At 41.8% G+C, this 1153433-nt stretch overlaps 5 protein-coding genes, 3 non-coding genes and 6 pseudogenes across 14 annotated transcripts; 7 read left to right on the plus strand and 7 right to left on the minus strand.

Moving 5' to 3' along the window:
* Window positions 1–28963: 28963 nt before the first annotated feature.
* LOC128596357 (sperm-associated antigen 7-like) lies at window positions 28964–37632 on the plus strand (annotated as a pseudogene).
* Window positions 37633–49498: 11866 nt separating this feature from the next.
* Window positions 49499–49641, minus strand: LOC128597776 (U4 spliceosomal RNA). The gene has a single exon (XR_008383337.1). It is a non-coding gene; the product is annotated as a U4 spliceosomal RNA (small nuclear RNA).
* Window positions 49642–81383: 31742 nt separating this feature from the next.
* LOC128596358 (40S ribosomal protein S26-like) lies at window positions 81384–103307 on the minus strand (annotated as a pseudogene).
* Window positions 103308–160751: 57444 nt separating this feature from the next.
* On the plus strand, window positions 160752–209757 carry KCNK1 (potassium two pore domain channel subfamily K member 1). The gene is made up of 3 exons (XM_053606836.1): window positions 160752–162328; window positions 204805–205200; window positions 208639–209757. Exons 1-3 carry the CDS (start codon window positions 161974–161976, stop codon window positions 208896–208898), a joined length of 1011 nt encoding a protein of 336 aa, XP_053462811.1. The 5' UTR covers window positions 160752–161973; the 3' UTR covers window positions 208899–209757.
* Window positions 209758–349844: 140087 nt separating this feature from the next.
* LOC128596359 (single-stranded DNA-binding protein, mitochondrial-like) lies at window positions 349845–372822 on the plus strand (annotated as a pseudogene).
* Window positions 372823–396693: 23871 nt separating this feature from the next.
* Window positions 396694–397564, minus strand: LOC128597291 (histamine N-methyltransferase-like; annotated as a pseudogene).
* A 50315-nt stretch (window positions 397565–447879) lies between these two features.
* SLC35F3 (solute carrier family 35 member F3) lies at window positions 447880–934797 on the plus strand. Of its 3 annotated transcripts, XM_053607475.1 has the most exons (8): window positions 447880–448204; window positions 448618–448847; window positions 824160–824484; window positions 920653–920872; window positions 927192–927317; window positions 929384–929576; window positions 930372–930461; window positions 933334–934797. In XM_053607475.1, exons 1-8 carry the CDS (start codon window positions 448152–448154, stop codon window positions 933567–933569), a joined length of 1473 nt encoding a protein of 490 aa, XP_053463450.1. In that variant the 5' UTR covers window positions 447880–448151; the 3' UTR covers window positions 933570–934797. The 3 variants fall into 3 exon arrangements, with proteins under 3 accessions (XP_053463450.1, XP_053463452.1, XP_053463449.1); XM_053607477.1 differs by lacking the exons at window positions 447880–448204; window positions 448618–448847 and adding an exon at window positions 807296–807644; XM_053607474.1 differs by lacking the exons at window positions 447880–448204; window positions 448618–448847 and having other exon boundaries at window positions 822668–824484.
* LOC128595573 (SWI/SNF-related matrix-associated actin-dependent regulator of chromatin subfamily E member 1-like) lies at window positions 502050–503308 on the minus strand (annotated as a pseudogene).
* On the minus strand, window positions 650842–651518 carry LOC128597254 (39S ribosomal protein L42, mitochondrial-like). Its single transcript, XM_053607478.1, has one exon. The coding sequence runs from the start codon at window positions 651394–651396 to the stop codon at window positions 650968–650970; it is 429 nt and encodes a 142-aa protein (XP_053463453.1). The 5' UTR covers window positions 651397–651518; the 3' UTR covers window positions 650842–650967.
* LOC128597804 (U6 spliceosomal RNA) lies at window positions 659332–659438 on the minus strand. Its single transcript, XR_008383363.1, has one exon. It is a non-coding gene; the product is annotated as a U6 spliceosomal RNA (small nuclear RNA).
* On the plus strand, window positions 918580–918753 carry LOC128597774 (uncharacterized; annotated as a pseudogene).
* A 54221-nt stretch (window positions 934798–989018) lies between the features above and the next one.
* LOC128596201 (cytochrome c oxidase assembly factor 6 homolog) lies at window positions 989019–995282 on the plus strand. Of its 2 annotated transcripts, none has more exons than XM_053605773.1 (3): window positions 989019–989158; window positions 989795–989954; window positions 995003–995282. In XM_053605773.1, the coding sequence occupies exons 2-3, from the start codon at window positions 989811–989813 to the stop codon at window positions 995096–995098; spliced, it is 240 nt and encodes a 79-aa protein (XP_053461748.1). In that variant the 5' UTR covers window positions 989019–989158; window positions 989795–989810; the 3' UTR covers window positions 995099–995282. The 2 variants fall into 2 exon arrangements, with proteins under 2 accessions (XP_053461748.1, XP_053461747.1); XM_053605772.1 differs by lacking the exon at window positions 989019–989158 and adding an exon at window positions 989184–989532.
* Window positions 995283–999651: 4369 nt separating this feature from the next.
* On the minus strand, window positions 999652–1090940 carry TARBP1 (TAR (HIV-1) RNA binding protein 1). 4 transcript variants are annotated; one of them, XM_053605775.1, is made up of 30 exons: window positions 1089848–1090924; window positions 1084129–1084226; window positions 1083020–1083089; window positions 1079232–1079380; window positions 1078162–1078214; window positions 1076403–1076500; window positions 1073234–1073369; window positions 1072568–1072664; window positions 1071171–1071260; window positions 1058461–1058599; window positions 1056569–1056665; window positions 1055210–1055382; window positions 1041444–1041541; window positions 1037727–1037888; window positions 1036845–1037032; window positions 1036155–1036416; window positions 1035862–1036050; window positions 1034471–1034661; window positions 1034215–1034286; window positions 1032645–1032765; window positions 1029482–1029592; window positions 1027486–1027635; window positions 1017188–1017274; window positions 1014695–1014891; window positions 1008211–1008292; window positions 1006171–1006342; window positions 1001914–1002105; window positions 1000874–1000998; window positions 1000331–1000467; window positions 999652–1000013 (listed from the first exon to the last, which is right to left on the minus strand). In XM_053605775.1, exons 1-30 carry the CDS (start codon window positions 1090863–1090865, stop codon window positions 999845–999847), a joined length of 4923 nt encoding a protein of 1640 aa, XP_053461750.1. In that variant the 5' UTR covers window positions 1090866–1090924; the 3' UTR covers window positions 999652–999844. The 4 variants fall into 4 exon arrangements, 2 of the variants coding, with proteins under 2 accessions (XP_053461750.1, XP_053461749.1); XM_053605774.1 differs by having other exon boundaries at window positions 1056569–1056668; XR_008383089.1 differs by lacking the exons at window positions 999652–1000013; window positions 1000331–1000467; window positions 1000874–1000998; window positions 1001914–1002105 and adding exons at window positions 1007289–1007380; window positions 1007882–1007977 and having other exon boundaries at window positions 1006209–1006342; window positions 1056569–1056668; window positions 1089848–1090940.
* A 51668-nt stretch (window positions 1090941–1142608) lies between these two features.
* On the plus strand, window positions 1142609–1142716 carry LOC128597918 (U6 spliceosomal RNA). Its single transcript, XR_008383465.1, has one exon. It is a non-coding gene; the product is annotated as a U6 spliceosomal RNA (small nuclear RNA).
* Window positions 1142717–1153433: the final 10717 nt, after the last annotated feature.

Consider the following 1153433-nt stretch of genomic DNA (forward strand, 5'->3'; position numbering starts at 1 on the left):
CCTTAATAATGGGGATATGTTCTAAGAAATGCATAGTTAGGTGATTTCACCATTGTACAAACACTGCAAGGCATGTACTTATGCAAATTAAGATGACTAGCCTACAACACTCCTATGCTATATGGATAGCCTACTGTTCCTAGGCTACACACCTGTATAGCATCTTACAATACTAAATACTGTAGGTAACTATAACACAATATTAAGTATTTGTGTGTCTAAACATTTAAACTTAGCAAAGGTACAGTAAAAATACAGTATTATAATGTCATGGCACCACCTTCTCATCTGAGTTGTTCTTCATCCCAGTTTCCTGATACACAGCTCTTAGAACTCTCAAATCTTAGCAGCGATGAATGTCTTTCTGTATGACAATGAATTGACTAGTGGATGACATCCTTTTGGTAACTTTGAAATTGGAGCTGGTCACCAGAAAGACCAAGGCATGATTTCCAAGTTGGGACTTTCAGCCCCACCCCAGATCTCTAGAACCAGGGGAGGGAGAGGGGGTAAAGGTTGAGTTGACCACCAATGGCCAGTGGTTTAATCGATCATGCTTACATAATGAAGTCTCTATAAGAAGGTCCAAAAGGACAGGTTTGAGGAGCTTTCAATCAGCTGAACACTTGGAGATTTCTGGAAGGTGGTGTGCTCAGGGAGGACATGAAAGGCCTGTGCCCCTTCCTTCATACTAATGTAGGAATAAGGCAGAAAAGGAAGGTCAGGAGAGCCCGAGTGCAGCCTTTTTGACCAATACCTGATCCCAACCACCCGGAACAAAGAGTAAACACTGGCCATGAAAACCTCCCTATACACTAGGGAGTAGAGTTTTTCCTTCTGTTTTACTTTTCTGTCAGGACTCTGTGTTTATTTGGAACCAAATGGACTTTGATTCAGGCAGGATCTATGAATTAGAAATACACTTGGCTGTGATTAATGGAAAGTCTAACAAAGTAAGATTACTTCTTGTTGGAAGTCTCAATGTAGAAATTTCAGGCTCCTGCAGCTCCTCAAGCTTGTTATCTGGGACCCAGTGTCCTTCTAGTTTCTACTCTGCTTTTCTCAACATGTGACATTTGTCTTCCTAATTGTGAAAGAGGCATTCCACCTTTGTGCATCATGTCCAGATTCCGGGCAGAAAGATGGGTGAAAGTTAAAGACCAACGTGCTTTCTCCAAACCAGACATTATTTAGAGAAGAAAGCTCTCTCCAGATAATTCTGCTCAAATCTGACCCAAGCTGTGCCATGTGGCAACCTGTAGCTAGAAGGAGATAAAGGCAAATAAGTGTACTTTATTTCAGCATAGTGACATGCCAATAAAACTGGGTTCTCTCTTTTCTCTTAGAAAATAAAAAAGTGGAGTGGAAATTGTGTAGTCAGCTAGAATACGTGCCACATGCAATAAGTACATTCTCTTTGTCCAAGTTGAAGAAAATAAAAAGGCTTCAAAGGAAAGAAAAAATGTAAAGAGAAGGACAACACAACATTTTGAAGTCAAATAAAATTGCTGTAAGTCGGATTATTGTGACAACTAGAAATTGTTATTTCTTTTACAGGTTATGTTTTTCTGTGACATCACCGATCTGAATTGCAAGAGACATAAATACATATGCAAGTCACAGGTAATTTGCAAAACAAAAGATGAAGACTTTTAACAATCATTCCTACCTGAACCTAAGAAGAGTAGGAATAACAAGTGTCAGCACACTTTTAGTGCCCCACCTTAATGAAGAGTGAGGTTTTGGAATCTCATCGTAGTTCATCACTTAAAGGAGGTTGTTAATACTACGGGTGAATGACTTGAATGAAAAATTCTCTCCTGGAAAACATTTGCCATATCTCTAGGCCTGGGCCAAGGGACATAAAGACTATACATCCTTAAGAGATTTATTCAGCTTATAGGCAGTGTGTATTTCTGAATAACAATTAGAAACAACTTCTCTTCTAGATATCTGGGAAATTATCTTCCTAAATACCAGTAGATAGCTCTTCAGACAGGGAGAATTCTTTAGAATTCTAATCTCAACAATAATTGGTCGGATATTCCTAGGCAAAGAAAAGAAGATTATTTTTGTAATTCTGACTCAACCCTAATCTATGTATCAATGATAGTGCTTTAGACCAAATTGTCCAAATGAGGCTTTTAAGCAGTTAGACCTACGAATATAAAGGTCTACAGTATGGGAAAATTCCTTTATGTCATGAGTGTGTTGCTTGCTGCTGATTCATCTTAATTGTATTTTAAATTCAATGAAACACTTTCTGTTTTAGGAGAATATTGAGGAATTTCCTTTAGAATTAAACCTTTTTTCAGTGACCAGTACATCCCTTAGACCTGGCTTAAAAGGGTTCCTCTCTGGATCTCCCCAAGAGACTCCTCAGCATGAGTCAAGGAGTCAGCAGAGCCAAGGACACATGTCCTAAAGCCTGCTGTGTGCTCTCAAGGCCCTGCTCCAGGAACCCAGGACATTGGAATTCCTTGCCAACAACACAGGCCCCCTCCTTGCACCCACACAGGACTCTTCTGGGTCCATCTGTCCAAGTGTTTGAAGAATGGCTGAGAGGCAGCTTTGGTGGGTTCAAAGCATGGAAAATGAGGTAGGCAACCACACAAGGTGCAAGATCCCTCTGATTCTAAACAGAACAGGAGTGATGAAAGAGAATGGAGATGGGCAAAGCCAGGAGCTGTGTGCCACCACATTCTGGTGCAAGACTCCATGAGTCTAAGTAGTCTAGATTTGAACCTGGCCCTTCAGGTCATTATGTCAAGGTAGAATGTATTTCACATAATGGTTTAATAATTTCATTGATAATTTTCAAATGTGCATCATGCCTTCATTTTTGTATCTGCTTCAGGCCCCCATTCTATCTTGCAGTAATCATCCTTAATATACATATTTTAAAAATTTAGATTTTTATGTTCTATCTTTCTGAAATCAGTTTTCACTTCAATGTAGGTAGCATATACAGATTTTTATTTCTTTGAGTAACACTCCTTTTCTTTGTGAGTGTAGCAGGACACACAGGTAAATTGTCTTCCATACCTCTGACAAGGGGTAGTTTGAAAGTAGAAAAGGACAGCACATTAAACACCTTTCTTCCAAGGAACCTACAAAGAGTAAATCCTGTGGTTCTCCCTTCTAACATAATCTCATATTGTTGTAATTTTGTTCGTACATTATTTCTTTTTAGTTTCTTGAGAAAATGTCAGTGAATAAATTATTTAACCTAATTCATAGATAAGCTAAACCTCAAAGAAAGCACAGAGTAGTTACTAGGTCCCTGACAGTTTTAAGTCCAGAGCCACAGAGTCAGAACTAAAAGTCTGAATTGAAGACAAACAAAACTTCTCTGTGATAGCCTGGCACTCAGCATGCAGCTGGGCCCTCCCAAGGGGTGTGTCTCTGACTGTACATGGCTTTGGCGTTCTGGAGCAGCCTGTACTGTGTCACTTCAGGTCAAGAGCTGTGTCAGCAGCAACGTGATGCCAAGACTCCAAAGCAGGGGAATATTGGGTTTGGAACGAGTCTTTGCTGAAATGGATCAATTCTCTCTAATTACATTTTGACCAATCATGTATAAGTGAATTTCATCATTTTGGCATCCACACCACTAACCTTGGTCAATACCATATTCTCAACACTGGCAGAGCTGCCTGTGACTAAGTATGACTCACAGGCTCTCCAGATTTTATTTTGCCATGGCAGCCATTTATATGAATTTTATTTTTGAATATTCATTACATTTCCCACCACCACCATTGTTCAACTGGGGCTCTGGCAGCTTTCCACAGAGACAGAGCCAAAGGGAAAATGACTTCTGTGGTGGTGGAAGGTGCTTTGGGTATGTGTGTGTGTTCTGCATTTCAACTGCTTTCCAAAGTCTATAGGATCATCTATTATTTTGAATTTTGAAAGTTATTCCATCTTTCACTCATTAACTGAACATGTAATAGGGCTGAGGAACTAATAATTAAAGTCCTAGATCTTTACTTTTCTTATCATCGTTGACTTTCACTTAGATAGTGTTATCAATATGGAAGTCACATTTTTTTTAAGAACTGCAATGAAATAGTCTTGGTAAAGCTGCACTCATGTCTCTGAGATATTTGTAGGGCTTGTCTCATCTATCACTCTGGCCTCACTCTCCTTTCAAGAGGCCTCTCCCCGGGCAGTCCTATTGCATTACCCTGTTCTGTTGGCTCAATGTTGTTTATCACTATTAGAAATTACATGGTGTATGTATTTGTTTGCTTTTTATTTTCTCCATTCTAATTCCACTAAATTACAACATTTTACTTATGAAGTTCCTATTATGAAGACAGAGACCCCCATTTATCTTTTCAAAATTATAACCACTTGCTGAGATATAAGTCACATATCACATAATTTATCCATTTAAAGTATACACTTCAATGGTCTTTAGTATAATCACAGAGTCATGCAACCAGCTCCACAATCCATCATCCTAAATGAAAACTCACATGCCTGCATCCTGCCTACATTCCTAGTTAACTATTCATCTCCTTACTATCTCTGTAGATTGCTCTATTCTGGATATCAAATACATGAAATACATAATCTGTGTCGTTTGTGTCTGGCTTCTTTCATCTTAGCATGCTATCAGTGCAATTACCCCTTGTCCTGAGGTATCCATGGGGAACTGGCACCAGGACCCACTGCAGGTACCAAAATTCACAGATGCTCAAGTCCCTTAAATAAGGTGGTATAATATTTACATATATTCTATGCAACACCCTCCAGTGTACTTTAAATTGTCTCTAGATTGCTTATAATGCCTACTACGATGTAAATGTTATGTAAGTAGTTGTACTATATTTTGAAAATACATATTTTTATTGTAGTATTATTTTTTTTCTTGCTTTTTAAAAAATAGTTTCAATCTGCAGTTGGTTGAATCCACTGATGTGGAACTGCAGATGATGGGTCAACTGCATTTCATTCTATTGTATGGAATTCATTGTATTTATTCATTAGTCAATGGGCATTTGGATTATTTTAACTTTGGGCTATTATGGATAACACTGCTATGGACTTTCATGTACAAGTTTTTGCATTGACATATGTTTGCATTTTTCTTAGGTGTATGCCTAAGAGTAGAATTGCTGTGTTATATAGCATCTCTATGTTTATTTAAGAAACTACCAGACTGTTTTAAAAGGTGGGTGCACCATGTTGCAATTTCTCTACGTCTTTTCCAGAACTTGTTATTATCTGTCCTTATTATGGACTTCCTTGAGGGTATAAAGTAGTATCATTTTATGGTTTTAACTTACCTTTCTCTGATGATTAAGAAGATAGAGCATTTCTTCATGTGCTTTGTGTACCTTGGGAGAAATGTCTTTCAGCCCCTTTGTACATTTTTCAGTTGAATTATTTGTCTTATAACAAACCAAATTATTAAAACATTTTAAGAGTTCTTTATTTACCTAGATACAAGTCCCTTACCAGAGAGATAATTTGCAAACATCTATTTTGTGGATTGTCTTTTCATTTTCTTTCTTTCTTTTTTTTTTTTTTTGGTAGAGACAGAGTCTCACTTTACTGCCCTCGGTAGAGTGCTGTGGCGTCACACGGCTCACAGCAACCTCCAGCTCTTGGGCTTACGCGATTCTCTTGCCTCAGCCTCCCGAGTAGCTGGGACTACAGGCACCCTCCACAAGGCCCGGCTATTTTTTTGTGGCAGTTTGGCCAGGGCTGGGTTTGAACCCACCACCCTCAGTATATGGGGCTGGCGCTCAACTCACTGAGCTACAGGTGCCACCCAGTCTTTTCATTTTCTTGATGATGTTCTTTGAAGCATAAAAAAAAATTTTGGGGGGGGGACAGAGTCTCACTAAATCACCAGTGGTAGAGTGCCATGTTGTCATAGCTCACAGCAACCACAAACTCTTGGGCTCAAGCAATTCTCTTGCCTGAGCCTCCCAAGTAGCTGAGACATGGTGCACCCACCTTTTAAACAGTTTGGCAGTTCCTTAAATAGTTAAACATAGAGATGCTATATGACACAGCAATTCTACTCTTAGGCATATAACTGAGACTACAGGTGCCCACCACAAGGCTCGGCTATTTTTTGTTGTGGTTGTCATTATTGTTTAGCAGGCACAGCTGGGTTTCAACCTGCCAGTCCCAGGGTATGTGGCCAGCGTCCTAACCACTGAGCTATAGGCACCAATCCAGAAGCACTAAAGTGTTTAATTTTGATGAAATAAAATTTATATACATTTTATTTTATCACTTGCACTTTTGGTGTCATACACTCACATATGAGAAACATTGCTTAAGGAAGGAAGATTTACTCCTGTATTTTCTTCTGAGAATTGTATAGTTGTAATTTTTCAATTTAGGTCTTTTTTATGCTAATTTTTCTGTATAGTACAAGAAGAGTCATGAACCTTTCCTAACATGTTCTATGAAGTAAACATTGTCCTGATACCAAAACAAGGAAAGGACCCAACTAAAAAGGCATACTATAGACCAATTTCACTAATGAGTAGCAAGGCAAAAATACTCAGTAAAATCTTAGCTAATAGGATACAGCTACACATTAAAAAAATTATACCTCACTATTAAGTAGGCTTCATCCCAGGAATGCAAGGTTGGTTTAATGTACACAAATCCATAAATGTAATTTACCACATCAATAAAAGCAAAGGGAAGGACCATATGATCCTCTCAATAGATGCAAAAAAAGCATTTGATAAAATTCAGCATCCTTTTCCAACAAGAACACTTAAGAATATATAGGCATAGGTGGCACATTTCTTAAACTGATTGAAACCAGCTGATTCAAGCTACAAACTCACAGCTCATATCATAATGAATGGAGTAAAACTGAAAGTTTTTCCACTTAGCACTGGAGCCAGATGAGGTTTTCCTCCATCGCCACTACTATACATCAATATACTGCTGGAAATTCTAGACAATACTATCAGTTAAGAGAAGGAAATAAAGGGCATCCAAATGGGGGCAAAGAAGGTCAAACGGTCACTCTTTGTTGATAATATGCTCTGATACTTAGAGAACCCCAAAGACTCAACCACAAGACTCCTGGAAGTCATCAGGAAATACAGTAATGTCTCAGGATATAAAATCAATGTCCACAAATTAGTAGCCTTTGTATACATAAATAATAGAAAAGTTGAGAAAACAATCAAAGACACAATTCTTTTTACAGTAGCTTCAAAGAAAATAAAATACCTAGGAATATACCTAAAAAAAGAGGTGAAGGAGTTTTACAAAGGGAATTATGAAACCTCAAGAAAAGAAATAGCTGAAGGCATTAACAAATGGAAGAAAATACCGTGCTATTACCTGGAAAAAAATCAACATGATTAAGATGTCTTTATTTCCCCAAAGCAATCCGTGGATTCAATGCAATTTCCATTAAAATACCAACATCATACTTTGAAAAACTGGAAAAAATAGTTCTTCATTTCATATGGAACACATGAAAAAAAAATATACCCACAAAAAAAAATATACCTAAGGTAATTTTTAGTGATAAAAACAAAGCTGGCAGCATCATCTTACCAGATTTTAGACCATATTACAAGTCCACAATGATCAAAACAGCATGGTATTAGAACAAAAATAGAGATATAGACATATGGAACTGAATAGAAAACCAAGAAATGATACCAGTGTCTTACAGCCATCTGATCTTTGGTAAACCAAATAAAAGCATACAGTGAGGCAAAGAATCCCTATTTAATAAATGGTGCTGGGAGAACTGGATAACCACATGTAAAAGACTGAAACTGGACCCACATCTTTCACCACTTACAAAAATTGATTCAAGATGAATAAAAGATTTAAATCTAAGACATGAAATGATAAAAATCCTAGAAGAAAGTGTGAGAAAATCTCTTGAGTATATTGGCTGGGGAAAGATTTTATGAAGAAGACTTCTGTGGAAATTGCAATAACAAGAAAGATAAACCAATGATATTTAATTAAATTAAAAGTTTCTGCACAGCTAAGAACACAACATTCAAAGCAAATAGACAACCTTGGACAAGGAGACAAGATGGCTGACTAGATCCAACTTTCAACAGAGGTTCCCATCTGGAAGGAGAGATAAAGAACACAAGGTTCTCAAGAAAGCTGAAGGTCAGAAGCTGTGCTAAGAAAGAGGTTTACACATCATCCTTGCTGGGCAAGCTGCAGAGGAGTGCACATCATCCCTGCTGACGCAAGCTGTGACTCCAGGGAAATAAACTACAGGTACAAAATCCATCACCAGAGGATGAGAGATGCCTCCCACAAGAGAGTGGTTCACTGTGTGCTCTCTCTAGCAGAGTTTAGATCTCCTCATGGGAGACAGCTGCTAAAAATGGGAACTTCTTCTCTAGAGAGATCCCACCTGTGAGTCTAGGCATTCTCCTGCCTGGCATAAAATTGAAAAAATATTGTACCTGCAATTCGGAGCTCCAAGTCCCCTCCCCCCCACCATGGTATTGAAGCCTGTCTCCTGCAGAGTCCAGAGTGTTTGGCAATTCCTTGAGAGGTCTGGGTATGGTGTGGGCTGCTGCATGACAGTGCTGAAAACAACAATGCAGACATGAGGAGAGGGAGTCAAGCAGGAGATGGAGTAATGTGGCCTGTGACAGAGTGCAGCAGCTGTGGCACCAGCAGGGCTCACAACCTGGGTTAGATTTTGGAGAAACACTTCCCATTTCTCCTGACCACCAGAGGGAGCTGGGCCTCAATCTTGGGGGCTGCTGGCAGAGCACAGCTGGGACAGACACAGGCTCGGTGGGAGCGAAATACTTCCTGTGGCAGTACCCACCCCAGGACTGACTCTGGTGGTGCATTCCGTAGATGCTGTTGAGCACTGGAGGGAGCTGGCTTCAGATCAACAAGGTTGCTCTGGTGGCAGAGTGCAGCATGAGGAGGCACTGACTCCCCTTTGTCTCTGGCAGGCCTGAATCCCTGGTGCTTTGCCTACTGAAGGGAGCTGGGACACAGCCCTGCTGGACAGAGTGAGGCTGGGGCATAAGGAAGGGAAGGAGGCACCAAACCCCTGGCCTGACTCTTTGGCTGGGCAGGCCTTCCTGACCCCATTGACCACCAGAGGGAGCCAAACTCCAGCCTCCTGGGTTTCTGGGTCCAAGCTACCTGTGGATCCCTACCATCAGGTTGCTGGACACTGAACTTTTGCAGTTGAGCAGTGATTGTGCTGCCTGGGATAATTGGTTTTGAACTCTCTCTCTCTCTCTCTCTCTCTCTCTCTTTTTAATTTAATCATAGTTGTGGATGCAATCATGGGGTACAATGAGCTGGTTTTATATACAATTTGAAATATTTTCATCAAAGTGGTTAATATAGCCTTCATGGCATTTTCTTAGTTATTGTGTTCAGACATTTATATTCTGCATTTAGTAACTTTCATCATTACCCTTCTAAGATGCACCATAGGTGTGTTCCCACCAATTACCCTCCCTCCACCCACTTCCCCCTCCCCTCCTTTGCCCCTTTCCCCATATTCTTGTGCTGTAATTGGGTTATAGCTTTCATATGAAAGCTATAAATTAGTTTCACAGTAGGGCTGAGTACATTGGATACTTTTTCTTCCATTCTTGAGATACTTTGCTAAGTAGAATATTTTCCAGCTCCATCCATGTAAACATGAAAGAGGTAAAATCTCCATCTTTCTTTAAGGCTGCATAATATTCCATGGTGTATATATACCACAATTTATTAACCCATTCGTGGGTCATAGTTTTGAACTCTTGAGCTCACCCGGACCCTCCAATGTTGAGCCATGGTTGTGTTGAAGTGGGAGGCACTTATTCTCCTCCTGCAATTGTTGCTGTGGGTGGGAGAAGGAGGCAGGGTGTCTCCGTTGCTTGTATCTCCCACCAGCTGAGATTTCAGCCTAATTCTGCAACTCAGTAGGATTGGATAGAGGCTGGCTGACTACAAGACAGAGCTAGCTAGCCCTCACACTAATTAGATCCTCAGAGTCTCTGGCTATGGGTCTGAAGGACCTTTATAAATCTGTAGGGGGAAAGCCACAATCACTAGTCCCAGCTCTTTGGTAAAGGGCTGGTTAACTACAATTCCTGGAACCCCCAATCCAATCTCACCCTACCAGTTTTAATACCCAAACTGTGGAAAATAATCATGGAGCAGAACCAGAGAAAGAACTCTGGCAACATGAATAATTAGAGTAGAATTATTCCCCCAAGGAATGACAAAGGTAATATGTCAGAAGATGCCATTCATAAACAAATGGCTGAAATGTCAGAAATAGAATTCAGAATATGGATGGCAAATAAGATGAATAAATTGGAGGAAAAGATGGAAATAGAAATCCAAAGAGTTGTGCAAAAGTCATTTCAAGAAATTAATGAATTCAAAGACAGAATTACCCAGGATATGGACATAATGAGAAAGGCAATCGCAGATCTCAAGGAAATGATAAAATTATTTGAAAAGCTCCAAAATACAGTAGAATCCCTCAGTAATACAGTCGATCAGGCAGAAGAAAGGATCTCTGAAATTGAAGACAGAACTTTTGAATGTTCCCAAATGCTCAAAGAGGCAGACAAATGGAGAACAAAAACTGATCATTCTCTGAGAGTTGTGGGATCACTCCAAAAGATCAAACATTCATGTTATAGGAATTCCTGAAGGAGAAGAGGGTGGTGCTAAATGTATAGATGTTCTATTCCATGATGTTATGGAGGAGAATTTCCCAAGCATTGCAAGGGATACTGAAATTCAGTAGTAGACAGCTTCAGAACCCCAGCATGACTCAATCCAGATAAAGCATCTCCTGGACACATTGCTATTAACTTCACCAAAGTTAATATGAAGAAGAAAATTCTGCAAACAGCCAGATGTAAGAAAAGCATTACCTACAAATGGATAAATATCAGAATGACTGCAGATATCTCAGCTGAAATCTTTCAAGCCAGAACAAGATGGTCATCAACCTTCAGTCTGCTAAAACAAAACAACTTTCAGCCTGGAATCCTGTATCCATCTAAACTGAGTTTCATTTGGGATGAAGAAATCAAATACTTTATTCACATACACATGTTGAATAAATGTACCATAACTAAACCAGCTCTGCAGGATATTCTCAGACCCATCCTGCATAATGATCAGCAAAATGGTCCAACACCAAAGTAAACTCACCCAGAATTTTTTGAACAAAACCTAACTTCCACAGTAGGGAAAGGATTAAAAATATCCACTAGACATTTGAAAAACATGACACCCAAATCAATACCATGCTTATCAATTCTCTCAATTAATGTGAATGATTTAAATTGTCCTCTAAAGAGGCACAGGCTGGCTGACTGGATACATAAACTCAGAACAGACATCTGTTGCATACAAGAGTCTCAACTTACCTTAAAGGATCAAAATAGACTCAGGGTGAAGGGATGGACATCTATAATTCAGGCAAATGGAAATCAGAAAAAAGCAGGGGTGGCAATTGCATATGCAGATACAATAGGCTTTAAACCAACAAAGGTAAGGAATGATAAGAAAGGTCACTTCATATTTGTCAAGGGAAACACTCAACACAAAGAGATTTCAATTATGAACATTTTTGTGCCCTCCAGAATGCTCCTCAGTTTATAAAAGAAACTGTAACAGACATGAACAATTCGATATCTTCCTGCACTATAATAGTTGGAGATTTTAACACCCGTTTGGCAGTTTTTGATAGATCCTCTAAGAAAAAAACTAAACACATAAATATTGGACTTAAACTTGACCCTAGAACAAATGGACTTAACAGACATCTACAGAACATTTCTTCCTAATAAAACTGAATACACATTCTTCTCATTAGTCCATGGATCATCCTCCAAAATTGATCATAGAACACAAGTCTAACCTCAGCAAATTTAAAAGAATAGAAATTCCTTGTATCTTCTCAGACCATCATGGAATAAAAGTTGAACTCAACAGCAACAAGAATCTGCATACTCAAAGTCATGAAAAACTAAATAACCTTAGGCTGAATGATAGTTGGATCAAAGATGAAATTAAGAAGGCAATCACCAAATTTTTGGAACAAAATGATAATGAAAACACAACTTATCAAAACCTTGGGATACTGCAAAGGCAATCCTATGAGGGAAATTTATAGTGTTGGAAGCCTTCATCAAGAAAACAAAAAGAGAGAAAGTCAACAACTTAATGGGACATCTCAAGCAACTGGAAAAGGAAGAACATTCTAACCCCAAACCCAGCAGAAGAAAAGAAATAACCAAAAATTAGAGCAGAATTAAATGAAATTGAAAACAAAAGAATCATTCAGATAATCAATGAAACAGAAAGTTGGTTTTTTTAAAAGATCAACAAAATTGGTAAACCTTTGGCTAACCAAACCAGAAACAGAAAAGTAAAATCTCTAATATCATCAATCAGAAATGATAAAGGAGAAATAACAACAGACAAAAAAAAGAATTCAAATAAAATCCTCAATGATAACTACAAAAAGAACTCTATTCTCAGAAATATAAAAATATGGAGGAAATGGACCAATTCCTGGAAGCATGACACCTTCTAGACTCAGCCAGAAAGAATAAGAAACTCTGAATAGACCTATATCAAGCATTGAAATAGCATCAACAATATGAAATCTCCTCAAAAAGAAAATTCTGGGACCAGATGGCTTTACATCAGAATTCTACCAAAACTTCAAAGAGGAACTAGTACCTATATTACATAATCTTTTTCAAAACATAGAAAAAGAAGGAATCCTCGCCAACACTTTCTATGAAGAAAATACCACCCTGATCCCTAAACTGGGAAAAGACCCAACAAAGAAAGAAAACTGTAGACCAATATCATTAATGAATATTTATGCAAAAACATTCAATAAGGTCCTAGCAAACAGAATTCAACTACACATCAAAAAAATTATACACCATGATCAAGTTGGTTTTAACCCCTGGTTACAATGTTGGTTCCACAGAAGTAAATCCATAAATATAATACAGCACATAAAAAATAAAAATAAAGAGTCTTGCTCAACAGACCTTCACCCAGCAAGCAGTTCTCCAGAGTGGCCTAGTTTGTGGCTTCTTTTCTGAGGTACCTGACCTGTCAGGGCTGTGATTGCTTGCTCCCTGGTGATGGAAGGCTGTTATCAGAAGGTGCAGATGTCAATGCAAGGCACAGACTTGGCTGGACAGCACTCATGGTGGCAGCCATCAGCCGAAATGACAGGCCTGAAATGCCAGCACCTTTGAATTGGATTTGGATGACAGGAAGATAAAGGGGCAGCACCCCTTGATTCAAAGCTGAAAGCAGAGAACCTTCTCCTTCTTTAGTGTGTTAGCAGCCCAACAGCTCAAGAGAGACATTCCAGAGTAGCCCAGTCATTTCGCCTGTAGGTGCCTGCTTAATGTATTAAGACCTTAAGGATATAGATTATAAAATAGTCTCTATCCTGGGGCGGAGCAAGATGGCAGCCGAGTAACAGCTTCCTTGCATCTGGGCACCGTGAGTCTGGGGAGATAGGACTCCAGGCATCTCTGGCTGGTGGGAACTGCCTATCATCACTCCTATGAGGATACAGGGTGTCAGCGAGAGACTTCTGGACCCCAAGAGGAGGACTAAAACAGTGGAAAACCGGCAAGTGGTCGCGTGTGTTCAATCCGTCTAAACCCGCCCACAACTGTAAGTTCAGTAGCAGCGAGACTGCAAACCAGAAAGGCCTTACCTGTGAACTGTTTTGATGTCCTTGGACTTGGCACTGAGTTGAACTGCCTTGGGGAAGGCCTGAGCGGGAGTGCGGCGAACTTTGGCCGTTGTCTAGGGCCCCAGTCTGAGCCGCTGAGCCAGACGGAGCTAATAGTGTTTGGCGGTGGGTCACACGGATCCATTGTCAGTGATCTGCCCTGGCAAGCTCCGCCCTCAGGGTCGCAGAGCGAGAAATGGGTGGGAGCTGGTAACCCGGCAACCAAGTAGCCTAAGGGTGGGGGTTGAGCCGCCTTGCAGCCCTAACCCTCAGGGGCAGAGTGAGACCGGTTTTGGCACACTGAGTAAGTGGATAGCCACTTCAGCAGCGATTCCAGCGAGAAAGCTGGGAAAGCTTCTGCTCAGCAAGTTTACAAGTTCAAAGTGCCTTTTAAGTAGGCTGAAGAGAGATTTAGGGTGTCTACCTGCTGGGGTTTGAGAAATCAGCAGCCTCCAGTCGTATCAGAACTGTGACTAACATCTCATACCCCAGAAGACCACGTGTTGCCCAGACAATATTCAATAACATATACAAACTGCTTTGTTTTTGGTTGTGTATTTTTTTTTTTTTTGGTTTGGTTGGTTTTTTTGTTTGTTTATTGTGACGTTGCTGATGTTCTTTTGTTTTTTTAATTTCAATCTTTTCCACACAGATCCCTTTTTCTTTCTCAATTTTCCTAGTTTAATTATAATTTCCCATTGCTGCCTTTTTTAATAACTTCAACTTCATTTTTGCTAGTGTTTCTACCAATATAATTTGGTTTTTCACCCAATTTTATCCCCATAAAGTTTTCTGTTTGCTTGTTTTGGTTTGATTTATAGCATTTTTGTCTTTCCTCTCTACTTGGTGGAGGTGGGGTACTGTGTCTGATCAGGTTAGCAAAGAGCTGCTGACCTCAAGGGAACCACGCAACTGGGCACCCCCAGAAGGTGGGGTTTTTTTAAGGTTGTGTCAAAGTACCCTACTGTACACCTATATTGCCCTGTCTCCCTCTTTCTGTGCCTCTCTTCTTTTTGTCAATATTCCTTATACCCACCCCCTCTCGTTCTCTATCTTTCTTTTTTCTTATCACTCCGGTCCTCCTTTCTTTCATCCCCTTTTTTTGCTCTTCAACCTTCTCACCCTTCTGGTCCTGTACCCCTTAGTCCACAGGCACAAGAACTTAAAGAGCAAGAGGAAGTGAAAGGAAAATTAGAGCAAGGAAACAGATAAAAGAAATCACTCATGAGGAAGAATCAGCAGAAAACTCCAGGCAACATGAAGAACCAGTCTAGAACAACCCCACCAAGGGACCATGAGGTAGCTACTGCAGATGATTTCACCAGTATAGAAATGTTAGGAATGACAGAAAGGGAATTTAGAATACACATGTTGAAAACAATGAAAGAAATGATGGAAACAATGAAGGAAATTGCTAATAAAGTGGAAAATAACCAAAAGGAAATCCAAAAACAGAATCAAATAAGAGATGAACGATATGAAGAATATAAAAAGGATATAGCAGACCTGAAGGGACTGAAACAGTCAATTAGGGAACTTAAAGATACAATGGAAAGTATCAGCAACAGGTTAGACCATGCAGAAGAAAGAATTTCAGAGGTAGAAGACAAAGTTCTTGAGATAACTCAGACAGTAAAAGAGGCAGAAAAGAAGAGAGAGAAAGCAGAACGTTCACTGTCAGAATTATGGGACTTTATGAAGCGTTCCAACATACGAGTTATAGGAGTTCCAGAAGGGGAAGAAGAATGCCCCAGAGGAATGGAAGCCATACTAGAGAATATTATAAAAGAAAATTTCCCAAACATCACCAAAGAGTCTGACACACTGCTTTCAGAGGGATATCGGACCCCAGGTCGCCTCAACTCTAACCGACCTTCTCCAAGACACATTGTGATGAACCTGTCCAAAGTCAAGACAAAAGAAAAGATTCTGCAAGCTGCCAGGAGTAAGCGCCAGTTGACCTACAGGGGCAAATCCATCAGATTGACCGCAGACTTCTCTAATGAAACTTTCCAAGCAAGAAGACAATGGTCATCTACCTTTAACCTACTTAAACAGAACAATTTTCAGCCCAGAATTCTGTACCCTGCTAAGCTAAGCTTCAGAATTGACGGAGAAATCAAATCATTTACGGATATACAAACATTGAGGAAATTCGCCACAACAAGACCAGCTCTACAGGAAATACTTCAACCTGTTCTGCACACTGACCACCACAATGGATCAGCAGCAAAGTAAGAACTCAGAAATTAAAGGACAGAACCTAACCTCCACGCTGATGCAAAAGATAAAACTAAGCAATGGACTCTCACCAAATAAGACGAATAGAATACTACCACACTTATCAATTATCGCAATAAATGTTAATGGCTTGAATTGCCCACTGAAGAGACATAGATTGGTTGACTGGATTAAAAAACACAAGCCATCCATTTGCTGTCTGCAAGAAACACACCTGGTTTCAAAAGACAAATTAAAGCTCCGAGTCAAGGGTTGGAAGACAATTTTTCAGGCAAATAGAATTCACAAGAAAAGAGGAGTTGCAATCTTATTTTCAGATACATGTGGATTTAAAGCAACTAAAGTCAAAAAAGACAAAGATGGTCACTTTATATTGGTCAAGGGAAAACTACAACAAGAAGACATTTCCATTCTAAATATTTATGCACCCAATTTAAATGCTCCCAGATTCTTGAAGCAGACCTTACTCAGTCTGAGCAATATGATATCTGATAATACCATCATAACAGGGGACTTTAACACACCTCTTACAGAGCTGGACAGGTCCTCTAAACAGAAATTAAACAAAGATGTAAGAGATTTAAATGAGACCCTAGAACAACTATGCTTGATAGATGCATATAGAACACTCCACCCCAAAGATAAAGAATATACATTCTTCTCATCACCCCATGGAACATTCTCCAAAATTGATCATATCCTGGGACACAAAACAAATATCAACAGAATCAAAAGAATTGAAATTTTACCTTGTATCTTTTCAGACCATAAGGCACTAAAGGTGGAACTCAACTCTAACAAAAATGCTCAAGCCCACCCAAAGGCAAGGAAATTAAACAATCTTCTGTTGAATAACAGATGGGTGAAGGAAGAAATAAAACAGGAAATCATTAACTTCCTTGAGCATAACAACAATGAAGACACAAGCTACCAAAACCTGTGGGATACTGCAAAAGCAGTTTTGAGAGGAAAATTCATCGCTTTAGATACCTACATTCGAAAAACAGAAAGAGAGCACATCAACAACCTCACAAGCGATCTTATGGAATTGGAAAAAGAAGAACAATCTAAGCCTAAACTCAGTAGAAGAAAAGAAATATCCAAAATCAAATCAGAGATCAATGAAATCGAAAACAAAAGAATCATTCAGAAAATTAATGAAACAAGGAGTTGGTTTTTTGAAAAAATTAATAAAATAGATAAACCATTAGCCAGACTAACTAGAAATAGAAAAGTAAAATCTCTAGTAACCTCAATCAGAAACGATAAAGGGGAAATAACAACTGATCCCACAGAGATACAAGAGATCATCTCTGAATACTACCAGAAACTCTATGCCCAGAAATTTGACAATGTGAAGGAAATGGATCAATATTTGGAATCACACCCTCTCCCTAGACTTAGCCAGGAAGAAATAGACCTCCTGAACAGACCAATTTCAAGCACTGAGATCAAAGAAACAATAAAAAAGCTTCCAACTAAAAAATGCCCTGGTCCAGATGGCTTCACTCCAGAATTCTATCAAACCTTCAAGGAAGAGCTTATTCCTGTACTGCAGAAATTATTCCAAAAAACTGAGGAAGAAGGAATCTTCCCCAACACATTCTATGAAGCAAACATCACCCTGATACCAAAACCAGGAAAAGACCCAAACAAAAAGGAGAATTTCAGACCAATCTCACTCATGAATATAGACGCAAAAATTCTCAACAAAATCCTAGCCAATAGATTACAGCTTGTCATCAAAAAAGTCATTCATCATGATCAAGTAGGCTTCATCCCAGGGATGCAAGGCTGGTTTAACATACGCAAGTCTATAAACGTTATCCACCATATTAACAGAGGCAAAAATAAAGATCACATGATCCTCTCAATAGATGCAGAAAAAGCATTTGATAAAATCCAGCATCCTTTTCTAATTAGAACTCTGAAGAGTATAGGCATAGGTGGCACATTTCTAAAACTGATTGAAGCTATCTATGACAAACCCACAGCCAATATTTTACTGAATGGAGTAAAACTGAAAGCTTTTCCTCTTAGAACTGGAACCAGACAAGGTTGTCCTCTGTCACCTTTACTATTCAACGTAGTGCTGGAAGTTCTAGCCAATACAGTTAGGCAAGACAAGGAAATAAAGGGAATCCAAATGGGAGCAGAGGAGGTCAAACTCTCCCTCTTTGCTGACGACATGATCTTATACTTAGAGAACCCCAAAGACTCAACCACAAGACTCCTAGAAGTCATCAAAAAATACAGTAATGTTTCAGGATATAAAATCAATGTCCACAAGTCAGTAGCCTTTGTATACACCAATAACAGTCAAGATGAGAAGCTAATTAAGGACACAACTCCCTTCACCATAGTTTCAAAGAAAATGAAATACCTAGGAATATACCTAACGAAGGAGGTGAAGGACCTCTATAAAGAAAACTATGAAATCCTCAGAAAGGAAATAGCAGAGGATATTAACAAATGGAAGAACATACCATGCTCATGGATGGGAAGAATCAACATTGTTAAAATGTCTATACTTCCCAAAGCTATCTACCTATTCAATGCCATTCCTATCAAAGTACCTACATCGTACTTTCAAGATTTGGGAAAAATGATTCTGCATTTTGTATGGAACCGGAAAAAACCCCGTATAGATAAGGCAGTTCTTAGTAACAAAAATAAAGCTGGGGGCGTCAGCATACCAGGTTTTAGTCTGTACTACAAAGCCATAGTGGTCAAGACAGCATGGTACTGGCACAAAAACAGAGACATAGACACTTGGAATCGAATTGAACACCAAGAAATGAAACTAACATCTTACAACCACCTAATCTTTGATAAACCAAACAAGAACTTACCTTGGGGGAAAGACTCCCTATTCAATAAATGGTGTTGGGAGAACTGGATGTCTACATGTAAAAGACTTAAACTGGACCCACACCTTTCCCCACTCACAAAAATTGATTCAAGATGGATAAAGGACTTAAATTTAAGGCATGAAACAATAAAAATCCTCAAAGAAAGCATAGGAAAAACACTGGAAGATATTGGCCTGGGGGAAGACTTCATGAAGAAGACCGCCATGGCAATTGCAACAACATCAAAAATAAACAAATGGGACTTCATTAAACTGAAAAGCTTCTGTACAGCTAAGGACACAATAACCAAAGCAAAGAGACAACCTACACAATGGGAAAGGATATTTGCATATTTTCAATCAGACAAAAGCTTGATAACCAGGATCTATAGAGAACTCAAATTAATCCACATGAAAAAAGCCAACAATCCCTTATATCAATGGGCAAGAGACATGAATAGAACTTTCTCTAAAGATGACAGACGAATGGCTAACAAACATATGAAAAAATGTTCATCATCTCTATATATTAGAGAAATGCAAATCAAAACAACCCTGAGATATCATCTAACCCCAGTGAGAATGGCCCACATCACAAAATCTCAAAACTGCAGATGCTGGCGTGGATGTGGAGAGAAGGGAACACTTTTACACTGCTGGTGGGACTGCAAACTAGTACAACCTTTCTGGAAGGAAGTATGGAGAAACCTCAAAGCACTCAAGCTAGACCTCCCATTTGATCCTACAATCCCATTACTGGGCATCTACCCAGAAGGAAAAAAATCCTTTTATCATAAGGACACTTGTACTAGACTGTTTATGGCAGCTCAATTTACCATTGCCAAAATGTGGAAACAGCCTAAATGCCCACCAACCCAGGAATGGATTAACAAGCTGTGGTATATGTATACCATGGAATACTATTCAGGTATTAAAAAAAATGGAGACTTTACATCCTTCGTATTAACCTGGATGGAAGTGGAAGACATTATTCTTAGTAAAGCATCACAAAAATGGAGAAGCATGAATCCTATGTACTCAATCTTGATATGAGGACAATTAATGACAATTAAGTTTATGGGAGGGGAAGCAGAAAGAGGGATGGAGGGAGGAGGGTGGGGCCTTAGTGTGTGTCACACTTTATGGGGGCAAGACATGATTGCAAGAGGGACTTTACCTAACAATTGCAATCAGTGTAACTGGCTTATTGTACCCTCAATGAATCCCCAACAATAAAAAAATAAAATAAAATAAAAAATAAAAATAAAAAAACAAAGACCATATGATTCTCCCAATTGATGCAGAAAAAGTTTTTGATAATATCCAGCACTCTTTCATGATCAGAACATTTAAGAAAATAGGCTTAGAAAGATCATTTCTGAGATTGATAGAGGCCATATACAGCAAACCCACAGCCAATACTGAATGGAGTAAAATTGAAAACATTTCCACTCAGCTCTGGAACTAGGCAAGGATGCCCATTGTCTCCACTGCTATTCAACATAGTAATGGAAGTCCTAGCCATCACAATTAAGCAAGAGAAGGGGATCAAAGGTATTCAAATGGGATCAGAGGAGAGCAAACTCTTACTCATCACTGATGATATAATCCTATACCTGGAAAATCCCAGGGACTCAACTACAAAACTCTTAGAAGTGACCGAGGAATACAGTAACATCTCAGGATACAAAATCAATACTTACAAATCAGTAGCTTTTATATATGCCAATAATAGTCAAGCTGAAAATAAAGTCAAAGACTCTATTCCTTTTGCAGTAGTACCAAAGAAGATGAAATATCTGGGAATTTATCTAACAAAGGACGTGAAAGATTTCTATAAAGAGAATTATGGAACTCTGAGAAAAGAAATAGCTCAAGGTGCTAACAAATGAAAAAACGTACCATCCTCATGGCTGGGAAGAATCAACATTATTAAAATGTTCATACTACCCAAAGCAATTTACAGATTTAATGCAATCCCTATTAAAGTACCACTGTCATAGTTTAAAGAGCTTGAAAAAATAGTACTTCAGTTTATATGGAATCAGAAATAGCCTTGAATAGACAAGACATTACTCAGAAATAAAAACAAATCAGGAGGGATCACATTACCAAACTTCAGGCTATACTATGAATCTATAGTGATCAAAACAGCTTGGTACTGGCACGAAAATAGAGAGGTAGATTTATGGAACAGACTAGAAAACCAAGAGATGAACCCAGCCACATATAATCACTGGATCATTGATAAGTCTCTCAAAATCATTCACTGGGGGAAATATTCCCTATTTAATAAATGGTACTGGGTGAACTGGCTGGTGACCTATAGAAGAATGAAACTGGACCCTCATTGCTCAACATTAACAAAGATTGATTTTCACTGGATAAAAGATTTAAATTGAAGACATGAAACTATACAAATACTAGAAGAGAGCTCAGAGAAAACACTTGAAGAAATTGGCCTGGGAGCATTTTTATGAGGAGGACCCCCAGACAATTGAAGCAACACCAAAAATATATTACGGGGATTTTATCAAACTAAAAAGCTTCTGCACAGCCAAGAGCAGAAGTAAAGCAAACAGACAGCCCTCAGAATGGGAGAATATAGTTGCAGGTTCTGCTTCTTACAAGTTCTGATAACTAGAATCCACAGAGAACTCAAACTAATCAATAAGAAAAGAACAAATAGCCCAATTTCTAAGTAGGCAAGAGACTTGAACAGAAATTTCTCTGACGAACACAGGCACATGGCCTACAAACACATGAAAAAATGTTCATCATCCTTAGTTATCAGAGAAATGCAAATCAAAACCACTTTGAGATATCATCTAACTTCAGTAAAATTAGCCCACATCACAAACTCTCAAAACTATAGATGTTGGTGTGGATGTGAAGAGAAGGGAACTTCTATACTGCTGGTGGGAAGGCATGCTAATACGACCTTTGGGGAGAGAAGTTTGGAGAATACTTAAGGAACTAAAAGTGGACCTACCATTTGATCCTGCAATTCCTTTATTAGGTATATACTCCGATGATCAAAAATCATTTTACAATAAAGACATTTGCACCAGAATGTTTATTGCAGCTGAATTCATAATTGTCAAGTCATGGAAGCAGCCTAAAGGCCTGTCGGCCCAAGAATGGATTAAAAAATTGTGGTAAACGTATACCGTGGAATACTATGCAGCCATAAAAAGGACAGAGATTTCATATCTTTTATGCTTATCTAGATGGATCTGGAACATATTCTTCTTAGTAAAGAATCTCAAGAATGGGAAAAAGTATACAATGTATTCAATACTACTATGAAATCTGTATGTAATCACCTACACATTCATACAAATGGTAAAACATAAGCCTAGTCATGTATGAAGGAGGGAAGAGGAAAGAAGGGGAAGAAGAGGGAGGGGGAGCTGGGAGGGTATGGGGGGACCTTGCCTAATGTACATAATGCAATGATACATTTCAAAACTATTAAGAATAGAGTATGGGGGGGGCAGAGGCAAGATGGCCGACTGGAGCCAGCTTTCCACAGAGGCTCCCATCCAGAAGGAGAATTAAATGACAGAAGTTTAGCAAGTAAGCTGATGGTTTGGAGCTGAGCCAAGAGAGAAGGTTGAAGAATGCACATTAACTCTGCTGAGCAAGCTGCAACCCCAAGGATACAAACAAAGGGTACAAAATACATCACCAAGTGGACAGGAGTCCCCTCCCCCATGAGAATGGCTCACAGTATACTTTCTACAGTGAAGTGAGCAGAGTTCAAATGTCCTCCCATTTTATCCCACAGGAGAGACCCTCTAAAAACTGGAACTCCTTCCCCTACTAGGGTGCCATGGCAATCTCCTGTCAGGCATAAAACTGTATACATTCTCTACCTGCAATTCTGAAATCCCAGCACTCCCCTCCACTCTCACCCTAAGGTCTGGAAGCCTTTCCCCCATGGAGTCCAGATTCTTGAGCATTTTCTTGAGAGGTGTGGACAGGGAGTGGGCTGTTGCAGATCTATGCTGATTCTGCAGCACAGGGGTAAGGAGAAAATGGTGGACTGAAGGAACCAGGAAAGGGAGAGGTGGTGCCCCCTAGCACAAAGCAGCAGAGGCATCAGTGGGAACAATAGGACTCACACCCCTGGGGATATTTTGTAAGGACACTCACTGTCTCTCTGGGCAACCAGAGAAAGCCAGGCATCTACTCCAGTGGAATAGATCTGGGACTGTAATGCAGACCCTTTGAACAAAGAATATGCCTGAGGTGGTACTGGCCTGGGAAGAGAGCAGCGAGCCGGAGAAATGAAGATGTGTGTGCAGAGAGGGCATACTCCCAGGGCGGGGCTGTGCCAGGACTGCTTTATTGAGCCTAATAAACACCTGGCCTACAGGGGATCATAGCTGAGACAAAGGCAGGCAGGAAACTGAAAGCTGAGTGTAAGCTCTAACTACATCCGCCCCAACACAGACTGCAGGGGAAACAGAAACACCAGTTCTGGGCAGCAGGACAGACTGGGGCTGAGTCACAGTTTCTGTGAACTCAAACGGAACCTGGTCTGCAGGTGAATATAGCTAGGACAGAATCACAAATTCTGTGCAAATATAAGTATCACCAACACCAATCAGGGGCGGGGCTGGAACTGAGTGAACCACCCCAGCTTCCATTAACCACCCGAGGTTGTCAGGCTTCAGCTTCCCCTGCTAGATGGTGGTAGAGTGTGGAGGCCTGGCAGAGGAGACATAAGATCTCTCTGTAACTCAGGCAGGCTCAACCCCCTGGAGCATCTGCTCATTGGAGGGAACTGGGTCATAGCCCTGCAGGGTTACCAGTGACTGGGTGTGACAGAGGTGCAAGGTGGGAAAGGAGGCATCAACCTTCCCAGACTAATTCATTTTCTGGGGGAGTCCTTCTCACTCCACAGAGCCCCAGAATGAGTCATACTTGAGCTTCCATCAGGCCACTGCTATCTAGTTCCTAGAGATCTTTTGAACTCCCTCACTTCAGACCAGGTACTGACTGGGAAAATTGATTTGGATCTCTTGGACTGGACAAATCACCTGAGAACTATCCAGAGTGGTACCTTGGGTATGTGGTTGTGGGAAGGTTTGATTTTCCTTTTCCAGTTGTTGCCCGTGGTGGGTGGGGTGGCTTAATTGCTGGTATTTCTCCACAGCTGAGACTTCAACCCAAAGTAACTAATTCAGTAGGGTAGGACAGAGACCAGCTGAAAACAAGACAGAGCCATTTAGTTCCACCACAGCAAGTAAGTCCCCAGTGTCTCAGGCCATAGCACTGTATGGGTCCTTTGCAAAGCTCTAGTGGAAAAGGTAAAGACACCAGTCCCAACTCTTGGGTAAAGGGCTGGTTAATCACAACTCCAGGAGCCCCCTAACCTAACTTCACCTTATCTGCTCATTGAGCAGTGTAAAATAATCATGGGGTGGAATCAGTGGGAAAACTCTGGTAACATGAATAACCAGAGTAGAACAGCTCCCCCAAGGAAGGATATGGTGGACACAACTGAAGATCCTATTCATAGACAAATGGCTGAGATGTCAGAAATTGAATTCAGAGTTTGGATTGCAAATAAGATTAATAGAATGGAGGTAAAGTTGGAATTAGAAATTCCAGGAGCAATTCAAAAGTTGTCTCAAGAATTCAATGAATTCAAAGACAAAATCACCAAAGATTTTGACACAGTGAGACAAGAATTTGCACAAATACAATAAAAATACAGTAGAATCCCTTAGTAAAGAATGGAGCAAGCAGAAGAAAGGATTTCTGACATTGAAGACAAAGCTTTTGAATGCTCCTAAGCTCTCAAAGAGGAAGAGAAATGGAGAGCAAGAACAGATTCTCTCAGAGAGCTTTGGGATAATTCGAAGAAAACTAATATTCACCTTATAGGAATTCCTGAAAGTGACAAAGTTGCTTCACAAAGCACAGAGGCCCTTTTTCGTGAGGTTATGAAGGAGAACTTTCCAGACATGCCAAGAGATTCTGGAATGCAGATTGCAGACAGTTTCAGAACCCCATCACGACTCAATCTGAATAAGATATCCCCTAGGCACATCATCATTAACTTCACTAAAGTTAATATGAAGGAGAAAATTCTGAAAGCAGCCAGACATAAAAAAAAAAAAACCATAACCTACAAGGGGAAGAATATTAGAATGACTGCAGATCTCTCTGCTGAAACCTTTCAAGCTAGAAGAGGGTGGTCATCGAATTTTAATCTTCTAAAACAAAATAACTTTCAACCCAGGATCCTATATCCAGTGAAACTGAGTTTCATTTATGATGGAGAAATTAAATACTTTAATGACATTCACATGTTGAAGAAATTTGCCATAACTAAACCAGCTCTTCAGGATATTCTCAGACCTATTCTCTGTAATGACCAGCACAATCCTCCACCACAAAAGTAAACTCACTCAGAAACTTTTGATCAAATTCCAACTTCCACAGTGGTGAAAGGATTAAAAACGTCCACTGGACTTTCGAAAAACTTGATACCCAATATTCTATCAGGCATATCAATATTCTCAATTAATGTGAATGGCTTAAATTGTCCTCTAAAGAGGCACAGTTTGACTGACTAGATACAAAAACTCAGGCCAGATATCAGCTGCATACAAGAATCTCATCTTACCTTAAAAGATAAATATAGACTCAGAGTGAAGGAATTATCACCTATATTCCATGCAAATGGAAATCAGAAAAAAGCAGGTGTTGCAATTTTATTCACAGATATGATAGGCTTTAAACCAACAAAAGTAAGGAAAGATAAGGATGGTCACTTCATATTTGTTAAGAGTAATACTCAATATGATGAGATTTCAATTATTAATATTTATGCACCCAACTGGAATGCACCTCAATTTATAAGAAAGACTAACAGACATGAGCAACTTGATTTCCTCCAGCTCCATAATAGTCAGAGATTTTAATACTCTTTTGACAGGGGTGGAGAGATCCTCCAATAAGAAGCTGAGCAAACCAATAGGCTTTTACTTCAAACTAATTCTTCTGAAAAAGATGAACCAGTTTTGTCAGTATGAATGCAAATAATAAAGAAAAATATTGAAGGAAAGATTTTTAGTATTTAATTCAGTGTTAAAACACTTCTAATGTATATTTGAAACAATTTAAATATGTGAATCCACTCTTTTATCTATAAATTTTGTGAAAATATAACACCCAAATTAAAATGCACTACAAATTTATATACTAGATTTCCAAGACTTAATATGAAAAACATTATAAAATATCTCCTTAGTAATTTCTTTTTTTCTTTTTTTGTAGAGACAGAGTTTCACTTTATGGCCCTCAGTAGAGTGCCGTGGCCTCACACAGCTCACAGCAACATCCAACTCCTGGGCTTAGGCGATTCTCCTGCCTCAGCCTCCCAAGTAGCTGGGACTACAAGCACCTGCCACAACGCCCGGCTATTTTTGTTGCAGTTTGGCCGGGGCTGGGTTTGAACCCACCACCCTCGGTATATGGGGCCGGCGCCCTACTCACTGAGCCACAGGTGCTGCCCAGCAATTTCTTATATATTTATTGTGTGTTGAAATCATGGTAATTTGGCTATATTAAATTAAATTAAATAGATTATTAAATTTAAAAAAAAGCTGAGCAAAGAAACTTTAGATTTAAATTTAACCATTCAACATCTGGATTTAACAGACATCTACAGAACATTTCATCCTAACAAAATTGAATACACATTCTTCTCATCAGCCCATGGAACATACTCCAAAATTGATCACATCTTAGGTCACAAGTCTAACCTCAGAAAATTAAAAAGAATAGAAATTATTCCTTGCATCTTCTCAGACCATCATGGAATAAAAGTTGAACTCAGTAACACCAAGAATGTACATACTCATACAAAAACATGGAAGCTAAATAACTTCATGCTGAATGATAGCTGGGTCAGAGACAAGATTAAGATGGAAATTACCAAATTTTTGGAGCAAAACGATAATGAAGATCCAAATTCTCAGAACCTCTGCCAGCAGTCCTAAGAAGGAAATTTATAGCACTGCAAGACTTCTTCAAGAGAATGGAAAGAGAGGAAGTTAACAACTTACTGGGACATCTCAAACAACTGGAGAAGGACATTCCAATCCCAAACCCAGCAGAAGAAAAGAAATAACCAAAATTAGAGCAGAATTAAATGAAATTGAAAACAAAAGAATTATACAACAGATCAATAAATCAAAAAGTTGTTTTTTTGAAAGGTCAATAAAATAGATAAACCTTTGGTTAACCTAACCAGGAAAAAAAGGATAAAATCTCTAATTTCATCAATCACAAATGGTAATGATGAACAACAGACTCCTCAGAAATTAAAAAACTCCTTAATGACTATTACAAGAAACTTTATTCTCAGAAATATGAAAATATGAAGGAAATTGACCAATACTTGGAAGCACACCACCTTCCAAGACTTAGCCAGAATCAAGTGGAAATGTTGAACAGGCCTATATCAAGTTCTAAATAGCATCAATCATGCAAAATCTCCCTAAGAAGAAAAGCCTGGGATCAGATGGCTTCACATCAGAATTCTACCAAACTCTTAAAGAGGAACTAGTACCTCTATTACTCAACCTTTTCCAAAATATAGAAAAAGAAGGAATACTACCCAACACATTCTATGAAGCAAACATCATCCTGATCTCCAAACTGGGAAAAGACCCAATAAGAAAAGAAAATTATAGACCAATATCACTAATGAATATTGATGTGAAAATATTCAACAAGATGCTAAGAAACAGAATCCAGCAACACATCAAAAAAATTATACACCACGACCAAGTGGGTTTTATCCCAGGGTCTCAAGGCTAGTTCAATATACGTAAATCTGGGCAGTGCCTGTGGCTCAAAGGAGTAAGGTGCCGGCCCCATATGTCAAAGGTGGTGGGTGCAAACTCAGCTCCGGCCAAAACTGCAACAACAAAATAAACAAACAAACAACAACACCAACAACAAAACAAAGACCATATCCAGTATCCCTTCATGATAAGCACACTTAAGAAAATTGGTATAGAAGGGACATTTCTTAAACTGATAGAGGGCATCTGCAGCAAACCCACAGCCAATATCATATTGAATGGAGTTAAATTGAAATCATTTCCACTCAGATCAGGAACAAGGCAAGGTTGTCCATTGTCTCCACTGCTCTTTAACATTGTAATGGAAGTTTGAGCCATTGCAATTAGGGAAGACAAGGTGATTAAGGATATCCATATAGGGTTGGAAAAGATCAAATTTTCACTTTTCACAGATGATATGATTGTATATCTGAAAACACCAGGGATTCTACTACAAAACTCTTAGGAGAGATCAAGGAATACAGTAGTGTCTCAGGTTACAAAACCAACACTCACAAATCTGTAGCCTTTATATATACCAACAATAGTCAAGCTGAAAAAACAGTTAAGGACTCTATCCCATTCACACAGTAGTGCCAAAGAAGTTGAAATATTTGGGAGTTTATCTAACAAAGGATGTGAAAGATCTCTATAAAGAGAACTATGAAACTCTAAGAAAAGAAATAGGTGAAAATGTTAACAAATGGAAAAATATACCATGCTCATGGCTGGGAAGAATCAACATTGTTAAAATGTCCATACTACCCAAAGCAATATACAATTTTAATGCAATCCCTATTAAAGCTCCACTGTCATACTTTAAAGATCTTGAAAAAATAATACCTCATCTTACATGGAATCAGACAAAACCTCGAATAGCCAAGACATTACTCAGAAATAAAAACAAAGCAGGAGGAATTACACTACCAGACCTCAGACTATACTATAAATCGATAGTGATCAAAACAGCATGGTACTAGCACAAAAACAGGGAGGTAGATGTATGGAACAGAATAGAGAACCAAGAGATGAACCCAGCTACTTACTGTTATTTGATCTTTGACAAGTCAATTAAAAACATTCAGTGAGAAAAAGATTTCATATTTAACAAATGGTGCTGGGTGAACGAACTGGCTGGCGGCGTGTAGAAGACTGAAACTGGACCCACATCTCTCACCATTAACAAGATAGACTGTCACTGGATTAAAGATTTAAACTTAAGACATCAAACTATAAAAATACTAGAAGAACATGCAGACTCCCAAGATGGCGGACCTACTGGGCTCTATCCTGAGCTCCATGGAGAAGCCACCTAGCCTCGGTGACCAGGAGACTCGGCACAAGGCCCAAGAGCAGGCTGCTCACCTGAAGAAACTACAGGATCAAGAGAAACAACAGAAAGTAGAGTTTCCTAAAAGGATGGAGAAGGAGCTGTTAGATTTCATCCAAGACAGTGGGCAGATCAAGAATAAATTTCAGCCAATGAACAAGATAGAGAGGAGCATACTACACGATGTGGTGAAAGTGGCTGGCCTGACATCCTTCCCCTTTGGGGAAGATGATGAATGTCGCTATGTCATGATCTTCAAAAAGGAGTTTGCACCCTCAGATGAAGAGCTGGACTCTTACCATTGAGGAGAGGAATGGGACCCCCAGAAAGCTGAGGAGAAACAGAAACTGAAGGAATTGGCTCAGCGGCAGGAGGAGGAGGTGGCCCAAAAGGTACCTGTGGTGGTGAGCCCTTCCAGTGACTATAAGGACAAGTATAGCCACCTCATTGGCAAGGGGGCAGCAAAGGATGCAGCCCACATGCTTCAGGCCAACAAAACTTATGGCTGTGTGCCTGTGGTGAACAAGAGGGACACATGCTCCATTGAAGAGGCCATGAATGAGATCCGAGCCAAGAAGCGTCTGCGGCAGAGTGGGGAAGAGTTGCCACCTACCTCCTAGGCACCTTACTCAGCTCCCTTTGACCCCTGGGGCAGGGCAGGGGGCAGGCAGGGACAAGGCTACTGCTATTAGAAACCATCGTGGAGCCCCATCTCTGAACCACTTCTGACCAGCTGTTGCTCAGGCTCAGGGGAAGCAGGTGTTTATCACTGTTGGAGCTTAGATATGTATGTGCTGTGTGTGTTGTATTATTCTCCATTCTCCTTAGAAATTTCCTTCCCCATGGGGCTGGGGTTACTTTACTTTACATTCAATAAATACCCCCCCCCCCAAAAAAAGTGCAGGGAAAACTCTTGAAGAAATAGGCCTGGGCAAATATTTAATGAGGAGGACCCCCCGGGCAATTGAAGCAGCTTCAAAAATACACTACTGGGACCTGATCAAACTAAAAAGCTTCTGCACAACCAAGAACACAGTAAGTAAAGCAAGCAGACAGCCCTCAGAATGGGAGAAGATATTTGCAGGTTATGTCTCCAACAAAGGTTTAATAACCAGAATCCACGGAGAACTCAAATGTATTAGCAAGAAAAGAACAAGTGATCACATCTCAGGCTGGACAAAGGAATTGAAGAGAAACTTCTCTGAAGAAGACAGGCGCATGGCCTACAGACATACGAAAAAATGCTCATCATCTTTAATCATCAGAAAAATGCAAATCAAAACTACTTTGAGATATCATCTAACTCCAGTAAGATTAGCCCATATCACAAAATTCTCAAACCAGAGATGTTGGCGGGGATGTGGAGAAAAGGGAACACTTCTACATTGCTGGTGGGAATGCAAACTAATACGTTCCTTTAGGAAAGATGTTTGGAGAACACTTAGAGATCTAAAAATAGATCTGCCATTCGATCCTATAATTTCTCTACTAGGTATATATCCAGAAGACCAAAAATCACATTATAACAAAGATATATGTATCAGAATGTTTATTGCAGCCCAATTCATAATTGCTAAGTCATGGAAGTAGCCGAAGTGCCCATTAACCCACGAATGGATCAATAAATTGTGGTATATGTACACCATGGAATATTATGCAGCCTTAAAGAAAGATGGAGACTTTACCTCTTGGATGTTTTGGATGGAGCTGGAAAAATATTCTTCTTAGCAAAGTATCTCAAGAATGGAAGAAAAAGTATCCAATGTACTCAGTCTTACTATGAAACCAATTTACAGCTTTCATATGAAAGCTATACCCCAATTATAGCCCAAGAAGAAGGGGAAAGAGGAAAGGGAGGGGAGGGGAGAGGATGGGCGGAGGGAGGGTAATTGGTGGGACCACACCTATGGTGCATCTTACAAGAGTACATGTGAAATTTACTAGGTGTAGAATATAAATGTCTTAACACAGAAACTATGAAAATGCCATGTTTGATGAAAACATTTCGAATTGTATATAAAACCAGTACATTGTACCCCATGATTGCATTAATGTACAGCGCTGTGTTTAAAAAAAAAAAAAAGAATAGAGTATAAATGTCTTACCACAACAAATAAGTAACCAAAGAGATGTTATGTTAAATAACTAGATGTAAGCATTCCACATTGTATATCAAACCAGCACATTGTACCCCATAAATGCATTAATGTACACAGTTATGATTTAATCACAAATGTCACATCAAGCCAGTAACTCCATGGAGAAGGTAAACCTTCTCTGAAAAACCAAGTAGAACCCAGTTCAGGCCAAAGCTGGGTCTTGTCCACACCTACAGCAGTTAGGTAAAAGAATGAGGCCCTCGGATGGTTCTAGCCACTCATCATGCCCTCTGGGGACTGAGGCCTGACCTCCCTGAGCACATTGGGTGACTGATGTACACTGTGGGGACCTGCCCATTGGCAGAGGTGAGGTGATATCTATCACAAGCGCCAGAAGTGAATAAACAAACAAACAAAAATAACTCTGGCTAAGATCTGGGAGAAATAAAAAAAAATGCCACACAGCTCTTGAAAGCTTCCCATGCACCTGGGACTCATTGAGACTCCCTCAGTATGGATTTTGGAATGTGTGATGTCCAACTGTGGCTGATGGCTCCTCATAGGATGCTCTCAGAGCCACTCTCTGGTGTGAGTCCTGTTACACTCAACAAGGAGAGCTCTTTTCCTGTGCTCCTAAGCTTTGCCCCAGCGTGGTCTCCTCATGTGGAGCAGGAGTGTCTTTACAGCAGAGCCTCACCCACACTCACTGCTCTCATGTCTTACTCCAGTGTGAACTCTCTGGTACTTGACAAGTGTGTGGCCTTGCTGGCTACACTTACTGTGCCTTTGCCTGATGTGAAAGGCCTCAAGTGCCCCCACCTTCACTCAGTGCTCTGTTCCTTCTGGCTTCCCCAAGCCCCTCCCGTGGGTGGCCTGGAGCTGTAGAAGTCCAGAGCTGGCTGGGAAGTCCTTCCATATTCTGTAAATCTCTGACATGTGGACCCTGCAGCCTTGCAGAACCATGCCACTCTTGATGCAGGTGAAGGTTCACACTGACCCAGAATCGTCTGCTACATGCTCCACGGGTGTACAGTTTCTGCCTGGCATGTCTTCCTTGGTGCACAGCCAAGTGCCACATACATTTTAAGACCAGGGCCTCCATTTCTCATGGCGGATCTTCTGAGCAGAAGGGCAGGCTTTGGGAATGACTTGTGACTCTTCCTGCACAGAACCCCTCTGCTGAGAATGCCTTCCCAGTCTCTGCTCCACACCAAGAACCAGACAGAGGATATAGAGGATATGCTGAGCCTCAGCATAGGGCCAGAGGTGGGTCTCCAATGCATTTCTCTGCACATGTGCATCACCAGGGGTGACAGTGCTAGACACAGTGCAGAGGGTGTGTCTAGACTCAGGGAAATCCAACTGCCACTGAGAAGCTCTTCCAGGACTGTTTAAAGGATGCATGCATAACCCTGGACACAGTCGGTGTGGCCAACATTTGAGAGCACAGCGTGCCCTCCCAGTCCCTTTCACTGTGGCTGGAGCATGGGTTTTCCCCCATACTCAAGCCAGGCAACAACGAGGGACTCTGAAGATGCAAGTCCCCATCAGAACATAGTGCAAAGTTCTCCAACATCACATCATGGGATAGGAGTCTCTGAGCATCCTCGAGGAGCCCCCAACACCTTTGAGGAACTCTGTGCTGAGTTGATCAGTACAGTTGGTGCCACAGAAATCCATGGGCAGAGTGGGGAAGTGAGAGGCAGGAGACTCCAGTAGAGTCCCTACACTGTCGTTCTCCCTAGACCCCCAGAGCAGAGCCTCAGACCTGCCAAGCTGCAGCTGGGACGCTTCTTCCTCTTGCACCTTCGCCCATTCCTGTTGCCTCACTGAAAGCTCCAGGGTCTCTGATGTCAGTGTTACAGTTTATATTTATTGCTGATTACAATTAGTTAACATTTTGCTAGGGAATTTTGTATCTATGTTAAAGAGGGAGAATGGGCTATAGTTTTCTTTCATTCTCTCTTTTCTTTCTTTGTTTTGAAACACCATCTTGCTCTGTCACCCAGCCTGGAGAACAGTGGCGTAATCATAGCTCATTGTAACCTTGAATTCTATGCTGAAGAAATCTTCCTGCCTTGGCCTCTGGAGCATCTGGAACTACAGGCACTCGCCACCATGACTGGTTGATAGTTTGTTTTTTTTTTTTTTGTAGAGACAGAGTCTCACTTTATGGCCCTTGGTAGAGTGCCGTGGCCTCACACAGCTCACAGCAACCTCCAACTCCGGGCTTAAGCGATTCTCTTGCCTCAGCCTCCCGAGTAGCTGGGACTACAGGTGCCCGCCACAGCACCCGGCTATTTTTTTGTTGCAGTTTGGCCGGGGCTGGGTTTGAACCCGCCACCCTCGGCATATGGGGCCGGCGCCCTACTCACTGAGCCACAGGCGCCGCCTGATAGTTTGTTTTTTTTCTTAAATAATGTCTTTCTCTGATTTTATAGTTATAGTAATCTTGGTAATATTAAATGAATTGAGAAAGCATTGCCTATTCTTTTGCCTATTCTTTTTTTCTGAAAGAGTTTGTGTAGGGGATTGACTATTTTTCCCTAAATATTCAACTGAATTCATCAGTGAAACCGTAGAGGTCTGGAATTTTCTTTTTGGAAAGGTTTATGAGTTGCAAATTTTACCTTTTAAAAATAGATATAGGGCTATTCAAATATTTTTTGCTTGTTAAGTCATGTTTGGGAATTTTTATTTATTAATGTATTTGACTGTTTCATCTAAGCTATTAATTTGTTGGTATAAAGTTATTTACAACATTCTGTTATTATTTTTAGTATCTATACTATCTGTGATAATGTTCCCACCAAAACATTTCTTTTTTAATATTGGGAAATGCATGTTCTTCTTTTTTTATCAGTCTAGCTAGAATTTTATAAATTTTGCTTAACTTTTCAAAGAATCAGCTTTTGGTTGCATTAGTTGTATCTATTATTTGCTTCTTACTTCACATATTACCTCTCTTATATTTGTTATTTTATTTCTTTCTACTTTAGTAGAACTTGGATTTGAGCTTCTTTTCCTGGATTGTACAGGGGGAAGCTTAGATAACTAAGTTTTCACTTTTATTCTTCTTTAATGTAAGTATTTTACATTACATCTCACAAAATTTTGATATTTGTATTTTCATTTAGTTTAAATATAAGTGTGTGGTGGGTTATTTTCCAAATTTTTAGTGATTTTTTTGTATCCATATATATAGATTTCTAACTTAATTCCATTGCGGTTGAAGATCATTCCATTCTTTTTTGCAAGGTGACATGGTTAGTTCCTCTGTCTCATTTCTCCTTAGCTATTTTGGTGGTAGTGTTTGTTTCAGAATGGATGGAGACGCTAACAGAGGGAATGAGAGGAGAGGGCTACAGTTGGTAAGAGGGGTGGGTGTGCGTGTGCGTGTGTGTGTGTGTGTGTGTGCAGGGGGAGGGTAGAGAGAGGCTGTGCATCTGCTGGATACACTACTGCTACCTTAACAAGTACCAGCCGCCCAGCAAACAGGCTGCACATTTCCAGTCTGCCTCTCTGCCCTTCATTTCCAGTTTGCCCTCACTCTCTGCCCTTCCCTACTTTGCTGTGTTCCTGGGAAGTGAATCATTTATGTTGCATCGGTAGGTCTCTTGTCCTTGGGCCTCTTTTTGAGTTGGGCCAATTGGAAGCACTGGAAAGAGGTCAGAGAGTCGGAGAAAACAAGGTCAGATGTGTATTCTAGAACTGCCTCTGCTAGGACACCTTGAGGAAGCGCATCCTTCTATCAAGAGCCTGACTCCTGGCAGGTGGCTCTCTCTCCAAGCTCAGTGACTCTCTCTGAGCATCCCCACTGGCTCTCTCCCTTTCCCCTCCCTGTTGTTGCAGACCCTCGGGTACCCTAAAGCCCTTGTGGGTCCTTTAAACTTCCCACTTTTGAAGTGGCCCCTTTGCTATGACTCTCCTCAGTTGCGGTCCTCCCTTACCCTTGGACACTAGAGAGAAGGCTGCCACTTCCCTGGTTGTCAGAGGTCATTTGCTCCCAGCTTGGAAGCAGACGTTGGGAGGAGTAGGGTCTTTTTCCTTTTGTTCAGTCTTCTTTCAGGCAGACAGATTGTATTATATTTTGTGTTGTATTTTTCCTTCTGTTGTTACCAACTTTTCAAATCTAACATGCCTTTAAGTTAATTTAGTTTCCCTTCAAAATAAAATCAAGTTAGCTACATTTTTGTTACAAAGTTAATATTTTAGTTGTGAGTAGTTTTCACTAGCAAAAGCCGAATTCACTTACAGGGGGATTTCTGGAATGATGGAGACCTCTCCTCTTCACTGACTTGTCAATTGCTCATTTGCATTTCAGAATAACAAGGTTTCAGAAGGAAAACTGGTTGTCATCTAAAGAGTAAGTGCCACAACAAGATGACTACTTGGCACCAGTATTTTTTTCATGACAACATGCAGACCTTTGGCCTTATGAGCAGGATCTATTTTATTGTATTGAATGTGGCAGTAATTGTAAACAGAAACCTGTTTCATGGTTCTGCTCTAATTAAAAGTATCATAAAATACTGCTGAATTCCCTCATCCAAAATATTTGGTTCATGAAGAGTTTTCTTGCATCAATTAATGATTTAATTAGTGAAACTCTTTAAATTCTTTATCGGCATTATGTGTTGGCAGAGATACAAAATTCTTATTCTTACATCTCAAAGAAGTTTATATAGTAATATGAGAGAGGCAATTTCCTATCAATGTTAAATAATAGATTTCTAAGAGAGTGTCAGCATCCACTTAAAGGGTAGCTGGGCAGGGAGGAGCCACGCCCACCGGTCACTAGATTCTCTTAATGTGTTCCTGTCAAAAGCTTAAATGTCTACAATCAGGAAGGTGTAAAAAACCACCATTTCTGTTCACAGCCCCATTATTCATTTAGATACTTGCTTACTTTAGAATGTTCTAGTATAAATGGAACAGTAACATGCTCCTTGGCTCCAAACAAAAAAGCCTTAAGGTGAGGGTGGGGACCCTATTTGGAACAGTACTAAATTCAATCATCCAGTTTTCCAAGTAAAATTTAAATATATATACACATATAAATAATAGGGAGAAAAGAAATTACAATGCTTACAAATGGGGCTAACACTAAAAAATTTTTAGTCACTGGCAATACAAGGGCACTGTCAATCAGAACAGACCTCGGCTACAAACAGTTACTCCTGGACCAGCGCAGACTGGAGGGAGTGTGAGCTATGATGTGGGTGTGTGCGCACACTTGTGCACCTGTGTGCCAACTACACAGGTCTTGCTCGTGCAATTAGAGAAAAGAATGAAAGTGCACAGACTAACAGGAGAGAGGAAGGAGGCGGAAGGTGAGGCTGATGGTGTGCGGCACATTTGGAGCGGCCACTGCCACCGGCACTCACCATGATGTGCTTTCATCCCATCTTACTTTCATCTCAGAGTCAAATGGAGCAAATGCTCTATAGCTCCAGCAGAAGGCAGGAAAGATGAGGTTATAAAGTTGTCTTTTAACTCACAAGTCAGATACATTCCTTGTAAAAGGTCTTAGAAATAAACAGTGCTCTCAGATTCTGGGTTGAGATCTCTGGTCCTTACATCAGATGAATTCAGTCTCCCATTTATGAAATCGGAAGAGGTCTAGCCGCAGAAACTCTGTCTGGACAAGGGGAGACTTTGCTTCTTCTGTCACGCCTGTGAGCTCTGTCCTTGGGTCTTTCTTCCCAGTCTGACCATCCTGCTGCCTCCAGGCGTTGGCTCTGCTCCTGACAGTGCCACAGCTCACCTCTGACCGTCTTCCCAAGGACACAGTCTTAGTCAGCAGCTGTTTCTGGCCTTATCACTCTGGGGTCAATCCTGGCTGCTCAGAGTCTTGGCTGTCCATGTGACTCAAGAAGAGGTGGTTCTCACTTTTAGCATGAGCACAGTTACTTTTATGGAATTTTTTTGCCAGTTGGGAAAGTAAAGCTTCATGTAATCGACTTTTTCCAGATCTTATCAACTGAGAGTAAAAACAACGTTACAGTTACAAACACACAGGCACTATCTGCTCTTCTAAGGCTTGCTACTTGTTCCTCCTGTTGCTGGGAGGCCTGGAGGGCTTCTGGCTTACGCTTTCACATGGTGTCTGCTATTTTTTTCTTCCTATTTTATATACCCTGCCCCTGTTTTAATATAGCTTCAGCTGGGTACATCAATGATAATAAACTTCGTAAGAATGGCCGTGTCTGCTCAGTACCAGGGGGCTGAATATGTACCACAGACACCCTTACTCCCCTTCCTGGCCCCCGACTGGCCACACTCCTTCCAGAGCTGCTTTTAGCTGCTCAGGCTGCTACAGCAAGGTACCTTAGACTGGGTGACTCATAAACAACAGAAACGTGTTCTTCTCAGTTCTGGAGACTGAGAAGTCCACGATCACGGTGACAGCAGATTTGGTGTTGGGTGAGGACCTGCTTCCTGCTTTCTACTCACCCCCTTGTGTGGTGGAAGGACACACAAGCTCCCCCCGGCCTCTTTTGTAAGAGCTTTCACCCTGGTTTTGAGGGCTTGGGAGGGACAGAAACATTTAGACGACAGCACTTTTTAATTCCGCCCGCTGTGTCTTCCTGTTGTTAAAGCTGTTTGTTGTCACAGTCGCCAATTTCCCAGCACTGATCTCTGCCACTAGACTAGGGCTTCTGGACTCACACTTTGACGCTCAGTGCAGGAGTGGCCATGATCTGCACAAATCAGTCCACTTTTATGTTAATCTCTGTTAAACAATTCTCTGGGTTTTAGAAAATGGGAATATATTGGATCATATATAATCAGAAAATTTACAACATGGTTTTAGACTCTTGAGAGGTTCAGCAATGTTAGAATCGCTCTTGCTTTCTTATTTTTCTAACCCCCCTCCCCTTGTCCTTGGTCACTATTTCTCTTCACCCACTTCAAAGCCCTGCATTTCTCTCAGTTGCCTTCATTCTCACTGACTATGAAGCGATTTCCTTCATGGGAGATGTGATAGTTTGGATGAGAAACGGCCTTCCAGGGAGCCAGGCTTACAGCATGTTAGCTGAGCGACCTCAGTGAAGAGATACAAGAGGTACTGTTTCTCTTTTTTAACAACTGTAGGAAAAATCTCACCACAGACAGAGTTGATCCCATCTGGGTCAGGAATTTTTCCCTGGGCCGATCCCTGTGGCCAGGACATAGGATGCTGAAATGGAGAGCACCATTAATTCTCACAAAAGACAGGGTGGAAACAATTATACAAAGAGGAGAACTTGCTGCTGTCAAAAGATACAAATAGGGGATGCTGGGCAGGAAAAGCACAATAGATGCTCAGCTGAAAAATAAATTTCTTACAGAGATTTTTGGTGAGAAAATCATAGGTTTTTATTCACTTCCCATCTTTCCTTAGAACTCAGAGATAAATCCCTGGAGGTGGGTCAAAGAATAGCTTAGTGGAAGACTATACTCAGAATCCCCCTCCCTGGGGAAGCACCTGTGGCTGAAGGAGTTGGGCGCTGGCCCCATATACTGGAGGTGGTGGATTCAAACCCAGCTCCAGCCAAAAAAAAAAAAAAAAAAGAATCCCCCTCCCTTTCTATAACCAAGGCTCAAATACTGGACCTACCCGTGTGCCAACTCTCTTTTCCTGGACAAGTTCTTATCAGGAGGCTTTTATTTCCCATGCCATAAATTCATGGTAACCATACCATCACCAACCCTATAAACAAACATGCTTGGTGTGTCTAAATCTTAGAATAAGTACTCTCTGGGATTTCTTGTGGAAGATGTGTAATGTTTTACATTTTTCATCACTATATGAAAAGAATGAGAATACACACTTCTAATGATGTGTAGGGTCCCTGCAATGATGAATTCCTTGGAGCTTTTGTAAAGTGTTTTCAGGTTGTTTCAGAATGAATGTGATGTAAGTAGAAAACATCTAATTACTGTATCTGATGTTATTTTTGTTCTGCTAAAAAAATTAATGAATGTCCCAACTTTTTGTATAATGCTCTATTTTACTAAAATGCCATGGAAAGAAACTTTCACTCTTTTAAATCAAGAGGAATAGAGAGAACAATTGTATTTCTGGGGTATTTTATATACATCCCTCACCAAAATAAAGAACATGAACTAGGGGACATGTAAAGATTTTCTCCACCATTATACCAAGCCTTAAACTTATCTTGCCAGATTGACACATTTTATCCAGATTATCCCATTTCCTCCTTAAATATCACATTATTAGTTTTTTAAGCAAAAAGAAAAGTTCTCTCTATATGACCTTTAGAAATACAATCATGTCATGCTTTTGTATAACTCAATAAGGAAAGCATTCAGTGTTGAAGATCCAGTTTTCAATGCCTTATTTTGGTTTCCTTTGGTTATGGAAACAAATCAAGCATGGTAGTTCTTGACTCTTAAATTTCTATCCCAGCTTCAACCTTGATTGTATAACTTGTCTCCTCAACATCAGAATTTGGCATTATCTAATTATCTAATTCCATCAAACAGAAGTCTTAATTCTTCCTCCCTAAAAGTGTTCCCCAAACCAAAAGTCCTCTGTCAGTTGTGAAGACGCCATCTCTCAACTCGAAACCCATCCTTCTCTTAAATTGCCATGCTTGGGGCTGAGATTCTTTTTTTTTTTTTTTATTAAATCATAACTGTATACAATGATATGATTATGGGGCATCATACACTCACTTCATAAACCATTTGACACATTTTTATCACAGTGGTTAACATAGCCTTTCCGGCGTTATCTCAGTTACTGTGCCAAAACATTTACATTCTACATTTACCAAGTTTCGCAAATACCCCTGTAATATGCACCACAGGTGTGATCCCACCGATTCCCCTCCCTCTACCCACCCCCCCCTTTCCCACTTCCCCCTATTGTTAAGTTGTAGCTGTCTTATAGCTTTCATGTGAGAGTCCCAAATTAGTTTCATAGTAGGGCTGTGTACATTGGGTATTTTTTCTTCCATTCTTGGGATACTTTACTAAGAAGAATATGTTCCAGCTCCATCCAGGTAAACATGAAAGAGGTAAAGTCTCCATCTTTCTTTAAGGCTGCATAGTATTCCATGATGTACATATACCACAATTTATTAATCCATTCGTGGATCGATGGGCACTTGGGCTTTTTCCATGACTTAGCTATTATGAATTGGGCTGCAATAAACATTCTGGTACAAATATCTTTGTTATGTTGTGATTTTTGGTCTTCTGGGTATATGCCTGGGGCTGAGATTCTTAAACCTACATTTCTGCTCTGTCAGCTGCTCCCCATTAGGCCCTGCCAGTAGGGGATGCTAGAGGAAGACTTCAAGACTGGAGGAGGAAGCCAGAAAAGGACTTGCTCCACTTTCCTATTTACTTCCTGTTCCTGGTTTGCTTCCTATCCTTTTTTTTTTCTTTTTTATTGTTAAATCATAGCTGTGTACATTAGTGCAATCGCCTGTACCCATTCTAAGATGCACCATAGATGTGGCCCCACCCATTACCCTCCCTCCACAAAAACCTCCCCCCTCCCTTCCCCATCCTTGGCCCTTTCCCTATAGTCTTGTGCTATAGTTGGGTTATAGTCTTCATGTGAAAGCTATAATTTAGCTTCATAGTAGGGCTGAGTACATAGGATACTTTTTCTGCTTCCTATCCTTGTTTGAACTTCCTCTTCCTGTCAATGTGACCCCTAGCAATGCTTTTTCCACCTGGCAGCAACAATTCATTCCAATTCCAGCAGTGATCCCAGTTTTTCTTTGCTCTTGTGATGACTTCTTAGAGAAACCAATAGCAGCAACCACCTGGCACAGAGCATCTCACAGTGACTTCATAGTGTACTTATTATGCTGCCTCCATGGCAAAGCTGGCACCCCCTTGTTCTTAGCCCTGCCGCCCCTCCTCTAAGGAGGTCTTGGTCTTGGTCTTAGTCCTGCCTGGCCCCTCTTTTAGGGAGGTCTTGGTCTTGGTCTTTTTCTAATTTCCTTGGTCATAGTCAGGACTTTTAATGATGATAACAGCAGTCCCAGCTTTCAGTTCAGTGAAACCTTTACTGCGACCACGGCCGAAGTAGATTTTCTCTAGTATTAAAATCTTTGTATCAGGAGTATGCAATCACATGGGAATATAAAACAAAAATTTTGAGAGAGTAAGCGTAATAGATTCCACTTCCATCCTTTTGTTCTGGAACCTGTCTTTCCTGGCAGCTGGAGAGATGGTAGCATATATTGATGGGAGTCCCACAGAACAGGGCATGTCTTGCAAGAAGCCCCCAGATGTAGTGTGTCATTTTCTCTCAATTTGCATCAGAGCTGCAGTATTTGTAGGTCTTCTCAATGTGGTGCAAGGCCGAGTGCTCCTAGATGGTAGGAGTCATGACAGGACTGAACTACTGTGGGCCAGCCTGTCACTTCCCCGTGCTACTGAGAGATAATGGAGAGCCAGACACCATGTCGTGTGGGGCAACCACAGTGGTGTTTCTGACCTTACATAAATGCATGTTTGACTATGCTTATTGAGACATTAAAGAGTAAGAAAAATAGCAAGACATAATTGTAAGGTGGACTTTACCTAACAAATGCAATCAGTGTAACCTGGTTTCTTGTACCCTCAATGAATCCCCAACAACAACAAAAAAGAGTAAATAAAATAAAATACTAAATAAGTATCTATTCAGATGAAGATAAATTCTAGGCTTCACAATAATAAAAGGATTCCAGTGTAATTATCTTGTCACCAGAAAATCAGTTGGTCCCTGAAGCCATTTCAGGAACTCAGGGTAAATTCCTGTTGGGAAATGGCACACTTGGGAATCATACTAGCTATTGACCCTTGTGCGGCTCTATCCCTATCAGATTTTACTACCATAGCCTTTTTATACATAAGACCATTGCAGAAGCTTGGGGTTGGCTGGAGAAGAAGCAATATAGACAGCCATAAAATGGGACTCTCTGTATACTGAACAGAACACATCAGTGACTAGTGGAATAATGAGAAGAGATGATATTGAGTGGATAATGTATTTGGGAAACCCTTGATACTGGAATATAATTAAACTTACTATACAGAGCAGAGCCAATGTTCCCCATCGAACAAGTGACCTAGACACCAGTCTACTCCTGAACTAAGCAAAATGAGAATCGAAATTGGAGGGCTTTAAAACTACTAAGTCCTCTGAGAGAGACTTCATATGGTGTCCTAATTAACTCTTCCATGTCTTTTTCTTGCACGCATGCAGTTAGGAACCTTAGCCAGGTCATATATTTCAGCAGGAGTGTATCTCAAATTCAAGTTAGGCTTTCTCTATTAAATAAGGGTCCCATTTTTCTAATTCTTCCCATATAGAGTACTTTTTAATAGTATCCTGGATGTTGTAAATGTTATGTTGTGAAGGCTCTGTAGTCTGTGTTCCTTTAAAGAGTGCTGTTGTTGTATGAGTGGGCAGCTAATTTGGTTGTACTCAAGTTGAAAATTAGATAGTAGTCCAACTCCCAGTTCAGTTCTTTTGTCCTTAGTTGAGGGTCTGGAAGTCTTCCCAGATTCAGGGGCCAGCAAGAGACTTAAGAAAATTGTATATATTAATATTTTGTGTTCTCCATCTCTGCTCTTTGCTTTCTAGGATTTTCTTCCCACTTTCCAGTAGATATGATTGTCCTGGGCTCTGTCCCATGTTTTCTCAAGCCAGAATGACTGTGGAGTTTTACTTGGGTTTTGGCTGTCCCAACTGTAGCCTGCCATTAGGCTAAAAGCCATAACAAATGGGAAACTAACTCCATGGCATGCTCTGCTCCCAAGAGTTGGCCTTCCTCCAAAATCTGCCTGCCTTTGTTCATTCACCAAAGCATTCGGGTGGTTGTTTTCATGCTGCTTCCAGTGTTGTTGTCATCTCTGGAGTAAGAGGTGATTCTGCCAGATCATCAGTAGAGCCGACTGTCTTGGTTTTAATCCCACTTTATCACTTACTACGTGTATGAACTAAAGCAAGTTATTTAATTTATACATATTTTAGTTTTCTTGTTTATAAAACGGAAAAAATAATTCTGTCCATATTTAACATTGTGGGAAAAGATTATGTGACATTATTCATCTAAAATACTTAGGAAAATTATTATCATTGACTATGACAGAATGAATATCTGAGTGCATTTTTGAGATTTCTCCCAATACATTTAGCCATTTCCTCTATGAATAATAATTGTGATTCATTTCAAATTTTTAAACAATGTATCATCTTGGACAGAGTAAGATTAAATTCACTGATAAATTTTCACAAATGTGTTCAGTCCCAAGTTACAAACCATCATTCTCATTTCAGGTGATGTTTCCCTAGATACTTAAATGTTAAATTATATCATATCATATTTCCAATGCCCAGATATTGTGATTTATAATATTGTGATTTATAACTACTTTATGAAGAGTTAGAATTGACTTTATGGTTTTTCTCAAGACACTCTCAAACATAAATTATAATTCCTTATTATTAAGTAAAAATGTAATGTTCAAGTTGGCCTTTTTCACTCTTTAGCATCTACGTGAAGGCCAAATATAAGTCATTGTTGTTTTAATCACCTCTATTTTTAAAACAGCTGTCCTCCTATTTTGCAAAAAAACTTATCACCTTGAATTTTACTATGGTGATTTACCCCAGGGGCTATAAAAAACTTCCAATATACAGAGAGACAGATCAAAATAAGAGCATCCCAGAATCTCGGTAGCCTTCTTTAATTAAAACAGGATCATCCTTATTGGGCTTCTAGCCTGTCCATATATTTATTTCTGCTAAGGGCAATAGAAATGAGGGAATTGGACTTATTTTGTCAACCTATTTGAGTACAGTCATATTGTCCAGCGGAACAACAGACTTTGACTATTTGATTTACATGTGTTCTTACCTGTCCCATCCTCTGGTCTTTGTCAAAGAATTTACTACATTAAGGACAAATCTTTGAGGGCAAATCACAGAGAATATCTATAAGGAATATTAAAAGCAAGAGAATTTTACTCTCTTATAGCAACAAAGGCGTGTGTCTATCTAACTTTCTATCAATCATCTATCTTAGAATTTGGAAATAAGATTGTTATCGTGGGAATGCATATAAATAAAGTTAATTTAAATTGAAAAATAAAGGAATATTTTTCTGACAAAAATTATTCCAGTTTTGCTATAATTTGATAATACGGATTAGATTTGGAAGTCAGGTTATATCATGAATATTTTCTACAGTTTCAATTAGGTAAATCTGAAGTTCCAGTGTTTTAAGACAATATTTTAAAAATACATATAACAAGTATTTTATAACTATGGTGATATTTTGAAGGGAACAAAATTTCAACTTTCCCAAACTTCTGTTCATAGTGAGTTCAATAAGTATCTCTAAGTAAAAGAGTAACAAGTCTAACTAGTAGTCATTTGATGAAGAAAAGTAAATCTTAACTGGTATAGTACCAGGGAGCAAAAAAGTAAATGACTCCAGAGACTAGAGATAAATCCTTTCACAAGTCTAAAGATTACTAATACTTAGTTTTCAAGAAAATTATAGGTGCAAAGAATCAACATGACAGCTAAACATTAAATGAATAAAAATTATTAATCACTTTGTCAGTTCTGGTATTCAAATCAGAAGAAAAACTTTTTTTAAAAAAGACAGTGATATTGTTATATGAAAAAAACTTTCTATTCCCATCTACTTATTATCTGCTTCGTAAATGTTTACATAAGAAACATGAAAAATAGCAACAAAACTCATGATGAACACTGTCTCAAACTAACAATATATAATATTCACCTGTGAAAATGTAAACTAATCTTTAAAATCCTCATCCATTTCATTTTAAAAAGCATTTCTAATGTTAAACAAAATTACAGGAGATTGTTGTTTTGGGCTGAACTCTTACACTAGGCCCCAACAGACCAGACCAAACCAAAAGAGAGTCACTTATGCTAAATGTCACATAATCTCACTGAAACTTCAAGGAAGTAGGCAGGTCTCCAAACTGGTTTTTCCTGAAAACAGGAGATTCCAATGTACCTGAGACAGCCTAAGAGGATGTCCTCTCTTTACTAACCCTTATAAGAAAAGTAACCGGAAATATTATCAACCAATCAGCTTTCCCCCCTATTCTGTTTCCTTCTGTTACAGAGCCCAATCCTCTCCCAGTAGGAGTGCTCATTCTCTTTTATAGACTGGGGCTGTCCCCTCTAAATTGTGACTAGGCACCAATTAGACATATAATTAAATTTGTCATAAATTTCTGACATTAATACATATTTATATTTTTGATTTAGTAACTATCAAAACATATGATCAACTATTTACATTGTTAAACGAAATATTCCATTTCCTTAAGCACTAAGTTTGACAATTAATATCTCTGATATTTCACTTTGACACTTCTTATTTTATTTTTATTGTGAAGGTACATTCTTATTCTTTCAAATGCACAGCTTGGCTGTGTTTATCTTTAAAAAATTTTTAAAGCAGGGCAGAGCCTGTGGCTCAAGGAGTAGGGTGCCGGTCCCATATGCTAGAGGTGGCGGGTTCAAACCCAGCCCTGGCCAAAAATCACAAAAAAAAAAAAAAAAAAAATTTTTAAAGCAATTTTTGTGAAACCATGGGCTAAGCAAAAAATTCACATTATTGTCTAATATGAGTTCTGTCATGGAACCAATGCAGCTCAAAATATCAACAAAGCATTTGGGATGAATGTGGCTAATGAACTCACAGTATGTGGATGGCTTAAGAAATTCTATTCTGGGGCGGTGCCTGTGGCTCAAAGGGGAAGGGCACCGGTCCCATATGCCAGAGGTGGCGGGTTCAAACCCAGCCCCGGCCAAAAACCACACACACACACACAAAAATAAATAAATAAAATAAAAATCTAAAAAAAAAACAAAAAGAAAGAAATTCTATTCTGGTGATTTCAATCCTGAATGTGAGCCATGTAGGCAACCTGAGACTAAGGTGGATAATCATGAACAGAAAGCTATAGTGGAAGCGAATCCATCTCTACCATCATTGCTGCTGGAATTAGCAGCAATGTTTGACATTACTATTCCAACAATATTGGATGATTTGAAACAAATTGCATGGTAAAGAAGCCAGATAGCTGGGTTCCACGTGAATTAAATGAGCGTAAGAAGAGAAATTGGCTGGAAGCTTGCCTTTCTGTGCTGTCACCACATTAAGGTGAACTGTATTGTTTCATGTGATGGTAAATGGATTATTTTTGATAATCGCAAGCATTTAGCATAATGGTTGGATAAAGGCAAAGCTCTGAAACACAGTCCAAAATGGAATATTCATTTTAAAAAGCCAGTGGTGTTTGTGGTGGTCCAATGCTGGTGTTGCCCACTACAGCTTCGTGAAACCTGGTCAGTTGATCACAGCCAATCTCTGCTTCAGCTAATTGGATGACATGATGAGGATGCTTGAGATTAAGCAGCAAAGACTGGTCAGTAGACATAAGCCAATCTTCTTGCAAGACAACACTATTGTACAAATAACACTGCTCAAACTACAGAAACTGTATTGGGAAACTCTGTCATCCACTGTATTCACCAGACCTTGCATCAACTAGCTATCACTTTTTCCAGGTTTGGGACTGGTTCTTTCAAGGAAAAATATTCAATTCTCATCAAGCTGTGGAAAATGCCTTTAGTGATTTCATCCACCAGTTGCTCTCCAGGCTTCTGTGCTGCTGGCATAATAAAAAGCCACTGTTAAAATAGCAAAATTGTGTCAATAGTTTAGGTACATATTTCATTGTATTACTTCTTGTTGGAGATATAATAAACTATACTTTTGATTCTAAACTGGATATTTCAGATTTTGACTGATATTGTACTATTAATACTTTTGCAATGATGTGCAAAGATGAGGTATATTCAATAACCTTTAGACAATTCCTGCCTTAATGCTCTCTGTGATTTCATATTTGATAGGGAATCTTTCATAGACACGGTAATAAAGAAGGTAGCAGCTTGACCATGGCCAAAAAAATCAAGCTATATCCTGTGACTGGGATGATAGCATCTGCGGTGAGCTGCATGTGAGGCCAAGGTGGTGGCGTATCTGGACATTGACAATGTCTACCTGGCACTTATAGTGCACCTGGGGAGATGAAGCATATGCATCCCAAGCTATATAAAGAGATAAAGCATTGGCCACATTGTGTTCTATTGTACATTAAACTTATATTTTAAGAAAGACCAAAAAAGCAGTCCTGATAGCTATTTGTGGGTAGCTGGCCCAGTACTCACAGATAGATTTTGGTAATCTCCTGCTAATCTGCTAATCCTAGAAACAATTTCATAAAATACTAACATCAGATGAAGTCACTCTGTGACCATGACCCTGTGAGACAAGAGTCTTGCAAATTATGCCAGAGGAAAGACAAAAAGAACACAATGCAAACCATAAAAATGACCAACTGTTCCTTTCTCCCAGCCAACACAAGTGACAGCCAGCCTCTTGACCTGATCCATCTTCTACTGCTTGAGCCCTATTCCCCCTACCTGCTAGATAAAAATCTCAAGCTACCCACTCAAAATTGTTTCAGCTATCTGATAGTATTCAGTCTGAAACAACTGCCCACTCCCTTAGCCCGTCCCCTAAATCATCCAGCACAACAAATGCAAATTCCTTAGCAAATCTCTCCTCACACTCTTACTGAGTTGCCTCCTGGTGCCTCCACAGGCCTCCATCGTGTGCATCTCCCTTTTTACAGCAAGTCATAAAACTACTCTGATGTAGTCCTTATGGTCCTTTGGTCAGTGAGTGTGGACTCTATATGAAATCCTTTAATCATCACAGTGAGTTAAAGACAGTGTTATGAGCCCCATTTGTACAGATGATCAAACTGAGGAATATAGAGGTTGAGTACATGGGCTGAAGTGACAGCCAGGGAGTATCCCAGTTGGAATCTCAACCATGATAGTCTGAAACAGAGCCATGCTCTGTGCTCTTACTATGCTGCCACTCAAGGAAAAGGAGAGTTGTGCAATAATAACACATTACAGTGCAGGATGGGCAACACATCACAAAAGGAATCAGAGAAGGAAAAGTCAGGATGGACTTTAGAGAGAGAAAGCCAAAAAAAACTTTGTGGAAGAGCCAATTCATGAACAGACGTGGAGGGCTGGGATGGAGCTGATCGTTTCAGGACAGAAAAGGAGGCAGACAAGCAATGACTCTCAGATCCCTAGAGTGAGGGGATCTCACAGAAGTGACATACCTGAGGCAGGACAGACACCAGAGGAAACTTTCTACATGGTGATTTGTGACAACTGGTTGGTCGAGACCTCTTCCAGTTCCATTCAGGTTTCTCAGAACCACTACAGGATCAGCTGGGAAATCAGTATGAATCTGTTGGGGAGAGAAAGTCATTTCTTTCTTTCTTTCCTTTTTTTTTTTTTTTTTTGTAGTTTTTGGCCAGGGCCAGGTTTGAACCTGCAGCCACCTCTGGTATATGGGGTCAGCACCCTATTTCTTTGAGCCAGAGGGGCCATCCAGGAGAGAGAATGTCATTTCTTTTCTTTTCCTTTTGCCTTCAAAATCCAAATCTATTTTTAATTATTATTTTTTTTTTGAGACAGAGTCTTATTATGTTGCCCTCGGTAGAGTGCTGTGACATCACAGCTCACAGCAACCTCAAATTGTTGGGCTTAACCAATTCTCTTGCCTCAGCCTCCCAAGTAGCTGGGACTACAGGCACCTGCCACAACACCCAGCTATCTTTTGTTGTTGTTGCAGTTGTCATTGTTGTCTAGCTGGCCCCGGCTGGGTTCGAACCCACCAGCCTTGGTGTATGTGGCTGGCCATTGTGCTACGGGTGCCAAGTCAAAATCTAAATCTATTTTAAGAACTCTAGAAATCCCAATGCAACTTTATGACTACCCTACTTCCCCAGGTGAGATAAAGACAGATTCAAGTTTTGTTTATACTTCTTGAGTGGATTGAACATTTCAGCATGACAGTGCATAAATAAAATTTAAGTGGGACACCATTGTGGTAAAGTACTAGAAAGACAAAGATAATTAAAAACAAAAAAGTAGCTTCTGCTCCCAAGAAGATGGAATAGACACATTCTTCCATGTTTCTTCCAAAAATTCTTCCAATTCCAATAATAATCTCTCATCATATCAACAATCAGGAAGATGCCATGCTAAATGAAAATGATAATCGATAAATACTGTGCCAATACTAAGATGACATAGTTGTTAGAATTATCTTTTTTTTTAAGAGATGTGGTCTCTCCAGCCCAGGCTGGTCTTGAACTCCTGGCCTCAAGTGATCCTCTCCTATCACAAATGAGATTACAGGTGTGAGCCACTGCACCCAGCTAGAATTATCTGATAAAGATTTTAAAGCATCCACCATAAAAATTAATTAAAAAGCAATTACAAACATGCTTACAAACAACTGAACAAAGAGAAAATCTCAACAAAGAAGCAGAAGATAGGTTTCAATTAGCAATAATTGCACCTCCAATAAACTTCTTTGGCTACCATACTGCCACTGCACAAAGCAGAAGAAGATATGAAGAACCAAGTGGAAATTTTAGAACTGAAGAATGCAATAACTAAAACAAAAACCCTGTGATGAAATCGACTCAAAAGGAAAAGGAAGCCAATGAAGGAAAGTTTGCCTTTGCAACAGATTATGACGGAGTACTTAGACATTCGTAGGCAACAAGCACAAAATAAATCTCAACTTAAGCCTCACACCTTTTACAAAAACTATCTCAAAGTAAATCACAAATTTAAATGTAAAATATTTCCCCCATCCATCTCTGATATTTTCAAAGATGTTCTTTTTAGTTATGGGCACAATGATTTTTCACTAAAAATTCACTTTTGAGCTCCCATTTAGGAAAATTCATTCCGTTTTCAACTTCTGTACAGACATGGGGTTGAGGGGAAAGGGTGTTTTCAAACAAACTTATTTATAAAATAATCATCACTGTAAATGTAAAGCCATCTTTTTTCAGCTTAGGTATTGCCATTCTGCATTTCCATCACCTTTCCAAAGTAAGTGAAGTCTTCATCATTTGTGTTGAATCCATGAACTCCCTGACCAAACTTCCAAAGAGGGATGTTATCCCATGAAGAGCTTCCATTCTCACCAGGGCATAAGCTTTTCTTTTTTTTTTTTTTTCTTTGTAGAGACAGAGTCTCACTTTATGGCCCTCGGTAGAGTGCCGTGGCCTCACACAGCTCACAGCAACCTCCAACTCCTGGGCTTAAGCGATTCTCCTGCCTCAGCCTCCCGAGTAGCTGGGACTACAGGTGCCCGCCACAATGCCCGGGTAGCCATAAGCTTTTCTTATTACTTCCCTTAGCCTATAAAATTTCTCTTATTTACTAAGATATCAGGAGGCTCTTCTCTGATCTCTATTTTTACAAGTAACATATGTATACATGGTCAGGGGCTTATTAGAAAGAATGCCTTGCTAAATTACTTAACAAAGAGTTCTCACCCTGTGCTAGTGCTCTACTAAATGTTAATTCTTGCCACAGGCAAGGTATCACAGTTAACCCTACTTTACAGATGTGAATCCTGAGGTATGGGCAGGTCAAGTAAACTGAGGTAGGTTTCATAGGTATGAAATGGTGATGCTGGAATGCAAATGTAGGCAATCTGGCTCCACATGATGGCTTACAGCCATCTACTACCCTCTCCACTCTACTATCCATTTCTCCCACTCATGGTTTCTAAATTATCTTTCATTACTCCTTTAATTAAATAGGTTTAAAATGTAAATATTAAGAGCTTACTCTTCTGGTTATATGTAAACAGTTATAAAAGCTAGTTGTTTGCACCTTAAAAAGGAAAATAAAACCTGAATAAGCTATGTTGTCATTTCTAAAACACACCAGAAAGTTAGGGACACAAAGAAATGTCATTTCAAAAGTGCTAAATTCTTATTAGGGGAAAAGAAATTCATCATTGCTTTTGCCGTTGGAAGATTGGTAGGAAAAGGAGAAAATCACCAACATTTTAAATAAATTTCAATGACTATGCCTCTATGTTTGTGACAAATTGTTAAAAACACATATGTTAAAGAAGAAATCACAAGGGAAATTACAAAATCTTTTAAACTAAATGATAATTTTAGCTGCATTTCATATATAGAAGCTTATAGAGTTCAGTTTAAGAAATGTTCTAAGGGAAATTTTAGCTTTGAATGAATGTATTATAAAAGACAAAAAATATAAAATCAATGATTTAAACTTTCACTATGAGAAAAACAAGGCGATTTAGACTTTCTATTTCTAATTATGTCAATTTGGCATGTTAAGTGCTTTCAGGAATTGTTAATTTCTTTTATAATTCAAAATTTATTAGCATTACATTCTTCCTTAAAAACCCTTATTATCCTGTAATACAGTTGCAAATGTAAAACTTGAATTAAAAAAACTCTATAAGGAAATGGAGGAATATCTTTACATGCTTAGTTTAGACAGACTTCTTAGAAAACAAGAAGCCCTAATCATAAGAGAAAAAAATTACAAATTGGATTAGATCAAAGTTAAAAATTTTCTCTTAAAAAGATGTCATTAAAATAGTAAGAAAGCAAAAACTCTGAAAAAACACATAATACTTAAACCTAACAAAATACTTTTATTCAGAATACATGTATAAAAATTCCTCTAAACAAATAATTAAAAGAACAAATGGCCCAATTAACAAATGACAAAGTGGTCCTACATGGCAGTGCACCCCAAAAGTACTCTGCTTATCACACCTGGGTCCTGCATGGAGGATGTGGCTCATTTCCCTCCCTTCATGGACACCAGCTGTCCCAACATAGAAATGTCAACCCTTGGTTCCCTGCATTGCTGGATCCACAGCCAATGCTCCCCAATACACACTTGGACTACAGTAGCCTCAGAGAACTAGTAGGTCCCAGTGGAGTTGTAGTCTGCCAGAACTGGGACATTCAGGCTGTGGTGCTTCCAACTGAGAGAGGAGTTTAGCATGTCAGAGGGACTCTTAGGGCAAAGGGGATGCAGGCACCAGTTGTTTCCATTCTTCTGGGTCTTCTCTTCCTTCTCCTTTCATCAGCTCACTGCTGTGGCTGTTTTCGATCCATATCAAAGATAGTTTCCCTGGGGTCAATGAAGACAGGACACTTGAGAGTGGCGGCCCAACCTCTGACAGAGCATCTATCATACCCAGGCTTCCACAGAGCTCAGAGCACACTGCTTTCCCTCTAAAAAGCCATGGCAAGTACTCCTGTGTGTCCCAAGGACAAAAATTACTACCTTTCCTGTAGGAATGTAGCGCTACCTGTGTCTTCTCTCTCCACGCTGAGCTTCCAGGAGCAAGTCCCTGGCACAACTCCAATTTCCCCACCAACACAGTTCCTTTTGGCATAGCCCACAGTCAGTCTGCTTCCCCTGCACACAGCAGGCTGAGCTGCCTCCACCAATTCTGCTACAGCTGGGCCAGGGTGGGAGTTGGGAAGCTGGGCATTTTGGTGCCCCAGAAAAACAGAGACCACTGTCACTGCAAAGAAAGGAAAGTATGAGCAGTTTGTGCATCCTATACCTGCCTGCCTTTGCTAATCTTGTCAAGAGGGGGCCACCCCTCCTGTCACAGGCTTACAGTGCATCTGATCTTTTCCTGCCCTAGCATTCTTCTAGAGAAGGATATCACCCAAGCTTCACTATTACAACCAGTGCCTGAACTCAGGAATGCTTGAGGGCAACTTTGCTAGGCTGGTCTTAGTCTAGTTCATCTAGGACTCATGCACACCCCTAACTTACCCCACTATTGCTGGCATCCATCAGAGCACTCTCCAAAGGGTCTGAGGTCCAACTGACCCAAAATGTCAGCAAGACCACAGTGGACACCTACCTGCACAAGCCAAAAGGCAGTGTACCTTCTCCCTCTCTACTCTGAGCAGCAGAGTTCCCAGCAGAGGAGAACAGGTGAACTTCAAAGCTATCAGCCAAAAGTAAAGAAAAAAGAATCAAGAGAAATGAACAAAGTCTCTGAGAAATATGGAATTATATAAAATGCCCAAATAAAAGCAACATAGGTATCCCAGAGAGAGAAAAAGAAAAAAATAAAAAGCATAGAAAACCTATTTGAAGAAATAATGGAGAAAAATGTCCCTGGTCTGACTAGAGATTTAGACATCCAGATACAAGAAGTTCATCAAACTCCTTCAAGATGACCTTCTTATATCTGTTTGTCTAAATCTGTCCAAATACCTTCTTTCTCTGGATGTTTTCAGGAAGACTCCAGATATAAGTTTCTAGGAGAGAAGACTCCCAGAAACACTCATTATAAATTGCACATCACCAAGACAAATAGTCAGCAGTTTGACCAAAGTAAAAGTGAGGCAGAAAATCCTACAAACTGCAAGACAGAAACATCAAGTAACTTACAAAAGAAAACCTATCAGACTAACAACAGACTTCTCAGCAGAAACCTTACAAGCCAGAAGGGATTGGGACCCCATCTTTAATCTCCTTAAATAGAATAACTTTCAGCCAAGAATTTTGTATCCTGCAAAATAAAATTTCATAAATGAAGAGAAAATAAAATCTTTCCCAGGAAAGCAAATAATAAGAAAATTTGTCATTGCTAGACCTGTTCTACCAGAGAGACTCAAAAGTACTCTAAGCACCAAAAGAATGGTCAGTACTCACCAGTGTAAAATACTCAAAGGAAAAAATTCATAGCTGTTATAAATAGTAACACAAGGGAGACTACAAAGGTAACAATCAACATGATTAGAAAAGTATCTCACTTATCAATATTAATGTCGAATGTAAGTTTGAAAAAAATCATTGAAAGTAAATGGTCTAAATGCTCCACCTAAATCACATAGATTGATGAAATAGATAACAAAACACAAGCCAAATATCTGTTATCTTTAAGAAACCCATCTAACTCACAAAGAATCTCATAGACTCCAGGTGAAAGAGTGGAAAAAAGTATTCCATGCAAAAGAAACCCAAAGTGTGCTATTCTTATGTCAGATAAAACAAACTTTAAATCAACAACAATAAGAAAAGACAAAAATGGGATCAGTGGAGCAAGATGGTGGCTGAGTAACAGCTTCCTTGCATCTGGGCACTGTGAGTTTGGGGAGATGGGACTCCAGGCATCTCTGGCTGGTGGGATCTGCCTATCATCACCCCTGTGAGGATACAGGGAGTCAGCGAGAGACTTCTGGACCCCAAGAGGAGGACTAAAACAGTGGAAAACCGGCAAGAGGTGTCGTGTGTCTTCAATCTGTCTAAACCCACCCACAAATGTAAGTTCAGTATCAGCGAGACTGCAAACCAGAAAGGCCTTACCTGTGAACTGTTTTGGAGTCTTTGGACATGGCACTCAGTTGAACTGCCTTGGGGAGAGCCTGAGCGGGACTGCGGAGAACTTTGGCCGTTGTCTAGGGCCCCAGTCTGAGCCTCTGAGACAGACGGAGCTAATAGCGTTTGGCTGTGGGTCACAGGGAGCCATTGTGAGCGATCTGCCCCTGCAAGCTCTGCCCTCAGGGTCACAGAGCTAGAATCGGGTGAGAGCTGGTAACCCAGCGACCAAGTAGCCTAAGGATGGGGTCTGGGCCGCCTTGCAGCCCTAACCCTCAGGGGCAGAGTGAGACCGGTTTTGGCACACTGGGTAAGTGGATAGCCACTTCAGCAGTGATTCCAGCAACAAGCACATTCCTGAGAAAGCTTCTGCTCAATAAGTTTACAAGTTCAGTGTGCCTTTTAAAGGGCTGAAGAGAGATTTAGGGTGTCTACCTCCTGTGGTTTGAGAAACGAGCAGCCTCCAGTCATATCAGAACTGTGATTAACATCTCATAAACCAGAAGACAACGTGTTGCCCAGACAATATTCAATAATATACACATACTGCTTTGTTTTGGTTGTGGGTTTTTTTTTTTTTTGGTTTGGTTGGGGTTTTTTTTTGTTTATTTTGATGTTGTTGATGTTGTTTTGTTTTTAATTTCAACCTTATCCGTACAGATCCTTTTTCTTTCTCAATTTTTCTAGTTTAATTATAATTTCCCATTGCAGCCGTTTTTGGAATAAAAACTAGAACTTCATTTTTGCTAGTGTTTCTACCGCTATTATTTCGTTTTTCACCCAATTTTATCCCGTAAAGTTTTCTGTTTGCTTGTTTTGGTTTGATTTATAGCATTTTTCTCTTTCCTCTCTACTTGGTGGAAGTGGAGTACTGTGTCTGATCAGGTTTGCAAAGAACTGATGACCTGAAGGGAACCACCCAACTGGGCACCCCCAGAAGGTGGGGTTTTTTTTTTAAGGTTGTGTCAAAGTGCCCTACTGTACACCTATATTGCTCTGTCTCCCTCTTTCTGTGCCTCTCTTCTTTTTGTCAATATTACTTTTACCCACCCCCTCTCCTTTCTCTATTTTTCTTTTTTTTTTCTTATCACTCGGTCCTCCTTTCTTTCATCCCTTTTTTGCTCTTCAACCTTCTCACCCTTCTGGTCCTGTAACCCTTAGTCCACAGGCACGAGAACTGAAAGAGCAAGAGGAAGTGAAAGGAAATTTAGGGCAAGGAAACAGATAAAAGAAATCACTCATGAGGAAGAATCAGCAGAAAACTCCAGGCAACATGATGAACCAGTCCAGAACAACCCCGCCAAGGGACAATGAGGTAGCTACTGCAGAGGATTCCACCTATAAAGAAATGTTAGGAATGACAGAAAGGGAATATAGAATACCCATGTTGAAAACAATGAAAGAAATGATGGAAACAATGAAGGAAACTTCTAATAAAGTGGAAAATAACCAAAAGGAAATCCAAAAACAGAATCAAATAAGAGATGAACGATATGAAGAATATAAAAAGGATATAGCAGAGCTGAAGGAACTGAAACAGTCAATTAGGGAACTTAAAGATGCAATGGAAAGTATCAGCAACAGCTTAGACCATGCAGAAGAAAGAATTTCAGAGGTAGAAGACAAAGTTCTTGAGATAACTCAGATAGTAAAAGAGGCAGAAAAGAAGAGAGAGAAAGCAGAACGTTCACTGTCAGAATTATGGGACTTTATGAAGTGTTCCAACATACAAGTTATAGGAATTCCAGAAGGGGAAGAAGAATGCCCCAGAGGAATGGAAGCCATACTAGAGAATATTATAAAATAAAATTTCCCAAATATCACCAAAGATTCTGACACACTGCTGTCAAAGGGCTATCGGACCCCAGGTCGCCTCAACTCTAACCGAGCTTCTCCAAGACACATTGTGATGAACCTGTCCAAAGTCAAGACAAAAGAAAAGATTCTGCAAGCTGCCAGGAGTAAGTGCCAGTTGACTTACAGGGGCAAATCCATCAGAGTGACCTCAGACTTCTCTAATGAAACTTTCCAAGCAAGAAGACAATGGTCATCTACCTTTAATCTACTTAAACAGAACAATTTCCAGCCCAGAATTCTGTATCCTTCTAAGCTAAGCTTAAAAATTGAGGGAGAAATCAAATCATTTACGGATATACAAACATTGAGGAAATTCACCACAACAAGAACAGCTCTACAGGAAATACTTCAACCTGTTCTGCACACTGACCACCAAAATGGATCAGCAGCAAAGTAAGATCTCAGAAATTAAAGGACAGAACCTAACCTCCACACTGATGCAAAAGATAAAACTAAGCAATGGACTCTCACCAAATAAGACGAATAGAATACTACCACACTTATCACTTATCTCAATAAATGTTAATGGCTTGAATTCCCCACTGAAGAGACATAGATTGGTTGACTGGATTAAAAAACACAAGCCATCCATTTGCTGTCTGCGAGAAACACACCTGGCTTCAAAAGACAAATTAAAGCTCCGAATCAAGGGTTGGAAGACAATTTTTCAGGCAAATGGAATTCAGAAGAAAAGAGGAATTGCAATCTTATTTTCAGATACATGTGGATTTCAAGCAACTAAAGTCAAAAAAGACAAAGATGGTCACTTTATATTGGTCAAGGGAAAAATACAACAAGAAGACACTTCAATTCTAAATATTTAAGCTCCCAATTTAAATGTTCCCAGATTCTTGAAACAGACCTTACTCAGTCTGAGCAATATGATACCTCATAATACCATAATAACAGGGGACGTTAACACTCCTCCTACAGAGCTGGACAGATCCTCTAAACAGAAATTAAACAAAGATATAAGACATTTAAATGAGACCCTAGACCAACTATGCTTGATAGACGCATATAGAACACTCCACCCCAAAGATAAAGAATATACATTCTTCTCATCACCCCATGGAACATTCTCCAAAATTGATCATATCCTGGGACACAAAACAAATATCAACAGAATCAAAAGAATTGAAATTTTACCTTGTATCTTCTCAGACCATAAGGCACTAAAGGTGGAACTCAACTCTAACAAAAACACTCGACCCCACACAAAGGCATGGAAATTAAACAATCTTCTGTTGAATAACAGATGGGTGCAGGAAGAAATAAAACAGGAAATCATTAACTTCCTTGAGCATAACAACAATGAAGACACAAGCTACCAAAACCTGTGGGATACTGCAAAAGCAGTTTTGAGAGGAAAATTCATCGCTTTAGATACCTACATTCGAAAAACAGAAAGAGAGCACATCAACAATCTCACAAGAGATCTTATGGAATTGGAAAAAGAAGAACAATCTAAGCCTAAACTCAGTAGAAGAAAAGAAATATCCAAAATCAAATCAGAGATCAATGAAATTAAAAACAAAAGAATCATTCAGAAAATTTATGAAAAAAGGAGTTTGTTTTTTGAAAAAATAAATAAAATAGATAAACCATTGGCCAGACTAACGAGGAATAGAAAAGTAAAATCTCTAGTAACCTCAATCAGAAATGATAAAGGGGAAATAACAACTGATCCCACAGAGATACAAGAGATCATCTCTGAATACTACCAGAAACTCTATGCCCAGAAATTTGACAATGTGAAGGAAATAGATCAATATTTGGAATCTCACCCTCTCCCTAGACTCAGCCAGGAAGAAATAGAGCTCCTGAAGAGACCAATTTCAAGCACTGAGATCAAAGAAACAATAAAAAAGCTTCCAACCAAAAAATGCCCTGGTCCAGATGGCTTCACACCAGAATTCTATCAAACCTTCAAGGAAGAGCTTATTCCTGTACTACAGAAATTATTCCAAAAAACTGAGGAAGAAGGAATCTTCCCCAATACATTCTATGAAGCAAACATCACCCTGATACCAAAACCAGGAAAAGACCCAAACAAAAAGGAGAATTTCAGACCAATCTCACTCATGAACATAGATGCAAAAATTCTCAACAAAATCCTAGCCAATAGATTACAGCTTATCATCAAAAAAGTCATTCATCATGATCAAGTAGGCTTCATCCCAGGGATGCAAGGCTGGTTTAACATACGCAAGTCCATAAACGTTGTCCACCATATTAACAGAGGCAAAAATAAAGATCACACGATCCTCTCAATAGATACAGAAAAAGCATTCAATAAAATCCAGCATCCTTTTCTAATTAGAACACTGAGGAGTATAGGCATAGGTGGCACATTTCTAAAACTGATTGAAGCTATCTATGACAATCCCACAGCCAATATTTTACTGAATGGAGTAAAACTGAAAGCTTTTCCTCTTAGAACTGGAAGCAGACAAGGTTGTCCTCTGTCACCTTTACTATTCAACATAGTGCTGGAAGTTCTAGCCAATACAATTAGGCAAGACAAGGAAATAAAGGGAATCCAAATGGGAGCAGAGGAGGTCAAACTCTCCCTCTTTGCTGACGACATGATCTTATACTTAGAGAACCCCAAAGACTCAACCACAAGACTCCTAGAAGTCATCAAAAAATACAGTAATGCTTCAGGATATAAAATCAATGTCCACAAGTCAGTAGCCTTTGTGTACACCAATAACAGTCAAGATGAGAAGCTAATTAAGGACACAATCCCTTCACCATAGTTTCAAAGAAAATGAAATACCTAGGAATATACCTAACGAAGGAGGTGAAGGACCTCTATAAAGAAAACTATAAAATCCTCAGAAAGGAAATAGCAGAGGATGTTAACAAATGGAAGAACATGCCATGTTCACGGATGGGAAGAATCAACATTGTTAAAATGTCTATACTTCCCAAAGCAATCTACCTATTCAATGCCATTCCTATCAAAATATCAACATCGTACTTTCAAGATTTGGAAAAAATGATTCTGCATTTTGTATGGAACCGGAAAAAACCCCGTATAGCTAAGGCAGTTCTTAGTAACAAAAATAAAGCTGGGGGCATCAGCATACCAGATTTTAGTCTGTACTACAAAGCCATAGTGCTCAAGACAGCATGGTACTGGCACAAAAACGGAGACATAGACACTTGGAATCGAATTGAAAATCAAGAAATGAAACTCACATCTTACACCCACCTAATCTTCGATAAACCAAACAAGAACATACCTTGGGTGAAAGACTCCCTATTCAATAAATGGTGTTGGGAGAACTGGATGTCTACATGTAAAAGACTGAAACTGGACCCACACCTTTCCCCACTCACAAAAATTGATTCAAGATGGATAAAGGACTTAAACTTAAGGCATGAAACAATAAAAATCCTCAAAGAAAGCATAGGAAAAACACTGGAAGATATTGGCCTGGGGAAAGACTTCATGAAGAAGACTGCCATGGCAATTGCAACAACAACAACAATAAACAAATGGGACTTCATTAAACTGAAAAGCTTCTGTACAGCTAAGGAGACAATAACCAAAGCAAAGAGACAACCTACACAATGGGAAAGGATATTTGCATATTTTCAATCAGACAAAAGCTTGATAACTAGGATCTATAGACAACTCAAATTAATCCACATGAAAAAAGCCAACAATCCCATATAGCAATGGGCAAGAGACATGAATAGAAACTTCTCTAAAGATGACAGACGAATGGCTAACAAACACATGAAAAAATGTTCATCATCTCTATATATTAGAGAAATGCAAATCAAAACAACTCTGAGATATCATCTAACCCCAGTGAGAATGGCCCACATCACAAAATCTCAAAACTGCAGATGCTGGCGTGGATAGGAGAGAAGGGAACACTTTTACACTGCTGGTGGGACTGCAAACTAGTACAACCTTTCTGGAAGGAAGTATGGAGAAACCTCAAAGCACTCAAGCTAGACCTCCCATTTGATCCTGCAATCCCATTACTGGGCATCTACCCAGAAAGAAAAAAATCCTTTTATCATAAAGACACTTGTACTAGACTGTTTATTGCAGCTCAATTTACAATCGCCAAAATGTGGAAACAGCCTAAATGCCCACCAACCCAGGAATGGATTAACAAGCTGTGGTATATGTATACCATGGAATACCATTCAGCCATTAAAAAAAATGGAGACTTTACATCCTTCGTATTAACCTGGATGGAAGTGGAAGACATTATTGTTAGTAAAGCATCACAAGAATGGAGAAGCATGAATTCTATGTACTCAATTTTGATATGAGGACAATTAATGACAGTTATGGTTATGGGGGGGGAAGCAGAAAGAGGGATGGAGGGAGGGGTGTGGGGCCTTGGTGTGTGTCACACTTTATGGAGGCAAGACATGATTGCAAGTGGGACTTTACCTAACAATTGCGATCAGTGTAACCTGGCTTATTGTATCCTCAATGAATCCCCAACAATAATAAATGAATAAATAAATAAATAATGAACCATAAAAAAAAAAGTTAGGACAAAAATGGTCATTATGTAAAGATAAAAAGATCAATTAGGGCGGCGCCTGTTGCTCAAGGAGTAGGGTGCTGGTGCATATGCCAGAGGTGGCATGTTCAAACCCAGCCCCGGCCAAAAAAAAAAAAAAAAAGAAAAAAAAAGATCAATTAAACAAGAATATAAAATAATCTTAAATATGTTTGCATCTAACATCAGAGTTTGCAGATTCATAAAACAAATACTGCCTGATTTAAGAAATGAAATAAACAGCAATATAATAATAGTGGGCAGCTTTAACACTCTACTGACAGAAATAAACACATCATTGAGGCAGAAAGTCAATAAAGAAACACTGGACATAAATGGAGCTCTAGAAAAAAGTGGACTTAACAGACATTTATGGAACATCTTATCCCAACCTTGAGAAAATATATTCTTTTCATCAGTACATGGATCATTTTCCAAGACAGATAACATGTTATGCTACAAAATAATCCTCAGCAAATTTTTTAAAATCTAGGTACTACCGTGTATCTTCTCAGACTACAGTGGAATAAAACTAGAAATCAATTTCAAGAGGAACTCTGAAGACTATATAAATACATAGAAATTAAACAACCAAAGAATAATCTTTGGATCAATGATGAAATTAAAATGAAAATCAAGAAAACTTTGAATTGAATGGCAACAGTGACAGAAGCTATCAAAGTCTGTAGGATAGAGTCTTCAAGTGCTAAGAAGAAGGGTCATAGTACTACATGCCTACATCAAAATGACAGAAAGATCACAAATTAACATCCTAATATCACACTTCAAAGACCTAGAGAAACAAGAACAAAGCAAACCCAAAGCTAGCAGAAGATAAGGAAAACACATATCAGAGCAGAACTAAATGAAATTGAAACCAAAGTAACCATATGAAAGATCAGTGAAACAAAAAGTTAGTTCTTTAAAACGATAAGCAAAACTACAGACCAATATCCCTGGTGAACATAGATGCAAAAATCATCAAGAAAATATTAACAAACAAAATTCAACAGTTCATCAAAAAAAAAAAATTGCCACAATCAAGTGTATTTCATCCCAGGGGTACATAGAATCTTCAATATATGCAAATCAATAAATATAATTCACCAGAGAAACAGAATTAAGATAAAAAGCATACGATCATCTAAATAGATGCAGAAAAGCATTTGATAAAATCCAGTACAATTTCATGATTAAAAAAACACCCTTAACAAACTAGGCATGGAGGGAACATAGAGCACATATGACAATCTCACAGCGACATTGTACTGAACAGGTTAAAGTTGAAAGCCTTCCACTTAAGAACCAGAACAAGACCAGGATGTCTACTGTTGCTACTTCTATTCAATATGCCAATGGAATCTCTAGCCAAAGCAATTTGGCACGGAAAAGAAATAAAGAGTATACAAATTGGAAAAGAGTAGGCCAAACTATCCAGGTTTGTAATAACCTGATCTGTATCTAGAAAACCCTATGAGTCCTTCAAAGACTCTTAGCATTGAGAAATAAATTCTGTAAAATCTCAGGCTACAAAATTAATGTGCACAAATCAGTAGCATTTCTATACAGTAATAACAGCCAAGCTGAGGATCAAATCAATAACTCAATACCATTTACAATAGCTGAGAAAAGAGACCTAGAAATGTACTTAACCAAGGAGGTGAAAGATCTTTACAAGGAGAACTACAAAACACTGAGGAAAGAAGTCATTGATGACATAAACAAATAGAAAAATATCCCATGTTTGTGAGTTACGAGAATCAGCATTGTGAAAATGTTCATGCTCCTCAAAGTGATTTACAGATTCAATGCAGTTCCCATGAACATACCAACATTGTTGCTTATCAATACAGAAAAAAAAAAATCCTAAATTTTATATGGAATCAAAAAAGAGCTAGGTTAGCCCAAGCAATTATAAGCACAGAGAATAAATCTGGAGGTATCACATCTCACAACTTCAAATTATACTACAAACCTATGGTAACCAAAACAGCACAGTACTGGTATAAAAGTAGACACATAGATCAGTGGAACAGAATAGAAAACCCTAAATAAAACCACACACCTGCAACAAACTAAGTTTCAATGAAGCAGAAAAAAACATACATGGGGAAAGGACACCTTCTTCAATAAATGGTACTGAGAACATGGAACAGCCATATGAAGAATGAAACTTGATTCCTATCTCTCCCTATACACAAAATTTGCCTCAAGATGGATTAAAGTCTTAATAAAGTCTCTTAACATATGAGTTGACACTAGAAAATTTCTAGAAGAAAATGTAGGAAAAATTCTTCTGGACATTGGCCTAAGCAAAGAATTTAAGACAACAAGCAAAAACAACAAAAACGAAAATAAATAGATGGGACTCAATTAGACTATGAAGTTTCTGCACAGCAAAAGAAAATTAAAGGAGTAAATAGACAACCTGTGGAATGGGAGAAAGTATTTATAAACTACACACCTGATAAAGGAGTAATATTCAGAATCTACAAGGGACTCAGAAAAATCATCAAGAAAAAGAACAAATAACCCCACTAGAAAGTAGGCAAAAAAACCCAGAAGCTTTTCAAAAGAAGATAGACAAATGGTCAAAGAACATATACAAAAAATGCTCAGCATCACTAATTATCAGGGAAATGTAAATTAAAGCCACAATGAGATATCACCTTACTCCTGCCAGAATGGCCATAATTAAAAATACAAAAACAACGAATGTGGGCATGGATGCCAGTGAAAAAGGAACACTTAACTATTGTTGGTAGAAATGTAAATCAGTGTAATTTGTATGGAAATTCCTCTTAAAAATAAAAGTAGACCTACCATTCAGTCCAGCACAATCCCACTTCTTGGTATCTACTCAAAGGAAGTCATCATAGCAATGAGACTTATGCGCTCCTATGTTTATTGCAGCACATTTCACAGTTGCAAAGCTGTTCAACCAACCTAAATGCTCATCAAGGGATGAGTGAATAAAGAAAATATGTTATATATACACACCAGGGAATACTGCTCAGACATAAAAAGAGAATAAAACAATGTTTTTTGCAGCAACTTGAATGGAACTTGGAAATATATTCTAAGTGAAGTATCTCAGGAATGGAAAAAAAACTCACATGTACTCACTTGTGAGCAGGAGCTAAATGATCAGTAGACATGGTCATGCATGATGTCTGAGATTCAGAAGTGGGGAGAATGAGCAGGGGAAGGGATCAGAAATTACCAGTTGGGTATAATGTACACTATTCTGGTGACAAGGACACTAAAAGTCCTGACTTCACCACTACAAAACTCAATCATGTGACAGAAAACTACTTGTACTCCCTAAATCTATTGAAATAAAAAAGACAAAGTCTCAAAAAGTCCCTACACAGAAGCTATTATCAATGACCCAAAAGCCCGGCTGGGTGTGGTGGCTCATGTCTGTAATCCTAGCACTCTGAGAGGCTGAGGCAGGTGGATTGCCTGAGCTCATGAGTTTGAGACCAGCCTGAGCCAGAGCCAGAGCAAGACCTTATCTCTAAAAATAGCTAGACATTGTGGCAAGCATCTGTAATCCCAGCTTCTTGGGAGGCTGAGGCAAGATAATTGCTTAAGCTCAAAAATTTTTTCTTTCTTTCTTTTTTTTTTTATTGTTAAATCATAGCTGTGTACATCAGTGCAATCAAAGGGTACAATGTGCTGGTTTCATATACAATCTGAAATATTCTCATCAAACTGTTCAACATAGCCTTCATGGCATTAGGTTGCTGTGAGCTGTGACACTACGGCACTCTACCGAGGGCTACAAAGTGAGACTCTGTCTAAAAAAAAAAAAGGAAGAAGAAGAAGAAGACCCAAAAGCCCAAGAAAAGATGCTCAAAATCATTAGTTGTCAGGGAAATTAGAAGTAAAGTATAATGAAATACTACTTTGCATACAGTAGATCAACTAAAATAAGAAAAGAATGATAATAACAATTTTTGGTGAAGACACAGAGAAGTGACTATCCCTGATTTGGGGAATCACCTCAGAGAACTGTTTAGCATATATAAGTTTAATGATATATCTACTCTATGACCCAGAAATTCCAGGCATTTACTTCAAATAATGAAAACATATATTCACAAAACAACTTGTATGAGAACTTTAGCAGCGTTATTCATAATAGCCCCAAATTGAAAGTAACCCCAGTGTCTATCAACAGGAAAATAGCTGAGAGTATTATAGTATATTCAGGCTCAGCGATCAAAACTCTGCTAATGCTATGTGTGCAAAAATACAGAGGCTGCATCTCAGAAACAGCATGCAGAGTGAAAAAAGACAGATGCCACATAATTTCATCGATATAACATCCAAGCCAGGCAAAAGTAATCCATGCTGGATTATGCAAGTAATCTACTAGAGTTTAGAAATGGCTGGGGGTGGGGAGTGTTACTGGAAAGGGACACAGGAAACTTTAGGGGATGATGGAAACATTTTACTGTACCAAGTGGTTTTACAGGTGTATGCAATTGCCCAAGCTCATCAACCTGAACATCTGTGCATTTCTTTAATATAAACTATACCATGATCCATAAAGTAAGGAAATTAAAAAGTACATTGTGAAGAGCAAAGGGCACATTAAAAGTTGCAGCTTCTATTTATATAGCAGGCACCATATAAATGATTTGAAAGCTGAATGTTATTCCATATAATCCTCATAACAGTCATGTGATTTAAATATCACTACCAGGCGACAAGTGAGGGAGGACTAGAAAGGCAAAGTCACAAAGCTAGTGAAGGGCAATTTCCTAATATTCTCAGAGGGGGAAAGAGTCAAAGGAGGGGAGGAACTCAAGCTGGGAGACAAATCTGCCTGGCTCCATTCCGAAGTATCTCCCTGGAGCTTAAGTACGTTAACCAGCAAGTGGTTCAGGAAACCTTATTATATCTTCTTGTGGCAGAGAAATGAAGATGAGAGATTCAAAACTTTTAAATACACTGCTCTAGGGAACAGATATGGAAAGAGTAAGCCTGGACGCTGCCACTGAGGCTGCAATAGTCTAGTAGCAATGTGCAGCGCCAATCACCTCCTCGCCTAGATCCTCAGCATGCGGTGACTAGCCTTAGATCAGCAGTAGCAGTACAGGATGCAGTCTGTGCCTTCGGGGGATAGCAGGAATTATTTATATTTATATAAACTCATCCTACTGCCAAGGCAGCAAACTGTAAAGCAGAGAGAGTTGAGAGTAGAAAACTCAAAGACAAAATAATTAGCCAATTCTGCCACCAAAAGCTTTTCTTTCACTTTTGGGATTCTTTTTTTATTTTTTATTTTTGAGACAGAACAACTATGTTGCTCTCGGTAGAGTGCTGTGGCATCACAGCTCACAGCAACCTCAAACTCTCGGGCTAAAGTGGTTCTCTTGCCTCAGCTTCCCGAGTAGCTGGGACTACAGGTGCCCGCCACAATGCCTGACTATTTTTTGGTTGCAGTTGTCATTATTGTTTAGCAGGCCCCAGACGGGCTCAAACCTGCCAGCCTCGGTGTATGTGGCTGGTGCCCTAATCACTGAGCTAAAGATGCCGAGCCAACTTTTGGGATTCTTTGATTCTATGTAATATATGAACTTGACTTACTCTGTCCATGTCGAGGATAATAATGTTGCCGAATAGGAGTAAATGGACAAATGTGCAAGGTAGACAAGACGTCTCTTCCTTCCAGATTGGCTTTTACAAGCTAGTGGTTACCAACCATTAAGCCAGTACCACCATTTCCATCTAGCTCGTGCTTTGAATAATGAATTGACCATAAACAAAATGGATAGTGCAAGAGCATCCACGTGACATGATGTATGTGCAAGTTCTTTGCAAATTGCCCTAAACTTCTATGCAATTATTAGTTATTTGCAGGCCATTAGGCTGCCTCCATATTTTTAAAGATAAGAATCCTGAGACTCAAAAAAGAGAAAAGAAAAAAGAAATTCTCAAACTCATCCAATGTAGCACAAATGGCAAATGGTAAAGTTGGTATTAGAATTCAGAGACTTATATCTCTAAAATAGTAGTTCTTTCTTTTCCACTCCCATAATTACCCCTCTAAGCCATGACCCCATTCTTAATTATTGCAGTTTCACCAGCTCACCCCGCTAAAATGTTTCCCACATTGCAAATACTTTTTCCAGCTTTCTAGGATCCTACTGTGTCTTACATGCATTTAGCAAGCTCTCAGGGCCCTGTTCAGAGTGTAATGGCCAGTTGTCTTACAAGCTCTGCCCTCACCCCGTGTAAGAGGCATCATTCCACACAGTGGTCACTCGAATAGGTGAACAGGGCAGGTTCTTTGCTGAAATTCACATCCTTTAAACATCAGTATGGCCTCCACGACCTCACTGGGCTCTTTTTCTTTTGTGTGTAGAGAGGCCAGGTTGGAGGATAAGCTGCTTGAGAGTAAGGAAGCACTGTGAACAGGATTTCTTTCTTTTTTTCTTTTTTTTTTGCAGTTTCTGGCCAGGGCTGGGTTTGAACCCGCCACCTCTGGCATATGGGGCCAGCGCCCTACCCCTTTGAGCCACAGGTGCCACCTGAACAGGATTTCTTAACAGGAATGAGCAGCTGGACTCCAACTATCTCCCAGAGACTCAGTCTCTAGCAATCATATTGCTAACACTTTCAGGAAGTCTCAGGGCAGAAAGAGCACCTTTACATCTATCCAGTCACTGGACTGAGATGATGGGTGTAGCAGAGGCATTTTGTTCCTGTATAATTGTCCTCCACTGATCTGAATGTCTGTTTTTCTTCCAGAGCCACATGTCTCCATTATTGTCACTTTCTAAAGCTTTTGTAGCTGATGGGAAAACAGCTGACACTTGAATGGAGTATATTCCTTATGACTGCTTGGTGTTTTCTACTAGTTTTTAAGGAACAAAACATGATGCCTTTCAATTCTGTCATTTAATTAATGCTCTCCATGTTCATGTCACAAAATCAGGCCAGTAATTAATTGATAGCCTACTGTCCCCCAACGTTTAGGACACAAGAAAATAGAAAATATGGTTCAAAGAGATGAACACTCAATTGCTTTATATCACATAAATGAGTGTTGCCTGAGCCAGAGCACATGAGTAGGGATGTGAGACGCACCCTTGTCTGCTGAGCCACAAGTGTGCGCGGGAGTGGCGAGGCAGAACCTCTGAGAGGGAGCCCCTGTCCTGGTCCTCACACATGAGGACACCCTGCTCTGAATTGCTGACCCTACCCCATGGGAGAAGACTTTGCGAGACCAAGGACTTGTGCCACCTGGAGCCCATTGCTCTACCTTCCAGAGCATGGTCTGGGGCTCCCTGTCCCCAGAATTTCTTCCCCAGGGGCCCAGTCTGCTTCCGGGTCTCAGGTGACCTCTTGCCTGGATCTGTCCTGCGAAGACAGAAAATTCCTCCAACATGTACCCATGGCCATGGCGGGTGACCAAGAGGTGGCTGTTGGCTAAAGGTTTGAACAGTTTGGACTGGAGTTGGCATGGTCCCTAGTAGTGTGGAACAGAACCAAGGCAAAAAGAAAAGGGCAGTCAGATGCAGACCGAGGACTTGGGCCTGGGTACCAGCTTTGCCCACGCAGGCAAGTTCTGGCCTCCAATTCTGTGAGGTCTGAGAATTCTAAATTTGCATCTGGTTTCTAAAGCAGGGGAACATGACTTATTTTATTTCCCAGTTTGTTAAATTGGTTTATAACATATTGTATGGGGAGGGGGGAGGGCGTCTTATTTAATCTTGGCTCTACTATTGTTTGAAGTGAGCCCTCAGAGTAGGGTCTTACAGGGAGCGTGGCCCTTACCTGTGAATGGTGCACAGCTCTGAAGACTTACCTGTACCTGGGGCAGGGACTCAGTTATAGAAAGATCCCTTCTGAAGTGTGGGACTTGGTAGTGAGTGGGCAGAGCTTGAAGCAGGGAAGCTAATCAGGGAGCTGATGAAATATTAGTTCATGCCACATATGATGAAGGCTTAGACTAAGATGGGGATGGTGGGGATGGAGAGGCCGAATCTGAGGGCTGTCTGTGAGTAGCAGAAGACAGGCTTCCTCCACTCCGCAGGCAGGCACTCAGGGATTTGCTGGGCAGGGCTGAGCCTGCAGGGGGCAGCCATAGTACTCTGGTGGGCATCCTGCATGGGCCTACGCTTCAGACACAGTGTTCCCCTGTAGAACTGTTTGCTCCAGGGTTGCTGTTAACAATTTTTCAGGAATATTGTGACTTAAAACAACATTAACTTATTATCTTACAGTTCTGGAGGCCAAAAGTCTGACATAAGTCTTTCTGGATTAAAATCAAGGTGTTGACAAAGCTTCACTCCTTTCTGGAGGCTCTTTGTAGAAATCCATTCTTTTTTGCATTTTGGGTTTTTTCCCTTTTCCAGCCTCTAGACCAGTGGTTCTCAACCTTCCTAATGCCACAGCCGTTTAAAACAGTTCCTGCTGGGCAGCTCCTGTGACTCAGTGAGTAGGGCGCAGGCCCCATATTCCAAGGGTGGCGGGTTCAAACCTGGCCCAGCCAAACTGCAACAACAACAAAACAAAACCAGTTCCTGCTGTTTAAAACAGTTCCTGTGAGGGTGGTGCCTGTGGCTCGAAGGAGTAGGGCGCTGGCCCCATATACCGGAGGTGGCAGGTTCAAACCCAACCCCGGTCAAAAATTGCAAAAAAAAAAAAAAAAAAAAAACCCCTGGGGCACAACCCACAGATTGAGAACTGCTGCTCTAGAAGCTTTTCTTATTTCTTGAGTCATGATCCCCTTCTTCCTTCTTCAAAGCCAGCAATGGCAAATTGAGTGTGTTTCCAACTTCTGCCTCTTCCAGTAATAAGGATCCTTGTGGTGACTGTGGCCCCATCTGAGTAATTTAGGATAAACCTGTTTTATGGTCAGCTGCTTAGCAACCTTAATTGCCTCTGCAACCTTAATTTTTCTTTGTTATGTAATTTAACATAGTCCCAGGTTCTAGGGATTAGGATGTGTACATCTTTCCAGGCCATCACTCCATCCACCACCCACCTTAGATCTTGTTTCCTGCCATTTCAGGCCCTATACCTGGGAATACTTGTTTTAAGTGAATTGGTTAAACTAGGTCAACAAGATACTTTATCACGTTACAGAATTGAGACAAAATCCATTTAGTCATGTTTTCTAACTCAGTGTAGTCTTAAAAAAAATCTCAATTTGTTTCAAGTAATGAAGATGTGGGGCTCACAGGACAGGCTGCCTGCTGGATTTACCCTCAGGGCTCATCTTCTTGTGGGCAGGGAGATGACATTCTCTGTGGGTGATCTGAAGGCATCTACTTTCTCCACATATTTGCTCCTAACCCAGGCCAGGATTGCAAAGTCATTTCTGTGAGTGAGATTTCTGTCAGACCAGAGGAGATAATCTGTTACAATTTGGCCTCTAAAATTGGTTACTGGATCATTTTATATACAGCACCACGGACATGGCCCTTGTAGACTCTGTCTCGAGACAGAAGGAGAAAAGAATTAGGGAGATTGTCTGCACTGTGAGGTGGGGTGCTCTGAGGGTTGTGTAGCAATTTTAGGGAGGTAGGAAAGCCCAGGAGGAGGAGCCGAGTGCACAAGTCCCAGAGGTAAAAATAGCCAAATGACTTCAAAGCTCGAGAACCTACCCAACTGTGTCATTCTCTCCTCAGAGACACTATTTACACAATTTTTCTGTTTTTCCTGCTGGGGGAAAGGGAATAGGACTCAGAATGCAGTCTTGTAAACTCAGATGAAACCCTGCACACCAGGGTGAGTAGCCACAGACAAGAGGACCCCAGACAAATTTTCTGACCCCACAGCAGAGCCTCAGAGAATGACTCACAGTATCATATGTAATAATTTATGGAAAAGTTTTGCAGACAAAGCAATACATGGGTACAATGGAAAGAAATAGAGCTGTGGACTTTTAGAATGTCCATGCATACTTTTAGAAATTGATCTGGGCCTGGGCCTGGGCCTGTAATTACTAAGCTGCAGAACAATTGGAAATTTATTGTAGCGTTATTAGCATTTCTGATACAGTCTTTTCTATTGATTTCCTTCTCCACATCTTTCTCCCAAATGTAAGAAATACAATTTTTTAAAAATCTATTGCATGTGTTAATGGCACAGAAAATTTAAGTTCTCTAGAAACACAAAATGATAAAGGAAACCTCTTAAGTTTCTTCTTACTGTAACCAAATTGTATATCCAAAGTACAGTACTTCAGAGGGTGGTGCTTATGGCTCAAAGGAGTAGGGCACTGGCCCCATATACCTGAGGTGGCGGGTTCAAACCCGGCCCTGACCAAAAACTGCAAAGTACAGTACTTCAGATTACTAGTTACTCAACCAAAGGTCAAATTCATTATTATTATTATTTTTTTCTTTTTTGTAGAGACAGAGTTTCACTTTATGGCCCTTGGTAGAGTGCCATGGCATCATACAGCTCACAGCAACCTCCAACTCCTGGGCTTAAGCGATTCTCTTGCCTCAGCCTCCCGAGTAGCTGGGACTACAGGTGCCTGCCACAACGCCCGGCTATTTTTTGGTTGCAGTTCAGCCGGGGCCGGGTTTGAACCCACCACCCTCGGTATATGGGGCCGGCACCTTACCGACTGAGCCACAGGCACCGCCCCAAATTCATTATTTGATATAATGAAGGTAAGAACAATAATAAAAGAAACTTTATTCTATTATTATTTATTAAATCTCTGCTTGGTATGTTAAAATTTCAAATACAGTAAGTGAAATTTTTTGGCAAATAGACAACTGGTTTAGGTTGGATTTCAATAATTTTGATAATCATTCTATCACATAATACCTAAACTAATTTGTTTTACAGATTGTGTACTCTTAAAAGTAGAGCTCTCAGTTGTTGACAGGATGTCATAAGGTGTCATTACAGACACTGATCTAAGTTACCTGATTGGAGTTTGGGCAGTGAATAGGGTTGCTAGGGTAAATACTACTATGTCAGTAAGAAACAAATACACAGCCTAATTGTAGAAAAAATACAAAAGGGCTCAGTATATCTTTTATGTACTAAACACACTCCAGATTTTATCTTACTTTTTCCAACCTTATTTTCCTTTTGCTTTTCTCATTGAAATCTTTGCAAATGTTTTGGAACAGAATAATTTAAAAATCTTCTCTTGATTTACCTGGATGGTATTGAAGCACATTCTTCTTTGTAAAGTACTGTAAGAATGTATCCAATGTACTCAGTACAAATATGAAACCAACAGACAAACAATTGTACAGCCTCATGAGAGAAAAACGCACTTTAGTTCAAATGGGGGGCAGAAGGGAGGATGGTTGTAAGCTCTCCCCTGAGGCACATAATGTAAGGGTATACAGCACATCCCCTGGGTAAAGGGCTCAACTACAACTGAACTTTACCTGACAAACACAAACAATGTAACCTAATCTTTGTACTCTCATATTAAAAGGAAAATTTTTTAAAAAGAAAATCTTCCCTTGAAAAATTATATGAAAGAAAAAACAAATTCAAAAATGACAATCTTGTTTTCATTCATTTAACTCCAAATTTCTCAGTGTCAGCACTGTTAACTAAAAAAAATGTAATGAGGTTTATACTTTGGAAAAAGAAGAGCTTGATTTGTCATAAAGGGTAACAGCCTGTCAGGCAGCCATCCCAACAGGTTGACAAGCAGAGCCAGAAGTCAGGCACACATGCTTCAAAGGACAGACATAGGAACAAAGGTTTATACTGAGGTATGGAGTGAGATGGTTAAATATATATATGTACATACATATTTTTATTTTATTTTTTTGATTTTTGATTTTTTTGCAGTTTTTGGCCAGGACTGAGTTTGAACCCGCCACCTCTGGTGTATGGGGCCAGCGCCCTACTCCTTTCAGCCACAGGCGCCGCCACATATTTTTTAAATATATGTATTTTTTCAGCAATGTGTAGGAGGAGCCATGAGTATTTACAAAGGGTAGATCATGCTTTTGTAATTGTGTTCTATATCTCTCCCATCCCATTATGGCTGGAAACTCAGCTTTAAGATGTTTCTGGGGTTTCCTTGGCTGAGAGGGGTCTATTCACTTAGCAGAGGATTTAGGATTTTATTTTTAGTTTGCAGACCCCTTTTGACCAAGACATGCCAGAGGCAACAGTGATGGCCTGACTTTAGCTATTTGTCCCAGGTCCATCTAGGCCTTCCTTCAGTGGGATCCCTGTGGCCAAGGAGAGTTTAGAGACATAAAAGCTTATAGCCAATTAAACTTTTTGGCCCAAACACAAACAGGGCACTCATTAATCCTTTAAAACCTTTCAGCCAGTGTAGTTGAAAATCAAAAGCTAAAAACAACATTATAAAATTAACTTATCTGGTAGTCTTAGTCTTAGTTATAAACTTGTAGCAATTAGTTACATAAGCATAAGACTATTTTATCCCTCAAACTGGTCCTTACAATCTGTAATAGTCCCTGGGCCTAGAGGGAGGCAGGGCTGTCTGCATAGTGACAGGGCATTAGCAATGGAAAAAGGCCCAGTGGGAGTTTAGATGAGGAACAGTTGCAGGCTTCGTTGAATCATTGCTAGTCCTCAGGATATTATGCCTCTGGTTTTCTTGGAAGTAAAATTGGAGATAAAAAATATTAATAATTTGACAATAAAAGAAGAAGAATTTGTGTATCACTCGGAAAAGAAACCTATTTCATTAGCGAATCAAATAAAAATGTCAGGAAGAAAAATTATAACCTGTCTTTTTTCTTTTATAGTCAAGAAAGAATCAGGATTTAGTCCAAATCATAAAAAAACTTAAAAAGGATAAGATTTAATAATGCACCTTCTTTTTTCCTTAAGACATAATTTTCTCTCTCTAGTTTTCCACTTTTGTTAAAGACAAATTATATTAGAATCAACTTAGTTGTAAAATAATTTTTAGTCTTATTATACTTGGTTTGATTATTTTCATAAGGTACAGTAAGAACAAGCATTGGCGATATGCTTTTCCTTTCTTTCTTTTTTTAATTGGCTTTGCTGGAACCCCCTTTTATTAAAAGGTATTTCAGGTTACTTACAGATCTCTTAAGCCCAGCCAAGGAGTTAGCTGTGTGGTACTTGTATTAATTGGGAAATGTCTCTTTTTTGAGGTCCCAGAGTAACTTGAGATTCCTGGACTTGTCAGGAAGTGACAGTTTTACTTACCACAGATCAAGAAATGGCATAGATAAGGTATTAATTAGGTCAGCATTTTTTTTTTCACAGAGAGCTTTTATTGGTCTTATAAAGTCAACCTGGTTCCTTAAGGCACTCTGAACATATTTGAAAATATGCTGTTCTACTCAAAACCTTGGTAAAATAACCAGTATCTCTAATTATGTCCTGTTATAAAAGAAAAACAAATTTCTTATTGAACTTATGCAAATAATTATATTGCCATAAAATAAGAATATTTATGAATAGTTTTCAAATTTAGGAGAAATCAAAGAGACAAAAAAATATTTTGAAACCGTTTTCTTGCTTTTTGGAAAACAATGCATAGAAAAATTAACAAAGTTTTAAAAGAATGGTCAAAAAAAATTGTTCAGTTCAATGTAATTAATTCTTATTTTGCTTGAAGTTGGGTTAGAATCCTCAGGAATGCATCAGTTTTTTGTTTTATTGTTTGTTTATTTTTTGTAAAAAGTAAGACAATGCCTTTAGAGCCCAGAGGGCACATAGCTGAGTGTCTAGATGTTAAACTCAAAGCATCTTTAGTTAGAGTGGAAGTAGCTTTCAGAAAAACAAATGTTAATATTTGGAACAGTTTATCCTGCAGTTTGAATGTCACAAGTTTTGCTTGTATTTAGGGCCTAAGGAAAAAGGTGGTGGCAATTTCATTAAGTCCAAGCCAGGAAAATGGAAAAAGAGTTTGCAAATATTATTTAGAGACATGTAGCTGGGAAAGAATTTAGGACTCAGTCTATATCAGATAATCTCTAAAGTCAGTAGAAAACTGTTACTTGTGAAGAATTAAAATAAAATAATAATTGTGGATGACAAAAAGTCTTAGAATAGCCTTGGTTAAAGAGATAATTGGCAGAGAAAACTTGGTTATTTTGTGGCATATGGCAATTTAACATAATAACCATAACTACTGATAACATATATCAAGGCATATCAGAATTTGGGAATGTCATACAATTTGGAACACATATTAATAACATATTATTATATATAATAATGCCATTTCATATTTGAAAATGTTTCCTGTAGAGTTTTAACATACTGAATAAGCCAAACGTGGCTTATATTTAAAACCCAATGTGAGGTCTCTTTCTTCCTCTATTACTCCATAATCTAAGATAGTTATTGCTTTGCCCTCTTAATCACAAAGGTAAAGAACTGTCATTGGAGTTGGAGGAGGGTGGGGTTTGGCCAGGCCTCCTGAGGCTCTCCCTACTTCAGAAGCACCATGGGGTGTGTGCCTCTCTTAAGTCTTTTGAAGGTCAAGTTAATTCCATGCATAGTAAAATGTTGCTTGCTGAATGCCCTAGATGCTGGAAAACAGAGTAGAAATTCCTGCTCTTGTGGTAAAAGTGTTTGAGATGAGGTGGGACAGGGACCAGCAACAAAGGGTGTGGGGAAAGATGAAAGTACAAAAAAGTACCAGAGCCTTGCACCCCTGACAGAGGGAGGGAGCAGAAATAATGGTCTCCTCACTGATGACAGTGGTACAGAGCAAGGCCAAATATTCTTTCAAGAAATTACAAGACGGGTAAGAATCCAAGTTTCCCCATAATGCAAAAGACCCTGGTGCATATCAGCACCATTCTGGTAGCTCAATCTCATGCAGTCCAATAAAGGAAAAACTGCATCACCTGGCGGTCATGGTGTGCTCTCCAGGCTGTGTTCATGGAACTAAGGCCTGGATACAAAGGTCAGAGTAGTCCCATAGGTGTGAACATCACGATTCCTTCTGGCATTTGGTCAACCCTATTGTAGGGAGTCACAGAGTTCCCTCCCCCCACCAAAAGATAAATTAGAATCTGGGTCCATGTACATCTCAGTCTGAGTTTGAGATGCTTTTCCAAGACAGTGCTGCTGGCCCCGGTCAGTCCAGGCACTGGTGGGAGATTTAGAATGAAGGAAAGTACTACCAAATCCAAAAAGGGTGGGGGGGACCAGATATGTAGCAGCACCCCTCGCCCCCTACCATAAGAATGTGACCTTTTGTAACCGTCCTAGGAAATAGCCCCGAGCTGAAGCAGATAACCGGTAACTGGTTCTGAAAGAAAAAAGCTAAGCAAATGTTTAACTGCTGATCTTGTCTTAAGACAGATGAGTAATGAACCAGAGTTCTTCTTATCTGGAAAAGCCCCTATGTCTGCTACCCCTCCCTAAAGCCCCTGCTACTCCTCCCTACTTTGTGGTTTTTGCCTTTATAAGCTTGTAAAAACTGCTGTTCAGGGCTTGACTCCTCGGCTCCTAAAAGAGTTGCGAGTCAAGCCCCAGCATGCTGGAATAAAATCCTCTTGCTGTTTGCATCAAGCGCCGTCTCTTGCGGTTGATTGGGGTCGTCATCGCTCAGGGCAGAGTGGGGGGTCCTGCCCCAAGTCTTTCAAGAACATCTTAAGGAAAGAAATCCAAAGCACATGGTCATTTGAAGCACAGGGCCCAAGAGGAGGCTCTCACTTGGCTGGGACTGGGTGCAATACTTCAAGAAGTCAAGGGAAAAATCAAGAGCCAGAAGGCTCAACAAATATAGCAGATATTTCAGCTGATACCTATCACAGGAGACATATAGTTTTGGATACAGTGTCAAGATGGAGGGACTAGATATCATTTTGAGTTTTTCATTGAACCTGAAAGACCTAAAAGACCATGCCTTCATAGAGAAGACTACATCCCAGGACCAGGAGATATATGTCCTAGGACTTGGAGAAGAACTGAAATTTGCCTCACTAAAGCCTCTAAGAGTTTAACATGAGTTTTCAGTGATTTAATTATATATTAAAACAAAATCCAACACTTTTCATAAGAAAATAACAGAGTCTCTGCAACACAGAGTTTCCTACTGTATAATTTCTTTTTAAAAATGCTACAAACTGGGGCAGCGCCTGTGGCTCAAAGGAATAGGGCGCTAGCCCCATATGCCAGAGGTGGCGGGTTCAAACCCGGCCCCAACCAAAAACTGCAAAAAAAAAAAAAAAAAAAAGCCACAAACATAAAGAAACAGGAAAATGTGTTTAAAGGGCAAAATAAAATATAGTCGAAGTAAACAAACCCACAAATGCCTTAGATTTTGGAATCGGTAAATATACTTAAAAGTTTACAGGAAAAATCTGATTCAGAGAATGGAGAGATGAAATATTAGGAGATGTATGGGAACTGACAACAAATAATGGAATATCTAATTAAAAACACAACATCAGAAATATTAGACAAAACAGAAGAAAGAATTAGTGAACTTGGAAGGAGGGACAGGGGTGGGGCCTTGGTGTGTGCCATACCTTTTGGGGGCAAGACACGATTGCAAGAGGGACTTTACCTAACAAATGCAATCAGTGTAAACTGGCTTATTGTACCCTCAGTGAATCCCCAACAATAAAAAAAAAAAAATTATTATAACTAAAGCTCAGAGAGAAAAACACTGAGAGCATTAATGACCAGTGAACAACATGAACCAGTCCAGTGCACGAGTATTTGGAGTCCTCAAAAGAGGTAAGCGCTGTAGGCCGAACATTTGCATTGCCCCAAAATTCATATGCTCAGTCCTAACACACAAGGTGGGTAATAAGAGATGGGTCTTTGGGAGATGATTATTGATAAGAAATAAGATTAATGCCTTCACAAAAAAGACCCAGAGAGTTCCCTTGCCTTTTCAGCCATGTGAGGTCACAGTGAAAAGATGGCTATCTCTAAATCATGACTCACATCCTCAACAGATACCAAATCTCCTGGCACTTTGACCTTCGACTCCTAGACCCCAGAACAGTGAGAAATAATATATGGTTGTTTATAAGTTGCTCAATCTATGATATTTTGTTACAGCAAATGAACTAAAACAAAAGAGAGCACAGGATAGAAAAAATATTTCAAGAGATATTGTCTAATTTTTTTCTCCAAATTTGATCAAAACAGTGACCCACAGATTCAAAAAATCCTATTCAACCCCAAGGAGAATAAAGACAAGATTTTAAAAAAAACAAAAACAAACAAACAAAAAACCCTTAAAGCAACAGAGAAAAAAACACACATTACCTCCAAGGGAACCCAACAATGTAGCCAGCTTCTCATCAGAAATAGTGGAAAGTGGATGTTAATGGAATAGTACTTTGAAGTGAGAGAAAAAAACTTCAGGCTAATTCTACATGTCTGGTAAAATGACATTTTTAATTAAACAAAAGCTAAGATAATGTCTCATAGCAGGCATGTACTACAAAAAGTGCTAAGGACAGCTCTTAAAGCCAAAGGTAAATGTTACCAGGTGAAAATGGAATGTATTGAAAATTATGAACATGTGGATAAATTTAAAATACTATTTATAATAGTTCTTAAATTCTTTAAAAGTTAGTTGACAAACCAAAAACAATAAAAATATAGTGTGGGGTTTATAACATATGTCGAAGAAAATATTTTACAAGTTAAATGACTCAATGTTAAGTTAATACATTAGTTAATTTATAGATTTGACACTATTCAATCCAAACTAAGCTTTTTGTTGTTGAAATTGACAAGCTGATTCTAAACTATACACAGAAATACATAAAACCTAAACAAGCTGAAAACAAAAGAATAACACTGAAAAACATTATTTTATTCCTAAAAAGCTTCAGAGAAAGAGGATTCATAACATTGGTAAAGATAGAAAAATTGATCTTTGGAAATGATTATAGAGCCCAGAAAAATATATATATATTAAATTATTTATTTACATAATTATTTCCATATTTATATGTAAATAATCATTGTTTTCAACCAATGTCCAAATCAATTCAATGATGCTATATCAATTAGTCTTCATCCTTACTTTATCCCCCATACAAAAATTTGTTCAAGGTAATTCATAGCTCTGAACATGAAAATTAGACTCATAAATCTTCTCAAAAGAAACAGGAAAATTTATGAGTTTAAGGAAAACAAAATTTTCTCAGAACACAAATAAAACTAACCACAGAAGGAAATATTTCTACATGGCATTGTATGAAAAAACAAACATCATGTCTTTAAAAAATTCTATTAAGCAGATGAAAAGGCACAAGAAGAAAATATGCTTTATAGATATAATATCTAACAATGAATTTATGCAGAATGTATAAACAACTTACACACTTCAATACTAAAAGGGCAAACAACCACATTTTTAAAAATAAGCATGACTTTTTTCAGCTTGGCTATTATAGGTATATATGAATGCTACTGATTTGTGAGTATTGATTTTGTAGCCTGAGGCACTGCTGTATTCCTTGATCACTTCTAAGAGTTTTGTGGTTGAGTCCCTGGGGTTTTCCAGGTTTATGATCATATTATCTGTGAAGAGTGAAAGTTTGATCTCCTCTGACTCTATATGGATACCCTTGATTGCCTTCTCTTGCCTGATTGCAATGGCTAAGACTTCCATTATGATGTTAAAAAGCAGGGAGACAGTGGGCAACCTTGCCTGGCTCCTGATCTGAGTGGAACTGTTTTCAATTTTACTCCATTCAATATAATATTGGCTGTAGGTTTGCTGTAGATGGCCTCTATCAGTTTAAGAAATGTCCCTTCTATACCTATTTTCTTAAGTATTCTGATCATAAAAGGATGCTGGATATTATCAAAAGCTTTTTCTGCATCAATTGAAAGAATCATATGTTCTTTGTTTTTTAATTTGTTTATGTAATGTATTATATTCATAGATTTATGTATATTGAACCAGCCTTGAGAGTCTAGGATAAAACCCACTTGGTTGTGGTGTATAGATTGTTTGATGTGTTGATGGATTCTGTTTGCTAGGAGCTTATTGAATATTTTTGCATCCATATTCATTAGAGATGTTGGTCTATAATTTTCTTTTCTTGTTGGGTCTTTTCCTGGTTTGGGGATCAGGGTGATGTTTGCTTCATAGAATGTGTTGGGTAGTATTCCTTCTTTTTCTGTGTTTTGGAAAAGGTTAAGTAATATGGGTACTAGTTTCTCTTTAAAGGTTTGGTAGAATTCAGATGTGAAGCCATCTGGTCCCTGGCTTTTCTTTTTGAGAAGATTGTGTATAGTTGATGCTATTGTAGAACTTGACATAGGCCTGTTCAACATTTCCACTTCTTCTTGGCTAAGTCTAGGAAGGTGGCATGATTCCAAGTATTGGTCATTTCCTTCAGATTTTCATATTTCTGAGACTAGAGATTTTTTTTGTAATATTCATTAAGTATTTTTTGAATTTCTGTGAAGTCTGTGATTATCTTGTCTCTGTCATTTCTGAATGATGAAATTGGAGATTTTACTCTTTTGTTTTTGGTTAGGTTAGCTAAAGCTTTGTCTATTTTATTGACCTTTTCAAAAAACCAACTTTTTGATGCATTGATTTGTTGTATAATTCTTTTATTTTCAATTTCATTTAATTCTGCTCTACTTTTGGTTATTTCTTTTCTTCTGCTGGGTTTGGGGTTGAAATGTTCTTCTTTTTCCAGTTGCTTGAGCTGTCCCATTAGTGCCAAAGAAAATGAAACATCTGGGAGTGTACCTAACAAAGGACGTGAAAGATCTCTTTAAAGAGAACTATGAAACTCTGAGAAAAAAATAGCAAAGATGTCAACAAATGGAAAAACATACCATGCTCATGGCTGGGAAGAATCAACATTGTTAAAATGGCCATACTACCCAAAGCAATCTATAGATTTAATGCAATCCCCATTAAAGCACCTCTGTCATACTTTAAAGATCAGAAAAAACTAGTACTTCATTTTATATGTAAACAGAAAAAAACCTCAAATAGCCAAGTCATTACTCAAAAATAAAAACAAATCAGGTGGAATCCCACTAACAGACTTCAGACTATACTATAAATCTATAGTGATCAAAACAGCATGGTATTGGCACAAAAATAGAGAGGTAGATGTATGGAACAGAATTGAGAACCAAGAGATGAATCCAGACACTTATCATCATTTGATCTTTGATAAGCCTACCAAAAACTTAAATTGGGGGAAAGACTCCATATTTAACAAATGGTGCTAAGTGAATTGGCTGGTGACTTGCAGAAGACTGAAACTGGACCCACACTTTTCACCTCTAACAAAAATTGACTCTCACTGGATAAAAGATTTAAATCTAAGACATGAAACCATAAAGATTCTTGGAGAAAGTGCAGGGGAAACAGTTGAAGAAATTGGCTTGGGAGAACACTTTATGAAGAGGACCCCCAAAGCAATTGAAGCAATACCAAAAATACATTAATGGGATCTGAGCAAACTAAAAAGTTTCTGCACTGCCAAGAACACAGTAAGTAAAGCAAATAGACTGCCCTCAGAATGGGAGAGGATATTTGCAGATTATGTTTCTGGCAAAGGTCTGATAACCGGAATCCACAGAGAACTCACACTTATTATTATTTTTTTAAGTATAATTTCCATTTTATTTTTTTCCCAAAGGATAGTTATTCCTCAGTCCTCAAGAACTCAACTCCTTACATGGGCTTTGGTGGAGGTCTTGGGGCAGCACCTGCAGGTCTAAATCTGGGTGGAGGTGTTCGGTCCTTGCACATAGAGCTTGGGAAGCACATAAGTGTCGAAGACACTCGCTTCAGAAATATCCCTCACAGCCTCGGCCTCCACTATGTTCCGAATGACGAACTTCTTTATAGCTTTGTCTTTGGGAAGGCATCGGGCGCAGTTTGTGCAGCGAATAGGTTGCACATGGCCACGACCCTTTTTGGCACGACCGTTGGAGAACTCAAACTTATTAATAAGAAAAGAACAAGTGATCCCATTTCACTATGGGCAAGAGACCTGAACAGCAGCTTCTCCAAAGAAGACAGGCGCATGGTCTACAGACACATGAAAAAATGCTCCATCTTCTTTAATCATCAGAGAAATGCAAATCAAAACCACTCTGAGATACCATCTAACTCCAGTAAGAGTAGCCCTCATAACAAAATCCCAAAACTACAGATGTTGGTGTGGATGTGGAGAAAAGGGAACACTTCTCCACTGCTGGTGAGAATGCAAGCTAATATGTTCCTTTTGGAAAGAAGTTTGGAGAACACTCAGGTATCTAAAAATTGACCTGCTGTTGGATCCTGCGATTCCTCTACTAGGAGTATGTCCAAAAGACAAAAAAATCCCTTTGCAAAAAAGATATTTGCACCAGATTATTCATTGCAGCTCAATTCATAATAGCCAAGTCATGGAAGAAGCCCAAGTGCCCATCAACCCATGAATGGATCAATAAATTGTGGTATATGTATACCATGGAATACTATGCAGCTTTAAAAAAAAGATGGAGACTTTACCTCTTTTATGTTTACATGGAGGGACCTGGAACATATTCTCTTGAGTAAAGTATCTTAAGAATGGAGGAAAAAGTATCCAACATACTCAGTACTTCTATGAAACCAACTTACATTTACTCACACTTTCTTATGAAAGATAGATCATAGTGATAGACCAGGATGAAGGAGAGAAATGGAGTGGGTATGGAGGGGATGGAGGAGGTTTTGCTAGAGGGAGGGTAAAAGGTGGGACCACACCTATGGAGCACATTGCAAGTCAAATCTATCAAGTGTAGAACATAAATGTCTTAACACAATAATCAAGTAAATGAGGTGAAAGATATATTAATTAGTTTGATGTAAGCATATCAAATGGTATAAAAAAATCAACACATTGTACCCCACATATGCATAAATGTATTCAGGATCTATATGTATATGACTTAATAAAAATAAAATACAATAAAATAAAGATAATTCCAAAGTAAAAAGTAAATAAATAAAAATAAGCAGAAAATTTGAATAGGCAATTTACAAGAATGATGTAAAATGTCTAATAAACATAGGAAAAGATCTTCATCATTATTTTTTTTTCCAACATCATTAGTTTTCAGGAATGAAAATTAATACTATCAATGAGATATCACTTTGTACACGCTAAAATTAAAAAGACTGACAAAGCCCAGTGTTGACGAAAATGTGTAGTAGCTGGCAGGCTCACAGGTTGCTGGCAAGAGAGCATAAAATATTATGATGTTCAACATCTTTTTCTATGTTTATTAGACATTTTATATCATTCTTGTAAATTGCCTGTTTAAATTTTCTGCTTATTTTAAAAATTTTGATTGTTTGCCCTTTTAGTATTGAAGTGTGTAAGTTCTTTATACATTCTGCATAAATTCATTGTTAGATATTATATCTATAAAGCATGTTTTCTTCTAGTGCCTTTTCATTTGCTTAACAGAATTTTTAAACCACTTCAAAAATTCTTTGGCGGATTTTTAAAAAGTTAACAAGCACATACCCAATAATAAATCGATTTGATTCCTTTCCTAAGAGGAAGAAATATTTATCCACAAAAAGTCTTGTACATGAATATTCATAGCATCTTTATTAATAATAGCCACAACGGGGGATGCTCACATAGTGATCAGCAATTATGGTATAGCCGTACAATGAGATGCTACTTGGCTATAAAAAAAAGAATGCATTACTAATACACACAATAAGGTGAATAAATCTAAAAAACTTAATGATTAGTGAAAGAAGTTTTACACAAAGGAGTATGTAGGATTTGTTTTTATTTATGCAAAGTTCTAGAACAAGCAAAACTAAACTATGGTGAGAAAAATCAAAATAGAAGCTGCCTCTGTGTCAGGTGAGTGAAGTGATGATTGACTATAAAGGCAATGGAAATACTTTCTCTCTTGTTTTGCATTATGGTTACATTTGTCAATATGCATCAAAATGTACACTTAAATCTATATTTTATGGTATGTAAATCATGATTCGAAAACTAGGCTAATTTATCACTTTGTGATAAACAGAATGTAGTGAATGCACTGATAAAGCACAATATTCCCTCTCCTCTGTCTCTTATCCCTGTCATATGAATTGAGAAGTCTACCATCTATGGCAATTCTGGCAGGTTGGGGAATGCCAGCTTGCGTTCAACTTCAGAAGACACAATAGTGTGCCCAAGAGGAATGTTGAAGAAGACGTCAAGATATATTATTGGTCATTGGATTAAGATTCTTACAATAAAATGTTAGAGGAAGGGCCCAGGTAATTGTTGTCTTGAGTAAGTAAGAAACTCACCCTAATGTGTGCTCAGCCTAATGGACAAGAGAGTTGAATTCTGTCAAGATTAACAGACAGGTGACAAAAAAGGACCATTTTGGAATGTGATCCTCTGTATCCCGGGTAAGCATGTCATCATTCAGACAAAGCTGAATTACAGCTAGGATTCTTTGAGCCATTCCATTTCCCTTGCCAGGTAAATGGCGTCTCAGCCATTTTACTGGGTGGTATTCATGGTCAAACATCATTTCCCTATTGTTGCTGTTAGCTTTCTTAAGTTCATGGGGAGAGAACACTATTACTGTACTTCTATTCCTCACCAGAGTTCTGAACCAATAGAGAAATGTAGCAAAATATCAGGTGGATTTTTACTGAGTAAATGGTGTTGGTGAAAGCAGCTTAGATTTGCGGGCGTGTGGACTTCCCAACATGTAGCTGCAGGATCAGGATTATTTCCTGTCCAGCTAGAGGTAGTGCTGAGCCACTCTGCCCCACCACCAGGCAGAGCTCATGAGGCTGAGCTTCCTGCAGGACTGACAGTAATCAAGAATATGAGTGAGCTCTTTGCAGCCCCGTTCCCTTTCAAGAGAGAAGGAGGAACAGGATGAAAATCACACCTTGTTTTTCTTCCAGACTTGCAAGATACTCCCTTTCTCTGAGCATGGTTTGGAATGTTCTGTTGATGGAGCTCTACTGGAGAAGCAGGGACGATGCATTTCTCATGGTGACATTCTCCACGCCCAGACCAGTGTGACTGTCATTCACTATCCACACTCAGGCTTGCTGAGCCTCTGGAAGCAAGGATTGCCTATACACTGTCACCCCAATTCCTATCTTCCTGTTACAAATCCTGTTCAATTAAATAAACTGGGTTTGATTGCATGCCTTTCTAGTGCTATATACATGGATGGAGGTATCACAGAGACTTTTTTCTCATGCACCACCTGCCCCCAAGTAGACCTTGGTGGAACCAGAGAGTCAGTACCATGGTGTGTCTGAGGCTCTGGAGTCAGACTAGGCTTGGATCTCATTCCAGCGCTGCTCGTCGACATGAGCTGAGACAAGTACTTTAACCCACTGTGTTTTAGAGTTCTCATTTAGACCAAATAATTTCATTGTGCTACTTACTTCATATGGTTGTTCTGGAGTATGGCAAAGCAAGAGCTCCATAAGTTGTGGTCTCTAGCCACGAGCAAGGAACACCCTACTAGGCAGCATTGGGTAGACCCATCTTTCATCTTTTTCTATGTTCCAATTTCTATCATCCCAGTCTCTGAGTACTTAATAATGTTGACTTCCCTGCATTTTTGTCTTTCGGTAGACTGTGGCTTTGAACACCTCACCCTTTGAACTATCCATGGCACCCAGCAGCTCTAGACCTCTTCTTAATCCCCGGTGACTCTGATTTTGGACCACAGCCGGGGACCTGGATGCTGTTTATTTTCAGCACTGCCCCCGTGTGCCCTTGGGTTTATTTCTGTTCTAGGCTGCTCAGCAAGGTGCTTGCCTCTTTGTTTTGAGGCAGAGGCACAGTGTCTGACCTTCGGAGCAAACGCCTTCCCTCTGCTGCTTATCCATGACCTCCACGTCTCCCTGTGCTGCTGCCTGAGTCAGCTCCTTCCCTCAGCCACTGAGTGGACTGAAACACTAAAAATAACAACTCTCTGCCCTCTTAGCAGAGAGCTCTCTCTTCCTAATCCCCCCTCTGACATCACCCTGAAAACACTTATTCAAACCAGTGTCACATCACACTCAGCTCACGTCAGTGTGACAGCACACCTACCTCTAGTTTGACAACTACTAAAAAATGCCCACTGTGACCTTGGGTCAGGCTCTTATCTCTGGGCATCAGATACTCAGAAATGTGAGGAGGGTGTTGAACACCAACCGTCTTCAAGGAACTTTTCAGTTCTGTCTGAAACAGATGAATGTGGTAAGGGTTTGTTGTTGTTGTTGTTAACCTTATTGCTTCATTTATAGTAATTTCCACTTCTATTAAAAAGTAGAGAATAATACTAAAGGTTAGGCACAATGGCTCACCCCTGTAATCTTAACAGGAGCCCGGGGATGGTGAGTTTCTTGAGCTCAGGAGTTCGAGACAAGCCTGAGTAAAAGCAAGATCCCATCTCTACTAAAAACAGAAAAACTAGCCAGGCATTGTGGTGGGTGCCTGTAGGCCCAAATACTTGGGAGGCTGAGGCAAAAGGATCACTTGAACTCAAGAGTTTGAGGTTGCTGGGAGCTATGACACCACACCATTCTACCGAGGATGACAAAGTGGGACTGTCTCAAAAAAAAGAAAAAAAAAAAAAAAAACAGGAATCATACTAAAGTAAATTACTAATAAAAAAGAGGTAAAAATGGGTGTTAATCATTTCTTATAATGGAACATAATATTGTATCTGGCTGTGATATCATGAGGTGGCCAACGTGATGACATTCAGTACATTTTGGGGCCTGGAAGCCTGATGCTTGTACTCACTTTGTGATTTTAGCCATGAGAAAATGACATTTATTGGCCTGAAGTTGAGGCAATAAAAAGAAAATAGAAATGGAATGTATTGTCTATAGAACAAGTAAGAGAAAAATCAGCTCTCTTATTCTGGAGTCTAAAATGATTCCATATTTTTCTGTTCCTGCTTATGTGTATATAAATATTGCTGACATGAAACACCAGGAAATAGCCTGGTTCCTAGTGATAAAAACATGAAACATTAGGGTTTGAGAATTACAGGCTAAAAAAATACATATTTCCTATGTGATATAAAACAATTAGAATTTTGGTTCCACAAGAACAAATCTGATAGTATTTTTTTAATTCTTCCCTATCTCATTCCACTGATGAAACTAGCCCTGCTTTCCATCCAGCCAGGCCACCAGAATGCCCTGTTCCTATTCTCTCTTGTGTCCTGGGGTAGAAAAGCATTTATCATTGGGGCGTGATTGGAGAACATCTTGCTAACACTTACGTACACTACCCTAGCTTATCACAGTAGAGAAGAATCCTGGAGATCTAGGACCTGGAGTACATTTCCTGTATATAATCTGTGTCAGAACCTGTCCAGGGCAGAGATTCTCTCTATAGAAGACTTCAGGAGTAGCCAAAGTGAGAACAGACTAATATTAATGAAGATGTTGTACATTTGCACAGTTCCTAGTAATCATACACATCATGTTGACATTTTGTTGTTTGATCAGTATGAGCAGACACCCACATTAGTTGAAGTTTTTGTTACATTGTGTGGTTGGTTGATTTAAGCTTTTTTTCAGAACAAAATTAAAACTGAGTATGATGGCATTTAAAGGGTAGCATGCTGAAGCTCAGAAAATAATACCCAAAATGAAGGTCTAAGAAGCAACAGACATAAGAGTATCTCTCTGACTTTCTCCTGCCCTCCTGTCTTTCAGTCCCCTTCTCCCCCAAGGCTAGCCAGAGAAGTTAGAATCTCTCTTTCATCAGGCAGCTCATGGAAACTAGCACTCCTTTTCCCTAAAGCCAGCCATAAAACCTCAAAGTATTACTCTCACTTTTCCTCTGCCTTTTTGCATATGAACTGGACATAAAGAAATTTTCTGACCTAACTTGTTTGACTGTAGATCATAAACTCCTATTCCAGAGAGGCCCTGCCCCATACCCAGAGGCAGGAATGCAGCTCAGACAGGCCAAGAAGAACCAGACTGAGAGGCTTTGCAGCATTTACCCACTCAGTCTATTAGCTTTAGATTATACCCTTTATGTCCAATCATTTTTCCACGCAGTTTCCCGTACTTTGTGAAGCCTAAGCAAAAAATATGGACAATTTTCCCTGTATCTATCTGATAGGGCTAAGTGCAGGGACCTGCCCCAAATAGAAGCAAGCATAGGGACACGGAAACGAGCGCACAAATCCTCTTCAGAACGGAATGAGTGCACCAATCCCCACCCCCCAAACTTTTACATTCCCACCCTGCCTTAACCCACGTGCTAACTTCCTTTTCAAACTCAGCCCACACACACCTGATTGAATAAAGGCCATGTTGCCCACACTACTCCTCTCTCCCTCTTCCTCCATTTCTGGGCCAAAAACTCTGGTAGTTAATGCGTCCCAAAGCTGGCACCAGTCACGTACTAACCCGGGTAGTCAGACTTGACCATCCAGTGCCTAGTGCATGGGGACCCCTGCCCTGGGCCTGGTTTTGGGCTGGTTAAAGGTCCATGGGGGGTGCCTGGTAACCTCCCCAGTCCCAGCCTCAGCCACTTCCTCCTCCTTGTAACTTCTCTTTTTATCTTTGCTTTAACCTCATCACTTGTCTACCTCCAGTTTCCGATATGGGGACTGCGCAGTCACAGATTCTCCCTTCTTCACCTTTAAGCTGCCTCTTAACTCACCTCAAGTCTCTACACCAGTGGTTCTCAACCTTCCTAATTGCCGTGTTGTTACAAATTCAACAAAGGGGTCACAACCCACAGGTTGAGAACCACTGCCTTTATCCTGACCTTAAACCTAAACACCTCATCTTTTTCTTTTTTTTTTTAATTAAATCATAGCTGTGTACATTAGTATGATCATGGGGCACCATACACTTGGTTCACAGATCGTTTGACATAACCTCATGTTTTTCTATAATACTGCTTGGCCTATGTACAAACTAGACAATGGCTCACAATGGCCTGAAAATGGCCTTTGACCTTTCCTTCCTCTCTGACCTCAACAATTACTGTAGGGAATTGGGCAGTGGTCAGAGATCCTCACATCCAGGTCTTCCTCCTCTTCCAAAACATTCCTTCTGCGTGTTCATCTTGTGAAACTTCACAAGATTCCTTCCAGAGGCCAAGCCAGCCCTCCCTGAACCCCCCAAATCTCCCAATTATCTACAATCTTCCTTTGACCCAGCAGACAATCCTCCCCCTTTTGCTCCCCACAGTCTCCCCCACCTTAGTCTCCTCCCTACCCTCAGAATTCCACCCCATCCCCCCTCTCTCTACTGCCCCCCACCCGCCTTCCACCACCCCTGGGTGGGAAGGGAAAAATGGCAGACCTAACTTCCCCATCTCATGCTGGATCTGGCCATGCCTTTGGATCTTGCACTTCTGGATCACCACAACCTCTGTGCCCCCTCCAGGAAGTTGCGGGAACAGAAGGTATCATCAGAGTTCATGTCCCCTTTTCTCTCAGACCTGTCCCACATAATGCAGAAACTAGGTTCATTCTCCACAGATCCTACAAAACACTCAGAAATTCAGATATGTAACCCAATCATGTGGTCTGACCTGGCATTCACACCTCTACCCTAACTTCAGAGGAGAGGGAGCAGGTGTGGGCCTAGGCCCAGGTCCACACTGAAGATCTACACAGAACAGACAAAGCCCTGCTAGTGCTAGGGCTATCTCCTGGGAATACCCCAATTGGAATTACCAAACTGACACTCTTGGAGTTTCAGTTTCTCTGACTAAAACCACATGGTTCAGTTTCTCTGAGAGGTACTTAAAAAAGCAGCCCCTGAGGTCATCGATTATAACAATGTGAAAGAAATAACCCAGAAACAGGTTGAAAATCCTGCCCAGTTTTTAGCCCGTCTTAAAGATGCCCTCCACCGCTATACTGCCCTGTCACCGGAGAGCAGTGAGGGCAGGCTCATTATCAACCTGCATTTTATCTCCCAGTCTGCACCTGACATCTGGAAAAAGCTCCAAAAATCCCCCCCATGGCCCTCAGACCCCCACAATGAGATCTCATCAACCTGGCCTTCAAAGTTTTCAATAACTGGGCCCCAGGGCCAATTCCCAGACAAGACTGGCAGATTAACTTCACCCATGTGCCTCTTGTATGAAAATATAAACTTGTTGTTTGGGTTGATACCTTCTCAGGGTGGTTTGAAGCCTTCCCCATGGCAGGTGAGAAAACCCATGAAGTTATCTCCACCCTCCTCTACAACATTATTCCTAGATTCAGCCTCTCCAATTCCATTCAGAGTTACAACAGCCCAGCTTTCATTAGCTAGATCACCTCCCAAACATCATAAACCCTAGGAGTCCAGTGGCACTTAAGTGTGCCTTACAGGCCCCAAATCATCAGGGAAAGTAGAACAAATGGGCAACATCCTTAAACAATATCTCACCAAATTAGTGCTCCAACGCAAAAAAGATTGGATTAAGCTCCTCCCCATTGCTTTACTCCTCATTTGCTCTACCCCTCGCAAACCCTTCTTTTACAGCCCTTTTGAAATAATGTATGGCAGAACTATTATTCTAGGCTCTGGACCCTCTCCAGACTCCATCATAGGAAACTATTTTCCCATCCTCCAGGAAACCAGGGGTGAATTTAGAGAAACAATAAACTAGCTCTTACCCTAACCCTTAGCAGAGAAAGTCAGAGACCAATTGGCAGGACAAGTTTTCCTCAAATCTCCCTTGGCCCATAGGACCCTATCCCCTCACTGGACAGGCCCTCACACCATTCTCTACAGCACCTCCATGGCTTTTCATATATCAACTCACTTTTACCACCAACTTTCCCTAGAACTCAACAAAGATATGGAAAGAGTAGCCAACTCTTTAGTCACCCTATAACCCCAATTAATTCTTCAGCAGCAGTAGTCTTCAAAAATTGCCGAGCCTTAGATTTACTTACAGCAGAAAAAAAAAAGTAGTTCTCAAGGAAGTGGCATAAAACTCTGGTTTATATAACATCTTCACAAAGAATGATCAAAAAAAGGAGGCACATGCATTTTTCTGGGAGATGGATGTTGTTTCTTTGTCAACCAGTCAGGAATAATCACAGGCAGAGTAAAAGAACTCTGAGAATGGGCTCGGTGCCTGTGGCTCAAGCAGCTAAGGTGCCAGCCACATACACCTGAGCTGGTGGGTTTGAATCCAGCCAGCCCAGGCCTGGGCCTGCCAAACAACAATGACAGCTGCAACCCCAAAAAATAGACAGGCATTGTGGCAGGCACCTATAGTCCCAGCTACTGGGGAGGCAGAGGCAGGAGAATCACTTGAGCCCAGGAGTTGGAGGTTGCTGTGAGCTGTGATGCCACAGCACTCTACCCGGGTTGACAGCTTGAGGCTCTGTCTCAAAAAAAAAAAAAAAAGAAAAGAAAAGAAAAAGAACTCCTAGGAGGAATCAAACAGAGATAAACAAACCTAATGCCTTATCCTTATTTGATTTCTGGCCTCCTTGGTTACTTCATATTTTAGGGCCACTAATTATAATCTTTCTCATTCTCAGTTTCAGACCAGTAGTCCTCTGCCTAATCTTCTGATTTATTGATCAAGCAGTCACCCAAAAAACAACTGCTCATATACTTGCCCTATGCAGATATCAATCAATTCAGACTGAAGACCCAAGAGTGCTCCTCTAAACACCACCTCCTTTCCCCTCCTTCCTTTTTTCCCCTTATAGGCAGCCTAAGCCAACTCTCAAATTGCAGGAAGCAGTCAAAGAGATCCCATGCCCAACACTCCACTTCCTTATAATAAACTAAAAAGACAGGGATGATAGGGCCAAGCACAGGGACCCACCCCAAATAGAACTGGGTGCAGGAGCACAGAAACAAGTGCACAAGTCCTACTCAGGAATGAGTGCACCAGTCTCCACCCCACGAACCCTTATATTCCCACCTCACCTTAACCCATGTGTTAACTTCCTTTTTGAACTCAGTCCACTTGTGACTAAGTGAATAAAGGCCACATCGCCCACATAGAACCTGGACTCTATTTCCTCTTATTCATGTCTTGGAATAACCTCTCAGTATCTTTGGGTCTTCATACTGATGGTTCCCACGTATATAAATTTGTATGCCTTTATTTCCAGTTAATTTTCCCTTTGCAAGTTGGTTTTTCAGTGAACCTTCAGAAGACCATAAGAATTTGGGAAGAAGGGGGTGGGGGTCTTGGTGTGTGACACACCTTTTGGGGGTGGGACACAATTATAAGAGGGACTTTACTTAACAAAAGCAATCAATGTAGCCTGGTTTCTTGTACCCTCAATGAATCCCCAACAGTAAAAAAAATGGGGGGTCGGGGGAGACAAAAAGAATCTTTCCCTTTGTCTTCTACAAATGGAATATGCCAGTTTGGCATAAGGACTATTTTGAACCGAAGGCAATTGAGAAAAAGTAGATACAAGAAAAGCTCTCTGCTTTCTTCCTAATTGCCTAAAAGTAGGACATAAATTATGAAGGTATACCTCCTCTCTGTCCTATCTATCAGGAAGGACAAAGATGGATCACTGAAGATAGGTCCTTATCAGCCCAATAGACAGCACCGGAGGAATTTACATAACAAATATTCCTAACCTACCTCTATCTACCATATATCTGCCTTCTAATAATTTGCCACTCCTAAAGAACTCAAGGTCCCTTTCTTTTGTCTTATTTCTTCTTCAGAAATTTATGGTTCTTTGTGAAGATGTTATATAAACCAGTTTTATGCCACTTCCTTGAGAACTACTTATTTCCTGGTTATCTCCCTTGTGTATATAAGCGATACATGCTAATAAAGTCCTTGGGGGGCTTTTGTTGTTATTGATCTGCCTCTTGTTTCAGGGATCCCAGCCACAAGCACACAAGGTGATGATGATTCATGAACAGTATGGTTTAAATCATTTCATTCATGAGCCCTTTTCACTCCTTGGTTTTTGTTCAATCTGTAGCTTCAGTTTAGAATGACTATTTTGATACAGGGTTTTCCACTCAGGGCTGGGATTCTCCATTCTCTAGGACCAGGTGAGCTCAGAAATCAGACCCTCAACACTAGGCACAAACAGGCTGCCCTTTCCAGATACACCCTCTGAACTCTAGCAGGGTCATGAAAGAAGCAGCGTGAAAGGTTTTGGGTGGTTTAACCTTGAGTAGGGAGCACATAACCCTAATTCCTTCCCTGAGACAAAAACTGCAAAGACCTAATACTACATATACCTTTAGACAAAGGACTCATGCAAGAGACTTCCAACTTGGGTCTTGCCCTTTGCCAGAAGCTCGGAGTTTTTTACTCCTTTTTTACTCCTTTCTGTTTATCTTATCTTTTACCTATTTGTGGTCTGTGGGTTCATTCTTCGAATCCCCAAGACCAAGGACCTACTAAAGAAAGATATTCCAGTAACAACTTCATCCTTCAAATTTTAACTCAAGTACTACTATTTTCAAGAACGATTCCAGAGACGCCCCACCCCCTGCACTGTTGGGATTAATTCCATCTTCCCTCTGGAAAGATGTTTGATATCCCAGAGGACACGAGCTGGGTCTCAGTCATCCTTACCTTTTCCATTATGGCACAGTCCTTTGACTGTAGAAGCTCAACACATGGTTTTGAATTGTATATATTTAAAACAAAGATCAACAGGTTCCATAGGGTGCTGGCTTACAGGATGAAGAACTACTGCCAATGCAGTGATTAGCAAACTCTACTACAAATTACCTACAGAGAAAAAATTTGAGAAATAAAGGTTATATTATACAGAATTAACTTGGAAGCAAATAATGAAAGATGAAATACAATGTGTTGGAGAAAGTGCATTGTTTTCTATTGAAAGTGTTTAATGTTAGATTATTTTAGAGACTGCATTTTCTGTATTAGCAGCCACCCAAATGGCTCCTGCTGCCTCACTTTAGCTGAGCCCCTAAGGAGATAATGAGAGAATTTTAATTTCCAGCTACTCCCTGCTATGTCTACACAGAAGCATGTGCAGGGTGGAATAGTTACCTCATGTACTCACAATCCTCTTTCCCAGGAGGCTGTGGAACCAGCAAAACCAGGATCATCTTTAAAGAAACCACAGTGTAGTTGGTGATCAGAATTATATTATAGCTTGTTTCATCTATGGACAACATTCAAATAGCTAATTAACTTTGATCTATACTTTGGAATTTTTCTAGCAATCTACTTCCTGACGATTCTAAATAGGGAAAAATTTGTTTGCAAATTGGCATTGCAAGATAAGATTTCTGTGAATAGAACCACTTTTTAATGCTGATGTTCCTCTCTGGTTAACAATATTTGCTCCACTTCCGTCAACCCTGGAAGAAACTAAACCTTTTGTTTATCCAACCAAAAGGAATGCACTGTGGTTGTCCTGTCCTAGTTGAGGAAATTGTCTTAATAGATTCATCTGTTTCCTACTAAGCATCCACCAAACACAGAGGCAGGAAGGAGGTAGAGTGGCAAAGTCCTGCTATGGGGCAGGCTGAGACTTTTAAGTGCAAATGCTTGAGCAGCTCATAGGGCCTTGAGCCAATCTTATGTTGGAGTTGTTCGCCATTATCATTGTCATTATGATTAGCATTGCCTTTGTTATTAGCCTCACTTACCTCCTGATGATGACCCATGAATTCAGACTGGGCATTATTGGTTGCTCCCACAAGGTTGGAACATTTCTGTTGGCATATTACTTCTGCAGGGTTGACATTATTCACCCCTGGGCTCTGAGAAATTAAGTGATTATTCAAAGTCTATTAATGCCAGGAGTAGAATTCCAACCTAGGCCTGTCTGCTTTCAGATAAAATTACTCTATTATCTTAAGCTCAGATCCTTTAAAGTGAAGAAAGATGAGCCCACACCTCTTGTGCACTCAGACCGTCAAGTGCATTCCATTGTGTCCCTTAGCTGTTTTCACTTTTTTCTCCTATTTTATGAACTTATGTTTGCATCCTTTTATGATGTGAATAGATGTCCCAAATCAACCCTGGGAGGGGGAGGACTGTGAGCAGCCCCTGGTACAAATAAACAAAATGTTCTGCAGATTGCTCCTGCCTACCTACAGCTTTTTCTTTTTCTGTCCATGACTATGACTAATTCCCACAGCAGCTCCCTAATAATTCATGTGTTAAGCCATGGAGCAGACATCAAAGTGCTGTAGAACTGATAGAATTTTTGTTGAGTCACATTGCCAGAGGCTACAATTATTATGAAGACCTTTATGTGATTTACAGCTGCCTTTAGAAGAAAAAAAATTTATCTGTAGTACTATTTTCACATTCATCCTTGCTCTGGTGTTTGTAAAGCAAATTCAAGCACAGTCTGTTACCATAATGAGTAGTATCTACTCAGACGTATAAACTTAACATCAATCATGTTAAGAATGAGATAGTTTTCCTGAATACACAACAGTTTTACTAAGGGTTTTAGCTTGAAAGGTTTCTAATTTCGTCTAAATTTTATGTAGGGTTCATGTGTCTGAGAACTTTTTCCTCAATAACAGATTAAAAAAAGTGAAGAAAAAAAATTTTTTTACATATACATGTGTTTATTAGGTTTCCACTTTTTGCCTTCACAGAATGAAAAAGGCTTAAAATTTAATAACAATAACAATGTTTAAGATAAGGACTAGAAACAAAAACCTCGTAAGGAACTAACAAAGATAAATACATTCAGAAAAGAAATCAGATGATTGCTGCATCAAAATATTAAGCAATAATAATAATAATAATAATGTAAAGAAAGTAACATTCACATTGTCAGATAAGAGTATGTCTATTATAGAATGCTTTGACTCTGAGGTTCAGTATGGAGTCATCGATTAACCTCTTCTTCTTATTTTTCTCCCAAAGTATCAAAGAAGAGACAACTAATATTTATAAATAAAAGTAAAAGATAATTTAAAAAAACAGATCATGCCAAATCTTACAGACAATAGAAAAAGAAGAAATAATTCAAAATCATTCCACTTAATCTGGATATACCTGATATTAAAATTGGAGAAAATATATTATTATAAAGGGGAAATTACAAACTTTTATTTTAATTGTTGGATTCATTGAGGGTACAAGAAACCAGATTACACTGATTGCATTTGTTAGGTAAAGTCCCTCTTACAATTGTGTCTTGCCCCCAAAAGGTGTGGCACACACCAAGACCCCACCCCCGCCCCTCCTTCCCTCTCTCTGCTCTTCCTTTCCTGAACTCCCTCCTTCTTTCTCTCTCTGCTCTCCCCTTCCCCCACCCCCACCATGTCATTAATTGTCCTCATATCAAAATTGAGTACATAGGATTCATGCTTCTCCATTCTTGTGATGCTTTACTAAGAATAATGTGCTCCACTTCCATCCAGGTTAATACAAAGGCTGTAAAGTCTCCATTTTTTTTAATGGCTGAATAGTATTCCATGGTATACATATACTACAGCTTGTTAATCCATTCCTGGGTTGGTGGGCATTTAGGCTGTTTCCACATTTTGGTGATTGTAAATTGAGCTGCGATAAACAGTCTAGTGCAAGTGTCCTTATGATAAAAGGATCTTTTTCCTTCTGGGTAGATGCCCAGTAATGGGATTGCAGGATCAAATGGGAGGCCTAGCTTGAATTCTTTGAGGGTTCCCCATACTTCCTTCCAAAAAGGCTGTATTAGTTTGCAGTCTCACCAGGAGTGTAAAGTGTTCCCTTCTCTCCACATCCACGCCAGCATCTGCAGTTTTGAGATTTTGTGATATGGGCCATGTGAAGGAAAAAAATTTTAATTTAAATGATTATTTTTCTAGTAAAGGCCATTTTTTTCAAGTCAAAAATGAAGCCTTTAAAAAAATTCAATTAGTAATACTTACAAGTCTTCTGCTTTTAAGTGTGTTTCCTTTTGAGTATCAGAGTGTGTGACCCCACATGGGCACTGCTGGCCATGGTTATGCCTGCTGGTCATCACACATGGGCAGAGTGTGTTATGGGTTAGATTGGGTATCCTAAAATTCACATGTTGAAGTCCTAATCCCCAGAATGTGAATTTTATTTAGAAATAGAGCTTTTAAAGAGCTAATGAAGTTCAAGTAAATTTATTAAGGTGGACTCTGGTGCATTATACTGGTGTCCTTATAAAAAAGGGAAATTAGGGTACAAGAAGCCATGTAGGAGAACTGCACGGGTACTTGAAGACGGCCATCTGAGAGCCAGTGAGTGAGACCTGAAGTGGATCCCCCCTCACAGCCCTTGGGAAAATCATCAAAGTCATCACAAATCTGTGAGGAATTAGCAGATGAGGAAACTGAGGCTCAGACACAGGGATTAACAGATTGACACAAGGCACACCACTCCTCTCTTTTAACATGCTAATGCTTAGAATGCTGTCATTGGTTTAACAACAGCTTTTCCAGAAGACATGCCTCCATCTTAAATATATTTATCAATCATGAGATGATTATAATATTATTAACAAATATTTTTATTAGTGCTTATTGGTATCAGGCATTGGTCTAAGCTCTTTACAGGTATTAACTAATTCAATCCTTCAGGGATTCCCTATGAAAGGAATTTCTGTAGGGAAGAAAATTTTATTTTATAGACAAGAAAACTGAGGTGCAAGGTGACAAACTTACCATTTTATATGACTGCCTAGTGGCTGGGTTTGTTCCTGAGCGAGAATAGTACACATTTGGAAGTTGTTGTCTTAGCTGATATCTTGGTCCATTTGTGATGTTATAGCAAAATTCCCTAGACTGGGTCTTTATAAACAATAGAAATGTACTGCTGACAGTTGTGGTGGGTAGGAAGTCCAAGATCAAGGGACCCACAGATTTAATGACTTGCTTTGCTTCATAGATGGTGCCTTCTCACTGCACCTATAGGTGCATTTAGGTTTGGTGCCCCTAGCTCACACTTGAGGCCAATCACATACACCCAGACCGGCAGGTTCAAACCTGTCCCAGGCCTGCTAAACAACAATGAAAACTGCAACGACAACAACAAAATAGCCAGGCATTGTGGCAGGCAACTGTAGTCCCAGCTACTTGGGAGGCTGAGGTAAGAGAATCACTTAAGCCCAAGAGTTTGAGGTTGCTGTGAGCTGTGATGCTAAGGCACTTTACCACTCTACTGAGGGTGACATAATAAGACTGTGTCTCAAAAAAAAAAAAAAAAAATAGAAGGGCACTGATCTCATTCATGAGGGCTGTACTCTCATGACCTACTCACCTCCAAAATGCCCTGCCTCTTAATACGGTCACTTTGGGGATTAGGTTTCAGCATATGAATTTGGAGAGAACACAAATATTCAGACCATGGTAGCTGGGTTAAAGGGCTATGCTGCCTGATTGAATGCCATTGCCCTTTTTACATCCCTCACCAGACCCTTAAAAATAGGTATAATCTTCCTAATGAAGAGGTTAAATATGTGTCTGATAATTGGTATGTTATTTGGGGGTTAGGGGGAAGCACAATATTATATATACCTCACCCCAAACAGCAAAAGGAATTCCTATTGGCTTAATAGTATCTAATGGTAAAACATTAAAAGACAAAGAAAAAATTAGTGAAAAATATAAATACCTCCTCTTAGGCTAGGAAGAACTGAGAGTAAAAGCACAGAAATAAAACATAAAGAAAAAATTGATAGATGTGGATATAAAATATCCAGATATAAATATCTGTCCATTAATTAACACAAAAAACACAGAACAGAAACAAAACTCAAAAACAATTTGGACCATGTGCTTTGATTTGGGGGAAAAATGAAAAATAAAAGTCTCATGCTCATCCTGGGAAATTTTCTCCACAAATTTAGAAAATAAAGGTAACAAATTTATTACTAAATAAGAATTAAAACAGACCATGATACACATCACAGATAGTATGCTAATGAGCTTACAAAAAGAAATCTGACCTTTTTCTACAGTCCAGTAGATACGATTCATCACATATATGTCCTCAGGATTCATAGTAATTTGTTCTCACATGGAGGACTTGACAACCATTTGCTAAACATTTACCTAATAATTGGGGTAGATATCTAGGCTAATTAATAGCCTTTATCTGAAAGAAAATAAAACTTCTCTTATCTCTCTGATAAGCAATAGCTAGATCTAAGAGCAAGTTCCTACCACACTAGAAAATAGAGGAACTATTTTCTAAAATGATTTGAAGAGGCAATTCACAAAAAGAGAAATTTGTAGGCCCATTAAATACATGAAAATAGGATCAATGCATTAATTATCAAAGAAATGAAAATGAAAACAAGATTTAATATTCACATATCAATTGGACAAAAGTTTTAGAGCAAACAGACAAGGTGTAAGTTTTCTGGGAGATAGTTTAAGAGGGAGTGTGAAAAGTCTTGTATAAATGTTCAAAATTCTTTTGCTATTGAATGAATGTATTTATTCCCCCCCCCCCAATTTTTATGTTGAAGCTTTTTTTTTAATATGTTGATGTCTTAAGCCCCACTGTAATGGTATTAGAAGGTGGGAACTTCCAGAGATGATAAGGTCATGAGGGTAGAGCCCCCATGAATGGTATTAGTGCCCTTGTAAAAGAGGTCCTGAGGCCAGGTGTGGAGGCTCATGCCTGTAATCCTAGTGTTCTGGGAGGCTAAGGCAGGCAAGTGGGTTGTTTGAGCTCAGGAGTTTGAGACCAGCCTGAGTAGGAGCTAGATTCTGTCTCTAAAAATACACACCCAGTCATTACGGCAGGCGCCTGTAGTCCCAGCTACTTGGGAGGCCGAGGCAAGAGGATCTCTTGAGTCCAAGAGTTTGAGGTTGCTATGAGCTATGACACCATGGCACTCTACCCAGGGCTAATGAATGAGACTCTTGTCCCCCCCCCAGCCCTCCCAAAAAATAGGCCCTGGAGGGTGGATTCCTTTGCCCCTTCCACCAAGGGGACTTAGTGATAGATAAGATGGCTATCTGTAGGCTGGCGCAGGCCCTCACGAGATAATAGAGTATGCCACCACTTTGACCTTGGGCTTCCCAGCTTCTAGAAGTGTAAGAATTAAATTATTATTGTTTCTAAGTCACCTGGGCTGTGGTATTATGTTATAACACCCTGAACAGACTAAAACATCTGTTTTAGTAGCTCAACCAAAAAAAGCATCAGAGATGTACACAGGAGTTTATATATAAGTATATTCTTCAAGGCATTCTTTAAAACATTGTGAAATTAGAGAAACTTTGAAAACAGTCCATTAACACATTTTGCATATCCATATGATATATGTTATTAAAATTGAATTGTCATAAAATTTTTATTTACAGAAAAATGTTCATGATGCAATGTTAGATGAAAATAATATACAGAGGAGAGAAATAGTTGAATTTGTTAACAGTTACTATCTGTAGGTACTGAGAGTAATTATGACTTGACTTTAATCATCTTATTTTTCTCTCCAATAAATATGTACTTATAACTGAGAAAAGCCCCACATATTTAGAAAACATTATTACACAGAGACAGGCAAACAAAAGGATTGAACTAGCAGACATCTGCGGTACACTTCAACTGAGCTCTGTCAAATTGAGAAGTGGCTAGAGGTCTTGGTGGCATCCTTATTCCAGTGACCCCTCCACAAAGCTTTCCTGACATCTCTGGACTGTGATGACCCCTCTTTCTTTCATGTTCTTAACGCACTGCTGTGAGAATGATCCACTTTGCTTCAATACAATCTTGTGTCAAAAGGAAAATGACAGCTGAAAAGAGCTTTGAAGGTCATCTGGCTCAGCCCCAAAATGTTGGGACTAATGTGAGTGAGCCCAGAGAGACTAAGTCAGCATTTATTTCTGTATTCAGCTTTTTTTAGCATGCCGGGGAAGGGTGAGGTACTTAGGTTACTCAAGGTAGGAGTCCGTGGATCACCTCAAGGAAAGGACATCAGGGAAGTTAGAAGTACAGTGGCACAACCAGGCTTCCAAGGACACCAGGTATTATTAGGTCATTTAGGAGCAAATTTGGCCACCAGGTTATCTTTTTTTTTTTTTTATTAAATCATAGCTGTGTACATTAATGCGATCATGAGGCACCATACACTGGTTTTATAGACCATTTGACATATTTTCATCACACTGGTTAACATAGCCTTCCTGGCATTTTCTCAGTTATTGTGTTAAGACATTTATATTCTACATTCAGTAAGTTTCACATGTACCCTTGTAAGATGCATCGTAGGTGTAATCCCACCAATTACCCTCCCTCTGCCCATCCTCCCCCCTCCCTCCCTTCCCTCTCCCCCTTCCTCATATTCTTAGGTTATAACTGGGTTATAGCTTTCATATGAAAGCCCCCAGGTTATCTTGAAGGCTCTTTCATCCCAGATGAGCTCTGCTCCTACCCTAAGACTTGATTGATGGTTACAGACACTCAGCTGCTCCCAGTTTCCACTCATTTGTCTCTACTATTCTCCCCTTTCCTTGCTGATTTCTGTAGTCATCGTTTCTGCTGCTCTCAGGCTCCACGGTCTTTCTAAATATCTTTCAGCATCTGTCCGTACCACACATATCAGTGTTTATGCTGTTTCTATGGATCAAATAAAAACTCAAACTCCTCCTCCATCACCCGATTAACACACTAGGTGGAAGTCCCTTCTTTGCATATCAAAAGACGCCAGCCCAGGCAAATCCACATTTTCAGGGTATTGAGACTGTTTGGTACACAGAACTTTGGCCAGTGCTTAAGAAATTCTTCATCTTTTTTAAGGCTGCATGGTATTCCATGGTATACATATACCACAATTTATTAATCCATTCATGGGTCGATGGGCTCTTGGGCTTCTTCCATGATTTGGCTATTATGAATTGAGCTGCAATGAATAATCTGGTGCAAATATCTTTTTTGCAAAGGGTTTTTTTGTCTTTTGGACATACTCCTAGTAGAGGAATCGCAGGATCCAACAGCAGGTCAATTTTTAGATCCCTGAGTGTTCTCCAAACTTCTTTCCAAAACGAATGTATTAGCTTGCATTCCCACCAGCAGTGCTGAAGTGTTCCCTTTTCTCCACATCCACGCCAACATCTGTAGTTTTGGGATTTTGTTATATGGGCTACTCTTACTGGAGTTAGATGGTATCTGAAGGTGGTTTTGATTTGCATTTCTCTGATGATTAAAGAAGACTAGCATTTTTTCATGTGTCTGTAGACCATGCGCCTTTCTTCTTCGGAGAAGCTTCTGTTCAGGTCTCTTGCCCATAGTGAAATAGGATCATATTCTCCGGAGTAAAATGTCTCAAGAATTGAGGAAAATGTATCCAATGTACTCAGTACTTTTATGAAACCTACTTCTATTTACTCACACTTTCTTATGTAAGATAGAACACAACTATAGCCCAAGATGAAGGAGACAAATGGAGTGGGAAGGGAGGGGAGGGGGAAGGTTTGACAGAGGGAGGGTAAAAGGCGGGACCACACCTATGGAGCATATGGCAAGGGTACAAGTCAAATCTGTCAGTGTAGAACATAGATGTTTTGGCACAATAATCAAGTAAATGAGGTGAAAGCTGTGTTGATTGGTTTGCTCTAACCACGTCAGATTGAATACCAAAAAAAAATCAGCACATTGTACCCCACATATGCATGAATGTATTCAATGGATCTATGTGTATTTGACTTAATAAAAAAAAAAAAGAAAGAAAGAAATTCTTCAGCTAGTGCTGAGGCACCCAGGTGGTAAGGCTCCCTGAAGGGGGCAATACAACGTGCAGATACCTTGTTAAACCTTTGTAAGCCTAGTTCAACCTTTTCCCAAGTATTTCTCTCCAATTCAATTGAAGCATAAAGTTAAGACACACAACTCTTTGTATTTACTGATAAGGTAATATAATTGCAAACTTTGACACTATTATTTATAACAAATAATTTGGAACCCAGTTGATAAGCCTTTCTTGAATTCATGATTGTAATTCAGTGAATTAATATTTTTTTCTAAAGTCACTTAGCTCGTTAGTGGCAGGACCAGACCAGAAGTCCTGATTCCCAGCTCAGAGCATTTCCCTGGGAGTCCCGACCAGGGAGGAATCTCCTTTACAGCTCAGCTCAGTGCCAGGTGTGATTGAGATGACAATTAAAGGTCGCTGACTTTAGGGTCTTAGACTCTGTTTGGGATGATAACACAGACACAAATGAAATATTTAGGAAATGATAAAGTCAAATCCTAAAAGCAAGAGCTGTTCTGTCTAATTCTAAAGATGCTACTTTCATGTGGCTATTTAAATTTAAGTTATTAAATTATGTAAAATCAAAAGTTTATTTTCTCAGCTTTACCTGCCACATTTAAGTACTTAGTGGCCACATGTAGCCACATGTAGTGTGGCTACCATGCCAGTGCAGACAGAGAACACGGCCATGATTTTGGAGAGTTCTGTCGGATTGTGCAGGGCCGGAGACCAAAAATCCAGTGTCAGTTCAAAGATGAGAGAAACCAGATCTTCTGGTGTTGTGGGCATAAGCACCTCTGATTAAATTTCTCCAGTAGCTCGGCATTGCTTTCTGAATTTAGTACAAAATCCTTGACAGGACAAAGGAATCCCAGTAAAATCTCACTACCTGCCACTCCTCATTTCTGAACTCTGCAGCCATGCCACTTTTCTCTGAATAGGCCATTCTCAGGGTTAAACTTGGCTTTCACAATAAAGGTACAGTGAGGTAGTCAGTTAAACATGAATAGAAAATACAAATTTATCTCCTCTCCCTCCACATCATACCAACGTGACAGCAAAGGAGTATTTTTTTAATGAACTAATTAATAAACAAACCAACAGCATAAATGCACAAAGATAAAAAGGTCAACACACTTACCCACTTTGGGAAGATGGAAAGGTGATGGATAAGTGGAAAATGAGTTATCATCATGCAAAGGTGACACCTCAGCCTATGGAGAATCAGTGTGTGGAAAGCGACGGGAAGCAAGCTGGTTGGAAGCACTGAACACTGGGACGGTCAGGAACAGAAGCACCAAGGGAGTTGAACGCATGGATTGGTGGTGATGTGACAACTAGGACTGCGACTAACATCTTTGGAAGGAACACTCCGCAGATCCCATCCCCCACTGTATAAAGCCAGGCTAATATCCCTCTCATATACAAAGCTTATAAATAAACTGCAATACTTTGGGAAGTAAAAGTGGGTGCTACTCATAGTTGACACAGACATAACAGTATGATCAAATGACAGTGCTCTGAACACTGGTGGCACCAGAGTCATAGTAAAGATATAAAATATGGCCACTGTTCTCAAAGATCTTTCAATCAGGGCAACGGCCCCATATGCTGGAGGCAGTGGGTTCAAACCCAGCCCTTGCCAAAAACTGCAAAAAAAAAAAAAAAATCTTTCAATCAACTGGCATGTGATGATACAGGATTCAACAAATTCTATTGGGTATATAAACACCTTAGACATTTTGGAGGAGAAACAAAAGAGAATACTGGGAACGGAAGCTGATGGAGAAAAGTCAGAGACAAAGGTGATTTGATTTTGAGAATGGTAAGATTTAGATAAAACATTTCTACTAATTATTTCTAATAAGTCAGAATTCTTTAGTGAACCCTCAAAAGGTATTTATTTGCAGGTAAGTGGTCAAAATGAGAAGCCTATATTCTATGAGGACTGAATGGAAGAATGAAAGCCTGCCTCAAGTCTCACCCTCACTTCATGGAATTTTACAAATAAATAAAATCTTTAAATTTGGGGGATTTTTCTTTGTTACTGAGAATTATCAATATTTTGCTTTGGATGTAGTCTGTAACTCTTTTTTTAATTAAGCCACAGAGCTAAATGTAACAGTTAAACCAGTGCAGGGGGGATGGGGAATAGAAATGGGACTATTAACAATCTCCAGGGCACCAGGAGGCATGTCAGTACAGAAAACTAGAACAAACTCCTAACAGCTTAAGACCCATTACCTTACCTGTGAATTCTATTACAAGATAAATGCCACAATTCCACATGGTCTTATATTACGGTAAAAGTATGTACGAAAAATATTCCTTATGTTCTTTTTGTTGGTGGGGTTTGGGCCATTTTTAAGTTGTACTTACTTTTAATTGTGGTAGAAAACAAAAAAAAACACATAACATACAATTGGACATCCAAACCCTTTCTAACAGTGCAGTTCAGTAGAGCTATGTGCATTCATATTACTGTGCAACAGATTTCCGATCTTTTTCATCCTGCAAAACAAGAACACCATACCCATCAAACAGTAGTAACACTCCATTTCCCGCTCTCCCCATCCCCTTGCAAACACCATTCTACTTTCTGTTTCTGTGAATCTGACCACTTTAGATACATGTGAGTGGATCATACAAATTTGCTTTTTTGTGATTGACTTAGCTCACTTAGCATAATATGGGCAAGGTTCATCCATGTTGTAGCATGGGCAGAATTTCCTTTTTCGTTAAAGCTGAATAATATTCTGCCGTGTGCGTGTGCGTGTGTATATACCTGCCACATTTTCTTTATCCATTTATTCATAGGTAGACACCACATTTTAGGTTGTGAACAATGCTGCTATGAACATAGATATGCAAATATCTCTTCCAGAAAATGCTTTCAACTTGGGGGGTATAATTATTAGATCATATGGAAATTCAATTTAAATTTTTTGAAGAATCACCATACCGCTTCCCATCTTAGTTGCACTGTTTTATATTCTAAAAGTGGGACAAGGGTTCCAGTAAGAGTCCCAATTCCTCCACATACTTGCCAACACTTTTTAAAAATTTCTTTTCATTTTTGGTAGCAACTTTTTGATTTACAGTTCCTTAATGATTAGTGATGCTGAAGATATTTTCATATGCTTATTGGCCACTTGCAGATCACCAATGGAGACATGTCTATTAAGTTTTATGCCTATTGGCTTTTTTTTTTTTTTTTTTGAGGCACAGTCTCACTCTGCCACCCAGGATAGAGTGCCATGGAGTCATAGTTCACATCAGCCTCAAACTCTTGGGCTTAAGAGGTCCTCCTGCCTCAGCCTCCCAAATAGCTTGGCCTACAGGTACCCACCATCACACCCAGCTAATTTTTGTATTTGCCAGAGTACAAAGGGTTACAGGCATGAGCCACCATGCCCAGTCTTTTGTGCCCATTTTTTTTTTTTTTTTTGAGACAGAGTCTCACTATGTCATCCTCAGTAGAGTGCTGTGGGATCACAGCTCACAACAACCTCAAACTCTTGGGCTTAAGCAATTCTCTCTCTTCAGTCTCTCAAATAGCTGGGACTACAGGCATCTGCCACAACGCCCGGCTATTTTTTGTTGTTGTTGTTGTAGTTGTCATTGTTATTTAGTTAGCCCGGGCAGGGTTTGAACCCACCAGCCTCAGTGAATGTGGCTGGCGCCATAACCACTGTGCTACGGGCACCAAGCCTTTTGTGCCCATTTTTAATGGAGTAATTTTTTTGTTGTCATTAAGTTGTGAGAGTTCTTTACGTATTTTGGTATTTACCCCTTATCAAATATATTATTTGCAAATAATTTCTCACATTTCATAGGCTGCCTTTCACTCAGTTGGTGTGTCCTTTGCTGCACAGATGACTTTTTTTTTTTTTTGTAGAGACAGAGTCTCACTTTATGGCCCTCGGTAGAGTGCTGTGGCCTCACACAGCTCACAGCAACCTCCAACTCCTGGGCTTAAGCGATTCTCTTGCCTCAGCCTCCCGAGTAGCTGGGACTACAGGCGCCCGCCACAACGCCCGGCTATTTTTTGGTTGCAGTTTGGCCGGGGCTGGGTTTGAACCCGCCACCCTCGGTATATGGGGCCGGCGCCCTACCGACTGAGCCACAGGCGCCGCCCTGCACAGATGACTTTTAAGTTTCAGATAGTCCTGTTTGCTCCTTTTTGCTTTTGCTGCCTATGCTTTTTGATGTCATTTCCAAGAAATCCTTGCCAAATCCAGTGTTATGAAGGTTTCTTCTATGTGCTTTTCTAAAAGTTTTATAGTTTTAGTTCTTAAATTTAGTTTTAAAATCCATTTTGAAATAATTTTCGTTTGAACATGTGGCTATTCAGTTTTCCCAGCACCAGTTGTTGAAATACTGTCTTTTCTTTTTTTTCTTTTTTTTGAGACAGAGCTTCACTATGTCACCCTGAGTAGAGTGCTGTGGCATCACAGCTCACAGCAACCTCAAACTCTTGGGCTTAAGTGATTCTCTTGCCTCAGCCTCCCAGTAGCTGGAACTACAGGCGCCCTCCACAACATCCAGCTATTTTTTTTGTTATTGTTGTCATTGTTTAGCAGACCCTGGCTGGGTTTGAACCCATCAGCTCTGGTGCATGTGGCTACAGACGCCGAGCTACAGGCGCCGAGCCAATGTTCCTTTTTTAAAATCTCACACAAACATGGAAGACACAGCAAGATGAATAACACCATTTAAAAGTTCATTCATTTACAAATATAATCCTCTTTAATCATACTTAATGAAAATTTGGATCTTCACAAATAGAAAATCAGCAATAATCCTTTGTCTTGCTGAATGAATCACATAAATTCCTTTACATATCAAAGGCACACAAGTGAAAAAAAAATCACTGAATTTATACCATGTTCTAGGGACTATTATTTCATTTACTCTAACTGCAACACGACTAAGTGACAACATGATTTCTCTTCAAGCAGTGAGTGTGTGTTTGGCTTAAGTTTGCGCAAATAAAAAGTTTATCTTGGACGGCACCTGTGGCTCAGTGAGTAGGGCGCCGGCCCCATATGCCGAGGGTGGCGGGTTCAAACCCAGCCCCCGCCAAACCTCAACAAAAAAATAGCCGGGCGTTGTGGCAGGGCCTATAGTCCCAGCTGCTCAGGAGACTGAGGCAAGAGAATCGCATAAGCCCAAGAGTTAGAGGTTGCTGTGAGCAGTGTGACACCACGGCACTCTACCCAAGGGCGGTACAGTGAGACTCTGTCTCTACAAAAAAAAAAAAAAAAGTTTATCTTGATCTTATAGAAGATGGTGGACTAGAGGTCAAAAAAATGACCAAAACAACAGATAAATAAATGCAATTCAAGTATAATGTCCAAGGGAGAACACTGAAATTCAGCAAGATGGAATGAAAAGCCTCTGAAGTACGGGCACTTACAACAATGTCAGCAGAGAAAGAAAGATAAGCTCAAAATGAAGAGGGACTCCCAATCACAAAGAAAAGATCCCCAGAGGCCCCCATTACCAATATGGATGCCTGTAATTTTAGCTATAGAAGAGACCCACAGTCTTAAAAGCCCAGAGTCCACTGTGACAAGCTGCCTTGGAGCCCTCATGACTGAATTGCTCCAGAGAAGGAATGCACACTGGGTCCCCATTGCCACCAGGACCTCAGCTATTATGGCATGGTGCCATTTTGAGAAAAGGGTCACCACTGAAGTTATTGCATCCTGCCCTGGGACCCAGCAGCCTGTGCATCTTCAGCCTGGAACCCTGCCATCATTCCATGATACCCACACAAAAGGCTACAATGCCAAACCCCCAGATGTACATCCATGACCCTGGCAGCCAAGACCATATAGCACCCTGTACCCCTAGGAATAGGCAGTCAAACACAGTAGAGTTGTTGCCTGTAAGACTATTCATGTGATCCCCAGAGCTTGAAAACACTAGCATGGCCCTCACTGCAGGTGGTGATCCTGTCTCTTTTTTTATTTGTACAAGTTTAAAGGGTCCTTTGGACCAGTGGACTTGCTGTATACCATGTGTGTCCCCAAGGAACTGGGGTTCAGCATGCCTGTTCTAGCCACAAGTGGCAATCTTGCCCCTAAAACTGGCAGAGACATCATAGCTGGTATAAACCACGTAGAACCAGTTCACTTGCTAGCGCCCACACCCTATAACACTATGCCACCACTCTTACAACCACAGCATAGGCCAGTGAGGCACTCACAGATATGGCTGACTTAGATTATAACATAAAAAATCACAACGAGACTACAATTCTGTGCCTACCCAGAGCCAAAGCCAAAGCATTTTACCCAACCAAAATTACTGGACACACCTAGAGGGAAAAGTCTTTCCCTACAAAAGTCACTTTAAAAATTGAAAAAGCCACCTATTCCACCAGATGGTGGAATATCTTCTCTGTAGATATAAACAGTGGGAGAAATATGAAAATGTTAGGAAACACGACACCTCCAAAGGAATATAATAATTCTTAGTAACAGACTCCAAGGAAAAAGAAATGCTTGAAATGCTTGAAAGAGAATTTAAAATAATGATCTTAAGGAAACTGAACAAGATACAAGAGAATAAAGGTAAACAATTACACAAAATTAGGAAAACAATTCATGACATGAATGAGAAACTCAACAAACAGTTAGATATAATAACAATAATAAAGAAAAAACCAGGCTGGGCACAGTGGCTCATGCCTGTAATCCTAGCACTCTGGGAGGCCAAGGCAGGTAGATTGCTTGAGCTCACAAGTTCGAGACCAGCCTGAGCAAAAAGCAAGACCCCATCTCTACTAAAAATAGAAAAACTGAGGCAAGAGGATCACTTGAGTCCAAGAGTTGGAGGAGGTTGCTGTGAGCCACAACGCCACAGCACTCTACCTAGGGCGACAGCTTGAGACTCTGTCACCAAAAAAAAGAAAAAAAAAGAAACCCTAGGGTTTATGGATTTAGACAATGAAATAAAAAATATACGCTACATCAAAAAAAAAAAAGATTTCACATAAACTTCCTAATGATGCACTTTAAGAAACTAGAAAAATAAGAACAAACCAAACCCAAAAGTAGCAGAAGAAAAGAAATAATAAATATCAGAGGAAATGTGAATGAAATCACAAGGAGACTACATTTACTGAATCAGAATTAAAAGTCTCCTCTCAAGGAAAAGCCCAGAACTGGATGGCATCAACTGAATTCTACCAAACAGTAAAGAAGAACTACCACCAATTCTTCTCAAGTTTTTCAAAGAATTGAAGGGAGAGAATTCTTTCAAACTCATCCTATAAGGTATTACCCTAATACAAAACCCAGACAAAGACATTAAAAAAGAAAAAAAAAACCTACAAAACAACATCTCTGATGGATACAGATGCAAAAACCCTCAACAAAATACTATCATACTGAATCTAGCAGCATGTCAAAAGGATTATACACCATAATCAAGACGGACTTATTCCAGGAATGCAAGCATGCAAATCAACAAACATGACACATCAAATCAACAGAATGAATGGGGAAAAAATATGGCCATAATAATATATGCAGAGAAAGCATTTGACAAAATTCAACAATTCTTGCTGATAAAAACTCATAAAAGATTAGGTATAGAAAAAATGTGCCTCAACACAGTTTGACAAACTCACAACCAACATTTCACCAAGTAGAAAAAAGTTGAAAGCATTTGGTCTAGGAAATAGAAGACAATGATGTCCTCTTTTATCATTCTTATTCAATATAATATTGGAAGTCCTAGCCACAGAAACTAGGCAAGAGAAAGAAATGAAGGACATCCAAATTGGAAGGGGGAAGTCAAATTTTTCTTGTTTTTAGATCGAATGATTTTATATATAGAAAAACTTAAAGATTCCTCAAAAAATTCTAAGAATTAATAAAGTAATTCAGTATAGTTGTAGGATACAAAATTAACACACAAAAAGCAGTAGCATTTCTATATACTGATATTGAACTTGCTGGAAAAAAGAATCAAAGAAGCAATCCCATTTATAATAACTATCAAAAAACACTAAGAATAAATATAACCAAGGAGGTGAAGGACTTCTATGATGAAACCATAAAACATTGATGAAAGAATTTTAGGATACACCAAAAAATGGAAAGACATCCCATATTCATGGATTGGAATAAACGACATCAGAATGACCATACTACCCAAAGCTAACCACAGAGTCAGTGCAATTCCTATCAAAATATCAATGGTATTCTTCATAGAAGTAGGTAAAGTAATCCTCAATTTTGCATGAAACCATAAAAGACCCTCAAAAGTCAAAGCAATTCTGAGCAAAAGGAACAAAGCTGCAGGCATCACCTGATATCCGTATGCAAAGAATAAAACTGGACCCCTATCTTTTACCATATACAGAAATCAACTCAAAACAGCTTAAAGACCTACATTGAAGACTTGAAACTGTAAAAGTAATAGATGAAAACATAGGGAAATGCTTCAGGTCATTGGTGTAGGCAAAGATTCTATGGATAAGGCCTCAAAAACACAGGCAACAAAAGTAAAAATGGACAAACAGGATTATATCAAACTAAAAAGACTCTGCATAGCAAAGAAAACAATCAAGAGTGAAGAGAAAACCTGAAGAAAGGGGGAAAGTATTTCCAGGTAATCATCTGACAAGGGATTAGTATCTAGGAATATAGAAGGAGTGCAAACAACTCAACTGCAGGGAAAAAAAAAAAAATCCCTAAATAATCTAATTAATAGGGGATGAATAATCTGAGTAGACATTTCTCAAAAGAAGACACACAAATGACCAACAAGTATATGAAAAAAATGCTCAGTATCATCAGGGAAATGCAAATTAATACCGCAATGAGATAGCATCGCACTTCAGATAAAATGGTTATTGTCAAAAATATATATTAAAAAAAAAAGAAAGAGGCTGGGAGCAGTGGCTCATATCTTCAATCCTAGCGCTCTGGGAGGCTGCTGCGGATGGATTGCCTGAGCTCAGCAGCTGGAGACCAGATTGAGCAAGAGTGAGACCAGTCTCTACTAAAAATAAAAAACTAACCAGGCATTGTGGTGGGCACCTGTATTCCCAGCTACTCAGGAGGCTGGGCAGGAGGGTCTCTTGAGTACATGAGTTTGAGGTTGCTGTGAGCTATGATGCCACAGCACTCTATGCAGAGTGACAGAGTGAGGCTTTGTCTCAAAAAACAAACAAAAAATAACCAATGCTGGTAAGAATATAGTGAAATGGGAACACTTCAACACTGTTAGTGGGAATGCAAATTTTTATAGCTATTGTGAAAAATGGCATAGAGGTTCCTCAAAAAACTTGGAGCTCTCATATGATCCGTTAATCCCACTACTGGTTCTATATTCAAAGGCGAGGGACTCAACATGTCAAAGAGACACCTGCTCTTCCATATTTATTACAGCACCATTTGCAATAGGCAAGATATAGGATCCAGGGGCGGTGCCTGTGGCTCAAGGAGTAGGGCGCTGGCCCATATACCAGAAGTGGCGGGTTCAAACCTGGCCCCGGACAAAAACTGCAAAAACTGCAAAAAAAAAAAAAGATATAGGATCCAGTGTCCATCAACAAATTAGTGGATAAAGAGAGTGTGATATATAGACACAATTGAATACTATTGAGCCACACACAAAAAATAAAATCTTGTCATTTGTGGCAACATGCATGAGCTTGAAGGACATTATGTTAAATGACATAAGTCAGACAAAGAAAAATAAACGCATGTTCTCACGCATATGGAAAAGCTAAAAATGTGATCTCAGGAGTAGAGAATAGAATAGCGGTTAGTAGAAGCTGGGAAGAGTAGGAGAGAGGTAGGGACAAGAAGAGGTTGGTAATGAATCTAAAATTACAGCTAGGTAGGAGGAATAATTCTAGTCTCCTATAGTAGTATAGGGTGACTATAGTTGACAATAATTTATTGCATATTTTAGAAGACAGGATATGTTCTCAACACAAAGAAATAACTGTTTTAGGGGTAGATGTGCTAAATACCTTCAGGTAATCACACACTGTATGCATATGTCAAAACAACATGCTGTATTCCATAAATAGGTACAATTATTATGTGCTAATTAAAAATAATTTTTAAAAGCCTCTTCTTGAAATTTTCCAAGCTTTGTTTGCAGCAAAGGAGGTGGCATCTTGACCACTACAACCCCAAATTATCAGCAACCCCATATTGATTAGAATTAGATTCGAGTGTACAAGACAGTACAAAACAATGGGCTTAACCAAGATAAAATTTACTATTCTCTTACATAACCCAAGTCCAGAAATAGATGCTCCAGGAATGGTGCTGCGTCTCCACGGGGCTGGGAGCCCAGGCTTCCTCTCTCTGGTTGTTCACCATCTGTCTCTTGGCAGGGAGGAGGGAAAGAGAAGGAAGGACGAGCTCCTTCCCTGCAAACGTCATCACTCCTTATAACACATCACTCGGCCCCATGACCCTCCCTAATAAAACAGTGGTACGTGTCAGCAATTAGAAAAAGTTTCGACACTATGGTAAATCCTTTTAGTGAGCAAACTCTGCCTGGGACATGTGAGTTATCAACACCTCTTCCGAATAGTGTTTTGGAGCTTGCTAATGTATAACCTCCACCTTTCCTCCCCTGCTGGGCAGAGAAGGAGGTCTTTTTCTCTCCTCAGAAACCATCTTCCTCAGCTAATCACAAGGCAGTTCTTATAATGGATCTTAAATTAAACTTTTGTATTAAAAAAAGCCTGTCATTTTGATATATGAAGGGCTAATAACAATATTATTTCAAAAATTGACTTTGGCATATTTTTTCACTACAACACTTGGACACTAGACTAGGAAATGTAGTCATTATTGTCTTTGTCTACAGCTAAAGAAAAAAGGGAAGAAAAATATAGGGAAGCAATCAATAGCCTTTTTTTATATCCCTCCCAGGACCTGTTCCTTCCATCATTCAAATAAAGGCAATAATAATAGATGTCAGGGTCCCTTTGTGGACGCCACTTACCAGAGCCGAGACTGGTTCGTCTCCAGCCCCAGCCTGTCCAGCTGTGTTCCAGACGTGGATTGCTAAGCTACCTTGCTCAGGAACAATTGCTCTTAGGTGCCTGAGGGCTATTTACTTTAGCTGAAGGGAGAGAGAGAGACATGGTCTTTGAGGGAGTAAAGCAGTCTTCTTAGAAAGGTAAATCTTAGTCTTTAGCAGAGTTTAGTAATCTTCTGCAGGCAGGAGAAGGGACAGAGTCAGAGTGAGCCGTCCGTGATAGAATGAACTCACTCCCAACTGCCTTCTTCTCCAGCCTAATATAAGGCTGGTCTCATGCCTTTCAACACCACAGGTGTAGGGACTGCTAGGTCACCAATGCTCTCATCTCGCCAGTTCTCTCATGCTGGTTACAAGAGTTAAATCCCTCTCCATGCCCTTTTCACCAAGGTGTTCCATTGTTGAGCTACAGGTGTTACTTATAACTCTCATTCCTCCTAGCCATAGGCAATATGGGCTGGTACAAATAGAGCCCTCTTTCTCTTTTTTTTTTTTAATTAAATCATAGCTGTGTACATTAATGCAATCATGGGGTACAATGTGCTGGTTTTATATATAATTTGAAATATTTTTGTCAAACTGGTTAACATAGCCTTGCATCTTATGGCATCTCTCTATATGGTAGGGAGTACGCCAAAGGATTTTCAAAACAACAAATGACTTATTCATCATTTTACTGAATTCCTCAGACAAAGCAAACAAAAGACCAAGGGCTATATTCTAGAATATAATGCATTGTACACCCCACAGGTGGTGGGGTGGGGTGAGGTGAGGTGGGAGGTAAGGCTAGGGAATATGAGAGGGTGGGGAGTGGCTGAGTGCTTTATAATCTCTCATTCGCAAATACAAAAGCTAAACTGACTTGAAAAGTTAAAAATTTAAAGAATCATTGGGCAGCAAAATCTGACTTGAAGTAATGTGAGACTATGTGTTATCTTTAGCCCACTTGATGTGAATATGATTATGAATGTGTTTGATTTCAGGGTTGATACATCAGGTCCTGCTGGGAATATTATATAATATAAAATAATAGACCATATAAAATAAAGAATATAAAAAGCTCAAGGGTGAGCTAAGGGATTTTAGAGCTGTTTCTTTTCTCAGTAGTTAATACCTTACTAGTCACCAATTTCATATATGTGCTTGGGAGCAGAATATGGTCATCTTTTAAAGGTGCACCCTTTGGGAATGTACATGAAAACAGTTATATTTTTTGACATTCCCTCCTGACTATTGGCCTGATATCAAGATCCCCTGGCTGTCTTTGTCTTTCTCCTGTCAGAGTGAGTTTGCTTGCCAATGAGAACAGGAAAAATGTGTTTGAGAAGTGAAACTTATTTCCTGAAATCCTGAGTGTCTTAGTTCTCAGGGGCCGATGGTCAGCCCCCCTCCAACTCATTCCACCTTTGCAAATCCCCATGCCCTATCCTGGCTTCTGACAGAAGGTGCTCTGGCATATGAGGCCGACACTGGGGTTTGCAGCTCCTGTAAAACTTTGTTTATTTTCTGGGTTATGCTCCATACTAATAGAGAGGAGGGAAAAGCACCTTTCTGAATGTTCACTCGGCTGGGGACTTACTTTAGCTCCTGCATATTTCATTAACAGTGCTCCATTCAATTCATGGAATAATGTGATAACTGTATTAAAGGCAACATTATACATTTTTAAGATCAACATAATTTCTGTACAGGTTCTGAAATAAATATCTTTTTGTAGATTTACTCATGTTCAGAGTCTTGATGTGTATATTTCCTTGAACCTGGCAGTATGTGACCAAAGCAAAAACTATTAATGGGTTATTAGGCTATCACAGAAAGGCAGCTATGAGATTAAGTTAGAGCTATAATCATATTCCTTCTGATTTCTATGATTTCCAGGCTTAAATAACTCTTCCTTTAAAAATGAGGTATTTCAGAAAATAAATGATGATGATTATAAAGACTTGCCAATATTTGGTAATAGTTATTTTATATATTATTAAGATGAGCTACTTAAAAAGCCAGAGGAAAATTTCAATTCTGCATCGGGCTGGCACAGTGCCTGGGAAGTGAGTTGCTTCCTCAGAGGTAGCCTTAGCTGTCTGGAGAAATGTGTTCATTCTTTCAATATACATTTCCTGAATCTTCACCATGTGTCGAGCACACTATTAGCTCTTGGAAATACAGAGATAAATTGAGGCACCATCTCTTCCTTTGAGACAGATGGATTTGAGAACATTGAAGATAAGAATAGAAGGAACAAAACACCTTTTGGACGTAATGCTACAGCAGGGGTCCTCCAACTATGACCCGCAGGCCACATGCGGCCTGCCAAGGACATTTATCCAGCCCACCGAGTGTTTTTGCCACAGTTGCCTGTCCTGCTTAGCAGCTGACTCGTCCTAGGCCACAGTGCGCATGTGTGGAATGTGCCCCACACTCTCAACTCCCCTCCTACTCTCCAACTCTGCTCCTTCTCTCTGTCTCTCCCCGCTGGGTGTTTTTGCCGTCCTGCTTAGCAGCCCACTCGTCCCAGCCCGCAGTGCGTATGTGTGGAATGTGCCCCACACTCTCCGACTCCCCTCTTTCTCTCTGTCTCGTGACTCCTCATCTCAGTCTCAGGTGTAATTGGAGGGGTCACCAGGTTGCCTGTGCAGAGCCTGCTGCTGCCTAAGGACCAAGGTAAGAACAAGTTAGGATTTTTTTCAAGTTAGGAGGTCTAGTTCTTTTTTTTATTTTGCAGTTAGTAGGGCTTTTTTTTGCAGTTAAGGGGGGCCCTTTTTTCCTGAAGTTAGGAGGTCTTTTTTTTTTTTTTTGCAGATAGGGGGTACCTTTTTTCTTTTGAAGTTAGAAGAGGGGTTTTTTTGAAGTTAGTAAAGCCTTTTTTTTTGAAGTTGGTTAGTTGGTTGGGGGTACTTTCTAGGGGGGTTGCATCCAGTGATAATGCAAATAGTCAGCGCTCAGTACTAATGCAAATTGTCAGTGCTCAGAGGTAATGCAAATAGTCAGAGCTCAGGGGTAATGCAAATAGTCAGTGCTCAGTGGTAATGATAATTGTAAGTGCTCAGTGTTAATGCAAATTGTTAGTGCTCAGTATTAATGCAAATTGTCAGCAGGCAGTGTTATCGCAAATGGTCAGCGATCAGTGTTAATGCAAATGGTCAGTGCTCAGTGTTATCGCATGGGGACCCCAAACTGGTAATCTGCCCAGGGCCCCATGGAAACTTAATCCAGCTCTGCAGACAGCCAAGGAGTAGGAAACCCAATTTAATTGACAGTAAGTGCATTTATATTCTGATTGCTATTCAGTTGCGTATGATGTTGTATGTTGTGTGCTGTGTAAGCCCTGGTTCACACTGTTGCGATCTCTGAGCAGTGCGAGTTCAGCCATACAAGCATATGGCTGAACTCGCATTAGATTCAGAAGAAAAAAGGCATATATGCCTTCTTTTTTCCTGCAATGAAATCTGATCACTGGTAAGAAGACCCATGTGATCAGATTCCTGTGCGACTTCACAGATCACAGTGCAGTTCGCACAGGGTAGTGTGAACTGGAAAGGTGATGGAGGAACCGGCTCTGTAATTGTGCCTGTTCCTGCACCACACCGCACCACTGTGAGCCTGAGGTAAAAGCGGAGTTCCACCATATGGGCACTGGCAGGGCTGAAATGATGTGGACTGGCAAGGCTGCATTGATGGACACTGATCAGACTGCATAGATGGGCAGTGCAGTCTATATGTCTCTATGTGGGCAAAGTTATTGCTAGTATATTGGTTTTGGAGCACTGTATATATATATATATTGGTATTTTACTAATAGCAATTTGGAATCCCTAGGAAACAATGATATCAAGAAAGAGAAAAATTGACTCGGAGTGTAGAATATTCAAAGAACAGTGAACTTACGATTACTTTTACATGCAGTACAAGGAAAGAGCTGTGTGTTTGATATGCCAGAACATAGTGTCTGTGTTCAAAGAATACAATTTGCATCGACACTATCAAACTCAACGTAAAGATAATATGATTGTTTGGTTGGAGAAGTGAGAAAAGATAAAATATTAAAACTGAAAAATACATTGACAACTCAGCAAAATACTTTTGTGAAGCAGGAATAGCTAAATACTTCATCACTGTGAGCAAGTTTTCAAGTTGCCGAGCTAATAACATGCACTGGCAGACCATTTGTGAAGGGAGAATTTGTTAAAGAATGCCTTCTTTCTGTTGCCAAAGAGATGTGTCCAGACAAGGCCGATTTATTTAGTACAGTGAGTCTTTCAGGATCCTCAATTACACGAAGGATTGAAGAAATGGGAGACAATTTGCATCAGCATTTGCAAAACTCCACAAAAAAACTTTCCTATTTTTTCTTGGCACTCGACAAAAGTAATGATGTTTGTGATTCTGCACAACTTCTAATTTTTATTCATGGGACGAATGACTATTTCGAAGTCACAGAAGAGCTTGATGCACTGCAAAGCATCAAAGGAACAACTATAGGAGAGGATATCTATGAAAAGGTTTGCCAAACTGTGAATAGTTTGGAGCTGGACTGGGCAAAACTAGCCAGTGTGACAACTGATGGTGCTCCTAGCATGGTGGGGTCTAAGAAAGGAGTAATTGCTCGCATTAACCAAGAGATGGACAAACATAACCATTCTCATCCAATAGCCATACACTGCCTCATCCACCAACAAGCGCTGTGTAGTAAATCACTGAAGTGGGACTCTGTTATGAAAACTGTGGTATCTTGTGTTAACTTCATTAGAGGTAATGCACTAAACCACAGACAATTTCAGGAATTTCTGTCTGAGCTAAACGTTGCCTGTGAAGATGTTCCATACCACACAGAAGTCCGTTGGCTAAGTTGAGGGAGAGTTTTGAAACATTTCTATGACTTACTTCCACAGATTACAGCTTTTCTGCTTTCAAAAAACAGAGAAGTACCAGAGCTCAGTGATGCAGAATGGAAATGGCACCTTGCCTTTCTGACAGATGTAACAGAGCTACTCAACAGTTTCAATGTGCAACTTCAAGGAAAGGGGAAGCTCATCTGTGATATGCTATCACATGTGAAAGCATTTGAAGTAAAATTAGGCCTCCTCATCAAACAAGTGAAGGAGGAAAATTTCTGCCATCTCCCCACAACTCAAAATCTGTTAGTGGAAAATCCATTGGTTGCATTCCCAAATAAAACATGTGTGGATTCCCTGGAAAAGTTGCATAAGGAGTTCCAATTTAGATTTAAAGAGCTTCATCTTCATGAACAGGACATACAGCTTTTCCGTAACCCATTTTCTATTGACATTAAAAATGTGGATACAATTTACCAAATGGAACTGGCTGAACTGCAGAATTGTGACTCTCTGAAAGACGCATTCAAGTCAAGCAGCCTTCCTAATTTCTATGCATCTCTCCCCTCTGAGACATATTCTAATCTCAGAAACCATGCACTCAAAATGGCAACCATCTTTGGCAGCACTTATGTCTGTGAACAGACTTTTTCCAGAATGAAACCTCTGAAATCTCCAACCAGATCTAGACTAACTGATGCACACTTGCATCACTTGTTATGACTAGCAGTGACAAATATGGAACCGGACATTGACCATCTCATTAGCCAAAAGGAGGCTCATAGTTCCCATTGAAATACTGGTAAATTTGTTGATTTAACTTTACTTGTTCTTCATTTTAAATATTGTATTTCTTCCCGTTTTGTTTTTTTATTTCAAAATAAGATGTGTGCAGTGTGCATAGGAATTTGTTCATAGTTTTTTTTTTAACTATAGTCCGGCCTTTCAATGGTCTGAGGGACAGTGAACTGGCCCCCTGTTTAAAAAGTTTGAGGACCCCTGTGCTACAGTGTCTTGTACTGTATTTTAATTTTCTACTAAAGGGAAGTGTCTATTACTTCTTTTTGCTTAGTTCCCAGCACTGTTCTAGAACAGAATAGGTGGGGTAATTAATTGAAAAGGAAAGTTAATTGAAAGTCAAATAGTGTAATCAATTTGCCATTAAGTGACAGTTAGGGGAAACCCCTAAGGGCATGACGGTTTTTTCTTTTTTTAATTTTTTTTTGTTTTTATTTTTTCTCTTCTTCTTCATCTCACACAAAGCGTGCCTTTGACTCCAGACAGCTCTCAAAAGAAATAAAAACCAAAAACTCCAATACAGTGATGGAGTGAGTGAGCCTGCATTGTCCTGTTATTCTTCTGAGAGCTGGATTGCTAAACCCTATCTTTTTGCATGCTGGGCGCTGCTCGTGTGATTTTTCACATATGCACTGTGCCAGGTTACCATGGTGATCAAAACTTATCACTGCCTTCCAGTTAGTTTTTTTTTTTTTTTTTTTTTTTTGCCCAGTTGCAACATAACAACTTCCGTATTCCATATGTGGAAAAGACCTGGGAATATAATAACAGGTCACTATTCAAATCCCAGCACCATCTAAAAACCAAGAAAGAATATTTGAAATTGTGATATCATGTTCTTATAATGTCTTTTTCACCCCCCCCCCAAACTAGTTTCCATCTGTAATTCCATAAACAAGGATACTTGGTTTGATTGCACTTCACTTTACTGTGCTTCACAGATTCTGCAGTTTTTACACACAGAAGGTTTAGGGCCCCCTGCATCAACCAGGAAGCCTGTCCAACAGCGCATGCTCCCTTTTTAAATTGGGCCTCTTGTCATTAGGTTGCTTTTGAAACTCCAAAATAAGAGCATGTTGGGATGACAGTACATGGTGAAGGGAATTTTCTTAGTCTTTATTTTTTTTCTTTATTATGTACAGCAGAGTCCATAGAGTGTGTGTTCTCCTTAGATGGCAGCTTGCAGGAAACTAAGATGTGATGGCATGTTTTAATATAAATGCATTCAGATTTGCAACCCTCAGAAGCAAAGCAATTTCCTCTGCATTCCCATGTTTCTGTTTAAAGTAGACCTTTCATTTTTCTAAAGTTAAGAGTAAGGAAAATAATTTCAAGACAGAACAACTTCAAAGTTTAATTTCCTGGTTATAGTATCAGACTAAATATGCTTTTAATGTTACCTTTTCAGAGTTTCCTCATTTCCTGGCTTCAACATAAAACAACTTAGCAGAAATTGAAGAGACTATAATCAAAGAAATGCAAGAGAAAGGGAAGAGGGGAAATGGGGTGAGGAGATGAGGGGTCAGGGATTTTCAAATTGTCCCCTGAGATGCTTCAGTTCTGGTTATTGTAAGACAAAGAGCCAATGTTTATGTAACTCTCACTGTGTGCAGCTTCTTCCCTGAGTGTTTTACATAGACGGTGTCAGTTGCAAGCTGACACTGACTGGTGTATCATTAGAATCTACTTTACAGATAAGGAAATCAAGACCCTGAGACATTAAGATCAGGCAGTTAGCATGCAACAGAGCCAGGGTCTTGCTTCAATATCCTTGCTCTGAGCCACTATCCTACACTGACCCTCAGGAAGGCATGCTTAATAGGCATCCCTTCAGGTTCAGGTCCCCATATTGGAGAATTAGATTCCAGAATACAACTATTATAAAGAAACTTAAGAGAATGCAATTCTATAATGCTTTGGCTTTGCATGGCATGAAACTCTGGCAACAATCTCTCCTCAACCATCAGGCGGTGTGGAGGTCCGGCCAGTGTGTAAGTGTCTTAGAAGGAAGGCTGCAGATAACACACACAGAAAACCAGAAGATGTTCTTTGAAGGAAAACCTGTTTCTCTAGTATCTCCAGAATCTTTATATCTTGAATATTCTATGTTCTTATAAAATTGCAGTTAAATAACCTGTATAAATCCCTGCAGTATTCACAGGATGTTTTCATGCCAGAGAAACACCGCTATGAGCAGTAATTGGAGTGCTAAATGCTAGGAAGGGTTGATAACAGGTAAACTCCAGGAAAGCTCGGGTTGTAATAATCAGTAACTGACCTATCAGCCAATTACTGGGTTCAAAAGAAGCAGAAATTAGGGGCGAGGGAGTACAAAAATAATTTTAATTTAGAGGCTTCATAGAGTTTATATTCAAATATTGGAAAGAATGATGCATTTCCTGAAGTTTTTGTACACTTTATAAACATATACTGCTTTTTAAAAGATTAAACCTAAGCTTTGGTTTTACTTTAATATTTGACAAGTTAAAAAGAAGTTAGAGGAGTTGAGAGAACAGCCATTATGCACAATTAAGACTTCTGCTTGTCCCTTGCATTTCTATAAAAGACAAAACTAATTAGAATAACAAGGAGTAAAGATGAATCCATTCAAATTGCCCTCTTTAATATTTCTTTCTAAGGTCGTACAGATTTATAGTTCATATCCTGCAACTGGCACTCAGTTATGAATCATAATGTTTCTGCTAATCTTCTCCCCAAAAATAAATTTTAAGTGCCCTGATTACAGAGCCCATATCTTACACTCTTGCAATATTTGTAAAACCAGGGCCCCTGTGCTTCAGTCTCTGAAGATATTAATCCTGAAGATGTTAGGTAACATCTACACTGCAATGAATTGTCACCCCAAACCTCTAAGAAGAGTACATTCTCATGATGGAAACATAGTCTTCTGCAATTTTTCCTAACATTTCCTTTTTCCCCTCCCAACCACTCCCACCCTGCATTGCTGCTGTTTCTGTGTCCTTTATGTAAACAAACAAAATTTCTTAGCCCTAACTCAGTTCTAGCTTCTGTATCTGTCAAGAGACTTGTCTTCCCTTTTCTTTTTAGTTGAAATATAATTCAAATAACATAAACCTCACCCCTCTAAAAAAGCAGACAGTTTAGTAGGTTTTAGCATATTCACAAAGTTGTGTAACCATCAACCACTACCTAATTTCAGAACATTTTCATCCCCTCGAAAGAAGCTGTGTACCTATGAGCAGTGACTCCCTATTTCCCACCCTTAGTCCCTGGCAAGCACTATTCTATTTTCTGTCACTATGAATGTCTATTTGGGACATTTTATATAAATGGAATTATACAATATGTGGGCTTTCGTGTCTGCCTTAGTTTATCAGAATAATGTTTTTAATGTTAATTTATGATGCAGCATGTATCATGAGCTCACCTCTTTTCATGACTAATATTCCATCATAGGGATATAATGCATTTTATTAATTCATTGATGGATAGAGACATGTGAATTTTACTTCTTACTTTTTAAATAAAGTGATAAATTATGTTGCTATCTGTTGCTACATAGCAAATTGCCCTGAAACTGAGCAAAACAGCAAGCAGTAATTATCTCAGGTAGTTTCTGAATGCCATGAATCTTAACTGACCAGTTCCAGCTCAGGGTGGTTCATGAGGTGGAGCTGCAGTCATCTGAAGTCCTCCTCAGGATCCATTTTCAAGCCCATTCACAGGGTTGTTATCAGATCTCAGTTCCTTGCCAGTGGTTGAAGAGAGGTTCCTGGTCCTCAAAGATACACACCTGTTCTACATGCAAAATATCTTCACTTCAATCCAAGATCCTTAAAAGTTGCCACCCATTACAGCACCATCTTAAAGTTCAAGATTTCATTTAAATCATCTAAGTCAGATCTGGCTGAGACTTTGGGTGTGAGCCATCCTGGGGACACTTTTTTCTCTATCTGAGTACCTGTGAAACTAGAAAATATGTTCTGTTTTCTCAAAATCCAAAGTGATACAGTCACGGATACTGAGTACAGACATTCCTATTTAAAAAGGGGAAAAATGAAAGGCAAAGGAAATCATCAGTCCCAAGCAACTTCAAAGTCAAGCTGGGAACACAACATGAGGTTTAAGTCCCTGGGAATAATCCTTTTCGGTTCACAGCTATGCCCCAGGGGCGAGGCGTTTCAGCTCTGCCCTCTGAGTCATCCTTTTTCATACAGGTTCAAACATGTTTGGGTCTGAGTAGTTTTAGCAGCCTTTTTCTGCCTGTGGAAGTCTGGGAGTCCAGGAGCCTTCTTTCATTTTATTCTGTCTCTTTCAGTCCAAGCCTGCAGCATTTTGGCTGGTATACAATTCTCAAGAACTTTGTGAGTCACCTTTGTATGTCACAGAGATTTATTCCATTAGACAGGTCTTTTCTATTTTTGGTTTCTGTTGAGATGGCTGAGGAAATCCACGAGTCGCAAGCCTAATTCCTTTGCAGAGTCCTCTCTGTGACTGAATGCCATGATGCTTTGTCCTTCCAAGGCACCAACAAGACTGTCCAGCTACCCCCTTGGTTTGTTCCCCACAAGGGCATGCTTTCTAGTACTTCTCCTAATTTCAGCTATTTTATTTTCGATCTGGAATGACTGAGAATTTTCTTTCTTTCTTTCTTTTTTTTTTGAGACAGAGCCTCCAGCTGTCGCCCTGGGTAGAGTGCCAGGGCATCACAGCTCACAGCAACCTCCAATTCCTGGGCTCAAGTGATTCTCTTGCCTCAGCCTCCCAAGCAGCTGGGACTATAGGCGCCTGCCACAACGCCCGGCTTTTTTTTGGTTGCAGCCGTCATTGTTGTTTGGTGGCCCCAGGCTGGATTCGAACCCACCAGCTCAGGTGCATGTGGCTGGCGCTTTAGCCGCTTGAACCACAGGCACCAAGCTGACTGAGAATTTTCTAAATCATGAAATGCTGATTTCCTTTTAGTTAACAGCTCTTCCCTCAATTTATCTCTTCCCCTGACAAGAAAAGCAAGAGGAAACCAGGCTGCACCTTCAACACTTTGCTCAGAAATATCCGCAGCTAAATATCCACATTTGTAGCAAGTTTTCCTCTCTACATAACCATAGGAGAAAATTCAGCTCAACGTTCTGTAACTATATGACAAGATTTCCCTTTTCTCCAGTCTCAAGTAATGCGCTCTTTGTTTCCTTCTGAACCTTTATTAGCTGTGCCTTTAAATATTTCTGCCAACAGTCTGTTCGTGACAATTTTTGTGTTATTAGACATCATAGGGCTTCTGTATCATCCTGCTCTCTTCTGAGTCCTCAGTCTCAGAGTCATTAACGTTCATATTTCTACATATTCCTCTTCGAGGAAATCTAAGCTTTTCCTGTCATATTCCTAAAAATGCAGTACCCACAGCCCAAGTCCAAAGATTCTTCCACATCTTTAGATATTTGTTACAGTAGCACCCCAATATTGGTACCATAATCTTAATCAGTTTCCTATTGTTGCTATAAATTATCATTAATGTAGTGACTTAGAACAACACAAATTTATTATTTTACAGTTTCAGAGGTAAGAAGTCTAAAATGATTTCTGCAGAGCTAAACTCAAAGCATCAGCTGAGTTGTGCTCTTCTTGGAGGTTTGGGGTGATGATTCATTGCAGTGCCTTTTCTGGTTTCTGGAGGTTGTCTGGATTCCTTAGCTCGTGGCTCCTTTCTCCATCTCCAAAGCCACAATGTTGCACTGCCCTGACCCTGCTTTGATTGTCAGATCTCTCTCTGTAACCAGAGCCAGGGAAGGTACTCTAATTATAAGGACCTAGGCGACTGGCCTGGGCCCAGCTGGATAATTCAAAATAATCTCTTCAATTTCAAAGTCCTTAACTTTATTACATCTGCAGAGTCCTTTTTGCCGTTTAAGTCATTTTATATTCACAGGTTCCAGGGTTTAGAACATGAACATCTTTAGGGAGGCATTAGGCTGTCTACCATAACACTTTCCATTAAATTTATCTCTAGGCATTCAATGTGATGCTAGTGGAAATGTTTTCATAATTTTAATTTTCAATTGTTTCTGGTAAACAGAAATTCAGTTGATGTTTGCACTTTAACCTTGCATTTAATGATCTTCCTAAATTTACTCAATACTTCAACTAAATTTTGGACTTTGGTATATTCTATGTACATCATTATACTGATATTACCTATGAGTATATGGGTTTATGTCATTTACAATTTGCACAAGTTTGTTCCCCACCCATTGTGCTAACTAGGAACCCTAATATAATCGATAGTAAACAGACACGGTAAATAGTGGATATCTTTGTTACTTGACTCAAGAGGAAAGCATTCAACATCTTACTATTACTTACGCTGCTAGTGATAGATATTTTGTAGATAACCTCCACTAGAACAGTCTTCGGGCTATTTCCTGCTACTAGTTGGCTCTGAGTCTTTATATGAAAGAAAGTTACATTTATGAAATATCTTTCTATATCTATTTAAATGATCATATGAATTTTCCCTTGTCTTATTATTATGGTCAATAGCATCGAATGGTTCTCTTAGGTTATGAATTCACGAAATAAACTCATTTTGATCACAATAAATTATTCTTTTTATGTGTGTGAAGTCTTTCTTATGAAAAGGTGTTGAATGTTACAAAATACCTTTTTGTATGTATCAAAAGTACCATATGAATTTTTCCTTTATCTTATTAATGTAGTCAACAACACTGATTGATCCTCTTATATGAATTCTTGGAATAAAAATTTATTATTTTATTATTTTTATTACCCCTTATATGCATTGCTGGATGTAATTTGCCATCATTTTGCATCTGAGGAATATGGGCATTATGCTTTTTCTTTTCTGTACTGTCCCTGTCTAATTTGTTGTTGTTGTTTCTTTTGTCATTTCACTAGCCTCATCACATGCATTGGGTCAGTGCTCCTCCATTCTGAATTCTCTCTTAGGCAGTCTGAGGACTATCACTTCATTCCAGTCAGAGTTTAATCAGGATCGGGCTGAGCCCTAGTTTGAGTGAGGCTCAGTCCACATCAGGGTCATCTCTATTTCTCAGGCATGGGCCTTCCAGTAATTTTAATTGAAAGCCTGGTAGTTCTGATTCTTGAGAACCCTTCATTTATTTAGAGTTAACCTCCTCAGTCTCTCATCCCATGCAGTGCTCACCAAACTCAGGCAAATGTCTTAAAAGAATGGAGTGGGGGGTTGGGATTCTTTTATGCACTCTCTAATGGGCCCAGCTGGGGCAGAATTCACTCAGCCTTTCAAAATCAGGCACTGAGCTTCCTACACAACTTCAGACTTCAGGAAGAATTGTATGTGGGAAAAATAGCCAAGCATTTTAGTTTCCCCAGTTAGTATTCGATTTGTCACTATCCTCAAGCAACTGCCAAGAGCTTGTCTAGTTTTTCTTTCCCTGTGGGTTGTCTTGCAGCATGGGCTAAACTGATTCTTAAAATTTACCCATTTTTAGTTAGTTGTGGGAGGTAAAGTGTTGGCCTCACATGACTGAATGTATCTTACCTAGAATCAAAAGAAGTCTTATCTTTTAGATCTTTTAGAGTCATGTCACTGTTGAATTTTGAGAGGCATAGCCTAGTTTTAATATTTACATATCTTTCTTTCCAAAGCTTGTACCCTTCATTTTCTTTTCTTGTCTTATGGCATTCATGGGACCTCCAGTACAATGCCTCATCTCATTCAGAGTATCTCAGGGAAAGCTTTCAATATTTTGCCTCTACATCTATTTTACATAGGTCTTTTATGGGTACTCTTTATTATATTAAGGAAGCTCCATTATATTCCTGATGTCTTAAAAGATGTTACCAGAGATGTTTTTCTTAATCTTTGCACAGGCTAAGAGGTCTATAATCATTGAGGCCACTCTTCAATCTTTGCATAGCAGCCCGATCTCAACACATGAACTTTAAAGAGTGATACATTTGTAATAACACCTACACAAACAGAAGTGATTCTGATCATAAAAGTCTGCATTTTATAGTTAGATAGGCACATAGTTTATGTAATATTTTCCAGAAGCCATGCCCATGAATAGATTATCTATGTTTTATTTACAAGAAATAATTAGTACAGATTAAATTAGGCACTACTGAAAACATTTTGCAATTAAGGTTTCACCTACTAGTATATACCATTAATATGTACATAGTCTCCTAGGAGACCTGCTATTATCAATTTTACACTGGGATGTGACTAGGTGAAGTCTTTTTTGCCTCAATGTCCCTCTATAGATAGCACACCTGCTTCCCATTACGTCACTCAGTTTTCACACATCAAGTCAAACTTATGTTCCTAGAATAGACCAAATTTAGTCATAATGTGTTATCATTCTATACTTTTTCTGAGTTCTGTTTGCTGATCTTTTTTTGTTAGCTTTTATCTTGAAATTACATTCGACCTTTGGAGAGTTGTGAACAACACAGAGAAGTCACTTCATCCAGGTTCCCCTTATGTAAATGCCTTAGCCATGATACACCAATCAAAACCAAGAAATTGCCAATTGGCAAGATACTAGTAAGCAAAGGGAAGACTCCTTTTGAAGGACACCCATTTTCCCCTATGTCCTTTTCTTTTTCAGCATCTAATCAGGGATCTTGCATTATAAATAGAGGTTGTGTCTTCTTTGTTCCCTCCAGTCTGTACCACTTCCTCAGTCTGTTTCCATGACCATGACACTTTTAGCGAGCTGGTTGTCCATTTTGGAGATATCTCTGACTTTGCATTTTTCTGAAGTTTCCTCGTGTTTATAATGAAATTCTGCATTTGGGGCAAGAATAATGCAGAAGTGATGTTGTGTCCTTGGTGGTATGTGATGTCAGTCAGTCTCACTACTGGTGATGTTGACCTTGGAAACTTGGTTAAGACAGTGTCTGTCAGGTTTCTCTGCTGTAAAGTTACTATTTTTCCTTTTGTAATTGATGGACATCTGGGGGAAGAGATTTTAAAGCATCTTACTATCCTGTTTCTCAAATTTGCACTCCCTGGTTTCTGCATACTTAGGAGGATGCTGCTTAAAACAGCTATCCCTCTGCTATATTCCCAATGGTCATTTTCTTCTCCTCTTTCCCACCTACTATGGAAAGGGAATCCTTGTTAGGTAGAGGCAGAGATAGTAGCAGAGTTTATGTGTCAGTGATGGCTCTGAAAATTTCGAGGCAAAGAAATATTCGAAGGTGCTGCCTGGCTGCTTCTTGCCATATGCAAGAGGAAAGAGATAAATTGAGGAAAGAAATGTTCAACAAAAAGAAAGTATGACAGGGAGATTTTGAAAATTCTCAGCCTTTCCAGATATCAACAGATTCTTAAGTCGGAAATAGTTACGAAAGGTATCGCATAGAGAAAAGGCTGAGTGTGTGATTGACAGTTCCATTCTCCCAAAGGGAAAGAAATATCAAAAGATCACACCATGGACTCTCTCAAGAGATCAAGGACACGCCTTTTGCATCCTCTCAATCAAAGTAGAGGGCCTCTAGCTAATTTAAGGGGCTGTTCCCCTGGCCATTTCAGCAGAAACCTAAGAAAGAAAAGGTATTATCTCAAAAAACTTTGAGAATATGGATTTTCGTTTAAGGGAGTGAATCCCTGTGTGAAATCAATGCAAGATCCACAAAGTTCTTGAGAAAACTTTTTCAGCAGAAACCTTCTCATCTCAGACAAAAAGGAATGGGGAGAGAAGATAAAATGAAACGAGGATGTTGGAACCCCAAAATTTTACTGGCGGGAAGCAGAAATCTAAGAAAGAAAAGGTATTATCTCAAAAAACTTTGAGAATATGGATTTTCGTTTAAGGGAGTGAATCCCTGTGTGAAATCAATGCAAGATCCACAAAGTTCTTGAGAAAACTTTTTCAGCAGAAACCTTCTCATCTCAGACAAAAAGGAATGGGGAGAGAAGATAAAATGAAACGAGGATGTTGGAACCCCAAAATTTTACTGGCGGGAAGCCAGCTGACAAATTACTCATCTGCTAACACTTGTTACATTTCATGAACATGGAAAGATGACCAGAGGGTGGAGCCAAGACCCTAAAGGGTGGCTAAACACTGCAGAAGATTGATTATTCCCAGGCCTTGAAGACAAATCCAACATTTGCTTTGCTCTGTTTCAGAGCTCTTACGGGCTAATGACTACTTTTTGCCTCTTCTTACACTATTGGTACTAGAATGTCTATAATTATTATCCTACACAACTCCCACCATTGTATTTTCAGGGTGTTGGGATCAGATCACTTGTCTCCTTAGTTCACAGATTTGTGGTTACACCCAGGGGCCTCATCTCCATCTGTGCTAGAAGATTTAAATGAGTTTTTAGACTTTGAACTAATGACAGAATGGCTGAACCCTAGTGGACTTTGGGAGGGTGTGAATGTATTTTGCATGGGGGAGGGACAGAAATCAGAGTGCAGAGAAGTGGAGATGGGTTCAGAAGGGACTTCACAGAAAGCAGGAATGATCCTCTTTGTTAAACTTGGGTGATGTGTATGTCAGTTTTCATTCTACTGTTCTTCTTTATACCTTAATACATATTATAAATGCTTTCTTACCTAATAATTTAAACAATTTATTTTAAAAATTAAAAAACTTGAAAGCTTCCACTTCTGTCTCTCCCTACTTGATAGCAGTTTCCAGTTGTCTACACCAAGTTCAGCCCTTCTTTTCTCTATAGTAGTAGACCGAAGGCTGGGTCTAGTTCCTGACACTGAGTCCCCAGTGGCAAGGGGGTAGATGAGAAGGCACTGCTTTCAGGCTTGGGCCTTAGAACGCTGCCTGTGCACACTTCCTCACTCCTTCCCCTGCCCCTGTGCTGAAATAGAGAACTTAATACAAATTCTGTGGCATGGATAAGAACTCTTGGACCTTGTTTCTAAAGTACTTTCTACAGCTGACAGCATTTATGTCACCTTTAGCCCCAGCTTGTCAAAGATGCAGAACGCCTGGCACCTGCACGAAGTGACTGAATTAATACCTGCATTTTAAGATGACCCCCTGGTGATTCCTGATTAAGGTTTGAGAAGTGCTGCTGTGGGGGGGGGGGTGGAGAAGCAAGATAGGAGGGCCTTTCGTCCTCGGGATGTATCCGTGGAAGTCTTTGTAACAGCAGGTAAGCTTGTATTCCCACTACAGCAAGGGTAGACAGAGCACAGGTGATTTGCCAGCAGCCATCATAGCCTGAGTTAGCAAGTCTTATGAGAGACTGAACAAAATGAGAAGTGACAGCTGAGGCTCCCAACATAGACGATCTTGGTCCTGAAGGTAAGTTCCTCCTGGTTTGGGCATTTTTAGGGACTATAACTCCATATCTTATTCCATGTTTTCTGGTCCTCAAAGGAAGCCAACCAAACAGTCCTCACGCCCACACGGAGTTCCCAACCAGTTCTCATCAAGGGAGAGAGTTAGGCTGGGGGACCCTCTTTCACAACTCATACCAGCTGTAGCTATCTCAGGCTTTCTTTCTTCAACTTGAGTAAATAAGCAGGAGAAGTCAGGCATTTATAAAAAGAACATAGTGTGAAAGAGAAAGATCACAATAAAGATTAACAATAGGGCCAGGCGTAGTGTCCGTGCCTGTAATCCTAGCACTCTGGGAATCCAAGGTGGGTGGATTGCTTGAGCTCAGGAGTTGGGGACCAGCCTGAGCAAGAGTGGGACCCTGTCTCTACTAAAAATAGAAAAACTAACCAGATATTGTGGCAGGTGCCTGTAGTCCTAGATACTTGGCAGGCTGAAGTAAGAGGATCACGTGAGCCCAAGGTGTCTACCAGCTCTCTACTCAGGGTGACAGAGTGAGACTCTGTCTCGAAAAGAAAAAAAAAACACAAAACACATTAACAATGGACCCAGGAGAAACACGTAATACAGGATGCATAATGTGACAGAATAAAAGCTCTTCTTCTGAGACTCGGCAAGAATCAAAAGTGTATTTCAGCCATTAAATAATAGCAACTCTATGAAAACAGAACTATCAGGGAACATAAAGTGCTTTTAGACATTAAACTTATGTTGAACAGTAATAAATTAGTAGAATAAAAAAACAAAATCAAAAATCAAGGAAATCTCCCAAAACACAGAGCCAAAAGGAAAGTGATGGGAAAAAAAATTGAGCAAATAAAAGTCCTAAATGCCCAGTGCATAAAGTCCTGCATTTGATGAATAATAGGATTTCCAAAAAGAGTGGAGAGAATGGACAGGAAAGTTATCAAAGAAATAGGAGAGCTTTGGGTGGCGCCTGTGGCTCAGTCAGTAGGGCGCCAGTCCCATATACCGAGGGTGGTGGGTTCAAACCTGGCCCCGGCTGAACTGCAACCAGAAAAAATAAATAAATAAAAAAAATATGAAAAAAAAAAAAGAAATAGGACAGCTTTTATCAGAACAAAAAACAAACACGAGGAGAGTTTTGTGCTTGTTTGTAAGTTTGTTTGAGAGAAAGAAGGATAAAGGTCTGTGAGTGGCCCTCAGAAGTGAAGATGATGCTGCTGTTTGGTTTTATTTTAATTTTACAATCATTTTGGTATCTCTATGGTATGCAGTAAGCATACGTAGAAACATCTAGGAAAATGAGTCCAATTTGTAATTTAATTCCTATAGGAACAAGGATTTGACTTAAAATGGGTCAACTCAGAGGAGCTATTCAGGAACCACTTAACTTGTAACTCAGAGTTGCTGCCACTCAATTTTTATTTGACCCATATAGAATTGAGGCCTCAAAAGCCAGGTGAAAGGTCATCACTTGGCCTCTGAGGGACATTTCTGAAGACATGTTTTCATGAAGTCATTCACAACGTAATAGGCTTGAATAACCCTACCCTTAAAGTTAGTATACTACGCAATCAATCACCTTTCCAGAATATCAGGGTCATAGAGCTAAAAAGAATTTTGGTATCACTGAACCTTGCTGGGCTTAAGTTTGCTCAACTATAAAATGAGAGGAATGAATTAGATTTATTAGGTCTCTAAGAGTTGGGATTTTCCCTCAAGGCAACTGTGTTGTCATGTGGCATGGTAGTGCAGGGTTGGGTAGAATACAGTATGATACAGTGTGACACGATCATTCCTTTGTATTGACCTTCATATTATAGATTATTCTCTATATTTTCAAGTCCAGTGCTAATAATGACTTAATATTGCTTTATGCAATAATGACCTCCTGAGAGAGCAAGATTTTACACCAAATAAATTGAAGTTTATTTCAGATATTCCAAATATCTGAATAGTATTTCCCAAATCAACATCCTGTTATCCCACAGAGTAATGGCTCTAAACGGACCCTATTAGTGTAGCACCTGCATGTCAGATGTCCTTTGAAAAACAATGTGAAATACTGATGTATTTAATTCCATTTATGACCACTAAGTGAAGAGTTTAAGTTGTTTTCCATCTGTGCTTATTGAAAAATGTTAATATTCTTAAAAGTACACTCAGTAGAACAGTATGAGATACATACACACAAGTTTTCAGAACAGTAAGAAATAAAACCTTTCTTTTATTATATTTCTTTTATTATACCCCGTTTCCCTGAAAATAAGACATCCTCCGAAAATAAGACCTACTTACAGGAAAGATAAGATGTCCCCTGAAAATAAGACCTAGCGCATCTTTGGGAGTACACGTAAAATAAGACAGTGTCTTATTTTCGGGAAAACAGGGTAGTACACAAAGTGTACTTTCCGAGTGATTCTGTTAGTACTTACCTGCTTGTCATTCACTCAGTTCTTCGCTTTGTAATGTTCACTGGGAGGTGGTGACAACAGGAAGAAAAAGATTTTTAAATAATTTATAGGAGAAAAAAGTTATAATGAGAACATTATGTTTATTTCTTCTTATTCTTTTCAATTAAGTTGGACAATTACTTCTTTATTGTGTTCTGGCTCTGGGACATAGTGGACCAGCTCGGGAGCATTGAAAGACAACAACGACTGGCAAATAAAACTGATGGCACAGAATGAGACTGAAATTCACGCCCAATATTGTTTTGTTGGGGACTCTGGATGAGATCCAAAACAAGTAATTTACTTCACATTTTGAATACACGATTTATTGCTTTCCTATAGTTACAGCTATATTTCTTTGGATTTCTACTACCTTTATGAATTTCATAAGAACAAGGAGACTGTCATTTAAAATCCTTTAATGTGGCAAAGTGCTCCTTGTGGTGTCAAGGATCTAAAAGGTGCCTACTATACAAAATCCATCTTAGTGAACATTCATTCATTCATTGAAGGCAACAAACTCATATTATACCTTCTCACCTCCTTTTATGTGCCCTGGTAGGACACATTAAAAAAGAGAAAACTGGGGCAGTGCCTGTGGCTCAAGGAGTAGGGCGCTGGCCCCATATACCAGAGGAAATTGTGTGCTCACTAGTTTTACAGCAAACCTCAATATTTTTTTCCAACTTAAGTTAAATTTAGAAAATTCTCAACATTTCCAAATTCACATTTAAAACTAAAAACAATATGTAATTAATGGGATAGCAAGGATTAAGAGAAGATTAAGAAAAATTGATGATACTTTCCACTAAACTGTAGTGGAGAGGTTTTTTTTCCCCCCCCCCATTTTATTGAAAACAATTTCAAACACACAGACACACAAATTTATAATGAACACACAAAAATTTATAATGAACACCCATCGATTCTAGATTCCTTCAGATTCTACTGGCGTTTTCTCACATTACTGACTTTACTTGTGTTTGTTCATCTATCCACTCTCTACTTAGCAATATGTTTTGTGTTTTTCTACATGGCAAAGAAAATTGCAGCCATCAGTACACTGCCCTCTAAAACTTATATATACATATCATTAACTATACTTCAATGATTACTTATTATTTTTTCCTTCTATATAAAACTTATCTGCCCAAATATTACAATTGTCTGAGTTTGACAAGTATGTACACGTGTGCAATTTAAACCCCTATGGAGGTAGAGAAGATTACCATCACTCCAGAAAATTCCCTCACGCCCTTCTCAGTCGATTCTCCTTCCTTCTGCCTGTGCTGGGTGCATCAGCGTTCCATCCCCTCATGTCATGGAGCAGTATTCAAGTGCATGGACACTTCACACTTGGTTTATCCCTTCTCTTGTTGATGCGTGCCTGAGTTTTTCCAATTTTTAGCAATTATAAATAAAACTGTTATGAATATTCTTGTAAAAGTCTTTGAGGATGGACATGTGTTCTCATTTCTTCTAGAAAAGAATGACTGGATTATAGGTGAGTTGTAGGTTTTGGTTGTGCCATTTTATGCTCCCACCAGTGTTTGCTCCTGCCAACATTTGGATTATGGGTTCTTCTTCTTTCTCCTTCTTCTTCCTCTTCTTTTTCTCTTTGTCTTCTTTTTTCCCCTCCATTCCCCCATCTCCCTCCCTCCCCTCTTTTTATAAGAATCTCTCTCTGTCACCCAAGCTAAAGTGGCGTTGTCATAACTCACAGCAACTCAAATTCCTGGGCTCGAGCAACCCAAGTAGCTGGGACTACAGGCTCACAATGCCCAGTTAGTTCTTCTGTTCTTTTTTCTCACTCTTGCTCAGACTGACCTGGAACTCCTTGGCCTCTTAACTTTAGCTATCCTGGTAAGTGTGCGGTGATACTCATCATGGTTTTAATTTGCATTTCCCTGGTAACTAATGCTATTGAGCATTTTTCATGTACTTATTGGCCATTTGTGCATCTTTTGTGAAATGTCTGCTAAGATCATTTGACTGTTTTTACTGGATTGTTTTTCTTTTTATTAGTGATTTGTATGATTTAGGTATTTTAAATGTCAGCCCTTTGCCAGATATTATATTTTGTGGATATTCTACCTTACTTGTTGTTTGCCTACTTTTTTTAACAGTGGATTTTGATTAATAGAAGTTTCAAATTTTTATAAGGCATAATTTTTATACTTTTACTTCCATTTATGGCATTGCCTTCTGTTAAATTCATTAAGAGAATATCACCAATTCATTGTCAAAAATGGCAACGTTGGATGTTGTTATTCTGATTGGGTGAGGTCTACTGTAACCAAAGGCAATCTGCTTCACTCAAAATCCACTGATTTAAATGTTAATCTCATCTAAAACACACCTTCACAGCAACATCTAAACTAGTGTTCGACCAAATATCTGGGTAGGGGACTGCAGCCTAGCCAAGGGGATACATAAAATTAAAAATCACATGAAATGATGAATAGATTCTCCTATTTTCCTTTAAAAGTACTATGATTTTGGGTGGCGCCTGTGGCTCAGTGAGTAGGGCGCCGGCCCCATATACCGAGGGTGGCGGGTTCAAACCCAGCCCTGGCCGAACTGCAACAAAAAAATAGCCAGGTGTTGTGGCTGGCGGCTGTAGTCCCAGCTGCTTGGGAGGCTGAGGCAGGAGAATCGCGGAAGCCCAAGAGCTGGAGGTTGCTGTGAGTCCTGTGACGTCATGGCACTCTACCAAGTCTCTACCAAGAGACTCTGTCTCTACAAAAAAAAAAAAAAAAAAGAAGTACTATGATTTTAGATTTTGCATTTGGGTATGTGATCTTTCTCAATTCAAATTTTATGTATGGAAGAGATGGAGATTGAGGTTCATTTTTTTTTAAAGATGAATACCTAGATATTCCTGGATTTTTTTTTTTTCTTGAGACAGAGTCTCACTTTGTTGCCCTCAGTAGAGTGCTGCAGTATCATAGCTCACAGCAGTCTCATATTCTTGGACTCAAGTGATCCACCTGCCTCAGCCTCCCAGAGTGCTAGGATACTCTGAGCCATCGCGCCCAGCCTGGATCATTTGTTAAAAAGACATTCCTTTCCCATTTTTGGCTCTAGAATTTACTTTGATATAGTTGAGATATCATTTGTATTCTTTTAAATCTATTCTGTATTCATATGTCTTGGGTCTTAGATGCTTTCTCTAAGGGACTTCTGAGGGGAGGGTGGAATGTACGATAAAAGTAGAAATTGAACAGGTAGTAAGCTTCTTAGCTATAATTGTATGTTTAATGGAAATTCATATAAGACTCAAAAAATTTAATCTAGTTAAAATGGACAGCAAGAGGACAGTGGGAAAAATTGGCCTGAATTTAATAAAATGCCAGATTGAATTTCAACTCAGTTTGGTCATGATCCAATTATCTTTACATGGTTCTTCATTGTTTTATTCCTATGGGACTTCCATAACAGAATGTTTAAATGAGTTGTCTAAATGCAGTTCCTAGGTAACATTCATTTAAAAATTTTTATGGACTTAACAAATTCAGACAGGAATTTATACATAATAGCAGAATGAATTAAAATGATATTTAGGGCAGATGCACTTTAATGCAACAGATTGTAGTTGTTGGAACTAAATATTTGGAAAAAGTCATCTGAGAACTCAAATTAATCAACATAAATAGAGCCAACAATTCCTTATATCACTTGGCAAGAGAAGTGAATAGAACCTTCTCTAAAGAAGACAGATGAATGGCTAACAAACATATGAAAAATGCTCATCATCCCTAATTATCAGAGAAATGTAAATCAAAACCACCCTGAGTAACAACCACCCAATGTAACAAATTGCATTTGTTAGGTAGAGTCCCTCTTGTAATTGTGACCCATCCCCAAGAGGTGTGTCATACCCTGTGACGCTCCACCCTTCTCCCTCCTCTCACCAGTGAGAATGTCCCACATCACAAAATCTCAAAACTGAAGATGCTGGCATGGATGTGGAGAGAAGGGAACATTTCTACATTGCTAGTGGGACTGCAAACCAGTACAAGCTTTTTGGAAGGAAGTATGGAAAATCCTCAAAGAACTCCAATTTGACCTGCCATTTGATCCTGTAATCCTTTTACTGGGCATGTACCCAGAAGAAAAAAAAAATCATTTTATCAAAAGGACATTTGGACTAGACTGTTTATCACAACTCAATTTAAAATCACCAAAATGTGGAAACAGCCTAAATGCCCACTAACCCAGGAATGGATTAATAAGTTGTGGTATATGTACACCATGGAATACTATTCAGCCATTTAAAAAGATGGAGGCTTTACATCTTTTGTATTAAACTAGATGAAAGTGGAACACATTCTTCTTAGTAAAGCATCACAAGAATGGAGAAGCAAGAATCCTGTGTACTCAATTCTTATATGATAACAATTGATGACCTAGTACACAGTGTGGGTTGGGAGAAGTGGGGTGCAGGGAGAGGGAAGGAAGTAGGGGGGGAGGTCATGGGGTGTGACACATCTCTTGGGGATGGGCCACAATTATAAGAGCAACTTTACTGAACAAAGACATACAGTGTAACATGGTTCTTTGTACCCTCAATGAATCCCCAACAATAAAAAAAAGAAAGAAAGAAAGAAAGAAAAAGTAGTCTGCCTAATATTATAGAATAAAATTACACATATATGTAGGTATGTGTATATATATGTGTATGTGTGTATCACATAAGTTATGTGCACAGACTTATTACCCTTAATGCCAGATATTTATACACAAATCCACGCATATCTTATACAAAAGGCCTACAAATCCTGTTGGTTATATTTCTGTTCATTGTTAATAATTCTATAACGTATGAGAAAAAAATGATGTCACTCATATAATGAATTTTATTTAGCATATCATGACAGTGATCTCTATCAAATGGTTGGTTTTAAAGCATGGCCGAAGCAGATGTCTCTATTGGTCAAGTTTGTTGATCGTAACATGGGGCTGATGAGATTTTGATTCCAAGCCCCCTCTCTTAATTTCTCCACATCATCAGTTAATTTATCAAGAGAATATCACCAATTCATTGTTAAAAATGGAAATCTTGGCTGCCATTACTCTGAGGTGAATCATGGATAAATACAACCACTGTTAGGAACACTACAAGCACACGCTGAGCCGGTGGTGACTGACCAAATGGTTATGTTTATATGAATTGTCTCTGTTAACCTTACAGAGAAACACAGATGGAGGATGACTGTTACTGTCTCCTTAGCAATTAAAATAGCATTCCAGCTATACTAAAGCAATGTGTTATCATAGTCCACTAGTTTTAACTTATTCTCCTGGAAAATCTCTTGTAAATAGAGCAAATACTCTTAACAACATGAGGTTTAAATATTTTCAATGATATCTTGATTGGAAAGGGCCTACTTTATTGAACTTGCATGAAAAAAATGACAAGTCTTACTGATAGTTTACACTAACATTTAACATGGAAAGGCAATTCCTCACTATTGGTGAAGGGGCCTCCTTTTCTGGACAAAAATATTGGTGACTATAATTTCACAAATGAAAAATTTATACTTACAAACCCAGCATCAAATTTTTTATGGTAATACTTCCTTAGTCTCCCAGTATACAACACATTTACTTGTTTTTAATTACATGGACCATCTTACCACAGGATATAGTCAGATTGTGTATAAAAATTCCTCAGATGTTGTATAGTATAATGCTGGGGTGAAGGGCAGGGAGGTGCTGTATTCTTGTTCTCCTTTAACTCTAAAAAAGGCAACTAAAGGAGAGGACGAATTTTTAATGTTTATTTGCCACTTAAATTATGATGGTTGATTAATAAATACAGAATGATAATGTATTAGTTGATTAAAATTGGATTTAAGAATTTCTTGGGCAGGTTTTCAGGTCTTTTAGTTGTTTTGTTTCAGTTTTCTCTGTATTGTCAGGATCCAGACTGTTTCATGACCGGGATGTGGGCAGGAGTTTCGGCCAAAAGATTTAAAGCTGAACCATAGATACTTGAGGAGTAGTTGGGCCTTTTTGGTTAAAGAAGAAAAAACTGAAAGGGAATGCTGAAGGTTTTTGTTTGTTCTGTTTTGTTTTGTTTTCTTAGTTCCACAATAGAATGTGAATCAAACAAAGTGTGGACTCTTACCTTTTAGATAGATCTTACTTTGAACCAAATAAAATCGCTAGTATTGGGCCACCATTTTACCTCCCCAAACAGCAATTTCATGTGATTCAACTGAACATCATAAAATGCAAAATACTTACGAAAAATCCCAATAAAGACTTGGGATCATTACAGATTGATGATGATGTATATGCCAGATCCTTAATCTATATCTGTTTCACTTTAAAGTGATAGACAGTTGGGCACTTTCACCTATGATAATTCTGGCTGAGTATGCATGTATAATATTGAAAATAACTACAAAAATCTCCAAACAGGTAAATGCCAACTTTATTCTAAGAATTGCTCATTCAGGCAATTTCTGCCATTTTAAATTTTGGATTGAAAAGGCAGTTATTCTCCCAGAATGATTAAAAACCTTACAGCCAGGGGGAGGAGCAAGATGGCAGTCGAGTAACAGCTTCCTTGCAACTGGGCACAGTGAGACTGGGAAAAGAAGACTCCAGGCATCTCTGGCTGGTGAGAACTGGCCAGAAACATCCCTTTGGGGACATGTGAAGTCAGTGAAAGACTTCTGGACCCCATGAAGAGGACAAAAGCAGTGGAGAAGTGGCAAGTGGTTGTGTGTGTTCCTTTGGTCTAATCCTGCTGGCAGCTGTAAGTACAGCAGCAGTGGTATTGCAAACTGGAAAGGCCTTACCTGTGAGCTGTTTTGGTTTTTTTGGACTTGGCACTCAGTTGAACTACATTGGGAGAACTTGGGTGAGAGTACAGAGGACTGGGTTGTCTAGGGCACCAGACTGGGCTGCTGAGCCTGACTAAGCTAATAGTGTTAGCATGGAGCCACTGTGGGAGAACTGCCCTGGCAAGCTCCACCCTCAGGGTCACAGAGCGGGGATCAGGTGGGAGACCTTGGGAGAGTAATCTAGTGACTGAGCAGCCTAAAGGCGGGGACTGAGATGCCTTACAGCTTTGGCCCTCAGGGGTGTAAAGTGAAACTGATTTGGCACACTAGGTAAGTGGACAGTCACTTTAGGAGTGATCCCAGCAACAATTGCTTTCCTGGGAAAGCTTCTGCTTAGCCAAGGTTAACAGTTTAAAGCGACTTTTAAGCAGGCTGAGGAGAGATTTAGGCTCTCCACTCTGCAGGGTTCAAGAAATCAGCAGAGGCCTTCAGTCTCCATCTCATATAGCTGTATAGCATTGTGATTAACATCTCATACCCCAGAAGATCACCTGTTGCCCAGACAGTATTCAGCAAGATATATATATTGCTTTGTTTTGTTTTTGATGTTCTTTTTTTTTAATTTCAACATTTTCCCCCTAGATTTTTCTTTTTTTCCCTCTTTTCTTTCTTCATTTTTCTAGTTTAAATGTAATTTTCTATTATTGGGTTCTTTAACAATTAGAACCCCATGTTTGCTAGTGTTTCTACCCCTATTATTTGGTTTTTCCCCAAATTTTATCCCGTAAAGTTTTCTATTTGCTTGCTTTGGTTTGATTTATAGCATTTTTGTCTTTCCTCTCTACTTGGTGGAAGTGGGGTGCTGTGTCTGAACAGGCTGGCAAAAAGCTGCTAACCTAAAGGGAACCACCCAACCTAGCACCCCCAGTGGTTGGGTGGTTTTAAGGTTGGGTCAACGTACCCTACTGTACACCTAAGTTGCTCTTGTGTCCCTCTTTCTGCGCCTCTCTTCCTTTTGTCAATATTCCCTTTTATTCACCCCCTCTTTTCTCTTTTTTCTTTTCTTTTTGTTCTTTTTTCCCTTCTTGCTCTTCAATTTTCTCATCCTTCTGGTCCTGTACCAATAGGACTTATCAAAACCCTAAGCCAGAGGCATCGTAACTTAAAGAGCAAGAGGAAGTGAAAGGAAAATTAGGGCAAGGAAACAGGTAAAAGAAAATACTCATGAGGAAGACTCAGCAGAAAAATCCTGGCAACCTGAAAAACCAGTCCAGAGCAACATCTCCCAAGAGACCGTGAGGTAGCTGCTACAGAGAATTCCACCTATAAAGAAATGTTAGAAATGACAGAAAAGGAATTTAGAATACAGATGATGAAAACAATAAAGGAAATGATGGAAACAATGAGGGAAACTGCTGATAAAGTAGAAAATAACCAAAAGGAAATCCAAAAAAAGAATCAAATAAGAGATGAATGATATGAAGAATATAGAAAGGATACAGCAGAGCTGAAGGAACTGAAACAGTCAATTAGGGAACTTAAAGATGCAATAGAAAGTATCAACAACAGATTAGACCATGCAGAAGAAAGAATCCCAGAGGTAGAGGACAAAGCTCTTGAGATAACTCAGATAGTTAAAGAGGCAGAAACGAAGAGAGAGAAAGCAAAATGTTCACTGACAGAATTATGGGACTTTATGAAGCATTCAAACATATGAGTTGTAAGTATCTCAGAAGGGAAAGAAGAATGCACGAGGGGAAAGGAACACATACTACAAAATATTATAAGTGAAAATTTCCCAAATATCACTAAAGATTCTGACACATTCCTTTCAGAGGGATATCAGACCACAGGTCACCTGAACTCTAACAGAGCTTCTCCAAGACACATTGTGATGAACCTGTCCAAAGTCAAGACAAAAGAAAAGATTATTCAAGCTGCCAGGAGTAAGCGCCAGTTGACCTATAGAGGCAAATCCATCAGGGTGACCGCAGACTTCTCTAATGAAACTTTTCAAGCAATAAGACAATGGTCATCTACCTTTAATCTACTTAAAAAGAACAATTTCTGGCCCAGAATTCTATATCCTGCTAAGCTAAGCTTTAAAATTGATGGAGAAATCAAATAATTTACTGATATGCAAACACTGAGAAAATTCACCACCACAAGACCAGTTCTACAGGAAATACTTCAACCTACCCACTAACCATCGCAATGGATTAATTGCAAAGTAAGAACTCAAAAATTAAAGGACAGAACCTAACCTCCACACTGATGCAAAACATAAAACTAAGCAATGGACTCTCACAAAATAAGATGAATAGAACACTACTAAACTTATCAATTATCTCAATAAATATTAATGGATTGAATTCCCCACTGAAGAGGCACAGATTGGCTGACTGGATTATAAAACATAAGCCATCCATTTGCTGTCTGCAGGAAACACACCTAGCTTCAAAAGACAAATTAAAACTCTGAGTTAAGGGTTGGAAGACAATTTTTCAGGCAAACAGAATTCAGAAGAAAAGAGGGGTTGCAATCTTATTTTAAGATACATGTGGATTTAAAGCAACTAAAGTCAAAAAGACAAGGATGGTCACTTTATATTGGTCAAGGGAAAAATACAATGAGAAGACATTTCAATTCTAAATATTTATGCACCCAACTTAAATGCTCCCAGATTCGTGAAACAGACTTTACTCAGTCTGAGCAATATGATATCCTATAACACCATAATAACAGGGGACTTTAACACTCCTCTTACAGAGCTGGACAGATCCTATAAACAAAAAGTAAACAAAGATATAAGGGACTTAAATGAGACCCTAGAACAACTGTGCTTGATATACGTATATAGAACAGTCCATCCGAAAGATAAATATACATTCTTCTCATCACCCCATGGAACATTCTCCAAAATTGATCATATCCTAGGACACAAAACAAACCTCAACAGAGTCAAAAGAATTGAAATTTTACCTTGTATCTTCCCAGACCATAAGGCACTAAAGGTGAAACTCAACTCCAACAAAAACGTTCAACCCCACACAAAGGCATGGAAATTAAACAACCTTCTGTTGAATAACAGATGGGTGCAGGAAGAAATAAAACAGGAAATCATTAACTTCCTTACATGATAACAATGATGACACAAGCTACCAGAACCTGTGGGATACTGCAAAAGCAGTTCTGAGAGGAAAATGTATCGCTTTACATGCCTATATTTGAAAAAGAGAAAGAGAGTGCATCAAAAAATTTACAAGCCATCTTGTGGAATTAGAAAAAGAAGAATTATCTAAGCCTAAACCCAGCAGAAGAAAAGAAATATCCAAAATTAAATCAGAGATCAATGAAATTGAAAACAAAAGAATCATTCAGAAAATTAATGAAACGAAAAGTTGGTTTTTTGAAAAAATAAATTAAATAGATAAGCCTTTGGCCATACTAACTAGAAATAGAAAAGTAAAATCTCTAGTAACCTCAATCGGAAATGATAAAGGGGAAATAACAACTGATGCCACATAGATGCAAGAGATTATCTCTGAATACTACCAGAAACTCTATGCCCAGAAATTTGACAATGTGAAGACAATGGATCAATATTTGGAATCACACCCTCTCCGTAGACTTAGCCAGGAAGAACTAGATCTCCTGAACAAACTGATTTCAAGCACTGACATCAAAGAAACAATACAAAACCTGCCAACAAAAAAATGCCCTGGTCTGGATAGCTTCATACCAGAATTCTATGAAACCGTCAAAGAAGAGCTTATTCCCGTACTGCAGAAACTGTTCCAAACAACTGAAGAGAAAGAAATCTTCCTCAACACGTTCTATGAAGCAAACATCACCCTGATACCCAAACCAGGAAAAGATGCAACTAAAAAGGAGAATTTCAGACTAATTTCACTAATGAATATAGATGCAAAAATTCTCAACAAAATCCTAGCCAATAGATTACAGTTTATCATCAAAAAAAGTCATACATCATGATCAAGTAAGTTTCATCCCAGGGATGCAAGGCTGGTTTAATATACACAAGTCCATAAACATTATTCATTATATTAACAGAAGCAAAAACAAAGACCATATGATCCTCTCAATAGATGCAGAAAAAGCATTTGATAAAGTCCAGAATCCTTTTCTAATTAGAACACTGCAGAGTATAGGCATACAAGGCACGTTAACTTAAATTGATCGAAGCTATCTATGACAAACCCACAGCTAATATTTTACTGAATGGAGTAAAACTGAAAGCTTTTCCTCTTAGAACTGGAACCAGACAATGTTGCCCTCTGTCACCATTACTATTCAACATAGTGCTGGAAGTTCTAGCCAATACAATTAGGCAAGACAAGGCATCCAAATGGGAGCAGAGGAGGTCAAACTCTCCCTCTTTGCTAATGATACGATCTTATACTTAGAGAACCCCAAAGACTCAACCACAAGACTCCTGGAAGTCATCAAAAAATACAGTAATATCTCAGGATATAAAATCAGTGTCCACAAGTCAGTAGCCTTTGTATACGCCAATAACAGCCAAGATGAGAAGCTAATTAAGGACACAACTCCCTTTACCATAGCCCCAAAGAAAATGAAATATCTAGGAGTATACCTAACAAAAAAGGTGAAGGATCTCTATGAAGAAAATTATGAAACCCTACGAAAGAAAATAGCAGAGGATATTAACAAATGGAAGAACATACCATGTTCATGACTGGGACGAAATCAACATTGTTAAAATGTCTGTACTTCCCAAAGCAATGTACAAATTCAGTGCCATCCCTATTAAAATACCAACATTGTACTTTCAAGAGTAGGAAAAAATGATTCTGCATTTTGTATGGAACCAGAAAAAAAACCCTGTATAGCTAAGGCAGTTCTTAATAATAAAAACAAAGCCGGGGGCATCAGCATACCAGATTTTAGGCTGTACTACAAAGACATAGTGGTCAAGACAGCATGGTACTGGCACAAAAATAGAGACGTAGACATTTGGAATTGAATGGAAAACTAGGAAATGAAACTAACATCTTACAACCACCTAATCTTCGATAAACCAACCAAGAAACACTGGGAGAAAGACTCCCTATTCAAAAAATGGTGTTGAGAGAACTGAATATCCACATGTAAAAGACTGAAAATGGACCCACACCTTTCCCCACTCGCAAAAATTGATTCGAGATGGATAAAGGTTTAAATTTAAGGCACGAAACAATAAAAATCCTCAAAGAAAGCATAGGAAAAACACTGAAAGGGGAAAGATTTCATGAAGAAGACTGCCATGGCAATTGCAACAACAACAAAAATAAACAAATGGGACTTAATTAAACTGAAAAGCTTCTGTACAGCTAAGGAGACCAATGCAAATAGACAACCTACACAATGGGAAAGGATATTTGCATACTTTGAATCACACAAGCCTGATAACTAGGATCTGTAGAGAACTCAAATTAATCCACATGAAAAAAGCCAACAATCCCATATATCAATGGGCAAGAGACATGAATAGAACGTCCTTTAAAGAAGACAGACAGATGGCTAAAAAATGCTCATCATCCCTAATTATTAGAGAAATGCAAATCAAAACCACCCTGAGATACCATCTAACCCCAGCGAGAATGGCCCACATCACAGAATCTCAAAACTGCAGATGTTGGCATGGATGTGGAGAGAAGGGAACACTTTTACACTGCTGGTGGGACTACAAACTAATACAACCTTTTTGGAAGGAAGTATGGAGAGCCCTCAAAGGGTTCAAGAGAACCCTCAAAGAACTCAAGCTAGACTTCCCATTTTATCCTGCAATGCCTTCCCATTTTATCCTGCAATGGCTTCTACCCATAAGAAAAAAAAATTATTTTATCATAAGGACAGCTGCACTAGACTGTTGATTGCAGCTCAATTTACAATCGCCAAAATGTGGAAACAGCCTAAATGTCCATCAACCCAGGAATGGATTAACAGGCTGTGGTATATGTATACCATGGAATACTATTGAGCCATTAAAGAAAATGGAGACTTTACATCCTTTGTATTAACCTGGATGGAAGTGGAACACATTCTTCTTAGTAAAGCATCACAAGAATGGAGAAGCATGAATCCTATGTACTCAATTTTGATGTGAGGACAATTAATGACAATTAATGACACAGTGAGGGTAGGGGAAGGGGAGAGCAGAGAGAGGAGGAGGGAGGGGTGGGGAAAGGAAAAGCAGAGAGAAGGAAGGAGGAAGTGGGTGGTGTCTTGGTGTGTGACACACCTCTTGGGGGCAAAACACAATTGTAAGAGGGACTTTGCCTAACAAATGCAATCAGTGTAACCTGGTTTCTTATACCCTCAAATAATAAAATAAAATAAATAAAAAACCTTACAGCCACTGACTGATTGGCTCCTTTTTTCAGAGACTGCTGTACTGTCCGTCTTAAAGAGACACCAAACCTGCTCTTTGTTTCAAAGGCGAGCATTCAAAGGTTAATCATTCTCATGATTGATTATCTGTCATTTTCATCTGCGTTCATGTGGTTTTCAGCAAAGAACAAATATATTCCTCCGCGATTTAAAAGTCCTTGAAAGATGACAAAGTAATAGGCAGGAAGTCATTATTACTAAGCTCTTAGGATTCATTTTTAAATATATCGCTCAACTGCATCATAATCATTTTGTAGGCACACCTCAGGACAGACCTGTCAGTACCCTCTGCAACTTTGAAATTTAAAGGACAGGCCTCCTCAGTGGCAATGACAGAACATAGAACTACAATGCCCTTGAAAAAGTATTTCCCAAAGTCTAAGTTTACTTATCAGTAACAATTCGATAATAATGCCAAACCTAATTAGACAATTATTGTAATGAAATTACACTAAGGAATTTATCTAATGAATTATTATTTACATGGAAAGATCTACAAACTTTAAGGTACAAAATAAAAGTGAAATTATTGAGGGAAAAAAGCAAAGGGAAATATAAAATCATTTAGAAGAAAAAGAAGTGCCCTGAAATTAAGTTAATGGCTCATATTGAATGAAAACTTCTGACATGCACCCCTCAGTCAGGGAATAGTAACAAAGAAATGGACAAGGGTGGTGTTTGGTTTACCACGAGAATATTCCTGAAGTTGAAAGTGATCCTGTTCTTGTGTCCAGGGAGGAGTGGCGGGATGAACTCAGGGGAGAAAGGAGAGGATATTGGGGAGGTGAGCAGAAGGCACTGCCTGCCGACCAGGTGCATTGTGGCCAGGACCATTCAGCACTGAGGATCAGATGCACCTCACTTGAGCTATCACAGTTGGCTTTGAAACCTGCAGCATTCCTCCTCCTTGGTCACCTTGCAAAAATGTCAGCTGTTTTATACATTCATCCTTGCCCTGTAACTGCAGGATCAGCTAACCATGGCTAAGTTGTAACAGGCAATGCAGAGCCAACAATGCAAGTCATGGAGCCCGGGCTTGCACAATGCAGAAAAGCTTCAACCTCCTAATTGTGGGACTAGTTAGAAAGGCCATGAAAGCTTGACCTGGGCTCAGAACAGGAAGACAGATTTCAGCATTGCCTCCTGTACCTGTTCAACTTTCCACAGAGTTTTTTTTTTTCTCTCTCTCTCTCAGAAATTGATGCCATGAGAACAGCTTCCTTTTTTTTCTTTTTTTTTGGAGACAGAGTTTTGCTCTGTCTCCCTAGGTAGAGTGCCATGGCATCATGCTAGCTCACAGTAACCTCAACCTCTTAGGCTCAATCAATACTCTTGCCTCAGCCTCCCAAGTAGCTGGGACTGCAGGTGACCGCAGAGATTTCCTATATATTCTTCACCCAGCTTCCCCAATGTTAATAGCTTGTGTAACATAGTATGATCAAAATTAAGAATTATGGGTGGTGCTCATAGCTCAGTGGTTAGGGTGCTGGCCACATACACCCAGGCTGGTGGGTTGGAACCCAGCCTGGGCCAGCTAAACAACAATGACAACTGCAACAACAACAAAAGAAAAATAGCTAGGTGTTGTGGCAGGCACCTGTAGTCCCAGCTACTTGGGAGGCTGAGGCAAGAGAATTGCTTAAGCCCAAGAGTTTGAGGCTGCTGTGAGCTGTGATGCCACGGCACTCTACCCAGGGTGACAGCTTGAGACTGTCTCAAAAAAAAAAAAAATAAGAAAGAAAGAAAGAATTATGTTGATACAATACCATTATTTTATTTTATTATTTATTTAACATAGTATTAAATTATTTAATATTTATAAATAAATATTTATTTATATTTCAAATGAATATGAGGTTACAAACAATTAGGTTACGTTGTTTGCATTTCTCAGGTAAAGTCCCTGTTGGGATTGTGCCCCTCACCTAGGAGCTGTGCCATTGTGCCTGTCAGGTGAGAGCTCACCAATCCCCCTCTCTCGTTCCCTCTCCTCCCTCCCTCCTCCTTCCTTCCCTCAATTTGAATTTAATTGAGTTTTTCTCTTGTGTGGATGTGTATTTGTTCATTTGTCCACTGGCTTCATGTTAGTATTGAGTACAAGAGAAAAAAATTTTATCTTAAGGACATTCGCACTAGATTGTTTATCACAGCTGAATTTACCATCACCAAGATGTGGAATCAACCTATGTCCATCTACACAAAAACGGATTAATAAACCATTCAGCCATAAAAAGATGCAGACTTTACAACTTTTGTATTAACCTGGATGGAGTCAGAGAACATTCTCCTTGGTAAAGTATCACAAGAATGGAAAAGCAAGTATCCAATGTATTTATTTTATTTTTTAAAGTAAATATTGTAGAAGAGGATATGATACTATTAACCAAACTACAGACTCTATTCAAATTTCGCCAGTTTTTCACTAGTGGAGAAACTCCTGCTCCAGGATCCAATTCAGAATTACATGAGTTTAGTTGTTACATTTCTTGCGTCTCTGCAATCTATGACTGTTACTCAGTGTTCCCTAAGTTTTCATGACCCTGACACTTCAAGACTAATTGTCAGTAGTTTATAGAGTGTCCCTCAGTGTGGATTTTTCTGAGGTGTACTCATAACCAGTTTGAGATTATACATTTTTGTTAAGAATGCCAAAAACCAAACAACAACTACAAAAAAAAAATAGCAGGGCATTGTGGCAGGTGCCTGTAGTCCCAGCTACTCAGGAGGCTGAGGCAAGAGAATCGCTTAAGCCAAGAGTTTGAGATTGCTGTAAACTGTGACACCACAGCACTCTACCGAGGGTGACATAGTGAGAGTCTGTCTCAAAAAAAAAAAAAAAAATTCATGTGCTCTTTTCAACGTATTATACTATGGGTTATATAATATTTATATTATTGGTGATATTGACCTTGACCACTTAGTTGGTGTTGTGTCTCTGGGTTTCTTGACTAGAAAGTTACTATTTTCCCTATCGTGATTGAAAAACATATTGTAAAAGATATTTTGAGACCAGGCAAATATCTTGATTCTACTCAAATTTTTTTTTTTTTTTTTGGATTTTGGCCGGGGCTAGGTTTGAACCCGCCACCTCTGGGGGGACCGGAGCCCTACTCCTTGAGCCACAGGCGCCACCCTCTACTCAAACTTTTGTGTGATAATTTTAGCATTCATTGGTGGATCTTGTCTGCAACGATAATTACTAGGGTGTTCTACAAAAGATTTTCTGTTTTCTTCACTCCTTCTATGCTTATTAGTTGGAATTATTGTGTAAGAAAGAGCTCTTCCTTCTCCCCCATTTATTTGAAACAATTATTTGTTTAATAGGCACAGGTCTATAGATTATATTACCATAATGAATTCTACAATCCAGTATTATTGTTATTTATTTTGTTGCTCAAAATGTCCTAGCTTTAGCCACTGGGAGACTTTTCAGATTTTTTCCTGTGCCTTTTCAACATATCTCCATGTTTTTGAAATGGGTCTTGACTTTCTTGCCAGTCTTTTAAATTTAGTCATTCTAGTGGGAGTAAATGGCACTTTGTGGTGGGTTAATTACCCTCTCGTGTGTTTGGTGGTCTTTGATGAAGTGTTTATTCAAACCGTTTGTCTGTTTCTTTCTGTTTTTTTTTTTTTTTTTTAAACTGGCTTTTTTGTCTTCTGATACTGAATTGTAATAGTTTTTTACATGTTCAGAAGTAAGAATTTAATTTTGTTCCTCTTCACATTTCTTAATTAACACTTAACAAGTTTATACTTCCTACTTCAACCTTCTTCCTTCCCTCCTACCTGACATCAGCTTCCCACTTCCTAACTGCCACTTCCTGCCTCACAAATATGATATTTTTATAAGAGCAGGATTCCATTTCCTTGCCCCTCATTCTTTGTTTGATTTGTATCGTATTGAACTTTTAGGCATGCTATAAGCCCCATCTTACAGTTTGATAAATTATCTTTCAAACAAGTAAGATAATATGAGGTTTGCACAGGCAGACAGGGCAAGAAATAAAGGGATGTCTCTCCTCCTTGGTCATTGTTAAATAATTATAGAGGAGCAACGGCAACAATTTTTTCTTTAGTAATAAACAGCATGTCTATGGCCCTTCTTAGTACAGAAAGTACTTTTCACATTATCTTACTTAAGCCTTGCAAATATAACCTTATCTCCAATCAAACACCTACCACCCCCAAATCCTTAAGTTCTCATTAACATTAGCCTCATTTTCATCTGGATAAACAGACTTAAAGGGGTCAGCTAACTTATTAAACATTATGCACAGCTGCTCTATAAGAGAGCCCCATAGCATTCTAGCTTTTGAACTTAAGACATTCAAATCCTAGATCAAAAATGACTTTTTTTGGGGGGGGGGGGACAGAATCTCACTCTCTTCCACCATGGCATCAGCCCAGCTCTCAGCAACCTCAAATTCCTGGGTATAAGTGATCATCCTCTCTTGGCCTCCCAAGTATGTGGGACTACAGGCTCCTGCCACATGCCTGACTAATTTTTTCTATTTTTAGTAGAAACAAAGGTCTCACTATTGCTCAGGCTGGTCTGGAACTCCTGAGCTCAAATGATCCTCCTGCTTCAGGCTCGCAGAGTGCTAGGATTACAGGCATCTGTGAAAATCAAGTTCAGCCATCTCTCTCTCTCCCGGTAAACATACATGGATATAAACAGGAAATAAGTTGTTATTACTCCTCTTCATTTATTATTTATTAAACACACAAAGAAAAAGATCTTTAAGGAGTAAAATGACTTAATGACTTGCTTTCGGAGCATAGTCAGCAGGAGGGGAATGAGCCTCACTCCCTTCCCTTTTATCTGTGCATCCTCCTAGCACCTGGGGACCATTTCTCAGCCTGTTTCCTTTGTTTCATCTGCCACGTCTCGGAGGACTTTGGCGTTTGGCTTCTACACTTCAACTCCTACCATCTTCCTGGAAGATTTTTAATATCCACATTGGTGTCAAATCCAACAACTGACATCCATGTGTTCTTGACCTTCCTTATTCCAGCAATTTTATATTTTACTAAATGTCACCCACCTCCATGACTATGTGCTAAATTGAGTCTTTACTTAGAAATATTCCACATATGAATATTACATTAGATAATCTCCTGTTTTGGTTTATATCTCCACCAAGAATTCTTTGAGCTACTGGCAAGTATATATAACTAACTGCCAATGGGACATAGTCTCTTGAATGTCTGTCTATTCAACTTCAAACTCAGCTTGTCTTAAACAAGGATCATGATCTTCCCTGCAAATCTTATTCTCTTCCCCTCTTTCTGACTTCAGTTAATGACACCAGCACCATTAAAACTGATACACAAGGGCGATGCCTGTGGCTCAAAGGAGTAGGGCGCTGGCCCCATATGCCGGAGGTGGCAGGTTCAAACCCAGCACCAGTGAAAAACTGCAAGCAAAAAAAAAAACCTGATACACAAGCCAGAAACCTCTCTCAGCAGCTCCACCTGCTCACTCATGCAGCCCTAAATCCTAGAGACCGCTCAAGTCTGAGCCCTTCTGCCCACATTCATTCATTCATGTAATTGTCAGGCCCATTAATTGAGCTCCTGCAGTATACTAGGCTCCATTCTGGTTTGGAGGCAACAGCTAAGAACAGAATCTATGGTGATCCCTGCTCTTTTTGCACTGCCACACGTTGGTGCAAACTGCCACCATAACTTTCCTGGACGCCTCCCTCCTAAGTGTTCTGTGAACACCCACTCCTTCTCCACCCCTCCTTCATTCTGCAAAGTGGTCATTTTTGTGCTGAAAACCCTTATAGAATTCCTAGAAAAAGATCAGAATTCTTAATTTGTCCTACAAGTTCTTGCATAATCTTGTCTCTTTTCCTGCAAAGTTCCAGCCCTCTCCCTGAATCCCACCTCTTTCTTTAGCAGTTAATTTGTATCATCTTTCAGCACAGATCAAACAGCACTTACTGATCTCCATGTTAATAAATATGGATGTGTGTACTTCACTCTTCCTAGTTCAGGGAATATTTGGTGTTTGACTCCCTCATTTGAATCCCTTCCTTTAAGACGAAAACATATTCATTTGCTCACTCTTATTATATCCCATGAATCTAGCGTACTTCTTGTCTCATAGCAGGTATTAAATCTCTATTTGTTAAAGCCATAAATGAATGGACAGTCTAACCGTCTACTTCCCCTTTTCCCTTTGTCCACCACATCTATGCCACCAGCTGTAGTCCTGCCCACCGTCTCTGGAACCATCCCTTGTCACTTGTCTCTTCTTGCTACAGTCCCAACTTTTCCACTGGCTCCTTCCCAGAAATCATGTTCAAATCTCATTTTAAACTCACAACATGGTCACATTCCCCCAATCACACACACATCCTCCCTCAACCTTGTACGCTCATCAATAGACTCCCTTTTTTTTATCAATTCATTTGAACTCCTGTTTTGGGCAACCTTTTCCACTTCTCTGCTTCTTCAACATCAATAAATCTCGGGCCCCGAAAAGTGCACTAGATAAGGTGTCCAACAGCCCCCTCATGGTCACGTCTCCTCCTCGTGTGACCTTCTATGGCGCTCAACACTCGAGGATTTTCTTGGATGATCTTTCTCCTCTTTCTCCTGTAGATCCCCACCTCCCCCTGCTTCTCTCCTACTCCACTTCCCAGTCCCTTACCAGACTTTTTCCCCAGTGTCTTTATGATGGAGCAGACAATACCCTCTAAGTTCTTCCAGCCTCTCCCCCGTTCTCTTCCCCTGCATAGTCAAACTTTTTGGAAGTATTAGCTTCATTTGCTATTTTTGCTTTCTCACCTCCCCTTTACTTCACAACCTACACAGTCTCTATTTCTACCGCTATCAGTTCACAGAAGCCCACTCTGCGTCTGTGACTTTCTATTCCTGTTTTTCACTCAAGCCGTTTCCTTATCTTGCAACCTGATTGTCTTCAGTCTCAGGGCACATCATTGCCTTCAGGAAAATCTTCACTAAGTTTTCAAATAATGCTGGTGAATCCACTGGAGAGGCAGACGACCCCTGGTTTAACTGGCATTGGACCAGGTTCTGTCTCCAGTCCAGTCATTCGTGCTCGTGCAGGGTCATGGGCACAGCCCTGCTCCCGGGATCTGTAACACAGGGTGTGCCTTAAAAAAGCTGATGGGCAGGGCACACATTCAAAGTTAAAAGTCTAATAGAGGAATTCTTTCTTCCACAGGGTTAAATAGAGCACCAAAGATTGCTTTTACTGTGTTTGCTGTAGTTGCTAATATTCAGTTTTATTCCCCCAAGTTTTGATAGGTTTGAGAGTATTATTAACCTTTATTAATTTTATCCTAGAAGGAACCTGCTTAATGGTGGTGCCATAATTCAGGGGTTAGGGAGCTGGCCACATTCAAACCAAGGCTGGTGGGTTCAAACCCAGCCTGGACCAGCTAAAACAACAATGACAACTACAACAACAACAATAGCCGGGCATTGTGGTGGGTGCCTGTAGTCCCAGCTACTTGGGAGGCTGAGGCAAGAGAATTGCTTAAGCCCAAGAGTTTGAGGTTGCTGTGAGCTGTGACACCACGGCACTCTACCCACAGTGACAGCTTAAGACTCTGTCTCAAAAAAAAAGAAACGAAGGAACCTGCTTAAAATCCCATAAACATTTATCTTACTCTGGGCCCATTAAGAGATCACAGAAAGCATGTTGCGGGAGGGAAAGGGGAAAATGTATGAACAGAGAGGTAAGTTTCTAGGGCCTCTTTGATAAGACTTTTCAGTCCACAACCCTTTGAGGCCTACTGATACTTGTTGGAGACATTCTTATTGAAATAATTGGACTGTGTGAAAAATTAATAATAAATATTTGGCAATTTAGGAAAAATTGTTTTTATGCATTTGAGCCTTGAAAACTACCAACCCCGCAAAAATCCACCTGTCACTTTCAACTCACAAAAACTTAACTATTAATAGGCTACTGGTGACCCGGAGCCTCACGGATAACATAAACAGTCAATTAACACATATTTTGTATGTTGTGTGTACTATACGCTGTATGCTCACAATAAAGTAAGCTTCTTGTTGCTTGTTACAGTAATGCTGCACCCACATAAAAGTGGCCTTTTCCATATAATATAAAAAGATATTTCACAAAAAGTATAGGTTTTTTCAAACCTGCTGGAGTAGCTACAGCAATGGCTTCATGCATTTCATTTTCTTTGTTTTAATGGTTTCATTTATCATGAAATGGGCAGTAGCAACTGCAAACCTCAATCTATGGTACTCAATAAGCAATTCCACTTTTTCTTGTATTGTCATGACTTTGCTTTTTGGGAGCACTTCCAGCATTACTAGTGGCACTTTGTATGGGTCCCCTGGTGCTAATCAAGGTTTATGGTATTGCACTAAACACAATGAAAACTATGTGAGACGTGCAGTGGATCACTTTTTACTGCAATACGCAATTTACCGCAAGCGACAAGCTCCTCCGGTGGAAATGATTAGCATCACACGCCTTTAGAAGCGGATGCTTAGAACACTTGAGCTCACAGTAATAGCAACAGGAAATAGCTACAAAATTATTACAGTAGTTCAGTATGATCTGTGAGTATTTGTGTGTAATGATAATTTTAACGTCTTCTTTTTTTCTGAGATAGGGTCTCACTCTGTTGCAGAGGCTAGAGTGCAGTGGTATCATCATAACTCACTGAAACCTCAAACTCTTGGGCTCAAGGAATCCTTCTGCCTCAACCTTTAGAGTAGCTAAAACTACAGGTGTGTACCAACATACCCAGATAATTTTCCTTCCTTCCTCCCTCTCATTCTCCTTCCCCCCTTTCTTTCCTCCCTTCCTTTTGTAGCAATGGGGGAGGAGGGTCTCACTATATTGCTCAGGCTGTTCTTGAACTCCTGGCCTCAAGGGATCCTCCCCCTTCAGCCTCCCAAGCACTAGGATAATAGGTGAGAACCACCATGCTGAGCTGTCATTGTAAATGATAAAATAGACTTCTATCTACATATATTTTATACAGCCGTGACATACTTTTTATTATTTTTTTCAATATTTCTAGACTACATAGCTCATCTGTGAGTTTTTTCAAATTGTTGCAAATCTCCACACATTTTTCTAATGTACTTATTGACAATCCTCATATATGTGGACACACACAGTTCAGACCCTTGTTCCTCAAAGGTCTTGAAATACAGGAACGTTCAAATGACAGGGAGGAAGCTGCTATCCTAAGATTGAAAGGAGGTACTAATATAGCAAACCTAGAACTGTGTGGAGCCAACATGTGTGGACGTCACTCAGAGCCCTGGCCCTAGAGTTTAGCAGAATGAGGTGGGGAATATCAGCGTCCCTGGATCTGAAAATCTTCTCTCTAACTAGGTTCTTGAAAGGGTCAAATTCTGACCTTCAGCATCAAGCCCCTCTTTCCCAGAAAGCGTCATGGATGCCATACAGTGCTCTGTGTTCAACACCATGGTTCATGAAATGTATGGCTGAAGAGCTTGCAGCTCAGGTGCTGTCATCCCGGTGGGGCAGGGCTCAGAAACAGTGGTGACAACCAGCAGCCAGGGCTGGATTGCTTCAGGAGGCAAAAAAGATACCGTCTACCTCTTGTTTTCTCTTTTGCTGTCAGGATCAGGACCACAACCCCATACAACGTCATGGTCCGAAATCAGGGGAGTAACTAAGCCCACTCTGACACATGTATGAGGTCAGACAATTAAGTTCACAAACTCATCCTAAAAGAAGTGCTCCATACCTCATTGCTGAATATCACTATGGTCACCTTCAAAGTGCTCCCCTGGGGAAGCTGTGTACTGATGTCAGCGCCTGGTCCACCCTTCAAAACACTCGTATATGGCCTGTTTCTGAGAAAGAAATCAGGCTGCTAAGTGAACATCGAGGTGACCACCTCACTTCAGTGCTGGAGCACTCTGAGGCCAGAGAGGCTGGGGGAGAGAAGTGCATGGCAGAGAGGGGACAACTTCTAACATCCGTGACAGGACACAGCCGTGGAAAGCACTAGGGTAACTCTCAGGCCCTCCCCACCCACGGGATCCTTTTCTCACTATTCTTTCTTCACGTGCTTCTGGAAGAGCCCTTTCCCCTTTTATCTTCCCTCTTTATCTCTTGTACCCATGGAGGCTGTGTTGAATGAGAGGTGGGCAGGGATCAGTTATGTTTTCATACTCACAGGTAAGGTGGTTGGAGGGCATGATCAGAGACAGGGATGATGGCAGGGAAATTATGGGCCCTGCTCAGGCCAGTGTGGGCAGAAGGACCTGAAGAAGAGCCATGTGTCACTTGCTGCCTCTTGGCAGAGCCTGTGCAGAGGCTGGCCCCTGATCTGCACCCCTCAGAGGATGGCCACCTCCCACCACACTGAGGGGGATGGCAACACCCTGAGCCAAAGGTCACAGAGAAGCTAAGGGTCGGTACTATTAGGGTCCCTGACCCCTGGGCATGGCATCACCAGGGATTTAGAGATCCAAGGGCTGAGGGATCCTGAGCACCTCTGGTTATAAATCCAGCCATTTTCAGGGGTCTTCAGGAAACTTAGAGCTTCACCTGCTTTATTCCTTTTCTCCCCAGATCCTTGATCTTTCAGATATGTTGAAACTGTAAAATCTCTGATTAGGAAAGAAACTTAAATGACATAAAGCTAACACTCTCCATTGAGCCTTTCCCGTTTTAGTTGTTTGCCCTCTGTTCACTGTTTCTGGAGGCAGCTCCTTCCACTAACAGCCAGTTCGCAGGAAGAGAATGTTCTCTCTTACAGTAATTTTTAAATCTTACTCTCCTCTACCCATTAATCCTAGCTCTTCCCTTTGAAGACACACAAACAAACTCACTATTTTTTTCTAGGAGAGGTATCAGATTCTCCTGAGATTTTCTTTACTCAGGGTAAATGCTTGGAATCCTCCAGACATTTCTTCACACTGAGTTTCCAGATCCATCACCAGCCAGGTGCTTCTTACCTGGGTATATTCCAGATTTGTGAGGTCCCTTGCACTGTGCCCCATCTAAGCCATCCAGCACTCTCTGCATCTCAAGGGCGCTCTATCACAGGTACAGCCTGGGAGCTCACTGGCTAGAGGGGGACTTTTAGCTGCTCTTAATGCTTGTGTCCTCACGGTCAACTCAAATGCTAACATAAAAAATTATGGTAATGGGGCGGTGCCTGTGGCTCAGCCCATAGGGCGCCGGCCCCATATACCTAGAGTGGAGAGTTCAAATCCAGTCACAGCCAGCTAAAACAGCAGTGACAACTGCAACAAAAAAATAATATCCGGGCGTTGTGGTGGGTGCCTGTAGTCCCTACTTGGGAGGCTGAGGCAAGAGAATCGCTTAAGCCCTAGAGTTGGAGGTTGCTATGAGCTATGATTCCACAGCACTCTACCAAGGGCAACAAAAGGGAGACTGTCTCCAAAAAAAAAAAAGGTAAAATACGCATAACACAAAATTTACCATTCTATGCATTTTTCAGTATAAAGTTCAGTGGTTTTAAGGACACTGATGGTGTTACATAACGGTTCCCATCCCCTACCCATCTCCAGAACTCTTCATCTTACAAAACCAAAACTCTGTAGCCATTCAACAATCTTTCCCCATTCTCTCCTGTCCCCACCCCCTGGGCAAATACCATTCCACTTTCTATTTCCATGACTTTGACTACTCCAGGTACCTCATCTAGGTGGAATCAAACAGTATTTGTCCTTTGGTGACTGGCTTATTTCAGTCAGCATAATGTCCTCAAGGTTCATCTAACTTAGATCATGTGTCAGAATTTTGAGACTGAATACCATTCAACTGTGTATATCCCTCATATTTTGTTTATCCATTCATCTGTGGATAGACACCCAGGCCGCTTCCTTTTAGCTACTTTAGTGCTGCTGTGAGCCTGGATATACAAACATCTGTTCAAGTCCCTGCTTCCAATTTTTTTGGGTATATCCTCAGAAGTGGGGTTACAAATGTTAACTTTCTGTACTGGTTGTGATTGACTGGATTTCTCCATCCCTGTATTTGTGAATTTCGCTTTTTGAACCCAAGTGACTTTTTTTATAGAACTACCATCTTTACAAATTGTTCTCATCATCCTAACCTGTTGAGATAATTAAGCCCATTTATGTCTAATTGTCATACAACACACTAGTGATCATTAACATCATTAGCTGTATGTCAGATTAATTTGCATGGCTCTGTGCCAAGTGGAAGGTTGGTTTTCATAAAGCAAGTTCACCAGTCTACAAATTATGTCAATCGGAGGCTACGCTGATGCAGGAAACAGCCAGGGCCACTTCTCCTGCCCTCTCCCTGTCCCTCTCCACCTCTGCAACCCTCCTGTGTGTCTCTGCACTCTTTCCTGAGTTCTCTTCTACTGTCCCTTTCTCTTCTGAAAAAGCTTAGGGATAGCCTCTGGCACTTGGAATGCAGGTGAGACAGCTTCAGCTCAGATGGTCCTCTGGATCCTCGTTGGGAGGAGGCCTAGGGGAAGAAGCTGGTCAGTAGTAAGGTACCTACAAACTACACGGGGGAAGGGATTCAACAGAAGGGGAAATCCTCACATTTCCGAGATTACTAACTTCCTTGAAGACAGGCAAATCTGTCCAGAGCAGTGGGCCAGAAAGAGGAAGGGAGACAGCCAAGCTGGTTTAGCAGGCTCATGTCATCTCTGAGACACATGCATCCCACAGCCCCACAGCAAGGCTCTACTCCACAGAAATCAACCTGCAGGGCAGGACCTAAGCCCCCAACAGCCCACTCTCCTGAAATTTCTGGTTTCTACTTAGAGCCTGGGAGTAAATATGATTTGGAAGTATTTGATATCCTTGGCCTAGTTGTAATACAGAACTTGGCAGTCTTAACCAGAGAATGAAACATAGAAAGAATGGCAAATTCATTTGAAGAAAGTGTGTAATGATGATTTTTAAGGTTCAGCATAGTCTGGATGCATATTATTTGTTACTTGTCTATGACTGTATAAGAAGCTACCCCAAAACTTAGTGGTGTAAAACAACTATCTGATTATATTTTACAATTCAGATGGAACTCAGCCAGAGAATTCTTTTGTCCTAGGTGGCATGGACAGAATTATGTCACCCTATGACATTTAGCAGGTAGATGTCCTGGCCTGAGAGCTGAAGATGGCTGTTCTCAGATGTCTGGTAAGAAGGCTGGACTTAATTGAGACTATCACCTGAACACCTACACATGACCTCTCCAGCCTGGCAGCCTCAAGGTAATCAGACATTTTATGTGATGGCTCAGAGCTCCATGAGAGGAGTGGTCCAGTGAAAAAAGCTGGAAGCGGCTATGTTTTTAGGATCAAGCCTTGGAGATCACCTAGTATCATCTCTGATGTACTCTCTTGGTTGAAGCAGTCACCAGTGCACCCAGATTCAGAAACAGGGGACACAAACCCTACCTTTCAATGAGGGTGTCTCAAAAGCTGCCACATATATGTGTTTGTATATTTGAGTGTGGAATGATGTAACCACACCTATGCACGCAGTTAATCCCTAGTTCCCTACAAACTCTGGCACTCAGAGAGTTGTGTGGTTTAAGAGGAGGAAGAATTACATCACTTTGGGGCATTAGAGGTTTCATGGATAAAGTATGGCATCTAAGGAGATGAAGGACTGTGTGTAAGGAATACATGAGCAGAGACCTGGGGAGCCAAGTCACTGTGAGAGGCAGGAGGAGAACTCAAATGTGTGCTGCAGGGTGAGATGGCCTCCGGAGCAAAGGGGTCCCTCAACAGATCAAATAGACAACAATCAAGATTCCAGAAAGGGTTATAGAGCACCTGCAAAGGACACTGCAGGGTAGGGGACTTGGGATGATATGTAGGCAAAAGGAAAGGGGCCAGTAAAGATTCATGTTTTGTTTTGTTTTGTTTGCAGTTTTTGGCCAGAGCAGGGTTTGAACCTGCCACCTCTGGTACATAGGGCTGGCACCCTACTTCTTTGAGCCACAGGTGCCACCCAAGAGATTTGTGTTCTAAAAGAGTAGGGCACTCCCTGATAGGGTGAGGGCTCCAGAGGCGAAGGCATGGAGAATGGCAGGTTAATAACTTTGCCTTGAAAATAAGGACATGTATGTTTTTCCTTAGGGTAAGAGCAAAGAAAAGAAATAGATAATAATGATATTTTGAAGTACAGAGAAGTAAAGTGGAGGGAAGACTTCAATCTTCTGAGTGACACAGGAGGTGAGATTATTTACTGAAAGTGAAAAAATGCATATGTTAGACATTTCATGAAAATATAAAATGTGAACTTTAAAAAGTTTCCGGCTAGATATGGTAATAAATAATCGTACTGGCTGGGCACCCATAGCTAAGTGGTTAGGGTGCCAGCCACATGCACCAGGGCTGGTGGGTTTGAATCCAGCCCCAGCCTGCTAAACAACAATGACAACAACAACAAAAATAGCTGGGCGTTGTGGCAGGCGCCTGTAGTCCCAACTACTTGGGAGGTGAGGCAAGAGAATCACTTAAGCCCAAGAGTTTGAGGTTGCTGTGAGCTGTGATGCCACAGCACTCTACCAAGGGCGATAATGAGACTCTGTCTCTAAACAAAATAAATAAATAAATAATCATACAATTCAGTTTTGTTTATTCGTAGTGTTTTTTTTTTCCTGATTAGAAAAATGTCTACTGTAGAAAATTTGAAAAACATAAAAAAGTACAAGAAATCAAAATCACCTGTGTACTCCACTACCACCAAAGACGAAGGCTGGAAGCTAGTTTTTAATTTCCATGCAGTAGATCAATTATGTAGATGAAGTTCTATTTTACAATAGAAATACAAATGTTTTATATATTTGATGCTCTACACAGTTTTGCTTCCATAGTCTTCAGCCCATCTTCAATGATATCCTTGCTGTAGAGATACCATAAATTACTTAAACACTTTCTATTCTATTCTAGTTGTTCCTGATTCTACATTATTTCATCTATACTGTAATTATCTCTAAATATAAACATCTCGTACATCCATACGTCACACAACTGCATATGTGTGCATATAGATATCACGTGTGAATAGCCTTGCATATAAACATTTGCCTATTTACTTTTTCTTAGGACATGTGATTGAATTAGAATAAAACTCTGTTAACCTCTTGAAACATGTACTGCAAAAAGAAGGGTGCGCTCATTTTTACTCTCATCCACGATAAGGTAGTTCACCAATCTTTGTCAAGATTTTGGTCACCCTAAAAAGAAAGAACTGAGAAACCCGGTTTTTTTGGTAGTTGACACCTTGGGACATTTCTTCGCCATAAAACCTAAGGTCATGTTTTAGAGTATTTGAGCTCAGAAATAAGACCCTTCTGAAACTCTCCCTCGTGAGAGGTGGGCGGGAGGGAACAGACTTTCCTGATCCCAGGTGCCTTCCACGCCGAGGTTCTCGTATTTCACCACCGTCACTGGCACCAGATTGCTCAACCCTCCAGCCAATGAGACACAGAAGTAAAGTATTTCAGCGCTCACTGTTTTGTAACATTTAGGCTTTGATTAGGAGGAAATACCTGCGAGGCAGGAGTACCCCCGACCGCGGGCCAGACGCGCCAGCTCCCTGCGCGAATCGGCCCCGACCGCACACGGGCGCGCGACCCGGGAGCGCGCGCGCACACACTGCACTGGCCGCTCGGGTTTGGGGACCGGACCCGGGAGGGAGCGGAGGAGCCGGGCCGGCGGAGCTGAAGGGTCTGCGCTCGCCGGGCCCCGCCGCACTCCGCGGGGCGGTGCCAAGGGCGGGGGCGCCCGGTGCCTCGGCCGCGCGGCCCGGGGATTCCGGCCAAGTTAGTGCGCGGTCCCCGCTGACTCTCTGGTTACCTGAGCCCGCAACCACGTCAGCGCCACATCATCTGGGCTTTTTCTATTGCAGGGAACCAGGAAAAGAAGGACGAGAACTCCCGCTGGAGTGAGCCAATCGGGCGGGCCGGGGCGGGATCGGCGCGGGGGGCGGCGGGGGCGGCGGGCCGCGCTCCGGCCGGTCTACGGCTCGGCCTCGGCGGCCTCGGCGGCGTGGACGGCGAAGATGCTGCAGTCCCTGGCCGGCAGCTCGTGCGTGCGCCTGGTGGAGCGGCACCGCTCGGCCTGGTGCTTCGGCTTCCTGGTGCTCGGCTACCTGCTCTACCTGGTCTTCGGCGCCGTGGTCTTCTCCTCCGTGGAGCTGCCCTACGAGGACCTGCTGCGCCAGGAGCTGCGCAAGCTGAAGCGACGCTTCCTGGAAGAGCACGAGTGTCTGTCGGAGCAGCAGCTGGAGCAGTTCCTGGGCCGCGTGCTGGAGGCCAGCAACTACGGCGTGTCGGTGCTCAGCAACGCCTCGGGCAACTGGAACTGGGACTTCACCTCCGCGCTCTTCTTCGCCAGCACCGTGCTGTCCACCACAGGTAAGAGGCCGCCGCGCTCCTGCCCCGGCCCCGCCGGCTCTCGGCGCCCGGACCCTCCGACCCCCGCCGGCCCCGCCACCCCGGCCCCCACGGCGCCTCCGCCTGTCTCGTTCCGCTGCGCGCCGACCCTCCCACCCCTGCTGCGTCCCGGACCCTCCCGGCGCGGCGTCTGCGGTGACCCCGCCGGGGCAGGCGCCGCGGAGCCGGAAGCCAGCGGGGGGGCCCTCGGAGGATGACTTGGGCGCGTAACTCCGGGGAAGTGGTCCCTAAACCTTTCGGCTTGGGATCCTGCAGGGGCTTCATTTTCACGGCCTGAGACGGTCGCTTTTGAATCTGTAGCCTCCTGGCCGCCGAGCGGCGAGGCAGTGGGACGATGGAAACCACCCGAGGGCGGGTGGTTCTCCGAGGGCGCCCACCTTCCTCCGGAGCCCGTCCCAACGCCGCACAACTGAATGGTACCCTGTAAAGGGTCACTTTCCGGGGTGCGCCTTCTGTTTTGATCATGCACAAATTATTTCTGTTCTCTTGTACCTTGGAGGCGGTTTGGGGGTAGCCGAGTGACATCACTGCACTTCGCAAGTGACCTCTGCGCGTACAGGCTGATCCGGTTTCTTTTAAGAGTAGGAGCAGGTGGGGGGTGGGGGCGAAGGGAGCATCCGATTGCCTGTGATCTGACAACACAGGGCATCCTGACCCTGCGGTTCTTTCAACTTAAGGTGTGCGAAGGTCCCCCTTAAACTTACCGCCCTGCTCCCCCTCTGGGCGCTCGGCGCTGGGGGGCGTCGGTGGCGGGAGGAGGAGGCCGCGCGCGGGTTCTGTGTAAGACCCGACGGACGAAGGGTGGGTGAGCTTTCCCCGCTGCAGCTCGCGGGGCACGTACCCTGAGTGGGACTACAAGTCGGTACTCTGATACTGGCCATACTCACACCGAGTGTTCAGTCAGCCTCTTCTTTATGAGATCCAGTCTTTGAAACAGTTTATCGTGGCGGGCACAAGGTCACCCTCTTCGTACACTTGCTGATGTAGTCGGGGAATCTGGGCCCTGGGATTTCCCTATCCCGACCCCACCCCCAGCCTTTACCGCCGAGTTGACGTTCCCAAGAGTGACTCCTGCCCGCCCTGCCGTCCCACCCCCTCTTCACCTCCCAGGGTTTATTTATCCCTTCTGAGCTACACCTAGTTGATTGTTTGGGTAATTGTTTTGTTCAAGGTAGATCGAGCGAAACCCTGATTCGGAAGTCTGGGATGAATTACTACACTGATGTACATTTGCCCTGAATTACGTAGAAGTTGAACTAGCTTGTATTGTGGTATTTTAAAAACTGTGTTAAAGGTATCCGGAAATAAGACAAACCTGTTATCTCACTTTGCAAAGAATGTCTGATTCTTTGCCAACACTACTTTTTAATTTCTATGTGGACAACTATTGAGTCCGTGGCCTTTGCCTGGCTTTTTGTTCCTCAAGTCTTTCAGAAGTCACTGGGCCTTCCCTCTGGAGCGTGTGTGCTGGATTGCCGGTCATTCACTCTCTAAAGAAGTGTTTCCACTGGGCTACAGAAAGTTTACAACGGGGTCACAGCATTGGGTAAACATTTTGAAGAATGGTTTTAGTATTTTCTTACTAATGATGTTTTGAAGCTAGAACAAAAATAACAACAGTGTTATGAGGAAAAGAACAGGTTTGCTTTTCCTGGGTGGGGTTTTCATCACGGATGACGCTCATGTATGGGTAAAATATTAACATTGTATACACCTATTTAAATGCCAAAAATAATTTATATCTTGAATAAACAGATCTGGGAAATACTTGTCTATTCAACATATACATTCCCTCTTTTTTAATTAGGAAAAGTTTCTGTTCTTGTTAAAGAAAAAGGAGGGGTAGAGTTGGGATAGATGCCTTATTATTGGTATTCAGCTGGCATTGTAGTTCCTAAGAAAGTCTGTATTCATGCGAAACAAGAGTTCATTTAGGAAATCAGTGCAAGGGGCACTTAAGGATAAACTAAATGGAAAAGGTGCCTCTTGATTTGTAAAATTGGCAGATCAGTGAATTCTTGTTATATAAATAAAACTATTCTAAATCAAAGATACTTTCCTTTTGGTTTTGTACTGGTGCACTTTTGACACATTCGATGTCCCTTATGGTCTCAAAACAATGGTTTTGTGGCAGAAGATCAGATGATTTTTAGAGTAAAACTGGTATACTTCATTACTTTTCATTTTTGGAAAAGTACCAGACAACTCAAATGAATTAGAATTGCTTCTCTTATAGTTGGATATTAGACATGTGCTTTTTTGAAAAAACTCTTATCCCTGTTGGTGGTAAATCGCTGAAATAATTGTCACACAGTTCATCTTTGATTTGTCCAGATGGTAATGATAGTCATTACAAAATGGACATATTGGTAGTTGTGATTATATTATAGGTCCATGAGTGCATTTATGTCAAATCTCTTCATCCCAGAAAGTACAAGCTTCCATTTCTGGAAGGAACTGGGTAACATCTTCATGATCTGTTTGGAAGAACTTAGGTTGGTAATTCAAAATGTCCTCATTCTCTCTTCTGCCAAGGACTTGGTGAATTATTTACAGCAAACAATTTTAGTTTCTCTTTACTTTTTCTTGTAGGGAAGAAAAGATTTCTCATCCCTTGTAAAGTTCATGACTGACACACCTACAAATAAAAGATAGATTAATAAGAGAAAAACCTAAGTTTTATATGACACGAGAGCCTTCAGAAAAAAAGACCCAAAGAAACTGGGAAGTTTGTGTCTTTTATGGTCATGAAGAAATACAATTGGAGGACAGTAGGTACCATCTCAAGGTCCTAAGCTGGCGGGACGGAGCAAGGCCTGTCTGTTTAGATTCTTCTTTGCTTCTCTGTCGTCAAGGATGAAGATATATCTTTTCCCCCAGATATATAGAGTGGGCTCCCCTGGAATGAGGATCTTCCTCAGCAGAGAATTCTTTGACAGCCTGCTATGTGAGAGAAGTGTAGCAGAAGGTGAGAATGACCTTCCAGCTTCTGCTATTTTTTTCAAATGCCAAAGTGTCCTATGTTGGGGTAGTGTGTCCTAAACTTTATCACTTTATTAAAAAAGATATAGCAACATCTACATAGGAATTGTATGTGAATGGAAGAAAGAATCCACTTTTGAGCTTTGCACAAGGAGGAATTGTGCAAAAGTAAGAAAGGATTATAGACTATAGTATTTCTCACATATAACCTTTATGCTGTGATTTCGCCCCCACCCCCAAAGATTGAGGAAATGATGTCTAGGTGATACTTGGGGAATAAGAAATAATTTTCATTAAACTTACCTGTAGTACTGCCTAAAACTTTGGGCAGTGTCATCCATACTTAAAAACAGTTAATGATGTTGGTTTACTATAACTTTGCTTCTTTATTCATCCCCCTAAGCAAGGCCACATCCTGATGATAAATGGTTTTTTTTTTTTTGGTAAAAATATAATTTTTGTATTCATACAGTATATGAGCTGTCAGTATCTTATTGCTGCTTTGCAGACGTGAGAGCCACATGACAGCTCAGTTGGTGTCTTGTCATTTGTACTCTTAGTCAAAGGCTGCCTACCTTGTGTTTATGAAAATATATTTTGAAACTCTTACTAAAAGTGTCCAGGCAAGGAACTTATTTGTCTTGTTTTAATCAAGTCAAGGAGGGAGCTGCCACTGCATCACCATAAGTAGTTTTCAAGGAGAAAGTGGGAAGAGGTAATGGGGTGCTGGATTGATCCTTAATATTCAAAGTGTTTTCAGTAGGAGAAATGTGTTGTTACCCTCAACAAATGAGGCTCTTGCCTGCCTGTAATCCTGGCACTCTAGGAGGCTGAAGCAGGTGGATTACTTGAGTTCAGGAGTTTGAGACCAGCCCGAGCAAGAGTGAGATCCCTCTTTAATAACCATAGAAAAAAAAAATAGCTGGGTGTAGTGCCCCATGCCTGTAGTCCCAGTTATTTGGGAGGCTGAAGCAAGAGAATTATTCAAACCCAAGAGTTTGAGGTTGCTGTGAGCTATAATGCCCCTGCATTTACCCAGGATGACAGAGAGAGACTCCGTCTCAAAAACAAAAACAAAATGCCCCTAAAGAGTTATTGAGCTTTTAGAGTAGAACAAGATGGGAAAACTCTGGCTTTGGGGCCTAATCTGGCCCACCACCTGTTTTTGTGCTGCCTGTGCTAATAACAGCTTTTTTTATTGTTATTGTTGTTGCAGTTTGGGCCCGGGTTCGAATCCACCACCCTTAGTATATGGGGCCAGTGCCCTACCCACTGAGCCACAGGCACCGCCCAAGAACAGCGTTTATATTTTCAAAAGAAAAATAGTATTTCCTGATACATTAAAGTTTTATGAAAATCAAATTTCATTCATTGTCCATTAAGAAAGTTCTGTTGGTGCAGCCACACCTATTTGTTCATGTATCATTTATGACCACTTTCCGGCTCCCGCAGCAGAGTTGAGTAGTTGAGGAGAAATCATATGGCCACAAAAACTGAAATATTTACTTACTATCTGACCCTTTACGGGAAAAGTTTGCTGACCTTTGCTTCACGATGATACTTGGAAGACTAAGTGTAGCTCTGAATACTTTACTTCCTTTCGGCAAACTCCTTTTAAGACACTTCAAGTTCTCTGACTGTGCAGTTGTCTGAAGTGATATTGCAATGTCAAGTAAATTATGCATCATCACTGACCATGTTCAAAACAGATGGTTATTTCTCATGTTACTAGTTAGTGGTCAAATTTTTGATGCTGCGTTTTTTTTCCTTTACCACACTTCACGTTGTGATTATCTTATCTAAAATGTCCAATAAACACTAAGTTACATCTGGAATAGGAATGACAACAAAAATAAACAAGCTAGCTATCAGCCGAAATCCCATGCTCTGAAGCATGTGCTCTTTATTCAAACGAGAACCTTTGGTCGTGATTTTGAGCCTTTATATTTAGTTCTATAATAATCTGGATTTTGAGTCCATAACAGATTAAAGAAAGAAAGGCACAGCCACGGGCAAACATAAGTGACAGGTTGTGAAAAGAGAAATAGTTTAAATAATACCAAACTGAAATGATATTTTAAAATAACATACTTACTGAACACTTTACATGTGCCAGGCAGTGTTTATGTGTATTTTCTTCCATGCATTACAAGAAAATAATGAGATGTCGGCATCATTATCCTCATTTACAGAGGCTGAAACTGAAATTAAGGTTGAATGACTTCTTTACCTGGGACAAAGCTGAAAGTAACACAGCCTCATTTGAACTCATGAATTGTAATGTATCTAAGAGTCTGAGCTTCGCATTGCTTCTGGGCATAGGAGCTTCTTAGGGGATGAAGTTTCTTCCCCCAAATTTCTGTGTTGAGTTCTTAACCCCAGTATCCTGGAAGGTGACTATATTTGAAGGTAACCTCTTTACAGAGGTGATTAAGTTAAAATGAGACCACAGTGAGAAGGTCATCAGCAAGTCAAGAGCGAGGCCTCAGAAGAAACAAAACCCGTAGACACCTTGAACTTGGCCTTCTGGCCCCCAGGCTGAACTTTGAGAAAATAAATTTCTGTTGCCTAAGCCAGCCAGCCTGTGGTATTTTATTACTGCAGCCCTAATATACTAGCACATGTAATAGTTGCACAAAGAACACTCAGTAGAGCATGAGAAAAAGAAGCTTTAAGTCTTACCTATATGAATACCTGAATAGGGCATTATTGTTTTAGAGCACAGTGTAGTAATTGACGTCCTTGAACTATCAAGAAAGAGAATTGATCATGCTTCAATTTAAGAAGGCAGAGAAGTATATTATAAGTTGTAGAAACAGTTCCACTCAGTAATGGTCAAAGAGAACAGATATTTAGTGTTTAAATGTGTAAGCCTCACCTGCCTATAAAACATGTCAGTTCTTTAGCATTTTGCAGGTTTTTTCCCCTCTCTCTCCTTTTTAACTATAAACTTGCTGTTATCTGTGCCTATTGTAATTATAAATGGCTGTAACTTGACTTTTATGATATAACTGTAAATCTTATCATGAATAGAGTCTTTGATTGGATCAAGGACCTCATGGGACCTCCAATGCCTTCCAGATCAGGTGTTTCACACCCCTGCTTGTTGGACTGTTGCTGTGTGGAAGAGTGTCTATTGTCTTAGTTGAGCAGAAGAGTAATGCAATTTTGGAACATGTGAATTGCTGACACACAATTTTGACCCATTGAAATGACACTTCTGTATGGTTCGACTTACTGCAAGGTTGGTTTCAGGGACGGAAATACCATCTGTTCCATAAGCCATCTTTGACATAGAGCTGCACTGCGGTAGATTTTATTCTTGAGAGACATCATTTGATTCCAGTTATAGCCAAATCCATGAAATATGGAAGCGCCTAACATCTCCATTGTTTGTATTGCTTATTCCTGGTAGGTGATAAAAATTGTCTCTCTGTTGGAAAGCAAACAACTTTGGGGGGATTTTCTTGACTCTTGTGATCCTCTTCTCACCTGGCCCACTTTGTGCTCTGACTTTCTTTGTTCCTTTTTCTTTGCACAGTCCTCAGGCTGGCCACCAAAAGGTTCTGAGCTGAGGTCAGAAGGAAGAGAAGAGGGAGTTGGAGGTGTAGTGTTTGTACACCTGAGGACTGGGAGATGGTCTCCCCAGGTTGATCACACCTGCAGGGCTGATCTGTTACTCTCGGGTGGCGTTCACGTTCCCCTCCTTTCATCTGTGAAACAAAGCCAGTTATACTGATGACATTAATTGACTTATGTCAGACATTGGCAGTGTTTGTAATTTGCTGCTGTCTGCTTGATCCCAGATCAGAATCTAACTTTTTGCTTTAGTTCCTCTGACTGGGACGGACTTGCTTTGTGAAATAAAAGCCTGCCCTCCAGGGGATTGGTGGGATTACACCAGCGGTGCATCTTACAAGGGTATATGTGAAATTTGGTAAATGTGGAATACAAGTGTCTTGGCACAGTAACTGAGAGAATGCCAGGAAGGCTACGTTAACCAGTGTGATGAAAATGTGTCAAACAGTCTGTGAAGCTAGTGAATGATGCCCCATGTTCATATCAATGTACACAGCTGTGATTTAATAAAAAAAAAAAAAAGCCTGCCCTTCGCTGCCTCCAGAGATTGGGTTATAAGGACTCGGCCAAAGGGCTTCAGTTGGAAATCTCTCAGGGGAAGCAGGGACCTGGGTAATGTGGAGTCCGTAGAATCATGGCTGGGGATTCAGAGGACAGAAAGCCAGAAATAGAGAGTTAAGTACCGCAGGTTCTCATATATATGTGGAAGCTCAAGAAGTAAAAAGTAGAAGGGAGGTACCTGCAGGCTGGGAAGGGCAGGCAGAAGGGAGGGCCAGGGAGAGGTGTGTTGAAGATTCCAGAATTACAGCTAGATTGGAGGACTTCATCCTGGGGTTCTCTGCTACTGTGAGATGAGTAGTTAACGGTTACAATACATGAGGTCAGACCACTAAGTTCGTGAACCTGTCCTAGAAAAAGTGCTACATACCTCCGAATGGCACCCCGGAGTACCTCAAAGGTGACCATAGCGATATTCACCAATGAGGTACGTAGCTCTTTTTCTAGGATGATTTCACGAACTTAGTGATCCCCCCTGGCAGTATAGTGTCAGATAGCTAGGAGGAGAGCATTGGGTGTTCCCAACAAAAAGAAATGAGAAATGTTGCAGATGATGGATGTTCTGATTACCCAGATCTGATCACTGTACTTTGCATGTTTTGAAACGTCACTGTGTACCCCGCAAATAGGCACAATTATTATTATGTCAATTAAAAAAAATTAAAAAAGGAAATTAAAACTAAAACTATACAAATAAAAAGCCCCACATAGAATGCCTCTAAGGGATTTTAAAAGAATAAAGCCTGTGTTTTCTTTTCCCGGAGAGTGGTCAGTGAGGCTGTGATTGTAACACTTGCCCCTTGTTAATGCTGAGGGTCTTTTGAGACCCGAGTTAAGCTATTTATTCAAGTTGATGCTTCAGTCTCCTTCCTTCTGCTCTATTGATGCCCTTAAGGTTTATTAGACACCGGATTTGTCATTTGGCCTGCAGTACAGTCTCAGGGCACCCACAGTCCAAACATGCGCTGGTGAAGGGCACGCAGAGCCAGGTGCCCACCGGACCTGGGGAGACTTAGCAGATATAGGCTCCACTGAGGTTCCATCTCCCCAGGGCCTCCCCATTTCTTACTGCTCCTCCCCCACCCCTCACCTCCAGGAGCCTCCTCTCCACTCCCCTAACACCTTGGCCTCACCAGGCACCTGGCTCCCTTCACCTGTCATGGTCTCAGCTGGCTTTCCTAGCACTCAGTGAGTTTCCAAAAAGAGCAATTTAAAATGCATTTCTTCTCATGCATAAATCTGTCTCCTTTTCTGAAAAAAGCAGGTTCTAAAGATGTTATGCTTTTTCAAGAGACCTTAGATATAATTTCACTGTCCAAGAAGCAAACAAGCCCAAATTGTCAAAATGACTTTTGAAGTTATTCATATGAAAACATTGACATTGCAATTTATTTATTTTAGTTTTTGTTAGTAAAGTTTTCTATTTAAAATGAAAATAATGAGAGCCTCATATACACTCAGGAAAAGGCTCTACGTGATCTAAGACAGCAGAGGCACTCATTTCTCACAAAGTACCTACTGAGTGCTGGGGTTGAACAGGCACTTAGGAATATGTTAGGAAACAGAAGCAATAATTATTGACCTTCTGGATTTGTTGGTCCATTTGGTGGAGAGAGACACAGCTATAGGGGCACCCTCTGAAGGTTCACTAAAATTTAGCTACAGAAGGCAGATCAATAGGAGAAAAGTCATACAAATTAATTTGACCATAGTTTCATGTGACACAGGAGCCTTCAGAAAGAAGACTCAGATACCAGGGAGGTGGTTCATTTGCATGCTTAGATTCGACATGGTCTGGACAGCTGTGTAGAAATACGATGGGACAGAAGCAGCATGCTCTCCCGCTGCCGATGGACCGAGGGGGAATCAGCACGGCCTGTGTTTGGATCCTGTTGGCTTTTCTGTGCCACGTCCCTTCCTTCTGGGAGTGGGGCAGGAGCTCCCTCTCTGGAATGGCGACCCTCTGACCTACAGTCAGACAAGTTAGGTCAGATAATTTCTTTGACCAGTTTTATACCAGAAAGGCATGGGAAAAGTTAGAGTAAGCTTTTTGGGTTTTACAGCAGGGAGTTCTGGTTTCTGTGACCTGCCTCAGGGAAGAGGGAGCCTCGTTTCGGTGGCTAGCCTGGGGGCAGAATGAAAGGTCAGAGAGAGCTGCTTCTGAGGCCTTCATTTTGGGGTGTGGTTTACTGAGCCCCCATGTAATCCACAGGATAACTAAGTGACATTCACAGAATATGCAGGCCTTCCAGTGAAGACGGCATTTTCTAGAGTGAGAGGAGCGTGACTGCCTTATGTGGTTATCTGCAGGCTGTGTTCTAGATCCAGGATTCCAGGTTGTGGGTGCAGCTAGAAAGCCGTGTGGCTGGAGCTGAGTGAGAGGGATGCGTTAGGGTAGAGAAGAAGGCAGATGGGAGGAGGCAGATGCTGTAGGGTGTTCTGAAAGGCTGCAAAACATCTGGTTTTGTCTGAGCAAGGTGGAAAAGCACTGGGCAATTTTGAGCAGAGAGGTGATGTGATCTGACTGATTGCCTAACACTTTCATTCTAGCTGGTGTAGAAGGGCCAGAACACGGCTGGGATTTAAAATGGGGCTGTTGCAGAACCCAGGGGGCTGCTCTGAGCAGGGTTTGGAAGCGGGTGGCGAAAAGTGGTCAGATTCTGGATCTGTACAGGTGACAGAACAAACAGGGTTTGCTGATGGATGTGAGGTTGTGCAGAATGATCTCTGGGCTTTTAACCTAAGCCCCTAGCAGCATGGGTTTTTCTTTACAGAGAGAGGGAAGGCCAGGGCAGGCTCAGATTTTGGGTGGGGTGGAGGGTCTAGAGCTCAGTCATGGGCCTGTTGAACTTGAGATCACCACTGGGGTTTCCACATTAGGCAAGCATTCACCTCTAATGTGGTTCCTTGCAGGCTGCACTTGGTCTGAGGTGATAGTGCTTTCCGTTTGTTCAGCGAGCGTTCTGTCATATTACATGCATCAATTATCTGACTTCAGAGGCTGAAGAAGGCGATACCTGATTTTGACCTTGAAGGAAAAATAGAATGTGAATAAGCAAAAAAGGAAGAAGATTGAGAAAGTAAATTCTGTGGGCTGTGGTCATTTAATGAATGCATTTAACAATAGTTGTAGGGTGGCACCTGTGGCTCAGTGGGTAGGGCGCCGGCTCCATATACTGAGGGTGGTGGATTCAAACCTGGCTCCAGCCAAACTGCAATCAGAAAATAGCCAGGCATTGTAGCAGGTGCCTGTAGTCCCAGCTACTCAGGAGGCTGAGGCAAGAGAATCACCGCAGCCCAGGTTGCTGTGAGCTGTGTGAGGCCACAGCACTCTACCAAGGGCAATAAAGTAAGATTCTGTCTCTACAAAAAAAAAAAAAAAAAAGTTGTAAACATTTCCAGGCTAAAAAAAAAAAGTATCTAAACTGTAAAATTGTTTTCTAATTTAATATTACATAAGGCATTGTGGAAAACTTATTTTTAAAAAAGCCCCAAGAAAAGAAGTATTTGCTTTGCAATTTTAAAAATTTAACAGTAGGATATTTAGCATGTGAGGTAACAGTTTAATAAAAAGTTTATATTTTACATAGCTCAAAGAATAACAATAAATATCTTCAGTACAGTTTTTAGGAGTAGCTAATGTATTAAGTTACCAAGGAATGAATGAAGGTGGTTTCTTTTTTTAGGAAATAGATAAGACAAAAACCTTTTTTTCCCCCCACAAGAGACCTAAACAACTTGAGAGTATATCGGCTTCAACTAAACACACGGAGAGTTTTTACAGACGAGAAAATGATCACATGACTCTCCCAAAACCACCGGAGTGATTTGCATTTCATCATAGGGGTTGCTTTACCACTTGAAATGACCTCATTAGTATAAATAACAGCTTTCTTTGTGGTTGATGATCTAAACATCCTCTTCCCCCCCTCAAATACTGTATTTTTGATGTGATCTCAGCTTGTGAATAACAAGAGATAAAGTGAAATGTTTTAAACTAGAATTAAAAGGTTAAAACATTCTTATAATTAAAATTCAAGTGTTTGAACACCAGTTACCAAGGCACTCAATTATTTAAAGACCACGGTTAGGTGGAGTAAGTTAATTAAAGAATCCAGGAGCCTGTTCTGAAGCTTCCTACGTGTGAGGCTGACTCAGAAATTCTGAGCAGGGCAGAGAAGCCCTCACATCACTGCCGGAGCCATCTCAGAGAAGCAGCTTGTCGCCCCCGCGGCTCTGGCAGATGCCCCTCCCTGCGGGAGGGTGGGCTCCGAAGAGCCCTGCAGCTTCACACCCCCCTGCATCCCCCTGGCAGTGGGAAGAGAGCTGCTGGGATGTATCTGTCATCTCTGCCCCCCCACACCCCCTTCCCTGCCACCCCAAAGCAGCTGAGGTTTAAAATCTAAACCCACAGAGATGGCGAGAAAGAAAAAAACTAAATTTTTTTTTAAAGTGGGGAAAAGAGACAAAACAAATTTCTGTTAGTAGTTCATGGGATCTGACCTAAAGCTACATCTTTCAGCAACTCTGGCAGGAATGAGGTGCAAAGGACACATCTAGCACCTGAACTTGTGCCTGGAGATTTTCGCTTCACTCAGAACTCCGGTGTGCAGGGGTTTATTAGCACCAGTTGTGTCGTGACCTGGTGGTGGTGGTGGTAGAGGCGTGTGGGTGGAATTTCTTCTCTCCCTGGTCAGTGGCTCAGCCTGTACACGTGGCCCGCCAAGGGCAGGAGCATCTCACAGGAGCTGGTTCCCTCACAACACGACTGGCTCTGGGAATGAAGTAAGACTCATCCGTGCTACTAATTAATTAACTGAATTATTGCATGAAAAAGTCCAGGCTGATGTGGTGAGAATTGTGACTTATTTTTAAGAAAGAGGTTTGTGCTCAGATATTCCAGATGACCCTACAAAGGCTAAGTAAATGTGAAGATAGGAGGTTTGAGAGCATTGAACTGGGATCTCGTTAGACGGGTTGTGGTCCATGGAAATACCGGCTCTCAGCTGCTTCATTTCATCTGGACAACAGGGCTAACCAATATCCTCTTGTAGTTCTAACATCCTGTGACTCCAGGTCTTTGGAGTGTTTACTGAATAGGACCCTGCGCTATGCCCAACAGGTAGGGATATGTAAAAAAAACACCGTAAAGGGAAAATCACTGATCTCAAAAAGCCCATAGCCATCTGGGGAGACCTCAACTGAAATGTAAAACTGGGCTAGAGCTGTAGAGGGTGCAGAGACCCTACTGCTGGTAGTATCCACAGGATTCTGAGAGGAAGATGGGTGTGGGCTGAAGTGGTCAGAGAAGCTTCATGAAGGGAGCAAATTGAGATAAACAAGCAATATGGGTAAAGTTAGGTGGGGTGGTGCAGAGGGAGAGGGCCATTAAAGAAAGGGACATAGGCTCCAGGCACACACATCCCAACTTAGAAGTGAGTCTAGCCGGGCGGCGCCTGTGGCTCAGTGAGTAGGGCGCCGGCCCCATATACCCAGGGTGGCGGGTTCAAACCCAGCCCCGGCCAAACTACAACAAAAAAATAGCCGGGCGTTGTGGCGGGCGCCTGTAGTCCCAGCTACTTGGGAGGCTGAGGCAGGAGAATCGCTTAAGCCCAGGAGTTGGAGGTTGCTGTGAGCTGTGTGAGGCCACGGCACTCTACCGAGGGCGATAAAGTGAAACTCTGTCTACAAAAAAAAAAAAGAAGTGAGTCTAGCCTTGGGGAGAGTGTAGGGGGCAGCGGAAGCTCCCTGCTGTCACATAGCGTGTGAGAGTCACCTCAGCTGGCGGTGAGCAAGCTCCAGGCCCTGCACTGTGACAGGTAGACCGTCTGCAGACTAGCTTTCAGTGTGGTAAGCTGGAGTCAGGCAGCAGAGCCTGAGGCTTTGCAGGCTTGCAGACACCAGGTGGCCTGCACCGGAGAGCTGGCCTTGACCCAAGGACCACACAGATACCAAGAGAGACAGTCGTAGGATGGGGAAAAGCCATGGGCAGAGCATCTCGTGGACAGTCCCTACATGGACATAAATAGGAACGTGTAGGCCCTGGGATGCAGGGGAGGAGGGAGAGTCTCCCATCCCTATCTGAACTTGACGCCTGCGTGAGTAGCAAAGTTGTTGCTGTGTGTAGGAGCGTAACTGCTTTCTGGCTGCGTACATGTCAGGGAACATAGGAGAGAATGACCCCAGCTGTGTGCCTTCCCCTCCTCCCACCCAGGTGGGCTGGCTGAACTCCAGACTCGGGCTGTGCTTCTGAGGGATGCAAAGGGGGCTGTGGGGAGCTGCTTCTGTTACTGCCCCAGATTCTTCTGGACTCAGCCACAAGATGATGAGTAAACTCCAGGGTGTAGCTGTGGGACACTGTGTGTAATGAGTGTGTCAGTTAGTTAGTAGGTGCTTCTAAATAGTTTTATAAAGGTCTAAGTGAAATAGACACTCCGATCATGTTTGTACTGTTTATTGGCTTTGAGTACATTATTTTTTGTCAGAAGAAAACCTTAACTTCAGTTACTGAGTTACAAACTCAGTAACTTAATTTTTACTTTGCTTTAAAAGAAACATTTGTGTTATAAATCCAGTTCTTTGCATTTTGTAATTGTTCGAGATAATTTTTTAGTGCATTAGACTCAGATCAAAGGATGTCTGGCTTCTCTTTAATCTCTTAGTACTTTAATTTTTGCTCAAGGGCAACCAGTGTTACATGTCCATTCTGTGCAAGAAAGCTGGGGGGGCAGGACTTAGGAAAACTCCTACTCCTCTGAGTAAAAGGCACCACTTTGTACAGATCTTTAGCTCTGTTTTCTCTCTCACAGGATGTAAGTTTTTAAATCACACACAGAATCACACTTGCAAAGTCTTGTACTGAAAGAAAATATTACCATGAGAATGTGACCACTTCTCGCCCCCTACCTTAGGAATGTGACCTTTTGTAACTGTTCCAGGAGCTTCAGCAAATATTTACTATTAAGTAAATGGGTGGTCAGAGCTCCGGGCTGAGGGGGGGGGTTCTGCCCCCAAGTCTTTCAGTACTTGTTGGTACTTTATTCTAAAGATACGAACTCAAGAAGTGGGCCCTGTAGGTCTGTGGAAATGTTTGAAGAGCAAAGCAAGGTTGACCAGACTTTTGGATTTCTGTAGTGACCTGTCACCTGACTTCTGAGGCTCCAGTCTGATAAATATCAACGTCAGACCTGCTCCTGTCCAGGTCCTCTCCACTGTGCAGGCTCTCAGGGCTGTAAGAGGGAGCACCACAGGAACCAGATATGTAGCTCGCTTATAGCAAATGAGAGCTTGAGTATAAGTGTTTTCAAAAGACTTATTTAAAACAGTGAAAGTAGATGTCACCCTTCCTTCCATTCTAATACGCTCTTCTGAGAATTATGCCTCACATACAATCTCTTTTACTCAGCCCTGTGCGGCTGTGTGGTAATCCCTGACTCAGGAGCCCTGGTGGTTACTGATTACCATTGTGTTTCCCTTTGCCACCAAGTGTGGGATTCTGCGAGCGACAGGCCTTGCCCACGAGAGGGTCCCCGTCACTGCACAGCTATTGTTTATCTGTTGGGGAGAAGGATGAGAATCACTGCTTCAAGCCACAGAGTTTAATTAGGCCTGCTTCATGATGTCTCTTTAATGAAAGGATTTTAAGCCCAGTAGTTATCAGCTCAAATGCAGAAAATGTTCATTCGCGCTCGTGCCCTGATTCCATAAAGAGCATGTGCAGTGAGCTCCCCACTCATCTAGCTGGGTGTCTCCTTGCTTGTAGACAGGTGGTTTGGAAAGGCTCCCTGACTTCTAAGAGTGCAATAAAGTCACTGCCACGCTGCATGTCGAAAAAGGTGGTGTGTTTGGGGGGACACAGTGGGACAGTTGGTTTCTGAGTTTTTCCATCTTCTCATTTCCTCACCTGTGAAATGAGGCTGAGTTAGAATTCAGCTGTGTGTTCCTAAAGAGACAAGCTCAATGTTCTCACACTGAAGGTTTGTTCCTGTGTTTGGTCTCATTAAATGCTGATGGGTTCTGCTTTTTCCCAAACAGGTAATTCTCTATTTTCCATTAAATGCAGAGTTGGGGGGAGTATGTTATTCAAAAACTTCAGCAGTTGAGATCTTCTTCTAGGTTAGTTTCCTTTGACTCAGGCAGAGGCACAGATATGCTGGTCACAACACATGTTTCTAATTCCAGCCTGGCCATAGCCCTGAAAGCCAACTGGACAGAATCTGCTCAAGACGCCATGGCAAAGCGTGCTCCCCAGGCCCTGTTCCACACGAAGGCTGCTGTGCTCCTTAACAGGAAAACATTGCTTTGCCTTCTGCTAAGTGGGACTGGACGTTTGGCCAAAGAGCTTCTTAGCATGGGTTAAAATGTGCTTTGTCCACTCAGCTCAGGGAATTCTCTCCCTTTATTCCTGAGGGCTGCTGTCAAAGTTAATGATTTCTTTGAGGATAGGCTGTGCATGAATTCACTTTAACGTGGACAGAGTTGCCATGTTTTCTAATGTGTTTTATTGTTGTTGTTCCCTTAAAATTGTGAGCTGTAATTTGAAGCTAATAAGTTTTGACATGCAAGCAACCAAATTACTCAATACAGCAAGGGAGAATATTTTATTAGTGATTTTGATCAGGTAGAATAGCAAGGTCAATATGAAGCTCAAGTGTTGGTCTTTTCCAGAACTCTACCAGAACCGGATTCCATTTGCTCTTTTTTAACTTCCGGCCGTCCCCGTCAAGGTCTAACGTGGAAGCTGCTGCTGGCTCTCCCAGCTGTGGGTTTGTCTTCTGGTTGCTGTTTGAACTTCACGACGAGAGATCTGCTCGGAGAGTGTAGTAGTGACCACTGCTGGCTGACCACAGGCTGGGTACCATGCGCTGGCCAGGACTGCTTTGTCCTTCACTCATTGTGCTCATGTTGGTCTCCTGCTCTTTCTGCCATTGGGGCTTTTGTGCCTCTTCTCAGAAGGACCACAGGGAAAGAAAGCAACTTTGCTTTCTCTGTTCTTCCTCATCAGGTTCATTAGCAGTTCAGTTCTCCAAACTTCGTTCTGGAGGGTTTGCCTCTTGTAGGCAGTCTTTTCGCCTAAAGATGTCAGCAAGGAGGGCATCTTCTGTAACCGCAGAAATGTTCTGAAACATGTTTTCCTAGTGTCTCAGGTCTGCCTGTAGCTAAGTCTTCCTTCCTGGCCCTTCCAGAGGTTAGGTTACTGTTTGTTAACTTGAGTTCAAGTCCATGTGCCATTGCAGAAGAAATTGTTTTGATTGATCGGGAGCAAATTTTAGGAAAATAGTGGCAAGATCCTAGAGAAAAAGGAGGAGGTTATAAAGTGTGCTGATTCCTTTTGTGACCTTCAGAAATCTGTCCTGTACCAAATGAATTTTCCTCCATCTGACAGGTCTGACGCACTCAAAATATATATTTAAAAAATTAACATTTTTAGAAGAATGCTCTATTAGAGTGTATATTATTGAGTTCTTCTGCAGGGCATTTTCATGTAGGTCAGCATATTTAAATAAGCTCGATTAGCATAATATGCAGGGAAATGTTGATAGTCCAATGAACTTAATGTTTGGTTTTCTGAGGGATTCAAGAAATTTCTTGAATCTAAAAATACTTGACTTTATTACACTACTGAACCTCTAATTTTGTAAGATAGAATTTGCAGTTCTATTATCAAATAGTATTATCTCTATAGGAAAATAAGATTGTGGTGCTAATTTGTCTGAAATTTCAACGAATACCCTGTAAAACACTAAATCTATTGGTGTTAGAGGAGGCTGCAGAGGAGACAAATTTTTGTAGTTTCCAGTGTTTAAAATTTAATGTTTGGGTTTGGGAGGTAATTTTTTTTATTGTTTAGAGCTGGAGGAGATTTTAAAGGAGTATAAAAACAGCTATTTAAGAAGATAAGGTTACTAGTAGGTGCTAAAGGAAAGCCATCTTGACCTCTGCTGTAAGGAAACAGCAGTCAACACAGTCGTAGGTTCACAACAAAGCTTATAGCTTTGTTCATTCACTTACAGTTCACTGGGTACAAGAAATTGTGAAGACAGGTGCTTGGAAATCCGCATGAATAAGAAGGGACAATAAGAAACAGATGGTGCAGTAAGAATGTTCTACTATTTGGTACTGCTCTTAAGAACATCACTGCCATTGATGGTTAAAACATTAGCTTAGGGTGTGGATAGCAGGGCGGACCTAATTATTCCTGTTCTATGGAGGTGAAATCTGAAGCCAGAAAGCATAAATGTCTTGTTTAAGGTGATGCAGTTGGAAATGGCAAATTGGGCTTCAGATCTGAGTACTCAATTAGTTAGCTGTGAGAGATCCAGCAAGGTTTGGGGGCAGATTATTGTAAAGCGGCTGTTGTGGGATTGTTGAGCCTACCAGAGCCCTGCACACTAAGTACGACTTTAGTAAGTACCTCTGATTATTGTTTGGTAATAAGGGTCACTAGGGAAATTTCTGTGAGTAGTGATCTTGCACTTACACTTCCTTAGAATCACTTAATGAAATGTTGAAGGAAAACCAAGATCATCTCTGGGGAGCAGACGGATGCCTGATTACGTTTTTTCAGTTTGCCAGTATGTCCTGCCGAGGCATATGAATATGAAGTGGTTATTTTGCCCAGACAGAACACTTTGTCAAAGAAATAGTTGAGTTTTTTCTGAAGTTAAATGGGCGTATTGTAACCCTCATTGGTACTCAAGCTTTCTGCCTTGGCCCAAGTCCAAAAGAAGGAAGAATGTTTATGCCTACCCATTGTTTAGACCAATTTTGAAATGGAATTCTCACAATACCTGAAGTGGGTAAGTGCCCATACTTTTTTTCCTTTTTAGGAACTACTTTAATAATCAGTTAATAGCAGCTATAAAGTTGTGGATGGAAAAATTATAATCTTTTCCATATAAATGTTTTATGTACGTATCTGCTTGGATGGGTGTATCCCTGAAGGCATATTCCAGTTTAAGAAATAATGATGCTTAACTGTAAAATAAAAGCCATATTTAGTGTTCCTTGGGCAACACATGTTTATTAAGTTCCCACTGTGAGCTGGTCTCTATTAGACTTGAAATGTATTGATAAACAGCAGAGACAGTCCTTGTCCAAGGGAAACTTGGAGTCTGGCTCTGAGACCATCCTATTTTTGTTGCTTTCCCTGTTTTCAAGGATTGAATAAAAATGGAAGGGTTAAACAAGTAGGACTTCACAGCTGTGTGGTTTTTATCTGAAATCCATACTTTCCATATGATCTACTCTTTACACATGATCTGGTTAAGAATATGTTAACGAGCCATCAAAACCAGTAGCTTGGGTTTTTTGTTCAAGACTAAACTACAGATTTGCTTCTGCTGAGTGAAATTCATTCATTCATTTGCTCATTCATTCATTCATACTTGCGTGAAATGCCTTTGGGGCACCTGCCACGTGCCAGGAATGTTTTTAAGTACTGAGGAACATTGAGGAACAACACAGAGTAAAATCCCGGCCACAAAACAAATAGTCTAAAGGGAAGAATGACAACAATCAACGTAAATAAAGTGTAAATAATATTATGTAAAATAAGTGCTAAGAGAAAAAAGGCAACAAAGGGTGCTAGGAGGTTTGTGAAGAGGAGAACATTGGTATTTTACGTAAAGCAGCTTGGGTGGGCTTCTCTGAGGAGGTGATCAGAGGCTGGTGTGTAAGCCAGCCATGTGAGGAAAGACCATTCCAGGCCGTGAAGGCATTGAGAGGGGCGTGTACCCAGCACACTGCTCGGAGGCCAGCGTAGCTGGGTTGGTAACCACTGGGGAGTACTAGACGAGGTCAGCAAGGTAGGAGGGTCAGATCATTCAGGACATTACAGGCCTTAGTAAGGACATTGGGTTTTATTGTGAGTGAGCGAGGCAGAGAGCTGCTAGAGGATTTGAAGCAGGGGAGTAAGACACTTGTTTTCTTAGGGCCACTGTGACTGCTATTTGAAGAATAGAGTGTGGGAAGCTGGGGCAGACCAGGGTGAGCAACCGGAAAGCCATACTATGATCATTAGAGATTCTCAGTGCTTGGGCTACTGCCACAGACTAGGGGATCATGAGAATTGGTGGATTCTGAATATTGTATAACAGTAGAGGCAAGAGGATTTGCTGATGGATTGGACATGGGTGAAAGAGAGAACAAGAAGGGACAGGCGTGGCTAAAGGGTTTTGGCTTGAGTGACAGTGAAATGAAAGTGCCATGGGCTGCAAAGAGATGTACCCCAGGAGAAGCAGGTTGGCAGGTGGTGAGGACGGTCCAGGAGCTCAGCTGTTGGTGTGCTGCCTTGAGCTGCCCGTGTGACTCCCGAGCCGGGATACTGAGGGGGTGGTTGGGTGTGTGGGTCTGGGCTCCCAAACATCTGAGATCAGAAAGGGGAGGAATTAGAGGAGTAATGTCATAGGATAAATGAGTGATTGCTGTGGCCTGGAGGTCAAATGATCATGAGAGAGAAGTTTCAAGGAGGTAAACAGCTGTTTGGTGTCCTTAAGGTTTAGTGAGGCAAAGGCTGAGGACTGGCCATTGGATTAGTGATGCCATGGTCAGTGGGTTGAGGGTTACAAAAGCTCCATCTGAGTTGGACTCCAGAGAAAAAGAGAGCAGAGGACGTTGAAGGCAGGAGGCAGGCATGGTGCAGCTGGCAGGGCAGGGTGGAGGATTCCCAGAAGGTAGGTTTTGTTACAAAGAAAGCAGGCCTGCTGAGTAGGCCCCTGGGCAGATGAACGGGCTGGACCCCAGCCCAGGAGGAGAGCTGGCATCAGCAGCAGAGGAGGCATCTGAAGTCATTGTACGGTGGGTGGGAAGATGTGTGGGTGGTTCGCATGGGAGGTCTTTGCCGCTGGCTTCCAGGTCCTCAGTGAAGCCATAACGTAAGGAAGGTTTGAAATGAAAGAATTTCTAAAAAAATCGCCAGGATATATAACCAATTTTTCTGCCCGTCTCCCAGTTTTCATCGTTGTTTCTTTTAGGCTAGACTCAGCTCCTTCGAATTTAAAATTTCCGTTTGGCAGTGCAAGTTTATCTTTTCTTAAAGACAGAATGATCAACTTTTCAAGAGGCTCTTTCCTGACTCTGGTGTGTTGCCAAGGATTGGACCCATGATGAGATTTTCATCTGTCTACAACCCACTCGATAGAAACTCTGGTTTTTGGTACCAGGGTGTGCTTAAAATGTAGCTTTGGGAACCTCTGGATTAAGCGTAAATCCAATTCAGTCATTTGAAGAGCAAGAAACTCAATATTTATTTTAGAAGGTTCTATTTATTGGACTAATTAGACTCAACATTTAAAGCTTTTAAGACCAGCAATTCTTAATGGGTATAGGGGATGACAGATAATTTGAATACTAAATATTATATTTTATATTTATTATTTATCATGCACATTACAGAAATTAATGCTCGCCTGAATACCCTGGGCTGTGAAGAAAATGAAAAAAGGATAGATGTTTTGATGACCAATTCTCAAAAAAGAGAAAAAGTTAGGGCTTGGCAGCAGTAAGAATATTTCCTTTTCCTCAGGCTAATTGGACTGGAGCATCACAGAACACCAACTCTGCTCTGCGGCGGCTTTGTGAAGTGCTGGGAGATGGTGAGGGCGGCAGAACAGTGATGGCCTTGGTGCCCTCCAGCCTCCTCTGGCCTGTCCCCTGGTCGTCAGCCTTTCTGGGTGGGGCCAGCATATTGCACAGGTGCCAGGCTGCTGGCGCCAGCAGGGGACACTCAGCATGTTATGACTATACCAGCTCTGCACCCTGGGCTCAGTGATGAAGTGGAGCCATGCTCAGGAAAGTATTTTATGCCAGAAAGTAATATTTTCAGTGAGGAGAGGAATTCATGTGATTCTACTAAGCAGCTTGTTCTGCCTGTGTCTGGCTCTACAGGGTAGCGTGCACGTCTCCGGAAGTGCCAGGTACTTTTCCCGCTGCCTCGGGGTAATTGTCCAAAAAACAAATGATAACACTCACTGTTTGGCAAAGTAAAAAATAAGGCTAGTGGTGATCAGTTTCCTCTGTCCACACAGTTCACCATGTGTATATTTATATTTTCCCATGGTGGGGGGTGGGGGAAGGGTTCTCCTTCTGACCCACCGAATGAAGAGGTGGTTCTACAGGACGTGAGCTTTTCACTGCTGATCCTACAGCAGAATCTACATTGAGTTCACACAGTGTTGCTTCCTTTCTTTTCGCATTTTTTTTTTATTGTTGGGGGGGATTCATGGAGGGTACAAGAAACCAGGTTACGCTGATTGCATTTGTTAGTCAAAGTCCCTCTTTCTTTCCGCATATTTTTAACTATACGTTTAGCCCCTGGTAATATGCTATTTTGTATTTTTAAATGCTCTTGGCCTTTTAATTCCATGTCCGTATTTTTTATAAGACATGAACATGCATCTGGCCCTGGGTATCTCTGAAGAACTTGGAGCATTCAAAGTGTTTGATAAATGGATAACCCCATAGGGATCTGAATGTCAGAACCCAACTGTATTTCTGTGCTTTTTAGTGAAATATGAAAAGGGTTGATTTTCTGAGTTTTTTTTTTGTTTGTTTGTTTTTGGAATTTTTTTGTAGAGACAGAGTATCACTTTATGGCCCTCGGTAGAGTGCCATGGCATCACACAGCTCACAGCAACCTCCAACTCCTGGGCTTAAGCGATTCTCTTGCCTCAGCCTCCCGAGCAGCTGGGACTACAGGCGCCCGCCACAACGCCCAGCTATGTTTTGGTTGCAGTTCAGCCGGGGCCGGGTTTGAACCCGCCACCCTCGGTATATGGGGCCAGCGCCTTACCGACTGAGCCACAGGCGCCGCCCGACGTTCTGAGTTTTATGTTGCCTTGTTGAATTCATTTCTTCCATTTCCTTTCCACTTCCAAGGTTCCTTCTAACCCTTACCTTTTAAGAATAAAGTGGAAGAATCTTAATGTCTGACACAGCATTGGACATGCTCTGTGTGTTTGTATCAAATGCTTGGTTTCTTTCCCATTAATATCAGAGGGAAGAGGATCAGTGCTTTTAAAGCTGTTTGGTTATTTAAAAAAAAATTGGGGCAATCAGTCATCTTGTGGCATCATGGTTGTTTGCATGTTTGCTTGGTTTTGACTTCCATCCTGAAACTCCTTGAAAAGCAGTACCGAGCGCTGGTCCCTTCTCTACGTGCCAGGTCAGAGCACGTCTGGGGCAGCTCCTACGGCCCTTCCTCCTGCCTTCTTGCTCTGGGCAGTTGATAGTCTGGGGCATTGGGATGAATGGAAAAGATACTGATTAAAAATTGGGTGGGGTAGAAGTGGGGTTGCTGCTCTTACTTCAATATTCTCATATTTCAAATGAGACTATAATTTATAAGACTATAAATTACAAAAGGGACTATAAGTTTTCTGTGTAAAGAGACATCCAAGGCAAGAATTCTCTTCTCCGAAGGAACGAGGCAAGAATCCCCCAGGTGTGTGGGAAAATGAGGTGAGAAAAACCACATAATCCTAATTTGAAGAGTTAAACATGTTTGGTAGCATTTGAATTAAAATGGAAATATACTTGTGATAAAAAGTAACTGTTTTTGCACCCTGGAGAGTTTGTAAAAGGTGTGGAAACACAAGAAATATCAATTATGCAATGTTGCAGTCAGGCCTAGATGCAGAGATTGATGTATTGCCCGGTAGTGCAGTGATCAAAGAGGAATCGGTCGTTACTACTGCACTCTGAAAGACTCTGGGAAACCCAACCTTGCTTTTGATTCATCAGACTCATTATATTCTAATTTCATCTACATTGAAAGATAAAATAGACTTGGAAATAATTAATGATAGTTAGATGTTAATGATCAAGTGAATTGACCTCAAAAGTTATTTTCTTATCATGTGAACTAATTTCTCCATGATGGAATTTGGTAACATTTTACATATGTATTTTTAATTTCTTTTTTTTTTTTTTTTTTTGTAGAGACAGAGTCTCACTTTATGGCCCTCGGTAGAGTGCTGTGGCCTCACACAGCTCACAGCAACCTCCAACTCCTGGGCTTAAGCGATTCTCTTGCCTCAGCCTCCCGAGTAGTGGGACTACAGGCGCCCGCCACAACGCCCAGCTATGTTTTGGTTGCCGTTTGGCCAGGGCCGGGTTTGAACCCGTCACCCTCGGTATATGGGGCCGGCGCCTTACCGAGTGAGCCACAGGCGCCGCCCCTATTTTTAATTTCTTAAGTAACTATTTTAAATTGCCCCAAAAGAGGTAGTTGTCAGGGAAAATGTGGAGGGGTGCTTGGCTGGGAGCAGCTGAGTATTCCAAAACAGGCCTTGTCTAAACTGGCATCTCTCTTAGAACACAGTGAATTCAATTCAGGAGAAGTATGATCCAGAAGTAAACTGAGCACAGAAGAGCCAGAAGACTTGTCCAAGGGCATTCTGAAAGTCGGGGTAGAGCCCAGTTCCAGCCAGGTGTTCTTGCTGCTGCTTTCTGGCTGCAGGAGGACTGAGTCTGGTGCAGAACCTTCAGTGGGAACATGTCACCTCCTGACCAAAGTGCTGCCTCTGTGTTCTCTCAGTTTCGCAGGCCTCTCTGAGCTGGTGCCGTGTCAGAGACTGTGCTAGGGTTTCAGAGAGAGGGAGCTGAATAGGACCCAGGCCCTGCAGGCAGCGAGCTCGTGTCTTGGAGAAACATGTGATCTGATTATTAGAATATGTGCAACATACCAGTCAAGGTTGTCTTCAGCTGCAGTACACAAAAATCCCAACTTGTTTGGCTTAAATTCATAGGAAGGACATGTAAGTGTTCTCACACTGCAAATTCTGACAGTAAGCAGCTGCTGCTGTTGGTGTCACTACTTAACGTGGAGGGTCCCTTTGGCACTTCCCGCCTTGTCACTCCTTCCTGCTGTGCGGGTGTTGGAGAAGAAACATAACCTCTCCTCAGCCCTTGTACGTTGCTGTTGGGACAGTCCCCTGTAACCAAAGACAAATTATCAAGAGAAAAACAGGCAAGCATATGAACATGTGCAGGGCCCATCCATGAAAGGTCAACTCCAAGTAGTGGCTTAGATTCCATCTTCAATAAAGAACCCAAAATTTTGAACCCTTGAGTCTCCATGGGCAGTAACTTAGGGAGAAGGCAAACAAATGGCACATACAGATAGTTAATAAAGCTTATTGATGTAAGCTCCTCTGGTATCGTCCCAGGGCTGATGAAACTGCAAAGCTGTCTTCTGCGGTTAGACTTGGCTCTCCTGGTGGAGAAGGGTGGGCAGGCTCCCTCATCCTTATAAAATCTCCTGCTTTTAGGCAGACACGGGGAGGGCAGAGCTCTCCTGCCGCTGCTTCATTGTCCTCAGCTCAGCCGTCCTTCATGCTTGTGGCAGATGTCCACTGTATCTCATAACCCAGAGCTCTTTCACGTGGTCACTGCCCCCTTCCACAGAGGCAAGGAAAGGGACCGTGTAACTTTCCCAGGGCAGACAAGAGAAAAGGGTGCCGTGTACCGTGGGAGTGTGAGCCGAGACTGACCCTGAGGGGCATGGAGACAAGCCAGAAGGATGAAAGGGAGCAGCATGTGCAAAACCAGACAGGTGAGGGCAGGAATGTTCTGGGGTGGCGTCCTGGTGCTCTAACGCAAGCACAGTCACGCGGTGAGGCTGGACGGACAGGTAGGGCTCGTTTGTGAGGGGCCAAGTCTGCGCGCCTGCACTCTGACCTGTTGTACTGGGAAATGGTAGTTTAAGGAAGGGACACGTGGGAAGAAAAGCCTGAACTAAGAGTGGTGACAAAGAAAAAGCAGTGAATTGGGGAAATTCTCCCCAAACCAGCAGCTCTTGCAGTGAGGCGGAGTGAGGCAGGGTGGTGTAGGCAGCTGGTGGTGGACAGTGGCAATGTCCTCTGAGCCACAGCAGGTGTGAGGGGACACTGGGTGAGAGGTAGCTATGGCCCATCAGTAGATGGTTGGGAGCAGAGGCCTGGGTGTGATGAGAGAAGTCTGGGCTGGGAACATAGATAAGGAACTTTGGGGAAAGTGTTGGGAAGCTGTAGATATTCGTTGAAATAAAACAGATGGCAGTGTTCCAAGTGAGAGACTGGTCACTGTCAAGAATTCCTGTTGACACGGGAGCTCATAATTTTGCATTTCCTTCCAAAGCCTCACATTTCTTTGCTGAGCTCCTGCTGTCCATCCCTGCCACGCTGGGCTTCGCTCTGTCTCTCTTCTCTTCAGACTGTGGTACCTGTTACTACCTGTTCACAGAAGCTAGAAGACAGGGACGGAGACCTGGACCTCACAAATGGGAGTAAGCTGCCCGCTGGTGTGAGATGATGTTGGCAGGGGAAGCCCAAACTGTCCCGCTTCTCCTTCCCTGGTGTGAGAGTGCACTGGTTGGGGTCTGCCCACACCACAGCTAGCATCATTTTTGGACAGCACATCATTTAAAGTCACTTAACCTCAACCCCTATGGTCGGTGAAAAATATCTGGAACACAGAGAAGAAGTCCCACAAGACAGGAGCACCTAGGGGAGGGGGCCGTAGTGCCGACAAAGCTGTCGCATTTCACTTTTCTTTTCAATAAAACCGTCACCCCTTTCAGGGAGTTTTATGGTGCTCCTTCAAGAGATACCCTAGTGTCTTAGGCCATAGTGGGCTGCTATAACAGAATACCACCAGGGAATTTGCAAAGGGCAGACACTTATTTCTCATAGTTCTGGAGGCTGGCCAAGTCCAGGTTGTGAGGATCTTCCTGCTATGTCCTCACATGGTGGAAAAGCAGAACAATCTAGAATAACCCCATTCTCGCAAGCCCTTTTTAATAGTGGCGTTAATCTATTCATGAACCTGAATACCCCCGCCCCTAGAAAACCCTACCACCCGCACTGTTGCTCTGGGAATTGTGTCCCCAGCACATGAATTTGGGGACACACATTCATACCATAGCATCTGCTACTTCATATATTCAATAAATATTTATAAGGCACTCCCTGTTGGCTAAGCAGCTGGTCTCAGTACTTACAACAACAAAAAAGACCTATGAGTTCTGTGTTTCCATTTTAAATGAGATGGTATTGAGGGCTACGAGAGACACTGAGATGGGGTAAGGGGCTGGAGAGAGCCTCAGGAGGGGGAGAGGTTATGTTAGGGAGGGCGACCAGGAAGCCTTTCCTGAAGCAGTGATTCTGGTCCAGGAGCTGAGTGGAGAAGGCATCAGACCAGGGGACAAAGAATGCAAATGTGGGACTTTCAGAAGAGGAGGTGAAAGGCCAGTATATCCAGAGGGTTCTGTGTAAGGGGAACAGTAGTGCAAAATTTGCCCAGAGCAGTTGGGCCAGATCTTGTGGAGTCTTGTAAACCACAGCAAGGAATGTAAGATTTCATTCTATTTCCAATACTTGCAGCAGGGAATCATTAGAGGATTTTAATCTCAGGAGTGACATGATGTGATTTTTCTTATTAAAAGATAATCCTGTAGTGTTGTAAGAGGTTTCCTGGTGGCCCCCGAAGGTTCACAGACTACCTGCTGGAACTTGGGAATGTGGCCTTGTTGGGAAGAAAAGTATTCTTGCAGATGGAGTTAAGTTCAGATCTCCAGATAAGATCTTCCTGGAGTCTCCAGATGGGCCTTACATCCAATGAGAAGTGACCTCGTGTGATACAGAAAATAAGGCACAGAACGAAGGCCACGTGGAGGTGAGAGGATAAGACTGTGGCTGTGCAGCCACCTTCCTGGAAGCCCGGGGCCCAAGAGACTGGGAGAGGCAGGGAAGGCTGCTCCCCTGCAGCCCTCAAGGGCTGTGGCACTGCCAGCCTGGGAGCTGCTCTGCAGTATGTTTTTTATCTTAAGTCACCAAGATTATGCTGATCTTTTATAGCAGGTGTGTCATATGTAGGCTTGATGTATTTAGGGTGTAGGAGGGGAGTCTTGGAGGGAAAGTCAGGTCTGTAAAGTGTTCCAGCATCAACAGTAGTGGGAATGGTGAGAAACGTTCTTATATAGAACACATTCTGGAAGTAAAACTATTAGTAGGATTTGCTGATAGATAAAATGTTGGGGACAAGAGAGAGAAGTTTAAAAAAAGTATTGGTATTTGGCCAGAACTAAACAGATGACCAAACACTGTCACTGAAATGGGGAGGACCAGAGACTGGGGGGTGGCAGTGTGGGCTGAGGTTTTCAGTGTGAGAGGTGATGGTGGGGGTGGAGGCGGAGGCCATAACGTGGTCGAGAATTCTCTATGGACATATCAGACATATTGGTGTTGAGATGCCTCTGTCACATCCCAAATGAAATTTTGAATGGGAGGTCAGGCCTGAATTTGGAGCTCAGCTAAGAGGGGAAGGCTAGTAAGTTTGGACTCATTGGTGTATAGGTCAGTGGTCCTCTACCTAGCTAAACAATGGAATCTGTCAAAGAGCCTAGAAGAGAAAAAAGGCACCCGTACCTGTGTTCCATAAAATCGTTAGTATATTTAAGAGCTCCTCAGGTGAAGTTAATGTTCAGCCAGGACTGGAAGAACCACCAGGGTAAAGATGGTTTTTAAAGCATGGATCTGAATTGCACCACCTGTGAAAGTTGCCTAGAAGATATAGTGGCATGAATTGGTCACAGGTAGACTAAACTCTGATCTCCCTTAATTCTCAGAGTGACCACACTTTTGGGGCCCTGGCACTATTTTTTTCTGTATGTGGGCCGTGAGGTGAAAGAGATAAGAAGTCCTGGTCCGGGGGGAGAGTGTATTTGTAGCAGAGGTCAGTAGAGGGCTGCGTGCTGAGGTCTGGAGGCTTCTAAGATGATGGGCTTGCTGAAAGGAAGAACCAGCAAAGGAAACGGAGAAGGATTCTTGAGCTGGGAGACGACGGTGAGGAAGAGTGTGTGAAGCCAGCAGAAGAAGGTGTTTCAGGAAGAGTTAGGGCATCGTTTGCTAAATGGTGCTTAGAAGTTGAGGAGGAGAAAGGTAGAATTCGTTTGGGACTTTGGCAAGATAGACACCATTGGGTGGGCTATAGACGAGGGACCTGTTTCAGCAGAGTGGTTTGAATAGAAGCTCAGATTGAAGCCAGTTGAGGGAAGCGAGTGTATTTTGAGCCTGTAAATCCTCCCGCCAAACCTGGAGCAGTGAATTAGGCCACTTACTGGCACATGGCTTCTGCTGTTTCTTAAAATCCAGTATTTCTCAGAGTCAGAATATTTTATTCAAAATGACTTTGTTGAAGCAAATATTTAATCTTCTGGAATGTGGTACATGAATCCCCTTATTAGCGTGTCAGTTTTATAAATGAAGTGTCATCTGTGCCTCTTGTTCCTTTCAATGCGACTTTGCTCTAGAAGATGAAGGTTCTTGGCATTTCCCTGGGTGTTTGCGATTGTTTGGCTCCCACCAGCCGTTTGTCTTGAGAGAGGCAGTGCTCACACAGTGACTTGCAGCTGCTTCACACCTGAATGCCATCAAACCTCATTCCCTGGGCCACAGTCAGGGCTTGGCAGACAGGATGGAAACTTAGGGCTGAAAGAACCCTACTGCAGACGCTGGGACCGCCCCGGGGGAGAGAGGAGGGTGTCTTGAAGTCCCCTGGGAAGAGGGTACAGGAGCCACGTTGTGCAGGGGAGCTAATCCCTGCGGCCCCCTGCCCTTATCCTCTGTATGGTCTCTGTCCCATCCTCAGCACTGTCATTGGTGTCCCATGATACTCAGCAGAGGAGGATGCCTTGTTTGCATGTTCAGCTACAAATTCTCTACTTTACTCTGGCATGCTGCTCTGGAAGGATCTTCGGGCAGTTCATAGGGTGTTGAAAGTCACATTCAACGTGTGTTCAGGGGCTGAGTGCAGCTCCCACAGCCATAGTGGAAGTGCACTTTCTGAACACGGCACCTTAGGGACACACTGGTGACACCAGGAGGAACCTCCAGCCAGGTGAACAGACCGGGGCTTCTCCAAGAATTCTGTTCCATACGGCGAGAGTAGACAGCTGTCTACTTTAAATCTATGGAAGCTCTACTGAGACAACCTCAGTATATGTGTGGTGTGTGTGTGTGTGTGTATAGGTGTGTGTATATACACACATATATAAATATCTTGGGTTGCCTATGACCTGGGAGTCTGTGCCCTCAAAGAACATTTTGAGAGTTTGACTTCTATCCGAGGAAATTATTAAATCATTACAGAATTACAGGTTTGGAGGGCTTCCAATTAAGAAGTCACATTTGGCTGCATCTTGATGTTTGTAAGTGCCGTGTTATGTTTTATTTTCTGTATATATGTATGGTAAGGTATACTGTTAGTACTGTCTTTACAAAATCAGGATTTTTAGGAGTAAAGAAAATCTAGGACTTCCTACTAGAGGTTGTTCAGCTAAAAAACTTTCTACATCCACATTTGAAGCCTCTTTTTTTTACTTTCAAACATATACAAAATAAAAGCGAATTCCATAACCAATACACAGTGCGTACACAGGCAGCTGTCAAAACGTTTGAGTCTTGCCATCCTTCTTTCATTTCATCCCACGGGCACCATCACACACATCCACTTATTAAAATTTTTTCCTGGCATATCATTATCAAGTTTTTAATCAGGAGATGCTATAGTAACATGGTCCTCAAATCTCAGTGGCTTACCATAATAAAGATCTATTTGCTGTTCAAGCTAAATATTTGTCTTGGATATAGGAGGCTCTTGTTCCTGTGTTCTGCCACTCACTGAAGAACGCTGAGGATTCTGTCACCTGATCTGACTGGAAGGTTTGAGAGCACATGTAGTGGGGATAAGACGGAGCCATTGAGGCCAAGGCTGACGTGACACAGCTGGTCTGGTCAGTTTAAGTCCCACTGATCTTTACCTCATGTCTCCCATTCTTGTTTTGTAAACTCAGCTTTAACCTAAAGGTATATATCTTGGGTAGTTGTGGGCAATTGATTTAGGAGATTAACTTTCAAATTAGACATATTGTTTTAGGTCATGGGTTATGTCAATTACTGTTGTTTAAGATAAGGGTTAATATGGTTCTTGCTTTTAACTTTTATGTATAAAATTGTGATTTTTGGAAATGGAAGAGCAGAATAGTCTTGGAGAGGCTGTTCTCACTGTTGTCCGGAATTGCTGCCCTTCTACAAAGTTTGGGGAACCTGTTCGTCTCTGTGTGTTGACTGACTGTGACAGGTGGCCACAGGTTGTTGACTTCAGCTACTAGAAAAGTGTTGCATCTGGCCCCTGGCAAACCTTTCAAGTACCTACAGGAAGGAGCGTCAAGATCCCTGAGCTAACAACAGGTGGTGCAACTCCTTTGTGCTTTTCCTTATAATACGTAGCCTAGCCTAGCGGAGAAATTTCAGGAGAGAGGCCTGAACTTCTCCTACCTCTAATCATTAGAATCTTCTGGTGTTTATCCTTAAGAATGTGCTGTCCTGGGTCACATTGCAGTGAAGGGAGTAAGAACTTGAGAGGGACCATTTTTTATTTTTCTCCTGGGGGGTCTTAAGAGTCCTCCTAGACCAGAGAGCAACCATAAAGTTCTGACAATCCCAAATAAGTGAGTGAAGCAAAGATCTCAATCAGGGGAGCTTTATTAGGCCAAAGTCTGAGAACACACCTGGGAAAAATAAACCACACGCGCATCTGGGACTGTTTTTTTCAAAGGGGGATTTGGGAACTTCAGTATTTAAGGGAAGAAGATGTAGGAAAAAGAAGGGCTAGTGAGGCAAATGGTTACATTCTGGTGAGTCCCAGGAAATCTATTAAAACATTTTACATAAGATAAGGTGAATTTTAGGATAGAAAAGGGAAGTGGAGGGAGCATCAATTAGGCAGATGTCCCTGGGGAGGTGGAGGAACGATGGATCCCGCCTTGTCGCTTTTCTGCACCTGGGATGATAAAGTTGTAATCAACATACCTAGCATGGAATCTTATAGACTTTTAGGAACTGGACATAGCCTGCAGACCCAAAGTTATAATTTGCGTGTCGTTGTTTATGGGAGGCTGGCAGGCCTTGTAGGTGGTTGTCTGATTCATAATGTTAGTAACAGTTATCCCTTTGGAAAGGGGTGTTGCATGAGTAAGCCTCCAGGCTAACATTCTCTTTTGCATATTGAGTTGGGGGGGTACTGAGATTTTTATATTCCTTCACATATTCTATATATCATACTCATTCCTAAGTACTGTTGTTAGGTCCTTAATTTTTTTTTGAGACAGTCTCACTTTTATCACCCTCCATAGATAGTACTGTGGCATCACAGCTCACAGCAACTTTAAACTCTTGGAATCACATGATTCTCTTGCCTCTGCCTCCCAAGTAGCTGGGACTAGAGGTGGCGGGCACCTCCCAGCTAACTTTAGAGACGAGGTCCTGCTCTGGCTCAGACTGATCTGGAGCCTGTGAGCTCAGGCAGTCCACCCACCTCAGCTTCCCAGAGTTCTAGGATTACAGGCATGAGCCACTGCAACCGGCCAGGTCCTTGATTGTTATTAAGGACTGCTTTTTTAAATTTTATTTTATATTTATTTTTTAATTTTTTTTTTGAGACAGAGCCTCAAGCTGTCACCCTGGGTAGAGTGCTGTGACATCACAGCTCACAGCAACCTCAAACTCCTGGTTTCAAGTGATTCTCCTGCCTCCGCCTCCCAAGTAGCTGGGACTACAGGCACCCGCCACAATGTTGGGCTATTTTTTGGTTGCAGCTGTCATCTTTGTTATTTCGCGGGCCCAGGCTGGATTCAAACCCTCCAGCTCAGGTGTATGTGCTTGAGCCACAGGCACTGAGCCAGGACTGCTTTAATAACATCTAACCATCAATGGGGAAAAATTGTCTTTGAAGGACTTGGGGAATAGTCAGTTGTATGCAGAGAACAGAGGGGAGCATGCAGAGAATTTCTACCTGGTACCACCTATACCTGAGAACAGTGGCCACTCCGAAAGAGAGCACATATTGTGGAGATAATGTTGGGATCAAAAGTTCAGTGTTAGGTACTGTGCTGGATGAGAAAAGAATTTCTCTAGACCAAAATTAGAATGTTAAAGTACAGACTATATCTTAGAAGGGAGGGAGTAAAAGAGGGAAAGAGAATGGGGAAACAGATAAGAGAGCAGGGAGATGGCATGGCTTCCCAAAGAAAGGAAAGAGGGCGGCCCACAATTGAGCTCCTGCAGTTGTTGAATTGGGGGTGGGGGAGGTAATTAATTGCAGCTGAATGCTCAAGGCATTGTGAATGTGAATACTGCCTCTGGCTTCCCTCTGGCCGGGCTAAAGACACTTCATCCTCTTGTTTCCCCTAGACACTCAGAAATTGAGGCTAAAGGAACAAATTCTAAAAGACAAAGGAGCTGAGGAAGGTAAATAGAAGAACTTACATTTCCTTTCGGTGTAGGGGCTACTAGCACGAGAAAGAGGAGGAAAGCAGACAGAGAGATGGATTCAGTCTTTGCTGGAAAACTGTGAATTAATAATTTTTCTGTTATTTCACTTTAAAGACTAACCATCCTTCCAGACAATTCATTTAGTTCTTGAGCATCTGTAGAAGAGTTTACCTTCACTTTGCTTCCTAATGAGAGAGGAAACCCGAGAAGGGTGAGGTCTAGGAGAACAGGTCTTCTCAAGGAGACCACAAGGATACACCTGCAGGATCCTCTCCATGGTGACTCAGCTCTTGGGAATTTGTAAACTTAACTTCCTGGAACTTGGAAATTTCCAAGTTCTGTGAAATCCTGTAGTTCTGTAGGGGCGGGAATAGCATCTCCCGCTTGATTCAAACTGGCCAGTGAGAAGGGTACCTGTGGGGTGGAACTTTTTGACTGTCGATAAAAAGGGAAAGACCAAGCCAGTCGGGGAGCTTGGCCATTTGGAATTCCTCTATGCCGTAAGCTCCCGGCTGGTGAATAAAGCCCTTCCTCGTATAAACGTGGTGTTTGGGTGCTCTTTCTCTCCGTGGGGCCTCGTCTCCTTGCAACACTAAGTGTAGTATCTGTGCTAATTTTTTTCAGTGGAGTATTTAGTTTAATCCTTTAATCCCCAGAATAGAAAAGTGGGTCTGTGTGTGACATGTTGTGCTGACACCTACTTGAGAGGAGGGCACAGGTGCTGTCCAGGACATGGTGTGAGATGCCAGGACTCTGGGATAAGTGACTGTGGCCTACACGAGGTTTAGGTGGCTGCGTTCACCAGGAGGATGTAGAAACCCTCTTACTCTTACTCACATGGACTTGGGCCCAGGGAGACCAGAGTTAACCTGGACACTTCATCCAGATTGGAGCAAGGGTGAACAAAGGTGGTCAGAAATCCTCGGAGTAACCCCAAGGCAAAGGCCACAGTGTAAAAGCAAACAGGACCATGGAGCTATGAGGCTCAGAGTGGAAGAGCTAGCCCTGGCTATCAGGAGGGCTAGGCTGGTTTCTGGGAGCTCCCAGCTTGTGTGGCTTAGCTCTATGTTCACTGTTTTAGGTCTATTCCATCTCAGAGTAACCCCTTATTCTGGAGACCTTAAGGGATCTCTCCAGTTTTTATTTTCTGCACAGTTGGCCACCGCCCCTTTTCTGTATTCCCTTGTTCCTGCTCACCAAGACCCCTGAGGCCAGACTTAAATGGTTGGTAAACAGGGACCATGCACTTGCTTATTTAATCACATAGTCTCTTTAATCTCAGAAGGGTCATGCAGAGATCAAAGGAGTAATGTGTTAAATGCCTTCTGTTCATTTTCTCATTGAAATGCTCTTTCCAGGTCTGGGGTGAGTGGGGGACGAGAGTTTAGAGACATGGAGGTGATTTAAAGGTTTCAGGAGCTCACACTATTTGTACCATAATTACCTGTAGGCTATATGCCCTGGCTTTATTCCTTATTCCTGCTCCCATCTAGTACCTGGATTCTTCCTGGTGCTGCTGTACCCAACGCAAGTGGCATTACAAAGAAAACGCCAGCACACTGTCCAAATTGAGTATGGGGTACTGGCCAGCAGAGAGGTTCACATCTGAAGAATTTTCGGCCCCACATCACAAAGGAAGGTTTTTTTTTTTTTTTTTTAATACCTTTTTTCAGTTGAGGGGGGAGGGAAGTAGGTGGGATCTTTGCCAGGTTAGATTTACATGGTTGGGGGTTGGTTAGTTACCAGGGGACCAAGGATAGGAATGCGGTTTTACAAGAGTCTGCTGTGAATCTGGACTAATCCCGGGTCTCCGCAGGATATCTTTGTTAACAGCCCAGTGGGCAAGGCCTACGTGCTGAAGGAGGTGAAGGAGAGGAAAGAAAGTGCAAATTCAGGTGTTTGGCTACCGAATCAGGCTCCTCAGGGCGGCCACACTTGCAGGGCAGGCTGGTGGGCACTCCTGGAGCGATTGTACACCCTGCTTGTGTGCATCAGCCTCGTCTTGTCATTCTGATGCTTTGACACCTTATGCTTCACTGATAATGGGAGACCTGCCCTTCCCAGGATCAGCCAATTCCAGGAGCGCGTAGGAGCCTTTCCTGTGCAAACCAAGCATCCAGAGCCCAAATCCCGGGCCACCTTCTTTATCTCACTGTAGGCCACTGTTGCTCTGTCACCCCAGAGCCTGGTACCAGACAGTCAGGGACAACCCTTGTATTCTGAAGCCTGCTGAAATTATTCCAGCTAGCTAACCTAGACCTGCTCATACTGCTTCACCCACTGCTCCCTGCGGAAACCGTGTTAAAGCTTCCCCTTTGCTCCCCCTACCTCCTGACCAACCCCAGTGGGTTCCCAGGGGGTCCCTATCCCCCAGCCTGGCATGCCTCATTCTTGAGGCCTGTGAGTAACAAGCTTTCTTTCTTTTTTTTTTTTTTTTTGAGACAGAGCCTCAAACTGTCACCCTCAATAGAGTGCTGTGGCATCACAGCTCACAGCAACCTCAAACTCCTGGGCTTAAGCGATTCTCCTGCCTCTGCCTCCCAAGTAGCTGGGACTACAGGCGCCCGCCACAACGCCTGGCTATTTTTTGGTTGCAGTCATCATTGTTGTTTGTGGGCCCAGGCTGGATTCGAACCCACCAGCTCGGGTGTATGTGGCTGGCACCTTAGTCATATGAGCCACAGGCGTGGAGCCACAAGCTTTCTTTTTAATGACTATCATCTCCTGACCATACCTGAATAATAAAAAACCTACATTGTAAAATGCAGTCTCTGACTGATGGCTAATTTCTTGTGTTGACATAACTGAACCAAATTAGAATGCATACAGAGTTGGTAAAACATTGGCTCTGGACATGTCTGTAAGGGTGTTTCTGAAGGAGATTTGCAATTGAATCAGTAGACAGGGTAAAGAAAATTCGCATCTCAGCGGTGTGGGTGGGCATCATCTAAGTCATTGAGGGCCCAAATAGAACAGAAAGGCAAAGAAAGGGCAAATTCTCTCTCTCTTGAGCTAGCACATCCATCTTCTACCCTTGGGCTGGAAATTATGCCATTGCCCTACCTGGTTCTCAGGCCTTTACACTTGGACTGAATCGCACCATTGGCTTTCCTGTTCTGCTTGCAGATGACGTGTTATGGGACCAGTCAGCCTCCAAAATCTCATCAGCCAATTCCCATGATAAGCCTTCCCTCACCTCTCCCTCCCCTCCCATATATCCTATTGGTTCTGTTCCTCGGGAGAACCCTGATTAAAACAGAAGTGGATTCCAAGAAGTGGTGGTTCTCCTTACAAATACTAAAAGATGTGAATGGCTTTGGAATTGGGTAATGGACCCAGGTTAGAAGAGTTTGAAGGTACATACTAGAAAAGGCCTGCGTCACTGCAGATGGAACTTTTAAAGAGGACTCTGGAGAAGGCTCAGAAACAAAAGAGGGAAACTGTGAAGAAAGCCTCAATCTTAGGGAATACCTAAGTGGTCTTGAACAGAATGTTGGTAGAAATATGAGCAGTAACAGCCATTCTTACAAGGTCTCAGACAAGAATGAGGAACATATTACTGGACGGTGGAGGGATGGCCATACTAATTATAGAGTGGCAAAGAACTTGGCTGACTTGGGCTTACGTTCTGGTGTTTTGTGGAAGATAGTATTTGAGAGCATTGAAATGGGATGCCTGGCTAAGGAAATGTCTAAGCAAAATGTGGAGGTTGTGGCTTGGCGTCTCTTGACTGCTTATACTAAAATGTGGAAAGAGAGAAAAGATTTAAAGACAGAATTAATTATTGACCAAAAAAATAAGTAGAATTTAAAGATTTGGAAAATTTTCAGTCTAGCTATATTATAAACAATAAGATGCTGGGTGCCCAGCAGCTACTCAGAAAGCTGAAGTGGGAGGCTCACTTGAACCCCAAGAATTCAAGACCAGCCTTGGCAACACAGATCCCATCTGTAAAGAAGAAAATCAGAAAGGTTGTTGGGAGAAAGAGAACACCAAGGGTATATGACCAAACAATCATCTGGTGAAGCAATTAGTCAATCATCAAAACTTAGGCAATGCAGAAGTGATCAGGGCTGCCACCCCTGATTCAGGGTGCAAAAGCCCAAGTGACCAAGCCTGGGGCTACCCCAGAGATTCCCTGTTAGGGTGACCCCCAGGGTAGCAGTGCGGCAGGGCTGCCTTAGCAGCCCCAATAAACACAGGATTCCAGGTCTGGGAGCCTCAAGGGTAAGACCCAGGCACAGAGGCACCAAGGGACAGCATCGAAAGGGCCTTTCCTGCTCATCTTCATAAAAATGAGACCCATCAAAAAGAATAACTGTCTTTTCTTCCCCTCCCTGTGATCTCACTATATTGGAAGAAAGAAGGTCAGGAAGACAAGCAGACCTGGCCCAAATCATTTTGAATATAATACCTGTCTCTCCTTAATTTACAAGGAGAATCACTTGCAGGTCAATCTCTTTCCCCCCATCCATTCATTCTCCCAAGTATCTCTTCCTCCTCCCTAGTAACCATTTATTGCCACTCAACAGAACTACCCATATTCTTCCCTCATCTTCCTCTCCTCTCTGAAATGAAAACTTTTGGATATTCGGTAATCACTGTGATTCTCCCTATACAAATGGTAAGTCAATTTATAATCTCTTTCTTTTATTAATCTTATTGATTCTCTAATCAATCTAATTATTGTGAGTTGATCTCTTGGTGAACCTTCTGGGGCAAAGAGAGAGTTTCACTTCATCTCCATGCCCCCAAATTGCTGTGTTGAAATCCTAACCTCCAAAGCGATGGATAGTATTAGGAGGAAGAGCATTTGGAGTGATTCGGTCATGAAGATGGAGCCCTCATGAACGGGCTCAGTGCCCTTATAAAAGGGACATGAGAAAGACTGTGCCCTTCTGCCGGGAAGTGGCCGTCATCAGATACCAGATCCGCTGACGCCTTGACTTTGGACTTCCCAGCTTCTGGGACTGTGAGAAATAAATTTATTTTATTTATAAGCCACTTAGTCTGTGGCATTCTGTTACAGCAACCAGATAGACTGAGATACCCACCGATGAGGAGCAACTGGGCTAGCATATGTGAAAAGACCTGATCCATGAATTTGTGCTTGGTAATAGTGTCGCTCGTCATTTTTAGTTTCCTATAAACCATCCTACTTTTCTGGATTTGTAGCCCTTAGGAAAAGATATTAAAAAAAAACAAAACAACAAGCACAACTTTGTGGCCTTATCAGCAAGTACGATATGGACATCTCTGCCCTCAGATGGGTCTCTGGATTAAACGAGGCAGTGACAAAGTTCCATTTTAAGTCCTTTGTATTTACTTTATTTGGTCCTAGTCATAAAACATTGTACATAAACTTTTAAAAAATGTTAACACATTGGATAGCATGCTATTTTTTAAATGGCTTTTCTAATCAGCTTGTCATGTAATTTACTAGAGAAAATATTGAAGGGGAAATCTCACCAGAGTGATAGCACTAACCAGGGGCCTCTTACGGGTGTCTGGGGAAGCTGAGAAGCTGCCGACAGTGAGGATGAGTTCGTTTTAGCTTTGGTTAGAGCGATACAAATCTACCTGTAATCTCACCTGAGCTGTTTCCTTATCACTTTTCCTTCCATTGTTTTTCTTGCCTCTCCACCAAGGCAGTGTCTGGGAGTTAAAGGATGAAAAAGTTCCAGGTAGGATTCTTATGTTTTAAAAACATGACTGCTTGGGATTCTGAGAAAACAGTACTGCAACTGTGCAGTAATGTCCTTCTTACCCCACGTGGGTAGCGAGTCGTGTTTCTGTGCTGCTTTGAACTGGCCCCATGATTAGCAAGCCATAAAATGATGGTGCTCGGTAGATGGTTCAGCAGAACAAGCCGTACCGAGTGTGGAGTCTGGGGGGGTAAAGAGTTATTACCTGATTCTTCCTCCCTCCCAGGGGAGCTCCGTAACTGTGTTGATTAGTTCTCCCCCCCCCAAAAAAAAAGCCCTTTGCTGATTGTTTCCTATGCTATGCTACTATAGCATACAATATTTTTCTGAAAATTTTAATAAATTACGACTGAATAATGCGATTTTTTTTTTTTTTTTTAGCATTTTCACAAGCTTAGGCTCTTATAAGAGGACATGAAGGATCAAAAGCTGGGCTGCCACCCAGGTCCTCACCAACACAGGCATAAGGAAGGAGGAAAAACACTGAAAAAGTTTATTCAATGTACGTGCTTCTTTCAAAATTTCAGTTTTATGGGGCGACGCCTGTGGCTCAAAGGAGTAGAGTGCCAACCCCATATGCTGGAGGTGGCGGGTTCAAACCCAGCCCTGGCCAAAAACTGCAAAACAAACAAAATTTCAGTTTTATGAAGCAAGGCTTGATAAGATGGTCTTATTTGTGAGACTACACAGAGAGTAGATTGAAAAGGCAATGTAGGGGATATGTATTTTAAAAATAGATTGAACAACTGTTCTAAAAATTTGAAAAAATAAAAGTAATCACTTTAATTCTCAACCTAAGAAGGATCATTCAAGATATTTAAAAGTTAAAGAGTAAACAGTTCTAGGAAAAAGGAAATATGTAGAAAAAAGAAACCACGGGGATGGATTAGAGTTGGGTAGTATTACCAGTTTGAGGGGAGAAATGAATACATGCGTGCTGCATACAGTCATGAAGAATTAACCCTGAAAATTTTTTTTTTTTTTTTTTTGTGATTTTTTTTGGCCGGGGCTGGGTTTGAACCCGCCACCTCCGGCATATGGGACCGGTGCCCTACTCCTTGAGCCACAGGCGCCGCCCAACCCTGAAAATTGTTAACACATAGAAAAGAAAGCATTCACGATAGGAATTCCTAATTTGGTCATTTGCTTACTTAAAAATTAAAATTAAAAACAACTTTTGCATGATTTGAGACAAGTGACCAGTAAGCAGGCATAATAAAATGAGAAAGTACATATTGAATGAGAATCATCAGGATGAAAGGAGTTGTTTATATGTTAGATATTGTTTGCTAACTCCAGGAAAGAAAATGATCACACAGTCATGCCTTGCTCAACTGCAGGGACGCTTTCTGGGAAGTGCATCATTGATGTTGCCATTATGCAAAATCAGAGAGCTTACGCACACCTGCCCACTTTAGCCTACCACACACCCAGCCTGTGTGATGTGGCCTGTTACTCCTCGGCTACACACACCTGCATAGCACGTTACTGTACTGAACACTTATTTCAAGCCAAGGACAAGATTGATTAAAGTGGGGTGGGGGGGAAGCTTGATACCTGTTCATCACCAGCCAGTGAGTTTCTAGCCCACCCGAGTTTGAAGTCACTTGTAGCACCAGTGTTACTGCTCACTGTGGTTTGGATAGCAGATACCACTGTCGTCAAGGAACCTGGAGAGGCGCAAGGTAGAGGAGGTCATGGTCTCCCCCCTGGGGGACACACAGTACAGTGGGAAAGGGGTAATGAAAGAGCAAAAGTCCAGGATTGCAAAGTCCAGTCTGTTTTACCATGTTCCAGAGCATTGCATCTGATTTCAATATCCCCATTGGAATTGATTTTGGAGGCCTAGACTACTTTTGTAGATTTTTGTTCAGCAGGGATCAAGCTGACTTAATAGAGAATGTATATGTTGATCCATATCATACTAAATAATGTAAATAAATGAAGCTATTTGTTATACACTGGCACTGTTCTACATCACCGGCATCTCTGCCTGAGCTCCGCCTCCTGTCTGATCAGTGGCAGCATTAGATTCTCTTAGGAGCACAGACCCTGCTGTGCCTGTGATTGATCCAAGGTTGTGGCTCCTTATGAGAATCTAAGGCCGATGATCTGAGGAAGAGTATAATGTGCTTGAATCATCCTGAAACCATCCTCCCACCCCCTGTCAGTGGAAAAATTATCTTCATGAAACTGGCCCCTGGTGCTAAAAAGGCGGGGACCTCTGCTCTACAAAATCCTTGCCAAAGGTGAGTCCATCTCTTGCTGTTTCTGTTGACCCTCTAGTCTCGCGAGTACTTTTATCGCCTAGTACTTTTAGTCACTGGTTTGTAACTATGTCTGTGAATCACATTACAATTGGTTTTGTTATAGTTAAATGAAATTCCGTTTTCAGATTCTGTTGTAGATATCTCTGATCATCAGAACATCCCTCCCCAAGGCCTGGCTGAAATAGTAGCTGCCTTTCGCCCTGGTGTCTCTGTGACGTGGGCTGCTGTACTCAGAACCATCTCAAGCTTCTTTCACACTTTTTCTCAAAAGTAAACACTCGGAGTTTCCTACTTCCTTATGTTGCGTGACGTTGTCACCCTCCTTTCCGCTATTCTCTAGATGCTCCCCAGCTTGCCCATTTCTGTCTTGAAATACCATGCCCCAAATTAGCCAGCCCATTCCAGGAGCAGTAGGGGGGCCAGGGACCAGATGGATTCAGGAACTGACACTCCAAACAGTGAATCTTAACCATTTGGAGTCACATACCCCTTGAGAATCTAAGCTCTGGAATCTGTTTACAAGAAAATGCATATGTGGGCAAATGTATACATTTCCATACAATTCCAGAGGATTCCTCGAGCTCCCTATTATTCATTCATAAACTGTGTACCTGCTGGGACAGTGGATTAAGAACCCTAACTCTGCTGTGTTGAGGCTGTGTATGAGGGAGCCTTTCGATAACCATGTGTACGGGCTGTAGGTAATGTGATTTTCTTAATGTTTGTTTGTTGATTTGGAGGATGTCCCCATGCAAATAAAAACAGCTGGGACACAGATGGAAGGTACAAGCCTGCAAGAGGTGGGCTTCCCAACATTCCAGGGAAAGCCCCGAGTCACCTCTGCTGTGGCCTTTCATTAAAGCATTACACAACAGGTGTGAGGGGCCCACGTGCTGGAACTACGTGCTTAATGATCGCTACTGCTCCTTCCCCGTGGGCCCGACTGCCACCCTGTGGCACCTCAGATGTCCAAGGTTCAACATGCAGTTGCTCGAGGGCTTGTCTCCGGGCTGCAAAACATCTCCATGCTGGCTCAGAGATTGTCCCCCTCCCAGCGCCTCCCTCCAGAACCGGTGACTGCTCTTACAAGCCTGGTGCTCAGTCTCCTACAATGTGCAACTCAAGGTTTTGTTTATTTTTAAGCAGGATGTACTTTATAGATCAGATTTAAAATTACTTTCCAGTTATAATCGCATATGTGTTTTTCTCAGAATCCACTTTCATAAGAAATGTCTTTAGTTGGCTTTTTCCTGAACTGACTTGTTCAGACACGTTCGTCCTTTCAAGATAACACGCTCATGAGATTTTGAACACTGCCCACCAAGCCTCGGACCCAGCTGGGCCCCCTCTGCTGACATTGTTGGATCAAGACTTTCTTGATGGGCTTGACTAGGGAATGGCTCAAACCTTACAGAAAGTAAAACAAATACATGTTTTGATGCTGGTCCTGATGTAATTTTCTTAATGTTTGTGCAACGTTTGGCATCTTTGAACATATGGAAATGACAAAAAGGGGGAAATGTGTTGGTTTCTGAATGTGCTATTTAACCAGATAATTGGGCAAAATATTTGAAAAGAAGTGCTCAATCCTTTGACGGGGTGTGCTTTAATCTTAACTTTTCTTCCTTTCTTGACGTCTATATCTTTGTCATCTGTTCCACCCTCCCTCGCTCCTGTTGGAATATTCTGACTAGCGTGTTTGGGGGGGGGGTGTAGACTGGGGTTTAGGTGCTAATGAGGTTCCTTGGGGGATGGGGGTGGAGAGTGCTGAAGCAGGTGCTGAGTGTTTCCCAATGGCCCAAGGGGTGGGCGCCTTTGTTCCCTACCACACGGAACTTCTGTTTCAGCCTAATGGTGAATTCAAGACCAGAGACACAGATGTGTTAGAATTTCTGGTCAGATTTTACAAAGAGTGATGGACCTTCAAATTTTGGGCATCCACAGTTGAATTTTACCCTTAGCCCCTCATACAGCCGATACACATACGGTGTGTAGAATGTGTTCGCCACCCCAGTGACCTGTTCTTCTTGCAGGCTATGGCCACACGGTGCCCTTGTCGGACGGGGGGAAGGCCTTCTGCATCATCTACTCGGTCATCGGCATTCCCTTCACCCTCCTGTTCCTGACGGCCGTGGTCCAGCGTGTCACTGTGCACGTCACCCGCAGGCCTGTCCTGTACTTCCACGTCCGCTGGGGCTTCTCCAAGCAGGTGGTGGCCATCGTCCACGCTGTGACGCTCGGGTTCCTCACGGTGTCCTGTTTCTTCTTCATCCCGGCTGCTGTCTTTTCCGTCCTGGAGGAGGACTGGAACTTCCTCGAATCCTTTTATTTTTGTTTTATCTCCTTGAGCACCATTGGTCTTGGAGATTATGTTCCTGGGGAAGGCTACAATCAGAAATTCAGAGAGCTCTACAAGATTGGGATCACATGTGAGTATCAAGCGTCACAGGCTGCCCTTTCTGTCCCCGTTTGCCACTCCAAGCTCCACCGCACTTGCAATAGTCGTTCATAAAAACCCTGACTGCTTTATTCCCACTGGTAAGGTTTCCAAATTTCCCACCTTCCCACAACTGTTTCATTTGATGATTCCCTTCGAAAGTCTTCCTGCAAAAATCTTATTACTGAGCTATTTTTCCCAGGTGCCTTAAAATTACTAGTCAGTTTCTTACATTACAGCAATAATGTAATAGGCATTATTATATATTACAATGTAAAAATACATCTTGGCCATTGTACTTGGTAGCCAACTTCTAATTAAAAAAAAAAAAAGTTGCTCTATGTCATTAAATTTTTAAGCCCAAGAATACATGGCCTGAGATAGAGCCTGTTACTGTCAATCATGTTTTTTAATTTACCAGGAATATAGTAAAAGAGCTGCTTATCTCATTTGTCCGTCTGGTTCCTTGAAGAAGAAGTTAGCCCAGGTAACTGTTTTCAGAATGTTATATTTGGAAAATAAAGTCGCTATTAAAATTCAGATGGCCAGGTGACTTATAACTTTTAAATGATTTTTGTTTTAAATTCAATATAATATCATAGCAAACTGAGCCATCCATTTTCAAGAAGCTGTGCAATTTGGTGTGATTTCCTGTTTTTTTAAGCTGCACAGAATTGCAGTTATAAGGTACATTCAGTTTTCATTTCTGCCTTCCCGAGAATTTTTCAATTCATGAGGCACGTCTTCTAGGAAATCACAGCACTCAGGCAGTCAGATGCTCTGTCCTGACCCTGTCTTGTACACTTAACCTCACAAAATGCTTATTTGAAGCGTGTGTATTAACATTTCCATTAACCTAGGACTTGCCCAGAACAAAGACTTCACTCATAAATCCCTAATACCTTGAGCAGTGCCTGGCTACCATACAAATGTAGGAGATACTTGCCAAATTATTACGAAGATGGTTTTATATTTTCTCTAGTTACCATAAGGAACAATTTTTAGAATCTGAATGATATTTCATCAGGGGGCCTGTACCATAATCCAACATATCTCTATCCATCATGTAGGTTTCTCCTAATTTGAGATTAATATAAATAACACTGTAGAAAATCTTTGTATATTTATACTTTTTGTACTTTGATATCCTTCCAAGAAGTAGGATTACTGACCCAAACAAAGTGAGACCTGGTACTTTCCAAATGGTGTCACCAGAGTTATTTGAGCACTGCAGCGGGCTAGTATTAGCCAGTAGCCCTGCAGATGTATTTTGCATGTGCGAATTGGATAGTACCATAAATATTACCTCAACTTTCTTCTCATGTGATAGGATATGTTGTCATTTTTTATTCATGACTTAGGAAAGTAGAATGTGAAAGTAGAATGTTGCTAGCTACAGCACTTTTTTCTTAGGTAAATTGTCTTCTTATAAATTTTGGCCAGTCCTTTAACTGGCCTAGTTTTTCTCATGATACCAAATCTTTGCATAACATTTTATCACTTGTTCCAGTGTGGATCATAGTTCTCTAGACAGTCTCCTAGTTTATGTCTTGACCATTAAGAACTTGAGTATTGGGCAGCGCCTGCGGCTCAGTCAGTAAGGCGCCGGCCCCATATACCGAGGGTGGCGGGTTCAAACCCAGCCCCGGCTGAACTGCAACCAAAAAATAGCTGGGCGTTGTGGCAGGCGCCTATAGTCCCAGCTATTCGGGAGGCTGAGGCAAGACAATTGCTGAAGCCCAGGAGTTGGAGGTTGCTGTGAGCTGTGTGAGGCCACGGCACTCTACCGAGGGCCATAAAGTGAGACTCTGTCTCTACAAAAAAAAAGAACTTGAGTATTGAACAAATGATGTTCCAAAGGTATGTGGTTGTGGGTGGGGTGAAAGCCCACCGTTTTGCCTGAAACCCCTGGGTATTTTTGGTAGCACTCAGGGTTTGGCTGAATAGCGATAAAAAACAAGGAGTGGATTTGCCGGTTAGTCTAACAGTATCATCACAGTTTCTGAAAGGCCAAGAGCACATTCACCCCCCCTTATTATTATCAAAATCTATAGTTAAACTCTGAAGATAATAAAACTTTTCATACTTTAAGATAATCAGTCTCTTTATTCATTTTATGCTGCCAATTATTTCCTACTTAATGTGTTTTCTGAAAATCTTCCTCGAACATTTTATCCCTGGGATGTGAAATCGTAATTTTTGTTACTCTTGGAGTTACCATGTTCGCTTTTTTTCCCTTTCCATGATGCTTTTTTTTTTTCCTGCAAAGTGATTTTTAAAATGTTGAACTCTTTTTTTTGCTATTTTTGAGGCAGAGTCTCAGTTGCTTACCCTCGGTAGAGTGCTGTGGCATCATAGCTCACAGCAACCTCAAACTCTTGGGGTTAGGCTCTTGCCTGAGCCTCCCAAGTAGCTGGGACTACAGGCACCCGCCAAAACGCTGGGCTATTTTTTTTAGAGATGGGATCTGAAAAATGACCATTTCCCATCACAGATTCCAGGGACTAACAGTACCGGACCCAACAGGTATTCTTTATTTTAATAATAAGAAACTGATAGAGTTGCCCAGTGGATGGTCCATATGCCCAAAAAAACAACTGTTGGATATTGGAGAACTCTGGGTTGCTGCTGGATTTAGACACAAGTATGAATAGCCACACACAGAGACCTACTTAATATCAACACCAATTCCTAAAGGAATTTTAATTTAGTTTAAACTGCAGCTTCTATTTTTAGAGTTCTTATTCTGTAGTAGCAGTCCCACTAAGAATATGATTCAGGGCTTCATAAGGTGCCAAGTAGTGTTCTGAGCACCTCATGCTTCATCAAAAACGTTTCTGAAACGTCACTATCTTTTTGTGAGCCACTGATTCTAAAGCAGAGGTGGCAAGTACTCCTTGCACGGAGGTCTCACTTGGATGAGTACAGTGTATCATCTGTCTTTAACAGTACCACATCAGCCCCACGTTTTATTTTTTTTCTCAAAAATTGCAGGGCAGGACGTACCAGCTCACACCTATGATGCTAGTACTTTGGGAGGCTAATTGAGGAGGATTGTTGGAGCCCAGGAGTTGGAGGTTGCAGTGAGCTGTGACAAGGCCATGGTACTCTAGCTTGGAGGAATATCTAGCAAGAGAGCAAGACCCTGTGTCAAAAAGGAAAAAAAGAGAAAAAATGCAGACTAAATTCTAAATAAGCCAAGGTCACTGAAGGCTAAATCTTTTTTCATTGTTGTTTCCTCTTTGACAATGGGTTGGTCCCTCTTTATTTAAGCCATGTCTTCAAACATTCTTAGACCCTAGAAAACTGGCAGTGAACTTATTCCTTAGTAAATATTTGTCTCAGTGTGAACAGTGAGGAGCTGAGTCACTTGTTATTTGGTTTATCCGTGACTAGACCACGCTGAGATGCTGTCCTGTTTCTCACTCAGGTTACCTGCTTCTTGGCCTGATTGCCATGCTGGTAGTTCTGGAAACCTTCTGTGAACTACATGAACTGAAAAAGTTCCGAAAGATGTTTTATGTGAAGAAGGACAAGGATGAAGACCAAGTGCACATCATCGAGCACGACCAGCTGTCCTTCTCCTCCATCACAGACCAGGCCGCCGGCATGAAAGACGACCAGAAGCAAAACGAGCCCTTCGTGGCCACTCAGCTGTCGCCCTACCCAGACGGCTCTGCACACCATTAACCCAGCTCTACTTCGGCAGGAGCAGCCCGCCGTGGCCACTCAGCTGTCGCCCTACCCGGACGGCTCTGCACACCATTAACCCAGCTCTGCTGCGGCAGGAGCAGCCCTTCGTGGCCACTCAGCTGTCGCCCTACCCCAATGGCTCTGCACATCATTAACACAGCTCTGCTGCAGCAGGTGTGACAGAGGTTTCATTGGGCTCATTTTTATCAGAATCTAAAAGCTAAGATGATGCCATTTTAAGAAATACCTACTCTTTTGCAATATTTTAATAAACAAAACAAAAAACAAGCAAAAAAATAGAACAAAGAAAGCCTTGACCTTAGAGGGATGTCCAATAAGTAAAGAAATGGGATGTGTACAACTTTCATGTGTACAAAATTGTCTAGACTTTGCACAGGAAGCAGAGTGCGCTGTGGGGAAGCAGGTTTTATACTTTTAATTGGGAACTTTGGGGTTTGTGTTTAAATCATTTAGCTGAGGATTAAATAGCAACATTTATATTTAAAAGCAAAAAAAAAAAGCATAGATACGTGTTTTATAAATAGGTTTATGTGTACTGGTTTGCATGTTCCCATCCAAAATGATTATTTTTGTAGAATCTATGTTAAACTTACTATTTATAATGCATAGGTAACCATAACTATGTACAAATAAATATGTTTATATCCTGTACATATGGTTTAGGTCACCAGATCCCAGTGTACTTGTTAAATCAAGATTGTAGATATGTTTTTCCCTTGATTTCTCTTTATACTAAAGAATTCCGAGTTGCTATAATAAAATAAGGTGAATAATAAACATAAGGTGAATAAGTATAATATTCTGCTACAATAAATGTTTCTATCCTCTTGCAATAGAACAAACAGTATCCAATGTCTAAAACATTTATAAACTTTTTTTGTAAGTGAACAAATAATGAATAGGATTTGTAAAGAAGGTTAAGACATTTTGTTTTGAAAGTGGGTTGTGGATCTGCCACCACCTAGTACTAAAGCACAGAACTTGAATATAAAATCCCCAAAGGAACAGTTGATATTGCCGTAACCTGACAATTTTAAATTTACAAGCGGAAATAAAAATCAGCTGGTAGTAATCCTGTGTTTTTATATATCAAAAGTTTTCCTTTGTGTAGGTACTACTTTATAGAAACCATAAAGGTAACACTTAAATATTGTATACAGGATACTATTCAGGATTTTAGAAGGGAAGTTAAGAAAGACACTGTGTGATATCAGATGCTCAGTAACCCCTAACCATGTCTCACCTCCCATGCCCAGCTGCCCAGGAGGTGGTGCCTGAGGGATTGATAAAAATCAGTGCAGGGCAGGGCCTCCTCAAGTTAGGCAGCTGGCTCAATAACCTTCCCACCCTGTCCTGTACACAGCTGTGTCATCCTTCAAACATTCTAAGTCCCTTGCGTTAAAACAAGGCTCTCCTTTATTGTATAAAATTGCACCTTATCTCAGAGCAATAAAACCATATATTTGCTTTCAAGCCCAGCCTGAGCAAAGCAAGACCCTGTCTCTACTAAAAGTAGAAAAATTATCTGGGCATGGTGGCGTGTGTCTGTAATCCCAGCTACTTGGGAGGCTGAGGCAGGAAGATCACTTGAGCCTAGGAGTTTGAGGTTGCTATGAGTTGGGCTGAGGCCATGGCACTCTTATCTTGGGAAAGAATGTCTATTAAAAAACAACCAGAAAACATGTCTGGGGTGATATAACCAGGAGTTGCTTTGACCCCGTATGCCTCCCCGCTACCACCTCCTGCCACTGCATAGGTCCCGTCACAGCGAGCTCTGTCATCTGCAGATCCTTTCCAGGGTGGCAGGCCTGGGTCGTGCTGCCCCAGAAGTGCATGCCTTCCCTGCTGCCTGTGTGTCCGAGGTGAGGACACCTGTCAGGAGGAGCGGAATAGAAACTCCTTACAGAAAAGAGACGCACGTTGTGGCCGTGATGGGGTCTGCAAAGTTTATGCTGATTGCAACGCTTGGGTTACCCTTGGAGTGTCCCTGTACTTCACGCCATGCAGGGAAAGCTGGTTTGCCAGGGCTGCTTGGCTCAAACATAAGATGGGAGTTGTAAATTCAGGAAATGAGGAACAAGTTCTGAATCAGATGTCATTAATAAAAAAATAGAGTGTGGCACTTAATTTTAGAAGCGTGTATGAATCTGCAGGGAGTACATTAGACCTTAATGCCCTTCAAATTGTTGTCCTTAGTGTGAAGATGAGGTCCAGAACTGGAGCAAGTTTCCCCACTGCCACTTCATCATGTGTAGTGATGGGGGGTGTAAGAGAGAGTCTTTCCCCAGGCTTTCCTCCTGTCTGGCCGATGGACAGATGCTGCCCTGTGGTCCCCAGCAAACTGTGACCACCAGGAGGGACTCAGGGTCTGCCTCTTGAAGAACGGAAACAGGGTTGGCTGGGGGCGGGACAAAGAGGTGGGAGGTAGGGCAGTGTAGCTAAGCCAGAACTGCTACTGGGAACCTGTTACATTTGGAGGTGAATGTGGATACCAGATGATTATGGGTGAGGAGCACAAGCTGGATTCACCTGCTGAATGTCAGTGTGCTGGATTCACGTTGCTAAGAATCCAGCAGAGTGCCCTGAGGATTAGAAACCAGCAGAGATCCTTTTTCTTCAAGAGAGGTACTGCTGGGTGCTACATGTGTCTGGTAGAGAAATTGATTTCAAAAGTCACACACAGGGCGGTGCCTGTGGCTCAGCAGGTAGGGCGCCAGCCCCATATACTGAGGGTGGCAGGTTCGAACCTGGCCCCAGCCAAACTGCAGCAAAAAAAATAGCTGGCTATATAGGCACCTATAGTCTCATCTACTCGGGAGGCTGAGGCAAGAGAATCGCGTAAGCCGAGGAATTGGAGGTTGCTGTGAACTGTGATGTTTCAGCTCTCTAATGAGGGCGATAAAGTGAGACTCTGTCTCTAAAAAAAAAAACAAACTCAGATACACTCCAGAGTATCTCAGAGCGGGAGGAATAAACGATCACTCCCTAAAAAATCTTACAGAAGACAATCTTTGAACAAAGTTCGGCCCAGACCACTTCACTGATTTCTTCCAGTAGTAATAAAGCCCCAGAGGTTTAAGACAAATTTGTTCAAAATTTGAAGAGGACATGGGAGAAAAAAGGAACATTTTTGAAGGTGGAAATTTGATGTGATGTCCGGAAATAATGAGATTTTGGATACACTGGGTCATTTCTTTTTTTGCCTCGATGAAAGTTACCCTCATACTTTCTACAAGCCATTCTTATGTGCCTTTTGGAAAATGAGTAAGGTGATGTTTACAAACCTGGAGACCTCAAGATAACTGAAGTGGTCCATGCAAAACCTTTTTAACTTTTTAAAGTTACCACTAGTACACTGTCCTTTTACTAAAAGCAGCTATTTGCCTCAAATAAGGATTCATTTTAAATTGACAGAAGCATGTATTGAAGGGTGAAAATGAAATTATCTGTCTCATTCAGAATTCAGTGAGCGCAGAGCATCCTGTGAGGCATGATGCATTCACTTTGGGATTGGGTAGTTGTCAAAGCCTCTATGCTGAGAAGAGCTGTGATAAATACTAATATTCTCAATCCAGAAGGTGGGAAGGCAGCCCCTTTAGGATATAGTTCCAGAAATGTGTACCTGGCAAATTTAGAAACAAAAGTTTCTTGGTAACTGAAGTTGAAATGATACAGCATTTGTCATTTATGTTTTTGACTATGCTGAGTAAAGTTTCAAATCTGTCACTGTAGTACATTTAAAGTTTTTTCTATGGTGATTTATTATTTTCATTTAAAGTTTTTTTCTATGGCGATTTATTATTTTCCAAGAGTTGTACCTTATGGAAACGTGGAGTTTTGAAGGCATTTATGTGAGGATTGTTTGCTAAAGACATTTTGTCTAACACCTCACTTATCTAATATGTGCAGTTAGCTCAGTTTTCTGAAATACAATAAAGAACCCAAAAGTAAATAAAAATGCTTTAAAAATATTTTCTACAACCTAGAAAGCTTATTTCATAAGAAGAAAATCGTTTCTTTGTGGGCGGTGCCTGTGGCTCAGTCGGTAAGGCGCCGGCCCCATATGCCGAGGGTGGCGGGTTCAAACCCGGCCCGGCCAAACTGCAACCAAAAAATAGCCGGGCGTTGTGGCGGGCGCCTGTAGTCCCAGCTACTCGGGAGGCTGAGGCAAGAGAATCGCTTAAGCCCAGGAGTTAGAGGTTGCTGTGAACTGTGTGAGGCCACGGCACTCTACCGAGGGCCATAAAGTGAGACTCTGTCTCTACAAAAAAAAAAAAGAAAATCGTTTCTTTGCTTTACTCAGCATATTTACACTTTGCACAAATCCTAAGAAAATTGCTACCCTGTTTTCCCAACCACAAAAAATAAAGATGAGAGTTGTGTTAAAAGAAAAACTTAAGACAAAGTTAACTTAGAGCATGAAAGGATTTATGAATCAGCACTCAAAACCTGAGAGGTTGGCAGAGCTCCATTTTCACAGAGTGGTGGGCTTTGACAGGCTGAATGTGGAAACAAAGTAATTACATGATTGGCTAAGCATTTGCCGTGTTTGGCAAAGTAATTACATGATTGGCTAAGCATTTGCCGTGTTCGGCAAAGTAATTACATGATTGGCTTTGCATTTGCCGTTTTCGGCAAAGTAATTACGTGATTGGCTAAGCATTTGCTGTGTTCGGCAAAGTAATTGCGTGATTGGCTAAGAATTTGTCTTCCGGCTCTGCTCTGGTGGACAGTCCCTAGGGAGAGGTTTGTTGGTAGTTTTTGATTCGTAAAGTTTAAGTTCCATTTTACTGTTTACCTTGAATTGGGTTTTGGTTTGCTTACATAGTGGCCTCTCAATCATTTTTACAATCACTACCCCAAATAGTTCTCAAATTTTGTGTTAGCACAATTCTTATTGCAATTTTTGGTGGCAAAATTTTTTCAAAAATACGACTCGAGATGCGAAGTGGTGATCATTATTGTCCAATTGTTTAGGCAGTTTTAAAATAGCATTATCTCTCAATTCCTATAAAAATACCAAGCACTTGGACCCTGCCCTTGGTAACCTGTGGCACTGAGAGTCTGCATAGCACAGGCTGGCCACGCGTACATGGAGAAGGAAAAGTGATCGCATCCTCCAGGGTCATGACAACTTACCTTGTTCATTGCTATGAGTAATGCTCTGTAAACCAAGAGCAGGACATATTCAGGCCCATCTGATTGCGAAAGTAATACTTGATGGTGGGAAAAATGGATTTTCAACATCAGTAAAAATCCGTTGGGACATGTACGTGTGGTTTGTTGTTCTGAGTGCTCTGTGACACCCTTGCTAAGACCTGCATGTTAGCAACTAGCAAGTACACCCGAAGTAGACAGTGTTGTCAGATGACAACCCCCAGGGCAGGCCGGGCCCCGAGGAAGGAGTCAGGGAAGGGCAAGCCGTCCCCAAGGACGGCACAACATTTCTTCTGATTTCTGATGTGGTTTTCATAACAATTTGCATAACATTAAACTATGTTTGGACAGACAGAATAAACTAATATGTATTTCCATATAAAATGATTAAAATTTGTTTTAAGAGGTTTACTTTGCCTGAAAAATTCCCTTAGGCCAAGCATTTCATTTTCCACCTTGAGGTAAATTTCTGTCATTTAAGTATGAAGAAGACACTACTGCAAAAGTCTTACATAAAGGACAAAAATATCTATATTATTTATTTTTAGGTGAAGAAATTTTGCTGAGTTTTCTGAGTGTTTTCATCCTCTTCCATAATTTATATAAATGACGCATACAGGGTGGCCATCAAGTTTGTGCCCTGTTTTCACACATACTCTATAAATCAGCATTTAATTTCCATTTCTAAGCAACAACTGGAAACCCAGAGTTTATTACCCACCAGATAGTTAGACCTTTGGATGAGTTCATGGGTGCTCAAAGACATCAATATATTCTACCCAAAAGGCCTGCCTTACTTTGGTGCTGCTCTCTGTAAACATCTTTGTTTAAATTGCTTCATGTTTTTTACGTGCTCACTTGCATAACAATCCAGAGCAGCTGTTACCAACTCTGTACACGGTGTGATACACAGCAGTTTAGGACAATGTGACCCTAAAGACTAAGCCTGTTCCTGATACAGGATTCCACCACTCAGGGCTGGGCAGGGATTCCCCTCATTCTCTAGGCCCAGGAGAGCTCTGAAATCAAACCCCAATTTCCAAGCACAAACAGGCTGCCTTTCCCAGGCCACACCCTCTGGGCTCTACCAAGGTCATGAACAAAGCAGCCTGAGTCTTTTAGGGATAGTTCCACCTTGAGTAGGAAGCACAAACCCATCCCTTCTCAGAGACAAAAACTGTGAAGACCTGATAACCTCACCCTAGTGGAGGAGGCACTACATTCATTCATTTGTAAATGCACTCATTAACTTTGAAAAGATGTTTTTCCACCTACCGAGTCCTGGCCAAAAAAATGTAATATAGACCCCTAGACAAAGAGCCCAAGAGAGATTTTCTGACTTGTGTCTTCCTCTTTGCTCGAAGCTCTAGTGCTTTTTACTCCTTCTGCATTCCTTTCTGTCTAATAAAATTCCTGTCTTACCACTGATCTCTGGTCCATGGGTTCATTCTTCCAATCCCCAAGACCATGAACCTACTGAGGAAGAAATTCTGGTATCATTCCCACCCATTCTGCAGTGACCAAGTTACATATTACAGATCGCTTTAATTTATGGCACATGAGGTAGCCATACTGTTGTCTAAGTTTCATCACAGTCTATCATGTCTCCCCACACTGTCCCCTCAGAATGTGCGGAACTGAGAGGGAGTGAACTGCCATGGCCATACCCGTCTTGGGGCCAGAGAGGATGAGCCCCAGGCAGAGAGGGATGGGGTAGCACACATTGTCCCTATTGGTGACTCCCTCCGAGAAGGGGCCCCACTAGGGAAGGAGAAGCCCAGAGGGTCAGTGTGGAAACCTACCTGTACCCCCACTTTGCAGTTTACTGTGGAAGGATTTACAGAAAAGAGCCGAAGACTCTAGACTCTGTAAAGGAAAATGAACATCTCCTTATGCAAAAGGCCGGTCAGGCTGGCAGTTCTGAGCAACGCAACAGCCCTCCTGAAGGCCTAGTTCTTACTGGTACTGGCCAGACCCCCACGGAGAGGCATCTACACAGCTCTGCCTCCATCTGCACTCAGAAGGAAATTCTTTGTGGTTGTAGGGTTAGTCTACAGGCTAAGTAAGTCTAGGTCCTATAATAAAGTCTGTTCAGCCCCACCCTGATAATGTTGATTCCAAGCTTATCTTCCCTGGGGCAGAACAGACAGACTCAATCATTCCTCCACCTTCCCAGGGACATCTGCAAAACTGAGTCTTCCTTTTCTCCCCTTTTCTCTTCAAACATTCACCTCCTCTTAGTAAGATTCCTGAGCCTCCCCAGAACATGACTGTTTGCCTCACCACCAGCTCCTCACCCTTTTCTTTCTATAATGCCATTGCCTCCTTTTAATTTTGAGTTCTGAAATAGCCCTTCAGAAAAAAGTCAGGGACATGTCTATGGCTTGTGTTGAAAGACTTGGGAGCAGAACCCCCCCCTCAGCCCGGAGCTCTGACCACCCCAATCAACCGCAAGAGTCGTCTCTTGATGCAAAAACGCAAGAGGATTTTTATTCCTGTATACGGGGGACTTGATTCACAACTCTTTTAGGAGCCGAGAAATCAAGTCCCCCACAGCAGTTTTTTACAAGCTTTTAAAGGCAAAAACTACAAAATGGGCGGGATAGCAGACACGCAGGGATTCTATCAAAGTAAGAGAGAATACACACACCTGGGATTCTAAGTAGATAAGGAGAACTCTAATTCACTATTCAACTGTCTTAAGACAAGACTAACAGTCAAATATTTACTATTAAGTAAATATTTGCTGAAGCTCCTGGGGCTATTTACTTAATAGTAAATATTTGCTGAAGCTCCTGGAACAGTTACAAAAGGTCACATTCCTAAGGTAGGGGGCGAGAAGTGGTCACATTCTCATGGTAATATTTTCTTTCAGTGTTTCCTGTCATGTCCTCAAACTTCACCGTCATAATCTCCATTGATTGAGATTTTTGCCTCAATCACTTATTTGGGTTGTCAGTTCTGACTTTTTTTTTTCTCTCCACTGATCTGTATAACTTAAGTCTACAAATCTCCGGTTTTCATGGCTACTATCTAAGGCAAAAAGAAGAGAGGTGTTTTACGAGGGTCATGCAGACTATCTAGTCAAGTGACTGTAAAACAGCATCTCCCCCAAGTCATGTAATGGAAAGATCCTTTGCCTTTATTTCCCTTCACACATCTTATGTGAACAGTCACAGTCACGAAGTTCCACACAGCTCCAGACAAAGTCACTGAGAAGAGATGGGTGTGAGTGTGACTTTCGTGACAATTGTGAGCCAAGGAGATAGAAAAAGAATGAAGGGGGCACTCAGTGGTATTTTTATGGAAAAGTAAAAAAAAAAAAAAAAAAATCCAATTTAAGCTACTAAATTCATCTGTAAGCCTGTACTTATTTATTTTTTATTCTAAACAATGACTAAATAGTGATACAATAGTAAGTAATTAAACATAACAGTGAATTATTATCTTTAGGGGAAACGTAAGTCGAATCTCTGTGTGTGTGTAAAAAGAAAGTAATTTCTTGCATCATTTGCACACAGGTTTTGGGCTGTCCCTCCCAATTCCTTCCTGCTTATCTCCACGTCCTTATGTTATGCCCAGGGGCTCCCCCAAAGACCACTCCACCAGACAAGTTGAATCTAAGAGGAGTCCTCTTATTGAAGAGCCGGCGGCGACTGCCCCAGTGTCCCAACATGGGGTTTCTGGGCGCAGCCCCGAGTTGACTGAAGCTCTGACTTTTTTATAAGGCAAAACCTTTCCAGGAGCAAGCAAACATAATTACAAAAGTGAAAACAACAAAAGCGAAAACAACAGTTAGGGGAAGTCATGAGGGGCAAAAACAACAAGTAGGGGAAATCAGGAGGGTATGGCAACTTAATTTACACAATGTTAGGATCACAGAGCACTTAGTAATTTTTACAAAACAAATACAATCTACAATGTCCTCAGGTCATGTAGGGAAGGGACTCACAGGTAAGGGTCATAAACAGCGTGCTGGTAGAGTGCAGTCAGGAGCCCACACCACTAACAATCCTGCGTACAATGGGAGGGCAAACCAGAGGAACCAGTTTCCAAGGCAATGGGATAGAACAGAAAAGGAGTAAAGTGGAGTCAAACTTGCTCTTTTAGCATTTTCAATCCTATACAGATGGCATGAAGACTACCTTAACCACAAGGGTTGTTGTCACAAAAATAGTTCGTGACTTTCTACATAATACTAGTAATTCTAGTAGTTCTAACCGGGTACACTTAAAATGCCATGCAATGGACGGGGAGGCAAGTGGAACTGTTTTTCTTTTTAAGCAATAAAATGTAGCAAACGACAGAATGGAATCAGGTCTATTTTGCCTTCCCACCGATTCTCTGGAAAGAGAATTATACCAAAATGGAGTTAGGCTGGCCTCTCTTTCACCTTAACACTTAAACCTCCCAGACACAGCCCTCTGTCAGCAACTGGATAGGGGTTGAGGTCAGGAGCTATTCCCCTCGTATCTACAAAGATAGACCCTACTGGCTTCTAAAAGAAGCCTAGTTCTTGTGGAAATAAGTAAACCCAAAGGCTCCCTCCAGCTATTAGATAGAGTTCAAGTATTACAGGAGGGATTTCTACAGAGTGAGATGATGAACGCAAAGCAATGAGTTTGCTAAACGGAACTTAGTAAACCCTTCTCACGATTGTCAGCTGCTGCTATTAAAACCAGTTTTAGACATTTTTCCGAAAAGACAAAATGATACCTGCTGTTGTGGGAGTGAAATATGGTACAGGTCTTCAAGGAAATCGCCCCTGTTTTATTTGGAGTGTAAACATGTACCAATTAGCAACACGGGGTCATGAAATTCCACTGCTAGCTGGTGTCCCACAAGCAGGCAGGGAAGTAAGAATGAACTTGAAGGAGAGGCTCCTGAGGGTTGGGGGGAGGGGCCAAAGGAAAACTTCCCCCTTCACCCTTCCAAAGATCTGTGAAAATCACTGACAAGGGGCCAACTAAGTAGAGAAAGGGCATACAAATTTATTTGATGATGGTTTTACACGGCACAGGAGCCTTCAGAATAAAAATCCAAAGATCCAGGGGAAGCTTTCTATGTTTCCATTTAGGTTCAACAAAGTATGCACAACCCTGTGGAAAAATAATTAGATAAAACGGTCATGATCTAATGCGGATGGACAGAGTGGGGAAAGCAGCCAGGCCTGTCCAGCTGCTCCTTGGTCTCTTTATGCTGGTTCCTTCCTTCCCAGGATGTGGCCAAACTTTCTGTGGAATGGGGGTCTTACGACTTTCTTCAAACAAGGTAGGTCCTTGGCCAGTTTTACACAGAAAGGTAGAGGGAAAGTTAAATTATTATAAGGTTTTATGTCTGGCTTTGGGAACAAGGGGTCCTGGTTTCTATGATCCATCTTGGAGGAGAGGGCGGCTAGTTTCTGTCAATAGCCTCAGGGAGAATGGGACTGAGAGCTGGGCGGGCAGGAGGACAGAGAAAAACTTGCTTCTGAGGCTGCATCCGAGGCCTTCATTCTGGGAACTTGTGCTCTGAATCCCAGCATTAGGACAGGTTTTGTGGGAAAGCTGGTCTTCAGAGATTGAGGGTGGGGAACTTTAGGGGACAAGCGCAAGTCCAAGTGAAGACCACGGCTGGGCAGCAGTAGAAAGGGGTCTTGTGATCTAGAGCAGTGGCCTGAGATGGAGACGCTGCCACCAGACATACCTGTGCCAGTGTGCTCAACCTCAGCTCCCTCATCTACTAGCTGCCCCCTTAGGGGACGTAAGGAGGACACTGATTTTCATGTACTAGCTACCCCTCATGTACTACCCTGTTTTCTCGAAAATAAGACATCCTCCGAAAATAAGACCTACTTACAGGAAAGATAAGACATCCCCTGAAAATAAGACCTAGCGCATCTTTGGGAGCACACCTGAAAATAAGACACTGTTGGGGACGTAAGAGGCATGCTGATTTTCATCTACTATGATGATTTGGGGGTCTGATACATTGTGTGTCATAATAAAATTTAGTTGCCAGTACTAGTTATTTAAAAATCATTCTGAATTTCTACATTTGACTTGTTTATTAAAAAATAAGTGCCTGTGGCTCAGTGAGTAGGGCGCCGGCCCCATATGCCGAGGGTGGCAGGTTCAAACCCAGCCCCGGCCAAACTGCAACAACAAAAAAAAATAGCCGGGTGTTGTGGCGGGTGCCTGTAGTCCCAGCTGCTCGGGAGGCTGAGGCAAGAGAATCACGTAAGCCCAAGAGTTAGAGGTTGCTGTGAGCCCTGTGAAGTCATGGCACTCTACCCGAGGGCGGGACAGTGAGACTCTGTCTCTACAAAATAAATAAATAAATAAATAAAAAATAATAGCATTGGCTACTAAATTATGTTGAGGAGTATGGGAGATAGTATTAGCTAGGGAGAGCAAGTTACACAGGCTTTTGAAAACAGGACAAAAATTCTTGAGTCTTGGACCTGAGAATTGACCTGAATCTAGAGGGTAGTTGTGGTAGCATGTAGGGAACAAATGCTGAAGGCTCAGGGGCAGGGAGGTTGGCCCACCCAGAGGTGCACAGGCTGGACCTCAGGGAATGGCACTGTAGCTGGGACCCTATCATCGTAATTAAGGACAGCAAGGGAAACAAAGGGAAAGGGCTATAGAAGGTAGAAATAATGTTGAGCAAAGTTCTAGGGAGTAATAATTCGTATGTCTTCCTAACCCATATAAATTATAATGAAGAAACAGACAAAAACTTTCAACTTAAAACTAAAATAGTGGTTCTTTCAAAATAAGTTCAGAAGGGAAGGTGAATTTATTTTGTGGTGATGTTGGATTTAGTATAATGGAGAAAGGTATTAAGATTCAGAAAATGGCTCGGCGCCTGTAGCTCAAGCAGCTAAGGTGCCAGCCACATACACCAGAGCTGGCGGGTTTGAATCCAGCCCGGACCTGCCAAACAGCAATGACAACTACAACCAAAAAATAGCCGGGCATTGTGGTGGGTGCCGGTGGTCCCAGCTACTTGGGAGGCTAAAGCAAGAGAATCGCCTAAGCCCAGGAGTTGGAGGTTGCTGTGAGCTGTGATGCTACAGCACTCTACCCAGGGCAACATAGTGAGACTGTCTCAAAAAAAAAAAAAAAAAAAAAAAAATCATAAAATGGTGAAAGTCTCTACTGCTGAAAAATGTCTCAATGGGCTGAAAGAAAAACACTGGATTTAACTAACAAGGTGAACTTGGTGACTTGGGGAAGCAGAATTTGAATGAAAAGACCAGTAGAGGCTCTCAGTGTAGACACCTACTTTGGAAGGATAGTGACCAAAATAACTACCAGGTAATGGTTGTGATGAACACTTTAAATAGTATAATTTAATAATTGCAAGCATAAGACATAAGCCTACCTGTACTTTCTGAAATATTTAGCAATAATCTAAACATGAAATTTGAGGCCTGTATGAAATTCCAGTTTTACACACATCATGAGACTCACATATACAGAGGGTGTGAGAAAACGCATGCACATTGTAAGAGTTGTAATCTGTGTATTACTTTTCAAAATTGAATTGCAGGTCCTGTTACTACACACATCTATTTTAGCTGCAATTCATACACTTTGGGGGGATAATTGATAATCAATATTACTTCTAGCAAGATCTCTTAAAATGTGTATGCATATTTTTTGGCACCCTGCATAAATGTGACATCTGATATCTTTCTATGCATTTATCTTGTATCCTGAAACTTTGGTAAATTAATTTATCAATTCTAGGAGTCTTTTGGTGGAGTGCTTAGGGTTTTCTGGATATAAGATCATGTCTTCAGTGGACAGGGATAGTTTGACCCCTCTTTCCTGCTTTGGATACCTTTATTTCTTTCTTTTGCTTGAGTGCTCTGGCTAGGACATCCGGCATTATGTTGAATAGAAGTGGTGACAGTGGGAACCCTTATCTTGCTCCAGTTCTTAGGCTGAATGTTTTCAACATTTCTTTATTCAGTATGATGTTACTGTGGGTTTGTCACATATGGTTTACAATTTTGAATTATGTTCCTTCCATGCCTCATTTATTGAGGATTTTTGTCAAGAAAGGATGCTGGATTTTATAGAATGCTATATCCATATCTGTTGAGATGATTACTGGTTAAATCAGTAGCCTTTCTGTATTCTAACAGCAGTCAGGCTGAGAGTCAAATTAAGGACTCAATACCATTTACAATAGCTAAAAAGAAAATTAAATACCTAGGGATATACTTAACCAAGGAGCTGAAAGATCTCTCTAAGGAGGACTATAAAACACTAATGGCGGAAATTCTGATGGAAACAAACGGAAAAATATACCACGCTCTGAATCAGAAGAATCAGCATTGTTAAAATGTCCATACTGCCCAAAGTGATTTATAAATGCAATGGAATCCTTATCAAAATACCAATGTAATATATCACAGATGTAGAAAAAATAATTTATGCTTCATTTGGAACCAAGAAAGAGCCTGAAAAGCTAAAGCAATCTTAAGCAACAAGAACAAACCTGGGGGCATCATATTACCTGACTTCAAATTATACTTCAAGGTTATAGTAATCAAAACATGGTATACTGGCATAAAGGTAGAAATATAGACCAGCAGAATAGAATAGAGAACTGAGATATGAAACCTTCAACATACAATCAACTCATCTCCAACAAAGCAGACAAAAACACACACCGGAGAAGGAAAGCCACGTTCCATAAATGGCGCTGGGAGAAGTAGATTTGCATGTGCAGAGGAAAGAACAGGGCCCCCATCTCTTGCCATATAGAAAAATGGATTCAAAATGCATAAAAGACTTAAATACAAGACATGAAACTATAAAAATTCTAGAAGAAAGCATAAGAAAAACTCTTCTAAACATTAGCCTAGGCAAAGACCACATAAAAATAAATGAATGGGACTTAATTAAGTTACAGATTTTCTACATACCAAAAGAAATAAATATTCAGCAAAGTAAATAGCCTACAGAATGGGAGAAAATATTCTCAAACTGTATATCTGACAAAGGACTAATAGCCATAATCTCAAATACAAGAAACTCAAATCACTGAGAAAAAACAAATGACTCTATTAAAAAGTGGGCAAAATGGCCCGTGAGGTGGCTCACGCTGGTAATCCCAGCACTCTGGAAGGCCAGGGCGGGTGGATATCTTGAGCTCAGGAGTTCAAGACTAGCCTGAGCAAGAGTGAGACTTCCATCTCTACTAAAAAACTGAAAACCTGAGGCAAGAGGATCGCTTGAGCCCAAGAGTTTGAGGTTGCTGTGAGCTATGATGCCAGAGCACTCTACCAAGGGTAACAAAGTAAGACTCTGTCTAAAAAAGAAGTGGGCAAAACACATGACTAGAAGTTTTTCAAAAGAAGATAGACAAATGGACAAGAAATACATGAGAAGATATTCAACATAACTAATTATCAGGGAAATGCAAATTTAAACGACCTTGAGATACCACCTTGTATGTTAAGTAAGAATTGCCATTATTAAAAAGTCAAAAGATGGCTGGGGGCGGTGGCTCAGCCGGTAATCCCAGAACTCTGGGAGGCAGAGGCGGGTGGATCATTTGAGCTCAGGAGTTCCAGATGAGCCTGAGCAAGAGCAAAACCCCGTTTGTAAAAATAGCCAGGCATCTTAGCGGGTGTCTGCAGTCCCAACTATTCAGCAAGCTGAGGCAGCAGGATCACTTGAGCCCAAGAGTTTGAGGTTGCTGTGAGCTGTGTGTGACACCAGGGCACTCTACTGAGGGTGACAGAGTGAGACTCTTTCTCAAAAAAAAAAAAAAAAAAGGAAAAGAAAAAGTCAAAAGATGCTGGCACCAGATGAAATGAAAAAGGAATGCTTATACACTGCTGATGGGGCTGCAAATTAGTACGATCTCTCTGAAAAACAGTATGGAGATTCCTCGAAGAATAAAAAGGTGAGTTACTATTTGATCCAGCAATCTCACTACTAGGTATCTTCCCAATGGAAAAGAGTCATTTTATCAAAAATACACCTGCGCCCAAATGTTAATTGAGGCACAACTCGTAATGCAAAGAGGTGGAATCAACCTAAGTGCCCATTAATTCATGAACAGGATACACATACCCATGGAGTACTACTCAGCCATACAAAGGAATGCAATGTTGTCTTTTGCAGCAACTTACATGGAATGGGAGACCACTTTCCTAAGTGAAGTATCTCAGGAACAGAAAAACAAACACCATATGTATTCTCTAACAATTAGGAGCTAAAAAATGGGCACACACAGGCGTAGAGAGATGTAAAGGGCATTGGAAATCAAGAAGAGGGGAGGTGGTGGGAGGAGGTGAATAATAAAAAGTTACCTGTTGGGCACAATGAACACCATTCTCGTTCATCGTGCCCATTGAGTAAAAGCCCTGACTTACGCATTACAAGGTATCGATGTAACAAAAACTTTTGTACCTCCTAATATTTGGAAGTAAATAAACATATAAAAGTCATATCAAGTCAAAAATGGAGGAAAGGATAAATATAATATCAAAAGATGCATATCTGGGTTATAAAACTATTGAAAAGAAATCATCATTATGAAATTCAGGACAATGCATGTCGCTACCGATGGAGAGACAGAGGATTTGTTTTTGTACTGGACACATAGGTGGGGCTTCTGGGTGGCTGGCAAAGCATTGTTTAGTTTAGTTTTGTTTTTTTAATCTGGATAGTAGTTGCAAGGCCATTAGCCTTATAAATACTTTATGGTATACATTTGTTTACATTTTCAACATTTTTTATTACAGTGTGCAATAAAATCTTATGTGTTTCTGCAAACACACACACACACACAGGAAAACAACAAAAAAAACTTTGTATTTCATTCTTATGTGGTTAGCATCTTAATTTTAGAAGCTAACTGGTAAAATGTTATTGGCTAATTACAGAGCCAATTGCATCTGCAGATGTTTTATAATATTACATTATACTACATATTTTATTTTTATTTTACCCCATTTAACAGTCAGAGGTTGTGAATTGTATCCATTTTCAAAATTACTTATCTGCCCAAGACACCCTGCAGGCTGAGCATTAGACTGTGATGGCCTCAAAGTGAGCTCAGACTACAGAAGTCAACCCTCAGGGCCTGCAGCTAGAGCTCCACCTCTTCACACCAGGAGATGAAACCTGATCAGAGCAAAGCTCATTTAGAAACTAGTAACTACAAGGGAGAGATGAGATTTGTCCACATAATTCTAAAATACTTTCCTGTGCCCCATTGCTATTTAAATGCTATAGTTTATGACCGCATATATCTGGATAATAACAAACAAGGCACCAATTAGAAATTTGTTTTATTTGCTTCACACTGATAATACTCCCAACAGTTACCCTGAGACTATGCAGAAGATGTTAGCACCTCTGCGCCATGAAAAAAAGATGAAATCACATCCAGGAGAGTTGTAGTTTTGCAAGAACTTTGTACACAAATCTTTTGGCAATGAATAGTTTTGGTTCATCTTACATAAATGCACCATTCCTCACCTACATCTACACAAAATAATAGCACAAATATGTACCTTAGTGAACATTCCATAAAGCTACTTAATAGTGTTTAAGTCTTGTATGATATCTCTGATTTTCTTTCTTTTCTTTTCTTTTATTATTTCTTTTCTTTTCTTTTTTTTTCTTTTTGAGACAGAGTCTCTGTCACCCTGGATAAAGTCCTGTGGCATCATAGCTCACAGCAACCTCAAACTCTTGAGCTCATACCATCCTCTTGCCTTAGCCTACTGTATAGCTGAGACTACAAGCACCTGCCACAACACCTGGCTAATTTTTCTATTTTTAGTAGAGAAGAGGTCTCAGTCTTGCTCCGGCTGGTCTCAAACTCCTGAGCTCAAGCAGTCGACCCTCCTCAGCCTCCCAGAGTGCTAGGATTACAGACATGAGCCACCAAGACCGGCCTCCTGATTTTCCTTCTTTCAGTGGATATCAGTGGGAGAACATCCTTAAAAAGAAATCAGTGTGCTTTCATCTGTAGATGTGCCAAGAATTCAGGAGATTGCCACGTATTCGCTTAATAACTACAGGTCTGTGTGCTAGGTGATATCAAATGAGCAATCTGTCTCTTCAGCACTTTAATTTATTCCTTCTTAGAATGGAACAAATACCAGTCATCTCTGCATTCATCAAGGACATCATTGATCACAATTAATTGAGTACCCATTGGATGTATTTATAAGCATTAGGAAGAAATAGAAAAATAAAACTGCTTGTTTGGTGAAGGATAAAGGAGATTATTGAACGGTTATAGACTTTAGGACAGGGGTAGGGTGTGAAGGGAGAGAAAGGTGCCTCTATTTTCATTGTTTGGATTTTTAGTGTGAGAATGAAAAGTGGCCAATTAAGCCAAAAGTCCTAGTTGCCAGAAACATCGATTTCTTTGCATTTCATATTTTGTCCTAGAACATTGTATATGAATTGGTGACAGAGATCAGATTGCCTAGTTAGAGATTAACCCTTAGAGTCTAATACTGTTCCTTGCCTATAGTGGTTGGACTTGATAAATATTTGTTGAATAAATATTGGGAAATTTGTTGAGCAAATTAGGAAAGACTGATTTGGCATCACTATCAAAATTCCCAAGGTCTTTGTACCCTCCCATCCCTGAAAGCATCAAACACTACAGGGAGACAGACCACACTGTCCTTTCCTCCCTGTGGCCTTAGCCTTGCTTCCTGTTCAGGGGGCCTGGGATTCCCACTGAGACTACAGTTTTGAAAAAACACACAATCATTCCTTCGTGAAACTGCACTTCCCGTGATACAACACATCACATTACCTGCACATTTTCACCTGAATGGGGAAAGAGTGAAAAGGAAATAAGGGGTGTGCAGGAGGAGCCAGACCAGACAGTTCTGAGATCAGACCTGCAGATCAACAGAAAGGCCAGTGCAGTGCAAAAGTCAGAAACCAGAGGCTTGATGTAGAAAGAGAGGGAGGATAGGACCAAGTATCAAACACAGAAAACCTGAAAAACAGTCAAGATCTGGCTGCCTCCCCGTTTGAGGGAGAGCAGAGTAGTAACATAATTCCAACCGATCCCTGAAAAAACAGACTATGATTAGGGCATGCCAACAGTTTTAGTGAATTCTGTTCTGGGTCACTAAACAATAGTTAGGAGTATTAAGGATAAAGTGACCAACTGCCCCAGTTTTCCAAGAACTCAATGGTTTCTTGGAAAGTAGGATGTTCAGTGCTAAAACCAGGATAGTTCTGGGCAAAGGTGGTTGATTGGTTATACTGATTAGTGATTTTGGCAAGACTGGATTCATTCATTTTTAAGAAACATTTACTGAGATCCAACTGAGATCCTAAGCACTTGCAAAACAGAAAAAAAAATGTCCTCAAGAAGGTTGCAATATGGCGGTGGAGAAAGGCATGGACTGAACAGCACCAGTGCAGCAATGGGCCCTGCGGCGGACCGCCACGCCCCCTGAGGACCCCAGCTCTCCTTCCTCTGGCTGCCCAGTGTGTTGCCTCCTAATGGCTCCCTACTGGGTCTACCACAGCAATTTCCCTCTGCTGAAGGGAGCTGCCCTGCCCAGGATTACACCTCCTCCCTGGAGAGAGTCTTTATCTGGTGTCAGCCTTCCTGCTCCCTTCTGGACAACTCCAAAGGGCCATTCTGGCTCCAGCGCACTCCCTGGGGTCATCTCTGACCGATGTCTGCTTCAAGTGCATCATGGTTCAACTTCTCCTCCTGCCCCCTTCTGTCCCGACTGGCGGGACAGCAACGGGGACGCAGGAACCACCTAAAGGAGAAAAACAAACAAGGGGCGCGAGAAAGGGAGACAAGACAGTTTTCTGATCAAGTCTCCAACTTTATTGAAAAAACTTGTGCCTTATAAGCATTAAGGGGAAGGTGGGTATGTCTTGTTGGGAGGTTCAGAGGAGTTGTTAACTGGGGATTGGCTAGAGTAAGTAAGATGGGGCATAAGGTGATTGGTTGGCTAGTTGCCAGGTAAAGTTACCGGGAAAAGGTAAAACTGTTTTTTACTTGAAGAGGAAGTAAGGCCGAGCTGTACCTTATATGGCTTCCGACACCCTTCCTCACAGCAGTTGTCCCCAGGAGCACTCACCAACACACCTCACTTGATAAACAAACTTCAGAGTCCAAGAGTCAGTCCCCAACAAAGCCAACCTACAACCAATGCCTAACACTGCCACTATGGCAGGTGCTCTGAAGGAAAGGGGCACAGTGCAGTCGGAGCCTACGAGAAAGAATTGTAGTTGGGGTTCAAGAGTGAGCAGAAATTAACTAGGAAAGACAGAAGGGACTGTGTTCCAGCCATAGCCAATAGCATGAGCAATGGCCAAGTACTGGGAGACACCTTGAGGATGGGGCAGTGCTGAGTGTGACCTAAGCAGAGAACATATGAGGAGCAAGCGGGGAGCTAAGCCCAGAGGGGCAGCCCAGTGGGCCAGTAAAAAGACTGTTGTCTGTACCCCAAGAGTAATGAGAAGCCATTGGAAGGTTTTAGGCAGATGAGCAAAGGGATCCTATCCAAGCGTAGGAGACGAGATGTCATAGGCACCTGAGACCCAGTACCAAGCAAGACTGACAGAAGGCGGGGCACTAGCCTAGACCTCACTCACCCCTGTTAGGGCCAGTATTGGTCCAGTTTGGGTGGCTGAGCCTTCAAGCAGGAGGTTACTGAGCTTCCGCTGAACCAATTAGGGCCTGGGGGCAAAGAGATGAACAGGCGGGACAATTACAGGAAGGCCGAAGGTATTATGTTTTGGGGGGGTTTTTTGAGACAGAGCCTCAAGCTGTTGCCCTGGGTAGAGTGCTGTGGCATCACAGCTCACAGCAACCTCCAACTCCTGGGCTCAAGCAATTCTCCTGCCTCTGCCTCCCAAGTAGCTGGGACTACAGGCACCCACCACAATGCCCGGCTATTTTTTTGCAGCTGTCATTGTTATTTGGCGGCCCCGGGCTGGATTCGAACCCACCAGCTCAGGTGTATGTGGCTGGCACCTTAGCCGCTTGAGCCATGGGTACAGAGCCGGTATTAGGTTTTTAGACTCTTGTGTCTGAAGAATTTGTTTTGCTTTTGAGATAAAGGGGATGAAGGCATCCTCTATTCTTCCTTAACATCAATTTAAACCTCCAGTAGCCCTTCTCTGTCTCCCCTCTCTCTCTAGTTTTGCTCTTCTTCCTCACGCCTTTGTTTATTAAACTGACCTTTATTTGAACTTAATGTGCCAATAGTGACTTGGTGATGAGGCACTGAGGTGGGCAGACACAGTGGCCGCCCCTGAGGCCTGACCCTGCCGACCCCCAGCTGTGTTGTCTGTGCACCCCACATCCTGTGCAGGGTCACGGCGGAGCATGTGAGCAGTCCTCCCACCGCCTCTCTGCTGCCTGGAGGCTTAGAGCTTCACGCAGCGTATTCCTCTCCAGGATGGTGCTCAGGTGTGGGCAGCCTGCTGGACATCACCACTGGTCTGGTAAAGATTGAGTGAGAAAAGAAGTTACCAAGGGTGGGCACAAAGCCTCGTAAGTCACTGTAAGCTGGAACGTTAATAATGGGATCCCCAAGATGCTGCGGGGAGCCTGTCACTTAGCCAGCAAGTAGAGGTGTTGGGACAGTCTCTAAACTCTGGTGCTTCCACAGTGAGATCCCTCACCTCAGAAGCAGAAACCCTTGCAGAAAGGGCAGAGCTCCCACATGAGAAGAAAGGCAGATCACACGTGGCGCTGACCATGCTGCTGAGAGCAGTTTTCTACTGAGATCTTCCTATTGGTGAAGGGGAAGAGCTGGGATCTTTTACCCTGTGGGGTGACAGAGTCAAATGGAGAGACCTGCCCAAAGAGAACTGACCCACCCAAGAAAAAATAAATGCATAGAATGTCCCGCCCAGGAAAATGGGACTGTGCCAATCCCTACCATTCTGACCTTTTAAAATCCCCCTCCCCTTTAACCCACAGGCCAGCTTCCTTCCCACAGTGGGCTCGCCCACACCCGGGTGAGAATAAAGGCTGACGGTGCCCACACAGAACCCGGACTCCGTTTCCTTTCATTTCAGGTTTCAGAATAATCTTTTATTTTTGTTTTTTGACCTCTCATGGGGAAGGGAGGTGTGCCAGTTTGGGGTCTGTAGGTGTCAGGGAGACCCAACTGCAGGAAGAAATGCGGGAGCAAAAGGTGATGGAGTTAAAACCAAGTCGGGGTGTTTTTCTGGACCCATTCCAGGCATTTAATTTTGCTCATTCTGACGTTGCATTTTTTCCTATGATTATTTTTTAGCTATCACCAGATCTCAAAGTATTCCTTTTTCAGGAACACAGCAATTCAATTTAGGAAGCAAAACCACACACACAAAAGCAAGGAAATGTGTTATCCTAAATATAGTTAGTGCCCTCAATAAGCAGAGTCAGATTTCTGATTGACATCAGGGGCCTTCCCTATATAGAAAGTGAGTGGTCACTGGGGTGATGAAAACCAAGTATAGGTGAAGAATTGTTTGTTCCCCAAATCACGACTGAAAGTAAACTTGTCACATCACATCATAGAATGCGACCTTCATCATATGAGAATATGAAAAATAGGGGCTAGGCGAGGTGGCTCACGTCTGTAATTCCAGCACTCTGGGAGGTCAAGCTGGGTGGATCATTTGAGCTCAGGGATTCAAGACCAGCCTGAGCAAGAGCAAGACCCTATCTTTACTAAAAATAGAAAACTGAGGCAAGAGTATCTCTTGAGCTCAAGAGTTTGAGGTTGCTGTGAGCTGTGATGCCATGATACTCTACCCAGGGCAACAAAGTGAGATTGTCTCAAAAAAAAAAAAAAAAAAAAAAGGAAAGAAAGAAAAAGAACGTAGGATCTAGATCTTCTTATGGACAGTAAATACTTCACATACACCTTATTAAAATTAATGTCCATGAATGTTCTACGATGTAAGTCAGTGTCATTATCATAGGGTATAGGTAAAATGTTCCAGAAACACAATATGAATTTAATTATATCAGTAGAGACACATTCTTGCATGGCCCTGGCGTGGTGTTTAGACTAAGCAACATCTTTCTTTGACATCACTGATGATTGGCAATCTCACGGCTGAAGGAGGAGAATTTGACTTTTCAGGTCCTTCAGTTCAACAACTTCCTACCAATTGAATGAAAGAACTGTCACCGTTTTTTCTCTTCAAGTTCAAGGCATGAATTGATTTCTCTGAGCAGCTCTCCAACCTCTTTACCCTTCACACCTCTCTTTATAATAAGATTCTTTCCAGAAGAAGACAAATATCACTTGAATGCTCCTAGCCGAGGTGTCTAAGCCTATTTGAGTGTAAGCTTCCTTAGGTAAAAGTCAAAAGCACATGCCCTTTTTAGTGTAACTTGAAGTTCAAAATCTATTATCAGGTTCAAAATAGAATAAAAGCAATAGAACAAAGACTGTGTTTGCCTCCCAACTACAGAAGCTCCCGTGAGATTCCACTATCCTTCCAAGAAGAAAGAGTGTTCTCCTCTTACCCCGTCTCTTGCCCTGGGGCATTCAGAGGGCATTTATTGTCACTGTTTCCTAGTTTTTTTTTTTTTTTTTTTTTTTGTAGAGACAGAGTCTCACTTTATGGCCGTCGGTAGAGTGCCATGGCCTCACACAGCTCACAGCAACCTCCAACTCCTGGGCTTAAGCGATTCTCTTGCCTCAGCCTCCCGAGTAGCTGGGACTAGTGTTTCCTAGTTTTTTAAAAAAGAACTTCAGATATAGCAAGAAGGAAGTTTCCATCTGTCAGCTCCTGAAATCACATCATATTTATTCTAGGAGAAGACCTGGAGTGATTATGGCATCTGCTGAAGGCATTTCTGACATTGTCAACTTCTGAAGCCATGCCATGTCCATTCCAGGACAAGGTTTGACATGATTATGGCATCTACCAAAATGTTTGGTAAGGTGAACGTATAACCTCAGCTCCTTATTATCCTGGAAAGCCTGGGGTCCTCGAAGCTGTGAACTCAATTTTATTGGCTTAGCAAGAAGACTCCAAAACACTGTTTGGGCACCTCTGATACCTCTGTAACCCAGAGATGGGGCTATTGGGCCCTCCCCCCTTAACTCTGTTCCTGGCTTAAGCCAAAGATAGTCTAAAGAGGGAGAGAATCTTCTTAATGCTATCAAGACCCAGTGACATTTGGGGGGAATAAGGTTTAGACCATGCCTGGAAAAAGGATATATATGCTTTTGATGCGGCTCTAAGTAAAAACCTAAAAGGTTAAATGCGGAGGAGATGGAGCAGGGCAGTCAGAGCCTTTTGAAATGCTGGAGCCCCTAACCCCAGAACTTCTCCCCACTTCTCCTTAGTGCTGCCATTTGATTAAATAGAAAATTAACCACAAATTTGATTTCTTAAACTTGCATGAAATCCATTTAGCAGCTTGATTCTTTGAAAACCTTTGATGTAACTTTGTTTACTCAGATTTAGACTATCTCACCACCTTCTAAAAAGGCTGACATGGAGGCGGAGCAAGATGGCAGCCGAGTAACAGCTTCCTTGCTTCTGGGCACCGTGAGTCTGGGGAGCTAGGACTCCAGGCATCTCTGGCTGGTGGGATCTGCCTATCATCACCCCTGAGAGGATACAGGGAGTCAGCGAGAGACTTCTGGACCCCAAGAGGAGGACTAAAACAGTGGAAAACCGGCAAGTGGTCGCGTGTGTTCAATCCGTCTAAACCTGCCCGCAACTTCCACAGGCACGAGAACTTAAAGAGCAAGAGGAAGTGAAAGGAAAATTAGGGCAAGGAAACAGATAAAAGAAATCACTCATGAGGAAGAATCAGCAGAAAACTCCAGGCAACATGAAGAACCAGTCCAGAACAACCCCACCAAGGGACCATGAGGTAGCTACTGAAGAGGATTCCACCTATAAAGAAATGTTAGGAATGACAGAAAGGGAATTTAGAATACACATGTTGCAAACAATGAAAGAAATGATGGAAACAATGAAGGAAACTGCTAATAAAGTGGAAAATAACCAAAAGGAAATTCAAAAACAGAATCAAATAAGAGATGAACGATATGAAGAATATAAAAAGGATATAGCAGAGCTGAAGGAACTGAAACAGTCAATTAGGGAACTTAAAGATGCAATGGAAAGTATCAGCAACAGGTTAGACCATGCAGAAGAAAGAATTCAGAGGTAGAAGACAAAGTTCTTGAGATAACTCAGATAGTAAAAGAGGCAGAAAAGAAGAGAGAGAAAGCAGAACGTTCACTGTCAGAATTATGGGACTTTATGAAGCATTCCGACATACGAGTTATAGGAATTCCAGAAGGGGAAGAAGAATGCCCCAGAGGAATGGAAGCCATACTAGAGAATATTATAAAAGAAAATTTCCCAAATATCACCAAAGATTCTGACACGCTGCTTTCAGAGGGCTATCGGACCCCAGGTCACCTCAACTCTAACCAGGCTTCTCCAAGACACATTGTGATGAACCTGTCCAAAGTCAAGACAAAAGAAAAGATTCTGCAAGCTGCCAGGAGTAAGTGCCATTTGACCTACAGGGGCAAATCCATCAGAGTTACCGCAGACTTCTCTAATGAAACTTTCCAAGCAAGGAGACAATGGTCATCTACCTTTAATCTACTTAAACAGAACAATTTCGAGCCCAGAATTCTGTACCCTGCTAAGCTAAGCTTCAAAATTGACGGAGAAATCAAATCATTTACGGATATACAAACATTGAGGAAATTTGCCACAACAAGACCAGCTCTACAGGAAATACTTCAACCTGTTCTGCACACTGACCACCACAATGGATCAGCAGCAAAGTAAGAACTCAGAAATTAAAGGACAGAACCTAACCTCCACACTGATGCAAAAGATAAAAAGGCTGACATTTTCATAATGACAAGGGTGACTTAATTTTGTTTGTTTGTTTTTTCTGAAATAGAGTTTCACTTTGTCTAGCTGGGTAGAGTGTTGTGGTGTCATAGCTCACAGCAACCTCAAACTCTTGGGCTCAAGTGATTCTCTTGCCTCAGCCTCCCCAAGTGCTGGGATTACAGGTGTGAGCCACTGTGTTTGGCTTGGTGACTTAATTTTGAAGGAGGTACAATCCTAAGAGACCACAAGTTCTGTGCAGGCCTTGCCACAGACTACACAGTGGCTCTGGGAAGTCAATGTCACTATTTAAGTTTTCATACTTTTTTCCCTACTTTTGTCTTTGCTATGATCTTTAACAGTGAAGTTAGAAGTCTGCACCCAGGAAGATGGAATAGAAGTACAGTCATTTCTGGTTATATTTGGGGAATTGGTTCCAGGTCTGTCCACCTCTACCTGAATCCAAGCATACTCAAGTCCTACAGTCGGCTCAATGGAACCTGCATATACAAAAAGCCATCCCTCCTTTTACGCATATTCCACACCCACAAATACTGTCCACTGTTGTCCGAGGGTCAGCTGTTCCCTATTCTTTCCTCTTATTACAATGTTATATATAAAATAAACACAACATGACTTTGAGGAGTGAAGAGAAAAGACAGACCAGCTATGGAACTTGGAACCAAAGGAAGACACACCAACAAAGCACAACAGAAAAAGACTGTGGTCCCGTCCTACCCATGACAGCAAGACTGAGTGGGGAGCCTTGACTCTGACCCTCACCCAGCCATACTGAGGCACCCCAATGTCCCTGCCCGGGTGGTGTCGGAGAAGGCCAAGTAGGGGGCCGAGGACTGCCCAACAGGTAGTAATAGTCTCCACACCCACCCCAACCCACCCACTCTCCTGGTTGAATGGAGCCTGACTCCACCTCACAGATATTAATGAAGAGCCACTTCCCTCCTACTGAGGTGTCAGAGAAGGTCTACCAACTCCAGAACTTTCAACACTGCCCAGTGGCAACTAATAGGGCCACTCCCACAGTCATGCTGGTGAAGACCATCTGGGGGAACCGGAATGCCCACCCTCCTCCCAGCAGTAACAACACCTTTCCCTGAGGAAGTGGTGTCAGACATAGCCAGCTTAAATAGAAAGTTCAACCTCGCGAAAATGTTCAGGTTTCAACTGAAAAATATTCATACCAAGAACCAAGAAGTTCTCAAACTAAATGAAAAAAGGCAATAAATAGATGCCAACACCAGCAAGACACAGTTGTTAGAATTAGCTGACAAATACATAAAGGCAGCCACAAAAAACCCCAGATGAACAAGAAACTTTAACAAGCAATTATGAACGTGCTTGATTTGTTTGTTTGTTTGCTTGTTTTTTGAGACTATGTCACCCTCTGTGGAGTGCTGTGATGTCACAGCTCACAGCAACTTCCAACTCTTGGGCTTAAGCAATTCTCTTGCCTCAGCCTCCCAAGTAGCTGGGACTACAGGCGCCCACCACAATGCCGGCTATTTTGTTGCCGCTGTTGCAGTTGTCATTGTTGGTTAGCTGGCCTGGGCCGGGTTCGAAACCACCAACTGGCACCGTAACCACTATGCTATGGGCACCGAGCCTATGAATGTGCTTGAAACAGGCAAAAACTAGAAAGTTTAGCCAGGAAGTCAATTGCCTCCATTTGATAAATAACATCTATCTACAAAAAGTCTACAAGTACCTAACAAAAGAAAACATTGTGACCAAATGATTATAACCAAATCATTTGTACCCTCATAATAATCTGAAAGAAAAATAAGTAAATAAATAGCCTACAGCTAACACCACACCTAATAATGAAAGACTGAAGGTTGAGTGCTTTCCTCCCAAGACTGAGAAGAAGTCACTGTTTTTATTCATCGTAGTGCTGAAAACTCTAGCCAGTACAATATATAGTTTGGCAATAAAATAAAATGTGTACGTATCCAAAAGGAAGAAATTAACTATTCATGTTTAAAGATGACCTTGTTATCTACATATAAAATGCTAGTGAATCTACAAATTAAATCTAGAATCTTTAAACAAAAAGACAAAGTTGAGCCCTTACCTTATACCATATACTAAAATTAACTCAAAGTGAATCAAAGCCCTGAATGCAAGAGTTAAAAATATAAAACTCATAGAAGAAAACATAGGGGAAATCTTCATGGCATTGGATTTGTCAGTGATTTCTTAGATATGACACCAAAAGCATAGGCAACAAAAGAAAGACATAGGTAATTTGTACTTCATCAAAATTTTAAAATATCTGTGCATCCAATGATACTACCAAGAAATTATAAATGTAACACAGAGCATGGAAGAAATATATATATATATTTTTTGTAGAGACAGAGTCTCACTGTACCGCCCTCGGGTAGAGTGCCGTGGCGTCACACGGCTCACAGCAACCTCTAACTCTTGGGCTTATGCAATTCTCTTGCCTCAGCCTCCCAAGCAGCTGGGACTACAGGCACCCGCCACAACGCTCGGCTATTTTTTTTGTTGTTGCAGTTTGGCCGGGGCTGGGTTTGAACCCGCCACCCTCAGCATAAGGGGCCGGCGCCCTACTCACTGAGCCACAGGTGCTGCCCAAGAAATATTTTTAAATGATATATCTGATAAGAGATTAATTATTCAGAATATATATATATATTTTTTTTTTTTTTTGAGATAGAGTCTCAAGCTGTCACCCTGGGTAGAGTGCCCTGGCGTCACAGCTCACAGCAACCTCCAAGCCCTGGGCTTAGGCGAGTCTCTTGCCTCAGCCTCCCAAGTAACTGGGACTACAGGTGCCCGCCACAATGCCTGGCTATTTTTTGTTGCAATTTGGCCGGGGCTGGGTTTGAACCTGCCACCCTGGCCACCCTCAGTATATGGGGCCGGCTCCCTACTCACTGAGCCACAGGAGCCGCCCTACTCCCTCACTTCCTATAGAGCTCAGCTTCCCTAAGCAGAAACACTAAAGCCTCCATGGTGTGAAGAGAGAGCAAAGTAAATAAAATGGTGAAAAGCCAGGATTATATAGACACATTAGAAAAAGAGTAATTTCAAAAGCAGGCATGATCATAAGAAATCAGTACAATTAATTCAACTATAAAAACACAGCCATTCCTTAGTGAAGGGCAATAACTCTCCATGAATAGTTTCACATTCCTGCCCAGATAGAAGCTAGTGAAGAAAAAATTCCTGGAAATCTAGGTTAAAGTATGATTAAATGGCACGTGTGCCTTGGAAGTTAGAGATGTGTATTTCTCTGGAGGAATTTAAAGTCATGCCTCTTCTGGAGCTGTCTGCTAAGGACACTGCTCTCCTCCAGAGAGTGTTTGATTACCTCCTGGAGCAGAAATCTCTCTCTCTCTCTCTCCCTCGGCCCCCCCCCCACCTACCCCAGAGGAAAGGAAGGGCAGATCTCTCGGCCACCTATATAAGCTCAGGGTTTAGTAATTTGGGGGTTCCTCTCCTAGGCGTATCCTCTGTACATCTGCCCCCTGATCCTGTCACCTCCTTGGGGAACTGGGACATGAAAACCCAATACTGTTAAGGGGCTCTATTAAGTAGTCTGTTTTTAAATCCAGATGCCTCATGTTTCCTGTCTAAGTAAATAAATAAAGATAGATCTAAAAACTTAACAGGTGGGCTCTCTTGTAAGGCAAGTTTTACTTTTTTTTTTTTTTTTTTGTAGAGACAGAGTCTCACTTTATGGCCCTCGGTAGAGTGCCGTGGCATCACACAGCTCACAGCAACCTCCAACTCCTGGGCTTAAGCGATTCTCTTGCCTCAGCCTCCGAGTAGCTGGGACTACAGGCGCCCGCCACAACGCCCGGCTATTTTTTTTTTTTTGGTTGCAGTTCAGCTGGGGCCGGGCTTGAACCCACCACCCTTGGTATATGAGGCCCGCACCTTACCGACTGAGCCACAGGCGCTGCCCGGCAAGTCTTACCTTCTGATAGCTATACTCTTTTTTAAAATATTTTCTTTCAATGTTGAGAGTGGGTGATACAATTCTCTCCCCGGTTGCTTGTTCTCACTGGCCATGCACTGACTGGAGCCTAAGTACTCATTGCAGGCTTTTCTTTTTTTGCAGTTTTGGCCAGGGCTGGGCTTGAACCCACCACCCCCAGTATATGTGGCTGGCGCCCTACTCCTTGAGCCACAGGCACTGCCCTGCAGACTTTCTTCTACCTTCCTCTCATTTCTCTGCAGCACTGGCCACTTCATCTCAGATTCACCCCACGTAAAAGACCCGCTCCTGTAGAAAGTTCTGTTAGTGATACAGAGATGCTACGTGCATATTAGAAGGTTCTAGCATCATTTCAGAAACTATGTAGTTTTTGACATTTCAGAAGAACTGAAATTTATCATTTCTTCTTTTGCTTATTCCTTCACGATATTTCCACGAAATCAAGTGAGAAAGGATGTGCCATGCGAGGACACCACCGTCCCAACTGAACCGTGACTGCAGGAATTAATGAATGGGTCTTGGACTCCATGTTCATCTGCTGACTTTAAATTCACTGCCACTTCCGGCTCTGTTTGCTTTCTCCTTTATTTGCTGCCACTGTTGGCAGCAGCTCAGTGCCCATTTGTCCTGACTACAGTCAGCTGGTGTTCTAATATTCTAATTCCGTTTCTGTGCCAACTTTCGCGTCAGTGTCTATGCCAGTACCAGTCACAGCTCTGTCCCTGCTGTTTCTGACATTCTCTTCCTCTCTCCTCCTTTCTACCCACCACCTGCCATGCACCAACATGATACTCATGTCTAGATTCTTCTGTTGTTGTTTCAAAGCTGCTCTCCTGAGCAATGCCCTTCAACCCCAATGTTTCCTCTTACACACTTCCCCTACGGGGCTTGGCTGCATCCCACACCATGTCTTTCATTTTCACCCAGATGGATTTTTAAATTTTGCTCTTGAATGATTTGTCAGGCTACCAAACAAGAGCCATCTCTAATCCTGCCTTATTTTTTGTGTCTGGCAAAAGTGAACTGAATATACAGCAACACAGGCAAGGTGTAACTTCTTCACGTTAGGCTCACAAAGAATCAGATGCTGGGAATGGGGATAGGAAACTAATATTTATTTTATCATCAAATATGCACTGAGCAGCAAACACAGTGCTAGGTGCTTGGGACACAGTCATGAACAGAAGAGACAAAATTCTCCCCTTTGTGGAATTTACATGTGAAGGATTCTTACTAGGTGCCAGGGCCAGTGTAGATAAGTTTTGTAAGTTATCTGATTTAATCATAACATGAACCCTAGGAGGTAGGTGTTATCCCTAAATGGCATTGGGGACATACTTTTGCCTGTTTGAATCTTTGCTCCCTGTCCCTGATAGGCAGCAAATGTCCGCTTCCTAGAGCAAACACGAGGGGTGGACACTGACATTGTCAAGCACTCACTATGAGCCTGGAACTCTTTTCTAGGTGCTTTATAAGCTTACTTGTCATTAACAACCATACAATCAAGTAGGGGAATAAGTTTCATCCCAAAGTTATCATTAAAATGATTTGTAGTATTGAACTGCAGAAATATGGGACATAGTCCAGATGAATTTGTTTAGGACACATGGATATTCGTCATCCAGGGATTGATGCATATTGGTTTTGAGGGGCCTTTGGGATACATTTAAAAGTTGGTAGCCAGTGGCTTGGCACCCGTAGCCCAGTGGGTAGGGCGCCAGCTATATACACCGAGGCTAGTGGGTTCAAGCCCAGCCCGGGCCTGCTACAACAACAACAAGAAAACAACTGCAACCAAAACATAGCCGGGCCTTGTGGCAGGCACCTGTAGTACCAGCTATTCGGCAGGCTGAGGCAAGAGAATCCCTTAAACCCAAGAGTTGGAGGTTGCTGTGAGCTGTGATGCCACAGCACTCTACCAAGGGTGACATGGTAAGACTGTCTCAAAAAAAAAAAAAAAAGTTGGTGGCCAGAAGACACTTAGTTGTATGGTTGTAGATCTCAGGCACCAGGATCTATTAATAGCACATCTGTGGCTATGGGAATGAATGGAAGTGTTCTGGACAAGGTTGTGGAGTAGTGAATAAAGAAACTGGCCCAGACAGAAGAACCAAGGAGCACTAACATTTAAGGCAGTGGTCTTTGAACTTTCCTGTACATAAGAGTCACCTGTCTTTTTTCCCAATCTTTTTCACCTTGCAGTATCCACAGAAGGGTTCCTATTGGAAAGGTACCTGAGACAAATGAATGAGACTGTTCATATAGGAAAATAGTCAGCCCCAGGGCCTGTGGCTTTCCTTGTCACCAGCCACTAGAAAACCAAGGGCATCCATGCATTTATGCATCCACCATCATCCCATTATCTATTCATCCATCCATCATCCATCCACCACCATCTATCATCTATTCATTCATCTACCCATTGTCCATCATCATCTATTCATCCACCATCCATATTCATCCACCATCCATCCATCCAACATCCATCCATCCATCCACAATCCATCCACCATCCATCCATCCATCCATCCACCATCCATCCACCATCCATCCATCCACCATCCATCCACCATCCATCCATCCATCCATCCATCTACCATCCATCCATCCATTCATCCATCCATCTACCCATCCACCATCCATCCATCCATCTACCCATCCACCATCCATCCGTCCATCTATCCATTCACCATCCATCCATCCATCCACCCATCCACCATCCATCCATCATCTACTCGTCTATCTACCCATTATCCACATATCATTAAATGCATCTTAATGGCACACTTCTTAGGAAGTTCTGACTTAAAATGTCTGCTGAATATTCAGATTCTGAGGCCATCTCCTCAGTGATTATGGTTTAGTAAGTGCAGAAAGTTAGATTTTTAATAAGGCCATCTAGGCATTCTAATCCAAGCAGCTGAGGATCTTCCTTTAAGAAATCCAATTTCAGTAAATGTTGAATAAAATTAAATTTAAGAAAAATAACCCCTAAAACCAAACATTATGACTGTGTATCTATTTGGTGACATAACCTCATAAAGAAGAACCACTCCAAGTGAATTTTAAACATAGCAATTTGGCTTGGCGCCTGTAGCTCAGTGGCTAGAGTACCAGCCACATACACTGGAGCTGGTGGGTTCAAACCTGGCCTGGGCCTGCTAAACAGTAATGACAACTACAACCAAAAAATAGCTGGGCATTATGGTGGGCGCCTGTAGTCCCAGCTACTTGGGAGGCTGAGGCAAGAGAATTGCTTAAGCTCAAGACTTGGAGGTTGCAGTGAGCTATGACACCACAGCACTCTACTGAGGGCAACATAGTGAGATTCTGTCTCAAAAAAAAGAAAAAAACAAAAACATAACAATTTTGCTGTTCGTACCTAGTAGAATACTCTGTATGAAAAAAGTGTACCCCCAGCTAAGAAAGTATTAAAGTGTTTTCAGATATCATAATGCTGATCAGACTGTTTTTTGGAGATTGTTATATGTGTATTGTTGAGTAATCAGATAAATAATTATAATGGTGTCACTGAAAAGAAGGGATAAATCTATGAGGTTAATGAGCATTTTTAGTTCCCAGAATGTTGCATCTAAATACATTTCCCACTAAATGGTTCCAGAACTCTTTGGAGAACTAGCCAATTCCCAGTATGGGACAGGAAATTATGATCTTGGAACATTTTGTCATATCAGAAATAAAGGAAACTATCAAAGACTACCAGAGTTATGTCAAAATGACCCAGAAGTCAATATGAATTTGCAGCCACAAGCCAAAGTCAGGATAATTTGATCATTAATTGGGATAACTTCAAGGAATTGAAACATACCAACTATGTTTAACCCTTGAACTCGTAAAATATTAATTTTTTAAAGTTTAATTTTTAGAGAATACTAGGGATCTACTTCACTATTTTGAAATCCAGTATAGAGGGAAAGAATTAATGTCATCCTATTTTTTTTCTATACAATTGTAGTTCAGGATAACCACACACGATGAAAGAAATTTCTCTTTTTAGAATTCCAGAAAAGAAAAAAATGATTAGGAGTATATTATCATCAGTAGTGGCTGTTAGTATCATGAAAGAGGAGAAAACCAGATGTGTACTTTCTGAGGGAGTGTCACTCAGTAGTCTATGAAGAAATCTTTTGAAAAATCCACTTGAAGCTGATCAAGGCTTTAGAAATAAAACATTTCTAGGAAATATAAGGAACTGAGAAGCATGTTAAACGTCAAGGATGCAATCAGTAAGTTGTAGACCTTGTGGAACTTTTTACAAGACAAATGACCCAGATTTTTCAACTGATTTAAGATAAAATACTAGGGGAGGGAATATAGCATGAGAGCGTATGAATTAAGAGACCTCAGGGGCATATCAGTGAAATCTCTATCTCCATATCTTATTTAGATTTCAATTCAAAGAAATTAATTTTTTAAAAACTACAAGGAAGAGAATTGCAAAACCAGGAGATTTCTATTAAGGAATTATAACAATTATCATTTGGTAAGATATGAAATTGTACTTATGGTTCCTTTAAAAGAAATTCTCACTATTTATACATAGTGATATATATATATATTCTCATACATGTGTGATGCAATATTTGCATATTAATTGATATAATATTTGGGACTTGCTTCAAAACTTTAGGGAGTGGTAAGGAAATGAATGAATGAGGTAAAGAAAAAGTAATATGGTTGTGTACTGTCTTGATAATTGCTATGGTGCAGTCATGTACACAACTAGTTCATTATACCTTCTCTTAAATTTTATACATGTTTGAAAATCTTCCCCCAAGGGGGAGGAGACAAGATGGCTGACTGAAGCCAGCTTTCCACAGAGGCTCCCATCCAATAGGAGAGTTAAAGGACAAAAATTCAGCAAGTAACCTGGTGGATTTGAGCTGCACTAAGAAAGAAGGTTGAAGAACGCACGTAAACCTGGCCGAGGCAAGCTGTGACCACAAGGATACAAACAAAAGGTACAAAATCCATCACCAAGTGGACGGGAGTCCCCTCCCCCATGAGAACAGCTCAGAGTGCCCCACAAACACCGGGCAGAGTTCAAAGGTCCTCCCAATACACTCCACAAGAGAGACCCTCTAAAAACTGGACCTCCCTCCCCTTCTAGGGTGCCACAGCGTCCTCCTGCCAGGCATAAAACTGTATAAACTGTATATGGTCTCTACCTGGAATTCTGAGCTCCCAGTGCTCCCCTTCACTCACACTGAGGTCTGCAGGCCAGTCCCGGTCGACAGAGAGGGGACTGCACCAGAGTGACAGTTCCCTGAGGCACAGTGCGACAGCCGTCTTTTGGTGACAACATGGCCAGGCATAAAACTGTGTAAAGCTGTGTGTGTTCTCTGCCTGCAACCCCAGGCTCCCAGTGCTCCCTGTACTCCCCTCTGCTCTCGCTTCAAGGTCTCGAGGCCTGTCCCCCAGGGGTCCAGACTCTTGGGCGATTGCTCGAGGGGTGTAGACAGTGCTGGGCTGCAGCCGGTTGGTGCAGACTCCGGGGTACGGGAGCGGAGAGAGGATGTTTGGCGAGAAGGGAGCTATACCAGAGCAGCAGTTGCCTGAGACATAAAACAGCAGCCCTCTTTTGCTAGCAATACGGCTCACTACCGAATATTCTGAAGCCACACCCCCTGTCTCCCTGGGCAACCAGAGACTCTGAGTATAGGCTTTGCCTCAAGCAACTCCAACTTGCAAACTGGGGAAACTCCCAGGGCAGGGCTGACCCAGAGGTCCGCTTTACTGAACCTAAGATGCACCTGGCCCTCAGGGGACCGTCAGCCTATAGACAATACAAGAGCAAAGACAAGCTGATTTGGAACTTAATTCAGCTTCTCTTCTGCAGGGGAACCGCGGAGTTGTTCTATTCTGTTCTGTCAGTAACATTAATCAGGGGCGAGACTGGACCTGAGTGAAAATCCCCCAACCTTCATCAAGCACCCGAGGTTGTCAGGCCTCACCTCCTCCTGCTAGAGAGAGGCAGAGCGCAGCAGCCTGGTACACTTCCTTGTGATTCAGGCAGGTGCAAACTCCTGGAGTACCAATTCACTACAGGCAACTGGGTCAGCCAACTGCAGGGCTATCAGTGACTGGGTGTGACAGTGGTGCAAGGTGGGGAAGGAGGCAGCAACCTTCTCAAACTGATCTATTGGCTGGGTGGCTCCTCCTGACTCCACGCAGCACTGGAGCAAGCCACACCAGAGTAGTGACCAGAGCCCTGTGATCCAGTTCCAAGAGACCTCTTAAACTCTCTCACCCAAGACAGGTGCAGACTGAGACAATTGATTTGGACTTTTTGAACTGAACCAATCACCTGAGGACAAATCAGGTGGTGCCCTGGGTGCACGGTGGTAGGAAGGTTTGATTTTTCTTTTCCAATTGTTTGCCCGTGGGGGCTGGGGTGACTTAATTGCTGATATTTCTCCACAGCTGAGACTTCAATCCAGAGTATCTGTTTCACTAGGGTGGAACAGAAACCAGCTGAAAACAAGACAGAACCACTTAGCCCCACCACACCAGACAGGGCCCCAGTTTCTCAGACTACAACACTGTACAGGCCCTTGACAAAGCCCCAGGGGAAAAAGTCAGAGAGAGTAAAACAACCATGGAGCGGAATCAGCGGAAAAACTCTGGTAACATGAATAACCAGAATAGATCAACCCCCCCCCCAAGGAAAGATATGGCAGATGTAATTGAAGATCCTATTCATAAACAACTGGCTGAGATGTCAGAAATCGAATTCAGAATTTGGATTGCAGACAAGATTAACAAAGTGGAATTAGGAATTCGAGGAGAAATTCAAAAGTTGTCTCAAGAATTTAACGAATTTAAAGACAAAACCACCAAAGACTTAGACACACTGAAGCAAGAATTTACAGCCCTCAAAGATATGACAAATACAGTAGAATCCCTCAGCAACAGAATGGAGCAAGCAGAAGACAGGATTTCTGACATTGAAGATAAAGCCTTTGAACGCTCCCAAACTCTCAAAGTGGAAGAGAAATGGACAGCAAAAATGGATCATTCTCTCCGAGAGCTCTGGGATAATTCAAAGAAGGCGAATATCCGAATCATTGGAGTTCCAGAAACAGATGCAGTGGCCTCGCTGGGCACAGAGGCCCTTCTGCATGAAATTATGAAAGAGAATTTTCCAGACATGCCTAGAGATTCTGAAATTCAGATAGCGGACAGCTTCAGAACCCCAGCATGACTCAACCCCAATAAGACATCCCCCAGGCATATCGTAATTAACTTCACTAAAGTTAATATGAAGGAGAAAATCCTCAAAGCTGCCAGGAGAAAGAAAACCATTACCTTCAAAGGGAAGAATATTAGAATGACTGTAGATCTCTCTGCTGAAACTTTTCAAGCCAGAAGAGTGTGGTCACCGACTTTTAATCTCCTAAAGCAAAATAACTTTCAACCCCGGATCTTGTATCCAGCTAAACTGAGTTTCATTTATGATGGAGAAATTAAATACTTTAATGACATTCATATGTTGAAGAAATTTGCCTTAACCAAACCAGCTCTTCAGGATATTCTCAGACCTATCCTCCATAATGACCAACCCAATCCTATACCACAAAAGTAAACTCCCTCAGAAACTTCGGATCAAACTCCAATTTCCACACTGGTGAAAGGATTAAAAATGCCCACTGGACTTTTGAAAAACTCAATACCCAAAATTTCACCAGACTTATCAATATTCTCCATTAATGTGAATGGCTTAAACTGTCCTCTAAAGAGGCATAGGTTAGCTGACTGAATACAAAAACTCAGACCAGATATTTGTTGCATACAAGAGTCACATCTTAACTTAAAAGACAAATACAGACTCAGGGTGAAAGGATGGTCATCCATATTTCAGGTAAATGGTAATCAGAAAAAAGCAGGTGTTGCAATTTTATGTGCAGATACAATAGGCTTTAAACCAACAAAAGTAAAGAAGGACAAGAATGGTCACTTCATATTTGTTAAGGGTAATACTCAATATGATGAGATCTCAATTATTAATATCTATGCACCCAACCAGAATGCACCTCAATTTATAAGAGAAACTCTAACAGACATGAGCAACTTGATTTCCTCCAGCTGCATTATAGTCGGAGATTTCAACACTCCTTTGGCAGTGTTGGATCAATCCTCCAATAAGAAGCTGAGCAAAGAAACCTTAGATTTAAACCTAACCATCCAACATTTGGATTTAGCAGACATCTACAGAACATTTCATCCCAACAAAACTGAATATACATACTTCTCATCAGCCCATGGAATTTACTCCAAAATCGATCACATTTTAGGTCACAAGACTAACCTCAGTAAATTTAAAGGAATAGAAATTATTCCATGCATCTTCTCGGATCACCATGGAATAAAACTTGAGCTGAGTAACAACAGGAATCTGCATACTCATACAAAAACATGGAAGTTAAATAACCTTATGCTGAATGATAGCTGGGTCAGAGATGAGATTAAGAAAGAAATCGCTAATTTTGGGGAACAAAACAAAAATGAAGACACGAACTACCAGAACCTCTAGGACACCGCAATGGCAGTTCTAAGAGGGAAATTTATAGCACTGCAAGCCTTCCTCAAGAGAATGGAAAGAGAGGAAGTTAACAACTTAATGGGACATCTCAAGCAACTGGAAAAGGAAGAACATTCCAACCCAGTAGAAGAAAAGAAATAACCAAAATTAGAGCAGAATTAAATGAAATTGAAAATAAAAGAATAATACAACAGATCAATAAATCAAAAAGCTGGTTTTTCGAAAAGGTCAATAAAATAGATAAACCTTTGGCCAACCTAATCAGGAAAAAAAGAGTAAAATCTCTAATCTCATCAATCAGAAACAACAAAGATGAAATAACAACAGACTCCTCAGAAATACAGAAAATCCTTAATGAATATTATAAGAAACTGTATTCTCAGAAATATGAAAATCTGAAGGAAATGGACCAATACTTGAAAGCATGCCACCTTCCAAGACTTAGCCAGAATCAAGTGGAAATGTTGAACAGGCCCATATTAAGTTCGGAAATAGCATCAACCATACAAAACCTCCCTAAAAAGAAAAGCCCGGGACCAGATGTTTCACGTCAGAATTCTACCAAACTTTTAAAGAGGAATTAGTACCTATATTACTCAACCTGTTCCAAAAGGTAGAAAAAGAAGGAAGACTACCTAACACGTTCTATAAAGCAAACAACACCCTGATCCCCAAACCAGGAAAAGACCCCCAACAAGAAAAGAAAATTACAGACCGATATCACTAATGAATATAGATGCAAAAATATTCAACAGGATCCTAACAAACAGAATCCAGCAACACATCAAACAAATTATACATCATGACCAAGTTGGTTTTATCCCAGGGTCCCAAGGCTGGTTCAATATACGTAAATCTATAAATGTAATCCAGCACATAAACAAATTAAAAAACAAAGACCATATGATTCTCTCAATCGATGCAGAAAAACCTTTTGATAACATCCAACATCCCTTCATGATCAGAACACTTAAGAAAATCGGTATAGAAGGGACATTTCTTAAACTGATAGAGACCATCTACAGCAAACCCACAGCCAATATCATATTGAATGGAGTTAAATTGGAATCATTTCCACTCAGATCAGGAACCAGACAAGGCTGCCCATTGTCTCCATTGCTTTTCAACATTGTAATGGAAGTTTTAGCCACCGCAATTAGAGAAGAAAAGGCGATCAAGGGTATCCATATAGGGTTAGAAGAGATCAAACTTTCGCTCTTCGCAGATGATATGATAGTATATCTGGAAAAAACTAGGGACTCTACTACAAAATTCTTAGAAGTGATCAAGGAATACAGCAGCGTCTCAGGTTACAAAATCAACATTCATAAATCGGTAGCCTTTATATATACCAACAACACTCAAGTTGAAAAAACAGTTAAGGACTCTATCCCATTCACAGTAGTGCCAAAGAAGATGAAATATTTGGGAATTTATCTAACAAAGGACGTGAAAGATCTCTATAAAGAGAACTATGAAACTCTAAGAAAAGAAATAGCTGAAAATATTAACAAATGGAAAAACATACCATGCTCATGGCTGGGAAGAATCAACATTGTTAAAATGTCCATACTACCCAAAGCAATATATAATTTCAATGCAATCCCTATTAAAGCTCCACTGTCATACTTTAAAGATCTTGAAAAAACATTACTTTGTTTTATATGGAATCAGAAAAAACCTCGAATAGCCAAGACATTACTCAGAAATAAAAACAAAGCAGGAGGAATTACACTACCATACCTCAGACTATACTACAAATCGATAGTGATCAAAACAGCATGGTATTGGCACAAAAACAGAGAAGTAGATGTCTGGAACAGAATAGAGAACCAAGAGATGAACCCAGCTACTTACCGTTATTTAATCTTTGACAAGCCAATTAAAAACATTCAGTGGGGAAAAGATTCCCTATTTAACAAATGGTGCTGGGTGAACTGGCTGGTAACCTGTAGAAGACTGAAACTGGACCTACACCTTTCACCATTAACTAAGATAGACTCTCACTGGATCAAAGATTTAAACTTAAGACATGAAACTATAAAGATACTAGAGGAGAGTGCAGGGAAAACCCTTGAGGAAATCGGTCTGGGCGAGTATTTTATGAGGAGGACCCCCCGGGCAATTGAAGCAGCTTCAAAAATACACTATTGGGACTTGATCAAACTAAAAAGCTTCTGCACAGCCAAGAACACAGTAAGTAAAGCAAGCAAACAGCCCTCAGAATGGGAGAAGATATTTGCGGGTTATGTCTCCGACAAAGGTTTAATAACCAGAATCCACAGAGAACTCAAACGCATTAGCAAGAATAGAACAAGGTATCCCATCGCAGGCTGGGCAAGGGATTTGAGGAGAAACTTCTCTGAAGAAGACAGGCACGCGGCCTTCAGACATATGAAAAAATGCTCATCATCTTTAATCATCAGAGAAATGCAAATCAAAACTACTTTGAGATACCATCTAACTCCAGTGAGACTAGCCTATATCACAAAATCCCAAGACCAGAGATGTTGGCGCGGTTGTGGAGAAAAGGGAACACTTTTGCACTGCTGGTGGGAATGCAAATTAATACATTCCTTTTGGAAAGAGACATGGAGAACACTTAGAGATCTAAAAATAGATCTGCCATTCAATCCCATAATCCCTCTACTGGGCATATACCCAGAAGACCAAAAATCACATCATAACAAAGATATTTGTACCAGAATGTTTATTGCAGCCCAATTCATAATTGCTAAGTCATGGAAAAAGCCCAAGTGGCCATCGATCCACGAATGGATTAATAAATTGTGGTATATGTACACCAGAGAATATTATGCAGCCTTAAAGAAAGATGGAGACTTTACCTCTTTCATGTTTACATGGATGGAGCTGGACCGTATTCTTCTTAGTAAAGTATCTCAAGAATGGAAGAAAAAGTACCCAATGTACTCAGCCCTACTATGAAACTAATTTAGCGTTTTCACATGAAAGCTATAACCCAGTTACAACCTAAGAATAGGGGGAAGGGGGAAAGGGAGGGGAGGGAGGGGGAAGGTGGGTAGAGGGAAGTGGATTGGTGGTATTACACCAGCAGTGCATTTTACAAAGGTATATGTGAAACTTGGTAAACTGTCTGTGAAGCTAGTGAATGATGCCCCATGATTATATCAATGTACACAGCTATGATTTAATTAAAAAAAAAGAAAGAAAATCTTCCCCCAAGAGGTGAAAATCAAACAAAAAAAGAAATATGATTCTGAAGATCATCAGGAAAGGGGGAAATGCTAATTCTCTAAGAAGCAGTGCTCGGAAAAGAGAAAAGACTTAATTAGGGGTTATGTCATGAAAACCAGGCAAATAGGGCGGCGCCTGTGGCTCAGTGAGTAGGGCGCCGGCCCCATATGCCGCGGGTGGCGGGTTCAAACCCAGCCCCGGCCAAACTGCAACAAAAAAATAGCCGGGCGTTGTGGCGGGTGCCTGTAGTCCCAGCTGCTCGGGAGGCTGAGGCAAGAGAATCGCGTAAGCCCAAGAGTTAGAGGTTGCTGTGAGCCGTGTGACGCCACGGCACTCTACCCAAGGGCGGTACAGTGAGACTCTGTCTCTACAAAAAAAAAAAAAGAAAGAAAACCAGGCAAATAGTGTTCCCCCCAAAAGGGGAAGGTAACAGTCATGAGCATTGCTGTGAAATCAGGGAATATGCTGTGACTAAAATAAAATCCTAAGGTCCCACCTCTACCCCCATAGACTGAACAGACCCCTCTTGGCCAAGGGAACCCCAGAAAAAAACTTATAACTGAGTTCCTGGCCATGGAGGGAAGGAAGGGTGGACGTGTCTCCTTATACCCACTCCCTTTGGGAGGTGAAATGTAACGATTGACCAGTATTAATGTTAAATCAAGACAGATAAAACAGATTCTTTGTGACAGTAAGATACTAAATCATTAGAAGAATCTAACGCCACACAGAACAAAGGTCAGATCCCCTTCAGGCTGTCAATTTCCTTAACAGATCCCTGCAGTTGCTATACTATGGCCTCTGATTAACAGACCTCCTGACAACATTCTAAGTTTTCAGACAAGCTTTTATTTGTTTAACCAATTACAAATCAAAGAATCTTGGAACCACACACACTGCCACTTTGAGATGTCCCACTTTGGGGCCAAACCAATGTGTACCTTCCACGGACTGAGTGATGGTCTTACCAGCAATTCCTGTCTTCCTAAAATGTATAAATGTACAGTCTAACCTCAAGACTTCTCAGGTGTGGCTCCTCTGGCCAGTCACAGACACTGGCTCCAGTTAAACCTCCTTAAATTATTCTACAGCGTTTTGGGTTTTTTCACCCTGGTCCTGTAAGATCTCAGATGTGCACTTTAAGGGGTGGTGACCGGAACTTTAAGGCACTCAGCGGGGCAATACTCACTACTCAGGAAGCAGGGAGCTAGTGGCAGCGGGGCAGGGTGGGAATCAGGCTTGCTACGGGTAAAACAAGGGCTGTCTTGATTGCTTTTCAAACTGGAAATGCTTGAGAAGGACCCAGTAAAGGGGAAGCAATTATAATATTGGAGGAAGATGGAATATTTTGATCAAGAGAAGTCTCTGAGGGATGATAAATGATAAATGGGAAGCTGGAGTCAGGGTGTTTATTCCAGACCAACAGCTGTCATCATTTCCGGGGACTATTCAAAGCTGCACTCCCCCAAATAGGTAACCATCAGAATTGCTTAGATGCTTAGAAAAGAATTAAATTTCTCTTTTCACATCCTACCCTTGAAGATCCTAATTTCATTAATATGGAGATTTCAATATAATGAAAATATAGTAACATACCTTTTATTTTTTATTTATTTATTTATTTATTTTTGTAGAGACAGAGTCTCACTTTATGACCCTTGGTAGAGTGCCGTGGCATCACACAGCTCACAGCAACCTCCAGCTCCTGGGCTTAAGCGATTCTCTTGCCTCAGCCTCCTGAGTAGCTGGGACTACAGGTGCCCGCCACAGCACCTGGCTATTTTTTTTTGTTGCAGTTTGGCCGGGGCTGGGTTTGAACCCACCACCCTCGGCATATGGGGCCGGCACCCTACTCACTGAGCCACAGGTGCCGCCCTAACATACCTTTTTTAATAGTCCCCCTAAGAAGTCTGCTAATTGGCCAGGCTTTCAAACTATTGATTTTAGTGAACCTTAAACTCATGAAAAAGTACTTTTTTTTTAGTCTGTCCCAGATAATAAACATTCAAACACTTTCCTAAGGCAAAAACAATTACTATCTGGATCTGAGTATCTAGGGGAAGAGAGCAGGCTCAGGTAACCTTCATTCAAAGACTGATCTATTTTGAAAACATAGGAGCAACAAAGCCTTCCTCACCATGGGGCACCAATGACCTTGACCAAGCCTGTATTTTGACATTTTTTTGGTTGTAGAACAGGAGATTAGAAAAATCTATTTAAGAAAATATAGCATTGGTGATGGGCTTATCCTTGATTTCACTAAAGAAACACAAATGGAGCCTGGGGGTGTGATAAAGACAACAGGGAAATCAAAGAATCTAGGGCTTTGGCATCTGGGGCAAAGAATTAGGGCTGCAGTTGTAGAGATATGGTTTTATTTCCAGTTCTACTGTGACCACACAGGAGGCGGACATCAGTGTTGTGATCTATACTGTTGTGGGTAATAGCTCCCTGAAATGCCTTTTGGGAAAGTCACAGCATGAAAAGGGACATCCTAGATGCAGCGACATTTGGTATAAACATGCCATGTAGACACGATTATTGTTCGGCCAGTGGCCTCAATGACAAATTTATCACTCTATATAATTTGTGAAACTAGTCTGTAAATCTTAAAAAAAAAAAAGAAAAAAAAAAAAACCCTTGGCTTTCAGCTTTTAGATGGCATGCTAATTCCAGCTACTTCCTATCAGAATGAAAAATGGTGTAGAAGCATTTTCTGGGCACTTTGACAGTTTACCGATTATGGTGACATGGTACGCATATGACATAAAATATTGTATTAAACAACAGTGCTGACCTTATTCTATTTCTTCAATGACCATTTTCAGGAATTTTTGGTTTCCTGATGGAGATGGAACAACAGTCTTTTCATAAGCCTTGAGTATTCAATAAATCTTAAAAGTTTTTAAAAATCCCTCTTCTCTTAATTGCCATTTAAAATATATAAAACATGTCCAAATTTGACATCTGGACAACCCCAAAGCCTCTCCTATCTCAGTGGATGACATCACCACCCCCTTTTTACTTAAGCCCCAAACCCAAGATTTATTCTTTTATTTCCTGAAACATTTTTCATACATTTTCCTCATGTACTTTTCTCCTTCCTTCACTAGCTATAAACAGAGTAGATTCTTTCCAGTTGCTCAGATTACCCAAGCTTTTTCTTTCTCTTTCTTGTTTTCTTTTTTTTTAAATCCCTGGGCTGTTGAACTAATATATCACATTAATGTGGAGGCATGTATTCTAACATCTTTTAATATTGTGTAATCAAAATTGATTTTATGATCCGTGGCAATTTATAGTTATCATCAGAGTTTTTTATTTTCTTTTTTTAGAGGTACAATAGTGGTGTCTTTAATCCAATGGGGGAAAGATGGTGGTGCCCTCTTCCCCTCTCCCGGGTCTCTGTGAGGCCCACTCAGGTCGTCACCTTCCTGGTGAGCTCAATTCATTTACCCCCATAACAGCCACATGCCCTGGTCCTGCCTTCCCTAACGTCCTCCTCACGCCAGCCCGTCCCACTGCTTGTTTCCTTATAGCACTTTCACTCTTACAAACCATCTAGTTGTTTGCTTATTTGTGGTTTGTTTCCAGGATGGAAGCTCCACCAAACAGAGGCTTTGTGTTATCCTCTGCTGCATCCCCAGACCTGGTGTGTGATCAATGAGTATCATTAACAGGCAGCAGCACATAGGGGGACCCATCCCCCCATCTCAGTGTCTGAAATGAGCAGCTCTGTCCATAACCCTCATCCCACCCCCACCTTCACCATGAGCAACTGGCGTTTAGCCTCCACCATTTAAGAATGGATGGCCGCCGATGTGGTGGACGAGATCATGAATAGAATTCCTATGGCAGGGTGGTGCCTGTGGCTAAAAGGAGTAGGGCACCGGCCCATATGCCAGAGATGGCAGGTTCAAACCCAGCTCTGGCCAAAAACTGCAAAAAAAAAAAAAAAAAAAAAAGAATTCCTATAGCAAAGGCATTTAGCAAAAAAGCCTTATTCGAAATGTCTTCATCCTCAAATTCATTGTTGGGACACAAGGTAAGGGAGTCTCAATTCTAAGGTTTGGGTGGTAATTGGTGAGAGCCATCTTCTCTAACCTTGTGCTGTGTCAGCTGGAACTTGATTGGTTTTAAGAATCAGATGAAAGAAAGGTGTCGGAATTGTACAAATGACTCCAGCAAAGTTTTGTTTCTTAGAGGCTGACTGACAGAAACAAGGGGACACCAAAGGATCGAGGGTCAACTGTCGGTAGTTGCCTCCCACTCCTCTCCTTGCCCTTACCCAACTCCAGCCTAATACACCCAGAATTTCCAAGGCTGCAAGGATTTAGTTATGAGATGAAACTGTGTCTATGAACTGGCAAGCAGGGTGAGCCCTGGTGTAGGCCTGCTGTGAATGACTGGCTCTGGGCTGAAGCTGCAAGAGCCAGGGAGAAAGGGTGTATTCCTTTCTGTCTCTACAGAAGGGGAGAAAGCTGGATGGGTGGAAGTCAGACCCCCTTTTGTAAACTAGCCCAGCTACCATTCTTCCTCTGCTTCTCTGAGCACCAAAAATGTGAAGATGAGCGTCCTACTCCGAGGCACAGTAAAAGGTTTCTCTTCCTCAAAAGAGAAGTCTGCTTCCAAATTCCTTAGAGTGAGTGCAGCTCAGAGATAAAACTACACTCACGTCAGTTCCTGATGCCTTTAAGGTTAGCGTGGAGTCAGTGGTCAGCCTTCTGCATTCAGGAAGGGGCTGTTTCCAAAAGCAACGCGACATCTCGGAACATCCCTAGACTCCAGGCCCCAGCAGGCAGCTCCTTGCACAGAGCTACACCCTCAACAGCTGTGGGGGTCCTGGTTTTGTTCCTTCTCTGGATGACAATTATTCCCGGAGATACTCCAAGGCACAGGAAAAGGTTGTGGGAATCTTGCGATGTGTCCAGACAAATAAATGGCAGTTAGCTTGTGTGAGCAACCGGCAGTTCCCGGAGGGGTTTACCTGTCCATTCACACCCCGACCCACGGGGGCCTGCAGCTAAGAAGTGTGATTCTCACTCCCTGAGACCCTCTTCAGGCTTCCAACTCGGGGATGTTTTCCCAACAAAACCATGTGCAGGCAACGCTCTATGTGGGTAGAGGGAAGTGTCTCAGGCCGGTGATTCTTTTCTTTGTTAGGTGATGACATATTTTTTCTCACCCCCATGAATTATTCTGATTTCTTCTGACATACAAGCCTGTTATCCAAGAGAACTGAGGCCAAGAATGAAAAATTAAAGAAATAATCTTGACAAAAAACCTCACTCTAGGCTGTGTGTTTTTATAAACGGGACTGGAAAGTCCATTCCTTGCAGCTGCCCTCAGGGTGGCTATGGAAGCAGCTCAGAGCTGCTGTGCCGGGAGGTGGCCCCAGTTCCAGGGCATCCTTCATGCTGTCCCTGTCTCTGCCTCCCATGCAGACCAAACTGGCCCTCTGCCCGATCATCCAGCTATGGTCACATACCCACATTCTATGCAACGGGCCCCCCTGCTGAGGCGTCCAGCAAGCTACTTCAGTTATGTGGGACAAAAACAAGGGACAGACCTAGTTCCCAACTCCATTGCATGGTGCTCACAGCACCACAGGTGCCGCTGGGCAGAACGCCATAACGCTGGCCCACGTGCTGCTCTCGGGAAGTGGGTCCTTCACAGAAACAGTCTCACTTGGTAAGGCCTAGAGGCACATTAATAAATCACACACTTAGAGCTTAGAGTAAGCCACGTCTGAATGAGTCATTTCTGTACGTGACTCACTACACCCCCGTGTCAGCAAGGCAGCTGGGCTGAGGAGGGCGCATGTTGTTGACACATGGCACTCCGTGGTGGTCTAAGGGAGACGTGCCCATCAGGTGCACAGTGCTTTGTGCTTCTGGCCTTAGCTAATTTAATTCTAGAAGCCTCTGCAGTTGGAGGAAAAGGAGAAGCCCTGTAGCAAATTGTCAGCCAGTGTCACCTGTGTCATTCCCTTGTTTGTTTTCTGTTTTATTGCAAGGTAGGTTCTAAGGCCAGAAGAATGGAGAGGAGAGGCATCTGTAAAGGGGAGTGATCTTGCCCTTGAAAGAGCCGTGGAGGTGTTTCCTGGGCCAGTCAGCTAGCCGAGGTCAGGCGGAGAGCACTCAGCCACCCCTGCCACCAGAGACTTGGGCTGGCACTTCTGTGACATGCACACACTTGCAGATCCACTCATGGACCACCTCTGGTGGTCAGCCTTTAGCAAAGATGAGAGCCCCCAAATGAGGGCCCCCAGGTGAGGACGTCCAGATGAGGGCCTCCAGATAAGAACTCCCAGATGAGGACCCCCAGATGAGGACCCCCAGGTGAGGACCCCCCAGGTGAGGACCTCCTAATGAGGGCCCCAGATGAGGACCCCCAGGTGAGGACCCCCAGATGAGGGCCTTCAGGTGAGGACCCCCCCAGCGTCCTTGGAGCCTCCTATCAGTCACCAGTTACCCCACCTGCTGTCGTAGGTGGCAGTGCCTCCTAGCAGGCCTCCTCTCTGAGCACAGTGCTCCTCACTCCCTGCTCTTCTTTAAGCACATTAATTTGTTCTAAATATCTATCAAAGTAATCATATTACTTTAAAGCCAACCCCAAATCACTAGCTTTTAATCAAGAAGGAATTGTCTACCCAGAAGACAACATAAACCACCATTTGTTCTGTACATCTCTCTGTTGTGTTGTCATTAAATCCATGTTTCTAGGCCAATAAATTTAAAGATTTTAGAAGAGGCAGAGAAGAAAAAGGGAAATGTATTAGAAAAGGTAAATGTATTAGAAAATTATTAGTGACTTCATTGGTTCCCCTGACTATATGATTTATGGTGATAATCTCCTAACTACAAGAATAGTTGTTGCAAACAGTGATCTCACTGATACCTGTGTAATGGCAGGGAGTGAGCATGGAGTTACATCTCTCTAGAGGGGCCGGAGCTGGTTGTCAGCGCCAAGTTGGACACGATTTGCTTTCCTCACCCAGTCATGCCTGCTGCACCCCGCCCTCCTCTCCCTCAGTGACCCCCCACTTTGTGTTCTTCTACTTTCTATATTACTTTTTATTATAAAATACGACTTTATAAGCCCCTTTAAGATCCTCATACAAAGCAAGGTAAATTTTGTTCACTTCATAATTTTGCTTACCCCCATCACTATCAACAGAAAACTTGATGAGGCATATTTGTATATACCTGTATATTAAAAACTAAACTTATAGAAGGGTATCCAATGGGGGGAAAAGTCTTTCTCCATGCCTCTGACTCTCCCAACATCACTTACCAGAAATGACTATTATGACCTTTAAAATATATATACCGGGCAGGGTGTGGTGGCTCACACCTGTAATCCCAGCACTCTGGGAGGCCAAGGCAGGTGGATTGCCTGAGCTCACAGGTTTGAGACCAGCCTGAGCCAGAGCAAGATCCCATCTCTAAAAATATCCTGGCCTTGTGGCGGGTGCACATAGTCCCAGCTACTTGGGTGGGTGAGGCAAGAGAACCACTTGAACCCAAGATTTTGAGGTTATTGTAAACCATGATGCCACAGCACTCTACCAAGGGTGACAAAATGAGACTGTCTCAAAATAAATAAATTAATTAATTAATTAAAATATATATACCCATCCTTACATATTATGCATATATCTATATGTGTGTATAAAGTATATATGTATAAACATACATACTTACATGCATTACAGGTATATGTCTATTACACATATGTCTGTTATATACATTATGCACACGTCTAATGTATATCTATTACATATGTATTTAACATATATGTATAACATGTAAGGACATAGAGATATACATTTGTATGTATATATGTATATATAAGTATATTTCATTTATATGTGTGTATGCATGTTCACATATATCCTTACATATATTGTATATGTGTATATGTGTACAGACAGATGTGTGTGTGTGTGTGTGTGTGTGTGTGTATATTTTTTAGAGACAGAGTCTCACTTCGTCACCCTCGGATCACAGCAACCTCCAGCTCTTGTGCTTAGGCAATTTTTTTGCCTCAGCCTCCCAAGTAGCTGGGAGTACAGGTGCCCACCACAATGCCCAGCTATTTTTTGTGTAGTTTGGCTGGGGCTGGGTTTGAACCTGCCACCCTCAGTATATGGGGCCAGCGCCTACCCACTGAGCCACAGGTGCTGCTCAATACAGATGTATATTTTAAAGCTAATAAGCTAGTAATGGTTATTCTATAGCCTTGATGTTTTAATCTAAAGCTATATTTCAGACTTCTTTCCATTCTTTGTAATTTCCACGTACTGTCACTGCATGGATATACCATAATATGAGTTTGTACTCTTTAAAAACATTTTTTTCCCTGTTTACAAAAAGCACTTATGTTCATTGTTGAAAATTTGGTAAATACAGGCAAGAATGATGAAGAGAATAAAATTCATCCTTGATGGTGTGTTATAGTGCAGGGTTGCCTGATAGGCCTGCCCAGTGGAGAGAGAATTCTTCATGAAAGTTCATCCCAATGGCTCGCTCCACCTCTAAAATCTGCACAAACTATATGAGCGATAAACGCCAAAACATTTTGTTATATTAAAAAGTGTGTTAAAGTTTAATTTTGTTTAATCAGTAATGAATTCCCTCCACATAACTTGAGATGCTGGCTTGGAGTTTTCAAAGAAATTCCCATAATACCATGGTTAATAACATGAGCTTCAAAAACGCTTGGGCTTTCCTGCCTCGCAGAGGGGCTCTTATCCTGTTGAAGGAACTCATGGTTGGCCCTTAGATTGCTTTACGATGGGGGCTGGACATCAGAAAAATCAATCACATTGTTAGAAGATTGAGACTTTGGGCCATTAACAAAACTCCAGTGAAAAACTCTGGGTGTTGGGCTCCTTTCCCCACATTGCGCCTCTGGAGCAGATTCCAAAATCCTGTATCTATAGGTTTTGCCTTATTTGGGGGGTGTTTAATACAGGTGCTTTATTAAATTTCTGTAATAAGACAACCTCTGTGTAACTAGCTACATAATATTATGCATCCTGTTAGTTTTAATATACTATGGGAATTAGTTGACCTGGATTCTAGTCTTCTGCTATTCACAAGCCTTGTGATGTACTTAACTTGCCTGTGCCCTAGTTTTTTCATTCATAGTAAAGGGAGTTAATACTGTGAAAACTGAAGAACCAAATGAAGTATGTGAAAAGTGTTTTGAAATGTTAAAAAGTCCCATGATTACAACCATCATCATCAGTATCCTGATCAATCCAGTCTTGACTCATTGTGATGGATCCTAGGACATCACAGCACTCTGGTATTTGTATTCCCTTTTTTTTTTTTTTTGTAGAGACAGAGTCTCACTTTATTGCCCTGGGTAGAGTGCTGTGGCGTCACAGCTCACAGCAACCTCCAACTCCTGGGCTTAAGAGATTGTCTCACCTCAGCCTCCCAAGTAGCTGGAACTACAGGCGCCCAACACAACGCCCAGCTATTTTTTTGTTGCAATTCGGCCGGGGCCGGGTTTGAACCCGCCACCCTCGGGATATCCCCATCACCTTACCGACTGAGCCACAGGTGCTGCCCTGGTATTTGCATTCTTGTTAATTTCTTTCTGAATTTGCACATATTTAAGGTAGTGACTGCATACTCTGAACTAGGTAATTTGCTATGGAACTCCCTTCATAATTTTATCTTCCTCATATTTCACAGCAGACCTGGAGAACAGACACTCTCCAGTCTCATGTAGCAAATAAGGGAAATGGCGTTTAACACAGGAAGGAGTCAGCTTCACAAGGACATCTAACTAAAACCACGCTGCCTCCTTCCCCTTCCAGGGCCTCAGTTGGCCGCGTTCCTCCCACCTTCCAGCTCACTTTCCCTCACAACAGATCCTGCTCTGATGATCCACTCAAGGAAGACTAAGGAAGCAAGCTGGTTGCCAATCACTCTGTTGTGATATTCGTTAGTTTTCAGATTTGCCCCAGCAATAACATATTATTTTCAATAACATTGTTATTTTGTTTTGTTCCAGCACTTGGAAACTTACATTAAGAAGCTTTTCTTTAAGGGGCATTGTTAATCATTTTGGTCATCAAATACCTTTTCCTCAAAATATCAAAATTATGCTTGATTGCCTTCATTTTAAATTCACTGCATAGATTATATAATAGTTAATTATCTCCTACTATTTCTGGATTTCCCTGCAGGGGCTACTTTCTGTTATCTGCATGGTGCAAACTTCATTGAATAGGAATTCTATCACCTTCTTAGCAAGTAATGCCTATGTTCCCAGCAAAATAAAAATCTATAAATCCTATACCTATGTGACCTTAGAAATTACCCTTGATTTGTGAAGGAAATTATATTGGCTGAAACTGTTTATTATAAATATTTTGGGGTGGGGTGGGCTTGTACATCAATGCTCTTTCAAGTATAATGACCAGCTTTGAGAAAGCACTGTACTTTCCACGTGCTGGATGAACATATGGCGTGCTGGGGAGAAGGGCGAGCCATGTACACAATGTCTACACTATTCTGTAGCAGGGTCGTTTAAAATAATAAACTCTTTAATTTTCTTCTGGACCACCAACCTTCCCACCCCAATCATCAGAAGGGGGAAAGAGAATTTAAAATCATTAAGAAAAAATAAGTAAATAAACTGTTATTCTGGCCATTGTTAGCCTTGATTCAGTGGGCACAAAGGCTTAAAGAAGTGGGAATTGTCATGATTTTATAAGGACCCTGCCTATCCTGGATGGGGCTGTTTCCTTACCTGGAATGTGGTATGGTGGAAGACATGGGCTTTGGGATCAGGCAGTGGCAAGTTTGAATCCTGGCTCCCTCATTTACCAGTGTGGCCTAACCCAGGTCAAGCCACCTTGAATCTCAGTTTCTCCATCTGCAAAATGGGGATAACATTACCAACATTATGAATTATTATGGAGTAACTGGCTAGCAGTGCTGCCTAATAGATAAGTGGTCCCTCCTTTGGTAAAAGGAAGGGAGACGAGGGGTTTGCTAGGATCCTGTATTAGTTAAGATAATGCAAGCTTCTGCACAAACAAACCCAAAAGGCCAGAGGTTTACCATGATGAAAGCTTAATTTTACTGATATAGCAGTCCCATGTGTGTTTACAGAGTGATTAAAGATTTAAGCTCATCCCATTTTGTGGCTCAAGCCAGAACACAACAGTATTTTACAGAATATTAAATTTTGTTTTAATGTCAATAGAAGGTGGCCTGGAGAGAAAAGAATGAAAGCAGATGTTACTTACATTTTATAAATATTCAGAGCTTGAAAAGCCTGATGTGCCCACCTCCACAGCAGGTGCATGGAGGCAGCATGCTTACCTTTCAGACTGTGATGACTAATTTTATGAGTCAATTTGACTAGGTTAAGGATGCCCAGGTAGCTGATAAGATATTATTTCTGGGCGTGTCTGTGAAGGTGTTTCTGGAAGAGATTAGCATTTGAATCAGTAGACAGAGCAAAGAATATCCTTTCCCAGTCATCTCTGCCACTACCTCTTTGCCCCTGCCAAGGGTAGGTGGGCATTATCCAATTCATTAGTGCCCAGTTAGAACAAAAAAGGCAGAGGAAGGATACATTGCTCTTTTTCTTAAGCTGAGATCTGTTCTCTCCTGCACTCAGCCTTCAGACACAGGCTGGATTGCATCACCAGCCTTCCTGGTTCTCGCAGACTCCATATCTTGGGACTTCCCTGGCCTCCACAATCACGTGCACCAATTCTCATAACAATCTCCTCATACATGTAGATTTATCCTATTGGTTCTTTTTCTCTGGAGCACCAGAGGCTGGTTTTTCCTGACTAATACACAAACACTAGTTGGGTGGATACCTCCAATTCTAAGACTACTTTTTCCTTCCTTTTTTTCTATCCAACTGCTTCTGATCCACCCATGTTTTTGTTGTTGTTGTTACTGTTACCATAGACCTGCTATAATTTAACAGGTGGCATGAAGCACTGATTCAGGATAGGGTTCATCAGCCTTGCTCTAAAACAAAAAACTAGTTCCACCGCCCATCCCTCACTCACCACACACTAAGTGCGCTTTGAGTAGCTAGGAGTTATGAATCATGCTTTAGAACTAAGTAGATTCATCACAGCTAGAGACTGAATGTTTGTGTCTCTCCTCCGCCTAAATTTATATGCTGAAATTCTAACATTCAAAGAGCTAATATTAGGAGGTGGAACTTCTGGGGGTTGATTAGGTCCCTAGGATTAATGTTCTAATAAAAGAGAGCTCACTCACACCTCCCCCCATGTGAGGACACAATGAGAAGGTGACCATTGTGAACCAGGAAAAGGGCCCTCACCAGACACTGAGTCTTCTGGCATCTTGATCTTGGACTTTTCAGCCTCTAGTATTATGAAAATAAGTTTCTGTTATTTATAACCCACCTGGTCTTTTGTGATAGCAGACTGAAGAGGTTAAAACAATCACTAAAACAATTCTAAAAGATGCAGACATCAGCAGGTAAACCTTTCATGGTATTTGTGTAGCATAGACTGCGCTATGAAAGGCTGTACGTGAACATTATAAATGTGCATCTCGAGCGTGTTTCATCCTTGGTCAACACGCTTCCCATTTCCAGGACCACATTATTCCCCCAATGACAACGTCAGGATGTGGCTTTCATTTTCAACAGCCCGTAGACCCAGGGCTCTTGTCTCCTTCACAGGAACTTGTGTACCCAACCATGGAACAGAAGATTTATTTCCAAAGTACTCAGGGACCTCACTGTTGCCTACTCTCAGCCTGACTCTCAACTAACTGCAGGAGACACTCAGTAATTATTTGTTGTCATCATTAATGATGATTTATTGCAACATTTTTAGGAAGGTATTCTATGTCCAAGAAAAAAGCATGCTACTAATGGGAAATTAAGTAGTTTTGTGAAAAATGTTTAAATTAAGAAAGCAATTTCTATGATGTGAATGTAATGGCATTGGACAATAATTTGGGATGACCCTAGGAGGGTGGATGTTTTCCAGAGTTGAGAGAAATAAAAGACCCAGCTCCTATCACTTCAAACTCTGATTAAGCGGCTCTCAGTGCCTGAAATTCACTCTACTGACCTAAACATTTAAAGTGTTAGTATTCTTCTCTCTGGATAAAGATCGGCAGATCTAATTAACCCCTTGGGGTTCAGCAGAGAGGAAGAGTTGCGGTCATAGGTAGAACCATTGTGAAGACTAGAAGACTGGAGAGGAAGACGGTGCTGAATGTCAGGAAATGATCCAGTTCATTTGGCAAATCCAGTTGGCAGGTCCATTTCGTAAATACAGGTACTTTCTAGCAAAGAGAGGAGGGTGGGATTTAAATATTCCTTCCCTGACAACATTGTTTTCAGACAGTAGATTATAACAACAAAAGCAAATATTTCTTTCTTTCTTTCTTTCTTTTTTTTTATTAAATCATAGCTGTGTACATTAATGTGATCATGGGGCACCATACACTAGTTTCATAGACCATTTGACAGATTTTAATCACACTGGTTAACATAGCCTTCCTGGCATTTTCTTAGTTATTGTGCTAAGACATTTACATTCCACATTTACTAAGTTTCACATGTACCCTTGTAAGATACATGGCAGGTATAAACCCACCAATCACCCTCCCTCTGCCCACTTCCCCCCTCCCTCCCCTCCCTTTCCCCCTTCCCCCTATTCTTAGGTTGTAACTGGGTTATAGCTTTCATGTGAAAGCCATAAATTAGTTTCATAGTAGGGCTGAGTACATTGGATACTTTTTCTTCCATTCTTGGGATACTTTACTAAGAAGAATACGCTCCAGCTCCATCCATATAAACATGAAAGAGGTAAAGTCTCCATCTTTCTTTAAGGCTGCATAATATTCCATGGTGTACATATACCACAATTTATTAATCCATTCGTGGATCAATGGGCACTTGGGCTTTTTCCATGACTTAGCAATTATGAATAGGGCTGCAATAAACCTTCTGGTACAAATATCTTTGTTGTGATGTGATTTTTGGTCTTCTGGGTATATGCCTAGTAGAGGAATTAAAGGATTGAATGGCAGATCTATTTTTAGATCTCTAAGTGTTCTCCATACATCTGAGGAGGACCCCCCAGGCAATTGAAGCAGTTTCAAAAATACACTACTGGGACCTGACCAAACTAAAAAGCTTCTGCACAGCCAAGAACACAATTAGTAAAGCAAGCAAACAGCCCTCAGAATGGGAGAAGATATTTGCAGGTTATGTCTCCGACTAAGGTTTAATAACCAGAATCCACAGAGAACTCAAACGTATAAGCAAGAAAAGAACAAGTGATCCCATCGCAGGCTGGGCAAGGGATTTGAAGAGACAGGCACGTGGCCTTCAGACATGAAAAAATGCTCATCATCTTTAATCATCAGATAAATGCAAATACTACTTTGAGATATCATCTAACTGCAGTGAGACTAGCCTATATCACAAAATCCCAAGACCAGAGATGTTGGCGTGGATGTGGAGAAAAGGGAACACTTCTACACTGCTGGTGGGAATGCAAATTAATACAAAAGCAAATATTTAACCAAGTGGTGCCGAGTGTACAGACATTTTTAGCAAATTGTTGCAGAAACCTCAGACAATCTTTCTGGTGAGCTCAGCAAAGCTACTATCTGTTTTCAGGCACCCCAGTCGGCATCTGGCATAAATCAGTTGCTGTGCAATCGAGGCAAAGATCTTCTGAGGGCAGGATCAGCCATGTACTAAGGTGACAGAGTCCTCTTAGAAGTTGGGCTTCTGAGCAATAGAAGTAAACAAGATTTTTTTTGTTTTGTTTTGTTCGTTTTTTGAAATAGAGTGCCACTCTGTTGCCCCAAGGCTAGAGTGCAGTGGTGTCATCACAGCTCACAGCAACCTCAAACTCCTGGGCTCAAGCAATCCTCTTGCCTCAGCCTCCTGAGTAACTGGGACTATAGGTGTGATGTTTGACTTGGCTTCCTTTAATGTGTTTTGTAGAGACAGAATCTCCCTCTTGCTCAGGTTGGTCTTGAATGCTTAGTCTCAAGAAATCCCCCTGCCTTGGCGTCTCTAAGTGCTGGGATTACAGGTGTGAGGCACCACGCCCAGCCAGAAAGTGGAATGTACACTCAACTCCTGCTTTGAACACATGAGGCTGCTGGGTCTTTCTCTTGTTTCGACCTTGTCTTCACAGATAATCAGGAGCTGGAGAGTCTTTTTAGTCTAGCACATACTTTCAGCTTCACCTATTTATCAATAAGAAATTATTTCTAAAATCCCATCTTCTAATTACCAAATCCCCTGGACATGATTTCTAAAGCCCTATTGGAAGTACCTAAATAAGCATCCAGAGTCATTACCAGTTGTGATTAGATTGTGAGCTTTATTGGGGCAGGTGTTTGAACCTGTTTCATCCCCCAAAATAGAGTCTTGACAATTTTATGTACTCAATACATATACTATTCAACCTTTGAATGCATGAATGGGTGAATGTCGATTGAGGGTTGGGGGTGTTGCATGCTGACTAAGCATCCTTCATGTTCAGATTAAAGCTAATCAGTGTACACATCATGTGCTTATTATAAGGATGTTTTAAAGTAAATTAACACAATGACGATATGACAGGAGCACTGCTCAGGGATGGTTTCAGCATAATTGGGAAATGTTACTGGAGGTGAGATTAAAAGTTCTGTGAATTTTGACATGTATTGGGATTTTTTTTAATGTACTGAATGTCTAATGCCATTCATTAGCACTGGATATGGACACATTTGAGGGCTAATTTATTTAATAAGTGTATACAGTTTCTGTAAATACCCTTCAGATTCTGAGGGTACCTTTGCCCACCCCATTAATCTCTTAAACTCTCCATTATCTGTGTGTGGTCATGATGTGAAGGTGTCATTGTTGGTAGTTCAAAGGTTTGATTTTATATGTGTTTTTAACACTAATGCAATTTATTCCTCATGTCCTGCGCTTGGGCAAAAACTTTTCAGAATCATTTGAACAAAGACATGTTTGTCACAAGCATTTTCTTGCTTGACGGTCCCCACCTACTGCAGCTGGGGATAACTCTGGGTGTCTGTCAAAGAGCACATTTTTCTACCACAGGCCCCATCTCTCTGCTTTCATCGAAAAGCTGGTACCACTGACTGCAGTGTTCCAGAGCCACTTATTCTATTCTATTTGAACAGGACAGATGCTAACTGAGCAGAAAAAGGCCACTCTGAAAATGAACAGCGAATGACCAGAGTGTTACCGGGGAGAGACACCTCCCCGCCACCGCCCACCGGGGAATAGCAAAATCTGCTACTAATAAAAAGATGGGTTCTTCCACGGGAGGACTGTTAAGTTCTGGGTCACAATGAGTGCCTGTCTGGAGCTCCTGTCTCAGACCTCACCACCCCTCCCACCCCCGTTCTTCTTATTAGTACACATGTTAGATACGTGCTGACAATGATACTCTGGGTAGTAAAAGGTGAGTTGCTTTTGTGCATTCACAGGAAAATAGTTTTGACCAACAGTCACACACTGCTTTGCCTTTCTGTCAACAGCAGACCTCATGTACAACAGTGGTTTCGTCAGATTATAATGTGGTATTTTTGCTGTGCCTTTCTATGTTTAGATGTAGTCAGATGCGTAGATACTTACCGCCGGGTTACAAAGGCCTACAGTGTGCAGTGCACTAACTCACTGGGCAGGTGTGCAGCCTCAGAGCACCAGGCCATTCCATGTGGCCCAGGTGTGCAGTGGGCAATGCCATCCAGATTTGTGTAAGTAACTCTGTGATGCTCCTATGACAAAATCAACTAATGACAATTCTTCTCAGAACATTTTGTTACATGACACATGACTGTATTATGGCTCTTCTGAGGATCAGGGCCCTGAATTGAAGATACACAAAACCCAGGCACTGCTCTGCAGGACCATGGGACTAGCAGGGGAGGGTGGCATGTCTGGTGTGTGGTGAAGAGCCATCCACAGGGAATTATGAGATTAGAGAGGTAGGCACCAAACCCACTTGAGGAGTCTGGGAAAGCTGCCCAGAAGAAGGAAGACTGGTTCTTTATGAAGTGACAATGCTGTTTATTTCAAGGGAATGGCAATAACTGGGGAATCACTAGTTAAGGACAGGTAAGGTAAGGACAGGATGGGTAAGTTTAGTAGATATTTATTTATTTATATATTTTCTTCTTCTTTTTTTTTTATTGTTGGGGATTCATTGAGGATACAAGAAACCAGGTTACACTGATTGCATTTGTTAGGTAAAGTCCCTCTTACAATCGTGTCTTGCCCCCAAAAGGTGTGGCACACACCGAGGCCCTGCCCCTCCTTCCTTCCCTCTCCCTGCTCTTCCTTTCCCTCCTTTCTCTCTCTGCTCTCCCCTTCCCCCATTCCCACTGTGCCCTTAACTGTCATTAATTGCCTTCATATCAAAATTGAGTACATAGGATTCATGCTTCTCCATTCTTGTGATGCTTTACTAAGAATAATGTCTTCCACTTCCATCCAGGTTAATACAAAGACTGTAAAGTCTCCATTTTTTTTAATGGCTGAATAGTATTCCATGGAATACATATACCACAGCTTGTTAATCCATTCCTGGGTTGGTGGGCATTTAGGCTGTTTCCACATTTTGGCGATTGTAAATTGAGCTGCAATAAACAGTCTAGTACAAGTGTCCTTATGATAAAAAGATTTTTTTCCTTCTGGGTAGATGCCCAGTAATGGGATTGCAGGATCAAATGGGAGGTCTAGCTTGAGTTCTTTGAGGGTTCTCCATACTTCCTTCCAAAAAGGTTGTATTAGTTTGCAGTCCCACCAGCAGTGTAAAAGTGTTGCCTTCTTTCCACATCCACAGCAGCATCTGCAGTTTTGAGATTTTGTGATGTGGGCCATTCTCACTGGGGTTAGATGGTATCTCAGGGTGGTTTTTATTTACTTTTCTCTAATAAATACAGATGATGAGCATTTTTTCATGTGTTTGCTGGCCATTCGTCTGTCTTCTTTAGAGAAGGTTCTATTCATGTCTCTTGCCCATTGTTATATGGGATTGTTGGCTTTTTTCATGTGGATTAATTTGAGTTCTCTATAGACCCTAGTTATCAAGCTTTTGTCTGATTCAAAATATGCAAATATCCTTTCCCATTGTATAGGTTGTCAGTTTGCTTTGGTTGTTGTCTCCTTAGCTGTACAGAAGCCTTTCAGTTTCATTAAGTCCCATTTGTTTATTTTTGTTGTTGCAATTGCCATGGCAGTCTTCTTCATGAAGTCTTTCCCCAGGCCAATATCTTCCGGTGTTTATCGTATGCTTTCTTTGAGGATTTTTATTGTTTCGTGCCTTAAATTTAAGTCTTTTATCCATCTTTAATCAATTTTTGTGAGTGGAGAAAGGTGTGGGTCCAGTTTTGGTCTTTTACATGTGGATATCCAGTTCTCCCAGCACCATTTATTGAATAGAGAGTCTTTCCCCCAAGGTATGTTCTTGTTTGGTTTATCAAAGATTAGGTGGTTGTAAGATGTTAGTTTCATTTCCTGGTTTTCTATTCAATTCCAAATGTCTATGTCTCTATTTTTGTGCCAGTAACCATGCTGTCTTGACCACTATGGCTTAGTAGTACTGCCTAAAATCTGGTATGGTGATGCCCCCAGCTTTATTTTTATTACTAAGAACTGCCTTAGCCATACGTTTTTTTTTGGTCTGGTTCCATACAAAACACAGAATCATTTTTTCCAAATCTTGAAAATACAGTGTTGTATTTTAATAGGAATGGCACTGAACAGCTAGATTGCTTCAGGAAGTATAGACATTTTAACAATGTTGTTTCTTCCTAGCCATGAGCATGGTATGTTTTTCCATTTGTTAATATCCTCTGCTATTTCCTTTCTTAGGATTTCATAATTTTCTTTATAGAGATCCTTCAACTCCTTTATTAGGTATATTCCTAGGCATTACATTTTTTTTGAAACTATGGTGAAGGGAGTTGCGTCCTTAATTAGCCTCTCATCTTGACTGTTATTGGCGTATACAAAGGCTACTGACTTGTGGACATTGATTTTATATCCTGAGACATTACTTTATTTTTTGATGACTTCCAGGAGTCTTGTGGTTGAGTCTTTAGGGTTCTCTAAGTATAAGATCATATCGTCAGCAAAGAGGGAGAGTTTGACCTCCTCTGCTGCCTTTTGGATGCCCTTTATTTTCTTGTCATGTCTAATTCTATTGGCTAGAATTTCCAGGACTGTGTTGAATAGTAATGGTGACAGAATGCAACCTTGTCTGGTTCCATTTCTAAGAGGAAAAGCTTTCAATTTTAGTGGGTTTGTCATAGATAGCTTCAATCAGTTTAAGAAATGTGCCACTTATGCCTATACTCTTCAGTGTTCTAATTAGAGAAGGATGCTGGATTTTATCAAATGCTTTTCTGCATGTATTGAGAGGATCATATGTCTTTATTTTTGCTTCTGTTAATGTGGTGGATAATGTTTATGGACTTGCGTATGTTAAACCAGCCTTGCATCTCTGGGATGAAATCTACTTGATCATGATGTATGACTTTGTTGATGATAATAGTCTATTGATTGGGATTTTCTTGAGAATTTTTGCATCTATATTCATTAGTAAAATTGGTCTGAAATTCTCCTTTTTGGTTGAGTCTTTTCCTGGTTTTGGTATCAGGGTGATGTTTGCTTTGTAGAACGTGTTGGGGAAGATTTCTTTCTCCTCAATTGTTTGGAACAATTTCTGCAGTACGGGAATAAGCTCTTTTTAAAGGTTTCATAGAATTCTGTTGTGAAGCCTCCCAGACCAGGGCATTTTTTTGTTAGCATGTTTTGTATTGTTTCTTTGATCTCAGTGCTTGAAATCAGTTTGTTCAGGAGCTCTGTTTCTTCCTGGCTAAGTCTAGGGAGAGGGTATGATTCCAAATATTGATCCATTTCCTTCACATTGTCAAATTTCTGGGCACAGAGTTTCTGATAGTATTCAGAGATGATCTCTTGTATCTCTGTGGCATCAGTTGTTATTTCCCCTTTATCATTTCTGATTGAGGTTACTAGAGATTTTATTTTTCTATTTCTAGTTAGTGTGGCCAAAGGTTTATCTATTTTATTTATTTTTTCAAAAAACCAACTCCTTCTTTTATTGATTTTCTGAATGATTCTTTTGTTTTCAATTTCATTGATCTCTGATTTAATTTTGGATATTTCTTTTCTTCTACTGTGTTTAGGCTTAGATTGTTCTTCTTTTTTCAATTCCATAACATGGCTTGTGAGTTTGTTGATGCACTCTCTTTCTGTTTTTCAAATGTAGGCATCTAAAGCGTTAAATTTTCCTCTCAGAACTGCTTTTGCAGTGTCCCACAGGTTTTGGTAGCTTGTGTCTTCATTATTGTTGTGCTCAAGGAAGTTAATGATTTCCTCTTTTATTTCTTCCTGCACACAACTATCATTCAACAGAAGGTTGTTTAATTTCCATGCCTTTGTGTGGGGTTGAACGTTTTTGTTGGAGTTGAGTTTCACCTTTAGTGCCTTGTGGTCTGAGAAGATACAAGGTAAAATTTCAATTCTTTTGATTCTTTTGAGGTTTGTTTTGTGTCCTAGGATTTGATCAATTTTGGAAAATGTTCTGTGGGGCAATGAGAAGAATGTATATTCTTTAGCTTTGGGATGGAGTGTTCTATATGCATCTATCAAGCACAGTTGTTCTAGGGACTCATTTAAGTCCCTTATATCTTTGTTTAATTTCTGTTTAGAGGATCTGTCCAGCTCTGTAAGAGGAGTGTTAAAGTCCCCTGTTATTATGGTATTATCAGATATCATATTGCTCAGACTGAGTAAGGTCTGTTTCAAGAATCTGGGAGCATTTAAATTGGGTGCATGAATATTTAGATTTGAAATGTCCTCATTATATTTTTCCCTTGACCAATATAAAGTGACCATCTTTGTCTGTTTTGACTTTAGTTGTTTTAAATCCACATGTATCTGAAAATAAGATTACAACTCCTCTTTTCTTCTGAATTTCGTTTGCCTGAAAAATTGTCTTCCAACCCTTAAATTAGAGTTTTAATTTGTCTTTTGAAGCTAGGTGTGTTTTCTGCAAACAGCGAATGGATGGCTTGTGTTTTTTAATCCATTCAGCCAATCTATGCCTCTTCAGTGGGGAATTCAAGCCATTAATATTTATTGAGATAATTGATAAGTGTAGTAGTGTTCTATTCATCTTATTTTGTGAGAGTCCATTGCTTAGTTTTATTTTTTGCATCAGTGTGAAAGTTAGGTTCTGTCCTTTAATTTCTGAGTTCTTACTTTGCTATTGATCCATTGTGATGGTCAGTGTGTAGGTTAAAGTATTTCCTGTAGAGGAGCTTGTCTTGTTGCTGGTGAATTTTCTCAGTGTTTGCATATCAGTAAATGATTTGATTTCTCTGTCAATTTTAAAGCTTAGCTTAGCAGGATATAGAATTTGGGGCCAGAAATTGTTCTTTTTAAGTAGATTAAAGGTAGATGACCATTGTCGTCTTGCTTGGAAAGTTTCATTAGAGAAGTCTGCAGTCACCCTGATGGATTTGCCCCTGTATTTCAACTGGTGCTTACTCCTGGCAGCTTGAGGAATCTTTTCTTTTGTCTTGACTTTGGACAGTTTCATCACAATGTGTTTTGGAGAAGCTCGATTAAGACTTAAGGTGACCTGGGGTCCAAGGTCCCTTTGAAAGGAGAGTGTCAGAATCTTTGGTGATATTTGGGAAATTTTCACTTATAATATTCTCTAGTATGGGTTCCATTCCCCTGGGGCATTCTTCTTCCCCTTATGGTATACCTATAACTCATATGTTTGAATGCTTCATAAAGTCCCATCATTCTGTCAATGAATGTTCTGCTTTCTCTCTCTTCTTTTCTGCCTCTTTAACTATCTGAGTTATCTCAAGAGCTTTGTCTTCTGCCTCTGAGATTCTTTGTTCTGCATGGTCTAATCTGTTGTTGATACTTTCTATTGCATCTTTAAATTCCCTAATTGACTGCTTCAGTTCCTTTAGCTCTGCTATATCCTTTCTATATTCTTCATATCCTTCATCTCTTATTTGATTCTGTTTTTGGATTTCCTTTTGGTTATTTTCTACTTTATCAGTTGTTTCCTTCATTGTTTCCATCATTTCCTTCATTGTTTTCATCGTCTGTATTCTAAATTCCCTTTCTGTCATTTCTTTATAGGTGGAATCCTCTGCAGTAGCTACCTAATGGTCCCTTGAGGAGTTTGCTCTGGACTGGTTTTTCATGTTGCCAGGATTTTTCTGCTAATTCTTCCTCATGAGTGACTTCTTTTATCTGTTTCCTTGTCCTAATTTTCCTTTCACTTCTTCTTGCTCTTTAAGTTGCTGTGCTTCTGGGCTAGGGTTTCGATGAGTCCTTTTGGTACAGGACCAGAAGGATGAGAAGGTTGAAGAGCAGGAAGGGAAAAAAGAAAGAAAAAAAAAAATCAAAGCAAAGAAAAGAAAAAAGAGAAAGGAGAGGAGGTGAGTAAAAAAGAATATTGACAAAAAGAAGAGAGGCACAGAAAGAGGGAGACAGAGCAGTATAGGTATACAGTAGGGTACTTTGACCCAGTCTTAAAAACTCCCAACCTCTAGGGGTGCCGGGTTGGGTGGTTCCTTTGAGGTCCAGAGCTGTTTGTCAGCCTGTTCGGACACAGTATATCCCACCTCCACCAAGTAGAGAGGAAAGACAAAAATGCTATATATCAAACCAAAACAAGCAAACAGAATACTTTACAGGATGAAATTGGGGGAAAACCAAATAATAGGAGTAGAAACACTAGCAGAAATGAAGTTCTAATTATTGAAAAAGGCAACAATGTGAAATTATATTTAAAGTAGAAAAATGAAGAAAGAAAAGAAAGAAAAAAAGAAAAGAAAAATCCATAGGGAAAATGTTGAAATTAAAAAACAAAACAACCACGACAACAACAACAAAAAAAGAAAACCAAAAACAAAGCAGTATATATATCTTGCTGGGTATTGTCTGGGCATCAGGTGATCTTCTGGGGTATTAGATATTAAACACAATGCTGATACACCTGTCCAAGATGTAGACTGGAGGCCTCTGGTGATTTCTCAAACCCCGCAGTGTGCAGAACCTAAATCTCTCCTCAGCCCTCTTAGAAGGCACTTTAAACTGCTAAACTTTGCTAAACAGAGCTTTCCCAGGAAAGCACTTGTTGCTGGGATCACTGCTGAAGTGGCTGTCCACTTACCCAGTGTGCCAAAACAGGTCTTACTCTATGCCCCCAAGGGCTAAGGCTGCAAGGCATCTCAGTCCATGCCTTTAGGCTGCTCAGTCACTAGATTACTCACTCCTGTCCGATCCTTGCTCTGCGACCCTGAGGGCAGAGCTTGCCAGGGCAGTTCTCCCACAATGGCTTTGCGCTGCCCACAACCGAACACTATTAACTCCGCCTGGCTCCGCTGCTTAGTCTGGGGCCCTAGACAACGCTTAAAGTCCTCCACACTCTTGCCCAAGTTCTCCTAAGGTAGTTCAACTGAGCAACAAGTCAAAAAAACCCAAAACAGCTCACAGGTAAGGCCTTCCCAGTTTGCAATCTCACTGCTATTGTATTTACATCTGCCGGCGGGATTAGACCGAACGAACACACACAACCACTTGCCAGTTTTCCATTGCTTTTGTCCTCCTCATGGGGTCCAGAAGTCTCTCACTGACTCTCTGTGAACTCAAAGGGATGTTTATGGGTGGATCCCACCAGTCAGAGATGCCTGGAGTCTTGTCTCCCCATACTCACCATGCCAAGGAAGCTGTTGGTTGGCTGCCATCTTGGAGCAGTAACTCAATATTTCAAAGACATGGGGAACTTGAGAGAACTCAAATGAGTGCGAAAAGAGTATTTTTTAACACTGTATGAAATCTGTCCTGGTATTACAAAACACACTAAACCAGGTGGTTATTTTTTATTTTATTTTATTTTTTTGAGACACAGTCTCACTATGTCACCCTGGTTAGAGTGCTGTAGCACCACAGCTCACAGCAACCTCAAACTCTTGGGCTTAAGTGATTCTCTTGCCTCAGCCTCCCAAGTAGCTGAGACTACAGGTGCCCACCACAACACCTGGCTATTTTCTTGTTGTAGTTGTCATTGTTGTTTAGCTGGCCAGGCTGGGTTGGAACCCACCAGCCTCAGTGTATGTGGCTGGTGCCCTACCCACTAAGCTACAAGCGCCACCCCTAAACCAGGTGGCTTTTAAACAACAAATTTATTTCTCACAGTTCCAGAAGCTGAAAGTCCAAGAGCAGAGTGCCTACATTGTCAGATTCTGGTGAAGCCCTCTTCCATATGCAGGCAACTGACTTCTTATTGTGTCCCAACAAGACAGGATGAGCCAACACTCGTGGCACTAATCCCATTAATAAGGATGAGATCCATGCGTTCAGGGTGGTGTGGCTGTAGATAATACCATTAATAAGGGCTCTGCCCTCCTGACCTAATCACCTCCCAAAGTTCCTTCTTCTTAATACCATCACTTTGGAGGTTAAGTTCCAACATAGGAATTTTGGAGGTAGACAGCATTCAGATTCTGATATTATGGAATATATATTTGGTCCTTGTACAGCTCCTAAAACCCTCAGAATCTCTGAAGTGATGAGTTGCTTTGCATGCTAACGAGATGGCTGGTGGCTGGGGTCCCCTATCTAGCTTTAGGGGAGGGGCCAGTCACCAAAATAATGCCAAGGCAAACCTCCAGGAAGGAGAGAAGAGTTGAAGGATAAGTTGATCATCAATGGCCAATGATTTGGTCAATCATGTCTATGTAATGAAGCCTCCATAGAAACTCAGATTTGGCTGAGTTCAGGAAGCTTCCAGATAACTGAACACATGGAGTTTCCTTGAGGTTGGGGATCTGGGGAATGAAGGTCCTCTATACCTCACCCTATGTAATGCCTTTGCCTCTATCTAATATAAAACCCTTTATATGTAATAAGCTGGTAAACATGTTGCCCTGAGTTCTGTGAGCTGCTGTAGCATATTAAACCCAAGGACGGGTTCATAGGAATCCTGATTTATAGCCAGTTGGTCAGAAACACAGGTAAAAAACCTGTGGCATCAGAAGTGGGGGATAGTCTTGTGGGGCTGAGCCCTCAGTCTGTGGGATCTGATGCAATCTCCAGATAGATGGTGAACTGAATTAGAGGAGATCAGCTGGTGTCTGCTGCAGAACTGGTCGCTGGGTGTATGGTAACCCCCCATACATATGGAGTCATAGAGCATTCTGTGTTGTAAGAGTACGGTAGAAGAAACTGAGGTTGTTTTCTCTTATATCCTTACATAGACCATAACAAAATCCAGAAGAATCATAGAGCATCCTGGTAAAGGAATAGAAACTCCTCAAAGGAGCTTTACCATCTTAAGGCTGAAGTAGAAGATGGCTTTACTGGCTCTTGCCTTCCCAGCTTTGTAACCAGCAAGTATGTCCTTTGTTTGTGTGTTTGTTTGTTTGTTTGCCTTTGTCTGGCCTGCAGGAGAAGAAAAAGCTGGGCGCTGGGCAGTGGTTTTTGCTTTCTCCTTCTCTCTTGGAATGCCCCTGACTGAGAACCAAAGATGGCAATGGCAGACACAGCCACACCAGCCTGGAGGGAGACGGAGGGTGTGGCACCCTACCTCATCAGACCCCCTGGGGAATCTGGGCTTCCTGTCTCCACAATGCTAGACTCAGTGGGTCCAGAGGGGGAGCTCATCCCCAAGGGACCTAGTAAGGGTCTCATTAAGCTATGGCTACTACCTGGACATTTCAACCTCCTCAAGCTGAGAGAGCAGCAATAAGGAAAGGGACCCCCCATACTGGCCCAAGTAACTGACACTGGATAAGGAAAGGGACCCCCATGATGCCCAAAGTAACTGACGCTGGATAAGGAAAGGGACCCCCCATAATGCCCAAAGTAACTGACGCTGGATAAGGAAAGGGACCCCCATGATGCCCAAAGTAACTGACGCTGGATAAGGAAAGGGACCCCCATAATGCCCAAAGTAACTGACGCTGGATAAGGAAAGGGACCCCCATAATGCCCAAAGTAACTGACGCTGGATAAGGAAAGGGACCCCCCATAATGCCCAAAGTAACTGACGCTGGATAAGGAAAGGGACCCCCATAATGCCCAAAGTAACTGACGCTGGCCCTCGCGGTGGGGGTTACTGTTACCTGGTGAAACCAGCAGATGCACATTGGATCCAGCTGGTCCCCCAGGACTTCTCCTGGCCCTCCCCTGCCAGGTGTTGATGATACCTGGGTAAGGGCAGCAGGTGTGGCCTGAGAAGGGATGGTGACCAGGCACTCAGCAACCTCAGGAATGCAGGTCTGTGTCACCTCAGCCTGTGTGCCAGCTTGACCAAGCAGAGTTGTTAGCTGGGGGCGAAGTGCAGGAGGGGTGGGGGAGCAGGGATGGTGATTAGCAATTATGGTTTTGAGACCAGCTGCAGCAGTAAGAGATTTGTCCCCAATAAAGAGACAAAGTAGAACTGCACGGGGCCTCTCCCAAAGGGGGTGGGGCCGATGTATTACGCAAACCAAGTAGTTCAAACTGTGGACGATGGAAGATGCTGTTTCCTGCCATCAGATTCATAGACACTCATCCCCTCAGCTATTGGTATGTTGGCGGCTTTCGTTTTACAGGTAAGTCAGGAAACTCTGTGAGTGTCCCTTAGCTAAAGGGAGCTCCTCCGCCAATGTTACATCCCTCCTTAGTGCCATCCCTCCTTAGTGCCAGGCACACTTCAATGGTTTGTCAGTGGGAGATGAAAGAGCTGAGCCCCATTGCTTGAAAAAGGGACCACTCTGATAGACCATCACAATTAGAGCTGAGGCTTCTGCTGCACCCGTGTAACATCTCCACTTCCCTTTCCTGTGCTTTTTAAAGTTTTTATTCCTGAGAACATTTCCCCAAACGGTCCTGCCTGCAATCTCCACCTCAGAGTCTATTTCCTGAGGAAGCTGGCCTAAGATACTCCTTATCACTATTCCTGGACTATTGCACAATTAGATGGTTCCCATTTTCTTATTACTTACTATCCAACAAGCATCTTGAGCCCTTATAGTGCTAGATACCTTTTTAAATACTTAATGCACAGTAGTGAACCCAAAGTCTCTGCCCCTAATGGAGACTGCAGTCTAGTGAGAGGAGGTAGGTAATAAATACATAAGTATTTAAAATTCCAGGACACAGAGACCTTGTGTTAGGAATAAGCCTGTTGGGGCGGCGCCTGTGGCTCAAGGAGTAGGGCGCCGGTCCCATATGCCAGAGGTGGCGGGTTCAAACCCAGCCCCGGCCAAAAAAAAAAAGGAATAAGCCTGTTATAGTTAAAGGGCAGAGACAAGGTCAGTGTGGCCCAAATGTAGTGAAAGTGAAGGATGAGGTGAGCTTGAGAGATCAGATTCACATCACTGAGCTTTATCTGCTGTGGAGGTTCTAAAATACATCTGATACCTTTCCCATAAAGGGGCTGGATCCACAACCCTCCTCTAGAATCTGGGCCAAGTTCAATGACTTGCTTATAAGGTGTAGTGATACCACGGGACTTCTGAGGCTGGGTCAGAGAAAGACGGACAGCTGCTGCCTGCTTCCCTGGGAACATCAAATTTAGCATCACTCAACTGCCCTGAGATTGTCACATGGGCAGGTTGTGTATAAGTGTTTCATGCACCACTCAAGCTCAGGCCCCAAGTGACAGGCAGGCCTATAAAAGGAGATACCACCCGATGATTCAAGTGCTCAGCCACTGAATCTCTCCAAGACAGGGCCTCAGACACCTTAGAGCAAGGGCCACCCACCCCCACGGTGCCCTGCCTGAACTCTAGGCCCACGAAATCCGTGAGCATAATAAAATAGTTGTTTTTTGCCAGCAGGCTTTGGGATAGTGTGTTATATAACAATGTGAGTGGAACATTGACTATGGTAAGGAATTTGGATTTTTGCTCTATTCACATAGTGAGAAGCCACTGGAAGGCTAAAGATGAGGATAATTATTATTTGACTTATCTTTCAAGACCAACCTGCCAGCTCTGATGAATAGCTTTATGCTTAGTTTTTCTGTATTACAACTCATTTTCTTTTCTTTTCTTTCTTTTTTTTTTTTTTCAGTTTTTGGCCCAGGCTGGGTTTGAACCTACCACCTCCGGCATATGGGGCCAGCACCCTATTCTTTTGAGCCACAGGTGCCACCCTCCATCTCATTTTCTTAAATAAGAAATTTACTTAAGAATTACTTTACTTACTTAAAGAATTTACTTTACAGCCATTTAATCAAGCAGTATGAGTTACTGAAGAGTATTATAAAATTGCCAGGTGGCTAGCCAAAATGCACAAATTTATACCTTCACCAAGTGCTTATTTCATAGCACTCACCAGTATTTAGCCTTATTGTTTAATAAGATAAAAAAAAAATGTTACTTCCTTTTAACTGGACTTAACCCAGGGATCTGAGTAGAAGTACGTTGAATTGATATTCTTTTAAGACTCCCACCGTCCTTAAATAGACAGGGCATGCAACTTATCCATGGTTAAGGGGGCAAGAGAAAACTCATCTGCTCCTGAGGCAACTAAAAAACGAGAAGAGACCACCAGAAAATACTTGCATTTCCAGACTGAGCATCAGAGTAAGTCCATCTTAAGGATAGTATCAGCTTTGAGACACAAAGCTTCCAGATTCTTCTTTGGCCTTTTTATCTTCAAAAGATATTCAAAATTACCACCTTTCAAACTAACAGCTGATAAACATTGAAGTTCAACTTATTTTTTTGTTGTTGTTGTTCAGATAGAGTCTCACTATGTTGTCCTGGGTAGAGTGCCGTGGTGTCACAGCTCACAGCAACCTCAAATGCTTGGGCTCAAGCAATTCTCTTGTCTCAGCCTCCTGAGTAGCTGAGACTAAAGACACCTACCACAATGCCCCGCTATTTGTAGAGACAAGGTCTAGCTCTGGCTCAGGCTGGCCTTGAGCCTGTGAGCTCAGGCAATCCACCTGGCTCAGCCTCCCAGAGTGCTGGGATTACAGGTGTGAGCCACCGGCCCGGCCCCAACTTCTTCCTTACTGATACATGAAGGGACTTCCATCCCTTCCTTCACTCTGTGATCCTTCCCGGTCTCCAGAGTCCCCAGGGGGCAGGTGACCATAGAAGAATATACTTGGGGGAGAAGTAGAATGATGCTGTCATGAGTTCATGGGCTTTAGACCCAAACTGACAAGAAACATAATTTGTTAAGATAAATACAATGCCTAACACGTGCCAGCAGCTTTTATAAGTGATGTGTATACACCATGTACTATATAAAGCACATATAATACGTGTGTGTGTACATACTGCATACATGCACACTCATTTAATTTAGATGTGAACCCTATCTCTTTGAAATCTATGTGGACTTGCTCATTTGATTTCTTTGAGCTTTAAGTTCTTCATTTTTTACATTTTATATCAGTTTATTGAGGTATAAACTACACAGACTAAAACTCACCATTTTTAAGTGTACAGTTTGAGGAGTTTGGACAAATACTATGCACAATTTAGTCATGTAACTATCACCTCCGTTCAAACAGACTACTTTTTCATACTCTTGCAGTCAACCCCCTGACCAATCTGTCTTTCTGTTCCTTTTATTTTGACTTCCTAGAGCGTAATTTACAGCTGCCAGGCTCCCCTCACGAGGCCTGAAGCTTCTCAGATGCAGCCATGTGTCCCATGTGCTTATCTGGCATCTGTGTTTCTACTTTGATAAAATGCCTGTTTAAATCTTTTGCCCATTTAAAAATTATTATTATTGAAGTGGAAGAGTTTTTTTATATATTCTGGACACGAGTCTTTTTCCAGATATATGTTTTGCAAATAATCTTCCCAGTAGGTGGCTTTTCTTTCTATTTTCCTAACAGTATCTTTTGAGAAACACGGTTTTTTATTTTGATAAACTATAACATACTAACCTTTTTTGTTTGTGAATTGTACCTTCGGTGTCTTTTTAAAGAAATCTTTGTCTAACACAGGGTCACAGAGTATTTTTCTAGTCGTTTTATTGTTTTAACTCTTAACGGTTTGCTCTATGATCCATTTAGAGTTTATTTTTGTATATTGTTCCTTTATATTGGGGTAAGTGATGAGTTTCCCTTTTAGCATATTGATTTCCACTTAAGTCTCAATTTTCTTCTCTTTCTTTCTTTTTCGAGACAGAGTCTCAAAACGTAGTCCTTGGTAGAGTGCTGTGGCATCACAGCTCACAGCAACCTCAAACTCTTGGGCTCAAGTGATTCTCTTGCCTCAGCCTCCCAAGTAGCTGGGACTACAGGCACCTGCCACAATGCCCGGCTATTTTTTTTTTATATTGTTGGTGTTGTAGTTGTCATTGCTGTTTAGCAGGCCTGGGCTGAGTTTGAACCCACCATCCCCTGTGTATGTGGCCGGTGCCCAAGCTGCTGAGCTACAGGCACAGAGCCAAGTCTCAATTTTCTTTCTTTTTTTTTAGAGACAGAATCTCACTCTATCACCCTTGGGTAGAGTACTGTGGCGTCACAGCTCATAGCAACCTCCAGCTCTTGGGCTTAGGCGATTCTCTTGCCTCAGAGTATCTGAGACTACAGGCACCCACCACACCTGGCTATTTTTTGTTGCAGTTTGACGGGGGCTGGGTTTGAACCCGGCACCCTCGGTATATGGGGCCGGCGCCCTACTGAATGAGCCACAGGCGTCACCCAACCAAGTCTCAACTTTCTAATCAACAAAAGAGTAATAACATTATCTACCTTGTAGAATTATTGTGAAGATTGGATAATAGTTACAGTTACTGAGTTTTTAGAACATGCTGGGCACTATATTCTATATATAAAACTCATTTGATTCTTGCAGCAACTCTCTGAAGTATTATCTCCATTTTACAGATGAGAAAACTGAGGAAGTGAGAAAGTGAAAGTTGATACTTGCTATGTAACACATCATCCTAAAACTTAGCAGCTTAAAACAACAAACAACTATTATCTCTCAGGCTTTGTGAGCCAGCAATCTGAGTCAGCTTAGCGGGGTCCTCTTCACCAGGCTCTCACGAGGCTGCCAGCCAAGCCTGTGGTCTCTCTCAAAGCTTGGCTGGGAAAGAATCTACTCAGGGATGGCTTTGGTAGCCTTCAGTTCCTCACCAGCTCTTGGCTGGAAATATCAATTTCTTGATATGTAGAGCTCTCAGTAGGACTACTCACAACGTAGCATCCAGAGTGTGGATCAAAGAAAGATAAAGAGGGGTGGGGGCAGAGGAGAGAGAGACTCACAAACGCACAATACAGAAGCTGTAGTCATTTTGTAACCTGATTATCAGGCATCCCCTGTGCCTTTTGAATAGTGAAAAGAATTGTCATATTCTGTTCATTAGAAGGAAGTCTCCAGGCCCTTGCTCACACTAAAGGGGAAAGGATTTTACAAATGCCAAGAGCCAGGACGATTAGAGGTATCTACCATGGGAACATTGATTACTTCCCTGCAGTTGTAAATGAGGTCTCCTGAATAGGGGTCAGGTTTTATATCTCTTTGGTTTAAACGCGCTTTTGAAAATCAATGATCCATATGATCATTGATCTTCAGAGAAAATTCTCTCCAAATTCCAAGGAACCACATTTACAAACTTCTAGTGATAGTATTTTTGTGCGTTTTTAAAAAACATATGAAGTATGGAGTACTCAAAGCTTTACACCCGTAAGGATTACAGCAAAGTGCTAGACAGAGTTTAGGTTGATTCCATTTCTCAGTTCCCATCACTGAGACTTTGCTGCCATTTGATGTTGGGGCTTGAAGATGGAAGTTCCAGCTTTTTAGGGGTTAGAAGAAAATAAAACTTTTACAAGTTGAAAGAGTAGGAAAGCCTCTCATCTCTTGGTGAGATGGAGAAGACGTGTTTTGATTTTCCCTAATTACTGCTCTCTCTAAAGAGTCAAGAACTTGAGCCATCGGAGGAGAGCGCTGGTAATAATTCCATGTTGAATAAAACAATGTTGACAGCCTCTCCCCTCTTTTTTACAGTCTTCTCCCCAGGAGCATCTCAGCTAACTTCAGCGCTGTGTCAGGAGAAATTGTCTCGTCGACAGTATTAGTAGATTCAACTTTGAGCTTTATTAGTTGATCTCTCAGTGTATATATTTATTTCCAAGTAAACAGGTCCATAAAATGGAAATACTGTATCCTAACGAATCACTTCAGAGAAGCCTTTCCCCAGAGATTCTCATCACTATAGTATGTGGAAGGCCCCGCCCATTAGGGAAGAGGGATTGCTCCAGGACTGCATGGCTGCTGGCTATGCCTTAGTGGTGACTAATTTTAGATGCTCAATATCTTATTAAAGAAAATTTGAACCACCTGAGCACCTTTGATTAGTCAGCACTGAATGAGTATTTTTTGAGTGGATGAATGGATGTCCTATGCATTCATCCGTTTGTAATTCTGTTCAGGATCCTGTAACTAGGCTCCAGACACTATGCACTTGTATTTTCAGCAAGTTGAAAGAGGCTCCTGCTTTAACTCCTTGTTTGATCCAATCTTTGTTTTTACAGGCTCACTGCGAAGGACAAAACCTATAGCTCCCTTTTGCATGGGACCTGGGCCCCTTCAGTGATGTCTGCCTACACACGTCAGCTGTACTATGTGCGAAGGAGTTATCTGCACAGCCAGACACAGCCTCCTGAGGGTCCTTCTGGTTCCAAGCACCACTGTCACCAGGCAGCCTCATGCATCAAGAGAAGCACCTGGAACATGCTTATGAAAACTGTTCAGAAATTTCAATACTTAGAAGCCTGGGCATTGGTTAGGCCTCCAAACACCTGAGCTTTGGCATTTTGTGGCTTGCCCACCACAAGCTACTTAAAGTTTTCCAGGAGGAAGGAACCAGGTAATAGCAAGACATGGTTCAGCACGTGGAACAGCCTGTTCTTTTCAGGTGAGGAAGAGGAATATTTTGTCAAAAATACCCAGTCCACCTGCATCCCTCTGAATCTGGTCATGCTTACCTGAGGGGTGCCAGCTCTCCTGACCTCTGGTTATGGGTGAATGTAGGAAAGCCTAATTTTCTCTGTACTTGCCCCTGTATAAACAACTCTGCACAACTAAGACCTAAGTTGCCCTTCACTCTCTGCATTCAGAACTGTTTATCCACCATTTACCATGAACCAAATATGTTTCTGAGCACTTTACAGATTATTAACTCAATCTTTAGAATGACCCTATGAACTAGGGCATTATTGCTTCTTTTCTTTCAAAAGAAGCATAGAAGTCAAGTAACATGGGCAGTGCCTGTGGCTCAGTGAGTAGGCGCCAGCCCCATATACCAAGGGTAACGGGTTTGAACCCGGCCCCGGCCAAACTGCAACAAAATAATAGCCAGGCGTTGTGGCAGGCACCTCAGCTACTCAGGAGGCTGAGGCGAGAGAATCACCTAAGTCCAAGAGCTGGAGGTTGCTGTGAGCTGTGACATCATAGCACTCTACTGAGGACAGCAAAGTAAGACTCTGTCCTAAAAAAAAAAAAAGTAACATGCCCAGTGTCACCTTAATAATGAGGGATGGAGGTGCATTTGAACATAAACGGTCAGACACTAGAACTCAGGCCACAGTGAAATCCTGCCTCTGACAGCTCATATCTGACTCAGTTAATAAAGGCAAAATATTTCTGTGCGAATTTCTCGGCATGCGATTTAGCACAGTGACACAAGGATAGAGGCATGTACTGTGTTTTCAGTTTGATGATAAGCACAGGTTGTTTTTGTCTTGGTAAAGACGCTTGGATTCCTACAACGCCAGATCAGACTGTGGTCTTTAACCTTGTGCTCAGCTCACCTGTGGGGACCTCTTAGGAAGCTCACATCCTTGGCTTTCACTCAACAACCAGTTTTCCCCTGCTTTTGGAGTGGGAGTCACTTAGGGTGAGGGATAAGAGCTAGAGGTAGTAGAGAAATACAAACTGTCCATTTCTAGTTCCTGCCCTTACCTGAGGGCCGTGGGCCGGTGATATTTCACGGCCCAGAGCAGCTTTAGCAAGTGAAGAATTCATTGTCCTGGCTTCTAGGCATTTTAGTGCTATTACGAACAACCTGCCCTTTCTCTAATACGCCCTGTTGTTTTATGACAGAGTTCTTATTTCCTGTGACCATTTCTCTTCTCCTAGTGACAAGCTGTTCCCTAAGATGTCTTTATAGAGCAGTGATGCCCAGGGCAATGGCACCAGCTCCCAGCTATTGGTCTCTGGGTGCTGGGATGCAGAGAGTAAGCTCCCCTCTTCACCTTCTGAAGGTTCACTGAAGATGAACTGACAAAAGTTGGGTTTATAAGAAAAAAAGGCAAACAAATTTAATGTCAGGTGCACAGCATCGGCAAGTGGCAGGGGAATGATGACCCAACAACCCAGTTGGGTACAGATACTTATATAGCTTTCTTCATAGGGGGAGGGAAGAGAGAAGTATAGGAGCAAGCGATTTTCAGGCGGAATGAATGGGCCCAATGTTCAGACAATGGTAAGTGAATAATTCTCTGTGGGAATTGGTTAGAGAACAAACAATGGTTTGGGACAAAGTTCAAAGGTCCTCTGGACCTCAGGTGTTTAACTGTCAGTCTCTTCCTCTGTGGTATGAATTTTATTCTTCTCTGGTTAATGAAGTTTTGGGGAAGGGATCAAAGGCAATTGCCCTCCTCTTTGGGAGTGGGGTATCTAGGTAGGTGAGGGAACTGCGGAGAACATTCTCATCTTGTCTTTTGGGAGAGAGAGGTTTGAGAGGGGAGGGGGAGCGAAGGTCAGAGATCTTGAGGCCGCTTCTTGAGTTCCACATTTTGGGGTACTGTTTTCTGAGCCCCAACATTTGTTTATAAAACTGGGATGGCCACTCCAGCCTGCTCTCTGGCTTGCTGTGAAACAGTTACAAAAAACAAACAAACAAACAAAAAAACGATTATACGGCCCCCTGCAGGGAAATTACACTGGGAGGCAACATGAAGGTAATTATTATAGCTGTGGCAATTTTCCATGGCTGTGCTCCTAGTGATCTGTTTCAATTCCATACAGGGCCTTGAATCCTCTTACAGTTCAGGAGAAGCTGATCCTTTGCCCTTGCTGGTGACTGGCAGGTCTTTGCAGACGCTCAGTGCAGTGAAGATTGCGTTTTTAAAAGCGCCATTCTATATTTAGCAGGCCGAACTGGCTGTGGCTTCACGCTCCCTTTCTACTCACATCGCCTACGAAAGCTCCTATCACAGGCAAGGTCAGAGCAATGGGACAGACATTGATTTCTGCTGCCCGGGGAGCCCAGAATAACTCGCTGCTGAGCACGTTGCTCTGGGTAGGGGTGGGGTGGGGGCGATGAAGGAAGTGGATGCTGTTCAGTTCCCCTGCGGCCAAGTGCAGAGGCAGGAGAGAATTCTAGTGAGGTTAGGGCACAGAGGGCTGGCCCTCCCTGGTCAGGAATCCCAAATCCACGTCAGCCCAGGACGAAGCTTCGGGATCAGAGGTGTGGCACGGGGCATGTGGCACCTGCTCCCCCCTCTCTGTCTCCTGTCTCACCTTCCTTTCCCATTATGGCCTCTTCCTCTGCTCCCCCTTCTCCTCCTCCCTCTCTCCTTCCCTCTCTCCTCCCTTCTTCCCTCCCTCCTTTCCTTCTTCCTTCCTGCCTAAGTTTCTTCTATTCACTTCTCACCTGAGCTCTTTCTGTATTTTGTGCTGTGTGTGAGTCATCAGGACTACTTGAAAGGTTACAAAACTAAAAATTACTGTTTTAAAAGAGCTCCCCTGCGACAGGGCTAGTCAGCAAAGGAACAGGCCGTCAGGATACGGTGTCGTGATAGGATAACGCACAGGGCGGAAGGGCATTCAGAGAGCCTGGGAGGTGCCAGGGAAGGCTGCCCATGAGGGTGACATCAAGGGGATTACTCTTCACCCCAACAAACAAAACATGTTCCAGGAGGGAACACGTACTTTATTTCCCCTCTCTAAAGCATACGTGGTACGTCAGGAGGTGATTTCAGTGGCACGTCAGCCTGCTGAGCCCTGTGCCCAGTGCCTGTCTTGGTTACTCGCCCCCCACTCCCACCCCCGTGGCTATGGAGTCCACACCTTCCTCTTGGAGGTTATGAGAAGCTCTACAACTCAAAACACAGAAGGAGAGCATGGGACAAATATTTAAAAACTTAATTATCTAGATTTTCAAGGAGTAAGAGCTTTGGGGGAGCTAATGGTGTGTCTGGCAGTCCCAATAAGTCAAATAAAAACTGTTCTATGAGTCAATAGAGATATCTACTACAAAAGAAGCTTTGTTTATCCCAAGGGAGGCTTTAAATAAGAGTATGTTTGCCCTTGTTTAAAAGCTGTCTTAAAAATGAGAAGATGTTTTGGGGTATTTGTATTTAATTGTAGATTAGATCTGATGTTGATCAGAGTGATCTGGGGCCAAGGTCTTCTGCGTCTTGACTCTGCTAGTGAATTGCTGAGCAGCTGCTCAGAGATGTGGAGATGTGACTGTCTTTTCTGAAAATGATCTTCACTTAGGGGTCAGCTTCCCATTTAATTCTGCCTGTTGAAGATGTAACGAGTCAATCCAGGCTTGAAACTTCATCAGATTGCGGTTTCTTTTTGTCCTGCCTCCCCTGGTCTGCTGAGACGGTGTCTGTGGGAGGCAGGGTCCGAGTCTTGGTACTGTCGCCTGGATCCTACCACCTGGATCTGTGTAAGCTCTTGATCTTTATGTGATGGTCTCTATTCTTTCTGCATCCCTGTAGATCTCTCTCACCTTCTAGGGGATGTCTGCATCTGTCACCAATGTCCCTTGATCCTGCCAAGTGTCAGACACAAAGTTTGTACACTTGGCAACATCCCCTGCTAGGCCCAGGCCTCTTCTAATCTGCCACCCCTCTTCTACTCCTGCTCTCCCCCAAGGCAGGCCACCAACACCCAGGGATGTGCTGTTTCAGACCGTTCCTTTCTCCAGCTACCAATTCTAGTTCACTGTCTCAACCCATCATAAAAATAGACTTGAGGTGGTTTCCTATCAAGAGTTCCAGAGAGGAAGGAAGCAGGAGGCAAGCGCCATCGGTCCTTCCCTAATCTGCCATCTGTCACCCCCCCTCCCCACACCTTCACATGCTGAGGCACTGGGTCCGACTCAGTCCACCAGCTGCTCCTAGTGTCAAATCTCTCCTTCATCCTTGCACAGGCCAGGAAGGACTACTGTGTCTTACTCTGAGCCAGGGAGATTGTGTAATAGGACAAACCATCCTTCCTACCTGTGTTTAGTTTATAAACTGAGGCTCCAGAAAACTTGGGCTTACTGGGACTTGAAAACCCCCCTTTTCTCTCAGAGAAGTCTAACTCTAGCTTTTGCAACTGTTGTTTTGGAAAAAGACTTCAAGAGTGCATTTGGATGTCAAAAGGTGACTATTAATTCTTTTTTAGTCAATTGTAATAAGAGCTTGCACCTCTCCTCCTCCACTTGACAAGACTGAGGCTCAGAAGATTGATCAGTTCACTGAAGACTTTGCACATAGCTTAGTGCAGCGAGGACTGAAAATTGGGGCTACAAATCCCCTGGTTGCTCTTGTGTTTCTCCCAACCTCATAGTTGTTGTAAAAGAAGAGGTGCCAGGAGATTATCAAGAAAACTTAATAGGTAGAAAACAGTGGCAAAGATTTCAAGAGGAGAAAATTTCCATGAGGAAGAAAGTTGCCAGTCACTTTTGTCTTTAACCTTTGGACTCTGAACCTCTATCTTCTGCTTACTGACTTTTGCTTTATCTGGTATATGTTAAGCACGGATCAAGTCATATCCACTGGGGAGTCTCTCGGGAGTTTTTGCCATATTTACCTCTTCCCCTGGCTTCCTTATCTTGTTACCAAACCAAACTGGGGTCCGCTCACCTTGTGCAGTGAAGCTGGACAGAGGCCAAGCCCTGCAGTGTGAGAAAGAAGACTCTCAGCGTAGGTCTCCATGCAAGGAGTGCCAACAACTAACGCTTAGGACCTGGACTCCCGTGTGGCTGACGAGCCAGGGCTTGTAATGGCAGGGTTACACTTCAGGCAGGCACAATTGTACATCAACACACAGATGTTATACACTGACCTGGCCCCCAAAAGTGGGACATTCTGAAGTGGGGATGGGGGAGGCGTAGGTGGATTCAGAGATTCTCAGATTGGCACAAAGGAATGTTAAAGGAAGTGTGACAGGCCTCTCAGGAGGAAATTTAAAACCAAGAACTATGGTCAGAAGTTTAATTCCTCAGTTCCCCCTTCTCTCCATTTCTCTTCTAGTTTCTGAGAAACAACTCAGGAACATGTTAAGATGCCATCTTTTAGCTTCAGTAGGAAACTAAAGCACCTGTGACTCTGGCTCCCTGGAAGACCGTTGTTCTCCCTTAGTCGTTTGTTCACTTTTCAAGGCTAAGCGGATGCGTGGAACCTTCTATGAAGAGGCTCGAAATTTCCCATTATTTCCATGGCTGGGAGGCCTGGCAGCCACTTCAATCTCAGGTACACCCACCAGGGATTTTGCCTAAGGAGTTACAAATGGCTTTCTGTGTCTCCTCATAGAAGTTAGCTATAGTTGAAATTACCCTTGATCTGGATTTTAAAATCATTGAAGGAAGACACAGACATTTTGAATTTTAGCCCATCAATGGAAAAGAGGTCATGTCTGTAAAATAATTTTAAAAGGTTTATTTTTAGCTAAATTTGAGGACCATGACCCAGAACCACATCCAAGAAGCCTTAAGCAAGTGGACTCCTGGTGATGCAGTTACAGTTTGGTTTATAAATAAAGTTTGGTTGGTAAAGTCATAAATCAATACAAGGAAAACATACATTGGTTTGACCCCAAAAGTGGGACATCCTAAAGCTCCATAGTGGGGCAGTGGGGGGGGCCTTATAGATTATAAGTGGGTTTATTGTTTTTGCTTTTCTTTTTTTTGAGACAGAGTCTCACTTTTTCACCCTCAGCAAAGTGTCGCGGCATTGTAGCTCACAGCAACCTCAAACTCTGAGCTTAAGTGACCCTCTTGCCTCAGTTTTCCATTTTCAGTAGAGACAGGGTCTCGCTCTTGCTCAGGCTGGTCTTGAACTCCTGAGCTCAAGTGATCTACCCATCTATCTCAGCCTTCCAGAGTGCTAAGATTGCAGGCATGAGCCACCACCCCTGGCCTTATAAGTGGGTTTAAAGATTCTTTAGCTGAAAATTGGCTAAAAGAGTTAGGCTTTGCCTAACAGACTAGGATCAGCAAAAAGGAATGCTTGAGTTAAGATAAAGGATCTATTAATCAGAGACAAAGTACCAGGCATATGCGCAGACTCAAAGGGTTTGTTATATATGTTGAGGACCTGCAGATAGGTCTTGAATAGCTGTAGGCCTGTTAATGAGTCATAAAGAACATTTCTGGAAGGAGAGAGGGGCATGATGAGGCATATCTGATCTCCTTTCTCATTGCTATCAACTAAGTTTTAGGGAATCCATTAAAGAGTCCAGTCAGCTGCTGGGGAGACAAGAAAGGCTTAAAATTTTATTTTAGTTCACATATTTGATAAATTACAGATCACGCAAATGTGTACTGAGTGTCTACATGGTGCCAGCCACTGGTTTAAGTGCTAGAGACATAGTAGTGAATATGATAAACCCCTCAGCTATGCGGAATGACCTTTTTTTGTTTTGAGACAGGGTCTTGCTCTCTTGGCTAGAGTGCAGTGGCATCATAGTTCACAGCAACCTTAAACTCAGAACTTCTGGGCTCAAGTAATCCTCCTGTGTAAGTCTCCCTAGTAACTAGGATTCCCTAGCCTGCCACGTCACTCAGCTGATTTTTCTATTTTTTGTAGAGAGAGGGCCTCACTATAGCTGGCAGACTACATGTAGATTATTTGAGGACTTTTTTGACTATCAGTGGTGTCAAATGTTGTGAAAAGTATGCATGGACCTTCTCTTTTGTTCATCAACTTCATTAGTGTTTGTTTATTTAATGTGTAGGCCAAGACAACTCAACTCTTTCAAGGTGTAGCAGAAAAGAGAAAAAGTTTTGGACATCCTGGTGCACACTCTGGTCTAGAACTCCTGGCCTCATGTGGTCCTCCCACCTTGCCCTCCCACAGTATGAGGGTTACAGGTAGGAGTCACCATTTCTGACCCTACCAGACACTTTCAAGTGAAGAAAGTCCCAGAAACAAGGCAGCAACTTCTTTCCCCAATAAAGTTCCTGAATTATTTTTCTCTCCATCCCATCTGAATCCTTCTAAGATTTTCTAACCAGAAAAGTTGAAATAAAATGATTCCCTTCCAGGGCTTTTTACACAGTCACCAAAGGTTTCAAACAGGGGTGGAGGAAACCCAGAGAATATTTAGTCTAATTCCATTATATTACATCTGTAGACACTGAGATCCAAATAGGTTGAAAATCACTCCAAACCGCTACTACATAACACAGCTAACAATGGAATCCAAGTTCCTGGTTCTCAGCCCCATATGCATTCTTCTCGGTCTAATTGCTCACGTGAAAATGGCTGCTGGGGCTGTGTTCACCATAAATGCTAAGTGGCTGAACTTTAAAATAGAAATGGACATAATAATTCACAGGAAAAAAAGTTTTGACTAGAAATTAATTAAAAGTCAGAAAATTAGGCAGAAAGTTTGTATCAGAAACACTTTTACCTGGGCTTGGTGCCTGTAGCACAGTGGTTATGGCACCAGCCACATACACCAAAGCTGGTAGGTGGGCCCGGTCCTGCTAAACAATAATGACAACTGCAAAAAAAAAAAATAGTCCCAGCTACTTGGGAGGCTGAGGCAAGAGAATTGCTTAAGACCAAGAGTTTGAGGTTGCTGTGAGCTGTGATGCCATGGCACTCTACCAAAGGTGACAAAGCGAGACTGTCTAAAAAAAAAAAACCCCAAACAAAAAACTGTTACCTGGCTAGGTGGGGTGGCTCACACCTGTAATCCTAGCACTCTAGGAAGCTGAGGCAGGTGGATTGCTTGAGCTCATGAGTTTGAGACCAGCTTGAACCAAAGTAACACCCTGTCTCTACCAAAAATAGAAAAACTTGGCTCGGTGCCCATAGTACAGTGTTTATGGTGCCAACCACATGCACTGAGGCTGGTGAGTTCGAACCCAGCCCAGGTCAGCTAAACAACAATGACAACTGCAACAAAAAAATAGCCGGGCTTTGTGGCAGGTGTCTGTATTTCCAGCTATTTGGGAGGCTGAGGCAAGAAAATCACTTAAGCGCAAGAGTTTGAGGTTGCTGTGAGCTGTCATGCCACAGCACTCTACCAAGGAAGACATAGTGAGACTCTGTCTCAAAAAAAAAAAGAAAGAAAGAAAAGAAAAGAAAAAAGAAAATGAGGCAAGAGGATCGCTGGAACCCAAGAGTTGGAGGTTGTTGTGAACTATAACACCATAGCACTCTACCCAGGTAGACAGCTTGAGACTCAAAAAAAAAAAAAAAAAGAAGAAAGAAACACTGTCTTTTTGTCTCAAAAAAAGAAAGAAAGAAACATTGTTACCTCTAATAAATGTTAATGATTGTGACTTAAAACTTGTAAATTTGTGGTTTACTTTTTCCCTGGTAATTGATATTTGGGTATAGGAATGAAGTTTGGGGATTCTATATTCGTAGTATTGTAGTATTCTGCAATTAAGTCATTGCTGAGAAGAATCATGCCTAATATTAAAGATTTATAATGCAATATTCTTAGGTTTGCGGGAAGCTATTTATTATTTTTATTTATTTAATCATTTATTTATTTTGAGACAGAGTCTCACTCTATTGCCCTGGGTAGACTGCCTTGGCATCAGCCCAGCTCGCAACAACTTCAAACTCTTAGCTTCAAGTGAATCCTCCTGCTTCAACCTCCCAAGTAGCTGGGACTATAGACCCCCACCCCAACAACACTAGGCTCGTTTTTCTATTTTTAGTATAGAAGTGGGTTCTCACTCTTGCTCAGGCTGGTCTCCAACTCCTGAGCTCAGGTAATCCACCTGCCTCAGCCTCCCAGAGTGTTAGGATTGTAGGCGTGGGCCACTGGGCCTGGCCTATTTTTATTTATTTAAAAAAATTACTTTCCAAGATGAACATGTCATAAAATGCAGTTAGTAGACAAATACCTTCAGCCTTCTTAGAGTCATCTAGAATTACAACATTCACCATCAGGAATCCAGAATCTAAGAAATAAGTCACAACTTGCATAGGAAAGGAAATGGGCTGGCAGAAGGTAGGAGGGCTAACGCGCATGTTAAGTTTCAGCTCTGGTTTTTGTGATATTGGGGAAACTTTTAAGCAGAGAGCCACCATTTTTGGAAAATAGATGGATATATATAGTAAATCTGAAAGATTGTTGAGCCGAGCTGCTAACTGCAAGAGGTTAGGTGCTGATGGCCTGTGACGGAAGCAGAGCCGCGATGTCCTGGGGATGCCGTGCTCGTCACTGAACACCTGTGTGTGTGTGCTCCTGGGAGGGGGGCATCCCGTTTCTCTTGAGCCATAGAATGCATTTATGCTTCAGGGCAGAGAATATGGCAGAAACTTCAGCTATTCCTAACTTAATTCTTATGTAACATTTAAGGATCTAATCAAAATGAAAATGTAACCATTTGCACATACAACTCAGTGAATTTTGACACAAGGGTACTCCTGGATAGGAAATGGATAGGACATTTCCACTACCCCAGAAAGTTTCCTTGTCCGTCCTTCAGGTCAGTCCTCTCATCTAATTCACTTGCTGTTCTGTCGTCTAATCATACAGCTTAATTTTGCCTGATCTAGAACTTTCTAAAAATTAAATCCAACATTGTGCACTTTTTGCTTGGCCTGGTTTCCTTCAGGCAACCTCAAGACTTTAAGATTCATTCACCTTGGGTGGCGCCTGTGGCTCAAAGGGATAGGGTGCCAGTCCTATACGCTGGAGGTGGTGGGTTCAAACCCAGCCTCGGCCAAAAACCATAAAAAAGAAAAAAAAAAAAAGATTCATTCACCTTGTTTTGGTAGTTCATTACTATTATTTTCTTTTTTCTTTTTGGACTGGGATTCCAAATGGAAGCTACTCATTTGTTGATGTTCATTTAATGGTTTTTAATTTTTGCTTTTTGCGAATAAAGTTGCTGTGAACCTTCTTTTTCAAGGTCATGTCTTTTCATTTCCTTTGAAGAAATGCATATGAGTGGAATTGCTAGGGCAAAGGGTAGATATATGTTTTAACAATCTTTTTTGTAATTTTCCAAAATTTCCAAAGCAACTGTGTGAATTTATACTCCCACTGGTGACGTATGAGAATTCCATTTTTTTCTCCATCCTACTAATATTTGAAGTTTTCAGCTTTTGTTTCTTTCTTTCTTTTGCCATTGTGGGTGGCAGGTGGTGGTATCTCATGCTGCGTTTAATTAGCTTCTTGAAACTAACAATTCTAAGCAGCATTACATATAGACATTTTCATATTTAGGGGGAGTGTGTGAAGTGTTTATTGTTTTTTATGGGTTGTTTGCCTTTTCAATATTGATTTCCAGAAGTTCTTTATACATTTTGGATATAAATTCTGCATTCGTCAGCTATATGTGTTACAAGCGTTTCAATCTGTGCCTCACCTTTTTTTCCCTAATGGTGTCAGGAAGAGATATTTTAAATTTAATGAACTCCAACTAATTAATTTTTTTTAATTTTTTTATTGTTGGGGATGCATTGAGGGTACAAGAAACCAGGTTACATTCATTGCATTTGTTAGGTAAAGTCCCTCTTATAATTGTGTCCTGCCCCCAAATGGTGTGTCACACGCCGAGACCCCACTCCCTTCCCTCCTTCCTTTTCTCTGCTCTTCCTTCTCCCACCCTCTCCCTCCTTCCCTTGATTAATTTTTTTTAATGGTTAGTGGTTTTTTTTTTTTTTTTTGTAGAGACAGAGTCTCACTGCACCGCCCTCAGTAGAGTGCCGTGGCGTCACACGGCTCACAGCAACCTCCAACTCCTGGGCTTAAGAGATTCTCTTGCCTCAGTCTCCCGAGTAGCTGGGACTACAGGCGCCCGCCACAACGCCCGGCTATTTTTTGGTTGCAGTTCAGCCGGGGCCGGGTTTGAACCCGCCACCCTCGGTATATGGGGCCGGCGCCTTACCGACTTGAGCCACAGGCGCCGCCCTACTTCTGCTTTCTAATCTTGGTATCTTTTACTTATTTCCCTTGCCTTATTGCACTGACCAGGATCCCCTGCACAATCTTGAGGGCCGGTCACAGTAACACTGACGGACAAGGCAGGTGGATTGCTTGAGCTCAGGAGTTTGAGACCACCCTGAGCAAGAGCAAGACACCTTATCTACTAAAAACAGAAGAAACTGGGCAGTGCCTGTGGCTAAAAAGGAGTAGGGCGCTGGCCCCATATGCCGGAGGTGGTGGGTTCAAACCCAGCCCCGGCCAAAAACTGCAAAAAAAAAAAAAAAAAGAAAAAACTAGCTGGGCAATATGGTAGGTGCCTGTAGTCTCTGCTACTCAGGAGGCAAGGGCAAGAGAATCTCTTGAACCTAAGAGTTTGAGGTTGTTGTGAGCTATGATGACATCGTGGCACTCTACCTGGAGTGACAGAGTAAGACTCTGTCTCAAAAACAACAAAAAAATCTTTAATGTAAGTGTTTGAATTGGATATATTTATCCAAAGATTGTTCCTAATCATTGGGAAAAAACTATTCAATAATTTATCATTTTATATGATATAGATTTTCAAAGGAGTTCTTAATATGATTGCAAAAGTCCTATCTATTCCTATTTTCTTCCTTTTCTTTTCTTTTCTTTCTTTTTTTTTTTTTTGTAGTTTTTGGCTGGGGCTGGGTTCGAACCCACTACCTCCAGCATATGGAGCTGGTGCCCTACTCCTTTGGGCCTCAGGCACCGCCCTATTTCTATTTTCTGATGGATTTTATTATCCTCTATAAGAATGCATTTTTTCAAATGCTTTTTCTGTATATGTCAATTCTATGATTTTCCCTTCATTCTTATATTTAGCATATTAATGTGGCAAATTATGTTGATTTTTAAATACAGAACCAATCTTGGATTCTTTAAATACATCCTACATGTTGGTGATATATTATCATTTGAAAATATTTCTGGATTCAGTTTGTCAATATTTTGTTGAGGACTTGTGTATCTTTTCTTAATGTCCTTATTAGATTTTGGTATCAGGTAATGTTGACCTCAAAAGAAAATGAGCTGCGAACTGCTCTTTCCTCTTTAATTTTCTGAAAGACTTTGTATAACACTAGTGTTAATTTACCAGGGAAGCCATTTGGGCCTGGAGTTTTCTTGTGGAAAAGTTTTTGTTGTTGTTTGCTTCTTTCATTTCGATTACACATTAAATTCCTTTATTAGATACAGGATTACACATTAGATTCCTTTATTAGATACAGGATTACACATTAGATTCCTTTATTAGATACAGCATTATTCTGGTGTTCTTCTGAGTCAGTCTTGGTTAAGTTGTGTTTTTTAAGGAATTTGTTCATTTCATCTAAAATGTTTAATTTATTGTCATAGAGCTTTTCATATATTTTGTTGTAGTCAAAGAGCACCTTCCTTACAATTTCAGCTCTTTGAAATTTACTGGGACTTACTTTACAGTCTAGCACAGGGTCAGTCTCAGTGATGGACTAGCAGAGACCCCTGACTTTGTAACCACTTGGTTTTCACTTTGTTGTCACCTATTCCTTCTTTGTCCCTTAGTCCTGACATGTGATCTTTGCTCCTAAGGCACAGCCCTTCTGCCATCTAATGAAAAGCAAGATTTGTTCTCCAAACCCTCTCTAACTGGGCTGAACACAAACCCAAACTGTCTCCAGAAATTGCTATTCAGCTATCTCAGCCTTGATTTTCTCCACATGAGCCAAAAACTTGGGGTCCCCTTTTTCTATAGTGTTTTCTGTTCTAGGTTTTCTTCCTTAATTTCTATCTTCTGATTCCTCAGGCAAATCTAAGTATATCTTCTGAGTTGACTTTTTTTTTGAGACAGAGTCTCACTATGTCGTCCTCGATAGAGTGCTGTGGCGTCACAGCTCACAGCAACCTCCAACTCTTGGGCTTAAGTGATTCTCTTGCCTCAGCCTCACAAGTAGCTGGGACTACAGGCACCCACCCCAATGCCCAGCTATTTTGTTGTTGTAGTTGTCATTGTTGTTTAGCAGGCCCACAACGAGTTGGAACCTGCCAGCCTGGGTACATGTGGCCGCCTATGCTACGGGCGCTGAGCTTGAGTTGACTTTTGTTACAGACCACACAAACCTGGAAATGTACTCTGGGTGGGAAACTAAATAAATGTGTGTCTCAAAAAATGTGGCTGCCTTCTTTGGTTGCATTCTCCCTGTTGTCAGCTTGTTTTTCTTTGCCCATCAGTGTCTTTAAGTGGTTTTCAGTATTTTATCCCAGTGTTTATTATTGCTGTTTTTTGGGGGGGACCACCAAATACAAGTAACATTGCAATTATTGGAAGTCAGAACCTGTGATCAAGTACGGAGCCCACATTTGCAGTCTTGACTTAGACCATCTGGGTTTGCCTGTTAGATCTATGAGATCTTGGCCAATCTTCCTGTGTTCTAATATTCTCATCTATTCCATGGAGGTAAAAACAGTACTTCAAAAGTTACAAAGTTTTGTGAGAATAAAATGAATTAACACATGGAAACTCTTAGAACAGTACCTGGCTCTGATATTTAATAAATATCAGTCAATATCTATTTGGAGACCCCTTCTTTTTCCTTTGTGAACAGGAGACACTGTATCTTTAGCTACTTCTCTGACTGAATTCCAGAATGTGATTCTGGTGAATTGGGTTATATTGGATTACATAAATTTTGCTAGTTCTTATTCTAGTATATTGCACTCGAGATGAATGAAACCGTGTGCATAATTGTCATGCCAAAAGAGCTTTTATTCGTCATAGACACAGTTCAGTGATTGCTTTTACGTATATTTTCTCTTTGAAAATATAAGCTTTACTTTTCAGTTGAAGGTGCTTCTCTTCAAAATGCATATTAAAAAATCTTCAAAGTTGACAGTTTATAAGCAACATTCTAGAGGTAAAGAAATAATGGTATTTCTCCTGCCTCATTTACTTTTTAAAATAGAATCAAGGTAATGTTTTTGAACTTTTATTATATCACCACTGAATTGGGAACTTTTATTTTTTATCTCCAAACAAGCACTTTTTTGGATTAAACTTGAAGTAGCAATGAATCACCACATTAGGAAAAGCAACTTCCAAATCCATCAGATAAGACAGTAAAATGTATTAACATGTTAGATCACATGTAAATTATGTCCAGCTGGAAATCAATGTGCAATGGCTTGGGCCAGGTTTGACTACGTACAAAGCAACGTTGATGGAAGAGATCATTTGCCTTTTTACTTTTTATGTTGGGGGAGGATATCAGGAAGGAAAACAATGTGTCTGGCATGTAGCAGGCAGGAAGTCATGTTTATTACAAGTGGCAAAGACTGCTAAGGGAAGAAAGCTCCATGTTATTTGAAAACTCACCTCTCTCTGAATCACATGGGTACAGACCTGGACTGAACACCACGTTGCTGTCCACTGGCCTAGTCAAAGACACAGAGGCAGACACTGCAGACAAAATGAATGATTTATTAAGGGATAGCTGGTGCTCCCTCGGGCACAGCAGCAATCAGCTGTCTTTATTCACTTTCTTATATGCCCCAAATCATCAGATAAAAATAGTCCAAGAACAAGGAAGACAAATGGTAAAGATTCCTTATCAGCGTTAATACAGCATTAATATGTACACACCTTTCTAAACCAAGAATATCTTGTTTGGAGATAAACAACAATGGGGATAAACCACAAAGGACTGGGTTGTCTGTTCTGTTTGCCCACTTCCCTATATGACTAACTGAAAGTTTTTGTGTAAATAGAGGTAGGGGATTAAGTGCAATGGTCCATTGCTCCAGGCAGATGATCTGTCTCCAGCTACGACTTGGTGAGGGTCTCCGGCATTTTCTTTCCTTTAAGGCGTGACTGCAGCCCAAGTACTGGAAATGTTTCTTCTCAGAGCCTCGTGCCTCAAGGAGCACAAATGAGACTGATTTACCTTATAAGGGTGCAGGGGACTGTGCCCCTTCACACCGAGGACTGTCTTTACAGTTAATATTAAGACAGATCTACAGTGATCTCAGTGGTTGAAAATAGAAATCAGTGAATGCAAAATAACTTTTCATGGGATCTTTGTGAGGAAAAAGTGATGGAACTGGGACTGGAGAGAAAAGTAAACCCCAGTGTGAACATAAGACAATGCAGGCCAGGCGTGGTGGCTCACGTCTGTAATCCCAGCACGCTGAGAGGCCGAGGCGTGTGGATCACCTGAGCTCACAGGATGGAGACCAGCCTGAGCCAGAGGGAGACCTCGTCTCTAAAAATAGCCGGACATTGTGGTGGGTGCCTGTAGTCCCACCTACTCGGGAGCCTGACGCAAGAGAATCACTCAAATCCAAGAGTTTGAGGTTATTGCAGGACTTTACCAAGGGTGACAAAGTGAGACTCACTTAAAAACAAAAAGACAATGTAGGTACTTGCCAGTATAGAGTAGTGGCTCCCAGACTAAGCGCTAGTCGAGTTTGCTTTACCACGGTGCCTTCCTTTACATATTATGCGTATCGAAGTCTTTACATGTGGAAAAATGTTGTTTCCTGAGTCATATAAAAAAAACAGCAGAATCGAATCTACCATCCAAATCTCTGTCTCCAATGTCTATCTCATGAAACAGAATTCTTTTTTTTTTTTTTTTTTAGAATCTTCTCTCCTCCTGGGCGGCGCTTGTGGCTCAGTGAGTAGGGCACCAGTCCCATATGCCGGAGGTGGCGGGTTCAAACCCAGCCCCGGCCAAAAACCACAAAAAAAAAAAAATAATAATAATAATAAAGACTTTAATATTTAAAAAAAAAAAAAAAGAATCTTCTCTCCTCCTGATGACACAATGATTATTGTCATGCAAGTTCGAGTCAGTCCCCTGTCACTGCTATGTTAAATCTGTCCCTCTCTCTCTCTGTCATGTGCTACTTTCCCAGTGCCTATATTTGGCTCATCCCTATCTTTCCTGCTCACGTGAAATAAGGTTGCTGATACAAAACAGGACACCTAGTTAAATTTAAAATTCAGATAAACAAGCAAATAATTGTTTAGTATGAGAAGATTCCAGGCAATATCTGGTCTTGTGTTTTCTATTCTAATTCCAGCAACCCTAAGTCAGGAGCTTTGCTGCTCCCAGACAGATGAAGGGTGAAGACTTAAATAGCCGGGGCACAGCATGTGAACAGGCTGATTTTTGCCTTACATCCAATATTTACTGCAATAATTTAAACTGGTAAAAACCAATCAGGGTATGAAAATAACAAGTTATGAAAACTGGGCATATATAAACAAAGTTTAATGTTTACATAAAATAAAGTGTAGTTGAGAGAATCTGGCATGGGCATTGAATTATAATTCAGTGATTAGAGTTGAGTGAAAAATTACAGAGTGAAGCACTTGTGTACACAGTCAGAAGAGACCGTTTCGGAGAGCAGGGCGGGAGCAGACGGCATCCCCGGGTGCCAGGATCTTGCTAGATCATGAGGTCTCTGCTCACACTCTGCTCTTCTGTTTCCACCAGTTTGGACTCAGTGAAGATGGGCTCTTGCTTTTTCTCAAGCCACACTGACTCTAAGATGTCAGGGATTAAGTTTTTATAATTGCAAACATTTAGAATGGAAGATCTTTCCAAAAATACCCTTGGAACAGGGTGGGTCTCTGGGAAATTGGGAAGTAATGTGCTGCCTCCTCAGCCCTTATAATGGCTGCTATCGGTCCTTCCTCTGTGCTCATATCCCGAGGCTGTGAAATTTTGCAACATCTTCTATCAAGAGCCTGTTTCTCTAGCCTTTGACTCTGAATTCTCTTGCTTTGATCAACAAAAGTATTGGAGAACAGATGTGTTAATGCCAAGTTCAGTCTCAAAAGGCCTTGGGTGTGTCTAGTCTATCTCATAACTCTGTCCAGCTAACGCGTGAACAAGTCTGGGCTGGCCTGCTAAAGGGGAGGGTTACACAGAGACAGAAGAGCCTTTCCAACTGAGGCTGCTTTGAGCAGCTCCCTCTAGCAGAACCAGCAGCTGATCTCAGTACCCGAGCAAGTCCAGCTGAGACCTTCTGGGCTTGGCCCAGTGGTCAGTCACCACTCAGACCTGTGAATTAAAAAAACATTACTCCTTGGCCATACTCATTGTGGAGGTGGTTTGTTGTGCAGAAATAATGAGCTGCTACCAAAACTGCTACCTTGAAGTGGGAAGCTCCTGTGATAAACATCCAAAATATAAGGCAGGACTTGGACAGGTTGAGTGCACAGATAGTGATAATAAGGTGGAGTCTGTCAGGCTGGGGCAGACACCACACAGCTGGTCTGTTCACTCTTGGTCCTAAGTGACCTTCACCTCTGTCTCCCATTCTTACTGTTTTGTAAATTTAGCTCCCACCCTAAAGATGCCTATCTTGAGTAGTTTAGGTAGATTGATTTAGGAGATTAACTTTTGAATTGGGATGTTATTTTAGATCATGAGTCATGCTGATTATTGTTTACTAAGGATCATGGGTTTGTCTAATTATTGTTTAAGGTAAGGGTTAACATGGCCTTTACTTTGAACTCAAATGTATAAAACTGTAAAGTTAGAACTGGAAGAACAGAACAGTCTTGGAGTGTTATTCTCACTGTTATTAGAGGAAGCTCTCATAAAGCTCCAGCACTTGGAAATAGAGTTAAGTTGGGCCCCAGGGAAATTGGGAAAATAAGTAGCTGTGTTTATATCCCTTACTTCCCCTCCACGGAAACTTTGTGAACTTCTTGCATTCACAGACAGCTCGCACTTCCAAGGAATCAGCAGCTGGGAGAGTGAGTGAGAAAGAAAAGGACTTCTGGAGTCACAAAGTTTACAAACAACTCATTTTTTACAGTCATCTGCTTTTATTAGATGTTTGCCTTCCATGTGCACAGTGGCTAGGACAGTCCTAGCGGGAAGGCTGTGATGAGTTAGAGAAACAGCACTGAGCTGACGTGAAGCAAGGCGGAGAACACTGAGTTTGGCAGGAAACAACACACACGTGCACACACACACACGTGTGCACACACAGTGCAAACACATACACACATGTGTATACACACATGCACAGTGCACACACACATACATATGCACACATACACATGCATGCACACACGTGCACACGTATACACACATGCACACACATACAGACGTACTTGTACACTCCTGCACACCCTAGTAGGGACAAGCCAGATGTTTTCCAGCACCCTGGCTTGCTCCTGCTTGAGCAGTGAGGTGCGCATAAGGGCACAGATGAGCCATCCTCAGAGGGTTGGCGGCTCCCAGACTGGGAGACCAACAGAATCCAGCATCCCTGACACCCCAGTGCCGCTCTGCACTTGCGTGGAATGGTAGGACCCATCCTTCTAAGGGCTTTACTTTAAGATGAGGTCATTGAAGATTAATTTCCTCTAATAGCAAGGATTGCCTTGCTCTCTTAAAAATCACATCTTGGGAATCCATCTCTAAGCTCCTTACCTACTCTTCCATGAAGTTTTTATGGAAAAATATAGATTCATCTCTGTAATCTAGAAAAAAAATATGACTTAACAATTTCATAAAATGTGACCCAAATTGTGCATCTGTGAAATCTACAGCTAAGAAAGAAAACATATGAACTCAGTCAGATACTTTGTGTCTCTGGCCTCTGGCACTTTTTCCAGCAATCTTTGTTATGAGCGCCCTTCATCATTTACATATCCAAATGAAATTGGCCATTTCCGAGACAGAGTTAGGTCCAAGCCTGGCGCTGTGCTTTAAGAATGAACTTGCATTAGCACAGCAGCCCAGGCTTGGCAAAAAACGAGGCGTCCTGCGGGGCTGTTTTTCATCGACTGCATTTTAAAGTGTTTCCATCCTGCATCTAATTCAAATGGAGAAGAGATGATAATAAAACGTAAATCGCACTATAATAGTTTCAGGAATTAGGAGAAATGGCAGCAGCCACCTGATTATAGCTCTGAGGAAGGGCCAATTTTCCCAAAGCAGAGATAGCGTGATGCTGTCGGCTGTGTAAGAGAACAAATGACGATAGCCTGGACAGAGGCGTGAGAGTGACGCTCGCCTACCATTTTTGCTTGCTGGAGGATCAGGATGTCAGAGTGAAGGCTGTGAAATGGATTTAAAACCATACAAAGCCATGTGAAAAATGCCTCTCAGTGTTATACCTTCGAATGTACTTGAATTCTGACATACATTAATTATAACCAAATCCACAAGTCCAAGTCCACATTTGTAATATAAACTTGTATTGTGAGGTTTTTGCACACAAACTGTTTGACACAGGTTTACTCATCCCTAATAATTTGTTTCTAATATTGGGAATAAATACAAGTTAAATTTAGTATTATATTCATAGTATCAGATAATACTATCTCAATTTTTAACATGTTTATTGAGATATAATTCCCATACTATATAATTCACCCCTTAAATGTATAATTCAATTATTTTTAGTGTACGGAGTTGTACAACTGTTGCAGGAAGATGAGGCTCAACAGAGAGAAAGAGCACCCAAACACCACGTTTATAAGAGGAAGGGCTTTATTCACCAGCTGGGAGTTTACGGCATAGAAGAATTCCAAATGGCCGTGCTCCCCGACTGCCTTGGTCTTTCCCTTTTTATTGATAGTCAAAAAGTTCTACCCCACAGGTACCTTCTCACTGGCCAGTTTGAATCAAGCGGGAGATGTTATTCCCGCCCCTACAGAACTACAGGATTTTACAGAACTTGGAAATTTCCAAGTTTCAGGAAGTTAAGTTTACAAATTCCCAAGAGCTGAGTCACCATGGAGAGGACCCTGCAGGTGTATCCTTGTGGTCTCCTTGAGAAAACCTGTTCTTCTAGACCTCGCCCTTCTCGGGTATCCTCTCTCACAACCATTAGTACAATCTAATTTTAGAACAATTTTCTCATACCATACCATATTCCCCCCTAATCCACCACTGCCAGCTTTAAGGAGCAACTAATCCACTTTCTGTGTCTTAAGAGTTCTGTCTATCTGGACCGTTCATGTAAACGAAATCATCCCCACATGGTCTTATGTAACTGGTTTCTTTCACTCCTCATGAGGTGTTCAAGTTCATCCATGTCACAGTGCGAATCAGTACGTTGCCCTTTTTTGTGGTTGAACAGTCTTTCATTGTATGGACATGTCACATTTTATTTGTCCATTTATCAATTGATGGACATGGATCATGTTCATGTTTTGGCTACTATGAAAATAAATAAGGGCTTCTATGAACATTTGTGTACACAGTTTCGTGTGAACATACATATTTTTTGCTTTTGGGAGTTGTTGTTGAGACAGAGTCTTGCTCAGTTGCCCTGGGTGGTGTCACAGCTCACAGAAACCTCAAATTCTTGGGCTCAAGCGATTCTCTTGCCTCAGCTGCCTAAATAGCTGGAACTACAGGCGCCTGCCACTGAAAGAGGATACCCAGAAAACATGAATAAGAGAACAGAGGTCTTCTCAAGGAGACCCCAAGGATACACCTGCAGGGGCCTCCCCGTGATGACTCAGCTCTTAGGAATTTGTAGAAACTTAACTTCCTGGGACCTGGAGGCTGATGCTTGCTTCCTTTATGAAAGCCCACAATTCTGTAAAAGCTTGAAGCCCACTTCTCCAGCCTGATTCAAACTGAACAACAAGAAAGGTACCCATGGGCTGGAACTTTAAGACTGGGGATGAAAAGGAGAAGACTGAGCCAGTCAGGGAGTGCTGCCGTTTTGAATTTTCTGCGCCACGCTCCACTGGCTGAAATAAAGCCCTTCCTCTTTTCATTGTGGTGTTTGGGTGTTCGTTCTCTCTATTGGGCCTCATCTTCCTGCAATAGCACAACGCCTGGCTATTTCTAGAGATGGGGTCTTGCTCTTGCTCAGGCTGGTCTTGAACTCCTGAGCTCAAGCATTCCACCTGCCTTGGCCTCCCAGAGTGTCAGGATTACCGGCGGGAGCTGCCACGCCCAGCCTAGTATGTTTTAAATTCTCTGGGGTACATACCTAGAAGTTGCTGGATCATCTGGTTCCTCTTTTTTTTAACATTTTCAGGAACTGCTAACTGGTTTTCTACAACAGCTTCACCATTTTACATTTTTACCAGCAGTGTCTGAGGGTTCCAATCTCTATATCCTTGACAATTTTAATCTGTTTCTTTCTTTTTTTTTTTTTTGAGACAGAGCCTCAAGCTGTCACCCTGGGTAGAGTGCTGTAGCATCACAGCTCACAGCAACCTCCAACTCCTGGGCTTAAGCGATTCTCTTGCCTTAACCTCCCAAGTAGCTGGGACCACAGGCACCGGCCACAACTCCCGGCTATTTTTTGGTTGTAGTTGTCATTGTTGTTTGGCAGGCCCCAGCTGGGTTCGAACCTGCGAGCTCTGGTGTATGTGGCTGGTGCCTTAGCCGCTGAGCTACAGTCGTTGAGCCTTGTCTGTGTTTTTTATTAGACCTATCCCACTGGGAGTGAAAGTGTATCTAATTGTGCTTTCGGTTTTCAGTTCCCTAATACTTAATGATTTTGGACATTTTCTGTGTGCTCATTGACTATTCACTCATCATTTCTAGAGGAATGTCTACTAATGAAAGTACATACAGCAAAAATAAAATGGAGTCAGGTAGGCTAGGACAGACATGACACAGCTGGGCTGTTCACTCTTGGTCCTAAGTGACCTTCACCTTCTGTCTCCCATTCTTTTTTTTCTTTTGAGACAGAGTCTCACTATGTCTCCCTCAGTAGAGTGCTATGGCGTCACAGCTCACAGCAACTTCAAACTCCTGGCAGAGGTCCTCAAACTTTTTAAACAGGGGACCAGTTCACTGTCCCTCAGACTGTTGGAGGACCAGATTATAGTTTAAAAAAAAAAAAAACTATGAACAAATTCCTATGCACACTGCACATATCTTATTTTGAAGTATAAAAACAAAATGGGAACAAATACAATCACACCGCCTCATGTGGCCCGCAAGCCATAGTTTGAGGATCCCTGGAAGCGATTCTCTTGCCTCAACCTCCTGAGTAGCCGTGACTACAGGTGCCCGCCACAACACCCGGCTATTTTTTTGTTGCAGTTGTCGTCGTTGTTTAGCAGGCCCAGGCCGGCTCAAACCTGCCGGCCTCAGCACATATGACCAGCGCCATAATCACTGTGCTACGGGCGCTGAGCCTGTCTCCCATTCTTACAGTTTTGTAAATTTAGCTCCCATCCTAAAGATGCCTATCTTGAGTAGTTTAGGTAGACTTACTTAGGAGATTAACTTTTGAATTGGAATGTTATTTTAGATCATGAGTTATAGTGATTAATTGCTTACTAAGGATCATGGGTTTGTCTAATTATTGTTTAAGGTAAAGGTTAACATGGTCTTTACTTTGAACTCAAATGTATAAAACTGTGAAGTTAGAAATGGAAGAACAGAACAGTTTTGGAGTGGCTACTCTCACTGTTTTCCAGGATCCTGGCCTGGCAAAGTTCGGTGGACCTATCCCCGTCTCTGCATATTGGCTGACAGTGACGGGTGGCAGGACCCTCCTCATCCAGCAACACTAAGATCCTTTACCCATTTTTAAATTACTTTATTTACCTTATATTCTTCAGTTGTACAAGTTCTTTATAATTCTGACTATGAGTCTCTTAATAAATATGTAATTTATAATATTTTCTGTCATTTTGTGGGTGCCTTCTGTTTTTCGATAGTATCATTTGTACCACAAAAGTTTTTAATTTTATAAAGTATAGTTTATCTATTTTTTTCTTTTGTTACTTCTGCTTTTGTTTTTGTGCTTTTGCCTGACTCAAGTTCATAAAGATTTATTCTTAAGTTTTCTTCTAAGAGTTTTGTAGTTTTACTCTTGCATTTATGTTGAGGATTTATTTTGAATTAATTTTGTTTTTTGCATAACGTTAAAAAGGAGTCCAACTTTCCCCTTTGAAAGAGGATGTCCTCTTGTACAGCATTACTTGTTTAAAAGACTATTCGTTTTCCCATGGAATTATCTTGGCACTGTTGTTAAAATCAATCTACCATAAATGTAAGGGTTTATTTCTGAACTGTTAATTCTGTTCCATCAATCTGTAAGTCTATTATTATACCACACTCCACATTATTGGTTACTGTAGTGTTTATTTATTTATTGGAGACAGGGTCTCCCTTTGTTGCCCAGACCGCAGTGTCGTGGCACAATCATAGCTCACTGCAATTTCAAACTCTTAGGCTTGAGCAATCCTCCCACTTCACCCTCTTGAATAGCTCAGACTACTGGTGCATACCACTAAACTAGGATAATTTTCCAGGTTTTGGAGAGACAGGGCCTCATTATGTTTCCTTGGATAGGTCTCCAACTTCAGCCTCCTAAAGGTCTAGAACTACAGACATATGCTACTGTGCCTGGCAGATTACTGTAGCTTTGTGGGAAGTTTTGAAATCAGTACATATGACTTCCTCCAACTTCATTCTTCTTTTTAAAGGTAGTACTGGTTTTCTGAACCTCTTAAATGTCTACATGAATTTTAGGATTAACTTGTCAATATCTTCAGAAAAAGGCAGCTGAGTTTTTTTTTTTTTTTTTTTTTTGTAGAGACAGAGTCTCACTTTATCACCCTTGGTAGAGTGCCGTGGCGTCACACAGCTCACAGCAACCTCCAACTCCTGGGCTTAAGCGATTCTCTTGCCTCAGCCTCCCGAGTAGCTGGGACTACAGGCGCCCGCCACAACGCCCGGCTAAGCAGCTGAGTTTTTTAATAATAATAATTGCATTGAATCTGTAGATAAATGTGAGGAGTATAACATCTAAATAATATTAAGTCTTCTCATCCACGAATATGGGATACGTTCCCCTTTATTTAAATCTTCTTTAAACAGCATATTCCTTATTAACACAGTTGTTAGACCTCAGAAAAGTCAGTTAATCTTTCAGGACCTCAGTTTCCTAATTTTAAGTTAGGAATAATAATATCTAATTCATAAGCCTATGGTGAGATTTAGCAATGATATTTGTAAAGACTGACACTAAATGGCAATTATTATTAGAATATTTTATACATGATACTTGAAACTAAGACTAGTTGATCAAAGTGAAGAAGTTCTCTAATTGCATGAAAAATCAAATGGAGACAATGAAATGGAGACCTAGATCCAACTTTTTGAATTATTATTATTATGTATAATTATTATTATACAGTTGGTGCTTAACTACCCAAGCTGGTATGCCCCCAGAGAGCATACACTTTTATTTATACATATTCTCAAACTAAGTTTAGTTAGTATACTGCAGGATTTACTCCCACTAGAACGTGCACATACGATAGTTGCAGGTACTAAAATTGACGAATTGAATGTCTCCTTCTATTGAGATAAAGGTGAACTCTCCAGAAGATAAGTGGGAAAATTGATGGTGGCCAGCTTGTACTTTCTGTGAATTTGCATCTTTACAATGGAATAGAAGAAAGCAGTAGTGACTTAGGATTACTGCAAATTTTTCTTCATGCTCTGAAGTTTTGTTTTTCAACCTATAATTTGTCCAACTTTTCCCTCAATCCAGCCTTCAGAACCCTCCGTGCTTCTTGCATTAAATCTTTATGTGCCACTGCCCTCTTTCTCAGACACCCTGCCATTACACGTCTTCTGTCTCCAAATTTACACCTCTTCCCTTACCAGGCTATATGAACATGAAATATTTAACCCTTATCCTGCAACACCCAGCAGGGTACCCTGAACAGGATCGATGTATAAGAAACATCCATTAAAGCAAAGGGCAAAGAGTGAATGAGAGAGGCACTTTTATCTACTCATTTATTATCATTTTATTTGTTTATATGTGTATATGAATAATTTTTTGATTAAAAGGAACCAATTCCAATTTGTTTACTTACATAGCAATTTATAACAGAAGTTAGGCATAGATTGAAGAGTTTCTTTAACTAAATCCCTTTTCATAGTTTTGTGTTTGTTAGAGGGTGACTACCATTTAGTTAGAAAAAATAATCTTTTGGTTTGATGATGATGCAGAAGAAAAAATTTCATATGTAAAAATATTCTCAAGATACAAGGATTTCTTCTTTACTTAATATGCAGACGTCCCTCAAATCAAGGACTTAAAGTTCCACCTTAAGAAGCTGCAAAAAGAAGAGCAGTTTAAACCCTAAGTATGTACAAGGTCAATACCACACAGAACTCTTCACAGACTATGTTTTGAGTGTAAACTATGAAAAACTTCTCGGGTTCTTATAAAACTCAGCATAGCTCAAATTCTACTGCTAGGAATTTGTCCAAGAGAAGTGAAAACATATGTCAGTAGAAAAACTTGTATAAGAGTATTCATAGCAGCTTTATTTCTGTTAACCCCTGGAAACAGCGCCAGTGTCCATCAACAGGAGAAATGTCATAAACTCATGCCGTGGAGTACAGCTCAACCATTAACTGGACTGCTGACACAACAAGAATGTGGGCGAAGATCAGAAACCTTAGGCTTAGTGAAAAGGTGCATGCCTTGTGATTTCCTTTATAAGAAGTTCTATAATAAGCAAAACTAATGCATACTGAGAAGAAAAATAAAAACTTTGAGGAAATAAGGATGAAGAGTTACTTTCGGAGGTGAAGATAATGTGTTCTATCTTGTTAGGGGTTTGAAGTTTAAGTGATACACTTGGAAGATTTCTGCACTTTGTTTATAACAATTTTATTCAAAAGAAAAAAAATCTGGGGGCAGCGCCTGTGGCTCAGTCGGTAGGGCGCCGGCCCCATATGGAGGGTGGCGGGTTCAAACCCAGCCCCAGCCAAACTGCAACAAAAAAAATAGCTGGGCGTTGTGGCGGGCGCCTGTAGTCCCAGCTACTCGGGAGGCTGAGGCAGAAGAATCGCCTAGGCCCAGGAGTTGGAGGTTGCTGTGAGCTGTGTGATGCCACGGCACTCTACCGAGGGCCATAAAGTGAGACTCTGTCTCTACAAAAAAAAAGAAAAGAAAAAAGAAAAAAAATCTGTGAGCAAATATCAAATTCTCATTAATCATGCATTATAAAAAGATGATGGTGTCAACCTAACAACATTCTAGGCATTAGATTTTACATTTTTTAGGTCCCAGCTGTGTGCACTGAGTGTGGCACCTGGACCTGCTTTTCTGTGTGGAATTTCATACTAAGGTTGCTTCCCACTGCTACCCCACACTCAGTCTCTACATGAATATGTCTGCCCACTTTCTGTTACCTCAAAGACTGTTCTCTCATACAGCAACTGTTCTATTCAATACATGAACTGATGCTAAGCAGTGACTTTTGTGTTGCAATGATGCTCTGAAAAAAAATACATCAGCCCAAACTAGTGATTTTTTTCTTGGACTCTCACTCTGTTGCCTGGATTAGAGTGCTGTGGTATCATTGTAGCTCACAGCAACTTCAAATGCCTGGGCTCAAGCCATCCTCCTCCTGCCTCAGCCACCTGAGTAGCTGGGACCACCAGTGTGCACCACCACATCTGGGTAATTTTTCTGTGTTTAGTAGAGATGGGGTCTTGCTGTTGCTCAGGCTGGTCTAGAACTCCTGAGCTCAAGCGATCCTCCTGCTTCGGCCTCCCAGTGATAACGAGGATAAAAATGAGGGACTCTTGGAAGCCAGGTGGAGAATCATTCAGGGCAGGCAGATTCCAGATAAAGCTGGCTCAGTCTGGGCAATCCGTTTTGGAAATTCTTTTGAGCGTTTCTTGGTTGTCATAGTGGTTGGGGGATGAGGTAGAGTGACATTTAAATACGGGCCCCACCCGTGGGGCATAGTGTGCAGCAAAGAATTGTCCCACACATCCTGCCTGATTTTCAAGTACCCTACTGGACCTTTATGTGGTGAAAACACAGTATTTATCTAAGTCTATTTTATACATAAAACTCCTTTATACGTATAAAACCAAATCCGTTTTCAAAAGGTTTAAAATTTCCACCAGCACTAACGTAGGGTGATGGTGTTTTGTTTTGTATGTAACATAAACCAGGAATAATTTATGGTTTCAGACGATCATGTTGCCTCTGTCCTTGCCTTCTTGGCACATAACTCACTCCCATGACACTGCCTGTCACTCGTGGAGCTGCTGCCCTCCTGGTGACTCAGCATCCAGCTGGGACATCCCAGCCACACTCACGGCCCGGGTAGTGGGACCTGAGCAGCTGCACATGGAAATACGGGTCATTTAATAACTAACGGCTGTCCTTCAGGTTAATTTATATCACAATTGGAAAGGTTCATTTTATTAAATTTGATGTAATGCATCTGTGGTGATATTATTGACAAATCTCACTTCATAGTGAGACGAGGATGTCACGATTTATTTATTTATTTATTTATTGTTGCAGTTGGGCCGGGGCCGGGTTCGAACCCGCCACCCTCGGTATATGGGGCCGGCGCCCTACTCACTGAGCCACAGGCGCCGCTCCACAATTTATTTTTTATACGGCGGCGCGTTGGTCTCGCAGGACAGGAAACTCTAGGCTGTAGCGCCCCCGGGTTTCCGAGCCCGCTGCGCTTCCTGGCTCTGGAAGCCACTGCTTGGTTCCCAAGTTTACACACTCAAGGTTCTGCTCCTCCTGGGACTCCTCTGGGCCCCCGGCTAGACGGCTGGGTGGGCTACAACCCAGGGACACCTTTCTTGTGGTCCCCCAGGTGCTCTTCCTCCAAAACGAAGCCCAGCCAGGTGCATTTCGGCCCCAGTTAAGGGTCCTTCAGAGAGCTGGGGCTCCCGACGGTGATAGGAGAAGGGGCCCGTCCCATATGTACACGGGATTCCCAGACAGCCCAAAGAGAACAACTGCGAGGAAAATAAACGTAGGCAAATATGGAGCCAGAGCAAATAAAGACACGTGTGGTCACAGAAGAGCGGCCTCATGGTGCCAGCGCGTGCAAGCGGCAGGCTAGGTCTGAGTGTGCGGAGCAGCAGGGAAAGGAGAGGCAGGGAAGCTCGGATTTCCTCGCCCATCAGCTGGGCACCGGCAGGCCTCACATTATTGTAGGAAACCAAGTCGCTCGCAGTGAGACGAAGCTGAGTCGAATCTCAGGACTTCAGGAGCACCGTGAGGCCGGTTCAGGTGTGGAGGCTGAGCTGTCCCTGGTGCCAGGCAGCCTTCGGCACAAATGGTGCAGGACTTCACTTTCAAACCTGTTACCAGTTTTTATTCTCATTGATTACTAGATCTATGCTGCACACACATTTCCTTGTCTTTTTATTAAAATGTTTTGAATAAGTAATGCTTCTACATGGTTTGAGATTCAAAGGGTACAAAAAAGTACACAGAAGCAGAAAAGTGCCCCTCATGGCTCTTGTCCCCTAGCTCCGGGACTCTCGTCTGGACGCCAGCGTGCGCCCACAGAGTTCGTGAATACTCTCAGAGATGGCGTTTGTAGGGATGTGTAATGGTTTTACACTGTTTTGCACCTTCCTTTTTTATCACTTAATATATTTCACAGATTGTGTCTATGGAGTGGCTTTGCTCTTTTTAGCATGGAATTGCCCCAGGCCACTCAATGGTGACTTATTTAACCCTTATCTTTGGGTGACTGTTCCAATTGTTTCAAGTATTTTTCTACCATAAACGCTGTCACAGTCAATGCCCAAGTCTTCTAGGCAGCATGTGTGTACGTGGCTTGTCATTTCACATGTGTACCCTGGTGTGTGGAATTGCTAAGTTAAAGCCTGTGTGCCTTCTGACAGCTTTTGCTAGATTATTCCTTCGGGGAAATCCTAACAGTTTTCGTTCTCACTGGCAGTCTGGGAGAGTTCCAGTTCCCCCCACCCTCCCCAGCACAAAGTATTACCAAACATCTTTATCTTTGCTAACCATACGAGAAAAAGGCTATCTCAGCTTAATTTCCACTTACAAAATACTGTCATAACCACCCATCTCTCTCAGTCCACATCACTATCTGGTTAGATACACATAATATTGCCCATTTGCTGGCGAGAAAACCCTATGTTAGAGAGCTGGAATGATTTACAGAAGGTCGCTCGGTTAGAACTAGAACACAGAATACTGGTGTTCTGTGGCCAAGTGAAATTCTCTCCTCCTAAGACCACAGACGCCTCCCAGGAGTAAAAGAGACTATGGCTCAGGGACCTGGAGATTGTGGTTCTCCCTGAGAGAAAAGCCCAGATGTCTTAGTGGAAAGATAAGGAGATGAAATAGCGAAACTGGCTGTGGGAGCAGTCTTCTGAGAGCTGGAGGCTACCACGGCTTCACTGCTCACAGCCTGGGGAGAACTCAGAGTGGGCATCCCTTTCCATGAGTCAGAGGGCCTGCGGTGCCCGGAGACCAATGCCTGCTTCCTCGGGAGCCACAAAACTTCACCAAGGGACCCTTCAAGGAAGCAGAATGTGCAAGGAACTCTACTTTGCTGAAGGGTGGAGGAGAAGGCAGGACCCTGAGTGCATTCACAGTGGAAGGACCCTCGGGAAAGTGGATCTACGTCTGTGGCTTCTAGTCAGCACGTTAGTTGCCACTCTGCCCCTTTGGGACCTTTGGGAACTCTCACAGTAAGTTCATGTCACAAGATGATTGGCCAGAAAGTAGGATGGTTGTTAAAGAATTGCAGGTCCAGAGGGGCTGAGAGCAGGGGCCGGCTGGTCTCAGTCCTGTTTCCCCCAAAAGTGGACTCTTAACATAAGAGTTCAAGTATAAATAGTTTGCTTAGGAGGTGTAGGAAAGACCAGCAAAGGAGTGGGAAAGTGGTACAGGGACAGTGAAATAGTCTAGAAAGTGTGCATGAAGCCAGCTGCACAGTGGGCTTGGGGGGCTCAACCCATGGGCAGACACCAGGGAGTGGTATAAACCATAAATCCCAAAATTAGCCCATCTGAGGGGTGAAATTGCTGCAGTATTTATCTGCCAGCTCCCAAAAGTCACTGGTTAAGGGTGGCTACGGAGAGAGTTACACTCTCGTGGAACCTGAAGCCTCAAGGCCACATGTGACCTTCCACATCCCCAAGTGTGACCTCTTGATCAAATCCAAACTTTAGATTCAGTCAAAAGGCTGAACTCCGGGATCCAGAGGCCACATGTGGCCCTCCACATCCACAAGCGTGGCCCCTTGATCAAATCCAAACTTTAGATTCAGTCAGAAGGCTGAACTCCAGGATCCAGAAGGCCACATGGGGCCCTGAGGCTGCAGGTTTCCCACATCTGCATGCTCTGCAGAGAGGTAAAGCAGGTTCCCTTGGTTCCAGAAGAGGGCCCAAGGATACCAGCATGGCAGTGGAAAGTTGGCTGGAGCTCATGGAAATAGCACAGTTTGAGGGCCAGGGCCAGGCACAGACAGGGATGTGATGGCCGTGCTTTTCAGGTATTGTCATTGGAAAGTGACAGTAAGGGTGTGAAAATGCATTGCAAGGTGCACTCCTGTCCTGATGGGGGCTGAACTGGGCCTCTGTCTCCACACTTCCCCTGCCCCTTGACCTCCACTCTCGACTTGACCACTTCTAACATTGACCATTGTGGGACATTTGTGCCCAGGAGTCCATGAATCGCATGAGAGTCGGAGGAAAGTTCAGCTTGCTAACACAGAGGCCACTTTTTATTTATTTTTTGAGACAGAGTCTCAAGCTGTCAGTGTCATGGTGTCACAGCTCACAGCAACCTCAAACTCTTGGGCTTAAGTGACTCTCTTGCCTCAGCCTCCCAGGTAGCTGGGACTACAGGTGGCCACCCCAACACTCGGCTATTTTGTAGTAGTTGTTGTTGCAGTTGTCATTGTTGTTTAGCTGGTCCAGGCTGGGTTCGAACCCACCAGCCTCAGTGTATGTGGCCAGCCCCTACCCACTGAGCCACTGGTGCTGCCAGATGTCGCTTTTTACAGACGATTATAGAAAGTCATCTATAGACCCTGGGAGGTCATGTGGAGCCCAGATCCAGACCTACCTTCTGGCTTGATATGGCTGCCTGCCTGTCTAGGAACTACATAAACCTTAAGCTGCTTTCCAATTGCCAAGCAGTTCTGATATCTTGTCCCTAGAAAAACTGATGAGCAAATTGCCAGGTAATCATTCTTAAAGGTTTTATTTTTTGATTTTACAACATGCTTTCCTATTTCTAAGATTTCATTAGCAGAAATTAAGACCAATTATGTAAAAGTTAAAGCCAGGAAATACATGATGGTTGTAATCAAATGTAGTTCTAGCAATCAATGAATCTGAACTTAATTAGTGTTCTGCTACTATTAATTTTTCTAATATAAATATGAAGACCTTTAAAAAAAATCTAAACTATAATTTTGTGCTACTTGCATTGAGTTGAGCTTTTCTGTAGTATATATGTCACCAGTACTGTTACCTCGGGCATGTGAAGTACTGATCCTCTGAGAATTTATTTACTGGAATAAAATACTCACAGAGTAATTTTACTGTGCGTGAATAATTATTAGATTCCCCAAATGCCCTTGGCCTGTGGGCTGCAGTTCATTTTCTCTAGTTGTAACTCAAGACAAGTAATGCTGACTGGACTCTCGGGAGAACTGACTAGATCACTGTTTTTCCAGATCGGAACTACCTGCTTAAAGCAAGTAAAGCCGAATTTAGAGGAAAGAACTAATTATTCTAGAGTGAAACCTTAATGATTTTCTATGTTATACAAATCTCTCATGAAATTTGCCTTTGTTTTTTCACTATAAAGTATGTTGGGAATTGTTTTTTTCTATCTGTAAAAGGACAAGACAGAATCAAATGATGTTCAAATTTAAGCATTGGGTATCCCTTAGAAATACAGGCTGAACAAACATTTTACCACTAGGCCAGCCTTGTAAGGTGATGGCATAAAGCTGGAGAGGTCCGTGGGGAGGGGTTAGAATAGCAAAACTTAAAAGCCCCGGCTATGTCAGCAACGCACACCCCCCCCCCCCACTTTCACCTGCCCAACTCCAGGACTGGGAGAGAGAGAAAAAAATGCTACCAAACATGCACATTATTGGAATACAGATTCCTGATATTTTCCTACATAAAACATTTCAATTTTTCCACTTCTTTATGTAGTTAATACTGAAAAAACAATATAATAAAAAGCGGAATTTATATATTCTAGCTGTTAATGTATCATTAACAACATAATTAGCATAATTTACCAAATTAGTGACCGATTTCCACCTTGTCGAAGTTGTTGTATTAGGAGCACGTGGTTACCCATGATATTGCCTCAGTAGCCTCTTAGTGTCTACAGGGTCTGTAGTGAGACTCTTTGCTTCTTTCCTAATATTGTAATTTGTGTGTTATTTTGTGTTCATCAGTCAATTGTATTGGTCGTCTCAAGAAACAGCTTTCACTAATTTTCTGTATTGTTTCCCTGTTTGCAATTTTGCTCTTTAATTCATTTGAAACCATTTTCCTTTTCCTTTTTTTTTTTTGCAGTTTTTGGCCAGGGCCAGGTTTGAACCCGCCACCTCCAGTATATGGGGCCGGCGCCCTACTCCTTTGAGCCACAGGCACCGCCCGAAACCATTTTCCTTTTCTAATATGAACAATTTATTATAACTGTTTTTCCTAAGCACCACTTAGCTACATTCCACAAATCTTGATACGCTGTGTTTTCATTTTCATTAAGGTCATTTTTTTTCTGATCTTCCTTGACCATTCCTTTGACCCATGAGTTATTTAGAAGTTTGTTATTTAATCTTCAAATATTTGGAGATTATTCAGAAATCTTTCCTACTAATTTCTAGTTTAATTTCATTATGGTAAAAAAATATGCTTTCTTTCTTTCTTTCCTTTTTTTTTTTCTTTTTGAGACAGAGTCTCATTTTGTCACCCTTGGTAGAGTACCCTGCCATCATAGCTCACAGCAACCTCAAACTCTTGGGCTCAAGTGATTCTCTTGCCTGAGCCTCCTGAGTAGCTGGGACTACAGGTGCCCACCACAATGCCCAGCTATTTTTAGAGATGGGGTCTAGCTCTTGCTCAGGCTGGTCTCGAACCTGTGAACTCAGGCAATTCGCTTGCCTTGGACTCCCAGAGTGCTGGGATTACAGGCGTGAGCCACCATGCCTGGCCAAAAAACATACTTTTTATTATTTTAATTCTTTTAAACTTATATTAGGATTTATTTTGTTGTCTAGAATATGATCTATTTTTGTAAATATATTCTGTCACTTAAAAAGAGTGTGTGTTCTGCTATTGTGGGATTGAGTATCCTATAATCATGAACTAGATCAAGAAAGTTAATAGAGATGTTTAGGCCTCCATGTCCTTCTCAAATTTCTGTCAGATTTCTGTTCAATGGATTTTTTTGTGTGTGGTGTAAAGTTGAGAGAATTTGATTTTAAACATAAATATAACCACTTTCAAATTCATGGGACCATTTTTACTTTGTTCCATTATCTATGAATCACTGCAGGAGAAGTGATTCCCTTTTAAAATTATAATTAGGAAAAAATTCCATTTATCAACACTCATATCCAACATTGAATTAGAGGTGGTAGAAAGTGCAATAAGACAATAAAAAATTATAATGGTAAAATAATTGAAATATAAAAACCAAATTTTTTACAGATAAAATGACTTTTTACATATAAAAGTATGAAAGAATATGCAGGTCAATTATTAGACTAAATGAAAGAATTAAGCAATGTTGCATAATGCTGTATCAATATATAAATAATTGCTTTGTACATTGTTACCACTGAAAGTTATTCCAAAAATAAATTTCAAAAGTTATAATCTGGGCGGCACCTGTGGTTCAAGGTGTAGGGTACTGGCCCCATATACCGGGGGTGGCAGGTTCAAGCCCAGCCCTGGCCAAAACTGCAAAAAAAAAAGAAATTAGAAAAAAATATTTGATATGGAGGAATAAATCTAATAGAAGTTAGATCTATACAAGAAGTTATTAATAAAATGATAAAACTTTATTAATACAATCATAAACAATGATCAAAATTCAGTGCTGGAATTTGCAGGTCATGGTTCCAGAGAGAAGAGAGGAGAACAAAGAGAGCTCCAGAAATCTGCACAAAATCTCTTCAATCTTTGGCCAATAGCCACTCAAGTGCAAGGCACGGTTTGAGAAAGAATAGCTGGTCAGGAGATGAGAGTTGGAGAGAGGTTCGTGAGGTCCTACGATTCTAGGAGATAACTGGAGTTCAAACAACATAAGCAGAGGGACCTGACTGAACCTTGGATATTCAGTTGGGATCTAATAAAGAATATGCCTAGCTGTAAAATAAAAGCTATTCTATAACTTCCCTGAGTAAATACAAAACTTCTGAAGGATCAAACCCATCTGCAAATTAACTGTCTCTCAAAAAAAAAAAAGAAAGAAAGAAAAACACCCCCCCCACACACACACACTTTTTAAAAGAAAAAAAACAAAGCAGTATTTACAGTGTCCTGCATACAATAAAAAATTACTGGCACTAAAGGAAGAAAATGTGACCAATAACCAGGGAAAAGAAATGATAGGCACAGAGATAATTCATTTTCGTGCTTGTGCACTGGTATCTTAGCAGACTAGATGCACAGGGGTCTTCAATATGCTTATGTGATTTGGCATAGGCTCCTGAGCCTCAGACATTTACCATGAGAAAAATACATCCTTGTTCTGAGTAAAGAGGACATACATGAGGCTAGACCTGAGTCTGCTCCATAGCGTAGGCCAAGTCCAGCTGACCAACTGACCTAGATTTGTTGTTGTATCCAGATGAGACTTGTTGGTTGTTTTCTATGAAGCATTCTCAAGGAACTAAATCAGTAGTACACCCTCCCTGCTCTTACTCTGATCATTTCCAATCATCGTTACTATATTCCATATTTTCTACAGATTTAACCCTTTTTAACATATAATAGTTTTTTAACATACTTTATTGTTTCTTCCCACCCAACACAAGCTCTACTTTGAGCAGAGATCTTAGTCTTCTTGTTGGCCATATACCTAACTCTTGGAACAGTGCCCAGGATATAGTAGTTGCTCAACAAAGGAACAGGACAGATGAGTGAATGAATGTTTATTGCACATTTGCTTTCTAACAAAAACTTGAGAGTAAGAACAGAAATGACTATGTGTATTGTAGTTTAGTGTAATAGCTAGCAGTTAAAGGAGTGAAATGACAGCAATATTACTTAAGCAAAAATAAGTCAAAAATATAAAGTTAAGAGGGGAAAAGTGAATTTCAGAATAACACTAACATTTGAATACATTCTAAAGGTTTTTTATAGTAATGTAGTTTTTATATATGCACACATAAATATACATACAGATGAAATAAAAATGTATCTAAGTAATGACAAATATTATTTTAAGAACATAGTTACCTGTGGTTAGGAAGGGAGTGAGATCAGGAGGATAGGCAGGCAATTCAACTGTGCTCATAACAAAATATTCAGACTTGTCAGAGACATGTGGGAGAATTGAGTGTCGCTTGTGATACTCGCTTTCATCATGTTTGAATACCCTGAATTTAAAATTCTAAACTTTTAATTTTATTGAAGAATAATGTATTACATGGCTCAAAATTAAAACATTATAATAAGTTATATGATAAAAATTTTATCTTTCAGGCTTGGCGCCCGTAGTTCAGTGAGTAGGGTGCCAGCCACATACACGGAGGCTGATGGGTTCAAGCCCAGCCCAGGCCTGCTAAACAACAATGACAATTTCAACCAAAAAAAAAAAAAAAAAATAGCTGGGCATTGTGGCGGGTGCCTGTAGTCCCAGCTACTTGGGTGGCTGAGGCAAGAGAATCGCTTAAGCCCAAGAGTTGGAGGTTGCTGTGAGCTGTGATGCCACAGCACTCTACAGAGGACAACATAGACTCTGTCTCCAAAAAAAAAAAAAAGGTTTTTTTTTTTTTTTAAAAAGTTTTTTTTTATCTTTCAATCCCCTCCCCCAGTAACTCATTTTCTTCCTCAGGCAACCAATTTTTACTAGTTTATGTATCATTCTGGTGTTATTCTATAAATATTCAAGAAAGTCCTGTGTGTTTCTTACATTATTATTTACAAAATTCATAGCATGTTCTACATATGACTTAAAAATGTATCTTGGAGTTTATTCTATATTTGTATATAGCAGTTTTCTTGGTCTTTTATTAATGACATAGGATTGCATTGGATGTATGCATCATGATTTACTTAACTTAATGATGAACATTTAGACTGGTTCCATTCTTTGCTATTACAAAAAAAGTCACAATGAAAAACTTTATGCAAATTTATTTCATTTTATATATATGTATGTGTGCACAGCATATTTACAGGCTATATTTCTAATAGTGAAATTGCCCCCACTCATGCTATCATAAAACTATGCACATTTGGATTTTATAAACCAAAATTTCTATAGATAAAACATATTTGCCTCTACAGAAGATGTATAAATTTGGACTCCCACTACTAATAAGTAAGTACAAGTTTTCCCATAGCTTTGTTAACAGTGTGTTATCAAAATTTATAATTTAAAGAAAAATTCAAGATAAATTTAATTAATCTGTGGCTGAATTGTGGAAAATGAACTTGAAGGGAGAAAGCCTAAGGGGAAAATTTATTTAAAGAATTATTCCTATAAAAAAGAGAAATATGGAGAAATGTGGGTGGATTTGAGAGGTAAGAGCTATTATTAGCAAGATGTGGTCATTGATTTTTTTTTTTTTTGGTAGCGACAGAGTCTCACTTTGTGACCCTCGGTAGAGTGCCGTGGCCTCACACAGCTCACAGCAACCTCCAACTCCTGGGCTTAAGCGATTCTCTTGCCCGAGCCTCCCGAGTAGCTGGGACTACAGGCGCCCGCCACAATGCCCGGCTAGTGGTCATTGATTTTAATATAAAAACATTAATTTTATCATTATTTATAAAGCAAAAGATGGAAATAATCTACCGTTTCAAAATTAAGAGATATTTCACATAAATTATAGGGTATCTGTAAGAATGTATGTTAGTGAGCGTTTAAAAATCGAGCTATTGGCTTGGCGCTTGTAGCTTAGTGGTTAGGGCACCAGCCACATACATCAGGGCTGGCAGGTTCAAACCTAGCCCGGGTCTGCCAAACAACAATGACAACTACAACAAAAAAATAGCCAGCTGTTATGGCAGGCGCCTGCAGTCCCAGCTACTTGGGAGGCTGAGGCAAGAGAATTGCTTAAGTCCAATAGTTGGAGGTTGTTGTGAGCTATGACATCATGGCACTCTACCGAGGGAGACATAGTGAGACTCTGTCTCAAAAAAATAAAAGTAAATAGCTTTGATCAATTTAAGAAATGTGCCACCTATGCCTATACTCTTCAATGTTCTAATTAGAAAAGGATCTGGATTTTTTTGAATGCTTTTCTGCATCTATTGAGAGGATAATATGGTCTTTGTTTTTGCTTCTGTTGATACAGTGAATAATATTTATAGACTTGCATATGTTAAACCAGCCTTGCTGGTTTTTTATCCCTGGGATGAAACCTACTTGATCATGATATATGACTTTTTTGATGATAAGCTGTAATCTGTTGGCTAGGATTTTGTTGAGAATTTTTATATTCATTAGTGGAATTGGACTGAAGTTCTCCTTTTTAGTTGGGTCTTTTCCTGGTTTTGGTATCAGGGTGATGTTTGCTTCATAGAAGGTGTTGGGGAAGATTACTTCTGCCTCAATTTTTTGAAATAATTTCTGCAGTACGGGAATAAGCTCTTCTTTGAAGGTTTGATAGAATTCTGGTATGAAGCCATCCAGACCAAGGCATTTTTTTTTTTTTTTTGGTTGGGAGATTTTTTATTGTTTCTTTGATCTCAGTGTTTGAAATTGGTCTGTTCAGGAGCTCTGTTTCTTCCTGGCTAAGTCTGGGGAGAAAGTGTGATTCCAAATATTGATCCATTTCCTTCATATTGTCAAATTTCTGGGCATAGAGTTTCTTGTAGTATTCAGAGATAATCTCTTGTATCTCTGTGGCATCTGTTGTTATTTCACTTTTATCATTTCAGATTTTTATTTCCCCTTTATCATTTCAGATTTTCATTTTGCTTTTCTATTTCTAGTTAGTCTGGCCAAAGGTTTATCTATTTTATTTATTTTTTCAAAAAACCAACTCCTTTTTTCATAAATTTTCTGAATGATTCTTTTGTTTCATTAATCTCTGATTTAATTTTGGATATTTCTTTTCTTCTGCTAGGTGAATGGAGTAAAACTGAAAGCTTTTCCACTTAGAACTGGAACCAGACAAGGTTGTCCTCTATCACCACTACTATTCAACATAGTGTTGGAAATTCAAGCCAATATAATCAGGTAAGAAGGAAATAAAGGGCATCCAAATGGGAGCAGAGGAGGTCAAACTCTCTCTCTTTGCTGACGATATGCTCTTATACTTAGAGAACCCCAAAGAATCAACTTCACAAGATTCCTAGAAGTCATAAAAAATATAGTAATGTCTCAGAATATAAAATCAATGTCCATAAATCAGTAGCCTTTGTATACACCAATAACAGCCAAGATGAGAGGCTAATTATGGTCATAACTCCCTTCACCACAGCTTCAAAGAAAATGAAATACCTAGGAATATACCTAAATTAAGAAATGAAGGACCTCTGTAAAGAAAATTATGAAACCCTAAAAAAAAGAAATAGAACAGGATTTTAACAAATGGAAGAACATACCCTGCTCATGGCTGGGAAAAATCAACATTGTTAAAATGGCTATACTTCCCAAAGCAATCTATAGATTCAATGCCATCCCTATTAAATTACCAATATCATACTTTCAAGACTTGGAAAAAATAATTCTTCATTTTGTATGGAACCAGAAAAAACCCTGTATAGCTGAGGGCATCAACATACCAGACTTTAGGCTGTACTACAAGGCTATAGACATTAAAACAGCATGGTACTGGCACAAAAATAGAGACACAGACATTTGGAATTGAATAGAAAACCAGGAAATGAAACTAACACCTTACAGCCACCTAATCTTCGATAAACCAAACAAGAACATGCACTGGTGGAAAATATCCCTATTCAATAAATGGTGCTGGGAGAACTGGAGATCCACATGTACAAGACTGAACCTGGATTCATATCTTTCTCCACTCACAAAAATTGATTCAAGATGCATAAAAGACCTAAATTTAAGACATGAAATGATAAAAATCATCAAAGAAAGCATAGGACAAACATTTGAAAATATCAGCCTGGGGAAAGACTTTATGAAGAAGACTTCCATGGCAATTGCAACAACAACAAAAATAAACAAATGGGATTTAATTAAACTGAAAAACTTCTGTACAGCTAAGGAGACAACAACCAAAGCAAATAGACAACCTACACAATGGAAAGGATTTTGCACGTTTTGAATCAGACAAAAGCTTTATAACTAGGATATATAGAGAACTCAAATTAATCCACATGAAAAAAGCCAGTGATCCCATATATCAATGGGGAGGGACATGAATAGAACCTTCTCTAAAGAAGACAGATGAATGGCTAGCAAAAAATGAAAAAAATGCTCATTGTCCCTTATTTTTTTTTTTTTTATAGAAAGTGAGGTTTATTTAGGAATTTTCAAATTCTTTTTTTTTTTTTTTTTTTTTTTTTTTGGCCGGGGCTGGGTTTGAACCCGCCACCTCCGGCATATGGGACCGGTGCCCTACCCTCTGAGCCACAGGCGCCGCCCTCATTGTCCCTTATTATTAGAGAAATGCAAATCAAAACTACCCTCAGATACCATCTAACCCCAGTGAGAACAGCCCACATCACAAAATCTCAAAACTGCAGATGCTGGTGTAGATATAGAGAGAAGGAAACACTTTTACATTGCTGGTGGGACTATAAACTCACAACCTTTTTGGAAGGAAGTATGGAGAACCCTCAAAGAATTCAGACTAGACTTCCCATTTGATCCTGCAATCCCATTACTGGGCATCTACCTAGAAGGAAAAAAATACTTTTACCATAAGGACACTTGCACTAGACTATTTACAATAGCCAAAATGTAGAAAGAGCCTAAATGCCCCCCAGTCCAGGAATGGATTAACAAGCTGTGGTATATATATGTCATGGAATACTATTTAGCCATTAAAAAGATGGAGACTTTATATCCTTTCCATTAACGTGGATGGAAGTGGAACACATTATTCTTAGTAAAGCATCACAAGAATGGAGAAGCAAGAATCCTGTGTACTCAAATTTGATATGAGGACAATTAATGGCCTAGTGCACTGTGGGGGAAGGGGAGAGCAGAGACAAAGCAGGGGAGGGGGAGGGAGAAGAAAGAGCAGAGAGAGGGAAGGAGGGAGCGGGGTGGGGTCTTGGTGTGTGACACACCTTTTGGGGGGCAAGACACAATTTTAAGAGGGACTTTATCTATCAAATGCAGTCAGTGTAATCTGGTTTCTTGTACCCTCAACGAATCCCCCCCCTCCAAAAAAAAGAAATACACAGTTGCGATATTGAAAGGAAAGAAAATAATAAAAAATCGAGCTATTAAAAACATATCCAAAGATGAGAAAATGTTCACAATATAATGCTAAATACAAAAACAGGACACAAAACTGACTATACAATATGATCTCAGTTTTGCTATGATACATACATACTTTGTTTTCAAGGAAATGCACCAAAATATTAACATTAAATTTTTCCTGAATGGTTGGATTACAGATCATTTTAATTTTTGCTTTACGTTTTCCTGAACATTCTACACATTCTTTACAAGAACACTATTTTTATGAGACAAAAAGTAGAATATTGTATAAAGAGGATTGAATAAAACGTCCCGTCATTTCCAGTTTCACCTCATTGACCTAAGTTATAGCCATCTCTGCTTACTTTTTCCAAAGCTAATTTATCTCTAAGAATTTCAAAGTGCAGTTGAATTATGTTGCCTGTGACAAAGTGATTATGATCTCTGTCAAATGCAAGGCAAAAGCCCAGAATATTATAAGTGGTGGAAATCAGGTCTCCCATTTTACATAAGTATGCTCAAAGAGCTTTCCTAAACTTCAGACCATTTAACTTTTTTTACAATTGAACAAAAATCAATTTCAGGTTTCAGTGTGTGTATAATTATACAGTTTTACCAAGAATCTGATTGTCTAGGACACATGAGGTGACAACATCTGGGTTTTTTAATGGTTTCTGCAATTATTTCACCAAAGCTGTTGCAGTACCATTCTTCATAATGAATTTATAATCAAAAGAAAAAAGAAAAATAGAAAGGAAAGTTAGATTTATTTTTTTGCCTATCATGACATTTGAGGTAGGAAAGTGCTATAGAGGCATTAACTGGTTAATTTTCCTTATTATGGTAGACATAAGAAGTAAAAAATCATAAAGAAGTAATTTGGTCCTGGGCGTGCCTGTGGCTCAGTTGGTAGGGCGCTGGCCCCATATGCCGAGGGTGACAGGTTCAAACCCGGCCCCGGCTGAACTGCAACCAAAAAATAGCTGGGCATTGTGGCGGGCGCCTGTAGTCCCAGCTGCTTGGGAGGCTGAGGCAAGAGAATCGCTTAAGCCCATTGGAGGTTGCTGTGAGTTGTGTGATGCCATGGCACCCTACCGAGGGCCAGAAAGTGAGACTCTGTCTCTACAAAAAAAAAAAAAAAAAAAGAAGTAATTTGGTCCTAAAAACATTTTAAAATATAAAATTTCTCTGCCCCACTCAAATCTGCCCTGGTTGGGTGCTGTGGCTTATGCCTGTAATCTGCGCACTCTGGGAGGCTAAGGTGGCTAGATTGCTTGAGCTCACAAGTTTGAGACCAGCCTGAGCAAGGGAGAGACCCTTTCTCTAAAAAAAATAGCTGGGCATTGTGGTGGGTGCCTGTAGTCTCAGCTACTTGCAAGGCTGAGGCAAGAGGATCACTTGAGCCCAAGAGTCTGAGATTGCCATTAGCTATGATGCCACAGCACTCTACCAGGGGCAAGAAAGTGAGACTCTGTCTTTAAATAAATAAATACATACTAAATAAATGAAACAAATTAAAAAAAATCTGCCCTAAAATTTTATGCTTGTGAATAGTATGTCCCTAAAACTATGGGATACATTCTAGCTTATTTTAATCACCTTCATTATTTAATTACTGCACAGCACATGTTTTGTCTAATACAACAAGCAAGTACTTAGGGAACCCTTCTCTAAGTGCTTGAAATGAAAGGACACTCTTCCTTTACCCTCTTGCTCTAGCCCAGTCACTCTCTTCCATACCCCTGGTGTGACTGGAAGGGTAACAATATCAGCAGCAGCCTCGTGCTATAGAAGAAAACAAAGTAACCATGTGTACACAGAAACTCAAGGCCTTGAATTTACTCACCTCTGTTGTTTACAGACTAATTGATGCCTGTGGAAGCACACTGTTGTTGGTACATGCTTAGATGACAAAGACTATTGTCAAAAAAGCAGAACCAGAAATCATTTCATTTGGTTTGACAAGATCACTGTCATTCTTAACAAAATGTAAACCATTCTAGCCAACTACACTGAAGTCTTTTAAAAGGACTGACTTTTTCAGGCTCTACCATGAATAGTGTTAAGGAATTTTTGACATTTTTCATTTGGCTTGTCTTTGGTAATACAAGAATTTCAAATCATACTCATAATATGCTTTTAAGAATATAGAATAAATGATGGTAAACATTTATTGAACTGAATTTCATTAGGAAAAAAAAATAAGCGAACCCTTTTACAGGATATGTAGGACTTACAATGAGCTGTCAGATACACCTATCTTCTACGTGGTATTATTTGAACGGTTTGTCCCTCCAACATTCATGTGTTGGGAAGTTAATCATCAGTGCGACAGGGTTGGGGGCCTAAAGAGGGGTGTTTAGGTCATGTGGCCTCTGCCCTTATTACTAAAGGGCCCAGGAGTGGGGTCTCCCACTTCTGCCATATGAAGACACAGTAAGGCCCACACGAGGTGCCGGCACCTTGACCTGGACTTCCCACCATCCATAACTGTGAGAAATAAATTTCTGTTCTTTATAAATTGCATATTCTCAGGCATTCTGCTAAAGTAGGAGAAAACAGGCTCAGACAGTGTCCCTAAGAATTCACTGAGGTAGTATCAATGAAACTTCCTTAGAGCAGAATGAATCAAGATGAAATGTGCAATTTTTGGTAATGGCTCCTTGAGATACACCTGTCGGGATGTTTTTGGATTCGGAAAAATCTTTAGTTCTTTTTCACTTTCAAAGGAACAAAACTACCCCTCATTGTCTGAGTCTCAGAAAAATTGTTAGACAAGAAAACTTAAAATTCAATTACTTTCAGCGCGGTGAATGCCATTGAGTTTCCACTTTATGTGCTGGGGTCTAAAGAGAATAATAGCAGATAAGTGTTGTCTTCACACCAGCACTGAGGATTTTGAGACTTAGCAACTATTTTCTTTGAGACTTATCACCAATAACAACTTATAAAGCACTTATGGAATGATAAGCATTGTTCTAAGCACTCTGCCTATCCAGCGCTTTAAAAAATCCCAGTGAGATAAATATTCTCATTAGTTCCATTTTATGTATGGGGAATCCAAACCACGGAAATGTTATGTGATTTTCCTAAGGTAACACTGCGGTTAAGTGGAAGACCAGAATCTTGGTAGGCTGACTCTAGAGTATGTGTTCTTGAGTCACATGGTGAAGGCCCATGGCACAGAGGCAGGGAGCCCCGTACCTGCATGGAGCTACACAGCTCCATCCCCAAGGCTCTGCCCCAGCTGATCCACAGCCAGGATCCATTGCTGCTGTAAACTACTTCCAGTTTAAGAAAACATTTTGAAGGACTCATTTCCAAGATTTTTTTCCCTTTTTTTTTCTTTTTTTGTATTTTTATCATTCTGCTTATTTATTTTACTTAGACTTTTTTATTAAATAAATCTTTTATCGCTTTGGAGTTTTCTTTGGGTTGATACATTGTTTTCCTGATTGAGATTTTACATTATTCTCCCTTTGAGTTCTTATCCAACTTCACCATCTATTTTTCTCATCTTCAGGATTTCTCATTTTTCAAAACATTTGGCCTGTTTGGTAAGAATTCTTCATTTTGGTCCTTCTACACTTTTTAGGTTATTGGTACATCTTCCTTAAAAAATAGATTTCATTTTTTTGCAGCAGTTTTAAATTCACTGCAAAATTGAACAGAAGCTTCAATGGCCATGCATAACTGACCCCCCTTTCCCAGAGTGGTACATTTGTTACAACTGACAAAACTACAGCAATACATCATCACCCAAAGTCCACACTTTACACTAGAAGTCACGGTTAGTGTACTTTCTATGGATTGGGAAACATTTATAATGCTAGGTATTCACAATTGTATTAATAGTATCAAGCAGAGGAGTTTCACAGAAATCCTCTGCGCTCCACCTGTTCATCCCTCTCCCCACTCACCCCTGCCACCCACTCATCTCTTTTTATTGTCTCTATAGTTTTTGCCTTTTCTAGAATGTCATAGAGTTGGAATTATACATACTAATGCTTAGCTTTCTCACTCTGGCTTTTTAAATTTAGTAACATCCTTATTTCTTCCATGTCTTTTCATGGATTTTAGCTCATTCTTCTTAGCACTGAATAATATTCCATTCTCCCAAAGTACTGCTGTTTATCCATTCACCTACCGAAGAACCTTTGGTTCTTGACATTTCCAAGTTTGGGTAACTATGAATAAAACTGCTATAAATGCCTGTATGTAGTTTTTACGTGGGCATAAGTTTTCAACTCCTTTTTTTGGGGGGTAAAAAACAATAAATATGATTGCTATCATATGGTGAGAGCATGTCTTGGTTTGTAAGAAACCTCCAAACTGTCCTCCAAAGCAGCTGCCCTGTCCTGCATTTCTACCGGCAGGGAACCAGAGTTCCTGTTGCTCTGTGTTCTCATCAGCACTTGGTGTTGTCGGAGTTCTGGATTGAGGCCATTCTCATATGCATGTATTGGTATCTCACTGTTGTTTTGCTTTTCATTTCTATGAATTATCTTTTTATATGTCTATGTGTGTCCTATATATCCTTTCCAGGAGAAATGTCTGGTAAGGTTTTACTTTTTTTTAACTGAGTCATTTGATTTTTTATTCTTGAGTTTTAAGAGATTTTTGTTTCTTTTGGTAGCAACCTTTTATCAAACGTGCTCTGCAAATGTTAATATTTTCTTCCAGTCTGTGGCCTGTCTGTCCATTCTCTTGACAGTCTTTCATAGAGCGTAAATTTGTTATTTTAATAAAGTCCAGATGATCAATTCTCTCTTTCATGGATTTTGTCTTTGGTGGTGTAACCATGATATCATTTTTTCCCCCCTATTCTGCTTTGATGGCTTTGGCTTTTTTTCCTTTTATTTTCATATTTTATTTTTTATTTATTTATTTTTTTTGGTTTTTGTTTTTTGTTTTTTCATATTTTGTTTATATAAAATGATATTTATTTTAAATTTGGTTCATTTTAACAATTTAGAAAACTTTTTTTAAAAAATACTTTTATTTTTCTACTTCCTTAGCCTTTTTATTTATTTATTTATTTTTTGAGACAGAGTTTCACTTTGTCACCCTTGGTAGAGTGCCATGGCATTGTAGCTCATACGCAACCTCAAACTCTTGGGCTTAAGAGATTCTCTTGCCTCAGCCTCCCAAGTTGCTGGGACTATAGGCATCAGCCACAACGCCTGGCTATTTTTTAGTTGCAGTTGTCATTGTTGTTTGGCAGGCCCGGGCTGGATTCAAACCCGCCAGCTCAGGTGTATGTGGCTGGTACCCTAGCCTTAGCCTTTTTATTATTCTAGAAATAATGGGAAACTACCTAAAGTTTGTTGGTTTTCCCTGGATTCAAGCCTTGGCACGTGCTCTCTCTCTCTCTCACACACACACACACTCACACTCACACTCTCTCACACACACAAACCAGGCAGGTTAGCACACCTGAGAAACTGCTGCAGACACTGGGAGGAATCCCAGGCCACCGGATGTGGGTGGGGAGAGCTTTGTGCACAGATTCCTGTTTGTCTCTGACATGGAAAGGTGCGTGTCCGCCCTGTCATTACCGCAGCACAGCAGCTCCACTGCCGGGACACCAGCCAGCCGTGGGAGACGCAGGAGCAGAAAGCAACAAGCAGAAAGCCTTGCATGCCAGAGGAGCGGCCACTTCCACAGAAGGTGATGCAGATGTTAGACCTAAATTGTCATTGTTTTAAGTCAAAGGTATAATTCTCCAAAGTCATGGCTAGATAAAATCTCAAAAATGTCAATATTTAGCCCCTTGGTGTGAGAGGTGACAGAGAATTGTTGAAGATGATTTTGAAGTCTGAATTCTAAAGTCTGGTATAAAAGGAAAAGAATCTGTCTAGAAGGCAACCCAGGTCTTCGTCCTGTTTTGTTTAGGCAGAGAGGAGCCTGCACGGGTTTGTGACTGGAGCTGGAGGTGAAGTTGCACCATCACGTGTGATCCCTGGGCAGGCCATGTAATTTTGGAACTCAGAAGAGAAAGTGCTGGACTGAAGGTACAGAGAAGAGATGGAGGGGAGCGTGAGATGGAGGAGAACTTTCAGCACAATTACAGTGACAACGCAAAAGAGCATGAGACCCAGCAGACAGGTGAGAAGGCGCAATTCAGATCAAAGGAGACCAGAGGCGACAGCACCAACCCGTGCTAGTCATTTAGAAAGTGGTACGAGGCCAAGTTGATACTGGCAGCTTAAAGGTGGAGCAGAATCTTTTTTTTTTTTTTTTTTTGACAGAGTCTCAGGCACCCTTGGTAGAGTGCCACGGTGTCTTAGCTCACAGTGAACTCAAACTCTTGGGTTCAAGTGATCCTCTTGCCTCAGCCTCCCAAGTAGCTCAGACTACAGGTGCCGCCACAACTCCTGGCTATTTTCAGAAACGGGGTCTCGCTGTGGCTGAGGCTGGTCTCCAACCTGTGAGCTCAGGCCATCCACTGGCCTCGGCCTCCCAAGTGCTGGGATTATAGGTATGAGCCACTGCGCCTGGCCTAGGAGCAGAATCTTTTGAAGCAACCACTGTGGCCACTGCAATATAAACTAAAACTAAATCTAAGAGAACCAAACAGGATGAGAGGCAAAAGATCAACAGGGGAATGAAATCAGACTGAGAGAAAGGCTCCGTCAGGACTGATGGCAGCAGTTGCCACAGCTCCGCTATTTGGACACGCTTCACTTTCGTTCTCCTTCCAGGCCCGGCATCTGACCTGAGCGATTTGACAGGTGGTCTGCTTGCTCTGGTTCTTTTCTCCTTTATACTGGAGTCAATAGGGAAACTCTGGTTTGATGGTATCTTCAGTGGTAGGCAAAATAATCCCAACCTCTGCTCCTCCCTTCTCACACTGCCTCCCCCCACATTCCTTCCCTCTAATTACTGCCCCTCACTTTTGGCCATCCTAATCTCTCCTAAGATGCTCTGATCTAGGAGAGGATCTAGGCTTGACATATTGTAGAGAGATGCAATGATTTAGGGTGATACAAAGGAAATGAGATGCTTCCCCCTGTGCAGGTGGACGCCACGGTCTGCTTTGACCCATAAACCGTGGAAGGAGGTAAAGCTGGTGCAAACGAAGAAACTCAGACTCAAAGAGCGGTAAGTCACACAACCCCTCAGCTACAGATGAGAATCTGGAAACATCAGCTATTCCGGCTTCCTTGTGTTAGACCTTTTGTCTGTATTCTTTTATTGTTACCAAAAAAGGAACATTTGACTTAGAAGCAGAGCCATAATGCTCTCCAAAATTGTTGCTTCCTGAGCCAATCTTTGCATTTTTGAGAGCATGAGCTTGATAGAAATGGCTTATTCTCACCTGGAAAGATGAGGTTCTCAGGAGCCCAGCTGAGCTTTGAAGTCTGCTTGCTTCTGAGCTGCCGAAAACAGCTCCAACCTGGGACACAACACTCATTTGCATTCACACAGCGCTCCTTTCCTCTGGGACCCCAGAGCTCATAACAAAACACCCACTTATCTATGTCCAGGCTGAGACAATGCCCCACTTTCAAGGCATGCAAAGCACTTTGCATATATTAATCAATCCAGTAAGCCATTGTATCATTAGCGAGTGTTAAAAGAAATTGAAAGAACTGGTTCAACTTTGGAGGTCATTTGATCATTTAATGTGAGCACCCTCTCAAGCCAAACGTAGGTTAGATTTTCATACAAGGTGTTCCTCAAAATGCACAATCATCAGCCAATTCAGTGTACCCAAGGTAACACTGCTTAGCGGACCACTCGGATTAAAATTACCTGGGCGCCAAGGAAAAATGCAGCTTCCTGTCTCTGCCTCAGACATCTGCTGAATCGGAATCTCCGAGTGGTGGGGACCTGCAATCTCTCCACAAGCTCCTTTCATACTTGTGACATTCAGTGTGAAAAGCTCTGCTCCGGTTTATCCTGGTATTCTAGATGATAGGCCTCCTGCGCAGACAGGGGAACCCACTCACCGAGGTTTACCCAGCTAGCTCATGGAAGAATGGAGCCAGTCACTTTCCATGCAAATTCCTCCCTGAGCTGCGGAGGCTGTGGGCCACATGTCCCCAGGCTGTCCCCAGTGCTTGTCTTCAGTGGACATTCTGGACCTAAAAAATAGTGTGCCATATTTTGTAACTGTGCTTACTTTTCTAGGAAACTCTCGTCATAACCCCTAGGAGAAAAATATTCTTACCAGTCTGGGCTTATTTGAAATACCAGTAATTGCTGTCATCTGTCATTGAGAAGCACTTACAATGAGGTCTGCACAGGACTGACTTACTTTCCATGCATGATCTTGTTTCGAGTTCACAACAGTTCTAGAACACAGGCACCTCCCTTTCCTTGAATTAATTCCTTAATGAGGCATGGACAGGTGCGGTGATCTCCTGCAGGGCACACAACTAGTTAGAGGTGCAGCCAAAATTTCAACTCAGAATGGAAACCTTGGTGCTCCTTAGACTCCTACCCATTGTCCCAAAAGAGACTTGTCCACCCTCACAGCCTGACCACCTCTGCACCACCAGTAGCCACAAGAGCAGTGGGGGGCCTGTGATGTGTGGTCACTGAGCGTTTTAATGTCCTCACTGCAGTTGTCCTGACCCCACTATGTCTTCCATCCCTGTCTCATCCCACTGGAAGGTCTTCAGGGTCAATAATACACATGGAGCTGGGCGGCGCCTGTGGCTCAAGGAGTAGGGCACCAGCCCCATATGCCGGAGGTGCTGGGTTCAAACCCAGCCCCAGCAAAAAAAAAAAAATACACATGGAGCTGTCATCTACTATAATAACAGTGCTGTCTTCTGGATCACCTCCTGAAGGACTGGCCTTGAGGCTGTTTTAAGTTACCATTTATTTTTGTAAGTAGAAAAACACTCTAAAATAATGATAAAAACTATAGTATACTGAGTACATAAACCCGTGACAATGGTTGCTTATCATCAGCATTATGTACCGAACATAATTATGTGTGCTATGACTTTACAAGATTGACATGCAGCAGGCCTGTTTACCCCAGCACCACCGGCACCACCAACATCATCTGCATCACTGGCGTCACTGGCATCACCACATCACATGAGCAATGTGCTACAGTTATCACCTGACCACAGCTATGACATCATTAGGTAGTAGGACTTTTTCAGCTCCATTATAATCTTATGGGACCACCTATTTATGTTCAGTCATTGATCAGAACATCTCTGCGTAACATATGACTAATTTACCCTGAATATCATGGTTGCCTTAAAAAAATTATATCCCAGAGACAAGTTGAAATGAAAACATAAATAAACCATTGCTTTCTCAAAATAGGCTAACCGATTCCTTATTGACCATGGAAATAGCTTTTGGTGGTGGTGCTGTGGTGAAGCATTACATTGGCCTTTAGATTTGCAATACAGGGTGTCCCAAAGATTACTCATAAAGTCGTCATACACAGGGAAAATGGGACGTTGTAGTTAAACGTACCTTTATTTGCAAAATATTCACTGCAACATTTTACAAAATATTTACAAAATGCTCTCTACTTGTTGGCCACCTCTTTGTACAATACAAATTCTGCCACATCGCCGTCTACCACATGTGTGTAAATTTTAAGGAATAGGCCAGGAAAGAGGCTTATGAGCAGGATTCACAGGAGACATATGTACCGTGCACTTACTGAATTTATGCTTTTCAGCTCACTACCCACGGCTGTCCCTGGCACTCACACTTGTTGAACAACCCAACTTTTGTTTTTTGAAGCTTTATTGAGGGATCATTCACACACAATAAAATTCACCTATTTTAAAGATATAACTCACTGAGTTTTAGAAAATGTACATTGTCATGTAGTCATCACCATAGTCGAAATACCCTCGACTGAAAATTTGCTTGTGCTGGCTGCTTTCCTTTATGGGGGAGAGGAGAGATTACCAGGTTCAGGGTTAATCAGTGTTCAGGCTGAAAGGAAACTGCAGACCTCTGTGGTCCATCACTAGTTTGTAGACACACTATTACTTCCCTTTTCTCCAATGAGGAAGGAAAGATCAGCTTTTTAAACCCTTGAGATTCCTTTCCTTTTCTCTGAGAAAATACATATTAAATGCATGAAAGCCTGCATTTGGTTGTTATATGTGGATGTCAGGGCTTATCTACAGGGCCAGATATGGAACTCTTCCCAGTGTGATTTGAAGCTTCGCAAAGGTACGTGGAAGGCCCAAGGTACGCTTTCTTGCTCACAGGAGGAGTTATTTACATCAGCTCTGATCCTCCCAAACTCAGCCCTGCCCAGAACACTAGGGAGCAGGTCTTGAGGTGGCAAACTAAGGAACAGCCCTCTAACTGAGGGACAGCCCTCCTCTAACTGAGACACAGCCCTCCTTTAACTGAGGGGCAGCCCTCTAACTGAGGGACAGCCCTCTAACTGAGGGACAGCCTTCTACATGAGGGACAGCCCTCCTCTAACTGAGGGACAGCTCTCTAACCAAGGGACAGCCCTCCTCTAACTGAGGGGCAGCCTTCTAAATGAGGGACAGCCCTCCTCTAACTGAGGGACAACTCTCCTCTAACTGAGGGACAACTGCCCTCTAACTGAGGGACAGCCACCCTCTAACTGAAACACAGCCCTCCTTTAACTGAGGGACAGCCCTCCTCCAACTGAGGGACAGCCCTCCGGAGTTGCACAGGCCTCAGGTTCATTCTAAGTTTTGCAGTTTTCTCTCAATGCAATTGTGGAAAAGTCATTTAACTCCTAAGTTTTTTGGTTTGTAATGTGGTAATAAAGCATCACGTCAAAGGATTAATATCCTTTGATTAAAACACCACAGCTCTTGAAGCCCTATCACTGCTTTACAGAGGTTATTATGAAAGTTTTGAGACTGTGTTACATTCCATTATTTCACTTCTAAGTACAGTCCACGGCACGACCTTTCTGACCCCCCATGCACATTTCAACTTGCTCGGCTTCAGTGCCACTGGGAGGCTCCGTTTTTTCCATCCGCGTGGTACTCACTTGGCGTCAGCTATGGAACTAGAAGAGGACACTTTTGCTCCAGAGCTTTCTGTGATTTTAAATGTGGATTAAATGAGTCTCAGAGCTCTGAGCATTTGCAATGGGCTGTCAGAGACCTTACTCCTTCCCAAGTGACAAATTTTTGGTGGTTTCAAGAATTTAGAAGAGGCTGAACTTTACTGGAAGACAAGGAGAGGACTGGCCATCCAGCAACAGTGAGTGAGTGAGGACAGCACTGGTGCTGTGGGACATGGTCCCCCAAACAACCGACTGACATTTAGGGGCACTGAAGCAGGGCTACAGACTGAATCGCAGGCAGTGTCCAAAATCCTGAAGGATTATCCTGGGGTCCGCTAAGTTTCATCCTGTTGGGTGCCTGACACTTTGACAGATGAGCAAAAGTGCATCGTGTTGAATGGTGTGAAGAAAGGTGGCTCAGAGTCGACGGAGGAAAGTCTGGACGTGTTTCTGACGTTGTTACTGGGGATGAAACCTGTATCTGCCAGTCTGATCCAGAGAACAAGCACCCATACACACTGTGGATGTTTTCCCCGACGAAAATCCCCAACAAAAAATGAATTGGTCCTGGCATTTCTGAAAGACAATGGTGACAACTTTCTTTTCCAAAAGTGCTCATGTCACAGGGGTTCCTCTGGAGGAACAAAGGACTGTTACTGCTCAGCTGTATACAAGAGTGTGCCTATCAAAGGTTTTTAGGAAGTTTCAAGAACAGCAGCCAAGGACAGGACTGAGGGGGAGGGACCATCTTGCACTATGACACTGTGTCCACCCACACAGCCAACAGCACCATTCAGTTCCTGGAGTCCACAGAGGTGACACTTATGACTCCTCCACCTACAGACCTGACTTGGCCCATGTGATTATTTCCTGGTCTCGACAGTAAACAATCACATGTGCAGAAGAAAGTTCTCTGGCTTTAAAGAAGCTGTTTATGCCTATGAAAGTAAGCCTACAGCAATTGAAGAAAATCAGCGGAAAGAGTGTTTTAAAAATGGTTTACAAGAATGCAAAAGGGCATAGAATGTCATGGCTATTGTTTTGAGAAAATACACTAAGCAAAATAACTTTATGTTCCTTTATTTTTGTGTATCTCAAAGCTTTCATAGTCTTCCTTATAGGCGAGCAAACAAGCAGCCCTCCACCTGCCTGGCAAAGCCAAATGCCCTCAAGCAACAGCTTTCACTGAGCCCATCTCCAAACTTGGTCTTCTCGAAGCCTCCACCAAACACTGTCAATTGCTCAGAGTGTAGCCACTGGACCAGCTCAAACTGATAAACCAGTGTGCAACTTGTTACAGATGGAACAGAGCTGAAATCACAAGTCATAAAGCCTGGGCACGCATCATGGGAAAAGGCTGTAACCGCCTACTTAACAGCCCCAGCTGGCAAAGTGGCTACATTAGGATCACCTGGGACTACTTAGCAATCCCACCCCCAGATCGAGAAGACAGATTTGAGCGCTGTTTTCTGTCTCCTGGTCCCTCAACTCACAATAAAGCCTATTCTTTTTTGAGAAGCCAGTGGGTGCCCTCATCCTGGCTTCTATACGTGATAGGAAGTGAGCCCATTGCTCAGTAACAAGAGATGAGCCTGGAGATAAAATATGTGTGTAATCCTGGTTCTGACCGGGAGTTTGTAAAACCTACTATTGTTTATTATTTTTTTTAAACACAACCAAATTTGAATCATTTCTGATTTGACCAAAAAAAAAAAAAAAATGGCTCCACAGTCCAATACCGCATATGTAGAAATTACAGAAAAGAGTATACTAAGCTCTCACCATCTCCAGACTCAGATGAACCACTTTAGAAGGTTCAAGGGACTCTTTCTTCAACATTTTCCTCTGGGATTATTTTTAAAGTGTTAAAAAAAATTTAAAAACATACAAATTCTTCTAGAGAAAGTGTTTTCTTTGATGAAGTTAATGTGTTCCTGTCCTTTTCTCTGTATTACCAACTCCAGGGGATATAGGTACCCACAAGGCTCCATCCTTCCTGCAGAATGGTTGCATATTGGTGTGAGAGAGAAATGGACTGACACAAGCCCAGGATAAGCAGAATGCGATCAGGGCTATAACAGAGATACCAGGGCACAGAAAGCAGAGATATTATTTACAAACTGGTGACAAAGTGGGGGAAATTGAATAAGGATTCCTGCAGGAACTGACTAAATCGAATCTTAAAGGCTGGGTGGAATTTCATCAGGAAGTGATGGGAGAGAGGATGTGTTAGAAAAACAAAAGCTGCAGACAGAACAAAGGTGCAGACACAGTGAGGTGGGGCTGGACTTGGAGGCCGAGGTCAAGTGTGGGTGTTGAGGAAACCCACACCTTCTGTTATGGTGAGAGAAGAGAGTGAGAGTCAAAGCTTCTAAATAGAGGTCAGGAAGACCAGTTCTGTGGACAGTTATAAGTAGCAGTTACATGACTGGAGTCACCTGAAGCTGTGCAGAGGGTCACATCGTCAACTGGCAAGCCAGAAGAGATTCTCCAAGGGATGCTTTGATCAGTGGACACCCTGCAAGAGTGTCCCAGTGTCGGGGCTATTATTATCCTGTGGACAGAGCTTGAGTTAGCATGCTATTCACACTTCCATTTTTCTTTTTTTTAAGACAGAGTTTCAAGCTGTCACCCTGGGTAGAGTGCCATGGTATCATCTTAGCTCACAGCAACCTCCAACTCTTTGGCTCAAGCTATCATCTTGCCTCAGTTTTTCTACTTTTTATTTTGTTTTAGTAGAGATGTGGTTTTGCTCTTGCTCAGGCTGGTCTTGGACTCATGAGCTCAAGCAACCCACCCTCCTCGGCCTCCCAGAGTGCTGGGATTACAGGCATGACCACCACACCTGGCCCACACTTCCATATTATCAATGGGTAAAGCATTAGAGGAAGGAGGGTAAGTGGATTTCATGATCAGGGAATAGCGAAGACCCAAGTTCAACAAAAATAAAACAAAACTCCAGTTTATGGCTGCAGCGTTACACCTCACCTGTGTCACTTTCCCTGCGTTGTCCTCCTCTTGATTGAAGGATATAACTGCACAATTGTTTTGCCATCTGGATCTTCTAAACTTCATTGTTCTATTGCAGTGTTTCTCAACCTTTTTTTCATGTTTGCACCACTAAAGAGAAAAATTAATTATTATTGGGGCGGCGCCTGTGGCTCAGTGAGCAGGGCGCCGGCCCCATATACCGAGGGTGGCGGGTTCATACCCGGCCCCGGCCAAACTGCAACAAAAAAATAGCCGGGCGTTGTGGTGGGCGCCTGTGGTCCCAGCTACTCGGGAGGCTGAGGCAGGAGAATCGCTTAAGCCCAGGAGTTGGAGGTTGCTGTGAGCTGTGTGACGCCATGGCACTCTACCGAGGGCAATAAAGTGAAACTCTGTCTCTACAAAAAAATATATATATATAAAAAAAAAATTAGATTTTATTGAAATACTTGTTAACAAATTTAAATTAAATTTGAATTAATTAAAATTAAATTGAATGTCTCTATAATGAGAGAAATTTAATGCTAAGGAATAAGATTTTGTTGAGTAGGGCTGAACTTTGAAGAGCCGCAGACTATCATCATGCCTAAGACGTTTTTATACACTCTCACTACCGAGAACCGACTTTCCCTCCACTGGTGGTGGTATCACCCCCCTTCCCCCACAACGCATGTTCTATTGGGGGAGTGTATAAATAAATAAATAAAGATATATTTTATTATAAGTCATTCCAAATTTTTCTAGGAATAACTTCAGTACCAGTTATAAACATCTATCACACAGATGACATAGATGTAGTAAGCTTTCATAGAGCAGAGGCTGAATTTTAAATACTACACTTAGCCAGTGGGCTCGTTTACAAGGGAAACTTCAGCCTGTGAATGATTTATTATTCAAGTCTTTATTTTTTAATTGTTTTTCCACAGAATGTTCTGGGGCTTTCCAAACAGCACAACATAAAAATTAAACTTGTAAATGGCAATACTGTTTTATAGGGAGGTATAAAATGGTGCCACATTCACTTGTGGCAGCGGGAGCTGCTGAGTCAGGGATCGGCCTGGGAGTCAGGGAAGTTAAAGGCAGGAATCAAATGAAGAATCATTCCTTAAGGAGGCATTCCTTAAGGAGGCATTCATTCCAAGGCACTAATAGCAGATGAAATCTGACTTAAAATTGTTTATCCCAAGCAAAGTCCAAGGCAGCTTGTCAGTTAGGTCCAAAGTTCTTAACCATGAGGGCTTGGTGACTTTCAACTGGAAACCTCAGTACAGGATTTTTTCTTCTTTGCAGACTAAAGGAAACCTGCTTTATTTATTTGCCTTTTCTTTTTTCATAACTAATCCTTGCAAATTAGAAAAAGACTGTGTATTTTCTGTAGTTTTGTGGAAAAAAGAAAACTAGAAGAAATTTCAAAGTAATTTTGAACTGGCCTCTTATACCCAACTTCTACTAAGATAGTGCTAGATTTTCTTTCCTATTCTTTCTTCACTTATATATTTAAATACATAGCCTTTTAATAATACTGGGATAATATTATGCCGAGCTTTACACTTTACTTTAAACAGTCATGTAGTAATCATCTCCCCAGGAATTTACATAGTTTTGACTCTTCAGTGGCTGTACAGTGATCCATCTTCTGCAGGCCCAATATTTTACGTGACTGTAAGTCATCCTGTTGTGTATTTATTTTGTTTCTAGTTTTTACTAGAATACATAACACTAAAGTAAATTCTCATCCTTGAGAATGAATATGGATTTACATCTCTGATCATTTTTTAGAATAAATTCCTTGAAATGGAATTATAAGATCAAAAAGCATGAGTAGAATTTTAAGTCTGAGGTCAGACAATTAAGTCTGTGACTTCATCCTAGAAAAAGTTCTACATACCTCATTGCTGAATACTGTGGTCACCTTTGAAGTACTCTCCTTGGCCATCTAGTGACCAAACTTAATTGTCAGACCTTGTACAATGACAGATCTAATGGCGATTCCAGAGAAAGAATTCCAAAATTGCTTTGAATGGGCACTAGGTGCTGGCAGTGGTGCATAGCTTCCCAAGGGGACTACCTGGAAGGTGACTGTAGGGCTATTCAGCCAGGAGGTATGTAGTACATGTTCTGGGATGAGTTCATGAACTTAATTGTCAAGCCTTGCAAGAAACAAGAATATCTACTTTTTATGGTTGTGAGTCTGTGTTAATATCCATAAAGTAAGTCTTCGGTATTGGGCCTGGTTGTTTGCTGTTCCTATTATGAGTGCTTATCAAATAGCAAAACTATCTATGAATTCATTTTTAGACTTAAGACCTTTATAATCTCTTGCTCAGCTCTCTGTTCCCAATATCCTAAGCTACCTGCAATTTCTCCAATGTACCTTTGAGTAGGCTTCTCCCTTTGCCCAGAATGCCTCCCTCCCTTCCCACCCCTCTTCTTTCCTGACCCTCTGTCTTGTCTTGTAGTCATCCTGCAGGATGGAACTCCCCACATCTTGCTCCAAATGTCCCCAGTGGCTCCTCCCCCCACCTGTGCCCACCCACCCCAGGTTAGGCAGCATCTCCCTTTCAGGATTCTTCAGCACCCATTTTTCCTTCCATTAGAACACTTATTCATTTGTTCATTCATTCATTCATTCATTTAATGAGCATTTATTGTCTGGCTACCATGTGCCCGGCACTTCCTATACCACTGAATTATCTGTCCAGCTGCCCCTGCAGGGCCTTTTATCTGCCTGATTGACCGAAGATGCTCAGTAAATGATGGTGAATGAAAGACGCCTTCCAATATGCAAACTGCCATTAAAAGAGATTTTCTAGACTCCTTTCTTAAACCGTCAAAATCCTTCTGGGAAATTCTAATGTAGAATTAGAGTCTAATTTGAGCCTAAAGAAAGAAGGACCTTTCTTACTAGAAAACAGATGAGAATGTGGTAATGTAACTTGGACATTCTATTTTTCTTTCTGGGAGAAATAAATTACTTATCAATTTCTCCAAATGGATGCAGACAGTATTTTCTAGGAACCCAGTTTAAAAAAAAAAACAAAAAAGTCTTCCCTGCTGCTGCCCTCCTTGGAAAACTCTTTCCCCATATTAGACTTGAACAGACCATTCCTAGTTCCTGATCTGACAAGGGACAGCAGGCAGAACTTGACCAGGGAGCGAGTCCTGCCCGGGACGCCGCAGCTTCACTCCTCCCTGTCTGAACCACCCTTCTCTCCGCGGGTGCTGCCTGGACCCCACCCCAGAGAAGGAGAGCGGGAAACTGGTTGCTCTTCTTGAAATGGAGGGAATTCTGAGATCAAAGGTATGAATAGGATTTTAAGTATGAGGTCGGACAATTAAGTTTGCGAACTCATCCTAGAAAAAGTGCTACATATCTTATTGCAGCGGGGGAGGCCTTCTAGGCTGAGGGAGAAAGGCGCTAAAGGGGGCTAAATACCGTCCTAAATCTCCTTAACCAGAATCCAGCCCTGTTTCTTGGTCTTGCTCTTCCAGGAACAAAGGACGCTGTGACCGTGAACGTTGTCCTCTCGGTGTTTATGAACTAACTCTTCTCCGGTTCACCAGGTATTTTCGCAGGCCAGAGGCCAAGCATACTTGCATGCTGCCTGTCCTCCATCTAACGGCATCCTGGAAGGTGCCAGGTTCTGGGGACAGGGCGTGTTCGCTAACCTGTGCTCCCTCTAGTGGCTGCACAAGAGCACAACATAGACTCTCAGACTGCTGTGCCCAGGAACCGAGTCGCTGCTTAGTTAGAAAGGGACGCCACGTGAACCCGAGTCCTGGGTGAAGGCCCAGCTGTACCCTTATACTAATCTGAAATAAAAAGAATTAAAAAAAAAAGCTGCAGCAACGGAAAGAGAGAGAGAGCGCATGCTTCAGTCCTCCCGTAACAGTTCAGAGACAATGAGGGAAAAGACATCAGGCCCTGTAATTTCACATTAAAGAATAGTCGAATTCGGAGTTCGACCTTCTTGAATCTTTTTAAACAACTATTTAAATTTTAAAAAAGGTAAAAAAATTAAAAGCTCATTTAATTTGATATTTATTATATTTATATTTACCTTCAAATGTGTATATATGTTTAATTCAAAAAATATCTAGTCCTATTTTGTGTCGTTCTATTGTGAGACCTAAGTAAAATATATTTGAAAAATAGAGGCCTTAATTCGAACATAATATAAATGGGGATGCAAAATTCTGATTTATGCTCTTGGGTCTGAATTTGCAGCTGCGTCTGACCAAGGGCAGGGGGTGGAGTCAGCGGTCAAGTTCAGCGCCGCAGCGCGAGCGCCCCGCGTGGGCGCCGGCAAGTCGGAATCTGCGCTGGGAGCCGGCGCGGAGTTCTGCCCGAGGCTGTGGGTGTGTCTCTCGCTCCTCCCGCCAGATGCTGCACAGGCCACGTTGCCTCGCAGGCAGCCGAGCCCCGCGTCCCCGGTGCCTCCTGGCGGACGGTCACTCGGCAGCGGGGCCTGCAGGGCTCGCGCCGGAACAGACGGTGGCCCACTTTACGGACTCTGCCCTCCGCGCCGCCCTGTGGTTTATTCAGCTCCGCATACTCGGCACGGCTTGCTCCTTTCATTACATAGCAGAGGTTCGTAAATAAATACTCTTCCTCGAGCCTTTTGCGCAGCACAGGCTGCTAACGAGTCCTTGGTCCCTTGGCCGAGTTCAAGCCGCGCTCAGGCGGCCTCGGCAGCCGCCGTATTGCCTTCTGCACCAAGTCCTTGCTTAAGGGTCTTGTGGCAGGCTCCGTTTATAAGTGACTTTCTTAGGATTTGAATCATGGCATTGGACTATGTGACCAGTTAACCCAAACATATTTGTTAAAATCAGACAAAAAATAATAATGACAACAAATGCAGGCTTTAGAAATTGGACGTAAGACAGTTTGAGAAAGAGATATTTCAGGACAGTCTGAAAGCATGCTGGCAATTGCAACGAGAGTACCCGAAGTTCTAAAATGCTCAGAGCAACTCCCCTCTCCTCACTTGGTGGCCGGTCAGAAGTTCCCATACTCTCTCTGAGGCAGGAACTAAAATTTAGTTGGAATAGAAGACAGTGAGAGTTGTATCATTCAATTATTAGTCCTCCTCCTCATCATTATCATCATTTCGTTCTCAGCCAGCTTCTCCCGACCACCCCCTTTAACATTCACCTCCAATGTGGTTTTTGATTTTTCTGAATGGGGACTGAGGGAGCTGGACGCATAGGGCAGTGATTTCAACCAGTGTGCCAGGAGAGGATCTTAGGCACGCCACAAAAATTTTAAAAGATCATTAATTATTTTCGAAAGAAGTTCAAAGTACAGTACTCTTTTTTAAAATCAACACAATTTAAGTGTGTGCAGAAGTTGACAGGTTCAAGTGTGCCACGAGATAAAAAAGGTTGAAAAACACTGGTTTAGTGTGTCCTAAGTATATGGAAATATTATAAGATTGTTAAAGCTTTTCTTTACAAAGCATCACTCACCTTAGTAATTTCACTAAATCTTTTGGCAAAAAAAAAAATCTGTAGTCACCTTTGTAAAAGAGAAAATTTGAGACCCAGTTCTGTTCTAAGCCTTGCTGGGATTGAAGGTGTCTGTGCTGCTCTGTTCACATGACCCTACATGAAAGGAAAGGGTTAGTCTGAATAGGAGCCCATTACTGAGTGTGCTGTAGCATCATAAACTATAGTAGCCAGGGACTAAAAAAGGGTTGATTAGGTCGATATAATCTGGTGACATTGGGTAAGACAAGACCGACACATTTTCAAGCCTTTCACAAAGAAAGACCTTAAACAAATGAAACTAAACTAGATAAAGCCCAATCGGTACATATAAAGTCTGGTTACTGTGCAATAATTTTGTTGGGACTACAGGGCCATTCCAGAGCCTTTAAGTGTAAGTGCAAGTTTCATAAAGGGAATGGTTTTACATGTTCCATAATTCTGAAAAGAAATGAGCATTATACCAGAAAATGAGGCCGATCCTAGAGTTAGGGAAGGAAAAACACACTCCTTTCTATGGTAGAGAGAGTCTGGTTTTTTTTTTTGTTTGTTTGCTTTTTTATGGTTTTTGGCCGGAGCTGAGTTTGAACCCACCACCTCCGGCATATGGGACCGGCGCCCTACTCCTTGAGCCACAGGCGCGGCCCAGAGAGAGTCTGTTTTACAGGCTATGCTGGGATTCTGTCTGGCAAAGAAAGAATAAGCTGCCTCTCAGCTTTATGAAACCAGGAGAAAGGAGAACAAAGAGATGGTCCAGGAGGGAGCTGAGATTATGGGCCTTTGTAGCAATTGTAGGCTTACGTTTGTGTTATGCTTCCCTTCTGTCGGGTTTTGTACAGATTAAAGCCTGGTCTGAGATAGCTGCAGTAGCCGAAAGAAAAGACTTCTGCTTCCCAGTTTGCTGCTAACCTGCTTCCACTGATTGGTAGCACTTACCAATTTCTGTGATGTAAATACTCTCACCACAGCCTATTTCAAACTACCAATGGTTTTACATCTGGCTTCAAAATTCCTCATTACTGAACAATGTGTCCTTGTGGTCAGGTGTGGTGACTCATGTCTGAAATCCTAGTACTCTGTGAGATTAAGGTGGGTGGATTTCTGGAGCTCAGGAGTTTGAAACCAGCCTAAGCAAGACCCTGTCTCTACTACAAGAGAAAAAAAAAAGAGCTAGCAGGGCACAGTGGCATAGTGCCTATATTGGCTAGTGGCACATGCCTATAGTCCCAGATACTCAGGAGGCTGGGACAAGAGGATCACTGAAGCCCAAGAGTTTGAGGTTGTTGTGAGCTATGACACCATAGCACTCTACCCAGGACAACAGAGTGAGGTTCTGTCTCAAAAAACAAACAATAACAAAACAAAGGGAAAAAAACCACCCATGTGTCTTTCTCATCATGAGCTGAGGAGGCCACCTCCTCCTGACCTCCCAATCAAGGCCTGACTGGACACAGCAAGGTGGAGGTAGGGGACAGCTGTGTCCAGAGGAGAAGACCCACATGAGGGTCATCACCAGAGGAGGGGGCAGAATTGAGCGGGGATTAGGAAGCTGGAACAGCTCAGAGTTTGGGCATTGAAGGTGTTGAGGGCTCTGAAAGCGGGGCCCTGTCTGGTGGTGAGCTAGACACAAGCAGGCTCCTGCTAAGCATCCCAGGAGTGTGGCCTGTGCACCCCGCCCCAGTCGCGGGCAGTACAGACCACCATGAGAACACTCACGTGCGCCAGGATGTGGCCGAAAGCTAGAAATCGGTGTCTTTGTCTCTTGGAAACTAAGCTTATCCGAGTGCAGTACTGTCTATCAAGTCCATGTAGGTTCTGGAAAATGTGACCTCACGGGTTCCAAGTGAGATAATACAAGGCAAACACGAGTTCACCCCAGCACACAGACTGCCCCTCACTTCCTCTGTCTCCTTTAGCTTCTGCGGGAGTCTCGTCAGATTCTCAGAGCGAGTATTATTCTCCCCCACTTTACCATACCAACCACTAAGGAGCAGGGAAGGAGAAAAAAGAGAGGAGGGGCTCAGACTCTCTCTGTAGGTCAACTTTACAAAGAAGAGACCAGTGAGGGGTACAAGTGATGGGAGGGAAACATTTCTCATGGAGCCCATGGCTGGTCTGAGGGCTGAGCGGATGGAATGAGGAATGACTTACCAGGAAAGCCCCAGAGGAGAAACACCACAGCTTTATTTTATTTTATTTTATTTTTTACACACACATGAGTTTATTTAGTTGCCACTTTTTGCCTTCACAAAATTAAAAAGGCTTAAAATTTAATAACAATAACAATGTTTAAGATAAGGACTAGAAACAAAAACCTCGTAAAGAACAAATAAAGATAAATACATTCAGAAAAGAAATCGGACGATTGCTGCAACAAAATATTGAGCAATAATAATAATAATGAAAAAAGTAACATTCACATTGTCAGATAATACAAAGCTACAGAATGCTTTGACTCTGAGGTTCAGTAAGGAGTCATCAGTTAACTTCTTATTATTTTTCTCTAAAGTCTCAAAAAATAGATAACTAATATTTATAAATAAACATAAAAGATAATTTCAAAAAACAGATCATGCCAAATCTTATAGACAATCGAAAAAGAAGAAATACTTCAAAATCATTCTACTTCATCTGGATACACCTGATATTAAAATTGGAAAAAATATATTATTATAAAGGGAAATTACAAACATAATTCACTTATAAATGAGGATGCAATATCCTAAACAACATATTAACAAGTTGAATTAAAAATTAATGTTTAAGTAATGTACTTTGGTCAAAATTAAATCTAATTTATGTGAGAGTCACTATTTTCTTTTCTTTTCTTTTTTTTTTTCCTTTCCCTGACTCCTCCCTCCTTCTCTGTCTGGTCTCTCCTTTCCCCATACCCCACTGTGTCATTAATTGTCATTAATTGTCCTCATATCAAAGTCGAATACATAGGATTCATGCTTCTCCATTCCTGTGATGCTTCACTGAGAATAATGTGTTCCACCTCCACCCAGGTTAGTACAAATGCTGCAAAATCTCCATTTTTAAAATGGCTGAATAATATTCCATGGTATACATATACCACAGTTTACCAATCCATTCCTGGGTTGAAGGACATTTAGCTTGTTTCCACATTTTAGCAATTGTAAATTGATGCGATAAACAGTCTAGTACAAGTGTCTTTATAATAAAAGGTTTTTTCTCCTTCTGGATAGATGCCCAACAGTGGGATTTCAGGATCAAATGGGAGGTCTAGGTTGAGTGCTTTGAGGTTTCTCTGTACTTCCTTCCAAAAAGCTTGTATTAGTTTGCAGTCCCACCAGCAGTGTCAAAGTGTTCCCGTCTCTCCACATCCACACCAGCATCTGCAGTTTTGAGATTTTGTGATATAGGCCATTCTCACTGGGGTTAGATGATATCTCAGGGTAGTTTTGATTTGTATTTCTCTAATAATTAGGGATAATGAGCATTTTCATGGGTTTGCTAGCCATTCGTCTGTCTTTTTTAGAGAAGGTTCTGTTCATCTCTCTTCCCCATTGATGAATGGGATTGTTGGTTTTTTTCTTGTGGATTAATTGTGTCACAGCTTTATTTATGAAGCACTGTGGAACACCAGGGTAAGTTCATGCACCAGAGCTGTGCATTTCCAATGCATGGTGCAAACTGTGGAAATAATACATCCTCTGCACCCTGGATGGACAGAACAGGAGCTCAGAGAGTTAAGAGTGAGCCAAGTCTCCCAGCCTCCTTCTACTCCCCCTTCTCTCTCTCTTTTTTTCTTTTGTGTGCATGTGTGTGTGTTTGCTTAAAGAGGTGTTGCTGTCCACTGGCCTAGTCAGAGACACGGAGGCAGACACTGCAGATGAAATGAATGATTTATTAAGGGACGGCTAGTGCTCACTCAGGCACAGCAGCAATTGGCCGTCTTTACTCACTTTCTTATATACCCAAACTCATCAGATAAAAATAATTCAAGAACAAGGGAGACAAAAGATCAAGATGCCTTATCAGTGTTAACACAGCAGAGTACGTACACACCTTTCTAAACCAAGAATATCTTGTTTAGAGACAAACAACAATGGAGATGAACCACAAAGGGCTGGGTTGTCTGTTCTGTTCGCTTACTTCTCTATATAACTAACTGAAAGTTTTTGTGTAAATAGAGGTGGGGATTAAGTGTAACAGTCCATTGCCCCAGGCAGATGCTCTGTCTCCAGCTATGACTTGGCGAGGGTCTCCAGTACATTCTTTCCTTTAAGGTGTGACTGCAGCCCAAGTACTGGAAATGTTCCTTCTCAGAGCCTCGTGACCTCAAGGAGCACAAATGAGACTGATTCACCTTATAAGGGTGCAGGGGACTGTGACCCTTCAAAGAGGGCTCACTTTTCTGGGACTAGACCTTGTATTCTCTGTGGTCTGTGGTGGAGACCAGGAGACAGCTGGAGAGGGCAAGGGGAGCAGGGCTATGATTGCCCCATTACCACAATTAGACAATTTCATTAGTCCACCAAGGTTTGCAAATCATCCTCTCACTTCATACATGCAGAATCCAGTCCTCTGGAATTGTAGGATAGTTCAGCCAGATTAACAGAGCTTTCCCCGTTCGCCCTGTGATTCTAAGGATGCAAGTGAGATTGTGAAGGGAAAGTTTCAGTTGAGAACATGTTTTTTAAAATGTCACTAACTCACATTCCCATAAAAACAAGAATGTGCTAAAGAAATCTTAATGAAAACAGGTTCAGCAACCTAGATGAGGCGGAAGCACCTGATATGATAGATATATGGAAGTAATAAAACCTCAGCTGAATACGGTCTGCATTTCAAATTCTCATCAATTCTAGCTGGCCTTTCCTGTCTTGTTCATACTCTGTTCAGTTTAATAATTAGATACTAGAGATGAAAGAGCCCCTCCCACTCACAAGAGCTAATAAACAAATGATAGGTATTTGAACTTCTTACCTTGATCGTTGATGAAGACATCTTAAAGCCTCTTCTCAGTTTTTGATGTGGAATCCTTGTTTCTTCCCAAGTATGTTTAACTCTTCATTTGTACGGAGGAAAAACAGTTTATGATTGTCCAGAAAATGATTGTAATTAAAAAAGAACTTGTACAGCATACCTGGTGTGTCAGCAGAGTATTTTAATCTACAGAAGTGCTAATTAATTACAGGTAATGGTTGGGAAAACAAAGCTTTCTTTCTTTTAGAGAGAGGAAAGTGTCTCATGACAAACAATTGTGTGCCTGGCTGGGGTCTCATCTCTTGTGAGCTCCTGAAGGAACTGAGAGAACAGAGAATTTAATCTTTATTCATGAGCATCTTTCTTTCTCTGGGGGAAAAAATTTTAAGACGAACTGTGTCTTTTGGAAATGTTCCAGTGAAATGAGTTAGGATAGCAAGTATTATTTTAAACATTGAGGATTTTTTGCTTCAGAGTTCTATAATTTCACCTGGATGGGAACAGGAGCAGATGGGTTAAATATTTATTGAAGCTGCCTTGGTCATTTTTACTCACAGAAGTTCAAAATCAGAGAAATGGTTGGTAAGTGGCCTCTCGGCATTAAAGAAAAAACAGATGACAGTCTGCTTGATCTGACAGACCATCTCTGGGATTCATCCCATGTCCCCTCCCTCAGTCCAGCATTTATGCTGACAGTGCAGAGCTTCCACCACTGAATCTTCCTGGTCTCACACTCACTGGTATTACCACCAACCTATGAGGGACCAGTGTATGACTCAGATACAGTAACACTTATTTCTTTAGTCATTATCGCTAGCCCAAAATATTTCTTAAGGGCATATGGGCGGCTGCCACTTTGCTAAATTATTTTTCAGCAGAGTTCCTTAAGATTTCTATTTCCCAAGGGCAATCACAGCAACAACAATAATAAATAAATAGGACCTGATCAAATTAAAAAGCTTCTGCACAGCCAAGGAAACAATCAATAGAGCGAATAGACAACCTACAGAATGGAGGAAATATTTGCAAGTGATAAAGGGCTGATAACCAGAATCTACAAATAACTTAAGCAAATCAGCAGGGAAAAAAATACAAAGAAACAACCCCCTGGGCAAAAGACATGAACAGAAACTTTTCGAAAGAAGATAGACTAATGGCCAATAAACATGTAAAAAAATGCTCAACGTGTCTAATCAAGGAAATGCAAATAAAAACCTCAATGAGATATCACCTAACTCCAGAGAGATTGGCTTTTATCAACAGGTCCCAAAACAATAGATGCTGGCATGGATGTAGAAAGAAAGGAACTCTCATACATTGCTGGTGAGAATGCAAACTAGTACAGCCTCTCTAGAAAGCAGTGTGGAGAGACCTCACAGAACTGAAAGGAGACCTATCATTTCATCCAGCAATTCCACTACTGGGATTTACCCAAAGGGAAAAAAAGACACCTGTATAGCAGCACAATTCACAATTTCAAAGATGTGGGAACAACCCTAGTGCCCATCAACACATGAGTGGATGAATTGAAGGTGGTACATGTGTCCCATGGAGCACTACTCAGTCATTAAAAAAATGGTGAACCGATAACTCTGTATTAACCTGGGTGGACCTGGATACCATTCTTCCAAGTGAAGGGTCACAAGAATGGAAAAACAAACACCACATGTACTCAGTATTCAATTGGAACTAATCAATTAACACTTACGTGTACATGTGAAAATAACGCTCATCAGAAATCAAGCAGGTGGGAGGATGGAGGAGAGGAGGAGGAAATTCACACTCAAGGGTACAGTGCATGCTGTCTGGCTGAGGGGCACGCCAATACTGTCTTAGACTGTACAGAAGAAATTTATATAACCAAAATGTTTGTATCCCTGCAATATTCTGGCAAAAACGATTCCTATTTCCTGGCTCACCCATGTTCTATGGGAATTTATGTTCTAGCACAGTTTCATCTCTTCTCCTAGAGCTTATTTCTCTTCCAAAGATCCTCTTCTGAGATTTTTGATGTCATATTTTAGGAAGAAACCTGGAACACAGTGGTAGGACTGGTATTGAGAAGCATATGGCCCTGTTGACATTTTCCCCTTCGTCCCGACCCCACAGCGCACTTGCACACTAGATCAGCACCTGCCCCTCACGGTGGCTTTGCTGGCGTCTCAGGAGAACTGCTGCTCCCCTTTCTGGGAGGGATCTTGCACATGATTCTGGAAGAGTTAAAAATGGCGCTTGGGCAGAGCAGCACCACTGCTCAGATGACAGCCCAATCTTGGACTGTGAAGGATGAGGACACCACGTACTGAGTTTCTGTTATGTGTGGAAGGCAATCAGCATAAGACAGTAGCCTCTGAAATGCCCCACATCCTATCACCGTCTCTATGGTATTGACTCAGTGGCAGAGGGGGAGATTGAGAACAAGGTCACCTGGGGCTGAGTTGAGCTCTTCCTGCTCATGGGGAAAATACTCTTTATTCCCGACATTTATGAACACCTCATTTCTCAGATTAGCAATTCATGGATCTTAAAACAACTGCATATTTCTTTTTTAAATATTTTTATTTTTTATTAAATCATAGCTGTGTACAATAGTGCAATCTTGAGGTACAATGTGCTGATTTTATACACACATTGAAATATTTTCATTGAACTGGTTAACATAGCCTTCGTGGCATTTTCTTAGATATTGTGTTCAGACTTTTATATTCTACATTTAGTATATTTCACCTTTACCCTTCTAAGATGCACTATAGGTGTGGACCCACTAATTACCCTCCCTCCACCCATCCTCCCCTCTCCCCTCCCCTCCCTTGCCCCTTTCCCCATATTCTTGTGCTGAGATTGGGTTATAGCTTTTGTACAAAAGCTATAAATTAATTTCATAACAACTGCATATTTCAATATCATGAAGACAAGTAGAGATAGTGGTTTTATCAAAGTAAATAAATTGCCTTTTCTTCTCTTTTGCTGAAGGTAAGAATTAAGGACAGTTTGAGAAAGGATTTACATTGAAAATAGGAAATAAATAGAGAGAAAAATCAACTTACCAAAATCTTGTTCTTTAAAAGATAAATCATTAAAATTATTGATAATGGAAATTAAAGAGAGGCCATGATACCATGGACATTGAAAGTATAATAAAGGAACATTATGAACCACTCTACATCCAGTTTTAACCTAGATGAAATGGACCAAACTCCACAATCTATGAAAACACACAAGCATAAATAGATAATCTGGATATGGCTGTATTTATTACATAAATACAGTCAATAATTAATAACCTTCTAAAGCAGAAAACACCAAACTTGAATAGGTTCACTGACAAAGTCTACCAAACATTTAAGGAAGACGTTAAACCAATTATTTATACTCTTTTCCGGAAAATAGGAGTAGATTTTGTGTTTAATAGGGCTAACGTTACCCTAATACCAAAACCAGACAAAGATATTATAAGAAAGAAAAACTACGGACCAATGTTTCATGAACATTAATTCAAAATCCTCAACAAAATATTGGCAAATAAAATTCAACAATTTATACAAACAATTATACACCATGACCAAGTGAGATTTATTTCAGGGATGTAAGCTCGTTCAACATTTGAAAAGCAATTAATATTATCAATCACATCAGTAGACTGTAGATGAAAAATTATTTGATCATATTAATAGATGCAGAAAAAAACATTAGCTAAAATCAATACCCAATAAATTAGGAGTAGAGGGGAAGTTCCTCAACTTGATAAAAAAAATCTACAAGAAGCCTACATCCAACATCACATTCAATGTTGAGAAACTCAAAGCTTTCTCACTAAGACTGGGGAAAAGAACAGGTATGCTCTTTCATTACTCCTTTTCAACATTATACTGGAAGCACTAACTAATTCAATAAGCTAAGAGGAGGAAACAAAGTGTATAATGATTGGAAAAGAACAAATAAAACTACATTTGTTCGCAGATGACAGGATTATGTAAAAAATCCAAAGAATCTACAAAAAGGCTCTTAGAACTATTAAGTGATTATAGCAAGTTTTCAACATATCACAATAATATACAGAAGTCTTTTCTTTCTTATATATCACAATGAACAATTGGGATTTGAAATTAAGAATATAATACCACTTACATAATATATTTATATTTAAAAATGTAAGCAGTTTTACACTCTTTTTTTAATTAAGTCTTTTGTACATAGATCATAATACATTTATGCCCATTTCAGTGTGTTGTTTATTTGTACAAATTGGAGTGCTTACATCATACTAATCAGTATAGCTTTCATCTCATTTACCCAATTATAGCATTAGGACATTTGTGTTCTACACATGATAGAACCAACTTGTAATGTGCTCCATAGTTGTGGTCCCTCTACTACCCCCTACTATCCCTCCCACTCCTTCCCCTCCCCTCTCCTTCCCCTTCCCTCCTTCCTCCTAGGTTAAAGTTGTGTTTCATTTTTTCATATGCAAGTGTGAGTTACTATAAATTGGTTTCACAGTAGTACTGAGTACATTGGATACTTTTTTCCCCATTCCTGAGATACTTTACTAAGAAGAATATTTTCCAGATCCATCCATGTAAACATAAAAGAGGTAAAGTCTCCATTTTTTTTTACTGCTGCACAGTATTCCATGGTGTACATATACCATAATTTATTAATCCATTCATGGGTCGATGAAAACTTGGGCTTCTTCCATGACTTGGCAATTATGAATTGAGCTGCAATGAACAATCTGGTGCAAATATCTTTATTGCCAAATGATTTTTGGTTTTACATTCTTAATTTCAAAGATTTGTCATTTTCCTCATGTAGATCTTGTATGTATTTTGTTACAATTGAAAGAAGAGCTAATTAAACGGAGAGGGATTCCATGCATACAGATAACAAGACTCATCATTGCTGACATGTTACTTCTTCTGAGCTTGATGTACAGATTCACTGCAACTCCAGTCCAAATCTCAGGAAATTATTTTGTAGATATGAACAAAATGATTTTAAAGTTTCTATGGGCAGGCAAAAGATCCAGAATAGCCAATGTAAAACTGAAGAAGACAAGCAGGGTTGGAATCCTGGCAATATTAAACCTGGGGTCACTGCACAGCTGTGGCTACTAAGACCGTGTGTGTTGGCAAAAACAGAAACACAGAAATAAATCAGTGCATCAGAACAGTGAGTCCACAAAGAGATTCACACAAATATAATCAACTGATCTTTGAGGAAAGAGTATAGGAAATTCAATAAAAAATAATAGTCCTTTCACCAAATGGTGCTGAAACAAATGGACTTCTACATGTAGAAAATAAATCTAGATACAGACTTCAGGCTATCTGTCAGAGAAATTAACTTGAATGCAAACCCATCCATCTCCCAGATGATGAAATGGAAGATAATAGGTGAACTTGAGTGTGGCAATGACTTTCTAGATAACACCAAAGGCATAATCCATATAAGAAACAATGAGCTGGAAGTTATTAAAATTAAAAACTTCTGCACTGCAAAAGACACTGTTGAATGATTAAAACGACACTCCACAGGCCGGGTAAAAATATTTTTTCAAAATACACACCCGATAAAGACCTGGTATCTTTAAACATACAAACTCAACAGTAAGAAAACAATCCAACCCAAAACAGGTAAAGTAGGGCGGCACCTGTGGCTCAAAGGAGCAGGGCGCAGGCCCCATAGGTTAGAGGTGGCAGGTTCAAACCCAGCCCCAGCCAAAAAACTGCAAAAAAAAAAAACCAGGTAGAGTATCTGAATAGACACCAAAAAAAATAGAGCACAAATCAGCATATGAAAAGATACTCAACATCATATATCATTAGATAATTGTAAATTAAAAATAAAACAGGAGATACTACTACACACACCTGTTAGAATGGCCAAAATCCAAAGCACTGGCAACACCAAATGCCGGTGAGGATGTGGGACAATAGGAACTCTCAGTCAGCACTGGGGAGTGCAGAACAGCACAGCCACTTCAGAAGACAGTTCTGCAGCTTCTTACAAAACTAAGTACGCCTTACCACTCAATCTAGCATTCTCACTCCTTGATATTTACCCAGGTGAGTTGAAAGCTTATGTCCATGCAGAACCCTACCCATGTATGATACTACAACGTCGGGGACACCCCATCATGTATTTGTCAAGAGCCACAGAGCACCCAGCACAAAGAGCAAACCCAGCGGACGCTGTGGCTTCAGTCAAGAATAAGGTGTCAATGTCGGTTCATCACAATGGGGAAAAATTTCAAGGAGACAAGAGGCAGCGCATGGGAACTCTCAGTACTTTCCACTCAGTTTTTCTGGAAACCTAAAACTGCTAAAAAAAAAAAAAAAAAAAAAAAAAAAAAAGGCTGAGGCAAGGGAATCACCTAAGTCCAAGAGCTGGAGGTTGCTGCGAGCTGTGGCGCCACGGCGCTGTGCTGAGGGCGACAAAGTGAGACTCTGTCTCCAAGAAAAAAAAAGGGTGGAGGGAAGGTTTGGTACCCAGTCCCTATATACATGGTTACACCTTCCTTGGAATCCTTAAACACTTAATTTCTTTTTGAGTGTTTTCTACAGACATAGGTGCAATCCCCCTCACTGAAATCATGTTTTGCAGCTGCCGTTTCTTACTGATTTTGATGGCATCTCCAATAAAGTGTGAAGAAAACCAGCAGAAGTAATTTCATGTGACTTGTCAGGCCTGGTGTAAGCCCCGTGTACCTGCCTCCATGTGTGTTTTCCTCTAATCACTGCATGAACTCCATCTCAGGTGTCCAAGAAAGGCATTTTGTTTCCGTGATGATATTTCTGAGCTTTCTGGTGTTCTAGCTAAGGTAATAAATATGAATGTTATCATTCCTTCTGCTTACAAAGACTTATGATTTGGTCCAGGGCACAGGGTTGGATGTGCTAATAGATAATCCTGTACTGTTCAAGTTCATTCCCCAAGCAAGTGATTAATGTCGCCCTTATCCTTTAAATGCCTATGTGGTCTTTTATCTGTCTGTAGGCAGTTTTTAGCCTTTATTAATAAATTAATAGCTAACTTCCTTCTCCTCTGCAAAAGAAGATCTTTTATTAAAGATTATTCTGAAATGATTAGAGCTTACAGCTTTGCTACTAAAGACTTGAGATTTAAAAAAAGTATCTTTCCAAAACTGAGAATTAGTTTTTTTTTTTCTGTTTTTTTCCACCCTGCCCTTCCCTTCTTTCCCTTCCCTTCCCTTCCCTCCCCTTCCCTCTGAGCTGAAAATAATAGCTTGAGAATTTCCCTCTTTTCCACAGAGATGTAAATTTAAAGGAATTTGATATCTAAAATACTGAAACAAGAAGTCAGCCATACTTAGAAAGTACACAGTTTATGCAAAAGTACTGTTTACCCATTAATACAAATATAAAATATCAAGAAAAATCTTGAAAATCTGTTCTTCAAACTCTCATAACTAAAGGACAATGGATAATAGAGAAAAGACGGGGAAATTGAACATTCACAAAGAAGAGAACTCAAATTAATCCACATGAAAAAAGCCAACAATCCCATAGATCAATGGGCAAGAGACATGAATAGAACTTTCTCTAAAGATGACAGACGAATGGCTAACAAACACATGAAAAAATGTTCATCATCTCTATATATTAGAGAAATGCAAATCAAAACAACCCTGAGATATCATCTAACCCCAGTGAGAATGGCCCACATCACAAAATCTCAAAACTGCAGATGCTGGCGTGGATGTGGAGAGAAGGGAACACTTTTACACTGCTGGTGGGACTGCAAACTAGTACAACCTTTCTGGAAGGAAGTATGGAGAAACCTCAAAGCACTCAAGCTAGACCTCCCATTTGATCCTGCAATCCCATTACTGGGCATCTACCCAGAAGGAAAAAAATCCTTTGATCATAAGGACATTTGTACTAGACTGTTTATTGCAGCTCAATTTACAATCGCCAAAATGTGGAAACAGCCTAAATGCCCACCAACCCAGGAACGGATTAACAAGCTGTGGTATATGTACACCATGGAATACTATTCAGCCATTAAAAAAAATGGAGACTTTACATCCTTCGTATTAACCTGGATGGAAGTGGAAGACATTATTCTTAGTAAAGCATCACAAGAATGGAGAAGCATGAATCCTATGTACTCAATTTTGATATGAGGACAATTAATGACAATTAAGGTTATGGGGGGGAAGCAGAAAGAGGGATGGGGGGGCCTTGGTGTGTGTCACACTTTATGGGGGCAAGACATGATTGGAAGAGGGACTTTGCCTAACAATTGCAATCAGTGTAACCTGGCTTATTGTACCCTCAATGAATCCCCAACAATAAAGAAAAAAAAGAAAGAAACGGATAAACATAACATGTGGACTGTAGCCATATTATTCTACCTGTCTTTGAAGTTCTGCCATAATTATTTTTGTTCTGATTTTGAAACTTAATGCTATTTTATTCTTTAATTGTTTTTGTGCCAAAAGACATGAGTAGTATAGTTCTCAACTGGGAATCTCATGTCTAGTGTATTTCCTGAAGCACCTGGCAGGAAGCTGAACAGGTGTCTAACACAATCTGTTGAGTTTTAAATCCAAGCCATGATTGTCTTCTTCAAAGAGGAGATTAAAACTATAAAGATGGAGAGTCGAGGGAGCTGGTAGGTAGTACAAGGTGCTCCTCTTTTCCCTTAAGGAAATCTCAAATCTAGTATTCAAAATACATAATGATTCTACTACTCTCTTCTTTGTGAAAGCTTCCCAGATCCTCAGGCAAAGATTTTTTTTCCCTGCATCTCTTTTCTGAAATACAACTCTATTTTAGCACATTTGGGATAGCATTGAAAGTATTTGCAGTTATGTTGCTTCCCTTCCTAGACAATGGTAGAGCATTGTTCATCTTTATGGCTGTACCAGCTTGGCACAGTAGGACCTCACTTAAAGTCTTTTAAAATAATGTGAATTCAGCTCAATTTATGCTCTCCAAGATAGGGAAGCAACCCAAATGTCCATCAACCCAGGGATGGATTAACACACTGTGGGATATATATACCATGGAATTCTATTCAGTCATAAAAAGATGGAGACTACATCTTTTGTATTAACCCGGATGGGGTTGAAACACGTTCTTAGTAAAGTATCACAAGAATGGAAAAGCGAGTATCCAAAGTACTCAATACTAATATGAAGCCAGTAGACGATCTAATAAACACCCACATAGGAGAAAAGCTCATTTCAATTCTTCAACTACAAGAGGGACTCTACCTAACAATGCAACATTGTAATCTAGTTGTTTATACCCTTGCATTAACCTGAAATATAAAATAAAATAAATAAAATAAAATAATGTGAGTTATAATTCAGGCCAAGGTAACATATTTTGTCTCCACACTGACCAATTTGCTTTTCTTTGATCCTCAGTTGCAGACTAGTCTTCTACTCCTTGTCCCATTCCTGATCTCAGGCACGTACCCAATACGCACAATTCATGAGACACTGTGGACCTTTCACTGAGAATTTGTCATCACACCTAAATAGCAGCAACTACCACCACGACAACACCCTAAAACAACAAGGACAGAAGTGCCAGATGAATCTCCTGGTGACGTCAGCCCAATAGCACCTTCCTTATGTAAGTAGAATGATTTGTTTATTTGTATTTGTATTGTTTATTTAAACACCAAATATTATCTTTTGAGTCTGGGTGATCCTAGATTCCTCAGGACCCTCCTGCCTATTGGTAAATTATTTATTAAAATTATACTACTCTCTGTCCCTACCCTCATACCATAGACAGCCCGTCGCTTCTCAGAGTCCCATGAGGAATTGCTCGGGAAACCTCAAGGTGACTCTGCCCCCCAGGCTCCTTGCTCATGTCCACACAGGTGCAGCCCCTGCTGCTGTGCTGTAGCAGCTGCTCGTGGAGACAGTGCTAACACCCCAGCTGAGGGCTGGTCCCCTGAAACCCGCCATCTCAACCCTCCCAGTGTTAAAGCAATGCCACAATGCCCATCACCTGCGGGGAGCTGTAGCCGAGGGGACAGGGGTTCCCTCTATCCTCCATGAACCAGCTTTCTTTCATCTCTGGTTTCACCAAGAACCCTGTGAACATTCCTTTTGTCCTCTTGTCCTCTTCTTAGGCCAAGCCAGAGAGAGATGGGTTTCCTCTCCAGGTGTCACCTCTGCCAGTAGGACTCATGTGCAACCCTCATCTTGGTAAGAGCCCAGTGCGAAAGAAAATAAAAATATGTTTTTGGTCATTACCAGATTCCAGTTTAATCTCCATAAGGACCTCTGTCACAAACACAAAGCTTACTGTGTCTTTACATTTGAGTGTATAGATTTGATATTTGTAGATATCATAACTGCACAAAACTAGGCCTTCTGGCTCCAAGCTTGAGACGAGTCTCAGCATTTAGAGGATCATCAAGACCTAATCTTTTCCTAAGATTTATGAGGAGCTAAGAGAGTGTTTAGGTTGCATCACCCAGCAGGATTTTCAGGAAATCCACCAGTCCCATGCTCTGTCATGGAAGAAGCTACCCTTCCTAATATTTCTGATTTGGGGAGAGACTTCTGGAGAATCTATTTTAGATGTTTATCCCTCTCTGAAATATTGCATAGGAACTGTCCCCAACTCCTCCTGCCCTCTGTCCCCAAACATCCCCAAGCCAAGTCAGTGTTTTTCCACTCCGTCTTACTTTGCCCAACTTTTCTGAGCTTCTTCGTGCCATTCGAGCTGCTGTGGTGGCTGTTACTGCTCCAGTTCTGTGTTGATGAACTTTCTTAGGGAGATCAAGCCAGCCTTCCTTGTCTTCCCCACCTCTGCCTAAGGGAAAGCAAGACCCTGTGAGTGAGCAGTGAAGCAATGAGTTAAAGCCTGGTGGGGAGGGAGACCAAGCTACAAACAGTGGTGTTTTTGTCCCTGTCACACTGAGTGAAACTCTACTCTGAAGTCATGCAAAGATGCTCAGAAGCTTTTCACTCCTGTGGGCTGGTCAAACTTTCCTGCTCTGTTAGCTGACAAGAAATAACTTCTCTCCTCCCCACTGATGGAAGCGAGCTGCCCGAGCATGGGCACACTTACTGCCTCTCATCTGGCTTTCCATGTTGTAGACTTTCTGCGGATGAAGGATGTGATTAAGAGTCTGGGCTGAGAAATAGATTGTTAAATCTTCCTTTCTGCTTTCCATAGAGTAGAGGCATCAGAAATACTGTTACTTGGTGGTGCTGTAGTTCAATGGGTAGGGCGCTGGCCACATACACTGGGGCTGGCAGTTTCAAACCCAGCCCGGGCCAGCGAAACAACAATGACAACTGCAATAACAACAACAACAAAAATAGCTGGGCGTTGTGGTGGGCACCTATAGTCCCAGCTACTTGGGAGGCTGAGGCAAGAGAATCACTTAAGCCCAAGAGTTGGAGGTTGCTGAGAGCTGTGACACCACAGCACTCTACCCAGGGTGACAGCTTGAGACTCTGTCTCAAAAAAAAAAAAAAAAAAAAAGAAAGAAATAGCATTGTGAGAAGTAGAATTGATAATGTCACATGGGAGTTGAAAACAGTGTGCACAGTCACTAAGCTGGAATGGATGTAAGAAGCTCGGGAACGTGCAGAGTCACAGATGTCAGTTGAGTGCAGCTGGGATGCTGGGGAGACCTCTTCAATGAGCCCATTGGGATCGGCTTCATGGAGGTGGGTTTTGATCAGTGTTTCAAAAGAAGGAAGGCTGTGCTTTTAAAGAAAGCGGCAGAACGCAGATTTTGGGGAAGAATGCATTTCCCCATTGGAATATTTTTTGTCAAGTCTTTGCACCTCCTAAAATGACTGACATACAGCAAGTACAGAGGGCATGATCATTAAGTGCTATGACCTGAGATTACATGTGGCACACGGAGTGTTCAGACTGAGAATCACATGAGGAAAACGAGACTGCCAGGTACAGGGACAAATGGAGAGACATTTGAGGAGCGACTTCTGATATCGCTTGCTGGGTCCACTCCCATGACAAAGGGCTCGTATATTACATATATTACCTGTTTATATCACCTCAAAGGGATACTGACATTTATTTGCCCTAGTATTGACCTGCCAAATTCTTAATATTCTAGATATCAAAACAAGAATTATTATTATTATTGAGACAGAGTCTCACTATGTCACCCTGGGTAGAGTGTTGTGGCATCACAGCTCACAGCAACCTCTAACTCTTGGGCTTAAGCGGTTCTCTTGCCTCAGCCTCCCAAGTAGCTGAGACTACAGGCGCCCGCCACAAAGCCCAGCTATTTTTTGTTGCAGTTGTCATTGTTTTTTAGCTGGCCTGGCCCTGGTTTGAACCTGGTAGCCTCAGTGTATGTGGCTGGCGCCATAACCAATGTGCTATAGGTGCTGAGCCACAAGAATTATTTTTTTCTTTCTTTTTTTTTTTTTTTTTTGCAGTTTTTGGCTGGGGCTGGGTTTGAACCTGCCCCTACTCCTTTGAGCCACAGGCGCCACCCCACAATAATTATTTTTTTTAAATACTGTTTGGGATGTAAATAACAGAGGTGGAACTGAGTGGAAGATTGCTGAGGCAGGTGGGGCTGACTGGGGTGGAGAGTAGAGTTTGGTGGGAGTTAGGTAAGAAAGGCCACAGGGCCCATTCAAAAACTCAATATTAAAACAAGCTCATTGCAAGTTTCCTCCTGGCTCTCTCTGGAATTTTCATGTTTAGTGTCATATGAATACAATTACTGCTTTACAAAGAGAAATTAGATCATTTTGATCAGTTTTGCCTCCTTTGTTATATCTAGAATATTCTAAGTATATATAATGTGTTTAATATTAATATTATAGTGCATATAACAATTTTTGAAGTGATTATGAAAGATCATAGGACTGTGGATTAAGAAGAAGTAAAGTAAAAGCATATTTCTGGGTGTTAAAACAGACTCTGTCTGTGCTCGACGTGTGTGCAGTCTGGTAACACAGACACAAGGCAGCTGACATGGGGCCGGTTCTTGAAGGGCCCAGCGCCGAACCCTAACCCAGCGGAGGGGGGCGGAGGGGGGGAAAGCGGCTACAGTTCAAAAAGACCATTTTTTCTTCTTTAGTTCTAAATGAGTAATTGACCTTGGGTCTTTTGGTGAAGGCCAGCACCTTATCTCAAGACTGTAACATAGCAACCACAGGTTTTCCGCAGGCAGAAAAAATAGTTTTTAACAAACTTTGTAGTAACTTTTTAATTGCTGGAAAGAGAGGGTTTTGACTGCAACACTACAATGTTAACTAACTCCCACCCAGAGATGTTAAGGGCAATGGGAGACATAGGGGATATAAGAAAGAGAGAAGATAAAAAGGCTAGTTAGCAGGGTGAGGAAGGTGGAGGGCAGAGTCAGTGTTTCACCAGGGGCTGATTCTCAGCAGCTGCCCCTGGGTGAGAGTTGGCCCTAGTGCCCCAGCCAAAACCAGGGAAAGCTCGCCCTCCCTACTCTCACAGCCTCTGGGCGGGGTCAGTTCCAGATAGAGCCAGTCAATCCTAAACCTCCTAAGTTACCTCCATCCCTGCACGGACCAACTCCTCAACTTGGTCCTGGTTTCCCCTGGGAAATTTCCCCAGCGTTTTGTTGCATCCCAAAATGCATCACGCCAAAGAGTATAAAACCCACCATCATTTCTACCTTGGGGTTGTCCCCTCTGAGCAGAGTTTGGCCCGAGCATGCTTGAATAAAGTCACTCCTTTGGTTTTTTGCATGTGTGTCTGGCGATCTCTCATGGATTAATTTTATTACTGCGGTTAGAGTTGTTGGTTGTTAGATTTTCTTTTTCTTTCTATGTTCTTATTCACTTACTGTCCAAAGGCATAAAACTCTTTCCCCTCAATATAATTCTCTCCTTCACCTCGTCCTTCACATCAAGTGAAGAAAAAAATATCTTTATACCTAAAGCTAGACCTGTATCTACCTTTGCTGCTATGCTTCACAATTATAACTTGTTTTCAGAGATTAAAAAGCTGCTTTTATCTCTATGTTTCTAGAAAATTCTTCAAGACCACTAATCTTGCCCTAGTGTCATCATTCCTTTCTTCACTTCCTTAAATAATTGGCCAAATTTTTCTTCCTCAAATGTTAGTCTACAGTGAGTTCAGGAATCATTCCTGAAAGATCACTGACTGACAAAATATTATCTTATCTCTGGGAGGTAATCACATCTGAGCAGGGAAGTTGACTATGCTGATAGATTATGGAAACTTCTTGCAGACAACTTTAGGCTTTTACTGTGCATTCTCAGGAGTGTGCCCAATGAAAGAACTACGGAGGCAAAGTCTGCTGGCTGGAGCTCGAAGGTTAGGGCCATGGGTCTGCATGGCAGTGTGGAAATAAACAGAGACCTGACCCAGGAGAACAAGCAAAGGCTGTTACTTCTCAGAGCTGGCTGCAGCAAGAGCATCAGATACCATCACTCATGGCTTGGCAGAAACTCAAAAACAGAGAAGTGGAAAGCCTTAGAAGAAAATAGGGAAGGTGTTAGGTGTGCCTTACTGAAGGCTGGGGAAGCTGCAGGTGGCTCACTAAAAGCAGGGCATCCTATCTGATTGGTTAGGGGAGCGTATTTACCTTTCTCTGGTTAGTTGTAAGTTGAATGTGGGGACAAAAATCAGGGACACTGTCAGTTATTAATCTCATACAAATGGCCAACAGGTATATTAAAAAATGCCACCATAACTAATTATCAGGGCAATGCAAATCTAGAACAGTGAGGTCTCGTCTCCCACCAGTTAAAATGGGGCGGCGCCTGTGGCTCAGTGAGTAGGTCGCCGGCCCCATATGCCGAGGGTAGCGGGTTCGGACCCAGCCCCGGCCAAACTGCAACAGAAAAATAGCTGGGCGTTGTGGCGGGCGCCTGTAGTCCCAGCTGCTCGGGAGGGTGAGGCAAGAGAATCGCGTAAGCCCAAGAGTTAGAGGTTGCTGTGAGCCGTGTGACGCCACGGCACTCTACCCGAGGGCCGTACAGTGAGACTCTGTCTCTACAAAAAAAAAAAAAATGGCTATTATCAAAAAGACAAGAAATAACAAATGCTCTCAAGGATGCAGAGAAAAAGGAGCTCTTACACAGTTCATAGGAATGTAAATTAGGATAATCATTATTTCTCAAAAAACTAAAACTAGCATATAACCCAGCAATCCCACTACTGAATATTTATCTAAAGGAAAGGGAAATTGACAGATCTATCTAAATGGATAATTGTACCCCTGTGTTTACCGCAGCCATGATTCACTGTAGCCAAGATGTAAAATCAAGCTAAGTGCTCATCAGGGGAGAACTGGATAAAGAAAACGTGGTATATATACACAATGGATTATTATTCAGCTCTTAACAAAGAATGAAATCCTGCTATTCACAAAAACATTCACTAGTCTGAAGGATATTACATTAAGTGAAATAAGCCAGGCAAAGAAAGACAAATGTCACGTTTTCACTCACTTGTGGGAGCTAAAAATGTTTGATACAAAGAGAGTAGAATGATAGTTACCAGAGTCTGGGAAGGGTGGAGGGGGGTGAAGAGAGGCAAATATACAGTGGGATAGAAGGAATAAGCTCTAGCGTCCATCAGCATGGTTGGGTGACTATACCTAACAGTGAATTGTGTTTTTCAACACAGCTAGAAGAGAAGATCTGAAATGTTCCCAACACAAAGACAATACATACTCGGGCTGGAGGTGGCACCTATCCTTAATACCCTGATTTGATCATAGCACATCGGATGCATCTATCACAATACCACATGCACTCCCTATAGATATACAATTGTGATGTAGCAATAAAATATTTTTTAAACAAGACTTATTATAAAGCCAAAAGAAAAAATCCACAGCAACTAGATTGCACCCTAGGCTGGTTACTGTGGTTAATAGGTGGGTTTCCCAGGCAGGTTGTTGGAGGTTGTGGGTCAGTGTTCGGTTTTTTAGGCATGGTCTGGGTGCCATCCATTTGTGGATTGAGTCTCTGAGCAGCGTTGCCAGAAGCTGGAGGTAGAGCTTGGTCTTACCAGAGGAGCTGAGATTTCTGAAGGCGCAGAGGCTCAGACTGGGTGATACACTGATTCACATCCCATCCCCTCATGTGTTAGTAGTCAAAGCAGGGCTGAGGCTTCAGTCTGGGCATCTATGACTCCCCCACCCCAGGCAAGGGGGAGGGATGAGAGTGCCCACACTGTGGCCCAGCTAGCTTCAGCACACTGAGGCACTCAGCAAAGTAGAGGGAAATCCCCCCTCCCTTTGGCTGTAATTATTCTATTTCATTGAAAAAAGGGCTCTGTGCAAATGGCCAGCAGCAGCACCTGAAACCTATTGGCAGACCATGAGCAGCCAGTCCCTGCTTCCATCAGCACGAGTTGGCCTAATAGTCCAACTCTCTGGAAATAAGACAGTACACAGGGGAAACTGTACAACATTTAAATTGTAATACTCAATATTGATGAAGGTAAAATGAGAGGAATGTCTCTTACACTGCCAATAGAATTATAAATTGGGATAATCGCTCAGGAAAGAATTTGACAATATAAGCTACGAACCGTCACAATGCCCCTAACCTTTGATCAGTAACATCACTTCTAGCTATCTGTCCTAAAGAAATGGTCAGAGGTGCAGTCAAAAAGTTATATACAAGGTTTTAAGCACAATATTTATGGCAGGGAGACACTTATACTCTGTATAAACAGAGTATTCAACAAAGTCAAGTAAATGATTTGCCCCACTCTAAAACAAAATAAGGATATGGATAGACAATAAAAGAATTATAAATAAAATTTTCAGATGCTTTCAACTAAGTACAATTAGTTAATGATAAAATGATTTCCAAATTCATTATCTTTCTTCCTCTCCTCTTGTTAATTATACAAAAGTAATAAGAAGGAAAAAAGTACCACAAATTTTATTTTCCCAAACTGAGACAGATGTAATATACAGGTTCAAAAATATATGTAGGGGCTATAAAATGGCTGGCATTGGGAAAAATCTACAGACAGAAAAAGAAATATAGAAAGTAACAAGAAGAGCCAGAATAAAAGGGTTCATTGAGTACAGGGGAATCAAAGATGAGAATAATAGCCACATTCTCATCAGAAACAAGAGACGAGAGAAAACAAGCAAATAAAAATCAATAACATCTTTAGAGTGCTGAAAGTAAAAATCAGCCAGATTTGAATTTTATATCCAGTGAGAATGGTAAAATAAAAAATTCTCAGTAAACTAAATTTGGAGAGAATTCTTTCTCACCAGATTCACTTTGAATCAAATGCTGTATGAGGTGTTTTAGGCTAAAAGGAAAAGATGTCACCTGGCAACTCAGATCCAAAAATAGATCTAAAAGAAGCATAAAATCAACTAATGTGATTTTTTTAAAAGGTGAATAAATATGAAATAATTTCTTAAGTGACTATATAAAGGAAAATCATTAATAATGTATTATGCAATGTGTAGAAATACAGTATACGACGATAGCCCAAAGAGATTCTGCGTATGCTACATTGCAAGAGGTTCTTACAATACGTGAGAAGTGGTTTAGTTTTATTTCAAGTTGAACTATAATAAGTTAAGGATGAAAACTGTAATTACTAGAATAATCACACAAAAAAACCCTAAGAAGCTATAGGGAAATGCCAATAGATGAGATAAAATGGAAGGTTAAAAAGTACTTGGTTATTCCCCCAAAAGAATGACGAAACAGAGGGAAAATACTAGACAAATAGGAGATGGTAGCTCTAAAGTCCAACATATCAATAATTACATTCAATGTAAATGGAATAAATACACAAACTAAAAGGAGAATTTGTTGGGTACACATGTAAGACACAACTATATGCTGTCTATGAGAGATCATTTAAAATATAAAGACACAGGTAGATTGAAAGCAAAATATAGAAAAAAATGTACTGCGCAAGCACCAATCAAAAAAATGTGGGATGGCTATATTAACAATTACACAAGTAGTCTTTAAGAGAAGGAACATTGCCAGATATTAAACATTTTATAATTATAAAATGATCAATTAATCTAAAGTGCATTGTATTTTAAATGTATAGAAAATCTTAAATGATTTACCAAAAATCCTGTTATAACTAACACACAAACTCAGGAAATTTACATAATCCAAGATGAACACGCAAAAATCAGTGGTATTTCTATGAACAAAGCAAGAAATGACACTAAAAAGAAATTAAGGAAGCAATTCCATTCACAGAAGCATCCAAAGAATGAAACTCTTAGGAAAAAGTTTTACAAAGATATAAGAATTAAAAATTGAAAAATGTAATATATTGTTGTGAAAGAACCAGACCAGAGCCATCTTAGGAGTTAAGTTCCCCCACCCCCACCCCCGCCTGACCCCCCGCCATTTAGTTTCACCTTCCAGGCAAGCCCGGGCAAGCCCAGGCATCATGAGACAACTGCCCACCAATCAGGGACCCTTCCCCCGCCCCCCCCACCTAACCAATCCAGAAGCGCCCCCTTTGTTTTAAACTGTGCACACCCCCCAGCTGCGTGGGGCCATAAAAACCCCTTGCTCCAGAGCTCAGGGCTTCTGGCTTGGATCTGTTGTAACGGAGACCCTGGGAGTCCAAGTTCAAACTTGCAATAAAACGGCTCTTTTGCTTTTGCATCGGTTTCAGCTCCTCGGTGGTCTTTGTGGGGATTTCGACTGGGCACAACAGTTGAAAAGATTAATAAAACCTAGATAAATGGAAAAATATCCCATGCTCATGGATTGGAAGACAATATTGTTAAGATGACAGTACTATCCAGAGTGATCTATAGATTCATTGCAATCCCAATCAAAATCCCAATGGCTTTTTTTTTCTATAAATGGAAACATTAATCCTAAATTTCAAATGGAATTGCAAATGACTCCATGGAGCCAAAAAAAATCATAAAAAAGAAAAAACAAGTTGGAAGACTTATAGGTCCTGATTTCAAAACCTACTGCAAGGCAAAAATAATCAAGACTGGCATTCATATTGATGGTACTGGCATAAAGTAGACCTGAATAGATCAATGCAATAGGATTGAGGTCCCAGAAATAAACCTATGCTTCTATGGTCAACTGATTTTTGACAAAGGTGCTAAGGCCATTTAATGGAGAAAGAGTAGTCTCTTAAATAAATGGTGCTGGGACAACTGCACATCCACACGCAGATTAATAAAGTTGGTCCCCTACCTCAAACCTACAAAAGAAATCAACTATGGAATCGTAAAAAATTCTTACACAAAAACAGAGGAGTAAGTCCTTAGAATCTTAGATTTGGCAATAGATTATTAGAAATGCCACCAAAAGGACAAGACACAAAAGAAAAATAAATGGTATTTCATCCAAATTAAAAACTATTGTGCATCGCTTCTCGGCCTTTTGGCTAAGATCAAGTGTAAAAACTGTTGTGCATCAAAGGACACTATCAGGGAAGGAAAACAAACAAAAATAACCAACAACAGCAAAAATACAGAAGGGGAATAAACACTTAAGTCATTTGTCTGACAGGAACAAGGATCTAGTATCCAGAACGTGTAAAGAACTCTCACAACTCAACAATAAAAAGACAAACAACTACATTTCCCGTAGGGTGGCTAAGATACAATACAAATGGGATGTTAGTGGTGACCAGATGTGAAGAAACTGGAACCCTCATGCATTGCTTGGAACGTAAAATGGTGCAGCCACAGTGTGACAGTTTCTTAAATATTTAACTATAAAGTTTACCATATGATCCAGCAATTCTTAGGTATCTGTCTGTCTAGGAGTAATCAAAACACAACACATGTCTATAAAAAGTCTTACACATGAATTTCTGAGTAGCTTCATCAAAGACAGTGATGCCGAGAGAGCCCTGGCAAGGCGACTAACTACTCATGGATGGAGCTTATGTGAGATGTGTAAGGTGATGTGATCGTGGGGTGACAGCCTGCGTCCTTTGTTGCCTTCCTCAGTGAGAGGCAAGTTGCAGGCCCTACCCACACTCAAAAGGAGGACGTTGCACAGGGTGTGAATGGCAGAGGCAGGGTAACTGGAGTCACCCTGTGCCGGTCTGCCAGTTCCCTTCTCAGAGAAGCCTTCCTCTATCATCGCTTCACCTCCACGTACTCCCCAGTCCATCACTCTCCACCCTTTCTTGTTTTATTTTTTCTCCCTAGTGCTGCTCAGTCTCTGTCTGACATGCTCACTGACCCTCCCTCCTGCTAGAATACAAGCTCTGCGGGTCAGAGACCCTCTCAGCCCACTGCTGTGCACCTAACTCGTACAAAGTGCCTGCTGCATACAGGTACCTATAGGTGTGACTGGATGGATGAATGGTAGTAAAGGCAATTTCTTTTTAAATCATGGCATTGTACAAACTCTTATTCAGGGAATATTAATTTGGGTACCAGGGTGGGAAAGAGGAGAGGCTAAAAGTAGGGAGACCAGTTTGGCCCCCATTGCAACAATCCAAACCTAGGGATTTGAAGTGAGCTGGGGGCAAAGGCAATGGGCCAGTGATGTCCAGGGGAAACTGTTTGAAGGAAAAGTGCACTGGGTAGAGGGGAACAGGTGCGTCAGCAGGTGGTGGGGCCGCCAGTGTTCTGAGAGGCTCCTCCCCTTCGGGGCCCTCCACTCCTCTCCTGGCTCATCTCCACCCCCCAGCGCACCACAGCTTTTGGGCTGCTACACTCCGTTGTAGTGAGAGAGAAACTTGTCATTTCAAATTCTGTCCCTGAAGATAGAGTGGGACTGTGAGGGGTTAAGGAATTTCACTTTTTTTACAGGGAGAAAGTCTGGCACAGACAAAACCTCTCTCCAAGTGAATCTTGACTGATGCCGGCAAATACCCAGGGGGCATCCAGCTGAATGAGGTCATCAGGCCCCAGAGGGTAAGTCAGGGTTCACAGCCTGTCTGCAGTCAGCAGCCGGCATTGGTCAAATTTACTGGGGACGACAGAAGGCACCGTAAATTAATAAGATTTTATTTTATGCCAATGGATATGTAGGGACCCCAAGGTTCCCTCCTGAGGTCTAGCCATGCTCAGGGAAGTGGGCAAATATGCCCCAGCGGATGGGCCTGGCGGAGAGAAAAGAGGCTTGAGGGGAGGATGGTGAGGGCCCCAGCACAGCGTCCACACAGCTGGGGCCCTTCTAAGCAAGTGTGCCTTTCACACAGGGATTGCCTCTGTCTTGCCCTCACATTACTCAGCAATCTCCAAAAGATTCAGGGCCCTTTAAGGGGTCTGAGCCCAAATACCAGGCCTGTAGCTAATGGCAAGCATGCCTCATGGGAACAGAGTATAATGGAGGTGTCCAAAGGACCAAGTGGACTCAGCCCACCTATGTCTGAGTTTCACCTAAGCAATTTATTAGTTGTGTGACTTTGGAGACATTTACTTAATTTCCAGTGATTTTTTTTTTTTTTTAACTTCATGATGGGAATGATAATAATGATAACTTCTTAGTGTTCTTATGAAGATTGCGTGCTTACAAACACAGCACAGGCCTTCTTTAGAACAATCTTTAGGTGCTTAGAACTATGCTTGGCACCATATAAGACAAAAAATATTAGAGATTTATTAAGTGTCTAAGTCACTTAAATATTCCATTAAAGAATTGAAAAGAAAGAGATGAATTAGGCACCGTACCAACTTCACCTCATTCACACAAAAACATAGGGATGAGGCCAGGCACAGGGGCTCACACCTTTAATCCTAGCACTTTGGGAGGCCAACGTGGGAGGATCACTTGAGCCAGTAGTTTGAGGTTGCAGTGAGCTATGATGACTCCACTGCACTCCAGCCTGGGCAACAGAGTGAGACCCTGTCTCAAAAAAAGAAAGAAATGTAAGTATGAGAGTCTACATATTGCTTTCCTAGACCCTTAAAAGTAGATCTAGACCATATACATGTAAGACACCAAGTCCAGTCTTGGTCACAGCCACGTCTTGTGTCTTCACAAAGGCATCCGCACTGTGCCCGTACTGGCTGCTGAGCTGTGTGATCTCCTAGCCTCTTCCCTGACCACCTGAGACCTGGCTCTGAAGTCTGCCTCCTGATGGAGGCTGGTGTCCCTCTGGATGTCGTCCTGTGACTTACATCATAGTGTCCGCTGAGGCTGCTTGAACCATTTGGGATAGGGAACACAGCCAGCTGTCCTCTGACAGAAGAGAGACTGGACGGAGAGAATTTTTTCGTGTTATGAAGAAGCCTCTGAAAGGTAAGCTTGTCTTTCATTTTTAAAATTTTGCCTTTTATTTTTAAAATATTGAAAGGCAACCAATGTGTATTAAAAAAAGGAACATATTAAACAGTTTGATAAAGATTGCCCTAAAAAAGTACATAGAGTGTTTGTAAGCCTAAAACTTCAAAAGAATGAATTATTAATTATTTCAAATCCTCTGTTTGCTTAACCATTTTTTGAACAAGAATTATCAAAAACTAGTAAAGGTAACATGACTTACAGTGTAGCTGAAACCAAACTGTAAGGCAAGCTCATATAATCACTTGAAGGCAAGGCCAGCCCAAGACTTGGACCCTTCTAAGTATCTGAAATATCACAAGTCAAGCTAACTAATTATTAAATAAGTGTTATGCATGTGCTTTGACAAATATATCTTTCTAATGATTTGAAAGGCCAAGTTCAAACAGAGTTCCTGGATATTCCTTGTATTCCACACTGGAATGTGGCCAGGTTGAGAGGTCTGTTCCCCAGCCCTTCCCAGCGGTAGCTCTGACCTGCACCACAAAGAAACTTGCAAGCACACAGGACTGTGTTCACCCATTGCACACATCTAGATGTCATCCACAGCTTCCCAAAGCAGCCGCTCTTGGCACCCCTCAGTCTTGGGTGGACAGAGCTTGGAGAAGAGGCCATACAGGTCCTGAAATGAGCTTGCAGCAGTTGTCCTGAGTACAGTTGTCCTGATCTGGGTTTGGGGTTCAGGTAGTCACTCTCCCTTGGTTCTTTTCACCCCAAGCCCTCCACTGGGCGTAGAGAGGGGGTCAGAGGGAAGATAGGAGCAGAGGTTGCTGAGCCCTGGTTTGGAACCAGGACCAGGTGGTGTGCTAACCACGCTGCGTGTTTTTCTTTCCAACTGCCCTTGCATTTCTAAATAATTTTGCTTTATGTAGTTTGAGTTAATGTTTAAACATTTTTTACAATTACGTCATATTCGTAATCAAAATGACAGGGTTTGTTTTATTTTGTTTTGTTTCTGCTGTTTCATGAAAAAGAAAAAGTCAGTAAACTGGTTTCTAAATCCAAGTGTAAAATTGTATATGTCAGGAGAAGGAAGGACTGGCATTCTATTTTATACAGAAGCAGCATATTCAGTCTACTGATGCATTGTTACTGGCAAAGGCAAAATAATGTTGCATCTTCGTCATCCTGAGTTATGAAATGGACTCTAAGGGAATCTCCTCCGCAGAACCTGAGGCCATCGAACCCAGTGGTTTACACTTTTCTCTCTCATAGAAAGGTTAAGGAACTATAATTCCTGCTTATTTCCTTTTACAAAATAAAAAAGGAAGATGGAGGGACAAGCACCTCATGTCTGAAATGCCAGCAGCAAGTCGTGATTTTGTATCACCCAGGCCCACACATTTCTGCCCTGAGGAAAGCAGTGCAAGGGCTGGAATGTGACTCCTTTTCTCTCGTGCCACTGAAATCGCAACCCCATGGTCCCCACAGAGGCCGACCACCTGCTCTGGTGAAAACCCCTCTATTATCCACACCCCACAACCACAGGAACAGCAGCAGCTCAGGAGCTGGAGGAGGCTGAAGAATCTGGTGCCAGTGTCATCGCCTGCACATCTCTTTATTCTACATTTGATGGGGGGTGAAATGTGGTCATGGTAAAAATTTTGACCAGTCTCCATCTTGTGGTCTTTATTTTTCACTCACTATTTTTTTTTGAGATGGAGAGTCACTCTGTCACCCAGGCTAGAGTACTATGATCACCTTCCTCAGTCTCCTAAATATCTGGAACTACAAGTGTGTGCTCACAAGCCTCACTAATTTTTTTCAGGCGGGGGTCTTGTTGTGTTGCCCAGGCTGGTCTCAAATCTTGGCTTCACGTGATCCTCCTGCCTTAACCTCTCACGTCACTGCGATTACAGGGGTGAGCCACCAGGTCTGGCTACTGATTATCTTTAAATATTATTAAAATATGGTCTAGAGTTTAGACTTCTGCTTCTGGGAAAATGAACTAGATATAACTTTCCCTATTCTCTCCACTGAACATAACTTCAAATCCTGATCATTTAAATATATGAAATAAATATGAGAAGATGCAGAAAGCCAAAGGAAATTATGAAGAAAATGAAAAGGCAACTTGAAGAATAGGAGAAAATAGTTGGAAATCACATAAACAATATGGATCTTACATTCAAACACATAAAGAATGCTTACAACTTAATGAAAAGACAAATAACCCAATTTAAAGAAAGGCAAAGGATTTGAATGGAAATATCTTGAGAGATGATATACAAATGGCCAACAGGTGCACAAAAAGGTGCTCAAGATTACCAGTCATGAGAAGAATGCAATGAAAGCCACAGGGTGACTCCACTTTACACCTACTAGACAGCTAAAATTAAAAAGACAGACAAGAATAACAGATAAAAATAATTCTTTTAAAAGTAAAAAGATAAGTAATAATACTTTGCCAAGATGAAAAGTACCTGGAACACTCATACATTGCCATTAAGAATTTGAAGTGGGGTTAGGGCTAGAGCAGCAGGAAGAGTTTAAAGATTAGATTCTTAAGAAAAGAAAACAGAAGCCCCGTTTTGAAGACTTGTATTACAGATACTTCATCAGTTTGTAAGACAGGAGTCTGAAACAGCTACCAGTTTGGTTCTTGAAAGATCCTTGAATCCTGTGCTGCTCATTACTCAGGCGAGTGAGTCAAGACCCTGTAATAAGACAGGTGGAAGGAAAAAGAATCCAGTCACAATATTTTCTCTAGCAACAAATGAGATGTGGTTATAGGGGATAGCAAAGTATCCCAAATGGATGCTGTCAGTTGAAAGAAAACATGGTACAGAATCTCAGTATTACAGCCCGGCCTCAGAGATGTCACCTATCAGTGTATGATTTTGGGGTCTCTAATTTATGTGGAAGGGAAAGTAGACCATGGTGAATACAAGGATAAAAATAATGTGAGGTGACAAGAAATAACAATCATAGCTGATAACATTATATTTCCGAGTGACCAGGCAAAGCAGAAGTTATAGAATGGATGATTCTTCTTTGGCCTTTGTTTGTTACAGTCTCATTTCCAAATCATGGCTAGTTTTTGTAGTTTCTAAAGAGAAGAATTAGAATATTCTTCTAAATAAAATGAAGAAAAAAAGAATTTCAAATAGTACAGCAACTTGGAAAATAGTTTGGCAGTTCCTTAAAAATTTAAACACGGAGTTACCATGTGCCCCAGCAATTTCATTCCTAGGTATATACCTGAAAGAACTGAAAACATGTCTGACAATTAAGTCTGCAAACTTGCCACTGTGTACTTTTATTAGCGATATGGTACAATAGCTCAGTGAGCCTTCATAACCTTGGTATTTCTGTGTCTCGCAGTTATGTGAGTGCTTTTATTATTGTTATTGGGTGTTTTTGTGAAGAATAAACATTTGTAAATTTCTTGTTAACTTGCCAAGAGTGTAACTCAAATCAGGAACATGTTAGTCCAAGTTTATGGAGATAATGCCATGAAGAAAACAGCAGTGTATAAATGGATTAAATGTTTTTCTGAGGGGAGAGACAGCATCACTGATGGAGTGAAGTCAGGGTGGCCAGTAACAAGCACAATTGTCAAAATTGCAAGAATTTGTTGGATTATGCATCAAAAATCATCACCTCACACAAACATAGCAGACCAAGTAAACATTGATAGCAAAACAATAAGGAAAATCTTAACTGAAAATCTTGGCCAACAACTCATGGCTCTTGCATCAGCTCACAGGGTACTGTCTATGAGGGAATTTTTACCAGTAAACAAATAAATGTATTGGGACACCCTCCCTACTCACCTGATCTGGCCCCCCAATGACTTTTTTCTTTATCTGAAAGGAAATATTGAAAGGAAGACATCTGATGATACTTAGGACATTGAGGGTAGCATGATAACAACCGTGATGGCCATTCCAGAGATTGAGTTCCAAAATTGCTTTGAAGGTTGAGCTAGGCGCTGGCATGGGTGCTTCCAAAGGGGGAGTGCTTTGAAGATGACAAGTAATACATACCTTCAGCAATAAGGTATGTAGAACTTTTTCTAGGATGGTTTCATGAACTTAATTGTCAGACCTCATATACTCATACAGAGACTTATGGCAGCATTATTCATATTTTGTCATTTCATAAGCATTATATAAATAAAGTCATACGGTATATAACTTTTTGAATTGGCTTCCCGCCTACCCTCAAACATAGTTTTCTGGAGATTCATTCAGGTTGTTATGTATAGTAATAGCTCATCACTTTTTATTATGGTGTGGAACTCCATGGTATGGATAAACTGTGATTTGTTGGTATGAAATGACAAAATAATATGAATGGAGAAGAGATTTTTTTTTGTTGGTGAATATTCATATGATCTTGTTTAGCAAGATCCAGCTTAAATAGAACTATCCTATGACCTGGCAATCCCACTGCTGGGTATACATCCAAAGGAGGGAAAATCAGTAAGTCGAAAAGATAACTGCACTCCCATGTTTATGGCAGCAGCATTCTCAATAGCCAAGATTTGTGTCTATCAATGGATAGATAAAGTAATTGTGGTATATGTACATGATGGAATATTACATAGCCACCAAAAAGGATATAATCCTGCCATTTGCAACAACACTGATGGAACTGAGAACATTGTGTTAAGTGAGATAAGCCAAGTATAGAAAGATAAATCTTGCATGTGGCAACTAAATATTAAAAGAAATTGATCTTAGGGAGACAGAGGATAGAAGGATGATTACCAGAGGCTGGAAAGGGTAGTCTGGAGAGGGGAATAAAGTGAGGATTGTTAATGGGTGTAAAAACACAGATGGACAGTTAGATAGAATGAAAGTATTCAATAGAACAATAGTGACTGTAGTCAACTGTAAGTTAGGGTATACATTAAAATAACTGAAAGAGTGGAACTGAAATGTTTCCAACACAAAGAAATGACAACTGCCTGAGGTGATGGATACCCCAATTACCCTGATTTGATTAATTCACATGGAGTGCTTGTATCAAAGCATCACATGTACCCTATAAGGATATGTAACTGTTATGTACATATAATAATTAAAAAGAAGAAATCTTGCCTTCATATACTAAGCAAAGTTTTATATTCTACGTTTTTTCATCATATAGTAATTTAAATGATGTGCAACAAAGTATGTATTTTATAAATAAATCAATAAACTCAAAGATAGACATCTTTCTTCTTCTAACTTTAGTGCTCTGGACATGAGAATAAACCCAACTGTTTCTGGCAGATATTTAAGTGGTTCTTTGGGATATGAATTTAAAAGTCTTTCACATTATGGTCACTTATAAAGGCTGTCAAAGGAAAGATCCTCACTTATCATACTGATTGTTTTAATACCTATACTTGACCCCGTGCTGACTCAAATTTCTTTTCCTCCCACTTCAAAGCCTTGTTGAAATTTCTCCTACTTAATCAGTCCATGATGACAGAGGAACTGTATCCTAGATTAAAAAGATGGAAAAAACCCACCAAGTTTTCTCTCCATGGTTTCTCCAGTCTATCTCATTATTTCCCTGCACAGTTTGTGGTCATTAAAAATGGCACCACGTTGAGATAAATTAGTAAAACTCAGGAAGGAATGACGTGGGATTCATACTTCTTTGTGACTCTGCTGACAGCTGTAGAGGAAAAAAACATTGAAATATTGATAAGCCATATATCTGGCAGAAAAGAATTTTTGTCCCCTAGGGTCATAAGTTTTTCATAAGTAGTTTTTCAAGTTCTGCTTGAAACTCAGAACAGAAAACGTTGTAAAGGCAGATGGGTGTGTTACTAACTTGATACAAATTAAATGCAGAGAACCTGACCACCCTTCTTCCTTCACCCTCACAGTTAGAATGGTTTTTATCTCATGGCTGATTGATAAAGCTTTGGATCATAAAACAGGCAGTTTTAGAGCTAGTACTTAGCTTTGTTCAGAAATGTGACTAATTGTAAATAAGTAAACAGTAAATGTGTGACTGTCTTTCCTGATATTTCAGAATATCTTTTTTTATTTTTCAGCATGGCTTTGGACATATATACGTGTGTGTGCAAGTGCATATGTGTGTGCACACCTGTGTAAGTGTGGAGCACTGAGCAAAGCTTGTCATGTAATTCTGATCCCTAAACTTCCTCATTGACAGGCACTATTCTGAAACGTATCACCAAAAAATTCAAATGAGTATCCTGGGACAATATCTTAAACATTAAGTATCAGTCACATATGTTCTGAAGTCCCTCAAATAAATGGTTATCAATTAAATTCCAGAATAAAATGTAGCAATATAGAAAATAATTTCAGTGTTCATGAAAATGTGCATTATAAAAAAAGTCCTTCTGCAGGAGTTTCCATCACAGTCTTGACACCTGTCAGCTCGGTAACGCAAGGGACCAGATCTCTATTGACAAATACGTAACCAGTGCCCAGTTGTGCACCAGGTACACAGCTGTCACTCAATATTTGTCACAAATAGATAAGGCGGAAGTCTAGTATGAGTCCCAGCTTTCTGCTTGTAGCCTAATTGGGTGGTGATGACATTAACAATAGAATAGAAATGTAGGGTTGTGCCTGTGGCTCAGTGAGTGGGGTGCTGGCCCCATATACTGAGGGTGGTGAGTTCAGACCCAACCCCGGCCAAAACTGCAACAATAAAAAAATAAAAAAAAAGCTTATATAAAAAATAAAATTAAAAAACAAACAAACAAAAAAAAACAAAACAATAGAAATGTGGAGTGGGCACAGAAATACAGTAGTTTGGAGAAAACATAATGAACTGGCAATAGCCATTTTGGAAGATAGTTCTATAGTTTTTTACAAAACTAGATAATTTTGCCATACAGTTTAGCAATCATACTCACTGGTGTTTAGCCAAAGGAATTGAAAACTTATTGCACTTATTTATATTCAAAATGGGTGAAAATTATGTCCACACAAAAACCTCCACAAAGATGTTTATAGAAGATTTATTTATAATCACCAAAATATGGAAATGGCCAAGATGTCCTTCAGTAGGTGAATAGATGAATGAACTGTGGAACATGTAAACAATAAAATATTAATTAGCACTAAAAAGAAATGAGCTATTTAGCCATGAGAAAACATGAGAGAGGGGGCTTGGCACCCATAGCACAGTGGTTATGGCGCCAGTCACATATACAAAGGCTGGCAGGTTCAAAACTGGCCCAGGACAGATAAAAAACAATAACAAGTGCAACAAAAAATAGCCAGGCATTGTGGTGGGCATCTGTAGTCACAGCTGCTTGGGAGGCTGAGGCAAGAGAATCCCTTAAGCCCAAGAGTTTGAGGTTGCTGTGAGCTGTGACTCCATAGCACTCTATCGAGGGCAACGTAGTGAGACTTTGTGAGAAGTGAGACTCTTTTCTCCAGGAAGATTGGGTTAAGGGTAAACAGGGACACAGAGGAATGAAACATCTGAAGAGGACAGATAACGCATGTAAGCAGGAGAGAGGAGGGTGGGGAGGGCAAGTCTGATCTTCTCAGATGGACATTTCAGCTTCTCTAGTCTAAGGTACTAATTGATGGTCTCAGCTCTCCTGCGTGGCTGATTTCCCCTTGCAGGAATAGTCATGTAGACATTTTCCTGACTGTGCACCTTATCTTGAGTTGAAAGGCCTGTGAGGAATTTGGTCTAGCTATCTCCCACACAAGGTTACTCTCATTTCTGCCTTATAAGAAGGAGGCTAACAAGGGCCAGGGTGTATCTGCCAGAACACAATGCCATATCACATTCAGGTATGGTCTGCCCTGTTGGACACTATAAGAATGAGGCATAAGAATGCCTGCAGCCTCACTGCTTATGAGTTCCAGATGGCACCAAATGATTACCCGAGTCTCTACATTACTAAGGTATGCAGCCCTGGGGCAGAGGCCAGTGTCCAAGAGCCCAGCACAAGACTGACTGCACCATTTTGGAAACAGAAGACATCATGGCAGCTTCAAGGGCAGGTCACTGGGAGGAGGACCATTAGTTAGAAGAGAATCTCATTATCCATGCCTGCAGTCACTCATGACTTGGCAGGGTGATACAGTTTCTATAGGCCTCTGGAGTTTCTAGGCCTTTCATGACCAAGTGTCTGATTTTAGAGGGGCTACGTGAGAAGTAAAGTGGCTGCAATGCTAAGGGCCACTGAAGCTGTAGACTAAAGAAGCTGGTGACCAGGTTTGTTGACCACTAAAGCTGCAAAGCAGTTGCATCCCTCAGAAATGTCAGAGCAGTAGATTCTCCATGGAAAAGGAACTCATGATGACAAAATGATTGAACAATTAGTAGGGACAGATGTACCTAGCCTATTCTTGAAGTGAATGCTGGGGAATTTGAGTGCACCCTACACACAAAAAGGGACTTCCATGAGGTCCTAGCTACAAGGTGAGTGCCCCCACCCCCACCTTCACAGTTGAGCCCTGGTGTTCACCCTGAACCTGATATTTTAGAAAACTAGCTCCAGTACAGCAGCCAGGGCTTTGTCTCTGTTTTGTTGCTGTATCTCCAATGCCTAGAACTGCTCCTGAAAAATAATGGTTGCACAGGATTCATTGGATGGATAGATGGATGGACGGAGAGAAACATTTTTGAGTTGAAGAACAAATGAGGACTAGAGAGGTAAAGTTATAGGGATAGTCACCTTCAATAGCAGAAAAGCAACAGACATTTTCAGATGACAACTCTGTTCTCAGTTTGGTAATCTGGTTGTACAGATATGTACTAATTGTGTGTGTATATTGTTCAACAATATTACATTATGGTTCCTTTTGGAGTACCTGCTCGTCCTTTTCATGACCTAACTTTATGGAATTGAGTCCATTATTCCCCATTGCCAGCTGAGCTCTCATTCCCTCCCTGGCCCAGGCTCACTGTGTTGCACTGCACCTGTGTCCTTGCTGTACACAGTCTAGGTGTTTGTTTGCACGAGTGCCCAGGTTGACATGTGCTTGGCACATGGGCACAGCCTCCCTGGAGGAGCCCTTTCTGATCAATTGGTGCCCAGACCACACTTATTTTTAACTACTTTAAATATTACCCCTATTAGGTAAATAACCTAATATTAATTTAAATAGAGTTGACCCTTGAACAACGTGGGTTTGAATTGCACAGGTCTGCTCATATGCAGATACTTTTTAACCTGGTGTGGATTGAAAATATAGTATTGGAGGGACATTAAGCTTATACAGAGGGCAGAATTAGAATTCTATAGGAGGATTCTCTGGGACTGACTGTGGGTCTTGAGTATGATCAGATTATGCAAGGATCCTGGAACCAATCCCCCATGTATACTGAGGGACAATGGTATATTCTTAGTATATCTAATGCTCATTTGATGTATAAGAATTGTTAATTTAAAATAGATCTTTAATAATAATTCTCATTTAATTGGGAAACATGTATCTTTGTTTCTCATTTTCATTCATTCAACTTTGTGTCTGCAAACTATCTACATCCCTTCATTTCTTCTGACTGCTACAAAATGTTCCATTGCATGTAGGTAACATTTTACTTATCCACTCTTCTAAGGGCAGACATAAAGGTTAGCATCTGTTTTTTGCTGCCATCAATAACTCCAATGAAGTTAGGAAGTCTTAATATATCTTCCTTTCCAGAGCTGTGTGCTTAGTTTTGTGAGGTACAAACCCAAGATGGAATTGCTGTATGAAGTGGTACACAAGTCTAATTTTCTCATGGTTATTAAGCATTATAAACTGCTCTTTATAAAGGCCATATCCATTTATAGTTTGTCCAGCAGCATGTGAGGGGCCTTGGATCTTCTGACATCTCTAGAAACTGATATCATCCATAAAAATATTGAGTATAATGGCATTACATTGTTGTTTTACTGTTTGTATCTCTAATTTCTAGTGAATATGAGCTTGTCTTTTTTTTTTTTTTTTTTTGAGACAGGGTCTCATTCTGTTGCCCTTGCTAAAGTGTGGTGGTGTCATTGTAGCTCACTATAACCTCCAACCCCTGGGCTAAAGCGATCCTCCTGACCCAGCTTCCTGAGCAGCTGGGAGGAACACACCACCACTCCTGGCTAATTTTTTCTATCTTGTAGAGATAAGGTCTTGCTTTTGCTCAGGTTGTCTTGAATTCCTGACCTCAAGGAATCCTCCAGCCTTGGCCTCCTAAAGTGGTAGGATTATAGGCACCCACCACCGTGCCTGGGTCATTCTTCTTCTCCTCCTTCTCCCTCCTCCCTCTTCCCTCTCCTTCCACCCTCTCTTCTTCTCCCCTTTCCTCCCTCTCTTCCTTCCCGTCCTCCTCCCTCTCTTCCTCCCCTCCTTTTTTTTTTGTAGAGATAGGCTTTCACTCTTTCTCAGGCTAATATCAAACTCCTGAAGTGAAGTGATCCTCCCACCTCAGATTTCCAGAGAGCTAGGATTATAGGTGTGAGCCACCGCACCCTACCAACAATCCTGTCCTTAAAATACTTGTTAGCTATTCAGTTTTTCAGTTCTATGAATGGCCAATTCAATTCTTTGCCAATATTTTAATGAATTTCCTGATTTTTCCCCTCTTGTCATGAGTTTCCTCAATGTGCCAGACACGAATCCTTTGTAAGTTTTTGGAGACTGAAATTTTCTTTTCTCATCTGTTAAAATTGCTTTCTTAAGATTTCTACAGTGTGACATCAACTTTATGTCCTGATCTGAACTATTTTACAGTAGTTTGCCCTTATCTGCCTAGGATATGTTCTAAGACAGGGTCCTCAAACTATGGCCCACGGGCCACATGCGGCCCACCAAGGACATTTATCCAGCCGGTTGGGTGTTTTTTGACACAGTTGCCTATCCTGCTTAGCAGCTGACTTGTCCTGGCCTGCTGGGTGTTTTTGCTGCCCTGCCTGTCTTGCTTAGCAGCCCACTTGTCCCAGGACGCAGTGTGCACGTGTGGAATGTGCCCCCACTCTCCAACTCCCCTCCTACTCTCTGACTCCCCTCTTTTTCTCTGTCTCTTGACTCCTCTTCTCAGTCTCAGGTGTAATCGGAGTCGTCACCAGGTTGAGCTACAAGGTGAGTGATCCCTGAATCTAGAAAGGCATATTTTATTCAGATCCTCCCAGGGCTCAATATCACAACAGTCATAGTAATAAATGCTCCTGTTCACCCACCCAGGACCTGCAGGATCCCCTCACGCCGTCCCCACCTCCCTTGTAACCGTGGAAGCTCTAGAAGGTGGTCCGCAAGTGTTTGCACAGGCTGTCCTCTGCAGCTTCCCTATCAGAGCCACTTGTTCATGAAGCCACTCCCACTGCTCCTGCATAGGGTGCCCTGCCAGTGAATGTTGTCATCTGTGCAGTGAGGGGACCCACCCTAGTGTCCCCCAAACCTGCTACTTACAGGGACCCAGTGGCCTGCCTTCCTGAAGCCTTGGCCTGGAGCTTTGCTGTGTGTGCCTCAGACATGGAGGCGGTTCCTCTTCTCAACTCCATGTGTCACACTTATCACCTGAACATTAGGCTGTGTTATTCTTGACATAGGAAAGCAGCTATTTCTGCTTCCACCTGGACCCCTCAGCCCAGGCCTGCTCTGGGCAAATCCTATTGGCCCCTGTATTTCTCTTAGCTCTGGCTGAGCCTCATTGGGACCCACTGTCACCATCACACAACTCATCTGATGCCAGCTAGTAACCTGGGATGGGATGGGCAGAGCAGGCTCCATGCCCCCGCATAGGTTCAGCCTGACCCCAGTACCTGATGGGCAGTGGGGACTGGTAAGACACAAGTGCTGAGTGGGTAACATAAGAGTAAGGCTCAGAGGAGACCCTGGAGGCCGGAGGCTGAAGCCTGTGGCACTCACTTCCCCGTCCCTGTAGACAGGTGTCTCTTAGCAACCAGGCAAGGCACCTGGGCCACTCAGGACTCAAGTGGAGACTGGCACTCACTTCAGTTTCTTCTCCTTCTGTTTCTTCTGTTGCCTGAGATGACCTTCACCCTGAACTGTTTTTGCTTCCTCACCAGGAGCCTCTGAGCCCAGCCCTCCCCACAACTGAGGTGGGGGCAGCAGCCAGGGGCTACGCAGGAGCAGCTCTGTGCACCTCCTCCTGCCACAGGACATGTCCTCTCCCCTCAGCCTGCTCCTCAGCTTGAGGCCAGCTTGCTCCCCTGCCCCATCTTCACTCTTCCCCTCCAATGCCACTCACCTTCTGTCTGACTTTCTGCAGGCCCAAGCTTCCTTATGTTGATGCATTTTGTTCTCTTTGCCTACAGGAAGTCTCCCCACTTGGCAGACTCCTGGGCAGCCTGCAGACTAAGATGATGTCCTCCGGGACCCAAACATCCCTAAGACAAGCCTCCCTGGTTCTGGTGCTATGGACTTGGCTTGCTCTGTTCCCTTTCCCCACCTAGTCTCCACACAGGACGACAGCCATCATCTTAAAATGCAGCTCAGGACATGTCACCGCTTCACTCCCCAGTGAGTTTAGAATGGAGCCCACGTTCCTTGCCCGCCTCTGGTGTCACTCCTTTCCTGCCTCCTCTTCCTCTGGCACTGCCAGCCTCCCAACTCTCCCTGGAGCTGAGGTCTTCCCTCTTGCTTCAAGTCCTCTGCACAAACTATTCCCTTCTCTCCCTTTCCCTGGAATTCTCACTACGTATCTTCCAGATGTCAGCTTAAATTTCCCCTCCTCAGAAAAGGCTTTATACCTCTGTCTAGAAGACGTCCCCAGCATTGTCTGTTTTGACAACGTTAGTGCCTTAGTCATGTGAGCTGTAACAGGCAGAGTGGTTTATAAACAACAGCAATGTGTTGCTTGCAGTTCTGGAGGCTGAGAAGTCCAAGATCACGGTGTTGGTCGACTTGGTGGAGGCCCGCTTCTGGTTTCTAGGCAGTACCTTCTCACTGCATCTTCTCATGATGGAAGGGATGAAAGAGCTCTTTCTAGGGCAGGGGTCCTCAAACTACAGCCCACGGGCCACAAGTGGCCTGCCAAGGACATTTATCCAGCCTGCCATAGCTGCCTGTCCTGCTTAGCACTGACTCCTCCTGGCCCGCAGTGCGCATGTGTGGAATGTGTGCCAACTCTCTGACTCTGCTCCTTCTCTCTGTCTCTCGAATCCTCCTCTCAGTCTCTGGTGTAATCAGAGGAGTCACCAGGTTGCCTGTGCAGAGCCTGCTGCTGCCTAAGGACTGAGGTAAGAACAAGTTAGGATTTATTTATTTTTTGAAGCTAGGAGGTCTATTTTTTTCATTGTGCAGTTAGTAGGGCCTTTTTTTGCAGTTAAGGGGGGCCTTTTTGGCCTGAAGTTAGGAGGTCTTTTTTTTTTTTTTTTTGCAGATAGGGGGCGCCTTTTTTTTGAAGTTATAAGAGCCTTTTTTTTGAAGTTAGGAGAGCCTTTTTTTTTCGAAGTTGGTTAGTTGGTTGGGGGTAGTTTCTAGGGGGGTTGCATCCAGTGATAATGCAAACTGTCAGTGCTCAGAGGTAATGCAAATAGTCAGTGCTCAGTGGTAATAATTGTAAGTGCTCAGTGTTAATACAAATTGTTAGCGCTCAGTATTAATGGAAATTGTCAGCAGGCAGTGTTATCGCAAATGGTCAGCGGTCAGTGTTATTGCATGGGGGCCCCAAACTGGTAATCTGCCTAGGGCCCCATGGGAACTTAATCCGGCTCTGCAGACAACCGAGGAGTAGGAAACCCAATTTAATAGACAGTAAATGCATTTATATTCTGATTACTATTCAGTTGCGTAAGAGCTGTGCCGCGACCACCGACCTGCCTCCCCATGCCCTGACCAGGAACTGTGGGAGCCACACAAGCCTGCATCCTCCCTCCTATACCCTCCCTGCCTCCACACCAGCATTCTCGTCTGGCCAGGGACTCTAGTAGCCGTGTGCCCTCTGGAGCCCTCCATGACTCTGTGCAGAGCCCGTCCTCTGGCCAGAGACTGCTGCAGCCTTGGGCTCTCTGTGCCAAAGTCACTGGGCACCAGGCACTCCCAGAACTGAGTGCACCACCTCCCACCCTGTTGCTGGATCTGGGTGTGTCACACTCCAGACCCGCTTCCACAACCAGAACTTCCCAGCTGGGGCAGCCCCAGAGGAACTACAAAGGGTCACTCCTGACAAAGATCCGGCAACAATAGAGTGATCTTGCTGGGGTATAATCTTGGACAGACACCTCCCCAACTCTGAGGACGGCCAGAGGCAACGGTGAAAAACAATCATGAAGCTAAATCAACAGAAAAACTCTGGCAATATGAATAATCAGAGTAGATTAACTCTCCCAAAAATCAATGGGGCAGACACAGCACAAGATCCCATGCACAAACAAATAGCTCAGATGTCAGAAATCGAATTCAGAATTTGGATAGCAAATAAGATCGAATTAGAATTCCAAGCACTAACCCAAAAGATATCTCAAGAATGCAACAAATTCAAAGACCAAATAACCAAAGATTTTTACACATTGAGACAAGAAGTTGCAGCCCTCAAAGATCTCAGAAACACAGTAGAATCCCTCAGTAACAGAATGGAGCAACCAGAAGAAAGGATTTCTGACATTGAAGACAAAGCTTTTGAATGCTCCCAAACTCTCAAAGAGGAAGAGAAATGGAGGGCAAAAACAGATCACTCTCTCATAGAGCTCTGGGATAATTCGAGGAAAATCAATATTTGTCTTATAGGGATCCCCAAAAGAGATGAAGTGGTTTCACAAGGCACAGAGTCTCTTCTCCATGAGATTATGAAGGAGAACTTTCCAGACATGCCACGAGATTCTGAAATTCAGACAGCAGACGGTTTCAGAACTCCAGCATGACTCAACCCGAATAAGACACCCCCCAGACACATCATAATCAATTTCACTAAAGTTAATATGAAGGAGAACATTCTGAAAGCAGCCAGACAAAAGAACACCATCACCTACAAGGGCAAGAATATTAGAATAACTGCAGATCTCTCTGCTGAAATCTTTCAAGCTAGAAGAGGATGGTCATCGACTTTTAATCTCCTAAAACAAAATAACTTTCAACCCAGGATCCTGTACCTAGATAAACTGAGTTTCATATATGACAGAGAAATTTAATACTTAAGTGACATTCACGTGTTGAAGAAATTTGCCATAACTAAACCAGCTCTCCAGGATATTCTCAGACCTATCCTCCATAAAGACCAGCGTAATCCTCCACCACAAAAGTAAACCCACCCAAAAAATTTTTATCAAATTCCAACTTCCACAGTCTCAAAGGATTAAAAATGTCCACCGGACTCTCGAAAGGCTTATCAATATTCTCAATTAACGTGAATGGTTTAAATTGTCCCCTAAAGAGGCACAGGTTGGCTGACTGGATACAAAAACTCAAGCCAGATATCTGCTGCATACAAGAATCGCATTTTACATTAAAAGACAAATATAGACTCAAGTGAAGGGATGGTCATCTATACTCCAGGCAAAAGAAAAGCAGAAAAAAGCAGGCATTGCAATCCTATTCGCAGACGCAATAGGGTTTAAACCAACCAAAATAATTAAGGATAGGGATGGACACTTCCTATTTGTTAAAGGTAACACTGAATATGATGAGATTTCAATTATTAATATTTATGAACCCAACCAGAATGCACCTCAATTTATAAGAGGAACTCTAAAAGACATGAGCAACTTGATTTCCTCCAGTTCCTTAGTAGTTGGAGATTTTAATACCCCTTTAGCAGTGCTGGATAGATCCTCCAAAAAGAAGCTAAGCAAGAAATTTTAAATTTAAACTTAACAATTCAACATCCAGACTTAATAGACATCTACAGAACATTTCATCCCAACAAAACTGAATATACATTCTTCTCATCAGCCCATGGAACATACTCCTAAATTTACCACATCCTACGCCACAAATCTAACCTCAGCAAATTTAAAAAAATAGAAATTATTCCTTACATCTTCTCAAACCATCATGGAATAAAAGTTGAACTCAATAACGACATGAACCTGCATACCCATACAAAAACATGGAAGCTAAACAACCTTATGCTGAAGGATAAATGGATTATAGATGAAATTAAGAAGGAAATCACCAAATTTTTGAAACAAAACAACAATCAAGATAGGAATTACCAGAACCTCTAGGATGCTGCAAAGGCAGTCCTAAGAGGGAAATTTATAGCACTGCAAGCCTTCCTTAAGTGGAAAGAGAGGAAGTTAATAACTTAATGGGACATCTCAAGCAACTGGAGAAGGAAGAACATTCCAACCTCAAACCCAGCAGAAGAAAAGAAATAACCAAAATCAGAGCAGAATTAAATGAAATTGAAAACAAAAGAATTATACAACAGATCAATAAATCCAAAAGTTGGTTTTTTGAAAAGATCAATAAAATAGATAAACCTTTGGCCAACCTAACCAGGAAAAAAAAGTAAAATCTCTAATTTCATCAATCAGAAATGGTAATGATGAAATAACAACAGACCCCTCAGAAATTCAAAAAATCCTTAACAAATACTACACGAAACTCTACTCTCAGAAATATAAAAATCTGAAAGAAATCAACCAATACCTGGAAGTACGCCACCTACCAAGACTTAGCCAGAATGAAGTGGAAATGTTGAACAGGCCTATATCAAGTTCTGAAATAGCATCAAATATACAAAATCTCCCTAAAAAGAAAAGCCCAGGACCAGATGGCTTTATGTCAGAATTCTACCAAACCTTTAAAGAAGAACTAATACCTATACTACTAAACCTTTTCCAAAATATAGAAAAAGAAGGAATATTACCCAACACATTCTATGAAGCAAACATCACCTTGATCCCCAAACCAGGGAAAGACCCAACAAGAAAAGAAAATTATAGACCAATATCACTAATGAATATTGATGCTAAAATACTCAATAAGATCCTAACAAACAGAAACCAACAACACATCAAAAAAAAATTATACACCACAACCAAGTGGGATTTATCCCAGGGTCTCAAGGCTGGTTCAATATATGTAAATCTATAAATGTAATTCAGCACATAAACAGACTAAAAAATAAGGACAATACGATGCTTTCAATTGATGCAGAAAAAGCTTTTGATAATATCCAGCATCCCTTCATGATCAGAACACTTAAGAAAATTGGTATAGAAGGGACATTTTTTAAACTAATAGAGGCCATCTACAGCAAACCCACAGGCAATATTGTATTGAATGTAGTTAATTGAAATCATTTCCACTTAGATCAGGAACCAGGCAAGGTTGCCCATTGTCTCCATTACTCTTTAACATTGTAATGGAAGTTTGAGCCATTGCAATTAGGGAAGAAAAGTTGATCAAGGGTATCCACATAGGGTCAGAAGAGATGAAACTTTCACTCTTCGCAGATGATATGATCGTATATCTGGAAAACACTAGGGATTCTACTACAAAACTTTTAGAAGTGATCAAGGAATACAGCAATGTCTCAGGCTACAAAATCAACACCCATAAATCTGTAGCCTTTATATATACCAACAATAACCAAGCCAAAAAAACAGTCAAGGACTCTATTCCTTTCACGGTAGTGCCAAAGAAGATGAAATATTTGGGAGTATACCTAACAAAGGATGTGAAAGATCTCTACAAAGAGAACTATGAAACTTTAAGAAAAGAAATAGCTGAAGATGTCAACACATGGAAAAACATACCATGCTCATGACTGGGAAGAATCAACATTGTTAAAAGGTCTATACTACCCAAAGCAATATATAATTTTACTGCAATTCCTATTAAAGCTCCAGTGTCATATTTAAAAGATCTTGAAAAAAATCATACTTCATTTTATATGGAATCAGAAAAAACCTTGAATAGCCAAAACATTACTCAGCAATAAAAGACAGCAGGAGGAATCACACTACCAGACCTGAGACTGTACTATAAATTGATAGTGATCAAAACAGCATGGTATTGGCACAAAAACAGAGAAGTAGATGTCTGGAACAGAATAGAGAAACAAGAGATGAATCCAGCTACCTACCGTTATTTGATCTTTGATAAGCCAATTAAAAACATTCAGTGGCGAAAAGATTCCCTATTTAACAAATGGTGCTGGGTGAACTGGCTGGCAACCTGTAGAAGATTGAAACTGGACCCACACCTTTCACCATTAACTAAGATAGACTCTCACTGGATTAAAGATTTAAACTTAAGACATGAAACTATAAAAATACTTGAAGAGAATGCAGGGAAACTCGTGAAGGAATCAGCCTGGGTGAATATTTTATGAGGAGGACTCCCCAGGCAATTGAAGCAGTATCAAAAATACACTACTGGGACCTGATCAAACTAAAAAGCTTCTGCACAGCCAGGAACATAGTAAGTAAAGCAAGCAGACAGCCCTCAGAATGGGAGAAAATATTTGCAGGTTATAAGTCTAAATAAAGGTCTAATAACCAGGTAAAGGTTTAATAACGAGAATCCACAGAGAACTCAAATGTATTAGCAAGAAAAGAACATGTGATCCCATCTCAGGGTGGGCAAGGGACTTGAAGAGTAAATTCTCTATAGAAGACAGATGCACAATGTACAAACACATGAAAAAAAGCTCATCATTCTTAATCATCAGAGAAATGCAAATCAGTACTACTTTGAGATATCTCCTAACCCCAGTAAGAGTAGCTCACATTACAAAATCCCCAAACCAGAGATGTTGGCGTGGATGTGGAGAAAAGGGCACACTTCTACACTGCTGGTGGGAATGCACACTAATACGTTCCTTCTGGAAGGATGTTTGGAGAATACTTAGAGACCTAAAAATAGACTTGCCATTCGATCCTATAATTTCTTTACTAGGTTTATACCCAGAGGACCAAAAATCACAGTATAACAAAGACATCTGTACCAGAATGTTTATTGCAGCCCAATTCATAATTGCTAAGTCATGGAAGAAGCCCAAGTGCCCATCGACCCATGAATGGACTAGCAAATTGTGGTACATGTATACCATGGAATATTATGCAGTCTTAAAGAAAGATGGAGACTTTACCTCTTTTATGTTTACATGGATGGAGCTGGAACATATTCTTCTTAGAAAAGTATCTCAGGAATGGAAGAAAAAGTATCCAATGTACTCAGCCCTACTATGAAGCTAAATTATAGCTTTCACATGAAGGCTATAACCCAACTGTAGCACAAGACTATGAGGAAAGGGCCAAGGAAGGGGAAGGGAGGGGTGAGGTTAGAGTGGAGGGAGGGTAATTGGTGGGGTCCACCTACGGTGCATCTTAGAATGGGTACATGCAAAACTTACTAAAGGCAGAATACAAATGTCTACATACAGTAACTAAGAAAATGCCATGAAGGCTACATTGAACAGTTTGATGAGATTATTTCAGATTGTATATGAAACCAGCACATTGTACCCCTTGATTGCACAAATGTACACAGCTATGATTTAACAATAAAAAAAAATCCAGCAAAGGCTGGGTTGTTTCAAAAAAGAAAAAGTTATTGCTGGTATATTGGTTTTGGAGCACTGTATATATGTGTATATATATAGTAGTAATAGTATATATACTATTCCTAGTATTATATTCTATTACTATTGCTATACTATTATATTCCTAATAGTAATTTGGAATCCCTGGGAAACAATGATATCAAGAAAGAGAAAAATTGACTCAGAGTATAGGATATTCAAAGAAGAGTGAACTTACGATTACTTTTTCATGCAGTACAAGGAAAGAGCTGTGTGTTTGATATGCCAGAATTAGTGTCTGTGTTCAAAGAATACAATTTGCGTTGACACTATCAAACTTAACATAAAGATAAATGTGATTGTTTGGTTGGAGAAGTGAGAAAAGACAAAATATTAAAACTGAAAAATACATGGACAACTCAGAAAAATACTTTTGTGAAGCAGAAACAGCTAAATACTTCATCACTGTGATCAAGTTTTCAAGTTGCCAAGCTAATAGCATGCACTGGCAGACCATTTGTGGAGGGAGAATTTGTTAAAGAATGCCTTCTTTGTGTTGCCAAAGAGATGTGTCCAGACAAGGCCGATTTATTTAGTACAGTGAGTCTTTCAGGATCCTCAGTTACACGAAGAGGATTGAAGAAATGGGAGACAATTTGCATCAGCATTTGCAAAACTCCACAAAAAACTTTTCCTATTTTTCCTTGGCACTTGACAAAAGTAATGATGTTTGTGATTCTGCACAACTTCTAATTTTTATTGGTGGGATGAATGACTTTTTCGAAGTCACAGAAGAACTTGATGCACTGCAAAGCATCAAAGGAACAACTACAGGAGAGGATATCTATGAAAAGGTTTGCCAAACTGTGAATAGTTTGGAGCTGGACTGGGCAAAACTAGCCAATGTGACAACTGATGGTGCTCCTAGCATGGTGGGGTCTAAGAAAGGAGTAATTGCTTATATTAACCAAGAGATGGACAAACATAACTATTCTCATCCAATAGCCATACACTGCCTTATCCACCAACAAGGGCTGTGTAGTAAATCACTGAAGTGGGACTCTGTTATGAAAACTGTGGTATCTTGTGTTAACTTCATTAGAGGTAATGCACTAAACCACAGACAATTTCAGGAATTTCTGTCTGAGCTAAATGTTGCCTTGCAAAGATGTTCTGTGCCACACAGAAGTCCGTTGGCTGAGTAGAGGGAGAGTTTTGAAACATTTCTATGACTTACTACCACAGATTACAGCTTTTCTGCTTTCAAAAAACAAAAAAGTACCAGAGCTCAATGATGCAGAATGGAAATGGCACCTTCCCTTTCTGACAGACGTAACAGAGCTACTCAACAGTTTCAATGTGCAACTTCAAGGAAAGGGGAAGCTCATCTGTGATATACAATCACATGTGAAAGCATTTGAAGTAAAATTAGGATTCCTCATCAAACAAGCGAAGAAGGAAAATTTCTACCATCTCCCCACAACTCAAAATCTGTTAGCAGAAAATCTATTGATTGCATTCCCAAATAAAACATGTGTGGATTCCCTGGGAAAGTTGCAAAAGGATTCCAATTTAGATTTAAAGAGCTTCATCTCCATGAACAGGACATACAGCTTTTCCATAACCCATTTTCTATTGACATTGAAAATGTGGATACGGTTTACCAAATGGAACTGGCTGAACTGTAGAATTGTGACTCTCTGAAAGATGCATTGAAGTCAAGCAGCCTTTCTAATTTCTATGCATCTCTCCCCTCTGAGACATATCCTAATCTCAGGAACTATGCACACAAAATGGCAACCATCTTTGGCAGCACTTATGTCTGTGAACAGACTTTCTCCAGAATGAAACCTCTGAAATCTCCAACCAGATCTAGACTAACTGATGCACATTTGCATCACTTGTTACGACTAGCAGTGACAAATATGGAACCGGACATTGACCATCTCATTAGCCAAAAGCAGGCCCATAGTTCCCATTGAAATACTGGTAAGTTTGTTGATTTAACTTTACTTGTTCTTCATTTTAAATATTGTATTTGTTCCCATTTTGTTTTTTTTATTTCAAAATAAGGTATGTGCAGTGTGCATAAGAATTTGTTCATAGTTTTTTTTAAACTATAGTCCAGCCCTTCAATGGTCTGAGGGACAGTGAACTAGCCCCTTGTTTAAAAAGTTTGAGGACCCCTGTTCTAAGACCTTCAGCAAATGCGTGAACCCTCAGATGCACCCACCCTAGATGTACTGTGTATTTCAACCTGATAAGTGAGATGGCTGCCAAGTGACTAGCAGGTGGGTAATATATACAGTGAGTGCTCTGAACAAAGGAATGATCACATCCTGGGTTGGAGGGAGGGAGCAGGACTGCTCTACTCAGCATTCATTGTGCTACTCAGAATGTTGTGTGATTTAAATGTAGCAATTGTTTGCTTCTGGAGTTTTCCATCTAATACTTTTTTTGTATGTGTGTGTGTGGTTTTTTGGCCGGGGCTGGGTTTGAACCCGCCACCTCCGGCATATGGGACCAGCGCCCTACTCCTTGAGCCACAGGCGCTGCCCTCCATCTAATACTTTTGAGCTGTGATTGGCCATAGGTAACTGATAGCAAGCAAAGTGAAGCTGTGGATAAGGGAAACGACTGTACATTTTAATCATGTGTAGGCTTCCCCAGTACTAGCAAATTCTATAACACCAACTGGGTATCCTACAACTCAATTCAATTCTGCCATGAACTACCTGGAATCAGAGTCCGTAGGTGTAAGGCAGTGTTTTTTAACCATTTTTATCTCATAGCGCACTTGAACCTACAGTTAAACTTCTGAGCCACATTTATATTATGTTGATAAAAAAAAAAAGAATATGCTTACTATGTTTTGAACTTTTCAAAATAATTTAATTAATGATCTTTAAAAATTTTCATAGCTTACCTAAGATCCCCTCACAGCACACCAGTGTGCCATGGCACACCAGTTGAAAATCACCACTGTGAAGGCTGAGTCTTGCAAGACTGTCCTCACTTCAGAGACCAGTCATAAGTAGCAGATCCTAGGTTACCCACATGTCCAATTTGATTACAAAGTCAAGAATTCCCATGACTCCTCCGCAGTTTAATAATTTGCTAGGATGGCTCCCAGGACTCAGGAGAATACTCTACTTATCACTGTTTACTATACAATACAATGGAACAAATGCAGAAGTATGGGTTGGGGGACTCAATACCCTCCCAGCACCTCCGACCCAGAAGCTCCCTAATCCTGCTATTTAGCAGTTTCATGGGGGTTCCCCTGCCTAGGCATGATTTATTGAATCATTGGCTATTGGTGATTGAACTCAATCCCTAGCTCCTCTCTCCTCATTGAAGGTTGGGAGTGGGGATGGAAGCGCCAACCTTCTAATCACATGGTTGGTTCCTCTGGCCACCAGCTTCCACCCTGAAGCCATCTGGGGGGCTTTTAAGAGTCACCTCCTTAGCCTAAACTCAGAAGTGGAAGGGACTTGTTGTGAATAACTAATGACTCTACTCTCACCCCCATCACTCAGGAAATTGTAAGGGTTTTAGAAGCTGTATGCCATGAACCAGAGATAAAGACCAAATATGTATTTCTTTTCTTTTCTTTCTTTCTTTTTGTTTTTTTTTTGAGACAGAATCTCATTTTGTCACCTTGGTGGAGTGTCATATGGCATCATAGCTCACAGCAACCTCAAACTCTTGGGCTCAAGTGATTCTCTTGCCTAAGCCTCCTGAGTAGCTGGGACCATAGGTGCCTACCACAATGCCCAGCTATTTTTAGAGACAAGGTCTTACTCTGGCTTAGGCTGGTCTCAAACTCTTGAGCTCAAGGGATCCACATGCCTTGGCCTCTCAGAGTGTTGGGATTACAGGTGTGTGAGCCACTGCACCTGGCCTTCAAATATATATTTCTTATTATCACACCTGGTATTTGCCAAAATGTATGTTCAGGTACAGAATTCATATTGATCTTTAAAACTTCCACCACTCTGGGGAAGGTGGCATCTTAAAGATGGGGATGCCTGGGAGTACCTATTCAGAGTATTCATTGTGCACCAGACACCAAGGTCCTTGCTTGAGGGTCTCAAGGGAGAGACAGATAACAAAGAAGAAACCATCCAGATAATGAAAAGCCACAGAAGGATAACCAGGGGACAGTAACACAACCACACAAAACTGCTGTCTGTGCAGTGGGCTCAGTAGGCCTCTGAAACACACGTCTTTTACCAGCAACGTCTGGTTAATAAGTGTTCACTGATGCAATCAATGGCTCAGGATGAAATAGCTGGAGATGTGTCATGTAGCACCAGGATCTACCGGCCTTCACCGACAAGGGTGGAAGTTGCCCCTCCAAGCACAGGGTCTTTCCTGGTGCTTACTATGTTTTGGCCCCACTTTGCTTGCTGGGAACTAGGTCTGCTATGGCGTGGTTCTCCACAATCTTACAGAAGGAAGCCTGGTGAGATTCGGCACACCACCAGCTCAGTGATTTCTTAATCCCCAGTAGCCTCCCAGTGGGAATCCAGGTGCCAGGGACTGTTAATTTGTTGTTTATTCTATCAGGTTCCTTTGCAGCAGAGAGCTCAAAGACAATTATCTTGTTTCAGCTCCCAGCCCGACGGGTAGGCCGGGCCCCCCCGGGCTGCAATGAAGGACTGGAGTACATTCCCGCTTGCTTGTTCTGTAACATTTTGCCAATTCCTTTGTACACACCTACAGTGTCTGTTAAATATTTTATGTGAAGGTAACTGTTCAAAGAGATTTTCTATTCCTTCTCCACAATTTCCTTTTTATACTGCCTTCTGCCTTCTTTTCTCTCTTGCTTTCCCCCAAAGCACATAAACAACTCCTATTTTTAAAGCACGAAACAGGAAGCATGTAGATTATCCAGCACTCTGTTGTTCCTTCCCTGTCTCTGTCTTGCTGACCTACCCCTTTTGGCTGTGGACTTCTCCCCCAGAAATTCCTCCCCGGGGAGGATCACTTGAGGCCAGGAGTTTAAGATCAGCTTGGGCAACACAGCAAGACCCCATCTCTAAAATAAAGTTAAAAAATAAAAATAAAAACGATTAATCAGGTGTAGTGGCACATACCCATAGTCCCAGCTATTTGGGAGGCTGATGCGGGAGGATCATTTGAGTGATCAAACAGGAGTTTGAGGCTACAGAGTGAAAGAGTAAAAATGGGTTCATTGCATGATCTTTTTGTATATTTGGTTTAACAACCAACAGGGGAAAGGGCAATGTAAAGCTACTGACATGTAAAGTTTGAGGTTATCTGTGGATTACAGATGAAATGATTTATGTCTCATCTTTCCTTCCCTGAAGCGTGTCTTCCTAGATCCTTGTTTGTGAGACTTTCCTTCCGGATATTCCAGGCTGGAGCTGATTCTAAGCGAGTGACGTGTGCACGCAGCGGGGCAAGTTATGGAGCCAACCTGACTGGAGCCCAGATGGATTTTTCTTTCTAAGTTCTTTTAATTCTACACAAAATGAACTGGATCTGAATTCTTGATAACATGATTAAGATCTGAAAGACATTTTAAACTCCCCAAAGCACCAATGAAGGGGACTCATCTTCTCCAAACGATAGCCTAAAATCTCCCTTTGGCTTTCCTAGGCCTTTGTCATGGGAGGTGTAAGGAGTAGCGAGATAAAGTAAAGATCTTCAACGGTGTGTGGCTAATCTGAAGCCAATAGCAAGTCACCCTCTCAGAAGGAATCAGGCTTTTGTTGTGGTGAGAAGAGTAGAATGAATCCTGTCTTGGAGGGAAAAAAATCACAAATTTAAAATTCACTTTTCTTCCTTTGAGAAGGTACAAAGACCTTAGGATTTTATGGTTGGAAGAATGACTTAATGCTTTGCTCTATCAAAATATGATAGGCTCATTCACTACTGAAATACTCTTTATTGTTTTATTTGTTCAATGCATTTTAAGTGGTTAGAACATGGTTTGTCAACCCTGGTTTAACTTACCATTGCTTAATAGGTCATATATGATTTTTTTTTCCTTTTTCTTTTTTTTTGAGATTTATTTTTAATTTTTTTTTTTTTTTTTTTTTTGTTGGGGATTCATTGAGGGTACAATAAGCCAGGTTACACTGATTGCATTTGTTAGGTAAAGTCCCTCTTGCAATCATGTCTTGCCCCCATAAAGTGTGACACACACCAAGGCCCCAGCCCCCTCCCTCAGTCCCTCTTTCTGCTTCTCCTCCCCCCCATAACCTTAATTGTCATTAATTGTCCTCATATCAAAATTGAGTACATAGGATTCATGCTTCTCCATTCTTGTGATGCTTTACTAAGAATAATGTCTTCCACTTCCATCCAGGTTAATACGAAGGATGTAAAGTCTCCATTTTTTAAAATAGCTGAATAGTATTCCGTGGTGTACATATACCACAGCTTGTTAATCCATTCCTGGGTTGGTGGGCATTTAGGCTGTTTCCACATTTTGGCGATTGTAAATTGAGCTGCAATAAACAGTCTAGTACAAGTGTCCTTATGATAAAAGGATTTCTTTCCTTCTGGGTAGATGCCCAGTAATGGGATTGTAGGATCAAATGGGAGGTCTAGCTTGAGTGCTTTGAGGTTTCTCCATACTTCCTTCCAGAAAGGTTGTACTAGTTTGCAGTCCCACCAGCGGTGTAAAAGTGTCCCCTTCTCTCCACATTCACGCCAGCATCTGCAGTTTTGAGATTTTGTGATGTGGGCCCTTCTCACTGGGGTTAGATGATATCTCAGGGTTGTTTTGATTTGCATTTCTCTAATATATAGAGATGATGAACATTTTTTCATCTGTTTGTTAGCCATTTGTCTGTCATCTTTAGAGAAGGTTCTATTCATGTCTCTTGCCCATTGATATATGGGATTGTTGGCTTTTTTCATGTGGATTAATTTGAGTTCTCTATAGATCCTAGTTATCAAGCTTTTGTCTGATTGAAAATATGCAAATATCCTTTCCCATTGTGTATGTTGTCTCTTTGCTTTGGTTATTGTCTCCTTAGCTGTACAGAAGCTTTTCAGTTTAATAAAGTCCCATTTGTTTATTTTTGTTGTTGTTGCAATTGCCATGGCAGTCTTCTTCATAAAGTCTTTCCCCAGGCCAATATCTTCCAGTGTTTTTCCTATGCTTTCTTGGAGGATTTCAATTTTTGTGAGTGGGGAAAGGTGTGGGTCCAGTTTCAGTCTTTTACATGTAGACATCCAGTTCTCCAAACACCATTTATTGAATAGGGAGTCTTTCCCCCAAGGTATGTTCTTGTTTGGTTTATTGAAGATTAGGTGGTTGTAAGATGTTAGTTTCATTTCTTGGTTTTCAATTCGATTCCAAGTGTCTATGTTTCTGTTTTTGTGCCAGTACCATGCTGTCTTGAGCACTATGGCTCTGTAGTACAGACTAAAATCTGGTATGCTGATGCCCCCAGCTTTATTTTTATTACTAAGAACTGCCTTAGCTGAAGATACTCTTAAATAATTAATAGTTATGCCTCCACCGCTATGAAACTCGAAAGTATTATTAAAAAGAACCTAAGCCTCTTTCTTAATACGAAATTCAGGCTCCTATAGGATCTTTCAGGATTTCTGCTTTGAGATCACATGGTGTGTTTGTGCAGAAGTTGCAAGTTTCCGTGAAAAATTCAAAAGCAGGTCTCCATTTTCACTGCCATCAACAAAACAGATATGTCCATGGTTGACAGAAGGACATAACGATCATACTTCAACCCCAGGTTGTTCTGCATCTGAGTGAGGTGAGGTGATGTGACATACAGGTAGAAGTCATCCCGGGGTAGGCGGGACCTGTACTTTTCCCACAGTTTGTCCAGGCCGCTGGTTCCTGATATAAGAGTAACAGGAATCTTAGCATTGGCACCTAAGAGACCACAGAAGAAGTTCAAGGGGATGTTTTTCACATAATATAGCATCTGAGTCATATGAATAAAGTTCCACTTTTGAAGTTCTTTTTTGTCCATTACTCTATTTTAATATTCTGATGATGTCTGCCTGTGCCGAGCAAACTTTATGTTCTCCCAGTGTGATGTCTTGGCTACAAGCTCTTTGTACTTGGCAATTTGTTTAGCACTTGACTCCGCAACTTCATTTTTGATAAGAACCCCTGGGTATTGAGCCTGGACTTTGGAGAGAATTTGGAGATCAGTTTCACCTGAACCTCCACCTATGCTTAGAATCTAAATTTCTTATTTTATGTCTCCAGTCCTTGCTATTATTCCTGGCAGCTTCTTATCCATGAATTCCTGCACACAACTGGTGTTCCGTGGAATTGTTGCAAAACCTTAGAAAAGATTTAACGTATCTGCCATGGCCAGAAAACAGGTTCCTTGTGGAATATGCCATATTGGTTTCCAGAAGAAGTTAGAGAGGGAAGCAAGCCACATATGCTTTTCTTCACCATGCAATGGAAACTTAGAAAAACGCCAATGTCTTAGTCCTAACGCAAACCCTGGGAACAGAGCTTATTTAATTAATGTCTGCTTATTTAATTCTCTACTAATAACCTCCCTGCTAAAGAAAACAAAACAAGGGTTGAAATGATTTTTACTGTCAACTCAGTTAATAAGAATGTGGTGGAATTAACAGTGTTCTCCAGATCAAGTCCAGGTAAGGTAGCTGGATAAAATACAGGATGTCCAGTTAAATTTGTAGTTCAGGTAGATGATGAATCACTTTTAAGGTATACCTGTGGCCCCAGTACTGGAAGGTACATATTCGTACCACTTTTTTTTCTTGTTTATCTGAAATTTAAATTTAACTGGCGTCCTGTATATTTTATTTGCTAACTCTAGAAAGCTAATTCCAGGACCATATTTAGTAAGCTACACATTAGATCCAGAGGAGTCTTTTTATCACATTTTAAAACTGTTTTATTCCAGCCAGTCAGGTAAGAGCGTCCCATGAAGGATGCAGATGGTCTGGTACGGTAAAAGGCCCAGGTGCTTTCTGGGAGCACCTGCTGGTTGGTTTGTTCACTGGTTGTCTCTAAGCAAGACCCTCCCATCTCTCTTACTTCAACTTCTTCATCTGCAAGTTAGAGATCTGTACTGTTTGGGGACTGTGCTCTAGGGTCCTAGGTTTCCACGCCACCGTGCTCTCCAGGGCCCCCTGCAGAGAGAAAGGTGAGAAGGAAGGGCTGAGCTTCAGGCCCCAACTCTCTTCCCTTTGAGAAGCTGTGTTGTAGGCTCTCCTGTTGACATTTAATATTGCTTAGATATAATGTTTGGGGGCTTAAATGAAAAAAAAAAAAGGATGAAAACCATCTGTGTAGATATTCCCAAGGATTCCCCTAGTTCTAAGTGTTACAGCAGTCTTTAAGAGACACTGCAGGAAAGAGGGGGAACAAGAGAGGCGAGGCTCAGTGGTCTGAGAAACTCTGAAAATGAAGCATGCATTATCTTTGACCATTGTGTCTGCCAAGGAAACCATTTGCTTCTCTTTCCCATGAGCTTTACTCTCCTCCTGTGAGTATGATAGTATATGTGTCCCTTCCACATGGGAAAATATTCTGTCGAAAGAAAGTGTTCCAGGACTGCTAATGAAATGTTATGGCTAACAGACTTGGGCGTAGAAGATGAACAGAGAGAAGAGAATTTACAGACATATCAAGGTGGAGCTTAGCTTGAGACTGAGGCCATTCCCTAGACAGCCATTCAGATCCCAGGTTCCTGCTTACTTTGCTATATCAAAGTATGACAGGCTCATTCACTACCAAAAAGCTCTCTCTTGTTTTATTCACTCAGTTCATTTCCAGGAGCTAGAACTTCATTTCTCAACCTTGTGGGCACATTACAACTTCCTGGGAAGATTTTAAATAATACTGATGCCAAAGCTCTGTTCCCAGGTTTGAGTTAGGACCAAGACATTGGTGTTTTTCTAAGTGTCCATTGCATTTCAGCATGCAGCTGAAGCCCAGCACCCCTTAACATGTGTACAGAGCGATCCTGGGTGCTGAGGAGAAACTGTGCTCACGGTGCTTTTGTCTGTGCCCCTTCCTTTTGGGGTGGGGGTGAAGGGGCTCAGCTCAGCTCTAAGGCCAATGGCAACAATGTGCAGTCAGCTCCATCCTCTCCCCACATAAACGTCCCCTTTTCTCCCCCGACTCCCCCTTCTACATGCAGACACGCCGTCTTTATAGCAATCACTCTTCATGCCACCTCCACCTTTGGTCACTGCCAAGTTCCCTGCTCCCTCTCAGACCAAAGTTCTTTAAGAGTTTTGTATACTTGAGGATTATGTGTCTTTACTTCCTGGTGCCCTTTTTCATTTTCGTTATGATTTATTCTGTACTTAGAAAAGATTAGATGCAACATGTATCTGTTATGAAGACTTGTAATAAAAATGATATCTGTGATCCTGCCCTCAAATTTAGGATTCTCAAGTTATGAGAACCATGTTAGCTTCCCATTCACTTTATTTTATTTGGTAATTATTTTTGAAGCCATCGAGAGATGGTTTAGAAAGTGAGCACCTGCACATGCTCCAACCTGGGTGGAGTGTTCCCAGTCACGGCTGCTGTCCGTGATGCCTCAATCCACCTGCTTCGTCCTACCAGATAAATATTCTGGTAAATCTCATACTCAACATTCGCCTGCCTTATATATCATGATAATTTACCATGGACGCATCCTTCAGCAGTGTTTAGTTTGGCCTGTTTTTGCACTTTATTTAAACTTCTCTTTGTCTCCAAGCAGGCTTTTGTTCCAACCACCAACTGACCAAATCCAAGGCTGACAGTCTCTAGTCTTACTCCATCAGCCTCCCAGCTCCAAGAGACACCACTGATTTCTCTCTCCTCCTTGACAACATAGGATGGTGCGTTCTCTAGTCTTCTACCCACCTCACAGGAAGTCCTTTCTTCTTAGTTCAACTTATAGAATGTTACTCTTCATCCATATTTTACATATTGGAGTACCCAGAACTAAGTCCTTGCACCTCTTACATGTCTAAATGCACTTTCCAGGCGACTTCATTAATCCAGTGATAGTAAGGGCTATCGAGTTGCTGATGTATAGACTCTCCAAATCTATTCTGTTTCCGGGTTCAGGTTGGTATATCCAATAGCTTCTTTGATGTCTTTAGATCCCTACAATCAACTTTCATATTTGTATGTGAAAAATACAGTTCTTTGTTTTCCCTGCTTCTCTCCAAGCCTTTCCTATTTGCAGTAAATGGCAACTGCATCTTGCCAGTTACTTGGGCCAAAATTCAAAATTCTTGGAATCATTCTCAAGTCCTTTTTTCCTCTCAAACAGCACAGCCAACCCATGGCAAATCCCGTGAGCTCTATTTTTGGAAGACATCCTGGATCTGCCCACTTCGTTCTTCCTTTGCCACTGTCACCTTCATGAGATCCTGCTTTGTGTGGCCTGGATCCCTCAAGAGCAGCCCGTCTGGTCTTTCTTCTTCCATCCCACTTTCCCTCTGCCCATTCCCGTTCCAATAATTCTCTACACTCCTGCCAGAACGTTCCTTTAAAACATTAATTGGACATTGACTCTACCCTTCTCCAAGTCCTACTTTCCAGCACACTAAACTCCAGATCCAAGGCCCTACGTGACACAGCTCCTGGCTTCCTGTCCACCCCCACACCCTCCCTCCTTTTTTTTCTCACTCCACCCTCAGCACTCCAGCTTCTGTTCTTCAAATGCTGAGCAATCCCCACCCCAGAGCCTTTGTATGTGTTATTGCTTCTGCCCTCAATGATGCCGATTCCACTGATTCTTTCTGCTTTCTGCCCAAATATCTCCTTCCCAGAGAGCTGTCTCCTGACCCCCCCCCCAATCTGTAGTAGCACACCCAATGGAAGCACACTGGCTCCATTGTTCACTGTTGTATTCTAGGCTCCAACAGCAGAACTGGGTTCATAACAGGTGCTTCATAAATACTAGTGGAATGAAAATGACATGTTTCTGTGTCCCAGTCTTACAGTGGAATTGGAGAATGAGTCATGGACTTGTTCCATGAGGGATTTTATTTCAAAGTATCAAATTAAAGGCAATTTGCATAGAAAGGGGGAATATGTCACAGAATGTAGAAATATATCCTTGAAACTAAAGATAAAAATGCCAATGAGTCTCAAAGAGAGAGAGAAAAATTGAGTCTAGGAACAGGAGAGCTGTCCACATCCTCTCTGACTCTGGTGTCTGCTCTTGTCTCTATATCTGCCCCACTTGTTCTGTCCCTATTAATTAATTCTCCCCGTTCTGTAGCTTGGGAGGAAGATGTTCAGCCTACAGAGAGACTTTGTTGCTAGGAAAACAGTGCATTGTCCTGGAAAGCTGACTTGAGGTCCATCCCACTTACTCCTCCCTGGAGGAGTTTATGAGGACCTAGGCAGACATTTTTAAAAGATGTCCACAGCCTGTTTAAACTACAATCACAAGAATCACAATCTACAATCACAAGACTTGGGTTCCTTCACTTCTGTTACACTGTCAGGCGTCTGTTGTCTCTGCACTCTAAAGTCAAGGACTCCACGTTTAAAGGAAGTTTCCTCACTAACTGCCTCTGTGGCTGTCACTGTGATTTGGCTTCTGTTACTATGAAATAGCGAAAACAGAAAGCCTAAAAAACAAGAAAGCTTGACTGACATCAAGACAGGGAGCCATTTTTCTTTTCTTTTTATAAAAATGCTCCACAGCAGCAAATCTTAAACAACATTATAGTGATATGAAATTGGAATGTCTCTTCTAACTCAAGTTTTTAATAAGCACTCAAAGAGCCTCTGCATCTAAAAGTTGTATTTCATCACTGTGCTTCACAATGCTATCTGTAAAACTGATAGCAATAAGACTGGTGAATCATAATTTAATTTGCAATTCCAAAGAAATGTCTTGAGTAAGAAAAAAAAAAAGTCTCATAAAAGTCTGTTCAAAGTTTAAATATCTGTCCGAAGTGTTTAAATTCGCAAAATACGTGTCATCATTCTTGGGCACTTTCATGTTATTTGTGTGAATACTAACAGATTTATTAACAAATACCACTTTCAGATACAGACACAGATTTTCTAGTTATTGTTAAATAGTAGATAAGGTAGGTTGTTCCCTAAAGTGCAAAGTTATCAGTCAGTGGATTATTTCCCTTTTTTCCCTGCCGGTTCTTGTTGGCCAGTTGTATCCTGTGGTGCTTGTTACGTTGTCTCCAGTTTTTCTAGAGTTGGAGATTTAAAGAATAAAAGGTTGGGTTTATACCAACTGCTCTTTTTTTTAGAAGAATTTCTGCCACACCTGAATTGTTGAATGAAGTAACATTTTCCTGAAAGTTTGGGTCTTTTTCCTGCAGCTTCGAGCATCCAACTCAGTATTACCAAGATGACCAAGAGCTCTTGACTCAATGTGGAACTCACTTTGCAACTCCAGTAAAGAATGGGAGCGGCTTTCCCGCCCTTCTACCACAAGCCCATTGGGAAATTCCAAATCTACCATATTTGCTGTGTAGAATGTGCATTTTTTGCCCAGATTTTTGAAGGAAAAAATAAGGATGTGCATTATACCTGGGTAGTATTACTTGTTACTGGTACATAAAATTTTGTGTACCTTGTATCTATTCTGCTGTTTTGTAATTATTTGTTACATGAAATTTCTTGTACCATAATATGTTCAAATAAATGCTAAAACCCCTTTATAATATTAAAAACCAATATATAAATATAAACAAGTAAAAATTTGGTTTAAAAAATTTAAAGATTTGGGGCGGCGCCTGTGGCTCAGTCGGTAAGGCGCCGGCCGCATATACCAAGGGTGGTGGGTTCAAACCCGGCCCCGGCCAAACTGCAACCAAAAAATAGCCGGGTGTTGTGGCAGGTGCCTGTAGTCCCAGCTACTTGGGAGGCTGAGGCAAGAGAATCGCTTCAGCCCAGGAGTTGGAGGTTGCTGTGAGCTGTGTGAGGCCACGGCACTCTACCGAGGGCCATAAAGTGAGACTCTGTCTCTACAAAAAAAAAAAAATTAAAGATTTGGGTGGCGCCTGTGGCTCAAAGGAGTAGGGCGCCGGCCCCATATGCTGGAGGTGGCGGGTTCAAACCCAGTTCCTGCCAAAAACTGCAAAAAAAAAAAAAAAAAAAAATTAAAAGATTTTTTTTTTCCCTGAAAGTTTGGGCCAAAAATGTGGGTACACACTGTCCACAGGACTGCATTGCACATGGGGTAATTTTCTTAACTTTTAAGCACACATATTTAGATATGTTCTTTCTTTTTTTTTTTATTTTTAATTTCAATGTGCTTGTTCATCTTTGTTTGAAGTACTCCTTTTTTGTTGATTTTCTTCTTTCTCCTGCGGTGCTGGCTGTTTTTTTTTTTTTTTTTTTTTGATGTTGTTGGTAGAGACGGGGTCTTACTCTGGCTGACTGCTGCTCATATGGGTTTTGAACCTCTGAGCTCAGGCAATCCACCCGCCTCGGCCTCCCACAGTTCTGGGACTACAGGCGTGAGCCACCACGCCTGGCCTGGATATGTTCTTTCAATAGCTAAGTGAATAGTTATCCACATCCTGCCTATGAATAAGGATCATGGCAATCTAACTTATCCTTCTTTCTACTGCCACTTCTATGGGCTCGTCTGGGATTTTAATAACAGGTTGCAGTTGGTTTGTTTTAACTAAGCTTTGCCTATTCCTTGTTACTGCTTGTGTTCCACAATCTCCCTTTCTTTAAACATTCTTTTGACTGGAGTACATTTTCCAGTAATATTTCAGTTAGAAGTTTTGGTTAGCAAACTTCATTCTTTCCATGTGTGAAAGCATCTTTACTTCAGCCTCACTCTTGAATAATAATGTAGCTGGGTATAGAATTCTAGGCTTCAAATCTGTCTCGGCAGATCCTTGAATTGATTTTTCCCATCGTGCAGTGAGGCCTGTGAGACTCTCACTGCCATTCTGCTGCAGGTGTGACGTGCACAGCCAGTTGCCTCCCAGCACCTAGTCTATGCTTCCTTTTGCTCATCACTTAGACTTTATTTTGAGGATCCACTTCTCCCCCTGTTACTCTATATACTTAGAAGAAAGCTGAATATTATCCTCAGGCCCATCCATCAGATTCAGGGTCTTAGGATGGATTAAGCCAATGACTGTAGAGCATATCTTCAGACCCACTGGGTCACCTGTGTGTTTTAAGGAACAGTACTGTGGGCCAGGTGTGACGGCTCATACCTGTAATCCCAGCACTCGGAGAGGCCATGAAGGGTAGATTGCTTGAGCTTAGGAGTTCAAGACTAGCCTGAGCAAGAGTGAGACCCCCGTCTCTACTAAAAATAGGGATAAAAAAAAAAAAAAAAAAGACTGGCTGAGCTGGGAAAAAAAAAACAAAAAACAAAAACAACCTATAGTCCCAGCTGTTCGGGAGGCTGAGACCAGAGGATTGTTTGAGCCCAAGAGTTTGAGGTTGCTGTAGGCTATGAGGCCATGGCACTCTACTCAAGACAACAAAGTGAGGCTCTGTCTCAAAAAAGTAAAAATTAAAAAAAGAATGGTACTCTGATCAATTACAGGATTCCTCATTAGAGTACTGAGACAAAAGCTTGCTCTCTCTCTCTCTGTCTTTTTTTTTTTTTTGTAAACGAAGAAGGTTGTAGCTCTACCTGAGACTAGCAGTCAGTGTGTAAGTTGAATCTTGGGGGGCTGTGTGTTTCCAGGAAATCGTCCATTCTTCTACATTCTCTAGTGTGTGTGCACAGAGATCTATTAGTATTCACAAGTGATGTTTTATATTTCTGTGATATCAGTTGTAATGTCTCCTTTTCCATTTCTGATTGAGTTCGTTTGTGTCCTTTCTCTTCTTTTGTTGGTTAATCTAGGAAGAGGTCTATCAATTTTGTTTAACGATTTTTGTTAATGATTTCAAAGATTCGACTCTTTGTTTCATTAATCCTTTGTATTGTTGTTGTTTTCCAATTCATTTAGTTTTACATTGATCTTCATTATTTCTTTTCTTCTGCCGGCCTTGGGTTTACTTTGCTATTCATTTTCTATTAATAGCTCCTTGAGATGTGACATTAATTTGCTAATTTGTGTCCATTTTGTTTTTTAGATATGACATTGAAGGCTGAGGACCGCTTTTGCTGAGTCCAGTGGATTTGGATAGCTTGTGTCCCCTTTGTCATTTAGTTCAAAGAATTTTTTGGTTTCATTTTTGACCCAATAACTGATCATCAGCAGGTTGTTTAATTTTCATGACTTTGTGTGGGGTCTGAGTGTTTCTCTTGTGATTGATTTCTAGATCTGTTTCACTGTGCTCTGAGAAGGCACACAGGTATGTGCCTGTGGCATCTGGGGCTCCTCCTCTGTTCAACTCCCATGACAAGAACAAGGTGTGCTCACCCTCCAGTCACAGGGCATGACCTGGGGGGATTATCTATTCTCTCCCAGGCCCAGCAGGGTCAATGCAAAAGCTACTGTTGAGAGACCAGGTCCCAAGCAGAACAGGTTGCTACTATCCTGCTGTCTTCACTTCTTCTCAGCAGTGTGAATTGTATTGGGACCCCCCAGTTTAATCTCCAAGATGCTGGGTGTTGCTCGTAAGAATCAGCCACACACTCTTTGGCTGAGTTAGTTGATGCTTGTAATGAGCTATAGCTGTATTTTCCGTGTTGGTGGTTGATGCTTGCAGGAAAGAGCCAACGGTAATAAGCTCTAGTCCCTTAGGAGGAGCACTTGAATGCTCTAGGCTTTGGGAGATGTCCTGCAGTTGCCCAAAGGTTGCTCATTCTCTACCACAGCAGAGGTGGGTGAAAGAATGAGTCTGGGCATGGTAGGTTGGGTGAGACTGGAAAGCTTTGCAAAGTCTCAGAAGAGCTCCAAGGTCATTTTCCTGGCCACTATGGGAAACTGTTGGAGGGAAGGTCAAGGCAGGCTCTCCAAACCAGGATGACTGCTTGTGAAGAAGGGGTCATAATCTCCTGACTGACAAATTTGGTAAGTTAGATGAAATGGACCAATTCCTTGAAAGACACAATTTACCAAAACGTATACCAGAAGAGATAGATGATCCTTTCTTAGCTGTGTGTTGGAAGTGGGGGGGATGGGTGGCTTCTGAACAATTGGTGCATCAACGTCCTTTCCTCCTGTACAGAAATTCGTCAGTCCTCTCCAGAAGCACCTCTTGGAGCACTCCCCACCTCTCTGCTCCCAGATAGCCTGAGGCAAAGGCTGCTGAGGCCATGCCTTAGGACAAGCAGAGCAGGACGGATCCAGGAGTCTTGTCCTCTCTGCATGCACAGCCGCTGATCTTGCGAGGACTTCTCCAGCTGCTCCTATACTTGGGCTTACTTGCCTCCAGGTCCTTTGGATATTTCCTCTTCAATCTTATCCCACCTGCTCACTAGCTTTTAAAAACTGCTCATCATTTCTGGTTTATTCACAGCACACTTGCATTTTACCATTCCTCTGAATGCTTTTTGTTTTATTTTTATGTACCTCTTTTGTAAGTTTAAAGAATTTCAGAGAGCAGAGGTGGTGTGGATCTCAGTCTGCCATTTTTATCCAATCTTAGAATCTATTTTTTTTAAACTTTATTTTTTACTCTAGCAGAACATTTAGAATAATTTATCAAAAATAACTATTTCATAATATTTAACATACATTTTAATAGGTAATTAAACTAATTTTTCATAATAAAAGTTACTTTTTGGCATGGAAATTCATAGCAATTCAATTTTCTTTAACTTATTTTCATGAAGTACTTTGAACTTTGTGTTTCAGTGTCTGCTTTGCAAGGTAAACACACACACAGGCAAAGAGAGAGAGAGAGAGAGAAAAGAAAAGAGAGATTTGGTGGTTGCATGATGCAATGGAAAAAATTTCCTAAGAGACACCCATGAGCCATAAGCTAAGTGGCTGCCCCCCTCCTCCTGTGGTAAGAAAACAAAAGAAGGCATTGCTCAATTCTCATCCAAGGAAAGGGATTGAGTTAAAATTACTCCATTTTTTTTCTTTCTCAGGCTGTCAGCAGAATGATGTTTGGCTAATTGCCATCTTTAAGTCAACAGTATGAGCATTAGAATGATATCAGATAGAACACTGAAACAATGAAATTTGTCCAGAAAATGTATTTATGCCTGGTGGGGAGGGGTGATGCCATGTGTATCTGTCCTAATGTTGGCCGAATAAAGAGTAGATTGCCTTCTAATTTTACCATTCAAACCACACTTAGGAGACATGGCCACTCCAGATCATTTGATCTGCTCCCCTATTCTCTGAGCCAAGGACAGAGAATTTTGGCATCTGTGAGTCTCCCCTGCGTCTCTCACATTCTACCCTGTGCCTCTGGCCATAGCAGGGGCTTTCTGTTCTCAAATGACCTTTCTGTTTCAATGACTGATGAAGTAAAAATTAAAAAGAAAAAAACCCAGAACACATCCATGCACTAAATTTCAATGAACTCTTCAGGTGAATAGTATATTTGTTGCCCTGCTGAAACAGCTTTTTATTACATATACTAGACTAAGGCACGTAGTATCTGGCAGGGTTTGATAAATTTCAATTGGAACGTTCAATGACACCACATAGTCTGGAACAGGGAGGTGTGAAAAGGGGGAAAGGTCACTTAAGTGCACCTTGGAAAAGAAGCACCAGTCTTGTTTAATGTCATGGAAGGGCCAGATATAGAAGAAGGAAACACGGCTGATCACTAAGAAACATTTCTGTAGGGGTTAGAGGCCTTCTAGAAATTGTTTCCAAGTAAATCTCTCTTTATTGACTTTTTACTTAAATGCATGGGCTGCCCAGCTGCACTTTATCCATGGCCAAGACTCGACTTTTGCTAAGAAGACAGGCAGCCACCTGTCTGGGTACAGAACTTTGGCAGTCACTGAAGTGCCTTTCAGGCAAGGATTGAGGACTCTGTACCTAGGGGGCACAGTGTGGGATATAATTTGGGGCTGAATTGTCCCCTAAATTCAGTTCTGCATGTGTTTATAAAGTGCCTACCTTGTACCCAGGTTCCATGCACAACATTGGGGGTGGGTCAATGAACACAACAGGCAAAATCTTTGCTGCTGTAGGGTTTACATTTTGGTAGCTAAACCAAATTAATAAGAAAAATATCATGTCGTATGTCAAATGGGGGTGATTGCTGCAGAGAAAAGAGGTCAGAGAAAGGGGACAAGGAGTACTGAGGGATCTCACCACCTAGAAGAGGTGAGAGGGTATATACTGAGGGGGTCAGTGTGGTTGCAGACTGGTAAACTGAGTATAAGGTGCATAGGCAGCAAGGTCAGAAGAGCAGAAGACTTTTTGGGTTGTTGTAAGTTCTTTGGCTTATACTGTGGCAGTGGTGGTAACTACTGGAGAATTCTGAACATAGAAATAACATAATCTGACTTGCTTTCTGATAAGATTACACTGAATGCTGAGTTAGGCAGAGAGTTCAAGGGACGGTTAAAGTAGGGAGACTAATTACTGATAGTAGATTATTGTGGCTTGGACCAGGGTGTGGGGTGGTATGAAGAGAAGCAGTGAGGAGGTAGAGCTTGTGTCACCTGCTGATGGTCTCAGTGTCGGATGTGAGAGAAAGAGGGGATTCAAGAATGACTTTAAAGATTTTTGTCTTGAAAATCTACTGAGAGGAAGAAATGGAGAGAAAGAACATAAGAAGGGTAGATTTCATGGTGGGAGGGAAAGATCAGGATTTTGAGTTTTGTTGTTCATCCTCACATAGAGATGTCCAGTGGAGAAGACTGGGCTAGAGGTACATAGGTTGAAATGTCAGATTGGTAAGGAAAGTTCTCTGCCCTATGCTCACTCCTTCAGAAGGAAAATGATGGTTTTTCCTTTTCTTAAGTTCTTAAATCTACTTGTCATCCACTACCTCAGTGACCTTCAGGCTTAGGGTTCAGCTTTTCCGTGATTAAGAAAAGTCCATCTTACATCAACATTGTCCATCCCTAGTGTTGGAAGTTCTTCCTTTCCTGCACTCAGGATGAGCAGTTCATCAAGATCTCCAGGTGGTTCCCACGTATGGAGCTCTAGTAAGTTATTTGATTTGGACTAACAGTAACTACAAGCAGACAACTTTTCCTTTGTGGCTCTGAAAAGCAGGGAAGAAAGGATAATAGAAGAGACATATGGTGACATTTAATTGCAGATTTTTGCTAATGGAAATGTTCGCTTTACAGCTGAGGAAATAACATCTATTTTATAGTGAGCTTATGAGAGTTAAATGAGACAATGTATGTGAACATGTCTTTTTTTTTTTTTTAAACTATTGCACAAACACATCTCAAGACTTAAGGTCTTTCAGTGACATTCCAAGAAATAAACAGACTGGGTGGTGGTGTCAGAGCAATTTAGTTGCAGTGAAATTCCAGAGTCAATGTCTTCTGACTCTGAGTTTGATGGTTCTTCTCCAACTTACAATGAAAAATTTCCGTTGCACAGCAGTACTTGTCCTTCTAGTTAGGGCAAACATGAGTGCATGTTCCTACATGTCAGGATGCAAATTACTAACTGTTAATCAGAATAAGGAATTCACATAAGATTTGGTTGAAGTTGAGTCAACTTGCCAAGTAGACAGCTGTGATATTAAAAGAAATGTATAAATAAAAATGTCAAATGAATGTTTTTGATTGGCACAAAAAGGTTTGAAGACATTTGGGAAGATGCTATGATGACACAGTGCTGCAAGTAACCACGTGGAATTCTTGTTAAATTGGAACAAGTGTTAAAACTTTGATTGGTTCAAACATCCTACACACCTTAACAATAATGCCCAAAGAATTAGAAGCAATGAAAAATGAAGATACATTACACAGGAAAATGTTAATAGTATTGAAAGTAGATGTAGTACTGGGATAAGGTTATAAAAAGGATACTGTCATAGGAGTTCAAAAACTTGCTTCTTACAGGAGATTCTCCTGTACAGTTGAGTGACTTGGGTCCCCTCTAGTATCCATCTGTGAAATAAAGAGTTGAATTGGATTTATAGATCTTGGACATTCTATGATGTTCTAGGGTCAATACCTATCAAGACTGTGTCCTTCTTTTGCTTGATGGTGGGAAAATGTGAAGACAGAGTGTTGTAATGGTGATTTTACATGTCAATTTGACTGGGCCATGGGGTACCCAGGTATTTGATAAACATTATTCTGAGCATGAGGATGTTTTTGGATGAGATTAACATTTAAATTAATAGACCGAAAAGCAAATTACCCTCCATAACGTAGCCTGGGTTCATCCAATAAGGTGACATTCTGAGTAGAAAAAAGATGGACCTCCCCCAACTAAGAGAGAATTCTCTAGCCTGCTGGTCTTTGGACCCAAACTTGGACATTGACTCTGCTGATTTTTGATTTGTCAACATCCATAATCATGGGAGATACTGTCATATAATAAACCTCTTTAGATGTATCTTCTATTCTGCTTTTCTGAAAAGCTCTAATACAGATTTTACTACTGAGAGTAGTTCCAACAAAACAGTGTTTTAAGAATGATTGGCTATGAGATTTCTAAAATTTGCCCCCAATCTGACTATATTTAAAGACACTATTGACTCTATTTCCAGTAGTTAAAAAAAAGCACTAATTAGACTATTATGGTGTGAACTGGCAATAATATATACAAAATATCACTATTATATCCACTATTGGATAATCCTAATCAATTGCTTATAAGAAGCAAGGATCTGGGTGACCATGTATATGATACTTTTGAAAGTAATTGTCAAACAAATAAATATAATGAGAATGTGCTTTTAACGTCACTGGAAAAAGTAGAGGAAGAAAAAGAGGAGCTCAGGTGTTCTGATTCTCAAGTTAAGTGCTGCACCAATGCTTCTATATCTCCCCTGCAAGAAAACCTGTATTTCTTGTAGATGGATGGCTGAAAATGCTGAAAACCAAATCCAGAATTTAGTACTTGAGTGGCTATGTTACAACAAAAACTGGATTTACAGCCTCTTTCTCAATGGAATAGTGAACAAAGTGACCATGGCATAGGGATGGAGGTTTTGTATTGGCTCATTGGTATATACGCCCAATCACAACAGACATCAACATCGGATCTGGCTTCAATATGGCTTACTGTTGGGGTGATCCTCCAGCTGCCTGGTGGCAGGTCGATTATATTGGACCACTTCCATCATGGAGGGGCAGTGTATTTTACTAGAATAGACACTTATTCTGGGTATGGATTTGCCTTCCCTGCACACAGAGCTTCTGCCAAAACTATTATGCCATGTGTGGACATACGAAATGCATTATCCACTGTTGTGGTATATCCAGCATTGTTCCTGATCAAGGAACTCACATCTCAGCAAATCAGCTGCAGCAATGGGCCCATGTTCATGGAATTCACTGGTCTTATCATGTTTTCCTCCATCTTGAAGTAGCTGATTTGATGAAATGGTGGAGTATCCTTTTGGAGACTCCGTTAGAATGCCAGGTAGGACCTTACCCTGCTGGAACAAGCTCTCCAGGAGGCTATCTTCACTCTGAATCAGCATCCGATGTATGGTGCAGTTTTCTCCCATAGTCTGGATTCATGGGTCCAGAAATCGGGAGGTGAAAATGGGAATGACACCACTGGCTACTGTCTGTAGTGACACATTAGAAAAACTTTTGCTTCCTGTACCTGAACCACACACTCTGCTGGTCTTGAAATATTAGTTTCAAAAGGAGAAATGCTTTTACTCAGAGAAAAAAAACAATGATTCCACTGACCTGGAAGTTAAGACTGCCATCCAGACACTTTGGACTCATCATCCCTCTGAATTAACAGGCAAAGAAGAGAGAGACTGTGCTGGCTGGGTGATTAATCCTGACTACCAAGGGAAAATTGGACTATTTTTCCACTATGGAGGTAAAAAAGACTATTCTGGAATATCGGAGATCCCTTAGGAAGTTTTCTGTCATTATCATGCTCTGTGATTTAAGTCAACAGAAAACTACAACAACCTAATCCAGGCAAAACTACTAGTGGCCCAGACCCTTCAGGAATAAATGTTTGGGTCACACCAATCATGATTAGTGGGAGTGCTCCTTGAAGGCAAAGGTGACATGGAATGGTCAGTGGAAGAATTTAGTTAGGATACCAGGTATCATGGGGCGACCGGTTACAGAAACAAGAACTGTAATTGTCACGAGCATTTCCCACGTAGTTTGTTATGAAAACGTATGCATGCCTATGCCAAATATTTTTGTTTTCTTCCCTCTCTTGTCCTCTTATCATGTAACAGAAGATGTATTGACTTTATATCATAGTATTTGACTATTGCTAATTTTATATTATAGTATTTAAGTTATGGGAAATCAAGGAGAAAAGGAAACATCAGGCAGGGACTTTGCATCCTCTTCAGGGTGAAGGATTGGTGTGCTTTCAGTTGTACAAGATGATTGGACAATGTCATGTGGAAGCATGAACATATTGTCTTTATTCGGAGGTTAAACTTGGGCTATGGAGATTCCTATGGGTGCCAACTTGGTAAGGAGTGCACTTAGGTTGGTTAACTTCATTTGTTGATTGAAGGATGTTTTTGGATGAGAATGACATTTAAATGAATGAACAATGAGTAGGCAGATTGTCCTTCATATTGTGGGGTGGGCCTCATCAAATTGTTGAAGGCTGGAGGAGAACTAAACACTGACTTTACTCAAGCAGTGGGTAACCCTCCAGTCTGCTGGCCTTCAGACTCTAACCAGGACATTGGTTCTGCAGATTTTGAAATTGCCAGTATCCCTAATACTCTGAGGCAATTTTTTATATTAAAACTAAATTAATAATAGAAAAACAACATATCTTGGAGATCCCAGAAAGCATATATGGCAATATCATGAAATGGTTAAATGTCAATTTGTTTCTTTGACATAATACATTGTTCATGTAGATCTCATCTTCCATTAATAAATAGTCTGGCAGAATTGTTATGTAAAAACTGAAGAGTTTGTGCAAAGAGAAAAGACTGTGCCATAATTCATCGATTTCTTCTGTCTCTTGACAATTCTCCAAGAAAGTGGGTATTTGGCTAAAAAGAAAAAAAAAAGGAAGAAGGAAAAAAGAAAACCTCTTTTTTGTAAAGTAAAACCTCAATTGATTTTACTTCAGCTTCATCAATCACAATTTAGCTAGAGTTTGCCCCAAATAAAGATTGTTGCCAGGCCAGGCATGGTAGCTCATGCTTATAATCCCAGCACTCTGGGAGGCTGAGGCAGGTGGCTTGTCTGAGCTTAGAAGTTTGAGACCAGCCTGAGCAAGAGGAGAGCCATGTCTACTAAAAATAGAATACACTATCTGGGCACTGTGGTGGGCACCTGTAGTCCCAGCTATTCAGGAAACTGAGGCAAAAAGATTGCTCAAGCCTAGGAGTTTGAGGTGGTTGTGAGCTATGACGCCACAGCACTCTATCCAGGGTGACAGAGTAAGACTCTGTCTTAAAAAAAAAGAAAAAAGTTGCTACAGAAGATATTGAAAAGTTCATGCCACAGATTCTAAAAGTTATTTTACTAGCAAAGTTCTAGAGTTCTGAAAATCTTTCAAACAATAGCAATATGATTGACTTGAGGAAAAAACTTCAGGCTGACACTACAGAGGGCAGCACCCTCTGGGGTACACCTGATACGTACACACACATATATAATATATGCCATATATGTGCTCTGTGTCATATACACGTATAGTCTTTAACATATACATGAGGGCTGTCCAGAAAGCATCTAGTCATATATGAAAATATGTCTCTATTTTTCTTTCTTTTTTTAAGGATACGAATTTAGCATTTTAATAATCAAGTACTACAATTCATTCTTTTTTTTTTTTTTTTTGTAGAGATAGAGTCTCACTGTACTGCCCTCGGTAGAGTGCCCTGGCGTCACACGGCTCACAGCAACCTCTAACTCTTGGGCTTACGCGATTCTCTTGCCTCAGCCTCCCGAGCAGCTGGGACTACAGGCGCCCGCCACAACGCCCGGCTATTTTTTGGTTGCAGTTTGGCCGGGGCTGGGTTTGAACCCGCCACCCTCGGCATATGGGACTGGCGCCCTACTCACTGAGCCACAGGCGCCGCCCACTACAATTCATTCTTACTAACCGAACTTTGAGGCACAGAATATTTAGTCGTAAAAGGCACGTAATTTGTTTTGCTAAACTGATGAAAAGGAGCTTTCCTAGGACTCAAATATAGAGTTCAAAGAACAAATTAAACCAAGGAAAAAAGTTCTCTAATGTTGAAAAGACATATGCTTCTGTTTTTCTAAAATTCAATATACCTTCTTTCTTGCTCACTTTTCTGTTCTTTTTTTTTTTTGAGACAGAGTTTTGCTTTATCGCCCATGGTAGAGTACTGTGGCATCACAGCTCACAGCAACCTCCAACTCCTGGGCTTAGTCGATTCTTTTGCCTCAGCCTCCCAAGTAGGTGGGACTACAGGCGCCTGCCCCAGTGCCCAGCTATTTTTTTGTTGCAGTTGGCTGGGGCCGGGTTTGAACCTGCCCCCCTTGGTATATGGGGCCAGCACCCTGCCCACTGAGCCACAGGTGCCTCCCACTTTCCTTTTCTTTTATGCACATAAAATGAAATAGTTTTTCTTCCACATCAACGCTTAGTTTTGACAGATTACTTATTAAAACTTATATAAGGTTTCTAAAGATTAGGTACAGAAAGAAAATTTTAAAAACCTATATAAGAGAAATACTTTAACAAGGTCAGTAAGAAGTTATTGCTCTTGAATATAGTTCACTACAATCTTTCTGTTAACAACAAACATTCAAGTAGATCTTTTGGTTTTCAGGGAATGACTGATTCTGGTGTTTCCTTAATTTTCAGCTTCGAGAATCTCTCATTGAGTGAAAGTTTAATCTGATTACCCAGTGCTTGAAAGTTGAATGACAAGGATATTCCTTTGGGCTGATGCTGAGAATTCTTGATTGTGTCATTTTTAGTCGTTAGCAGCAATGCTTTAAATTCATCTCTGTAAAATCGCAGAGTCCGGGAGCTGGCCCTACGACCTCCAACCAAATCGCTCAGACAACTTCTGCCCTCTATTTTTCATACTACATGGCTGGCTACTTTCTGGATAGTCCTTGTATGTGTGTGTGTCTGTGATGTGTGTGTGCACAGTCTTGTGTCACGTAAGACTGCATTGTCATGGCCCTTTTGCAGTGAAATCAAACCTAAGGCTCTAGAGCAATAGGTAGAAAATATAAAGGTCAGATGTTTGAGTGAGTGCACAGCATTCATCCCGGTGAGGAGCATAAAGCAACAGCCCCACAAGGAGGCAGGATGTGTGCAGGAAGGGATGGGATATCCCCACTCTCCCCACCTCGCCGGGAGAGTGAGCAACTGCTACATAATGGAGACATTTTTTTCAGGTGCCACCCAGGTTATAAGCTTTTACCTTTCCATTAGCAGCCACTGCTTCCCATGGAGAGGAACTCGTGGTAGGGAACTTCAGGAGACAGAGGTACAGACATTTATGAAGATCTACAAATGAATTAACCACTGTTGGCTCAATACTTATAAGTCTAAAGTTCCAGCAATTGTACAACCCCCCCACCCAGGAATTTCTGTAATTAATTAGCCTATGGCAATTATACCTGAGTGAGCAGATGGAGGGGGATTATAGGGATTAGCAGGCAACGTGGACAGGAGTAACAGTTAGAAAGGATTTTAGAACCAGGTGACAAAGATGAAGACAGCCAGGGCAGGATCACTTCCCTAGACACTCTTGGCTGAGGGTTTCTCCAGAGTCTGATAACACAACACACAGGGTGCTAGCTCATGATATTTTAATTGGTTGCATGGGTATAGATACACATTGAGATGTCTATGCATTTATTTTTGTCCTCAAATTAACTGCTTTGCTGATTATTCTCAAGTTATCCTTCTTTCCTTTGCCCTTATAAGATTCAGAAGAATAAGAACCCTTTTTGCTATTCCTGGCTGTTACAGAGCCAGGTGTGTGTGGGGGGGGCGGGGATGGAGCTGGACAGGTGACCAGCGCTGCTAGTCTGTGGAGGGAGAGTGTCTCAGTGTATTGGAGGGGGCCTCAGGGTGCTGCTTTTATACCTTAGTTGGGTCCTTGGCACTGGTAAGGTGAAAAGAGCATCCAAGCTGGTAGGACCCAGACATAAGAGCTGAGATGCCTTCTCTGAAACTCTCCTCTCTTTCCTTTTCAGAAATCAAAGCCAAGCATTGAAGCACTATCACCTGCTCAGGTGATGCTTCTACTTGTGAAGCAACTTGAAGAAAAGTCTCTGAGACAGTTTTTTTCTTTTCTTTTTTTCCTTTTCTTTTTTTTTTTGCAGTTTTTGGCCGGGGCTGGGTTTGAACCCACCACCTCCGGCATATGGGGCCGGCACCCTACTCCGTTGAGCCACAGGCACCGTCCTCTGAGACAGTTCTTGTTGGAAATGTCTCCCCCGCAGTCATCGTCCTCTCAAGAACCCACCCTGCCCTCCACCTCTGTCTTTGAACTCTAAGAATACAGTGCAGAGCCCACCTGGCCCTTGGCAGGATGAATCATTACCATTGCCAATTCTGTGCAACTCCAAGCAATGTAACCAAAGTTCCTTGGCCTTTTATTAATTCTAAAAATAAGATCTGCTGGCAGCATCAGCTCTCTGGTCAGTGAGTCACCCAAATACCAGGTTGCTGTTAGAGGAAAGCTCCCCTGAGAATGACCATCTAGTTCCGGTTTTGCAGAGCCTGTGTGAAAACATTCTAGCACTGAGCTTGTCTATGTTATAGCTGGTGCCAGTTCAGATCAGCTGACATCCAACCCTCAGCCTTTCCATCCAGATCATGAACATAAGGACACAATATGTAAAAATTAGCATTTGTGAAGATATTTAATGAGACCCATATATAAATGAGTAAAATGAGATTAAGTTTAATGATTGGATTTAGTGTCTGTAAATCCTGACTCCGTCTTTGCTTAACAGGATCGGATTGAACACAGCCACATTTTCTACTCTCCAGAAATGAGTCTTTCTGCGAGAATAATGGAAAGTTTTTGTTTATCAAAAGAGCTTAATTATTTAGAAGCTAATTATTCTGCCTTTGCATTATCATAAGTTATTCCTTCTCTTGGTGGCCTGTCTCTACCTTTGGACCTTTTACTTGATAATTACCTGATCATGTCACAAATTTTCCCACTCTGCCCTCAGCTATGCAAAGACAACTGGTTTTTATAATTATCTCCCCTCCTCTCCAACTCATTGGATAGCAAGAAAACTTAATCTTGGCCATTAATAATGTATCTGATCTGTCTTTTCTAGTTCAAAGTCTCCTTTTGTGTTACAAGAATTGCTTTCAGAGTTCTGCAACTTCCCCCTTTCCTCTTAGGTGGTACCTTGGTGCATGAGGGAGTTGATGTACTCTTTGGTCAATAGGGCTCGGCTGAAACATTTTTGGTCTTTATTGCAGACTGGCAGGTGGGTTGGGCTGGAGGAGCATCCTTTGAGGAGCCAGTGATCATGCAGCATTTTGGAATGTAAGGGCATCCATTGCTACCGACCACTGATTTTGCCAGGGGTCCTATCTTCAGGGGCTTTCTCTTGCAAACCGTAGAACTCTGGGGCAATTCCATGGTCTTCTCAGCACTGAGGCAAGAACCCAGCATTGGGCAGGCAGGAGCTAGTCTCTCTCACTCCCTCTTCCCACCCTGCCCCTCTCTTTCCTCTCCCTTCTCTGGCTCCATTATTTGTAAGTAGCTTCCAAGTCTAGAAGTAGCACACGTAACTTCTACCTACATTCTCACTGGCTGCCAAAAGTACTAAAAGTAGGTCCTGTCCTGTATTAGAAACTGCAGCCTTCTTCTGCTGGGCCCTGGTGCTCTCAGGGTTCCCCATAGCAAGCAGGAAGTTTCTGCAGCACCTCCACCCCACCCCTGGAGACATAGACCAAAGTTTATGGATAAACTGAATCTTTTTTTCCACTATTACATAATAATTTTACATATTTATGGGGTACTTGTGGAAATAATGAAAAGTTTCTGTTTATCAAGAGATCTTAATTATTAGTCTGACACGTGTATACTGTGTGTAACGATAATTCTGTGTAACTGGGATATCCATCACCTGAAAAATTTATCATTTCTTTGTGTTGATAACATTTCAAATCTTCTCTTCTAGCTATTTTGAAACACAAAATCAATTATTATTACCTATAGTCACCCTACCATGCTGTTTAACACTGGGACTTATTTCTTCCGCCCCTTAACCAAACTCTTCATCCCCCTTCCCTTCCACTTCCCAGCCTCTGGTAACCAGCAGTCTGCTCTCTACCTTCATGTGGTCAAGAACTTGCATATTGCCTGAGGCGGAGCAACATGGCAGCCGAGTAACAGCTTCCTTGCATCTGGGCACCGTGAGTCTGGGGATATAGGACTCCAGGCATCTCTGGCTGGTGGGATCTGCCTATCATCACCCCTGAGAGGATAAAGGGAGTCAGCGAGAGACTTCTGGACCCCAGAGGAGGACTAAAACAGTGGAAAACCGGCAAGTGGTCGCGTGTGTTCAATCCATCTAAACCCGCCCACAACTGTATGTTCAGTAGCAGCGAGACTGCAAACCAGAAAGGCCTTACCTGTGAACTGTTTTGGTGTCTTTGGACTTGGCACTCAGCTGAACTGCCTTGGGGAGAGCCTGAGCTGGAGTGCGGAAAACTTTGGCCTTTTTCTAGGGCCCCAGTCTGAGCCGCTGAGCCAGACGGAGCTAATAGTGTTTGGCTCTGGGTCACAGGCAGACATTGTGAGCGATCTGCCCCGGCAAGCTCCGCCCTCAGGGTCGCAAAGCTGGAATTGGGTGGGAGCTGGTAAACCAGCAACCAAGTAGCCTAAGGGCGGGGTCTGAGCCGCCTTGCAGCCCTAACCTTCGGGGGCAGAGGGAGACCAGTTTTGACACACAGGGTAAGTGGATAGCCACTTCAGCAGTGATTCCAGCGACAAGCACTTCCCTGAGAAAGCTTCTACTCAGTAAGTGAACAAGTTCAAAGTGCCTTTTAAGTGGGCTGAAGAGAGATTTAGGGTGTCTACCTGCTGGGGTTTGAGAAACTAGCAGCCTCCAGTCGTATCAGAACTGTGATTAACATCTCATACCCCAGAAGACCACGTGTTGCCCAGACAATATTCAATAACATATACATACTGCTTTGTTTCTTGGTTGTGTCTTTTTTTTTTTTTTTTGGTTTGGTTGCTTTTTTTTGTTTATTTTGATGTTGTGGATTGTTGTTTTGTTTTTTAAGTTCAACCTTTTCCATACAGATCCTTTTTCTTTCTCAATTTTTCTAGTTTAATTATAATTTCCCATTGCTGCCTATTTCAATAATTAGAACTTCATTTTTGTTAGTGTTTCTACCGCTATTATTTGGTTTTTCCAGCCAATTTTATCCCGTAAAGTTTTCTGTTTGCTTGTTTTGGTTTGATTTATAGCATTTTTGTCTTCCCTCTCTACTTGGTGGAGGTGGGGTACTGTGTCTGATCAGGTTAGCAAAGAGCTGCTGACCTCAAGGGAACCACCCAACTGGGCACCCCCAGAAGGTGGTTTTTTTTTAAGGTTGTATCAAAGTGCCCTACTGTACACCTATATTGCTCTGTCTCCCTCTTTCTGTGCCTCTCTTCTTTTTGTCAATATTCCTTTTACCCACCCCCTCTCCTTTCTCTATTTTTCTTTTCTTTTTTTTCTTATCACTCGGTCCTCCTTTCTTTCATCCCTTTTTTGCTCTTCAACCTTCTCACCCTTCTGGTCCTGTAACCCTTAGTCCACAGGCACGAGAACTTAAAGAGCAAGAAGAAGTGAAAGGAAAATTAGGGCAAGGAAACAGATAAAAGAAATCACCCATGAGGAGAATCAGCAGAAAACTCCAGGCAACATGAAGAACCAGTCCAGAAAAACCCCGCCAAGGGACCATGAAGTAGCTACTGCAGAGGATTCCACCTATACAGAAATGTTAGGAATGACAGAAAGGGAATTTAGAATACACATGTTGAAAACAATGAAAGAAATCATGGAAACAATGAAGGAAACTGCTAATAAAGTGGAAAATAACCAAAAGGAAATCCAAAAACAGAATCAAATAAGAGATGAACGATATGAAGAATATAAAAAGGATATAGCAGAGCTGAAGGAAATGAAACAGTCAATCAGGGAACTTAAAGATGCAATGGAAAGTATCAGCAACAGGTTAGACCATGCAGAAGAAAGAATTTCAGAGGTAGAAGACAAAGTTTTTGAGATAACTCAGATAGTAAAAGAGGCAGAAAAGAAGAGAGAGAAAGCAGAACGTTCACTGTCAGAATTATGGGACTTTATGAAGCGTTCCAACATACGAGTTATAGGAATTCCAGAAGGGGAAGAAGAATGCCTCAGAGGAATGGAAGCCATACTAGAGAATGTTATAAAAGAAAATTTCCCAAATATCACCAAAGATTCTGACACACTGCTTTCAGAGGGCTATCGGACCCCAGGTCACCTCAACTCTAACCGAGCTTCTCCAAGACACATTGTGATGAACCTGTCCAAAGTCAAGACAAAAGAAAAGATTCTGCAAGCTGCCAGGAGTAAGCGCCAGTTGACCTACAGGGGCAAATCCATCAGATTGACCGCAGACTTCTCTAATGAAACTTTCCAAGCAAGAAGACAATGGTCATCTACCTTTAATCTACTTAAACAGAACAATTTCCAGCCCAGAATTCTGTACCCTGCTAAGCTAAGCTTCAAAATTGACGGAGAAATCAAATCATTTACGGATATACAAACATTGAGGAAATTCGCCACAACAAGACCAGCTCTACAGGAAATACTTCAACCTGTTCTGCGCACTGACCACCACAATGGATCAGCAGCAAAGTAAGAACTCAGAAATTAAAGGACAGAACCTAACCTCCACACTGATGCAAAAGATAAAACTAAGCAATGGACTCTCACAAAATAAGACGAATAGAATACTACCACACTTATCAATTATCTCAATAAATGTTAATGGCTTGAATTCCCCACTGAAGAGACATAGATTGGTTGACTGGATTAAAAAACACAAGCCATCCATTTGTTGTCTGCAAGGAACACACCTGGCTTCAAAAGACAAATTAATGCTCCGAGTCAAGGGTTGGAAGACAATTTTTCAGGCGAATGGAATTCAGAAGAAAAGAGGAGTTGCAATCTTATTTTCAGATACATGTGGATTTAAAGCAACTAAAGTCAAAAAAGACAAAGATGGTCACTTTATATTGATCAAGGGAAAAATACAACAAGAAGACATTTCAATTCTAAATATCTATGCACCCAATTTAAATGCTCCCAGATTCTTGAAACAGACCTTACTCAGTCTGAGCAATATGATATCTGATAATATCATAATAACAGGGGACCTTAACACTCCTCTTACAGAGCTGGACAGATCCTCTAAACAGAATTTAAACAAGGATATAAGAGACTTAAATGAGACCCTAGAACAACTGTGCTTGATAGACGCAGATAGAACACTCCATCCCAAAGATAAAGAATATACATTCTTCTCATCACCCCATGGAACATCCTGGGACACAAAACAAATATCAACAGAATCAAAAGAATTGAAATTTTACCTTGCATCTTCTCAGACCACAAGGCACTACAGGTGGAACTCAACTCTAACAAAAATGCTCGACCCCACCCAAAGGCATGGAAACTAAACAATCTTCTGTTGAATAACAGATGGGTGAAGGAAGAAATAAAACAGGAAATCATTAACTTCCTTGAGCTTAACAACAATGAAGACACAATCTACCAAAACCTGTGGGATACTGCAAAAGCAGTTTTGAGAGGAAAATTTATCGCTTTAGATGCCTACATTTGAAAAACAGAAAGAGAGCACATCAACAATCTCACAAGAGATCTTATGGAATTGGAAAAAGAAGAACAATCTAAGTCTAAACTCAGTAGAAGAAAAGAAATATCCAAAATCAAATCAGAGATCAATGAAATTGAAAACAAAAGAATCATTCAGAAAATTAATGAAATAAGGAGTTGGTTTTTTGAAAAAATAAATAAAATAGATAAACCATTGGCCAGACTAACGAGGAATAGAAAAGTAAAATCTCTAGTAACCTCAATCAGAAATGATAAAGGGGAAATAACAACTGATCCCACAGAGATACAAGAGATCATCTCTGAATACTACCAGAAACTCTATGCCTAGAAATTTGACAATGTGAAAAAAATGGATCAATATTTGGAATCACACCCTCTCCCTAGAGTCAGCCAGGAAGAAATAGAGCTCCTGAACAGACCAATTTCAAGCACTGAGATCAAAGAAACAATAAAAAATCTTCCAACCAAAAAATGCCCTGGTCCAGATGGCTTCACTCCAGAATTCTATCAAACCTTCAAGGAAGAGCTTATTCCTGTACTGCAGAAATTATTCCAAAAAATTGAGGAAGAAGGAATCTTCCCCAACACATTCTATGAAGCAAACATCACCCTGATACCAAAACCAGGAAAAGACCCAAACAAAAAGGAGAATTTCCGACCAATCTCACTCATGAACATAGACACAAAAATTTTCAACAAAATCCTAGCCAATAGATTACAGCTTATCATCAAAAAAGTCATTCATCATGATCAAGTAGGCTTCATCCCAGGGATGCAAGGCTGGTTTAACATATGCAAGTCTATAAACGTTATCCACCATATTAACAGAGGCAAAAATAAAGATCACATGATCCTCTCAATAGATGCAGAAAAAGCATTTGATAAAATCCAGCATCCTTTTCTAATTAGAACACTGAAGAGTATAGGCATAGGTGGCACATTTCTAAAAGTGATTGAAGCTACCTATGACAAACACACAGCCAATATTTTACTGAATGGAGTAAAACTGAAAGCTTTTCCTCTTAGAACTGGAACCAGACAAGGTTGTCCTCTGTCACCTTTACTATTCAACATAGTGCTGGAAGTTCTCGCCAATACAATTAGGCAAGACAAGGAAATAAAGGGAATCCAAATGGGAGCAGAGGAGGTCAAACTCTCCCTCTTTGCTGACGACATGATCTTATACTTAGAGAACCCCAAAGACTCAACCACAAGACTCCTAGAAGTCATCAAAAAATACAGTAATGTTTCAGGATATAAAATCAATGTCCACAAGTCAGTAGCCTTTGTGTACACCAATAACAGTCAAGATGAGAAGCTAATTAAGGACACAACTCCCTTCACCATAGTTTCAAAGAAAATGAAATACCTACGAATATACCTAACGAAGGAGGTGAAGGACCTCTATAAAGAAAACTATGAAATCCTCAGAAAGGAAATAGCAGAGGATATTAACAAATGGAAGAACATACCATGCTCATGGATGGGAAGAATCAACATTGTTAAAATGTCTATACTTCCCAAAGCAATCTACCTATTCAATGCCATTCCTATCAAAATACCAACATCGTACTTTCAAGATTTGGAAAAAATGATTGTGCGTTTTGTATGGAACCGGAAAAAACCCCGTATAGCTAAGGCAGTTCTCTGTAACAAAAATAAAGCTGGGGGCTTCAGCATACCAGATTTTAGTTTGTACTACAAAGCCATAGTGCTCAAGACAGCGTGGTACTGGCACAAAAACAGAGACATAGACACTTGGAATCAAATTGAAAACCAAGAAATGAAACTAACATTTTACAACGACCTAATCTTTGATAAACCAAACAAGAACTTACCTTGGGGGAAAGACTCCCTATTCAATAAATGGTGTTGGGAGAACTGGATGTCTACATGTAAAAGACTGAAACTGGACCCACACCTTTCCCCACTCACAAAAATTGATTCAAGATGGATAAAGGACTTAAACTTAAGGCATGAAACAATAAAAATCCTCCAAGAAAGCATAGGAAAAACACTGGAAGATATTGGCCTGGGGAAAGACTTCATGAAGAAGACTGCCATGGCAATTGCAACAACAACAAAAATAAACAAATGGGACTTCATTAAACTGAAAAGCTTCTGTATAGCTAAGGAGACAATAACCAAAGCAAAGAGACAACCTACCCAATGGGAAAGGATATTTGCATATTTTCAATCAGACAAAAGCTTGATAACTAGGATCTATAGAGAACTCAAATTAATCCACAGGAAAAAAGCCAACAATCCCATATATCAATGGGCAAGAGACATGAATAGAACTTTCTCTAAAGATGACAGACGAATGGCTAACAAACACATGAAAAAATGTTCATCATCTCTACATATTAGTGAAATGCAAATCAAAACAACCCTGAGATATCATCTAACCCCAGTGAGAAGGGCCCACATCACAAAATCTCAAAACTGCTGATGCTGGCGTGGATGTGGAGAGAAGGGAACACTTTTACACTGCTGGTGGGACTGCAAACTAGTACAACCTTTCTGGAAGGAAGTATGGAGAAACCTCAAAGCACTCAAGCTAGACCTCCCATTTGATCCTGCAATCCCATTACTGGGCATCTACCCAGAAGGAAAGAAATCCTTTTATCATAAGGACACTTGTACTAGACTGTTTATTGTAGCTCAATTTACAATCGCCAAAATGTGGAAACAGCCTAAATGCCCACCAACCCAGGAATGGATTAACAAGCTATGGTATATGTGTACCATGGAATACTATTCAGCCATTAAAAAAATGGAGACTTTACATCCTTCGTATTAACCTGGATGGAAGTGGAAGACATTATTCTTAGTAAAGCATCACAAGAATGGAGAAGCATGAATCCTATGTACTCAATTTTGATATGAGGACAATTAATGACAATTATGGTTATGGGGGGAAACAGAAAGAGGGAAGGAGGGAGGTGGGTGGGGCCTTGGTGTGTGTCACACTTTATGGGGGCAAGACATGATTGCAAGAGGGACTTTACCTAACAATTGCAATCAGTGTAACCTGGCTTATTGTACCCTCAATGAATCCCCAACAATAAAAAAAAAAAAAAAAAAAAAAGAACTTGCATATTTGTCTTTCTGTGCCTGGTTTATTTCACTTAACATAATCTCCTCCGTTCCCTTCCATGTTGCTGAAAATGACAAGATTGCATTCCTTTTCAGGGCCGAGTGGTATTCCATTGTGTATCTGTACCAGGCTCTCTTCATCCGTTCATCCACTGATAGACACTTGGTTCATTCTACATCTTGGCTATAGTGAATGGTGCTGCAGTAAACATCGGAGTGCAGGTATCTTTTTGATGTACTGATTTCCTTTCTGTTGGATATATACCCAGGGATTGCTGAATCACATGGTAGTTCTACTTTTAGTTTTGTGAGGACCTTCCATACTTATTTCCAAAATTGCTTCATTAATTTACAAGAAATGGAAATCTTGACCTTTGCCTTCTTTGCTCTACTATAGTCTTTGTCTTGTTCCCACAGTCCTGATGGGAGGTTCTGTGTAGGACAAGCCTTCCCTAAAGCACTCCCTGCTTCTGCTTTCCAGAAGGACCTTGCTCTTCCTGCTCCCCTGGAGCTCTGGCAGAACGGCTGCCAGAGAAGGTTACTTACAGAGAGCAGGAATGCAACACACTTCTTTTAAAGTTATCAAAGGGTGATCTTTGTTACATCTAGTTTCTATCAAATGGCCAAGGAGAGGAGGAAAGAAGACAATAGGCAAACCATTCAATTTGGTTATTTGCCAGCAATCTGGTTGAATAATTTGGTGGGATATTAACTAAAAACTGTTGGTTTACATGGAAGTTTTCAGTAACATAAGAATTTAATCACACACACACACACACACACACACACACACACACACACACACACACACACACACACACACACAGTCTTTTTCCTACCCCCGGATGAATGAGAGTTAGTTCTTACGGACATTTTAGATAAATCATTATCAAAATAGTTTCCTTGGCAGCCCAGTAGGGAGAAGATGACTCATCAGTAATTGTAGGGAGGAAGTGGAAGCAAATGTGGAGAAACCACAGCAGAAACTGTGCTTATGCTGATCTACCTCGAGGCCTTGTAAGTGGATTCATCCCACTGAGAACGTCCCGCGGGGCACGCAGCCACAGCCCGAATCCTGTTATCTGTCCATACAGCTTCCTGCTTTTCCATCTGAACCAGTGATACCTGACTTTTTGATTTTATGGTTCTGCATTTTGACTTCTGAAATTTGCTTGAACCCTCTTACGGAAGGCTTCATTTAGACCCTGTGACTCTGACCCTCAGAATTTTCTCTCTGGATATGACATTGCCTTCATCTACAGAAACCTGGATGCATGAATCTCCTCCCAGTGCCTACTAGATGCACACCAGCTGGACCAGCCTGCCTGGCCTTTTGCAGGTGTTGGGCTGGAAAAACTGTGGTACCAAATGAATGCCCATTAATCCCCGCAGTGACAAATTAGCTCCAATGAATAAAAATACTGCTAATACTCTTGCACTTTGAATATGCAAGTAGAAAACAAATGCAAAATTCAAATAATTTTGCATAGAATCATAGAAAGAGATTTGGAATAGAGGTTAGAAATCATCTAGTATAATGTACATTTTTCTTAAGAGGACACTAAGGTATTTGAAAGTTAATGGGATTGCCACCTAAGTTATATAGTTGTTTACCAGCAGCATTTCCAGCCTTACCACGTGTAAGTGTCATTAGTGTCATCATATGGAGGACGGGAAGGACGATCAGTTGGCATTGCAAGACATTGTCAAATATGCCACAGGTCACATCTGGAGCCTTAGCTCATCTCACTAGTAGTGCTTTTTACCAATGATAACACGTAAGAGGCTGCCCTATGAAGGTTAAGTGTATGTCTGTTTCCCCAGTAGATGATATGTGTCCTTAGGTTTAGGAACCATTTCATTCACATTTGCCTAATGACCAATACTGGGTTTGACTAGAATGAGGGCTCAATAATTTCCTGGTGATTTAAATTGAACAAAAGGGAGCAGTTGCTCCGTTTTGCTGTAAGGTGTGGATTCCTAAGTTGAAGTTCACAGGTGATCTTCAAAAGGTCTATGAATTTCCTTAATTAATATTCACAATTGTATATATGCATGTCTATGAACGTACACATAGACAGGCAAAAATGTACTATTTTTGGCAGCAGCATCTTACAGGGCTTAAAGGACCAGTTTAGCAGGGGAAAGACTGGCGTGTTGAATGCATATGTTGTATCTTGGACTTCTCCTGCCGTCTCGGGAGGTCCTGAAGGGTTGGGGCCTGAACGAATAAGGACCTGGAATTCTTCTAAACAGCAGTTTTGGCCTCAGTGAAGAGAGGGGAATGGCTCAGTGATCCTGATGGAGAAGCTGTAATTCTCCAGTACCTAATGAACAAGAAAGCAACGTGGTGATGATTTCTAAGCTCTTATCACGGTCAGGATAGAGCAGGGGCTGCCAGGGTCTCAGGTCTTCATTCTCCAGACAAGGAGCTGCAGACAGACATCTGCTCTCATTCCTCTTTCTCATGTAACTTCCCCTCCTCAATGAATCAGTGAAGAAAAACAGAAACAAAAGTTGAATAAAGTAAAAATGGAAGTAATTGATATGTTTAAATTCACAAACATAGAGCCAAGTTTGAGTTGTCCAACAGCAGGAAAAGCTTCCTGGTCAGCCAGAGCTCTGGGACACCAACAGTATTTATGCAGCAGGCAGAGTTCTCCCTGCCACAGATGGATTACTCCCTGAAAAAGGCGGCAGGATTAGTTGACTACTCAAGTCTTTTTAGAAAACTTTAATTTATTTAATGGTTAAGAAACTCACATTGATCACGCATGCATGGAGGGGGCAATGTCACCACCATTTCCCCAAAGCTGTATAGTACAGAAAAGACTTACGTTTATTTCTAGGCTTTGTGTTTGAAATTCACTTCTATGCCTACTAATATTTGTCCAAGTTAAAAGTGAAATTGGTTTAATTCCCAGAAACCACATACATGGATGGGAACTGGCAATTTTGATCTATGTTAAGTAACAGGTGGGAACCATGATTGAATTTAAAATATGAAGTGGATATTTCACAAAGCAGATATAGTGCATGTGCAGGTAATAAATAATCTACTAGGGATGGAGGGAGGGGCATGCTTTTAAAAAAAAATTAGGTGGGGGTAGAGTATAAGGGCTCGAACACAATAATTAAGAAAATGCCATGAAGGCTATGTTAACCAGTTCGGTGAAAATATTTCAGACTGTATGGAACCAGCACATTGGACCTCATAATTGCATTATTGTACACAGGTCTGATTTAAAAAATTAGGGTCATGTATTTAATTGCATTTAATTTGCAATATAGGAAATAATCACTTCCTCTTCTAAATTCTTACGGAACTTGTGCTTCACTTCGGCACCCTGCACTTTTGTGTTTTTATTCTCATCACGTGTGTGTGTATCTTTTCTTCTACTGCCTTGTAATTCCTTTAAGGAGTAGCTTTCAGCTTTATAGAATTCAGAATGCCTGGAGAGGTTGGAAAGGTACAAGTGGATTATGTTTTTCCTAAAAATGACTTTTTTTTAGTTTTCTATGATTAAACAACAGTGCCAGAAGCATGAAATATACAGCTAAGCAGAAATACAGAGCCAAATACAAGGTAAGAGGGAACCATCGCAAGTTTGGGCTGGTTTCCTAACATTAGTCGAGGTAACCTGGACAAGGCTTTTATGCTACAGCACCAGAGAAACTCTGGAACATCCAGTGGCTCACCACACACACAAGGTTTATTTTTACTTTTAACACAATTAAAGTTTTACGTTCTGCTCATGAAATGTCCAAAGGGGATGTTTCTGACTAGGTGGCTCTCCGGGTGGGGACTCGGGGACACAGTTTCCTTCTTCCTGGTGAAATGACCTTAGGAGATGTTTCTGACTAGGTGGCTCTCTGGGTGGGGACTCGGGGACACAGGTTCCTTCTTCCTAGTGAAATGACCTTAGGAGATGTTTCTGACTAGGTGGCTCTCTGGGTGGGGACTCGGGGACACAGGTTCCTTCTTCCTGGTGAAATGACCTTAGGAGATGTTTCTGACTAGGTGGCTCTCTGGGTGGGGACTCGGGGACACAGGTTCCTTCTTCCTAGTGAAATGTCCACAGGGGATATTTCTGACTAGGTGGCTCTCCGGGTGGGGACTCAGGGACACAGGTTCCTTCTTCCTAGTGAAATGTCCATAGGAGATGTTTCTGACTAGGTGGCTCTCCGAGTGGGGACTTGGGGACACAGGTTCTTTCTTCCTAGTGTCTTCATCATTCCCAACGTCAAAGCAAAGAGAGTGAGTGAGTAAAGTATCTTTCAGGGAGTTGCAGAGATCGGTTGGGAAGTGGCACACACAACTTCTACCCACATTCCATGGGCAAGAATGCATTTTATATGAGATGGCTGAAATAGGCATTATCTCTGCCACAGTGACCAAATACCCACCTTATTACCAGATGTGCTTCCACGCTACTCCCCTTCCCTTACGAAAACTTAACACATCACTGTGTTTTCCTCTTCCTCAGTCTCAAATGTGACGCTGAGAGCAATCTTTAACTACTCAGGCGAGTTGTCTGGTTCCCAACACACACTCAAGTTGTGCTACTGCAATGAGGATTGACCGATAGCAACAGATACTCCTTGGAGAAAGAGGAAGGGACTCACGGGTCCCTAGTGACACTGAAATCACTCAGAGCTGGCGCTAGGCTGTCTCCCTACTCTAGGGGGTGGGGGGTGGTGGAGAATTCTGAAACTAAATCCTGATTCTGCTCTTAAGAGGGAAAGCCCTGCCCACTGTTTCCGTGGTTCTGTTGTTGAGGTTAATTTTTTTGTTTGTATCCTCCTTGGCTACAAGTGCAATCAGGGTGAGGAGGGTGCTCTCCTTGAGGTTGGTGAAGCTTTCTCATCCCGCTTCCTGTTCTTAAGTCAGGGATCTATGGTTGTGTGAAGTGTCCAACAGTCAAAGGCCTTTTGCGTTGGGCATTGGATTGTGTTTGGCCAGACACATCTCTTAAACACTGATCCGTTGTCTTCTAGTTGATTCTAGGTGCTTCCAACTGTGTCCCCAGTTGTTTCCACCCTAGGTTTTATGTCTGCTTTATTGCTTTATTTCCTCATCCACAAATTCTCCCCTTCAATTTAAAGGCAACGACACAGGGGCTGGTAGGATTGAGAAGTGCACATGTGGTAATCTGAGAAGGGTCACTTGTCATTGTTCTGATCCTTCAATGTCCCATCTCTTACTCTTTGGGGTCCAGAAGCAATTGGCTTTTCCAGTCCTGCAAGACTCCAAATGTGTAGACTGTATCTGTTTCTTTTCTTTTCCTTTTGCAAGCTGGCAGTCTCTCTTGAACTCATCTCTTTTGTATAAAGCCTTACCAAATGCAGGTGACAGCAGCCAACACAGAGGAATACTTTGAAATACATAGAATTGCTTTACTACGGTCATATTACAATCATTGCTGAGGATATTGATCATGGCTGGTCTGGTCAAATGTTTGCAAGGTCTGAGCAAAGGTTTCCTTTCCTAATGCACGCTGTGCAGCATTAGAAATTTACGTTTTTCTCCATGACATTGGTTAATCCAGTAATCACATTCACTTAGTCATTGAGCATTGAAGAAATTAGAAAATAAATGAAAGACATGATCCCTAAATTAAAGGAGGTTACCACTTACTGGGACAAGGCAAACAAAATGCAGCCTGAGTGGTTATAATCTCTATCTTTCTATCTAGCTATATATCGATATATCTTATAAGCCATATACCTACCATAAAGATGTCAGAGATACCTATATCACAACTATATTTTCTAAAGCAAAAATAGTGGCATATTGCCTGACAGTGGGAGTATCCTTTTTTAGAACAATGGAACACGGAGTTTAGAATCATGATCAACTCAGAAAATCCAGGACACTTGGTTGCTACATGTACTGTCTGGGTTGAAAAATTAGGATTGTGGAAAGGCTGAAATTTAGAGTCTTAGTAGCAAGAGGCTGGGAGTAAATTGAATGTAACCTCTTTGCCAACCTTTGATGAGAATCTAGCATTAACCTAGAAATGGGAACTGACAAAAACAGACTGAATACATTTTGCAAAATTATAGGCAGCTCATTCCTCACCTACCTTATTGTCCAATCACAGTTTCACTCCCTCGTGTTTTTCGTTTGTTCATTTGTGTATCAAGTATTTTTTGAGCAAAAAGGAAGCTCTGCTCTGGGTAGAGTCAGAAAAGGCTTCCTGGAGGGAGGAAGTCTGAGCAGAGGATTCAAGGCAGGGAGACAACAAGGCAGGGAGGGCTTCTTGTGCACGTCTGGGAGGCAAGAGCGAGTAAAACACATTCCATGGGCCAGGTGTGGATGGAGAACAGCCGCAGAGTGCAAGGTGGTGGGCAGCTCGGGTGAGCAAGCTTAAGGGCGTGGGTCTTTACCTGAAAGAGACGAGGTATCATCTTTTGGCCTTTGAATGGGTCACTCTGGGGAAGGAGGTACTCTGCCCATACTATATTGCTTCAGTGTTCCATGAAGTGACAGTGGTGGTGGCTTTGTTTTCAGAGCTCTGGTGCTCTGACCCTCCCCCCCTCCACGCTCAGGCATCACAACTTCCCTGCCACACTGCGCCCTCCTAACAGGTTGCTGTGTCACACCTCTCGCCCTTTTGCATTTATCGCTTCTCCCTTGTGTAAACATCCTCTTTTCCCAGCTATTCATGTTCCAAAACTAGTTTATGTGCCATTTAACCTAAGAATCTTATGTGACATCTCTCTGATGTTCCATCTCCTCCCTCATCCTTCCCTCCGTACGGACTGGAAAGCCCTCCGGTATGCTACATATGAACATTGCCCTTCGTTGGGCACGGCCCACATTGCACTATAGTGCAATTGTTTGTTTATCTATTATACGATGGCTTCATTTAGGGCCGAAATGTCTTATTTGTATACTAGCTTCCACAAGGAACTTAGCACATGCCGTGTACTCAGTATTTACTTACCTAATTGAAAAAAATAGACATATCTAAATATCCTAAATACGTCAGGGCCCTTGGATTTTTGTGAAAAATAAATCATTCTTCTGTCAAAAGCCATGCTTTTAATAAAGTAATATTTAAAAGTTAATGAGTTAAACTTTCATCTACTGATTTTAAAAAATACAGTCATCTTTTGGTATCTGTGGTATTTGATTCCAGGACATCCCACACACCTCCCACACCTGCAGATATCAGAATCTGAGGATCCTCAAGTCCCTTATATAAAACAGTGTGGTATTTGTATTTGCACATGACCTACACACACACTTTAAATCATCTCTAGATTACTTATAATACCTAATTCACAAATGCTGTGTAAATAAGTTCATCAGAATGGGAACTGTGTTGCAAGCCACACCAATCAACTGCTACTTCTCAATAAGGACTAAACTCTGAGTGTACGCGTCTATCGTTTACAATCGGTCTTCCACATCTGTGGATTCTACATACTTGGATTCAAGAAACCATGCATAGAAAATACTTGGGAAAATAACAATAAAAAGCCATACAAATTTGGGCAGTGTCTGTGGTTCAAGGAGTTGGGCAACAGCCCCATACAGCAGAGGTGGTGGGTTCAAACCGGGCCCTGGCCAAAAACTGCAACAACAATAACAAAAAAAGCAATATGAACTTAACAGTGCAGCATAACAATTTTTTTTTTTTTTTTTTTTTTTATTGTTGGGGATTCATTGAGGGTACAATAAGCCAGGTTACACTGATTGCAATTGTTAGGTAAAGTCCCTCTTGCAATCATGTCTTGCCCCCATAAAGTGTGACACACACCAAGGCCCCACCCACCTCCCTCCTTCCCTCTTTCTGTTTCCCCCCCCATAACCATAATTGTCATTAATTGTCCTCATATCAAAATTGAGTACATAGGATTCATGCTTCTCCATTCTTGTGATGCTTTACTAAGAATAATATCTTCCACGTCCATCCAGGTTAATACGAAGGATGTAAAGTCTCCATTTTTTTTAATGGCTGAATAGTATTCCATGGTATACATATACCACAGCTTGTTAATCCATTCCTGGGTTGGTGGGCATTTAGGCTGTTTCCACATTTTGGCGACTGTAAATTGAGCTGCAATAAACAGTCTAGTACAAGTGTCCTTATGATAAAAGGATTTCTTTCCTTCTGGGTAGATGCCCAGTAATGGGATTGCAGGATCAAATGGGAGGTCTAGCTTGAGTGCTTTGAGGATTCTCCATACTTCCTTCCAGAAAGGTTGTACTAGTTTGCAGTCCCACCAGCAGTGTAAAAGTGTTCCCTTCTCTCCACATCCACGCCAGCATCTGCAGTTTTGAGATTTTGTGATGTGGGCCATTCTCACTGGGGTTAGATGATATCTCAGGGTTGTTTTGATTTGCATTTCTCTAATATATAGAGATGATGAACATTTTTTCATGTGTTTGTTAGCCATTCGTCTGTCGTCTTTAGAGAAAGTTCTATTCATGTCTCTTGCCCATTGATATAAGGGATTGTTGGCTTTTTTCATGTGGATTAATTTGAGTTCTCTATAGATCCTAGTTATCAAGCTTTTGTCTGATTGAAAATATGCAAATATCCTTTCCCATTGTGTAGGTTGTCTCTTTGCTTTGGTTATTGTCTCCTTAGCTGTACAGAAGCTTTTCAGTTTAATGAAGTCCCATTTGTTTATTTTTGTTGTTGTTGCAATTGCCATGGCAGTCTTCTTCATGAAGTCTTTCCCCAGGCCAATATCTTCCAGTGTTTTTCCTATGCTTTCTTGGAGGGTTTTTATTGTTTCATGCCTTAAGTTTAAGTCCTTTATCCATCTTGAATCAATTTTTGTGAGTGGGGAAAGGTGTGGGTCCAGTTTCAGTCTTTTACATGTAGACATCCAGTTCTCCCAACACCATTTATTGAATAGGGAGTCTTTCCCCCAAGGTATGTTCTTGTTTGGTTTATCAAAGATTAGGTGGTTGTAAGATGTTAGTTTCATTTCTTGGTTTTCCATTCGATTCCAAGTGTCTATGTCTCTGTTTTTGTGCCAGTACCATGCTGTCTTGAGCACTATGGCTTTGTAGTACAGACTAAAATCTGGTATGCTGATGCCCCCAGCTTTATTTTTATTACAGAGAACTGCCTTAGCTATACGGGGTTTTTTCCAGTTCCATACAAAACGCAGAATCATTTTTTCCAAATCTTGAAAGTATGATGTTGGTATTTTGATAGGAATGGCATTGAATAGGTAGATTGCTTTGGGAAGTATGGACATTTTAACAATGTTGATTCTTCCCATCCATGAGCATGGTATGTTCTTCCATTTGTTAATATCCTCTGCTATTTCCTTTCTGAGGATTTCATAGTTTTCTTTATACAGGTCCTTCACCTCCTTCGTTAGGTATATTCCTAGGTATTTGATTTTCTTTGAGACTATGGTGAAGGGACTTGTGTCCTTAATTAGCTTCTCATCTTGACTGTTATTGGTGTATACAAAGGCTACTGACTTGTGGACATTGATTTTATATCCTGAAACATTACTGTATTTTTTGATGACTTCTAGGAGTCTTGTGGTTGAGTCTTTGGGGTTCTCTAAGTATAAGATCATGTCGTCAGCAAAGAGGGAGAGTTTGACCTCCTCTGCTCCCATTTGGATTCCCTTTATTTCCTTGTCTTGCCTAATTGTATTGGCTAGAACTTCCAGCACTATGTTGAATAGTAAAGGTGACAGAGGACAACCTTGTCTGGTTCCAGTTCTAAGAGGAAAAGCTTTCAGTTTTACTCCATTCAGTAAAATATTGGCTGTGGGTTTGTCATAGATAGCTTCAATCAGTTTTAGAAATGTGCCACCTATGCCTATACTCTTCAGAGTTCTAATTAGAAAAGGATGCTGGATTTTATCAAATGCTTTTTCTGCATCTATTGAGAGGATCATGTGATCTTTATTTTTGCCTCTGTTAATATGGTGGATAACGTTTATAGACTTGCGTATGTTAAACCAGCCTTGCATCCCTGGGATGAAGCCTACTTGATCATGATGAATGACTTTTTTGATGATAAGCTGTAATCTATTGGCTAGGATTTTGTTGAGAATTTTTGCGTCTATGTTCATGAGTGAGATTGGTCTGAAATTCTCCTTTTTGTTTGGGTCTTTTCCTGGTTTTGGTATCAGGGTGATGTTTGCTTCATAGAATGTGTTGGGGAAGATTCCTTCTTCCTCAATTTTCTGGAATAATTTCTGCAGTACAGGAATAAGCTCTTCCTTAAAGGTTTGATAGAATTCTGGAGTGAAGCCATCTGGACCAGGGCATTTTTTGGTTGGAAGCTTTTTTATTGTTTCTTTAATCTCAGTGCTTGAAATTGGTCTGTTCAGGAGCTCTATTTCTTCCTGGCTGAGTCTAGGGAGAGGGTGTGATTCCAAATATTGATCCATTTCTTTCACATTGTCAAATTTCTGGGCATAGAGTTTCTGGTAGTATTCAGAGATGATCTCCTGTATCTCTGTGGGATCAGTTGTTATTTCCCCTTTATCATTTCTGATTGAGGTTACTAGAGATTTTACTTTTCTATTCCTCGTTAGTCTGGCCAATGGTTTATCTATTTTATTTATTTTTTCAAAAAACCAACTCCTTGTTTCGTTAATTTTCTGAATGATTCTTTTGTTTTCAATTTCATTGATCTCTGATTTGATTTTGGATATTTCTTTTCTTCTACTGAGTTTAGGCTTAGATTGTTCTTCTTTTTCCAATTCCATAAGATCTCTTGTGAGATTGTTGATGTGCTCTCTTTCAGTTTTTCGAATGTAGGCATCTAAAGCGATGAATTTTCCTCTCAAAACTGCTTTTGCAGTATCCCACAGGTTTTGGTAGCTTGTGTCTTCATTGTTGTTATGCTCAAGGAAGTTAATGATTTCCTGTTTTATTTCTTCCTGCACCCATCTGTTATTCAACAGAAGATTGTTTAGTTTCCATGCCTTTGGGTGGGGTCGAGCATTTTTGTTAGAGTTGAGTTCCACCTTTAGTGCCTTATGGTCTGAGAAGATACAAGGTAAAATTTCAATTCTTTTGATTCTGTTGATATTTGTTTTGTGTCCCAGGATATGATCAATTTTGGAGAATGTTCCATGGGGTGATGAGAAGAATGTATATTCTTTATCTTTGGGGTGGAGTGTTCTATATGCGTCTATCAAGCACAGTTGTTCTAGAGTCTCATTTAAGTCTCTTATATCCTTGTTTAATTTCTGTTTAGAGGATCTGTCCAGCTCTGTAAGAGGAGTGTTAAAGTCCCCTGTTATGATGGTATTATCAGATATCATATTGCTCAGACTGAGTAAGGTCTGCTTCAAGAATCTGGGAGCATTTAAATTGGGTGCATAAATATTTAGAATTGAAATGTCTTCTTGTTGTATTTTTCCCTTGACCAATATAAAGTGACCATCTTTGTCTTTTTTGACTTTAGTTGCTTTAAATCCACATGTGTCTGAAAATAAGATTGCAACTCCTCTTTTCTTCTGAATTCCATTTGCCTGAAAAATTGTCTTCCAACCCTTGACTCGGAGCTTTAATTTGTCTTTTGAAGCCAGGTGTGTTTCTTGCAGACAGCAAATGGATGGCTTGTGTTTTTTAATCCAGTCAACCAATCTATGTCTCTTCAGTGGGGAATTCAAGCCATTAACATTTATTGAGATAATTGACAAGTGTGGTAGTATTCTATTCGTCTTATTTTGTGAGAGTCCATTGCTTAGAGTTATCTTTTGCATCAGTGTGGAGGTTAGGTTCTGTCCTTTAATTTCTGAGTTCTTACTTTGCTGCTGATCCATTGTGGTGGTCAGTGTGCAGAACAGGTTGAAGTATTTCCTGTAGAGCTGGTCTTGTTGTGGCGAATTTCCTCAATGTTTGTATATCCGTAAATGATTTGATTTCTCCGTCAATTTTGAAGCTTAGCTTAGCAGGGTACAGAATTCTGGGCTGAAAATTGTTCTGTTTAAGTAGATTAAAGGTAGATGACCATTGTCTTCTTGCTTGGAAAGTTTCATTAGAGAAGTCTGCGGTCAATCTGATGGATTTGCCCCTGTAGGTCAACTGGCGCTTACTCCTGGCAGCTTGCAGAATCTTTTCTTTGGTCTTGACTTTGGACAGGTTCATCACAATGTGTCTTGGAGAAGCTCGGTTAGAGTTGAGGCGACCTGGGGTCCGATATCCCTCTGAAAGCAGTGTGTCAGAATCTTTGGTGATGTTTGGGAAATTTTCTTTTATAATATTCTCTAGTATGGCTTCCATTCCTCTGGGGCATTCTTCTTCCCCTTCTGGAATTCCTATAACTCGTATGTTGGAACGCTTCATAAAGTCCCATAATTCTGACAGTGAACGTTCTGCTTTCTCTCTCTTCTTTTCTGCCTCTTTTACTATCTGAGTTATCTCAAAAACTTTGTCTTCTACCTCTGAAATTCTTTCTTCTGCATGGTCTAACCTGTTGCTGATACTTTCCATTGCATCTTTAAGTTCCCTGATTGACTGTTTCATTTCCTTCAGCTCTGCTATATCCTTTTTATATTCTTCATATCGTTCATCTCTTATTTGATTCTGTTTTTGAATTTCTTTTTGGTTATTTTCCACTTTATTAACAGTTTCCTTCATTGTTTCCATCATTTCCTTCATTGTTTTCAACATGTGTATTCTAAATTCCCTTTCTGTCATTCCTAACATTTCTGTATAGGTGGAATCCTCTGCAGTAGCTACCTCATGGTCCCTTGGCGGGGTAGTTCTGGACTGGTTCTTCATGTTGCCTGGAGTTTTCTGCTGATTCTTCCTCATGGGTGATTTCTTTTATCTGTTTACTTGCCCTAATTTTCCTTTCAATTCCTCTTGCTCTTTAAGTTCTTGTGCCTGTGGACTAAGGGTTATAGGACCAGAAGGGTGAGAAGGTTTAAGAGCAAAAAAGCGATGAAAGAAATGAGGACCGAGTGATAAGAAAAAAAAAAAAAAAAAATGAAAAAAAAGAAAAATAGAGAAAGGAGAGTGGTTGGGTGAAAGGAATATTGACAAAAAGAAGAGAGGCACAGAAAGAGGGAGACAGAGCAATATAGGTGTACAGTAGGGTACTTTGATACAACCTTAAAAAAAAAAAAAACACCTTCTGGGGGTGCCAAGTGGGGTGGTTCCCTTGAGGTCAGCAGCTCTTTGCTAACCTGATCAGACACAGTACCCCACCTCCACCAAGTAGAGAGTAAAGACAAAAATGCTATAAATCAAACCAAAACGAGCAAACAGAAAACCTTACGGGATAAAATTGGCTGGAAAAACCAAATAATAGTGGTAGAAACACTAACAAAAATGAAGTTCTGATTATTGAAATAGGCAGCAATGGGAAATTATAATTAAACTAGAAAAATTGAGAAAGAAAAAGGATCTGTATGGAAAAGGTTGAACTTGAAAAACAAAACAACAATCTAGAACGTCAAAATAAACAAAAAAAACAACCAAACCAAAAAAAAAACCCAAACAAACAAACAAAAAAAAACACACACGCAACCAAAAACAAAGCAGTATGTATATGGAATTGAATATTGTCTGGGCAACACGTGGTCTTCTGGGGTATAAGATGTTAATCACAGTTCTGATACGACTGGAGGCTGCTAGTTTCTCGAACCCCAGCAGGTAGACACCCTAAATCTCTCTTCAGCCCACTTAAAAGGCACTTTGAACTTGTTCACTTACTGAGCAGAAGCTTTCTCAGGGAAGTGCTTGTTGCTGGAATCACTGCTGGAGTGGCTATCCACTTACCCTGTGTGTCAAAACTGGTCTCCCTCTGCCCCCGAGGGTTAGGGCTGCAAGGCGGCTCAGACCCCGCCCTTAGGCTACTTGGTCGCTGGGTTACCAGCTCCCACCCAATTCCAGCTCTGCGACCCTGAGGGCGGAGCTCGCCAGGGCAGATCGCTCACAATGTCTGCCTGTGACCCAGAGCCAAACTCTATTAGCTCCGTCTGGCTCAGCGGCTCAGACTGGGGCCCTAGACAAAGGCCAAAGTTCTCCGCACTCCCGCTCAGGCTCTCCCCAAGGCAGTTCAGCTGAGTGCCAAGTCCAAAGACACCAAAACAGTTCACAGGTAAGGCCTTTCTGGTTTGCAGTCTCGCTGCTACTGAACTTACAGTTGCGGGCGGGTTTAGGCGGATTGAACACACGCGACCACTTGCCGGTTTTCCACTGTTTTAGTCCTCCTCTTGGGGTCCAGAAGTCTCTCGCTGACTCCCTGTATCCTCTCAGGGGTGATGATAGGCAGATCCCACCAGCCAGAGATGCCTGGACTCCTATATCCCCAGACTCACGGTGCCCAGATGCAAGGAAGCTGTTACTCGGCTGCCATCTTGCTCCACACCTCCCTCTCAGCCTTTCTTGAATGGCTTCTCCTGCAGATTGTAGAGATCAGATTAGATACATTTGCTTGGCGAAGCAGCATTCCAGGCCAATTGCAGCTGAAGACTTTGTCCCCTCTTTGGTGTTTTTCAGTAGCCTCCTAGTTATCAGCCCCAACCAAACTGTCACTGTCAGACCAATTCCTGCTCAAGCCCCAGGAACACATCTGGACTCCCAAGAACATCCTCCCCTTTGCAGATGGCTGAATTCACTCCTTTATGCCTGTGACTTTTTTGCTCTGTACAATGCTGCATAATCCGCAGCACGGCCCGGGCTCCGAAACTGGCCGCGGCCATCCGCACTCAGCATAACAATTTTTTACAAGGTCTCCCCTTTTATATAGACAAAGAAACTGAAGCCCAGAAAAGTTAAAAACCTTGCCCAGAGTTACTACACCCAAGGAGACAGGAAGTGGTGATTAAACGGGTAGAGGCTTCTATCTCCTTCCAGGTATCCCTATACGTGGGTCACTACAAATGTTTTGAGACAGACTCTGGTCTATTATTTCACTTCCAAGAAACACAGTTGACAATGTCCTTTCTGATTCACCTGTGCAAGTTTTAACTCGCTTGGCTTATCAGGGTGGCTGGGAGGGCTTCGTTTGTCTCCATCTGCACAGATTTTAGGTTTCTTGATTTTTATGCATCTCAACCTTTTGTAATGGCCTACGTGCTCCCTTGAGTTCAGAAAATGTGTTTTAAAAGGCAAGGGGAAGAGCCTAACTTCACAAACCTTCAGTCATTGTTTACATTAGTGGTTCTCGAACATTGGCATGCAGTAAGTTCACCTGGGGAATCCGGTGAAATTTATAGCTCCCATGCCCACACTGAGAGATGATTCAAAATTGGCATTTAAACAACTGTCCTGAGTGATTCTCATGTTAGGTGGTCCTCCAAGTATGCTCTGAGAAACACCAGTTGAAGTGTTTTTTTATAGTGGTCTAAGACCAGCGTAAGAGGAGATATTTCAGGTATAAGGAAAAAGGAAACCTTGTCTCAGAGTCCCAGAAAAGGGGATTAAGAAGAGAGCTCTCCCCCAAACGCAAGAGTGCATGCAAACACAAGTGCATGTATACACACACACACACACACACACACACACACACACACACACACACGGAGAGAGAGATCGCCTTGTCCCTAAGACTCTCACAAAATAAGGGTCAGAAATTATGTAGAATTATGGAGAAGGATCTTCATTTTTTTATCTATGTACCTAGATGTTACTTTTTTAACAACGGCATTCTAGTTTTTATGATTATAACAACCATAAAAATAACCATGCAGCCAGTAAAAATAATATGTTATCCAAAAAAATCACTGCGTAGATCAATATCAATAAGATTTTCCCTGTGTTTTCTTCTGGGTGTTTGACAGTTTCAGGTCTTATGGGTAAGTCTTTAATCCACTTCAATTTAATTTTTGTGTGGTATAAAATAAGAGCCAAATGTCATGTAGCTATTGCGTTTTCCCAAGACGATTTATTAATGAGACTGTCCTTTCCCATTGTGTGTCCTTGGCACTCTTGTCAAAGATCAGCTGATGGTAAATGAGTGGATTTATTTCTGGGTTTTCAGCTTTGTTCCATTGGTTTTTATGAGTGGATTTATTTCTGGGTTTTCAGCTTTGTTCCATTGGATTTATTTCTGGGTTTTCAGCTTTGTTCCATTTGGTATGTCTTTCACGCCAGTACCATGCCGCTTTGGTTACTGTAGCTAGCTTTGTAGTGTATGTTGAAATCATGTATTCTTTTTATTATTTTGATCAAGATTGCTTTGGCTATGTGGAGTCTGTCATGGTTCCATGGATTAGGATTATTTTTTCTGTTTCTGTGGAAAAGTCATGGGAATTTCAATAGGGATTGCATTTGTATCTGTGGATAGCTTGAGGTGTTATGGACATTTTAGCAATATTAATTTCTCTGATCCAGGAACACATGATAAATTTCCATTTATTTGTGTCTTACTAAATTTCTTTCATCAATATTTAAAAAATTTCAGCGTATAGATCTTTTACCTCTTTGGTTAAATTTATTCCTAAATTTTTGGGAATAGTTATTATAAATGATATAATTTTTTGAGATCTTTTTTCAGATAGTTTGTTGATAGCATATAGAAAAACAACTGTTAGGCTGGGCGCGATGGCTCACAACTGTAATCCTATCACTCTGGAAGGCCAAGGTAGGTGGATTGCTTTAGCTCAGGAGTCCAAGGCCAGCCTGAGCAGCAGTGAGACCCCAACTCTAAAAGTAGCTGGGCGTTGTGGTGGGCACCTGTAGTCTCAGCTACTAGGGAAATGAAGGCGAGAGGATGGCTTGAGCCCAAGAGTTTGATGTTGCTGTGAGTTATGATGCCATGGTACTCTACCCTGGGCGACAGAGTGAGACTCTGTCTCAAAAACAAAAGAAAAAGAAAAAAAAGGACAACTGTCTTTTATGTTGATTTTGTAACCTGAAATTTTACTGAATTGATTAATTACTTCTGATAGTTTTTGGTGGGGCTCTTAGGGTTTTTATATATTTCATTTTCCAAGAAAAGATAATTTCACTTTTTTCTTTCTAGTTTAGATGTCTTTTATTTCTTTTTCTTGTCTAAGTAATCCTGCTAAGACTTCTAGTACTATATTGAATAAAAATGGTGCAAGGGGGCATTTTTGCCTTATTCCTAATCTTGTAGAAAACCTTTTTAGCTTTTCACCATTGAGTATAATGGTAGCTGTGGATTTTTCAATATAGCCATTGTTACATTGACATATATTCCTTTTATTCTTTTTTTTTTTTGGATGAAAAAGTTTGCTTTTATTTTTAAAATTTTTTTTTTTGACTGGACTTCTACTATTCCTTTTATTCTTAATTTGTTGAGACCTGTTATCACGAAAGGATACTGAATTTTCTCAAGTGCTTTTTCTTTGCTTAATGAGGTGATCATATGATTTTTATCATTTATTCTGTAATGTGATATACTACATTTATTGATTTGTGTGTGTTGAACTATCCTTGCATCCCAGGGATAAATCTCACTTGATTATGGTTTATGATCATTTTAATATGCTGTTGAATTTGGTTTGCTGGTGTTTTGTTGAGGATTTTTGCATCTGTGTACATCAGGAAGGGTGGCCTAAAGGGATTTTTGTTTTGTTTTGTTTTTGTAGCTTCCTTATCTTGCTCTGGAATAATAGTAATGCTGTTCTCTTAAAATGAATTTGAAAATATTCCCTCCTCTTTAACTTTTTGGAAGGGTTTGAGAAGAATTGGCATTAAATCTTCTGTAAATGTTTGGTACAATTCACCAGTGAAGCCATCAGGTCCTGGCCTTTACTTTGTTGAGGTTTTTTTTGATTTTTGACTTAATAGCCATACCAATTATATGTCTGTTCATATTTTCTACTGCTTCATGATTTAGTCTTGGTAGGTTATACTAGATATGTTTCCAGGAATTTATCTATTTCTCCTAGGTTATCCAATTTATTGGCATATAATTGTTCATAGTAGCCTCTTAAGATAGTAGCCTCTTAAGATATGTCCTATTTCTGTGATCCCAGTTGTAATTATTTCTGATTTTGTTTGAGTCATCTCTCTCTTTTTTGTAGTCTAGCTAAAGATTTGTAAATTTTATTCATCTCTCCCAGAAACCAACTCTTAGTTTCATAACTTTTGGGATATGACCCCCAAAACACAGAAAACAAAAGCAAAAATAGAAAAATGGGATTACACCAAACTGAGAAGCTTCTGTACAACAAAGGAAATAATCAATAGAGTGAAGAGAAACCTCTGAAATGGGAGATATATTTGCAGGCCATATATCTGATAAGAAGTTAATCATCAAAATATATAAGGAACTTAATTAACTGCAAGAAGACAGCCAATTAAAAGTGAGCAAAGCACCTGAATAGACATTTCTCAAAAGAAGATGTAAATGGCCAAGAAGTATATGAAAAAATGGTCAATATCACCAATCATAAGAGAAATGCACATGAAAATCACAACAAAATACCACCTCACATCTTTTAGAATGGCAATTACCAAAATGACAAAAGTTAAGCATTGGGGAGGATGTGCAAAAGGAGTCTCTTACACACTGTTAGTGGAAATATAGATTACTACATCCATAACAGAAAACTGTGGATGTGCCTGAAGAAATCTTAAAAGAGAACTGTCAAATGATCTAGCAATCCACTTCTGGGTGTATACCCAAAGAAAATGAAATCAGTATGTCAAAGAGATCTCTGCACTTCCATGTTTATTGCAGCACTATTCACAATAGTCAAGTTATAGAATCAATCTAAATGTCCATCAATGGCTGAATGGCTAAATAAAATATAATACACACACATTCACACACACCCATGCACACACCCACACACAGGAATACAATTTAGCCTTAGGAAGAGGGCAATCTCGTCATTTGCAACATCAGTAAACCTACAGGATATTATGCTAAGTGAAATAAGCTAGGCATAGAAAGACACCTATAGTACTGCATGACCTCCCTGTTAAGGGGAATTTCAAAAAAGCTAGACTCAGAAACAGAGAATAGAATGGTGCTTGCCAGGGGCTATGGATTGCAGGGGAAATGGGAAGATGTTGGTCAAGGGGTACAAGTTTTGGTTAGGCTGAACAGGTTCTGAAGATCTATTATACTGCATGAGACTTCAGTTACTAGCTATGTATTATATATTTGAAAATTGCCCAGAGAGTAAATCTTAAATGTTCTCATAACAACAACAAAAAGATAAGTATTTCAGGTGTTGTATATGTTAATTACTTTGATTTAATCACCTCACAATGCATACATATATCAAAACATCACATTGTATACTGTAAATATATACATTTTTTTTACTTGCCAATATACCTTAATAAAGCTGGGAGAAATATTTTAATTTCATTTAATTATTTAATTTAATTTATTTATTTTTGACACAGAGTCTCACTATGTCACCCTCAGTAGAGTGCCATGGCGTGACAGCTCACAGCAACCTCAAACTCTTGGGCTTAAGCGATTCTCTTGCCTCAGTCTCCTAAGTAGCTGGGAATACAGGTGCCCGCCACAATGCCTGGCTATTTTTGTTGTTGTTATTGTTGTTCAGCAGGCCCAGGCTAGGTTCGAACTCACCAGCCCCAGTGCCTGTGACTGGCGCCCTAGCCACTGAACTACAGGCACCGAGACAGGGAGAAATATTTTACAAGGATATAATGACATAGAAGAGCAGTATAATAATTTTTTTTAAATTAACTATTTTTGTAGAGCAACATCAGATTCATAGCAGATCTGAAAGGAAAGTAAACACCTCTCCTGTTACCCACAGCCTCTCTGTGCCCAATCAAGATCCTGCACCACCGTGGTATATGCTACAATTGATAAACCAACATCAACTCATCATTATCACCCAGAGTCCATACTTTACACTAGGGTTCACTCTTGATGTTCTGTATTTGGGTTTGGGCAAATAAATAATGATATGTATCCACCATTATAGTATCTTACAGAGTAGTTTCATTGCCCTAATAATCCTCTATGCTCTATCCCTCCCTCTCCACTAATCCTTGATCTTTTTCCTATCTCCAGAGTAAGAGATAGTATATCAGTATAGTATTCCAGTATATCATATAATTGTAATCCTAAGTTATATAGCCATTTAGACTGGTTTCTTTCACTTAATATATTTTAAATTTCCTCTATATCTTTTTGTGGCTTGCTAGCTCCTTTCATCACTGAATAATATTTCATGGATCTACCACTGTTTGTTATCTATTATTCACTGAAGGACATCTTGTCAGTTATGAATGAAGTTGATATAGACATTTGTGTGGATCTATGTTTTCAACGCATTTGGGTACATATTAACAAGCATGACTGATAGATTGCATGTAAGACTATGATGGATTTTGTACGAAACTTCCACACTATCTTCCAAAGTGGCTATACCATCTTGCTTTCCCACCAGTGATGCATGAGAGCTCTTGTTTTATCCCTTGCCAGTATTTGGCATTGTAAGGACTTTGTCCTTTCTAGTAGGTATGAAGTAATGTATCTTTATATCTAGTAGTAGTGATATAGCTAGTAGGTATGTAGTGATATGCCTTTTAATTTTTAATTCCCTAAAGATATATTATGTAGACCATCTTTTCATATGCTTATTTGCCATCTGTATGTCATTTTTAGTGCCAAGTCTGTTTAGATATTTTTCTAAGTTTTTAACTGGGTTATGCATTTTCTTGTTGTTGAGTTTTAAGAGTTCTTATTTTGGATATCAGGCCTTTATCAGAGTCCTTTCTTTCTGTGTGTGGATATGTATACACACACACGCGCGCACACACACACACACACACACATATATTCCTGTCAGTCTACAGTTTGTCTTCCCATTGTTTTGACAATGTTCTTGCAGAGCAGAAGTTTTCAATTTTAATGGAGTCCACCTTATCAATTTCTTCTTTCACGGATGATGCCTTTGATAACCTATCTAAAATGTCATCAACAAACTCAAAGTCATCTGGATTTTCTCCTCTATCCTCTAATAGTTAAGTTTTGCAATTTCAGTTAATATTTGGAAAAGGTATGGAATCTCTGGGCAGATTTTCTTTCTTTCTTTCTTTTTTTTTTTTTGGATAGCTGTTTCAGCACCATTTGTTGAAATGATTATCTTTTCTCTATAAATTTATTTTGCTTCTTTGTCAAAGATAACTTGACTATATGTGTGGGTCTATTTTTGGCCTCTCTATTCTGCTACACTGATCTATTTGTCAATTCTTTTGGTTATAACCACTGTCTTGATTACTTTTGTTATCGTAAGTCTTGAAGTTGGTAGTTGCAGTCTTCAAACTTCGTTCTTCTCCTCTAATATTGTGTTGGTTATTCTGAGCATTTTGCCTTTCCACATAAACTTTAAAATAAATTTGCCAATATCTACAAAATAATTTATAGGGATTTTGATTGCAATTACATTGAATCTATAGATGAAATTGGGAAAAATGACATCTCAACAATATTGAGACTTCTTATCCATGAACATAGACTATCTCTCCACTTATGTAATTCTCTTTTGATTTCTTTCATCAGAGTTTCGTAGTTTTCCTCACACATATTGTTCATATTTTGTCAGATTTATACTAAAATATTTCATTTTGGAGGTGCTAATATGAATGACATTGTGTTTTAAATTTCAAATTTCAGTAGTTCATTCCTGGCATACTGGAAAAAAGTTTGAAGTTTTTACATTAACTTTATATCTTTCAATGTTATCATAATTGCTAATTAGTTATAGGAGGTTTCTTGCCTATTCTTTGAGATTTTTTACTTAGACAGCCTTATCACCTGCAAAGACAGCTTTCTTTCTGTTACTTCTTTCTTTCCGATGGGCATACTTTCAATTTCCTTTTCTTCTCTAATTTCATTAATGAGGACTTCCAGTATGCTGCCGAAAAAGAGTGGTAAGAAGAGACATCCTTGCCCTGTTCCTGATTATAGCAGGAACATTTCTGGTTTTTTACCCCTAAGTATGGTGTTAGCTGTGGTTTTTTAAATGTTCTTCATCAAGTTGAAGAAGTTTCCTTCTATTTCTGGTTTTCTGTTACACAATATAATTGTAATATAAAAAAGCTGTATGTAAAGCAATGTGCACAATTCCATTCCTATTTTTGCAAAAAATGTATTTTGCTTCGGGATAAACAACTGGAAGAGAATACATGTATAATTGAATGGAATCATTTGGGGCCAGAAAATGGGCATTTTTTTCTTCGCATAACTTCTTTAGTTTTCTATATTTTCCCCAAATGAAAAATAACATTATAAAAGGTGATTAGATAGTCTGGACAAAATGGCTTTCTGGACAGGAGCAGGGCAAGTGGAGGAGGAACAGAAATGATTAGAAGCTGAATAAAATGGAAATCTGTGAAGAGAGAACCGATTTAGTAATGGCATCCTCGATGAGGATGTAAGTTCTCTGCAGACCAGGCCTGACGGAGAGATGTGCACAGGATAAGAAATCAATTTACTTTGTGCCTCAGCGATGCACAGGAAATGCCATTTACTCTGCTGGAATCACGAGCATAAAGCCAGGTTTCTTTCCTCCCAGGTAGTTTTACCGAGAATGGAGGAGGGAGAAGAGGGAGAAGTGGAGAGCGGAGAGGGAGAGAAGGGACAGACCCAAACAGTGGGAAGGAGCAGGACGCCCCCAGCCCCGAGGTTGCCGGGGAGCGCGGGCGCTCGGAGCCGGCTGGGGAGCCTAGCGCACCCTAGGAGGCGGGCGGCGCGCGGCGGGCAGCGGGCAGCAGCGCCCCCGCCCGGCGTCTGCGCGCGGGACCCGACCCCTCCCCTCCCGCCCAGGTGCTTCCAAGAACGCACAGCTGGGAGGGCTCCCCCTGGCTCCGCGGCACCCGCGCCCGCGGTGCGCTAGGGCGGCGGCGACGGTGCCAGGCGAGGGCGCGGTGCTGCCTCGGCTCCCCGTTCGCTGTTGCGAGCGCGGGGACCGGCCTGGAGTCGCGGGGCTGAGCCGCCGCTCGGGCATCGCGCCGCCGGCCGCGGAGGCGCCGGGGAACAGACGCGCGGGCGCGCACGGGAGGCGCGGAGCAACCCGCTTCCCGCGGCCCCTCGGCCGGCAGCGCACACACCTTTCTGCGCCCGCGGCTGCAGGGAGCTCCGGCCCGCGGCCCCTCCGCTTCAAGTCTGGGAGCTCTCGGCCCCACGCTGCCTCTGCCTATGGGGATCCGAGAGTTTCCCGGCGGCGCACCTAGGAGCAAGAGCATCGCCATGTGAGTAGAACCCCGGAGCGCGCGCCTCAGGGCGGACGGCCAGACCGCCTCAGGGCCCCTGGCAGCCCAGACATCGGGGGTCTGGGGCTCGGGGAAGGGCGGCGCTCGCAGCGGAGCTGCTGGAGGAAGTTTAAGTCATTCTGTCCCTTGCCACTAGCCCCAACTCACACTGCCCGAGGCGCCCCGGGCAGTGAACCGGAGGCGGCAGACGCGACCGGTTTCCGAGACCTCCGAGGGCGCGGGGGTGGGTGGCGAGGGGCGGGAGCCGCGTGGCGCCGGCCTTGCCGCGCACTTGCCCCGTGAGGACCCCGGCCGCGCCCTTGCTCGCCCTCGGATCTGCTGCTCACCGAACCCCCCCTTTCTGTCCTTGTCCCCTCTGCCTACCCACCTGCCCGGGGCTGCTGCGGCTTCAGTGGCATGAGGAGGTCACCGGACGTCAGTCCCCGGAGACTGTCCGACATCAGTCCCCAGCTCCGGCAGCTCAAGTACTTGGTGGTGGACGAGGCGATTAAGGAGGACCTGAAATGGTCGCGCTCGGTGGAAGACCTCAGCAGCGGGCCCGCGGGGCTCACGTCCATCGAGGAACGGATCCTGCGCATCACCGGCTACTATGGCTACCAGCCCTGGGCAACGAGCTGCAAAAGTAAGACCCCCTCACGTCATTTCCTCGGTACTGGCCGGTGTCCTGGCCGTGGTCACAGCGGGCTCGGGGAGCGCGCGCAGCAAGGCGTCCGGCCTCCCGGCTCCTGCCCTGCCCTGCCCGCTCGCACAGACCCAGGTTTGAGCAACTTCGAGGAAGAGGGAGGCCTGGAGATGGAGTTCTCCGGGACATTTGAGGCTTTCTGATCCATTCCCTTAAACCCTTCCTGCTTCCACGCACACTTCTCTGTATCCTTATCCCCCTATTCCGAGGTGTCACAATATGGGGCTCCTCCTGTGCGTCGCGGTGAGAAAGATCAGAAAGTATCTCGGCGGCGGTGTAGCTTCCCTGCGCCTCCGGGGAGGGGCTCAGCTGGCTCAGCTGGCTCAGCTGGCTCAGCTGGAGGATGCAGACATGGACAGCCTGGATTTTAACTCTTTCCCGTGTCTACTGGCCCTGGTGATGGAGGGCAAGTCTTGGGACCTTCATTTGAGATCTCCGTCACCCCCTTGGCCTCTGGACTTTATTGATCCTCAGTGAGGAGGTTGTATATGCATCAATTTAGATATTGGCATAGGAGTCTCTGTAAGATGAATGCTGAAACGTGTCTTTGCCAGTGGGCCCCCACTGGTGACTTTGGAGGTGCTGTGATCAACATAGACAGATGTTCCGTATGTGACCAGTACTAATTTGGTGGACTTTTTTTTTCTTACTTTGGAAAAGAGCGATTGGTGACAGATAACAAACTCCAGATATCTGTGACTATTACCATAATCAGATGGTCTGATCAGTATTGTTGACATATGAGATAGTTGTTTACCACCTTAGTATAAGAAATGGGCCTTGAGTTATTTCATTTTGTAATAAAAGACTAGACTAAAAGCTCGATACTTTTGATGTTTTTTAACCTTTTATTGCTTAAAATTGGAACATAATTTATTGGTCCTTAGGGGAGAAAAATCAGGCTTGTGTAATTTAATCATATTAATCACCAAAAATATGTCTATCTTTGGATTATTCCTAAAACCTCTTGAGTTCAAGCCAAAGGTCGTAGTAGACTAGCAGTTAGCTGGATAGTTTTAAGTTGTTTGCAGGAAGAAATGCAAAATTTGAATGTTTTGTTTTCATGCCCTGACTTGTTTTAATGATCTGTGGTGATTGCATTTAACTTGGTATAAACCTTTGAAAGATAATTGGGTCTCCTCCAGTGCTGCCTCTGCTGCTAAGATTGTAGCTGATACATGTTGGATTAGGTTACAGAAGGAAGGCAAGGGACCATGTTCTCTTTTTGAGTGAAAAACACAGGAATAAGATAAAAATTAAAATCCATTGGAGCCAGTTTTCTTATGGGCATAGATAAGATGCTCAATTTTTTTTCTTGTTACTTGTTTTATTTTATTTTTATTTCAGGCTATTTGGAGGGTACAAACAATGCACACTCAATTTTTATGCTGCTTTCTGAATTTCTATTAGAAAAGAGCAATTTTCTATTATTTACATTTTCTGCTTTTTCAATAACTAAAGACTGGTGCAAATTACAGCCCTTATGGGGTCATCTCTTTAGCCTCTGAAGTCATAGAAAGATTTGTAGCTGGTTCTATGCGCCTCGTGAAAATTATCACCAAGGTTTATGATTTCAGGGGTTGGTGTGGAACTTACCATGGTGATGACTATTTGGTTCAAACATACTTTGTGATTAAGACAGAAGGGCCATGTGGAAATGGAGTCCCTTACATCACTAGTGGCACTCTTAAACACCCTCTCTCTTAGGCTTCATTGAAAGAGTAAATATTAGCAGACAAGGCTACAGTGATCGTTGCGATACTAATATAATCAGCTTGTTCCATTCTCTCTGTTCCTGTGAGGATTCTTCTTTAATCCAAGGCATTTCCTTGTTACTAAAATGCTTTAGGTGACAACCGACATTTTGATGAATTAAGTAGATTTTTAAGTGTAAATTTAGAAAGCCTAATGTTTTATTAATGTAGCAAAAAAGACTTTAGGGCAGCTTTTTTAAATTATAATTTTATTTTTTTATTAAGTCTTTTGTACATAGATCATAAATACATTTATGCCCATTTCAGTGTGTTGATTATTTGTATAAATTGGAGTGCTTACATCATACTAATCAGCATAGCTTTCATCTCATTTACCCAATTATAGCATTAGGACATTTGTGTTCTACACATGATAGAACCAACTTGTACTTGCAATGTGCTCCATAGTTGTGGTCCCCCTACTATCCCCTACTATCCCTCCCACCTCCCCATCCCTCCCCGTCCCCTTCCCTCCTTCATCATAGCCTAAAGTTGTGTTTCATTTTTCATATGCAAGTGTGAGTTATTATAAATTGGTTTCACAGCAGTACTGAGTACACTGGATACTTTTTTCCCCATTCCTGAGATACTTTGCTAAGAAGACTATTTTCCAGCTCCATCCATGTAAACATAAAGGAGGTAAAGTCTCCATTTTTTTAACTGCTGCATAATATTCCATGGTATACATATGCCACAATTTATTAATCCATTCATGGGTCAGTGGGCACTTGGTCTTCTTCCATGACTTGGCAATAATGAATTGAGCTGCAATGAACAATCTGGTGCAAATATCTTTGTTGCAAAGTGATTTTTGGTCCTTTGGGTATACACCTAGTAGAGGAATTGCAGGATCAAACGGCAGGTCTACATTTAGATCCCTGAGTGTTCTCCAAACTTCCTTCCAGAAGGAACATACTAGCTTGCATTCCCACCAGCAGTGCAGAAGTGTTCCCTTTTGTCCACATCCACGCCAACATCTGTAGTTTGGGGATTTTGTTATGTGGGCTACTCTTACTGGAGTTAGATGGTATCTCAGAGTGGTTTTGGTTTGCATTTCTCTGATGATTAAAGATGACGAGCATTTTTTCATGTGTCTGTAGGCCATGCGCCTGTCTTCTTCAGAGAAGCTTCTGTTACTGTCTCTTGCCCACATTGGAATGGGATCACTTGTTTTTTGCTTAGTAATAAGTTTGAGTTCTCTGTGGATTCTGGTTATTAGACCTTTGTCAGTAGCCTAACTTGCAAAAATCCTCTCCCATTCTGAGGGCTGTCTATTCGCTTTACTTAGGGTGTTCTTGGCAGTGCAGAAGCTTTTTAATTTGATCAGATCCCAGTAATGTATTTTTGATGTTGCTTCAATTGCCCGGGGTGTCTTCCTCATGAAGTATTCTCCCAGGCCAATTTTCTCAGGTGTTTCCCCTGCACTCTCTCTAAGAATATTTATAGTTTCATGTCTTAAGTTTAAGTCCTTTAACCAGTGAGAGTCAATTTTTGTTAGAGGAGAAAGTTGTGGGTCCAGTTTCAGTCTTCTACAAGTTGCCAGCCAATTCATCCAGCACCATTTATTGAATAGGGAATCTTTCTCCCAATTTATATTTTTAATAGGCTTATCGAAAATCAAATGACGATAAGTGTCTGGGTTCACCTCTTGGTCTTCAATTCTGTTCCCTACATCTACCTGTCTGTTTTTGTGCCAGTACCATGCTGTTTTGATCACTATTGATTTATAATAAAGTCTGAAGTCTGGAAGCGTGATTCCTCCCGATTTGTTTTTATTTCTGAGTAATGTCTTGGCTATTTGAGGTTTTTTCTGTTTCCATATAAAATGAAGTACTAATTTTTCCAGGTCTTTAAAATATGAAAGAGGTGCTTTAATAGGGATTGCATTAAATCTGTAAATTGCTTTAGGTAGTATAGACATTTTAACAATGTTGATTCTTCCCAGCCATGAGCATGGTATATTTTTCCATTTGTTAACATCTTCGGCTATTTCTTTTCTCAGAGTTTCATAGTTCTCTTTATAGAGATCTTTCACGTCCTTAGTTTCACGTCCTTCATCTTCTTTGGCACTATTGTAAAGGGAATAGAATCTTTGATTGTTTTTTCCCCTTGACTATTGTTGGTGTATATAAAGGCTTCAGATTTATGAGTGTTAATTTTGTATCCTGAGACGTTACCATATCCCTTGATCACTTCTAGGAGTTTTGTAGTTGATTCCCTGGGGTTTTCCAGATATATAATCATATCATCTGAGAAGAGTAACAATTTGATCTCCTCTGGTCCTATTTGGATCCCCTTGATTGCCTTCTCTTGCCTGATTGTGGTGGCTAAGACTTCCATTACAATGTTAAAAAGCAGTGGAGACAGTGGGCATCCTTGCCTGGTTCCTGATCTGAGCAGAAATGATTTCAATTTAACTCTATTCACTATGATATTGGCTGTGGGTTTGCTGTAGATGGTCTCTATCAGTTTAAGAAATGTCCCTTCTATACCAGTTTTCTTAAGTGTTCTGACCAAGAAAGGATGCTGGATATTGTCAAAAGCTTTTTCTGCGTCAATTGAGAAATCATATGGTCTTTGTTTTTTAATTTGTTTAGTGATGTATTATATTTATGGATTTACGTATATTGAACCATCCTTGGGACCCTGGGATGAAACCCACCTGGTCGTGGTGTATAATTTGTTTGATGTATTGCTGGATTCTGTTTGCTACGATCTTATTGAATATTTTTGCATCAAAATTCATTAGCGATATTGGTCTATAATTTTCTTTTCTTGTTGGGTCTTTTCCTGGTTTGTGTATCAGGGTGATATTTGCTTCATAGAATGAGTTGGGAAGTATTCTTTTTCTATGTTTTGGAAAATATTAAGTAATATAGGTACTAGTTCTTCTTTAAAGGTTTGGTAGAATTCTGATGTGAAGCCATCTGGTCCCGGGCTTTTCTTTTTGGGGAGATTTTTTATAGTTGATGCTATTTCAGAGCTTGTTATAGCTTGTTCAACATTTCCACTTTTTTCTGGCTAAGTCTGGGAGGGTGACATGTTTCCAAGTATTGATCTATTTCCTTCAGATTTTCATACTTCTGAGAGTAGAGTTTTATGTAGTGTTCATTAAGGATTTGCTGAATTTCTGAGGAGTCCGTTGTTATTTGGCCTTTATCATTTCTGATTGATGAAATTAGGGATTTGACTCTTCTACTTCTTGTTAGGTTAGCTAATGGTTTATCTATTTTATTGACCTTTTCAAAAAACCAACTCTTTGGGCAGCGCCTGTGGCTCAGTGAGCAGGGCGCCGGCCCCATATACCGAGGGTGGTGGGTTCAAACCCGGCCCCGGCCGAATTGCAACCAAAAAATAGCCGGGCATTGTGGTGGGCGCCTGTAGTCCCAGCTGCTCGGGAGGCTGAGGCAGGAGAATCGCTTAAGCCCAGGAACTGGAGGTTGCTGTGAGCTGTGTGAGGCCATGGCACTCTACAGAGGGCCATAAAGTGAGACTCTGTCTCTACAAAAAAACAAAACAAAACAAAACAAAAACCAACTCTTTGGTTGGTCTGTTGTATGATTCTTTTGTTTTCAATTTCATTAAGTTCTGCTCTAATTTTAGTTATTTCTTTTCTTCTGCTGGGTTTAGGGTTGGAAAGTTCTTCCTTTTCCAGTTGCTTGAGATGACCCATTAAGTTATTGACTTCCTCTTTTTCTGTTCTCTTGAGGAAGGCTTGCAACACTATAAATTTTCCTCTTAGGATTGCCTTTGCTGTATCCCAGAGGTTCTGATAGTTCATTTCTTCATTATTGTTTTGTTACAAAAATTTGGTAATTTCCTTCTTAATCTCATCAGGGCAGCTTTTTGTTGTTTGCCATTTCCACTCAATTAAAGAAAAATAATAAAGCTTATCTATCGGTAGATATCAGTTAGTAACCTTATTTGTTGGTTAGTAATTGGACTCAACAAACCAGGGGAGATGATGACTACAAAATCATATTCTTCTCCTGGTCTCCAGAGCACGGTAAGATGCTCCAATATGTCACCTTTAAGTCATCTTTCAAAGTGACTCATCTATATCCCAACTGAAGGAGTTGCCAATGGCAGTTTCTAGACTCTTTGAGAGATGTGAGTTAATTGCCTTTGTAGCAACAGAAATAATTTGAATGACCAAGTATTTATTCGAATCCTCTTTATTTAGCTTTTTGCTTGGGATGTTAAGATAAATAAGGTAATTGTGAAGTGCAGACATTATCATCTACTTAGTATTCTCAACCCAATCAATGAAATTTGTGAGTTTCACTCAAGGCAAAAGACAGTTTGTAAGGAATTGTTTTTTAAAAATATACCAAAGGCCCCCAGATCTGAGAGGAGTTGGTTTCTCTGCAACATTCAACTGAGAATTAAACTACAAACTCGTACGTCTAGTTCCTCTTCTCAGAGCCTCAAGTGTCCTAAGCTCCACATTCCAGGTTTTTGAACCAGATCCCTTGGCAGTATTCCCAAGAATTAAATTACTAGCTGTGAGTGTATACAGAGCCCAGAAAGCACCTGGCTCACAGGAATTGCTCAGTAAATATTTGTTAATGAATGAATAGTCGCTTCCTGAAATACCAACCTCTGGGAGAGAGAACCTTTGAGTTTACCTCTGTGGTGATTTGTGTCTGATTCGTGTCATTTCACTGCGTGTGCTGACTTCCTGTGAGTTTGCAAAGGCTTTTCTCCTTCTTGCTTCTTCCAGCGTAAGTGCTTTCTGAACCATAGATAAGGCCAGAATTCTTGCTGGTAAGCTTTGGTTTCCCCCGGGGTTCTCCATCTCAGCACTGTGGCTAATTTATGGCTGCAGAAGGCTGTCCTGCACTTTGTGGCTGTTTAGCAGCACTGCTGGCCTCTGCCTAGTAGATGCTATTAGCATACCACTCTGTCCCCAAGTTGCAGCAGCCACAGTGCCCCCTTAGGGGGCCGCCTTGAGCTGAGACCCACTGGTGTAGCCTAAACTCTCTCTCTGTGCTCCAGGTGAACCCCACTCTGTGCAGCAGCGCTAAGCAGGCAGGTCTGCCTTCTGAATCCCTGGCCTTCTCCTGTCTTCCTGGACCACTGTGTAGGTTCTCATGCTGGGCAGATGAGAATCAACTCCGCCACTGGCGGTGCAAGGGCATTCTGAAGATCTGAAAGAGCCTGTTTCTTCCACAGAAATATGCATAAGTCTGAACATAAATCCAGAAGATGTGGACAGTTTCTCTTGAGGACTTTCTTTCCCTTCCCACCTTCTGTCTGGGCAGAGGAGAAACGATGGCCTGGACTACCTTCTGTTGCTGCTCTCTCACTTCTCAGGTGTAGACGACCAACTGGGGAGGAGATGGCTACTGAAGGGACGGGGAGGATCACAGAACAGCAGGGATGCACCCGCAGAGTGGGCAGGGGTCTGACACGATGGGGCCCCAGCATTTCCACACGGGGCTGGGGACAGTAATGTACCTCGCAGGTACAAAACAGAAGCCCTGCTGCAGGATGAAGGAGCATCTATAAGTGGTCCTGTATTTTCATTTATTCACTTAGCAAACCTTTTCTTGAACATTCATACGAGATGCCAGAATACACAGATAGGCGGTGAAAGATGGCGCCCACTGCCCAGTTGTGTCTTCACTAAGATACACAGGTCCACAACACCTCCAGTAAAACAGATCATTAAGGGTAAGTGTGGACACATTAAGGGCAAGCAGAGGTTTCACTTTGTGAAATATTTCCCTAAATTGTGTTTTCAAATAGTGAACTCTCAAACTCTTTTCTAGGGAGGAAAAAAACTCCCCAAACTTTTAGGAGTAACTTTTTTAGTGGGAGGAGAGGTCATGATGATTTCTTAAAATGTGGCACAGCTGTCTTTTGAGTAGAATTATGCTGGTATGTTGAGATTACAATGATTTTTTTAATCATTTCTTTTGATGAAGTTTTAAATCATTTGTAGAGTGGAGGGAGGGCGAGTCCCAAAAGACCACCAGTCCCTAGCCCACTGCAGCCTGTCACTGAAGCCTGTCACCAGCCTGTCACTGGTGACATGAACCTGGGACAGAAATGTGCAGGTTCCTGAGCAAAGCCTAGCTTATCTGGATGGAGGTTTTCTAGTTCAAGCCAAGAAAATATAGGGCACCGAACGACATACCTGGTGACAAGGAAATTGAGTGGTTTAGCATCCTCCAAGCTAAAATGTTGTACAGGGTTTGCATAACATGAGGGGGAGGGGTCATGCGGGGAGACTGTCTACCCACTCTCTTGTCACTTCAGACTGAGCCGTGAGTATAGGTTGGTGGCATAGGTGCCAGAACTAACTGGAGCACTGGCTCATGGTACCATTGAATTCATGGTGAGCAACTTCTGTTTGATCTTCCCAAAATAGCAGAGGTCGGGTCAGCAATTCAAAAATGACCCACTTGTAAGAGACGTATCATCCGGTTGTAAAAGCTTATTCTAGAATGGAGCGTGGCATATGAAATACAAAAATGAAAAGGAGTTTAAAAGAAAAGCATTGCAGGGTGGTGGGTGGCAGGGGTGAGTGTTAGAGCTCAACCTCTTCTAACATGTCACAGAGTGTTAGATGGCAAATCTTATTCCTGAATATGAATACATGCTAACAACTTAGTAAATAATTTTTGAATTTTGACAGAATTAAAATACAGAACTGTTGTCTTTCACTCAGATCACTGCCCTGGTGTTATAAGTGCTTCACATGTGAAGGGCTAATGGTTTCACTTCCAAGGAAGCAAAGTTGTCCAGGTTTTAAAAGTGGCCCAGGCAAAGAGATTGTTCACTGTTCTGAAGTCTATCCTGGGTTTCCTTGGAAGATGCTTAGTCTAAAACACTCCTGCCAAGAGCTCTGGTCCTTTCCTTAAGCAGGTGGCAAAAACTGAGGTTTGTCACATTCAAACATTAATCTCTGTGTGTCTGAACCATTGAACTTAGTTAAGCCTTTTACTGATAGTTGTAAGGGATGCTCATTTGAATTGCAGCCCTGCACCCCTGGGGTGGGGATATCAGGGTGTTTCTTTACCTTGGGGAGGAACTGAGGAAACAGAATTATGGGGAGCTGGATTCACATCCCAGCTATATTATGGGTTACCTCTGAGAACCTCTAGTTTCTCATCTGTAAAATGGGGGATACTGTAACTACTCTCCAGGATGGTCACAAGGATGGAGTGAAATACAGTAGTTTCCCCTTATCTGAGGGGTGTGTTCCAAGAGCCCCCGTGGATACCTGAAACTGAGGGCAGCACTGAACTTTACACACGGCATGATTGTTCCAGAGACAGCAGGGACACTGTCCCCAGCAGGATGGAGCAGGATGACGTGAGATTTCATCACACAATTTATGCTTCAGAACGGTTTATTTCTAGAACTGTTTCATTTAATGTTTTTGATCTTGTGGGTAACTGAAACCATGAAGAATGAAACCATGGATCAGGGTGACTGCTGTGACGTCTGTTTGGCATCCAGCCTATGCTTGGCGTTCATCAATGTACTTTTTTTCATTTAGTCATTTAGCAAACTTTCTGAGTATTCACTATGTGCTGGCGCACAGATGTATGTGATGGGTGGCGTCGTTCTTGCCCTAAAACCATACTGACTACACTGGTGGTATCTGAAGGGTTACATGGTGGGGTAGGATCGACTTGGAGAGCTTCCAGAGCTTTCTCACTGAGCTGAGTGGGTGGAGGGGAGGTTTGCTTTTCAGGCAAAGGACAGTATACGCAGAGGAATGTACGTAAGTTATCACTAGAGGGTAATTTAGCTTGACTGGAACTTGGCGAGACAGGTGTGTGAAGATGAAGCTGGATTTCTGAGCAGCAGCAGACTCCTCCTGCACCTTGTGTGTTCCAGGCCTCTGACGGCTGTGGCCTTCCTCATCCAGGTGCCAGTGTAAGTGTCACCTCCTCCAGGGGCTCCGTTAGTATTGTCGCATTTGGTGTGTACCAGCAGCACTGGTTTAAGAGTGTGGCTGAAACTCACAAACAGAAAGCTCTGCAAGGGAGAGGCTCATTACCATGTCTCTGGCCCTCACTGTGTGATCTTGGAACTGTGGAGAGTCTGTCCCCAGTACTCAGGGGGACAGACACCTCATCAATATGCATTCGTAAATGTGTTAATGAAAGTGACACCTCATCAATATGCATTTGTAAATGTGTAAATGAAAGACCTAAGTAATCTGCCCCCCCCCCCACACACACACAGCTCCTAAGCACCGTCATTTCTGGAGGGCCTTCCAGAATGAGTCTGCATAGACTCTGCTTCTGATTTCCTTCCTCAGTCAAGAGATGGGACTTCCATGGCCAGATCTCCTCAGTGTCTCCTAACTCAGCTAAAAACACTGAAAAGCACCCTCACTCCCATAGCTGCCATAGCCAGTCTTGGGGTGGTTATCCATTTTTTTGTAACCTCACTTTAAAAATGATATGGAAAAAAATGAATAGGGCCCAGGGAAGAAGAGAAAATATATAGATGAGCATCATATATACAGCCAGGGCTAAAGTATTGGGGGAGGAGGAAATAAAATAAATACATGACAATCACAGCAGACACCTTTTGGAATGTCTTTCCACCTTGACAATGACCTTTATCTGCCCTGCACTACATCCTCAGTTGGGTCCGTAGCCGTCAGACTGGAATTGTCTTCCTCCTGGGTAAGCTCCAGGCTAACTCACTTTCTCCCTTCTCATATTTGAGATTGACACCAGCAGACTCCTTCAGTGGGGGAGATGCTGTGAGGGCTGTTTCATCTTCTCTGTGGGTGAGAGGTGGGGACAGCTGGACGGCATAGGGAGAAGATGGCCCATGTGCAGAGAGGCCCGCAGAGGGTGAGGCAGTTTCAGGACTCCACGCTGTGTCCTCTCTCCCTCCTAGGTCAAGGTCTTGTGCAGTGACGCACCAGTCCCCTGGATACCACTGTTGCAATCCAACAGCCCTTTTCTGCTAAGTGACTAGAAACTGGGTTTTGTTCTTTGCAAGTGCAGGCTCCTATCTGGAAAAGATTTTGGAGCCATTTCCATTCCCTTGCATGTAGGTCAAAACAAGGATTTATGTACCAAAGTGTTCTCAACTGGAAGTAAGAATTCACCACTGAGATAATGAAGAAGGTCACAGAGCCTCAGTCACTGGTTAGCTTCAGAAAGGTGGGGACACACCGCCTTAGCCAATTGAATACTTAACCTGTTCCTAGCAGAGGGGTGAACTGGATTTTTTTTTACTGATGTCTCTTGGTTTCATGCAGTGGTGAGTGCCCTTTGATCTATAGATAAGTGACCAGTTTTATTTCATTATCTTATTGGCAAGCCTAGCAGGGGACCTGAGCAGTTAGGGAGGCTGGTGAAGTGTTTAGGTGGATGGGCTGGCGAGCCCTAGACAGGGACTGTGGACATGTGTCCACAGTTTCCTCTCATGCAGATTGAGGTAGCTTTCATTTATGACAGCATTTGAGATGGGAGGAGATAAATGTCTTCACTTGGGTGATTAGTAGCGTACATAGCTGGAGGCTGTTTTAGACACCTGAGACAGATGTTCAGTGTAACTTCTCAGAACAGTTCTCTGGTTTCGACAAATGTTTTCTGTGACATTCAGATTTTCTCCTTGTCAGTCTGCTGTGCATCATCTCTGGTACTCGACTAGATAGGAATCTGTCAGGAAATTATTTTTATGTTTTTTCCCTCTATGCTTGTTGCAATGTAATGTTATAAAAACTTGGGTCTGTCCTCATAGTTTTATTCAAAAGGCTCAGAAGAAAGATATTTCTTAGTGTATAAGAAAAGGAAGGACTTTTCTTCCTTATTTTTCTGACTAGAAATTGAGTTGGCTCATTTTTGATAAAAGTATATTAAAAGGTCCTCTTTAAAAAAGGGATATGGGCCCGGAGCAGTGGCTCACACCTGTAATCTGAGCACTCTGGGAGGCCCAGGTAGGTGGATCCCTTGAGCTCAGGACTTTGAGCCTGAGACCCCTGTCTTTACTACAAATAGAAAAACTAGCCAGACATGGTGATACACACCTATAGTCCCAGCTACTCATGAGGCCAAGGCAAGAGAATTGCTGAAGCCCAAGAGTTTGAGGTTGCTGTGAGCTGTGATGTCACAGCACTCTACTCAGGGTGACAGAGTGAGACTCTGTCTCAAAAAAGAAAAAGAAAAAGATTTGTACATTTAATAAACAAAATACTGACAAAGTGAAAAAAAAAAGGTTAGGTAAGCACTTGAAATTTGTTGTTCTGGGTTATGGAATTTAAATAATTTTCAAACACTTTCTGTGACTAATTCTTCAAAGAAATAGAGGGGAGGAATTCCAGCTCTTCCTTGGTGCTGTGCACCAGTGTCGTGTGCTGCCGCCAGGAGAAATGTTCACTAAAGTCAGATGACTGAGAGAAAGGGAAAGAGGAGAAGTGCTTATGGAAGTCCTCATGTGCATGGAATGAGCAGAGCGATGCCCCAAACTCAACCGCTCTATACCTGCCTTCCTAACAGATTCCTTTATTATTTTATTTTAATTAATTAATTATTAATTTAGAGACAGAGTCTCACTCTGTTGCCCTGGGTAAGTGCAAACATGTTTGTTCTGTCTCCAGCTGACTTTGTATCTGCTGATTGTCTCACAACGCGTTGAGGAGTTTTGTTCCCTGTGGTAGCTGGAAAGTGGAGGGAGAAACCCTTTTCAGATGGACCCACCACCAGCCTAAGAAAAATAACAACACTCCAGAAAATAATTTAAGAAGTGGTAGACCTTCAAACTTCTAATCCCTAAAAACCATGGGGTCCCTCTTGAAAAGCTCATGAGCCAGGCAGGGGCTCCAGAAAAATCACTGCATGAAATTTCAGACGCTACTCATGAAGGGATTCCTTTGCCAGTGGTGTGAGGGCAGATGAAACACCAGAACCTGCTATGGAAGGCCTGTTCATTGATTCATTAATCTATCCACTGAAGCCTTCATTGACTCCTTCACTCAAATAGTCCATTGCTTCTGAAGTTCAGCAAATATATTTGCTTCTGAGGTAAACATATATTAATTATATGCAATTATAGTTGCTACTTTCTTGAAAACAGTGGGGTCACAAGACACGCACAAGACATACACGTTGCAGACCATGCACATACCAACCCGTAAGTTGAATTGGCTCCAAGCCACATTGTCCTTGTCTTGAAGCCATCAACAGGTGTACTACTGGACTCTTTTTGGTCCTGACTAAATATCTTGGGGGTATTTTGGACCAACACTGACCAGCCTTAAACTAAATCCTATTCTGCACACATAATATTGTATAATATTTTATTCTAGGGTACCATAAACAGCAGGTTAGCTACAGAAGAGGGTACGGATCCTCAGGGAACTTCTTTTTTTCTTTCTTTGGAAACTTGAGCTCTGCTGCCAATTTAATCAGGTCTAATTTGTTCATTTGATGTATCTCAGCCATTAAACTCCCCCCCCCCCTTCATGAAATCACGCCATAGCAAAGAGTTTTGACAGGGTTGATGAATTAAGTGACTCAGCCAGCACATTTCTTCCCTAATGTTGTATGCTGCAGGCATTCTGCTTCTTCTCAGCTCCAGAGAAAGCTAGCCCAAGACTTCTTCCTCTAAGTAAGAGCCTCGCAGAAATGACATGGACTAGAATTTAAAGATCGGACCTGCTCCCTTCCGCACCACCGTACATTATGTTTGTGCAATTTCTTCAGTTCCTTTAGAGGAAAAATTCCCAAGTTTGTAGAAAGAAGCTTGTAAATCTATTCTCTTGGCTGTCCCTCTTAAGAGCAACAGTGCTATCCGGTTCATACAGATGTGGAGGAAGTGATGTTTCCAAGGGGCTTTGCTGGTTTTTGCATTCATAAAAATCAGAATGTCCTGGTTACATGACTGTTACTTTACATAATGTTGAGAATGTTGGTTCTGGAGTTCCGTTTAGCAACTTAGTTGATCCTGGGGTCACTTCTCCACATATGGTTTTGCATGGGAGACTCAGGATATGGCTATCCTGAGGACCGTATACCAGATACGTGTGGTTGCTGGGGGACACCACTGCACTTGTTCCTGTGTTCCGACTTGCTTACCTCTTTCCATGATCCCCACCTTTTCTTTGTGCTGAGCACATGGGAGTCTGAGCCCCAAGGTGAGGCTGTGCCTCTTTGGAGGTGATGGCTCTTCATGGACAGCAGATGGTCTACGGTCATTTGAGGCAATACCCAGGGTAATGTTCTGGATTTCCCAGTGGTTTTCTGGCTGATGCGGCTTCTTTGTAAGGAAGGAGGTGGCTTAGGCAGCCAGGATCCCATGGCCACCTTGTGTGTGATAAGATGGTGGGTGAGGGGAGGAGATAAGATAATAGTTACTTTCTAATGCTTTGGCTCTTCTGTCTCCAGGCATGAGCAGTGCACTGGGACTCCCTTATTTTCACATGGAGGTGGCTGTGCTTCTTTGGGGGAAACTTATTAATGACATTTGGGGGGCAATTAGAGAAGTTTGAAGGTCTGCCACTTCTTAAATTATTTTCTGGAGTGTTGTTATTTTTCTTAGGCTTACTAGCATTAGTGTGGTTATGTAGTAGAAGGTCCTTATTCTTAAGAGATGCTGAGGTTTTTAGGGATTAAGTGTTACTTACTATATGTTTAATGTACTTTCGAGTACACCAAAAATAAGCATAGGCAAAGCAAACGACTACTGAACAAAATGTGGCAAAATTTAATATCTGGTGACTCTAAGTAATAGACATGTGGGTGTTCATGGCACCATTTTATCAGCCTTTCTGTAAATAGGAACATTTTCAAAATTAAGAAAAAGTCATTGCTACAGCCAATGGCATAGCATACTTTAGGCTTGAAAGGAAAATACAGTGTCTATTCATACTGAGTTCAGTTATTACATAGAATTTAGCCAAAGAGCAGGGGGCAGGGCGCATGAACTCTGATGAGTTGCCCCAAAGGAAGGTGGGAGTTCTTGGCACAAAAGGTGGCACTTGTCCCTGGCTTCAGCGCCATGTGGCACCGTTGTCCAGAGAGGACTGTGTCTAAGACAGCATGTGCCTTGGTTGTCTTCCCCCACCTCTGGCCACATCATTGTCCCTCTAGAATGGTCATTGGAGTGTGGTGTCATATCTCAGGCTCCAGAATTATTTTGATGAAAGTAATCTTTTTTTTTTTCCCAGAGATTTAGACATGGAGTCCATTTCTCTGAGGGATTTAACTTTATACCCTATAAAATAAAAATATGCATGGGTTTGGGGATCACTTGCCTTGCCTGAGAGTGGACAGGAAGCACAGCATCTCAGTCTGCAAAGTAAGCCGTTGCTAACAGATTCATTGGCCTGTGACACAGATTGAGTTTCACACACTTGGTCTTCTGAATGCTGGCATCTTATCTTCTTACTGTATTTTGTAGCTTTCCTGACCAACTCTCATTTATGTTTGGATAGTCTGTCCTTCCTTCCCAAGAACTAGTTAGTGTGAGGCCACAGATGGAAGGACAGTCTCTTCTGTTCCCAAGGAAGTTGTTCTGTCACTGCTCCCCGGAGAAGGAGGGGCTGGTGGCAAGAAAGGAAGAATCAACTGGGCTTCCGGGTCTCCTTTGTCACTCTGCACTCAGGCCTCAGATGATTAAAGCTTTCTGTTCACCTTTAGCTACCTAGAACCTTTAGCAGAATTCACTTTATGGGTGAATTATCTCTAGGACGAAATTGTTACAGGTGTTTGTGGATAGAGACACAAAGGAACAGAGGAATAAAGAGGGTCCAAGCAGAGATAATATTTCTTTTGTTCAAGGTGAGTATGAGAATTGGAGGCAATATTATAAGTTATAGCTTTTCCCTCGTTAAAGGGGAAAATCTACTTCTGAGGACTATCTGCAGTGGAACAAAGAAAGCAGAAATGCTTCAGTGTTAAACAGCCAGTCTTCCTTGAGCTGAGAGTAGGAACAATTGATTGGTGTCATAACAAGGTATGCACAAGGTCAGAGAAAGGAGTATTGAGTGGGAAGGAAGAGTGGAGTTTCAATTTCAAGCTGTGTTTATGAGAGGTAGCATGTGTGAAGGTGCTGGCCTGGAGGAGAGGTGACAACTACCTTAAAGGCTGCCACGAGCATGCGTGTAGTTGCCTGAGATAAACATAAATACTCATTGCTGGGTGTACACCCAGGAGTAGGATTTCAGGGTTGTAATGTCCTAATGGACGACTCCAAGGTGAGCTCGTGTTTCCCCTCTGGTGTTCATGCCCTTGAATAATCCCCTCCTCTTGTGTATGGATAGGACTTGTGAATAAGCTTTTAGCCAACAGAATGTGGTCCATGATGGGATATCACTTCCGGGATTATGTTATGTTACATGAGGGTCTATCTTGCTGACAAGACTCACTTCAGACTCACTTCAAGACTCACTTCTTCCCTCTTGCTCATCAGCCTTGATGTACTAATGGCCATGATGGGAGCCCATGTGGCAAGGAATTGCAGGTGGTCTTTAAGAGTTGAATTTTAGCAGCTGGCTATTGGCCGGATGCTGCTCTCAACTCTTAAACTGTGATGGAACTGAAGCTTGCTGTCAACAACCCTGCAAGCAGAGAAGCATATCCTTCCCAGGTTCAGCTTTCAGATGGAGCTACCCCGGGCCCACTTCTGGATTTGAGCTTCATGATACCTTGTGCAGAGGGCCAGCTGAGCTGTACCCAGGCCTCTGACTCACAGCAGCTGTGAGATGATAACTATGGTGATGTCACTAAGTTATTACTTAGCAATAGATAACTTAATACAAGATGAGTCAGTCAGGATTCAATCAGAGAAACACAACCACCAAGATACATAGAACTCAATCAAAATATGCTTTTATTTCTTTTCAAATTAAGTTGCTTCTAATTTTTGGCTTTTCAGTAACATTTAAGGAAGAAATCATTAAAAATAAGATGATTTTTCATTGTTTTTGTTTGAGAGCAGTTTTATGTTCATAGCAAGATCTTAAAGATCTTGAGAGGAAAGTACAGAGATTTCCCATATTCCTCCAACCCACACGTAAGCACAGCCTCCCCCATTATCAACCTGCCCTTCCCTACTCAGAGAGGTACATGTGATACAGTTGAGGACCCTACATTGCCCATCCTCACCCAGAGAACACAGTGTCCATTAGGGTTCAGTCTTGGTGTTGTTTGTTCTATGGGCTGGGACAAATGTCTAAGGACAGGTGTCCATTATTCCAGTATCTTACAGACTAGTTCCCCTGCCCTAACAATATTCTGGGCTTTTCTGTTCATCCCTCACTCCCCTCAAACCCTTGTAACCACTAATCTTTTTACTGTTCCCATAGTTGTGCCATTTTGACAAGGTGATAGAGTTGGAATCATATAGTATTTAGTCTTTTTGAATTGGCTTTTTTCAGTTAATAATAGGCATTGAAGTTTCCTTTGTGTCTTGATAGCTCATTTCTTTTTGCATTTTTCTGGATGTATCACAGTTTATCCATTCACCACTGAAGGGAATTGTAGTTGTTTCCACATTTTAGCAATTTTGAATAAAGCTTCTGTCTACATTCAGGTGTGGACTTTTTGAGTACATAAGCTTTCAACTCCTTTGGGTAAATACCAAGGAGTGTTATTGCTGGGTTGATATCTCTGTAGTTTTTAACATGAAATTAGGAATGAAGTTAACACATTGAGTAATATTCCTATCAGAGAATTCCTCATATTTGCATCATCTAATTCACTTGAAAATGGTTTTTCAAAATTTATAATTGTGACAGCCAAAAAAAGGAGTCGATGCTAAACTCTTTCTCTCATTCTAGTGGTAATATTCAGGTATGGGAACATGAACTATTTTTAAAAATGTCCCAGCTATTTCATTAAGATATGCATAATTTTATATATGTTAAATAATTATCAAAATCATGAGATATTTGCCTATGTTTGATTTTTAAGTACTAAAAAAATGAAATGGTCACCCAGTTCAGAAGACATTTTTGAATACTTAAGAGACTTATGGCCACAGGACATAAAAATGCTAAATTTTTCTCCTATTCTTTTGTCTCTCAGGAGGATGATCAAGAGGAATTATGCTTCATAAGGAGGTATATAGGAATAGTATAAAATTGCTTACTGTTAAAGGAAATTATTGGTTATGTATTTTAAAATAGGTAATTGTTGATATCAAATCACTATGGTAGCTATAGCATTAAGAAGTAAATGTAGTAAAAAGGGAGTGAAGAATTGGCCCAATAACCCAGTCTATTACAAGGGTGAATAAAGGGAATGAGGCAATAGGGCCTACCTGAGTTCTTGTCCCCGTGTTGCCAACTAGTATTTTACTACCTCTTGTTATGGCCTGCCAAATCCCTCATTGAGCTTGGCCATCATTTCCTTTTATGTGCAGTGAAGGGACTTGGCAAGATTATACCCTGAAACTCTTCCAGCACTAACATTTTAATGAGTCTAAGATTTACTTACAATATCTTAGGAAATCATCTATTATGTAAATGAGAGTTTAGACATTCAAAAAAAAATTTGAGGACGTTAAAAATCCTGTATCATATCTAGAAAATCAGCCAAATATGAATCAGTTCTTTAGCTTCTTATACTAAATCATCAGAAAGGGACACGCATGGAGGAGCGTTCCCTTTTTTTCCACCACTCTTTTCCCTTATATTTCATGTAGGATGTTGACCAAAATATATTGACTAAATCTCCTTTGATTAATTATATTGAACACTACAACACAGTGGTTTAGTATCTGCATTTTAAAGCTTTGAACATGGCAGAAATAACTATTTGATTTCTTTTTTTTTTTTTTTTTTTTGTTGTAGAGACAGAGTCTCACTTTATGGCCCTCAGTAGAGTGCCATGGCCTCACACAGCTCACAGCAACCTCCAACTCCTGGGCTTAAGCGATTCTCTTGCCTCAGCCTCCCGAGTAGCTGGGACTACAGGCGCCCGCCACAACGCCCAGCTATTTTTTGGTTGCAGTTTGGCCGGGGCCGGGTTTGAACCCGCCACCCTCGGTATATGGGGCCGGCGCCTTACCGACTGAGCCACAGGCGCCGCCCTAACTATTTGATTTCTAATGCAACCCTTAAAGAGCATGAGAATTTCTGTTGGGCCCAGGGGTTACTGAACAGCTCATCCGCAGAACCCTTGTGCTGCTGTGCAGGTCTCAGAGCACCACCGAAGTCTGAGTTTTGCACAAAGGGATTATCCCAACATGCTATCGTTGACCCTTGAACAACTCGGGGCTGAGGGGGACTGACCTCCCTCAGTCAGAAATCCATGCGTAAGTTATGTGGGTTGTTTTAAATTGTTTCAGTATTACTGAGAAAATCATAAGGAAGAGAAGGTCTGTTTCCTGACATTAAGTGGAAGTGGATCATCATATCTGTTTTTCATCCTTATCTTCATGTTGAGTAGGCTGACAAGGAGGAGAAAAAGAAGGGGTTGGTTTTGCTGTCTCAGGGGTGGCAGAAGCAGAAGAAAATCTGCATCTAAATGGACCCTCCCACTTCAGACCCATGCCGTTCAGTGGTCACCTGTGCACTGTTCCACCAATACACAGTTGTGAGCTGGCAAAACTGATCTGTTGTGATAATGATCACAAAAGTGGGAACACTTAGGGTGTATGGGTGGGGAACAGACATCAGGGGACGTTCTTTGTGGTGTGTTGTAAAAATTGTATGTTGTCATCTGGGTGTGTGTGTGTGTATGTATTCATCAAGTGATTTGCTGTATATATTATACTACAACTAAATAAATCATCTCTTTTAAAAATGTGGCATTTGAGGGGAGGGAACTACTCCATATAGAGACATTGATCCATGATGGATCAGATTGTTTAGAGAGGATGGTGACAACTAGGACCTGTGGAACTCAGAACTGGAAAATTAGGATTCTTTCTGTTGGTGTTATTTTTCCATTACATTCCTGAATAGTAAGATAACTTAATAGTAAGATAAATGTAGTCCCATTTTTTTGGAGACATACAGATATTTGTAAGTAGAAACATCTCATTTTCCACTTTTATTTATTTATTTCATTTTATTTTATTTATTTTTTTTTGAGACAGAATCTCACTACGTCACCCTGGGTAGTGTGCTGTCATGTCACAGCTCACAGCAACCTCAAACTCTTGGACTTAAGTGATTCTCTTGCCTCAGCCTGTCAAGTATCTGGGACTACAGGCGCCTGCCACAACACCCAGCTAGTTTTTTGTTGTTGCAGTTGTCATTGTTCTTTTAGCTGGCCTGGACTAGATTCAACCCGCCAGCCTTGGTTGAACAGCCAAGCACCCTACCCACTGAGCTATGGGTGCCTCCCTCATTTTCCCCTTTTAAATGAATTTTGTCTTCTCTTTTTGCAAATTAAACTCATTGATTTAAGTACTGCTTTAATGCAGTGGCAGCTCTGAAGAAAACCATAGGTTTTGGCTGTTCAAGTAACAGAAGTACACCAAGGCCATGGTAAAAACAATCAGGACTTTGTACATGACTCCCTACTATTCCTTGCCACATTTTACTACTTATTAGTTTTTCCCCAGAAGATGACTTAGGAAGCAGAAGGACAATGATGCACAAATTGATTCATTTAAATTTTTATCCATGTTAATTGCAAATTTTTATGACAGAAGCAGCTAAAACTAAGGTTTGAAGTTTTCTCCTTATTTAGATTTCCATGCTTCAATTAAGTCGAAATAGTCTAACCAACTTAGTGTTGGACATTTTTCAGATACCCTTCTCTCTGTAAATTTTCATTTTCAGAAATTGCAGGTGCAAAGTGGAAGTTCATTGGAAAAAAAATACAATCTTTTAGCCTGTAACATGTATGTGTATATATATATTTCTTTTTTTTTTTTCCCTTTTTTTCTTTGCAGTTTCTGGCTGGGGCTGGGTTTGAACCCACCACCTTTGGTATATGGGGCCCGGCGCCTACTCCTTTGAGTCACAGGCACCGCCCCACATGTATATTTTTTATCATTATTTCAGGTTAATGTGAGTATACAAAGAATTAGATTACAATGTTTGTATCTGTTAGGGAGAGTCCCTCTTATAATTGTGCCCCACCCCCAGGAGGTTGTAGCGTACACTCTGACATTGTGCCCTGTAAGTAGGAGCATACCCAGCCCCCTCCTTTGTCTCTGCTCCTCATCCCCTTGACCCTCACCTTGAATTGATTTAAGTTTTTCTCTTTTGTGGGCATGTATTAGATTGTCTACTGGCTTCATGTTAGTATTGAGTACATTGGATAGTTTGCAGTCCCACCAACAGTGTTCCCTTCTCTCCACATCCACGCCAGCATCTGCCGCTTTGGGGCTTTGTGATGTGGGCCGTTCTCACTGGGGTTACATGATATCTCAGGGTGGCTTTGATTTGCATTTTCCTGGTGATCAGGAATGTTGAGCATTTTTTCAAATATTTGTTATCAAATGTTTGTCTTCCTCAAAAAAGTTTCTATTCAGATCTCTTGCCCAGTGGTAGAAGGGATTGTTTTCTCTTTTTTTTGTTGTTGTTGATTAATTTGAGCTCTCTATAGATTCTAGTTATCTTTCTTTTGTCAGATTCATACACTGCAAATATCTTTTCTCATTCTGAAGGTTGTCTTTTTGCTTGACTTGTGTCCTTAGCTGTGCAGAAGCTTTTCAGCTTAATTAAGTCTCATTTGTTTATTTTTGTTGTTGTTGCAATTGTTGCAGAAGTCTGTCATAAAATCTTTCCCTGGTCTGACATCATCAAGAGTTTTCCCATACCTTATTCTAAGATTTTTATCATTTCATATCTTAGATTTAAATCTTTTGATCAATTTTACATGTGGTTATCTAGTTCTCCCAGCACCATTTGCTGAATGTGGATTCTTTCCTCCACTGTATGCTTTTGTTTGTTTAATCAAATATCAGATGGCTGTAAGAGGATAGTTTCATCTCTTGGTTTTCTATTTGGTTCCAAATGTCTCTATTTTTATGGAAATACCATCCTGTTTTGATGGTGAACTAGTAATATAGCCTAAAATCTGGTAGGATGATGACTGTAGCTTTGTTTTTATCACTAAAAATTGAATTTGCTATACCGGGTATTTTTCTGGTTCTATATGAAACTAGGAGCTATTTTTTCCAGTTCTTCAAAGTATGATGTTGGTATTTTTATGAGGATTGGATTGAATTTGTAGATTTCTTTAGTTAGTATAGACATTTTAACAAGGTTAATTCTTCCCAGCCAGGAGCACCATATGCTTTTCTATTGGTTAATGTCTTCTGCTGTTTCTTTGCTTAGGGTTTCAGAATTCACTTTCTGGAGGTCCTTCACCTCTTTTCTTAGGTGTATTCCTAGGTATTTTATTTTCTTTGAAGCTACTGTGAAGGGAATCGTGTCTTTGATTAGTTTCTCAACTTGGCTGTTTTGGCATATACAAAGGCTACTGATTTGTGGACCTTGATTTTATACCCTGAGACATTACTGTATTTCTTTATTTCTTCCAGGAGTCTTGTGGTTGAGTCTCTGGGGTTCACTAAGGATATGATGATATCATTGGCAAAGAGCAGGAGTTTGACCTCTGTCCCCATTTGGATACCTTTTACGTCATTCTCTTGCCTGATTGCATTGGCTAGAACTTCCAGCACTATGTTAAATAGTAGTGGCAATAGAGGATATCCTTGTCTGGTTCCATTTCTAGGTGGAAAAGCTTTCAGTTTTCCTCCATTCAGAATGATATTAGCTGTGGGTTTGTAATAGATGGCTTCAGTCAGCTTAGGAAATGTGCCACCTATGTCTCTATTCTTAAGTGTTCTTGTTAGGAAAGGATGCTGAATTTTATCAATTTTTTTCTACTTCTATTGAGAGGATCATATCTTTGTTTTTGCTTCTATTGATATGGTGAATTACATTAATGGATTTGCATATGTTAAACCAACCTTACATCACTGCAATGAAGCCTATTTGATTGTGATATTTTAATGTGTGCTGCAATCTATTAGCTAAATTTTGTTGAGTATTTTTGCATTGCTCTTCATTAGTGAAATTGGTCTGTGAATTATCCTTTTTAGATGGGTCTTTTCCTGGTTTTGGAGTCAGGGTGATGCTTGCTTCATAGAACATGTTCGGGAAGGTTTCTTCCTTCTCAATATTTTGGAATACGTTCTGCAACATAGCTACCCTGTTTCCCCGAAAATAAGACAGTGTCTTATTTTAAGGTGTGCTCCCAAAGATGCACTAGGTCTTATTTTCAGGGGACATCTTATCTTTCCTGTAAGTAGGTCTTATTTTCGGAGGATGCCTTATTTTCGGGGAAACAGGGTACAAGCTCTTCTTTGAAGGTTTGATACAATTCTGGTGTAGGGCTTTTTTTTGTTAGCAACTTTTTTATTGTTTCTTAATCTTGGTGCTTGATATTAGTCTGTTCCAGAGATCTATTGCTTCCTGGTTAAGTCTAGGGGGATGATGATTCCAGATATTGGTCCATTTCTTCTACATGGTTGAATTTCTGGGCATGGAGTTTTTTTGCTATAGTCAGAAAAAAAATCTATTGTATCTTTGTGGTATCAGTTGTTATTTCCCCCTTTTGTTTCTGACTGAGGTAAAAAAAGATTTTACTTTTCTGTTTCTAGTTAATCTGGCCTATGGTTTATAGATTTTATTTATCTTTTTGAAGAACTGACTTTTTGTTTCATTAATTTTGTGAATGATTTTTATTTTCAATTTCCTTTATTTCTGATTTAATTTTGGTTATTTCATTTCTTCTGCTAGGTTTGGGACTGGATTGCTCTTCCTTTTCTATTTCTTTAAAATGTTTCATTAGGTTGTTAATGTGATCTCTTTCTGATTTTTGGATGTAGGTATCTAATGCAATAAATGTCCCTCTTAGGGAAATTCTTTTCAATCCCATAGGTTTTGGTAGCTTGTGTCTTCATTGTTGTTAGTATTTGAGGAATTTAATAATTTCTTCCTTTAGCTCTTCCTTGACCCAACTGTTATTCAGCATAAGGTTATTTAGTTTCCATGTCTCTGTGTGGGAATGAAAATATTTGTTGGAGTTGAGTTCCATCTTTATTGCCTTGTACTTGGAGAAGATACAAGGTTTAATTTCAACTGTTTTGATTTTGTTGAGGTTTGATGTGGGTCCTGGGATATGATCTACTTTGGAGAATGTTCCATGGGTTTACAAGAAGAACGTATATTTCTTAGCTTTGGAATGGTATATTCTGTACATGTCTATTAAGCACATTTGTTCCAGGGTTACATTCAAGTCCATTGTATCTTTTTTAGTTTCTGTTTAGAGGATCTGTCCAGCTCTGTAAGAAGAGTGTTTAAGTCCCCTGCTGTTATGGTGTTATAGGATATCATATTGCTCAGATCAATTAAGGTCTGTTTCATAAATCTGGAAGCATTTAAGTTGAGTGCATAAATATTTAGAATTGAAAGGTCCTCTTATTGTATTGTTCCCTTAACCAGTATCTGGACTAGTATATTCTATCAAGGGACCAGTATATAGTATATTCTATCTCTAAATCAACTTTAGTTGATTTAAATCCACTTTTATATCAAAATAAGATCATGACTCCTCTGATTTCCATTTGTCTAAAATATTGTTTTGCATCCCATCATCCTGAGTCTTTTTTTTTTTTTGTAGAGACAGAGTCTCATTTTATTGCCCTGGGTAGAGTCATGGTGTCACACAGCTCACAGCAACCTCCAACTCCTTAGGTGATTCTCTTGCCTCAGCTTCCCAAGTAGCTGGGACTACAGGCACCAGCCACAACACCTGGCTATTTTTTTGTTGCAGTTTGGCCAGGGCTGGGTTTGAACCTGCCACTCTTGGTATATGGGGCTTGCGCCCTACCCACTGAGCCATAGGTACCACCCCATCCTGAGTCTCGTTTTGTCCTTTGAGGCTAAGTGTGTTTCCTGAAAACAGCATATGGATGGCTAGTGCTTTTTTATCCAATCAGCCAGTCTGTGCCTCTTTAGTGGGGAATTCAAGCCATTAATATTTACTGAGAGAATTGAAAAGTGTGGTGGAGTTCTATTCATTTTATTTTGTGAAAGTTCATTGCTTAGTTTTATCCTTTAGATTATTGTGGAAGCTAGGTTTTGTTCTTTAGTTTCTGGGCATTTACTTTGCTTTTGGTCCATTGTGATGGTCAGTGTGGAGAATAGGTCTGAGTATTTCCTATACAGTTGGTCTTGATGTGGCAACTTTCTTCAATGTTTGCATATCAATATAATATTTTATTTCTCCATCAATTTTAAAGCTTAGCTTAGCAGGATATAGAATTCTGGGTTGAAAATTGTTTTGTTTGAAAATGTTAAAAGTAGATGACCATGACCATTCTCTTCTGGCTTGAAAAGTGTTGAAAAATCTGCAGTCACCCTGGTGGATCTGCCCCTGTAGGTCAATTGGTGCTTACTCTTGGCTGCCTGCAGAATTTTCTCTTTCATTTCAACTTTGGACAGGTTCACGACAATGTGTCTTGGAGAAGCTCTGTTTGAGTTGAGATGACCTGGGTTTTGATATCCCTCTGAAAAGGAGAGTGTTGGAATCTTTGGTAATATTTAGGAAATTTTCATTTATGATCTCTTCCAGTATGGCTTCCATTCCCTTGGGGTGTTCTTCTTCCCTTTTTGGAATACCTATAATTCATATGTTTGAACACTTTGTGAAGTTCCACAATTCTCTCAGTGAATGTTATGCTTTTTCTCTCTTCTCTCTCTCTCTCTCTTTTTTTTTTTTTTTGCAGTTTTGGCTGGGGCTGGGTTTGAACCCACCACTTCTGGCATATGGGGCCAGTGCCCTACTCCTTTGAGCCACAGATGCTGCCCCTTTCTCTCTCTTCTTTTCTGCCCTCAGTGAACATTCTGTTTTCTCTCTCTTCTTCTGTGCCTCTTCAATTGCCTGTGTTAGCTCAAGAACTTTATCCTCTAGCTCTAAGATTCTTTCTTCTCCATAGTCTAATATCTTATTGATACTTTCTACTGCCTCTTTAAGTTCTCTGACTGACTCCTTCAATACCTTAAGGTCCACTATATCCTTTCTATATTCTTCATATCTTTTAACCCTTATTTGGTTCTATTTTTTGATTTCCTTTGGTTATTTTCCACTTTCTCAGAAATTTCCTTCATTACTTTTATCATACATATTTTAAATTCCCTTTCTGTCATTTCTATTATTTCTTTATGTGTGGAATCTTCTGTAGCAGCTACCTCATGATCTCTTTTGGGGGTTGCTTTGTTCTGGTTTTCCATGTTTTCAGGATTTTTCTGTTGGTTCTTCCTCATGAGGTTTTTCTTCTTGCCGTCTTCCTTCCTCTGGTTTCTCCTTTCACTTCTGCCTTCATTTTACATTACATTGTCTCTGTGCTTAGGTGTTAAAGTATTCTTTTGGTACAGGCCCAAAAGGAAGATAAGAGTGAAGAGCAAGAAGGGAGAAAAGATAGAAAAAGACAAAAGAAAAGGAAAAGAGGGGATAAAAGGAAAGACTGACAAAAAGAAGAGAGGAATAGAAAGAGATAGGAGTAATAGTCATATTCAGCAGGGTACTCTGACCCCAACTACAATTCAAAGCCTGTCAGGGGCTAGGCTAGGTGGGTCCCTTGAGGTCCAAGCTCCTTACCAGCTTGAACAAAAAGAAGACCCTACCCCACCAAATAGAGAAGAAAAGAATCCAGCAGTATGTCACAGTTGGGACCTAACAATAGCATCCTTCCAAAGGCCAAAGCTAGAAGGATGCCCTAGATCCGGGGATCAAGGTCTCCTAGAGCCAGGCCAGTGCTGTGCCACCCAGCCTACACCTCAGAGTGAGGCTCTGTCCCATAAATGGAATATAGATAAACAAAGAACAAACACATTAGATAAAAGATAAAATAATAATTAAATTATAAAGAAAATTGAAAATAAAATTATATAAGATGTAAAAAATGGAGTTGTATTTTAGTTGTTATTTGAGAAATTTACGTGGGAACGATAAGAAGAAAAATCTTTACAAAGAGAGAGAGAAAAAGAGATAAATGGAAAGGAAAGGAAGAATACAATGGGTAGAAAAACTGTAGCAGAAATGAAGCCCTAATCATTGAAGAAAGTAAAAATGGAAAAATAAAAATACAATAAAACAAACAAACTTAAGGGAAAAAAATAGAAAAAAAATGAATCAAAGTAGCAGAAAAATTATAGCAAAAATGGAACCCTTACTATGGAAGAAACAACAAAAAATTATAAATACAAAAAAAGAGAGAAAAATATGTAGTGAATATATATATATATTCTCTTTTAAAATTAATTTTATATATTAATTTTGACCAGGTCTCCTCAGCAAGACCCATCTTACAGCGCCCATCTTATACAGCCATATCTATGTCATGATTAGAATTTCATACCCCAGAATATTACTTGTTGTCCAGAGAAAATATATATATTTCTGGGGTATGAAATACTAATCATGACGCTGATACGGCTGTGTAAGATGAGAGCTGTAAGCTACTGTCTTGCTGAGGAGACCTGGTCCCTTCTTTCTGATTTCTTTACTCTCAGTCCCCACAGGGCTGGGAGCCTGAAGCTCTCGTCAGCCTACTTAATAGACATGCCTCTACTTTCCAGTGTCCCTTGACTATGTAGTGGCTTTCCCAGGAATGTATGTTTTGCTCAAGTCTCCCCGTGGGTGGCTGTGCAGCTCAGCAGTCACACCAGAACCGGCCTCACAATAGGATTCTGTGGGCTGATCCTTGACGGTAGCTTTCCCATAATGGCTGTGCCCCACCAGGAGCTGAAAAATGACTCTGCTCTGCCCAGTGGCTCAATCCTGGCCCCTGGGCACTGTTCAAGATCACTCCCTTGCCCATGTTCTCCCAAGGAAGCTCCAGCAAGTATGCCCAGGTCCAGAACCAGTCAGCCTCTGCTGGCAGGCAAGCACTCACCTTCTGTGCAGATTCTCCACTGCTCCTGATCTCTTTATTGGCTCTGCTGCTGCCTGCCTGTGTCCCTGAAGCGAGTTTCTCCTCACGACCCCCCCAGTCAGAGGTGGCTGGAGGCCTTCCTGCCTGATCTCACCACAAGTGGCTGCAAGGAATCTGTCTCTAGTCTGCCATCTTGCTCCGCCTTCCTATTTTTAATTTTTCTTAACAAAATAAACTCAATTCCTAGAGCCATACTTTTAACAGAGCAAGTAAAACAAAAAAATTGCTTTCAGAATCCACGAACTGTGTGGCATTGTCATCTGAGGACACTAGAACTGAAGATAGAGCACATCAGGGTGAGAAGTAAGAAAGGAAATGAGCATGGGGGCTCAGATGGAAAGCCATCCAAGGAATTCATTGTAAAACACATAGAGATCATCTAATGCTCTGATGCTATTCACACTTTAGCACAAATGGTTAAGTTCGGTACAAAGTGCTTTATTCCATTTGAAACACTGTTATATGACTTACTCAGCGTTCTTCACGCTGCTAGGAAGGATGATACAGGATGTGGGTTCTTCCTCAAAGTGAGTTCAGAGTGTGCCTTTCAGTTCTGAAGTATCCAGGTATCAACTGGCATATTTGAACTTAATGTTAACTGTGGTTTTTGTCCATGCAAGCTTCCTTAAGTGGAGTTTTAGGGAATAGTGAGTAACCCAGAGATTGATATTTAGTTCTTTATTTTCCAAACATTTTTGTTGCTCATGTTTCCATTACATTTGCTATGAGATCTTTTCTGTACATATGAATTCCTTATTTCTGAAGTACATCTTCACAAATCCACTCGTGTAATCCAAATAATTTTCCTAATAATGGCTAGTCAGCCTAATGGATTATACTATTTTGTGTTACCCATATTCCATTTAACATGTTTTTTAAAAATTGCCATTAGAAAAGGAAAAAAAAATCAATTTTTACCAGACATATTTTAATGAGCTGTTGTAAAAATATACTTCTCACTGAAGTAAAATATATAAGGTGAAATGAATATAAGCTATAAAGAATAGCTTTATGAATTATTACAAATGAAGATACTCTTGTTTACTGCATTTGGTTCAAGGAACAGAATATTACTGGCATGTAAGCAATTTTTTTTGGACACCTGTATAGGAGATCATACTAACCTTAGAGCAAACAAAAACGCCATAAGCTTTCGTGCTAAAGCAAAGGTAGCTTTGTACAGAGGTGAAAGATCTCACAATGAAAATCTAGCCGCATCCTGAACTTTCTAAGGGGGTGTGTCTAGCCTGTTATTTGTTACACTGATCAAGACATCAGTTCATACATTCTAATCCCATTCTAAAATAGGATCACATCGTGGAAGCTTTAAGTTCACTTCCTAATTTTAATGTCCCTTTGAAAGAACTGTCTCCAGGCAAGAGCTCTCTGCCAAATGAAATTCCCGTCTGTTTCTGTATGTTCATCCACCTTTCCATGTTAACATTTCATCTTCGTTATTTCAAAGTTTCTGTGTGATAGGATAGACTTTCTTGTCTCCTTTGTCTCCGCGTCTTGTTCTGTTTATGGCTTTAGTTCTTCACAAGGGGCTGCAATTTTTTCCTTTCTTTTTTTGTAACCTGATAAAATTTACCGGTGACTGAATACTGGATATTGTGTGTATAAGAACAGAGAGACTGAGTTATATGTTACTGATGCCAGGAAGTGGGCGCACACCTTGTGTCAGGTCATTAATGCAGGTTTGAGTCAAGCAAGTTGGGAGTTAACTTGAGTTTGGGTTTTGTTGAACCTTTTCTTCTAACTTCCTCCAGCAGCGGTTGACCTTTTTCTATATTCCTGGGGGCAGATGATTTCCTACTTCTCCCCCAGAGTGAGCTACATGGTCCCACTTCTACTCCAGAAGCAATAGATCCTTTGCTTTGGTCCCAAGGTGAGGGAGTTTGCTGTCCATGGCTTAAGACTTTTGCTTCTGTAAGAGAAGGGTTTGGGAAGTAGACAGGGCTTCACACCTGTTCCCTAGCAGCAACTAATTGATTGTTTTTCCAAGCCCAAGCCTCCCAGAGAATCTCTTTCTGCCTTTCTTCCTTGTCCCAATCCTTACAATGAGCCGCGTGGTGGAGGCTCAGGAGAAAGCACTTGTGCATTTGCAAACTCCCCTGTGTGCAACTTCTATGTATTCCAAATTGCCATACTACTCTACATTTTTGCCTTTAAGAAACCACTAAAAATATAGCTGACTTCTTACTCACCATATAGAAGCTTCCTCTTTCATTTATCCTCTGCTGAAGATAAAACAGATGGTGTGTTTCATCTCAACTTAGGAGCACTTGTCACCTTCAGTTTACATGTTTGCCTTGGGACCTCAGCTCTCGATGGGCTCAATAAATATAATCTTGTCCATGATCCAGCTTTCCCTTGTTGTGTGAGTGGAGTAATGTTCTCTTGAGTCATTTTATATCCTAAGCAGAAGTAGAACTTGACTGTAGGTTTTAAGTTAATACTAATTATGAATTTGTTTTTGGTGTTGATAAAAAAGACCAGACATAAAGTGCTAAATATCCATAGACAGCTTTCCTTCCCTTCCCAACTCCCTAGGGGCCCAACGTAGCTTACTGAGAACAGAGACACATGAATTAGGAAACATTATTGATCTTTTCATAATTGTTAGTAAAAGAGAAGCAGACAAAGTGGCATCTCCAGCTCAGTTCAAGGAGTAAACTTTTTTTTTTTTTTTTTTTTCAAGGAGTAAACTTTTACTGGGAAAATATACTATTTTTATAGGTTAATGTCCTATCTGTATTATATCTTTGCTCAATTTCTTCCAGCCATGCCTGCCATTATAAAAATCCATATCTCAGAACAAGAGAGGAACGGATGGGAAAGCACTTGATGGTTCCTTTCCTGTGTCCCATCCAGTGCCTTTGTCTTTTTCTAGACTGGCATTTTGTGATAATAAGATGTGCCACTTAGCAACTTACCACTCCTGCCTCTACTCCTGTCTAGAAGTTCACAGCATTTGACACCACATACCTTTCTGACATCAAAATGAGACAATCTCCCAAGTTTCATAGAAAGGGCAAAAATAAAGAACCCTACCTTAATGTAATAAGACAGGAAAAAGCCTTCTGATGAGTTAGGATACCATTATGAGAGAACTGAGCCTTAGAAAAGGAGATGAGAGGCAATTTAAAGACTGATATCTTTGATAAAGGCATCAGCCAGCATACAAAAAGTGGCTGGGTGCATACTAAATGGATGAAGAGTGCTTAGGATATCCGCTGTGTTACAATCAACCTGTGATATACATATACCTTTTTATTTTTTTAAGATAAGAGAAATGTTATTCAAGGCTGGCTATCTGAAGGTCTCTGCTCCTGAAAAGACCAGTGAGGATAAACCAGTCTGTCTGATAATCTTTCTTTTTGTGCTTGCCAAACATAGTGAAAATGAGGACTTTTCCTGTGAATTTGAAGACGTCAATTATTTTATTTTAGCACTAATGTGTCCCGTTGGAGTTGTCTAACATTTCAGAAGAGCAAGGCTGAGAATCTCTCATGTAGGCAAGAAAGAGCTTTTGAAACGTTGAAAAAAGGGAAACATGGTATTTTTTTATTCTAGAAAATCCACCCTGAAACCAAATGAGAAATGAAATGAAAGCATCATATGGTTAGAAAGTTAATGCCACACTTTAGACGAGAGGAAGTCAAGGTCACAACTAAGGTTGGGTCCGTGGGGACACAGGAAGTAGGGTGGAAGTGAGGACAGCTGGGAGCAGGAGCCGGGTAGGCGAGGCCTGAGTAGATGATGCTGCTCAGATTTCTCACTTGAATGATTTGATGACATCCATTAATTAGTTGAAGGTAGTTTTCAGAATTCGGAAGAGGGGTTTGGGTTGACTGCAGTCATCAAATTATAGGTGACAGAAATTAGGTAAAGCCTTGAATTAATGCCATTGCTCCCATTGATTAATTGGGGTTCTTGGTTGCAAGCAACAGATATCCATTGTGTTGATCACAGGCAAAAAAGGACATTTCCAGAAGAACATTGAAAACTCACAGAAATTATAGGAGACCAGATGGCCTGAAAAATGAATGGGATGCTGGGGCTGTAGATTTTACCAAGCAGAGACTACAGCAAAGCTCATGACTCAGAGGAAAGCCTGTGGCTGATGAAGCTCCTCTTCGATTGGTCCCCCTGTATTTGCAGTATTTGCACCAGATTTACAGGCATCTGAATGGCTGACTGTGGGTCATGTGATCTTTCTCTGGCTCTACTGAGATGCAGGGTGTTGAGTCTTGCACCCTTGGCTTAGGAAACTACAGTGCAAGGCAAACTCAGAATGTCTTTCATCGTGGGAATTTTCTTCCAAATGGATTTTGGAATGCTAATAGAGGCATGGATGCTTGAGAACAGCAAAGGGCCATTATCCCTAAGGAAAGTGTGGTCAATGAGAAAAAAAGAGCTAAACATGGGCCGATGGGTAGAAGGAAGGATGGAAGGATCCACCCAGAAGAATTAGTGAAAGAAAATGAAAAAGAATCAGAAAGGAAAACAAAGAAAAGAAATGAGCTCACGGAAGTGAGGAAAAGAAAGAAAGCAGGTTGAGACTATCAGCTGTAGTCCAGCAGTTAAGGAAGGCGAGGACTGCGAAACATGGCTTGGCCTGACTGTCAGCAGATTATTGGATATCTGAGCTCCCGTTCTCCATTGTCCCCTGGAGGAGCTGGGATCACAAGCAGATTGGTTCTTCCCAGCCATTGTTACAGTGCTGCTCGCTCTTTCAGGTCACGAGGATCTGCAAGTCGTAGCTAGCTCTGGAAACATCGTTAAATATACGCCACTTCCTGTTGAAGTGACTTAGACACTGGTACAGTTTTTTTTTTTAATTTAATTGAATTTAATTTTTTGCAGTTTTTGGCCAGGGCTGGGTTTGAACCCGCTACCTCCAGTATATGGGACTGGTGCCCTAATCACTGAGCCACAGGCACCACCCACTGGTACAGTTAAGAGGCTTAATCTCAGCTCCTGTAGGAAATGTGTTCTCCACATGGAATGATGAAGGATGTGTGTCCAGGGTTGAGGACAGCCCTCCCGCGGCTGAGGGTCGTCACAGTGCCTTACCCATGGTCACTGTTCATTCCTGCTCCTGACACTTCCAGGCTCACGTGGGGAGAACCACCTATGGAAGTCGGTGTGAAGCCTGTTTAGGAGAGTGAGTCACTCCAGCTCTCTTGGCATGAACATGTCCTGCAGCAAGGCAGACTATGACAAGTTCAAAGACGAAGAAGGAGCCCGGGAAGCCGTGGGAACCATTAGTTAGTAGCTCAGAGGTCAAAAGTCACAGTAGATATTTTATTCCAACTTTTAAGATTTTTGTTTTTACTTGTCAAAATATTATATTAAATTTAAATAAAACATACAAGAAATAATGTAAAATATCACCCTTGCCAAATTTTCTAAAATTGCTACTCCCTGAGGTAACCACCATTTATGTATTGGTGTGTGCCTGAATAATTCTATTATGGGAATCCAGACTCAAACACATACTTTCACACATATTTTTTTGCCAGATTGGGATCATAACTCACACGTGTTCTCCAGCATGTTTTTTTTCTCTTGTATAAAGAGATATATAAAATGTTGATATCTTTCAGTGCCTATCAATCATGCAATAAAACAGCACAAGAATATTGAACTTATTTCTATTTAACTATAGTTAAGTTTGAATGAAAGAGATGCAGACAAAGGCCCAGGGATACGGAGCCATGTAATCATATAGAGAATTAACAGGAATCAAACACACTTTGAGAGGTTCTGCTGGTCCTGCTTACCTTTCTGCTCTCCCGGCTCTTTCCTTAGCAGGCCTCAATCACTGTGAGCTTTTAAATGTGTGCACCCCTCAATTTATAAGAGAAACTCTAACAGACATGAGCAACTTGATTTCCTCCAACTCTATAATAGTCGGAGATTTTAACACTCCTTTGGCAGTGATGGATCGATCCTCCAACAAAAAGCTGAGTAAAGAAATTCTAGATTTAAATCTAACCATCCAGCATTTAGATTTAGCAGACATCTACAGAACATTTCATCCCAACAAAACTGAATACACATACTTCTCATCAGCCCACGGAACTTACTCCAGAATCGATCACATCTTAGGTCACAAGTCTAACCTCAGCAAATTTAAAGGAATAGAAATTATTCCATGCATCTTCTCAGACCATCATGGAATAAAACTTGAGATGAGTAACAACAGGAATCTGCATACACATACAAAAACATGGAAGTTAAATAACCTTATGCTGAATGATAGCTGGGTCAGAGATGAGATCAAGAAGGAAATTGCCAAATTTCTGGAACAAAACGACAATGAAGACACGAACTATCAGAACCTCTGGGACACAGCAAAGGCAGTTCTAAGAGGGAAATTTATAGCACTGCAAGCCTTCCTCAGGAGAACGGAAAGAGAGGAAGTTAACAACTTAATGGGACATCTCAAGAGACTGGAAATGGAAGAACACTCCAACCCCGAATCCAGTAAAAGAAAAGAAATAACCAAAATCAGAGCAGAACTAAATGAAATTGAAAACAAAAGAATAATACAACAGATCAATAAATCAAAAAGCTGGTTTTTTGAAAAGGTCAACAAAATAGATAAACCTTTGGCCAACCTAATCAGGAAAAAAAGAGTAAAATCTCTAATCTCATCAATCAGAAATAACAAAGACGAAATAACAACAGACTCCTCAGAAATCCAAAAAATCCTTAATGAATATTACAAGAAACTTTACTCTTAGAAATACGAAAATCTGAAGGAGATCGACCGTTACTTGGAAGCATGTCACCTTCCAAGACTTAATCAAAAACAAGTGGAAATGTTGAACAGGCCCATATCAAGTTCAGAAATATCATCAACCATACAAAATCTCCCCAAAAAGAAAAGCCCGGGACCAGATGGTTTCACGTCAGAATTCTACCAAACCTTTAAAGAGGAATTAGTACCTATACTACTCAACCTGTTCCAAAAGGTAGAAAAAGAAGGAAGACTACCCAACACATTCTATGAAGCAAACATCACCTGATCCCCAAACCAGGAAAAGACCCAACAAGAAAAGAAAATTATAGACCAATATCACTAATAAATATAGATGCAAAAATATTCAACAAGATTCTAACAGACAGAATCCAGCAACATATCAAACAAATCATACATCATGACCAAATTGCTTTTATCCCAGGGTCTCAAGGCTGGTTCAATATACGTAAATCTATAAATGTAATACAGCACATAAACAAATTAAAAAACAAAGACCATATGATTCTCTCAATCGATGCAGAAAAAGCTTTTGATAACATCCAACATCCATTCATGATCAGAACACTTAAGAAAATTGGTATAGAAGGGATATTTCTTAAACTGATAGAGACCATCTACAGCAAACCCACAGCCAATATTATATTGAATGGAGTTAAATTGGAATCATTTCCACTTAGATCTGGAACCAGACAAGGCTGCCCATTGTCTCCATTGCTCTTTAACATTGTAATGGAAGTTTTAGCCACCACAATTAGGGAAGAAAAGGCGATCAAGGGTATCCACATAGGGTCAGAAGAGATCAAACTTTCGCTCTTCGCAGATGATATGATTGTATATCTGGAAAATACTAGGGACTCTACTACAAAACTCTTAGAAGTGATTAAGGAATACAGCAGTGTCTCACGTTACAAAATCAACATTCATAAATTGGTAGCCTTTATATATACCAACAATAGTCAAGTTGAAAAAACAATTAAGGACTCTATCCCATTCATAGTAGTGCCAAAGAAGATGAAATACTTGGGAGTTTATCTAACAAAGGACGTGAAAGATCTCTATAAAGAGAACTATGAAACTCTAAGAAAAGAGATAGCTGAGAATGTTAACAAATGGAAAAATATACCATGCTCATGGTTGGGAAGAATCAACATTGTTAAAATGTCCATACTACCCAAAGCAATATATAATTTCAACGCAATCCCCATTAAAGCTCCACTGTCATACTTTAAAGATCTTGAAAAAATAATACTTCGTTTTATATGGAATCAGAAAAAACCTCGAATAGCCAAGACATTACTCAAAAATAAAAACAAAGCAAGAGGAATCACGCTACCAGACCTCAGACTATACTACAAATCGATAGTGATCAAAACAGCATGGTACTGGCACAAAAACAGAGAAGTAGATGTCTGGAACAGAATAGAGAACCAAGAGATGAATCCAGCTACTTACCGTTATTTAATCTTTGACAAGCCAATTAAAAACATTCAGTGGGGAAAAGATTCCCTTTTAACAAATGGTGCTGGGTGAACTGGCTGGCAACCTGTAGAAGACTGAAACTGGACCCACACCTCTCACCATTAACCAAGATAGGCTCTCACTGGATTAAATATTTAAACCTAAGACATGAAACTATAAAAATACTAGAAAAGAGTGTAGGGAAAACCCTTGAAGAAATTGGGTTGGGCGAGTTTTTTATGAGAAGGACCCCCCGGGCAATTGAAGCTGCTTCAAAAATACACTATTGGGACTTGATCAAACTAAAAAGCTTCTGCACAGCCAAGAACACAGTAAGTAAAGCAAGCAAACAGCCCTCAGAATGGGAGAAGATATTTGCAGGTGATGTCTCCGACAAAGGTTTAATAACCAGAATCCACAGAGAACTCAAATGCATTAGCAAGAAAAGAACAAGGGATCCCATTGCAGGCTGGGCAAGGGACTTGAAGAGAAACTTCTCTGAAGAAGACAGGCGCACGGCCTTCAGACATATGAAAAAATGCTCATCATCTTTAATCATGAGAGAAATGCAAATCAAAACTACTTTGAGATACCATCTAACTCCAGTGAGACTAGGCTATATCACAAAATCCCAAGACCAGAGATGTTGGCGTGGATGTGGAGAAAAGGGAACACTTTTGCACTGCTGGTGGGAATGCAAATTAATACATTCCTTTTGGAAAGAGACATGGAGAACACTTAGAGATCTAAAAATAGATCTGCCATTCAATCATTCAATCCTGTAATCCCCCTACTGGGCATATACCCAGAAGACCAAAAATCACACCATAACAAAGATATTTGTATCAGAATATTTATTGCAGCCCTATTCATAATTGCTAAGTCATGGAAAAAGCCCAAGTGCCCATCGATCCACGAATGGATTAATAAATTGTGGTATATGTACACCATGGAATATTATGCAGCCTTAAAGAAAGATGGAGACTTTACCTCTTTCATGTTTACATGGATGGAGCTGGAACATATTCTTCTTAGTAAAGTATCTCAAGAATGGAAGAAAAAGTACCCAATGTACTCACCCTTATTATGAAACTAATGTAGGACCTTCACATGAAAGCTATATCCCAGTTACAACCTAAGAATAGGGAGAAAGGGGAAAGGGAGGGGAGGGGGAAGGAGGGGGATTAATGGGATTACACCTGCGGTGCATCTTACAAGGGTATATGTGAATCCTAGTAAATGTGGAATGTAAAGGTCTTAGCAAAATAACTAAGAAAATGCTACAAAAGCTATGTTAACTAATGTGATGAAAATGTGTCAAATGATCTATGAACCAAGTGTATGGTGCCCCACGATCATACTAATGTATACAGCTATGGTTTAATAAAATAAACAAAAAAAATTTAATGTGTGCACCCTGTGCTGAGCACAACCCTCCAATCCAAAGGTGGAGTCCTGGCCAATTCCTAAACATAAGCCAGCTCCTTCCTTCCATACCTACCTGAGGAAGTGGCCATCAGATGCAATTTGGACCAAAATAAACCTAACTCCCAAGTAAGACATGTTGCCATGTGTTTTCTGTATGCATGGACTGTCATTTACGTAAGCCTCTCCCTGTTGAGGGACAATTAGGTTTACAGCTTTTCACTGATATGAAAAATTTCTGCAGTAACTATTTTATGCATTTTTTTGTGTGGATTTGTCTTTGGTTTTTCTTTGAGAGATATTCATAGAAATGCAATTACTAGGTCAAAGAGAATGCACATGACTGTTATTGACAGCACACTACTACAACAAAATGCCTTCTGAAAAGTGTGTACCCATTTCCAGCATGTTCACCAACTGTACACTAGAATGCCTAGTGACTGAGGTACTGGACAGGCGATAAATTTCTTTTCTGATTTTTCCCCAGTCATCACCACTGAGAAACAAAGTAGCTGCTGCAGTGTGCTTGCCTTTAGCGTAGGCAGCTGGAACAGTTAAGGAAACGAGCTATTCTCTTTCCACACACCATATATGGTTACAACTAAGGTACTGAGCCCCCGGGAGCCTTTCTCTCCTTTTCGTAACTATGGTGTTTCTGCCCTTTGGAGACTGTAATAGCATTCACTTATTCTTCACGGCACAGTAAGACCCTTTCCTAGAAGCCCATTTTATCTGATCTGATGTAATCTTGTGTGATGACTTTGTACCAGAAATAAGTGTACAGATTTATAATCTTGTAACCACATTTGCTGGGAAGAGGTAAAGGCTGTGTCTTTAAAGCTACTGTATAACAACTGTTGTAAACTATTATTTATTAAATGTGACTGCCTCTCATTAGCCTAGCTATAGTTAGGGGAACCTCCAGGAAGGCAGGGGTCATCTCGCTGTACCTGGGTACAGTGCCTGACACAGTCTGTGCTCAAGATGTTATTTGTGTAGTAAAATAGTTAATCAATTAATTAAAGATTTGTAAGACTTAAAGTATCACAACTTGAATTCCCAAATGATTGTCATAGGTCCACAGTGCTCAGGTTCAGCTCCATCCCTCATTACACCAGTACTCAAGCTATTTTTAAAACTCCCTAAAGGGAATTTCCTTTATGAATTATATCAAAAGAATACATTTCTTTTGCCCTTAGGGTGAAAAAATCATTAACCTTTGAGGTTAGATATTTTTAAACAGCTTTATTGAGATCAGTTGATATACAGAAAACTGTACACATTTAATTTTTCCATTTAATGAGTCAGGACACGTGCGTGGGGCTGCGGAACCATCACCATGACCAGGGTGGTAGACGCATCCATCACCTCTAAGTTTCCTTGTAACTCTTGGGTTTTGTTGTTTTTCCATGGTAAGAGTGCTTATCATGACAAATGTTTAGGTACAAATACAGTATTGTTAACTGTAGGCACAAGTGTTATGTTATACAGGAGATTTCTAGAACTTAGTTGTCTTATGACTGAAACTTCATACCCATCAAATAACAACCCTCCATTTCCGCTTCTCCCAATCTTGTTTTGTAGAAGCAGGGTCTCACTCTGTTGACCAGGCTGGTCTCAAACTTGTGGCCTGAAGCAGTCCTCTTGTATTAGCTTCCCTCTTGTAATGTGCTGGGATGATAGGCCGGAGCCATAGGGCCTGGCCCACTATTTTGTTCTTCAAAGCTCAGTCAATTCACAAACCTTGTCTCATTTGAAAGATGTGAATAGATTTGCCCGGTATGTTTATGTGTCATTTTCCAGGTACTGTTTCTTCTAAGTTTACCCTTGCCATTGTTTCTGTTGTGTAATGTTATATTCTTGACTTAAAAAAATGGATGAGTGATGCAGATTTAATCCATTAAGACATACAAGCAGGGATAAAAGAGTAACACAAATATTACCACCCAGGATAACCTCTTGAATTTAAAGAATGCAGAGGACTCCATTCTTTAAATAAATCTCTGGAATAAATCTCTGTGACTTAGGTCATTTGGATCTGTCAGTGTGAGAGCTGTGCTTACGAAGATGACATGCTAAGTGTAAAAAGATGAACCTCGATGAAGGACTAAAGATTGAAATTTATTGGATAATCAGTCCATTTGCATCTAGGTACAAGTGCATTGTGATAAAAATTTTATTATATATTGAGGTTTTAAAAAATAATCAGCTTCATTTTTAAACATTTTCCTTCCTTTTTCTTTGGAACTTCCTTTATAGTCTTTTTTTTTTTAAGCTTTCTAAACTGGACTCTGCTTCAGCCCTTTCTAAAGGGCTGTTGTTTTAACATGTGTATATAAGGCTTTCTGTACCAGTTTAATTACATTCCAAGTTTTTATGTGTAGTGTCTGTATCAGTATTCAACTCTAAGTATTTTCTAATCATCTGACAAAGGCCTGATAATTAGCATCTACAGAGAACTCAAATTAAACAATATGAAAAGTGCAAACAACCCTCTCTATAAATGGGCAAGTGATTTGAACAGAAACTTCTCCAAGGATGACAGACAAATGGCCAAAACAAACACATGAAAAAAAATGCTCCTTGTCTTTAATCATCAGAGAAATGCAAATCAAAACCACTCTGAGATGTCACTTAACCCCAGCAAGATTAGCTCACATCACAAACTTCCAAAACAGCCGATGTTGGCATGGATATGGAGAGAAGGGAGCACTTCTACACTGCTGGTGGGATTGCAAACTTAATACAGTCCTTTTGGAGAGAAGTATGGAGAATCCTCCTAGATCTAAATGTAGACCTTCCATTTGACCCTGCAATCCCATTACTAGGTATCTACCCAGAAGAACAAAAATAATTTTATCACAAAGACATTTGCACTAGAATGTTTATTGCAGCTCAATTCATAATCGCCAAGTCATGGAAGCAACCTAAGTGCCCATCAATCCATGAATGGATCAACAAACTATGGTATATGTACACCATGGAATATTATTCAGCCATTAAAAAAGATGGAGACTTTACATCTTTTACATTTACCTAGGTGGAGTTGAAATACATCCTTCTTAGTAAAGTATTACAAGAATGGAAAAATAAATATCCAATGTACTCCATACTAATAAACCAATATATAAACAATCACATGCTCATATGAACAATACAACACAAAGACAGTCTCTAGTATAGGAAGGGACAGGAGGAGCATGTGTGGAAGAAGAAGGGAGGGCCTGAGGCGGGATCTCACCTAATGTGCACAGTGTGAGGTATGTAACACACCCCCTGGGTCAGGGGCTCTTCTACAAATGGAACTTTACTCTGAAAGCATGAACAATGTAATCTAAATATTGTGTCGTCATATTAATTTGAATAAAGCGTAAAAAGTAAATATTCCTGATCATTTTGTTTCCAGTTTTTGGTTTGGTTTCTGGACCAAAGCTTCCACATCCAGGTTTAGGGGTGTGATGACTAGTCCCTCCTATCGGCCAAAGATGGAGTTTCCTCCACATTAACTGTGTTGGTGCCCATGGCTGGGGGCCAGGCATCCAAAGTCTGTTTTGGTCAGTTTCAAAGAAAATGCACTGACCTCTCATAAATCAACTTCTCTCTAGAGAAGCACAGAGTGCATTTTTCCAGAGTGAAAGGTTGAATTTTGTTGTTCATGGCAGAGAAGAGACCAAGTTATAGAAGTACACGAAGTGCCCCCTTATTACAGAACCAGCTGCAAGTCAGACTATTGCCAAGAAGCTTACAAAACCAGCTGCAAAGTTAACCATATACTATGCTCTTAGACTTGTGGGGTTAACAGAGGGTGCTATGGCGCACTGCCTTAGTTCACCCACACTGTAGGCGTCTGCAGCATATCATTGGAAGCACAGTTGCTATCACTTGTGCATTTTGCTTTGCACTGGCGTGTGAAGTCAGCCTTTGTACGCCTGTACACATATAGGAACAGCAAAGGGTTGGTGGATTTTTGCTCTTGTTTGGTTCATAACTGAAAATCTATACCTAGAGAGGAGAATTTTTATTTGGTTAGTGATTAAGCTGTGAGCCCTGATGTAGACCAGAAAAGGTGATTCAAGATCAATATTGATGGAGCACTATTGAAATATACAAGCACCGCTATTTGAATTCAAGCCTTTGCTCCCCAGGCCAGGCGCAGGCAGCCTCATTCACAAGCATAGTCGGTAGTCTGCAGTGTGCTGCCTGAATGTGATTCAGCATCAAGGAAATAGTGAAAGTTGTAATCCATTCACATTGAGAACAATAAGTGTACTTCTTTTCAGAGGATGTTTAAGAAGAAATGGGCAGGAAGCGCAGAACTGCTCTTCCGTAGAGGGGTCTCTGGTTGTTGAAGGAAAGGTGTTTCGTAACAAGGATGAGACGCAACACTTCTTCCCGTGCCAGTAGCACCTGGCAAACTTCCGATGCTGTGTTTGAAGTAGATTCTTGAAGGACCTATTCAACGGTCTGAATAACCCAAATCTGCCACTTCAGAGCCAAAATATGATAACTTTTAATGTTGAAGATGGGGTTTTCAGAATTTCTTAAGGAGATCAAACTGGTACATACAACCTGATTGCTAAAAGTTTGACTTTTTCTCGATAGTTGGAGTGAGAAATTTATGGCAGTACAGATGTTACAACGGACCAAGAAGAAACCCTTGGCAGAGCCCAGCAGAGCCAAGAGTGGTAAAGCGGGTTCAGTGTACAACTTCCCGGACTTGCTCTGTGGGAGGACATGGGGCAGGCTGTAAATGTGGCATCTTCTGAAGCAAAGATTTATGCAGCAAGATTTCTTTTCTTTCTCCATAAAATTCAGTATCCATATTCAATTTGAATATCTAGAACTCTCCCACAAAGCCAGCCAGCCAGTATTGGCTGACGTTCCAAATGGCTATAATTTTGGTTGGACTTCCTAATAGAAAACAAATAGAAATTAAGAAAAAGTACCAAACAAATATGATTCAAATTGTCTGTCTTGGAGCCAGATATATTTGCAAATATTTGCGAACTGTGTCACTCTTGTGAGTGTGAAACAATTATTGTTAATCCTGAAAATGCTTTATTATTTGAAATTTTTGGACGGGAGTATTTTAAAACAATTTACTTAAGACCAATGGTCTACGTGCCAATACTCATTAGTAGTCAGTGGATACTGAGAATTTGGAAACCACTGCTTTGAGGCACTTTTGTGGAGAAAAATGCTGAAAGTGTGTTGGACCGTGGTTACCACTGAGTTAACTATACACATGGCAATACATTTGGAAGTGCAAGTTCATGGGGAAATGGTGAAGATGACTGAAGGGGAGGTTAGGTTTTAGTCACTTCTGCCACTGCCTAGCTGTGGGCCCTCGGATATGTCCCTTGTCCCTTCTGGGCTCAATTTTAACATCTGTCAACTTGGATGATTAGATTATGTTTTGGGCAGACTGCAAATATCACTGAGAGGCAAAGAAGTAAAATAAATGACTGAAAAAAATCATCAGTAAGAATGATTTTCACTCCCACAAAGTATCACTTTCCCCCACTTTTTGGATCTAGAATCCCTGTTTATCCTTTGTTCTGCTGCTGCTTTTGATGGGCTCATGGAGATAAGAAGTATTAAACCTTGCTTGTAAGCCTATTCTGATAAAAGTAGCGGTGGAAATGCAATGATAAATAGAAACTGAAATTTGACCTCAGCTTTGGTAAGGTGACAGTGAGGAATGGTGGGAACTGGGCCAGGCTGAAGGCGGCATGTTCTCCTTATGGGGCAGCCACTGCCTGCTCCTGTCATCTGTTACCACAGACAGATTTGAGGATTTTTCAAGAGAAGCTTCAAATTAGGATTTCTGGGTAAAAATCTTAAATTTTAACTTTTGCAACCGATTCCATTTTTTTTTTTAAACAGAGTCTTACTCTGGACTCTAGAGTCTACACCAGGCTAGAGTGCCATATCGCATAGCAACCTCGGACTTCTGGGCTCAAGAGATTCTCTTTCTCAGCCTCCCTAGTAGTTGGGCCTACAGGCATCTGCCACAATTCCTGGCTAGATTTTCTACTTTTAGTAGAGACAGACTGGTCTTGAACTTCTGAGATCAAGCAATCCACCCGCCTCAGCCTCCCAAAGTGCTAGGATTACAGGTGTGAGGAACCATGCCCAGCCGGTTGATTCAATTTTTGAAAAGACGCTTGTCAAAACTTGGTGGCCAAACAGAACACTTCTGTGACCTCGAGTCCTCCTTGAGATCTTCAACTTCTGATTTCTAATAAGTAACCCTAAAAGTTTATGCCAACTTGAAATATATATTACTGATGAAAATCTTCCTCACTGTTTAGGTGTACCTCATGTGGGAGGAAGGATGACCTGAATTTTAGCAAGTATCACACAGGACATGTTCATACTCTCTGGAATAAGAGAGACAGGTTTTCTGTGATAGACTTGCTTGCGTGACTACGAGCAAGCCTGGCACAAGTGTTTTCTAAGGTGGGGGGCTGTTTCTCTCCTCATAGCCTCACAGTGGGCTGGGAAGAGCCAGCTTAGTAGGTGTGAGGACACACGCTGGTTGTGGGACCAGCACGAGGGTCCTCATCCTGCTGTTCCAGACCCCTTCCCAGCAGTAGTTAATAGATAGTCTTGTCTGAAAATTCTTCCCATCCTGTCATGGAGACCCACGTGTCATCGGGCTCATTCTCCCGCAGGTTCATTTCAGTCCTTGGAGGACTGTAGCTTTTCGTCACATCCTGTAGCTTGTCGTCAAAGCCCTTTCTCTCTTACTTTGTTCTCTCGTGAGTCTCCACACTGGCCTCCATTGCGTTAGTCAGGTCTCTGAGCATGTGCACCAGTCGGAACAAGGGAGGCACCGACTCCTGCGTCTTCCCTGGTGTGCCCTGAGTCCTGGGACTCACAATAAACATGAAAAGTACTTTAAACATACAGATGGTCATGAACAGTAACCATTCACCAAATGGCTAGAGGTGGAAGAAGACCAGTGAAAAATGGCAGTTTGCTTAAGGAGCAGGTGGGGCGATGTGTTACAGAAGAGGGAAAATCCAAGGCCAGAGGGAATTAACAGGGAGGTGGTTGTGTTTCTGGCCCTGAGTTCACTGTGGCTGGTGGGTGGGTTAAGTGCCCTGTGGGAATTTTTCCAGCACTGTCCTGTCCGCAGAGCATTTGGAAAGATCGCCGTCTGACGTGCCAGGCAGGGAAGGCGTGTTTGTGAGGAGACCTGGTCCTCTCCTAGCAGTCACAGATCCTAAGACAGGGCAGGGACTGTCACCAGCACCGTGGGCGGGGCTCTGACAAGGAGGTGCAGGGGTCAGACCATCTGCTGCACCACTTAGTTCTTCGTGATAGCCGAGCACTCAGGACACAAGACGTCAGGGAACCCTAGCTTCTGCTCTCGGGGAGGGCTGTCCCACAGGAGAGTGTTGGCACCAACCACAGTGAGGGACCCAAGGGCACCCTCCAGACCCTGGGCAGAGATCTCTGGATGCTGCAAAGAGCCAAGGTGTTCATTTCCTGCGAAGACAACTTAGTCCCCACCTGGTCTCCTCAGGGAAGAAAGCCTGTGAGTCCAGCATGTTTGGGCAGAAAGGACAGACATTGATTTCCATTGTATCGATTGGCTCTCTGGGGGAACTCTCTCTAGAGAAAAGAGAGCAAATGAGAAAAAGGTAGGCTAGAGATACTTCCTTCCTCCCTCTCTCCCTCCCTCCTTCCCTGCCTTCATGTGTTGAATCCCGCCTCACCTAAAATCAAAAATGGTACAGAAAACAAATCAGAGAGGCTTTTTTTTTGAGACAGAGTCTCACTATGTTGCCCTTGGTAGAGTGCTGTAGTGTCACAGCTCACAGCAACCTCAAACTCCTGGGTTTAAGCAATTCTCTTGCCTTAGCCTCCCAAGTAGCTGGGACAACAGGCATCTGCCACAACGTCTGGCTATTTTTTTGTTGCAGTTGTCATTGTTGTTTATATTTTTTGTTGCAGTTGTCATTGTTGTTTATATTTTTTGTTGCAGTTATCATTATTGTTTAGCTGGCCCAGGCCGGACTTGAACCTGTCAGCCTTAGTGCATGTGGCTGGCACTGTAACAGAGAGGCTTTTCTTGGAAAAATAAATATATAGAAGAACATATCCTTTCATGCTCTTTCCCTTTACCTGCTTTGTTTTTTCTTATTGGACTTTTTACTCCCTTAACATTATATCCGTATTTTTATTAATTTATCCCTTAGTTGTCTACCTTCCTTCCCTAATGTGAAAGCTTCAGTTTGTTCTCTGCAATATCCTGGTGTGTAAAATTGTGTCTGACTTCTGGATGACTGAATGAACCTTCTGGCTTTTAGGGTAATGAGCTCTAATGATGAAGTATTTCCAGTGGGCATACTTTTCCCTGTACTGATTGAGGTGGAGGGAGAAACGGGAGTAGGGACAGATTTCTTAGGAAGAAATGCTTTTCATGTACATCTTCGTCCTTTGTAACAGAGATGAAAGGTCTCTTAGAGCAGGTGCATCTAGCTGTGGCTGATCAGGGTTTAGAAGAGTATGAGTTACGCAGACTGCAGACAAGACAGTGGCCCCGTAAGATTGTAATAGAGCTGAAAAATTCCTATTGCCAAGTGATGTCAAAGCTGTCATAACATCATAGTGCAATTACTTTGTTTTTAAAATGAGTGTAACCAAAGTGCATAGTGTTTAAAGTGTACAGTAAGTAGTACATGGTAATGTCCTAGCCCTTCACATTCACTCTGACTCGCCAGAGTAACTTCCAGTACTGCAAGCTCCGTTCATGGTAAGTGCCCCAGACAGGTGCACCATTTTAAAATTTTTTTATACTGTATTTTTATTGTACCTTTACTGTGCTTAGTTACAATTGCCCAGTATTCAACAGGTATGTAGCCCAGGAGCAATGGGGTATCCTGCACAGCCTGGGTGTGCAATAGGCTATACCATCTGAGTTTGTGTAAGTAGCTCCATGATGTTCCCTAACAGTGTAATCACCTAACAGTGCACGTCTCTGAATGTAGCCCTGTCATTAAGTGATACACGACTGTAGTTCTAAAGGACAATGCACTAATTAGCTGAAGTCATCACATATATTGTATTACATGCAGCAGTGTGCCCCGTGTATCTGGGTGGAGACAGACGGGAACAGGAAGCTTCCAAAGTAGAGCCTGAGTGCATCAAAAATGTGGGTGGTTAAGGTCATCATTTTAAAGTGGGTAGATAATAAGGAGAAACCTGCTCAGTCAAGAAACTTGACATGTTCCCATGTCCCATGAGTCACAGAGGTCTAGGATTGGGCACAACAGGACTTCATAAGAGTTTGAAGTAATGAGGCAAAGAGGTCACGGAAACACCCCTGACTGGCATCAGGGGACCTGGGCTCTGACCCTGGCCGTGCAGACCAGGCCACTCAGTGTCTGACGTGGAGCAAAGTACCTGGCTCCTTATCCCACTGCCTCGTAACTGTCCCTCAATTATATCACCACGTGTTGTCATTTCCTGTGGCTGCCATACCAAGTTGCCACAAACCTGCTGGCTTAAAATAACAGAAATTTATTTGCTCCCAATTCCAGAGGCCAGAAGATCAACATCTGTTTTCCTGGCCAAATCAAGGGAACGGTCACAGGTTCCAGGCCTTAAGATGGGGACACACATTTGGAAGGCCTTGTTAGCCCACTGCAATAGGGTCAACTTGATCTCAAGTTAGCAAGCGTTTGTCTGTGTTCTACTGTGCCAGGTGTGAAGGAGAAACAAGGTTATGTAAGTCCAATTACATCCCCAGGGAAGAGCCAGTTGAGGTGAGGAGTCAGAGCCTGTGTGAATGAAAGATGCTACTTAGGAGAAAGAAAGGATGAAGAAGGGGTAGTTATTGGTGAAGTGTGAGAGCAGAGCTGATGATAGTGCTTCAGGAGGTCGAGGGAGGGCGCTTTGAAGAAGGCTTCAAAGTTCAAATGGGTTCACCTACAAATGTGGGTCGATTCAGGAGACAAAGAAGAGACAACTGCAGGCTACGGAAAGAGGCACAGAAGCTTAGATTATAGGAAATTAAGAGGACAGCAATTAGACTCTTCTGATGAGACTGAATATACTATATGAGAATGGAAAAAAGTACCTCTGGCAAGGTAATCTGTAGCTGGAATCAAGAGGGCTTTAAATTTCACATTGAGCACTTAAAACAATTTTTTATTGAATAAGTAATAAATTCGTATAGCTCATTCTAATGGAACAAAATAGTATACAATACTGTAAATCTTAGGTGGTTCTTGTTTTTCCCATCAGAGATATACTGTGCTTATATGTATAAGCAAAACACACACACACACAAATGGTGGTGCGTTTATCTACACATAATCGTTATGCAGTTACCTAATATTCCACTGTATGGCAGAGCCATAATGTGTTGAACCAGCTCTTACTGATGAACAATTAGATGGTTTCCAATATTTTTTTACCACAAACAATGCTGCAAAGAATAACCAGTGTGTTCTCTGTTTCCATGTGTGTGAATGTGTCTGTAAGACGTATTCCTAGAAATGACATTTCTGAGCCAAAGAACATCCATTGCTCATATTGATGAATGTTGCCAAATTGTCCTTAAGAAAAATTATATCAATTGTCGTTCAGAGACATTAAAGAGCTCCTTTTCCCTCATATTATTGGCAAAATATATGATGGTCTGATGAAAAGGAGAACTTTGCTGAACTTTTAATCTGCATTTCTCCTTATGTGAGTGAGTTGAAGCATCATTTTATATAGGACCTATTTGAATTTCCTTTTATGCAAATTTTTTCTTCATATCTGTTGCCATTTCAGTTGAGTTTCTAAAATGGATTTATTGATTGATTTTTAAGTTGATTAGTCCATCTTAGTCCATTTGGGCGGTTATAACAAATTACTGATGGAAAAGAAGACTAGAATCTGCGTACTGAAAGGTTACGCTATGTCCCAGGAGAAACAACACGTTGAGTCAGTTCTGGGACATCCTAGTAAAATTACTGTATTTCAAAGAAGAAAAATTAACGTAAAAAAAGCTTTTGGACAATCAGGCAAAAAAATATCAAGCCACTTAGAATAGGAAAACAACCATCAGGTTGGCCTCAGACCTCTCCACAGCAACATTCAAGGCTAAAGACAGTGGGGTACCCACCGCAAAGTCTTCTAGGAAAGGTGGTAACTGAGGTTACAGTTGCATGATCCCTTCTGGAGGAAAAGACACGGCAAAAACAGGATTTGTGTTTAAATCCACTTGGACTTTATTTCTCCCCATCCAGTAGGGATGCAGTGTGTAGTTCTGCACAGTGAAAACTCTCTTTTCTTCATCCCTTCCACAGAGATAGACTGCTTCTGCCTGCAGATCACTTTCTGTGTTTTGTGTTAAATTCTTCTTCTTCTTCTTTTTTTTTTTTTCCTTTGTTTTGGTCAATCAAATCAGACTCAGGGTCTCCCACCTGCACCACATCCCTACTGGGGTAAACAAAGCATTTTGGTTTTGCAGCCCAGGATGTGCCTCTCAACTTCCTGCCACCTGCCTTGTTGACTCTGCTTATAACTCTTGTCTGGTTCTCTCCTGCTCATATATAGCCCTGTTCACCTACCTTTGACTTGGGGAGGCTTTCCACCAGTTCTGGAAATGAGGGGCTTTTAACTTTGTGTTTCACCAAAAATGGAGTTTTTCCCTCATTCTCTTTGGGCTTTTTTGTTGTTGTTGTTTGTTTGTTTGAGACAGAGCCTCAAGCTGTTGCCCTGGGTAGAGTCCCATGGCATCACAGCTCACAGCAACTCAAACTCCTGGCTTAGGCGATTCTCTTGCCTCAGCCTCCCAAGTAGCTGGGACTACGGGCACCTGCCACAATGCCCAGCTATTTTTTGGTTGTAGTTGTCATTGTTTAGTAGGCCGTGGCTGGATTCGAACCCACCAGCTCTGGTGTATGTGGCTGGCACCTTAGCTGCTTGACCTACAGGCGCCGAGCCCTCTTTGTTGTTTTTGGATGGCTTCCAAGAAGATAAGAAGGATAATATTGACTTTATGTCACCGTGTTTAAAATAGTAGTCCTCCCAAATGCAGGGCTTTGATATTTAGCCTAGGAGGGATGGATGGGCACTGAGTGATGAAACAACATGAGTAAAGAGCTTGAGAATTAATACTGTGGTCATATTATGAAAGTTGAGTTCAAAATAGGAAAAGACAAGACAAAACCTGGGAGATAAGCTGGAAACCTAAGGTAGTATCAGATTGTAAGAATCGTGGCCAATAATGACCTCAAATAAGCTAATAATGATAGAATTAAAAGAAATAAAATTATAAGAAATATTAAGAAGAAAAAAATAAATAGTATTTGAAGATGTATTTTATTTGATGGAGGAAGAGGAGTTAAGAATACTTAAATTTTGAACCATGAATGAGACATAGAATAAATGGGGTGGTGGAATGATCGCTGATAATTCACTGAGGTTTAATACTTTTGATAAATAAATAAGATTGCTCCCTGAGGGTGAACTTAAAAGTCAACACAAAAGAAAGCATCATGGATCTGTACAATTACCTTAAAATGACAGACCAGGGAGTCACAATGTTAAGGAGCCCTTCAAATCACATTCTGGGGACTGGAGTCCTGGCCAACCACCTGTCACAGCTCTCAGCACAGCTCTCCCATGGAGGAGATGGATGCACTGTGCTGCCTGGGAGGATGGCATCTGTCTAGCAGGCAGCTGGCTCTGCAGGAATAAGATTTAGGAGAGAGGTGGTCACCTGTACAGACAGGTGATAAGTGAATCCATGAAGTTTCACAGGATAGAATTTACAGAGAGAAGAGCAGGGACTAAGGGTGGATCCTGTAGGAGCAATGATACTTTCAGAGTGGGAGGAGAAAAAAAACAAACCTGGATCAGAACTCAGTGAAAGATGGAGGGAAAGTATTGGGAAGGTACAATATCAAGAAGAAAAAAAATGTGCAGGCCAGGTGAGCCAACCCAAAGATGTGGCCCAGGCTACGTTACTGAACAATCATGATGGTCCCCAGTGACAGGTTCCATCTGAACACAAGTCCAAAACTAGAACTTCTTTTAAAGAAAGACCCAGAGCTTCTGAAAAAATAGAGAAGGCCAGAAAGGGGCAGGGGCAGGGACCGGGTAGCAAACTATGCCCTGCATCACGTGACAGTTAAGCCAGGGAAAGAGATTATCAAGGAAGAAGTGTTAGGAGGGGTCTCAGATGACTCAGTTTTGTGGTGACCTTTCCCGCAAAACTCCCCACCTCTACTGTGGAAGCAGCTCAATATCCAAGCATCATTTGTAGCTAGGGGTGGCCACATGCAGTGGTGTTGGACAACAAAATATACATGGAAGTGCCTGGGAAAGTAATCCCCTTCTGAATTAAAGGGCATAGCCTCTCCAAGGGAAGGGACTGTGTCCTTTGCTCTTCCCCTTTCTCCAGGCTGAGATGTGGGAAGACATGGTCCAGTAGCCCTTTTGTAACCATGAGGATAAAAGCTGCCTGGTAAGGATGGTAGAAGCAATCTGGGTCTGTGCTGACATCCATAGACAACCATGCCAGCCTGGGACCATGGATTCCCTGTCTCCTCTTCCTTCTTCCTTTTCCTCTTCCTCTTCAAGAGAGCCTTGCTTTGTCACCCAGGGTGGATGGAGTGCAGTGGCCTGATCATAGCCCACTGCAACCTTGACTTTCTAAGCTTAAGCTAGACGTCTTCCTCAGCCTCCCAAGTAGCTGGGATTACAGGTGTGCACCACCATGCCTTGCTAATTTTTTTAACTTTCTGTAGAGATGGGATCTTGCTATATAGCCCAGGCTGGTCTCAAACTCCTGGCCTCAAGGGACCTCCTGCCTCAGCCTCCCAGAGGGATAGGATCACTACAGGCATGAGCCACTGCACCAGGCACCCACCCCCTTTTTTGTTTTAAAATCAGCTTTCTCTTTGTCGTTATTGTTGGCTGGCTTTCTGTTATTTGCAACTGAATTTATTTGTAACTGAGGCACTTTTACTATTCTGAGTTGTAGGAAGAAAGCTGTAAATTCAACCGAGAAGGCCTTTCTACTGATTGGAGTGGTTTGGCAATAAAATGGATTTCCTTTATTTATTTATTTATTTTTGTGGCATTGCTCTTTCTTCCTATAACTCCCACCTTATGCCATCATATGATCATATAATGTCCCCACCAGCTGTGTGGTCATTTAGACCAGAAAGTAGGAGTCAACCTTCATTTTTCCTCCATGAGCCTACGTGTCTAGCTGATGGACACTTAGGTTACTTCCATCTCTGAACATCTGTGGGGTCAGGAGCAAGAGCATTGTGTATGATGATGACACGTGTGAAGGGGCTGATGTTATTTCCAAGTCACCCTTGCTCCCTCACCTCCTGCTGCCTTGGTTCAGGCTCCTAAACCGTTTCTTACCTGCATGACCATAGGCCACTTCCAGCTGGTCTCTCCACCTCTGGTCCTCTCACTAGGCTCAGTGGCCTTCTAAATGGCAGATCTCTTCCCATTACTCCTTGACTTAAGAATCCCACAAACTATTAAGTCAGTTTAAAACTTGAGTGTGACTTTACCTATTGCCCTGGAATCGTCAATAGAGTCTATATTCTAAAGAAAATCAGCGAAGTGTGGGGCCACCATCCTCACACACCACCCACATATACATGTGCACACATGTACACAGTGCACACACAAGCACACATGCACACACGTACACACATGCACTCACAGGAGGCAATAGAGCTGGCCCCACTACAACTGCCTTTCCTGACAACTCAGTTTATGTAAGGAGAGGGCTAGGGCTTGCCCCATTGAGCCATTCCTGGTTTTGATTTGCCCTTGCCATTGTCACGGAGAAAGAGCAGTGTTTGTGCTGAGACTCTCTCTCCCCTCCCAGTAGAAGGAGAAAGTGCATGTCTGCATAGGCACATGGCCTACTTGAGCAGGAAAAAGAATTGGAAAAGGAAGGCAGGGCAGGAGAGAGGGCAACAGGGGAGCAGAGTGGCTGATGACGTGTGCCTTTCCTGTGGAAGGAAACTGGATATAAAACCTGACAGTAGAGGCTACCTGCCAGTGAGGTTGACTCCAGCAGCAGACAGGTGGGGGTGAAGGATGGGGGGAAATGGCAGGCAGAAGAGGTGGAGCAGAAGCCTAAACTTCTCCATCAGTGGAGAAGTTTGCAGGCCCACCCCACCCAGGAACCCGCATGGGTGTCCCCTGTGGGGTCTGCACATAGAAGGCATCAGCCTCTTCTCTTAGCCACAGGGCAGGGATGGATTGCAGCTGCTCCACGCCACTGACGAGGCCTTTGCCTGCCCCACTCTCCTGCTGTCTGTTCCCCAACACTGAAGCACTAAGACCCTCAGAAAGACAGAGGGCAGCGAGCAAAAGAGCCCCCACCTTGCCAAGACTTCCAGCCTACAGTAGCTTCCTGTGTGGAAGGAGATTGTTTGTATTAGATATGAAATTGGAGTTCTGGACTGGACTGAGATTTACTACTTACAGGAGGCAGCATAGTGGTAAAGGAGGCTTGACATGGTGTGAGGAGGGAGAGATGCCACCCATCTTTATCTCCTGACTGGTGCTCTGAGTCTGAAGGGTGTGGTCTCTGCCATCTTTCCAGCCTCCCTTCTTTTCCTCCTTTCAGAATCCCCTGGGTTCTAGCCTTAGTAAATGACACACAATTTTCTAAATATTTCAGTAACCAGCTACACCTAAACCTAGTGGCGTTAGAAACAATGAACATTTGATGGTTGCTCACAGTTTTGTGGGTTGACTGAGCTCAGCTGGACGGTTCTTCTGCAGGTAATTGTTTCTTTTTTTTTCCATTAAAACCAAAAACCATTTTTTCATTTACAAAAGTATTTAGAACACGTAAAACAAGGCAACATCTATTCTTTTTTTCTCATCTTCTGGCATGGGTTCTGTTGGTGGCTCCTCCACTGTGGCCCCGTTGCTCTCTGAGCCGGTGTTGCTATCACTGGTTCCTTCCTTGGCTGTGCTGTCAACCCCTCCCACCCACTCTCCTTGTCATCAGGAGTTGATGTGCCTTCTTCACCATTCTGCTGGCTCTCCGTCATTTTTTCAAGGTGTATCTCTTCTGTCTCCATGGGAATGTTCTCATCGTCTTTCTTTTCCTTAGCTTTGTTTGCCGCTTGCTCCTCCTTGGGAACGACACTGCTCTGGCTGCGCTCGGCCTGCTCCGAGGCCTCCTTCTCCCTCTCTTCCTGCTTCTTGCTGGCCTGCTCCTCTGCCTACACAATCTTGGCAGTGATCTTCTCCATATCCACTTCTACCTTCAGACTGCACAACGTTTTAAGTTCATTGTTAAATGAATCTGTGCTTTCCAGAAATTTCCTCTTCTTTTGTTGATGTCGTTCCTCTATTTGAAGAAGTTTAGCTTCTAGTTGTTGCTGATGAACCATTAAAGACTGGACCTGTCGTTTGAGGACCAGCATCCTAGCTGTTGTGACAACTGACCGAATGTCTGGCACCACACTCTCACTAAGGATTTCACTGATGAGGCGGTGGTTTCTCTGGAAACGGGCGGTGGCTGTATGCTTCATTGAAAAGCCATCATCATAATTCTCCAGATCTTCAGCAGGCTGAATGCTCATGCAAGGTTCTCCTTTCTCCATGCGAGACTATGTCTGTCGACTTTCTTCCTGTAAAGCAGCTTTTGCATGACTTTTTGCATTTATGTAAGCAAGATACTCAGGGGAATTATGATAGGCCTTCATAGATTCATTGTACTCTGTCTTTTCTGCTTTGTATTCGTTTAAATATTCTTATTTCTCTTCATCAGTGAGATCTCGCCACATGCCACCAATAATCTTGCCAATCTCCCACAACTTTAGGTCAGGGTTAGAAGCCTTTACTTGGTCCCAGACCTTTCTGCTGTACCTCATGTAGGGCATCAGCATCTTATCTGGTGGCTTTGGGAATTTTGGAATCACAATACCAAAGGATGTCAGGACCCAGCTGTTGGTACATGGGTTTCCTCCCAGCCTGTAGTTGTAGGTGAGATGACTGTATGGATTGTGTCCCACAAACCCTGGTGTGCTGGGCATTGGTGTTGTAGGTGCTGGGGTGGGAGATGGGGCGTAAAATGGTCTTTTTGACATTTTGGAAGATTAAGTTCTCAGTTTCTTAAGAATGACTCTGAGATACTGCGGGCAGAAAAAGCCTCTACTGGTAGTTCTCGAGGCCTCACCGTTCTTCTGCTGGTAGTTCTTGAGGCCTCACATGTGTTTGTGGTCAGGCGGGGACCAGGGGTCAGCTCAGCTGCAGGCTCAACTAGGATGTGAGATCACTGGCTCACTTTTCCAAGTGTTAGGGCTTCTTATTCCACTTGGCTTCTTTGTGTAGCTTTTCCATATGTGTTTTCCAGTATTCCAAAGGGAAGAGAGAGAACTGCCAGTCTACTCAGAGGCCAGACAGAAATGGGCATAACTTCTGCCATTGCTGCCTTCACCACACTGAGATTTATGTTTCTCATTTTTTGTTGTTGTTGTTATTGTTGCTGTTGGTGATGACCCTTCTGATGATATGACCTTCTGATGATATGACATGCCTGCTCCCTAAGTATTTTCTGAACAGCCCTTGTCAACTCAAGGTGGGTCTGATCACTGTCTTCTGTGCCTAAATACAGGTTTTGGTTTGGTTGCCACTTTTTCCTCAGCTAGAGTAGAACCTCTTAAATGGTCATACCTCTCACTCTCGTTTCCTTAGAAGGACTGATGGATACATCATAGGCATGCAGTGTTTACTGAATAAACATACAAAGGAATGAGTCCATTCATACCTGAGGGGTCTGCTCCAGCTGGGACTGGGTGACCATCATGAGGATTTCTGAGGAATACGCTCTCCTGCACGTTAAACAAGGTGATGTCTGATATCCTTTCCAACGGAAAGAGTTTATGAATTTTGTTCAAGAGAGAGGCAAGAGTGTGAGGATGTATTGCAAGAAATGATGCGTGAGGATGTATTTTTTAAACATAGGAGCAAATATTTTTAGACTGTCGATTCTAATTTACCAATTGGTAGCTAGACTGCACGACTTCAATCCAAGATTATCTCACGATATTTGGAGGGGAGAGAGTTAAAGATTATTTCCAAGTTATGGAATATAAATAAGAAAAATACAAGTAAGTTCTCTCGACCAGGCTCAAGTTTTACTTGACCTTTAAATACTAAACAAACTTGTGAGCGACTGCCCCAAACTTTACCCTTTTTCCATGGTAGAAAATAGAAAAACATTTCAAACAACTGTTTATATTATTTTTTTTTCTTTTGCAACTGTGGATATGATCAGGTACCTCAGAAAAGACCAAAAATAATGAAAAAGCCCTTGACTCCTGAAGGAGAAAGGTTACTGTTCCATTTTCCTGTTGTCCCTGGAGGCCATTGTAAAATAATACATGTTTGAATAGCTGATTGAGTAGCATTTATGTTTGGGTAACTCCAAAGTTTAGTCTTATCTTCTCATCACCTAATTTATTCCCAAATGCAAAGTAGTGTACAGTAGTCATGCATTAAACTTCCTTATCACTGATTTAGGAATTTTATTTTATTTTTTTTTAAAAGAAAGCAGCTTATTCTTATCTGTGGTTCCAGCAAGGCATGGTTTGACAGCCAGATATGTCAAAATACTTAATGACTTTTGGCCCTTAACTGCAGCTGCCACAGAAAAGAAAAAAAGCAATAAATATACATAATGGAAATCTCTCCCCAGTGGGCTTTTTATTTCCTTCATTCCCAGAGGAGAGCATTTCACTGGGGAAGCAGAATAGGGAGGGTTAGCAGCAAAGAGTATTAAGGAAGGGAAAAAAGAATTTTTTTCAGTAACAGGTCACACTAGGAAGCTAATGGGATTCTGTGGTTGATCCTGGTGAGTATTGCAAATGTCAGTCAGGTTTTAAGACTGAATGGGAGGAAATAATTATAAGCTTTAACTTTTATTGATGGAGGAGACTTTAGTGGTGGGATCTGTCTTACATTCTAAGTTCCAGCTAATTCCCACTGAGGTTAAGTGACTTGGCCGGGATTACTTAGTTGGGAGCAGAGCTGGGATGAGATCCACGCTTGTCAACCTTGGTTGCACCTTGAAATCACGTAAGAATTAAAAAAATCTCGGGTGGCACCTGTGGCTCAAAGGAGTAGGGCACCGGCCCCATATGCTGGAGGTGGCGGGTTCAAGCCCAGCCCCAGCCAAAAACTGCAAAAAAAAAAAAAAAAAAAATCTCGATGCCTGGGCTTATCCCTAGATATTCTGCTTTTAATCCATAGGTGTGGCTGGGACATCAAAACCTAGACAGGCACCTTCTCTTGCAGCTTGGTAGTCTACGTCATCACGGGCCCTGTGCAGCATTTTGCAGAAATACTAGCCACGCCTGTGTCCTCCGTGACCCATAGGTGCTTTTTTATTTTCTTGCCCCTTGCAGACTTATCTCTGGGACTGGGGACTGAGGAAGATTATTAAAATCTGGATCCCAGCCTGCGTTTCTAGGTCTGGATCTTCTATTCATACAAGTTGCACTTTTTGTCTTTATGTGATGTGCTAATTGGTGTGCAGAGCTCGACCATTCGTGTACCCTGAGTTCTCTCTGTCCTTTGCACGAATGAGTAGCTGTGCCCTTGTCACTTCCTTCCTCAATGAATAAGTCCCTCCCTTCCATGCACCTATAACCTTGCAAGGAAATGACAAAGTGAGAAAGAGCCTCCTTAGTCCCAGGTGAAGCAATTAGAAGCATCTTTTTTTCTTATCCTCCAGTTCAAAGGGCCACTCTTCTCCTCAGGTAGGTAACCCCATGTCACTTTAAAACAGAATTTAGAGTGGGAAGGAACTTCAAGCTCCTTCTCTGCACTGGCAGACGGCTCTCCGGCTTTAACTAGGATGCCTGCTGTGAAAGGAGCCCATTTCATCCCTTCTCAGCCCGTGCCACTGTTGGGCGGTGCTAGTTATTAGTGTAACTTGAAAGTCAGATCGCTTCTCATATTACCCTGACAGGTTTCCCCCATTATAAATTCCACTATTGGATCCTACACAGTGTGCTTGCACTCCCTCTCTCTGTCTCATGCACACGTACACACACAAACACACACACATACATCAGGGGAGATAAGTTTAGAAGAATGACCAGAAGAGAGCGCCACCGCCAGCATCGCCCAGGAAGGACCAGCATATGAGGTGTGTCTGAACTGGGCTGCTTCACAAGCTGTGAGTTCCTTCAGGCTCTGCCTTGGACACGTCGTTGCCCATCTGCTGAGAGCACTGGCTACTTCCTGCACAGAGGCACGACTACCCTGCGTCTCTCGGCGGCTCCGCACACCTGCACCACCACACCAAGGTTCTAGCCCAGACGAAAACAACCACGTGGAGGTGTGTACCCTTCCGCAGGGGGAGCTCGTAAATCCCTCAGTTCCTTGGGAAGCTCTTTGTGAGGGATGTTGGATCGAGTCCTTCTTCAAAAGGCAACAAAATGCCTGCAGTGGTTTCTAATTTTGCTCCAGAGTACAGACATAGCCTGCTGTTTTCACTGCCTGCTTGGACAGTTGTGGCTCTTGAGGAAGACTGCGGGACCCCTATGCACTTGCTACCCAGGGGGTGGACAGACCAGTGACCTGGGCATCATCTGAGGGTTTGTGAGAAAGCCAGGTTCTTGGGCTCCATCCAGACCTACTGAATTTAATCTGCATCTTAACAGTTTCCTAAGGGACTCAGCAGTCACTTAGTACTTGCCTTCCACTTCCCAATTCTGACTGAAATATCTCCACCTCAGATTTCTTAGGGACGTGCTTTCTGTCAGGTGACAGCGCCCTCACTCATTATACTAATGTGTTAGCATGTTTCCCTTCCATGAGAATTAGGTGCGTTTTAACTGGATAGAGATAGTATCTAACCCAGAGCAATGATGCTGGCAGGGTAGCAATGAAATGACATTTGGGACAGAAGAACTTTTTGACATGCTTCAAACTGCCTAGGGCTGAGGCTGTGTGAGATCACAGAAAGATCATTCTTGAAATCCTGATGGGGCCGTTCATGTGCTCCTTCACTCATCATAAGAGATGATCATTGTAGCCACTTGGTTAAATGCCAAGGTGTACATATCAGAAAATTCAAACCGTCTGTGTCTCCACCACACAGAAAACTATTGTTCACATTTTATTTTGGTGTACATGCTTGCAGGTGTTTCCCCATGAAAAGCCTGCTATGATATAACATGGGCTTGTATGTTTGCTTAATTTTGATGCTAGGAGCAGTTTCAATTTACCCTTATCTATTCTTAAAGAATGTGATGTGGTTTTAAATGGTTGCATTGTATATGGTGATCAAAATATGCTTATCTAAGCCCTTGTTAATAGAAATTTTAGAGTGTGTTATTTTCAGCCCTCTCCATTATCGGCAGCATTGCAGCTAACATTGGTGTCGGTGAATCTCTGTGCACACTCTTTACATGTACTGAACTCCAATATGCCTTATGCTAATTGCTAGGCATGCAAAATTAAGTCCAATGGAATCTTGGTTTTCATGAGGGGCTCATATTCACAGGGTTTATAGTAAAATAAATTGGGCTGTGTGGTAGCTTCTGTAGAGTCAGTGTGTTGGTATTTTATCCTATGTGTTTTCTTGAGTAGTCTACCTTGAGAAGTCATTTCACTCAGTGTTTCACAGGTGACACAGTTACTGATGACTAAGTGTTGTAATTCCTCATTGAGCATGTAGTGTTTGCCATCACAGACAGAACCTAAACATAGCATTGTCACAAGGTGCTCAGATTTCTGCTGTGCCTCCCTTTTCCTACTTGAGCCCGAGGGTATAAAAGGACTGTAATAGAAATATTGCATTTTTTGGCATGGCAGTGATGAATTAATCCCCGTTTCTTGCACTGGGCTCCTAACAAAGAAAGCTGTGACTTGCATAGCAAAACAGCTTCGCATTTTGGAGGCGCTGCAGTGAGTTTTGTGCACAGCTGTGATCTCCTTCAGTAGTGATGGGGCCACCGTCCCAAGTCCTCAGTCCCAGAGCCCTGCCGGGGAGCAGAGGCAGATGTTAGCCCTGAGGCTCATTCCAGCACCCTTGTCTGTCTCTTCTTTTTTTCGTGCAACCTTTTACTGCTGCCACTAGATTCTTGGTGGAGGTGGCAGAGGTCACGCTCCCTTTCCCTGAATCCCACCCTCCCGTCTGTCCCTCCCCATTGTGGAGAGCCCTTCAGAGAGGGACAGGTCAGTTCTTAGAAGGAGGGAGCGTTCCAGGAGCAAAGGCAGAGTCGCACAGGGAAACGCAGGAATTCACGTGCTGTTCAGCCTCTCAAGTTTGGGGGAGGTGAAGGTTGTATTTCACCTTGCACTATGACTAATCTAGAACTGTCAGAGCATCTCATTGCACAGCTATCAGGGGCTCACTCACTGTCATCCAGTTACTGCCCCACATTTGAACTTATATTTGCCTTTCCTGGCCAGCTGGAGGCACTCTGGGTTCTGGAGCCTGGTTTCTTCTGGCGTCAGATTGGCTGATGGGTGTGGTGGGCCCACACTCCAGCGCTCAGCTTCCCCACAGGTGAGCAGCTTATCATTGCTAAAGACTTTAACAGAAACACGTGCCATTCTGTATAAACCTGGCAGTTCACATTTCTCCAAGTGCCACCAGACGGATCCACACCATTGAAACCTCTTAACGTTCTGAAGAATTGCCCCTCCGTCATGTCCAGCAGGGCCAGCCTCTATCCCTGTGCACTGTGGGACTGACTCAGGCCATACTTGCAGCACTTGAGCTCCTTCCTCGAGTGAAATACGACCTTCACCTCCCCCCAAATTTGAGAGGCTGAACAGCTTGTGGGTTCCTGCGTAGAAGGGTAAAAATTGTGTCTCTATGGTTTTTAAATAGATGATTAGTCAGTATGAGGAGAGGGAGATGTAGGACTTGGCTCAAAACACACACAGGCTGAGCACGGTGTCTCACACCTATAATCCTGGCAATCTGGGAGGCTGAGGCAGGAGGAATTCTTGAGCTCAGCAGTTTGAGATCCCGTCACTACTAAAAATAGAGAAATTAGTCAGGCTTTGTGATGTGCACCTGTAGTCCCAGCTACTCGGGAGTCTGAGGCAGGAGGATCACTTGAGCCCAGGAGTTTGAGGTTGCTGAGAGCTGTGATGCCATATCACTCTACCCAGGGTGACAAAGTGAGATTCTGTCTTTAAAAAACAAAAATGGAAGGGATCAATTTTTAAATTCTGCTATGAGGCCACTACTACCCAAAATCAGATGATGATACCACAAGAAAAAAACATTTCAGAGTAATTTCTCTGACCATAAATGCAAATATCACACACACACACACACACACACACACACACCCCATGCACAGTTATGTGTAGAAGCTGCCCCCAGGGTCTCTTCCAAAGTGGCCTGGGGCTGGTGGAGGCTCTAGTGTGCACTTTGGGCTCCACTGCGGTTATTTGCTCACTGCAGAATTTCACCAGGAGCCCCAGGTGCCAGGCCCTTTGACAGCACCGAGGACCTCCCATGAGAAAGGCAGATGTGGTGCTTATAGAGGAATAATGAGACCAGTGACAAACAGAAAGTGAAAAATGGGCTTGGCATCTATAACTCAGCAGCTGGGGCACCAGCCACATACACCTGAGCTGGCAGGTTCGATCCCAGCCCAGGCCTGCCAAACAACAATGACAACTACAATAAAAAAATAGCCGAGTGTTGTGGCAGGTGCCAGTAGTCCCAGCTACTAGGGAGGCTGAGGCCAGAGCATCACTTAAGCCCAAGAGTTGGAGGTTGCTGTGAGCTAAGAGGCCACAGCACTCTACCGAGGGTGACGTAGTGACACTGTGTCTCAAAAAAAATGGTGGAGCAAGATGGCCTCAGGAACCCAGACACATGCCACCGGTGCTGCTGCAACGGGAGCCACTCAGTGACTCAGGCTGTCTATGCGTTCAGCTCAGCCTGTCCAGGAGCCGACCTGGGAGCAGAGAGCTGAGCACTGAGAGAAGCCACTTGTGCAGAGGGACGAGGTGGAATGAGAGAAAGCAAAGCTGTGCAGGAGACAGAAATAACACGTGGTGTCAGTACTGATGGCAGCCCCTGTGCTGTGCTGACGGTGCCTTCCCTGCTGCTGTGCCCTGGACGTCACTGCTGCACCCTGGGGCATGACTGCTGCACTCTGGGTGTTACTACTGTCCGTCGGCTGTTTCTCTGACCATGAGGATTCCCCACTCAACATATACTAACTGCTGTGGTTGGGAATTCAGAGGACCACGCTAACACTAGGAGAAATCACAGTACACTAACCTCTTATAGAAAGTGAAAAGAAATTGATTTTTACCAACCCCTCTGCCATGGACACAGTAGTGAAAGTTATCTTTGAAGTTGAACTTTGAGCACTGGAGATCTGGAGACTAAAACTTTCTCTTATAGCCTGGATCCTTTTAAACGTCCTTTTCAGACTGTGGGCCTGTGAGCCTTCCTAAAGTATGTTATACAACCAAAGCAATTCTCTAAGAGTTAAGGTTTTTGAGGACAGTAAGTGGTTGTTCTTCAAACATTTGGCTCAAAGAGGGAAGAGACCAGAGCCATGCACATGTTCTGTAGTATCGTGCCCTGCACTTGGAATCTACGTTAAAATATTTAAATAGCTACCCAGGCTTGTAGATCAAAGGCTGAGCTGGTGTTTACCCCTTCATCTAATCCCTTACTCTTGAGGATAGGTGACTTGCTTCTAACCCATAGAATATGGCAAAATGAGGGCTGTTGTTCTTGTGGTTACATTATGTAAGATTTCTTTTTCCTAGCAGACATTAGAGAGACTGTCCTTGCTACCTGCCACAACAAGGAAGCCCAGTGGCAAGAAACTACAGACTGCCTCTCGTCCTGAGAACAAGCTCTTGTCAGCAGTCAGACAGAGCCAGGCCCTCATTTTTATAACCACCAGAAAATAAATGCTGCTAATAGCCCAGCATGGGCTTGGAACCAAATTCTTCCCTGGTCCAGCTTCCTGATGAGAGCTTACCCTGGCCAACTCTTTAATCGCAGCCCTGTAAGACCTTCAGCAGAGGCCTCAGTAAAGCCATGTGCACATCCTTGACCCCTGAAAACTGTGAGATAATTAATGTATAATGTTTACTGTTGTAAACTTCTGTATATGTGGTAATTTGTTACCTGGCAAGTGATAAATTTATGAATCTACTTAATCCAAGATTGAATAGCTTTGGTTGCGTTTTTTTTTTTTTTAATTAAATCATAGCTGCGTACATTGATATGATCATGGGGCATCATTCACTAGCTTCACAGACTGTTTAATACACTTTCATCACACTGGTTAACATAGCCTTCCTGGCATTCTCTCAGTTGCTGTGCCAAGACACTTATATTCCACATTTACCAAGTTTCACATGTACCCTTGTAAGATGCACCGCAGGTGTAATCCCACCAATCACCCTCCCTCCGCCTGTCCTCCCCCCTCCCTCCCATCCCTTTCCCCTTCCCCCTGTTCTTAGGTTATAACTGGGTTATAGCTTTCATGTGAAAGCCCTAAATTAGTTTCATAGTAGGGCTGAGTACATTGGGTACTTTTTCTTCCATTCTTGAGATACTTTACTAAGAAGAATATGTTCCAGCTCCAATGGGCAGCCATTCTCTAAGCATCTCATGGGTCTATGAGGCCATAGGCTGGTGGGCAGGGGCTTGGCAGTGGGCAGGAGTGATGACCTAGAGACAAAATGAAGAGTATCCAAGACACGGTCCTAGTGTAGCCCAGCCTGTCTGCACTCATAGGAGGGAAATGGTCCTCTTGTAAAACCATTTACAGGGAAAAGGTGTTAGCAACACAAGCCTGTGGTTGGGAATCGAAGGCATCGAGGGAAGAAACTAGTGATGAAGGTGGATACGAGAAACAGTGAGAAAGATTCTCAGTCAGAGGCAGTAGGCGTGGGCCGGCGAGGGGCAGGGACACAGGAGTCAGGTCCGACCTGAACAGCGGATGCTCACCTGCTCTTTTCTGGTCAGGTAAGCAGTCTCGAAACCGCCGACTCCGAGAATTTCTAAAGATTCTATTTAAAAAAAAAAAAAAAAAAAGATGGGAAGCCGTCTATGGCTCTTATAGAAGAAAACCAGAACTCATCCATTTAAAGAACAGCTTTAGAATTTCTTAAATCATAGAAAGCCTTCCTTCTCTCGCAAACCAATTCCACACAAGGTCAAATACAGATTTGTAGGAGTGGTTCTAGAAATTTGATAGAAAAGCAAAGCAAACCTTTGTTCTCTTTGGAGAGAAGGCATCAGCGCCAGCCTTGAAGTAGTGTAAGGAACCTCCCGCGCTGCATGAGATTTTACTGGTTTTCTCTCTTTCTGCATCAAGAGCTCCGTAAGCATCTGTGGAACTTACTCAGGGCAGTGACTCAGCGTTTCACCTATACTTTTAGAGTAGGGTTGCCAGATTTAGCAAATAAAAATATAGGGCGCCCAGTTTTATTTTTATTTCAGATCAACGCAATACAAATTCTCAGTATAATTATGTAGCAGTGTTGCATGGGACATACATATTCTAAAACCAACATTCATTGTTGGTATGCAATTCGCATTTTATTGGTCATTATATATTTTATCTGTGATCCTATCGTAAAGACATTTCAGGGGAAAATCCAGACCCCAGCCTGGACACATATGTTTAAAAGTCTTTTCTTAGGAATATCATTTCATTTTAAGGACTTTAATTAAAAATGCTAGGATCATTGGTAGCAATTCTATGTATCTGTATGAAGTTTTGAATTTTATTTTATTAGATAAGAATTCTTTTTAGATAGATTATCCGACCACTGGAATATCATGAACATAAACAATTGGGGATCTCATAGTCCGTCCTTTATTCTGTGTTCACATAAGTAAGAAATGTAAAATTTCACCTGAAACTTTAATATCCACATTGTCCCTTTTATTTAATAGAATAGCCTTAGTTTAATGAGTATGTTTAAGATCATCAGTTAATATCGTGAGGCCCATATCAAACCCAATAAGAAGTAATTTTATACCAGAAACTACATGTGGGGTGACATTTCATTAGCCCATTCCATACAATGTGCAAGGAACAGCTAAATGAAACTTGGAAAAGGTCTCGTTTTTCCTCCCATCTTTTTAAAGTAGGTTCAATTTAGTGAGAGAAGCAACAGCCCATGTCTCACGCAATAAACCCCTCCACTCTGGTACATGGAAAGGCATGTGTTTTTCCTGAGGCCCAAGATAGGTTTAATTGCTATTGAAAAAAATTAACTTCTTTAGTGTTTTTACTGTAACTCTTGTGTTTTGACTTAAAAAAGAAAAAAAAAGTCTCCAAACTGGAACTACGATTTCACCAGTGAAGGGAAAGTTTTAGGAGTATAGGGTGGATTATTTTCCTAGGGCTTCCATAAACAAAGTCCCCTGCACTGGACTGCTTAAAATAATGACATTTTTTGTTTCATACATTTGGAGTCTAGAAATCCAAGTCCAGGTGTGAGCAGGATTGTTCTGTCTGAGGGCTCTGAGGGCTCTGAAACAGAGTCTGTTCCATCCACTTTCTGATGGTTGCCACAATGCTGGGCATTCCCTGGCCTGTGGCTACATCCCTCCGATCTCTGCCTCCATCCTCACAACCTTGCGCTGCGTTCTTCCGAGTCTCTGCGTCGTCACCTGCCCATCTTCTTATAAGGACTCCATATATGTTGGATTAGGGACCCTCCCAACTCCAGAGTGACCTCATTTTAACTAATTACATCTGTGACAGCCCTATCTCTAAGGCCGCTCATGTTATAAGGAGCTGGGGCTTAGGACTTCAGCATGAGTTTAGGGGAACACAATGCGACCCATCCCATAGGATGTGCAAGGTGCAGCCAAATGAAACTTGCAGAATGTTGTCGGATTTAACCTCCCATTTTGCAGTTCTTGTCTTCGGGTTTCAGAGTCTGTGCATGTGATGCCATCCCTGCTTTGATCTATTTCTCACAGTACGTTCACCACGCCATTCAGAGGAGGTATAGGAACCAGGGCAGAGAGCTCCGAGTGATAGAGCACACGTGGTCGCCATCGGGCCTGGAGAGCTGGCATGGTCTGTCCGTCAGGAGCTCTGGCTGCAGGGACCAGTGCCAGTGGTGCCTCCCAACCTCGCCATTGCTCCTCAGCTTGCCTTTCCTCTCCCTCCTCTTTTCCACAGTGTCCTTCCTGGCTATGTGTGGCCACCTCCTGTCTTCTGTCCTGGTGTCCCCATATCGCTGTTGGACAATATGGGAGAGGGAGATTAGCTGTGTGAAATCTCTCTGTGTAGCTCCCCTGCTTCTTCAAAGAAAAACTGTCACATAAAAGCCATGAGTAATTAAGTCCTGAATGTAGGCCGCAGCGCAGGGCATGGGGCCTGCTGTCCGCCTCTTTGTAATGGCTCTGCTAAGATAGGCCTGGAATGGTAATTGGGTAAAAAGACAGGTCACTTTTCCTGGCACTTCATGTGAAATACACAGTCTGGGCGCAGCAAGGGGATACCGCCCCACCATAGCCCTTGAGCCACAGTCTCCTCTGATCTGTCTGCTCTATCCTCCTCAGGGCTGGTTTCTAGTATCTCATTGTCACATCAGTCCTCCAGGTGGGGGTTGGGGGAATGAATGAGTTAGGCCCCCCTCCCAGAGCTTTCCTGGGAACTCTGCCCACTGGCTCCTGCTTCTATCTCATTGGAGGCCCTCTCTATAAGGGAGGCTTGGGAATATATTCTAGGGGGACCAGTGGCTCCCTCTCAACAACCCAAGGGGTCCTGTCAGTGAGGAAAGGGAAGAAGAGGCCCCCATGTTCTCTGCCACAGTCTGGCCCAGCCTTGCAGTGGCACCTGGGACTGGCTGGTACACCACTGACCCTGAGCCTCCTCTCTGCTGGGTGGACGTCATAGTTAGCACCTGGCCACTCTCCCGTTGTTTCGGGGAAAGGGAGCAGTGGTGGGAAACTCAGTGCTTCAGAAGAAGCTGCCCACATCAGGGATCTGTGACCCAAAGAAAGCTGAGCCTCACGGCCTGAGAGTGGCTCGCGCCTCCCGTCTCACCCACACCTGGTGCAGGTGAGATTTAGATAAGAGTTTGACTTAGAGTTGATGCTGGACTGCGGTAAGATTTGGGGGCTTTTGGGCGTGGTGAATGTATTTTGGTTCCCTTCGTGTGTGGCCATCCTCTCCACACCCGGCTTCAGGACATCTAAAGCCAGGGCACTCCTCAGCCAGCTTCCCCAGTCCTGGCCGTGTGAACTAACAGGAGGAATTTGCTTCTGGATCTGAAGGACATGGTTGTTCACACTCCCTGCCCTCTTCAGAGCCATCATCCATGTGAAGAAAGAATTGGGTGCCCAGAGAGAGGAGAGGTACCGTTCCCATACCCACCACATCACAGTTCTCTGGCTAAAACTGAGCCTCATTACAAAGCAGAACTGTTTCTGAGAACTATTAGTAAATAAAATCCTAATGGAATGTCTGGAGAGCAATAACAAAGAGAAGGAAAAAAATTGTTCAAGTCAAACTCTATGTGAATAAGTACAGTTATTAAAATATACCCCGATGCCTTACTGGAGTGACCTCGTGTTGGCTGCACGAGGAGGCAGGTGGGGGCATCCTGGGAAGGACCAACTCTCCATTACACCAGGGATGGTCCAGGCCTGTCATGGAAAGGAGCAGCTCAGCTGGGGCCCACCGGCCTACTTGCTGCCTCATCCTGTGTCAGCAGTGTGCCTGTGGCAGGGGCCCTGAGTGTGCAGAGTCTCAGGCAACCAGTAGCTGTCACTTCTCTTCCAGCCATGGCTCCTCTGACTATGGTGTTTGAAGCCATATATGAAAACTGGCCTTTAATATCACTGGCTCCACCTGTGTGACTGCCTGATTGAAATGGGTCAGTAGAGTGGAGCAGCTAAGCCCATGAACTTCAGTATTAGGACACTGGGCTTTAAATCCTAGTTCACTTAGACAGGTGAATGTAACCTCTACAATCAAAAGACTTATCTGAATAGTAAACAGTACACTAATGTCAAGAAGCATCAAGGATATTTTACATGATCCCTGAAGCATTACGAGCATTCAGTCAACCTGAGCTCTTGGTTTTTTTCTACTCTATTTCCCCTTTTCCCAAGGTGGATGTAAGAGTCAGGGGGTGGTGTACAAGGGTACAGTCAGGACTGAGCGCCAGCCCCCTCCTATAGTGGTGTGACTCCTCTCTCAGGGGGCGTATCTTAGCAGTGAATGGGCCAATCCACGTGCAGCATTTAGGACAGAGGCTGGCCACAGGCAGCCTGAGTCATGGTGGTTATTATCACTATCATTGTCATTGTGGCTATTAGGACAGATTCAGCAGAGACTCGGGATGGACAATGAAAGCATTTCTCTTATTTCTCTGTTCAAACACATTACTTGGATGGACTGAGTTATTGAATGAGAGCATCATGGTGACTTATATATATTATCCAATTTAATTGTCACTCATGTCTCATGGTTGGCTGTTCTTTATTTTAGAGATAAGAAAAGTAAGATTCAGGCAGTGGAGCCATTTCACCATGTCACTAAGTGACAGAGCTGGAAATTGATCACAGAGAGCCCTGACTCAGAGCCACCAGAGCTCATTGCTCCCTGCTCCCCCATTCCCTGTCACCCTGGTCCCCACGGGGACTAAAGGAGGAGCCCCAGGCTCACGTCTTACTGTGTCTGTAAGTCTTTCATCTGACCATTCTTCTTGCCTCTGACAATTAATATGCCTGAAGACAAATAAACATTGTCATATTGGGTCATAATAAAATTATGTGGCTCTGGGGCCACGTCTGCAGGCTGCATTCATCACCCCACATGCCCCGTTCACTCTAGAATAATGTCTTATTTTTGGTGTTGAAATATACGGTCTATGAGAATCATACTTGTGAAGCAGAGCTTTGGAACTCGAGGTCACAGTCTGGGCACCTCCAGCTGAGGGACAGTGCCGTAGAAAGCTGAGCAGTTACGAAGAGGGTGATAGATGCTGCAGGCCATCCTGAGCAGGGGTGTGAAGTCCACGTCTGCACCCCTGAGGTGGCTGAGCCATCCCACAGTCTTGAACATCCAGTGTAATGTTGCATAATGGAGCCTGACAGCAGAGGCTGTGATCAGACAAACTTTCAGAAATACCGAGACATTCATGATGCTTCCTCTATAACCCAGGCTCTTGGGAGGAGTCGAGGAAACAAATCCCTGTACCATGTTGTTACTATTGTTGGAAAGCTTGTGAGTTAGACAAGAACGGGAGGCTGCAGAGATGATTCATAATGCAGCCAGGAATCGGGGAGAGAAGTGTGTGCAGCTCTCTGCGGCCACGTGAATGGGGAAGTGAGGCAGACACTGCCTTCCATGGGGGGTGAGGGAGGGACAGGCGTGTAGGTGTGTGGCAGAGATTGGCAGTTTTTGTCCCTTCTCTTTTCCTTTCCAGACTCCTTTTATTATATGGCTGGTCCAAAATATTTCAGAAGTCTGTTTACAGACTTGCTAGACAACTGCCTCTGAAGAAACAATTTTAGTCTATCTAATAGCTTCATACTGATTTTTAACTATTTCTCCAAGCCTCTGGCTATACGTAAATCCTTCCTCTGACTTGGTAGTTTGCTCATAGAATAGAGGCAATGTTCTTTTAGTTCCCTGGACAAGTTAGTTTTCCTAGAAAAAAACACTAAACCTACTTTTGGGCAGGAGACAGTCACTTTCCAGGATTTTTCTTTGTTTGTTTGTTTCTAATCACACTGATTTGAGTGGTTATCCTGTAAACCAAGCAGGGCTCATCCTCCTTGAGCAAAGCCAAGGGGCTGCATAGTGGACCATTTTCCATCCCCTTTAATTTTAATCTATTTTCTGCCTTTCCTCAAAGTTGTTTTATAGTATTGAAACCCCTTTTATAGTAGAAAAGACAACTGTTAGGAATCATAGTGTCCACTCACCACCTTCTAGATATTATTTGTTTATTTTTTTAAACTAAATTTCAGAGTGCGAGTCTCTGGACTCTAAGAGTGTGCACATCTCAGCAGCATTTGCCATTGATTTCCTTGTTCTCATTGACGTTGGAATTTGTTTTCATATTGTTTTAAGCAGTGACTTCATGCTGCCCACAAATGTGTCAGTGACTTTCACATATTCTGCCCCCAGCAAAGCCATATCAGGTGCCTGAGAAGCCACAGTTTTCATTTATCCTGTGTCCCAGATAAATGGACGTGGATTTGGGCATTTATGATGCACAGGAGATGTGGGCCTTCGTTCCTCTGAGATTATATTGTTGGAGGGAAATGCACCACATACAATAGCATGAGACAAGTATATGGAATCAGGTCCTAACCTGTGCAATGCACAGTACGAAGTCCAAAAAGGCTCAGAGAGGAGATGATACCAGCTGGCAGAGTGGCAGAGGGACCCTGCGGCCCTGGAAACGGTGCCAGGCTACAAAGCAGAGGCTCTGCATGGGCAAAGAACACATCACCAGAAAAGCCAAAATGAAGATTTCCAGGTCTCATTCCCAGAGTTGCAGAGTCAGGAGGCCTGGGAATCTGCATGCTAACATCTGCTCCATGCTCTTCTTTAGAAGTGCTCTATAAACTGTATTTTGAGAAATCCTGCCTTAAAATGTTAAAGGGTTTCTATAGGCAAAGAAGATAAGGGGGAGCATTTTGGTGTTAAAAGCAAGCACTCTGCAAAAAAAAAAAGAAAATCACAGATGGCGACACTTGCTGTGGCTTGTGCTACTGTCACAGTAAAAGGAGCTCCCTGATGGAACCTTCCAGGTTACTGAGCTGGAGCCCTCAGGAGAGCTTGTAAAAGTAATTTTAGTACGTCATGTCTGTGGGGTACCTCTCTCTGAGAAGCTAAAATAACCTTTGCAGAGAAGCTAAAATACTCTTTGCAAATCACAACCCAGGAGTCTGGAGGATCATGTTTTTAGAGGGAATGAAGACAAGATTCTCTCTCTGCCCCCTTTGACAGATGAAAAGATGGCAGCGGCAGAGGGGCTATTTTTTTGGGTATTGGGGGTAGATACGATAGCCCTGATGAGACTCAAAGAGTGCTCCGCGCGGCAGGGGGTGGAGGGGTGTCTCCATCCCTTCCTTCTGAGCTGCTGTGGCCAGGAGGATGGTTGTACAGTGAGCAATAAGCCACCCAGTGGGGGAGTGGCCAGGAGCTGCTGCCCAGGGTGGGCACCCAAAGCCGCCACGGGAGGGCTGGAGCACTCAGTACCCAGTACACATGGGCCGCACCATTCAGAGGTGCAGGTTGCCAGTGGAGGGGTGGACCTGGGGTGTCCCTTCCATCTAGTTCTGCCAGCCTCTGCCTGTCTTGTTCCAGAAAGAACTTGAGGAGTGCTTCTGTGAATGACAGGGGGGGTTATACATGGATGCTGTGATTCTTAAACAGGCAAACCCAGAGATGGAATCTGACAGCCATGAGAAGGGGAAGAAGCTAACCCTAAGTTGGGACATCATGACCCTTTCTGAGCCAGGGCAACAAAGAAAACATTCTGGGTTATATAATTCTTTTTTTTCAGGAAGAAGGAGAAGGAGGGAATGAGAAAAAGGAGGGGGAGGGGATACATTTTCAGGAAAATCTAAACGTTCATGGCATAATTCTTAAAAGTAGCCTGGCATTTTATTATAAATATAATGTAGTTTCCTTGTAGGATATTTTAAATGGCATAATGAGATAAACAAGAAAAAGCAAAAATCACTGCTAATCGTACTACTCAATATTAAACACAGTTAATATTTTATTGTATTTCTTTTTCTCCTTTTATACTTTTTTTTTTTTTTGAGACAGTCTCACTATGTTGCCCTCTGTAGAGTACTGCGGCATCACAGCTCACAGCAACATCAAACTCTTGGGCTTAAGTGATTCTCTTGTCTCAGTCTCCCAAATAGCTGGGACTACAGGTGCCCACCACAATGCCTGGCTATTTATTTTTTGTGGTAGTTGTCACTGTTGTTTAGCAGGCTCGGGCAGGGTTTCAATGGCCAGCCTCCGTGCACATGGCCAGTGCCCCACCCACTGAGCTGCAGGTGCCACCTCCTTTACACTTTTCATTGTGGAAGATCACAGGCTGACACCTGAGTAGGGTGCAGAGCAGTGATCAGGGTTCTGTTGCACTTGACGGCTACTCACAGCTTCAAACTTCATGTGAAGATACACTTCTTGTTTTCTCAGTACCTGCCCTATTGTGGGTTTATTTTTATTCCTAGGCCACTGAAAAGTCTTTGTAAAGGTAATATGTAATGCTGTGCATTATTTTATGACGTGGTTGGCACTAAATTTAAAAGTTATCATCCAGATGTGATACTGGTAACATTTTGACGGTGGACCTGACAGTGGGTTGATAGCAAATACAGAAGCTGGCTACATGAGACCTTTCTCAAAGCATCCTTTATTAAAAGTAAAGAGGCTCAGAGTGTTGTGGTTCACATCTACAGTGCCGGTACTTTGGGAAGCCGAGGTGGGAAGATCACTTGAAGCCAGGAAGGAACTTGAGGCCAGGAAGGAACTTGAGGCCAGCTTGGACAACATATCAAGACCCTGCCCCTAGAAAAACTTAAAGTCGAAAATTAGCCACATGTGGTAAGTGTATGTAGTTGCAGTCACTTAAGAGTCTGTGGCCAGAAGGATTGCTAGAGTCTAGGGATTTGAGGTTACAGTGAGCTATGACCACACTGCTGCACTTCAGCCTGGGTGACAGAGCAAGACCCTGTCTCAAAACACTACCACCAACAACAAAAATTAAAGAAAAGAAAACCCGCAAAGGTAAAGAGGATAACATTGCCGTGTTATTTGGGGGAGGGGACTCTGCCCGTGCCGTGCCCCTCAGCATGGCTTAGCTGTGTTCATTCCACCTGCCTCTCTGTGGGTATGAAGGTCGGACTTCCTTCTCCATGGGCTTGTGTTTTGGAGCTGGTGTTGGCCTTAGGTAGTTGCGAGGACTCTTCTCTCTGCCTGCGTATGGGAGAGTTGAACAAATCATCCACTTCCCTATGCTTATGGGATCCCAAAGTTGCAGCTTTGTCTCTCAGAGGAGAAAATTCACAGGGAAGGCAGACATTTGTGGTGAGAACTCTTGTATCAAAGCAAGGGCTGAGGGCGGCACCTGAGGCTCAGCTGAGTAGGCGTCAGCCTCATATACCGAGGCTGGTGGGTTCAAACCCAGCCCTGGCCAAACTTCAATAAAAAAAATAACCGGGCGCTGTGGCAGGCGCCTGTAATCCCAGCTACTCAGGAGGCTGAGGCAGGAGTATCGCCTAAGCCCAAGAGCTGGAGATTGCTGTGAGCTGTGAGACCACAGCACTCTACTGAGGACAACAGAATGAGACTCTGTCTATAATAAATAAATAAATAATTTAATAAAGAAGGGCTGAGAGTGCAGCTCTGTCACTTTCCAATGTGCCTGGTTCTGGTGTCAGCGGCAGGCTGGGGGGTGGGGACTGCACTGCACAGTGGGGACCTTGCCACTAAATTTTCTTTTCTGTGACTGCAATGATTAAGTGCCTGCAGTCAGAGTATTTATCAAGGGCTACTCTAGTGTTTATTTCAGTTGCTAGTGCTAAGTGCTGAGACATCACACTAATATCCGTCACCCACGAGACATCTGGACCACGTGCTGGTGTGATTTATGGCATCAAATCCATCCTGGGACTCTCGCCCTCCAGTTCCTCAGCTGTTAGGGTTCCCACTGTGTTGTGGGAGTTGCTCTAAGCTCTGGATGCAGATGTAAGTATTGTTAAGAGTAGGAAGCAGGATTTCTAGCAAAACATACAATTGCAAAGCTGAGGCATTTGGACTGGACCAGGGGATGCTTTCTATATGGTACTGATAAACTCTGATGACATCACACAGGAAGCAAGAAGGAGCTGCACTTGTGCTTTATGTGGGTTCAGAGAGGAGAAGGGATAGCAGCCCTCACTTTTCCTTTTAATCCATACGGTCAGGCATCCCACCGGACATCTGTGTATCCAGCAGTGTTTCCTTCCCATGCACAGAAAGACTCTGGGGAGGTTGGTTAAGGTGCTGGAGGCTGGAAGGCATTTATAACCTAATGAGACAAAGCTCTGAGGAAGAAAACAGAGTTTGCATAGGGAGAACCGTCAGAGCAGAGAAACAGGTTCAGCTGCTTGGCTCCCGCCACACTGAGATTGCATCTGGAACCCCTGCCTGATCGGGCCAATGCAATTCAACTGCATTGATTTCTTATCTTGCAAAGAAGACTTCCTAAAGACATATGCAATGATGGGGGGTTAATGGTCATCTTCTGCACAGATTGTGCATAAGATTTGTTTTCCAAAGAACCAGGTTATTACCCACAGCCATCCCTAATTGTAAGGCAATAAAACAGTAATGACTTTGTCAGCAGCTGGTCTCCCTAGACTAAACCTCAGTGATGACAGGACTGCAGCCCTATGGGGATCAAGTGCTCCTTAGTGTGGGTTTATGAGTAATTTTACATCACAGAGGTCAGCTCCTGAGCTGTTGCCATTGCTTATCCATGATATTTATAGAACGTCACCTCTGTGAAAGTCATCCAGGAAGTAGGGGAAAGAGGACCCATCTGTTTTGTGTGGTAATTAAAAAATAAATGGAGTGAATGGTGTAATTTAGGGAAAGACTACAGAAAGTGGTCTTGGAATACTTGGGTTTCAATCCTGACTCCTTTGCTCCCCTCTGTGTTCAGGAAGATACTTGGTCTCTCAGCCTCAGTTTTCTCTTCTGTAAAATGGAAGAGCTGATTCCATATGGACATTCAAGTCGCTCTTCCCATTGAGAGATGTTTCATCTCCCCCGGAAAGATTAGAAAAGCAATTTGAGTTTAAAAGCTCATGTGAATAATTAAAGAAAGCATTTGGTGAATTATTCAGGGCACACAGAAGCCAAAGCTCTCAAGCATTGTGATATAAAGAGAAAGGACATTTTGTCCTGAAGTTTGGCAGCCTATCTTTGTTCCCTCGCTTATACAAGTGACAGAAGCAGGCTTGTTCATCTTGAAGAGACCTCACCAAGGTGGACAGATGGTAAATAGTTTGTGGCTTGTGGTTAGATATATTGTCTAGGTCAAAGTAAAATAACAGGGAGAGCCGCTTGGGCTCCATGTCCTGTTTGTAAAACGATTCAGTGGTGGGTAAGCGCCCTTTAGCTGAGACTTTCACTCTTTGCTTATGCACTTGAGCCACCTGCTGCTGTAGGTGGGGGACTGTGAGTTCGGAACAGGCTGCATTTGTCTGATGTGGGAGGATGATATGTAGCCACAGGTGGATGAACATGAACAGCCCTCCATGCGTGAGTGGTATCTTGTTCTATTGTTTGACAGGGGAGGGAGCGTGTGGTAGCAGTGGCATCAGTCTTATCATCATTAAGTTCAGGTGACCTGGTGAGGCTGAGGGGAGCTTGGGGGACCTGAGAGTTAACAGAGCTGTTGCTTCCACACTGGATCCCCACAGGTCATGCTGTCTAGGATGCAGCTGAGCCTCCTGGCCTGCAGGGGTGGGGTAGTGTGTGAGAGCTCCTGCCGTGCGCCAGCTTTGCCTTTCACCTGCCTCACTTCCTACGGTCCTCTCAACAGCCTTATGAGGACCATCAAGGACAGGAAGGACTTTGGTATTTGGGAGGAGGCCGAGGGCAGATCCTCAATACAGCAGATACTTATTTTGTACTTAGTCTAGTCCAGACCCTGTGTTAGGTTCTAAGGATTCAAGAGCCAGCAGCCTGGCCCTCAAAAGCATCACACTACAGTGGTGACAGTGACAGTAATGACCCTGATGATAGCTCACAGAAACCCCAGGACTGCCCTAACAGGCAGAATAGATGAATCATTGGCCAACGGGGACTTGGCCTTGGTCTCTGCTCTTCACAGGCTACCCTCCTGCAAGGCCTGTGGCTCCTTAGCCAGCATCCTTTGTAGAAACCTTCCTGCTGCTCCACATTGAGCCTGCAGGAGGTCCTTCCTCTCCAGAAGCTTAAGGGGCCAGAACTGGCTCTTCTCTGGCACTCCTGGGAGAAGTCAAGGCAAAGACAGAGGAAAGCAGCAGATTCTCAGCTCGAAATAAGCTGAGAATTTGCAAATGGAGCGATATTGTATTGTCATCATTGTCCCCACATGAAAGCAAATTTTTTAAAATAATGACCATGATTTTAGGTGACATGCTGAAGTGAGTGGGAAATTTGAGTTCCTTTCACATTGTACTGTCAACTGTAATAGCCAACAGTAATCATCATTATAAACAAATGATAATAACTAACATTCCCTGGGCACTTGGTTGGTGACAAGTGTTATGTTAGCATTGCTATGGCGTTTGCATCAACAAATCTGTCATGACAAATCTACTAGGTAATATTATTTCTTCCATTTTAAAAGTGAAGAAACCAAAGCACAGATAAGTTAATTTTTGCCCTCCTAACTCACAGAGCTGGGAATGTCAGAACCCTGATAATTTGCCTGGAGAATCCATATCTTTAGCCATTTGCTATTCAGTCTCTTTTCAGAGCTGACAAAAGACAAATTTAACGATCTATATTGCCTCTAAATGCTGAAATTGACAAAAGGAGATCAAGAAAGACAGTAATGATCAAAGTAACATTCTAAAATAAAAATGTATTTTCATACATTTAAAATTTTAAGAAGCGTGTCCTTTTTTATTTCAAATTAATACGAGAATATACATTTTTAGGTTACATTGTTCTCATTTCCAGGGTAAGGTTCCATTTGTAGAAGAGCCCCCCACCCCGGGGGCGTGTTAGACACCCTCACCATGTGCACATTAGGTGAGATCCCACCTCATGCCCTCCCTCCTTCTGCCAAACGTCCTCCCCCTCCCCATCCACCCCTTCCCCTATACTAGAGACTATATTTGTGTTTTATTTCTCACATGAACATGTAATTAATTGTTTATATATTGGTTTCCTATTAGTATGGAGTACATTGGATATTTATTTTTCCATTCTTGTCATACTTTACTAAGAGGGATGTATTTCAACTCCATCCAGGTAAATGTAAAAGATTTAAAGTCTCTATCTTTTTTAATGGCTGAATAGTATTCCATGGTGTACATATACCACAGTTTGTTGATACATTCATGGGTTGATGGGCACTTAGGTTGTTTCCACAACATGACAATTATGAATTGAGCCACAATAAACATTCTGGTTCAAATGTCTTTGTGGTAAAATTATTTTTGTTCTTCTGGGTAGATACCTAGTAATGGGATTACAGGATCAAATGGAAGGTCTACTTTTAGATCTTTGAGGATTCTCCATTCTCTCCAAAAAGGCTGTGTTAGTTTGCAATCCCACAAGCAGTGTAGAAGTGTTCCCTTCTCGCAACATCCATGCCAGCATCTGGTGTTTTGGGAGTTTGTGATGTGGGCTAATCATGCTGGAGTTAGGTGATATCTCAGAGTGGTTTTGATTTGCATTTCTGTGTGATGATTAAAGATGATGAGCATTTTTCATGTGTTTGTAGGTCATTTGCCTGTCATCCTTGGAGAAGTTTCTGTCCCTCTGGCAATTGCAGCAACGCCAAAAATAAATAATTGGGATTTGATCAAGCTATAAAGCTTTTGCACAGCTAAGGGTACCACAAACAAAACAGACAGCCTGCCTTCAGAATGGGAGAAGATTTTTGCATGTTATGGATCTGACAAAAGCCTGATAACTAGAATCTACAGAGGACTCAAATTAAACAACAAGAAAAGTGCAAACAACCCCCTCCACAAGTGGGCAAGAAACATGTCTTTTAAAACAATGTATGGGGGCATGGTGCCTCATACCTGTAATCCAAGGCTTTGGGAGGCCAAAGTGGGAGGCTTGCTTGAGACCAGGAATTCAAGGCCAGCCTAGGCAACATTATAAGACCATATCTTTATAACCCCCTACCCCCAAAAAACACTTTAAAAAAATTAACTGAGTATGGTGGTAAAAACCTACAGTCCTAGCTACTTGGGAGGCTGTGACAGGAGGATCACTAGAGCCCAGGAGTTCAATGTTACACTGAGCTATGATTACCCCCACTGTACTCCAGCTTGGGCAACAGAGTCTTTAGACCCCATCTTTTAAAAAAAGTTTAAAATTGTTAACTATTGTTTTTGAAAGAAGACTGTTCCTTATTGTGACTCTATGTCCTTTCTGTATTTTTCCTTTTATGAATGTATTTTCTTTGTAGGTCATGGGTAGTATTTTGAATGCGTCATTTGGCAGAATGAAATATAAGAACATACATAGGTTGATACCAAATACTTTTGGGGAAATTTGGTCCAGGAATAGGTCTCTTGCACCATGGTGAGGGTTGTAGTGCCAAAAAATTCAGTAATCAAAATAAATAACATAATCAAATCTTGTTATTCACAACAGCTATGTTCTATAAAGTTGCTGCAAACACTGAATTAGCAAATACTGAAGCATTGCTCTTAGGGGAAACATTTTTGTCAGTCCATGAATACATGAGCTGTATAATTAGCATTTTTGTTTAAAGATACCTTATTTAATATACACTGTTGATGAATTAACTTTGAACTCACGGCGGACAGTGCTATAACTCATGCCTAAATGAAGTTAATCTGACACATGTATTTCTCTGTAAGACATATCTAGTGCTGCTCTAACAATGGCTTCCTGAGGCCCACACCCAAACACTATTAGCTCCATCCGGCTCAGCGGCTCAGTCTGGGGCCCTAGACAACACCCAAAGTTCTCTGCACTCCTGCTCAAGCTCTCCCCAAGGCAGTTCAACTGAGTGCCAAGTCCAAAAACACCAAAACAGTTCACAGGATGAAGATAAATATTTCTCGAAGAGCTGCGCTACGATCAGCGATTGGCACCTGGACCTCCATAAGAGCTGTGCACTATCAGCGATCAGCGCCCGCCCGGACCTCTGTAAGAGCTGCACACAATCAGCTATCGGCACCCGGACCTCCGTAAGAGCTGCGCCGCGATCAGCAATCTGCCCCCACCCAGACTATGGTAAGAGCTGCGCTCTCTGGGCCTCCACTCGCCCTGACCAGGAACTCCAGGAGCTGCACAACCCCGCGTCCTCCCTCCTGTACCCTCCCTGCCTCCACACCGGCCTGCTCGTCTGTCCAGGGACTCTGGTAGCCGCGTGCCCTCCGAAGCCCTCCTGCCTCTGTGCAGAGCCCTTCTCCTGGCCAGAGAATGCTGGAGCCTTGGGCTCTCTGAGCCAAAGTCACTGGGTGCCAGGCACTCCCAAAACTGTGTGCAGTCCACCCCCCCACCCTGTTGCTGGATCCGAGTGTGTCACACTTCGGAGCCGCTCCCACAACCTGAACTCCCTGGCTAGGGCAGCCCCAGAGGAGTTACACAGGGTCACTCGCTACAAAGATCTAGCAACAATAGAGTGATCCCACTGGGGTCTAATCTTGGAGAGGCACCTCCCCAACTCTGAGGACAGCCAGAGGCAAGGGTGAAAAAACCCAATCATGAGGTGAAATCAACAGATAAACTCTGGCAATATGAATAATCAGAGTAGATCAACTCCCCCAAGGATCACTGGGGCAGACACAGTACAAGATCCCATGCACAAACAAATAGCTCAGATGTCAGAAATCGAATTCAAAATCTGGATAGCAAAGAAGATCGAACTAGAATTCCAAGCAGTAACCCAAAAGATATCTCAAGAGTTCTATGAATTCAAAGACCAAATGACCAAAGATTTTGACACATTGAGACAAGAAGTTGCAACCCTCAAAGATGTGAGAAACACAGTCGAATCCCTCAATAACAGAATGGAGCAAGCAGAAGAAATGATTTCTGACATTGAAAACAAAGCTTTCGAATGCTCCCAAACTCTCAGAGAGGAAGAGAAATGGAGGGCAAAAACAGATCACTCTCTCAGAGAGCTCTGGGATAATTTCAAGAAAACCAATATTCGTCTTATAGGGATCCCCGAAAGTGATGAAGTGGCTTCACAAGGCACAGAGTCTCTTCTCCATGAGATTATGAAGGAGAACTTTCCAGACATGCCAAGAGATTCTGAAATTCAGACAGCAGACAGTTTCAGAACTCCAGCGTGACTCAACCCAAATAAGACATCCCCCAGACACATCATAATCAATTTCACTAAAGTTACTATGAAAGAGAACATTCTGAAAGCTGCCAGACGAAAGAAAACCATCACCTACAAGGGGAAGAATATCAGAATAACTGCAGATCTCGCTGCCGAAACCTTTCAAGCTAGAAGAGGATGGTCATTGACTTTTAATCTCCTAAAACAAAATAACTTTCAACCCAGGAACCTGTATCCAGCTAAACTGAGTTTCATTTATGATGTCAAAATTAAATACTTTAACGACATTCAAATGTTGAAGAAATTTGCTATAGCTAAACCTGCTCTCCAGGATATTCTCAGACCTATCCTCCATAAAAACCAGCGTAACCCTCCACCACAAAAGTAATCTCACCCAGAAAATTTTGATCAAATTCCAACTTCCACAGTTGCAAAAGGATTAAAAATGTCCACCGATCTCTTGAAAGGCTTATCAGTACTCTCAATTAATGTGAATGGTTTGAATTGTCCTCTAAAGAGGCACAGGTTGGCTGACTGGATACAAAAACTCAAGCCCGCTATCTGCTGTATACAAGAATCTCATCTTACATTAAAAGAGAAATATAGACTCAAGGTGAATGAATGGTCATCTATCCTCCAAGCAAATAAAAAGAAGAAAAAAGCAGGTGTTGCAATCTTATTCACAGATGCAATAGGCTTTAAACCAACCAAAATAAGGAAGGATAAGGATGGACACTTCATATTTGTTAAAGGTAATACTCAATATGATGAGATTTCAATTATTAATACTTATGAACCCAACCAGAATGCACCTCAATTTATAAGAGGAACTCTAACAGACATGAGCAACTTGATTTCCTCCAGTTCCATAGTAGTTGGAGATTTTTTTTTTTTTTTTTGGTAGAGACAGAGTCTAACTTTACCGCCCTCGGGTAGAGTGCCGTGGCATCACACGGCTCACAGCAACCTCCAGCTCTTGGGCTTACGCCATTCTCTTGCCTCAGCCTCCTGAGCAGCTGGGACTACAGGCACCTGCCACAACGCCCAGCTATTTTTTTGTTGCAGTTTGGCTGGGGCTGGGTTTGAACCCGCCACCCTCGGCATATGGGGCCGGCGCCCTACTCACTGAGCCACAGGCGCCGCCCAGTAGCTGGAGATTTTAACACCCCTCTAGCAGTGCTGGATAGATCCTTGAAAAAGAAGCTAAGCAAAGAAATTTTAGATTTAAACTTAACCATTCAACATCTGGACTTAACAGACGTCTACAGAACATTTCATCCCAGTAAAACTGAATACACATTCTTCTCATCAGCCCATGGAACATACTCCAAAATCGACCACATCCTAGGCCACAAATCCAACCTCAGCAAATTTAAAAAAATAGAAATTATTCCTTGTATCTTCTCAGACCATCATGGAATAAAAGTTGAACTCAATAACAACAGGAGTCTGTATACCCATACAAAAACATGGATAGATGGGTTATAGACGAGATTAAGAAGGAAATCACCAAATATTTGGAACAAAATAACAATGAAGACACAAATTATCAGAACCTCTGGGATACTGCAAAGGCAGTCCCTAAGAGGGAAGTTTATGGCACTGCAAGCCTTCCTCAAGAAAACGGAAAGAGAGGAAATTAATAACTTAATGGGATATCTCAAGCAACTGGAGAAGGAAGAACATTCCAACCTCAAACCCAGCAGAAGAAAAGTAATAACTAATATCAGAGCAGAATTAAATGAAATTGAAAACAAAAGAATTATACAACAGATCAATAAATCCAAAAGTTCGTTTTTTTAAAAGATCAATAAAATAGATATACCTTTGGCCAACCTAACCAGGAATAAAAGAGTAAAAATCTTTAATCTCATCAATCAGAAATGACAAAGACGAAATAACAACAGACCCCTCAGAAATTCAAAAAATCCTTAACAAATACTACAAGAAACTCTACTCTCAGAAATACGAAAATCCGAAAGAAATTGACCAATACCTGGAAGTACGCCACCTACCAAGACTTAGCCAAAACAAAGTGGAAATGTTGAACAGGCCTATATCAAGTTCTGAAATAGCATCAACTATACAAAATCTCCCTAGAAAGAAAAGCCCAGGACCAGATGGCTTTGCATCAGAATTCTACCAAACCTTTAAAGAAGAACTAGTACCTATATTACTAAACCTCTTCCAAAATATAGAAAAAGAAGAAATACTATCCAACACATTCTACGAAGCTAACATCACCTTGATCCCTAAACCAGGGAAAGACCCAACAGGAAAAGAAAATTATAGACCGATATCACTAATGAATATTAATGCAAAATTATTCAATAAGCTCCTAACAAACAGAATACAACAACACATCAAAAAAAATTATACACCATAACCAAGTGGATCAAGGCTAGTTCAACATACGTAAATCTATAAATGTGATTCAGCACATAAACAAGCTAAAAAATGAAGACCATATGATTCTCTCAATTGATGCAGAAAAAGCTTTTGATAATATTCAGCATCCCTTCATGATCAGAACACTTAAGAAAATTGGTATAGAAGGGACATTCCTTAAACTAACAGAGGCCATCTATAGCATACCCACAGCCAATATCGTATTGAATGGAGTTAAATTGAAATCATTTCCACTTAGATCAGGATCCAGGCAAGGTTGCCCATTGTCTCCATTGCTCTTTAACATTGTAATGGAAGTTTTAGCCATTGCAATCAGGGAAGAAAAGGTGATCAAGGGTATCCACATAGGGTCAGAAGAGATCAAACTTTCACTCTTCGCAGATGATATGATCGTAAAACACTAGGGACTCTACTACAAAACTTTTAGAAGTGATCAAGGAATACAGCAATGTCTCAGGCTACAAAATCAACACTCATAAATCTGTAGCCTTTATATATACCAACAATAACCAAGCTGAAAAACCAGTCAAGGACTCTATTCCTTTCATGGTAGTGCCAAAGAAGATGAAATATTTGGGAGTATACCTAACAAAGGACGTGTAAGATCTCTACAAAGAGAACTATGAAACTTTAAGAAAAGAAATAGCTGAAGATGTTAACAAATGGAAAAACATACCATGCTCATGGCTGGGAAGAATCAACATTGTTAAAATGTCTATACTACCCAAAGCAATATATAATTTTAATACAATTCCTATTGTAAAGCTCCATTGTCATATTTTAAAGACCTTGAAAAAATAATACTTCGTTTTATATGGAATCAGAAAAAACCTCGAATAGCCAAAACATTACTCAGCAATAAAAACAAAGCAGGAGGAATCATGCTACCAGACCTGAGAATGGTATAAATCGATAGTGATCAAAACAGCATGGTACTGGCACCAAAACAGAGAAGTAGATGTCTGGAACAGAATAGAGAACCAAGAGATGAGTCCAGCCACTTACCATTATTTGATTTTTGACAAGCCAATTAAAAACATTCAGTGGGGAAAAGATTCCCTATTTAACAAATGGTGCTGGGTAAACTGGCTGGCAATCTGTAAAAGACTGTAACTGGACCCACACCACCGTTCACCATTAACTAAGATAGACTCTCACTGGATAAAGGATTTAAACTTAAGACATGAAACTATAAAAATGCTTGAAGAAAGGGCACGGAAAACTCTTGAAGGAATCGGCCTGGGTGAATACTTTATGAGGAGGACTCCCCAGGCAACTGAAGCAGTATCAAAAATACATTACTGCGACCTGATCAAACTAAAAAGCTTCTGCACAGCCATGAACATAGTAAATAAAGGAAGCAGATAGCCCTCAGAATGGGAGTAAATATTTGCAGGTTATACCTCCGATAAAGGTTTAATAACCAGAATCCACAGAGAACTCAAACGTATTAGCAAGAAAAGAACAAGGGATCCCATCTCAGGGTGGGCAAGGGACTTGAAGAGAAACTTCTCTAAAGAAGACAGGCGCACGATCTACAAACACGTGAAAAAAAGCTCATCATCTCATCCTTAATCATCAGAAATGCAAATCAAAACTACTTTGAGATATCACCTAACCCCAGTAAGAGTAGCCCACATAACAAAATCCCAAAACCAGAGATGTTGGCATGGATGTGGAGGAAAGGGCACACTTGTACACTGCTGGTGGGAATGCACACTAATGCGTTCCTTCTGGAAGGATGTTTGGAGACTACTTAGAGATGTAAAATAGACCTGCCATTCGATCCTATAATTCCTTTTCTAGGTTTATACCCAGAAGACCAAAAATCACAATATAACAAAGACATCTGTACCAGAATGTTTATTGTAGCCTAATTCGTAATTGCTAAGTCATGGAAGAAGCCCAAGTGCCCATCGACCCACGAATAGACTAGCAAATTGTGGTACATGTATACCATGGAATATTATGCAGCCTTAAAGAAAGATGGAGACTTTACCTCTTTCATGTTTACATGGATGGAGCTGGAACATATTCTTCTTAGCAAAGTATCTCAGGAATGGAAAAAAAAGTATCCAGTGGGGGGAAAAGTATCCAGTGTACTCAGCCCTACTATGAAACTAATTGATAGCTTTCACATGAAGGCTATAACCCAACTATAGCACAAGAATATGGGGAAAGGGCCAAGGGAGGGGCAGGGAGGGGAGAGGTTAGGGTCGAGGGAAGGTAATAGGTGGGGCCACACCTATGGTGCATCTCAGAATGGGTACAGGCGAAACTTACTAAATGCAGAATACAAATGTCTACATACAGTAACTAAGAAAATGCCATGAAGGCTACATTGAACAGTTTGATGAGAATATTTCAGATTGTATATGAAACCAGCACATTGTACCCCTTGATTGCACTAATATACACAGCTATGATGTAACAATAAAAAAAAAGACACATCTAGTGTTTAGAAACATTAGACAGCATTTCAGGATTATTTTTTGAGGGCATTGTAAATGGCAAAACCACTAAAAACAAAAAAAGGCACAAAAATGTGAAAAATGTGACAGTTGGTAGTGGCTCCTGTGGCTCAAAGGAGTAGGGCGCTGGCCTCATATGCCGGAGGTGACGGGTTCAAACCCAGCCCTGACCAAAACAGCAAAAAAAAAAAAAAAAAAAAAATGTGGCAGTTGGTAGATTAGGGAAAGGACACTTCTTTGCAATCTGAGAGCTACCACACCGGAACATCACCCATTCCATCCTAGCTGGTAATAGGAGTGTTGGGTGGTTTGAATTTTTGACATTCTTCCGTATGCCCACAGATAACCAGGAAACTGCCGCAGGAATCCACTTAGGGATCATGAATAAATTTCAGTAAGTAGGTAAATTCTCGAGAATATAATCTGTAAACAATGAGAAATGACTGTGTTTTAATGCAATATTTAAAAAATTAAACTTAAGGCCAAAAAATTCATGATAAACAAAATAGAAGATTTAGAAGATTTAAGTAAAGAGAAGGTTAGTATAACTGATCTTTCCTTTTTCCTTAGGATCCAGTGTGGCTCAGTGTGGCACAGACAGGCTCCTACCTGCTTTGTCCCTAACTAGCTCCTGACGCCCTGCCAGCACTGCTGTCCTTGTCTTGATCATGTCCTGACCCTCATCCTGGAAGACGAGGACAGCATCAACTTAACCATACCACCTAGATCCCTCCCGCATGGAAAGTTCCTACTAATAATTTAGGGTATTATTGATCTTACCAGGCGTCCTCAAACTTTTTAAGCAGGGGGCCAATTCACTGTCCCTCAGACCTTTAGAGGGCCGGACTGTAGTTAAAAAAAAAACAAAAACTATGAACAAATTCCTATGCACACTGCACTTATCTTATTTTGAAGTACAAAACAAAACGGGAACAAATACAATTCACACCGCTTCATGTGGCCCACAGGCTGCAGTTTGAGGACGCCTGATATAAACTGAGAGGCAATAAATATGAGGTCACCTTATCTCCACCTGAGGACGTGGGGCCTGACTTCAGCTCTGGTTATTGGTTTCTGTGCTGGTGAAATATGGGGGGCATCGAGCCCAAGGGTCCTGATGGTTCTGATTATAAAGCCCGTATTCTCGTTCTCATCCTCAGCACTGCCAGCTTCCTGCTGGCTCAGCTGCACAGCCCTGCGCACGTGCACACTCACAGGCGAGCCCCAGCTGGGACAGTGACACTCAGACTAGTCATCAGGGACACTCTCAGAGTCCCCAACTTCCCTCCCTACATGTCATTCTGCTTGTTTGTTTTTATCTTTTCATTTAAAAATAATTAAAGATGGACAAGAAGATGTAGAGGGACAAGCTGTGTATGCTTGGTCCAGTTTCCTCTGCTGGGAACATTCTGCCCACCTGTAATACAGAATCACAGCCGGGAAATCAACATGGGTACAATCCACAGAGCTTATTCAGAGTTCAGTTGTGTGTGTATCTGTGTGTGTGCCTGTAGTTCTATGCATTTTTACCACATGTAGATTCCTGTAACCAACGTTACAGGAAGATAAGGCACCAGTGACTCACCATGGAGGCCTCCCTCATCCACCTCTGTCCAGTCACACCCAGCCCCTACTGCCCATCACTCTAACCCTTGACAATCACTAATCTCTTCCCCTTCTCTATAATTCTGTCATTTCAAGGACACTATGCAAATGGAATCATACAGAAATTAATCTTCTGCGACTGTCTCCTTTCACTCAGCACAATGCCCCATAGATCCCCCAGGTTGCCGCAAGGCCCATGCTCTGCGCTTTTCCTGACTGAATAGGATCCTGCGGTATGTGGGTGTCACACTGTGTTGAAGAGCATTCGGGTCATTCCCAGTTTGGGGCCATTATGAATAAGCTTGCCGTGAATATTCATGTTCAGGTTTTTGTGTGGACACAGTATTTATTTTCTCAGAAACAAAATGCCAGAAATACAGTTGCTGGGTCATATAATAAGTGTCTGATTAGTTTTTCAAAGAAATTACCAAACTGTTTTCCAGAGTGGTGGTGCTGTTTCACATGGCCAGCAGCAATGTGTGTATGATCCCATTTCTCTGGATCTTTGCCAAAATTTGGTGTTGTCACTATTTTTTATTTTAACAGGTATGTAGTGATAGCTCACTGTGGTTTTAATTTGCAATTTCCAAATGGTTAATGATGTTAAACAACTTTTCATAGGTTTATTTGCCATCCATGTATCCTTTTTAAGGAAGTATTGTATCTGTCCACCTGCATGTTATCATAGAATTATTTCATTTTTTGTAACTGTTCTTTTGAGAATTCTTCATATATTCTGTATATGAGCCTTTTGTCTGATACCCTTGGTTTTTCTGAGTAGGGGCTATATGCAAGGCATTGAGGATTTAACAATGAACAAACATCACTGCTTGTCCATACAAAGTTTACTCCCTTTTATTTTTAATTTATTTCTTTTTTCAGAGACAGGGTCTATTCTGAGGCCCATCATAGAGTGCAGTGGCACAATCGTAGCCCACTGCAACCTTGAAGTCTCGGGCCTAGGGAGATTTCCTACCTCAGCTTCCCGAGTAGCTAGGACTACAGGTGCCTGCCACCACAGCTGGCTAAATTAAAAAAAAAAAAAAATTATAGAGACAGAGTCACACTATATTAGCCCAGGCTGGTCTTGAACTTCTGGCCTCAAGTGATGGTCCTGCCTTGGCCTCCCAAAGTGCTAGGATTACAGTATGGACATGAACCACTGCACCTGACCACAAAGCTTACTCTTTAGAGTGGGGAGGGCGACATTAACAACTATTTACACTGTTGGAGATTTTTGGTTGTGGTCACAAAGGGCCAGAAGGGAGACCCAGGCCTGCTACAAGAACAGAAAGTGATAAGGGGACTTTGCCCAACCCGAGAAGTCAGAGTCCTGGAGCTGAAACAAGAGCTGAAAGAACAGATGATGAGAAACAGGTGAGGGGGGCAGTTGGCATAGGTTCCTGCAGCCCCCCGTGGCTGCACAGCACCTCCCACTCTTGCCGGAAGCTCATCCTTAATCCCTAATGAGGAATGCACAAAGTCTAATAGAAACTCCAGAACTGTGTGTCACCTCTGAACTCAGATCCCACACCCAATTTCTCTCAACAATCAGAAAGTATCTTTAGGTTGTTTTACTATCATGAAACTTATTGCATTAAAATAAAAAAATTTATTAAACCAAGGGAAGTAATGTTTGTTTCTTTTATTACAAAAGAAGAAGACGCTTGATTGAGCTTCTTATAGGAGGAAGGTGATAACTTCACTTAGAACAGAATTGGATTCATAAGTAATATACTTTGTACAAATTTAATTTTGAAAAATTGAGTAATTTCATAAAATACCTACAGCCTAACTCTGTTTGTTCAATACCTCCATAGAAGTGCAGCAAGCCTCAAGTGTATAAAATTTAAAATACTGTGTTTTAATGCACTCTCTTAATTTTTACCCCACCTTCTACAGATAAAATTACTTCAAACATTTCCTCTTTTATCTGATTCTTAATGTATATAGAAAGTTCAAGGTTGCCACCTTATTTCCCTTGCTATCAATTTTTCCAGCTAGCTTCTTTAGAAATCATTTCATCAACAGAATTTAACAGTGTCAGTGTCCAGTAAACATAGCTTCAAATTAAAGTAAAAATCCACAGTTTTTCTCATTGTCAAGGCAATAAATAGGGTCTATTTCTCTGAATCAAAATTTAAGAAGCAAAGATAGAGCCCATGAAATAGAGTATCTGTGTGTGTGTGAGTTCCTTTAGATTTCGAAACAATGTTTTGTGGACTGAAATAAGACCCTGTGGTCTGACACCAACACAGAATATTATAATCAAGACTGTGGGTGGGCGTGCTGGCTCATGCCTATAGTCCCAGCAACTTGGGAGGCTGGAGTGAGAGGATCGCTTGAGGTTAGGAGTTGAAGATCAGGCGGGGCAACACAGTGAGACCCTATCTTAAAAATAAGTTAGCCAGGCCTGGAATTTGGAAACAGTTGGTAGAGTCTTCATATATAGATTCAATATATGCAACATATGTGTGGTGACGCACACCTGTAGTCCCAGCTGCTCCGGGAGGCTGAAACAGGATGATTGGTTGAGTCTTGGGCAACATAGTGAGCTTTTGTCTCAAAAAAATTAGCCAGGCATAGTGGTGCACATTTTTAGTCCCAGTTACTTGGGAGGAGGATCATGGGGGCCCCGAAGTTTGATCCTGCAGTGAGCTATGATAACACCACTGCACTCCAGCTAGGGAAAGACTGGGACCCATCTCTAAAAATCATCATCATGATAATAATCAAGACTATGGCAAAAAATTCAGCCAATAGAATGACCACATCCAAGGCATTTGACTAGCTGCCCCCCCTGCACTGCAGCTCCTGCAGCTCACCGCCTCTATGTTGTCATCAGGACAAACTGGATCAAGGTTAGGTCCATAGGTGCTTGGAGCCAGTGAGGTTTTCTCTTCCCTGATGTTGGAAGTTTAAAAAACTACTCAGCTATTCCCTTAGGTTATCCTTGGCTCAGCATGTTGTGGACATTTTCACACTGTCTATGACACTGTCATGACAACTGTCTATGTCATCCTGCCAAAACCCCAAGAAGAGCAACGAGTATTTTGAAAATGTAAAATGTCATATGAAAGACAATTGGTGATGCCAGGGCTCCTGGGCTGAGGTCGGCTCAATAGCACTTGGAGGATAGAAAGAATTCACTGTGATTTCTTCAAAGTTCCTGTCCTAGAACATCAGTCAGACCCCTCACTGGCATATGACGTCACGTCTTCTGACTCCAGCTGAGCCTCCCCACTCTGACAAAGTAACATTTACCGAACAACACGGAATAGTGTTTCAAGAGAGAAACCAACAGACCAGGACTTCTCACGTAGCTTCTCCTGTGCTCCACGTGGCCCCTTTTCTGGTGTGAGGTAAATATCGCACACTACGAGCTGGTTCCTGCTTTTATCTGATCTTATTTTAACCAAGTCTGAACATGGAGAATCTGTCAACTGTTTCCAAATTTAGTGATGTGGAAGATTGATTTAAATCTTCTTAATATGTAGTGTAGGTGTGCAGTGCTTGTGTGAAGATTAAGAAGAAATTCCACTTTGATTCTTAGAGCCACTTGAGACACACACCGTTCTTTCTCCTTATAGTTCTAATTGCAGTCATTGGTGAGTTAATGACAGCACGTTTGCAGCACAGCCTCTCAGCAGTATGCCTTTCTTCAGACATTCTGGGGGTGCTGTATTGAGATTTTTATAATGGCCATGATGCTAAGCTAAAATTGTAAGTAAAGAAGTATAGGGCAGGAATGTTAGAACCATAGCTGCCAGCCCGTCTGCGTGGGGCACAGACCCTCAAGTGTTCTCTGGGTAAGCTCTTGGTCCCACTGCTAAAACTCCTTATAGAATTTGATGGACTTTCAATCAAAAAACGTTCTTGGCATGCCTTTGAAAGACCTTCCTTTTCAGCATAGCAGAGAGGGGTTAAGAAAGAAGACTTTGGAGTCAGGCTGTGTGGATTAATATTCTGCTGTTTCCTAGCCATGCAAACATGGGCAACTTAATTAAGGTTTCTGAATCTTAGTGCGCTCTCCTACAAAATGGGTGTTATAATAATAGCGCTTACCTCATGGGATTGGTAGAAGGAGAAGTTGAGTTAAGGCACGTCAATGCTCAAACACACTGTGTCCGGTCATGCTAGCCGTTATTCTTTCAGCTGCCCTTGATATTCACTTTTTCATTTAATTTCATTTTTATTCTTTAATCAAAATAATATACATGCTTTAAAAACATTCCAATAGTTCTTGGAGGCTTTTAATATTTTACTCAACTTCTCTTCACCCCACGTTCCTTTGGGAGAGGCTGCCATGGTCAACTCTTCTGCATCCAGAAATGTTTATTCTGAAAATGTTTCAGTTTTTAAAATGACTGTATGGACAATAAGAAGTTAGCTGTTGTGCACGCTGCATCACCAAGGTAGTAAATCAATATCTAGACATTTCACAAGCTGGGCTCCAGTCTACATATATGTATGTGAGCACAGATCTAGTATGCATTATTACAGCCACTCCTAAGACTTACAAATGTATATCCGTGGATGTCTTTTTATGTTTATCATTTTTCCTTTGAAGTTTTTAGTGGAATGATTTTGACATTTGCTTATTTTCTTTTTTTTTTTTAACCATTTGACACATTTTTATCACAGTGGTTAGCATAGCCTTTCCGGCGTTATCTCAGTTACTGTGCCAAAACATTTACATTCTACATTTACCAAGTTTCGCAAATACCCCTGTAATATGCACCACAGGTGTGATCCCACCTATTCCCCTCCCTCTACCCACCCCCCCCTTTCCCACTTCCCCCTATTGTTAAGTTGTAGCTGGGTTATAGCTTTCATGTGAGAGTCCCAAATTAGTTTCATAGTAGGGCTGTGTACATTGGGTATTTTTTCTTCCATTCTTGGGATACTTTACTAAGAAGAATATGTTCCAGCTCCATCCATGTAAACATGAAAGAGGTAAAGTCTCCATCTTTCTTTAAGGCTGCATAGTATTCCATGGTATACATATACCACAATTTATTAATCCATTCGTGGATCGATGGGCACTTGGGCTTTTTCCATGACTTAGCTATTATGAATTGGGCTGCAATAAACATTCTGGTACAAATATCTTTGTTATGTTGTGATTTTTGGTCTTCTGGGTATATGCCCAGCAGAGGAATTACAGGATTGAATGGCAGATCTATTTTTAGATCTCTGAGTGTTCTCCATATATCTTTCCAAAAGGAATGTATTAATTTGCATTCCCACCAGCAGTGCAGAAGTGTTCCCTTTTCTCCGCATCCACGCCAACATCTCTGGTCTTGAGATTTTGTGATATAGGTTAGTCTCATTGGAGTTAGATGATATCTCAAAGTAGTTTTGATTTGCATTTCTCTGATGATTAAAGATGATGAGCATTTTTTCATATGTCTGAAGGCCGTGCGCCTGTCTTCTTCAGAGAAGTTTCTCTTCAAATCCCTTGCCCAGCCTGCGATGGGATCCCTTGTTTTTTTCTTGCTGATGCGTTTGAGTTCTCTGTGGATTCTGGTTATTAAACCTTTGTCAGAGATATACCCTGCAAATATCTTCTCCCATTCTGAGGGCTGTCTGCTTGCTCTGCTTACTGTGTTCTTAGCTGTGCAGAAGCTTTTTAGTTTGATCAAGTCCCAGTAGTGTATTTTTGAAGCTGCTTCAATTGCCCGGGGGGTTCTCCTCATGAAATACTCACCCAGACCAATTTCTTCAAGGGTTTTCCCTGCATTCTCCTCTAGTATTTTTATAGTTTCATGTCTTAAGTTTAAATCTTTAATCCAATGAGAGTCTATCTTAGTTAATGGTGAAAGGTGTGGGTCCAATTTCAGTCTTCTGCAGGTTGCCAGCCAGTTCACCCAGCACCATTTGTTAAATAGGGAATCTTTTCCCCACTGAATGTTTTTAATTGGCTTGTCAAAAATCAAATAGCGGTAAGTAGCTGGATTCATCTCTTGGTTCTCTATTCTATTCCAGATATCTACTTCTCTGTTTTTGTGCCAATACCATGCTGTTTTGATCACTATCGATTTGTAGTAAAGTCTGAGGTCTGGTAGTGTGATTCCTCCTGTTTTGTTTTTATTTCTGAGTAATGTCTTGGCTATTCGAGGTTTTTTCTGATTCCATATAAAACGAAGTAATGTTTTTTCAAGATCTTTAAAATATGACAGTGGAGCTTTAATAGGGAGTGCATTGAAATTATATATTGCTTTGGGTAGTATGGACATTTTGATAATGTTGATTCTTCCTAGCCATGAGCATGGTATGTTTTTCCATTTGTTAACATTTTCAGCTATTTCTTTTCTTAGAGTTTCATAGTTCTCTTTATAGAGATCTTTCACGTCTTTTGTTAGGTAAATTCCCAAATATTTCATCTTCTTTGGCACTACTGTGAATGGGATAGAGTCCTTAACTGCTTTTTCAATTTGACTGTTGTTGGTGTATATAAAGGCTGCCGATTTATGAATGTTGATTTTGTAACCTGAGATGCTGCTGTATTCCTTGATCACTTCTAGGAGTTTTGTAGTAGAGTCCCTAGTGTTTTCCAGATACACAATCATATCATCTGCGAAGAGCAAGAGTTTGATCTCTTCTGACCCTATATGGATACCCTTGATCGCCTTTTCTTCCCTAATTGCAGTGGCTAAAACTTCCATTACAATGTTGAAAAGCAATGGAGACAATGGGCAGCCTTGTCTGGTTCCTGATCTGAGTGGAAATGATTCCAATTTAACTCCATTCAATATGATATTGGCTGTGGGTTTGCTGTAGATAGCCTCTATCAGTTTAAGAAAAGTCCCTTCTAGACCAATTTTCTTGAGTGTTCTGATCATGAAGGGATGCTGGATATTATCAAAAGCTTTTTCTGCATCAATTGAGAGAATCATATGGTCTTTGTTTTTTAATTTGTTTATGTGCTGAATTACATTTATAGATTTACGTATATTGAACCAGCCTTGAGACCCTGGGATAAAACCAACTTGGTCATGATGTATAATTTGTTTGATGTGTTGCTGGATTCTGTTTGTTAGGATCTTGTTGAATATTTTTGCATCTATATTCATTAGTGATATCGGTCTATAATTTTCTTTTCTTGTTGGGTCTTTTCCTGGTTTGGGGATCAGGGTGATGTTTGCTTCATAGAACGTGTTGGGTAGTCTTCCTTCTTTTTCTACATTTTGGAACAGGTTGAGTAATATAGGTACTAATTCCTCTTTAAAGGTTTGGTAGAATTCTGACGTGAAACCATCTGGTCCCGGGCTTTTCTTTTTAGGGAGGTTTTGTATAGTTGATGTTATTTCTGAACTTGATATGGGTCTGTTCAACATTTCCACTTGATTCTGGTTAAGTCTTGGAAGATGGCGTGCTTCCAAGTATCGGTCTATTTCCTTCAGATTTTCATATTTCTGAGAATAAAGTTTCTTGTAATATTCATTAAGGATTTTTTGGATTTCTGATGAGTCTGTGGTTATTTCGTCTTTGTTGTTTCTCATTGATGATATTAGAGATTTTACTCTTTTTTTCCTGATTAGGTTGGCCAGAGGTTTATCTATTTTATTGACCTTTTCAAAAAACCAGCTTTTTGATTTATTGATCTGTTGTATTATTCTTTTGTTTTCAATTTCATTTAATTCTCCTCTAATTTTGGTTATTTCTTTTCTTCTACTAGGTTTGGGGTTGGAATGTTCTTCCTTTTCCAGTTGCGTGAGATGTCCCATTAAGTTGTTAACTTCCTCTCTTTCCGTTCTCTTGAGGAAGGCTTGCAGTGCTATAAATTTCCCTCTTAGAACTGCCTTTGCAGTGTCCCAGAGGTTCTGATAGTTTGTGTCTTCATTGTCATTTTGTTCCAAAAAATTGGTGATTTCTTTCTTAATCTCATCTCTGACCCAGCTATCATTCAGCATAAGGTTATTTAACTTCCATGTTTTTGTACGGGTATGCAGATTCCTGTTGTTACTCAATTCAAGTTTTATTCCATGATGGTCCGAGAAGATGCATGGAATAATTTCTATTCCTTTAAATTTACTGAGGTTAGACTTGTGACCTAAAATATGATCAATTTTGGAGTAAGTTCCGTGGGCTGATGAGAAGTATGTGTATTCAGTTTTGTTGGGATGAAATGTTCTGTAGATGTCTGCTAAATCTAAATATTGGATGGTTAGGTTTAAATCTAAGATTTCTTTGCTCAGCTTCTTTCTGGAGGATCGATCCAACACTGCCAAGGGAGTGTTGAAATCTCCAACGATTATGGAGCTGGAGGAAATCAAGTTACTCATGTCTGTTAGAGTTTCTCTTATAAATTGAGGTGCATTCTGGTTGGGTGCATAGATATTAATAATTGAGACCTCGTCATATTGAGTATTACCCTTAACAAATATGAAGTGACCATTCTTGTCCTTCCTTACTTTTGATGGTTTAAAGCCTACTGTATCTGCAAATAAAATTGCAACATCTGCTTTTTTCTGATTACCATTTGCCTGAAATATGGATGACCATCCTTTCACCCTGAGTCTGTATTTGTCTTTTAAGTTGAGATGTGACTCTTGTATGCAACAAATATCTGGCTTGAGTTTTTGTATCCAGTCAGCTAACCTATGCCTCTTTAGAGGACAGTTTAAGCCATTCACATTGATGGAGAGTATTGATAAGTCTGGTGGAATTTTGGGTATCGAGTTTTTCAAAGGTCCAGTGGACATTTTTAATCCTTTCGCCAGTGTGGAAGTTGGAGTTTGATCCGAAGTTTCTGAGTGAGTTTACTTTTGTGGTATAGGATTGGGTTGGTCATTGTGGAGGATAGGTCTGAGAACATCCTGAAGAGCTGGTTTACTTATGGCAAATTTTTTCAACATATGAATGTCATTGAAGTATTTAATTTCTCCATCATAGATGAAACTCAGTTTAGCTGGATACAAGATCCTGGGTTGAAAGTTTTTTTGCTTTAGGAGATTAAAAGTTGATGACCAGCCTCTTCTTGCTTGAAAAGTTTCAGCAGAGAGATCTGCAGTTATTCTAATATTCTTTCCTTTGTACGTTATAGTTTTCTTTCGCCGGCTGCTTTGAGAATCTTCTCTTTCATGTTAACTTTAGTGAAGCTAATTATGATATGTCTGGGAGATGGCTTATTGGGGTTGAATCGTGCTGGGGTTCTGAATCTGTCTGCTATCTGAATTTCAGATTCTCTAGGCATGTCTGGAAAATTTTCTTTCATAATTTCATGTAGAAGGGCCTCTGTGCCCTTGGCAGCTACTTCATCGTTCTCCGAAATTCCTATAATGCTTATGTTGTTTTTTTTCGAATTATCTGAGAGTTCTCTGAGTGAGTGATCCGTTTTTGCTCTCCATTTCTCTTCCTCTTTGAGAGATTGGGAGCGTTCAAAGACTTTATCTTCAATGTCAGAAATCCTTTCTTCTGCTCGCTCCATTCTGTTACTGAGGGATTCTACTGTATTTTTCATATCTTTGACGGCTGTAAGTTCTTGTTTCAGTGTGTCTAAGTCTTTGGTGGTTTTGTCTTTAAATTCGTTAAATTCTTGAGACAATTTTTGAATTTCTCCTCGAATTCCTAATTCCATTTTATTAATCTTGTCTGCAAACCAAATTCTGAATTCGACTTCTGACATCTCAGCCAGTTGTTTATGAATGGGATCTTCAATCACATCTGCCGTATCTTTTCTTGGGGGGGTTGATCTATTCTGGTTATTCATGTTACCAGAGTTTTTCCGCTGATTCCGCCCCATGGTTTACTCCCTTTGGTTTTTCCCCTGGGGTTTTATCGAGGGCCCGTACAGTGTTGTGGCCTGAGAAACTGGGGCCCTGTCTGGTGTGGTGGAGCAAAGTGGTTCTGTCTTGTTTTCAGCTGGTTTCTGTTCGATCCTATTGCAACTTCTACTCTGGCTTGAAGTCTCAGCTGTGTGGAAAAATCAGCAATTAAGTCACCCCGCCTGCCCACCTCTGGCCCCAGTTGGAAAAGGAGAATCAAACCTTCCTACAATTGCACACCCAGGGCACCGCCTGAAAAGTCCTCAGTCTATTAGCCCAGTTCAAAAGGTCCGAATCAACTGTCTCAATCGGCACTTGTCTCAGGTGGAAGGGTTCAAGAGGTCTCTGGGAACTGGATCACAGGGGCCTGGTGACTCCTCTGACACAGCTCACCCCAGTGCAATGTGGAGTCAGGAGGAGCCACCCAGCAAACAGAGCAGTCTGGGAAGGTTGACGTCTCCTTCCCCACTTTGCCCCTCCGTCAGACCCAGTCACTGGTATCTCTGCAGATGGCTAACCCAGTTGCCTGCAGTGAACAGACACTCCAGGGGTTTGCACCTGCCTGAATCACAAGGAAGTCTGCCAGGCCCCCGCAGACTGCCGCTATCTAGCAGGAGGAGATGGGGCCTGACATCTTTGAGTGTTTGATGCAGGTGATGGGAAGGAGGTGTTCACTCAGGCTTAGCCCCGTCCCTGATGGATGCTGCTAACAGAACAGAACAGAACAGAACAGACAACTTTGTGAGGTTCTGTCTCTGTTCCTGTCGTCGCCTACAGGAGACGGGCTGTTTTGAGTTCAAACGTCTTTGCTGCTGGAGAATTGCGTCTGAACACCTCTCTGGATCGGCCCCGCCCTGGAGGCTTCCAGGTTTGTGAGCTGTGTCACCGGTTGCCTCCTCTGGTTGCCCAGGGAGACAGGGGGTGTGGCCTCAGAATATCCAGAAGTGAGCGTTCTGCCGTTAAAGAAAAAAAACGGCTGTTGATCTACCTCCAGGGAACTGCTGCTCTGGTGTGGGCACTCAGGCGACCCTTTTCTCCTCTGTCCCGCGCCCCAGAGTCAGCACTGAGCGGCCGCAGTTTGTGCTGGGTCCACACCCCTTAAGAGATCCCCCAAGAATCAGAACTCTTGGGGGATGGGCCCCCAGACCCCGATTGGGTGTGGGGGGGGGAAGCTAGAGTTTCATTCAGTGTTACGCAATACGGTCAGGGGAGGGCTCCTGCACTGCACTGCAGGGAAGTGCCGCCAAGGCTTGATTTCCCCTCAGCAGAGTGCCCTCTCCTCGCTCACGTATCCCAGAGTCAGCGCTGACCTGACGCAGCTCAGGCACTGTGCACTCCCCTTGAGAAATCACCTAAGGAGCCGAACTCCTGGGGGATAGGCCCTCAGACCCCGAGTGAGAGTAGGGGTTCTCAGCTCTCAGCGGGGAGGCCAGAGTCTGATTCAGTCTTGGGCCCCGTATGCCCAGGGAGGGTTGGTGCACTGCACCGCAGGGAAGTGCCGCGAGGCGTGACTCCCCCTCAGCCCGGTGCCCTCTCCTCACTCGCGCGCCTCAGAGTCAATGCTGACCAGTCGCAACTCGGGGACTGTCCACTCCCCTTGAGAAATCACCCAAGGATCCGAAGTCCTGGGGGACAGGCCTCCTGACCTCAGTGGGTGGGAGGGGAGCACCGGGGATTCAGGGTTGCCGGCAAAGGATTCCCAAAGTTTTATTCAGCCCTATGTCCGGCAGGAGAACGCCACGGCACCCCAGTAGGGGAGGTAGGTCCAGTTTTTAGAAGGTCTCTCCCGTGGAGTGTAGTGGGAGGGCCTTTAATTTCTGCCCGCTTGTTTAATTGTGGGGCTCTAGAGCCGGTCTCATGGGGGAGGGGGACTCCCGTCCGCTTGGTGGTGGATTTTGTACCTTTTGTTTGCGTCCTTGTGATCACAACTTGCCTCAGCGGTGTTGATGTGCGTTCTTCAGCCTTCTCTCTTGGTGAGGCTCAAGTCCACCAGGATACTTACTAAATTCCTGTCCCTTAACTCTCCTTCTGGACGGGAGCCTTTCTTGAAAGCTGGCTTCAGTCCGCCATCTTGTCTCTCCCCCCTACATTTGCTTATTTTCACGTTACTAAGCCCCACTCTCCAACAGATGAAAATCTCTCTTTGATGGCTTCACACACGTGGCTCATCTGTTTTATTTTTCCCCTTGCAGGCAACCTTCCTGGAGCCTTCTGCTGTTCTCTAATCTGGATGGATCCCTGTCCAGGCTTTCTGGGGCGTCCTTCAACATCATCCTCGAAATTCCCTTCACTTGGCTTCTGTGTGAGAGCCTCTGTTTCCTCATCTCTTTTTTCTCTTTCTTTGGCTTTCCCTCCTCACTTTGTTGAATCACAGCCGTCAGTAGCTGCTTGAGAAATGCAAATTTGGTACAGTTTTTGTGAACTTGTTATGTATGAAAGTGCCTTCCTACTACCTTTTTCTTGACTGTGATTCACTAAGTATGAAATTTTATGTGGCAAGCCATTTGCTTTCCAAATTTTCAAAGCATCTCTGTTATATTTTAGTTACATGCAGGTTGCTATGAAGAAGTCTGAAGCTTTTCTTACTCTCCATCTTTTGATTTTGAGGTACCTTTTCTTTCTGGAAGCTTTTATTTTATTTATAACCTTTTTTTTAATTATTCTTTTGAGAAAGAGTCTCATTCTGTCGCCTTGGGTAGACTCCCCTGGTGTAATAGCTCACAGCAACCTCAAATTCTGGGGTTTGAGCAATTGTCTTGCCTCAGCCTCCCCAGAAGCTAGGACTACAGGCATGTACAAGTATGCCCGGCTAGTTTTTTCATTTTTTTAGTAGAGACGGGGGTCTCACTCTTGTTCAGTCTGGTCTTGAACTCCTGAGCCCAAGCAATCAGCCTGCCTGGCCTCCCAGAGTGCTGGGATTATAGGCATGAGCCACTGTGCTGGCTTTTCTGGAAGCTTTTTGCCTCGGATATCATGACACTTTCCGGCAATATGACTTAGTTCTCTGACCTTTAAACTTATTTTTGCTGGCCATCTGGTGGGACCTTTCAGGCTAAAAACTAATGTTTTTCCAGATTAGGGAAATAATTTAATAGTATTGCTTTGATAATTTCTTCTTCCTCCGTTTTTCTTCTTTCTCTGTGGAGCCCCTAATACTCAGATAGATGGTGGACCGCCTGGATTAATCTTGTAATCTTTTTGTATTTGATGACTTATTTTCCAAATATCTATCTTTTAGGGATATTTCTCCAAATTTAACTTTTAAACCTTCCATTAGTTTAGTTCTTCCTGATGTCATATTTTCATTTTAAAAGAGCTCTTTTGTGTTATTGTTTCAGATTCTTCTCATCTCTCAAAGTCCCGATGACCCCTAGTTATAGAGTCTTTACCTTTTCTTCTGTCTCCTTCCTTGCTTGTGTTTCTTTTTCCTTTGATTTGGTCTCAGTCTTATTTGTTAGAGTATTTCCTGTCATGTCTGATACTTTTGCTGTTTGTTCATGTTTAAGACAGAGGCGCAGAGGTTGTATGGGAGCTCTGGGAGCATGGGTGGGATTTATCAAACAGTGATTCTGCCGGCCAAGGTAGCTCACGCCAATAATCCTAGCACTCTGAAAGGCCAAAGTGGGCAGATTGCTTGAACTCAGGAGTTTGAGACCAGCCTGAGCAAGAGTGAGATCCCCATCTCTACTAAAAATAGAAAAGCTAGTTGGGCGTTGTGACAGGAGCTACTCAGGAGGCTGAGACAAGAAGATTGCTTGAGCCCAAGATCACTTGAGTTTGAAGGTTGCTGTGAATGATGATCTCAAAGCGCTCTACAGAGGGTATCAAAGAGAGACTCTGTTTCACAAACAAACAAACCAGTGAGCTTTGCTTCAGGGTCACTTCATTGTCTAGGGTCAGGTGGTTTCATTGAAAGATTCTAAAATGTTACTAACTGGAAATCTTTTCTCATGTTTGGGTCAGTTTCTGCAGAGAGCAATCAGCCAGTCTCTTGCTGGCTACTATTCGTTAAAAGCTGGGCAGGGTCTCACCATTGGATATGTAAACAAGCTTAATTCCCCTCCATGTAGCAAATTGTACTTGGTGTTCCATCGTGCCTGGCTGCTTACAGATCCTGGGTCTAACTGCTTCTGATACAGGCTTTTTACTGATTTCCCCGTTTTCAATGCCTCTGTGCCTTTGCCTTCAGAGACACCCGATGCTAATCTTATCTCAGATTTTCAGGGGTCCTGTGGCTCAAAGGTACTTGCATTCCGTCTTGCTTCCTCCACACACCTCCTCCAACCTCCACTGTGGGCAGACTTTCAGCTTCCTCTGTTCTCCTAAGTCAGCTGCCATTTATCCATCTGTTTTGCTGCTTCTAAAATCACACTGATGTCCCTTGAATTTTATGAATTTCTCTCATTCTGTCCTTGCGTTTTGCCCTTGTTATCCCTTTACTATCACTTAAGGGAAATTTCCAAGCCTCACTACGAGGCTCTCTTTAATTTTCAGAAAAGCATTTCTACTCTGCTCCCTGCCCCTTTGATGGTCAAAGCAGTGAAGTGGAGTTGATGGGAGGCAGTAGAATACGGTGGGCGAGCAATGGGCTCCAAGAATGTGTCCCAGGGAGGTGCAAGATGACCCATTGGCACTAAGAAAATATTGGAATTTCCATTTATATTTTTCACCTAAAAATATAAAGAATTTAAGCTTTACTCGTAGTGTTAAATATCATAAACTGTAATGTTTGATGCTGGTTTGATCCCTTTGTCAAAATGGTTGTGGATTACACATGGTGCCCAGGGCTTCCTGGTAGCAGAGGATACTGGAGAGCTCCCCAACACAGCAAGATAGGCAACAAGGCTGAGTTCTCTTTTGCATTATTGAAATATATTGCCCTTTGATAGTGCTATAGGATATCTTACTATGACTAATTTGATGAAAATTAGGCAGAAATAGTATAACATATTCACTACACTTTATAATGACATAGAAAATTTCTATGAAAGTTTTTTGTTCCATAGTAAGATTCTGTGGTTATAACAAGCTCTCAGAAATGTTGACCTTAAAAATACTATACATTTACATTTTTCTTTTAAAAGCAATGTAAATTGTGACCTTCTCTGCTGCAGCAGAGGCTATCAGAGTAAGTATGATACTAAGCAGACATTATGAACAGTCTCACCTAGGTGATGTCTTAAAAATGGATGAGAAAATATCATAATTGAAAAAGGAACTGGTGAATTATAGAGAATATGTTGAAAGTAGATGTTTTGAAATGTTTCTACTATTATATGAATATTTTCACTGAAAAAAGGTGCCATATGTTAAAATTCATACTTTAATACTTTTTAAAAAATTAGAAACAAATTTTCTAACAAGTTTAAAGATACTCTAAGAGTTATAGAGGGTTTTGAACTCATTTATGAAAAAAATATAAATATCTTATTTTCTGATTAGTTTGCAACTGAGTTCAAGAAAAATGGAAATTTACTAGTTGGATTAAAAGAAAAATCTTTGACTAATTAGTGGATGAGATTGAAAATGCATATTGTTATTTAATAACAGCACACATGCCTGTATTGCATTTTGTCCCCATCTTTGTATAACACAGTTTTTAGTTATGAGTACCTAAGTGTCAAAGATCACTGTGTCATAACTAGCAAATTATGATTTTAAAAATAATGATGCAATATTCATAAAATTAGTGACACCAAAAGATTGTGGTGATAATAAGGAAAATAAAAATATTAAATACTGTTTATGTTGTCTTTAGCTATCCCATCTCTTGAAATATATGATTGCTAGCAGTTTCATAATGGAAATACATATACCCATGTTAATTAATTCATTAACATGGAATTTATTTAAATGTAATACACATATATTGGGAGCATGCATGCTAAAATTTTCCTTTCTTTTTTTTTTTGAGACAGAGTCTCACTGTCTTGCCCAAGCTAAAGTGCTGTGCTGTCAGCCTACTTCACAGCAACCTTAAACTCCTGAGTTCAAGCATTCCTCCTTCCTCAGCTTCCCCAGTGAGTGCTTGGGACTACAGACACTCGCCACAATGCCCAGATGATTTTTCTATTTTTAGTAGAGACAGGTCTCACTTTTATTCAGTCTGGTCACTAACTCCTGAGCTCAAGGAATCCACCCACCTCAGCCTTCCAGAGTGTTAGGATGACAGGTGTGAGTCACTGTGGCTGGCCTCAAATTTTCCTTTTAGTGTGAGGAGTGTATGAACTTAATAAAAAGAAAGACTATGAGTTGAAAGCCAAAGATTTGGAGGAGACTGACCTAAATTCCCATCTCAGCACTATTACTTAATAGCAATGGGAACATGGGAAAATTTATATCCTAATTTCTACTCCCTCAACTGTTTCCTCAATCTAAACAATATCCAGGGGGTATGGAAATGAGATGCTGTTAGTTGAAGGGTACAAACTTTGAGTTATGAGATGAATGAACATATATAAGTTCTACATATCTGATGTCCAGCATCAGATGACTATTGTTAACATGGAATTTGCACTGAACTTCACTAGGGGAATAATCTGAAGTGATCTCAGATGTATGGACCATACATCCATAAAGAGGTTTTGTGGCAATTGTGGCAATTTTGATGCCTGAGAAAAAACTCAGGCATCAAAAACATACGCAGTATGTATAAAATATTCAGTTAAATGATAGAAAGTCATAACTATTCAGTGACTGGCACCTACTCATGATTGTGAGATGATGACGATGACGACGATGATGATCATGGGGACAGCGACATCTGTGTTCCTGGTGCTTTCCCACACCCGTGCTGCGAATGCTCTAATGCTCCATTTTCATCCAGAGCTGAGTTGTGTTAAATCATATTGATGGTGATCTCCAAACGAGAAATTGCAAATATGTGGAGTAAGTCCTGCCTTTCACTCCTGTACTTGGTAACTATGCCCTTCTTTCTGATGATGGAAACTGTCATAGCCTTGGAACACTCCAAGTGGTGCCTTGGAAGCCACAACCACAGTGAGCAGAGGAGCTGGAGCCTGGCTGCCCGCTGTGACTCAGAGTGTGCTTGGTTGCTCCTTTGGCCCTTGATACTGTCCCCCATCAGAAGGCTCCAAACTGGCTACCTCACCAGGCCCCTCATCAGTCTCCTCATTGCCCCCTCATAGGGCCCCCCAGCAGGTCCCTCTCTGGCCCCCCAGCAGGCTCCTCACTGGGCCCCCATCAGGCCCCTCATCATGTGGCTTTAAGGGAAACTTGTGCCGACTGATTTTTCTTTACTTATAGGCTCTACGAATCTTTTAACTCATTGTGCGCTCTTCTTTGCTCTGACTACCAGCAAGCTCAGCAGCTAACACAGTCCTTAGGTTTCATCTCCGTAGAAACTTTTCATGCATTTAGAGGGGTAAACCTTGCCTCCAGCTATTTTTCATTATTATTACCATTATTATTTTCCCTTTGCCTTATTTCCTTACTTATTTTATAATAGTACCTGCATATTACATATTTTTATGAAATACCTCAAAAAAATTTTTTTGGAACCAGGTTAAATAAAATAAAAATGTAATCCTGTTAATTTTCCCAGCAAGAATAAAAATAACTTATCTTTAAATATTTAAGGGATGATTGCTAAAGCCTTCCTTGTACTGATAAGAGGTGGGAATACCTTGTCGAGTAAACTCAGGAATTTGTGAAGCTGGTTGGAGAACAGAAGCAGACACTGGACCCAAGTGACTGTGGGCCCGGTGCTCTGTGGATGAGAGTGGAGGACTGTGTTGGTGGGGCAGGGGGCAGGAGGAATCCCTCTATGTTATTTCCCTTGAGATTATTTGCTCCATCACACTAAATAAACAGAGTAAGTAAGTAATATTTTACTTTCGTTTAATAGCCCATCTGTCTTAGTCCATTTTGTGTTGCAATAAAAAAATACCCAAGACTGGGTAATGTATAAAGAAAAGAAGTTTGGTTAACCTGTGGTTCAGTAGGCTGGGAAGTTTAAAGGCATGTCCCTGGCTTTGGAAGAGCTTTTATGCTACATCACAACCTGGTAGGGAAGGTCAAGGAGGAAGTGGGTATGTGTGAAGAGGGGAAGACCCAGGGACATCCTGGCTTTAAATAACCAACTCTCTTTGGGTCTAATCCTTTCCCATCAGAAACAATCCAGGCTTGAGCGAAGGAGAACTCACCAGCCTGGGAATGGTACCAAGCTATTCATGAGGAACTTATCCCCATAACCCAAACTGTTCCTTCTGGGCCTCACCTCCCAGTATTACCAATTGGGGATCAAATTTCCATGTAATTCTGGGAGAACAAACAAGCCATATCCAAACCATAGCACCATTTTTAATAATGCAAATATGTGATTGTTCTTATAAGAATTCCTCTTGATGGACACTGTGGCAGGGACAGGGATCACAAGTGCATGTTAGGAAAGAGAACATCAAAGCTGGGCATGGTGGCTCACACACCCATGATCTCAGCACTTTGGAGCCAAGGCAGGTGGGTTGCTTGAGGCCAGTAGTTCAAGGCCAGCCTAAGCAACATAACAAGACCTCATCACTACAAAAGATAATGTTAAAAATTAGCTAAGGTGGTGGTGCACACCTGTAGTCCTTGTTATGATCAGGCCACTGCACTCCAGCTGGTGACAGAGTGAGACCCTGTCTCTTAAAAAGAAAAAGAAAAAGAAGGCATTAAGAGTGGGGATTGAGGCAAGGGAGATGAGACAGAAAGAGACAGTGAGAGGGCAGCTTGTCTGGGCCCTTGTGGAAGCTGTTGAGAGTCACCTTCCACAACGTTGGTTCTCTGTGCAATAGGTGCTCTGCTAATACACTTTGTCATTTGAACGACCTTGAAATGCCTGTGTCTTGCCTAATGCCCTATTTGCTATTCACATCAGGGGTCCTTAGCTCACAGACGCCTACAACTAATTTCAAAGGAAAGAAAAAAAAAATCCAGAGGGTACAGTTGATCCTCTAAACTCAACAAATGTGTTTATCTGACTCTCAGTGAACATGACTTGATCAGTTTTAATAGACCAGTGGTCAAGAGAAGCAGAACTCACCCTTGGAAGAGGAATTGGTATATTAAATTTGAACTTCTTTCTTTAACTTGTGAGACACTTGCTTAGAAGCCCCTAGTTAAGAAAAAAAATCGGGTGGCGCCTGTGGCTCAGTGAGTAGGGCGCCGGCCCCATATGCCGAGGGTGGCAGGTTCGGACCCAGCCCCGGCCAAACTGCAACAGAGAAATAGCCGGGCGTTGTGGCGGGCGCCTGTAGTCCCAGCTGCTCGGGAGGCTGAGGCAAGAGAATCGCGTAAGCCCAAGAGTTAGAGGTTGCTGTGAGCCGTGTGGCGCCACGGCACTCTACCTGAGGGTGGTACAGTGAGACTCTGTCTCTACAAAAAAATGTAATAAAAAAAAAAGAAAAAAAAATCACAGCTTCGTTTATAACAGATGAATCAAAATTCTTTCTTAAATCTGAAAAGCATCATATAATGAATTTTTTCCATCCAGTTAGCAATTCTTATTTAATCATTAGATTTCATTTCTGAGGGCCCTGATACAGTTTAGATATATGGTCTCTCCAAATCCCATGTTGCAATTTGGTCCCCAGGTTGGGAGTTGGAGGTGTTTGAGTCATGGGTTGGACCCCTCACGCATGCCTTGGTGACCTCCCCACAGTAAGGAGTGAGTTCTCGCTCTGTTAGTTCATTCAATAACCGGTTGTTTCAAAGAGACCGGCATCCCTTTTACTCTATTTTGTGCCTTCTCTCACCGTGTGACATACCTGCTCCCCCTTCACCTTTAGCCTTGATTAGAAGCTCCCCGAAGCCCTTGCCAGAAGCAGGTGCTGGTGGGGCCATGCTTGTCTGCAGCCTGCAGAACTGTAAGCCAAACGAACCTCTTTCCTTCATTAATTACCCAGCCTCAGGTACTCCTTTATAGCAACACCAAATGGACTGAGACAGGCCCTTTCAGGGGTTATCTACTCTAATACCCTCATCTTACAGCTAAGGAAACAGACACCCAGGCCATTAAAGATCACACAGGTTGGTGGTGATGGAGTCGAGAACAGAGCCAGCCTTTTGAAGTCTAGTTCAGTCTTTATTCTCAAGAGCACTTGGCCTCTTGAAAGCTCTGCTCCTGGGCCCGAGTCAGTGTGGAGTTCATCTGCCCTGGTGATTCTGCCTCTGTTCTCAGCTCAGCTAATACCTGAGGAACGATTAATGGTTCTGCTAAAAACCATGGTCTGTAATAGTACCTTTCAGGAAGTGCAGATGACTCAGCTGCCCAACCTGCTGCATGCTGAAATGAATCAGAGTGAGGCATTTTGAGCAGTTTCATTGTGTGAAAAGACTGTCAGTTGCCTGGTTACCAGAGTGAAAAATATAAGGTAATTGTGCTTCTCTGTGGCCAAAGGGAAAGGTATTTAGTTGTCATCATGAAGTCTGAAAAGTAGAGCTAAAGGCCAAGTCCCTGACAGATGGGAAACATCTGTCTTTGTGACTTTGGCGGGTTTGTCTTGCCATGGGGTTGGCACCTGTCTACAACACCATGCAGAGAGAGGCCAGTGGAGCAGAGAGTGGCAACTGGATCAATAATGATGTATATTTCTGTGGACTGGAGAAGATGAGAGTATTGTACATGGTGTTTGAAATCGCACAAAAATTTTTGGAGCTGTGTCCTCTTATCCCCATTTTACGGGCAAGAAAACTGAGAGAACCCAAGATGGCAGACCTCATGAGAGAGGAAAGAGTGAGAATTTATACTCAGGACGATGGAACTCTAGAGTGCAATCTCTTACCTACAACCCTAGCTGGCTTCTCTATAAATATCACAGAGCATGATGTGTGCCAGTTAACCCTCCTATGGAAGCACTGACCCTTTTCTGAAATGCGGGACATTGGTAAGGCTGTGATCAGAGCAGAAGCCATCTGCCTCATTCCTTCCTGACTTTGATTTAGAGCCCACCAAGCCTTTAATGAGGCTTCTTTACCTTTTCTACTCATTCTACACCGGGGTCAAGTATTAAACCCAGAGATGCTTCCCCATATAAATTAAAAAGTGTTTTATGGAGATCAAATGAATGGGCTGGAGCCCAGGTTTAACCACTCTCAGATGACTAGAATGCAATTCACTTATCTCTAAAATGGAAGATTATTGAATAGGTGATTTCTAAGTTCTTATAGCTCTAAAAAAAAAAAAAGCCTCAAAACAAAAAAAATCTCCAAAATTTAAAATTACATTATAACCTGATGAGAAGACAGGTTCTAGAGACACCTTCGTTTGAGACCTTGCACCTTCACTTATCAAATTTCATTAAGTTAATCTCCATAAACCGCAGATGTCAACGTCTGTAAAAGTAGAATGATCTACCTCACAGAGTTGTTGGAAGGATTAAAGAAACTAATGTGTGTATATTACATAGCACAGAACTAGCCACACAGTAGATAAATGTCCACTAAATGTTAGCCATCATTATTATCACCATTGTTAATGGAAGATAAGGGAAAAAAAAATAATCTGGAAGTCAGTATTAAGTATATATCGAAAACATGTCCTTGAGGAAATACTAAAATATACATTTCTCCATGGGACAGAGCCAGATTCAGGTCTAGAAGTTTGGGGTGAGGATTTGTGACCCTGCCCCTGGCTGGAGTTCTGTCTGCACATTCACGGGAGAGTGTGTATTTAAAATGAAGTGTTGAGGATGCATGGCTTCTCTGCTTGTATTGAGACTGCTGACCTTTGATGAGGAAACGGTGTTGATCTGTAACACAGTTGGCCAGACAGTCACCCTCCAAAGTGCTTTTAAGTATGATTCTTTCTGCTGTCCTCAGAACGGAGGCTTTTCTGGAGCTAGTCTCAGTGTGCCAACAACAGAAGAGAAGAGGAAAGTCAAGGCTGTGTACTTATCCCTGGGAAATAGTACATGTTTCATACATCTCACGGCAAGCAGCTGGGCACCTCCCTGTTACAAATTCAACAACTTCAAAAAGTCTACCAGTCTGTGACCACAGCCCTCCCCCAGCAAGGTGGCAGGACTGTGGTGGTGTGTCAACGGCAGCAGGCAGCTGGGATCTGCACCTCTTGGCAAACCCCCATTCTAGCACATTTCTGTAGCCTTTCTTTTTTAAAAATTTTATTATTAAATCATAGCTGTGTACATTAATGCGATCATGAGGCACCATACACTGGTTTTATAAAATCACACTGGTTAACATAGCCTTCCTGGCATTTTCTTAGTTATTGTGTTAAGATGTTTATATTCTACATTTACTAAGTTTCACATTTACCCTTATAAGATGCAGAACTCAGATGTATAAGCAAGAAAAGAACAAGTGATGCCATCGCAGGCTGGGCAAGGGACTTGAAGAGGAACTTCTCTGAAGAAGACAAGTGCACGGCCTACAGACATATGAAAAAATGCTCATCATCCTTAATCATCAGAGAAATGCAAATCAAAACTACTTTGAGATATCATCTAACTCTAGTAAGATTAGCCCATATCACAAAATCCCAAGACCAGAGATGTTGGCATGGATGTGGAGAAAAGGGAACACTTCTACACTACTGGTGGGAATGCAAATTAATACATTCCATAGCCTTTCATTCTGAGCACTTTAGGAATAGCACAGCCTGAGAGAAGAGGAAAGCAAATGAAGTTTTTCTTACCTTTATTCTGAATACCTGGCAGAGTTATCAATTGAACAAAATTGGATTGTCCTCACCTGTGGGCATTTTATTGCCAAATTTGAGCAGAAGGAGCATTTATCGCTCTTACACGCACGGACACACACTCAGTCTGGGCTCCTTATCCCTACATTCTACATCTATAGATCAACCAGCTGAGGATATAAAAATATTCAAGAAAGAAAAGGGCAGTTTTGTCCATACTGAACATGTATGAGTTTTTTTTTTCTTGTCATTATTCCCCAAACAATACAGTAACACAGCTATTTATATAGTATTTACATTGTATTCGGTATTACAAGTAATCTAGAGATGGTTTGAAGTATGAGGAAGGATGTGCATATGTTATATGCAAATACTAGGCCATTTTATGTAAGACACTTGGGCGTGTGCAGGTTTGGGTATTTGATGGGGGTCCATAGATAGCAAGGGACCACTCTGTGTGTGTTACTCCTAGTGCTCAGTCAATCAAGTGTAAATTTGGCAGGGTTGTGGTCTTCAGAGGAAGATACAGACTTTGGGAAATTTGTGGGCTCCCCGGCACCCTCACACTGGTTGTCGAATCCTTTCCTCTCTAGAATGTGCCATTGCAAGGCATTTATATACTCATGTAGTGAGCATCTTAGTCCCCTGAATTATCTTCACCCACACATAGGGGATGTCTGAGGATATTCCACTGAACAGTGATGAATGATGGGTGACCCTCGCTGGCAGCTTAGGAGAGACCAGGCTCTGTGCTGAGTGGCACATCGCTACACTTTCTTATTTGATGCCCCCAGTAAGCAGGTGACCTCATCCCTTTTTAAAGGGAAGGAGAGAGCAGTTTGATTTGATTAAGAGATTTGTTGAAAGTTGAATAGCTGGTAACTGGCAGAATGGGATTTAACCCCATTTTGAGTGACCCTGTAACCCAGGCTCATTCCTCTAAGCCCCACTGCCATAGTGATACTGTGGGTCTGATCCTTCTGGCCTTCATGATTCCCTGATCTTTTGAAGCCTCAGGGTTGTGTTTGTTTGTTTGTTTTTTGTTTTGTTTTGTTTTGTTTTTTGTTCAGTGCAATTTAAAGTCCATATTTTTTAACATGTAAATTTATCAAACACGATGTAAATGTCAGGCTGTGCACTGAGCAAGACTCAGTGATTCCCTTTCAGGGAAGCCCGAAAGTTTATACAAAGAATCATAGAAGGTTTTTCTTAATTTTATTTCTTTATTTTAATTACTAATGGTGGATGTGCTTCTACCCCATATAAATCTCTCTAATTCTTTGCAATAAAGCTTTATTAAACATGAGCTGTGAACAAAGTGCTTAACCAAATACATAGCATTCAAATAAGATAATGGCACAGCAAGGTGAATCGCTTCCAAGGCGTTTGATGTGTTGGCTGCTGTGCGGGGGTGAATTTTGCCAACACCACTGTCCTTGCAATGCCACCTTTGATTGACACCAGGACCCTGCCTTCTCCACACCCTCCTCCTCTTTGCTGTGTTCCTGGAATGAAAGATGTTTCTGCTCTTATGGAGCTCACGGAGCTCACCATCTAATGGGAAGATGGTATCCAAATAGCAGTTGTTATATAAAGGTGCTGTATCAGTCTGGTCCACACAGAGATTTGAACAGGGAATTTTAATATGAAATTATTAAGCTATGAGGAAACACAGGTGAGAGAACTACACAGGTGTTTTTAGGGCTGAGGGAGAGTACCCAAGGAAGGACAAACTTGGAAGGGGGGACCCCCCCGCCCCAAGACTGGAGGGCACACCCCAGTGGAGAAGGTTTTGTTTCAGCCCACGGGATACAGAGAAATTTGCTGGTTTGCCCTGGTTAGAATGGGCTATAGTCCCTGGGCTAGGAGGAAGCCACCTTTCTTGGCACTGACAAGTTTGTGTGGGTATGCAGAGAAAGTGGGGACACCAGAGTGTGCAGGAGTCACCCCATGTCCATGTGGGGAGGGCTGAGGGACAGAGCTCCAGAATAGGGGTAGGCCAGCCCAGGCAGTCCTGGCTGGTGTCCTGCTGTGGATGGGTCTAGGTGGAGAGGTCTGCAGGAAGGCCATCACCGGGCTGGGCCAGGGCTGCCAGGCTGCAGAGGGCCTCCCATTCTGGGGTTTGTCTGGGGAACAGTACCACTCCATGTGCTCACAGCCACACGCCTTGGAGCAGGCCCTAGAATCAGGGGAGAGGGCTCTTTAGCATCATCTACAGAGCAATGTCTCTCTGAACTCTGTTCCTTGTCACTGAACTTGGAGGGTGTCACTGGAGGGTGAACTTGGAGCTAAGAGCAATTACTGGCATAGCTACCTGGAGGTTAACTCTAGGGGCCGCTTGACAGTGACATTGGAGCAGGAACTTGAATTCCCTAGGCATGTTCTCCATCCTCAGCTTTGCTTGCTCTGCCATGTCTGCTCTAGACTTTGACTTCAGTGTCAGAAAGGCACAGAAGGGCACTGTCCCTGTGGGCTTCCTCGCCCCTCAGCTGAAGGGCTTCAATACAGTGGCCCTGCCAGCCACAGCCCAAAGCACCTCAGGAGCTCCCCATTGCCACTGTGCAGGAACAAACATCAAGGTCAGGGTAAGCTCAGCAGCCACTGAGACAGAACTGTCTCAGTATTGTCACCATCCTCCCCTCGGTGCTTCATTTTTAGCCAAACTGAAACTACGGTGGGGCTCTCCGAGCGCGCTGCTTCCCCCTTCTGGACCTTGGCTCTTGGTGTTTGCTTCCACTTAATTGTCTTTCCTGATTAATCTCTACCATTACCTTCATTTTAACCCTTTTTTTTAATTGCATGAATTTAAGTACACCATGTACAACATGGTGTTTTGAGTATACATGATGAAATGGTTACCATAGTCAAGCAAAGTAACAAACCTATCATCTCAGTTACCCCGTGGGTGTGTGTGCTCGAGCTAAAAGAACCTAAAATCCACTCTCTTAGCAAATTTCCAGGATACAATGCAATATTATACCGCACTAGTAATTTTCCTGCTGGTTTATATATAGAACAGAAGAAATAACATAAAAGCAATTGAGGGTACAGATCCTCAGTTGATTCAGATGATTTCTCCTTCACTTTTTGAACTTTGAAGATGCTTGCATAGTACTTCCATCATGTAATATTCAAGAGAAGAAACTTTAAAGTCTGTGCGTTTTGCTGTATTGTTAAGAATTCTAATAAAAGAAAGAAAGTTGGGCTCCTGCTCAAAAAAAAAAAATTATACTTCACGCTGTACCTTGGATCTCTAGACTTACACAGCCTTCTTCTTTTTTTTTTTTTTTTGGCCGGGGCTGGGTTTGAACCCGCCACCTCTGGCATATGGGACCAGCGCCCTACTCCTTGAGCCACAGGCGCCACCCTTACACAGCCTTCTAATCTTTATAACCTTTGACCTGCACCTCCCATTTCTTCCCCCTGCCCATTGCCCTTGGTAACTAGGATTTTATATTTGACTTTTTGACCTGTTTTAGATTTTTACGGTAAGTGAGATGATGCAGTATTTGTCCTTTTGTGTCTGGCTTATAGCACTTGGCACAATGCCCTTCAAGTTCATCCACATTATCTCAACTGATAGGATTCTCTTCTTTTGTAAGGGGAATACTCTGTTGTGTAATTTCTCTGCCCACTTGTCTGTTTATGGATGGACACTTAGGTCATTTCCATGTCTTGGCTATTGTGAATCACAGGAGCATAGATGCACCTGCATGAGGTGCTGATTTCATTTCCCTTGGATATGTACCCAGCAGAGGGATTGCTGGGTCATATGGTTTTATTTTTAATTTTTTTTAGGAATCTCCATACTGTTTCCCATGTGGCTGCACCAATTCCCTTTCTCCATGCCTTGCCAAAATGCTTGTCTTTTGGTAATAGCCATTCTAACAGGTGTGCGGTGTACCTCACTGAGGTTTTGGTTCACGGATCTCTGAGGATTAGTGATCTGGAGCCCCTTTGCGTGCACCTGTTGGACATTGGCTGTCTCCTCTGGAGAAATGTTTATTCAGGTCCCACTTCAAGACATTTGTGATCCTCCTGCCCTCGCAATCCACTTCCTCCCCCCTTTACTTCTTCTTTCTTGCCCCGTGTCACAGATCCTTTCCTTTTTCTAATACTGATTCTTTTCTCTTTTCTTATGCTTCCTTTTCTTCTCTTATTGAGAAATATGATATTCTGAGTGGGAATGAATAACTGCTAAAATGTTCATATTTTCTTCAAGTCTCTTTATTTAAAAAAAAAAAAAAAAAAAAACTGGGCGGCGCCTGTGGCTCAGCGGGTAGGGCGCCGGTCCCATATGCCGGAGGTGGCGGGTTCAAACCCAGCCCCGGCCAAATTAAAAAAAAAAAAAAAAAAAAAAAAAAAAAAACTAAGGCATTATGGATAGATGTGTGTCTAGGCTTAAATAATACAGGCAGTCCCTGGGTACAGATGAGATACGTTTCTGAGAACATCTTTAGGATTGTTTTTTTACTTAATTTTTTTTTAATTAAATCATAGCTGTGTACCTTAATGCAATCATGGGGCACCATATACTGGTTTTATATACAATTTGAAATATTTTCATCAAACTGGTTAACATAGCCTTCCTGACATATTCTTATTGTGTTAAGACATTTATATTCTACATTTACTAAGTTTCACATGTACCCTTGTAAGATGCACCGTAGGTGTGGTCCCACCAATCACCCTTCCTCTACCCATCCTCCCTCTCTCCTCCCCTCCCTTTCCCCTTTACCCATATTCTTAGGTTATAATTGGTTTCATAGTAGGGCTGAGTACATTGGATACTTTTTCTTCCATTCTTGAGATACTTTGCTGAGAAGAATATGTTCCAGCTCCATTCATGTAAACATGAAAGAGGTAAAGTCTCCATCTTTCCTTAAGGCTGCATAATATTCCGTGGTGTACATATACCATAATTTATTAATCCATTTGTGGGTCAGTGGACGCTTGGGCTTCTTCCATGACTTAGAAATTATGAATTGGGCTGCAATAAACATTCTGGTACATATATCTTTGTTATATTGTTATTTTTGGTCTTCTGGATATATACCTAGTAGAGGAATTATAGTATCGAATGGCAGATCTATTTTTAGTGTTCTCCAAACATCCTTCCAAAAGGAACGTATTAGGATTGATTTTGTCGCTGAGGAAGGGGAACTCACTGCTGAAGCTGGCTTTTTGTATAAGGTACTCAGAGGAGTTTGCACAGCTTTTCTCTTTCTTTCATAAAAATGGCCGGTAGCAGCTGATGTTCTTTCCCACCGACTGCATGAGACACTTTTGTGAACTGCTCAGTGCTGAGATCTTGCTCCTCCAGCTTAGCAAACCCCCCTTCAGGGAGCTTGTTCTTTGTCATAAACTTTCTTGGTTCCGAGCTTCTGATTCTTCTTCCTCCTGAGTTTCTAGCAGATGCTTCTTGTCTGTGAGACCAGCCATGAGTTGAAGCTGCTGTGGGGGGCCGTTCACATGCATGGAATGAACTAGTTCTCGAATTATTAATTTAATTACTTAATTATAAATGGTCTTATGGGAGCCTTGGGAGCCCGTTTGTAAATACAGGATGCCATAACCCAGAGCCTGCCTGTATTTACTATTGTTCTGTATCTTTATATTTTAATGTCTTTCTATAAATACAATTCCACAATTGACTTTTTCCCTCAAAATTTTGATTTTGTTGTCTCTGCATGTAGTTCTTTTATTTCTTTATTTTTTATCGAGAATAGCATGGGAGCATTTGTTACATAAATTTCTTTTATACAGTTGGAGGCAAAGTAGTTCTGTGTTCAGTGTAGAGTGTGTGTCTCTAGTTGGGTCATTTAAACTGCCCCTGTAGTATCTGTCCTATGAATGTGCCACAAGTCAGTCATTCTTCTTAGGTTGTATCCTGGGCCGTGACTGCTGGAGATATCAATGCTTTGTCACATGTATTGCAAATATGACATCTAATTATAGTTAACGCATTTCTTCTAACTCTTGTAGGCGAAACACTCCTTTGGGGCAAAAATCATGTCTGACTTGGCTCTGTGTCCCAGGCTTAATGAATATTATCCCTCATGTAGAACAGACACAAAGCAATCATTTGTTGAAATGGAACGTAACGAGGCTGAACGTGAAAGATTCCAGGGGACGGTAGTGATTTTCTTCTTAGGAAAGGATTTCTCCCAGGAAATCACAGATGATTGTAGAGCAGCTCGGTTACGAAGGATTCTGGCAATGGGGAGATGTTCTCTTTCCCACTGCCCCACTTGGAAGACTCATGTGAGCACATAGGAAGTGGCTAGTTTTATTGAAAGTCTGAATTTTACATTTTGGTTAATTTAAATTCAAATAGCTACAAGTGGCTTGTGACTACTGTGTCACAGTTACAGAGGCAAAAGTTAAAGAATCACCTTAATACCTGATGATAGTGGAAAATAATGGTTTTGGTTTCTGTGTCTTTAAATGATTATCTTGGTATGTATTAATGATGGATGATTTTTGTTTTGTTTTAGAGACAGGGTTTTGCTTTGTCATCCAGGCTGGAGTGAAATAGTGCTGTCATAGCTCACAGTAACCTCAAATTCTTGGGCTCAAGCAATTCTCTTACCTCAGCTTCCCAAGTAGCTGGGACTAAAGGAGTGTACCACTGTGCCTGGCTAATTTTTAAAATTTACTTTTGTAGAGATAAAATCTTGCTATGTTGCTCAGGCTGGCCTCGAACTCCTGACCTCTAGCAATCCTTTTGCCACAGTCTCCCAAAGTGCTGACATAACGGTGTGAGCCACCACATCTAGCCCAATGATGGGTTATTTATTTATTGAGATAGAGTCTCGCTATGTCGCCTTTGGTGGCATCACAGCTCACAGCAACCTCAAACTCGAGCTTAAATGATTCTCTTGCCTCAGCCTCCCAAATAGCTGGAACTACAAGCATTCACCACAACACCTGACTATTTTTTGTTGCAGTTGTCATTGGTATTTAGCTGGCCCAGGCTGGGTTTGAACCCACCAGCCCTGGTGTATATGGCTGTTGCTGTAACCACTGTGCTATGGGCGCCAAGCCATGATGGGTAATTCAAACAGTATTTAACAAGTATCAGCTTCTGGGTGCTGGACAGTTTCTTCCTCTGTAGAGTGAGGCCCTTGACACTGACCTGATAGGATTATCAATGGTGTTAGGATCATTGTGCAAACCTCCTTAGTCTTGCCCCCCTTAAGGATGGCAGCTGTCCATTCTCAATATTCCATATTGCTACTCAGTAGGCACTAGAGATTTAGATATGACATCTGGTTCTTGGCCTCAACCCTGGGAAGAGCAGACAGACAGGAAGATGCAAATCAGGGCGCTTCTTTGGTCTCAGCTGCATTCCTGAGACAAGTTGAGCTAGTCCCACTTTTTCTGCGCTGGGCCCTATTTACCCACTGGCTTAGTGTATAAACTCCAGGCTATCTTAGCACCAATTCTGAGAGAATGTTGGAGGCAAAGATTCTGAGCTCTCTCACTCTTTCTTGGCCTTCTTATTCAAGGACTTCGGGCCTTGACACCCAGCATCAGTCTTTCACCTGTCTCCTCCACTCATACAGCATGTCACAAGAATAGGTTCCCCAAAATGAACAGCTCCTCTGATCTTATTCCCTGGCCACTCTGCATCTCCCAGGGGCTCCTTGTTTCTTGGAAGCCAAAGCCTAGATTTGAGGCCATCCAGGCTCATCTCTGCCATCACTCCTGGGGACTCTGCTTCCCCAGGCTGTTAGGTGTCATCTCAGTACACACTCGGCCTTGCGACACTGTGCCCCTGCTTGTTCTGCTTCCCCTCTGCAGTGTCTGCACTTAGCCCTTCCCGCAGTCCCCCTGCCTACTAAGATTCTATTGGCCAGTGCCCAAAGGCTGCCTCTACGTGCTAGCCGCCAGGCCTGCTGTGCTCTGCACCGCACTCACTAACACTTCTGCTTTTATGTTTATACTGCCTTACCGTATGGTGTGTTTATTTGCATTGATTTCTATTCTAGACTTTAAAATCCATGAAAACAAGGATGGTATCTTTAGCTCTCTATGTCCCTCACAGCATCACTCTGTCAAACATGACAGATGTTCAAGATTTGTTTACATGAGTGAATAAATTAATGAAAACATTTAGAATATGATCTATTTTTAAGCAGAGTCCTTTTATTATGAGAATGACCCCTAAACACATAATCACAGTGTGATAATTTTCCTAGCAAAGCCCTTTGTGTATAAAATCCCAAAATGCTTCCCCGTAATCACAAAACCTCGATCTCTGTGTAACAAGGAGATTTAAAGATTTAAAAAGTGAATATGAACACTCACAATGAATGACAAAGGTTCTAACTAGCAAAGAATTAATGTACACAAATAATAGAAAGCACGGGCTGCTTTTCATTTCATTGGTGCAAAGCAGCGTTGTATTTCTGGTTCAATACGCATATGTGGAAAGAGTTAGGACCACAGTCCAGCTCGGAAGCTAGAGAGAGAATTTAACTCTTTGTCTTTCACTTTGATTTTGCTGTCGGTTTGGGATTAGTGTCAACATTACTATGAAAATCCCTTCCTTTTGTTGTCGAGGCAATGGCAGTGACACATTGCTGGCTAGCAAGCCTGTCTAAAATCAGTGGTGTATATACTGGACGTTCAGATGCACTTGGTCCAAAACTAGGTGCCACAGAAAATTAAGACAGGCACAGATGTGGAGACACTCATCATGTCAGACAAGAGATGGTGTCATAAGCCATGGCTGTGTGCAGGAGTGCTACTGATTTCCGGATCAGATTCCAAGAGCAACTGTTGAGTGCCCCTTTGTGACCAGAAACTACTTTGGAACAGATGCTGAGAAATGTCTGAATTAGCTGCAAATGGAAATGAAGAAATCCAGCTGTTTTTCATTTTTCCAGTGGAAAAGGGAGCTTGCTTATGCCTTAGGCTGCGCAGTTAGACCTTCGTTAGCGCTGGCGAGGTCAGGCCTGAGCAGGGTAGAGTTACTGGGGAGGCCAATTCTTTATTCAAGGTGAGTCCTGCTTCTCCAGCTGTTGTTGCTGTAATAGGCGTCAAGGGAGGACAGCTGCTGCTATTTGACAGTGACAACAACATTACCTTTGAGGATTGGTACTTTAATTTATGAGAAACAAAGAGAAGGACCAAGTCTTAAGCCAGGAGGCAAGAGTGCAAAGAGGGCTTGATCCTGACAGAGGCTGACTTCTCAAAGAGGGAGCCCAGAAGGGAGAGTTTGGCCTGTAATCTGTGCAGCCAGGTGACAATCCCTGGGAAAGGTTTTTTTCTTTTTGAGGGATAATGCCTACGGATGGCCTTGTGGAATACAAAGACCTTAAGTAGTATATGAACGATCTTTCTCCTTAAAGACCTGTTGGTAAATAAGCAATACTTACTGAATAAGCTCTGGAAAATGTGAATGAGGGAGTAGGGACTTACTATTTATTTATTCATGAGCAAATACAGTATTAGAAATTGGATTCTCAATATTGAATGAATGATGGTTGTTATTAATTGTTACCAATAGTACTGATGAATTTTGTTTTTTTGGTAGAGACAGAGTCTCACTTTATCACCCTCAGTAGAGTACCGTGGCATCACAAAGATCACAGCATCCTCCAACTCCTGGGCTTAGGCAATTCTCTTGCCTCAGCTTCCCGAGTAGCTGGGACTACAGGCATCCACCACAACGCTCAGCTATTTTTTTGTTGCACTTTGGCCGGGGCTGAGTTTGAAGCTGCCACCCTCAGTATATGGGGCCAGCACCTTACCCACTGAGCCACAGTTGCCACCTTTTTTTTTTGAGACAGAGTCTCACATTGTTGCCCTAGGTGGAATGCTGTGGTGTCAAAGCTCACAGCAACCTCAGACTCTTGGACTCAAGCAGTCCTCTTGCCTCAGCCTCTTGAGTAGCTGGGACTATAGGCACCTGCCACAATGCCTGGCTATTTTTTTAGAGATGGGGTCTCACTCTTTTTTCAGGCTGGTCTTGAATTCTTTAGTTCAAGTAATCTAGAACTGCTAGATTTACAGGCAGAGTGCTAGAATTACAGGCATGAGCCACTGGCCTCTGATGAAAGTTTTTATTTGTATTGTGCTTTCTAAAACTCCAAGTATTTTTGCCTAGATATTCCCTCTGGACTGCCACAATAGCTCTGGCAGGTAGACAAGGTGGTGTCCTTCTCATTTTACACTTGAGTAACCTGAGGTTAACAGAAGTTTACAGGGGTGTTACTGATGCAGTGAAGACCTGTTTTTGATGACCTGGACAGTTTGGGGGAAGATTGGTTAAGTATTTTGTAGACTGTCCCTTAGAAGGGATAAATGGCTGACCTTTTTCTCATAATTTATTTTGGGTTAGGGTTAAGGAGAAAGACCACAAAGGCCATATTTATGATGTTGTATCAAGGATGCATGGTACTAATGGGACCTAGACAGTTGATGTTGGCCTTGAACACCTGGCTGAGAAACTGTTCGTCAGGTGTCTCTACTGTAAAGTTACTTCCCTGTCGGTGCCCGCTGTGGACCCTGTCACCATGTGAATAAAAAAAGCTGGGACACGGATTAGAAGTACATGCTTGCAGGAGGTGGGCTTCCCATAGGTGCAGGGAGAGCCTTGAGTAACCTCTGTCATGGCCTTTTATTGAAGCATTATGAACAGGTGTGGGGGGCCCACACACAAGGACTAGGTGCTTAATCATCGCTATGTGCTCTTTCCCCACGGGCTTGACTCCCACCCTATTGCACCACAAATGTCCAGGGTTCAACACCTGCTTGCTAACAGTGACTGATCTTATTTCATTAATGCATGCAGTTGCTTGAGGACTTGTCTCCAGGCCGCAAAACATCTCCAAGCTGGCTAGGAGATTGTCCTGCTCCCAGCGCCTCCCTTAAGAACCAGTGACGGCTTCTACAAGCCTGATGCTCAGTCTCCTACATTTCCCCACTTTTGTACTGTACTTGTTAGAAGGCAGTTGCTGTGCTCAGCCCACCAAGAAGAAGTGTGAGGTTGCATATATCTCCTAGAAGATGCAGTATTCACATATTTTTTGGATTTCTTTTGCAAGAGAGAATTGTCATTGTCTCTCATCCCCCATGTGTTTGCTTATTTGTTCATTTGTTTATGTCACTATGAACTTGTAGCCCCTGTTTACCCTCTGAACCACACTCCCACACTGTTTATTTTCTTGCTTACATTGCCCAGCTTTGCCCCACAGGGGGCAGCCTTGCTACTCAGACATACCTCTGTCATTGTGTGTGAAATTTTGTTATTGTTTTGTCTGAGAGCTTCCTTGTTTCCTGGAACTAGGAGATGCTTCCAGCACATTTTATATGTTTCCTGTCCTGGTCCTAAAGTCTGCCATTTTTCCAAGGAGCCCTGACTCTTTGTATTGGAGAATAGTATTGGAAACTGAGATCTGGGTGAATCTCTCCATTTTTATACTTTTTTTTTTGCAGTTTTTGGCCGGGACTGAGTTTGAACCCACCACCTCCAGCATATGGGGCCCGTGCCCTTCTCCTTTGAGCCACTGGCACCACCCTTTTATACCTATTTTTAACATATGTGTAAGGAATGAAAAAGAAATAATGAAATACTATACTTCTAGAGACCATGGGGAATATCTAATCAAATCCAGCTGTTCTACATGTTTTAAGAGAACCTGAAACCTGGAGGGGTTGTTACTTTGACTATAGTTACCAGAGTTAGTGAATAAGCACAGGACATTTTAGTTTTTACTATCAGAGAAAATAATATAGTATGTGATTCATGAGTTTTCTAACAGGAAAAGATAGATGACTCAATAAATGGGATTTCCCACTGGGTGAGCCATATAAAACAAAGTCAAATTAAGCTTATTTCCACAACAAATACAGATATTCCAGTAAATTAAAGACCCAAACATAAAAAAATAAAATTTCAAATTTAGAAAAATATGAACAAGCTTAAAGTAGAGACATCTTCTTAAATAGACAGACACAAAAGCAAAATTTATAAAGGGAAAATATTAAATATAACAACATCAGCATTTAAAACTTCTGTATGACAAAAGACAACATGAAACCAGTTCAAAGCTAAGAGAAGTTACAATTGAAAATATATATAAAGAACTCTTACACATTAACGATAAAAAGACAAACCAAGAAATGGAAAAATGAGAAATGCAAACAGTCAGTTACAAAAAAAGCAAATCAGAATATTCGATCAGTTAAATGATGCTCAACACCACCAACAGCTAGGGAAATGTAAATTAAAGTACTGAGAAGCAGGATTTCATATTCTTCAGCCGTTTGAAGAGTTCAGCAGTAGGAGATTACAAAGAGCTGGCAAAGTTAAGAAAAACCAACTTATACACTACTGATGGGAGAATAGATGACAACACTGACCATGGAGGACAATTTGATAGGACCTCATAACACCATAACTGAGCTTTCCCTACACCCTCAAAACTTAGCTTCTGTAATAAATATCCATCCTAGAGAGATGCAAACATGGGTTCACATGGATATGACAAATAAGAATGTTCCATACATTAGAATTAACCTGTGTCGATCAATAAAAAGATGAATAAATAAAATATAAAAGATGCTTGTAATGGAAAATCAGACAATTCAAAAGGAATGAATGAGGTCTTTTTTCTATATGTGTTTCAAAATGGATATATCTCAAAAATATTTCTAGTTAGAATGTGTTGCAGAATGAAATACTATTAACTATAAATTATTACTGTGTATAATAAAACACATAGACTGATTCAATACATTTTCTATTTGTGTATACATATGGATATAGAACTATTTTTTCAAGGTGGGTAATAACACTCAAAGTATGACAATATTTGTTAAAATTAAAGATGATGGGAGGAAGTAGGATTGTAAGTGTGGAACAAAATATATTCTGATGGCGTAATTTTTAATAATGAAAATGGACTCCTATATTAACAGTAAAGTTAAAAATTAATTTTAAAAAGAATGAAAAAGTTGTATGGAAAGAAATTACTTAAAGGGGGAAGAAACAAATCGTAAACGCATTATTTTTCTTAATATATTTATCAAAGTTCTAAGAACTGCCATTTGTTCTTTTTTGTTTGTTTCTTTGTTTTTATTGTTGGGGATTCATTGAGGGTACAATAAGCCAGGTTACACTGATTGCAATTGTTAGGTAAAGTCCCTCTTGCAATCATGTCTTGCCCCCATAAACTGTGACACACACCAAGGCCCCACCCCCCTCCCTCCGTCCCTCTTTCTGCTTCCCCCCCATAACCTTAATTGTCATTAATTGTCCTGTTATCAAAATTGAGTACATAGGATTCATGCTTCTCCATTCTTGTGATGCTTTACTAAGAATAATGTCTTCCACTTCCATCCAGGTTAATACGAAGGATGTAAAGTCTCCATTTTTTTTAATGGCTGAATAGTATTTCATGGTATACATATACCACAGCTTGTTAATCCATTCCTGGGTTGGTGGGCATTTAGGCTCTTTCCACATTTTGGCGATTGTAAATTGAGCTGCAATAAACAGTCTAGTACAAGTGTCCTTATGATCAAAGGATTTTTTTCCTTCTGGGTAGATGCCCAGTAATGGGACTGCAGGATCAAATGGGAGGTCTTGTCTTGAGTGCTTTGAGGTTTCTCCATACTTCCTTCCAGAAAGGTTGTACTAGTTTGCAGTCCCACCAGCAGTGTAAAAGTGTTCCCTTCTTTCCACATCCACGCCAGCATCTGCAGTTTTGAGATTTTGTGATGTGGGCCATTCTCACTGGGGTTAGATGATATCTCAGGGTTGTTTTGATTTGCATTTCTCTAATATACAGAGATGATGAACATTTTTTCATGTGTTTGTTAGCAATTCGTCTGTCATCTTTAGAGAAGTTTCTATTCATGTCTCTTGCCCATTGATATAAGGGATTGTTGGCTTTTTTCATGTGGATTAATTTGAGTTCTCTATAGATCCTAGTTATCAAGCTTTTGTCTGATTGAAAATATGCAAATATCCTTTCCCATTGTGTAGGTTGTCTCTTTGCTTTGGTTATTGTCTCCTTAGCTGTACAGAAGCTTTTCAGTTTAATGAAGTCCCATTTGTTTATTTTTGTTGTTGTTGCAATTGCCATGGCAGTCTTCTTCATGAAGTCTTTCCCCAGGCCAGTATCTTCCAGTGTTTTTCCTATGCTTTCTTGGAGGATTTTTATTGTTTCATGCCTTAAGTTTAAGTCCTTTATCCATCTTGAATCAATTTTTGTGAGTGGGGAAAGGTGTGGGTCCAGTTTCAGTCTTTTACATGTAGACATCCAGTTCTCCCAATAACATTTATTGAATAGGGAGTCTTTCCCCCAAGGTATGTTCTTGTTTGGTTTATGGAAGATTAGGTGGTTGTAAGATGTTAGTTTCATTTCTTGGTTATCAATTCGATTCCAAGTGTCTATGTCTCTGTTTTTGTGCTAGTACCATGCTGTCTTCACCACTGTGGCTTTGTAGTACAGACTAAAATCTGGTATGCTGATGCCCCCAGCTTTATTTTTATTACTAAGAACTGCCTTAACTATACAGGGTTTTTTCCCGTTCCATGATTTTCTCAACGCAGAATGATTTTCTCCAAATCTTGAAAGTACGATGTTGGTATTTTGATAGGAATGGCATTGAGTAGGTAGATTGCTTTGGGAAGTATAGACATTTTAACAATGTTGATTCTTCCCATCCATGAGCATGGTATGTTCTTCCATTTGTTAATATCCTCTGCCATTTCCTTTCTGAGGATTTCATAGTTTTCTTTATAGAGGTCCTTCACCTCCTTCATTAGGTATATTCCTAGGTATTTCATTTTCTTTGAAACTATGGTGAAGGGAGATGTGTCCTTAATTAGCTTCTCATCTTGACTGTTATTGGTGTAACAAAGGCTACTGACTTGTGGACATTGATTTTATATCCTGAAACCTTACTGTATTTTTTGATGACTTCTAGGAGTCTTGTGGTTGAGTCTTTGGGGTTCTCTAAGTATAAGATCATGTCGTCAGCAAAGAGGGAGAGTTTGACCTCCTCTGCTCCCATTTGGATTCCCTTTATTTCCTTGTCTTGCCTAATTGTATTGGCTAGAACTTCCAGCACTATGTTGAATAGTAAAGGTGACAGAGGACAACCTTGTCTGGTTCCAGTTCTAAGAGGAAAAGCTTTCAGTTTTAGTCCATTCAGTAAAATATTGGCTGTGGGTTTGTCATAGATAGCTTCAATCAGTTTTAGAAATGTGCCACCTATGCCTATACTCTTCAGTGTTCTAATTAGAAAAGGATGCTGGATTTTATCAAATGCTTTTTCTGCATCTATTGAGAGGATCAGGTGATCTTTATTTTTGCCTCTGTTAATATGGTGGATAACGTTTATAGACTTGCGTATGTTAAACCAGCCTTGCATCCCTGGGATGAAGCCTACTTGATCATGATGAATGACTTTTTTGATGATAAGCTGTAATCTATTGGCTAGGATTTTGTTGAGAATTTTTGCATCTATGTTCATGAGTGAGATTGGTCTGAAATTCTCCTTTTTGTTTGGGTCTTTTCCTGGTTTTGGTATCAGGGTGATGTTTGCTTCATAGAATGTGTTAGGGAAGATTCCTTCTTCCTCAATTTTTTGGAATAATTTCTGCAGTACAGGAATAAGCTCTTCCTTGAAGGTTTGATAGAATTCTGGAGTGAAGCCATCTGGACCAGGGCATTTTTTGGTTGGAAGATTTTTTATTGTTTCTTTGATCTCAGTGCTTAAAATTGGTCTGTTCAGGAGCTCTATTTCTTCCTGGCTGAGTCTAGGGAGAGGGTGTGATTCCAAATATTGATCCATTTCCTTCACATTGTCAAATTTCTGGGCACAGAGTTTCTGGTAGTATTCAGAGATGATCTCTTGTATCTCTGTGGGATCAGTTGTTATTTCCCCTTTATCATTTCTGATTGAGGTTACTAGAGATTTTACTTTTCTATTCCTCGTTAGTCAGGCCAATGGTTTATCTATTTTATTTATTTTTTCAAAAAACCAACTCCTTGTTTCATTAATTTTCTGAATGATTTTTTTGTTTTCAATTTCATTGATCTCTGATTTGATTTTGGATATTTCTTTTCTTCTACTGAGTTTAGGCTTAGATTGTTCTTCTTTTTCCAATTCCATAAGATGGCTTGTGAGATTGTTGATGCGCTCTCTTTCTGTTTTTCGAATGTAGGCATCTAAAGTGATGAATTTTCCTCTCAAAACTGCTTTTACAGTATCCCACAGGTTTTGGTAGCTTGTGTCTTCATTGTTGTTATGCTCAAGGAAGTTAATGATTTCCTGTTTTATTTCTTCCTGCACCCATCTGTTATTCAACAGAAGATTGTTTAATTTGCATGCCTTTGGGTTGGGGTCGAGCATTTTTGTTAGAGTTGAGTTACACTTCTAGTGCCTTACGGTCTGAGAAGGTAAAATTTCAATTCTTTTGATTCTGTTGATATTTGTTTTGTGTCCCAGGATATGATCAATTTTGGAGAATGTTCCATGGGGTGATGAGAAGAATGTATATTGTTTATCTTTGGGGTGGAGTGTTCTATATGCGTCTATCAAGCACAGTTGTTCTAGGGTCTCATTTAAATCTCTTATATCTTTGTTTAATTTCTGTTTAGAGGATCTGTCCAGCTCTGTAAGAAGAGTGTTAAAGTCCCCTGTTATTATGGTATTATCAGATATCATATTGCTCAGACTGAGTAAGGTCTGTTTCAAGAATCTGGGAGCATTTAAATTGGGTGCATAGATATTTAGAATTGAAATGTCTTCTTGTTGTATTTTCCCCTTGACCAATATAAAGTGACCATCTTTGTCTTTTTTGACTTTAGTTGCTTTAAATCCACATGTGTCTGAAAATAAGATTGCAACTCCTCTTTTCTTCTGAATGCCATTTGCCCGAAAAATTGTCTTCCAACCCTTGACTCAGAGCTTTAATTTGTCTTTTGAAGCCAGGTGTGTTTCTTGCAGACAGCAAATGGATGGCTTGTGTTTTTTAATCGAGTCAGCCAATCTATGTCTCTTCAGTGGGGAATTCAAGCCATTAACATTTATTGAGATAATTGATAAGTGTGGTATTATTCTATTCATCTTATTTTGTGAGAGTCCATTGCTTAGTTTTATCTTTTGCATCAGTGTGGAGGTTAGGTTCTGTCCTTTAATTTCTGAGTTCTTACTTTGCTGCTGATCCATTGTGGTGGTCAGTGTGCAGAACAGGTTAAAGTATTTCCTGTAGAGCTGGTCTTGTTGTGGCGAATTTCCTCAATGTTTGTATATCCGCAAATGATTTGATTTCTCTGTCAATTTTTAAGCTTGGCTTAGCAGGGTACAGAATTCTGGGCTGGAAATTGTTCTGTTTAAGTAGATTAAAGGTAGATGACCATTGCCTTCTTGCTTGGAAAGTTTCACTAGAGAAGTCTGCGGTCACTCTGATGGATTTTCCCCTGTAGGTCAACTGGCGCTTACTCCTGGCAGCTTGCAGAATCTTTTCTTTTGTCTTGACTTTGGACAGGTTCATCACAATGTGTCTTGGAGAAGCTCGGTTAGAGTCTAGGCGACCTGGGGTCCGATATCCCTCTGAAAGCAGTGTGTCAGAATCTTTGGTGATATTTGGGAAAGTTTCTTTTATAATATTCTCTAGTGTGGCTTCCATTCCTCTGGGGCATTCTTCTTCCCCTTCTGGAATTCCTATAACTCGTATGTTGGAACGCTTCATAAAGTCCCATAATTCTGACAGTGCACGTTCTGCTTTCTCTCTCTTCTTTTCTGCCTCTTTTACTATCTGAGTTATCTCAAGAACTTTGTCTTCTACCTCTGAAATTCTTTCTTCTGCATGGTCTAACCTGTTGCTGATACTTTCCATTGCATCTTTAAGTTCCCTAATTGACTGTTTCAGTTCCTTCAGCTCTGATATATCCTTTTTATATTCTTCATATCGTTCATCTCTTATTTGATTCTGTTTTTGAATTTCCTTTTGGTTATTTTCCACTTTATTAGCAGTTTCCTTCATTGTTTCCATCATTTCTTTCATTGTTTTCAACATGTGTATTTTAAATTCCCTTTCTGTCATTCCTAACATTTCTGTATAGGTGGAATCATCTGCAGTAGGTACCTCATGGTCCCTTGGCGGGGTTGTTCTGGACTGGTTCTTCATGTTGCCTGGAGTTTTCTGCTGATTCTTCCTCATGAGTGATTTCTTTTATCTGTTTCCTTGCCCCAATTTTCCTTTCACTTCCTCTTGCTCTTTAAGTTCTCGTGCCTGTGGACTAAGGGTTACAGGACCAGAAGGGTGAGAAGATTGAATAGCAAAAAAGGGGTGAAAGAAAGGAGGACCAAGTGATAAGGAAAAAAAGAAAAATAGAGAAAGGTGGTGGTGTGGGTAAAAGGAATATTGACAAAAAGAAGAGAGGCACATAAAGAGGGAGACTGAGCAATATAGGTGTACAGTAGGGTACTTTGACACAACCTTAAAAAAACCCACCTTCTTGGGGTGCCCAGTTGGGTGGTTCCCTTGAGGTCAGCAGCTCTTTGCCAACCTGATCAGATAGTACCCCACCTCCACCAAGTGAGAGGAAAGACAAAAATGCTATAAATCAAACCAAAACAAGCAAACAGAAAACTTTACAGGATAAAATTGGGTGAGAAACCAAATAATAGCGGTAGAAACACTAGCAAAAATGAAGTTCTAGTTATTGAAAAAGGCAGCAATGGGAAATTATAATTAAACTAGAAAAATTGAGAAAGAAAAAGGATCCATATGGAAAAGGTTGAAATTAAAAAATAAAACAACATCAACAACATCAAAATAAACAAAAAAACCCCAACCAAACAAACAAACAAAAAAAAACAACCAAAAACAAAGCAGTATGAAAATGTTATTGAATATTGTCTGGGCAACACGTGGTCTTTTGGGGTATGAGATGTTAATCACAGTTCTGATATGACTGGAGGCTGCTGATTTCTCAAACCCCAGCAGGTAGACACCCTAAATCTCTCTTCAGCCCACTTAAAAGGCACTTTGAACCTGTAAACTTGCTGAACAGAAGCTTTCCCAGGAAAGTGCTTGTCGCTGGAATCACTGCTGAAGTGGCTATCCACTTACCCAGTGTGCCAAAACCAGTCTCACTCTGCTCCTGAAGGTTAGGGCTGCTTAGCGGCTCAGACCCCACCCTTAGGCTACTTGGTCGCTGGGTTACCAGCTCCCACCCAATTCTAGCTCTGCGACCCTGAGGGCGGAGCTTGCCGGGGCAGATCGCTCATGATGGCTCCCTGTGACCCACAGCCAAACACTATTAGCTCCGTCTGGCTCAGTGGCTCAGACTGGGGCCCTAGACAACGGCCAAATTTCTCTGCACTCCCTCTCAGGCTCTCCCCAAGGCAGTTCAACTGAGTGCCAAGTCCAAAGACAGCAAAACAGTTCACAGGGAAGGCCTTTCTGGTTTGCAGTCTTGCTGCTACTGAACTTACAGTTGCTGGCGGTTTAGACAGATTGAACACACACGACCACTTGCCGGTTCTCCACTGTTTTAGTCCTCCTCTTGGGGTCCAGAAGTCTCTCACTGATTCCCTGTATCCTCACAGGGGTGATGAAAGGTAGATCCCACCAGGCAGAGATGCCTGGAGTCCTATCTCCCCAGACTCACGGTGCCCAGATGCAAGGAAGCTGTTCCTCGGCCGCCATCTTCCTCCGCCTAGAACTGCCATTTGTTAGTAAAAAAAATATATAGCTTTCTTAGTTAAAAATCAGGTCATTTTCTTCTTCACATTAACCAAAAATTTAAAAAAAGAGAGAAAAAATAATTCACCTGTATCACGCCCATTTACATGAGTCACTATAATTTTCTTTTCTTGTTTATTTTCAAATGGCTTTTCTGTCTCATAGTTCCTGAATCATCCTCACACTTGCAAATTTACAACCTATTCAGTATGCATTAAGCTGGAAATTCACTAATCACAGAAGCAATAATCTTTAGATAAAAGGAATTCATTTAAGAGGATTGCAGGAAATTGAAGAATGTTTTTGTCTTTATGAAAAGAATAGCATAAGAAAAGTGAAAATCCTTGAGCTCCTTGGGGGAAAAAACAACCCAGAGCTTTAAAGGCAGATAACTTGTTGCTTCCCCAGATGGAATCACAAGACATCAATCATTTCAGTCTTGCAAAAACCAAACCAAAGGTATACGTGATATTTTGGCACATCTCTGGGAATGAAAATTTATGTCATCAGCATATTCTCAAAGTAAACAGAGCTAATAATAAAGGAGCAATTTTTTCATTAATTCTGATCTATTCTTAACCATTTTTTTGAGCTTAGTCTCATGTGTGTCTCTCCCATCCTGGCCCAATTATATGCCAAGCCACCTTGCAACCTGACTTTCCTCATTTCCTGGTCATTATGTACTTGGAGGATCATTCCCCTGCCTTCTGTAGATCTACTTCTTCTTAATTTTTCAGATGAAATGAAAATAAGCCCCCCCCAAAGCAGTGGTGGATGCTGCTGCTGACAATGATGACCATGAATTGATAGTGTTGATAAGGGCAGCAGTGGTGATTTGCGGAGCAGGTGAGTTTTTCTGGTGATACAACATTTATTGATATCTATATGCACATCCTAATTTGAATGCATTTCTAAGTTATTGCCAAACGTTGCAAGATCAGTGAGCTGGAAGAGGCCTCCTAGCCTGATTCTTAGAGGGAAAGTTAGAGGAATTGCTCTTTCCATCTCTAAAGCTCCGAGAGAGAAAAACGGGATTGAGACAAAAGGTCACTGAATAAGGTTCTATGGTTTGTGTAGAAAGATTCAGAAGCTTCATGGGCAGGATACGGGCCACAGAGACAGAAGCTCGGTCACCCATCCTGACTCTGCTACCAACTCAATCTCTTTGAGCAAATTTTTGAACCACACTTTCTTTCTGTGGGGGGTGAGCACATTGGTTTGGAGGATGTTCACATTTCCTTCCTGCTGTTACATGCTAGGGTAACTCTGATTCTGTTTAAGACTTGAAGAAATTCCCTCAATACTTCAGAATAAATGGAAGTAAAGCATTTCCCCAGTTTTCCTCTTGGATTTAAGATGTAGGAGAGGTTGGACTCTGCTGGAGACAGTCGCTCCTCTCTTCCAGTCTGGAGATGAGGACCAGCAACATCTCTCATCTAGAGCCTCTTTTTCTCTCTGGAAAACATTTTCTGGGAACCAGGCATTTTCTGGGAACCAAGCCACAGAACCTTACAAGTAAAGCTCTACTTAGAGGAACAAAGGGACAGACTAGAACTGAGATACTCGTAGAACACACCGGAGACCCACTGATTTGTATTGCTTCACTGGTTCCGTAGCCACCAAGAGCAATCTCTGTTGATTTGCTCTACAAACTCATATCCCTGTACTTTTCAAACTTGAAGAATGTATAGAACCCCTTTATCGGGGGAAAAATTTATAAATACCCAGTGTTTTCTCTTCTTTTCTTTTCAGATTCATTGTTTCTCTAATAATAAGTTTATTGAGGAATAATTGACATACCATAGACAGTATATACTTAAAATAGACAATTTGATAATTTTTTAACACACACATACTCCTCCCTGAAACCATCTCAAGATTCAAGAAAATGAATGTAACTACCACTGGCAAATGTTTGTCTTTGAAATTCTTTCCTCCTGCAAGGATCCTTCTTGGTATCCTTATTCTACTGAGACACCCAGGGTTTTCTTAATCAGCATAAACACAAAAGGTCCTCCCAGCTGCTACACAGAGCTTCCTGAGTTCTGTGTGTGATAGTAAAGTGTGTGGGGTGGTGGCTCAGTTTCCCCTACTTTTCTCAAGCTACAAAAACAAAACACCTTTCACTTTGAAGGTGCATTCATTCATTCCTTGTGTACACACACACACACACAGATATATACATATATGTGCTCAAGTGCAGTGCACATATATGTGTGTGTGTGTGTGTATGTTTTTTGAGACAGGGTCTCACTCTGTCATCCAAGCTAGAGTACTGTAGTGTCACAGCTCACAGCAACCTCAAACTCCTGGGCTCAAGCAATCCTCCTGCCTCAGCCTCCCAAATAGCAGGGACTACAGGCACCTACCACAATGTCTGGCTAATTTTTCTATTTTTAGTAGAGATGGGGGTCTTGCTCTTGCTCAGGTTGGTCCTGAACTCCTGGGCTCAAGCAATCCACCTGGCCTTGGCCTCCCAGAGTGCTAGGATTACAGGCGTGAACCACCACGCCTAGCCATTCTTTGTATAAATATGTATTAAGCACTTACTACTTGACAGGTACTTGGGATACATCAGTGAACATATCAGTTTCCTGTCCTTATAGAATTTATATACTAGACCAGGGGGTGGTGGACTTTCTGTAAAGGGGCAGAGAATTATCAAGAGTATTTTCAGCTTTGTGGTTCACACAGTCTCTGTCACAACTACTCACCTCTGCTGCTGTTCTAAAGCAGCTGTAGATGAATGGACCTGACTGTGTTCCAGTAAAATTTAATTAATCATTATATTTATTATATTTAATAATAAATTAAGTATTGTATTTAAATTAATATAAATTGATAATAATAATATTAAATTACTATTAATGCTAATGTTAATATTAATTAATAACAGAAGGTGGGATGGTTTGGGCTCAAAGCTATAGTTTGCTGGCCCATGTTCTAGACAATAAACAACAAACCTAATAAAAAGGCAAACTGTATTATAGTTAGAAGGTAAGTGGGATGAGAAAAGAAAATGTTGAGCAGGGGAAGGTGATTTGAAATGCTGAGTGGATGAAGGATGCAATTGTAAATAAGCAGGGAAGGTGATACTTGAGCAAAGTCTTGAAGAAAGAGAGCAAACACTGGGGTTCTCTGGAGGAAAAGAGTTGCAGGCAGAGGGAATAGCCGAGGGCCCAGTTGGTGCTGTGCAGAAGGCTGGCACGGCTGTGGCAGAATGTGGGAGTGGGAAGCAGTGGGATGAGGGATGAGGGAGGATGCTGAAGACTGGGAAAGGGAGGCCTGGCAAGGACTTTGCTTTGATGCTGAATGAAATGGGGAATTGCCAGAGCTGTCATCTGACCTTCCTTGTGTGACTCTTCACTTGTATATTAAGCTTGCTGTGCTGCTTTTGCTCTTAGCTACCAGTTATGAAAGTTAGCACAGCTTGGAACCCACAAGATTGTGAACTCAGATGTGAGCTGGCCCTTGGATATTTTTTGGTTAATGGACAGTCATCGTGACCATCTGAATGTACTTTCACTAGCGTTTTAAAAATAATAACAAAAATGAAAGTCAAAGTTGTTTAAAATCATCATAAAAACTCATGAATTTCTCCCTGAAGCCCAGTTGGACCAGCATTGCCCATGACTGGCTTTCTTTTATGTTGCTTTATGAAGGATTCAGGTTGGGGCTGGAAGGCATAGAGGAGCATTACTAGAGTAGGACTAGATAGATGAATGTATTAAGGGGAAGATGAGGTTTAGTAGCTAAAAATGGATAAGATTTATTTTCTTGTTATACACATTCCAGAATCCTAGGAACAGATGCCCTGGGTCTCCTGTGGTTTTAGATGCTTTTGAATGCTTTCTCGTGGTGCTGGCTGGGGATGCGCTTTCATCTCTTCTTCCTTGTCTTTTTTTCACTGACCTATTCAGTTTCTTCAAAAAACAGCTTCAGCCTCCAAAAGTCCCATCCTGTTGGTCAGTCAGTCAACACCAATGGAGGACACCATGATTCCCAGAGTCAGGGAAAAGGAAACATGCTGTCGAGAACCAAAGTATTATTTCAGGTACTTGTTTATGATGCATGATCACTGGGGTTTTTTGTTTGTTTTTTGTTTTTGTTTTTTGAAAGTGTGCCCTTGCGTTAAGGCTATATGCTCTGAGTGAAATAAAACATTTTTCCTATCCAAAAGTAGGTCCCTCTCTGGTCAAGGATTTACAAGTTGTTTGCTCTTTTTCATCCTCAGGAGTAAAGCCATTTGCTTATGAAGACTGCTATCAAGTCTCCTTATTTCTGGGCGGAAGGAAGTCCTTTCATGGCTCTGTGTTGAAATACATCCCTCATCTTTACTGCTATCTTCCACTGCTAGTCTTGTTCAGGCCTCCTGTTTGTCATCATTAAACAGAAACACTTGCTCTCAGAAAAATTGCCAAGTACAGCATGCCCTGGAGGAGTATCTGAAAGCACAGGCTTTGCTTATTCCTGTTTGTGCTGCCCTGTTGGCTGTCACCCAGGCCCTCAAGACCCCTTTGTCATGACTGTGATTGATAGTCTCCAAGGCTTGGCTCCAGACTCCTGGACGCTGCCTGGTTGATTTCTCTTCCCACTTTGTGATGGGCAAAGAGGGCTATAATAGGAGCACAACCTTCAGTTGTCACACCAATTCCTAGTATTCTTGTGTTCTTTCTTTCTGGAAATAAAGGGCAAAACCTTATTTTTTGCGTGTCATACCACTTGCCTACAATGATTACATAAAACAAATATTCTAAAAAGTATTTTTTGTTTGTTTTAACTTCACGATAGTTTGCATAGTGCTAAAAATGACAGAAATGAGGATCTATTTCTATATGTTTTTCTAAATTCCAGTCCATTGAAAAACAGGCAGACTAGAACTTTTCAGTTTAATTTTTTACACTTGATCTTAGCCAAAAGGCCGAGAAGCGATTCGGTTTAATTTTTTAAATAAAGGGAGGCCTTTGAGCAGGAAATGGAGGCAGGCTTTTTTTCCTCTGTTTCTAAGGTATGTTTTGCAAAACACTGCAGAATTCCATGCTAGATGCCACTGGCAAATTCATCTTGACAGATGCTTGAGGAATTTAATTTTCTTACATACTTGTTATCAATTTATTTTACATTCAAGTTGTCTCAAGTGCAGTGCTCATAATTCCATTAAGTTTGTGTCTATTCTCACATTGGCTAGAAGGATAATGTATAATCACATAGAGCTCCTTTAAACTAGAATTTTTTTTCAGTTTGCTTATCCAAGTCTAAGATTGTTTTCTGCCTTTTTCATTAGAACAAATAAATTATAACTCCTTCCCTGGTTTTATCTCAGAGACATATAACATATGTAACAACCACCTTCCTCAGCTTTGCTGCATAATATCATCCACTTGAACACCAGATTTATGTAGTTTACTGTACCGTCTTCACTTGTCAGAGTTCAATACATAAATGGTCCATGTTACTCTGTGAGATTTATGTTAATTGTATATTTGTCAACAGTTCACAGAAACTGCTATGCTTTTTAAAGAAAACAGTCTTCATCACATACAAGTGAGTCCCAGTACAGCTCTCAGTGGATTTCTCAGCAGAAACCCTACTGTCCCGAAGAGAGTGGGATGTTATACAGGCAGTCCTCAGGGTACAAATATCTGACTTACAAACAACTCACATTTACAAATGGAAGCTACTACCATAAGTCCTCAAGTTACAAACACCTGACTGACATGCAGCTCACACTTACAAATAGAGGCTGTTTACTTACAAACTACTTACATACAAATTCAACTTAAGAACAAACCTACAGGGTGGTGCCTGTGGCTCAAGGAGTAGGGCACCGGTCCCATATGCCAGAGGTGGCGGGTTCAAACCTAGCCCCGGCCAAAATCCAAAAAAAAAAAAAAAAAAAGAACAAACCTACAGAACCTACCTTATTTGTAACATGGGGACTGCCTGTATCCAAAGTGCTTAGGGAAAAAAAAGAAATTTCCAACCAAGAATACTTTACCTGGCAAGTCTGTCCTTTAGAAATGAAACTTTTCAAAACCAAAAATTTTCCACCACTAGCCCTGCCTTACAAGAAGTTGCTGAAGGAAGTTCTTCAACCTGACATGAAAAGCTGATAATTAATAGTATAAAATATACATAGACATAAAACTCAATGGTCTAATAAATATGAAGTCATATTAAAAATATTTTAGGATCATAATGGTCATATGTAGAGCAATTTTATTTCTAGTACAAGGGTTAAAAAAACTATTAAATAAACTATAGTAAAATAAATTGTTGATATTCAAATTATAAAATGATGTAAATTTTAACAATCAAACATACAATTTAAGGGCAACAGTAAAAGTGTAGTGTTATATGCAAACTTATATTGTTAATCAGCTTGACATGGCTTGTTATATAAGTACAGATGTTTTATGGAAGCCTTATGTTGACCACAAAGCAAAAATATATAATAGATGCACAAAACAGAAATAGAAATATTTGAAGCATACTACTAAAAAACTCCATAAATTCACAAAGAAAAGCAACAAGAGAAGGAGAAGGAAGTGAATTATCTACAAAACAACCAGAAAACAAATTATAAAATGACAGTGATCAGTCCTTACTATCAATAATTGCTTTGAATGTAAATGGATTAAATTCGCCAATAAAAAGACATAGAGTGGCTGGATGAATAGTAATAAAAGAGACCCAAACTATATGCTGTCCACAAGAGACTCACCTCACTTTTAAGGACACATATAGAAAGTAAAGGAATGGAAAAAATATTCTATGCAAATAGAAATCAAAAGAGGCAGGAGTAGCTATATTTATATCAGAAAAATAGACTTTGAGGCAAAAACTGTAAAGAGGAACAAAGAAGAACATTATATAATGATTAAGGAGTAAGTTCATTAAGAGGATATAACAATTATAAATGTAAAGGGAGAAAGTCCTTACTTAATGTCCCTTTGAGATATTTCTGGTTACAAAAATATCACTAAACCTCTAAATAAATATCTGAAACACTTCTAATATTAAACATTGAAATAAATGTGAATTATACATACATATAAGAAAGATTAATATAAGATAATTTAATTATCTCCCAAGTAAGATAATTATATATCCAGTTTCTCATGAATCAGGGAGGGTTAGCAGTCATAGTACTAGTGGGTTAAGTAAATGAATAAATATACTTTTGTACTACCTCATTTATTGTTATTCATTTGTATGATTATCATATGCTTTAAGAATTTGTATTTTATGATAATCTGTATTTATTCATTAGTTCAGTTGCCACCACCCCTCATTCTAGCTCAGAGTAGTTAGGGCCAATCCTGGAAGCTCACAGATCAAGGTGGGAACCAACCCTGGACAGAGTTCCATTCTATCACAGTCCACACTCATGCATACACCCATAGTCACCCATAGTCACTCACATTCATACTGGCACAATGTAGACTCAACAATTCACCTAACATGTACATCTTGGGATTTAGATGGAAATAAGAATATTTCGAGAAAACCCATGTAGACATGGGGAGAATGTGCAAATACCCCACAGACAGTGACTAAGGCCAGGAATCAGTTTTTTTCCTCATTGATGTTATAATGAAATGACTTTGAATGAAACAATGTTATTCAAAGACCTGCTATATACCCCAAATTGAGCACTTATTAAAGAATCTGAAGGGAGAGTCAGATTGCAATATAATAATAGTAGGAAATTTCAACACCCCATTTGCAACAATGGATATATTATCCAGACAAAAAATTACTAAGAAAATGTTGGACTTGAACTATTAGACCAAATAGACCTAATAAGCATATACATACAGAACATTCTATCCAAGAGCAACAGAATACTTATTCTTCTCAAGTACACACAGAGCGTCCTCCAGGAGGGATCAGACATTGGGCCACAAAACAAGTCTGAACAAATTTAAGAAAACTGAAACTATATAGGGTAACTTTTCTGAATGCAGTTGTATAAAACTAGAAATCAATAACAGGACAAATCTTAGAAAATTTACAAATGAATAGAAATTAAACAACATTCTCCTGAACAACAAATACATGAAAGAAGAAATAAAAAGAGAAAAAAATTTGAGACCAATGAAAGTGGAAAAAGAATAACCAAAACTTATGAGATGCATCAAAAGCATGTATTGAAAAAAAGCAAGAAAAATTGCAATTAAACAACTTAGTATATTGTACCTCAAATAACTATAAAAAGAAGAAAAATCCAATCCTGAAGTTATTAGAAGGAAGCAGGAGGGGATGACAGGCTGTGTAGCTCAGAGGGTGCACCTGTGGACTCCAGGGTCAGACTTTCTGGGTGTGAATCCTGGTCTCAACAGTTACTGGCTCTGTGATTACCTTGGACAAGTCACATAATTTGCAAGTCTTGCCAATAACAGTCCATAATTCACAGGGTTACCAAAGGAAATTATGTAAAATAATGTGTAAAGTACAATTGATTCTCATTTGCAATATTTATGCTTCATGGAGTCATTATGAACTATTTTCTTATGAGCCCTCAATACCAGGCCAGCATTGAGATATCAAAGACTCAGTAATCAAAATAAATAATAATTTTCATTATTTATGTAGTCATGTTGTAGAAAGTTGTCTCAAATGCTGAATTTGGGAAAATTGAAGCATTGCTCCTACAGGAGATGTAAGTTAGGTTTCCATGAACCTCGGGTCATAATGTTTTCACCGAATGATAAATATATAATCTTGTTTTATGTATGTTTCTATTTAATGACACCTTATTTAATATATAGTTGATTCATTAACAATGAACTCAAGGTCAACAGGACTATAATTTGTGCATGAAAAAAGCTTTCTGAATGCATGTGTTTTCTTCATAAGGCGTATCACTGCTCCCTGTGTTAGGAACAGCAGACAGCACCAGAGCACTCCATTTGGAGGGTATTTTAAACAGCAAAATACCAACAAAACTCAGAAATATGTAAAACATGTGGCACTCAGTAGATAGAGAAAAGGACCCTTGTTTAGACTGTGAGAGCTGAAACAAGAAGGCAGAGGCCCTATTGGGCCTCAGTGGGGAAAATGCATGTCAGGCAACATTCTGTGCACATCCAAAAATGACTGAAAGCACTGTCAGTATTGACTTGGGGATTACAAGTAGATTTTCGCAGTAGGCAAACCCACAAACATAGGATCTGTGAATAATGAGGATTGGCTGTACCTCATTTCTGGAAGATGTTCACAATTATTAATACTCTCATTACTTTAAGCTCACAGAGAAAGGCGATGGAGGACAAAAACAGCTGTGCCCGCACCCTCCATTCAGCTGGCTCTGCAGGGCTTGTAGCCAAGAGTGTAGGAACAGAAAGGGTGCATCCTCAGATGTCTCTTTGGTGACTGTCTCCCCACATGTCTTCCATACACACTCTCTCTCCTCTTTTCTTTTTTCCTTCCTTCCACACTTCTTACCATGTGCAAAGGTCTAGCTTGGTGTAACAACAGACACAAAGATCACAAGACATTACCTCTTCCCTCAAGGGACTGCAGCAAGCATTGGGAACTGCAAAGAAAAGACAGACATTTACATAGCAAAATGTTAGGTGCTATGTCACCTTGCAAACACATTGCCGAATCTGGTCAGAGATCTCCTTATCCCGTCTTATTGTCTGCCTTCCTGATCTTGGTAATAAGGCTTTTCATAAGAAACAGTGATTCAAGCCTCTCTGCCAAAAAAACCATCTTGGTAATATGGTCCTACAATGCTACTTGGAAAGTTCTCTAAACTTCCTATACATTTAAGCATCTATTTTTTTCTCTCTCTAATATTTTTTGGTTGGTTGTGTGTACTGACTACATGCTGCCTTTCAGGAAAGAAACCAATTGTATGCATCACTTGTGTTGATAGTTAAGAAATGGCATCAAGATGTTTAAAGATGGTAAAAGAGCAAAGTCACCTTCACTCAGGCCCATATCCTGACCAGGTGGAAGCAGGCTTGATTTGGACCAGAGAGTGTGCACAGTCTGGCAGACCAAAATCTAAATGGCAGAGAAATATATTCCAGCCAAGTCTAGAAGGAAACGTTCCAACAGCTCCTATGGCCTTGTCGAAGTGATGAACTCCCTGTCACTGGGGTCTTCTGACTTGATAAGATGGTCACCTGTCAGGAAGGCTGAGTATTCTCCACTGTTGAGTTGTGGGGTTGAGAGAATAGGGTCTGGGGTCACCCCCTGTGTTTGGGTTATCAGAAAATAGAAACAGAACCAATAAGTGTGTGTCTGTATGTGTGTGTGTGTGAAGAAAGAGATTAATTTTAAGGAACTGTCTCACTGACTGTGGAGGCTGGAAGTTCAAAAGTCTGGCAAGCTGGAGACTCAAGAAAGTTGCTGTACATCTTGAGTCTGAGTGCCATCTGGAGACTTCCCTCTTGCTTAGGGGTCCTCAGTTTTATATAAGGACCTTCCACTGATGAGATAAGGCTCACCCACATGATGGAGAGAAATATGTTTTACGGATTTATTTATGTATTTCTTTTTAATTAGTGAAGCACTTTCCATATTTTAGCTCATCTAATTCTTTTTTTTATTGTTAAATCATAGCTGTGTACATTAGTGCAATAAAGGGGTACAATGTGCTGGTTTCATATACAATCTGAAATATTCTCATCAAACTGTTCAACGTAGCCTTCATGGCATTTTCTTAGTTATTGTATGTAGACATTTGTATTCTGCCTTTAATAAGTTTCACCTGTACCCATTCTAAGATGCATCATAGGTGTGGCCCCACCCATTGCCATCCCTCCATCCTAACCTCTCCCCTCCCTTCCCCTTCCTTGGCCCTTTCCTCACAGTCTTGTGCTGTAGTTGGGTTATAGCCTTCATGCGAAAGCTATTATTTAGCTTCATAGTAGGGCTGAGTACATTGGATACTTTTTCTTCCATTCCTGAGATACTTTGCTAAGAAGAATATGTTCCAGCTCCATCCATGTAAACATGAAAGAGGTAAAGTCTCCATCTTTCTTTAAGGCTGCATAATATTCCATAGTATACATGTACCACAATTTGGTAGTCCATTCGTGGGTCGATGGGCACTTGGGCTTCTTCCATAACTTAGCAGTTATGAATTGGGCTGCAATAAACATTCTGGTACAGATGTCTTTGTTATGTTGTGATTTTTGGTCTTCTGGGTATAAACCTAGTAAAGGAATTATAGGATCGAATGGCAGGTCTATTTTTAGGTCTCTAAGTAGTCTCCAAACATCCTTCCAGAAGGAACGTATTAGTGTGCATTCCCACCAGCAGTGTACAAGTGTGCCCTTTTCTCCACATCCACACCAACATCTCTGGTTCTGGGATTTTGTTATGTAGGCTACCCTTACTGGAGTTAGGTGATATCTCAATGTAGTTTTGATTTGCATTTCTCTGATGATTAAGGATGATGAGCTTTTTTTCATGTGTTTGTAGATCGTGCGTCTGTCTTCTTTAGAGAAGTTTCTCTTCAAGTCCCTTGCCCACCCTGAGATGGGATCACTTGTTCTTTTCTTGCTAATACATTTGAGTTCTCTGTGGATTCTGGTTATTAGACCTTTATGAGAGGTATAACCTGCAAATATTTTCTCCCATTCTGAGGGCTGTCTGCTTGCTTTACTCACTATGTTCTTGGCTGTGCAGAAGCTTTTTAGTTTGATCAGGTCCCAGTAGTGTATTTTTGATACTGCTTCAATTGCCTGGGGAGTCCTCCTCATAAAATATTCACCCAGGCCGATTCCTTCAAGAGTTTTCCCTGCACTTTCTTCAAGTATTTTTATAGTTTCCTGTCTTAAGTTTAAATCCTTTATCCAGTGAGAGTCTATCTTAGTTAATGGTGAAAGGCGTGGGTCCAGTTTCAATCTTCTACAGGTTGCCAGCCAGTTTACCCAGCACCATTTGTTAAATAGGGAATCTTTTCCCCATGGAATGTTTTTAATTGGCTTGTCAAAGATCAAATAATGGTAAGTAGCTGGATTCATCTCTTCATTCTCTATTCTGTTCCTGACATCTACTTCTCTGTTTTTGTGCCAATACCATGCTGTTTTGATCACTATTGATTTATAGTACAGTCTCAGGTCTGGTAGCGTGATTCCTCCTGCTGTGTTTTTATTGCTAAGTAATGTTTTGGCTATTCAAGGTTTTTTCTGATTCCATATAAAATGAAGTATTATTTTTTCAAGATCTTTAAAATATGACAATGGAGCTTTAATAGGAATTGCATTAAAATTATATATTGCTTTGGGTAGTATAGACATTTTAACAATGTTGATTCTTCCCAGCCATGAGCATGGTATATTTTTCCATTTGTTAACATCTTCATCTATTTCTTTTCTTAAAGTTTCATAGTTCTCCTTATAGAGATCTTTCACGTCCTTTGTTAGGTATACTCCCAAATATTTCATCTTCTTTGGTACTACTGTGAAAGGAATAGAGTCCTTGACAGTTTTTTCAGCTTGGTTATTGTTGGTATATATAAAGGCTAAAGATTTATGAGTGTTGATTTTGTAGCCTGAGACATTGCTGTATTCCTTGATCACTTCTAAAAGTTTTGTAGTAGAGTCCCTAGTGTTTTACGATCATATCATCTGCGAAGAGTGAAAGTTTGATCTCTTCTGACCCTATGTGGATACACTTGATTGCCTTTTCTTCCCCATTTGCAATGGCTAAAACTTCCATTACAATGTTAAAGAGCAATGGAGGCAATGGGCAACCTTGTCTGATTACTGATCTAAGTGGAAATGATTTCATTTTAACTCCATTCAATATGATATTGCCTGTGGGTTTGCTGTAGATGGACTCTATTCGTTTAAGAAATGTCCCTTCTATACCAATTTTCTTAAGTGTCTGATCATGAAGGGATACTGGATATCATCAACAGCTTTTTCTGCATCATTTGAAAGAATCATATGGTCCTTCTTTTTAAGTTTGTTTATGTGCTGAATTACATTTATATATTTACGTATATTGAACCAGCCTTGAGAGCCTGGGATAAATCCCACTTGGTCGTGGTATATAATTTTTTTGATGTGTTGCTGGATTCTGTTTGTTAGGTTCTTATTGAGTATTTTAGCATCAATATTCATTAGTGATATTGGTCTATAATTTTCTTTCCTTGTTGGGTCTTTCCCTGGTTTGGGGATCAAGGTGATGTTTGCTTCATAGAATGTGTTGGGTAATATTACTTCTTTTTCTGTATTTTGGAAGAGGTATAGTAATATAAGTACTAGTTCTTTAAAGGTTTGGTAGAATTCTGACATAAAGCCATATGGTCCTGGGCTTTTCTTTTTAGGGAGATTTTGTATAGTTGATGCTATTTCAGAACTTGATATAGGCCTGTTCAACATTTTCACTTCATTCTGGCTAAGTCTTGGTAGGTGGCGTACCTCCAGGTGTTGGTCGATTTCTATCAGATTTTCATATTTCTGACAGTAGAGTTTCTTGTAGTATTCATTAAGGATTTTTTGAATTTCTGAGGGGTCTGTTGTTATTTCATCATTACCCTTTCTGATTGATGAAATTAGAGATTTTACTCTTTTTTTCCTGGTTAGGTTGGCCAAAGGTTTATCTATTTTATTGATCTTTTCAAAAAACCAACTTTTGGATTTATTGATCTGTTGTATAATTCTTTTGTTTTCAAGGTCATTTAATTCTGCTCTGATTTGGGTTATTTCTTTTTTTCTGCTAGGTTTGGGGTTGGAATGTTCTTCCTTCTCCAGTTGCTTGAGATGTCCTATTAAGTTATTAACTTCCTCTCTTTCCATTTTCTTGAGGAAGGCTTGCAGTGCTATAAATTTCCCTCTTAGGACTGCCTTTGCAGTATCCCAGAGGTTCTGGTAATTTGTGTCTTGATCATTGTTTTGTTCCAAAAATCTGGTGATTTCCTTCTTAATCTCGTCTATAACCCATCTATCCTTCAGCGTAAGGTTGTTTAGCTTCCATGTTTTTGTATGGGTATGCAGGTTCCTGTTGTTATGGAGTTCAACTTTTATTCCATGATGGCCTGACAAGATGCAAAGAATAATTTCTATTTTTAAAAATTTGCTGAGTTTAAATTTGTGTCCTAGGATGTGGTCAATTTAGGAGTATGTTCTGTGGACTGATGAGAAAAATGTGTATTCAGTTTTGTTGGGATGAAATGTTCTGTAGATGTCTGTTAAGTCCAGGTGTTGAATGGTGAAGTTTAAATCTAAAATTTCTTTGCTTAGCTTCTTTTTGGAGGATCTATCCAGCACTGCTAAAGGGGTGTTAAAATCTCCAACTACTATGGAACTGGAGGAAATCAAGTTGCTCGTGTCTGTTAGATTTTCTTTTATAAAATGAGGTGCATTCTGGTTGGGTGCTTAAATATTAATAATTGAAATATCATCATATTGAGTATTGCCTTTAACAAATATGAAGTGTCCATCCTTATCCTTCCTTATTTCGGTTGGTTTAAAGCCTATTACATCTGTGAATAGGATTGCAACGCCTGTTTTTTTCTGCTTTCCTTTTGCCTAAAGTATAGATGACCATCCCTTCACCTTGAGTCTATATTTGTCTTTTAATGTAAGATGCGATTCTTGTATGCAGCCAATATCTGGCTTGAGTTTTTGTATCCAGTCAGCCAACCTGTGCCTCTTTAGAGGACAATTTAAACCATTCACATTAATTGAGAATATTGATCAGCCTTTTGAGAGTCTGGTGGACATTTTTAATCCTTTTGCGACTGTGGAAGTTGGAATTTGATCAAAATTTTTTGGATGGGTTTACTTTTGTGGTGGAGGATTATGCTGGTCTTTATGGAGGATAGGTCTGAGAATAGCCTGGAGAGCTGATTTAGTTATGGCAAATTTCTTCAACATGTGAATGTCATTGAAGTATTTTTTCTGCATCATAAATGAAACTCAGTTTAGCTGCGTACAGGATCCTGGGTTGAAAGTTATTTTGTTTTAGGAGATTAAAAGTCGATGACCATCCTCTTCTAGCTTGAAAGGTTTCATTAGAGAGATCTGCAGTTATTCTAATATTCTCCCCTTGTATATTATGCTTTTTTTTCATCTGGCTGCTTTGAGAATTTTCTCCTTCATATTAACTTTAGTGAAATTGATTATGATGTGTCTGGGGGATGTGTTATTCGGTTTGAGTCATGCTGGAGTTCTGAAACTGTCTGCTATCTGAATTTCAGAATCTCTTGGCATGTTTGGAAAGTTCTCCTTCATAATCTCATGGAGAAGAGACTCTGTGCCTTGTGAAACCACTTTGTCGCTTTCGTGGATCCCTATAAACGAATATTGTTGTTTTTTCCGAATTATCCCAGAGTTCTCTGAGAGAGTGATCTGTTTTTTCACTCCATTTCTCTTCCTCTTTGCGAGTTTGGGAGCTTTCAAAAGCTTTGTCTTCAGTGTCAGAAATCCTTTCTTCTGCTTGCTCCATTCTGTTACTGAGGGATTCTACTGTGTTTCTCAGATCTTTGAGGGCTGCAACTTCTTGTTCTCACAATCTTTGGTCATTTGGTCATTGAATTCATTTAATTCTTGAGACATCTTTTGGGTTACTGCTTGGAATTCTAATTCGATCTTATTTGCTATCCAGATTCTGAATTCAATTGCTGACATTTGAGCTATTTGTTTGTGCATGTGGTCTTGTGTTGTGTCTGCCCCATTTTTTTTTTTTTGTAGAGACAGAGTCTCACTGTACTGCCCTCGGGTAGTGTGTCTGCCCCATTGATCCTTGGGGGAGTTGATCTATTCCTATTATTCATATTGCCAGAGTTTTTCTGATGATTTCACCTCATGATTGTTTTTCACCATTGCCTCTGGCCATCCTCAGAGTTCGGGAGGTGTCTCTCCAAGTTTAGACCCCAGCGGGATCACTCTATTTTTGCTGGATCTTTGTAGGGAATGACCCTGTGTTGTTCCTCTGGGGTTTCCGCAGCCATGGAGTTCTGGTTGTGGAAGCAACTCCGGAGTGTGACACACCTGGATCCAGCTACAGGGCGGGAGGTGGTGACACGGTTCTGGGAGTGCCTGGCGCCCAGTGACTTTGGCACAGAAAGCCCAAGGCTCCAGCAGTCTCTGGCCAGGAGAAAGGCTCTGCGAAGAAGCAGGGAGGGCTCTGGAGGGCACGCTGCTTCCAGGGTCCCTGGCCAGATGAGCAGGCTGGTGTGAAGGCGGGGAGGGTACAGGAGAGAGGACGCAGGGTTGTGTAGCACCCGCAGTTCCTGGTCAGGGCATGCAGAGGCCCAGTGGGCACAGGTCGTGGGTCTGAGGTTGCAGCGCAGCTCTTATGGATGTCCAGGCGGCGCCAAGCCCAGCAGTTTGAGGTTGCTATGAGCTGTGACACCACGGCACTCTACCCAGGGCAACAGCCCAAGGCTCCAGTGTGCCAAAACCGGTCTCACTCTGCCTCTGACGGTTAGGGCTGTAAGGTAGTTCAGTCCCCGCTTTTGGCTGCTCAGTCACTAGGTTACTAGCTCCCTCCCGATCCTCGCTCTGCAACCCTGAGGGCGGAGCTTGCTGGGGCAGTTCTCTCACAGTGGCTCCCTGTGGCCCACAGCCGAACACTATTAGCTCCGTCTGGCTCAGTAGCTTAGTCTGGGACCCTAGACAATGCCCAAAGTTCTCCGCACTCCTGCTCAAGCTCTCCCCAAGGCAGTTCAACTGAGTGCCAAGTCCAAAAACACTGAAACAGTTCACAGATAAGGCCTTTCCGGTTTGTAGTCTCACTGCTGCTTGTACTTACGGTTGCCGGCGGGATTAGGTCGATTGAACACACGCAACCACTTGCCAGTTTTCCACTGTTTTTGTCCTCCTCTTGGGGTCCAAAAAACTCTTTCTGACTCCCTGTATCCTCAAAGGGATGATTATAGGCAGATCCTACCAGCCAGAAATGCCTGGAGTCTTATCTCCCCAGACTCACCGTGCCCTGTTGCAGGGAAGCTGTTACTCGGCCTCCATCTTGGATTGTTTCAATATCTACAGATTTAAATGCTAATCCCAGCTACAAAATACTTTCACAGTCACATCTAGACCATTGTTTACCAAACAATTGCATGCCAAATCCCAGCTATGTGGGCACATAAGATCAACCATCCCACACCCTTCCTGCCTAGGTATCTTCAGACTCAATACCCCTGGCTCAGTGCATGTGATTAAAATTCAAGTCTTTAAAAAAACACACATTTCCACTGTAGCCAGCATTTAGGGTCTCCTGCAGGCTAACTGGTTCATATCACAAATGTGGAATCTGTAATTCTCAGAGTCAGGGGGTTTATCGGTTGACATATTCTGACAGTTCTTCAAAGGCAAGCTGACTTGTAATTTGGCCTGATGACTATTTCTCCAGGAAACGCTTGCTTAAGAATCCACCTGTTCGGCATGGTGATATTAAGTCAGTCAGCAGTGCTAAGAATAGGAATCTGTGTTACTAGGACCTTTGTGAAGCCACTTGGATTCCTCTTGCACACCATCCCATCCTACACAAAAGAAGTTTGAAATCTTGATTTTTCAGATAGTAGCTACCTGTATTTATGTTGGGATTATTTTGTCATCTTGTAGTTTTAGTCACTCTGACCTAATTTTTAATATTTTTGGCAGTATTTTTTTTTTTTGGTCAAGGCTGGGTTTGAACCCACCACCTCTGGTATATGGGGCCAGCACCCTACTCCTTGGAGCCACAGGCACTGCCCAAATTTTTAATATTTTTGATTCCTATTCTTGAGTTATTGGCTTTCAAAAATTCCAGGTTCTCCTATAGTTCTCGTGTGTTTACCTTTGGTGAATTCCCTCGTAGGGTATATTTCTGTCATAGTAAAATTGTTCTCTTTGTACTTGGAAATTTAGATAAAGACATAGCCAAAGGCAGGCTATTATTATAAATTCTTTATTCTTCCTGATATTAAAAATCTAATGTTTGGCCAGCACACTACCTTTACTTTCCTTTTTATTTTTCTTCCTTCCTTCTTCCCTCTCTCCTTCCCCTTCTTTCTTCTTCTTTCCCTTTTCTCTCTTCTTTCCCTTCTTTCTTCCTTCCCTCCCTCATTTTCTTTCTTTTTGAAGTTGTGCTTTCTTCTAGATTCTAAACCAACAATAGGAGAAATTAGCTCAATTAAAATTTTCTTGAATTCAGACACTTTTAATATTTGTTCTTTCTCTTAGAATGACTCCTAGGAACAGTAGCTTGAGAAGATTGTAATTAGCAGCAATTCTTTCAGTGCTATAAAATTTTGTGTGTGTGTAATTTTTTTTCCTTCTGAATAAAATAAGAGCCTACGATTGTAGGTTGGGAAATGGCTTCAAAAGTTGAGCACAGGTCTCCAGCAGCCATACCTTCTCCAGCCCTGAAAATTTGCTGCACTTGTCCTTACACTGAACAAAGGCTTTTCATAGTTCATTCTTTAAAGGTACCGGTTAGCAAATGGCCCAGAGCATTCATTTGGGATCAGAGAAGTGCAAGATCAATGTGGTAAATAAGCAGCCAGTTCTCAGAAAGCCACATAAAGGCCTAGCTATAGAGATTTTCAATTTTGGAAAGAACCTCTATCCAGCCTTTCCTTTTGCAGGGAGCAAGTCAAGGCTCTGGGAGTATCTGGGACGCATCAGAGCACAACCTGCATAACAGAAGAGGTCTTGCACAAAGTCTCTGATGCAGAGCTAAAGCTTATGACCCTACAAGATATTGTCCCACCCATAGTAGCTGCAGGACTTTGAACGTCAGGGTCACTGCTGAGGCTGGCAAATCACCCCAGGTTGGTGCCATAGGAAGATGCATTCCTGGGGCTGGGCAGTAATAAAAGGAAGCACACAGCAGGGTCAAAGGGAGAAATTCTGCTATTGGTTTCTAAAATGGACCCATCGTCCTCTGTGCATGCTCACTCAACATCACAAACACAAACACCTTGACCAATATCATATCATCCCTTCTTTGAAATTAAAGGGCCCTGACTTTGAAAATGTTTTATCTACCAACTGGATTTATTCAGTGATTAGTCATTGCCTCATTGTTTGCTTATCAAAGCCACACATAACCACATGTGACAAACACACCTGCTATCCGGAATTATAAAATCCAGCCAGATGCACAAGTTCAATGTTGAAATTAGTCTATGATGTCTGTTAGTCTGTTGAAATGATGGGCGAAAACTCGGCAACCATCACACTGCCTTTGGGAATCTGTAGGGTCTGGAATTTCACTTTGGTTTGGTTACCACTGGTCTTGCCCTTCCACACACACTATTCAGGTTGTTATTCTTGGTTAATTTCCTTCCATTTAAGGGACACCTATAACATTGATTTTATTCAAGATTTTATCTACCAAAATATATATATATATATATATTTTTTTTTAAATGGAGGTAGTAACATGTACCATGACTAGCCTCAGATTTTCACAATCTCAAGAATGTGTTGTGTCCAACTTCCCACCACCAAGATCACCTGCAACTTTGGTCATTATATTGAGTGCATCTGTCAGCTCCAAGCTCAGGCATTTCTGAGAAGCACAACCACGGATGATAGTGTTTGTTATTCTCAAAAAGGTCAAAGGAGAGTGGCAAAATATTTTATTGATAAGATATGTACCTAGGGAAGTGCTTATGGCTCAGTGAGTAGGGTGCCAGCCCTATATACCGAGGGTGGTGGGTTCAAACATGGCCCCAGCCAAACTCTAACAAAAAATAGCCAAGTGTTGTGGCAGGCACCTGTAATACCAGCTACTCAGGAGGCAGAGGCAAGAAAATTGCCTAAGCCCAAGAGCTGGAGTTTGCTGTGAGCTGTGACACCATGGCACTCTACTGAGGGTGACAAAGTAAGACTCTCAAAAAAAAAAGATATATACCTAGATATTTATTAATATACTTAATTAAAGAGATATTTCATGAGTTTTTTGCCCTGTGTTAAGCTTGCCTATGCCCATCTTATTTCCTACAAGCTGAAAACCCTGTTCATGTCCAAAGGTAGTTCAGTTTAGTGGAGGAGTCAAAGAAATGAACAAGCTAGGGCAACACCATGCAAGAGGTGGACGTGGGATCATATAGCAGAGAATGAAACCCAGCCTTGGAGGGAAATCAAATAAGTTTTCCTGGAAAAGTCCCGAGCTGAGTTTGGAACACATTGAGGTATTATTTTGGCAAGAAAGAGGGATGGAGGAGGTTTTGAGAGAGGTTGCCCATAGAGGAAGCATAGAGGAAAAAGACTCGGGCATGACCATCACTCAGTCATGATTTCTAATACCATCTCCAATAAGAGGAACCGGGGCTTCTTGGGAATACAGCTGATCTTAGAGTTGGAGAAGAAATACACAGATGAGTCTAGATCATCTTTCCATGCCAAAAAATACTGGCACAAAACAAACTATCAATGGGGGTATGTCCTGGGATACAGAAACCAACTGGAAGGGCTTCCAATGGCCAAAATGGAATAATTAAAACAACAAAATGGTATTCAATTATAATGCAAAGTATCAAATAACTATTCATGAGTTCATACTGATATAAATAAACAAACTAGGAGATGAGACTAGTCTTCCTTGCAGAACTACAAATAATTTATGTAGACACTTCACCTTCAAGGAAGTGGGGAATAACTCCCCACTCCTTAAGGGTGGGTTGCATGTATGAGGGGACTTTTAAAAGTTCATGGAAAATGAATATCATGAAAAAATATGCATGGAGTTCAAATTTTTTGCACTAATATAAACTTGTACTAACTTGTTATAACATGTCTGAACAAGATCTAGTTTATGGCATTAGGAAGAATAAAATATCAGTTCTAAAAGAGATCCTATCAGAATAATATGAATTCTGCTAAAATTGAAGCAAGAACATCAAATATGTAGTGAAGCTTGAGTGAAATAATGGTAAAATCACTAATGCTTTATGAAATGTTTATGGAGATGATACCCCAGAGAAATCAGAAGTTTACAAATAGATAACTCATTTTAAGAAGGTATGAGATGATGTTAAAGATGAAGCCTATAGTGACAGATCATCCACATCAATTTTCAAGAAAAAAATTAATCTTGTTTGTGCCCTAAATTGAAGGTAACCAATGATTAACAGCAGAAACAATAGCCAACACCATTGACATCTCAATTGGTTCAGATTACACGATTCTAACTGAAAAATAAAAGTCAAGTGAACATTCCACTTGATGGATGCCAAAATTGTCATGCTCTGATTAATTGCAGACAAGAGCAGAGCTTTCAATGAAAATTTTTAACAAATAGGATAAAGATCCTGAAGCATTTCTTTGAACAATTATAATAGGAGATGAAACATGGTTTTACCAGTACAATCCTGAAGACAAAGCATAATCAAAGTAATGACCACCAAGAGGTAGAAACGATCCAGTCAGAGCAAAAGCAGACAGGGGTACAGCAAAGATCATGGCAACTATTTTTTGAAATGCTCAAGACATTTTGCTTGTTGACTTTCTGGTAGGCCAAAGAACAATAGCATCTGCTTATGGTAAGTGTGTTTTGAGAATATTAGACACAGTTTTAGCAGGAAAATGCACAGGAAAATGTCATCAGACTGTCCTTCTCCACCATGCTCCTGCTCATACCTCTCACCAAACAAAGGCAATTCCAGAGATGTCTCATTGGGAAGTCATTAGCCATACATGTTACAGTCTTGATTTAATCCCTTCTGACCTATTTTTGTTCCTTAATCTTTTCTTAGGACCCTCAGTTCTTTAGGGATGGACTAACTAGGTGGTATCTTCACTTATAAAACTCTTTCTGACCTTTATGGAGCTTATGTAATAAAATATAGTTGAAAAATAGTTTATTTTTTCATTTTTATCTTTGAGTTTTATTTTGCTATGAACATTTCGAAGTCCCCTTCAAAGAGTAAAATATGGAATGGGGAACTGGATGGAATTATAACTTTACAGTGGAGACACCTGACCATTCCTACCTGAGCCAAGTCATCAGGGTCCACATCACAGTGATAAGTCATGCTGGTAATATGCATCCTTGAGATGATGTGATGAGAATGTCACTTCCCCTCTCTAGTCTTTTTTTTTTTTTACCAAACCCAATAATCCCAGTCTAATCATGACAAAAACATAGGGCATAAACTTTTAATTTTGGAATAGTTTTGATTTACAGAAAAATTGCAAATATAGTATAGAGGGCATTATCCTCTATGCCCCTTACCGTGTTTATCCCAACTGAGGGACATTCTACAAAATACCCAACTTGTACTTTTCTACATCATCAATGTCCTCAAAACACAGAGAAGTCTGAGAAACTGTCACAGCCAGGATCCTAAGGAGGCATGACAGCTAAATGTAATGTGGCATCCTGGATGAGGTCCTCAAACAAAAAGAAGACATCAGGTAAAAACTAAGGAAATCTTAATAATTTACGGATATTGGTTAACAATAGCGTACCAAATAGAGACCAAGTGTGCTGGCTCATGCCTGTGATCCTAGCACTCTTGGGAAGGCAAGGCAGGTGGATCCTTTGGAGCTCAGGAGTTTATGAACAAGAGCAAGACCCCATCTCTACTAAAAATAGAAAAACTAGCCAGGTGTTGTGGAGGGCACCAGTAGTCCCAGCTACTTGGGAGGCTGAGGCAGAAGGATCACTTCAACCCAGGAGTTTGAGGTTGCTGTGAGCTAGGCTGACACCATAGGCACTCTAGCCTGGGGTGAGAGAGTAAGGCCTTGTCTCTAAAATAACAATAATAATAATAATAATAAATTAAATTGATCCTTCAGTTGTGACAAATGCATCAAAGTAATGTAAGATATTCACAATTGAGGCATAGTGGATAGTATACTCTATATTATCTTTGCAATTTTTCTGTAAATCAAAATTATTCCAAAATTAAAAGTTTGTTTTTAATAGCATGGGGCATTAGAGGAACTGTAGATAGTTCAATTTGGCCACAGCAGAAATATTGAGGTGGGAAGTGCTGAAGGGAAATGCTGAGAACAGAGTGGGTCCAGGTCACAGAGGGCCTTCTATGCCAAGCTCAGGGTCTCAGACTTCAGAGTAGACATTGGGAAGCCATAAAAAGACTCTAAGTAGAGCAGTAACATGATTTGTGCCTCAGTCCATTTTTTTGTTGCATATAGAAAAATGTTTAAAACTGGGTAATGTATAAAGGAAAGGAATTTATTTCTTATAGTTATGGAGGCTGAGAAGACCAAGGCTGAGGGGCCGCATGTGATGAGAGCCTTCCTGCTTGTGGAGGAACTCTCTGCAGCATCCCAAAGCTATACAACTTACCACATGTGCTAATGTGCTGTTTTCCTGTATCTCTTCCTCTTTTTATAAAGCAACCAGTCCTAATCCCATGATAATCCATTAATCCACTTGCCTATCTATCCTTGTATGGATTAATTTATTCACGGGAGCAGAATCATCATGATCCAGTCACCTCTCCATGGTGCCATATTGGGGATTAAGTTTCAACAAGAGTTTGGGAGGAAACAGATGTTCAAACTATATAGCAGTTCATTTTTTATCTCAGTCCATTGGACAGTGGTATGAAGAATGGAGTGTTGGGCTAGCCAATAAGTAGACTAGAAGGCTGTTTGTTATGTAATTAAAGCAAGACAAAGGTGAAGGCCTGAACTAAACTGTCACAGAGAGTGGAGAAAAAGGAAAAGATGTGAGATATTAAGAAAGTAAAATTGATAAAACTTGATGACCAATTGTTTGGATGAAGAAAAGGCAATTTTATTTATTTATTCCATTTATTCATTCATCTGGTAAAAATTCATCAGGACCCTATCAACATTTTAGCACTGAGTGCAACAGGTAATGTTCCTACTCTCACATCTTGCATTCTAAGGGTGGGAGGAGATAAGTAATAAAAAAAAATAAGCTCAGGGCCGGGCACGTGGTTCATGCCTGTAATCCTAGCACTCTGAGAGGCTGAGGTTGGAGGATCAGATCACTTGAGCTCAAGAGTTCAAGACCAGCCTGAGCAAGGGTGAGATCCCATCTCTACTAAAAATAGAAAACTATCCAGGATTGTTTGAACCCAGGAGTTAAAAGTTGCTGTGAGCTATGATGATACTATGGCACTCTACCCAGGGTGACAGTGTGAGATTCTGTCTGGGGGTGGGGGGTGGTGGGAGCTCATATAAAAGCAGGGTAATTCCAGATGGTTATAGCAAGTGTGTTGAGTATGCAGTATAGATGAGTTAAGGAGAGGACACCACTGCATAAGAATAAAGTATCAAAATTGGCCAGTAGGAAGAAGAAATTAAGTTAATAAATTCAGCTAAAGTTGTGTAGATCAGCCAGATCTTACAGAAACAGCCAGGACAAGGAGTGAAAGCAGGGAGGCCTATGGATTGGAGTACATTCTTGTGACTGCAAAAGTGAGGGCTTCAAAGAACATAGTAGGGCTCATGTGACCTACAGGGCAAGGGGTCTTGGTCAAGCCTTCAGGGGTCATCTTTCACCTCTGCTTGCAGTGGCCATGGCCCTCCACCTCTTCAGCTTCTGGTCAGCCAATGAAGCAGGCAAAGTAAGCTGTAATAAAGACAGAGCCACTCTGTGGTCGGGGTAGCTCTACCAGTAGGCGATGGTCTGGGAGAGGGTGAGAAAGGTTTCCTGGACTTGAACCTGTGACCTCAAGAGAGTTTCTGGGTGCTGTTATTCTCTCCAAATGTTGGCAAGTTGGTGATGAGTAAAAACCCTCTACCTGAGTGTCCACATGGCCTCACCTATCTACTCACCAGTATCACTGTCAGAACAGACCCCAGGCCTGGGTAAAAGAGGACACTTGCTGTCCTTCTGCCCTGTGGAGATAGGCTGGAGGCAGGAGCAAGCACAGCTCCCCTGTCCACACCATCTCCTGGAGGATTGGGGTATTGTCTGAAGAAATGGAAGTCTTGAGAATGTTTGTACATTGAATGGGAAGAAACACAATCCCAACACAGAGCAAGACAGACCCTTCATAGAGAACAGCTTCCCCTGGCAAAGTGAGAGAGGAGGGATTCAGATCACAGGTGAAGAAAGGGACGTCTGTTCCTGCCATAGTGGCTGAAGAGTGAAGGCAGGAAAGGGAGGGAGTTCATCCCATATCACCGCAGTTCCCTAAGGTCAGAGGAGTGTTTTCTGAGAAAGACACGGGCAGGCTAAAGGCCAGAGCGTAAGTAGCATGACAGTGGTTTGGATAAACGACTACAAAGAGTGAAAAAGGAAATGAGGAGGACCAAACACAATGATTGCAGTGGGGAGCTGAAGACCTGGCTGAAATTGGATGAAATCTGGCAGGAGAGGTTAATGGAAATGTTGGAGGCATCTTACTTTTTATAATAAGTTGCTCACAAAAATCTTCTCATGGAGAACATTTTAACAAATTCTTCTTCTTTCACCTCCACCTTTTTGTGTCCAGTGTGCTTGGGGCATGACAATGACAATGAGTAAGAAACCCGACTCCTCCCTTGGGAAGAAGAGGCTCTTAGCCTGGAGGGGGAAACAGGCAATAAATAGACCCAGGCCTGGGGGAGCTACAATAAAGTGACAATGTAGACACAGGATCCTAAGAGCAAAGAGGATGGATCTGCCCAATTGCTTTGTGTGGAGTGAGGAGGCAGGTCAGGAAAGGTGATAATTAAACTGAAGTTAAAGAAATTCATTAAATGGACCAGCATCCCAGCAGATGGCACATGCTGTGGGACACCCAAGTGTGAAAGCCTCTGAAACATACTGAAAGGTCTTCCTATTGAGAAGTGGCATTTGGATGGCACAGGAGTGGACATGTGGACATCTCACCTGCAGCAATTGCTCTGAATCCAGAAGCCCTAGAATCAGATACTGCCTTTGCAGAAAGCCACATATGTTGTTGGTAGACTATATTTACAGAGGGGACCCGTATTTCTTTATTTTAATGGGAAGAATGCAATGACGGAGTCTAATCTGAAGAGAAAAAGTCCTTAGCTTCTTCCTACATTTCCCCCTTTCTTAGCTGTTTTCCTATGCTGTTTTATTCTTTTAAAGTTCTGATTCTGTGTAAAATGTCTTCTACTATCCCTTTTCCTCCATGCTTTTTTCCTTTTCTTTTCTTTCTTTCTTTCTTTTTTTTTTTTTTTTTTTGTTCTGAGACAGGGTCTCACTGTGTTGCCCAGGTTGAGTGTAATAGCATGAAATAGCACGATCATAACTCACAGCAACCTCAAACTCCTGGGCTCAAGTGATCCTCTTGCCTCAACCTCCTGAGTTATCTGGGTCTGCAAGTACGTGCCACCATGCCCAGCTAATTTTTCTATTTGTTGTAGAGATGGAGTCTCACTTTTTTGCCTATACTGATCTCCAACTCCTGGCTTCAAGCAGACCTCCTGCCTCAGCCTCCCAGACCCTCCTTGGCCAAAGAGATGTTGGGTTCCTAGAGGCTATTGAAAGAATGTTAAATATAATAATTTAAATTAAATATTTATTATAAATGTAGTACTCAGCTCTGATAATCATTTTTCTTTGAAATATGATTCATCCAGACAGAATACACTGTTCTTAATATTATCTTTTATAAAAACTATTATATTTGCTCAGTCTAACCAGTCTCACAGGAAGTGTGACCATCCACTCACACCTATGACCTCCACTTGGCTGTACCCTATGGAGAGCCTTCCTCGACAGCTCCTCTGTGCTGATCACTATTAGACTGTATCTAGGGGAACAGTGGGCTTGTTTCCTGGGGGTTCATGACATCATAAGGAGCATCTGAGAAGGAGAATATGCCCACAGGTGCTTGGCACTACCAGCTCACACAACTGAGTCTAAATAGCGATCCCTGATCCGGAGACCAGCAGGAGCTCCCTCCTTCTGGGTCAACTCTGAGCAGTTAAAACTCTTTACAGCCAATTGATTATTTTCTGTTCCCTTGGGAAAGCTCAGTTACAAAGTATTAGCTCCTCTGAGTCTCATTCTTCATCTCTTAGGATTAACATTCCTAACTTGGGTGGGGGGTTGGCATGAAAAGGAGATCAGATAATTATTGGGTTGTATAGCATGAAATTGCTGGTATTTGCTTATTTTTTGACCTATAAGAATGGCAGTTTCATGTAGTTCACTTATTATCAACATGATGTGAATCCATGTGATGCTGTACAATGTCGCGTATCAGACCACACATTTCTTGCATTTTAAAAGGGCAAGTTGGAAGAGATGATGATGCCAACAGTTACTCAGCAAACCGAGTAGCTTTCGAAGTCTATGCCACTTTTAGTCTGAGCTTAAATGGAGGACAAACGAATTATCATTACTCTGCCAGTTTTCTGCTATGTGGAGAGGAATAGATTCTATCAGAGTTGCTGCTCTACCCACTATTACCATCCTGTGTGTCTGTGGGAGCAGGAAGAGAGAAGCCAAAATGTATAGGAGAGTTTGCTGGGAATCTACACCATCCACACCTGCAAGACACACGACCTGGGGGTGCCAGTCCCCTCTGCTGCTGCAGATGGATCTTTCCTACTCTCCTTCCTGTAAACCCAGCTAATTTCCTGGTGCAGTGGTTGGTCTTTCCCACAGGATCCTGTTTATGTTTTCAGTCCTATGGAGAGTCCTCACTAAAAGAAAACCTGCTGTGTTCAGAGGCCCACATTCCTATGCCATAGTGTGGGTTCCACTTGATAAGCCACTTCTGACCCTCCAACCCAAGTGTGACCCAGGTTGCCTGTGGGCCTGCTGGGCCTCATTTTCAATTCCAGGCTGGAATTGCTGATGCCGTGGAATGGCAACTTGGCAGAATCATAGGCACCAGCTGCCAGAATAAGCTTTGTGTTTCTCTAGCACTGATGTTCCTGCTCTCTCCAAGACAAGTTCAACATCTGAAAGTGATTCCTCCTCTTTGACCTATAGGTCCTATGCCATCCACATCCTGAAATGGGCTTTTATCACAAGTGTGGCAATGTCTCCTGTCTGTTTGGGGGCTGCATTTCTTAATGCCCAGACCCACGTTGAACATCAAACATCATTTTTACTGACACTATCTAGACTTAGCCTGGAATCATTTGCCTGCATTTTGAAACTTACATTTTATGTATGTATGCACAAGTCAAATAGTTTTACAAAATTTTAGACAAAAAAGCAACCTGTCTAAAAAAAGTTTAGGACACATAGACATCTCAACAAATTTGTCTTCTTAGAAAACTCTTGCTGAGAGTTTTCCCACCACACCTAATACACAGCCCTCTTCCTGGCATCCCACTTTGGGTATTCCCTCCCCCTTTTGAATTTTGCATCCTGAATTTTCCTCTTTCTTGGATTATTCCCATATTTTATAGAACACATCATCTAGGAACCCAAAGAGAAAGGGTGGAGAGGTAATTTTTTTTTTGCAGTTTTTAGTTGGCGCCGGGTTTGAACTCACCACCTCCAGTATATGAGGCTGGCACCCTACTCCTTTGAGCCACAGTCACCACCCCATGGAAGTAAATTTTTGAGACCTCACATGTCTGAACATGTACGTAATTAATAATTTGGCTAATTTTCAAGGTCTTGCTCTTCTATCGTTAACATCCAAAAGTGCTCTTGAGAAGTCTGAAGCCAAATTAATTCCTGACCTTTGAATGCACCGTTTTGTTGTTGTTGTTGTTGTTCTCTGGAAGCATGTGGTATCTTCTGTAATTTCAAAATGATAAGGCTAGATGTGGATTTATTCAGTTATATCCATTAGCTTGAGTACTCAAAAACGCATGTGTTTTAGTGTTAGTAAATCTTCTCGAATTATATCATAGATAAATTATCCCTTCCATTTCTCCTTTCTGAATGTGTATGATGTGAGTGCTGGGTCTCCCGGCCTGGCCTTCGTCCTCTCCTTCTCTTTGCTTTTCTATTCTCCACATCTCTGTATATTTACTCTACTTCCTAGGCTCCTTAAGGTTTTTTTTTCCAACCCTTCTACTGAGTTTTAAATTTTTGTTCCATATTTTTAATTATCAGAGCTCTTTTTGGTTCTCCAAATATCTTTTTTAATTTAACATTCTATTCTGTATCATGGTTGCAATATTTTCTCTCACCTCTGGAACTTCATTGTCCTTTAAAAGTATCTTTCTATTGAAGTTTTTTTTTTTTTCTATTTCTTTTAGCTCCTGTATTTCAAGGTAAGGAATTTCTGAAGATTTCTGGTCTCCTTGGCTGCTTGCTCATATTTAAGAGCAGAGCACGGTAAAGCAGATGGGAAGCTTTGAGCTTGTGGATTGGACACTGTGACTTTGAGTCTTACTCTGGGTTATCTAGTTGGGCTGTTTAGTTGAAGAAAATTAGTGTGCATATCTTTAGGTCTTGATCTGTCCAGTTTCCAAGTTTTTCTTTGTGGAAAGCAGTGGCCTGACAGTTTCCTGGAACTGGGAAGGGCTGTAGTATCAGCATCTGGCAGGTGTCCTTGGAATTAATTTCCCTGTTCTCACTTTCACCCTCATATTCAATTTCAACTTAGGTCCCACTACTTCAGAGACCTCACCTCATTTTTACCTTTTCAAGACAATTAAACCTAAGTCTTTTGGCAACGTTGGGAGTATTCTTTTTGTTGGGAATGGCAAAGATCTAAGGGTATAACTGCTCAGGAAGCAGATTTTCTACCAATTCTCCTTTATTTTGGCACTGCCTTGCTCACCCTCACTTCTGAGATATTCACTGCCACAAACTTTCCTGCCCTGTTGGGGTTCAGCAGTGTAACTAGTTTGGTTCTCAGTTCCCCTCTGCTGAGCTAGAGTTCATTTTTTCTCAGATCTGCTAAGTCATTTATTATAAGTTAGCTGCTTTCCAATTTCCAAAAATGTATTTCTGTTTTTGTCCCTGTTCTCTGCATCCTTGTGGGTTTATCTTTTTAATAGTATCTCTCTACTACCATTTTTGTAGAGCTTTGGAAAAGAGAGGACATAGACACAGGTCTTCAGTCTGCCGTCTTTACCTGGAAGTTTTTAAAAACATATTCTCCCTGGATTTCCCTTGCCTCTTGTGTTCCTGAATTCCCATTCTATTCAATTAATAATTTATTCACTTATTCAATCATCCATCAACCATCTCTTGGTCACAACTTGCAATGATTTAGGGCCTGTGGATTCACCTGCTCTATGTTAGATACTATTCTACTCATAAGAGACAGAGCAAACAAAACAGAAAGCATCTATACCTCCTGGAAGTTGCAATTTAGTGAGTTTGCATTTATTCAGATGACATCCAGACAACTAATAGATGGATAATAAAACATCAGATGGATACATAAGAAAAAAATACAGCTAGGTATCCATGCAGGAGCACGCTGTTTTATTAAGAGGATTCTCAAAGAAGCCCTTTTTGTGAGGTGACATTGGATCAAACTTGAATGTGGCACATAAATTGGTCATGCATTTATCTGGTAAGAACTTTGCAGGCACAGGGAACTGTAGGAGTCCTGGAATAAGAGTGTGCTTGACCTGTTTGAGGAGCTGGAAGGAAGCCCCTGTACCTGGTGAGAGTGGTTAGGGTGAGGGCTCAGCGCCACCAGGTGAGCTCACATGGAGGTGTGGGTGCTGCAAAGGGGGCTGCGTATCTTATTCAAAATGTGGGGGAGGCGGCTTGAGTGGGGAAGTGACAAACCAGATTAATTTAGGACCACCCTGGCCATCCTCTGGAGTCTGTTCTGAGGCTGTTACAATGTCTGAATGAGCAGGATGGGGGAGTGTTTATGGGGGGGTACCTCATCTGAGCATCTGGGTTTGCTCCTGGGTTCAAAGTGTGACGTGAAAGACTGAGTGAGAACAAAAGGGCATTGGGACTGGCAAATGGAAAGGAGCATTTCAATCCGAGATGGGGAAGGCACAGGTTGTGAGGAAGGGATGGAGAAAAGGCGCCCAGCTTTGCTCTGAAAGGCCTGGTAGATACTGAAGTGGAGATGAGGGTATGTAACAGGATGGGGCCCTAAAATGCAGGCAGGCGCTTTGCGCTAGAGAGAGACCTTCGGGAGCTACTAGTTTATGTTACAGAAGGTCCTGAAGCTTCAGTCATGATACTGAAATCATCTGCTCAGTGAGTTTAGAGAGAAACTGGAAGAGGCCTAGGGACTGGACCCTGGGACACAACAAGACACCCAGAGACCGAAGGGACCAGCCAGTGACACAGAACCCGGAGAGCAGCCCATCTAGAAGCCCATCTATAATGTCTTTGAAATAGAAAAGTAAAGCATGTTCCCTGCCCTAGGGAGTTCGTTGTCTCTTTGGGAAGATGGGCTCCTAAACAGATGAATAAAAGAATAAGTCGAAAACTTTAAAACAGGTTATGGACCAAATGCTGTGGGAGCCCTGGGAGGAGGAAGCTTTAATGTCCCTCAGGGATGGTGGCGGACCCTTCCCAGAGGAACATGAAGCTGTGCTCAATGCTCAGCAGAAATTGTGGAGTGAATAGTAAAAGACGGCATCGCCCAGAGGGAAGAGTGGTCAGGGAGGGGCAGAGATGCCAAGACATCCACACAGCCATGGAGCTGTGAGTCACCCTTCCTGGTGGCCACAGCGTGACAGCCAGGAAGGCGCAGTTCAGTAGAAGAAAGGGCAGTAGAAATACACAGGCAGACATGCCCACACGGCCCCTGGCTTCAAGGCTTTCCTCTGGGGTTTAGCCATGGCAAATGCTGCCTGTCATAGGTAGGGCAGTGGAGGCTCCTGATCATGTCCCTGGCTCTCACCGGATGACAAGGCCACATGTTGGTCTCTTCCTCAGAAGAGGATGGGGCAGTGGAGATTGCAAAGCAGTCAGTGGCTGGGAAGATCTAAGGAGGCTCTAGCTTTCTAGGGAGATTCTGGGAACCCATTTTGTCTGGGTTTCCATCTGAAAAAAGACTCGGGTGAAATTGTGTCAGGGCCAGTCACATGGATGTCCATTCAGAAGTTATTAATTCAATGAGTCTCTCCAGAACAGATGAGTAATGTTATTGATCGTTTAGAGTGTTCCCCAGGGGAGCTGGCTAAATGTAAGGCCTTTTAAGGTAGAAACACAGGAGCTATTTATATAAATATAGAGGTATATCAATTTTTAAATTTCTTCTTAGCTGCACAGTAATATAAAATATCTTTCTTTGGTAATGGCTTCACAATTCTCAGGAGCCAAATGGTTAATCTGCTTCTATAGCTAACTGCGGAACACAGAATAGTTTTCATCGCTATTGTAATATGTAGCCCCAAGTTCTCAGTGGCTGAACATATTACAAGTTGTTTCTTACTCCCGTTGCTGTCTGATGTGAGCCAGGAGTCTGCTTGGTCTTTCTCTTCCAAATGGCAACTCAGCAATTCATCATCTTAGTCTTGTGCATGGTCACCGTGATCTCCGTGAAAGGGGAAAAGGACTAGAGGGGAATATTTTCCAGACCTGGGAGTAATTTACATCCCTGCCACTCAATTGTAATGGCCAGAATCCAGTCCTATACACTAAGACTAACTGCAAAGAAGGCTGTGTCTAGGAAGAGAAAATGACATTTGAGAGCATGCATTCAGCTGTCGCTTGAGTCTCTGCATCTCTCTGCACACATACTCACACACGCACATATAAACACATGGCAGATTTAAAAGAAAATAGTATAACTATAGCATGTTTTATAATTGTTTCTACAAATATTTTGCCTTATAGCATAAGTTCTCTGGTAACTGCATGACCATTTGTGTGATTCTTACTAAGGCTGAGTTTGTATTGTAAGTACATAGTACCCAGCACAGTGCAAAAGCATGTAGGTATTCAACAACTATAGTGATGAGTGGATTCTTAGATGATGGATGATGAAATCAAAAATCATTTTTGTTATTGTTTTGGAAGAGTTAAATGACTTCCTCTGTGGTCCATATTGTTACTATAGAGTTATCCAAAATAGCCCGTTTTAACCAGTTTTGTTCTTACTTGCATCAAGAATTACATTCAGTGGGCATATGTTTGGAGTACATTATTTTGCTTGGCCTTTGTAGTGCGTTGAATACTGTATCCCCAAATTCATGTCTACCTAGAAATTCAAAATGTGACTTTATTTGGAAATACGGTCTTTGCAGATCTACTTACTTAAGGATCTCAAGATAAACCATCCTAGATTTAGGTTGTGTTAACAGCCTCTAAGTGAAGGTTTATCCAAGTTCTTAGTGATCATCAAGAAATGAATTTTGGGGTGCACCATGTAAGCCAAATGAGCAACAGCTTTTTACTGAAAGCAAAAGTACACTCTCAGGAGAGAGAGTAGGCTGGCTTCAAAAAGAGCAGCTGGACTAGAAGAAAGTGGTTTTAGATCAGTTTAGTTTTACTAATGGAGGACAGGAAAATTCAAGACCAAGAGTTCAGCTTTTACTAAGAATTTGGATAGTATTACTCCATTTAGTAAAGTATTAGCTGTGGGTTTGTCATAGATAGCTCCGATCAATTTACTTTTCCACTTAAAACTGGAACCAGACAAGGTTGTCCTCTATCACCATTACTATTCAACATAGTGCTGGAAGTCCTAGCCAATACCCTGCTTTCCCGAAAATAAGACAGTGTCTTATTTTAAGGTGTGCTCCCAAAGATGCGCTACGTCTTATTTTCAGGGGATGTATTATCTTTCCTGTAAGTAGGTCTTATTTTCGGAGGATGTCTTATTTTCGGGGAAACAAGGTACAATAAAAGGCTCCAAATGGGAGCAGAGGAAGTCAAACTCTCCTTCTTTTCTCACCATATGATCTTATACTTAGAGAATCCCAAAGACTCAACCACAAGACTCCTGGAAGTCATCAAAAAATACAGTAATGTCTCAGGATATAAAAGTAATGTCCATAATTCAGTAGTCTTTGTATACGCCAATAACAGCCAAGATGAGAAGCTAATTAAGGACACAACTCCCTTCACCATAGCCTCAAAGAAAATTAATTACCTAGGAATATATCTAACAAAAGAGATGAAGGACCTCTATAAAGAAAATTATGAAATCCTAAGAAAAGAAATAGCAGAAGTTATTAATAAATGGAAGAACATACCATGTTCATGGCTGGAAAGAATCAATGTTATTAAAATGTCTATACTTCCCAAAGCAATCTACAGATTGAGTGCCATCCTATTAAAATACCAACATTGTACCTTCAAGACTTGGAAAAAATAATTCTTTGTTTTATATGGAACCAGAAAAATCCCTATATAGCTAAGGCCATTCTTTATAATAAAAACAGTCGGGGGCATCAGCATACCATACTTTAGGCTGCACTACAAGGCCATAGTGGTCAAAACAGCATGGTACTGGCACAAAAATAGAGATGTAGACATTTGGAATCAAATAGAAAACCAAGAAATGAAACTAACATCTTACAGCCACTAATCTTCAATAAACCAAACAAGAACATACACTGGGGGAAAGACTCCCTATTCAATAAATGGGAGAACTGAATATCCACATGTAAAACACTGAAACTGGACCCACACCTTTCTCCACTCACAAACGTTGATTCAAAATGGATAAAAGACTTAAATTTAAGGCATGAAATGATAAAAATCCTCAAAGAAAGCATAGGAAAAACACTGGAAGATATCCGCCTGGGGGAAGACTTTATGAAGAAGACTTCTGGCAATTGCAACAACAACAAAAATAAATAAGTGGGACTTCATTAAACTGAAAAGCTTCTGTACAGCTAAGGAGACAACCAAAACAAATAGACAACCTACACAAGGGGAAAGGATATTTGCATATTTTCAATCAGACAAAAGCTTGATAACTAGGATCTATAGAGAACTCAAATTAATTCACATGAAAAAAGCCAATAATCCCATATGTCAACGGGCAAGAGACATGAATAGAACCTTCTCAAAGAAGACAGATGAATGGCTAGCAAACATATGAAAAAATGCTCATCCTAATTATTAGAGAAATGCAAATCAAAACCACCTTGAGATATCATCTAACCCCAGCAAGAATGGCCCACATCACAAAATCTCAAAACTGCAGATGCTGGCATGGATGTGGAGAGAAAGGAACACTTTTACACTGCTGGTGGAACTCCAAACTAATACAACCTTTTTGGAAAGAAGGATGGAGAACCCTCAAAGAACTCAAGACAAGACCTCCCATTTGATCCTGCAATCCCATTACTGGGCATCTACCTAGAAGGAAAAAATTCCTTTTACCATAAGGATACTTGCACTAGGCTGTTTATTGCAGCTCAGTTTACAATTGGCAAAATGTGGAAACAGCCTAAATGCCCACCAACCCAGGAATGGATTAACAAGCTGTGGTATATGTATCCCATGAAATACTATTCAGCCAATAAAAAAGATGGAAACTTTACATCCTTTATATTAACCTGGATGGAAGTGGAACACATTATTCTTAGTAAAGCATCACAAGAATCAAGAAGCATGAATCCAATGTACTCAATTTTGATATGAGGACAATTAATGACCTAGTACATGGTGGGGGGTGAGGGAAGGGGAGAGCAGAGAGAGAGAGAGAGAGAAGGTGGGAGTGGGGTGGGGGAAAGGAAGAGCAGAGAGAGGGAAGGAGGGAGGGGGGGTGGGATCTCAGTGTGTGACACACCTTTTGGGGGCAAGACACAATTATAAGAGGGTCTTTACCTAACAAATGCAATCAGTGTAACCTGGTTTCTTGTGCCTTCAATGAATCCCCAACAATAACAACAAAAAAGAATTTGGATAGTAATTCCTAGAATTGGGGTCTCTCTCATTTTTATACTTACATGGTTGTCTTTGGAATTGTTAGGGCAATTTCAAGGGCAGAGAAATTTTATAACCACAATGTAAATGACATTGTAATTAGCCATTCACGTAAGGTAACGGAGATAGCTGACCTGTCAGGTGAAGCCAGTTCTTGTCTGTGGTTACCAGCCCCTCTAGTCAGATTCTGCCTGTGGGTTGTTTACTTTAATGCCTGAACCCAATCTTCAGGCCAGCTCGTCCGGTCTCAGCCCTGTCTCCTAGACTCCTGCTCGTAACAAGTAGACCCTGAGTCCAATGACTGATGCCTCACAGGAAGAGGAAAGGGTATAGAGACACGCAGAGCAGAGGACCGTGCAAAGATGGAGGCAGACACTGAAGTGAGGCAGCTGCAAGCCAAAGAGCTCCCAGGGCTCCTGGCTATGGCAGAAGCTGGGAGCAGGGCAAGAAATAGATTCTCTCAAAGCGTCCTGAAGCAACACACCTACAGATGCCTAGATGTGGGGTTTTCTACCTACTGAACTGTGAAAGAATAAATTTCTGTCGTTTTAAGCCACCCTGTTTTTGGTAATTTGTTTTGGCAGCCCTAGGAACTAACACACCCCGTGATTGCTCACTGAAATGTTCCTTTTAATTTTTACTCAAAAATGCTTTGCTTCCGATTCCTTACATGGAAATTCTCTGCTTCCTTTTTTTTTTTCTTTTTTCTCTGCTTCCTTTTTCAATCTAACCTGGCTACAGCCTAGGAATGATTCTTTCAAGTTTTGCCCAAATAAAACCTTTACATTCTTTTGTTTGAGGCTTCCACAAAACTGCCTTCCCTTAGTTTGGATAATACTCTGGAAGCTGTTCCTGAGATGTGCCATATGAAAAAACAAAGCAGACTAGAGATGGTTGCTCATGACTGTGATCACAGCACATTGGGAAGCCAAGATGGGAGGCTCACTGGGGCTAGGAGTTTGAGACTAGCCTGGGCAAGTTAGTGAGACACTATCTCTAAAAAGAAAACAATATAGCCAGATGTGGTGTGCCTGTAGTCCTAGATACTCAGGAGGCTAAGGCCAGAGGATAATTTGAGCCCAGGAGTTCAAGGCTTCAGTGAACTATGATTTCATTACTGCACTCCAGCCTGGGTAACAAGGTGAGATCTGTCTTTAAAAAAACTAAACAAACAAAAAGGCAAAGCAGAAAACTCCTAGATCCTTCCTTGGGTGGTTTCTGTGGTTCTCCTGACACGGGGGAGGAGTCCTGGGCAGCGCCCTCTGAGCTCAGACCATCATCTTTATGAACATGCATGTCCACCTCAGCAGCCCCCGTTGGGCCCATGCTCGCAGAGATAGGCCAGTGAATCTGCCTCTTACTGTCAGAACTGTAGGTTCTGCTTCGATTCAGAAAAAGGCTGTCACTGATAGAGTCAGAGCAAATGATACATAATAAAGGGCACCTAGAGAGCTAGAAACTGACTCAGCTGGTCTTGGACCCCAACTCAAGGAACTGCATTCCAGTGGATTGGAGAGCTGTCTACACCAAAAGATTGATGATTCTGCCCCAAACCAGCCCATTAGCAGACTCTGATTATCTAATCTTCTGCCCACCAAACTCTTTATTTTGATTATTTATGTATTTATTTATTTATTTAATTTTTTTTTGAGACAGAGTCTCAAGCTGTTGCCTGGGTAGAGTGCTGTGGCATCACAGCTCATAGCAACTTCCAACTCTTGGGCTTAGTGATTCTCTTGCTTCAGCCTCCCAAGTAGCTGGGACTATAGATGCCCGCCACAATGTCCGGCTATTTTTTGTTGTTTTTGTTGTTGTTGCAGTTGTCATTGTTGTTTTAACTGGCCCAGGCAGGGATCCAACCCACCAGCCTTGGTGTATGTGGCTGGCGCCCTCCCCACTGAGTTACGGGCACCACCCAAACTGTTTTTAAAAAGCCCATATCCCCAATTCTCAGAGAGGTGGATTTGAGAACTTTCTCCCATTTTCCTACTTAGCACTATGCAGAATAAACTCTTTCTCTGCCGTGAACCCTGCCGTCTCTGGATATTGGCTTTCTCTTGGGCAGTGGGCAGTTGAACCTGGCTGGGCAGCAACACTCCCAAAGGCAAAGACATGCAAATTGTAACGTTAGGTCTGCAGACTGTGTTTGGTTACTGAAACTAAAGTCTATTACATTCCACACTAATAATAAATTACAAGTTTGTGTCTGTAGACTCAGAGTTAGAGACAAGACAGGATCAAACATTTTTCCTCCTACCCGAGACAGCTACATAATTGATGCTCCCTTCAGTCCCTGGTTCTCTTTTACCAGAAATGTAGATTTCTTATCTTACCTAAAATGTAGATTTCCTTCCTAGACCTCAAAAGTATGTAACCATTTTGCCTCTCTGGCTGGAGGCAGTGGGGGTGAGGCTGCTGCTTTTGTCCTGGAAAAACAACCGTAGGATGCAGAGCCTCAACTTGGACTTAATTAAATCTCCCTTGATCGAGATTTTTCACTTTGGTCATTTTAGTTGACAAAAATTATCTGAATCTGTCATACCTTTTAAGTGAATTTTTGATAGTGCTATTGTTTGGATGTGGTTTGTCCTTGCCAAAATTTATGTTGAAATTTAGTTGAACCTTACGAGGTGGAATCTTTAAAAAGCAGGGCCTAATGGGAGGCGTTTGGATCATGGGAACACCACCCCCCGGGTGGCTCAGTGCTCTTCTAACAGTGGTGAGTTCGTTCTTGCTCCTGAGAAACTGGATTAGTGTTAATGGAAACAGATTAGTTCTTTCAAGATTATGTTGTTCATGTTCCACCCCTTCATACGTATCTGCTCCCCCTTTAACCTCCCACCATGTTATGATCCAGCAGGAAAGCCCTTGTCTGAAAACAGCCCCATGTCCTCGAATTTCCCAGCCTGCAGAACTGTGAGTCAAATAAACCTCTTTACAAATTATCCAGCCTTGGCTATTCTGTTATAGCAACACAAAATGGCCTAAAACAGATAGATGTTTGGATTTTTGTTAAAGTTTACCTAATTACCAAGAAACTTGCAAAGAATATTCTTGTCTTTGTCTTCCCTTGAGATTTTATAGCAAAGGAAGCTAGATGGGGAATTGTCCTCTTTAAAAGAATGTGTACCTTTGAATGTTCTAGATTTTGCCAATTTACACATCCACCAGATGTGTGAGAGTTCCTACTGACCCATAAAGTTGATACCTGTTATTATTAGTTTTTTTGGTTTTTTTTTTTTTTTTTGTAGTTTTTGGCTAGGGCTGGATTTGAACCTGCCACCTCCACTATATGGGGCTGGTGCCCTACTCCTTTGAGCCACAGGTGCCACCCTATTATTAGATTTTTAATTTTTGGCTGGTGTAAAGGCTATGAAATTATATCTCACTTTTTAAATTTGCTTTTTCTTAATGAACAATACATTTATTAATAATTTTTATTTTTTCATCTCTGCATTTCTGTTGCCCATGTTTTCAGCTGGGTTACTCATTTCACCATAAATTTGTTGTTATAGCTCTTTATAAGTTCTGACTTCTGATCACTTTTTGTCCATATGGATGGTAGATATCATATGTTTTTCTAACTAAAGCATTTACTTATTTAAGAATCATCTAGAGATTAAGAGCCCTGGAGGCACCTGTGGCTCAGTGAGTAGGGCACTGGCCCCATATGCCGAGGGTGGCGGGTTCAAACCCAGCCCCAGCCAAACTGCAACAAAAAAATAGCTGGGCGTTGTGGCGGGCACCTGTAGACCCAGCTGCTCAGGAGGCTGAGGCAAGAGAATCGCGTAAGCCCAAGAGTTAGAGGTTGCTGTGAGCCGTGTGACGCCACGGCACTCTACCCGAGGGCCGTACAGTGAGACTCTGTCTCTACAAAAAAAAAAAAAAAAAGACAGAGATTAAGAACTCTGTTTCTGGATGCACACTGGTCAAGTTCAAGTCCTGATTTGTTACTCTTGGTGTATTTTGAATACTGAATCCACTGCCAGTTATCTGCATTGCAGAATCTTTACTCATAAGTAACTTTGGGCAAGTCTCTCTGTGCTTCAGGGATGCTGTGAGATTTAAATGAGTTAACATGTGTAAAGCATTTAAATAGTGCCTGGCACATAAAAGGGCTTTTATATGTGTTTTCTGTTACTACAGATAGTAGAAGTGCTACTTGTAAATCTTTTAGATTTCATTCTTCTCTCTCTCCCCAGAGGTAACCAAATATATTGAAAAGTATGTAACCTCACAGTTCATGCTTTCCTATGCTTACCTTTGTAAGATATAAAGTTTGCATGAATAGAATCAGACTGTATTTAACATTCTGCAGCTTGTGTTTCTTAGCAATATATTTCAAGTCTCATAATAATAGTTAATGTTTATTCAGAGCTTGCTACAGGCTAGTCACTGGGCTTTGTGATTTTTATACATTAACTCACTTAACGTTCACAACAGTTCTCTGAAGTAGATACTATTATGTTTTATTATCCTGACTTTTGAAGATGTAAGAGAACAGAGACCATGAATAACTGGCCTAAGGTCACACAGTTATTGAGTTCAAGAGCCAGTACTCCTAACCATGCAGTTTAGCTTTAGAACTTGCACTTGTAGCCCCTTGCTGTACACTTAGAATAATACATAGAGAACAGTAGATAGTAACAACAACAACAACAACAACAAAAAAAAAGCAGAAAAATCCACCACCCAACTTAACCAAAATCATTGGGCTATTTTCAAGTTTTTTTTAAAGACTTAGAATAACCCATTGATCCACTAATGGATCAATAAATTGTGGTATATGTACACCATGGAATACTATGCAGCCTTAAAGAAAGATGGAGACATTACCTCTTTCATGTTTACATGGATGGAGCTGGAACATATTCTTCTTAGTAAAGTGTCTCAAGAATGGAAGAAAAAGTACCCAATGTACTCACCCTTATTATGAAACTAATCTAGGACCTTCACATGAAAGCTATAACCCAGTTACAACCTAAGAATAGGGAGAAAGGGGAAAGGGAGGGGAGAGAGCTGGGAGGTAGGTGGAGGGAAGGGGGATTAATGGGATTACACCTGCGGTGTATCTTACAAGGGTATATGTGAATCCCAGTAAATGTGGAATGTAAAGGTCTTAGCAAAATAACTAAGAAAATGCCAGGAAGGCTATGTTAACTAGTGTGATGAAAATGTGTCAAACGGTCTATGAACCAAGTGTATGGTGCCCCATGATCATACTAATATACACAGCTATGATTTAATAAAAAAATAAATAATTAAAGTTTTTACAAAAATTAAAAAAAAAATAATAAAGACTTAGAATATTGCAGATACAATTGAGACCTTCTCTATAGCCAGAGACAATTACTATTGCGAATTGAGTGTTTATCTTTCTATGCATATTTAATGCTGTAACATATATCTGTGGGGCCATTAAAATTAAATGCATTTTTGTGTATGTTTTCAAAATTTATGTAAGTGCCACAAAGCTGTGCTGGCATTGAGCAACATCCTTGTTTAACTAATATTGATTATACGTATTCATGCTGATGCAGAGATAGGCTTTTATCTGCTATATAGTATTCTGCTCTGTTATGGCTGAATAATGTGCTGTGTTTATTCTTTTTCTGTTGATAGGCATTTAGTTTATTTCCAGTGTTTTGCTACTTAAATGGCACTGTGGGGAATGCGTTGTGTAGTTTCTTTGTGCTGTGTCACAGTGTTTCACAGGGTATGTGCAGCACAGTAGAAGCGTGAGGTCAGAGTTACAAGCGTATCAGCTTTGAAGCGGTATTACCAATGACTCACCACGGGACCAGATTAAATGTACACTAGAAATGTATACGGGCTCATTATTCTATATCTTGACTAACATCTGATATTGAACATTTTAGTATTTTTCTTATGTGATGCTTATGAAATGGATGGTATCTTTTTAAGTTCCTGCTTACTGGGGTGGGTAACTATTTTCATATGTTTATTGGTCATTCAAATATCCGTAAACTGTTGCTCATTATGTTTGCCTACTTTCTGAGTTGTCTGTTCTGTAATGGTTTGTGATTCTTTACACAATTTGGATAAATCCTTTGTAAATTGTTTGCATCGCAAAATCTTCTCCCATGCCATGGTTTTTAATTTAATTTAATTTAATTTTTTATGGGGTCTTCTTTGTTGATATTTATGAATGCTTTGATTTGTGGTTTATACTTTCTTCGTATATTCATATTTATTGTCTAAGAATTACTTCTGTAGCAAGAGATTATAAAATATTCTTCTATATATTTTGAAAATTTTAAGTATTTCCTTTGTGCATTCAGTTCTTTACTCCCTGAAATATGTCTTTAGTACGGAATGAAGTACGTATCGAATTCAGCTGGTTTTTTCAGTGTGGATACTTCCAGTACCACTATTTTATTAAACAGTCTCATTAACATCAATACATCCTCTCTTGGTTTGCAGTTCTTTGCATACACATTGGTTGGTTTGTTTTCTTATCCTCTGATCCTCCTTAATTAAATGCTACACAAACCTAGTTACTATAGCTATATTACAAATCTCATTTCCTAGAAGGCCAACTCTCAACCTCTGTTTTATTCTTAGTCGAATGAACTTGTCCATACAAGTAGTTCTTTCATATTGATTTTAAGATCATCTTGTCGAGTTCTGTAGAAAAACCTGTCGAGATTTTCATTAAACATTGCTAATTTTTTAAGATTATTTTTGGGGCAAAGTCAACGAAATTATCACATTGGGTCCCCCAACACTCGAATATGATTTGCCCCTCCATTTATTTCGTTTCTTTTGTGTGGCCTTCATGCTGGTTAATTTTACTTCAGCCAGACTGGGCCACAGAGTGCCCAGATATTTGGTCAAACGTTATTCTGAGTGTGTTGATGAGGGTGGTTTTGAATGAGATTATCATCTGACTGAGTAAAATGATAAGAGCCTCCGATCCTTGGTATTCACCTCGAACAGTTCACTGGAGGCAGTTTGAGACCTATGGGTGTCCTGCTCCTTCTGTGAAGACAGGCCTACAGAAGGGGCTGGGGGCATGGAGAGCCCAGTCGAGAGTGAAATCTCCACCTCACTGAGCTGTTGATCTTCACAGTTTTCACCAGAGTCACCAGGGAGCGTGTCCATAGTGCTCCTTCTCTGTCCTGCTGGAGCAGATCCCCAGGCACACCGTGGGTTTTGGACTTGGAAGGCATTTGTTTCCCGTCATCTGTTTTGCACCTTTCCTTTGCAGCCCCAGGTCCCTCGTTTGCAGATGACTGTGCAGTCCCCACGCATTTCTTCTTCCGTTTCCAGCTGGGTTGCTCCCAAGTGAAACTTTTGTCTGGGAAATTGGCTTTTGGGCTTTTGATCTCCAAATGTCAGGATAAGAAGGACTTTATTCTAGGAGTTAATTAATATTTAATACACCAAAAGTATCTTTTTTCTTTTTTTTTTGTAGAGACAGAGTCTCACTTTATGTCCCTCGGTAGAGTGCCGTGGCCTCACACAGCTCACAGCAACCTCCAACTCCTGGGCTTAAGCAATTCTCCTGCCTCAGCCTCCCGAGTAGCTGGGACTACAGGCGCCCGCCACAACACCTGACTATCCAAAAGTATCTTGTTTTAATTCTTATTTATTTAGCAGGGTTATAGAAAGTGCCTCTGAAATCTTTTACAGTTCTTATATTCCATAATTCAGTGGAGTCACCACAATTCTGCCCCAAGATCATAAGGAAGTCTTAGATCTTTCCCCCCAGCAGGTTTTGGCTGTCACATCACACAGCTGGAGCTGCTCTCCCCAGCAGCCTGGGGCTCACCCTGACACACTCACGTGTATTATCTTTCTGCATAATAATTGTGCTGTTGCTAATTGTGCTCACTTTATGTAAAATTCCACAGAATTTTAATGTGTGCTGTTAAATCAATTTAAAACCCAATAATCACTTGACTTAACTGCCTTAGGATACTGTATCAAATAGACCCAGGGTAAATCCTGTATAGTTCAGGCATTCTACTATTTGTTACTAAAGTTTCTAACAAAATGACAGTAAGAGATCATAGAACATTTAAACCTGTTATTTTAGGAAGCAGACTCTCCAATATAGCCAGAGTAGGGTATTAGAAAGTGTAGTATCAAAATACTATTTTATTTTATAACAGCTTATAAAGAAGACAGTGAAAAGTAGTGCCATTCGCCCCAAGTAACCTGAATATAACAAATTATGGAAAATGTCTATGATGAAAGAAAGAGTACTGTCACCATTGATGTGTACCTTTCAAAGTTTTTTTTTTTTTTTTTTTGTGATTTTTTGGCTGGGGCTGGGTTTGAACCCACCACCTCCGGCATATGGGACCGGCGCCCTACTCCTTGAGCCACAGGCGCCGCCCCCTTTCAAAGTTTTTATTATATAATTACAGTGCTTAGTCATCAGGGTGAAGGGGGGAATGTAAAAAGGGATGTGAGATTTACTTATCAAATGCACTTATTTTTTTGAATGAAATTGGTTTGTGGTTTGATATTTACATTTTCCGGTCTAGGAAGATTTAGAACTTAAGAATGGAAATTGACTTTTATCTGTATGTTATTTTATTGTTGTTTTTTGGATAAAATTTCCAGATCATGACATATGAAATCTGCTGTGAGTGCTGTGAGAAAAATAGATCACTTCCTACTTTGATGGGTATGTGATGTCAACAAAAAGGTTTAATGCAGTATGGGCAACTTTTTGAAAATAAGGCATTTATTTTCACCACACCTAAACAATAGTAATTTATTGAAGCTCTACCTGAATATAACATTTATTTACAAAATTGACCATTTCTCTAGAAGAATGAGAATTTAGGTGAGTTTACTTTGGTTTAATAAAATTCGATGAAATGAAAATTTAAATTAAAACAATAAATTAATATACTAAAAGTTCACCATACATAAGGTCCAGAAATTCAGTTGCATCAAATGTGAGGTGACACTTTTGCGAGGTCAACAAAATGACTGAGCACCCATCCATGGTCCAAGGCAAGTGCCCAATCGATTCCATCTTGGTTGCATTTTGTAGCCACCTGGTGGCGCTATTCTGCTCTAGCTTAAGTATCGGTGGGAATTTGGGGTCCTGTAACTGGCTAGAAAAGTTAGTACAGAAGCTCCCAAGGGGATGGAGCTTCCACTGTTCTTTTGTAAAGGACTGATAAAGGGAAACACTACGAATGACTGGAACCGGGGGTGTATCTCTAGCTGCCTGTTGTCCAAGCTGTTTCTCTGCCCAGCAGTGAGGTCAGGCCAGGTCTGTCCTCTGTTATAGCAGCTCCCGTCTTATTCCAAGGAAGAGTCTCCAAGGCCCTCCAGTCCACTTGCCCCCCTCACCCTACCCACCTCCCTGGCCTCATCTAGTATCTCTCTCCTCAATTACTCTGGCCCCGCTGTGCAGGCCTCCAGGTTTGTTGTCTGGGACTCCAGGCTATAGCACTGAGTTCAGTCTCCAGAGAGTATGTTTGTTTGTTTGTTTCTTTCTTTCTTTCTTTTATTGAGTTGTATACACATAGATCATGAATACATTTATGCATTTGTGGGGTACAGTGTGTTGATTTTTTTAATACAATTTTGAGTGCTTACATCAAACTAATGAATATAGCTTTTGCCTCATTTACTTAATTACTGTGTTAAGACGTTTATGTTCTGTTGATAGATTTGACTTGTACCCTTGCAATATGCTCCATAGATGTCATCCCACTGTTTACCTTCCCGCTATCAAACCTTCCCCCTCCCCTCCCCTCCCCTCCCCTTACATTTCTCTCTCTCATCCTGGGCTATAGTTGTGATCTATCTTTCATAAGAAAGTCTGAGTAATTATAAATTGGTTTCACAAAAGTACTGAGTACACTGAATACTTTTTCTTCCATTCTTGAGATACTTTACTAGGAAGAATAGGTTCCAGCTCCATCCATAAACATAAAAGAGGTAAAGGCTCCATATTTTTTAAGGCTGCATAGTATTCCATGGTATACATATACCACAATTTATTAATCCATTCATGGGTCGATGGGCACTTGGGCTTCTTCCATGACTTGGCAATAATGAATTGAGCTGCAATGAACAATGGTGCAAATATCTTTGTTGCAAAGTGATTTTTGATCTTTTGGATATACACCTAGTAGAGGAATTATAGGATCAAACGGCAAGTCTACTTTTAGATCCCTGAGTGTTCTCCAAACTTCTTTCCAAAAGGAACATATTAACTTGCATTCCCACCAGCAGTGCAGAAGTGTTCCCTTTTCTCCACATCCACACCAACATCTGTAGTTTGGGGATTTTGTCTTGTGGGCTACTCTTACTGGAGTTAGATGGTATCTCAGAGTAGTTTTGGTTTGCATTTCTCTGATGATTAAAGATGATGAGCATTTTTTTATGTGTCTGTAGGCCATGCACCTGTCTTCTTCAGAGAAGCTTCTGTTCATGTTTCTTGCCCACAATGAAATGGGATCACTTGTTCTTTGCTTAGTAATAAGTTTGAGTTCTCTGTGAATTCTAGTTATTCAACCTCTGTCAGAAACATAACCGGCAAATACCCTCTCCCATTCTGAGGGCTGTCTACTTGCTTTACTTACAGTGTTCTTGGCAGTGCAGAAGCTTTTTAGTTTGATCAGATCTCAGTAATGTATTTTTGGTGTTGCTTCAATTCCCCGGGGTGGGGGTTGGGGGTCCTCCTCATAAAGTTTTCTCCCAGGCCAATTTCTTCAAGTGTTTCCCTGCACTCTCTCCAAGAATCTTTATAATTTCATGTCTTAAGTTTAAGTGTTTTATCCAGTGAGACTCAATTTTTGTTAGAGGTGAAAGGTGTGGGTCCAGTTTTAGTCTTCTACAAGTCGCCAGCCAATTCACCCAACACCACTTGTTAAATAGGGAATCTTTCCCCCAATTTGTATTTTTGATAGGCTTATCAAAGATCAGATGGCAATAAGTGTCTGGGTTCATCTCTTGGTTCTCAATTCTGTTCCACACATCTACCTCTCTGTTTATGTGCCAGTACCATGCTGTTTTGATCACTATAGATTTATAGTACAGTCTGAAGTCTGGCAGTGTTATTCCTCCTGATTTGTTTTTATTTCTGAGTAATGTCTTAGCTATTCGAGATTTTTTCTGTTTCCATATAAAATGAAGTACTGATTTTTACAGATCTTTGAAGTATGACAGAGGTGCTTTAATAGGGATTGCATTAAATCTGTAGATTGCTTTAGGTAGTATGGATATTTTAACCATGTTAATTCTTCCCAGCCATGAGCATGGTATATTTTTCCATTTGTTAACATCTTCAGCTATTTCTTTTCTCAGAGTTTCATCGTTCTCTTTATAGAGCTCTTTCGTGTCCTTTGTTAAGTACACTCCCAGATATTGTCTTCTTTGGCACTACTTTGGTTTTATTATTTTTTCAGCTTGACTATGGTTGATATATATAAATGCTACTAATTTGTGAGTATTGATTTTGTATCCTGAGATGCTGCTGTATTCCTTGATCACTTTTAAGAGTTTTGTAGTTGAGTCCCTGGGGTTTTCCAGATATACGATCATATCATCTGCGAAGAGTGAAAGTTTGATCTCTTCTGACCCTATGTGGATACCCTTATTGCCTTTTCTTCCCTAATTGCGGTGGCTAAGACTTCCATTATAATGTTAAAAAGCAGGGGAGACAGTGGGCAACCTTGCCTGGTTCCTGATCTGAGTGGAAATGTTTTCAATTTTACTCCATTCAATATAATATTGGCTATGGGTTTGCTGTAGATGGTCTCTATCAGTTTAAGAAATGTCCCTTCGATACCTGTTTTATTAAGTGTTCTGATCATGAAAGATGCTGGATGTTATCAAAAGCTTTTTCTGCATCAATTGAGAGAATCATATGGTCTTTGTTATTTATTTTGTTTATGTGATGTATTATATTTATAGATTGACATATATTGAACCAGCCTTGAGACCCTAGGAAAAACCCACTTGGTCATGGTGTATAATTTGTTTGATGTGTTGCTGGATTCTGTTTGATTGTTTTTACAATCTATGGAGGTAGAGATGGGAAGACACCTAGAATGCAGCAGGAATGCGACATCCTTCCCACCTTGTAAATAGGGTTGCTCTGTCTCTTTCTTCACCCCACCCCCCGACCACTGCTCCATCTTTCCAAAAATAAAAACTTAGCCTCTGCCCCACTTCTCAAATAGGAACTGGGTGGAGGCAAAGAGCAGACACCAAGCACACATACACCTGCACAGTTATGTTAATTGTACCTTATCTCTACAGATCGTTAGGGAATATACCATTCCATATGAGTTAATTTTTATATGAATAAAGCCAGTTCGTTAAACAAGCAAACATTTTTACAAACAACTCTTTGGTTTTTTGGTTGCAGCTGTCTTTGTTGTTTGGCAGGCTCAGGCTGGATTTGAACCCACCAGCTCAGGTGTATGTGGCTGGCATCTTAGCTGCTTGAGCCACAGGTGCCCAGCCATACAAATAACTCTTATAATGAAAAATTTTCAAAACTGTGTGCTGTTCTACTTTGCTTTCTTAGTTTTGATTTGTCCAAGTCATCACTATCAATCATTTGTTGGTATATTTTAATAAGGATGTAAGGCTATTGCATGGGCACTGTGATTTCTCTACTTAATGACTTCAAGCTTTTTGAGATCTCCATTTAGGTGTTTATGTTTGCCTCATTTATTTTCCTTGCTCTGAAGATTTCAACCGTCTGCCATTGCTACTCTTAGCATACTCCCCTCTAGTGACCATTGCTTATTGAACAATTCTAACTTACAGTGTTAAAATAATGTCCATGGGCTGAGAAGCCAAATAAAGATCTTATCAGAACAAGTCTGAACATTGGTATATTGTTTGCAGCGCAGCCTCCACACATCCCCTCCCTACACCCTCATCACTTATGAGGATCCTTCCCTGCAATGACTCTGGGCTTGATCTGGTGACTCGCTTAGAGCAATAGGACAGGGGGACAGTATGCGACTTCTGAGCCCAGACCTCAGGCAGCCTTAGAGCTTCTGCTCTCAGAACACTGAGACCACCTTGTGATGAAGCTTGAGCTATCCTCCTGGAGTATGAGAAACCACGTGGGAAGACAGTCCCAGCCAATAGCCAGCACCAACTGCAACACATCTGAGTGAATGAGGACATTCCGCCCAGCCCCAGAGAGCGTCCAGATGACAGCAGCAACATGCACACCCCGCAGAAAAACTAGCAGAACCGCCTTGTTGAGTTCGGCCCTGACTGCACCATAACAGAATTATGAACAAATTAAATGGTTATGGTTTTAAGTCACTGCCACTGGGGTTGTTTAGTTACAGAGCAACAGATAATTGACACGGATGCCTTCTGCCACTTAGCTGCAAATAAAGTGGCTAAATGTTAGTGCAAAACTTTGAAATACATGTTTGGCCACCAGAGGTGGGCATTGTTTATTCCTAATTTCTGGGTTTGGTTTCAGGTAACTGAGAGCCCTCTAAGCAAGGGACGTTTACTCACATCATGGCTCTCCTAGCAATTTTTAGGCATTTTAAGGATAATTAACCACTTACAATATTGGAAGGGAGATAGATGAGCTTAAAAGTGTTAGCAGCCTCTGCCAGCTGGAACTCCATCAGAAATGACAATGAAGCATCTCTGAATATGAAAGAGGAGCTGGGCATGGGGTCTCCTGCCTGTAATCCCAGGCTGAGGTAAGGGAATAGCTTGAGGCCAGGAGTTTGAGACCAGTCTGGGCAACATAGCAGATACTCTGTCTCTAAAAAAATGAAAAAAGAAAAAATAGCCAGGTGTGGTGGTGTGTGCCTGTAGTCTTAGCTACTCAGGAGGCTGAGGCAGGAGGATCACTTGAGCCCAAGAGTTGGAGGTTGCAGTGAGCTATCATGATGCCACTGCACTCTAGCCTGGGTGACAGAGTGAGACCTAGTCTCTTAAAAAAGAAAAAGTGTAAGAGAAGCCATTGTGAACATGAGATTCAATGTGAAAAATTTTTTGCACATAAGACTTTCAGAAATAGTGAATACAGTAGCAGCTCCAAAGCTGACCACCTTCCTACACTGACCACCTCCTTAAGTTGACCTAATTTTCATGAACCGGACATGCACCTTTACCACATATGGGGTTCTACTGAATGTTTGTGTCCCTATCTTTGGTTCAGCTCTCTCGTGAAACTTGTGTATTAAGAAACCTTCAGCAGGGTGGCGCCTGTGGCTCAGTGAGTAGGGCGCCGGCCCCATATGCCGAGGGTGGCGGGTTCGGACCCAGCCCCAGCCAAACTGCAACAGAAAAATAGCCGGGCGTTGTGGCGGGCGCCTGTAGTCCCAGCTGCTCAGGAGGCTGAGGCAAGAGAATCGCGTAAGCCCAAGAGTTAGAGGTTGCTGTGAGCTGTGACGCTACGGCACTCTACCCGAGGGCCGTACAGTGAGACTCTGTCTCTACAAAAAAAAAAAAAAAAGAAAGAAACCTTCAGCAACTAGGATAGGCCAGATGCAGGCAGAGGTGCTGGGAAAAATGCCAAGGCAAGTTAGCCTTGCTTCTCATCTAACTAATGGTCTGAAGCAGGAGACTCATGTGTTAACAGCCAAAGCATCCTTAGCCACAGTAGCCACTGTGATAGCACTCCCTGCAACAGAGTCAGGCATAAATAGGAGCTGTAGTAGAAGTAAGAATGAATTGTTGTCCAAATGCAGAAAACCCAGTGATTTGTTCCCCTGGGGAGGGTCAGTGAAGGACTCCAGCAGGCTGCCTTCTTCAGCCTCCCCGTCTTCCCTCTCCCTTGCTAAGGTAGCAAGGCTTCCTGGTAGCCAGCTACCTATTCCTCTTGCGGTCTCAGTATAGGCAGTTTCATAGTTACAAACATCTGACTGATGTACATCTCACACTTACAAACGGAGACTATTACAGGTAATAGGTAAATGTACCCGTTCCAACATACATACAAATTCAACTTAAGAACAAACCTACAAGAACCTATCTCATTCATATCCTGGGGACTGCTCAGGAGATAGCCCAGACTATAACAGTGGATGTGCCATTTCGAAATCCAGGGGTGACAGGAGTCTGGTCTAGTGAACTGCTTAGGGGGCTGGAGAACAAAGTTTAGTTCCAGTCCTGCAGAGAAGGTTCTGCTCCTACAGAGATGTTAACGGGCTACTTCCAGTGCTCCCAGACGGGTTAACTGCTGGAGCACAGAGGAGATTGTTGCTGAGGGTCACACAGACATAGCCTGTCTCTGCCACCAAGGCCAGACTCCTCTTAATACTTCCTTGTCCAGCTTATAAAACCTGCTGGGGTCTGAGAAAGGGACGCACATGATGAGCAATCCCTGGGAACCCTCTGGCCCCTCCTGCTGGTTATTATTCTATTCCTCTTCCCCTCCTGTGTTTCATCTTGTTTCTGGGTGTTTTTAGCCTAAATCTGAGGACTAGAAAACTATTGCCAAATAACCCTGAGCCTGAAGTCTTGCTGTCTGTCAACAAGAAAGGGTCAGAATTCCCTGCTGAGGATTACTGCACCCCCTGGGGTTCTCTCCTGGAGTCTTACTCGGCCTTCACAAAGACCTCAAGTTCATTAAAGTAGACTTGTCTCATGCATGGTCAGAAGCGTCTCCCACATTATCAGATACTCCATTTCTAACCATAGAAAATAGTCCCAGCAAATGATTTATATGCATTCATTCCTTCATTCCTTCATTCATTCATTCACCCAACACTTATGTTTCAGAGATGTTGACATGCCAGGCACTGAAGAAGTTACTGGAAGCACATCCGTGAACAAAGCAGATGAAAGTCCATCTCCTCAAGGAGGTTAACCCTGAGTTGGGAAGACACACCGTACACCACTAATGAAGCTGGTTTCTATCACACGGCCCCGTTCTTCTTTTGCTATGGAGAAGAAAAGGCAAGGAAAGAGAATAAAAGTCCTTTGGGGAGAGAAATGCAATTTTATATACAGAATGTGTAATATTTATCCAAAATGCCTGGAACCAGAAGTGTTTCAGACTTTCTTTTTTTAATTCTGGAATATATACTTACCAGTTGAGCATCCCTAGTCTGAAAATCCAAAATCCAAAATGCTCCAATGAGCATTTCCATTAGGTGTCATTTTGGTGCTCAAGAAGTTTCAGATTTTGGAGCATTTCAGATTTCAAATTTTCGGACTGGAAACACTCAATTAGTAGTACCGTCAGGAAGACCTCACATAGGGTACAGGTCAGCAAGTCCAGGGGGAGAGGAGGAGTGAGCCATGTCGCTGTCTGGGGGAAGAGCAATCCAATGGAGCAGGAATGGTAAGTCAAATGTCCTGAGGTTGGAGCACATGGGTGTGTCTGGGAGACACCCAGGAGGCCAGTGTTGTTATGGCAGGGAGAACGAGGGGGCTCAGCAGGAAAGGCATCAGAGAGGTATGCGTGTGTGTGTGTATGCATGTGTGTGCACATGCATGCTATTGTATGCACGTGCCTCATGCAGGTTATGTATGCATGTGTGTGCACATGCACTCTGTATGTGTGTGTGTGTGCACACTCATGCTGTGTGTATGCGTGTGTGCACGTGTACTCTGTATGTGTGTGTGCACACTCACGCTGTTGTATGTGCATGTCCACATGCACGCTGTGTGTATGGGTGTGTGCACATGCACGCTGTGTGTATGCGTGTGCGCAGGCAGTAAGGTGCAGGAGCGCCAAGCAGGCAGGCCTCGCTGGCCACTGTAAACGCCTTGGCTTTTGTTCCATGTGAGATGGGACTGAAGAAGGGGCTGAGCAGAGGACTGACAGGATGCAATGTGTATCTTTGGAAGCATCTCTCTGCCTGCAGTACTGAGAGCCAGTAGGTGGGAGCAAGCTTCTAGACACAAAGTAAGTCGTCTTAGGCCTCACTGGCACACCTGTGGGATCCTGCTCCCCTGGACTACTCAGGACTGGGTTCTGAGGGCCCCTAGGCCTTCCCCGTTTGGCTACCAACCAGGCACTTGTAATCCTGTCTTGCCATTCCCTGCCTTTTCCGCCGCTCTTCCTGCAGCTCAGACATCTTCCCGTGTCCCTGGCAGGCACTGTGCTCAGTTGTCTTGATTTCACTGCAGATCCGTCTCGTACTGCCCAGACTGTGCTGCGTCCCGGCAGCCACGTTCTGTGCTCCAAGAGGACACCCTTCTTTCTCCTTTGAGCTGGCCTCGATTCCTTATACAGGAATCAAGGCAGCACTGCCTGCGCGCCAATCCCATACAGCTCTTTCATATCCAGATGTCCTTCTAACCTCCTCCACCAGGACGCTGGTTTAAACAGCTGGGGACATGTGGAGCCAGACCATGTGAGCAGCACAGGCCCTGCTGGACTCAACACCATCCCTTTTTACCCATCTGACACTAACCTTCCTCCCTGGACTCGTGCATGGACACAGCATCCTCTGTGTAGGGATGAATCCTCACGCAGCCCTCAGAAGGCTCTGACCTTCCTTCATGCAGATAGGGCCCCAGTCACCTCACGCTATGGGCTGAGAACTGAGGACGCCCCCAGGCTGCCCTGCCACCTGCTCCGTCACGACTGACTCGCAAGCACAGCACACCACAGTAGGAAACATGCTCTGTGCTGTCGTTTTCCAGTAGCCTTTGACACGACTTATTTATTTGGATGCCCTAAGAGATTAATCCATGTGTATGCCAACCACATAGTCCAGTTTTTAAAAAATAAATCCGTATTCCAAATATTTTCTCCTGGTTTAAGATCATGTTGACTGACTTCTGGTTTACCAAATGTGGTCACATACCCATATTGTTCCTCCTCTCACAGACAAACATAATAGGATGCTGACTGTCCTCACTTTCTTTTTGATTAACTTTATAGTTTCCATGTATAGTTTTTGTTTGTTTGTTTGTTTGTTTTTTTACCTAATCGGGATCACTAATGATCCATGTTGATTAGTATCTTTTTCTGGTTTTCCATATATGAAGCACTTGTCTGTATTCTGCTTGTTTTGGGTAATGTATTTGACATCTTTTTTGTGTTACTGCATGACTAATCAATTCATTTTAATAATTTCATGGGATGGCCCCTACAAAGAACCAGTTACTGGTTACTGTTCCTTTGAACCTTCCAGATTTGTGCAGAGTTACTACAGGAGAGCACGGGGCTGGGAAGGGCCTGAGAGCTTCCTTACACTCAACCTCCCACTTCGGGAGGTGAGAAGATGATGCCGGCCGGGTCCCTGCCTCACCTGAAGCTCTGCCTCCAGGTAGCTGACAGCCACTCAGGCTCTGCCCGAGAGGCTCTGCCTTGTTACCCACACAGCACACTGGGCACTTCCTTCCTCCCCTGTGTGTGGACAGGAGCTGAGAGCAGCCGGAGCAGAGTCTCAGCACCTGGAGAGTCAAGAATCCATTAACATCACATCAACGTGTGATTGCCTGCTGGGCGCAGGTGCTGGTCAAATGCTTCTGTATTCACCAATTACTTACTGAGAACTGTGTGCCAGGCACTGTTCAGATATGGGGGACACTCAAGGGAATCAAACAGTGAAAAATCTTCACCTTTGGTGAAATGGGTGCCTGAAATAAAAAGAAAGAAATATTTTCACTTTCATGACACATTTTCGAAGAATTTTCAGACAAGTTTTTTCCATCCTGGCTCCTGGAGGGCAAACACCATGTTTTTTTCTCTCTCCCTGTGGCGTCTTCTGCCCTGGCAGACAGCTTTGCATGTTGGTGGGTGATGAACAGTCCTTAAATGACCACATTCCGGGCTCCCAAGTCTTTGCCCTTTCTCTTATCTCTAGAAAGAGTAGAGCGTTAAGGGCTCAGACAGAAATGATCAGTTTAATAAAGTTCTTCAATGGCTCAGACAGAAAATAACCGACTGTAAGAGGCAGATTTAATAAACATTCCATGTTTATTAAATGCAATTTAATTGACCATGCAATTTTTTACTGAACAGGTGAAGGCTTGACAGGAAAAAAAGCAGAAGCTTTTTATTACAATAATTTTGAATAAAATATATTAATAACAGCTCCTCCCAAATTCTGTACCTCCCCTGGTATTCCTCCTAGAGATGTAAGTAGGACAGATGCCATGGACCACACTTTTCTACTCTCATAATTCTTGGCCACTTATCTAAGCTGTGGAATTAAGAGACTATTATCTTCAGTCAATAACGTTTCATTATATTCTATAGGACACAATTTATAAATCTGGGAAGAAAAAGGAATCAGGAGCCTCTCAAGAAGGCAGATGCTTGAGCTGCAAATGAGAAAACTTATGACAAAGTATCTGAGTGGAAATAACTTGTTAGAGTTAGGTGAATGGAAATGACTGGAAATTAATTCAACAAGAGTAGATAGTGTAGGCAGCTTGGTGGCTTTTATGTCCTGATGGCAACTCCAAGAATTTCCAGACTAATAGGACAATCTTAATAGTGCCAGTTCATTTGGACATTTGTTCTGTCTTGCCTGAGCAGCTGTGCTCGGGGTCAGCACTTATTTACCGCTGAAGAAGGTGGCATATTGCTGTGGCATGTGCTTCCTTCTGTCTTTTATTCCCATACAAATGTGGAAATTTCTGTGAGTGACATTTGCCTTCCTCCTTTGAGCTCTTAATCCAGTCAACAAATATTTCTTTAGTACTTACCAGGCACCCCTAGAGATAGCACAGTGAACAAAGCAAAGTCCCCACCGTTGTTAGTGGAGGGAGAGAGGCAAGAAGCAAATACATGATTGTGTAGTGGGTGAGGTAGCATTTCATATTGGGGAGAAAAAGAAAGCCAGATATGTGGGATGGAGAGGGGTAACTTTCCACTTTCTACATAGGAGAATATCCCTGATTGTCACGACCACGTAAATGATTATGCGAGACACGGATTGACAGTACACGCTGCAGGAGGTGAGGCTAACCATAGGTGCAGGATAGCCCTGAGCACGTCTCACAGAGTCCTTTTATTGAGAAGATACATAATGGGCAGAAAGATTACTAAGCAAAGTCATGCAGGGGCTGTGTGCTCAGGGAAATGATCTCAGAGGTGCCAATAGAGTATGTGCGCAAGGAAATGATCTTCAAGGGTGGTAAGGAAATAATCTTCAAAATACTAAATGCAATTTTTCTCCACTAATCCTTTAAGGAACTGTCATAAAATGCTTAATGTTTAACATTAGCCTTACTACTACAGGACTGAACTTTGCTCCTCCAGGATTACTGAGTTACTTGGTGGCTTGCCTTCTAAGTCACAAGAGATTTCCCGGCTTGCCAGGAGAATATCTTGTTCTCAGTAATTCCTCAGATGAGTTATGATATTGCTGACTGTTGTAGTAAGTATGGTGTTTAATCCTCTATACCCGCTATGGAGATAATTGAGCAGAGGCCTGAAGAAAGGAGTAGGCTGTGGCTATCAGGAAGCATGGTGTCCCAGGGACAGAGGAAACCAGTGCATCTCCTGCAGTGAGGCTTTGCTTGAAGTTTGAGAACAAGAGGAAGCCAGGGTGGCCGAGGCCCATGAGACAGGAAAGGGTGGCAGGGCACTGGTTTGAGGGTCACACCAAGCCGTGGAGGCCTTGTAAGGACCTTGACTTGGTGGGGAGAAATGGGAAGACTCTATAAGGGTTTGATTAGAGAAGTGGCATGAACTAATTTATGTCTTAAAAGAATGACTTTGATTTTCTATGGCAAAACAGGGTGATGTGAGGACAGGTGCAGACCCTGGAGACCTGATAACCCTGGGCCTTCTGCAATAATCCAGGAAACTCATGATGGTGGTGGCTGGGGAGCTGGTACAGAGTGACTCCATTGACTCCAGGTGCCGTGCTTGTCCCTTTCACACCAGAATACAAGTGCCAGATGGGAGGGTGTGCCATCTTCTATTTCTTGAGTCTGTCCATAAATACCAGGCAGAGTTGGAGAATCAAAACAAAACACGAAAGTCACTATGGGAATGCAGCAGGCCAGATCTGCTGGGGACTGTGACCACACCATATGGCCTGTGGATGGTGATACCAGGAACCTGCCTCCTGGCTCGCATGAAGATACTGCGACACTGCTCTGACATTCTCTGAATCAGATCAATTTAAATCACTTCCTCTGATCTGATAAATATATTATGCATATGACCCTAATGTCAGACAAGAGTAGGGACAAAGAAAACCCAAGAAATAGTGGGGAGCTCTGGACTTCCACTCTGCTCTTTCTCTCATTTTTACCTTTTGCTTCAGAAGAAAAAATAGTCCAATCAATGTAGTTGGTACTTGCTTTAGTTTCTTTCTTATTGTTATTAATTATGATAAAATATACCAAACATAAAATTTACCATCTTAACCATTTTGATGTGTGCATTCAGCGTTTGTATGTTTGTATGAACAAGTGCTAGCTTTAGTTTCTTTTTGTATGTTTGTATGAAAAGTGCTAGCTTTAGTTTCTTTTTCTAAGTCTTTTTTTTTTTTTTTTGAGACAGAGTTTCACTATGTCACCCTCGGTGGAGTGCCGTGGCATCACTGTTCACAGCAACCTCAAACTCCTGGGCTTAAGCAATTCTCTTGCTGCAGTCTCCCAAGTAGCTGGACTACAGGTGCCTGCCACAATGCCCAGCCATTTTTCTGTTGCAGTTGTCATTGTTGCCCAGCTGGCCCGGGCTGGGTTTGAACCTGCCAGCCTCAGTGTATGTGGCTGACATGGTAACCACTGTGCCATGGGCGCCGAGCCTCTTTTTCTAAGTCTTGCAGATTGGAAACCACATCAATTTCTTGATTAGCAAATTCTCCATCTAACCCTCTACTGTTTTTTCTTTTTCTTTCCTTTTTTTTTTCCTAAGCCAAGGTCTCACTCTATTACACTGGGCAAAGTACTGTAGCATCACAGCTCACAGCAACCTCAAACTCTTGGGCTCAAGTGATCCTCTTGCCTCAGCCTCCCAAGTAGCTGGGACTATAGGCTCCTGCCACCATGCCAGCTAATTTTCCTACTTTTAGAAGGGATGGAGTCTAACTCTTGGTCAGGCTAGTCTTAAACTCCTGAGCTCAAGCAATCCACCCACCTAAGTCTCCCAAAGTGCTCAGATTACAGGCATGAGCCGCTGCACCTGGCCCTGTTTTTCTATTAATGTGCTTGTTATATTTTAAGAAATTTCTCTCTTGTCCAGGGTCTGAAAAATAACCCTCTTTCCAAAGATGTCAGTTGTCATCCTGCTCTCTTACATAAATACGCTTCAGCTTTCCCTTTATAACATGGGTTGAAGTCATAGGCCCATGTGGCCAACTGAGGCAGAAGTTTGTATCCTCATCACTAGTCCCATATCCCTTCTGACCTACTTTTTTCCACCTGGCACACATTTTCTCTCCTGACTTCTCTTCAGTTAACAAAGGCAATGCTAGCAGACGCAGCTGTCCTAAAGGAGCTTGTCATGCAATGGAGGGGAACAGGAAAATAGACATGTGTGTTTGAAACACCAGCTACAGAATCAGTAACCACAGCCGTGACAGATACGAACATATGTACCTGTGGAAAGGTGAAAGGGTAGTAGGGATGGGACGATTTATATAGACACTGGACTCATGGGACAGGTCCAAGAAGATGGGTCAGGCCAGGGTGAGGTTCAAGCAGAATTTTAAGAAGCGCTGAGGCTCTTGATTTCTCAGAGTCAGGGGGTGATGTTTTCCAGAGGCCTGGAGAAGGGCCAGAAAGTGTGCAGAATGTACACAATTTACAGAACTGGGCGCCAGACCTGTTCAGCTAATCAGAGCAGAGAGAGTTGAGCAGAAGTCTTGGGAACTGAGCGAGGTTAGGACATCTCAAGACCATGATAGAGTTTCACGTGGTATGAAGGACACGTGGTAGCCACAGTGGGTGTCCACAAAGGAAAATACAGGTGAAACTGGCCAGAATCTTCTCTCAACAGGTCTGGGTCATTTGGGGAGAAGCCAAAGCTAAAATAAGAATAGTCATCTAGAGATGATGGCCAAGTGGCTAGGCACGGGTTGTGGCATCTGAGTTTTTTGACAGTGGGACCAGAGGAAAATTGTGGTGATGAGGACATGAGAACAGGGAGAAGGTAAAGAACTCAGTTTGAGAAGTTTAATTTTCCCTGACAGTGAGACACAGATGAGAGATGGCTTAACACAGGAAATGGTATGATGGGAGAAGAGCCGCCCAAATCCGAGAGACGCACGTTCCAAGGTAAAATAAGGGAGACAAACGATTTAGGCAAAAGAACCCCAAAGAGGCCTCTGATGAAGAAACATCTCAACTAAAGAAACAGGCAAACTGGTCAGAGGAAAGTCATCCAACAGTGTGGCAACTCCACGTGTACGCCGAGCCCTTCGCCTGAGTCTGAGGAGAGACTGCGCCAGTGCTCTCCGTGGGCCCTGTACCTTACAGAGAGCATGTCTGAGCACCTCTATGAAAATATGGGGATACCTCAAAGAAATACATTCTTAGTGCAAGCTGAAAGCGTGCAGGCTGAGCACATTGTGCCGACAAAGGAATAGTTCACTCTAGAAGACAGTGAGGAACGACGGGGAACGTCGGAAATGAAGACCAGGCCACCACACCGAGGGGCAGTCGGGGGCAAGCGAGAGAGAATGTGTTACCTGTGAAGTGAAGCCACATGCGGAGAATGCAGAGAGGAGATCGCAAAGGTAATAAGCACTACAATTTACTCCTTGATTTTTTTTTTCTTTGTTTTTTGGAAACAGAGTCTCACTTTATCACCCTAGGTCGAGTCCCGTGGCATCACAGCTCACAGCAACTTCCAACTCCTGGGTTTAGGCGATTCTCTCTCCTCAGCCTCCCGAGTAGCTGGGACTACAGGCGCCCGCCACAAGGCCTGGCTATTTTTTTGTTGCAGTCTGGCCAGGGCTGGGTTTGAACCTACCACCCTCGGTATATGGGGCCGGCACCCTGTTCACTGGGCCACAGGCGCTGCCCTTATGTCTTGATTTTTTCTCTTTGATACACATAAGCAAAATTCAGAAGCTATGAAATTATACGTGTCATGTATTGCCAGGTGGTAACAATGCATTTTAAATGTGTTATCAAGGTGACTGCTTTATTAATTTTGACAGGAAAGTTTGGTGCCCAAAGTATATTTTTCTTAAAAAAAAAAAAAAGTTAATGTCTCAGCAGTTCTCTTCAATTAACAAAGTGTGCTGAGGAGGGTAGAGAGCCAGCAGGCAGGGCCGAGTCTGCAGAGCTGCCAGAGAGTCCCTCAAGAATCTTGCTAATGGTGTGTGAGAAGTACAGTGCTGCCCGGGAGGCTGGATGCCCTGGAACAGAGAAAAGACAGCCCCTGGGCCACTCTGAAGTCATGGTCATCAGCCGTAGCAGTGTGAGCGCTGCCTGGCGGCCTCAGGGGTTTCTCAGCTGAGCCACATACCTGCTGTCCAGAGCCACCTCCTCCAAAGCCCTTCTCAGACTCCCCCTCTCAGCAGGTTGAGCATTGCTTGTCAGAAAATAAGAATGCTGACAGAGGATTAGTTCAGGTTTCCATCCTGGAGTCTGCAAACCTAACCCCATTGTCATCCACCATTTTCTCCTTCCTGCCTCGCCTGTGGGAGAGGAGCGTGTGCCCCAGGTAGGGTGGCCCCTGCGCTTACAGAGTGAATCCTACCCCCCTCCACCTTTCAGCAATTCTCTTCTCTGCCTCTGTTTCCTCATCTCTTACTTATTCCTCAGTCCACTCTGTTGGGGGCCTAACTCGGCCCTGCGTGAACCCTGCCCTGCGTGAACCCTGCCCCCGCCTTCTCTCCTCCTAAAACAAAATACACAAAGGATCTACTTAGTCCCACCCCTGAAATGTGTACCAAGGGACCCTAAGGCACCAAAGCCCTCTGGGCAAGCTGTCGAATTTGCCCACCCCCTATGGCCCCATATAAAAGGGGTCTCTAGCTGCCCTGGGGCACAGACGCCATCTCTGCCCTGCCCAGGGTGTTGCTGTCCCTTTCAATAAACCTGGACTGAGCATCTCTGCGGGGGTGGAGGGAAAGGGGGAGTCTCATCTCTGGGCACATGGCTACGCCTTTCACACTCCATGCTGACTTCTGAGAATGCTATTCCACCAAAACTCTGAGAATGTTTTCTCACCAGGATCACCAGAGACTTCTATGTTGATATGTTTAACCATAGTCATTTTTCAATCTCCATTTCATTTCATCTGAAGCCATGTTCAGCTGTGTGGAGCCCTCTCTTCACTCTGACGCAACCCCGCCTGCTGGCTTGGCTCCCGCACATGACCTTGGCTTTCTTTCTGCCTCTAGGAGCTAAGCCGCAGATTCCTTTACAGGCTATTTCTTCTCTATCTGACCACTAAGTGTGGGGATTCCTTGGGACTCTAGACTAAGCCTGTTTTTACTCTGTGTTCTGTCTGATTAACTGTCAAAATAAGTATTTAAATATTTTTCTATAGCTAATTAGTTTGCACGTTTTATAGAACGTTAAAATCGGGTCTGGAGCTTTAAGATCATCCAGTTCATAATCTTGCTTTATATAAGGAAAGCATTCACTGAACAGGGTTGTGACCAAACCTGCAAAGTCAGAAGAGGTCCGTTCGTTGTTATTTAAGTGTTCTTTTGCCCTCACCATGCTATAATCTGCAAAGAAAGCATAAAAAGAGATCCAAATTTCAACTACCTTTTATTCAAAAAGAGAAAAAATCCAACATTGATTCTAAATGCATATAGAAATGCAAGGGAGGGCGGTGCCTGTGGCTCAGTGGGTAAGGCGCCGGCCCCATATACTGAGGGTGGCAGGTTCAAGCCCGGCCTCAGCTGAACTGCAACCAAAAAATAGCTGGGCGTTGTGGCAGGCGCCTGTAGTCCCAGCTACTTGGGAGGCTGAGGCAAGAGAATCACTTAAGCCCAGGAGTTGGAGGTTGCTGTGAGCTGTGTGATGCCACGGCACTCTACCGAGGGCAACAAAGTGAGACTCTGTCTCTACAAAAAAAAAGAAATGCAAGGGACACTGAAGAGCCCAAATAATCTGAAGAAGGAACAAAGTCAGAAGACTCACACATCCCAATTGCAAAAGTTACTGCAAAGCAACTGTAATCAAGACAGTGTCCAGCTGGTGCAAGAATAGACAGATGGATCAAGGGAATAAAGTTGAGAGTCCAGAAATAGACCTGTGCATCAATAATCAATTGATTTTCAACAAGGGCATCAAGACTTCTGCTGTTCAGGCCTCCTCCAAAGGCCTTCTCAATGGGGAAAGAATAATCTCTTCAACAAATGGTGCTGTGATAAGTGGACATCCCCATTCAGAATGAAGTTGGAGTCCTATCTCATACTATATCCAAAAGTTCACTCAAAATAGATCAAAGGCCCATATACTGAGGCTAAAATAGTAAAACTCTTAGTAGAAAACATAAGAGTAACCATTCATAATTTTAGAGTAGGCAACAGTTTCTTAAATGTCAGTGAAAAAGCACAAGCTACTGTAGATAAATAAGACAATTAGACCTCATCAAAATCAAAAACGTGTGTGTGTCAAAGGACACTATAAAAAGAGTAAAAAGACAACTTATGGAAAGAGAAAAAGAGTTGTGAATTATATCTTTAGTAAGAGTTGAGCATTCAGGATACATAATGAACCCTTAAAAAATAAAAAGATTCACCATGAAAAAGGGACTTAAATAAACATTTTTCATGTGTTTGGTAAACACATGAGAAGATATCTAACATTACTTGTTATTAGGGAAGTGCAAATCAAAGCCACAATGAGATATGATTTCCCATCCATTTATGATAGCTAGAATAAAACTTTTTTAAAACTGAAAATAACAAGTATTGGCGAGGATGTACAGAAATTAGAACTTTCATATATTACTGATGAGAAGGTAGAAGGAGACGCCACCGTGGAAAACAGTTTGAGGTTGTGATCCTGTGATGTAACAAATGATACAGCTGATGTTTGTCTCCTCTTCCTGGCTGGGAGCTCCTAAAATCCTGGGAATTTTTCCTGACTGGTAATGGAGTGAGAGGAACATCTTTTGTTATTCATAATAAGTTCCTTTCAACAATACCTGTGTGTGCTAATGAGGTGACTTTTAGTGGATGTAGGCTGGTTGCCAGGGGAACCAAACACCTGATTAGAAGGAGGGAACTTTCAGCCCCACCCCAACTCCAAGGGAGCCAGGAGAGGCTGGAGATTGACTTAACCACCCATGGCCAATGATCTCATCACCCACATGTCAGGAAGCCTCCCTTAAAATCCGAAAGGTCCATTCTGGGAGCTTCCAGGTTGGTGATGTACCTGGAGAGGGAAGGAAGCTTCACGTCCTTTTATTGTTTATTGTCTTATTATATCACGGTATTACAGGCAGTTCCTCAAAAAGTTAAACATGAAGTTACCATATGACCCAGCCATTCCATTCCTATGTATATAACCAAGAACATTGAAAACATGTTCACATAAATACATATACATGAACATTCACAGCAGCATTGTTCATAAAAGCTAAAAAACGGAAACAGCCCAAATGACGAATGGATATGGTTTATTAGTACAATGGAATGTTGTCCAACCATTGAAAGGAATGAAGTACTGATAGAAACTTTAACGTGGATGAATCCTGAAAACATAATGCCGAGTGAAAGAAGCCAGATGCCCAAGGCCACCTACTGTATGACTCTGTTTCTATGAAAGATCTAAAACGGGCAAATTCATACAGAGGAAGGTAGGTTAGTGGATGCCAGGGGATACGAGAGGGAAAAACTGGGAGCAACTGCTGAAAGGTACAGGATTTCCTTGGGGGGCAACAGAAATATTTCAAATAAGATAGTGGGGTGATTGCACAACATTGAGAATATTCTACAAACCGCTGAATTATGTATTTCAAAATGGCAAATTTTAGTTATGTGAATTTTATCTTAATAAAAAATTGCAAAAAAAGAAAAAGACCATTAAAGTGAAATTTATATCTTCTAACTCTCTGTTTCCCGCCACCCTCAACAATTATTCAACCATATAATCCTAGGCTAACTTGCCAATCTCTAGAAATTTCCTTTTGTTCTCATATCTACTGCCATTTATTTAGCCGTAGCATCCTCACTGGTCCCTCTTCCTCAGTCTCTTACTCCCACCAAGAAGTCCAACACCTCACAGCCAATTCATTTTCCTATGGCTTTTCCCCCCAAAGTTCTTGAACACTACATGAACCCATGCCTCTGCCAATTATTACAGGCTGCAACCAATCTGCAAATAGCATGCAGACCAACCATTTATAACATGGTTGGAATTCTGAATACAGTTTATCATAAATATAATGCCAAATTTTATAGGTAGAGTTAGATCCTCGTGCAACTCTTGGATGCATGTTTAATTGTCACGTAATTAAAAGTTAGTTCTAATAGTACTAGAGAACCTAATTGTCACAAAACAATGTTTTTGTTGGAAAGTAAGCTCAGAGTTCTCATTTGTACCCCCACTGTGCTGAGCTGCTGGTGTTCCCATCAGCACGGGTCCCAGCTAACTAACCATGGTACCCGTGGCCAGCCAGGACCTGGGCCATGGGGAGACAAGGGATTAAATTGGCTGCAGTGAGCCCCTGTGGGTGGGATTAATATACTTCCTTTGTCTCCTCTTTGATTGGAATCACCTCTTCTTCATCTCTATTCTTTGCTTTTGTTTACACTGCCATTTCTTTTTTTATTTACAGTTACTATGAGGGTACATACAATTAATTAGGTCATGTTGCTTGCATTTGTAAGGCAATGTCTACGTTCTAGCTATGTCCCTCACAGAGGAAGTGTGCCATACACCCTCACATTGGTCCCTTTGGGAAGGAACCCAACAACCCTTCTGTCCTTTTTTTAAGTGCTCTCATGTGAGCACATTGTTGTTAATCTACAGGTTTCAAATCAGTAGTGAGTATGTGTGATGCCTATCTTTCCATTCTTGAGATAACTGTACTGAGAGTATTCTCCAAATTCATCCAAGCTGTAAAAAATGATACGAAATCTCCATCTGTTTTATAGCTGATTAGTATTCTATAGTATACATATACCACAGTTTATTAATCTATTCATGTGTCAAAGGACATTTTGGTTGTTTCCACAATCAGCAAAGCAAAAATACAGCCTTCAAAATGGGAGAAGATATTTGCATGCTACAAATCTGACAAAGGTCTAATAACCAGAATCTATAAAAAACTCCAGCAAATCAATGAAAAAAGAGCAAACAACCTCATTAAAATCTGGGCAAGAGACATGAACAAAATCTTTTCTCATGAGGACAGATGAATGGCGAACAATGTCATGAAAAAATGTTCAGATCTCTGGCTGGTGGGATCTGCTTATAATCATCCCTTTGAGGATACAGGGAGTCAGCAAGGGACTTCTGGACACCAAAAGGAGGACAAAAACAGTGGGAAACTGGCAAGTGGTTGCGTGTGTTCGATCAAACTAATCACGCCGGCAACTGTAAGTACAAGCAGCAGTGAGACTGCAAACCAGAAAGGCCTTACCTGTGAACTGTGTCAGTGTTTTTGGACTTGGCAGTCAGTTGAATTGCCGTGGGGAGAGCTTGAGCAGGAGTGTGGAGAACTTTGGGCATTGTCTGGGGCCCCAGACAGAGCCGTTGAGCTGGGCTGCAGGGAGCCATTGTGAGAGAACTGCCCCGGCAACCTTCACCCTCAGGGTCCCAGAGCAAGGATCAGGCGGGACCTAGTAACCTAGTGACTGAGCAGCGTAAAGGCGGGGACTGAGCTCCCTTACAGCCTAACCCTCAGGGGCAGAGTAAGACAGATTTGACATACTGGAGGCTCGGGCTGTTGCCCTGGGTAGAGTGCCGTGGTGTCACAGCTCATAGCAACCTCAAAAGCCTGGGCTTGGCACCACCCGGACCTCCATAAGATCTACACTGCGACCCTGCACCCAACCGGGCCTCCACATGCCCTGATCAAGGAACTGCGGGAGCCGCGCAACCCTGTGTCCTCCCTACTGTGTCCTCCCAGCCCCCACATTGGCCCACTCTCTGGCCAGGGATACTGGTAGCTGCGTGCCCTCCGGAGCCCTCCCTGCCTCTGCGCAGAGCCCTTCTATTGGCCAGAGACTGCTGGAGCCTTGGGTTATCTGTGTCAAAGTTACTGGGCGACAGGCACTCCCAGAACAGTGCGCACCACCTCCCACCCTGTTGCTAGATCCAAGTGTGTCACACGCCGGAGCTGCTTCCACAACCAGAACTCCCAGCTGGAGCAGCCCCAGAGGAACTACACAGGGTCACTCCCTACAAAGATCCAGCAACAATAGAGTGATCCTGCTGGGGTCTAATCTGGGAGAGACACCTCCCCAACACTGAGGATGGCCAGAGGCAACGGTGAAAAACAATCATGAGGCGAAATCAACAGAAAAACTCTGGCAATATGAATAATCAGAGTAGATCAACTCCCCCAAGGATCAATGGGACAGACACAGCACAAGATACCATGCACAAACAAATAGCTGAGATGTCATAAATTGAATTCAGAATCTGGATAGCAAATAAGATTGAATTAGAACTCCAAGCAGTAACCCAAAAGATATCTCAAGAATTCAACAAATTCAAAGACCAAATGACCAAAGATTTTGACACATCGAGACAAGAAGTTGCATCCCTCAAAGATCTGAGAAACACAGTAGAATCCCTCAGTAACAGAATGAGCAAGCAGAAGAAAGGATTTCTGACATTGAAGACAAAGTTTTCTAATGCTCCCAAACTCTCAAAGAGGATGAGAAATGGAGGGCAAAAACAGATCACTCTCTCAGAGAACTCTGGGATAATTTGAAGAAAACCAATATTCGTCTTATAGGGATCCCTGAAAGTGATGAAGTAGCCTCACAAGGCACAGAGTCTCTTCTCCATGAGATTATGAAGGAGAACTTTCCAGACATGCGAAGAGATCCTGAAATTCAGATAGCAGACAGTTTCAGAACTCCAGCACAACTCAACCCAAATAAGACATCCCCCAGACACATCATAATCAATTTCACTAAAGTTAATATGAAGGAGAAAATACTGAAAGCTGCCAGACGAAAGAAAATCATTACCTACAAGGGCAAGAATATTAGAATAACTGCAGATCTCTCTGCTGAAAACTTTCAAGCTAGAAGAGGATGATCATCGACTTTCAATCTCCTAAAACAAAATAACTTTCAACCCAGGATCCTGTACCCAGCTAAACTGAGCTTCATTTATGACGGAGAAATTAAATACTTCAACGACATTCACATGTTGAAGAAATTTGCCATAACTAAACCAGCTCTCCAGGATATTCTCAGACCTATACTCCATAAAGACCAGCGTAATCCTCCACCACAAAAGTAAACTCACCCGGAAATTTTTGATCAAATTCCAACTTCCACATTCACAAAAGGATTAAAAATGTCCACTGGACTCTCGAAAGGCTTATCAATATCTCGAAAGGCTTATCAATTAATGTGAATGGTTTAAACTGTTCTCTAAAGAGGCACAGGTTGGCCGACTGGATACAAAAACTCAAGCCAGATATCTGCTGCATACAAGAATCGCATCTTACATTAAAAGACAACAAAACAGTAGACTCAAGGTGAAGGGATGGTCATCTATACTCCAGGCAAATGGAAAGCAGAAAAAAGCAGGCATTGCAATCCTGTTCGCAGATGCAATAGGCTTTAAACCAACCAAAATAATTAAGAATAAGGATGGACACTTCATATTTGTTAATGGTAATACTCAATAATGAGATCTCAATTATTAATATTTATGCACCCAAACACAATGCACCTCAATTTATAAAAGAAACTCTAACAGACATGAGCAACTTGATTTCCTCCACTTCTATAGTAGTTGGAGATTTTAACACCCCTTTAGCAGTGCTGGCTAGATCCCCCAAAAAGAAGCTAAGCAAAGAATTCTTAGATTTAAACTTAACCATTCAACATCTGGACTTAACAGACATCTACAGAACATTTCATCCCCCAAAAACTGAATACACATTCTTCTCATCAGCCCATGGAACATACTCCAAAATCGACCACATCCTAGGCCACAAATCTAACCTCAGCAAATTTAAAAAAATAGCAATTATTCCTTGTATCTTCTCAGACCATCATGGAATAAAAGTTGAACTCAATAACAACAGGAACCTGCATACCTATACAAGAACATGGAAGCTAAACAACTTTATGCTGAAGGATACATGGGTTATAGATGAGATTAAGAAGGAAATCACCAAATTTTTGGAACAAAACAACGATCAAGACACGAATTACCAGACCCTCTGGGATACTGGAAAGGCAGTCCTAAGAGGGAAATTTATAGCACTGCAAGCCTTCCTCAAGAAAATGGAAAGAGAGGAAGTTAATAACTTAATGGGACATCTCAATCAACTGGAGAAGGAAGAACACTCCAACCCCAAACCCAGCAGAAGAAAAGAAATAACCAAAATCAGAGCAGAAGTAAATGAAATTGAAAACCAAAGAATTATACAACAGATCAATAAATCCAAAAGTTGGTTTTTTGAAAAGATCAATAAAATAGATAAACCTTTGGCCAACCTAACCAGGAAAAAAAGAGTAAAATCTCTAATTTCATCAATCAGAAATGGTAAAGATGAAATAACAACAGACCTCTCAGAAATTAAGAAAATCCTTAACGAATACTACAAGAAACTCTACTCTCAGAAATATGAAAATCTGAAAGAAATCGACCAATACCTGGAAGTATGCCACCTACCAAGACTTAGCCAGAACGAAGTGGAAATGTTGAACAGGCCTATATCAAGTTCTGAAATAGCATCAAATATACAAAATCTCCCTAAAAAGAAAAGCCCAGGACCAGATGGCTTTACATCAGAATTCTACCAAACCTTTAAAGAAGAACTAGTACCTATACTACTAAACCTCTTCCAAAATATAGAAAAAGAAGGAATATTACCCAACACATTCTATGAAGCAAACATCACCTTGATCCCCAAACCAGGGAAAGCCCCAACAAGAGAAGAAAATTATAGACCAATATCACTAATGAATATTGATGCTAAAATACTCAATAAGATCCTGACAAACAGAATCCAACAACACATCAAAAAAAGTATACACCATGACCAAGTGGGATTTATCCCAGGGTCTCAAGGCTGGTTCAATGTACGTAAATCTATAAATGTAATTCAACACATAAACAAACTAAAAAATAAAGACCATATGATTCTTTCAATTGATGCAGAAAAAGCTTTTGATAATATCCAGCATCCCTTCATGATAGAACACTTAAGAAAATTGGTATAGAAGGGACATTTCTTAAACTAATAGAGGCCATCTACAGCAAACCCACAGCCAATATCGTATTGAATGGAGTTAAATTGAAATCATTTCTACTTAGATCAGGAACCAGGAAAGGTTGCCCATTGTCTCCATTGCTCTCTAACATTGTAATGGAAGTTTTAGCCATTGCAATTATGGAAGAAAAGGCAATCAAGGGTATCCACATAGGGTCAGAAGAGATCAAACTTTCACTCTTTGCAGATGATATGATCGTATATCTGGAAAATACTAGGGATTCTACTATAAAACTCTTAGAAATGATCAAGGAATACAGCAATGTCTCAGGCTTCAGAATCAACACCCATAAATCTGTAGCCTTTATATATACCAACAATAACCAAGCTGAAAAAACAGTCAAGGACTCTATTCCTTTCACAGTAGTGCCAAAGAAGATGAAATATTTGGGAGTATACCTAACAAAGGATGTGAAAGATCTCTACAAAGAGAACTATGAAACTTTAAGAAAAGAAATAGCTGAAGATGTTAACAGGTGGAAAAACATACCATGCTCATGGCTGGGAAGAATCAACATTGTTAAAATGTCTATACTACACAAAGCAATGTATAATTTTAATGCAATTCCTATTAAAGCTCCATTGTCATATTTTAAAGATCTTGAAAAAATAATACTTTGTTTTATATGGAATCAGAAAAAACCTCGAATAGCCAAAACATTACTCAGCAATAAAAACACAGCAGGAGGAATCACGCTACCAGACCTGAGACTATACTATAAATCGATAGTGATCAAAACAGCATGGTACTGGCACAAAAGCAGAGAAGTAGATGTCTGGAACAAAATAGAGAACCAAGAGATGAATCCAGCTACTTACCATTATTTGATCTTTGACAAGCCAATTAAAAACATTCAGTGGGGAAAAGATTCCCTATTTAACAAATGGTGCTGGGTGAACTGGCTGGCAACCTGTAGAAGATTGAAACTGGACCCACACCTTTCACCACCAACTAAGATAGACTCTCACTGGATAAAAGATTTAAACTTAAGACATGAAACTATAAAAATACTTGAAGAAAGTGCAGGGAAAACTCTTGAAGGAATCGGCCTGGGTGAATATTTTATGAGGAGGACTCCCCAGGCAATTTAAGTAGTATCAAAAATACACTACTGGGACCTGATCAAACTAAAAAGCTTCTGCACAGCCAAGAACATAGTAAGTAAAGCAAGCAGACAGCCCTCAGAATGGGAGAAAATATTTGCAGGTTATACCTCCGATAAAGGTCTAATAACCAGAATCCACAGAGAACTCAAACATATTAGCAAGAAAAGAACACGTGACCCCATCTCAGGGTGGGCAAGGGACTTGAAGAGAAACTTCTCTAAAGAAGACAGATGCACGATGTACAAACACATGAAAAAAAGCTCATCATCCTTAATCGTCAGAGAAATGCAAATCAAAACTACTTTGAGATATCACCTAACCCCATATAAGAGTAGCCCATATAGCAAAATCCCCAAACCAGAGATGTTGGTGTGGATGTGGAGAAAAGGGCACACTTCTACACTGCTGGTGGGAATGCACACTAATATGTTCCTTCTGTAAGGATGTTTGGAGAATACTTAGAGACCTAAAAATAGACCTGCCATTCGATCCTTTAATTCCTTTACTAGGTTTATACCCAGTAGACCAAAAGTTACAATATAACAAAGACATCTGTACCAGAATGTTTATTGCAGCCCAATTCATAATTGCTAAGTCATGGAAGAAGCCCAAGTGCCTATCGACCCATGAATGGACTACCAAATTGTGGTACATGTATACCATGGAATATTATGCAGCCTTAAAGAAAGATGGAGACTTTACCTCTTTCATGTTTACATGGATGGAGCTGGAACATATTCTTCTTAGCAAAGTATCTCAGGAATGGAAGAAAAAGTATCCAATGTACTCAGCCCTACTATGAAGCTAAATTATAGGTTTCACATGAAGGCTATAACCCAACTATAGCACAAGACTATGGGGAAAGGGCCAAGGAAGGGGAAGGGAGGGGGGAGGTATTGGTGGAGGTAGGGTAATGGGTGGGGCCACATCTACGGTGCATCTTAGAATGGGTACAGGAGAAACTTACTAAAGGCAGAATACAAATGCCTACATACAGTAACTAAGAAAATGCCATGAAGGCTACGTTGAACAGTTTGATGAGAATATTTCAGATTGTATATGAATCCTGCACCTTGTACCCCTTGATTGCACTAATGTACACAGCTATGATTTAACAATAAAAATAAATAAATTTAAATTAAAAAAAAGAAAAAGAAAAAATGTTCATTGTCTCATATTATCAGAGAAATGCAAATCGAAACTATTTTGAGATGTCACCTAATCCCAGTGAGAATGGCCCATATCACAAGGTCCCAAAAGACCTTGAGGAGAAGGTCTTTTGCAGGTGTGGATGCAGAGAGAAGGCCACCTTTCTGCACTCTAGTGGAACGAAAAAGTAGTACAGTTTTTATGGAAAGAAGTATGGAGAGTCCTCAAAGAGCTCAAAGTGGACCTTCCATTTCATCCTGTAATCTATTGCTAGGTATCCACCCAAAAGAAAAAGCCTTTTTATCATAAGGACATCACTTGAATAGTATGCTAATTTACAATTACAATTTCTTAATGCTAATAACCAGGGTTTCTCTCCTTGAACTGGTCCCACTGTAAAACAAAACACACTATTGAAACTTGTACACCATTCAGATCTGGACACCCTGGGGCAGGCTGATAATTTGACTCCCTTTCTAATAATGCTTTTTCTATTTGTTCAAAGAGGCTAGAGAGAAACTGACAGATTGACATAGTAATTCATGTCTGCCAGCCAGTGTTCCTATAAAATTGGGTGAATTGTATTTCATGTTTCTGTAGTTCTTGATATCTCCATGGTTTCCTCTATAATTTTATGAACAAGGCAGCTTCTTGGAGCAGTATATCAGTTGGCTTTACATATAAATAAGAATCCCTGTAAATATCCTGCTCCGTGAATTATCTGATTCCTCAATTTCAATTCACTGCTTGCCTAAAGCCAAAAGTAACTGTCTGGGTTGCAACAATTCTTGACCAAGACAGTACAGCAAGATGAAAAGCATTTGTTTGTTTCTGGCTTTACATTCTGTTTTATTTTAATTCCCGAAGTTGCTGCCTTGATGTGTGTCTAAACCTGAGTTACCTCCTGTCCCGTTGTAGTTTTTGCAATTGAAAGCTGACATAGAGATTGATACTGGGGACTTCCCAGGTTGACCTCTTAACCCTTCTTCCTTCTTTTCTTGCCCTGAAAAATACAGCCTTCGGAAACTTATCTAAGATTTTTTTTTACTCCAATTGCCTATTGAGTGGGAAGAAGAGAAGAATAGAAGGCATCTCTCCTCTTTCTGTTTCCTCCTTATCATTTCTCCCTTAATTTTAGGTAAAGACATGTTAATGATATGTTGGTTTGGGGCCCACACAGGCCTATTACCTTCTGCACCGCCTAACCTGGCAGCTAATTTCCAGTGATTAGTGGAATCACAGGTTGCAGAAAATCAAGCATGCTGATTCCAAGAGCATTCCGTGGTAGAATGGTCAAGTGGGAACTTCCTGGTGTGGCAGTTTTCTTGTTTTGACTCTTAGATCCTGGTATCCAATCACCTGCACTTTGTACTCTGAGGATCCTGATGTTGTGTTTTCATTTTGCTTTTTGGCATGTGTTGTTATGCCGTTCACTGGCATTTGTCCTGCCTGCTTTCTGTTGGACCCTGGCACAATACTGCACCCATGCACATGGCACACAGTCCCTCACACAGCACTGTGCCCAGTGGGCCTCAGCATTGACTGACCCTCTACTTTACCACCAGGTTCCTCCTGGGATCTCACTGTCCTCCTTCCAGAGTGCTTATGAAGCAGGGCTTATGAAGCCATCAGCTTTCCAATCATTGTTTGTAAAAGGTGGAGGAAGGTTTGGATGCTTCCTAGAAACTTCTCATGCATATAGATCTCTGTTCCAGAAGCCCTGCGTTCTTGTCACCACAATAGCTACCTACTTTGAACTTGCCTGGAATTTATCATTTTGGGAGGGAAAAGCATTGTGAGGAGGGGGTGAAGTAGCTTTCTAGTACAAACAACATTTTAGTAGAAGTGATTATCACTCTCATGAAGTGTTTTCTCAGTTATTTGTTGGTCACGGTTGGTGATGAGGAATAGCCGCCAACAACAACAACAACAACAACAACAATTGTGTGAGTGGAGGGGAGAGCAGGCTGTTCACAAACAGTGTTTGTCTTGGAGAGATTATATGTAGCTGTGAGAATTATATTTGCCAACAAATCCCATTCAATTGTGTTCAGATTGCCAAACTAAAATGAGGCATAAAATTCTGAGTTGAATTAACCCCTTTCAAGGTTTTCCACAGTAAAACATGTTTTCTAAGTTTGGAACCAACTAACTTTGGCAGCCTACGGTGTGTGCCACCAAGGCGCGCACACACACACAATAGACCCTCTGAAAGTTGACCACTCAAAGGACTGTTTTGTAACAGTCAACACACGGAGGTGTTGAGTGAAAGGGTGTCATAGAACATTTCAGCTTGTTTATGGCAGGAAAATTAGCAAAGATTGTAATTGGCTGAATGGAATCCTAGCTTCCTGTCTTACTTTGGTTCTTCCAACTGTAGGTGGACGGGTCTATTGGAATACAAAATGGGTTACCATGGTCCTAAAGTTAGGTGGGAAATGGATTTCTGAAATTACCTACTGCCTACCCAGCATCTGCTTGTCCCTGACAGTGACTGGATATATTGTAGCATCTTCAGATTGGAGCACCTCCCTGGATTTGTTTTTGGAGATCCTCACCCTTAGAAGGACAAAGGGGCAGCATTAGAAGCAGCCCTTCTGAAATCAGTGTAAAACTTCTATGACAAGAGCTTCAGAGGGCAGAATGTAGAACACCAGTGGCCTCCAGCTTCTGGCTGTATCTTGCCGAAGAGCCGAATTCTGTGCTCAGAATGAAAGTTCACCCAGCTGCTTTCAGAAAGCCTGTTAGCTTCCCTGTGAGTCTTAGGCCGTATCCATGAGATAGACATGTGCAGAAAGTGACAGGCAGCTATGGAGACTTCCCCACCTGTTGCTGATAATTAGAAACTATCTGTGCCCAGATCTTTTTTTTTTTTTTTTTTTACGAGAAGGCATTTTATTATTACTATTTTACTATATAACATATTAATGAATATACCACATTGCATTTTCTCAAATGCCATCTGAGGCACATTTTTCTTCGATTCCCTGGAAAACCTCAGTATCATCTGTCCTTTGGAGGATTCAGTTTCTTACGACGAGTGTGATACTGTCCACGAGGATACCAACGGTGCTTAGTAGTAAAGAACATTTTGCTAAGTTGTTCTATCATGGGTCCTTGTTCAAGGCGTTCACTTTTTTCTGCTAATCTGGTTTTCAGCACTTGATCATGTGTTTCTTCATTATTACACACAGGATCTGGTAGAGGAATAGGTTTTGTGTGTTCATATGGAATGTCCACAGAAGGATGGTAGCATACTATTGTCCTGCCATCAGATGTCAAAGCAAGCTCCACTTTGCAATTATAGTCATCTGGTAGAGAAGAATATGTAGATTTATGACAAACACAATATAAAGCTCCATTTTGGATTGGAAATAAATGTTTCAAGATACTTCTCTTTGATATCACCCATTTTACTGCTGCTCCAGCCATGGTGTATCAAGATACTTATGAAAAAAGATGTTTTGAAGAAACACTGCTTTTAAAATCTGCTTCTAGGAAAAATCAATTTTCATCCCTTGACAGCGTTTCACCGTGAGCCCGCCATCTTGTTTCAATCCTGTGCCCAGATCTTTAGGATAACCTTGGGCCTTTGATAATTGGCTTTTCCTTTCTGAGTCCTATTGGAATTTCTCCAAGCCGTATTTGAATATAAGTGTTCCCTGAACAATCATCATGCTACGTCCCATATTTTCTTCTGGTATTAAGTGAAATGGGATGTTACCATTTTGACTTGCATTTGGGCTGACATAGCAACCAATTTTGAGGTGTCATTTGTGTCTTGTACCCAGACCTCAGTGTCCACCCTCCAGAGATTTGCTTTGTTTGAAGGGTGTGATGATCTTTATGGTTTCCCCCCCATCAATGACATTCCTGGAGCCTCAGTGCCTCTTCTCCCCTCCTCATACCTTAGCAAAGTCAGCACTTATATCATTAGTAAATTCCATGCCAGTTTTCGTGTGATGTCTTGGTCCTTCAGGGAAGTTGTCTGTGCCTGTGAAACTCACTAAGCCCATTTTCTTTCTGACTCCTTCTGGGCATCTTCAAGTGCTGGCTAAGTCTAAGCAATACCTGGAAATAGTTGATGTTTAGCATAGCTTTTAGGTTGAATCTTAGAGGAAGCCCTGCCTTATAGGTCCAAAATAGTCAAATGTCAGCAGTTTTGTATGTTTTAAACAAAGAAAGTATAAACTCCTGGAGATCAGGAGGTCACGTGTTCATTTTTGTTCAGACCCTGCTATCACAACATCCCAGCACAGTGCCTGGTAAAATTACTGGAGGAGTCAGTGACTGAACGGATGAGTGAATCAGTGAATTTGTTCCCCATCCAAATCGCTCAGTTCTAACTCCTGCATCTATCTCCTTATTATCGGACGATGACTCTTCATTCCACACATACTGTGTTCTGAAAACAGCAAGCTGTCCTGTTAGTTCAAGCTGATGGTGTGCTCTGATGAATGGGGAGAAGCAAGTCAGGGGCTGACAGTTGGGGTGAGATTAAGAAGGGCTTTGCGTGCCACTCTCAGTAGTTTGGGCCTTACTTCACAGCCAACTGGGAATTATCATTGGGTTTTGAAGCAGAAACCCAGCTATATTTGGGTTAACTGAACATAATCTGTATTTTAAAAGAAAACTTCAGGTATATTTATTTTTCCTCTGCTGGGCAGAATGCTAATATTGAAAAGAACGATGTGCTTATCTCAGAGAAAGGGATAAATTATGCGCATTCAATCCTACAAAGTCATTCACATAACACCGCGTAAGCCTGATTATACGTGATTAATAATTGCAGATTGCCTGATTGCTGTGTTGTCTTGCCTGGGATGGATTTGTAGATAATAAAAGATTTATCTGGTTGCAAAAACCTCTCTCACCAAAAGAGTGTTTAGCTGACATTGCTAAAAAGCCTTCATACATGTGTGACAGTTGAGGTGACTGGTAATGTCTCAGAGATACCAGGAGGCAGGAAGCCTGCACAAGGACTTTAGAGATTTACATCATGGCCCTCACTCTGTGCACCCCAAAGCCTTCTCCTGTTCAGCCGCGGCTTCTGACCTACCGTCACAGCATCATCAACAGGAGGCAGACTCCTGATGGGTATTAGTCATCAGATTCCTTCAGGTGTAATGAATTGCCTTTCTCTGACCATCTCATTTCATATGCTGGCTCCTTTCAAAACTTTGTGAGCCTGATCCCTGAACTTGACACAACCCATCTGAACTTCTAGGCAGAGCACAGGTGCTTGAGAAAGGTTTGAATAAGAAAACGTTTCTGTCCTTTTCTGCCCGGTTTTCTGCCAGTGCTCTACCCCCACTGCTGCCGCCACCAAGCTCATCTCGGGGCAGGGAGAGCTGTCCCTCTTGCAAAATAAGGGTCTCTTGCTCACCTTCGGAGCTTCCAGAAGTCTACTGGCCATATGCCAGCTCCGGCATCTGTGACAGTGATTAAACATGTGCTTTCGCTGGTGGTGTGTCTGTAAGTTATGACTAAGTGCCCAATAACCAGACTGGGAATTCTGGAGCTGGAAGTGCCTGATGGTCAGGAATCCAGGATTGCTCCTTCACACTTAGAGATGGGTGCAGAGCTGCCCAGGGTTAAGTGTCCTGCCCAGTTCTACCCAGCTATTTAGTGCACGAGCCAGACCTGGCACCGAGGACGTTAGCACAGGGCTCGTCCGCTGTGCTCTGCTTTCTTCATTATACCCGTCAGACAACAGCTTTGGTGAGCCTTTTAAAGCATACAACAAATTAGATCACTATTCTGTTAAAAATCTTCCAGTGACTTCTCGGCCCACCCAGAAGTAAATCCAAAGTCCTTAACATGAGGCCCTCAGCTACCTTTCCCACCCAATCTCCCTGTGCTCCCTCCTGCTCACTCTGTCCCAGCTTCCTTGGTGACAGAGGGACCCACAGCAGGGTCATTCCTGTCTTGAGGCCTTTGCACACATGCGTTTCTCAGTCTGGGTTGCACCTGCCTCAGACCGTGCATGGCCTTTCCTCGTTTATTACTCAGGGGTCCGGGTCTCGATCTCTCCTAAGATATCCCCTGCACACCCACCTCCAGCGTAGTCTCCTCATGTTGATACATTCTTCTATATTTATTGCTTCATCTTTTCGTGCCCTCTCCCCAGTAGAAGGTAAGCTCCATGATGCGAGGACCTCTATCTCTTCTTTACTGTTGTGTTCAGTACCTACCGTAGTGGCTGGCACACACAAAATACCCAGAATACAGTTTTTAATCAATGAATGAATGGATTTACTTTAAGCTTCCTCCAAATCTTTTGTCATTTACTTGCTAGGTTAATAGAAGCCCCAGATTAAAACCTTTCCATTTTAGTTTGTCTCATACTTTTGGAGCATGCATTTTGCACCTGGCCATAGTTTGTATGTTGTGGGGTTAACCAAGCATACCACTGCCCGTGTTCATAGGGGGCTCACACATTTCATAAGGACCATTACTGGACAGAGAAGATTCCAGGTAATTGCTCACACACATGAAAAACTGGTGGAAGTGTTGGGATTTTAGGGGAATTTAGATTTTACAGTCCAAACCTAGCACATGCACTTGCCCACATAATATAGCCCCTGACAAACTTCACTCATTAAATTATCCAGATGAACCATAAAGGTGTCTGAGTTTGCCTTGCCAGGAAGTCCACGCGGGCTATGGGGACTGTGTGGTCAGGATCACTGTGACAGGCGGTCACTAGGGAAGACTCCTGCAAACAGACAACAGTATCACAGGCCAGTGCCGGGAGTAGGAACGGTGGTGCTGGCCATGGGGTGGTCAGATCATGCGTTTTGAACACAGCAGGAGAGAAGCAATGAAGGATGCTGCAGTGTCTTCACATCCACCTCTCAGCATCTGGGGCGGCAGTGGGCTGATGCACGAGGGCACAGCAGCCTTTCAGAAGGTTCCTCTGCTGCCTCTGGTGTGCAGGAAGCATGGAGGAGGGAGGGCAGTCAATTGTGGCCTGTGGCGGACAAGTCTTATTATGCACAGGGCTTCCCAGAATTGTTCACGCCTCTTGGAAGACAGAAAATGAGTGTGTGCATGGCCACTCTGGGCAAGGGGACAGTCAATTTCCTGCTGGAGAAGATAGCCTGGAGTTCCAATTTGGGCAGATGGTTAGAGGCAATCAGCAGTGTAGAGAATGGAAATAAAGAGACAGGAAGGAGACACACTGATTTACTAGATATGATAGGATGAAAAGGAACAGACATGCCTCCCAGGTCTGAGGCCTTTGAAAATGGGAAAACTCCCTGTGAAAGAACGCTTTCCTTTGTAGAGCGGATGTATTTTTCAGTATGTGGAAAGGTGGATGCTGTAAGATCTTGTCTGAAGAGCCCAGAGAGCAAGCAGCTGATAAATTATAAATAAGCCTCCTTGGGCTGACAGCTTGGCAGTATGCCGTCAGTCACAGAGGTTGGTGCCTCCTGGCCCTCGCTTGCTTGGTGTCATTCATTGACTTGGTCATCCTTTCCAGGTGCTGGACACTGTGCCATGTGCTGGAGGCACAAATGCAAACAGGGCTGGGCCCGGCCCACCACACACTGAAGGCTCAGCTAAGACTTTGCCTTGGAGCGGGTAAGAGTCATGAAAGAGACACCCACAAACAGGGCACACGGTGCTGGCACATGGGCAGAAGAGACTCTCTTCCAAGGGTTCCCCACACACTGCTGAGTTGCTGAGGCACCTGAAACTTCAGTGTGCAATACTGCATTCAGAAGGTTCCTTGGTCTATTCCTTGTTTATTTTGTTTAGTTTTTTAAGTTCACAAGTAATACATGAACATGTTTTTATCATAAAAGATACACTCATAGACAAAGGGCTAACAAACATATGAAAAAATGCTCATTGTCCCTAATTATTAGAGAAATGCAAATCAAAACCACCCTGAGATATCACCTAACCCCAGCGAGAATGGCCACCTCACAGTGTCTCAAAGCTGCAGATGCTGGCGTGGATGTGGAGAGAAGGGAACACATTTACACTGCTGGTGGGACTGCAAACTAACACAACCTTTTTGGAAGGAAGTATGGAGAAACCTCAAAGAACTCAACCTAGACCTCCCATCTGATCCTGCAATCTCATATTGGCCATCTACCCAGAAGAAAAAAAAAATCCTTTTATCATAAGGACATTTGCACTACACTGTTTATCGCAGCTCAATTTATAATCACCAAAATGTGGAAACAACATAAATGCCCATCAATCCAGGAATGGATTAACAAGCTATACCGTGGAATATTATTCATCCACTAAAAAACATGGAGACTGTACATCTTTTGTTCTAACTTGGATGGAGGTGGAACACATTCTTCTTAGTAAAGCATCACAAGAATGGAGAAGCAAGAATCCAGTGTACTCAGTTTTTATATGAGGACAATTAATGACCTAGTGTCCAGGGGATTGGGGGAATAGGGGAGCAGAGAGAGGGAAGGGAGGCTGGGGGGGTCATGGTGTTTGGCATGCCTCTTAGGGGAGGAACACATTTATAAGAGGGACTTTGCCTGACAAATGCGATTAGTGTAACCTGGTTCTTTGTGCCCTAAATGAATCCTCGGCAATAAAAAAAAAAAAAAAAAAAAAAGAAGATACACTCTGTTCAGAAATACTCAGAATAAAAAGCCCTTTATCCATTTCCACTAACCAACTTCTACTCCTTCTTAAAAACCACTATTATTAATTTGTCACAGACTTTTCTTTTTTGAGACAGAGTCTCACTCTGTCAACCAGGCTACAGTGCCCTGGCCTCAGCCTAGCTCACAGCAATCTCAAACTCCTGGGCTCAAGTGATCCTCCTGCCTCAGCCTCCTGAGTAGTTGTGATTACAGGTGCCCACTACAGTACCTGGCTAATTTCTCTGTTTTGAGTAGAGATGGGATCTCACTCTTGCTCAGGCTGTTCTCAAACTTGTGAGCTCCCATGATTGTCCTGCCTCGGCCTCCCAGAGTGCTAGGATTATGGGCACGAACCCCTCACCCAGTGGTCCAGAACTTTTTCTCACTTATATACACCCCAAAATACATGGATTTCTTTGAGGATTATTGTTTATTATTTAAATTGGACTCTTCCCTCCACATTAGTTCTTTCGCTTACTGTGCCTTAGATTTCCATACCTCACGTGTCTGTCTTAAACTGCTACGTTTGCATTCCATGGGACGACTGGGCCATGTTGAGTTGAGCCTGCTTCACTTAGTACATAGTTAATTATTTTCCCCAAGCAACATTCATGCCAGGCTGCTGAGTGGGGGCAAGAGGGGAGTTTTCCCTACTGGGCTTTCTTTGTAAGAAGCAAGGCTCCTGTCCCATAAATGCCAACTGCAAGCTGTTGTTACTTGCCCTGGGGCCACCACAGAAGAGCGTTTCTGGACATTTCTGCACACAGAGAGCACGGGGTTGTTACAGAAATGCTATTTGGATTACACGACACTGTGAAAAGCCTCCCCCAGATGTCTGAGCCACATACCTGTTGTGGCAAAGTGCAGCAAATAAAGTGACTGGTGGTAACAAACATCTCTGCTCTCTAGTTGAAAGAGCCTCTACCACTCTCTGCCTTAAGTAGACCAGTGTCACCCATTTATACTTGTAGACTAATCCTAGAGGCACCTGTGTTCTCTTACTTTGGGGCAAAGTCAGATGTCTTGGCTTCGCTTCCCCACATAGCATTTTTGTACGGTGGGAAACTCTTCTAACATCTTCAGGCCATAAATTCCAAATTTGTGGTTTTCAGGCAAAGGTCATGTGAGATGATGTAGGTCAACCCTTGCGACTACACAGATGGACCTGTGTGAATGGCAGGGACATTATTATTTACATTCATTTGCAACTCTACAACCATGCCTCCCAACACAGTTCTTTGCCAGAACATATATTTGAGAACAAAAGGTGTTATCTGACCCCTCACAGGTTATCTACTCCCAGATAACTTTTCTGATTTATCCCTACTGTACTTCTGGGTGAAATAATACCTATAAAAACACTCCGCAAAGGAAAACGTACTACAAAATAATCAGTTAAGATAGCCTGACCCATCCTCTTTCTTCAACCGCCAGCAGCTCTGAGGCGCTATCACTCCACATTGGAGTTTCTGTTCTCGGGCATTGCTCTCTGCCGACTATTAGCCCTTCCATGCACAAAGGTTTTCCCCTAAAATTGCTCAAAGTCCCACTGGACATGCAGCAAACAGCCACCCCTGGATTATCAGCTCCTTCGTGGGACCAGGTCCCCAGCAGGGGAACTGCTGTGGGAGATCACAAGATGCTCACTCCTCTGAGACTAGGGGGGAAATCTGTCCTAGCATCTTTAGCCCTGGGCCCTATCAGCTCCGGCTCTGCCCTGCTAGCACCCGCTCCACCCTGCTCAAAGGAAGAACCAGCCCAGCTGAGGAGGAAAGGAAATGCCAGCCTCCAAAACACGCTCTGGGAAGAAGCGGAGACAAGTTGCCCTTCATCCTGCCATGTCACCTCTGCACCTGGAGACAAGATGGTGAAGACAGGCTAGGATGGGCAAGAAAAGCTGGACCACTGTCGGAGGGGCAGCCTGCATCTGCGGGATGTTTTTGCCAGATTCAAACATGTTGGTCAAGAACAGTCCTTGCTCTTGAGCCAACTGCTGTCCCGGCGGCAGACCACCCTGGCAGCCAAAAGCTGAGCCCCGGGGCACGCGGCCCGCAGTCACTGCTCTCAGGTGCTGGGTCAGGTTTCCACCGGACGGTGCAAACCGTCTCCTGTGTGACTTTGCTTTCACTTCTGGGGGCTAAGCCGATGCCCAGAGTTCGATTCTATCTGTTTCCACCAGTAACTTCAATTTAGAGAGAAACTGAGAAACCTTTTATCGTGAAGACAGATGAAGGCGTCTGTGCTGCTCCATTTCTGGAGAGAGACTAACTAAGCGATATTCAGCTCCACAATCCAACTGGAACTGATAGGAAATTGATTTGCTTTTTAAGTCCTCGAACTTCATGCTCCCAGCCCTGAATTATCTGAAACTGGGCTTCAGACCGTGAGAGCGCTCACACGCTCCCTCCCGGCAATCTCTCAAGCCCAGATCTGCACCCGCCAGTGACACACTGTAATCAGAGAGGCTGCCTCGGGTGCTACAGGCACTTCTCAATTCATGCCTGATCGTTGTTGTAATTCTTCCAGTTAGTAGCTTCCATGGAAACGGTGTGTGATTGATGGGTTATTTTCTGGTTGGGCATTACCTAACCATTAGTGGACAGAGGAAGTGACCCTGAACCAGAGGTCTGAGCGCCTCTGCTTTCCAAACCCCTCTCTATCTCAGCGGTTTCTGAAGTTTAACACAGCATGTGATGGCGGGGAATGAAGCATCAGGGTGGGGTGATTTTTTTTTTTTTTTTTTTTAAATATGGAACGCTTCACGAATTTGCGTGTCATCCTTGCACAGGGGCCATGCTAATCTTCTCTGTATCGTTCCAATTTTAGTATATGTGCTGCCGAAGCGAGCACGGAAGTAGATTTTTATCCAAAGAAGCAGGATTGGCAGGTGATAGCTTAGAAAGGCAGCAGGGGTCAGTGTCTACCTGTCTATCTACATGTATATCCATATGTACACATTCACAGGTGGTACCACAAAATGTATATAAATTTTAAGAAAGGAAAAAAGAAGCTGTATTAAAATTGTAATAGTATATACCAATAACAAAAGATGCATACAAGTCACATTTGACTTCTGAAATTATAAGAGTTGCTCAAAGTGGTCACCATCAGTGTCCAGACACTTCTGATTGTGGCAAACTGCTGCTTGAGGGACATTGTTGTGTGAGGCCTCCCAGATCACACACGGTGCCGTCACCGCAGGCTTATCACACATGCCTGCAGTGTGCAGCTGTGAGGCGCGGTGGAGGTTCTGCTGTCTACTCACACCTCCACTGTCATTGTACTTGCACAACATTCTTGAATTTCAAATCCCACCGCCAAATGGTCTTGCTCTCCTTGAATGACCAACCCTTCTTTTGCCATTTTCTTTGACTGTCCTGCCTGTCACATTCAGTTGATTAACACCATCTTTTGAGTGAATGTCATACTATACCTTGCTACTGTAATTCAATTCAACTTCAGAAAGGAATAGATGGATAACAGCTTGTAAAATGTGTATACATTTTTTTGGCAACCCCACTATATCTGTGTTCATAATGTACATATAACAAAGAAGAAAATGTGCTTACCTGCTATGGTCCTCATGTTTGTAACTGGTCGTAAGGCTGTATTTGGTATTTACCACTTTGTTTTCTCACTTTATACCCACCCTTAGCTGGTTGGGGTTGCTTTCTCTGATGGGGTGATTCAAACTTTCATTCCTGAAATGTCTGGATTCTCAGTGGTCCTACCTGTTTTAGGTTGCTGTAGTTTCCAAATAAAGTTTACTATTAGACATGAAATTGTCCTCAAGAAGAGCAAGTGGGCTAAGTAAGCCTAGGGAACTATATCATGAGATTTCTGAAGAGCACAAAGGGCCTCAGTGAAGTTCATGGTCATTATCTTCAAGGGCAGCAGGTCACTAGGACTGTGTGTGGTGAGCTGGATTTAACCAGATTTGGCATTTTTCCAGGTGAGTAGGAAGGAGGGAAAAGGGCTCTGGGAGTTGGGGTCATATCCAAGAACATGCCTGTAATGATGAGCTCTGAGCGCCAAACTGGGGATGATGGGTCATGATGGGTCATGATGGAGGTGGTGCTGATGATGGGTAATGATGGGTCGTGATGGAGGTGGTGCTGATGATGGGTAATGATGGGTCGTGATGGAGGTGGTGCTGATGATGGGTAATGGGGTCGTGATGGAGGTGGTGCTGATGATGGGTAATGATGGGTTGTGATGGAGGTGGTGCTGATGATGGGTAATGATGGGTCGTGATGGAGGTGGTGCTGATGATGGGTAATGATGGGTTGTGATGGAGGTGGTGCTGATGATGGGTAATGATGGGTCGTGATGGAGGTGGTGCTGATGATGGGTAATGATGGGTCGTGATGGAGGTGGTGCTGATGATGGGTAATGGGGTCGTGATGGAGGTGGTGCTGATGATGGGTAATGATGGGTCGTGATGGAGGTGGTGCTGATGATGGGTAATGATGGGTCGTGATGGAGGTGGTGCTGATGATGGGTAATGATGGGTCGTGATGGAGGTGGTGCTGATGATGGGTAATGATGGGTCGTGATGGAGGTGGTACTGATGATGGGTAATGATGGGTCGTGATGGAGGTGGTGCTGATGATGGGTAATGATGGGTCGTGATGGAGGTGGTGCTGATGATGGGTAATGATGGGTCGTGATGGAGGTGGTACTGATGATGGGTAATGATGGGTCGTGATGGAGGTGGTGGTGGTGATAGTAGTAATGATGGGTTGTGATGGAGGTGGTACCAATGATGGGTAATGATGGGTTGTGATGGAGGTGGTGGTGGTAGTAATGATGGGTCGTGGTGGAGGTGGTGGTGGTTGTGGTAATGATGGTGTTATGGGGTCTTGATGGAGGTGGTGATGGTGGTAATGATGGGTTGTGATGGAGGTGGTGGTGGTGATGGTAGTAATGATGGGTCGTGATGGAGGTGGTGGTGGTAATGGTAGTAATGATAGGTCGTGATGGAGGTGGTGGTGGTAATGGTAGTAATGATGGTTTGTGATGGAGGTGGCGGTGGTAATGGTAGTAATGATGGTTTGTGATGGAGTTGGTGGTGGTAATGGTAGTAATGATGGGTCGTGATGGAGGTGGTGGTGGTAATGGTAGTAATGATGGATTATCATGGAGGTGGTACTGATGATGGGTAATGATGGGTTGTGATGGAGGTGGTACTGATGATGGGTAATGATGGGTTGTGGTGGAGGTGATGGTGGTGGTAGTAAGTAATAATGGGTTGTGGTGGAGGTTGTGGTGGTGGTGATGGTGGTAGTACTGATGGTGTTATGGGGTCTTGATGGAGGTGGTGGCTGTGGTAATGGTAGTAATGTGGGTCATGATGGAGGTGGTGGTGATTTGGTAGTACTCTTTGTGTTATGGGGTTGTGATGGAGGTGGTGACAGTTGTAATGGTAGTAATGAGGGGTCGTGATGGAGGTGGTGGTGGTGGTGGTGATGGTGGTAATGGACTTTCTGAAGCTGTCTGTGCTGTGGTGTGACCTGGCTTCTCCCTTGTCACTCTTCATTTCATCAACCACACTTCAACCACTTGGGTCTTCTTCTTGTCCCTGAAACATAAGCTCCTTTTCCCAAGATGGCCTCCACCCACGCCTTTCCCTCTGCCTAGAATGCTTTCAGTCCAACCCTTCTGACCCAAATTAGTTAACTTCTCCTCATCTTTCAGGGGTTAGAGAGGTGTCTCTGAGCCAGCAGGGCAGGTCAGGTGCTCTGTGGAACAGACTGAGCTCCCACTGCAGTCAGTGGTCATTCATTATGTAATTGGGCCTGTCTTCCTTTCCACACTGTAAGGCCCACGAGGGCAGAGGGCCTCCCTTGCTCACTCAGGAGAGACTTCTGTGCAATGAATAATTACTATTGCTGAGTTTATGAAAGAAATATGCCACCAGGTTCTTCCTCAGACACCCCTGAAAACTGGAGTAGAGTGGAGACCGTAATAGAATCAATGTCTAGCTGGCATTACTGTTGTGCCAGACTCTGCCCATCATGTCTGTAGTTAGTCTCCTACCAGTTAAATGAATCTGGAAAGTTAGGAAACATGGTCTGTTCTGAGTGTAGCCACTCTGTATTTATACAGGTTATTGTGAGAATTAAATAAGCTAGTGTACACTTAGGATGGTCCTTGTCACACAGTAGCTTCTCAATAAATGTTATTTTTATGAGCCCAGGAATATACTACAACACTTTTCAAGATCTTTCTATGGCCAAGAATTCCCAAATGTGATGGTTAGGGTTGAAAGTAGTGTAAGGACTGGTGCCTATAACTCAACCTGCTAAGGTGCCAGGCACATACACCAAAGCTAGTGGGTTCGAATCCAGTCCAGGCCTGTCAAACAACAATGACAACTACAACCAAAAATATAGCCGGGCATTGTGGTGAGTGCCTATAGTCCCAGCTACTCGGGAGGCTGAGGGAAGAGAATCACTTAACCCCAGGAGTTGGAGGTTGCGTTGCTGTGAGCTGTGATGCTATGGCACACTACCAAGGGCAACAGCTTGAGGGTCTGTCTCAAAAAAAAAAAAAGTAGTGTGTAAAAGTTTAGCATATAATTGGGTGGTGCCTGTGACTCAAAGGAGTAGGGCACTGGCCCCATATACTGGAGGTGGTGGGTTCAAACCCAGCCCCAGCCAAAAAAAAAAAAAGTTTAGCATACAAATCATGGCACATTTTCTTGTTACATCATTAGAACAGGAACTGTGCTGGAATGCCCATAGGCCAGTTAACGACTAGGAGAGAAGCTAAGACAGAGATTATTCATCCTTAAGAATTAATTGGCTCTGGGCAAAGCATTTGATTTTTGCTGTAGCAATGTCCAGCTAGACCTCAAGGCACAGATGTATTCTGTGTCAGATTTAAGAAACCAGAAGCACAGATTAGAGGAAACCCATTTTGCTCCCCAGAGAGAAGGCGGCTCTTTGGTGCATTCCAGTTACCATGGGCGGGGGAGGGGGGACATGTGGCTGCCCTGCTGTGCCATTCATAAAAGTATCATTACCTGTGGTCTCCTAGAAGGAATTTTACTGTCCCTCCCTCCACGTGGTAGTGAAAGAGGAACCTCATATTTTCCATTCCATCTTTAGAAGAGGGATGCTTGGCGTGTGCACTGGGTCGTACCTGTAGTCCTCATGCCCTGAGAGGCGGAGGTGAGAAGACAGCCTGAGCAAGAGTTAGACCCCACCTCTACTAAAAACGGACAGATTCGTCAGGCATTGTGATGTGCACCTGTGGTCCCAGCTGCTAGAGAGGCTGAAGCAGGAGGATGGCTTGAACCCAGGAACTAGCGGTTGAAGTGAGTTATGATGATGACACTGCACTCTAGCCCAGCAGACAAAGCAAGGCCCTGTCTCAAACAAAATAAAATAAAATATAAAGGAAGATAAAGGCTTGAGTTTTAAAGTTCGACCTGCTATTGTGTTCTTGAAAACTTCAGAACAAGATCTTAGACTGGATTTATATCTGGATCAGGCCTGTTGGGAGCAATTTTTTACGTGTGTGTGTGTTCCTCCTAATTCTTTGTTTTGAAGAAGAAAGGAAAGAAAAGCTGGGAAATTTGTCATGAACCATCTGAGCAAAGCAAGAGAGGGAAGTCCTTTTCCAAAAGAGCCCCGGCTTGTGCAAGATCTGACCTTTCAGCATCTGTGCTTGCTTATTCTGCAAACTGTGAACAAGGTTTCCTCCCTGTGGTGGGAGGAGATGGGTGAGTTAGTGCCTGAGCTGTGACGCATCCCCTTGCCCAGGAGGTGAGAGTCAAACTGGGATGAAAAGCGTCAGAAAGCCCAGTGTCTTCCGAGCTGTGACTGCGGCCTGTGACGTCGTGACCCCGGTTCTCCCCATCTCCCCTCTGATCCCTGCAGCAGCTATAGGCCACTGAACGAGCACAGGAGTCTGGCTGCCCAGGCAGCTGCTGGCTTTCCACGCGAAAGTTCCAAACCGCAGCAGCTGAAGGCGGAACTTCTGAAAAAGCGTTTGGCAGGAAACACACACAGATGGCCCTGCAAGCTCATTTATCTGCTTGTAACTGAAATAGAAGCTGAACAAACGGGAGAGAGGTAAGGGTGAACCGGGTGGAGCACGGGAGAGTTTACTGATGTCCGTATTATCTCTCATCACGAGTTACTTGTCACTCTACGCAGACATTCAAGTGCTTTGGGAAAAAAACACGAAATATACATGCAAGATTAGACTCCCTGTAAATGGAAGTTGGTGGAGAAAGCAAAAACAAGGACAATTGCAACACTGTGGGCAAAATGTGGAGCTCAGCCTTGCCTGGGACACAGGAGAGCCAGCAGTCTGCAGTGCGGCTGCCTGTGCCCCGTTTCCTCCCACCCCCACCCTCTCTCAATGCTTCCCTGATGTTGCCTTGGCAATTTTGTTTCGTTATTATTCATAAGAAAAATGCACTGCCTCTGAGCATCTGTCTCCAATCACAACTGCATCTGGCTTCAAGGCCGCCCTGAGAGGCGAGGGGTCGTGCAGTGGGTAGGGAAGGGTGAGGTGGCCTTGTCCCCAGGCTGTGCAGGAGGAAGAGTTCTCAGAGCCCCTGGCTGCTGAGTGATGGGGCCTCTGTGACACCGCAGCCTGAGCACCACCAGCCGGGTACCACATGGGATGACTGTACCACTGAAGCAGACTTCATGTTTCGGGGGGTTTCATGAAAGTTCTTATAATGATTCAGATCTGAGCTGAAACTGTGGGTTCAGATCTCTGTCTAAGCAAGACCTTCCTGTCAGAGGCAGACCCTACCCAATAGCTACACCCTCTTCTTTGTTAACAGAAACACTCTGAGTTACCCTGCATGATTATTTCCAAATATTCATGTCTCTCTGTGGGAAAGGGCTATACCTCTGCACTCACACACTTGAGCGTGGGTGTAGACTTGCTCCAGCCAATGAAATGGGAGTCGAAGTGCTGTGTGCTACTTCAAAGATGAGCCATTCTGATCCTGCAAGTGAACCACTGCCTTCTCTTTTGCCTTATCCTGACATTGGGAGCATTCCAAGCAGAGAAGTCCTGCCAGCCTTGGTTTCAGAATGAAATAGCCCACCACAAATGGGTTACTTGAGTGTAAACTGTAACTTTGTGTTCGTTGGTCACTGAGACTTAGGGACATGTCATTACCTTCGTGTAATCTTGCCTGTTCTCCATAATTGGCCCTGGGCATGCTCAACACTGGCTTTGGTTCTGGGAAGTGGGCAGAGAGGAACATGATCAGAGGTTGGCACCGCATGTTGTATACTGGTGAAATGTAAGTAAAATTGTCACCTGCGATAACTTGGAAGGCAGATAATGTCACTAATGGGTCTACAGATTCAAGCAAAAAAACATGTGAAAATAGAACATTCATAGCAAGATTTGATTGCTCTTGGGTATAGTTAGCAAAGTACAAGAAAGAAACTGAAAAAAAAAAAAGAAAAACTGCTCTGCCTGCAGAAATCAGAAGGTAATGGAGAATGTCCAGAAATTCAGGGACTTGCATGATTAAAAGATGCAAAAGATAAAAGGTCACACTGAGTTGGCCTTTCACATGACCAGAGCCATGGATAAGTCAGCCCGTGCCATGGCCACGTCAATGATGTGGCCATAATGCCCTTCGTTAAAACATCTGAATTCATTAAGGTAACTTGTAGTAAATATTTTCTTTTAGGCAGGATGGTCTGAGAGAAAGAGACTAAAGGTGTCAACTGCAGACAGGATACACTCGGGGAGGTCTAGAGAGAGTGGAATGTCTCGGAAAACTTGGGGGTAGTTACTGGTGTGTGGAACTGACTGGAATCAAATCAGTACAAATTTGATTAAACTTTGTGAGAGTGATCCTGACAAATGAAGCATCAGCTTGGATGAAGGGAGACTGTGTCATTCAAGATTTAAAACAATCACTGAGCCCCATCCCTCTGTGAGTAGAAAACAGGCTGAGAGATTGTGCCTTGGTTCCCAAGGTCTAATGTTCTTTTCAGATTTGTACAAAGAGGAGAATGGGGAACTAAAGGAATCCCAGAGGATGGAGTCAATGGCCAAAAAGAACAACTGACTAGGGGCTCTGCTCCCAAGAAGTAAGATTAGGAGCTCGTCGAGGAAGACCTGTGCCCAGGGAGGGGGGCTCCACACACATCTGCTCGGTGGGACTTCAGAATCCCCACGGACTGATAACTGTTCCGAGTATCCAGTTCTTTCCCTTTCTTAGTGGGATTTTTATTGCAGTTATCCTATATTGGATTTGGTGGGAGTTGGAGGGTGAGAGATAGTTTCCAAATAGAAAGGAGCCGCATCTGTGCCCCTTGAAAGGTACTAATAGGTACCAGACTCTTAGACTTTGAGCTGGACAGTGACTGGATGGGACTTTTGGATTGTCTCTTTTGAGGAGGAAATGAGGGTGTTCCGCCCATTCCCTTCTCCCATGGGGAGAGAAGGGAATATTTGTCAGCAGGAAGGAAAACCGACAGATTGTGTTATCATTCATAAAGCTCAGTTTTCCTCTCTGGGGGAGGATTGTCCCCTTTCTTGCTCCACTGCTACCAGGACTGACTGTGGGAATTGCCCTGGCTTATAAAATATAAACGGAGGTGATGCCTGTTACTTCTGGGTAGAAGCGGTAGAGCCAACTCACGATTCATCCTGTTCCCTCTCCTCTCAACCTTGAGATCAGCCATGTTCTAGTTGGAAATGTCCCATGGTCCTGGGTGTCACCCATAGTAGATAGCACACGAGTATGAAGTACGCCCTTTGTTGTTATAAGCCCTGGAATTTATGACTGCACTTTTATTTATTTATTTTTACAGCTCGTTCTGAAGGATATCCTCTCTACATTAGTTTGCGTACCATTGTTCCCAGTCAGAGGTAGTCAGTCCAGTTTGTCTACACCAATCATGGTGATCCCGTTCTTCTGTGCCAGTGATTGGTCTAGAGTGGTCATGTCACCTGGTTCTGGGCAACAAAGCCTGGGGTAGGAGTATCTGGGGACTTCAGAGAAAGATTTTCTTCCATAATAAAAAGAAAGAGCAAAATAAAGGAAGCCCCCTTACCTTTACCACACCATTTAGTCTGCCTAAGCTGCCATAACAAAATACCACAGAGTGGGTGGCTTAAACCACAGCCACCAGTCTGGAGGCTGGAAGTCCCAGATGAAGGTGCCAGCTGGGCAGCATTCTGGCGAGGCCTCCATCCTCAGATTGCAAATATTGCCTTCATGCTGTGTCCTCACATGGCTTTCCTCTGTGCATGCAGAGAGAGACTGAGCTCTGGAGCTCCTTCCTCTTCTCAGAGGGACACCAGTTCTGTCCGATCAGGGCCCCACCCACATGACCTCATTCAACCTAAATTATCTCCTGAAGGGCCCCATCTTAGGAGTCAAGGCTTCAACGTGTAGATTCGGGAGTAGAGAGATGCACAGTTCAGTTAGTGGCACACATTTCTCTCCTGTTCCTTGAAATGCTGTCATTTGAAGTTACAAGGCATGGAACTTTTGTAACCATCAGGGTCCCCAAGACACTGAAGCTGGCCAAGTGCCAGAATGAAAAAGTAGGTCTTTCCTCTTCTTATATGAAATTATTTAAATCTCTTTTAATCAGGTCCATTGGTTAATATTAACACAACTTTACATAACAACTAACCCCCAGAATCTCAGTGTCTCACAGCAACAAAACATTCGCACATGCAGGGGTCTGCAGGTTGGCAGGCCAAGGCTTAGCTGAGCTGAGTCCTCTGCTTTAGGTGGCGAGTCATCCAGGCTGGGCTCTAGGCTGTGGGTGAGGTTATAGATGGTGCCACTCATCCTCCTCGGACCAAGAGCCACCCACCCTAGGCACAGTTCCACAGCAAAGCAAGTCAAGGGCCAAACTAGACCATTTCAAAAGGCTGGAAAAATGTACCTCACAATGAGGGGGGCACTGCAAAGTTCCCTGACACGAGGTGGGGCTGTATAATCCTACTGTACGGAAGGGAAGACATGGTGCCAGTCATCCAGTGTACCACGCTGGGCGCTTGTTGACTGCAGAGGAGATCATCGTGACTGTTTCAGTATCACGTGTATGACTGGTGAACGAAGCACAGTAGAGCAGAAAAAGCACAGACCTGTCTACACAGAGCTGGGTTCAAAGCCAGCTCCATTCCTTTCTAACAACATGGCTCAGTCAATTGATTTAAATTCTGTGAGCCTTGGTTTTCTCAGCTATAAAACAAGTTTTACAACTTGAATGAGAAAACATAAAGAGGCAGCTTGCCGAGTCCCTGGCACATAGTAGGTAAGCAATAAATCTGTTTCTCTTCCATTCTTTATTTCTGTAAGTGCTCAGAGCACAGTTTACAGAGAAATATGACTAGATGGAGCAACTTCTGCCTCTTTCCCTTCATGTGGTATTTGGAAAATTTGACTTGTTTGGTGGGGATTTGCCTGGCGGAACTGTTTGCAATCAGCAGTATCTGTAATTCTCTCTCTCTTTTTTTTTTTCCTTCCAGGTATGAATAAGGGGTGTAATGAGCATAAGCTCTCTGGAATAATAATAATAATAATAAAAACTACTTAAATGCTACTATTTACTGAAACGAGCTACAGAAAAGGCTGTTATTCCCAATTCTCAGTTAAAAATATAGATCACTTCCAATGCAAAATCACGTTTATTTCCTGAAAAATCAATTGCTCTTTTAATAAACAAAGGAGAAAAAAACTAGTGAGACCCTTGGTTGCTCCTTATAATTATGCTTTTTTGATTTCTCTAAATCTATGTCACAGCCTAGGTATAAATCTCTGCAAGCTATTACTGTAGCTATTGCCAGAAGTGTGGACACAGTTATTGTGGTCACTTATGGACTTTATTTTGGGTGGCAGGTGGCCTGGCAGTGCCTGTTGCTCCAGAAGGGTTTGAAATGCCTGTCAGAAATCTCAGGGGAAAGATTTCTCTGCTTGTGAAAGTCATTCTGCTGTGACCAGCCTGCTAGGCAGCCCCACTGTCCCAGGCACTTTGCTATGCAGGAGCACTGCCCTGAGCATAGGCAGCCCCACTCTCCCAGGCACTTTGCTATGTAGGAGCTCTGCTGTGAGCTTTCCCCTTTAGGTGTATGTTTCCTGCAGGAGAAGGAGTCAAGCCTTTGGCTAGAGGCCAGGATCAAGAAAGCCTCACATTGCTGAGGGGCATTGAAAAGAAATAACACTTCTTGCCAAAGATCTCTTTCTTCAGAGTCTTAGGACAGGAGGGAATTTTAGAGAGCAGCTAGGAATACAGAGTAAGCAGGCATTTCTGGAAGTTTTGCTTTATAGCTGATAAGGTAAACAAAGATCACCCTGTGATGTAACTTGCAGGCTCTGATCTCAGAGAAGTTCATGAAAGAGTATGGGATCAGGTGCAGCCTGGAGCCACGTGCTGCTCATCCCTGGGGCCAGAGGGTGGGCCGGCCCTCAGGGAGGGCCCTGAGCATTTCCATCGCCTCTTCTCTCTGATTGGTTTCCTTTTTACAAGTTGACTTCTCTGAGTGGCTGCTAGCACCTTTATTTATCCAATATTTCCTCATTCTGATATGCACTAATAGAGGGGCTACTGTGTGCCAGGCCTATTCTACATGACTGGATATAGACATGAGCAAGTCCTATCTGACTCTCAAAGAAAGTTCAGAGAGGGGAAAGACAGGAGGTGAGGGTCACCAGGAGAAGTGGACCATCCTGTGGGTACTCCAGAGAGGATGCAACGGATGTGGCCTGGGCTATGAATTCAGGAGGCATTTGCTCATGGTACCAGGGATAGCTGCTTAGATATGGCAGCCTTCGAGCTGGTTTTTGAAGATAGGTGAGAAATCCATGGGTGGAGCTGGGGAAGGGTGGCATGGCCCAGGGGCACATTTGCTGGAAAACATAACACCTGTTCAGAAAAGAGCAACTAGCTCCGGTTAGCAGGCCCATGGCATGACTAAAACAATGTCCTTATTAAAATTGGAAAGGCCTTAGAACTCCAGCTGGAAACTGAGGACAAGGTAGAGAGAGGGTTTCTGAGCAGAGGGAAGGTTGCATATTCCAGCATCAGGTTACAGGGTGCATAACTACCCGGTTTCCCCGAAAATAAGACATCCTCCAAAAATAAGACCTACTTACGGGAAAGATAAGACGTCCCCTGAAAATAAGACCTAGCGCATGTTTGGGAGCACACCTTAAAATAAGACACTGTCTTATTTTTGGGGAAACAGGGTAGTAGGAAGATCACTTTAGATCCTATATTCCTTGCAAGAGCTCCTGTCTACCTGAACAAGAGTGGATGGCCATAGAAATAAAAAGAGGATGACTCTTAGAAACATTTCCAAGGTTAATTTCATAGAATGTGGCAATTGCTTAAAGAAGGACCCCATATACCGATGGTGGTGGGTTCGAACCCAGCCCCAGCCAAACTGCAACAACAAATAAAATAGCCGGGCGTTGTGGCAGGTGCCTGTTGTCCCAGCTACTGGGGAGGCTGAGGCAGGAGAATCGCCTAAACCCAGGAGTTGGAGGTTGCTGTGAGCTGTGATGTCATAGCACTCTACCACTCTACCAAGGGTGATAAAGTGAGACTTGGTCTCTAAAAAAAAAAAAAAAAAGAAGGCGGCAATGCCAACCACACTAAATTCTCCAGTCAACTGACAGAAGGCACTAACCAGAAAAGGAGCTGTGTGCTCTTGGTTGGGAATAATGTCTTAGATTTTAGCACAATGTCTTACACATTGTAGGTGCTTAATAACATTTGTTGAAAGAGTGGAAAGATAGATGAATTTGTGTTTTGAGTGTACATATATAATTAATACACCAAGAAAATATACAATGGATTTAGTCCTTTAAATAAGCAAAAGAATGCAAAACACAAATAAATATATGACCTTTTTTGACAAATAAAACAATTAAAATGAAAATGCTGGCTAGGATGCTATGGAAATGCAATTATACCCACCATTGATGGGAATGTAAGTTGAAAGAGGTTTAAGCATGCATAGTTTACACCCTCAGATGCAGTAGTCCAGTTCTAGCAGCTTGTTCTGAGAAAATAATCCTAACCGCAGAAAAATCTTTTGATGCAATAACAAATTTTAAACAGTCTAAATAAGATGTTGTTCAAGTTAGTTAAGGGATATCTGTATAACAGAATTATGTAGCCTCCTAAGAAAAAGTTTGAAAAGGTGAGAAGACTCTTATCTTCATAATTACGTGATAAATCTAGTATAAGCTTCGTTATATTAAAAGTAGTTCTCTCGGGACGATGTACTTTTAAAACATTATTGTAGGAAACAGAAAAGTTTAGGGTAGAAAAGAGTTACATATTTGTTTTATAATTAAAGAAAGAAACCCATGTTTTGTTTTTTTGTTTGTTTGTTTTCAGAGAGACAGAGGATGAGTTTAACTTTTGGAATTTAGGTCCTGAGGTGAGTTTGTAGGGACTTGTTTGGATTTGTTGAAGGGGCTTCTGTCTTTTCTGAAGGCGACATGGTGAGACCCTGGCTCCCTCTGCTGGCCACTGAAGGCAGTGACCATCCAGTCCCAAACTGCTGGAGACAGGCAGGAAAAGCTTCCTTAAGACGAAGGCTTCTGAGCTCAGAAATGGAAAAAGCTGAGAATTACTGAAAGGGGTGGAGGATCATGATGGAGACAAACTCATGGGAAGGGCTCCTTGGTGGAGTGGAGCAGGGTGAGTTAAATGCAGGCGATCCGTTCTGCATCGCCTCAGGTCTTTCCCGTCTTCCCTGGCTGTCCTGGTCTGTGCTTAGACCCGAGTAACTTCTCCTATCATTAAAGCAATGCAAACAGCACCTAGCTTCCTTTTTTAATCGTGTAAATCATATATCAGAATTTATCTTCTGTTCTCTATCTCCAAAAAGAATCTCAAACAACTGCTCTATTGAATTATATTTGGAAATTCACACAGTCTTTCAAAGAAGTTTATCATTCAATTCTCAAATGCCTGGTTTTGGCGAGAACTGTATCTGCCCTGCTTTATGTTTCTCAGGGAAGCAAAGAAGTGTTATGAACCTCTGAGGATTCCCACGTTTATTGTCTGTCCAACCACAGATTAAATTGCCATAGTCATCAAAAGAAGCACTTGACCTTCGACCCAGGACATAAAAGAATTAGGATGGAGCCAGTAAAAACCTGGCAGTCCATCTGAACAGCTTTAAACCTTTTTCTTTTCTCTTGCCTTTCCAGGAAATTTGTGTTGTGGGGAATTTACTCACTATATGCTAACATTTATGGTCATTTTGAATTTATGAAACATTTTAAGAAAAGAAGTTGGAAAAGGAAGGAACGAATAAATGTAAATATAATGTTGGAAGGTATAACTGTGATTTAACATATTGAATTGTTTGATTATGGGCTGCTCTAAAATGAAGTCCTTCTTGTTTTCATGAACTTTATTAATGGTTCATGGTCCTTAGTGATGTGTAAGATACTTCTCACCAAAGCACAAAGACTCAGCAGGAGGCGTTGTGGGGAGACCCTGATTTGCAGCATTTGCCAATTCCACAGTGTAAATGCGCTCCCCATGGCTGATTTTAAGCTACCAATGTGATATCACTAAATGTGCATTTTGGAAGAGATGCACACGGTTGTCTATGCATCAGAGTGAGTTGGCTGGAGCACACCACTGGTGCCATTCACAGATTTCTGCTGTTCTTTGGAAGGTTATATCGTAGTTTATTTTTACTGGTGGAAATGTACTGAGTTTTTGCTTACATTTGGAAAGGAAAACAAATTTGAAAAATGTGCACTTGAATTTCTATGAAAGGTTTCTTATTCCTGCAGGTGTTTTTTAAAAAGATTATTTGGCCTTCTGAATGTGAATAAAGAGAAGAAAATAAAATTACATTTTCAGTATGACTGATTTATTTTTAATTATAAACTGCCATTTATTTGAGGATCCATTGTAATGGAGGACTATCAGTTTGAGGGGAGAGCTGAAAACCACTGTGTGATAGTTAAGATGTTTATGAGTCATGATTCATTAGGTTTTGCTGTTCTACTTGGACAGAACCATGAATCTCCCCTGGGGTTCATGTACACTTGACATTGAAAATAAATCCTTGTTTGCTGAAAATAGAGATCTGATGGTTTTAATGTGTTTTTAAAAATTAGCTCCGAACAACAGATTTAAAACCTAGGAAAATTTTGAAATAAGGAGGATTTTCTTCTCTGACGTTTTGGAAGTTGGGTAGAGGAATTTTTATTTGCAGGCACAAGGTGGCGCTGAAAGAGTATCTTTTCAGCAAGGTTGCCTGTTTCAAAGTGTTTGGAAATGGACGTTTTGAGATGTGCTGTGCATTTTGCTACCTGTTAATGGGCTTTGTTTGCTTGCTCACTGTGGCGGTGCTTGTTTGTAAAAGAGACCTCTAAAGGGGAATAGGTACTGAGTTGATAAAAATATGGTGGAAACATGTCCGATGGTCTGTAAAATGAATGGGTCCGTGTAAGGGAGGTCTTCAGGCTTTGCTGCCGCCTTGATTTCCCGTCCCTCCAAGGAGGTGCGTTTGTCTTGCCTGTCCCTGCGTGTGGCTGCCTAGTGTTCACGTAGGTTTCTGTCCCAGTAAGAAAATGTGTGAGAATCTCCTGGAGGGACCTGGATGTCCAAGATTTCTCCCTGCCCTTTGGGAGACCTGGTAGCTCCCTTTCCGACTACTCATCGTGACGTTCACTCGTTGCCATCTCTACCCCTGTAGCCTATGTCTGCCCATGCCTGGGCCTGCACGCCCAGTACTTTTGGAAGTTGTAGTTTTAATTTATGTCGCTTTTTGTTTCCCTGTCCCTGTGTACATTTACATATGGGGGTGCTCCAACGACCCCCACATCTGGGCTGCCTTTAGGTGCCCACCCAGAGTATTTCCGTCTACGTCTCTTTCTTCCTTGTCTCAGGAGTAAAGTAAACCCAAGATTCACTCACCAAGCCCAACTTTACATGTTAAACTTTTTATTCTGAAATAATTTCAGACTTAGAGAAAAGTTGCAAAAATAGTTAAAGAATTTGCATATACACATGGATTCTCAAATGTTAACATTTGACCACATGTTCTTTGTTCTTTTCTCTCTTTTTGAAACCATTTGAGAACCAGCTATAGGTATCCTTGATGCTCCTTTCCCACCCCCAAAATACCCTACTGTGCATTTCCTAAAACAAGGACATTTTCTCACATAACCATAATATGTTTATCAAAATCAGGGAATGTTGATACTATGCTATTACCTTCGCTTTTATTTATTTAAAAACTTTTTAGAGGACCTTTGTCTGTGTTGTCCAGGCTGGCCTCAAACCCCTAGGGTCAAGCAATCCTCCCACCTCAGCCTCAGACCTGTTCATATTCCACCAATTGCCTTGCTAGTGTCCTTCATAGGAAAGAAAGGGTCCAGGGTCTAACCCAAGGTCACATACTGTATTAGTTGTCACGTCCCCAACCTCTGCTAATCTGAGAGTTCCTCTGTCTTTGCTTCTTATGGCTTTGGTGTTTTTGAAGAGGCCATTTATTTTGTAGAATGTCTCCCAATTTGGGTTTGACTATTGGGTTTGACTATTGGTGTCCTCATTATCAGATTTAAATTCTGCATTTTTGTAAAAAAAAAAAAAACAGAAGCGATGGGTCCCTCCTAGTGTGTCATCAGGTGGAATGGAATGTCGTCACCAATGATGGGAACATGGATCACTTAGTCAAGGTGGTGTGCATAGGTTTCGCTATTATAAAGTTACTTTCTAGGGCGGCGCCTGTGGCTCAGTGGGTAGGGCGCTGCCCCATATACTGTGAGGGTGGCGGGTTTGAACCCGGCCCAGGCCAGACTGCAACAAAAAGATAGCTGGACGTTGTGGGCGGCGCCTGTAGTCCCAGCTGCTGGAGAGGCTGAGGCAAGAGAATTGCCTAAGCCCAGGAATTGGAGGTTGCTGTGAGCTGTGACACTACAGCACTCTACAGAGGGCGATAACGTGAGACTCTATCTCTAAAAAAAAAGTTACTTTCTCAAACTTTGTAATTAACGTTATGGGAAGATAACTGGAAGCTGAGTTGATATCCTGTTTGTCCTAAGTCTTTCCTCTACTTTTAATGTCCTCTGATGACTCCCTCATGTCTGAAGTGAGTATTACTATGGTCTTTGCCAAATGGTGATTTTTCTAATTCCATTATTCCTTCTACACTCATTAAAGAGCTTTTTACTTTAAGGAAAGGCATTCCCTTCTTTTCCATTTATTTATTTGTTTTCTTTTTTTATATCAGTGTGGGTTCATATCTATCTTACCACATGGGCTTGTATAGCAGTAGAAAAACTGACTGCTTTTCCTGCCCTGCTCTCACTCAGCATAATCCTTGACTGCTGACGCTGGATGTGTGTGGCTTCTCCAGTGGACATCAGCTGGGTCTCTGATCATTCTACTCAATTCTGACACTATCTGCTTGGAGGTAGAGTCATATCCCAAGGGTTAAAGGATGAACCCCTCAAGACCATCCGCATTTCAGGCGCCATTGTAAGTAGTAGGTTGTCTCCTGTGCTTCTGTCCAACAAGCTATAAATTGGGGATTTCCAAAATCCCCTCTCAGGTTTGACTAATTTGCTAGGATGGTTTACAGAATCCTTTATTATTTAATAAAGGACATGATAAAGAAACAGATGAAGAGATACATAGAGAAAAGTCTGGAAGGGTCCTGAGCACAGCAGCTTCCGTCCAGCGAGCTGGAGTGTGCCACCTCTTGCAATGTAAATGTATTTTCCAACCCAGAAGCTCTCTGAACCCCATAGTTAGGGGGTTTTATTTAGGTTATATAACATAGGCTTGATTGATTATAAACTCAACCTCCAGCCCCGCTCCCCATCCCAGAGGATAAGGTGGGAGTTGGACTGACAGTTCAAGCTTCTAATCATGTCTTGGTCTTTATGGTGACCAGCCCCATCCAGGAGCCCACTCAGAGTGGGCTCTCCTATGACCCAGGAAATTCCAAAGGAGGATTTAGGAGCCCTGTTTCAGGAACGAGGGTCAAAGAGAACCAAATATCAGAACAAAAGATATGCCTACTACTCCTCTGGCTCAGGAAATTAGAAGGGTTTTAGGAGCTCTGTGCCAGCGCTTGGGACAGTACATATATATATATATATATATCTTATTATATCACAGTATCACAGGACGATAACCTGTTACTACCATTATTTATTTTTATGCTCTAATTGCCCTAAACTTAGCAAGTGGGTAGCGTGTTTTCTCCTTTTGACATGTTCTCATCATTCTTTGAGCAATGATTTTCTTTCTATTGGAACAAGATGTTTCAGGCTTATGTTGTCCTTGCTGAACCCCAGCCCTGCAATCAGCCTTTTTAATGGCTCATTCTGTGGAGGGTGGTCTTTAGAAGCAGAGATCTGGTGACTGCTGGCATTACCCCAAGGCACGTTGCCTTTTTATTACCTATCCTTATTTTTGTCATCAAAACAAAACACATTAGGTTAAAGAAAGTTTATTAATATTTTTTTGCCTTGATCTACATATGTAGCCCAAGCTTTAGCATTTCTGGGTCTCTCAGAAAGTGGGGACTCACTATCTTTTTGTTGGACTTACCCTGGCTGACACGGGCGTGCCTTTCAGCTCGGAGTGCTACATTTCAATATTGACCCCAGACGGCTCCCGTTGGAAAGGTTTCGTGTGTGTTTCACCTCAATGCAATAGACGAGAAATCCCAGAAAACTGTAGAAAGAGTTTTCATCGACCTTGAAGCCCAGAGTTAAATTCAGTATGCCAGGATAAGATAAAACACGGGCTATCCTGGAATTGCTGGCTAGTGTTTTTTTTTAATTAAAGAATATTTAGTATCCCAAATGACAAAATAATCATAATGCCAAGCTACCACTTCCAGTGTCATTATGCAAAAAGTGTAATAATTGTAGGTGAATCACTGAATATCATTCTGATGCCATGTTAACTTGATCTGTTGTCCTAATGCACTTTTATCCCATATTTCTCTTGACATCCTGGGGAAGTGGAAGCAGACGTGTGGTATGAAGAGTTTGCCGTCTGATTTCCATCTCCACCAACACACCACCCCCATCCCTACCTCTCTACCCGTTAGTGATCCTTTCAAATTTATGTGTCAGCAATCTGTGGCCAGAGGCCCAAATTTGACCCAAGGCCTATTTTGTGTGACCAGCAAGCTAAAAATAGGTTTTAAAGTTTTAAAGGGTTATAGAAAAAGGAGGAGGAGGAAGAAGAGTGACGAGGACCAGCTGGGACTTACAAAGCCTAAAATATTTACTCCTTGTAAAACAGAAAATGTTTACCAATCCTGGCTCTGTTTGAGCCTCTTAGCAATCACGTGAGGTAAGCAGCAGCAGAATTCTTATTTCTATTTTTAAAATGAGGCATTGAAGCTCGGACAGGTTAAATGGCTCATGCAAGGTCACGCACCAAAACTTGGGAGGAACTGGAGCTAGAACCAGCTCTTCTGTCTTCAAAAGTCCATTTAGTCTGTTAGTTCGTATTCCCTTAAGGTGATAAAAATGGAGCAAAGTTTGAGTGAATTGTCTAAATTACACCTTTAACCACCTTTGAGCAGAGAGCCTCTCCAAGGAGCTGCTGACCACACCTCTTAAAGTTCCTGCTCAGACAAGGCACTTGTTACACCCGCACACATCAACTCTTGCCATGAGAGTAGCAGAAATCACAGGCAAGGAGAGGGTTATAATGTTGACAGAAGGGGAGTAAACACCTGTGAAAAATAATGCACTCTCCCCCACACACAAAACACCTGGCTGCCTGGGTCTTTGGACGCTAACCTTGTACCCTTTCCTCAACCATATAGTACTTCCGAATTCATAGTGAAATTTTGTTTTTCCTCCAAGTGTTAAAACAAAAGTCTGTTATCTGCCGCAGTATTATGAAGACATCAGGGACAAGTAAACAGGATTAACCATGAAAAAAATCTGACTCATGGAAACCTGTAGCTACTTAGTTACAAAAAGAGTTTAGAATAGTGTGATGGGTCCCAAGTTGGACAGACATTTCCCATTCTTAACAAGTAGCATCATGGAAGTTCCTGATGCCTGGAGGTAAGTCCTTGTCCTTTCTCTGACCTCAGCTGAGCTGAAGAGAAAATGAAGCTCTGTCGCTTCCTATGTCTTCATCTATCTCATCATTAGATAATCTCTCGCATACACCTGTGATAGAAGTAATTAATTCTCTTCTTGACTCTTTTATTAGACCAGTAGGTATTGTATTCTTCATTAGGTAGTTAGCTAGATATGAGCAGGATGGATGATGGATATAGTTGGGCTATTTTGGATTGGTTTGGGTCAGACTGACACAGGCTATTATGGGAATGAGGCTGATTAAGACCTTGCAGGTGCGTTGTTTTGAGAACAGAGTTAATTAAGACCATGGAAGACTTCTAAGAAGTCTTAGAAGCTGATACTCCTCAAAGTTGTGCATTAAACCATCAACTGTGCTTTCCAGAGCCTTCAGTCACTAGGATGGGGCCTGGCTTGCTGTGTGGGTCATTAATAAACTTTTCCTTTCTTGCTAAAACTTTACTTGCTCTCTTCTATTATTTCAGCAATTACCTCAAGCCACAATGCCTCTCTAACACTCTGTTTTTGCTGAACTAGCCAGGATGAAGGGTGGGAAAATGAACAGAATACTTAAAAGAACTAAAAGTAATAGATGAGAAGCTGAAAGTGGCGCAGATACCTACTACATAATAAATACTTTTTTTTTTTTTTTGTAGAGACAGAGTCTCACTGTACCGCCTTCGGGTAGAGTTCCGTGGCTTCACACTGCTCACAGCAACCTCTTAACTCTAGGGCTTACGCGATTCTCTTGCCTCAGCCTCCCGAGCAGCTGGGACTACAGGCGCCCGCCACAACGCCCGGCTATTTTTTGGTTGCAGTTTGGCCGGGGCTGGGTTTGAACCCGCCACCCTCGGCATATGGGGCTGGCGCCCTACTCACTTTTATCAGGCAGCAACACGCACAATTTTCTTCTTTGTATGAACATCCATTTGTGGTCCTTAACAATTTAAAATGAACAATTTTTTTTCTCCTTTAGTTTTCCCAGTAATCGGCAGGCTGCCATTGTTAATTGTAGCAGCCTGAACCTGTGATGGTTTTGCCAAATAGGAGCCTCATTATGGATTCATGGCATCTTCAGCTGTGCTCATGGGTGACTGGGGAGCAGGGGAGCAGTCCGTGCTCTGCCTCACAAAATTTGGCAAACACTCCAATTCCATTTTTGCAGGGGTGGGGGGGGTAGGGAGGACTGCCACTAGATTGGCCTCTGTTTCTTAGAGATAAAATTGAGGCGAGGCGAAAGGCGTAATTGCACTCCACTTGCATTCTTCTCCCTACTGAATGGAAGTTGGGGTTTCCATTTCATATAGAATGAAGATAAATTTGAGATATCCTCTCCAGTTAAAGTATTGGAAGTCAGGGCCGACTGTACTAGTTCATATTCTCCTGGGAATAATAACAGCAGATCAGATTTGCTGGTCCTGTTCTAAACTGCCCTTATGTCCGTGCATGAATTTGAATCCTCTGAAAACCCCACTTCCTCTGAGCCTCGCACATGCACTTTCCCCCTCTAATTGCCAGGTGCAGCCAGGCATTCAAGTTCAAGGAGAAACAAAACTCTTTGTGCGGAAAGCAATCAAGTTACACAGAGAGCTCACAGCTGGCTTTATTTGCCTCATTTGCAGAACAAGAGCCTGAAATTCAAGGTAAATCCCTGGTCTTCTTCCCCCTCAGCTAGAAAGGTGCAGTTGGAGCTACCAGGGGTTGTGTGAACCATTCTGTACCCAGCAGGCTACCTCACTACTAGGCACTTAAATCTGTTAGCATTTCTCTACTATTCCCACTTAAAATTCTGATCAACTTTGTTTGTAATCAAGGGTTATTTAAGCATTTGCTCCGTCTAATCAATTCTGTCAAATGCCTTAAAATGTTTTGTTCTTGTGTCTTAGTGTAATTTTCAAGCAATTTTCTACTATTTGGTCTCTTTGGGTTCAAGTATGGAATGTTTATTAAAAAAAACTTAGAAGCTTCTACTTTTGGATTTTAACCATTTTTCACAGCTCTTCAATAGGAAAAAATGCACGTTTTTTTCTGATTTTTAGTCCTATTTTCATCAATTATGAGGATGAAAAATTACTTTCTTAATGCATGAAAAGTGAAGAGAGACATGGAAATGTCAGGTGCTTAGTAAAGCTTAATAGTAATTAAAAGCATTAGTAACTAAAGTAGCTTAATATAAACTTTAACATTATCTTTACAGTTATCAGAACTTTGCAAGTTAGTTAGAAGCATTCATATGTTACAATGATACATCAGAGAATTTTCCCTATCACTAGGTATCCTGTTTCTTCTTTTATAAATCTGGATAACCCATATCATGCTCGCTACAGATGAGAGGTACTATTTAAAAATATAGACAAATGGCTGTACCAATCTTTTGGTAGTGATTTTGGAAAATATGACATAAAAAGGCTTTGTATTTGGAGCATTTTGTGGGCATTTTTTAAAGTCTATGGTAACATAAATAGCATCGAGCATTGATTTCTAGTCCAGAGCATCATGCTGTGACATTTAATCCTTTTTAGCTATGAAGAGGAATTAAGAAAATCAAATTGATAATGTGAGAGAAGAATCTGAAAACCTGTCTAGGGGCCTGCAGTTCTGAGTGCGTAGCTTCTGGTGCGTAGCTTATGCAGCTGTGGTGTAGGAGCGCATTTAGTCTGAAAGACCCTGTCTTCATTGATTGGCCTTGGTGATTTGAGTCTCAGTGATGCTGGGTCCGTGAGATTGGCATCTGGGCACGCTGTGAAGGCAGCCATCTGGAAGTTTGAGTTCTGGTATTTGGTGACACCACTGGGGACAGAGGCAGAAGGAAAGTTGTGGTGTAATAGAGGACATGGAATTTCCCCCAAGGGTCTGCAGTGCTCATTTTAGCAACAACTTTGAACTTATAGAAAACCAGCTACTGTAGGTTCCAGCTAGGCGCTGGGGCAACAGGGACAAATAAAGAAGCATAAGTGAGCAAGAAGCCACCTGCAGAACCCCGAGCTACGAGCCAATCCTGAATGCTTTGCAGGTAATCCAGTCCTGTTAGGTGGGAGAGTAAAAGACAGCATTTTTTAAAATTAATTATTTTTTATTAAATCATAACTTTATATATTGATGCATTTATGGGGTTCAGGGTACTCTTCTATATACAATGTGAAATGTTTACATTGAACTAAGTAACACATCCATCACAGTAGTTTTGAAATGTACCATTGCATCATGCACATTAGGTGAGTTCCCCACAAATGCCCTCCCACCTCCCATAACCCGCCTCTCCTCCCCTCTCTCTCCTCTTCCCTTCTACTTTCTGGACTATAGTTATGTTTTGCCATTCGTATGATTGTGTAGGTGGTTATATATTGATTTCATAGTAGTATTGAGTACAGTGGATACTTTTTTCCCTATTCTTGAGATACTTTACTAGGAAGAATATGATCCAGCTTCATCCAGGTAAACATAAAAGATGTGAAGGCTCCATCTTTATATGGCTGCATAGTATTCCATGGTGTACATATACCACAATTTGTTAATCCATTCATGGGTCATTGGGCACTTGGGCTGTTTCCATGTCTTGGCTATTATGAATTGTGCTGCAATAAACATTCTGGTCTTTGTTGTGAAATAATTTTTGATCATCTGGGTATATACCTAGTAGAGGAATTGCAGGATCAAACAGTAGGTCTACTTTTAGTTCCTGGGTGTTCTCCAAACTTTTTCCCAAAAACGTTGTATTAGCTTGCATTCCCACCAGCAGTATAGAAGTGTTCCCTTCTCTCCGCATCCACACCAACATCTGTAGTTTTGGGATTTTGTGATGTGGGCTAATCTTACTGGAATTAGATGATATCTCAAAGTGGTTTTGATTTGCATTTCTCTGATGATTAAGGATGATGAGCATTTTTTTCATATGTTTGTAGGCCATGCACCTGTCTTCATCAGAGAAATTTCTGTTCAAGTCTCTTGCCCACATAGAAATGGGGTTATTTATTCTTTTCTTATTGATTAGTTTGAGTTCTCTAGATTCTAGTTATCAGACCTTTGTCAGAAGCATGACCTGCAAAAATCTTCTCCCATTCTGAAGGTTGTCTATTTGCTTTACTTACTGTGCTCTTGCCTGTGCAAAAGCTTTTTAGTTTGATCAGATCCCAGTAATGGATTTTTGATGTTGCTTCAATTGCCCGGGGAGTCCTCCTCATAAAATATTCTCCCAGGCCAATTTCTTCAAGTGTTTTTCCTGCACTTTCTTCTAGTATTTTTATAGTTTCATGTCTTAAGTTTAAATCTTTCATCCAGTGAGAATCAATTTTTGTTAATGGTGAAAAGTGGGGGTTCAGTTTCAGTCTTCTACAGGTCACCAGCCAGTTCACCCAGCACCATTTGTTAAATAGGGAGTCTTTCCACCACTGAATATTTTTGATAGGCTTGTCAAAGATCAAATGATGATAAGCAGCTGGGTTCATCTCTTGGTTCTCTATTCTGTTCCATACATCTACCTCTCTGTTTTTGTGCCAGTACCATGCTGTTTTGATCACTATAGGTTTATTTGTATAGCCTAAAGTCTGGTAATGTGATACCTCCTGATTTGTTCTTATTTCTGAGTAATGTATTTGCTATTCGAGGTTTTTTCTGTTTCCATATAAAATGAAGTACTATTTTTTCAAGTTCTTTAAAGTGTGACAATGGTGCTTTAATAGAGATTGCATTAAATCTGTACATTGCTTTGGGTAGTATGGACATTTTTAACAATGTTGATTCTTCTCAGCCATGAGCATGGTATGTTTTTCCATTTGTTAACATCTTCAGCTATTTCTTTTCTCAGAGTTTCTCTTTATAGAGATCTTTCACATCCTTTGTTAGGTAAATTCCCAGATATTTCATCTTCTTTGGCACTATTGTAAAAGCAATAGAGTCCTTGATTGTTTTTTCAGCTTGGCTATTGTTGGCATATATAAAAGCTACTGACTTGTCAGTATTGATTTTGTATCCTGAGACGCTGCTGTATTCCTTGATCACTTCTAAGAATTTTGAAGTTGAGTCCTTGGGATTTTCCAGGTATAAGATCTTGTCATCAGTGAAGTGTGAGAGTTTGATCTCTTCTGACCCTACTTGGATAACTGTGATCGCCTTCTCTTGCCTGATTGCAATAACTAAGACTTCCATTACTATGTTAAAGAGCAGTGGAGACAGTGGGCATCCTTGCCTCATTCCAAATCTGAGTGGAAATGTTTTCAATTTTACACCATTCAATATGATATTGGCTATGGGTTTGCTGTAAATGGCCCCTATCAGTTTAAGAAATGTCCCTTCTATGCCTATTTTCTTAAGAATTCTGATCATGAAAGGATGCTAGATATTATCAAAGACTTTTTCTGCATCAATTGAGAGAATCATATGGTCTTTGTTTTTTATTTTATTGATGTGATGTATTATATTTATAGATTTGCGTATGTTGAACCAAACCTATAACCCTGGAATAAAACCAACTTGATCATGGTGTATAATTTTTTTGATGTGTTGTTAAATCCTGTTTGCTAAGATCTTATTGAATATTTTTGCATCAATATTCATTAACGATATTGGTCTATAATTTTCTTTCTTTGTTGGATCTTTTCCTGGTTTGGGGATCAGGGTGATTTTTGCTTCATAGAATGTGTTGGGAAGTATTCCTTCTTCTTCTATGCTTTGGAAAATGTTCTATGATATAGGTACTAGTTCCTTGTGAAAGGTTTGATAGAATTCAGATGTGAAACCATCTAGTCCTGGACTTTTCTTTTTAGGGAGATTTCGTATTGATGATGCTATTTCAGTGGTTGATATAGGTCTATTCAAGATTGCTAATTCTTTCTGGTTGAATCTAGGAAGGTGGCATGCTTCCGGGTATTGGTCCATTTCCTTCAGATTTTCATATTTCTTGGAATAGAGATTTTTGTAGTAATCATTGAGAAGTTTTTGAATTTCTGAAGTGTCTTCTGTTGTTTCTCCTTTATCATTTCTGATAGACCATATTAGAGATTTTACATTTCTATTTTGGGTTAGGTTGGCCAAAGGTTTATCAATTTTGTTATCTTTTTCAAAAAACTAACTTTTTGTTTTGTTGGTCTTCTGAATGATCCTTTTGTTTTCAATTTCATTTAATTCTGCCCTAATTTTGGTTATTTCTTTTTATCTGCTGTTTTTGGAGTTGCACTGTTCTTCCTTTTCCAATTGCTTGAGATGATCCATTAAGTTGTTGGCTTCCTCTCTTTCTGTTTTCTTGATGAAGGCTTCCAATGCTATAAATTTCCCTTTTAGGACTGCCTTTGCACTACCCCACAGGTTTTGATAATTTGTATCTTCATTGTCATTTAGTTCCAAAAATTTGGTGATTTCCTTCTTAATCTCATCTTTGTCCCAGCTATCAGTCAGCCTGAGATTATTTAGCTTCCATGACTTTGTTTGAGTATGGAGATTCCCATTGCTGTTGAGTTCAATTTTTATTCCATGGTGGTCTAAGAAGATACAAGGAATATTTTCTATATCTTTAAATTTGCTGATGTTAGACTTGTGTCCTAGGATATGATCTATTTTGGAGGATGACCCGTGGGCTGATGAGAGAATATGTGTTCAGTTTCATTAGGGTGAAATGTTCTGTAGAGGTCTGTAAAGTCCATTTGTTCAAGGGTCAGGTTTAAGTCTAATATTTCTTTGTTTAATTTCTTCTTGGAGGATCTGTCCAAAACTGTCAAAGGGGTGTTAAAATCTCCAACTATTATAGTGCAGGAAGATACCAAGTTGTTCATATCCATTAGGGTCTGCTTTATGAATTGAGGATAATTCTGATAGGGTGCATAAATATTAATTAATGAAATCTCTTCATGTTAGGTGTTTCCCTTGACAAATATGTAGTGACTTTCCTTATTGTTCTTTATCTTTGTTGATTTAAAACCAATTGTATCTGCTACTAAAATTGTGACCCCTGCTTTTTTCTGGTTTCCATTTGCCTGTATTATAAAAGTCCATCCCATCACCCTGAGTCTATTTTTATACTTTAACGTAAGGTGAGATTCTTGTATACATCAGATATCTGGTCTGAGTTTATGTATCCAGTCAGCCAGCCTGTGCCTCTTCAGAGGACAATTTAAACCATTCACATTAATTGAGAGAATTGATAAGCCTAGTTGTGTTTTGGGTGTCATGATTTTTGGATGTCCAGTGTACAGTTTCACCACTGTGGAAGTTGGGTTTTATTCAAAAAATTTCTGGGTAAGTTTACTTTGGAGTGGTCATTGTGGAGAATGGGTCTGAGAATATCCAGGGGAGCTGGTTTAGTTATGGCAAATTTCTTCAACACGTCTATGTCATTAAAGTATTTGATTTCTCCATCGCAGATGAAACTCAGTTTAGATGGATAGAGCATCCTGGGCTGGCAGTTGTTTTGTTTTAAGAGCTTGAAGGTTGATGACCATCTTCTTCTGGCTTTAAACGTTTAGGCTGAGAGATCTGCAGTTATTCTGATATTTCTCCCTTTGTAGGTGATGCTTTTCTTACGTCTGGCTGCTTGCAGAATTTTCTCCTTCATCTTAACTTTGGCAAAGTTAATCACAATGTGTCTAGGAGATGCTTTATTTGGATTGAGTCTTGCTGGGGTTCTGAAACTGTCTGCTATCTGAAGTTCTGTATCTCTTGCAATTTGGGGGAAATTCTCCTCCAAAATCTCTTGGAGTAGAGCATCTGTACCTTTAGGACCATCCTCTTCTCCTTTGGGAATTCCTATAAGACAAATGTTTGATCTTTTGGAGTGATCCCACAACTCTCTCAGGGAATGATCAGTTTTTGCTCTCCATTTGTCTGCCTCTTTGAGTGTTTGGGAACTTTCAAAAGCTTTGTCCTCAGTTTCTGAGATCCTTTCTTCTGTGTGGTCAACTCTGTTACTGAGGGATTCCACTGTATTTTGGAGCTCCTCAACTAACTTTTGTGTTTCCTTGAGCTCTGCTATCTCTTTTCTCATTATGTCCAGATCTTTGATGACTTGGGCTTTGAATTCATTAATTTCTTGAGACAACTTCACAATTACTCTTTGGAATTCAATTTCCATCTTTTCTTCCATTCTATTTATCTTATTTGCAATCCATATTCTGAATTCAGTTTCTGACATTGCTGCCATTTGTCTATGGATGGCATCTTCAGTTGTATCTTCTTTGTCATTTCTTGGGGGGATTGATCTACTCTGGTTACTCATGTTGCCAGAGTTCTTCTGTTGGGTCTGCACCATGTTTATTTTCCACTGTTTGGTTATTAGAACTGGTAGAGTGAGATTGAATTGGGGTTCCCAAGTATTAGAGATAGCCCCTTGCCAAAGCTCTACGCTTTGTAATTGTGGCTTATCTCCTACAAGCTTACAAAGGCCCCTTTCAGGGTTTTGGCCAGAGATTCTGAGGACCTACTTGGTGAGATAGTGCAAGCTAGCTGTTTTAATATCAGCCAACCTCTACCCTATCCTAAGAAACCACACTCTGATTTAAATCTCAACTGTGAAGAAATACAAACAGCTGTGGCACCCAGTCCCCACCCTTCAGTTCTTCTCCACTACAGAACTTCAAAGGTCAACCTCAGAATGTCCCAGAGTGGACAGCCCCAAACATGGGTTCAAACCAAATTGTCTCTGGCACAGCAAACTGCCCAACAGAGAGGGATTCAAGGACAATTCAAAGCAAGGGATTCAAAGCACAATTGGAGCTAGGGATCCACCCGCAGGGATCCACACTCAGTCCACACTATTGTCTGCTTTTCTGCTCATAGGCCCAGCTGGAGCCAGGACAACACCCCTGTCCACCGGTCTCAGCCCACACATAGCTAGCCTCTGGAGTGGGGTCTGGAGTAGTACTTGGAGTAGACCAGACCAGTTAGAGTCAGGGGACCATGCCCCCCCTTGCCAGTCTCAGTCCACTGCCAGGCAAGCCTCTGTTTGCAGGCTCTGTGGGAGTCAGGACAACAGGTCTGCCCTCTGGTCTCAGTCCACACACAGCTAGCCCCTGCTTGCCAGGTCAGTTGGAGTCAGGGGACCACGCCCTGCCTGCCAGACTCAGTCCACTGCCTGGAAAGTCTCTGTTCTCAGGCTCTGTTAGAGTCAGGGCACTACACTCCACCCACAGGTCTCAGTCTTCACCTGGTAAGCCTCTGCTCACCAGCCCCCTGGAGGCAGTGGAGCATGCCCTAGCCCTCAGGGCTTGGTTTACACCCAGTAAGCCACTACTCCACGGTTCTGCTGGAATCAGGAGATCACGCCCTTGCTCTTAGGTCGCAGTCCACGCCTATCAAGCCTCTGCTCGCAGGCCCAGCAGGGACTGGCCCTGTCTGCCAAACTCAGTCCACACGGGGCAAACTGCTGTGGGTGCTGTCAGAGCTGGGGGTTCTGCACCCCGTCCCGCCAGACACAGCCCAAACCAAGGGTCAACACTACCACTGGCCAGGCATAGTCATAACCAGGGGACTGATCCTCCTCCCACTGAGTGTCCCTTTCTTCCCCCACCCTCCTTCTTCCCCATTAGTCACAGATTGCGTCCTGATGGTTGGTGGTCCACACTATGCCCAGTTCTCTCAGGACAAGACCAAATACTCTATGCTCTGCAAGGGGCAGAACTTCAGAACACCATGCGAGGGGGAAAGGATGGACTGGGAGTTTGGACTTGTGGGGGGAAATATCTGTTTTATATGCCTGGCAGGATGGTAAAAGACAGTGTTTTGCCCCAAACTCAGAATTCACAATTATCTGTCAAGTGTTTTCTAACCAGTATTCCTGCCGGGCTTTGCCCACAGCTCATATTTGTACACATTTGAAGGTAAATAGAGAAGGTTTGGGGAGAAACTGCCAAGTCTGACTTTCTTCTTCCACTAACACAAGATCTTCCTCTAGACCAGAGTTTTTCAACCTTTTCTATCTAACAGCACATTCAAACCTACAGTTAAACTTCCACGGCACACTAAAATTATATTGGTCATAAAAAAAGAGTAAAAGGGCGGCCCCTGTGGCTCAGTGAGTAGGATGCCAGCCCCATATACCGAGGGTGGCGGGTTCAAACCCTGCCCCAGCCAAACTGCAACAAAAAATAGCTGGACGTTGTGGTGGGTGCCTGTAGTTCCAGCTACTCAGGAGGCCGAAGCAAGAGAATTGCCTAAGCCCAAGAGCTGGAGGTTGCTGCGAGCTGTGACACCACAAGGGTGATGAAGTAAGATTCTGTCTCTAAAAAAATAAAAAAAGAAAGAAAGAAAAAGAAAAAAGAATTTATTTATTGTGCTTTGAAATTCTGTTGAAAAATAACTTAAGTGATGTTCTTTGAAATTTTTTTTATGTGTGGCATACCTAAGATCCTCTCATAGCACACCAGTTGAAAATTGTGCTCTAGCGATTAAATTATTACCATGTAGTGCAATATGTGGGTGAAGAAGTAATGAAAACAAAGACAGGGAAAACAGAGATGAGGGAGAATCCTCAAAAAGCTAAAGGAATTGCGAATTCCAAGATTCACAGTTCTAGTGATGGGGACTCTGTGTGCTGGGTGGTGCGTGCTTGTGTGGGCGCACACATGTACATCGGTGCACTACACTCACTTATCTTATCTCAGGCCTCCTTGGTTCATCAGTGATTCCCTGGTAATCTCCAAAGTGACAACGCCCCATGCCAGAGCCTGGGCATTGTGTTTTATAGGGAGTCAGTTCTACTGACATTTGAATAGGGGATGTCTCAGAAAATGATCTGGTGTGGCTGCTTTGGGTCATCACCCAGCCTGCCTCATATCCTGCACCTGATGCCCAGGGATGAGAGTAGCACTGCCTTGCAGCTTACTGCCTCACACCAGGGCTGCTCCCCTCCGTCTGTCCTTTCTCTCTCTTGCCCAGGGCATGCTGTGATAGAGAATGGCCCCACATCTCCACAGCCAGCACCAATGTAAGCTGGTTTCTCACTTAAGTTCCATGTCCCTTTTGAGTGGGTTTCAGCTCTGCTTCACATGCAGGCCCCAAGCTGCCAGAGCAGCCGCCATTGCCTTTCAATGTTTGGAGCAATTCACAGGTCATGCTTGAGTTCCTGTGCTGGGGAGTACATTCCTACCCCAGGAGGGTGCTCCAGCTTCATGACTATGTCTCATGTCAGTGGAATGAGGAGGCTTGACTTACCCCAGGTAGGGCCAGCTAAGGTCTGAGCAGCCACAATGTAGCACACTGCTCCCACCCTTCCTGACTCCTGGTGCATCAGTGATGGAAGTGACCACCGTGTCCCTAACACCTTCTCTTGTCTTCTCAATCCGCCTTCTAGAATGCCAGCCAAGTCTTTTCCTATAGAACATCATACTGCATTGGAGAGATTTTTCATCCTTTTCATTGTCCATGTATTATAGTCAAGGTTATTCAGCAGGGCACTCCCAGCCAGCTCAGGTCCGACAGCTCTCTACCTCTCCACTACCATCTTGCACCACAATTCTCAGACACCCCTTTGCTCTGCTTCGTTCTGCTGGGCTCAGGACCATGCAGTGAGTGATGAAGAATAGCCTCTAGAGCACTGTGGCCCTGAATTTAAACCCTGTGCCTCTGCTTGCTGGCTATACAGCCTGGGAAGGGAGCTCTGCCTCTCCAAAGCCATACAAGTCACCTGGTGAATAGGGGAACAGAATAAGATCCAGCTCATGAGTTGTCATAGTATTAAGTAATTTACTGTAACAGAACCTGTATGCCCACCCTTGCACGGCTCAGGAGACGGGAGCTATTGTTTCTGCTGCTGGAACCAGTTTTATTATTACTGCTCCCTGACAGCGTCTCTCAGATCCTCGCATCTCAACCCAAACCTTTCCCTCTCTGTTGAAGCCTTCTCCCTCCACCCCCAACCACCCCAACTCATCTCCACCCATGAAAATCCTACTAGTCTTTGTGTTTTAATTGAATTTTTCATTGAAATCATTGTAAATTCACATGCATTTGTAAGAGGCAATACCGAGAGACCTCATTACCCTGTATCCAGTTTCCCCTAGTGGTCACTTCTTGCAAAATGGCAGTATGATGTCACCACCAGGATATTGACATTGATACATCAACTGATCTGTCTCCACTTTTACTTGTACTCATATTTATGCGTGTGTATGTGTGTGTATACATTTAGGTCTATATAACTTTATCATCCATGTAAGTTCACGTGACCATCACCACAGTTAAGACATAGCAAGAGCAGGTCCCTAACCATAGGCTCCCTCTTGCCCTTTCTGAAGTGCACTTATCTCCTCCCTAGCACATCACCCCCTTCCAATGTGTTCTTCATTTCTATGATTTTGTCATTTCAAAAATGCTATATAAGTGGAATCATACGGTATACAACCTTCCAGGGTTGGATTTTTTCTCATAGCATAATTCCTTGGAGAACCATCCATGTTGTATCAATAATTTGTTCCTTTCTATTGCTGCCTACTCATCTTTTAAGGTCCTCTATAATACCTGCTCAGATGCCCCCAACTGTAATTAATCACTGTCTCTGTTCACTTTCCAATCTTGAATAACTCTCTGCTGTTCTACACTATTTAATAACCAGGTTTGACATTTGCATAACTCTTCAGGGCTTACAAAGTACTCTTGCATACATTATTTCAGCTCATTTCACATAAATGTCTCTCATGTCATTGCACACATTTTAATGAAATAGAGATGTGCCCTCTTTGCTTCCATCCTGGGCATTGAATTTGATGCCTCTCGCACAGAGCACTCCCAGTAACCTAAGCCCGGGTGAAACCCTGTCTGTATAGAAAGCCGTATCTCCTGGGAATGACTGAAGCTGACTAAATAATGCTATCGTTTGGTGCAGTTGAAAGGGCAGACGTTTCTAGCTCTAGGTAAATAAAAATTGTAGAACATGAAGATTTTTTTAAAAATTGAAGAGCATATCATAATAGACTGATTTAAAAGCTTCCTCTAGGGGATGCTAATTTAGGTATTTCAGTGTGCAAGTATTATCATAATAAAAGCTGAGTATCAAAAACATGATGCCCTAGATGTTCTTTGAAGGGAATAAATTAAACACAGGTTTGCATCAGAAGAGATTTATTATTTTTTTCCTTTTTTTTTAATTAAATCATAGCTGTGTACATTAATGCGATCATGGGGAACCATACACTAGTTTTATAGACCATTTGACATATTTTCATCACACTGGTTAACATAGCCTTCCTGGCATTTTCTTAGTTATTGTATTAAGACAGTTATATTCTACATTTAGTAAGTTTCACATGTACCCTTGTAAGATGCACCGTAGGTGTAATCCCGCTAATCACCCTCCCTCCGCCCATCCTCCCCTCTCCCACCTCTCCCTCTCCCCCTTAAGCAGGTGTTGCAATTCTATTTACAGATACAATAGGCTTTAAACCAATAGAAGAGATTTATAAGAATGCTCACATATTTAGCAGAAATCTGGAAAGAGTTGCCTAAGAATGCACTGGAGGTGTCAAATACTGTATGAGCATCAACTGTACAAGCACACGCATGTGTTCACTCACCAAGACCCCAAGCGTGTCAGCCATGCCTGCTGAGCACATGGCTCCCTGAATGTACCTGAATGTTGGAATCGTAGATGGTGGGATGAGGGAGGAGAATGAGGGTGGCAAAGGTCAGGGTGGAATTTTCTCAGTGTTGGCGAAAAACTGGAAATGAGCAACAGCAGCTGGGAAGAGAATTCAATGAGGGATTTTTATATGAAGAGACAGACATAGACAACTGAGCTGGATTCTGAAAGGCAAATAGGCAACCAATGGGAAGGGCCCTCCAGGTGAAGGAAGCGCTTGGGAAGAGGCACGAATATGAAGAGGCCTGGGGGGTTTTCAGGGACTTACGAGAGTTCCTTGGTGCTGTGATGTGGGATCTGTACAGAGAGGAGTACAGGGACATGTCCTGTTTTTAACCTAAATATTAAGAGTCTAGAAGGCAAAGACTTACCCCTTACATTTGTTTCACTCTGTCAGAAAACCTAGGGCACCTCAGTGGGTTGTTGCTTAGGGACCAGGTTCTGAAGATCATGTGCAAGGTGAAAATCAAGTATGGTCAAAGTTGCTGTTGGAAAATCTCTGAAATTGTCCACAAAGCACAGTAAACAGACATCATGCCTTGCAGTAATTTAACACAAATGCGTTCCTCCAGCACTGGAAGAGCTTGGTGGTTCTGCAGTTGAGCACAGAATGAGGTGGCTGGTTCCCGCTGATGTTCATCAGGACCCCACTGATAGAGCGAAAGGACAAGGCACAGATGGGAGATTGTATGTAAACACATTTATCCCCACAGGACTCATAGCCAGATACACGTAGATGAAGAATTTCTACAAACAAATAAGAAAAAGGCATGCTATTTATTTTTAAGTAACCTAAAACCATCAATAAGCCCTTCCAAAGAGGGTAGCCAATACAGAGGCGGCGCCCAGTCTCAGGGAAGCACAAAGTGAGACCACAGGAAACATGTGCATCCCCGCCAGAATGGGCATGCTTTGAAAGAGTGCAGTAGAGCACTAAATGCCTAGGAATAAATCTAACAAAACATACAGAAGATTCATTTGTTTAAAATATGAAACATTGCTTAGAAATGTCAGGCAAGACTGAAATCAGGGAATAATGTACCATGTTCATGGTCTGGAAGAGTCAGTATTGAGATGTCATTTCCCCAACTAAGTCAAAGAAATCTCAATCAGAATCTTTGGGGTACTCTTTTTTTTTTTTTAATTGACATATAGGTTCTAAAATTTACACAGAAATGCAAAAATCCCAGAATAGCCCAGAGCAAATGTGAATAACTACACTACTAAAATTCCCCAAATTATGGACTTATACTAATTGAGACACTGTAGTATTGGTGTTAGGGTGGACAGGTAATGGAGAGAATGCAGAGTTCATAAGCACAACTGCACCTGCAACCACCTGACCTTGGACACAGGCACCAGCACAATGTGCTGTAGAAAGAGTGGTCTTCTTGGTAAAGGGTACTGGAACAAGCCATGTGGGGGGATATGAGCCTCAACCTGTACCTCACTGTCAACAAAAAGTGAGTCTAAACATAAAAGCTAAAAGTATAAAACTGCTAGAAGAAAACATAGACAAAAATCTTTAGTATTTTTCTGAAAGGACACAAACAGGCTTGGCGCCCATAGCGCAGTGGTTATGGCGCCGGCCACATACACCCAGGCTGGCGGGTTCAAACCTGGCCCAGGCCAGCTAAACCACAATGACAACTGCAGCAACAACAACAAAAATAGCAGGGCATGTGGCGGGCACCTGTAGTCCCAACTACTTGGGAGCTGAGGCAAGAGAATCGCTTAAGCCCAAGAGTTGGAGGTTGCTGTGAGCTGTGACGCCTCTACTGGGGGTGACATAGTGAGACTCTGTCTCAAAAAAAAATAATAATAATAAAAAAACAAAAAAGAAAGGACACAAACAGCACTAACGATAAAAGAAAGGCATTAGTGTCATCAAATGTAAAAACTTGAACACACCATTAAGAAAGACAAGCTTCAAACTGGAAGAAAACATTTACAATGTGTACATCTGACAAAGGAAGTATCTAGAACAGGTAAATAATTTCTTCAAATTAACAGTAAGAATTCAAGAACCTGACTTTAAACTGGACAAAAACCTCAAACAGGCATTTTATAAAATAAATTACCTAAACCGTCAGTTAGCATCTGAAAATTATTCAACATCATAGCTATTGGAGACATGCTTATGTAAATCATACTTTGTACCCCTACACGCCCACGCAGTAATTTGAAATTTTCAAAGACTCTTAATACCAAATGTGGGCAGGGATATAGAGCAAATGAAACTCCTATACACTGTTGGTAGGTGTAAATTGGTATACTTTGTAAAAAAAAAAAAAAAAGTTTGACAGTATCATGGAAGTTGAATATTTTCATAACAAATGACCTAGAAATTCCATGCCAAAGTATAATCCAGTGGAAATTCAAGGACATGCAGACCAAAAAATACGTATATGATGATCACTCAAAATAGCTGAAACATGGGTGTACCACAAATATTTAGTGACAATAGAATAGATGAACAGGACCAGATGCGGTGGCTCACCCTGTAATCCCAGCATTTTGGGAGGCTGATGGAGAAGGATCCTTTGATTTCAGGAGTTTGGGACCAGCCTGGACAACACAGTAAGACCCTGTATCTACAAAAACAACAAAACATTAGCTGGGCATGGTGGTGCATACCTGTAGTCTCAGCTACTCCTGAGGCTGAGGTGGGAGGATTGCTTGAGCCTAGAGTTCAAGGTTGCAGTGGGCTAGTATCATACTACTACACTTTAGCCTAGGCCTTGTCTCTGAAAAAAACTTTAAGATAAAAAACTTGTTTTAAAAAAATTTTTAATTGAATGGATAAATTGTTGTATATTCTCAGGTAGGAATACTGTACAGGATGAGAATGAATAATCTGCTGTTAGATGGAACCACATGGAAAAATCTCACAAACAAAAACATACTACACAATTTCATGTTAAATTCAAAGAGAAACAAAGCTAGTCAGTGATGTTTGGAGTCAGGACATTGGTTAGCTTTGGGATGAAGGAGGGAATACTGCAGGAGGGGCAGGAGGGGCTGCTGGGGTCCTGGTGATGTTCTGTTCCTGGCTGTGCCCACTGAGGACTTTTCATTGTTCTGTGAGCGTGTTACACTGGCATAAGAAGTTGATGGAAATGTTGTTCCTATTATTTCTGTAAGGAATGTTTGATATTGTAGAAAACATGGGAAATAGTTAAATGAATATTTGCATGTCTATCCTTCTGTTTCTCCATGTTAAGAGCCTGGAGCCTGGAGCTGTTCATCTGAAGGTTAAAGGAAGGTGCAGCCTGCAGCTCCCCCTGCATAACCGGCACCAAATTCATCAGCCTTCCCTCCCCTCTAACCTCGTCTCAGCTGCAGTGACTTCAAGTTTGACATCCTTGTAGAGTATTTATGTACACTGGGTTGCTGAATAACTTAAGCCAAGGTCAAAAATAAACCAGAGAGGGAACTCAGGTTAAAGACTGATGTATGGTCTCCATTCATCAGTCTAAGCTTGCAGTTGGAAAGAGAAAGGAAAAGATTCAACATCTCTCAACACTGATGTTAGGGGGCAAATTGTAAGCAAACTAGAGTCTGCAGCAAATTCAACGACGCCGTTCACCTCTTGTCTTTCTCCTGACTGGAGTGAGGAATCTGCAGGAGAATGGGTTTTAATAACCCCAAAGACAAGAAAGCATTTGGCAGGAGGTTGTGTTCTTGGGAACCAGGCACTTATTAGTCAGCCTAATTTAGAACAGATCATTGGTCCCTTTTTATAAAGAACGGTTGATGCTCTGCAAATAATAAGTAATAATAATAAGGTTCCCTTGTGAAAATAGTTTTTGTTTATTCTAGTAATAAATAAACTAGAGGCGAGTGGGGCGGACAGACAATGTGTGCTGTTCTTTTCCCCAGAAGCAGCTGAGATGGGAAACCTCACAAATATTGCCTGCACACAGAAGTCTGAAGGAAAACAGGAGGAGATTTGGAGCATTTAGCAACTGAATTTACTTCATCTATCACTTTCTCTCTCATTCTCTCTCTCTCTGCTAAAATTTTTGTTTATCACAAAATCAACTTGTACTCAATAGAGAAAATTTAAGATAAACAGAAAAAAAAAATGCCCTTACCATTGCTCAGAGATAGCCACTGTTTATTTTGTCAGGATTTTTTCCTGTTTTTATATATATATATATATATATATATATATATATATATATATATATATATTTTAAAGGTCTCTAAGGTTTTGATTGTACATCCTGTTTTTAGTTGCTTCATTCTGAAAAAATGTTTTGAGCATTTTCTCACATCACAGAATATCTTGCTTCAACACCATTTGCAATTGCTGCCTAATACTTTGCTAATTTAAATTATGTCCTTTGTTATATATTTAGGTTGTTTAAAATATTTTATTGTTAGGTTAGACCACATTAAATTGCCACTTTTGTAGGTTAGAAACAGTTGAATACTGGCATTTCATTTAGCTCAGACTATGCAATTCCTACCTCAAAAGCTGTGATGAGGATGGAATGAGACAATGTACCTGACCTCACATGACTTCTCTGCTCCTCCCTCCTGGGAATCAGTGGATCCACAATTGCCACCAGGAAAGAAAGAGGATGGTCACTGTTCCAGATCCCACTCGGGGAGGCCTTTATGTCTGGGTCTTCACCTTTCTAGAGCAGCAGCTCCTATTTACTTATAAGGCTGTAGTGAGGATTAAATGGTGAGCTTGCAAAGCATTTTTTTATTTTATGGTAGAGTGCCTACCAGATAGTGAGCAATAAATGGGACCTCTTGCCTGTGGCTGCTGTTGACTTCAATTTAGGTAAAGGGTCCTGAGGGTAGACAGACAGGAAAATCACCTCGTTCTGTTCCTATAACAACCCTCCATGATTCCCATAGTGGCCATTTCTTATAATGTGGTTTAAAAGTTGATGGTCACAAGAGTAAACTCTATTACTGTATTACTGACTGTAGTTTCATCTTTCTTGAGACATGAGGAAAACTTTTTGAGAAATGTGTAATCTCTGATGCGTCTTCTGGGTCATGGTTGTACAGCCATGGAAGGCTCAAACGGACAGCACAGACTCTGGTTCTTCTCCTTCCTAAAACAGTTCTAAATATTCCAAAAATATAACACTTAGTTAACACACATTACACTTAAAAAAAACTTTCCAAATAAAGGCACTCTACAGTATTCTAAAAAAATGTAAGATGTGTCACAGTTTTTATGTCACTCTTTTACATAACATTGCTCCTTGACCATGAGTAGGAAAAGAATTCTAGTGGATATTGTCCTTCAACATCCACCGATCTTCTCGTCATTCTTTCTAGAAGCCTGGGTTTCAGTAAATCACACAGAAGTCCAGAAATGATAGATGAGCACTCAGTAGGATGTTCACAATAAAAATTTAGCCTTGGAAACAATTCGATGTGTCAGCCAACACAACTGTCTTTTGTATATCTTTAATTCAGGTTCACAGCAAGTTCCCAAACCTCCTCTCTTTATCTAAAAAAATGAGAATCTTGAGTTTGGCTCTGTCTATCTCATAGACTTACTTTGATAAACTTTGCCCAAAAGATATTTGATTTAAGCCTCAAGTTGCCAAGGAGTCACCATTCCCCTGGGTTGACAAAATGGTTTACTGTACAGTATAAGCCATTATAGAATCTTTGATGATTGGAAATTTCAAAGAGAAAAGAATGGCAGGGTTGTGGCTATGTTACTGGACTAATTAGATGTATCACCAGGCATTTTCCACAGGCTGTCAGTTTAATTATACCTTGTGCTGTGACAAAGACCATTTTTCAGAGTGGTCCCTGAGGATGGGCCGTGCAAAACCACAGTGAGCACCTTCTTGTTTGATATGCTAATGGCATCCTCCCTGGCATTTTTCTTGGACATTTATTACCATAAGGAGATCTATGGTAAATGAAAAAGAAAAATTTGAAATAATTAAGGAGTTTTATAAGCTGATGTGTGTTGTCCTTAATAAAGCCTTCGGCTCCTGCTTCTCAGGGTGTATGTGGAGAGCAGGCCCTAGATCCTGCCCCTCCCTGGCCGGCAGGGTGAGCAACTCAACTCAGCTCCCCACACTTTTTTTTTAGCTTTGAAGGTATAGTTGATATATAAAGATTGAACATATTTCATATATACTCTCAGTGAGTTTGGATATGTGCATACACCTGTGTGTGACATCACCACAGTCAAGGAGCTAGACATACCCACCACCTACACAGCTTTTCTTGTGTTCTTTTGTGGACTTTGTTTTGTGGTGAGGACACTTGCCCTGAGGTCTGTCCTCTTCACGGTGGCTCCACATTGCCTTTTCAGGTCAATTCCAAACCAGTTCACAGAGGCTTCATGACCTGCTGTGCTCCCTATGTCAGCCCATCTGTGAAGAACACACCCCTTTCCTAGGGACTTTGCATCTGGGCCTCACCCATGAAACCACTGCTAGGTCTTCTGTGATCCAGACCATTGCCAATGTTAATAAGCCTTTTGCCTAAAATAGTCCTCCGCCACCCGCTTCATGTCCTCAGCCCTGACTCTTGTGTGGATCACACCTACCTGCTCATCGGAGCAACCGCTCCCTTCCCGGGAGCACCCCAAGTCCCTCACACTCTGCTCTATCATATCACTTTTTCCACTGTATGGTAATTATCTTTTGCCCTCGCTGGAGGTGAGCCAAGCCACAGTGAAGAGTGCCTCTGTCTCCTTCACCACCGTGTCCCCTCCCGCCTGCTCAGAGCCTGGTCCAGAGTTGCCCCTCAGTAAATATTTATTAAACAAAAGGGAGATAATTGGAATTCTGAGCTCATGCTCCTGGAAGGCAGAGTCAGGAGGTGGTTACCGTCTCTGAGTGTCTGTAAGGGACTCAGGTAGACGGTATTGACTTCGCACTTAGCAGTTCTGCTCGCGCAGGGTTCATTTCAGGCATGAACTGCCTGTGGGGAGAGAATGACAAATAAAGCTTAAAAACTGAAGCTTGTTTGGTCAGGGGAACCAGTCAGTGGACTCTTGTCTACGCACCAAGCTTGCTTCCAGAGGCTCTGGGAAGGTGCTTTTCAGGAAGAAGAAAGGAGCTCATGCCCACAGCACTGAGCAGCCGGAGGGCAGAGCTGCCATTGTCTGTCACAGGACTTCTGAGGAGGGACACTGTGGTGAGTGACAGCTCTGAGAAAGGGTGTTTGGGTGCAGAGGAAGCCTAATGCAATGGGGCATGGTGCCTGCTCCAAGAAAGGAGTCCCTTTTGCATTGAATAGAAATATTTACCACTCAAGAGCAGGCGGTGAAAACCAGTTTGGTCTTAGGACATGAGATAAGGTGCTGTGTCTTTGACAAAACTTATACCAGCTTCCAAAAGAAAGCACAAGGCATCAGAGTGTGGGACCCTGTGGCTGGAAGTCGTATAAATGCAGTGTGGCCAATGTGTAAAAAATGTGGTCCTTTTCCCATCGAGTCTTTCATTTACCATGTTTGAGATTCAACGTATCTGACCTCACCTTTATCACATACGGGCCTCTCGTTACAGGGTCAGTGCTATTCATTCAATATGAAGGGATTTATTTATTTATTTATGTGTGTATGTTAAAAGTGAAATAATTTATCACTTTGAAGTTATATATATTTATTTAAAGTGGACAATAAAATGATTACTAGAGTCAAGCAAATTAGCACAGCCACCACCTCCCACAGTTACCTGTTTCTGTGGTAGGAGCATTAAAATCTACACTATTAGACTACGTTCAGCATATAGCACAGTGTCCCTAACAACCCTTCTTCTGCTGGGTTTTAGATCTGAAGTGGATTTGCCCAGCTACCTGTTCTGTGCTCAATATCACCTACTGCCCCACCTGCACCTCTGCTCACCACTGTTCTACTCTCTGCTTCCATGAACTTGACTCTTTCACTCCTTCACTCATTTGTAAATGAGAACATGTGGTGTCTGCCTCTCTGTGCCTGCACTGTCCACTGAGCATGCCGTTCTCCAGGTCTATCCATGTGGGATGACGACAACACCGGCTCCTGTTGGGCTGTGCAATACGGGCCACAATTGCTTTATCCATTCACCCATCAAGGACATTTAGGATTTTTTTCTGTCTCTTGGCTATTGTGAATGATGCGGCAATAAACATAGGGGTGCAGATACTGCTACAAGTTGCTAATTTGATTTTTTAGGATTCATATCCAAAAGCGGGGTTTCTGGGTCAGATGATGGAAGGATCTCTTGTTTACAGACATCACAGGATGACTTCAGCGGTGCCCCTGGGGCTGTAGGGACCGTTCAGCAGCTCAGTCAAAGGCATCCAAGTGAGCACCAAGAACGATGTCCCGCCCTGCTCCACTGGGCAGTGAGAGATGGACCTCAGTGCCCCAGGGACAGAGATTCTGGAAAATGAACCTAAGTGCAACAGTCTTGGGGGAGATGGCTCCAAGCTGTGGGAACCACCTGGAAGTGTGTGAAAGAAGTTATAAGCTTTCTGATAACCAGATACCCCTCATAATACTTTGCAGTCCCTCATGACTGCCCGCACGGGAAGCACAGATGGGCTTCATGAATAAGTGTTGAGTGTCGGTGTTCCTGGGCTGATTGCAGGTGTCTGATTTCCAACAGCAAGTGCAGGATACAGATGTGGGTACGGTGAGCGTAGTGTCCATCTCCAGAGTTTCTCTAAGACACTGCCCTCCATGTCCTTTATGCCTTCCTATGATGGAATGGTCATCCCACCAGCATGGCTTTGTCCATTGAAGCCTTGGGCATTTGTCATTAGTTTTTAGGTAGTATTTATGGCCTCTGGACTGTGCAGGCATCATTTCTTAGAAGTGAATGTTAGCATCTGCTGGGTAACTAGTTTTAATCCTGCAATTCTTGTAACAGTTAAATACAGATCTTTTTCTTCAATTAGCTTCTGATTCACCAAATAAATACCTATTCTTTGTTAGATCTGGGGATAGAGACATCAATAAATCAGGGCCCCCTTTTTCCTGGAGCTTAGAATCCAGTAAAGGAGACACGTGTGAAAACAAACAAGTATGAATACAGTGCAGCATAATCTAGGTATGAGAATTGAGAGGAGTCCAGTAGATGGCCTGGCACCTTGGCAGAGAGAACAGAGGGAAGTGATGCTGGGGGGAGAGGAAATCACATTCGTAATTGAGTCATTCTCAACTCAATAATAATCATCTCTCTTCTCAGCAGTGCTGATCTTCCTGTGGGATATTCCTCCTGTTCTTTTTGAACAATCGTAGTATCCTCTAGGCTAACAAAGGAAATGCTGAACAGCACCAGGCGGGGGACCACTTCCCTCACAGCAGCCCTCAGGTTTTTTGCTGAACACTGAGTAAGTCCTTAGAACTTGGGAGAGAGGAGTTCTGATGTTTTTGCTGCATTGTAGCCCTATTAGCATTAAAATAGACTCTTTCAGTACTTTGAAGAGCAAACCCTGCTTTGGAGGACATCTTAATCTCAAACTGCGGTGGGTTTTGGACCTAACTGGATCCCACTCTGGAGTATTTTGAATTTAATCCCCAGTCACAGTCCAGAACTTCAGTATATCTATCTGCTTCTTTTCGTCCTCTTGATCAATTTCTAAGAGGGCTCTTTTCATAGCCATGTTCCGTTCTGAATCTTGGCTTCTCTCTCTGGTTTGCTCTACTGCTGCTTGTTAGAGTCCTTAAGTTGAGACTGAATTGTTAGAGGCACACAGTTGACCCTTCGTATCCATGGATTCAACCAACCATGAATTGGAAATATTTAGGAAAAAAGAATAAAAGGATGGCTTTTACCAAAGCCAAGGATGTCATTACCAAACATATGCAGTATTTTTTTTCTTGTCATTATTCCTTAAACAATACAGCATAACAACTATTTACAAAGTGTTTACATTTTATTAGGTATTATAAGTAACCTAGAGTTGACTTAAGGCACACAGCGGGATGTGCATGGGAGTACGCTGATAGCAGGATGTTTTATATAAGGGACTTGTGCATCCATGGATTTCAGTATCACAGAAGGTTCTGTAACCAACCCCCAAGGGATACCAAGGGGGATTGTATATGTTTGTGGTGGCTGTATCATCTTTCCCCTTTGTTCCTTTACCATATATTCTGTCCCTTTTTGTACATAGTATCTTATGATAATTTGCTCAGCAATTGCATTTAACCACACCTATTAAAAGGGTATTTCAGTTTTCTAATTGTATATCCAGTCTCTTCTTTTTTCACCTTTTAACTTTCAAATTTGTTATATCCTATTGCTATAAATGAGGGTGTTATAGACCTCATGCAGTTAGCGTTGAATCTTTTAAAAAAAACATGTATGGTAATTTGTCTTTTCTATTAGTTAATCGTTTAAGTTAATGGTATAATGAAAATGTTATAATTGGTTCCTGCAATTTTACTTCATATTTTTCATTTAATGTATACTTTTTTCAGGTTCTGCTGATGGAATAATATAACTGTCACTAAACATAAAGCTTCCTTTGATTATTTAAAATTATTAACATCCACATCTCCCCTTTAACAAGGCAAGGATTTTAGCAGGTTCTGACATCCCTTTGGTCTCTCTCATCCCTCTCCATTCCATGGTGTTACTGTTGTCTAAACTTCATATTCTTTTTTTTTTTTTTTTATTGTTGGGGATTCATTGAGGGTACAATAAGCCAGGTTACACTGATTGCAATTGTTAGGTAAAGTCCCTCTTGCAATCATGTCTTGCCCCCATAAAGTGTGACACACACCAAGGCCCCACCCACCTCCCTCCTTCCCTCTTTCTGTTCCCCCCCCATAACCATAATTGTCATTAATTGTCCTCATATCAAAATTGAGTACATAGGATTCATGCTTCTCCATTCTTGTGATGCTTTACAAAGAATAATGTCTTCCACGTCCATCCAGATTAATACGAAGGATGTAAAGTCTCCATTTTTTTTAATGGCTGAATAGTATTCCATGGTATACATATACCACAGCTTGTTAATCCATTCCTGGGTTGGTGGGCATTTAGGCTGTTTCCACATTTTGGCGATTGTAAATTGAGCTGCGATAAACAGTCTAGTACAAGTGTCCTTATGATAAAAGGAATTTTTTCCTTCTGGGTAGATGCCCAGTAATGGGATTGCAGGATCAAATGGGAGGTCTAGCTTGAGTGCTTTGAGGTTTCTCCATACTTCCTTCCAGAAAGGTTGTACTAGTTTGCAGTCCCACCAGCAGTGTAAAAGTGTTCCCTTCTTTCCACATCCATGCCAGCATCTGCAGTTTTGAGATTTTGTGATGTGGGCCATTCTCACTGGGGTTAGATGATATCTCAGGGTTGTTTTGATTTGCATTTCTCTAATATATAGAGATGATGAACATTTTTTCATGTGTTTGTTAGCCATTCATCTATCGTATTTAGAGAAAGTTCTATTCATGTCTCTTGCCCATTGATATATGGGATTGTTGGCTTTTTTCATGTGGATTAATTTGAGTTCTCTATAGATCCTAGTTATCAAGCTTTTGTCTGATTGAAAATATGCAAATATCCTTTCCCATTGTGTAGGTTGTCTCTTTGCTTTGGTTATTGTCTCCTTAGCTGTACAGAAGCTTTTCAGTTTAATGAAGTCCCATTTGTTTATTTTTGTTGTTGCAATTGCCATGGCAGTCTTCTTCATGAAGTCTTTCCCCAGGCCAATATCTTCCAGTGTTTTTCCTATGCTTTCTTGGAGGATTTTTATTGTTTCATGCCTTAAGTTTAAGTCCTTTATCCATCTTGAATCAATTTTTGTGAGTGGGGAAAGGTGTGGGTCCAGTTTCAGTCTTTTACATGTAGACATCCAGTTCTCCCAACACCATTTATTGAATAGGGAGTCTTTCCCCCAAGGTATGTTCTTGTTTGGTTTATCGAAGATTAGGTGGTTGTAAGATGTTAGTTTCATTTCTTGTTTTTCAATTCGATTCCAAGTGTCTATGTCTCTGTTTTTGTGCCAGTACCATGCTGTCTTGAGCTCTATGGCTCTGTAGTACAGACTAAAATCTGGTATGCTGATGCCCCCAGCTTTATTTTTGTTACAGAGAACTGCCTTAGCTATACGGGGTTTTTTCCGGTTCCATACAAAACGCACAATCATTTTTTCCAAATCTTGAAAGTACGATGTTGGTATTTTGATAGGAATGGCATTGAATAGGTAGATTGCTTTGGGAAGTATAGACATTTTAACAATGTTGATTCTTCCCATCCATGAGCATGGTATGTTCTTCCATTTGTTAATATCCTCTGCTATTTCCTTTCTGAGGATTTCATAGTTTTCTTTATAGAGGTCCTTCACCTCCTTCGTTAGGTATATTCGTAGGTATTTCATTTTCTTTGAGACTATGGTGAAGGGAGTTGTGTCCTTAATTAGCTTCTCATCTTGACTGTTATTGGTGTACACAAAGGCTACTGACTTGTGGACATTGATTTTATATCCTGAAACATTACTGTATTTTTTGATGACTTCTAGGAGTCTTGTGGTTGAGTCTTTGGGGTTCTCTAAGTGTAAGATCATGTCGTCAGCAAAGAGGGAGAGTTTGACCTCCTCTTCTCCCATTTGGATTCCCTTTATTTCCTTGTCTTACCTAATTGTATTGGCTAGAACATCCAGCACTACGTTGAATAGTAAAGGTGACAGAGGACAACCTTGTCTGGTTCCAGTTCTAAGAGGAAAAGCTTTCAGTTTTACTCCATTCAGCAAAATATTGGCTGTGGGTTTGTCATAGATAGCTTCAATCAGTTTAAGAAATGTGCCACCTATGCCTATACTCTTCAGTGTTCTAATTAGAAAAGGATGCTGGATTTTATCAAATGCTTTTTCTGCATCTATTGAGAGGATCATGTGATCTTTATTTTTGCCTCTGTTAATATGGTGGATAACGTTTATGGACTTGCGTATGTTAAACCAGCCTTGCATCCCTGGGATGAAGCCTACTTGATCATGATGAATGACTTTTTTGATGATAAGCTGTAATCTATTGGCTAGGATTTTGTTGAGAATTTTTGCGTCTATGTTCATGACTGAGATTGGTCTGAAATTCTCCTTTTTGTTTGGGTCTTTTCCTGGTTTTGGTATCAGGGTGATGTTTGCTTCATAGAATGTGTTGGGGAAGATTCCTTCTTCCTCAGTTTTTTGGAATAATTTCTGCAGTACAGGAATAAGCTCTTCCTTGAAGGTTTGATAGAATTCTGGAGTGAAGCCATCTGGACCAGGGCATTTTTTGGTTGGAAGCTTTTTTATTGTTTCTTTGATCTCAGTGCTTGAAATTGGTCTGTTCAGGAGCTCTATTTCTTCCTGGCTGAATCTAGGGAGAGGGTGAGATTCCAAATATTGATCTATTTCCTTCACATTGTCAAATTTCTGGGCATAGAGTTTCTGGTAGTATTCAGAGATGATCTCTTGTATCTCTGTGGGATCAGTTGTTATTTCCCCTTTATCATTTCTGATTGAGGTTACTAGAGATCTTACTTTTCTATTCCTCGTTAGTCTGGCCAATGGTTTATCTATTTTATTTATTTTTTCAAAAAACAAACTCCTTGTTTCATTAATTTTCTGAATGATTCTTTTGTTTTCAATTTCATTGATCTCTGATTTGATTTTGGATATTTCTTTTCTTCTACTGAGTTTAGGCTTAGATTGTTCTTCTTTTTCCAATTCCATAAGATCTCTTGTGAGATTGTTGATGTGCTCTCTTTCTGTTTTTCAAATGTAGGCATCTAAAGCAATGAATTTTCCTCTCAAAACTGCTTTTGCAGTATCCCACAGGTTTTGGTAGCTTGTGTCTTCATTGTTGTTATGCTCAAGGAAGTTAATGATTTCCTGTTTTATTTCTTCCTGCACCCATCTGTTATTCAACAGAAGATTGTTTAATTTCCATGCCTTTGGGTGGGGTTGAGCATTTTTGTTAGAGTTGAGTTCCACCTTTAGTGCCTTATGGTCTGAGAAGATACAAGGTAAAATTTCAATTCTTTTGATTCTGTTGATATTTGTTTTGTGTCCCAGGATATGATCAATTTTGGAGAATGTTCCATGGGGTGATGAGAAGAATGTATACTCTTTTTTTTTTTTTTTTTTTATTGTTGGGGATTCATTGAGGGTACAATAAGCCAGTTACACTGATTGCAATTGTTAGGTAAAGTCCCTCTTGCAATCATGTCTTGCCCCCATAAAGTGTGACACACACTAAGGCCCCACCCCCCTCCCTCCATCCCTCTTTCTGCTCCCCCCCCCATAACCTTAATTGTCATTAATTGTCCTCATATCAAGATTGAGTACATAGGATTCATGCTTCTCCATTCTTGTGATGCTTTACTAAGAATAATGTCTTCCACTTCCATCCAGGTTAATACGAAGGATGTAAAGTCTCCATTTTTTTTAATGGCTGAATAGTATTCCATCTTTGGGATGGAGTGTTCTATATTCGTCTATCAAACACAGTTGTTCTAGGGTCTCATTTAAATCTCTTCTATCCTTGTTTAATTTCTGTTTAGAGGATCTGTCCAGCTCTGTAAGAGGAGTGTTAAGGTCCCCTGTTATTATGGTATTATCAGATATCATATTGCTCAGACTGAGTAAGGTCTGTTCAGAATCTGGGAGCATTTAAATTGGGTGCATAAATATTTAGAATTGAAATGTCTTCTTGTTGTATTTTTCCCTTGACCAATATAAAGTGACCATCTTTGTCTTTTTTGACTTTAGTTGCTTTAAATCCACATGTATCTGAAAATAAGATTGCAACTCCTCTTTTCTTCTGAATTCCATTTGCCTGAAAAATTTTCTTCCAACCCTTGACTCGGAGCTTTAATTTGTCTTTTGAAGCCAGGTGTGTTTCTTGCAGACAGCAAATGGATGGCTTGTGTTTTTTAATCCAGTCAACCAATCTATGTCTCTTCAGTGGGGAATTCAAGCCATTAACATTTATTGAGATAATTGATAAGTGTGGTAGTATTCTATTCGTTTTATTTTGTGAGAGTCCATTGCTTAGTTTTATCTTTTGCATCAGTGTGGAGGTTAGGTTCTGTCCTTTAATTTCTGAGTTCTTACTTTGCTGCTGATCCATTGTGGTGGTCAGTGTGCAGAACAGGTTGAAGTATTTCCTGTAGGGCTGGTCTTGTTGTGGCGAATTTCCTCAATGTTTGTATATCTGTAAATGATTTGATTTCTCCATCAATTTTGAAGCTTAGCTTAGCAGGGTACAGAATTCTGGGCTGGAAATTGTTCTGTTTAAGTAGATTAAAGGTAGATGACCATTGTCTTCTTGCTTGGAAAGTTTCATTAGAGAAGTCTGCGGTCACTCGGATGGATTTGCCCCTGTAGGTCAACTGTCACTTACTCCTGGCAGCTTGCAGAATCTTTTCTTTTGTCTTGACTTTGGACAGGTTCATCACAATGTGTCTTGGAGAAGCTCAGTTAGGGTTGAGGCGACCTGGGGTCCGATAGCCCTCTGAAAGCAGTGTGTCAGAATCTTTGGTGATATTTGGGAAATTTTCTTTTATAATATTCTCTAGTATGGCTTCCATTCCTCTGGGGCATTCTTCTTCCCCTTCTGGAATTCCTATAACTCGTATGTTGGAACACTTCATAAAGTCCCATAATTCTGACAGTGAACGTTCTGCTTTCTCTCTCTTCTTTTCTGCCTCTTTTACTATCTGAGTTATCTGAAAAACTTTGTCTTCTACCTCTGAAATTCTTTCTTCTGCATGGTCTAACCTGTTGCTGATACTTCCCAGTGCATCTTTAAGTTCCCTAATTGACTGTTTCAGTTCCTTCAGCTTTGCTATATCCTTTTTATATTCTTCATATCGTTCATCTCTTATTTGATTCTGTTTTTGAATTTCCTTTTGGTTATTTTCCACTTTATTAGCAGTTTCCTTCATTGTTTCCATCATTTCTTTCATTGTTTTCAACATGTGTATTCTAAATTCCCTTTCTGTCATTCCTAACATTTCTTTATAGGTGGAATCCTCTGCAGTACCTACCTCATGGTCCCTTGGTGGGGTGTTCTGGACTGGTTCTTCATGTTGCCTGGAGTTTTCTGCTGATTCTTCCTCATGGGTGATTTCTTTTATCTGTTTCCTTGCCCTAATTTTCCTTTCACTTCCTCTTGCTCTTTAAGTTCTCGTCCCTGTGGAAGTTGTGGGCGGGTTGAGACGGATTGAACACACGCGACCACTTGCCGGTTTTCCACTGTTTTAGTCCTCCTCTTGGGGTCCAGAAGTCTCTCGCTGACTCCCTGTATCCTCTCAGGGTTGATGATAGGCAGATCCCAGCAGCCAGAGATGCCTGGAGTCCTATCTCCACAGACTCACGGTACCCAGATGCAAGGAAGCTGTTACTCGGCTGCCATCTTGCTCCGCCCCCCTAAACTTCATGTTCTTAATTCTTGTGGGTGTACTTTGTCTTTTCTTTGATCCTGGACTTTTGCTTTTGAACTAAAATAAAGGTTAACAAAGTGCTTTCTGATCTTCCTGTATTTCTTGCAGCATCAAGCTAGTTTTCCTTCTCTTCTTATTGAAGGATTTTTTCCAAGAGTGCTTTAATGTCTTGAAGTGTGGCAAAACTTCTGAGTCCTTGTAGGCCTAATGAAAGTTTGGCCTCAGATTCAAATGACGATTTGGCTGGATATAAAATTTTAGATTCAAAGAACCTTAAAAATATTGCATGATCTTCTTACATCCAGCGCTGCTATTGTGAATTATGATGTCGTTCCACTCTAGCTCCTTCAGGAGTAATCTACCCTCTTTCCTTTTTCCTTTTCTTTTATATTTTTTTGAGACAAAGTGTCACTTTGTCTCCTTCCGTAGCATGCCCTGGAATCACAGGTTATAGCATCCTCAAACTCTTGGGCTCAAGTGATTTTCTTGCCTCAGCCTCTTGAGTAGCTGGGACTGCAGGTACCCACCACAATGCCTGCCTATTTTTAGAGACGAGGTCTGACTCTTGCTCAGGCTGGTCTCCAACTCTTCAGCTCAAGCAATCCACCCACGTTAGCCTCCGAAAGTGCTAGGATTACAGGCATGAGCCACCGCATCCAGCCTAGGAGTAACCTGCCCTCTTTCTTTTATTTTTTTCTCTATTTTTTATTTTTTTATGATTTATTTTTATTTTTTTTTATTAAATCATAGCTGTATACATTGATATAATCATGGGGCATCAATCACTAGCTTCACAGACTGTTTACCAAATTTCACATACCCTTGTAAGATGCACCGCTGGTGTAATCCCACCAGTCCCCCTTCCTCTACCCACTTCTCCCCTCCCTCCCCTCCCTTTCCCCCTTCCCCCTATTCTTAGGTTGTAACTGGGTTATAGCTTTCATGTGAAAACCCTAAATTAGTTTCATAGTAGGGCGGAGTACATTGGGTACTTTTTCTTCCATTCTTGAATTACTTTACTAAGAAGTTCCAGCTCCATCCATGTAAACATGAAAGAGGTAAAGTCTCCATCTTTCTTTAAGGCTGCATAGTATTCCATGGTGTACATATACCACGATTTATTAATCCATTCGTGGATCGATGGGCACTTGGGCTTCTTCCATGACTTAGCAATTATGAATTGGGCTGCAATAAACATTCTGGTACAAATATCTTTGTTATGATGTGATTTTTGGTCCTCTGGGTATATGCCCAGCAGAGGTATTACAGGATTGAATGGCAGATCTATTTTTAGATCTCTGAGTGTTCTCCATATATCTTTGCAAAAGGAATGTATTAATTTGCATTCCCACCAGCAGTGTAGAAGTGTTCCCTTTTCTCCACATCTGCGCCAACATCTCTGGTCTTGGGATTTTGTGATATAGGCTAGTCTCACTGGAGTTAGATGTATATCAAAGTAGTTTTGATTTGTATTTCTCTGATGATTAAAGATGATGAGCATTTTTTCATATGTCTGTAGGCTGTGCGCCTGTCTTCTTCAGAGAAGTTTCTCTTGAAGTCCCTTGCCCAGCCTGCGATGGGATCCCTTGTTCTATTCTTGCTAATGCGTTTGAGTTCTCTGTGGATTCTGGTTATTAAACCTTTGTTGGAGACATAACCTGCAAATATCTTCTCCCATTCTGAGGGCTGTTTGCTTGCTTTACTTACTGTGTTCTTGGCTGTGCAGAAGCTTTTTAGTTTGATGAAGTCCCAGTAGTGTATTTTTGAAGCTGCTTCAATTGCCCGGGGGATCCTCCTCAGAAAATACTCACCCAGATGGATTTCTTCAAGGGTTTTCCCTGCATTCTCCTCTAGTATCTTTATAGTTTCCTGTCTTAAGTTTAAATCTTTGATCCAGTGAGAGTCTATCTTACTTAATGGTGAAAGGTGTGGGTCCAGTTTCAGTCTTCTACAGGTTGCCAGCCAGTTCACCCAGCACCATTTGTTAAATAGGGAATCTTTTCCCCACTGAATGTTTTTAATTGGCTTGTTAAAGATTAAATAATGGTAATTAGCTGGATTCATCTCTTGGTTCTCTATTCTGTTCCAGACATCTACTTCTCTGTTTTTGTGCCAATACCATGCTGTTTTGATCACTATCGATTTGTAGTATAGTCTGAGGTATGGTAGCGTAATTCCTCCTGCTTTGTTTTTATTTCTGAGTAATGTCTTGGCTATTCGAGGTTTTTTCTGATTCCATATAAAACGAAGTATTGTTTTTTCAAGATCTTTAAAGTATGACAGTGGAGCTTTAATAGGGATTACATTGAAATTATATATTGCTTTGGGTAGTATGGACATTTTAATAATGTTGATTCTTCCCAGCCATGAGCATGGTATGTTTTTCCATTTGTTAATATTTTCAGCTATTTCTTTTCTTAGAGTTTCATAGTTCTCTTTATAAAGATCTTTCACGTCCTTTGTTAGATAAATTCCCAAATATTTCATCTTCTTTGGCACTACTGTGAATGGGATAGAGTCCTTAACTGTTTCTTCAACTTGACTATTTTGGTATATATAAAGGCTACCAATTTATGAATGTTGATTTTGTAACCTGAGATGCTGCTGTATTCCTTGATCACTTCTAAGAGTTTTGTAGTAGAGTCCCTCGTGTTTTCCAGATATACAATCATATCATCTGCGAAGAGCGAAAGTTTGATCTCTTCTGACCCTATATGGATACCCTTGATCGCCTTTTCTTCCCTAATTGTGGTGGCTAAAACTTCCATTACAATGTTGAAAAGCAATGGAGACAATGGGCAGCCTTGTCTGGTTCCTGATCTGAGTGGAAATGATTCCAATTTAACTCCATTGAATATGATATTGGCTGTGGGTTTGCTGTAGATGGTCTCTATCAGTTTAAGAAATGACCCTTCTATGCCAATTTTTTTAAGTGTTCTGATCATGAAGGGATGCTGGATATTATCAAAAGCTTTTTCGGCATCGATTGAGAGAATCATATGGTCTTTGTTTTTTAATTTGTTTATATGCTGGATTACGTTTATAGATTTACATATGTTGAACCAACCTTGAGACCCTGGGATAAAACCGACTTGGTCATGATGTATAATTTGTTTGATGTGTTGCTGGATTCTGTTTGTTAGGATCTTGTTGAATATTTTTGCATCTATATTCTTTAGTGATATTGGTCTATAATTTTCTTTTCTTGTTGGGTCTTTTCCTGGTTTGGGGATCAAGGTGATGTTTGCTTCATAGAACGTGTTAGGTAGTCTTCCTTCTTTTTCTACCTTTTGGAACAGGTTGAGTAATACAGGTACTAATTCCTCTTTAAAAGTTTGGTAGAATTCTGACGTGAAACCATCTGGTCCCGGGCTTTTCTTTTTAGGGAGGTTTTGTATGGTTGATGCTATTTCCGAACTTGATATGGGTCTGTTCAACATTTCCACTTGATTCTGGCTAAGTCTTGGAAGGTGACGTGCTTCCAAGTATCGGTCAATTTCGTTCAGATTTTCATATTTCTGAGAATGTAGTTTCTTGTAATATTCATTAAGGATTTTTTGGATTTCTGAGGAGTCTGTTGTTACTTTGTCTTTGTTATTTCTGATTGATGAGATTAGAGATTTTACTCTTTTTTTCCTGCTTAGGTGGGCCAAAGGTTTATCTACTTTATTGATCTTTTCAAAAAACCAGCTTTTTGATTTATTGATCTGTTATTGTATTCTTTTGTTTTCAATTTCATTTAATTCTGCTCTAATTTTTGTTATTTCTTTTCTTCTACTGGGTTTGGGGTTGGAATGTTCTTCCTTTTCCAGTTGCTTGAGATGTCCCATTAAGTTGTTAACTTCCTTTCTTTCCGTTCTCTTGAGGAAGGCTTGCAGTGCTATAAATTTCCCTCTTAGAACTGCCTTTGTGGTGTCCCAGAGGTTCTAATAGTTCATGTCTTCATTGTTGTTTTGTTCCAAAATTTGGTGATTTCTTTCTTAATTTCATCTCTGACTCAGCTATCATTCAGCATAAGGTTATTTTACTTCCATGTTTTGTATGAGTATGCAGATTCCTGTTGTTACTCAGCTCAAGTTTTATTCCATAGTTGTCCGAGAAGATGCATGGAATAATTTCTATTCCTTTAAATTTACTGAGGTTAGACTCGTGACCTAAAATGTGATCGATTTTGAAGTAAGTTCCATGGGCTGATGAGAAGTACGTGTATTCAGTTTTGTTGGGATGAAATGTTCTGTAGATGTCTGCTGAATCCAAATGGTTAGGTTTAAATCTAAGATTTCTTTGCTCAGCTACTTGGAGGATCGATCCAACACTGCCAAAGGAGGGTTGGAATCTCTATTATGGAGCTGGAGGAAATCAAGTTGCTCATGTCTGTTAGAGTTTCTCTTATAAATTGAGGTGCATTCTGGTTGGGTGCATAGATATTAATAATTGAGATATCATCATATTGAGTATTACCCTTAACAAATATGAAGTGACCATTCTTGTCCTTCCTTACTGTTGTTGGTTTAAAGCCTATTGTATCTGCAAATAAAATTGCAACACCTGCTTTTTTCTGATTACCATTTGCCTGAAATATGGATGACCATCCTTTCACCCTGAGTCTGTATTTGTCTTTTAAGTTAAGATGTGACTCTTGTATGCAACCAATATCTGGCCTGAGTTTTTGTATCCAGTCAGCTAACCTATGCTCTTTAGAGGACAGTTTAAGCCCTTCACATTAATGGAGAATATTGATAAGTCTGGTGAAGTTTTAGGTATCGAGTTTTTCAAAAGTCCAGTGAGCATTTTTAATCCTTTTGCCAGTGTGGAAATTAGAGTTTGATCCAAAGTTTCTGAGTGAGTTTACTTTTGTGGTATAGGATTGGGTTGGTCATTATGGAGGATAGGTCTGAGAATATCCTGAAGAGCTGGTTTGGTTATGGCAAATTTCTTCAACATATGAATGTCATTAAAGTATTTAATTTCTCCATCATAAATGAAACTCAGTTTAGCTGGATACAAGATCTGGGGTTGAAAGTTATTTTGCTTTAGGAGATTAAAAGTTGGTGACCACCCTCTTCTGGCTTGAAAAGTTTCAGCAGAGAGATCTGTAGTCATTCTAATATTCTTCCCTTTGAAGGTTTCAGCAGAGAGTTTCAGCAGAGAGATCTGCAGTCATTCTAATATTCTTCCCTTTCTCCTGGCATCTTTGAGGATTTTCTCCTTCATATTAACTTTAGTGAAGTTAATTATGATATGCCTGGGGGATGTGTTATTGCAGTTGAGTCATGCTGGGGTTCTGAAGCTGTCCACTATCTGAATTTCAGAATCTCTAGGCAGGTCTGGAAAATTCTTTCATAATTTCATGCAGAAGGGCCTCTGTGCCCAGCGAGGCCACTTCATCTGTTTCTGGAACTCCTGTGATTCGGATATTCACCTTCTTCGAATTATCCCAGAGCTCTTGGAGAGAATGATCCATTTTTGCTCTCCATTTCTCTTCCTCTTTGAGAGTTTGGGAGTGTTCAAAGGCTTTATGTTCAATGTCAGAAATCCTTTCTTCTGCTTGCTCCATTCTGTTGCTGAGGGATTCTACTGTATTTTTCATATCTTTGAGGGCTGAAAATTCTTGCTTCAGTGTGTCTACGTCTTCGGTGGTTTTATCTTTAAATTCATTAAATTCTTGAGACAACTTTTGAATTTCTCCTCGAATTCCTAATTCCACTTTGTTAGTCTTGTCTGCAATCCAAATTCTGAATTCGATTTCTGACATCTCAGCCAGTTGTTTATGAATGGGATCTTCAATTACATCTGCCATATCTTTCCTTGGGGGGGTTGATCTATTCTGGTTATTCATGTTACCAGAGTTTTTCCGTTTATTCCACCCCATGGGTTTTACTCCCTTTGATTTTTTTCCTCTGGAGCTTTGTCAAGGGCCTTTACAGTGTTGTGGCCTGAGAAACTGGGGCCCTGTCTGGTGTGGTGGGGCTAAGTGGTTCTGCCTTGTTTTCAGCTGGTTTCTGTTCCACCCTAGTGAAACAGATACTCTGGATTGAAGTCTCAGCTGTGGAGATATATCAGCAATTAAGTCACCCCAGCCCCCACCAGCAAACAATTGGAAAAGAAAAATCAAACCTTCCTATCACTGTGCACCCAGGGCACCACCTGATTTGTCCTCAGGTGATTGGTTCAGTTCAAAAAGTCCAAATCAGTTGTCTCAGTCTACACCTGTCTCGGGTGAGAGAGTTTAAGAGGGCTCTGGGAACTGGATCCCAGGGGTCTGGTGACTACTCTGGTATGGCTTGCTCAAGTGCTGCATGGAGTCAGGAGGAGCCACCCAGCCAATAGATCAGTCTGGGAAGGTTGATGCCTCCTTCCCCACCTTGCACCACTGCCATTCCCAGTCACTGATAGCCCTGCATTTGGCTGACCCAGTTGCCTGTAGTGAATCGGTACTCCAGGAGTCTGCACCTGCCTGAATCACAAGGAAGTCTGCCAGGCCGCTGCGCTCTGCCTCTCTCTAGCAGGAGGAGGTGAGGCCTAACAACCTCGGGCGCTTGATGAAGGTTGGGGGGTTTTCACTCAGGTCCAGTCTCGCCCCTGATTAATGTTACTGACAGAACAGAACAGAACAAGTCTGCGGTTCCCCTGCAGAAGAGAAGCTGAATTGAGTTCCAAATCAGCTTGTCTTTGCTCTTGTATTGTCTATAGGCTGACGATCCCCTGTGGGCCAAGTGTGTCTTAGGTTTAGTAAAGCGGACCTCTGGGTCATCCCCGCCCTGGGAGTTTCCCTGGTTTGCAAGTTGGAGTAGCCTCAGGCAAATCCTATACTCAGAGTCTCTGTTTGCCCAGGGAGACAGGGGGTGTGGCTTCAGAATATTCGGTAGTAAGCCGTATTGCTAGCAAAAGAGGGCTGCTGTTTTATGGCTCAGGCAACCACTGCTGTAGCTCCCTTCCGGCCAACCGTCCTCTCTCCGCTCCCATACACCAGAGTCTGCCCCGACCGGCTGCAGCCCAGCACTGTCTACACCCCTCGAGCAATCACCCAAGAGTCTGGACCCTGGGGGACAGGCCTCCAGACCTTGGAGCAAGAGCAGAGGGGAGTGCGGGGAGCGCTGGGAGCCTGGGGTTGTGGGCAGAGAACACACACAGCTTTACACAGTTTTATACCTGGCTGTATTGTCACCAAAAGACGGCTGTTTACACTGTGCCTCAGGAAACTGCCACTCCGGTGCAGTCCCCTCTCTGCCGACCAGGACTGGCCTCCAGACATCAGTGTGAGTGAAGGGGAGTGCTGGGAGCTCAGAATTCCAGGTAGAGACTATATACAGTTTTATGCCTGGCAGGAGGATGCCGTGGCACCCTCCTGTAGGGGAGGTACGTCCAGTTTTTAGAGGGTCTCTCCCGTGGATGTAATGGGAGGACCTTTGAACTCTGCCCGATTGTTTGTGGGGCACTCTGAGCCGTTCTCATGGGGGAGGGGACTCCCGTCTGCTTGGTGATGGATTTTGTACCTTTTGTTTGTATCCTTGTGGTGGCAGCTCACCTCAGCAGGGTTGACGTGCGTTCTTCAACCTTCTCTCTTAGTGCAGCTCAAATCCACCAGGTTGGGCCATGATTTTTTGTCCATGATACCAAAAACATAGGCCCCTGCCCTCTTTCTAAAGAGACTGTAGAATTTTATTTTTGTCTTTAATGTTACTAAGTTTTACTGTGTTAGAGGATAAGGATTTATCCTTCTCTCCTCCTACTTGACACTTTAATTCTGAGAAATTACACATTTTGCTCTGTTTTCTATTTCTGTCCTGTTGGGATTCAAATATTGGTGTGTTTTCTTCTTCACATCTCTTAGCTTTTCTTTTGTTTTTTTTTAGCTTTTCTTTTGTATTTTCTGCATCAAATCTTCTGCTTACTCCATCTACTGTGTCTTTCATTTCATTGTATCCATATCTAATATTTGTACTTGGTTTTTTATTGTTTCATATTGCTGTGTCATATTTATCTTCTTAAATAGAGTCATTGCACTTATTTTAAGGTTTTTCATCATTTTAATACCTCTACCTTGGACAGCATATGTTGTCCAGTTTGTCTTTCATTTACAGTGTTTGTATACCTAATTTATGGAGTTATTTTGACCTGTAAGCTCACATTTCCTTGATATAATTGTTAATCTAATTATTTTGATTATTTTGATAAAAGTCAGCTTAGTCTAAAGAACTAAGGATTGTGTTAGGAAGTAAATTCTGAGGCCAATCAGGAGCTCTTGTATCATAGAACCACTCTTGGTCCCTATCACTCTCAAACTTCACTGTGGTGATTTTCAAACTTCACTGTGAATCTGAATCACTGGACTGCTTATTACAGTCCAGAGTTCTGGTTCCCCAGAGTCTCTCCTGTGGTAGGTCTATTGAGGGCCTGGTAACCAGCATCTCTAACAGGTCCCCCTGTGATGCAGATGATGTTGGTGTGGGGACCACCCCTGGGTAAGTGCTGCCTTACGGAGCTCCACAGTGGGAGGAGCTAGCTTCTCCGAATTATAACATGTTGCTCCTAAGAAGGGGAAGGAGAGGGAGTGATTGTCCAAGGGGTGCCAATTAATGCTTGCTGGTCTTCATCAGAGATTCACCCCAGCAGAGTTTGGCAATGCCAAGGTATCCCCCTCCCTTCTTCCAAACACACAACTGTGGCTGGGCTCTAGCTGCAAACATTCAGGTGGTAATAATCTGCCCAAGGCAACAAAGGAGAAAGGCAAGGGCAGGGAGGGCTTTTCTCTGACCACACTCAGGCTCTCCAGCCACTTTCTCCGTAACAGACTTTAGACTCTTTAAGGACTTCTCACTGGTTTGTCTTCAGTTGTGAATTCTTCACATTCATTCCTCCAGGGCTATTTTGCAGAGAGGGAGCAACTGTCTGTGCTAGCTCACTAGCTGGAACTCTTGATGCTATCATTAAGAAACCCTGTTTAACATTTTCTTCTTGAAGTGAAACTAGAGACAGAAAAGCCATACCTCAGCATGGGAGGAGAGTGGTACATCACATCTGGAAAGGCAGAGAGCCAGTCACACTGGGCCCTGTGGGGGGAAGGGGGACAGGGTTACCTGGTATATCAGGAAGCATTGATGATTTATTCGAGAAAGAGACATTGTGAGATTAACATTTTAAGAAGATCACTCCGGCTGCTCTATAAATAATAGATGGTGGTTTGACAAAAAAAAAAAAAAAAAAAAATGAAAGCAGAGAGTTTAATTATGAGGTATCTAAAAGAGACAGAATGGTGATTTGGACTAAGGTGAAAGCAATGGAAATAAGAAGGGATGAATGGATTAAGGATATATCTTAACGATATATATGGTAGGATTTGCTGAAGGCTTCATGTCAGGGTGGGGAGAGAAAAAAGAAATAGCTTGAGCAACCAAATAGAGCCTGGTACCATTTACTGAGAGGAAAAAACACATGGGGACAAGAGTGCACTCAGCGTGTGGAGCAGGAGCAGTGGTTAATGGTTCTGTTTAGTACGTGTTATGTTTCAGATGCTCAGACTTCCAGGTGGAGATGTCAGATCGGCAGCTGGCTATGCTGGAGTGCAGAGGAGTTCACTTCGGGGTGCGCATGTAGGATTCATCAGCTCCTACCCGGGCAAGCTCATGGAAGGGATTGTGTCAGTGGATAGGGAAAGGGGCTGGAACTGGGTCCTGAAGCAGTTTCCATCTCTGATAATGTCTGGGCTTTACTTTTCCTGAAGTCTAATCTGGACACTTAATCTTTCTTTACAGTATTGACAGTTTGTGTTGTTATGAGTCACTGAAGACTTGGTAATTGTTTTAGAGCATGGTGATGTGCTTGCTGAGTGTTCGGGGATATTCCAAGCGGCCTCAATACTATCACTGTGACATTTGGGTGGGTGGCTTCAACGCAGTAATGCAACCCCTAGGATACCCTAACAGCTGTTCTCCCACCCATCAACTAATCCCTGATGACTTCTCCAAGAACCAGAAAGAGGCCCCCATATCCTGTGAACTCCAGCACACATATTTCATATGCTCTTTCCTCCCTACCCTACAGAAACACCCCTGAGGTCTATTTTCCTATGACTGATATTTTCAAAGGAATGTGTTGCCTTACATGACTGGTGAAATCCAGTGGAAACAGGGGCTAAGGACTGGATGTCAAGGTGGGGAGAGAAAAAAGAAATCCAGAGGAAGACACAGCCGCCCTTTTTTAATAAACACATATAATTTTTAATTTTCCTGTAGGTAGTCCTATGGAGAGAGACATACCTAAAAATGTAAATAAGGAGATACTTTGTATTTTGTTATTCAAAATGTATTATAACTGCCCAGAACAGCCCAGTCTCAAGCAGACCCAGTGATTCCTGGGAACCAAATGCATTCTATACTTTCTCCAGAGAGATTTCTATTGCTTTTCACTGCTCAAGCTACCAGTGATTCCTGTAGGTCCTGATCCCATGGACTTTGGCTCTAACCAGCAAGCAAAACAACCCTCTGAGAATCTTGGCCCAGCCAGACCTAATACTCAAAATGAGAAGTTCTGGGAAGCTCAGTTTATTTTCTACAGGTTCAGCTAACTGTCCACATTTACATTTTGCTCAAATGCAAGGGGTAATTATCTGCACTTCCTGAGGCAGAATATGTATGAGTGTAAACTCACTATAAATAAAACAACCGGTTTTCTTTGGGCTTCTTAAGGACAAGCCTAATTTGGTGATCCAAACTGTAGAGAAGGGGTGGTGTTGGTTTTGGGAATTTGGATAGGAAGGCCTGGTGACTGTCGTTCTCTGGGTTTCTTTTTATCTTCAACCAGAGCTACACCATTATCTCATAAATTTTGATCAGGTCCATGTGTCTACTCCTTGTCTACTTCTGTGCTAAGTGTATCTAAGTAATATCTGTGTAATCCTTGGGTTTTTTAAATGCTTATTCCTTTTCCTTTTCATCACTTCTTTCACCTCCCATGTCTTCCCTCATTGGTCAAGCTCATCAGAGGAGATTCCATGTCTGCCACACTGAGATCCACCTCTGCTTGTTTAAAGGTTAGCCAGGCATAGAGAGGATTCTGGGAACTCTTTCCATCTGTCTATCTCCCTACTTTAAAATAAAGCAACTAGATAACAGAGGCAGAAGGTCATGGACATTTATAACAACACTAAAAGAAAATGTATCCCCAAAAACCTGGAATACAGACCACAGGTCCTGTCTGCTGTTGGCAACTGTGAGGGAGAGAAAGAAGTAATGGTGGACATGCTGATGGCCACAACCAATGGACCCAAGAACAGTCATCAGGCACTCCCTAGAAGGAACAGACCGTTTTAAGAGTCCAACTAATATTGGACAGGGTTTTACTTACTTTACTACCAGGTCAGTGCAAAAAGGAATGAAGGAACTGGAGACTTCCAGCCTCTGTGGACACTTGACAATGCCCACCAAGGGGTTCCTTCAGAGACGGGGCCCACACTGAAGGGAGACTGCTGGGAACAGGTCAGAATGGAACAGTATGGGGACAAACAGGGAGACAGAAAAGAGAAATTTCAAACCACAGCCAGGCGAGGGAACAGAGCCTGGGGATCCCAGAGCAAGCTGCCATTTACATAACCTGTCAGAAACAACAGAGCAGAAAACCCAGTGGGTCTAGGAGGACGCTCCTGAACCCCTATCTCGCTCAAAAAGTTCAGGAAAAACAATTTTTCAATAAAATGAGCAACAGAAAAATGTTAAAGTCAAATTCGAAGCAAAGTCATTATAAGAAAATAGGAAAATAAAGCCCAAGGAGCAGAATAAAAACCCTACACAATTAAAGCATGATGGAAGGAGGTGCCCATGAAGTGAACACAGCTGTAGCCATTTCAAAACAGTGGAAAAACATATAAGATATGAAAAAAAATGTAAATCAGAATTAGCAAAACTTATAAACGAAAAAAGAATTAGAAATTAAAGAAAAAGTCATTTCAGAAATTAAGATTAAACTAAAAGAAACCTGAGAGCATATAAATTTGCAATAATGCCTTAAGATAAATAGAAGTTGAAAAGAGGAAGATTTTTGTTGTTGTTGTTGTTTTTGTTGTTGTAGTTGTTGTTGAGACAGAGTTCTACCCTATGCCCTAAGCAGAGTGCAATGGTGTATCTCCAACTAGGGCTGTGGGCATCCTGCTGCCTTAGCTTCCAAAGCTGCTGGGATTACAGGTGCTCACCATAATGCCCGGCTGGGTTTTTCAGTTTTGTTTTCATGAGTTGGGGTCTCACTCTAGCTCAGACAATCCTCAGACTCCTGAACTCAAGCAATCCTCCCACCTCAGCCTCCCACAGTGCTGGGATTACAGGTGTGAGCCACTACGCCAGCCAAAAAGAGGAAGATTTTAAAAGTTAAAAAGAAGGGGTGTCACCTGTGGCTCAAAGGAGTAGGGCGCCAGCCCCAAATACCAGAGGTGGCAGGTTCAAACCTGGCCCTGGCCAAAAACTGCAAAAAAAAAAAAAAAAGTTAAAAAGAAATATGATTTTAAAAAAAAAATGTGAGAGAAAGTGCTGAATATTGAAGATGGGCAAAAAAGAAAAAATCTAACATACAGCTAATAGGAGTTACTTCAGGGATTTAAAAACAAAATAAAACAAGCAAAGCAATGGATCAAAACAAATGCTGACAATTACAATTCAACTGAACTTTCCAGAAATAAAGAAAAATTGAAGCTACATATTTAAAGAGCATACCACATATCAAGAATAATGATCCCAAAATGACCAACACCAAGATATTTTCTTGTAAAGTTACTGAATGTTAAAGAAATAAAAAACCAAAAAACATCCTTTAAGGACTTAGGGAAAGAAGTAAAGACTGTATTAGAAAAAAAAGGAAAGACAGGGTGGGGTGGCTCATGCCTATAATCCTAGCACTCTGGGAGGTCAAGGCAGGAGGTGATCACTTGGATTAAGGAGTTAGAGACCAGACTACCGAAGAGTGAGACACTATCTCTACTAAAAATAGAAAAACTAACAGGGCATGGTGGTGGGCACCTGTAGTCCCAGCTACTCAGGAGTCTCAGCAAGAGAATCACTTGAGCCCGGGAGTTTGAGGCTGCAGTAAGCCATAATGACCTGACTGCACTTTAGCCTGGGCAATAGTTTGAAACCTTGCCTCAAAAAAGAAAAAAATTATCAATTTTTTTGACAACAATGCAAGAACAAAATGGAGCCACATATTTAATGTATTTGAGTAAAGAAAGTGTGATCCATTCAGAGGCTGTTGTGTCCATAATGTAAATAAGGCACATGAGTACTTATGATATATTGTATTTTAATTCTGCCATCCCTGGAGTCTTTGAAAACCCACATTTAGTGTGTAAGAAGGATCAGATGTAATAAGCTAAGTGTCTTAGATTTGAATTGGAAGTCTCAAGAACTCAGAAGTACTTTATGTATGTAACCATTTGTCTATCTAAGTGCCAGCAAGTCTTAGTTCAGCTACCAACCCAGTAGCAATGAGCATCTCTCACTCACTCACAGAAACCAGATCTTCTTGGAAAAATAATTGATTCCTGGTCTGGGCAGGGAATGTGTAAGATAAGCCTGGGGTCTCCTATAATACTAGAGCAGGAGAGAGCTATCAGAGACCATGAGGCTCCTGCAGTGGGACCAGAAGCAAAATTGGGGGGAACAAATTGCATGTTTGGCATTCTCCTTCCCCCAGAAGTCGAAGTAGTTATCATGATTAAAATTTTAGAAATCAGATCTTTGTCAGGACTCCTTACACGTACTTCCAGATCAGCAGATTTTAATTACATAGGAATGGGATGCCACTATAATCTTTTTAGTGCTTTGTATTTCTAAAGATTTTAATCCAGCCTCCTTGAGGTCTCTCCAGAGCCCTAGATCTAACATTTAAAGGGCCTCTTGCCTTCTGTAATGACAAAAGACTTCCACCAGAGGGAGAAATAAGCAAGTATGTAAGTTCCAGGAACCCTGAATATAACAAAATTTGTCCTTTGTATAAAATGGGGTTTTGTTTGGATGTAACCAACATACATCCTCACATATACTTTAAACCATCTCTAAATTGCTTATAATACCTAGTTAAATGTAAATACTATGTAAACAGTTGTCATATTATTTTTTAATTATTGTATTATCGTTTTTTATATTTTTAGAATTTTCTTTGATTCCACTATTCATCCATTAAAAAAGATGGAGCCTTTACATCTTCTACATTTATCTGGATGGAGTTGAAATACATCCTTCTCAGTAAAATATTACAAGAATGGAAAAATAAATATCCAGTGTACTCCATACTAATATGAAATCAATATATAAACAATTGCATGCTCATAAGAACAATAAAACACCAATATATCTAGTTCAGGAGTAGAGGGAATTGGGATGAGAAGGGAAGAGGACGATTGGCGGAAGGAGGGAGGGTATGAGGTGGGATCTCACCTAACGTGCACAGTGTGAGGGTGTCTAACACACCCCCCTGGTTGAGGGGCTCTTTTACAAATGGAACTTTACCCTGGAAGTGAGACAATGTAACCTAAAAATGTGTACCCTCATATTAATTTGAAATAAAAAATAAATTACAAAAAGACTAAAAGGAAGAAAATATTTTTTATAATTTTTTAAACTTAATTTTTATTAAACCACAACTGTATGCATTTATGGGGTACAAAGTGATGATTTGATGTACAATGTGGAATGCTTAAATCAAACTGATTAGCATAACCATCACCTCACTTATTTTTATGTGAAAACATTTAGCATATACTCTTGGTTGTTCTGAAATGTACCCTTGCATTGTACACGTTAGGTGAGAACCTACCCAATACCCTCCCTTTAGTCACCCCCTCCTTATTTCTGGACTATATTTGTGTTTTATCATTCATAGGAATGTGTAAATGATTATATATTGGTTTCATAATAATATTGAGTACAATGGATACTTGTTTTCCATTCTTGAGATACTTTACTAAGAAGAATATGTTCCAGCTCCATCCAGGTAAACATAAACAATGTGGAATCCCCATCTTTTTAATGGCTGCATAGTGTTCCATGGTATACTTATACCACGATTTGTTAATACGTTCATGGGTTGATGGACATTTTGGCTGCTTCCATGACTTGGCAATTATGAATTGGGCTGCCGTAAACATTCTGGTGCAAATGTCTTTGTTGTAAAATGATTTTTATTCATCTGGGTAGATATCTAAATGGAAATGGAGAATCAAACAGTAGGTCAACTTTTAGTTCCTTGAGAATTTCCACACTTCTTTCCAAAAAGGCTGTATTACTTGCAATCCCACCAGCAGTGTAGAAGTGTTCCCTCCTCTCCACATCCACTCCAATATCTACAGTTTTGAGATGTTGTGATGTGGTCTAATCTTATTGGAGTTAGGTGATAGCTCAAAGTGGTTTTGATTTGCATTTCTCTGATGACTAAAGATGATGAGCATTTTTTCATGTGATTGTTGGCCTTTTGCCTGTCATATTCAGGGAAGTTTCTGTTCAAGTCTCTTGCCCACAAAGAAAAGGGGTCATTTGTTTGCTTCTTATTGATTAATTTGAGTTCTCTGTAGATTCTAGTTATCAGACCTTTATAGGTATCATAACCGGCAAAAATCCCCTCCCATTCTAAAGGCTGTCTGTGTACTTTACTCGCAGTGAGTACCTTTAGCTGTGCAGAAGCTTTTTAGCTTGATCAGATTCTACTAATACATTTTTGGTGTTGCTTCAATGGCCGGGGAGGTCCTCCTTATAAAATATCATCCTAGGCCAATACTACAAATGTTGTCCCTGCACTCTCCTTTAGTATTTTTATAGTTTTGTGTCTTAACTTTAAATCTTTTACAGTGAGAATCAATTTTTATTAGTGGTGAAAGGTGAGAGTCCAGTTTCAGTCTTCTACAGGTTGCTAGCCAGTTCTCTTAGCATCATCTGTTAAATAGGGAATCTTTCCCCCAATGAATGTTTTTGAGAGGCTTATCCAAGATCAAATGATGATATGTGGCTCGGTTCATCTCTTGGTTCTCTATTCTGAATTTATCTACATCTCTATTTTTGTGTGAGTACTATGCTGTTTTGATCACTATAGATTTGTAGTATAACCTGAAGTCTGGTAACGTGATGCCTCCTGATTTGTTTTTATTTCTAAGTAATGTATTGGCTATTCGAGGTTTTTTTCTGATTCCATATAAAAAGAAGTACTATTTTTTTTCAAGTTCTTTAAATATGACATTGGTGCTTTGATAGGGATTTCATTAAATCTGTAGATTGCTTTGGGTAGGATGGACATTTTAACAATGTTGGTTCTTCCCAGCTATAAGCATGGTATTTTTTTCCATTTGTTAACATCTTCAGCTATTTCTTTTCTCAGGATTTCATAATTCTCATTATAGAGATCTTTCACATCCTTTATTAGATAAATTCCCAGGTATTTCATCTTCTTTGGCACTACTGTAAAAGGAATAGAGTCCTTCACTATATTTTCATTTGGCATATATAAAAGCTACTAATTTGTAATCATTAATTTTGTATCTAGAGACACTGCTATATTACTTGATTACTTCGAAGAGCTTTGTAGATGAGTCCCTGGGGTTTTCCAGGTATAAGATCATGTTATCCATGAAGACTGAGAGTTTGACCTCTTCAGACCCCATTTGAATACCCTTAATCCCCTTCTCTAGCCTGATTGCAATGGCTAAGACTTCAAGTACTATGCTGAATAGCAGTGGTGACAATGGGCATCCTTGTCTAGTTCCAGATCTGCGTGGAAAAGGTTTCAATTTTACTCTATTCAATATGATATTGGCTGTGGGCTTGCTCTAGATGGCCTCTATCAGTTTAAGAAATGTCCCATCTAAGCCTATTTTCTTAAATGTTCTAATCATGAAACGATGCTGGATATTTTCAAAAGCTTTTTCTGCATCAATTGCTAGACTTATATGGTCATTGTTTTTTATTTTATTTATCTGGTATATTATATTTATAGATATGCATATGATGAACCTACCTTGTAACCCTGGGATATAATCAGTTTGATCATGGTGTATACTTTTTTAAATGTATTATTGAATTCTGTTTGCTAGGATCTTATTGAATATTTTTACATTTATATTCATTAATGATATTGGTCTATACTTTTCTTTCTTTCTTGGATCCTTGCCTGGTTTGGGGATCAGGGTGATATTTACTTCACAGAATGTGTTGGGAAGTGTTCCTTCTTTTTCTATTTTTTAGAAAAGGTTATGTATGATAGGTACTAGTTCCTCTTTAAAGGTTTGATAAAATTCTGATGTGAAGCCATCTGATCCAGGACATTTCTTTTTGGGGAGATTTTGTATAGTTGATGCTATTTTGGTGCTTAATATATAGGTCTATTCAAAATTTCTAACTCTTTCCGGTTGAGTCAAGGAAGGTGGCATGTTTCCAGGTATTGGTCCATTTCCTCTAGATTTTCATATTTATGAGAATAGAGCTTTTTATAGTAATCATTGAGGATTCTTTGAATTTCTGTGGCATCTGTTGTTGTTTTTCCTTTATCATTTCTGATTGACATTATCAGAGATTCTACCTTTCTGTTTCTGGTTATGCTAGCCAAAGGTTTATCATTCTTATTAATATTTTCAAAGAACCAACTTTTTGTTTCATTGATCTTCTGAGTGATTGTTTTGTTTTCAATTTCATTTAATTCTGTTCTAATTTTGGTTACTTCTTTTCTACTGCTGGGTTTGGGTTGGATTATTTTTCCTTTTCCTGTTACTTGAGATGACCCATTAGGTCACTGATGAAATCTCTTTCTGTTTTCTTGATGAAAGCTTCTACTGCTATACATTTCCCTCTGATGACTGCCTTTGCAATATCCCACAGATTTTGATAATTTGTGTCTTTATTATCATTTTGTTCCAAAAATGTGATGATTTCCTTCTTCATTTCGTCTTTGACCCAGCTATCATTCAGTCTAAGGTTATTTAGTTTCCATTACTTTGTTTCAGTATGAAGATTTCTGTTGGTGTTGAGTTCAACTTTTATTCCATGGTCCTCTGAGAAGATACAAGAAATAATTTCTATTCCTTTAAATTTGATGAGGTTAGACTTCTGTCCTAAGGTATGATCAGTTTTGGAAGATGATCTGTGGGCTGATGAAAAGAATATGTATTCAGTTTTATCAGGATGAAATGTCCTGTAGATGTCTGGTAAGTCCATTTTTTGAGGTTCAAGTTTAAGTCCATTATTTCTTCATTTAGTTTCTTTTGGAGGATCTATCCAGAATGCACAAAGGGGTGTTAAAATCTCCAACTATTATAGTGCATGAATATATCAAATTGTTACTATCTGTTAGGGTTTGCTTTATACAGCAGTTCTCAAGCTGTGGGTTGCAACCCCTTTGGGGGTCAAACAACCCTTTCCATTTAGGGGTCACCTAAATACATCCTGCATACCAGATATTTACATTATGATTCATAACAGTAGCAAAATTACAGTTATGAAGTAGCAACAAAAATAATTTTATGGTTGCGGGGGGTCACCACAACATGAGGAACAGTATTAAAGGGTCACAGCATTAGGAAGGTTGAGAACCACTGGCTTTATAAATTGAGGAACATTCAAGTAGGAAGCATAAATGTTAATTATTGATATCACTTCATGTTGAATGTTTCCCTTGAGAAATATGTAGTGTCCATCCTTGTCTTTCCTTATCTTTGCTGGTTTAAATCCTCTTGTATCTGCAATTAAAATTGTAGGCCCTGCTTTTTTCTGATTTCCATTTGCCTGTATTATAGATGTCTATCCTTTCACCCTGAGTCTTTTTTTATCCTTTGTAGTAAGGTGAGTCTCCTGTAAGCAACAGGTGCCTGGCCTCAGTTTTTGTATCCAGTCAGCTGACCTGTGCCTCTTTTGAGGACAATTTAAGCCACTCACATTAATTGAGAGAATTGATAGGTATGGTAGTGTTTTGCCATCATGTTTTTTAAAAGTCCAGTGCATATTTTTAATCCTTTCACCATTGTGGAAGTTAGGTTTTGTTTGATAAACTCTGGGTGAGTTAGAGCATTGTGCTAGTCATTATGGAAAATGGGTCTGAGTATTTCCCGGAGAGCTGGGTTAGTTATGGCAAATTTTCTCAACATGTGTATGTCAGTAAAGTATTTGATTTCTCCAACACAAATGAAACTCAGTTTAGCTGGATACAGGATCCTGGGCCAAAAGTTGTTTTGTTTTAGAAGGTCAAAGGTTGATGACCATCCTCTTCTGGCTTGAGAAGTTTCAGCTGAAAGACCTGCAGTCATTCTAATATTTCTTCTTCTGTAGATAATGCTTTCCTTACATCTAGCTGCTTGCAGGATTTTCTCTTTCATATTAACTTTGGCAAAGTTGATTACAATGATTCTAGGAGATGTTTTATTTGGATTGAATCTTGCCAGGGTTCTGAAACTATCTACTATCTGAATTTCTGAATCTCTTTTAATGCTTGGAACATTCTCCTCCATAATATCTTGGAGTAGAGTATCTATGCCTTTAGGACCATCCTCTTCTCCTCCACGAATTTCTATAAATCAGATATTTAAGCTTTTGGAATGATCTCACAACTTTCTCAGTGAATGTTATGTTCTTGTTTTCCATTTCTCTGCTTTTTTGAATGCTTGGAATCATTCAAAAGTCTTGTCTTCAGTTTCTGAGATCCTTTCTTCTGCCTCCTCAATTCTATTACTAAGGGATTCTACTGTATTTTGATGTTCCTTGAATAACTTTTTCACTTCCTTGAGCTCTGCTATATATTTTTTCATTAGGTCCCTATCCTTGGCAACTTTGTCATTGAATTCATTAATTTCTAGAGACAACTTTTGAACTACTCTTTTTTTTTTTTTTTCTTTTTTTTTTTTTATTGTTGGGGATTCATTGAGGGTACAATAAGCCAGTTACACTGATTGCAATTGTTAGGTAAAGTCCCTCTTGCAATCATGTCTTGCCCCCATAAAGTGTGACACACACTAAGGCCCCCCCCCCCTCCCTCCATCCCTCTTTCTGCACCCCCCCATAACCTTAATTGTCATTAATTGTCCTCATATCAAGATTGAGTACATAGGATTCATGCTTCTCCATTCTTGTGATGCTTTACTAAGAATAATGTCTTCCACTTCCATCCAGGTTAATACGAAGGATGTAAAGTCTCCATTTTTTTTAATGGCTGAATAGTATTCCATGGTATACATATACCACAGCTTGTTAATCCATTCCTGGGTTGGTGGGCATTTAGGCTGTTTCCACATTTTGGCGATTGTAAATTGAGCTGCAATAAACAGTCTAGTACAAGTGTCCTTATGATAAAAGGATTTTTTTCCTTCTGGGTAGATGCCCAGTAATGGGATTGCAGGATCGAATGGGAGGTCTAGGTTGAGTGCTTTGAGGTTTCTCCATACTTCCTTCCAGAAAGGTTGTACTAGTTTGCAGTCCCACCAGCAGTGTAAAAGTGTTCCCTTCTCTCCACATCCACGCCAGCATCTGCAGTTTTGAGATTTTGTGATGTGGGCCATTCTCTCTGGGGTTAGATGGTATCTCAGGGATGTTTTGATTTGCATTTCTCTAATATATAGAGATGATGAACATTTTTTCATGTGTTTGTTAGCCATTCGTCTGTCGTCTTTAGAGAAAGTTCTATTCATGTCTCTTGCCCATTGATATAAGGGATTGTTGGCTTTTTTCATGTGGATTAATTTGAGTTCTCTATAGATCCTGGTTATCAAGCTTTTGTCTGATTGAAAATATGCAAATATCCTTTCCCATTGTGTGGGTTGTCTCTTTGCTTTGGTTATCGTCACCTTAGCTGTACAGAAGCTTTTCAGTTTAATGAAGTCCCATTTGTTTATTTTTGTTGTTGTTGCAATTGCCATGGCAGTCTTCTTCATGAAGTCTTCCCCCAGGCCAATATCTTCCAGTGTTTTTCCTATGCTTTCTTTGAGGATTTTTATTGTTTCGTGCCTTAAATTTAAGTCCTTTATCCATCTTGAATCAATTTTTGTGAGTGGGGAAAGGTGTGGGTCCAGTTTCAGTCTTTTACACGCAGACATCCAGTTCTCCCAACACCATTTATTGAATAGGGAGTCTTTCCCCCAAGGTAAGTTCTTGTTTGGTTTATCGAAGATTAGGTGGTTGTAAGATGTTAGTTTCATTTCTTGGTGTTCAATTCGATTCCAAGTGTCTATGTCTCTGTTTTTGTGCCAGTACCATGCTGTCTTGAGCACTATGGCTTTGTAGTACAGACTAAAATCTGGTATGCTGATGCCCCCAGCTTTATTTTTGTTACTAAGAACTGCCTTAGCTATACGGGGTTTTTTCCTGTTCCATACAAAACGCAGAATCATTTTTTCCAAATCTTGAAAGTACGATGTAGGTACTTTGATAGGAATGGCATTGAATAGGTAGATTGCTTTGGGAAGTATAGACATTTTAACAATGTTGATTCTTCCAAGCCATGAGCATGGTATGTTCTTCCATTTGTTAATATCCTCTGCTATTTCCTTTCTGAGGATTTCATAGTTTTCTTTATAGAGGTCCTTCACCTCCTTCGTTAGGTATATTCCTAGGTATTTCATTTTCTTTGAAACTATGGTGAAGGGAGTTGTGTCCTTAATTAGCTTCTCCTCTTGACTGTTATTGGTGTATACAAAGGCTACTGACTTGTGGACATTGATTTTATATCCTGAAACATTACTGTATTTTTTGATGACTTCTAGGAGTCTTGTGGTTGAGTCTTTGGGGTTCTCTAAGTATAAGATCATGTCGTCAGCAAAGAGGGAGAGTTTGACCTCCTCTGCTCCCATTTGGATTCCCTTTATTTCCTTGTCTTGCCTAATTGTATTGGCTAGAACTTCCAGCACTATGTTGAATAGTAAAGGTGACAGAGGACAACCTTGTCTGGTTCCAGTTCTAAGAGGAAAAGCTTTCAGTTTTACTCCATTCAGTAAAATATTGGCTGTGGGTTTGTCATAGATAGCTTCAATCAGTTTTAGAAATGTGCCACCTATGCCTATACTCTTCAGTGTTCTAATTAGAAAAGGATGCTGGATTTTATCAAATGCTTTTTCTGCATCTATTGAGAGGATCATGTGATCTTTATTTTTGCCTCTGTTAATATGGTGGATAACGTTTATGGACTTGCGTATGTTGAACCAGCCTTGCATCCCTGGGATGAAGCCTGCTTGATCATGATGAATGACTTTTTTGATGATAAGCTGTAATCTATTGGCTAGGATTTTGTTGAGAATTTTTCCATCTATATTCATGAGTAAGATTGGTCTGAAATTCTCCTTTTTGTTTGGGTCTTTTCCTGGTTTTGGTATCAGGGTGATGTTTGCTTCATAGAATGTGTTGGGGAAGATTCCTTCTTCCTCAATTTTTTGGAATAATTTCTGCAGTACAGGAATAAGCTCTTCCTTGAAGGTTTGATAGAATTCTGGAGTGAAGCCATCTGGACCAGGGCATTTTTTAGTTGGAAGCTTTTTTATTGTTTCTTTGATCTCAGTGCTTGAAATTGGTCTGTTCAGGAGGTCTATTTCTTCCTGGCCAAGTCTAGGGAGAGGGTGTGATTCCAAATATTGATCCATTTCCTTCACATTGTCAAATTTCTGGGCATACAGTTTCTGGTAGTATTCAGAGATGATCTCTTGTATCTCTGTGGAATCAGTTGTTATTTCCCCTTTATCATTTCTGATTGAGGTTACTAGAGATTTTACTTTTCTATTTCTAGTTAGTCTAGCCAATGGTTTATCTATTTTATTTATTTTTTCAAAAAACCAACTCCTTGTTTCATTAATTTTCTGAATGATTCTTTTGTTTTCAATTTCATTGATCTCTGATTTGATTTTGGAGATTTCTTTTCTTCTACTGAGTTTAGGCTTAGATTGTTCTTCTTTTTCCAATTCCATAAGGTCTCTTGTGAGATTGTTGATGTGCTCTCTGTCTGTTTTTCGAATGTAGGCCTCTAAAGCGATGAATTTTCCTCTCAAAACTGCTTTTGCAGTATCCCACAGGTTTTGGTAGCTTGTGTCTTCATTGTTGTTATACTTAAGGAAGTTAGTGATTTCCTGTTTGATTTCTTCCTGCACCCATCTGTTATTCAACAGAAGATTGTTTAATTTCCATGCCTTTGGATGGGGTCGAGCATTTTTGTTAGAGTTGAGTTCCACCTTTAGTGCCTTATGGTCTGAAAAGATACAAGGTAAAATTTCAATTCTTTTGATTCTGTTGATATTTGTTTTGTGTCCCAGGATATGATCAATTTTGGAGAATGTTCCATGGGGTGATGAGAAGAATGTATATTCTTTATCTTTGGGGTGGAGTGTTCTATATGCGTCTATCAAGCATAATTGTTCTAGGGTCTCATTTAAATCTCTTATATCTTTGTTTAATTTCTGTTTAGAGGATCTGTCCAGCTCTGTAAGAGGTGTGTTAAAGTCCCCTGTTATGATGGTATTATCAGATATCATATTGCTCAGACTGAGTAAGGTCTGTTTCAAGAATCTGGGAGCATTTAAATTTGGTGCATAGATATTAAGAATTGAAATGTCTTCTTGTTGTAGTTTTCCCTTGACCAATATAAAGTGACCATCTTTGTCTTTTTTTACTTTAGTTGCTTTAAATCCACATGTATCTGAAAATAAGATTGCAACTCCTCTTTTCTTCTGAATTCCATTTGCCTGAAAAATTGTCTTCCAACCCTTGACTCGGAGCTTTAATTTGTCTTTTGAAGCCAGGTGTGTTTCCTGCAGACAGCAAATGGATGGCTTGTGTTTTTTAATCCAGTCAGCCAATCTATGTCTCTTCAGTGGGGAATTCAAGCCATTAACATTTATGGAGATAATTGATAAGTGTGGTAGTATTCTATTCGTCTTATTTGGTGAGAGTCCATTGCTTAGTTTTATCTTTTGCATCAGTGTGGAGGTTAGGTTCTGTCCTTTGATTTCTGAGTTCTTACTTTGCTGCTGATCCATTGTGGTGGTCAGTGTGCAGAACAGGCTGAAGTATTCCCTGTAGAGCTGGTCTTGTTGTGGTGAATTTCCTCAATGTTTGTATATCCGTAAATGATTTGATTTCTCCATCAATTTTGAAGCTTAGCTTAGCAGGGTACAGAATTCTGGGCTGAAAATTGTTCTGTTTAAGTAGATTAAAGGTAGATGACCATTGTCTTCTTGCTTGGAAAGTTTCATTAGAGAAGTCTGCGGTCACTCTGATGGATTTGCCCCTGTAGGTCAACTGGCGCTTACTCCTGGCAGCTTGCAGAATCTTTTCTTTTGTCTTGACTTTGGACAGGTTCATCACAATGTGTCTTGGAGAAGCTCGGTTAGAGTTGAGGCGACCTGGGGTCCGATATCCCTCTGAAAGCAGTGTGTCAGAATCTTTGGTGATGTTTGGGAAATTTTCTTTTATAATATTCTCTAGTATGGCTTCCATTCCTCTGGGGCATTCTTCTTCCCCTTCTGGAATTCCTATAACTCGTATGTTGGAACGTTTCATAAAGTCCCATAATTCTGACAGTGAACGTTCTGCTTTCTCTCTCTTCTTTTCTGCCTCTTTTACTATCTGAGTTATCTCAAAAACTTTGTCTTCTACCTCTGAAATTCTTTCTTCTGCATGGTCTAACCTGTTGCTGATACTTTCCATTGCATCTTTAAGTTCCCTGATTGACTGTTTCATTTCCTTCAGCTCTGCTATATCCTTTTTATATTCTTCATATCGTTCATCTCTGATTTGATTCTGTTTTTGGATTTCCTTTTGGTTATTTTCCACTTTATTAGCAGTTTCCTTCATTGTTTCCATCATTTCTTTCATTGTTTTCAACATGTGTATTCTAAATTCCCTTTCTGTCATTCCTAACATTTCTGTATAGGTGGAATCCTCTGCAGTAGCTACCTCATGGTCCCTTGGCGGGGTTGTTCTGGACTGGTTCTTCATGTTGCCTGGAGTTTTCTGCTGATTCTTCCTCATGGGTGATTTCTTTTATCTGTTTCCTTGCCCTAATTTTCCTTTCACTTCCTCTTGCTCTTTAAGTTCTCGTGCCTGTGGGCTAAGGCTAACAGGACCAGAAAGGTGAGAAGGTTGAAGAGCAAAAAAGGGATGAAAGAAAGGAGGACCGAGTGATAAGAAAAAAAAGAAAGATAGAGAAAGGAGAGGGGGTAGGGATAAGGAATATTGACAAAAAGAAGAGAGGCACAGAAAGAGGGAGACAGGGCAATATAGGTGTACAGTAGGGTACTTTGACACAACCTTAAAAAACCCCACCTTCTGGGGGTTGGGTGCCCAGTTGGGTGGTTCCCTTGAGGTCAGCAGCTCTTTGCTAACCTGGTCAGACACAGTACCCCACCTCCACCAAGTAGAGAGGAAAGACAAAAATGCTATAACTCAAACCAAAACAAGCAAACAGAAAACTTTATGGCGATAAAATTGGGTGAAAAACCAAGTGATAGCGGTAGAAACACTAGCAAAAATGAAGTTGTAGTTATTAAAAAAGGCAGCAATGGGAAATTATAATTAAACTAGAAAAATTGAGAAAGAAAAAGGGATCTGTATGGAAAAGATTGAAATTAAGAAACAAAAGAACATCAACAACGTCAAAATAAACAAACAAAAAAACCCAACCAAACAAAAAAAAAAGAAAAAAAAATACACAACCAAAAACAAAGCAGTTTGTATATGTTGTTGAATATTGTCTGGGCAACATGTGGTCTTTTGGGGTATGGGATGTTAGTCACAGTTCCAATACGACTGGAGGCTGCTGATTTCTCAAACCCCAGCAGGTAGACACCCTAAATCTCTCTTCAGCCCACTTAAAAGGCACTTTGAACTTGTAAACTTGCTGAGCAGAAGCTTTCCCAGCTTTCTCGCTGGAATCGCTGCTGAAGTGGCTATCCACTTACTCAGTGTGCCAAAACCGGTCTCACTCTGCCCCTGAGGGTTAGGGCTGCAAGGCGGCTCAGACCCCACCCTTAGGCTACTTGGTTGCTGGGTTACCAGCTCCCACCCGTTTGTAGCTCTGTGACCCTGAGGGCGGAGCTTGCCGGGCCAGATCACTGACAATGGATCCGTGTGACCCACCGCCAAACACTATTAGCTCCGTCTGGCTCAGCGGCTCAGACTGGGGCCCTAGACAACGGCCAAAGTTCTCCGCACTCCCACTCAGGCCTTCCCCAAGGCAGTTCAACTCAGTGCCAAGTCCAAGGACATCAAAAGAGTTCACAGGTAAGGCCTTTCTGGTTTGCAGTCTCGCTGCTACTGAACTTACAGTTGTGGGCGGGTTTAGATGGGTTGAACACACGCGACCACTTGCCGGTTTTCCACTGTTTTAGTCCTCCTCTTGGGGTCCAGAAGTCTCTCGCTGACTCCCTGTATCCTCATAGGAGTGATGATAGGCAGTTCCCACCAGCCAGAGATGCCTGGAGTCCTATCTCCCCAGACTCACGGTGCCCAGATGCAAGGAAGCTGTTACTCGGCTGCCATCTTGCTCCTACTCTTTTTTTTTTATAGTTACAGGGGAAAACTTTATTTTTTATATACTTTTTTATTAAATCATTACTGTGTACAATAATGCATTTATGGGGTACAATGTGCTGATTTGATATACAATGTGGAAAGATTACATCAAACTTATTAACATAACCATCACCTTACTTACTTATTTGTGGTGGTAAGACATTTATACTATACTCTTAATAGTTTTAAAATGTATTATTGTATTATGCACATTAGGTGAGGTCCCACCAAATACCTTCCCTCCTCCCAGCTTCCTTCCTCACCTCCCCAGTCCTTCTTCTTCCCTTCTTCTTTCTGGACTATAGTTTTGTTTTATCATTTGTATAAATGTGTAAGTGATTATTTATTGGTTTCATACTAGTATTTGTAATGGGCTAGTTACTTTTTCTTCCATTCTTGAGATACTTTACTAAGAAAAATATGTTCCAGCTCCATCCAGGTAAACATAAAAGATGTAAAGTCTCCATCATTTTTATGGCTGCATAGTATTCCATGTTATACTATATCACATTTGTTAATACCTTCATGAATCGACACTTGGGCTGCTTCCGTGAGTTGGCAATTACTAATTGGGCTGCAATAAACATTCTGGTGCAAATGTCTTTTGTGGTAAAATGATTTTTGATCATCTGGGTATACCTACAAGAGGAATTGCAGGATCAAATGGCAGGTCTACTTTTAGTTCCTTGAGAATTCTCCATACTTCTTTCCAAAAAGGCTGTATTACTTTGCAATCCCACCAGTAGTGCAGAAGTGTTCCCTTCTCTCCACGTCCATGCCAACATCTGAACTTTCGGGATTTTGAGATTTTGGCTAATCTTACTGGACTTAGATGATATCTCAAAGTGGTTTTGATTTGCATTTCTCTGGTGATTAAAGATAATGAGCATTTTTTTGTTTGTAGGCCATACACCTGTCTTCTTCGGAGAAGTTTCTGTTCAAGTCTCTTGCCCACAAAGAAATGGGGTTATTTGTTGATATACTTTTTGGATTTCTATTTCTACCATTTCTTCCATTCTGTTCATCTTATTTGCCATCCATATTCTGAATTCTATTTCTGACAATTCTGCCATTTGTCTATGAATGGCATCTTCTGTTGTATCTCCTTTGTCATTCCTTGGGGGAGTTGATCTATTCTGATTATTCATGTTGCTATAGTTCTTCTGCTGGTTCCACCCCATAGTATTTTCCTCAATTTGGCAAGTAAACTGGTAGCATGAAATTGGATTCACAGTCCCTGGAAGTGGAGATAACCAGCTCTTTACCAATGAGTCAGGGCTGGTGATTGTGGCTTTTCCCTTATAACTTTATAAAGGTCCCTTTCAGAGATGCAGCCAGAGACTCTGAGGACCTGCTTGGTGTGATAGTGCAAGCTGGCTCTGTCTTGAAGTCAGCCAACCTTTACTCAATCCTAACGAGTCACAGTATTAGGCTGAAATCTCAGCTGGGGAGAGATACAAGCAACTGCAGTGCCCCACTCCCCACCAGCAATAACTAGAGGAGGAAAATAAGTCCCTTCCACTACAAAACCACCCCTGCTCAACCACAGAGGGTCCCCAGTTGGACAGCCCAGGTTGAGAGTTCTAATCAGATTGTCTGGGAAATACAATCACTGCTCAACAGAAAGAGTTCAAAGGGTCTCCAGTGGCCCAATATTAGAAATCCACAGGCAGTTCCACCCCACAAACCTGAAGGGATTGATCCTGGACTTCTCCTGTGAGCCACCAAGTCAGAAAAAATTGCCCACTGTGCGCTGTTGCGGTACATGTCTCTCTCCTGCGTGTCTCTCTCTTCCTGCATCATTCCGCTTCCACTCGAGTCACCATTTCCATGCTGCTGTCCAGCAGCCCACACCATTCCCAGGCCTCCCAGGGAATTGCCAAACACTCTGGACTCTGCAGGGGGTAGACCTTCAGACTGCCAGGCAAGTGGGAAGAGTGGACTGGGAGTTCAGAATTGTGGGAAAAATAATTTGCTCAATTTTATGCCAAGCAGGATGATGCATAGGCTCACAAGTGGGACCTCCCTGGAGATGGAGGGCCAATGTTTAGAGGCCCTGTGGGGGCCCTGAGGGGTAAAATGAGAGGTCTTTTGCTCTCATCACTTGCAAAGAGCCCACAGCAAGCCTCCCACTTGTGGGAGGGGTCTCTTGTCCTCTTGGCAATGGGCTTTGTACCTGGAATTTGTTTTCTTGGATCCTCTTTCTTGGAATTGCAGCTTGCCTCAGCAGAGATGATATGCACTTGTCTATCTTCTTTCTTAGCTCAGTTCTTTACCTTTGGCTTCACTGAGTCCACCTTGTCCAGTGTCTCTCCCTCTGGAAAGAAGCCTCTGGTGAAAGCTGCCTCTAGTTGACCATCTTTCTTCCTCCATCAAAAAATATTTTTTGATTCCTAGTTGGTTGTACCCACAGATGTGGAGCCCAGGGATATAGAGGACAATTATATGTATAAGAAGAATTGGTTTCTCTGTTTTTGTTTTGTTGTTTTTTTTTATTTTAGTAAACATTTATTTGAGAGAGAGATATTACTTTGGAGTAGATTGTCTGATAAGGCTTCTACTAGGCCTTATTTATTGCCTTCTTCTTTTAAAGCAGAGATGTCAAACCTTTGGCTTTTCTGAGTCACCTTGGAAGAAGAAGAGTCATCTTGGGCCATGCATTAAATACACAAACACTCATGAAAGCTTATGAGAGAAAAAAAAGTCTACACATAATTTTCTTGATATCCACCACCACAGATAAGCAAAAAAGTCCTCACATAATAATCCTAATTATGCAGCAGCCCATTCAGAGAGTCTTTTAAAATCATCAGACAAGTCCCAAGTTTTTAGTCACTAATATAGAAAATGTACACAACTAATAAAACGTCTTTGGTTTTTTGTATTTTTTTTAATAATAAAAGTAAAAGAAAAGTGGACAACATAAAACTGGTGGAATTGTTCTTTTAATTTCAGATTAATATTAGGGACCATGCAACTAGGTTACATTGTTTGGATTTGTAAGGTAAAGTTTGAGTTGTAGTTGTGTCCTTCACCCCAGATGTGTGCCAAATATCTGTGCATTGTACTTGTGGGCTGATAACTTACCAAACTTCATGCTCCCCTATCTCTTTCTTTAATTTAATTGTGTTTTCCTTTCATGTGAAGCTGCTGTTGTTAATACTAGTTTTGACTTAGTATTCAGTATGTGGGATATTTGTTTTTCCATTCTTGTGACACTTTACTTAGAAGAATCCTTCCAAATCCTTCCAATTGTTACAAAAGATACAAAATCTCCATCTTTTTATAGCTGAAGAATATTCCATGGTACATAAATATAAACCATAGTTTATTAATCCATTTATAGGTTGAATGGGTTGGGTTTTTCCACATCTTTGTGATTGTAAATTGTGAATTCAGCTACTATAAACATTTGAATGCAAATGTCCTTATGGTAAAAAGAAGTTGTTATTTGTTTGTTTGTTTGTTTTCTTTTGGGTAGATACCTAACAATGAGATTGCAGGATCAAATGATAGGTCTACTTTTAGTTCTTTGAGGAATCTCCATACTTCTTTCCATAGAGGCTATACTAGTTTGTAGTCACACCAACAGTGCATGAGTGTTCCTGTCTCTCTGCAGCCATGCCAGCATCTTCTGTTTGGGGACCTTGTGATGTGGGCCATTCTCACTGGGGTTTGGTGATATCTCAAAGTAGTTTTTATTTGCATTTCTCTGATAATTAGGAACAATAAGCATTTTTTCATGTTTTTTTGGCCATTTATCTGTCCTCTTAAGAAAGAATTCTGTTCTTTTTTCTTGCCCTATTATTGTTTGTTCTTTTCTTGTTGATTTCCTTGTTGTGTTCTTTATATTCTGGTTTTTAGCCCTTTGTCATATAGTAACATGCAAATATCTTCTCCCATTCTGAAGGTTGTGGCTTTGCTTTGTTGATTGTGTCCTTAGCTGTGCAGAAACATTTTAACTTAATCAGATCCCATGTATTTGTTTTTATTGTTATTGCAATTGCCATTGCGGTCTTCTTCAAAAATTCTTTTCCTAGGCTGATAAGATCCAGAGTTTTTTCCACATGCTCTTCTAGAGTTTTTACAGGTTCATGTCTTAATCTCTTCTCAGCCTTTTGGCTCAGATTCACTATAGTTTTATGTCTTAGATTTGAATCTTTATCCATTGTGAGCTAATTTTTTTAAGCGGTGAGAGATGCAGGTGCAGTTTCAGCCCCTTAAATGTGGCTAACCAGTTCTTCCAGCACCATCTATTAAATAGGGATTCTCTTCCCCAGTGTGTATGCTTTTGTTTGCTTTATTGAAGATCAGATGGCAATAGGAGGCTTGTTTCATCTCCGGGTTCTTAGTTCTATTACATAGCTCTATAGTCTCTATTTTTATGTCAATTCCATGCTGTTTTAATCACTGTAGACTTGTGATACGACCTATAGTGTGGAAACATGATGTCGCCAGCTCTGCTTTTATTTCATAGAAATTGCACTGGCTATTCAGGATTTTTTTTTTTTTCTGGTTCCATATGAAAAGTAGAACTATTTTTTCAAGATCTAAAGGAATGATATTGGTATTATAATGGGGATTGCATTAAATCTGTAGATTGCTTTGGGGAGCATAAACATTTTAACAATATTGATTCTTCCCAGCCATGAGCATGGTATGTTCTTCTATTTTTTAAACATCTTCTGCTATTTCTTTTCTCAGGGTTTCATACTTCTTTCTGTAGAGATCCTCCACATCCTTTATTAAATATATTTCAAGGTATTTTATTTTCTTTGATGCTACTGTGAAGAGTATTATATTTTTGATTTGATTCTCAGCCTGCCTGATATGGCATTTATGAAGGCTACTGATTTGTAAACATTGATTTTATATCCTGAGGCATTACCATATTTCTTGATCACTTCCAGATGTCTTGTGGTTGAGTCCTTGGGAATTTGTTTAAGTATAAGATCACTTCATCAGTAAAGGGTGATAGTTTGACCTTTTCTTTTGCCATTTGAATACCCTTGATATTCTTCTCTTGTCTGATTGCTTTGGCTAGGATTCCAGCACTAAATGAATAGTAGTGGTGATAGTAGGTATCCTCTGTATTTCTACTTCTATGTGGAAATGATTTCTATTTTTCTCCATTCAATATGACATTGGCTGTGTCTATCAGTTTAAGAAAGGTACCATCTGTGCCTATTTTATTAAGTGTTTTTTTATCAAAAAAGGGTGCTGAATTTTGTCAAATTCTTTTTCTAATCTATTGAAAGGATCATATGGTCTTTGTTTACTTCTCTTTATGTGATTAATTATGTTTATAGATTTGAGTGTATTTAATCAGTCTTGCATCCCTGAGAAGAAGCCTACTCGATGATGATAAATCATTTTTTGGATATGCAGCTGAATTCTGTTTGCCTGCTTATTTGGGGACAAATATTCATTAAGGATAATAGTCTATAGTTTTCTTTTTTTGTTGTATCTTTCCTTGGTTTTGGCATCAGGGTTATATTTGCTTCATACATATAGAAGGAATATGAGGGAGGATTCTTTCCTTCTCAATATTTTGGAATAGGTTCTGCAATATAGCTATGAGGTCTTCTTTGAAGACTTGGTAGAATTCTGGTGTGAAACACTGGCTCAAGACTTTTTTTGTTAGAAGAGTTTTAATTTTTGTTGCTATTTCAGTGCTTGATATTGGTCTGTTCAAGACTTCTATTTCTTCCCAGTTCAGTCAGGGGAGATAGTATGATTCCAGGAATTTTTCCATGTCCTCCATGTTTTCAAATTTGGGGGCATAGAGATTGTTGTAGTATTCAGTGATGATCTTTTGTGTTATCTGTTGTTATTTGGCCTTTTTCATTTCTTATTGAGTTTATTAGAGATTTTACTTTTCTGTTTCGAGTTAATCTGGCCAAGGGTTTGTGAATTTTATTTTTTTCAAAGAACCAACTTTGTTTCATTAATCTTATGAATAGTTCTTTTGTTCTCAATTTCATTTAGTTCTCATCTAATTTTAATTATTTCTTCTCTTCTACTGGGTTTGAGATTAAACTGCTCTTCTTTTTCGAGTTCCTTGACATGATTCATTAGATTATTGATTTGTGTTCTTTCATATTTTTGGATATGGGCATTTAATGGAATAAATTTCCCTCTTAGGACTGCCTTTGCAACATCTTACAGATTTAGCTTGTGACTTCGCTGTCATTTTGCTTAAGGAATCTAATGATTGCCATTTTTACCTCCTCCTTGACTCAACTATCATTCAGAAAAAGGCTATCTAGCTTCCATGACTTTGTGTGGGGATGTGTGTTTCTGTTGGAAATGAATTCTACTTTTATTCCACTGTGGTCCATAAAGATAGAAGGAATAATTACTATTCTTTTAAATTTGTTGAGTTTAATTTGTGTCCTAATAGATAATAGATCTTAGAGAATGATCCTTAAGCTGATGGGAATAATACATATTCAGTAGTAGTGGGGTGAAATGTTCTGTATATGTCTGTTAAGACTGTTCTAGAGTCATATTTAAGTCCATCATTTCTTTGTTTATTTTCTGCTTAGAGGATCTGTCTGATTCTGTCTGTTGAAATTTCCATTTATTATACTGTTATAAGTTATATTATTCAAGTTTAGTAAGGTTCATTTTATTAATCTGGGGGTATTAATGTTGGGTGCATAAATATTTAGGATTGAAATGTCTTCTTGACATACATTTTGAATGTATTGTTCCCTTGATAAGTATATAGTGTTCATCTTTTTCTTTTTTCCTTTATTGATTTAATGTCAATTGTATCCACAAAAAGAATTATAACTCTGCTTTCTTTTTGTTTCCATGTGCCCAGAGTCTTGATTTGTCCTTGGGGCAGGTTAGAAGTGCTTTCTGAAGACAGAAAATACTTGGCGTATCTTTTTTTATCTAGTCATACAGTATATGCCTCTTCAGTAGGGAATTCAAGTCATTTACACTTATGAAAAGAATTGATAAGTAGGGCGGAGTTCTCCACAATCTATAAATAACTCAAACAAATCAACAAGAAATGATCAAATAACTCCATTGAAAAACTGGGCAAGAGGCACAAAATGAAACTTTTCCTATGATAGACTAACGGCCTACAAACATAAGAAAAACTGTTCATCGTCCCTAATGTACCTCGCCTAATGCACATGATGCAATAGCACATTTCAAAACTATTAAGAAAAGAGTATAATTGTGATGTATGTGTTAATCAGTTCAATGTAAGCATTTCACATTGTGTATCAAATCAGTACACTGAACTCCAAAAATGCATCAATGGACACAGTTATGATTTAATACAAACAAACAAAAACTTGAAGAGAACACAACCAAATGGAAAGACATTCCATGCTCATCCACTGGAAGAATGGATATAATTAAAATGATCATACTTCCCAAAGGAATCTACAGATTCAATGCAGTCCCTATCAAAATACCAATGTTATTTTTTACAGAATAGAAAAAACAATTCTGAAGTTTATGTGGTACCAAAAAAAGAGCCCAAATAGCCAAAGCAATTTTGAGCAAAATTAACAAAGCTGGAAGTATCATACTACCTGATTTCAAAATATATTACAAATTTACAGTAACCAAAACAGCCTGGCATTGGTATAAAAAATAGACACATATACCACATAGAACAGAATAAAGAACCCAGAAATAAACCTACATATTTATAGCCACTGATCTTGAACAAGTCACCAAAATAATACATTGGCAAAAGACACCCTTTTCAATAAATGGTGCCTGGAAAATTGGATAACCATATGCAAAAAAATGAGACTGGACCTCTGTCTCTCACCATATGTAAAAATCAACTTCAGATGGATTAAGACTTACACATAAGACCTGAAACTATAAAACAACTAGAACAAAATATAAGGAAAACTCTTCAAGACATTTGTCTAGGCAAAGTTGTGATTAAGACCTCAAAAACACAGGCATCAAAAACAAAGACAAATGGGGCAATATTAAACCAAAAAACTTGTGTACAGAAAAGGAAACAATCAACAGAACGAGAGACAAGCTCTTGAATGGGAAAAAAATATTTGCAAATTACTCATCCCACAAGGGACAAACATCCAGAATATATTAGGAATGTAAACATTTTATCTCAACAGTAAAAAACAAAACATTTTTTTTTAAAGAAAAAGACATGAATTGTCATTTCTCAAAAGAATACATACAAATGGCTAACATCACTAATCATCAGAGAAATGCAAATCAAAAGCACATGAGGTATCTTCTCACTCCGGTCAGAATGGTTACAATTAAAAAGACAAAAAGTAACAGATGCCAGCAAGGTTATGGGGAAAGGGGTCTTGGTGGGAATATAAATTAGTACATCCACTATGGAAAACAGCACGGAGATTTCTCCAAAAAACTAAGAATAGAATAAAATCCAGCAGTCCCACTACCAGCTATCTATTCAAAGGATTATGAATCAGTTTATCTAAGGGATACTTGCACTCAAATGTTTATCACAGCACTATCCACAATAGCAAAGATTTGGAATTAGCCAAGTGCCCATCAATAGACAAATGGTTAAAGAAAATGTGGTGTATATATACAATGGAATATTATTTGGCTATTAAAAAAGAATAAAATTATGTCATTTACAGAAACTGGAGGTCATTATGTTAAGTGAAATATGCACAAAGGACAAATACTGCATGTTCTTACTCATATGTGGGAGCTGAAAACTTGATCTCATGCACACAGAAAGTAGGATGATAGATACGTACATACCAGGGACTGGAAAGGGTCAGGGTGAGTGGGGAGGGAAGAGAAAATGGTTAGAGTACAAACGTACAGTTAGAGGAAATGATTTTTAATGTTTGATAGCAGACTAGGGTTGCTATATGTAGGAACAATTTTATGTATACTTCATAGTAACTAGAAGAGAGGACCTGAAATGATAACAACACATAACAAGGATAAACACTGATACCCCTAATACCTTGACTTCATCATTGCATATTCTATGCATGTAACACGCACATGTACTTTATAAATATGTAAATTATTACATATCAGTAAAAGGGAAATTTTTTTAAAACCTCAATATGTAGAAGGAAAAAATGACAAAACAAATCAATTCCAAAATAAGACAGAAAAAGAGCAATCCATACCCAAATGAGCATGCTAAAAATATTTCAAATTAATAGTCCAGAAAACATAACAAAACCAGAATATCTTTCCATATTGGGTTGGAAAAGATTAAAAAGGACAGTAATGCTCAGTGTCAGTGATGATGTGGTATAACTGGAAATCGTACCTTAATGGTGCAATTATACAAATTGGTCCATCCTGTCTGGAAGATCATTTTTCTATACAACTGAAGCCTTTGAAAAGTGTACACACTCTAACTCAGCGGTAACACTTCTAGAAATGTACCCTGAAGAGATCACTAAGTATGCTAATATGGGGGCACAAAAATGTTCAAGGTTAAACATTAAGTAATCTTGGTGAGGATAGGGAGAAGTTGTAACCGTCATGCATTACTGTTAAAAATGTGAAGTGATACAGACACTCTGGAAAACAATTGGGCAGTTTCTGAAGAAGTTAAACGTGGAGTTACCATGTGACCCAGCAATTGAACTCCTATTCCTATTTGAACTCAAATTCAAATTCAACAGAAAGGAAGACACAGATCCATGTATAACGTGAGTATAATAACTTTATACGTGAATGTTTGTAGCATCGTTATTCATAATAACAAAAAAGTAGAAACAACCTAGATTTCCATCAACTGATGAATGGAAAAACGAAATGTGATAGATACATACTTTTTATTCAGTAATAAAAAGAAAAGACATACTCACACATCCTACGACATGGATGATCCTCGAAAACATGAAAGAAATCTGTCACAAAAGGCCAAATGTTGGAGGCGGAACATGATGGCGGACAGGATGGATGTGTAGCCCACCTCTCCCAAGCCACCAGGTGAGAGGAAAGGCAGTCTGGACCTTCCCTGTGTGTGGATTATTGGAGTGGACAGACAGCTGGAGACGCCCAGCGAACTGGTGGTTTGCTATATATGAGGAGTAATTTAAAATCACAGACTCTGTTGTAGAGATTCTTCCCTGCTCCGCCGTGCCGGCCAGCAGGCCACTCCCCTATGGAGGTCAGCAGCTTGTAAATGCTGACAAAATCCAATTGACAAATAATTAATCCTGAACTGAGGGAGGCTTCCGAAAGGAGAGCCACTCAAAACCACGGGGAGCAGGGCAAACTGTTGGACAATTGAAGGGAAGGGATCCTGCCCGGGAAACAGACATTTTGAACTACCCAAAAGGGCGGGCACCTTTCCCCCAGGTGTTGGAGGGGGCTGGCGGTTCAGCCTGCGCGGCGAACTGGCGGGCGCCCATCCAAATGGGAAATTCTGATCCATAAAACTCAGAATAAGTCCCCTGAGTGCTCCAACCACAGGAACCGGCTTGAAGCCTAGGACCCAGCTTTGGCTTCTGGAGCCGCGAAGCTACTGAAACCATGGACCTGCTTTGGCTGCTGAAACAGCGGGAACCAGCTACAGGAGATAGAGCTGGGAGCCCGCCAATGAAAGCGCTAACTCAGCACCGCTCCCCTTATGGCCAATTGTAGTCGCCAGTTTGCAGGGGAACCTGGGAACAGAGTGGAGGGACTTAGGAAGCGTGGACACCTGCACTGAGTGGGAAAGTCGGTCGCAAGTGCTGTCTGGAAAAGAACAGCCAAGGTTGCACAATTCTTAGGCGACAATCTTTTACGGAAACTCCAAAATGGCGATCGGCCATGGAAGGTGGTTACCATGGTAACAGTATAAACTATAAATCAGGTATAAGCCTCGGAACCATTCACAGCGCTACCTGGTATCCAGAAAGTATATCACAGTATGAATATATTCCTATGAAAGTTGATCCCTACAGCAGACATATAGATATTTATAGGTATATTTCTACACACAAGAATATTTTTGTAGTTGGTGCCTTTTGTTTTGTTTTGTTTTGGTTTGGTTTGGTTTTGGTTTTTGTGGGGTTTTTTTGTTTTGTTTTGTTTTTGTCTTTTTTCCTCACCATTTTCTTAGAGGAGATTTCAATAATTTTTTATTATTACTTTTTATATAGATATATCTTTTATTTCTATGTCTTCTAATTTTAATTTCTTCTTCTCATTTAACATTCCTTCTAACACCACTTTTTTCTCTCTTTTTTTCCTTTCTTTCAATTATTTTACAATTATCACTATTTTTATTGCAGTTGTTCTTATATTGCTGTTGTCGTGGCTGTTGCCTGTATGTCTATGTGTTTCTGTCTGTCTCTGTATCTATGGGCCCATGTGCCTGGTAACCTTTGTATCTGTTTATTTGTTCATTTGGTCTCAATGAGCTTGGTGTTACGACCTGCAACTCTGAGCTCCTCACACTCCCCTCCACTCTCACTCCGTGATCTGGAGACCTGCCCCCCCAAGAGTCCAGATTCTTGGGTGAACTCTCGAGAGTTGTAGACAGGACCTGGACTGCAGCTGGCCAGTGCTGACTCTGTAGCAAAGGAGCGAGAAGACGATGGTCGGCTGAGAGGGAATTATACTGGAGCGGTGGTGCCCCGAGGTGCAGAGCAACAGCCATCTTCAGCAATAACAAGGCCCACCCCCAGATAACACATAGCCTCTCCTCCTGTCTTCCTGGGCAACCAGATGAGGCCGAGCATCTTATCAGATGGCAACCACCATGGAACAGACCTGGGACTGAAACACAGGCCCCGTGAGTAAAGGATTTTCCTGAGACGGTACAGACCTGGGTGGAACATGGGGACTAGAAAACACACCCGCAGAGCCGAGAAATTCCCAGGGTGGGGCTGATCCAGAGGACCGCTCTACTGAGCCCAAGACGCACCTGGCCCTTAAGGGATCACCAGCCTATAGACAAAGGAGGCCAAGAGGCTACAGCCAACAACTGATCATGCTGGGAATACAAACCCGCAGGACTAAAGACAGGGCCTGAGGCACAGGGTCTGGGAACTCAAATCAGCCTCTCCTCTGCAGAGGAATCTGGCAAGGTCAGAAACAAACTCCCACAGGGTTGTTCCCTTCACCCAGTAACATAAACTAAGGGTGGGGCTGGAACTGAGTGAACACCTCCAGCCTCCATCAAGTGCCCGAGGTTGACAGGCCACACCACCCCCTGCTGGATAAAGACAGAGAATAGCAGCCTAGTCGAGCAGACACAGACTACCCTGTGACTTAGGCAGGTGCAAACCCCTGGAGTATCTGCTTACTGCAGACAACTGACTGGGTCACAGCCCTGTGGGGCTAGCAGCGACTGGGTGTGACAGAGCTGCAAGCTGGGGAAGGAGGCATCAATCTTCCCAGACTGATCTATTTACTGGTGGCTCTTCCTGACTCCACGCAGCACTGGAGCAAGCCATTTTAGAGCAGTCACCAGACCCCGGTGATCTAGTTCCCAGAGACCTCTTGAACTCTCCCACCCGAGGCAGCTGCTGACTGAGACAATTGACTTGGACCTTTTGAACTGAGTCACTCACCTAGGGACTATCGAGGTGGTACCCTGGGTGTGTGGTTGTAGGAAGGTTTGATTTTCCTTTTCCATTTCTTGCCTGTGGTGGGTGGGGTGACTTAATTGCTGGTATTTCTCCACAGCTGAGACTTCAACCCAGAGTAACTTTCACTAGGGTCACATAGAAACAAGCTGAAAACAAGACAGAACCACTTAGCCCCTCTACACCAAACAGGGCCCCAGTTTCTCAGGCCACAGCACTGTATGGGTCCTCAACAAAACACCAGAGGAAAATCAAAGGGAGTAAAACAATCATGGGGCAGAATCAGCGGAAAAACTCTGGTAACATGAATAACCAGAATAGATCAACCCCCCCCCCAAGGAAAGATACGGCAGATGTAATTGAAGATACCATTCACAAACAACTGGCTGAGATGTCAGAAATCGAATTCAGAATTTGGATGGCAAACAAGATTAACCAAATGGAATTAGGAATTCGTGGAGAAATTCAATAGCTGTCTCAAGAATTTAACGAATTTAAAGACAAAACCACCAAAGACTTAGACACACTGAAACAAGAATTTGCAGCCCTCAAAGATATGAAAAATACAGTAGAATCCCTTAGCAACAGAATGGACCAAGCAGAAGAAAGGATCTCCGACATCGAAGATAAAGCCTTTGAACACTCCCAAACTCTCAAAGAGGAAGAGAAATGGATAGCAAAAATGGATCACTCACTCAGAGAGCTCTGGGATAACTCGGAGAAGGCAAATATCCGTCTCATAGGAATTCCTGAAACAGATGAAGTGGCCTCACTGGGCGCAGAGGCCCTTCTGCATGAAATTATGAAAGAGAATTTTCCAGACATGCCTAGAGAACCTGAAATTCAGATAGCAGATAGCTTCAGAACCCCAGCATGACTCAACCCCAATAAGACATCCCCCAGGCATATCATAATTAACTTCACTAAAGTTAATATGAAGGAGAAAATTCTCAAAGCAGCCAGGCGAAAGAAATCTATTACCTTCAAAGGGAAGAACATTAGAATGACTGCAGATCTCTCTGCTGAAACTTTTCAAGCCAGAAGAGGGTGGTCATCAACGTTTAATCTCCTCAAGCAAAATAACTTTCAACCCCGGATCTTGTACCCAGCTAAACTGAGTTTCATTTATGACGGAGAAATTAAATACTTTAATGACATACATATGCTAAAGAAATTTTCCATAACCAAATCAGCTCTTCAGGATATTCTCAGACCTATCCAACCCAGTCCTCTACTACAAAAGTAAACTCACTCAGAAACTTCTGATCAAACTCCAACTTCCACAATGGCAAAAGGATTGAAAATGCCCACTGGACTTTCGAAAAACTCAATACCCCAAATTTCACCAAACTTATCAATACTCTCCATTAATGTGAATGGCTTAAACTGCCCTGTAAAGAGACATAGGTTAGCTGACTGTGTACAAAAACTCAGGCCAGACATTTGTTGCATACAAGAGTCACATCTTAACTTAAAAGACAAATACAGACTCAGGGTGAAAGGATGGTCATCCATATTTCAGGCAAATGGTAACCAGAAAAAAGCAGGAGTTGCAATTTTATTTGCGGATACAATAGGCTTTAAACCAACAAAAGTAAGGGAGGACAAAAATGGTCACTTCATATTTGTTAAGGGTAAGACTCAATATGATGAGATTTCAATTATTAATATCTATGCACCCAACCAGAATGCATCTCAATTTATAAGAGAAACTCTAACAGACATGAGCAACTTGATTTCCTCCAACTCTATAATAGTCGGAGATTTTAACACTCCTTTGGCAGTGATGGATCGATCCTCCAACAAAAAGCTGAGTAAAGAAATTCTAGATTTAAATCTAACCATCCAGCATTTAGATTTAGCAGACATCTACAGAACATTTCATCCCAACAAAACTGAATACACATACTTCTCATCAGCCCATGGAACTTACTCCAGAATCGATCACATCTTAGGTCACAAGTCTAACCTCAGTAAATTTAAAGGAATAGAAATTATTCCATGCATCTTCTCGGACCATCATGGAATAAAACTTGAGATGAGTAACAACAGGAATCTGCATACACATACAAAAACATGGAAGTTAAATAACCTTATGTTGAATGATAGCTGGGTCAGAGATGAGATCAAGAAGGAAATTGCCAAATTTCTGGAACAAAATGACAATGAAGACACGAACTATCAGAACCTTTGGGACACCGCAAAGGCAGTTCTAAGAGGGAAATTTATAGCACTGCAAACCTTCCTCAGGAGAACGGAAAGAGAGGAAGTAAGCAACTTAATGGGACATCTCAAGAGACTGGAAATGGAAGAACACTCCAACCCCAAATCCAGTAAAAGAAAAGAAATAACCAAAGTCAGAGCAGAACTAAATGAAATTGAAAACAAAAGAATAATACAACAGATCAATAAATCAAAAAGCTGGTTTTTTGAAAAGGTCAACAAAATAGATAAACCTTTGGCCAACCTAATCAGGAAAAAAAGAGTAAAATCTCTAATCTCATCAATCAGAAATAACAAAGACGAAATAACAACAGACTCCTCAGAAATCAAAAAAATCCTTAATGAATATTACAAGAAACTTTACTCTCAGAAATACGAAAATCTGAAGGAAATTGACCATTACTTGGAAGCACGTCACCTTCCAAGACTTAACCAAAATCAAGTGGAAATGTTGAACAGGCCCATATCAAGTTCGGAAATAGCATCAACCATACAAAATCTTCTATCTTTGGGGAGATACAAAATCTCCCCAAAAAGAAAAGCCCGGGACCAGATGGTTTTATGTCAGAATTCTACCAAACCTTTAAAGAGGAATTAGTACCTATATTACTCAACCTGTTCCAAAAGGTAGAAAAAGAAGGAAGACTACCCAACACGTTCTATGAAACAAACATCACCCTGATCCCCAAACCAGGAAAAGACCCAACAAGAAAAGAAAATTATAGACCAATATCACTAAAGAATATAGATGCAAAAATATTCAACAAGATTCTAACAGACAGAATCCAGCAACATATCAAACAAATCATACATCATGACCAAGTCGGTTTTATCCCAGGATCTCAAGGCTGGTTCAATATACGTAAATCTATAAATTTAATTCAGCACATAAACAAATTAAAAAACAAAGACCATATGATTCTCTCGGTCGATGCAGAAAAAGCTTTTGATAACATCCAACATCCTTTATGATCAGAACACTTAAGGAAATTGGTATAGAAGGGACATTTCTTAAACTGATAGAGACCATCTACAGCAAACCCACAGCCAATATCATATTCAATGGAGTTAAATTGAAATCATTTCCACTCAGATCAGGAACCAGACAAGGCTGCCCATTGTCTCCATTGCTCTTTAACATTGTAATGGAAGTTTTAGCCACCACAATTAGGGAAGAAAAGGCGATCGAGGGTATCCACATAGGGTCAGAAGAGATCAAACTTTCGCTCTTCGCAGAAGATATGATTGTATATCTGGAAAATACTAGGGACTCTACACAAAACTCTTAGAAGTGATCAAGGAATACAGCAGTGTCTCAGGTTACAAAATCAACATTCATAAATCGGTAGCCTTTATATATACCAAAAATAGTCAAGTTGAAAAACAATTAAGGACTCTATCCCATTCACAGTAGTGCCAAAGAAGATGAAATACTTGGGAGTTTATCTAACAAAGGACGTGAAAGATCTATATAAAGAGAACTATGAAACTCTAAGAAAAGAGATAGCTGAGAATGTTAACAAATGGAAAAATATACCATGCTCATGGTTGGGAAGAATCAACATTGTTAAAATGTCCATACTACCCAAAGCAATATATAATTTCAACGCAATCCCCGTTAAAGCTCCACTGTCATACTTTAAAGATCTTGAAAAAACAATACTTCATTTTATATGGAATCAGAAAAAACCTCAAATAGCCAAGACATTACTCAAAAATAAAAACAAAGCAAGAGGAATCACGCTACCAGACCTCAGACTATACTACAAATCAATAGTGATCAAAACAGCATGGTACTGGCACAAAAACAGAGAAGTAGATGTCTGGAACAGAATAGAGAACCAAGAGATGAATCCAGCTAATTACCATTATTTAATCTTTGACAAGCCAATTAAAAACATTCAGTGGGGAAAAGATTCCCTATTTAACAAATGGTGCTGTGTGAACTGGCTGGCAACCTGTAGAAGACTGAAACTGGACCCACACCTCTCACCATTAACTAAGATAGACTCTCACTGGATTAAAGATTTAAACCTAAGACATGAAACTATAAAAATACTAGAAGAGAGTGTAGGGAAAACCCTTGAAGAAATTGGGTTGGGCGAGTTTTTTATGAGAAGGACCCCCCAGGCAATTGAAGCTGCTTCAAAAATACACTATTGGGACTTCATCAAACTAAAAAGCCTCTGCACAGCCAAGAACACAGTAAGTAAAGCAAGCAAACAGCCCTCAGAATGGGAGAAGATATTTGCAGGTTATGTCTCCAACAAAGGTTTAATAACCAGAATCCACAGAGAACTCAAACGCATTGCCAAGAAAAGAACAAGGGATCCCATCGCAGGCTGGGCAAGGGACTTGAAGAGAAACTTCTCTGAAGAAGACAGGTGCACGGCCTTCAGACATATGAAAAAATGCTCATCATCTTTAATCATCAGAGAAATGCAAATCAAAACTACTTTGAGATATCATCTAACTCCAGTGAGACTAGCCTATATCACAAAATCCCAAGACCAGAGATGTTGCGTGGATGTGGAGAAAAGGGAACACTTTTGCACTGCTGGTGGGAATGCAAATTAATACATTCCTTTTGGAAAGAGATATGGAGAACACTTAGAGATCTAAAAATAGATCTGCCATTCAATCCTGTAATCCCTCTACTGGGCATATACCCAGAAGACCAAAAATCACACCATAACAAAAATATTTGTACCAGAATGTTTATTGCAGCCCAATTCATAATTGCTAAGTCATGGAAAAAGCCCAAGTGCCCATCGATCCACGAATGGATTAATAAATTGTGGTATATGTACACCATGGAATATTACGGAGCCTTAAAAAAAGATGGAGACTTTACCTCTTTCATGTTTACATGGATGGAGCTGGAACATATTCTTCTTAGTAAAGTGTCTCAAGAATGGAAGAAAAAGTACCCAATGTACTCACCCTTATTATGAAACTAATGTAGGACCTTCACATGAAAGCTATAACCCAGTTACAACCTAAGAATAGGGAGAAGGGGGAAAGGGAGGGGAGGGAGGGGGGAGGTAGGTGGAGGGAGGGGGATTAATGGGATTACACCTGCGGTGCATCTTACAAGGGTATATGTGAATCCCAGTAAGTGTGGAATGTAAAGGTCTCAGCAAAATAACTAAGAAAATGCTATGAAAGCTATGTTAACTAGTGTGATGAAAATGTGTCAAACGATCTATGAACCAAGTGTATGGTGCCCCATGATCATATTAATGTACACAGCTATGATTTAATAAAAATAAAAAAAAAGAAAGGCCAAATGTTGTAGGATCCCAGTCATATGAAGTTTCTAGAATAGGTAGATATATGGAGACAGAAAGTAGATTAGGTTGCCTAGGGTTGGGGATTTTCGTGGGAAATAGTGATTACTAAAGGATGCAGGGGTTTGGGGGAGAGCAGAGATGAAATGTTCTAAATTTGATTGTGGTGATGGTTGTACAACCCTATAAATATGCTAAAAACCCATTGACGTATACACATCAAGTGCATGAATTGCATGGGGTGCGGCTTATATCTCAATGAAGCTGTTATCAAAAATTGTTCAGTATAATTTTGATTTCTGATATCAAAGATACTACTTTACAAATAAACCACCCAGGTACTGGTGGCATGAAGTAATAAAATTGTTTAATTTTGATGGTTTGAATCGCAATATAAAATTTTGCATACATAAAAAATGTTTAGGTGATAACTCATATGATAGGGAAAATCTATGTATTTACCTGCTCTCTGCTACCACTGGTCCAAGTCACCATCATCTCATGCCTAGTTTACTGCAGTGGTTTCCTGCCTGGTTTTTCTGCTCAGGTTCTTGTCTCTTGCAGGCTACTTTCCACACAGAAGTCAGAGTGACCTTAAACATAAGCCAGATGGTGTCCCTCTTCTGTTCAAGACTCTCCAGGGACATGCATCATACGCAATGGTCACCAGGCACTAGTGGCTTGGCTGTTTCCTCTCTGACATCATCTTCTACTTCTCTATATAGTTACCACTTTTCCATATTAATAATTTTAAAAAAAAGAAAGAAAGAAAGGCCCAATTCTGTTGTATATGTTTATATGAAAGCCTGATTGTTTTCTCTTGGGTTTTCCGCTGTTGGTTTTATTGTGTCTTCACATGGCACCTGACCAGAGGTCTTGTTTCCACTACACATGGCCTTCTACATGTAGTTTGGGTTTTTGAATCATTCACCTCACTGGCTGGTACCTAGACCACATGCTGCCAGCTCATCTCCAGGCACTTATGAAGAACTGGCTCTTAATTTAATAACTTTTTACATTCAGACCTGATCATTACATTGCCTCACGAGAAATAACTCTGTTGAAGGGATGAAAAGAGAAAACTATTTCAGGAAACACATTTGTTGACATTATTTTTGGTTCATAGCACAATATTTTGCAATTTTTATATGCTTCACAATAAAATGGCCTCTTAAACTTTACATATGTGAGTAGAATTGTTTGTTTCACAGCCATTTATGCATCAAATCAGCCAGCTATCTGTTCCTGGGACCTCATCTTCATTGAAGCATGACTTTGACTTTGGCCTCTTCTCTGTTGCTTGGTAGTTCAAATTTCAAGCAACATTCTTACATTGGACCAATATAAAGTAATACAGGTGAGCAAATGCATTTATTTTCTCCACTTGCTTGAATCATTTTAGTCTTTCAAGTCTTCTTATTTCTTCAAACTCAGCTGAGTACTTATTTCCACTAACAGAATTACCTAAAAATAACCTTTATTGTTTTCCTAATACATATTCATTTAAAAACGTTAGAAAATGTGAATAAGCAAAGTTATCTAAAACTCCACCCCAACAATGTGGTATTTGTCTGTCTTTTCATTATCTTTGTATCAACTTACACTTTTACTTACATTAAAAAAGGAGTTATTCTCTCTAATGTTTTCTAGTTACTTTTTTCACTAGACAATACAGCTTGAATCTTTTAGGTGAGGTATTTGTACATCATTTTTAATCACTATTTAGCATTAGTTTGTGTGGTTGTGCCGTGATCTATTTTACTACAATATGAGTATGTAGGTTATTTCTAGTTGCCAAAAAGCAGGAACACTCTAGTTATCTTAATTTTCCCCTTTTACATAAAATATGGGATATAATGGGGAAAGTATTTAAGGCTTTCAGCATATTTTGCCAAGTAATTCATTCCGTTTATTCTTTTTTTGGTAAATACATCACCTGTGGTGGACAAAAGTTCTGAGAATAGTGAACTAAAGAATAGATCTGATCACTGCTTTATAAGACATTAGAGTAGAATCCTCCCTTTTTACAGATAAGAAAACTAATGAAAAAAGGACTTTTCCCATCATATCCCATATTTTATGTAAAAGGGGGAAATTAAGATAACTAGAGTGTTTTGTTGACCCCCTGTGAACCTTTGGACCAATGTTTCATTATTTTGCAATGAAACCAAGTTTATAGTTGCATCATTCCAGTTCTGCTTTACACCAGAGCTGTGTAGGTCCCTAGTACCTAGAGTATTCTGGATGTTATGGTACTTTCTCAGTGAAAGGCTCTTCACACACATGGGTGCAGGGCTGTGGGAGGACGTGCGGCATACTTGAGATGAACGCTTACTGAACTGAGAACTGGACCCAGCGGGTGCCAGTCTCAGTATCTCGGAGCAACTCTCATGCTTGCCAAGGAAAACAAGCAATGAAAAGAGCTTCTGGCACTTCAGACACTTAAGAGCCTACATAGAGAAGAAACTTCTGCCAATAAAAAAAAAGCACTGAAAGAACCTAGCCTTTGGAATTGTCTACTATGCTTCACAGATTGGAGCCATCGTTTCCTCCTGAGTGCCTCGCCCTTTGACCACCCTCTTCATAATCTCATAATCAAAAGTTTGGTTCACGTCTAGAATGTCCCCCTCACTTGCTCAGTCGTGTGTTTGCCCTGTAGTCCAGTTGGGGATGCTGCTGGTCATTGTAGAGATGAGCATCCTGAGTATCCTTTCATCAGTCTCCGTGTGTATGGACCAATTTCTCTTAGGTTTAAAGCTGGATAGGTCTCGGGAATCATTAGTTCCAAACCACTAGTTTACAGCCAAGGACAATGGGTCATAGAGAAGTTAAAGAGACACAAAGCACATTTTTCATGAACTCCAACCTGTGATCATTATTATCAATAGGATTTGGATTCAAGGATAAAATCTTGTATTTCCCCACCTAGGGCCCTGCCTCACACCACACATGGTAATTGCCATGAAAACTCAGGAGCCTTGTTAAGCAGACATGATTATCTTTCAGGACAGATATATATGGCAATCCTTTAAATCTGAAATGATGATTTAAAATTTAAAAATAAGAAATATATAACAGTTCTACACACAAAATTTTTTAAAATAGCACCCCTGTTCTTCTGCCTCCACCTTCAGTGCTGAAGTTTCTTCTGACTAGCATCAACCCAGGAGCCTCAGAGGACCCAGGGCTAACCGTGGCAGAAGTCAGAGAAGACTCTGAGCAGTGTAACAGTGTCTCTGGGGACAGGCTTTTCTAAGATTTGGCAATGAGAGCGACATCAGCTTCAGAATCCAGGACCCCAACTCCAAAGGCAAAGCTGATGGCTCCATCTCTGACCAGAGCAGCAAGGGGACATCACATTTAGACTTGCCCCAATTAGGTTAAACATGGATCACCCGAGTCAGGGTACAAATGAGAGTTAAATGAACACTATTTCTATGACACCAGGACAATGGGCATTGACTATAGACTAAGACTGTTCCAGGCGAGCCAGGAGATATGGTCACTCTACTTACAGTAGTCCCCAGATCTTCTCCCTGAGTCCTAGTCAAACAAGAACATCAAGAAACATTGGGTTCCCTGTTAATCAAAGTCTTTTATTAGCCAACAGTCTTGGTCCCACCTTTTGGACACTCCATGGCTTTCTCTGTTGCTGTTCCCTATAAGCAAGCGTATATGCTCTGGAGGTCTAACATACATTCAGGCTGAAATACACTTATCACCCATAAAAATGGCTGTTCTTTCTCTGGGTGTGGATCGACAGCTTTGCCAACTACACTATGTATGTCGTCTTTAAAATGCTGACTTGCAGAGTCGGGCTATTCCTTTGTCTCTTTGGGGTCCAGTCTTCCTCCCCTCTCTCCATTTCTGTGACCCCCAGTGACAGTGGCCCAGGCTACAGACACTGCTCTGCTCTCTGAATCCACCTTCCACTTCCACCATCTATGCTGTGCTCAACAGGGAGAACTATTGGCTTTTGCTCGGTTATTTTTACTATTTATTCTGTGCCAGCCACCAGACCAGGTATTTTTGTTCACTATCTCATTTTATCTCACAAAGGCTCTGGGGTGGGGGTAATATTATAATCCCCGAGGTCGGATAACATTACTGATGAAAAAACAATCATGAGTACCTTGCCCAAGATCAAACTGGTAGTAGGTTCTGGGGCTGGATTCAGATCCAGATCCCCCTTTCTCCAGAGGTCAGTGCTACACTGCACTTAGAGCTAAGCTATGCTGCTTTGCATCTTTTTGGCAAGTTTGCCTCTTTCTGGACACTTAGAGTGACTATCCATGGTGCTCTGGGCTCAGTCCCCTCTGCCTCCAGCTGAATCCAGGCTGTGATGTACTTTTCTCTCTCCACTCAGTTATGGTCTCAAAGCGATGCTGCCGCCTAAGCCCTCTGCACCTGCACAAAGGTCCCTTGGGGGCCACCCTTGCTGCCCTCTAGGTCTAATCGTTCTGGGATGTCTGGGGCCTACACCTGCCTCTGTACTTACCTGGACTGCTGCAGCGTTGGCCTTGCAGGGAGGAGACCCCTCCCAGGAGAGAGAGTGAGTGCTCCTTGGTGCCAGGCCACTGTAGATTCATAGTGAAATACAATCCTGAGTGGACACGTGAGAACTCCGTGATAAAGTATCCCCATGAACAGGCAGTGCCTGTGACTCAAGGAGTAGGGTGCTGGCCCCACATGCTGAGGGTGGCAGGTTCAAACCTGGCCCTGCCCAAAAACTGTAAAAAAAAAAAAAAAAAGTATCCCCATGGATAAAGGGCGTGAGCCTGCTGTCCACATGACCCCTCTCTCCGGGGAACCCAGTGGTTTCTCCTCCCTGCCTGCCTCTCATCCCCACTCCCCAAGTCACCACACCCAAGAGAGGAGAGGGACTTCGAGAGTTCCAGGAGCTCACTCACAGAGGAAGCCCTGGGCTCACAGGAGGAATCTTCAGCAGGAACAGGAGCGGGATGGGATGTGGCGCCTGGGCCAGTTCCCTCTTCAGTTCTTTTCCTTTTTAGAGGGAGGCCGTCTGGCCTGCACAGCCGGTATGACAGGCAGGGCCACGTCCGAACTGCCTCCTCCTCACCTCCCAGCTCTCCCCTCCCCTCATGGACCACAGTCCTACAGAGCTGAGAGGGAGCAGGTTTCACTTTCCTTGCCCTTTCTACTCAGCCACTGAAGCCTTAATACCTCAAGGCCTTAGACAAAGGGACCGAGGATGTCAGAGCCAGAAAATCCAAGGGATTGTTAAGACCCGGCCCAGCCAGCTGGGAGGATGGCAGATGGGAAGGTTTCCCTGGGGAACCAGAGGTGTAAAGGTAGCTTATTTGTGGCAGGGTCCCTCCAAATTAATAGGGAAGGCAGCCTGCATGCTGCTTCCCCTGGGGCAACCTTTGCCTGAAGGTAAGATTCTGAGAATGTTAGCCAGAAACCAGGCCCATGGCCCATGCCCCACACTGCTCTGTCGGTAAAGATGCCCCTCTCCGCCGCTGTCCTGGCTCCTTGCACAGACTGCCTCTCTGCCTTGTGGGCTGCTCAATGCCTGTGCCCCAAAGGACTGTCCTATTTCTCAAGCATCCCAGAATTTTGAACTTTAGTCATTTTTTTTTCCTGTGTCAGTGTTTGGTATCTCTCCAAAGCAGATTGTATGACTGGATGTTGGTATTAATACCTCCGTTGTCTCATAAATATCAACATACACTGGTGACAGCCCGTCTGTTACTAGCCACTGGGTGTTAGGAGACGGTGGACAGAGGGGCTGGAGAGCCGGCACCCAGAGATAACTTCCCCTGGAACGGGAAGGAGGAAGGCCCCGACAAAGGCAGGAGGTGTCGGCCAGATCTGCTGTGCTGAGGCGGAGAGCCAGTGAGCCAGAGCGGGGAAAGGTGATGTGGCCCATGTCGGCTGATGGACGGAGAAGGTCAAGGAAAACAAATTGTCAAGGAGATGGCCAAGCTTGCCATGCCTGGAAGAAGGGCAGACTGGGGCCACTGCCTCTGCCAGTGTGACACAAAATACCACCCCGGTAGACTTCCAAACGCTGCCTATGGAGGGGAGAACAGGAACCCAACAGGTGTTTCTGTATCCCATCAAACAGCCTTGTTTTTAGACCCATCGACTAATTTTGCAAAGAAGGTGCTTTCTCTCTTCAGAACCAACTGGTGAACTTGACTTTCTCTTCCAGATCTGCCCCATTTTCCTTCTAAGGGGTCTCCCCTTCTGCTGCACCTTTTTCTGGGGAACATTTAACATCCTCTCTTTGCTCAGGGCTCAGTAGCTCTCTTGGGTTTCTCTGCTCAGTTTCAAAATTGACAGTATTTCTTCTCAAAATAAAATAAATAAATAAAAACCCTCCTTCCTAATACAAAGCAAGCTAATTAGAGTGTAGGAGAGAAAGCAGAGAATCTGGATTTTCATTCTCTCTCTCCCCACTCCCATCCCCTTCCCCTCTGTTTCTCCCTTTCTCTCTCCCTCCCTGTCTCTCTCACTCTCTTTCTCATTTTCACTGTCTCTCCCTCTCTTTTCTTTCTCCTCTACCTCTCTCTCTTCGTCCCTCCACCCTCCTTTCTCTGCCCCCTCCCCCTTCCTCTCCCCCGGCCTCCTGAGTGGTGGCTGAGCAGCACATGCTCTCCACCACCTTGCCAGCTTGGTAATTACAATGGTGGCCAAGGAGACAGTTATACTTCAAAACGTAACCATCGAGGCTTATTGTTTTGACCTTCTTGCTTAGCAGCATGGAGAGCTGCTCATCTCCTGCTGGCGCGTCTCAGTTGGCAAGAAGAGTCTCCTCGTCTGAATGAAACATCAGGCAGGACAATTTACCCTCATACTCCATCAAGACATTGCAAGATCACTGATGTCACTTTTCTTAAGGGCAGTTGTGTTTAGACATCACCAACACCCTGAGAAAGGTGGTTTTCTGACACTTTGCAAGAAGATACTGTGATTTGGGGAGGGCAATATTTTCTGTTTTTCAAAAATATTAATACAATACAGAAGAAGCAATATCTTTCTGAAAAGGGCCCCTGAATGATTTTTTAGAAACACAAAACTCTACCCCCTCAGCATTTGAGCTGTTGGCCAAACTCTGCCAGGCGCCCCTGCAATACCCGCGTGCTGCAGCTGGAGCTGCTTCAGGAGCGCCGCTTATTTGATCATGTACTCAGCTCATCTCCAGACTCACTTTTAAAAAATGGACCTTATTTTTAGAGCAGTTTTGGGTTCTCAGAAAAACTGAGCAACAAGTAGAGAAGTCCCATGTACCTCCTGCCCCCACACGGACACAGCCTCCCTCTGCTACAGGCATCACACACCAGGGAGGCTGACTTGTCACAATCGATGAACCTATGTGACAAGCCATTATCACCCAGAGTCCACCCTTCACTTTAGGGCTCCCTCTCGGCGTTGTACATACTATGAGTTTGGACAGAAGGGCAGATAGTGACACACACACTATTATAGCACCATATGAAAGCCCGGATTTAAATAAAAGAAAAAACAGAAAATTCTGTCTCTACTACCACCACTAGCCCTTGCAGGGAAGGCAGTGGCTGTCCTGCCTAGGGCTGCATGTGCCCATCTGGAACCCAAGCTGGGGCTTCTGCTTTGTGGGTGAGTCCAGCAGGGATAGGCTGGGATTGTCCCAGGAACCTGAGAGAGGACCAGGTAGCCCTGGGACCGTAACCCCTGAACTTCTGTGTTCCTTGAAGGTCAATAGGACAGGAGGGGATGGAAGCCCCCTCCTTGATCCCACAAAGCACTACGCTGGTTACACTAAAATTAGGGACTCTTGAACATGTTGGATGCGGTAAGGCCCCTTGACTCACACCAAAGCGAGGAAAAGGAAGTCCACTCCGACCCCATATGCAAAGGAGGCAAGATTTCAAAGGATTTTCTTTTACCTCCAGTTAGTGGTGTCAGCTGTCCCTGAAGTGTACAAGAACCCATTTGTCATTGCTCCAGTTCACTCAGGGTTCCCCTCAGAAATGGAGACTTGCTCCTCTCTCTGACGGTCAGTGCCAGGTTAGAAACAACAAAGCCTGACAATTAAGTTTGCAAACTCATCCTAGAAAAAGTGCTACTTCCCTGCCTTCTGAATATTGCTATAGTCTCCTTTAAAGTACTCGCCTTGGGAAGCTATGCACCCACACCAGCACGTAGTCCACTCTTCAAAGCAATTTTGGAATTCATTTTCTGGAATGGCCATCAGAGCTGTTGCCGGGAAGTTTTGGTCCTAGAGAATTGGCTGACTTCCACCATGTACTTTGATGCTTTGTTTCAGGGTCACATTTCTGCACCCAGGTTTCATCACCAGTGGTAAAACGGCCCAAAACATTGTCTTGCCTTTCCGAAAGGTCTTGGTGAACTTCAACTTTCCTTTGCTTTTGTTCATTTGTGAGCTCCCTCAGGACCATTTTTGCACACACCTTTCTCATGCCAAGATTTTCAGTTAAGATCTTCCTGCCTCTCTATTGATGTTTCCTTGGTCTGCTAGGACCTCGCAGTCAGCCAATGATTTTGAAGTACCATTGCATGAATTTTTGCAGTGTTTTCTTTCATTAGTTCTGCTTGTTACCGGCCTCCCTTTCTTCATTAGTGTCACTTTCTCTCCTCTCAGAAAAATGTTTCATCCATTTGTACACTGACGTTTTCTTCATGGCATTATCCCCCTAAACTTGGACTAACTTGTTCCCTATTTCACTTCCACTCTTGCCAAGTTTAACGAGAAATTTAACGTTTATTCATTGTTCTAATTCAAGCTCCAACATTCTCCTGAGGGCACACAAAAACACGAAACAACAATAATGAGTGCTACTTAGCAAGGCAGCAGCACATGTCAACACGAACACAGCTGTGAGACACCAGTGTGCCCAGGCTTTGAAGCCTTACCGAGCTGTCTGTACGGTGCTGACAATGTAAGCACACAGTGGCTCAATTGTCAGACCTCATCATCATATACTATTGCGTGTTCTTCCTTCTCTTCATTTTTCTCTTTTTTTTTTAATTATTATTTTTTTTTTTGTAGAGACAGAGTCTCACTTTGTTGCCCTCGGTAGAGTGCCGTGGCATCACACAGCTCACAGCAACCTCCAGCTCCTGGGCTTAAGCAATTCTCTTGCCTCAGCCTCCTGAGTAGCTGGGACTACAGGTGCCCGCCACAGCACCCGGCTATTTTTTTGTTGCAGTTTGGCTGGGGCTGGGTTTGAACCCGCAACCCTCGGCATATGGGGCCGGCGCCCTACTCACTGAGCCACAGGCGCCGCCCATGGCTCACCCCCACCATGCAGATCACTCACACTCTCCCAGCTGTTCACTCCAGCCCTAACTAGAATTACAATGAAAATAAGAGCTAGCATTTTCTGAGCTTCTTTTCTATGTCCTCATATCTTGTTCTGCCTTCACAGCACTTCTCTGAGGAAAGTACTATTGGCATACTTATTTTTTGGAGTGGGGAAACTGAAACTCATGTAGGCCAAATCAATGACCCAGGACTCACAGCTCGAATGGACTGGACCCCTCCTGGGAATGCAGGCCAAGTCCCAGGGTGTCAAATGAGTCACCACAAAGGGATACTGGGTCCTTTCCAAATCCAAGGCTCCTCAGGCTTCCCCACGGCAAGTCAAACAACACCTAACAGTAGTAGAACCTCTGTGCATTGACCACCCAAGGACTATAACAAACTGGTCGACATGTAGAGGTGGTCAGTGTAAGGACCTTCCATTGGGTACATCTGGTACATGTCTAGTCTGTGAAAATTGGTTCAACCTAAGGAGGTGGTCACTTGAGGGAGGTGGTCAGCTGCAGAGGTCCCACCGCACTGTGTTCACCCTGTTTGGACACTCCAGATTTCTCATCTCAGGAATAACACTTGTAGTAGGGTCTTACAGCCACAGACCATGTTTAACTTTTCAGAGCTTTCATGCCTCTTGTAAAATAATAACTGCTCTTTGAAGCAGATAGGGCAGTCATCACAAGCCCCATTTCATAGGAAGCAGAGGGAAGGATTAATATAGAATACAGCACTTGTGCCCAGAAAACACATCATTTCATCCCCACCTCAAGGTGGTGAGGCTGATATCACTGATCCTACTCTATAGACGAGACAGCTGACTTACCCGGGGTTCCCTAAGGTAGTTGTTTTGCTTCCCAGCCCATGTTCCATCCCCTTCACCAGAGGTTGGGAAACGTTTTCTAGAAAGAGGAGCCACATAGTGAATATTTCACTTGGTGGGCCGATGGCCCCTGTCACAGCTGCCTAGCTTTGCCACGCAGCTGTAGCACAGTAGACACTGACAGCAACTGGGCAAAGGGGTGTGGCTGTGTGTGGATAAAATCTTGCACTTTAGGGCTGGGGCATGACTGTCAGATGATCTCTGAGGGCCCGTTAGAGACCTACTGCCAGCTCCATCTCATCAAGCCTCTCAGGGAAACTCAGCTGTTGGGAGGATGCTCCCAGGGCTGTGTGCCTGGTGGCCTCCAGCACTCTGCTGACGTGACACATCACCCCACCACCCCACCCCCACACAGCCCTGCCAGTTACAGGCACCTCTCCATTGACCTCCAGAGCTCTTCATTCTCTCTTCCTGTAATTAATGAGGTAGGGGTGCACTACTGTGCTCCTGTAAGTGTCATTGCCATTCTGGCCGTCGTTACAGCCAAGAGCCCTCTGAGTGACTGTTCCAAGTTGGACAGGACAGGGCAGCTTGCCAGAGGGTCACCGTTATTTACAGAAGTAGCTGTTAATGCCTCTTGGCACTAGTAGCTCAGTGGCTATGCTCCTGCTGCTGACTACCTGCCAGGAAATGCAGGAAGGTTCAGGGTTGCATTGGCCATGCCCAGCAGAGTGGCAAGGCTGAGCAGTAGCAGAGCGGCATCTGGGACAGACAGGTGGCTTTGCAGTCTCTGGAACTTTTCCATAAAGGGGAAAACCACCTGTAGGGACTCCCTCTAGGCCAGAGCTGACACACAGCAGAACAATCCCAGCCCTACCTGCTTTGGAAAGCCCCAGGATTCAGCTTCAGAGGTTCAGGGTCCATATACACATAGGCCAAAAGCTACCTGAGGGCTGGAGCTAGAAATAATACTTGGTTCCAAAGCAACAGAATTGGGGACCTAGTTACGAGTCTAGCAGTAGATTCAGGGAAGTTCAAGGAAGCACATTTACAGCAAGTACTTTCAGTTGCCCTAAAACAATTTCCTTAGTTCCCAGGTCACTTTGATGTGGCCCGGCCCTGAGGACAGTCTGCCTCTCAGGATCTTGGCAGACCAGTCTTGTTAGGTGAAGCCAAGAGTACAATTAAGAAATTTAATTTGCAAACTCACAGTTAGCTCACTTAAGGGAAGTTTCCGTACATCCTGTAACAATAGAAATAGGTTAAGTTTCTCACAGCCGTGATCTTCATCTCCTCATTCTGCTCGCTTTCCCCCAATCTAGGGGTTCTCAAAGCTTGGTCCTTCAACTAGCACCAACACCTGAGAATTTTTTGGAAATGCATATTCCCAGGCCTTACGCCAGACCTGCCAAATCAGAAGCCTATGGTAGGGCTTGGTGATCTGGGTTGTAATCAGTTTCCATTGATCTGGGGGATAGCCTGGACATAGGGAGTTTTCAAAGCTCCCCTGGTGATGTCTTAATGCTTTACATTGACAAAGATCTTGGTGTGTCCAGCAGTACTGGCATGCAACAATCAGCTCTCCCATTCAGCTTTTAAGTTAGAACCCAATCTCGCAAGTTTAACCCAAACAAAATCACTTGCTTCAAATGACCATGACCCTCAAAGGAAATTAATAAGCTCTGAATTTTAGAATCTGTGGAAGTTGTGGTCCAGTTCTTTAGTAGCTCTTCTTAGAGTATGGTACATGTAAAAATCACCTAGAAAGCCTGCAGTGAATGGATATTTGGAGGATGGACCCTCATTACCACACTTCAATATATGCTCCAAGGCTGTAATAAACAAAACAGCATGGTACTGGCACAAAAGCAGACACATAGACTAATGGAATAGGATAGAGAACCTAGAAATTAATCCACGTATCTACAGCCAGCTGATTTTTGACAAGGGCAGCAAGAACATTCACTGGGGAAAGATAGTCTCTTCAATAAGTGCTGGAAAAACTGAATATTCGTATGTAGAAGAATGAAACTAGACTGCCACTTCTCATCCTATATAAAAATCAACTTAAAATAGATCAAAGACCCTAAATGTAAGATCTGAAACAATTAAACTACCAGAAGAAAACATAGGTGAAATGCTTTAGGACACTGGTGTAGAAAAAATGATTTTGTGAGTGAGACCTCGAAAGCCCAGGCAACAAAAACAAAAATAAATGAGATTATATCAAACTAAATGCCTTCTTCACAGCAAAGGAAATCACCACCAGAGTGAGAAGACAACCTAGAATGGGAGAAAATGTTCCCAAAGTAGTCATCTGACAGAGAACTAATATCAAGAATATACGAAGAACTCAAACATCTCTACAGTAAAAAAACAACAACAACAAAAAAAAACACATAATCTTATTTAAAAATGGGCAAATGAACTGAATAGACATATCTCAAAAGAAGACAAATGGCAAAAAAAAAAAAAATGTGAAAGCATTTAGTAGCTCTTCTTAGAGTATAGTACTACATGTAAAAATCACCTAGAAAGCCTGCAATGAATGGATATTTGGGGGATGGACCCTCATTACCAGACTTTGTAATGGAATAATATTCAGCCATAAAGAGAGTGAAATGCTGTTATTAGTGGTACATGGATGGAACTGGAGAACATTATGTCAAGTGAAGTAACTCAGGAATAGAAACTTAAACACCCCATGTTCTCACTCACACATGGAAGCTAAAAAATGTTGATGTCATGGAAGTGAAAAGCAAAACAGAAGATACGTGTGAGAGGCAGTGATGCGAGCGATTAGGAGCAACTGTAAACACAGATGAAGCTCTGCTTGTCCGCCTGCTGCTCACTCACCTCCCACTGGGCAGCCCTGTTCATAATGGGCTATGCAGCTTGCAGACTGGGGATTGGGGACCACAGTTCTATGCCACTATAGGATGACTATAGTTAACAACAGCATATTATGTGGTTTCAAATAGCTACAAGGAGGATATTGAATGTTCCTAATACAAAGAAATGATAAATGTTTGAGAGGATGGATTTGCTAATTACCCTGATCTGATCACTGTAATTATATGTATCAAAACTTCGCTATGTGCCCTACTAATATGTACAATTATTGTTTGTGAATTAAAAAAAAAATCTCACTCCAACCTTGTGCCTATGAACTCAGTTATTCCCACCCCTACCTCAGGAAATGATGATTGTCCCTCCTCAGTACAAAGTGGCAAGGAATGTCCAGCTCATCTCTTCTTTAGCACAGGTTCTTATCCGACTGTTGATCCTATGGATTCTGTGCCTCACCTTTCCTGTCCTCCAGTCCCCAGCTGGCCACAAGCCCTGCCTTCTTCCTAACGCCCTGTCAAACTCCCACCTGCCTTTCTAGTGAGCTCCTGATCTAAAATCTCAGGGTGCCTTGCAACATGGTCTGTGCCACAGCCTCATGAACACATTCATTGTTTTTCAGCTACTTATTTTGAAATCTAGTCATGTGTTATTTAGTAGCAGATTATGTTGTGAGACACGCATCCATTGGTGATTTCAGTGTTGTGTGAACATCACAGTTACACAAGCCTGGGTGGGACATCCTGTTACACACCTAGGCGGTGTGGTACAGCCTGCTGCTCCCAGTCTGGACACCTGTGCAGCAAGTTACTATACTTAATACTGCTGGTAAATGTGCTGCAATAGAAAGTATTTGTGCATCTAAACATATCTAAACACAGACAAGGTGTGTGACATTACAAAGGCAGCTGCAATGTCACTAGGTGATAAGACTTATTCAGCTCCACCATAGTCACATGGGACTGCCATCAAATATTGGGTCCGTCACTGACTGAAAGAGTGAATGGCTGTAATTTTCATCTCACAGGATATTGTGAAAATGGTACCAAGAAGCTCTTCTTCTAGCTTTCCTTGATGGTAATGTCTTACTTAATGATAAGACAAAATTAAAACCAAGGAATTGTCATTGATCCAACAGCACTGTTAACTAGATTACAGGCCTTATTCACAGTTCACCAAGCAGTCGTTTTGTTACCAGCCTTCGAGTGTAGGTTTTTCCGAGTTCTTGGTGACCATGAGGAAAAGAATTTCAGGATGCACCACTTAAGCCAGGCAAGTGACAGCTTTTTTTTTTTTTTTTAATTGAAAGTGAGAGTATACTCTCAGAGAGGAGGGTGGGCAGGCTCAGAAAAAGAGCAGCTTCCCTGAGAAGAAGGGCTTTTACATCTTTTGCAGCTTTACTAATTGAGGGGAGGAATATTTAAAACCAAGAATTTGGGTAGTAATTCCTAGAATTGGGTTCCATTCCATTTTCATACTTTATGTGATTGTCTCAGAACTGTCATGGTGAGTTCAAACATACAGAATTTTATTTTGTTTTATTTTTTTCTTCTTTTTAAGGGTGGAGAATTTTAAAACCATGATCGTGTAAGGTGACAGAGATAGCTGATAAGCCAGGGGAAACCAGTTTGATTGCCTGTGGTCAGCTTCTGCCCAAAGGTCGCTGTCTTTAGCCCCTGTGTCTGCTCATAGCCCTGTCTCCTCCTCCCCTCCCCTGATAGTTTCTCAAGTCTTTTAATGCTTGTGCCCCATTAACTAAGGGCTCCGGCACCCAGCTTATCAAGGGGTGGGGTTGTTGTCCAGAATGACAGTGAGAGCTGGTGGAAAGGCTGGAATAAAAATGATGCTTTTCACTCCCCCTTGAAAGCTCAAATACTTACATAGGATTATGAGCCAGATGCTGTTCTAAGTACTTGATGTATATTGACTCTTTAAGTCCTTATCAAAGCACTAAGAGGAAGGAAGATGCTCACATCACCACCCCGTATTATGACAGAGAGAACATGTGGCTGATCCAGGGCCACAGAGCTGGTGAGGGTGGAGCCGGATTGGAGCCAGGCAGCCCAACTGTGGAGTCTTTGTCTCTCTGTCATTAAACACGTTTCCTTTCTACTTTTTACACTGTTACACTCTCGTTTCCCAAACTGGAGTACACCAAACCTTCGGGGTCACGAGTGGAGATTTGAGATTGGGGGAAACAAATGCACTGGTCAGGCATGGTGCTGGATTTGGGGAGGGAGGATATTAAACTAGTAAAACTCAAGCAGCCTGAGATCAGGGCAGAGATGCAAGAACCCTGGGAAGTTTTAGGGTACAATGTGGGATTTAAAATACCTTTTGCACCTAGTAAATTTACTAGGTGTACAATATAAATGTCTTAATGCAATAATTAAAAAAATGCCATGAAGGCTATGTTGACCAGTTTGATGAAAATATTTCAAATCGTATATAAAACCAGCACATTATACCCCATGATTGCTTGACTGTACACAGCTATGATTTAATAAAAAATAAAAATAAAAATAATACCTTTTGCCTTAGTGGGGGGCCATAGTCACCACACCCCCTACCTGCAGAAGTTACAGCTGCCCTCAGGCCATCCAGACTCCGTTGGGGGAGAGCAAGGAAGTTCTGCCTTAAATTAAGAGGCCCAGGGTCTCCTCTCCTCTCTGCTGAGGCCAAGGGTCTCCTCTCCTCTCTGACAAATTAATCAGCTCTGAGAGTGAAAAGGCAGATGTGAGAATGATTTTATCCCCCGGACACTAAGGAATATGCCCCACGGGACCTCTGTGCAAAGTGAGGAAAGGGGACCTGAGGTAATTAGAACAAGAAGCTTTTCCAGACCCTTGCTGAGGGGGGCTCAGCCCCCACTACCCCCTCACCCCGTGCAGCCTGTGCTGGCACCGTCTGGACATTCATGCAGAGGTCCTGTGTTCCTGTTGGTGTGGTGCCACAGACAATGTCTTGTCCCTGTGCTGCAGGCCTCCACATGGACACTGGCTTTGCCACTTTACTGCAAGTCTAGGTCAAGATGACGTATTAATAAAGGGAAGCATCAGGATACCTGTTCACCCCCATGCACCTCACAAACAAGCAAGCACACCCCTAACAAGACTTAGTAGAGAGGGAGCCCATATCTTTCCTGTCCCCTTCTCTCCAGCCTTCATTCTGATAGCTCCTTATCACCTGGCCTTGCATCAGTGGATCAAAAAACTGGTGGTTTTACCAAGTTAGGATAGATAATGAAATATTAAAGCTACTGTTTACCAAGCACCTGCTATGTGCCAGACATGGTTTTGTCTTTTGTGTCACAGACACCATCTTATTTAATGCCCCCAAGTCTCTTTGAGACAGACGGTTATAATCCCCATTTTGCACATGAGGAACCTGAGGTTCAGAGAAGTTAGCGACCTCCCATAGGCCACACAGCCACCAGGATTCCACACCTCTGCACGTCATAAACTCACTCCCAGCCAGAGATCTTGCAAAAACAAGGCCCCTGGAGGAAACACGAAGTGTGCATGACCAGAAAACTGTGAGGTCCCCTCTGTGAGTGGACAAGGTTGGAAAATGTTTGCATGAAATGTCATCGGGGGTGCCTGTCCACTTGAACACTCACTCAGCAAGGGCAGTGTTCTTCACCTAAACCACAGGGAAAGGCTTTCACTGAAGAGGTGTGTCACCACCGGGGCACTGACAGGGAACGCTGGTCAGAGAATGAGGGAGACAATGACATCTGTGTCCAACAAAGAAGTCGTGACAAAGCATCTTGTCATCTAAGACACCAGGGCGCTTGTTGGCAGGTTTTGCTGCTGCTCACTGTCCTGTTTATTAAAGATCATCTGTGCATTTCAGCGTTTGCTTAGAAACAGGCATCCCGTCTCTGTGCCTCGTGGGGGGCCTGTCCATATAAACGTTTCCATTTAAATGCCTCTCGTATCAGCATACTGTTGTGTTCAGATCTCCGTCCAATCAAGCACGCTCTGGCCACGCCTACCCTGGGAAAATCATCTTCATGTGTATCAAAAGGTACAAACTGTACTAATTTTTTTCTTTTCCCCATGTCCATAAGAAGTAGAACAATTTTTTATCCCTTTTCTTTCTTAAATGCCATCTGCATTTCCTCTTGTGCACTGCAGGCAAGAAAAACCACTTCCTCACTCTGTGGTGAAGAAAGATGGCCTAGAGCAAGAGCAGGTTAGAACCATTTGTTCAGTAGGCCTGAAAGACCATTTAAATCATGCCATACCCTGGAAGAAACAGCAGCCCAGCTCCACCAACTGACTAGAAGAGAATCTAGATAAGCCCATGTGCCGAGGTTTCTAGATAGCAAAGAGCCACAGCAAAGAGCTCAGACGTCTGCAGAGGACAGGTGCGGCCTGGGGTAGCTAGATGGGGAGCAGCTCTCAGAGCCCAGAGACATCAGCACAGCCAAGGCTCCCCCCGTGAGGCAGCCAGGTCCCTGTGGAGAGAGGACAGCTCAGAGCCCGGTAAGGACCCATGGACACAGGGGCCAGGCCCAGGCATACAACACACCTCCTGCCACTCCTGCCCAGCCGCATCAGTACCGTGGCTGGACTGTGGCACTTGCCTCCTGATGTGCCTCACGTCTCCATGGTCTCCACTGTCTTGCCAGGCCCCTGCCTTCTAAGCACAGCTCTGAGCCTGCTCTCCCCTGCAAAGGGTCTGCCTGCCTACCTCAAAAGTGCTGCCCACCAGCAAGTACCTGGCACGGTCCTGTCCCACCCTAAGCCCCTCTGCCAGAGGGTTGGAGAGGATCTGAAGGCAGAGCACCCGTGAGTCTCCTCCCTGAGCCATCTGCTGGAGCTCCGCGTGGAGCTAATCCTGCTAAGAGGCCCTGAAGTCTTCATGCCACGCCATTCTGCTTCCTTTGGCAAAGTCTCAGCCTGACCCCAGGGGGAGGATTTCACAGCAGCTGCTGCTGGTTGCTAGAGATTTCAAGTTTTCAAGGTAGCTAATTTGTGGGGAAACCTATTTCCAACATGGACAAAGAGAAAGCCTTTGAAATCTTTGGAGTGATGTTGTGAAGGGATTCAGCTGAGTGACACATCCACTTGCGGAGTTGTGAGGACTCCAGAGTGCCCCTCAGTCATAAATGTGTGGGGCAAGCTGGTTCTTCTGACTTCGGCCTTCTATGAAAGAATAGCATCCCCATTCAAAGCCATGGCTGGTATGCTGGTAGCCCATCAGAAGGGAACCCAGCCTGGATGGGCAGCCTTGTCTGTCAGAGAATATTCTCTCTCAGAACCACCAGGGCTCCACCTGGGTGGACTTGAAACTTGCCAGTTCCTGGGTCCCACCCCAGAGAGACTAAACTCAAACATCTACATTTGGAGACCAGGAAGCTACATTAATTAAAATAAAATAAATAAATAACCTCTCCTGGTTCTTGTTATGTCTTTTCAACTCTGACAACCGTGTTGCAGGGGCTTTGAGTACGATCTTTACTGCATCAAAAGAGCTCCAGAGCTGGAATTTTGTCTTTGGAGGTGGAGGGATGTTGGTTTGAGTTCTGGGCTTCTAAGGCTTTAGGTTAACCCATGAATACTCCCAAGGGGGGAGCACATTCAGGCCAAATCCTAATTTCACCTTAAAGCAGTGCTTTTCAACCTTTTCATTCACAACAGAATGCTCAAACCTAGAGTTACACTTTCACGGCATACTTAAATTATGTTGATCAAAAAAAAAAAGTGAAAAAAGTATATACTTACTGTACTCTGAACTTCTTTCAAAAATAATTTAATTAATGATACTTAAAAATTTTTGCCACACACAGGTTGAAAATCACTGCGTTAAAGCCAGCTGGATAAGGGAAGCTGTGGGAGCAGAGCAGCCTACTTTAGTGGGGAAGAAAGCTGAAAATGAGAAAAACAGCATGAATAAGCCCAGGGGCCCATGGGTAGGCTTGGCCTCTGCACAGGATGGACGGACCCGTGAAAAGACCCTTGGGAAACCTGGGAATCACAGAACGATGCCTTTCTACACTTCTTGAGCCAGGAGAGCACAAACTTATCAGTCAGTCTCAGTATCTCTACACTGGGAACTTGCAGAGTTTGAGGAGCTGGGTTAGTTATGGTGAACTGTTAGAGGCACACGTTGGTAAGCCATGAATTTGTGAGTCAGGTGAGTTGCTGAACAATTGGTGGTGTTTGAATGCGGGAGTCCGTACAGGGTTACTCTGGAATCAGTCTGTGGTTTTATACGGGAACATATGGATTGGGCCTGCACAAGTCGATGTCCATTTGGCCTTACTATGGGGCAAACTGATTTGCTACATTTTGCTGTTGTGCAAGTCTCCACATACATGTACGAGTACGTTTTCCTTTTCATTTCTCACAACCAAGCCAGCCAGCATAGCGCCTCACCATTGTTTTGCGGTCATCGGGAAGCATTTCTTATTCATCAGAACTTAACCCTTTCCAGAAACTAAATCCATAATCTGAATGCTGAAATAGGATTCTGAAGCTTGTTCCAAAAAAAGGAATTCCAAAAGTGTTGGAGGAATGGTAGCATTTTAAATAAGAGCTCCATGCCACAAGTGGCCTCCTCTGAAAGACCATTACCATCGCATTGTGCAAATCCTGGCAAGTTCATGTCCCGCTATACGCTTGGGCTATGTGGCTTCTCACATAAAGTCCCAAAACATAACCACCGAGCTCACCCCTTGCAAACAAGCTGATCCCCACAATACCTTAGGTCAATTAGAATAGCACCTCTTATTATGATTTTTCATAATAACCACACTATTGCATATTTATCTGACCATTTGAAGCCAGCATTTATATTGTTTCTCTCACTTCTAACTTCTCAAAAAAAAAAAAAAAAAGAAAGAAAGAAAGAAAGACATTACTTTTTAGAGCAGTTTTAGGTTCACAACAAAGCTGAGCAGAAGTACAAGGAGTTCCCATGAAGCCCCACCCCCATTCATTCACACACAGCCTCCCGCACCATCAACATCTCTCTCCAGAGGGTACATTTGTTACTGTGAATGAGCCTACCCTGATATGTCATCACCAGCAAAAGCCCACAGCCCACGTTAGGGTTCACTCTCGGTGCTGTGCATTCCATGGGTTTCTTGGGTTTTCTTTATTTACTTACTTGGGGTTTTTTTGGAGACAAGGTCTTGCTCTGTTGCCCTGGCTAGGGTGCAGTGGCATCATCATAGCTCACAGCAACCTGAGACTCCACGACAGCCTCCCAAGTAGCTGGGATGACGGGTGGCTACCCGCTTGTGCAGCCTGCTCGCTTTTCTATTTTTTTTGTAGAGATGATGGGATCTCGCTCTTGCTCAGGCTTGTCTCGAACTCCTGGACTCAGGCGATCCTCCCGCTTTTACCTCTCAAAGTTCTAGGATTATAGGTGTGAGCCACTGCACTCAGCCTTTCTATGGGTTCTGACAGACGTGCAATGCCATGTGCCCATCATTACAGTGTCGTAGAGGTGTTCCGTCACCCTGAAAATCCTCTGTTTTCCTCTCATGTATGCCGCCTTCCCTCAGCCCCAGATATCAGGTAATTCCTTATTATTATACTGTCTCTACAGTTTTGCCTTTTTCCAAGTATCATATAGCCAGCTATTATCTCCATGTATTTATTTTTTAATTTTAATTTTTTAGTTTTTTGAGTCAGAAGCTCACTCTGTAGACCTAGCTAGAGTGCTGTGGCATCACAGCTCATAGCAACCTCAAACTCTTGGGCTCAAGGCATCCTCTTGCTTCAGCCTCCTGAGTAGCTGGGACTACAGGCACCCACCGCAACACCTAGCTGGTGTTTCTATTTTTAGTACAGACAGGGTCTCACTTTGCTTAGACTGGTCTCCAACTCTTGAGTTCAAGCAATCACCTGTCTCGGCCTCCCAGAGTGCTGGGATTGCAGGTGTGAGCCACTGCACCCAGCCTATTATCTCCTTTCAGTCCACATTGAAGTGTGCCTGGAGAGGTGTGTGGTGACCCGGCTGGACTCAACAGCATTGATCTTCCAAATCTGGACCCCCCTCCTTGATGGCTCTCTCTGTTTCACGACCCCACACAGCTGAAAGCTGCCCCTGCTGTGCTGATTTCAGCCCTGCGGGGCTCAAACCCTGCAATAGTGGTTTCCCCCAAACAGAAGCATTTAGGGAATGTTCTGCCTCTTATCCTTGATGAAGGTCCATATTCTTAATGCCCATCACAGTGAAGCTGACAGATGGGTACTTGAAAACATTTTTAAAACAAAGGCAATCAGGGGAGACATTGTTTTATAAATCAAACTCGAATTCTTAAGCAGTCTTAAACACTCAGCAACTCCTTCACCAATACCTGGCATTCTTATCAGCACCCAGTTGAAGCACATCCAAAGGAAAGTGAGGTTTTTGTGAGCCTGAATGCACAGCATTAACTTTGAATTTTTACCTATTATGATAAAAATGACTTCACAATTCATGTTCAATTAGAGAAGGGAATAAAGGGAGCAGGGGATGTGAAGCACCTTGAAGCATTTATCTGAGACTGAGGGCAAAGCAGTGGAATTCAGGACACTTCCTGAGAAAGAAAGAGCGAAAGACAAAAGAGAAAACAAAGGCTCGTCCCTGGGTCTCCTCTTCCTAACTCCTGTAACCTTGGATTGTCACTTAGACTCACTGCAGAAGATTTCAGCAGTTCCACAGTAGCACCCTTGTAGATCTGTCCTAGAATTCTACGGACTTGATTTCCATATAAGAATTTTTTTAATCCAGTACCAACCTCCAGGAAGTGAGGAGGGGAGAGCACAGAGCTTGGAAATGACAGTGCGTCCGGGCTTCACAAAAACCTCCCGGGCCTCACAAAAACCTCCCGGGCTTCACAAAAACCTCCCTTTCCTTCGGATGTGCTTCAGCTGGGTGCCGTAGCTCTACTTCTGTGGCTTATTGGTTCTGCAGGTGACCTCAGATGGTCACATCCCCCTGTGCAATGACACCGTGTAGTGTGTGTCACTCTGACTTCCCTCCTTTTTGAAAGGATGTGGCTAATCCTTCACATGAGAACTCCATGGTGCCTTCAGGGTCTTGGGGTCAGTGCATCCCGTGGCATGTCTTTAGGAACAAGTTTAAAAAATAGGGACAGAGGGATGGGGGCCTTGACCTTTGGGTCTCTTATCCTAACGGAGGGGGCATGGAGGAGAGAAGAGATTACTTCTGCACACACTCTCCTCCCTGCTGGCCAAGGGAGATGCCCGTGTCCCACCAGGAGTTTAAAAACACACGGGCGCGCACATACACAGACATGCACACCAAGTGCACACTTTCACTCCAAGTGTCTGCTTAGGGAAACTCATGGGCACTGAATTCAGAATCATTAGGTTACTTTCTTTCTATTAAAGTCCTATTCTAGGGGACTTCCTTCACCTCTTCCTACATTCCTTCGATCCTATGTCAGTTCCTCTCCACTGCAGAGGCACCTGGCAGCTCATTTAAGTCTCATAAAGGTTACAGGATCCTTAGAGTAAAGTGTTCCAGAAATAAAAACCTCCACACACCCAGGCAGGGAAGGAGGGCAGACATAGGAGACTACTACTTCTTTATTTAATTTTACACGGTTGATTTATCTTTTCACGGTGGAAAATTCAACCTTTACAAAGTGGAAAGAGTAGTGCAATGAACTACCGTGTGTCTATCGCCCATTTTCTTTTCAACAATTAGCAACTCATGGCCAATCTCGTGTCATCTACACCCCATCCATTTCCTCCTCCCCTCAGATTGCTTTGAGGAGAATCCAGATGACATACCGTATGTGTTTGCAGTACTTCTGAATTTATGTATTTCTAAAAAACAAGAATGAACATGGTTTTTACAAAATGTTATTGCAATACCATTATTAGAAATTGTGTGCTATTAAAATCCCTTTCGTTATTTCATAAGTCCATTTTAAAAGTTTGTTTGCATCAGGATCTAAATAAGGTCCACATCCATATGTCGGTTAGTTGATAAATCTCCAAAACGTCTTTTCATCTGTAGGTTTTTGGTTTTTGCTACCTCCCCCTCCCCCCGCCTTGTAACGGATGTGTTGAAGAAAGCGTGTATTTGTCTTGAGAGTTTTCCACACTCTCAGGGTCGCCGATTACGTCTCTAGGGTGTCATTTGACATGTTTTTCTCTGTATTTCCTGTAATTTGATAATTAGATATAATCACATAAAAGCTTGGTTGGGTTAATTGCCTTATTTGGATTTGTTGTTGTTTCTTTGTTTTCAGTCTCTTTTCTTTTTTGGAATAATTCACAAGTGGTTCTTTGTGTTTTTGTCAGGAGATACTATTGTTTAGTTATCTATGTATCTACAGCAATCATTAATGAATTGCCTAAGTCCATTAATTAATGAGACTGTGAAATAGTGATAGTCTACCATCTCTTCTTTTCTCTAACTGGAAAACTTCTGTAAAGAGAAACTTCCCTCTTCAACTATCTGGTAACTCTGAAGTGCAGTTCATTTGAGAATGGTGAGAGAAATGAGTTGATAATTCTTTCCTTTTTCTAAAAACCAATTTAAAAAGTGGTAAGTTGCATAATAATAGCCCCCAAAGTTAACACAAGTTACCAAGTATTTTTATGAATTCTTAGGATTCAGATGTGTTTCGTGTATTTAAATCCATGACAGTTTTTATCCTTAATGATATTCCAATGATCCCTTCTTTGGCTGAAGTGAGCTTCTTAAAGTTGAATCTTCTTTCCTTTTGAACTCTTCGATAGCTAGTTTGCCTTCCTCCCTCCCTCCCTCCCTCCCTTCCTTCTTTCCTTCCTTCCTTCCTTCTTTCCTTCCTTTTTCTATAACAACACTTTATAGGATCATTTGTACATTTATTACTCTGGACCAAGAATTAGCCATTTTTCTAAGGAGCCTTGTGTCTTCTAGTGGGAGACTGAGGTCCTGGCACTGAGGCGTGCTTCTTGGTCTCTTCAGCTCCTCTGTGTGGTTGTGCCCTGGTTTATTCACCATCTGCTGCTGGTGGTCATTGTGCTGCACGTAACATGTACTCCATGCACACATCTTTGGGTATATCTCTTGAGATTGATTGCCAGAAAAGGAAAAAGTGAATGCATAGATCATTTTGCTGGACCATATCAAATTCCTCTTTACAGAGATTGTACCATTTTACATTCCAACCAGCAATGACTGGGAATGCCTGTTTTCCCCAGCAAGCTGTGGAAGAGATTGTAAAACTTTAATTTGATAGATGAGAAATAGTATTAGTGCAATTTTAATTCTCATAACCGTGAGCTATGGTTTAATGCCATTTGCATTTCTTTTTCTGTGAACTCTGATTATATATTCAACCCATTTTCTGTAAGATTGTTGGTGTCGGTTTCTCTATTTTTTAGAATCCTATCTATATTAGGGATGTTTACTCTTTGAGTTATGTTTTACAGTGTTTTCTAATTCATTTGCCTTTTTACTTTGCTTAAAATTTTTAGCAATGCAAATGTTTTTATTTTTCTATATCAATTATTTCCTTGGTTTTTACAGATTTTAAGAGAAACATTCTCTTAAGAAAATCCATACTGTGTTTTATAGATGTAAATATTTCAGAGTGACGTATTATAATTTTTCTAAAACAAAGGGATTCTTCTCATTTTATTGTCATTGTGAAAATCTAAAGTACCTAGGACTGGGCACAACATGGACTTTCAGTGAGTGTGTATATGTAAATATATAGCAGATGAGATTCTGTTGCATACACCACATTGTGTCCATGGCCTGGCTGTCAGGGTTATCAATAGCTTCCTGTCTTTATGTCAGCAATGCCTGTACTCAGAGTTTATCATTCATCAGGTAAGGACTAGCCATACAGCGTGGCATTTATTATTTGATAATAAGTCATGGTGACCCTATAGTCTTTGTCTCATATTCATACAACTTCTAATTCAAGTGCAAAATATTACAAAGCTGTGAGAGTGCCTGCTCCTGCCTTCATCCATCTGACCATTCATTTTTTTGTTTAACAACATTTTTTGTTGTTGTTGAAGACCTACTATGTGCTGGGCATGGGCAAAGTAGTTTATAATTTATTATTTTTATTTATCTTGTAACCTACAGTCATTGAGATATCAAAAGATATATCGGTTACAACCAACAGGGGCATTCAGTTCAAACACACATTGGTTAATTTCTAGGTTATGTGTCAAATGTTGGAAACATGCATCTAGTTCTTTTAAGGATATTGTTCTTTCTAGTTTATTCTCTGCTATCACAGAACACAGTATTAAAAAAAAAACCAAACAAGCATATTGGTATGTCATTTACCATCAGTAGTTGGATCAGTTATGGATCACAATGGTCATTTCTTGCTGCTATCGTTTAAATTGCTGGATTTTTTATTTTCCATGGAAAATAGGATCTTATTAAACATATTCAGTCACATAACAAAATACTATTCCTCCATATAAGTTTGATGTTTTAAGTGTTCCGACTACTTTGTGTGGTTTGTAAAGTCTACAATGCATGTACATAGTCCCTTCTGAAGAGAGCATACTCTGAGCATACACAGACTCTAAAAACTGTGACTTTAATTTTAGCACTGATGCTGAAAACAAATGAGAAATGACTATTTAATGGGCAGGAAATTTTGATCTCGTGAATCTCTGAGGCCTGAGATTTGTCACTTTGGTCAGCACTGTCACACCTGGTGCCTGGTGTGCGTTGTTTTGCTCCCAGAGGGAGCACGTTAATACTGAGAGCAGGCAGAGCAGATGGAGGCAGCTGAGGCCCATCCTGGCTCTGGAGATGACCACAGACTGGTCCATGACTCCCAGGGCCCAGGCATATCTGTTCCTCAAAGGGGACAGAAGATTCAATGCCACAGGCCATGATGAATAACTATTGAAAATCTACTATAAGCAAAGCACTGTCCTAGATACAATAGTCCTTTGATGCTCAAAGTGTAACCCTCAAACCAACAGCTTTGAATCACCTGAGAGTTTGTCAGAACGGCAGACTCTCAGAGCCACCCCAGACAGACCTACTGAATTAGAGTCTGCACTTCAAAAAGATCCTGGACATTCATATTAACCAGTAAACTTGAGAAGGCTTCTATAGAAAATACCAAGATGGGCAGGACACATCCCTGGCTGGAGAACTGGAGAAGTGAACAACCCCACTACAGGAGGTGAGCCGAGTAATCATAAAGGACCTACCTGCTCCCCTGGGGTGAGATGAAGACCCAGGCATGATCATGGTATGGGTGAGTGCAGAGCAAAAGACAGTTCCACAAGGGTCGGGAGGCTGGAAAAACGTTCAGAAAGCATTTGCCAAGCTGGTTCTGGAAAGTCGGGCAGGAGCTGAGCTGAGGAGAGAGAGAGGGCATTTCAGGAGGCAGACCATCACCAAAGGTAGGAAGAGCCGCCCCAGACGTGTGTCTGTGAATCATAGAATTACCAAATGTTATCGGAGCCAAACGTGTTGCTGAGGGCTTTGCTAGACTCTTCACTTCAAAGTGTAGTAGAAAAATAAATGTTTTAGGGACTAGCAAATACATTTTGTTTTATAGCTTTAAATTAGGTCATTCCAAAGGATATACATATTAATCAATTAATTAGCAGCTTTTATTTTGTGCCTAAGACATTAGTGGTGATCCTACAGTGGAACTCTCAGCTGCAACCTGCCCTCCCACATGGGCAGGACACTGCAGTGGCCTCTGTCCTGAGGACTGGGCACTCCAACCCAGAAGAAAAAGAAAAGCCTTCTCCGCTTTGTAGAAGGGTATCCAGAGGTCATGGCAAGGGGATCTTTAAAGAATCCTCCAGTGTGTACCCAAGGTATTGATTTTAAAAATATCCAATGTCACGTTTTCATTATTGCATCAGCGTTTGGATACCTGCTGAATTTCAGGTCTGTTCAGATCATGCATTAATTTTATAATATTTTTACTCTGCTGTTACTGCATTAAGAACACATTGCACCTTCTTTTTTAACTCTAGCGATTTTTTTGGATTATTTCATCTTTCTCTTTGAGCAACTTGTGGTGTCCTGCTGGCTTTAATGTCCACTGTGTGGGAAAAGAGGACTTTTTACAAGTCTGTTATTTTGGATACTTCCTGACATATGCTGTGTGGACAGTTTGTCTGAGGGCAGCATTTTACAAGAGGTCCCAGGGAAGGGAGGAAGAGGAAACAGGCACCAGAGAAGAGTTGCTGGCAATCTAGTCAGCTGTAGCAAATGCTGCCAATGAATGTCCTTACCTGCAGGAGCTTGGTGTGTGATTCACCCAGCAGAGCACAGATTGACCAAGCAGTCACATTGCATTAATACATAGTCCTGACTTGCTTTAAAGCATCACTCAAGCATGCAATGGGCTGCATCATGAGACTAATGATGTTGGCCAAATGCTCTTGAATTTGGCTATCAAGACCAAAGGAACTAGGCCCGGCATGGTGGCTAATGCCTGTAATCCCACCACTCTGGGAGGCCAAGGCAGGCGTGGGTTTTTGGATTCAAGACCAGTTTAGTTGGAGCAAGACCCCATCTCTAAAAAATAGCTGGGCGTTGTGGCAGGTGCCTAGTCCCAGCTACTTGAGAGGCTGAGGCAAAAGGATTACTTGTGCCCAAGAGTTTTCTGTGAGCTGTGAGCTATGACACCACAGCACTCTACTGAGGGCAACAAAATGAGACTCTTATCTCCAAAAAATAAAATAAAATAAATTAAGACCAAGTGAACTTTGAGAACTGACCAGTGCTTGTTTCTTAAGGAGTGGACGGCAAGCAGAAATCTAGCAGACTGACTGATGCCAAGTTTGGGCGGATGCTCACCAAACGCCAAGCAAAGGGCTGACTTTTCCCTCTTCTCTGAGAATGAGACAAGCCAAGGGCCTCCTAGCCCTGTTGTCTCCTCCCAGTCTGTCTTGATTTTTTCCCTAGGCCAACCTGGCACCTGTTTGAGCTGCTACAAGTGCTCTGAGACTTGAGTGTCAAGTGGTAGGTAGAGAGGAGAGGCAGGCCATCGGGATTCCAAATATTCAGTTCTATTGACACAACTTAGGTCTGATCATGAGTCCACCATCTCAGTAATTATTTTATTTTGTTTTTTAGAAACAGGGTCTCACTCTGTTATCCAGACTGGAGTATAGTGGTGTGATCATAGCTCACTGAAGCCTTGAACTCCTCCTAAAGTGCTGGGATTGCAGTCATGAGCCACTATGCCTGGCTTAAGTAATTAATTTAAATAACAGTGGTAGTCACAGGAATTCATTTGGCTCAATGTGCCGGGCCAAGGTACCCTATGTACATTAACTCCCCTAAGCCTCATGGCAACCTGCAAGGTCATCACACTGATGGAAACCCTGGCAAGCGGCCCTGTGAGCTGAGGACTTCAGAAACGCTCAGGGCTGTGGGCCCTTTCCCTCACTGGCTCTGATGTGCTCCCTCTTTGCTCTCTGGTCTGGCTCTGCAGCCTACTTCTCTCTCATAACTCCTGCTAGCTTGGCCACCCTCTCTTGCATGGCCAGATCCCTGGCTCTGTGGTTCCAGGGGAATTGGCCTGATTCACAGAGCAGCTCCCCTATTGGGAAGGGAAAATAGATAGTAGGGTCTTGTTACCATTGTCACTTTTCATGAGCTCCTCTGCAGAGGCCCAGCTGCTGCCTGCTAACCCCAGGTGATGTGAAAGGAACAGGGAACCAAGCACCCACCATATTCTAGTTTGTAAATCAGGTATAATACCTGAAGTTTCCAGCCTCCCAGGTGAATGGAAACCACCCAGGCTCACCTATACAAGTGCAGAGTTCTCAAGAAGTGACTCAACGGGTGAAGAAGAGTGGACCATAGTCACAGGAAGTGAGAAAGAGCAGCCCTGGACCCACAGAGGGACTAGCAAGACCCTTTAAGGAACAGATACAGGTACCAATGCTAGAGGCTCTCTGAGCATCTCAGAATCTCTGTGTGATCAAAGGAGGAACCTAACCTATAGCACACCCTGGTCTCGGAGGCTCTGGTCTGGTGCTCGATAGCCCACACTGTACCCAGGCGTGTGGAGGAGCAGACAGAGTCACTCCACCAAACTGTCAGCAGGCACCTGCTAGCTTCACTGTGGACATCTCAGATACTTGTTGCCAAGTGAGGGACACAGCAGTGGCTCATTGAAATTGCACTCCCACTCAGAGAAGAAAAGGGGAGACAGAACACACCCTATAAGCTAGTCAACAAGTGGGAAGGATGTGACCAATGCCATCTTCTTTCTGTTCCTGTGCAGAAAAAGTCCAGTGATTGGCAGGCAGGGTCTGTGTCTTACCATCCACACAACAAGGCCAAAGGGATCTCCCTGGGGGAATAAAAAGTTAACTCTTATGGTGGGGGGCAGAGGCAAGATGGAAAAAACCTTTCCACAGAGGCTCCCATCCAGAAGGAGACTTAAAGGACAGAAATTTAGCAAGTAAGCCAATGGGAGGAGCTGAGCCAAGAGAGAAGGTTGAAGAATGCACATCAACCCTGCTGAGGCAAGCTGTGACCCCAAGGAAACAAACAATGGGTACAAAATCCATCGCCAAGCAGATGGGAGTCCCCTCCCCCATGAGAATGGCTCGCAGTATATTCTATTCAAACAAGTGAGCAGAGTTCAGATATCCTCCTATTTTATCCCACAGGAGAGACCCTCTAAAAACTGAAACTCCTTCCCAAAAGAGGACTTACAAATGTGCCATGGCACTCTCCCACCAGGCATAAAACTGTATATATTTTTTACCTGCAATTCTGAACTCCCAGCATGCCCTTCCAACTCTCACCCTGAGGTCGGGAAACCAGTCCCCCATGGAGTCCAAATTCTTGGGCATTTTATCGAGAGGTGTGGACAGGGCATGGACTATTGCTGGTCTTGTGGATTCTGTGGCATGGGTGTAAGGAGAAGATGGTGAACTGAGACTGAGGGAACCCTATGGGAGAAGGAGAGTTGGTGCCCTGAGGCACACAGCAGCAACGGTGACTGCGGGAACAATAGGGTTCACACCCCTGGGGATACTTTGAAGAGACACTCCCTGACTCTGGGCAACCAGAAAAAGCCGGGCATCTTCTCCAGTGGCAGCCACTGGCAGAACAGATGTGGGAGGAAAACACAGGCCCCATGAGTAAAGGGTATGCCTGAGGTGGTACCTGCCTGGGCCGGGCGCCATGGGGACACGCGCAGAGACAGCATACTCCCAGGGTGGGGCTAAGCAGAAGGACTCCTTTAGTGAGCCTAACACACACCCGGCCTTCAGGGGATCATAGCTGAGAAAAAGGCAGGCAGGAAGAGACAGAAACTGAAAGCTGAGTGTCAGCTCTAACAGCACCCGCCCCAACACATACTGCAGCCGAGACAGACATGCCAGCTCTGGGTGGAAGCACAGATCCAGGCTGAGTCACAGTTTCTGTGAACTCAAACAGCATCTGATCCGCAGGGGAATATAGCTGGGACAGAAAAATATTCTGTGAAATTGTTCTGTTCTGTCAGCAGAATCAATCAGGGATGGGGCTAGAACTCAGTGAACTGCCCTGGCCTCCATTAAGCACCCGAGGTTGTCAGGCCTCAGCTCACCCTGCTGGATGGTGGCAGAGTGTAGAGGCCTGGCCAAGGAGACATAGATCTCCCTGTGACTCAGGCAGGCACATACCCCTGGAGCACCCACTCATTGGAGGGAACTGGGTCACAGCCCTGCGGGGATACCAGTGACTGGGTGTGACAGAGGTGCAAGGTGGGGAACGAGGCATCAGCCTTCCCAGACTAATTCATTTGCTGGGTGGGTCCTTCTGACCTCATGGAGCACCACAATGAGTCATACTTGAGCTGACCCCTGCTATTTAGTTGCCAGAGACCTTTTGAACTCTCCCACCTGAGACCAGTGCTGACTGGGACAATTGATTTGGACCTCTTGAACTTGGTCAGTCACCCAAGGACTATCCAAAGTAGTACCCTAGGTGTGTGGTTGTGGGAAGGTTTGATTTTCCTTTTCCAGTTGTTGCCCATGGGGGGTCCACAGCTGAGACTTCAACCCAGAGTAACTGATTCACTAGGGTAGGACAGACACCAGCTGAAAACAAGACAGATCCACTTAGTCCCACCAGACCAAGTAAGTCCCCAGTGTCTCAGGCCGTAGCACTGTACAGGTCCTTTGCAAAGCTCTAAGGGAAAAGGTACAGATACCAGTCTCAGCTCTGGGGCAAAGGGCTGGTTAATCACTACTTCAGGAGCCCCCCAACCCAACTTCACCTTATCTGTTCATCTAGCCAAATGGTGTAAAATAATCATGGCTCAGAATCAGCAGAAAAACTCCAGTAACATGAATAACCAGACATCAACTCCCCCAAGGAATGATATGGTGGACACAACTGAAGGCTGAGATGTCAGAAATTGAATTCAGAATCTGGATTGCAATAAGATTAATAGAATTAAGGTAAAGTTGGAATTAGAAATTCAAGGAGCATTTCAAAAGGAGTCTCAAGAATTCAATGAATTCAAAGGCAAAATCACCAAAGATTTTTGACATGTGGAGAGAAGAATTTGCAGCCCTCAAAGATCTGAGAAATACAGTAGAATCCCTCAGTAACAGAATGGAGCAAGCAGAAGAAAGGATTTCTGACATTGAAGACAAAGCTTTTGAACACTCCCAAACTCTCAAAGAAGAAGAGAAATGGAGAGCAAAAATGGATCATTCTCTCAGAAAGCTCTGGGATAATTAGAAGAAAACTAATATTCACCTTATACGAATCCCCGAAGGTGATGAAGTTGCTTCACAAGGCACAGAGGCTTTTCTTCATGAGATTATAAAGGGGAACTTTCCAGATATGCCAAGAGATTCAGAAATTCAGATAGCAGACAGTTTCAGAACCCCAGCACGACTCAACCCAATAAGATGTCTCCTACGCACATTATAATTAACTTCTCCAAAGTTCAAATGAAGGAGAAAATTCTGCAAGCAGCCTGATGTAAGAAAACCATAACCTACAAGGGGAAGAATATTAGAATGACTGCAAATCTCTCTGCTGAAACCTTTCAAGCTAGAAGAGGGTGGTCATTGACTTTTAATCTCCTAAAACAAAATAACTTTCAACCCAGGATCCTGTATCCAGCTAAACTGAGTTTCATTTATGATGGAAAAATTAAATACCTAATGATATTCACATGTTGAATAAATTTGCCATAACTAAACCAGGCACTCCAGGATATTCTCAGGACTATCCTCCATAATGACCAGCGCAATCCTCCACCACAAAAGTAAACTCACTCAGAAACCTTTGATCAAATTCCAACTTGCACAGTGGTGAAAGGATTAAAAATGTCAACTGGACTTTTGAAAAACACGATACCCAAAATTCTACCAGGCTTATCAATATTTACAATTAATGTGAATGGCTTAAATTGTCCTCTAAAGAGGCACAGGTTAGCTGACTGGATTTAAAAACGCAGGACAGATATCTGCTACATACAAGAATCTCATCTTACCTTAAAAGATAAATATAGACTCAGGGTGAAGGGATGGTCATCTATATTTCAGGCAAATGGAAATCAGAAAAAAAGCAGGTGTTCCAATTTTATTTGCAGTTACAATAGGCTTTAAACCAACAAAAGTAAGGAAAGATAAGGATGATCACTTCATATTTGTTAAGAGTAACACTCAACATGATGAGATTTCAACTATTAACATTTATGCACCCAACCAGAATGCGCCTCAATTTATAAGAGAGACTCTAACAGACATGAGCAACTTGATTTCCTCCAGCACCATGGTAGTTAGAGATTTCAACACTCCTTTGGCAGTGTTGGATAGATCCTCCAATAAGAAACTCAGCTAAGAAATTTTAGACTTAAACTTAATCATTCAACAATTGGATTTAACAGACATCTACAGAACATCTCCTCTTAACAAAACTGAATACACATTCTTCTCATCATCCCATGGACCATCCTCCAAAATTGATCACGTCTTAGGTCACAAGTCTAACCTCATCAAATTTAAAAGAATAGAAATTATTCCTTGCATCTTCTCGGACCATCATGGAATAAAAGTTAAACTCCATAACAACAAGAATCTGCAAACTCATGCAAAAACATGAAAACTAAATAACCTTATGCTGAATAATAGCTGGGTTATAGAGGAGATTAAGAAGGAAATTACCAAATTTTTGGAACAAAATGACATTGCAGACATGAATTATCAGAACCTCTGAGATACCACAAAGGCAGTCCTAAAAGGAAAATGTATATCACTGCAAGCCTTCCTTGGGAAAACAGAAAGAGAGGACCTTAACAACATAATGGGATATTTCAAGCAACTGCAAAATGAAGAACATTCCAATCCCAAACCCAGCAGAAGAAAAGAAATAACCAAAATTAGAGCAGAATTAAATGAAATTGAAAACAAAAGAATTATACAACAGATCAAGTAAAAAGTTGGTTTTTTGAAAAGGTCAATAAAATAGATAAACCTTTGGCTAACCTAACCAGGAAAAAAAGAGTAAAATCTCTAATTTCATCAATCAGAAATGATAAAGACGAAATAACAACAGACTCCTCAGAAATTCAAAAAATCCTTAATGAATATTACAAGAAACTCTACTCTCAGAAATACGAAAATCTTCAGGAAATAGACCAATAGATGAAATAACAACAGACTCCTCAGAAATTCAAAAAATCCTTAATGAATATTACAAGAAACTCTTCTCTCAGAAATACAAAAATCTGCGGGAAATAGACCAATACTTGGAAGCATGCCACTTTCCTAGACATAGCCAGAATGAAGTGGAAGTGTTAAACAGGCCTATATCAGGTTCTGAAATAGCATCAACTATACAAAGTCTCCCTAAAAAGAAAAGCCCAGGAGCAGATGGCTTCACATCAGAATTCTACCAAACCTTTAAAGAGGAACTACTACCTGTATTAGTCAACCTTTTTCAAAATATAGAAAAAGAAGGAAGACTACCCAACACCTTCTATGAAGCAAACATCACCTTGATCCCCAAACCAGGAAAAGACCCGACAAGAAAAGAAAATTATAGACCGATATCACTAATGAATATAGATGCAAAAATATTCAACAAGATCCTAGCAAACAGAATCCAGCAACACATCAAACAAATTATATACCATGACCAAGTGGGTTTTAACCCAGGATCTCAAGGCTGGTTCATATACATAAATCCATAAATATAATTCGTCACATAAACAAATTAAAAAACAAAGACCATATGATTCTCTCAATTGATGCAGAAAAAGCTTTTGATAATATCCAGCATCCTTTCGTGATTGGAACACTTAAGAAAAGGGGTATAGAAGGGATATTTCTTAAACTGATAGAGACCATCTACAGCAAACCCACAGCCAATATTGTATTGAATTAAATTGAAATTATTTCCACTCAGATCAGGAACCAGGCAAGGTTGCCCCTTGTTCCCACTGCTTTTTAACATTGTAATGGAAGTCTTAGCCATGGCAATTAGGCAAGAAAAGGCGATCAAGGGTATCCACATAGGGTCAGAAGAGATCAAAATTTCACTCTTTGCAGATGATATGATTGTATATTTTGAAAACACCAGGAATTCTTCTACAAAACTCTTAGAAGTGATCAAGGAATACAGCAGTGTCTCAGGTTACAAAATCAACACTCATAAATCTGTGGCCTTTATATATACCAACAATAATCATGCTGAAAAAAACAGTCAAGGCCTCTATTCCATTCACAGTAGTGCCAAAGAAGATGAAATATTTGGGAATTTATCTAACAAAGGACGTGAAAGATCTCTATAAAGAGAACTATGACACTCTAAGAAAAGAAATAGCTGAAGATATTAACAAATGGAAAAACATGCCATGCTCATGACTGAGAAGAATCAACATCGTTAAAATGTCCATAGTACCCAAAGCAATATACAATTTTAATGCAATCCCTATTAAAGCTCCACTGACATATTTTAAAGATCTCCAAAAAATAATATTTCATTTTATATGGAATCAGAGAAACCCTCAAATAGCCAAGACATTACTCAGAAATAAAAACAAAGCAGGAGGAATTACGCTACCAGACCTCAGACTATACTATAAATCGATAGTGATCAAAACAGCATGGTACTGGCACAAAAACAGAGAGGTAGATGTATGGAACAGAAGAGAGAACCAAGAGATGAACCCAGCTACTTACCATTATTTGATCTTTGACAACCCAATTAAAAACATTCAATGGGGAAAAGATTCCCTATTTAACAAATGGTGCTGAGTGAACTGGCTGGCAACCTGTAGTGGACCCTTTCACCATTAACTAAGATAGACTCTCACCGGATTAAAGATTTAAACTTAAGACATGAAACTATAAAAATACTAGAAGTAAGTGCAGGGAAAACACTTGAAGAAATTGGCCTGGGTGAATATTTTATGAGGAGGACCTCCCTTGGGCAATTGAAGCAATACTAAAAATACATTAGTGGTACCTGATTAAACTAAAAAGCTTCTGCACAGCCAAGAACACAGTAAGTAAAGCAAGAAGACAGCCCTCAGAATGGGAGAAGATATTTGCAGGTTATGTCTCCAACCAAGGTTTAATAACCAGAATCCACAGAGAACTCAAATGTATTAGCAAGAAAAGAACAAATGATCCCATCTCAGGGTGGGCAAGGGACTTGAAGAGAAACTTCTCTGAAGAAGACAGACGCACGGCCTACAGACACATGAAAAAATGCTTGTCATCCTTAATCATCAGAGAAATGCAAATCAAAACTACTTTGAGATATCATCTAATCTCCAGTAAGATTAGCCCACATCACAAAATCCCCAAACCAGAGATGTTGGTGTGGATGTGGAGAAAAGGGAACACTTCTACACTGCTGGTGGGAATGCAAACTAATATGTTCCTTTTGGAAAGATGTTTGGAGAACACTTAGGGATCTAAAAATAGACCTGCCATTCGATTCTATAATTCCTCTACTAGGTATATATCCAGAAGACCAAAAATCACATTATAACAAAGTTATTTGTACCAGAATGTTTATTATAGCCCAATTCATAATTGCTAAGTCAAGAAAGAAGCCCAAGTGCCCATCGACCCATGAATGGATTAATAAATTGTGTTATATGTACACCATGGAATATTATGCAGCCTTAAAAAAGATGGAGATTTTTACCTCTTTCATGTTTACATGGATGGAGCTGGAACATATTCTTCTTAGTAAAGTATTTGAAGACTGGAAGAAAAAGTATCCAATGTACTCAGCCCTACTAAGAAAAGTATCCAATGTACTCAACCCTCATATGAAAACTATAACCCAATTATAGCCAGAATATGGGGAAATGGGATAGGGATGGGAGGGGAGGGAGGAGGATTAGTGGAGGGAGGGTAATTGGTGGGACCACACCTACAGTGCATCTTGCAAGGGTACATGTGAAATTTACTAAATGTAGAATATAAATGTCTTAACACAATAAGAAAATGCCAGGAAGGCTATGTTAACCAGTTATATGAAAATATTTCAAATTGTATATAAAACCAGCACATTGTACCCCAAGATTGCATTAATGTACACAGCTATGATTTAATAATAAAAAAAAAAATTAAATTTAAATTTAAAAAAAATAGTGGGAAGTACCAAAGGATGCGTGTACGCAGAACCCTTCTGCTGGTTCCCACTTCCTTGGCCCACGACTCACCAGGCTGAGCTTTCCCAGGAGCAGGTTCCAAGACACCCTTTGTCAGAGGACTCCCAGGCCCACCCAGCCTCTGCTCGCTCCAGCTCCTCCCGACCACCCATGGAACCATCCTGAGTATCACACTGGTTTCTTCAGCCTCATTTCCATCTAATTCTCACAGTACAATTTCTTGGTTCAAACTTAGCCAGGCAGTGGTAGTCCCAGCTACTCGGGAAGCTGCGGTGGGGGGATCACATGAGGTCAGGAGTTCAAGACCAGCCTGAGCAACATGACAAGACCCTATCCATAAAAAAGAAAGATTTAAAATAAATAAATAACTTGACTATCTTCAGACTTATTTCCCCCCTTCTGATTTCAAGCATGATCTTGGCCTAGGGAAAAAGAAGATAATGGAGAATTTTTAAATTCAGATTTATCAAGTCCTTAAGGTCATGTGTGCTGGGTTCCCACCCCATGCTTGTTGCACCAACCTCCTCTTCCTGGTGTCCCCTTTGGCTGGGATGCCCTTCTCCCAGCTCTTTGAAAGGCTGGCTTATCCTTCTCTGGGTTTCAACTTTCACATTCTCACAGAGGCTGTCATTAGCACAGCCCCTGCGCCCACACACCCCACATATCCTCAACTGCCTTCTTTTACTTGCTCACTGCCTGTCTCCCCACTAAAATGTAAACTCTGGGAGGGCGGACTCTGGGAATGTCTGCATTGCTCTATCCCTTCAAAGGCAAACCCAGCCCAGACATTAGTTAAGGCAGCAAAATCAGATTTTATTCAGTAACGACTGTCAATAGCTTCACTTCTGGTTTCTGTGGATATGACTGGGCATTTTAAAGGGAGAATGGGGACCTGGGGAATTAGGGAGGGTCTTAAGAAGAGTCAGGGAAGTGAAAAATTATAAAAAGTACACAAGGGTAATTGATACTTGTGAAGCCCACATCGGTTTGCTGCCTGACACTTATCAAAGTTAGACTCCTACACCCCTCGCCAAACACACACACACACACACACACACACACACGTGTCTGGGAGACAAGGCCCCTATTGCCAAGAGTTGCTAGAACAATCGGTAAATTATTTGGGCAGCACTGAGTTTTCCAAAGCAGACACTTTAAGGGAGGTAGGGTCATACTAGGGATATGTCCTTGAGCTATTGGTGTTTGTTTAAGTCTGTACAGCCCAAAGGTAAGGACTGGTGGAAAACAGTGTTCAGAGGAGCCTGGCTGGGGCTGATCAGGGAGAGAATCTGTCAATGTCCAGCGCAGGCCTGATACCTAGTAAATGCTCAAAAAATGAATCAATAAACAAATAAGTGGACAAACAACAGGAATGTGACCTCTCTCCAAGACCTTGCCCTAGTGTGGGAAGCAGGCAGGGAGGGTGCTAGGAGTGGAAGAAGGGCAATTCTCTCACTCACAAGGACCTCAGGGTTGGGATGGCAGCTCAGCAGACCTCAGCCCACCTGCTGGCCATCACTCCTCACAGAAGGCTGCAGTCCTTGTACAGTGGAATGTGGCAAAACACTTCAGAATCACCATTGACCTTGACCAGGGAAAAGAGATTTCAACAGCACCAGCATCAGGTTGTAACATGAGCATGTTTACAGCAATAGCAAACCTGTTGTGTTGAAAGACCAACCAGAAAAACAGAAGCAGCTGAGCAACACCCACATTTTTTCATCCTTAACAAAATCCAATAGGTTTACTCATTTGATAAGCTGCACACAAACTCTGGTTGTAATTAACACTTGGTCGTGAGATACCCAGGCCAGGTCTTCCCCTCACCTGTGATGTGCTGTAAACATAAATGCAGGAAGGTGTGTTGACCTGTGGAAACAGGCTTTTCCATCAGGGGCTTCTGAGAGATGGTGAACCTGTGAGTCTCAACTCTGGCAGCTAAGTGATTTCAGAGGAAAAAGCAAAGTGATTATCGAAAACAGTGGTTAACAGGTATTCTGACATATCAGTTATCACCTTTTGTTCAAGGAAGAGATTGGCTCCTGTGAAGGCTTTTAGGTCATTTTCATCCTGATTACTTGGATTATGTACTATATATATAATATATATATATATATATATATATATATTTTTTTTTTTTTTTTTTGTAGAGACAGAATCTCACTTTACTGGCCTCGGTAGAGTGCCGTGGCGTCACACGGCTCACAGCAACCTCCAGCTCTTGGGCTTACGCAATTCTCTTGCCTCAGCCTCCCAAGTAGATGGGACAACAGGCGCACGCCACAACACCCGGCTATTTTTTTGTTGCAATTTGAACCCGCCACCCTCGGTATATGGAGCCGGCGCCCTACTCACTGAGCCACAGGCGCCGCCCTATGTACAATATTTCTCATAAAAAATGAAACAATTCCTAGAAAATCATGCTGCATGGGAGAACAGAATGTTGATGTTTTGGGTTTTGTGATGAAAATTCATGTACAACTTTTTGTAAAGACATATGTTTTTATCTCTCATGGATATATGCCAAGGAGTGGAATTTCTAGGTAGTATGGTAACTCTGTTTAACCTTTAGAGAAACTGTCAGATTATTTTCCATCTCCACCAGCAGTGGACAAGGACTCCAATTTCCCTATAGCCTCCCCAACAGTTGCTATTATCTGCCTTGTTCATTCTAGACATCCTCATAGAAGTAGTATCTTGTAGTATCTTGTAGATTTTAAATTAATTAATCAATTTCATTTGTTGAAAAATAATAATTATGTATATTTATGGGATGCACTGTGATTTTTTGATCTATGCATACATTATAGAAAGATTAAATCAAACTAGTTAACATATCCCTCGCCTCACTAACATCATTTTTTGTAGTGAGAATATTTAAGAATCTATTTTTTTAGCAATTTTGAAATATATACTACATTGTTATTAACTGTGATTACCATGCCCTACATAACCAAAGCAACTTTGAGCAAAAAGAACTAAGCTGAAGGCATCAAACTACCTAATTTCAAAATATATTATGAAGTTAGTATTTAAAACACCATGATACTGGCACATCAACCAATGGAATAGGTAGAAATCACAGGAATAAACCCAAATATACATAGTCAAATGATGTAGACAAACGTGTCAAGAACACACCACAAAGAAAAGACAGTCTCTTCAAAAAATGGCGTTGGGAAAACTGTATGTCCTCGTGCAGACAAATGAAATTGGTTCCCTAAGGGCTGAGCACGGTGGCCCATGCCTGTAATCCCAAAACTTGGGAGGCCGAGGTGAGTGGATTGTCTGAGCTCACAGGTTCAAGACCAGCCTGAGCCAGAGAGAGACCTCGTCTCTTAAAATAACTGGACATTGTGGCAGGCACCTGTAGTCCCAGCTACTTGGGAGCTGAGGCAAGAGTATCACTTTAGCCCAGGAGTCTGAGGTTCCTGTGAGCTATGACACCATAATATTCTGCCCAGGGTAACAACATGAGACTCTGTTGACAATGTGAGACTCTATCTCAAAAAAAGAAAGAAAGAAAGAAAAATTGGATCCTTATATCAAATCATATACAAAAATCAACTCAAAAAGGATTAAAGAATTAAATGTAAAACCTATATCCCTAAAACTACCAGAAGAAAACGTAAGGGAAATGCTTTTACAACATTAGTCTGGGCAACAGTTTGTTGGTTAGAATTCCAAAAATTCAGGCATAAAAGCAAAAATAGGCAAATGTGATTGCATAAAACTAAAAATCTTCTACACGGCAAAACAATTAACAGAATGATGAGACAATCAGATCAGAAGAAAATATTTGCACACTGTATATCTGAGAAGGGCTAATATTCAAAGAAGAAGAAGGAAGAAGACAAATAACACAATTTAGAAGAGGACAAAGATCATACATTTGTATATATACTTGTCATACATTGTAATACATTTGTCAGAAGAAGAGATACAAATGGCCAACAGATACATGAAAAAATGCTCAATATCTCTAATCATCAGGGAAATGTGAATTGAAACCACAATGAACTATCACCTCACACCTGTTAGAATGTCTATTATCAAAAGAGGAATGATAACAAGTGTTGGTGAAGATGTGGAGAAAAGGAAATCATTGGTGGGAATGTAAATAAGTACAACCATTTTGGAAAATAGCATGGAAGTTACTCAAAAAACTAACTAGCATTGCTGTATTCAATCCCACTTTCGGATAAATCCCCATAGGAACTGAAATCAGTATGTCCAAAAGATATCCACATTCCGATCTTTTATTGTGGTTTTGATTTACATTTCCCTGATGGCTAGTGAAAATCGTGGATCTTTTCATAGGTTTATTGGACATTGGTATATCTTTTTTTTGGAGAAATATCTTTTCAGCTTCTTTGCCCACATTTTTTACATTGAGTTGTCTCTTTATTATTGAGTTGTATGAGTTCTTTATGTGTATATTCTAGAGATGTGATTTGCAAATGTTGTCTCCAGTTCTGGGGGTTGTCGTTTTACTTCTTGAAGATAAGAAACATGTGCATTTGCTGTTGTGCCGAATGCCTACCCTTCTGACAATACCGCCTTGTAGCCTTCCCAGATGCCCTAATTCACCTGTCCTCTGCCTGTGTGAGCCCTGCGTCTTCCTGAAAACTCCACTTAGAGAGAGAAAGCACTCATGTGGCCCTTTATTCCTTAAAATTAAGTATATATTTTTTCCTAGAGACATAATTTCCTGTCCTAAAAAGAGTCCCTTTAAAGGCACTATAAATTACCTAAATCTTGTCCACAGTTTAAAATGGATGTCCAAGAAGGAGTGGCCTCTTTATTTTACCTCCAGAAGAGCCTCTGAAATGTAGGCGGGTCCCATCTATCTAAAATACTCTCGGCTCCTAGCAGCTGCAGCTGCGAGACAGACCTCGTCATTTTGGCTGTTTGTGCACTTCTGGAGGTATATTTAGGTTGCTTCTATTTAGTGTTCCCAGAATAGCCATAGTTTTTTGTTTCTCTAACATCCTCTTGGTTTTATTTCTTCCTGTCCCAAACTGAGGGTGATACACTAGATGATTTCCAAAGTCCTTTCTACCTCAAGGAGTCCATGCTCTTAAACAGTGTCCAGCCCTCCTTTGTATGATCGCAGCATGTCACAGTAGCCATACCCAAAGTCCATTCTCAAGCAAGAGGGGACTGTCCCCAAAATGCAGAAGAGGCTCCATGGCTGTGAATTGAACTGGACTTGTGCACTCCAAGTCCCAGTGTGACTCATCTGTGAGAAGTTTCCTATAAATGAATATCTAATATTCTTGTATGAAAACAAACTTGTGTTCACCTATATCATTTCTGGGCAGAGTTGTACAGAAATTATTTTGTAGAGAAATTGGTCCTTCATCCCAGTTTATGCTAACTACCTTAATTTCACACATTTATTAGCTTTAACTAGTTCCAAGGATGGTTGAGTGGAATCTTGGTGTTCATTTTGTCCATCCCATTAACAAATCAAATAATCTTTTAGGTACCATGAGGGACCTGTGCCTTCAATGTTGAGAATGTCACAGCTGCTGTGATCCAGTGTGTCTTCCATGTGTTAGGTTGTTACTAATCTCAAATTAGAATCCTGCTATCAATAGAGATTCAATGCCTCCTCACTTTAAATAAGCAATGAAGTTTAAAACAAGAATCAGTGAGCTTCTTGTATGTCCGACAAATGCTGTCAACGCAGAGCTTGTCCAAGGTCAGTCCCCACCTCTGTGAGTACAGGACTTGACTAGTGCGTGATCATTTTCCTTTAATGGCGTTTGGGGTTATGATTTAGATACAGTGGCCCTTAAAGAAGGGGTTAAGGTGTATGTGAATGGAGAGGGACATGTTTTGGACAATGGCAAAGAAAGACAGTTGAGAGATGAGGAAGGAAACTTAGACTGTCACTGTTTGTTCATTTGGCTTTAATATATCAAACCAAGCAAATTCACAGTGAGGGATATTTATATTGATAAACAATATGTAGTAGGCATCCACAAACCTACTCATAAATACTGTATCTAAATCATAATTTCTAATCAGTTCCTGAAGCTGATGCCCACAGGGGACCCACTGAAAGGTTTGGAAGAGATTTGTCTTGGGGCTGGTCTTTGCTCCATCCTGCCGGAATGCAGGCTTCCTTCCCTGCGGGAGCCTTCTGCCTTTCAGGGATGTGCCAACTCACAGAGCCAGGACATCACAGAGCCTGGCCAGGACATAAGCAAATAGCCTGCACTCATGTCAAAGACACATACGAACACAACAGCCTCTTCTCTCATACACACTCAAAGGCAAATTCAGACACTGTATATCAGCAAGAGTGAAGAGATGGGGACGGGGCTGGGATAGGACACAGTGAGTGGAACAAAGACAGAAGCATCCTGAAGAAGCAATCAGAAGGCGAGGCAGCTGCTCCCTGCCAATCCACCAGCAGGGATCTGTGCCTGGGAGGAAAGCAACCCACTTCTACCCTGCCTGACACTCCTTCATTCCTGAAAGAAAGCAACACCGTTATTGCAAACATCTTTCACCTTCCTCCTTCTCTTTGTTTCATTACCCACGTGCTCTAAAACTTTATACAGCAAGAAAAATATGAAAAGAGTATGAATGAAGAGGATTTAAAATATGGAAAATGGGAGTGATCATTAGCTTTTGGGCGGCGCCTGTGGCTCAGTCGGTAAGGCGCCGGCCCCATATACCGAGGGCGGCGGGTTCAAACCCGGCCCCGGCCAAACTGCAAAAAAACCAAAAAATAGCCGGGCGTTGTGGCGGGCGCCTGTAATCCCAGCTACTTGGGAGGCTGAGGCAAGAGAATCGCTTAAGCCCAGGAGTTGGAGGTTGCTGTGAGCTGTGTGAGGCCACGGCACTCTACCGAGGGCCATAAAGTGAGACTCTGTCTCTACAAAAAAAAAAAAAAGAGTTGGACAGTTTCATTGTTTTTTTTTAATTCTTTTTATTTTATGAACTATGTTTTTGCCTTTTAAAATTCTATGTTGTCTTTTCTTTGTGCTTCGTTTTTTCTCTTTCTTTTCTTTTCTTTTTCTCTTTCTTTTTTTATTTTTTGACAAAGGATGCCCCTATGTTACCCAGTCTGGTCTCCAACTCTTGGGCACAATTGATCCCAAGTAGCTGGGACTGCAAGTGTGTCTCACTGTCACTGTGCCCAGAATGGATCATTTATTCTTTTGATGTTAACAATAAACACACTTCTAAGAAGATGGAGAGACAGTGACATTACAAGCACGGACTGAGAAGACTTTTATATTAAAAAATAGAAATAGAATATAAGAAAAATAGAATACTTTGAAATAAAAAGTCAGTCTCACTCATATCTTATACATTCCTTCTCATGAAGACTGTTCCCACTTTTATTACCGTTTGTATCTCCTTACAAGAAACTCTATTTTTAGACCTTTTGAACTGTTCTTAAGTATCATTCTGAGATGCCAACCAACCCCCCAGTGAACTGAACTTGTAAATGTAGACAATCTTCTGTGTTAGATAAGTCTCAGGGAGAAAGTGAATGAATCATTGTTTTTAGTTGTGGTAGTTAGAAAACATGAACATCAAAAAAAAAAAGCCTCAGTGGGCGGCGCCTGTGGCTCAAAGGGGCAGGGGCCCGGCCCCATATGCCAGAGGTGGCAAGTTCAAATCCAGCCCTGGCCAAAAACTGAAAAAAAAAAATCCCCAGCTTGGCTCCTGTAGCTCAGTGGTTAGGGCACCGACCACATACACCAATCCCAGCCCAGGCCTGCTAAACAACAATGATGACTACAACAACAAAAAAATAGCCGGGCGTTGTGGTGGGCCCCTATAGTCCCTACTACTTGGGAGGCTGAAGCAAGAGAATCACCTAAGCCCAGGAGTTAGAGGTTGCTGTGAGCTCTGACACCACATCACTCTACTGAGGGCAACATAGCGAGACTCTGTCTCAAAAATAATAATAATAAAAGCCTACTCAATTTTTCTTCCTAAATGTATATCTTTTATAAATACATAAATAGATACAGATAATGTATAGATAATATATACATACAAATTGAATGTTACGATATGAAGGGAGTATGTAATATATATAAAGATCATGCTGGATAGGGAATGTATACCATTTTTCCATCGTTAGCCTTTTCCCTCTGTTACTGAATCACTTCTTTTATCATGTCTATTATATTCTTTTGTGTAAATACACCATACTTTATTTTCCATTTTTCTGTTGGTGAACATTTAGGTAATTTCCAATTTTACACACCTACTAGTAGTAACATTTGGATGAACATCTTCGTAATATAGTTCCATTGAATCATATTGTTCCATGGGAAAAAAATTCTAAAAGTGGAAATAGTGGATAATGGGCCACTCTGTTTTTTCAGAGTTTTGATATATATCACCAACTTTCAGAAAGGATATATTCATTTTTATTTTCTTCAGTGGGACATGACATTTTCAAGGATAATCATCTTAAAACAAAAGCAAGAACTGACAAAACCAAATGATAAGTTTGAACTAGATAATTTCAGAAGGTTCTCATTGAGCTAGAACATTCTTTCTGCATCAATGTGCTACAACAAATGCAAACCCAGCCTGATTGTCTTTCTGAGTGCGATGGGCTATTCACGGTTCCCTGGCCGTGACTCACTGAGCAGCCCACCTGGGTCCAAGTTCATAAGGAGTTATTTGTAGTTCAAGGATCCACAAGACAGAAATATTCAGACACCAACTAGGTAATTTTAGTAGGAAACTATATGTGCCTTTAGCCCTCCAAACTCTGCCAGGAATGCTAGGGAATCTCGGGGATTCCACTGACCTTTTGCCCTACACTAACACACCCACCCTCGGGGAAAGGCATGACACCCTGGCTCCATCAAAAGCAGGACCATGACCTCTTTTTGCTTTTGTCTAACATTGGTGTGACTTTCCTTTTCAGCCTCACAGCAAAGAACAAACAGCCTTGCAGCCCCTCAGGAAAGAACAAACAGCCTTTGCCTTATGCAGGATTTTGGTTTGTTTGCTTTTGCAAAAAAAGTGAGGTATGTCACTCAAAGCTGATTAAATTATAGAACATCTTTCTCCCTTTGTGCTGTGCTGACTCTCCTCTGATGACTAGTGCAATGTCTTATTGGTTCCAAATGCCAAATGTGGGTCAACAGACACGTGCAACTCAACAGAGAAAGACAGCAATCCTCAGCACTTATTGGTGGAAAGACACGATTAATTCTTTGGAGCATTTTACATTTTTTGCCAATAGGGTCATTTGGCAATTTGTGACACCCAAAATTTTTACTCTTGCCCAGTGAGTTCACAGTGACACACAGTGGACTTGGGTCAGCTGCACTCTGTGGTGATGGTCTCCGCACACCACACCTTCAGGGAGTGTCACTGGTCAAAGTCACCTTCACTGTCATGGAGCAGACGCATAGTGCCTGGTACAGAATAGGTGCTCAGTAAAAACCACTCGGTGAGAGGAAGAATGCTAGAGCAGGTGGCCCCAGGAATGCTACAGCCATGCTAGAGCCATACTTGGGCTCCCTTCTACCCCAAGAACCTGGGCCTGCCAGACTCCACTAGGGCCCTGACCTTTCTCTGAAGCTCATCTGAGGGGCAAAATCAGCTAGAAGCCTAAGACAGGGCCTGGGGAACTCCAATGAAAGACATGTGACCAAGAATCAAAACTGGTGCTGTAAGCAATTTTTTTTTTAGGATGGAGGGAAGAGTGCACCAATGTCCAGAAGAAAACTCCCCCGAGAGCAAAGCAAACAAGGACCAGGCCCTTTAGGAAAGCAAGTCAAGCAAAGAGGAGGATTTTCAGACCCTGAAATCCAGGGAGGCTTCACCCCATCTGGTACCAGGTGACAGAAGACAGTCCCCAAGAAGTACTGTTTGCCCAAGATGACGGTGACTCAAGGGAGTGGGGAGTGTGAGCCATCTACGCAGAGGAAAGAGGAGAAGAAGGCTTATGTCATGTGTTATGGGCCGTGTGTGGAGAGGGAGGAGCACTTGCTGGGCAGGGTGCTGTAGGGATGGGGGGCATGTGGCAGCTGAGGAGTCAGGACGTATGGAAAGGTAGGGAGATGTTCTAAGTAGTTTCCAGCACCTCTCTGTGTGACGCTCCGTAATGCCACTGTACTACTCCTGCGGGAAAAACATTTGCACAGTCTCCACAATCCTTGGGGCCATCTGGTGTTTTATGGTGAAGGCAGACACAGAGCCGGGTCAGGCACTGAGGGGCCCAGCTGTTTCTCAGGTCCACCAGCGTAAAGGAGAGAGGCAAGCCATGTCCTCAGGGAGTGGAAAGACCCCCGTTGTGGTGGGACCATGTGAAGAGCATGGTGCCCAGAGGTAGCCCACAAGGGGTTCTCGCTGTGCAGACCTGCTTTGCAGCATGAACAGGACTTTTCTGGTTCCTAGGAGGCTATGTCTAGGGCTCAGGAACTTGACCTTGATACTCTGTGCCTACATAAACCTAACCACCTTGACTCCTGGCAGGCTCTTGCTTCCTTCTGTCTGACTTTTATTTTTTATTTTTTATTTATTTTTGTTGTTGTTGTTGTTGCAGTTTTTGGCCGGGGTGGGGTTTGAACCCACCACCTCCAGTATATGGGGCTGGCGCCCTCCTCCTTGAGCCAGAGGCACTGCCCCTTCTGCCTGACTTTCTTTCCATTCATTCCTTCAGCAGTGATTACCAGCCCTGTATCTGGTCAAGCTCTCTGCCCTCGAGAGCTGATGGCGCAGCAGGAAGCCCATAGACGTGTCCAGATAACTCCTGGGCAAGGCAGAACCTGACCACCATCTTGGGAGAGACGAAGGGCTACACAGTGGCTGCGGATGACCCAGTCTCTGAGATCAGGACTTCCAAAACTGTCTCCCCACTGTCGAGCCTCCTGAGTGAGACCTTGCCGGCAGGTCCCAGACAGCCCTGTTCTCAGTAGTAACAGGAGCAGAGCGGCAGCCGCATCCTTCCCAAACCCAGACATCCTCCCCTCCGACAGCCGAGTCTGACAGCCTGTATCCCCTTGCTTCACCCTTGGAAACAAACACCAGCGAAGGGAGTCGTCTCCTTGTCAACCAAGATCTCATTTAGGTCAGTATTCTACTTCCCACTGCACAGAGGGACCTGACGGGAGGCCAACTTCGGACGATGAGTCATCCGGAACACGAGCAGACAGCTATTTCAGAACTGACCGGCCTCAGATCTCTTGCCTCACCTTGAGTCCAGGGCCCTGGTCTTCATGAAACACGTCCTCTGAGGTCAAGCCAGGGAGGACATGAGAGCAGAAGGGAGTCAGGACCATCATCCCGGCACCCCACAGGCAGAAGAGGGCGTCTGGGAAGAGGATGAAGCAGACAGTTGTAGAAAACTCTAGAACTCTGGATGCTGTAAATATACTCCTCCTTTCCTTCCTTCTCCCCTCCCTTCCCACTAGGAGCACCTGTGCGATAAGCTGTGTACTGTGTTAGGCACCAGATCAGAGATGACTTATTACGGAACCTCGTGGGGGAGACTGGAATTAATCACTGATGGATATTGATTCTTACTATGTGCGAGGTACTATTATTAGCACTTTACACACATTAATTAATTCCTTCAATCTTCACAACAGCACTAGCAGGTAGATACTATTATTATCTCCATATTTAAGTTGAGACCGCTGAGTATGGCGAGATGAAGTAGTCTGCCCACGTGAGAGCGTTTGTAAGCAGCCCCCTTTCCGTACTGATTGACTCTGTTGGGAGCAGCTTCTGGAAACTGCCATGTCCATTTCCCACATGGTGGGAGACTGTTATTTCTTGAGTACCTACTATGTGAGTCCTTCTACACACCCATTTTCTGCCTTGGCCACCCAGCCCATCTCTGAAAGTTCCCAGGAAAGGGGCCCATCCAGGGCCCCTCTCCCTGCTGTGCTGCTGTTTCCTGCTGAGCCCCGGGTGTCCCACCCTGGGTCCTCCAGGGGGCCACTACCTACTGTCTGCTGCCAAGTGCAGGATGGCCCTCTGACCCAAATTCATAGAGGAAGTAAGCAGACGCCTTGCTCCCATCTTTATGCTTCTGGCTTTGCTCATTGTAATCCTGGCTCTAAGCTGCGACTTGATCACAGGGCCAGCTGTAGCTTGTCACCTTGGGGCATCCCTGGGGGTGTCAGGAGGGGCAGGGGAATGTGTCTGAAAGCCCATCAGTGACATCCAATGATCCCGCCTAGCAAAGTCCTGTCCCCAGCTGGAGTTATTCACCCTTGATGTTCCTAGAGAAAGAAGAGAAAGCTTAGTAGAGCCCTAGCAAATCTGAGTGTGTCCTACAGAAGCACGTTGCTTTTTGGGGAAGGAAACAGACATGTGAGGGTGGGGGCAGGCCACCAAGAGCTCTGCCTCAGAGTTCTAGTTTCCCTGCCTTTGCACTTGGAATTATTGAAAAGAATGTCAACCATCCCTGGAAGCAAGAAGAAGAGGCTGCCTGGGGCCTGGGAGTGCATTGCTTTGCCTTCCTCAGGCTTTCTCTTTCCCTCCTGCTGGAAATGCCGGCGCTTTCTCCATTCTGAAAGCTTCCAAATGCTGCAGACTGATGTATTGGGGTGACATCCATTTCTGATTCCTGGAACCTCTTTAAGTGATTATTTTTAAACACTGGTAACCACGAAAATAATGTGTTATTCTTACTCTTTAATACTGTGAAGGATTATGAAATAGTGATGATATTTTAGAGTGAATTAATTGAAGTTGTATGTTTTCTGACCCTGAGAAACTGTAGCTGGATTATAAATGAGGCCGGGTGCGGTGGTTCACATCTATAATGCTAGCACTCTGGGAGGCTGAGGCAGGAGGATCCCTTGTGCTCAGGAGTTTAAGACCAGCCTGAGCAAATGTGAGATCCTATCTCTATGAACAAAAAATTTAGCTGAGCTTGGTGGCAGGCACCTGTGGAGGGCTGAGGCAGGAGGATCACTTGACCTCAGGAGTTTGAGGTTGCAGTGAGCTACAGTGACACTTCTGCACTCCACCTAGGACAACTTTAAAGGTCTTCACATAATGTGCCATGAATATAATTTTAACAGTATTTTTTAAATCACATGGATTATGACCCACAAATAGATCATAATAAAGTCAACTTAGTTGATCACAATCAGCATTTTTTTTTGTTTGTTTTTGCAATGAAAGAACAGAATATAAAAAAACAACAACAAAACCCAAAACAGAATGGATAGTGTGTTTCCATGTGGTGAGGGAATATTGTATGAGCTAGTTTATACAGTTGTATATGGGGGGTGAGTTGTGTATGTGTATGTATATACACAAATGTGTGCACATATGATTATCCATATACCCGCGTATGGATGTATACACATTTGCATATACAAGTTGTGATATAAGCTTTTTCCCAATTTTTAAAATTGAAATATCATTTACCAATCACAAATTTCACCCTTTTTAGTGCACAACTTTTGACAAATATAAAACAGATTTCTGACTATGTCAAAAAAGTGGAAAAGCCACTGTAGATACTCACAAAGGGTAATATTCCTTTAAGATCTTTGGAGGCAGTGACAATGATCATATCCAGGAAGATAATTTATACACTCCAAATTTTAAAGCCAAATGGGAGATTATCTAGTCAATGGTTTTCTAAACTTTCTTTTAGCAGTGACATCTTTGTAGTAAACAAATTAGCTTGGAACCACAACAGATAAAAGCAGAGTTGCTTTGCAGAGACCAAGAAACACAGCTTGAAAACTGCCAATGGAGTCTACCCTCTCATGCCCAAATTGGGAAACTGAGGCCAGAAGAGAGTGAGTGGCCACTTGAGGTTAGCCACTTCTGTTGGCAGAGCTGGAGCTCAAACTTAAGCTGTTGGCTATAGTTTAAGCCGTTTTCCATGCTGTGTTGGTCTCATGAGAATCATAAGTATCACTTAACTCCAGCAAAAGGATTGATCCCTGCTTGGAATAGCGCAATGGGACCATAAATATTTACACACCACTGAATTGGAAAGAATAGATCAGAGGCCCCTCTGATGGCAGGAGTGTGAGACAATCCCGGGAAGGCCAGAACAGGTCCTTCAGGAAACCGAAGTATGTAAAAGGGCTGGAACCTAGGCCAGACCTGGGAGCCAAGTGCCAGGAAGAATGGTGAGCTTCCAGAATTTGAGGACTCAACCAGGCCCAACATAGCTACCCCCAGGTTTGTCTGCTCTCTCTTCCTAAGGGGCCAGGGCTGGGCCCTTGTCTGGAGGGTGCAATTTAAATGTACCCCCTTGGAGGCAGGAGAAACTGCCCATTTTGTCTCCTTTCTCATCCAGGTGTCCTTTCCCACTTCCATTCTCTCTACTTGCATGTGGGAGGTGGGGAGGGGGCAGTGGGGGTAAAACCTGTGCCGGTGTCACTTCTGTATCTGTCACTTACCTCCTGCATCTACTCAGCAAATCCACCTGGATGTTCAGACTATAATGATAAGAACACAAAACACAACCAGTCTTTACAAGTCTATTATACCAGACAACCACAAATCGTCATTAAATATGCCATAATCCCCAACCACACAGATGAAAAACGCCAATAAACGAGAGTAAGATTAGTTGATAAAGAACAATTTCTGCCAGAATAGAGATCACCTCAGCTAGAAGCCGAGGAAATGCTTGGCTTTGATAAGAATTGTGCATTCTTAGACGATGACAAGGAAGATCTATTTGAGTAAAACATGAAAAACTTGACCCAATTTCTTTTTCAGATAAATCCTCGTAATACTAAATTGAAGACAGATAGGTGCCTAAAGGTGTCTTTGAGATATTAGCTCATGCCAATAGCCTTCAAAGAGGAATGGAGATTGGAGTCAAATGACCAGTCCTCTTGCCTGGGTATTATTTATATGGTGTTGTTTCTACAGATACTTCAGGGATCTTATCTCTCTTTGTTGTAAGAATTATTCATTTCTTTTCATATCAATTTGAGATTTGGGTTTTTAAGTGGGTCTTGGGCACTTTTCTAAATATCCTTGAAGTAGGCCATGATAGCCTAATTTCAGTGAGAAGTTTTAAAATGTTGAAATTTTCAAAACACTAGTACACGCGCATACACCAGTACACCATTAACATCCCAGATACTTTTGTTTATGAAAGTTTTTATTAATTAATTAATTTATTTATTTTTTATAGAGACAGAGTCTCACTTTATTGACCTTGGTAGAGTGCTGCGGTGTCGCAGTGTTCACAGCGACCTCAACTCCTAGGCTTAGGCGATTCTCTTACCTCAGCCTCCAGAGTAGCTGGGACTACAGGCACCTGCCACAATCCCCGGCTATTTTTTTGTTGCAGTTTGGCCGGGGCCTGACTTGAACCCCTCACCCTTGGTATATGGGGCCGGCACCCTACCCATTGAGCCACAGGCGCCGCCCTATGTAAGTTTTTAAATATGCATCCCCACCACATCCCATTCTCAAAAAGCATTCACTTAAAGAATAGCAGTACTCATATGGTCAAGCAAGCAGAAAACTCCTGGTCTGAGAAGGAGTATGTGATGTTGGGTTTTTTAAGGGTGGGGCAGGTGTTTCTATTGAAGCACAAGTTGAGAGACACAGGGCTGATGGTTTTCAGTATGAAAAACAAAAGGCAGAAACAGGACATAGTGCTTAGAATTGAAGGGAAGACCAGCTACCTGGGAGGCTAAGGTGGGAGGATTGCTTCAGTCTAGGAGTTTCAGACCAGGCTGGGCAATATAACAAGATCCCATCTCTATTAAAAAAATTAACGGTACAAGGCTGAGGTGACAAATAGTAACCTCTTTGATAAGCAGAAGTTAACAAATATGAGGAGGTGGTGGCTTCCTTGTTACCAACAGCCCCTGGGACAACCTGCAGGGGAGGGAGCAAACAGGATTTAGATAATGGTTATTGAATGAGTATAGGTAATAATAGGAGTATTTAACAATATTGAACTGTTAACTCTTTGACAGAACATCGTAATAAATAGAAAGTAAATATTTTCATCATGCCCCAGTGTGATGAAATCCATCAAAATCACAGTCCGATCAAAGGACATGGGATACATCTCTCCCCTGACTTGGAATAGCTGGAGAATTTCTGCATTTTTATTTATACTATTGAGGAGAGTAGCATAGTGGTTACAAGCACAGCCTGTGGAATCATTCACACTTAGATGTCAATCCCCTGGTGGCCAGTTCCTCTAGGACCTGAGATACGTTATTTATCCTCACTGAGCCTCAGTTTCTCCATCTGTAAAACAAGGCAACAACCACCTTACAGAGCTTTAGTGAGAAGAAGATGAAATGATTTATGCAAAATGCTTCACAGTATCTGACAGAGAGTAAATGCTCCAATGTGAGGACTGTTGTACAGTATTTAGGTATTATGTATATAATACATGTTTGTCAAAGAACTTCAAACAACACATAGAAGTACTATTTTGCATGCAATGGCTCTACATTAAGCTTATTGCATTTAATTTTTCCAAAGAAGGAAATAGGTTATGGGTTTATTGTAGGTTATCAGTAGGGGGTCTTGAGACAAGTTCCCTGTAAGAGGCATATTATGTGGTCCACTATGGGGCTCCTAAAGAAGCCCTAAATACCTTTCCTGGAACGTAGTGATGGGGAAGCAACCCTGAGACGCCCTGCCCTTCTGGAGATCCAGGGGCATGCTATTCATCACGGGTGTTCAGGAGAACAAGTGATAAAAAGAGCCCTACAAGAGCAACTTCTAAGAGCCACTTGCTGGGGAGGCCTGAGGCTGGGCAGGTGGATGTCACCAGCGGTAAGTGCCAAGCTAGGGAACTCCTGTTCCTCTTAAGTTTCCTCTCCACCTGCAGCCCCCACTGAGTTACCCTAGCGGGGATCAGAATGACAGGGGACAAGGGATATCCACTTTACCAGCAGAAACCAGTGATGCTGAAGGTTCTGAAACTCTACGTAAGGACTTAGCCCCCTTGAATCCAAACTGATCCTTCAGATTGCCAGTGGAGGCTGGGACCAAAACTAGTGGTGGGGTGTGTGTGGATGAGATTTCCCTAAGGCCTCTGAGATTCTGGTCTGCCTGAGCCTCGTGTATCCCACCTGCAGAGACTACGCACTTTTGAAGACTGAAACCAGCGCTCACTGGGGATCCCACCAGCTAGTGATGCGATAGGCTTATCATTGCTTTTTAGCAGGCACCGTTGGCCGGTAGCTTACAAATGGACTCAGTGAGAGCAGTGAATGCTGGGCCAAAAACGGAGTTTTCCTGCTTCCCAGGCATATGTGGACTCAGCGGACTGAGGAGGTGGGACAGCTGCAAAAATGATCTCAAGCCTTTGTTTTCTTGTGGCTGCTTTGCTTCTGCAGACTTTGCACTTTTTTTCCCCAAAAGAGCTGGCCAAGGTGCCATGCAAGCTTTGGGAAGCGTTACTTTTTTTCCAACTCTCAGTGTGAAACAATTCAGGACTTTGTCTAAGGGAGAGTCAACTCTTCATCCAACGTCAGGCACTTTCCTCTGTAAACTTGTGCAATCCGGGGGCTTCGTTCTCAGGTCTCCCTTAACAAGGGCTGGTCGGGGGAGTGGCGACCCAGTGAGGCTGCAGTCAGGACGCGGCTGGGAGGAAGGGAGGGACCGGGCTGCAGGGCTGGGCGTCCCAGGGTGGAGGGCGGAGCAGGTGAGCCGCGGTGTGGGCGTGGGGAGTGCACTTGTACGTGACGTTGGAGTTTGCAGCACCCTCCAAGTAGGAGGCTGTGCGCGCGTGTGTGCGCGGAGTGGCTGCGCTGCCGGGAGGATGCGCGCGGCGGGGCGGCCGCCGCAGTGAGCAGCGCGGAGAGCGGAGCCGGCGGGCAGCCGGGGAGGCCGGGACGGAGAGGGGCGAGCCTCTGGCGCTTCCCCGCAGAGGAGGGCCCCGGAGAGGCGCACTCCAGCCGGCCCCAGGATGTAGGCGATCGGCGGCAGCGCTCCTGCAGGCGGCCGGCTCATCATGAAGAAGCACTCGGCCCGGGTAGCCCCGCTCAGCGCCTGTAACAGTCCGGTCCTGACCCTCACCAAAGTGGAAGGTAACGCGCGAACGCCTCGCCCCGGGGGCGCGGCGGGGCCCTGGCGCGGAAGCCCCCGCACTCCAGCCGGGGGATGCTGCCGCGGCGGGCTGCCTGGCTGCGGGGCGCTGGGGCCGGGGGTGGCTGCTCTCCCAGGACGCGACTCCGCAGTGCAGCGGGCCGCTGCCTGAGTGGGGGACGCGGCTGCTCCAGGGGCCGCCCAGAGCGCGATGCTGCGTCGAGCGCCAGTCCCACCAGCCTCTCCTGCCTGAGCCGTCCCCAGCACATCTGGCGGCAGCTGCACCTTCACCTCCTTCCAGGCCTGTCTGGAGACTCTTGTTTGCTGGGTACGAGGGGTCGCCCAGATGCTACCCAGTGCCTCCTCCCCAGCACACGCACACACTCGAGTTGCTTGGAGTGGGAGCATCTCCCCAGCAGACCAGAGGTGTTGCCCACGCTGGTGGAGGCGGCAGGCCGAGGACTGAGACGGCTGCCCTGCCTGTTCCGAAGCCTCCCGGCCACCAGCCAAGTGACTGCCGGCTCTGTGGGAATGGGCGGGGCACGCAGGTGAGGGAAGAGCCATCTCCAGTCTGTAAACATGCTCTCTCCCAGGCCCTGGAGAGGGGAGGGAGGGGCTGTGAGAGGCCCCCAGAATCTCCTCCTCCTCCGTGCGGCCCCTACTGCATGGAACCGCCCCCACCCAGGGGACAGGAGCTGGAGGGCAGGAGAAGAGAAGCCCCCTGGGGGGCTTTCCTGGGGGGCTGTGAGTTGGCTTCCCCTTGTAGAAGGGGGTAGAGACCCGTCCCAGGCCTTGGCTCCTGCTCCCAGGGCGCAGCTGTGGAAGGACTGCGTCTCCCTCCAGCTAGTGAGTGACCTTGGCCAGGTGGGAAAGGCAGACCACCCCCGGGTCCCAGGGGCTACTTGGGGGGCCCTTGCTTATCCTGAGCTAGCAGAACCCATTGGTGCAAGCAGCGAGTGAGGGACCGGAGACAGCCTGGCTTCTGCCCTTGGCCTGCAGCCAGGACCTCTCTAGGCTTCTGAGGACCCGGCGTCCCACTCCTAGGTTCCTTTTTGTTCCAGTGTCTCAGAACCAATGAGGGCAGGACAGAGGCCTGTACCTAGCCACTCTGGTACTATCACTGCATCCTACAGATGAGGACCGTTGAGGCCTAGGAAAGTGGATCAACTTGTCAAAGACACACAGTTCCTCGGTGGTGAAACAGGAATGGAATCCTGGGCTGTCTCAGCCAAAACTCTTGCTTTTTTCATAACATTGTTTTGCACTGACCTGTGCTTACCTATTTCTCATCATTTTCTATCTTTAGGAGGTTGACTTTTATTTTTCTTTCTTGAGGCTGTTCCCTCCTTCCCAATCTCAGGAAAGACTTGGTATCAGTCGTCCATACCTGAGCACTGCCTCTTCCAGGGATGCTGGTATTTGAATAAGCCTTCTCCCAGACTTTGCCCAGATGCGCACGTGCTGATTTCCCTTTGGGAAGCTGGGAGTGAGTGTCTAGCTCACTCATGAGGTTGGTTCTCCTGGGAACTCGCCCCTCCTGCACCCGCTGGGAAGGCAGGCTGGCTCTTCTCTCCAGCTGCAGGGCATCTTCCTGGGCTCTCCTACCCACCTCCTTGAGCAGGACAGCTGTGAGCTGCACATGAAGCAGGGATCCACACTGATGGTGAGGTTCTGTGAGCTGCAGGGCTCTACACTGATGATGAGGTTCTCTGAGCTGGGCATCACAGTCTCAGAGGTGTTGCAGGAGGCCCTGAGTGACATGCCAGGTGCAGGAACCTCCCCATGGCCAAGCCTGGAGGTTGCGTCCAGGGAATGAAAATGAGGAGTATCCATCCTCCCCACCCCCAACTAGTTCAGGGCTGCTGCCCAGTGAGCTGAGTGTCCCATGCACACTAACATCAGCAACTGCTTTACCAGGGGGCTTGTTTTTTTAACCAACACTTCTTCCTGAATGTCTGTGGGTGATGGAATTGTGCCTAGGACTAACAATTAGGCAGATTGTGGATGAGGCTTGGGGGATGTGAGAAAACTTGTCAGGCACAGAGTCAGGCACTTACTCTGCCCCTCATATAGTTTGATTTGTATAAATCATGAGTACTGATCCTCAGTCTCCTCAAATGTAAAGATAAGTAACAAGCTATTTCAGCAGACTGTTGGGAAGTACAGTGAGGCGGAGGAAGGTGGCAATGCCTGGTGAGCCCCCATGTCGCGTGGGGTGTCTCTGTATATACCAGCAAAAGTCTGCCTGCCTGGGCTCACATATATCTCTGCCTGGTTTTTTTCCTTCATGTTTTTGTTCATTTTGGCTTTTGGTCTATTTTTTTTAAACCATTTGCATCTTGTGTGCCTGTTTTGGAAGTGTTGAATCATTGTGTTTTGCCTTGAATGCGCAGGGCGAGGTGGTCCCCATGCTGTGGCTATTTCTGTGTGGATGGTAGACAGGCTACAGGGACGGAATGCAGCGAGCAAGGAAGATTTATTAGCCTGTGGACCGTGTCATTTAAGGGGAGGCAAGGAGGCACCAGCATGTGGTACATATAAAACCAAAATAGAAAAGGCTGTGCTTGGTTGAACTCAAACACAGGAAGATGGACAAGATGACTTCATTTACTCAACAAATACTTCATCTGACCTGACTCTGCATCCTGTGACAATGAAACAAGGCCTTGGAAATGAACATTGCTGGCTTCATATTCCCCTAAGGAACTGTTAATCTGGTGGGAAAGAGACATATACAGATCCGTAAATTGTCAGATACAGGGTAGTAAGCTCTGGTGCAGAGCTAAGAACAGAGCATTTCGGGGACACTGGAAACTGAGCAATCGCAGGAGAGATGTTTCTGAGGAGGAGGCCTTCTGAGGGGGAGGTCTTCTGAAACAGAGGCGTCACAACCGAGGCTTGGGGGGATGTGAGAAAACTTGTCAGGCACAGAGCAAAGAAGTGGCTGTTTTGGGGCAGTGTATGAACAGACTGGTCTCAGCCCCGAAACCTGAGGAGGAGAGTGGGGCTGGACTCACACTGGGGTTGAGACTGGAAAAGTGCTTTCTGGCTGGGTTGATGGCATCTGTCATATCGGACAATATGTCCTGTTTTCGCATATCTGTTTCTTGGCTTTCCCATCAGAAGCAGACACTGAATATTGATCAGTAGAATGTCTTGGATAGAGTCGTATTTACTGAGACCATCTATATTCACAATAAGCAAATTTATTTTCAATTAAAAATACATTCCATAGGAGTTAATAGTTAAGACCAGAGCAATGAATTGCCTCCAGAGACTGGCAGGAAGAAGTGCTGTGGAAAGAGTAAGGACTTCGGAGTCCGATGGACTGGATCTGTGCCCGGTTCTCACACTGGCTGAAGGACTTGTGGCTAAATCAATTCTCACATATGAAAGTAGGGGTGATGATTCCCCTTAATAATGAAAATAATAATTTTCACAAATGAGTGCCTACCACCTTGTAGGTACTGTGCTGACAGAGATCGTTCTATGTATTATCTCTGTTCTTCCGAAAGCAAAGGTAAACATTATTACTCCCACTTTATAGCTAAGGAAATGGGGGCCTCAGAAGGTCATTCATTCAAGATCACGGAGTTAGAAAGCAAGGGTCTCTTGTTTTAATCCCATACATGCCTGGTTCCAAATGTGGCAAGGTCCTCGTGCAACTGCATTCATCTGAGTAGCAGTGAGAATTCTATCAGTTCACGGCACCTTGTAGGTGATAAGTCAAAGTTGCATAAAGTTCCCATCACAGCATGGCTCGTAAGACCCTTGGCTGCTGGCAACAATTTAGTGCCTCAGCTTTAGAGAAGTCAGGCAGTCCCAGCTGCCCCCAAAGCAGATCTACCTACCTTGTTTCTGCCAATATGACAAGATCGTTATCCCAGAATGCTCAATTGTTAGATATATAAAGACCCAGCCATGCTGGCCACATCTGAAAAGGGTCTTGGGAAGTATACTGCCAAAGAGTTCTCTCAGCCCAAAATATTTACCTAGCTGGCTAGTCCTTTGCTTGAAATTTTAATAACAAAATTTATTCATGTAGTGATGAATCATATTACCTAATATTGTATAGGAGAATTAACCAAATGTTTTGGGGGATTCCAAGAGGAGTAAAATGCAACCCTTGATCCAAAAGAGCTTCCAAACAAGTGAGAAATGTCAGAAATGCACACAAATAAAGATTCTATGTTGAAATGTAAATGTTTTTATTTCCATAGAAGGGGCATAAAATAAATGCTGTATTCGGCAGAGGGCAAACTCAACTTCTGTCCAGAACACACATGGCCACTATGTAGCACTCTTGTTTGGCACCATGATTCCCTTCTTTGCAAAAAATGATGCAATCTAACAGGAAATTTTTTCCTCTTCAATCTGGATATGGCCTCAGAAATCTTCTCCTCATCCAGCTCCAGGTGATGACTGTACAGTCACTGGAACAGCTTTTCCATGGAGCTTGATAGGGAGATGTGGTGGAGGATACTGTGTTTGCTGTGAGGTGGAAGATAAGAACATGGTGTTCCTGGCAGAGGGAGCCCTGGACAAAGGTACAAGGCAGAAAAGGTGGCACCTGGAGACCTGCAAGCATTCTGGGCCAGAGCTTGGATTATTAAAGAAGTAGGGGGGCTAGGGCGGCGCCTGTGGCTCAGTGAGTAGGGCGCCAGCCCCATATGCCGAGGGTGGTGGGTTCAAACCCAGCCCCGGCCAAACTGAAACCAAAAAATAGCCGGGCGTTGTGGCGGGCGCCTGTAGTCCCAGCTGCTCGGGAGGCTGAGGCAAGAGAATCGCGTAAGCCCAAGAGTTAGAGGTTGCTGTGAGCCGTGTGACGCCACGGCACTCTACCCGAGGGCGGTACAGTGAGACTCTGTCTCTACAAAAAAAAAAAAAAAAAGAAGTAGGGGGGCTAGACCATAGGGAGCCATAAAAGAGAAGAAAACACCCTCTGAGCCTGGAAACTAAGCTGTGTCTAGCAGTGGTGTCCAACCTGGGTTATGAAATCATTCTGTAGAATAGAATAAAAATTACCAAAGTCTATCATGTATAAGCGTCAGAGTTGATCTAAGGCACTTGTACGTCAGGGAAGGGGTATGTCCTGCTGAAGGTACAGTAAAAACAAGTTTAGAAGTCCTGCTGGTAAGTACCCACTAGAGATAAGGAGACGGGGGGGGGGGGGGGGGGGCGCCTGCAATAGTCCTTGCCTGAGGGCCTAGTGACAATCGTGACAGCAGCATGTGGGCTGCTGGTGTCCTAACAGGAACACCACCGACAGTGAGGATAAGGATAGGACAGAGGAGGAATCAACATACCATAGTGTGAAGTAGGAGAGCAGGAAGGAGTGGGCCAGAGACAGGAGTCACCCTTCTACAGGTTGAGCTCCAGGCCTTGGCAGTGCGTGCCAATGCAGGTGCGTATCAAGCAAGGAGGTGGTGAAGCCTGGGGGACAAATCAGATGATTTGGGAATGACCAGGCAAGCTCATATTTGGGAGATGAGAGAGACAGGAGAGAAGTCTGAACGGTTTGGACCAGAGAATTCATATAATGTGGCATCATGGAAATTACAAGAAGATTAGAAGAAAGAGGGAGAGCGATGCGTTGAATGTAACCAAGAAAGGGCAATTTGACAGAAACAATTTGAAGGGGGTGCTCGTCTGCAAGCCAGATTGCAAGGGGGGAGTGTTTGTGGGTGGGGGAGCCATCACAGGATACTTGGTTAAAGTGTTTGACTTCCTGGAGAACATTTAGAAGATTTAATGATGGTGATGATGATAATAAGGTATCTGACAGTGAGAGAGGCTTGAGTTATGTTAGTGGAAGGGGAAAGGGAGAACTTTTGAGAGAGGCAGGTGTTTCCATAAACTGGAAGAAAAGGGCTGATCCCTGGGAAGGTCTGAGGTTGCCCCAACAGAAAGGTGATTGATGTGACAATGGCCCAGAAGAGGCAGTGGGCTCTAGGGGTAAAGCACAATTCAGAGAAAGGGAGTGAGTGACATGGAGATGCTGGGCAAAGATGGAGAAACGATGGGTGAAGCCGGAAGAGCTGCGCTGGTGACTTTGGGCCTCTTCGTAAAGTAGGAAGTGGCATCATCTGCTGAAAATGGTGGATGAGGATTGAAGGTTTGAAGGGTAGGAAATAGCTCTATTGGGAAAGCCAAGAAAAGATTTAATTCTTAAAAGCCTTTTTGGCAAGTAACACATTTCCACTGCTTAAGACATCTTGAGCTGGAGAGAAGGGACTAGGGAAGAACAATGGGCAAGGTGTCCAGCCACTGGCATTCCAGTTTCCACTCTCCCACTAGGTAATTAATACATGGGAGGGGCTTCACCTCTGGGAGCCTGGGTGTCTCCTGCTGCAAAGAAAAGGGATTAGAATAGATTTTCTATTGGCTCTTTCAGCAGGAACATTGTATGAGGGTATTAAGTAGCTTCCTCATTAGCAGAGATTGGCTTATCTGATTAAAACTCCTCACCAGCTGTAAGTCAGAGAGCAGAGCTCTGAGGAATCGAGACCCAGGACAATAAGGAATCCGGTGTGTGTCAGCGTGTGTCAGGCGGGCTGCAGACTTTCAAAGTGTGAGCAGAGGGTGGAAAAACCAGATACATGGTACAACTTGCTCTATGAATGAATCTTTAGTAGCAAGAAGCCCCTGCACTTGACACGGGAGCCCAGATGAGCAGAGCACAAGAGAAGAACAGTAAGACCTCAGGGAGAAGCTGTGCCACTTCTGAGCTTTGCCTGGAGCTGGCCTCGCCTGTTTTTGTGTTAAAGCCTCAATGCCCAGGAATGTTCTCAGTCATATCACCCTTCATTGATGCAGAATGCTTATCCTTGGGCAGGAGATTAAGCCTGGGAAGTTGTGCATAGCACTTCAGTCCTTGACTGAGCAAGTTCATTCTTGCCTTAATGATGCTCATACTCTTCTGAGGACTGGAGGTCTGTCTTCGAAAATGGTGCTTTAATTTTGCTCTGTTCTCCTGCTCATTTTCATCCTATACTCTGTCCAACCAAAACACACAAGGCTCTTCTGATGAGAGGATCAGTGGTGTCAGCCTCACCTGGCAGCTGCCCAGGGCTGCCATGATGAGTTTTGGGGGCCAGCCCCTCTACAAGAGAAGGCTCTAGTGGGCCCCCTTCAGTTCCAACAGCCTGCATTCTAGTCCATGTACAATTTGAAGGAGCTGGACAGCCCGCATTCTAATCCATGTACAACTTGAAGCAGCTGGACGCACCAACCGCCTGGCAAAGAAAAACATCAGAAAAGAGGACTGTGCACATTTGTTTAGGTATATGCGTGAAGGCCACTAGCAGCACCAAAATATCACCAGGTCTACAATTGGTGAGTGCCTGCTATGTGTACAGAGGTATCATGTGCCCCAGTCACAAAAATGGTGAAATTCCAGGAGGCTGCACAGGCCAGGACAAGCAGAGAACGTGGATTAAAACTGATCCTCTCAAGCTCAGATGTTTTCAGACCAAGCATTGAAACTAGCTCTGCTCCCTCCCAAGAGTAGGCTGATGACTCTTCCCCCAGGGCACAAACAGCATTGTTTAGGGCTAATCCACTCTAGGTCTGTTTCCCTGGAGTTGTGATTCACCTCAGGCCATGTACATTCCAGCATTGTCTAAAATCCACTGCAGAAGGTCATGTTACTTGGACATTAGGAAGTTACTCTGGGCATCTCTAAGGAAATAGCAATAAGGCAGAAATGCCAGCACAGATGTCTAATTACTGAGATGATGGAGGGCTGGATGGAGGCTCACAGACCAGCTTCAGAGTAGAACTTCAGGAGATTTTCAGAGCAGCCTCCCACCACATCACTCCATCCCCTCAAATCGACCTTCTTCCCCTCCAAGTTCTCTATCCTAACCAGGAAAATAATTTCCTAGCACTAACATTAATTTTGTTTTTAAAAACAACTTCACAGCTCCCATGTTTTCTTTTGTCTCTGTACATGGCCTCCAGGAATCACTTTACAGCGAAGGTTTAAGCAATTCCAAGGAAGCAAACACATATGAAATAGTATCTAATATTTCAAATCTAATGAAGTTATTTCTTCTCCTAATGGGTTATCACAATAAATACCCTAGCATTTGCAGCTTGTCACTCACATCTGGCAACGTGGTAGGTAGCTCTGTGCCTTACCCCAACAACAACAGCAGACTCTACTGTAACCTTTTTGTACCAGTCAGTTTGGGCTGCCATAACAAAATGCCATAGACTGGAGAGCTTGGGAAAAGGAAATTTGTTTATCATAGTTCTGGATGTCAGAAATCCAAGATCAACATGCTGGCAAATTCAGTTACTGATGAGGGCTCTTTTTCTAGTTTGCAGACAGCAGCCTTCTGTGTCACCACATGATCTCTTCTCTGTATGTGTGTGTGTCCAGAAAGAGAGACAGTGAGGTCTCTGGTGTCTCTTCTGATAAGGACACTAATACTATCAGATTGTAGCCCTACACTTAACACCTTATTTAACTTTAACTACCTCTTTATAGAACCCATCTCCAAATATAGCCACACTGGACATTAGGACTTCAACATATGAATGTGGAGAGGACACAATCATTCAGTCCAGAACACCCTCAGCAGGAGGACAGCAAATCCTAGCTCAGAGCCCCATACACAATCAGGCTTTTCCATGTTAAAAAATGGAGTCTGCCCTCTGCAAACCTGAAGTCACTTCTTAGTAGCAGGCAGCTCCAGCAGAGGTGTTCAGTTCCATGGCCCTAGTTGACTTTCAAAGGGAAGAATGAGAACACTGCCCTTCCTGTTGAGGCTTTAGAGTCAGACAGAACCACAGTAAAACTGCATCTCAGCCACTCACTGAACTGTGACCTTGAAAGAGTAGTAACTCCCATAGCCTCAGTCTACAAAAGAGGAATAGTCAGACTGACTGCCATCATCCTAGAAAGTAAAAAAAGATATATAAGAGCTCCCTCTTGGCAGAGAGTGTGGGGTAGACGCTGGGTGTTTAACCACGAGTCGTTTAATTCCCTTTCTCCTTTACTTATGGTCAACATTCAACTTCAATTATCCATATATCCTGTTCTTTCCCTGGGACCTATGCTAGTCAGAAGGTGGCTGCAGCTTCCGCCATGTATGAATAGGGGGAATATTTTCTGGCCCCAATTCTAGGAATCTACATGGATCATCTGGCAAGGGCAGGTGGCATAGTGAGTTGGGATATGTGAAATGAGGGTTGTTTGGGGACATCTGGGGCACATTGTGGCTTTATATGTGTGACAGCTTTTATTGCAAATCTCTTCCTTCCCTTTCTTCTACTCCACTGCTTACCAAAAAAAAAAAAAAAAAAGTCACACATAAATTCACTGAGCAAGTATTTGATGAGTAGATAGGATAAAACCTGAATTACATTTTCTTTTTATTTATTTATTTATTTATTTATTTATTTATTTTTTTTTTTTTTGTAGAGACAGAGTCTCACTTTATGGCCCTCGGTAGAGTGCCGTGGCCTCACACAGCTCACAGCAACCTCCAACTCCTGGGCTCAAGTGATTCTCTTGCCTCAGCCTCCCGAGTAGCTGGGACTACAGGCGCCCGCCACAACGCCCGGCTACTGAATTACATTTTCTGAGAGATAAGTTATACTTACAAATGGCCATAAACAAAAGCTTCTCATTTTACAAGCTCTTCATCTTGCCAAAGCTATTTAGTTCCAGGCCTTTGGCCTGGTATTCATCAGTAATCAATACATGGGAAATTGTTTATCAGGCCCCATCTTTCTCTGGGCAGTTTAGATGAAAGGGGCAGCGGGGGTGGAGGTCTGGTTCCCAGAGCATCTCTCAACTGTGTGCTGTTTGGATGGAATTAGAGGCACTTAATCCTCTGAGATGTGGACACTCTGAGTTCTACCACTTGGGCTAAGCCAGCTCTACCAGGAAACGAGCGTGTCTGCCTTGTGCCCCAGACTAGGCGGTCAATGACAATTTGCTGGACGCATAGCCTGAAAACTTAACTACTCCACCCAAGAAAAATATAAACATATATCCGCATAAAAATTATACGTGAATGTTCACTGCAGTATTATTGACAGTAGGCCCAAACTGGAAGCAATCATCAATAGATCGACAGATAACCCACATCTGATATATCCCCATAGCACACTCCTTTTCCTCAGGCATAAAAACAGTGTACTGCTGACACAGGCTACAATATGGATAAAACCCAAAAATGTTAGGCTAAATGAAAGAAGGCGGACGTAAAAGGGCCATACTTGTATGGAATGTCCAGAAGAAGCAAATTTTTATAGAAAAGGGAAACTGTTGGTAGTTGCCTAGGGTGAGGGTGGGGACAGTGAGCACAGGACCTCATTTGGAGATGAGAGAAATGTTCTAAAACTGTGTCATGCTAATGGTTTCCCAATTCTATACGTCTGCTAAAGATCACTGAATTGTGCACTTAAATGACTGAAGTTTATGGTATGGAAATTATTCCTCAATAAAGCTGTAACAAACAAGCTGTGTAGATATTCTTAATGTCAATGTCAGTTGAGAGGCAGCTCCTCCCATTCTCTGTGAAGTGGTATCTCCTTTACTTGTGGGAGGTTTGAGTCATGCCAACCAATGGATGGTCTTTGGTTCTAGCTCTAGGTCTCTTACTCTAAAGCAGCAGTTCTCAACCTGTGGGTCGTGACCCACAGAAACTGTACTAAAGGGTTGCAGCATTAGGAAGGTTGGGAGCCACTGCTCTGAAGGAAGGACTCTGTTACTTTCTACGTGTAAGCCCCTGGAGACTTTTTCATAGAGGGTGACAACAAAGACCCACTTATTCTCAGGGGACCTCATAAAAGAAACATGAGTGTTTTCTTGAAAGTTCCAAAAGACGTATTCTATTAGATGACTGCAAATGATTTTCCAATCTTCCTTGCTTTTCACTGTAGAAGTGACTTTTACTAAATTAACATAGAAAGCACCCAATTCATCATTTTCCCAGGGGAAAGCAATGGAGAGCTCATAGGAAAAGGACTTGCTTTGATTCCCAGATAAGTTGACAGCTAAACTGGATTCCAACTCACCTGTTAGGGCTTTGAGTTTCCTTCTGCTGAGCAGACATTGCCTCTAGGTAAAATTTTTGTTTGATCAAAGAGGGTGAATCCTATATAAGTCCCTGGTAGGTAGGAGGCAGCAGGAAGTGAGGATTTGCAGGGGGGTGGGAATGACACCTGGGTTTTGTAAATGGATTAAGCACCTTCAGGACTCTGAGACAGAGCTTAAAATGGAAACTCGCATGCAGATGGTTACATGTCACCATGCCATGGCATAGCCAGGGTGCACAAGAGAACACTCCTCCCGTGCACATGCACACAACACACACACTTTCTCCAAAAACTCAGCAGAAGCATCTCTGACAACAGAACTGGGATGAGCCTGCCTATCCTCCAGCATCTGTGGGTGAATTAAGTAGAGGTGACACAGGTATCCAGAGAAGCTTGAATCGACTACTGCAGCATCTGTCAGCACAAGCACTGGGCCAACATGTATCATCTGTTCTATTTTGCATCGCTCCCAGTACTTCTAGCTAAAGATTAGAATTTAAGATACAAGAAGATCATAGATAGATGGATTGTTAGTGGGGAAGAGGTATTGGAGAGTGAAGGTTAGGGTGACATAAATAGTATTTCTAGTCCTGTACTAATGGTTAGATGAGCCAGAGCAGGAAATATCTTGAAGCTAAATCAACACTGATTTCTTTTCTTTTTTTAAATTTTTAATTATTTTTTATTAAATCATAACTTTGTATATTGATGCATTTATGGTGTTCAGGGTCTTCTTCGATATACACTGTGAAATGTTTACATTGAACTAAGTAACACATCCATCACAATTATACTCATTTCTTAATAGTTTTGAAATGTACCATTGCATCATGCACATTAGGTGAGGTCCACCAAATACCCTCCCTCCTCCTGTATCTCCCCTCCCCTCTCTCTCTTCTTACCTTCTACTTTTTTGGACTATAGTTATGTTTTGCCATTTGTATGAGTATGTAGGTGGTGATATATTGATTTCATAGTAGTATTGAGTACATTCTTGAGATACTTTACTAAGAAGAATATGTTCCAGCTCCATCGAGGTAAACATAAAAGATGTGAAGTCTCTATCCTTGTTTATGGTTGCATAGTATTCCATAGTCAACACTGATTTCTTAAAAACAATCTGCACTACCTCCATCAGTTGTGATAAAGAAGTAAAATCAAGCAAAGGCAATGCTTGACTTGCAATTTAGGGCAGTGGTTCTCAACCTTCGTAATGCCGCGAACCTTTAATACAGTCTAAAGGGGTCGTGACCCACAGGTTGAGATCTGCTGATTTAGAGGGAGAAAAATAAATGAAAGTTTCCTGCACTTGAAGATTAGAAAGGCTTTTGAGAATGGACCCTGTCCCCTGTCTTGCAATTCTGTCTGAAACCTGTTTGTGCATAAATTGAGAATAACCCTGAGAATGTGTGAAGCTGGGGTTGTGTTTTGCATTTCAAATGCATCTGCTAACTGGATTTGTCGTGTCCTCCTGTTTATTCTTCAACTAATTTTGTCCCTCTGTTATGGACCTTGGGCTTGCACTTCCTTGATAGAGCAGGGTCAGTTGACAACTGAATTTGTTCCAGTCCCTTCAGTAAACCTGGCAGTTTCTCCTGCTGCCATATCTGACCAAGGCAAGACTGAGTCTTGCAGAGAGGCGAGGTGGCAGTGGATTTCAGATGTTACCCTCATCCTCACTGCGCCTGGGGCAGATCACCAGCATTGCTGACCCTGAACTTTGGTCCTCCTTTTATTCAGTCTTTGTACCCGCAAAAGCCCAGGCCAAACCTTGGCCTTTTCTGTTTCTTTGTACTATTTTCCCAGCTCACACCGGCCACACTGTCTGCAGAATTTCTGTTACGTGGTCAGAATCTCTCCATTTTGCATGTAACTCTTCTGTAATTCCTTCATGGTCTGCTTTGTTGCTCTCAAATAGACTGTCAGTTCCTCAAGAAGAGTATTCGTGCTTTACATTTATTTATAGACCACCCAAAGCTCTTGGTGCAGGGCAAATGCTTCGCACTGATTTCCTGGCCAATTGAAGTGCTCTTAGTATGCACTGTACTGAGCAGAGAGCCCTCGGAGATGTCTGAAGCCCAGGCCGTCATGTCTAAGGTTAAATAAATAACAGATGAAAATACAATGTGATCCCAATTTTGCCGTGTGACTGTGTCTGTGTGTCCGTATCGGGAGCATCTTCTTTTGAGAGCTCTGCACGTGTGTTTTGAACACACAGCAGCAACACGTCAGCAGTGATTTCTCTGGGTGTTAAGATTACTGTGGATTGCTTTTTCATCTTGCTATTCATTATTTTTGTAATGTATTTATAAGCAAACGTTTTCATTATTATATGTATCTAGAAGCATTGAGTGAAATAATGAAATTGATAAGTAGCTGTTATTGTAAGAGGCTCAGTACAGTGCAAGGGTTGCAGTGAATTGGGGTTTGTCTACTAGTCTTTATAAGCAGCGGTTCTCAACCTGTGGGTCGCGACCCCTTTTAACTGTATTAAAGAGTTGCAGTATTAGGAAGGTTGAGAACCACTGTTTATGAGTCTATCCCAATGCTTCCCAAAGTGTGTTCCAGAGTACTAGTCCCCAGCACAGATGTTACACATTTAATTAATGGGGGGAAGCACGTATTCTATAACAACCTCTTGGAAATGTGGAACGCCTATTGGCCTTTAACATTTCTATAAGCAAAAATCTGTTCTACTTAGCATTTTCTAAACCAATCTGACCGACCATGGAATCTTTTCTTCTTCTTATGCCTATTAACTGAGTTACACTTTGGAAAATGTTGTTCTCTCTTGCATGTGGTTACTTTTAAATAATATGGTACTGAGTTCTATCTCGTATGTGGTTGGCTATTTTAAATAATGTAGTAGTTTAAGTTCCTTCGGTTAGAGAATCCAGGGAGGTAACAAAGTTAGAGAGGAACTTCTTTAGCCTAAGTCCATAGAAACATTTTGGCCATACAAAACTACATGATGTGAATGATTTTCTCCATCATCGTAAAAGCTCTGCAGAGTCATTGCTTAGGTCTCTAACTTTTAAAGCTTAATTTGCTATAATGAAAACCTTAAATGAAGACACATGCTAGGAGCCTGAATTAATTCACCACCTTTGGAGTCCAGTCTTATGTTGGGACTTAATTATTACTATAAAGTGGCATTTTACTTTTATGTGGACTTTTTCTTCATCTAAACAATCAACTTTTCAGGATGAGTTTTTTTTTTTTTTTTTTTTTTCTTCGAGACAGAGCCTCAAGTTGTCGCCCTGGGTAGAATGCTGTGGCATCACAACTCACAGCAACCTCCAACTCCTGAGCTTAAGCGATTCTCTTGCCTCAGCCTCCCAAGTAGCTAAAACTACAGGAGCCCACCACAACACCTGGCTATTTTTTGGTTGTACTTGTCATTGTTGTTTGGCAGGTCCGGGCTGGATTCAAACCCTCCAACTCTAGTGTATGTGGCTGGCATCTTAGTCACTTGAGCGACAGGTGCCGACCCCAGGATGAGTTTCTGACAGTGATACTGATAGAGACAAATCTCCCTAACCTCCAACACACCTTGCAAATTCTCCTGATAATGAAAGGCTACAGATGCTAATTCAAAATGGCAGGTAATCCAAGTGTGAAGTGAAATGTGCATGCTTCTCTCTGAAATTGGATTTGCCTTTTTTTTTTTTTTGGCTAGGGCTGGGTTTGAACCTACCACCTCCGCATATGGGACCGGCGCCCTACTCCTTGAGCCACAGGCGCTGCCCTTGATTTGTTGTAGGAATTCACTGTGAGCCAATTCAAAGAAGTCCTGCTGAGAGGGCATCAAGCCAAAGGATGGGAATCTATCTTTTTTCTTTTTATTGTTGGGGATTAGTTGAGGGTACAAAGAACCAGATTACACTGATTGCATTTGTTAGGTAAAGTCCCTCTTATAATAGAGGTGTGTCACTCACCGTGACCCCCTCCCCCCCCTCCCTATCTTTTTTGCACTCTGCATCTTCCTGCCCTGCAGCCCATGCAAGAACAGACAGACTTATCAGCAGTCCAGAGGTGGTCACACATTTGGTTTCCCAGGAACTTTCCAACTAGGACGTACACACACATGAAAAGTAAGAGAAGGAAGTCAATTAAATATTAATAAAGCAGGTAATGAAGCATAATAGAGTTGATTGATGTCAAACAGAATTCAGGCCAATCAAGTACATCATCTCAACTTATCTACCCATGTAACCTTTGGCTGAAACAGATATACCCAAGGCTGGTGGCTAATAATAACATTAGCTAATACCTGCATGATAGACTACATTGAATCCAGATTTTGCCTAATAGAATTATAATGTTTCAGAAAGTATGATGTACAGAACCCAGCTGAATATTTTATTATTAAACTATCAAGTTTAAACAGTATTTCTAGAGCTCACATTTGACTCTACTATATTCAGTGCTCATCTCCTGTACCCCTGTGGGAAGATGGCCTCTTAGCACGTGTCCCGTCTAGCAAAGCTCAGGAACGATATATAAAAGGCAAGCACATTGCCTTCTGGAAATTTGCATCCGTCCATAGTTACACCTGACAAAAGCTAACACAACACAAGCTACAGCCTTGTTTAAATTTCCAGCTGACTGACATGCACACAATCGTGAATGAAAAGCAAACAGTGGAAAATAATGCCTTTTCCCCTTCTCACGGTCTGCGGGGAAAATGCTGTGGCAGAGCCAGGCGTTGGGCTGCAGCCTGGTTTCCAGAAATCACACAGCTCTTGGGAGAATGGAGTGTCTGTGGCCTTTCACACACCAGCTGCCAGAAGTTGTGGTTTTTAAGTAAAGCTTCAAAGTGGGCCTGGAGGCTATCAGCAGGAAGCCAGTTAAAACAGATAGAAAAATAAGAGGGTCAGGGGAATCTATTTTTTGCTGTATGTGCAAAAATAAAAGGAGAGTCTTGGCATCTGCGCCTTTTAGCAACGGGCAGGGGAAAGCTTCAGTCAAGGTCCCGGGACCCTTTAGAGGTCAAGATCGCCTCCTATAGGAATCTCCAGCTCCCAGCACTGCCAAGCACCCGGTAACTGGGCAGTCCATCCAGGCAGACGTAAACTAGAGCGAAAATATCCCAGCCGCTCTCTGTGATACGGACAAGTTTCCCAAGATGCTAATTCAGGAGTCTGGGGTGTGACCGGACTTTATGAATTTTCAGCAAGCTCCCGGGGGAGGAGGCGAGGCGGGAGAGGGTCTGATGCTGCCCGGCTGGCCCACGGCCCACACGTGGAAGGCCAGGTCGGTGGAGGACGGGCGGACCACTGCAAACGTCTTCTGTCGCAGTTCTGCATCACACGGCTGTCCCCAGGAAGCTGCCGCGCGCCCCCAACCTCCCCGCCCCCAGGGGCTGGCGGGGCCGGCGGCTGCGGGGTGGGTGCCCGCGGCGCCCCCAGCGGCGAGCCGAGGTCTGCGCGCCCGCCTAACCACGGCCTTCTCTTCCCCAGGGGAGGAGCGACCCCGGGACTCCCCGGGCCCGGCGGAAGCCCAGGCGCCGGCCGGGGCGGAGGCCGGCGGGAGAGCGAGCCGCCGCTGCTGGACATGCTCCCGGGAGCAGCTCAAGAAGATCTTCTGGGGCGTGGCGGTCGTGCTGTGCGTGTGCTCCTCCTGGGCGGGCTCCACGCAGCTGGCCAAGCTGACCTTCAGGAAGTTCGACGCGCCCTTTACCCTGACGTGGTTCGCCACCAACTGGAACTTTCTGTTCTTCCCGTTGTACTACGCGGGGCACGTCTGCAAGTCGGCGGAGAAGCAGTCGGTGAAGCAGAGATACAGGTAGGCGCCTCCCGGAGGAGGAGGCCTCGCGACCGCGCGCCGACGCGGCTGGGTGCCCCCTGGTGGCCGCGCGGGGAGAGGCCGGGGGAGGGGCGAGCGGTGACGTGCCGCAGGGCGTGCACCTGCGCTCCGGGTGGGCTCAGGGCTGGAATTCTCCCTCTACCCCGACCGCCTCCTGCTCCTTGGCCCTGGAAGCTCCTTTTTATGAAACAGGAGCCCGCAGCATCTTCAGAGATGGCCAACGGTCGGTGGGAGCAGAGCTCTGAGGCTCAGGCGGGAGTGCCCCACAGCAAGTCCATGGAGCCAGGTGACTTGGTGGTTCCCTGTAGCTTATGTCCCTTTCGTGGAAATGTCCACTGCAAAGACTTCCTTACTCCTTCACTTTCTAATCCAAGACATTGCCTCCTTCGGGCTTGTAATTGCATGGGTCTAAATAGCTGACGTATCAGTGTGCTGGTCCAAACCAAAGCAATGTCTGGACTTTGTTGACTCTTACATAAAGTCCACTGGAATGACTTGCAAAAAGAAGCCAGTAACCGTCCCCTCCACTCCCACCTCCGCCCTCCCCAGCTGTCACGTTTTTGGTGTTGACCTGTCACCTCTGCCAGTAAGAGCATCTCGTGTTTGTCCAGGGTGAAGATCCCCCGTGGACTGCATCAAGGGCTCGTCCTAATCGAGCCTACTCAAACAAACTCGGGAAAGATGTTGGCTAAGCTGACACTTATCTTTTGCAAAAGTGGACTCTTGTCCTTTTTCAGTCCCAGAGGTGAACAAAAATTGAAAGTTGAGGAGTCTTCACCCCACTCACCACCTTCTTCCCCACTTCATCCCACCCTCCGAAACATATGCCGGGATGAAATTGCCATGGTGCATCCACCATCTGCTTTAGATTCCATCCCTGTTCACAAAATAACTAAAAACCTTGGGTCTATGCAGCAAAGAGGTTTGGGAATGGAGGTGTGAACTTGGACCAGAATTTCTCCCTGTGAATCCACCATTATGTCCCTATAAAGTGATAGCTGGAATTCTAGAGAAAGGGCTCTGATGGAACTTGAATTGAGTCACACAGACACTGTCACATATCCTCTTAGTGAAAAGGATGTGGAGCAAAGGATTCTGATCATCAGTGTTGACTTAAACCAATTGCTCATGGACCAGCCAGAAATTGCTAAGGAGGGAGTTAATACAGCTCTTCTGAGTAGCAGTCAGAATCAGATTGAAGCAAATAGGCTTAGAAACCTCAGTAGGGCCCAAGATTGTCCCAAGGCAAGAGTAAAATAATAACCTGCTTCTATCAAAGAGAATAGCAAATGTTCGGTAAATGATGTATTTAACAGTCTAATAGTCCTGAGTGTATTTTATTTGTAATTAGGAGTTTGTCTTTCTTTAAACTAATCAGAAGATTACACTTACTGATTACACTTACTGGGCCCTTTCTTGATAAAGAATGATTGGGAGAGAAGATGAAGCTTCTTTCTTGCTACCTCCAACCATGTAGGCTGAAAAAGGGCCCCCAAACAGTAGCACTGGCTGCTGTCCCAAACACGCACCATGGCCACAGCCTACCTGAGGAAGACAGGGCTGGCCGGACGCCACTTGAGCTAATGTGCTGAAAACCACAAAGAAGGAACTGAGCCCAGTGGTGGTTAAAAGCTCAAGGTAGAAAAAAAATGAAAGTTCACTAAAGGAAATTAGTTATGTATAGAAAGACATCAACCCCTAATCTCAGTCTATACTCTCCCTATAAAAAGTACCCAGAGAGAATCGTGAAAGAATTCCAATGACTGCTCTGTTAATTGGGGAGCAATGTCAGGGGGTGGGAGGGGAATCCCAATTTGATTAGCAAAGCTGGTTAAGAGTTTGTCTAATTTCTGTCAGGGTGCTTTGCTCCACCTCTTTAAAACCACAACAACAACTTTCTGCTTGTGAACCACATTAGCTCTGTGGCTAAGCAGAGTTGCTGATTTACCAAGCAGTTATCAAGTGTGTCAGTCAAGCCATGCACCCCACTGGGGAGGTGGAGAGAGACTCTTTTTCAAAAAAAAGGGAGAAAAAATTTTAACATCACAGACCTTCCTTAGGAAATCACGACTCTTTCACAGCTCAGATTGGGAGTACTTTAAACAGATTTCAGGATTCTCAGAAATCAAAGAAAACTGATATCACATTTCCCACCTTCATGCCTTTATCAAAATTAATGCCAGAGAGAAGATTTAGAGTCAGCTGAGGAGCTGTATCTCTTGGCTAAAAGTGTTTAGCAGGGAGCTGAAGAGAGAACAGGAGACAGACAGAGATCTAGCCCACAGAGAGCAGCTTTTCTTACAATTATCAGATAGAAGTTTCTTTTCTCCGAGCCCACCCACCTAAGATACCTCTCCAAGGTGAAGCTTGAGAGAAAAGCCAAGAAAGAGAGAGGAAGCCATATATTGCCTGGCACAGAGCTTCTCTCCCTGCGGAAGTCCCCCTGGGTCTTGGTGAAGGCCGACTCACGCAGCAGATCTGGGTGCGTCTGAGATTCTGTTTTCCTAATGAGCTTCCAGGAGATGCTGGTGCTGCCGGCCATGGGCTGCACTTTAATTGCAGAGGCCCTGGAGTTGTTGAGTCTCAGCCACAGGTTTTTAAAACTGCTGCCAATCTGACCAAATGTAGGAATCAGGACTCAACCTCACCACACAAAACTGGGTGTGACTGGATTGGGGCCTGGAGAATGTTCAAGTCCTGATCAAAGCAAATCAGTTAAGCTCTCAGAACCTCTGACCCCTGTTTGTAAATGGAAGGTAATAATGTGTGCACCACCATGCATCAAAGATTGCTGTGTGATTCAACAAGATGCCACATATGAAAGTGCCCTACAAACTGTGACATGCACGCCACATACGTGCAAGGAACCAGCACTGTGCTGAGATATCCTCTGTGGTTTATATTGAAGGACCTAGCCTGTTCTTTGTGGCCTATTTAAAAGATGGGAGAGTCAACCCTTAGGGTGGCACACAAGTGTTCGCCTGGTAGCTGCACAGGGCATCCTGGAGCACTGGTCAGGGCCCCTCATGATCAGATGCTCTTGTCAGGATTAGATGGCAATAGAAAAACCTCTCAGCCTGGATCACCTGGATTTTCAGCCTCTGCCTGTGGTGTCCCCAGTGAGCACTGGACTGTCCTGTGGTAGAGTGAGCTCCTCCCTTCCCCCGTATGATTGGCATGCCTGCCCTTATCTGCCCCCTGTCACACAGCTGACCAAAAGGATGCCCCAAGGAGGCGACAGTGCCTGGAGCTCACTTGGACAGGCTTGAGCCACAAGATACTGATGGGCACTGTAGGAACCACAGTCTCCTGGACTGCTGTCACCTGGGGCAGGCGTGGGGAGGAGGGTATATCAGGTCTGTCGTCAGGAGACAGGGGAAGGCAGGTGCGCTGACACGGCCTCCTGGCCCATCTGACCATATGACAAGAAGATGGCTGCTCAGACCTAAGGGAGCAGCAGAAATCAGGCTGGAGCAGATCTAGGGCATTTTCAGTCTTGTCAGAAGGTCTTCCAGGAATTTGCAGCAGTAGTGACCTGTTTTCCACAGCAAATGCTGAGACCTTCTGTTATCCTGTGGCTGCCAGAAAAAGAGAATGATACAGTGGTGACAGATGTTCTTCTGCTTTTTGAAGTTCCAGGCTTCTGTAAGCTAGCCGATTGATTCTGCTTGGGATACTCTGAGCAATGTTCAGAGCCAAGTAAGGGGAAAGGGCAGTTAGGATGTCTTTCATCTTAAATCCTGCAAAGGCCCAGTGTGTGTGTACCTCACTGGCCAGACTTACTCAGAAACCATGTCAGGTCTTGCGGCTGTAAAGTTCATCCACCGTTCAAAGCCAAAGGAGCAGAGTAGAGCAGTTGCAATCTGGATCTTTGTTCATTCTGAAAATAGTTATTGGGTGTCTTTTCTAGGAAAGGCACTAAGAATACAATAATAAATGGTCTGTGTCATCAAGGAGCCCAAAACCTGGTGAGGGTGTTAGATACCCAAACAAGGTGGGGAAGGGTACAGGTGAACTGGGGCTGGTGGGGGTGGGGGGGTTGCATGTGTCCTGGAGCAGGGTGGAAAGATTTCTGAGACGTCAACCAGCAATGGTTTAAGGACAAGCAGATAGCTCTTTAGGTTCTAAAGGAAGGAGTGAAGAACATTCTGGGCAGACAATAGCCTAGGAAAAGCACAGAGGCTGGGCACAGAGCGTGGAGCCTGAGGGAGCTCTGCTCAAGGTGCAAGAGGTAAGTGGGGTGAGGGGAAAGGGAAGACCCGATGGTTAGACAGGACGTACCCTGGCAAGCCTCCCTCATCACACTGAGGAGTTTGAGTTCTGGCGTGGATATTAGTGGGAGCCCTCCAAGCCATAATCAGATCGGATCTTTTAAAAGGCAGCCACTATGGCTCTGTAGAGAATGGAGTGGAAGGTGAGACTGGAGGTCAGTCCAGGTCAACAAGCACTTCCTCCCTGTCTGTGTGGCCAGGGCACATGGGCAGGGGTGGATGGCACAGATGTGGTTCCTGACCCTACGGAGCTCACAGCCACGTGGGAAAGAGAATAAAAACAGAATTTCAGAAAAGAATAAAATATAAGGAGGAGGTGAGGCGAGAGCTGAGTGCAGACTGGCTTGGCTGTCACTCAGGACTAGAAAGTCAGATGGAGGCCCAGATGGGAAGGGCTTTCGATGCAGGATTGAGGAGAGACTGGGGCTTCATTCTCCAGGCATTTGGAACCTCCGAAAGATTTTGAGTAAAGGATTGAGAGAGTTGGGTGTGCTTTCAAAAGTAGGATTCATGACACCAGTTATATAACTGGTCACAGCATATGTCCCATTTCACAGATGAGGCAGGGTAATTATCAGGTATGTATTTGTTGGTGGCGGTTGCCTGGTTCCTCGGGAGTGGAAGAACTTTGAGTGTAAATCAAACTTCCAGGATGATAAAACTGAGCCTCTTGCTTTGAATTGTCAGCTTCTTCCGTCCCACAGCACACTCTTCTTTTAATGAAAAGCATTTCAATTGTCTTTTCTTCATATTCAAGTATTTTGAAAATAGGGGGGAATCTTTTTCTGCAGGAAATATTTGTACAAGTTTTTCAGGCACAGTGGTGAATGCTAAGGCATTTTTGCCCTGGCAGCGCTAATTAGTGATGTCCCCGCATCTCCCAGCCTTCCTGCTGTCAGGCCTGCCATCTGTCACCAGCTAGTGGCCTCTTTGCTCGCCTTTTTTTTACCTGGAGCCTCCCAGACATCTTCTGGCCTATTATTCCCATCAACAATGCTTTATAGGGTTAGGCCTCTCTGGAAGCAGCAGCAGGGCCCTTCATCCTAAGAGGTGGAGATTCCACGATACCTTCCCTGTGTCAGGCACTGTCATAGGCACTGGGGCTACAGCAGGGAGTGACCAGAACAAGTGGTAATCCCTGTTGTCCTGGAGCCTACTTTCTAGTGGGGAAGGCAACAATAAGCAAGGAAGATAGCATGTCAGATGGTGCCGAGGGATGCAGAGTAAGGTGGGGCAAGCAGTGCCTAGTGGGAAGCCCCAAACTCAGGCTGGAAAACCGTCTGTCTGAAGATGCTCGTGGCTACCCTGACATCTCCAAGCCCCTGCTGTTCACTGGCCCGTTCCCTCCTTATTCCTGCATGAATTCCTTGCCACAGTAAATGTTCATGGACCACCTGTTCTGACCTTGCACTGTTGAGCTCTAGGAAGAAAGTTCCCAACATATTCCTACTCTCAAGATACTCATAATCTAGCAGGTGAAGCTGTCCTTGGGCCCCAGGTCCTGCGACAGGGAGGCCTGAACTGCTGGCTTCCCGCAGGGCCCAACAGCCCTTTTCTGGTCACCAGCTCAGAGGGGGAGAGGAAGGGGCAAATTATCCCACACTCGGTCTGTCCCTTCACCTCTGCCCTCCCTCCTAGCCCACCGCAGTCCCAGGCCTCTCTGATTTCCAAGCATCACCAACCCAGAATGCCATGAGCTCCGTCTGGAGCCCTTGCAGCTGACGGTTTGGGTGTTTGTTGGCTTGTTTTTGTGACTGGTTTAGGAGAAATGAACAAAAATATTTGGGGATTGCAGTTTGTCATTTGGCCTGTGGCTTCGGCTTGGATATAAATACTGGCAATTATGCACACACATTATCATGTCAGGAGACGTTGGTCAGGCTTTCTCCTGAGGCAAAAACCTACCCCACCCCCGTCCTACCTCACACACACACAAACACCCCGTCCTACCCCACACACTCACACACACACACACACCCCGTCCTACGCCACACACACACCCCCATTCTACCCCACACACTCACACACACACACACACCCCGTCCTACCCCACACACTCACACACACACACCCCCGTCCTACCCCACACACTCACACACACACACACCCGTCCTACCCCACACACTCAGACACACACCCCGTCCTACCCCACACTCACACACACACCCCCGTCCTAACCCACACTCACACACACACACCCGTCCTACACCACACACTCACACACACACACACCCCGTCCTACCCCACACACTCACACACACACACCCCGTCCTACCTCACACACTCACACACACACACCCCGTCCTACCTCACACACACACACCCCCGTCCTACCCCACACACTCACACACACACACACCCGTCCTACCCCACACACTCACACACACACACACCCCCGTCCTACCCCACACACTCACACACACACACACCCCTGTCCTACCCCACACACTCACACACACACACACCCCGTCCTACCTCACACACACACCCCCGTCCTACCTCACACACACACACCACCGTCCTACCCCACACACTCACACACACACACACCCCCGTCCTACCCCACACACTTACACACACACACACCCCTGTCCTACCCCACACACTCACACACACACACACCCCGTCCTACCCCACACACTCACACACATGAAGCCAGCAGGGTAGCCGAGGTCTGGGACAGCCACAAGAGAGCATGAAATCAACTCTCTCGGTGGAAATAGGAGGTCATAATGGCTCCAGTGTCAGCAAGGGAAGAAAAAAGTTGGCAAGGCCAAACAGGCTTGGATTTTCTCTGTTTTAAGATAGTACTTGAAATAGTTAAGAATGCATTGGTAGGGAAACAGCACGGTGCATTGCCCAGGTGCCCCGGACTGTGACATCCACGGGGTCTCTTCCCCTCTGCTCTGTCATTGTGGTGTTCATAGCCAGGTCATTGCTTCCCCTCTGCCACCTCCCCACCCCCCAACACACACACACGCACACACGTGCACACGCACACGCACACATCTCAGTAAATATCTGCTGGCTTCATCCCCACAAAACTCTGTCCGAGCCAAGCACTCCCAGACACAGGTCCAGAATGTTCTGCGAGTGGCCTTCAGGCTTTTGCTGAGGAAAGTCAGCAGGACTGCATGACCTCCGTGCTGGCTGCTGTGTCCATAGACGTGTCAGCCATGCCTCGCCCCCTGTGATCACTGTTAGTTTTTGCACAGATGTCAGTGATTCGGCTTTGATGTTCAGCCATTTGAGGAAGTTCTCTCTTTTAAGCTTATAATTTCAGAGTCTAACCCAGCTGCAGCAATGTTATCTCAAGTTCATTGAAATTTTTCAAAAGGTCAGTTCCACTGCTCCTGTTTATGATTAAAATGTGGGTTTGAAGAATGGCAGTCTTCTGAATAAGCTGCCATATCAGTGTAATTATGGTTTTGGGGGGGTCACGATACCCAAGGCTGGAATTATCAACAAGGGACTTGGAAACATTTTTAGTACAGAGCACCAGGGCTCAGTGAACATTTGCAAGATCAGCCTAATAGTAGCACAAAAGCTGGAAAACAACGAAGGTTGGTTCCCAAGCTGGTGCGTCCTGAAAAGCAGTTGACATTTGTGTGAGTTGGAAGATAAGGAGCACTCGTGTGTGTGACATGGAAAAGGTGCAGGAGGCACAGGTGTCACCCAACAGCACCCGGCCAACGGTGAACCGTTCCTTACTCTCCATGCGATTTTTTGTCATAGTGTAAGGATCAGTGAATCAGCTCATAGGCACACTGAAACTTTGGAATATTCTGCAATTAGCAAAGTATCGTCTACACCGAGACCTGGAAAGATCAGAAACACATGTGGAGAAGTCTCTGATCTGGCTCATTCACATTATCAAAGTGTCTGTAGATGCTAGAGAAGAGCCCTGTTCTCTGCAGCCCCAGACCTCTCTGGAAATGCTACCAGGAGGGAAATGGGGCAATGCTGTCTCTCCTCATAAGAAACAACCTGGAGACAATGCCTGGGCAGGATAAAGCAATGGGTGGTGCTATTAGGCCACTCTTGGGATGCCAAAATAAACAATGAGAACACAGGCTCCCATTAGATATCTTGGGTTGGAAACCCAACTCTGCCTTTATTTGGGAAAAAGCCATACATAAGTCAACTAAAAGCTCTAGGCCTCACCTCCTATCTGAAACACTGGTGACACTAATACCCACCTCCAAGGGTTGCTATGGGATTGGGGGCCCCTCCGCCGGGCTCCCACAACTCCTGTTTGAAGTGAACAAAATTAAGTGTGATGGTGTGGATAAATCCAAACTGTACTTGGTTTGGGGGTTTCCTGTCCATTTTGGTTGACTCTTAATCTGGACCGTAAAACTCATATAAACCATGGATGCTCCTCTTTTTAGTCATAAGATGATGATGATGATAGAAAAACCAAGGGAACTGAGTCAAAGGTTCCACTCAGATAAGCCAGGTAGCTGGTGTGGAGCCAACAGCTGGGAGGACAGAACTGTGCCCTGTCATTATTTTAGGCTGTTGTGGGTGGGGGGACATTTTTTGGCAAAGAGGAGCCTTGACAGGAGCAGCAGGGAACTCATGTGGAACACACCGTTGTAATGTCACTGCAGAGCTTGATCTGAGAGCCAGACAGAAACGTGAGGTGACCCATGTGTCTACAAAAGCATGTCCTATCAACTCCTGATGCTCTTTTTATTTTTCAAATGCTGAAAAACAAAAAGGAAAAAACAAGGCAGCAGTGTGAAAAATGCTAAAGCAGGTGCATTCCTGATCATATTGTTTTTCTTCCACTGGTACTCCCTTGGCCTTGACTGTGTACCACTCTAGGCTAAATTGGAATGACCTCCCTGCCCTTCATAAGAACAGATGTTATATCAGGTTCCCAATGCACTTGCCTCCCCTTCCTGCCCCACATGGCACTGGAGCACCTACAGGTACCTGCACCAGGTCCCAGAGATGCAGAAAGGAGCGAGGCCACGTGTGCAGGGAAGGGACCCCAGGCTGTGAGTCATTCTCAGGTGTACTCCTTATATACTCATGACTTTGGTAAGTTATTTATGAGGGCTCCTTTGCTTTCAGGTTCCTCATATTTAAAATGAGGCCGATAATGCCTGTTTACATGGATGGGCCTCAAGGTTTGGGGTGCAAATCACCTCCCCTAGAACTTGGCCCTTGGTGGGTGCTCTCCCTGCTGTTTGCTTGGTGAATACTCGGGTGGTGATTAATACAGTGCCCAGTCTCTCCCCGGAAGGCCTTTCTGCCACAATGCCACATTTCTTTGGGTTGTTTCATTTCTAATTGAGCTGCAGGCCAAAGGTACTTTTTGGTGTTTGCCTGACATCATTTCTTGAGATCACATTCCCCGTAGACTTTCCTCAGCTAATGAATGAGGAGCCGGCAGGGAAAGGACTCACTGGTGCCTACAGCCAGTCTGTGCTGAGTGCGTGGCGTCAGCCTTCCCTTGTCCAGAACACAGTTGCCTCTACTGCAAGCAAGAGCCAGAATAGATGTGTCCACACACCCAGGCCCCTCAAGGCCGGCCTGCCCTGCCCCCTGCCCATCTGCTGCAGGTCTGGTCCTGAAAGAGGGGGGCTCCCTACAGTTAGGATCCCTGAGAAACTGCCTATGCATTTTCCAGCCTGGGTCACCCATCTTGTTTTAAGAGGGGCTCCAGGTGCAAGCGCACCTCGTGTCTTCCGGCCAGTAAACTTGGTCTTAGAAAGCTCATTGTTCCTAAAAATGTATATCGGTTTTATGGCCATAACCCTTACTATCTAGTTGAGTTTGTCACAGAAGTTAAAAAAAAAATCTCATTGGCCCTGGATAACCTGTCTTTTCTGATTTGTATGCAAATTTTGTTCTCATGCACCCTGGATCTTTGAAAATGAGATTATGCTAACTACATTTACCTCCTCAGCCCTTTTCTACTTTAAATGGAGAGAAAACAAAGATGATTTGTGTACTTAATGTAACATCAGGCTCATTTCATACTTTTCTTACCTAAGTGCCTTATTTTATGACACGTTTAATGAGTTTCTGTCAATCATACATACATTATTAATTTATAACATAAAATGAACTGAAAGCCCTGGAAACTACAGCTCCCTTGCTGCAGGAACACATCATTAGAACCATTCCATGGTGTTGTTTTGCTATAAGTTTCTCTGTGGATGGGGGAACAGAAGAGAATTTTTTTCATAGAAAGATTTTAAGTTCTCTACCAACAAAATGAGGACAGATTTGGTAACATTTTATTATAAATTAGTGGGGGGGGAGTGATGGGTCTTTAAACAGCTTTTTGGGTTTTTTTTAAGCATTTTGTTAAAGGTAGATGAAAGTTGGTATTTAAGCTCACCTCTGAGAGTGCCCTTGTTTCTTGGTAAAGATGTTTACCAAGCAGAGGGACGTGACAGCATCAACTAAGGGACATGTGTGCATCCTGGAGAACATTCCTGGGGGATGCGTGAAGGTTGATAGATCTTCCCAAGATGGGAGGGGTGAGGCCATCTGGATTTCCTGGCCCAGCCCCCAGCTCTCAGGGGTCCTAAGCAAGCCACCTGTGTCCTGTCTGACTTGGCCCTGGCAGGGTTGCTGCAGGGAAGGGCTATCCAGGCAGAGACAAGTAACTTCTCTCCAAAGAGACATGTGCCAGCCAAGGCAGATGAGAAGCAAGTGGGCATTGTCCACCCTCCATTGCCCTGCTCCTAAGCTGCATGCACAGGACCCCCAGGCTTGAAGGGACGGCAGAGCCACAAGGCGGAAGAGGAATCACCAAGGCAGAAGAGGAATCACCTGTCAACCACACACATGAATCAGGACTAAACTTCTGTGCATCAAGCTTCTGAGTTAGGGAGTCTGGCTCAGCAGCCAACAGCACTCTTGTTAAGACAGTCTCCCCCACTGCAGTCCAGTGCTGGTGTCCACCCTCCACATAGGTCACCTCATTGTCCAAAATCTCCCATGTGGCTTTATTTTTATTATGAATGTAATAAGAATTCAAAAAGAGTATCTGGGCAGAAAGTAGGAATATCTGAACACCCCAGGGGCAGGGATCATGTCCGTCTGGTTTGCCTGCGTATTCCCAGAACCTAGCACAGTGCCTGGTGGGTGCTGGTGGAAGGCAGGCAGGGCGAGGAGAGGAAGGAAGAAATTACCTCGTGGGCAATGGTGGTAACACCATCCTCACGCTCAGGATAGGAGTAGACTGTTGAGATCTGCTTTCTCCCTAAGGGGACAGTGTGGGAAAGGGCCCTCTATCCTTACAAACATCTGGAATGATAAACTGATCCAATTCTGAAAGAATCCTTGAATAACAAAGTTTTAGGGAAAAAAAGAAGTGCTTAATTATCAGATGTTTTTTGGAAATCAGTCAAGTCTGAAATTTGTGGACTCCCACACTGGGGATGGCCCATTATGCTGATGAAGTGGAGAACAAAGCCCCATCTTCATGAAATTTTCACCCCACATTTCTATTGGCTAGAATTTCACATGGTCTTAGAACTCACTGAGTCCTGGAAGAGAAGAATTGAGAGGATTTGTGCATTTAGGGTCTGAAATGTCTTGGCAGCATTTTAACCTTCTGTGGGATTCAAGATTTTACATCTCTCCCAGCTACTATTGCTGTTTAACAAGCTATCTTGAAACTTAGTGGCATAACCAAGCCTTATGTTGGCAAGAAGCAATGGCTTTTCTCTGCTCTGTGATGTTCAGGGCCTCTGTTGGGTGGCACAGGTTGACAGCTGGTGGCTAGAACCATCTGGAGCATCTTCCTTCAATGTCTGAGGCCTGATCCCTAAGCTGGGGCTGTCAGCCTGAGTACCAATATATGGCCTCTTCAGGCGGCCTGGGCTTCCTCACAGCATGGTGGCTCAGGGTAGTCAGATTGCTGTGTGGTGATGGCTCAGGAGCCCCAAAAGTGAGTAGACACCCCAGAGACTCCATTCCTCTTAGGACCTATTGTCAGAAGTCACCTAGTATCACTTACACCATACTGTATGTCAAGATAGTCATGAGCTCGCCCTTAAGATAGTCATGAGCTCGCCCTTAAGATAGTCATGAGCTCGCCCTTAAGATAGTCATGAGCTCGCCCTTAAGATAGTCATGAGCTCGCCCTCTTGCAAGGAGGAGAGGACCATAAGCTCCACCTCTTGATTGGAAGGCAGCAGGATCACCTCATGGAAGAGCACGTGGAATGGGAAGTACTGTTGTCACCACCTTGGGGAAATACGATCCGCCACATTGTAAGCAAAGACAGCACTGCTAGGAAGAGATGCTGTAGAGGTGTGGAGTTCAGGAGGCAGAAGAGGCTGATGGGGGAGGCTCACCCCAAGGCAGCAGAAACTCCTCAAGAAGCTTTCTCTAACCTGACCTGCTTTTCCCCTGAGGCTGGTGAGTGCAGCGGCCTAACTTCAAGCCCATTTGGACACTGTTGGACATCTCCAGGGTCCCCTGGGCTTTGGCTGTGGCCTCTGTGGTCTCCTTTTTATAAAAAGCAGGGCCTTTATCAGTAATGCAGAAAACAATATCAGCCTGGGTCAAGAAGACTATGAAAGTGGTAATAAATTATGCAGAGAGTAAAAAACTATTCTGGATCTGCCAAATGATAAGAACAAACACATGATGCGTTTGCTGTCTTGGTGTCTTCCGGATACCTTTCTCTTACTGAATTTGCCCTCTTCTAAATAGGTGAATTATTTTCATGCAAATAGTGTCTAATACATGCATTATTACAGGCCAGTGCCAACACAGTCATGTATAATTCAAGTCACGTCCTTTTATGCACTGAACTGCCAGAGGACCTAGCATTCATTAATAAAAACCACACGGAAGGCGAAAACAGCCATCTGATGAGTTAAGGCATGAATAGAAAATTGTACCCAGAAGGGGTGAGAACAGCAGGGCAGAGCGTCACCATGGCTCCCTGAATCGAGTGCTCAGGGAATTGGGAGGCCGTGCTGGCTGCTGTGGGTTCTCAAGTCAGGTAGTATAGGTAAGAAGTAAGGGCGGACCACGGTGCCATCTTAAAAGCTGGGGCACAGATACAGCAGGGTGTGGTGGTCTCAAGGGAGTGAAAACCACTGCTGAGTCCAAGACCAGTCACCAGTTCATGGGGCCAGAAACCTGGAAAACAATACGTAAAAACAGCAGGGGCTGCTGAAGCACTTTCAAAACCAAGTTGCATGGGTATGCTGGGGGCTAGGCACCTGAGACAGAGAACAGAAGAATGTGTATGCGTGTGTGTAGCCATAGGTGCGTGCATGGTTGCATGTGTACATATGTGCACGTATGCAGGAGGTATATGCATGTGTGCGTGTATATTACAGCAGTGGTTTTAAACTTTATCACTTGATAGGTAGAATGGTCAGTTGACTGGTTGGCCAGTTGTTTGGGTGTTTAGTTGGCTAGTTCATATTTGATTTGGGGGGGTGTTTAGCAGAGGAACGCTTTCTTCCAATTAAAAAGAAAAATCACACCAGGAAATGCCATACAGAAGAGAGGCCCAAGCAGAGCTCTTCTGGCTGTATTGGAAAGGCATTGATAATTCCCCCAGTCATATAAGGTTCAATATTTTGCCAGAAACACCAGGTCACAAGCCAGAAACCAAGCCCTGGTCCTTGATGCCACTTAGGTGAGCAAGCTGTCTTCCCACTCCCCCTGCCCTTCATGGGCCAAATGACACCCTCAGCTGTGCTTCCTGGGGTGAACTTTCAGATACCTGTGAGGGGTACTCTGTGTTTTTTTCTGCTGGAATCTCTTGTTTGTGCAGCAAATCAGTTGCAAGTTTCTGGGTGAGTCTTAGGGAACACGCCCAGGAAGCAAGCAGCAGCAGGTGGCTATATCAGGAATTCCCAAATAGCTGCAGGGAATTTCCGACTAACACAGTAAACAGTCAACCGAGTATCCTCCTGGGAGTGGTGGGATGGAGCTGGGTGGAGGGTGGGCCTCGCATCCTACCTAAAAGGGCCTGGCCTCACCTGGCATGGACGGTTTCCTCCTGTCCCCAGCTCGGGGCATATAGACTCAGATTCTTCCACTTGATTGCCTGCTTCTCTCCCTTACGTGTTTCCAGCTTCTTTCCTTGTTTCCCTCCCTCACAAAAGCTTCCATCCTCCCTACTGAGAAAGAAGAAAGGCTCATGTGCCTTCCTTCTCCTCTGGCAGGGGGGCCAGCCTGTGGATGTGCCTCATGTCACTGGGAACCCTAGGACAGGAGAGAGCCTTCCCCTCATCCTACAGGTCTGAGCAAACCGCTGTGGCTGTCAGGCCTCATGGCATATTTGGTGGGCGTCTTGGGGGAGGCTCCTTGCCTGCCCTGTGCAGTTGCTGAGTCCACTGGGGAGCTGCGCTCACTGGAAGGGGCCACTGGTCTGCTGACGGTTGGGGCAGGAGTTGTGTGGGCAGGTGAGATGAACTGTCCTGCCCTCAGCCAGGGCCCTGCAATTTCCTTTTGCTGTAAATAAAACAATCCCACAAAGGATGTAGTCATCCTGAGGGTAAATAAGCCAATTGAATTGCAATATTCTCCCACTTCTTAGTTCTTCGGTGAACTTGTGACTTTACTCCAGGTGGATGATTGATCTCACAGGTGTCCCCAGTGGAATGACTCGGCAGACCTGCTTATCATCCTGAGGCTGTAAGGCCAGGTTCCTGGAAGTGTGTCCCACACAATAGTCATGGCACAAAATGTTAATCAGGCCTCTAAGTTTATTGGTGGAATGTATAGCTTTTGACTGTGGAAGTCCTCAGTCTTTAAAGCATGAATGTGCACTGGACCCCTCCAAGTGGGGCGTACAGCCTGCAGTGCCTCCCAACAGGCCTCACCATGCTAGGAAAGACACTTGAACTAGATATGGGAAGAGGGAAGCATCAGCCTTTCCCCCTGAGTGTTACACCTGCATTAGCATTCTAAGAAGCACATTCTTTTTTTTTTTTTTTTTTTTTTTTTGGTGAAAGGCGATAGTCTTTTTTTTTTTTTTTTTTATTGTTGGGGATTCATTGAGGGTACAATAAGCCAGTTACACTGATTGCAATTGTTAGGTAAAGTCCCTCTTGCAATCATGTCTTGCCCCCATAAAGTGTGACACACACTAAGGCCCCACCCCCCGCCCTCCATCCCTCTTTCTGCTTCCCCCCCCACATAACCTTAATTGTCATTAATTGTCCTCATATCAAGATTGAGTACATAGGATTCATGCTTCTCCATTCTTGTGATGCTTTACTAAGAATAATGTCTTCCACTTCCATGGCAATTGCAACAACAACAAAAATAAACCAATGGGACTTCATTAAACTGAAAAGCTTCTGTACAGCTAAGGAGACAATAACCAAAGCAAAGAGAAAACCTACCCAATGGGAAAGGATATTTGCATATTTTCAATCAGACAAAAGCTTGATAACTAGGATCTATAGAGAACTCAAATTAATCCACATGAAAAAAGCCAACAATCCCATATATCAATGGGCAAGAGACATGAATAGAACTTTCTCTAAAGATGACAGACGAATGGCTAACAAACACATGAAAAAATGTTCATCATCTCTATATATTAGAGAAATGCAAATCAAAACAACCCTGAGATATCATCTAACCCCAGTGAGAATGGCCCACATCACAAAATCTCAAAACTGCAGATGCTGGCGTGGATGTGGAGAGAAGGGAACACTTTTACACTGCTGGTGGGACTGCAAACTAGTACAACCTTTCTGGAAGGAAGTATGGAGAAACCTCAAAGCACTCAAGCTAGACCTCCCATTTGATCCTGCAATCCCATTACTGGGCATCTACCCAGAAGGAAAAAAATCCTTTTATCATAAGAAGCACATTCTTAAAGATGGTATTTCAATAACTATTCCCAGCAAAAGGAAAAAAATATGGAGCCCTGTAAACTAAAATAAAATCGTAAGCCTCCCCCTCAGCAACTGACTAACTGGAACCCTCTTGGCCAAGGGGATCCCTAAAACTGAGTTGCTGGCCATGAGAAAGGAGCCTCTCCACGGCCCCCTCCCCTTCTTAGAGACGTCCTCTGTGACTCACTAACAGGCCTAAGGCTCCGCAAGACCTACCAGCAGGTCCTGGACATACACAACAAAGCACTTGAGTCTGTCTAGTACTTCGTCTCAGGTTAACAGACCCTTTATCTTAAGGTTCCTTTTCACTGACTCCTGGTCTTTTAGATAGAACCTAATTCTTCCAGGCAATGGTCAGCTAAACAATCTTTAAACCCACCTATCACTTGTAAGCTGCCCCATAAGATGTTCCACATTTTTGGCCCAATGTATGTCTTCCATGTATTGATATGACCTTACCTATAATTCCTGTCTCCATAAAATGTATAAAATCAAACTGTAACCCCACCCCTGCAAGTCCACTTGCCCAAGGCTTCCAGGTCACGATCATCAAATTTGGTTCAAAATATACCTCCTTAAATTATTTTACAGAGTATGGCTTCTTTTCCATCAATGACCCTAAGTTGAAAAGAGCTGTGGTGAACCTGATGGTGGAAAACACTAGAGCATTTGGTTGGAACATAGCAAAGGCAGAGAGGGGAACAGGTGAAGGGAACAGTGGGTCCTGCTGTAGTCTGTTTGTATTGCTATGAAAGAATACTCTCAGGCTGGGCGATTTATAAAGAAAAGAGGTTTATTTGGCTCCCAGGCCTTCACGTTGTGTGAGAAGCATGGTGCAGTATCTGTGTCTGGTGAGGCTTCGGGCTGTTTCCACTCAGGGTGGAAGGGGAGGTGGAGATCACCTGGCAAAAGAGGAAGCAAAAAGAGAGAGGAGGGAGGTCCCCAGGCTCTTTTTAATAGTCATCTCTAGAATCCAGCAAGAACTCAATCATCCCTCCAGGAGGCAACAAGCCATTCATAAAGAATCTGCCCCCAGACCCAACATCTCCCACTGGACCCCACCTCCAACACTAGGGATCAGATTTCAACATCAGCTGTGGAAGCATCCGAAATTACAGAGGGTCCCCCAGCAAAGAAAGGCTCTGAGTGAGTTCTGCCTAGTGCACATGACAGCGCCAGCAGACTCGGAAGGAAACATAGTAACAATACAATAATTCAGTATCTTCACCATTGCTGGATATTTTGTTAAATTATGGTGCTCCGATCAATCTCTGCCCTTCCTTAGGATGGTTTCATAGTTCAAGGGGTGAAGGAAATAACAGAGGGTGGTGCTATTTGACCAAAACAAGAAAAAACTGCTCAGTGAGTGAAGGTAACAGGGACAAAAGAGAAAGTGACCAACCCACCCACCATGGCATCCTGAAGTTTATGACAGGAAAGGGCTCATGGGCTTGGAGAGATTTTAACATAAGAAACCATTTGAATTTAGGGAACAATAAATAGGTAGAAAACGTAAAGAAGAAAATAGCCCATTTATAAGCTCAACAATAACAAATAAAATGATAAATCCCTAGTACAAATGTAACAAAAATACGTAGGACCCTGATGAAGAAAACTTTAAAACTTTCCTGAGACTCAATGACATAGAACTGTCAATCCTCCCTATGTTCATTTAAAAATTGAATTCTATCACAATTAAAATATTAAAAGTTTTGTTTTAGAAAATGGACAAATTTTTTTTTTTTTTTATTGTTGGGGATTCATTGAGGGTACAATAAGCCAGGTTACGCTGATTGCAATTCTTAGGTAAAGTCCCTCTTGTAATCATGTCTTACCCCCATAAAGTGTGACACACGCCAAGGCCCCACCCCCCTCCCTCCGTCCCTCTTTCTGCTTTTCCTCCTCCCCCCATAACCTTAATTGTCATTAATTGTCCTCATATCAAAATGGAGTACATAGGATTCATGCTTCTCCATTCTTGTGATGCTTTACTAAGAATAATGTCTTCCACTTCCATCCAGGTTAATACGAAGGATGTAAAGTCTCCATTTTTTTTAATGGCTGAATAGTATTCCATGGTATACATATACCACAGCTTGTTAATCCACTCCTGGGTTGGTGGGCATTTAGGCTGTTTCCACATTTTGGCGATTGTAAATTGAGCTGCAATAAACAGTCTAGTACAAGTGTCCTTATGATAAAAGGAATTTTTTCCTTCTGGGTAGATGCCCAGTAATGGGATTGCAGGATCAAATGGGAGGTCTAGCTTGAGTGCTTTGAGGTTTCTCCCTACTTCCTTCCAGAGAGGTTGTACTAGTTTGCAGTCCCACCAGCAGTGTAAAAGTATTCCCTTCTCTCCACATCCACGCCAGCATCTGCAGTTTTGAGATTTTGTGATGTGGGCCCTTCTCACTGGGGTTAGATGATATCTCAGGGTTGTTTTGATTTGCATTTCTCTAATACATAGAGATGATGAACATTTTTTCATGTGTTTGTTAGCTATTCATCTTTCATCTTTTTTTTTTTAGAGTTTTTTTTTATTAAATCATAACTGTATACATTGATATGATCATGGGGCATCATACACTCGCTTCATAAACCATTTGACACATTTTTATCACAGTGGTTAACATAGCCTTTCCAGCGTTATCTCAGTTACTGTGCCAAAACATTTACATTCTACATTTACCAAGTTTCGCAAATACCCCTGTAATATGCACCACAGGTGTGATCCCACCGATCCCCCTCCCTCCACCCACCTCCCCCTTTCCCACTTCCCCCTATTGTTAAGTTGTAGCTGGGTTATAGCTTTCATGTGAGAGTCCCAAATTAGTTTCATAGTAGGGCTGTGTACATTGGGTACTTTTTCTTCCATTCTTGGGATACTTTACTAAGAAAAGTATGTTCCAGCTCCATCCATGTAAACATGAAAGAGGTAAAGTCTCCATCTTTCTTTATGGCTGCATAGTATTCCATGGTATACATATACCACAATTTATTAATCCATTCGTGGATCGATGGGCACTTGGGCTTTTTCCATGACTTAGCTATTATGAATTGGGCTGCAATAAACATTCTGGTACAAATATCTTTGTTATGTTGTGATTTTTGGTCTTCTGGGTATATGCCCAGCAGAGGAATTACAGGATTGAATGGCAGATCTATTTTTAGATCTCTGAGTGTTCTCCATATATCTTTCCAAAAGGAATGTATTAATTTGCATTCCCACCAGCAGTGCAGAAGTTTTCCCTTTTCTCCGCATCCACGCCAACATCTCTGGTCTTGAGATTTTGTGATATAGGCTAGTCTCATTGGAGTTAGATGATATCTCAAAGTAGTTTTGATTTGCATTTCTCTGATGATTAAAGATGATGAGCATTTTTTCATATGTCTGAAGGCCGTGCGCCTGTCTTCTTCAGAGAAGTTTCTCTTCAAATCCCTTGCCCAGCCTGCGATGCGATCCCTGGTTTTTTTCTTGCTGATGCGTTTGAGTTCTCTGTGGATTCTGGTTATTAAACCTTTGTCAGAGATATACCCTGCAAATATCTTCTCCCATTCTGAGGGCTGTCTGCTTGCTCTGCTTACTGTGTTCTTAGCTGTGCAGAAGCTTTTTAGTTTGATCAAGTCCCAGTAGTGTATTTTTGAAGCTGCTTCAATTGCCCGGGGGGTTCTCCTCATGAAATACTCACCCAGACCAATTTCTTCAAGGGTTTTCCCTGCATTCTCCTCTAGTATTTTTATAGTTTCATGTCTTAAGTTTAAATCTTTAATCCAATGAGAGTCTATCTTAGTTAATGGTGAAAGGTGTGGGTCCAATTTCAGTCTTCTGCAGGTTGCCAGCCAGTTCACCCAGCACCATTTGTTAAATAGGGAATCTTTTCCCCACTGAATGTTTTTAATTGGCTTGTCAAAAATCAAATAGCAGTAAGTAGCTGGATTCATCTCTTGGTTCTCTATTCTGTTCCAGATATCTACTTCTCTGTTTTTGTGCCAATACCATGCTGTTTTGATCACTATCGATTTGTAGTAAAGTCTGAGGTCTGGTAGTGTGATTCCTCCTGTTTTGTTTTTATTTCTGAGTAATGTCTTGGCTATTCGAGGTTTTTTCTGATTCCATATAAAACGAAGTAATGTTTTTTCAAGATCTTTAAAATATGACAGTGGAGCTTTAATAGGGAGTGCGTTGAAATTATATATTGCTTTGGGTAGTATGGACATTTTGATAATGTTGATTCTTCCCAGCCATGAGCATGGTATGTTTTTCCATTTGTTAACATTTTCAGCTATTTCTTTTCTTAGAGTTTCTTCTCTTTATAGAGATCTTTCACGTCTTTTGTTAGGTAAATTCCCAAATATTTCATCTTCTTTGGCACTACTGTGAATGGGATAGAGTCCTTAACTGCTTTTTCAATTTGACTGTTGTTGGTGTATATAAAGGCTACCGATTTATGAATGTTGATTTTGTAACCTGAGACGCTGTTGTATTCCTTGATCACTTCTAGGAGTTTTGTAGTAGAGTCCCTAGTGTTTTCCAGATACACAATCATATCATCTGCGAAGAGCGAGAGTTTGATCTCTTCTGACCCTATATAGATACCCTTGATCGCCTTCTCTTCCCTAATTGCAGTGGCTAAAACTTCCATTACAATGTTGAAAAGCAATGGAGACAATGGGCAGCCTTGTCTGGTTCCTGATCTGAGTGGAAATGATTCCAATTTAACTCCATTCAATATGATATTGGCTGTGGGTTTGCTGTAGATAGCCTCTATCAGTTTAAGAAAAGTCCCTTCTAGACCAATTTTCTTGAGTGTTCTGATCATGAAGGGATGCTGGATATTATCAAAAGCTTTTTCTGCATCAATTGAGAGAATCATATGGTCTTTGTTTTTTAATTTGTTTATGTGCTGAATTACATTTATAGATTTACGTATATTGAACCAGCCTTGAGACCCTGGGATAAAACCAACCTGGTCATGATGTATAATTTGTTTGATGTGTTGCTGGATTCTGTTTGTTAGGATCTTGTTGAATATTTTTGCATCTATATTCATTAGTGATATCGGTCTATAATTTTCTTTTCTTGTTGGGTCTTTTCCTGGTTTGGGGATCAGGGTGATGTTTGCTTCATAGAACGTGTTGGGCAGTCTTCCTTCTTTTTCTACATTTTGGAACAGGTTGGGTAATATAGGTACTAATTCCTCTTTAAAGGTTTGGTAGAATTCTGACGTGAAACCATCTGGTCCCGGGCTTTTCTTTTTAGGGAGGTTTTGTATAGTTGATGCTATTTCTGAACTTGATATGGGTCTGTTCAACATTTCCACTTGATTCTGGTTAAGTCTTGGAAGGTGGCGTGCTTCCAAGTATCGGTCTATTTCCTTCAGATTTTCATATTTCTGAGAATAAAGTTTCTTGTAATATTCATTAAGGATTTTTTGGATTTCTGATGAGTCTGTGGTTATTTCGTCTTTGTTGTTTCTGATTGATGATATTAGAGATTTTACTCTTTTTTTCCTGATTAGGTTGGCCAGAGGTTTATCTATTTTATTGACCTTTTCAAAAAACCAGCTTTTTGATTTATTGATCTGTTGTATTATTCTTTTGTTTTCAATTTCATTTAATTCTGCTCTAATTTTGGTTATTTCTTTTCTTCTACTGGGTTTGGGGTTGGAATGTTCTTCCTTTTCCAGTTGCGTGAGATGTCCCATTAAGTTGTTAACTTCCTCTCTTTCCGTTCTCTTGAGGAAGGCTTGCAGTGCTATAAATTTCCCTCTTAGAACTGCCTTTGCGGTGTCCCAGAGGTTCTGATAGTTTGTGTCTTCATTGTCGTTTCGTTCCGAAAAATTGGTGATTTCTTTCTTAATCTCATCTCTGACCCAGCTATCATTCAGCATAAGGTTATTTAACTTCCATGTTTTTGTATGGGTATGCAGATTCCTGTTGTTACTCAATTCAAGTTTTATTCCATGATGGTCCGAGAAGATGCATGGAATAATTTCTATTCCTTTAAATTTACTGAGGTTAGACTTGTGACCTAAAATGTGATCAATTTTGGAGTAAGTTCCGTGGGCTGATGAGAAGTATGTGTATTCAGTTTTGTTGGGATGAAATGTTCTGTAGATGTCTGCTAAATCTAAATATTGGATGGTTAGGTTTAAATCTAAGATTTCTTTGCTCAGCTTCTTTCTGGAGGATCGATCCAACACTGCCAAGGGAGTGTTGAAATCTCCGATGATTATGGAGCTGGAGGAAATCAAGTTACTCATGTCTGTTAGAGTTTCTCTTATAAATTGAGGTGCATTCTGGTTGGGTGCATAGATATTAATAATTGAGATCTCATCATATTGAGTATTACCCTTAACAAATATGAAGTGACCATTCTTGTCCTTCCTTACTTTTGATGGTTTAAAGCCTACTGTATCTGCAAATAAAATTGCAACACCTGCTTTTTTCTGATTACCATTTGCCTGAAATATGGATGACCATCCTTTCACCCTGAGTCTGTATTTGTCTTTTAAGTTGAGATGTGACTCTTGTAGGCAACAAATATCTGGCTTGAGTTTTTGTATCCAGTCAGCTAACCTATGCCTCTTTAGAGGACAGTTTAAGCCATTCACATTGATGGAGAGTATTGATAAGTCTGGTGGAATTTTGGGTATCGAGTTTTTCAAAGGTCCTGTGGACATTTTTAATCCTTTCGCCAGTGTGGAAGTTGGAGTTTGATCCGAAGTTTCTGAGTGAGTTTACTTTTGTGGTATAGGATTGGGTTGGTCATTGTGGAGGATAGGTCTGAGAACATCCTGAAGAGCTGGTTTACTTATGGCAAATTTTTTCAACATATGAATGTCATTGAAGTATTTAATTTCTCCATCATAGATGAAACTCAGTTTAGCTGGATACAAGATCCTGGGTTGAAAGTTTTTTTGCTTTAGGAGATTAAAAGTTGATGACCAGCCTCTTCTGGCTTGAAAAGTTTCAGCAGAGAGATCTGCAGTTATTCTAATATTCTTACCTTTGTACGTTATAGTTTTCTTTCGCCGGGCTGCTTTGAGAATCTTCTCTTTCATGTTAACTTTAGTGAAGCTAATTATGATATGTCTGGGGGATGACTTATTGGGGTTGAATCGTGCTGGGGTTCTGAAGCTGTCTGCTATCTGAATTTCAGATTCTCTAGGCATGTCTGGAAAATCTTCTTTCATAATTTCATGCAGAAGGGCCTCTGTGCCCTCGGAAGCCACTTCATTGTTCTCAGAAATCCCTATAATCCTTATGTTGCTTTTTTTCGAATTATCTGAGAGTTCTCTGAGTGAGTGATCCGTTTTTGCTCTCCATTTCTCTTCCTCTTTGAGAGATTGGGAGCGTTCGAAGACTTTATCTTCAATGTCAGAAATCCTTTCTTCTGCTTGCTCCATTCTGTTACTGAGGGATTCTACTGTATTTTTCATATCTTTCAGGGCTGTAAGTTCTTGCTTCAGTGTGTCTAAGTCTTTGGTGGTTTTGTCTTTAAATTCGTTAAATTCTTGAGACAATTTTTGAATTTCTCCTCGAATTCCTAATTCCACTTTATTAATCTTGTCTGCAATCCAAATTCTGAATTCGATTTCTGACATCTCAGCCAGTTTTTTATGAATGGGATCTTCAATCACATCTGCCGTATCTTTTCTTGGGGGGGGTTGATCTATTCTGGTTATTCACGTTACCAGAGTTTTTCCGCTGATTCTGCCCCATGGTTATTTTACTCCCTTTGGTTTTTCCCCTGGGGTTTTATTGAGGGCCCGTACAGTGTTGTGGCCTGAGAAACTGGGGCCCTGTCTGGTGTGGTGGAGCAAAGTGGTTCTGTCTTCTTTTCAGCTGGTTTCTGTTTGATCCTATTGCAACTTCTACTCTGGCTTGAAGTCTCAGCTGTGTGGAAAAATCAGCAATTAAGTCACCCCGCCCGCCCACCTCTGGCCCCAGTTGGAAAAGGAGAATCAAACCTTCCTACAATTGCACACCCAGGGCACCGCCTGAAAAGTCCTCAGTCTATTAACCCAGTTCAAATGGTCCAAATCAACTGTCTCAATCGGCACTTGACTCGGGTGGGAGAGTTCAAGAGGTCTCTGGGAACTGGATCACAGGGGCCTGGTGACTCCTCTGACATGGCTCACCCCAGTGCAGCGTGGAGTCAGGAGGAGCCACCCAGCAAACAGAGCAGTCTAGGAAGGTTGACGTCTCCTTCCCCACTTTGCCCCTCCGTCGGACCCAGTCACTGGTATCTCTGCAGATGGCTAACCCAGTTGCCTGCAGTGAATAGACACTCCAGGAGTTTGCACCTGCCTGAATCGCAAGGAAGTCTGCCAGGCCCCCGCAGACTGCCGCTATCTAGCAGGAGGAGATGGGGCCTGACATCTTTGAGTGTTTGATGCAGGTGATGGGAAGGAGGTGTTCACTCAGGCTTAGCCCCGTCCCTGATGGATGCTGCTAACAGAACAGAACAGAACAGACAACTTTGCGGGGTTCTGTCTCTGTTCCTGTCGAAATCGCCTACAGAAGACGGGCTGTTTTGAGTTCAAACGTCTTTGCTGCTGGAGATTTGCGTCCGAACACCTCTCTGGGTCGGCCCCACCCTGGAAGCTTCCCGGGTTTGTGAGCCGTGTCAGGAAATCCCCCGCTCACCGGTGGCCTCCTCTGGTTGCCCAGGGAGACAGGGGGTGTGGCCTCAGAATATCCAGAAGTGAGCGTTCTGCCGTTAAAGAAAAAACGGCTGTTGATCTACCTCCAGGAACTGCTGCTCTGGTGTGGGCACTCAGGCGACCCTTTTCTCCTCTGTCCCGCACCCAAGAGTCAGCACTGAGCGGCTGCAGTTTGTGCTGGGTCCACACCCCTCAAGAGATCCCCCAAGAATCAGAACTCTTGGGGGATGGGCCCCCAGACCCCGGTTGGGAGTGGCGGGGGGGAAGCTAGAGTTTCATTCAGTTTTACACAACACTACGGCCCAGGGAGGGCTCCTGCACTGCACCGCAGGGAAGTGCCGCCAAGGCTTGATTTCCCTTCAGCAGAGTGCCCTCTCCTCGCTCACATGTCCCAGAGTCAGCGCTGACCTGGCGCAGCTCAGGCACTGTGCACTCCCCTTGAGAAATCACCCAAGGATCCGAACTCCTGGGGGATAGGCCCTCAGACCCCGAGTGAGTGTAGGGGCTCTCAGCTGTCAGCGGGGAAGCTAGAGTCTTATTCAGTCTTGTGCCTGCCCCGTAATGTTGCCCGGGGAGAGTTGCTGCACTGCACCGCAGGGAAGTGCCGTGAGGCGTGATTCCCCCTCAGCCCAGTGCCCTCTCCTCACTCGCGCGCCTCAGAGTCAATGCTGACCAGTCGCAACTCGGGGACTGTCCACTCACCTTGAGAAATCACCCAAGGATCCAAACTCCTGGGGGACAGGCCTCCAGACCTCAGTGGGTGGGACAGGAGCGCCAGGAGGATTCCCAAGTTTTATTCAGTTTTATGCCTGGCAGGAGAACACCATGACACCCCAGTAGGGGAGGTAGGTCCAGTTTTTAGAAGGTCTCTCCCGTGGAGTGTAGTGGGAGGGCCTTTAATTTCTGCCCGCTTGTTTAATTGTGGGGCTCTTGAGCCGGTCTCATGGGGGAGGGGGACTCCCGTCCGCTTGGTGGTGGATTTTGTACCTTTTGTTTGCGTCCTTGTGATCACAACTTGCCTCAGCGGTGTTGATGTGCGTTCTTCAACCTTCTCTATGGTGAGGCTCAAGTCCATCAGGATACTTACTAAATTCCTGTCCCTTAACTCTCCTTCTGGACGGGAGCGTCTGTTGAAAGCTGGCTTCAGTCCGCCATCTTCCATCTGTCATCTTTAGAGAAGGTTCTATTCATGTCTCTTGCCCATTGATATATGGGATTGTTGGCTTTTTTCATGTGGATTAATTTGAGTTCTCTATAGATCCTAGTAATCAAGCTTTTGTCTGATTGAAAATATGCAAATATCCTTTCCCATAGTGTAGGTTGTCTCTTTGCTTTGGTTATTGTCTCCTTAGCTGTACAGAAGCTTTTCAGTTTAATGAAGTTCCATTTGTTTATTTTTGTTGTTGTTGCAATTGCCATGGCAGTCTTCTTCATGAAGTCTTTCCCCAGGCCAATATCTTCCAGTGTTTTGCCTATGCTTTCTTCGAGGATTTTTATTGTTTCATACCTTCAATTTAAGTCCTTTATCCAACTTGAGTCAATTTTTGTGAGTGGGGAAAGGTGTGGGTCCAGTTTCAGTCTTTTACATGTAGACATCCAGTTCTCCCAACACCATTTATTGAATATGGAGTCTTTCCCCCAAGGTATGTTCTTGTTTGGTTTATCGAAGATTAGGTGGTTGTAAGATGTTAGTTTCATTTCTTGGTTTTCAATTCGAATCCAAGTGTCTATGTCTCTGTTTTTGTGCCAGTACCATGCTGTCTTGACCACTATGGCTTTGTAGCACAGACTAAAATCTGGTATGCTGATGCCCCCAGCTTTATTTTTATTACTAAGAACTGCCTTAGCTATACAGGGTTTTTTCCGGTTCGATACAAAATGCAGAATCATTTTCCCAAATCTTGAAAGTACAATGGTATTTTGATAGGAATGGCATTGAATAGGTAGATTGCTTTGGGAAGTATAGACATTTTAACAATGTTGATTCTTCCCGTCCATGAGCATGGTATGTTCTTCCATTTGTTAATATCCTCTGCTATTTCCTTTCTGAGGATTTCATAGTTTTCTTTATAGAGGTCCTTCACCTCCTTCGTTAGGTATATTCCTACATATTTCAATTTCTTTCAAACTATGGTGAAGGGAGCTGTGTCCTTAATTAGCTTCTCATCTTGACTCTTATTGGTGTATACAAAGGCTACTGACTTGTGGACATTGATTTTATATCCCGAAACATTACTGTATTTTTTGATGACTTCTAGGAATCTTGTGGTTGAGTCTTTGGGGTTCTCTAAGTATAAGATCATGTCGTCAGCAAAGAGGGAGAGTTTGACCTCCTCTGCTCCCATTTGGATTCCCTTGATTTCCTTGTCTTGCCTAATTGTATTGGCTAGAACTTCCAGCACTATGTTGAATGGTAAAGGTAACAGAGGACAACCTTGTCTGGTTCCACTTCTAAGAGGAAAAGCTTTCAGTTTTACTCCATTCAGTAAAATATTAGCTGTGGGTTTGTCATAGATAGCTTCAATCAGTTTTAGAAATGTGCCACCTATGCCTGTACTCTTCAGTGTTCTAATTAGAAAAGGATGCTGGATTTTATCAAATGCTTTTTCTGCATCTATTGAGAGGATCATATGATCTTTATTTTTGCCTCTGTTAATATGGTGGATAACGTTTATGGACTTGCGTATGTTAAACCAGCCTTGCATCCCTGGGATGAAGCCTACTTGATCATGATGAATGACTTTTTTGATGATAAGCTGTAATCTATTGGCTAGGATTTTGTTGAGAATTTTTGCATCTATGTTCATGAGTGAGATTGGTCTGAAATTCTCCTTTTTGTTTGGGTCTTTTCCTGGTTTTGGTATCAGGGTGATGTTTGCTTCATAGAATGTGTTAGGGAGGATTCCTTCTTCCTCAATTTTTTGGAATAATTTCTGCAGTACAGGAATAAGCTCTTCCTTGAAGGTTTGATAGAATTCTGGTGTGAAGCCATCTGGACCAGGGCATTTTTTGGTTGGAAGATTTTTTATTGTTTCTTTGATCTCAGTGCTTGAAATTGGTCTGTTCAGGAGCTCTATTTCTTCCTGGCTAAGTCTAGGCAGAGGGTGTGATTCCAAATATTGATCCATTTCTTTCACATTGTCAAATTTCTGGGCATAGAGTTTCTGGTAGTATTCAGAGATGATCTCTTGTATCTGTGTGGAATCAGTTGTTATTTCCACTTTATCATTTCTGATTGAGTTTACTAGAGATTGTACTTTTCTATTCCTCGTTAGTCTGGCCAATGGTTTATCTATTTTATTTATTTTTTCAAAAAACCAACTCCTTGTTTCATTAATTTTCTGAATGATTCTTTTGTTTTCAATTTCATTGATCTCTGATTTGATTTTGGATATTTCTTTTCTTCTTCTGAGTTTAGGCTTAGATTGTTCTTCTTTTTCCAATTCCATAAGATGGCTTGTGAGATTGTTGATGCGCTCTCTTTCTGTTTTTCGAATGTAGGCATCTAAAGCGATGAATTTTCCTCTCAAAACTGCTTTTGCAGTATCCCACAAGTTTTGGGAGCTTGTGTCTTCATTGTTGTTATGCTCAAGGAAGTTAATGATTTCCTGTTTTATTTCTTCCTGCACCCATCTGTTATTCAACAGAAGATTGTTTAATTTCCATACCTTTTTGTTGGGTCGAGCACTTTTGTTAGAGTTGAGTTCCACCTTTAGTGCCTTATGGTCTGAGAAGACACAAGGTAAAATTTCAATTCTTTTGATTCTGTTGATATTTGTTTTGTGTCCCAGGATATGATCAATTTTGGAGAATGTTCCACAGGGTGATGAGAAGAATGTATATTCTTTATCTTTGGGATGGAGCGTTCTATATGCGTCTATCAAACACAGTTGTTCTAGGGTATCATTTTAATCTCTTATATCTTTGTTTAATTTCTGTTTAGAGGATCTGTCCAGCTCTGTAAGAGGAGTGTTAAAGTCCCCTGTTATTATGGTATCATCAGATATCATATTGCTCAGACTGGGTAAGGTCTGTTTCAAGAATCTGGGAGCATTTAAATTGGGTCATAAATATTTAGAATTGAAACATCTTCTTGTTGTATTTTTCCCTTGACCAATATAACGTGACCATCTTTGTCTTTTTTGACTTTAGTTGCTTTAAATCCACATGTATCTGAAAATAAGATTGCAACTCCTCTTTTCTTCTGAATTCCATTTGCCTGAAAAATTGTTTTCCAACCCTTGACTCAGAGCTTTAATTTGTCTTTTGAAGCCAGGTGTGTTTCTTGCAGACAGCAAATGGATGGCTTGTGTTTTTTAATCCAGTCAGCCAATCTGTGTCTCTTCAGTGGGGAATTCAAGCCATTAACATTTATTGAGATAATTGATAAGTGTGGTAGTATTCTATTCGTCTTATTTTGTGAGGGTCCATTGCTTAGTTTTATCTTTTGCATCAGTGCGGAGGTTAGGTTCTGTCCTTTAATTTCTGAGTTCGTACTTTGCTGCTGATCCATTGTGGTGGTCAGTGTGCAGAACAGGTTGAAGTATTTCCTGTAGGGCTGGTCTTGTTGTGGCAAATTTCCTCAATGTTTGTATATCCGTAAATGATTTGATTTCTCCGTCAATTTTTAAGCTTAGCTTAGCAGGGTACAGAATTCTGGGCTGGAAATTGTTCTGTTTAAGTAGGTTAAAGGTAGATGACCATTGTCTTCTTGCTTGGAAAGTTTCATTAGAGAAGTCTGCGGTCACTCTGATGGATTTGCCCCTGTAGGTCAACTGGCGCTTACTCCTGGTAGCTTGCAGAATCTTTTCTTTTGTCTTGACTTTGGACAGGTTCATCACAATGTGTCTTGGAGAAGCTCGGTTAGAGTTGAGGCGACCTGGAGTCCGATATCCCTCTGAAAGCAGTGTGTCAGAATTTTTGGTGATATTTGGGAAATTTTCTTTTAGAATATTCTGTAGTATGACTTCCATTCCTCTGAGGCATTCTTCCTCCCCTCTGGGATTCCTATAACTCGTATGTTGGAACGCTTCATAAAGTCCCATTATTCTGACAGTGAATGTTCTGCTTTCTCTCTCTTCTTTTCTGCCTCTTTTACTATCTGAGTTATCTCAAGAACTTTGTCTTCTACCTCTGAAATTCTTTCTTCTGCATGGTCTAACCTGTTGCTGATACTTTCCATTGCATCTTTAAGTTCCCTAATTGACTGTTTCAGTTCCTTCAGCTTTGCTATATCCTTTTTTTTTTGTTTTTTTTTTTTTTTGTAGAGGCAGGGTCTCACTTTATGGCCCTTGGTAGAGTGCCGTGGCATCACACAGCTCACAGCAACCTCCAACTCCTGGGCTTAAGCGATTCTCTTGCCTCAGCCTCCCGAGTAGCTCGGACTACAGGCGCCCGCCACAACACCCAGCTATTTTTTGGTTGCAATTCAGCCGGGGCCGGGCTTGAACCCGCCACCCTCGGTATATGGGGCCGGCGCCCTACCGACTGAGCCACAGGCGCCGCCCGCTATATCCTTTTTATATTCTTCATATCGTTCATCTCTTATTTGATTCTGTTTTTGGATTTCCTTTTGGTTATTTTCCACTTTATTAGCAGTTTCCTTCATTGTTTCCATCATTTCTTTCATTGTTTTCAACATGTGTATTCTAAATTCTCTTTCTGTCATTCCTAACATTTCTTTATAGGTGGAATCCTCTGCAGTAGCTACCTCATGGTCCCTTGGCGAGGTTGTTCTGGACTGGTTCTTCACGTTGCCTAGAGTTTTCTGCTGATTCTTCCTCATGAGTGATTTCTTTTATCTGTTTCCTTGCCCTAATTTTCCTTTCACTTCCTCTTGCTCTTTAAATTCTCATGCCTGTGGACTAACGGTTAGATGAGTCCTTATGGTAGCTTGCAGAATCAGAAGGGTGACAGGGTTGAAAAGCAAGAAAGGGATGAAGGAAAGGAGGTCTGAGTGATAAGGAAAAGAAAAACAGAGAAAGGAGAGGGAGTGGGTAAAAGGAATATTGACAAAAAGAAGAGAGGCACAGAAAGAGGGAGACAGAGCAATATAGGTGTACAGTAGGGTACTTTGATACAACTTTAAAGAAAACCCACCTTCCGGGGGTGCCCAGTTGGGTGGTTCCCTTGAGGTCAGCAGCTCTTTGCTAACTTGGTCAGACACAGTACCCCACCTCCACCAAGTAGAGAGGAAAGACAAAAATGGTATAAATCAAACCAAAACAAGCAAACAGAAAATTTTACGGAATAAAATTGGGTGAAAAACCAAATAATAGCGGTAGAAACACTAGCAAAAATGAAGTTCTAGTTATTGAAAAAGGCAGCAATGGGAAATTATAATTAAACCAGAAAAATTGAGAAAGAAAAAGGATCTGTATGGAAACGGTTGAAATTAAAAAAGAAAACAACATCAACAACATCAAAATAAACAAAAAAAAAACAACCAAACCAAAAAAAAAAAAAACACAACCAAAAACAAAGCAGCATGTATATGTTGTTGAATATTGTCTGGGCAACACGTGGTCTTCTGGGGTATCAGATGTTAATCACAGTTCTGATACAACTGGAGGCTGCTGATTTCTCAAACTCCATCAGGTAGACACCCTATATCTTTCTTCAGCCCACTTGAAAGGCACTTTGAACTTGTAAACTTGCTGAGCAGAAGCTTTCCCAGGAAAGTGCTTATCACTGGAATCATTGCTGAAGTGGCTATCTACTTACCCAGTGTGCCAAAACCAGTCTCACTCTGCCCCTGAGGGTTAGGGCTGCAAGGCGGCTCAGACCCCACCCTTAGGCTACTCGGTTGCTAGGTTACCAGCTCCACCCGGATTCTAGCTCTGTGACCCTGAGGGTGGAGCTTGCCCGGGCAGATCACTCACAATGGCTCCCTGTGGCCCACAGCCAAACACTGTTAGCTCTGTCTGGCTCAGCGGGTCAGACAGGGGGCCCTAGACAACGGCCCAAGTTCTCCGCACTCCTGCTCAGGCTCTCCCCAAGGCAGTTCAACTGAGTGCCAAGTCCAAAGACACCAAAACAGTTCACAGGTAAGGCCTTTCCGGTTTGCAGTCTCGCTGCTACTGAACTTACAGTTGCGGGCGGGTTTAGACCAATTGAACACACGCGACCACTTGCCGTTTTTCCACTGTTTTAGTCCTCCTCTTGGGGTCCAGAAGTCTCTCGCTGACTCCCTGTATCCTCACAGGTGTTATGACACGTAGATCCCACCAGCCAGAGATACCTGGAGTCCTATCTCCCCAGACTCACGGTGCCCAGATGCAAGGAAGCTGTTACTGGGCCACCATCTTGCTCTCAACACCCCCCAAAAATTTTTTTAATGTAAAATTTTTTATTCATACCTCCTGCTATAAGCCCAGACAAATTCCAAATGAAATTTAGATATGAAAACCTGATGAGTAATAGTTAACAACATGAGGTAATTCTTTCACTACTTTTCTCACTGTGGTACAAAACCTGGAAGTCATCCCAGAAGAAACTGATAAATTACAATTAAACTACATTTTTTTAAGGGTCAGGGGCTTACTTTGTAACCCAGGCTGTTGTGCAGTGACACAATCATGGCTCACAGCAACCTCAAACTCTAGGACTCAAGCATTCCTCCTGGCTCAGCCTCCTGAGTAGCCGGGACTACAGGTATGCACCACCAGGCATGGTTAATGTTTCTATTTTTTTTTTTTTTTTAGAGATGGGGTCTTACTATGTTGTCCAGGCTGATCTCACACTCTTGGCCTGAGGCGATTCTCCCACCTCACCCTCTCAAGTCACTGGAATTACAGATGTGAATAACCACACCCAGCTAAACTACATTTTAAAAAAACTTAAAGACCTCTGTTTGACAACATAAATAAATATACCATCTACAAAGAGAAAAGCAAAATGAGAAACTAGAAAAAAGAATTTGCAATTCATATGATAGACAAAGGGTTGATCTCTGTAGTAGATAAAACACTCTTGCAAGCAGTGTAAAACAATCAACAACTCAATAGAGAAATGTGCAAAGCATATAAACTGATAATTCATGGGAAAGGACATCGGAATGACTCATATGTGTACAAAAGGATGCTTAATTTCACTCCTAGGAGAGAAGTGTAGAATTAAAAAATGAAACCAAAAAATTGTGAATACAAGCTTTTTAGAAATGTAGTTTACAAATTCAGTGAGAATTGTTAGAATAAGTAAAAATGAGTCAACCAACTTTTTGAATGATGGAAATGTTCTGTATCTTGACTGTGGCAGTGGTATCATGGTTGTATAAATTTATCAAAACTCACAGGTACTTACAATTTAAAATGGGTGTATTTGGTTGCATGTAAACTATACCTTAATGAAGTTAATTTCTAAGTGAGAGAAGTGACTTGGGAAGTAATTTTTTTTCTTTTTTTTTTTTGAGGTAAAGACTCAAGTTGTCGCCCTGGGTAGAGTGCCATGGCATCATAGCGCACAGCAACCTCCAACTCAGTCTCAAGCGATCCTCTTGCCTCAGTTTCTCTATTTATAGTAGATACGGGGACCTGCTTTTGCTCAGGCTGATCGCAAACTAGTGAGCATTATTCACCCTCCTTGGCCTCCCAGAGCGCTAGGATTACAGGTGTGAGCCACTGGACCCAGCCTGGGAGGTAATTTTTATGCCTAAACTCTGATGGCACAGCTCTGTCCTTCACTTCATGCTTGACTTTTACTCCATGATCCTAAAGAGAAGTATGTTTACATGAATATTTAAGAGCTTTATCAGTTTTTCCAAAGGAGGCTCCTCTAGATTCTCTTTAAACCTGTTGGAAGCCATCATCCTTACTGAATGGCTCTTCTTTAGTTGTTAACTCTGCTAAATCTGCTGTCCCCCATGGGTCAGTGGCTGTGTGTGTGACTTGAGTTGTTCTCTGACATCACTGCTGTAGGTTAGTGGGGTGTTTTGTCATCCAAAAGACCCCCAGATGCCTATAGACTAAAAGGAGAGCTTTTTTAGCAACCTCAGTTTACAGATCAGGAAGAGACAATCTCTGGCATCTGCCAAAGGTTCTCTCTAAAGAGAGGAAGGACATTGGGTTTCATGCCTCCCAGGGCCTGGATCCCATAATACAGTCACACGTATTTGACAAATTTGGGGAAAGGTATCTATATTTATGAAGGGAACAATCACATGTGCAACGAATAAACATGTATATAACATACCCCCCATGTTGACTTGGGGGGGAGGGTTAGCACTAAAACGAGATGGAATTTGACTCTTAACATTGAAGGGTGAAGTATAGGACACAAAGACAGTTAGTTGTGCAGGCTTTAGACGCTGGCTGAAACTCATTGCAATTGTTCGTCAGAAAAAAAATGTTTGTAGTGGTCTGAGTTATAAATCGAAGTTAGGGTCCTATTGTTAGGGGATTTAGAGCCCTAGGAATTTAGAAATTTGCTGTGCCTGTGGGGCCCTGAATCCTTGACCTATAGATAACTTTGTTTCTTTAACCCGAGACTCCATCCTAGTTGATAAAGGGGCATCTATTTTGGTCTCTTTGATGATAGTTTTGTTTTTGTTTTTGGCAAGATTTACCATTCACTTTGCAACAAATTTCCATGAATTTGCACTCAGCAAAAGAAGATGGACAAGGATGTTGAATCAAAGAATGGATATGGATGTTAGGGTTAAAGGGGGGAAATAATTGAGTAGGAAATACTTTCATAGGGTGTTAAAATTGGTTCACTAGGGAATAATGTTATGTTAGGATGATTTTTGCTTTCCAGTACAACTTCATAACTACAAAGACTACAGTAAAAATAGCCTAAGTTTGCTCTGAGCAAGAGGATGAATTTTAAAAATCAAATAAGGAGCTGAAACCAAGCTGAACTAAAAACCAATACAGTGGATGGCCCTATGGAGATTCAAAAATATATTAACAAGTTTGAAATGATCAGCCTAAACCAGCCAGGGGAGATTTAACTAGCATGCCCTTTAAGGATGATTGCCTTTGATGGGTACATGCATTACCCATTTAAGTTTGAAATGCTAATTACAAATGTTCAGCACAGATTGGACCTGTGGCCTGTCTGCAGTGCTTACAAGAAAAGCATTTATTTTAGTTTATGTCCAGAACAGGACAAGCCAATAGCACAAGACAGCTACATAAGAAGCCATTGTCATTCTGGCTGGTTAATTAAGGAATTTGACATCTGGCTGCATTCTGCACCAAAGGGGCCGTGTGGGCTAATGATAACGTGTCCTGTTCCGAGTCCACCATGGCAGAAGGTGTTGATAAATTACTGAGTCCAGAGGCAGGTGCATGGGGTAATTGAAGAGAGGGGAGATTGAAAGCTGTTCCCTATGAAGACTGGTTGAGAGAACTGGCAACATTAATCCTGAATGCAGGTTGGTTTCAGGAGAGCCTGAGAGCTGTCGTGAGACCTTCAAACTGAAAAAGCAGAGTTCTAGCATTTTGCTGTTGGACAAGATGACCTCCTTCCCCCTGGAAAATTCTGATTCCTATTGTTGTGTTCAGTCTTCCCTTTGAAAGGCATTCTACTCAGACATTCTACTTCCTCCAATATACTGCTGCCCGTGCCTTGGACAAAGCCCATCACTGCCATTTAGCCGCAAGCCAATCGCTTCTCACCTCCCGTTACCTAACTGAAGCCAGTGATGATAAGAGAGAAGGAAAGAGGGTTTTATTCAATCCAAGCCGCTGCTGCACAGAACTGAGCTGCTAAGTACAGTTTGAGAACGCTTCTCCAGATGGGGGGGGGGGTGGACAGCGTCCAGGCTCCTTTGGGGAAGGGTTGTTTCCACATGAAGAAGCCATTTCCTGATTTGAGACTGACACCATTGTCCAGGCAGGGCAGGGGTAGCTGACTATTTTTGTTCTCTGGTAATTGCATATCTATTAGTCAGACTCCATATTCATTGATTTCTTTGTTTTCATGGTGATTCCTTTTAACCTGTGAAATCACAAGGGTTAATAAATTCATACTTATTCAGGCCCCTTTAGTTGAAAATTAATTTTGGCAGAGATTAAACTGAAGGTTTCTGAGTTTCTTCTAAAAAAATAATATGCTGGGCAGCGCCTGTACCTCAAAGGAGTAGGGCGCTGGCCCCATATGCTGGAGGTGGCGGGTTCAAGCCCAGCCCTAGCCAAAAACTGCAAAAAACAAAAATAATAATTTGCTAAGGAAAAGGATAGTATAGGAAAGGAGAGGAAGGGGTGCTTAACAACTCCATGAACTCTTGAATAAACAGGTTTTTGAGTCTTGTTGAAGAATCCATCTGCTTGAAATTAGTTCGGATTATTGATCATAAAGAAGACACTGAGGCAAAATTAATATAAGTAGTGAGTTTATTTGGGCCAAGCTTGAGGACCACAACCTGGGAGCAGAGATTCAAGTTGCCCTAAATATATACTACGATTAGCTACAGTTATAAGCAGATTTTTGGAGGAAAAGAAGTAGTTCCTAAGTTGCTTACCAAGAATTACATTAAAATAACGTAAGCTATTGATGTATCACAAATTCCAGGAAAATGAAGGTTCTCAACTTTTAAACAGTTGCTCCTAGACATGAGCAGGGAGGACATGACTGAAGTCCCATACTCACGTCGCTCTGGGCCTGGTAAGTTTTGTAAACCTCACCCAGCTCAGACTGTTCTCATTTCTCCACTGTTGACCAGATATCATCCCATGAAGCATGATGATTAATCTCCACTTAAGACAGAATGATAGACATGCTTCATCCTTCAGCACCAGGAAGGCTCATTCCAAAATAGTCCTCAGTCAATTGTTGATTCATCGCCAGTCTTTGGAATTTTATCCTTTTGGTTTTCTTGGAAGAAGGAAAACAATGAGAGGTACGTAGCAAAACTCATTCTATTGAGGAGTCAACTAACATCATGAAGGAAATTAAATCCAGATTCTTCTTTAGAGACTTCTTATAGCCAGGAAATAATTCATATCTTAGTCCAAATTATAGAAAAATAATGAAAACTCAAGAACAATGGTCAGAGCTGGAATCTAATAATAGATATGCTGTAATTTTCCTGTGAAATGTAATTTTTCTCTTTCCAGTTCTCCATTTTTACCAAAGATAAATTCTAATAGGACCAATTTACTTGCAAGATTAGTTATAGTATAACTAAGTATAGATGGCTTGATTATGTATATAAACTGCAACGAGAATACAGATGGGCTATATTGGCTCTTTTGAGCTGGGTTTACTAGAACTTTCATAAGGAATTTCTGATTAGACCTTTAAAAGACTTGAGGCTATTACCAAAAGTTTGGTACTTATCTCTAAGGCTGAATCAGTGAGAACAAATAACAAGGACAGTGGCTTGAGAGAAAGGGACATTTATTAATTTTCTAGCAAATGAGGAGGGTCAAACTAGCATCTCGAAAGACCACAGTACTGCCTTTGAGCAGGGATACAAGGCTGTTTTAAGGGGGAGTTTTCAGGAGGTGGGCTCAGGGATATGTGACCAGTGTCACATGTTGTATTTCCTGGATTCAGACTATTCAACTATAGTTGGTGGTTTCAGCTGACCTTATCTTTGATGAGGAAGATCTCATGACCTTTGTCCAGACAGTTCTGCTGAGCCATCTCCTACGGTTTAAGACGCTAGAAAACAAACAGCAAAGAACAATTTCCTACCCCTCTGATTATTGGCCTCAGGAAGGAATTCAGGTTTTAATTCCAAAAAAAGGGTGGAGGTTTTAAAAAGACAAATTATAAAAGATTTTGCCCTTTTTTCAGAACTTTACCTCTGTTGCGAGGCTAGGAAACCAAGACAAGGGTTTGCCATCAGATCGAACCTGTAATACCTGGATTTCTCTATTCTGTAGGTCGCAAAATACGGTGCATGTTCTGGGCCTATTGGAAAGTGACATTTGTTACTTATTGCACAGTTCCTGGGAAGGGAACTGTGCTGACAAGGGACCAGGCTGGTCTTCCCCCGGGGTATGTTGGCTCTATAAATTCAATCTCAATTCTCAAAGCAGTCTGGTCATTTCTGAAAATAAGCTATTCTAGTCAAAGCCTTTGTAAATAACCAGTGTCTCCAATTGTGTCCTGTTACAGAAAACAGATTCTTGTTGAACTTACGCAGATAGCTAGATTGCTGTAAACTAAGAATATTCACAAATACTTTCCAAATTTTGGAGAAATCAGAGAGAAAGGCAGATGTTTACATGTAGCTCATAATTGCTATAAGCTATAAATAACTCAAAAGGAAAAGGTTTTCTTGACTCTGAAAAACAAAATATGAAAAGAATCAACAGTATTCCAAACAGAAAAGTCCTAACAGTCATTTTGGTGCTCTATCAGTTCAGTCCCATGAACTTAATTCTTGTCCTGCCTGGTGGTGTTGGTCAGCAATCTTCATGAGCACATTACCTTTATCAGAGTTCTGGAAATTTTTACTTAGTTCAGTAAGTTGATCTCCAAAGTTATCAGAAACCTATATTCAAGAGTACTTCTCAGGGTCCTTTCCCATGAATTTCCTTGAAGAAAAAGCAAAGTTTTGACTACAGCCAATGGTAAATAGCTTTTTGAGGATAATCAAAGTAAAGCAATAATTGCCTATAAGTGGCAAAGGACATAGAAAAGCCATGACCAAAGATGCAGGTGACAAGGACATTCAGCTATTTCTCTGGCATGCAGCCATTTGTGGTAATCATTACTGATAACGTATACTAAAATATATCAGAATTTTAGAAATCACATATAATTTTGGGACACATACTAATGATACATTTATACAAGTCAAAAGCCGTTTCTTATTTACAATGCTTCCCCTGGGATTTTAACATACCAAATAAGCCTGATATGTCTCTCTTGAACTTCCAGGGGCTCTAATCACAAAGAAATTAATTTGAGGTTATAAAATACTGAATTTAGACTTTGAAATTAGATTTCCGAAAGTTTGTCAGATATCAAGATCCTACAAAATAGGGTCACAGGTCACTGTGAAACAGGATTTACTTAGCCAAGCGATATTGCAAAGATCTGAAAAAGCAAAACCTTTTCTCTTTGACAAAGAGGAGACTCAGTTTTCCAAATAACCAAAAGCCCCAAAAAGGACATCATGAGACCAAAAGTATGTCTTCTTTCTTTTTTTTTTTTTTTTTTTTTGCAGGTGACTCAAAAAGTGAACAAGTCTTTCATCATCTCTAATTAATATTATATGATAATTTTTTTAAAAGAGGAAACCAAATTTTACTTGTACATTAGTGCATTATCAATACTAAAGATACTTTTAATAAAATTTTGTCAACAAATTCATCCAGTCTCAGTCAGATTTGACCACCCAAGATAAGATTTCCATGAACCTTTTATAACCTCTTAAGATTTTCTGTTAAAGAGCAGATCAGAGCTCTGAGAAATCACTGTTGTTCCAACACAGGGGCCAGACTCTGGTCTTTCTCCATTGGGCTTTCCATATTAATGCTCAATTTTTAGAAAAACTTATAAGTAATCCCCTTCTAATTTTAGCCACCACCAAAATTTCTTTCACAAGATTAATCTTCCATAAACCTTCTAATCTACAACTTTCTTAAACCTTCAGTTCATATCCTTTTTTATCCTGGCATTCTACCTTAGGACAAAAAATTACTTTCCTTTCCCTAGTATCATTTTGATCCAGTCATTTTAAACAGTTGCTCCCAGGCGTGCGTGTTCTTAGGGAGCATGACTGAAGTCCCATATTTATGCCTGTCTGGGCCCAGTCTGCTCTCAGCTATTTTTCTTTTATCAGTATGATATTATAATTGAATATTCTCTTTTCTGTACATCAGGCTCCTTAGTACTGGCTGCTGTGTCTCAAGACAGTTCTCAGAGTTTGGTGTGTGGAAGTATCGTGTAGGGAGCTAGTAAGATGCTGATTCTAGGCTCAGCCTCTAGACACTTGGACTAGCTGCTCATGTGGCCCTAGGGCTCTACACCTGTCACAGCTGCCCCAGGGGCCTCTGCGCTTGTGAAAGGCTTCCTGCCTCATGAACTCAAAAGCAAAGATCAGGACTTCTTTGTGCTCTCACTTGAAGAAAAATAAATCAACAAGTTTAGACCAATGGAATGCAGTTCTACATTGTGATTTAGAAAGGAACTCAGTGATGACTACCTGGAGTTAAAGCAAAAGTCACTTGGGGAGTTTGGGGGTTTGCTCTATGTGAATTTTGCTCAGGATTCCAGAAAGCCCACTGGACAGAGGTTTTGGTCTTTGGTCCATTACTGTGTGCTCCTTGTTTGGGTTTTGAATCGTAAGACCAGCCTAAGTCAAGGGCTAAATTTCTGGTGTCAGTTCGTGGGATGTGGAATTCCAGTATCTGAATACTATGGGCAATTTGCTTAGCTCATTGGAGGCTCACATTTTTTCACCTATAGAAGAGGGACAGCTAATGAAAACATAGTAAAGCTAATATGAGAACATCAGATGAACCAGTTCATCAGAGAGCACATGGGTCAAGGGAAAAACTCCACAGATCTTAGTCCCTTTTTCCTCAATTTCCTCCACTGGAGTTACCCAAGAGCAACTACAAGACACTTTCTTGGACTTCCTTGGCCTTGCCTCCCTCAACTGTAGCCTCCAAGTACCCACAAGGCACCACAGAGAGAGAGAAAAATAGTCAAATGTTGGGCGGCGCCTGTGGCCCAGTGAGTAGGGCGCCAACCCCATATACCGAGATTGGCGGGTTCAAACCCAGCCCCGGCCGAACTGCAACAAAAAATATCCGGGCGTTGTGGCGGGCGCCTGTAGTCCCAGCTACTGGGGAGGCTGAGGCAAGAGAATCACCTAAGCCCAGGAGCTGGAGGTTGCCGTGAGCTGTGATGGCACGACACTCTACCAAGGGCGATAAAGTGAGACTCTGTCTCTACAAAAAAAAAAAAAATAGTTAAATGTCAGGAAAAAAAAAAGTATGGGCAACTTTTTTTTTCTTTTACTTTTATTTTTATTTTTTTACATGAAGCCAAATCCAGTATTGCTTGAATCCAGGACTTTGAGATTGCTGTAAGCTAGGCTGACACCACACCTCGGGCTATAGCTGTGGTGTCAGCCTAGCTCACAGCCTGGGGAAACAGAGAGAGAGTCAGTCTCAAAAAAAAGAAAAATGGAAAGTTTTAAGGACTGAAATTCTTTCTCCCTTAATAATGTAAGTAACTTTATTAAGTATAATTTTGACTAACTCAATATTAAATGGGGCCTTGCTGCTAGTGACCCATCCAGCCTTCCTCCCGAGAAAGGGTAGTAAGGAGCCTGAGCGAGATGTTACTGTTTGGGGACACTATTGCACCCCCTAAGGATATGCATGGATAAGGCAACTAAGACAAATAAAAGGACTTACACAGAGTCATACAGGCAGGAAACAGCGGGGCAGAAACTCACACCTGTGTCTGCAGACAAGAAATCCTTTCCTCCTGAAATCCCCACAAGATTGACATCTCTCCAGCCTGTAAGACTTTCCCCAGGACTACTGCCTGGCTGGATAAAGAGGAGGCTCTTGGTATTCATTCAAAAAAAATATTTATTTAGCACTTACTATATACCCAACTCCTGTGTTAAATGCTGGCAGGTAAAGCGCTGACTCACATGTAATCTCCACTCCCAAGGCAGTCTATAATGGGCTACAGAGAAGAAAGGGTTATCTTAGGGAAGCACAAAGGGTATGAAGCAGTGCACCAGTAATCCTCAGTGAGAAACACAGTGGAGGACTGGCGGAGGGGCAGCCGCTGTCTATCTGGGCAGGGTAGTTCTCAGAGCCCCAGTTTTCCCACCTGTGAGATGGGCTTAATAGTAAGACTGACCTTATGGGGCTGTTTGATACAATTCTATGAAATCATCTGAAGTCACGTTTCTATAGTCCCAACAATTTGGAAGGCTGAAACAGAAGGATCATTTGAGCCCAGGAGTTCAAGGCCAGCCTGGGCAATATAACAGGACTATATCATTTTTTTTTTTTAATGTGAGAGTAAATGCATTAATGAAGAGTGCATATAAAGCCCTGGCCAGCCTGGCACATTTCCTCCACTCAGGAATGGTGAAGGCGGCCCTGGTAATGGTGGTTGCAATGGCTGCCTTAGGGTCTCTTCTTGAAGAAGGGAATAGCTCCATAGCTCCTTCTGGGTGATCTATTCTCATCATTCCCCATCCTGGCCTTCAGGTGGTCCCCTGACATTAGACTTTGGCAGAATTATGACCCAAGGATGCCAGATGAAGCCTCTCTGATGCCCATACCTTCAGCCCACTTCCTTTCAGGTGAGCTGCGACCTGTCACAGCTTCAGATGCTGGTACAGAAGCTGGTTCTCATTGCAGCCTGAGGACAGATGATGAGACCTTCTGCACTGCCAAGGCACAGGCTCTGCTCCCTACCTTCTCCCCCAAGTCCTGGGTGGAGGTTTTTAGCACTGAGTCTGCTTTAGGAAAACAGGACTGTTTGTATTCCAACAGAGCTGAGTATCTATTAGGCAAGCAGCCCTCTGACTAATGGCTTTGGCCTTGGAACAAGAGCAAGCTGCTTACATTCCTAGGTTGGCCGGTTCTCGACTACAGTTCGCATCGGAGCAGATGTGCCAATGTCATGCAGCTTGGCATTTGGGTGCCTTGCTGACCAGATCAGACACATAGATACACACAGCCCGCTGCTGGGGAAATGTACCATAACTGGAGTGATGGCCCCTGCAACTCCCTGCAGCGGGCTGCCTGCGGGGCCAGGACCAAGAGGCTCACACAGAAAGGCAGGGAGGTAAATCTCAGAATTGGAGACTAGGACTTAGGGTAGATTTATGTTGTGTTGAGGATGAGGAGCTGAAAACAGATAAGAATTTTAAAAGAAAAATTTTTGAGAAAGAAATTTCTAATGAAAATTTAGTTTTTTCAAATTTCAGGTTAATATGAAGAAACAAATGATTAGGCTACATTGTTTGCATTTGTGGGGTAAAGTTCAAGTTGTAGTTGAGCCCTTCACCCAAGAAATGAGCTGAATACCCTTCCACTGTGCCCATCAGATGAGAGCTAACCAATCCCCCTCCCTCCTCCCCTCTACCCCCCTCCTCCCCTTTCCTCCCTCCTCCCCTCTACCCCCCTCCTCCCCTTTCCTCCCTCCTCCCCTCTACCCCCTCCTCCCCTTTCCTCCCTCCTCCCCTCTACCCCCCTCCTCCCCTTCCCTCCCTCCTCCCCTCTACCCCCTCCTCCCCTTCCCTCCCTCCTCCCCTCTACCCCCTCCTCCCCTTCCCTCCCTCCTCCTCTCTACCCCCCACCTCCACTGGAATTTAATTGTGTTTTGCTCTCATTCGGGTGTGTAGTTGTTCATGCAGTGGTTTCATATCAGTACTGAGCATGTTGGATATTGCTTTTCCATTCTTGCGATACTTTGCTAAGAAGAATGTGCTTCAACTCCATCCAGGTAAATACAAAAGATGTGAAGTCTCCATCTTTTCTTACAGCTGAATAGTACTCCATGGTACACATGTACCACAGTTTATTAACCCATCCATGGTTGATAGGCACTTGCGTCGAATCCACATCCTGGCAATTGTGAATTGAATCGTGATGAATATTCTACCGCAAATAGCCTCAGTGTGCAAAATAAACCTTCCATTCCACTTCCCTTTTGAAACCTTAAGTAAACTTCCTCAGGCTTACTTTGGTGTTATGGGCTGTGTCAACTCTGGAGAGTGTGTGACAGTGTTCTGAGCCTTGATGTAATGCTGAGGTACTCAAAGTTGCTCCCTGAAGCAGAACATGAGTTCTACCCAGGAGCTTGCTGTTAGAAGCAACAAATTAATAGAAATGCAGGATTTCCAGCCCCACCCTAGACCTTCTGAAACAGACACTCAGGGATGGGGGCCCAAGCATCTGTTTTCACAACCCTCTGGGTGATTCTAATGCAGGTTGAAGTTTGAGAACCACAGGTATACGGTGACGTCTGGAAGCAGATAGAAATAGCCAACACCTGAGATTCACTAGTGTCACAAGAAGGCTAGGACAGTACTCAGCCCTAGCTGAGATTAAAATCACCAGGAGAGCTTATAAGAGTCCATGCCCCACTAGGGACCCCAGACCAATTAAACAGAATCTTTGAGGGGGTGGAAGGTAGGGCCAGGCTTCCCTCCAGGTAATTTCAGTGTGCATCACAAGGTAGGTCAGCACTTGGGTCTTCACCTAGTGTCATGGAAACACAGGCTCCCATGAGGTTGGAAATTGCAACCCTGATTCGGAAGTGAAGTTCAAGGAAGCTTTACCAGCGGTTCTCAACCTGTGGGTCATGACCCCTTTGGGGGTCGAACGACCCTTTCACAGGAGTCGCCTAAAACCATCACATACACCCCGTACAAATACAGGTATATGAAAATAATTTTATGGTTGAGGACACCACAAGTTGAGGAACTGTATTAAATGGTCACGGCATTAGGAAGGTTGAGAACCTCTGCCTTAGACAATTGTTGGACTGTGGAGCCAGTTGTGATAGCAAAATGTGTGTGGAAGTGATGTGGAAAAAAACATTCTACACAGAGGGCCAAACAATCTTAGAGCAGGCTGCGTCAGCTTTGTCTTTTTGTTAAAAATACTAAATTTGTCATTTGACCTATAAAAACCTATTTTCATTATAAAAAAATAATCTGTATTAAAGGAAAAAATCAAGCACCATTCCACACACCTCTCCTTGTCACTTTGCTGGACTGCCTTCCACTTCACTTGCATATGTTAATATAGCTGAGATGACAGATGCATAAAATCTTGAATCCTGTTCTTTTTTTCATTGAGTTATTTTGGGTGGTGGGGAGAGTGCTGCTATGATCTTCACGGCTATCATTATAATGACTGCAGGATATTGGTTTATGTTGTGTAAATAATGTATCAGAATGTTTGGAGCTGCAGAGGGTCAGCCCAGCTGCCAGTGGCATCCCAGCTGTCGGTGGTATCCTCTGGTCCAGCTAGAAGATGAGAAAACACTCCCTAGCTCCGAGTCACACTGTGGCTGTCAGCTCCCGAGCTGAGTCAGCTCTGCCCCTGCAACCACACGCAAGTGACTTGAGTGTACGTTCTGTCCCTCCTGATGCCTCTGGCCCAAAGCCAGACAGGAGTATAATGTAAATTTTTAAACTTTCAATTATAGAAAACTTGAAACATTTACAAAGGAATATATAATAATATCCTGAACCTGTTTACCCAGCTTCAACTTGGAGTTCAACTCTGTCCTTATCCCCTACATGTTCCTATATTATTTTGAAACAAATCCCAGACCTTGTATCACTTCATGTGTATTTCAGGATATGTTTCCAATACTGAAGGACTCTTTGTTTTGAAAATAGCCACCATACCATTGCCATATCTAAAATAATAATTAGTCCTTACGAGTGCCAAGTACCTAATGAGGGTTCAAATTTCCAGTCGTCTAGTAAAATACACATTTTTATTGGTTCATAAATCTTTTAATCTATCTTCTCTCCACACCTGTCTCTATTTCTCCTCCTTTCCCTTTTTCCAATTTATTTGTTGAAAAATAGGACTGTTCATTTGGCAAAGGATTTCTTTATGTGATAACTGGATGATGTCACTGTTCCATCTCTGACTTTGTTTTTATTTTTGGTAGATGTGTGACATCAGGGATGGCTCCTTCCACTTTTCACCTCGTTTTACCCTCACCCTTGGCTAACTGCAGCCCTGGCTCCCAGTTCTGGCTCCCTTCTGTGAGCCTCAGTCTTCCTCGTTCTTGATCTACTCCCAGGATCAACTACATAATTTGCTGGACACCTGGTATAAAATGAAAACACAGAGATCCTTATTCAAAACGTTTTAAGGACTTCAAGATAGTGACAGCAGAGCCTTTACCCAGCCTGCAGCCCGCTGAGCCTGGAGCCTCATGCAGCTGCACCCAGCCCTTCATCCTTACTCTGTCCCTGACTATAGCCAACCCCAATTGGGTGAGACTCAGGGCTGAGATATAAGTGCTTTCCCCCAAAGAACTAGAAAAACTCTTAACAACCCAGGGATGTAGGATGGAAGTATAAAAAAGTGAAAAAAAAAAAAAGCACACACGAAAAATTGGAACCCCAAATGTTGCTCCATGTTCATTTGAGAAGTTAGAAATTGAAATTCTTAGTACAAGTGTCCTTATGATAAAGGATTTCTTTCCTTCTGGGTAGATGCCCAGTAATGGGATTGCAGGATCAAATGGGAGGTCTAGCTTGAGTGCTTTGAGGTTTCTCCATACTTCCTTCCAGAAAGGTTGTACTAGTTTGCAGTCCCACCAGCAGTGTAAAAGTGTTCCCTTCTCTCCACATCCACGCCAGCATCTGCAGTTTTGAGATTTTGTGATGTGGGCCATTCTCAGTGGGGTTAGATGATATCTCAGGGTTGTTTTGATTTGCATTTCTCTAATATATAGAGATGATGAACATTTTTTCATGTGTTTGTTAGCCATTCGTCTGCCGTCTTTAGAGAAAGTTCTATTCATGTCTCTTGCCCATTGATACAAGGGATTGTTGGCTTTTTTCATGTGGATTAATTTGAGTTCTCTATAGATCCTAGTTATCAAGCTGTTTATTGCAGCTCAATTTACAATCGCCAAAATGTGGAAACAGCCTAAATGCCCACCAACCCAGGAATGGATTAACAAGCTGTGGTGTATGTATACCATGGAATACTATTCAGCCATTAAAAAAAATGGAGACTTTACATCCTTCGTATTAACCTGGATGGACGTGGAAGACATTATTCTTAGTAAAGCATCACAAGAATGGAGAAGCATGAATCCTATGTACTCAATTTTGACATGAGGACAATTAATGACAAATATGGTTATGGGGGAGGAAACAGAAAGAGGGAAGGAGGGATGTGGGTGGGGCCTTGGTGTGTGTCACACTTTATGGGGGCAAGACATGATTGCAAGAGGGACTTTACCTAACAATTGCAATCAGTGTAACCTGGCTTATTGTACCCTCAATGAATCCCCAACAATAAAAAAAAAAAAAGAAAGAAATTGAAATTCTTGCTACCTATTTGCTGCAAAGAACCAAAACCTAAACTAAAATAAAAACCCCCAGTCCAGACTTGTGACCCTCTAGCAGCCGTGGCAGAGGCAAATGCAAACTCCCTTTAGGAGCAGCACAACCCAGCGCCCTCTCCTGGCCAACAAGCCACATGGCTAGTAAGCTCACGACCAGGCAAAGGGCAGCGGAGGGGAGGAACCATAACTCCAGGAGCTGCCCGGTAACTGTGCAATGGCAAGAGCAATCTCAACGTAAGTCATTTAAAATAGTCCATGACATAAAGGTAGAAACAGAATCCATACCACAAGCACAACACTGGAGTGGGCAGAGTAACGACCCCCGTGGAGACGTTCACGTCTTACTCCCCAGGACCTGGGAATATGTATATTCCGTAGCAGAAAGCACTTGGCCGATGTGATTCATGTCTACAGGCTGCAGATGAGGAAAGCACCCTGGACCATCCAAGTGGGTCCAACTGTAGTCACAACTCTCCTTAGAGGTGAAAGAGGAGGGCAAGGGGTGAGTCAGGGAGATACAAAGACAGAAAAAGAGGCACAGATCTACTCTTGATGGCTTTGAAGATGGTGCAACAAAAATGCCCAAGAATCATGGGTGGACCCTAGAAGCTAAGAATCATGGGTGGACCCTAGAAGCTGGGAACAGGCCTCAGCTGATCCCTGAAAACAAAAAGGAGACTTCACTGCTACAAACACAGGACCTAGGTTCTGCAACAGCCCAGATGAATAAGGAAATGGGTTCTTCCCTGGACCTTCCAGAAAGGAACACAGCTCACCCTGTCAGGACCTTGATTTCGGCTCCCTGAGATCTGCCTCAGATTCCTGCAGCACAGAGCTATCAGGGGAGAGTCTGTGTGTTGCTTCAGCCCCTCTGTGTACGGCCATTTGTTATGACAGTGATGAGAAAACTAATACAACATATTTTTTTTAAGTCTGACTTGGGAAAGCACCAAATGAAAAACATAAACAAAAAAATGTAATCATTGAAACCTAAAACTCAGTAAACAGATTGAAAAGTGGATCCTACTTGGCTGAAGAGAAAATTCATAAATTCAAGGAAAGTCTGAAGAATTTATCCAAAATGCAGCATTAAAAGCTGAGGCGAAAGAAACCACAATGAGCTGAGAACTTAGCAGTGACAGTTGACTGCAAAAGATGAAGGTGGGGATTTCAGAAGGAAGTTAGATATCCGCAGTCTTATTCAAAAGAAAGCAAGAGATACTTGTTAACTTTAGACTTTGAGGAAAAACATTTGGCTAAATTTATGTGCTAAAATGGTAAAGATAATGTTAAATATGTGGATGGTCCTTGAACAACTCAGAGGTTAGGGGCACCTGCCTTTTTGAGCAGATGAAAATTTACATATAATCTTTAACTCCCCAAACACCTAACTACTACTGGCCTGCTGTTGACCAGAAGGCTTACTGATTACATAAGCAGTCAATTAGCCCATATTTTTGAGTGTCATATGTATTAGATACTGTCTTCTTAAAGTAAGCTAGAGAAAAGCAAACATAAGGAAGAGTAAAAGTGTTCAGTATTCAGTAAGTGGAAGTGGGTCATACAAAGGTCTTCACCCTCATTATCTTCACATTGAATAGACTCAGGAGGAGGAGGAAGGTTGGTCTTGCTGTTTCAGGAATGGCAGAGACAAAGGAAAATCTACCTGTGAGCAGACCCATGCAGTTCAAACCCAAGTTGTTCAGGGTCAACTGGTCAGCATATGAAATGTGCAGAGGAAATCAATCCATCAGAGTGTAGGAAAAGAAACAAACAGAGGCTAACACAGAGCATGGTGCCTAGAAGACATGAAAGCAGACAGTGGAAATCTTCCACTCGTGCAACCATTATAATAAATGGCAACATATAAATAGATTAAATTTGTCTATTAGACACAGGGACTAAAATTAGAGTTTATGTTAATGTGATATTTTCAAAAGACTTGAAGTAAAATGCTTGGGGGGTTCTATAGTTATCAGCAGGGAGTTCCTTAGGACTGGCAGTCTCTCTTTGTAAAAGAAAATGGATTCAGCTGTGGGAGGAAGTTGCAGGACCTCTGCCGGAGCCAGGTGCCTGCCCAGCCTTTGGACCCGGAAGCCAGAGAAATGGCCACTGAACCAGCATCTTCTCCCACCTTGGGAGGCTGAGGCAGGAGGATTGCTTGAGCCCAGGAGTTTGAGGTTGCTCTGAGTTAGGAGGCCTGGCACTCTACTCAGGGCGCAGAGCGAGACCCTGTCTCCAAAAAAAAGTAAAAAAAAGAATATACTACTATGCTTTGAACTTCTTTGGAAATTAATTTAATTAATGATCTTTAGGATTGTTCACAGCATACCTAGGATCTTCTCGTGGCACTCCTGTTGAAAAATCACTGCCCTAAGAGGGAGTGTGTGAGTTAAGAGAATGGATCCCTCCTGACTGAGGAGCAGTGGGAGCTGGTTGTTAAAATGTTACAAAACAGCCTGGCACCTCCTCTCCTCCTTCTCTCTGGCTTCCTCTCTGACCAGGTGAAATGTGATCTCCTTTACCAGCTCGCCTTTATCCTCCACCACGAATGGAAGCTTCTTGAGATCCTCACCAGAGCAGACGTCAGTGCTGTGCTTCTTGTACAGCCTCCAGGACTGTGAGCCAAATAAGCCCCTTTTCTTTATAAATTACCCAGCCTCAGGCACTCATGTATAACAACAGACTAAGACCTTAACCTTCACATTTTTACTGAAGCCCCTTCCCTGTGCTCACTTATTCTCCTAGGATGACCTGAATTACAATGATCGGTCTGATTTTTTAAATTCCCATTAGTGCAAGGACTAATACCTCCATTCTTATATGTGGGTTTGGTTTCCATTAACTTTGTCCATGCAGTCTTCCTGGCACCCCCCTCAGTTCATCCCACATCAAGAAACCATCCTGTTGTCCTTGTGCTTCTGCTAATGAGTGAGAAAATCACCCTTGCTTCAGAAAGGACAGCCACCACCTTGAGGGAAATGGTTCATGCTACAAATTTTGTAAAGGAGTTCTCAAGTCATCTTACCTTCTCAGAAATAAAATAACTAAATGTCTCAAGATGTTTACAGGTTAAGGGGTACACTAGGGTTTGTGGGTGAGGCATGGCCAATGATACAAATAATTTTAGGCATACTTAAGCATTTCACTGTAGTGATCAGTGGCAGCATGACACATTAGAACATAATGCTGCTGTTCAGGTGGCATTCTGCTTCACCCTCACCCTCCACCTTCCTTGAAGAAGCTGGTAATTGCCCACAAAGCTCATTGCACATTGTAGAGGTCTGTGCTGGCCCAGCCTGCTATCATAATGGATGGACATTCTAAGCAGAGGAGAGAGAACAGGCTCTTGGGGGAGACCAGAAGGCAATCTATTGTTTCAGGTTTCACTCTTGAAGGATCTGTGCAATGACTCTCAAGGCCAAATGGGGATGATGCCTGCCTGATGTGGGACTTGCCAAGGTGGGAAGCAGGTGTCATGGTAGCCCAGAAGAGGCAGGCTTGATACGCTATGCAAAAGTTGTACTCACTAAGCCCAGGTGTAGTCGCTCATGCCTGTGATCCTAGCACTCTGGGAGGTCAAGGCAGGTGGATTTCTTGGGCTCAGGAGTTCAAGACCAACCCACGCAAAGCAAGACCCCTGTCTCTACTAAAAATAGAAAAAAAGATGGGCGTCTTGGTGGGTTCCTGTAGTCCTAGCTACTTGGGAGGCTAAGGCAGGAGGATCACTTGAACCCAGGAGTTAGAGGTTGCTGTGAGCTAGGCTGATGCCATGGCACTGTAGCCTGGGCAACAGAGTAAGAATATATTCACCCCCCCACCAAAAAATAAAAAAATAAAAACAGTGTACTCATTGTGTTTATGGGAGGTTTAGAGTTGACCAATGCCAATTCCATGCATGTTGTAAAATAGGAGATGTGACCTCTTCCCTGAGAAGAATCTCTTCTCCAACAGCACAGCTCTGACAGAAGGGTAATTTATTATAAGCAACAGCCTGAGTGTGCACATCTTGTGTTCTAAAGAACTCAGTGCCTCTGGAATTTTATTGCAGAATTAAAAATTGGATGGAGTTCAATTCATAGGCTTCCTAAAATAGTAAGAGACTAGCTGTAAACTTAAAGATGTGGGGGAAACATGACTCCTCTTTGGTCTATTGGGTGGTCCCAAGGGTTACTGTTGAGGTAGGTTTACTATGTGGTTTTACGCCTACTGTTGTGAGGGGGGTCCAAGCAGATCCAAGGACCTAGTGAAGACATTGCTATTTTGTGTCATTTACAGAGCACTTACAGTATGATGAGTCATTCTTCATTATTTTCAGATAGTTAAAAAAAGTACTTGATGGCTCGGCATCCATAGCACAGTGTTATGGCACTGGTCACATCCCCGAGGCTGGTGGGTTCGAACCCAGGCCAGCTAAACAACGACGACAACTGCAACAAAAAGTAGCTAGGCATTGTGGCCGGTCCCTCTAGTCCCAGCTACTTGGGAGGCTGAGGCAAGAGAATCACGTACCCAAGAATTTGAGGTTGCTGTGAGCTGTGACGCCACAGCACTTTACCGAGGGTGACACAGTAAGACTCTGTCTCCAAAAAAAAAAAGTACTTGAAATACTGTTGCTGAGCTCTTGTGGAGACTACTAAAACAGACACTGAAAACAGGATTATTAGTAAATGTCTCCTTTTCCCTGATTCAGAGTGCCTTCCTTTTGCAAAATAGAAATAATGCTCCTTCTTTTATTTTTTATTGTACAAGCGTTTATGAGGTCCTTTGAAACCCATAAAGGAAAATAGAAAACATGCTATAAAATTGAAAATGCTATTTATTTTACAGTAGTGTTATTTAATAATAAAAAATTGCCTAAAGCAAAAACTTCATTCAGCACAGATTTGGGTCTCATACTATATCACAAATAGAGTTTGCACACAAAGAGAAACTAAGACATCACTAGCAAATCAATCTGATGCCACAATCCTGATAAATAATAATTCCTTGGCCTTGAATTAACAAATGCAGTGATTGATTCCATTTTTAAAATGTGCGAAGATAATAGGCAGAGAGTGATAAAATTCATTAGTATTTGAAAATCCTTAGCCAGCCATCCTAATGGAATATTCTAGAACTGGATGTACTAAGCATGGAAAATGATAAAAGAGCAGTGGATCACTTTTAATGAAACTTTTCAAAGAGGACCAGGAATAGGACGTAAAGGGTTCTAGAAGTGGAGAAACTTGCTGTGACCACAGACTGGGATTAGATAGACTAATATGAAGTAGCACAGCAAGAGTGTCTTTGTACACGTACTGTTAGAGAACTGCTCTCCCTGTGGCCTCTTCATCTGTGATCCTCTCCTACACTTGAACTTATCCTGGGATTGTGGGGTGACCTACGAGCTTAGCCCAGTCCAGCCACCATCAGGTGAGTTGCAAAGGAAGCCAGCAGGTGGATGAGGGGTTGGCCTTGGAGCTCTTTACAATCCCTTTCACTCTTGAGAGTGTATCCTATGACCTCCTCAAGAAGCCTTATTCCACTTTCTGAAGATGCTTCTAGAGCAGCGTTAGGTCTTTCTTAAATCCTGTTTTTCCACTCTCCTCTCTCATTCATGACAGTGACCTTTCCCAGATAGATGTGCTTTCCACAGGAGACCTTGCCTGCTTCCATATGCTATCTTGGTGGGGGCTAGTGGCCTACCCATTGTTTCTCTTGCCCAGCTGCTGCTGTCTCCCACCAGGGTGGACAGTAAGGACACTGCCCGCAGTGGGCAGTGAGGATCAGCACAGCATCAGAACCATTAGATGGACTTGGAAGTCCTCATAGGATGGTCGTAGAAACTGGTTTACTCAAAAGACTGATGAACTGACTGTGCAGTCAGTATTCCTCAAGTGCCTTTTTTCCTTTTCTCTCTCCTTTTCCTTCTGTTCCCCTGTCCATTAATGAATCTTGTGACCATGATTATATCACCTGACACCTTCTGTATTCCAGAGATTTGCCAGCATTGGCTCACTTTAGCCGATTCTCTGGAGATGACCGTTCCACCTTCAATACATGAACTTGAATCAATATTCCCAAACCCAGATATCTGACTCCCAGCTCTGTCTACTTATTTTTATTACCCCTTGTTTGGTCTGTTGCCTAGAAATCTTTGGAGCATCAGCAATGGATTTCTTTGACTTGCCCTTTATCAGTGATAGCCCTTGGTCACCTAAATGCTCCCCTTGTCCGTCTGGTGACTGTCGTGATATTCAGCAATGAGGCATGTAACAGTTTTTCTAGAATGAGTTCAAGAACTTAATTGTCAGACCTCGTGCTTTAAAGTCTGCTTTAAAAAAGAAAAATAGAGATGTAATAAGTTATTTATGATCTCTATAGCTGTATTTTTAAAAAACTTTGGTGGTGAAATTTGGATAGTTCCCTGGGGGAAATGTGAATATCGGTTTTAATTAAAAGTATCTGCTTGGAGTCTGCTGGAAAGCAAATGCAGAAGTCTTCATTAAGCAATCATCTCATGAGGTCTCCAGCTCCTTCTTCACTTCACTGACATGCTGCCCAGTTAGTAGTCTGTGTATTCACTGTCACCAAACAGATTTATAATTTGTCGGCCTGGTCTCTGTGGGATTGTTCTTTTCCCTCTCAGGGCTGGGACACATCGAGGCATTGGTGTAGGCATCTGGAAGGATACCAGTAGATACAAGATGGCGTGGGTCATGGTATTCACAGGGAAAGTGTGGTTTATTGAGGAAGACACATAGATACATAAAACATTAAAAAGAAAGCAGGAAATTTCCATGGAAGACAGCACACAATCAATTGCCAAATGAACTCAAGCGACAGTACTGTCAGGAGGGAAATGTCTGGAAATGAGCACAGCAGGGCAGCAGCACGAAACCTCGGTGCTCCTGCAGCCAGTGGGCAATGCACTTCTCTGCCCCTTCCCAAACCAGAAGGAGAAAAGCCAGCCAACCCACGGAGAGTTTGATGGTGCAAATGGCATTTGCTGAGGAGGAACACCCCAGCTGGTCACTTTGCCCATAATCCTTGACTATCTAATCCTCACAAACACTAATCTTCAATGTCACATGCAAAAGCAGGAAGAAAACGTGTAATAGAGTTCTGTATTTCGAGGACGTCGTACAGGTCGAGCATCCCTAATCCAAATATCTAAAATCTGAAATGTTCCAACACTGAAACTTTCTGAGCAACAACATGATTGATTCCACAAGTGGAAAATTCCACACCTGTCATGTGATGGGTCACAAGTGTGTTACATGCACAAAACTATTAATAATAGTGTGTTAAATTTACTCTCACACGAGAAAAACCCGATTAAACTCAAGTGGGGGGAGGGGAGGAGGGGGAGAAGGGTAGGAGGGAGGAGGGTTGGTGTGCTGTCACCTAACAGGCACAATGTAGGCATATACGGCAGACCCCCTGGGTGAGGGGCACAACTACAACTTGGACTCCACCTAACAAACGCAAACAATGTACCCTAATCATCTGTACCCGCCTATTAATCTGAAATTTAAAAAAAATATTGGGTCAGATTACCTTCAGGCTATGTATAATGTATATATGAAACATAAATGAATTTTGTGTTTTAATATGGGTTTTAAGTTAATATGTGTTTTAATATATGCAAATATTCTAAAAATCTAGAAACATTTGAAATCTGAAACACTTCTGATTTCAAGCCTTTTATGTAAGAGATACTCCACCTGTATGTCATCTGACAAATAGGATTCCTTTAGATATCAAATTTCTTATTTTATATCATTCCTAATTAAGAGAACACAGCTTCTTTTCTCAATATTACAGAGACAGAGGGGTGCTCAAAACTCCTCCATTAGCTGAGATAAATAGGTACACAGATAGATAGGTAGATATAAATGACTGATGAATGACAGATGGACAGGTAGATAAAATAATGTCTATACACTGAGACACACCACACACACACTCTGGTCACTCCAGGCCTGATCTCAGGGACAGGCAGTGCCTGGGTTATGAGTGAGATAGGTTCTGTAGGTCTGTTCTTAAGTTGAATTTGTCTGTATATAGCAACAGGTACATTTACCTATTGCCTATAATAGCCTCTGTTCATTAAGTGCAAGTTGTATGTCAGCCAGGTGGTTGTAACTTGGGGACTGCCTGTAGTCAGTTTGGCTGTACTATGTTCTCTCACCAGGCCAACTCTAATTGCTGACAGCTAATATTTATTTAGTATTTAATATGTGCCAAGTACTGTTCTGTATACTGTGGAGTAGGTGCCTTTATTTTCCACATAAGGCTGAGGCACCAGCAGCTTCCACCTTTCCCCATGACAACACAGCTATGAAATGGGAGAGTCAGAAGCTGAGCTCAGGTCGCCTGAGCCCAGAGCCCATACTCTTCCTCCTGCATGAGGCAACACTGGGCAGGTGGCTGCTCTCCATGAGACCTGGGAGTGGCCATTAACTCAGCATTTTATTACTCCTTCTTTAGAGTTAATTAAGTGGGATGTTTTATAGAATAGAAATCAGGACAAATTCTCATTCTGTCCAGCCTATAAAGGGAGAAATGCTAAGTTAAGTCTCTTGGATTTCAGAAACACTGAAATACAGAATATATTTCTGGTCCCCCAGCACAATGTGGCCATGGACAGGAGACAAGCTCTCAGTATCTGTCTCTCTCATTCTCAGTGAGACAGCCCTCCAGAATCTGTGAGTGCTCAGAGCAGAGAGACCTAGGGACTGGGGGAAGTCACAGAAGATTGTGCAGCAGAGGGGTTGTGAGTGGAGGGGCAGTGCCCGGAGATGCACCCAGCATCCCTGGGGTTCTTGTCTCTGCCCAACATGAGGCATGGTGCACATCCTATCTGACATTGCAGTTTATGCTACACGCTTTCTAACTACTCAGTAGAAACCCCTTAAGACAGGACCATGACCTATCCCAGTACCTGAGACAAAAGGGATAATGGAAAAATGCATGAAGGGAAAATGCACAGAAGAACAAGCAGAACAATACTCGGGCTATTGTGACAGCTCTCATCAAGCAGGTTCTCTCCTGAGGCGGGTCACTTTCTGTTCCTCTATTTCTGTTTATAAAATGGCTGGTGGGCCTACAGATGCCAAAAAAAGAAGAAAATCGTTCCATATAGAATAATAGGTGGGGATTTTATTTGCATTAAATGAAAAATTAGGAAGACTCTTATTTGGATGTTAATGGAACTCAACTAAGGCCTTGTTAGAAATAGCATTTGGTGCCCACTTGGGCCAACAGCTATCTCCTTGCCAGAAACATCAACAGTGAAGACAGGTAGAAGTGAGAAGGGCTGATGTGGGCTTCCATGGGGAGTCCTGGGGTGTTTCTGTCCCCCCAGTACCAGGCTCTGAACACTTATAACTTAAAATAGCAATTTCTCAATTGCTTACAAGAAAAGGAAGAAGACCAGCTCTGTTCTCACAATGATGATGATGGCTTCTCTAATTTCGTCTCAGTCCTCAGCCCTTCGCCAAAGCCTTCACCATCTACAGTCCAGTGGGAGAAAACCAAATCCAGCTGCTGGGACTCCAAATCCAGCTGCTGGACATCCCTGTACCTGTGAATGGTGGCCTCTACAGGCATAGAGAGGGGCCTGTAGGCAGTGAAATCAGTGAGGCAGAGACAAGACAGTGTAATTTGAAGGCTGCCGGACCACAATCTGTTTCTGATTAGAAAGCTCTGGAGCAGAGACTGCTCTTTGTACTAGAACTGGAATCTGTAACCAAAAGAGGAGGGACTCTTTACCCAGGCACAGTGACACCTCAGAATTCACTCAAAACCATCTTCACATCCGCATAGGTAGGAGAGCATTTTCTATGTTCATGACCCTTTACTTTAACACTCTCCTAAATGACTGGCTTTGGGAGGAAGCGAGATGGCTGACTAGAGGCAGCTTTCAACAGAGGCTTCTGTTCAGAGTGAGAGATACTGGATAAAATGGATGCAGGGAAGCTGAGCTAAGAAAGAAGATAGACAAGTGCACGTCATCTTTCCTGAGGCAAGCTGCAACTACAAGAAAACAAATTCCAGGTACAAAGCCCATTGCCAAGAGGACAAGAGACCCCTCCCCTAAGCAGGAGGCTTACTGTGGGCTCTCTGCATGTGAGAAAGGAACAGATGACCTCTTATTTTACCCCATGGGTGAGAGCCACTAAACATGCCTCCTTCTTTAAGGAGGTCCCATGTGTGAGCCTAGGTATTATCCTGCCCAGCATAAAATTGAACAAATATTTTCCCTGCAATTCTGAACTCCCAGCCTACCCTTCCTCCCTCTCCTGACAGTCTGATGGCCTGCCCCCTGCAGAGCTCTGCATGTTTGGTAATTCCCTGAGAGGCCTGGGCCTTGTGTGGGTCATTGGACAACAATACAGAAACAGTGACTTCAGTGGAAGCTGGGGGGCTTAGGGAAAGAGGGGATACAGGGAGAGAGGGATGTGCAGGAGAGAGAAATGTGCCACCAACAGTGCATAGTGGGCAGAGGCACTGATGCCCTGGTCTTACCTTAGTGACACACTTCCTTGATTCCATTGCTCACCCAAGGGAACCAGGCTCCAGCCCCTCAGGGTTGCTGGTGGCAGTGTGTAGTGGGGGCAGAGATACTAGCTCCCCTGGTCTGACTTTGGCAGGCACACCTCCCTGACTCCTTTGCTCACTGGAGGGAACCAGAACCAGGCTCCAGCTCCTCAGAGTTGCCAGCAGCAGTGCAGGGGTAGAGCGGAGACACTGACACCCTTGGACTGACTTTGGCGGGGTGCACCTTCCTGATTCCATTGCTCACCAGAGGGAACCAGTCTCCAGACTCTTAGGTTCTCAGACAGAACTGCCTGTGTATTCCTACTATTGGGCTGATGGAGAGCCTTTGAACTCTCTCTCTGTTGAGCAATGGTTGTACTGCCTGAGACAATTGGATTAGAACTCTTGACCTGGGCTGTCTACCCAGAGACCCTCTGAAGTTGAGTGGTGGTTGTTTTGTAGTGGGAGGGACTGATTCTTCCCCTCTAGCTGTTGCTTGTCTGGGGAGGGGCACCACAATTGCTTGTATGTCTCCCTAGCTTAGATATCAGCCTAATACCAAAACTCATTAGGATTGGGTAGAGGCTAGCTGACTATCACAGTGAGCAGGTCCTCAGAGTCTCTGGCTGCAGCTCTGAAAGGGACATTTGTAAAACTGTAGGGGAAAAGACACAATCACCAGCCCCAGCTCATTGGTAAAGGGCTGGTTATCTCTACTTCCAGGGGCTGTGAATCCAATCTCATGCTACCAGTATTACTTGCCAAACTGAGGAAAATACTCATGGGGTGGAAACAGCATAAGAACTCTGGCAACATGAATAATCAGAGTAGATCAACTCCCCCAAGAAATAGCAAAGGAGATACAACAGAAGAGGCCAGGCCATTAATAAACAAATGGCAGAATTCTCAGAAATAGAATTCAAAATATGGATGGCAAATAAAATGTAATGGTGGAAAATATGGAAATAGAAATCCAAAGTGTTGTTCAAAAGTCTGAAGAATTTAATGATTCAAAGACAAACTCATCAAGATAAGGATAAAATGGGAAAAGACATAGCAGAGCTCAAGGAAGTGAAAAAGTTATTCGAGGAACTTCAAAATACAGTAGAATCCCTCAGTAATAGAGTTGAACAGACAGAAGAAAGGTTTTCTAAAATTGAAGACAAAGCTTTTGAATCTTCTCAAATGCTCAAAGAGGCAGAAAAATGGAAAACAAATACAGATTATTCCTTGAGAGAGTTGTGGGATCAGTCCAAAACATCCAACATTCGACTTATAGGAATTCCTGAAGGATAAGAGGATGGTCCAAAAGGCCCAGATGCTCTACTCCAAGATATTATGGAGAAGAATTTCCCAAGCGTGGCAAGAGACACTGAAATTCAGACAGTAGATAGTTTCAGAATCCTGGCAAGACTCAATCCAAATAAAGCATCTCCTAGACACATCGTAATCAATTTTGCCAAAATTAAGATGAAGGAGAAAAATCCTCCAGGCAGCCAAGATATAAGAAAAGCATTACCTATAAAGGAAGCAATATTAGAATGACTGCAGATCTTTCAGCCAAAACTTTTCAAGCCAGAAGAGTATGGTCATTAACCTTCAACCTTCTAAAACAAAACAACTTTCAGCCCAGGATCCTGTATCCAGCTAAACTGAGTTTCATTTGTGATGGAGAAATGAAATACTTTACTGACATACACATGTTGAGGAAATTTGCCATAACTAAACCAGCTCTCCAGGAAATACTCAGACCCAATTTCCATAATGACTAGCATAATGGCCTACCACCAAAGTAAACTCACCCAGAATTTAGCAAACAAAACCTAACTTCCACAGTGGTGAAAGGATTAAAAATCTGCACTGGACATTGACATGACGGCCAAAACACTACCATACCTATCAATTCTCTGACATTTGGACATAATGGCCAAAACACTACCATACCTATCAATTCTCTCAATTAATGTGAGAGGCTTAAATTGTCCTCTAAAAAGGCGCAGGTTGGCTGATTGGATATAAAAATTTAGGCCAGGTGTCTGTTGCCTACAAGAGACTCATCGTACCTCAAAGGATAATAAAAGACTCAGGGTGAAAGGAATAATACAGGCAAATGGAAATCAGAAAAAAAGGAGGGGGTGCAATTGTATTTGTAGATACAATAGGATTTAAACCAACAAAGATAAAGAAAGACAAGGATGGACACCACATATTTGTCAAGGGAAATATTCAACATGAAGAGATTTCAATAATTAATGTTTATGCTCCCTACCTGAATCCTCCTCAATTTATAAACCAAACCCTAACACACATGAACAATTTCATATTTTCCCTGCACTATAATTGTTGGATATTTAACACCCCTTTGTCCATTTGTCCATTTCTTTAGATTCTCTAAAAGAAAGTAAACAAATAATAGACTTAAACTTGACCCTAGGAAAAAAGGACTTAACGGACACCTATTCAACATTTCATCCTAATAAAACTGAATACATATTCTTCTCATTAGTCTGCAGATCATCCTCCAAAACTGATCATATCTTAGGACACAAATCTAACCTCAAGAAATTTAAAAGAATAGAAATTATTCCTTGGATCTTCTCAGACCATCACAGAATAAAAGTTGAACTCAACAGCAACAGAAATCTTTATACTCAAACAAAGTCATGGAAACTAAATAACCTTAGGCTGAATGATAACTGGGTCAAAGACAAGATTAAGAAGGAAATCTTCAAATTTTTGGAACAAAATTATAATGAAGACTCAAATTATCAAAACCTGTGCTATACTGCAAAGGGAGTCCTAAGAGAGAAATTAGAAGCCTTCATCAAGAAAACAGAAAGAGAGAAAGTCAACAACCTAATGGGTCATCTCAAGCAACTGGAAAAGGAAGAACAATCCAACCCCACACCCAGCAGAAGAAAAGAAATAACCTAAGTTAGAGCAGAATTAATTGAAATTCAAATAATTAATGAAATTGAAAACAAAAGAATCATTCAGAAGATCAATGAAACAAAAAGTTGATTCTTTGAAAATATTAATAAAATTGATAAACCTTTGGCTAGCCCAACCAGAAACAGAAAAGTAAAATCTCTAATAATGCCAATCAGAAGCAATTAAGAAGAAATACGAATAGCATAGAAATTAAAAAAAAAATCCTCAATGATTAGTATAAAAAACTCTATTCTCAGAAATATGATAATCTAGAAGAATGGACCAATACCTGGAAGCACGCCACCTTCCGATACTCACCCAGAAAGAATTAGAAATTTGAATAGACATATATCAAGGACTAAAATAGCATCAACTATACAAAATCTCCCAAAAAAGAAAACTTCGAGACTGGATGGCTTCGCATCAGAATTCTACCAAACCTTCAAAGAGGGACTAGTACCTATAATACATAACCTTTTCTAAAACATAGAAAAAGAAGGAACACTTCCCAACACATTCTATGAAGCAAATATCATCCTGATCCCCAAACCAGGAAAGGATCCAAGAAAGAAAGAAAGCTATAGACCAATATCATTAATGAATATCAATGTAAAAATATTCAGTAAGATCCTAGCAAACAGAATTCAACGATACATCAAAAAAAGTATACACCATGATCAAATTGATTATATCCCAGGGTTACAAGGTAGGTTCAACATATGTAAATCTATACATATAATATACCATATAAATAAAATAAAAAACAATGACCATATGAGTCTAGCAATTGATGCAGAAAACGCTTTTGAAAATATCCTTTCATGATTAGAACATTTAAGAAAATAGGCTTAGATGGGACGTTTCTTAAACTGATAGAGGCCATCTACAGCAAGCCCACAGCCAATATCATATTGAATAGAGTAAAATTGAAACCATTTTCATGCAGATCTGGAATTAGACAAGGATGCCCGTTGTAACCACTGCTATTCAGCATAGTACTGGAAGTTTAGCCATTGCAATCAGGCTAGAGAAGGGGATCAAGGGTATTCAAATGGGGTCTGAGGAGGTCAAACTCTCAGTCTTCACGGATAACATGATCTTATACCTGGAAAACCCCAGGGACTCATCTACAAAGCTCTTTGAAGTAATCAAGTAATACAGTAGTGTCTCTGTATACAAAATCAATAATTACAAATTAGTAGCTTTTATATATGCCAAATGAAAATACAGTGAAGGACTCTATTCCTTTTATAGTAGTGCCAAAGAAGATGGAATATCTGGGAATTTGTCTAACAAAGGATATGAAAGATCTCTATAATGAGAATTATGAAACCCTGAGAAAAGAAATAGCTGAAGATGTTAACAAATGGAAAAACATACCATGCTCATAGCTGGGAAGAATGAACATTGTTAAAATGTCCATACTACCCAAAGCAATCTACAGATTTAATGAAATCCCTATCAAAGCACCAATGTCATACTTTAAGGAACTTGAACAAAATAGTACTTCTTTTTATATGGAATCAGAAAAAAACCTCGAATACCCAATACATTACTTAGAAATAAAAACAAATCAGGAGGCATCATGTTACCAGACTTTAGGTTATACTACAAATCTATAGTGATCAAAACAGCATAGTACTCACACCAAAATAGAGATGTAGATATATTCAGAATAGAGAACCAAGAGATGAACCCAGCCACATATCATCATTTGATCTTTGATAAGCCTCTCAAAAACATTCATTGGGGGAAAGATTCCCTATTTAACAAATGATGCTTGGAGAACTGACTAGTGACCTGTAGAAGACTGAAATTGGACCCTCACCTTTCACCACTAACAAAAATTGATTCTCACTGTAAAAGATTTAAACTTAAGGCATGAAACTATAAAAATACTAGAAGAGAGTGCAGGAAAAATGTTTGAAGATATTGGCCTGGGAAATTATTTTATGAGGAGGACCCCCCCCCTAGCAATTAAAGCAACACCAGAAGTGTATTACTGGGATCTGATCAAGCTAAAAAGCTTCTTCACAGCTAAGGGCATTGTAAGAAAAGCAAACAGACAACCTTCAGAATGGGAAAATATTTTTGCATGTTATGATTCCGACAAAAGTCTGATAACTAGAATCTACAGAGAACTCAAATTAATCAATAAGAAAACAACAAACAACCACATTTCTTTGTGGGCAAGAGACTTGAACAGAAATTTCTCTGAAGATGGCAAGTGAATGGCCAACAAAGACATGAAAAAAATGCTCATCATCTTTAATCATCAGAGAAATGCAAATCAAAAACACCTAACTCCAGTAAGATTAGCCCACATCACAAAATCCCAAAACTAAAGATGTTGGCATGGATGTGGAGAGAAGGGAACACTTCTACACTGCTGGTGGGATTGCAAACTAATACAGTCTTGTTGGAAAGAAGATGGAGAATTCTCAAGAAACTATAAGGTCACCTACCATTTGATCCTGCAATATCATTACTAGATATCTACCTAGATGAGGAAAAATCATTTTATAACAAAGACATTTGCACCAGAATGTTACTGCAGCCCAATTCATGATAGCCAAGTTGTGGAAGCAGCCTAAATGTCCATCAACCCATGCATGGATAAACAAATTGTGGTATATGTATACCATGGAATACTATGCAGCCATTGAAAAAGATAGAGACTTTACATCTTTTATGTTTACCTGGATGGAGCTGGAATATATTCCTTTTTCTTTTCTTTTTTTTTTTTTTTTTGAGACAGAGTCTCACTATGTCACTTTGTGGCATCACAGCTCACAGCAACCTCAAACTCTTAGGCTTAAGCAATTCTCTTGCCTCAGCCTCCCAAGTAGCTGGGACTACCGGAGCCCACCACAACACCCAACTATTTTTGTTATTGTTGTTGTTGCAGTTGTCATTGTCTTAGCTGGTCTGGGCCAGGTTCAAACCTGCCAGCCTCAGTATATGTGGCCAGCATCCTACCCATTGAGCTATGGGCACTGCCTGGAACATATTCTTCTTAGTAAAGTATCTCAAGAATGGAAAAGGAAGTATCCAATGTACTCAATACTATTATGAAACCAATGTATAAACACTTACACATTCATACGAAAGATAAAACACAAATGTAGTCCAGAAAGAAGGAGGGGAGGGGGCAGGGAGGGAGAAGGGGAAGTGGAGGGAGGGTATTTGGCAGGATCTTACCTAATGTCTCAATGCAAGGGTACATTTAAAAACAACTAAAACAACTAAGAAGATATTATAAATGTCTTACCACAAAAAAATAAATAAAAAAATAGATGACTGGCTTTGGAAGTGGAGTTGTGTTCTCACCCAGTCTTCCTAAATGCTAACCTAACTTTTCTAAAGAGAAAAATGAAACAAAAGGTTTCATTTCTGTTTCCTCCTTCCCCCAGTCACCTTCAGGATAGAATCCTTCTCTTCTTTTATCATAAGCAAATGAAATGTCAGGGCTGCAAAGACACAACAATAAATTGTGGCTAGAAATTAGGACAGATGAGATTTATGCCCTTATCTTTGTTTTCTGGAAGGCAAAAGGAACTGCAAAATGAGGGAGGAAATGTCTGACAAAAAAGTTATTAAGTCTAAAGGGAGGGCACGCTGCATCGCTGCAGTGCAGCAGAGAGGAAGGCTGAAGCTGAGTTGTCATATGGGTGTCTTTCTCCTGATTGAACTCTTTGTGGGGCTTGGACTCTGTCTCAGTCAGTTCAAGCTGTTGTAATAAATTATTGTAGACAGGGTGGCTTAAATGCCAGACATTTATTTCTTGGGAGGCCAGAAAGTCCAAGATCAAGGCACTGGCAGACCTGGTTTGCAGGTGGCCATCTTTTGGAGGTACCCCTACAAGACAGAGGAAGAAAACAAGCCTGCTGCTAGTGTATGATGCCCCATGAACATATCAATGTACACAGCTATGATTTAATAATAATAAAAAAAAGAAAACAAGCTTGCTCTTGTCCTTTCTTACAAGGGCACTAATCCCATCATAAGGGCTCCACCCTGATGGTCTTATCACCTTCCAAAGGCACCATCTCTAGTACTGTAACATTGGAGATTAAGATTCAACATAAGAATTTTTAGAGGCACACCAACATTTAGTCCACAGTGCACTCCAGGTGGGTTTTAGAGAAGAATTGAAAAGGCAGAGGAGGGATAAACACAAGGCTTACAACCTTCAACTCCCTGCTAGGCTGAGGGCCCCAGGAGTGAGGGTCAGAGAGCAAGAGTGTGGTGTGGCTAGAAAGGCCTGTGACAGAAGGCAGGAAGAGGAGAGTTGCACTGAGATAGCCAGCAGGCTGGGAGCCCAGCACGCAAGTGGATGTGGGCAAAACGTGGGAAACATCCAGGCTGGGTGCTCATTTGCTTCAGTCCAACATTCCACTAAAGGAGATGGTACCTGCCCCATCCTCAGCACATGGATTCATCCAAAGGAGGTGAATCATTTGGGTCAGCAAATAGGCTTCCTGGTTAATAGTCTGTACTCGGTCCTCTCCTTGCCCCTGCTCACCATCTACTTCAAGATGCTGAAGCACGTTAGCAGCAAGAGAAGAGGCTGTGTCTAGAGGAGCTGATGGCAGTGTTTTAACCTTTCTGCGGAGATCCATCATTAGAAAACTCACTCTGTAACTGACACAGGGTTTGCTCCTCTGTTTATTGGAAGCCAAGGGAGAGAAAAGTAACCTGAGTGACCAGGAAGTCACAGCGCAGTATTAACTGAACTTTACAGCCCTCAGAGGAAAGTCTGGAGTAGAAAAGGAAATGCTTGGGTAGAACTGAATTAAGGACAGGCGGGAAGCATGATGAGGTCCTTCACTGATTCTCCAGTGCCAGGGCGGCATTTACTTTGCAGGCCATGATGAATAGCCACATTCCTGAGCACAGACCAGGTGCCAGTGCAGGGCTAAGCACATTCACATACCTAATCTCATTTCAACTGCCCAGTCAGCCTAGGAGGTACGTATTATTTGAGTCTTCTTTTTGAAAATGGGGAAACTGAGGCTCAGAGAGGTTGAACAATTCCTCAGTCACCACAGGCAGGATTTGAACCCAAGTGTAACTCTAGACCCTAGTGCAGCCATCCCATCATCCTTCTCCCACCCAGACGGTAGGGTTCTGTCCACAGTGGCTAGGACTCTATTTGGCCACCAATTTGGAACACTGCAGACCCCACCTAGCAACTTGTGTTTGGTGCCACATATCTTCCTAAGGGTAGAGGTCACACAAGGGAAGGCAGAGTGCCTTTCCAGACTGCTGTGTCCCTATATGAGTGATATTGGCTAAATTGTGCTCTTTCCCCCAAAATTTATACCCTGAAGCCCTAACCCCCAGTGACTGGAGATAGGATGTTTACAGAAATAATTGAGTAAAAATGAGGTCATTAGGGTGGGTCCTAATCCAGTCTGCCTGGTGTGTCGGTAAGGAAAGGACATAACACACAGAGACAGAGGAAAAAGACACACAGACGGAGGAAACACACACAGAGACGGAGGAAACACACAGAGACGGAGGAAACACACAGACGGAGGAAACACACAGACGGAGGAAACACACACAGACGGAGGAAACACACAGACGGAGGAAACACACAGAGACGGAGGAAACACACAGACGGAGGAAACACGCAGAGACAGAGGAAACACATAGACGGAGGAAATACACACACAGATGGAGGAAACACACACAGTCGGGGGAAACACACAGACGAAGGAAACACACAGAGACAAAGGAAACACACACAGACACGGGATCACACACAGACAGAGGATCACAGGAAGACACAAGGAGCAGACAGCCTCAACCAGCCACAGAGAGGGGCCTCGACTTGGACTTCTAGGCTCTCAATTGTGAGAAAACACATTTGTGTTGTCTACACCACCCAGTCGGTGAGCCTTGTTATGGCAGCTCAGACAGATCAAGGCATGCAAATCTGAGGCATCTATTACCTCCTTATACCCGTCTGAAAGAGAGGAAGGGAGACCTAACATCAATTTACTATGATCACTTTTCCACTGGATTTAACAAAATGTCAAGACACACTTTTCAAAAAGTCTCAGAACAACAACAAAATAGCTAGTAGTTTAAATTAAGAGTCTGTAGACATCCAGCATGGGCTAAGTGCATGCTAACAAAGTAGGCAGCTCCGTTTTTTCCTTTGAAAAGGGTCCGTCATATGAAGTGAAGTAATCTACACCTCCAAGGTGACCTTTAAAGTGACTGGGCCTTGCTCTTGGAAAGAGATGCCTGGCCTTGTCAAATCCCATGAATCAACTGTATCAAGCTTGCGTGAAGACTTCCGTGCACGCTGTCTCCGGACTGTGGTGCTTTGTGAAGGCCCAACCAGCCACTCATTCATCTATCATGCATCACGTCAAATCACTGTCAGGGCTTCAGCCCTGGCTGTGGAGCCAGGAACATGCTGGGACTGGGAGGATGGGGCTCAGCTTGGTTCGCTGTTTTTTACAAAGTGTACATTTCCTGTGGTGCATCGTGTCGAGTGGAATCCAGCTCACAGCCCCATGGAGTGAGCGGCCAGATGGAACAAGGGCTTCTCCCAACACCCTTGGATGCTGTTGTGCCCAGATGCATGCAGCTCCTGTTAGCCACTCTGTAGGACAGAATCAGCCATAAGTCCTTCACCAGACAGCTGCTGCTGTGCTTGGTTTAGAGGAATCAATCAATCAATGCTCTGTGGACGCACCAGACCTCTCTCAGCTCCATTGCCAGCCAGTGCTAGAGTCTTCCAGGCTTACCCAGCCTCTGAGCCAAATAGTGGTGTATGTGAGGGTCCAGGCCATTCCTGTGCCTTCGGGGCATGGTCCCAATGGGACTGGGCCTGGGCCTGGTGGACTTCTCCCACCCTTCCTGGTGGTCTTCTCCCACCCTGCCTGGGTTGGGGTCTGAGCCCAGAGGAGAGATCTTCTTCCAGCCCAGGGCAGGGCACTCCTGTGCTTTCCCTGGGGTCCAGCTGGTCTCCTTCTTGGCCTGGTTGGGGAGGATCCCGCCTGCACTAGAAAGCTTCACTGCCTTCACTGAGGCCCCTCTGTGAGCCAAATCCACACTCCTCCTCTCTGGGGCTGGCGTGGGTTGTCCCCATTCACACACATCCTTTCCAGTGTGTTGTCACAGTGTGCGCAAACCCCACATGATGATAATGACAAGCTTGGAGGGATGAGGAGTTATTAAAGGTGACTGGGAAGTCTCCCTTCCCAGGGTTTTGTATAAGCTCAGAGACTAGAAAGGGAATCTCCTAGCTGAATTACTTCTTAAGGATCATACCAGACCTCGGTGTGCTGTTATTTCTTAAAAGAAATGGAAAATAAAGCTTCCTGCCACCCAGAAATAGCCTTGGATGTTAGTCTTTGGCCACATGGGTGGTGTCAGGGCCATGTGAGTGGTGGAGGAGCCTCACTTCACCTCCAGTTGGGGACAGTGAGGGAGCCATCTCCTCATCCTGTCCAGGGCCCTGACGCACGGGGGTGACAGAGTCCGTGGCCAGCTCACACCGGCCAAGGCCAAGCCCACATGCACAAGGCCGTAAGCTGAACTTTGATTTAGTAGAAACTATTTTAAACCAACTACTTCCTCTCTGAACACTTTATCCAACAAGTGTTCTTAAAACACAAAGGACAGGTATTTTATGATCATTATGATCAGTTTCTTCACAAGTAACTAAGAATAAATAATCGTATGACTCACTGTTCCTTGATGCTTTCTTGGAGGTACTGGGGATGCAAACTAGCCCTATAGACTAAAGGAAGAAAGGGCTGGTTCACTTGTTCCTAAGGCAGTAACAGGTTAGATGGATTCTGTGACGCTGTGTGCTGCATCTGAAAGACGGGAATTTCGGGATCCTTGAGAGGCAGAAATCATTGACGAAGGACAATCCTGAGCGCTCACATGGCTGTTACCATGAGCAGGCAGCATGCAGGCGCCGTGGTGGGAATGTTGACTGGTAGTAAAAACCGCACCTGGGCATTATAACGTCGTGAGGAGGGTCACCCACAGACTCCAGGGCTCTTTATTGTTACAATAAAGAGCAGCAGATGCCATTTTTGGAGCACTTATTATATGTCAGGCATCTTTAGCCACACCATTCTAATTAAACATTGATAATAACTTTTCTTTGAGACAGAGTCTCACTATGTCGCCCTAGGTAGAGTGCTGTGGCATCACAGCTCACAGCAACGTCAAACTCCTGGTCTCAAGCGATTCTCTTGCCTCAGTAGCTGGGACTACAGGCGCCTGCCACAACTCCCGGCTATTTTGTTGTTGTTACAGTTGTCATTGTTGTTTAGCTGGGCCGGGCCAGGTTTGAACCTGCAGCCCCAGTGTATGTGGCTGGCGCCGTAGCTACTGTACTACAGGCGCCAAGCCGGTAATAATTATTTAAGATAGGTATTATTAGCTTCATGTTATAGATGACAAAGTTGAGACTTGGAGAGGACAATTAACTTCCCAAAATGACACAGCTAGGAGGTGAGAAGGCAGAAATCAAACCCACATATGTCTGACTTCTAAATCGGTGCTCAAGACAAGTGCTTGTTGCCAGCACACTGCTGTTTTTGTCCCTTCCTCCTCTGTGAGTTGTTACCGGAACCACGGCTTTGGTTTCAGGCAGGATTCAGACATCTGGCAGATGTTGATGGACCACAGCCTGGCTCTGCTCCAGTGGCCTGGGCGACGGGGATGAAGTGAGAAAAGGCAGGGCCTTTGCCTTTGTTTGTGATTATGTCTCTGGTGGTGAAGAACTCAAAAGGTGCGGGGGATGGGGGCCACTAAAGGCCCAGAGAAAGGAGGAGGGGGTGAGAGTGTCTGGCTCCTCCAATTGCAGGCATCCAAATGGTGACATTCCGAGGTGACAACAGAGCTAGAGAGTGAGCCCAGTGACTTGCAGGTCTTTGAGGAGCTCTGGGAAGGAGAGCAAAATAAAGACAGAGAAGGAGAGAAGGAAAACTTCCATTCAAACTTGCAGGCATGATTTCAATCCCAGAGCAAACGGGATTGAAATTCCATGAATTCCTAAGGGACTGGTTTATGAGCTTTTAAATGATCGCAGGTGGGGCAGGTTAGTAGGAGGCAGCTCCTGCTCTCCAAGGATATGTCATGTCAGTCGAGCGCTGTTTCCTTTCATGGTGAGGATTCCTAAGTCGTAGCTCAAGACTGTAGCAGACACTGTGAACTTCAGGAAAGCATCCGACCTCTTCAGGGTTGAGAGCGAGACATGTAGGGGTTGGAATAACTGCCTCTAAGATCTATGTCCACTGTCCAAGTCAAGCCTACAGGAAATTTCCCAGAATCTGTAACTGAGCTTAGTCCACATCAATATTTATATCAATGCCTTTGGTAAAATCATAAAAGTTAACATTAGTCAGAGTTATGAATGACACAAAATCTGGGAAGAATAGTGATACCTTGTGTGATGAAATCAGGATGCCAAAAGATCAGGCTGGCTGGAAAGAAGGTCCAGGTATAACAGGAAGTTTAATAGGAATTAAACTTTTAAAATTTAAAAGTAAGGTGTCCCTTGGATCTAATACAGAAACAGTGACTGGGCATGTGCGACAGGGCAGCCCAAAAGCTGCACATGTGAAAAAGACTTGGATTGATTCTAGCCTTAATGTGAGTTATTTGCATGGTAAGACCATCAAAAAAATTAATTAACCCATTAAGGTACTATAGTAATTTGAGTTAAAGATGTGACAGCATAGTCCTCTTCCGCAATGCCCAGATAGTACCAGCAGAGTCATGTGAGACCACACTGCAAGAGAGATGTGGTGAAAGGCTGTGAGGATGGAGAGAGGGCTGAGTCAACTCCTACAAGAAGTGGTAGAAGAAAACAGACAATTAGACTAGAGAAAAGAAATGTCTGATATTTTATTGCCTGTCAAAATAGAAAATGTATTAGATTTGTTTTAAGGTGGGATTAAAATGAATACATAGAAGTTACTTGGAGTTTGATAAGAAATCAGGATAGGCACAGTGACTCAGGCCTGCAATCCAGCACTTTGGAAGGCCTAGGTGGAGGATCACTTGAAGCCAGAAGTTTAAGACCAAGCTAGGCAACATTGTGAGACCCTGTTTCTACAAAAAAAGTAGGAAAATTAGCTGGGCACCTGTAATCCCAGCTGAGGCAGGAGGATCACTTGAGCTCAGGAGTTGGAGGCTGTAGTGAGCTATGATTGCACCACTGCACTGCAGCCTGCATGACAGAGTAATACTCTGTCTCTAAAAAGAAGAAAAGAAAAGAAAAAACTCAGGATAAAAAGAGAACCTTTTGTCAGAGCACTACAAAGATAAAATATACTGCCTCAAAAGTAGTGAATTTCAGATTAGTAGAAAAATAACTAATATTTATTAGACGCCAACCGGATGCTGGATTTTCCCACATGCTCAGCTATTTTTACCTTTATAACCACCCTGTAAGATGTGCCTTATCGCCCTATTAGACATACGGAAACAGATTCTTAGAGGTTAAGAAGTCTCTAATAAATGAGAGAGTAAAGATTTAGTTCCCTGTCTGCCCAACACCAAAATCCATGAGCTACCAGGACCGGTTGCCTAAGTCTTCTTAAAGAAGGGTATACGTACTTCCAAAAAAAGTCATTGATAATAATAGCTATGAATACAAGCTCACATTTATTGATCACACTAATCTAAGCACAAAGCAGTTCATTTCATTCACCTGACAACCACATCAGGTGGATATTATCAATATAATTTCACGTGATAAACCTGAGATTCAGAAAGTTTCAGGAACTGACCACATCCGTATTCCACCCTGTCTACATTTCTTAGCTGCCTCTTGCTTTATAAGTGTCAATGAAGAGCCCCTCTAGTGTGAAAGCTTTTGCTCAAGGATGTGAGACTCCAATATCTGAATAGGATCATTCACTTTGACTCTAAGCTTAAATTTCCAACTCCTTCATTTTCTCTACCTTTGGGTTGAAGGAAAATTGCCTTCATATTGAAGTTGGTGGGGGCAGTCGGCTCGGGGTGGGGACCCTGCATCCTTGCTGCCACATGTGGCCTTCTGGATCCTAATTTTACAGAATAAATCCTTTCCATAAAAGGTTTGCATTTAGTCAAGGGGCTGCACTTGGGGATATGGAGGACCACATGTGGCCTTGATGCGGTTGGTTTCCTCATCCCTATAAGATGGTTGAATTCAACCTAGAAGTTTGTGGAACTTTACTTAAATGTTCAAGATATAAACCATTATACATTTAGTACTTTTTGAAAAAAATTCTATGACTCATAATTTAGAGACTTTTTGTTTTGAGTCAGTCTCACTCTGTCACCCTGGGTAGAATGATGTGGCATCATAGCTCAGAGTAACCTCAAACTCCTGAATTCAAGTGATCCTCTTGCCTCAGCCTCCCCAATAGCTGGAACTATTGCACCCACCACAATGGCCAGCTAATTTTTCTATTTTTAGTAGAGACAGGGTCTCACTCTTGCTCAAGCTGGTCTTGAACTCCTGAGCTCAAGCAATCCACCTACCTCGGCCTCCCAGAGTGCTAGGTTTGTAGGTGTGAGGTATGCTCACCTAGGGTTAGAGACTATTAATAGAAATTTCTAAAATGCAGATTAAAGGTGGTGCCTGTGGCTCAACGCCGGCCCCATATGCCAGAGGTGGCAGATCCAGCCCCAGCCAAAAACTGCAAAAAAAAAAAAAAAAAATGCAGATTAATTGCTACTGTGATTTGGTAAAAAATGATAAGGACATTTGTAGTCCATGTCTGTGGGTAGCAGGAGATAAAACTGAAACCTCCTAGCACTTTCCATAAATTAAAGTCTGACCTTTTTTGGAGGCTGAGGATGATAAGGGCAGAGGAGTAATATTTAAGGAGTTTCTACCATATCAGCCACTATGATGGTTGCTTAATTCATATCATCTTATTTAACTTCCACACCGTGGTCCTGCAGGGTATCTATTTAACCGCCTATTTTCCTTATGAGGAAACCAAGAATCCCAAAGAATCTAGAAGATCCTACTGTCAACAAATAAGAGAGGCAGGGCTCACACCCTTGTCTTTCTGGCTTCAAAAATTATTATGCCTGATCCACACTGCCTCCTGATCAAGGCAGGAGGAACCCAAAGCTAAATGATTACTATGGCCTGGATATTACCCATTTCAAATGGGATAGTTTCCGGAGGAATTTATTCGGAAGCTCTGAAGTTTCCCAGTTGCTTAGATAAAGGATACTAAGCACCATACTCCCAATAATACAGTGGAAAAGTGGGGGAAGAGAAAACACATCTGTGACAGGCACAATTCTGCAGGTCAGAGGCAGTGCCTAGAACCATGGAAGGCTAATTAACTGCAATCCAATGATGTCATGGTGCTTGAGCTTCTTTGGGAGATGACCACCCTCCCAGGGATCCTGGGATACACAAGACGTCTTTGTTTCCAAAACTTCCAGACCAACTTGGTATAAGAAACTCTTCTGTCTCCAACCTTCAAACACATGGGAATGCTAAATAAAACTCCACAAGTGTCTAAAGAAAATACACACTATTCTTGAAAGTAAGGAAGGAAAAGTTCCAGGTGCCCAAAATGAAGACCTAACAAAGAAACAAGGCAGCCACAGGGGTATCAGAACTACCTACTTGCCCAGAGGCTGGGCTGAGCCTGGAGGCCTCATGTATCACTGGAATGGGACTATCCCTGTCTATGCAAATCTAGAAATTCATGAACAGCCTTCCCACTTAGGAGAAGCGCCTAAAGGAACTCTGCTCACCAGACCAGGGGTATGGCACACAGATTGTCCAAACATGAAACTGCCCCATGGGAACATCTCTATAATAGCAAATATAGTGTTTTTTTAAGCACATGTAGTATTTAAAAACAAAACAAAGCAAATTCCTACTAAAAGTGACCCCAAAGTCAAACTTATAAACCACAAAGTAAGCCAAACCACCATGCGAGAGAAACTTAGCCAACCACAATAATAGTAGAATTCACATACCAGGAACTACTCAACAAATCAAAAGAACTTTGTTGAAAGTATGTTTTAATTCAAGTAGGTTGGGGCAGAGAAAGGGCAGAGAGGGGAAGGGAGGAATCAGCGAGCTCCCACCTGATGGGCACAGTGTAAAGTCATATGCCACGCCTCCTGAGTGCGGGAGACAACCACCACAGGGACCTTGCCTAACAAATGCGAACACTGTAATCTAATCATTTGTACCCTCATATTAAGCTGAAATTTAAAGAAAAGTATGTTTTAAATTTTGAAAAAAAGAAAATAAAAGGACATTGTACATGAAGGATAAAACTGAAAATTAAGCATTCTAGAAGGGAAAAATGGTTATTATAATTTTTAAAAATAGACAGTAAACCACAGTTGAAAGAGAATCAGTTAACTGAAAGACTAGTTTGAAGAACTCATCCAGAGGAATCCAGAGACATAAAGAAATAGAAAATACAAAAAATAAATAAATAAATGAAGAGACATAAAATGACACAATGCGATGTTAAAAGATAATAAAATATTATAAAAAGTTATAACATTTCTCTAATTGGAGCTCCAAAAGCAGAATGGAGAAGCACTTTTTGGGGGGGGGGGTATAAAATTTTTTTATTAAATCATTGCTATGTACATTAATGCAATCATGGGGTACAATGTGCTGGTTTTATATACAATTTGAAAGAAAGATGGAGACTTTACCTCCTACATGTTAACATGGATGGAGCTGGAACATATTCTTCTTAGCTAAGTATCTCAAGAATGGAAGAAAAAGTATCCAATGTACTCAGCCCTACTATGAAACCAATTTATAGCTTTCATATGAAAGCTATAACTCAATTATAGCCCAAGAAGAAGGGGAGAGGGATGGGAGGGGAGGGGAGAGGATGGGTGGAGGGAGGGTGATTGGTGGGATTACACCTACAGTGCATCTTACAAGGGTACATGTGAAATTTACTAAGTGTAGAATATAAATGTCTTAACAATAAATAAGAGAAGCACTTTTTAAAAAGAATAATAGCGAGAACAAAAATTTCAGAAATAATGCAAGATAGGAGTCTTCAGATTATAAAGCACAGTAGACTTTAAGGGTAAATACAATACGTCCACACTGAGATATATTGTGAGTCTATGCCAGCAAACCTGGAGCTCACCCATATAGGACACAGCCCATAACTCAAGAGAAGGTTAGCCTCTGCATACTTGCAGGAGAGCCTGAAGTGGAAGCAATGGCTTCACTGCCTCATGTCCTAAAGTCAAGTGTCAAGGACAGGACAGTCATCTACAAGGACGAAACTGAGGGTCCTACTCAGCTTTCCTCCCTCACCCTGAACAGACTGCTGCGGCCCTACCCTCTGACGATGAGGGCCTTTATGTTAGAAATGAATAAAACCAACTCAAGCTAGCTTAAACAAGAGGGCATTCCCTGGAAGAATATTGTAGAGGCTGAGAGAGTTGGAGGAGTCAAGCTCCTGGCCTTATGTTGAAATGATCCAGATTCCAGGACATTATAGAACCTGGGGTATGAGGAGGCTACAACCAGAAAGTTGAAAACTTATAGAACTGACATTTTCCTTTTCCCTCCTCTTACTCTTTTGGTTCCCCCTCAAGTCTGCAACTTTCTGTGTACTGACTTGAGTCTCTCTTACTGAAGACTGGATAGCAGGTGGGGATAGGCCACCAATAGATATGACCTTAAACTTCACATTCACCCTTAAAGAATAGGCCCTTCACTAAGAGAGTTGAAAAAGCTGAGAACTGATTACAATGGGTACTGGAGGAGAGGGATTAGGGCCCAGCCTGGGGGCACACACACTCAGACACACACACACACACACTCACACACAGTCTAATCACTGTGGCCAGGAAAGCAGCAGACCCCACCTGCCATTCAACCCAGATTGCTAAAGCAGCTCTTCTCAAATGCTAATATGTACATAGTTCACCAGGGGAACTTATTAAAATACAGATTCTGATCTCAAGGAAGTCTGGGATGGGGCCTGAGACTGCATTCCTAGCAAGCTCCAGGGTGGTGGATGCTCCTGGCTCCCAGAGCTTGCAGGAAGTCAGGGGACAGCAGAAGAAGCAGTTTACCCCAAAGATGGCCTGGGGGAGCCCAGAGCTGCCACTAGAGGTGATTTTGTGATTGGAGAAGCCACCATCATTTGTATTCACCACAATCAAGGTCATCTCGCATTCAAGAAGCAAAACTGAGCACAGTTGGCCTGGTACTTTCCAAATACACTTTAAGGCAAAAGCTAAAAAGCATCAAGAGCTAGTGGAAGTCTTTGAGGTGCAGAAGACAAGAAAGGAGCACAGGCTTCGAGACCGGGGGAGAGTAACAAGGGAATGCGAGCCGAGCGTGGCAGAGGGAGATGCCCAGCGGGCTCAGCTCGGGGAGCCCGTAGCTCACCGCAGTTGGACGGCCTGCCTCTGGGTCTGGCTGCGCGACCAGGGCGTGTGCTTATGTGTCCTGGGGTGCAGTGGAAAGAAACTTGTAGTTCCTGATCCATCTGTCCCTGTAAACACTACTGCAAGTCCCGTCTGCTGCTTTTTGTGCTGAGTGCTTCCAGCCCAGCATGCTGAGAACCACGGGGAATAACCATGTTTGAGGCAGTTGATCCCTTGAAGCTGACCTGAGGACAGCAGGGAGGTCATCTGGCCTCTGATGAGTGGCCCCCTACAGACCTGCCTGGTCTCAATTGGGCTTACATCAAGAAGATTAGGGAAGTTAGGGAAGATTCTGACTCCCCAAATCATGTGGCTCCAGATCGGTTATCCAGAAATGAGGAAAACAATTATGGTGTTGACTAGAGCATCATGAAGGGCTAGAATAAATGTTAGAATCCCACCCATGGGGGCATCACCCCCAAATGGACTAGGAAAGGCCCTGGGGTCCACAATGGGCTGGTTTCATTAGATGCTCAAACGAAAGTGCTACTGCTGTTTGGAGTGGTCCTTGTTTTCATGAACAGAGAAGACGAGCAGTGCAGGTGTCACCTGTCCCCTGCCACCCTCAAACCGGGACCCTCCACAGTGTGTTTTCCCCAAGCCCAGGCCTCTGCTCCAGAGGGTTCTCTCCAGCTTTGAATGTTTAAGCTATTAGGATTTGAATCTCATGTTCATAGCTGTCTGACTAAAAAGGGTCCTGGAGCTGCAGTTGAACTGGTCCTAATTTTCTTTTTTTTGAGACAGAGTCTCACTGTGTCATCCTTGGTGGAGTGCCGTGCCATCACAGCTCACAGCAACCTCAAACTCCTGGGCTTAAGTGATTCTTTTGCCTCAGCCTCCCAAGTAGCTGGGACTACAGGTGCCCACCGCAACACCTGGCTATTTTTTCTTGCAGTTGTCATTGTTTAGCTGGCCCAGGCCAGGTTCAACCCTGCCAGCCCCGTTGTACGTGACTGGTGCCATAACCACTCTGCTATGGGCACCGAGTCTGGTCCTTCTTTTCACCAGAGGAAAAAAAACAAGACCCAAAGACATACACCTAATAAATTTTTAAAATTATAACTCCTAAGGTCCTTATCAGGTTCCCAGAACAGGTGCTTGAACACGATGCTGCCTGCAGACACCATGGGCAGATGACCAGGGGCGGTGGTTTACTTTGCAAACTCTGCTTTTCCTAGAAAACGTAGATGACCTCTCTCACTACAGCCCAAGGTGCACAATAGGAACCACAGCGGGAACTGCCGTAAGAAGGGAATGGGAAGGCCAATCAGGAACAAGCCCCAGGACCCCTGCGCATGACAGGCCCTGAGGTGCAGGCCTGAGCCCAGGAGGGCGGGAATGGAGAGCAGGAACTCGGGGGGACCCAGGACCTCTCTCTAAGCCAGAAGAACGTCCACATGCACAGACATCTTTCTCTCAACTGATTCTGAATCCATGGATCTTGGTTGAGCCTCTGATGAGTTCCTCAAGAGCAAACAACACGTCTCTAGTCCACATCACGTGCATGACCAAAGACTATCCATTTAGACAGTTTCTACAGTCAAATCTAAATTAGTTTTATTCTATTTTTATTATTTTTTTTTAGACAGAGTCTCTGTTACCCTGGGTGAAGTGTTGTGGCATCACGTCTCACAGCAAACTCAAACTCTTGGGTTTAAGCAATCCTCTTGCGTCAGCCTCCCAAGTAGCTGAGATTACAGGTGTGCACCACCATGCCTGGCTAGTTTTTCAATTTTTAGTAGAGCCAGGAGTTTCACTCTTGCTCAGGCTGGTCTCAAACTCTTCAACTCAAGCAATCCACCCACCTCGGCCTCCCCAAATGCTAGGATTACAGATGTGAGCCACTGTGCCCAGCCAAATCTAAATTATTTTTCAAAGGATCTGTCAGTATGTGCCAGGGAAGTCCATCAACCTAAAGAATTCCTTTCTCTTGGCCTGGATAGAGGCAGTCCTGGCTCTGTGTGTGTGAGAGAGAGAAAAACAGAGAGATAGCCACCAAAAAAGAGGAAAATCACCTTCGAAATCAATGCACACAGACACCAGTCTCCCTGGGCTGGCCTTGAAAAGCTTTGCAATGAATAGAAATCATTCTATCCAAAATGGGATATTATAGAATTTGACCCCATCTGTAAGAATTTCTGCCCTTGAAATACAACAAACTTTTATTTCAACATTGATAAAATTGTTCTCCTTAGCAACAACCCTGAATTTTCAATACCTATTGGGGCATCTTTGTTTTTAAGAACAAGAGAACAAAACCCTGTTCGTCTGATGCTGAATTACTCAAGTCTTTCCATCTCTCCTGTTTGAAAGAAGCTGCTTTTTAAAAGCATAAATCTGTTGATAAAGCCAGAGGGAGAGTCCTTGGGATAACTCCCCTGAATGTTTCTTTCGAAAGAGAAATCTATGCCTATGGTTTTAAATAGTTTTAACACGGCTCCCGAAATAGCAAAGAGCATTGCCCACACATCTGCATAATTTGTTGCAGGGAATATACCCTAAATCCTCACATCCATTCCTGCACAATCCAGGGAGGCAGACTTCTTATGCCCAGCACTCCACAGAGGACCCTTCAGCGATCCCTGAGCCTAACCAGCAAAGGAACCTTTGCAAAGGGCTTGGTTTTGTTTCCTCACTCAGCCTCAGCTGGCGGCTGAGTAGGGAGGGGAGGCAGCCACTCGCCTTGTGATAAGGATGTTCCGTTTTACCCGGCACATCAGCCACAATTGGGGTTTCACTAAAATCAGTGCAGAGAGCGAGGAACAGAATCAGGAGTCCCTAGCTCTAGACTCAGCCCCACACCTAACTAGCTGCCCATGACCTTGGGCAGAACATGTCACCTCCATGCCAGAGCTTCCCTACATCTAAAGTAAGGAAATTAGAGCCCTAATGTCCCTGCCAGCACTGACCATTCACAGTTTTAATGTATCTACTTGCTAAACTTTCTGGCAGCATAAATGCACTGACAGTGGTTAAATCTGCCTGAACATCAAATGCTGAATTCTGTTGATTTATTCTCTAATATTTACTGACTGCTGCTTTTGGATCATGCACTATCCTAGATGTGGGAGGGCACAAGGGTGACTTAGACTCAGGCTCCTTCTACTGGAAGAGACAGTTCTGGAAACAGTAATTACCAAGCTCTGCGGAGGTGTGGGGGAGGGGCACAGAGTACTTTGTAGGCAGATTTGCAGGGTGCCTGGGGGGAGCCTGAGGTCGAAAGGAGGCCTTGGAAGAGGACAAAGCTGGTACCTCTTTGAGGAGGACAGTGACAAAAAAGTGTCTCCAAATCTGAAACTCACGGGGGCCTGGCCCAATGCAGAGAAATGTCTCGATTTCCTGGTAAGGCAGATTTTTCGACTCGTGTCCTTGTGGCGGTGAAGTCATTAGGATGAGTTATAGCTCATGCTTCTCTGAGAAAGGCCAAGGACAGCAGACAGTGTTAGCATGAGTGACAGAGGGACTACAACCAGGCTAAAGGTCCTTTGGAATCTCCATAGGACAATTAAACCATGCTGTTTCACTGTTCCTTGATAGCTGGGGGAGAGTATGAAATATGCCATTGGACACTACTTTGCTCCCTTGCAAAGCTTGGACTTTGAAGATTGGCATTCACCTACTGGCTTGTATCCAAATGCCACTGCTCTCACTGTGACAAACGCAGAGAGCTCATGGGTCAGGCAAAGTCTCAACTGTCGGCCTTTTCATTCAAGGATGAGAGCCAAGTTGGGATTGAGAGGGAGGGCTGCTCACCAAGTGTCTTCAGGAAGTCTGATCCGAAGTTTGGAATTTTTCCTGGTCATCCTTTCACACTGTAGAATCCCAGGTCCCTGAAAAGTGGCATGTGGGAATGAGAGAAGGACCAGTTTTGAAATCCTAGTTTCTTCTCTTATTGAACAATTATTAGAAAGTTCTTCTTCAGCTGGGTGCAGTGGCTCACACTTGTAATACCAGCACTGTGGGAGAATTGCTTGAGCTCAGGAGTTTGTGAGTTGCCTGAGCGAGAGTGAGACTCTCTCTCTCAACTCTTAAAAAAAAAAAAAAGAAAGAAAGAAAAAGCCCAGTGAGCTGCAGCCCAGCTGCAGTGAGCACCTGTAATCCCAGCGGCTTCTGGAGGCTGAGGCAGTGAGATGCCCACAGCCCAAGTCTGAGGTTGCAGCGAGCTATGATGCCATTGCCCTCTGCTCAGGGCATAGAGTGAGACTATCTCAAAAAAAAAAAAAAAAGAAGAAGAAGAAGAAGAAAGTTCATCATGGTGAGCTAAATATATTCCTTTCTACCACCGCAAAACCCCAAACAAATAACAACCCACTGGGAAGAAAATGGGACCGGTCAGCAAATGGATGCAGGCACAGATGTGGAGTCTAATTCTGGGACTCTGGTGGGCACCATTGGATCGGGCATTGTCCCACCTTCCCCTCCAGGTCTGAGCCCCAACTTCTTTTGGTGAAGCCAACTAAAGGTTCACATACTCTGCAGTGTCTTGTCTCAGGGATAAAAATGCCACTGGGCCAAGGGTTAGAGAAGCGTATTCCTGGTAGAGCTCTTGACAGCTAGTGAAACTCAAAGCAGACCATTGCTGAAGTGGGAGTTGTGAAAAGGCAACAAAGTAGAAGTGAAAGCCAAGCAGCTATTAATTTCTGGGACCTGTTGAACAAGAGCTGGGTCCTGTGTCCCTCTGTGCAAAGGGACACACTTCACTAAAGCAGAAGGTCAATGCTTTCCTGAGCCACCTGTTGCATTTTGGCTTTAACAACTGTCACTAGAACCCATCTCCAATCTGTTCTTCAACTCTTACCTCCATAGAAAAAGATCACATTTTGTAAGAGATGGTCCTATGGTGTCTTTCTGGTTCAAACAAACAAAGAAACAAACAAAACCAACACACCTTGTGTCTAATCTCATTGGGTTAACTGGACTATAAGCAAATGTCATCAGAGCAGCCTTATTGCACACAGCAGATACTCCAATGAACTACTTAGAATAGGCAAAATGGTTTCAGATATGGAGAGGCTGTTTCAGATAGGGAGAAATGCACAGAAGTTGGGAGGCTTATCTTTCGTAAGTAGCCAGACTGCTTCAGTTTACATTTTAGTACCCACACCGAACACAGAATCCCTTTTCTATGAACCTAGCAAGTTGGCCAGGAGCCCTGTACAGCAGCAACACTCTGGAAGGAGGCATACTCTCTGTACTTCTCAGATAGCCCTGCTGTTTGATTAAGCCTACAGAATAACCAGCTGGTCCCCACACAAAGAACAGATTCTTGTGGAGGAGGCTGTAAAATTCCTAGTTAGCACAACATATGTGCAGTCCGTGCTCCCCAGTGCTCCCTCTCAAAGGCCGTGTAGTCAAGGTGGAACCATTCCTCAGGGGAGAATCTCAGAGACTAGCTTCTTGTACGCTGCAAATGCCCTACACTTATATTTTCTTTTAATCGAATATTTGTCTGCTAATTTGTGGGGAATGAACACAGACAATTTTTTAAAAATATGTGGGCAAAGGACCTGAACAGAAGTTTCTCCAAAAGAAACAAACAAATGGTCAAGAGATACATGAAACGGTGCTTGCTGTCACTAATCATCAGGGCCGGGCAATCAAAACCACAATGAAGTATCACCTCACACCTGTTGGAATCGCCATTATTAAAAAACAAAAGAAAATAGTTGGTGAGGAGAAACCTTTGTACACTGTTGGTTGGAATGGAAATTGGTGCAGCCACTGTGGGAAACAGTATGGAGATTACTCAGAAAATTAAAAATAGAATTACAATAGGATCCAGAAATCTCACTTCTGGTTATATATCTGAAGGAATTGAAATCAGCACAATAAATAGATATATGCACTCCCATGTTACTGCAGCATTATTCACAATACCAAAGACATGGAAGCAACTTAAATGTCCATTGATGGATGAATGGATAAAGTCAGTGTGTATATATTAAATAATATTCCATTAACAAATACTATTAATTCTTTAGAAAGAAGAGAATTCTTCCATTTGGGACAAGACAGATAGGCATGGAGGACATTATGCTAAGTGAATTAAGCCAAACACAAAAGGACAAAAACTTCATAATCCCACTTCTGTGAAGGAATTATATAGTTAAACTTGTAGAAGCAGAGCTGAATTGCGGTTGCCAGAGGTTGTAGGTGAGGGGGAAGAATTAGCCAAGAGTACAAAGTTTCAGGTTTACTACATGAGTAAGTCTGAGATTTCAACTATGTGGCATAGTACCTGTAGTTACCAACACTACACTGTCTACTTAAAAATTCGCTAAGTGGAAAGAAACAGTTAAATGCTTACAAAGTTAATGACATTTTCAGTTGCTATAATAAAATGCAATCTTTTATTTTAAAGATCACAGGCATTAAAATTATCCAGTAAATATGGTACACTTATTTCATCATTAAAAAAAATTTGCTAAGAGGTAATTGAACAACTCAGAAGTGAAAAAACAAATACTGCATGTACTCATTTATAAGAGGTAGCCAAATGACGTACAAATTACGTAATGGGTACCATGTACATTATTTTAGTGATGGATACCCCCAAAGCCCAAAATTCACTACTATGAAATATATCCATGTAATAAAATAGTTCTTATTTCATATACCCTTTACATTTATACCAATAAAAACATTTCCTTAGAAAGTGTATCTTAAGTGTAATTAACCAGAAGTCCCCAACCTACTGGGGCACCAGAGACTAGTTTCATGGAAGACAGTTTTTCCATGGACTAGGGTGGGCTGGTGGGGGGCAGTTTCTGCGGTTTTTGGCCTGGGCCGGGTTTGAACCACCACCTCCGGTATATGGGACCAGCGCCCTACTCCTTTGAGCCACAGGCACCACCCGGGGGCAGTTTCTGGATGATTCAAGTGTATTACATCTCATTATACCTCAGATCATCAGATATTAGATTCTTACAAGGAGTGTAGAACCTAGATCCCTCACATCCACAGTTTATAGTAGGGTTTGCAGTCCTAAAATAATTTAATACCACTGGTGATCTGACAGGAAGCGAAGCTCAGGTGGTGATGCCAGCAATGGGGCATGGCTGTAAATACAGATGAAGCTTCGTTTGCTAGCCTGCCACTCACCTCCTGTTGTGTGGCCCAGTTCCTAGTAGACCACAGACAAGTACCAGTCCTCTGCCCAGGGTTTGGGGACTCCAGTTCTTAACAACAGAAAAGAGACCAGGAGGAAACTTTTGGAGGTGATGAATATGTTGTGGTGTTGATTGTGGAATTGGTTTCATGGATATATACTTATTTCCAAACTTGTCAAGTTGCATACATTAAATATGTACAGGGTTTTGTATGCCAATCATACTCGAATAAAGTGGGGTTTTCTTAAAATATAGATGTGTGACATCTTAGAGAGTGATAGTGCAGGAGACAAAGAAATGAGGAATTAAGTGGCACAGAGGGTGATTGAGATAGTCAAGTTACTGTTTACAGAGGGTGTCTGGAAGTCCTCTCTCACGTCTGGGCAGAGACCTAAAGGGATGAGGGAGAGAACCACATGCCTGTCTTCCCCCAAATTACATTGTTCACTTCAATAACACAGAAAGCCAATGGCAGTTTTTCAGCAAAAGATTGATGTGGTCTGACTTATGTTTAAAAGAGAGAGGCCTAGTGGCTTAGACCAGGAGTTAACAAGTGCCTGAGACATTACTGACACAAGTGTTCCTCAGACACACTTTGATAGACAGTGATCGAGAAAGCTATCTCCCAAACCTGGATATGTGTCAGAATCTATCACAATCTCCTAATCATCTTTTAAAATATATAAATCCTAAAACAAAAATCTCTGGATGGGACCCAGAAATGATCAGTTTGCTACTATTCTAATTTGTTTATTATCACCTACCCAAGGTTATTGCAGAACCCTTTGAGCTGCTATACTTTAGCTGCATAAACAAAGAAGACAACTCTAAGACAGAGTAAATCAAACTAATCTTCTCTCTAAGAACAATTATATAAGTTGTAAAAAGACTTTTAAAAAGTTGTTTGAGGACATTAAAGAGCAACAATAGAGTCAGTACTTAAAATAACAATACCCTAGAGTAAAGGAGAACATGTGAGGGCAGCCTTACACTTGCTGATGCGTTGTGCCCTTGCAGAATTTTCTAGCTTTGAATGGATCATATAAGCCAAACAGAAATCATCAGCATAGAGTTTATGGTACTCACTGGTCTGGTAATCTCCATGAGAATGGCCCACATTACAGAGTCTCAAGGCTGCAGATGCTGGTGTGGACATGGAGAGAAGGGAACACTTCTACACTGCTGGTGGGATTACAAACTAATACAGCCTCTATGGAAAGAAGTATGGAGAATCCTCAAAGAGCTAAAAGTAAACCTTCCATTTGAGCCTACAATCCCGTTACTAGGTATCTACCCAGGAAAAAAAATTATTTTATCATAAGGACATTTGCACTAGAATGTTCATCACAGCTCAGTTTGCAATTGCCAAGATGTTGAATCAACCCAAGTGCTCATCAACCATGAATAGATTAATAAACTGTGGTATGTATACCATGGAATACTATTTAGCCATAAAAAGTGGATATTTAACATCTTTTTTATTTATCTGGAGTTAAGAAACATTCTTCTTAGTAAAGTATCACAGGAATGGAAAAGCAAGTATCCAATGTATGCAATAGTAATATGAAACCAATAAATAAATAATTACGCCCCACAAAAGAGAGAAACAAAATTAAATTCAAGTGAGGGAGAAAGAAATGGAGAGGGGAGGAGGGAGGAGAATTGATGTGCCTACTTAATGGGCACAATGTAAGGATATACGTCACACACCACCGGGTGAAGGCCTCAAATACAACTTGAACTTTACCTAACAAATGCAAACAATGTAGCCTAACCATTTGTACCCTCATATTAATTTAAAATAAAGTAAAATAAGGCAGAGGTAAATGATACATTAGAAATAAGAATTTACAACTAACTGACTTTTCAACAACAAAAAAAAAACTGGAAGCCAGAAGATAATGGAAGTTTATCTTCAAAGGACAGAAAGAAAATGTCTGCCAACCTGTAATCTAAGGTCAGTGAAAAGGCCCTTTAAAAAGCAAAGATGTATTCATCAGCTTGATACAGTGGCTCTTTCTTGTAATTCTAGCACTCTAGGAGTCCAAGACAGAAGGATCCCTTGAGCTCGGGAGTTCAAGACCAGCCTGAGCAAGAGCAAAACCTGTCTCTACTAAAAATAGAAAAACTATTCCTAGTACATGGGTTAGGACCAATAAGTGTTTGTTAAATAAATGTTTCCATATAAAGTCCTAAAAAAAAAAAAAATAGAAAAGCTAGTCAGAAAAAAAAATAGAAAAACTAGTTAGATGTTATGCCAGGCACCTGTATTCCCAGCTACTTGGGAGGCCAAGGTAGGAGGATCGCTTGAGCCCAGGAGCTTGAGGTTGCTGTGAGCTGGGCTGATGCCATGGCACTCCAGCCTGGGCAATAGAGTGAGACTTTGTCTAAAATAAATAAACAAACATTCATGAAAACAGACTGAGACTAGAGGAAATATTAAATGGCCTATTCAGGGGTGGTGCCTGTGGTTCAGTGGGTAAAGGTGCCGGCCCCATATACTGAGGGTGGCAAGTTCAAACCCAGCCCTGGCCAAACTGCAACAAAAAATAGCCAGGTGTTGTGGTGGGTGCCTGTAGTCCCAGCTACGTGGGAGGCTGAGGCAAGAGATTTTTCTTAAACCCAAGAGCTGGAGGTTGCCGTGACCTGTGATGTCACAGCACTCTACCGAGGACAACAAAGTGAGACTCTGTCTCAAAAACACAAACAAAAAAAAGGCCTATTCAGGCAGAAGGAATGACTAAAATGGGAGTACAACAGTTTAAGAAGGAATAGTGAGCTTTAAAAAGTTAAATATAAATGAGCACTGAAAATAGTGATAATAGCGTATCACGTGGGAGGGGCTCTTCCACAAATGGAACTTTACCCTGGAATTGAAGACATTGTAACATAAATATTGTACCCTCATATTAATTTCAATAAAGTTTAAAAAAAATAACATGTCAAGGGGTTATAAATAAGTTGAATAAAAATTCATGAAAATAATAGCCCAAAATATGATAAGGCGGTGTTGGATAGAATTAAAGTGTTGTAAGGTCCTTGCATCATCTAAGAAATAATAAAATTAACAATTAAGTATATGCTAAAAAGTCAAGAATACATATTATAATATTTATCACTGGGAGAATAATAAAAGAATGTACTTCTAACAAGCTAATGTAGAGAAGATGGAATCATTTTTAATTTTGATAAGCCCCCAAAAGGCAAAAAAAAAAAAAACAAGCAAAAAAGAATTAAAAAACTGATGGTGCAAATATAATAGAAAAGATATATGATAGAATTAAACCCAAATATTGCAGTAGTTACATTAAATATAAATGAATTAATTTTTAATTAAAAGATTAATGAGAGTATAACTTGATACAACTACTTTGGAAGCCATTTTGCACTATTTTCTAAGCTGAACATACACATACTTTCTGATCTTGCATTTCCACTTTTTGGAATATACCCAAAATAAATATGTACAAAAGCTATATTTAAGAATGCTTCTAGCAGCAATGTTCATAATGCAAGCCTCTCAATGTTCATCATCTATAGAATGGGTGAATAAATTGTGTTATGAAGTTAGATAATATATGGCAAGTAAATTACTAATACCTAAAATGGCACTGATGAATCTTTCAAACTTAACATTAAGTGAAAGAAACCAAGCATAAAAGAGTATATAATGTATGATTTCATCCTTTATAAAGGAAAAAATTAACTGTGGAGATAAAATTCAGCATTATGGTTATATTTTGAGAGATAGGTAATGACTAGAGAGGGCATGAGAGAAAGTTCCAGATTATTGGTATATTCTATATCTTAATAGAGATGGTGTTACATGTATAATTTCATTTTACAAAAAAAAGTTCACCTTAATCTCTGTACATTTAAAGAAATATAAGTTATACTAGACTCCAATTTTTTAAGTTTTTCTACAAAGAAAAGAAAACACAATAATTCCATTTACAAGAGCATCAAAAATAACAATACATAGAAGTAAATTTAATTAAGAAGATGAAAGATCTGCATATTGAAAATTTCAAAACATTGCTGAAAGAAATTTTAAAAGACACAAACAAACAGAAAGACATCCAATGTTTATGGGTGGATTGAAAGACTTAAACTTGTTACCCAAGGCAATATAGAGATTTAATACAATCCCTATCAAAATCCCAATAGTATTTTTTTCAAAAATAGAAAAATCCATTCTAAAATTCATATGGGAATCTCAAGAGACTCCAAATAGCCAAAGCAATCTTGAAAAAGAAGAGCAAATTGGAGAGCTCACACTTTCTGATTTCAAAATACCACAAATGTACAGTAATTGAAACAGTCTGATACTGGCATGACATTGGACATGTAGATCAAAAAAGTAAAATAGAGACCCAGAAATAGATATTCACAGATATGGTCAAATGATTTTCAAAAGGGGTGCTAAGATCATTCAGTGAGGAAAGGACAGTCTTTTCCACAAATGTTGGAACTGGATATCTGCATGTAAAGAATGAATATGGAGCTTTGCCTTACATAATATACAAAAATTAACTCAAAATAGAACACAGATTTAAACCTCAGAGCTGATACTTTAAAACTCTTAGATAAAAACATGGGAAACCTGGCTCTGTGCCCATAGCTCAGTGCTTAGGGCGTCAGCCACATGCACAGGGGCTGGTGGGTTCAGCCTGGGCCTGCTAAGCAACAATGGCAACAACAACAACAAAATAGCCAGGCATTGTGGAAGATGCCTGTAGTCCTAGCTACTTGGGAAACTGAGGCAAGAGAGAATTGCTTAAGCCCAAGAGTTATGGAGGGTAACATCATGAGACTCCGTCTCAAAAAAAAAGAGGAAAACTTCATGACAATTGTATTTGGCAATATTTTCTTATATATGACACCAAAAGCGTAGGCAAAATTAAAAATACATAAAATAAATTACATCAAAATTTAAAACTTTTGTGTATCAAAGGACACAATCAACATAGCGAAAAGGCAACCTATGGAAAGGGAGAAAATATTTTCAAGTCATATATCTGATAAGGGTTAATATACAAAATATATAAAGAACCTTACAACTCAACAAGAACAATAAAAACTCTTTTAAACTAGGCAAGAACTTGAATAGACATTTCTCCAAAAAAGTTATACAAATGGCCACTAAGAATATAAAAAGATGGCCAACATCTCTAATGATTAGGGAAATCTAAATAAAAACCACAATGAGATATTCACACCCGTTATGATAACTGTAAAAAAAAAAAAACAATTAAATAGGGTGGTGCCTAGGGCTCAAAGGGGTAGGGCGCCAGCCCCATATGCTGGAGGTGGCAGATTCAAACCCAGCCCCAGCCAAAAACTGCAAAAAAAAAAAAATCATAAAAAAAACCATTAAATAACAAGTGTTGGTGAAGATGTGGAGGAATGAGAAGCTTTGTACACTATTGGTGGAATGTAAAATAGTGTAGCTGTCATGGAAAATGGTATGGCAGTTTCTAAAATAATTAAAAATAGAATTATCATATGATTTAGCAATTATACTTTTGGATATATATACAAAAGAATTGAAAGCAGGCTCTCAAGGTTTGTAAATCCATGTTCATAGCAGCATTATTTGCAGTAGCCAAGAGGTGGAAGCAACTCAAGTATCCACTGATGGATAAATAGCTTTAAAAAATGAGATATACTCATACCATGATATATTATTCATCCTTAAAAAGGAATGAAATTCTGACACATGATATAGCGTAGATGCACCTTGAAGACATTATGCTGAGTGAAATAAGTCAGCCACATAAGAATGAATACTGTATAATTCTCCTGACATGATGTAACCAGAGCAGCCAAATTCACAGAACCCAAAGTAGAGTGGTATTTGCCAGAGACTGGCGAGAAGGAGGAATGGCGCGTTGTTATTTAATGAGTACAGAGTTTTAGTTTTGCAAGAGGAAAAGTTCTAGAGATTGGCTGCAAATCAAAGTGAATATACTTAACACTACTGAACTATATATTAGAAATGGTTAAGATAGTAAATTTTATGTTAATATATATGCTACCACAATTTAAAATTTACAATAATTTCTTAAAAGAAAGAAAACAGAGATTGAAAGGGAGCCTGAGTCTTTAGATTCCACCTTGGCTTCACATGAGAATTGTCTGAAATTTTTTTTAATACAGCACAGCCACATTTTAATGCAAATTTACAGTAACAAAATATGACTAATGTTTCATTTATGTATAAAATTCCAAATAATGAGACGCCTCCAAGATTTTAAAAGCTAAACAAGAATCACAATATCAATCCTGGGAAGCCAAGTGAACTATAAATGCCAGGTGGTAGTGTCAACATTAGCTGGCAGACAGAAACCAGCGCTACTGTGTGAAAACTCATCAAGATTTATAAATTTTGAACCATGGCATGCTTTCAAGAATGCGTCCTTCGTGTAAACTGCACCATTCTCTACAACATCCTAGGCCCTTCGTTGGACAATCTGATTGAATATGTCTAGGGTTGAATCTAAGAAATAGTATTTTTTTTAACTTCCCTGGGATTTTTAAGATTGATGATCTAGCCTTCGCTTTTTGAGAACCACTGGTCCTCCATAAATGACTAAGTGTGTGTATTCTGTAAAAAATTACTTATAAGCACATATTATGTTCTAGGCTCTGAGGATGTTAAGATGACACAAGGTATAACAACCACGTGGAGCTTATGTTTCAGTGAAGAAGTCAGACGATTAAACAATTACAAGAAAGTGTGATTACAAGAAGGGCCCTGTATGCCAGGGCAAGGAGGCCAAGGCATAGCAGGCACTTCACTGAAGAGATATATGAGCCGATACCCAATGGATAGGAAGAATCAACCACAGAGCTTGGCCATTATCCTAAGGGAATGAGGTGGAAAAGGAGGATGTGAGTGTAGCATGGAGAATGGAACGGCCTGGGTTAGAGGAGAGACAACAGCAGAGAGAGAAGCTTGGCTGGAGTCCAGAGGCAGTAGTCCATGTAAGAGAGGGTAAAGGCATGGGCCAAGACAGCGGCCATGGGAATGAAATAATATGTAGGAGAAATAATCGACAGGCCTTGGTGATGAATTAGACATGAAGAAGAAAGGGGGAAACTAAGAATAATTCCCAGGTATTTGGCGTCAGTAAAAGGATGAGTTATGGTACCATATAGGGGTTGAGATGGGAGATACACTGAGTTTTATGAGGAAGGCTGAATTCAAGATGTCTAGGGATGTTGACTCTTGACCAAAGACTCGTAAGCTGGGCTTTGAAACTGTGACAGTAGATCACATTGCTTAGTCACTGTTTACAGCGAGGAAGAAGAGAACTAGGAGAGAATCTTAAGAAAATACTAAAGTGTTATGGAGGAGGCAGGGAGGGTGGGGAGAGGTCAGGGGAAACCTAGGGGAGTGTGGTGACCTGGAAGCTCACAGAATGTTTCAGGGAGGAACAGTCAACAGTGCCAGAGGCTTCCAGGAGATGACCACTGAAAAGCACCTATGGGAATTAGTGACCACAAGGACTTGAGCGATTGGTCTGGGGGTCTGGGTGAATGGAGGGAGCAGACACTGGACTAAAGTAGCTGGAGAGTGAGAGAGTCGAGGTCGTGGAGAACCTAAATTCAGATGGCTATTCTGTAAAGTTTGGCTGCAAGGAAGTGAGAAGAGAAGCATGGGTGGATGAGAGGCTTGCTTTTGTTGGGGAGTATGTTGAGGCTGGAGATGCTGAGTCATCTTTCAGTGGTGATGCAAAGGATTCAGACGAAAGAGGGCGTCGGTGGGAGTGTTCACGGAGGAACAGCTGCAGGCTGCAGGCCCTGCTCCACTGCTAACATCTTTTTGAATTTGCACAGGTCTTTTCATCTGTCTGGGCTGCAGCTTCTTTCCCTGTGAATTGGGGGGCTACTCCCACCCTGTGGTTATCAAGCTCCTTAGAGCTTCCAAATCTCAGCTTCAACCACGGCGACTGACCTCTCTTTTACGTGTTTTTAATTAATTCTTATTTGTAGCAATTGAATGCACATACATACGTTGGAAAAATGAAATGGTAGTAAAAGGATCCTGGGAGAAAGTGGCACCCCCTTCCTGCTCCACATCTGCCTACTCTCAGCCACCCTCAGTTTGTACAGATATTTTCCCCTGGTGTTTATGCTAATTTAGCTAAATTAAATTCTTGTCTTTGTGTTTCTTAAATAAACGTCCTCTGATTTCTGTCTTACACCAGGCCCTCTTCTCCTGATTCTGTTCCCTCCAGCATGACGACATCCCAATTTTCTGTTAACAGGGTTCATGTTATAATAAGTATGCGCGTGTTGTTAACAGACTCTGTCTTCTTTTTTTTTTTTTTTTGTAGAGACAGAGTCTCACTGTACCGCCCTCGGGTAGAGTGCAGTGGTGTCACACGGCTCATAGCAACCTCTAACTCTTGGGCTTACGCGATTCTCTTGCCTCAGCCTCCCGAGCAGCTGGGACTACAGGCGCCCGCCACAACACCCGGCTATTTTTTTGTTGCAGTTTGGCTGGGGCTGGGTTTGAACCCGCCACCCTCGGCATATGGGGCCGGCGCCCTACTCACTGAGCCACAGGCGCCGCCCTCTGTCTTCTTTTATGAACAACCGGTTATCTTTCCTGCCGACAATACTTGCCTCTTTTGTTTCATTCCCTTTGATTTCCACATAATGATTGTTGTCTTTTTCTAAATGTTCCACCATCCCAACAAACTATCAGTATTTTGCCCGTTCTTTCTTAATCACAAGACTCCCCTAGACACGGCCCTCCCAGAGCCTTCTGCTGCCCCTGGTCTTCCAGTGCTGGTCTCCGCTCTTGCCGTGTTGGAGTGTGCCTGCTTCCAGTGCCACGCGGCCCTCCTCCTTGTTTACACTCCGGCTTTGGTGCAACCTGTCCTTCAGTGGCTGGACAGGCAATGCTGTCCAGCACTGCCTAACCGAAAATGTCTTTATTCTACCCTCACAATGAATGATATAGTTGGATGGTGATAGAATTCTGGCTGGGAAAAAATTTTTCCTTCAAAAACGGTAAGGCATTGTGCCATAATTTTATTCCTGTTTCGGGGTGTCTGGTGATGCTTTGATTTCCTATTCTTTGCTATGTTTGTTTTTGTTTGTTTGTTTCCCCTGGAAGATTTTAGAGCTTATCTGTACCCTTCTATCACAAGCGTGTGCCTTGCTGTGCTTCTCTCCAAACTCATTCTTCACTCATTTTGCTTGGTGCTTGGTGGAGCTTTGCATTGTGAAGACTCACATCTTCCAGTTCTAAAAAACCTCCTTGAATTATTTATTTATCATTTCTTCCACTTCATTTTTTCTTCTGTCTCTTTCTGGAGCTTCTTTTAATTCTATATTGGACTTTCTGATTTGATCTTCTGAGTTTATCTTCTTTCTCTTTTATGAGAGTTATTTTGACCTTACATTCCAACTACTATTTTGACCTTACATTCCACTACTTTTTAAAATGTGGTTATATCCTATCTTAAATCTCCAACATTTTTTCCTTTTTTCTAGCCATTAGTTTGTTTTTTTTTTTTTTTCCCATGGGTATAATTTCTTCTCTTGTCTCTGTAAGGATACTCCTCTCTCTCGCTCACACACACAAGCAAACATCTGTATAAATTCTCCCTATCCTCCTAGGTTTAGCTCAAAATTTACATCTTGTATGAGGCCTATACAATCAGTCCATCTCTCTCTCTCCAGTGGACATTAATACTCTGGCATTTATTATATTCCAAGCCATCTAACATATGATTATACTTATGCTTGTGCTAATTCCTATTGAGGGATCAGTCTTATCTCTCCAATTTTACCACAGTCTTCTTAAGAGCAGGGACTACTCTTGGAAATTAAGCTACTTTTTCAAAATTGAATGGAAAAATTGGAATATGAAGTCAAGATAATTTCCCACAAAATGAAAGAGAAAAAGAGAGTCAAGGGGGAAAAAAGATAAAACTAGAAGATCAAATCAGAAGGTCTGATATTGAACTAAAAGAAGTTCCAGAAAGAAAAAAGAGAAAACAACAAAGTGGAGAAAAATTGCAAAAAAATAAATTAATTAATTGATAATAATAAGTTAAGGCAGTTTCCTCATTTTAAAAAAGCTTACTTAGCTTTAAAACTTGATTTTTTTCTCTATCAGCCACAATTTCTTGTCTAGAATTCAGTACAACAAATGCTAAACAAGTGTTTGTTGACTTGAATTAAATGAAAGCTATCTTTAACCCACCAAGACAGGCCATCCCCACTCTGATTCTTTATAGACTACCAAGAATCATAAGTATTTGTCAAATAACATAAGGGCAGAACTTACAGATTTTTACAATTTTTCTATCTTTTGCCATATATCTTTTCATGCATAATTCAATAGCGGTATTTCAGTGCTTGTTTTTATTGAGTCTTCCTTGAAGCTTAACCACTTAGATTTCATAGAAAAAATAACTTTCTTTTCTTGCTCATATTTCATTAGTTTATGAAATATTTAATTGAATTATGTAATTGAAATAACTAGAAGCAATTGGCACAGGCAGGATTAGAAACAAACACATCTAAATCTTGGTTGGCATATACCTTAATTGGTGGGAAATGATGGCTTGGGTGTGCCGTACGGTAACTTCCAGCCTTGAGCCTTTAGTGAACGTAAAGAATGGGCATGGGCATCAGTGAACGTAAAGAATGAGGGCGTTATGGGCACAGGCGAAACCTACTAAATGCAAATACAAATGTCTACATATAATAACTAAGAAAATGCCATGAAGGCTACGTTGAACAGTTTGATGAGAATATTTCGGATTGTATATGAAACTAGCACATTGTACCCCTTGATTGCACTAATGTACACAGGTATGATTTAACAATAAAAAAATTAAAAAATTAAAAAATTTTAAAAAAGAATGAGGGCATTAGTCTACCCAGTCAGGTCAGTGGAAGCGAGCAGAGAAAGCATTTACTGTACTCTGTCCATACGCCAAGAAGAAAGAGGTTCGTGTCCATCATATTTCTTGCAATCAAGGGCACATATGGGCAAGCCAGCTGACGCAGGTAGGGTACAGTCTTTGGTCGTAAAACAACACAAGCTCTCTGGCCCAGGGAGCCAATCATCTTGGTCTCAAGATCCACCAGCCTCAGCTGTGATCCTCTGGCCATAAGTCGTGAAAGAGCCAATAGACTCTGCCAGGATGTTCTGCCACTTCCCTCCCCATTTCCGGCAACCTGGGCCATCAATATTAAGCGCAGTCCTGCCACACCCCTTCTATAACCAGCAGGCTTGGAAGGAGTCAGAGGCAGATTTTCAAGCTGTGTGCAGTGGCAGTATCGTAGCCAATGAGGTTCATCTGAGGCACAGTTAGTGCTAATTGAAAACTTCTCAAATGTAGATTTTCCGAGAGGAAGTAAGCTGTCTGGTTAGTTTAGACAGTCCCTTCCACAACATGAATCATTTTCTAGCCTTTTGGTCATACTCAAGGGATCAGCATCACTTTATAGCCACCATAAGCACAAAAATGAAGGAAGGCGTCCTTCATAGTCACTGTCCCTGAGAGAATGAAGACTATTCTACAAACAGGGCTTGAGCAAACAGCACAGGAAATACAGCTGAGACGATGTATGAAAATTACACAGCAGGGCAGCGCCTGTGGCTCTAAGGGGTAGGGCTCCGGCCCCATATACCAGAGGTGGCGGGTTTAAACCCGCCCCAGCAAAAAACTGCAAAAAAAAAAGAAAGAAAATTACACAGAAACCAGAAATATCAGCCTACCTGTTAGACCCTGTTAGAGCTGCATCTGTATAAACCCCAAATGCGATCAATTTAGTTGAGTCAGTTTCATGGCAAACTTCAGTGATTTGAATGTTTTACCCTGTGTGGGTTTATTTAGAAGCAACGTAGGACTCTGAGCACAGTGAAAAGTAGCAAAACAGTGTTTCTCCTCTACCCATCTCCTACCCTCTTGCACTTTAATAAGTTTTCTCTTTCTTCTTTGGATATCCTATCATTGAATAATGAACAAAGGCAAATTTCCTTTTAGATTAATAGTAAAAACAGACAATAAAATTAAATTAAAAACCTTAGCCGGTCCCCTTTGACTATTGTTTTTAATGTTCCTCCTTTATCTCTGCCGTTAATATAAAGTGGCCCAGGCTGGAGCTGTTCGCATCCCCTCAGTGTGTTTCATTGACTCCAGTGGTGTGTTTGCTTTTGCTCTCATGTTGGTTCATTTAGGCCTGAGTCTACGTCTAAATCGCGGATGAGCTGTGTCCCAGCCTGGCCTGTTCATCACCCACTGTGGCCAGGCAGCGCCATGACTGTGAGCCTGCACAGGGTCCCCTGCAGGAGCAGTGCGTCCTCACTCATCTGTCACCTTGCCTAGCTCACCAGACCCAACAGAACTACGATCTTCACTCCCTGACGGTCAAGGAAACAGGCTACTCTCTGTAGACCCAGCCCTTCTTGCTGGGTCTTCTCCAGGCCTGTGACCCATGGCCTTCTCTCCTTCCCCCTTCTGCGTGTGGAAGATGGATCCCTCCCCCTAGAATCAATCACAGAGCTGATTTTCTCCTACAGGTGTTCCCTCATCTAACTCCCCCTTAAGACCCCAAACTCCTGGGTACGCTTATTCTTCCTGTGGTAGATGGTCTATTAGAGAAGCAGAAACATGAACTTCCACACAGTGAATAGCAGGCTCTAAAAATGGCCTCATGGAGAAAATACATGTAGAGAATTAACACTATTTGTATCATAGTCAAAATGTGTTAGGTATGCCCAAGAAGTGACTGCTTTTACCTGATCTCAAAGACAATTTCAATTTGGGGTAAAAATGTATTTATTTATTTTTTGTGTGTGTGTGGTTTTTGGCCGGGGCCGGATTTGAACCCACCACCTCTGGTATATGGGGCCAGCACCCTACTCCTTGAGCCACAGGCACTGCCCGGTAAAAATGTATTTTTTAAAATAAGTGTCAATAAGGTCTCTTCAAGTATCCATCTTTCTCCATCACCATTTTCCTCCCTTCCAAAAAGCCATGATGACTTCCTTCTCTTAAACTCAGCAAGCGACAGAATCCCTTAGTCAATTATGCTAGAGTTGCACCTTTAGGTCAGGTGATCCCAACATTACCTTCTAGGTAGAACCATCAATTCCAAACTCAACGTGAACAGAAGGAATAATCCACGATGTCAGACCACTGTGCAAAATGTTCTTCAGTGGACTAGAGTAATAGGTCAAAGAGCTTTAGCAGAAAGGTATTTATTAAAAATAATAAAAAGACCCTACCCCTTCCTATGTTTGCTAAAAGACAAACTGGTTGTAGGAAAAAACTGATCTGTCTAAACCCAAGAATATAATAACACTGCCTCTCTTTCCTTGTTTTAGGGAATGCTGTCGATTTTTTGGAGACAATGGCTTGACTTTGAAGGTGTTTTTTACCAAGGCAGCACCCTTTGGTGTTCTTTGGACACTCACAAACTACCTGTACTTACATGCAATAAAGAAAATAAACACTACGGATGTCTCCGTGTTGTTCTGCTGCAACAAAGCTTTTGTGTTCTTGCTCTCATGGATCGTTCTCAGGGACAGGTTCATGGGAGTGAGGGTAAGTTCCTTATTATCTGTCTTCCTCCCTCACTCAGTCATGTCAGCCAAAACCTGCCCATTGGCTTGCTTAGCTCCATGTGCTGGATCATGAGCATAAGCTGCTGACCACTCTCCTTCTGATTTGCAGCAGAAAAAGAGCCCGGCAGAGGGCCGGTGCTTGGTGTGCCTTGCGAACTTTCTTGCTTGCAAACCATACTAGACAAGCATTCATTAAAGCACCTTTCATTTCAAGCATTTCAACAAGCATTCCCTAAAGTGTGTGCCAGTCGGGGACCCAGCCTGGGAATGGCACCGCACTCCGCTCTCTCTGCGCTCACCCTTCCACCATGGGCGGCTTCCCAGCTGCAGTGTGTGGCCTGACTGTGCCCTGCAGCCTGGAGCGTTCTGCTAGCGGTGTCTCTCTCTGATAAGGGTGTGTGTGAAATACAAAGGCTCCTCCAGGTGTGCATGCGATCTTGGCCCTTTGCCTGGACCATGTACACACAGCTGGAGTGAGCCAGGTATGCTCATGATTTGTCCAGGTTGCAAAGGCTCAGTTTCACTTCCTTCATACTGCAGACAAAGGGGAAATGAAATTTTATCCCCGTCATTTCACAACCAAGACTTAGTCAATTACATTAAAAGCTAGCCAAATTTAGCTAGTCACACTTCATAACAGTTGTATGAAATAGGATAAGTGTGCTGTCAAATACCAGCTGAAACATAGAGGGGTCCCGCCCTGAATAAAGGGAACAGGTGACATTTAGCATGGACAGTCCTAGTGACTTCTGCCTGGCTCCCTCTGGCGGCCATGAGCTACTACTGCCCCATCTTCACCTTGCTGCAAACCAGTATATTTCACCAGCCAGCTTTTGTAGCTAGAAAGCATCGCTTACTCCTCTTACAAAGCTAAACCTGCACATGAGCAGGACAGGCTCGGGGCCCTCTACCTCCATCCTTCCCTCACTGTCTTGGAACAGTGACATCACCCTAATGGTAGATTCACGCCCACCTAAGTTACCCAAACAGCGGTGGGGACATGAGTCAACTGCTGAGTTGTATTTTTAGCTTGCAGTAGGGGAAAAGTTTGTTTTTGAGGCTTAGTGCTAATTTTGGAATAAAAACTCAATCCCTATGCTGCCACCCAGGGAAGCTTTCAGCAAATAAATGACCTAATACATCATCTACAAGAAAGGCAGGTAGTTCCAGCAATAAACCCTGGACAGCCTGCCTGGCTCCACGCTGAAGACATGAACGTCCCGGGCCCCCTGCTGCGGATGCATGGCCTTCTTCACTTTGGTTTGATGCAAAGAGCTAAACACATGGAACTTTGGGGTATGATTGTGATGTCTCCAACAAGTTCCAAATAAGAGGATGGTCAAGGTTAATTCTGCTTCTAGCACAAGAACATAATTTTTTTGAGGTTCAGAGAAGGAGGTGTGAAAAAATACTCAGAGGCTTACAGAGAGCAATATGGCACTTCTAGGTCTTTTCTTTGTGATCACCGTACATGGATAAGAGATGAAACACAGCATCCCTGGACGATGACCTGGTCTGGCCCTGCTGGCCACTTGACTGGTTTGGTCTGTGCTGACCACTGTATACTGAGCAAAGCTTGTGGTGAACGCCTTTGGGCCTCGGCTAGCTCTGAAATGGAGATCCAAGGAGCCAGAGCTGTGATGGAGTTGTGTTACTAGCAAAGCACTGTAGGGTAGTCTCTATAATAGTCCTTACTCTTCTTGGATATATGTGGCCATATGGAAGAGCTCCCCCTAGAGTTGGGATGCATTTCCCTCCTCTTTTCTTCAAGAGTTCAGAGTCAGCAAAATCCATGAGACACCAGCAGCTCACCAGAGTCAAGGTTTCTCCTTAATAAGCAGTTGGAGATTTAGGTCCGAGTTGGTATCTAACTGGTGCATGGGCTTGCTCAGACTTCACTCGGAATGCTGGGGTAGCTAGCACCTTCCACCAGGTAATTTTCCAAAAATTGTGGAGGACCGAGCAATATGAACTTGAGAGTCACCCGTGAAAACCACAATGCAGGCTCAGCCTAACACTTGCGAAACATATTGCACAGGATATTGGTGTTATTAAGGCAGTTACTCAGACCACAAGGGCTGCTGTTCCTGGAAGACATCAGCAGGTCCAAATCATGCGGACAGACACGAATAGAAGCACATGTGTCTGTCCTGCGATGCTGTGTGATCCCAGACACCCACAGCATCAGAATGTGAAAAGTTGTAGGGGTGTGTATTCACAAGGAGCCCAAACTGGCTTATGTGTCACTATTTGTATCCAAGTCCTGGCTCTCCAGGTCAACAGCGAGGTGCTCCAGGCTGGAAACTAGTGACTAGGCTGTAGATCTTGGTTCTACTCTCACTGGACTTTGAACAAATTACTAAACATCTCTGAGCCTTGGTTACTTCATCTTTAAAATGGGCAGAATATTTGTATCCATCACACTGAATAGGTGTGAGAATAAAATAAGATGATGCATGCCTGGCACATAAAACTCAGTAATGCTGTATTTTCTCAATGTTCTTATTCTTACTATTCCTTCTTTAGAAGGGGTTAGAGGACCAGCCCAATTTTTCTGTTGGCAGGGTCAGAAGTGGACAACATTTAGGGAGGCAGGATTGGATGGCAGAAGCAACCACAGGATGAGAGTGGGTAGAGTGTCAGGTGCAGGACACCCACCTAGCTGCGGTCAGATGCCCCGAGACCACCCCAGCCTCCATGTCAGAGGAAATGGAAGGTGGGATTCTCTTATTGTTCAAGGCCGTTCATAACCACCCATCACAAGGAGGGCTTTCAAACCAGCAGGGGTGGGGGAAGGAACAAGAAGGTGAGCTAAGAGATCACCCACATGGGTCCTTTTTCCAAGATCAGTTCCCACCTCAATCAGATTCCAGCTGATGTTTCTAACAATCAAAATTATTTCCAGTGTTTCAACAGAAGCCATCCCTGAACAGTACAGCCCTGGATCCTGACTCCCCTTTGTGTGGGAGGCTGTCCCTGCAACCAGAGCCCAGCTCTGGGGAGGACACAGGGTGCAGGGAGCTGATAGAGCTCACAGTCTAGGCCTCTCTCCACTCGGAAACAAGAAGAGTGGACAAGAAGGTCTCTTGATTCTCACCAAGCTCTAATATCCCCTGAGTTGGTGACAGCAGTCCAGAAGCTGGGAGGAAAAGAGTTGGGGGGGAAATGTACTTAAAAAATCATTCAGTCCAAGCGCAATGGCTCATGCCTGTCCCCAAGTGCAGTTGAGACAGTAGGATCACTTGAGGGCCGGAGTTCAAGACCAGCCTGGGCAATAGTGAGACCCCATCTCTACACTCACACGCACAAAATAAATGAATAACCAGTCCTTTCTTTTCCTTCTATAAAATTGCTTCAAACTGTACAAATCAAAAAAAGCATCCAAATGGGGTTCTGTCTGGCAGAGAACACGCAGCCCATCACAGCTTTCCCAGCATGAGAGAGAAACCCCAGTCTGAAAGGTGGTTAGAGTCCACCAACCCTCCTTGTCTCTCCATATGGCTCGAGGGTTTCCCCCCCACCCTCCCTTTCCACCCCCACAGAGTAGACACAGTACTGGGGGTGCGATGCTAACTAATGCCAGAGCCCTTGGGTTATGACAGTGAGTCACTGTGCCGAGTGAGGACATGAAGACGCTAAATAGCAACGTCCAGGCCTGGGTGCCCTTCAGGGGACTGTTGGTTCCTTGTCACCAATGATTTATTCCCCAGATGACGTAGAGATGGTGGCTGTCACCAGTTTCAGGCCACCATTCCCTGTCAGTCCTTGTTTCAGGATCGGTCAGTGGAGAGCATGGGGCAGGGGAAAAGGGCACAAGCCCCTTGTCCTTTCTGTGGACACAGACTCAGCACCCTCCCCAGGGATGCCTGGAATGGAGCTTGTGAAACCACAGGACGAACTTGACTGGCCTGCCCTGCCAGAGAGTTCATTTTAGGAAATAGGCAAGGAAATGCTTTCTGTGAAAACCAGGAAACTCAAGATTTGTTAGGGTGTAAAATGTAAAAAGACAGAACTGGAACCTTCAAAGGAATTTCAGGCTACAGTAGAAGGACGCTTGGGCTCTGCCTCCAAAGCTACAGGGCACGCTTCCAATCTTTCGTGCTCTGAGGGGAACTGACGGCGAGGTGGGAGCCCCCAGCTGACGTCTCGGCCCTCGGCTCAGCGAGCGGGGGACCCGCAGCCAGCTGTGTCAACCCTGAGACTTGTGGCTGGGACCCCCAGAGAAGACTAGGAGGTATGAATGAGGGGACCTCCATCCCCGGCCCACCTGCCGCAGTGAACTGAAGGGGAGCAGGTCTCCCTGCTGTTTATCTCCTTGGCTGACCGAAAGGTCAGCGGCCGGCCATGTGCACACACACACCCTGCCTCTTCCCCCAGCTCTTCTCACAGCACAGCTCGGGCAGAAGCTTTTAGCCATTTATTATTTAATCAATAGAGAAGAGAGAGGAAGAGGTTGGAAATCTGCCCTGCAAATCTTCAGAAAAAAATAACCACTGTTTTCCTGAATTTCCTCCAACTTCAGCCCAGCCGTAAGTTGGGAAAGACTCAAGTGCCAAATCGTTTAGAGTTTGCCGTTTTCTTCCCTCCCTTCTTTCCTTCTATTTCTCTTCCTCTTTCTCGCCGGTATTTCTGATGCCACCCAGGCGGAAACGTTCCTCACAGCCTCCTTGCCTCCGTTTCTCTGGAGCAGAAAGCACCCCTTTCCCTGCCTGCTTTTTACCTTTGGTGGCGCAGGGGGCGGGGGTCACGGTTCACTTACCATCTCACCATGTCTGTTTCTTTCTTTTAATGAGCAGGTGTACACAGTACACGTAGCGTTGAATATGAAATATGTGCGGATATGTGATGCAGAACAGTGCATTTCAAACGAATTTCTAAACCAGAAGGGACAAGTAGGCAGGTGGGGCCCCCACTTCTCTAGCACCTCACAACCATCTGTTCTCGCTGGGCCCTCCGTGTCCCTGGCGCTGTGTGGAAATACCGTGTGAGCTATACCCTCGGAGAAGCATAGACCTCAGACAGACTGCCCAGGATTCAACCACACTTTTTACTAATCCAAAAATGTTATATTTAAGCCACTCTAGGAGTATAGTTGGCAATAGCTCGCTGAGGGAATCAGACTTTCCTGTTTATATACACAAGCACCAACTTTGCCATCAGACGGACCTGAAATGTGTGCCTCTGCTCTTCCATGCGACAGCTGTGTGACTTTGAGCAAGTTACATAACCTCTCTGAGCCTAGGTTTTCATGTCTAGGAAATGAGGGAGGGTGACAATATCTACCTATTTTGAGACTAAAAGGAGAAATACATAGAACACACTTATCCTACAGCCCCTCAGTAAATGTTAGTTATTTGGTATTGTTACAGATAGCTGAAGCCAACTTCGAGCGCTCTGTAAGAGGGATAAATTCTCAAGGCAGTGCAGTGGTTAAAACTTCTACTGCATACGTTGGTTCTGCTGACAGCACCCGCTCCCCACCTCCCTCCCAGGGACATTGACGCAACTCCTGGCCACCTGTGTTGATTCTCTGTGTCGGTGCATTTTTCTCCTTAGGGTAATACTGTCCCAGAAAGTTTACCTCCTATTTATTCGCACATAGCAATTTTACTTTGCACAACAGTACCGTGTACATCTTCACAAAGCTCTCCGTGCCACTGAGGAGTCAGTAGCTGGACGATAATAAGATTGAGGACAATTGCTGGGGCTGGGGGCAGAAGGCCTGCGGCTGCTAAGGACAAGGACTGCACCTCCAGGGCCAGGGCATTGCTCGTAGCCCTGATTGGCAGGTGACGTTTTGTCAGGCCCCCCAGCTGGCATGGGAAAAGGGAACAAGATCTGCTGCCCTCATGGCCCCTTCCCTGTCGAGATATAAAATATATACACACAAGGTCACACAAGATAGTTTCAGAGGTTGGGGAAGATCTCAGGTCATTTCCAGGTCCTGCACAGGGACTGTCGACCAGGCCCTGTCCCAACCAGCTACCCATCATCACCTCCTTCTCAAGCGCCCCAGAATCCCAGGGACTGGCCACCACCTGTGCTAAGTTACTCCTTGCTGGCAAGTGTCTCTGGCTCTCCCGTCACGCCACGCTTTGCTAAGTGCCCCCTTTAAACAGCAACAAGAAATCTAGACAGGGATCAGCCTTTGCCTATTCCTCTCCCAAGGAAGCCTGGGAAGGGGACACCACTCACCTCTCACATGGCTGAACCCCACATGTTTTCAGCTTCTTGGCACTTGCGTCACCCGTCTGACTCACCGCCACTACCCTGATCATCTTTTTCTTCCCTCTGTTCAGATTGTAGCTGCCATCCTCGCCATTGCTGGCATTGTGATGATGACCTATGCTGACGGCTTCCACAGCCACTCTGTCATCGGCATCGCGCTGGTCGTGGGCTCCGCATCCATGTCTGCCCTCTACAAGGTACGCGTGGGAGACTCCTCCGCCAGGGCGCCCGGCCTCAGGCAGCTGGTGCCTCCTACTTTGGGGGAGGCTCTGATGGTGCCCGTGCTTAGAGATAAGTAGCTGTTTTCTTTTCATTCTCTTTCTCTCTTTTTTTTTTTTTGAGAAACTGTCTTGGTTGCCTCTTGTAGACTGCCATGGTGTCATAGCTCAGAGCAACCTCACACTCCTGGGTTCAAGAGATCCTTCTACCTCAGCCTCCCGAGCAGCTGGGACTACAGCCACCTGCCACCACATCTGGCTAACTTTCCTATTTTTAGTAGAGACATGTCTTGCTCCTGCTCAGGCTGACAAGGAGCTGTTTGCAATGCACACAAGGCAGATGGAGACTTCCACCAAGGGCCAATGGATGGTGTGGCTGCTCTGGGTTTGGGCTCTCTGGACATTTGCATCCATGGCCAGATAAGTGTAGTACTTGAGATAAAGCAGGTGGGTAGGCAGAGTCAGGTTCCTGACTTCACTGCTTGGACAGGAACTGGAGAAGAACCAGGGGCCTGAGTGCCTGTCTCTGTGTTTGCTCAGATGAGTTCCCACCTGGCGGCCTTGTGGGCTGCAGACTTAGACATCTGATGCAGCTTTGTTCTGCGAATCTTCACCCACAGTTTCTGTAGCTGTCAATGCTCAGTGTGACACTCAGATGCCTTCCAAGCCTTGTAGACTAAATAAAGGCAAGACTGCTACTATGGGAATTATAAAATATTTTTGACAAAATGTTGGGAATCATTGGAAAGCCCTTCCCAGATGCAGGTATAGAGGAAACAAATTTTTAATCCACAGTCGGGTGCTTCATCCTGTTCACCCCTTCCTGAATGCAGCCCTCCAGCTGCGCCTGCCCCTCACCTCCTTCCCTCCCTTGTCCTTAGACCCACAGGAGAGAATGCAAATCTATTCAGGTCTCCAATTCGGAAAACTGACCTGGAGGACTCAATGAGAAGTGAGATTTTGGCTGTGAGACTTACCTGCCAGACAGTCGGATAGAGAGAACTAAGTTCTGTACAAAGTCATAAAAAGCAGCCTCTTCTCCCCTCCTCCGGGAGGGCCATGTGTTATGGGTTTGGAAAAGTGAGATAACTCTCCCTTCTTATTCTCCATCAGTTCCCTGCCCTCACTGCCTGCCAAGGAAGACATACACATCATTTTTTTCCTCTGGAACACCCGTCCCTAGGGTGATCTGATAATTGAGCATCATTCTGAGGCTTCAAAGCCACTGTCCAAATGTGGAAAATGTTACAAAGCTACACGCCTCTGTACTCACTCAGCGGCGTGCTCACGAGGAGCAGAGAGCCTGTAGAGACACAGTCCACGCCAAGCATGGTGCGCTGTCCCCATCTCTGTCTCCATCTCCCCTGCTGCCTACGATCCATCCAGAGGGCCTTCTAGGCGAGTCTGATTACGTCCCTTCCAGCACTGCCTGCATATATTCCAGGAGACACCTGAGCGCACGGAGGAGGCAGGAGAAGGGGGAGGGACAGCCATGCAGGGCCCCAGACCAGGCCACAGGCCACCGGACACAGATGCAGCTCTAAGTTCTGCTTCTGGCCACTTGCATCACATTTGTCCCTCTCCTCTCAGCCTGTCAAGGACCTGAAATGATGTACAAAGAAGAACAGGGGCAAAAATATAAGTGTGTGGTGCCTCCCACTAAAACCATCCCTGGAAGGGATGACAGAGTCTCTCACCTCCAATAAATAGAAAACATCTTTATAGCCAAAGCCCTTTTACTTAGGGGAGATGGTGTTCAAACTGTGTTGCACCAGGTCAGGGATCCATTTTCAGGGACCCCAAGAGGATGTGCGATCACGGCAGACACGGGTGGATCTCTGATTAATGTGGCGTCATGAACACAGCACAGACACATGGAGCCCAGGGTGAAACCTGTTTCTCCTGAAGGTGCCGTGTGTACAGTCAGAGAGTAACGCACAGTTCACACCCTGTTAAGTAGCCCTGGCACGTGGCGCCCCTCTTCTCCTGTAACAGCTGGGCATCTGACGTGAGCCTTCAGCCCTCCCCCTCTGCTTTCCCCACAGGTTTTGTTCAAGCTCCTCCTGGGCAGTGCTAAGTTTGGAGAAGCCGCCTTATTTCTGTCCATTTTGGGTGTGTTTAACATCCTCTTCATCACCTGCATTCCCGTCATCCTCTACTTTACCAAAGTGGAGTTCTGGAGCTCCTTCGGCGACATTCCCTGGGGAAACCTTTGTGGATTTTCAGTTCTCTTATTGAGTAAGTGGCTATCGTCTCGCCCAGAATCCCCAGAGAGCGATGACTGACAGGGACTCCTGGGAAACCCAGGCCCTGAAGGAGAAACACAGTGTGTATTGTTATTCCGAAGGTTTCGTTGCTTTTCAAGATCTCTGGGTTTCACAAAGTCGTCTTCGAAATGACGACACTGGATTCTAATTCTAGAACCAGATCCCCTGTAGTAGTGACACAGCTGCTGCTCTGAATGGTGAACTCATAACCCTTGTAGATGACCCGCTAAGAATGGGATGGCAAGAGGCCAACATAACACACACAGATCTCTAGGTCAGGTTCAGTGAGTGCCATCAGTTTTCATTATTAGTAACGTCGTGATGGTCATTGTCTCCATTACTCAGTGTCAATCTAGTATTACTTACTAGAAAAGGAGAGAAGCAACCCAGGGGGGGTGACTCGCTCAGTTTCCCTCTAAAAGCGCAGACCCCAAAGCTCCTATTCACACCCTCACCCCACAAGCCCCACTGGCAGAAGAAAAGCAAAGCATTCCTGCTGCCTTCTCACTGGCTGCCTTTTCCAAATTTCTTTTCCCTTTTTCAAAACTCAGGGCAATTACAGAGGGACTGAGCAGTCAGGTTGTCTGTCCCTAATCCCAAGCCCTGGAGCCCCCAGAGGAACCTCCAGCTCACCGAATCAGAACAAAACGTCACTGTAGTCGCTACGACTCTGGCCTCGTCAGAGAAACTCCGGTCAGATAGGCGGCCAGGAGGCAAGGCCCAGGGCGGTCACGAGTAACACCTGTTTTCGCCTTCTTTATTTCAGCGTTCAATATTGTGTTAAATTTTGGAATCGCCGTTACTTATCCCACTCTGATGTCTCTTGGAATCGTCCTCAGTGTACCTGTGAATGCAGGTAAACCTACATGGCTTTCTGTGTCTGCTCTAAACACACACACTCGCACGTACACTCACACGCACACTTGCACACACTCACAAACATACATGCTCTCATACACTCACATGCACACACTTACACACACTTGTGCACACAACCACATGTACATACACACATTCTCACACACACCCATGTACACACATCCATACTTGTGCATACATGTGCTCACACTCACATGCACACACATACACACATGTACACACACACTTGTGCACACAACCACATGTACATACACACACATACACCCATGTACACACATCCATACTTGTGCATACATGTGCTCACACTCACATGCACACACATACACACATGTACACACACACATACACACACTCATACATTCTCACATATACACTCATGCAGACCTGTATACACACATTTGCTCACACATACACACTCTCACAGACATACACACAATACACTTTCACACATACGCTACCATATACACTCACATACATTCTTTCTGAGCCTGGTATAGAATGCATGTTAAACCTTTTGCCAAGAAAAAAGAGCATTTAGATAAAATGTTGATGTTGGTTATATGTACTATACATACTATTTTCTCCATAACGGATTGATTTTCGCACACACCACACCAAGACACAGAATATCTAAAGCCATTTCTGTTCTAACTAGTGTGGGGAGCACAGATGAATGTCATTAGTATTATTAGTAAATGTAGAAAATTAAACAGCAGAAAACATTACTATCTGCAAGTAGCTTTCTGGGGGAGAGATTTGCTCAGACTATGACACGGAACATATGAACGTCATCGTCCTCTACTCCCGGAAAAGCAAGCACGAGCACGTCTAGGACCTTACTTCATGCTCCCCTGGGGATTCACTACTGGTGTCCACTGCACCCAGTAGACAGCTCTCTCAAAAACTTGTCATCACCTGTCCCTCCCTGCCTTCCTTACACTGGTATAAACTTTGGCCTTTTCCCCAGAATTCCCTGGCCTCACCCCCAACCTCCCTATGCATCTTTCTCTCAGCCGGAAGAGGGCTGTGGACAATGCCTCCTCCCCAAGGCCCTGGCACAGTGTCCCCCAAAGCCATCTCCTGAATGTCCCCACTCTCAGGCCGTGAGAGGCTCTGCCTCCCCAGGAAGGCCGTGCCCATCTGCTATGGTGTTAGAAGCACAAGGAAAGCAACTTCCAGTTTCCTGAGCCCTCTCCTGTGAATTGGCTTCTTACTCTGCTGTCCCACATGTGTTTTCTGTGCCCATCACGGCCCTGGCGCTTCTTCCATCAGGGTCTTGGCAGCATGTGTCAGGCGCCAGGAGCCTAGAGTCTGACTCAACACCACCATGGCCTCCTGGAGGTCTGTAGTCCCAAGTCATCAGCTCTGGGCCCTGCACCCCTGTCTTTGCTACTCTGCTTGATGTAAGAACTGAATGAAATACTCTATGGACAGCACTTTAAGATGCAAAAAGAATCTAAGCTCCTGGATTGCTGGTAAAAAGTGGTCCAGACACACTGCAGGCTTCTGAAATATGACTTATCAACATCCTCCCCCTACAGTCTTTGCATCTTTAATTTATAGTCACACGGTGTTTCTCTCTCAAGAAGACATATTCCAGCTAAGTCTAATATAGAGACCTATTTTGAGCATAGAATATAGCCAGGTGGTCAATAATTTATTACTACTACAATGTAAGAGCTTCGATAATGTGTTGAAGGAAGGAATCACATTCAGCTCCTGATTGCAGGGAAGAAGCAGAGGAGATGCTGCTTGTCTGACTGGTCAGGGCGGAGCCACTGTGCAGCTTTCAGGACATTCCCTAACATCTGTTTGTGGGACAGGCTGGTTGAGTGTCTCCCACTGTTGAAGTAACAGAATGGTTTGCCCATATTAAAAATTAAAATACAGGCTTGGTGCAGTGGCTCACGCCTGTAATCCTAGCACTCTGGCAGGTGGATTGCCTGAGCTCACAGGTTCGAAACCAGCCCAAGTGAGAGCAAGACCCCTGTCTCTACTAAAAATAGAAAACCTGAGCCAAGAGGATAGCCTGAGCCCAGGTGTTGAAGGCTGCTGTGAGCTATGATACCATGGCACTCTACCCAGGTAGAGACTCTGTCTCAAAAAAAAAAAAAAAAAATTAAAATACAGTTGACCTTTGAAGAACAGGGGGTTAAAGGCTACAACCCTTGACACAGTTGAAAATCCGCATATAAATTGGTGAAACTCAACTACTGAAAGCCTGCTGTTGACCAGAAGCTTTACAGATGACATAAAGTTTATTAACACATATTTTGTACAGTTATGTATCATAGTCTGTATTCTTATAAGAAAGTAAGCTGGAGAAGAGAAGGTGTTTTTAAGAAAATCACTAAAAAGAGAGAATCCGTTGACTATTCGTTAATGGAAGTAGATCAGCATTAAGGCCTTCCTCCTCATAATCAGCATATGGAGTAGACAGGGTTACCCGGTCTGCTGTCTCAGAGGTGACAGAGGCGAAAATAATCCACTTCCAAACAAAATGCAAATCCATGTTGTTCAAGGGTTGACGTGTGGGGGGGGTGGGGGGAGGGGATAGACATGTGCCTTGCCTCTCACCTAAGTCAGTGTTTAAACTTGGGTGCCAGCTCAGTTAGGGGAAGTGAAATACAAGTGTGAGTCCTCACACCAGAGAGGTTTATAAAGTGAAGGGTGATTCACTCACTACAGGCAGCCCCAGCTGGAACAAAACCAATCTGAAGAGGATTCTGTGGTTCAGGGAGGACCCCACCCCTCCAGGCAGATGGGGATGCCCCAGGCCCTGCCCTGACACCACCCCCACCCCACCCCCACCCCCCGCAGGGGAGTAACCCGCTGCTCTGCCTCCACAGTGGTTGATCACTACACCAGTCAGATCGTCTTCAATGGGGTCCGGATCATCGCCATCATCATCATCGGCCTGGGTTTTCTGCTCCTGCTTCTGCCGGAAGAGTGGGACGTCTGGCTGATGAAGCTGCTCACCCGCCTCAAAGTGAGGAAGAAGGAGGAGCCTGCGGAGGGCGCTGCAGACCTGGGCTCGGGACCTCAGGGCAAGCACCGGAGAACCCGTCCTTCCTTTGCACGCTGATGCCGCTCTGGACTCGGTGGTGACACCCTCACAGTGTGACTGGGAGGTCTAGTCCTGGCGGAGGAGCCCCAGGGGGTAAGGTGTACATACCTGTGCAGTCTGGTCATCCACGGTAAGTCCTATGGTTTGTATTGGCATGTCCAATTTGCTTGCACTTTCCACATCAGACCTTCCACTTAACGGTACCAATTCAATATGAAAGAGGAAAGAAGGACCTCTCAGCGCTCAATCAATGAATGTGAAGCGGGTTCAAATGATCCTCTGCAGAGATTGTTTTGGAGGACTGAGGTTCTTGACAAGCCAGGGCAAATGTTCTGAATCTTAGCAGCCGAACATGACATTGAACACTGTGATTTTTTTTCAGCTATGGTAGGTCATATTTTGTTTTATACCAGAGCTGTACTCTTAATTTTAAGGAATTTCAATGAACCAAAAGATAACTGTCCATGAATTTGGTGGAGGGAGGGAGGGATGGCTGGGATGTGAAGAGGTGAGATGGACATGGATAATGGACATTGAAAACCATCAGAGGACAGTCTTGTGCCAGGAAACGGGAAGGGACGGATCAGTCCAAGCCACGCTGGCCGGCTCGCACGTGTCTGCGTAGATCATGCAAGAGAAATTACAGTGCCTTCTACAGAGCCCTCATCTTACCTATGTGAAGCGAGGTGACGTGATAAGTCACTGGCGCCGTCTTCTAATTTAGATGTAAAAACTTTAGAAACAAATAAAACTATATGTATGTGTGTGTGTGTGTGTGTGTGCGTGCAAACACGACAAAGCTGATGACCAGTGTCTATGGAACGTGGTCTGTGGGCACAGTAGGCGTTTAAGGTAGATGGTGCAGCGGGGCGATTGCTGGTTGCTTTTACTTCCCAACCAAGACTGAAAAACTATTTACTGAATCTGTAAACCTTTTTATCAGACTTTCAAGCACCAGGCTGTTTACTTACACACTTTAGGTCTGCCAGAAAATTCTATCTGTGATAGATCTGTAAAGAGGGACGGGGGTTAGAGTTTACTATTTTTGAAGTTTACATTGTTACATATGAAATGGAAACATTATTTTGAAATGTTGTCATAACCCAATGGTGCATTCTGTAACCATGGAGTCTTCTGTTTCCTGTGGGAAAGGGGCATTCATGACCTGAACTTTTTAGCAAATTACTATTCTGTCTCCATTACCTGTTTGGCCAAACAGATTAATAAAATATTTGAAAAAGAAGCATTCCGTGTTGTCTTGGTGACCACTTTGTCACTTTCCCACTGCACCGGGCCCTGCTGCAGCCTACCAGCACCTCCTAGGCAATAAGCCAGCGACTACCCCAGGGAAGGACGTGCTTGTTATGACCCTCCAGGCAGTTCTTCTCATTCCCCTCCCTCGAGGCACCTGCCCCTTCTCAGCTCTGCCTGTGCCTTTCTTCTCCCCGTTATTTTCAGACAGTTCCTCTGCTCAGCTTACACCTGTCTCTTAGAGCTGCCCAAGTGGCAGTCCTGGTTTCTAAATCCACAATGTCTTCTGGTTCGATCCCCACAATTGCCTGCCTGCCTTGGGTGCCCTAGCCTAACCCTGGCTTTACAGAGATTTACTAAGAAAGGGTGTGAGCGGAGAGGAAACGAGAGTCTCTTTGTACACCTCATGACATCACCCACACCTGCACTCAACACTCCATGCACCATTTCCTACCTGGTCTCTAAACCTGATTAATCTAGTTGTCCAAAGCAGAGAGGTCCTCTACCCAGCGTGTCCAGGGGTGTGCTTAGAGGGGCCAGCCAGGCAGCAGGATCCTGAAGTTGTCCCCTCCACCACCCTGTTGAGCTCCAAACCCCAGATCATCAGGCATTAGAGTCTCATAAAAAGCCACAACCCACGTCCCTCCAATGCGCAGTTTATAGTGGGGGTTCTGCTCCTGTGAGAATCTAAACTGCCTCTGATGTGACAGGATGCAGAGCGTGGTGACTCGATGCGGAGAGGCTGTCAACACAGATGAAGCTTTGCTCACCGGCCACCACCCACCTCCGACTTTGCAGCCCATTTCTTAACAGGCACAGCCCAGTACCAGTACATGCTGGGAGTGGGAATCACAGCTTTAAAGACTAAAAGTAAAGCCAAGACGGGGTACAAAGAGGGGACTGGAACTTCTGTCTGCAGATGATGAAGGAGACGACAAGTTCCAGGCAGCCTCCCGCTCTCTCCTTTCTTTCAGAATAGGATCATTTGGGACCAGAGGGAAGGAAGTGACCAGCCAGCCACCTTGCCATACAAAAGCCAGAGCTGTCCGTCAGAGGCCCCACTTGCTGGGGAGCCCCTGAGCCCCTGCCCTCCTCGTGCCTTCAAGGATAAACAGCAGCAGGCAACAAGAAGTCATGGCCGGAGACGCACCACCCTGCGGAACAGATGTGTTTCCAAATCTAACCAAGGTTGTGTAACATGAAAATCTTTATCTTCAATTTTAAAAACAAATGGATTGTCCTAAAAGTAGAATGTGGTGGCAGCTGCACAATTCTGTGAATATGCCAGAACTCAATAAAACACATCCTTTATAACGAGTGAGCTTTATAATATGTTAATTATACCTCAATAAAGCATTTAATAAATGGTTGCTTCACAAAATGATTTAAACTTTTTTTACCCAAATCTCAGAAGCGGAGAGGTATTTGTTGGGTTGTTTGCTCTTGGCTGCCCTGTGTCTGACCCCTGTTTCACGTGGTAGCTTGGCATTGCTGTGGGAGCAGAAGGCAGCAGATGCTCCATTTTGGACCCACCCACAACACAGGTGAGGCCAGGATGGTGTGAACGGGACTTGGCCTGAAGCAAGATGCTGGACTCCAGAGAGCAGCCCAGGAGGGTGGTCCTGACCAGGTAGGTCCTACAGTCCCTGTGTGACGCTGGCCTCTTCTCATCATGAAAGTCCATGGTTCTCGCTCGTTTCCACACAGATCCTCTGGCTCACAATGTCCCCAAGAGCCTTCTCATAAATTCTCTTTTGTTTGAGATAGCAAGACACCATTTCTGTTGCTTGAGTCCCAAAAGCTCTGAACAATATATAGGAGAAAGCTGGGATGGTCAAAGGAAAGTCGGACTTCTGCTTACTTGGGGGATTTGTTTGTTTTAACTTTCTGATACTCAGACTTCTTGCAGCTAGGCTAAGTATGGTCTAGCAGGGCTCCTAGGTCAAACTGCCTTAAGGAATGGATAACAATGACTTACAAGAAATACATTGATGCCATATGTATAATGCATACTTTTTGCTCAAATTTTTGAGGGAAAATAGGGATGTGTGTTATACATGAGTAGTAGGGCTTGGGAGCAGGAGTCCAGCGGGCCTGCTGGGGCTGCCCACCCTCCCTCCTGGGCCTGCCAGGCTCATGGGGTTCCATTCTGGGAAGATCCAGGATCTGGCAGGAGTGGGCCAGAGAAGCTTTTGCCAAGGGCCATGATCAGGGAGAGGGGCAGTGGTAGAGCTAGTGAGGCCCAAGGTCCAGCCCCACAGAGAGGCCTGGGAGCCCTGCACAGCCCCCTGGGACCCACATGGCTATCTGTAGGCCAAATGGCCTCAGAAGCTCCTGTGCCACCAGCCAGGAGTCACCTAGGCCATTTTGGCTGCCGCCCACAATGTGGCAGGGAGGGAAGTGGTCCTGGGAGAGAGGAAGAGGCACCCTTCCCAGAGCAGTGATGGGAGGGTGGTGCCAGGGAGCATTAGCACTCCCCAGATGTGTCTCTCCTGGGGGAAAGGCAGCCACTTTCTCAAGGAACATTTTCCTGAAAGTTTGGGCCAAAAACGTGGGAGAGCGTAATACACAGCAAAATATGGTAAAAGCTCTTCTTACTGCTTAATACTTAAATTTTGTCTTTCTTTTTTGACAGTCTCATTCTGTTGCCCTCTGATGCTATGACATCATAGCTCACAGCAACCTTAAATTCTTGGGCTTGAGCAATCCTCTTGCCTCAGCCACCCCAGTAGCTGGGACTACAGACACCTGCCACAATGTTCAGCTCATTTTTCTATTTTTAGTAGAGATATCTCATTCTTGCTTAGGCTGGTCTCAATCTCCTGAGCTCAATCAATCCACGCCTCAGCCTCCCAGAGTGCTAGGATTACAGGTGTGAGCCACCTCGCCCAGCCTTTTAAAACATTTTAAACAATAATATTGTCTCATCAATTTTTTTTTTTTGCACACTCAGCATTGGAAAATTCTTGAGAAAATTCTTTTCTTGAGTTAAAACAGTGGTAAACATCAGCTCAGATAAATTTGTTTCAAATTAATGAGAAAAGAGGAGTTAATAGAACTACAGAAAATGAGAGTTTATATAAATACAACTTAAGGTGTTGTGAAGTTTAGCTCAGGCCTTTTTTTTTTCCCTCAGTGAAAAGGAGTATATGGTTCCTGTAAAAAAAAAATTTAGGAATGCCTGTCACACACAATGACTGAGACTGTGGCAGGAGCAGCAGCAGTGGGGTGGCAGCAGCCTCTGAGGTGATGAGAGGGTGTTCCGGGGCGACCTCACTGTGAGGGGATGAGAGAGTGTCCCCAGGGGCAACCTCACTGTGAGGGGATGAGAGAGTGTCCCCAGGGGCAACCTCACTGTGAGGTGATGAGAGGGTGTCCTGGGGGGCGACCTCACTGTGAGGTGATGAGAGGGTGTCCTGGGGGACGACCTCACTGTGAGGTGATGAGAGGGCGTCCAGGGGGGCGACCTCACTGTGAGGTGATGAGAGGGCGTCCAGGGGGGCGACCTCACTGTGAGGTGATGAAAGGATGTCCTGGGGGGACAACCTCACTGTGAGGGGATAAGAGGATGTCCCGGGGGGACAACCTCACTGTGAGGGGATGAGAGGATGTCCCGGGGGGACGACCTCACTGTGAGGGGATGAGAGGGTGTCTGGGGGGACGACCTCACTGTGAGGTGATGAGAGGGCGTCCAGGGGGGTGACCTCACTGTGAGGTGATGAGAGGGCGTCCAGGGGGGCGACCTCACTGTGAGGTGATGAGAGGGCGTCCAGGGGGGCGACCTCACTGTGAGGTGATGAGAGGGCGTCCCGGGGGGACGACCTCACTGTGAGGTGATGAAAGGATGTCCCGGGGGGACAACCTCACTGTGAGGGGATGAGAGGGCGTGCTGGGGGGCGACCTCACTGTGAGGTGATGAGAGGGCGTGCGGGGGGACGACCTCACTGTGAGGTGATGAGAGGGCTTCCGGGGGGACTACCTCACTGTGAGGTGATGAGAGGGCGTCCGGGGGGGCGACCTCACTGTGAGGTGATGAGAGGGCGTGCGGGGGGACGACCTCACTGTGAGGTGATGAGAGGGCGTGCGGGGGGACGACCTCACTGTGAGGTGATGAGAGGGCGTGCTGGGGGGCGACCTCACTGTGAGGTGATGAGAGGGCATCCGGGGGGACGACCTCACTGTGAGGTGATGAGAGGGCGTGCTGGGGGGCGACCTCACTGTGAGGTGATGAGAGGGCATCCGGGGGGACGACCTCACTGTGAGGTGATGAGAGGGCGTCCGGGGGGACGACCTCACTGTGAGGTGATGAGAGGGCGTCCGGGGGGGCGACCTCACTGTGAGGTGATGAGAGGGCGTGCGGGGGGACGACCTCACTGTGAGGTGATGAGAGGGTGTGCGGGGCGGGGGGGGGGGCGCGGTGACCTCACTGTGAGGGAATGAGAGGGTGTCCGGGGAGCAACCTCACTGTGAGGGGATGAGAGGGTGACCGGGGGGCGACCTCACTGAGGGGGCAGAAGGGGCACAGGCACACAGATGAGACAACCAAATTCAAAGACCTCGCTCAGGCCCACCTGCAGTGGTGTATCTGGGGTCTGGAGGTGGCATTGTCAATAAATCCAAGGATATCAAATGGCCTGCACGCACTCCAGTGCAAAGCTGATACTCCTGACATCAGGCAGCCCTTCTCTGAGACGTGACTCAGGACCCAGATCCCTCCCTGCTGCTTTCTCCATCCTCAGTCAGCTTCAAGTCAGAGACAGGAAGCCTGGAAGGCACTCAGCTCACTGCTGCTCACACCAGGAAATACTTAAACCCTCAGTTCAAATCTTGGCACCAGCACCACATTGGGGTATTTCCCCCTCAAATCCTTACAACAGACCAGCAGTACTTAAGTCCAAAGCACATTTGGACGTGTAACTTTCTCCACCCTCCCCCATTCTGACACATTGAAGAGCCTTACTGCCTCAACAATTTTACAAATTACTTTTATCTAATATAATTTTTTTAAATTTTCTGATTGTATTTACTTTCCTTTGTATCAGAGTGCCTTCATATAGCCAAAGTCCCCTCAGCTTCCCCTGGACCTGCCAACTGGCCGCTTATCCTCTACAGCCTTGCCAAGGGGCATGCCAGCCATATCCTAGGTTAACAGAAAATACACTCCATCGCCCTCACTCCCTAAACAATCAGAAATGGAGGTTTTTTCATGCATCATAATTCTTATGTTATCATCGAATAAAGAGTTATTTTGTTTAGAAGATTGAATTTGCAGCACCATAACTGTCTCATCTGATGTCACTCTTGCATGGACTTAGTCCACAGCAATGTCCACCCTGCCACCTGTGTCTTTGCTACTTTCTCTCCTTGCCCGTCACTGAAAGACCAAATTCTGTTTTTGTGGGTTTTTTTTTTTTTTAAAGACAGAGTCTCACTATATCGCCCTTGGTAGCATGCCTAGGGTCACAGCTCACAGCAACCTCAAACTCTTTCACTTAAGCGATTCTCTTGCCTCAGCCTCCCAGGTAGCTGGGACTACAGGCGTCCACCACAAAGCCTGGCTATTTTTTGGTTGTAGTCGTCCTTGTTGTTTGGCAGGCCCGGGCTGGGTTTGAACCTGCCAGCTTTGGTGTATGTGGCTGGCGCCCTAGCCTCTGAGCTACAAACGCCTAGCCAAGAGAGTCCAAATTGTTAAAAACAGAAATCTCTTCAGATTCAGGTTCAGGGCATGGAAAAATAGTGCAGTGGTTCACAACATGAAATTTGGAGGCAAATAAAACTGGATTCATATCACAGCTCTACCACTTACAGTTCATGACCTTGGGCAAGTCACCTGACGTCTATTAGTGTGTTTTCTCACTAGTTATATGAGAATCACACTGGTCTTCAACTTACAAGGTTATCAAGATAAAACAATACATATAAAAGTTTAGCAATGTTCCTAGATATAAGTAGGTGCTGAATAAATAGCATTCACATTAGCATCACCATCATCATCATCATGGCAGCTCTGCCAACCTTGAGCAATGATTTCCTCTGAACAGAACTGTCAGGGTTATGACTGTACTTTCCTGATTCTCATCCTCTATTTGTAATTCCACTCTCTCACCCTGCCCCCTTTTTTCTCCCCTTCCGTTTCTCTCCCTCTCTCTCTCCCTCTCCCTGTTCCTCTCTCTCCCTCTCTCTCTCTTCTTCTCTCTCCCTCTCTCTCTCTTCTTCTCTCTCCCTCTCTCTCTCTTCTTCTCTCTCCCTCTCTCTCTCTTCTTCTCTGTCCCTCTCTCTCTCTTCTTCTCTCTCCCTCTCTCTCTCCCTCTCTCTCCCTCTCTTCTCCCCCTTCTTGGTCTACTTTACCCATTACAGGCATTACACAGAGGGAGTGTCCATCCCTTTCCATCCCAAGCCACCTTCTCCTCTGTTTTCATCCTACTTTTTGTCTTTAATTTTCACACCTTTGAAAATCACTTTCAAATCCTCTCAACTAAACTGCAAATCTGAATGTTTAACTATCTCCCAGACATTTCTCCCAATATGTCCTAAGAGCTGTCTCGATCTTACAAACTAAAGGCACAATTTTCTCACCCCCAGATCTATTCCCCACTCTTAACCTATTAGTGTGACTTGGCATAATTATCATATTTTCCCTTCCATAAAATATTAATGCTATCTTTACGTCTTTCTCACTCCTACACCAGCACTAGCTATGCTATACACATCCATGTAAGTTGCATATTACTCCAAAGCATCTCTAGAAGCCTCCCCTCCACCCAACCTCCCCACCACCACCTACTTCATACCCCAGGCCATTATCACCCAGGGTGTAATAAGAGTCTTCTGCTCCATTCTTGCACCCTGTATGGCTATAATTGCCTCACTATCTTACACAGAGATCTTCAGGATCTTTCTAAGCTTTATTAAATAAATTTTCACTCCCTACCACAATTTGGCACTAAGCGACCTATTCAAACTCAGCTGCGGCTGCGTCTCCCAACATCCCCTGCCTTCCAACCACCCAGGACTGTTTACTATTTCTCAAATACATTCTATCTTCTCTGTCTCAGTAATGTGCTTAATTCTGCACGGATTCCCTCCTTTCCACTCCCCTCTTTCTGCTTGGCCAAATTCTATACATGCTTAAATATCTACTTCTGATGCTTCCTCCTTAATGAAACCTCCTCGTTCCCCCTACATGAATTAATATGCCTACTCTGTGACACCCCTCCATTGCAGTTTCTCTGCTTCTGCCTCACACCATAGATAAGACATCCTTAAGAGTAAAAGGAACAAAAAAGACCTAGCCTTGTGTTTTTTATTCTATTGCCCTTGGCACACAGCAGAGTGCTATACAAATAGTAGAGCACAAATGTTTATTGACTTGACTCCTTCTGTAAACTTTAAAATAATTAAACATCATTAATAACAGAGTCATACCTCTCTTAACTCTGAGAGCACAAGGTATACATCTTAGGCATCAGATATGTCCCATGATCAACCATCAGAGAACTCACCCAGGATCTTGTCAAATCATGATTCAAATCACCTAGACCATTCAAAATTATGTCAGTATTTTTCCCTTTAATCCTAAGATACATGAAAGTATTTTCACTTAGACGCCAAAACGGAGCTTTTCCTATTCAGTGTCATCCATATGTCCTCTGGACTTCCGCTGAACAAGTGCACAGGGGGTTCAGCATCCCCATTTTGTATCAGAATCCCTGTCATGCCAATAGCCTACGGTTAATGTAGGGAAGAGATCTATTTGGTCCTTGAGTTTGCACTAGGGACCCAGGAAAGACTGGATCTAAAATAGTCCTTCCTGAAATAAAGGAGTTGCTTGACCACTGATACAACCCAACCCTCAGGTGCTGGGAATGACCTGGATATTACTAAATTTCTCTCAGATCTCTCTGAATCATTTCAATTATTTTCCCAATAAAGACGCCAAAATTTATCAAAACATCCCTGCACAATACAAGCTCTGACTCCTGAGCACTCTGTGCATTTAGGGGAACAGCCTAGGATACCTAAAAGCTCTCCACTTTGAAGCCAATGTTAAGTCTTGGAAAGTCCTTACTAGTCATCCTAGGCCTAGGCAACTTCAGCCTTCAGATACTCCTGTCTTGAGCACTTCTAAATTTCCTCCCCTGGTTCTTGATCTACCACATGAATTAAGTATCATTGAATATTAAGCATTGTCACGTATAAAAGAAACCTTTGGATCAAAATTCTAAAACTCAAAAGAGAAAGATGTGAAATAAGAGTTACCCAAACTCAGAAAACAAATTGAAGAAAAGACAAGGTCATCTCAGAAATGAAGACTTTATAAAGTCCCCAGGTACAATAGATTTGACTGGCGATTTGAGTAGAAGAATGAGAAAAATCAAGAGGACTAAAATAAAATAAATGCAATAGGAATATAAGATCAGCAAAGAAAATCCAGTATTTCTAAAATATGAATATTTGAAGTTCCCTAAAAGGAAAACAAAACAATGGAGCATTATAAATATTTAAATTTCTAATCCAAGAACATTTTATTGAAAAAGAAAACCTGACTCCTTATAGAAAAGTCTCAAACATACCTGAGAGAAGTGACCTAGACTATTTAACCCAAAACATATTTCTAGTAAACCATTAGATTTTTAAGAAAAGAAAAAATGTTTCTCAGGAACTCCAACAAAGATGGAGCCACTTACGAAACTATGAAGAAGACGGGTGGAGGAGAAGGAGAAAAAATTTCAAAATCTGGTTAGTGTTTGATAGCTCAATAATAACAGAACAAAGCAAAACAGTGGGGAAGTATTTTCTAAAACTAAGGAGAAGAAAAGTGTGAGGCAAGGATGTTATGTCCAGCCAACTGTCCTTCAGGTATCATGTTATAGAGCAAGAGTCAACATTTTTTTTTTTTTTTTTGTAAAGGACCAGAACGTAAATATTTTAGGGTTTATTAACCATGTGGTCTCTGTCACAATTATTCAACTGTGTTGTAATTCAAAAGACACCAGTGATAATTACGTAAGTGAAGGAGTGTGGCTGTGTTCCACTTAAACTTCATTTATAAAAACTTCCTTAGCCCAGCACGCTGATGGGTGCCTATAGTCCCAACTGCTTAGAAGGCTGAGATTGCTTGAGCTCAGGAGTTTGAGGTTGCAGTAAGCTGTGATCATGCTACTGCACTCCAGCCTTGTGACAGACCCATCTCTTTAATAATAAAAAAAAAGACCCATCTCTTTAATTAAAAAAAAAAAAAAAAGCAAACAAAAAACTTCTAGCAGGCCAGAGTTGGCCCATGGGACAAAGTTCATTGACTACTTGTATAGACTATAGGGCTTGGCAATTGTACATCTCATTCAAGTGAGGCAAGGAATAAAATTTGAATTTTTCTGCCAAAGGTGCTTCTACCAGTTAGTTACAGTGTTAATTAACCCATTCTAAGGTGCTGGTACATATTTGGGTTAACTGATTTACCCACATTCATCATCATCATGAACCATTTAAAAATGAATATTCACAAATAGAATATAGCATAGCAAGTCTACATTCAATGTTCTGGCTTGTGTATTGGTGCCTCTTGGTATTCTCTGCCCCCTGCAGCTTTTGGCTGCATCAGTCCCCACATGCTTTATCGTTCAGAAGGCCCAGGTATTTCCAGAGCCTTGAGGTTCTCAGACAACAGACTGGAGGCCATGGATGCTCATCTGTGTACTGCTATGAGCCTAGATGCTCACCAAAATTGACATGCTTAATCAACATTTATTCAGCCTTTCTCTGATACCAAGCATCCTGCTAGATTCTGAGAATAAAAAAGCCACAGCAGTGTAACTGTCAAGGACCACAGGTTAGACTGACATCAGCAAAATGGTGGGTCCATCTCCCTAGGTTCTCATTTCCTAAAAGAAACATAGAAAAACAAGGGGGATCTGCCAATACCAGCTCTAGAAAGCAGTCAAAAGTTTCTAGGAACCAAGTGAGCACAGAATCAAGAAAAAGATATTTCCTAATGGTAGGAAATTTTTGTAACCCAGTTTTACTTGCCCTCTGCCAGGCCCTCCATTACACAACAGTAGTTTTTGTCTTAAAGCAGCAATAGCCCTTATTCCCAGAGGAGAATCCTGGTCCTTGACTCCAGAGAGGGCAGCATAAACCTTGTTTGTTAATTATTGTGTATCCCCATTCTAATTTGTCTAAGAGCTACCCAAACTAAGAACTCAGGCCGGAAAGTGATGACACTGCAGACTGAAACCAACTACTCTCAGATGCATGTGACGAAAGAGTACAGGAGAAATATGTATCAGACTGCCCAAGGCAAAAGCTGGAGTGAATTTCTTTGGGAAATCAGGATATTCAAAAATAATCATATATGCTAGGGAATTTAGAAAGCCATGTGCATGCTTTCAACATGCAACAACAAAACACATGCTCAGAAAAGGCCCCAAGTTTTTATTTTGGGTATTCTTAATAAGACGGTAAACTTTAGCCCAAGACTGATTCCTGGGCTCAGTATAAGCTTGGCTAAATGTTGAAGGAAGGCACTGGTACAGATCCAATCTTGAAAGACTGTGAGAGGTGTTTTTCTCTTGCTCACTTTTTGTATGTTTCGTTGGTTTGTTTGTTGATTGGTTGGTTTTTGTTGCTTGGATAGCACCTAGCATCCAAGGAAATCTCTGTCAAAATACTAGTTGAATGCAAGCTAAGGAAGAAAGACAGACATCCTCATATGATGTCCACATATAGTGCTTACAATAATTGCTTGGAAAAGTCAATAAGTAAATGGACTACTACAGCTTTCAACAACCTAAAATAAATAAATAGAACAACAATAAAAAAAAAATGTGGTAAAGGGAGATAATCTGATTTCCCAAATTGCACATTATAATATACAAATGTCCAGTTAAAAAAAAAGTCACAAGAAACAGGAAAGTATAGTCAATTTAAAGGGGAAAAAATGAGTTAACAGAAGCTGTTCCTGAGAAACTCCGGGTATCCTATTTACTAGGAAAAGACTTTAAAATAACTGTCTTATATAACCTTGGCAAACTAAAGGAAAACATGGATAAAGAACTAAAAGAAATCAGTAGCCCTATATATGAACAAAAAGTGATGATCAATAAAGAGATGGAAATTATGAAAAGAAAGCAATCAAATTCTGGAGCAGAATAGTACAACTAAAAGGAAAAATTCACTAGAGGGGTTCAGCAACAGATTCAAGCAGGGAGAAGAAATGATCAGCAATCAAAGATAAGACAATTGAATTGTCAAGTTTAAGGAAGAGAAAAAAATAAGAGTGAAGAAAAGTAAACACAATCTACAAGACCTGTGGTACACCGTTTAGTAGCTAAATGTACATAATTGGAATTCAAAAAGGAGAAGAGAGAGAACTGCAAATAGGATAAATTTAAACAGACCCACGAGATACATCATAATCAACTGTCAAGAAGATAAATAGAGAATCTTTGAGATAAGAGAGAACATGTCATATACAAGGAATCTTCAATAACACCTCATTTTTTTCTCACTAGAAATGTGAAGGCTAGAAGATAGTGAGATAACAAAATAAAAAAATTCTCTTTCAAAATGAAGTGAGATCAAGACATTCTCAGATAAACAAAAGATGGGAGAGTTTAATAGTATACCTGCACTGCAAGAAATGTTAAATGGGGTCCTTTAGGTTGGAATGAAAGCTTGCTAGATAATAACTTGAAACCATATAAAGGAGTAAAGATCTCTGGTAAAATAAATACCAGAGATTTAAAGGGAAAATATAAGCTCAGATATTATTGTATTTTTGGTTTATAGCTCCAATTTTTATTTTCTACATGATTTTAAAGAAATACAGAAAAATTATAAATGTATGTTGTTGAACACACAATGTACAAAGAGGTAAGCTGAGACCAAAATAAAACAAGAGGCAGGATGGAACTATGCAGAAAAAGAGGTCTAGTATGCCATTTGAAGTTAAGTTGAAATCAACTCAAAATATAAATTTAGGATGTTAAACATAATCCACAAGTTAAACACAAAGAAAATATCTACAGACTATACACAAAAGGAAATAAGAGGGAATAAAATGGTTCAGTATAAAAAAAAATCAACAAAGTAGAATGGAGTGGTGAAAGGCACAAAAAAATGTAGAACACATACAGAAAACAAATAGCAAAATGAGAGAAGTACTTTCTAACCAGTAATTTCTTTAAATGTAAATAGATGAAGCTTTCTACAAAAACAGGAATAAATTCACAGAACGGATTTTTTTTTTTTTTTTTTTTGAGACAGAGTCTCAAGCTGTCACCTTTGGTAGAGTGCCATGACATCACAGCTCACAGCAACCTCAAACTCTTGGGCTTAAGTGATTCTCTTGCCTCAGCCTCCCAAGTAGCTGGGACTACAGACACCCACCACAACACCTGGCTATTTTTTTTTTTTTGTAGTTGTCACTGTTGTTCTTAGCTGGCCCTGGCTGTTTCGAACCCCCAGCCTCAGTGTATGTGGCTGGTGCCCTACTCACTGAGCTATGGGAGCTGCCCAGAATGGATATTTTTAAACGTGATCCAGTTATCAATGTACAGGAGATATACTTTAGATCTACAGACACAAATAGACTAAAAGTGAAAGGATGGAAAAAGATATCACATACAAATAGTAATCAAAAGTGAGCCTGGGTGGCTACACTATCAGACAAAATAGACTCTAAGTCAAACACTGACAAAGAAGAATATATATTGATAGAATGGTCAATTCACCAAGAGAATATAGCAATTATAAATATATATGCACCAAATAACACAGCCCCCAAAATATTTGAAGCAACATCAACAGAATTGAAGGAAGAAATATACATATCATAATACTATAATAATAACAGTAGACTTCAGTATATCACCTTTAATAGTAGATGGAACATCTAGATAGAGTATCAGTAAGGAAATAGACCATTCAAAGGGACTTTTATTTATTTTTTTGAGACAGAGTTTCACTGTCGCCCTTGGTAGAGTGCCATGGCATCACAGCTCACAGCAACCTCAAACTCTTGGGTGTAAGTAATTCTCTTGTGTCAGCCTCCCAAGTAACTGGGACTACAGGCGCTTGCCACAACACCTGGCTATTTTTGTTGTTGTTGTTTTAGTTGTCATTGTTGTTTAGCTGGCCTCACGCTGAGTTTGAACCCACCAGCCCTGGAGGGCTAACCACTGAGTTACGGGAGCCAAGCCTGAAGGGACTTCTTGCTTACAGAGTACAAAGTTTTTGTTGGGGATGAAAAGTTTTAGAAACAGTGGCAATGGTGACATAACAGTGTGAATGTAATTAATATCACTGAATGGTACAGTTAGATAGTTAAAATGGCAAATTTATGTTTTATCTATTTTACCACAATTACAAAAAAACAAATGCATGAGCTATTGCTGAAGACAGGTTAAAACAATAGATTGCGATAACTAGAATTAACTAATGTCTCATAAAGAAAGAGACCAGGTAAGACTTTGAAAAGGAAGTGACATTTTAGCAGGCATTTTCCAGTAAATAACTTGAGGGAAAAGTACTAAGAACAGAAGAAATAGCCTGGACAAAAATAAGAAGATAAGAAATGGTAAGGCCCAAGTCATAAACTGTTGATATGCACGTTGGCTGCATATCATGTAGTGATGGTTCGAGGTTGTTTTATTTAACTGCACTTTAAAGGTATTTGAGCCAACATCTGAAAATTGGAAGATTTCATACAAAAATAGGGATATCTGGTTTCTCTTAAAAGATTTATCTTGAAAGAGAGAATCTTTCAGCAATAGTAAGCCTGAATTTCACAGCAAAACCCTGTTGAGCCCTAGTTGTTTGGCCACACCATTCATCCAGAGCATTCACGAGTATCTTCATGTGTGTTTGCACTGGGGTTTTCTCATATGTATTACTTACCTGATGCTATGGTCTAAATCAGGGGTCCTCAAACTATGGCCCGCAGGCCACATGCGGCCCGCCGAGGACATTTATCCAGCCTGCCAGGTGTTTTTGCCACAGCTGCCTGTCCTGCTTAGTAGCCAACTTGTCCCGGCCACAGTGCACATGTGTGGAATGTGTGCCAACTCTCCGACTCCATTCCTTCTCTCTGTCTCTCCCCACTGGGTGTTATTGCCGTCCTGCTTAGCAACCCACTGTCCGGGCCACAGTGCACATGTGTGGAATGTGCCCCACACTCTCCAATTCCCCTCCTACTCTCTGACTCCGCTTCTTCTCTCCCCGCCCCTCCTCCTCTCTGTCTCTCAACTCCTCATCTCAGTCTCTGGTATAATCGGAGGAGTCACCAGGTTGCCTGTGCAGAGCCTGCTGCTGCCTAAGGACCAAGGTAACAACAAGTTAGGATATTTTTTTAAGTTAGGAGGTCTTTTTTTTTTTTTTTTTTACTTTGCGGTTAGTAGGGCCTTTTTTTTTGCAGTTAAGGGGGGCTTTTTTTTCTGAAGTTAGGAGGTCTTTTTTTTTGCAGATGGGAGCACCTTTTTTTGAAGTTAGAAGAACCTTTTTTTGAAGTTAGGAAAGCCTTTTTTTTTTAAGTTGGTTAGTTGGTTGGGGGTAGTTTCTAGGGGGTTTGCATCACAGTGATAACACAAATAGTCAGCGCTCAGTGCCGATGCAAATTGTCAGTGCTCAGAGGTAATGCAAATGGTCAGAGCTCAGAGGTAATGCAAATAGTCAGTGCTCAGTGATTATGATAATTGTAAGTGCTCAGTGTTAATGCAAATTTTTTTTAATTTTTTTTTTTTTTTTTTTTTTTTGTAGAGACAGAGTCTCACTTTACCACCCTCGGTAGAGTGCCATGACATCACAGGACTCACAGCAACCTCCAGCTCTTGGGCTTTTACGATTCTCCTGCCTCAGCCTCCCGAGCAGCTGGGACTACAGGTGCCTGCCACAACGCCCAGCTATTTTTTTGTTGCAGTTCAGCCGGGGCTGGGTTTGAACTCGCCACCCTCAGTATATGGGGCCGGCGCCCTACTCACTGAGCCACAGGTGCCACCCAGAAAATTGTTAGCACTCAGTATTAATGCAAATTGTCAGCAATCAGTGTTATCCCAAATGGTCAGTGGTCAGTGTTAATGCAAATGGTCAGTGCTCAGTGTTATCGCATGGGGGCCCCAAACTGGTAATCTGCCTAGGGCCCCATGGGAACTTAATCCGGCTCTGCAGACAGCCAAGGAGTAGGAAACCAAATTTAATTGCCAGTAAGTGAATTTATATTCTGATTACTATTCAGTTGTGTATGATGTTGTGTGTTGTGTGCTGTGAGCAGTGTGAGTTCAGCCATATGCTTGTATGCCATATGCCATATGCTTATATGGCTGAACTCGCATTAGATTTGGAAGAAAAAAGGCAGACATGCCTTCTTTTTTCCTGCAGTGGAATCTGATCACATGGATCTTCTCACCCATGCGATCAGATTCCTATGTGAGTTCACAGATCGCAGTACGGTTTGCACAGGGTGGTGTGAACTAGAAAGGTGGTGAGGAACCGGCTCTGTAATCGTGCCTGTTCCCACACCACACCAGCGTGAGCCTGAGGTAAAAGCGGAGTTCCACCATATGGGCACTGGTGAGGATGAAATGATGTGGACTGGCAAGGCTGCATTGATGGGCACTGATCAGACTGCATTGATGGGCACTGATCAGACTGCATTGATGGGCACTGATCAGACTGCATTGATGGTCACTGATCAGACTGCATTGATGGGCAGTGCAGTCTATATGTCTCTATGTGGGCAAAGTTATTGCTGGTATTTTGTTTTTGTAGCACTGTATATATATATATTGGTATTTTACTAATAGCAATTTGGAATCCCTAGGAAACAATGATATCAAGAAAGAGAAAAATTGACTCAGAGTGTAGGATATTCAAAGAACAGTGGACTTATGATTACTTTTTCATGCAGTACCAGGAAAGAGCTGTGTGTTTGATATGCCAGAATATAGTGTCTGTGTTCAAAGAATACAATTTGCGTCAACATTATCAAACTCAACATAAAGATAAATATGATAGTTTGGTCAGAGAAGTGAGAAAAGATAAAATATTAAAACTGAAATATACATTGACAACTCAGCAAAATACTTTAGTGAAGCAGAAACAGCTAAATACTTCATCACTGTGAGCAAGTTTTCAAGTTTCCAAGCTAATAGCGTGCCCTGGCAGACCATCTGTGGAGGGAGGATTTGTTAAAGAATGCCTTCTTTCTGTTGCCAAAGAGATGTGTCCAGAGAAGGCCGATTTATTTAGTACAGTGAGTCTTTCAGTACCCTCAATTACACAAAGGATTAAAGAAATGGGAGACAATTTGCATCAGCATTTGCAAAACTCCACAAAAAACCTTTCCTATTTTCCTTGGCACTTGACAAAAGTAATGATGTTCATGATTCTGCACAATTTCTAATTTTTATTCATGGTACGAATGACTATTTCAAAGTCACAGAAGAGCTTGCTGCACTGCAAAGCATCAAAGGAACAACTACAGGAGAGGATATTTATGAAAAGTTTTGCCAAACTGTGAATAGTTTGGAGCTGGACTGGGCAAAACTAGCCAGTGTGACAACTGATGGTGCTCCTAGCATGGTGGCATCTAAGAAAGGAGTAATTGCTCGCATTAACCAAGAGATGGACAAACATAACCATTCTCATCCAATAGCCATACACTACCTCATCCACCAACAAGCACTGTGTAGTAAATCACTGAAGTGGGACTCTGTTATGAAAACTGTGGTATCTTGTGTTAACTTCATTAGAGGTAATGCACTAAACCACAGACAATTTCAGGAATTTCTGTCTGAGCTAAATGTTGCCTGTGAAGATGTTCCGTACCACACAGAAGTCCATTGGCTGAGTCAAGGGAGAATTTTGAAACATTTCTATGACCTACTTCCACAGATTACAGCTTTTCTGCTTTCAAAAAACAAAGAAGTACCAGAGCTCAATGATGCAGAATGGAATGGCACCTTGCCTTTCTGACAGATGTAACAGAGCTATTCAACAATTTCCGTGTGCAACTTCAAGGAAAGGGGAAGCTCATCTGTGATATGCAATCACATGTGAAAGCATTTGAAGTAAAATTAGGCCTCCTCATCAAACAAGTGAAGGAGGAAAATTTCTGCCATCTCCCCACAACTCAAAATCTGTTACTGGAAAATCCATTGGTTGCATTCCCAAATAAAACATGTGTGGATTCACTGGAAAAGTTGCAAAAGGATTTCCAATTTAGATTTAAGGAGCTTCATCTCCATGAACAGGACATACAGCTTTTCCGTAACCCATTTTCTATTGACATTGAAAATGTGGATACAATTTACAAAATGGAAGTGGCTTAACTGTAGAATTGTGACTCTCTGAAAGACGTATTCAAGTCAAGCAGCCTTCCTAATTTCTATGCATCTCTCCCCTCTGAGACATATCCTAATGTCAGGAACCATGCACTCAAAATGGCAACCATCTCTGGCAGCACTTATGTCTGTGAACAGACTTTTTCCAGAATGAAACCTCTGAAATCTCCAACCAGATCTAGACTAACTGATGCACACTTGCATCACTTGTTACGACTAGCAGTGACAAATATGGAACCAAATATTGACCATCTCATTAGCCAAAAGCAGGCCCATAGTTCCCATTGAAATACTGGTAAGTTTGTTGATTTAACTTTACTTGTTCTTCATTTTAAATATTGTATTTGTTCCCATTTTGTGTTTTTTTTTAACTTCAAAATAAGATATGTGCAGTGTGCATAGGAATTTGTTCATAGTTTTTTTTTTAAACTATTGTCCGGCCCTCCAACGGTCTGAGGGACAGTGAACTGGCCCCCTGTTTCAAAAGTTTGAGGACCCCTGGTCTAAATGTTTATGTCTCCCCAAAATTCCTAGGTTGAAATCCTAGAAAAGGCAATGGTATTAGGAGAGGGGGGCACCTTTGGGAAAAGAGTAAGTCATAAGCGCAGAGCCTTCTGTTGTGTGGGATTAGTGCCCTTATCTAACAGGCTCCAGTGGCCTTATCAAACCTTGCTCCTTCCACCCTGTGAGGACACAGTGAGGACACAGAGAGAAGGTGCCATCTATGAATCGGAAAACAGGCCTCACACTCAGAATCTGCCAGCACCATTTTTTTTTTTTTGAAGACAGTTATTTTGCTTTTTCACCTGGGGTAGAGTACAACGGAGTAATCACAGTTCACTGTACACTCAAACTCCTTCTGTCCCAGCCTCCCAAGTAGCTGGGACTACAGGCATGTGCCACTCCACCCAGATAATTGTTCTTTTTTTTTACTCTTGGTCAAGCTGATTTTAAAGTTCTGACCTCAAGCTACTCTCCCACTTCAGTCTCCTAGAGTGCTGGGATTATAGGCATGAGCCACTACCTCCAGCCACTGCCACCACTTTGATCTTGGACTCCCCAACCCCCAGAACTGAGAGAATAAATTTCTGTTGTATGTAAGGCACCCAGCCTGTGGTATTTTGTTATGAGCAGCCTGAAGACACTAAGATACCCAGGTTCTGTGGGCCTCTGACATTGCTACCACTGCTACAGAGTTTTGGGGGACTAGTGCATAAATGAGAGAGAGGGAGGCAGGTGGAGGCACGTAGAGAAATACACATCAACAGCACATCAAGTGTGCATGTTCGTTCCTATCTATAACAGAAGATAAGGGTGGAGAGATAGGTGGGGCCCAGATTATGGCTAATCCTTTCAAATACCCACTTCTTTTCTGACTGATCTATACATCGTCCATGACTAAAAGGAGTGCATGCCACACATCCCATTGGGGTGGTGTCTCTTCTTCACAAAACACTACGACTGGACTCTCAGAGCAGGCAGCAGACATCTGTCTACACATTTCACAAAGAACAGAGCCAGGACAATCATACACCATGACAGCAGGTAAAGTCAAGCTGCTCCTAAAATCCCACCTGGGACTATCCACAGGCACCACTGGTCATCTAATTAGCTAATGGAAATGAAAGCAGAATGCTTTCAAAAGAAGAGATGTGACCAGATCCATCAATCAAGCGACAGCACAAACAGCTACGAATCAATAAGGAGAACCCCTGACCACGCAAAAAGTTCAGTGCGAATTTCTTCTGAAAAGCCAGCAAGCAGAAAAGCCAAAACTAAAAATAGAAATTCTTTTAACTTTTATGAGAACTTGAAAATGTATGCTAGATGTATGATTTTATTAACATTAGAATTAATAATAGATGTTTGCAGGAAGCACTACATATTTCCAAACAACTTAACCATAGGGGATCCTAAGACTCTTTGGACTCTTTAAGGCCATTGCCGGATTATTCTCTACTTCACTTACAATGAACAAATCAATTCTAAAAATCCTGTAAGATCATGTTGAGCACTCAAAGGATTTACTATTTTATGTGTAGTAGTTTGTCACGCTCATGTGTAAGTCTAGGAATTTTCCCTTTCCTTTTCTTGTTTTTGTTTTTTGATTTTTGTTTTAGAGACAGGGTTTTGCTTGCCACCCAGGCTGGAGTACAGTAGCACGATCATAGCTCACTGTAACCTCAAACTCCTTGGCTCGAGCAGCTGTCCCACTGCAGCTTCCTGAGTAGTGGGGACTACAGATACACCCCACCAGGTTTGGCTAAGTTTTTACTTTTAATTTTTAGAGATGCTTTGTTCTCCTGGCTACTCTCAAACTCCTGGCCTCAAGCAATCCTCAAATACAGGGATTTTTCTAAACATATTAAAACTGGGGTGCAATGACATGCACCTGTAATCCCAGCTGCTTGAGAGACTGAGGGAGGAGGATGACTTCAGTTTAAGACATTGAGTCTAGCCTGGGCAATGTAGCAAGACCCCAGCTCTAAAATAAGTAAATATGGCTCAGCACCCGCAGCACAGTGGTGAGGGTGCCCACCACATACACCAAATACACCAAGGGTTGCAGGTTGGAACCTGGCCCAGACCTGCTAAACAACAATGGCAACTGCAACAAAAAATAGCAGGGTGTTGTGGTGGGCACCTGTAGTCCCAGCTACTTGGGAGGCTGAGAGAAGAGAATCACTTACACCCAAGAGTTTGAGGTTGCTGTGAGCTGTGACACCACAGTACTCTATCAAGGGCAATGTAGTGAGACTCTTGTCAAAATAAATAAATAAAACAGGTAAACAAATAAGCATTTAATACAAAAAGATAAGGTGACTTCTTCATCATGTTTGCTGTTTCACCATAATACATTACTTTTGAGGTTCTTATTAAATGCAATATTATTTAACAGAGTTCCAGGTTTACAACAACAAGAAATAGAGCCATTGTGATTCTACTGGCTTGTCCTTTCAGTACCGTCTATACCAGGCCTCTGATTACTTTTGAGTGGGTAATAGAAAAGACTCCACAGAACTGCTTTGGGGTACACGTCCACACATGTTCACTTGCCACCTCAGACACTAGAAAGGCCTGACAGAGTCACCCTTCTGAGGCATAGAACAGCATCTCTGGAAAGCGCTATCTGAAATTCAAAAACAGTATCTGGACAGAGCTCATATAGCTCATTAATTTATCTAACCAGAATTAGGTTGAATAACTACCAGGTAGTAGGCCCCTGAAAGAATGGGACATAGGGCAGCTAGACATTTTTTTTTCTTAGTCAGCTATCTGAGTTCAGACTATGCCAAATCTATTTCTCACAGTTCTGAAAGTTGAAAGTCTGAGATCAGAGTGCCAGCATGGCTGGGTTCTGGTGAGGGTTGCTCCCAGGATGCGGATGGCTGCATTTTCCTCATCTTCTCTCATAGTGGAAAGAGAGAGAGAGAACTTGCTGGGGTCCCTTTTATAAGGGCACTGATCCCATTCAGGAGGGCTCCACCCTCATGACCTCATCACCTCTCAAAGGCTCCACTTCCTAATACCATCACCTTGGGAGTTAGGATTTCAACACACACATTTTGGAGGAACACAGACATTCAGATCATTGTACTAGTTATTGCCACAATAATGCTGCAATTAAAAAACAAACAAACAAACAAAAAACAGCTCACATTCAGAGGCTTAGAAGAACAAGCGTTTGCTCCCACTCACTGGTCTGCAGCTGACTGCACTTTGGCTGACTTGGGCTAAGATGAGTGGCTCTGCTTGCAGATGGGGATCGACAGGGGCTTGGCTCCAGGCTGAGGGCTGGGCTAGAGTCTATACATGTACGTTTCTTCTGTAGCCAAGGCTGAAAAGGCAGCAGCTATGGAGGATGCTGTTTTCATGGTGGGTCGCCTGAGTGCAAGAATCACACCAAATCACGTGAGCACATTTGAAGGCCCGTACACATCCCATGCCATTGGCCAAAGCAAATCATGTGGCTATGCCTGAGGCAGTACCCTGGGAAAGGACACACGGGCTTTAATGGGTGGGGGAGGGGAGGGAACGTATGCTGAAGAACGTGCCAATACATTGCAGCTTTGAGGTGGGAGAGCAGGAAGGGCAGATAGAGGGTTAGAGCTGCAGTGATGGAGCTGGCAGGTGGGGGGCAGGCAGTAGAAAGACAGTCAATGTCAGAAAAGGCCCACTTACATCACGATGCTCCCTGGTTGCCTTATTGTATCACACAGAAATAAATTCATCTAATGGTCCTTATCCAATAAGAATGCAACTGTTAAAAAAAATCAACCTCTGTTTTTGTAGAGTAAATTGCTCCATTTACAAACGTGACTTTAAAAGCCAGTAATAGCGTCCAGACCTCCAGGTTTACACCTCTTGCCCTGACCTCTCTCTTAACCCCTACATTAATCTGATAGGTATTTCAGACTAATTATGCCTAAACCAATCTCCTGATTCTCCCCAAATCTTTCTTCCCATATTGTTCCCATCTTAGAAAATGCAACTCTATCCTTCTGGTTGCTCAGTACAAAAACCTTAACAGTAGCAAACAGGTTTTCAGAAAAATTAGAGTTTCCTAAAAATTTAGGCAGTAAACACAGCGAGGGTTTCCTGAACATGGCTAATGGAAACATCGTTGAAAACAGGAGAGAGGGAGAAGTGAGAAAGGAAGAGAGCAGGACAGGATACCGTCTTGCCCATGGTGGAGGCAAGCTTAAAGGAAAAAGGAGCCAAGTAGATATCCCTACCAGGTCCCTTCAGTCCACGCAGACTTTGGTGCATGATCTGAAACGTTTATTGGCAAAGCAAGCACTGCGTTTCAGTACAGTCCATGAAAAGACTGTCTTTGTTGGCTACCATTTAATTTTCTCCTAGAAAAGTCCCCTGTTTGTGAAGACAGAACGGGAAGTATACTTCTTCCTCATTAAGAAAATGAAAATACAAACCATCAACATTTCTGAATTAAATTCAATGCTGTAGAAACCAATGCTAATTAAATAGCCGGTTCTAACTCACCGCATACCTTATGGCTTTCACATGAAAGCTATAACCCAGTTACAACCTAAGAATAGGGGGAAGGGGGAAAGGGAGAGGAGGAGGAGGAGGGGGGCAGAGGGAGGGTGATTGGTGGGATTACACCTGCGGTGCATCTTACAAGGTTGTATGTGAAACTTAGTAAATGTAGAATATAAATGTCTTAACACAATAACTAAGAAAATGCCAGGAAGGCTATGTTAACCAGTGTGATGAAAATCTTTCAAACGGTCTATGAAACTAGTGTCTGGTGCCCCATGAAAATGTCTTAACACAATAACTAAGAAAATTCCAGGAAGGCTATGTTAACCAGTGTGATGAAAATATTTCAAACGGTCTATGAATGCCCCATGATCACATTAATGTACACAGCTATGATTTAATAAAAAAAAAAATAAAATAAATAAAATTTAAAAAAAGGAGACGGGAGGGTTTGCCTCAAGCTTCATTAAATAAATGGTCAGCCTACTCTTTAATGTCAATTTTGTTTCCAGGCATTTAGCATAAATGAGGATATTTTTCAAAAGGACCCAGTTAGTGAAAGCCTCTTGTACCATGCTAGTTGTACACTGTAAAATGACCATTATGCTATTCTGTTTATAGAACAATAATAGTAGGGGAGGAAAGCTCAGATTTTTTAAAACTGTATGAATGACCGGGCACAGAGGCTCACACCTGTAATCCTAGCACTCTGGGAGGCTGAGGCTGGTGGATTGCCTGAGCTCAGGAGTTTGAGACTAGCTTGCGCAAGAGCAAGCCCCTGTTTTTACTAAAAATAGAAAAACTGAGAAAGATGATCGCTTGAGCCTAAGAGCTGGCGGTTGCTGTGAGCTATGACACCATAGCACTCTACTCAGGGTGCCAGAGTAAGACTCTGTCTGAAAAAATAATAAAAATAAATAAAAATGAAAACTCTATGAATATTTTTAGTGTTTTATAGTTTAGAGGACTTTTTTAGTGTTTAGAGTTTATAGAGCACTCTTTCATACACATTTCTTCATTTTATTTTCTGTGAAATGCTAATTTTTTTTTTCATTTTCAAATGTTTAATTAAAGTTTAAATGCTAACATGTGAAGCTGTGAGCATAAGATTAATTTTGCCAAACATTTCCTTTGAAGAGGAAATCAGAATAAACAAAGTCTTTTACATAGTTTAAACCAGGTTCTTCAAACGCATTTGATCATAAAACTTCCTGTCCTTACCAATTGCAGATACCTCATGGAACACTGATGTTTCATGGAGCACAGTTTGGAAAAGTGAAATGCTAATTTTATCCTTCTTTTTTCCATATCTCTGGGATGAGCTTTAATAGGGGAATAATGATATTATATAGTTACATATTACATATATAGTTACAAATGAGATAATTCACATAAAAGACAAAGCGCAATTTAAATGAAAACGGAATTGTGACTGTAAAAGAAATTATTTTCCTGCCCTCAAAGGAACTCAATATCAGAGTTCCTGGGAAATTTTCTTCCATGCATTTCTCCGTGTCCCTCACTCTGCCTGTGACGTATCCAGGTTGTGTGGCTGCAGGGATGAGCTTTGTATAGAATTGTTGGAGGGGGAGCCTGAGATGCTGACCCTAGAGTCTAATGATCCATACCTAACATAGCCCAGACTAGAACACAATTCCTTACTTAATTCAAGTAAGTCTTTTTTTTTCACTTTCATAATGATTATTTTTCATACCAGATTAATATGAGGATACACATGTTTCGGTTACATTGTTTTAATTTCTAAGGTAAAGTTCAAGTTGTAGGTGAGCCCTTCACCCAGGGGGTGTGCTGTAGACCCTTATATTGTGCCATTAGTTGAGAGCTTGCCAGTCCCCCTCCCTCCGCCCCTGCCCTTCCTCTCCCCTCACCCTTGTTAGAATATACTTGTGTTTTTCTTTCAAGTGGGTGTGTAGTTGTTTATATATTGGTTTCATATTAGTATTGAGTACATTGGATACCTGTTTTTCCATTTTTGTGATACTTTACTAGAAGAATGTATTTCAACTTCATCCAGCTAAATACAAAAGCTGTAAAGTCTTCATCTTTTTATAGCTGAATAGTACTCCATGGTACACGCATACCACAGCTTGTTATTCCATTCATGGGTTGATGGGCACTTGGGTTGCTTCCATGTCTTGGTAGTTGTGAATTGAGAGGCAATAAACATTCTAGTGCAAATGTCTTTGTGGTAAAATGATTTTTTTTTCTTTTGGGTAGATACTTAGTAATAGAATTATGGGATCAAATGGAAGGTCAACTTTTGGTTCTTTGAGAATCCTCCATACTTCTTTCCATAGAGGCTGTATTAGTTTGCAATCCCACCAGCAGTGCAAAAGTGTTCCCTTCTCTCCACTCAAGAAAGTCTTATTAAATTCTAATATTTCTGTTGCACTTTCTAAGCTATTAGCAACTTGAGGGAAAAAAAAATATTTCTTCTTCACCTTGCTATCTCTGTATCTAGCAGAGGTACCAACGGACACTTGGAATTCTGAATAAATGAATATGTTACCTTGTCAAATTCTGACGCTGGATTTTTACGGTTCACTTGACATCACGACCTGACAAAACGATCCACATGAAACAAACCATAAGAAATGGACACTGGGTTCAAGGGTATCAAGTTCTTACGTGGAGATGTAGTTTGTGTGCTGAGTATGAGACGTATGTATGTTGGGGGGATACATACATAAGAAGCTTTATCATCTGGATATTTTTATTCTCCCAAATAAAGTGCACCTACCAAGTTAAGATCATAACGCGGCTGGAATACTTTACAGCTAAGGAAGTGGGTAAATCCACTCCAAACCCCCCACCCCCCTAAAACACATGGATCAGCCTCCAGAGGAGAAAACAAAAACAAACAAAAAACCTAAAAGAACACGAGCAAAACCCAAATAACCATAGTCATACTCTACCACTTCTCGAATTTAACAGCCTGGATAATGATCAGACTTTTACTCTCCATGGGACTGTGTTTAGATTTCTTAGTTTACTGTGACATCTGGAGTCTGAGTTCCTCTTAGGATTCACACTGACATTTGAAGGTCACTTTGCAGGCCTGTTTGTAAACCTTCCCTTGCATTTGCCCCTGACTCCTCTCCTACCTTCCCCACCCTTACAGTGGTTCCAACTCAGCACTCCATCCATAAAGCACAGCTTGCAATCGTAGGAGTGCACTAGGCTCTTCCAGAATTCTGTCATTTACCCAGTTCTCATTCCAGGAATGACCTGGAAACCTTGCTAAGACTGACCCATTTCTAAAGACTGTGATCAGGTTCACAGTGAGAGCCCCCCTGGCCCTGCCAGAGCCCCCACTCCACCTCTTACAAGCATGTACCATGATGCCCGTCTACCTTCTATTTTATTCTAGTGGCCTGCAAGACTCTCACTGCCAAGGGCCACTGACACTCTGTTTCCTTACACAGTGACTTATTTAGTAAATGCTGGATTAGATAACTGACTGATAAACTGCAATAAAAAATTAAATAGACAGAAATAAAATAGAAAAAAGTCCAAGTTAAATGGAGAACTCTTAAGACCAATAGATGAAGTGAAGGTGAATGAAACACAAGGAAATGAAAATTGAAACTTGTCCAATGACCTCTCACCATGAAACTAAAAAAGCAGATAAAAACATTTTCTTCCAGGTGGCGCCTGTGGCTCAGTAGGTAGGGCACTAGCCCCATATATAGATGGTGGCGGGTTCGAACCTGGCCCCAGCCAAACTGCAACAAAAAAAATAGCCGGACGTTGTGGTGGGCACCTGTAGTCCCAGCTATGCAGGAGGCCGAGGCAAGAGACTCGCCTAAGCTCAAGAGCTGGAAGTTGCTGTGAGCTGTGACATCACCGCACTCTACCAAGGGTGACATAATGAGACTCTATCTAAAAAAAAAAAAAAAAATTTCTTTTCTATAAATACATTTGGAAAGTGATTCCCAGCCTAGTCCTGCCCCATTAACTCCTGTACCTGTTACTTTCCTAAATTAAAAGGTTGCTGCAGCTGGCCTTGCTAAAAGAACATGATTGCCTAGACAAGGCATTATCACTTAAGCTGCAAATAAAGGTCCTTCCTAGGACCAGGAAGTGGGATTTTTAGGGGAACCTACTGGGCTGGAAGCACACAGTCAAAAGTCAAGCAAAACAAAATAGGCATCTGCAATAGACATAATCATACTACTATGAATTATGAATTAGGTGACTCAGCCAAACATGTACAGGAGTCAGACAGGGGGAGAGGGGAAGCCCAGAGAACTTCCAAGTCTGAGCCCTCCTCAGAGACTCTTGGTTTGAGAAACACAGTCAAATACCTGTCTGGATAGTCATTATCACTCTAGTAAAAGGTAGACAGGAAGTAGGGCAGGGCCTGGAGATGAAAGGGGCCTCCCTGAGCCTCTGGAGTCTCTGACTGGAGAGGGTCCCTCCATACTCTCTGAGGGTGGTGGGGCTCCAAAGATCTGGGCATGGAGCCCTGGGTTGGAGCAGGCCTGGTCCTGGGCAGTAGCCAGGCCAGCCCCTTCACGCCCTGCTGGCCAAGCTGCTTTCCAGGCCCTCAGCTCCTGCTCAATAGGACACTGGACAAATGCCCAGGAGCCACGTGGGCAGGCAGGATCCCCGTCAGCACAAGGGAAGGCCTTAAAGAGGCCCTAGAATGTCCTCTTCCATCAGAAGTCAAGTCAAGCAGAAACTTGGCACTGAGGAGCAGCATCTCCTGGTTCCCTTTTCCAGGAACTTTAAAGAACAGAAAGGAGAGAACGTGCTTACCAAGAGGATGCTCAGTGAGCAGTTCCCACTGCCGGGGTGCCTAGGCTCCCAGACATGAGCAAACAAGTTGAGAACAGGTCACCCCCAAATATGTCACTCTGACATGTTGATTTTGAGTTAAAGGCACTTGAGAAACAGTAGGTGCAAAAAAGGTCATGCTGACCTTTGTTCTGTTTCTTAAAAACAGGAATGGAATCTCCATAGGAAAGATCCCTAGAGCAGGGGATTACATCATTCTTGTCATCAAGGACAGGACGCTGAGGCTGAGAGAATTCTGTACAGACCAGGGCAGAAGAACTCTTATCTTCCTTTAGCCTCCCCACATAATTTACTACCTTCTCCTCCACCAACTACCCTCTGGCCATGTCACTATGTAAGTGTTCAATTCTGACTGCATCTCTGGGTCTTCCTTTCCTTATGCAGGCTCCCACGCCATGGAAAACTTGTATTAAGTCAATGTGTGTGCTTTTCTCCCATTGATCTGTCTTATATGAATTTAATTCTCTGAAAAGCCCTATGACAGTAAAGGTAAAATTTTGTCTCCCTTACATGGGTGAGGGTGCCGAGGGCAGAAGCCCAGCACAGGCCAAAAGGGGGTACATTGCCTGCAGAGTTTTAAATATAGTTATGTAACAACATATACACACACATGCACACAATAATATATACAGAACGGTACAGATATACATAACGTGCATATATGTACCTCAGATCAGCACACTTGGATTGCTTAGATTTTGAAAAGCATGGTATTTCTACACAGGAGTTAGTTCAGGGAATTCCCAGTTAGCAGTCGGCCCCAGATATGCCCAGACTCTGCTGGGCCTCTTCTTTTCAGTCTGTATCAGAGTCATTGCCTCCTGCTTTCTGCAGACTTCCGGCCTCCCCAGTCCCTGAAGAAGGGTGTCAATGGAGTCGAGGAGAGTGGATGGTAGAGAAATGGGGTCCCAAGTGCCCTCCTGGGTACGCACAGCTGCTGCCCTCCTGCAGGCACACACTCTCACCTTGGGCCTTGCATTTGCTTTTTCTAGCACATGGACACACTTCCACTAAATATTTGCACGACTAACTCCCTGACTTCCTGTTGAGTCTCCCATCAGAGAAACTTCCCACACCTACGAAAATAGCATGGCCTGTCAGTCTGTACTCTCCTGCCCCTATTTTACTCTTCTTCCATTAGTGCCATGTGATAGACATTGATGTGTTGATTTTGTCTTTGTCTGTCTCCCCCAAGTAGAATCCAAGCCCATGAGGTCGAGAACATTTTCTTTGTTCATGGTCCTAAACCCAGCACCTTGGACAGTGCTTGGCATAAGTAGTCGATCATTGTAAAAATTCACTGGAGAAACTGAATGCAAGGCAGTGAAAGGCAGGAACAAGGAATGAACTTGCACGTGTGAAAGTTCCATGAAAGTCTGTCTGCTCAGCTGTGTTACCTTCAGCCTCATCTTCCAGCCCTGACTTCGTAAGACCTATGTCAGGGCCTTATGTAGCGCCTGAAAGATTCCATTGCTCTAGAGAAGGGGAGTTTAGGTATGATATGTGGGGTCCCCCTCAAAAAAGACAGCTGGCTCTCGCTCACTGCATAATGAAGTCTACCAGTCTGCTGGACCCACAGGACTGAAAACCAACTATCCAGGGCCTGCCTCTGCACAGCCAGCTACGAGCCATGTGATGCCTGAGTGAGGCTGACAGACTGAAAACAAATGAGAGTAAAATAACTAATAGCAAGACAGAAATAGACAACAGAGAGCAAAGGGTAATAACAACAATAAATCTGACCCTACCAAAACAGAAATCTGTGTTTATTAAAAGACATTGATAATAAATAAAGGGACAAGCCACAAACATGGGGGAAAAATTTTCCATATGTCTAACAAAAATATGTAAAGAACTTGTACAGATCAATAAGAAAAAGAATACAATTTTTAGAAAACTGGCAAAATACTTACAAAGGCGCTTCATAAAAAAGACATAAAGGCTCATAAAACATATAAACGAGAACTTACCATCTTTAAGAAAAGAATACAATTTTTAGAAAACTGGCAAAATACTTACAGAGGTGCTTCATAAAAAAGACATAAAGGCTCGTAAAACATATAAACAAGAACTTACCATCATTAATCAATATGAAAAATGAAAATTCAAACTATATTGACCTATTATTATCCCTCCAGAATGGCTAAATTTAAAAATACTGGCAATACCAAGTTTTGATATGGGCATAGACCCTCTGGTCCTCTCAGTACAAAGTAATAAAAACATCCCAGAAATTGGTCTCGTAGTTTCTAATAAAGTTAAATATGTACCTATTTATGGCCTGTAAACTCCACTTCTAGATTTATATCTAGAGAAAGTGAATGCGTAGGTCTAAAAAATGGCTTATACAAAAATGTTCATAGCTTACCTAAAAACTAGAAACAACCTACATGTTAATTATCAATAAGCAGAAAAACATACTGTGGTATGGTCATACGATGCGATCTCACTAAGCAACAAAAAAAAGCAAACTACTGAAAAGGCTAAAAGAAGATAAGGAAGAAGATGCAACAATATAGGCGCGTTTTATCAAAATTGTGATCTGCAAAAGAAGGGAGACACAGGCAATGCACGCTGTATAATTCCACTTACACGACCATTGAAAAAGACTATGTTTATAGAAGTTAAAATAGTAGTTCCCTCTTTTGGAAAGAGAATATTGATGGCAAAAGAGCATAAGGAAATTTTCTGGGATGATAGAAAAATTTTACATTATGACCTGGGTCATAGTCACACGTGGAGAGTCATCAAGCCATACACTTATTTTGTTTTTCATTTTACCATGTGTAAATTATGACTCATAAAGTACAGCAACTACCAAGTCAACACCAGCCATGGCTGACAAGCACAGGTTGCAAACAGCCAGAAAAGTCAGCAAAACAGCAATGACTTTCCCAGAGAGAAAGTCCAGAGGAACGTCTTTTTTTGACACTTTTTCTCTTAAGGCATGTGTTGATTTAAGAGTAGTCAGAGTATGAGAACCTGAGCAGAGCTTACAACCAATTTATAGGCCTAGAGAAACAAAAATTGAAAATCAGGGTCCTACGAGAAGGAGGTACCATGCTATGTACCCAGGTTTTCAGTTGGGGCCCCAAGAGTGTATACTTTAGCTATTGGACTGAACAAAAATTGACTTATGTAGTAGTTTCTTGTTACTTTTGTAACAAGTTACCACTAATTCTATGTCTTAGAACAGAAATTTATTTTCTCAGAGTTCTGGAACTCAGATGTCCAAAAGCAGCATCATGGACAGACATCAAAATTTCAGCAGGGCTGTTCTCCCTCCAAAGGCTGCAGAGAAGAGTATCTTCCTTGCCTCTTCCAGCTGCTGGTGGCTTCCAGCATTCTTTGGCCTGTGGTCACATCACTCTAATGTCTGCATCCGTGGTCTCATTGCCTCCCGCTAGTCTGCGTATGACAAACCTTTCTCCACCTTCCTCTTATAAGGATTAATATGATAGCATGTAGGACCCACCTGTATAATCCAGGACAATTTCTCCATGTCAAGATTCTTAGATCCTCAATTTAACCACTTCAACAAAGTCCTTTTTGTTTGTTTTTTTGTCATTCATAGGTTCCAGGAATGAAGAGAATCATTATTCAATTGACTATATCACAGACAAATTAAAGCCTTACCTGGAATAAATTTAATCTGTGATTGGATTAAGGTAATCTGTCCCTAATTTAATTGATGAACAGAAGCAAAAGTAAATTCTTTCTGGAAAAAAAGATCGCACCATCCAAAGCCTTAAAAATAAATCTATGATTTTGCACATACAATGTGTGAAATCTCAATCAAAAGTAACTAGATGTAAAAGTAATATAATAGATGAAAATCAGGAGGAAAATATAAACAATACATACCAGTCCACAGAAGATACAAATATTGAAGTTATCAGACAGAGACTTTAAAATAACCATGATTAGTATGTTCAAGAAATTAAATGACAAAACAGAAAATGTTAACATTTTTAAAGAGACAAATGGAAATTCTAAAAATGAAAAATACTTTCTCTGACATTGTATGTTATAACAGCAGATTAGACACAGCTGAAGAAAAAATTTAAACTGGAACAGAAGTCAGAGGAAAATATCCAGATTAAAGCATAGAGAAACAAAAGAAAATATTCTAAAAAGTGTAAGAAATATATAACACACACTGAAAACATATATATCATTGGCTCTCTGAAGGAGAGAACAGACAAAATGGAGTGAACACCATATGTAACACAGCTCCTGTCTAAACTACACCAAGCCACAGAGTTAGAAAGCGCTGTCAAGCCCAAGCACTGTGAACATCAAGCCCAGATCTAAGAGGCCTTCTGAGCCACAACTAAGCACACGGTGAAACCAGGGAAAACCAAAGCTAAAGAAAATGCAGGCAGAGAGACAGAGAAGGGCACATTACCTCCCAAGGACCAAGAGGAAAACCAACTGCTGACTTCTTCCCAGAGAGAAGACTTCCATTGTTCATTGGGAAATAAGAAGGATGTCTTCAAAATGGTGAAAGAAAGTAACTAGAAATCTAAAAAGCTACACTTTGTGAAATACTTTCAAGAATGGGGAGGAATCAATACATTTTACACAAAGAAGAGAGACTTCAACAGTAAGAGACCTTGCACTACAGAAAGCATAGACAGATGTCCTCAGGGAAAGGAAAATCCCACCAGGCAGAGCACAGAGGTACTCCAAAGAGAGCATGAAGATGGAATATACTGGGTTTGCCTTAAAAAATGCTAAATTTGTGGGCATATCTAAATATTTTATAAAAACATTTAAAAAAAGACTTGTGGGGTTTTATATAGGTAAGTAGATATATCTATTTATATAATTGAAATTTATAACAATATTGCAAAAAGTTAGAGGAAAGTATATTGAGTCAAATTGTTGTAAATTTCCAGAATCTTCCAGAAAACAATACAAGTACCAGGTTATACTAGACTTCATATAATTAAGTAATTTATTAATTAATGTATTTTTTGAGATAGGGTCTCATTCTGTCACACTGGGTAGAGTGCCACAGTGTCATAGCTCACAGCAACCTCAAACTCTTGGGCTCAAGTGATCCTCTCTCCTAAGCCTCCTAAGTAGCTGGAACTACAGGCACTGGCCACAATGCCCCGTTATTTTTAGCCATCTTGCTCAGGCTGATCTTGAATTCCTGAGCTCAAGTGATCCACCCACCTCAGCCTCTCAGAGTGCTAGGATTACAGGTGTGACCCACAACACCTGGTCTATATTAGACTTTAATGAATCTAAGATGAATATTGTGATCTCTAGGGTAAGTACGTAATAAGTGAAAGATGGTAGCTATATGTAATAAATATATTATGAAATGTCAAAAATTCTGGATTAAGAGAAGACAAAAATAATAACAATATAGTGCTGGGTTTATAGCACATAAAAAATATATGACAACAGCACAAACACAAGTAGGGAAGAAATGGAATTATTCTGTTATACTTATATGTGAAGTAATATAGTATTAATTAAAAGTAGAATGTGATAAGTTAAAAAAGTGCACTATTGAGAGAGATTAAAGATGGTGGCCGAGTAACAGCTTCCCTGCAACTGGGCATGGTGAGTCTGGAGAGATAAAACTCCAGACATCTCTGGCTGGTGGGATATGCCTATAATCATCCCTTTGAGGATACAGGGAGTCAGCAAGGGACTTCTGGACCCCAAGAGGAGGACAAAAACAGTGGGAAACTGGCAAGTGGTTGTGTGTGTTCGATCGACCTAATCACACCGGCAACCATAAGTACAAGCAGCAGTGAGACTGCAAACTGGAAAGGCCTTACCTGTGAACTGTTTCAGTGTTTTTGGACTTGGCCCTCAGTTGAACTGCCTTGGGGAGAGTTTGAGCAGGAGTGTGGAAAACTTTAGGCATTGTCTGGGGCCCCAGACAGAGCCACTGAGCTGGGCTGCAGGGAGCCATTGTGTGAGAGAACTCTCCTGGCAAGCTCCGCCCTCAGGGTCCCAGAACAAGGATCGGGCAGGACCTAGTAACCTAGTGACTCAGCAGCCTAAAGGTGGGGACTGAGCTGCCTTACAGCCTTAACCCTTAAGGGCAGAGTGAGATGGTTTTGGCTCACCGGAGGCTCGGGCTGTTGCCCGGGGTAGAGTGCCGTGGTGTCACAGCTCATAGCAACCTCAAACTCCTGGGCTTGGTGCTGCCCAGACCTCCATAAGATCTGTGCTGCAACCCTGCACCAACCGGGCCTCTGCATGCCCTGACCAGGAACTGCAGGAGCCATGCAACCCTGCGTCCTCTCTCCTGTATCCTCCCAGCCTCCACACTAGCCCGCTCATCTGGCCAGGGATACTGGTAGCTGCGTGCCCTCTGGAGACCTCCCTGCCTCTGCGCAGAGCCCTTCTCCTGGCCAGAGACTGCTGGAGCCTTGGGCTCTCTGTGCCAAAGTCACTAGGTGCCAGGCACTCCCAGAACCGTGTGCACCACCTTCCACCCTGTTGCTGGATCCGAGTATGTCACACTCCGTAGCTGCTTCCACAACCAGAACTCCCTGGCTGGGGCAGCCCCAGAGGAACTACAAAGGGTCACTCCCTACAAAGATCAAGCAACAATAGAGTGATCCTGCTGGGGTCTAATCTTGGAGAGACACCTCCCCAACTCTGAGGATGGCCACAGGCAACGGTGAAAAACAATCATGAGGTGAAATCAACAGAAAAACTCTGGCAATATGAATAATCAGAGTAGATCAGCTCCCCCAATGATCAATGGGGCAGACACAGCACAAGATCCCATGCACAAACAAACAGCAGAGATGTCAGAAATTGAATTAGAATCCGGATAGCAAATAAGATTGAATTAGAACTCCAAGCAGTAACCCAAAAGATATCTCAAGAATTCAACAAATTCAAAGACCAAATGACCAAAGATTTTGACACATCGAGACAAGAAGTTGCATCCCTCAAAGATCTGAGAAACACAGTAGAATCCCTCAGTAACAGAATGGAGCAAGCAGAAGAAAGGATTTCTAACATTGAAGACGAAGTTTTTGAAAGCTCGCAAACTCTCAAAGAGGATGAGAAATGGAGGGCAAAAACAGATCACTCTCTCAAAGAGCTCTGGGATAATTCGAAGAAAAGCAATATTCATCTTATAGAAATCCCCAAAAGTGATGAAGTGGCTTCACAAGGCACAGAGTCTCTTCTCCATGAGATTATGAAAGAGAACTTTCCAGACATGCCAAGAGATTCTGAAATTCAGATAGCAGACAGTTTCAGAACTCCAGCACGACTTAACCCGAATAAGACATCCCCCAGACACATCATAATCAATTTCACTAAAGTTAATATGAAGGAGAAAATTCTGAAAGCAGCCAGACGAAAGAAAACCATCACCTACAAGGGGAAGAATATTAGAATAACTGTAGATCTCTCTGCTGAAACCTTTCAAGTTAGAAGAGGATGGTCATCGACTTTTAATCTCCTAAAACAAAATAACTTTCAACCCAGGATCCTATACCCAACTAAACTGAGTTTCATTTATGACTAAGAAATTAAATACTTCAATGACATTCACATGTTGAAGAAATTTGCCATAACTAAACCAGCTCTCTAGGATATTCTCAGACCTATCCTCCATAAAGACCAGCATAACCCTCCACCACAAAAGTAAACTGACCCAGAAAATTTTGATCAAATTCCAACTTCCACAGTCACAAAAGGATTAAAAATGTCCACCGGACTCTCGAAAGGCTCATCAATATTCTCAATTAATGTGAATGGTTTAAATTATCCTCTAAAGAGGCACAGGTTGGCTGACTGGATACAAAAACTCAAGCCGGATATCTGCTGCATACAAGAATCGCATCTTACATTAAAAGACAAATATAGACGCAAGGTGAAGGGATGGTCATCTATCTTCCAGGCAAATGGAAAGCAGAAAAAAGCAGGCGTTGCAATCCTGTTCGCAGACGCAATAGGCTTTAAACCAATCAAAATAATTAAGGATAAGGATGGACACTTCATATTTGTTAATGGTAATACTCAATATGATGAGATCTCTATTATTAATATTTATGCACCCAACCACAACGCACCTCAATTTATAAGAGAAACTCTAACAGACATGAGCAACTTGATCTCCTCCACTTCCATAGTAGTTGGAGGTTTTAACAGCCCTTTAGCAGTGCTGCATAGATCCTCCAAAAAGAAGCTAAGCAAAGAAATCTTAGATTTAAACTCAACCATTCAACATCTGGATTTAACAGACATCTACAGAACATTTCATCCCAACAAAACTGAATACACATTCTTCTCATCAGCCCACGGAACATACTCCAAAATCGACCACATCCTAGCCCACAAATCTAACCTCAGCAAATTTAAAAAAATAGAAATTATTCCTTGCATATTCTCAGACCATCATGGAATAAAAGTTAAGCTCAATAACAACAGGAACCTGCATACCCATACAAAAACATGGAAGCTAAACAACCTCATGCTGAAGGATAGATGGGTTATAGATGAGATTAAGAAGGAAATCACCAAATTGTTGGAACAAAACAACAATCAAGACACGAATTACCAGAACCTCTGGGGTACTGCAAAGGCAATCCTAAGGGGGAAATTTATAGCACTGCAAGCCTTCCTCAAGAAAACGGAAAGAGAGGAAGTTAATAACTTAATGGGACATCTCAAGCAACTGGAGAAGGAAGAACACTCCAACCCCAAACCCAGCAGAAGAAAAGAAATAACCAAAATCAGAGCAGAACTAAATGAAATTGAAAACAAAAGAATTATACAACAGATCAATAAATCCAAAAGTTGGTTTTTTGAAAAGATCAATAAAATAGATAAACCTTTGGCCAACCTAACCAGGAAAAAAAGAGTAAAATCTCTAATTTCATCAATCAGAAATGCTAATGATGAAATAACAACAGACCCCTCAGAAATTCAAAAAGTCCTTAACGAATACTACAAGAAACTCTACTCTCACAAATATGAAAATCTGAAAGAAATCGACCAATACCTGGAAGTACGCCACCTACCAAGACTTAGCCAGAATGAAGTGGAAATGTTGAACACGCCTAGATGAAGTTCTGAAATAGCATCAACTATACAAAATCTCCCTAAAAAGAAAAGCCCAGGACCAGATGGCTTTACGTCAGAATTCTACCAAACCTTTAAAGAAGAACTAGTACCTATATTACTAAACCTCTTCCAAAATATAGAAAAAGAAGGAATATTACCCAACACATTCTACGAAGCAAACATCACCTTGATCCCCAAACCAGGGAAAGCCCCAATAAGAAAAGAAAATTATAGACCGATATCATTAATGAATATTGATGCTAAAATTCTCAACAAGATCCTAACAAACAAAATTCAACAACACATCAAAAAAATTATACACCATAACCAAGTTGGATTTATCCCAGGGTCTCAAGGCTGGGTCAATATACACAAATCTATAAATGTAATTCAGCACATAAACAAACTTAAAAAGAAGGACCATATGATTCTTTCAATTGATGCAGAAAAAGCTTTTGATAATATCCAGCATCCCTTCATGATCAGAACACTTCAGAAAACTGGTATAGAAGGGACATTTCTTAAACTAATAGAGGCCATCTACAGCAAACCCACAGCCAATATTATATTGAATGGAGTTAAATTGAAATCATTTCCACTTAGATCAGGAACCAGGCAAGGTTTCCCATTGTCTCCATTGCTCTTTAACATTGTCATGGAAGTTTGAGCCATTGCAAGTAGGGAAGAAAAGGCAATCAAGGGTATCCACATAGGGTCAGAAGAGATCAAACTTTCACTCTTCACAGATGGTATGATCATATATCTGGAAAACACTAGGGATTCCACTACAAAACTTTTAGAAGTGATCAAGGAATACAGCAAAGTCTCAGGCTACAAAATCAACACCCATAAATCTGTAGCCTTTTTATATACCAACAACAACCAAGCTGAAAAAACAGTCAAGGACTCTATTCCTTTCATGGTAGTGCCAAAGAAGATGAAATATTTGGGAGTATACCTAACAAAGGATGTGAAAGATCTCTACAAAGAGAACTATGAAACTTTAAGGAAAGAAATAGCTGAAGATGTTAACAAATGGAAAAACATACCATGCTCATGGCTGGGAAGAATCAACATTGTTAAAATGTCCATACTACCCAAAGCAATATATAATTTTAAAGCAATTCCTATTAAAGCTCCATTGTCATTTTTTAAAGATCTTGAAAAAATAATACTTCGTTTTATATGGAATCAGAAAAAAACTCAAATAGCCAAACATTACTCAGAAATAAAAACAAAGCAGGAGGAATCACGCTACCAGACCTGAGACTGTACTATAAATCCATAGTGATCAAAACAGCATGGTAACTGGCACAAAAACAGAGAAGTAGATGTCTGGAACAGAATAGAGAACCAAGAGATGAATCCAGCTATTTACCGTTATTTGATCTTTGACAAGCCAATTAAAAACATTCCATGGGGAAAAGATTCCCTATTTAACAAATGGTGCTGGGTAAACTGGCTGGCAACCTGTAGAAGATTGAAACTGGACCCACACCTTTCACCATTAACTAAGATAGACTCTCATTGGATAAAAGATTTAAACTTAAGACTTGAAACTATAAAAATACTTGAAGAAAGTGCAGGGAAAACTCTTGAAGGAATAGGCCTGGGTGAATATTTTATGAGGAGGACTCCCCAGGCAATTGAAGCAGTATCAAATGTACACTACTGGGACCTGATCAAACTAAAAAGCTTCTGCACAGCCAAGAACATAGTAAGTAAAGCAAGCAGACAGCCCTCAGAATGGGAGAAAATATTTGCAGGTTATACCTCTGATAAAGGTCTAATAACCAGAATCCACAGAGAACTCAAACATATTAGCAAGAAAAGTACACGTAACCCCATCTCAGGGTGGGCAAGGGACTTGAAGAGAAACTTCTCTAAAGAAGACAGGCGCACAATCTACAAACACATGAAAAAAAGCTCATCATCCTTAATCATCAGAGAAATGCAAATCTAAACAACTTTGGGATATCACCTAACTCCAGTAAGATTTGCCCACATAACAAAATCCCAAAACCAGAGATGTTGGCGTGGATGTGGAGAAAAGGGCACACTTCTACACTGCTGGTGGGAATGCTCACTAATATACATTCCTTCTGGAAGGACGTTTGGAGAATACTTAGAGTTCTAAAAATAGACCTGCCATTCGATCCTGTAATTCCTTTACTAGGTTTATACCCAGAATACCAAAAATCACAATATAACAAGGACATCTGTACCAGAATGTTTATTGCAGCCCAATTCATAATTGCTAAGTCATGGAAGAAGCCCAAGTGCCCATCGATCCACGAATGGACTAGCAAATTGTGGCACATGTATACCATGGAATATTATGCAGCCTTAAAGAAAGATGGAGACTTTACCTCTTTCATGCTTACATGGATGGAGCCGGAACATATTCTTCTTAGCAAAGTATCTCAGGAATGGAAGAAAAAGTATCCAATGTACTCAGCTCTACTATGAAGCTAATTTATAGCTTTCACATGAAGGCTATAACCCAACTATAGCACAAGACTATGGGGAAAGGGCCAAGGAAGGGGAAGGGAGGTAGGAGGTTAGGATGGAGGGAGGGTAATGGGTGGGGCCACACCTGAGGTGCATCTTAGAATGGGTAAAGGTGAAACTTACTAAAGACAGAATACAAATGTCTACATACAATAACTAAGAAAATTCCATGAAGGCTACGTTGAACAGTTTGATGAGAATATTTCAGATTGTATATGAAACCCACACATTGTACCCCTTGATTGCACTAATGTACACAGCTATGATTTAACAATAAAAATAAATTAATCAAAAAAGTGCACTATAAATCCTAAAGCGACCTCTGAAATTAAAAACAGAGCCAATAAATCAACAAAGGTGATAAAATCAAATCATAAAATATTCAATTAATACAAATATAGCAAAATAGAGGGGAAAAAAAGGTATGAATAAAGACCAAATTTTAAGATGATAAATTTAAACCTAAACATATTGATAATCATATAAAGTATGAATAGTCAAAGTACCTCCAATTAAGAGGGAGGGGAGGAAGGGGGGAGGATGGGCAAAGGGAGGGTTCTAGGTGGGATTACACCTGCGGTGCATCTTAAAAGGGTACATGTGAAACTTAGTAAATGTAGAATATAACTGTCTTAACACAATAACTAAGAAAATGACAGGAAGGCCATATTAACCAGTGTGACGAAAATGTGTCAAACTGTTTATAAAACCAATGTATGGTGCCCCATGATTGCATTAATGTACACAGCTATGATTTAAAATTAATTAAAAAAAAGGAAAATATCTAGCAACAAGAAATTAATATAATAAATCATCATACAATCTACTGCGTGTGCCCATTAAAATCTTCCTACCAAAGACTATCTATCAAGGACACGAAAAGTTGCTCATGATAAACTTGTAAAGTGAGAAAACTGGGATACTAATGTCAACTTATAAATGATCCTAATGTATGAAAATAGTATATGTGATATATGTAAATATATGACATTTTATTCGTAGTTAAATAGTATTTTATACATGTGTGTATTTACCTATGGCTGAAAGTTAAGGAAATAAATAACAGTAAAAGTAAACAAACAAACAAAAAAAGTACCCCCAATTAAAAGGCAGAGGTTTTCAGATTAGATTAAACACACACAACTATATTCAGCCTACAAGAAATGAATTTCACACAAACAGCTAAGTAGATTAAAAGTCAAAGGATAAAAACATATAGTATGATAACACTAATCAAAAGAAAGCCACCATAGCTTTATTAATATAATGGAAATCAATTTCAAAGCATAGAATATTACCATAGATAAGCAAGATCATTTCACAGCTATAAAAATGTTAATTAAACCTAAATGTGTATGCCCCAAGTAGATGATGTAGAAAATGATAGAAGTGCAAAGAAAAAAAGACCAATACACAATTATAGTCAGAGATTTCAGCTGGTCAGTAATTTAGAACAAATAGAAAATTGACAAGGATATAAAAGATTTGGATGAGACTATAACCAACTGAATACATTTCAGCCAATAGCAGCAGAATAAATATTTTAAGCTAAGACCATATTCTGAGCTGTGAAACAAAATTCAAGCCATTCTACAATTGAATTTCATTAGAAATCAATAACATATTCTCTGAAAAATCCCCAAATATTTGGAAACTAAATAACACACATCTAAATAACCCATGGATCAAAGACAAAATCAAAACATAAGCATTTTATTTGAATGAAAATAAAAACAGTATATCGAAATGAAGGATACATCTAAAATGTTACTTGGAAAATTTTAGCATTAAAGGACTAGATCAGAAAAGAAGAAAGTTCACGAATCTGACCAAAGCGTTCATGGTAGAAAGTAGAAAAAGAAGAACCTTGTAGAAGTGGATGGAAGTATTTTAAGTAATTATTTAGCAAATTGAATCCAAAATTATATATTAAACAATAATATATCCTGAAAATGGGCTTTGTCCCGGGAATACAAGGCTAGTGTTAACATTTGAAAGTTAGTCAACGTTGGCTAGTTGCAGTGGCTCACACTTATAATCCTAGCACTGGGGGAGGCTGAGGTAGGATTGCTTGAGGCCAGGAGCTTGAGACCAGCACAGGTAACATAGCAAGACTTTGCCTCTACAAAAATTAAGAAAATCTGGCTCAGTGCCTGTAGCACAGTGGTTACAGCACCAGCCACATACACTGAAGTTGGCCGGTTTGAACCCAGCCTGGGCCAGCTAAAATGACAAGGACAACAGCAACACAAAATAGCCAGGCATTGTGGCAGGCACCTGTAGTCCCAGCTACTTGGGAGGCTGAGAATTGCATAAGCCCGAGAGTTCGAGGTTGCCGTGAGCTGTGACGCCACTGCACTCTACCGAGGACGACGTAGTGAGACTCTGTCTCAAAATAAAAAAAAAAGAAAGAAAATCTGGTGGTACATATCTGTTCTCTCACCTACTGAGGATGCCGAGGCAGGAGGATCTCTTGAGCTCAGGGATTCGGGGCAGTAGTGAGTTATGACTGTGCCACAATACTTCTGGGTGACAGGAGACCTGTCTTAGATAAGAGGACAAGATAAGTTGAGATGAGATAAGATAAGGTGCAGTTCGCCATATCACCAAACAAAAGAGAAAAACCATAGGACCATTTCAATAAACATTTGACAAAAGCCAACACAAATTTCTGATAAAACCTCTCAGACACGTAGGAATAGGAGTCAACCTAATAAAAGACATCTGCAAGAAAACCTGCAATGAATACTGTACTCAGTGGTGAAAGACTAGATGCTTTCCACCAACTAACAACAGAACAACTCTCAACAGCTCTACTAGACATTGTACTGGAGGATTCAGCCATTGCAATAAGCCAGGGGGAATAAAAGGAAATTAAAAAGCATTAGCAATTAAAAGCATGCAGATTGAAAGAAGTAAAACCGACTTCATTCTCAGATGACATAATCATCTCTATAAAAAAATATGATGGAATCAATAAGAAATGGCAGACACAACGTGTGTTCTTACCCTATTCCAAGTTACTGAGCAGAAGGAAAGCCGGCAGCCTGAAGCCTGCAGTGTCATTGTCACTCAGGGTGACGGGGTTAATCTTTTTTTTTTGAGTCTTGCTCTGTCCCCCTGGGTAGAATGCCATAACATCATAGTTCATAGCAACCTCAAACTCTTGGGCTTGAGCAATCCTCTTGCCTCAGCCTATTTATTTATTTTTTTGAGACAGTCTCACTATGTTGCCCTCAGTAGAGTGTTGTGGCGTCACAGCTCACAGCAACCTCAAACTCTTGGGCTCAAATGATTCTCTTGCCTCAGCCTCCCAAATATCTGGGACTATAGGCCCCTGCCACAATGCCTGGCTATTTTTGTTTGTTTGTTTGTTTGTTTGTTTTTAGCAGGCCCAGGCCGGGTTCAAACCCACCAGCCCCGGTGCATGTGGCTGGCGCCCTAACAACTGAGCTACAGGCGTGGAGCCAGTTTTTCTCTTTTTAGTAGAGATGGGGTCTTACTCTTTCTCGGGCTAGTCTTGAACTCCAGAGCTCAAGCAATCCACCCACCTGGGCCTCCCAGAATGCAAGGATTATGGGTGAGAGCCACCGTGCCCAGCCGGCAGGGCTAATTTTAAGAAGCATCTATGTTAGCGCATTGTGTTTGCTGTAAGCATTTCTGTTTTGTCACCTTAGAATTTCTGCTTTGGAAGATTAAGGAAAGAGATTGGAGTGAATGAGATACTGATTGAGTACCTACTTCCTCTCCCTCCTCAGATCCTGAAAATGAAGGGTCAGAGATGTTGAGGAATTCTCCAGTAGAGAAAGGAGATAGGATTTTACTTATGGAAAGAAAACTAAGCAAATAAAAGCTGTCAGTTAACACGTACACCAATGAAAGTGTGAGTGAGAGTAGGAGCCATTTCTCCTATGTAACTCCAAGAAACTTCATGTTGAAATGAAAACCCAAGGGTGCAAGGAAATCTCCATTCTTTCTCCCCAATCAAAAGAGCTGGGATATTAACTAAAACACAGTTTATCAGTGATGAACACGAATAGATCGACCAAGCATTTAAGCAAAACCAACACCATGAATGAAGCCATTAAACTCAAAGCTGGACTTACTACCATCTAAGGAAAAAGAATAAACTGAACCAACATAAGAAGACAGTATTTTTAAAGGATTGCATAAAACAACACTAGGTTGCTCGGTCACGTAGGATCCAGCGTTCAGCTCTGAATATCAGATCTTATACACCATGATGGTTTCGTGTGGTATCACTGCTAATGTCAGCACGGAGAGGCTCTGGCTTGCCTGGAGGACTTGGGTGGAAGAAGCACTTTGGTAAAAGAAAAAAGAAATTAACTTGTACCTCCATCTTCTCAGGTATCATGGATGGAATTGATCACTACATAAAAAAATATTGCTTCCCAGGAACGGAGTGGTAAGTACATCTGTGTCCAACACACAGTTCTGGAGTACCACGAATTAGGGTGATGCTAATAACAGTCGTATTTGGAGGCTGCAGAACATTTTGCAGTATTAAGAGGTGCAGTGATACAGATTTGTTACACTGGCAGCCAGATAAACTTTGCACACAAAACTTGTAAGTAGTTATATATTTTTAAACACATTTTTTTAGAAAATTAATTAAAAACAACTCTATTATAAATAATTGTAACTTATTATATCATAGACTTGATTTGTATTTGTTCTACCTTTGAGATTCTAACACATAAGTTTGAATAGGTTAGCATCACCATATGTTAAACAGCTTTAACTTTTTCAATTTTTTACATGTACTTCAATTTGTATTTTTTATAAATATACATTTAAATTTGTGTAATTTGAACACAACTATATTTACTTTTTAATTCTTTTAGATACAAATTATGTAAAGCTCTTTCTTTTAACAGCATAATTAACAGTTTTGCCAAAATGAAAGCAGGATAAATGATTTGTAGAATAAAGATATACTTTTGAATAAAGTAATTTGAATACATCGAATATTGCTGACTCATCAACAGGTCTCCTACATACAGGCAATAATTCAATTCAGCCATATTTGCCAAGGTAAAAGAATGAGCATATTTTATTTTCAGCTGAATCAAGCTGAAACTTTTTTTTTTTTTGGAGACATGTTCTCGCTCTATTGCCTGGGCTGAGGACAGTGGTGTCATTACGGCTCCCTGCAACCTCAAATACCAGACATATGAAATGTCGGCTCCCATCTGTACTCCTGACCCTACCCACCAGAATCAGAAAAGACTGAAATCATTTCAAATATATTCATAATCCTTGTGACTGAAAATAGGTGATAATCACCCATTAGAAACAGAGATTCTCCCATAGGAATTTTCAGTGTCAGTGTATACCGTTTACAAGAGGTGCAGCTAAAACAAAAGGGCACAAAAAGTTTGAAAATAAAATACAAACAAAAGCTGAACTGAGAAAATACTACGAAAAAGAAAGTAAATGAGGTAATATTAATATTAGCTAATAAAATTCAAGGCCAGAAATATTAAATGAGCAAATAAGGACTTGATATTGATGGACGATATAATTCTATAATATACAAGATAGCTGTGAGCTATTACAACTGTTAGACGTTTTTTTTTTTAATTTAATTTAATTTTATTTTATTTTTTGTTTTTTGACCGGGGCTGGGTTTGAACCCGCCACCTCTGGCATATGGGACTGGTGCCCTACCCCTTTGAGCCACAGACGCTGCCCTGCTAGAAGTTTTTTAAAAAAGAAATCGATACCCAGTCATAGTGACAAATTTGAGAATACCTCTCTCAGGAATTAACAAATAATTGAATAACAATAACAGCAACAAATATGCGTGGGTTTAGCGTGAATAGCACAGTACAAGCTTAGCTGTATAGATGGATGAACGGGTGGCTATACACACACACACACACACATATGCACATATGGTTGATAGCTTGCTAGCTAGATACACCCATACACAGACACACAGATACATAGATATGTAGTTGATAGATGGTTAGATAGAATAGCCCAGCTATCATATTACAAACTATAAATGTTACAGACACCCATGGATGAAGTTGACATCTTAAATTAATGGGGAAAAAGTGTTATATTCAAAATTAGCATCTGGGCAATTAGACAAGGGCAGTGGGCCCAGGTTTCAATTTAAATAGGGAGAATTGTTTAGGACTTTGTGACCAGAGACTTGGATCCCGGGAGAAACTGTTTCAACCAGAGAGACACCAGAGACCAGACAGGGCATAGGCTCTCCAGGGGGAAGCGTTCAGTGAGTCTGAGATCAGCAAGGCGGCTCAGCCTTCCATTATCCGAGGACTTTCACTTTCCTCTGCTTAAAACGCCTCCTTAAAACAGCCACTAATTCTTTTTTTTAATTTCAGAATATTAGGAGGTACGCGTTTTGTTTACATATTTTGTTTTTGTACAGATTGAGTCAAAGTTACATATGTACGTGTGCCCTTCACCCAGACAATGTGCACTGGACCCAGTAGCTATGAAGTTGCCCGTCCCCTCCCCCCCGCTTGGCTGTCATTGAGATTTACTTCCACATGTGCACTGAAGTGGTGATGGATTCATTCTCGTTTGGTATTGGATGCACGTGTTTCTTTCTCTGTTCTTGTGATGTTTCACTTAGAAGAATGGTCTCCAGTTCCCTCCAGATTGCCCAAAAGATACCAGATTGCCGTTTTCTTATATGCACGCACCACATTTTATTAATCTAGTCATGTACTGGTGGGCACTTGAGTTGCTTCCGTATCTTTGTGACTGCAAATTGTGCTGCTGCTATAAACATTCACGTGCAGGTGTCTTTATGATAAAATCATCTTTCTTTTCCTTGTGTATAAATGCAGCAGTGGGATTGCTGGATCAAGTGGTAAGTCTGATTTCAGTTCTTTGAGGTCTCGCCATAGAAGTTTCCATGGAGGTCACATTAGTTTGCAGTCCCACAACAGTGTACGGGAGTTCCTTTCTCTCCACGTCCACTTCAGCATCTATCGTTTGGGAACTTTATAATACAAGCCATCCTCTTTGGAGTTAGGTGGTATCTTATTGTGGTTTTGACCCCCACTCATTCTTTAATGTAACCTTCAACTCACTTGCTTAGTGAAGGTCAGTCTGATTCTCCCAGGATGTGTCACTGCATCCTCTGTGCTCGCAGCTTTTGGTTCATAGCTTAGTATTAGTGTTTATGACATTGTGACTTTAGGTTTTCATGTCTGACTCCCCAACCAGACTATAAGCAAATCAAAGACAAAGCATATCATTTAGCTGGGTACACCAGGCATGGTTCATGAGACGCTCTGTGTTTGCAGATCAAGTGAGAGCTACTCTATATTAAGTGGTGCAATCCCTCTTTTCACCATTGTGTTTCCTATCTTTCAGGCAATGGCAAGTGTGCCCTAAGTGTCTTCCATATGCAGTTAAGGAGTATTATGCATGCACAATGGGGAAAAACCAGAAATTACCAACCTGCCTGCAGTCGAGACCCACAGGAACTGTATTAAAGAGCTGTGGCATTAGGAATGTTGAGCTGAGGCATTAGGAAAGCAGAGCTGAGAAGACCAGACGTGAAATAAGGGGAGAGGGCTAATTGCAGAAACACATTATACTAACTAAAGTTAAAAAGCTGTCAGGAAAGGGTAAAAGGAGTATGGTCTCCTATTGCTCATCTTCTGGAGAGGTGTGGGCCGTAAGTGGCAGAAAGCACGAGACCGGCTGCTGAGCAGGAGGCAGAGGGCATGAGAGGTAAGAGCCAGTGCAGACGTGGCAATGAGCCGGTGGGTGCGCCGACCAGGAGGGGCCTGCAGGGAGGAGCAGGGAAGAACCAGCCAGACCCAGGAAGGCCAGAGGCAGACTCTGGAGACCCACAAAGTCAGGGCTAGGAATCAAAGAGCTGCTCCTTGTTTGTTATTGAGGATTAGATCACAACGATGACAGCCGCTCTTGGGTATGACATGCAGCAGTGTAGGGTAGGATGAATGCAAGGGAAAGAATCTAGAAGCTCCGGCCTGGCAGATTCAGGATCCATCATACAAGGCTTGAGATCGTAGAGAGCTGGAAAGGGACTTGAGGGCCTGGACTGTGTCTGTAACTGTGTCACCAGGTAGCCTCTTACTACGGTGGTAGGCACTGAATAGGTATCTGCTGAACATGTGAATGAATTAGAGGAAAAGAGAGTTGAGAGCTGTTTTCAATCAAGGAACAGTAGGGTCTAGTGATGGAGAGGCCCACTGTGCTGTCTCCCCCTGACTCCCAATCACACGTCCTGTGTTTCAGTGATAGATAAGCTATGTATTATTTTTTGACAGCCTGGTTCTGCACTAAGTCTTGACATTTGTATCCTATTTGCTTTGCCAGTAAGAAGCAGAGGTGGGGTGGGGGGAAGGACAGTGGGGGGAGGGACGGTGGGCGGAGGGGATGATAACTGAACCAAAAAGTGATTCAGAGGACTAGGACTGTAAATATAAAGAAGTTTAGGAATACCTTCGTCAATTTCTGCTTTTGTTTTCCTTCTTATGTATGTGTAAGTTTGATAGGATTTAGAAAAATACATTTCTAAATATGTCTCAATTTAAGTGTCTTTTAATACACTTAAAATAAAAATCCTAGATAATGAAAAAGCATTGTGCATAGTATTTAATTTAGTGACATTTAATTTAGAGTAGTGCGGTTAATAATCAGTGTGATTATGGTAAAATGAAACACAGTATCATTCTGTTTACCGAAATTCCCTTTCTTTATGTCCAAGATCAAGTGATCTCTGTAATATATTAATAACTAACTTTATTTTTTCCTTTTTCCTATACTATAGGTATATCCTGTATATAATTTACATTTTATTTTTCTTGCTTATTGTCTCTCTGCTAGCATACACATTCCATGAAGGTAGGGATTTTTATCTGTATTATTCTCCAATGTCTCCCAACCCCCTAAAACAGTGCCTGGCACATAGTAAGTGCTCAGGAGTATAGCTCATGTTAAATAAATAAAAATGAAATCTTTTTACATGTTAGACACTTTTCTGAGTGCTTTAAATTATTTTATTTAACTTTCACAAGAAACCGAAGGTCGACATCTACATCAACATTATCATTTACATCTTTAGTTGAGGAAATCAATGTACAAAAAAAAAAGTTCAGCACTTTGTCCAAGGTCACACAGCTTGACATAGCAGAGGCAGGATTCAGGCCCCAAACTACACTCTTATCCACTACGCTCCACTGCTCCCCCTTCTTGCTTTCTCTGGGAAAACTCCTATTTTGGCTTCAGTGTATTTTCGTGCACATCTGGACCATAGTTCTTGTCACCCTTTATCACAGGATAATATGGTCTATGTCCTCCAGCAGACTGAGCTTCTCAAAGGCTGAGACCTACCTTTGTCCTTTTTCCTAAGCACTAGCACAGAGGGTGGTGATTTGCAGGTGCTTAATGTCTGTGAAATAAATTGTGTAAATATAGACCAGGAATCATAAAAGGGGACCAGACAGTTTCTAAATGGCAGACAAAGGACTCGTCCTAACCTGAATAAAAGGAAGAGCTTTAGAACAAGGAGCTGTTCTGGAGAGAGGATACCTAAGTTCAGTTTTGAGCTTACTGGCGTGGTGGAAACTCCAACAAGCAGAGCCATCCACTAGGGACTTGGGAAGAGAAACTTGGCACAAGGTTTTAAGGATCAAAACGCAGCCATGCCAGCCTGTGTCAGGGAAGAGCTAACTGAAGCTCCATCAGAGTGAACAACTCAGCAGGAAAGCAGGACGCAGAGGGGGAGAAACACCGGCTGCATCTCGGAGCGGATGTATGCTGTACCTATAGTCAGTGGGAGGAAAGAGGTCAGGGGCCAGCCCAGAGCTCTGCAAGAAATCTGGAAGTCACAGGACTCTTTCTCCTGCTGTGTCCTTGAGTAGGTGTCTGTGATAACTGCTTTGTAAAACAGCACAGATTATAAATAACAGCCTGTGGGCAGCAACAGAAAAACAACGCATGGATTTTCATTGCCACCGAGTCTGTTTCTCCTACCTCCCAGCGGATTGGGGATCTTCTTAGTTCAGATGCGAGGACACCCACACGGACTCTCCTGGACAGCGGCAGCAGCACGACTGCCTCCCCCTCTCCACACTGACTTCTCTTCGCCTTGTTCCTTCCAACACAGGCTGAAGGATTACACCCTCTGTGTCAAAACAGCACATTTGAATCATCTCACGGCACCCCCAGTCTTTTACTTAACGCATTGTCTTCAAGATTTTATAAGGTGAATATGGCCTTTGTAATTGTTATATAGCATCAATTTCTTCTTGTAATCAACACCTCAAGATTCCTCTTTTCTAGGTGTTTTTGGTCCGTGGGTTAAATCAGTGTTTCCCGTTTGGCAAACCACACCCTCCTTGGGATATGCTGACCCCCTTCCTAGGTATTTTCCTCATCTGCGCCTTAGGCCCACAGACCAGCAGGAATTGCCAGCATTCCATACAAGGGGCATTTGGCAGTAGAGACTACGGGTGATTGACCTCAAAGAGCACATAAGATGCTCTTCATAGGTTAAAAAAATATGACTTAAAGTGACATGATATTTAAATTCATTAAAAATTTAGTAATAGAACTATAAATGTTCTGCATGACCATTATTTTTACCTTTCCGTGATTCAATTCTACTAAAGATGACCTTTCTGGGGCCAATTATTCATTTTATTTTTCTAAGAATTGTAGCATACATTCATAAAGTACAGTTTATTTCAATAATAATTGTAAAGCAAACACCCAAGTCCAGAAATAACAACCCTGTCTGCTTCCCAGAGGGCCCCCATACCGCCCTCCCTTATCAAATCTTTCTCACCCTAGAGAAAAACATTTCTGATAATCATTTCTTTGCTTTGCTTTATAGCTTTACTACTTACGTAGGTATCCTAAACAGTACAGTAGAGTTTTGCCAGTTTTTGAACTTCACATGAGTGAAAGCATACTGTGTCTAATGGTTGTTTCAATATTGCGATTAATCATGTTATTGTACATGGTGATAATTTCTTCCTTTTTGTTGCTGTATCATATTTCACAGTATGACTATACCATAATTTATCCATTCTCTTATTGAGGTAAGTTTGGGTACTCTGCTGGTTTTAGCTATTAAAAAATGTACATGTGCAAGTGATTCTAATTCTGTAGAATTGGAGTCATGGTGAACATGTATGTTCAATTTTATTAGATAATGCCACAGTGTTGCCCTAAAGTGATCATATGAATTTAGACTGCCCAGCATATGAGGGTTCTCCTCACTTTACCCTTGGTAAAGCTTTTGCATTTGACACTCTTTGACCTCGTGTGTATCTCATCATATTACACTGTGATTCTCATGTTCCTTTCTGCAGTTACTAACGAGAAGGTTGCCATTTTTTTTTTTTTTTTTGTAGAGACAGAGTCTCACTGTACCGCCCTCAGTAGAGTGCCGTGACGTCACAGGACTCACAGCAACCTCCAGCTCTTGGGCTTCAGCGATTCTCCTGCCTCAGCCTCCAGAGCAGCTGGGACTACAGGCACCAGCCACAACGCCCGGCTATTTTTTGGTTGCAGTTCGGCCGGGGCCGGGTTTGAACCCGCCACCCTCGGTATATGGGGCCGACGCCCTACTCACTGAGCCACAGGCGCCACCCATTTTTGTATATTAGCCATTTGCATTTCCTCCTTAGTGCTCTGCCTATTGTCACCTGGTGCCTTTTGCCCATTTTTAAAATTATGTTGCCTACTTCTTATTGATTTGTAGGTGTTCCATTCTTTGTTATTTTGCCAACTTTTCCCACATTGTGACTTGTCTTTTCTAGTTACTCTATGGTGTCATTGGATAGACAAAAGTCCATTTTTTTTAGGTAGTCCATTTTTTTATGCAATACATTATTTTGTGTATTACTGAACTTTTTCTTTATGGTTAAAAAAATTCTTCCTGACCCCAAAGTCTTATTATAAATCTACATAACTTATCTGAAATCACTGTGGGAATACACACTATTTCAGATATTAGAAAAGTACTACGGAACATACAACATATATTATATAGTATTCTCAACAAGAAGTGAGACAGTGCCCATAATCAAACACATTAATATTTCTATAGCATAACATATGGATAGTCACCTAAGTGATATATTAAGCAACAATGATAAAGAGCCTCCTGTCATTTTAAGTCATGTTTTTCACAACAGGGGTGTGATCAGAATACTTGCACGGGTGAATCAGAAAGGACACTGTTGACTATGTTCCTTGGAAGTGAAATAATGGACCAAACGGAGTCTGTTTCAAAACTTTGATAGTGATGTATGTAAAACAGCTTTCCTTTTATTAATACTATTAGATGTTTGTCAATTTTATTAATTTTTCCCCCCAAAAAATCAACTTTTGGTTTTTCCTGTCAATTATATGAAGTGTTGTGCTATCAAATTGTTTCCAAGCATAACAAACAAAATCCTGGTTTGCTGATTCCCATAGCATGAATTTTCCCATCACAAGCAGTTTTGGCTACTCTTTTGATGTTACTGATGTGTGCATAATTGGCTATCACAAGGTGGTATGAGCTGGCTATGGCACACTGCTGCTCTTGTTCCCCATTTTATGTCAATTTCTGTTCTTAACAAGTTTCTGTCCTACTTTCTTTAGTCTTACCTTGCTGTCTTTTTCCTAACTTCTTGAAAAGGGATGTGTAGCTTCAGATGTTTCTCTTTTCTCATCTACGAACTTGATTCAGGGTATTAAATGTTCCTCTAAGGACTGTTGTAGCTTCATTACACAGGTGTTGCTACAATATTTTATTGTTCGGTTCAAAATATTTTCTCATTACCATTGTCTGTTGGTGTATGTATTGTTTGGACTTGTTTTTATAGTTCTTTGTTGATTTCTATCTTAACTGCATTGTGGTTAAAAGCATGCTGAATGATTTCAATTTTTAAAATTTGTTTAGTGCTTTATAGCTAAGTATGTGGTCCCTTTTGATGATGCATATGTTTGTATATTTTGATTTGGGTTGTGTATATTCATTAGGTCATGTGTGTAAATCATGTTATTCAAATTTGCTATATTCTATTTTTCTTGTTTGCTGAGAAAGTCATGTTAAAATTACCCAATATGACCATATTTTTTTTCTGTCAAGTTTACTTTATACTTCATGAATATTTACCATTAGGTGTATATAAATTTTAATTTTTTTTTTATTCTGGGGACAGTCTCATTCTACCACTGTGGCAATACAGCAACCTCAAGCTCCTGGGCTCAAGCAATTCTCTTGCCTGTCTCTCAAGTAGCTGGGACTACAGACCCCAGCCACAACACCAGGCTAGTTTTTTTCTATTTTTAGTAGAGCCAGGGGTCTTGCTTTTGCTCAAGCTGGCCTCAAACTCTTGAGCTCAAATGATCCAGGAGCTGGAGGTTGCTGTGAGCTAGGCTGATGCCACTGCACTCTACCCAGAGCAGCAGAGAGAGACTGTCTCCAAAAAAAAAAAAAATTTTTTTTAAATTTACATGCACCTAAGGGCAAATATTCATGAAGTGTCAAGTAAACTTGACAGATTAAAGGTGTGAGCCACTGCACCTGGCTGGTAAATTTTAAAGCCCATTTTTTAAGTCTCAAAATTCATCCAAGGTTCTTTGCTTTCATCCCTTTTCTATTCCATCAGTCATGCTTAAAACATATTATCTTACATAAACCGACCTTGATAAAACACAGCATGAAAGACATGGGTGGCTCTGCTAAAGTTAAAGCAATCTACTATTAGAATCCATTAACTATTAGGGAAATACTTCCCATATTGTAGAACTTATATTTAGTGGTATTTAGCTTCACATAGCCACACTAAGAGTCTGTATATGTTGAGTTTGTAAAGAATGAAACACCAGCACTAAGTGCAGAGCTGGAAACTGCTTATGAGTTACACAAGTATTTTTAAAACTAGATGGAGCAGACAGAATCTATTGAGAACGAGATGCCAGATGACGAATGAAAACCTCAGAATCTTATCTAATCCCAGCATAGTAAAAATGTGTATATTTGTAAAATAATTTGTGGTCTCTCCACCACTGTATGTTTAGAAACCTTAAAAATCTCAAATGTTTGTTACTGCCCTGATCTATTCTGTGACTTTCATAATATGTTTTGGATTTTTTTAATATATTGGTTTTCTCAAATACAGAATGAAAAGTTAATCTGCCATAGTGTTAAGGTGGCTGCTGGTTATCACAGTTTACAAAGCATATTGAAACTTTGATATATAATTACTGCTGAATTTCCCAAAGAATGTTTAATTTAACTTATTTTCTTTAAGGCATGATTAAACTGAGAATAAAAGGCAGTATGGTTTGGAAAAAAAATAAATAAAAAAATAAAGATTGTGATTAGAGCTATGAACTCATATATTAAAAATAACATCCTCTAAAAATATTCAAAATAAAAAATAAATAAATAAATAATATTCAAAGTAGCTCTCCGCATCCGTTTGTAAAACATTTTGGGAGTCACCTGTGGCTCAAAGGAGTAGGGCGCCGTCCCCATATACCGGAGGTGGCGGGTTCAAACCCGGCCCGGGCCAGCTGAAACAACTGCAACAAGGAAAAAATACATCGCCGGGCGTCGCAGTGGGCACCTGTAGTCCCTACTCGGGAGGCTGAGACAAGAGAATCGCTCAAGCCCAAGAGTTGGAGGTTGCTGTGAGCTGTGACGCCACAGCACTCTACCGAGGGTGACAAAGTGAGACTCTTTCTCAGAACAACCAGAAACAAAAACAAAAATCTTGGCGGCTATGGGTTTAATCACAAACGAGATTAAAGCAACTCAAATACTTATTTTCTCCACTCCCCTGACCAATCCGTACTTCTCTGGTTTTTCAGCTGGGTCATTGATTTGTCATTAATGACCGCCTCCCTCCGGGGCCCTTTCGTCGGGAGAGACAGACATTTACATTCAAGAAAGAGGCACAGGGCGGCGCCTGTGGCTCAGTGAGTACAGCGCCGGCCCCATATACCGAGGGTGGCGGGTTCAAACCCAGCCCCGGCCAAACTGCAACAAAAAAATAGCCGGGCGTTGTGGTGGGCACCTGTAGTCCCAGCTGCTCGGGAGGCTGAGGCAAGAGAATCGCGTAAACCCAAGAGTTAGAGGTTGCTGTGAGCTGTGTGACGCCACGGCACTCTACCGAGGGCCGTACAGTGAGACTCTGTCTCTACAAAAAAAATAAGAAAAAAGAAAGAGGCACAGTCCGTGAACGCCGTGAATAGAAGCAGGGGACGTGCTAGCAACACTTTAAGGCGGCCGAGCCCGCTCCGACCAGCGGTCGAGCTGCGTTCTCCCTCCAACCGCGCAACACAGGAAACCGCAACTTTATCCTCCCAGACCGGAAGTCAGTCCAGCAGGTAAGGAGAGGAACAGGAAGTCCCGCCTCTCCCCGGAAAGTGAACGGTAGCCCGTAAGGGTCAGTAGCGGGCCGGAGGTTTGGTCGCGTGAATTCCTTTTTGCGGTTTGTGAAGTCCGCATTTCTTGCACTCGAACCCGTGAGGCGACCGGGCGCCGCGCCATCCTCCGCTTGTTGTTGGGCTGCGCGACCCTTTCCCCACGGCGTCGGAGGGGAGCCAGCCCTGGGCGGAGGGAGAGGTCGGCGGCCGGTGTGTGTGGGCGGGGTGTGGGGAACGGGCTTGGACGTCCTTCCTCTCCGGGCCGCGGCTTCCTCGGAGTGCCGCGCTCGGTGATCGTGTCCCCGCACACTTGTTTGCACAGCGCCTTGGTTCCAACAGCAACGCTGTAAAATGCGCGCTGCTTTACCTGCGGGGAAGCGGTCCTGGAGCGAGTCCACGGGCTGCCCGGCTCGGGGGCAGACGATTCTAAACTGGGTTTTCTGAGACCGCGCTGCGGCTCCAGCGGGGGATCAAATTACATAGCGCCAGAGATGAGCCCGAGCGAGTGTCCTTACCGTGTCTTTAAAGGAGAACTGATGAGATTCAGTTGGTGCATAGCTTTTGTAAAAGAAAGCGGGACTAGGGTACATGTTAAATCTACTAAGGGTAGAATAGAAATATCTTAACACAGTAACTAAGAAAATGCGGTGAAGGCAGTGTTAACTAGTTTGATGAAAGTATTCCAAATTGTATATAAAACCAGCACATTGTACCCCATAATTGCATTAATGTACACAGCTATGATTTAATAAAAAAAGAAGGCGGGAGTGATAGTTTTGTTTTTTCCTTGCCTTTTTTTCCCCAGATAACTTGCTCATTGTTAATGTAAAATGTTTTGGCCAACAGCTTGACACCCCTAGGAATGGCAGCCCCATCTATGAAGGAAAGGCAGGTTTGCTGGGGAGCCCGGGATGAGTACTGGAAGTGTTTAGATGAGAACACAGAGGATGCTTCTCAATGTAAGAAGTTAAGAAGATCATTTGAATCAAGCTGTCCCCAACAGTGGGTAAGTAACACTTACTCTGATGTATTTCTGTTCCCTGTTAAAATACATTGAGCTTGCAGTAGTAGGCTAGGAAATGAAGGACTGTCCGGCATGTCAATCAACAGTTTCTTTGGGAAGCGGAGAAAACCTTGTCTGTAAATCCAGGTTTGTTGTATATACTTACTTCAGGCATATTTCTGGAGGATGTCACCTGACACTTAAAGATCATTCAAAAACACAAACATATGAACCATTACCAAAAAATTTCCAGCACACTTCACTGGTAGACTTCTCCAGGATCTTCTGAAGAGGTATTTAATCTTGGGCAGGGGTTGGCACTTTTGTGAGCCTAGAGTTACTATCAGAAGTAAAGCTTGCCCATTTGATCATGCAAAATCATATAAACTTATACCTAAATATAAAAAAAGGAGTTTGGTAATTAGAAGAAAGAAAAGGTTCATATGGTGGGTTCTGCATCGTTGACAGCTGGTCTTGCTCTGCATTGCCTTTCCTTCTTATCAGGGAAGACTGGGAAAGGGCTAACACTGAGGCCAGTGAGTCGTCCTCTAGGCTGATCAGTGCTCTTTACTGTGGGTGTTGTTACTCTCAATTTCAAGAGGAGGCAACTGATCCTCTGTGTGTTTAACTCTCACAGCATTAATTACTCAGTGAGTGCAGAGCTGTAATTCTAAGGCAGGCCCAACAGGCCTTGAAGAGATTTGAACCTGGTTTGTGCATGTTTTTTCTCTTTCATGCTGCTCCAAAGTATACCTTGTAGTTTGAGTACAGATTATTTTAGAGGTGAGGTGGTTTTAGGTTTTTACCTTTTCATAGTTCAGATTTTTAAATGAGTAGTCTGAGGCTTTGAAGGAGACACAGGAAGGTGTGGTGGAGCGTGGGGGTCATACTGGTGGGCCAAGCTGGGGAGGAATGCATTGAGCAGAAATTTCTTTGGAACTCTTCATCTCCAAAATCAGCATGATGCAACCTATTTCATGGGATTATTATGAAGATAAAATGTATCATTAGCTCCTCCTTTTGTGCTGCTCATTCTTCGAAGGTAATCATTCTGTGGCTGTGGCTCTAAGTAATAACTCATATGTTGACACCTGTCTTAATTCAGCCTGCCATAGTCAATGGGGTGGCTTAAACAACAGAACTTGATTTCTCATGGTTCTGCAGGCTAGAAGTCTGACGTCAGAGTGAGGGCCCTCCTCCTCGCTGGCACACGGCTACCTGGCTGTGTCCTCATACAGCAGACAGAGGAAACTTCCGTTTTGTCTTCTTATAAGGGCCCTGTACTTGTGACCTCATCTAAACAATCACCTCATAAAGACCCTACTTCCAGGTACCGTCACATTGGGCTTAGGGCTTCAACATAAGAATCTGGGGGAGGCATAAACATTCAGCCCGTCTCCGTGCCCCAATCTGCATCTCCAGCTTGGCCGTTTCTCCAGCTCCAGAACTACCTGTCAAGCTTCCTAGTTGGAGATTCACAAGAATCTACCTTGACCTCTGCATATACATGACAAAACTCTTCCCCATTCTGCACCCAACAGACCTCTCCTTCATAGCCCTCGTCTCCATGAAACACACCAGCATCAGCATAGGACTGGGGACTGAAGGAGTATTTCAGGAGGGAAGTGAGATAAGGCAGGGCTATGGGCTCATTCGCCTTCTAGCTTCAGTTTGATCTATCTGGAAGCTCGGGGGCATAAATTGCACCATAATTCATGGCTTTTATGCCCATCAGTCATTTGCTTTGGCTGAGGACAGGTGTCTAGAGAAGGGGGCAGCCAGCCAGTATTAGCGGCCACCACCCAGGGCAGCTGGGGAATGGTATACTGGTCTGCAGAGGGAATGTGGACAACCCCAGTAGTGGCTGTTACCCCTCCTTGTCTAATTGCAGGCAGCATGTGGCCATCACAACCCCTCACATAAAACTCCTGGAACTATAGAGCTGAGTGCAAGGTCTTTGGCCAGTCTTGCTGCCAAGGGGCAAAGGAGAGGAATGACGGTGTTCCCCATCAGTTAAAGCACTCGTCTCGTCCAGGGAGGGAGCATTACAGCTACTAGTTCTAAAATGGAGACTAAGTGTGCCCCTCCAAAAAAAAAAAGTAACACATTCACGTTCTATAAAAAGAATATTTTTTAAAGTCCAAGAACACATGCCATTCCCATTTTAATGAAATATTGGCGTAGAAAAAAAAAATCTCCCAAATATAGATGAATGCCCCTACCTCTTCTCAGTCTGTATCTTGCAGTCATTCCACAAGTATTTATTGAGCACCTACCGTGTAGAAGTACACGGTGAAAGAAAAAGTGGACAACATGCTCAGTGGTCAGCCCTCTGTCAAAGGCAATGACTGATGGGCCCCAGAGCTTCCAGACAGATCAGACAAGCTAGAAAGCCGCTGAGCTCACAGCCCTGCCTCATCTCACTTCCCTCCTGAAATACTCCTTCGGTAATTCACTGTTCCCAGGCCTACGTTCTAGGGGGAAGGGGCTTGTTTTCATTACCTTTAATCCTTAATCTTGTGAGGTACTATTGTATCCTGTTTTACACAGTAGGAGTTAAGGCTCAGAAAGGGGAGCCCTTAATTAGTCCAAGACCAGCCAACCAGTAAAATATGAATAGCAGAGCAGGGATTTGCATGTGTACCTTTCTGTGATTCCAAAGGTGGGGTCTTTTACCTAGCTGAAGTCACGGCCAAAGAATAAAGATAAAAATAGAACCATCAAACAGATTTATGATGACTAGTTCTATCCTAAAACACCAAAAAAAATTTTTATTACATAATAAACCTGCCATTCAGCTAACACTCTGGTGGTCACTCACACCAATTACTCTTCTCTAGCCCTTGCGTCCTGTTCTAGGCCCGCACGAGGATGGCTTGTATAATGGTCCTATTTAAAGTCTCTCATTGGTTCGTAATTTAGGAGCAGGGATTATAAGGTCTGTTATTTTAGCATCATTCAACAGAATCTTCCACAGAGCAACCAAATATCTAAGATACTTGATTCTAATTTCAATTTCTGATACTTTTTCCTATAAACCTTTGAAATGTCACATAAATTCCAATATTTTGTCATTCATGCTATGATTTGGGTTTTCCTTGTTTATAGGGCCCTAGCAGACACGTAGACGGTGCTTCTCAGTAAATCCTTCTTGAATCATTAGCCGTTCAGAGAAAGCACCACATGTTGAGGGTTTTAGACTGTTAGTTGACAGAGAAGTGAAGGCTCAGGAGGAGAACTTTCAAGGTAGAGAGTGTGGCATATGCAAAGGCAGGGAAGCAAGAGTAATAGAAAATAAGCACATTCAAGGAATGCTCTTGGGATGAGCATTTCAGGGATTGCAGGTAAATTCAGAGGGGATGGACAAATGGGCAGGGAATAAGCCATGAATGCCTTGTTTGTCTTACTTGGGATTTTGGATATTGACTTTACAGGCAACAGGGATATCTTGAGAGATCTTCAAATAAGGGGGTGACCTGCTCAGATTTGGTTTCAGAAAGACTGTGTGCTGGCGAGAGAGTGACAGCTGGATTAAGGACGAGTGAGCCTAGAGAAACCAGTTGAAGAGCTGTTAGGATAGCCTTAGTGAGACATGGTGGGAGTCTGCTATGGCGCTGAAGAGGGAGGAGGAGGTCCAAGTGTCTGCATGGACAGTGATGCCTTTATTGCAGGAGGTGTGAGAGGAGGAAAGAAAGGAGCTAAGTTCTGGTCAAGTGAGGACTGAAGTGTCAGGAGGACCTTGAAGTGGATTTGTCTGTTAGGCAGTTGGAAATGTGATGGGAGATACAAAGATCTATTAGTAACTTCCATCCTAGACCAGTCAGCCTGAGACCACCAGGGATAAATCCATAGTCTGACAGTCAGATTTATAAATGTGTTAGAAACAGGAGTCCACACAGTAAAGGAACTGCAGGCCTCTCACCAAACAAAGGGAAAGGGAGTTGTGGAATTTAGGGGAAGGATGGAGTTTACGTAAAATTTAAATGAAGGAGTATTTGGACAGCCTCAGAGCTAGGTCTAGAGAGTTCATCATTAGTCCTGAAGTGAAAAGTGGACCTGAGGTTCTATTTTCTATAAAACTAAAAGATTGAACATCATGCCAAGAAATCCCTCGTTTGAAGTCCTGAGCCTCCTTTGGAAGTTCCTCTGCTTCTCTGTCAGGCAACTTCAAAGAGAAAATTTTGTAGTCTGATTTTAGAGAGCAAGATTTCTCAGTGAATGAAAAAGGAGTAGTCACTTACAGAAGGGAAACTTGAGCACACTGTAGCTGTAGGATGTTTGCAGCCGTTATCCCAGCTTGACAGGAGCAGGGCAGATACTTAACATTCTCAGTCCAGGCTAATTTTTACTTACAGGTCCCGCTAAAATATTTAAGAATTAGGTCTTAAAAAAGGCATTTAACAAAAGAACTAGTGTTTTCTAGTCTGACAATGACAATAAACTTAAGAAAAACTGTTCAAGGCAGCACCCGTAGCTCCGTGGGTAGGGCGCTGGCAGTTTGGAACCCAGCCCGGGCCTATAAAAGCAACAATGACAACTATAACAAAAAATAGTGGGGCGTTGTGGCAGGTGCCTGTAGGCCCAGCTGGTTGGGAGGCTTAGGCAAGAGAATCGCTTAAGCCCAAGAGTTAGAGCTTGCTGTGAGTTGTGACGCCATAGCACTCTACCAAGGGGGGGACATAGTGAGACTCTATCTCAAAAAGAAAAAGAAAACCTGTCTATTATCTTTAAATCTGAAGTTTTCTTACCTGAGATCCCTGGGGACTAAACTCGGAGGCAAGCCTCATGTGTATGTCCACAGGCCCATTTCTTAAGAAGCTTCCTGTGTTTCCAAATTCTCAATAGGATCTGTAACCCCAAAAGGGTGAGCACTCAGTGGTCCATCCCCTCCTCAGTGACTACTCATCAAAAGCCTTGATTGAAAATGGTTCCAAGATATGTCATTTAAACCATTTACACAATTTATATTGTAAATTTGTTACATTTAAATTTGTGCTTTTGCTTACCTAAGCTGTATAACTTGATATTTCAAATTTTTTTTTTCTTGATAGATAAAATATTTTGATAAAAGAAGAGACTACTTAAAATTCAAAGAAGAATTTGAAGCAGGAAAATTCCAGCCTTCAAAAACAACTGCAAAATCCTAGGCTGTTCCTGAACTTTTCAAAATGGTTGAAACTATTTTCTGGACATTGAAAAGGCTGCACAGTCAGTAGAGCCATGAATCATGGTAAACTTCAGTGCTTGTTTCCCGAATACAACACTTAGTAAGAAAAATGATCAAGGAACAGAAGATTCATGAAGAATTGAAATAAAATGGTATTAAATATGCTTTAAGAAATCTATATTTTAAGAAAAAAAAATTAGGCGGCGCCTGTGGCTCAGTGAGTAGGGCGCCGGCCCCATATGCCGAGGGTGGTGGGTTCAAACCCAGCCCCGGCCAAACTGCAACCAAAAAATAGCCAGGCGTTGTGGCGGGCGCCTGTAGTCCCAGCTGCTCGGGAGGCTGAGGCAAGAGAATCGCCTAAGCCCAAGAGCTGGAGGTTGCTGTGAGCTGTGTAACGCCACGGCACTCTACCCGAGGGCGGTACAGTGAGACTCTGTCTCTACAAAAAAAAGAAAAAAAATAAAATAAAACCTATGATCAAACATACATGTACTTTTCTGTTTTCTTTTCTTTTTTTTTTTGAGACAGTCTTACCCCGTCACTGGGTAAGAGTGCCCTGGCCTCAGCTTTGCTCGCAGCAACCTCAAACTCCTGGACTCAAGTGATCCTCCTGCCTCAGCCTCCTGAATAGCTGAGACTACAGGTACCCACCACCCTGCCCTGGCTAATTTTTGTATTTGTAATAGAAACGGGGTCTCTCTTGCTCAGGCTAGTCTTGAACTCCTGAGCTCAAGCAATCCACCCACCTTGACCTTCCAGAGTGCTAGGATTACAGGCCTGAGCCACCTCGCACATCCTCTTTTTTTTTTTTTTAATTAGAGGATAGGTAGTAGGCAAACATTATTTATAATACAGAAACTGAAGTAACCACATTGCCATTGTATAGTCCTTGAAGTTGGCATCTTAAAATGAGCTTGGAAGAGGGTTGAATTTAAAATACACAGGTGGGCTCAGTGCCCGTTGCTCAGTGGTTAGGGTACCAGCCACATACAATGGGGCTGGTGGGTTCGAACCTGCTAAATAACGACAACTACAACAAAAAATATCTAGGTGTTGTGGCGGGCACCTGTAGTCCCAGCTACTTGGGAAGCTGAGGCAAGAGAATAGCTTAAGCCCAAGAGTTTGAGGTTGCTGTGAGCTGTGATGCCATAGCACTCTACTGTGGGGGCCATAATGAGAGACTGTCTCAAAATAAACAGGTGAAGTAATAAAAGCCATCTACTAAAAATCCTGTAGCTGGGCTCAGTGCCTGTAGAGCACAGTGGTTGTGGCACTAGCCAGGTACACAGAGGATGGCAGGTTCGAACCCGGCCGGGGCTAGCTAAACAATGACAAATGCAACAAAAAAATAGCCAGGCGTTGTGGCAGGCGCCTGTAGTCCCAGCTACTTGGGAAGCTGAGGCAAGAGAATTGCTTAAGCCCTAGAGTTGTTGAGTTGCTGTGAGCTGTGACGTTACAGCACTCTACCGAGGGCAACAAAGTCAAACTCTGTCTCCAAAAAAACAAAACAAAAAACTCTTACTAAAAACCCAGTTTAAAATGTCAGGAAATCATTCGACCAGATATTTCTCAAAAGAGAAATGGAAAACATGAAACAATGTTCCATATTATTAAACATTAATAAAATTAATACCACAATGATACATCACTATACCCTATGAGAACGGCTTAAATTTTTTTTTTTTAGAGACAGTCTCACTTTGTCGCCTTTGGTAGAGTGCCGTGGTGTCACAGCTCACAGCAACCTCCAACTCCTTGCCTCAGCCTCCCGAGTACCTGGCGCCTGCCACAAAGCCCGGCTATTTTTTTTGTTGCAGTTTGGCCGGGACCCTACTCACTGAGCCACAAGTGCTGCCCAAGAACAGCTTAAATTTTAAGTAGTTGACAGTACCAAGTGCTGACAAATATGAAGAACTTAGAGCAAGAGTTATTGCTGGTGGAGATGCTAACTGGTAGCCCCTTTGGAAAACTTTAAAAAAGAGTTAAACATGCTTACCTCATGACACAGCAATCCTACTCCTAGGTACTTTTTTTTAAATAAGAGTTAAACACAGGTTTGCCTCATAACCCAGCAATCCCACTCCTAGGTATGTCAGCAAATGAATTAACCTGCACATGAATGTTTTTTCAAAACAGTTTTATTGATAATCACCTAAAACTTGAAACAACGCAGATGCCTCCAATAGAGGTGTGGATGAACAAGCTGCGGGTAAGCTACAGTGCCTGCCAGCAGTAAAGTGAACACTCATGCAACAACACACACGAGCCTTCAGTGTGTTCTGCTGTGCAAAAGCTCGACTGAAAGGCTGTTTTATGCTGCCATTTATATGATTCTGGAGATGGCAAAATGGTAGAATAGAAACAGATCAGTGGTTGTCCGCAGTTGGGGATGGGGAAAGCAGTTGACTGTGAAAGGGTTACACAGATAATCTTTTGGGTGATGAAACCTCTCTCCACAGCACTGTGAGGGTGGACCCTTGGGTATACATGCTAAAACCCAGACTTGAGGCTGGTGTGGTGGCTCATGCCTGTAATCCTACCACTCTGGGAGGCTAAGGCAGGAGTTGGAGACCATCCTGAGCAGAGTGAGACCCTGTCTCTACCAAAAGGAAAAAATTAGCCAGGCATAGTGCTACATGCCTGTAGCCTGGGCTACTTTGGAAGCTGAGGCAGGAGGATGGTTGCTGTGAGTTAGGCTGACACCAAAGCACTCTAGCCTGGGTGACAAAACAAGATCATCTTAACTACAACAACAAAAACTCAAACTGTGACTTTAGATGTACATTAAAATAAAACCAACTAGGACATTGGGGAGGAGTAGGGAGTTTCCAGTATAAAATGAAGGCTGTGGTGATTCTAACCGTAATGACATAACCTCATTGAAAGGTGGGTAAGAATGCGATTGACCTAAATAACTGGAAAGTGGTGTTTTGGATGCTGTAAGTCTGAAGGCAAAATGAACTATACACAAGTTACTAATTAAAACTACATTTATGCTAGGATTGAACACTCAAATAGAGGTAATGTGAACCAGATTTACGTCAATAAAAGCAGTTAAGAAGTGGATGTTAGAATAAATCTCATGGTGCTGCACTGGAGTCGGAGGTAACAGTAAGAACTCATGTTTATGTCCACGAATACAGAAACAATGACAGATACTCTGCCAGAGGTAGAGTCCCCCGCTCCACCTGCTGAGAAGGCCTGTGATTTGTGTAACCTCCAAGTACCTCCCCCCAAATATTCATTTACTGTGGTCATCTAAATTCTTTGATACTCCTCTCTCTAAAAGGAAGCTTACTTTCCTTACCCTTCAGTGTAGGCTGCTGGGCTTAGTGACTCACTTTAACAGACTGGAAAGACAGCAGCTCCGCAGAGGTACCTCCTCGGACACTACCTTCACCAGACGACAAGGTAGCAGGTCCTACTGCTAACGTGCGCTGCGGGGCACAATGTAACTGATGAGAAAGCATTTCATCCCCTGAAAACCCAGAACCTCATTCTAATGAGAAAACACCACAGACGAACCCAATTAAGGGACATTTAAAATACCTGGCCAGTACTTTACAAAAAAGTGTCTAGGTCACAAAAGACAAGGAAGCCTGGATGTCTGTCGTGGATCAGAGGGGACTATGGGACAGGAAGAGTTAAGTGCAATATGGTGTCCTGGGGTGGCTCCTGAGACAGAAAAAGGACAGTGGAAAATGGGAGATGTGAATAAAGTCTGTAGTTTAGTGAACAGCACTGTTATCCTGTTATCGATGTCAGTTTCTTAGTTTTGATAATATGCACCACGGTTATATAAGATCACATAGGTAAAGGGTACATGGGAAATTTGGGTGCTCTCTTTGCAAACATTCTGCAAAACAAGTCATTTCAACACAAAACTACAGAATTAAAAATAGAAACAGGTAAGGGACTCTGAAATTTAAATATTAATAGGGATATGACATAATTGAAGTTTATTGCTGATGATAAATAGCTGTGATTAAATAATGAAGTAATCTAAATATTAAACAACCCCCCCCCCAAACAAATAGTGAATCCACACTCCTAGGTTGCATCTTCAGTCTTGATAATGACAGACATGAGTTATTCCATTCCTTTGGGTTCGCATTTATAGTTCTCAGAATACAGACCATTTCTAACCCACCATCTGGTATCTCTGAGCAAAGGTGATGTATGAAAAAATTTCATGAAAACTTAATGTGAATGATTATGGCCTAATTCATGGTTTTAAAAATAAATTAAAGCCTCTCACCCGAGCACTGTGAACCTTACCAGGAAGCTGGCTCAGCATCTTGCCAAAGATTAGTTTCCTGAGGGGGAACAGCATTTAGAAAGCAGCAAAAAGAGGCCAATGACTCCTCTTCCTCAGAACTCCTCTTCCTCAGAACTTCTGCCATAACCTCCTGTGGTTCCCTTATGCCTTAAGGGTCTGGGTACTCAAGATGATTCCTGCTTTAGTTCATCTCACTGTCACCTACGTTTTATTTCCACAATTGTTTAAAAGATTATAGTAAAGAGGCAAAACAATTTTAGTTCAAAGTGTTTATTAAAGGGGACAATATACAGTGATAGATTTAAGGCACATGAAAAAGTTTTGGCATTAAATTGCAAGAAAAAAGAAATGTAAATTATCCTAGTAAATTTCAGAATCTATTTCATGAGTCAAAACGGTTTCTTTAAAAAAAGGTTTCAACAGTTCAGCCAAGATAAGGCACAGACTTCATGACTTGGCGTCCCCACGCCTGAGCACCTGCTGTCTGGTGTACTCCCAGATCAGGAGCGCCCCGCTCACGTGAACATTCAGCGAGCGGATAATACCCTGTTGAGGAATTTCCACACAAACATCCAACTGCTGAATCAGATTTGCTGGAATTCCTTCATGTTCATTTCTGACAAAGAAAGTGGGAGAAGAAGGTTAGTTTTCCTGTATTAATCAATTTTTCTCTTAGATATTGTGAATGTTACTGAAAGGGACGGATTAACAAATGGTGCGAGTCTGTAGTAAAGAAACAACTATGCAGGCAGCAGCAGATTTACGGGTGGATTCTCCAGTCACCCAACCGTCCCAGGCAGGTGAAGTGAGAGGAGCAGCAGGAGGCTTTCTGTAAGCATTACAAGTCAAAAGAAGATGAGGGTGTAAATTAGAAAGGTAACATCTTTTAGACGGGGGCTCAGAGAATATATACAGACAAAAGGATTTTCTTACCCTAACAACAGTAGAGATTTCTCGGGAAAGCAATACTGGGTTAGGTCAATACTTTTGGCAGTTTGTTCCACCCCAATGATAGTATAACCTTCTGTTTTTTTCTGCTGCAGGTAATCAATTAGCTGAGCTGGTTTTACCTTAATATTAGTTTGAAAAGAGCAGAATGTTAAACCTTCAGTTACAGCCTGTTTGGAGCAAAATGAGAGGTGGAAAAAAAAAAAAAAAAACCAAAACCTAAAACCCCAGCTTGTTAAATTAAGACTTTTTAAAAGGAAAAGGACAGATTTATATAGTGTAAAAAAGAACCCCCAAAATCATATAAATCTGTAAGTTATTCCTAAATCAAGAGTAAGCTGTAAAAAGGCATATTTTATTGCCTTTATTGATAATTTCTAGAAAAACAACATAAAATAGGAGAACAGAAATGGGCTACATTTTACTATACTACACTACTATATATTATTGCAAAAGGATTAATATGTCTAGGGAGAGCACTACAAAGTATTTTCACAAGTAAAACTTAATAAATTGCTCTCCACCCACCTCTGCTAAAGGGAGCCACTGTTCTGCAGAGACACTCAGCTGCTGGAACCGCCTGTCCTTGACACACTGGAGGCTGCCAACAGCCAGCACTGCGGCCCCAAACACCTCGCAGGTCCTGCACAGTCCTGTATGACACAGCATGAAATTATTATGAAAGTTTCCAATATAAGGCTAAACTCACCACGCCCCACACGTTTCTTTGAAGCTCCCATGGCAGTGGGTTGATTAAAAATGTTTATGACACCCACAAATGGATTAATAAATTGTGGTATATATACCATGGAATATTATTAAGGAAAGATGGAGACTTTACCTCTTTCATGTTTACATGGATGGAGCTGGAACATATTCTTCTTAGCAAAGTATCTCAAGAATGGAAGAAAAAGTATCCAATGTACTCAGCCCTACCAGAAAACCAATTTATACCTTTCATATGAAAGCTATAACCTAGTTATAGCCCAGGAATATGGGGAAAGGGGAAAGGGAGAGGAGGGGCATGGGGAGGATGGGTAAACAGAAGGGAGGGGCGGGGGGGAGAAGGGGTAAACAGAGGGGAGGGGCGGGGGGAGGAGGGGTAAACAGAGGGGAGGGGCGGGGGGAGGAGGGGTAAACAGAGGAGAGGGGCAGGGGAGAAGGGGTAAACAGAGGGGAGGGGCGGGGGGAGGAGGGGTAAACAGAGGGGAGGGGTGGGGGAGGAGGGGTAAACAGAGGGGGGGTGGGGGAGGAGGGGTAAACAGAGGGGAGGGGCGGGGGGAGGAGGGGCGGGGGAGGATGGCTGGAGGGAGGGTGATTGGTGGGACCACACCTACAGTACATGGGAAATTTATTAATTCTAAATTTATGTAGAATATAAATGTCTTAACACAATAAGAGGGTGCCTGAAGGCTATGTTAACCAGTTTGATAAAAATATTTCAGATTGTATATAAAACCAGCACATTGTACCCCATGATTGTATTAATGTGCACAGCTATGATTTAATTAAAAAATGTTTACAACCAAAAGAATTTAAGCAAACTCTTCAGAAAAGTACAATTTTACCTCCTAAATTGGTTGGTTTATCAATGAGAGAGGCAACTACAATCAATCTACTAATTGACTTTCCAAGTCTGGCAGCACGATCCTGAAACATGAGTTCTAGGTCTAAATCTGGAGCCTTATTCTTCCATGGGATAATCTTCTTCTGAAAATCGGTCCACTCGGATTGGTTATTGGCTTCAAGTGAGCTGGAACCTGGGAAGGAAAAAAAAATCCTATATATAAAAATAAAACGGAACCTAGCTCTATGTCTTTATTTTATGCGTTTTTAAGAGTTTAAAAGGACAGCTTAGAATGAGATTTAATTATGCATTACATGAAGAACTTTGCTTGAATTCAGATGCCAACTGCTATTTTTATTTTTTTCTTTACCCTTTTTTTTATTAAGTCATTTGTGCGTAGATCATGAATACAATTATGCCATTGTGGGATTCAATGTGATGGTTATTTGTACAAATTGGAGTGCTTACATCCTACTAATTAACATAGTCTTCACCTCATTTACCCAATTACATACAGTGTTAAGACATTTATGTTCTACACCTGATAGATCTAACTTGTACTTGCAATGTGCTCCATAGGTGTGGTCCCACCATTAACCCTCCTCTATAGACCAACCCCTACCTTCACCCTTCCCTCCTTCATCCTGGGCTACAGTTGTGATTCATATTTCATATGAAATTGAGTGATTATAAATTGGTTTCATAGCAACTGCTATTTTTAATAGGCATTTTAAGTTTTCAAATTCAGCTCTACTAACCAGTATATTTCATGAAAATATAAGACATATTTTTTCACATTTTAACATATCTTAAATTGGGAAGCATCTTAGAATCAATAAGGTGTTATAGTTTGGTAACACTTTTTCTTTGGTGGTACATAAAATAATGGTGTTATTATATAAAAAATAGTATATTAGATTAGAATTTTCTATGGGAATACATGTATTATATTCCTGAAAACAATATAAATAAAACCTCTATCTTAAATATGAATACTTGGGGGAACTCTTAAAAACTGAAGTATTTTCTATAAAGCAGTTTTCTCCTGATTAACCTGGTAAGTATGCTGAATGTGAGTAACTTATCTATAACAACACGGTGTTTTTGTCTCAGTGACACAGGGCTCAGACATTACTTCTGCAGCTCCTTCTCAAGTCTGTCCTACTCCAGAGTGATCGCTGAGCAATCAAGGAGCACTTAGTTTACTGGGGATAGAACAGGCTTTCTATACCACAGTCTAACAGTGAGCACGTGCTCACAGAGATGACTAACGTCTAGGGAGGGAGGAGAAAAGGGTGGGACCCAGGAAGGCGCACAGGAACAGTGCAAAGCAGACAGGAGACGCAGTATGTGCACAACATGGGACAAAACAACCCAGGCAACAGCAAGTCCCTTGGTTTAACACACAGCCTGCTATGGGATGAAGGGAGGTGGCTTCAACCAGATCGTAGGGCTTTGCATATAATGATGAAGAATTTATTCTACATATAGGATCCACTGAAGGGTTTTAAGAAGGGGAAAAACAGTACTTACTGTTGTGTTTTAGAAAAATCCCTCATAAAAATTAAGTGGAGGCTATAATGCTAGGGATAGAAAAACAGTAGGAGGCTTTTGCGTTTCTCTAGGTAAAGACAAAGACAGTCTAGCGCAAGAGGTTGTTTAAAGAGGAGGAGAAGCCAGATTCTGGAAGCAAAACCACCACAACTGGGTAATAGATGATGTGGCAAGACATAAAATCGGAAAAGAAGAACTTCTATGATGACCGAGTGATACTACTAACAGGGTATTTAAGGGCAAGTTTGAGAAGAAAGGTAAATTTAGTTTACATGTGTTGATTTTACAGAGCTTATTGAAATATCTTGGCACAAATGCCCCGTAGTCTCAGCAAAACAAAGCTGTGAAAGAGATGAAGCTTTGAAGTTAGTTGTCCAGGTGGTGGTTTCAAGCTGTAGACATCAACGGAAGTGTTCAGGGGGAGTGAGCAGAGCGAGCACTTGGGGGTGCTGACCTCAAATCTCAGCATGAAAACACTTTTCCAACATAGTGTTAGCTTCTCTAACCAGAAACAAAGGAAGACCTCGTTAGCCTTTCCGCCATTTGGGTGACACTTCATTTCCCGGCTCTGCTGCATGCAGAACTCAGCAGGGGTCTGTGCACATCGACCCTTTGCCCTCTCCTCTCAGTCTCTCCCTGACCACACTAAAGACATGCCTCTTGTCGCTATCTTTTCTCCCAGAATCTTTACCTATGCTCAGTCTTATCCACAAAAGCTCTTCCCCAAAGAAGACCAGGTTGCCTGGTCTCGCTTCCTTGAGGTCTCCACTCACTATCTGACATTGTTACTGGATATCTGTTTATGGCTGTTGAATGAACACATTTAAGGTGTGATGTCATTGTCATCTTTTTTTTTTTTTTTTTTAAAGAGACAAGGTCTCCCTCTGCCACTCAGGCTGGAGAGCAATGGCATCATCATAGCTTCCTGAGCTCAAGGGATCCTTCCTTCTCAGCCTCCCAAAGTGCTAAGGTTATAGACGTGAACCACTATACCTGGACTAAGGTGGTATCTCTTAAAATGCATTCTCAGAACTCTCCTCTAGAGATACTGAGTTAAAATCTAAGGGTGGGACACAGGCCTACATTTTTAACAAGTTGTCCAAGGGATTCCTGAAAACATGAAAAGTTTAGAGAACTACAAATATAAGAAATGAATGGGGGAAATTCATAAAAGAAAGTGAGGAAGCTGAGTGCGGTGGCTCCAAGCCACTTTGTGGAGCCAAGGTGGGAAGATTGCTTCAGGCCAGGAGTTTGAGACCAGGCTGAGCCACAGTGAGACCCTATCTCTACAAAAAAACAGAAAAACTAGCTGGGCATTGTGATGCATGCCCACAGTCCCAGCTATTCAGGAGGCTGAGGCTAGTGCATGGCTTTAGTTCAGGAGTTCAAGACCAGCCTGAGAAAAAGGGAGACCTCGTCTCTACTAAAAAAAAAAAAAAAAAAAAAATGGAGCTAGGTGTTGTGGTGGGTGCTTATAGTCCCAGCTACGCGGGAGGCTGAGGCAGGAGTTTCAGGTTGCTGTGAGTTATCATGACGCCACTGCACTCTACCCAGGGCACACAGAGAAAGACCTGTTTCAAAAAAACATCCAAAAACCAAAATAAAAAAGTGAAAAGAGTCAGAGTTAGGAGGAAAATCTGGATAGCCAGAGACCAGGAAATAAATGTTACAGATAGATCAGGTATGGTAACAGAAGAGCATCCATTTAGATTTCCTGGAAGAAGGAAATCTTAGAAGAAGGAAATCACTGACTTCCTGGAAGAAGTTTCAATGGTATTATAAACAGGAAGAACCAGAATGAGGATAAAATTTCAGGGACAGAACTACACAAGTGTTAAGAGGTGAGCTGTGATTGTTAAAATGGGCTGGGAACTTGGTCCTTGGCTATTTACAGCAGGAAGGGAAGGAGCAAGCACAGAGGTAAGCAAAGGGCAGAAAGAAATACGGGTTCTAGAGAAAGGGGAAGGGAGGAGTCAGTGTACAAGGAAGGCTGGGGACGCGCGGGGAAGGAGCACCACAGCGAAGTCCGAGCAGCCCCCAGGACTGGTCTCAAGAGCTCTGCTTTACTCCTAACAGCAATGAAAAAAGAGATTTCATAATGTGGCCTTTGGAAAATTTTTATTTTTATAGAAATATACAGTGGAGAACAATGGATATTAATTAACTATACTATTTAAAAGAAAAGAGAAGCCACTAGTTTTACATAAAATAGATCGGGTTCTCTGTAGCTTTTCATAGCAAAGCTAACTTCCAACTAAAGTGATAGTAAAAAAAAAAGTGCTAGTCAAACTCATGCCACATTTTTTCACTGTCTTCTCTCTTTATTTATTTTTTTTTTTTTGAGACAGAGTCTCAAGTTGTCGCCCTCGGTAGAGTGCTATGGCGTTTCAGCTCACAGCAACCTCAAACTCTTGGGCTTAAGCGATTCTCTTGCCTCAGCCAAATTGCTGGGACTACAGGCGCCCGCCACAGTGCCCGGCTATTCTTTTTTTATTATTGCAGTTGTCATTGTTGGTTAGCAGGCCTGGGCCAGGTCGAACCTCCAGCCTCATTGTATGTGGCCAGTACCTTACCCATTGAGCTACGGGTGCCACCCACTGTCTTCTCTCTTAAGTGGATAGGCAGAGTTCCCCACATCAATGACAAGAGTGTTGTTATCAACCACCATTATCAACAAAGGGGAAAAAAGGTAAATTCTTTTTACCTATGTCCTGTTGAGACCAATCACCTGGCTTTAGCTGACGAAGTTGAGTTTCAGAAAGGTACCACTGAAATCCTGCATCTACAGGAATGTCAGTGAATTTGGTAAATTTATCAATGGTGATCCATTCATCGTCAATGAGGCCTGAGAGGCGTGGAAGGACGTAAAATATGGTCTGAAAAGAGAATTATAAAATCTATTTTTTTCCCTTCACATAGACATATGATAGCATGTTTAAAGCACAACTTTACTATTACTGATGTATTCTCCCAAACTATCATATCTGATCAACTATCACATTTTCATTTATATCTTATAGGAACTTATTTATATATATTTCTCATCTTCTCTAAGTAATTTGGAGATTTATTTAAGGAATCCCTGACAGCAGATCTTCTATTCTAGTACTTCTAACTGCATGCAGTAAACCAGTGTGCTCTTAGTGACAACAAGTGTTTTAGAATTACTTAGTTCTAAAACTGCAATTTACTGATAACCAAAACCTCTACAGGCACTCAAATTCAAGCTCATTTGATGGCAAATCTTTTATTCTCATTGCCAAAGATAAATTCAGAATCTGAATTCTGACTTGACTATATAATTTAGCCGTGGCTCCAGGCTAAGCCATTTAGCCTTTCTGGGCTTCACCTTCCACATTTGTAAAATGAGGATAAAATCAGATTAAGATGCGCAGGCAAGCGTTGTGTGAACTGCAGTGTGACACCACTGTAAACAGTCATCACACAATGCTCTTTGCCTTTTCTTATCTGCTAAAAGAAAACTGAAACCAGAAAACAAATCCAGTGACAAAGGAACATAAGCAGAAGCTCAAGTTAACAGACAATTTAAAAATGGAATGAGAAACTCAAAACAGTAAGCATGTCTTCATGAAAGTCTCATAAAGTTTTTAGAATGATAAAGTGACACAAATGACTGCAACTAAATATTAAGTGGGCACTAAGTATATAGCTCCAAATAGATAAAGTCACATAGTTCTTGTGAACTTCCGTTCTCACGTTTCACAGTCATTCTGACGCCTGTCATTAACGGAAACCGGAACATAAAATGGAAGCCACGAGGCAGTGAGAAGCAGGGAGGAGACAAGGAAGCAAAGGACTTACTCCTGCTGGAGAAGTGAACAGAGAAAGGCTGACTTAGCACTAGGTTATTAAAGGAGTCCTGCAGAAAGGAGGCGGACAGAGCACTCTGGGCACTAAGGAACACAGAAGGAGCACGTTAAAATACTTGAAAATTCCTAAGTAATATTCGCAGAGAAGCAGCAGAAAATACACATTAATGTTCTATGATGCATATGTTACCACATGTAGATCTATTTTTTAAAAGGCCAGCTTATTATTAATCCACCAAAGAAATTGCTTATGTACGTAGTGGCCAATATCACTGATACTTACAATTCCTACATCAAGTGTTTTAAATTCAAGGGCAGATGGTTTACAGCCACAGTTGGAAAAGGGAGAAAATGATTTAATTTATGCAAATTACGATAATTTTACAAATTGAACCAGTTCACATAAAAATCATAATAAACATGTTCATGGTTCTTAAGATTACATAAGCACACTGTTACGAGCAGGGAGGTGGGGTGTCATTTGCTGTACAAATTTCATTAGCCAGAACCTAAAAAATACCATTAACAAGCGTACATCTTTTTGTTCTTTCATTAACAATGGGCTTCAGTACAATAAAATCTCACCTGCACAAATGTTCTCACTCATTTCCTTTTAATGTCAGAACAGATCTTTGTTTAGAGTTAAATATTCCCTTCCATTGTTTACAAGCCAGACACTGCCTGAGAAACAGAAAGTGAAAATGACTAGCCAATTTTCACTGCCTACCAGTGAAATGCAAGCAAGTCATCTGCATAAAGTGACAAAGTCAAACTTAGAAATTTAAAATGTTAAGATCATGTTTGTAAGCAAGAAAATAATTTACCCTGCTCATAACTCTTCAACTACCATAGCAGAGAGAAAGCATCAAGATTAAAGATACAATAGAGAATTTCAAATGATACTTTCTGCTCACCTCCAGACAATAATCCTTCAGGGGGTGAAACGTTGCAAAAAAGAAATGCTCTTGGATGCGCTGCCAATTCTTCTTGGCATTCCTAAGGATTAAAAATATGGCATGAGCCACAGAAAAGTGAAATAACAGATGAGGTAGCAAAAACAAATCAGAAATCTTAGAGAGGTACTGTGAAATTTAGAAGGAATGAAAAATTTCATCTACTTTATCCTAAGTCTCTAAGATCAATATACTCTTAACAAATTTCACCTTTTGAAATGGGATGCAAAGATAGAGAAATCAAGTAACTCTTTCAAAGTCACACAAAAACTAATTATCCAACAAGAATAAAACCCAGGTCTCTGTGTCAGGAGTGTGAGGGACTTCAGGTGCACGCCCAGTAAACTTAATGAGGGTAAAAGCTGGCTGTCACCTGATGATGATGAAAAAAAAACTGTTGGGTTTTTTTTTTTTTTTTTTTTGTAGAGACAGAGTCTCACTGTACTGCCCTCAGGTAGAGTGTCGTGGAGTCACACGGTTCACAGCAACCTCCAACTCTTGGGCTTACGCGATTCTCTTGCCTCAGCCTCCCTGAGCAGCTGGGACTACAGGCGCCCGCCACAACGCCCGGCTATTTTTTTGTTACAGTTTGGCCAGGGCTGGGTTTGAACCCGCCACCCTCGGCATATGGGGCCGGCGCCCTACTCACTGAGCCACAGGCGCAGCCCAAAACTGTTGGTTTTTAAAAAATAGAACCCTAAAGTCTATTTCCCAGGAGAGAAAACCATTTATAAAAAGCCACTTTTTCTAAAGACTCACAACACAGCCAAACCGAACCTACTTTTCATAAATCAAATTTTACATGAGCAGTTTTAAATGTTTAGCACATCTGTTGTCAAGTTTTAAAAGGCAAAAAAGGATAAAAATTTTGCGACATGACAGGCAGGTTTTAGTTTAAATTCATAACCATCAACCTGAAAACTGAGTAGCAATTTCAAGACATTTTCCTGGCAAGGTGATTCTCCTCTCTGCCCAATGTTATCTTCACTCCTAAGTTCCTGCCCCTTCTTCCCACCCCGCACCGGCCAGCAGATGGCCACACAGTTCGCATCACTGGCATGCCACCTCCTCACCAGTTCACCTATCATAGTTCAGTATGCTCATGGTTCTTAGGATTATATAAGCACATTGTCACAAGCAGGGGAGGTTGTACAAATGACATCCAGCTGTTCCCTTTCCCCCTTTACTTCAAGAGCTGCTCTTCCAAGGCAATAGGCACTCTAGAACCCATTCCCTTGGATTCTGCTGTCTTCCCCACCTCCTTTCCAGACTGGCCTTTCCTTCAGCCTGTTCCAAAGGGCTGTTATGTCTAATCTTAAAAAACTAAAAACTTAACTAATGGGGGACCTGTGAGAAAACTTAAGGCACAGCTATACAATGGAATATTAGGGAACTATTGAAAGAAAACCCAATTTACTGGGGTTTCACCTTTGGTGGAGGAAGGGAGGAAAGAGAAAAGTGATGCCTTTCTGCACTGTTCCATTTCTTAAACAGGAATATTACTTAAAAACAACTGTCACCAAAAATAACGTAGAAGCTCTCTTACTAACTACTGTACTTCCTACTACACTTTAAAAAAAATTTTTTTTATTAAATCATAGCTGTGTACATTAATGTGATCATGGGGCACCATACACTGGTTTTATAGACTGTTTGACACATTTTCATCACACTGGTTAACAAAGCCTTCCTGGCATTTTCTTAGTTATGGTGTTAAGACATTTACATTCTACATTTACTAAGTTTCACATGTACCCTTGTAAGATGCACCACAGGTGTAATCCCCTAATCGCCCTCCCTCCGCCCACCTCCCCTCTTCCTCCCCTCCCTTTCCCCCTTCCCCCTATTCTTGGGTTATAGCTTTCATGTGAAAGCCATAAATTAGTTTATAGCAGGGCTGAGTACATTGGATACTTTTTCTTCCATTCTTGAGATACTTTACTAAGAAGAATATGTTCCAGCTCCATCCATGTAAACATGAAAGAGGTAAAGTCTCCATCTTTCTTTAAGGCTGCATAATATTCCATGGTGTACATATACCACAATTTATTAATCCATTTGTGGATCGATGGTCACTTGGGCTTTTTCCATGACTTAGCAATTATGACTTGGGCTGCAATAAACATTCTGGTACAAATATCTTTGTTATGATGTGATTTTTGGTCTTCTGGGTATATGCCTAGTAGAGGAATTATAGGATTGAACGGCAGGTCTATTTTTAAATCTCTAAGTGTTCTCCAAACATCTTTCCAAAAGGAATGTATTAATTTGCCTACTACCCTTTTAAGAAGAGAATTTTCTGCACAAATTGGAATCCTCACTCATTAAAAAAAATTAAAGACATGAAATTTTTTAAATATTCCAAATATTTGAGTAAGAAAATAGTATGACAGACATCAGTGAATTTATCACTCTGATGTAACAAACATTAACACATTGTCCAATGCATTCTTAGACCCATTTTAATTTGGTTTCTGTCCTGACTAACTATACTCCTGAAATAGTTCCTGCTAAATGCGGCAAGTACTTTAGGCTCTTGTTTTTACTTTACCCTAAACTGTCCACCTGTCTGTCCTTCTAAACTCATACTAATCTAAATCACAATTTCTCTCCCATTCTCTCCTGCCTATCTCTGATCTTTTCTTTTCACTTTTAAAAATGCAAAAGCAATATGGATGACTCTTTCTCTTTTTTCTTTTTTTCAGACAAAGTCTTAAGCTGTTGCCCTAGGTAGAGTGCCATGGTGTCATAGCTCATAGCAACCTCCAACTCTTAGGCTCAAGTGATCCTCTTGCCTCAGTTTTTCTAATTTTAGTAGAGACGGGGGGTGGGGAGGGGGGGGGAAGTCTTGCTTTTTGCTCAGGCTGGTCTCAAACTCATGAGCTCAAGCTATTCACCTGCCTTGGCCTCCCAGTGTGCTAGGATTACAGGGGTGAGCCACTGCACTGGTCTCATTCTCATGTTAAGTCATCGCTGGATTCCTAATTCACCTGATACAAACCCAATACAGGCTGCTGCTCTGCCCCCTCCCTCATCCAGTGCAGTGCTCTCCGTCACCCGCCTTCCCCTGATGCTCTGGGCAGATCCAGCATTGCAGCCTGGGGCATCCCAAACACTGCTTCTGCCCTAATGTCTCTCTTCTTCACTCTTTATTTGCCTAATACCTATTCATTCTTTAGATTTTAACATAAATATTATCTTACTTAGAAAGGCCTTCCCTAAACCACCCAGACTGAATAGTTTTTCATCACAACCTTTGATTTTTCTATGATTTCTTTTAAAACTTTTTATTTTTTAAATTTTTTTTATTAAATCATAACTGTATACATTAATGCATTCTGGGGTACAATGTGCTGATTTTATAAACAAATTAGAATGCTTACATCAAACTGGTTAACATAGCCTTCACCTCACTTACTCAATTATTGTTAAGACATTTATACTTTACTCTTAATAGATTTGACAAGTACCCTTGCAATATATACCATAGTTGAGGTCCCAATGATTAACCCCCCTCCACCCATCCTTTCCACTCCCCTCCCTCCTTCATCCTGGACTATAGTTGTGTTTTATCTTTCATATGAAAGTGTGGGTGATTATATATTGGTTTCATATTAGTACTATCTTTTAAACTTTTAAAAAAATATGTTATGAGGACCTGATGTCTATTCTCGCTGGACCGTGAGCCCTGTGAACCTTCTCCGCCTGGCCTATCGCTGACCCCCCAGCACTTACCCCTGCTTGGCACAAGCTGTTAAGGAGCTGCGTGTTCAAAGGAGCTGTGTATTCAAAGAACAGAGGTGGCTTAATGCTCACAGGGTTCCTTATTCTGAATGGTAGTTATCTCCTACCTGGTACTAGGATTTATTAATAAAAAGGACAAGTTATTTCTTAAACGGGTATTTTATCACTTAATAAAAAATGAGAGCTGAGCAAGCATCCAGCGTACTCAGTACTGGTATGAAACTAGTAGATGAACAAGTACAGGCCCACATGAGGAAAAACATAATTAAATAAAGGAGGAAGAGGAGGAGAGCGGGAGGGGAGGAGCAGGGACAGCACAGTAAGCTCTCGGTACAAGGTAGCACACCTCCTAGGAGAAGAACTGGACTACAACTCAGACTTATACTAACAAATGCAAACAATGTAACCTAATCGTACATGTCCCTTTATTAATCCAGAAAAAACTAGTAATGAAAGTATTATAATACGCAAAAAAAAGTATGAGCCAATTGTTTTTGGAGATCAAAACACAGCTACCAAGAAACAGAAAAGGATTGACAAGCAGCTAAGATATCTCCACACAACCAATCACAGAGAAAACTAAACCGTCGACCACCTACCTGCATGGGAAATTGTATCAATTCTTTCAAACTTCCTTCCACTAAGGAAAGCCTAAAAGTCTATGGATCACCTTTATCATACTGGTTAACTCATCTCTAACCATCTAACACAAACAGGTAGCACACCACACAGAGAGTGTTCTACTAAAATAGCAATGAGTTCACGACATTATATATTAAATATGCTCAGGAACAAGTTTTATAGCTGGAGTTTGGATAAGTACAAGATAATGCAAATGCGATCCTGAAAAATATTAATGTCCAAACCTACACATGTAAACTCAGCCACGTATTCACCAAACGTTACGAGATGATAGATACACACACACCCATACACCAAGAAGAAAGGAGACATTTAAGGTCACTTAAGATCAAAATTTCTAGTGACCATATTACCCCTGGAAAGGTAGGGATCTTAAGTGATGCTACAGTGACCTACGAACATCGCTCATCAGCCTTTGTTGGGCCCAGCACTGAGAGTTCGTTCAGAGAACTCTGCACAGTGACATCCCAGGAGTCCATGCCTGCCTCTGCTGTGTCCTCCATCCATTACCCAGCTCCCGCCCACCTCTCCTTTACTCCTTCTATTCCTCTGTCCCTGGTTTATCTCATGTAACTATATTTTAATACTTACATGTATTGAGTATCTTTCTTCAGAGCCCCTAAAACCTCCCTTACCAACTTCACTGTCCAAATACCTCTTTTCAAGAAATGTATCAAAAGCTAAGGGAGGTTAAAGGGTTACAAGGACGCCAGCCCAGCTCCATGTGAAGCTACCTAATGACTCACACACAATCTTATCTGTACCACGTGCTAACTTGGTGGTCCCAGCCAAGAGCCCCATGCACATGTTACTCGTCATCTGAACACTGTTTCATTTGCCTGTCATGATGCTCCCAGCCTTTACCTGTCTGTGTGTATAAGTCAGTGGGTGCATTTTGAGCATCTAAAGAAAATCTTCATGTTGACTGGCATTGTCTAGGTCTCTGAAATTATAATGATCCCTACATTAATGGAGGCAATAATCAATGACAATAATTTAAAAATGGGGTGCCCATAGCACAGTGGTTACGGTGCCAGCCACGTACACTGAGGCTGGTGGGTTCGAACCCAGCCCAGGCCAGCTAAACAAGGACAACTGCAATAAAAAATAAAACATAGGTGGGCATTGTGGCGCACACTTGTAGCCCCAGCTACTTGGGAGGCTGAGGCAACAGAATCACTTAAACCCAAGAGTTTCAGGTTGCTGTGAGCTGTGACACCACAGCACTCTACTGAGGGTGATATTAATGAGATTCTGTCTCCAAAAAAAAAAAAAATTATTTTTAAATGTAAAGCATCTCCCACCTCAGAGACAAAGAAATAAGATCAGATAAGCAAGGAATGCCGAGGACACTGCCGCCTGCCTCTGTGCCATGACAGGTATGAGGGAAAGGAGAGGTATAGGTCAGAACCACCGCGGGGCTTTCCAGAAAAGGGGGTCACACACTCTTCCCTCACCCCAGCCATTTCACTTGTGTGGTATTGAGCTTCTGTGTAAGACTTTGGGAAACAGAAGAGTTCTCTTAGAAACAGGCCTTCAGGCCGGGTGTGGTGGCTTATGCCTATAATCCCAGCACTTGGAGTCCGAGGCAGGTGGATTGCCTGAGCTCATAGATTGGAGACCAGCCTTAGCCAGACTGAGACCCTGTCTCTAAAAATAGCCGGGCGTTGTGGCGGGCACCTATAGTCTCAGCTACTTGGGAGGCTGAGGCAAGAGAATCACGTAAGCCCAAGAGGTTGAGGTTGCTGTGAGCTGTGACAACATAGCACTCTATGGAGGGCGACAAAGTGATATTGTGTCTCAAAAAAAAGAAAAAAGAAAACGAAGGCGGCCTTCAGCTTTAACCAGAGCAGCAGAGTAAGGCACATCTTTAACCAGATCAAGCTGCTTTCTCAGCATTCTTCTAACAATAGAGGATGAGGACATCTGGCTACACTGAAGAGAAACAATGTCTAAAAGTACGTGAAGATTATTGGTAAAACAAAGGATTGGGGATGAAAAAGAGAAAAGCAGTGCACAGTGAAGTGGCCGTGCCAAGTAGAGCGAGGAGGCTCCTTACCCTGCTCCGTGCATGCTTTCTGCTTGATGGAGACTGGATTCAATAATGGAAGTCAAGGCATCAAATTCCTCAATGCACAACGCTTTACACATGTTCCAGGTTTTCTTAAGAGCAACTAAAGCATACAGTCGAACACTGAAATTGTGACTGAAGCACCACTGCAGTATGATCACAAGGGCTTGCTTCAGAATCAGTTTCTGAAAAAGAAGGGATAATTCTTTGAACTTATGTTTACCATGGACCATTTCATTTGTGAACAAAAAAAAAGTATACAAATAAGACACGGGAACTAAGTATAATATTACTTTAAATGAAAAAATATCCATATAATTCTCAATGAAGAATACAGTCCTTCTATGGACCCTACACTCAAAAATGTTGATTCTGCCAGTAATTGCTTGGCTGAGGCTTTTAGGACTTAAATGATGCTTCCACTTCTGTCAGTATGAAAACTTCTACTCCTCAGTTCTCATGTTCTTCTCATTTTACTTGCTGACAAGCTTTGTATACATTGAAAAAGCAGCCAAGACAATACATAATTATAAACATAATTAAGAAAGTTTTTTTCCTTTTCTTTTAGTTTCTATAGAACACTTAGTGCTCTGACCTCTACCTTGTTTTACCATAGTTCGGAATCTCTAACTTCTTAGTTAGATCCCACATACAGGTTAGGCAACACACTTTGAAGAACATGGGAAGTCTTAAATGATGATTTCTAAGAAATCTTTTTTTTTTTTTTTTTTATTGTTGTGGAGGAAATCTTTTTTATTATTGAGAACGAGTATCATTCTGTCACCCAGGCTAAGTGAGGTGGCATCAGAGCTCACAGCAACCTCAAACTTCTGGGCTCAAGTGATCTCCTGCCTCAGCCTCCCAAGTAGCTGGAACTACAAGCACGGTAATAATGCCTGGCTAATTATTCTATTATTTGTAGACACAGGGTCTCACTTTTGCTCAGGGTGCTCTCAAACTCCTGAGCTCAAGCAATCCACCCACTTGGCCTCCCAGAGTGCTACGATGAAAGTCTGTACATGAGCCACTACTCCCCTCCTGTTTCTAAAAAATCTTCACCGCCACCACCCAGATCTATCTAAGTAACAATGGGCTTTATAAATTGTAAATGAGTTTACAAAGTAAACCATTTTGCCTTTTCTTAGGTATATACGTCCATTCAGATTTTATTTTTCAGATGATACTGAAATTCAGGTTATTCTAATCTACTCATCAATGTTGTAATTTTGGGCTTTGAAAATAAAAATGAGACTTAATGTAGAAACAACACATTATACCAGAGCTCACAACAGATCTAATATGAATCCATTTGCAAAACTTGCCTAAACTATTTCTAGGCCACTATCTACCCTACTATAGGACGGAGTTTGGTCTGTTTTACCTTTCTCAAAAGATTATAAGCAAATCTCTTTCCTGTGCATATTTAAAGTAGAAAGATAACTTCTGATGCTATCTGGTGCTGCAGCTTTCTTGACTTTACAGAAAGTTTCCCTGTAACACTGCCATCTGGCTGACATACACTGTAAGACACCCTCAATTTAAGATGTATGATTTTAGAGGTCAAAATGTGGTGGGGAGAAAGGTCTTAGAATTAAATAGATTAAGGAAAAATATATACTACTGTTGTAAAACTAGAAAATTTTGAAAAATCCTAGGAAAAAAATTTCCCCTTTATTTTTATGTCTCTTTCAACACTTAAACAGTTCTTATTTTATATACCCTGTTTCCCCGAAAACAAGACAGTGTCTTATTTTAAGGTGTGCTCCCAAAGATGCACTAGGTCTTATTTTCAGGGGACGTCTTATCTTTCCTGTAAGTAGGTCTTATTTTCGGAGGATGTCTTATTTTCGGGGAAACAGGGTAGTAAGATTTCTCCTAGAATTTACAATCTTATCAATACATTCTTCTCTGTAGATGCAATAATATAGAATCTTATTCTAAATCTTACTGGCAGGTTCTCCTAAATTCTTTGTAGTTGCCACAGTGATTAATCACAATTAGCTAAGCTTTCTGCTTATCTGTGTTAATACCCACAAAGGAAATTGCTGTAAACCTCAGAAGGATGAACTTACTGTAATTTACACTCCAAATAATGACAGCATTTCATATTATCTTCAATTACCCAACACGTTTTAATACTCTGACTATAAGTTTCTTTGCATAAACATTTGTCAACTACCATTCAGTTAAGGAATACACTAAGTAAAGTCCTATTTAAAGAATTCTAAGTGAATTATTCATAAAATTAAGAATCATTATGTCAACAAAAACTACCCACTAATTTGTAAATTTGGTGTGTACTCAAGCATAAGTCAAATGTCCAAGTGAGTAAACCTTATCGGACATCTGTATCTAACACAGGCCATAAGAGTAGGGTGTGGAAGGGAAAGGGAGCAACTGCAAAAAAAGCACGAGAAAACTATTTTTAAAAACTGGTAAAAATATATAAAACTGTCAAATTTACAAATACCTTAAACTCACCTTTTCTGGAATATTTTGAGTAATGATGTCCATATGTGACAAAACTGATAAAAATGTACAAATACCTGTTTTAAGATTTTCTTCACCCTGAAAAAAGAATCAAGACAAACAAATAATCAAGGCTTCCTGTGAGCTGTGCCTGTTCAAGGCACTGTGCTGGACTCTGAGAGCCCAGGACATGAGGCAGCTTCTTCCAGAAGCAGCCCAGAGCTGGGCGAGGATGTGGGATGGGAAACAAAGGGAGGAAAGTGTCTGTCCACAGCCCGAGGTCAATGGACACAACAGTTATCAGCTGACACAGCTCTAAGTAACTACACACAGACACAAAGTATACTACGCCCTCATTTATCTGCCCGTTCTGCATATGCAGATTCAACCAACCCTGGATCAAAAATATTTGAGAAAAAAATCAGCAATACAACAGTAAAAAATACGAACTAAAAAAATAAAGTATAACAACTATTTATACTGTATTAGGTATTACAAGTAATCTAGTGATTTAAAATATGCAGAGGGATGTGCATAGGTTATAAGCAAATGTTATGCCTTCCTACATAAAGGGCTTGAGCATCTGCAGATTTTGGTATCTGCAGGGTCTTGAGACCCTACCAATACCCAGGGACTAAAATGACAGAGCCAAGAACACGGTCACTTCAGAGAAGGCCAGGCCTTTAGGGTAGGCAGGACTAGCCTGGAGAAGGAGTGGACACAGGGGAGCAGGGAGAACAAGAGTGACATGGAATGATATGTTACTTTTATGAAAATAAAGTGAAGGATGCCAGAGAAACTGGAAAGGAAGGAGACTGCAGGCAGGAAGACCAGTTTAGAAACTTCAAGAGGAAATCAGATGATTAATTCTTTTATTTAACTAATAGTTACTGAGTGCCCTGTGGGTGACAGGAATGCAGTGACAGACATAGCTCCTGCTATCATGGAACTTAGAATCAGCTGGGGAGGAAAGACAAAAATCTAATCAGATTAAAAATCTAACAGGTATTGTACTTCCGGGCTATGAAACCCAGAACAAGGGGATCCCAGTCCTCAGGGAGGTTGGCTTTCCTGAGTAATAAATACCGTGTAAACTGTGAACTGACACCCGCAGGAAGAGACAGTGATCCAGACAGAGAACGATGACCCTTTCAGGCAGATGGCTGACAGCCAGGCCTGGGGATAAGCAGGGAAGATGACGAAGGTCAATGTGGTACCAGTCACAGTGGGTGGCCTCGGGAACAGGCCCCTCACACGGGGTGGTCATGGGATTTGCTGGGCCAAGGAGACACAGCGAGCATGACGACCCAGAGGCTGCACAGGACCTGCAGTGCTTACTCCTGGAGCCCTGGGCCAAGCTTACAAAGAGGTCCAGCTTCCCCATGGGGAACCAGAGTGAGACGATACTTGGCCACCAGAGCTGTTCCTGCCACAGCATCTGAGCTACTTGGAAGTCCCAGCTTTAGCAGACACTATGTGGAAAGCTACTCAGCCAGGCCCAGTCAGCACACAAATCATGAGAATTACAGAACACTGCAGGGCACACCACTAGGCTTTAGAGAGCTCTAGCAGCAGAAAACTGAGACAATCAGTGTGCCTAAAGTGGAGAAGTACCAATGGAGCACACCAAGGTCTCGCAAGGCTCACAGGTGGGTCCTGGTCCTCAGAACCCGAGGAGGTGGTTCTTGGTCCTGAGAACACTGTGTTAAGCAAGCGGGATAATAACCCATTTAGACATTCACTGTGGAAAACCTGCTCTGCCTTCGGTGTGGAGAAGAGCTTGAAACAGAGGCAAGAGGCAGCACAGGTGACTCAGTGAGGAAGAAACCACTGCAGTGGACAACAACAGCTTGGACCAAGACATCTGAAATGACAGGGAGCGTGGAGGAGAGCAAACTGCAGCTGCAGATGAAACCTCCCGTCATCACTGGTGAAAACGTGGCAGACCACAGCATGTCAAGAAGGCATCGATCTCTCATTCTCAAAGTTTAACAGTAAAGAGAAGAGGACACTAGAATGATGGCTGGGGAAGGACGTGTCCACAGGGTAAGAATGAAGAGTTCAGAGAAGGCGATCCCAAAGGAGGGACAAGGGCACAGGGATAGATGTGAAAAAAGCCTAAGGATTTCTTCCCCTGAAATAGAAAGGGAAGAAACAGGAAAAAACACTTTGAGGAAGGCACCTCTATTTTTACACAAAATAGAAAGATCATTTATTAAGAAAGTAAAGGGTAATTTGGGAACCAAAAATAAAACATTCAAGGGACATATTTAGAACTGATGCTTTGAAACAATTTAGTATTTGTCAGGAAGCCTGCAATGGTAAACTGTCACTAATCTTGACAGTTGATGAATGATTTTCAAGATGTAAGAAACATTGGGACAGGGAAAATTGGGAGATGGGTGAAAGCAGAGATGAAACGGGAATGAAAATGAACTGGTACCTGCCTGCAGCTGGGTGACAGGGTTCCCTTCCTTCCACTTCGGTTACACACGAAATTTCCCTACCAAAAGGTTTTACTTTCTTTTTATTGTAAGGAATACATTTATTTAATTCGTTATCATTTATATTTCTAAGATCAAACAAAGACATTGCTTAGTAAATAAGAACATGGCAAGCACCTATTTCTCTTACAAATTATTTTGGTATTATTTATTACTATTATTTAGTTATTATCCAACATATTTTGTTATTATCCATATTATTTTTATTGTTGGGGATTCGTTGAGGGTATAAGAAACCAGGTTACACTGATAGCGTTTGTTAGGTAAAATCCCTCTTATAATTGTGTCTTGCCCCCAAAAGGTGTGGCACACACCGAGATCCCTTCTCCTCTCTCTCCACTCTTCGCTTCCCCCAACCCCTCCCTACCTCTGCTCTTACTTTCCCCGTCTCCCTCATTCTTTCTCTTTCTGCTCTCCCCTTCCCCTAGCCCCTACCATGTACTAGATCATTAATTGTCCTCATATCAAAATTGAATACATTGGATTCATGCTTCTCCATTCTTGTGATGTTTTACTAAGAATAATGTCTTCCACTTCCATGCAGGTTAATAGAAAGGATGTAAAGTCTCCATCTTTTTTTAATGGCTGAATAGATTCCATGGTATACATATACCACAGCTTGTTAATCCATTCCTGGGTTGGTGGGCATTTAGGCTGTTTCCACATTTTGGCGATTGTAAATTGAGCTGCGATGAACAGTCTAGTGCAAGTGACCTTATGATAAAAAGATTTTTTCCTTGTGGGTAGACGCCCAGTAATGGGATTGCGGGACCAAATGGGAGGCCTAGCTTGAGTTCTCTGAGGGTTCTCCATACTTCCTTCCAAAAAGATTGTGAGTTTATAGTCCCACCAGCAGTGTAAAAGTGTTCCTTTCTCTCCACATCCACGCCAGCATCTGCACTTTTGGTATTTTGTGATGCGGGCCATTCTTGCTGGCGTTACATGATTATCACAGGGTGGTTTTGACTTGCATTTCTCTAATAATTAGGGATGATGAACATTTTTTCATGTTTGTTAGTCACTTGTCTTATTCAGAGAAGGTTCTATTTATCTCTCTTGCCCACTGATATATGGGATTGTTGACTTTCGTTTCTTTTTTTTCTTTTTAAGAGACAGAGTCTCACTTTATTGCCCTCGGTAGAACACCATGGAGACACAGCTCACAGCAACCTCCAACTCCTGGGCTTAAGGGATTCTCTTGCCTCAGCCTCCAGAGTAGCTAGGACTACAGGTGCCTACCAGAAGGCCCGGCTATTTTTTTGTTGTAGTTTAGCCAGGGCCGGTTTGAACCCACCACCCTAGGTATATGGGGCCAGCGCTCTACCCAATGAGTCACAGGCACCACCCAATTGTTGGCTTTTTTTCATGTGGATTAGTTTCAGTTCTCAATAGATCCTAGTTATCAAGCTTTTGTCTGATTCAAAATATGCAAATATCCTTTCCCATTGTGTAGGTTGTCTATTTGTTTTGGTTGTTGTCTCCTTAGCTGTACAGAAGGTTTTCAGTTTAATTAAATCCCATTTGTTTATTTTTTATTTTTTGTAGAGACAGAGTCTCACTTTACTGCCCTCAGTAGAGTGCCATGACGTCACAGGACACACAGCAACCTCCAGCTCTTGGGCTTCCATGATTCTCCTGCCTCCGCCTCCCGAGCAGCTGAGACTACAGGCGCCTGCCCCAACGCCCGGCTATTTATATGTTGCAGTTCAGCTGGGGCTGGGTTTCAACCCGCCACCCTCGGTATATGGGGCTGGCACCCTACTCACTGAGCCACAGGTGCCACTCTCATTTATTTTTATTGTTGTAGCAATTGCCATGGAAGTCTTCATAAAGTCTTTACCCAGGCCAATATCTTCTAGTGTTTTTCCTATGCTTTGAGGATTTTTATTGTTTCATGCCTTAAATTTAAGTCTTTTATCCATCTTAAATCAATTTTTGTGAGTGGTGAAAGGTGTGGGTCCAGTTTCAGTTTTTTACATGTGGATATCCAGTTCTCCCAGTACCAGTTATTGCATAGGGATTCTTTCTCCCAATGTACGTTCTTGTTTGGTTTATTGAAGATTAGGTAGTTGTAAGATGTTAGTTTCATTTCCTGGTTTCCTATTCAATTCCAGATGTCTATGTCTCTATTTTTGTGCCAGTACCATGCTGTTTTGACCACTATGGCCTTGTAGTACAGCCTAAATTCTGGTATGCCGATGCCCCTGGCTTTGTTTTTATTACTAAGAACTGCCTTAGCTATATGGGTTTTTTTCTGCTTCCATACAAAATGAAGAATTATTTTTTACAAGTCTTGAAAGTATGATGCTAGTATTTTAATAGGGATGGCATTGAATCAGATAGATTACTGAACATACTATGGGAAGTATAGACATTTTAACAATGTTGATTCTTCCCATCTATGAGCATAGTATGTTCTTCCATTTGTTAATATCCTGCTATTTCCTTTCCTAGGGTTTCATAATTTTCTTTATAGAGGTCTTTCACCTCCTTTGTTAGGTATACTCCTAGGCATTTCATTTACTTTGGGGGTATGGTGAAGGGAGTTATGTCCTTAATTAGCCTCTCATCTTGACTGTTATTGGCATATACAAAGGCTACTGCCTTGTGGACATTGATTTTATATCCTGAGACATTGCTGTATTTTTTGATGACTTCCACAAGTCTTGTGGTTGAGTCTTCGGGGTTCTCTAAGTATAAGATCATGTCGTCAGAAAAGAGGGAGAGTTTGACCTCCTCTGATCCCATCTGGATGCCTTTTTATTTCCTTGTTTTGCCTGACTGTATTGCCTAGAACTTCCAGCACTATGTTGTATAGTAACGGTGAGAGAGGACAACCTTGTCTGGTTCCAGTTCTAAGTGGCAAAGCTTTCAGTTTTACTCCATTCACAATATTAACTGTGGGTTTGTCATAGATAGCTTCAATCAGCTTCAGAAATGTGCCCCCTATGCCTATACTCTTCAGTGTTCTAATTAGAAAACGATGCTGGATTTTATCAAATGCTTTTTCTACATCTACTGAGAGGATCATATGGTCTTTGTTTTTGCTTCTGTTAATATGGTGAATAATGTTTATGGACTTGCGTATGTTAAACCAGCCTTGCGTCCCTGGGATGAAACCTACTTGATCATGATGTATGACTTTTTTGGTGATAAACTCTAATCCATTGGCTAGGATTTTGTTGAGAATTTTTGTATCTATATTCATCAGTGAAATTGGTCTAAAGTTTTCCTTTTTCATTGGTTTTTTTCCTGGTTTTGATATCAGGGTGATGTTTGCTTCATAGAACATGTTGGGGAAGATTCCTTCCTCAATTTTTGGGAATAATTTCTGCAGTAGGGGAATAAGCTGTTCTTTGAAGATTTTGATAGAATTCTGGTGTGAAGCCATCTGGACCAGGGCATTTTTTTTATTGGGAGAATTTTTATTGTTTCTTTGATCTCAGTGCTTGAAATTGATCTATTCAGGAGATCTATTTCTTCCTTGCTAAGTCTAGGGAGAGGGTGTGATTCCAAATACTGATCTACTTCCTTCACCTGGTCAAATTTCTGGGCATAGAGTTTCTTCTAGTATTCAGAGATAATCTCTTGTACCTCTGTGGCATCAGTTATTTCCTCCCTATCAAAGTTTTATCTACTTTATTTTTCAAAAAACCAACTCCTTGTTTCATTAATTTTCTGAATGATTCTTTTGTTTTCAATTTCATTAATCTCTTTTGGATATTTCTTTTCTTCTGCTGGATTTAGGCTTTGATTGTTCTTCTTTTTCCAATTCCATAGATGGCTTTGTGAGTTTTTTGATGTGGTCTCTTTCTGTGTTTTAGAATGTAGGCATCTAAAGTGATAAATTTTCCTTTCAGGACTGCTTTTGCAGTATCCTACAGGTTTTGCTAGCTTGTCTCTTCATTTTTGTTATGCTCAAGGAAGTTAATGATTTCCTCTTTTATTTCTTCCTGCACCCAACTCTCATTCAGCATAAGGTTGTTTAATTTCCATCCCTTTGTGTGGGGTTGAACATTTTTGTTGGAGTTGAGTTCCATCTTTAATGCCTTACGGTCTGAGAAGAAACAAGGTAAAATTTTAGTTCTTTTGATTCTGTTGAGGTTTGTTTTGCGTCCTAGGATATGATTAATTTTGGAGAATGTTCCAAGGGCCAATGAGAAAAATACATATTCTTTAGCTTTGGGATGGAGTGTTCTATATAAGTTTATCAAGCACAGTTGTTTTAGAGTCTCATTAAGTCAGTTGTATCTTTGTTTAATTTCTGTTTAGGGGATCTGTCCAGCTCTGTACGAATGTTAACTCTTTAACTCTGTTAAAGTCCCCTGTTATTATGGTGTTATAGGATATCATGTTGCTCAAACTAATCAAGGTCTGTTTCAAGAATTTGGGAGCATTTAAGTTGGGGGAATAAACATTTAGAATTGAAATGTCTTCTTGTTGTATTTTTTTCTTGACCAATATGAAGTGACCATCTTTGGCTTTTTTGACTTTAGTTGTTTTAAATCCACATGTATTTGAAAATAAGATTGCAACCCCTCTTTTCTTCTGAATTCCATTTGCCTGAAAAATTATCTTCCAATCCTTAACTCTTGAGTTTTAATTTGTCTTTTGTGGCTAGGTGTGTTTCCTGCAGACAATAAATGGATAGCTTGTGGTTTTTAATCCAATCAGCCAATCTATGCCTCTTCAGTGGGTAATTCCGCCATTAACATTTATTGAGATAATTGATAAATGTTGCAGCATTCCATTCATCTTATTTTGCGCAAGTCTATTGTTTAGTTTTATCTTTTGCATCATTGTGGAAGCTAGCTCTGTCCTTTAATTTTGAGTGCTTACTTTGCTGGTGGTCCATTGTGATGGTCAGTGTGTAGAACAGGTTGAAATATTTCCCGTAGAGCTGGTCTTGTGGCAAATTTCCTAATGTTTGAATATCAGTAAAAGATTTGATTTCTCTGTCAATTTTAAAGCTTAGCAGGATATAGAATTTTGGGCTGGAAATTGTTCTGTTTAAGTAGATTAAAGATAGATGTCCATTGTCTTCTGGCTTGAAAAGTTTCATTAGAGAAGTCTGCAGTCACCCTGATGGATTTGTCCCTGTAGGTCAATTGGTGCTTACTCCTGGCAGCTTGAAGAATCTTTTCTTTTGTCTTGACTTTGGACAGGTTCATTACAATGTGTCTTGGAGCAGCTCTATTAGAGTTGAGGCGACCTGGGGTCCGATATCCCTCTGAAAAGAGTTGTTTCAGAATCTTTGGTGATATTTAGGAAATTTTGGTTTATAATATTCTCTAGTATAGCTTTCATTCCTCTGGGGCATTCTTCTTCCTCTTCTGGGATACCTATAACTCGTATGTTTGAACACTTCATGAAGTCCCATAATTCTGTCAGTGAATGTTCTGCTTTCTCTCTCTTCTTTTCTACCTCTTTAACTATCTGATTTATCTCTTGAGCTTTGTCCTCTACCTCTGAGATTCATTATTCTGCATGGTCTAATCTGCTGTTGATACTTTCTATTGCATCTTTAAGTTCCCTAATTGAGGGCTTCAATTCCTTCAGCTCTGCTATATCCTTTCTATATTCTTCATATCATTCATCTCTTACTTGATTCTGTATTTGGATTTCCTTTTGGTTATTTCCCACATTCTCAGCAATTTCCTTCATTGTTTTTTGGTTATTTTCCACTTTCTCAGCAATTTTCTTCATTGCTTTCAGCATTTAAAATTTAAATTTCCTTTCTGTCATTTCTAACATTTCTTTATAGGTAGAATCCTCTGTAGTAGCTAACTCATGGTCCCATGGGGGGGAGGGTTGCTCTGGTCTGGTTTTTCATGTTGCCAGGATTTTTCCACTGATTCTTCCTCCTGAGTGTTTTCTTTCATCTGTTTCCTTGTCCTAATTTTCCTTTCACTTCCTCTTGCTCTTTAAGTTACTGTGCCTCTAGCCTAAGGTTACTTGAGTCCTTCTGGTACAGGACCAAAAGGATGAGAAGATTGAAGAGTAAGAAGGAAAAAAAAAAAAAAAAAAAAAGAGAAAGGAGAAGGGGTGAGTAAAAGGGAATACTGACAAAAACAAGAGAGGCACAGAAAGAGGGAGACAGGAGTAATAAAGGTGTATAGTACAGTACTTTGACCCAACATTAAAAACCCCCAACCTCTGGGGGTGCTGGGTTGGGTGGTTCCCTTGAGGTCAGCTGCTCTTTGCCAGCCTGAGGAGACACAGTACCCAACCTCCACCATATAGAGAAGTAAAAGAAAAATACTATAAAAACCAAACCAAACAAACAGAAAACCTTATGGGGAAAATCGGGGGAAACACAAAATAATAGGGGCAGAAACACTAGCAAAAATGAATTCCTTATTATTAAAGAAGGCAACAATGGAAAATTATATTAAACTAGAAAAATGAAGAAAATAAAAGGAAAACTCTCGAGGGAAAATGTTGAAATAAAAACCCAAACCCAAACCAAAGCAGTATATATATATCTTGTGGAATATTGTCTGGGCAACAGGTGATCTTCTGGAGTATGAGATGTTAATCACAATGCTAATACAGCTGAATGAGATGGACACTGGAGGCCTCTGCTGACTTCCCAAACCTCACAGGGTTGAGAACCTAAATCTCTCCTCAGAACACTTAAAAGACACTTTAAACTGTTAATCTTGGTTAAGCAGAAGCTTTCCCAGGAAAGCATTTGTCTCTGGGATGTCTCCTGAAGCAGCTGCCCACTTATCCAGTGCGCCGTAACTGGTCTCACTCTATGCCCGAGGGTCAAGCCCACAAAGCAGCCCTCCTACTGCTAAACACTGAAAGCTCCACTCTTCCCCAGCATCTAAATTCCGGCCTTTGGCGCTGCTCAGTCACTGGATCACTCGCCCAAGGTCTGCCGGGCCTTGCTTTGCGACCCTGAGGGTGGAGCCTACAGGGGCAATTCTCCCACAATGGTTGCATGTGCAGCCCACAGCTGAACAGTATTAGCTCAACGGCTCAGTCTGGGGCCCTAGACAAAGCTTAAAGTCATCCACACTCTTGCCCAAGTTCTCCCACGGTAGTTCAACCCAGTGCCCAAGTCCAAAAAAACAAAACCACCCACAGGGAAGGCCTTCCCTGTTTGCAATCTCACTGCTGTTGAAGTTACAGCTGCAGCAGCCACAGCCTCAGACCAAACAAATGTAACCACTTGCCACTTCTCTACTGCTTTTGTCCTCCTCCTGAGGTCCAGAAGTCTCTGGCTATCTTCCTGCATCCTCCAAGGGATGTTTCTGGGTAAAGCCTACAAGCCAGAGATGCCTGAAGTCTCTCTGCAATCTCACTGTGCCCAGTTGCAAAGAAGCTATTACTCAGTAGAGTGCCATGGCGTCTTACCTCATAGTAACCTCAAACTCTTGGGCTTAGGTGATTCTCTTGCCTCAGCCTCCCAAGTAGCTGGAACTAGAGGCACTCGCCACAAAACCCAGCTATTTTTTTTGTTGTAGTTGTCATTGCTGTTTAAATGGCCTGGGGCCGGGCTTGAACCCGCCAGCCTTGGTGCCATGTGGCTGGAGCCATAATCACTGTGCAACGGGCACAGAGCCTATCCTTATTTATTTTGTTGGACAAATAGCCCTCAAATAAAAACTATAATATATTCAAGATAAATGCCAGGTATATCTCACCTTACTTAATTTAGAGCTTGCAAAACACCTTATGGTGTCAAGACATTAGCACAACTAAGAGTCGAAAACAACTTTTAGAGTGAAATAATCTCCCAGCATAGTCAAAATAATTTCCTAACTTCAAAAAATATGAAAAATGTTCTTTACTTACATAGGAAAAACAATCCCAGAACTTTGGAAGAAATTGAGGGAATTTATGAAGAATCAATATAATAATCCATTCTACAAAATATTTTACAGATGCTTGATTGTTGATGAAACCAGCCTGGAAAATTCTGTCAATAATTCCAGTCAAGAAGTTCTGAGAAAAATAAAATTCACAAATTAAACTGTTAAGGTTATTAATTTAATAAAATAGCCTCCATTTAAAAACCAGCTTAATGTTTTTATAGAAGTAATTTATCAAATCCACAACTCTCCAGGCAAAGACCAAAAACTGTTGATTTAAATACAGTGATGAAGGGCTGCACTGAGCACTTTACAATTTACTTGGGCATCAGTTCCATGAGGAAGAGGTTATTATCATCCGTAATTTTACAGGAAAAGGAAAGGATTCAGAAAAGTCAAATAACTTTCCCAAAGTAACATACTTAGTTAGTTAAGTCAAGATCTGCCAAGACACTGGGGCTTAAAACTTGGAACAAAAGATAGCACCGAGGCTGGAGCCAGCAGGAGGGAAACAAAGTCTCAGAGGGCCAGGCAGAATCTGAGATTGTGTTGTAAAGTGGAGTGTGAATTTTATAGTTAGACTTGATTTTCAATTCCATCTCTCCCATTCACTAGTTTTGTTAACCTAATCTCTTTGAACTGTGGTGCTCTCACAGATAAAAAGAGAATATTTGTGGCCTGTCTTGAAAGACTATTGTAAACAAAACCGTCAAACTTAGTGGTTTAAAACTCTTAGCAGTGGCTGTTCCATCACAGATGGGCTACCATTCTTCCACGTAGGCCCACCTGCTCAGATATCTTCCCCACCCTCTCAATGTCACCCGTCTTGAGGGAGACCTCCACTCCAAGAAAAAAATGCTCTCGGCAACCCAGTAAAGCATTTCAAAAATGTTTCCTTTTTAAATACCTTTTTATGTTTAATGAAGTATAATATATCCTGCATTTTTTTGGGAAAAACTATATTAACATTAACTGCCACGCAAGTTGTATTTAATGCATGCCAGTTTTGTGCCCAGGGCCTTGGGAAGTATATATAACCTACATGTCTCTTTAGCTTGGGTACCTTGGGAGCCACATGGGCCACAAGGAAAAAGATTTTTTTTTTCCTACTGTGGCAGTCAATGTGTTAAAAGATCCGTGATGAAAACCAGCAGCCTTCACCACATACCCACACCCACCACTCCCCAGAAGCAACTCTTTTGAGGAGTTGTCACTTACATGTGACTCTTAAATGTGTCACTTACACACTTACACTGTTACTCAGATGTTTCTCTATCACAGATTATTCGTAAGACTGTAGAGGATGGGGAGGAGAGTAGCAAACTTTAAACGCTGAGGAAATTTTTTTGCATTCAATTTTTTTTTAAATTGCGTGAGTCATGCACCCTCACTTCCTCAGGGCGATTATCTTTTTAACAGGAGTAACACACAAAGACACTAGAGAAATCAGACAGGCCACGCAACTGTTCTTCCCTCCTTACGGAAGAGAAGAAAAGGTAACTGGGTGAAGAGACTCCGTTGTAAGAGACTTTGCTTTGGTGGTTTGTGTGGCCACGCTATTCACAAAATGAAGGGCAAGAAACTCCACCATGGGAAACAATAACCCCACCCAAATGATGCCAATTTGCCTGGTTTCTACAGTACAGATAATTCAACACAATAACACTCTAAAATAACTTAACTATGGAAAATGGGATGTATTTATATTTTTTAATCAAATGGCATATACAACTTTAAATAGTTTAAATGGTAAATGGAAAAATGAAGGTCATGTAACCAGTTTTTAATTTCTATAATACATAATGTGGTTGTGGTATGCTCTAATTTTTTTTTAAACTTTCATTTTGAGAACTATAGCATAAATTTTAAACAGATTACTTTTTCAATTTTAAAATAGTACATGACAGTTTCTACAAAATAATTTATTCATATCAAATTTTATGGTTACAAGGTACAAACAAATATAATAAATTTTATACCTCATCAAATCTGGGGAAAAGTACGAGCAGAGTCTGCCATATTCGGTTTTTCACTCTGTGTTGTAGAGAATTCACATAGTAGCTAATTTTGGACTTAGACACCAATTCATCCTGCAGGAAAGACAGGAAGGAATTATGATTAATGTAAACAAAATTAATGACAACTTCAAAGGCAGAAGGCTTAAATTGGATGTAGGGACTTTTTGTCCCCCAAATAGCAATTAGGAAGATAAGAAAAACAAGAAGTGGCACTTTAAAATCTCCTTTCAAAACACTGATCTTAGTTGCTTTTAACTTAATCTACTTTTAAAATTAGAAAAAGGACCACAGAACTGGGAGATCTGGAGTCACGGGGCAAGGAGAGACAGAGATCTGACATTTACCACCATGCACGATTTCTCGTTTTGAGCTGCTTGTCTTATTAGGATCTGGAATAACCTTATCAGCATTAGATGCAAATGCCACTAAGACAGAAGCCACTCCAGAACGTGGACAGCTGCAAACCTGTCTCTAAGCAGAAGGGCAGGGCAGCTCTAAGCCGTCCACACCAGCAGGGAGCTCGCCCAGCTTCTAAGGTCTGTGCCACCTATGGGCAGCCAAGTGCAAGGTTTGCTCTTGTTACCGTTGACTGTTAGTGCTTTAGCTGTGAAGCCAGGTCACACTGAAGAGTGTTTTAACATTTTCAAACGTCTTAAAGCTGCAAAACTCAGCCAGTCATTCACCACTTCTAGAAACCATTTTTGCATAATGATCCTCGTCTTTATCTTCCCTATGATTTTTATGCTTCCATCTCAGTCTTTGCTTTTGGGCATATATAAAATCTCATCATAAGAGCTAAGTTAATATAGATTTTAATGACTCCTGACAATGATTAAAATCTTATAATCTCTATAATCATTATTTCTTTTGGGAAATTTCCTTTTGATATGGGAGTGTTCGTGTTTTGGTTTCATATACTGCTCAAGCTCAAGGCAACTAAAAATGGAATTACTAGGTGAATCACTCATGCATTCAAAAGATGTATCTTCACATCAACTAAGCTGCCATTAGGACTTTAACAAGTCACCGTCCTCATGTGAAAGTTCATCTTTCAGAGCAAAATCTTCTGTCCATTTACTGGTTCCACACAATGTGCTCCTATATGCACAAATACCTTCCTTTTCCCTCCTAGTCTCATGAGCCTCCTATAGCTCCATATACCTTCCAGAGTTCTGTTCCCTCAAAGCCATATCCCTTACTTCTGAATCAACCCAGGGCTCTTAAGTTCTCTGATCCTCACTTCAAGCTGTCAGGCACTGCTGAAGAAAGGAAAAGTCACCCAGCACAAGTGACTTCACTAATCACAGGTATTCCAGCTGCAGCTGTGCCTGCTAGGCATCTGGTTTCTAAACTATCAGCTCCAGAATCACCTTACAACACTAAGTTTCTCACTCCATAGACTAAGAGGCCTGAGAACATGCATTTCGAACAAGTCCCCAGGATGCTGAGGCTGCTGTTCCAGAGAAGGCGCTTTAACAATTACCGTGCTAGACAAGTATTCTGCCTTTTCAAGTCTGTTTCCCAAAGCAGCTGCACCATTTCACTTTCCTACCAGCAACACAGGAGGTTCCAGTTTCTTTACATCCTCACCAGTACTTGCTATTTTGAGTTTGTTTTTGTTAATGGCCATCCTAGAGGCTGTGACAGTAAAAGATTTTGCCCGTGTGATCACTGCCAGCCTCTCCACAATGATCATTTCCCACTCTCTACTGGATCATCTCCTCCAGCACACAAACACGCTCTAATTATCCTTCATCTTTAAAAATCCCCTTCCTGGGACCATCTCCTTCTACTGTTCCTTCTTTTTCATGGCAAACTCCAAAGATGCCTGTACTGTCTCCACACACTCAATTCTGGTTTTCTTCTATTTGGGTTCTCATTCCCACCATCTCACTGAAATGCCTTTTGTTGGGGAGACCAATGACAGAGATCTAATGGCCAGTCGGCAGCCTGCTTGTCCTCCAGGCAGCACTTTCTTCACTTGCCCTCCCCCCCCAACAAAGCCTTTTCTCCTGGTTTCCTTCTACCTCCCAAATGTGGCCTGATGAGAGAGGCCCTCCCAGACACCGTATTGAATAGCTAAACATACATCACAATATGTATTTTTGTTCTACCTGATAGAATACTCAGCTCCCACCACTTTAAATTCCACTAATTCTTTAGAAAACCAATCAAGTACTATTTCCTTTGGAACTTCTTCCCCAAGTCAGACAGTGTGGAGGAGGAGACTGCTGCACAACAAATACTCCCAAGGTTTTACACAATAAAGCTCATCTGCTACCTTAAAAAAACAAATGTACGATAAACACTCCTATTTTAAGACAGTGAGTTAAGTGGGTTCTGGTGACATACAAGTGTTCGGACCAAGTTAGAAAGCAGACCAAACACTACCAACTATTTCAGCTTCAAATTCTGTGTGTCATTTAAAGATTACAAGGGCACAGACATGACTGTATGTCCTTTCTGTCTTCTCCCTAGATTTACTAAGTCTGTTCTTCAGAGACTGTGACGTACATTTAGAAAGACTTCAGGAGGCTCCCAAAAGACCTAGTTAGTTAGTTAAATCCTGGTTGGTAACTGCCCAATTCAAGTTTGATTTTGGAAAATAGTATTTTTCTAACACCATCTAAACTTCATTCTGTTGGATTATTTTTTATCTAGATGAATGAGAAATTTTTACCAATCTTAGATGAACCAATCATAAACCTACATCTAAATACAACAATATATTACATTAGAAGCAAATCCTGAGATAATCTTTCAGGGACTCTCAAGCACAATCAATTCTTAACATTATGCCACCTTCTAATTTTTACCTTTTTATTCCTTTTTTTTATAAAACAATGTATGGATCTAGCGCTCTAAATATAACTGGTTTTGACTGGAACTGGGAAATCCACAGAATGAAGTTTAGATGGTTATCAGAAAAATATTATCTCTAAAATCAAACTTGAATTGGGCAATTACTAACCAGGATTTAACTAAAAATACAGAACATAAACTTCATGTTTTCTCCTGATAAAAAATATTTAGAAATTTATATACTGGTAATATAAGGAACAAATACTGGACAAGGGACTTGTTAAAAACAAAGATCTTTTAAAGTAAAATAAAACATGCTTACTTTATCAAATAGCTTGATTGCAAGATCCTCCATAAACAACTTATGGGATGTATTTGAGCCATCTAATAAACATAGGAATTTTATTGCACAAATTCTCACATAAGGGTCTTCTCTTTTAGTACTAAAAAATATTAAATAATAAACAATGTTAATACATTTTTAAAATAGAAAGATGGTACCAAATATAAGTTTCAAATATCATTAAAATTCGAAAACCTTCCAAAACTTTTTAAAATTATGTAGGTTCATACTTAATGTCAATAACTTTTTAGTTCAAGATACAATATTATAAATGAGTATGTTAAAAGGAGTGTTTGTTCAGAAAAAAATGTATGAGCATAAATTCATCCAGATTTCTGGAAAAACAACGCACACGTAATATTTGTGGACAAAGCAGATCATAGCTCCTGAAACTATTCCTGAAAGAAGACCACAGACCCGTCTATGCACCGGGGCAACACTGTGCATCACACATCTATCTCAGTGACCTGTCCTTGTCACATCCTGCAAATGCACATTCTCTCAGCGAGGGGCCAACACAGGAAGCACTCTGTGCTCTGAACCACCCCAGTGTCTTCAGCATCCACATGTAGAAAGATAAATCAAGTGAAACTGATAAAGATTTCCACATTTCATTATAGTTGTGATGTTTACATGGGTTACTTACACACACCTTTATAAATTGATGCTTATATGAATAAACATCACATTAATTTAACAACAAAGCAACTATCCAGTCACCAACTGCAAAATTTCACTTTCATTCCTATATTTGACCAACCCAAAAAAACAAAAAATAAATTTAAAACAATTGATGACAAAATGTATATATTTAATAAAGAATGCCAGATGATTAAAACATCGCTAGGACTCTCAGAATAAGAAAAACTTGGTGGTAACTCCATCCACCAATCATTTTTTGTTCTAATTTTGAAAATCAGCATGAATAACACAACACTATTTTCATCTTCTTTATAAGCACACACAAAATTTTGAAAGCTATGGGGAAAAAAACTTGGAAAAAGAAAGCTACCGGACATGTTCTAAGAAAATTAATTCAGAGGTTAGATAAGACTAGTGTTATCCCAGACATCAAAAATTTAAGGGTCTATCCCCCCCACCAATTGAGCTGCATACATTAAAATGTAAAGCTTTTTACACATCAATCATAGCTCAATAAAGTGGTTTATAAAAAACCAAAATCTTTAGGGCATTTCACAGAGTAATTCTATTTTTTTTTTATAACATACTGACTTATTAAATGGTGAATTTTAATTGCACGTGAAATTTTACAGCCAAAAAAAGTATAAAAGTATTTGTGCTGATGACCACCCCTTCCCAAGAAAGAAGAGGAACAAGGGGTTTTTCTCCATAGGTCGCTTTCTCATTTATGCTGGACTTGGCACTAAAAGTTTTGTGAATAGTAACAGATATGTTTCTACCATACTTCTGAAAGCTCATTCAATATATATCACTAGTAAACATTTAGTGTTTAACAAATACAGAATGTCTGTCACATGTTAAATTTTAAATATCTATTAAGACACAGAAAATAATCCATCATACTTACTTTTCTATAACGATGTTTGCCGCACAGTCATGTCCAAGAGTTTCTATGAAGTTCTGCACATCCTGAATAAGTCTTTCCATAAAAAACATTTGATAAAGAACAGGTTTTAAATAGGAAAATAAATTAAAGGCTTAAGGTTAAAAGTTAACTAATAATTTACATTCTTCCAACTGAAAGCCTCAAAACAAAGACACGAGTCCACTTGAGTAGGTATTTAGTAGAAGTTACGGCCAGTTAAAATAACAGCATCTTTTACCTCTGATCACGCCTGAACACAGTTCCAAAGATACACGCCTCGAGGATAAGTTCACTGTAACTTTTAGCATTTGATACAGCCCCTGGGGATGCATCTGAAGCAGATACTATCCAAGACTGGCAGCAATAACTTATCAGCACATTGAAGACTCCAGTTTTTATAGCAGACATTTCAATTATCTTGTACATAATCTGTAATGAAGTACAATGGTCATTTAATCCTTTAACCAATGTAGTTTAAAAAATTAGTGTTGCTTAATTGTTACTTGAATTGTTTTAAATGACAGTTTCAACTCTGTTAATAGTCTGAAAAATTTAAAATTCATTACTGTTAGAATAATTCTACAAGATATTCAATAATCAGAGAATGCTAATTTTTCACCTCTCAGTAATAAATACAATTTTACTAATAGTGATTTTGCCTGGAAATATTCAAGAGAAACAACTACCCAAAGTAGTAAAAGGATAGGGAAAAAAAACTTCATCCCGTATATTTCACTTTCCTTTACATTTCACCAGTGAGCTCTCTTTGCTGGAGGTAGCAAAGACCACATCTCTGCGTATGTACTATGGGGTCTAAAGGGACAGAGAGAGGTGGCACAGGGCAGCAGGATTAACAGAAGGATTTGACTCTTGGTTTTCCCCTTTAGATCGGGGGGCATAATGAAATTTCACCTCCGTACGTTCTCTACTGTATCAGTGGTTGCAAATACAAATACATCCAGAAACCCAACAAGACCTTTTTATTTATTTATTTATTTTTGCACAGTTTTTTTTTGCCAGGGCTGGGTTTGAACCCACCACCTCAGGCATATGGGACAGGCACCCTACTCCTTTGAGCCACAGGTGCCGCCCTCCAACAAGACCTTTTGATACAAATTATATTTAGAGAAATATTTCTCTACATACGGAAAAAAAATAATAAAAACGTCCTAAATGCAATGACAAACGGCACCAGACATTTGCCTTCAGTGTCCAGGAGAAATTAGACTGATTATGGAAAGAGCATCCAGCTGTTGTTCAATGCCAGGCGATCGATTAATCGATTATATTGTCACACAGGAATGGCTGGTGTTGCCAGATTATCTAAATTTCCAAGAGAAGGGGAAATACAGATTTTCATGCAAATTTCCCAATTCTTAAAAGCTGCCAATGAATTCAAAATTTTAATTATATGAACCAAATTTCAATCATCAAGTTGAAAATACATTTTGTGAGGCAGAAGGGGCTCACGGGCCACCACTGTGCACATGCTCTTCCACATCTGTCAGGTGTTCTCGCTTACTCCAGGCATTTAAGGTTAATGAATAAGAATGACAGACTGAACATCTAGTGCAAGTGTAACTCTTATTTTCCTCATGGGCACACAAAGTGAAAAGAAAAGAAGCTTACCTCTTTTATTTTGAGATATGCCTGGCCCTTGATTTTTGCAGCTATGGTGAGAACCTTGTTATCAAAAACAAACTGAACAAAAGCTTTTAAATTAGGCCAGAATATCAGCTGAGTATTGCTTAAAGAAGATATAATTTTCCAACCTAAGTCAAAGGACTCTATGCAAAGTGATGCAGAGGAGGTCAAAACCTGGAAGAAAAGAAAAACAAACCCATACATACATACTTATTTTCAGAAATTTTGATTGCTGTTCCCACAGATTACCATTCAATTCATGTTTCACTATGTCTTACCTTAGGAACCAAAATTTTCATGCAATGGAACACTGGTAAAACTTGATCAGAAGGGAGGATTGTGAGGGCTTCTAGTGCAGACTGCAAAGTCCTTATGGGCATTTGAACAGCAGGCAGAAAGGGCTCTGGGATTTCAGTCTCTGAGGCTGGGATATGGGCGTGATATTTTTTCAGCAGGAAAGAGAGGCACACCCATTGATCATGGATATACTGTGCAGCTATTTTTCCCCATCCTTGGGAAGATGACAATTCTTCAAAAAAACTGACATAAAAAACAGAATTACTACGCCACACTTCCCCAAGCTTGTTTTCATTTCTTTTACACGTAGTACACTACCCTTACAAGGAGGGAAGGGTGCAGATATAAACACTCTGCTAAATATCCCGTCTACCACAAAATAAGGGAACTTCATAAATCTCAATTTTCTAACTACTCTAGAAGCAGGTACTTTCACTCACCTTCGATGATTCACCGAAAACTAAATGCAGAAAAATCAGCAGATTAATAGAGTAACAGAGACAGTAATACAGAAGAATAATATGGTAATGTATTTTCAACTTGAATGGAATCTCCTCTCCAAAATTCTGTAAGTCCATATAAATGGTGGGCAATCTCCAATCAATGACAACAAAACCAACATTTAAGCCTTAGTCCTTCTTCTAACTGCTGTACTCCAGGGGTGTGCGCACCTGCTCTGCTCCTCCACCTGGGGCTTCTGCAGTGTCTGATTGAGCTGAAGAGAGGAAAGGAATCTTTCCATGGGTCCAGCAGCAAGAGAATCCAGCTGCAGCTCGGGCTTCTCCACGGCGGCTTCACACACTGTGGCCAAGGCAGCCATACTAACCACTTTCTGAATCTGACTCCCAAGCGTTAGTTCCTGAGAAGGAAACATAACAATGTTTTATTTAACATAAGCAAATTTAACCAGGAAGGGCCTGAGTTGTCAGTCTTTGGAAAGTCATGCCCCCCTTTTCCCTCTTCTTGCCTGCTGCTAAAGGAATAAAGGAAAGTAAGTCAGTGACCCGAAAAGACCTCTAAGAGAGGAGGGATTTCAGCTGGGCCATGACAGAGGGGCTAGACACTGAGGAGCACAGACTGGAGGAGAGACGTTCACTCCGTGTGGAGGGGCGGCTGAACGACACAAGGAAAACGTGATGGTGCTTCTAATGTGTGAAACCCTAGACGGTCCCCTTGAGCGGCTGCAGCGTGGGCACACTGTGGAAAAGAGGAGAAAACACAGCCGATGGCTAGGCCAGAAAAAGGCTGAGAAGGCGCTGACATCAGACTGATGAAAGTGCCCTTTACTGGACATGTTTGCCCAAAAGACCCAGCAGGCCCACTGTCTGAATCTAAATGATTTAAGATGGAGGTCATTACCCCTGTGGTTATGTGCTTAATATTATGATAGGGGAACCAACCTGAACCATGTGTTATCACCAAAGGGCACTATTTTAAAAACTGAATGTTATCAAATGCTTTTTAGGATATCAAAATACTGTGTAACAAGTGAATATATATTCCATACATACCTTATTCAATATAACTACAAACTGTGAATCAAAGAGGCTTACCTGTCCACTCTCCATCTCTTGAAGATGCTGAATAGATGCATCTTTCAAAAGAGAAACAGCTCTCCATATGGGGTTGTCCCTTTTCCACCCAGCCTTCAAATGGGTATTTATAAGCTCAGTTAATACTGTCAGGTATAAATGGCAACGATCCAGATCTGAAACCTAGGACAAACATTAACACACTTAAGGGTACAAGCAAGGTTCAGGATTTTCACAAAACTACAGCAAAAAGGAAGTTTATTTAAAAGTGATAAAACAAGATACTCATGAGAAAAAGTCATTTTCTCTCGGCAGCCTTCCGTAATCTCACCACAGAGTGCTAAGAACTTCCTTCTTCTACACTTACACAGTGATTTTTGCATTCAGCACAATTACAGCACATTTCACAATTGAATCATCCATCTTCTCACCCTGATTATGAGACGTTGGATGGCAGAAATGAGGTTCTACCCATCCTCACATACCAGGGCTAGCACGTCCCAACGTGCTACAACGACCGTTACAGCAACTGCCACTTTCTTTGTTTACAAATATCAGTCATCCCAAAGACAATCCCCATCCCATTTTCATAAGACTGTTTCAGAGAGGTTCAACAACCTGCCCAATACTTGAGAGCTAGTAAGGGGAGGGATAGCATTAAATACATGTCTTTTGACTCATAAACCCAAGAAGAACTGGGTTCGATCCAGCTGCACCATTCATTAGCTCTGTAACACAGAGTTATTTAACCTAATTAGGCCTCAGATTCCTCATTCATAAAGTGGAGATGGTAACATCTACCCATCTGAGGGTTTCTCAAAGGACTGAGAGAAAGTATGATAAATGGATTGGCACTAAGTGGTGGCATTGATTATTATTACTATACCAATTACTATGCCAACATATCATTATTACACCACGGGAGCACACAGAAAGTAATTCATTCATTCAGTTTTTACGGAGCAATCACTCTATGCCAGGCATCTGTGATGGGATACAACGTAGACAGTCAGAAAGGACAAGACCTGGTGATGGACGGGACAAAGGAGCGAGCGTGAGGGAAACGGTGCCAGGGAGGATTCCCAAGGTCTTGGCTCAAGAAGGGACTGGACAGTGGTACAGTCACTGAGAGGGAACCTGGAGAAGCTCCGACAGGAATGGTGAGAAGGGTTCAGCTGTCACCACAGAGCAATGACTGACCCGGTTAAGCTCAGGAGGGTAGTCTGAGGTGCAGACAGAGATTTCAGGGTCCCCAGCAAATCTGCACTGCGGATATGAATGAAATCATTAGGAGACAGAGGAGAGCATGAGAAAAGGGGTCAGGGTCAAGCTTTAAAGAGCTCCAGCTTAAAAGGGGAGAGAACGGCAAATGGACAAAGAAGATATGGAACTAACAACTAGAGGCAGGGCAGGAGGAAACCAAGAGAGGATAAAGAGTGGTCAAGGAGGCCCCATGGGACCAAGGAATCAAGAGAGCATCCACTAGGTTTGGACAGAGATGTCACTGACAACTATAACATCACAACAGAGATAAAAGCCAGATTAGTGTGGAATTGAAAAGTCTGCTTGAAGAGAAGGAAATAGGGTGCTAGATGGGAATGTGAAATTCAGAGAGGTTATTTCAAAATGAAGGATCCTTAGGTCTGCTTTAATGCTTGTGAAAAGAATTCAGGAGAAAAGGAGATGCTGAAAACAGAAGAAAGACGATAACAGTATCAACTCTTAAAGAAAATGGAAGAGCATGGAACCCAGTGTGCCTTCCCCTGTGGTAACAAAGGCAAGACAAGGCGGGTGGACTCAGGTGTGGGGTGGGTGAGTGTATGGCGTGAGTCCACACACAGGGCAACTTGAAATTGAGGGCCTTTCCATCTGACGGCCACCACTCCTCTGTGAATTAAGAGGTGAGACAGCGCACACTGAGAGCAGCCCCCACAGCTAAGATGGCGCTGACATCTCTTTCCAATTCACTAGCCTCACGTTAGCACCTTGAAATCAGTCGTGGAAATTGGCAAATACTACAAATGAGAGCTCTACCCCTAGAGAGCTCATCATTAAACACTGACCAGCACACAGCTGAGTGGGGATGAGCAGGACAGACTTCTGCTGAACTCTAAGCTACACAACAAATGTACTTAATTGGAAATTCTAACATCTAATTTATTAAAGATTTTTCTAAAATAATTTAAAACTGTTGTAACTGAATTTATATTTTACAATCTTTGCATCTAAAGGATAAAATTAACATTAAACTTTCCCTTTCTTAAGTAATTTCTGGCTTCAAAATCCAAATGAAAACACATGTTATATAATGAGTACACGGAGGGTCATTATGCTGATTTTGTGATGTTTGAAAATTTCCCATAAGAAGAAGGTAAAAATAATACTAAGGATAAGGAAATGGTATTAGACCTTAAACAAAAATAATACTAAGGATAAGGAAATGGTATTAAACCTTAAACAAAAACAAGTTATTTCCTTATTAAATGCCTTCTTGGAAATACAGGTGCACTTGAACTGCTACAAACAATTGAATGGTAAGAATTAAGGAAGCCAAAGAGTTTCTTTATATTTCCTCCTCTTTTTATTACAATTCTTTACATTTACAATTTATTACATTTCTTTTTTTTTTTTTTTTGCAGTTTTTGGCCAGGGCTGGGTTTGAACCTGCCACCTCCAGCGTAATATGGGGCCCGCGCCCTACTCCTTTGAGCCACAGGTGCTGCCTTTATTACATTCTTTTTAGGTGTCCCCCCAAAATAAATTGTGTGGTGTGTAGAGACAGAGAAGATCCAGCAGCTACATTCACATCATCCTCCAGACCAGTGGTTCTCAATGTTCCTAATGCCGCAACCCTTTAATACAGTTAATACAGAACCGTTGCTCTAGACCTAATGCCTACTGTTCCAGCCCTAACTGCACTTAGGAATCACTGAAGGAGCTTTCACTCACACCCCCCCCCCAACACACACCCACTCCTAGGTCCCATCAAATCTGCCCCATTAGAATCTCTGGATAGGGGACCCAAATATACATTCAACGTGCAAAGTACTTCAAATACGTTATATAATTTTAACTCTCCAAACCCTGGGATATGGTATGATCTCCATTTTGTAGATAAGAAAACTGAGGCTCAGAAATCTACGTAACTTGCCGAAGGTTGCAGTTACTACAGGCAGAGGCTGAGTGCAGTGGCTTATACCTGTAATCCTAGCACTTTAGAAGGCTGAGGCAGGAGAAGTATTTGAGGACCAGAGTCTGAGACTAGCCTGACCTTAGTGAGACCCTGTTTATACAAAAAAAATAGAAAAATTAGCCTGGCATGATGGTACATGCCCAAAGTCCCAGCTACCTAGAAAGCTAAAATAGAAGGACTGCCTGAGCCAGGGAGTCTGAGGTATTGAGTTACAATGATGTCACTGCACTCTAGCCCGGGCAACAGAGTGAGACCTTATGGCAAAAAAAAAAAAAAAAAGAAAGAAAGAAAGAAAAGAAAGAAACAAACAAACAACAACAACAACAACGAAAAAAAAAAAACAGAAGAAAAAGAAAAAAGGGTAGAATTGGAGCTAGGAGACTCCAGAGTCTAAGATTTTTTTTTTTCCCCCTGCTTCCTACAGATGCTTCTTGAGAGAATCAATTTTTCTTTTTAATTTAATACAGTGACTACTAGTCAGTAATCACTCAGTGGTGAAAAGAGGGAAAAAAATGAAAAAGAAATTTACTCCATTGAGTACTTACACTATTTAGCTCATTCATAATAAGTCTTCTGAGAATAAATTCAGAAACACTTTCTGCAGTAGTCATGACCAAGTTCTGAAGAACAGTAAACACCTCATCTGTATGGGGGAAAAAGTGCGGAACTAGAATGACAGACGTTCTTTGACACAAAATACACCAAATATTCTAGGAAAAGTACAACTGAGTTAAGCACATGGATGAATCACTTGCCAAAAATGAATTCCAATAATATAATACTTTGTAATAATCTTAATTATTAACTTTTTTTTTTTTGCTATTTTTGGCCAGGGCTGGGTTTGAGCTCACCACCTCCAGTATATGGGGCCGATGCCCTACTCCTTTGAACCACAGGCGCCTCCTAATCTTAATTAATCTTAAAAATCACTTAGGAGTACCAGCTGTGGGTAGGATGAAACGGGGTCACTCCTCCATTACTGAACATGGCTATAAAACCTGAACAGAATGCATGAAGCAGTTATTTGAAGAGGCTGAAAGATAAAGGTTGCAGGTGATTCAGAAAGAAGCAACAATGAACAGCAGTGAGTTTACTATTTTGTTCCTGCCGGTCTTACTACCGATTAGAATCAGGACGGGAGCAGCCAGCAAAGAGCCTGCTAGAATCTGCCCCAGCTTTCTGGTCAGAGCATGAAAGAGGAGAACCTCAGGCAAGCACAGTGAGTGCTGCGGAGATTCCAGGGAGGAAGGAGCACAAGAAAGAGGCCTTGGGAAGCTGTTGATCGACTCCTGGGCTACCCCTAGGTGCATGGGGCCAGTGAGAAACAGCCTAACACAGACTTCTGGAACTGAACTAACAGAGACCACTGCCCAGGCCCCCACATGGCCACTGGATGAAACACACCGTGCCATACGTTCACAAAACGCTGCCAAGGAGAATTCGAAAAAAGATCCAACAGTGGAACCAACTCCCATAGGAGCTGGGTCAGAATTTGTGGCCTGAACCTAACCAGGCTGACAGACTGCTGAACAAAAATATCAACATTCTACACAGGATTTAAACAAGATCCAGAGTTTCAAACCACAATATCCAAAACAGCTAGGATACAATCCAAAATTACTGGGCACATGAACAACCAGGAAAATCCCAACTCAGGTAAAAAAGACAACCTACAGATGCCACCGAGATGACACAGAAGTTAGTGATGTGACAAAGACTTCAAAGCAGCTCTTGTAAAAATGCTTTAAGAAGTAATCAAGGACGTTCTTGAAACAAACGGAAAAACAAAGTGTCAGCACAGAAATAGATATACAGAAAATCCAAACAGCAATTTTATAATTGAAAAGTACAGCAATTTTATAATTGAAAAGTACAGGGCGGCGCCTGTAGCTCAGAGGAGTAAGGCGCTGGTCCCATATGCCAGAGGTGGTGGGTTCAAGCCCAGCCCTGGCCAAAAACTGCAAAAAAAAAAAAAAAAAAAAGAAAAGTACAACCAAAATAAAAAAAATTCACTGGATGGGATTAATCACAGAAGGCAGACACAAGGGGAGACTCAGTGAATCTGAAAATAGAGCAACAAAAATAAGCCATCTGAACGACAGAGAGAAAAATGTTAAAAAGAAAAAGAACAGACCCTCAGAGACATGTGGGGATAAAAACAAAGATCTATGTAATTGTTATACTACCAGAGTACCTGAAAAAGAGGGGAAGATTGTGGTGCTGAAAAAATACATAGCTAAAAACTTTCCAAATCTGATATAAAGGGTATAAACCCACAGATTCCAGATATTCAGAGAACCCCAAAAGTAAGCCCAATCCTGCCCACAGCATAACCAAACTGCCAAAAACTAAAGATAAAGAAACAACCCTGAAGGCAGAGAAAAACAACCTATTACCAAGGGAAGGAACAATCTGAATTACCACAAAGTTCTCATGAGAAACCACGGAAGCCAGAGGCAAGGGGAAAAACATTTTTAAATTGCTAAAATATCAAACCAGAATTCTATGTCCATCAAAAACATCCTTCAAAAATGACAGTGAAATGAAGATATTCTCAGATGAAGGAAAACTAAGAATTTATTGCCAACAAACATGTTCAAAAAGTAATGCTAAAAGCAGCTTTCTGAACAAAAGTGATCTGGGTGCCACAGAGAAATGTGGAACACCAGGAATAAAGAACAAGGAAACCAGTGAACATTGAGGTACCTACAGGCTCTACATAGAAAAAGTGGCTGCTTTCTCTTCAGTTCTTCAACACTCATCTGATGGCTGGAAGCAAAAATCATCACTCTGCCTGACAGGGTTTTCTACAAATAAAAATATGACAATGATAATAGATGCAGGGAGAAGTATAAGGACCTATAAGGTGGAAAATTTCTATATTCACTTCAAGTGGTAAAATATCACTTTTAAACATACTGTAAAGAGTTAAGTATGTACACTGTAATCCCAAAGCAACACTCAACACACTTTGGACATTAGTCCAAACAAGACACAATAAATAAGCTGAAAAATACTAAATAATGTTCAAACTGCCCACAAGAGCCAAAAGAAACAAAACACAGAGATAATAAACAGAATACATAAAGACCTAAAAAAAAAAAAAACCAAACAAACAAAAAGACCTAAATCCAAATATAATTACATTAAATACAAATGATCTATAGTAGTCAAAAGAGCTTGCCCAAATGAATAAAAAAGGCCCTGTTTATGCTGTCAATATGAAATTCACTTCAAATATAACAATCTAAACAGAATAAAAGTAAAACCCCAGAAAAAAATATACCATACAAATGCAACTCAAAGAAAACAGTAGTTATATTACTATCAGACTGCAGAGCAAAGAAAATTTCCAGGCATAAAAATGTATGCTACACAATGATAAAACTAACCAAGAAAACTAAATCCTAAATGCATATGCACCTAACAAAAACTTTAAAATACCTAAAGCAGAATTGACAGAAAGAAAGAAGAGATAAATCCAAAATTGTAAGTTGGAGACTTCAATATTCTCCCTCAGTAACAGACAGAAAGAGTAAATAGGCTGGGTATGGTAGCTCACTCTTGGAATCCCAGCAATTTTGGAGGCCAAGGCAGGAGGATTACTTGAGGCCAGCAGTTTGAGACCAACTCAGGCAACAGAGTGAGACTGAGACTTCCACCTCTACAAAAAATTTAAAAGTTAGCTATGTATGTTGGTGCAGGAAGCTGAGGCGGGAGGATCACTTGAGTCACTGAACTATGGACCATGCCACTGCACTCTAGCCTTGTCTCTTACAAAAAATTTTTAAAAAATAAAAAGAAAGAAAACACTTGGATATAACTGACATTTATAGAACACTCTACTCAATGGCAGAATACGTATCCATTCCTAGTGTACATGAAACAGTTCCCAAGACAGAACATATGAAGTTATGTTCTGCCCACAATGGAATTAAATTAGAAAGCAATAAGAGAAAGGTAATAGGCAAGTCTCTAATGATATTTCTAATATAATTCATGGGTCAAAAAGAAAGTCTCACAGTCAAAAAAAATTATAACCGAAAATGCAACATACCAAAATTTGTGGGATGCCAGTGAAGCAAAACTTAAGAGGAAAATTTACAGCATTAAATATCATCTTAGAAAACAAGAAAAGTCCAACACCAATGCTCTAAGGTTCTACTTTAACATTTAAAAAAGGCAAAATAAGCCAAAAGCAAGCAGAAAGCAGCAAATGAAGAACAGAAATCAACAAAACTAAAAAGAGAAAATTCCACAGAGAACAATCAATGAAACCAAAAGCTGGTTTGTTGAAAAGGTCAATGAAATGATAAACCACTAGAAGTCCTTCAGAAAGACAGGAAGGGAGCAGAGGCGCACACGACCACTATCAGGAATTAAAAAGGGGATACTGCTAGACCCCCAGGCATTAACAGGATGTGGGGACACTACGGACACCTCCAGGAATAAAGCTATCCCTATTCACAGACGTCCTGATTGTCTACAAAGAAAACCCCAAGGAATCTACAAAAGCAATTCTCCTAGATTTACTATTATCAAGTCCTTCAGCAAGGTCACAGCAAGGTCAATACACAAAAATCTATCATATTTCTATATACAAGCAATGTACTCTGAAAATCAAAATTTAAAAATGTGTATCCTTTACAATAGGTTCCCCCTAAAAGAAATAGTTATAAACCCGTGTAAGATATACATGCTGAAAACTATAAAACTCTATTGAAAGAAACCAAAGACAACTTAAGTAAAGAGACCATATTAATGCACAAAGAGTTTCAATATAAGAAGGCAATCCCCCACATATTGATGTATAAATTTAATGCAATTGAAATCACAATCCCAGCAGGATTTTTATGCAGACACAAACAAGCTGATTATAAAACTTATATAAGGCAAAGACTAGAACAGCTAAAAATATATATGTATTTTTTTTGAGACCGAGTCTTACCAGGTCGCCCTCAGTAGAGTGCCATTGCGTCACAGCTCACAACAACCTCAAACTCTTGGGCTTAAGCTATTCTGTTGCCTCAGCCTCCCAGGTAGCTGGGACTACAAGCGCCTGCCACACCGCCTGGCTATTTTTCTGTTGCAGTTGTCATTGTTGCTTAGCTGGCCCAGGCTGGGTTTGAACCCACCAGCCTCGGTGTATGTGGCTGGCACAGTAACCACTGTGCTACGAGTGCCAAGCCAGCTAAAAATATTTTTGACAAATTTAAAACAATCGCACTCCTTAGTTTAAGACTTAATATTAATATAAATCTACAGTAGCCAAAACAGCGTGGTATTGGAAATAGATAAACACATAAATAGATCCAATGAACAGAAGAGTCCAGAAATAGACCCACACCAGTATGGCCAACTAATTATTCCTGAACAACTTTATTAAGATATAATTTACATAACATTAAATTCACCCATTAAAAGCATATAATTCAATGGTTTCTAGTATAGTCATGTATTTGTAACCATTACCACAGTTAGTAGAACACTGCACCACCCCAAAGATAAATCCTATATCCTTTAAGCCATCTCCCCCTTAATCCCAATTCCCTCCCAGCTCTAAGCAACCACTAATCTACTTTCTGTCTCTACAAATTAGATTTGCCTATTCTGGACACTGCACATAATTAGGATTATATAATACATGATCTTTAATGACCAACTTTTTTCACTTGACATAGTGTTTTCAAGGTTCATTCAAGTTGTAACCTGTATTACTACTTCATTCACTTCAGGGTTGAATATGTATAAATTACATACTGTTTATCCATTTATCTATCCATCTACTTTGGATTTTCACCATGGCCAATTGATTTTTGACCAAAGTTTAAAGTAGTTCAACTGAGAAAAGATACTGTCTTCAACAGCTGGAGCTGGAGTAACTAGAAATTCAGGCAAAAAATTAACTTGAACTCTACACTTTAAAAATTAACTCTAAATACTGTTGAACCTCTGTACTTGACCATCTCCCTACACTGACCACCTCTTTAGGCAGACCTGATTTTTACAGACCAGACATGCACCACCTGGCAGGAACAGTAGGCCTTGTTCCTTATACTGACCATTTCTGTATGTTGGTTGACTAGTTGGCAATCCCATGGGTGGTCAACTTATAGAGGGCCTACTGTACCTTATAGATCTTAAAGTAAAATTAAAAAACTGTAAAACTTAGGAAGAACAGGAGAAAATCCTGTATAACTTGGGAGTAAGGCTAAGTTCTTAGTCATGATACTTAATGCACAGCCCATCAAACAAAACAGAAGTTGGACTTTATCAAAATCAAATTGTTGCTCTGTAAAACATGCTAAGACTAAACAGATAAGCTGCAGACTAGAATAAAATATTTGTAAAAACAAATTATCTGACAAAGAAGTAACCAGGCAAAAGATGTGAACAGAGATGTCCTAAAATGCTTTATCTACCGTTCTGAGACATGTCTTTTCTTTTTTTTTTTTTTTTTTTATTTTATTTTCTCTACAGATCTTCTAATTTTTTTATTCTATCTTTTTTTTTTCTTTGACATGTCTTTTCTTAAAAAAAAATTACATATTGCATTAAAAATTACAGTACTAAATTTAAATATTCATGTTAGCCAGAGAAAATACTCTATGACCTTTTGAGTATCTCAAGAGTTACCTGCCAGGTCAATAAGCCAGCAAATTGCTGGAAAGTAAAACCTTTTACTAAAAATTTAAAAACTATAACCAAAGAGTATGGGAAGAACAGAATAGTCCTCTCTTCCATATCCCTAACTACTCTCTCTTTCTTCTGTCTACACCTACCTCCTTCAATCTCAGACTTAATAGCATAAAGAAACACTTCCTTTCCTCATGTATAATCAAACCCACTAGATTAAAATAAATTTGAGATTTTCAAGGGAAAGTTTCAGCCTTGGGGAACGGGCAACAAAGGGACATGAAGAAAAGCAGCTGCTGTCAGTGCTTCCCATATTGCTGCTCCTAGCTCAGTGGTTCTGCTGAACGACTGCAGTACAGAGATCACCGCCCACCCAGACACTGCCACATCTCTCAACCTCATGCCCTAACACAACAACATGCAAAGCGGGGGCAGAAATCCAAGCAGGAGGGCATTTATGGGTTTGAGTCCTACTCTGTAGGAATAAGCTGAATCCCAAAAGAAGCGGTGCCAAAATTGTTGAACCAAAATCACGAGATACCACTTCATACCATTAGGATGGCTGTAATTAAAGACCAAAAACAACCCCCCCGCCCCCAATACCAAGTGTTGGCAAGGATGTGGAAAACCTAGAGTCCTGTGCACTGGCAGTAACATGAAATGGGTGCAGCCACTGGGGAAAAAGTACAGCAGTTCTCCAAATCTCAGACACAGAATTACCGTGTGAGACAACTACACCTCTGGGTATATACCCTAAAGAATTGGCAGCAGGCACTCGGACAGACATTGTGCACTCAGGTTCACAGGAGCATTGTTCACAACAGCCAAAGGCAGAAAACAATGCAACAACTATCAATAAATGAATGGATAAACAAAACGTCATCTGTCTATACAACATATGGATAAGTGAAATTACGGTAGGTGTCCCAACATGGATGAACCTTAAAGACATTATACCAAGTGAAATAAGTCAGACACAAAGGGATAAATGATGATTTCACTTCTCTGAGGTACCCACAGAGGTCAAATTTATAAAGAGAGAAAGCAGAATGGTGGTTGCAGGGCCTGGGAGATGGGTGAGTGGGGAATTAGTGGGTAATGGATACAGAGTTCCGTTTGGGAAGATGGCAATGTCCTGGAGATGGATGGTGGTAATGACTGCCCAGCAACGTGAGTATACTTTATGCCACAGAATGTACACTTAAAAAGGGGGAAAATGTAAATTTCATGTTATGGCTATGTTACAGATATCTTACCACAATTTTTTTAAAAAGCTATCTTGGGAAGAAAAGTACAAAGAAATAAGAGATTAGCAGAGGCTAGAAAATGAAAACAGACCAGGAAAAAAGCGAGACTCAGCCAAGCAGATCACATCCACATACAATGACAAACTGAGCAGTCAGTACAGAAGTAGTGTGATTGTTTGAGGCCTGTTACTGTGGCTTATATATAACCAAAGGGAGAGCTAGAACATAACTAAAAGTATATTTCCTCAAATATAAACATTACACAATTACTGCAGATTTCTGAACCAATAACCACAATTTTACTAAAGTCCTCAATTATGTATGTATGGATGCAACAGAAGCAGAACCACCCCTGAATCTCACCAGAGCTGACAGTCTCACAGGCGGCCTTACACAGGACGGCCTGGAGGAACACAGCCATGCTGAACGCTGACACTGCCCCCTCGGCACTGCCCAGCAGTCTCACAGCATCGCCTGGGTCGATTTATAAAGTCTCCCCTTCAGAAAAATACTTCATGCTGGTCCTCACACTTCTAACACTTCCACCCTCCAGCCTCACCTTATTTCCTCTTCCCTTAAAAAAAAAACTGAGAAAATTAGAAAAGTTCTATGACCCTCTGTGTCCACCCACCTGCACTTTACCTCCTCATCGGTGCTCCTTCTAGAACCACTTGTGCCAGGATCCCAGGTACTTTCACCTGTGCTTGGACCCCAGTCAGAAGCACCACTCCCTGCAGTTTCAAAACTTCCCCTGTCCAGCAGCACATAAATACTGTTATATTCGCCAAGCCATCGTAAGGAACAAAAAGACTTCTCGTACCTCCCTGGCAACTGCCCCATTTCCCTGAGCTTTCTGTACTCAGCATCGCCATTCCTCTCTGTGAGTGACCCCCACCACTGCCCCAGAACTGCTTCTACCAAGATGACCACCAATTTCCATGTTGTTAATCCAATGGTCAATTCCCAGTCCCCATGTAAGTTTCATGGAGAGATAACCCCTCCTTCATTTTCTCACTGCTTCCTGGCTTTTCGCCTCTTGCTACAAATTCCTCCTAGGTCTCCTTCACTGGTTCCTCTTCATCTCCCTAAGCTGAGGGAGGCTCCCCATGATACTAGGACTTCTTCTCCATCTGCCCTTGCTCCCTTGGCGTTCTCATTCAGTCTCATGATTTAAATACCCCTATATGCTAATGACTCAAATTTATACCTTAACCCACACTTCTATCTGAACTCCAGACTCAAAGTCAAATGTAAACTCAACATCTCCAAACTAATATGCATCTCACAGTATAGCGAGGACTTCTCATCTTCACCCCAAAACTTCCCTAACTCCAGTCTTTCTAACCTCATCAGCAAATCCTATTGGTGGTACCATCAAAATATATCCAAAATCTTAACCCAGCACATTGCATCCACACTAGCCCCCGGCACAAGCCCAGCACTTGTCTTCTGGCTTCATTCTTGCCCCTCTGTAGTTTATTCTCAGCACTATGGCTAGAGTGAGCTTTTTTTCCTTCCTTTTTTATTTCAGGTTAATGAGAGGATAAGAAAAACTAGGGTACAGTATTTGCACTTGTTAGCCGAGTCCCTCTTGCAGTTGTGTCCCCCACCCAAAGGGTCTGTCATAGCTACTTACATCGTGCCCATTAAGTGGGAGCATACCTGTCCCTCCCCACCCCTCTTCTCCCTCATTCCCCTCCCGCAACTTGAACAGAATCATTTTTCTCTTATGTGGACATGCGTTAGATTGTCTACTGGCTTCAGATCAGTATTGAGTACACTGGATATTTGCTTTTCCATTCTAGTGACAGTTTACTAAGGAGAATGTGTTTCAACTCCATCCAGGTTAATACAAAAGATGAAAGTCTTTTTTATGGCTGAATAGTATTCCATGGTGTACATACACCAGTTTGTTAATCCATTCCTTGGTTGATGGGCATTTAGGTTGTTTCTACATCTTTGCAATTGTAAATCAAGCTGTGATAAACAATTTAGTGCAAATGTCTTGATAGACTTTTTTTCTTCTGGGTATATGCCTAGTAATGGAATTGTGGGATCAAATGGGGGGTCTAATCTGAGTTCTTTCAGAAGTCTCCACACTTCCTTCCAAAGAGGCTGTATTAGTTTGCAGTCCTACCAGCAGTGTAAAAGTGTTCCCTTCTCTCATCCACACCAGTATCTGCAACTTTGGGACTTTGTGATGTGGGCTAATCTTATCAGGGTTAGGTAGGATCTCAGGGTGGTTTTGATTTGCATTTCTCTGATGAGTAGGGGGGATAAGAATATGTTTCATGTTTGTTAGCCATTTGCCTTCCACAGACAAGATTCTGTTCACATTTCTTACCCAGTGATAAATGGGATTATTTGCTCTTTTTTTGTTGAGTTCTCTATAGATCCTAGTGGTCAAGCCTTAGACAGATTCGTAACATGCAAATATCTATTCCCATTCTAAAGGCTGTCTATTTGCTTTGATTGTTGTGTTCTTGTGCAGAAACTTTTCAGTTTAACGAAGTCCCATTTGTTTATTTTTGTTGTTGCTGAAATTGCCACTGGAGTCTTCTTCATAAACTTTCCCCAGACCAACATCCTTTGAGTTTTTCCTATACTTTCTTCTAGGATTTTTTATCATCTCATGTCTTAGATATAAATCTTTTATCCATCTTGAGTCAATTTTTGTAAGCAGTGAAAGGTGTGGGTCCAATTTCAGTCTTTTACATGTGGTTATCCAGTTCTCCCAGCACCATTTGTTGAATAGGGATTCTGCCCCTCAATATATGCTTTTGTTTGGTTTATCAAAGATCAGATGGCAATGAAAGCCTGGTTTCATCTCTTGGTTTTCTATTGGTTTCCATATGTCTATGTCTCTATTTTTGTGCCAATACCATGCTGTTTTGATCACTATGGACTTGTAATATAACCTGAAGTCTGGCAGAGTGATGCCTCTGGCTTTGTTTTAATTACTAAAAATTGCTTGGCTATACAGGATGTTTTCTGGTTCCATACAAAATGAAGAACTATTTTTTCCAGTTCTTGAAAGTATGATGATGGTATTTTAATGGGGACTGCATTGAATCTGTAGATTGCTTTGGGTGGCATAGACATTTTAACAACGTTGATTCTTCCCAGCCAGAAGCATGGTATGCTCTTCTAGTTAATATCTTCAGCTATTTCTTTTCTTAGGGTTTTACACTTCTCTTTGTAAAGGTCCTTAATCTCTTTTGTTAGGTATATTCCTAGGTATTTCATTTTCTTTGAAGCTACTGTGAAGGAAACTGTGTCCTTGACTAGCTTCTCAAATTGGCTATTGTTGGCATAAACCAAGGCTACTAATTTGTGGACATTGATTTTATACCCTGAGACATTATTGTATTTCTTAAATCACTTCCATGGGTTGAGTCTCTGGGACTAAGTATAAGATCATATCATCTACAAAGAGCAAGAGTTTGACCTTCTCTGCCCTCATTTGGATGGGATGCCCTTTATATCCTTCTCTTGCCTGACTGCACTGACTAGAACTTCTAGAACTATGTCGAATAGTAGTAGCAATAGAGGATATCCTTGTCTGGTTCCTGTTCTAAGTGGAAAAGCTTTCAGTTTAGCTCCATTCAGTGTGATATTAGCTGTGGGTTTGTCGTAGATGGCTTCAGTCAGTATAAGGAATGTGCCACCTGGGCCGGGTGTGGTAGTTCATGCCTATAACTCTAGCACTCTGGGAGGGTGAGATGGGTGGACTACTTGAGTTCAGGAGTTCGAGACCAGTCTGAGCAAGAGCAAGACCCCATCTGTAAAAATAACCAGGCATTATGGCGTATACCTGTAATCTCAAACACTCAGGAGGCTAAGAAAAGCATTTGAGCTCAAGAATTTGAGGTTGCTATAAGCTGTGACCCCATAGCATTCTACCTAGGGTGACAAAGTAAGGCTCTGCCTCCCACCCCCCAAAAGTGCCATCTATGCCTATATTCTTAAGTGTTCTTTAATTTTGTTTTTTTCTTTTCTTCCGCTAGGTTTGGGATTGAATTGCTCTTCTTTTCCCGTTTCTTTAAGATGATTCATTAGGTTGATGTACTCTGTTTTTCGGACATAGGCATCTAATGCAGTAAATTCACCCCTTAGGACTGCTTTTGCAGTATCCCACAGGTTTTGGTGGCTTGTGTCTTCATCATTGTTACGTTCAAGGAAGTTAATGATTTCCTCCTTTAACTCTTCCCTGACCCAACTGTCCTTAAGCATAAGATTGTTTAATTTCCATGCCTTTGTATGGGGATGAAAATTTTTATTGGAGTTCCACCTTTATTGCCTTCTGGTCTGAAAAGATAACAAGGTCTAATTTCAATTTTTTGATTTTGTTGAGGTTTGATTTGTGTCCAAGGATATGATCTATTTTGGAGAATGTTCTGTGGGCTGATGAGAAAAACACAATATATTCCTTAGCTTTGTATATGTATGTTAGGCTCATTTGCTGCATTTAAGTCCTTTGTATCTTTGCTAGTTTCTGTTCAGAGGTTCTGTCCAGGATTCTTTTTGCTTATCTGGTGCCAGGCATCACAAAAATCATGCACAAACCTTTTTTTTTTGCACATCAGCATTTGGTAAGTGTGGTGTATTTAATGTATGGCCCAAAATAACTCTTATTCTTCCAAGGTGCAAGGGAGAACAAAATAGACTGAACGTCCCTGCTAGATTAATGACTTAAATATAAGACTTGAAACTATAAAACTCCTCGAAGAAAACAAGAAAGAAGCTCCTTGACATTGGTCTTGGAGGTAATTTTTTGGATACAACAACAAAAGCATATGCAAAAATTAAAAATGAACAAGTGGGATAACATCAAACTAAAAAGCCTCTGCATAGCAAAGAAAACAATGAACAAAATGAAAAGGCAACATATGGCATGGGAAGTGAGAGTCAAGGAGTATGAAGTACCAGTTATGCACAATAAGTAAGTTCTGAAGATCTACCTACCACACAGCACAGTGCCTGTCAGCTACTGAACTGTACACTTAGAATTTGCTAAGGGGGTAGATCTTACGTTATGCCTTCTCACTACAAACAGTAATAGAGGCAGGAGAAAACTTTGGGAGGTGATGGTGATGTCTACAGCCTTGAAGCTGGTGATGTACACATTAAACACATATGTACAGCCTTCTAACATGCTGGCTATATCTCAACAATGTGGTTTTAAAAACACAATATATTGTTGAGGAATATCTATATGTGGTAAAAACCCTTTCCTAAAATGCACTAAAGTGATAAAAATAAATGTAAAAATAGGGAAGCAAAGAGTCACAGGAGGGGACTTACAGGTACCAGGACAATTCCATCTTAGGTTGGGCACTGAGTGCACAAGTGTTTAATTAATTTGCATCATAACTTACATATAGCCTTCACACATTCTACTGTTTGCACTGAATATTACAACAATGTTTCAAAAACACATGTGACTCCAGTCTTGTACCAAAAACCCTAAACATAATAATAGTCAAGATGTGTCAAATGGATTCAATTCCCTTAAGGAGTTGAAAATCCCTTAAGAAGTTATGGCTATGTTCATAGCATTTGGTTCTACTATCACTAAAAATATGGACAATGCCTGTGGCTCAAAGGGTTGGGGTGCAGCCCCGTATGCCAGAGGTGGCGGGTTCAAACCCAGCCCTGGCCAGAAACTGAAAAAAAAAAAAAAAACAAAAAAAAAAAAACATATATATATATATATATATATATATATATATATATTAGGATATTTCATAGGCATATATTAAAATTTAACCTTAACAATATTATTTCTCAGGTTTAATCCAATACCAATGCTTCTCTAGAATTTTTAAATAGCAAATTTCTAAAACTGCAAATGAATCTTTGGTCAGAAAGGATTGGCAATTAAGGTCCACCCATCAATATTTTCATCTCTGACATCCACGGGTTTTCAACTGTTGTACTCCATCTATCTCAGTTTAAGCAGAGAATAAAGAGCTCAATGCTTCTATCTACAACTACCATACTTTCTGTATATACTCAAGAGATTACCACATTTAAACATGATTATAAAATTAACTGCCATACTCATGCTTTGGAAAGCAGCAAAATTAGAAATGGATACTGCTTAAACATATGTGAAACAGTGATCATTTTCAACGGTCTAGAAATCAATGAGTAAGCATAAATTTAAAAAGAAAGCAGTAAACGAAATAGCACTCTAAGATCAATAGCAACCAATGCATGTAACCACCAGAGTGTCAACCCCATGAAGGCAGAGGGCTGCTCCTTCACCAGCACCACCATATCCCCAGCACCAGCAGCAGACACCCAACAAATATTTGCTGAACGAAGGAAGTTTTCTTTTTTTACTTTAAAAGGCCATGAATTTCCTCCCATTCTAAATACCAACTATACCAAGCAAGTTGCCAACAGAAACTACTTATCCTCACCATCTTGGGCACTGGAACCTTTCAACATGGAAGTGTACAATAACTTCAACAGCAGCTGCAGGCATCTGTCAGTCTTCAGCAAGGGCATGTAGGCATGGGTTCCAAACTTCATAAGGGCATCCAGAAGGGGATCTAAGAACATCCTCAATATATTCTGTGTTCTCCGCTTTTCACTAGGTATTAAAAGACATGCGCCAAAATCAACCATTTCAAAACCATAAAGAAATTACTTCCCATCTACAATTTGGTGGAACTGGTTAGCTAATAGACTCAATTAGACAAAGTTACTCTTCTGGATGATGGAAACCCCAGCATCTATGAGGACTGACCTTCTGGGCTGTGCTTTCTCATGTGTGCAGCGACTCTGTGGAGAAGCAAGCACACGGAGAACCACTGCCCTCAACTCCAGGTGCCAGGGAGATTGAAATCCTATACCTAATTTATTTGTAAATTAAATTACTGAGACCCTGCTTCCACAATACAAAAAGAAAACACCCCAAGAACCAAAACATAAGTTAGTCAAGAAATAAGATGTTTAAAAAAAATTCAGAAAACACAAAAACCTAAGAATTTATAAAAACTGTTATAACCAACTTTAATACTAAAAGTTGGTATAGAAAAGAGATTTGCTGTAAATCAAATTAATTGTATGTCATGCAAATATACAACTTAATCTACCTAATGAAACTGCTTATTTCAATAATTATAATCTTGTGAGAATTCATCTGCTCACATTCCCTAAAATTATAAATGAGGTTTTATCTTCATTATCATTTTCTGAAAATTACTTACTTTACAAAGGGGTCAAATACAGTAAATTGCTTTATGTAATCTTATAATAGGTTCTTATGACCCAGTCTTCTAATACTCTGATAAAAAAAAGTGATTTTTAAAAATGTTTTATATATCATTTATTTTTATAAAGCACTTAAATTCACTTTCCAAAGAAAAATGTCTAATGATAGAAATTTCAACTTCATCTGCAGCCTGAAAATATGGTGTATACTGTTTTAGTCCCACTTAACCAGTATCCATGAGCAAAGGGAATCAGCCACCACCTGAAGGGCTGCCCTTACGAGCTTCTAAAACCAGTGATTATTGTATATAATTTTTAACTTCTAATTTAACACTAAATTGCTAAATTTAATTTACCAATCTAAAAGGACTAATGTGCCCTTATTCTTATTTATTGTTAATTTTAAACATTTCTCTGTTATATTGCCAATGTTTTAGTTCCTTCTTTTAATACCTGGTGATTAACACTATACCAATCATTAAAAAAGTCTGAAAACACATCATAAATCTCATCAGCCTTTTTTTAAAATATGCTTTATTTTTAATTTTATAATAAAAAATTACCTGTATTGAGTCTTCATTCCTTCCACATCCACAGCCAGCAAGACCATCAGAGCAACAAGCCTGGCTTCAAACCAATCGGGCATAAAGCAGTTTTCTCCTGCTTAAATAACATTTAAGGTTTGCAAAGCATTAATAAAATCCTTCAAAGATGATGCTTCGAAAACAAAAAAGCTAAGTGATCATAGCTCCTTAATACTAAACTGTTTAGAGAAATAAAGCTAAAATACAAAGTACAAGTAAGTGCGTGGACTATAGCAGGCAGGCACTTACTATATTCCATGCACTTACTTGGATGCTATCGGAACGACAGTTCCTGTGTTCAGGGAATTTAGAATACAGTACAAGAAAAAAGCATTAATCAGAGAATAAACAAATAAATATAAAATTTTAACTACAGTGAGAACCACAACAGAGACGTACGTGATGCTATTACGGCATACACCAGGAAGACAGGTCCTCATCTGAGGAGTAAGAGGATATATCCCTGAAGAAATCACACTTGGGCTGAGTGGATGGCAGAGAAGGAAAGAGATCAATGAAGGAAGAAAGGAGCTTTCCAGTTAGAAGTAAGAGCTTGTCCAAGGTCCTCTGGCAGAAGACAAGCCATATTCCAGCAAACGGAAGGATTCCCGTGTGTACACTAAGCAAGAGGGTGTAGCAAAAAATAAGGTGGTATAAACAAGTGCGGGAGAGACCAGGGAACTTCACAGGCCACGGAAAGGATTTCTGTCCCTATTCTAAAGGCAACAGGAAACCACTGAAGGATAAAAGAAATGTACACAAAGAAGGCAGAGCAATTTGTATGCTGAAAAGATTTCTCTAGGTGCAATGTAAGAAAGAGACGGTAGGAGAAGCAGAGAACTTGCAAGGTAATCACGTAAGGGGCAACTTTAGTATTATGGCTGAGCTATGAGCATTCTCCAAAATGTAACCAGAAAGGGACAGAATGGATAAAGACACAAAGGATGTGGCTTTACGCTGGGACTAAATTTATTTACTTTTGTAGGCTGACAAGTAAGAAGGATAAACTATTGTATTTTGGAAGGATTATTATGTGATCGCCTAAGATCTATTATACACGTATGATCAGATCAGAGAAATCAGCAGATGCAAATGACTTGGCTTGAGACAAAGCAAGGACACTTAACAAATGTTAAATTCCAAGATGCAATTTTCTAAAGTTATCACTAATGACTTTAATGAAGAGGAGGGTGCACTGGAAAACTAAAGGAATCCTAATGAATCTGGAGTTCCTCCTTAGTGCTATCTTACACGATTCCTCAAAGAGGATCTCTGGTGAACACATAAAAAAAAAAAACTACCCTTTTAAACACATTTTTTCTTTAAAATTGCTTGTCACCATCAGTTCATATTAAACATAATACTTTGGGGCGGCGCCTGTGGCTCAAGGGGTAGGGCGCCGGTCCCATATGCTGGAGGTGCTGGGTTCAAACCCAGCCCCAGCCAAAAACCAAAAAAAAAAAAAAAAAAAAAAAAAAAAAAAAATAAACATAATACTTTGAAAAGATGCAAAAAAGATGTTTCCACTACAGAGGCTCTAAAAACATATCTGCAAGATGTAGCTCACAAGGATTCAGTAATTGTAGAATAAATTAATACATTTATTTGTGTCCAAGTCCTACTTAGGCAACTTACTAGCTTCTATAAACATATAAGAAGTTTAAAATCTCAAGTCTTAGAACAGATAAGGTATAAGTGAGGAAACAGTATTTTCACACTGTTATTCACATTATTTGATTAAAATACAAGTTTGGCTTCAGTACATAATCACATGTTTGGTTAAGCCTAAATCTCCACCTAAAAAACTAGCCAAATGTCCTTTGAAAATATTTTGGCTATATAAAAATCCATAAAAACGATTTCAGACTTACTTTCCCCAGAAGGTGACTTAACATACTCTTGAACTAAGTTCTTCACAAATGCATTTAGAGATGTCTCATGAGATCCAAGAGGGCAACAAGTCGGGGACTGCTTAAAACAGCCTTCGTTAACACGCAACCAGGCACAGAGCTGGAAAAAAGAATATTGATTTGAAAAACCTAACTGAACAAAGGGTTTCTAACTTTCCTAAGCTAATTTTATTTTTCCCATAATAAACAAATTTAAATTATTGAATGTAACAAAGTTATAAACCATTTATTATTATGACTGGATGCCACAGATAGTAGAGACAAAAAAATGTACATATTTGTATGTGTATATGTGTGTGTGTTCTAATCATCCTCAAAGAATTTATAAATTTCCATTAATAAGCAAGAATTTCTAAAGTACCTAATATAAAAGGCACATTTTGATGAAGTGTTCCAAAGAACATCTGTATGAAAAATAACATTACATAAAACATGGGTGGCGCCTGTGGCTCAGTGAGCAGGGCGCTGGCCCCATATGCTGAGGGTGGCGGGTTCAAACCCAGCCCCGGCCAAACTGCAACAAAAAAATAGCCGGGCATTGTGGCGGGCGCCTGTAGTCCCAGCTACTTGGGAGGCTGAGGCAGGAGAATCGCCTAAGCCCAGGAGTTGGAGGTTGCTGTGAGCTGTGTGATGCCACGGCACTCTACCGAGGGCAATAAAGTGAAATTCTGTCTCCACAAAAAAAAAAAAAAAAACTCTTTACAAGTTCACATATTAAAACTTATATTTGAAAGACTATAGAATTTAAAATAAGTTATAATTAAAGTTCCTACTCTTCTCACAAGTTTATTTTCCATATATGTATATTAAAATATTATACATTAAGAGAAACTAGCCTAGGTCTTTATTACATCTCTAAGATATAATTATGAATTTTAGATTTTTTAAATCTAAATATGTTCTTAATTTCCTTTTTATAATATCACAATAAACAAATTAAATGAGTTTAACTATGAAGGAAATAATTAAGAAATCTGTCTTTCTAAAATTTTTTTTGCCTCCTTAGAGGAATTTTAGGTGACCCTAACGGGTGTTAAAGCATCTGACCCAAGACAAAGCTAATGAATGACTGAATTAACAAATCAGTTAATATTAAAAGATACCCTAAATATACAAAAGATGAGTAGAACAATCAAGCTGAAAGAAGTTGTTCTGTGAAAATCTTTATAAAGTCACATAATCTTAAAAACATAACTTAACAATGAGACTGGTCGATATTTACCTTTTAATACAATATACTTTTCTTTATTTTCCTCTAAAACTCGCTGCACTAGTTGCCTAACTATTGCAATAAAATATCAGGTTTTCCAAACCCATTTCCATAGACATGATTCTGTTACACAAAAATTATTTCTGGCAATCTCAAATTCATGTTTAACCTTTCTTTCCTTCTATCACATCCATCAAAAAATTCAGAATATTTTCCCTTCACAGAGTTTTCATGTCAGTCTTACGGCTTAAAATATCTGTGGTAGGCAAGATTCCTTGATTCTCCATTAAAATACAAGTCTCAAAAATCTCTAACATTTGGACACGTCAAGAGAATGAGAAGACAAGCCCCAGACCCGAGAAATATCGCAAACACAGATCTCATAGAGGACTGGTAACTCACACATACAGAGCACTTACAACTTCTGAGTAAGAAAACCGCCTAAAAGTGTGCAAGTGGTGTACAGACTCCTCCCTGAAAGACATATATATCTAGATGGTAAAGAGCATAAAAAAGCTCAATATCCTGTATCATCAGGGAAAGGCAAATCAAAAAACAAGATACCACCACACATCTACTGGAACGGCTGAAATCCAGAAAGCTGTCCCCACCAAATGCTGACCAGAAAGAACATGGAGCAATGAGAACTCTCACTGCTACAGAACTGCACTTTTTGGAAGACAGTTCAGCAGTTTCTTAAACCATTAAACCTCCCATTATTATACAATCTAGCAATGACATCCCTTCGTGTTCACCCAAATGAGTCGAAAAGTTATGTCAACACAAAACCTGTACACAGATTTTCACAGCAGCTATGTTCGTAATTGCCACATAAATTAAAACTCAGAAGGAACCAAGACATCCTTCAATAAACCATGGTTACAGCCACACAGAGAGATATTACTCAATAGCTAAAAAGCTGCAAACCATGTCTTTTCTTCCAAAAAGGAACTTTAAAAGCATATTACTAAGTGAAAGAAGATCTGAAAAGGTGGCATACTTTGTGATTCTAACTGTACGACACCGTGGAAAAGGCACAACTATGGAGACAGGTAAAGGAGTGGAATTTCCCAGGAGTTGGGGGAAAGGAAGGAAGAATGAATAGGCAGAGTACAGAAGGTATTGTGGGCAGTGAAACTACTTTGTGTGACGCTGTCATGGCACTATACCTTTGTCAAAGCCCAGGTACAATACAAAGAGCCCTAACATAAACCATAGATATTAGTATATGGGGTATAATTGTAACAAATATACCACACTAAAATAAAATGTTAATAACAGGAAACTATAGGGATAAGAGGGAGTGAAAAGGGGGTACAAGGAAACTCTTTTAAACTTTAATTTTTCGTAAACCTAAAACTGCTCTGAAAGATAAAGTCTGTTAATCACAAATTTATGTTAAGCTATATGAAAATGCCATTTCTATAGGTTAAAAATGGCTGAACATGAATGATTTAAATGATGTGATAACTAAACACATTATAATGAGAATACTACATTATAAAAGTTACAGGATACAGCCAAGATACGTAGCCATATATATTAATATGTACATACATATGTGCTTTCATTATTAAACATACAAAAATTATTAAAACTTTTGTTGAGCTATAAAGCACCAACAAGCTTCCTGAGGACAGCTGGCTTGTTTCTTCTGGAGTGTGGAAGTGTGCACAAGACACACTCAATATATGCAACCAAGACACTAGGAGATAAGCAAAGCAAACTAAAAGGAAATGAAAGAAGAAAACAAGTGAAAGGAGACACGAATTACAGAACTGGAAAATAAAGTGCAATAAATAAAGAAATATAAGAGCTGGCTCCTTGGAAACAAATAAACAGTAAAACAAGTGCATGTCTGTCTCCTCAACGGTGCTAGGGGAAGGTGGGGATGGGATGATAGCAGTAGAAGATAGGGGCTAAACAGTCAGAAGCACTTTAACATAAATTTTCTCTTTTAACCCTCACAGCTCATATAACAAAATTAATTCCAGGTGGATTAAAATTCAATCTTAAAACTACACCTATCAATTGCAATTGATAGGTCTTACTTGGATACATGAACAAACAAAATGCAGAAAACAATTTTTTTTAATCTGTAAGAAACATACTTTATTATTTTTTATTTTAGGTTAATGTGAAGATACAAACAACCAGGTCACAATGTTTGAATTTGTTAGAGTCCCTCTTATAGTTGTGCCCCACACCTAAAGGTGTACCAGACACCCCTTACATTGTGCCCATCAAGTGGGCAGAAAATTAAAAAAAAAAGACAATTATCAGCCATCTGGGGAAATTTAAACACTGAATATTTAAAATAAAGAAATTACTTTCAGGTTTTTCAGGTGTAATAAGGGCCTATTTTTTTAGGCCCTTTAAAGTCCTTATAGCTTTATATGCTGAATATTCATAGATGACAAGGTTTGATGGGATTTGATTTAAAATAACTGGGATAGAAAGGGGGAAAAGAGAGGTCTGTGTGAAAAAAGACAAGCATGAGTAGTGATGATACATCCTGGGTGATGGGTACACCAAGGTTCATTCACGAATGGATTGATAAATTGTGGTATATGTACACCATGGAATATTATGCAGCCTTAAAGAAAGATGGAGACTTTACCTCTTTCATGTTTACATGGATAGAGTTGGAACATATTCTTCTTAGTAAAGTATCTCAAGAATGTAAGAAAAGTACCCAATGTACTCAGCCCTACTTTGAAACTAATTTATGGCTTTCATATGAAAGCTATAACTCAGTTATAACCTAAGAATAAGGGGACGGGGGGGGGGAGAATGGGCAGAGAGAGGGTGATTAGTGGGATCATACCTGCAGTGCATCTTACAAGGGTACATGTGAAACTTAGTAAATGTAGAATTTAAATGTCTTAACACAGTAACTAAGAAAATGCCAGGAAGACTATGTTAACCAGTGTGATGAAAATATGTCAAATGGTCTATGAAACCAGTGTATGGTGCCCCATGATCGCATTAATGTACACAGCTATGATTTAATAATAAAATAAAAAATAAAAATTAAAAAATAAAAATTTTAAATTTTTCATAAATAAAAGCGACAAGAAAAAAACTATAAACTAAACCAAAATGAAAACTAAAATGATGCCCAAATTTATAATGAGAAAAGATAAATTAAAATTACACTGAGATGTCCTTTTCTCATTTACCAGACTGACAAAAAAACTCAAGTATCCCAAAGGGCACTTTCATACACCATGAAGTTTATACAACCCTGAGGTAGGCTGCATGAGAGTCGAAGGTACCCAGGTCCTAATCCCTGGAACTTGTGACCATCACCCTGTGTAACAAAAAGAGCTTTGTAGATGTCATTAAGTTAAGGATTCTGAGATGGAGAAACTAACCCTAGATTACTGAAGTGGGCTCAACGTAATCACAAGTGTCCGTATAAAAGGGAAGCAGACACAGATTTGACTTCAGAAGCAGAAGAGAAGGTGGTAATGTGAGAACGAAGAAGAGATTAGATGATACTATGCTGGAGCTCTAGAAGCTGGAAAAAAAGAAAAGGATTCTCCCCTAGAATCCCTAAGGGAACACAGCCTAGCCAGAATCTTGACTTCATCCTAGTGATACTGATTTCAGAATTCTGATCTCCAGAGCAGTTAAAGATGAATAACATGAGGTCTGGGAGAACCCAGCCATATCTGGTGCGAGGACCTCACCCAGTCATAGGTCAGGGAGCACAGGGAGAAGGTGGTGAGCTCCATACGGCATATGATCCGGAGTGGTGGAATTCTGACAAATTAGGCAAGTAATTGCCACCAGCTGGGAATGGCTGTCCCACCATACAGGTTCAGGAGGGGAGGAAGCCTTTCTGGAGTTTTCATGGTTGAGGGAAGCTGCATGTTGAGTAGAAAGCTGAGAACAGTGGGCAGACTCTAATAGTATACAGCAACCAGACTCGAATGCAGGTTAGAGAAGATCTGCCATAGATTTGATGGCTGGTGAGGCTGACATACTGAGAAGGTCTGTTTCTCAGTATGGCAGCAGGCAGCCATTGTGGGTAGGTGTGAGAAGATCTTAGCGGGGGCCTAACGCATGGCTGTCTGCCTGCTGGGATCAGAATTCCACTCTCTGGACAGGTTGAGGGACTCCTGCACACCACAAGAACTGGAGTCAGGGGGCACTGTGAGACCTGCCCCTGAAGGATTCTTGAGCTTTAAGATCCCAACCCGGCAGGGTCTGAATGCTGAGGAAATAATGGAGTGATCACTGAAGGCAACTAAGTTTGGAATAATGACCACAGAGGTTGTGGTGCTGTCTCCTAAAAAACCACAGTGTCACCTGGTCTGCTGGTGACACACTGCAACACACTATCATCAAGATTTCTGGTGAAAACAAATGAGGCAGTGAGAAGTAAATAGAAGGACAAGAAGATGAACAAGAAAAAAGACTCATGATGAGGAACTAATAGAAAAATTCAGGCAACATGAGAAACAAAAACAAGGGACCATGAGGCAGCTACTGCCTCCTATAAAGAAATTAATGGATGGGACAGAAAGGGAATTTAAAATATGGATGATAAAGACAATAAAAGGAATAAATGAAAAAAATGGAAAGAACCAAAAGTCAGATGAGAAATATGTAGAATATAGGAAGGATACAGTGGAGCTTAAGGAAATGAAGGAGACAACCAGGGAATGTAAAGATGTAGTAGAAAGTACCAAAAATAAGTTAGACCATGGAGAAGAAAGAACCTCAGAGCTAGAAGATAAAATTTTCAAGTTAACACAGGTAGTTAAAGAGGCAGAAAAGAAGAGAGAGAAAGCAGAACAAGTGCTTAGAGAACTATAATACCCCATGAAGTGTTCAAACATATGAATAATGGGGGACTCCGTAAGGGGCAGAAGATTGTCCCGAAGGAATGGAAGCCCTACTGGAGACTATCATAAATGAAGCACCATTGGAGACTATTATAAATGAAAACTTTCCAAATTTTACACACTCCTTTGAGATGGATATTGAACTAAAGGTCATCTAAACTCAAACAAAGCCTCTCCAAGACACATTGTAATGAACCTGTCCAAAGTCAAGATGAAAGAAAAATTCTGCAAGCAGCCAGGAGCGCAAGCTGACCTATAGAGGCAGAGCCATTAGGACCACAGCAGACTTTTCAATGGAAACCTTCCAAGTCAGAAGAACATAGTCATCCACCATAGATCACAGCAACCTCCAACTTGAACTCAAGCAGTCCTCTTGCCTCAGTTTTTCTATTTTTAGTAGAGCCAGGGTCTTGCTTTTTTGTTCAGGGTGGGCTTGAACTTGTGAGCTCAAGCAATCCACCCACCTTGGCCTCCCAGAGTGGCTAGGATTACAGGTATGTGCCACCGCACCAAACCTACCTCCAATATTCTTAAACGAAACAATTTTCAGCCCAGAATTCTGTATTCTGCTCAACTGAGCTTCAAAATGGATGGATAAATCAAATCTTTTGTGGATATACAAAAGCACTGAGGAAATTTGCCACAACAAGACCAGCAGTACAGGAAATACTTAGACCTATTCTCAACACTGATTGCCACAATGGACCACCAGCAAATACCCAGAAGCTAAGGGTCAAAACTTAGCTTCCACAATGGAGCAAAGGATAAAACTACACAACAGACTTTCATAAAATAAGATGAATAGAACTCCACCACACTTATCAGTTCTCTCAGTAAATATCAATGGAATGAATTCACCACCAAAGAGGCACAGGCTAGTTGAATGGATAAAAAAGTACAAGCCATCCATTTGCTGTCTCCAGGAGACACACCTACCCTTGAAGGACAAATCAAGACTCAGAGTGAAGGGATGGAAAACAGTATTTTAAACAAATGAGAATTAGAATAAAGGAGGGGTTGCAAACTTATTTTCAGATACAAGCAAATTTAAAGCAACTAAAGAAAGACAAAAATGGACACTTAACACTGGTCAAAGGAATAACACAACAAGAAGACATTTCAAGTTTAAATATTAATATACCCAACTTAAATGCTCCCAGGTCTATGAAACAGATCTTGATGGGTCTGAGCAATATGATATCCCATAACACCATAGTAGTCAGGGACTTTAACATCCCTTTGACAGAAGTGGACAGATGCTCTAAACATAAACAAAAATACAAAGGACTTAAATGTGACCCTAGAACAACTGGAATTAATAGACACATACAGAACACATTATCCCAAAGCAAAGGAATATACATTTTTCCTGTCAGCCCATGGTACGTGCTCCAAAATTGACCACATCCTAAGATACAAATCAAACCACAGAAAAAATTAAAAGAATAGAAAGAACAGAAATAGAATACTTTCTACCTTCTCAGACCACAAGGCAATAAAGGTGGAACTCAACTCCAACAAAAAATGTTCATCCCCACATAAAGACTTGGAAATTAAACAACCTTTTGCAGAATAATAGTTGGGTTCAGGAAGAGATATAAGAAGAAATTGTTAAATTCCTCAAACAAAACAACAATAAAGACACAAGTTACCAAAATCTGTGGGATACAGCAAAAGCAGTCTTAAGAGGGAAATTTATCACATTAGATGCCTACATTCGAAAAACAGAAAGAGAGCACAACAAACTCATGAACCATTTTATGGAACTGGAAAAAGAATAACAATCTAATCCCAAACCAAGCAGAAGAAAAGAAATAACCAGAATCAAATCAGAGATTAATTAAATCAAAAACAAAAGAATCATTCAGAAAATTAACAAAACAAAAAGTTAGGTTTTTTTCCAAAATAATGAATAAAATCGACAAACCTTTGGCCAGATTAATAGAAACAGCAAAGTAAAATCTTTAATAACCTCAATCAGAAATGATAAAGGGGAAATAAGAACAGATGCCACAGAGTGCCACAGAGATACAAAAGATCATCTCTGAGTACAAGAAACTCTATGCCCAGAAATTTGACAATGTGGAGGAAACGGATCAATAACTGGAATCACACCCTCTCTCTAGACTTAAGAAGAAACAGATCTCTTGAACAGACCAATTTCAAAAACTGAGACCAAGGAAACACTAAAAATCTCCCCCCCAAAAAAATGCCCTGGTCCGGATGGTGTCACACCAGAATTCTATCAAACCTTCAAAGAAGAGCTTATACCCACACTGCAGAAATTACTCCAAAAAAATGAAGAAGGAAGGAATCTTTCCCAACATGTTCTATGAAGCAAACATCACCCTGATACCCAAACCAGGAAAAGACCCAACTAAAAAGGAGAATTTCAGGCCAGTTTCACTAATGAATATAGATGCAAAAATTCTCAACAAAATCCTAGCCAAAAGATTATAGCTACACATTAAAAAAATCATTCATCAGGCAGCATCTGCGGCTCAAAGGAGTAAGGTGCTGGCCCCATATACCAGGGGTGGCAGGTTCAAACCCGGCCCCGGTCAAAAACTGCAAAGAAAAAAAAAAAAAATCATTCATCACGATCAAGTAGGTTTCATCCCAGGGATGCAAGGCTGGTTTAACATACGCAAGACGCAAGTCCATACTTGTAATTCACCATATCAACAGAAGCAAAAACAAAGACCATTATGATCCTCTCAATAGATGCAGAAAAAGCATTTGATTCAGCATCCTTTTCTAATTAAAACACCTAAAATTTAGGCATAGGTGGCATATTTCTGAATCTGATCGAAGCCATCTATGACAAACCCAGTTAATATTGTACTGAATGGAGTAAAACTGAAAGCTTTTCCACTCAAAAAAGGTTGTCCTCTATCACCACTACTATTCAACATAGTGCTGGACATCCTAGCCAATACAATCAGGCAAGACAATATTAGCCTGGATGGAAGTGGAATACATTCTTTTTAGTAAAGCATCAGAAGAATGGAGAACCAGGAATCCAATTTAGTCTACTCTAATATGAAGGCAGTAGATGAACTAACACAAGGGGGGGTGGGGGTGGGTAGCGGAATGAGCAAGTCAGGAGAGGAAAGGAGGGAGGAAGATGGGGGTCACAGTGTATGACCACACTTCCTGGGGGTGGGACACAATTACAAGAGGGACTTTATCTAACAAATGCAATCAGTGTAACCTAATTCTTCATACCCTCAATGAATCCCAAACAAAAAGAAAAAGAAAAAAATATGAGCTCTGATAATTAAATTTGAGAATTTGCCACCATCCATTTAACATGGGCAGCACTGTACAAAGAGCTCAGTAAGGTTTTAAAAGTTGGGTAAGATGCTTGGTATATCAGCATTTCACAGCTATGTTCATGTTGAGATGGGTGGTGTCTTGCTGAGAAGTGTCCATTATTGCTGTGTTTGGTGTGCCATTGTGAGAATGTCAGAGCTTGGATTACTTAACTAGAGGAACGAACAAACATCAAATTTCTTTTTGTTTTTTGTTTTTGGCTGGGGCTGGTTTGAACCCGCCTCCTCTGATATATGAGGCTGGTACCCCACTCCTTGAGCCACAGCTGCTGCCCAAACATCGAATTGCTTATTAAATTCAAGAGTGGAAGTGAAATCAGGGACATGTTAGCCCAAACTTATGAGGATAATGCCATGAAGAAAGCAGCAGTGTACAAATGGATTAATCATTTTTCTGAGGGGAGAGAAAGTGTCACTGATGAGAGCTCAGGGTAGCCAGTAAGGAGCAGAACTGATGAAAACATTGCAAAAATTAGCCACATTGTGACACAAAATCATTGGCTGACTGTGAGAAGCATAGCAGACCAAGTAAACATTGACAGAGAAAAAAGAAAATCTTAACTGGAAATCTTGGCATAAGAAAGGTGTGTGCAGAAACGATCCTGAAGGAGCTTGACAGTGAAGAGACGCCAAGAGCTCATAGGGCCTGGTCTGCGAGGGAGTTGTTAGCCAGTAAACAAGTAACTGCCACCTGACCTGGCCCCCAATGACTTTTTTTATTTACTCAAAGATAAAGAAAATATTAAAAGGAAGACATTTTGATGGCATTCAGGATATCATGGGTAATACAACAACAGAAGAGTTCCAACAGTGCTCTGAAGGGTGGACTAGGTGCTGGCATCAGTACACAGCTTCCCCAGGAGAGTACTTTGAAGGTCACCATAGTGATATTCAGCACTGAGGTATGTAGCACTTTTTCTAAGATGAGTTCATGAACTTAATTGCCAAACCAAGTATGTTATTTTAAGCCACCAACTTGGTGATACATTATTACAGCAGTCATAGGAAACTAAATACCAATACCTTAGGATGAAAATTTGGCAACAGAAAAATTACATAAGCAGTTAAATCTTTGGCCAATGATCCCAATTCTAGGAATCCAATCTATAGATTTACCTGTAGAAGTAAAAAACAGTAAAATTATTCATCATGACATTATTTTGTAAAAGCCAAAAGACTAGAATAATTCAAGAGGCCATGAATGGAAAAAGCTAAATAAGTAATGGCAGAGAGAGCTGATGGCTCATGCCTATAATTCTAAGCACTCTGGGAAGCCGGTGGCAAGGCGGGGAGGGGAATGCTTGAGGCCAGAAGTTTTAGACCAGCCTGACAACATAGCGAGAACCCAGAAGAAAATAAATCATTTTATCATAAAGAATCCACATTAGTTCATCACAGCTCAATTTTCAATCACCAAGATGTGGAAACAATCTAAATGCCCATGTACCCAGGAATGGATTAATAAACTGTGATATATGTATACCATGGAATATAATCCTGCCATAAAAAAATGGTGACTTTACAGCTTTTGTGTTAACTTGGATGGAGCTGAAACACAGTCTTCTTAGTAAATTATCACTTATGAAAAAGTAAATATCCAGTGTACTCAATACTAATACGAAGCCAGTAGATGATCTAACTCATGCCCACAAAAGAGAAAAACTCATTTCAATTCAAGTTGGGAGGGAAGGGAATTGAGGGAGGGGAGAGAAGGAAGGGCAGGGGTTGGGATGTTCCCTCTCAATGGGCACAGTGTAAGAGTATATGGCATAATTTTTGGGTGTGGGACACAACTATAAGAAAGACTCTACCTAGGGTGGCGCCTGTGGCTCAGCGGGTAGGGCGCCGATCCCATATGCCGGAGGTGGCGGGTTCAAACCCAGCCCTGGCCAAATTAAAAAAAAAAAAAAAAAAAAAAAAAAAAGAAAGACTCTACCTAAAAAACTCAAATGACCTGGCTGTTTTCACCCTCACATTAAATGGGAGGGGAGGGGGGTAGAGAGGAGGGGAAGGAAGAGGACACTATTTTGGAAGTCTCCAATTTTTCCCTCCTTCATTTACTCTGCCATTAACTTACTAAGCCTTCATTATTTTAACACGTGAATTATGACACATTCCAAGCTGATTTCTCTTGCTTCTACCCTGTTTCCCCGAAAATAAGACATCCTCCGAAAATAAGACCTACGTACAGGAAAGATAAGATGTCCCCTGAAAATAAGACCTAGCACATCTTTGGGAGCACACCTTAAAATAAGACACTGTCTTATTTTCAGGAAACAGGGTATATATAGTCACAACTGCCTTCTAAAACAAATAATCCCTAGTCTCATCAATCTCCTAGGCACTAGAGAAATTAAAATATATACAGTAGAACCTCTATAGTTGACTAACTCCCTACACTGACCTCCTCCTTAACTTGACCTAATTTTCACAGACTGGACGTGCACCACATGTACTCAATGGAAGTTCCTTACGCTGACCACCTCCGGATGTCGACCAGTTTGTTACAGTTCCTTGGGTTGTCAACTTAGAGGTTCTATTGTATATATATGGTTCCTGTTCACATATAAACACATATATATAAATATATATAACCTAAAGAAGACAGAGATGAGAACTCAACCAAGAATGTAATGAGTACCAGCTAAGCTCAATAGTATGAATTAAGCCCCATGATTTATTTCATGGGAAGAGTCCTATCAAGAAAAGCAGTTTAATCAGAGATCAGAGGCCTTGAGGTCAAGGATGTGTCATCAACAAGACGTCACAAAAAAAGAAGCTTCATGTGATGAGGGTCTGAGCTACAGCAAGGGCTAGAAATGGAGATGTTTAAGAGACATTAGAGTTTCATGAAGATTTCGATACATAAAGTTAAAAAGACCTGAGAATTCTTGACCAAAATGTCAAGCTTGGTTGACTGATAAGAAGAAAGGCCATTAACTGAGAAAGGAAAGAGAAAGAGGAAGCTGTGTTATTGTTTTTGAGTCCTAATACGTCTCACTCAGAATTGAGATCTGCTAACTGGCCCTGTATTTTCTTCTAAATAGGCTTATCTCTACAGCAAACATTTCTCTCTCTCCCATCTCTCCATGAGAAGCTTAGCAGCATTAGTTAAGCCTACTCAAAGCAAATATACAATACTTCAAAATCTCTATTAATAGATAGCAAAGCAATCATTATGTTTTACATAAATTACTAATATTGAATTCAATTAGAAAATAATTTTTTATAAAGTTTTCAAAGACCTTCTTAAATTATATTCAATCTCACCTCTGTCCATAATGAAGTTCCTCGTCCTAAGGATTCCTCTTGTTTCAGAGACATGAGAAAAGTCGAGACATCAGAAAGTGACACTTTTTCCTAAACAGGATGGAGGAGTTTTACTCACTTTAACATTTTTACTTGAATAAAATAAAATAAAATCACTATAGAAGCAAGTAAGCATGCTACTTAAAGGAGAATATCATTAGCTAAATCAACTATATTTAAAACTATGTTTTAAGAAGAAAATATTCAGGCGGCGCCTGTGGCTCAAGGAGTAGGGTGCCGGTCCCATATGCCAGAGGTGGCGGGTTCAAACCTAGCCCTGGCCAATGACCAAAAAAAAAAAGAAGAAAATATTCAACTTTTAAAATGAAGGGATCAGTCATAATCTTTATTTAAAATGAAAAATTATTTTTAAAATATATTTTCCTTAAAATGGAGGTTACTATCTTAGAGAAAAGATGGTCACAATCCAACCCCCCCATCCCCCCAAAAAAAGATACCATTCTATAAGAAAACACTTCCAATCAAAAAGCAACTTTTTTCAAAGCCACAAAAGGGACCCTTTGCCTAAAGAAAAACCATCCAGGTCTTTCATTCCTTTGAAATAAAGTATTAATATATCTTGAATTAAGATATCCTGCTCCAGGCTATGGCTCAGCAAAACTATTTACAGCCTGTTTAGCAAATAAAGTTTGCCATGTGGCTCAAGGAGTAGGGTGCCGGTCCCATATGCCAGAGGTGGTGGGTTCAAACCCAGCCCTGGCCAAAAACCACACACACAAAAAAATAAATAAAGGCTCTTTCTAAAAAAAAAAAAAAAAAAAAGTTTGCCATGGACACTGCCATACCCATTTATTTATAAACTGTCTACGCTGTTTTTGGCTACAATGGAAGAGTTCAGAAGTTGCAACAGACAGCGTACAAACACTGGGGAAGCTTAAAAAATATTTACTACCTGGAACGTCACAAAAAAAGTTGACCCCTGCTCTAAGCAATAGTAATTATTAGAGCTCTGTGAATAGCAGAGAATAAAGATAGTATATATTCCTTGGATGTCAATATACTGGAAAATGAGGAAGAAAAGTATGAAAGAAAACTAGGCACCTGCTCCCAGAGAGCCCCCACGATGTGTTTAGTTCCCAGGAATGACTTGTGACGTCACAGCTGAAATGGTGAGATGCTGTCCACCAGGGAAGCTCACTAGAGGCTCAGTGCCCGGCACTTCAGGACCCAGTTACGAAGGCACCTTTGCTTTCCATACGCTGAAATTCCAGACTCCTATCACTTAAGGTAGTATAAATGCTCCCCAAGTATGTGGTATCACAGGCCTGCTATGTTAACTCATTTTTGCACACCAACTAAGACAGACTTGTAAATGGAGTACTGAATAATAAACTTACCACATCTAGCAAATTCATAGCTGTTTGAAGAAGATAGCATTGAGCTGCCCCTCGCAATAGAATCTGATGTGTGATCATTGTGCAATGAATAACATCCCTGTCATCAAAACACAAAAAATGCATTTCTACCTTCCCAAAGATAATTCTAATAATTTGTAATTACTGACAAGTTGATTTATAACATCTGCAATTTCTAAAGCAACAGGTCACTGTCAGAATTTCAAAGCTACTATTTTCCATTATGGCCTCAAGTGGAGCTCAATTTTAACATGCAACAAATCTCTTTAAAATGAGCCTATAAATAAGGTGATTTTAGAGCAAAACTTCTATATTTTTGAAATAATTTCTAATCAGTATTATTGTTTGATATTTTACTTTTCGTTTTCTACTTATTGAGGTAATAAAAAAGGCCTACTGGCCTTAAAGTGTCAAAATCCAATAACACATATTTTGGCCCATATTTTAAATTAAGTTAGCAATTCATAAAGCAAAATTGGTTCAATTATATGAACAAATATTTTAAATTAATTCCTTTTTATATAAAATTAGGAGCTCAAATGTCCCAATGCTAATACTGAGTAAACCACTAACTACAGACTAAAGCAGAGGGACAAAGACTATATATTGACAGAAAATCATGCAAAATAACCATATATGAACATATACCTGAGAGCAAGAAGCCCTTCTATACCCAGGGCTTTAGATCTTGGGACATTTGCCAAAGCCTTTGATAAAAACAAAATGGGAATAGCACACCAATGTCTACTTGTCATCTTCTGAATAAACTTTAATAGGAAACTACCTGAAAGACAAAGTTTTAAAATATTATTGTTGCTGATAAACACATAAGAAGGTGCTCAACACCATCAGTCTATGAGGGAAATACAAATCAAAACCATAACGAGATATCAAAGGACAGACACTGAGCAGTGCTGGGAAGGATGCAGAGACACTGGAACCCTCGTACACTGCTAGTGGGACTGCAAAATAGTGCAGCTATGATGGAAAACAATAAGGCGGGTCCTCAAAAATTATTATACCACGTGACCCAACAATTCCACTGGTAAGTATAGACCCAAGAGAATCAAAAGCATGTGCACCATCAAAACCCTGCATGTGAATATTTATGGCAGCATTTTCCATAATAGTCAAAAGTGAAAACGATTGAAACGCCTGCCCACTGATGAATGGATAAACATGTAGAACAGCTTCACAGCAGAATTTTATCCAGTCATAAAAAGGGGTGAAGTACTGACACATGGGTGAACCTTGAAAAAACTATGCCAAGAGAAAGAAGCCAGACATAAAGGCCACATCCGGCATGGCTCCATTTACGTGCAATGTCTAGAATCCACAAATCTAAAAACACATAAAGTAGATTAGTGGCTGCTGGGAGCTAGGGAGAAAAAAGTAGTAGAAGTGGTTGTTAATGGACGTGCGGTTTCTTTTTAAGGGTGATAAGAACATTACAGAATTTGGCCAGGCACGGTGGCTCAGGAGTTCCAGACCAGCCTAAGAAAGAGTGAGACCCTATCTCTACTATAAATAGAAAAACTAGCCAGGTGTTGTGTCAGGCTGTTTGGGAGGCTGAGGCGAAAGGATTACTTGAACCCAGGAGTCTGAGGTTGCTGTGAGCTATGACACCACAGCATTCTACCCACGGTGACAGACTGAGACTCTGCCTCAAAAAAAAAAAAAAAAAAGAATACTATGGAATTAGTGGTGATGGTTATACGACTTTTTTTTTTCTTTATTTTTGAGACAGAGTCTCATGCTGTCGCCCTGGGTACAGTGCCGTGACATCACAGCTCACAGCAATGCCCAGCTATTTTTTTTGTTGTTGCAGTTGTCATTGTTGTTTAGCTGGCCCAGGCTGGGTTCGAACCCACCAGCCTTGGTGTATGTGGCCATCACCTTACTCACTGAGCTACAGATGCAGTCCACAGCTTTTTGAAAATATTAAACATCACTGAATTGAATGGTTCAAAAGCGTGAATTTTATGGTACGTGAATTGTATCTCAATAAAGCTATAAGTAAAAAATCCATGTTATTTTAATTTCATTTCTACTTACCATGATAAGTATTCAACTATATCACAGAGATTCTGATAACGTGATGTTACATTTTTAAAAAGTTAAGAGAAAAGACGTATCTCTTATGGTCAGAAGCCGTTCTTCTGTTTGAGATGGGAAGTACTGACAGAAACTTGCCTCTAGTACAGGGGACCTTAAACTGCGGCCCGCAGGCCACAGGCAGCGGTGTGATTGTGTTTCTTCCCATTTTGTTTTTTTACTTCAAAATAAGACATATGCAGTGTGCACAGGAATTTGTTCATAGTTGTTTTTTTTTAAACTATAGTCCGGCCCTCCAACGGTCTGAGGGACAGTGAACTGGCCCCCTGTTTAAAAAGTTTCAGGACTCCTGCATCTAGTATCTGCAAATAATAATGTTAGATCTTTCTCACAGACTTTATTCACTTAGATCTAATCACAATATTGTTATTTCTACTTTGAGAGACAAAGGGATGGGGTTTCATTCTGCTTTCTCTGCTAATGTGTGATTTGTTAAGAACTCTGGAGTTATGCAGTTAGTGGGCATGTCTGCTGTTTTTTGAGATCATCACTATAGGATGACTTTCAAGAAATCTTCAGAAGCTCCTAAAAAGATATGTGTTTTATATCTTCTGAAGTCCCTACCACAAAGCTAGACATACAAAATATTTTCAACGGAATTTGGTGACTGAAAAAAAAAATAACTAAGAACTGTGGGTAAACATCTGAACTGCTCGCTCTCCTGTTTGTACTAAACAAGTCTGATAAACCCCATCTTTTAACTAACACCTCACTAGTGATATGAGGAAGGTAACAATGGTTACGATTCCACTTTGGTCTGCCTGGTCCTGAACCACAAACATCAGGGACTCAAATTCTAGGAAGTGCTGACCAAGGTATTTCCCTCTGGCGTGCCACCAACACGGGAAGCACCAGGTGACAATCACTCTGGCGTGCCACCAACACAGGAAGCACCAGGTAACAATCACTGGGCCCAGTAGCTTGAACCTCTGAATTCTAGCAAACTGAAGAATGGCTCTAACAGTTAAATTATATCTCTATAAACTATTTTTTTTAAAGCAAAACAATCAATATCCTATAAATTTAAAGTTATGATATACTGACCACATTGTCCACGACTTCTGAATCATTAGTCACCTTGTTACCCTATTTATAGATTTAAAAAAAATCTACTTCATATCCAGGGACCCTTTCAAAACCACAAAGATGCAGAGTAAGTCTTCTGCTGTTCAGCAAATAAAAATCACTGTGCTTTTGTGTTTTGCTTAGCAAATTACCTCATCAGAAAGAAAAATAAATCCCCAACCTAAACAAGTGAGACAGGTCTAGGATACAGAACGATCCTATTTATCCTTAAATAAAACAAGCATATTTTTCTTTCTTATGAGACAACTTGCCATTATGGATACTCTATTTGTAACTCTTTCCCCAAACCAGGCTCTTTCTTCAATACGATTTGCTAATTCTTAAAACTGAATAGTACATAATTAGAAAAAATAGCTAAACTATAGCAGCACACCTTCTCAAATTACTTACATGCTACTTATGCCAATACTGGCAACGTTACACACAACGGCCAAAGCGTACTCACAATTTTCCAGGACATGTACCTTCTGACACAATGTGCATACCCTGGAAAAAAACTATTTTGAAGATATTGATCATAATAGTCATACAATGATGCTTATAACCAATATGCTAACAAAAAATAATATAAGCTAATAAAGTTAAAAAAAAAAAACACCTTTTTACTGACACATACTCTTTATTTCTTCTGGAAGAAGAGAAATATAAGTGACTAAAAACTTCTGTAATTTCAATCCCAATGCAGAACCACTTCCTATCGGGTGGCCTGGGGACCTACAGACAAACAGCGGGGGAAAGCAAACATGTAAGATCTATTTACAAGTAAGGATGCTGAAACCAGTCTAAATGGACTATGACCCAAAGGTTTTTCAACAATAACTCAAACCACCTTCTTTTTCTGAACCTGCACATTATTTTTCAGTAAAATTATGACAATGTTTCTGATTACAGAAACATCAGGAACTTTTTAGAAAAGGGACATGGCTGAATAACCTATTCTAAGTAGGCCTGGCTTTCCTTTTCACGACACTTTACACATACATGAATCTTGCTAAACAGTACCATAAATGATAACAACTTAAAATGGTATTTTAAATATTTTAATGTTTCTAACATATAATCCAATGACTAAATCTTTAGGTCTAAAATACAAGAAATAGCTTTCATAGCAAAGACATATATTAGTAATAAACTACTTGTGCAAGAGCATTTAATTGTAACCGCCACTAAAGTCACATTTTTCTTTCTGTTATACGCTTCTGCTGGGAATGTTATCTGCTAATTGAATACATTATAGAGTGCTAGAAAACCGAAGGCGTTTCACCATAAATGTGTCTGTCTTTAGAAAGCACGAAGATTTTTTCATTGGTTTTACTGCTCTTCAGCTGTCTGCTTCAGAAAACTATTCAATAGTAATGAATTATTTGAAAACTAAAAATAATTAGCAAATTAAGCATTGCTAAGCTCTTTTCATATTTATTAACAGGAGTATATATTAAGATGACTTGGCGCAGACTGGTGAGGAGGGATTTTTTTCTGCTTCGAGGCATACCAAACGGAAGACTCACAACTATTAATTTAGTTAATATTAGAAAGACAACAAATGTAATTTCAAAAGAGAAGAAATTTTTTTTCAAAAGAGAAATTTTTGAAGATACAATTCAAGAGTACAGATAAAGTTCAAAACAATGAAGCTAACGTGCAATCCTGACAAACTCTTTCTCACTGTCAACCTTTCCAAAGGGTAAATGTGACAAATAAGTAGATACAATATGACCGTCAGATACAGCCACTGCCAGATCTCGCAAGGAAAAAGGTTAGAGTGAACCTTGTGGTATTAAGACTGAAATGTGATGTATTGGTGGGAATTCATGGTTCTTAACATGGATAGATGGACAGACTCGGGGTTAGTCTGGTCAGCCCACAGGGCTAAGCAAGCAGATACACCCATGCACACACTCACGGAGAGAGAGACAGCAATTACACCAATGTGGTAAAACGTTAACATTTGGATAATATGGATAAAAGTAAATGAAAATCTCTGTATTACTCTCATAACTTTGCAGTAAGTCTAAAATTAAGTCAAAAGAAAAAGGAAAAAGTTTAAAGTGTTCATCACCCAAAGTCATTACAATTTCCAAGAGAGCAGAAAGCAGGAGAAGGGTAAGAAAGTAAGTTATAAAAGACACAAAGCCCAAGAACAGAGGCGCTCAAAGCAGGAAAGGAAACGAGAAAGGAAGACACTTGATACAAATAATAGAAGGCAAAGAACTGAAAACACAGAAGGGACCACATCGCTAAAAAAGGCTGCCTGTCTATTGGGCAACATACACTAAGTGCCAAACACATTAAACAATCTGGTCATGTCTGATATCAAATGTGTATTCAATACATACTACACTACATTACAGCTAAAGGACATAGTGTTTATTTACCTGCTATAGAGAGAGCACTCTGAAAGTACATCCATTAATGGTCCAACAACAAACTAAAAAAAAAAAAAAAAAAAAAGACATGTAATTAAGTTGTAATTGCAATTTGAAAAAGTCAACCTGCCTTGAACAGGCTCGTAAGCAAGGCTGAACTTGTATGCTATACATTGATTCAGGGATGGTTTTGTAGGGTAACCTTAATTCCACCAGAATGACAAAGTAAGTATAACATTTTCCCACCTACTACATATTAAGAAGACGGCTCATATGTTATGTCAGGAAAGAAGAGAGGAGCCAAAGAAAAAACATGTGCCAAAAAATAAAGGTAGTAACAGGAAAAAAAGAAACTTGAGAGAATTTAATACCCTCTACCTAGAAAATAAAAGGTTAAAAACTATACTTAAAAAAAAAATTACTAGACACTCATCAAAAAGTTAACAAGAAGTGCAGAAGAATTCTTAGGAGACTGTCGAATGATGAGAATGCACATCAAAACAGTACGGCATGTCCTGAGACAAGGAGGAAAACTGACCAAGGGTGCTACTAATTGAGAGGGAGGGCACTCCACCTAAGGAAGTGACCCTCTGACTCATATGACACTGTAACTTAAAACCACAGCGGTCATTCTGTCTCTTCACTTTGTGTAGTTCCTGACAAATGGAACAATAGATTCCCATGAACGTAGTTCAGAAGACAGTCTCTGCTTAATACAGCAGACAACAGTCGATGAGTCAGAACTGGGGGAGCAGCAACACAGTAACCCCGTGACTTAGAACTGCAGGAGCAGTACTACCTAAGCCTTCTGAGCCATGGTTTTCAAACTCTTGACTTACACCATTTAGAATACCGATACCACAGAACTACTTTCCATGATAGTCATACTGCAGGCAGGTCTACTGTCCAGCTTACTGAGGAATGAGATAAGCTTTTTCAAAATAGGATAGACAGGTTTGGAGAAAGAGGATCTTTTATATGCAAGTCTATAAAAATTAGCTGCTGATACAAAGTTATACTGTATTTTTACTTCTTGTCTTTTGACAATGAGAGCAAAGAACGGGATAGGCTGACATTACCTCAGAAAATTCTAGTGAAAATGGAAGGACCTTTGTTTCATACAGCTCCAAAAAATGGATAACACCTTCTTTGGTCAGGATTTTATTTTCACTTTCAAACATTCTTTTATAGATACACATATGCCAGGATGGATGAAAGAGCCAACATCCTGTGGAAATAAACCGCTAATGTTAACATTTGATTCATACGTTCTATCTACCCATGTACATTTATATACTTATAAATAAATACATTTACAAACACATTAACTTCATTCAAACACTACAAAAGTGGCCAGTTTTTAATCACATGGAAGGGTGTTTACTGAATAACAACAATTTCGGTTTTTAGTATTCCTATTCAGGCAGTTTCATTTAGAACTATAAACAAATGTTATAGCTGCTACCATGTGCAAAAATTATTACCCATGCGTTCAGGTTGGAACTTTCGATCTGGGGATCGTTTCAACCAATTCTTCTCTTCTCCCACTTCAACTCATTTTTTTAAATAGGAATCTGAAACTGTCACTCCTCTACTTAAAAACTGTGAATGGCTTCCCATCATCACTGTTAGGATAGAATCTGGATGAGGCCAACTGACCCACCTCATCCCCTCCTCCACATACCCATCTCCACTGCAGCCTCACTGGTCCTGTTCTGCCTCCTTGCACCTTGTGTACCAAATGTGGCCACTTCAGCAGGGCCTCTGAGCTTGGATATCACCCCATAAGACAGGCCTTCCCTAACTAACCCACTCATCCTTTACTCCATTTTAGGCTCTTGTCTATTCCCTTTCTGAAACTTACAATCAAAATGATTTTTGTTTAGTTTGAGACAGAATTGCACTCTGTTTTCCAGGCCAGTGTGACATGGCCCCAGTCTAGCTCACAGCAACCTCAAACTTATATACTGAAGCTATGTTCCTGCCTCAGCCTTCAGAGTAGCTGGGACTACAGGTACATGCAACATACCCAACTGATTTTTCTATTTTTAGTAGAAATGGGGGTCTTGCTTTGCTCAGATTGGTCTTGAGCTCCTGAGCTCAAGTGATCCTCCCGCCTGAGCCTTCCAGAGTGCTTGGATTACAGGCTTGAGCACCATGCATGGCCAAAAATGACTTTCTCAAGTGAAAAATACTGCACCTTTCTCACCACTTTATCCCTAGTGCTTAGCATATGTGGATACTGGACACTAAGTAAACATCTATGAAATGACTATACAAATAAGCAAATACAAAATGGAATAAATGTGTGCCTTAGATATTTTCTCTTTTGAAATATCCTTTAATTCTAGTAGAAAAGAAATATGCAGCATTGTAAACGTATGACATTCTATAAATAAACTGGCCGACTATTTTCACCAAGAAACTTGTTCAAGTCTTGGCAATGGTAATTTTTCAAAATCCATCACTGTTATCTGATTTGGTTTGCTAAGAGCTGTGGGTAAAATGCAGCAGTAAGAGCATCATTTTAATGGTAAAAGCATGAAGTGAAGTCAGTAAAGGATTCAATTAAATTCTAGCTTCAGGTGGAATTACAGTCTGTGAAAAAATCTCAATGTATCAGAAAACGAGGATAGCAATCAGCTGAGTAAAGCTCAACTCCTAAGGGATCACACTGCGAAAGCTGTAATTACCTAGAGTAGGCACTAAAACGCATTTGCCTAGGTAATTCTCACGTACAAACACAATAATGTATATTTTATCAATCACATGAATACAAAACAATATTGGCCTGCAATTAACTATTTCATTACTTGAAACTTAATTTCATAAAATAATTTTAGGAAGTTCTAGCTCCATTTTATTTCTCCTGAAAACTTCCCATACTACAACAGTGATGTAGCACTTATAAACCATATCCAAAATTATACCTTGGAATTTTCAATTCCTAAGAACCTCACAAGATATGAGAAAATAGAAAGCCCAAGAAAAAGCAACTCTAACAAACCTCAGAAAAGACATATTAAGATAGTAAGCATGGAAAGCAGTTAAAATGTATATTCATACCAAACAGCTATTATTAAAAACAGAGAATGTATCATCATTATTACCAAAGAGCCCTTATCTTTTAAGCATATATAGTAATATTTACAGATAAAACTGTATGACACACAGGGATGTGCTTCACAATCATTTGGTGGCAACAGGAAAGGCTGCCATGACGATCCACGGGGCTGGCCGAGAGTGGACTGCTGACGTGGGTGACGGGTCCACCACATCCACTCTACGGGGCTGGCCGAGAGTGGACTGCTGGCGTGGGTGACGGGTCCACCACACCCACTCTACGGGGCTGGCCGAGAGTGGACTGCTGGCGTGGGTGACGGGTCCACCACACCCACTCTACGGGGCTGGCCGAGAGTGGACTGCTGGCGTGGATGACGGGTCCACCACACCCACTCTACGGGGCTGGCCGAGAGTGGACTGCTGGCGTGGGTGACGGGTCCACCACATCCACTCTACGGGGCTGGCCGAGAGTGGACTGCTGACGTGGGTGATGGGTCGACCACACCCAGTCTACGGGGCAGGCTGAGAGTGGACTGCTGGTGTGGGTGACGGGTCCACCACACCCACTCTACGGGGCTGGCCGAGAGTGGACTGCTGACGTGGGTGACGGGTCCACCACACCCACTCTACGGGGCTGGCCAAGAGTGGACTGCTGGTGTGGGTGACGGATACACCACACCCAGTCTACGGGGCTGGCCGAGAGTGGACTGCTGGCGTGGGTGAGTGACGGGTTCACCACACCCACTCTACGGGGCTGGCCGAGAGTGGACTGCTGGCGTGGGTGACGGATACACCACACCCAGTCTACGGGGCTGGCCGAGAGTAGACTGCTGGCATGGGTGACGGGTCCACCACACCCACTCTACGGGGCTGGCCGAGAGTGGACTGCTGACGTGGGTGATGGGTCCACCACATCCACTCTACAGGGCTGGCCGAGAATGGACTGCTGACGTGGGTGACGGGTCCACCACACCCAATCTACGGGGCTGGCCGAGAGTGGACTGCTGACGTGGGTGACGGGTCCACCACATCCACTCTACGGGGCTGGCCGAGAGTGGACTGCTGGCGTGGGTGACGGGTCCACCACACCCAGTCTACGGGGCTGGCCGAGAGTGGACTGCTGGCGTGGGTGAGTGACGGGTTCACCACACCCACTCTACGGGGCTGGCCGAGAGTGGACTGCTGGCGTGGGTGACGGGTCCACCACATCCACTCTACGGGGCTGGCCGAGAGTGGACTGCTGGCGTGGGTGACGGGTCCACCACATCCACTCTACGGGGCTGGCCGAGAGTGGACTGCTGGCATGGGTGACGGGTCCACCACATCCACTCTACGGGGCTGGCCGAGAGTGGACTGCTGGCGTGGGTGAGTGACGGGTTCACCACACCCACTCTACGGGGCTGGCCGAGAGTGGACTGTTGACATGGGTGAGTGACGGGTTCACCACATCCACTCTACTCCTTTTGTACGAGTTTGAAATTTTCCATAACCAAGAAGTTTAAAAATTAACCATATCTCATAGCCATTTAAAATTATGCTGTTAAGGACTACTTAAAAATGCAGGTAAAAATACATAGATACTATGCTGGGTGAGAAACAGGACAGAACAATCTGATCCTGAAGGTGTTTAACTGGAAGGTTAACAACTGTTACTGTTGTGGCAACATTACAAAATGAATCATTAGCTTTTGTACACTTTTACTATTCTTCCAAATTCTCTATAATAAGCAAGTATTAGTCATAAAATCGGGGGGGGGGGACTGTTAAGTGGTATAAAAAAATCAAAATAATAGGGACTCATTACCGTTTTCCTCCAACACTGCATATTCAAATAGATTGTTCAGCTTTGGTAAGACTGGCTTGATAACATGTATCTAAATATAAGAGCAAAAAATCATATGAAATAAAAATGTACCTTTAAGAACTTAAGGAAAGTATCTATTTATATAACAGTAGCCCTTCTGTTTTTACTTCCATTTAAAAAACATCCAGGAGTCTGAACTTTCCAGTTTTGAAGCATACTATGACTCAGAAGATAACCTAGAATATAGTTAGTCATTTTTACAGTTATACAATGATTATCATAAATTATATCATGTAATTCTCAACTATCCTGGGAAACAGGCAGGACTGATAATACCAATATATTACACATGGAAAAAAACACTGAAATATTTTGTTTAGTAACTCATGTTGTTCAAGGTCACACTTTAGTATAGTCAATTCAGCAGTGAATGTTTTCCATACTACTTAGCCTACTTGCTAACACCTTTGTTAGAGTTTAATTTACATACCTTCAAAATGTATGTAAATTTGAGTTTCTAAATAAATAAGTTCTGATGAATCTACTGATTAAAGAAACCATCAATGTTTACTTGAATTTAAAAATGCTTTTTTATTTCTCATCCTTAATTGTATATATTTAGTACATACGAGTAATTCTTTCAGCCCACTCAGAATGCTCGGTACACTTTTGCACTGACATCTCACAATTACTCCAGACAGCTGGCTGAAGAACAGCAGCATGAAAATCACCTGGGAACTTGTGAACAGTTCAAATTCTTAGGCCCCAGCCCTGATCTACTGAATCAGGAAACCTAAGCACAGGGCCCAGAAATTTGTAATTTATAAGAAGTGATTCCGGCGATTCTGATAGACATTAAAGTCTCAGAATGTCAAGGGAAAATCAAGTAAGATTAAATTTTTTGACTTATAATTTAGGTCAGTTGAAAGTGTTCTTTGCTTTCTTGAAACAATTTACATTCTATTTTAAATTATATAAATGTCAGAAAACCAAGTATACTTGGGTTCTATCATCACCAGCTAGATCCAAGTTGGTCTTTTGGAATGCTTCAATGAATGTTTGGAAAAAATGATCTATTGTAGGATTTGCTAAAATAGGGAAACACTTACCTGATTTCCTTCTAGACTTTCCATAATTAATATATAATTTTCCCAAAACTTTAGAAGCTCATCTTTTTTCTTCTCAGACCACCAAAACAGACTTGGGCCTAATAGGGTTTAAAAAACAAAATTAGTTTTTCCACTAGCAAATTTCACAAGTTTCTTAATGAGAGAAGTTCTTAAAATAATGCTATTGTTACTAGATGCTATATTCGCTAATGATGGAGGGCACCCTCTATCAACGCCTAATTAAGAGGCATGGGACTCTCCAAAGCGGTTGGTTTTTGTTTTGTTTTGTTTTTCAGATTAAGATGGCTGTTTTGGGAGTTCTGGGTAAAAATTACAGATTTGCACATATAAACTCTATTTTTCTCTCCCTAAGAATCTTATTATAGCAGTAACAGTAAAAGATTTTTCAAAGACAAAAAGCCAGAAGAATAAGCCAGAAGAATGAAGAAAACAGGACCACAGACAACAGCAGTAAGATCAAGAATTTGAAAATCAGACAAAAACCAAACTGACTCAAAACAAGGGAATTTTAAGATAACAAAGGGAATGCCAAGGAACAATTTGATTTACACTGCAAAATCCCCCAAAACCAAAGCAGGTGGCAACAAAAGTCACTTCTGTAAGCAGAGGTGAAAACTGAGGCTAAAGAGGGTTTGTTCACAGTATGTTTAAGAAACAGTTACACCTCCAAGTCCCCTTTCCTGTGTCCTGAACAGAAAAAGACTAGAACTGATTGTCTGGAGAAGTACACTGGTAGATCTCTGAATTGGGAGGCAAAGGATACAGCTGAGATTAGCTCTGCTGAAAATGGGGACTTGGTGAATATGTATGTTTCCAGCTGCTTAGACTCCCCTCTGTCTGCCCCCTAGGGCCCCAGGATGCTGGCCTAGCCTTCCCTATACAGCAGAAAGCTAGAAGATGTCCTCTGCCGAATCTGGCCAACTCAAGAGGAAAGACCTGAAATACTTACACCAGAGATTACCCAATGAAATGGCCTGGTCAGATCACCTTCCAGTGAAGTTCACAGTCAAAAAGCTCCACTCCTGTGCTTAGAGCTTTCAATCCAATTTTGATTCCTTATTCTTAAAAATAAACAGGTATCCAAGGATCATCACATATCTGGGGAAACTCCTACCTAAAGATCAAGACCAAAACAAATGGGGGTGGGGGAGGAAACTGAAGAAAACAAAATTATGCTGGGAGAAGAAAACTTAAAAAAACCTTTCACTAACAGGGAGATAAGACAGTGCTATCATGACACAAGAACAGGATATTATTAATAAAAAAGGGACATTCCAAGAACAAAAAAGGATTAAGATTTGACAGTAAAAAGAAAAGGACTGGACATCACCCAGGAAGCAGAGCAGAAAGATACAATCATAGAAAAGGCTTAGAAAGAAAAAATGTTTTGAAGATCAGTCCAGGAAGTTCAGTGTCTTAAAAAAGAACAGAAAACAGAAAGGGAGGAAATTGCCGGCATCACCCAAAGAACATGATTTTCTCTAATTGAACGAGTCCACCAAGTACCCAGCACAAAGATGAAAATAAATCTGTGCCAAAATTCCAAAATTTCAGAATGCCAGGGCCATAGATTCAGGACTCAGAATGGTTTCAGACTTATGAATAACAATACTGGGAACTGTAACTTCTAAGACAATAGATCAATGCCTTTGAAAATTTCAAATGGAAATGTTTTCCAAGCTAGAATTCTATCCCCAAACCATTACTCAAACATGAGGGCAAAATAAAGGCATTTGGGTACGTAGGGTCTTGACTTAGGATGTAGAAAACCACAAGAGAACATTACCATCACACAAATAGAAAAAGCTGGATAATCTAAAAAATCCTAAACATTTTGGGGGGCCCATGAGAGAGCTGAGGTCACAATGCAACCAAGTAGTTAAGTTCCAAAGGACAGAAAGCACCTCTTAGAAAGGACAGATAAACCTTTCTGCCTCTGGATGAGGACAAGAGGAAGCAGCAGTCACCAAAACAGCAGTTTTTTAAAAATGGCAAAATTCTGATGTATTTTTTAAAGACCAAGTTGAACTAGCTTGACTTTTTTTTTTTTTTTTGAGACAGTTTCATTATGTCTCCCTTGGTAGAGTGCCGGGGTGTCACAGCTCACTGCAACCTCCAACTCTTGGGCTTAAGCGATTCTCTTGCCTCAGCCTAACTAGTTTGACATCTTAGAATCCCTAGAAAGCCCAAGAGAGTCCACACCTGCTCACCAGGCTTTTTTCTTCAGGCCTGCCCCAGGTGTTCTCAAAAGACAGGGCAGGGCTGGAGACCCTTGGAGGCACAGGCTACATCTGCCTATTGGAGAAGGTAGCAGGACTAACTGGAGAGGCCCATCCACGTCCTACAGAGGGTAATCAACTGCAGAAACCTACCTGCAACTGGGACCCTTTCCTGATTAGAGGCCAAAGCTTTCGGCCTCTGGATGAGCAGGAAACCCTCTGTACTCTACCTTTGTCCGTGCCCTGATACCAGGCAAAAGGTGACTGCCTCTAGGAAAGGGATTGAGAACTTTCTCCTCCGCTCTACACTGGCATTAGGGAAAACCATCTGCTACTGTGAAAGGAAGGAAACCTACTCCTGCCTGGTATCATTCCGCGTGGATACTCTGCTGGTCTGTGGTTGCTGGGGGAGGCAGGACACAAGTATCCAAGACCTCCCACAGACACATGCAGAAAGCGTCTGCCACAGGAGAGGCTAAGAAAACTCTACCCTTCCCTGAGCAGGAGGCAGAGGTAATTTGCCAATGGAAAGGGAGCAAAAATAGTAACAAACTGTTAATCTGGAGGCTCTGGTACTTGGGGCCTAAGATGAACCTGGAACAGAAGAAAGCAAAGCACCTGTGCCTATCTCAAACTTTGCAGCAAGTAACAAGCACCTGAGGAAGACACAAAGCCTCAGCAGAAGACCCCCTGCCCCATCTGAGGCATAGGCCTCCCGCCCGGGATACACAAAAACCTTCAGGTATTCCAGGCTCCACACCAAACACTAGGTAGCCACAATCCATCCTGCAAAAATTTAAAGAATACAGTGTACTGAAGGCAAATAGAGCAACAAAAAAGCCAAATACAGCTCAATTACAAACTAGACTGACCTAACAGCACACACTAACGGCCTAACAAGGGCCAGAAAAAAGTGACTCCAAGGCCAAAAGAGAAAAAGCCAAACTCAGATGGTCCAGGTATCAGACTTGCAGATACTGTGATTAAGATGTTAAAGGATCTAGTGGAAAAGATAAACACGCATAAGCGAACGAGCAGATGTGGATTTTCAGATGCAAAATCTAAAAAGGTGTCAAATGGAAAATGATAGAAATAAAAACATGTCAGACATAAAGGATCCTTTGATGCAATTACTGGACATGGAAGATCTTAAAAATTTCCATCTCAGGAAACTACTGAAGAATGCACTGCACTGATACAACTGAGTAAAGCAAGAGAGGAAGACATGAACTACAGGAAATGAGAGCCACAACACGGTTCAGGTAAAGGGAATCTGCCAGGATGATAACCAGAAAGGCAGCTGTGCACCAGGGACAGAGTGACATGAGCCACATCTGAGCATGTAAGGGGGCGCTAGGAGAGACTTCTTCAGGAAAACTTACAGAACACCTGGTGATTTCATCTTGTAAAGATTTAGACAACTGCAGGGGTATTTGCGAAACTTGGTAAATGTAGAATATAAATGTTTTGGCACAGTAACTGAGATAACGCCGGAAAGGCTATGTTAACCACTGGGATAAAAATGTGTCAAATGGTTTATGAAGTGAGTGTATGATGCCCCATAATCATATCATTGTATACACTTATGATTTAATAAAAAAATTAAAAAAAAATAAATAAATAAATAAAAGTCTCCTTGGCCTCTGGAGAGCTTTTAATATGCTAATATGCACAGCGTTTCTCACAGATGATAATAAAAACATATTTGTAGAGCAAAAAAAAAAGATTTAGACAACTGGCTAAAAATTCAGGGATGAATTACTGATTAGTGCAGACATATTTTAAAATGACATACTGTAATTATAAGAAAAACTTGCAGGGTGGAAAAAATAATCACAGCTTATTACAGTCACGGGTCCTCAAACTGTAGCCCACAGGCCACATGAGGCAGTGTGATTGTATTTGTTCCCATTTTTTTACTTCAAAATAAGATATGTGCAGTGTGCATAGGAATGTGTTCATAGTTTTTTTAAAAAACTATAGTCCAGCCCTCCAACAGTCTGAGGGACAGTGAACTGGCCCCGTTTAAAAAGTTTGAGGACCCCTATAACCTAGATCATCGGTGAATTGCATTTATAGTGTCATAACTTTATAAATGCTAAACACACACATTTCACCAAACTTTTAACTGAGACAATGGATTTTATAACTAAAATATATTAAGACATAGAGGTAAATACCAAAATATTCAGTTAAAACAGTTAACAGTGTTTGCTTTCTGAAATGAAGAAAAGGACAGCATATAGTACAGACTAGGCTCATCCTTAAAACTGAAAAATGATTCATTTAAATACATAGGTGTTTAACTTTGGTGATTTGATGTTTTCCAGGGAAAACTCTACTAGGATGATCACCCATTTGTGGACTGTTGAAATAGTTACTATCTAAAGTGTTGAAATTACATTAAGATTTGATCTCACAACTTCAACTAAAGAAAAATCTTTTACCTGTAATACACACATAGCCAGTTATGGCTGAAAAAGTAGAAATTATCTACTGAGACAATTTTGAGTTAATCTATTTTGGATTTCAATAGTGCAAATGAATTTAGGATGACAAGTCAAAATAATGGTAACATAGCAAACTGAAAGGAGGCTCTGGCTATTTTGGCTTCTCTTATTCTGTAACAAAGTAGGAGGAAGCACAGTTCAAAATAAAAAAAAAAAAAAATTATTGGCTCAGCGTCCGTAGCTCAGTGAGTAAGGGCACCAGCCACAAACACCAAAGCTGGCAGGTTCGAGCCCCCCCCCCCCCCCCCGGGCAAAAGCTGGCAGGTTCGAGCCCAGCCCGGGCCTACTAAACAACGACAACTGCAACCAAAAATTAGCTGGGCGTTGTGGCGGGCGCCTGTAGTCCCAGCTACTTGGGAGGCTGAGGCAAGAGAATTCACTTAGCCCGAGTTTGAGGGTGCTGTGAGCTGTGACGCCACCGCACTCTACGAAGGGTGACATAGTGAGACTGTCTGGAAAAAAATAAAATAAAAACGTAAACAAAAAAAACTCCCTAATTATTAGTAAATCTTGCCCCTAAAAGAATTACCAGAATTATTTCAAAAGAATGTAATGGCTTCTGTGACGCCTAATTTTAGGGTTCAAGACACAACCCACTGGTCAGTGCAGATAATTTTTCTTTCAGCTTGATGGACATCAACCCTTCTGGTTAGATGAATCCACCACGATACAGCGCAAATGAGTCTGTAACGTCCTGCGCGGACTCAATCACTTTCCTAAATTATTTCACGGGTGCTGTATATCTACCCTGCTTTGGTCAAACTGCTCCCAAAATGCAGTGATTTGTATCACTTCAGGGAACACTCTCGAGAGATTCCCCAAGTTTTCAGAATTTAGTGGGAGCCACCTGGGAAAAAACAAAATCTGTGTGGATGGTAGAGGCGACCCTGAGCAGCTGGTTTTCGGAAGCAGGAGGGGTCCCCTCCCAGAAAGTCAGGTAAGTTTGGGCTAGGGAGCAGAGTCAAGTACCGTTTCCGTCCTGGGGGGGGCAGGTGCAGGGGGAGCCCAGCTCGGCCGACACCTCCACCGCCCTCTGCAGCAGGTAGCGGGCTCGCTTGCGCGTCAGGGCGTCCTCAGCTTGGCCCAGCCCCGCCTGCACCGTCCTCCAGAAGCGCCAGCAGAGCCGGGCGTCCGGGCCCACCTCATGTGCGCGGGAGTCGCTGTCTGCGCCGGGTTCCGGAAGCAGTTTCTCCGCCAGGGCGCTGAGAACCAGCAGCTTCAGTCCGACGCGGTCCGGCCCCGAGGGAGCCCCCGGCGCGACCAGCTCGCCCCACACGGCCCGCAACACTGCCCCGCCGCAATGGCCCAGCGCGGGCAGCAGCCGCCCGGCCACCAGCGCCCCCGTGTCCTCGGCCAGCCCAGCCTCATACTCGTCCGTGCCCAGCGCCAAGGCGACAGCAGTCTGCAACACTTGCTGGAGCAACGGACCGTCCTCGCGGGGCCGCAGACAGGGGCTGACGGCTGCCAGCACCTCCACTGCCGCCTCTGCGCCCGGCGCGCGCCAGGCGGCGCACAGGTCTCGCAGGGCCTCCTCGGCCAGCGCGGCCGCCAGCTGCGGGCCACCGGCGAGGCGGGCGCAAGAGCGCAGGGCTGCGCCCGCCGCCCTCAGCACTCGCTGGCGGTGGCGCTGGGAGGGGCTGGGATCCGGACCGCCCGTGGGGCGCCCACACAGGTCCCTCAGCAGCGGCAGGAGGTACCCCGCGGCCACCTCACGCACCGCCTCCGAGAGCGCGCCTGAGCCCCAGCCGCCGCGCGCCTCCTCGTCCTCGAGCCGCTGCAAAAGGAAGCGCAGCGTCTCCACGCGTTCCGCAGACGCCTCCCCGCGGCACAGGGCCCACAGCAGGTCCCAGGGGTCCCGGCTCCGCGAGAGCAGCGCCTCAGCGAGCACCCACTCCATTTGCCACGCGCGCACGCCGACACCGGTTTTCGTACGGAGGCGCCGGCGTGCGCACAGGCCGGGTCGGCGCGTGCGTGCGTGCGCGTGCATCTGCCAAGCCGGGCGCGCGCCCGTAGTGAGAGGTCTGGCTGAGTCCCGCTCAGCGCCCCTTGGGCTTGTGGTAGCAGCTGGGTTGCAGTCTTTCTGGTCCGTGACACTCTTGTCACTTAGTATTTTTAGGAGGAAAAAAGGTTCTTGTTAAATGTTAATGTAGAATCTGCACCAACTCCATCCATTCCAGGTTGAAGAGGGGTGAGCCCAGGGCCCTGACTCAGGCCCATCTGGGAGCAAAGACCGTAAGTTCACAAGGAAGGTACATCACAGTCACCTACGAGTCGAAAAGGTGTGTGCTGGGCTCCGCTCACAGAGAGACTGACACAGCAGGTGTAAAACGGATTCTAGACATCTGCATTAAAAATTAACAATGAAAAGGCAAGAATGTTTACAGGCAAGACCAGAGGTGAGAAGTACTACAGCTGTGTGATAGGATAGGCTGAAAACACACCAATCCTCCAGGGGTCCTCAAACTGAGGCCCGCGGGCCACATGAGGTGGTGTGATTGTATTTGTTCCCATTTTGTTTTTTTACTTCAAAATAAGATATGTGCAGTGTGCATAGGAATTTGTTCATAGTTTTTTTCTTTTTAACTATAATCCGACCCTCCAATGGTCTGAGGGACAATGAACTGGCCCCCTGTTTAAAAAGTTTGAGGACCCCTGCGACTCCAGGATGCAGAACTTGCAAGCTTAAAAACAGACCGTGTGTCTATCTTCTGCATTTCTAACAGCATGTACTGCTGACTAGGAACCAGAAAACCTGATCTCAGCGTGCTCGGTGCTGGTTTGGTTCCTGACTCAATCCAAGACAAACTATATCAGTGACGTAATTTTTCTTTGCCTTCTAACCACAAAGATATGTCCTCTGCCCTTTAGTCAATGACGCTATCCCACCTTGAAAGAGTTTAAAATATAATAAACACGATGGATAGGATAAAAATTGAAGTTATTTAAATTTAAAGTTGTTTTTATGTGCTTTAAAGGTATATAAATTTAAGGTTTTCTAACTTAAATTTGCTATCTGTAAGAAATGAGGAAGATCTAAAACTAAAATATTGGTGGCACACAGAGAGAAGGGTCCACTAAGAGAGATTTGGACAGTTGTATGGATGGATTTGAGAAGTGATTCTAGGGGGGAATCAAGGATGAGAGTGGGAAGTCTCTTGACTCCCAGGTTTTTAATTTGAGCAATTTGGGAATGATGGCCAATCCCCTAAATAGGGAATTCCATGGGGAGTAATGATGGTAGAGGAAAGGATGGAAAGAATGAGAATGATGCAGTTAGATTTATAAAAATGATGCCCTGAGAGATATTCAAATAGAGACATCTGGGAGGTGTTCGTAATCACCTCTTACCTGGCTCACGCCCCACTCCAATACAGTATGGACTCCATATTGCTCACTCCCAGGGTGATCTTCCTAAAATTGAACCATCAGCTATCCATAGCCTTCAGGATAATGTTTGAATTTCTCACAATGCCATTCAACGTGCCTCATGATTGGGCCCCTGCCCTCATCTCCAGCCTCATCCTCCTGACAAGCCCTATATACACCTTCGTTTTGAAGTCTCTAAAATATACTGTGCACTCTCACTTTTCTTTGTCTTTACAAAGGCCTTCCCTCTTCTCACCTGTCTAGTTTTTTTTTTCAAGACATAATTCAAATGTCATCTCTCTAGAAATTCACTTCTTAATACTTCTTCCCACCACTAACACCCTAGCTAAGTCAGGTGACCCTCTTCTAAATTCCCCAAACATCCTGGCATAGCACTAACACAGCGGTTGTCACCCTGTGTTGTAAGTGCATGTGACTTTTCTGCCCCTCAACCCCCACTTCCCCACTCCATGATAGCCATCTACTTCTTCATGAAGGCCCAAATCATGAGGCATCTCTCTGAGAAGCCATTCCCAAGGCCCTTAGTTATAACTTACTTTTAATTGGAGTAACAGTAATGACTAATAGTTGCTCACCACACATATGAAAAGCCATACTTGGTTTATATATAATATATATACACACACATATATATATAATTGCATTTTTATCCTCAAAACAACTCATGAAAAATTGCTATCACTTTTCTCATTTTACAGATAAGGAAACTGAAAAACAGGAAAGGTTAAGTAACTTGCCCTGATAAAAAAGGCATGATGCCAAACACACCTGTAATCCCAACACTTGGGAAGGCTGAGGCAGGACGTTCACCTGAGTCCAGGAGTTTGAGACCAGCCTGGGTAACAAAGTAAGATTCCATCATACAGAAAATTAGTTGGTGGTGGTGGTGCATGTCTGCAGTCCCAGCTACTTGGGAGGATAAGACAAGAGGATCACTTGAGCCCAGGAGTTCAAGGTTCAGTGAGCTGTGAGCATGCCACTGCACTCTTACTCCAGTGACAGACCGAGACCTGGTTGAAGAAGAAGAAGGAGAAAGACAAGGAGAAGAATAAAAAAAAAAAGCAACAGAGCTGTCTGACTCAAAGGCTGTGTACTCTGCTACCTTACCTCCAAAACATTAAGAAAGAAAAATCCACAATTGCCACGTCCAGTTTGCTCCCTGTAATATCTCTGTCCTCCCCCATGTCTGGCACGTAGCACTCAGAAAATTATTGTTGTATGATGGATGAATATGTAGTTTCTACAATGGCTTATGAGCTCTAAAAGATTTAGGACTGCCTTAATTTATTTTCTATCCTAAATACCAAATGTAGCACCAGAAGCATGATAGTTGCTCCATAAGTACTTGAAATTGGATGAGTAAGAATTCAGTATTTCATGGTGGTAGTGTTCTAAGTTGATTAGCCAGAAATTTTCTAGCAATATAATTGCCCTTCAAACATGAGTATGTGCAATCTAAAATCCTTGTGGTCTGGTTCAACATGAAACGATCTGCTGCTTTGATGGACAGAGAGACTCGGTGTGGGAAAAGCTGGCTACCTGCCTTGTCCTCACAAAGATAAATAGTTGCAGTGGAAGTGATATGGGAATAAGGTTTATAATTGTTTTCTTCTCTCCCTGGAGTTTTCCTTTTTCATCTATAGATAAATTAGAGTTGCGACTAGATGTTCTTTTAACATCAAAACTAGATGCCAGTCAGGGATAAGTATCACAGTTTTCCCTCCCTTTCAAAAAGTAAAGTTTAGCTACATTACTATAGCTTTTGGATTCTTTACCCCCCAAAGTCTTCCACATCTTCTGTTCCCTGAGTCAACAAATATGGACAGTATTAAGAAAGAGGGGGCTGGGTGCAGTGGCTCATGCCTGTAATCCTAGTAGTATGGAGGGGTGGATGCGGGCAGATCACTTGAGGCCAGGAGTTAGAGAGTAGCCTGGACAAGACCCTGTCTTTACAATACAATAAGAAAAATTAGTCAGGTGTGGTGGCACACACCTGTAGTCCCAGCTACTCAGGAGGCTGAGGCAGAGGATTGCTTGAGCCCAGGAGTTTGAGGCAGCAATGAGCTATGGTGGTATCACTGCACTCCAGCCTGGACAACAATCAATCAATAAAATTTTAAAGAAAGAAAGGAGCAGTGCCCCTGCTTTTGTTGTTATTGTTGTGAGTGTCCACAGAGGAGTCATTTTCTGGCGTGAACTTCCATCTCTGGCTCCCACCATTAAATAACCATTGTTCTTGGGCTCTTGCAACACTTGTTAAAAAAAAAAACTTTGAATGTAGGACTGTTAATTGTCTGTGCCTTATATTTTAAATCTTTCTTTGACATGTCTGAAGGTAGATATCCTCGATTCCTTTCTGATCTGAATGGCACACCTATGGAGGTGATTGTTCCCTGCATCTGTGAATTTTAATTTTGACTAGTCTCCCTTTTCCAACTTGAAACAGATACTGCTTCCCTCTTAGCAATGGTAATGGAAAGCAAGGGTGAATGGGAAAGAGAAAGTCTGAGCTAGGGAAAATGATCCAGGGAAATATTCTCTCCAAGGTCTTTTTCCATTAAGAGTGTTTGCATGAACTCACTGTTTGCTGTCATCAGACACACTGCGTGTGCACTTGGACTTTTACAGTGTCACCAGGAAGCAGTGGGCAAGGGCACCGTGGCTTAGAACTAAATAACGAATGATGAGAATGTTGGCCTGTAAAAGCTACACAAGGCTCAAGAAGAAAATATTCTTTTTAAATGCATGCATATTGCATGCGCTCATGTTCTGGAATGCACAGTCAGTTGCATAACCAAAAACTGTGATCTGTTTAGAAGCTGATGTTTCTCTGGACAGAAGATGGTGCTATTGTCAATGCAGTGTGCCTTTTCCAACCTTTCAACTTAATCCTCATAGCTGCAAAGAGGAAAACAAGTATAAAAAGAAAGAAAATAGCAATTACATAGCAAGACTTCAACGGGAGTCTTCAGCTGTTTACCTCTAAGGGTCTAAAAATGGGAGGGAGCTGCTTCATAGGCTCTGTCTGAAACTTTTGCCTGTGATGTCACCCCTAAAAGTCCTCAAAGAATTGTTATGGAGAAAATTGGTGCAACAGAATCACAAATAGGTTTGTAGCAAGGGCAACATCTAGAAAACTCACATTCCCGTTGGGGATCTGCAGCAGATACCATTGGTTATTAATCGCTCCCTTCTCCCTTGCTGAAAAACCCTGATTTTGTTCAAGATGGCAGGATATTAACTTCTGGGCAACAGCTAACGTGGAGACAGCCAACAGGACAAGCTTGTTCCCTACCTGCCCAGCCACCGGTAGGACTGACGAATGGGTGATGGCTATGGATGTATCTGGGAAAGGTTTTGTTTTCTGATAAAAGGAGAGAAAAATTCCTGCTTTGGTTCTTCTCTGTTCCTTCCTGCCCGGGCACAGAGTGCTCTCTGGAGCTGTGGCAGCACTGCTGAACCCAGGAGAGAACATGCGGATGACAAACTCTGTGTGAAAGACGGGCACAGAAAACATCATAGATCCTTGGAGCTGCTTAACCAATGCTACCAAGTATCAGTAGCTTAACTTTCTGTTATATAAGAACAATAAACCCCCCGGGCATTCCGGCCCAGGTGCACATCATTTAGTATTGCGAACTCAGTTTGTTTCAAGCATTTCACTATTTCCAGGGTTAAGGGCCTCTGCCTGACTGATTTTTCACCACCATTTCTGCCTTGAAACCCACATTCACTGTTGCCCAGCCTGCTGCTCCTGGCTAGACCTGTACAAAAAGAAAAGTGACATAAACTTGATCCTCAGTGTCCAATTCTCCTGGTCTCTCTTTGTCAACTCATACTCAAGTGGCTGACCAAGGTCAAGGTTGTGAGAGACTGCCATTAGCAACTGATAAATAGGTACATTTTAGCTTTTCTAGGAAATAAAATCTTCATTTTTGTTGGTCTAATCCAGTGATTCTCAATTGCTACAAAGTAGAATTGCTGGGATTCTTTAAATACTGGGAACCACCCATTCAAATTGAATGTTCAGGCCTTACCTCAGACCAATTACGCCAGAAACTCGGGGTGAGGGCAACAAGCATCTCAATTTAAAAGCTCCACAAGTAGATTGAGGACTGCTGGCCTTACTCACACATTCCCTACTCTCATGGTAGACATTCATAGTAAAAGGAAAAAAAAACAAAACTTAAATTTATTTCAACATATAGCAAATTGTTCCATGATAGATAGATATAGTCTCACCTTGGCTTGGGACTGGCTTGCCGTTTGGAAGAGAAAGAGACCAATGCACTCCTTAGAGATGCACTGTACCAAGGAAAGGGAGGGGAGGGTGGTCTGACTGCCCTCAGGGTGAGTCTTCAGGAGAAGCATTTCTATTCTGACCACTCCTGTGTGTGTCACCCAAGACTCCAATAAAATTGCCATGAAACCCCATTAGCAATTTAAGCAGCAACAAAAATAAATAAATGGGATCTGATCCACCTAAAAAGCTTCTGCACAGATAAGGGCACAACAATGAAAGCAAATAGATATTCACAGAAATCTGACACAGGCCTACAACCAGAATCTACAGTAAAAAAATCTCACTTATCAATCATTGGGCAAGAGGCATGAACTGAAGCTTCTCCCAAGAAGACAGATGAATGGCCAAAAAACACATGAAAAAAATGCTCATCAAATGCTTCTAATCATCAGAGAAATGCAAATCAAAACCGCTGTGAGATAACACTTAACCACAGTGAAGTAGCCCACATCACAAGACCTGAAGCTGCAGATGCTGGCCTGGGTGCAGAGACAGTGGAACATACATACACTTGGTAGGACTGCAAACTAGTACAGCTTTTTTGAAAGAAGTATGGAGAATCCTCAAAGAACTAAAAGTAGATCTTCCATTTGATCCTGCAATCCCATTACTAAGTATCTACCCAGAAGAAAAAATAAGTCATTTTATCATAAGGACATCCACTAGATTGTTTATTGCAGATTAATTAACAATCACCAAGATATGAAAACAACCCAAGTGCATCAACTCATGAACAGATTCATAAACTATGGGGTATATGTATACCATAGAACACTATTCAGTCATAAAAAAAGATAGAGACTTTATGTCTTTTGTATTTACCAGGATAGAGTTGTGGAATATTCTCCTAAGTAAAGTTATCATGAGAATGGAAAGGCAAGCCTCCAGTGTATTCAATACTAAGCTGAAACTAGCAGATAAACAACTACAGGCCCACATGAGAAAAAAACCTAAATTCAAGAAGGAGGGAATGGGGAGGAGAGCAAGATGGCGGCCGAGTAACAGCTTCCTTGCATCTGAGCACCGGGAGTCTGGAGAGATAAGACTCCAGGCATCTCTGGCTGGTGGGATCTGCCTATCATCACCCCTGTGAGGATACAGAGAGTCAGCGAGAGACTTCTGGAACCCAAGAGGAGGACTAACACAGTGGAAAACCGGCAAGTGGTTGCGTGTGTTCAATCCGTCTAAACCCGCCCGCAACTGTAAGTTCAGTAGCAGTGAGACTGCAAACCGGAAAGGCCTTACCTGTGAACTGTTTTGGTGTCTCTGGACTTGGGACTCAGCTGAACTGCCTTGGGGAGAGCCTGAGCGGGAATGTGGAGAACTTTGGCCGTTGTCTAGGGCCCCAGTCTGAGCCGCTGAGCCAGACGGAGCTAATAGTGTTTGGCTGTGGGCCACAGGGAGCCATTGTGAGCCATCTGCCCCGGCAAGCTCCTCCCTCAGGGTCGCAGAGCAAGAATCGGGTGGGAGCTGGTAACCCAGCGACCAAGTAGCCTAAGGGTGGGGTCTGAGCCACCTTGCAGCCCTAACCCTCAGGGGCAGAGTGAGACCGGTTTTGGCACACTGGGTAAGTAGATAGCCACTTCAGCAGTGATTTCAGCGACAAGCACTTTCCTGGGAAAGCTTCTGCTCAGCAAGTTTACAAGTTCAAAGTGCCTTTTAAATGGGCTGAAGAGAGATTTAGGGTGTCTACCTACTGGGGTTTGAGAAATCAGCAGCCTCCAGTCATATCAGAACTGTGATTAACATCTCACAGTATCAGCAACAGGTTAGACCATGCAAAAGAAAGAATTTCAGAGGTAGAAGACAAAGTCCTTGAGATAACTCAGATAGTAAAAGAGGCAGAAAAGAAGAGAGAGAAAGCAGAACGTTCACTGTCAGAATTATGGGACTTTATGAAGCGTTCCAACATACGAGTTATAGGAATCCAAGAAGGGGAAGAAGAATGCCCCAGAGGAATGGAAGCCATACTAGAGAATATTATAAAAGAAAATTTCCCAAATATCACCAAAGATTCTGACACACTGCTTTCAGAGGGATATCGGACCCCAGGTCATTTCAACTCTAACCAAGCTTCTCCAAGACACATTGTGATGAACCTGTCCAAAGTCAAGACAAAAGAAAAGATTCTGCAAGCTGCCAGGAGTAAGCGCCAGTTGACCTACAGGGGCAAATCCATCAGATTGACTGCAGACTTCTCTAATGAAACTTTCCAAGCAAGAAGACAATGGTCATCTACCTTTAATCTACTTAAACAGAACAATTTCCAGCCCAGAATTCTGTACCCTGCTAAGCTAAGCTTCAAAATTGATGGAGAAATCAAATCATTTATGGATATACAAACATTGAGGAAATTCGCCACAACAAGACCAGCTCTACAGGAAATACTTCAACCTGTTCTGCACACTGACCACCACAATGGATCAGCAGCAAAGTAAGAACTCAGAAATTAAAGGACAGAACCTAACCTCCACACTGATGCAAAAGATAAAACTAAGCAATGGACTCTCACAAAATAAGACGAATAGAATACTACCACACTTGGGCGGCGCCTGTGGCTCAGCGAGTAGGGCGCCAGCCCCATATGCCGAGGGTGGCGGGTTCAAACCCAGCCCCGGCCAAACTGCAACCAAAAAAATAGCCGGGCGTTGTGGCGGGCGCCTGTAGTCCCAGCTGCTCGGGAGGCTGAGGCAAGAGAATCGCGTAAGCCCAAGAGTTAGAGGTTGCTGTGAGCGGTGTGACGCCACGACACTCTACCCGAGGGCGGTACAGTGAGACTCTGACTCTACAAAAAAAAAAAAAAAAAAAAAAAATCAATTATCTCAATAAATGTTAATGGCTTGAATTCCCCACTGAAGAGACATAGATTGGTTGACTGGATTAAAAAACACAAGCCATCCATTTGCTGTCTGCAAAGAACACACCTGGCTTCAAAAGACAAATTAAAGCTCCGAGTCAAGGGTTGGAAGACAATTTTTCAGGCAAATGGAATTCAGAAGAAAACAGGAGTTGCAATCTTATTTTCAGATACATGTGGATTTAAAGCAACTAAAGTCAAAAAAGACAAAGATGGTCACTTTATATTGGTCAAGGGAAAAATACAACAAGAAGACATTTCAATTCTAAATATCTATGCACCCAATTTAAATGCTCCCAGATTCTTGAAACAGACCTTACTCAGTCTGAGCAATATGATATCTGATAATACCATAATAACAGGGGACCTTAACACTCCTCTTACAGAGATGGACAGATCCTCTAAACAGAATTTAAACAAGGATATAAGAGACTTAAATGAGACCCTAGAACAACTGTGCTTGATAGACGCATATACAACATTCCATCCCAAAGATAAAGAATATACATTCTTCTCATCACCCCATGGAACATTCTCCAAAATTGATCATATCCTGGGACACAAAACAAATATCAACAGAATCAAAAGAATTGAAATTTTATCTTGTATCTTCTCAGACCATAAGGCACTAAAGGTGGAACTCAACTCTAACAAAAATGCTCGACCCCACCCAAAGGCATGGAAATTAAACAATCTTCTGTTGAATAACAGATGGGTGCAGGAAGAAATAAAACAGGAAATCATTAACTTCCTTGAGCATAACAACAATGAAGACACAAACTACCAAAACCTGTGGGATACAGCAAAAGCAGTTTTGAGAGGAAAATTCATCGCTTTAGATGCCCACATTTGAAAAACAGAAAGAGAGCACATCAACAATCTCACAAGCCATCTTATGGAATTAGAAAAAGAAGAACAATCTAAGCCTAAACTCAGTAGAAGAAAAGAAATATCCAAAATCAAATCAGAGATCAATGAAATTGAAAACAAAAGAATCATTCAGAAAATTAATGAAACAAGGAGTTTGTTTTTTGAAAAAATAAATAAAATAGATAAACCGTTGGCCAGACTAACGAGGAATAGAAAAGTAAAATCTCTAGTAACCTCAATCAGAAATGATAAAGGGGAAATAACAACTGATCCCACAGAGATACAAGAGATCATCTCTGAATACTACCAGAAACTCTATGCCCAGAAATTTGACAATGTGAAGGAAATGGATCAATATTTGGAATCACACCCTCTCCCTAGACTTACCCAGGAAGAAATAGAGCTCCTGAACAGACCAATTTGAAGCACTGAGATCAAAGAAACAATAAAAAATCTTCCAACCAAAAAATGCCCTGGTCCAGATGACTTCACACCAGAATTCTATCAAACTTTCAAGGAAGAGCTTATTCCTGTACTGCAGAAATTACTCCAAAAAACTGAGGAAGAAGGAATCCTCCCCAACACATTCTATGAAGCAAACATCACCCTGATACCAAAACCAGAAAAAAACGCAAACAAAAAGGAGAATTTCAGACCAATCTCACTCATGAATATAGATGCAAAAATTCTCAACAAAATCCTAGCCAATAGATTACAGCTTATCCTCAAAAAAGTCATTCATCATGATCAAGTAGGCTTCATCCCAGGGATGCAAGGCTGATTTAACATACGCAAGTCCATAAACGTTATCCACCATATTAACAGAGGCAAAAATAAAGATCACATGATCCTCTCAATAGATGCAGAAAAAGCATTTGATAAAATCCAGCATCCTTTTCTAATTAGAACACTGAAGAGTATAGGCATAAGTGGCACATTTCTAAAACTGATTGAAGCTATCTATGACAAACCCACAGCTAATATTTTACTGAATGGAGTAAAACTGAAAGCTTTTCCTCTTAGAACTGGAACCAGACAAGGTTGTCCTCTGTCACCTTTACTATTCAACATAGTGTTGGAAGTTCTAGCCAATACAATTAGGCAAGACAAGGAAATAAAGGGAATCCAAATGGGAGCAGAGGAGGTCAAACTCTCCCTCTTTGCTGACGACATGATCTTATACTTAGAGAACCCCAAATACTCAACCACAAGACTCCTAGAAGTCATCAAACAATACAGTAATGTTTCAGGATATAAAATCAATGTCCACAAGTCAGTAGCCTTTATATACACCAATAAGAGTCAAGATGAGAAGCTAATTAAGGACACAACTCCCTTCACCATAGTTTCAAAGAAAATGAAATACCTAGGAATATACCTAATGAAGGAGGTGAAGGACCTCTATAAAGAAAACTATGAAATCCTCAGAAAGGAAATAGCAGAGGATATTAACAAATGGAAGAATATACCATGCTCATGGATGGGAAGAATCAACATTGTTAAAATGTCTATACTTCCCAAAGCAATCTACCTATTCAATGCCATTCCTATCAAAATACCAACATCGTACTTTCAAGATTTGGAGAAAATGATTCTGCGTTTTGTATGGAACCAGAAAAAACCCCATATAGCTAAGGCAGTTCTTAGTAATAAAAATAAAGCTGGGGGCATCAGCATACCAGATTTTAGTTTGTACTACAAAGCCATAGTGGTCAAGACAGCGTGGTACTGGCACAAAAACAGAGACATAGACACTTGGAATCGAACTGAAAACCAAGAAATGAAACTAACATCTTACAACCACCTAATCTTCGATAAACCCAACAAGAACATACCTTGGGGGAAAGACTCCCTATTCAATAAATGGTGTTGGGAGAACTGGATGTCTACATGTAAAAGACTGAAACTGGACCCACACCTTTCCCCACTCACAAAAATTGATTCAAGATGGATAAATGACTTAAATTTAAGGCATGAAACAATAAAAATCCTCCAAGAAAGCATAGGAAAAACACTGGAAGATATTGGCCTGGGGAAAGACTTCATGAAGAAGACTGCCATGGCAATTGCAACAACAACAAAAATAAACAAATGGGACTTCATTAAACTGAAAAGCTTCTGTACAGCTAAGGAGACAATAACCAAAGCAAAGAGACAACCTACACAATGGGAAAGGATATTTGCATATTTTCAATCAGACAAAAGCTTCATAACTAGGATCTATAGAGAACTCAAATTAATCCACATGGAAAAAGCCAACAATCGCATATATCAATGGGCAAGAGACATGAATAGAACCTTCTCTGAAGATGACAGACGAATGGGTAATAAACACATGAAAAAATGTTCATCATCTCTTTATATTAGAGAAATACAAATCAAAACAACCCTGAGATATCATCTAACCCCAGTGAGAATGGCCTACATCACAAAATCTCAAAACTACAGATGCTGGCGTGGATGTGGAGAGAAGGGAGCACTTTTACACTGCTGGTGGGACTGCAAACTAGTACAACCTTTCTGGAAGGAAGTATGGAGAAACCTCAAAGCACTCAAGCTAGACTCCCATTTGATCCTGCAATCCCATTACTGGGCATCTACCCAGAAGGAAAAAAATCCTTTGATCATAAGGACACTTGTACTAGACTGTTTACTGCAGCTCAATTTACAATCGCCAAAATGTGGAAACAGCCTAAATGCCCACCAACCCAGGAATGGATTAACAAGCTGTGGTATATGTACACCATGGAATACTATTCAGCTATTAAAACAAATGGAGACTTCACATCCTTCGTATTAACCTGGATGGACGTGGAAGACATTATTCTTAGTAAAGCATCACAAGAATGGAGAAGCATGAATCATATGTACTCAATTTTGATATAAGGACAATTAATGACATTTAAGGTTATGGGGGGGAGGAAAAGCAGAAAGAGGGACGGAGGGGGGGTTGGGGCCTTGTTGTGTGTCACACTTTATGGGGGCAAGACATGATTGCAAGAGGGACTTTACCTAACAATTGCAATCAGTGTAACCGGGCTTATTATACCCTCAATGAATCCCCAACAATAAAAATTAAAAAAAAAAAAAAAGGAGGGAATGGGAGAGGAGGGAGGAGAGGAGGAGGGAGAGGGAGGGGGAAGGAGGGAGGGAGAAGATGGGGAGGGAGCTTTGGAAGCTGTCTCTTAATGGGCACAGTGTGGGGGTATAAGGGCTCAGGTACAAGGTGGACTTTACCTAATATATGCAAACAACGCAACCTAAGTGTACATATTCTTACAGCAATCTTAAATATAACACACACACAACACCTGCCATGAGTCACCCAATTTTCCATCAGTTTGTTTTTTAAACACAATCTAAGAGCAGTTTAAACAGAAAGAAAAAAACACTCCCACTACTAGCTCCTGCCCTTTCCTTTTTTTTTAACTTTTCTGCTAACAAAAAGGTCCTCTGCATTAAGTGGGCTTCACTGTTACAATATGTGTAAAATAATCCATTGAGGCCCCTTTAGTCCACATTCCTGCCTTCTTTAGCCTTCAGTCACATCCGTAAGGGTTTGGCAGGAAGAGAGTGCAGGATTAAGCCTGCTCCTCCAATCTATTTCTGAGGCAAAATCAGTATTCTTGGGTTCTCGGCTGCTGTCAGAATCTCTTGCTCTGATGCCACTGGCACAGGGAGAAGCTGGCAATGTATTCAGTACACAAGGGTTTGTATTGAATGATGAATTATGATTCCATAGCAGGCAGCACATCACTGCAGGGAGAAGTTGAAGCCTGGGGAGTATTTACCAGCGTCAGTGCACTGGAGAGGACTTCAATGGCTACATTCACAATAAAGGAGGAGTTGAGACCCATTACTGCCTGACTTTATTTTCCTAGCCCACTGATAAGTGACTGAACTCAACAGAAAGCTCTTCCAAATCATGTTTTACCTGCTCTGTTTAGCCAGAGATTGGGACATACCAGGCCAATCAAATTCTCACCAATAATGCCCACTATCCAAGTAGCTTTGGAATACTAGAAATGCCCTTTCCCTGCATGGTAAGCAGGTATCCTTTGTAGTATAGAGCATATGGTTAAGAGTACTAGGCACTTGGGATGGAGTGATCTGGGAGAAACCCAGCCATCATTGCTGGCCTTGAGTACTTACTAGATGCAACATACTGTCTCTACCCTAAGTCATATATTAGCAGTGATAAAATTAAGGCAAGACAGAAGTGCAGTAAATAGTATGTGTTAAGAGTTCAATCATGCTGCTAAAAATAAACTCTTTGTTTTTCAACCTTTACCCTCTCTTTGAAGCTTTCCATTGTGCTGTGTTTTCTCATGCCTGAGACTTCAATAAAAGCCAGTGAGGAACGTGGGGAGGGGCTGCTTCCTAGTTTTTCCTTGCGGAGAGCTTGGTGATGTTGGCCTCCCCAGGTCCCTCAGTTCAATGCAAATGGATCGAGTAGGTGTTATTTATTTGTGTTGAGTTGCACAGACAAACCTTGGAGAAGGTCTGGCATATAGATTTAAATTTTTGTACCTAGACTCAGAGCCAGAGGGCATTTAGGTACCCTATCTACCCACTAAGTAGGTATCACTGACTCCTTATTGGGGATGTGACAAGGCTCTTCAGGTGAGATATTGAAACAATTTTCAGGATTTCATGCTGAGCTAGCATATGGTTTTCTGTCTTACTAAGCTAAAGCAGAGTGGTGTGCAGCCCACAGATGGACTTCAGTAGTGTCATTCACCTTGGGAAGGGACTTTTCAGGTTCTCTCCTAGTTCTTCTGCAGTATGGCTCCTACATTTTTTCCCACTAAAGTGTGTTTTATGCTATGTCTTTCTTTGAAAATGGGTACGTATGTATAAACTTGGAGAATATTTTCAGATGAAATTAACATTATATTGGTGAACTCTGCATAAAGCAGATTGCCCTTCATAGAGTGGATGGGTGTCTTCCAATCAGTTGAAGGTCTGAATGGAGGAGAAAGATCAGCCTCCCTGAGCAAAGGGGAATTCCTACAGCATTTGGCCTTTGGAGTTACCTGCACCGTCAGCTCTCCTGGGGCTCCAGACCGCCCCCCCCCATAATGCAGATTTGGATTTGCCAGCCTTCATAATCCACGAATCAACTTCTTGTATATACATACATCCTCTTGGTTCTGTTTCTCTGGAGACCTCTGACTAATAACCAAACGTTCCCAAACTCTTCAGTACTTCTGAAAAACATTGTTTGTTTAATACCAAAAGTAAAAAGGAAAAGATATCTTTTCTGGAAGTGGCCAAAAGTTCAGCTTCAAGATTGTTATGATTTGAAATTGGTAATCTCATATCTTTGTAATGATAAACTGTTTTATTTTTTAAGTTTGATGTTGCCCTCTTCAGCTAGTAAATACTTAGATGTTTTGAGTCTATAGGAAATAGGTGCTATTTAACTTTTCTCAATCTAGAATTCAGTGAATCAAGATGGATTTAATCAGCATTCATCTCCTATCTACTCCTTATGCATTTTATAAAAATCTATGACGGGGCAGATTTACTTCCCTCACCTCATCCCTCTCCCTGTGCCAACACCTACCGAGACTAAGGCAAAAGGAGGGAACCTGTGTCATGTGAGTCATGGAGTGGAAGGAAACAGACAGCCATGTAGCATAAGACCATCCTAGAGACAGACTAGCAGCAGAGTGATGACTTCTTCTTGTAGTCTTACACAGCAGACCTTTTCAGTGTGAAAGAGTGAATCATTTTTTAGGTACTTTACCTGGAGAACTTTGGAAAAGACCTCTTCCTGCTTCCATCCTCAATCCTCAAAGCTGAAGGCTTCCCCCGTCTCTTACACACACACACACACACACACACACACACACACACACACACACAGACACAGGCACAGCATTCCATCCCTTATCCAGCAGCAGCAGATGAGAACAGAAAAAGTCTGAGCATCTTAATAGCAGGAGGCCTGATACTGGAGGAGGAAGACTTTGGGGGCAGTTAGAGTGGGGGAGAGGGGCCCTGCCAGCAAAAGTAGGAATCACAAAAGTAAGTTGTTGAACAATGTACTTCCCTCCCCCAAACCCCTCCCAAGTTCTTTTGCAAGTGCTAGGGTTGGCTATAAAGGAAATAGAAGACATAGTGTTTGAAAATCTTGGTCTCAGTAAAGCAGCACTACATCTAGCATTGTGTGGGCAATTCCTTTCTGTAGCTAGAGCTGACGTTATGGCAAGTATTGATGTCTGCATGGGAATGAGCAGGGCTGAGCAGCTCAGCACTGACCAGATTCCTCTATAAACATTGGTGCCCACCAGTTAGAAACTACAGGGATCTTTTTCTTTTCTTTCTTTCTTTTTTTTTTGTTTGCAGAGCTTGTTGCTGCTTATGACTTTGCTTCTCTTTTCCATTAGGAACCATCCAATTCATTTACTCAAAATGCATTTACCTTGCCTGGGGACTCAGTACTTGTTGTAAGCTCTGAAGATGGGACTGGTAGAAACAGAGTCAATATGAACAAGGACAATGTGAAATCCAGCACCTGTATTTATGCCTGTGATGTGCCAGGGAAACACACCTGTGACTATTAGGGACAGTCACTATCTTTGTCCTCTTCAGGGAGCTTAAACTTTATCCTAGTCTACTCAGCTGCTCTAACAGAATACCATAGCCTGGGTGGTTAATAAACAATAGCAATTAATTTTTCATAGTTCAGGAGAAATCCTAGAAAAAAACAAAGGCAGATTTGGTGCCTGGTGACGGCCCTGTCTAGATTGCAGAGTGATGACTTCTTATTGTAGTCTCACACAGCAGAAGGGGCAAGACAGCTCTCTTGGATCCCCACTTTTATAAGGGCACTAACCCTATTCATAAGGGCTCCACCCTCACGACCTAACTAATCACCTTCCAAAGGCCCCATCACTTAATACCATCAACCCTAGGGGTTAGGGTTTAACATGAATTTTGAGGGGACATAGCATTTGATCTTTAGCACACCTAAATTATTTTAGGGACAATTAATGGTTTTATAATAACTACTGTGCAAGAGAAGTAAAGAGCATGCTGAGAGCCCATAGCCAGAGGCCCCAACCTGGTTTGGGTAGCAGGACTGGCTTCTCTGATAAATGGAATGTCAGATGATACCTAAGGAATGAGACTTATCTAGACTAGAGCTGATGAAAAGCCTCCCCTGAGGGAAATCCCAAGGCAGGCAAGGAACAGGGAAGAATGCTACTGGGGAAGGGTGAAAGAATGGAGTTGAGAGATGAGGCAGGCCAGGTAAAAAAGACCAGGCTAGGCGTGAGTCTATGTGGGAAGTGACTGTGGAGTTTCTCAGGGGGAGGAGGGAATATTGAATGATTTGAGTTGTGTGTTTAAAAGTGTAACTCTAAGGTTGAAAGAGCAGGTCTCCAAAAGTGTAGCTGAAATCATTTGCCAGCTCCTTGACTCAAGAGTCAATTGCTTTTTCCGTTTTTCTCCTTGAAAAAAAAAATGGTGGTAAAATACACAAACTTTAGCATCTTAGTCACATTTAAGGGTACAGCTCAGTGGTGTTAAGGACATTCACGTTGTTGTACACCCGTCCTTCAAAATTGAAACCTTCTACCTGGTAAACACCACCTTTCCATATTCTCTAACCCCAGCTCTTGGAAACCACTTTCTGTTTCTATAAATGTTTCTAGGTACCACATATCAGTGAAGGCACACAGTATTTATCTTTTAGTGGCTGGCTTATTTTATTTAGCATAATTTTCTCAGAGTTCATCCACGTTGTAGTATGTTCCAGAATTTCCATCCTTTTTAAGGCTGAATAATATTCCAGTGTACATCTATAGACCATTTTGCCTATGCATTTGTCCATTCTTGGATGGACATTGAGGTTGCTTTCACTCTTTGGCTATTGTGAATTATGCTGCTATGAACATGAGTCTACAAATATCAACTCAAGAGCCTGCTCTCAATTCTTTTGTACGTACCCTAAAAGGCTGTTTCTTGAACTTTGATTCTGGGAATAACACTATATTAAAAACCATGGAGACTTAGAAACACAGATATGACATAGTCTTTGCTGACCCAATTATATGGGAAATGCCTCCTCTCTCTCTGCAGCTTTCAGAGGAGCAGATGAGGAGGAGACAGATGATGTGATGAGAACTGGTTCTGACCAGTTAACTGGACTGGGTACTGTGCTTATTCCATAGAGGATGAAGAAAAAGTGAAGAGTTTGTTTTCGTTTGCTCACTTAGGAATTCGGTTGGTTGATGGATTTGTTAAAAATTAAAATGAAAATTCACAGAACAACCTGAACTGAACTGGGCTACAGAAAAATTACACTGGGGTCCATAAATGGGATGAATTTAGGGGGGCAGCTAGGAGGAGGGGGTCTAGATAGGAAGCTGTGAAAGTAGCCTAGATAAGAAAAAAAAATCAGGTTCTTAAGTAGCACAATATCAGTGGCAATGAAAAGAAAGGACGCTTTCTTTGAGTTTAGTGTTAGCTGTGGCCAAAGCCAATTTGATATCAGTTGACCCCGATTTCAAGATGGTCTGGTCTCTGAGCACATAATGTGCCTCTGCCTTCTGGACTGTGGGCCTCTGTCAGAAGCAAAATGTCTCTTCCTCCAGGGGATCCTTCCATTAAGGAACATCTCCGTCTGCTCCAGCCCCTGCTTCCTTGAGACCAAATGAAATCCGCCCAGGAGAGCCCTTCAGCACACACAGATGCTCAGGGCTGTCTGCAGAAGCCTCTTTGAAGGACAGATTCTCCGAGCAGGAACTCCCACTGGGCACCCCAAGAAGCCTCTGGGTGGCTCAGTCCCTTCAGCTATTTTTAGTATGCCTTTTAGATTCAGAAACAGGCAGCAGTCTGTAAAAACTCATTTTTTCTGCTTCCCTCAGGCAGAAAATTTCAATCCTAAACCTTTACGCTAAATGACATAGTGTTTGAGAATTTAGCTTACTTTCTTCCCTCATTGTTACGAGGCTATTCATACCTCAAAACATGCTATATTCTTACCTCAAGGGATGCTGCAATCTCCTGAAATCTTATGGTCCCAGCTAAAGCAGCAAATTCCAATTAATGAGACCCCTAAGTGTATTGATACCATGATGCCAAGCTGGGGCAAGAGGAGGAGGGTGTGCAAAACTCTATACTAATTGAGAGATACAAACTTTGATCCCCACCCCAAAGACACTACAAAAAGTAATACCCTAAACTGGAACATGAGCACCCCCTAACAGGCCCTCAGCACAAGTTCACCTTAAAAGGTGCTCTTTTAAGAGCATTATCTGTCTGGAAATAGGATATATCTAACTTAAAAAAAAAGAAAAAGAAAAAACTACATCACCATCTTGTTCACTTGGTACCTTTAAAAATTGTAGAAGAAACTGAGCCAAATAAGAATAGAAACATAAATCTTTCATTTACTTATTTTTATTTGTAAAAAGCCACTGAAAAAATGCGCAACTGCTAAGAAACATCTGTAATTGTTTACTCTATGAAGTACTGAAGAAGCACCCAGGAGTCTAGGTCATGGAGCTGGCTACATCCTTTACTGGGAATATAACATAAACTTGTCCCCCCCCCCCCTTGTTTTTCTTTTCTTTTCTTTCTTTTTTTTTTTTCGAGATAGAATCCCACTGTGTTGCCCTGGGTAGAGTGCTGTGGTGTCACAGCTCACAGGAACCTCAAACTCTTGGGCTTAAGTGATTCTCTTGCCTCAGCCTCCCTTGTAGCTGGGACTACAAGTGCCCACCACAACACCCGGCTATTTTTGTTTGTTTGTTTGTTTGTTCGTTTAGTAGGCCTTGGCCGGGGTTGAACCCACCAGCCCCGGTGCATGTGGGCGGCGCCCTAATGTTTTATTTTGAAAATTATCAACACATTGGAAGTTTGAATGACTAGCACACCACTCAGGGTACCATATATCCTTCATCTTGATTCACTGGTTGTTTATGTCTCACGGTATTAGCTTTTTCTTTCTCTTTCTTCCCCATGAATGTGATATATGTGTGAATATGTACACACACACGCATACACACTCACACACACACACATATGCTGAATCTTTTGAAAGTAAATTGTGGGCATCACATCATGGCATTGTACCCTAAGTGCTTCTGTATGTTTGCTCCCTAAGAGCAAAAACATCATTCCTCATAATCCTAATGCCATTATCACACTCATGAAATCTAACATTGATATGTTAAAGGATAATTTTCAAAAAAAAAAAAGGTAAAATTAGGACTCAGAAAGATAATAAAGGTCTTATTTAACTCATTGTTCATGAGAGAACTATATTATGCCACAACCAGTTCAAAAGAGAATTCAAAGAAGAGACACACTATCCATGAGAATACTGAAAGCAATGAGCAAATCCAGGCAGACTGTCTTCTTTTTGTCTGTGGGAAAGGATTATTTTTCAATGCTATTCATTATCTATAGCTTACTGATTGTAAAATAGCTCAAAGGCAATGAAAGGTACAGAGCTCCTGTAGGATCAACATCAGATAACCTTGAAGTGCTCTAGACTAGGGGTTGGCAAACTTTTTCTATAAGAGGCTGGAGAGTAAATATTTTAGGCTTTGCAAGCCATATGGTTATAGTTACAACTATTCAATTCTGCCGTTGCGCTTGAAAAGCAACTTTAAACAAAATGCAAAGAAATTGAATATGGCTGTGTGCTAATAAAACTTTATTTACAAGCACAGTTGACAGGTTGGATGTGGCCCACTGGTTGTAGTTTGCTGATCCTGCTCTAAAACAATGTATAATTATCCACTGAAGCACACATTTTCCCCAACAGATACAAAATTAAGACTTTATGGGCTAAATTGATTCTCTCCAAAAGCTCATACCTTGAAGTCTTAACCCCTACTACTTCCAAATGTGACTATAGTTGGAGAAATGAACATTAAAGAGGTGATTAAGGTAAAGTGATGTCTTAGGATAGGTAATAATCCAATATGTTACATACTGAAACACTTAGGGTGGAATGCCATGATGTGATGCCTGCAATTTACTTTCAAATGATTCAGCATATATGTATACATATGTGTGTGCATGTGTCTTTACAAGAAGAAGAGATTAGGACATGTATATAAAGAGGAGGAAGACCATGTGAGAAGATGGTCATATGCAAGACAAGGAGAGAGGCCTTGGAAGAAACCAACCCTGCTGAAATCTTGATCTTGAACTTCCAGCCCCTAAAACTATAAGATGATAAGGAAGCCCAGCCAATGAACACGTATGTCTTCCACTGTTGAAAATGTAGCTATGTAATCATGAGTCAAGTGAGTAGGATGACCATTTTCCCCTAAAATTGTTTTTATCAAAATGCAATATCTTTTTTTAGCCCTACCCCTTTGAGCCACAGGCACTGCCCCACCCTTTTGAGCCACAGGCACCGCCCCAAAATGCAATATCTTCAAGTTGCACTTCAAAGGTGGAGGTAGGAGGAAGGTTTCAATGTTAAATAAGTTTAGAAACTGGAGCAAACCTATAGTTCCTTCTTAGAAATTCCTTACCTTCTTAGTTGGTATAAACATCTTGAGATGTATTACAATCGTATTTGTTTTTAGTTTGTGTAACCCCAAGTTCCCCAAACTTTGAATGCCTTTCTTAATATTTTATTTTATTTTATGACTGAATCTCACTATTGCACTGTGTAAAGTACTGTGGCATCACAGCTCACAGCAATTTCAAACTCTTGTGCTCAAGAGATCCTCTTACCTCAGCCTCCCGAGTAGCTTTTTAAAAGACAAAATCCTGAGTATTAAAACCAGCGTTTTAGGAACACACTTTGGAAACACAAGTATGAAAAAAACGAGGCATTTAAATAGTCTGAGGATATAAAGATACCTGTGGAGTGAGCCTAGAGGACTGTGGGATTCAGAAGGCTGAAAGAAAATGCATGTGTGTTCCAGGAAGGTGGAAAGGGAGACACCTGTGTCCTGATGTGTGGGCCGTGACATGGAAAGAGGCCTGTGGGGAGGCCTGACTGCTCAGAGCAGAGTGATCGCGTCTCTGTGTCATATGAAGACTAGTACTGAGGGAAGGAGCATTGTCCCCTTTTTGATGAGAACCTGGCACCTTGAGAACCCAGTTCTACAAGGTGTCCTAAATGTAGCCCTTAAGGTCAGTCTGAATGCATAGGAAAAGTGGGAAATTGTAGCTACTTTGATTTACAAAATATTCATTACAAAATTTTACAAAATATTTGCAAAATATTCTCTACATTTTGGCCACATCTTTGTAAAGTTCTGTAATGAATATTTGGTAAATAAAGGTATATTTAGCTACAATTTCCCATTTTTCCTCTGTATGCAGGCTTACCTTTGGGGCGACTTTTGGGACACTCTGTAGAATAAGGAATTTTATTCAGAGCATCTGGCCTTCCGTGTCTTTCGTGGGGGCCCTGATCACTTCCCACAGAAGCCGAAAGCCCATTAACAGCCTCCTTCTGTGAAGACCCCATCTGTGGGGGGAAAGCCCGGACGGTGCGTCCAGTGTCAGCCGGAGCCACCAGAGGGCGCGCGGAACCCGCGGAGCAGGTGCACCCGCCGTGCGCTGGTCCCGGCGCTGGGCCAGGGCCTCGGGGAAGGTGTTACTGCGTCTCCTCGCTGCGGTCTTTTCTCTTTAGAAAGCGCGTCTTCGGAGGAGCCTGTGAAACACCATATGGCCCAGCTGTGCGCTTCCTGCCCTTCCCCTGCCGGGGACACGCCGGTCCATTTCCCTGATCTGAAGAGTCTCTTCTGGCTCATTCGTTCTCCCTGAACTAGAGGCAGGGAGCACAGAGCTTCCATTTTGAAAGCCACAGTCCCCAGGAAGTACAATCACGTGGAAAAAGCATCTCCAGGATTGTTAGGACAATCACATTTCTCGTGTGAAAACAAGCCCTGCGAACACTCTCGTTATTCTGATTGCTAACACAGTGGGATGGAAGGTTGTTTACGTAACCCTGAACCTCAGCCCTGAAGAGTTAATGGTGTTACTCATGCCAACGAGTATGAAAGGAAGACTTGCGCTCTGGGGTGGTTATTGCTTGCCCAGAGCAGTGGAATGAACCTTAGGGCTGACGGCCAAGGGACTCAGGCCACCCATGCAGTGAAATAATCCCCTAGAAATGCAGCGCCGGGAGTGGAAATGAAAGTCAAGAGAACAGTCACTCCAGGGCACTGGCTGAACACGCCAGTCGTCATTCAGCCTCAGGTCTGCCCAACTCCCAAACTGCAAATCTCACAGATTCCAGGAGAGGATAGACATCACGCCACTGGACACTGCTCTTGTCAAACTCTGGGTCTTCCGGGGAGCTCTGCTCTTATTTTCAGTTCCAATAGCAATGAATAATTAATAAGCTAGTTTTTGAATGGAAAGTACATTTCAATGGATGGGTAATGCTTTCAGAAGGGCCTCTGACAGTTACTGTTTATTTCCTTCTTTCTTTTGGAAGTGAAGACAGATGCAATATTTGTGGTCTACATTTCAACCCACCAGAGACTTGTATGAATAAGAAAAAACAGACTCTGACGTCTACCTTGGAACCTACCGTACACCAGACATGTTTTCTACATTTTTATATAAGTAGTTTCTCATTTAATCCTCAAGGTACCAACATAGTAGTTGACACTGGGCCAGGTGTTGAGATGAGGACCGCAGGCTCCTAGGAGGTCAGGCAGCCTGCTCCGGGTGACACAGCTAGTGAACCTGAGAGCTAGGAGTTGGAATCAGGTGTGCCTGACTTCAAAGCCCAGGCTCATTGTCCTCCACGCTGGCATTTCATAGGCTCATGGGACCTCATGGTGTTAGCAGGGATCTGGGAGGGCATTTAGATGAACGCTCTAAATAATGCATGAATCCCTTTTCCAGCATTCTCTGTAGGCTGAAAGCTAAACAAGTGTGAATGTGCTTGAAATCAAAAGCTGAAGCCTAAAAAGAAGTCGGAACGAGACTTCAGAATTCAGAAAGAGGGCCTAAAATAAATGTAACAGATTTTGTTTCTGTTTTCCCTAAAAATGGGAGATATATATATATTTAAAGTCTGTGAGAGGACCGCAGATGAACCCAAGGAATAGTCCAGACTATTGTTCTCTTAGCCTAACTCCAAGGGGAAGCATTGAAGGAAAATGACCAGGAAAATAAGGTGTATGTTGGGTTTTTTGGGTGGGGTCTCTGTGGTATTCTGAAGATGTGTCTGATGTGATTAAAAGAGATCCAAAACAATGTTACTAACTTGACATGCATCTCCCTGGATGGGTCCCAGACAGATGAGATGGAAAACACCCTCTCCCCCAATGCGATATGCGTCCCCCTGAGTGGGTCCCAGACAGATGAGGTGGAAAGCACCCTCTCCCCCAGTGTTGGGGAAAGGTGGTCAGTGGAGTGAGAGCAGGTGACCAGCCTCAGGCCACGCAGCAGGTAGGTAGCAGAGCCAGACCTAGAGCCCAGGGCTCTGGGTCCCAGTTGTATACGCGCTGCTTGTCCTTGCTTCCGCACACGTCTCCTGTCATGACTGGCTCTAGGTGAATTTGGTAAGGAAACCCAAAACTGGGTTTCAGTTTTCATTACATACCAGAAACTTGGCCTCAGATCACTAAAAAAGTTCACTGCAGTTTGTGAACCTTTCAAGCCAATGGAGCCAGGTTTCTGCCACGCGTCAGCTCCCACCAATGCCAGGAGGGCTGGATGTGTCCAAGGGGAACCAGGTATCATTCTGTTCTGTCCCAGGGTGCACACTGGCCTGGAGTGACACCTGGAAAGTGGAAGCTTTCATAAATCCCAGCGGCTGTGCAGTCTCTAGCACCCAGTCGGAGAGAGGGAGAGGATGGGAAGATTCAGGAGGTGTGCATATTCATTTGCAAATGAAATTATGGAAGCTGCTAGTGAGATTTACATCGGTAATTAAGTGATAATGCCTGCGCAAAGCTGCTTGAGTTGGATTCCTGTAAAATACTGAGGGGATTGAGCTCCTTTGGAGAAATGTCTCGTTGTTCAGTATTTTCAGAAACAATTTAGCTTTCTCTGGTACCTTACGTCCTCTGACTAGCAACTCACCTATTTGTGTATTCCCTCGGGAATGTTCATTTGTATGCAGAGCGTAAATTAGATGCTCACACTCGTGCACACCTATACACATTTACACATACACATACACTCACACACACAGAGCTCAGGGTACAGGAGGAAGGATAAGAATATGTCCTTCAAATGGCACAGCCAGGTAGAGGGGGTTTCATTTTGTTTTAAATCATTAAGATCCTGTATACAATGATCCAGTTTAGGGGAATTAGTAAGGAACCAGGTACAATGACCATCCAAAGGCCTTGCAGGAATTCACATTTGATTGGTATGTAAAAAGTAACAGTTCTCTTCCCTTGCTGGCTGGTGATGGTGTGGCTTGGACATCCACCGGTCTGGGAAAGAAGAAATAAAGGAGAAAATCAAGAGTCTGGGCCCAGGGCAAACTGGATAATCAGTCCTTGATTAATTAATAGCTGCCTCTTCTGTAAACATATTATTTGATATGGAGAGAGAGGGGGGAAAGAGAGAAAGAGAGACTTATCTATACATGTGCTAAAATCAGTTATGTCATTTTAAAAAGTAATGGTGCTATGGTTTTCTTGTCCCTTAATGGTGGAAGTCTAAATAAATACTCACTAATGGTGTCAGAAATATACCTTAAGCAAGAATTTACTATTCTGAACACTCAGGGTGCTGCCTGCTTGTAGGAAGCACTGACAGGCTCAGCTTTCTTTCATGCTGCACCCTTTCAGGGCTCTAAACTCCTCTTTCAGTTCTTTCCATTATACAAGAAAGGGCATGAGAGTCTGTCTGTTTGCAGGCTGGGGGACAAAGACTACACAGGACGGATTTTTAAACATATATTGTACCTGATTCACTGAGAAAGGCCCAGGGCTGACCTGTTAGCATCTTTGGGATCAGCCAGCATCTGTCAACAGCCTCATAGCTCGGGGAACTCACTGGGGCCTGGAGGTACAGTGGATGGCAGGTGCTCACTATCTGGTTGGGAGAGAAAGAAAAGCACCAAACAAGGGGTACAGTCAGGATCTCTAGGGGGCTGCTTTTGTGTGTGATGGCACATGGAGGAAGGTTCAAAGGAGGAAGAGGTGCTATTTCTGGGTCCTGCAGCAGGCCCACCCCTGGAGTCAGGGGAGAGAGGAGAGAGGCTTGGAGGAATCCAGCGTGGGCGGGTTTGCTGGGGTCTTGTCTAGCATGAGAGGTCAGCCTGGACAGGGAAGTCAGAGGGGTGAAAGCCAAACTAAGGAATTCAAATGTATTCATTGACACAAGAAGATACTTTATTGTCTTCAAAATATAAAAAGAAAGTAATTATGTTTGTCTAAAAGTGTGACACATTAACGTATGAACCATGACTGAACTTAGCTCTTACATGGGTATCTGTTAACATGGGAGAGGGGTGTACTTGAATACGCATGATGATTTGACTCTAGTGGCTGGAGTTGGGTGTGCCTTCAAAAATAAGAGTGTCTCTTATTTGACAATGTGAATGTTACTTTCTTTGCGTTATTATTATTATTATTGCTTAATATTTCGATGTAGCAATTGTCTAATTCCTTTTCTGAATGTATTTATGTCCATTCATTCATTAGGTTTTTGTTTCTAGTTCTTATTTTAAACAGTGTTATTGTTATTAAAAATTTAAGCCTTTTTAATTTTGTGAAGGCAAAAAATGGAAACCTAATGTACACATGGATATGTAAAAACAATAAATAAATAAATAAACATAAGAGTGTCTGGGATCCAGGAAAGGGATAATGCAGCTCTCTGGGCCCGGAGGGAGGACAGTTGAGGGCATGGTGGCCTTAATGTCAGAAAGGTAAAGGGAGAGAAAATTTGGGAACAGGGAAGATTAACATTGCTAAAGATTGGTGCTTGATGCAGAATGTTTCAACGCATACCCACTCTTTCTGGAGGTCCCTAGATGATGCCACCTACAAATATCACAGGTCTCCTAAGCCTGGATGATTTAACAGTTTATGTTCTCAGGGAGTTCCCTTTGCCATTTCCTGTTTGTCTGACTGTCTTCTCTCCCTTCCTCCCTCCCTCCCTTCCTTTCCTTCTTCCAGAGATGAAGTCTCTCTCTGTCATCCAGGCTAGAGGGCAGTGGTGCAATCATAGTTCACAGCAGCCTCAAACTCCTGAGTTCCAGTGATCCTCCTGCCTCAGTCTCCTGAGTAGCTGAGATTACAGGCTCCAGCCACCTTGCACAGCCTATTATTTTCTTGAGAATAAAGTGACAATGAAGATCTTGAAGGTGATGGGCATTTAACCAAGTCCTGTTAATGAGACTATGAAGTATATTTTGGAGATGAATGCTTGATAAGATTTTCCAGAGATGAACTGAATAATCACGTTATATTTAGCATAATTGGTTAAGAACCCTATCCATTTTTCCTTCCCTTGTTTAGTTACTTCTGGCTCTTCCCAAAGGATGTTAGTTCTAAATTTACTATTGATGTCCAAGACTAAGGCTCAGGCCAAACATCTTAGTTCTTGAAAGCAATGTTATCTTTTAGAATTTTCCAAAGATGTATAAAAGAGAAGAGGAGAAAAATAAATGTCACCCAGGCATTTAAATATACATGTCTAATGGCAACCACCGGTTGAAACTTACTAGATGAGTGACACTCCATGGTGCCCATTTAATAATGGGATGGATGAACAGCCAACTAAATGCATTGCTGTGATGTGGTTGTTGGCCCCTCTTCTCTCACCCCTCCCCACTCACTCACACTGAGTTTCTTCATGCTCATCGAAGAGTTAAATATATGCTTTTTGCTAACTCCTCCCTAACTGACATCATTTTTTAAGACTTTTCTCCTATCCCTACAGGATTTCTTTATCCTGCCCATACCAGGAAGGCTGGGGGTGAGGGGGAGATCTGAGCACCGGCTTACCACTTACTGGCTTAGCCTCCTGGGTAAATCACCTTGTCGCTCTGCTTCAGTCCTCTCTCCAATTAGATTTCATGTTCTGGAGCTATGTTATGGGTTGCATTGTGTCCTCCAAGAAGATAAGCTGAAGTCTTAACCTTGACACCTGCCAATACGACCTCATTTAGAAGGAGGGTCTTTGCGAATGTAAGTCAAGATGAGGTCGTTCTGGAGTAGGGAGGGGCCTAATCCAATATGACGGGTGTGCTAATTAAAGGGGAGACATCGAGACACAGACATAGGAGGGGAGAAGGCTGTGGATGACAGAGAGATTGAAGTGCTGCCGCCAGAAGCCAAGGAATGCCAGGGGGACTCTAAGCGGCAGGAAAGAGTCCTTCCCTGCAGGTTGCAGGGGGAGCACAGGCTGCCAACACCTTGACCTCAGACTTCCAGTCTCCAGAACTGTAAAGTAATCTGTTGTGTTAAGCCACTGAGTTTATACTGACGTGAGGACAGCGCTATGCAATGTGGGAGCAGTTGCAGACCGTGGGCTTTGAAATTGGATTTGAATTTGAACCAAGGTTCAATTACTTAGGAGTTGATTTGGGGCAGTTTCTCACTGAGTCTCTTTCCTTTCCTGAAACCTAAGTGGCCCATAAAAGGGGAATGATGAGTGAGACCTATCTTGCAGGACTCTTGCAAGAATAAAATGAGATAAGGTATGAATATTCGGAATGTTTTCTTTTGTGAAGAACAGAAACTCAGCATGGCTAGGTAAAAATGGAACTTCAGTGTAGGCATTGTGGGATGTCTCACAAACTGAGGGTGAGAATGAACTTGGCTGCAGGTCTGAACTCTGGTGATCTTCTTCTTTCATCTCTGCCTCCCTGAATATCTGAATGCCAGCTTCTTCCTCGCCTCCCCCCACTTCCTTTAGACCAGCTGCCTTTGCTTTTCCACTCTTACCAACTTTGCCTCTTACAGCTACTAGAAAGAAACTACTCTGAGCCTCTTTCAGCTTCCAAATTTCAAAGCCCAACAGAAGCGACTTATTGGCCCACTTGAGGTCTGGTGTCCTTTCCCTCACCCCCATCAGCTCTGCCCAGGAAACAGGGTCATATATTCCCAAACTTGTCAAGAAAGAGATGTGTTGTAACAATCACAGGAGACAATTGGTATTAATAAAGTCACTTGGAGAACTGTGGCAAAGGTAAAGTAGCATTATTTTCCATTTTAATTCATCTAGCCCCAATGGGGACTGTCCCCATTGTTTAGAACCTGTCCCCCCAGCATTCCTTGGCTTATGGCTGCAGCATTTCAATCTCCCTGCCATCCATGGCTTCTCCCCTCCTATGTCTGTGTCTTGTGTTAACTATAGTCTGTGTCTCTGTTGTTAAGTGTAGTCTGGTCCCTATGCTGCCTCTTCCATTCCCTCAACCCTCCCCCAGTGCTCTTCTTCCCAGCTTTCCAGTACTTTAAGTACTTCTTCCCAGACTTTAAGTACTTCTTCAAATTTCTCCTCATTCCAATCAGCAGCCACCCAAGTCTCTTCTTTTTTAAAGTATTATTACCTTTAGAGTCGTTTTTCAGTAGTTTAGTTCTTAATTGTCTTCTAATTAGTCCTTGGCCTAGATGCTAAGCTACCAGCGGGCAGGAAGCTGCTTTACTGTGCTCTGAGATCTCTGTGTGGTTGAGGGCACGTCCAGGCTTTAGGCCAGGTCCCAGACTCCCCAGCTCTCTGCAAGGTGCCACCTGTAGGTGGCCTCCCCCCTGAGCTGGAACTTTATGGAAGCTTCATGGTGAACATGGCAAAAGCCCTCAAGTCTGCAAACCCAAAGATTCAGATTTACATTGTGTTACTGCTACTCAAAGTCTGAGAGTTCTCAAAATACAACAGTTCTCCAGACTGTTGGAGTTTCTGTCTCCCTAAGGTACCAGATCCTGGAAGGGTATTGCTCCTACCTGAATCAGCCAGGGAGGTGCCAGCAGCCTGTTTTCTACCTTCTTTCTGGCTTAGTTGGACTCCAGAGCCTGGGCAAGCCAGGTGGGTGCTCCCCTGGGCTGATACTGACATTGGTCACAGTGGGACATGTGATAGAGAATCGTTATTACTGGGCAGCAAATTGGAGCCTTTATCAAGAAGGATAAAGTCTTGCCTAGGAAGAAAAGAGCACATCTCCAATTAAAGGAAAGAGACTAGGACAAAGCAAAAGAAAAAAAAATGCTAAACATAAAATACAAGATGTTCAGGCATGCTAAAATTAAAATAGCTTCTTTCCAGATTCTTCTGTCAACAACATTCTAAATATGTTCATTGAAGCTGAACTTGTATTTTTTCTCTCTTTCCCTTCCTCCCTCCGTTCATGTCTTCCTTCTTCCTTCCCTCCCTCCTCTGTTTTTCTGTCCTTGTTTGCCATTTCTGTAAGCAAGAACATAAACCAGCTATTCCAGCTTTCAGCTTATGGACAATGCCAGGAAAGGGACGCACACATTATTTAGAGGGTTCATCTAAATGCCTTCCCAGATCCTGCCCAACTCAGAGGTCCGTGAGTCCATGAAATGCCTTGTGAAAGAGAAAGAACATGGGCTTTGAGGTTGGACATTCATGGTTCCATCTCCTAGCTCTCACATGGATTAGATGTCTGACTTTGAGCAACCCACTTGACTTCTCTGAGCTTAGGTTTCTCATCTGAAAACCTGGGCCAATGCTGGCTACTGGCTATTGCCGTGAGGATTAAATGAGAACTGTTTATAAAACACAGAGCAGTGGTTCTCAACCTTCCTTATGCCATGGCCCTTTAATACAGTTCCTGTGGGTCACGACCCACAGGTGGAGAACCGCTAACATAGAGCCAGGATGGAAATGGAAGAGAATTTCCAAAAGTCTGCTTCTGGGAAAGCCGAAGAGAGAAGAGGGTTCTGGTACCTACAGAATGCAGCACGGTGGCTAAGGGGAGCTCCTGGGCTGGTGCGTCTCCCAGAGCCTGGCCCTGCCTGTTATCCTTGCCCTCGGTGCAGCTGGAGCCTGTGAATGACGCCTGTGAATGACGTGCTCTGCTGTCCTCCTGAGGCTGCGCTCCCCACCACGCAGTGACTCTCAGGGGCTTTGCTGCTTCTCACTGGCCTGGCTCTATCCTACCCCTGTTTGGACTTTCTGACCATTGTCCCTTTTTATTCAATTATTCTACAAAATATTTTTATGTCCATCTGATGATCCTGCTAGCTTCCTGCCAGCTCCCCAATAACTCCGCCCGCCCTCACGTTTGTTCCTCCCTCCCTGCAGCTGGCTGCCCCTTTAAGGGTTACCTTACCCTCCTGCCAGGAGCAAATTCTGATACTCAGTCAATATTTGTTGATTAAATAAACACATAGAAAAATATTTATTTTTTTAATTACCACCCTTCTAGATACTCAGCCCCCTTTTAGACCCATGCAATCCAAATTACTCTGCACTGTGAAGGGTTAAATGCTGGCAGCTCCATGACTGCAGAGCAAGTTTCCCAGCTCTCAGGCAGCCATTACTAGCACCTCTGTGAGTTTCTAATTTTCAAGTCTCCCCGGGGCTTACAAATGCTAATGGTGGCTCTCTTCATATTACTGTAATAATACTTAGCACTTGTGTCCTGACATAAAATCAGTTCAAGTGTGCCCAAACCCCCTGGTGAGGCAGACATTATTAGCACCCTTTTGTAAATGAGTACCTGAGGGGTGCTAGGATTTGGTTAAGGACACATTTGCCTATAATCTGAAAGATCAGTTTCGTTTTTAAGTTGTTTTTCTTTTTGATTTTTACAGACGCATACTAGTTGTACATATTTATGGAGTACAGGTGATATTTTGATACAAGCATAAAATGCATAATGGTAATTGGGACACTCATCGCCTCAAGCATGTATCATTTCTTTGTGCTGAGAACATTCCAGATCTTCTCCCTTCTGGCTATTTTGCAATGCACAATAAATTATTGTTAACTATAGTCATCCTGCTGGGCTATCAAACCCTGCAACTTATTCCTTCTATCTAACTGTATACTGTACCCATTAACCACACTTCTTCACCGCCCCAGCTCCCCGCTACCTTTCCCAGACTCTGGTAACCACTTTCTGTTCTTTACCTTCATGGCATCAATTTTTTTTTTGCTCCCACGTATGGGTGAGATCACACAGTATTTGTCTTTCTGGGCCTGGCTCACTTCACGTAACATAACGTTTTCCAGGTTCATCCATGTCTCTAATGGCAGGATTTCCATTTTTTGTGAAGGCTGAACAGTATTCCACGATGTATATGCCACCTTAGCCCGTTCATCTGTATATGGACACGGATTGAGTCCAAATCTTGGCTACTGTGAATAGAGCTCAATGGACAAGGAGTGCAGGTGTCCCTTCAACACATTGGCTTCATTGCCTTTGGATGTACACCAGCAGTGGGTTGCTGGGTCGTGCGCTTCTATTTTCAGTCTTTAGAGGACTCTCCATACTGTTCTCCATAGTGTTTGTACTAATTTACGTTCCCACCAAAAGTGTCCCTTTTTCTGCATCCATGCCAGCATTTGTTATATTGTTTTTGATATCAGCCATTTTAAGTGGAGTGATATGATCTGGTGAAATACCAATTTTGAACTACCGTACTCTCAGATATATCATCATCTGCCCCCACAGCAGCCCCCTGCCCAGTAGAGGGATTTGTTCTCTCCTGTGTGAACATACAGCACCTCCCTAGGACCCTCGCCCCATGGGATGCCTGAACTGACCATCAAGAGGACAGCTGCTCCTCTTTCTTTCCAGACACGACTCTTAAAACCCTGTTAGACATTATAAAAGCACCTTAAATACATGAAATTAGACATGAAAATTGTGAAACATTAAGTTACAGTTGTATTGACCAGGAAAATAGCAAAATTTCCAGCAATGTTGACAAAATTCATCAGCACAGGGAGCAGATAAACAAGACACCCTGGTTTCCAGGCGGGGAGATGCCTCAGGCAGGGGTGGGTCCAAATCACCTGGAACAGTCAGAGCACCTGCAAAAGGGCAACTTCCCACTGAGAAACACCATGGCGTCAAGGCACCCCTATAGTGCTCTTCTCCCTACTACATGGGTCTAGCATGGAGCAGAATGCAAGCTGTCCATGAACTTCAAGATCAAAGATGCGCAGACAGCACTGAATGCCATCCCATGCACCTACATAAGAAGGGAGAGATGGGGGCTCTATGAACCTCAAGAAATGTAACCAGTTATAACTGTTAAGGAAAAACAGAAGTGCAGCTAGCTCTTCCAGCCGCATAAATGGTTTCTCAAACTGGAGGCAGGTCCAGAAAGGTGTCGGGGCAGAGGAGGGGTTAGAAGACTCTCCCAGTACTCAGAGCCATGGACTAACCTTGGCACATTTTTCTGAGTTTCTGTCTTACTTGTGGGTTAGTTTTTTTAAAAAAACAGAATTTTTATATTGAAACAGATTGGTCTAGCATGAAGTGGAATGCAAGCTTTCCATGAACTTCAAGATCAAATATACGTTTTCAAAAAATTTTTCACTTCTGGAAAGAAAGATGTGATTGCATCTTCTCATCTCAGAGTTCCTAGTTGGCAGTCGGAAGACCACTGCTGAATTAGTCTTCATCTCGAAGGAACAGGGTCCCATCTTGCTGGAGTGAGGTTCCCTGGGCATGGTGGGGGAATAGATTGGGGCACAGGTAGAGATGGCATCAGAGTCAAGCTTGGAATGGCTCCTGGCACCCCTAGAGCTCCTCACCAGGAAGGTAGGGCCCCTCCAAGTGGCCTATGGGTCTTTCTTTTAGGCTAGAAAGAGTAGACCCATGAAAGGCTGGGCAGTGAGTTCCTGGGAGAGTTGGAGGAGAGGTGGGGAGAGGAAAGTGGAAGGAGACATGGAAGGGGAAGAGTACCGAGAAGAAGCCCTTGGTTGCCTCAAAAATAAATATATGGATGAAATGGTAGGTCTACTTTCAGTTCTTTGATCCAGCAATCCCAATATTGGGTATTTACCAGAGGCAAAAAAAAAAAAGATATTTTATCCTGCACTTGAATGTTTATAACAGCACAGTTCACAGTCACAAAGATGTGGAAACAAACTAAGTGCCCATCAGTACATGACTGGATTAACAAAATGGGGTCTGTGTACACCATGGGATACTACTTAACCATTAAAAAAAAATGGTGACCTAGTATCTTCTGTAACAACCTGGATGGAACAGGAGACCAGTCTCTTAAGTGAAGTATAGCAGGAACGGAGAAACAAATTCACTCAATACTAAATTGGTACTAGTCAATCAACACCTGTGCGCACATATGGAAGCAAAAGTCAGTGGAATTCAAGTAGGGGGCGGAGAGGAGGGGATGGGTAAATTCATACCTAACTAGTACATTGCACACTTTCTGGGTGAAGGGTGCGCTTATAACTCTAACTTAAAATATACAAAAGCAAACTATGTAACCAAGACGTGTGTACCTCCATAATATTCTAAAATAAATAAATACATAGGTGAAGAATTTTGTCCCAAACCAACCCAGGCTTCAGAATTACAGAAGGAATTACTTCTTTCCATTGAAAGGAACTGGAAATATTCTAGTCCAATCCCCTCCACTTGGGGAAACTGAAGTCCAAAGCATTTAAGGGACTTGCAGGAGGTCACACACCTCATTAGTGCCAACATTATATTTTTAATATTTATATGATTATCAAGATTCTAAATTTAAGTTGCAATGTGCATCAGCATGACAGTTTAGCCAGAACATGTTATTCTGCTGAAGTAAGATACACATGGAAAATAATTGCCAAAAAGGAATAAAATAAGTTTAAAAGCAATAATATTAAAATCATAATAAGAAAAAAAGAAGAGGGGTACTAATTAGGTCAACATTTTGACCCAATGAGTAAATGAGTTTGTTGTCCAAGGTTAGTTTGCAGAGTTCAAAGCTATTAGATGTAGTATGAGTTCTAAGTGCTTTTTGATCAAACAGGATTTAGGACTCCTTGTATAGTCCCTGAAAACATTTTCATGCCACTTTATGTAAAAAGAGAAAGAAAAAAACCCCACTTTGCTGCCACTTGAATTTGCACTGCCTGACTTATTTGCCTAGAAACTGGAAACTTCACTTCATTATGGGAAGACACAAGTCAGAACTACGAAATGCCAAAACCAAAGTGCGGAACAGGCCCGTCTGGAGAGCGGCCTCCACTGCTGGGCAGGGCCTCCTGCAGCAGGTCGCCCTGCAGTTTTTCCCGGGTGTTTTTATAGTAAGGAGAGCTGGAGTTATTGTTCCATGAATACATATCCTGTGTTCTAGCAAGGGGCAGCTTTGTCATCGCTGTAAGGCCTGCCTCTGTCTTTGTCAAAAATCTTTAAATGATTAAAACAAGGTGCTCAGTTAGACTGAACAATGAGAAAAACGAAAGTTCCTATTCTGAAATTGCCTGCTAATTATTCCAGGGACATTCTTCCTGTCAATCTTTTATTAATTATCCAGGGGAAGTGATTCTGTAAAGCAACACACAGTGAAATGATTCATCTGACATTACTTCCTTCGTTTTTCATCCAATTGAAACAGTTCCAAAAACCTCAACTAGCAATAATGTGGGGAGAAAACTCAACTGAACGTCCTGCACACACACAGCCGTGTTCTGAGCTGCGGCCCATGGCAGAAGCATGAACTTAGGCAAAGGCAGAGGATAAGGGCCATGTACCTTTCCTCTCCCCAGATGTTGATATGAATAATGGATTCAATGAAAAATTCTAAGTGACTGAATACATTTTCATAACTAATGACTAAAATTATGAGTAATAATTCTGCAGAGTCTCAAATATATATTTAAAACACTATAAATTATAAAAGTTTAAATTATAAACAAAAAATACTATATAGGAATCTTTAAAAACTGTATTATAATATTATTATCCAATAATGCAATTATCATCAATTCATGTTATTTTACTGTAATAAATGCTTACAAAATATGGCATGTAATCTTAGCTATTGCTATGTTATCATACTATTTCTAATACTTCAGATTTCTTTTTTCTTTTTTCCTTTACTGTCTCACTAACTTTATTTCCTTAAAGGTACATACACACATGTACACCTATATATTTCTCTTTTTCTAATGTACTTCAATCAGATAAACAACTGACTATGAGGCAGAGATGAAGGGCAACAAAATATTCTTTTAAATGCACAGACCTAATTCAAGGAGAAGACTTAGGCGGAAGGTAGTGAAGCTATAACCACATACAGTACTAAAAATATACTGCCCCCTAGCCACAGACAGTTGCTGGAGGCACTGAATTTCAGGAACCTTTAAAAAAGATTTCATCAGTCTTTCAAAGGCATAGATTTTAAATGCAATTACTGTGTATAATTAGCTGTTTCATCTTCAGTGTCAGTGAATTTGGAATTTAATCTCTGATTGCCCAAAATAGAATACTAAGCAGCTTACTTGGTAGCGGGGCTGGTATTGCTGTTTATTGGTGGATCTTGGTAGATCCTGTAGCCAAATTCCTGAGAGCCACTACAGGGCAAAGGTTGGAGAGAAAAGAATAGGGACAAGGTCCTGGCTCCTGTTAGACTTTCTTGGTGTCTTTAAATTCATGTTGAAGACACAGTTCACAAGTCTTCTTTGAAAAATTCTCTCACTCCCTTAAGAGAACTGGGTGGAGTTGACTACCCTCACCACGGCGTCTAACACAGGCTGTGCCACCACTGCCCAACTGTCCCCACATCTGCTTTCCCCACAGGACACTGAGCTCCTTCAGGACAGGGATCAAGTCCTAAGAAACTGTGTTTCCACACAGAGCACAGGGTCTGGCCCATCACAGCGTTCAAAAGAGGAAAGAAGGAATGAGTAGCCAATTAAAAATCTGCTAGGTGCCAGACTTACAAAAATAAGCAGTTTATTTAAATAGGTGATTTTTATAACCTGAAAGACAAATGGGTTAAATTGTGTTAACTTATCAGGCCTCTCCTAAGGACTCGATCCTCAAATTCAAGTCACTAATAAGCGATTTGATAATAATATTTTAAAATGTGCGAATAAAGCTAGGCCACTGAGTTCAAGTGATGTTTCATGGATTGACCTGAATTCTAGTTTTGGTTTATGACCTATGAAATTTATTTTTAGCCATTCCTGGAATATAAGTTCCCTAAGAATCTAAACTGTATCTGTGCTGTTCATTATTATATCCCATCTCCCTAAACACTGCCTGGACCATAGAAAGAGCTCAATGAATATGTCTCGAGTGATGAAGGCCCATCTGTGGCAGTCACTGGGATAGAAGTTTGCTACTAAAAAATTGTGAGTCAGTCTCGGTGCCTGCTGCTCAGTGGTTAGGGCGCTGGTAACATATACTGGGGCCGGCAGGTTCGAACCTGGCCCGGGCCTGATAAAAAACCACAATAACAACTATAACAAAAAAATAACCAGGCATTGTGGCAGGCACCTGTAGTCCCAGCTACTTGGGAGGCTGAGGCAAGAGAATCGCTTAAGCCCAAGTGTTGGAGATTGCTGTGAGCTGTGATGCTATAGCACTCTACCGAGGGTGACAAAGTGAGACTCTGTCTAAAAAACAAAAAATTGTGAGCTACTTTTATGTCTCCAAGAAAAATGTTCGATGAACCACCCATGAAAAGAGAATGGATATCATAGATCGAGGGTATTATTGCAATGATTTTAATCTTCCAAGGGTAGAGAATTTTCCCTTAAAATATGTCCACGTATTCCCAAATAAAGCCTTTCCCTTGGTAGCAGGAGAGCTTGGTGGCAGATTCCCAGCTCACTCTGGGAGTTGGCTGGACAGATCTACAATGGCTTTGGTGAAGAAGCAAGGTTGCTGGGATGGTAGAGAAATTGGGCTAGCAAATGAAAATAGGACCTCCCAGTCCCCTGCAAGCTGAACTAAACACATATCAGTGTGTGCAGAACGCGACCCCACTGTGGGAATAAGGAGAATAGCAAAAACACAAAGACCTCGCTTGGGTTCTAAAGACAGGGTTTTCATAGATAATACAAAAGATTTGTCATTTCTTCACATTTCTTCAGTTGCCAAACAACTCATTCCAAAGCTTGAGAGAGGAAGTTCGATTCCCACATCAGCACACTCTCAGTTTTCATGGTGGCAAAAAACACACTGGGAAACAAAAAGGAGACATTCCAGTTTTTCCTGCGCCCAGGCCCTCAGTTCCAGTCTCTTCAGGGAAATGAAGGCTCTGGTTACAGAGTGAGCCAGTTTATCTGATCTTCCCTGCAGTGCCAGGGAGCCCAGGGCTCTGCCTCTGCTGACACCTCTCGCGCATCAAAGACTGCTGGGGAGCAGGGCACAGACTTGGCATTTGCCAGCACACAGACCTCATGACTGCACGTCACCCACCTTGCGTGTATCTGTGTGCACATGTGCATCTGTCTCTGTGTGTACACACACGCTTGTGTGCACACGTATGTGTGTGCGGGCATACACGTGCACATATCTGTGTGTGAGTGTAAGCATGGCAGCGTGACACGCTGTGAGGGAGGAAGATTTCCAGGGAGGAGAGGAAAATAGAAGCCTAACCCCAACAGTTATTTGCTCTTCAATCTGGTCCAATCCTTTAGCCTGTTAAGAATTTGTTTTCATCTATGAAAACGTGACGGTGAAAAGCACTACGTTGGCAACTCTGCAGAGATCATTAAAGTGCCCCTTAAGGGGCAATATGCCATGGATATGCTAACCATTATTATTTTTCTGCTGCAAAAAGCCACAGCCTTCTCCAATGGTTAGACTGCATGGTAGAAGTAGCTGCCCACAGCTAGGGCTGAGGGCCATTAAGAACAGACTTTTGGGCTCCCTGGCAAGAGCGAGCTGGCTCTGACCCTTAGTAAGGTAGCTGGTGTTGCTGCCACCACCCGTCGTCTGCCCTGTCTGCAGGTGCCCTTACTGTTCAGCAGGCTGATGCACTGATTATGCATGCATTCCCGCCTGACCACGGGAAGACTTGTGTTTACAGAGCGCTCTTCAAAGTTGTTCTCTAAGTGACAGCAGCAATCACTAAGGTGTATTGATTCCTTTTGTACCAGGCACTCTGCCAAACACACAACAGACTTTATCTTATTTAATCCTTATGACATTCCTTAAAATAAACAGTAATGTCTCTATTTTACAGGTGAGGAAACTGAGGCTTAGAAAGGATAAGTTCTTGCTGAGATCACATGGCAATTGAACAAAACTCAGAAGTTTTGCTCACACCTATAATCCCAGCACTGGGGGAGGCTGAGGAGGGAGAATTGCTTGAGCTCAGGAGTTAGAGACTTGCCTGAGTGAGAGGGAGACCCCGACTCATTAAAAACAAAACAGACAAACAAACAAACAAAAAAACCCAGCCACAACGAGCACCTGTAATTCCAAAGGCTTCTGGAGGCTGAGGCAGTGGGATGCCCACAGCCTGAGTCTGAAGTGCAGTGAACTATGATAGCATTGCACTCTGCTCAGGGCACAGGGTGGGACTCTGTCCTAACAACAACAACAACAAAAAAAAAAAAAAAAAAAAAGCAAGGAAACACAAATAAAAAATAAGCAAGGAAATAAAAAACATAAATAAAAAGTTTTGCTGACCCCCAAATCCTTGCTTTGAACTGTAGTTGCTACTCTTGGCCAGTCGTTCAGCATCCCAGAGATGCTGGAGATACGTGGAGTCTGGGAGAAGGGAAGAAATGAAGGAGGAAGAAAAATTATTCTGGATATGCCCTCCCTGCCACTTCCTTGCTGTGCCTGTGTTCTTCTCCCCTCCTCTGGGCCCCCTCCCTGGCTGCCTGGGAAAGGGAGCGAGCACTAGTTACGTGCTCTGCCCAGGATGGCCCAGGTTCTCTGCCTCTCGCCCCACAGCAACTGCTAGGCTGTCTCCTGCTGCCTGTCCAGTCCCAAGGAGACAAGTGTCACCTTGGGGACAGTGTGCCCTGGCTAGGCTAAGTGGAGTGCAGAGAGCTCTCCTGGGAGCGCCCAGCTGGGTAAGGAGAGTAGAGCTGTGCTCAGGTGACCCCACCCCTGGAGTTGCACCCCATTCTTACTGCTCTTTTCAATGCTGTATATGGCCTGATGGTTCTAGAGCCTTACTGGGCAGCGCACTGTACCTGAGCAATGAGGCCCAGAGCCTACTTCAGCCCAGCCTTGCCCCTGGATGCTAGTAGTTGCTGGACCTAGTCAGGCAAAGGCTGGTTCAGGCTCTGACACCAACTTGGCCACACCTGAAATGTCACTGCAATTCTCTGGACTTTGTATTTCTATTTTCCAAAGGAAATGGGAAGCTTGGGTTTTACTACATTGCTAAGCATTCCTGTGAGTTCTAAGACCTAGTGATTCTGACTTTCTTCCCTTCTGGGCAACTCTGTTTCTGGTCTCCCCAGGTTCATGGGATGGGACCTTCTTCAGTGGCTCTGGTCACGGAGCTTCCCAGGGCAAGGTTTGAGTGGGGCAGGGAACAGACATGAGAAATGGGATTGTTATAACACCTGGCAGGGTTAGGAAGCAGTGGTGTTGGGAGCCCCCAGCCAGAGGCAGATTCCACGGCCACAAACCCCCCAAAGGACAAGACCTCACCCACGTTGCTCCTTGGATGGTGGAGTATGGCTACCAAGTTCACTTGGGAGACAGTGACTCTCTTCTCGGTGACCTCTCATGATCACTCATGATTAAGTCAATTTAATAATGCCCTGTCCTAACCCTCCCCAAAGGCAAATGACTCTTCTCCATGTTCAAGCTGCTCATATGACTGACCAATTAACTAGTACAGCAACTGCAGAACGAGCTGGAGGGGGTTCACACAGGGAGAGCCACGGAACCCCATGAGCTATGCCTACTCCCTGAGAGAGGAGGAAGGGCAGTGAGGCTGGGGCTCCCTTTACCCACTTGCATATGATATTGTTCAAAGTGCAATATGCCAAGATCAACATGGAGATCAAGTTACAGACAGGGACAACAAATAAAGATGTCGGGAAAATGGGAAAGAGATTTCACATGGGCAGTGGTGGACAAGTCCTTCTTATTCGTGGCTTGCAGTGAGCAGTGGACAGGCATTCTCAGAGCAGGGCAGAGAGCACGTCATAAATGGGGCAAATTCTGGTCGGGTCTTTCAACCCGCTGTTTTGTTCCATGGATGTCACACTGCGGCAGGATAATTGGAGGGTTTGGGTAAGCTGGTGAGGGAATAAGAGCTTTTCCTAAGGATGATAAAAGTGGAGAGGCAGCTCTCAGCTCTAAGCCTGCTGCCCTGTTTCTTCAAAAATAGGTCCTCTAACATGGAGAAGCAGAAATCTAAACCTTCTTACATCTCTTCTCATGTTTTGAATAGAACAAACACCTATTTCATGAAAGAAATACATTTTCAAAGATCATAGCAACAGGATCCACTAGCTGCTTGGTCACCTAAAGTGTTTTTGGAAAAGGAATAGAGCTGTTCAGCATTAAAGATTCAGGAATGTCTGTTGACATATTAAGGAAACAACCTCGGGGGACAGCTGACAAGGCTCCAAGAAGCATCACCAAGGGAACAGTGACGCAAACCTGTTCCGTTTTTACAGGCTGGCGTGCTGCCAGGCTCCCTCGCCTGACGGCTGATGTAATGCTAAGCCCTATCTGGGTTAGCGTTGCTTAGATATCAACTCAAGCGGCTTAGTCAGCTGCAATCAATAGCAGGCTCCTTTTATAGAAGATAGTAAAGAAAAAAATATATGTATGTATAAAGAGAGAGAGATGACTTCAGATTCTGGTGTGCTGCAGACCCACACATTATGCAAAAAAAATACATCATGCGTTCGGGTGTCTCTATGCAGAGTAAATCCCATGCTCTGCAAAAGATATTGCTGTTTTTAAAGTATAACTAAGGAATATGCCTCATTCCCAGCTGAGCTAAATGATGATGGAGGGAAACAGAAGACATTAGGTGGGAATGTGAAAATAATGATCTTTTTCATTACTGAATAAATGGGCTGATTCCTTTTAAACCTATGCGTAAAATATCACTTTTTAAGAACTTTCTTCAAGACTGTTGCTTTTCAGTTATTTGAGAATAAATAATAAGAATAATAATTACACAAATTTTAACCCGTCTTGAATGGCATGCTATGTTAAGGATCTTCTCTAACGTGCTGTGGGCCACCTCTCACTTTCTCAGCCATAGCAATTTTAACTGTCCAAGAGCAATAAAGGAGAATCCTTTTTTAAAATTCGCTTCAAGTATGCATGTTCTTACTTATTTCCTAAATTATACTTAGATGGAAGGAGCCTATGTTGTCCTACACAGAAGAAGGATAGGAATTACGCTGTTGATTCCAAGTCCTACAGAGTGTAAATAATCAATTCCATTAAAAAATGGTAGGGGTGGGGGAATGAGCACCAAAAGGGATAGTAGAGTTATTTTACTACTAATAAAATAAGAGTAATGGTGATGACATAGGGCAATAGATGCTTGAATAAAGCCTGCAAATAGGGCTTCACAGGAGAGAGATGTTTTCTGTGTTCATAGCACTGCACTCTTAAGGTAGGTCTATTTTGTTTTGTTTTCAACCTATGGGAAGATTAAGGATAAGCTTCATGGGGTCTATCAACCATTTGAATTTAGGTGAAAAGTTAATAAATGTATACTTATTTTTGTGGTGTGAGGGATGGCTCTTAGATTTCATTAGAGTCTTAAAGATTTCATTATGGTAAAACTGATGAATTTTAAGGAGTTAAAAATCCTTTGGGAATTTGATATCAGTTATCCTCCACCTCCCAGTGAGATAAACTATTTACAGGTAGAGAAAACAGGAAATTAAGAGGCTATGTTGCTTCCCTAGGGTCAATGAAGCAGCCAGTTTATTACTGCGTAGGTCACTAGATCGGATGGGCCTCCTCGCATGAGTGTCCATGGCTTGTCCCTTGGTCAGGAGCATCCCATTAGCACAGTGCTCATAAGAGCAGGGTCAGAGGGATCTTGGGATGCCTGCTGATGAGTAGATTTCAATTTGGTGGATACACCTTGCTTTCCAATATCTCCAATGCCCACGCACCCTGCCCTCCCCTCTCTGCCTGCTGTTGCTCAGGCCAAGACTAAGCAGAACACTCAACTACAGTATTCCAACATTTTTATAGTCTCCCATAAGAATGTAATTTTAGTATCACCTTTCTTTATAAGGCAAAGTTCACTTCAGAATCTTGAAACACTTCATATCTGGAAGAAAGGGTACAGAACAGGAATGGGAGCACAGATAGGAAGAAACACTTCCGAGCACAGTAGAAATTAGAATGCAAATTCGGCCCTCCAGACTCATAGCCCTGTTTGTTCTATGCTGACTTTCATCAGCTGGGCCGGGTGAACGGAGGAGTCCTGCGTTCTCCATGTCCAGTTCCCAGTGCCCGGGGGCAGAGCCTAACAATAGCTGGGGCAGGAAAGTCATTCCAGCTTCAGGTAGGAAGCTGAGAAAAGAGCATGGACTGGAAGGCATGAGAGTGGAATCCCCCCCCCCCTTTTTAAGCAGTTATATTTAATGTATTTTTGAGGATGTAAAATAATATTTTTCTTCCTTTTTTTTTTATTGTTGGGGAATCATTGAGGGTACAAAGAGCCAGGTTACACTGCTTGCATTTGCTGGGTAAAGTCCCTCTAATAATAGTGTCCCATCCCCCAAGAGGTGTGTCACACACTGTGGCTCCACAGCCCCCTCCCTCCTTCCCTCTCTCTGCTCCCCCTTCCCCTCCCTGCACCGTGTACCAGCATCAATTGTCCTCTTATCAGAATTGAGTACATTGGATTCTTGCTTCTCCATTCTTGTGATGCTTTACGAGAAGAATGTATTTCAACTCCATCCGAATTACTACAAAAAGATGTAAAGTCACCATCTTTTTTAGTGGCTAAATAGTATTCCATGGTATACACATACCACTGCTTGTTAATCTAGTCCTGGATTGGTGGGCATTTAGGTTTTTTCCACATCTTGGCGAGTGTAAATTGAGCTGTGATAAACAGTCTAGGGCAAATGTCCTTATGATGAAAGGATTCTTTTCTTCTGGGTAGATGCCCAGTAATAGGATTGCAGGATCAAATGGGAGGTCTAGTTTGAGTTCTTTGAGGACATACTTTCTTCCAAAAAGGTTGTATTAGTTTGCAGTACCATCAGCAGTGTGAAAGTGTTCCCTTCTCTCCACATCCACACCAACATCTGGTGCGCCATTCTCATTAGGGTTAGGCAATATCTCAGGGTAGCTTTGATTTGCATTTCTCAGATAAAGAGGGATGATGAGCATTTTTTCATATGCTTATTAGCCATTGTCTGTCTTCTTTAGAGAAGATTCTGTTCATCTCACTTGCCCATTGACATAAGAGATTATTATAAAATAGTATTTTTCTACTGTAGAAAATTTAGGGGAGAAAAGTAAGAAGCCCTTCTCTTTCTGTGATCCTGAAGAAGTTACAGAGTCTTGCTTTCTTTGAGAGGAAGATATGAATGATTAAACCTTTCTTATGGGCGGCTCCTGTGGCTCAAAGGAGTAGGGTGCCAGTCACTTGTGCCAGAGGTGGTGGGTTCAAACCCAGCCCCTGCCAAAAACTGCAAAAAAAAGTGTCCAATATTAAACTTTCTTGCCTTCCTTATAGGGTTGTTACGCAGCTCAAATAAGATAATGGATTTGAAAATGATTTACAAATCACACAGATATATATTACAAGGATAAGGGATTTATGCCATCATCCTTAAAGATTGCTTTATCCTGTTGTGGTCACAGCTTAAAACTATCTCCTTCAAAACATGGCTTCCTGTGTTCATCCTGGTTTCAAAATTCACTGTGGCTCCCCATGGCCTATGATTTCAATCAGACTCAGATTTCTAGGTGCTTCTCCATGCAGAGCCTGATCTTGTGTTTGATGCTGAAAACCATACTTCTCATTGATTGTTGACATAAATTCTGCTACATGCAGGCAAACCTTCGCATCATGGGCATGCATATTGCTTGCTTTACATTCTGGAACTTTCTATGGTTTCCCTCATATATGACATTTCAGCCCACCCCAAAATGCAGATCACTGTTAATGGTTCATTTAGTATCATTTCTATCAAAAGGCAGCATGCCAGGGGAAATTCAGAGCTAGTTTTATACGTTGATAATTACGTGACGTGTCACTTACATTTATACCCATCTTCTGATTTTTCTTTTGCAAACTTTTGTCTTTTCATCCTCTCTCTCTTTTCCTAAAATGTTTAAAAATAGATTTTGTAAAACATTGGACATGAATGTCATTTGTTGTGCATGGATTTGCTAAGAAATAGGGTGTACCACAGCTGTTATTTTTTCCACATAGCCTACTCAATCTGTCATGCATTTACTGTGTTTTATAAATATGTGGCATATTTGGAAATATATTGTTCACATATCTTGCATGTTTTCCATTCAGAGCATGCTAAAAATATACTATCAGTTTGTCAACATGGCTTTCCAAAACATCAAGAACCCTTCATTTGAAAATACCAGGAAAGTCCACATTTGGGACTAAGCACTTGCCGCACTTTCTGGTTCTTACTTGCCATCCCTGGATATATCCCTGTCTCAGGAATAAGGTGTATGTTGAGCATCTCTGATGAAAAATGTTAGGCATGTGGCTCTAAGGCAACGTGGTTCACTCAAATTGCCTCATGTTCTGGAATGCAGGTTTAGCATGGCACAGGAATATGGGAGAAAGAATTCAGGTGCTCTCATAAGAAAATGTTCCTTGAGACCAGACAGCAGCATCAATGTGAAGCAGAGAGGATGGGCTGCTTTGATGTGTACAAATCATAAAATGACCTGGCTTCCCTATCATTAAAAATAGTTATTTTCTTTTCATGGAAATGACATTAGCCCTGGGTGGATATTTAAATAATGGAGTTTTTTTCTGGAGTATTTAGACCCTGGCACAGCTTTATGTTTATAATGGCAGCCTGGAGGAACAGGAGATGTGGAAGGTAGAATCTAAATATCAGTTTTGAAAAGATGAAGACAAATTTGTCCTTACCAAGTCAAAAGAATAAAGCAATGGTTAAATAAGGAAAATAAGCCATTATCCTCCAATTCTTCCAGTTTTAAATTCTCTTCATTTTTATCAAGTACATCTGTCAATTTATTTGAAGTAAGGGCAAAATTATCCTAAGACATTGTAGTGTAAGTCTCAGACTTCCAACAGAAATAACCACTGCAATGACAACCATGATCATTACTCTATTGTTATTTATTGTATGTTTAATCTCCACATTGATCTTAAACATTATCAGGCAAGTCTCCTCCTGTGGGGAGGCTCCTTGGCAGGGGGAGGTTTGTGTCTTTGGCCTGGTCTGCAGCTCCTTTCCCCCGTGCAGCTGCACCTGCCCCCTGGGGCTGATGAAGGTGATGTTCACATGACCAAGAGTGGCCCCAGACTTCCCACTATCTCACTCCCTTGAGGACTGTGGAACCCAGCTGTAGAGCCTGTTCGAGAGATTTTTGGACCTAGAGCTCAATTTTGGACTAAAACTTTGAAGAATGTTGGAAAGGTCCTTCCCTATAAATATGTACACAGAAAATGCAATTTTCCATTTTACGGGAGAGACTTGGGCCATCTCTCAAGAAGTTCTGATTGGTGATCATTGGGGTGATCACTGGGGTGTGGTGTGAGGACATGCTCATCTTATGAGGCAGTAGCACCTTCCTAACCATTGGCTCCTTTGTGGTTTGCATGGGGACAGTAAGGTCTTTGTATCCACATTTGTTTTTTCCAAGCCCTCATAACCCATCATCTCATTTAGCCTGCTCAGCAGCCTTGCAAGGGAAGGCAGGACCTATTTCCCTTACTTCTCAGGTGGGAAAAGGTCACCCAGCTTTCACAGGGGTAACTGGAATTTGAACCTGAATGCCCTAGATCATTGTTTTTTCTTTTAATCCACGTGCTGTTTGGATCATTGCCTACCCAGGTCTCCCTCCACGCCAACCCAGCAAGGCCTATTGTGCAGAGGTTGGGGGTGAGGGTGGGGGTATTGTGCTCTGCAAGAAAATATGTCTTAAAAATATTAAATCATTTCTAATCACTGAATTCTCCATGTCGATCAACTATTTTTCTACTGTGTGCCTATAGCTCTGCTAAGTATATAGGGAAAACAAGTACCTAAGGCAACCTTTCTATCGACAAGTAGCTTATTGTGGTTGGCAGAATTCTAAGATGACTTCCAATTGCCCGAGCCCATGTTTTTTTTTTTTTTTTAGAGGCAGAGTTTCACTGTATCACCCTTGGTAGAGTGCCGTGGAGTCACAGCTCACAGCACCCTCCAGCTCTTGAGCTTAGCCAATTCTCTTGCCTCAGCTTCCCGAGTAGCTGGGACTACAGGCGCCCACCACAACGCCCGGCTATTTTTTTGTTGCAGTTTGGCCGGGGCTGGGTTCGAACCTGCCACCCTTGGTATATGGAGCTGGCGCCCTACCCACTGAGCCACAGGCGTCACCCGGCCCAAACCCTTGTATAATCCTTTCCCTCGAGTGTGAGCAGGACCTTAATTTGCTTCGCACCAGTAGTATATAGCAAAGGTGATGGGATGTTGCACCTTTCATTATGTTATGTTATAAGGCAAAGGTGAAAGGATTTCACGGATATAATTAAGATCTCTAATTCAACTGTAAGTTAATCAAAAGAGTATTTATCCTGGGTGGTTCTGAGCTAATCAGATGAGCCATCAGATGCCCAAATGGCAGAGTGTCTCTCTCCCTTGCTGGCCTTGAGAGAGCAAGCTGCAACAAGATCTGTGGAGTAAAGGACACGAATTCTGCCCTGGGAGCTTGGAAGAGGACCAGGTGAACTGGGTTCTGTGCAAAACCACAGGCAAAGCTTTCTTTAGATCCCAGGAATTCAAGCGGTCCCCATGCTCTTTCTAGGCACAGAGGTTCTTTACGGCAGTGCCAAAAGCAGCTCTGGCACTTAGTGGGAACACAGTGAGCACATAGTAGTCACTTAGCAGATATCGATATGCAAAAGTAGCATCAGCTCTTGAAAATATCCTTTGCTTTATAATGTCAGATGAAATGGTCCGTGTATTAAACACTTGTTAGTGGATTTGACCAGAAAGCCTAAATTTTAGTGATCCTTTCAAGACTAACTTTATTAACAAAAGCGTGAGAGCCAGCTGACGGGGTGAGGTGGAGGGATGACAGGAGGGAACTTGGTTAAGGCAACACAAAAGCTTTAGACAGATAGCGTCTCGACAGAAGAGAAAACAGGTAAAATAATACAAAACACAAGGAGGTCACAGGCAGAGAAGAAGAGAGAATATGTGTTTCTTTAAGTATCCCCTGGGGAGCCCATTTTAACAGCAAATTCATCAACAATGTGATCAAAACAGGAAGGGGTGGGAGATAACAAGCCAAGGCCTGGACCATAGCCACGTGGTACCCACACAGGATCCCCCAAAATAGGCCCTGCCACTCACTTGCCATGTGAACTTGGCTTTGGTTCCACCAGGTGGAAAACAGGGGTCATTCTATTGCCTTCCTCTGCCAGGTACTGTGAGGATTCAATACTATAACGCATGTGGCATGCCAGGGGGTGAAGGGTGAGCAATATGTATTTGTGATTATTTTTCACGATATAAATGACGAAAAGCTCAGTGACATGAGTGGCTTGTTGGATGTTACCTGGTCTGGGGAATGCTTCCCAGCCTGACTCTTGTTCTGGAAAATTCTATGTTCATCCTTGGGACTGCACACACGTCACCACCGACTGCTCTTAACGGGAAGAGGGTGTGCACAGACTGGAGTGCTTGGTGGGGACAGCCCTCTCCACCCTCACCCCTGGAGCTGTGGACGAGCTGTTTGGCTGCTGTCACCGTGGCAGCAGAGGTGAGGTTGCCAGGCCTTCTTCTCCACCCCCACTTTGTTCCCCATTGTCAGCCTGCTCCCAGGCTCCGTCTGCCCCCTGTCCTCCACTGTGGCTACCCAGCACTGGCTTTCTGTGCCCCTTGTTGTTCAGTGCTTCTTTGGTGCTGGGACTCACCCCTATTTGAAAGCTCCTGACCTGTTCTCAGTAGCCTGAGAACACAGCAATCAAAGTGGGACCAGGCTCGATGGGGAAATCAAGAGGGTGGTTTCTTTCAAACAGAGAAAGGAAAAAAGCCCTTGAACCAATCTGAATTTAAAGTCCAGAAATCACAGCCACCCCGAGGAAAACAAGAGAAACAGTGCTGACCAGGAGGACGGACGCTGTGGGAATGCAGTTGGCCGTGCACATGTGGTGTCTGAGTGGGACCCAGACCTTCCAGAGAAGGGAGAAAATCCTTTTTGGCTGACTCTCCTGACTCTGCGTTTCCTACAATTCTACAACAAAGATCCAGGAACATGAGAAAAGGAAGCTGAGAAAATGTGTCCTGTGATCCAAATTTAAGCCAAGAACAGGACAGACAATGTGAGCCAAGTAGAAATGAGGCCAAGAGAGCTTTCTCCGGCCCCAGCTTTTCTCTTTTCTTCTTTTTGTTTAGTTTTTTTTTTAATGCCCAAACCTGTTTAACTGCTTAGTGTGAACTCCGGTTCTGGGATACAGTTCACTACAGAAAAGGAAATTTAATTAGCCCTGATGATCTTACCTTCATTCTTAGGCCAGTATAGTCAAATGGCACATTAATTGTGATTCTACCACCAATTGATTTCTGAAAGAAGAGAGAGGCAGACAGAGAGAGAGAGAGAGAAACGGAGACAGAAAGCCGGTGGGCAGGGGAAGAAAGTGACATTGCTTTAATTAAGAATTACACCCCGTGTCAGTGCAGAAAGCAACACCCACTTCTCATTGCTGGCCCTGATGAATTTTGACCCACGCTCTCGGCATAGTGTTTACAGTAACGTAAGTGATCAAATTCCTACCAATAGAGCTTGAAAGATAGTAATTAATGACAACCTGCATTCCTATGTTACTGTTCGCAAAGCAGTTGCGTAATCATCTGCACTGTGCTGTGAGGGAAGTGTTCCTGTCCCCGTTTTAGAAGTGAGGACACAAAGTTACAAGTGTCCCAGCCAGAACTTGATGCCAAATCCCATGACCTTTCTGCTGTACTGGGCTCCACCTCACCCCGGGAAGACGGTGACCTGCAAACACTGCTTTACTCCCACCAGAGGGGGAAACTGAGGCAGGAACTGGCGTTCTTATTTGATGGAATGGCACAGGGGAGACCACTAGCTCTTAGAACACCTCAGAGTTAATATTCACCCACATCAATGCTATTGTCCAAGACAAAAGAAGACCTCTAGAAAAGAGGAGTGGAGAAATGACCTTGTGGTTATCATGAAAAAGGCTGTAAGTCAAGACTGCGTAACTCCTAGAGGGAATTGGGAGGACTGAGCTGTACTTTTTGTCTCATAATGTGCTAATATGATTATCTCATATTAGCTGTTGTGTTTGTCCTACAAATAATGTCATTCCAGGGCTCCTGCAGAAGAGGAGTCGAGCTCCAGGCCCTTCGAAAACAATCCTGGGCAGGGTCTGAGTAATCTGGTAGATCTGAATCATGAGAAAAAGAGAAGTCTCAGTTTGGAACTGAAAACCATGTGATGCAAACTCTTCTATGGCCTGGACAGGAGGGAAGTGCGGGCGGGCAGAACCAGGGCCCAGCTGGAACGGCTGGCTGCTTCTCTCTGCCTGCTCTGCTCTGACCTGGTTGGCACGCTCTTCTGGGCCCACCTTCTGTTTCAAAAACTGCCTGAGTGGTTGACAGTTGGCTGGACTGGGAGCCAGAACCCCAGACTCCACAGGAAGTGCGCCTCTCGCAGGGTCGGGTCTCAGGCTCAGAAAAGGCACGTTCTGCTCTCAGGTTCCTCTCTAGTCTGAGCAAAGTCGGCAAGGTCGAAATCCCAATGGACACACACAGGGTGTATATGTTTTTCCCCTTCCAAGTTCTTGTGTTGCATTTTATCGTTTTTTTCCTACCTAGATATTAGGCTGTCTCCATGATGCAAAACATCCTTCCTTTCTAGAGTTTCCAGGAAGCACAGTTGCCTCCCACAAGTTAGATTTAATGTAATTCAAACCAAAGTTTGAGGCTATTTCTCCTAATTCAGGAAAAGTTGTGAGCTTGGCAACCCAAATGGAAAAAGACAAAGAAAAAAAAATGGTAGTGGAGTTTTTGGGTGTTTTTCTCATTTTGGTTGTGTGTGTGTTTCATAAAGCATATAGGAGAACTAGGCTCAAAAAACAACTTCTTGGAGAGATAGAAACTCTTGTAATTCATGTTGTGCATAATGGATTTGGCAGGCCCGAGCACAGAAATTTCCAGAAGTGTTTGCGTGGCAGCAGTTCTTAGCCAATTCACATTTTTTAGCTGTCCTGGCCAGCTTCCCAGCCTGCAGAAAAAGTCTTGTATCTCCGCAAGTTTGGCTGGCCTCACTGACAAGTTTCCAAACTGCATGGCAACATTGGATGAGCTTACTTTCAAGTGCCAAAAAGACTCCTGCTACTTACATTGTTACTAAATACCAGATGTGCTTAATAAAGAGCAAGTGGAGCCAAACCTAGGGTAATCAAATAACCTATCATTAACATTTTCTAAAAACAAAAAATGCAATTGGAACACCAGATTACTGTTTTTCTTTGTTTGCTTTATGCCCTATTACTGGAACCCCTAGGGTGATACGAACAGGACACAGGCGGGGAGGCCGGCTCTGAAGACGCTGTTTACAATCACACCCCTGCACATCTGAAATACGTGTGAGAAAGTCAAGGCCTGCACAGATTTCCTCTGAGCGCCTGGAGAGGACTCGCTCCCCTCCTGCCCTTTAGGGAGGGACTCTGCGGGTGGAGGCTCCCACCAGTCTGGAAAGCACTGGAAGACGGAGGTGCACTGGAACTTGACATTGAGGGAGAGAAATGCAGCAGACAGGAGGGTAGCTCGGGGGACTTGGTAAATTCAAGAATATGCAAGAGTTGGAAACTGCTGCCGCTGTTGGAAAAAATGCTTAGAGATTCTGAAAAGCTGGGAGAGCAGAGAGGATGCCTTGAGGCTTTGTCAGAGACCCTGGCTGGGCTTCAGTTGGTAGATCTTGAAATATTTCTTAGTACGCAAATCTCCAATTCCATTTATTCTCCTCTCATTGCATTTATTTATGTATTTATTTGGAAAATGTCATGGAAATCCAATGGGGAAAAAATGTGACTGGCAGATTCTCTCCCCTTGCTCCCTTAAAGGTCATTTCTGTTGTTTGGGGGGCCCCACCTGCTCACCCGTTGCCCAGGAATTTGCTTCTCCAAAATCTCTATATTTATCCCCCCTCTTTTCTTCTCTTCTAAACTCACAGCCCTGAAGAGGTGTAACCAATGTCTTTCTTTCCCCAGGGTTGGTGGGTGACCCTGGTAGATAGTGAGCGTGTGTGTCAGAGGTGATTAGGGAGAAGGGTCAGATTGCTGCAAAATGAAATGTTACAGATGGAGAAGGAGAGCTCGCTCCCGCAGCACGTGTACTAAAATTGGAACAATACAGAGAAGATTAGCATGACCCCTGCACAAGATGGAGATGGAAGCCTGCAGTAAGAAACGGTAGAGTTAGCAGCTCTTCTGAAACTGTTTGCTATCTGCTTTAAGACAACTACGTAAATAAAGGAGTACGTGGCTCAACCCTTGGAGAGTTGTTTTAAGAAGGCTGTTACTAAAAATGTGTTACAACCCGACTGTGCCTGCAATGCCATTGTGCCAAGCCAGACTCAGAGCAAGAAGGCACATGCTGTTTTCTAATGTGTGGAGCCATTGGGGAGAGAAACCATGAGCTTGGTGTAATTAGCAGTGAAATGCTTCGAATTATTTGATTTAAGCAGATAAGAATGGTAAATAACATGGAGCTGATGCTCCCACACCTTTTGAACTTTCCTCCTAACCACAGTCTCGTGAGTTTCACGCTTCTGATGCATTCCTGGAAAGTCCAGTGTAAAGCCACATGCAAAGCAGAATTGTGTTTTCAACTTTCTAGAGACGCTCCTGACATAGAGGAAGGACTCAACCATGGATAAAGTCAATACCACCCCCAATTCCTCTCTGTTCGGTTTGGACACCCCACCCTCCGCCTGCAATCCCTGGCCCAGGCCCAGCATTGGAGCAAGTTCTCATCTCCCACCCCTCACTTTCACTGCTGGGCCATTTAGAGGAAAGGGCTGGTTCCCAGAAGGGTCAAGGCAGGGCTGTTTTGTTCTCCAGTGGCAAAGCAGAATGTGCTGGAGGAAACCACCCAAGCAACAAGCCCTACAGAGGGCAACTGAAGCCTGAGTCTAAAAACAAAAGTGGAGGAGCCCATCTCCTTGGAGCTGTTTATATTACATAACTCAAATAAACACAGCAGCACAGGAACAGCTCCCTTGGCAAGGGCCAGGACCACAAGAGGCAGACAAAGGGCGTCTCCTTCAGCCACCCTGGTCGGAGATGGCTTTTGTAAAACAATAATAATAATATGTGGTGATTCAAGGACAATTTAGCAGGATATTCCGAGTCAATTGAAATGGAGTAACTCCTAATTAGGAGTTATAAGGTCCCTTAATTTTCTCTAGCTAAGGAAATAAATTCTAGTCAGAGTGCCCCCAAAAGAAGTGGAGTTGACACCAAAATGGCTATTCTCATTTGCAAAGTGGGGAGACGAAGCCTTTCCGGGGATTTTCTTGGCACATGGCGCCGCGGTGCAGGCAGGCCTGAGTGCAGTGGCTGCTTGCAGGACTTTCTGTGACTGTAGCCCCTTACCAGCCCAGGGCCATGCGGGACCCTCAAGCTGTTTACATGGAACCTATCTCAAGAATTGAAAAACAAAAACAAGTCACCACTTGGTAAATGAGCACAGGCCCCTGGGGCCAAAGTCTGCACAAAGAGTCTAGACAGGGACAGCAGACAAGAAACTACTGAAGCCTCAATACCCTGCAATCTCTGGGGACGGCAACCCCTATCCTACAACAGGGGACAAGAATAAAAATAAAAATTGAGAACACAACCCTTAGCACGGGCTGACGGGTGCCAACAATTGCCCCAGTTGTATACAATTCCTAGATGAAAGCATACTCCAGAATCCCTCTGCCCCCAGGGTGTTTGCTAGATGCCCATGAGGCCCAGGATGAAAGACACTGGTGGTTAAGGGTAATGCTTCACTGCCAAGGGCTCTAACCCTTCTCGCTCAGTGGATGTGTCCCTGAAGACATTTGTCTTTTGGGTTCCTTATTCTCAAAAGGAAAACAACTCAGGCCCCTAAGAATGTAAAAGAGTAAAATAGCTAACAAAAGTTACTTAAAAGTACTTGGCAATATTATGCAGCCTTAAAGAAAGATGGAGACTTTACCTCTTTCATGTTTACATGGATGGAACTGGAACATATTCTTCTTAGTAAAGTATCTCAAGAATGGAAGAAAAAGTATCCAATGTATGCAGCCCTACTATGAAGCTAATTTATAGCTTTCATATGAAGGCTATAACCCAACTATAGCTCAAGAATATGGGGAAAGGTACCAAGGGAGGGCAAGGGAGGGGGGAGGTTAGGTGGAGGGAGGGGAATGGGTAGGGCCGCACCTACGGTGCATCTTAGAATGGGTACAGGCGAAACCTACTAAATGCAGAATACAAACGTCTACATACAATAAGAAAATGCCATGAGAATATTTCAGATTGTATATGAAACCAGCACATTGTACCCCTTGATTGCACAAATGTACACAGCTGTGATTTAACAATAAAAAAATAAAAAAGAAATGTAGAATATAAATGTCTTAACACAGTAACTAAGAAAATGCTGTGAAAGCTATGTTAACCAATTTGATAAAAATATTTCAAATTGTATATTAAAACCAGCACATTGTACCCCATGATTGCATAAATGTACACAGCTATGATTTAATAATAAAAAAAAAGGACTTGGCAAATCAAGTTCAGGATCAAGTGCTAAATGATTCCCTCCTTCCCTAACTGCTTTGCTGACAGACTGCCCTGCAGGGTGTGGAGCTGGTCTGTACAGAAGAGGTCTCAAGCACCTCCAGAGAAGTTTGCTTTGCAGGAACCCCTGAAATCCTTACATGTCCAAACCCATGTGCTAGGTAGAAAACAACAGGTGCCGAGCTGCAAGGCTGGAGGTTGCCAGGATCCACAGCTGGGCACCCAGGGTTTGGCATCCCTTCTCCAGGGGGAAATGAAAGTGAACCAATCACCATGGCAGGGGGAGGTCAACTTCAAGTCTGCCTCAGTGAAACCTTGGGGACTTCCTTTTTAAAAACAACTGAGACACAGTGTGACAGCTGTTTAAGGATGCCAAAGAAAAGGGTCTCGGGGGAAACTTCCCCAAGGACTGCTCTGCTTACAAGAGTCTGCTCTGAGTGACACAAAAGATAGACAGGCAGGCCCAGGTGAATGCTCTAATTAGCTGGTGGTCAAAGCACCTGCAAAGACAAGACCTAGGGGTGACAATGATAATGATAATAACCATGATTATCATTGTTGTCATTGAGGTCTGTTAAACAACAAACTGCCCTTAAGCTGCAGCCCCTCTAAGAGCCTTTTCTGTACAAAGTGTACAATTGGGTTGTTCAATATGATATTTTTATAAACAAAAACACAAATCAGGGTCTATGTTTGCCAGATAAATATTTGAGACTATTTTAAAATCTGGTTCATTATGTGAGTTGTCATTCCTTGTGGTGGGACCTGGTGAGGATGAGAAAGATGGGAACAAAAATCTCTGCCTGTAGATGTGATGTATTGGAGGTGAAGACAGATTATATTTGCACAGCAGCTGCTGCCTCTGAAACAGTCTGGAAAAATTCCTTTTATGGAAGACACTGGCCTTAGAACCCGAAGACCTAGATTTCATTCTTGGCTCAACCAGTTCTCACAGTGTTAGCTGGAGGCATGTCAGTTAACCTTTCTGGGACTTAATGGCCTCACCTATAAGCTAAAGCTAAGTATACCTACCTGTCAGGGTGGTTAGGACCGTCCAAGGAGGCACCTCACCCCCAGGAGCACAATAAACGTTAGCTGAGACAGCAAAGTCTGAGTGTGCAAGGCCTCCTCCTTCCTAGAACAGCCCCCTCAGCATGCACACACAGGTGGGGTGCCCTAGGGATGACCTGACTCCCCCCAGAGCAGAGGCACAGAGATAGGAAGTCGGCTTGCCCACCTCCCTGGGAGCCGGCAGCAGAGCCAGGAGCGGGATACGCAGGCCTCCTCTGCTCCCAGGCTCTGAGGACCTCTTCCACAGTTCACCAGTTGACAGATTTCCTTCCATTTGCTCCTGGGTCTAAAGTGTTCCTCAGCTTCCAAGGAGGGGACCTCTTCCAGCCCCCAGGGTACTACCACCTAGGGAATTAAAGGCCCAGAAAGAGTATGAACAGGGGAATAACAAGGACACCAGGGAGAAGGTGGCTTGTTATATTCTTTCTAGATGAATCTCCAGGCTGCAGCAGCCCTGGGCGAGTCCCAGGCCTGCAGCAAACCTGTCCGCTGTGGGCTGTCTCAACATGCTGTTTAGAGAGCCAAGATTTGCAGGGTAAACTTTATTCTTCCTTTCCTTTCTTAGGGGATTCACAGATGTAGCTCTTTGCAGTCCTTCCTCTCCAAGTCTCTTTGGTGCTGAAATCTGAGGTCACACACCCAGAAGGTGACATCTCTGTCAGAACAAGCCCAGGAGGCAGCTGTCCTGTTGGAGAGGGCAGTGTGGTGGGCACTGTTGGCTCCCAAGTTTGCCACCGTGTAGGTTTCTCAGGGAAACTATTTTTGGCAGATTTTTTTTTAAATCCTTGCTCTTTATCTCAAGCCCCACGGGCAAATGACAGCGAATTGCAAGTTTGAATGGACTTGTTTGACAGGCCAACTTTCATCCTGGGCACTGCTGTTGACTTTAAAAAGGAACTCTGAAAGGAGAGGGTAATTTCACACTAATTCTTTGCTGTAATTTGCCTTTGAGTTTAAAATGTTGTGTTTCAATGACCCTACCCGCACCGTGTAAGGGAGAAGATGGGACACGTGTGTGGTGAACGTGTTTGTAATAGACACAGACACACAAAGACCCGGCTTTGCCTGAAGCAGCAACACTGGCAACACTGCTCAGCACCTCAGGGGATTCTCCACCAGGTACAAACAAGTGCATTCAAAGGAATGCACAGTAAATTGCCAGCTTTGGCAGAAATAGCCATTTTAAACATAAAACCTCACATTTAACAGCTCCATCACCCAAGCATTTATTAGATTATCTTTATCCTCCAGGCTGCTTTAAGTGAAGGAATTGGGGCAGTTTTAGGCAAACCCCCAAAGCAGGAGGGTCTGAAACCCTGAGTGGACCTAACTGTACCAGGCAACAGATCAGGTCTAGCTGAGGAAGGTGAAATTCAGCTTGGAGAAGGGTTTGTTAATAAGTCTTAGCCAAAAGGGAAAAAATAACCTCCAGGCTGAAGGGAGCTGTGAGTCTGTGCTTGGAAAATCCTCTAAGGAAAAGGACAGAGGCTCATGGGGAGACCAGCGGAGATGCTGTGCCCAGTTTAGCAGCAGGAAGCGATTACTTTTTCTGATTTATAAATCCATCCATGGAAGCCCTAATCCCATCCCTTCACCACCTCTCACCCATTTACTATCATGGCCACCCTGCCTGACCTTTAATTTTCTCTCCCTGGGGATGGCTGCTAATGTTTCAGTACTTAATCTTGCTTGCACCTAGATTGTAAATTCCTTGAGGTCAGGAGCCCGCATCCAGCCCCAGGCTCCTTCCCAGGACTCCAGGACCAAACCAGAAACAAGACTCACAGCTCCCTGGGGCAGGCAGAGCCCTTCCCATACTGCTCACAAAACTTCTGAAGCAATGATGAGATTGCACAAGGGCCAGACACGGTATTTCTAGAGGAACAAATCCAAGCTCCTTGGTGGGGCACCAGGCTGTTCAGCATCTATGCCGCCTTTCTGACCCTGACCCCGGCTGCTGTGTGCTCCTGCTGGGCCCAACTAAATGCACTAGTACCTCGGAGCCTTTGAGTGCACTGTCCCCTCTGCCTGGCTGCTCTTGCCTCGCCCTTCCATCTGCAAGCCCTTGTCCTTTTAGCCCTAGATCAACTTTTGCCTCCCACAGAGCTGCCATCATCCCTTCAGCAGAGCTGGTGACGTCTCCATGCAGCCAGGGTATTCTCTAGAGGCCTTGATGGGGTGGTGGGGCGTCTGAATTATCCTCAGATAGACACGACCTTTTGGTGGGTCTGTCCCTTCCCTTTTGCTGTGAATGCTGTGGGGACAGGGCTCACTTTCCTCCTTCCTGGTCAGTCCATGGTCCCCAGCACAGTGCCTGGCACTCAGTGAAAGTTGGTTTGGAAGGTGAACATTCATGGGAAATGAATGTTTCCCGTATTTGGCAGATCACGACGGGGCAGGCAGAGTAGCAGGGCCCGTATGCGATGTGGGACAGGAAAAAAAGGGAGCCTGTTCTGAGACCAAATGGTGCTCCAGGGGAAAGCGAGGCCTGGGAGCCCCTCTGATGAGCTAGGAGCCTGGCGGGGAGGGGGGCACTGTCCTAGACAAGACAGTTGAGAAAGTGACACTTGCTGTCTTGGAACCCTGGCTTATTCCTTTCTGGGGGTTTCTCTGCTTTCCATTTCCAAATCTTTATGCAAATCTCTTCTCAGAGTCTTTGTTACATTTGCACAACAGGGTCATTATTAATAGTCTGCAAAGGTAGGCAGAGAGGTGTGGGTGTGTGGCACTGTGTCGGGGTGGGGGTGGACGGTGGCGCTGTCTGGGCTGTGGGGGAGGCAGGAGCGAGGGTATGAGGATCCTCAGGGCTCAGCCCACCCCTGTGTGATGGCTGAGAGCGCCTCGTTTCACCTACCTGTTAGACCCGTGGTTCTCGACCTTCCTAATGCCGCGGCCCTTTAATGCAGTTCCTGTGGGTTGCGACCCACAGGTTGAGAACCACTGTGTTAGACAGTAATGGCTCCCTCCTGAGTTGTTTGGAAAAACTGGGCAAATTAGCACATGTGCAGTGCACACAGCAGTCGCTCGCCGACTGCCGCCTCCTGGCACTGGGGTGCAGTGTGACACCCTCCTCTTGCCCGTTGTCCGACCTAGCCCAAGTCATCTCGCCTCTCCACTCACGTTCTCTAGTCTCTGAGACGAGGATAATCACGGTCACCTCGCTGGCTGTGGTCAGAAGACGATGGGTGAAAATGCGTTTGGCAAGTCAGGAGGTATCTTCCCAAGGTAGTCCTGAAGACACCTGGGTGAAGGTTCAGGTGAAGGTGTTGGGGGGTGGGGTCAGCTCAGAGATCCTGCTGCCTAAAACGGACCCCGGTGAGGAGACAATGACTGTATTAGCCGGAATTGTGATTTCTGTAAAGTGATGCTTTCACATCCACCCGCGGGCCTCTTAGCTGACCTAAGCAAACTAACTTGCCCGTTGAGATGGTTAATTTTATGTGTCAACTTGGCTGGGCCATAGTGCCAGATGTGTGGTCCAATATTATTCTGGGTGTTGCCGTGAGGGTGTTTTTAAATGAGGTTAACGTAAAGCAGGAGTAAAACAGGTTACCTTCCATAATGTGGATGGGCCTCATCATCCATCGGAGGCTCAATTAGAACAAAGACTGACCTCCCCGGAAGAACAGGGGGATTCTCTCAGCCGGTGGCTTTGAACTACAACACCAGCTCTCCCTGGGTCTCCAGCCTACTGCTTGTCCTGAGGATTTAGGGCTTGCCAGCCTTTACTACCACACAAGCCAATTCCTTAAAATACCTCTCCCTCCCCCTTCTCCTTTCTCTCTCTCTCCCCCTCTCTTTGCACATACACAGCCATGAGCGTACACACACACACTTTATTGATTCTGCGTCTCTGGAGAGCCCTGACTAATACACTCACAGACATCTGGAGTCCTCAGATAGCTTTAAACTCTGCTCTCTAACAGAATGAATGTGGATTTCGCAGGATGTCGCTTTGGCATGTAGCTAGCCAATCTGACACCAGTCCACTGACCTGCCTTGCCTAGTCCTTTCCATGGAGACCACGACAAAGGCTCCTGCCCACCTTTTCCTTCCTGGCTGCTTCCTGACCCACCCAAGTACTTTCCTGGGGTTCCTGCCCAGTGTACCATGTTTTCCCTGTGTCTGGTCTTCCCTTAGCCCTTCCGAGGTGACGTGATCCAGCAGACATGGACCAGCCGGGGAAACCATGGGTGAGTGGTTTATCTCTTCCTGTAGCATGGTGCTCTGTCATACGCTGTACTGCTCATCTAGGTGACATCTGGGGCTATCAGGAATGATGATAAGCTGAGCTTCTTGAGCAGCCTGGGCAAAAGAACTGTCTTTTGCATAAAACAGAAATCACCATCATTGATATAAATGCTATTCTGGCCCACCAGAGAGTCCTGATGAGCAGCGTTCTCTTCTAGGGCACATGTTCACCCAGAGCAGGTGTCTGCCCTGACTCCTTCAGGGCACAGAGAATTCCCAATACCCCGTGTATGGAGGATTCTCAAACCACCTGGCCACCTGTGTCTGAGGACAGGACCTCTGCCACCTCATCTGGAGGTGTGAGTGGGGGAGGGCAGTTACTTCCTAAAGGGGAGTTAATTCACCCTGACTGATTATCATAAAGTCACAAAATCATACAATTTTTGAACTTTAGAATTTCAGAGGCTGGAAGTGATCTAACAGTTCATCTGGGTCCAACACCCCTCATTTTAAGAAAGAAAAAGCTAATCCCAATTTTAAAAAAGGCTTTCTCTCCATCTGCAGTTCCTATTATGGAACCCCAAATGAATGCTAATTAGAAGGCTGGGTGGAAGAACAGCTTCTTCCTACAACCAGTGTTCGTGGGATTTTTCACTGATTGATTGATACATGCATTTACCCATTCATCTGTCCGTCCGTTTATCCGTCTATTCTTCTCTCCACCTACCTATTCCTCACCCCAAGGAGTCGAGGCAGCTACACCAAGAGCAGCGTGACTTGGTTTGCTCTCGCTGCCTCCTCTTGCCTTTTGGTTTTCGCTCCCATCCAGGGAGACAAGCTTGGCGCAGGTGTGGGTGTGGAAGAAAGGCCAATTGCGGTCAGTGTCATGGTGGGCTTTTTGAAACCCTCCCAGTCCCCCACAGGGCCATGGCTGGCATCACCCACGCCAGGACTGCTTAGCCTCGACGGTGCCTATGTTAGAAGCGGATGACTCAAAGGTATCCAAAATAATAAAGGGCTGGACACAAGCTCCATCCTGATCTTCACAATACCTTCCAATGTCAGACAGGAGGCCCCTGGATGAAGCTGAGGACAAATAAATGTAAATAAACTACCCTTGGGAGCAGCTGCCTCCCCATTTCCCGTGGCCTGCAGGGGGTCACCAAGTTAAATGTTACAGCTGATGGTGAAAGGAACTGGACGAATCCACGATCCATAATGATCATGTTGGTTTTCACACGAGCTAAGATAAAGGGTAATTAAATCATGTGCTTCAGGCCCTGTAAACTGATCTCCACAGGAGGGCAGGAATTAATTTAATTCCACACACATACAACAGCCTGCTCAATCCTCCAACAGCTTCGCAGAATAGACCAAGTGCGGGACAAGGAAGATGGAGGGAAAGCGGCAAGATTTGTTCCAAGCACCAGGTATTAACCGCCACACCTAACAGGAGCTTGAACTTGATGGGCCTCAAGGCTGATCCAATATGGCAAATCCAGAGCCTCTTCCAGCTTCCCTCTGTACTTGGTTTATTACCCACAATCTGTACAGGGCCTGTTTTCTCTCTTAATGGCAATCCTGAATCACTCTCTATTTCCTATCTTCGCCTGCAAAACAGCAACCCAGAGCTAGTGCTACGCCATCGATACCGGCCCCAGAAAGCCGCTGCTATACAGATTTGCCTTTTTGTGCATGTGCGTCTGATTCATGAGCACTTTGGCAGCCTTCCAGGCTTGAGGAAAGGAAAAAAAAAAAACATCCTGAGCATCCCAACAGCCTCGTTTTGATCTGAGATACTGAGCAACTCATTTCCACTTCACAGGCTCTGCTAAGCTGTGCCACAGAAAGACAAATCCCAGACGTGGCAGGGACGGGAGGAGGTGGAAGGATGGTGCAGGAGAGGGGGGGAGGGAAGATGAAAGCAGAAAAGGGCCGCATTTATTAAGCTGTTTTTCTTTTGGTGAAAAGAAGCATTTATCAGTGATTTCATATATCATGGGAGGGGTGGCATCCTGCCAATTTCCAAGAATCCAAACAACCCACTGACATCATATGCTAAATATAGCTCAGCCTTTGCTTTAGGTGAAATAAATAATGTTGCTGGAAAGGAATAGGTTCTCTTCAGCCACACGGTTATTGTGATCAGCCTGTCAGGCTTGTGTAATCAAAAGCATCAAGTCCAGTTCCAAGGAGGGATGGTGGGCAAACAACATTTCCAATGATTTCTCGGGGGATGAGTGACAGAGCCCCAGTTCTCCTGCCTTCCCAGGTCACCAGCTGAGCCTGCCCACTGAGGGAAGGTGAGCGATTCTGTTGTTGTGAGTCTTCAAAGCCTTGGTGTGTGTGTGTGTGTGTGTGTGTGTGTGTGCGTATTTCCATCTGCGTGGCCCTCCTCACCAGTAAGGAAAGGCGGCTGACCTCTCCAGGGAAATGCACAGAACAAAGACACACCTTCCAACTCAACAGATGCCGTTGTGAGCTTTTCACAAGGTGAGCAGTGTGTGGAGAGAGAGCTGGTGAGGCTTGTAGCAAAGATGGCCAAGGTGTATTCCATAACCTTTCTGTTAAGGACATTTGTCTAAAGGACAATTGGTTCTTGAGCCCTGGTGCCTTTGACTCTACTCCTTAGAGCTTTGGTGTTTTGGCACATCCTGTCTGGGGCCTGTCGTCAGGTCTGAAGCCACTCGGAAGGGTCAGATTCATAACGAGACCTCGGCCTCCTCGGCAGCACCCTCCTTCTCCCCACCTGCCCTCCAGGCTGTTGTGGAGGGCAAGGGCATCCTTCCTAAAGGGTTGGTAGGTGTGGGCAGCTGCAGAGAGAAGGGAAAGACAAGAAAATTAGTGCAGGGAGATAAGGAGACAGTGCATCAAAATAGCTCCTGGAAGGTGTTGGATCCCTGTGAACATCTGCATGATTTCTCTTCGCAGCCGGGGATACAATAGAGGTTGTTACTATGGAAACTGGTGTAAAAGCAGCACAGAGAAAGGAGAAGACTGGATTTAAAGAGGAAAGAGTAAAAGGCATAAAACACTTTCAAATCATCAAAAAGGAATATGATAGCACTTTCCTTCTATAATAGGAAATAAGTCGCTGAACCCAGA

Source organism: Nycticebus coucang, chromosome 10, assembly GCF_027406575.1.
Source record: "Nycticebus coucang isolate mNycCou1 chromosome 10, mNycCou1.pri, whole genome shotgun sequence".
Lineage (NCBI taxonomy): Eukaryota > Metazoa > Chordata > Mammalia > Primates > Lorisidae > Nycticebus > Nycticebus coucang.

What these genes read in the sequence shown, in the direction of transcription:
- LOC128596201 (XM_053605773.1), top strand. Translation starts at nt 989,811, where the DNA reads ATGGCAGCCCCATCTATGAAGGAAAGGCAGGTTTGCTGGGGAGCCCGG. An exon ending in CAAGCTGTCCCCAACAGTGG is followed by an intron (nt 989,955 to 995,002) that starts GTAAGTAACACT and finishes TTTTCTTGATAG; the next exon opens with ATAAAATATTTTGATAAAAG.
- LOC128597254 (XM_053607478.1), bottom strand. Translation starts at nt 651,396, where the DNA reads ATGGCTGGAGCAGCAGTAAAATGGGTGATATCAAAGAGAAGTATCTTG.
- SLC35F3 (XM_053607474.1), top strand. Translation starts at nt 823,862, where the DNA reads ATGAATTTTCAGCAAGCTCCCGGGGGAGGAGGCGAGGCGGGAGAGGGT. An exon ending in TCGGTGAAGCAGAGATACAG is followed by an intron (nt 824,485 to 920,652) that starts GTAGGCGCCTCC and finishes TCCTTGTTTTAG; the next exon opens with GGAATGCTGTCGATTTTTTG. An exon ending in ATTTTCAGTTCTCTTATTGA is followed by an intron (nt 929,577 to 930,371) that starts GTAAGTGGCTAT and finishes TCTTTATTTCAG; the next exon opens with CGTTCAATATTGTGTTAAAT.
- KCNK1 (XM_053606836.1), top strand. Translation starts at nt 161,974, where the DNA reads ATGCTGCAGTCCCTGGCCGGCAGCTCGTGCGTGCGCCTGGTGGAGCGG. An exon ending in CACCGTGCTGTCCACCACAG is followed by an intron (nt 162,329 to 204,804) that starts GTAAGAGGCCGC and finishes TTCTTCTTGCAG; the next exon opens with GCTATGGCCACACGGTGCCC. An exon ending in CTACAAGATTGGGATCACAT is followed by an intron (nt 205,201 to 208,638) that starts GTGAGTATCAAG and finishes TTTCTCACTCAG; the next exon opens with GTTACCTGCTTCTTGGCCTG.
- TARBP1 (XM_053605774.1), bottom strand. Translation starts at nt 1,090,865, where the DNA reads ATGCACGCGCACGCACGCACGCGCCGACCCGGCCTGTGCGCACGCCGG. An exon ending in TAAGTCACCTTCTGGGGAAA is followed by an intron (nt 1,056,669 to 1,058,460) that starts GTAAGTCTGAAA and finishes ATGTTATTTAAG; the next exon opens with CAGGAGAAAACTGCTTTATG. An exon ending in CAGGTGGAGGAGCAGAGCAG is followed by an intron (nt 1,036,417 to 1,036,844) that starts GTGCGCACACCC and finishes TTTTTATGTCAG; the next exon opens with TTTTTTTGAAGAATTGTCAT.